Source organism: Pseudorca crassidens, chromosome 10, assembly GCF_039906515.1.
Source record: "Pseudorca crassidens isolate mPseCra1 chromosome 10, mPseCra1.hap1, whole genome shotgun sequence".
NCBI classification, from domain to species: domain Eukaryota; kingdom Metazoa; phylum Chordata; class Mammalia; order Artiodactyla; family Delphinidae; genus Pseudorca; species Pseudorca crassidens.
Window position 1 is genome coordinate 51,512,690 of NC_090305.1, and position 1,153,433 is coordinate 52,666,122.

General features: G+C 39.1%; 1 protein-coding gene, 1 long non-coding RNA gene and 4 pseudogenes across 11 annotated transcripts; 4 read left to right on the top strand and 2 right to left on the bottom strand.

Annotated features, from left to right (window-relative positions):
* The first annotated feature begins 141,772 nt into the window (after positions 1–141,772).
* Positions 141,773–283,570, top strand: LOC137232188 (large ribosomal subunit protein P1 pseudogene; annotated as a pseudogene).
* On the top strand, positions 141,775–865,606 carry RBMS3 (RNA binding motif single stranded interacting protein 3). 10 transcript variants are annotated; one of them, XM_067753570.1, is made up of 15 exons: positions 141,775–141,909; positions 299,954–300,126; positions 374,409–374,467; positions 462,315–462,406; positions 615,509–615,666; positions 630,763–630,842; positions 718,525–718,631; positions 736,286–736,332; positions 749,380–749,476; positions 751,688–751,738; positions 784,579–784,689; positions 791,648–791,695; positions 830,786–830,866; positions 833,736–833,863; positions 859,053–865,606. In XM_067753570.1, exons 1-15 carry the CDS (start codon positions 141,835–141,837, stop codon positions 859,057–859,059), a joined length of 1,314 nt encoding a protein of 437 aa, XP_067609671.1. In that variant the 5' UTR covers positions 141,775–141,834; the 3' UTR covers positions 859,060–865,606. The 10 variants fall into 10 exon arrangements, with proteins under 10 accessions (XP_067609671.1, XP_067609669.1, XP_067609674.1 ...); XM_067753568.1 differs by lacking the exon at positions 859,053–865,606 and adding an exon at positions 841,745–842,237; XM_067753569.1 differs by lacking the exon at positions 859,053–865,606 and adding an exon at positions 841,745–842,237 and having other exon boundaries at positions 141,776–141,909; positions 299,957–300,126.
* On the bottom strand, positions 269,606–282,159 carry LOC137232189 (uncharacterized). Its single transcript, XR_010946900.1, has 3 exons — positions 282,067–282,159; positions 270,286–270,332; positions 269,606–269,738 (listed from the first exon to the last, which is right to left on the bottom strand). It is a non-coding gene; the product is annotated as an uncharacterized lncRNA (long non-coding RNA).
* On the top strand, positions 374,488–384,278 carry LOC137232186 (DNA primase large subunit pseudogene; annotated as a pseudogene).
* Positions 865,607–904,540: 38,934 nt separating the features above from the next.
* Positions 904,541–904,903, top strand: LOC137232911 (acireductone dioxygenase pseudogene; annotated as a pseudogene).
* Positions 904,904–963,154: 58,251 nt separating this feature from the next.
* Positions 963,155–964,011, bottom strand: LOC137232190 (heat shock protein beta-1 pseudogene; annotated as a pseudogene).
* Between the last annotated feature and the right edge of the window lie 189,422 nt (positions 964,012–1,153,433).

Consider the following 1,153,433-nt stretch of genomic DNA (forward strand, 5'->3'; position numbering starts at 1 on the left):
AGAAATAATACATAGAAAACAAACACAAAAAATGAAGAAAACATTTTTAATCTTACAGTATAGTACCTTGAAAAGTACAGTAGTACAGTACAACAGCTGGCATACAGGGGCTGGCATCGAGTGAACAGGCAAGAAGAGTTACTGACTGAAGGAGGGAGAGGAGGTGGGAGATGGTAGAGCTGAAGGATCGTCAGCAATAGGAGGAGGGCAAGCTGCAATTTCACTCATGCCTGACGTTGATGGCACAGGTTCTGGTTCCTTGCTGGATTCAATTCTGTCTACTCTCTTGAAAAAATGATCCAGTGATGTCTGGGTAGTACTGTAGTACCAGCTACATCACCGCTGCTTTTATGCCTGCTTCTGGACGTCCTGGGCTTGAAATAAAGACACTGTACTACTATACTCTATACAGTTCTGTACAGTAAAGTACACAAAAGTGCAACCACTTGTAGAGGATGCACGCACGTGACAATGTACGCCAGACACGTGAACTAACTTACATGATTGAACATGTGAACGCACGTTTGAATCTTTGAAAGTTCGCAACTTGAAAATTTGTATGTAGGGGTCTTGCACACATATATATATATATAAAAATATATATATATAACTGAATATATATATATGTATATATATATAATTGAATTACTTTGCTATATACCCAAAACTAACACAACGTTGTAAATCAACTGTGTTTCAATAAAAATTTAAAACAAATATATCTGCAACCTCAAGGCAGACGTTCTGGAAGCAGACTTTCACTACTTGCCTTCCATCGGCGATTAATGTGCCTGCATAGGGTGAATGACCATCTTGTAGGATGCCTTCCTCGTTTTGTCAGTATAAACTATGGAGACTGGGGGAGGGGATGGATTGGTGAAAGGTCAGAGAGTTAGAAAACTACGGCTGCTCAACCAGTGAGCACAGAGCATCCCCAAGAAGCCACTACCACAGGATCGGTAGGATTGATAGGTGCTATCCAATCACAGGCAGCAGCTCATTCCCATACAGAAAATCCTCAGATGGAAACTTGGCTCATGAGGGCTCTCTCCCATCAATTTTTCTTTTCTCTCTCTCTCACTTTCTCTCATTTGTTCAACATTTTTTAAAATATAAATTTATTTATTTATTTTATTTTTGGCTGCGTTGGGTCTTCATTTGTGTGCATGGGCTTTCTCTAGTTGTGGCGAGCGGGGGCTTCTCTTTGCTGCAGTGTGCAGGCTTCTCATTGCGGTGGCTTCTCTTTGTTGTGGAGCATGGGCTCTAGGCATGCAGGCTTCAGTAGTTGTGGCTCGCTGGCTCTAGAGTGCAGGCTCAGTAGTTGTGGTGCGCGGGCTTAGTTGCTCCCAGGCATGTAGGATCTTCCCGGACCAGGGCTCGAACCCATGTTCCCTGCACTGGCAGGCAGATTCTTAACCACTGCACCACCAGGGAAGCCCTATTCAACATTTTTTGGACCCTTCTAGTTACTTCTGGTTTTGAGATTTATCCACTAAGTCAAGGGCAACATAGCAAAGAGGATGAAGAGGGTGTGTTCTGGGGTTGGAGATATACACACACTACTATATATAAAATAGATAACCAACAAGGGCCTACTGTATAGCACAGGAAACTCTACTTAATATTGTGTAATAACTATATGGGTAAAGAATCTGAAAATGAATGATTATATATATATATATGTTTAAATGAATCACTTTGCTGCACACCTGAAACTAACATAATATTATAAATCAACTATAATCTAATAAAAAATTTTTTTTTGATTTGGAAAAAAATAAAAACCTAGTCTCACTACTTGGTAGCGCCAGCCTCAGAGTCCTCAGCAATGACCTCAAACACGGTTGTTGTGGAGATGAATTAAATAATGTACACAAAGTGCTAGGCAATGACAAGCATGTTCACTCTCTCCATCTCTCTCTCTTCATTCTGTGTGTATGTTTATAAGTGTGTCTAGGTATGTAATACGCATATATGTATAAATACACCTATAAAGTGAATGGTGCTTCTTTGCAAGTTTATTTGATTCTTTTCCTTATATTCTTCTCTTCTAAGAGCCTACTCACTTCCTCTTATTCCCTGGAAACTACATGGATTCCTAAGTAAACTCTCACTATATTATACCTAAAGAAAGAGAAGAGATGAAGAAAAATGTTCTTATGCACAGGTCTGGGTGAATCAGACCTAATTTACAGTGACAAAAAATATAACTGCCTATTTACCCATATATAGTATAATACATATTTACACATGCATATGAATTTATGTGCACACACCTAAACCTTTAAACCCCATTTCTCATATTTGCAAACACTGTCTCAGAAAGTCCTTTTTGTTTAGGATTGTAGAATGAGATATGGTTGTGAAACACTTATAAAAATGATAATTATACTTAAATAATGAGATTCCCTTAAAGGTGAATTTACTAGTTAGTATTATCTAACCAACTTTCTCCTTCATTCCTGTATTAGTCTGCTCAGGCTACCATAACAAAATATCTTGTACTGGGTGGGTTAAACAACAGGAATTTATTTCTCAAACTCCTGGAGCCTGAGAAGTCCAAGATCAAGGTGCAAGCAAATTCCATTCCCCAGTGAGAGCCCTCTTCCTGGCTTGCATATAGCTGCCTTTTTGCTGTGTCTCACATGGTAGAGATAAAAAGAGAGAGGAAGTAAGCTCTCTGGCAACTCTTCTTATAAGGACACTAATCTCATCATGGGGACCCCACCCTCATGACCTCATCTAAACCTAATTATCTCCAAAAGACCCATCTCTAAATACTATTGCAGTGGGAGTGGGGCTTCAACATATGAATTTTGGGTGGAAACAATTCAATCCATAGCAGTCCCATACTTGAAAACTGACTTTTCCCTATAAATAACCCCAGATTCTCAGCCTTCTGATTCTTTTTATTTTTATTATATTTATTTATTTGTTGACTTGGTTCCTCAGGAATGTGATCTTGTAAAATGATTTCAAATGTTTTGCTTTTAGTGCATTGTCACAAATATGCTCCTCTAACCTACAGTTTTCTAACTTTATGCTTAGACCTATTCATCTTTGCTTCAGTAGGATATTTCCAATTGGTTGTTCTATAGATGTATGGAGCAAAATACTGATAGATATATTAATTTTTCCACCAAAACACTGTTTTCTTTGCCCTGTCAAGCTCATTAATATCACTCTTTTACAGACCTACCATCTTGGTGATCTTATCCTTCTTCTGAATTTCAAAATCAATTGCTTTGTGTAATTGCATGAAGAAATATATTAATTGATTCAAAGTCTTTTCTTTCAGTGACATCTATTTTAATACTGTTATGCTAGTTGTTAGGGAAAGTACAGAGATTAATTAAAAAGTTGACTGTCTAAAACAGAATTCAGCAAACTATAGCAAGCCAAATCCAGCCCACTGTCTGTTTTTGCAAATAAAGTTTTATTGGCACTTAGTCACACCCATTCTCTTCCAGATTGCCTATGGTTACTTTTACCGTACAATGGCAGAGTTGAATAATTGCTACCAAGACTGTGGCCCAGAGACTATATATTTACTATCTGGCCCTTAACAGAAAAAATTTTGCCCACTCCTGATCTAAAAGATGGAGAGTGTGTGTGTGTGTGTGTCTGTAATAGGGTAAGATATAAATGTGTGCATAAACACATCTTCTAATATTTTGAACTTAAAAAAAAAGATATAAGTTCCAAAATGATGTTATGATAAAGATGAAAGAGCAATTTATATTTGCTGCAGGGCTACAAATTGATTAAGACTTCACAGAACAGCTTGCATTTTGATAGAACCTTTTAAAATTAGTATAATTTTAATAACAAGAGGTTAGCAGAGGCAGGTTTTTTTCAATAAATATTTACTAAGTATCTACTGATATATTCAAATAGATGGGAAGTTTACCTAGTGTGAGAATCTGTTACTTCCTTGTGCCTTCTGCAGGACCTAGCACAGTGCCTTGCACGTAGTAAATTAACAATAAATACCTGTTATTTAATTAGCTGCTGAAATAGTGTGTAACAAATGCATGATAACATTCTACAGCATAAACTAGTAAAATATTGAGGAGGCATAACTTCTGACAGGATTTCTTGGAGGGGATGCATTGGAGGGTCATTGCCATTGAATCATCTTGGGTGATGATTACCATTTTTTACTAAGATTTATTTGTTACTGCAGCCTTAATTATCTGACACCCAAGTCCAGCTTTTCAATCTGTGATGACTTTCATGGCTGGTAGAGAGTACATTGTTTTCTTTAGAATGAAAACTAGCCATCATCTGTGTCCTTTGAAGTAGGAACTCAATGAGTAATATTAATATTAGAACGAGCTTGATGCCAAGGGCAAACAACTCTTGGTACTTTGCCATACTTTGCAGCATGGAAACAATAATTTTATAGAATGTTACACTAATAAGCTACTCCTCATGTCTTTGGCTGATGGGGATTCTTTCTTTTTTATTTTTGGATACTAGGCCTAATTGAATTAGCTCATCACCTTAAGCTTATCGTAATAACTTTAGTGATAGCTTTAAGCTTTATGCTTTTTCAAAGCAGTCCATTTGCATGGTGTTAGTTACTCATGACTTCTGAGTCTCCAGCCCAGAATTTTCTACTGAATGCCAAACCCACAGTTCTCCATATGGTAGACACATAGACATCTCAGCTTCAATTTGCTCAAAGTTATATTTTTTTCATTTTTTCATTGACATATAGTTGATTTAAAATGTTATATTAGTTGCAGGTGTACAGCATAGTGATTCAGTATTTTTACAGAGTATACTCTATTAAAAGTTATTATAAGAAAATGGCTATATTTCCCTGTGCTGTACAGTATATACGTGTTATATATTTTATACATGGTCATTTGTGTCTCTTAATCCCATACCCCAAATTTGCTCCTCCCCCCTTTTCTTTCCCCTTTGGTAACCACAAGTTTTTTTATATCTGTGAGTCTTTTTCTGTATTGCATGTACATTTATTTGTATTATTTTTAAGATTCCACAAATAAGTGATATCATATAGTATATGTATTTCTCTGACTTATTTCACTAAGCATAATATTCTCTAGTTCCATCTATTTTGCTGCAAATGCCAGAATTTTATTCTTTTTTATGGCTGAGTAACATTCCACTGTATATATGTACCACATCTTCTTTATCCATTCATCTGTTGATGGACACTTAGTTTGCTTCCATATATTGGCAATTATAAATAATGCTGCTATGAACATTGGGGTGCATGTATCTTTTTGGATTAGTGTTTTTGTTTTTTTCAGGTACACACCCAGGAGTAGAATTGCTGGGTCATATGGTATTTCTTTTTTTAGTTTTTTGAGGAAACTCCATACTGTTTCCCCACAGTGGCTACATCAGTTTACATTCCCACCAACAGTGTACAAGGGTTCCCTTTTCTCCACATCTTCACCAACATTTGTTGTTTGTGTTCTTTTTAATGATAGCCATTCTGACAGGTGTAAGGTGATATCTCATTGTGGTTTTAATTTGCATTTCTCTGATGATTAACAATGTTGAGCATCTTTTCATGTGCCCATTGGATATCTGCATTTCCTCTTTGGAAAAATGTCTATTCAGGTCATTTGTGCATTCTTTAATCTGTTTTTTTTTTAATATTGAGTTGTATGAGCTGTTTATATATTTTGGATATATTAACCTCTTATCTGTCATATCATTTGTAAATATTTTCTTCCATTCAGTTGGTTGTCTTTTCATTTTGTCAATGGTTTCCTTTGCTGTGCAAAAGCTTTTTAAGTTTAATTAGGTCCCATTTGTTTATTTTTGCTTTTATTTCCTTTGCTTTAGGAGACAGATCAAAATATATATATTGCTACAATTTATGTCAAAGAGTGTTCTGCCTATGTTCTACACTAGGAGGTTTATGGTTTCTGGTCTTACATTTAGGTCTTTAGTACATTTTACTTTATTTCTGTATATGGTGTCACACTGAACTTCACACATGAACTGCCCTCTTGCACATAATCAGGGCCATTCTTTCAGTGGCTCCATCCTCTCATCTCGGACACTCCTCTCTGTCTTCGAGATTCTATTATAACATCAATTCTTCCAGTTTAAACCCCGCACCTTCTTCTGCAGTAGGGCCCCTGTTGTCTATTCTCATTTTACTGTGTCTTTCCGCATTAAAACAATCAGTATTTATGTGTTTATTCAAATGCCTGTCTCCCTTGCTAATTATTAATCTCTATTAGTTTCTCTCTCATTGTTGTAGTCCCAGCCTCTACATAATGCCTGACTCATTATAGGCCCTCATTAAATAAGTGTTTAATGAATGGATGGATGGATGATTCATGTGGGGCATTTACTCTGAGCTAGATGTGGTTCCAGTTGCAGAGATACGAAGAGGATTAAGTCCTGCCCCAGCATCACTCAGGGTCTGGCATGGAAATTCTTCTTCAAACAGATAAACTAGCTTACCTCTTGACATTAAGCTATTAGAAGAGTTGTAAGTATTGTTTCCATTTATCTTGTTGTCACTTTTACAGGCTAATTTCATTTTGGGAAATCAGCCCATTCCAGGCTCAGTCATTCTGGGGCTGTGGACTGTCCTCCAGGGATGTTCTATGTGACTCCACCTTCCAACCCACTCATGCAGGAGTAGTAGCGGCCGTGGGTTCATTGGATATGTGCTGAGCCAAGAATGAGCTGGAAAGTGACTTTTAGTGTGGAAAAGAAAGATAACTATGAGACTCAATTACTCAGATATAAAGAAATTAGCCTCTGCTAGTTTGATTTTTTCTTTTCTCATTTAGGAGAAAAGAGAGGAAAGATGAAAGGAAGGAGGGAGGGAGGGAAGGAGGGGAAAAGGGACGGAAAAAGGGAAGGAAAGAGGGAAAGAAAGAAGGCTTTCAAAAATTTCAGTTCCCAAAGTTACATGTTTGTATTGTTTTAAAATTTTTTTAAAAGTAGGATTTTAATTCAATAACAATTGCTAATAACATCTAATGAGTATGACACTCTATTAGATGTTTTATTAACTTATTTAATCCCGATGACAGTCTTATGAGGTGGGTTCTATTATGAGTTCAACTTGACCTCAGAGGAAACTGAGGCACAGGGAGGGTGAATAGGAAAACACACTTCCCCTGTGGGTCTTCCCTTGACTACTGACACAGAACACTTTACCCTGGGCACTTCTGGTCACCAAATGTGTGGCGGTTTTTCCCACACCAAGCAATTCTGTGACACCAGCTGGGTGTCCTGTATTTAACTCCATTCTACTGTGTACCTGGAAATAGTGTCAGATCCCACAGCTTAAAGGCTCAGTCATACACACCAGTCCCCCACCCCCTGCCACATACTTCAGATGCCAATCACAAGTCCAGTTGTCACCTGTGCTTCTCACCAACTGCTCTAGATCAGAGGTTCTCGTGATCCCTTCCTCAAGTTCAATTAATTTGCTAGAGATGTTCACAGAACTCAGGAAAACATTTTACTTACTAGATCACCAGTTCATTATAAAAGGATAAGATAAAAAAAATACAGATGAACATCCAAATGGAAACTACATGCAGAGCAAGGTCTGTGGGAAGAGGCGTAAAGCTTCCATGCCCTCTCCTGGCACCTGCATGTATTCACCCACCTAGAAGCTTCCCTAACTGGCCTTTTGGGATTTTTATGGAGGCTTCATCACGCAGGGTGATTGATCACTAAGTCAATTTCTAGCCCCTTTCCCCTCCCCAGAGGACAAGAGGTGAGGCTGAAAGTTCCAAGCCTCTCATCATGCCTTGGTCTTTTTGGTGACCCAACCCCATCCAGGAGCCCACCCAGAGTCACCTCATTAGAACAAAAGACACTGCAGTCACCCAGGAAATTCCAAGGGATTTGGAGCTCTGTGTCAGGAACTGGGGGCAGAAACCAATATATATATATATTTTTTTCTATTATTTCACAACTCACCCCCTGGTCTCTGGCCATGGACCCCTCACAGCAAAATGTTATACAACTCACAAGGTCCTGGAATGTTGTAGATCCCATTCAGTCATTAATAATTAGTGCAATCCATCATCGTATTGCATGAAAACTGTCTCCCTGGGCGAGGCCACTTGAATTGGCAGGCTTCCGTTTAATCTTGTCAGGTTCCAAAAACACGAGTGGTCTCAGCAAACTTCATACTTTCAGACATCTGGTGTCATTGAACTAAGAGAGTGTCATCTCTTGCTCTGAGCCTCTCTTGCGGGATTAATGTAATATTGGATTTCCCTCATTACATACCCACTTATTCATTCTTTTACCCTCAGCTACTGTTCCTTCTACTCTTTATTTATACCAAAGCTTTTCCACTTTTGGAAGGGACATTGGGTTTAGCCACTGTGCTGGCAACCAATCCAGAACAGTCCACTCCTGTTCAGGCAAGGTGAGTTTACAGAGGTGCAGAGCTGGTGGGCGATTTTCACCACCAGGCCATACTGCTGCAGTCACTGTTAACCCCAAATGTGCCAGATGAAGGGAGGGCACATCCCACCCCATCAGACCCTTAAGGATTCTGACATAAAGGTTAAAAGACATAGTTACAGTTTCTTGCTTAGAAATCATCCCTGTTTCCAGCAGTTGTAGTTGCAGCCCTGGTCCTGTGACCACTCCATCAGGTAGGAGGAATCTAAAAGCTGAGGTGATGTGGGCAAGAAGGAAAAGAAAGTATAGTCTTTGTACCAGCAGTCTCTCCTCTTGGCAAGAACTGTACTGTCATAGGAGCATCCTAAGGGTATGGGACATTCCCAAGGTGAAAAAGCTGTGAGAGAACAGAACCCAGCTCTGACTTACCTGATCCTTTCCCAGAGAAGTATGTGAAAGCAACTGAGAGAATGTGAAATTTCCTCTCCATTCACACACATGGCCAAAAACCCTCTTTCCAATCTTCAAGGTACTGAGTCATTGTAATTAGTACTTTGTCATGGATAGGGCATCTTCTTACTCTACCCTAACAGAGGCCCTCTCATCATGAAGTGGCAGTTCCCAGTGTCTAGGAGAGAGCATCTGATCAGGGTGGGTCCAGGGATACGAGGGAGCTGGGAGTCACTGGTACACCCTTGGTGGTCTTGCCACCAAATGCAAGTTTGTGTGCCTGATGCACAGTGAGGCCAAACAAATCAAAATGTCAGAGTCTGGAGCAGAGAAGGAAAGGTTTATTGCAGGGCCAAGCAAGAACGGGTAGCTCATGCTCAAAAATCCTGAACTCCCCGAAGGGCTTCAGCGAAGGTTTTTTGGGGTTTTTTTGCGGTACGCGGGCCTCTCACTGCTGTGGCCTCTCCCGTCGCAGAGCACAGGCTCTGGATGCGCAGGCTCAGCGGCCATGGCTCACGGGCCCAGCCGCTCCACCGCACGTGGGATCCTCCCGAACCGGGGCACGAACCCGTGTTCCCTGCATCGGCAGGCAGAGTCTCAACCACTGCGCCACCAGGGAAGCCCCAGCGAAGCATTTTTAAAGGCCAGGTGAGGGGGACGTCGCAGGGTATGTGATCATCTAGTGCACAATTCTCTGATTGGTTGATATTGAGGTAACAAGCAGTGTCACAGGGGTTAACATTATCAACCCTTAGGCTCCAGTAGGCCTGGGGCTACATGCTCATGGTCATCAAGTAGTTAATTTCTTCCATTTGGTGGTGTTTTTTAGCGCTGAAAAACTCAGGAAGTATGCATGAGATGCTATTATCTAGGTACTTCAGAGAGGGGCTACAGCAGAGGATATGGGGGGAAGGGTCTGTCCCAGGAAGGCCCCCTAGGGTCCTGCTGGGTTATAATCTAGGAACAGCCCTCAGTTGGAGCTGGGAAAGCACCAGAGTGGCTGGCAAGGTCCCTAAAGGGTGCCTGCAGAGCACAGAGAATGTTCTGTCAGATGCCACCCTTTGAAGGTTTGAAGCTCGACATTAACAGTAGAATAAAGTGCCAGAAAGCACCATATTTTATGATTATTTTATTAAAAGGGCCTCTGATAAATAAAGCTCACTCAGATACTGGATACTGACAAGTCATGAAAAGAGAAGTTTTGGAAAAATAAAGACAGTCCCCACGTCAAGGGAGCAGCAGTAACAATAACACAACCAAAAAAGCCCGATTTTCCTCAGAGAAGCATATTGGTGGAGTCTGAACAAGAGACTCATCTTGGAGGACTGTTACAAAAGCCAAATAAATTCATTTGTATCATCTTTTTAGATTCCACATACAAAACACAAACAGACTCACAGACTTTGAAAACAAATTTATGGTAACCAAAGGGGAAAGGTGGGGGGAGGGATAAATTAGGAGTTTGGGATTGACATGTATACACTAATATATATAGAATAGATAAACAACAGGGACTTACTGGATAGCACAGGGAACTCTACTCAATATTCTGTAATTCTATATGGGAAAAGAATCTGAAAAAGAATGGATATATGTATATGTATAACGGAACCACTTTGCTGTACACCTGAAACTAACACAACATTGTAAATCAACTATACTATAATATAAAATAAAAATTAAATTAAAAAAATAAATACTTGTACATCTCCATGTCAAAAAACAAACAAACAAAAAACACCGGCACAACACCAACAACAATAAAGCCAAGACATCAGAGAAGAGAAGACGTTTTCTGTTCCTCTGGGGCATTGGAGTGTGGGAAGGACTTAAAAGTTTCTCCCCATTTCCTCATGCGGCCTTCTTCCTTTTGAGTGTCATAATTTAGATCGGCTTAAAAGGATTGATTTGAAAGAAGCTTCTTATACCACAAGACAGTTTGTCTCTCTCTCTCAGCCTTTGTAAGTGAACAAAGTCACCACTTGTCCCACACAGGGAGCAGAGAGGGGCTTGGGGTGGGTTTACTGTCCATTCAGGCCCTGTTTTCAGCAGCTTGTAAGTGGGATCTTTAGAACCACACAGCGGGAATCCTTTGCTTGGGGCACGGGTTGGGGAGAGGGCTTTAAAAAACCTATTGAAACTCTGAGAGCTGTTGGGTAGAAACTGTTCCTTTTAGACTTCCTCACAGGCTGTACGGGAAATAAACATGCACAGGAAGTCATTTAGCCTCTCTGTGAACTCAATGTTGACATATGCTCACCAAAAAGTTCATTGTGGTACTTAAGAAATGTATGTATGTGGGTGCATATACATGTGTGTGTATGTGTGTGTATGCACAGATATGTCTATGTGCATAAACATTTTCTAATCCTCCCAGACCACAATGTTTATGATGTGATGCTAAAAAAATTAACAATGGGAAAAAAAAAGAATAACACAAAAAATAGAGGTGTGGATACCTTTGACAGCACTGTGTTTTGGGAGTAGAAACTAAATATAGGTGACATATTTCTAAACGACTCTTTAACAGTCTTCTGGGTGGTCTTTCTCACATGTACTTTGTAGGGTTTTACACTAACTGCTTGACCCAGGATGTCATTATTATGTGTACTGTTCAGTTCATGCTTTTTATTTTTATTTATATGATTCTTGCTTTAGAGCTGGAACAACTTTAGAATCTTCAGTGAAGGGTCACTGAATCCCGAATGTCAACTGGAAATACTGGCTTAAAAAGCCAAAGTAGAAGAACAATAAATGCATTTTACAGGAGAAGATTAAGGTACATGGGTGAAGGGAAAGAATACCCACATCCCCTATGTGGTCGTTAGGAAGAGAAATCCGTCCAGATGAGTGAAGGCAAAGGGGGTGTCACTGGAACGGTTCACGGGATTCCTATGAAACATGTTACAGGCCTTCTGGAACCAGAGAGCCCTTGGTTTCTCTCTCCATCTGGGCCATGTGGTCACTCAACTCTGCTTCTTTCCGCACATCTGCTCCTTTCACTTTGTGCAGTCAGTGGCCATTTAATTGCAATTTCTTCTCAAGATCACCTAAGCAGGAAAGAAGGATTTAATATCTGGACCCAGGAATACAGGATCAGGAGTGCAGCCAGGTGTTCTGAGAGAAAGGAGCCAAAAACTATTAAAGTCACCCAAGAGGGAGGGGATATGAGGATGTACTTGTGCATATAGCTGATTCATTTTGTTATACAGCAGAATCTATCACAACACTGTGGAGCAATTATACTCCAAAAAAGATGTTAAAAAAAAAAAGGTCACCCAGAACTGAAATGTTCCTTCCACCTCTCTGTAGCTAGAGTGTTGCTTGTCTCGTCTCCGTCACTGTTTAAATTTTCTTTCCCCCCAACCCTCCCCTTACTTTCACTGTTGCATCCCCCACGCTTCCCAGATGGGCTTTGTTTTTATATGTATACAACCAAACTCCTGTTCTTCCTTTGCATCATTTATTAGTTCAAGTGCCCAGTAGAGATTTACGAGTCATTATTGGATGACAATTTCACATTTCAAGGAGAAGTCATCTGATTGGCCCAGATTGGGTCAGGTGACTACCTGGTTCCATCAGACTCGGGTTGGGAGGTCACCTGTAATAACCATGTCTACACAGGTATGCTCTGTGTTTGGCAGGACTTGTGGGAAGACCAGATGGGCTGCTTAGCTGGTGAAAGATATCTACTACAAGCATTATTATAGGCCTCTCTGAGCCGTTTAGTCCAAGCAGTGTATTTATTCCAAGTAATATTTTAATAGTATTCGTTATAAAGGACATACATTCTCCTTAAGACTAACTTGAGCTGTATTTTTAATTATTTTTTTTTAACATCTTTATTGGAGTATAATTGCTTTACAATGGCATGTTAGTTTCTGCTTTATAACAAAGTGAATCAGTTATACATATACATATGTTCCCATATCTCTTCCCTCTTGCATCTCCCTCCCTCCCACCCTCCCTACCCCACCCCTCTAGGTGGTCACAAACCACCTAGCTGAACTCCCTATGCTATGCGGCTGCTTCCAACTAGCTATCTATTTTACATTTGGTAGTGTATATATGTCCATGCCACTCTCTCACTTTGTCACAGCTTACCCTTCCCACTCCCTATATCCTCAAGTCCATGCTCTAGTAGGTCTGTGACTTTATTCCCATCTTACGCCTAGATTCTTCATGACCCTTTCTTTCTTTTTTTTCTTATATTCCAAATATATGTGTTAGCATAAGTCTCTTTCTGACTTACTTCACTCTGTATGACAGACTCTAGGTCCATCCACCTCACTACAAATAACTCAATTTCGTTTCTTTTTATGGCTGAGTAATATTCCATTGTATATATGTGCCACATCTTCTTTATCCATTCATCTGTTGTGGACACCTAGGTTGCTTCCATGTCCTGGCTACTGTAAATAGTGCTGCAATGAACATTTTGCTACATGACTCTTTTTGAATTATGGTTTTCTCAGGGTATATGCCCAGTAGTGCGATTGCTGGGTTGTATGGTAATTCTGTTTGTAGTTTTCAAGGAACCTCCATACTGTTCTCTGTAGTGGGTGTATCAATTTACATTCCCACCAACAGTGCAAGAGGGTTCCCTTTTCTCCACACCCTCTCCAGCATTTATTGTTTCTAGATTTTTTGATGATGGCCATTCTGACTGGTGTGAGATGATATCTCATTGTAGTTCTGATTTGCATTTCTCTAATGATTAGTGATGTTCATCATTCTTTCATGTGTTTGTTGGCAGTCTGTATATCTTCTTTGGAGAAATGTCTGTTTAGGTCTTCTGCCCATTTTTGGATTGGCTTTTTTGTTGTTGTTGTTATTGACCTGCATGAGCTGCTTGTAAATTTTGGAGATTAATCCTTTGTCAGTTGCTTCATTTGCAAATATTTTCTCCCATTCTGAGGGTTGTCTTTTGGTCTTGTTTATGGTTTCCTTTGCTGTGCAAAAGCTTTGAAGCTTCATTAGGTCCCATTTGTTTATTTTTGTTTTTATTTCCATTTCTCTAGGAGGTGAGGCAAAAAGGATCTTGCTGTCATTTATGTCATAGAGTGTTCTGCCTATGTTTTCCGCTAAGATTTTGATAGTGTCTGGCCTTACATTTAGGTCTTTAATCCATTTTGAGTTTATTTTTGTGTATGGTGTTAGGGAGTGTTCTAATTTCATACTTTTACATGTAGCTGTCCGGTTTTCCCAGCACCACTTATTGAAGAGGCTGTCTTTTCTCCACTGTATATTCTTGCCTCCTTTATTAAAGACAAGGTGACCATATGTGCGTGGGTTTATCTCTGGGCTTTCTATCCTGTTCCATTGATCTATATTTGTGTTTTTGTGGCAGTACCATACTGTCTTGATTACTGTACCTTTGTAGTATAGTCCGAAGTCAGGGAGCCTGATTCCTCCATCTCCATTTTTCGTTCTCAAGATTGCTTTGGCTATTCAGGGTCTTTTGTGTTTCCATACAAATTGTGAAATTTTTTGTGCTAGTTCTGTGAAAATTGCCAGTGGTAGTTTGATTGGGATTGCATTAAATCTGTAGATTGCTTTGGGTAGTAGAGTCATTTTCACAATGTTGATTCTTCCAATCCAAGAACATGGTATGTCTCTCCATCTATTTGTATCATCTTTAATTTCTTTCATCATTGTCTTATAATTTTCTGCATACAGGTCTTTTGTGTCCTTAGGTAGATTTATTCCTAGGTATTTTATTCTTTTTGTTGCAATGATAAACGGGAGTGTTTTCTTAATTTCACTTTCAGATTTTTCATCATTAGTGTATAAGAATGCCAGAGATTTCTGTGCATTAATTTTGTATCCTGCTACATTACCGAATTCATTGATTAGCTCTAGTAGTTTTCTGGTAGCATCTTTAGGATTCTCTATGTACAGTATCATGTCATCTACAAACAGTGAGAGCTTTACTTCTTTTCCGATTTGAATTCCTTTTATTTCTTTTCCTTCTCTGATTGCTGTGGCTAAAACTTCCAAAACTGTGTTGAATAAGAGTGGTGAGAGTGGGCAACCTTGTCTTGTTCCTGATCTTAGTGGAAATGCTTTCAGTTTTTCACCACTGGGGACGATGTTGGTTGTGGGTTTGTCATTTATGCCCTTTTTTATGTTGAGGAAAGTTCCCTCTATGCCTACTTTCTGCAGGGTTTTTATCATAAATGGGTGTTGAATTTTGTCAAAAACTTTCTCTGCATCAATTGAGATGATCATATGGTTTTTCTCCTTCAGTGTGATAATATGGTGTATCACGTTGATTGATTTGCGTATGTTGAAGAATCCTTGCATTCCTGGAATAAACCCCACTTGATCATGGTGTATGATCCTTTTAATGTGCTGTTGGATTCTGTTTGCTAGTATTTTGTTGAGGATTTTTGCATCTATGTTCATCAGTGATATTGGCCTGTAGTTTTCTTTCTTTGTGACATCTTTGTCTGGTTTTGGTATCAGGTTGATGGTGGCCTCGTAGAATGAGTTTGGGAGTGTTCCTCCCTCTGCTATATTTTGGAAAAGTTTCAGAAGGATAGGTGTTAACTCTTCTCTAAATGTTTGATAGAATTCGCCTATGAAGCCATATGGTCCTGGGCTTTTGTTTCTTGGAAGATTTTTAATCACAGTTTCAATTTCAGTGCTTGTGATTGGTCTGTTCATATTTTCTATTTCTTCCTGGTTCAGTCTTGGCAGGTTGTGCATTCTAAGAATTTGTCCATTTCTTTCAGGTTGTCCATTATATTGGCATAGAGTTGCTTGTAGTAATCTCTCATGATCCTTTGTATTTTTGCAGTGTCAGTTGTTACTTATCCTTTTTCATTTCTAATTCTGTTGATTTGAGTCTTCTCCCTGTTTTTCCTGATGAGTCTGGCTAATGGTTTCTCAAGCTTCTCAAAGAACCAGCTTTTAGTTTTATTGATCTTTGCTATCATTCCTTCATTTATTTGTGATCTGATCTTTATGATTTCTTTCCTTCTGCTAACGGGGGTTTTTTGTTCTTCTTTCTCTAATTGCTTTAGGTTCAAGGTTAGGTTGTTTATTTGAGATGTTTCCTGTTTCTTAAGGTAGGAATGTATTGCTATAAACTTCCCTCTTAGAACTGCTTTTGCTGCATCGCATAGGTTTTGGGTCGTCGTGTCTCCATTGTCATTTGTTTCTAGGTATTTTTTGATTTTCTCTTTGATTTATTCAGTGATCCCTGCGTTATTAAGTAGTGTATTGTTTAGCCTCCATGCTTTTAGTATTTTTTACAGATCTTTTCCTGTAATTGATACCTAGTCTCATAGTGTTGTGGTCAGAAAAGATACTTGATATGATTTCAATTTTCTTAAATTTACCAGGACTTGTTTTGTGACCCAAGATATGATCTATCCTGGAGAATGTTCCATGAGCACTTGAGAAAAATGTGTATTCTGTTGTTTTTGGATGGAATGTCCTATAAATATCAGTTAAGTCCATCTTGTTTAATGTATCATTTAAAGCTTGTGTTTCCTTATTTATTTTCATTTTGGATGATATGTCCATTGGTGAAAGTGAGGTGTTAAAGTTCCCTACTACAAATGTGTTACTGTCGATTTCCCCTTTTATGGCTATTAGTATTTGCCTTATGTATTGAGGTGCTCCTATGTTGGGTGCATAAATATTTACAATTGTTATATCTTCTTCTTGGATTGATCCCTTGATCATTATGTAGTGTCCTTCTTTGTCTCTTGTAATACTCTTTATGTTATAGTCGATTTTGTCCGATATGAGAATTGCTACTCCAGCTTTCTTTTGATTTCCATTTGCATGGAATATCTTTTTCCATCCCCTCACTTTCAGTCTGTATGTGTCCCTAGGGTGAAGTGGGTCTCTTGTAGACAGCATATACATGTGTCTTGTTTTTGTATCAATTCAGCCAGTCTGTGACTTTTGGTGGGAGCATTTAATCCATTTACTCTAAGGTAATTATCAATATGTATGTTCCTATTCCCAATTTTGTAATTGTTTCGGGTTTGTTATTGTAGGTCTTTTCCTTCTCTTGTGTTTCTCGCCTAAAGAAGTTCCTTTAGCATTTGTTGTAAAGCTGGTGTGGTGGTGCTGAACTCTCTCAGCTTTTGCTTGTCTGTAAAGGTTTTAATTTCTTCATCAAATCTGAATGAGATCCTTGCTGGGTAGAGTAATCTTGGTTGTAGGTTCTTCTCCTTCATCACTTTAAATAGGTCCTGCCACTCCCTTCTGGCTTGCAGAGTTTCTGCTGAAAGATCAACTGTTAATCTTATCGGCATTCCCTTGTGTGTTATTTGTTGTTTTTCCCTTGCTGCTTTTAATGTTTTCTTTGTATTTAATTTTTGATAGTTTGATTAGTATGTGTCTTGGCAGGTTTCTCCTTGGATTTATCCTGAATGGGACTCTCTGTGCTTCCTGGACTTGATTAACTATTTCCTTTCCCATATTAGGGAAGTTTTCAGCTATAATCTCTTCAAATATTTTCTCAGTCCCTTTCTTTTTCTCTTCGTCTTCTGGGACCCTTATAATTCGAATGTTGGTGCATTTAATGTTGTCCCAGAGGTCTCTGAGACTGTCCTCAGTTCTTTTCATTCTTTTTTCTTTATTCTGCTCTGCAGTAGTTATTTCCACTAGTTCATCTTCCAGTCACTTATCCTTTCTTCTGCCTCCATTATTCTGCTATTGATCCCTTCTAGAGTATTTTTAATTTCATTTATTGTGTTGTTCATCGTTGCTTGTTTCCTCTTTAGTTCTTCTAGGTCCTTGTTAACTGTTTCTTGTATTTTCTCTCTTCTATTTCTAAGATTTTGGATCATCATTATTATCATTATTATCATTTTTTATTCTGAATTGTTTTTCAGGTTGACTGCCTATTTCATCTTCATTTGTTAGGTCTGGTGGGTTTTAATCTTGCTCCTTCATCTGCTGTGTGTTTTTCTGTTTTCTCATTTTGCTTATCTTACTGTGTTTGGGGTCTCCTTTTTGCAGGCTGCAGGTTCGTAGTTTCCGTTGTTTTTGGTGTCTGTCCCCAGTGGCTAAGGTTGGTTCAGTGGGTTGTGTAGGCTTCCTGGTGGAGGGGACTAGTGCCTGTGTTCTGGTGGATGAAGCTGGATCTTGTCTTTCTGGGGGGCAGGTCCACATCTGGTGGTGTGTTTTGGGGTGTCTGTGGCCTTATTATGATTTTAGGCAGCCTCTCTGCTAATGGGTGGGCTTGTGTTCCTGTCTTGCTAGTTGTTTGGCATAGGGTGTCCAGCACTGTAGCTTGCTGGTCGTTGAGTGAAGCTGGGTCTTGGTGTTGAGATGGAGATCTCTGGGAGATTTTCGCCATTTGATATTATGTGGAGCTGGGAGGTCTCTTGTGGACCAGTGTCCTGAAGTTGGCTCCCCCACCTCAGAGGCACAGCACTGACTCCTGGCTGGAGCACCAAGAGCCTTTCATCTGCACGGCTCTCGTGTTTAATGAAGTCATATCCCTAATGGCATCCCATCATCACCAAAACTGGCACAAGGTGGCCGTCCCTGGTTTCACGTCAACATGATCTCAGGCACAGACCTCCTTATTTTTCCATTTTGTCTTTAAGTTACTTGTTGAAACAACCGGCCCACGGTCCCCAGGACTGTCTTGGCTTTGGCTGCTGCTGCCCCTCCAGAGCCGGCAGCCTCAGTGAGGCCGCCCTCCCCTCAGACTCTGGGGCAGTTCCGTGACGGCAGAGGGAAGAGTCCCTGAGCCGGGAGTTCCAGCTCTGCTGATGTATTTTTAGATTACATTGGAATATACTGAAAATAATTTCAGGGTTCATTTATTGATTATATTTCTAGAATTATCTTGCAATCTCTTCCTGCTGAGAAGCACATTCACTGATGGAGACTGAGCAACTTTCAAATGTGGACAGTTTGAGTTGGCTATTGTATCATCATGGTAATTGAACTTGAGTTAACGGTGGTATATTATCATGTGATAATGATGTCACCAACAGGGAAAGATGGTGTTATTCCATACAGTGAGTGGTGCTCATGCCTACATCTTACAACAATTTTGTGCTTTTTTGGATTGTTGATTGTCTATATATATTTATATTAATACATACCTATAATGGTTTCTCTCAATCTCTCTTTCAGATGGAGTATGTGGTTCATTCCTAAGCCTTATTCTTTGGAGATGACAAGTTGCTAATCACATAACCAACCCTAATTCTGCATTCTTTGAACTTTTCATCTGTAGCTCTGTATCCTTTCTAGCAATGTGTCCTTAGGGACATTGTCTAACCACCGTACATCCCAGTTTCTTCCTCAGTAAAATGGGGATAATGACACCTCTGTCGTTGGTTTGTTCTGAGGATTCAGAGAGACAGTGCGTGAAAGACACAGCAGCAGGTGTCAATAAACGTTGCTATTGTGATCATTCCCCTTCTACTTACTAGCCTCAGAGATGTGTTTATAGTAGCTTCCTCTGGTAATCAGTCAAATCCCCACAAGCCCATCCCTGGTTCATCTCTGATTTCAGCTGCAACTGTGAAGGACAGTTTTACTCACTGAGCACTGACAGCATCTTAACTGAGTCTACCTGTGTGTCTCTCCACCTTCGCCCCAGGCCCTTCTCTGATGCCAAGAGAGCTCAATCTCCCATGCCCAAATGCAGCTTGAAGGTGCTGGGGGTGATCATTACCTTGAGGGCAACTCTGAACCAGTGAGGGGACAGAGGCCAGTCCACAAACACTCCAGCATCTTTCCGTGGATAATTCTCGGGGACATTTTGAACCCTTTTCAGTGGTTTCAGGAGAATCCAGTGCTTTTTACTTTATAGCATACATCTCAATAATGCACATTCATGTAGATTTTTTATTCTCATTTTCTGAAGAAGACTCACATTTTCTTCCCTCTTGATTTTTGTAACCCTCCAAACAGACAAACAATCCTTACCTTAGAATCTGTTTTAGAGAAAATCCAAACTAAGACAGTGTAATGGTAGAGTAGTTGAGAGCGTGGGTTATGGAGTCATTTGTCTGGATTTGAATCTCAACTTAACAGCTTACTAGTTATATTACCTTGTGTTTTTAAGTTACCTTATTTCTTTTTTTTTTTTTTTTTTAAACATCTTTATTGGAGCATAATTGCTTTACAATGGTATGTTAGTTTCAGCTTCACAACAAAATGAATCAGTTATATATATACATATGTTCCCATATCTCTTCCCGCTTGCGTCACCCTCCCTCCCACCCTCCCTATCCCACCCCTCCAGGCGGTCACACAGCACCGAGCTGATCTCCCTGTGCTATGCGGCTGCTTCCCACTAGCTATCTACCTTACGTTTGGTAGTGTATACATGTCCATGCCTCTTTATTGCTTTGTCACCGTTTACCCTTCCCCCTCCCCATAGCCTCAAGTCCATTCTCTAGTAAGTCTGTGTCTTTATTCCTGTTTCACCCCTAGGTTTTTCATGACATTTTTTTTTTTTTTCTTAAATTCCATATATATGTGTTAGCATACGGGTCTCTTGTAGACAGCAAATATATGGGTCTTGTTTTTGTATCCATTCAGCCAATCTGTGTCTTTTGGTGGGAGCATTTAGTCCATTTACATTTAAGGTAATTATCGATATGTGTGTTCCCATTCCCATTTTCTTAATTGTTTTGGGTTTGTTATTGTAGGTCTTTTCCTTCTTTTGTGTTTCTTGCCTAGAGAAGTTCCTTTAGCAGTTGTTGTAGAGCTGGTTTGGTGGTGCTGAACTCTCTCAGCTTTTGCTTGTCTCTAAAGGTTTTAATTTCTCCATCAAATCTGAATGAGATCCTTGCTGGGTAGAGTAATCTTGGTTGCAGGTTTTTCTCCTTCAACACTTTCAATATGTCCTGCCACTCCCTTCTGGCTTGCAGAGTTTCTGCTGAAAGATCAGCTGTTAACCTTATGGGGATTCCCTTGTGTGTTATTTGTTGTTTTTCCCTTGCTGCTTTTAATATGTTTTCTTTGTATTTAATTTTTGACAGTTTGATTAATATGTGTCTTGGCGTATTTCTCCTTGGATTTATCCTGTATGGGACTCTCTGTGCTTCCTGGACTTGATTAACTATTTCCTTTCCCATATTAGGGAAGTTTTCAACTATAATCTCTTCAAATATTTTCTCAGTCCCTTTCTTTTTCTCTTCTTCTTCTGGAACCCCTATAATTCGAATGTTGGTACGTTTAATGTTGTCCCAGAGGTCTCTGAGACTGTCCTCAGTTCTTTTCATTCTTTTTTCTTTATTCTGCTCTGCAGTAGTTATTTCCACTATTTTATCTTCCAGGTCACTTATCCGTTCTTCTGCCTCAGTTATTCTGCTATTGATCCCATCTAGAGTACTTTTAATTTCATTTATTGTGTTGTTCATCGTTGCTTGTTTCCTCTTTAGTTCTTCTAGGTCCTTGTTAACTGATTCTTGCATTTTGTCCATTCTATTGTCCATTCTATCTCCAAGATTTCGGATCAACCTTACTATCATTATTTTGAATTCTTTTTCAGGTAGACTGCCTATTTCCTCTTCATTTGTTAGGTCTGATGGGTTTTTATCTTGCTCCTTCATCTGCGGTGTGTTTTTCTGTCTTTTCATTTTGCTTATCTTAGTGTGTTTGGGGTCTCCTTTTTTGCAGGCTGAAGGTTCGTAGTTCCTGTTGTTTGTTGTGTCTGTCCCCAGTGGCTAAGGTTGGTTCAGTGGGTTGTGTAGGCTTCCTGGTGGAGGGTACTAGTGCCTGTGTTCTGGTGGATGAGGCTAGATCTTGTCTTTCTGGTGGGCAGGTCCACGTCTGGTGGTGTGTTTTGGGGTGTCTGTAGACTTATTATGATTTTGGGCCGCCTCTCTGCTAATGCGTGGGGTTGTGTTCCTGTCTTGCTAGTTGTTTGGCATAGGATGTCCAGCACTGTAGCTTGCTGGTCGTTGAGTGAAGCTGGGTGCTGGCGTTGAGATGGAGATCTCTCGGAAATTTTTGCTGTTTGATATTATGTGCAGCTGGGAGGTCTCTTGTGGATCAGTGTCCTGAAGTTGGCTCTCCCACCTCAGAGGCACAGCACTGACTCCTGGCTGCAGCACCAAGAGCCTTTCATCCACAGGGCTCCTTAATTTGGGATGATTGGTTGTCTTTTCAGGTATTCCACAGATGCAGGGTACATCAAGTTGATTGTGGAGCTTTAATCCGCTGCTTCTGATGCTGCTGGGAGAGATTTCCCTTTCTCTTCTTTGTTCTCACAGCTCCCAGGGGCTCAGCTTTGGATTTAGCCCCGCCTGTGCGTGTAGGTCGCCGGAGGGCGTCTGTTCTTTGCTCAGACAGGACGGGGTTAAAGGAGCCGCTGATTCGGAGGCTCTGGCTCACTCAGGCCCGGGGGTAGGGAGGGGCACGGAGTGTGGGGCGGGCCTGCGGCGGCAGAGGCCGGCGAGAAGTTGCAGCCTGAGGCGCGCCTGTGCGTTCTCCCGGGGGAGTTGTCCCTGGATCCCGGGACCCTGGCAGTGGCGGGCTGCACAGGCTCCCCGGAAGGGCGTGTGGCTAGTGACCTGTGTTCGCACACAGGCCTCCCGGTGGCGGCAGCAGCGGCCCTAGCGTCTCATGTCTGTCTCTGGGCTCCGCACTTTTAGCCGCGGCTCGCGCCCGTCCCTGGAGCTCTCTCAAGCAGCGTTCTTAATCCCCTCTCCTCGTGCACCAGGAAACAAAGAGGGACGTAAAAGTCTCTTGCCTCTTCGGCAGTTCCAGACTTCTCCCCGGACTCTCTCCCGGCCAGCCGCGGTGCACTAACGCCCTGCAGGCTGTGTTCACGCCGCCAACCTCAGTCCTCTCCCGGCGCTCCGACAAAAGCCGGATCCTCAGCTCCCAGTCCCGCCCGCCCCGGCGGGCGAGCAGACAAGCCTCTCGGCTGGCGAGTTCCGGTCGGCCCGATCCTCTGCGCTGGAATCTGTCCGCTTTGTCCTCCGCACCCCTGTTGCTGTGCTCTCCTCCGCGGCTCCCAAGCTCCCCCACTCCGCCTCCCGAAGCCTCCACCCGCGAAGGGGCTTCCTAGTGTGTGGACACTTTTCCTCCTTCACAGCTCTCTCCCGCTGGTGCAGGACCCTTCCCTATCCTTTTGTCTCTGTTTAGTTTTTTCTTTTGCCCTACCCAGGTACATGGGGGGTTTCTTGCCTTTTGGGAGGTCTGAGGTCTTCTGCCAGCGTTCAGTAGATGCTCTGTAGGAGTTGTTCCATGCATAGATGTATTTCTGGTGTATCTGTGGGGAGGAACGTGATCTCCGCGTCTTACTCTTCCGCCATCTTCCCGGAAGTCTCACCTTATTTCTTTCTGCCTCAGTTTCCTCGCCTATAAAATACAGATCATTATAGGAACTACCTCCTAACATGAGTAATACATGAGTTATGGCAGTGTAAATATGAAACACTTAGAATGTGTCTGATGGATGGGATGTTGCATGTAAGCATTAAGTCTTACTGTCTCCTCGTAAAACTCATTCAGTTGTGTCTATAAATCTTAGTATTACTTATTCCGTTCTTTCTCATTAACTTAGTGCAGCCTCCTTCTGCCCCTTTCCTTCTCTTCCTTTTGTTTGCTAGTGCTGACTGAGTAGGTAGAACAGCAAAAGTACAGCTTTGTACTTTCTGGAAGCATGTCAGAGGGCCCTTCCTTTGTGCCATGCCCTGCCCCCAATCTGCTGGCAGACACCAGATGATGCTGCCAGCTCTCGGTTATTCAGAGTCTCTTTATCCAGACTCTTTGCTCTTCTCTCTGGCTGCCTGCCTTTTGGCTGTCACATGTTCCCTGGCATTGCTCTCAGAGGGAGTGCCAAGGAGGGAAAAGATAGCAGAACTCAGATTAGCCAAGTATGGGGTCTAGAAAATTAGGATTTGGGGGTCAGTGGGCTTCAGTTTTCTGGGCCATCTCTACCCTCCATTACGATGGAAAATTCAGAATCAGCCTTCTGCAATGGCAGTATATTTTTTGTTGATTGAGATCTAATTGAGACATAATAAAATGCACAGATCTCAAATGTTCCATTTGATGAGTTTTGGCAAATGTATGCATTAATGTAATGACCCTCCAGAATAAGATGGAAAGCCTTTCTATCACCCTAGAAAAGTACCTTATTCCCCTTTTTAGTCAATTCCCCTCCATTCCCCAAGGAGCCACTTTCTTATTTCTTTTTTTATTGAAGTATTGTTGTTTTACAATGTTGTGTTAATTTCTGCTGTACAGCAAAGTGACTCAGTTATACACGTATATACATTCTTTTTTTAATATTCTTTTCCATTATGGTTTATCACCAGATATTGAATATAGTTCCCTGTGCTATACAGTAGGACCTTGTTTATCCATTTTGTATATATACTAGTTTGTATCTGCTAGTCCCAAACTCCCAATCCATCCCTCCCCCACCCCCCTCCCCCTTGACCACCACAAGTCTGTTCTCTATGTCTGTGAGTCTGTTTCTGTTTCATAGATAAGTTCATTTACTCCATATTTTAGATTCCACATATAAGTGATATTATATGGTATTTGTTTTTCTCTTTCTGACTTACTTCACTTAGTTTGATAGTCTCTAGTTGCATCCACGTTGCTGCAAATGGCATTATTTTGTTCTTTTTTATGGCTGAGTAGTATTCCATTATACATATGTACCATTGATCCGTTGATGGACATTTAGGTTGTTTCCATGTCTTGGCTATTGTGCATAGTGCTGCTATAAATATAGGGGTGCAGGTACCTTTTTGAAGTATATTAATAGCTTTGTCTGGGTATATGCCCAGGCGTGGGATTGCTGGATCATATGGCAATTCTGTTAGTTTTCTGTGGAACCTCCGTGCTGTTTTGCATAGTGGCTGCACCAACTTACATTCCCACCAACAGTGTAGGAGGGTTCCCTTTTCTCCACACCTTCTTAAACATTTGTTATTTGTAGACTTTGTTGATGGCTACTCTGACTGGTGTGAGGTGGTATTGAGCCAATTTCTTATTTCTATTACTACATATATTTTCCTTATCTTGAACTTCACATACATAAAATCACAAATAACTTTTGTTCCATTCTTAGTCTTCTTTTATTTGGCACAATCTTGAGATCATCCATGTAGTTGTGTGTATTGGATGTTTATTTCTTTTTTATCACTGGGTAGTATTCTTCTACATGAATATAACATTTTTTTTTAAATCCATTTACCTGTTAATAGACATTTGAGTAAATTCTGTTTGGGGGCTATTTTGAATACAGCTGCCATGGTCACTCTTTTTTTTTTTTTGGCCATGCTACGCAGCATGCAGGATCTTAGTTCCCTGACCAGGGATTGAATCTGTGCCCCCTGCAGTGGAAGCATGGAGTCTTAACCGCTGGACCCCCAGGGCAGTCCCCATGGTTACTCTTATAAAAGCATTTTTGTGTAAAAATATTTTATTTGGAGTAAATAACTGGGTTTGGAATTGCTGGGCCCTAAAGTAGAAGTGTGTTTAATTTTATAAGAAACTACCAGTCAGTAGCTATACCATTTTACCCTTCCACTGACAACATGTGAAAGTTCTAGGTCATCAATAACTTCACCAACATTTAGAGTTGTCAGTCTTATTAGTTTCAGCCATTCTAGTGGGTATGAACTGGTATCTTATTGCAGCTTTATTTTTATATTTTCCTGATGATTAATGATTTTGAGCACCTTTCACCATGCTTACCCGCTATCCCAACATGTTTGCGCATTGTCCTTTCAAGTCCTTAATGGTAGTTTAGTCAAGCCAATTTGACCAATATTTTTGAGGTCCTGCTCTTAGCTGTTCGAAAGGAAAATGTGAGTATCTTGGGTTCTCTGGCAGATACAGAGAAGTTCAGGGAGTCCTCCACTCAGCAGCAGATGCTGTCGATGGTCTGCCCCTGCTTTCTTAGCACTTACTTTCCCTGAGCATGTATATAATGTCCTGGAACTCTATACATGAGAACTTTCTTTTGGCCTATGTGTAGGGCAGGCCTGAAATGCCAGGGGGTTAATGTTTCAGGACCAACCCTCAGTCAATGATGAATGGGAATTGGAGGTTAAATATACCATCTTCCTTGCACTTTGGGTAAAATAACTCTGAAGTGTGGTTTACACTGTCTCCCAGGGTCCCTCAATGGAATTGAACCTTAGTTCTCTACAGTAATCACTTATTCAATGATGTAAACTTATCAGCTCATCCTCTCTCTGTCACATTTCCCATTCTCTGACTGATTTTCTCTAGGATCGCTTCCAAAGTGAACTACTTGTACTCAAGTTCTTGCATTGCGATCCTCTTCTGGAGAAATACAGATGAGACACATTTCCAGAAAGATGCATGTTGGGACATAAGAATTGTATGTAAGACTAAGAGATTTGATGATATGCTCATGAAGTTATGACATTGATTTCCTGGGTACCCACGCAAATGAAAGGACCAGATGAATACGATCGAAAATTAGTAATATCGGTGCCTGGTAGAAGAAACGTCCCTATGGGCTAGTGACTGAGCGTTGAAATAGGTTTTCCAGAAAAGGTGGAGTCTGGTAGGATCATTGAAATGTGAGCTGAGAGGAGGGGAAGACATTACAGGAAGGAAGATGGGTTGTAACAATGGCATGGTTGTACAAATCACATTTGGATTTACAATCTACGTGGAGCTTGAGAGTATATGAAAAGGGACAAAAAAATAAGACTTGCAGTGCTGTTTAGGATCAAATTAGAATCTCAAATGAAAGACTAGCAAGTTTGGACTTTGTCTAATAGATAGTGGGGAGTCATTGAACATTTTTTCAGCAGGAAGTAATACAATAAAGTATGTTTCTAGAAAAAACTAATCTAGTGTCATTGTAGACAGTTAATCAAGGCTCAAGGTAGAAGGTTCTTGATGTAGTTTTAGTGACTCAGATATAAACTGTTAAAACCCTAAAAATGCATAGCGCTAATGAGAATGGAAAGGGCAACATCAATTCAATAACTACTGAAAAGATTCAATAGAATTTGGTGACACTGATGATGGAACTTGGAGGACAGATAAATGAGTCAAAGATTTTCTAAGGTTTCAAGGCTGTTGGTTTCAAACTATTGCCAGAATATTAACAGAATCTTAAAAATTATAAAAGATAAAATTTCAGAGTAAAACAATGAATTCATTTAATTTTATACACTGTAATTTCAACTTGGGAGTCCCTTTGTGGTGATTTTTAAGGGTTATACCTCTATATCCAACAAATATTTTAAGATCTGGAACTGGAATTTAGGAGAGAGTTGGTACTGTTAAATGATATCTGAGAATCATCTTTTTAAAGCTTTGATAATGTATGAGATCACAAAGGAAGGAAGTTAAAAGAGTGAAGAACACAGACTGAGGATTAAGCCCTGGCAAAAGACCACATTTAGGGCAAACAAAGAGAATGAGAAGCAAGGGGGTGAGAGAAGAAGGTATAGCCAGAAGGGTTGTGGAGTCCAAGAGAAAGATGATTGCAATGGTGAGGGGATAAACATGGTTAGAGGCTTCACAGGTCAAATGGTTAGAGGCTCCCAGAAGGATAAACACTCCTTGGAGCTGTAGAAAAGGCAACACATGAACTTGACCTCATTAGGCTCTCAGCCTGGTTGGTGAGCGGAAATTTACATAGTAAGGAAACAATACAAAACAACATAATCACATGCTACAGTGTTTGAGCAGCACTGTGAGAGCTTTGTGAGAGCAGGAAAGCAAGGGGCCACTAAAGCCACAGGCATCATGGGGGAATGGGAGCAAATACAGGTGTAACTTGAGCATGAGCTTTGCAAAACGAGAGAAAGGAATGTGCAGGAGGAAGACTCCATGAATAAAATCACTGAGTAGAGACTGATGTTATTTGGGAACATAATTAAACTAAGAGATGAGGATATTTCCAAACTTACTTATGCATATACTGCCTGCTTCTCCATGAATTTAAAAATCCCTGAGCCAATCTAAATGTGAAAAGAGATAAAGTACCTAAACATGTCTAGTCTGAAGAAGCTACCTATAGAATCAACTGACCTAGTGAGAGTGATTAGGTTTAGTGTCCATAGATGCAGAAACAAAGACATTTTCAGTGCCAAAGGCAGTTTTTTGGGTGGGCTCATTTAGTCTTTGAAGTGACTGTATATGTGTAAAAAAAAAAAATAATACGGGCTTTTTATGTGAATATGGAGCTTCTGTACCTAGAACCGAGCACAAATATCCTAATTTTATAGAAGTCCACTATTGCTGCTCCAGCACAGGTTTGTTCTAAGGAGGTGTGCAATAGTCTGTGCTTTTGTGCTGCTGTACCTGCCCATCTCATTGAGCTGTTTGTTACCAAATGCAAGTTTGTGTGTCCAATGCACAGTGAGGCCAAACAAACTGAAACACCAGAGTTTGGAGCAGAGAAAGTTTTATTGCAGGGCCATGCAAGGAGAACAGGTGGCTCATGCCCAAAAAACCCCTTACTCCTCAAAGGGTTTCAGCAAAGCACTTTTAAAAGCAAGGTGAAGGAGGGGCGTGGTTAGTCATTGCAGACTTCTTGGTGTAGGAATCCTTTGTTCTTGCAGCTGTCCACATAGGTCAGGTCATGATGTTCCTGTAAACCTCCAACAAGACAAATGTTATTCTCTGTTCTATAACTTTTTATCTCTGTATGAATTGTCTCAAAGATCAGAGCCCTGAGAATAGGCTATCCTATATATTTCAGGTAATAGGCAACATTCTTTTACAAAAGGTGCAGAGCCAGCATGACTAAGCACAGGCAACAGAACAGATCTAATATGGAGTCAGATTTGTTCTTCTCTATTACATATTGAACACTTGGATAGCACACATGGTTAGGGTGATGATGGGGATGAGACTGGATACAGACAGTCAAGTAAATCTGTCTACCTTACCAAGGCTAATTGGTTCTCCAATTTTTGCCTTAAATATTTTAAATTGTCTGTGAGTAAATCACTGATTTAAATTTACTTTTCCCTTGCCAACTATTTTGAAGCTATTGTGAGAGAAATAGATCTGACTACTACGTTTGAATTGCTGAGGTCCTTAATTTTTTTTTTTTTTTGGTTATTTTAAGATGCCCAAATATGTCTTCAGAAAAGTTGTTCCTCTATCTAATGGCATAAGAATCTAGCCCAGGGCTTCCCTGGTGGTGCAGTGGTTAAGAATCTGCCTGCCAATGCAGGGGACATGGGTTCAAGCCCTGGTCCAGGAAGATCCCACATGCCGCGGAGCAACTAAGCCTGTGCGTTACAATTACTGAGCCTGTGCTCTAGAGCCCACGAGCCACAACTACTGAGCCCGTGTGCCACAACTACTGAAGCCCATGCACCTGAAGCCCATGCTCCACAACAAGAGAAGCCACCACAATGAGAAGCCTGCACACCGCAACAAAGAGTAGCCCCCGCTCGCCACTAGAGAAAGCCCATGTGCAGCAACAAAGACCCAATGCAGCCAAAAATGAATAAATTAATTAATTTAAAAAAAAGATTCTAGGGCTTCCCTGGTGGCGCAGTGGTTGAGGGTCCGCCTGCCGATGCAGGGGACACGGGTTCGTGCCCCAGTCCGGGAAGATCCCACATGCCGCGGAGCGGCTGGGCCCGTGAGCCATGGCCACTGAGCCTGCGCGTCCGGAGCCTGTGCTCCGCAACGGGAGAGGCCACAACAGTGAGAGGCCCGCGTACCGCAAAAAAAAAAAAAAAAAAAAAAGATTCTAGCCCAATGGGAAACACAATCTCAGATAAAAGTTTCTTCCCCATTAGGTTTTCTGAATATAATGGCAATGAGATTAGCACATTTCCCAGTGATTGAGTTGGCATGTGCCCATAGATTTATAAATAGAATTTATTGTGAAAGTTACTGTGCTACTTGGGTAAGTAGCTATTGCAATTTGATGATAGAAAGTGTTCTCTGAAAAGAAACTATTATATGCTTTATATCCCATGGCCATCTGAGGACAAAGAAGGACAGAAGACACAAGTGAATTTTGTTTTCAGTCCATTCTACCCCATATACAATTATGAACAACTAGATGTATTTAACATTTGACAAATTGATTTTTTCCGGTTCCTCTATTTTTAATTACATTGGGCCAGCTGGGGGTAAATGATGATTTCAAATCCTTCATCATTTTTCTGTCATTAGGTAGTGGAATGGTGACATGTTGAAATGTGTACAGATTTCTGCTGATGTGCCCCACAGGAAAGTCATAGCCTCATGGAATTTGAAGACCATTTGGAGTCAGGAACCAACCTGTGCCTCGATCCAGCCCTTGTAAATGAAGATATTTGTTTACTGAATTCAGATAAAACTAATGGTGAATTTCTAAGGTGAACCTTGTAATGAAAGGATATTTATGTAATTGAAAATATCACCGTTGCTGTCACCAGTAAAGTGTATCTCATTCCTGGAGGATGGAGTTACATGTTGCAACTAAGAAAAACTATTTTCAATAAGATTAATTTCAATGAGCCTTTGTGCTTTGTGATCATCAAAATTCTAATGGTGAGAAAACACTTTTATACTAACCAGAACAGCATTTTATGCCTCCTCTTAGGAAATCACACATTTCCTTTAACCAGCCAAGTCCTGTGCCTTGATCATACATGGGAATGCACACTGCTATACACAGCTGACTTGGGTTCTATACAGAGCTGTCTTTACATTGCATTTCTTTTTTCTTGATAGTCTAGCTCCACAGTGAGAAGCTACCAAACCAGTAAGTCTCGAGTGACCATGAGTCCTGGCTTCAGCTCCCAGTGGAACAGCAACCAACCAGCCTGGAATACATACTCCTTTCCAAGAGCAAGCTTGCACTATCAATCGCATGCCAGCTATACCTACTGTACTGGACATCCTGCTGTAAGTACTCCATTTTTCTGTATTTAGTAAATTGGATGCTTTATGCAGGTACATTTTGAATCCAGAGTTGGTATCTCTCTATTAAGTGAGCAGTATTTCCAATGTTATAACTCTTCTAAAGCAAGAGTATGCTACTCTTGAGTAAAAAAGATGAGCAATGGAGAATATCTTAGGCATTTAAATGGCATGCTTGGATGATTTTTTGCTGAAAATTGATGTCTTATTTAAAGTCATTTCTAGGTGAAATAGGTTGGCAGAATTTTCAGAATGGTGTTAGTGTGAAGGCTGAATGTATGTAGATCTCTGGTTTTATTTTCTCCTGGCTGTTGCTTACGAATTTAGTTGGTTGTTTTTACACTGGGAGAGGGTGTCTTTCAAAGTGGCACAGAACAGTCAGTGGAGGCTGTAGGCTCCCACTTTCATCAGTGGCCTTGTTGATATAGTTAAACAGATATTAACATACAGATATAAATTACTTAGTAGGGTATTTTCCAGTTACTACTACACAGAACTCTGAGGTTCTTGGCACAGATGACTCAAAGGGCAAGAGAAAGAAACATTTAGTGGAGAGAAACTCATGGAATTTGAGAATCTTTTTGAACAGGATACCTGTTTTTGCCATTGTTTTCTGAGTCTCAATCCAATTCTCATACACTAAGATTTTTGTTGTTGTAAACTACACCTACACACTTGGAAAAATTATGATGAATGTTGATTAGGAAGACACCTGTTTTCTGCTAAAAATATAAACATAAGACTCCTGGGTAATGAGAGGCTTTTAAAAGCAAGCCATATCCACTTAAAACAAGCAGATATAGTTATAGGTTGATATATATGAACTTTATGGTAACCACAAATCAAAAACCTACAATAGATACACACACAAAATAAATAAAGAGAAAGGAACCCAAACATAACACTAAAGAAAATCATCACATCACAAGGTAAGAGACTAAAAGAAAAAAGAACAGAGAAGAACTACAAAAACAACCAGAAAACAAGTACAAAATGGCAACAAATACATACCTATCAATAAGCACTTTAAATGTCAATGGACTAAATGATCCAAAAAAGACATAGGGTGGCTGATTGGATAAAAAAAAACAAACAAAAAACAAACAAACAAAAAAATAAGCCCCATCAATATGCTGCCTACCAAAAAAAAAAAAAAAAACTCCAGAGCTAAAGACACATACAGACTGAAAGTGAAGGTATGGAAAAAGATATTCCATTAAAATGGAAAAGAAAATAGAGCTAGGATAGCAACATTCATATCAGATCAAGTATACTTTAAAGCAAAGTCTGTAATAAAAGACAAAAATAGGCATTATATAATGAAAAGAGGGTCAATCCAAGAAGAGGCTATAGTGATCACATGTATGCACCTAATACAGGAGTAACTAAATATATAAAGCAAATATTACCAGACATAAAGGGAGAAATTAACTGTAATACAATAATAGTAGGGAACTTTAATACCCCACTTACATCAATGGATAGGTCATCCAAACAGAAGATCAATAAGGAAACAGTGGCCTTAAGTAACACATCAGACCAGGTGGACTTAGTAAATATCTACTGTATATTCCACCCCAAAACAACAGAATACACATTCTTTTCAAGTGTATGTGGAATGTTCTCCAGGATAGATTACATACTAAGCCATAAAAAAAGTCATAATAAATTTAAGATTGAAATTATATCAAGCATTGTTTCCAACCATAAGGGTGGGAAACTAGAAATCAAATACAGGAAGAAAAGTGGGGAAAAATCACAAACATGGGGAGGCTAAACAACTTGCTAATAAAAAACCAATGGATCAATGAAGAAGTCAAAGAGGAAATCAAAACATACCTTGAGATGAATGAAAATAACCACATAACTTCCTAAAATCTATGGGATGCAAAAAAGCACTTTTAAGACAGAAGTTTATAAAACAGGTCTATTTCTATTCCCAAGAAACAAGAAAAATTGCAAGTAAACAACTTAACTTTCCATCTAAAGGAATTAGCAAAAGAAGAAAAATCAAAGCCCAAATTCAGAAGAAATAAGAAAATAATAAAGATTAGAGAGGAGATAAAATAACAACAAAAATAATTAAAAAAATCAATGAAACTAATAGCTGTTTTTTGAAAATATAAACAAAATTGATGAGCCAGGCTCATTAAGAAAAAGCTTAGGGCTCAGATAAACAAAATTAGAAATGAAAAAGGAGAAGTTAAACCAATATCACAGAAATACAAACAATCATAAGAGAATACTATAAACAATTATATGCCAACAAATTGGACAACCTAGAAGAAATGGATAAATTCCTAGAAAAATACAATTTTCTAAGACTGAGTCAGGAAGAAATAGAAAAACTGAACAGACTGATGACTAGTTTTGATGTTGAATCAGTAATCAAAAAACTTCCAACAAACAAAAGTCTAGGACTGAACAGCTTCACAGGGGAATTTTACCAGACAATTGAAAAGAGTTAATACCTATGCTTTTCAAACTATTCCAAAAAATTGAAGAAGATGGAACCTTTCCAAACTCATTGTACAAGGCCAGCACTACCCTGATACAAAAACTAGACAAAGACACTAAAAAAAAAAAAAAAGAAAATTAAAAGCCAATATCCCTGATGCACATAGATGTAAAAATACTCAGCAAAATATTAGCAAACCAAATTGAACAATCCATAAAAAGGATCATACATCATGATCAAGTGGGATGTATTCCAGAGATGTAAGGATAGTTCAATATCTGCAAATCAATCAGTGTGATATGCCATATTAACAAAGTGAAGGATAAAAATCGCATGACATTCTCTATAGATACAGAAAAAGAGTTTGATAAAATTCAACATCCATTCATGATAAAAATTCTCAATGAAGTTAGGTAGCGGGAACATACCTCACCAGAAGGCCATTTATGACAAACTCACAGTTAACATCATACTCAATGGTGAAAAGTTGAAAGCTTTTCCTCTAAGATCAGGAATAAGACAAAGATGCCCACTCTCACCATTTCTATTTAACATAGTATTGGAAATCCTAACCATGTCAGTCAGAAAAGAAAAAGAAATAAAAGTCATCCAAATTGGAAAGGAAGAAGGAAAACTTTCACTGTTTGCAGATGACAAATATGTAAAAAACCCTAAAGACTCCACCAAAATCTATTAGAACTATTAATGAATTCAGTAAAGTTGCAGGATACACAATTAATATACAGAAATCTCTTGCATTTGTATACACTAATAATGAACTATCAGAAAGAGAATTCAAGAAAACAATCCCATTTACAAATGCATCAGAATAATGAAATACCTAGGAATGAATTTAACCAAGGAGGTAAAAGACCTGTACTGTGAAAACTATAAAACATTGATGAAGAAAGTTGAAACAATGCGAATAAATGGAAAGGTATCCTGTGTTCATGGACTGGAAGAATTAATACTGTTATGTCCATACTACCCAAAGCAATCTACAGATTTAATGTAATCCCTAACAAAATACCCATGACATTTTTCACAGAACTAGAACTAATAATCTTAAAATTTCTATGGAATCATAAAAGACCCTGAATAGCCAAAGTAATCTTGAGAAAAAAGAACAAAGCTAGAGCTATCCCATTCTGTAACAGACTATACTACAAAGCTACAGTCATCAAAATAGTATGGTATTGGCACAAAAACAGACACATGGATCAATGGAACAGAATAGAGAACCCAGATATAAACCCACACACATATGGTCAGTTACTCCATGACAAAGGAAGCAAGAACATACAGTGGGGAAAAGACAGTCTCTTCAACAAGTGGTGCTGGGAAAACTGGACAGCTACAGGCAAAAGAATCAAATTGCACTTCTTTCTCATACCATATACAAAAATAAATTCAAAGTGGATGAAAGACATAAATGTAAGACCTGAAACCATAAAAATCCTAGAAGAAAAACCTAGGTAGTACACTCTTTGACATGGGTCTTAGCAATATTTTTTGTATATGTCTACTTAGTCAAAGGAAACAGAAGCAAAACTAAATAAATGAGACTACATGAAGCTAAAAAGGTTTTGCACAGTGAAGAAACTATCAACAAAATGAAAAGAAAAACCTACTGAATGGGAGAAGATGTTTGCAAACTATATGTCTGATATGGGTTAATAGCCAAAATATGTAAAGAACTCATACAACTCAATATTTCAAAAAAATAACCTGATTTAAAAATGGGCAGAAGATCTGAATAGGCATTTTTCTAAAGAACACATACAGATGGAATTCCCTGGTGGTCCAGTGCTTAGGGTTCTGTGCTTCCATTGCAGGGGGCACAGGTTGAATCCCTGGTTGGGGAACTAAGATCCCACAAGTCACATGCCATGGCCAAAAAAAAAAGAACACATACAGATGGACAATAGGCACATGAAAAGGTGCTCAACATCACTAATAATCAGAGAAATGCAACTCAAAACCACAATGAGATATCAGCTCACACCTATCAGAGTGGTTATCATCAAAGATAACAAATAACAAGTGTTGACAAAGATGTGGAGAAAAGTAAACCCTCATACACTGTTGGTGAGAATGTAAATTGGTGCAACCACTATGGAAAACAGTATGGAGGTTCCTCAAAAAAGTAAAAATAAAACTGCCATATGATTCAGCAATACCATACCTGGGTATTTATCTGAAGAAAAGGAAAATGCTAATTTGAAAGGATGTATGCACCCTAATGTTCATATCAGCCTTATTTAGCCAAGATATGGAAACAACCCAAGTGTCCACCAACAGATGTGAGATATATATATATATACACACACACACACACACGCACACACACACACATACACACAAACAATGGATTATTATTCATCCATAAAAAATGAAATTTTGTCTTTGTGACAACATAGCTGGACATGGAGGGTATCATGCTTAGTGAAATAAATCAGACAGAGAAAGACAAATACTATATGTTTTCACTTATATGTGAAATCTAAAAAATAAAACAAAACAGAAACAGACTCACAGATACAGAGAACAAACTAGTGGCTACCAGAGGGGAGAGGGATTAGTGCAGGGGCAAGATAGTTTAAGGGGATTAAGAGGTACAAACTGCTAAGTATACAAGAAATAAGTTACAAGGATGTAATATACAGCACAGAGGATATAGACAAAATTTTATAATAACTTTATTTGGAGTATAATCTATTGAATCAGTATGTTGTACACCTGAAACATATAATATTGTAAGTTAATTATACTTCAATTAAAAAAAATTTTTTAAGAGTAGGTGTGCATGCTTCTCACTTTAATTCCTCTAATCATCAGTAAATGTGTATTCTTCAGTGTTCAGAAGAGCCATTGTGACTTCTGCACTTTGGCTCTCCTTTTTGCATTGCAAGGTTATGAAATCATAGTGTCCCAAGCTTTATCCCAAATTGAGATAATTTGTCTCCAATATTGTGACATAAAGTCACTTAAGAGAAGACTCAAGGTATCCACTTATCATATAAATTGGTATAACTTTGTTCAAAGGCGATTTGGAAAAACTATGAAAATTTAAATTGCACATAGCTTTGACTCAATAATTAAACTTTTGGCAATTAACTGACATGTACAAGATGTATGCCTAAGTATGATGCTAGCAACATTTTTACAAGTACTTGGGAAAAGAACCTAAACAAACCTCATTCATTTTCCTTCATCCATTCTTTCAAAAATATCTGAAGCATGATTAGGCATTTATTGAATTCCAGAGTTCTTCCAGGTGAAAGAAGCACAGGAATGAAAAAGATCAAGTCTTGCTCTCAGGGAGCTTCTGTTCTAGGGAATAGGGAAGCTGGCAACTACACAAATAAACATATGAATAAATAAAAAGAAGCAAACAAACCAGAAAAATATACAGCAGTGTTCAATGTTATGCAGAGACTCAAAATAGCTTGAGATGTTGGAGAAGGACCAGGTGGCTATGTGGATTGTATTGTCAGCAAGTCCTCAGCTGGAGCCAGGTTTCCTCTGAGATCTGAATAAAACAAGAGATAGAACTATGCAGAGATCATGAGGAAGAGCATACCAAGCAGAGGAAACAGAGTGAAGGACTTGAGGCCAGACTGAGCCTGAATGTTCTGCATCCAGGGGGAGCCAGTGTGCCCCGAGCTTGGTCTGGGAAGGATGGAAGATGGTAAGGTCAAAAGGAGAGGCAGCGGCCAGAGCGCACAACTCTTTGTAATGCAGAGGGAGTTCGTATTTTGTTTGAGTCTGATGGGAAACCATTGGAGTGTTTGAAACAAGGAAATTAAATGACATAATATAGTATATTTTAGGGCTCACTCTGGCTGCTGGGTAAAGAATTTCTGGTAGCGGAAAAAGAAGGAAATCAGGGAGTCAAACTGGGATAATATTACATATACACACACAAATGCATATGTGCATGTCTGTGTACGTGTGTGGGGTTACTTCTGTAGAATGGAATTGAAGTTCTGCAGTAAGAGGAGGACTTTTTCTTATATATCCTTTGATCTTTTTGGTGTTCAAAATATATGCAACTTGTTTTCATAGTAATAAAAAACAAGTTGTATATATATTACATAAAATTTTTTTTAGTAACCAGTTGCATATCTAAAATGTCTCCTTAGCTTTTTCCCTTCAGTCATTATTTGTCAAACAAGATTATGACAAATTATAATTTAATGTGCTATTTCAATTCATATTCTTATTGGTCTCAAGGCCATCTATAAGTAGTTGACATTTATTGAGCATTTAATATTTTTCAAGCTCTGTACTGAGCACATTTATGTGTATTATATATGTATATATATTCAAAATAGCCCTAGGAGGTAGGTACTATTATTATCATCGTTTTAAAGATTAGTGAAATAAAGCTTAGAAAAATTAACATCTCACCCAGAGTTATACAGCTAGTAGTGGGGCTTGAGATTCAAACATGGCAGTCTAGTCTGTAACCTGCATTCTTAAACGTTGGATTATATGTATTATACTCCTTACCTTTAGTCTTTATTTACATATTGAGAACAATCCCATAGTTGTACCTCAGATAAAACTCTTTTTAATCATTTAATTTAAATGTGCATACACCTCTCTACTCCTCAGAGAGGTACTTGTATTTATAAGATATTCAATTTTAGGTCTGGGGCTTGGAATAAAGAATAGGTGTTATTCTGTCTTGGAAACTACTGGGATAATTACAGGATGTCTAGCCATTTTTTTATGCTTCAAAATCCAGAAACTGATACTTTCTTTTGTTACACCACTGAGAGTAAAGTGAGTCAAGTATGGAAAGTAGAAGCAAAAGATCAGAAAATATTTAAAAAAAATAGTCATGGGTGTTGTACTTCTGATTTCAGGGATACTCTAAGTATCAATTTTAAAGCCTACTGGACATTCTTCCATTATTTCAGCATTTAAACTTTCCTTTTGTGTCTTCCTCCCCTGCCTAATCAGATGGCATTAACCTCTTGACTCCAAGATCAGTGCCCATTTAGCTCTGCTACCGCCTTATAAAAGGAATGATATCATCTGATAATAAACCAGATGCCCAGTATAGGAAAACTTGGAGAGCTGACTTATGATAACATACAAAAATGTTGACCACCTCATAACTTTTACTTGGGTCCCTGTTGCAAGTCAAAATACTGGAGAAATAATTTAGCTTCCAAAATGTGACAGCAGATCCCACAGTTGCCATGTAGTGTAAGATCCACAGAGGTTTTGTGGTTGAAACCACAGAAATGGAATTCTGATCTGAAGAGATTGCCAGTGACTTTCTTGAGTCATATAACTTAGTAGCCTTTAATGAAGATGTAAATGTTCTGTCTCCCTTGTGAGATTCTGGCCCTTTTTCTTAAGTTACTGGCTTAATTGAAGACTTCCAGCTCTTTAGTTTCCTGGGGTTACTAGGGTTACAAGGGTGTCGGCCAGTGAGATGTTTTTGCAGTCAGTAGATGTTTTGTTCTCCTGCTACAGAGGAATTCTGATACCCCATGAGTGCCTGGTTAGTTAACTTCGTATCAGTAGCCTATAGAAATCTCAGAATATAGTTAGGCCTCTCCCTGACCAAGAAAGTTCTGTTGTACATCACTGCATTTGTTTCCTATGGCTGCTGTAACAAATTACCATAAACCTGGGAGCTTTAAACAATGCACATTTATTCTTTCACAGTTCTGGAGGTTAAGTGTCTGAAATGGGTTTCCCTGAGCTGAAATCAGCTGTTGGCAAGGCTGCACTCCCTCAGGATCTTCTAGGGGAGACTCTATTCCTTGCCTTTTTCAGCTTCTAGAACTACATTCCTTGTACACCTTGGCTCGTGGGCCATTCTTTCATCACGAAGGCCAGCATCACAGCATCTTCAAACCTATTTCTACTTCATCTTCACTCTGCCTTCTCTGTAGTCCGATCTCTCTCTGCTTCTCTCTTATAAGGATGCTTATGATTACACTTAAGAGCCCACCCACATAATCCAGTAATCTCCCCACCCAAAGATCCTTAACTTAATGACATCTGCAAAGTTCTTTTGCCATATAAAGTAACACTCACTAGAGGGCAGAGAGCAGAAGCAAGAACTACAATTCTGAAGCCTGTAGAACAAAAACCACATTCACAGCAAGATAGACAAGATGAAAAGGCAGAGGGCTATGTACCACATAAAGGAACAAGATAAAACCCCAGAAAACAACTAAATGAAGTGGAGATAGGCAACCATCCAGAAAAAGAATTCAGAATAATGATAGTGAAGATGACCCAGGACCTCAGAAAAAGAATGGAGGCAAAGATCGAGAAGATGCAAGAAATGTTTAACAAAGAACTAGAAGAATTAAAGAACAAACAAACAGAGATGAACAATACAATAACCGAAATGAAAACTACACTAGAAGAAATCAGTAGCAGAATAACTGAGGCAGAAGCATGGATAAGTGACCTGGAAGACAGAATGGTGGAATTCACTGCTGCAGAACAGAATAAAGAAAAAAGAATGAAAAGAAATGAAGACAGCCTAAGAGATCTCTGGGACAACATTGAACACAACAACATTCGCATTATAGGGGTCGCAGAAGGAGAAGAGAGAGAGAAAGGACCCTAGACAATATTTGAAGAGATTAGAGTCGAAAACTTCCCTAACATTGGAAAGGAAATAGCCACCCAGGTCCAGGAAGTACAGCGAGTCCCATACAGGATAGACCCAAGGAGAAACACATGGAGACACATAGTAATCAAATTGGCAAAAATTAAAGAAAAATTATTGAAAGCAGCAAGGGAAAAATGACAAATAATATACAAGGGAACTCCCATAAGGTTAACAGATGATTTCTCAGCAGAACTCTGCAAGCCAGAAGGGAGTGACATGATATACTTAAAGTGATGAAAAGGAAGAACCTACAACCAAGATTACTCTACCTGGCAAGGATCTCACTCAGATTAGATGGAGAAATCAAAAGCTTTACAGACAAGCAAAAGCTGAGAGAATTCAGCACCACCAAACCAGCCCTACAACAAATGCTAAAGGAACTTCTTTAAGTAGGAAACACAAGAGAAGAAAACGACCTACAAAAACAAACCCAAAACAATTAAGAAAATGGTCATAGGAACATACATATCAATAATTACCTTAAACATGAATGGATTAAATACTCCAACCAAAAAACACAGGCTTGCTGAATGGATACAAAAACAAGACCCATATGTATGCTGTCTACAAGAGACCCACTTCAGACCTAGAGACACATACAGACTGAAAGTGAGGGGATGGAAAAAGATATTCCATGGGCTTTCCTGGTGGCGCAGTGGTTGAGAGTCCGCCTGCTGATGCAGGGACATGGATTCATGCCCCGGTCCAGGAAGATCCCACATGCCACAGAGCGGCTGGGCCTGTGAGCCATGGCCACTGGGCCTGCATATCTGGAGCTTGTGCTCCACAATGGAAGAGGCCACAACAGTGAGAGGCCTGCGTACCGCCAAAAAACAAAAAAAAGATATTCCATGCAAATGGAAATCAAAAGAAAGCTGCAGTAGCAATACTCATATCAGATAAAATAGACTTTAAAATAAAGAATGTTACAAGAGACAAGGAAGGACACTACATAATGATCAAGGAATCAATTCAAGAAGAAGATATAACAATTATAAGTATATATGCTCCGAACATAGGAGCACCCCAATACATAAGGCAACTGCTATAAAAGAGGAAATTGACAGTAACACAGTAATAGTGGGGGACTTTCACACCTCACTTACATAATGGACAGATCATCCAAAATGAAAATAAATAAGGAAACAGAAGTTTTAAATGACACAATAGACCAGATAGATTTAACTGATATTTACAGGACATTCCATCCCAAACCAGCAGATTACACTTTCTTCTCAAGTACGCATGGAACATTCTCCAGGGTAGATCACATCTTGGGTCACAAATCAAGCCTCAGTAAATCTAAGAAAATTGAAATCATATCAAGCATCTTTTCTGACCACAACACTGTGAGATTAGAAATGAATTACAGGGAAAAAAACACAAACACATGGAGGTTAAACAATACATTACTAAATAACCAAGAGATTACTGAAGAAATCAAAGAGGTAATCAAATATTACCTAGAGACAAATGACAATGAAAACACAGCAATCCAAAACCTATGGGAAGCTTCAAAAGCACTTCTAAGAAGGAAGTTTATAGCTATACAAGCCTACCTGTAGAAACAAGAAAAATCTCAAATAAACAATCTAACGTTACACCTAAAGGAACTAGAGAAAGAAGAACAAACAAAACCCAAAGTTAGCAGAAGGAAAGAAATCATAAAGATCAGAGCAGAAATAAATGAAATAGAAACAAAGAAAACAATAGCAAAGATCAATAAAACTAAAAGCTGGTTCTTTGAGAAGATAAACAAAATTGATAAACTATTGGCCAACTAATCATGAAAAAGAGGGAGAGGACTCAAATCAATAAAATTACAAATGAAAAAGGAGAAGTTACAACAGACACCGCAGAAATACAAAGCATCCTAAGAGACTGCTACAAGCAACTTTATGCCAATAAAATGGACAACATGGAAGAAATGGACAAATTCTTAGAAAGGTATAACCTTCCAAGACTGAACCAGGAAGAAATAGAAAATATGAACAGACCAATCACAAGTAATGAAATTGAAACTGGGATTAAAAATCTTCCAACAAACAGAAGTCCAGGACCAGATAGCTTCACAGGTGAATTCTATAAAACATTTAGAGAAGAGGTAACACCCATCCTTCCCAAACTCTTACAAAAAATTGCAGAGGAAGGAAAACTCCCAAACTCATTCTATGAGGCCACCATCACCCTGATACCCAAACCAGACAAAGATACTATAAAAAAAGAAAATTACAGTCCAATATCACTGATGAATATAGATGCAAAAATCCTCAACAAAATACTAGCAAACAGAATCCAAAAACACATTAAAAGGATCATACACCATGATCAAGTGGGATTTACCCCAGAGATGCAAGGGTTCTTCAATATACGCAAATTAATCAATGTGATACACCATATTAAAAATTGAAGAATAAAAACCATATCACCATCTCAATACATGCAGAAAAAGCTTTTGACAAAATTCATCATCCATTTATGATAAAAACTCTCCAGAAAGTGGGCATAGAGGGAACCTACCTCAACATAATAAAGCCCATATACAACAAACCCACTGCAAACATCATTCTCAATGGTGAAAAACTGAAAACATTTCCTCTAAGATCAGGAACAAGACAAGGATGTCAATTCTCGCCGCTATTATTCAACTAGTTTTGGAAGTCCTAGCCACGGCAATCAGAGAAGAAAAAGAAAAAAAGGAATACAAAGTGGAAAAGAAGAAGTCAAACTGTCACTTTGCAGATGACATGATACTATACATATGGAATCCTGAAGATGCCACCAGAAAACTACTAGAGCTAATCAATAAATTTGGTAAGGTTGCAGGATACAAAATTAATGCACAGAAATCTCTTCTATTCCTATACACTAATGATGAAAAATCTGAAAGAGAAATGTAGGAAACACTCCAATTTACCATTGCAGCAAAAAGAATAAAATACCTAGGAATTAACCTACCTAGGGAGACAAAAGACCTGTATGCAGAAAATTATAAGACACTGATGAAAGAAATTAAAGATGATAGAAATAAATGGAGAGATATACCATGTTCTTGGATTGGAAGAATCAATATTGTGAAAATGACTATACTACCCAAAGCAATCTACAGATTCAATCAATACCTATCAAATTACCAATGGCATTTTTTACGGAACTAGTACCAAAATATTAAAATTTGTATGGAGACACAAAAGACCCCGAATAGCCAAAGCAGTCTTGAGGGAAAGAAGCAGAGCTAGAGAAATCTGTCTCCCTGACTTCAGACTATACTACAAAGCTACAGTAATCAAGACAATATGGTACTGGCACAAAAACAGAAACATAGATCAATGGAACAAGATAGAAAGCCCAAAGATAAACCCACACACCTATGGTCAACTAATCTATGACATAGGAGGCAAGGATACACAATGGAGAAAAGACAGTCTCTTCAATAAGTGGTGCTGGGAAAACTGGACAGCTACATGTAAAAGAATGAAATTAGAACACTCCCTAACACCACACACAAAAATAAACTCAAAATGGATTAGAGACCTAAATGTAAGACTGGACACTATAAAACTATTAGAGGAAAACATAGGAGGAACACTGACATAAATCACAGAAAGATCTTTTTTGATCCACCTCCTAGAGAATGGAAATAAAAACAAAAATAAACAAATGGGACCTAATGAAACTTAAAAGCTTTTGCACAACAAAGGAAACCATAAACAAGACGAAAAGACAGCTCTTAGAATGGGAGAAAATATTTGCAAACGAATCAACGGACAAAGGATTAATCTCCAAAATATATAAACAGCTCATGGAGCTCAATATTTAAAAAGCAAACAACCCAATCCAAAAATGGGAATGCAATTCAAAACTACAGTGAGGTATCACCTCACACCAGTTAGAATGGGCATCATCAGAAAATCTACAAACAACAAATGCTGGAGAGGGTGTGGAGAAAAGGGAACCCTCTTGCACTGTTGGTGTGGATGTAAATTGATACAGCCACTATGGAGAACAGTATGGAGGTTCCTTAAAAACCTAAAAATAGAATTACCATACGATCCAGCAACCCCACTACTGGGCATATACCCAGAGAAAACTATAATTCAAAAAGAAACATGCACCCCAATGTTCATTGCAGCACTATTTACAATAGCCAGGTCATGGAAGCAACCTAAATGCCCATCGACAGATGAATGGTACATATATACAATAGAATATTACTCAGCCATAAAAAGGAATGAAATTGAGTCATTTGTTGAGACGTGGATGGATCTAGAGACTGTCATACAGAGTGAAGTAAGTCAGAGAGAGAAAAACAAAGATCATATATTAACACATATATTTGGAACCTAGTAAAATGGTACAGAGGAACCGGTTTGCAGGGCAGAAATTGAGACACAGATGTAGAGAAGAACCGTATGGACACCAAAGGGGGAAAGTGGCAGGGGTGGTGGTGATGGTGTGATGAATTGGGCAATTGGGATTGACATGTATACACTGATGTGTATAAAATTGATGACTAATAAGAACCTGCTATATAAAAATATAAATAAATTTAAAAATTATAAAAAAAAAATAACACTCACAGTTTCCAGGGATTTGGTTGTGAACGTGGACTATTTTTCAGCTACCACAATACTACCCAGTGATTCAGTGGCTAATTCTGAGCCATTAGGTAATTATTCAGAGCTTCCTGAAATTGATGAGACTTTTCACTGAGGGACGTGATGTGAGAGGGGTTTTTTGAGGAATAGAGGACTGAAATGGATATTCTATGGAAATTCAAAATTATTGAAACTCACTGGCATACATTTGATGGTTCTGAACCCACTGTTTTTCCGCTTATAAAATAAGATGATAGCCACTCCATTATAGATCTTAAAAGAAAATGTGAAGGCAAGGTGATTAAAACTCTACTAACATTTAATCCATTGCACTAGTAAAAGAAAAAGAAAACCACGCAAATGAAGAAAACATATCCAGACATCTAGGGTAGCCTCTTCAACTTGGGATATAAAGTGGCAAAAACTAATATTCAAAATATTCGAGTAGTATAATAATATAATTGATAAGTCAACTATTAAATATAACATACTATCTTTATTGACTAAGGAAGTTAAAATGATATATCATGTATATTTCTTACCTAGTCTTATTATTTCTAATACATTTCATTTGTAAAATTATTCCAGTAATTTCCAAATAGTAGACTAGGGTGCTGGTTTTGACCTTTCATTTAATTCTTTGGTCAGCAGCTGAATGGTAACCCTGTTGGCTTTATGACTTGACATGGGGAATTACATCAAATTTCCAGCAACTTCCTATGAACCGATAGCCATTAAGTGACTGGGGATCATGCTAATCATAAAAGAAGGGGATTTGCTGGGCTGCCCTTCATGCGAGCTGAGCTCTCCATGACCCCTGCCTCTGCTCCTAACTTGCACCTTTCTCTTCCCATACCTGAAATGATGTCATCGTTTGGGTGATCCTGGGGAGATGGAGAGATGCAGACGGGAAGTGGGAAGAGATAAAAAGTAGGTGGGGAATATTTGATCCTCATTGCTGAGGCCAGCATCCTGTGTGTTATTTTCTCTTTGTGCCAATCATGAGGCAGTGACCAGGTGCAACTCAGCTAGTAATGGAGACAAAGCAGAAACAGCTAAAGAAAAAAAGAGGTAAAGTGAATTAAAAAGTAGTGGGCGTGTGCCTGGGGGCTGATGCTGCCAGGAAGCTGTGAAGGCCGCTGCTGAGGCCCTGTCTCTCTCAAGAGAAGAGCAGACGGGTAGGAGAGGAAGAGTGGGCGCTGGGTTTCGCTTTCTAGAAAAAATCCTGCCAGGAAAAGGGGAGGTACCACAGCACTGTCTTGCTAGGGGACTCTCTCTTTTAGTTCTTGAATAAGTTTCCAGGAGATTCCCTCTCTAGAAACTTATTTGCAAAGCCCAGGGACAACGGCCTTCCATCAGGAGTTAAGCTGTCAAATAAAACAAGGGTTTCTCAAACCTGTCAGAAAGAACATTACCCCACAATGAATGTATTTATTCACTATCTATGTCCATGGCACCCAGTTGCCTTATTAGCTGCTCCCTGAACCCAGACCTGCCATGGGCAAGGACAGCATTTCTTTGGGAGGATTATAGAAGGCATTAGAAAAGATGGCAAGTTTCCTTTCTCCTATATAAGGACTTCTATGTTTCAACACAACCCACCAACTTTGGAAATAAATGGAAAACATTTCAAAGAGTACTGAAAATGGACAGTTTTCAGTGAAATAATGACCAGCTCTTCAGTTTCCATGAATTTTCTTTTGTAAACTGGCTTGCCCTATAACTTACTAGTATTCCAATAACTAGGGTCACTATCCTGATTTTCCTGGTTTATGCTTTTTCCTTAGAGTCGTTATTAACAGTGTTCCCTTTTACTCTCAAAAATATTCAACTTGAGAAGATATATGGTCTCCCTACCACAGCCCTTTACAAAGGAAAGCATGTTCTTTGCACATAAACCTTACTTTGGTCTATTCGCTCAGGGTGTGAAAATATCCCAGAGGGGCGCCAACGAAGGAGACACCTCATGTGATGAGTAATCAGGCTCCCTAAACCAATGGGGCTTCTAGTCTTCCCCAGCTGTCTGTGTATCTCTGTGCAATTATTTAAGCTCATAGTGAAAGCTCATTTAAGCTTTTAGATAACTTAAAAATGGGAAAGAAGGTATGGAAGTTTTCAGAATTCTTCTAGGGACACGTTAACAGAGTTTGAAGACCACTACTCAACAGTAATTTTTTCTAAACTTTTTTTCATGTCATGGAGCCTGTTCACAGTGAGTGAAGCCTCTCACAGCTCAGGGCTCAGTCTCCAACCTGGCCCAGCTGTTCCAAAGGCCAAGAGATTGCATATCTCTACACATCTGTATCTCTCACATTTCATCACTTCTAAGGCTATGGGTCTCCCCACACTCATAAAATCTCCTACAAGACTGAATATACAAAACAAATAGTAACACGGTTACCTTCATTGAAGTTGGGGTAAGGAATTTTATCAGTTAGGGTACTTCTGCTGAAGATAACAGTATCCAGCTGGCAGTGACTTCAAAGAGAGAGATACATATTGACTGTCTTAATACAAAGTCTGGAAGTAGGGTGCACGTTTCTATATGCCAAGATGGCTGCAATAATACCATCCATCCCACGTGTTTTTATGCTATGTGACACTGCCATTCTCTCACCAAGAAGTGGCATCTAAGTGCCCTCTTCCTGAATCTGGCCTTTGTGACTCACTTCTACCAGACAGAATGTGACAGAAGTGATGCTGCATGACTTCCAGATCAAGGTGCATCCTTCTGGATATGCTATTCTTCTCCTTTAGCCCAGGGATATATACATACAGCTGAGAAAGAAAAGGCCATGTACTTTTATCTAGCTCTTAAAAAGCTGGGTTTCTGAATGCCCTCTCTCAGGACACCCCCTTTCTGAACCCAGTCACTGTGCTGTGAGGAAGCCCAAGCTGCATGGAGAGGCTGTATGGACGAGCTCTGGTCTCAGCTGAGCCTGGTTTCCAGTCTTCTCAGCCCACACTCCCCATGTGTGAGTGAAGAAGCCCTCAGGTGACTCCATTCTCTTGCTGTTTGAGCCACACCCAGGTATTTGTGGGAGGTTTCCCCATCTAAAGCCTCAGACGTGAGAGAGCAGAGACAAACCATTCTCAGTGTGTCCAAATTCCTGACCCTCAGAACTGTGAACATTACAAAATGGCCATGGTTTTAGGTCACAGCCTTGGATGGTTTGTTGCCCAGAAATAGCAGCTGGAACAATAGATGTTTCCAAGTTGGTGCAGTAGTGGGTCAGCCTCATCAAGGACTCAGGCTCTTTCTGTTTTTCTTCTCTGCTACCCTCAGTGTTGTGGTGTCACCTTCCCTAGGCATAAGACGACAACCACAACTCCAGACATTTCATTTAATACAGCAGCACCTCAGGAAGGAGGGAAGCAAGCAGGAGCTTTCATCTTGCACCAGTTTTGTCAAGGAAGAGAATCTTCCCCAGAATTCCTTTGGTAGACTTGCCCTTACATCTCATTGACCAGAACTGGTTTTTCTGCTCAACTTTAGACTAACATGAAGCAAAGGAGAACAGACTTCCCAACATGGATCTAAACCAGGCACATTTAAGTTGCCTGGAGGACTTCCCTGGTGGCTCAGTGGTTAAGAATCTGCCTGCCAATGCAGGGGACACGGGTTCAAGCCCTGGTCCGGGAAGATCCCACATGCCGCGGAGCAACTAAGCCCATGAGCCAAAACTACTGAGCCTGTGCTCTAGAGCCCATGAGCCACAACTACTGAGCCCACATGCCACAACTACTGAAGCCCACATGCCTAGAGCCTGTGCTCTGCAACAAGAGAAGCCACTGCAATGAGAAGCCCAAGCACTGTAATGAAGAGTAGCCCCCGCTTGCCCACACTCAGCAACAAAGACCCAACGCAGCCAAAAATTAATTAATTAATCAATAAATTTAAAAATAAAAAGGGCCCTGGGGGCTGGAATGTCTATAAAAAAAATAAATTGCCTGGAGATCTTTTTTTGTTTGTTTTTCTTTTTAAGAAAAACAAAACAAAACTAATCCCAAGCTTAACTCCTAACCAATGAAAGCAGAACCTACCCAGGTGACTGCAATCATAGTTGAGAATCATTGGTTTGGAACCTCGCTACTTAAAATGTCGTCTGGGGACCAATGGTAACAGCATCACCTGTGGACTTTAGTCTCCACCTACGAAATAAGAATCTGTATTTTATCTGGATCCCCAGTTTATTTGTTTGTACATGAAAGTTTGAAAAGCACTGGTTTAAACAAACTATAATTTCTCCCCGGGGGCTAGGTGTATTATCCCCTGGGGCTAAACAAGGTCAAGGTTCTATTGTACAGAAAAAGGAAAATGAAGATTGCAAAAGCAATTAACAGTATCTGCTCTAGGGGCCCAGACTTCTGTTATTTTGCCTCACCCAGCATGCCCTGAGGCAACTCCCTAGAAAGATTAAGTCTCCTTGGAACACAGCTCTAAAAATCATACACTGAAAGCCAATTCCTGCCTTTATCACAATATATAAAACCAAGCTTAAATTGATTGTGCTGCTTCTACTTCACTATGAAGCTGGTTTGTGGCTGCCCATTTGTACGTGTCTCAAGGAGTATATTCTTGGTCTTACTGCCCTAAACTTTCCTCCTTCTTGTGAATAATCCTTCAGGGGCTAAAGTTTGTTTCATTGAAGTGCTCTTGCTTCCTGACTATACAGTTTTGGTTGTCTAGTGTTTGTACATACTACCTGGAGCAGCTGAGTACCAGCCTTGACCCCTCAATGCTCTTAAACTTTGAATGAGGCCATGTATTCATTCAGCAAACATTAATTGAGCACATGCTGTAAGCTGGACATTGTGCTGGGTGGGGACAGTGGTAGGAGGAAGGGTAGAAGAGGAAGGGAATGGAGAAGAATACAGTGTCCATATTTTCAAGATGCTTAAAAGCTAGTGGGGAAGAGATTTGAGGAAACAGACTGAAATTAGATAATTGTAACAAAGTTCTGAACCAGTGGTTCTCAAATACTAAATGTGGATCCTTGTAACACGGTAGGTTGAGGAATTAGCTAAGCATTTGGACTCAGGAATCAGACTAGCTTGGGTTCATATCCCACCTCTATCACTTAGTAGCTGATGACCTTGGGCAAGGTTATTGAGCCTCTAAGTCAACTTCCGTCTCTATAGAATAGGAAACTTATAACCTACTTCTTGAGGTCATTGTGAGAATTTAATGAGATAATACATTCATAGCTATTTAACACAGGCTTATCCCTTATAAATCACTTAATAGATAGAAGTTATACTAAAATAGGAAAGAAATCAATGTTAATTTGGGGCATCAGAGAAGGCTTCCAGGCTCCCAGTTTGCACTATTTGGATGGCATCTTCTTTAAGACCTTGGGGCTCAGGATTTGAATTATCAAGAGACTCTCAGGTACATGTGTCTGCCTGGAAATCTCAACCTCTCTCTTTCTTGGCTGTTGAATATCCTGTTTAATAGATCAAGACCAGGAAAGCATTATAACTTTGCCCAGAGTCTGTCATTTCTAGTGACCCTAAGATCTAAATGCCATCTGTTTCATGCGGTATTCTCCCCAGAGGTTATGTTTTCCAGATAAAGTTAAGAATCCTGGCCTTCCTGCTTCTCCCTCCTGACCTTTATTTTTTCCCATGATGTTTCCCAGAGCTGAGGTTTCATCTGGTGTACTTTATGCCCTTTGTTCAATTCCCAGCCATGATGGTCTCCTTTCCCATGGCCAAGTCTCTCTAACAGTCCCTTACCCACCTCCATAATGCATGGCTTGACACCACTTAATTCTGAGTATCCAGCACAGACATTCTGGGGAATCGATACAGCCATCCATCTAGGCTTGGTCCATACCTCCTGTGGCAGAGCTTGGATTTCCTAAGGCATTGTGGGAACTCAGGGCAGGATCTTAGGCTGCCCAAACCTACCTCCAAGCAGCTCTCGGGTTTGTGAGTTTGATTATTTTTAAATATCTCCTGCTTTGATAATTTTTTAAAAATTAACATTAAAATTGATTAAATGCAATACAGCATCACGTGAAATAGTAAATTTTAAAATCATCAGTGAGGGACTTCCCTGGTGGTTCAGTGGGTAAGACTTCGCGCTCCCTATGCAGGGGGCCCAGGTTCAATCCCTGGTTAGGTAACTAAATCCCGCATGCCATAACTAAAGATCATGCGTGCTGCAACTAAAAGATCCCGCATGCCACAACTAAGAGTCTGCATGCTGCAACTAAAGATCCCGCATGCCACAATGAAGATCCCATGTGCTGCAACTAAGACCTGGCATAGCCAAAAATAAATAAATAAATAAATATTAAAAAGTAAAATAGGGACTTCCCTGGTGGTGCGGTGGTTAAGAATCCACCTGCCAATGCAGGGGACACAGGTTCAATCCCTGGTCTGGGAAGATACCACATGCCACAGGGCAATTAAGCCCATGTGCCACAACTAGTGAGCCTGCACTCTAGAGCCCATGTGCCACAACTACTGAGCCATGTGCCACAACTACTGAAGCCCGTGCACTCCAGGGCCTGTGTGCCACAACTACTGAGCCTGTGTGCTGCAACTACTGAAGCCCGCGTGCCTAGAGCCCACACTCCACAAAAAGAGACGCCATCTCAAAGAGAAGCCCGCACACCACAACAAAGAGTAGCCCCCACTCGATGCAGCTAGAGAAAGCCTACGCACAGCAACGAAGACCCAACACAGCCAAAATTAATAAATAAATATAAAAAAATAAAATCATCAATGATGAATCAATTTACTATAGAAATAAACCATTTTCAAAGACTTTAGTTGACAGCCTGGCCTCTTTCAAATTTGGTTACGGGCACTGGAGTGAGATTAAACTCTCTTTATAACAAGGAACCTGACACATGAGAAGAATTTCAAGATGATAAGGAAGAAAAGTGGCACCACTGTTACAAAAAGGCACATGAGATGGAAAGGTTTTGGTTTGTGATCAGCAGTGTTCTAAATGCTGGGGCTGCAAATTACCAGAGTTGTCTGTAATTTGTTACCCATGTGAGTGAAGGATGCCTCACAAACGTGTTCAACTGAGTCTTTGAAAGAAACAAAGGCAAAATATGCTTCCGTTGTAATGAATCCCTCTCCAAAAGAAAAGAAAATAATTTTAAGATTAAAAACAAAATGCTCTGATTAGCTCCTTTCACCCTTCTAGGAAATGCAGATTTTATCAATAACTTTTATGGAGGGACTTTCCATGCTGCCTCTTAAGGCCTAGCTTTGCCATGATCACAGGCAGTGAACTTGGATGGCATCGGCATTATCAGCTCATCAGCTCGGCTTATTGGAGCAGCTCCCTACTCCTTCATGTATGAAGGCCCATTAAGGTTGGGTCTTTTCTTTTCAATGACAAGATTAGCACAGGTTCTTTTGGGATAAATATTTAAACTTTTGGAATGAACGTTAAAGTGAAAATTCCAGCTTCCTTCTTTCCTAGCCATAGAGGATGGTTTATCCTTTCAGAGACTTTTTGGTTGTGAATGTTCTTTCTCCTTCAATTGCTCTTCAAACTTAGATGTGCATTTAAATATTAATGGAGAAATAATCACAAAAATTATAACAAAATATGCACCTCTAAATTCAACAGCTAGCTTCAGAAACAGAACATTACTGATATATATATATATATATATATATATATTTTGTGCGTGTGCGTGTGTGTGTGTGTGTGTGTGTGTGTGGTACGCGGGCCTCTCACTGTTGTGGCCTCTCCCGTTGCGGAGCACAGGCTCCGGATGCGCAGGCTCAGCGGCCATGGCTCACGGGCCCAGCCGCTCCGCGGCATGTGGGATCTTCCCGGACCGGGGCACGAACCCGTGTCCCCTTAATTGGCAGGCGGATTCTCAACCACTGAGCCACCAGGGGAGCCCCATTATTGATATTTTTAAAGTTCCTTTAATGCATCTTCTTCATAGCCCCCAGAGGTAACCATAATCCAGGATTTTGTTTTAAGTATTTCCTTGCCTTTTTTCATAGCTTTGCCCCATATAGGTACTTAAACATATCATTGCCTAGTCTTGAACTTTATAAAAATGTGAAATGTACAATACTACATGTATTTTGCATTTTTTTTTGTTTTTGTGCAGCATTATGTTTTTGAGATCCATCCATTTAATGTAATTAGCTAGAGTTCATTCAGTTTCACTGTTGTATTATGAAACTGAATATGCCACAATTCCATTATCCATTTTCCTGTTGATGAGTATGTGGGCTGTTTCTTGTTTTTACTACAATGAACAATGCTGCTGATTTCCTGTCTCCTGGCACACTTGTTGCCTATGCCAGGGCATGGAGTTGCTGGGTTGTAGGGTGTGCTGTATTTAAGCTGTGTAGGCAATGCCACATGGCAGCTGTGCCCCAACTTATGGTTGAACGTGAGTCTCTCTTATTTCCTCTTGTGTGAAAGACTTGCACTATCTTTTCTTCATTTTCTATTGAGATATTTATCTTTTTCCTTATTACATGTAGAGTTTCTTTATATAGCTGGATAATAATCTTTTACAGTGTGTATATAGCAAATGTCTTCTCTCAGTTGGACGCTACTATTTCATTTGTTATGGTATCTTTTGCTGAACAATGTTCTTAATTTGAATGTATCAGAATCAAACTTAAAAAAATGGGTAGCCCTTCTATTGTGTTGCTTGAGAAATTCTTTTTTTACTACAAGGCAGATGATGGCTGTCTCTTCTCTCCCCCATCCCTCTTCTAGGATAATCAGAACAAAGAAGCCAGATTTTATTTTATTTATTTTTTTTATTTTAGGATTTTTGCGTTGGGCATTTGAGGGAAGGTTGAGAGGGGTCACGCATTCAGTGCAGTGGGTGGCTGTGTACCCCACTCTAGTAACTTCTTTTCTCATTCTCTTTCTCTTCATGATCAGTGGAACCACCAAGAAGTTCTCTGGGAAAGAAAAATGCTGCATTTACTCAGGTCCCCTTGGGACCTCAGATTCTATCCCAGACAAGTCCATAAAGGAATTTCTTTGGGACACATACAGTGTCATCCCTGCAGGAATTCTCTTGAGGTCAAAACAGGACTTAACAGAGATGGAAGCCCGTTATGCTTGCTGTTCTTAACCTCCTTTCCTTCACTTAACAATGTATCATGAAGATCCTTTCCTTGCTAGAAATATAAAATCCATCTTCCTTTTAATTGTTGCATAAAATATAATAACATGACTTTATATGAAGTATCTAAATCTTGCCTATTTAGGGGCCATTTAGGTGGTCCCCATTTTTCTTTATTATCATAATGATAGAGTGAATATATTCATGTGTAGACACATGCAATGTGTACATAGGTGTGTGCGTGTATATCCCTATATATTTCTAAGATTGCTTCCTTAGTATTGTTTTGGAGAAACACAATTGCTGTGACTAATGATATTTTCATTTAAAATTTTTACTGTAGCTGCAAGGTCGCCTTCCCACCAATGTTGACAAGCGTAAGCTTCACCACACTGTAGTCAATATTGGGTACTATCTGGCAATTAGACTTTTTTTAATCTGGGTGAAAATAGTATGATATATATATATATATATTTTTTGCATTTCTTTCATCACTGGAGAGGCCAAACATCTTCTGAAGTGTTTATCAACCATTTATAATTTTATAATGAAGTTAGCTCCTTCCCTAAATAAAAGTAGAATGATAATATAAACCAGTGTAACTGAAGAGATATTTGCCATTTTACTGCACTGTATTTGCATCATAAAAGCAATAGAATTATATTTATATCACCTGCAAATTGGTATTTTTGTCGCTATTTGTACCTAACCTAAAACATCACAGACCTAACCATGCTAAAAACTAATGGATTTTTCTGGGTTTGTTGCCTGAAATATTTTAGTTTTGATGCTTTAAAATAAGAAGAGATTCTCAAGATTCTCACCAGTGTTATCTTATCTGATCTGTTACATGTTAAATACTTTTAAATCAGCAGACATAAATGAAACAAAACAAAACACAACAGAATATTTATTAATTTAGTACTGTAAAACTTTTTCAAGATGTTTTATATATTCAGGATTCTAATCCTTATTCCATAAATCAAGCTTTTAGTGAAAACATTTTTAAATGTGAATGACAGAATCATAGAAAAGCATAAATAACACCCAGGAAAATTACAAAATTCAGAATATGAGGGAACATTTGGGAAGGTACATGGGTACCTCAACTCTCCTGTTAATATTCTGTTTCTGAAGCTGGGTGATGTGGACACAGGTATTTGCATATGTGGTTTATACTTTCTCATATTATAAAATATTTTTTAATATTTAAAATTAAAACCTCAGTACTTGCCTTTTTCCTGTTCTACAGTGGCATATAAAAAAGGATTACCCCTCTAAAGCTTAATGATCACATCTGAGGGGTTTCACATGCCAGGATATCTGGCAGCCATTCTGTACAGGGATCATGGAGCCAAGTCACCAATTCTGAGTGGCCTGGATGCCAGTACTCAGTGTGGCAGAGGCGAGCACTCCAATGCAGCAATCACTAGAATTCTTTTAGTTCTCATGGCACAAGTCGTAAAAGTTCTTAAAGGCATCTTCAGAAAAGAATGAAAAATGGAAATCTACCCCAAACCACACTGGTAAAACATTTTTTAAAAATGTAACTAACTGCTTTTTCTCCTCCATTGATAGTTTGCATCTATTAGAATATAGATCTGAAACTCACACCTTTTACTTCTTAAATTGAGATGATGAGTTTCTTAAATCTCCCAAAATGTGTTTGTTATCAAGTCCTAAGGATAAGCGTGATGGGCTTCATGTGATCATAAATTCAAAACTCTGGCTCATTTTGGAAGATAATGGCTTGAAGGCTAATAATTGTCACTTTGGGATTTAATAATGAAAATGCACAGGAATATTTTGTCAAGCAGCCTTTTCAGGGTGGGGCTCTATCTTGTTTCAACAAATATAACTTGAATTAGCCAAGTGTTTCGCTGGCCACAGGAAGGAGAGTGTAGCCTCTGGTGGGGGTAGGGCCGTGTCTAATGTCCACATTTGGCCATGACTCTGGCTTTGAGGCTCTCAGCAGAGACGCCCCGGTGGCGGCCCCACACTGGAGCGGCCTCCACACTGCTGTCAGGGCAGTTAACATTTACAGCACAATTCATTTAGGTTTTTATGGGGCCTTCATATTCCCTTTATGACACCAAACAGGAAATGTCCATGCAGGGGATGAGCAACACTGCACACCAAAATCTCCTTTAGTTTCTTTTTTATGTTAATATTCACTAAACCTCTAAGCCCAGGAGGTGTAGTTTCCTCAGTCTCTAACATCGTGTACCCCTCAGAGAGCTTCAAGCATCATCATCTGAATGGAACTTTTTACGGCAGAGTGACGTTTTCTTCAGCCCACTTTGAGACGATATAGTCAGGCACAGAGACCTGATATGGTTGGGCACAAAATGCCACTAATTTAATTATTTTGCTTGTTTAATCAATACTTGTTACACACTTATTGTGTACCTACTGTCTTAGTCGGCTTGGGCTGCTATAACAAAATATCGTACCCTGGGTGGTTTGAACAACAGACATCTATTTCTCACAGCTCAGGAGGCTGGAAGTCTGAGATCAGGGAGCCAGATGATCAGATTCTGGTGAGAGCTCTCTTCCTGGCTTGCAGACGGCCAGCTTCTCGTCTTGTGTGGTCACATGGCTTTTCCTTAGTTACTGCTGAGAAACAGAGAAAGAAATAGAAAAAGAGAGAGAGACAGACAGAGAAAGAGAGAGGTCTTTTTCTCTTCTTATAAGAGTGTCAATCCCATCACGAGGGCACTACCCTCATAAACTAATTACCTAGTTACTTTTATAAGTCCCTCATCTCCATATACCATCACATTGGGGGGCTAGGGATTCAACACATGAATTTTGGAGAGGACACAGACATTCAGCCCATATCATCTACTATGGCAGGCAGTTTTCTGGGTCTTGTAGTATATTTGGTCAGGTTTTCCTATGTCTGTTTGCCATATGAAACCCTCAAATCTCAGAGGTTAAACAAAAGAGGAACTTATTTCTTATTTGTGTGAAGGTTTTGGCACAGTGATTAAGGTGCTCATTTCCTAACACCTCCCAGCTTTGCCATCCCCTAGAGCCTGGGGGTCATCCCCAGGACCCTCTGCATCCAACTCGCCAAGAAGGGAGGAGAGAACAGAGAATGGCTGTTGGGAGGTCTTTGTGGATCTAGCCTTGAAGAGCAAAGGTCACTGCCACCACATTCCATTTGCTGGAAACTCAGCCATGTGGTCATGCTGGTTTCAAGGAAAGCTGGGAAATGTGGCCATGTTTCCTGGAAAAAAGAAAATACGTTATTGAGTAGGAAGCCAGTCTGTGCCAAAAGTGCTACAATATTAGACAAGACAGACAAGGTTCTCACTTGTCTGGAGCATCCCTTCTGACTCAGCACAGCAGACGACAGACATGTACGTGGACGTGTAAGTAAGACCTACAGATAGTGATGAATGCAATGTAGAAAACACCAAATGAGTTTCAGGACCAACAGCCGAGGGAAGGGAGCTCTTCTAAGGAGCATGATGAGAGAAAGAATTTCTCTTGAGGTAAAATTCTGAATGAAGGGAAAGAGTCAGCTATGCAAAAATCCAAAGAAAAGCTGTCCAGACAGAAAGCAAAGGGCCAGAGTCAGAACAAGCCTAGTGTGTTTGAAGCTCAGAAAGAAAGGGGGTCTGGCTGAAGCTCATGGACGGAGGTCGGGAGTGGGATGTTTGGAGAGAGGGGAAGCAGGGGACCACCTTAAGCAGAGCCTGCAGGTCTTCCCTGATTCTGTGTACAGAGGTCTTTGCTAAGCATTCTGGATGCATTATCTCATTTAATCATTTCAGCAAATCTGGGAGGTGAATTTTATTGTCCCCCTGAAAATAATGGGGAAATATGGAATTCAAATAACTTTTTCAGGGTCCCACAGCCATTGAAGAAGAGTCAGATTTATACCGGAGTCAGACTCCAAAACCACACTGCCAGCCACAATGTAACCACGCTTTCAACCAAGTTCTTAGTCAATACTGCAGAATTTTTTCTAGTTCATGCATGAAATGATGCAAGACAATGTGTTCTGCCATCTTAAAAGTTCGGACAACAGAAACCACTGAGATGGTTCCCAAGCCAATGCATATTTAACAAAGGACATTTTTAATATTTTTTAATTTAAAATTTTCTATAATAAATATGCTTTGCTCTTACAGTAAGAAGTTTAGTCATATTTAATCATTGTCGACAGTGAAATTATTGTGACATAAGAAAACTTGTGGAACTTAATACAAAGTATTTTATACAGAAATATTGCTTGCAAATACTCCCCTCTTTTAAAATGTATGGCAACCCTATTCCAAATTTAACTCGTAGGATTATCCAATAAACCATGCTTTTTTTTTCTCTACCATCTAGCCTGCTATTTTTAGAGTTTATATGTGTTCAAAGGTTCAAAGTGCCGCTACTTTCATTCTATTTTCTTGATATCTAACTTTCCTTAAGTTTAGCTATGTGTTCTGAAGGCTAGATTATTAGGTTAAATCACTGTAAGTCTATGTTTCCCTCAAAACCTAGACCACTGGAAATCCTCAACCAATTAAGGATAAAAGATAGCACAGAGTCCTGTTCTAACCCTGTCATTCAATTTTTCTTTCAATGCCTTCCTGTTTCTTTCATTTTATTTTATACTCATGGCATCTTTTGTCCGTCTAAGGAGGGCAGATGCAAGCTCACTCTTGCATCCTGGGAAATGAAAGGAATTCAACATGAGATGTGTAGGTGGAGGAGTTGGCCACTGATTTATCTTCCTTAAATGATGTGAGATGACCAAGAGCAAGGGCCCTGCAGTGCGATGCTCTGTGTGGAAAACCTCTACTTGGGAAACCGAGTTGGTAGAACTTTGAAATTGTCACATGATATGTGCATCTCAGGGTAGAAAGTTTCCCTTTTGTTCTTCCTTATTCAACTAATGCATGAATAATTTAAAATATTAAAAATAGAAACAATTTTTTTCCTTTTAAGGATAGGGAGAATTCTGTAATTATTTTCAGGGGAGATTAAACAGATATAAACACTCTATACAGCTGAAAGAAGAGGTCGAGTGATATTTTTTAGAAGAAAACTTAAGGCATTTAGACCAGGTAATCTCTACTGACGTATTGCTATCTCCTCTTTATCATCCAGCTTTTCTATTATGTCTCGTAAGGTCAATGCTGTACCAAGAGCAGAGAATATAATGACCTAAGTTTGTGTCTAGACTGCCATTTACTTGTTTCCTTACTCTGGGCAAATTATTTGTAAATTTTGACTTGGTATTCTCTGCAAACTATGATAACATAGGTGGAAAAGTGTGGTAAATATTTAATGTTATATTAATGGGAAAATGTTAGCATCATTAGAATCAAATATTTCTGATTCAATCCAGCATCCTGACAATTAAGTTCCTCTCATTCTCTTTGTAAAATCCCTGTCTGTTCTGAACTTTCCATCATGCCTGGACCATCCTGACTTTTAAGCTCTCTTTTTTTTCTATTTTGCTTCATTCAGAGCTTTTCCTTCTTCTAGGACCAAGGAAGCAGTTTTGAGTGCAGGTGGAATCATAGATGCATTCATTCCTTCGCGCATCCCCGCGTCACTCGGCAGCTCTCATCTTTCCCTCCATCGCTATCCCCTCTACTCTGTTCTTCCTGGTCCCACTGGGGGACTGTTCCCTTCTTCCAGGCTCATTGTACTCCTATTATTTCCTTGGACTTGATGAACTTGAAGACTCTTTGAATCAAATGATGTTTCTCTTCTGGGGGCAAAGGGAGTGATTTAAGATTCCCTTCATTTTAAACTCAGTGGAGGTATTACTTCCTCCAGGAAGTCTTTCCTGACTTCATCCTCTTCTGTATTGAAACATTGCTACAGGCTGTGGTTAAACAATATACTACTGCATAATGTTATATAAATTTGTTTTGCAGGGAAATGCATTTTGAATTACAAAGTTCTTACAATATTCTTTCAAAACACATGCTATTTCAAATTGAAAAGGGCTTATATATTCATCCATTCATTTATTTATTCTTTTGACAAATATTTATTGAGATCTGCAATGTGCCACATGTTGCTATAGATGCTTGGAGTACAGAAATAAGTAAGATGTAATCACTTAAGGAGTTCATAGTTTAAGGCGATAGGAGACACATACAGATCATTAGAATCACAAGAGAAGGGTAAAGGTTTGGAAAGTGCCATGGCAGCTCCAAGTCTGATTTACTGCCTTTGCTTTCTACTAGGGATGACGATACAGAAGAAAGGGTCCTTTAGTGGAATCTTGAAAAGTTAGTTAGCTGTGTGCAGGGGAGGTCATGAAAAACAAACAGAACAGCAAGGCAAAGGCCTATTTTTTTTTTTTTTTTTAATGCATCATCGTTCTCTTGAGGCCCAACTTTATCTATAACATGAGGGCTTTGGATTAGAGGAGATTTTATGTCTCTTTCCAAGTTCCATGCTCCTAGGATTTCTAAGGATTTCTATTTCTATGATGTTTTGAGCATCTTCTCCGGGTAAAGCCAATGTGCTGGCCTCTGTGGCGAAAATGTCAGCTCTGTTCTCAGGGAACTTACCCTTCTGTGAGACATGGTAAGGAGGGTTCATTTCTTCAGCTAGCCAACTGACAGCAGTGCTTGAAGTGCTGTGTTGAGAAAGTTGTAAAATCACATCTAGATTCGTTACAAGAGCTGTTCTGAGGAGGAGAAAGCCATGCAGAAGGGAATGTGCATCATTTCCTTTATGTTCTAGAGGTTGCATTTAGTAAGTTACCCAAAACTTTATTAAAATAAAAAGTTGAAGAAATAAATTTTAAAAAGAAAGCACTCTGAAAACCAGAGTGTCATTTTATGGGTATTCATATCATTAAAGACAAAATCCTTAACTGTAATGGTGTGTCTTTTTAACAGCTAGACTGATGTCTGTAGACAATAAAAGTGATTTTGTGTTTTGGGGATGCAAAGGGGAAACTCATTTTAACTGTCTTGTACAAATTAGATTTCACACGCGCTCTCCTAACAGCCTATTATCCATCACAAACTCCCATTGTGGTATATATTCTTGGAGTCAGAATGTTGAGTGCTGTATCCCAGCAGCTATATCCTAGGAGCTAACACAGGAGGTATTCAATACATAACTGCTGCCTGAGCATTGAGTGAAAAGTGAAAAGTTCCCCTGAATAGTTTGTGTAACTTTTCAGCTGTCAAGGTAGATAGAGAAAGTTTGCATCTGAAGATCATAAATAAGATGAGAGAGAATGCCAGATATTTGACTAGAGGCAACAGTGCATGAGGAAGGGAAGTTTAGAAGTGATGTTATTTCAGAAATCAAACTTTATGAATCTTGCATATAACCAAATGACAAGCTGGCTTTTCATTTACACAATGGACATGAATATTAAAGTATTCATAAAGACCAGTAGAGAAATAGAAAGTTATTCAGATGGAGTGAAATTTTAAATACAAAAAAATGAATATATTTTATAGACTTATCTCAGCATGTAACAGATTTTGATGAATACAATGTAGACCGTGGGTATGGAATTCATTTATGCAGATTCTTATGGCACAACCCATGAGAATTCTTAAAATACATTTAGCCCATGTTTAATAAAAACTCTAAAATTTACCATTTTCTTTTGTGCCTATGTCTTTCCATTTTTCTCTTAGCCTATTTATACAAAACAGGCTATTTCTATTGTTAGGAGTAACTTTGAGAGAATTTTCATTATTCATTAAATTGTTTAGAGAAATGTTTCAATTCTAGGAACTGCTCCCTTCTAGCCAAACTCCATAATCTTTTCACGTTAGAGACCTATTTTTGCCCTCACAAGGCAATAAAACTTCTATTTAAGCTATCGCTATAGATATTGATTATAAAAATTTTGATAAGTCTGAAAACTTCAAGTGCTTATGAATTATAAAGTCAGCCTCTTCTTCATCAAGCTATAGCAAATTATTGCTACCCTTCTTTCAGGCTGAAAAATGGATTTCCTTTTGGTTCCCCTGGAGTTCTTTTTCTCTGCTGGTTAGAGAGTAGGTGTTAGCTTTTCCTGAAAATCACACTTAAAGAAAACTGGGGCTACACCTTTAAAACCTTTTTATTTGTGCATATTTCAAAAAAGAGATGCACAATAGTAGTATCTATTGTTAGTACACATTAGAATTTATGCTCTCATGGTAAGAACAATTCCCAAAGAGCCAAAGAAAGCCAGATGATTTTATGAAAAATCACATGAAAACCTATTACATTAGAACAGGTGCTTGGCATTTATTGAACCCTTTATTTCACACATTTTGTTAGTGTCAGTGTAAGATTCAAAAGCATATTGTTTTATCTGTTTATCACGTTTAGATAGAGATAATAAAATAAATCAAAATAGGTAGGCTGTAATCTGAAAATCTTTAGCAGTATGGGGAAGAAGATTTAAATAATTCTATTTTATCTAAGCTATTCATAATTGCTAAATATGTTTCTTGGTCAATATCATTTAGTCTGGCATAAATATTAGTACTTTTTAACCCATTTAAAGTCATTACTTCATAATTATCAAAACAATACTATGAAGTACACAGTGTTATCTTCTCTAATGTAATAGATACAAAGAAACAAGAAGATTAAGTGGCTAACCTTAGATGACCCAGGATTTGGGGAAAAGGAACTAAGTAAATAGTAGTTCATAGTTTTTTGTTTTGTTTTGTTTTTTAAATTTTATTTATTTATTTTTTTCTGAGAAAAATTCTGTCTTCTGGTGCATGGCATTTGAACAGATCTTCTCCTTCTTACACTGTATATTTCCAAATGGGAACGTTGTCTCCTTGGACACATTGTGTCTGAGATGAACCTAATGATAATAGTAGGAGCAACAGCTAACATTTATTGAGTGCTAATTACATTTGGCAATGAACAAAACTCTTTCAACATGACTTCATTTAATTCTATTAATCGACTGTGAGATACAGGCTATTGTTATCAGCATTTTATAGACGAGGGAAACGAAGGTTCGAAGACTAGGAACTGACTCAGTGTCAGGAAACTGGTATATATTAGAGGTAATATCAGATGGTATGCTTTTCACCAATAAACTGTGTCACGAGAAGGATTTGGCTGAAGTGGAAAAACAGAACAAACCCCTTGTTAATCAGCATATTATAAATGCCCTGTTCTAATTCCTTGAATTACTGTTGGACAAATATAATTAAGATTAAAAGTAACTCATCAGATTAAGATTTTACATTATAATTCAATCCTTTTGGGTTTTAGTATTGCTTTAAGCACAGAGCTGTTAAAAAAAAATTGCGGGGCTTCACAAATCAAATGAATTAGTAGTTATAATTTGGTATTGGTATATCTACCAAATAGCGTTAAGCGAGCAAATAATCTGATCTCGTATGTGGGTTTTAGCAAAGCTCGTTTCTTCCTGGTGCCACTGCATTTGCAGAAGCCCTCTTCCCATGGCAGGGGCTGCTTCCTCCATGCTTCCCTACTTTGCCCTTCTAACCCTTCTTCTCTAATCCCTTGTGCCCTACTTGCCTCCACTTCAGCTTCTGATCATGCTTTCTTCCATATCACTGTCCTTGAAATGTTTGCAAATCTTTAATGATTCCAAATGCCACTGATAGGTGATGCGGGTGGGGGTCTATGGAGTCAGTAAGAATTTTAAAGCCAACTTTAGAAGTGCTGTAATTCAGTGGCAATTGTGAGTGGGGTGTTAGACATGAAAAGCTATGCTGCAGATTAAAACTAGATCAATACATGCTAAATGAATGGGTGTCTGTATTCCTCATGAATCTCTGTCTACCTCCTTTGTCTAGATCTACCTCAATCTCCCATCCATTTGCTGTGCTTCTTTTATGTCTCTTTCTCTGCCACCTTAAAATTTTGGATTTGAGGTACTTCTGCTCATTTTATTAAGGAGCAAAACAGTTTTGCCAGGAAATGCCATCCATCAGTAGAAAGTAATGAGATTCTTTTGTGCATAATACACTGGGGCTTTCTGTTTCCACCATAAGTTGCTCAAGCCACACATACTGTCCTTTCTAAGTTGGGCTGAATTTTATTTGCATTCACTCTGCCACAGATGAACTCTATCAGATTTTAAAATCAAAAGCCCCAGATGGACTCCCTGTGTAAAGAATATTAAAATTCAAAAATAAAATGCAATACTTCAGAATGAGAATAATGAAAAAAATCATGTTTAATGCATCTGATAATTATTGAATTAACAGATTCTATTGATTACACTTGGAGTTGGCAGGGGCAGGGGCCCAGCAAGCCAAAGATATCCAGCTTCATTCATAGAAGAGCTCAAAGCCTTGGAATTTTGTTTTATATTTCCTATTGTTTTCTTTTTTTGCACATTCCCATCACCCACATGTAAACTAACGGATTAATACGCACACATGCATAATGGTGATAAAATTGGAAACACAAAACGTTAACCAAACTCTAACCTCTCCAAAATTCCTAATTCCTTGAACTAAGGGTAACAGTGTCAATATTGCTGAAAGATAGTTCTTCTTATTACCTGTACATACTTTAAATATTTCCCAAAGTGTCTCCCACCACCTTTCTCATTCCCAGATGACTAACATATGTTCCTGTATTTTTTTTCAAAGCAAGATTCCTTTGATTTTAAAAAACTGAATAAAAAAAGAGAACCTGGAAGGTTTTGGAAGTAGAAAAGTCATGATTTATGTAGGGGATGATATAGCATAAAACTAAAGATTTCCCCCATTTGGGACTCTAAGATACTTACCCTGCTTCTATTGATCAGTGCAATGAAAGATGCTACTATAATACATAAATAGTGGATATTTTGTGTAAATTCTGTGCCCTTCTCTCTGAAATAAGCCTGTCTTTTAAAAAGTGGTTGGCCACTGGCAATTTTATTTGACAGAATATAATATGTAGATAAGCTACTATGATTATCACAATAGCACATGATGAAATAGTTGTAGTTTTTCTTCTTTCAGTACCTTTACTCATCATAGGTGGCTGAACCCACTACCCTCTTCTCTTTCCCCATGAGTATGAATAGAAAAGTGGATATCAAGGTGTTATTTTATCTCATTCATTCAATAAGTACTTGCATTTTTTGCAAGCTAAAGGTATAGACATAAAAAAACACAACACCCACCACTAGGAATTCATATTCTAGAAGGAGAGAAAGGTGTATTAAGAAACAAATAGCAACACTCAGTACAGCATAATAGCTGATAGAAAAGAAGTGTGTACATGGTTCAGTGGAAACTCCAGGGAGAATGTGGTCGACTTCCCTGGGATAGAGATGGGCAGAGGGGATGCACCTCCTCAGTGGAGAGCCACCTGAACATGACTCAATCTTCCAGGTCCCAGCATTAAGAAGGCCTAAGGATTTATCCTAGAGTATCTTTTAACAAATTTCTAAGATTTTTACGTAGAAATTACTTACAAGTAACTTACATATTCAACTCTGCTCCTGCTTGCCCAGGTTCTGTTTCCTTCCTTCCTTCTTTCCTTCCTTCCTTCCTTCCTTCCTTCCAAGTTATTTAATTAATTATTTATTTATTTTGGCTGCACCGGGTCTTCTTTTTTTTATAACCTCAATTTATTGTGAAATTTAGCAAAAATACATTTGTGAAAGACTATAAAATATATACTTCAACAGTTTATTATAAAATTAATAGCTTATAATCACCATGTAGCTCTATAGACAGATTATTGCCAGCACACCAGAGCCATCTACGTGCCCCTACTTTTTTTTTTTTTTAATTGGGGTATCGTTGTTTTACGACGTTGTGTTAGTTTCCACTGTACAGCAAGGTGGAGTTCCCTGTGTTACACAGCGGGTTCTCATTAGTTATCTATTTTATACATATTAGTGTATATATGTCAATCCCAATCTCCCAGTTCGTCCCACCACCGCCTTCCCCCCCTTGGTGTCCATAAATTTTTTCTTGACGTCTATGTCTCTATTTCTGCCTTATAAACTGGTTCATCTGTATCATGTTTCTAGATTCCACATATATGCATTAATATATGATATTTGTCTTCCTCTTTCTTATTTCACTCTGTATGAAAGTCTAGGTCTATCCACATCTCTATAACTGACCCAATTTCATTCCTTTTTATGGCTGAGTAATATTCCATTGAATATATGTACCATATCTTTATCCATTCATCTGTCGATGGACATTTAGGTTGTTTCCATGACCTGGCTATTATAAACAGTGCTGCAATGAACATTGGGGTGCATGTGTTTTTTTGAATTATGGTTTTCTCTGGGTATATGCCCATTAGTGGGAATGCTGGGTCATATGGTAATTCTATTTGCAGTTTTTTAAGGAACCTCCATACTATTCTCCATAGTGGCTGTATCAATTTACATTCACACAAACAGTGCAGGAGGGTTCCCTTTTCTCCACACCCTCTCCAGCATTTATTGTTTGTAGATTTTCTGATGATACCCATTCTAACCGGTGTGAGGTGATACCTCATTGTAGTTTTGATTTGCGTTTCTCTAATAATTAGTGATGTTGAGCATCTTTTCATGTGCCTCTTGGCCATCTGTATGTCTTTTTTGGAGAAATGTCTATTTTAGGTCTTCTGCCCATTTTTTGGTTGGATTGTTTGGGGTTTTTTTGATATTGAGCTGCATGAGCTGTTTGTGTATTTAGGAGATTGATCCTTTGTCCGTTGATTCATTTGCAAATATTTTCTACCATTCTGAGAGTTGTCTTCTCATCTTGTTTATGGTTTCCTTTGCTATGCAAAAAATTTTAAGTTTCGTTAGGTCCCATTTGTTTATTTTCGTTTTTATTTCCATTACTCAAGGAGGTGGGTCAAAAAAGATCTTGCTGTGATTTATGTCAAAGAGTGTTCTTCCTGTGTTTTCCTCTAAGAGTTTTGTAGTGTCTTGTCTTACATTTAGGTCTTTAATCCATTTTGAGTTTATTTTTGTGTATGGTGTTAGGGAGTGTTCTAATTTCATTCTTTTACATGTAGCTGTCCAGTTTTCTCAGCATCACTTAATTGAAGAGACTGGCCTTTCTCCATTGTATATCCTCGCCTCCTTTGTCATAGATTAGTTGACCATAGGTGTGTGAGTTTATCTCTGGCCTTTCTATCTGGTTCCTTTGATCTATATTTCTGTTTTTGTGCCAATACCATACTGTCTTGATTACTGTAGCTTTGTAGTATAGTCTGAAGTCAGGGAAACTGACTCCTGCAGCCCCGTGTTTTTTCTCAACATTACTTTGGCTACTCAGCATCTTTTGTGTCTCCATACAAATTTAAGATTTTTTGTTCTACTTCTGTGAAAAATGCCATTCGTAATTTGATAGGGATTGCATTGAATCTGTAGATTGCTTTGGGTAATACAGTCATTTTCACAATATTGATTCTTCCAATCCAAGAACATGGTATATCTCTTCAACTGTTTGTGTCATCTTTGATTTCTTTCATCAGTATCTTACAGTTTTCTGAATACAGGTTTTTACCTCCTTACGTAGGTTTATTCCTAGGTATTTCATTCTTTCTGTTGCAGTGGTGAATGGAATTGTTTCCTTAATTTCACTTTCTGATCTTTTGTTGTTAATGTATAGGAATGCAAGAGATTTCTGTGCATTAATTTTGTATCCTGCAACTTTACCAAATTCATTGATTAGCTCTAGTAGTTTTCTGGTGATGTCTTTAGGATTTTCTGTGTATAGTATCCTGTCATCTGCAAACAGTGACAGCTTTCCTTCTTTTCCAATTTGTGTTCCTCTTATTTCTTTTTCTTCTCTGATTGCCGTGGCTAAGACTTCCAAATCTATGTTGAATAATAGTGGCAAGAGTGGGCATCCTTGTCTTGTTCCTGATCTTAGAGGAAATGCTTTCAGTTTTTCACCATTGAGAATCATGTTTGCTGTGGGTTTGTCATATATGGCCTTTATTATGTTGAAGTAGGTTCCCTCTGTGCCCACTTTCTGGAGAGTTTTTATCATAAATCGGTGTTGAATTTTATCAGAAGCTTTTTCTGCATCTATTGAGATGATCATATGGTCTTTATTCTTCAATTTGTTATTATGGTGTATCACATTCATTGATTTGCATGTATTGAAGAATCATTGCATCTCTGGGATAAATCCCACTTGATCATGGTGTATGATCCTTTCAATGTGTTGTTGGATTCTGTTTGCTAGTATTTTGTTGAGGATTTTTGCATCTATATCAATGAGTGATACTGGGCTTTAATTTTCTTTTTTGTAGTATCTTTGTCTGGTTTTGGTATCAGGGTGATGGTGTGCTCCGGGTCTTAGTTGTGGCATTTGGGATCTTAGTTGAGGCATGTGAGATCTAGTTCCCTGACTAGGGATCGAACCTGGGCCCCCTGCATTGGGAGCCCCACGAAAGTCCCTGTTTTATTTCATTTTAACTGGAATGGGAAACTCAGCTCCATCATCAGTTTCCTAAAAATGTTGAATCACACTGTTTCTCTGACCGTAAGTTCACTGAGTATTTCATGACCCTAGTGAGTGGGTAACAACTGTTGCACAGCCTTCTATCATCTTCTTAGTTTGCACCCTCTTTTTTTCTTCCTCCCTCCCTTCCTCCCTCCCTCCCTTCCTTCCTTAGTTCCTTCCTTCCTACCTTTCTTTCTTTCTTCACCCCTGGCATCATAAAACTGTCCCTCTTGCTCTCTTCAGAATAATCAAGTCTCTTTTTAAAAAAATTTCGGCAGCAGCCTCCACTCACTTCCCCCCCCATGGAACTCACCTAGCTCAACTGAGCTTATTGAGACATTTTCTCAGTTCTCCCTCAAGCAGGAATTGCCATACCAGCTCCGAAGAGAATGAAACTTACATACCAAAAAGAAAGCTTCACTGATTTGATAAAAACTTGGATGAATGTTTGAATGGCCTTGGGGCATTCCTAAATAAATAGATTAGTTAATGCTTATTGACTGCCAGGTTATGCTCTGAGCCTGATAGGCATAGTAGTTCATGGCATTTAGCAAATCTGAATGGTAGCACTAGAGCTGTCCCAATTTTACTGAAAGCAGGAAGAGATGAATCACAAAGAGGTAAAATCACTTGACCAAAGTCCCACAGCTAATAAATGGTGAACTAGGATTCAAACCCAGAGACTGACTTGAGCCTATGCTCCTAAAGATTATACTATATTATAGAAGAAGTGAGAACTCAGTGCTGTGTTGTCTGTTAACACTCTTGACATATTGGATATCAGTTTGAATGTTGTAAGAGACACCCCAAATAACAGCAGTTGAAGTAATTTATGAATATAACTCATGACATATAAAAGTCTAAGAGTAACTGAGAGGTTGACACATTACATCTTACATCCATTGCCTAGAACTTGGTCACATGGCAACACTTTCTTACAAAGAGAGGCTAAAAAATCAAGTTTTATCTTGATGATCATGTACCAACAAAGTACAAATACTAGGTAAAAAGAGAACAGCTATTGGGAGCAGCAACCTGCACTGAAATGGATTAACTCTTCATATTTTCTCCAAATTCTTTCAAGGTCAATTTCTTCTCTAAATAGTTTTATATTAAACTTGAGTTACAGAATAACTTCGATAGTCATCAGATATAACAGGTGCATCCTTGTTTTGTCTCTGCAGAACATAGACGTGGAATTATTAGGGTGAAATCTTTAAGGGTGTATGGGCATCTTTTGTGTTGAAAACAGCATCACAAGGGAACAGATGTATCCATAATGCCTGCAGGTACCATCTTGTTCCCTGGCAAGGACTAGCCTGTGATTTTGCTTAAGTCAGGAACAGAAGTGCAGGACAGCATATGTTTTCTAGGAGAGGTAAAAACATAGACCAGAGGCTTGACAACCTGATAATATTGAGGAAGTCTTTGGCCTTTCAGTACTGATGGAACACTAGTTGTTCATTCCTTTCCATTGGGTTCTGATCTAAGAGTTAGTCAGTAAATAAATCCTTTAAAAAGGGCAAACAAATTGTCAAGGGCTAAATTTGGCACTGTGGGAGAGGCATTGCCTTTATAAAGTTGTGTGTCACTAATTAAGTGATGAATCCAGAGCTGTAATTAATACTGTGTTCATTTACCAAGGTCACATATTTGGAGGAGCTGAACATATGACAGCAGTGAATCCTTTGATTGCTTCAAAAGTAAATATAGGATAGGTGGGTAGTTCCAGATAAAAAAGTATCCTGGGCTTCCCTGGTGGCGCAGTGGTTGAGAGTCCGCCTGCCGATGCAGGGAACACGGGTTCGTGCCCCGGTCTGGGAAGATCCCACATGCCGCGGAGCGGCTGGGCCCGTGAGCCATGGCCGCCGAGCCTGCGCGTCCGGAGCCTGTGCTTCACAACGGGAGAGGCCACAACAGTGAGAGGTCCGCGTACCGCAAAAAAAAAAAAAAAAAAAAAAAAAACTATCCTGATTGTGGTACTATATACCAGAAATTATATTAGGCAGTGGAGGGAGATATAGGCGTGAACAAAAATAATAACTTTGACATTGTAGATCTTACATTCTGGAGGGGGAGAAAAACAGTAAATAAATAAATAAATATCATTATTAAATATTATTACAGCAGTACATTTAATAAGTGAATAATATTAAATAATATTTTAAATAAAATGAAATATTTTAAAATAATATTAATGTTAGATAAGTAGGTAATAAAGATTTGATCTGTCATGTGATTGTGGTATATGATCAGAAGAAAAACAGAGTAAGGAAGGGATTACAGAGAAATGACGTGGGGTATTTAGAGTGAGTGGTCAGGAAAGGCCCTCTTCTCAGGCACATTTAAATCGAGACAACTTTGAAATGGAAGAGTAGGTCAAGCAGAGGTCACAGCACGTGCAGTGACCCTGAGTAGTGATGGTGCTGGGTGTCCTGGGAGCATCGAGAGCAGCTGACTGCAGCAGAGTGAGCCTGAGGCGAGTGGTAAGACACGGGGTCTGAGATGTTTCTGGGGCACAGAGCTTATAGAGACTGTGAAACCAAGGTGAAGACTTCACATTTCATTTGGAGCAAGGCTGTCGTTGATCATTATAACTCTCCTTCTGTTACTCATTGCATATTTCTTATTTCATCAGCCAGTCCTTCTTCTCAACAGTGTTTCAGCTGGTGGATTAAGTTAGGCCTTCATCTCTGAAAGGTTTGAATGATCAATGTCTGTGTCTTTGTGTTTTCTTGTAGTTTTCCAATTAAGTTATACTATTGGATATGAAATGACTAAGAAGCATCTCAGAAAACCTCCTAGGTCCCACATGTATTCCTTCCTGCCCCCACTGTATAACATCAACTCGATTTCCTCTGGGTAAATGACATTAGTCACCCAAACAATAATTTAATCACCTTTGCCTATTAATGCTTTAGTGGCACCAGTGGGCCCAAATGGCCAAGTGATGGTGTCAGTTTCCAATCCAGTGGACTTCTTGTTGCATCACCTTGACCATTTCTTCCCTTGGGATTTGAAATGACTAAATGAGCGGAGTCAAATTTAGAGGAACAGAAAGCCAATACTTTGAGTGGAATATTAGTTGTAATAGCGAGAAGACCCACACTTCCTTTCACCATAGTATTCTGACTATGACAGAAACAGCACAGCCCCTGGTTCCAAAGCTGTACTTCATCCTACAGGTAAGTGCTCTGAGCTTTCTGAGTGTCGCTTCCAACACAGGCCACATCTGAGCTTTCAATAGGCCATCCTACTGATCTATTGGGTCATCTTCTTCTAGATAATGGTATATGTGGTAAATCCCAGTGTAGTCCACAGGGTCCAAAGCCGTAGCTGGGCTTTTGCTGTAAAATGAGTTCTTTAGTCAGAAGTGATGTTTTGTGAGTTGGTCATGTTGTCAGAAGCACTGCAGAGAGCAAATGCAAATCAGTATGACAAGTGTTTACACCTATGAAGACACACGGCTGCTCTCATTGGGATGGAAGGATCTGGTATAATCAACCTGCTGCCACGTGGCTGTTTGGTCTCCCTGGGATTGGTGTCCTGTAGGAGGCTCTGTGTTGGTGTCTAATGTTTGCAAGTTAGTTGCTCAGTAATGGTAAGAGCCTAGACAGCCTAGAAGAGGAAAGTGTGTGCTTTTCATCATATGCGTACCTTCGATCTCTGCTGCCTTGGTTACTTTTTTAACAGACACATCAGCAAGCACTAGAACAGCTAGAGAAAGAGGCTGACTGGCATCCGTGAATGTATTTCCATTGCCATCTGATCACTGAGAGCTTCCTCTGTCGTGAATGATATTTGGTTATAATTTGTAGAGGACAAAAATATCTTTGCATGTGCCTTTCTCAGAGAGCTATCCACATACCTTCTCCCCAGATTTCCTTGTCACCAATCGATTCTTTCCAAGTTCCTGACCATTCAGCTAAACTCTTAGCCACTGCCCATGAATCAGTGTAGACCTTTTCCTCTAGCTATCTCTGAATCTAGAGAAAGGGACAACAGAATATTCTGCTTAAATTTTCTTTAGCAGGATGTTTTCCGTTCACTTCCATCTTTAAGAAATACTCTAGATTGGGGCAATGATGCTGAAGCAATCTATTTCCAGTTGCTTTCAGTACATCACGCTATAAACCAGGCCCCAATGGTCATAAGGATGCCCTGTGATGCCTGAAGCATAGATTGAGGTAGAGACAATGCAGCAGGAGCAGGTGATGTATGAATCACTTGATGACATCACTTGTGTCTGCCTTCACGATATGCTCCAGGTTCATCTCTTATAGCCCATTTCCACCTAGTGGGTTGCTGGTGCATATGCCCAATTTTCTGGTTTGATCGGTCAAATACCATGGTGGGCAGTTCAGAATGCATGGTCAAGTGATGTCTTTCAGTCAAGTGTACAGCACTGGGAGAACCCAGTGGCCATTTAAGAGCTATTTCTCATAAAGAGAATAGTTATCATAGAATGGGATAAGACTTTGCTCTGAAAGCTTTAAGGTCAGCACCGTGATTGTCCTATTGAAGGCTACTAGCAGGATTATGAGACATGCATATTTGCCACAGACACTTCAGTCCCCCCGGGTCTGCCGGGTTATAAGGCCTCAAGGGCAGAGTAGCTTTCATTGCATCCTGGATCTGTAGCAGAATCTTCTCTTTCTCTGGGCCCCACTCTAAATCAGAAGCCTTAAAGTTACCCTTTAAATAGTTTGGAGCAGCACACTGAAATATGATATATATTTGCCTCGAAAATCCAAAAGATACCAAACTAGCCTTATGCCTCTTTCTTAATTCCAGGTAGTCCAAGTTGACGCAATTTGTCTTTCACTTTGGAGGAAGTGCCTCAACTTGCTCCAGACCATTGGAGTCCCAGAAACTTCTCAGAGGTCGAGGGCCTCTGAATTTCTGTTCTTGCCTATCCTCTGGCATTCATGTGTCTTAGTAAGGCATTTAAACCTCATGCTACTTCCTGTTTTCCAGGTCCAATCAGTATGATGCCATCCATATGCTGGACCAGTGTGTTGATCTATAGATTGTCCAGACAATCTCGATTTCTACAGACTAGGTTATGACAGAGGGAAGGGGAGCTGGCACAGTCTTCATGCAAGACAGCAAAGGAATACTGTTGGTCCATTCCAGTTGAAAACTAATAGTTAGTGCAGGAGCTAATCAGGATAACAATAGTATTTAAAATCATGACCTCACACCGGTCAGAATGGCCATCATCAAAATATCTACAAACAATAAATGCCGGAGAGGGTGTGGAGAAAAGGGAACCCTCCTACACTGTTGGTGGGAATGTAAATTGGTACAACCACTATGGAGAACAGTTTGGAGATTCCTTAAAAAACTAAAAATAGAGCTACCATATGATCCAGAAATCCCACGCCTGGGCATTTATTCAGAGAAAACCATAATTCATAAAGATACATGCACCCCAATGTTCATTGCAGCACTATTTACAATAGCTGAATTTTGAAATCTTGCTGAAAGGTAGAATAGAATAAGCTTTGAGAACTGAATGTCAAATTTGGCAGTGACTCTTAGTGACTTGAAAAGAGCAGTTTCAGTGGAGTGGGTAGCAGGGGCCAAATAGCCTGATTGGAATGGATTCAAGGGAGAATGGAAGAGAGTCATTGGAGAGGGCAAATATAAAAAGGTCTTTCAGTGAGGGTTCTTGTAAAGATAATGAAAGAAATTAGTGTCAACTGGAGGCAGTCAAAACAGCATGCCTGTGTGCTGATGGAAATGATGGAAGAGAAATGGAAAAAATACGTTTCAGGAAAAAGGGGTGATAAGTACATGAATGAAGACAGTGCATATGTAAGAGTCAGGAGAGTGTTCTACAGTCAAGGTTCAAAGATGATATGCAGTCAGGGCTTATAAAAGGGAGGAAGGAGGTAAAAGTTTGAACTCAGCATACTTGGTCATTCTTCAAGAGGTAGGCTCAGAATGGTTCTCCCTTTCCTCAACATGCCCCCTGCCACACACACACACACCCTTCCATGCAGGCACAAAAACATTAGCAACAAAGCATGGGAAACTGGAAGGCCAGGTGGAGATGCTCATAAATATTCATTAAAACATCGTGTTGGTGTTTCCTGGCATTCTGTCCTCAAATATCACTGTTATGTTTCAGAACCAAGTATTTTTACTGTTAGATTATATATTATCTCCAGACCTAGGGAAGACTCTGAGCAGTTTGAAAATAACAATGTACATTTCATGATTTAGCAGAACAAACACAAAATCATTTAAAAACACAGATGCCATGGATGGCTTGTAGGGACAGCTATTGTAACATTATCAAGTCAGGAAAAAGAACGTCTTGTTTCTGTATATTATAGGGTTGGAACTTTTTTGACCTGGAGTCATAGATACAGTTTGCTCATGTTATCAACATAAGGGATGAGCAAACTTTTTTTTAAAGGAGCAGGCAGTAAATATTTTAGGCTTGTGGATGATATGACAACTGCCTCAACCACTCTGTCCTGCTATATACTAGCTGTGTGACGTTGGCAAAATTATATGCCAGTCTGTGTCTCAGTGTTCTCATCTGTACAGTAAGGTTACTATTACCACCTGCTTTGTAGGTACAAACTAAATATGTTAATATATTTAATGCTTAGAACTGGATCTGGCAGAAAAGACTCTCTCAGCCAGTGAGGGCTCTTATTATAGTATACTATGCTGAGTTACACTCCTATTCCTCTCTCCTATTGCCCAGTTCCCAACAGCCATCAACATAAGGTGATCATTTTTGTTATTTGTGTGTGCTTATGTCCTTTATGTAAAAATAAGCAAATAAGAATATTTTCATTTTTTCTCATGCAAACTACACACAAAATGTCACCTTACTTTAAAAAATTAGTGTGTCTTTAAAGTCTTTATACACCAACAATTAGAGAGCATCTTCAGTCTTTTGTACAGCTGCATAATGTTCCATTTTACCCACATAATCTATTTCTCCAATCCTCTGTTTATGGACAACATATTTATTTCTAAATATTTGCTATGAATAAGGAATAACCTAGTACATATGCCAGTTTGAGTTGTGTAAATATACCTATAAGGTAAATATCCAAGACTGAAATTTTAGGCCAGAATGTTAATGATTTTGTAATTTGGGTAGATATACGTTAATTTTTTTTAATGTTGTCTAATTTATTAAGGTCCTGGGTTCTAGAATCAAACTGAGTTCAAATCCCAGCTTCACTACTGCTACCTCTATAAAATGAGCAGTTCCATCTACATCACAGTACCCCCAGCTAGAGCTGTTTCCATTCAGCTGTGGTTAGAATCCAGTGTCAAGTGGATTGAGAGTATGGATATTGAATATGGAGTCAATTGTTTCAAAAAGTTTGTCTATGAAATGAAAGAGAGAGTGTAAAGAGTTTGGGATAATGGATGAAGGGACTCTTAAGGTGGGAGAGATGTGAGCATATTTAAATTTTGATGGGCGTGATTTGGTTGAGAAGAACTGATTATACAGTACAGGAATATGCAGGAAAGCATAACAGTTACTGAGAAGGAAGAAGATAATAGGAAAGGAAGAAGATAATAGGAAAGGAACAAGAAGGAAATGGGCTTATTGGGCTTAAATGATGGGAAGAGCTTCCCACTGCAGTAACATGAGGGATCAAAGACAAAGGAAGCTGTAGCACTTACAGTTTTAGTAGAAGGTAGTGAGGGCTTTTCCATCTGGTCGCTTCAACTTTTTTCACCAAAGTAAAAGGCAGAATCATCTTCTGAGATTAAGGAAGAAAGGGGCAGTTGAAGGGTTAGTAGTTGGCTCTTTGAGAGGAATAGAAAAGGTTGAAGTTTGTTGCAGACGATGACAAGTTAAGTTGATCAAAGAGATGGACGATGATTGCCAGTCAATGCCGTGCTCCCATTTGAGTTTGGTGATCTTACATCCGCAGTGGAACCCAGCTGTCTCTCTGTGGAACTTCAGCCGAGCTTAGCCATTCAGGTGTAGCACATGTATTAATTACTTGATTTTGCAGGTAAGTAGCAAGTGGGGGGTATACCTCACCAAGTGCATTTTTTTTTTTTTTTTTTTTTGGTACGCGGGCCTCTCACTGCCGTGGCCTCTCCCGCTGCGGAGCGCAGGCTCCGGACGCGCAGGCTCAGCGGCCATGGCTCACGGGCCCAGCCGCTCCGCGGCACGTGGGATCCTCCCGGACCGGGGCATGAACCCGTGTCCCCTGCATCGGCAGGCGGACTCTCAACCACTGCGCCACCAGGGAAGCCCCTTGCCAAGTGCATTTTTAAAATAAGTGAAGAGAGCAATAGATTGGGGAAAAGTGGAGGATTCAGGAGGGTGAGAACAATTTAATAAGCAAATAGGAAGGAGAAGTCGTAATAAGGTAATGTGCACAAATCATGTAGCATCACCCCTAGTACATAGTTAGTACATAGTGCTCAGTAAATGTTTACTGCTGTCATCATCATGAACAGAATTGTATCCTACATTTATCCAACCTAATGCTTCTCTTTGAGTCCCAAGAGTACAAGAATCTTTCAACAGAGAAAGTAGGAGAAGCTTCAAGCCAGCTGGTTGTTTCAAAAGTATAAAATCAGTCCACTTGTTTTTAATCTGGCATGCCAATGGGGCAGTTCATTTTTGTTTTCCTTATTTCTATGGCAAACACGTTGCACTAACTTTGAGAGTGATCAAAGTACAAGACAAATACAATTTGACCTGGTCAAGTCGAGCATTTCTGTGATAGCTTTAAGGAGCTGCCACAAATTTGATGTCTGATTTAAAGCAGTCATTGTTGCCTTCCCCTCACCTCCCATCTTTGAAGGTTGGCTTGTGGAATTGCACCTAGGAGGGGAGGAAGAGGGTGAACACATCAGGTCATTTGATGTTGTCAGAACCAGGATGTATATTGATCAGCTCGGTTATTTAATCCTCTTGTAATTCTGCTGTTCCAATACAGTGAGGCTCTGAAGCTCTGTGAGCAGGCTCTTTTGCTAGGGGTTCTCTTGTTTACCGAAGAAGAGTTAGAGCGGGTGGGAGGATGAATACACACAACAACGAAAAGAACACAATGGAAATCATCTAATTTATTATCTATATGAATATGAAAGCATGGAAGAGAGCAGAATTTTTAGCAGTTCCACATGAAAGATTAAAATAATTCAGAGTGATTTGTGTAAACTATGCGACAAGTCAGCACATTTGAATCTCATTTGAATTCCACAATGATCATAAAAACGTGTAAGCAGAATAGCTTTGGTTAGCTCTGCGTGTCTTTTACTGGCAGCGTGAAAAATAAAACTCTTTAGCTGTACATAGGTGTAGAACTTCAACTGGGCTGCGGTTAGATGCTCTGAGCTTTCAGTAGTCGTATTTGTCTTCCCTGTTGATCCTTTTTTATTTTGTTTGTTTTATGTTCTTTATTGTCTGTCTCCCCTATTAGAGGGCATGGCCTATGATTGTTTCTCTCCAGTTCCTAGAATAGTGCCTGGAATATATTATTAGGTCCTCAGTAAATATTAATTGAATAGATTAATGAGTGAATGATGAATGTCTAAATTGTGCTTTCACCATGTAAGTAAATTCTTTTTTTTCAAGAAGTTATTTGATTGAACCTATGTATGAAAATTTACTATTTTTGAATCACCTTCACATAGCATCAGTTGAAGGAGATTTAGTGGGTAGCTGCAAGGTGTGTGGGGCAGAGGATTTGAACTGCTTTTGGTGATGTAAAAAGCCCACCGTCTGCGCCTGTGCCAGCGAATACCATGGCATATCATGGAGGGGGTTATGCTTGCTTGATCAGAGTTGGGGCTGACACTTGGCTGGAAATGTCTTCAAGTAAAAGAATTAGGTAGAAAAATTTTCCAATAGCTATAAAGAAAATTTTTCCATTAATTAAATGTGAGCTAGGAGACCACCAGTTTTTTCTTTAAATATAGAACTGATGGCAAATTGTGGTTTCAGTCATCATGATTACGCAAATACAAACCTCTTTAAGAGCATTATAAATAGTGTGGCTTAGAAAGAAGAGCCTCTTGACTTTTTTCCTCACAGCTCTTTTTCTTTCTCCAATGAGTTCTTGACCGTGTAAAATATTACATCCTGATTTCCTAACATGAGAGGCAAGCATATTTCTGGATCTTGTTTCTTGCTTATTATGAGTAGTATTTATATTACACCCAGAGGATAGTTTTTTGTGTGTTATTCTTATAAATGACTTGAAAGATCCAATAAAAATGGGAAAGGATTTCAGGATAATGGTTCCTTTTCAAATGGAGATGAAGCTTTTTGATTACACAGGGTTGCCTTTCTCTGTTTACAAACACTTTGTCCTTTATCCTTGTCCCTGACCTTCTGTTTGCAGTGATCCTGTATGTAATGAGGCCTGGCATGCGTGGTGTCAGGGAAAGGTCCAGATAAGGGAGAGAGCACCATCAGATAGTCCTTGTCTAACATACAGTATTTCCCTCCATTATCCTTATCTTCATACTTACTTCTGTTACTACACCTTCTCCTGTTTTCAGAATGAGCATGAAACCATGGAGCTCTTATTCTGCAATGACATATTTTAATGGCAAGATCTGTTTATGTATATTCCGTGAATTAAAGAGTGGAACAGTTTTCATTGAATTATCTAAATACATTTCCAAGATTTAGAGTCAACTGATTTGTAGGGACACTTGCCTTCCTTATCTTCTTTGAGGTGACTTTCAAAGTCTAGCTCTAACTATTATATAGAGACCAGGTAACTATATTCAATATCTTGTGATAAACCATAATGGAAAAGAATATATATAAAACTGAATCACTTTGCTGCACAGCAGAAATTAAACACAGCTTTGTAAACCAACTATGCTTCAATAAAATTAAACAACAACAACAAAGACTAGCTCTTACTACACTTTGTATTTATATCCCTTTTTTACCTTTCCAAGCTCCCTAGCATACACTTCCTACATTTTACTCCTAGATTTGCTCAGTGTTATTTTTTTAATTTATTTTTTTTAACATCTTTATTGGAGTATAATTGCTTTTCAGAGTGTTATTTTAATAACACTGCTTCTGTTTTTAGGAGAATAATTTCCCTGGCAGATTTATTATATTCATATGTTTGAACAAGTTCATAGAAAGGCGAAGTCTTAAAACATGAATAGTCATTTATTTTTATTTTTATTAAGGCATAATCTACATTCAGTAAATATCACCCTTTTTAATGTCCAGTTCTGTGAGTTTTGACAGATATACACAGTGACATAACCATGGTCACCTCCCAATTTTCCACACCCCTCTGTAGATAATGCTGCAGTGAACGTGGGGGTACATGTATCTTTCTGTGCAGGTGTTTTTGTTTTCTTCATATAAATACCCAGATGTAGAATTGTTGGATCATATGGTAGTTCTATTTTTAATTTTCTGAGGAAGCTCCACTATTGTGCTTGTACCATTTTATATTCCCACCAACAGTTCACAAGGGATCCCTTGCCTCCACACCCTCATCAACATTTGTGATTTCTTGTCTTTTTGATGCTGGCCATTCTAACAGCTGTGAGGTGATATCTCATTGTGGTTTTGCTTTGCATTTCCCTGATGATTAGCGATGTGGAGAGTCTTTCCATGTACCTGTTGGCCATCTGTATGTTTTCTTTGTAAAAACGTCTATTAAAATCTTCTGCCCATTTTTTAATTGATTTTTTCTTCTTTTTGTTTGCTGTTGCTTTACATATTTTGGATATCAGTCTCTTATCAGACATATGATTTGAAAATATTTCCTCCCATTCCTTCCATAAAAAGTAGGTTGCTTTTTACTTTGTTGCTGGTTTCCTTTGTTGTGCAGAAGCTTTTTAATTTCATATAGTCCTACTTGTTTATTTTTGCCTTCATTGCCTTTGCTTGTGGTGTCAAATCTGAAAAAATGCCAAGATTGATGTCAAGGAGTTTATGGCCTATGTTTTCTACTAGGAGTCTTATGGTTTCAGGTCTTACGTTCAAGAGTTTCACCCATTGCTAGTTAAGTTTTGTTTTTGGTGGAAGACAGTGGCCCAGCCTCACTCTTTGTTGTCCAGTTTTCCCAGCACCACTTATTGAAGAGACTATCTTTTCCCCATTGTGTATTCTTGCTTCCTTTGTCAAAAATTTTATGGTATTAATAATTTCTCTTCTGTCTACCAACATTTTACTAAGCCCTTTTTATATAATATTTCACCTAATTCTCAGAGAATGCTATGACATTTTTCTGAATATCCCATTTTCCTGAGGAGGCAACTGAACACCTCTGAGGTTAATAGGATTTCATGGGGTAACATAGCTAGGTAGAGACAGGAGATTGGCCCACTTTCAGGGCTATCCTACCTCAAAGCCCTTGTCCATTTTTCTAGGCTTATAACCACTTCTCCAACCTGGCATTTTAAGTCAGGAACCCAGAGATAATTGCATTCAGTCAAGTTGACATATTTAATTACTGTTTTTTGAGGATTTTTAAGTTGCTTGCAGACATGTTATGAAGCATCTGTAGACAGCATTATTCCATCAGATGAACTTTCCCAGCTGGAAGGATTTTGCTGATATTTTCATGGATCTATTGTAAAACAATCTCTATTTTCATAAGAGTCCCTGAGACTTTTTCTTCCATGTTCATTTCTGTTAGGAAGTGGTACAAAGAGCTGCTAGGAGGATCTGAGGCTGCAGATTTAAGTTTGGGGGTCTTTCATCATTGAGGAAGGCTTTCTTTGTTGAGCAATGTTTGGCTTTGATTTGCATCCACAAACAAACACACACGCATGCATCCACACACACATCCGTACATACATGCCTGGATATACCCATATTACCACCACCCATGTCCAGATATTAAACATTTCGACCTCCCCCAGGAGGCTCCCTCATCCCTTCTCTAGTCTAAAGGGACCCCTCCCACCCTCAGCCCCCATGTATACATATATATACACACACGTAGAGGTAACCCAATCTTTTCACTTCTATCCTCATATATTAGTTTTCCATGTTGTACTGGGTGAAAGTGGCATTATGTGGAGTGCATTTTTGGGAGTTTGACTTCTTTCACTAAACATAGTTTTGAGATTTACCCATGATCTTTTTCAGTTATTATCTGTTTGCTTTTCATTTTCATAGCTTTGTAGTAGTCCATTGTCTGAATCTCTTCCAATCTGTTTATCCATCTTTCTGTGAATGGATACTTGGATTAAAGCTGCTAAGAACATTCTTGCCATGATCTTCGTGTGGACATAGGCACTCATTTTTCTTGAGTATATACCTAGGAATGGTGCTTTGGTGTCATAGGGTCAGGCTTGTATTTTCAAAAAGTGATTTGGAATGCTGTTCAGAGTGAAGGAGCACAGCAAATGATTAAAATGAAGTGAAATAGTACTTATGATTGGAGAAAGAGGAATTAGGGTTACTCAATCTAGAAGATATGGCTGAGAGATGATTTCCTAATTCTCTTGAAGTATATAAAGGCTAAATTTAGGGAAGAAAGGAACACAATATCAATTTATACAAAGTACAGGAAGAGAGAAAATGGGATTAAATTTTAGCAAAAGAGTGCTTAGGCAGAGTATTATCATAATTAACATAGAAATAGGTTGCCCTCCCCAGGGTGCCTTCAGATAGAATGCTCTCTCCTATGGTAAAAGGTAAATAGAAACAAACCCTTCCTGCTATCTCATGAGTCCTTATTCTTTTTTTTGTTTTACAATGGTGTGCCAGTTTCTGCTTCACAACAAAGTGGCTCAGTTATACATATACATATGTTCCCATATCTCTTCCCTCTTGCATCACCCTCCCCCCCACCCCCCCAATCCCACCCCTCTAGGTGGTCACAAAGCACCAAGCTGATCTCCCTGTGCTATGTGGCTGCTTTCCACTAGCTATCTATTCCACGCCTGGTAGTGTATATATGTCCATGCCACCCTCCCGCCCTATCACAGCTTACCCCTCCCCCTCCCCATATCCCCAAGTTCATTCCCCAGCAGGTCCACGTCTCCATTCCTGTCCTACCCCCAGGTTCTGCATGTCATTTTTTTCTTTTTTTTTTTTTTTTCTTAAATTCCATATATATGTGTTAGCATACGGTATGTGTCTTTCACTTTCTGACTTACTTCACTCTGTATGACAGACTCTAGGTCCATCCACCTCATTACAAATAGCTCAATTTTGTTTCTTTTTATGGCTGAGTAATATTCCATTGTATATATGTGCCACATCTTCTTTATCCATTCATCCAGTGATGGACACTTAGGTTGTTTCCATCTCTGGGCTATTGTAAATAGAGCTGCAATGAACATTTTGGTACATGACTCTTTTTGAATTATAGTTTTCTCACGATATATGCCCAGTAGTGGGATTGCTGGCTCATATGGTAGTTCTATTTATAGTTTTTTAAGGAACCTCCATACTGTTCTCCATAGTGGCTGTACCAATTCACATTCCCAACTGCAGTGCAAGAGTGTTCCCTTTTCTCCACACCCTCTCCAGCATTTATTGTTTCTAGATTGTTTGATGATGGCCATTCTGACTGGTGTGAGATGATATATCATTGTAGTTTTGATTTGCATTTCTCTAATGATTAATGGTGCTGAGCATTCTTTCATGTGTTTGTTGGCAGTCTGTATATCTTCTTTGGAGAAATGTCTATTTAGGTCTTCTGCCCATTTTTGGATTGGGTTGTTTGTTTTTTTGTTATTGAGCTGCATAAGCTGCTTATAAATTTTGGGGATTAATCCTTTGTCAGTTGCTTCACTTGCAAATATTTTCTCCCATACAAGGGTTGTCTTTTGGTCTTGTTTATGGTTTCCTTTGCTGTGCAAAAGCTTTGAAGTTTCATTAGGTCCCATTTGTTTATTTTTGTTTTTATTTCTCTAGGAGGTGAGTCAAAACGTATCTTGCTATGATTTATGTCATAGAGTTTTCTGCCTATGATTTCCTCTAAGAGTTTGGTAGTTTCTGGCCTTATATTTAGGTCTTTAATCCATTTTGAGCTTATTTTTGCGTATGGTGTTAGGGAGTGATCTAACTCATACTTTTACATGTACCTGTCCAGTTTTCCCAGCACCACTTATTGAAGAGGCTCTCCTTTCTCCACTATATATTCCTGCCTCCTTTATCAAAGATAAGGTGACCATATGTGCGTGGGTTTATCTCTGGGCTTTTTATCCTGTTCCATTGATCTATCTTTCTGTTTCTGTGCCAGTACCATACTGTCTTGATTACTGTAGCTTTGTAGTATAGTCTGAAGTCAGGGAGCCTGATTCCTCCAGCTCCGATTTTTCATTCTCAAGATTGCTTTGGCTATTCGGGGTCTTTTGTGTTTCCATGCAAATTGTGAAATTTTTTGTTCTAGTTCTGCCAGTGGTAGTTTGATAGGGATTGCATTGAATCTGTAGATTGCTTTGGGTAGTAGAGTCATTTTCACAATGTTGATTCTTCCAATCCAAGAACATGGTATATCTCTCCATCTATTTGTATCATCTTTAATTTCTTTCATCAGTGTCTTATCATTTTCTGCATACAGATCTTTTGTCTCCTTAGGTAGGTTTATTCCTAGATATTTTATTCCTTTAGTTGCAATTGTAAATGGGAGTGTTTTCTTGATTTCACTTTCAGATTTTTCATCATTAGTGTATAAGAATGCCAGAGATTTCTGTGTATTAATTTTGTATCCTGCTACTTTAACAGATTCATTGCTTAGCTCTAGTAGTTTTCTGGTAGCATCTTTAGGATTCTCTATGTGTAGTATCATGTCATCTGCAAACGTTGACAGCTTTACTTCTTCTTTTCCAATTTGGATTCCTTTTATTTCCTTTTCTTCTCTGATTGCTGTGGCTAAAACTTCCAAAACTATGTTGAAAAAGAGTGGTGAAAGTGGGCAACCTTGTCTTGTTCTTGATCTTAGTGGAAATGCTTTCAGTTTTTCACCATTGAGGATGATGTTGGCTGTGGGTTTGTCATATATGACCTTTAATATGTTGAGGAAAGTTCCCTCTATGCCTACTTTCTGCAGGGTTTTTATCATAAATGGGTATTGAATTTTGTCAAAAGCTTTCTCTGCATCAATTGAGATAATCATATGTTTTTTCTCCTTCAATTTGTTAATATGGTGTATCACATTGATTGATTTGCGTATATTGAAGAATCCTTGCATTCCTGGAATAAACCCCACTTGATCATGGTGTATGATCCTTTTAATGTGCTGTTGGATTCTTTTTGCTAGTATAGTTCAGGAGTTTTGTATCTTTGTTCATCAGTGATATTGGCCTGTACTTTTCTTTCTTTGTGACATCCTTTTCTGGTTTTGGTGTCAAGGTGATGGTGCCTTGTAGAATGAGTTTGGGATTGTTCTTCCCTCTGCTATATTTTGGAAGAGTTTGAGAATGATAGGTGTTAGCTCTTCTCTAAATGTTTGATAGAATTCACCTGTGAAGCCATCTGGTCCTAGACTTGTTTGTTGAAGAATTTTTAATCACAGTTTCAATTTCAGTGCTTGTGATTGGTCTGTTCATATTTTCTATTTCTTCCTGATTCAGTCTTGGCAGGTTGTGCATTTCTAAAAATTTGTCCATTTCTTCCAGGTTGTCCATTTTATTGGCATAGAGTTGCTTGTAGTAATCTCTCATGATCTTTTGTATTAATGCAGTGTCAGTTGTTACTTCTCCTTTTTCATTTCTAATTCTATTGATTTGGGTGTTCTCCCTTTTTTTCTTGATGAGTCTGGCTAATGGTTTATCAATTTTGTTTATCTTCTCGAAGAACCAGCTTTCAGTTTTATTGATCTTTGCTATAATTTCCTTCATTTCTTTTTCATTTATTTCTGATCTGATTTTTATGATTTCTTTCCTTCTGCTAACTTTGGGGGTTTTTTGTTCTTCTTTCTCTAATTGCTTTAGGTGCAAGGTTAGGTTGTTTATTTGAGATGTTTCCTGTTTCTTAAGGTAGGAAGGTATTGCTATAAACTTCCCTCTTAGAACTGCTTTTGCTGCATCCCATAGGTTTTGGGTCGTTGTGTCTCCATTGTCATTTGTTTCTAGGTATTTTTTGATTTCCTCTTTGATTTCTTCAGTGATCACTTCGTTATTAAGTACTGTATTGTTTAGCCTCCATGTGTTTGCATGTTTTACAGATCTTTTCCTGGAATTGATATCTAGTCTCATAGCATTGTGGTCGGAAAAGATAGTTGATACAATTTAAATTTTCTTAAATTTACCAAGGCTTGATTTGTGACCCAAGATATGATCTATCCTGGAGAATGTCCCATGAGCACTTGAGAAAAATATGTATTCTGTTGTTTTTGGATGGAATGTCCTATAAATATCAATTAAGTCCATCTTGTTTAATGTATCATTTAAAGCTTGTTTTTCCTTATTTATTTTCATTTTGGATGATCTGTCCATTGGTGAAAGTGGGGTGTTAAAGTCCCCTACTATGAATGTGTTACTGTCGATTTCCCCTTTTATGGCTGTTAGTATTTGCCTTATGTATTGAGGTGCTCCTATGTTGGGTGCATAAATATTTACAATTGTTATATCTTCTTCTTGGATCGATCCCTTGATCATTATGTAGTGTCCTTCTTTGTCTCTTGTAATACTCTTCATTTTAAAGTCTATTTTGTCTGATATGAGAATTGCTACTCCAGCTTTCTTTTGGTTCCCATTTGCATGGAATATCTTTTTTCATCCCCTTACTTCCAGTCTGTATGTGTCTCTAGGTCTGAAGTGGGTCTCTTGTAGACAACATATATATGTGTCTTGTTTTTGTATCCATTCAACCAATCTGTGTCTTTTGGTGGGAGCATTTAGTCCATTTACATTTAAGATAATTATTGATATGTATGTTCCTATTCCCATTTTCTTAATTGTTTTGGGTTCGTTATTGTAGGTCTTTTCCTTCTCTTGTGTTTCTTGCCTAGAGAAGTTCCTTTAGCATTTGTTGTAAAGCTAGTTTGGTGGTGCTGAACTCTCTCAGCTTTTGCTTGTCTGTAAAGGTTTTAACTTCTCCATCAAATCTGAGTGACATCCTTGCTGGGTAGAGTAATCTTGGTTTTAGGTTTTTCTCCTTCATCACTTTAAATATGTCCTGCTAGTCCCTTCAGGCTTGCAGAGTTTCTGCTGAAAGATCAGCTGTTAACCTTATCGGGATTCCCTTGTGTGTTATTTGTTGTTTTTCCCTTGCTGCTTTTAATATGTTTTCTTTGTATTTAATTTTTGACAGTTTGATTAATATGTGTCTTGGCATGTTTCTCCTTGGATTTATCCTGTATGGGACTCTCTGTGCTTCCTGGACTTGATTAACTATTTCCTTTCCCATATTAGGGAAGTTTTCAACTATAATCTCTTCAAATATTTTCTCAGTCCCTTTCTTTTTCTCTTCTTCTTTGGAACCCCTATAATTCGAATGTTGGTGCATTTAATATTGTTCCAGAAGTCTCTGAAACTGTCCTCAGTTCTTTTCATTCTTTTTGCTTTATTCTGCTCTGCAGTAGTTATTTCCACTATTTTATCTTCCAGGTCACTTATCCGTTCTTCTGCCTCAGTTATTCTGCTATTGATCCCTTCTAGACTATTTTTAATTTCACTTATTGTGTTGTTCATCATTGCTTTTTTTGTCTTTAGTTCTTTTAGGTCCTTGTTAAATGTTTCTTGCATTTTGTCTGTTCTATTTCCAAGATTTTGGATCATCTTTACTATCATTATTCTAAATTCTTTTTCACATAGACTGCCTATTTCCTCTTCATTTGTTAGGTCTGGTGGGTTTTTATCTTGCTCGTTCATCTGCTGTGTGTTTTTCTGTCTTCTTATTTTGCTTATCTTATTGTGTTTGGGGCCTCCTTTTTGCAGGCTGCAGGTTCGTAGTTCCCGTTGTTTTTGGTGTCTGTCCCCACTGGCTAATGTTGGTTCAGTGGGTTGTGTAGGCTTCCTGGTGGAGGGGACTAGTGCCTGTGTTCTGGTGGATGAGGCTGGATCTTGTCTTTCTGGTGGGCAGGTCCACGTCTGGTGGTGTGTTTTCGGGTGTCTGTGGACTTATGATGATTTTAGGCAGCCTCTCTACTAATGGGTGGGTTTGTGTTCATGTCATGCTAGTTGTTTGGCATAGGGTGTCCAGCACTGTAGCTTGCTGGTCGTTGAGTGAAGCTGGGTCTTGGTGTTGAGATCGAGATCTCTGGGAGATTTTCATCATTTCATATTACGTGGAGCTGGGAGTTCTCTTGTGGACCAGTGTCCTGAAGTTGGGGCTCCCGCCTCAGAGGCACAGCACTGAGTCCTGGCTCGAGCACCAAGAGCCTTTCATCCACACGGCTCAGAATAAAAGGGAGAAAAAGAAGGAAGGAAGGAGGGAAGGAAGCAAGGAAGGAAGGAAGGAAGGAAGAAAGAAAGAAAGGGAGATAGAGAGGGAGGGAGGGAGGGAGGAAGGAAGGAAGAAAGAAAGAAAGGGAGAGAGAGAGGGAGGGAGGGAGGGAGGAAGGAAGGAAGGGGGGAGGGAGGGAGGGTTGGAGGGAGGAAGGATGGAAGGAAGGATGGAAGGAAAGAAGAAAGAAAGAAGTAAAGAAAGAAAACACAAAATAAAATAAAGTAAGGTAAAATAAAATAAAGATATTAAAATAAAAAATAATAAGAAAAAAAATTTTTTTTAATTAAAAAAAAAAAAGGATGGATAGAACCCTAGGACAAATGGTGGAAGTAAAGCTATACAGACAAAATCTCACACAGAAGCATACACATACACACTCACAAAAAGAGGAAAAGGGGAAAAAAATCATAAATCTTGCTCTCAAAGTCCACCTCCTCAGTTCGGGATGATTCGTTGTCTATTCATGTATTCCACAGATGCAGGGTACATCACGTTGATTGTGGATCTTTAATCCGCTGCTTCTGAGGCTGCTGGGAGGGATTTCCCTTTCTCTTCTTTGTTCGCACAGCTCCTAGGGCTCAGCTTTGGATTTGGCCCTGCCTCTGTGTGTAGGTCGACGGAGGGCGTCTGTTCTTCGCTCAGACAGGACGGGGTTAAAGAAGCCGCTGATTCGGGGGCTCTGGCTCACTCAGGCCGGGGGCAGGGAGGGGTACGGATGCGGGGTGAGCCTGCGGCGGCCGAGTTCGGCATGACGTTGCACCAGCCTGAGGCGCGCCATGCGTTCTCCCGGGGAAGTTGTTGCTGGATCCCAGGACCCTGGCAGTGGCGGGCTGCACAGGCTCCCCGAAGTGGGGTGTGGATAGTGACCTGTGCTCGCACACAGACTTCTTGGTGGAGCAGCAACAGCCTTAGCGTCTCATGCCCGTCTCTGGGGTCTGCGCTTTTAGCTGTAGCTTGCACTTGTCTCTGGAGCTCCTTTAAGCACTGCTGTTAATCCCCTCTCCTCATGCACCAGGAAACAAAGAGGGAAGAAAATGTCTCTTGCCTCTTCGGCAGGTCCAGACTTTTCCCTGGACTCCCTCCCGGCTAGCCGTGGTGCACTAACCCGCTGCAGGCTGTGTTCACGCCGCCAACCCCAGTCTTCTCCCTGTGCTCAGACCGAAGGCCGAGCCTCAGCTGCCAGCCCCGCCCTCCCCGGCGGGTGAGCAGACAAGCCTCTTGGGCTGGTGAGTGCCGGTGGGCACCGATCCTCTGTGCGGGAATCTCTTCGCTTTGCCCTCCGCACCCCTGTTGCTGTGCTCTCCTCCGCGGCTCCGAAGCTTTCTCCCTCCGCCACCCGCAGTCTCAGCCCGTGAAGGGGCTTCCTAGTGTGTGGAAACCTTTCCTCCTTCACAGCTCCCTCCCACTGGTGCAGGTCCCGTCCCTATCCTTTTGCCTCTGTTTATTCTTTTTTCTTTTGCCCTACCCATTATAATTATTGAAATTATATTTGGGTTCTACCTGGGACAGAGACTTAAGACCTCCATAGGGTTTTTTGAGAGCGGGACACTGAGACCACTTTCTTTTCCCCACAAACCCAAGTTCAGTGTCCTTTTTTACTTTTCTATATCTGGCTACAATAACATAAAAAGCAAACACATATTTCCTCTATGAGGCTGAACCAGAGCCACTGTTAGCATATGTGATCATTGCAATAATTAGAAAACACTAACCTTCTGGGGGAAGGCAGCCTGCCTAGAGAATTCTAGGCAAGCACACAACAAAACTATGTCTAGGGCCACTGCATAGCGCATCTTCAGGTGATGCTGTTCTTACAGTAGACTTTGTGAAGTTGTACCTTACATAATCAGTTCAGCCTTAGGATGTTGCCATCAGGAGGCCCCTTCCTCTGGGAGGGTCACTGCCTCAGGCCAGAGCACATGGCTTGGTGAGCAGGTGTGACCTGCATTTTAGCTACAACTTGCCCATTGTGATCTACACAGATGTAAATGGCAGCCTGGTGCCAACTTGTTCTTTCATGGCTAAAGAAATTTCATATTTAATTCATAGTCTTGTGCTTCCTTACATCCTTTTTTTAAATTGAAATATAGTTGATTTACAATGTTGTGTTAGTTTCAAGTGTACAGCAGAGTGATTCAGTTTTATATATATATATATATAAATTCAAATTCTTTTCCATTATAGGTTATTACAAGGTATTGAATATAGTACCCTGTGCTATACAGTAGGTCCTTGTTGTTTATCTATTTTATATATATTAGTGTGTATCTGTTAATCCCAAACTCCTAATTTATCTCTACCACTTTGGTAACCATAAGTTTGTTTTCTATGTGAGTCTGTTTCTGTTTTGTAAATAAGTTTAATTGTATCTTTTTTTAGATTCCACATATAAGTGATATCATATGATATTAGTCTTTGTCTGACTTACAAAATGTCATTCTTGGGCCATTGTTTTGTGGTTCTTTTCTGCTAATCTCTGGACTGAGAGGAAAACTGTAACTCAGAATCTCCCTGGTGTCAAAGTTAGCCTTCAAGGACATAAAAATTTGAGAACACATTTCAAAGGTTACTTATGTATAGATTTTTTATAGTACAGCTTGATGTCCTAGGACACTAATGATTCAATAAGCCATCATCATTTTGGAAAATGGTTTACCTAAATTCCGTTTTGGAAGAACACTTTTGTTTTATCTGGAAATGTAGCTAATTTTCTATCTGTGTATGTCCTTTGCAAGAAATGTTGAGATAGTACTGTCAGAATTTCAAGGATGATAGTTTTCTTTTTGGTCACGGGAACCCAAGGCAAAGGTTCACTTTGGCCAGTCTTCCAAGGATATGGCGAGTTCTGTATTGGTTTTCTACTGCTGCCATAACAATTGCCACAAACTCAGTGGCTTAAAGCAACACAAATTTTGTAGGTCATAAGTCTGATAAGCATCTCAACAGGCTGAAATCAAGGAATTGGCAGGGCTACATTCCTTCCTGGAGGCTCCATTTCCTGCTCATTTGAGCTGCTGGCAGAATTCAGTTCCCTGCAGTTAGCTGTAGGACCCGTTTTCTTGTTGACTCAGCTGAGGGCTGTTCCCAGCTTCTAGAAACCTCCACATTCCTTGGCTCTTGTTCCCATTCCTCCATCTTCAAAGCCAGCAATGACAAATTGAGTCCTTCTCAAGTACTTTCTCTCTCCCTCTTTTTCCCTCCTCTTCCACTTTTATAGGCTCATGTAATTAGAATGGGCTCCCCTGGATAATCTGGTATAATTTCCCCCTCTCCTAATCTTTAGTCACATCTGCAAATGTTTCACCTTTATTATGTAATGTAACATATTCACTGGTTCCTGGAATTAGGATCTGGTCATATTTGATGGGGGTGGGGTGGAAGATTATTTTGCCTACCACAGCCTTCAGACATTCTGCCCTAATTGCATTCTTAGCTTAATTTATTTAGTAAACATTTAATGAACACTTAGTTTGCAACAAAGGATATACAGATCAATGAATTAAGACTCTGCTTCCTACAGAAACCAGAGTGATACGTACAGATACACACTAAATTCATTAGAAATGTCAATTTCACTGGCCAGCTCCTTAAAAATAGAGACAATGGCTTTCATCACAGATTCTCAATGCCAGGCTCTCTATGTCACACATAATAAGCACTCAGCAAGTTTGCTGAATTTATTAATTCTAAAAATATCGGTTAAGCATCTACCTAATGCCAAATATGTGTCGACTGAAAAAAAATGCACAACCTAAAAGTTGAGAGTTATGTTTTATTTGGTGGAAGACTTAAGCCTTGGACACAGCATCTCAGATAACTCCAAGGGACTGCTCCGAAGAGGCAAGGGGAGAGCCAGGATATACAGGAGTTTTTGCAACAAAAATCAGGTAGAATATCAAAGATTACTGTTAATTAAAGAAAACCAGACATCTCAAGTTAAGGAATTTAGCACTTTTCTATGTATAGCAAGATGCAAGAGGCTGGGCTCACTGAAATCATTGCTTTGAAATGCACCTCAGCTATCCGGAGCCAATATCCTGTGCTTTCTCATCCTGAGTTTCCTTAGGTGCACCGTGGGGTGGGGGGTGGCTGCAGTATCTGATGATTTGATGGTAGGCATTACATTTCTATCCTGAGTTCCCTCAGGGCTCACCGTAAGGGTGGCTGTAATGTGAAGGCTTGATGGTTGCAATATACTTTGTCTACGGATATGACAGGCAATATTTTTCATTCACATAGGGTTCTAGATGTTTAGTAGACATTAGTGAAAGAAATAATCCGAATCCACACCCTTGTGGAGCTTACATTCTTCTGGACAATAAATATTTTAGCAGGGGCACTTTCATCCTATTGCTGACTGATGAACACACAAATGGATGAGGCTGAGTAAATAAATTAACAACAGATAATCAGAGATTTCGAATGCCTTGTCAGGGTGTTTGAATCTTTTTTCATAGTTAGTGAAGAAAGAGGGAATTTTCTTAAGCAGAGGTGAATTGACAAGATCTATTTTTTAGAAACATATGATGGTAGAGTAGAGGATAGATCTGAAGATGGAAGGTGTAGAATGGTTTGCCAAAGGTTTAAACTGAACCAATGACATTTGGAATAGAGCAGAGGACATGGGCTCAAGAGATATTTACAAGACGTAAATCTGGAGAAGGGAAAAAGTTAGGGAAACTAACCTGGTATACGGTAGACTGGTAACAACAAAGGACATACTTTTACAGTCTATTTGAGTATAGGTGATAGTCACTCTCCTTAAATTAGTTTAATGAACAACAGTTTTTCCTGGTAACATATTATATTGTACATACACAGAGACACCTCCATGTAAAATATTTTAGTATTTTTTTATCATACTACTAACATGACCAATAATGTATTGAGCATCTGTGGAACATATAGCATCCTTCAACATTCAAACAGGGAACTTAAACAATTATTCCTTTGGAAAGCAATAGAATTTATGTGCAGAGCCATCAGAACTGAAAGCTTGGCATGGGAAATTTAGCAGTTGAAATGCAACCAAGAACACATCAGAGGTGACCTACATAAAGAAACTTAGTACGAATGATTCCTCCTTTGGGGAATCTACTTTTGTTCTTTCTTGTTCAACTGGTGAGAGAAAAAATTTTCTGTCTGTAAAAATGCTGAGGAAGAAACTAGGATGGAGAATTGTTTGAGAGAGCCCATTTGTATTGTGTCTGTGAGAATTTCCAATAGTTAGGTGTTAGAAATTATCGACACCATCTGAATATATTTCTTTCTTTAACGGCTTTGCAACAATGGCTCTCTTGGGACTGTCTGGCCAGCGTCCTGCAAGTGTGAAACCATTGATCAGGAAATATTCCTGCAGCAGAAAGGATCTGGAGGCATCCAGAAAGTCCAGTGGAATCTTTGAAATAAGAACCTGTCTCTTGACCCCTCTACTGACAATTCAGAAACTTTTCACGCTAAAAGAAAGAAAGCAACCACTTTTGACTTTATATTTGCTTAGGTAAATACATACATACACTCAGATATATTAGTAAAATCCCAACATAGTGTAAGTGTAAGTGGTGACCAAAAATTCAAATGCACAAAATGTTTGTTCATATTATTGAGAGCTTAATGAGCTGTTTGGGATGACCTGGCTTAGCCGGCTGACTGGTATTTTTAGGGTCCAAGAATCAATTACCAAAGTCTTATGTCCAAATTAAATTTATTGCAGGATAAGAGATGGTTAAGTTTTTAATATTTTTGATATAAAGCTACACACATACACATACTGCTTAAGAAATAAGCACATAGAAAAGGAATTTAGCTATTATTTTAAAAATTATAAAGCTGTGTCAGGTAATCTCAGATTCTTCCTAGGCCATAGAGATACTCTATACCCAGTAGCAATGGGCTACTGAAAAGTTCTCTAAACTTCCAGTCATGGAGTTGTGAAATCTTCGAGCTGAATGGAGTTAGTCCAATCCCCTCATTTACAGAGGAACAACAATTACCAGAGAATTTTCCAAATTCTCAGAAGCTGAATGATTTCTGAGCTGGAATAGAACTCAAAAATCTTCTCCTTTCTTGAAACATGTCCATTCAGTTTTCTTGTATTTATTCATTTTTCAAATGGTGTTAATGTTTATAAGGGGGTAGGAAGAGGGGCATTTCGGGAATTTAAAGTACAGAATGAAATTCAGTAATCCACTTGTCTTTCTCTGGTCTTTGTCTCTTGCCCTTATTCTCTCCCGCTGTCATGCTGACTATTCTGTCATTCTGGGAAATTTTATTCAAATAGTCTGCGTATCTAAGTTTTATCCCTCCCAAATATCAAAACCCGTGGTCTTTTGCGTATCAAATAAAGACATTACGATAACTGGAGAGTCAATTTTTTTAAGAATTGGAGATCCTTCAGGGAAAATTCCTGTATTTTTAAATTAAATATTTTATGAACACTTTATCTACTTGCTGATCTTAATGCTTTAAGGAAGACAGTCAAAATAAGCAAAATCAAAACACTGCAAAGCACCAATTTTCTAAAATTGAAAGGTGAGGAAACTTGAAGTATGAGGGTTATTTTTTTTTCGTTATCAAAAGTGCTTATTGTTGTTGCATTACTCATGAAGCTGTAATATTCCAGACATGTTAGAAAGTGATATAAAACAAACAAACTGATTTCACTAAGAAAATATTTATTCATCTTGTTTTTATATTTCAAGTCTTCCATGTTCCCCACTTGCTTAAAATTTGTCTTAAGGGGCACAGTTCCTGAGAAAGTTGAGGATGATTGAAAAAATGACATGATATGACAAACGGAGGGGATTTTGTCCCAACATAATGTGTTGAAAGAAACATAGTTGAAATAGTTCTTGCTATTATTCCTGGAACAAGAAGTTAAGGGCTAAATAGATTATGAGCCACTTAAGGATAGGAGCTGTATCTTACTCAATTCTACTTAGTCTTAGGATTTTCAGAGAGAATGTTCAACAGTTATTGTTATTCTCAACTGTAATTGGCCTGTAGTTCAGTTGTAGTAATTGGAAAGAATGAATATAGGACGAGGGGAAGATGGCGGAATAGTAAGACGCGGAGATCACCTTCCTCCTCACAGATACACCAGAAATACATCTACGCATGGAACAACTCCTACAGAACACCTACTGAACGCTGGCAGAAGTCCTCAGACCTCCCAAAAGGCAAGAAAGTCCCCATGTACCTGGGTAGGGCAAAAGAAAAAACAGAGACGAAAGAATAGGGACAGGACCTGCACCAGTGGAAGGGAGCTGTGAAGGAGGAAAGGTTCCCACACACTAAGAAGCCCCTTCGCGTGCGGAGATTGCGGGTGGCGGAGGGGGGAAGCTTCGGAGCCGTGGAGGAAAGCGCAACCACAAGGGTGCGGAGGGCAAAGCGGAGAGATTCCCGCACAGAGAATCGGTGCCGACCGGCACTCACCAGCCCAAGAGGCTTGTCTGCTCACCCGCCGGGGTGGGCGGGGCTGGCAGCTGAGGCTCAGGCTTCGGTCGGAGCACAGGGAGAGGACTGGGGTTGGCGGCATGAACACAGCCTGCAGGGGCTTAATGCACCACGGCTAGCCGGGAGGGAGTCCAGGGAAAAGTCTGGACCTGCCGAAGAGGCAAGAGACATTTTCTTCCCTCTTTGTTTCCTGGTGCGCGAAGAGAGGGGATTAAGAGCGCTGCTTAAAGGAGCTCCAGAGACAAGTGCAAGCTACAGCTAAAAGCGCAGACCCCAGAGACAGGCATGAGACGCTAAGGCTGCTGCTTGTGCCACCAAGAAGCCTGTGTGCGAGCACAGGTCACTATCCACAACCCCGTTCCGGGGAGCCTGTGCAGCCCGCCATTGCCAGGGTCCCGGGATCCAGGGACAACTTCCCCGGGAGAACGCATGGCGCGCCTCAGGCTGGTGCAACGTCATGCCGAACTCGGCCGCCGCAGGCTCACCCCGCATCCGTACCCCTCCCTGCCCCCGGCCTGAGTGAGCCAGAGCCCCCGAATCAGCGGCTTCTTTAACCCCGTCCTGTTTGAGCAAAGAACAGACGCCCTCCAGTGACCTACACGCAGAGGCGGGGCCAAATCCAAAGCTGAGCCCCAGGAGCTGTGCGAACAAAGAAGAGAAAGGGAAATCTCTCCCAGAAGCCTCAGAAGCAGCGGACTGAAGCTCCACAATCAACTTGATGTACCCTGCATCTGTGGAATACATGAATAGACAACGAGTCATCCCAGATTGAGGAGGTGGACTTTGAGAGCAACATTTATGATTTTTTCCCCTTTTCCTCTTTTTGTGAGTGTGTATGTGTATGCTTCTGTGTGAGATTTTGTCTGTATAGCTTTACTTCCACCATTTGTCCTAGGGTTCTATCCGTCTGTTTTTTTTTGTTTGTTTTGGGGGGGCTTTTTTGGTGTTTTTTTAAAAATTTTTTTCTTAATATTTTTTATTTTAATAACTTTATTTTATTTTATTTTATCTTCTTTCTTTCATTCCTTCCTTCCTCCCTCCCTCCCTCCTTCCTTCCTTTCTTTCTTCCTTCCTTCCTTTCTTTTTCTTTCTTTCCTTTTTTCTTTCTTTCTTTCTTTCTTTCTTTCTTTCTTTCTTTCTTTCTTATTTCCATTCTTCCTTTCTTCCTTCCTTTCTTCCTTTCTTCCTTCCTTTCTTTCTTCCTTCCTTCCTTCCTTCCTTTCTTCCTTCCTTCCTTTCTTTCTTTCTTTCTTTCTTTCATTCTTTCTTTCTCTCTTTCTACTATTTCTCCATTTTATTCTGATCCGTATGCATGAAAGGCTCTTGGTGCTGCAGCCAGGAGTCAGTTCTGTGCCTCTGAGGGGGGAGAGCCAACTTCAGGACACTGGTCCACAAGAGACCTCCCAGCTCCACATAATATCAAATGGCGAAAATCTCCCAGAGATCTCCATCTCAACACCAGCACCCAGCTTCACTCAACAACCAGCAAGCTACAGTGCTGGACACCCTATGCCAAACAACTAGCAAGAAAGGAACACAACCCCACCCATTAGCAGAGAGGCTGCCTAAAATCATAATAAGTCCACAGACAACCCAAAACACACCACCGGACGTGGACCTGCCCACCAGAAAGACAAGATCCAGCCTCATCCACCATAACACAGGCACTAGTCCTCTACACCAGGAAGCCTACACAACCCACTGAACCAACATTAGCCAGTGGGGACAGACACCAAAAACAACGGGAACTACGAACCTGCAGCCTGCAAAAAGGAGGCCCCAAACACAGTAAGGTAAGCAAAATGAGAAGACATAAAAACACACAGCAGATGAAGGAACAAGGTAAAAACCCACCAGACCTAACAAATGAAGAGGAAATAGGCAGTCTACCTGAAAAACAATTCAGAATAATGATAGTAAAGATGATCCAAAATCTTGGAAATAGAACAGACAAAATGCAAGAAGCATTTAACAAGGACCTAGAAGAACTAAAGAGGAAGCAAGCAACAATGAACAACACAATAAATGAAATTAAAAATACTCTAGATGGGATCAATAGCAGAATAACTGAGGCAGAAGAACGGATAAGTGACCTGGAAGATAAAATAGTGGAAACAGCTACTGCAGAGTAGAATAAAGAAAAAAGAATGAAAAGAACTGAGGATAGTCTCAGAGACCTCTGGGCCAACATTAAACGCACCAACATTCGAATTATAGGGGTTCCAGAAGAAGAAGAGAAAAAGAAAGGGACTGAGAAAATATTTGAAGAGATTACAGTTGAAAACTTCCCTAATATGGGAAAGGAAATGTTAATCAAGTCCAGGAAGCACAGAGAGTCCCATACAGAATAAATCCAAGGAGAAATACGCCAAGACACATACTAATTAAACTGTCAAAAATTAAATACACACAAAACATTAAAAGCAGCAAGGGAAAAACAACAAATAACACACAAGGGTATCCCGATAAGGTTAACAGCTGATCTTTCAGCAGAAACTCTGCAAACCAGAAGGGACTGGCAGGACATATTTAAAGTGATGAAGGAGAAAAACCTGCAACCAAGATTACTCTACCCAGCAAGGATCTCATTCAGATTTGATGGAGAAATTAAAAGCTTTACAGACAAGCAAAAGCTGAGAGAGTTCAGCACCACCACACCAGCTTTACAACAAATGATAAAAGAACTTCTCTAGGCAAGAAACACAAGAGAAGGAAAAGACCTACAACAACGAACCCAAAACAATTAAGAAAATGGGAATAGGAACATACATATTGATAATTACCTTAAATGGAAATGGACTAAATGCTCCCACCAAAAGACACAGATTGGCTGAATGGATACAGAAACAAGACCCATATATATGCTGTCTACAAGAGACCCACTTCAGACCTAGAGACACATGCAGACTGAAAGTAAGGGGATGGAAAAAGATATTCCATGCAAATGGGAACCAAAAGAAAGCTGGAGTAGCAATTCTCATATCAGACAAAATAGACTTTAAAATGAAGACTATTACAAGAGACAAAGAAGGACACTACATAATGATCAAGGAATCAATCCACGAAGAAGATATAACAATTGTAAATATTTATGTACCCAACATAGGAGCACCTCAATACATAAGGCAAATACTAACAGCCATAAAACGGGAAATCAACAGTAACACATTCATAGTAGGGGACTTTAACACCCCACTTTCACCAATGGACAGATCATCCAAAATGAAAATAAATAAGGAAAAACAAGCTTTAAATGATACATTAAACAAGATGGACTTAATTGATATTTATAGGACATTCCATCCAAAAACAACAGAATACATATTTTTCTCAAGTGCTCATGGGACATTCTCCAGGATAGATCACATCTTGGGTCACAAATCAAGCCTTGGTAAATTTAAGAAAATTTAAATTGTATCAACTATCTTTTCCGACCACAATGCTATGAGACTAGATATCAATAACAGAAAAAGATCTGTAAAAAATACGAACACAGGGAGGCTAAACAATACAGTACTTAATAACGAAGTGGTCACTGAAGAAATCAAAGAGGAAATCAAAAAGTACCTAGAAACAAATGACAATGGAGACACGATGACCCAAAACCTATGGGATGCAGCAAAAGCAGTTCTAAGAGGGAAGTTTGTAGCAATACAATCCTACCTGAAGAAACAGGAAACATCGCGAATAAACAACCTAACCTTGCACCTAAAGCAATTAGAGAAAGAAGAGCAAGAAAACCACAAAGTTAGCAGAAGGAAAGAAATCATAAAAATCAGATCAGAAATAAATGAAAAAGAAATGAAGGAAATGATAGTAAAGATTAATAAAACTAAAAGCTGATTCTTCGAGAAGATAAACAAAATTGATAAACCATTAGCCAGACTCATTAAGAAAAAAAGGGGGAAGACTCAAATCAATAAAATTAGAAATGAAAAAGGAGAAGTAACAACTGACACTGCATTAATACAAAAGATCATGAGAGATTACTACAAGCAACTCTATGCCAATAAAATGGACAACCTGGAAGAAATGGACAATTTCTTAGAAATGCACAACCTGCCAAGACTGAATCAGGAAGAAATAGAAAATATGAACAGACCAATCACAAGCACTGAAATTGAAACTGTGATTAAAAATCTTCCAACAGTGCTTCCCTGGTGGCGCAGTGGTTGAGAGTCTGCCTGCTCATGCAGGGGACACGGGTTCGTGCCCCAGTCTGGGAAGATCCCACATGCCGTGGAGTGGCTAGGCCCGTGAGCCATGGCCACTAAGCCTGCGTGTCCGGAGCCTGTGCTCCACAACGGGAGAGGCCACAAAAGTGAGAGGCCCGTGTACCGCGAAAAAAAAAAAAATCTTCCAAAAAACCAAAGCCCAGGACCAGATGACTTCACAGGCGAATTCTATCAAACATTTAGAGAAGAGCTAAAACCTATCCTTCTCAAACTCTTCCAAAATATAGCAGAGGGAGGAACACTCCCAAACTCATTCTACGAGGCCACCATCACCTTGATACCAAAACCAGAAAAGGATGTCACAAAGAAAGAAAACTACAGGCCAATATCACTGATGAACATAGATGCAAAAATCCTCAACAAAATACTAGCAAACAGAATCCAACAGCACATTAAAAGGATCATACACCATGATCAAGTGGGGTTTATTCCAGGAATGCAAGGATTCTTCAATATATGCAGATCAATCAACGTTATACACCATATTAACAAATTGAAGGAGAAAAAACATATGATCATCTCAATTGATGCAGAGAAACCTTTTGACAAAATTCAACACCCATTTATGATAAAAACCCTGCAGAAAGTAGGCATAGAGGGAACTTTCCTCAACATAATAAAGGCCATATATTACAAACCCACAGCCAACATCATCCTCAATGGTGAAAAACTGAAAGCATTTCCACTAAGATCAGGAACAAGACATGGTTGCCCACTCTCACCACTCTTATTCAACATAGTTTTGGAAGTTTTAGCCACAACAATCTGAGAAGAGAAGGAAATAAAAGGAATCCAAATTGGAAAAGAAGAAGTAAAGCTGTCACTGTTTGCAGATGACATGATACTATATGTAGAGAATCCTAAAGATGCTACCAGAAAACTACTAGAGCTAATCAATGAATTTGGTAAAGTAGCAGGATAAAAAATTAATGCACAGACATCTCTGGCATTCCTATACACTAATATCTAGGCATAAACCTACCTAAGGAGACAAAAGACCTCTGTGCAGAAAATTATAAGACACTAATGAAAGAAATTAAAGATGATACAAATAGATGGAGAGATATACCATTTTCTTGGATTGGAAGAATCAACATTGTGAAAATGACTCTACTACCCAAAGCAATCTACAGATTCAATGCAATCCCTATCAAACTACCACTGGCATTTTTCACAGAACTAGAACAAAAAATTTCACAATTTGTATGGAAACACAAAAGACCCCGAATAGCCAAAGCAATCTTGAGAACGAAAAACAGAGCTGGGGGAATCAGGCTCCCTGACTTCAGACTATACTACAAAGCTACAGTAATCAAGACAGTATGGTACTGGCACAGAAACAGAAATAGAGATCAATGGAACAGGATAGAAAGCCCAGAGATAAACCCACGCACATATGGTCACCTTATCTTTGATAAAGGAGGTCGGAGTGTACAGTGGAGAAAGGACAGCCTCTTCAAAAAGTGGTGCTGGGAAAACTGGACAGGTACATGTAAAAGTATGAGATTAGATCCCTCCCTAACACCATACACAAAAATAAGCTCAAAATGGATTAAAGACCTAAATGTAAGGCCAGAAACTATCAAACTCTTAGAGGAAAACATATGCAGAATACTCTATGATGTAAATGATAGCAAGATCCTTTTTGCCCCACCTCCTAGAGAAACGGAAATAAAAACAGAAATAAACAAATGGGACCTAATGAAACTTCAAAGCTTTTGCACAGCAAAGGAAACCATAAACAAGACCAAAAGACAACCCTCAGAATGGGAGAAAATATTTGCAAGTGAAGCAACTGACAAAGGATTAATCTCCAAAATTTATAAGCAGCTCATGCAGCTCAATAACAGAAAAACAAACAACCCAATCCAAAAATGGGCAGAAGACCTAAATAGACATTTCTCCAAAGAAGATATACAGACTGCCAACAAACACATGAAAGAATGCTCAGCACCATTAATCATTAGAGAAATGCAAATCAAAACTACAATGATATATCATCTCACACCAGTCAGAATGGCCATCATCAAACAATCTAGAAACAATAAATGCTGGAGAGGGTGTGGAGAAAAGGGAACACTCTTGCACTGCTGGTGGGAATGTGAATTGGTACAGCCACTTTGGAGAACAGTATGGAGGTTCCTAAAAAACTACAAATAGAACTACCATATGACTCAGCAATCCCACTACTGGGCATATACCCTGAGAAAACCATAATTCAAAAAGAGTCATGTACCAAAGTGTTCATTGCAGCTCTATTTACAGTAGCCCGGAGATGGAAACAACCTAAGTGTCCATCATCAGTTGAACGGATAAAGAAGATGTGGCACATATACACAACGGAATATTACTCAGGCATAAAAGGAAAAGAAATTGAGCTATTTGTAATGAGGTGGATGGACCTAGAGTCTGTCATACAGAGTCAAGTAAGTCAGAAAGAGACAAATACCGTATGCTAACACACACACACACACACACACACACATATATATATATATTTTAGGGAAAAAAAATGTCATGAAGAACGTAGGGGTAAGACAGGAATAAAGACACAGACCTCCTAGAGAATGGAATTGAGGATATGGGGAGGGGGAAGGGTAAGCTGTGACAAAGTGAGAGAGTGGCACGGACATATATACACTACCAAATGTAAAATAGATATCTCATGGGAAGCAGCCGCATAGCACAGGGAGATCAGCTTGGTGCTTTGTGACCACCTAGAGGGGTGGGATAGGGAGGGTGGGAGGGAGGGAGATGCAAGAGGGAAGAGATATGAGAATATATGTATATGTATAACTGATTCACTTTGTTATAAAGCAGAAACTAACACACCATTGTCAAGCAACTGTACTCCAATAAAGACGTAAAAAAAAAAAAGAATGAATATATACTATTCCTGTCAATTTTTACTTTACCTTCAATTGTGTGGACCAGTTTTCCATAGACCAGTCATTGACTTTGGATTTAAGTACTAAACCTTTAAATGGGCTTAACACTACCAACCGGCCATCAAGTATTGCTTCTATGAATTAAAAATTATAGGAAAGAATTTTACAGAGAAAACTATGAATAAAAATTTATGTAACACTTGCATTCATTATATAACTAATTTTAACTTACATTCTGATTTTAACCACAGTGTTATACTTCCAGTTCTCACTGACTATTTGTAATTTTCCAGAAGGTATTATATTTGAAAGGAAAAAAAGAAAACAGTATCTTCTTTTCTTCCCACATTTCTTTAAAGGATGAGATAAAACTGAGGTGTTTTTGTATTCTAATTAATTTCTTAATTTATTTCCATCCCCTTTCATGATTATAATCAAGGAAAAGTGTGATGACTCTTAACATTGTTGTTAAAGGATATGCTCTGTGAAACTGCAAGGCTTGGCTGGAAAGTGTCTGCATTTTAGACATAGATTCAAATGATAAATTGGCACATGTTAACCTTGAGTATTTGAGAATTGATACTGAGAATTACATTTGAGAATTTGAGCTCCTGAAACTTAAAGGATCTTCCTGAGTCTCCATCCCTCCTTACAAAATAATGAGGTTTTCCTGAGGGTTAATTGAGAAAAGAAATACAAGAATATCCAGCATTTTGTCTGGTATAAATATTTGCTCATTACATGTAAGTTTCCTTTCCCAGAATTAGCCGGGGACACTTATTTCCAGCAAATGATTGACACTATGCATGGAAGAATCCACTTTCTTTGATCACTGAAATAGAGGTCTGTGTATCATTTTCTACTCACACTATGTTCTAACTCTTCTCCAAAGAGTCATTGCTGATGGAAACTGGCCCCAGTTGCTTGTTTAAGATGAGTGACACACACAGTGTCTTCTTTCACTGTCACTGTTACTGATGTCCCTATGTTTCCAGAGAGCCATCCACCTTGAATGTTCCTAAAGGGAGTAGACATTTTTTATGCACATTCTGTAGAGTGGCTACTCCCACATTTTACACAGCAATAAGAGATTAATGTAGAGAAGAATTAAGGATGGAAGAAGCTGGCAAAGTCTGTTAAGAATTGTGTTGGTTAAAACCAAAAGCCATTTTCTTAACTAAGTGATCAAACTTAGCATCACCCATAATCAGATCCAAGTGCCTCTTGACTGATACCCTAAGAAGGGCATGGTATCACCTACGTAGTAATCCTGCCAAAGTTTGCCTTCAATCCAATCATGAGGAAACAATCAGACAAATCCCCATTGAGGAGCTTTTAACAACAGGTTTGCACTATTCAAAAAAAGTCAAGATTGGGACTTCCCTGGTGGTCCAGTGGGTAAGACTCCACACTCCCAATGCAGGGGGCCCGGGTTCAATACCTGGTCAGGGAACTAGATCCCACGTGCATGTTGCAACTAAGGGTTCGCATGCTGCAACTAAGAAGCCCACATGCCACAATGAAGATCCCGTGTGCCACAACTAAGACTTGGCGCAGCCTAAATAAATGTTTTATTTTTGATTAAAGGAGACTACAGGTACATGAGAAACAAATAATCCTTCACTACTGGGTACTGGGTTTCCTTTTTTTTTTTTCTTTTAGTGCCCTAAGGGCTATGAGAAACATTTTTTTTTTTTTTTGCAGGAATATCAGGGAAATTTGAATAGGAGCTGTTTATGTTAGCTAATAGTGTCACATGAAAGTCAAAATTCATGGGAATTTTGCACAGTTCTACAGGAGAAGGTCCTTGTTCTTAGATGATTTATGCTGAATAATCAAGAGGGGAAGTGTCATTGGCTGCTTCTTGTAAATGTTTCAGTAAAAATCTGTGTATGTACGTGTGTGGGGTTACAGAGAGAGAATGTAAGACAAAACAGGTGTAGCAAAAATGGGTGAATCTAGGCAAAGTAAAATGTGGATGTTTATAGCACTGTCCTTATAACATTCCCAGAGGTTTGAAAGTTTTCAGACTAACACATTGGGGAATGAAACAAATATTTATTTATATTTTATATTGGTTAATATCCATGTATGAATACTTCTCAAGAAAAGAAAGTTAACTCAAGTAAGGCAACAGAAATATGATGAGGAGTGGTTTTTGGTTTCAGTATTCATCTAGCTGCTCAAACATCACCGTCATTTTGAGCTTTTATATACAAACAAGTTCCTACTGTATAGCACAGAAAACTATATTCAATATCCTATGATAAACCATAATGGAAAAGAATATGAAAAAAAAGAATATCTATACATAACTGAACTACTTTGCTGTACAGCAGTAATTAACACAAAGTTGTAAATCAACTATACTTCAATTAAAAAATGTAGAATAAAAAAAAGAATCAGAAAAAAAATGGATTGAAACAAACAAACAAAATAACAAAAAACCACATCACAGTCACTTCGTTCTTCTCTTTTTCTTACCATCAGCATCCTGTCTGCTGCCCCTTCTGATGGTGGTTAGACAGCCACCCTCTCCAGCCTCATCCAACCATCACCACCACAGTCACCTGGCAACAGAGGTGATTCCTCTCTCCGCAGTCACACTGCCCTCTCTGAACGCACTCCCCAAAACGCAGTCACAGTGATTTTCTAAAACTGTCAAGTACTCATGACCCCTACTGCTGCTAAAACTCTCCAATGTTTTCCAAACCCACTTAGAAAAATAAAATTCACACTCTTACCTCCATGATCAGCCTTCTCCTTCCACCCTGACCTCTGCCTGATCTTCCAAGCTTTCCCTTCCCTGCTTCTCTCTCGCTCCACTATTCTAAGCTCCTTCTGCTTGAGTTTCTTTGTCTTTACTTGGAATATTTTTTCCACTACGCAGCTAGGCCCCTCTCATCCGTCACATCTCAGGTCAAATGGAGCGTCCTCAGAACCTCTTGCCCTGACTCTCCCAGCTAAAGTCGTGCTCAGTTCCACCCTCGCATCGCCTGGTGTTCCTTCTCCACCCTTCACAACGATTATCTATTATTCTACATGTTTTGTTTTTTGTCTCTTTTCCTGGAACTTATGAAGCTTCATGAGAACAGCCACTGCAGGATCTCTAGCAACGAAAATGGTACATGCCTCATACACGTACTCAAGAAATGATGAATGAATGAAGAAAAAATGAGTAGTCTGTCAGTGACTATGGAGCTGTATCAGTGAAAGTCCAGCCAGAAATACAGATCTATGCTAATTTAAAAAAAAAAAAAAAGAAGAAGGAATGTGATGTAGGGAATTGTCCACACAGATGACGAAGGAACTGAGGAACCAAACAGGGATGCCTGAGATTGTCAACAGCAGGAAGCCACCATCCCTTCTGCTGAGGCAGATGGGAAAACTTATGCTGCTGAGGCCCTGGACCAGTGCCAAGTGGTAAAAGCTGAAACTACTTGCTGATGGAGAAGCCTCCAAAAGCAGGGAAGAAGGAGGGAATAACGTTTTCCTTCTCCTTGCTATCCAGTCTCCAGCCAGATGGAAACCAGGTAGAAGCCAGCAGGCCCAGGAACCTGGGAATCACAAGGAACCTGGGAACCTCTGCACCAAGGCACCTCTCTCGTGGGGGATGGGGGAGGAGGGGCTGCAAGGGACAAACAGGAGGGCAACCTGACCAGGGACCTACCTGCACAGGAACCTTTCACTGAATGAGAAAATGCAAATCCACTTGGGAGCATTTGTTCTCCATCAGTGCAGCTCTGTTTATACTTGGAGGACCAGGAACACTTGAGAGTTTCCAAAATATCTGGTAATGGAGAAATGGTATATCCATTGAGCTTTTTCCAGATGAGCGATTGACTCCATTGTTTTAAATTTTGAGCCAGTTCCCTGAAAAGGTGTCTGGAGGTTAACAAAAATCATAGTTATCATACTATTAAAAAATGTAATTCATATTTTAAATCCTGTGTTTCCTGACTTGTTTGGTACGCTACAGTGTTCTGGCCCACATGTTTCTAAATCTAAGTAGCATCATCATTAGCACGTGGAAATCCCCGGGTGGGGATTATGCTTAATCATATATTGCATTTATTCCAATCTACTTAAACACTGGAATTTTTTTAAATTAAATTAATTATTTTTTATACAGCACGTTCTTATTAGTTATCTATTTTATACATATTAGTGTACATATGTCTGTTCCAATCTACCAGTTCATCCCCCGCCACTTTTCCCCCTTGGTGTCCATACGTTTGTTCTCTATGTCTGAGTCTCTATTTCTGCCTTGCAAACCAGTTAATTGGTACCATTTTTCTAGATTCCACATATATGCGTTAATATATGATATTTGTTTTTCTCTTCCTGACTTACTTCACTCTGTACGACAGTCTCTAGGTTTATCCACATCTCTACAAATGACCCAATTTCGTTCCGTTTTATGGCTGAGTAATATTCCATTGTATATATGTACCACATATTCTTTATCCATTCACCTGTTGATGGGCATCTAGATTGCTTCCATGACCTGGCTATTGTAAACAGTGCTGCAATGAACATTGGGGTGCATGTGTCTTTTTGAATTATGGTTTTCTCTGGGTATATGCCCATTAGTGGGATTGCTGGGTCATATGGTAATTGTATTTTTAGTTTTTTAAGGAACCTCCATACTGTTCTCCATAGTGGCTGTATCAATTTACATTCACACCAACAGTGCAGGAAGGTTCCCTTTTCTCCACACCTTCTCCATCACTTGTTGTTTGTAGATTTTCTGATGATGCCCATTCTGCCTGGTGTGAGGTGATACGTCATTGTAGTTCTGATTTGCATGTCTCTAATAATTAGTGATGTTGAGCATCTTTTCATGTGCCTCTTGGCCATCTGTATGTCTTCTTTGGAGAAATGTCTGTTTAGGTCTTCTGCCCATTTTTTGATTGGGTTGTTTGTTTTTTAATATTGAGCTGCACGAGCTGTTTGTATATTTTTGAGATTAATCCTTTATCCGTTGATTCATTTGCAAATATTTTCTCCCATTCTGAGGGTTGTCTTTTCATCCTGCTTATAGACGAAAGCTTTTGCTGTGCAAAAGCTTTGAAATTTCATTAGGTCCCATTTGTTTATTTTTGTCTTTATTTCCATTACTGTAGGAGGTGGGTCAAAAAAGATCTTGCTGTGATTTATGTCAGAATGTTCTTCCTATGTTTTCCTCTAAGAGTTTTATAGTGGAATTTTGTTTCTTATAATTTTCAAAGACAAAAGTCAGCAGTTGAAGGAGGCCATGTGGATCCTGCCCATTTCTCATCCTTGAATCCCCTGGCCCAGCTGTGAGATCGGAAAGGGACTCCTAGCTCCTTCTAACAGCTTCACACTGACTGCTGTCTTCCCTCCCTCTCTCTCCATGCCTGTCCCCCATTTCTCTCACTGCTCCCTTTCAGACTCCAAAAGAAATAGAAAGTGCAGGGTCTCATTTCCTCCTCATGCCATTTTTCCAGAAGCCACTCTCATCTCTCTCAAATATCATGAAAGAAAGCAAAACACAGAAAACATCCTGGAGAAGCAGCTATTCTGAGGGAAGCTACACTTCTACAAAAAGAAAATAAATGAGTTTATATTTTGGTACTGAAACCAAATCCGGCCTCTGTACCCCAACACTGAATTAAATCTCAGAGACAGAGTTTTGGGTGAAGTAGAAGAGAATAGCTATTGCTTTGCCAGGCAAAGGAGGCCACAGCATGCTAATGCCCTCTGTGTCCTGACCCGGAGAGGGTAGTGAGGAGTTTTATAGGAATGGTTCAAAGAGGGCGTCATTAGCTCATGGACATTCTTCTGATTGGTTGGTGGTGAGGTAGTTGGGAGTCAGCATCATCAACCTTTTGGTTCCAACTGGTCTGGGGTCTATGTGCTTGTGGGCAGCATACAGTTAACTTCTCCCACCTGGTGGGGGTTTCAGTATCTGCAAAACAGCTCAAAGATATTGTGTGTATCCCTTGAGGGGGAACCAGGACCCTGCCCCAAGGCTGCACTACTGTTTCTCTTGACTGCTCCTCCTTTGTCTCCCTGTCCCCTCCCTTCCCTGATTAACAACTGTTTGGACCTGCCCTTTGGAACTCAGGGAAGGTCATGGAGGCTGAATGAAGCCTATTTCCTGTAATCAAGAAATGGGGGACACAGAAAGGCTTTTGTGCCCAGGAGACCCACAGGGTCCTGTTCAGTTTCAATACCCTGTGATGTTATACAGAACAGACACAGATTCTGTTTAGGGTTCCAATTCCCCTGGCTCAATAAGGAAGAGAGGTGGGCAGATAGAGGAGACACTGTTGACAGGGGACATTAATGTACTTTTTAAAGTAATGGGTCAGACATATGTAAATCATGGGAGGAATGTCATACAAAATAGTGAATGAAATATTTATACTGAAGTTTAGTGTATGTTCCAGAGGGAGTTGCCCTAGAGAAATGGGTCTCCTCTTTGTTCTGAATCTATTTTTTCACTTGCTCTGACATAGCTGTCGACTTCACAGTCATTCTGAAGTTGATTAGATCAGAAGGCAGAGACTGGCCTGCCCAGCATGACCAATGACAAATGTTGTGGGGATTCCAGGCTTGTAGTCTGTATACTGAAGTTGTTTTTGGTGTTCTGTGGGCCTTTAAGTGGTTCGCTGAATTTTAGTGCTGCTGTATTTGTATGTCATCTGTGTTCCAAACAGGGCAGCATGATGTACGTACACTTCCATAAAATCCAGCTTGAAATTGGCTGTCAGATTCATGGAGCTTGGTTATAATTATGTGCCCACCAATGCTCAGCTAAATGCAGAACCTTAGTACCTTTGTTTTGCTTGTTTTAAGAAAACCAAACACTTTAACTTTAAGGAAGTGAATTGTTACCTATTGAGAACATCTTTGGACCTGCTGTTGGAATGATTTAGTGTTTCTAAAACATATGGTATAGGTGGACCTCCATGCAGATTCTTTTCTGTCTGAAAGTCAGAGAGATTTATAAAAACTGCTAAAAATAATGAGATATTATGCTAAGTGATTTTCAACCACTATTTAACTTTCACAAAAACCCAAGGAGGTGTATGGTTTTCGGTGCCCATCTTATAGATGTGGAGATTGAGGCTTACAGATGTCTTCCCCACATCTGGGTCAGCTCTCAGTACAGGTTCTGATCCTATGTCCATCTGAGCACAAAGCCATAGATAGGGCAGCATTTTAGTGAGTGTTACCCTCCTTCACAAGGACTTCTGAGTATTGGTCTCCGGGTCATGTGACTATGGGCACAGCCCTGGATGCCTGGGGGCCTCTTCGATGGAGAACCATCATGCTTCTTTACCAGCAACATCAACAATTCCCCTTGGCTTCCTCATCTCACTGCCAGCTTGGCTCCTTGAAAGCTTTATCTTGCCAGAGGTGCCAGTAAATATAGACTCCAAAGCCAGCCTCATTTTAACTATGTTATTAAGAGTAGACAGCTGAATTACCAAGTCATACAATTTTAGAGTTGGAAATGACCTTCAAGTTCATCTGATCGGAACCTCTCTTTCTCCAGGTGAGAAGGCTGACCTCCAGGGAATTGGAGGAATTTTCCAAACAGGTAGGGAATGTGACTATACGTGAATGAGAAAGCACATATATTCATTCCCAGTCCTGAACTCTTTCAACCATGGTATTGTCAGAACACAACATGTAAATTCCCTTGGCCATAGATAGTATCCTTTTGATACTAATATATATGCTGATACTATATTATAGAAATAAATATTGACTATCCATGATGTAGTCTATGATAAGATTTCATTTTTTAACATTAAAAGGAAGAGCTGGTTTTTCATCTATTGTTTTAAAATTCATACCTGAAAATTATCATCTCTTGTCAAAGAGAGAAACAGAAAACAAAATCATTGTCTTAGAATATCTAATAAAAAAGATAAGCTTGTAGGAGATCAAGATTAGTCCTAAGTTTTTCTTTCTCCAGTTTTTCAAGTGCTACCTCTTTGTAGGAATTTTGGCTAAGAATCCAGAGGCCAGTTCTAGGTGCACAATTCCTTTAAACTGATATAATTGCAACAAAAATGGGAAGGGGATTCTTAGGGGGATATCATATCCTAGATATTGACTATTCAAATAGGAGGGTTCTCTTCACAAGTGTAGATCCTACCCCTTAGTGCATTCTGAGAATCTGACATTAGATTCTTTTATAGCTCTGAAAAAACTCTATTTGGAACCAACAGAATGACTTTAGAAAGCACACCACTTTTTTTCCCTGAAATGCTCAGAGACTGTACCTCATGTTTTGTAGTTTCCGGAGGCATCCTGACTGAATGTGATCTGTGTGAGTCCTTTTCATTCAACAATTGAACAGTTATGTAAATGCCTCAATGTATGTGGCTATTGTATTATTTTCTGTTTTGAAAAACTGGCTATTCAAATTGTTTTCTACATAGGAGAATTTTGTTTCAGATATGTGATATGTCTAAAGCCCTCTTTAAAAATGGTACTGTTTCTGTGTTTGGAAATAGTTAAAGTGGGATTTGGGAAAAGCAATGAGCTCTTTTCAAGAGATTGAATTCTAAAGAAGGAGCAAGAGTACAAAATATCATGCAAAGTAAATTCAGTTTTCCAAGACCATTCTCCGGAGATTAGGTTTGGAGAAGTGAATGGAGAGAGAGTGTGAGGAACATTTCCTCCAATTTGTAATATTGGATCAGGCCCATTTTAAACTGCACTAATTTATTCTTCATTGAACCATAGAGATTAATTAATCCTTTGTTTTGCTGGATTAATGAGTAATCAATATGCCAAAGGGGAAAAAAGAGAATGATTTCTTCTCAAGAAACCAAGCATTTCAGGTAGCCAAGTCATTTTATCTTTTATGTTTACAAAGCACACTGCAACCCACATAAAATGTGTGGCTTCGAGGAGATTTAAGATCTTTTTTTAAAACTAAGATATCCTGTGTTTGTGTGTTTCAGATAGATACAGGCCAGTGGGACACATACACTAAAATAACCAATGCATTGTGGGTGTATTTTGGTGGCCTCTGCTCTTCCCTCCAATTTTAAGTCAGTTTCTACAGTTCTTTGACATCTTTATAGGATAAGAAAGTCACTTCCCCTGAGAGTCCCTCCCGAACTACCAAACTTAATTCTGACCATCCTCTTTGGTCACCAAACCAGTCCCTTTCAACCAACTCATCTTACTTATTTTCTTCAGAGTGCCTATGACTGTCTGAAATTGTCTACTTAGCCTATTTATTTACCTGCTTCTTGCACATTCCTTCCCCACCCCCACAACTGTAAAAGTCAGGATTTTGTCAGTTTTGTTCCCCATTGTATTCAGTGAGTCTAGCTGGGATCCTTGCACATAGCTGCCAAGCAATACATGTCTGAATGAACGAATATCAGTGAATGAATGAGTTTGCAATGGAATGGACTTGACCTGAAGTGGTTTCTCTAAGAGAAACAGAAGACGTAAGGGATTGGGTAGGAGAACGTGGAGCACTTAGTGGCTTAAAACCAAAGAGAGAGATACTGAGAATGTCACAGCACCTTAGAAACCTGTACTTGGTGTCCAGAATACCATGGGCTTTCTACATTTCCATGGACCAGGAACATTCCTGCTGAACATTCCTCCATGGAGGTCCTCGTGTCTTTGTTGCCTGTCTAGTCTAAGCATATTTGCATGCAGCCCAGTGGTGGGATTGCATGTTGGCAATAAGGGTGGGATGGATGGAGGACATGTTTGGACAGATGCTTCTCTTAACTGTGAGAATCCTCCAGGTACTAGTCGGGGTCTGCTGCTACCATAGTAATTCCTATTTGGCAGATGAACAATAGATACTAGGACATACCCTGTAAAATAGTGCATTGTTAGCTTCCTAGGAATTCATCTGTAATCATAAGGTCTGGGATAGTCTTCCATTCTGCCATAACTTAGTTATAATTTGAAAATACCATTAATATTTGTATTTCCAACCCCAAAGGTAGAGATACTAAAGTCTGTTAATATATTAATTTTTAGATTGAGCAGGGGCTTATGTTATAAAACACATCAATGGAATATAAAAGGGGCATAAAGTGGTACCTGAACATTTATATAATATATTTCTAGTGTCAAAAAGGTTTAATTAAGATATGTAATCCATTGGCGTCAGAACTGACAAGTGACTCTATACATCATATATATTTATGAATAATTATGATATTGATCCCTTCAAGTAAAATTGAGAATGGTCTCTTCATTTGCCTTTTCTTTAAACCATTCCCCTTTAGAATGTGAAGTCATAAGTCCCTCTTTAAAGACTTTTTGAAATTATTAGATTTTTAATTTGAGTCATTGTAGTAGGTCTTTTGGTTGCAGGCAACAGAGACTATCTCTGTCAAATAACAGTAGAAGCAATCTATTGAAATGATATGTAGATTGAAAAACCAAAGACCTGTCAAAGAAGAGCTGAAATTGAGAGATCAAGGAACAAAAAATAATGAGGACTCCACTATCTTCTGGGCATTGGTCAGGAAGAAATGCCACATATTGTCCATGATGAGGTCACCCAAGATAAGCTTTTTTTTTTTTTTTAGACAAACAGTTTTGAGAAATGAATCTGACTGATTCAGTTGAGTCAGTGCTCAACCCTCCTGTGAGTAGGAGACCATCTTTAATAAAAATTCATAAATGCAGAGGGACTGTTTCCCAGGGAAAAAATAGCATGCTATTACCAAACAAACAAACAAACAATAAATAAAAAGGATGCTGGGCAGGTAAAAACACAAATATCCACTACAGTAACTGAGCTAATCCCATCCTTCTCTAATGTTGTGTTTTTTTTTTCCTGGAAGCATGGGAAATAGTCACTCATACAGATCACAGCATCTTCAGCAATGACAAAAGAATAAACTTGGATTAAATCTTAGTGTTGATTAAGGTATAATAAGCCAGCACATTAAAAATAAATATTAATTGATGGTGACAAGGTAGGTGAGTGGAAGGAAATTAATATTTCGAGAGAGCCAGGTACTATGATAATTGCTTTTCAGGACCCTCTCATTAATATTCATCCTGATCACAGGAGGAAGGCATTCTTATACTGATAGGGAAGCTGAGGATCAGAGAGTTTATGCAACTTTTTTTCAAGGTCACATACTTAGTGACATACAAATATGATGATGTGGTGTATTACTGGAAATACAATTCCAAAGGAAAACAACATGCAATTGTTAGTTGGCTTTGCTGATGTAATGTTGCTGTTGTCACAGATAATTAGTACATAACACCTCTCTGTTGGACCATTATGTTATCTTGAGACCTAATAAAATAGAAGCATCTCTTTTTCTACCAGTATTGTTAGGATTATGAATATTATCACTAAATAGTGTTCTCTTTTCTTGCTAAAAATCTCGGTTGACAGTTTTTATTTGAAACCAGTCATCTTGTTTTTAACCCATTTGTCTTAGGTCAGATTTCCTAGCAGATCTTGAGGCAGGGGTTTGGGTTTAAGTGATTTATGTCAGGAGTGCTGTTCAGGAAACAGACAAACAGAAATACTTTAAAGGAAGTGAGGGAAACAATAGGAAAGAGGATGTGCTCAAGGGTGGAAATAATGAGCCCTGACCTCATCCTCAAGGGACTCCAGAGCTTAAGTCACACTATGAAGTCCTTCTCCCTGACAGCAAGGTGTCACCTGTGGGCAGTTATGCGAAGCTGGGCAACTGTGAGTCCTTAGCAGATGGCATGCAGAGGAGTTGGAGGATGGGGGTTACCAGCTCTGTATAAGGGATCTGGGCCAGCTGTGAACAGTCAACTCTCATTTGACATTCAAGAGTTGGTTCATTGCCAGGAGCAACCCTTTGGTCAAAGGGAGGATAGGTCTTTGCTGGCTCTTTCCTTGCAACAAAAGTTTCCACACCTCAGCAAACCTCCTTTCTAACAGAAAGAGCTCCTAGCTGAGCCTGCTCATTTTTGGCAGGAGGGTGTGTGTCATTGGATACTTAACGACAATACTTAGCCATTGGCTAGGTTCGGACCTGCTTCCCTAATGTCATGGGATATGGCTTTGCCCAGAGGAGACTGAAGTAGCATCAATACCGTGTAGCTGAAACCTCACTCCTTCTTGGGTGGGACTTGAACCCAGCCAAAACTCAGATTGGGACTCAAACCCACGAGCTGGGACTTGAGCCCACTTGCACCTCAGATTGGGACTTGAACCCACAATCCCTGACTAGCAGGGGACTCGAAACCACTGTCATTTGATTAAAACTGCTCACCTGGTGTCAGGACTCACTGAAGCTCAGGTCCTTTTGTCTCGCAGAAAGAATTCAGCATGAGGCAAAGATGCAGGCAAAGAGTGAGTTTATTAGTATAGGATGCTTGTGAGAGATGGAAACAGACAGGCAAGGGAGCACAGCGCCGAGAACAAAGACGGCTACGTTTTTATAATCAAAGAAAAAGTGGGGAGGGGAGAAGATCACCTTCTTCCTCATTTTTAGGTAGACATCGAGGTTTACATGATTAGTTCCTCCTTTGACCCTATATGGTCTAACCAGGTCTGTCATGGTGCTATTTAAATCATATGTGTATTAGCAGAAGTGTGGTCACATATACTAAAATATGGTAATTCATCTTGGGCTCTGGTATAATGTCCCCTTTCTCCTATATTTCTGTCTCGGCTGCATGCAGAAATGCTAGTCTTCAAGGACTATCAACTCTTTGACTTCATGTAACAAGATTCAGCCCCTGTATCTGTTGTCTTGTGTTTTATCAGGATTTGTGACTTGAGTGTGTCTGGCACTTGGATGCACCTGGTCTTCCTTCAAAGTAGTGTAGATTGTTGCTAGGTTACTGGATTCTTGAGTGGTCATTAGCTTACAACAGTCTCCCAAACTCCCTTAAAATTCCCTTTCTGTCCTTAATCCCCTAGTGGGATTTCTAATCCGACTATTTAATTATCCTACTCTATTCCTACCATAGCTATGATTCACAGCTGTAATTAGTGCACAGTAGTTTAATAGTGAAATTTTGTATGGGAAAAATAGTACCTTTGTGTTTGTTTTCCTAGTTTGCAGGTCTAGCTTAAACATTTGTATCTTGTTTTTATGGCATAGGTAGATAACTCTTGTTCTATTTCCCTTTTCCTTATCTGCCCCTCTTGAATTGAGTTTTGTGAACTGATACACTTTTGTGATTTAACAAATGTTAGACTATTTAATATCATTTTAGTGGATGAACACTGAGGCATTTTTAAGGTGGCATAAATAGGTATTTGCTGCTTCCTTCTATCTTTCCTTCAAAGGATAGTCAATTTGCATTTATTTTATTTTTACCAAATAGATCTTTCTGTGTCCTCTCTATACCCTCACCCCTTTCTCCTTCCCTAGATCACTGTCTTAGTTTAGACCTTTATCGCTTCTTCTCTGGGCTTTTGTTAAATAGCTTGCTATGTGCTCATCAAAAGTGTAATGGTGATTTACAGAGAAATCGAAAATATGGGACTCCGTCAATTTCATGGAAATGGCTTTACCAAGCTGAGATTCAGAAACGTCCACTTCAGTGGAGAGACGAGTATCTCTTATCTTCACAAAGGGACCTGACACCCATTACAGGGCCGAGGGATGTGTGAGCCCATCTCTTCCTCGAGAACCTATCCTGGGCTTTCTCCATGAAGTTTTATAGCCTGACCTTGTGTGTCATAGAGGGTCTGTCTATGTGCCTTCCTGCTTACCTACTAAGTGCAAGAGACAGAACAGGCCCAACACAATGAGTGCTTGTGACCAGAATGAAGAGCAGACCAATCCCCCAGGGGCCTGTGCTCCCCTCCCTCCTGAGGTTTGGGTACCTCCATTCTTGCATCTCTCAACTGGCTGCCCTCCCCAAAGCATCCACTCTCTTTCCCCAGATTCTCTGTGCTGCACTAGAGTCCTCTTTATCAAACTCAATTTCTATATCTTTTTATACCTTTTGAGTTCTTTTCTTATGCATACTTCACATAAAGTGAAACAATTACAGTTTTTAAAAATCGACTGATGTCCTTTTCCTACTTACATTTTACTGGTTCTCCATCATGTAATTGATCATGAATTGTATATAATTCTGTGTGTGTGTGTGTGTGTGTGTGTGTGTGTGTGTGTGTGTGTGTGTATTCACACACTGATCTCATACCAGTTTGTGTCTTTACATCCTACATGCCAAACCACTCGCAGATTTGGGAACACAACACGCTTTCTCAAACTTATGAGTGTTACCACTTGGCATTTTCTCTTTATTTTAGAAATTCAGCACGTGAATCTAAGGGAACCCATTTCAGTTCGTAACACACTTGTTAAAAAGATTTCTGCCCAAAGGAAAAGCAAACATTTTAACGCTTTTCTCAACTTCGTTAATTTCCACTCTACTCTTCCGTGACAGACTTCCTTGAGAGTTTTCAATTTCAATAGTTTATGAATATCCACTTGCTTTCAGAGTCCTAGCAAGTGATTCAAGGAGTGCGGGATATGTACTTTTCCTTCAGTTGGACGATAATTTTTCAAAGCGAGCTCACGTATTACGTAGGCTTTTATTTTTTATTGATTTCTTTGCCTTTTCCCTGTGTCTGCCTGAGCCAGTCTCATGTCTTCATGAATGAACTCACATTTCACCTCCTCGGTGCAGTTTTCAGTGGCTTTCTGGGCAGTGTGATCACTCATTCTCCTGTGTTTCTGTAGCATTTCTTACAAGTGTGCATTTTACTATTTGTGTTTGCCTATTTACATATCTATTTCTCCTCTGAGACTTTGAGGGCAGACATATAAACACATATGGTTCCCCAAGGTTCAACTGGTTGTTTTCACAGGATTATGTTGGCCAAACACCTCATGAAAACCAGTAGAAATCCCACACCCAGCTGAAACATGAGGAAACAGACTCTTAGGTGGGACTCTCTCCAAGCAGACTGGGCAGTTCCTCTGTGAGTGATTTATTGAAGGCAGGCTCTTAAGAGAAACCTTTAAGGGAGTGAGGGGAACGCAGTAGGAAACAGACGGAATTGGAGAGGTGTGGTTTCACGAGTCCAGCTTCAGCCTGGTCCCAGGGGAAGCTCTGGATCGTGAGAGAGCATTGCCTGCCTTTAGGCAAATGAGCTGGGCTTTTATGCCTTTGGTCATGAGTCACCCCAGGAAGTGGGTAGTTGTAACCTCCCAGCAACTCTGGACAAGGTGCCTTCTGTAGGCTAAAGGGGAGCCTCCAGGAAAGGTGGGGGCATGGGAACACTGGCTTGGTAAAGGAGATCTGGGCAGGGAGCAGAAATAGCATCTGCAACTCATACTTAGATATTTGATGGCTATCAAAGAGAGGGATAGTTCACATGTGTTGAGATCTCACTTTTTGCAAGTGCTGTGCTACGTGACTTAAGTGTGAGTGGGCCACTCGGTTGTCTATCCTAGATTCTATTTAACCAGCTTTCAGTCAGGGATAATATCATACTACAGATCTAGGTATTGAGCCAGGGAAACAATGTCTATTCCTGTATTTCATCGAATTCAAGAAGCACTGATTGCAAAACACATCTTTGTTTTATATTTCACTGTTCTACTATGAAGGAAAACACAATAATTCCTATTAAATTATAATGCAGTACTTTCTTATCTTCCATTTTGTGACACAGCCTGCTTTCAGAGATGTTCAAAAACAAAAGTGTGCATGAAACTTGGAAATATATAAATCTTGATAGCTAAATGGCAAGTAGGAAGAAGTTTGTATTCCAATTTTTACAATATTAGATTATTAACTTAATTTCTGAGATTAACTCACAATGGGTTATTTTAAATGACTTTAACTTTAAAGTAATACAGTACATACAAGAGTTTGTAAGAATTATTGTACTTATAAGTTGATCATAAGGATGGACTTTTGATAGAATCTGCATATACTTTTTTGAAACTTACCTTTGGTCGAGGACAAGTATATGATATTCTCATACATAATCATAATTATGTGTCATATCTGAGAAGAGGTTATTAACTACATTTATCAATAGTTTTTCAGTGACTACTATGATTTGCTAGAATGGTATATACAATATTGAAACTAGTGTTTTCTTGTGCATATATATTATATATATATTCTTTTGAAGTATAGTTGAGTTACAATACTATGTTAAAGGAATGAAATTGGGTCATTTGTAGAGACATGGTTGGACCTAGAGACTGTCATACAGAGTGAAGTAAGTTAGAAAGAGAAAAACAAATACCGTATATTAACGCATATATTTGGAATGTAGAAAAATGGTACAGATGAACCTGTTTGCAAGGCAGAAATAGAGACACAGACCTAGAGAACAAATGTATGGACACCAAGGGGGCAAAGTGGGGATGGGATGATTTGGAAGATTGGGATTGACATATATACACTAATATGTATAAAATAGATAACTAATGAGAACCTACTGTATAATACAGCGAACTGCACTTCAATGTACAGTAGAAAGTAACACAACATTGTAAAACAACTGTACCCCAATTAAATAAATAAATACCTGTTGAAAAAGAAAAAAAACAAACAAACAATACCATGTTAGTTTCAGGTGTACAGCACAGTGATTCAGATTCTTTTCCCATATAGGTTGTTACAAAATATTGAGTATAGCTCCCTGTACTATACAGTGGGTCCTTGTTGGTTCATCTATTTTATATATAGTAGTGTATATATGTTAATCCCATATATTTGTTAATCCCAAACTCATAATTTATCCCTCCTCCACCTTCCACTTTGGTAGCCATAAGTTTGTTTTCTATGTCTGTGAGTCTCTTTCTCTTTTGTAAATAAGTTCATTTGTATCATTTTTTTAGATTCTACATATAAATGATATCCTATGATATTTGTCTTTCTGTGTCTGGCTTACTTTATTTAGTGTGATAATCTCTAGGTCCATTCATGTTACTGCAAATGGCATTATTGCATTCTTTTTTATGGCTGAGTAATATTCCACTGAATGTACATACCACATCTTCTTTAGTCATTCATTTGTCGTTGGACATTTAGATTGTTTCCATGTCTTGGCTATTGTAAATAGTGCTGTAATAGACGTTGGGGTACATGTATCTTTTCGAATTATGGTTTTCTCCAGATATAGGCCCAGGAGTGGGATTGCTGGATCATATGGTAACTCTGCGTTTAGTTTTTTAAGTAACCTCCATACTGTTGTCCATAGTGGATGTACAAACTTACATTCCCAGCAACAGTGTAGGAGGGTTCCCTTTTCCCCATACCCTCTCCAGCATTTGTTATCTGTAGACTTTTTGATGATGGCCATTCTGACTGGTGTGAGGTGATACCTCATCGTAGTTTCAATTTTCTTTTCTCTAATAATAGCGACGTGGAGCATCTTTTCATGTGCCTTTTGGCTATCTGTGTGTCTTCTTTGGCGAAGTGCCTATTTAGATGTGCATGTATTTTTTAATCTTCAGCACAAAGTATAAAACTAGTGAGGCTATTGACAACCTCAAAAGGTGGGGCTCATCCACATGACCTGGTATGCTGCACCATCTTCAATCCCCACCCATTGTTTCCTCAGCACCTGTCTCACTTCAGGAGATAAAAAGCTGAGGACAAAACCATTAATTCAGTGAAAACAAGACTTTTTTGGCTGATGTAATGGGTCATTCTATTACAGACTGATGTTTTTCTAATTCTCCAACATTAGTGTGAACATCATAATATTAGTGTGAACATTATACATATTAACAATGAATCATTTTTAAATGAACCTTCTTTGAGCAACAGCCAAGTGAAATGAAACAGTCACGCTCATTATGATTTGGTTTAGTTCGTTAGTTGAAACATGAGAGATTTCTTTATTTAGTCTGTGATAGAAAGGGCTTATTGCCTTAGCCAGCTAGTTGCTATTACCAAAATTAAAAACTATATAAATTATACAAAGCTATTCACAGAGGCTAGCATCAAAATTACTGTCCCTGCTGAGGAAAAATGATGTCTTCAGCTGAACTTCCAGATACAAAATAGCAGCAGGAGATAAATCAATTTCTGGACCATTATTAAAGGATTAATGGTGGGTCCCAAGTCTCTGTTGACCAGACTTATTTTCTCCTTTACGGTTGGTATGTCTTTGCTTGGTTTTGAGTTGTTATTACAGAGAAAATTGCTGCCATGTTAAAGAAAGCTAAAAGCAGCCGAAAAAACAAATCTCATTTATTGTTTTTTTGTTTGTTGGTTTGGTTTTATTTACCATTGTCAGACAGTCATCTTTGAGATATTTTACAAAATAACAAAATTTTCAGTTGGTTAGTGTCTAAACTGATAAAAATAATATTTTAAAGTAGATTTAAAGATAGGTTCAAATTCACTTGCAGTCATTAACATTTTTAGGACTGAAAGTATAAGTCTTCAGAATTGTTTCTCCCTTGGGTGAAGGTAACAGAGAAAAAGTTTTCATCTCATAGTTTGGTCCTCAGATATAAGTTTCAATTTTTCTCCTATCTAAGAAACAATATCTCAAAGAAAGCCAAAAGGATAACCTTTTAAGAGAATGTGAGAACATCTCTCCGCTGGACCATTCAACTTGGCTCAAGATGGAATTGTATCATAGAAAAATTGAATAGCTTCAGATGTTATGAAACTGGGTCATCTCCCACCATCATGACTGATCAGAAACTACACGAGAATCAGTGGGAGTGGGAAAACCTGTGGAAATAACCACAGAGCTTAGATGTATTTTACTGGGAGTTCGACTCAACAATAGTTTAAACAGGTATTCTTCTTTAGTTGTTCTTTAGTTTGAGTTCAGGAAATTTATTTTCCAAGCTAAGAAAAAGGGCAATGAAAGGGTCAATGTTATACATTTTTTTACTTTTTATATTTTTTCTGGTTTTAAAAATAATAGAGAAAATATAGCTCATTGATGGAATAAAAGAAGAATGACTTTTATTTCTACTACCCTGTGATTCATTCATTCATTCCATGTACTGTGTGCCAGGCACTGGTCTAGGAACTGAGGCTCTAGCAGTAAAGTGACTCCTACCCTCACAGAGCTGACAGTCCCATAGGGGGAGATAGACAACAACAAAAATAAAAGATACAGTGTGTTAGAAGGTGATAAGAGCGATGAAGAAAAGCAAAGGAAGGTCTTCACACTGCACACAACTTCAGAGTGTACCATCCACATTCTATTTTATGAGAATCTCATTTTCTGGAACGATGCCACATGGCCCTAGGAAGGAAGGCTGGAGCCTCTTGGTGAGAACAGAAGGAGGAGGTGGGGTTTGGGGGCAATGGCAGGATTGCTCCAGAAGGTAACATGAAAATCTTGAAGGGGGTACTATTTAAAGGAAGAGGGTTCCAGGCCATGGGACCAGCCTATGCAAAGAGGAGAGGGTGTTCAGCAAGCGTGAGGCCCAGGAGGGAGGCTGGTGTGATTGAACGAGAGTCAGATGAGGACAGTAGCTGAAGATGATGACTGGAAAGTACTAGAGAGGCTTATGAAAGGAGTGTGAGATGCAGCCACTGGAGAATCTGAGCAGGGGAATCTGACATATTTTCCACAGTCACACTAGATGCTGTGTGGAGAATAGATGATCGGTCACGGGGTAGCCAGGAAGGAAGACAGGCACCCTATCAAGAGGTGAATGAGGGGATCTGACGAGGATGATGATGATCTAGGAGAAAATGATGGTGGTTCAGACCAGGGTGGGGACAGTGGTGGATGGTGTTTGGATTCTGGATATATTTTGGAATAAAGAGCCAATTAAATCTTTTTTCATACAACATATGATGTAGGAGAATAGAAATAACTTCAAGTTTTGGGGCACTGTTACCATAATAGAGTATATTTATCTAGTACTTTTGTACGAATTAGTGTATGTGCTATTTATATAAAATATTTTAAGGTTGTAATTCTATACTACCTACTAGTGCATAAGTTTTTCACTTAATATATGTTATGACATAAGGATATTCTACATTCTTAAATATTAGTTGAAAATATGATATTTAGAACAAAAGTTTTATAGCATTCCAAAAATAGAATATATTACCCAATGTACAGAATTAAGAATTGGGATGGGATCTGTCAGAGATTGGGGAGCAGTGGGCAGAAGTCTTTCAGGAAGGGACCTGTTTGGGTTTGCTGTTTTTTCATCTTGTCATTTCAGAGCTCCTTAGCTTGGGAGACTCACCAAAAAATTTCCTCTCTGAATTTGGTGTGGGAGCCAAGAGTTAGCTGGGCAGAACTCTGTTCGTTGTCAGGAAAGGGTGCCCTTGTTCTAAGCTGGAGGTTACCCGATCTTCCTCCAACCCTGCCTGGGCTTTGCTCACCTAATGCAGACCTAGAGAGGCCGTTCATCATGCTCTCCTGTATCCCGTGGTCTCCCCAGAGATGGTTGTGGGTTCTAAATATATACACACTGACCACCACTGTCCCCTTGCACAGCACAGTGGGTGTTACTAGGTTCTGCTGGAATCTCTTCCATGTTTATCTCAGACAGGCTGTCCCCTCACCTGTCTGTCAGTGCTGTCTGGTTGCCTTTAGGTCCATCTGGTATATTTATACCACAACTAACAGAAATCACTTCTGCTCTTTGGTAGGTGGCTGTAGTTCCTAGTACATCCTTTTCTGAACTCTAATATGGACTTTTTCATAGTTTCATGTCGGCGATCATGTCCATGTGCGCATGTTGTCTGAAAGTCTCTGAAACATTGTGTGTGCGTGTGTGTGTGTGTATCAGACACAACATCAAATGGAAACTCCAACTCATACGGTAACTTCTTAAATTACTGTTGCATACTTATATTTCTCATGGCTTTGAGATACGGTTTTATGACTATTTTTGGCATGCAAAATAAATTTTAATCAGAGTTAAAACACGTTTTATTAATTAGATAGTATTACAATTGTATGATGTATCTCATTTCTCTAAGTTGGAACTCACCTTTTATTTCATGTTAGAAAGATAGATACTGTGTAGATTTCAAAATATACAAATCAGCCTAGAAAATGAAGGCCTTGCCTAGAGGGAAGTAGGTTAAATAAGGGAAATCTTGACTAACTTGGACTTACGGACACCACTGGTTATGACAGAGAGTGATGCCTGTGCAGGATTAGGTCTTACTTGACTTCTGCTATGATCCAGGTTAAGCAAGAAGATGACCATTTAAGTTTCGTGTTGCCAAAGTATCCATCCAGCCACCAATTCTTTCTCCACAATTTTATGGAATGCTTATGAGGAACCAACAGTAAAACAAACAAACAAACAAAACACAACAACAAACGTAAATTCCATCCTCATAGAATTTACTCTCTACTTACATGCATAAAGCAGGGTAATAGGGTAAAGAATGAAGTGAAGGTGCTATGTTATGTAAGATGATTAAGAAAAACCTCTTTAATAAAGTGGCATATGTGCAGAGAGCTTTAGAAGTGAGGGATTAAGTCAAGTGACTGTCCAAAGAAAGCCTGTTTTAGGCAGAGGGAAGCAAAGTGCAGAGGCTCCAGGACGAGAGTCAGCTGGCCTATTGGTGGAAGGGCAGGAGGCTGGTGAGCGGGGCAGCAGGAGAGCCGGCAGAGATGAGGTGAGGACGGCCTCGAGTCTTTCTGTGCCTGCCAGGCCCCATTCTTTCTTTGTTCTTGTAGATCTTGGAGATGTTTCTATCTTCCAGAACTTCCTTTTAGAACAGAAATGCCCCCAAGGAGAGCAGGATCTCAAGCTCATTATCATTGTCATGTTCATTTTTCTGTTAACTTCTTGAAGATCCGTGGAGAACCAGCAAAGGTCTGATTTAAGGAAAACAAAGTGCCTAGGTGGTGAATTAAGGAAGGTTAATATTATCAGAGAAAAGAGCATTATAATGTAGGTGAGAGGGTAACAAACAAGTTTATTTGGTATTGGAGACGATTGTGTTTTGCCTACCCAAATTAATTCCCCTTAAATCCCTCTTTCTTTTCTGGAGGGCTCTAATTTTGATCTATAGTACATGCTCCATTCTTAAGCCATATGCAGCCATTTGCTCTGAGAAAATGACCTTTCTCCCATGCTCAGGAGGGTAGTATGTCTTGTGTAGTTTGAGCCAATCGTTGTAATTCCATTTTCCTCATTAGTGAATGACTTAGGAAACAGTATGTGACCAATTCTGTCCAATAAAACATGAGGAGAAGACTGCTTGAGACAGGAGCTTCTAGTAAAAGTTATTTAAAAGGTACAGGAGGAAAAGGTAGCTAATTCCAGATATTGGTGGGTGAAGATATCTGTAGCCATCTTGTGACCATGAGGACAGCTATCAACATGCTGAGGGTGGCTTGCAGTGCTATGTGATTGACCCTGGCACTATCCACTGATGGGCATTTTCTTTGCCTCTTGCTACAGCAAGGAGTTCCAGAATCCACACCAAAAGGGGATAAACCCCAAGAATATATATTATATATATTTGTGATAACAAACATATGAAACAACCTATATATCTATCAATAGAGAATCATAAATGTTATAATTAAAATGTATGTCCCCATTATATGTTGTTTTCAAAGAAATTGCTCACCATGTATTGTTGGAAGAAACAAGTACAAGAAGATATAAATACAGTATTTTCTCCAGATGTCACATATGTGGACAGAGAGTCAGAGAGACAGAGATGGACAGAGAGATAGACACAGAGGGAGACAGCTATATATTCATTATTCATAGAGAAAAGAAAATCCAGAAGCAAATAGACCAAATACTAATAGCAATTACCTCTGGGTTGTAGAATCAGATGAGATCAGATATGTGGATTTGTTTTTATACGATTTTGCATTTCAACATTTTACAGTGAAAAGGTAGAGCTTTTATAGTCAGATGAAAACTTACTAATTTTACAAAAATCGAAGGATGAACCATGTGCCTCATAGGCCTTCTCTAATATAACTTTTAACCTGTCAGAGTCTTTCCCATGAACTGAGAACCTCTGCGCCCCTCTGTCCAGCTTTGCCTCAATCTGGCTGCTACATCAGGCTCTTGCCTCAGTTTGAATACATTGCGGCAGGCAGGGGTCTAAGCACCAGTGTCTCCAAAACTGATGAGAATTCCTTGCAATCCACCTGTCTGCTACCTTCCTCTGTCTCATGTGGCCAGTGGGGCAGGCCTGCAGCAAGTATGACACTGGTAACTCCAGGGTAGTCCCCTTGGGCGACACCCTGCCCTTGGTTTCCGCAGCTGCCTGGGTGTACGATGGTGGCCTCTGGGCTTCATCCAGCCCTCCTCTTTGGTGAGGGCACTACACACTGATGACCTACACAAAGCAGGGATGACAGTGACTGGTCCTACTACATAAACCTTCTTCCACCCCATGGGCCAGGGCAGTGTGAGACTAACGCATGCATGCAGATGGCATCGGCAAGATTGCCGCATAGTCAAAATTAGGATGCAAGTCAGCTCGAGTCATTACGGAGGCTTGGGGCTTCTAAGCTAATTTATGGTGACCTGCAGAGGCTAAAATGAGGCAGAATCTGGATTGTTCCCCTATTATGAGACTCTGGGAATGACTCCTACCTCATTGGTAAGACAGGATATTTAGAGCTGAAATCTTTAATATTTCAGAAGACATATCAAGGAAAAGTCTTAGTGGTCCCTCCTATTTCCTGGCATCAGCATCACCTATAATCTGTCAGCCTGTATGTGTGGGTGCTCCTCATATTATTTTTCTGTCCTGTGACAGGGAAAGGAAACAGAGGGTGGAGGAATAGGTATATTACATGTGCACACGTGGGTGGTGTGACTGTCAGTGTGGGGATGCCCCAAGCTGTCACCGTTCAGGTTCCCCCCCAACTCAGAGACTGAGGCAAGGGCTTGTGTGCAGAAAGTGTGTCTGGAGGTGATTTCCTGAAGCAAGAGGAGAGTGGAAGGAGGAGAGTCCACAGTGTTATCAAGGTCACGCTAAAACGTTTACAGGGAAAAAAAAAGCTGCGGTTGGTCGGTGGGGATCAGCTTCACTGAGGCATCCTGAGAAGGGACAGAAAGGCTTGCAGATTGTCTGCCTGAAGGCTGAGAGGCAAGAACTGTATCTACTAGCACCTGTCCTCTGCTGGTAGCTCAGCTCAGCCTTTGTGCAACCACCCTGGCCCTCGGCTTCCCTGGTCCAGCCGTTGGTGCCATTTGCTGCAAGAGGGGCCCTCCATGCAGAGAACCTGTGCTGGCAGAAACTGTTCCCTCGAGCTGAGGTGGCCACGACTATGTGACATGGTGACATGGACCACCAAGTTCCCAGGGTTTCGTCCAGGTGTGTGAACGAAAAAAACACACCTTGATTCACAGCCCTTAGAAATAGTATTTTCTGGATCAGAGCTTAAGACTAATTAGATTTGGCCTATGCAGTCTGTATTTAATTCATTTATTAAGCACCTATAATGTTTTTGGTGCTGGGGTAACAAAAATGGATGAGGTAGTTTTTAGATTCCAGTTTGGTACAGGAGATAAGCTCATTACGATTAAATGTGTTACCTACTCGAAGGAGGTATGCATAGGGCACCTAATGTGGTTTCTGGGGAAGGTTGCTTTTATTCCAAACTGAGGAAGACTCCAGAGGGAGGTAAGAGCCGGGACATACGTGTGTGTGTGTGTGCATAAAATTCTTCCTTTCAGAAGAGTTGTCTGCTTTATGTGAATTAGTTCTTCTTATTGTCAAAATTCAAATCTAGAAGAATGGTAAGATTCATGGAGTGCAAAATGATCACACAATAGACTGGTTTTAGTGAAAGTGTATTTTCATCCCAATTCATATTTATGCTTTGGATACTTTCATATTTTTGGCTTCCCGGTAGTTACTTAAGATGCAGATGTAGAGAATGGACCTGAGGACACAGGGAGGGGGAAGGGTAAGCTGGGACGAAGTGAGAGAGTGGCATGGACATATAAACACTACCAAATGTAAAATAGATAGCTAGTGGGAAGCAGCCACATAGCACAGGGAGATCAGCTCGGTGCTTTGTGACCACCTAGAGGGGTGGGGTAGGGAGGGTGGGAGGGAGACACAAGAGGGAGGGGATAGGGGGATATATGTATACATACAGCTGATTCACTTTGTTATACAGCAGCAACTAACACAACGTTGTAAAGCAATTATATTCCAATAAAGATGTTAAAAATAAATAAATAAAGAGCATCCATGCAGCTCATTCCTAGGTTAGAATTTGTATTCAGCCAAAGAAAACCTTTGCACCTGCCACTAAAATGCGTCCACTTCTGGGTGGAATGCACCAGCTGCTCCCCAGCCTCCGACGGCACGCCAGGCAGCTCAGGGCTGAGAATGAGGCATCACATCCCAGGCAGATGAAACTGGTGGGGAGATTTCAAGTCAACAGAATGCAATTACCCAAACTGAAATGAGGCCAGGGGCATATCAGGAGGCCCTTCCCATCTGTTGAGGGGAAGGATCACCAGATATTTAACAAGGGCAAGTGGTCAGGATCTTAGTTCTAGGAGTCATTTAAAAGGCAGGCACTTACACAAAGACTAAAGGAAAACTGCACCTGGTATGCAAATCATATTTCTTCATTTGAAAAGAAATATCAGAAAAAAAAAAAGATGACATTACCCCCCCCCCCAAAAAAAATAATTAAAAAAAAATAACACTAAGACCTAGAAGATCAGCCCCTTCTTGCTCTGGGGGGAAAGAAGTGTTTATGGATGGGGAGGTGAAATATTTCTACATCAGCTCCTCTTAACAAGGACAATTGGTTATCCTGGAACTGACAAAGAGAGATTTCCCAAACCAAACTGATTGAATCCAATACATTTATCCCTGGTTGTAATGGACAGGTCCTTCCATTACCAGCTTATGGAACAACACTGTACGATTCTTCTAGGGGTCTTGACACAGCATTGTTTTTTACCAAGAAACAAACCTAATTTTTAGAGTTTGCAGCAAAAAGAAATAAGCTGGGCTTGGACAGCAGCCTCTAACAGCTGCTGTGTGATGGTTGCTCATCGGAAACGTGTAATCCACAGGTCCGTTTCAGCACGTGGATCCCCTGCCTGTCTCCCTGTCCTGAGTAACATGTGTATCTTTCTCCCGGAGAGAACATAAAAATCTGTCTCAGTCTCCAAGCCAATATGAACCCAAGTATTGCTACAAGCCCCCCCCCCACCCCTTGTCAGATAGAGATGAAGAGTGAGGCGTCTTGTACAGATCTGGTTTGATGGGAATCCATCACACTGAGAAATAGACTGGCTTTCCTATTTTCCTCTTAATAATCTGCCCTCCTTATGGACCAAGAACTCAGCATTTCCAACCTAAGGGAGAAATAACAGAAGGCATCACTGTGCCAGATGTCTCCTTTTCCAACCGCTGCTTTGTGGAGCTGTGCTGTCCCCGGGTTCCTTTCTGCTGCTCCCCAAAGTGAGGTGCGATGAGCCATCTCTGTATCCTCCCTCAAGGGACTGTTCGATGTCATGCTGCTGATCCTGCAACACTCTCACTTCTCTTCCCCCGCTGGAAGTAGAGAGGAAGGAAAAGAGATGAGCTGATAAGGGATCTTATTCAGCATTGGAAAAAAGAAACTTCCTTTGTTGGTGTGGTTCGCTTATAACTCTGTTTGCAAAGCCAGCGATCTGGGGAACCTGAGAGGTGGCCGGGGCTGGAGGGGCTGAGGCAGTGAGCTGTCATGTTTCACGTGGCTTCCACCGTGGGAGGGAAGGTGCCACGGGCGACCTGACAGGCTGAGTTATTTGCAGCATCCCTCTGTGTCGCCCCCCACCCCACCTCGCACCCACTGTGGGACAGCACACAATGTCATCATTTACCTGTCACAGAGGCAGTTAAGGTAGGAGATCGGGGTCCCAAAGTCCCAGGGTCTTCACACTGGTTTCTCCACCCTGCAATGCCAGACCTTCCCAGAAATTCTCCTAAGATGAGCCCAGTCTGACCCATGGCCCATCCCAGCCATAAATGAGCACTGTTCTTAAATTCCTAACTCTGAAGAGGTGTAGGTATTTGATGGCTTTTGATAAATTCTGACCTGAGCTTTAACCACTTTTCTTTACTAATTGGCCAGAACAGATTTCTTAACTTCATTCATTCTTTTTTTTTTAAATTTCTTGATAATTTGTAGCAACGTTTATCTCTCACAAAGGAAAACAGAGAATTTATTAGTAAATGTTGACCTAGGGCTCTGCAAAAGTTAAAAACTTGGCATTATTATTTAGAGGTTTAGCTTATACTAATTACCTCTGAGTTTTACTAGCCCTGTATAACAAGCTACCTTCTGCACATTTTATGTGAAAGCCGCTTTTCTGAAAGGATGAAAGTTGTTGGAGCCGGGAATGAATTAATTAGGTGCTAAGTTTTATTTCCGACTAAATAATTCTCCTCCAGGTGGGGAAGCTTTTAGTAGTTAAATTGCTAAAAATGAAGATTCTACACGACAAAAACAAATCTCCAAGCAACAATTACTTGTCTGTGTTCTTAGCATTTATGAGTCTCAATAAGCAGTCAGTACATTTATGTTCCCCCCATTACCTTTGGTCATAAACTTCCTTAAAGAAAAAATGAATAATTACGTTTCCTGACTGCAGAATGAGCATAAGCATTCAGAATAGTGAAAAACCCTGGGTGGGACAGTTGGTGCATCTCGACTTCCCGGGATTAAACTATTTTCGAGGCATTGGCTAAAAAGTCAGGTAACTGTTTGGCCTTATTTTAGTTCCGCTCAGGGATGTCATCTCTAGAAGGCAAATCATAATCCGTGCGGGGCTGTTACTGAATGCAAGTTCATGCTCGACACACAGTGAGGCCAAACAAACCGAAATGTTTGGAGCAGAGAAAAGTTTATTGCAGGGTCACGCAAGGAGAATGGGAGGAAACCCCAAACTCCCCGAAGGGTGTCAACAAAGCACTTTTAAAGGCCAGGTAAGGGAGGGGCATGGTTAGTTGTTGCAAACTTCTTGGTGTCAGAATCCTTTGTTCTTGCATTGGTCCAGGTAGGTCAGGTCGCGATGTTCCTGTAAACCTCCAACAAGAAAAATGTTATTTTCAGTTCTGCAACTTTTTATCTCTGTATGAATAGAAAAGAGTTAAACCCTTAAAGGTCAGAGCCTTGAGAATGGGCTATCCTGTATATTTCAGGTTATACACAAAGCAAAGTCAATCAAATACAAAGGTTAAAGTAAAAGAAACAGATCTAATATGGAGTCAGATTTGTTCTTCCCTATGACACGGCAGGCTGCTTTTGGATTTGGTGTCTCCCAGCACACAGCTGTTGGGGGAATGGCTGGGAGTCACACAAAGCCTGTGGCTCAGGTGTGTCAACCTCAGGTGTGATGCTGGTGTGAGTCTCCCATCCACTCTGGAGCCAGCCAGCGTACCCCTGCAGCCAAAAAGATGTAGTCTCAACTTGGTTTAACAAGTGTATCCTGGGACTGTGGGATACTGGAGTCAGAAAGGGACCTTAAATGACCTAATCACAACCTTCATTTTACACTTGGGAAAACTGAGGCTCCAGCTAGGGAGTTGATTTCTCCAGGGTCAGTCACTCACAGTCAGAAGCCCTGTGTACCCTGGGTTTGGTACTCTTAAATGTCATCCCTGGGTTCAGGAAGGTGGCATAGGGTAGAGGGTAAGGAATAGACAAAGAAAAGAGCGTGAGTAAGGAAATTTGCAGGAAGGAATATTTTCCTTTGTAGTTCATGTGGGTTTCATTATTCTTCATATTGCAATCAGAAAAGACATCAATGCAATGTTTTCACCACTAGAAATGTGCAAATAGAAATGAGAGGACATAAGACAATTGTGTATTTCCTAGATCAGCACTTTTCAAACTCTCCAGTGAGAGACTGGTTTTTGTTTATTTCTAACTGACTAGCTGATATTTCTGTAAATTACTAGAAAAATGAAATGCAAAAAGCAGACTTTCAAACTACAAGTCCACACTTTCATTACTTAGAGACAAGAGACATAAGATTCTTCCTATAAAGTTGATGGACACTCAGCCTCAATCCCTGTGCTCAGTGGACATGGTAGGGTCTGCCCATCAGCACTTGTCTGGGGACCACACTCAGGCGGCGCTGTTCCTGACCTCCTTTTCCCTTGTATTTTGCACATTTGTCTGGTTTCTCTGAATTGGACCTTTATGATATCAGTGAAGGGGATCTGGGCATGTGTTATTCTGGACAGGCACTTTTTGTGCTGAATAACAATTTAAGAAAATACATTAAATATTCCCTTATGCTAAAAAGAAACAAGTTCATAATTATTAAAAAGAAAACCAGAGCTCTTGGAACACTGTATGGATTCATATTGGGAACATAACTGTGGTTTAAGTCTCTTGAAGGGAGGCTTAATTTGGGGACGTGTTTGCTTTACTTGGTTTGAGTGTAAAGACGATTGAAAATATTAGGCGTTGCCAGTTGTCCATAAATTTAAACTCTATCAATTCTTGTGTCCTCTGAAAGGCCTGTGAACTGTGTCAGTGCATCGGTTAGGAGTAGGTTTGGCCAGATTTAGGAACTTAAAAATACAGAACACCCAGATAAATTTGAATCTCAGACAAGCAATGAATAATTTTTATAAGTATGACCCAACTATTCCATAGGACATATCATATGCAATATTTGGAATATAATTATATTAAAAACATACTTACCATTTTTCTGAAATTCGAATTGAATTGGGTATGCTGTATTTTATATGGTAACTCTAGTTAGTAGTATCCTTTCAGCTTAGACTTCTGCAACTCTGGATTTTTCTAGCAAGAGGAATCAGTCTAGCCAATCAAATCTGGACATATCAACCCAACTTGCTTAGCTATTGGCAGAATGAAGCTGGACAGTTGATACAAAGTGATGATCTTCCTTTTAGAAAAATGTTTCCCATGTAACAAAGCAGCTATTCATCTTTCTCTACTTTGAGGCTTTTAGTTTGGGGTTTTCCAAAGCTCTGGTCCCACTAATGGCACAAGTCATGGCAGACGGTGTACTTGTAACAACGGCCTCTAGAATCTGCCAGTTATATCAGGACCAAATTGACTCAATGGACTGGAAATAGTGACATTCTTTGCACGGAAATATACAGGGAGGCATAGTGATAAACCAAAAGAAAAAAACATTCTTGGTTTCTACAACATATTGTAAACAAGCTGGCAGAGCTGCATCAATATTTTTTACAAATAAATTCAATGAGAAATGTAGAAGTACAAAGGCAGAATTAGTTGAAGATAAAAATAAAATCTTAGATACAATGCAGTTTTATTTTAATCCTTCTGAAGCTATGTCCTCTGCCTTTGGTTGCCGTTATTTTTTCATTACCCTCACTGAATAAGAGAATAGGTCTTTAGGTCTTTTTTTTTTTTTAAGACAATGGCTTTTTAATATTTTAAAATTAATTTATTTTAAAAATATTTATTTATTTATTTGACTGTGCCAGGTCTTAGTTGCAGCATGTGGGATCTTCATTGTGGCACGTGGGATCTTTAGTTGCAGAGTGCAGGATCTAGTTCCCTGACCAGGGATCGAACCCCGGGCCCCTTGCATTGGGAGCACAGAGTCTTAACCACTGGGCCGCCAGGGAAATCCCAGTCTTTAGGTCTTAAATGAGAGTTTTGAACTTTTTTTGATGTCGAATTGATGCTTCCAGACTTTAAAGACTTAAACTTTTCTTAAATTGCTGTCTCAGGTAAGGAGTAAATGGCTACTTAAAATACACATGTAATTCATTTTGATATCGTCACTTCTGGGGTTTAAAAATTTCCTCTCAACTAATAATAAAAACCTTACTTAGAAATATATATATATTTTTAAACAATGTTTATTTCACTTAATGAAACATGCTGATTTTAAGACAAATTGGAAAATGCCAAAATTTGTCAAAAAGAAAAGTAAAATCACCAATAACCTCACCAGAAAGGGAAAGTTTCACTGTTGTTATTTTGATGCAGTTCTTCTATTGTCTATGTGTTTATATTTCATAGTTGAAAACCTACTGCATGTACAATGTTCTGTTTTTTCTGAATTTTTATTTTTTCCATTAGCTATTCAAGTTAAGCATTTCCCATATTGTTAAAATGTTTTCTAAGGATCATTTTAATGGTTGAATTATACTTTATACTGTAATTTATTTAATCACCTAGAGTTGGACATTCAGGTTTCTCTAGTTATTTACCATTAAAATGCTAATGATGATCTCTTTTAGATTCTTAGAACTGAAGTTACTGGGTGAAAAGGATGGAGATTTTTAAGGCTATACATTTTGTTCAGTAGACATTTAATAGAAATGTATGAGTGTCCATTTCATTGACCTTCACTGCTGCCATATTTTCTTTCATTTTATTAATACATTCTCCAGAGAAACACAAGTAGTCAGATATGTATTTGCATATATATATATATATATATATAGAGAGAGAGAGAGAGAGAGAGAGAGAGGGAGGGAGAGGGAGGGAGAGGGAGGGAGAGGGAGGGAGAGAAAGAGAGCAAATTATTTTAACGGATTGGCTCACATGAGTGTGGGAGCTGGCTAATCACAAAACTGTAGGGCAGGCTGGCAAGCTGGAGATGCAGAGAAGAGCTAGTTGAGTCTTTAGTCCAGCTGTAGTCTGGAGACAGACTTCCTTCCTTCTCGAGGGACCTTAGTCTTAACTCTTAAAGCCTTCAACTGATTGGATGAGACCTACCCACATTATGGAGGGTAATCTGCTTTACTTAAAGTCTACTGATTTAAGTGTAAATCATGTCTAAAAAATACCTGGCAACAACATCTAGACTGGTGCTGACCAAACAACTGGGCACCATAACCTTGCCAAGTTGACACATGTAACTGTGTATTAACCATCACATCTGTCATCCAAATAGAGTTTATGCTGTATGACAGACAGTCATGCTCTTTCTTTCCAGTTTGCTATGAAGACATAAGTGACTTATTTAGGATGTTTCTGTATACTGTGAGTTTTATGTTTTAAACACAAAGGTTTTCTCATCCGATTTTGGAGTAAAGCATTTAAGATTTCAATCAAGGACACTGAGGAAAGAGCCTGAGTTTGGACCTTATACAGAAATGAGGCAGAAGTGTTCCTCTACTACGTGATAACTGGGTGAGTGTGGATCAGGTAGTTAAACCTGATCCTTCTCAATTTTGTAAATTGTGAAAAATCATACCCAGTTCCCAGGTACTTGTGCGTTTTCGCTGAGGAAACATTTATAGGCATCTCCTCCAATGTCTAGTATGTAGCTGTCCATCTATATCTGTGTTCATTTACTTCTTTGCCTTCTTTATCTCTTAACTAGTTAACACCACACCCCAGTACTCACTCCAAATAGTCAGTGAAAGAACACTTTCCTTCTGAGTGTTCAGTATGATAGCAGTTCTCCTCCCATGAAAAAAATTTTTTTTAAATTTTATTGAAGTATAGTTGATTTACAATGTATTAATTTCTGCTGTACAACAAAGTGATTCAGTTTTATATATATATATATATATATATATATATATATATACACACACACACACATCCTTTTTCATATTCTTTTCCATTATGGTTTATTACAGGATATTGAATATAGTTTCCTGTGCTCTACAGTAGGACCTTGTTGTTTATCCATTCTCTATATAATGGTTTGCATCTGCTAATCCCAAACTCCCAATCCTTCCCTCCCATACACCCCCTCCCCCTTGGCAACCACAAGTCTGTTCTCTATGTCTGTGAGTCTGTTTCTGTTTTGTAGATATGTTCATTTGTGTCATATTTTAGATTCCACATATAAGTGATATCATATGACACTGGTCTTTCTCTGTCTGACTTACTTCACTTAGTATGATAATCTTTAGGTCCATCCATGTTGCTGCAAATGGCATTATTTCATTCTTTTTTATGGCTGAGTAATATTCCATCATATATATGTACCACATTTTGTTTTTCTGCTATGATGGTTAATATTTATTTATATTTTATATTCTACGAATTTCCAGAACATTTTTGAGTTAGGTTACAGTAAAAACATACACAGAGTTATTTAAAAGTCATGTTTTGGAAAAATATTTAAGGACATGGAAAGGTAATTGTTATATTAAAAAAGTTACACAGAGTTTCCACAATATTTTCACAGCTTTGTAAAAGAGAATATATATCTAACCCGGAAGAACATATACCAAAATTTTAAGAGGAATGATTATCTTTGAATTGTAGTATTTTAAAATTTTCTTTTCGCTTTTCTGCATTTCAAAAATACAATGTATATCATTATTTTTGCAATCAGAAAAACATAATGTTATAAACGTACATGCATACATATAATAGGATAGAGGTGGGAAATAGCATAGAGAAAAGAAAGTCAGTATATTTTGTTCTCCTTAATAAATGAATCTAAAATTTACAAGACTTGTTCATTTCCTGAGGCTTATAAAACAGCTACAAATTGTTCATGCTTAGTGCTTTAATTAATACATGCAAATTTTTTTTAACATCTTTATTGGAGTATAATTGCTTTGCAATGTTGTGTTAGTTGCTGCTGTATAACAAAGCGAATCAGCTATATGTATACATATATCCCCATATCCCCTCCCTCTTGTGTCTCCCTCCCACCTCCCTACCCCACCCCTCTAGGTGGTCACAAAGCACCAAGCTGATCTCCCTGTGCTGTGTGGCTACTTCCCAGTAGCTATCTATTTCACATTTGGTAGTGTATGTATGTCCATGCCACTCTCTCACTTTGTCCCAGCTTACCCTTCCCCCTCCCTGTGTCCTCAAGTCCATTCTCTACATCTGCATCTTTACTCCTGTCCTGCCCCTAGGTTCTTCAGAACCACTTTTTTTTTTTTTTAGATTCCATATATATGTGTTAGCATACTGTATTTGTTTTTCTTTTTCTGACTTACTTCACTCTGTATGACAGACTCTAGGTCCATCCTCCTCACTACAAATAACTCAATTTCGTTTCTTTTCATGGCTGAGTAATATTCCATTGTATATATGTGCCACATCTTTATCCATTCATCTATCCATGGACATTTAGGTTGTTTCCATATCTTGGCTATTGTGAATAGTGCTGCTATGAACATTGGGGTGCATGTATCTTTTTGAATTCGAGTTTTGTGCAGGTATATGCTCAGAAGTGGGATTGCTGGATCATATGGTAGCTCTATTTTTAGTTTTTTGAAGAACCTCCATGCTGTTTTCCATAGTGGCTGCACCAATTTACATTCCCGCCAGCAGTGTAGGAGGGTTCCCTATGAAACTTCAGTTTTTACTTTTTGTGAATATGTTTCGTTTCACCTTCCATGATTTCCTAAAGTAGCATGCATTAAGCACTGATGAGTAAATAAGATGATTTTAGATAATTATTTATTCATTTATTTAACACACATTTATTAAGTGTGTATTAAATTCCAAGGACTGCTCTAGGTGCTGGGGATATAACAGGGAACAAGACAAATATGCTCCTTTCCCTTGTGGAGCTCAGATATTAGCGGGGGTGCTACTCAAGCAAGGAAACCAATGAATACAGAATCAAACGACAAGTAATGTTGGATTAGTCAGGGTAGGCTAGGTGATGCTGTGGTAAGTCACCAAATCTCAATAGCATAATCCAACAAAGGTTTACTTCTCATGCATGGCAAGTCAGTGGCTGGTCCAGGTGACTATTCAAGGCAGCTGTTCTCACCCCTCTGAGATGCTTACTCCATATCAGCACATTCTTGCCTCAGAGAAGAGTGGACTGGAGAATTAAACAGCAGCAGTTAAAGTTTTTGTGGGTGTCGCTCGTAAAAGCTTCATATTTTATTGGGCATAGCAAGTCATGTGGCCATTCCTACTTTCAGTGAAATGGAGAAGTGTGAGTCTTGCTAATCCTAGTGGTAAAGGAGGTCCAGATGTGCCCGCCACAGTATTGAGTGCTACGAAAAATGTATATAGAGAGTTGGTGGACAGTGTGCATTTTTTAAAAAGATAATGGAAGCAAAATAAACATGAGCCTTGTGTATATTATTGCTTAGAATTCTAATAAAGTTCACATGGATTTCAGAAAAAATTGAGTCAACTTAAAGAAAATTATTTTTATTGTTTCAAATTGGTACTCAGATATGAGAAAAAACATTAAGGTCATTTGTGAATGGTTGAAGTTTGAGACATATTGATTTGTTAAATCTACTTGAGGACATGGATAATAATACCGTATTTATACTGGTACCCTCGATTTTTTAGGCCCAGAATAAAGGCTCAATAAACTGTTGTTGAAGTTAATATTGTTCATTGTTTTAAACTGCTCTTGCTTTTCTACTTAACTGTCTTGAACTATAGTCCATTGTAGTTTTGTCTTGAGGCTTGAAATTTTCTTCCAAGGCCAATTTTTATTGTCTTTATCTACATTAATATTTTTACATTCAATTATCATTTAAGTTTGGGCCACACATACTTGAATGGTAGTCTCTTTCTTCTTATTTGTCTCAGACATTTTCTTAAACCATTGGTAAGGATTCAGTAGGAGAAAAGAAAGTTGTAACATTAATGTTGGAATTTGCAATCTACCATCTTGTCTTTAAGAAAACAAACAAACAACTTTTATGTTTCATACTCATTTGGCAACTGCTGGGTTGGAAAGAGATTTCACAAATTTGAATAAAGTGGGCAGGAAATGCCACAGTTTTTGCCTTTTACGTTTTACTCAAGGTCATGGATGTCTTTCTTAAAGGTAAAATAGGATACTCCTTTTGAAGATAGTATGATTATGGTTTTTCCTTATATCTCTACTGTTCTTTTACTTTTGACTGAGTCTTTGTAATTTACAAAAATAAATCATCCAGGGCTTCCCTGGTGGTGCAGTGGTTGGGAATCCACCTGCCAATGCAGGGGACACGGGTTCGAGCGCTGGTCCAGGAAGATCCCACATGCCACAGAGCAACTAAGCCCTGGCGCCACAACTACTGAGCCTGCGCTCTAGAGCCCTCAAACCACAACTACTGAAGCCTGTGTGCCGCAACTACTGAAGCCCGCGTGCCTAGAACCTGTGCTCTGCAACAGGAGAGGCCACCGCAGTGAGAAGTCCACGCACCGCAACGAAGAGTAGCCCCCGCTCGCTGCCACTGGAGAAAGCCCGCACGCAGCAATGAAGACCCAACGCAGCCAAAAAAAAAAAAAAAATTAAAATCAGTCAGTCATCCAGAGAGGGGACCCAGTTCTTCTCTGGGTCAAGGGCAAACCAGAAGAGTCTCTGTCTCTGCCCAATTGCCCCTTATTTCAATACCATCACTTCCCCATCTCTGGATACGTGTCTGAAACATCCTCTCAATTCTGTTAGCCAAGAACTTGTCTTAAATGAGTGCCTCTCCAGTCTGTGCTGTGAATCACGTGAATCTATAAGAGTCCATGCCCTTTGATGCAGTTTGCTGCTTTGGGATTTGTACAAAATTTGTTTATTTGGCAAATGGCACACAGCTGGCTTCTGATTTAGAGAGTGCCTTAAACTAGTTCCCTCCTACCTTAACTTGATCGTTTAAATGGAAAATGCTGCAGCTCCAACAGAGCAGACATGATATAAAAACTATTTCTGACATGACTATCTTGCCCCCCGAATCTCCATGGCTACTGGGATCTCAGGGAAAAAAAAATAAAAAATGAATGAAACACAGGTTTTACCATCCTCACAAGGGCTAAACTGTCTTTACGTTATTTAAGAAAAGCTTTAAATGTTCAGTGAATGTTCTTAAGCTAATGACAATTAATGCCCAGAAAATACCGATAATCCAATGGAATAGAATAGATTTTGGGAAGCAGCAATTTGTGTAGAAATTGCTCACAGTATTGACACATACTGGGAACTTTGCATATAAGTGGGCTATAGCGTACATTGAGAGGAGTTATTTATTTGGCTTTTTATTTGTAAATAAGGCAGTAGTCCTTTCCCTTTAAGGAGCATCTTGGCAGTTATGAATAAAAGAATACTGATGTCCTTTGTCCAAAGTGGCCACGTTGGCAGAAGCATCTTGGCAGTGATGGAGGAGCATCTTGGCAGTTATGAATGAAAGAATACTGATGTCCTTTGTCCAAAGTGGCTGCGTTGGCAGAAGCCATCTAGGATCCTGATCCTAGGTGTCTTATAATTTGGAGGAACCCCAATCTTTCATTTAGGAAGACAGCATTCTGTAGTTGAAGATGCTTTGGATAGAGTCCTGGCTGTACTGTTAACCATCACTAATTTAGCTTTCCCCACCAAATTCCACCAAGGCTTGTAGACCTTGTCCCAGCCTCATTCTCTACTCTTTACTCCTCTACTCTTTACTTGCTCCCTTCCAGCCCCTGCACTATATCTGGCACATTCCAAAGACACATGCTTGCTGCCAGGCTTTCTGTTCTTACTGGTCCTTCAGCCTGGGATGCTCTTCTCCAGGTGCAGGCTTGTGTTTATTGAGCAGATCCAATAAGTACCAAGGTGTTATCAATGCTTCACATGTTTAACTCAGTGAATTCTCATAATAACTGTATGAAGTGGGCAGTGGCATCGGTTGGAGGAGGCGCCTTGTTCTGATCTGTGTAGGTCTATATCCCCTGCACCCAGAAATGTACTGAAAGATGGATATGAGTTGGGTTAGAGTTGTTGCTGATATTTAAGATGTCTTATTCTTCAGACATTTACGGAGCAACCATTTGGTGCCAGATGCCATGCCAGTTTTAAAAAAGATGAAGGTAAACAAGAATGATGGGACCTCCTCCTTTCCTGCTTTTCCTGATGCTTTCAGAGCATCGTAGAGAAAACAGGCAATTCATAGGTAGTGACATAGGATGAGCATTATATTAGGGTAAATACGAGGTGCTGTGGGAAAGCCAGAGTGCATAGGAAGCCACTGGGTGTGGGTGGTGCTGAGACCAAAGGGCGGGCTGGAGGATCTGCTGAAGGTGGGTCTGGGAGAGCCCCCCTGGCAGAGGGGATGACCGAAGGCCCTGAGAGCACAGCCCAGACCTGAAAGCAGGGCAGTGTCACTCAGGCATCAGACATGGGGGACAGGGTCTACTGCCTGCCTCTGGAGAAGAAAGTTATGTTTGTAAGTGACTTGAAAAGTATACCAAAAGTCAGGACTCTATTGTCTGAGTAGTGAGATGCTGCAAAGAATTTTAAAATCAATGTGATTTTTATTTAGTATCTGATTCAGTTGACTCTCTCCAGCTAGGTAAGTTGGAAGTAGTTCCATTTTCTAGATGAGACCTCTGAGTCCCAGAAGAACACATAAACATTGGCAGACTTGATTTAATTTTCTCAGTGACAGGGCTTCTACCTCCTACTCTCCACCCTCTCCCCTTCCTTCCTTCCGATCGTCATTCTTGTCAAAAGTCAAACATAAAACTGTGTGCCCACCATCCTGATCTGTCTCCAAGGAACCTACCTGCACTCACAGGGCTCCCAGGAACCAGACCCCTGCGGGAAGCCCATTGCCCCAGGGGTAGTAGGGCTTGTACATGGGACCGCATTCTCTGGTCTTCTTGCCTAGGAAGCTGGATTTGTACCGGGAACCTTTCATCTGAAAAGGCAACTCTGGGCTGGGGAGAATACAGCCGACTTGACAAAGTCGAGAGGAGTTCAGTGCTGGTCTGCCCACGCTCTGGGCATGCGTGAGCCCTCAGCAAAACACAGCTGGCACGTCTAATTTTAGCCTCGCCTGCCTTGAAAAGGGACCCTTTAAGGAAATATATTTCCTCTGAAACAATCTGTATTATAATGTAGCAGCTGATAGACACGTCAGAATACTACTTATTATTGGTGGAGAAACACCCTGCCAAGTGATTATGATTTTTGTTCTTTGTGTTTGTGTATGATGATGTCAGGAAAGTGATTAAAGCCTCCATGAATCATAAAGAGATAGACAGTGAGAGAAACAGTGATTTTATTTATCAAGACGATCATAAACCGAAGGGGACACCTCTTTAGATTTTTACAAAATGGATGTAATGATCAGATTGATTATTTCTGCTGTGATAAGTTGCTGATTGTGATCTGATGATGCCTGGCTTGTTACGAGCAGTCCTGGAGTAGACTACAACATTTCTTCAGTACTTACCATCCTCCACGTTCTCCGAGAAGTAAAAGGTTAGTTTCTAAAGCAGGTCTTGGATTCCTTCGGCTTTAGTGCGTTCACAGGTTTTGAAAGCATCCGGGACACACTTTTTCCATTTTCACCAGCAAGCTTAGCCCGTCTGCCTTGATTTTTTCCTTTCTCTCCCTTCCTCCCTTCGTCCTCCTGTCCCTCCCGGGGTCTGCTGTGTTTTGTTTCGCAGTGTGGCTTACCTTGAAACTTGGCAAGCAAAGCAAAGAAGGCAGCTCTTGTGCGGGGTTGATGGAGGGAAGGATAAGGAATCATCCGCCGCCCACATTTGAGTTCCCCGGGATCAGCGGCAGCGGCAGCAGCTTTGCTGCAAAAACCGCTTTGCTATTCGAGATAGCCAGTAGAGGGAATCGGAACTTTGCTTGCAGCAGGGGTTGAAGCAGCCTTTTTTTTTTTTTTCTTGGAGGAAAGACTGCAGCCTTCTGGACTGCGTACGCTGCTCCCTGGAGGGGCTCTCCGGGTCCCACCCACTGGCTGGAAGGAGGGGACGTGAATGAAAGGACAGGACAAGCACCGAACACCATGTCACTCTGGGAGGGACACAGCAGCAACTGAGCTGTGAGAGGTTTTTTTTTTTTTTTTTTTTTTAGTTTTTCTTTTCCCCTTTCTTTTTCTTTCTTCCCTCCCCCCTTTTCTTTTTTCTTTTTCTTTCTTTTTTTTTTTTTTCGTTTTCTTTAAGGTGGGGAAAGAGACACACAGGAGACAGGAAGCTGATCTGCAAGATTTCCGAGTTGTGCTAAAAGGACTTTGATTTTTTTTTTTTTTTCCTTTACAAACGTTGGCAATTGACATCACTACGGACAGCCGGGTAGAGAACAAACTGCCTCATCCCAAGTGGACCCCAGGCGAGAGCTGGGGAGGCTGTGTGGGGGTTTTCCTATAAATCCCCCACCTCCCTCTTTTTTTGGTGTGTTTCTTTTTAAAATTCTTGCTGTGTTGGAACTAGTGAGTGGTGGAAGACTCTCCGAAGCCTCATCAGTCATCGGGACTGTCAGGAATAGTGGTTCCAGAGGAAGCTCGGCCTGGGGCACATACCCTGTCATCCAGTTCCCTGCCTCGGAGATAGAGATTCCAGCTACATGGGCAAACGCCTGGATCAGCCACAAATGTACCCCCAGTACACTTACTACTATCCTCATTATCTCCAAACCAAGGTATGGCTCGCTCCACAGTCTGGCAGCAGTGGGGTGTCCTTCTGAACTTGGGATGGGAAACAGACAGGCATGGGAATTATTATTTACCACCTCCCTCCCCTTACCCCATCACCTCTTCCTGCTTCTTTGAAATTAGTAACATAGCAATGGAGTTAATGAAGCAGAGAAGGATATAAGAAGAAAGCAAGCCTGGAACTGGTGCTTTCTCTTTAAGAAGAGATAATAGTTTTACTTGAGTTCCTTTGTTGTTATTTGGCTGCCTAGGTGTTCCTGATATCCGTCAAGTCCTTGGCCGATGGGCAGGGTTGTTAAAAAGGAGATCCTAACAGTGATGATCAGGCACAAGAATACAATTTCAGGGGCTTTTCTGGTGAGCTGTTCTTTGTTTGTGGCTCTAAAAGGTTTTTTCCCACTGGATAGGACACGCCGGGGTGGGGGCGACTCAAACTTTTAACCGCTGAGTGTAGCATGAAAGACGGGTGTGGGAAGGTACACGGTAACTAATTCAAGTCTCTTAGAGTTTGCTTGGGTACATTTTTGTGTTTTCTATGGCCTTATTTTATACTGAGGATGATCAGGATGCTAGAGAGTGAATTTAGGAGCTTTACAATAGATGTTCTTTACTTTTAGAAGCTAGATGTTGGCTGCCATCAGGAGGCCTGGGTCTTGAAACACGATGAAATACACTGATGATAATTGGACATGAATTGGTTAAATACTTTAGGCTTTATGTGTGTGCTCAAATGATCATGAGGGGGCCAGTGGCAAGACCACGTCACTGAACAGTGGGTCATGCCAATCATGAACTTTATCCTGCAGTTCAGACATGGAAGACTCTCAGGTGTGAAATCTCTGCTCCAATTTGTCAATTACATCGGACTTAATTTCAGGGGAAAATGTTGGTTATTCCCCCTTGAATGCATGGATTGTATTCCTTTATGGATGATATTATTTTATATTGCATTAGCCAGACTCTACCGTGTTCTTGGTAAATACGCCAGGAGTGAACAAGGCATGCCTGAGTGATCTGTGCTGTCACCAGGACTGGGTGCTGTGATTTGGGTTTGGTAATTCATGCCGTAGTTAGCTCTCATTTATTCTCTCTCACCAAACAATGCTGATTTGTAAACCAGATCAGGCAGCAGACTTTCAGTATTATATTAAAGATTGTTCTTTTTTTCCTTTCCTTTCTCAGTCGCTTTACAATTTGCCCTGCCCCTCCAAGGTCGACTCACACCGCTTTTTGCCTTTGTGAGCATTTAGTTTGGGCTGCTGCTGAAATAAATAGACCAGCCCGCCTGCTCCAGTGGCTAGAGTTTTAACTCTTTGGGGGATTGGGAAGAGAACGGCTGCCTGCCTTCCTCAAAGAAATGGCAAAGCAAGGACAAGTTAAAAGGAGAAATTTATAGTCATTTCTCATCCCCCAAAGAAACAGAAACAACAAACAAAGGTTGCATGAAAAATATCGCACATTCCATCCCCTTTAGTCATTTGGCTAAATTTTTCCAAATGTTTCAAAATTCATGCTTTCTTTTTGGTTCTCGTTTTCTCCGATGAAGTCTATTCAGAAAAGAAACTTTAGACCAAAATGAATGGAATAATTGCTTTTTGGTTTGAGATTTCTTTTAACCTATTGCTAGCAGGAAATAATGTCAGGCACGTTATATTAAAGACACAGGACCAGCTACACTGGTGGGAAGTTTGTGTGTGTGTGTGTGTGTGTGTGTGTGTTGTTTGGGGTAAAGAGGAAACATGGGGTGTTGAGGGAAAAGAGAGCTAGAAAAATAGAGAGGGAATTTAAAAAAAAATCTGTTTTGGGGTCCTATGTAGTTTAGTGTTGTGTAGACAGGCAGCATCTGGATCTTGTTACTTTCAAGCTAGTCAAAGCCATCAACTTCTGGAACATTTTTAAAGAAGTTAGATCCATTAGGCGACCTCAGCTGATATTTGGGTAATCAGATCAGGGTGGTAGGGAGTATAAGATCAGCTACTTTGGCTATCATGGTAGTTCATATTGATTATTACGTTGTAAAATTTCGACAGTGCTGTGAAGTTGTCAAATATCATTACAGTGGCTCTGAAATGACAGACATTAATGACATTCCTGGAAGCTGAAGATATGAAAATGTGCCCTGTTTGGGAACTTAGGCACTCAGGGAATGGGAGGAAGGGTCAATGTGCAATATTTTAAAATATGGGAACTTTCTGACAGCATTCACACTGTATAATAAAGTCTCATCACACCCCAGCATAGCATGAAAACAACCGGGTTGTTTCAGTAGCACTTTCTGCTCCTTTTACACTTATATCTCAAAATATAACGTAGAGTAATTTTGAAGGAAATGCATGCTGCTTAGATTTATTTGCTAAGCCTAGGTGGAATTCCATAAAATCCACTGTCCTTCCAGCCCTGGCTTGTAGTTTTAATCCAATTTTAAAATCATTGCTTTTTAAAATGATGCTAATATGTAAAGAATATTTATGGTTGATAAAAATAGAATTCTGTGGTTGACAACAAAAATCATATTCTGGTGATACCGTGCCTTAAACTGTTCTCTAAATTCAGGTGTTTTTAACTCACCCACGAAAGCTATTTGCTGACATTAGTTTGGGTTGGAAAATCTTCATGGGATGTTTATTATTGTGTTCATTCAGAAAATGCCAAAATACTGAGCCTTCTCTTTCTACCTAAATATGTGTGTTAAATGCAGCTGCTATTTTCTTATGATAAAACAAAATGAAAACGGATTTTGAAATAAATGCAACTGTCTTCCATTTCCTTAAATGCAATTTAAGTTTTAGAAAAACTTGTGACACTTCCCTGCTTTCTCTGCTCCCCTTATTACCCATCACATTAGAACCAATCTCTTCACTTTGTTGCTTCAAAAGAAAAAAAAAATAGAAATAAGATATTTATGCTTTTGTTTCTTTGAAAAAATTTCCAGATGCTTAAAATGTTATATTAGAAAAATGTATGGGTAAGTCAAATAAAAGGAAAACCCATGGCTGACTTGTAGCTGTTGTACCTTGTAGTAATGTGGGTATAACATGCTTACTCTCCCAGACCTCACATTCAAAGTTGTCACTTGTCAATCTTCCTTTTGACCGATTTTGTTTTCCTAGCCAAAGAAGCAATTTCTAAAAAGAACATTACTTTTATTTAGAAGTAATGAAGAAATTTTGGTGACATGTCATAATATTTCAATAAAAGACGTAACTAGATTTTAAAAAAAGAGTTTCATCAAAACGAATTTGCTGTTGGAAAAGCCACCCATAATAATCAGCAAGTTTTAGAGAAAGGAGATCAAAAAATAGTTTCTTAGCTTAATGATAATATATGTAATGATGTTTGCTTAAGTTGTAACATAATATTTCTCAAGAATTTTGTTACAGCCCATTCCAAATAACCAACCTGTTGCTATTGCATTATGAGACCCAGGGTGAATTTCAATCTGAATTCGAGGTACTTTGGGGGTGTTTTTTTTGAAAAACAAATGAGTTGAACTGGGAAAGCTAAAGAGTAAAACATGGTCACAGCCTGGTGAGTTGATATTTTGCAGTTGAGAAATAGATATTTCTCTCATATGTGATATTTAGAAAACTTTAGTCATCTTCATGAAACTTAAAACTCACCCAAGCGCACACAGCAAGTTTGTCTTTTCTTCCTTTCCACGCCCTTGCCAGATCACTCTATTTCTCCCAGTTCAGTGCAGTTTCTAATCACTCTGCTTTTTCATCAGTCTGCTGCCTGCCCTTCTTTGGCCATCTGCTTCCTCAGAAGACCTTGAAGAAAGGGGTTCAGACCATGGAACCCTGTCCAGGTCTCCCTGGCTGGTGGTACTCAAATTCTGTTCAGAGCCTGGTGTGAAGTTGGGGTCAGGTGGAGGAGTAATTCATCACCAGCACACTGATTTCAGGCTGAATTTCCAGCCATCTGCAGCTGGACAGCCGCCCGGCTCTAAATGTCTAGCTGGACCCCAGTTGTGCCATGAAAAGAGCAGACACTTGAAAACACAAGGCCAGGGCGCCCTGCAAAGGAAGAGGGAGCCTCCCCGGGGGGCCAAGGATATTCTTAAAGATGTGAATGTACAGGTCCTACAAAAGCAAAACAAAACAACCCTTCACACATTCCTCGCACATGAAAATGTAGAAAATCTTGCAGAGGGAGGGAATGAGTTTAGAATTTCCTTAGTACTTCCTGCCTCAGATTTGCATTGATAGTCAGAGTTGGTAACTTGCCAGTTACCAACCAGTTTTGTATGTTTCAGCCTTGAAAACTCCCAGGTACTGTTTTCCTTTGAAGGACTGAAACATATAAAACCAGTTTTCTAAAAATCTTACAGCAAGAGAATTTTTAGGAATAACTCCACATATTTCTTTCACTGCAGGGGGGTTATATGATAGCATGAAATGATGATCGATCTTATCTCCTGTTAGAATGTGTACTATTTTAATTGGTTTTAAATGAGAGAAACAGAGAAACAAGAGGCTACCTTGCCTTTTCAATTTGGTTTTTTTTCTTTACTCCTCCAAATCTTTGTTTGCATTGGGATTTTCTTTCTCTAATGTAGTCATTGTTTTCACAACACTAAGTTTGGTGCCTACTAAAAGGAGTAGAAATGTAAAAAGTTCATGCTTTTTTTTTTTTTTCCCAGAATAATTCCAAACTTAAGGGAAACACTGTGTATATTTCTTTGAACAGTATCTTTCCAACACATTTTCCTTTCACTTTCTCTCAATTTGGAAAAAGAAAAACAGAATTATAACTCAAACCTATTTCCATGAAGTACTAAAATGTATTTGAGGGCTGGAGGTAGGGGCCACGTGAAGGAAGAGGCCAAAGAGAAGGAAGGATGCACATCATTCCAGGTCTTTCTGGCTCCAGGAATTATGGAAAGCTTCGTTTTTGCACTAATATGATTTACACAATCCTTTTTGACATTATCAGTCTTTTTGGCAGAGAGAAGTCTCAGTCACAATGATGCCCATGCCAAATTCTAAGAAAACCAGGGTTTTCCTTTAAAAGAAAATCTTTGGAGTGTTGGACTTCTTATTCAGAGTAAATGGTTGATGTTTATCCAAAATTGACTTCAAGTACTACATTAAAATTGTGTTTTGTAACAGCCTCATAAGCCACAGCTGTATGTGATTAAATAGTGTAATATCAAAAGCATGTGAGAAGAGACATTTTTATGCTATAGCTGTTCGCAGCAAGAGTACAGATGGGGCTGAGGGGAGCCCAAGAGCAGAAATGTGTGTGGTGATACGTGTGTTGTTGAGGATATGTTATGATACGTTGTGTTGAGGGTACGTGTTGCTATTTTTGGCAGTAGTGGGAAAAATGCTGAACTATCTTGGATGTGATTAAAAATATGCTATTTGAAAATGGAAACCAACATAAAATACCAATTTTTATTTTAAATATGGAATGCCATTTCATTGCAAAACACATAGTTACTGAATGGATCTGAAAGAAATACAGATGGAAAGATGAAAGTTATTCCCATGAAGCACACATTCAAAAAGTAAAAGTGAAGTTTTTCCTTTCTGTTTTGAAATTATAAATGGTTTTCTTCTCTGTTTCTTTGCTACTTTAATCTATGGAACTATTGTAAGAAAACCTTCAGGCCATTTATCCCTAAACAAAAGAGTGATACATGGTAAGGATCAGTGACTTAGAGCAAAATAGGTGGCAGTGTGATTCTTTTTTAAGATGTTTGAGAATATGATATTCAGTTTGGTATGAATATGAAAATTTTGTTGCTAGTGTTAAAAATTACATAGTCACACAAGGAGACAACTTTTGTTTCTTTTTCTTTAGCAGGGATGTTATAGTAAAGAGGCTTTAACTACAGTGTTTTTGAAAGACTGTTCGTGAAAACTATAATCTCTTATCTTCTAGAGATTATCATTCTATAGGGTTACTAATACTAATAAAAGATTTTTTACTAAGTGATCATTTTCAGGGCCTTGAAAAAGCCTATAGAATTGGCTCTTTATTTTCAGATTTCAAACATTCGAAAGCAATTTTCAAAAGGCAAGGAGAGGTGTGGACCGAGGTAAGTTGGATTCTGTTTGTTTTGGTTTTGAATTTTTCTTTTTCAAGTTGATATTGGCAGAGAATTTGTTCACATAACTTTATTTTTCCATGTAGCTTTATTGGTCAGGAACTATATACCATGTAGAATCAGATATCTGAATGAAGTTTTGCTGCTCAGAACATCAACCTCTAATATACATCCAATTTCTAGTGGATGGAGAGTAAATTATAAGACATTCATTCTGCTTTTCTTTGGGAGAATTCTCTGATTTGTGTGTCAGTGAGTTAGTTTCTAGGACAGGTTCCCTAAGATCCCTTCCAGGCTTAGCATTTGTGACTCTTGCTTTGAGATGGATGAGGCTGCTTTGATATATTAGGGATATTTGGGAGATGACCTTGGATTTGTGCCACTGATGAGTTTTTGTTCAGGTCCTCAGCGCTTTCTACAGAGCAGATCAAGCACTGCTTTGACGACTCTGGAGGCTTGACACATGAAACTGTCTGCATCCTTCACCACATCTAAATCCAGGGCACCCAGAGAAACACCCCCATTACCCAGGATTGGGTGGAGAGCAGCTCCCACGGGTGAGGCCAAGTGACAGGCACTCTTTAATCATCATTGCTGGCTTTGTCGTGGTTCAAGTTTTCTTCCTTGAGTGGGTAAAATTAGGCCTTATGCGAAGACTTGCTCTCTCCAGGTGGCATAAGAGCTGAATAGTGATGCATGTGTTTGGCTAAACCAGTTGATCTCATTGAGATCCTAACAGCCCGAGCTTCCCTGGTGGCGCAGTGGTTGAGAGTCCGCCTGCCGATGCAGGGGACACGGTTCGTGCCCCGGTCCGCGAAGATCCCACATGCCGCGGAGCGGCTGGGCCCGTGAGCCATGGACGCTGAGCCTGCAAGTCTGGAGCCTGTGCTCCACAACGGGAGAGGCCACAACAGTGAGAGGCCCGTGTACCGCAAAAAAAAAATGAATTAAATAAAATAAATTTTAAAAAAAAGATCCCGACAGCCCTAGTTTCATGAATGAATCTAAGAGCTCGTGTACATGTGGAAATAACAATTGATAGATGAAATGCTATTTTGACTGGAGTTTGCAAAGCCTTCAAATCCCTGAATTTCTGAATAGTAACCTTTAAAGAGCAGGGAAAAAATACTCTAGTAACCAGAGTGCATGGTATTGTAGGAGAAAAATAATATCTTCTCCAGGACACATAAACAAAAACATTCTCTTTTCCTCTCTTTCTCACTAGGTACTCTTCTTGGTCCTCCTCAAAGCCCCTGTTACCTGAATTAATGAAAGTAAATGGAACCCTGAATTTTGTTTTTATGAATGACTAACAAATACCAAAAATAAACTAGACTACATACACAGTCAAGGCAACCCTGATAATATCCTTTCCTGTTGTGTGGAAAGTAAGGCATAATAGAAGTAAAATAAATCTCATGATATTCTAAATATTGGTAGTAAGTGTTTTGGGGAACTGATTTTTAACTTTTTCTAGAATTAGTTTTCTTATCATTATACCTTAGGGTTAAGAAATTGTCATGTATTGCCCAGATGCAGGTGACCTTCTGTTTATCTCATTCTTAACTGGTGGTTTTCAAGCTGAATATGGATCATGTATAGAATTTAACGAGAATTTTGGAGAAGTCTTCCTATTTTTATCTAGGGACTGCTATTTATCATAGTCATAATTCTGATTGATGACAATTTAGTGAAAAGGAAAATGGGAAACAGAATGCTATCTGGTTTTCTGGAACGGTTTAAGATTTCTTAAAAGGTTTTCTTATGTATACAAGTCATATTTGAGGCTATTACTGTTGACTGTAAACTCTTAGGTTGCCACTTTTAAAACTTATTCACACAGATTGGATGGTGGCATCCTGGATATAACTTAGAACTAAGGTAACTTAAAATTCAAGCGAATATACATTTTTTCTCTCTTTATTTATTTTTGCATTTTTAAGCAAATATACTTTTAAAGTCCCAAATAGTTTTTTAAAATCTTTCTTTCTTTCTTTCTTTCTTTAGCTATGCTGGGTCTTAGTTGTGGCATGCAGCATATTTTAGTTGCAGCACGCAGGATCTTCAGTTGTGGCATGTGGGATCTAGTTCCCTGACTAGGGATTGAACCCGGGCCCCCTGCATTGGGAGCACAGAGTCTTAGCCACTGGACCACCAGGGAAGTCCCCCAAATAGTTTTGAGTAGATGAAGTATTTGAAGAAGTGTGTACAAAGCTTGGAAGAAAATTTCAGACTGTTTTCAGGGATATCATACAAGAAAACCATATGACATACCCATGATGTTGAATTTCTTCTTGAGAGATGAGAGAAGCAGATTATTTTTAGCTTGATGCTAGTCCCTTGAAGGGTTGTGATAGCTCCTGTGTTAGCCTTGGTCTTGGCTTTCGGCCCCTCGGTCTCTTGTCCATTGCCAGGCATACCAGTCGAGACTGTGCCTTCAGAAGTAAGGATGTTGTGTTGTAATCTAGGTAGGCAGGGAAATCGGAAAAGAATAAATTTCTGATGTTCTTTTCTCAATTTATTCCAAAAAGTTAACCATTGACTTTACACTTTATTATTCATCTGTTAGGACAACTGGACTTATGTTAGCAACAGGGAATTTTCCCTTTCTGGCTTGTTCTTGTGTTTAACTTTGTTGAAGTTAAACACAAAAAAGTTGAGGAAAAAGTACAAGGGAATAGGTCAGTGAACAGGGAAGAATTCTGATCTTTTAAACTTTTTTATTGAAGTATAGTTGATTTACAAGGTTGTATTAATTTCACCTGTACAGCAAAGTGATTCAGTTATACATATATATATTCTTTTTCACATTCTTTTCCATTATGGTTTGTTACAGGACACTGAATATAGTTCCCTGTGTTATACAATAGGACCTTGTTGTTTATCCATGAACAGGGAAGAATTTTCCTCCAAATTTAGCGATGTCCTTTAACAATGGGAGAAGTAAAGGGTCATTCTAAAACTTCCATATTTTCTGAACACTTTAGGGGCCTCCCACTTCTCAACAAATATATTAAACATATTAAAGTGTACTCATATTCCACATCAAATTATATTTTTTTGTAATAAAATATGGGAAGAGTTTTTATTATTTTGCCACTAAAACTCTCTGAGTACGAGTAAATTCATTTATGTGTGCTTGTGAATTTATGTGCACTTACCATCTTGTATATGTAGGTGTTCTTGCAAAATGAAAAAAATCTAATCTACAGATCTTCTTGAGGTACAAAGAAATATTATTTCGGTCTCTACTAAATAGAACAATGAATAAAGTTGGCAATGTATTATGCTTTGTAGAAACAAACGTTTGCTAAATTTGGTTTCACAGGTTTCTTTTTTGTTTGGAGGCAATACATTTTTCTCATCTTGTCAGTGCTTTTGTGGGTCCCTAAAGTGGTCGGAGAGCCTGGAAAGCTGGCCATATCTCTACCTACTGTGACATTTTGTCATTCAAGATATCTCTGTATTTTAGTAATCCCAAATTTCCAGGGTGGGACATGTGTTAGAACAGCACAGTGTATTGGAAAATGTCATTAACATTCGTTGGCTAAAATATGTCACAAGCAGATACATTGGATTGACCTTTGGTGGTGAGATCAATTGAAAGTTCCAGATCTGGGTGCCAGGTTCACAGAATTTTTTCATTGTGCAATTGGTAGAATTGTTTACCAATTGGCAAGAAAAAGAGCTTGACTGTAACAGGTGTTTCCCTGGGCTCTCAGCTTAGGGTCCAAGCAGGAGGCAAGTTCCTGGCACAGTAGTTATTTTATGGCATAATCTTTCTAAATTCTTCTGTTTCTAAATAGGGTCATGGGTTTTTTTACACGTATTAAAACGGCCACCTCCTCCTGTTCCCCAAGTCCATGATTATTCACCTTGGATGACTTCTCTTGGTTTCCAGAGGTCCCTGTCAACCCTGCAACATCTGTGTGCCTCTGAAAGCAGACATGTCTGCACATATGCACACCCCAGTCAGACCCACCATGACTTTCACAAGTGGGTGAGCACCCTGAAGATACTGCTTCTCTAGCCTTAAGCCAAGCACAATGCTTCCTTCATTTTTATTCTGATTTTTATTATTTTCAGTAATATAAGAAAACAAGGATGCCTGGTCCAGAGCATGGCCTTCTCCCCCCACCTCAGTCAAGAAGGACTTTTCTCTGTCTCTTTAGACCCCTGCATATGCTCACACCCGAAAACTCCCTCCCCTCTCACAATCTTGAAGGGAGAATTCTCATAATCACCCAATGTTTTGATTCTCCTCCTAATTACTCAGTTTTCCTTCCCAGCCCTCTAGCCAGATCTCACCAAATTTCATCAGCAGATTCAATGAATAAGCTTTGATTTCTCTTTCACAAACATAAAACACACACACACACACACATTTCTGGAAACTTTAAGAATTGTTTCGATGGTTCTGATTTTCTCTGAGGCTAAATGACCACTGAGAAATATGGAGAGGCAAAGTGGTCTTAAGGAGACATATACTCATTCTTTTCAGGTCTAATAAGTTTTTTGCTGCTAGCTGATGGCAAAAGGGGACGAGTCTCACCAAAATACAGATGACTAATAACTTTTACTTTCTTTCAAAAATGTAGTATCTTCCCATGATCTGAGATATATTGATAATGTATTATGCAAACTATATATATATTCTTTTTCCTCCGTTATTCTTGATAGAATTTTTTAGAAATCTTATTGATAGATTGACTCTAATTTTTCCCCAATTTCATTGTTTATTGTTTATATTGTGGAAATTCTAATGATCCTCAAAGCTTGTAATGATGAGGCTGTCAATAGCATGGTAGAAAAAAATGGCAGTTCCATGATTTTAATTTTACAAGTGATTTAGGAGAAGCACCAAGAAAGATAAAACAAAGAAAAGAAGAAAGAGAAAATAAGAGGCTAATGTTATCAAGTTCTAATTTATTTTTGAAAATGTCTGGAATTTGACTATTTTTCTTTCCAAAGGCAAAGGATAAGAGCTGTTTGCAAAGGAAGTGATAGTTTAGGAATCAAAGAACCATCTTCGGGAAAAACTTTGATGTGAATATAGAACTTGATTTGGAGGAGTCATATAGTTGAGACTTTTGGTGTCTTGTGAAAAAGTAAAAAATTCAATGCTTCTGAGGACAGCTTAGTGCTTTGTTCTAGGACAGCTTAGTGCTTTGTTCTGCTTCCACATATCAATGCACTTGATAACTTCCAGCACCTGCTTTTCTTGTTCTGGTTTACCCATCACTCGTTCCTACCGACGACCTGGATAAAAGCCATATTGTTTTTGACTGGAAACAAGGGTGTTTTTTAGAAGAATATTGAAATAAAATTTTTACACGTATTTGAAATTTCTATGTATAAAATATTCATATAAAATTTTTATCTGCTCAAAAATATAATCATGAGTGAAGCTCTGTTGTTCTATGTAGAAAGGATCTGGCTTTGAGTGGGGTAATCCAATAGAATAAGTTATAAAACCAGCAAAGCAGTATTGGCATAAGAATTGTACAATGCTAAACAGATGGCAGTGATGTTTAAGGGCCACTGATGTGCCCAGGGATCCACAGAACTGTTGAATTGAAGATATGAATGCAGTCGTGCTTAAGTACCCTGACTCTCAGCACATTCATATGTTAGAGGGTGGGTCCTGGTGAACGAGTGTCTAGATTTCAACATGGTCATTGCAGTTTAGGTCAATAGAGGTCCAAGAAAAGTTAGCTATTATTGTTATTATTATTCATGATCTGTCTTTTCTGCCAAGTTCATTTTACTCACTTCTCCATCCTTATTCCTTTAGGATGTCTGTCTGCAGTGACCTCACATTTACACTGCATCCTCTCCATCTCCCTGCCTTTCCCAGATTGTCCTTCCTGGGAAACTAACTCTTTTCTTTCTGTTTCACAGCTTCCACTCCCCTTGCCCTTTCTGTCTCACCCCTTTTCTCCTATCCTCAACTTGTCTGCTATGGATTTGCCTTCTTTGCCTCCCTGCCTTTAGCTCCTAAACTTCTTCCTACTTTTTGTTCTCTTTGCTCTCAGTTTCCTCCTATCTTTTTAGTTATTACTTTTTATTTTTTCCCATTTCTTTCCAAGGTAGAGTGGATTGGATTTTGACTTTCTTTTCTTGCTTGGTTGTAAATCTATTTTTGGCTTTCAGATATACCTTTACTTATCAGGATCAGATTTGTTTCAGAGTTAGTCTGTGAACCCCCTGAAGACTAGGACCACAGGGTCTTCATCTTTGAATGCCCCACAGGATCCAGTAGAGTGCCTGGTGCAGGCTGAGTGCATAACAGAAGGTTTTTAGTGTGTATTAATCCGTGTTGTTCAGTATGTCTCATGCAGTCCTCTGTTGCTGAAGGTAGTGATTTTTAAAACCAGAGTTGCTGAATGTTCCCTTCACCTCTGTGATGCTTTATGTCAAAAGGCATTTTGTATAGCATAAATAAGTCTTATTAAAGTAAATTCTTTTACATATACCAACTGATATATCATTCCCTACCCTACCTTTCTCCCCTGAAGCATGTGGGACACTAGGACCCCGGGACTGTTGGCTAGAGTTAGGTTATATACACAGCTAATGGGACACACTGTGATAGCATGTGAGCTAAGTCAGAAACTGCAATAGGAAGAGAAGAGAGAGAAGGGGAGAAAAAAGAGAAGAGAAGAGAAGGGAAGAGAAAAGAGAAGAGAAGAGAAGAGGAGAGAAGAGAAAAACTGACACAGTGTTGCTTCCCAAGATGCTGGCAAGAACATCAGAACGCATGCCAACTTGGAAGGACAGAAGTGTATTTCAAAGACAGCCAGTATTTGGAAATTGGGGATGAGAACAAGCAAGGAGGTCAGGACTAAATGGCAGTGGTGGTGGTTTGAGGGGACTGGAGAGGCCATTCCTGAGCAGTTGCCAAGACTGTCAGCTTGTATATGCAGCTTCCTTCCTTGGGTTGGTGGAGAGTTGGACATATCAGGAGGTGAACTCAGAAGACGCAGCTAGGAGATGGGTTGAGTGCTAGGCCCATCTTTTTGTCTATTTTTCTTATTTGAGACAGAGGATCTTGAGTATAATAGTCATATATTATCTCCCTATGCCATGTAAATATCCACAGCAATATGGATTTTTTAACTCAAAATTTTGAAAAGACAACTTCAAAGATCAAATAAGACTGACAAAATACCTGTTTTGGGAAAAGAAAGCTCTAGTTTCCCTATACAATTAACTAAGCAGGTATAAAGATATGTCCGAAGTAACGATAGATGATATAAGATGGGATTCTGATGTCAACTTCAAAGGCTTCCTCACTAAGGAATGTATGGAAACAATAGCCCAGTTGTGGCTGCAAACTGTGTTTTTGGTTTGGATGCCTCTTGATTTTTCCAAGTTGTGTTGAATCTCTTATGTTTGTTTTGAAGTTTTGTATTTTTTTTTTCTCTACCATGTTCTTTTTTTGCATCAAGGCTCTTATTACCATTTGTAGAAAATATAGTCTCTATATATGTAATTCCTCAACATTTAGTAAATTTTTCTATTGCAAAGTAATCCAGACTAATCGTATCTAGTGAAACAACTCAAGATATATATTGAAAATATTAATAATCTTCTTCTGCACACCACACTGGTCAATGAAGAACTCTCAGAAATAACATGTTAATAAAAAATCATATGTGCCCTTCTATAACATTCTTTATGCTCATACAAACATACAATCAGATCTATGGTATCTGAGATCAAACTGAGCAGGTTATTTTACTCCTTTTTTCAATGGAAAACATACTTTGTGCATTCTCCCCAGTTCACTAGACATGTCCTTTTTGTTAATTGTCAGGGTAATTGTTTCTAGTGTGTTTGCATCACATTTTATGCAAGTATTGCCCATCGATGGGCGCGGATTTTTTTTGCCACCGTTTTGCCATTATGAATAATTTTACAATAAATGTATAAGGTACTCATTTCAGTACTGAAAATTGAATCATTTATCTTCTAGGCAGGTTTGCTTCCTTTTAAACACTGAAAAATGCCTTGATGAGTTCCTTATTACACAAGGATTGACATCAGTGCTTGGATTCTTTTTTTTTTTTTTCATTAAGCAATACCTGCCGTCATTTCCTCATTTCTTGGCATTGCTCTACCCTTGAGCTTTTTTTTTTTTTAACATCTTTATTGGAGTATAATTGCTTTACAATGGTGTGTTAGTTTCTGCTTTATATCAAAGTGAATCAGCTATACATATACATATATCCCCATATCCCCTCCCTCCTGCGTCTCCCTCCCACCCTCCCTATCCCACCCCTTTAGGTGGTCACAAAGCACCGAGCTGATCTCCCTGTGCCATGCAGCTGCTTCCCACTAGCTATCTATTTTACATTTGGTAGTGTATATATGTCCATGCCACTCTCTCATTTCGTCCCAGCTTACCCTTCCCACTCCCCATGTCCTCAAGTCCATTCTCTACATCTGCATCTTTATTCCTGTCCTGCCCCTAGGTTCTTCAGAACCTTTTTTTTTTTTAGGTTCCATATATATGTGTTAAGTGCTTGGATTCTTAACCTGAAGATTCTGTGTCCTGTGGGACTGACCTGCCCCTTTGTGTTGGAGTGATAAGGGTTATTGAAGTCTGTTCCTTTTGGTGAGAAGATGAACTTCTGGATTGAGGTTTGAGCTGAAAGGGAGCCTCTCACATTTGGCAGAAGAAGAAATGTCTTTTTTTGTGTGTGTGACACCCTCATGGGGATCCCAGCAGTGCTTGGGGTCAGCAGGGCCAAACATTTCTTTGCTTCTTGTCCATCCCATGGGGCCACACTTGTGATCCAGGTTGATCTGCTTTGTCTGCCACTCGTATTTCAAGTTGAAAGAGCAATAGCAGGGGAGGACAGCTTCAAGCAGCCCAAATCTTCCTAAGTGGTTGGAATCTAGCTGAGGCATTTTTGTATTAGAGCAAATATTCGTGTCCCGAGAGTTTGGACATCAGGATTTTCCTTTTTATGTTATTATCTTGGGAATACTGCAAAATTATATTTCGTGATAACCCTCATCCGGTGGACTTGTTTGGTGCTCCTTGACCATAGGAGGAATATCCTGGTATAATAACTGAGCTGGAAAAAGTGACTCTGGAAAATCTAATGAACCTCAGTGAAATCTGATTTTGTTTCTTTTTTCCCCCTGTACTTGTCCTGTTTCTCACTTCCAACATAATTTTTTTTTCTTTTTTTTTTTGGTGGGGGGATACGCAGGCCTCTCACTGTTGTGGCCTCTCCCGTTGCGGAGCACAGGCTCCAGATGTGCAGGCTCAGCGGCCATGGCTCACGGGCCCAGCCGCTCCGCGGCATGTGGGATCTTCCCGGACCGGGGCACGAACCCGTGTCCCCTGCATTGGCAGGCAGACTCTCAACCACTGTGCCACCAGGGAAGCCCCAACATGAATTTTAATTAAAGTTAAAACATGGCAATGAAAAGAAGAAAACAAAAGATGCAGAAGATGCTATGCTGGGTTGATATAGAAATATCTACCAACTGAAATCCATCTAGAAGACAGCAGATCATAAAGCCTCAACTGTTTGCTCTTCCTATAAAAAAGGTAAATCAAGGACATGTATTTCTAATGACACTTAATTCTATTCAATGTATTTATATTTCATAGCCTTTTAAAGTTTGATGATCAAGTTCCACATGCTTCTTTGGAAACTCAGGGAGTATCCTAAACATAGACCTGCAAGGATGACTTTTTTCTCTTATTTTGTGTATGAGATGGGAAGGAGAGCTTAGTTCAACACAGGAAAGCCAATTTAGCATTTTCTCTTTTTACAACTAGACTACCAACCATTTTTTAACCCATGCTTAAAAAGCAACAGTATACCATACTTCATATATATTTAATGCAAGTTGAAACATTTTAACCAAGTCTGGAAAAGGAATTTAATAATCAGAAATGAAAACAGCGCTTTGGTTAGGTGAAAGGATTCTGAGAGAGAGATGTCTGGGAGGCCAAATTTTTTGATTCTAGAACTTGCTTTAATACCATATCCCCAAGGTTTCCTGACCTTTTTATATTTCAGTTTCCTGCCACTTCTTCCCATCATAAGAATATTTAGTTATTTGGTAAGAATGTCTTGACGATCAATATTAGACTAGTAGTAATGTGTTTCAGCGTTCTGTAAAGAATGCCAATATATTAACATATTATGAAAATGATAAAATATAAATAAGAACCATTAACTCCAAGAGATTGTTATAAGTGATAATGGTGAGAAGAGGGGGACTGAGAGGCCTAAAATTGACTTGATACATGAATATAATGGACCACAAATCCTTACGATAGCTCAGATCAATGCCCTTCGCTGAAACATTTCTTTGCACTTCCATTATGTTTCTCCAGCCTCCATTTCTGCCATCAGTTGGATTGAAATCATGTAGAGAGATTTGCTTTCAGTATTTCTCATACTTCTTCCATGATTTTTTTTATTGTGATTTTGTTTTGGAAAGCAATGCAGGTCTGTTTCAGTGCTTCATAGAAAACTCACCCTGCAGTCTGAGATGAAGCTATTGAGAAATTGTCTGGTTTTCACATTGCTATATTTCACAATACTTGCACTTTCCTCATTTAAGTTCCCAGGATGCTTTTTGTCCCCAAAAGTAACTAAATTAGAGGAGGGAGGGGTGTCATTTTCTTGTAGGCAGCTTATAGAGTGTCAGCCCTTGCTTCCCTAGAGCTATAGCTCGTGTTTAAAAATGCTTTGAGTGAGGCCAGCACTGGCTCTGGGTGTAGTATTGGGTTTTAACTAGATAATTTTCCAGACTTGTTCATTGGGGAATGAAGGAATTGAGGTTTTTTAGTTTCTCCAGCTTACACTGGGCTTTCAAATATTCTCAAACTTGCTCACATGTAACATCGCTGAACTTAATTGTAATTATTTGTTAATCTTCTTCCAACTGTAATGGCTTCCCTCACCTACATCTTCATGCTCAAAACCCAAGGGCCATCTCAAAGGTCTTCCAGCTGGGTGACCCTCAGTCCTTGCCCAGCATTTGGTAGGTGCTTGATAAATGTCAACTGATGACATAGAAGTTGTTACATATCCTGAACTCTAGTAACACTTATTGATAACACTTATGCTTTCTGGGCACATAACCATTTTTTCTTCCCTTTGTTTTTTTCCGAAAAATTCAGCCCCCAGAGGAAAGAATCCTCGTCCTGCTCTTCCTTGTCTCGCTCTCAGACCCTACAACAATGACCTGCATGTAGGCCGTGCTCTCACTCTCTAAACATCCTTTAATTGATTGTAGAATCTTCTGGAAAGTTGAATGAAACCACTCCATATTTATCTGTGCTTCTGCTATAGTTTTCTTTATTCCTTTTTAATTTCAAAATAATACGGCACTTTCAATTCCGAAGATACATAAAACTAGGAAGGAAATATAAAGGTGAAATCTCCTCAAGGTGTTTGGCTTTTTTTTTTCTGTAAAGTATTTGCTTTATTCTTGCTCATTCTCATGCTTACTCTCAGGTCAATATTGACTTAGCAAAAAAAAGGTGTCTGTGTACACCTGCTGTCTCCCACACCTTCGTGTATGTTTGGCTTGAAGATGCTTTGGAAAAGGAGGAAATAAGATTTTTCAGTGTTTGTGCACTGTTTAATTATAATATCTTATAGTCCAGTGCTGTGCCAATTTATTTCGTATCCTATAGTTATTAAGAAGTGATTTGGAACGTGGAATTTCTGAATGTGAAATCCAAGGTGTCAATCAATGCACGTTCATAGAGCTCTTCCTTAGGCTGGCCCTGTATAGGGGGTTTTGAGACAGGCTGGGACCTGGGACCCTTTACAGCAGTGCTTGCACATGGACAAAGGTCTTCTTAAGCAACAGGATACAAAGAAACTGTACGTGATGAAAAATAATTGCATGCATGTGCTGTTGGGGCAAATTATAAACAAGGTACAAAACAGCCACAAACCAACTGCCATTTGTGAGTTGCTGGGAGCCAAAGCAGGGTCCTGTACATGATCCCTGCACCACCGGGGCAGCGGGCAGACCATCTAAGCCACACCTGCTGCCCCACCCACCAATCTGCCCCGTTGTTACCCCACTTAAGGACCCAAGCAAGGGAGTGGGCGTGCGCACCTGACTCTTGCTTCTGCTGTCTTGAGCCTTGGCCCAAGTCCCCATAAAGCTTTGCCTGCAATTCTCTGGTGGCCTCTCATCAGTTTCTATTGATTAGAGAATCTAAGGACTGGGGCTGGTAACAGTTTGTTCAGACAGAAGGCGGTTATACTATGATTTTTGCTCTTCAGACGACCATTTATTTAAGGAAACAGAGGTGACACATGGAACAAAAGGGAGTGATTAGATGCTAAATTGTGTGACATTGACTTAAAGAGAAGGGAAAAGGGCTGTTTGGGCAAGAAGAGCCATGAAGGGAGAAGAGAGTTTGGGGTGAGTCTGGAAGAGAACAAAGGAATTGGACATTTGGCATATTGGTGAAGTCAGGGAAGGATGGGTGGGCACTCCTGCTAGAATTAGAGCAGGAACATAACATAGGCATGAGGTACAACTGGAGTGATACCAGACAGTGAGGAATCAGACTTTGCTGGAACAGAGAATGGGTGGCAGAGGGAATTGGTTGGGTTCCCAGAACACAGCAATGACTGTAAGTCCTTCGAGGTCAGAAAAGAAAAACGTGAACTATTGTTTAATGTTTGTGGAGGGAGTAGGTTTATACGATTCATTCCAAAGGCATAAACTATAAATGAAAAGAATGATAGACTTAAAATTCTTTATTTTTAATGCAATTCCCACATTATGATTACAGACATACTTATGCATCTTCATCTAGCACAACCCTACCATAATTTAAAGTAAAAAGCAAGTAAACAGTCTTATAAAGAAGGTTTGCAGTATAATATTACTAAGGTTGAATACTCTGGGTATAAAACAGACTCCTACTATTCAGTAGGACAAAAATGAAAACACTCCAATAATAAAAGGGAGAAAAATTCACAAATGAAAAAAATAGAAATAGCTAACAAGCACTCAAAAGTATGTCACTAATAATCGAAGAAATGGTGACTAAAATAACAGTGAGATATTATTTTCACCGGCTAGATTTTTTAGAAGTTAAACATTTCTTAGCAGCCAGAGTACATTGAATTATAGGGAGGCAGTGGCTTCCAACACACTGTTCATACTCAGGGGAATATTGACACATAGGTACCTTTTGGATCTCAGTTTGAAAGAATGTATCAAAAGCTTTCAGAATGTACATGCCTTGTTATACAGCAAGTTCAATTCTAGAAATACCTGCTAAGGGATAAAAGTATGGGTGTATAAAGGTGCTTATTGCGGCACTGTATTTAATAGAGAAGATTGTAAGCAATCTAAATGTCCATATATATGGTGTAGATTAAATAAATGCTGTTATATCTTTACAAAAAAACACTTATGCAGCCATGAAATCTATGCATATGGATATATTGACCAGGGAAAATGACATATTGTTAGGTTTTAAAAATAAGGTATAAGACAGTGATATAATATGATTCCAAACCTATTTTTAAAATCCTGTATGTCTGTGTGTGCATGTTTATGCTTGTCCTGTGTTCACCTGTTCCTAAAAAAACATAGGAATGATTTTGTCTGGGTTTTTGGATGACATATTTTTTTAAGGCTTTTGAGTATGAGTTGATGATCACTCAAACAATTAACACTGGAAATTAAGTTGTTTCCAAAAAAAAATGATGACAAGTTAAGAGGGAGCCACACAGTTAGTAGAGGGAAGCGCTTACAAATTGTTTCTCTGGGAGGGAAGAAACATTCATAAAAGGAGTATTTTGGATTGATTACTAGTATGTTGCAAGATGTAATGGCGTAGAAGGGTAACATTTAGGATATCAAGCTAAACCTGGGTGAGCATGGACAGGAAAGCACGAAATATCAGGGACTGGAAAAAGAGCAGTGTGGTAGGTGACACGGAAGCTGGAGAAAGGGGCTGAGAATGATCTGAAAATAGACTATGATCCAGTTTGAAATGTAACTTCAGGGTGACAGTGGGACTCCCAGATTAAGATGTGCTGTAGGCAAGGAGGAAGAGCTGAGCATGAAGTGAATCCAATGGCAAACACAGATTTAGGTGTCACCTACACGGAGGTGGCATTTGATGTGGTAAGTGTGAGTGAGCTAACCGGAAGTGAGGACAAAGCTGAGATTGTAGAGGGGATACTAAACAGAGTTCATGCTCCTTCCTCCCTACCTGTGCCCCACATGTACTTCTGGTTTAAGGTCATCTTCAGTATGGCAAAGCTCTTGCAAAGGTTAGGAAAAGAATTCGTTACTAGCAAGAGTATTTAAGTGATAAACCTCAGAGAGTTTAGAAAACGGGGCTAGCAGAAACTCAACCTATCTTAAAGTCTGAAATCGTCTTTTCCAGGTTTTAATTTTATCTTTACATGCAGTTGTCCTTGGCCATTCACTTCCTGTTTTGTTGCAGTGATTGTTTTGTGTGGACCTATTTTTGAAAAGTTTTATTTAGAGAGCATGAGATAGTTGGCGATGTTTCGTTTGTTTGCGGGCTTGCTTAAATGATTAGTTTTAATTTATTTGTTTATTTTATTTGTTTGACTGACCAACTGATTATTTTGTGGGATTTCTTTCTCAAGTTGTACTTTAGGGTACTGGTTCTCAAACTTTAGCATACATAAATAATCCTCTGGTGGATCTTCCTTCCTCCCTCTCTCCCTCCCTTCCTTCCTTCCTTCCTTCCATCCTTCCTTCTCAATAGGTTTGGGGTAGGGCCTAAGAAACATTTCTCATGATCTCCTAAGCGAAGCTGATGCTGCTAGCCTGCAGACCACACATTGAATAACACTGTTCTAGGAAACATGATTTTGAAGCCCACTTTCACTTTCACTTACCATCCTTTCACAAAGAACCAACCAACTACATCACCAAATAGTCTGTTGAAATGTATTGACGGTGGCACTTCCTGATTATTATAATGTACTCTATAGCCACTTATCCAGATTTAAACTTGCCTGTAATTTAAGTAATTAAAATTATTTTTGTGGTTTACCTCTCCTGACCCTGGTACCTTCATACATTCATGATACGATTGGAAAGAGACTTCAAGGGAAACACAGTGAGTTATCCCCAGGATCTTGGCAAAAAGAAAGACTAGTTTGCCTTCTGATAGTTAAAATTAACTGACTTTGCCAGTACATATGGAAAAGCAATATTTATGCAAGAATGTATGAAAATCTAGTTTAATCAATGATTTATTAAAGCTATCTAGAGAAAAAACTATGTTACAGAAAGGACTGACAGTTGAACACATGTGTGGTGCCCTGTCCAAGGGGAAGGAACTTTGAATCCTGAAATCCAAGCATTCTTGCCAATACAGAAGGGGTCTCTGCTATGTGACTCAACCTGGTCTGGGGAAAAACATCACTTTTGCCTGTTTATTTCTCTGTGTTTTTGTTTAAATGTATTTATTTTTATTATTTATTTTATTTTTGGCTGCATTGGGTCTTTGTTGCTGCACACGGGCTTCCTCTAGTTGCGGCAAGTGGAGGCTACTCTTTGTTGTGGTGCGCAGGCTTCTCATTGTTGTGGCTTCTCTTGTTGTGGAGCATGGGCTTAGTTGCTCCGTGGCATTATTTCTCTGTTTTTAAACTGCATTTTATTAGCAAGCTTCAGCATATGTGAATATGCTGATCATAATGTGTGTGTTATCTATGATAAATTGGCCTTCTGGTTTATACATTGGTCTCATGTGAGTTGAGTTAGGTTGCATCTGTCCCCAGGATTCTGATCATCTCAGTGAGTGCTGAAAAAGTCCAGTTCCTAAATCTGCAAGGCTGGGGAACAACCATGATCCACCATAAATTCACCAAGACAGCAAAATGCTGGGTCCTATGAACAGCCAACAGCCAGGCCTAAATGGACACTCCTCTGCTTTTCTGAGCACTTTACCTGCAGTGCATTTGTTCATTCACTAGGAAACAGAACTAGAGAATTTTATAAAACTGAAAGGAACTTTGAAGTCATTAGGGCTAGCCCTTTCATTGTAAAGTTGAGACTATAACCTTCCACTGGAGTCCGATTATCTCTTGAACCTGCCAGTTGACAGGATCCAAAAGCTAGGTTCACTGTCAAAATATTCCACTGCCTGTGGTGTGTTTCTCCTTTGTGGTGTCTTAGTCTGAAGTGTGGTGCTTGGCATCGGGTTCCGGTGCTAAAGTCAGAGTGAGAATCGATCAAACCTTAACCTCGAGGCCCCTTCCTTAATTTAATTTAAGAAGCACATATTTGCATTAGAAAACCTGTCTGTTTTGCTTACCTTTGAAAGTGAACTTCACTTTCACTGAATTTCTCTTTTTAACCTTTGTAGCACAGGATGACACTTCTTTATAAAAACCTCAAAGAATAAATCCTGGAGATGTGAATATATTCTTAAAAACGTGCCAGAGGGAAAATATACATCAGAGTTCCAAATAAGGCTGAATGGATCGTGGGCCTATTGTACTAGATCCATACATTTGAAACTATACTTTCAAATATGCAATAGTTGATAGAGGGGAATAGAGTAATTTTTTTTTCTTTTCATAGAGAACTCCATATATGTTTGCTTTTATGTTCTGTCATAATGGGGAAAAGTGATCATAAACACTTGATTCTAATCATTTACTATCATTTTTGGGTTTCAGTTTTTTTCCTCTCTGTAATTGGAATCAAGGATTAGGAATAATGTTTGCAACTTGCCCAGTATGTGGTTCTTTGTATGTATTTGAGTAATGGTAGTTATTCTTAAGGAATATTTTAATTCAAACTGGTATTTAGAATGGGTGGTAAGACTCCAAACAAAGGCACTGCGAGAATGTCTGGACTCACCACCCCTTAGTGCTTTCTCTGCCTTCCTCAGCTTCTTAGAGTTGGATCCACTGAGATCATAACCCTGCAGACAAAGCCTAACCCAATCTTGGCTCATGTAAGAGGGCTATCATAGCTCTCACCTCACCACTTGGAGGATCCTGGGAATAAATTGCCCACCCAAGTATGGGATGTGGTAACCTGACCACAGTACTGCCAATGCCTGGCACTTTTGCATAAGACCACCTCTGGGTAGCATGCAGAGCCATGCTTCTCCCTCACCCCCACCTCACTAACTGTTCAGTTATTCTGCAGGACCTTCCTGTCCTGATGGTGCACCATGCAGTTTCATGGGGAGGTTCTGGATCCCCAGCAAGATTCAGATCCATCCTCTTCTTCCTTACGGAAATCTAATCTTTTGCTGCATCCCCGGGACCTGAGCCCTCCCTTATGTCACTTCCCAAATTCCCAGATATGGCTCTTTACTGACTTGACTGCCTTCCTAGTTTCCCCACCATCCTAATAAACATCCACAGTGACTGCTTCTGGAAACACCCTCTGAGTTTTCCCTTTAGAAACCGCCCTTATGACCAACCGCCCACCTGGCCCCTGCCCACCTCTATGAACTCATCGCCTACCCCTCTCTCCCTCACCCTTTCCTATTCCAGCCACAATGGCCTTCTTTCTGTTACTCCAACACACCGAGACCTTGGCAAGAGCTGTCCCCTTTGCCTCAGTTCCTCCCTTACTCTGCCCAATCTGAACAGGAATGGTTTCTTCTTGCTGGTCAGATCCTAGCTTAAACCACCCAGTTTAAAAGCATCCCCCAGTCAAGCTCCATTGCTTCACCATATTTTCATTCCCTGCAACACACAGAGCTCTTACCGTTACTGGATATTTTTCTTATTTTTTTTTCTTCTTTGTTTACTATCTGCCTTTCCTATTAAAATGTAACCTCTGCAAGAACAGAGATCTAGTCTCTCTTGTTCTCTGCTGTATCCCCAGAGCCCAGAACAAGGGTTGGCACATAGTACGTGCTCAATAAACATTAGCTGAGTGAGTAACCGGCTGCCGGTCAGGTTTCTTTCTGTATCTGGCTCTGTTTTCCCAGTGCCTGTGCTAGATTATAGGCCAAGATCATGCTTCCTTTGTCCAATAACAATAATGAACCTACGTACCTCAGATACATTGGCCAGCTTCACCATCGCATCCCTCTCAGCTAGAAAGTTACAGATAATTGATAGCGGTGCCTGCCACCTCCTTGGGACCCTCCTAGTTTTCCAGGAGGCTCCACCAGCTGCCCAGAGCATAAAATCAAAGCAGCATGTCCTCTCTGATTCTTCAAGTTGTTTCTGAATTTCCATTCTACCAGAATTGGATTGATGGTACCTACAGTGGATTATCCACATTCCTTTTAACTAAACTGGCTTTTCAGAGGAAATTGTTTAGGGAAAGTTTGCTCTTCTTTTTAAAAACACCTGAAGGTACTTAGCAAAAGATAAAATGCAGAGATGCAGAGTTTGGGTCCCATTAGAACTCAGTGGTCAGAGTGGTCCAAAGGAAGCAAGAACCTCACCAGATCAGGGGGGTGTTCACCAGCTGGTCTAAAAACACATGAGGGAGCAATAGCACACACGTGTGTGCACACTGCATGCCAGTGTGTTGTTTGACACTTCTTTCCTCTTCTCTATGCTGAAATCTGCATGCTGGGAACATTGGATTTCGCTAGCCCAGCACCCATTCTTCCTTGTTTTTATAATTGTACCCCAGTTTCTTGTTGGGAAACTAATCTATTGGATATAGTTTTGGTTAAATCACTTATCATGGGGCAAGGCATCTGGACATAAGGAAGACTCTTGACCAAATCTAAGAAAGCAGATGTTCTTTCCTTAGAAGATGTGTCTTGATTTGTCCATGTTGACTTTAGCTAACTGTCCATCAGCTTCTTCAGCTTAGATTCCCACAGCTTCTCTGGTTCCTGTCTCAGATGCTTGCTTTTTTTTTTTTTTTTAATTTTTTTAATTAATTAATTTTATTTTATTTTTTGCTGCGTTGGGTCTTCATTGTTGTGTGCTGACTTTCTCTAGTTGCAGCAAGCAGGGGCTACTCTTTGTTGCGGTGCGCAGGCTTCTCATTGCAGTGGCTTCTCTTGTTGCAGAGTGCGGGGTCTAGGTGTGCGGGCTTCAGTAGTTGTGGCTCGTGGGCTCTAGAGTGCAGGCTCAGTAGTTGTGGCACATGGGCTTAGTTGTTCCATGGCATGTGGGATCTTCCTGGACCAGGGATTGAACCTGTGTCCCCTGCACTGGCAGGCAGATTCTTATCCACTGCGCCACCAGGGAAGCCCCAGATGCTTGCTTTTTTAGGTTTGCTTTTGCTCTAGTCAGTCAGATGTTTCTGCTTTGACAATAAGAATCATTCACTGTTACCTGCAACCATGGAACCCTAACTCATACAGAGTAACTATTTAATAAATGTCGACTAATAATACGACAAAGAATTGATATTTCATATTATGGGGAAATAGAGCAGAACCGCAGATTTATCCCTCCCTTCCTTGTGATGTGAATGTTTATATAAGGAAGAAGCAGTCATTACTTCCAAAGAATGCAGTGTCTCCCTTACCAGAAAGGTCCTTTCAGTTGGTCAATTTGGGGTTCTATCTGCTTGACTTTGCTGCACTGTCTCCTTTGTTTGGAGTCTTCCTTAGGCCTTCCTGCCCCAGCTTCATCTTCTAAGTCCCGCTCACATCCTGCCTCCTAGGATAAAAATGAATCTCCTTTTCCCTTCCCCTTCATTCTTCCCCCTGCCCTTCACTGAGTCTTGTTGGCTTTATAGCAGGTACAGTACATAACCACGGGCCTTGTGTCTTGCTGCTAGACAAAAAGCCATATATTAACTTAATCGTTAAATAAGGAAAACACACAATTAAGAGGAAACTCATCTTTTAAAAATATATTCACCGCTACATGTGGTGACCTTGTTTAAAATAGCTGCTATTTCTGCTGCCACTATTTCCATTTCATTCGTCAAACTCCGGAAGCCTGAGAGCATCCTCTCCTCTCTCTCTGACTCTACTCCCCTCCGCAAATGTCTCCACCTGCATTCGTGTCCTTTCCATGACTGGTCACAGAGCTAATTGATGCATTGTGCTTTATCTAAAGAAGTCGTAAGTGGAGGATTGCAGGAAGGTCGAGCTGTCTCCAGTGTCAACATTTTTGCATTGCTTATAAGCAGTTATGCAAGTGTGTTAGTCGTATTTTGAGTAATTCATTTACAGCTGCGGCTGCAATAAATAGGCATGTGATTCTCTCCTTATAAAGTAGCTCACAGCCCCTTCCCATGCTAGCTTGGCTAGAAGTGGTGGTCTATATTGGGAGAAGGGTTTTCTGGAGGTCAGGATTGTGCTGGAAATGAACAGGGAAACCCAGAAGGATTGGGGTGACTCATCACTGCACTGTTTGTGTTTCCTGGGATGGTGATGCTGTTCAGTGCAAAGGTGAAGCCTGAGCAGAACAAATGAGATGCCTCGGGTAGAGCACTGAACACATAGATGGTGTCTGTCTTTGGGGGTGAAATTTTAGGAGAACATTAAGGGGAGCAGGCCACCTACAGGGTAGAAGAATAAGTGAATTAATAAATCATTAAATGTATAAATAGGTAAATTATATGGATCAAGAAAATTACAACTCATATTTTGCTTTTGAGTTAGATTTACTGAAAATATACCAGATTCTTCACTGCTTTAAAAATGTAAGCCTATATATAGGAAACCCAAGTTTTTGTGTAATAACATTTTTGTAGACCAGTAAAGTAGTATAAAACTTTATATAAAACTCTTTTTTAACAGTTGTGGGATGGCATGCTCTGGCAATTGAAATAATAGATAAAACTGATAAATGCAGAGTTCCACTAGTTACTAGCTTGTCAGGAGATTTGGAGAAGTCTTTGAATTCACAGTACCTTGATTTCACCTGTGAGGTTAGGGACAATTCCATTCTACACATATTTACTCAGCACCTGCCATCTCCCAGGCACTCTGCTTGGTTGAAAGAGTTGGCTCATTGGAGGAGACAGAGAGAATTTCATCTTGCATTTCCAGAGTCTGTCATGGAAAGCACTCTGTCAACACTGAATGAATAAGGGGGATTAAATTACTAAATAAGATCTCAGTCTATAATTTGGGAAGGGATTTAAGACAGGAGCATATTGCCTAGTATGTGATATAGAATGGGTTCAGTCCTACAGTAGGTACAGAAACCTGCCAGGGCCAGAGTTTATGATTATGTCAATCCAGAACCATTGGTGAAAACATCATGGAGAATGTGTTATTTGAGATGCGTTTTGAAGAATGCCTAGACTCCTGTGGCAGTGTCTGTAGGGCTGGCATTGTTGGAGGTCTAGAGTTGGAAAGGATGCACTTGAGAGGAATAGAGGATAGTGGTGGAAAACAGGGAGAAAAAAACTGGAAAAGAAAGTTTGGTCGGAAATCAGGAAGACCTTGAACATTACGGTAAGGATTCTATATGTTCTCATGAAGATAATGACCTGTAGTCTTGTTTTCAGTGTGGGATGATATTATCAGACAACAATCGTTGTGAACAGTTACTCTATAATTGATTAGGATGGAGATGCTAAAGAGAGCTTGGAGGCAAGAGGTCAGGTTGGATGTTATCAAATTTACCCAGGTAACAGATTATGAACTTCTGGCTTCAGAAAGTTCTGTTGAAAATGAAGAATTGTCGAGGGAGTGTTGGCAGACATTGGGTTCGAGGAATGGGGGTAAGGGGTAGAGAGGTTTCAAAGGTGAATCTAATGCTTTATGCTGGGGTGACCCTGAAGATGGGACATTCTCACTAGAGGAGGAGGCTTAGGAGGAAGAGAAAGTCCTGGGAAGGTGACAGTGAACTGAGTCTTGGACATGCGAGCATGGAAGTGTTTGTCGGTTTGTTGGCTACCTGGAGCTGCCTCCAAGTCTGTTAGAAATTTGTACAGAGAGAAAAAAAAAAAGTACTGAAGCTTATAATAAAGATCTGGAATAAAGATTCAGATTTAATAAAATTAAGAATAATACTAGCAACAGCTAACACTTTTTCAAGAGTTTTGTGTTGTATTGTATTGACTCATTAAATCCCTACGACAACCTATGAGGTAGGCACCAGAGTTATCATTTCACTGATATTTGGGAGTCATCAGCAGAGCTTTTAGAGCAAACAAGATTACAATGGAAATAGAAAAACAATTCAAGGGCAGAATCCTAGGGAATATTAAGGAGCTAGTCAGTGAAGGAGCAAGAATTGGTCAGAGACATAGAGAAAAGACTTGTAGTTGCCAAGGAGGGTGGTGGTGGGGAGGAATGGATTGGGAGTTTGGGATGAGCAGATGCAAACTATTATATATAGGATGGATAAACAACATGGTCCTACTGTATAGCACAGGGAACTATATTAAATATCCTGTGATAAACCATAATAGAAAATAATTTTTAAAAGAATATATATATATGTGTAACTGAATCACTTTGCTATACAGCAGAAATTAACACAACATTGTAAATCAACTGTACTTCAATAAAATAAATTTAAAAAAAGAATTGGTCAGAGAGATTCAAGAAACATAATTGAGTATTATGATAGCAAAGGGAAGAGGAAATTTCTTAACAAGAAAAGTGTTTAGTTAGTTCATGTATTATAAAGAGTTTAAGGTATGATTATCCCTCTGTATCTGAGGGATATAGGTTCCAGTACACCTCACCCCTTCCCCACTGGGCGGTGGATACTCGGGATGCTCAAGGTTCTTACAGTTGGTCCTCTGTATCTGCAGCTTCCACATCTGAGGGTTCAACCAACCATGGATCCAATATTTTTTCTTAATGTCTTCCACCCAAGCCTTGATTGAATACGGAGAGCCGACTATATTTGAAGACAGAAAATAGTGCGTTGCATTTAGTAATTTGAGGTCATTGTTGACTTTTGGGAAAATAGTTTCAGCTGGAGGGCAGGTGAAGAAGGCTTTGAAAACTTAGTGGGAGGCATTAGTGTAGTCCATGCTTTCTAGAAGTTTGAGACTGAAAATTGGGAGATAGGCAAACCCTAAACTGGAATCATGTAATTAATGGAAGGTGTTTTTGAAATCAAGAAGCTTGAGAGTATTTGTGGTTTCAGTGAAGGGAGGAGGTGGCCGTGAGGGATTGGAGGTGAGAGGAGGTAGGTAAGAGATGCCATTAAACACACATCCTGAACCCAGGGGGCAGATAATGAACAGATCAGGGGCACCAGTGGGACAGCTGGCCTTAGAAACCTAATCTATAATCACTTCTTCCTGCAAGAAAGGAGGAAAGAAAGGGTAGATGAGGACAGAGATAAATTTTGCGTTGGGACAAAGTAGAAATAGATCATGTCTGAAAACTTTAATCTCAGAAAAGTAGGTCATCTTCTGTGAGAGAGCCAGGAGGGCCTGGGAGAGGTCATATCTGCAGAGGCAAAGGCAAATTTTTCTTCCTAGTAGAACTTCTTGCTTTACAGTTCCAATAATTGAGGAATTTTCAAACAGAGGAAACTATTACTAAGTGTACAAGAAACATGTGTAGTGGAATTGGATGCTTTCCATTGGAATTCTTAAAAATACTTGAATCCAAGAATTTAGGCTTCTGTATTTTTTTAAAAGCCTTTATTTTTAGGAAATTCTCAAGACCACGATTGAGAGGCTTAGAAACCATATTTGTGTGTGAACAAGTTTTTTTTTGTTTTGAATTTTATTTATTTTTTATACAGCAGGTTCTTATTAGTTATCCATTTTATACATATTAGTGTATATATGTCAATCCCAATCCTTCAATTCATCCCACCACCACCACCAACAACAACCCCGCCTCCACCGCTCTCCCCGCTTGGTGTCTGTACGTTTGTTTTCTACATCTATGTTTCAATTTCTGTCCTGCAAACTGGTTCATCTGTACTATTTTTCTAGGTTCCACATATATGCGTTAATATACGATATTTATTTTTCTTTTTCTGACTTACTTCACTCTGTATGACAGTCTATAAATTCATCCATGTCCCTACAAATGACCCGATTTCGTTCCCGTTTATGGCTGAGTAATTTTCCATTGTATATATGTACCACATCTTCTTTATCCATTCATCTGTTGATGGGCATTTAGGTAGCTTCCATGACCTGGCTATTGTAAATAGAGCTGCAGTGAACATTGGGGTGCGTGTGTCTTTTTGAATAATGGTTTTCTCTGGGTATATGCCCAGTAGTGGGACTACTGGGTCATATGGTAATTCTATTTTTAGTTTTTTAAGGAACCTCCATACTGTTCTCCATAGTGGCTGTATCAATTTACATTCCCAGCAACAGTGCAAGAAGGTTCCCTTTTCTCAACACCCTCTCCAGCATTTGCTGTTTGTAGATTTTCTGATGATGCCCATTCTGCCTGGTGTGAGGTGATACCTCATTGTAGTTTTGATTTGCATTTCTCTAATAATTAATGATGTAGAGCAGCTTTTCATACAGCTTTTCTGTATGTCTTCTTTGGAGAAATGTCTATTTAGGCCTTCTGCCCATTTTTGGATTGGGTTTTTTTTTTTTTTTAATATTGAGCTTCATGAACTGTTTATATATTTAGGAGATTAATCCTTTGTCTGTTGATTCATTTGCAAATATTTTCTTCCATTCTGAGGGTTGTCTGTAGTTTCCTTTGCTTTGCAAAAGCTTTTAAGTTTCATCAGGTCCCATTTTTTTAATTTTTGTTTTTATTTCCATTACTCTAGGAGGTGGATCGAAAAGGATCTTGCTATGATTTATGTCAAAGAGTGTTCTTCCTATGTTTTTCTCTGAGGGTTTTATACTGTCTGGTCCTTCATTTAGGTCTCTAATATATTTTGAGTTTATTTTTGTGTATGGTGTTAGGGAGTGTTCTAATTTCATCCTTTTACATGTAGCTGTCCAGTTTTCCCAGCACCACTTATTGAAGAGACTGTCTTTTCTCTATTGTATATCCTTGCCTCCTTTGTCACAGGTTAGTTGACCATAGGTGTGTGGGTTTAACTCTGGGCTTTCTATCCTGTTCCATTGATCTATATTTCTGGTTTTGTGCCAGTACCATACTGTCTTGATTACTGTAGCTTTGTAGTATAGTCTGAAGTCTGGGAGCCTGGTTCCTCCACCTCCGTTTTTCTTTCTCAAGATTGCTTTGGCTATTCGGGATCTTTTGTGTTTCCATACGAATTGTGAAATTTTTTGTTCTAGTTCTGTGAAAAATGCCATTCGTAGTTTCATAGGGATTGCATTGAATTGGGAGATTGCTTTGGGTAGTATAGTCATTTTCACAATGTTGATTCTTCCAATCCAAGAACATGGTATACCTCTCCATCTGTTTGTATCATCTTTAATTTCTTTCATCAGTGTCTTATAGTTTTCTGCCTACAGGTCTTTTGTCTCCCTAGGTAGGTGTATTCCTAGGTATTTTATTCTGTTTGTTGCAGTGGTAAATGGGAATGTTTCCTTAATTTCCCTTTCAGATTATTCATCATTAGTGTATAGGAATTCAAGAGATTTCTGTGCATTAATTTTGTATCCTGCAACTTTACCAAATTCATTGATTAGCTCTAGGAGTTTTCAGGTGGCATCTTTAGGATTCTCTATGTATAGTATCATGTCATCTGCAAACAGTGGCAATTTAACTTCTTCTTTTCCAATTTGTATTCTTTTATTTCTTTTCCTTCTCTGATTGCTGTGGCTAGGACTTCTAAAACTATGTTGAATAATAGTGGTGAGAGTGGACATCTTTATCTTGTTCCTGATCTTAGAGGAAATGCTTTCAGTTTTTCACCATTGAGAATGATGTTTGCTGTGGGTTTGTCGTATATGGCCTTTATTATTTGAGGTAGGTTCCCTCTATGCCCACTTTCTGGAGCATGTTTATCATAAATAGGTGTTGAATTTTGTCAAAAGTTTTTTCTGCATCTACTGAGATGATCATATGGTTTTTATTCTTCAATTTGTTAATATGATGTATCACATTCATTGATTTGCGTATATTGAGGAATCCTTGCATCCCTGGGATAAGTCCCACTTGATCATGGTGTATGATCCTTTTAATGTGTTGTTGGATTCTGTTTGCTTTTATTTTGTTGAGGATTTTTGCATCTATATTCATCAGTGATATTGGTCTGTAATTTTCTTTTTTTGGTAGTATCTTTGTCTGGTTTTGGTGTTAGGGTGATGGTGGCCTCATAGAATGAGGTGTCAGGGTGATGGTGGCCTCATAGTTTCTTCCTCTGCAGTTTTTTGGAAGAGTTTGAGAAGGATGGATGTTAACTCTTCTCTAAATGTTTGATAGAATTCACGTGTGAAGCCATCTGGTCCTGGACTTTTGTTGTTGGAAGCTTTTTAATCACAGTTTCAATTTCATTACTTGTGATTGGTCTGTTCATATTTTCTGTTTCTTCTTGGTTCAGTCTTGGAAGGTCATACCTTTCTCAGAATTTGTCCATTTCTTCCACGTTGTCCATTTTATTGGCATAGAGATGCTTATAGTAGTCTCTTAGGATACTTGGTATTTCTGCAGTGTCTGTTGTAACTTCTTTTTCATTTCTAATTTTATTGATTTGAGTCCTCTCCCTCTTTCTCTTGATGAGTCTGGCTAATGGTTTATCAATTTTGTTTATCTTCTCAAAGAAACAGCTTTTACTTTTTTTTTTTTTTTTTAAATGCGTTACGTGGGCCTCTCACTGCTGTGGCCTTTCCCGTTGCGGAGCACAGGCTCCAGACGCACAGGCTCAGCATCTATGGCTCACAGGCCCAGCCACTCCGTGGCATGTGGGATCTTCCCGGACTGGGGCACGAACCTGTGTCCCCTGCATCGGCAGGTGGACTCTCAACCACTGCGTCACCAGGGAAGCCCCAGCTTTTACTTTTATTGATCTTTGGTATTATTTTCTTTGTTTCTATTTCATTTATTTCTGCTCTGATCTTTATGGTTTCTTTCCTTCTACTCACTTTGGGTTTTGTTTGTTCTTCCTTCTCTAGTTCCTTCAGGTGTAAGGTTAGGTTGTTTGTTTGAGATGTTTGTTGTTTCTTGAGGTAAGATTTTATTGCTATAAACTTGCCTCCTAGAACTGCTTTTGTTGCATGCATCCCATACGTTTTGGATCATCGTGTTTTCATTGTCATTTGTCTCTAGGTATTTTCTTATTTCCTCTTTGATTTCTTAATTGATCTGTTGGTTATTTAGTAATGTATTGTTTATCCTCCATGTGTTTGTGTTTTTTATATTTTTTCCCCTGTAATTGATCTCTAATCTCATAGCGTTGTGGTCAGAAAAGATGCTTGATATGATTTCAATTGTCTTAAATTTACTGAGGCTTGATTTGTGACCCAAGATGTGATCTATACTGGAGAATGTTCCATGTGCACTTGAGAAGAAAGTGTAATCTGCTGTTTTTGGATGGAATGTCCTATTAATATTAATTAAACCTATCTGGTCTATTGTGTCATTTAAAGCTTGTGTTTCCTTATTCATTTTCTGTTTGGATGATCTGTCCATTGGTGTAAGTGAGCTGTTAAAATCTCCCACTATTATTTTGTTACTGTCGATTTCCTATTTTAGAGCTGTTAGCAGTTGCCTTATGTATTGAGGTGCTCCTATGTTGGGTGCATATATATTTATAATTGTTAAATCTTCTTCTTGGATTGATCCCTTGATCATTATGTAGTGTCCTTCCTTGTCTCTTGTAACATTCTTTATTTTAAAGTCTATTTTATCTGATATGAATATTGCTACTGCAGCTTTCTTTTGATTTCCATTTGCATGGAATATCTTTTTCCATCCCCTCACTTTCAGTCTGTATGTGTCCCTAGGTCTGAAGTTGGTCTCTTGTAGACAGCATATAATGGGTCTTGTTTTTGTATCCATTCAGTGAGCCTGTGTCTTTTGGCTGAAGTATTTAATCCATTCACGTTTAAGGTAATTATCGATATGTAAGTTCCTATTACCATTTTCTTAATTGTTTTTGGTTTGTTTTTGTAGGTCCTTTTCTTCTCTTGTGTTTCCCACTTACAGAAGTCCCTTTAGCATTTGTTGTAGAGCTGCACACTGCAATGAAGAGCTCGTTTGGTGGTGCTGCATCCTCTTAGCTTTTGCTTGTCTGTAAAGCTTTTGATTTCTCCATCTAATCTGAAAGAGATCCTTGCCGGGAAGAGTAATCTTGGTTTTAGGTTCTTCCTTTTCATATCACTTTAAACATATCGTGCTACTACCTTCTGGCTTGTGGAGCTTCTGCTGAGAAATCAGCTGTTAACCTTATGGGAGTTCCCTTATATGTTATTTGTCGTTTTTCCCTTGCTGCTTTCAATAATTTTTCTTTGTCTTTAATTTTTACCAGTTTGATTGCTATGTGTCTTGGTGTGTTTCTCCTTGGGTTTATCCTGTTTGGGACTCTCTGCACTTCTTGGACTGAGGTGGCTATTTCCTTTCCCATGTTAGGGAAGTTTTTGACTCTAATCTCTTCAAATATTTTCTCCAGTCCTTTCTGTCTCTCTTCTCCTTCTGTGACCCCTATAATGCGATTGTTGTTGCGTTTAATGTTGTCCCAGAGGTGTCTTAGGCTGTCTTCATTTCTTTTCACTCTTTTTTCTGTATTCTGTTCTGCAGCAGTGAATTCCAGCATTCTGTCTTCCAGGTCACTTATCCGTTCTTCTGCCTCAGTTATTCTGCTATTGATTCCTTCTAGTGTATTTTTCATTTCGGTTATTGTATTGTTCATCTCTGTTTGTTTTTCTTTAATTCTTCTAGGACTTTGTTAAACATTTCTTGCATCTTCTCGATCTTTGCCTCCATTCTATTTCTGAGGTCCTGGATCATCTTCACTATCAGTATTCTGAATTCTTTTCCTGGAAGGTTGCCTATCTCCACTTCATTTAGTTATTTTTCTGGGGTTTTATCTTGTTCCTTCATCTGGTACATAGCCATCTGCCTTTTCATCTTGTCTATCTTTCTGTGAATGTGGTTTTTGTGCCACAGGCTGCAGGATTCTAGTTCTTCTTGCTTCTGCTATCTGCCCTCTGGTGGATGAGGCTATCTAAGAGGCTTGAGCAAGTTTCCTGATGGGAGCAACTGGTGGTGGGTAGAGCTGGCTGTTGCTCTGGTAGGCAGAGGTCAGTAAAACTTTAATCCACTTGTCTGCTGATGGGTGGTTCTGGGTTCCCCCCGTGTTGGTTGTTTGGCCTGAGGCGACCCAACACTGGAGCCTACCTGGGCTGTTTGGTGGTGCTAATAGCGGACTTGGGAGGGCTCACGCCAAGGATTACTTCCCAGAACTTCTGCTGCCAGTGTCCTTGTCCTCATGGTGAGACACAGCCACCCCCCGCCTCTGCAGGAGACCCTCCAACACTAGCAGGTAGGTCTGGTTCTATCTCCTATGGGGTCACTGCTTCTTCCCCTGGGTCCTGATGCACACACTACTTTGTGTGTGCCCTCCAAGAGTGGAGTCTCTGTTTCCCCCAGGCCTGTCAAAGTCCTGCAATCAAATCCTGCTAGCCTTCAAAGTCTGATTCTCTAGGAATTCTTCCTCTGGTTGCCAGACCCCCAGGTTGGGAAGCCTGATGTGGCACTCAGAACCTTCACTCCAGTAGGTGGACTTCTGTGGTGTAAGTGTTCTCCAGTTTGTGAGTCACCCACCCAGCAGTTACGGGATTTGGTTTTATTGTGATTGCACCCCTGCTACCATCTCATTGTGGCTTCTCTTTTGTCTTTGGATGTGGAGTATCTTTTTTGGTGAGTTCCAGTGTCTTTCTGTTGATGATTGTTCAGCAGTTAGTTGTGATTCTGGTGCTCTCGCAAGAGGGAGTGAGAGCACGTCCTTCTACTCCACCATCTTGAGCCAATCTCCTGCACATGTTAATATTAAGATTCGTTTTGGGGACTTCCCTGGTTGTGCAGTGGTTAAGAATCCACCTGCCAATGCAGGGGGCACGGGTTCGAGCCGTGGTCCGGGAAGATCCCACATGCAGCAGAGCAGCTAAGCCCGTGTGCCTCAAGTACTGAGCCTGTGCTCTAGAGCCCATAAGCCACAACTACTGAGCCCTTGTGCCTGAAGCCCACACACCTAGAGCCCATGCTCTGCAACAAGAGAAGCCACTGCAAGGAGAATTCTGCACACTGCAATGAAGAGTAGCCCTCGCTCACCACAACTAGAGAAAGCCTGCATGCAGCAACAAAGACCCAACACAGCCAAAAATAAATAAATAAAATAAATTTATTTTTAAAAAAAAGATTCGTTTTTTTGTTTGTTTTGTAGGAAGGCTTTTCTCTTCCTGGGGAAATGAAACAAAGGAAAGTCACAGGACCCATCTCCTCCAGCCCCATCTTCTCTCATTGCTATTAGGCTAAAGCTGGAGGGAAAAATCCCTCAAAGTAGACTCCTTGTGGTGACTTTATGCGATGAAAATTTACTATCATGTGGCATTTTGAGAAGCAGCATCTGGCATATTTGCTCATGTTCATGGCTCTGATGGTCATGTGTTATTCTGTTTGTTTTATATAAACTAGTGTTTTATCTCCACTGAGTTTTTCTGTTATTAAATAAGAGTGAAGCAAAGCAAAACAATATATAAAACCTTTTACTTTGCATTATGCAACTCTCAGTGAGTCCAAATCCATGTCTGATGTTATATATCAACGGTGCCCCTGTGTTAGTACACCGGAGTGCTGCCTTTTCTGTGGTCCACGCCATAGGCACTTTTCAATCCTATCCCTGATTCTGTAGGTTAAGAAGGCTGCCAAGTGTGGTCCTGGTTGATAAACAGAGCTAATAAGCAAAACTAGACATTATCTGTTATGTGCAAACAGACTCGAGCTGCGTTTCTTTGTTGGGTTCTCTTATTATCTTTAGAGAGCCTGGCCTGTTCTCTAATATGGCTCTCCTCTTAATTGAAATTGAGATCGCCAATCAATCCGGGTTGGAAGAATGTAATAACAGTTTCTGTAGACTACTTTATGCTCCATAGCCAGGCCTCAAGAAGGAAGGACACAGGTAGGATGGAAAATTGGGCTGACAGGTCATGGAAGCAACCTAAATGCCCATCGACCGACTAATGGATAAAGAAGATGTGGTGCATATATACAGTGGAACATTACTCAGCCATAAAAAGGAACGAAATTGGATCATTTGTAGAGATGTGATTGAATCTAGAGACTGTTATACTGAGTGCAGTAAGTCAGAAAGAGAAAAACAAATATCGTATGTTAACACATATATGTGGAATCTAGAAAAATGATACAAATGATACTTGCCAGTTTGCAAGGCAGAAATAGAGACACAGATGTAGAGAACAAATATATGGACACCAAGGAGGGAAAGTGGTGGTGGGGGGATGAACTAGGAGATTGGGTTTGACATATATACACTAATATGTATAAAATAGATAACGAATAAGAAACTACTGTATAAAAAATAAATTTTAAAAAGTTTAAAATAAAAAGAAAATCAGGCTGAAGTCTGAGTGTGATGGGCACTGGCTGCCAGATTGATTGAGGAATAGGTACTTGTTACTCTGAATGTGTCTCTTGTATCACGATATACAAACCATCAAAGGAAGCTGGTATTGAGCCAGAAGATTTGTGAAGCCAGGGAATAAATATGGAATATGTTCCTGAGTTGTCCGTTATTCCAGGTGTTTGGGGAAAGTTTGAGATTTATAGTTTTAGGCAACTGGAAACCACAATAGGGTACGAAGCACGGGAACATGCAATGAAATGTCCATTTAGGAAGATTTGCTTGATGATGGCATATATACTTGGCTAGCAGAAGGCAAGAAAAGGGGACATGAGAGGGCTTGCATTGGATCAGAGATTCCTAAAGTGTGCTCCACAATGCACTTGTACTCTGAGGTGTAGTTTGTAAAGGAAAGGACTCTCCAAGTCTGCTTGGGCAAGGCTGCACCATCCATTGACATTATAGAGAACTCAGTGTCCATCAGTGTATACCAGGCTCTGAGAAGGACTGAAGGGAGGAAGCTTGTTTCAGTTGGGTGAACCCACCATTTCCTAAACATTTTGTCCACATCATCTTGTGCAGAATAACACCTCCAGAGTTATAGTCTAACACTGGAGTCAAATTCTAAATTATAAGGCAATGATCAGAAATTTAACATCCTAAACAACCAGCTACTTTTTTTCCTCTAGGATTCTATTACTTTGGTTGAGCATAAGATAAAGTGATTAATTTGCATTTAGGGAACCCGTTTTTTGAACAATATATACTCTATTTTAAAAAACCCGAACTGCTCAACTTACATAGAGACGTAAGGGAACCAAGGATGACCAGGGGAAGAGAAATTCCTCTTTCAGGACCAGAGCTCATCCTCTATTATAAGTTCCTGGTCGTAGCAAGTGGCCACAAACGTAGATCACTAATCCCTTCTCATTCTTCCTGCTTCCTCTCTAACTATCTGCATTTGTGTTTGTGTGTCTTTTCTGTCTCGTGTCCTGTATATTTGCATGTCCTGGTTTATTTCTGTCTCTTTATCTTCATCTCTTGACCCCTTTCTCTCTCTCTGCTTCTTTATCTTTCCCCCAAACCAGCACATTGACAAGCATAGAGTTGAGTTCCCATGAATTAAATGTGCATATGCTGTGTCTCCCTGCACTTACTTTTTGCTAAACTGCTATTCCCTGGAAACCATGGAATACTCTAGGTGCCTTTGATTTGCCCCTCTCCTCGGCTCTGCTTTTCTGGACCCTCACTCCCCACGTGTGATTCTCCCATTTCATGACAGAGGCATCAGAGGGACGAGAGTCCCCCCTTGTTCCAACCCCTTTGCAAATAATCTCCACATTTCTCAATGCTGACCTGGAAGGCATTTTCTCACCATCTGTGGATCATATAATTAATGACACTTTTGAAGGAATGTCCACATTTCTTATCTCGCTTGTTACACACATCATTTTTAAAACCTTGGAATGATGAGCTGGCATTTCACGTAAGGGTGGTCCCACAAATCAAATGCAGGGTGACTGGTTTCATTTCTTTGTTGAAACATCTGGTCCTGTTTAGCACATTACAAGAAAGAGGTAGGAAGCATGTAAAGGCTCTCACTGTCCTCAGCACTGATGTCTTTCTCTTTCTGCAATTGTATTATGAAACTTACTGCCTCCAGAAGAGAAAAGAAGTTAAGTCTATGACCATTACATTTGTCAAGACTCATTTTCGCATCTGTGGGCCTGAAAGCTGTGTGGCCAGCTTTTCCAGACTCCAGTCTGGGACCCCTGCCTGGAGAGAGGAAGGTTGGGGTACAGGTCATGGGTGTCTGTGGGGATGTGGTTTACTTGCAGCAGTGTCACATTAAATGTCATGATGTTAATAACGGAGATGTAAACCACCACTACCTCCCAAATTTCCTAGCTACAAAGCAATACTTTCCCCCTCAAGGATCCTACAGCTCTCTCATGGGAACATCTGTAGCTGCTGGTACATAGACGTCAGGTAGACGGTATTTTGTTAGAAAGGCACAATGCCCATTGGAAGGAGAGCATCTGTCTCCAGAGCAAGCAGTGGGTACCAAGCAGGTGATGAGGTTATAGATGGACAGTGTGCTTAATATCCACCCAGTCTCTTTTATAGAGACTCTCTCTTAAATGCCAGCCTCCAGTCTTGGCCCTATTCCCTCCCAGAGTTTGTTTATAGTTTTTGGCAAAACGGAAAATTCAGGATGAGTGGAGAATAGTTAGTAAAACCTAGAGGGGTTACCCTTGAACAGATACATGGAAATCTCCTTTCTGCTCCTTCTTGCCATCCTCTTGCTGCTTGGTCATCGGCAAATTCTTTCTTGGGTTTTCTCTACTTGGTGGTGCTGCAGCAGCTGCTGTGTAGGGTCATAGTCATGGAAGAAGCATACATAGCAATAATAGCAAGCATTGTCTATGTCACTGACTCCATGACAGGCCCCGCTCTAGGTATTTGACATATTAACTTTGTCCTCGCAGCAAGCTCATTACCGTGACACTGTACCCTACAAACTTGGACCTTGTGTAATGGGGAATTAGCTCCAGGATCCCTGGAGCTTTCAGCCAGCTAGCTAACTCTGGTCATCCCATGACTCTCACAAAAATGCATGCTCATATTTTATTGGATTGAATATTTAGATCCCATTTAAAAGGGTACGACAGGGGTTTACTATCCTGTTAGTATCCTTAGCTTACAAATGAGGAGACTGAAGTAGAGTGTTTAAGTAGTTTTCCAAGACCACAGAGCTAGAAGGCAGGAGGCCTATTGAGTCGTGTGGCTTCTGAGCCCAGTCCGGTACAGCCTGAAGTTTATAAAAGGTGTCTAGGGGATAAAGTTGTTGCCTAAGAGTCAGGAGGCCATGGCCATGACCTTGGTTCAGTTCCAGGTACCCTGTGTTTCAGCCTTGTGTTCTGCTTTTCCCCAGGTGCCTGGGGGTGGAGGGAGCCAGGTGTGCATACAACTGGGAGCTGGCTCGTTGAGGGACCTCCACTTTGAATTCAAGTTTCAAGTTTTATCTCAAAATGAGTTTTATGAACTGGAGGGGTTATATTAAACCTAACTTCATGTATCAACCATGAATGTTGTCTTATATTGCATTTTTCTGAATTAGAGTCTTTCTTTCCTAAAGTGCCACAAAAGGCATGTGCTTTTCTTGGTAAAGTGATTCCAGTAGCTGGAATATGAGATCAGTAAGAAATATACCAAAATAGCATTGTATCCTCTATCTGAATTTGACTTTGGGGAATCCAGGACTGGGAAAAATTCTAAATGCCTTCAGTCAGAAATATAGAGCTTGAATGTTTACAGTTGTAAGCTTTTAGGCCTAGGAGCAGGGCCATCTCTGGTCTAATCATAGCCCTTGCTAAAATCTAACTTGAAATTTAACTTGGAAAAGAAAACATACAAATTAGACTCTATTGGCACTATTACAAAGTAATGTGGCAATATTTATTAAAACCTTAAAATGTTCATAAGCTTTTATCTAATTATCCTGTAAGTAGAGAAGGAGGAGGCATTTATATTCTATCCATCTATCTATCTATCTTCTATCTCTTTTCTATGGTCTATCTATCTCGTTTCTATCTATCTATTTTCTATCTACCTATCAATTGTGTATCAATCTGTGTATCTATTTTCTATCTATCTATCTATTTTCTACCTATCTATGTATTTTCTCTCTATTTTCTATATATCTTCTATCTATCTATATTTTCTATCTTCTATTTATATCTATTTTCTATCTATCTATTTTCTATCTATCTGTTTTCTTTCTTTCTATCTATCTATCTATCTATCTATCTATCTATCTATCTATCTATCTATCTATCTATCTATCTTGCTAAGCAATAATATTCTGGTTGAAAAGTAGTCAAACAGAAATGTATAGAATAAAATGTCAAAATGCTCCTTACTCCAATTCTACTACCCAAAATTCAACCACTCTTTTTTTTCCCCAGATTTATTGAGGTATATATAAAGTTGTATATACAATGTGATATATATATATATAATGTGATATATATATATAATGAATTAATTACCACAATCAAGCTATTTATCATATCCATCACCTCACACAGTTATATTTGTGTGTGTGTGTTAAGAACATTTAGGATCTATCCTAGCAAATTTCAAGTATACAGTACAGTATTATCTTCTATTCTGAACTATACACTTCTTGGAAATGAGCCTTGTGTAAATGGCTATGTGGATTAAATTTTAATTCCTATGCACTCAAGAGACGTTTATTGAATGAGTGAAAAATACTAATACCATTATTACTCATCTGTAGAAATGTTAGTGATTCTAATGTGAACAATGAATATTGATATATTGACACACCAAAGTAAAGTTTGTCTAAGACTCTAATTTGGTGTACAGTTTTATACTTTCATTGCTCTTTTGGTCATGTACCAGAGTTAGTTTATTCTTTGAGATTCTCTCTTTTTTCAAAACGTTTTTAGAGATAAAAGGAGTTTAGAAAAGACTCAGTTCAACATTTGAGAAAAGCCCTAAATCAAAATACAATAGGTCTAAAAGACAGCCTATTCAGTTTGAGTATGGTGACATTTATTCTTGTTTAGAAAGGTTTATGTCGGTTGCTAATATGTTTTTGGCTTATCTAAACTAAGCTATGATAGATCTGAACAATGATATATTCAGAAAGCAAATGCAATATAATGAACAAAATTATTTTTTTTCCCTTATATTTCAAAGAGTAAAATGGGATGTCCACTAGGAGAACTATAGTAGCATGTTGAGTTTTGTTCATTCTGTCTCCCTGGTTTTAGGTTTTATCTGAACCTGAAAGCTTTAAATCATCTATAGTGGAAAAATCTCGCCTGTTGTATCCCTAGTGTGATAAGCTGAGGAATGTGTAATGAATTTGCAGCCATTCAGAAGCCACAGAGACAACACATAAAAGCTAAGGTTAATTGGATAGAAAAAACAAGAATCAATAAATACATATAATGAACACATACACACACACAGAAATACATGAAAATAAAGGAAACTAAACATAAATAATTAAGGTATTTAAGAAATTAGGAAATGTGAAAGGGATTTTGTGTTTATTTACTAAAGATTTGAGAAGGAATATTTCTCCCTAATGACTATAAAAGGTCAAGAACACAGTGATGTCATATCAGTTAAACTACAGAGTTCTTCCAGAGGTAGTGGGACTACGTTTTATATTCACCTTTAGTTTTCTTCTTACAAGACTACACTTGTTCCCTCCACTCACGGAAAGAACAACTTGTCTTATTACCCTCCAATGGAAATGAGTTATGAACCTTTTATCTGGAGTTTACAAGACAGCTTTAACCTCTTTATAGTTGAATTTCAGTGATGAATGCAGTATCTTATTTCATCTTAGTTAATTTTTTTTTCAAGAATTCCTTTTCCTGTTCTGATTTGTAGGTACATACAAGATAATAATGGGAAAGATCAAATTACCCTGTTTGGGATTCTGTTAAACACTTTTCTTTTGTCCTGAGCATCTTCAGCATTAATTTCCTGTTTTTTCTTCTGTATATGTCAATCCAACTAGAAAAAGCAGGCATTTGTGACATTCATAAAAATTTGGTGTCTTTACGAGATTGTAAGGAAAGCTTATATTTTATGCCGTACCCATCCCTCCTGATTAATTTTACTAACTTTTTCTTAGGTTAGTAAAATAGGTAGTCAGGAATCCTGTGAATTAGGACTATAGGAACTGAGGTCACTTAGGCATCAGTTGCAAGTTGAAATGAAGATGCCTAAAGATGCAAAAGGTCCTAACATGGGTACCAGAAACAGCACCATTAGGAGAGGGAGATGCACTGTGCAAGAAAGATGGATGCCCCTGTGTGTCAGCTGGCAGGCCAACATCACACTTTTTGAAAGCCCTCAAAAGACAGGTCCTCATTGTTTTAACTCCTCAAATACAAGAGCCCCTTACCATGAAATATGTCATCCTCTGGCACTGATTCGTGATTAATTCTGAATGATGACCTTTGGATGATTGGATAGAGTTTGTGACTTGCCCAAAGTCACAACCAATGTAGACAATCATAGACCAGCCCGTTCCTTTGGACATTCCGTTAATTCATTGACACATTCATCATTTATCGAGTGCCAACTGTGGACTAGGTATGGTGTTATGTGCCAGGGATATGAAGTTGAGTAAGACAAGATCCCAAACCTCCAGAGGCTTAGAGTGAGTAATAAATATGCAAATCAATGATTACCGTTTTGTCAGTGCTATAATAGAAACATGATCAGAATACTAGGAGAACGTAAAGGCATCAAAATCAGGAATCAAGGAAATTGCCCTGGAGAAACCTAAATTTAGACTGAATTTTGGAGAAAAACTGGAATGTCTAGTTAAAGAGGCAGTGAGACAGCCCTGAAACCTGTAAGAAGTCAAGGAGACAGTAAAGTGTTTCAGGTATTTGTGGAATGGCAAACACTTTCACTGGACTTGAGCCATGGGAGCTGAGGGGGTAGGTGTGGAAGCTGCGGGGGTAGGTGTGGAAGCTGCGGACAATGCCAGAGGCCAGATCGCAAAAGGTTGGGATGCTAAGCTAGGGGACGCTGCCCTAACTGGGAACAAAGTGCGTAGGTTAAGGGAAGAGTCCACTCTGTCCATTCCTGAACCTCATGCAGAACCCAGAGCCGCAAAACTCTTCCCTTGCCTCATTCAGGGCATTTCCTCGGGTCTGACCTTCAAAGTAAAGGCAGGCCTCTTCTCCCTAAATGGAATTCACATGCCAACTGCTGAGAGATATCTCTTCCTTTCATTTCGCTTGTATCTCCCCTCTGGAAGTGAGCTCTGGGGGCCTGCCTGGCTCGTGTGATCAATTTCCCTTTATTGATACTCGTTTGATTGTATATGAAAAGGGGCAGAGATGTCATCAGCGTAGGCATAGGAGGTAATGACTCAGTCCCCATCAAACCCTGCCCTCTGAAACCTCCTCCACAAATACTCAGGTAGGCACACTGTTGGAAAAAGCAGCTTTGAGATTCTGAAGACTCAGGTTTTAAATCTGACCCCTGCCCATGACAATCTCTGAGATTGGACTCGATTCAATCCCTACTGTGTAAAAGGATCTGACTTACCTCATTAAGTCCATGGATTTTGTTTTCTCAGATGAGACATCCAATTGTCTATCAGATGACCTTTGCACAAGATGCTGAGTTACTTTTAGATAGCAAGGAGATAATCTCGTGCTGGGATTAGACTTCAGTTGACTGTGGATTGGAAGGGACGGGGGTTCCACCAAATAAGAGGACTTTGTAAATTCAGGGTTCTCTGAAAGGTTCAAAATGCCTGGTTTTGTTTTAACTCTTAAATATCAAACTCCTTAAAACTGTCTTCAAGGTATGTCATGAAAAATGTTCTTTCCAGAGGTGAAAGGAGCCATTCATTGCTTAATAAACTGGATCATCTTCCTTCTTAGAAATATTCTGTGGCATATAAATGGAGACATTTATACTATCACAGAGAAAAATTTACAGTCATGACATACATCACTTCAAGATGCTTAATCCCTGGGAATAATAATCAGAGAGAGTTTTATTCACTTATGGAGGAATATTTTTAAAAGAAACTTTTGCTAACCGGTGGAATTTCTATTTTATTAACTATTTCTTATCAGTCATGATTTTGCTACTTGGGCAACTCGGAGTCACCCGAAATGAACTGGAGAAAGGATGCTAGTTTTAGTTATGAATTAAGACTTTGAATAAATAACTAGTTTTTTTTTAAGTGGGAGGCTTATAAGAGTTTCTGAAATGCCAGATAAAAATAGCCTTTCATAGAAAGGTGAGGTAAATATAATGTGACATAGTGAAAAGAATAGACTTTGAAGCAGAGAGGATAGAATATGAACCAAGGCTCTGGTGTTCTTTATTTCTAAGACTTTGGGAAAATCTTTGAGCTTTGCCCTCTGTCCTGCACTACCAGCATGTTTTGAGGAATAGATTGAGCTAAGATATAAAATATTTAGCCAATGCAGGTGCCAAATGACCCCTAGATGTCCTATTCATGTCATAGGTTAAGAATCTGAAGAGAGAATTCCCTTGAGCTTTCCCTCATTTACAACCTGAATAGACACCTAGCAGTCACTTGAATTAAGTGTTTTATTGTACCAGATAAAGGTTTCCCAAACTTTTTAATACAATAGCCCATTTCCTTGAATAAATGATCCTAGGAGCTTCCTTATGAATTAAAAATAATCATTTTGACATTATTATCTGGGGCAAAATAAAGTGAAATAACCAGACAATTTTTTACTGTTTCCCATTTAACCAATGATGTACCCTGTTCAGTTACCTCAAAGTTAAAAATTTTAAAAACTTACAGAAAATAGGAAAATATAGGAATAATTTGACCACAAGAGATTTCCGATGGTAGCGTGTTTTGTGTGGCTAAATTCTATAATTTTCACAAGTTGTTTCTAAATGATGAGCTAAGGGACACATTTTAGTTTGTGAGCTTTTTTCAACTTGTGAAATATTCCTGGCATGTGTAGCTTTTTATTCCTTACCAATGAAGATCCAAATTGGAAATAGCAGTATATCAACCTGTATTTTTTCTTCTTACAGTTGACTATGAACTACTAATATCATCTTGATGTATTATGTAACATGATAGCAAATTATATCTCAACACCAGTACTGATTCCATATACTTCCTGCCATCATGGATACAATAATCAGTTACATGGCTAAAAATGAAAGCAACTTAAAAATTTATAAAGGTCAAAGCCACCCAGCTGGCTAGAGGTGTTCAGCTTAGGGCTACAGCTACTGCAGTCTGGCAGTTTCTACTGTTTCCAGCAGGAAACTACTGGCAGTTTCCTCCCTCCTCTGTTAACTGCTCTGCTTCTCTCAGTAACTCTAAGTGGCTTTGCATGGTTTCCTTTCAAGAAGAAAACAAAACATGTTTAATGCCTTATTTTATTTATTGACTTTTTAAAATTAGATATTATGATGGATCCCAGTAGTGGTATTTTTTTTCCTTTTTTTTTTATTGGAGTATAGTTGATTTACAATGTTGTGTTCGTTTCTGCTGTACAGCAAAGTGAATCAGTTATACAGATACATATATCCACTCTTTTTTAGATTCTTTTCCCATATAGGTCATTACAGAGTATTGAGTAGAGTTCCCTGTGCTATACAGTAGGTCCTTATTAGTTATCTATTTTTTATAGCTTTTTGTTGGAGTATAATTGCTTCACAATACTGTGTTAGTTTCTGTTGTACAACAAAGCAAATCAGCCATATGCATACACATGTCCCCATATCCCCTCCCTCTTGAGCCTCCCTCCCACCCTCCCTATCCCACCCCTCTAGGTCATTGCAAAGCACCAAGCCGATCTTCCTGTGCTATGGTTCTGCTTCCCACCAGCCAACTCTTTTACATTTGGTAGTGTGTATATGTCGATGCTACTCTCACTTCACCCCAGCTTCGCCCTCCCACCCCATGTCATCAAATCCGTTATCTATGTCTACCTGTTTATTCCTGCCCTTCAACTAGGTTCATCGGTACCTTTTTTTTTTGATTCCATATATATATGCATTAGCATTAGGATACAGTATTTGTTTTTCTCTTTCTGACTTCACTCAGTATGACAGGCTCTAGGTCCATCCACCTCACTACAAATAACTCAATTTCATTTCTTTTTATGGTTGAGTAATATTCCATTGTATATATGCACCGCATCTTCTTTATCCATTCATCTGTCGATGGACACTTAGGTTGGTTCCATGTCCAGGCTATTGTAAATAGTGCTGCAGTGAACATTGTGGTGCTGTCTCTTTTTGACTTATGGTTTTCTCAGGGTATATGCCCAGTAGTGGGATTGCTGGGTCATAGGGTAGCTCTATTTTTATTTTTTTAAGGAACCGCCATACCATTTTCCATAGTGGTTGTATTAATTTACATTCCCACCAACAGTATAGGAGAGTTCCCTTTTCAACACACCCTTTCCAGCATTTATTGCTTCTAGGTTTTTTAATAATGGCCGTTCTGACTGGCGTGAGGTGATACCTCATTGTAGTTTTGATTTGCATTTCTCTAATAATTAGTGATGTTGAGCATTTTTCCATGTGCCTCTTGGCCATCTATATGTCTTCCTTGGTGAAATGTCTATTTAGGTCTTCCACCCATTTTTTAACTGGATTATTTGTTTTTTTGATATTGAGCTCCATGAGCTGTTTGTATATTTTGGAGGTTAATCCTTTGTTGTTTCAATTGCAATATTTTCTCGCATTCTGAGGGTTGTCTTTTTGTCTTGTTTATGGTTTCCTTTTCTGTGCAAAAGCCTTTAAGTTTAATTAAGTCCCATTTGTTTATTTTTGTTTTTATTTCTGTTACTCTAGGAGGTGGATTGAAAAAGATCTTGCTGTGGTTTTTGTCAGAGTGTTCTTCCTATGTTTTCCTCTAAAAGTTTTATAGTGTCTGGTCTTACATTTAAGTCTTTAATCCATTTTGAGTTTATTTTTGTGTATGGTGTTAGGTAGGTTCTAATTTCATTCTTTTACATGTAGCTGTCCAGTTTTCCCAGCACCAATTATTGAAGAGGCTGTCTTTTCTCCATTGTATGTTCTTGCCTCCTTTATCATGAATTAGGTGCCCATATGTGCATGGGTTTATCTCTGGGCATTCTATCCGGTACCATTGATCTATATTTCTATTTTCGTGCCAGTACCATACTGTCTTGATTACTGTAGCTTTGTGGTGTAGTTGGGGAGGCTGATTCCTCCAGCTCCGTTTTTCTTTCTCAAGATTGCTTTGGCTATTCGGGATCTTTTGTATTTCCATACGAATTGTAAGAGTTTTTGTTCTAATTCTGTGAAGAATGCCATTGGTAGTTTGACAGGGATTGCGTTGAATCTGTAGATTTTTTTGGGTCGTATACTCATTTTCACAATATTGTTCCTTCTAATCCAAGAACACGGTATATTTCTCCATCTGTTTATGTCATCTTTGATTTCTTTCATCTGTGTTTTATAGTTTTCTGAGTACAAGTCTTTCTCCTCCTTAGGCAGGTTTATTCCTAGGCATTTTTTTCTTTTTGTTGAAATGGTAGATGGGAGTGTTTCCTTAATTTCTTTTTCTGATTTTTCATTGTTGGTGTATAGGAATGCCAGAGATTTCTGTGCATTAATTTTGTATCCAGCAACCTTACCAAATTCATTGATTAGTTCTAGTAGTTTACTCGTGGCATCTTTAGGATTCTTTATGTATAGTATCATGTCATCACCAAACAGTGCCAGTCTTACTTCTTCTTTTCCAATTTGTATTCCTTTTATTTCTTTTTCTTCTCTGATTGTTGTGGCTAGGACTTCCAAAATTATGTTGAATAAGTGTGGTGAGAGTGGACATCCTTGTCTTATTCCTGATCTTAGAGGAAATGCTTTCAGTTTTTCACCATTGAATACGGTGCTTGTTCTGGGTTTGTCATATTTGGCCTTTATTGTGTTGAGGTAGGTTCCCTCTATGCCTACTTTCTGGAGAGTTTTTATCATAAATGGGTGTTGAATTTTGTCAAAAGCTTTTTCTGCATCTCTTGAGATGATCATATGGTTTTTATTCCTTAATTTGTTAATGTGGTGTATCACCTTGATTGATTTGCATATATTGAAGAATCCTTGAATCCCTGGGATAAATCCCACTTGATCATGGTATATGATCCTTTTAATGTGCTGTTGGATTCTATTTGCTAGTATTTTGTTCAGGACTTTTGTATCTATCTTCATCAGTGATATTGGTCTATAATTTTCTTTTTTTTGATATCTTTTTTCTTGTTTTTGTGTCAGGGTGATGGTGGCTTCGTAGAATGAATTTGGGAGTGTTTCTCCCTCTGCAATTTTTTTGGAAGGGATTGAGAAGGATCAGTGTTAGCTCTTTTCTAAATGTTTGATAGAATTAACTGAAACCATGTGACCCTGGACTTTTGTTTGTTGGAAGATTTTTAATTATGGTTTCAATTTCATTACTTGTGACAGGTCTGTTTATATTTTCTAATTCTTATTGGTTCAATCTTGGAAAATTGTACCTTTCCAAGAATTTGTCCATTTCTTCATGGTTGTCCATTTTATTGGCATATAGCTGTTTGTAGTAGTCTCTTATAATCCTTTGTATTTCTGCAGTGTCAGTTGTGATTTCTCCTTTTTCATTTCTAATTTTATTGATTTGCATCCTCTCCCTGTTTTTCTCGATGAGTCTGGCTAATGGTTTATCAATTTTGTTTATCTTCTCAAAGAACCAGCTTTTAGTTTTATTGATCTTTGCTATTGTTTATTTTGTTTCTATTTCATTTATTTCTGCTCTGATCTTTATGATTTCTTTCCTTCTACTGCCTTTGGCTTTTCTTTGTTCTTCTTTGTCTAGTTGTTTTAAGTGTAGGGTTAGATTGTTTATTGGGGATTTTTCTTGTTTCTTGAAGTGAGATTGAATTGCTATAAACTTCCCTCTTCAAACTGCTTTTGCTGCATCCCATAGGTTTGGTGTCGTTGTGTTTTTGTTGTCATTTGTTTCTATGTATTTTTTTATTTCTTCCTTGATTTATTTAGTGATCTCTTGGTTATTTAGTAGCACCTTGTTTAGCCTCCATGTATTTGTGATTTTTACAGTTTTTTTTCCTGTAACTGATTGCCAATCTCTTAGCGTTGTGGTCAGAAAAGATGCTTGATATGATTTCAATTTTCTTAAATTTTCCGAGGCTTGATTTGTGACCCAAGAGGTGATCTATCCTGGAGAATGTTCCATGTGCACTTGAGAAGAAAGTGTATTCTGCCACTTTTGGGTGGGATGTTCTATAAATATCAATTAGATCTATCTTGTCTATTGTGTCATTCAAAGCTTGAGTTTCCTTATTTATTTTGTTTGGATGATCTGTCCGTTGGGGTAATTGGGGTGTTAAAGTCCCCTAATGTTATTGTGTTACTGTCGATTTCTCCTTTCATGGTTGTTAGCATTTGCCTTATGTATTGAGGTGCTCCTATGTTGCATGCATAAACATTTATAATTGTTATATCTTCTGGATTGATCCTTTGCATTATGTAGTGTCTCTCCTTATCTCTTGTAACAGTCTTTATTTTAAAGTCTATTTTATCTGATACGCGTATTGCTACTCCAGCTTTCTTTTGATTTCCATTTGCATGGTATATGTTTTTCCATATCTTCACTTTCAGTCTGTATGTGTCCCTAGGTCTGAAGTGGGTCTGTTGTAGACAGCATATATATGGGTCTTGTTTTTGTATCCATTCAGCCTGTCTGTGTCTTTTGGTTGGGGGATTTAATCCAGTTACATTCAAGGTTATTATTGATATGTATGTTCCTATTATCATTTTCTTAATTGTTTAGCATTTGTTTTTGTGGGTCTTTTTCTTCTCTTGTGTTTCCTGCCTAGAGAAGTTTCTTTAGCATTTGTTGTAAAGCTGATTTGGTGGTGCTGAATTCTCTTAGCTTTTGCTTGTCTGAAAAGCTTTTGACTTCTCCATAGAATCTGAATGAGATCCTTGCTGTGTAGAGTAATCTTGGTTGTAGGTTTTTCTCTTTCAACACTTTAAGTATATCTTGCCACTCTCTTCTGGCCTGCAGAGTTTCCCCTGAAAAATCAGCTGATAATCTTATGGGGATTCCTTGTATGTTATTTTTTGCTTTTCCTTTTCTGCTTTTAATATTTTTTCTTTGAATTTAATTTTTGTTAATTTGATTAATATGTGTCTTGGTGTGTTTTTCCTAGGGTTTATCCTGTATGGGACTCTCTGTGCTTCCTGGACTTGGGTGACTATTTCCTTTCCCATGTTAGGGAAGTTTTCAACTATAATCTCTTCAAATATTTCCTCCGACACTTTCTTTTTTTCAGACCCTTTCTTTTTCTCAGACCCCTATAATTCGAATGTTGGTGCGTTTAGTGTTGTCCCAGAGGTCTCAGATTGTCCTCAATTCTTTTCATTCTTTTTTGTTTATTCTGCTCCTCGGCAGTTATTTCCACCATTTTGTCTTCCAGCTTACTTATTCACTCTTCTGCCTCAGTTATTTTATTGATTCCTTTTAGTGTATTTTTGATTTCAATTATTGTTTTGTTCATTTCTGTTTGTTCTTTAATTCTTCTAGATCTTTGTTACACATTTCTTATATTTTCTCAGTCCATGCCTCCATTCTATTTCCAAGATTCTGGATCATCTTTACTATCATTATTCTGAATTCTTTTTCAGGTAGATTGCTTATTTCCTCTTCATTTATTTGGTCTTGTAGATTTTTACCTTGCTCCTTCATCTGTGACATTTTTTTTGGCCATCTCATTTTTTTTTTTTTTTTGAGTGAGATTGTGTTCCTGTCTTACTGGTTGTTTGACCTGAGGCTTCCAACACTGGAGTCTGTAGATTATTGGGTAGAGCTGGGTCTTGGTGCTGAGATGAGTACCTCTGTGAGACCTCACTCCTATGAATATTCCCTGGGGTCTGAGGTTCTCTGTTAGTCCAGTGGTTTGGACTCAGAGCTCCCACTGCAGGAGCTTCCACCCAACCCTGGGCTTGTGAGCCAAGATCCCACAAGCCTTGTGGGTGGCAAAAAAAAAAAAAAAAAAGAACAATAACAAAGTAAAGAATAAAATTAGACTGGGAAACTAACAGATATGTTAGAAAGAATGTAAAAATAAAAATATAGATGAATCAATAACCGGAAGGTACATCAGTACCACAATATTAAAAAAAGAGGAGGAGGGAAGAGGAAAATAAAGGGGGGTGGGAGAAAGGCCTTGGCTGTGGAGGGCAGGACCTAGGCAAAGGTGAGGTTTGGATGGTGGGCTACCAATGCTCAGGAACCACTAGGCTGTTGGGGGTGGTGCTTAGGCTCAAGGAACAGAAGGGGCCCAGGCATGCCCCCCATCCCTGGTCTCAGAGGGCAGGGAACCTCATCTGGGAGCCCGGCAGGCTTCCTGGGCTCGAGTGGGCAGGGCAAACACCCTCCTCTCCTCTCCTGCTCCTCTGGTCTGTGGTCTGGGAGGGCCTGTTCCACCTGCCTCTCCTGGTCTACCCGGCCTCCCTCATATGCCCCCAAGGACCCACACAGCCTGGAGGGGTCTTGGAGGGCAGTGGGCTGGCCTGGGAGCTCAGCAGTCTCCCCGTGCCCGAGTGGATGGGGCAATCGCCCTCCACTCCTCTCCCACTCCTCCTGAATGGCTCCTCCCACCTGCCTCTCCTGATCTCCCCATCCTCAGGGGCGTGAATCATGTTTGTCCTCCACTTTCCTCCCCCCTCAGTCCCCCTACATCCTACTGGTTCACTTTAGGGTTCCTCCCATCTCCTTGGGCGTCAGAGTCCCCCACCAGCTGTCAGCAGGCGCCCTAGGTGTGGGGAGACGCTAACTCGTGTCTTCCCACACCGCCATCTTGACTCTGCCTCCCCAGTAGTGGTTTTTAATTACAAGATTGTCCATGATAAAACGTGGAAAAAGAGTTAACAGTGATTTTGCCAGGTACTGTGGATAGTGTTTTATAGAATTTTCTACGGGATACTCCCTTTGTGAAGAGTTCTTCTCCTTCCTTTTCTTCTTTTCTTTTCTTTCCTTCCTTCCTTCCCTTCTTTCCTACCTCCTTTCTTCTTTGAGTCAACCAATATTTACTGTATCCCTACCAAGAGCCAGACATCATACAAGGCACCAGGGAAATGAAAAGTTAGAATTTCTAATCTAGTGAAAGTATTTTCTGTTTCTTTGCTCCCAGAAGTTGTCTTTATTTACATATAAACATATAAATTCTAATTAACCTATAATCATATTGGATACATTACAATACAATATTCTGGAAACTTTATCAATTAACCTAAGCCTCCACATGCCATAGAGAAAATTAGAAAGTTCATTCTTAAAAAATAAAAGTAAAAGACAACAACAACAACAACTAAAAAAGTTCATCCTTTAACATTCAAATAGATCTGGTAAATATAAGAGGTACATTTTATAAGTAGAAAATCTGAGTCTTGCAATTTCTTGATCGCAGTTCTGTTAAACCACCAAGTCCAAACTAAGGCAGTTGCCTTGTTAATCATTTTTCATATGTTGAGGCGGGGGGGAAATGGCCACACTCCAGCTACTGGTCTTTGTATTTCAGGAAATATGTCATATAAGGAAACTACTCTATGCAGAGGATTTGTAGATAGTTCCTTGGAGTTAATTTTCATGAGCATTAGAAGGTACTTAAACCCCATGCCAGGGAGAGGGTTTATTTATAAACGATTGCCATAAGCTCTTTAGCGACTTTAGTTAAATAGAGTAGCACCTCTTTGCCACTGAATGAATAGTGTGCAGAATTGTTGGGACCGCTTGGAACTCTGGAGCAGCCCATTGTTTGAAGATTATGTTTTTAATGTTTCTTGCTAAAAGTCATTCATTCATCTAATAAGTATTATTTAAGAGCATACAGTGTGCCAAGATGTAGACTTGGCATTGCCATGGAGACCATCAAATTCTAGTTTCATTTTTCAGAACCAAGCAGGAGTTGGTGCTGGCAAGTCAAGAAGGACTGAGGCTCAAACTGAATGTCACTCATGAAATATCTGGGTTTGAATGTGCAAATGTCATATATAAATGTCAATGATGGTCAAAATAACAGATATACAGCTTATATATATATATATAAATTATTTTTCTAAAGAAAAATAGAAATATACTTCAGTTTATTTTTTCATGTAAAGTTGACTTTTGTAATAGGCCTGCGTGACACAATGGAATTTACAATAATTGCAGAATTATGTGCAATTACCATAGTGAACAAATCAAAGCCGTACGCTAGCTCATGTTACTGCCTTGATCTTTTGTGACAGAGCAGTGTTGATCATTTGGTGAACTGCGGACTGGCGTAACTGAAAGTTGGGAAATGCTGAGATTCGAATCTTCTATGTTTTTTCCATTATTTTCATCTTTACATGAACTAAAATGCATGCTTAACTCCAGTACTGAAGTCAAATTAACAACAGAAAGAAATGAAAGTCAGAGGCTACATGTAACATGTCTGTTATACACTTGGATCCATTCTTCTCTTCTTTTCTGAAATGTGTCTCTTCTTAGATGAATGAGTTTGAGAGGAAAGTTTTTAAATCAGCTATTTAGTATCTCTTAATATCATCCACATCCTTCCTTGGCATTTCCCCCATGGCTTTCATTTAAGCATATTTGCAGTCTCAGGCATGAAATAAACTTTTTAAGGCATTCGGCTGTTGGAGGCATTTTGGGAAAATGTGAATGAAGCCAACAAAATGGCACAGCTGGTCAGAGATTCCCCTTGTTCCAACAGGGTTCTGATATAGGGCTTGTTTTCTAGGATTTGCCCAGTCTGCTGGAAATACATTCACTCCAAGACAAATCATTATCTTTAACAATACCTATAGATTTCTTTAAAATTTTGTTTTTATTTTTAACTCTGGACTTTATTAAGAGGACAGAGAAACTCAGTGGAGTGGGATGATGTAGATGTTACTGTGTGCTGAACTTAAATGCACTCACTTCTATAAAGTAAGTCATGAGCACTGCCTCTACCCTCTCATTGCCTCTGGGGGGACCCAGTTGAGAGCGTTAGCCACTGATGCTGAGCAAAGAGACACAGCGTTTTGTTCTGGTCTGGGTTTTCTTTTCTTCTTCAGCTTTTTCTTTCTCCCTTTCTATGTGCACTATTCTTGCGAGCTTCTTTTACTTTTTATTTTTATTTTTTTGGAAAATTGAAGCAGTGAGTAACTTTTCAAAGGCTGCATGGCTTGTAAGTGAAAGTTACTAGTAGAATGTGAACCTATTATTGGGTTTGGAACCAATGGAAGTAGTAGAACTTGTGAGATTGGAACTTAAAATTGTTTCCATATTCCATACTTTAAAAAAAATTATTACTGTTATTTTTTAAGTTTTCTTTTATATTGGAGTATAGTTGCTTTACAATGTTGTTTTAGATTCAGGTATAGAGAAAGTGATTCAATTATACATGCACATGTATCTAAAGAATATATACTTGTGAGCTTCTTTTAAAACCTCTGAACTATTTATAGATTATGCACCATTTTGACTCATATGATTTACAATGGCCTCAAGAGCCAGGTCTTTACATGTAGTTGGTTCTTTTTCAAAGCATTTGGCTTCACTCTGGAAGGCTCACTCTTATTGCTGTATAACCTGGAGTGGCCACATCTCGGGTTCTGTGCGCTGTAATTTTTTAGCCTTGGGGTGTATTTCCCTTGTGTTGCCATAGTGGGTGGGTTGTTTGGACAGGAAGAGTGGCTTCCTTGTTCTGTTCTCCCAGCATTGAAGGGCTCCCTGACGTTTCCCATTAAGCCTTCCACCCCCTGCACTACAGTTGAATCATTCCCCTCCTAGAATCTTGCAGAAGTCAACAGCTTTCCCCTCTCTTCATTCTTTTCTTCTCTCCTTTTTCTCCTTTCTCATTCCTTCCTTCTTTTGATTTTCCTCATCTGCCTGTCTTCCTTCTTTCCTTCTTCTCATTATTTCTTTTGTTTTCTTCTTTTCTCTCTGTTATGATCTTTCTTTTACTTTTATATCTTTTTTGTTTTGAAAATGAGATCCCAACGTATGGAAATTTATCCGACAGATCTATTTGCACACAGGTGAAAGGTTGCATGCTGGTGATTATGAATGGCAGCGTGGTTTGTAATAAGAAAGATTGCAAACAACTCAAAGGTCCATCAGCAGAGGACATGTTGAGTAAACAATAAATATCCATATAATGAAACATTATGCAACTCTAGGAAAGAATCAGAAGGTGCTCTGTGTATTAATTTGGAAATATCTCCAAGACATTTTGTTAAGTGAAAAAAGCAAAGTGCAGAACAATTTGAATTTTATATTTCCTTTTGTGAAAAAAGTGGTGGGGAATCAGATTCTATTTTTGCTTTTATTGTAACTAGTAAACACACAAAGAAATCTGTATAGGAAACCCAGGAAGCTACACGTAAGTGACAGGGAATGGGTGAGCTGAAGAATAATGGGAGGAGGGATTTCATTGTTATACCTTTTTGTAATTATTAAATTTTAAAAACATGTTAATGTATTATCTATTCCAAAAATTAAATCTAAAAATGTAAACCTCAAAAGCCAAAGTAAGATTCAGTTGAAAGAAAACTACTGACCCATTAAGTGTTAAAAAAAATATAAAGCATTGCCATGACTGGGACATTTGTCCAAACTTATGGGTGCCCTTCTAGCCTCTTAGTTGCTTATGGCTTGAATCATGTAAAATTGTCATTTTCATAGACAAAAATGCTTTTGAACATTGGCAATTTCATATATTTCAATAGAATGTTTATCTTAGTTAAGGTATCAAAAAGCTGCCACCAGATTGCCTGCGCTATGATGCCCTTAAAGTATTATTTTATTTCTCTTTTGTGCTCTAGACACCCTTGAAGTCTTAGTTCATTCACGTTGCTGGGCCACCTGGGTAGTACTGTGTGGTGGGGCATTTCTCTCTGGAATTACCTTTCCATCCAAGCTTTATGAACTTTGTGCACAGCTGTAGGTTAAGCCCTCATGATCTACCACTGGGATTATAGCCTTCTTCTGAAAAGTCACTCTGAATTCCAGGCTTTCCTTGCGGGTCTAACGTTCTCACTGCCACCAAATTTATCTTCCTACAAGGCAGTTTGGATCATGTTTGTCCTGAGTAAATTTATCCTGTGTTAATCAGGGTTCTCTGGAGAAATAGAACCAATAGTATATATAGAGAGAGACATAAGAGGAAGTTTATTACAAGAATTAGCTCAAGCAGTTTTGGAGGCCTAGAAGTCCTGGAGATACAGGAAAGCCTGTGGTATGATTCAGTCTGAATCCAAAAGCCTGAGAATCAGGGAAGCCCATGATGTAATTCTCATTCAGAGTTCCAAAGGCCTGTGATGGAGTCAGGGGAGAGACATGTAGCTCAAGTAGAGAAAGAGAGAACTCACCCTTTTCCACCTTTTTGCTCTATTTGGGACCTCAAAGGATGGAATGATGTCCACCTGCATTGGTGAGGTTGGATCTTCTTTACGCAGTCCACTGAGTCAAATGCTAATCTCTTCTAGAAACATCTGCACGGACACACCAAGAAATAACCTTTTACCAGCTCTCTGGGCATCCCTTCCTCCACGTAACTTGACCTATAACATTAACCATCACAGATCCCATCTCTCTTCACTGCTTATAGAATAAATACAGACTGAACTCCGTCATTCACCTCCAGTCACTGAGTTTTTTTCACAAACACCCTATACCTGTTCTTTGCCCAAATGCCCTCCCCCGTAGGTCACGGCTTTGAGAATTACATTCTGTTTACCAAGAAGGACCTTCTTCAACCTCCGTACCTTTCAGACACCTTATTTCCAAGTAAAGTTTCCACACAAGTAAGTCTTTTCTCTGTAGATCTGACCCCAGCCATCCAAAATTAATTTTCTCCTATTTATGTTTCCATAGTCCCGTATACCTACCCCTATTTTAAAGGTACTTATTATAGTGTATTCCAGGTATTTGTTTATGTGACTGTTCTGCTACCAACTAGTGAGCACTTGACATCAGAAACCCAGGTCCTGGTCACCCTGTACTCACTCTCCTTAGCCCAATGTCTGGGCTACAGTAAGTCTACAGTAGTTTTATGCTTAGTAAATATTGTCATATTTAGCAATGCTTCAGTCTTACCCTTGGACTCCTTTTCTATATGGAAGAAGGTTTTTATAAATCTTTTTTAAAAAGATGGGAGACTAATGTTCAGGAAGATCTTGAGAGTGGGGAAAGAAGTGCTTATCCACTATGACCTGAAAGTTGAAAGTCTAAAGCAAACTCTCCAATTTCTTTACTATTTGCAATAAGGTCAAGATTTAGTCTTGAATATAGTCTACAGGTTCTCTTTGATCATCTCCTTTGCTTCATATTTGTGTTGATTTTGATGATGATGAAAGCAATAGACTCATATGAGTTGTGTTGAGTCTTTTTGTTAATTATGCCTTTATGTTAATTGATCTTTCCTGTAGTTTTGAAGGCCTGTGTTCATATTTAATTGTAAAAATTCAGGCTATCTCGAGACCATAGACAGAATTGAGTGTTCTCCAAAAAATAAATCTAAAACTTTGGAGTGGAGGATAAATGAGAGGTTTTGTTCCTCCTACTTCTCCCCCTCCTCCTTTTCCTTACCTTTCTGTTTACTTAATATTATTGCTATTTTTATTATTTCCTCTAATCTGGAAAAATAATAGCCTGTTAGCTTAGACTATCTAAGTGGGACTTTTACCTTTGTTGAAAAATATTAAATTAATCCCAGTGGAGTAAATACTCATCCTGGGATGTGAATTCTTTGTTGGTGTGTGGATACTGTTGATCACACAGATATTGGTTTGGCCAGAAAGTTTTTTTGGTTTTAAGTAAAAATAAAAGACATTTTTCATTTTCACCAAGAACTTTATTGAACGACGTAGTCACTAACCGAACAAACTTTTTGGCCAACCCAATATATTACTAACCGGTACTCAGGGTTGGAGGGTTTTATCACAGGAGGGTGTTCTAGTCATTGTATCTTTATCTCATCTGAGGATTGGGCTCCCTGTTTTGTAGCTGATAATAAAAGCTGGTATTTATGTGTAACTCACTGTTGCCTTTTCAGTTAATCAAAATTAGCACCAAAGAACTATCATTCATCACTTTGGATTGTTTTTAGAGTATGAGAGAAAGCAATATTAGTCCCTGAATCTTGGTTGTTGGGTGCTTTCCTTTTTCTCTTTTCAATAAATGATTATTCATGAACAAAGAAAGAAAAGAGAATGGCATTGTTCTGCAGTGTGCTCACTTAGTGGGACCTACTCTGATCTCGTCTATTATAGCATCAGTATGGCTTGCCCATGGCCCCTTATACTGCAATCGCCCTTCAGCTGTTTTCAGAGTGCCTCTCCAGTTAAACAATGAGCACATTCAAATGGTTTCATCGTACTATAAAATCTTTGGCTTAATTGGCCATAAGACTTTTTTTTAAATTAGCAAATTTTCTATTGAACCCAGGAGTATATGAGAGCAGGCATGACTTTGTTGAAATGAAAAGTCTCTAAGAACAGTGAGATCGTGATTGTTTGTTAGAAGTAGTTACTGTGATTTGTTAGACTTGTTTACTGTAAATGTGAATAAGTGGAAATGAAAACTGAAAGCTTGCAAGATTGACACAAAATGGATATTTGGTATTATTCACTTCTTTTTAAATTCCATCATCCCCTACCACCCAACTCTTCACCCCAGAATTAGGGTGATCTGTTGCTTTCCACAGATTCCATGCAATAGGTAGATGACTTAAGAACTCTGGGATCTGTCTTCCTTTCCCCCAACCTCTAGGTAAGTGTTTTGGCAGCTAATGCCACCAGTATGTTCACGGCCTAGAAAGTAATCTCTCCTTCCTTCACTTGTTAGCGTCTCTATCCTTCTAATCTCAGTTCGGGTCTCCTGTGCTCCTACAAGCCTTCCCTGCCCTCCTTGGCTTGGTCAGACTCTCCTGTGTGGCGTTCAGTGCACCACTTTCTTCCTAGCACTTGTCACAACTTCAGGTTCACAACTTCAAGTTCACATTCGTTTACATGATTATTTGATTCCTCACTAGTCTAAAGCCTGTGAAGCTGAGGACAGTGTTCGACTCTCTATTGTATCATTAGTCCCTAGTCTAGGGCTTTACACATAATAGGTGTTGAATCAATATTTTTGAAAAATGAAAGACTGTTCAGATCTAAAAATACTCATTTTTGGTATATCATTTGGGGTATCTTTATCAAATGTATACTGAGTTATGCTTTTATTAATTTTCTGAAATTTAAACCAAAAGCATTTCTTTACTCTGAAAAGTAAATTAATGTTTTCAATGCCAGTTTGTAGGTAATATAGGTATTTTTTAAAATGTTATTTTATTGAAGTATAGTTAATTTACAATGTTGTGTTAATTTCTGCTGTACAGCAAAGTGATTCTGTTATTCATATGTATATTATTTTTCATATTCTTTTCCACTACGGTTTATCACGGGATATTGAATATAGTTCCCTGTGCTATACAGTAAGACCTTGTTGTTTAGCCATTCTAGGTATTTCAGGGTTTTAATTCTACAATATATTATATCTTTTCTCCCTATAATAAAATTAATATTTCTCCATGTTTTTGAAGGTAACCCTTTTGGTTTCAGGGCATAACCACATCCACATCTTCATGAACCAATTACCAGTGTAAGCATATGGACTTTAAAATGTATATACAATTCTCCAGAGCTCATGGTGTAATTAAAATTCGGAAGGGCAGGTGGCTGAGAGGTTTCAGTAATTTATTGTGTTGCTCTAAGATCAGAATCGAAAATTTTAAAATCACAGCAGATTCTATACTTAGCTTGTGTCCAACGCATATACAATGAAAGCCGCAGAATTAGTTCCCCAGCAAGAGGATTTAGCAAAAGATTTAGAATGAAACTGAAAGAAATAATTTATTGAGTTGAATCATAGAAGAACATCATAGAAAAAGTGGATAAAGGGTAGAGAATCTCTTAGTCTCTGTACTTCGTTTGGCCAGAGGTCACTGCACAGAGTTAAATAGGTAGATTTATCATTGTCTCAATTCACTCATTCAAAGAAAATCGAGTGCTTCAGTGTGCCGAGCTCCAAGCCAGACAAGATGCCTAATTAACCAGACCCAGCGTCTCAGTGGAGAGCTGGTCTTCTACTCCCTGATGGAATTTTAAAATTTTGTTCCTGACCTAAAAAGACCATGATCAAATCTGGAAACTGGAACCCCTTCTCACATTCCCAGAATGCTGTAAAAGTGTATTCATTCCTCCAACTTCCAGAACCATCTGTCCCATGCAACCCTTCTGATCTTTGTGAAATTTAGCTAGCCCTCTATGACATTACTAGGCTCAGTCACCAGGATAGACTAGGTCTTCAGAGCTCTACATCTGCGTAATAGACATCAGACAGTGTTTGAGCAAAGCACAGATTCAACACTTGAAACTGTTACTTCAGGCTCCAAATACCTGAAGTTCAAATACGCCAGGATGTGGTATTTTGGTCTCTATTTCTCCACTGTAGAAATCTGCCTTCCTGGATTCTCCTGGTCCTGTTTTCAGAGTGGGTGTTTGTTTATAGGTGCCAGCCAGGGTTTATCATTCCAGCTATATGTGTCACTCAATAGCTTCTGCTTTCCACCACCCCTGTACTGGATACATTTTGGAATAAGTCATACTTAATAAGTGCTATTTTAAACTAAACAACTTTATCTAATTTATGAAATCATTTGGGCTGGAAGAGACTTGAGTGAAACACATAGCTCATCTCCTTTCTGAGAAGAGCGGGATAGATTTTTATTGTTCATGAAATCCATTCTGGGTGGGTATCTATTCTCAGCCTTCATTATCTCCAGTGTAATAATCCCACAGCCTCCTTGGCTATCTTCCCTATTGCTGAACTAGCCTTGCTTATTAATCCTGTAATGATACCTTCTGTCTTGTAAATATTGAAGCTGTGCTGAAGTTTCCCTTGCTAACTTTTTCCTCCCTGCCCACCCTGTGGAATGCTTCTAGAAGGGGGGTAATTACGGGAGCAAACAGCACCAAATGCTGTGTTATGCAGCCTTGTCCTGAGCCTGCTAGGATTGATGCTGTCAGTCCTTAGAAAATTAAGCTATTAAATCTGCCGCCCAGGGTGGTGATTGAATTGGTAGTGCCACTGGCATGAAATTACTTCGCAGACGTGTGAATTTCACAGCCAGTAATGTTCTTCCCTACCTAGGTGTTCTAATTGTAGCATTACATTAACACAATGATTTAGGGGCTATCCTGGCATGCTTGTGGTAGTGTTGGGACAAGGACATTGGCTGGACAGGCCTTAGGAGAGTGTGGCTCAGGAATTGTCCCAGAAAAGAACTGGCTATGGAGACTGGATAAGGAGCTTCCTCACCCATTTTTTCATCCACCTGTGCTACCCAGCATTGGCACCGTACCCACGTCTCCTTGATTTCGTTTTACCATTTCTGAGCTCCCATCACCTAAGCCCTGGCTGCTTTGCTTCTGCTGGCCAGCATTTGGGACTTTCTTTAGAGTGCTGCCTTTGGGCTGCTGAAAAGCTGAGGTGCCGAAGGGTTCATGTCCTCCCTGGTGTGTATGAAAACCCAGCTCCCTTGCTTTTAGTTGGGACAAGCCCTAACATGCAGCCTGCAGTCCTTAGGTCTTCAGTGAGATCAAACTGAAGTTACCCCTTGTAGCATTTCACTAGAAAAGTACCCTTGCTTGGTTTCTTTCCCTTCCCTGGCAGGTTTCCCCCACTCCCTCACCAGTTTATCCTGGGAACACTTCTTCAGTAAATCGTGCCCATCCTCGTCTTGGATTTTGCTCCCGTGAACCAGGCTCAAGTTGTTGCTCTGTGATCCACTGAGAATGGGAAGTCAGGCTTTTCCACCTCGTGTGGTAAATGAGCTGATTTCCATGCATGCTTTTTCGTGACAAACCCATCTGATCCTGCCCACGGAAATCACAAGTTTTGTTCCAAGATTGAAAGGGGCTTGTCCATAATATTGCTTTGCATTGTTTGCAATAGCAAAGCTTACTTGGTATTCAAACTCAAAGTGGGTCCCCTTTCCTGGAGTTCTCCTCAAGTGCTTCATCTCTCGTGCTCCTTCTGAAAGCAGCTCGTCCACCTATTAGAGCACAAGCTACGTGCTGCCTCCAACTACAAGATTTGTCCTCAAACTCAACTGTGAATTCCTAGGGGGTACCAGCTTGTCAGAACCCATGGAAAAGCAACTCATACATATGGTGTCTTCTACTCCAAAGCTGCCCAATAGTTGTTTGTTGCCTTCTACTGATGAAAGGACTTAAGTGTATCCATATTGATGGTAAAGTCCCCATGGCTGGGTCACTGATTTGCCACTTCTGTTTCAGTTTACTTAGCTCAGCTCCTGCAACACTGTCTGACTTATCTCTTCTAAGTCCAATAAAATTTTATATCCCCAATAAATAAATATCAGAATATCAAGGGTCAATGGCAAGGTAGGAAGAAGTGATGCATTTGGGGACAAAACAACAAGAACCAGTCACGATCATTCACTCACCTCCCTTGCTCTTTCCTGTGGGTCTTTATCCACAAATAGAACTTTTTTTTTCAGCCTATTCTCCTCTCTCTCTCTCTCTCTCAAATACTTTAGGAATATTAACTGAGAAACATGCTTTATCTTAGAAATGAGTATCTTTCTGAGAATGAGAGCTGACCTGACTGCAGTGTTGAATTAGCCTGGAGGCACCAAGGATAGCTTGTCTGTTCATGAATGTTCCAGAAAGTTTTTGCTGCAACTGAGAACAACACATTCATTGTGGTGTCAATGTCTCCTTCTGTTCTCAACTCTTTAAACGTCTCCTACTGTTCTCAACTCCCTAACCCTAACCCTAGCCCTATCTGAAACAGCCAGTTAACCACCCTCCTTCTATGTGTGTCTTGCACACAGTTGGAGCTCCATAAATATTTTTCAAATTAATATTGAATAAATAAAGCAAGGAGCAAACGAACTTGGGACCGTATTTCTTGTAAGCACAAAAAGCTATTTTCCAAACCCATAATTGATAACACTGAAAAATAAATAAGGAGGTTGTATTTACGTTGCATGCTCCTGCAGTCATTAGCAGGCTGACACTGAAATGAGAATTCAAAGTATAATTAAATCATGACATTGTTCTAGGATGACTTCATACCCTTGCTGTAGACTAGCATATGATTTTGCTTGTTATTATTTTCTCAGCTACTCTTTTAAATATGAAAAAAATTCAGTAACGGAAAATAAATACTGAAAAATTTTAGTAGCAGGAAAACCTAACCTTTTACTCAGTGACTATGTATTTTTTTCATTTGGTTGATATCCTATTAAATTTGTATATGTGTATGAATCTGAAGTCTATGTATATAGTAATATTTACATATGCTGCTTTTACATCAGAGAGAGATTAAGGAAAATGGTCTTGGTAAATATGGTCTAAAATTGCAACTTGGACTATCTTCAATCACTTGTCTGCCCCTTTCATGGCATGACACTACCTGGTAGATTCTGTCCCTTATTCTTATGACCAATGGTGAGATAGTCTGTGGCCCCTGGCATCCAGGATGCTCTCAAGGTTTTCTGCCCAGGTGGAAATCAACACATGCAACATTCAGTGCTGGGGAGGTGGCCTAAAGTCACGGGGCTACATAAAAAACGTTCATTTGAAAATTCCACTACATGAACCCATTCTTCTTGAACTCTAGACCATTTTGGATAGAGGGAAATCAAAACAAAACAAAATGACTTTCAATCTGTTGGATAATTGACTAGCTGTGTCTCCTCTGGGTCATTGTAGAATAAGAGCAGAGATGCAAAGTTGTCTTTGTTATTTTAGTATGACTGGGTTAAGATCTTTGATAGTCTGACAACCCCATCTAGTTTCATTTGTGTGAGGCAATACAGTAAAAGAGTAGTTACGAGGTCAGTGCTTTGGGAATCAGAGGGACTCGGGTTTGCTTGTAGCCTGATGGCCTTAGGCAAGTTGTATAGTTTATGGGTTGTTGGTTTTTTTTCCCCTCATCTGTGCAATGGCACTGAATTAGAGAGTTGATATGAGAATGAAAAAAAAAAATTGTGTCTAAATGTCTTAGCTTAGTACCTGACACCTAGCAAATGCTTATTAGTGGAACTAGTTAATGATATTAATAGTAGGGTCCTAGCTGTTATCTTTTTGTTTTTATTATACATGATTAAGCTTTTTACAATTCCTGTTTGCAATACAAATATAACTTAGTGTTTTTAGTTCATATCCAGATTGAGCGTAAATGTGTCTTCAAGAACATGAGGAAATTAGGAGGCTGGTCTGCTTAAATTACTTTCTACACTTGATCTTAGTCAAAAGGGCAAGAAGCGATGCTTGAATTACTTTCTATTCCCAATTTTGATTATGTACACTCTTAAAGTAATCTTTTGCATTATTTAATAGTTTGTTTCTTCCCATCATATGAGAATGTTTGTAAAGTCCCTTATGTCTCTATATTTTTAAGAAAAAGCGGTCTGTTTTTATATACAGTTTAATAGCTTTTTTTGTTTTGCGGCTGTGAGGCAGTAAATGATAAATCAAAAACTAATATTTCCAACTACCTCAAAAAATTAAAGTCTGTGACAGACTAAATATGGGCTCAATGAGGCTTATGGATGATTTGTTCTAATTAGATATAAGGTAAATGTTCTTGCAATTGTGACTTTTATTAAAGTCAGAACATGTGGTTGTTCTGGCTTTCCCACATTGCCCCTTTAAAAAATCATTTGAAAATATTTGGGGTCTGCTGTTGCTGAGACAATATGGCTTGGCAGTGTGTTGGTAACTTAATAAGCTTGCCACATTTGTCATGCAGAAACTGTTCTTTATATGCAAAGCTGTCAGATTGAGTATATAAGTCTTCTTCGCATGAAATAATATGATAAAACTCCAGTATCAAATTGAATGCTGTACTAGCGTTTGGAATCTTTCATGCATAGGATGAAATTGTTTTACAATGGAAGCATTGTTTGATGACAAATACTCTTTTCGTAACATTCATCAGTTATGTTTTAATAGCAGGCATCATCCTCCTGACTGTAGGTCCGCCTTTCTTGCTGTTAACATACTGGAGAGTGAGTCGGCTTCTAAGTTATGTTTGGCATTTTTTAAAGGGTTCATGGCTGCAGTGAGACTCCACTATGGGTGTCATAGGTGTTTTCCTTCTTCCTTTTTTACCAGGTTTGTGATAGAGCCGACAGTATTTTCCTCCTTCCTGGTTTTGATTTAATTCCCTATGAGAATGCTTACTAATATAATATTTCAAGGCTCAGCTCCCCACAGTGGAAAATGTGGGATGTACACCTATAAGGCATGTGGTCATGAAGAGCAGGAGAATTGGTTAGCAGAAATTGTGGACACAGCCCATGGGGCAAATTCTAGAAAGTCAGGCTTTTGCCTTTTGTTCAGTGGTGGACGTCCTCAGAGAACTGGCCCACCCATGTCAGTTTCAAGGGGCTGGAAGGGAAAGAAATGGCTCCAGATATACACACAGCAAATGTGTTTCAAGCAGCTCTTTGCCAAGCAAGTTCCTGTTACAGGATGGCCCTGAGCCAAAGCTCTTCCAAGCACTCCAGGGCTACTTCATGTATTTGGTATGTGGGAGAAACTCGTAACTCTGGGACTGCCCATTGTACAGTGCCTGTCACGTCTGAAGTGTGAGAATTCCAAAGCCCCAGTGGGGCAGTCACCAACCCAGAGATCGACAGAGAGATGAGTTTTCACCGGGAAGGGTTTAAATGAAGGTAGATTAGACCAGAAAGCCCTGAAGTTCTCTCTCTCTCTCCCCCTCTCCCTCTCTCCCTCTCTCCTTCTCTCTCTCTCCCTCCCTCTCTCTCTCCTTCTCTCCCTCCCTCTCTCTCCCTCCCTCCCTCTCTCTCCCTCTCCCTCCCTCTCTCTCTCTCCCTCCCTCTTCCTCCCTCTCTCTGTCTCTCCCTCCCTCCCTCTCTCTCCCTCTCCCTCCCTCTCTCTCTCTCCCTCCCTCTTCCTCCCTCTCTCTGTCTCTCCCTCCCTCCCTCTCTCTCCCTCCCTCTCTCTCCCCCTCTCTCTCTTTCTCCCTCTCTCTCCCCCTCTCTCTCTTTCTCCCTCTCTCTCTCCCTCTCTCTCTCTCTCCTTCTCTCTCTCTCCCTCCCTCTCTCTCTCCTTCTCTCCCTCCCTCTCTCTCCCTCTCTCTCTCTCTTTCTCCCTCTCTCTCTCCCTCCCTCCCTCTCTCTCCCTCCCTCCCTCTCTCTCCCTCTCCCTCCCTCTCTCTCTCTCCCTCCCTCTTCCTCCCTCTCTCTCCCTCTCCCTCCCTCCCTCTCTCTCCCTCCCTCCCTCTCTCTCCCTCTCCCTCCCTCTCTCTCTCTCCCTCCCTCTTCCTCCCTCTCTCTCCCTCTCCCTCCCTCTCTCTCTCTCCCTCCCTCTTCCTCCCTCTCTCTGTCTCTCCCTCCCTCCCTCTCTCTCCCTCCCTCTCTCTCCCCCTCTCTCTCTTTCTCCCTCTCTCTCTCCCTCCCTCCCTCTCTCTGTCTCCCTCCCTCTCTCTCTCTCTCTCTCCGTCTCTCTCCCTCCCTCCCTCTCTCTCCCCCTCTCTCCCTCCCTCTCCCTCTCCCTCCCTTTCTCCTGCCTTCTACTCCCCCTTCCTTTCTCCCTTCCTCTAACTCCTCCCTCCCTGTCTTTGATTTTGTGTTTTCTTTTTGAAGGGAGCTCTTTTCTAAACGTATGAAAAATGATTATAAAATATTCATGGACATTCTCAGTCCTGGGTTGGCCAACCGGAATTTTTCAGCTGATCAGCCTTTCTGGTTTTTCTTAACAAAGGAAAACCAGCTCTTTGCAGCCCATCACTTCACAGTGAAGCCTCCATCTGGAATGAATTCAGTCTCTTTAACAAATATGTGTTCTCTATTCAAAAACCATCTAAAAATAGTGCTCCAACAAGTAGGAAAAAATATTTTGACGTTTTCTTCATGTCTTGTGGGGTAAGCACAGTTGGAAACAGGCTTTCTGTTAATTTTCACAGGCTTAAGAGTTGATGTACTTTTGTGTACAACTAATTCTGCTCAAGGATGCTTTCTGATCTGAAATATTATATAGTAAATATGTTTGTTATCAAGGCCCCACTTACGTTACCATAAGTCAACCTTCACATAAAACTCTAATTCAAGGAGTGAAAGTGATCAATCAAGGTCTGCTGGCCTATGCCAATGCTGACTTTTCTTACATAGTTTTACATGAAGAACTACACAGCCAGCCTGTAAGGTTCTGTTCACAGCCTGATCTGCAAACAATCCTGGATGGCAGTGACTTTGGTGCCAAACCAAAGGATTGCCTTCTAGGAAAGCTGAGCCCTTGTAAGAGCAATAACCACGCCTCTAATTTAGTAATTGACTACCACAAGGTAGGCGTCACAAAAGGGACTTTATATCTTCTCATTTAATCTTATAAAGATTAAATTATAGGATTAGTATAGCCGAGTAATCAGTTACTCTAACTTGAGAAAACGGAAACTCAGAAAGTTTAGCAAATTACCAAAGGTAAACTGGCTGATAAATACTAACAGACATTCAAACCCAGGCCGGACACCTTCTACTTTGCCTTTGTGTTCACCCTTAGAAGAGGAAAAAATGGCAAAATCTTGATCTTTTTGGTCAAATTCATATTTAAATAATTTGAAAAAAATGAAGCTCAAATTCTGTGTACCTTCTTCTTCCAAGCCTTCTAGCACTATTTGGTGTTTTAATGTACAGAGTTTCAGAAAAATCTGAAACTGTTTTTAAAAAATGCTGTCACGATAATTTCATGGCAACATGCTTAAAATTCTAAAATTAACCCTGGAACAATAGTATAGATAATATCTTTGATTATTCTTAACCCCCCACACCTGTCCTTTTCGTTATTTTGTGGAGATGATTAAGGAAAATACTTCAGTCTAAAGTTGATAGACATTTACAGAGGTGTTTATAAATTAATGAAAACATTGCTATCTCAAGATTAACTTCTAGCAATCCAGCATATGATTTTAGGAATATCTGATAAAAAATGTTGAAAACTTCTCCCAGATGATCAACATTATTTCTTAGAGAAACGGTTGCTGCGAGGCCCAAGTTATCCATAGTCTTTAGGGACACGCTAGGGAAAATTCTGTTTCAGATTTCCACATGTGTTCTGATGTCATATGTAGCTGCACAGAACCAAGGACTGATGTGATGCTAAAACCACGTTATAAACCTAGGACACAATTATGAAATGACCTCTCAACACTGCTTGTCTCTACTGGTGTTTTGTGTTCCAAGGAGCATGGTTAAGGGACAGGTCTGGCAAGACTAATCTTTCCAAATTACATTTATGGTACAAAATAGTATCTGGTCATTGTGCTTTAGGAAAGAGCAAGCAATTTGAAAAAACAAACAGCTCCAGTGACAGCCGGTGTCCCAGGTTAGAATGGTGCACATGGAGGGAACTTAGTTCTTCTGCTCTGGCCTTCCCATTTTTTAGATGAGAAAACTGAGGCTAACAGCACGAAGTGACAGGCCCAAGACCTAAGGCCAGTTAACAATGGACAGAGTGGAACAAAATCCACGTGCATGGTCTGTGTTCTTTTCTTTGAGTCCTGATTGGCCCTCCTTAGGCTTTTTTGAACAATCTTCACATCTACGTTGTCTTTCATTTGCATTCACTTTTATGGTCCAGCTATAAAATATCAATTCCAGCATCTTAAATATCATAAATAAGGCTTAGCACGTTTTATACTTCATCTGTGAGTTATATAAAAGCAAATAAAATGTTTGGTACTCTGCAGATTGACATCGACTGAGGCCCAAAAATGAGTAATTGGCTTGTCTTCCACCCAACAATATGTCCTTTGTAAACTAGAATAGAATCTTTCCTATAAAGGTTTAGAGTGGTGGTTCTCAAAGTGTGGTCCCTGGACCAGGAGCTTCAGCATCACCCTGGGAACTGGTTAGAAAAGCAAATTCTCAGACCCCTCCTCAGACCTACTGAATCAGGAAGTGTGGGGGGGGCCCAGCAATCTGTTTTAAAAGGTCTCCAGGTAATGCTTATGCAGGTTAAAGTTTAAAAACTACTGGTCTACTTATTCAGATTATACAGGTCTAACTTCCTTCCTTCCTTCCTTCCTTCCTACCTTCTTGCCTTCTTCCCTTCCTTCCTTTTTTACTTCTTTCCTCCCTCCCTCCTTCCCTCCCTTCCTTTTCTCTTTCTTATTACATAAGTACTTTAGTTTTCATTTTTTCATAAATTACTACCTTTTAAATCTAGAGTTACTAAGCAACCACCATAGCAGCCATTATTCTGGACTTCCAATGCAGTTTAGAGCCAGTTTTGTCACCCCTTTGTGGATAAGTGGACCAGCATTATCAATTTCAATACGATTCTTGGCCAGTGTTTCCCTTGCAAATTTCAAATGATTGTGTCTCCTGTGTCTCTGCCATGCTTGTCACTAACTGGCATCTCTTTTGACAAGCCCCGCTGCGAGGCCAGCCATTGCAAGCCTGGAGACTCCGAGATCCTCTCTCTCTTGTTGCCCTCTCGTTCTGCCTGAGATCCCTCCTGGCAGGAGTGTGGAGTGGGGTTAGTTGGTTGGGAACACCTGCTTTTTCTAGAGCACAGGCCATAATTCTTCTGGATATGAGTAGGGAAGCCTCATTCCTCTAGCTCTAGACCTGGATTCCCTTTTTGCCAAACCTAGATTCACTTCATTATCTCTGTCTGGCAGAAGTCAAGACTAAGACAAATGGCATTTACAAATGAAACCATCTTGGGGACAAGGGCTCTGGAGCACGCCTGATAAGAGATCTGTTGTTCTGTCTGGTTTCAGGTGCTGATGGGGGCACCTGGAAGTGACTGCAGGTCCTCACAGATGCAGAATTTCTGACCTTTTTTTGTTCAAAAATGTCTGCAGAGCAGAGTCATGAATCATGATTATTAAGCAATGGGGGGAAAGCTGCGTGACTGTTATTTAACTCCTGGCAGTGCTGTGAAATAGATGGGCTTCAAGTAAACCTTATCACTTTTTAAAAAGAACAGCAAGATGGGCTTTCCTGGTGGTGCAGTGGTTGAGAATCTGCCTGCTAATGCAGGGGACACGGGTTCGAGCCCTGGTCTGGGAGGATCCCACATGCCGCGGAGCAAGTAGGCCCGTGAGCCACAACTACTGAGCCTGCGCGTCTAGAGCCTGTGCTCCGCAACAAGAGAGGCCACGATAGTGAGAGGTCCGCGCAACGAGTTGAAGAGGGGCCCCCGCTTGCTACAACTAGAGGAAGCCCTCGCACAGAAACGAAGACCCAACACAGCAAAAATAAATAAATAAATTACTAAACTCCTACCCCCAACATCAGAAAAAAAAAAGAACAGCAAGATGTTATCAGGAAAGTCACATGTCTCGAGTGAGGGGGCCAGTGGTATTAAGTAAGCAGTTGCCTTGCAACTACAATTCCAAGAGTTCTCGCAAGAATCCCTATCTAGAATAATACATTCCTGATACATCACAGGTGCCAGAAATTTCTTTTATAAAGAAAATAACTTTTTAAAAAAACTTTTATTGAAATATAGTTGATTTACAATATTGTGTTAATGTCTGCTGTACAACAAAGTGATTCAGTTATACACATATGTATATTCTTTTTCATATTCTTTTCCATTCTGGTTTATCATAGAGTATTGAATATAGTTCCCTGTGCTATACATAGGACCTTGTTGTTTATCCATTCTATATATAATAGTTTGCATCTGCTAACTCACTCCAAACTCCCAGTCCTTCCTTCCCCCACCCCCCTACCCCTTGGCAACCACGAGTCTGTTCTCTCTGTCTATGAGTCTGTTTCTGTTTCATAGATAAGTTCATTTGTGTTATATTTTAGATTCTACATGTAAGTGATATCATATGGTATTTGTCTTTCTTTTTTCTGATTTACTTCACTTAGTATGATACTCTCTAGGTTCATCCATGTAGCTGCAAATGGCATTATGTCATTCTTTTTTATGGCTGAGTAATATTCCATTGTATATATATACCATATCGTCTTCATCCATTCATCTGTTGATGGACATTTAGGTTATTTCGATGTCTTGGCTATTGTAAATAGTGCTGCTGTGAACATTGGGGTACATGTATCTTTTTGAATTAGAGTTTTGTCTGGTTATATGCCCAGGAGTGGGATTGCCGGATCATATGGCAACTCTATTTTTAGTTTTTTGAGGAACTCCATACTGTTTCCATAGTGGCTGCACCAATTTACATTCCTACCAATAGTGTAGGAGTGTTCCCTTTCAGAGGAAAGAACTTTTAATAAATTCGAGGAAGACCTAAAGTAGAAATGCCTTGAGAAGAGACAAACTATTGACTGCAAAGCACAAAATGGTGCAGAGTTCTGATTTCAGGTGATGCTCTGGGGTGGGGCGAGGGTCATATTGTGTTGGTTGCAGGAAGGAGGGAAATAAGAGCCCCTAAGAAGATGCACCAGGGGAATGGTGCAAAAAGATGAGATAGAGCTGGATGTAAACATAGTCTTGCGTTTTTGTTGAGGACTGGTCTTTATTAACAGATTTTTTCTATCAAGGCAGTGTTCTCCAACAATCCTAGATCAGAGAAACTTCAGCCCCATCTAAGGAGAGATTTTAGCAGTTTCTCTCTCTTCCCTCAGGACTGGTTAAATAATTTGAAAGGTGCAGTGCAAAAGATAATATGAGTCCCCTTGTTCAAAAATTATTAGGAATTTCTAGACGGCAGCAGCAGAAAATTAAACGAAAGGCAGTGTCCTTCTAAGTCATGGCCCTGTGCACAAGTCTTGTGCCCATGGAGACTGTCTTCCTTTATTAATCTTTTCAAAGTATTTGTCCTCTTTTTTGACCAGTGTGCATCACCACTGGACTGCCATCTTATGACAGAATGCAATTTTGTAAAGTCTTTTTTCAACATTGTGTATTGAAAGTTCCCTGTTGACTTAATGGAGGATTTTAAGAATGGAGTAATACCTTCTTTAATGGCCAAATAAATTGAAAGTTGAACGTGTCTCAAAATCTACCCTTTCTTCATAGTCTTTCTAACATTAATTCCAAGTTTGTACTAGTGAGATTTGGCAAAACACCAGTTATTTTCTTCTGCTCCAAAACTGTGTCCTTAGAAGAGAGAATGGCTTTTGTCTGAATCCATCATATCAAAAGCAAAACTGGTCTTATCACAAAATCTCTTGTAAGCAATTCTACTTTTTAGGAGATATCAAGTATCTCAGTTTCTTCTATGTGCTTTTGTTTTGTTGTTGTTTTGGTTTGGCAAGATAATTATATCACAGTATTTCAGTGGTATAACAAAAATGGTAGCAAATAAAGTATATTTTGTGTTTTTGATCATCCTGTTCCTTTATATATATATATATATATCTCCTTTAAAAACTAGATTAAGCTAAATCCTTTTTGAATAGATAAAAAGTGATCTTTATTTGATGCTTTTTAATCATATTCTTCTATGTTTTATTAGTTTGCAACCTGTGAGGTATTGTCATAAGCTCCACAGCACTCATGCAGTGAGTAGGAAGAGCTGACCACTGGCAATACTCCTATTGGCTTGTTAGAGAAAGATAAATAAATTACCTGTTCCTCCATGCATGCATCATGCATGCATCCATCCATGCATCTACAACACTTTTATACATATGCATATATAAAGTAAAAAAATAAACAGTAAAACCTTTTATTAATAATATATGTAATTAAATTGATAACTAATAATTACATAAATGTGATATTAAGAAATACTGGACAATCAAAATGTTTCAAATATTCTCTCCTTTAATTGTTAACAGCTCTGTAGATTTATCACCCTTCATTCAAGTAAAGGAAAATTCAGGAAAATTAAGTTATGTTGCCCATTTTCACACATTGGAGGGTTCAAAGCACAGATCTGTATTAATTTTAAATTCCATGTTCTTTCCATATTACCCTGCAGTCTCAAGCAAAACATTTTGAATTTTTCTCAGTATGTTTATTCTATGATCTCTCTTTATTACTAGTCTTTTATATGAAGTAAGCCATGTAATAACTATTTGATTTGATCAACAAGATTATTACAGCTCAAGAAGCTAGGGCGACTTGCTCAGTTCAGGAGCCCATCAGAGACCAGGAAACTGCACCAGTGACCCGGGTGTTGTTTCTTGTCCCTGGACCAGCCTGGCTTCTCCTGTGGTCACTACTCTCAAGTAACAGGATACATTTATCCTCAGTAGTTTATGATCCTTTATAAATCTCAACCTACTTAACAAGTGTAGAATTATGATTTTCCATCTCTGACCATCTAAAATAATAATTACCCTTAAACAAGGAAGTAAACTAGTCATTTTCATTCTGAGAATATAGAACTCAGCTCTTCATTTTAGGGACCATGCCAAACACTGCTAATTGGATTAAAACAAAAGAGGCATTTTTTTTCTTGTCTGTGGAACCTCACCTCTTTGGTTTAATTTTCATAAAACATCATGTGTTTGGTAAGATTGCATCTCTGGGGATACAGTTGGGGTAGCTGGGGTCTAGAGAAGGCTGAAAGCTGAAGGATTCCAGTGTGATAGGGGAATGCATTTCCACAATAATAATGTATAAAGATCGAGAAGAGATTTTGCTGAGTTCTGAGTTGTTTCCTAGAAAGGAGGCTTCAAATGTGAACAGAAAATAGATACTTGTGCTCTTTACAAAGGACTTAGTGGCTCATCCATGGGGATTTGAGACCTAGTTCTTTTTACCACTCACTGGTATACTGAAAAGCTGACCAATTGTAAAATCAACTTTGAAGGCAATTTCCAATGGATAGAAAATAGTGAATCTTTTCTTGGTTTTATTATATTTTTACCTGGTTGCTTTTCTGGATTTGGAATATGCAAAAATTAATTTTCCTGTGCATTACCCAATGTTGTCTGCTAATCTGCACTTTTGTCTCATGTCTATTTGCCTGAGATATTGAAAGTTAAGAATCAATGAAAAAAAAAAAGTCTCTTCAAGTTTATCTTTAAGGATCAGAGTACAATAAATAAATAATTTAAGATTTAGATTACAAAACCATAATGGATCAGTTAACCATGCCTTAGTATTACCAAGTGTGTGAGGAATTTATTGCCATAGTTGTCAAAAATATAGCATCGAACCTTATGTTCTACTCATAATTTAACCAATTGCTTAGTTAGGTAAGTGTACATTAAACATTTACAAATTGTGATTAAATCAGGAAGGTTTCCACACATTGTAGAAGCAGCTCATGCATTTGAGGAAGAGTTGGAGACGATCCCCCAAAGACCCTTCTCCCTATAAAATTTTACTGCAATGATTCTAAATTTGTAAGATGAAGAAAATGTTGAGAAGCCAGTAACAAAGTTCTGTTGGGCTAATTTACTGGTGGAAAAATTGATTTATTGGTGTGTGTAAAGTGGAGACTGAAATTCTAATGAGAGGAATGTCATATAGTATATGTTTAGGCTGTATGTTTATGTTTAAACATAAACATATATGTATATGTTTAAACATATACTGGTTTCTTATATAGTTGCTATTCAGTAGAAGAACAATTTCTGAACAGGTGAAAAGTTTGTATCTGTATAAGTAGCTAGATTCAATAATGTGCTTGCATTGATGTTTTTATCTAATAACATATTGAATAATATATATAAACAACTTAAAAAGAGCATATGTGAGTCCATTCAATAGAGGTTATGATTTCTGGTCTGAGTGAACTATCTTATAGAAATGGACATAAGTAATGCTGTATTGAGACTTCTGTTTCTCTTAAAAAAAATGCAACCAATTACCTGAGGAAACCATGTGTTTTCTACTTAAGTCTGCTAATACCAACGTTGATAAATGTAGCTAAGTCTAAATAAACCACTTTAATAGGCAAAGAAGGACACTGATGTTTAAAATCTTAAGTGTTTTAGTCTGAGTGAATAATTTGAGAAACTTTCAAAATAAAACTTAAGACTTGAAAATTATTTTACACATCTGTATAATTAATATTTTGTAGTTTCTGTTAAGTAGATGGCTCATATGTTCCCCTTACTTATGAGCAAGTTTTTCTTTTGTATATAACACCAAATTGCAGAAAAATTTTCATAACTTCAAAGGTAGCAGATGATGTTTCCTGCACTGGAATAGCACTTAGGTCTTGGTAGGAATGTTGGTGAATTGAAAGCACGAGGAAAGCTGATTCTAACTCTCTGCCTCTCAGAAAACACCTCTATTTTAATGGTTCCTTCACAAAACAAAGAATCCGTTATAGAGGTATACATTTAATTTCTCTGCTGCCTTTGATCCAAAGGTCATGGCTGGTAAGCGGCAGAGCCCAGATTTGAACTGGGACCACCTCTCCATCCCCAGTTATGTGTACTAGTAGTGGGTCCCTTTGTCTCCACTGTTCTTGTTCTTTACTAAACAAGGATGCAATGCTTCAGAACTGCACTGCAGGCATAGACAGCAGTGTTCCCATTTCACTGGGGGTGTGTATGGTGAAGGCACGTGTCTAAGGGACTTGCCCAAAGGATGGGTGGCAAAGCTGGGATTGATATCACCTATACTGATCCCAGACAGAAGATCACATTGTTCTCTCCTCCTTCCCTCCCCCCCACTTCCCTCCCTCCTTCTTTTCCTACCTTCCTTCTATTAAAGCAAAGAAACTAAACTCAGTCATATTTGTAAAGGTAAGTCTTTCTTATATTTATCCATCCATTATTTTTTTATTGAAGTGTAGTTTATTTACAGTGTGTTAATTTCAAGTGTATAGCAAAGCGATTCAGGTATATTTACATACATATATATATGTACACATATGTGTATTCTTTTTCAGATTCTTTTCCATTATACATCATTACAAGGTATTGAATAGAATTCCCTGTGCTATATAGGACCTTGGACCTTGTTGTTTACCTATCTTATATATATTAGTGTGTATGTGTTATTCCTAAACTCCTAATTTATCCCTCCCTCCCTCTCCCCTCCTCCGCCCCCTGCTATCCCCTTTGGTAACCACAAGTTTGTTTTCCATCTGTGAGCCTATTTCTGTTTTGTAAATAAGTTCGTTTGTATAATTTTTTAGATTCCACATAGAAGTGATATCAGATGATGCTTGTCTTTGTTTGAATTACTTCACTTAGTATGATCATCTCTAGGCCTATCCATGTTGCTGCAAATGGCATTATTTCATTCTTTTTTATGGTATCCATCCATTATTTTTGATGGCATGCTGTAGACCAGGTGCTGTGCTGGGCCCCAGAGAGGCTAAACAGTTTCAACCATACAATGTGGTCAGTAGAGTTTTATCACACGATAGCAGCTGCTTCATTCCTGGAAAGTATAACAGACACTGTCTCCTAAAAACTTTCCCTTCACTAAACAAGGGCAACTGGAAATTGTCCTTGGTTTTGCTTGGGTTCACCAGTTCTGAATCTTCTTTTGGGAATTGCTGGTAGAGAGCAAGTTCCCAGAGCTACTGTTTTTAGTTTCATAAGGACTATCATGTCTATAAACTGTATTCCCTTTGTTGAGGCCAATGTCTTAAATGCAGTCCAAAATCAATCAGCTGTTATGTGCAAGCAGGCTACTGATTAGAAAGGTAAAATTTCTGTTTTGTGTACGCTACCAGTATTTGGTACCTTTTCTGGAACTAGTTTAAGCCAACAATTTTTATGTATGTGGTTCCCTTTCTCTCTTCCCAAAAAGGATAATTTAAAACTTTCAACATGTAATCACAGAGGAAATGAACAAAATAGATTATTTTGCCATCTCCCCATAAGGGGCTTCTCCAGAAAAGAGAATACAGACACCACCAGTGACTGTTGTCTCTGACTCCCAGCCCAGCGCCTGAAGATTTCTCTTTGAGAACTTCAACCCCAACCAGAAGTCTTTTCACAAAGGGCTGTAGGATTGTTAGTTATCCAATGTCGAATTTCAACCCTCCTGCAAACACCATCTAGCCAAATGTGATGTCAGCGATATTTGTCTTGTTAAAAACCTGAAGTGAAATCATTGGTGCACTATTTTCCTTCCAGGACAGCCTCTTAGTTATGGTGGAAGTGAGCTATTGACTGGGGCCTTCCCATCCATCTAGGCTTCCTTTATGATTGTAAATGATCTCATGTACTGAGGGACAGCAATTTCCATTCTTCATTCAATGAATTCTACCTGAGAGTCCTGTCTATAATTTTCCTTGTGAGAGGAACAGAGGGACTGAGAATGGTAAATTGTCTCCTGAAAAGTCATGGCTTTATCTAATTCTATCACAGAAAGCTATAGATTTAAATTTTCTTGACTGAGGAATGTTTAGTAATAGGAAGTACTATATTCTAACATTTTTGGAGGAAGAAGGATATTTTATCTCCCATGCATCCTCTTTCACTCTTTCTTGCTTGATCTATGCTTGATCTAAAACCTTGGCTTCTCCTCTTGCTTTGATGGGGATTCCGCTAAAAGAATAAAATGCCTCTCCCCATAGGAAGCCCTTTCATCAGAGACAGCCCTTTCTGTCTGTACACTTTTTGGCTTGCATGATTTTCTCATCCAAATATAAAGCTCATCACGCTGTAATGCAACTTACTAGAATATCCCTGAAAATTCATGTTATCCAGCATATGTGCGGGTCTGACGTTTTAAGGGACGTACTGGCAGTCCGTGGCCAGAGGGGACCATTAAGGAAACAGGTTTGATGGAAGTCTTGACACAGGCGTTGACAGCAAAATCAAATGATTAATTTGGAGTAAGAGAAGTGTTTCAAACTAATGAGAAACATGGTTTGGGCATACCCGCAGACTGTACACGTGGCCAGGGGAAACCAACTTTTTGATACAGAGAAGGGAAAATGAAGATGTATATTTAACTTGGGTTATTCTTTTATGGAAAGGATGCTACAAAGTGAAAAAGTATAAGTGATTTTTATCCTGGTGATTTTTCTGTGAGTCTTTGGGTCTCTCATCCAAGCCCATTTTGCAAATTTGCTGCCTGGGATGACAGGTACAAAAACAGAGAGAATATTTGTAAACCTGGAGTTGGCCCATGTTAATATACATTAATTCTCAATCAAAAGGACCACATATTTACTTGCTGCTACTTTAGAGGAGTAAATGGAATACAGAAATACTGGCAGAAGACACAGAGTAGGAGCTCAATATTTGTGTGTGTGTTGAGGCAGCCAGAGCAGTGCTTCTGAATATGGCAAAGTGAAAAGACTATGAAGTTTTGCTTTCTGTTCACACTTTGGTTTTATCGGCCTTTTCTGTTCTGTGAATTCTGGTGAAGGCAGTTCAGTCTTATGGGTTTGGAACTCCTGAATTATCATAGACCCATTGGTGTGTGGATTACTAATAAGCATTAATGGAACCATATTTTCAGGCCTCTTTGCACACATAGCTTAGTTAGAATTCTTAGCTTCTAGAAAAGCTGATATTTGACACTGTGGGGATGGTGCTCTTAGTGCAGGAAGAAAATATTACCAGAAAGAATTTTGGGGCTTCAAACATAACATGTCAGTAGCTGTTGACTGGAACTTTCTAACCAGAAGTACATGAGAACTAAGTTCTTGCCAGAATTCAGACTTTCCTGCTCTCTGTGCTCTGTAAAGCCTAGTGGTGGATTTTCAGTTAATGCCTTAGGCTACATGAGAAAGGAGTTCCTGCAAGAATGTCGGGAATTCCTTTGGTGCCCAAGAGGAAATATGAGGACTCTGGACGCCAATGAGAGAATGGAAAATGAGGATGGGTGCCCTAATCATCATGCCGACGACTCCTGTAGTTTACTTTGTTTTCTTTTTAAAGTAAGATCTAAAAGTGTTTGAGAATTTTTATAAAACATAGGTCAACTTTCTAGCACTTTCAAGTTGAATGCAAGTTCGTGTTCTTCAAGTGACAAATAAGTGTAGGTAAGTCCACTCACTCCAGGTCTGTAATTTTTAAAGATACTTAATAAATGGGTTCTGTTTGTTACTCGCAGAATGCAGACAAAAATTCATAGGAGAAAGAGTGGTTTAGGGATCTGTTTGTTTTAATTTAATGTAACTAAACACACTTGTAATCCTTTTAAATTATAGTCTATTTGTGTATTCTTGATAATTAAAGTTATCTGTGGTATGTTTCTGTGTGAGTGTATGTGTGTGTTCATGATGGGGGAAAAAATGGCCTCTTGGGAAGAATGGCATTTTGATGAATCACAGGAAATAGTAAATTATGCGGATTCCACACAGTTCCCAAGGCTGTGACCATTTTACCTCTGAAATTCATGAACCAAGGTCTGAAGGGAGATTGGCTGGAATTACAATTCAGATGCTTTACTTTGGGAGGAGTGCAGGGTGGGGACAGAATTAAATTTTCAGTTTATTTCTCCAAACAAAACCCATTGTGACGGCCACCCGTAAGAGGGAGGGAATGCATACTTTTATGATAAAAATTTCTAGCAATTTGAAGCACAGAGGCATTTATTTTAGATGATACTGGCTTTAAAAAAGTTTAGATTGGTGGTCATAATAATAGCCTATTCAAAACATTTCAGGAAAGAACATAACTGCACAGGGTAAGGTTGACCAGGTACATGAAATGATAATGAACTCAGTAATAAGTGAACGTTCCAGATTTGCACGTTCTTGCTACACACTGAGTTTCAGGGGCTCTTTGTAAATAAAGTGGGAAACCTTATTTTTTCTTCTCAATATTCTTGTTTTTCTCTCATTTTAATTCTCTTGGTTGCCTTGTCAATTAAGTTAATTAAGGCTGAAAATAATTCCCCCAAGGGGGCATTGAACTAAAACATTTCAGGCAAAATCATCTCTAAGACTTTTAATCTAGTCAGGAAATATTAATAATATGCAAGTGGGGTTATGCATAAAAGGAATGGTATAAAACGTTGCATTGTTCTTGGTGCATATATTCAGACAAAACACTGCATTTACTGTCTCCAGAAAACGAAAGTTAATTTATGCACTTCATCAACAGGCTTTATTACAGTGCCACATATTTGTGGTGGCCCTCAGGCCATGGGAACTTTTCACTCTTGACTCCACTCATTTAAAAAAAGGTCAGGTTCTTAAAAGGAATGGATATATGTATATGTATATGTATAACTGAATCACTTAGCTGTACACATGAAACTAACACAAAGTTGTAAATCAACTATACTCCAATATAAAATAAAAATTAAATTTAAAAAAAGGTACAGATTGGTTTTAAAAAAAGCTAAAAAAAAGAATCAAATCACTCTATTTTTTAAAAGGGGTTCCATACAATAATGGAAATGCAGTTGAGAGTCTCAGCTTTTTGTTAGTCAGTTGAAGAGTAATTGGCAAAAAAGTCTTAAACTCTCTGAGCTCCAGTTCCCTCCTTATTCAGTGAGGTCACAGGGATATGGGATGGATTTTAGCAAATTGAGGCTTGATTCAGAAATTAGAATATATAGTTCCCACCCAATAATTAATCTTTAATAAAAATGTAGATTCACATTTGATTGCATCCCTTCCTCCAGCTCAAGTCTGTAGCGGAATGGACGCTTCAGAGTAAAGAAGGAGGCACCGTGTTTCTGTCTGTCTTTCCCTCCAGCAGATCCTTGCTGCCCTGACCCTAGTGGTGTCAGGGTGAGAGGGAAAGGTGGGTGAGAAAGACAGAGAAGTTCTCACTTGACCTCTGTTGTGAGATGGCTCTGCATTCTCTTCCCAAGTCTCTTTCTTTCTTGGGAACATTCTTAGTATCTTCAGAGGCCTCTACCATGAATGTCTGAAAGCCCGACTGTAACACTGATGATCATTATTCTCTAGCCCTGTGCTCCCAGCTCAGCCCCTGGAGGTCCAGCCTGTCCAGCATGGACAGGAGACAGAAATGTTTGCGCCTGGCTCTGTCCCCCTCTCCTCTGTAACCCATATCTTGTCCAGGGAAGACAGGCATCCTTGGCCCCAACGAAGTCTGAGTATGCAAGGCCACCCCCAGACCTCCCCTACCTTTAATCTGCACCCAAAGCAGCTTACCAGCTGTTCACTTTCTCCATTTTCTAAGTAGAGACCAAGCACGGTCCTTCTGGCCCTGTTAACTCAGAGCCAACGCACTCAGCCCTTGACAGGTGCTTCTGAGGCTCCTGTCTCTGCTTGAGTTGAGGCGTTAGCACAGAACTACTTTCTCCAAACACATCATCTCACGCGTCCTTCTTTGATCTCAGTTTCCTTGGCCCGCACCATTTTTTAACACTCGATGTACATTTATGCCCATCTAACCAGCTTCCTGTCATTCTGCTCTGACATTTCTTTTTTTATATAAATTTATTTATTTTTGGCTGCGTTGGGTCTTCATTGCTGTGCACGGGCTTTCTCTAGTTGTGGCAGCGGGGGCTATTCTTTTGTTGCGGTGCGCAGGTTTCTCATTGAGATGGCTTCTCTTGTTGCAGAGCAGGGCTTTAGGCACATGGGCTTCAGTAGTTGTGGCACATGAGCTCAGCAATCGTGGCTCATGAGCTCTAGAGCACAGGCTCAGTGGTTGTGGCACACGGGCTTAGTTGCTCCGCGGCATGTGAGATCTTCCCGGACCAGGGCTTGAACCCGTGTTCCCTGCACTGGCAGGCGGATTCTTAACCACTGTGCCACCAGGGATGCCCTGCTCTGACATTTTACAAATGTTATTACAACTTGCTCAGCGGTCTGCTATCTATTTTATCTTCATACCTCGGTTTTACAAGAATATAATTTTTCTCTTTAAATTTATTTTTTATTGAAGTATAGTTGATGTATAATATCATATGTAACAGGTGTACAATATAGTGATCCACAATTTTTAAAGGTTATGCTCCATTTGTAGTTATTATAAGATATTTGCTATGGCCCCCATGTTGTACAATATATCCTTGTACCTTATATTTTTGTGGTAGTTTTTTTTTTAATTTAATTTTTATTTTATATTGGAGTATAGTTGATTTACAGTGTTGTGTTAGTTTCTCCTGTACAGCAATGTGATGCAGTTATATGTATACATATATCCGCTCTTTTTCAGATTCTAAAAAAATATAATTTAACATACCATTACAAATAATTTAAATTCTAATAGCTTTCAAAACTTCTTATTCCATTCTCTCTTTGTGAAGCCACCCAATGAATCCCTATTGACTCATAATTCTAACAGTTCATTTTAAACATTTTTGAAAGTAAAGGAATTTAAAAAATTGTCATTATAAAATTGTGGCTAAGAATTAAGGGATGCGTGTTCCTATTCATTAACACTGTTGATTATTTGTTTTGTTTTTATAAATTGAACAATTGATTGTTTTAGGACTAATTCACTCTGGAGATTACTAATTTACTTACAGATGTTTCCAGGTCTGGATTCATGGAACAGAAAATTCTATAGGTAGATTTCAGTTAATTGACCATATATAGAATAAATGAAAACTTAATACATTCTTAAAGTGTTTTCATTTGACAAAATTGCATTGAGCACCTTATATCTGCAAGGCAGTGTAGTAGATGGTACAGAGGCCATGAAGACGCATAGAACAAATCTCACGGTCTGCTCTAGGACAAGGTGGTTGCCTAGGATGAGCCTTAATCAACATCACACGTGTGGAGCAGCTTAGTTTCATTCGGATGGTAATTGATTATTTGGAGAATTAACTTCAAACATAATATTAAGTAGTGTGTTTAATATTAAGGAATTTAAAGAGAAAACAAAAAATGGTCCATAATCTACTGCACAGATAATGCCTTTTGACAAAAAAAAACAACAACAAAATAAAACAAAACCAAAATATAAGTGCATGTTAAGAAAATTTTAATAGGATGGAAAGCTATGAAAGGAAAAGTGAACATCTTCTATCCTGTGTCCTGTTTCCTCTTTCCAAATCTAACTATGCACTTCTAAGAGTTCTTGCCTGTTCTTCTAGAGAATTTAATGTGGACATATTTATATTTGCATATATGTATATAAAGGTATCATTAGAGATATGTAGATACCAGCTGCTTCTTTTTTCCCTCATTTCTTCACCTTTTCTATCTCTCCTACAACTCGACCTCATCCTTGTTAATAGCAATAGTATATTTCTTGTAATCTGGGTACCAGAATGTCATCAATCAGTGCATTCTTGATGACTGCTTTCATTGCTAATACAAACAATGATGTGATGAACATTATTACGCATATATCTTTGAACCTTGTGATAAATTCCTAAGTCTAACACTAGATCAAAGGAACCCTGAGGTTTCTGCTATTTCAGAGATTGCCAACTTGCCTGTAAGAAATGATCCATACATTTATATTTTAACCAGTAGCATCTGCTTTTTCTCATAACCTCTCTAGCATTTGGACTGCTGAACTTCCAAATTTTTTGCCAATCTGAACTGTGAAATATGCAACCTCATTTTTTAATACATTTCTTTCATTATGAAGGAGCTTAGATCACCTTTATCCATCATTTGTATATTTTTCTAGAAGCTTACTCATTTTTTTACAGATTTTTATTTTGGATTGTATATCTTTTTACTGACTTTTTTGAATTCTGTATAAATTAAGAAAATAACATTCTATCTGACGTAGCACATATATTCTCCCCAATTTCTTTTCTGCATTTTGATTTCATGATATTGTTGCCGTACAAAAGTTTAAAATATGTGTGTATAAAATCTAACATATTTTTCTTGTGAGCGTTCTAGGTTTTTAGACCACCTTAAAATAGCTTTCCCACTAAAATATTATGAATAAATTCATCCATACTTTCTTCTAGACCTTTTGAATTTATTTTTATATTCTAATGTAAGGGGTAAAATACACAAACACATATGCATATACACATATACATTCATGTTTATGATACATATACACATATATACATTATAGTTCATATATGTAATTTTTAAAATCCAATCAACTGGATCTACAGTCCCAACATTAATTATTGAATAATTCTTTCCACAGAGATTTGAAATTTAGTTGTACCGTGGATTTTATTTCCATATGTTTTTGCTATATTTCTGAATCCTTCTAATTTTATTCCATATACTATAAGTCCATTTTTTCTCCCCAAAACAATTTTAGTAATTATTATTTTGTAGTTAATTGTATACCATTTAGGTCTATTCTCCTTTCTTTAATCTTCATTTTCAAAAATTTTCTTCAAGTTTTTATGTCTTTTCTTTGAGATAAACATTTTGTTCATTTTCACAAACATGTGTCACAGTGTTTTATGGGTCTTTTGGGGGACTCATTTGTATTCACAGATTAATTTTGAACAATTTGACCTTTTTATACTATCCTGTCTTCCTTTTATAGTTCATGGCATATCTATCCACTCACCAAATTATGCCATGGTATGTAGTAGAATTTTAAATTTCCTTCATGTAAGCAATATGGATTTCTTTTAGATTTATACCAAGTATTTAATATTTTTGTTTACTATTAAAAATTGATTTATCTCTTCATTATATTTTCTACATTTAGATTATAACTTTACATATCACTCTCTTACAGAATTCTCCTAGTGTTCCTAATATATTTTTAAATTAATATTTCCTTGAAGCATAATCACATTACCTAAGATTAATGATAAACATGTCTCTTGATATCCTATTTTTATAATTTTTTCTTTCTCTTATCTGATTGTATTATCTAATACCTACAAAGCAGTTTAAAATTATAGCACATTCTTGTTATATTCTCGATTAAATGCGACTGATTCTTTTTACCCTATCAACAGTGATGACAGCGTTCGACTCTGTGTGTGTGTGTGTGTGCGCACGCGCACACGCCTGGGTGCATTTGAGTTGGTATAAAGAAAGCAGATATTTCTATTGTTCAGGTTATTTTAGCGTCAGTATTGGACTTGAACTGTGGCTTTTGTGTGTCGATTAAGGAGTATAGATTCATAGGAGCATTTATTTCTTAAGTGGCCACCAGCTTCTTTTTTTGCTTGACTACAGCTGGGCATTTTTTTTCTTCCTTTACTTACTATAATTAGGCTTGCGGGAAGGAAGATTTTGAAATCATGCTTCATTCTGCCATCTGAAACCAGAAGTCCTGGAGGGGATGCTTTAATTATTCATCATGGAATCTCTGTATAGCAAATCAAATAGAGTTATGTATTTTTCACTTGATGATTTTGCTAATGGGATTCTAATCTTCACAACTTAAGACACCCAAAACAGCCAATAATGTTTTAAACAACATAATTAGTTATTGCCTGGAAGTTTCTACCAAAGGGCATGTGGACTTTGATGAGATAAAATTATAAACCAGAAAAAAGATATTAACACTTGTATTTTAATACATATGAGGTTTCCTATTAGCAAATCTCATTGATGTAATTATGCAGAGTTATTTTAGGTGTGAACCAAAGTCCTTTAGAAGTAGATGAGTTCTTCATCTGGACTCTACATTTGAAGTCCTGTTACCTGACACAGATTAGTATGAGATCCAGATGCTTTGCCAGCAATCCTAGTCTCCAGTAAAAATGAGAGGGGTTTTCATTTGTTTTTGTTTCTTTTTGTTTCTGGTTTTTACTTAATGGTAAGTTTTCTTAGGAAGTATGCCTTAAAATTGCTCTTACAATTTGTTGATTAGTCATTGACATTTTCCACTTTTCTTAGAGTTATTATCCCAACTCTAGAATTAGGAAATACACATTTGAACATCCCCTTGCTCTCTTTCTTTCATTCCACATAGATGTTTGTGAAAGGTGTATGTACCTGTTTACATGTGTGTGCATATTAATTTCCACAATATTTTTGCCAGATATTCATGCCATAGTACAACTTTGTTCATTTATGGTGTGAAATATAACTCTCAAGCAGACCATAGCCTTGGTTCTCACACTCAAACCATCTCTGTTTGTCTTTCTCTTGGTGTCTGTGTTTCTCTCTGTGTGTCTCTCTGTCTCTGTCTCTTCCTCTCATTCTGTCTGTCTGTCTCTCTCTCTGTATATATCAGCTACATAGTGATTCAGATTTTCATGGATTTCCATGGAGTTAACACAAGAGGAGATAGATTGTGCTTCTGTTGAGCAGTATCAGGCTCTGCAATCATGATGCATTCATTGCCAACATCAGGACACCTGGCAGAGTGGACACTGACCAAGAGGAAGTACCCTTGGCGGCCACGTGTTTCCCTGTTACTTACATAGCACTCACTCTCTGCCAGGTTCTGTTCTAAGAACTTTACATCTGTGAATTTACTTAATCCTTCAAAACCTTGTGAGATAGATACTATTTATCCATTCCATTTTCAGATGTAACATTGAGGCACAAGGTATTTAAACAACTTGTCTAAGATTATACACCTAGTAAGTGCAAACAAGAATTTGAACAGTTTGGTTCCAGAGCCCATACTTTTATCCACAGCAGCCCTGCCTCAGTTTTTATCTGTGTTGTAATTATTCATTTCAGGGCCTGGGCTCCTGCCAGACTGGATATTCTCTAAGGAAACACACAATCTCGTCTACCTTTCTGTTCCTGGTGTCATCACAATGCCCGCCATGTATAGGGAATACATAACTTATTTTGTTTTAAATTGAATTAAAATAAAAATTTGTCTCTATAATACCCTTTCTCTTATGCCTCTTCATAAACAGCCTTCATAATAAACTCTGAAAAGATGAAATTTGGTTAAGAAAAAGCAATATAGAAAAACTACTGTATGTTTTTCTAACATATGCTTCATTTGGCCTACTGCTTAATTCACATTTGTCATCAGTGCGCTTAGAATGTTCATTACAAATGGCCATTCTCATAACTTGGAGCTTCCTAACACCTCACTCTTTAGCCAAACAAGGTAACTCTTATGGGGAAATCTGCACATTAAAAAAAAAAAGTAGGTGTTCTGTTCATCTTCTGATGTCACATCCCAGAAAAAACATACTCCTCATTACAGCAACATTTAGTCTTCCAAAACATCAGTGACTACACAGTGTGCTCCTTGGTTTCCAAAATCAAAGGGAAAGCTTTGGATAAATGGCAATTGCTTTTTTTTCCAAAGAAGAAATCCTAATGGAAATTACACTGAAGAAAAATTTACATAAAACAAAAAGCACAGATCTTAAGTCTACAGTTCAATGACTTTTGTAAAAGTATATACCCTTAACTGTCACCCCAATCAAGATATAGAACAGTTCTGTGGATCCAGAACTTTCCCATATTCCTCCTTCCAGCCGGTGCTCTGCACTCTCACCTTTCACCAGGCCCTGATATGATTTCTATCAAGATATCGTAATTTTGTCTGTTCTTTCTAGAACTTTATGTGAACCTTGTAAAAACAAAAGTTACTAAAAAGAACTGTAATCATGATCACTTTTATTTTTGTAAGGTCCACTTATTGGTTGCATGGTAGGTACGTCATCCAGAGAAACACGCTGATGAAGTAGGACCAGTGCAAGTTGAATTCACAAGGCAGATGATGTTGAACACAGACATTTAAGGGTGTTTCAAGATCATTCTTGAGAAGCAGGCTTCACACTGACAGTTACTCTCACCTCTGTCATGTTGTCTTTTTACTTCACAACTCTCTCAAAGTAGCGATGGGAAAATCCATTTACTCTATGTTTTGTTGCCCTAGTGGCAAATTTTGTGGTGCTCAGATCTCAAGCAGTTAGATCATAATTATCCCTCAAGAGGCTATTTTCTTAAGGCAATTTATTGGGCCAAAAAGTCCTCTGGAGAAATAACAGTATTTCTTAGTTTCAGAGAGCTTGGTTAACCTCCATCTAAAATGTGATCTTAATGACCTTCATTCTACTAAATAAATATTCATGAGTGTTCTGGCCATTATTGCTAAATATGCATAAGAAAATATTTACAAATAGCTGTCATTGGTAAGCGTATCGATTTTTCTTTATGACTGTATTGCTTTAAACAGTAGGTAATTTGTATACACTCCTGTGATCAATCTGAAGTTTACATAGTGAATAATATTTACTGGGAAATATATGTGTGTGTTTCAGTGAGTGTGTATATGCGTTCACACACCTACTACCTCCTATGTGAAAAGAGACCATTTTCCCCCCAAAATAGAGTTAGTGATAGCACTTATGGCATCAAGCTCCTTGAAGGACCAAATGAGGTAATATACTCAAGAAAAGTTGGGTATTATTTGGTTGACAATGTATAAAGAGGGATGGTCTTACATTGGGTACAGGCTTTACAAGATCTTACACATGAGTGGTTGCATACAAATGTCCAGTTTCCAAAGGGGAAAATAGTGGGTATAGTGACAATTTTAACTTATATTGTTACTTCCCAAATGCGACAGCTATTTTCCATGTTGGACCATGTACAGTGTACTGTACAAATAACATCAGGTATTTTTAACATGTAGTTTTGACTATACTTGGGCCTTAATATTGACTTTAGAACCTACTTCCGGGTAAGGAGCAACTCCACCCCATTGCAGTTCTTTGGTCCTTTGGGTAGTGTCCTGTTTGGAATGTCATTCCAATATCAATACTTTCTGAGATCTTCCTGCATGCAAAGGAATAAATAAGTGGTTCCCATTCTTTTACATCCTGGGCCTTGTAGAAACTCTGCCTCTCTCTCATCTGCCCTGGAGACAAGTCTGTTCCAAACACCTGATAGTAGCTTCAGCTTCTAATTCTGATTTATGTTCTTACCTGCTAGGACTTTTGGTTGAATTTGGTATGTCCTCATGCTCTGGCCTAAATCTGCGACTGCCTCATTATAATCCCTGAGGCAGCTTACTACTTAATTCAGAAGCAGTGGGACAAGAGGGAGGAGATATGGGGATATATGAATATGTATAGCTGATTCACTTTGTTATAAAGCAGAAACTAACACACCATAAGAAAAAAAAAGAAGGAGGGGGACATGATACATTTAATTTGGAGTACATTTGGGCAGACACGAGCCTGGAAAGAATTAGGAGTAGACTGTTTCTTATTTGGGTTTGCCTACTTTGTGGACCAGGATCTTCACTGTGAATAATCACAAACACATTAGCGAGACCTGATGACTATACAAAGTAATTCCTACTGAGGCTTTCTAATCCAAGGTTTCATGAAACATCAAGATGTAAAAGGAATGACTGAGGTTAAGTTCTAATTTAAAACAACAATGAGAAAACTTTTTTGCTATCAAATGGATTAAAAATATAAGACCTGTATCACCTCACATGGATAATGATGATGTCCAGGAATGGTTACTTTCACAGACTAAATCAGAAAAGCCACTTGGATGGCCACTTGGAAATGTCCATCAAAATATCTTAGGTCCAGAATTTCTACTTCGAGGAATTATGTGCACGTGGACAAAATGATATATGCACAGGGATGGCCTGTGTAGACACGTTGGAACCTACTAAAGGCCCAAAGTGGAGGGGGTTTGGTTAAATATGATACAGCTACATATATGACACTGGAAAACCTCAGGTATATCATTTACTGAAAAACAAAGTACTAACCTGGCAAAACAATGCATGTAGAATAATCACATTATTATATAAAAATAGATTTAGGGGTATATGTCCATAAACATTTATAATTGCATAAAAGGGCTGATAAAGTGGAGAAGGATGAACTTGGAGGGACCTAGATATTGTAGACCCAGTTGTATATGCCATGGAAGTGAGACATTCCAGCTAGCCTGATCTAGGATTTCTCATGCTTCAAGAACAAAATATGAATAAGCATTTAAAACAACCTAATATTTTAATTGGAGCTTGCTGGCCAAAATTGGCTTCATTTCCAAGGAATACATGTGAGGGTAGCTAGCAGCGAAGCAGTGTAGATAGTAGCAGTCTTGCACCCTTTTCACATACTTTGTATTTTCCCACCTATAAAACACTGCTTTGGAAAGAGCCACGGGAGTCCTTCAGGAATCCCCGAACTCTATGGCCTTATTAGATGCACAGACATGTGTCTCCTGGTGAGAGTCTCATGCTGGGAAAGTCATTAGAATAATAAATTTCACTTCTCTGTGCACTGGCTTTCTGAGCTTCAGGTGCATATGCCTTTTGTGCTTTTTCCATTTTCCTGTAGCTTGAAGTATTGGGATTGCCGACCTATCCCTTCCTGCAAAGTTTTGCCAGCATCACGAGTTCATGGAGTGACTGATGCCTGAAATAATTTGTGGAGTTCAGATTGCCATAGCCCTACACAGTCCTCTTTATTCTCGATGTTGAAGAACTCAGTGAAAAATAAGAGCTAATTAATGAAAGTAGACTTCACAAGGGCTATTAAGGAAGATCCCATAAAATACTTTTTGATATTTTGTATTAGAGTCTGACCCCAGCTTCCATTAATACCACTATCAAGAGCATCCGATAGCATCTATTTATATGGATGGAAATTATTACATTAAATTGCAGTTTTCAAACAGAGAGATTCTGCAAAAGGCCTTGCCACACTAAATGGCAATTTCTATGGGTGGGACAATGGCAATTTCTGTAGGTGAGGAAGGCTGCAGAAAGCAATAACATGTAAATTCACCATTAAGCTTTGCTTTTTCAAAGTAAGGATATCAAAAAGATTTAGGAAAAGTATACTATATAGTAGATATTCCTTTTAAAATGTTAAGGAATTGCCATTCAGTTTAGAAATTTAGCATAACAGCATTTTCCCATAATTCAAATATTTTTAGAATTGGTTAATCCTCCTGTGTGTATCAAACAAGGAAAAAAAATAATACATATAAGTGGCAATAAACATTTGGATCTCCAAAAATAATGCTAGGCTGGGACTTCCCTGGTGGTCTAGTGGTAAAAAAATCCGCCTTACAATGTAGGGGACGTGGGTTCGATCCCTGTTCGGGGAACTAGGATTGCACATGCCGCAGCGCAGCTAAGACCACGCACCACAACTACTGAGCTCTCGCGCCACAACTACTGAGCTCTCGTGCCTCAGCTGGAGCCCATGTGCCGCAAACTACAGAGCCCACACACTCTGGCGCCTGCGTGCCACAACTAGAGAGAAGCCCGTGCACCACAACAAAAGATCCCACACTCCTCAATGAAGACCCCGCTTGCCGCAACTAAGACCCGACACAGCCAAAAAAAAATAAATAACATAAATAAATAAAAAATAAATCTTTTAAAAAAAGAGGAAAAAAATAATGCTAGGCTGAAATAAGAGTTGAACCAGCTTTAAGAATATTCCTCACTGTCATATGCATCTAAATTTGGGACAGGTAAAGAAATCACTCTTTGTAAAAATGTAACTGAAGTCAGGTTTATTTCTTTTAATATAAAAAGTAAAATAGGATTACTTAGGTGACAGTTCTGTTATTAGTGATATGCAGACATTACCTGACAACACATATCTATATTGATCTATTTGAGAAATATTAAAAAAAAAAACTTAGGGTTCTAAAGAAAGATTCCTCCAAATTTGTTTTTCTGGCCTAACTAGAGGGAATTTTTTATTTTGCAGGACAAGAATTTTCTAAACACCCCACCAAGCAAACCAACTACTTTGACACAAGTAAAATTAAGCTCATCTCTTTACAGTCTTTTATCCTTTATCTAGTTGAGCTGTGACACTTGTCGATGACTTCTTTGCCATTGTTTCTGTATCTACAGCTTTAAAAATGAAAATGAAAGTCATTCTTTACTAGAAAAGTGTGTTCATCCTTGATCAAGGAATCAAAAACAATTGTAAAGGTTAATTAGCAACCCAGATGTCCAACAGTGGTGGAACTATTTTGTAAAAAATAAAATGATATTTGGAAACACATGGAAAAGCTGAAAGAGAAAAATACTATATATTTGTATGTACTTTCTGGTGAAAATTGTGTAAAAACTTTCTGGTGAAATATGTGATATTTATGAGAAGTCTTCAACATGCTTAATAATTTGATGTGGTATTCCATTTTATGGATAAAGTTATAGTGTAATTTTTAAAAAATTGATGTTTATCCCATCAATAATTACAATAGAAAAATAATTTAATTCTAATATGTAAGCATTCCATTACTTTACATCTACATGGTGAAATATTGTCTCCACTAAAACTTACCTTTAAGAAAATCATTTAATAACCTGAAAAACAATTGTCATATGTTAAGAAAGCAACAAACAATGTGTGTGTGAATGTGTGTGTGTGTGAGAGAGAGAAGAAACAGAGACAGAGAGACAAAGGGAAAGCAAGACAGAAAAATATTTTAGTTGATGCGGAAAGGCAATGTGTCAAAACAAGAACACTGCTAGAATCAAATAATTTATCTTTAATAGAATTCTGTATATTCCAAATTTTCTGTTATTAACATTTATTACCCTTATAATCAGGAAAACACCATAAATGTTATTTAATCACCAACAAAGCATAGCAAAATTTAAAGGATATACAGCTTTTAAAACTTGTGGTTGTATTTGCTTGATAGGAATATAATTACTTTTTATTTCTTTCTGACTTTTTATATTTTCCATTTTTTCCTATAAAGAACATGTGCTGTTCTTGGAAGAAAAGATAAGTTTTTTGTTTTGTTTTTTACAAAAGAGACAAATAATATTTCCCCATTCTTAATCAAATATTTTGGTGAAACTGGAAAAATAAAGGACAGTAATGCACTTTCTCTACAACTAGAATATAACTAATCAGGAAGGACAAGAGTGCACTTGATTTTATTATGTTTCTTCCTCTGTTCTAAGCCAGTAAATGAAAAGAAATATTGAGGGTGATATGTTGAAACATCCATAAACCAATGATCAAGATGTCACCTTGGATGAAAATAAGAGAATCACTGTGGCATCTCTCTTTTAGACACTGAGACTACTTTGTGCATGGAATTCATTGAAACTGTAACTAATTCTTCAGACCCTGTGCTAGTCATAGAATTGCAAAATGTCTCTTTGTATGTGGATTCTGGATACTTACGTGGCCATCAATTGAGTTAACTTTTTATTAAAATAGAGAAGTTTCAGCCTGAACTAGCTTGCCATTAGAAGTTAGAAAGGAGTCTAACATTGTATCATTTAGTAGAAAAGACCACCAAGGTCCATGGAGGGATGTATGGAGTGAAGCTGGTTCAGCAAACCCTATTGTTGGTCCTTGGCCTGATCACCCAGAGAGATGGAAGTGTCTATACTGATATGTGGAAAGCCAAAAGAGCAGATTGATCTATGTTCATTGGCGTGACGGCTAGGGAGCAAATTTGTCATCACTTTTCGCACCATGCCTAGGACATTGCCTGGCACTTAGTAAGTGCTCAATAAATATTGTTGAATGAATTAATGAATTCTACAGTTTCAACCTGAGCTATCTTTCACATCACTAATGAAATACAGGAGTTCAGTAGAGGCTGTTAAAAAGTAAAGCTTCAATGAAATTTAAACAGAACAGAAAAAAATACAAGAATTGTTCTAAATTTTTTGAATCAGAGATATCCCCAATTTGTTTTTCTCTTTTCCAATCTCACAAGTGTTTGCAGCAGTTCAGATGAAATTTCTTAAGCCACTGTCCCCGACATACCCACACACAGTTTGAAGATGGGGAAGAGAGAGTGGGCAATGAAGAAAATGATGGTGTGTAAATTAAGAAAACTGTTGAAATTTCCTTTTAGCTTGCTTTGTTGATGGTTGGGACAGGGTCAAGGAAGGAGGGAATATTGGCATAACCAGCAGAAACGTGTCCCAGCATCCAGAGCTAAGGGGCAGGAAAGAGAGAAATATGGGAAACTAGTGTGGAATGGATTATTGGACCTAGAAATGAATGTAGCTGAAATTATTCTTTCTGTCCAGTAAGAAGGTCCCCAAATGGTGACAGTGAGGACTCCTCAGTTCCAACCCTGATTTACAGAAATAACTTTGCTTGGTAAAAAGGCAGCTCTTTCTGAAACTTCAATGCCAAACCTCCAAGGCTCTGGCTTAATTAATCTGAGGATACAATGCAGGCCCAGCTCTTCTTTCAGATGTCATTTTCTTGAAGCCTACAATTACGTCTCTCTAACAAATAGCCCAGAGAAATGGCTTTGTGGTTTTTCTTTCATACATTCGGAGATGATGGACAGACAGGCCTTATGACATGCGTTTCTGGGAAGTCTTTTTAATTGACTTGTTTGCAGATGTAAAGAACTTGAGCAGCTAAGTGGTCTGCTGTTTACTCTATTGCTTTCCTGATGGGCTTTTCTCAAGAGAAAGTGAGTAAATCATGACATCATTTGTTGATTTCACCTGGGCATCATTGAGTCAGGTTGGAGTATAGTCGTAGTTGACCTTGCATCTCATGTCTTAGATTAAAATTACAACTTACAGAAACATTTTATCAGAAGTTCCCTGCAAGTTGGACATTCATTTTTATGTTAGATAACCTATTTAATAATTCCTGACTCCTGCTAGATATATTGCTTTGGATAATCTGTTGGACTTTTTAAAATTTCCGTATTTTATTTCTCTTTGAACTCAACTATGAGTACTCCTTGGATTTTAGTATTTGTTTTTTAGCGCATTTGCAGACCAGAACGTTTCTGTTGATTAATGGTGATATAAACCTGGATCTTCCACTCATGCAGTTCCTAGATACAGACTGTCTAATAAATTACCAGAGGAGGAATAATTAAAAGCTTCTTTCAGTTCTATTATTAAGTTACCAAGGATGCCTGGATGCTGCTTCTAGATGTGCTATAATTTATACTATTAGTGTGGATTGTTTTGGTTTTCTAAAAATAATAAATGACCCAGTGAATAGCGTTTGGCTAGAGGCATACAAGAAAACAATCCATAGTATATAGATTTGTTCAGTGGCATTTAAAAGACCTTGATTAGAATTCAGTCTGGGCTGGAGTGATGAGAATGCTGTTTACTGATGGCTGTTTGAAGTCGTCCTCCGTGGCAAAGGCGGAAGGGGTTCACAAATCGAAACATTTCTTACGTCCAGTGGCTGGATCCAGCTGTCAGGAGGAGCTGACGTTTTAAAGAGAGGAATAAAAATGTCTGCGTGTCACGATTGCTGATACCATTTTTGTGTTTTGGTTTTTATGCTACCTTTGTTGGCTCAGAGCTCCAGCAGTGAGCTGAATGGACCTTCCCAAGATGCTGTGTCCTCATGGTTCCTTGAGCAAACGCTGGTATTTTGTACATGGAACAGGAAGTATCTTCTCTGACATAGTGGTTCACCTACACCTGTGTTCCTTTCAGCCACCCTAAGAATCATCTCAGCAAGCTTAGTGTTTGGGGATTGGGAGGGTTTACTTGTGTGGTGCAGGGGTGTGGACTGGAGAAAGGCAGGCACAAGGTGATAAGTTTAAATAGTTCATCTTTGAGATGGAAACAGACATTTGATTGGTTTTGCCAGTGGGGTGGGGCAATCTCTGGTGTTAGAAAGTCACAACATTTGCCAGGCAAATTTATTCACCAGGTCCTGGTTTAAATATCTCTCTGTAGAATTATGTTGGAAACACATACACACAGCATTATTGAGTGAGCAAACGTGGTCAGTGCTGTCAAGAAACTGAGAGGTAATATACACAAATTAATGCCATTACATTAAAATATGACAGCGATTTTATTAATTCTCTGTGTGTCTGTGTGTGTGTGTGAGAGAGAGAGAGAGAGCATCATATAAAACAGGGGCAGGAGACAGCACAGATCATTTTGCCATGGTATATTCAAGGAAGGCTCTACATTTGATCTAGGTTTTGCAGGAAAGGTCCAGCATGAAGATGGAGATGATGTTCTGAAGGAGACCAGAAAACTTGACTAATCTAGAGTTTGGAGAATCAGGCTGTGTTTCAGTCAGTTCTAAGTACAAAAGGTCTTTCTGAATTATTTTCCCGTAGCCTCGTCATCTTTAAAAGATTTCTTGCTTCTTTCATTCATTAATCCTTTAAACATTTTTTATATAACAGTCATATATCAATATTCTCTTAGGTGTGAGGGATTCAAAGAAAAGTATACAAAAGCATAGAATAAAAAACACTGCCCAAAAGCATACAGTGGGGGTGAGGTGGGGGACACCAAGGAAGCAGTTGTAATCTTCCAACGATCACCACTAGTACTCACAGTGTATTAAACAGTTAAAGTATGAAAGTTAGCCAAAACGATGCTTTCATTTTGAGAGAAAAGTTTAAATACGTTGTTTAAAAAAAACTTTATTAATTCTTGGTTGTATGTGTTTGTAATAAGATAAGCTAGCTAAAGTGCCCTTATTTTCCTTTTCTGACAAATAAGAAAATATTCTAGTGAATAATCAAACAGGAATATTTCAGAAATTTAAGTTGCAAACTATTGTGAGAAAAAAATTTAAAATGCCTTCGTTGGGAGCCAGAGTTTCCAATGTCTCCATAAACTGATAAGCAACAAAATAATTCTACTTGCTTCTTTTAATTGTAGTGTTTCTCAAGTATTGGATTTCTGTTTCTTACTCCCAGTTGTACTGTGGTTCCTCTAGTAATAAATGTCTCGGGGAGATCAAGCACATCTGTCTTCCCAATGAGAAAAGAGAAACTATTAACTGGCCTAGAATTACTATTGCAAAAACACAAAAACAAAAGAGATTTGTCTTCAAGTTTACCCATCTGTAAAATGGGAATGATAACAGGACCTACCTCACAGCCTTACTGTGATGTTTCAATGAGAAAAAAAAATTCACTTGAAGCCATTAGAACAGTGCTTGGAATATAGTAAGAGCTCAATTATGTTCCTTCTATTTTGTGCTTATACATTAGTAAATCTAATTCTAAATTTTAAAAAACTAGCAGGCAAAATTCTAAGATATAGGCACATATAACTTCCTCTGAATGTTTAATTCCATAAGGCCAGGATGCTTGGACTTATTTTCTGAATTAGTGTCTGGGGTTTCTCGTGTTAGAGTGTCTTCTGGAGGCCACATGCCTGTAGTGGTGATGTCATGGCCCCTTGTGGGTTAATATTGAATTTGTTCTGTCTGTTTAACCCAGTGAATCACAGCACTGCTATTCTGGGTATAAGCAGCTTCTGAAGCTAGGCAAAAAGTTAAAAAAAAAGAAAAAAAAAAGAGAAAGGGATAATGTTGGGTCACACCAAGGATAATCTTCCCCCTAAAAGAAATTCTGGCTTCCCGATAATACCAGCTGGGTGTTCTCCCTAACCTCCTGGCTGCACATATGTGATGAATAATTGTGATTTAGCAAAAGAAAGTGAATGGGAATGGAACAAATTGAAGCAATTAACTAAAAGATGTAAAAGGGAAACAAGAGTCAGACTTGGCCCCCGGATCTTGTGGGTAGGAAACCCTCGGTGTTGGTTAAAGGAATGGTAATGATGACTTTCCCTGTTTGCAGACTGTTATCAGTGGTTAAGGCCCTTATGATTTTCGCTGGAGACTGCGAAGGAATGCTAACATATGAAACCAAGCAAAGAAGTGGCAAGTAATTGAGCCTTGAGGGATCCTTTGGAAAGCAGCTATCATTTAGGGGAATGCACTTTTGATATTCATCTAGCTGGTTTCAGAGTGCCTGTTTGCAGGAAATGAGATTCTAGACTTTGCTGTTTGAAAAGGGGAGGAGAGGGGTGGGTAGTGTTCTCAGAAGTAATCAAAGCCTTTTTAGCATTAAAAATGACTGAGGAATGTTTGGAGCTGGAGGCACAATGATGCAAATCAAATGATGTGTTAGTATCCTGCCTGGTGACCCTGGAAACCTTAAAAATTCTGCTTGGAAGTGGGTGGTTAGCATCAGAGCATTAGACTTCAATGCACTGAGGCAAGGAAACCCAGGGTGCTGTTCAGTTTGCATAGAGAGAGGGTTTAGTGCTGGGGCGGTGGGACACCAAGTGCTTACAGGGAACAGAGGATGAGTGAGGGTGGACTAGGGCCGTTTTGACTCACCTCCATCTGAGTGTAGCAACCGGTCCAAAATGGCAGAGGTCAGCAAGAACAAGACCATAAACTTGTGAAGGTGGGTCTTCCCCGACCTGAATCAAGAGCCCTTCAGTCAATGTGAGTTGCTTTATTTGTTTTATTTTTTTCCCATCTGATATTTTATTTTTTTAGTTTTTATTTTTTTACATTTTATGAAAGTGTAGTTGATTTACAGTGTTGTGTTTAATTCCTGCTGTACAGCAAAGTTACTCAGTTATATGTATATATATGTGTGTGTGTGTGTGTGTGTGTGTATATATATATATATATATATATATATATATATATATATATATATATATACACACACATTCTTTTTCATATTCTTTTCCATTATGGTTTACCACAGGATACTGAATATAGTTCCCTGTGCTATACAGTAGGACCTTGCTGTTTATCCATCCCATATATACTAGTTTGCATGTGGTGAGTTGCTTTATAATGAGAATACATCCCTGAAGTTGTAAAAGGTATGGATGGTGTCCTACAGAGAGCTCCACCTGGCTTGTGTCAACTACAGTTGGCACTCGCCATGGGCACTTGCCATCTACCTCTACAAGGATTAAATCATGTGCTGCTGCAGCTGCTGATTTTCAACACCACCCTGAAAGGAGTTCAGGGTGGAGAGCTGAAATGAGACACGCTGTGCTCTGGGAAAACAGGTCTTCAGATAGTTAGATATTTTCAGGAGCCAATTTTATGAGCCCATTTCTTGTATCTCTTCATATCTAGAAAAACACTAAAATTCTTCATGGTGACGACTGCTCCTCGTGACTAGCAGAAACCTTCTGCCAAAAAAATATGTGCTTGATTGCATGTACTCCGCCTTCACCAAAGTCACATATATACTGATCTACCCCCCTACCTCTTTGGAGCAGTTTCTCAGAGCTATCTGAAATGCTGGCTCCCAGGCTGCAGTCCTCATTTTACCCCAAATAAAACTAAATTCTCACTCTCACGTTGTGCATTTTTTTAAGTTGACACTTGTGAAAACCAATTTTTAAATTTTCTAGGAATTTCGCAAGATGGTTTTTAAACACAGTCATTATTTGAAATCACACTATAGAAACTTGTAATTAAATAAATTATATTTTATAAAGGCAATACTCAAAATTCACCACTTCGTAATGATTTTACTGGGTTTTGCTATTATCTGTGCTCTTGAAGTTCTTAACATTTATTATATCCATATGGTAAAAATATCATAAAATGGGGTGCAACTGCTCATTTCTCCCAACTCTGCATTTTGTGATGTGATGTTGGTAGCTTGAAATTGGCTTCAACTGGCCTTACTCCCACCCACAGGAAAGCAGCAGCAGGACAGTGATTCTGAAGCCTTCACAGGAGCAGTTGAAAAGACACAGTGTGTTAAATGCCATGCTATTTAGGTCTTCTGCCCATTTTTTGATTGGGTTGTTCTTTGTTGCTGTTGTTGTTGAGTTGTGGCAACAGACTCGCAGACAAAGAGAATAGACTTGTGGTTGCCAAGGTGGGGGTGGGGGAGGGATGGACCCGGGTTAGTAGATGCAAACTATTACATATAGAATGGATGGACAATAAGGTCCTACTCTGTAGCACAGGGAACTATATCCAATCTCCTGGGATAAACCATACTGGAATAGAATATGCAAAAGAGTGTATATATGTATAGCTGGGTCACTTTGCTGCCCAGCAGAAATTAACACAACATTGTGCACAGCTATACTTCAATTAAAAAAAAAAATGCAGTGCTATCTGGTAAAGTTCGCCTCATGATCAGCTCTCTGCTGGCTTCTTTCTTAGTGGCTCCATTTCTTAGTGTTTAAGAGCCAACTTCTACTACCGCTGCAGAACCTCTGCCAAAGCCAGACCTCGGGCACCACTGGTAGGCAGATGTGCTGACCTTGGACAGGAATGTGGACATGGGCAGAACCAAAGTCCTGGTTTAGCTGAACTGGGGTGAGGTTTGGACAGTGGGAGTTTGTAAGACTCCCCAGTGGTGCTCATACGGAGGCAAGGTTGAGAACTACTAGTCCAGGGAAAACTAACATTTATTTTTATTTATTTATTTATTTTGCGGTACACGGGCCTCTCACCGTTGTGGCCTCTCCCGTTGCGGAGCACAGGCTCCGGACGCACAGGCTCAGCGGCCATGGCTCACGGGCCCAGCCACTCCGCGGCATGTGGGATCTTCCTGGACCGGGTCACGGACCCGTTTCCCGTGCATCGGCAGGCGGACTCTCAACCACTGCGCCACCAGGGAAGCCCACATATCAGTTTTTATGAGGTTTATTTGTTCATCATTTTTCCCTAATCCTTAAAAGCAGCAACCCAATGTATTATTCCATCCCCTTTGCACCTAAGCGTGCTGATATGTACCTGTAACCTAGTAAATACTGAATGAGTGATTGAATGAGAGTACATTTTTTGAAGGTGGAGAGAAGTTAGAGTAACAAGGAAAAAAGATCAAAGGGAAACTACTAAATTTTATTTCAGATTCATAGAGAAATATACTTCATTGATTCAACAAGTTTTTACTGAATATTTACTACATGTCAAATATCAGGGTGCAGATGAGGGTTAGCAGTGAAGACTACAGATACCGTGTGATGCACACCGAGGTAGACAAACACATGATAAATAATTTCAAAATGGAGGAGACTTGATTCAGAGTGGTCAAGGAAGGACATGGAAGAGACAGCCTTTCATCTGAGACCTGTGGAAACAGGAGGAGTAAGTTTTACAGGGACCCAGAGGGGAGCATTTCTGACAGAGAGAAGGAGCAAGAGAGTAAGGGGGCCAGAAAGAAGAGGGAACAGGAGACCCCCAACCAGTGGTTAGAGTCCTGCCTCAGGCCTCCCAGGCAGGTTACAAAGGACAGACAGTGGGGATGGACTGGGCTTTCCGTTGGGGAAAGACACCCACCCCGTGTGTGTGTGTGTGTGTGTGTGTGTGTGTGTGTGTGTGTGTGTGTGTGTGAGAGAGAGAGAGAGAGAGAAAGAGAGAGAGAGAGATAAATATGGCTTGTTCTTACAAGCGGCAAGGGCTACCAATATTCCACCATCTTATTTGTGGCTCTACCCCTTTTGAGGTGTACAGGTGGCAAAGCCAGTTGGGCTATGGATGAAAACACACAAGAGAAATAAAATCTCACACAGAGGGGCTCCTGTGTGCCTGTTATTGTTGTAGCTGTCCTGGTGGCTTTGTGTACGTTAACTCATTTCAGTCCTCACCACAAGCCCATGAGGTGGCTATTGTTTTCGTCTCCATTGCACAGATGAAGAGGCTGAGGCACAGAGGATTAAGTACATTGTCCGTGTCACACACATGGGTAAGTAAGCTGCAGAGCCAAGGTCAGGGCCCGGCAGTGAGACTCCAAATCCCATACTCCACATAGCGTGATGCCAGTCTGTGAAGCGCTTGTCCTAGGTCTGCAGTGAGTATGGAATTGGGAGCAAGTGTGTGATCAGTGGTCTTGTCCCCTTGAACAAAGTGTTGTGAAAGTTGTGTGGGCTTGCATCTGACCTGAGTACAGTCCACGTTATGTTTCCATGATGGATTGGGAGGAAAATGGTCCTTCAGGTAGTTCCGAAAGCACAGGTCTGAAGTGTACACTGTCCTGCCCTAGATGAAATATGGTGGTAAATCTCTTTTGTGTCTCTTGGTAGCCCACGCGATACATCACGTGCAAAAGTGTCATTTGTCATTTACCTTGTGGAAGCTTGTCTTATTTCCTTCCTGCCCCTTGGGCCTCTGAGGAAGTGTGAGAGAAAGGTCCAGAAGGGAAAGAGGTCATGTGACCTCCTGCTTTTCACTGTTACTGCTAAGGAACTTGGCGCTCTTTAGTATGACTGTCACCTTACTACAGCCGTCCTGCAGCACCTCCGGAAATTGTGAGCCTATGGGAGGAGCAAGGTGGTCTAAGTGCTGGGTGCTTATCAATGTTATCTCTGGTCACGTGGTCCGGGAGATTGGTGTTAAGTGGACCAATGGTCTGTGCTACCTTTTTACTCTACTAAGGCAATAAGCGGAAGCAGCCACAACCTAGCAGCCTGGTTAAATGGGATTGGTTATGAAATTTGGATGGATTCCTGTAACGTCACCTCCATGGGGTGAGAGGCAGGAGGATGCATTGTTTTGAAAATAGTAGAAAAGGAACTGAAGTAGTAATGTTCTTAACCTTATACAGCAAATCAGTGCCAGCAGCACATTGCCCAGAAATCTTTATCTTTTAACCCACATGATAACCCTTAAATCATCTCTCCCCCCCACTCCCACCCCACTCCGGCTTTAACTGCAGAGGTTCATTTTGTTCTGAGCTAATGACTCTCTGGGTCAGATATCAAACATGTGGTACCTGGGTGGAAGGGATATGTTCATTTTAGTCTTAACTGTTGTTGTTGTTATTAATGTTACCTTATGTGTTTGGTATTCTGTGTTGGCTGTGGAATCAGATTCCTTTCTCTTTCCTGAAAGAAACAAAACGGTGCACACAGCCTATGTGGGGAAACTCTTGTCCATCTTCCCTCCCTCCCTCCCTCCCTCCCTCCCTCCCTTCCTTCCTTCCTTCCTTTTTCTCTCTCTTTCTTCCTTCCTTCCTTCTCTTTCTTCCTCTCTTCCTCTCTCCCTTCCTTCCTTTCTTTCTTTCTCTTTCTACTGGAGAATTAGAAAAACTTATGATAAAAAAATTGTTAAGTGAATGTTGCCATTACACGGGCATTTCTCTGCAGTTTTGAATAAAATCAGAGCCGTGGTAAAGACGTCTGAAGGCTCACAATACTCCAAAGTACAGATGCCTCCACAAACAACTCACACACAAAGAGAGATGTGGAATTTTTAGAAGACATTTAGTTCTCATGTTGTCTTAGTCAAAAACAATGCCAATTTCCTTTCAAGTAAATCACCTACTTATGCCAATAGAGGACAGAACGTTTGCCTTGACTGGCTTGCTTCATGGATGGTAAATGGGAACAGGGAGGCAGTCGCTGTTTGGTGCACGGAGACATGAATGGCCTCACATATATGATAATGTACATGGAGAAGCATAGACCTGTACTTTATTGATCTCTTTCTTAATGTGTATTACTTCCTGCATCTTCAAGGTTGCAAGGTATCTGTTGCTTTATCTAAATTGTCTCGCTTAAGAAATTTGCCTACTGTGTATGGGGGTGGGCAAGGGGTATATGGGGGTTATGTGCTCTGAAGTATTAAAAGTTCTTCAGTTAACTGTTGGGAGCACTAAAAATCAAACAGCTTTCATCAGATGACTGCTCTGTTCATTGAGGTCCTGGAAACAACACATTCTTTTGACTTGAGGAGGCAACACCTAAAATATGATCCACTGAAATACCTTTCCAATTTTATTATAGACTCTAGATATGTGGTGATTCGGGTTTTTAAAAAAAAAATTATACCCCCTTTCTGTTCTATCATCATTCAAACAAACTAATACAATCATTTACAATTTAACATAGAGTTTAGATAGATAGCATTCTGAATTTTGTTATTTTTCTCCTATTTCTTTTACTAACCCTCTTTAAGCAAATAAAAAAAATCTGGGGTTGATTAAAGAAAAAAATAACACACACACATTCATTTACACACATTATTAGATGATCCTTATGATGAGAAAACAAAACAGAATGTTTAAGGTACAAGGTGTCAAAGAGAGAATGGCTTAGTGAAGCCGACCTTCACCTGTACTCAGGCCTCTAGGCTGCAGTGTCATAGATTCTGTCAAAGTAACAATGCCTTTAATTGGGGGAGGCTACTTATAAAAAGATGCTACTTAGGAAGGGAAGCTGATCTCTGCCATGGCAGCTGTTACATTCTGATTTCATAAATAAGTCAAGGTTGTGTTTTTCTTTTGGTTTAGTGTGTTTCAGTAAGAATTGAAACTTAAATGGAAATAGTCCTTTTTTGAGAATAGCACGTGGTCCTCTCGCAGCTCATGGTTCCCTGTAGAAGACAACCTGCTCTGTCCTGCTCTGGCTCTGGACGCCCATCTCTCGGCTCTCTGTGTTTGCTGATGCTGCTGACTCCTTTAAGATGGGGAAAAAGGCTGCAGAAGGTTATTTCTCTAACACTAATCTTTCTTCTATGACACTTATAAATTGATTTGCCAAGAAGGATTCCTCTCAGCCTACAAGCATGCTTTAAAAATCAGTGTTGGTGGCTAGTTACAATTATGGTGGTTCAAAATGTTGTGTATGGGTAAGCACCTAGGCGTCAGATGATAGCATGATATTGTGAGCATAAAATATCTAATTTCATACTGGACTGTGAGCTCCTTTAGGTCTGTTGTCTTAATCAGCTTCCCCACCCAGCGCCTAACTCAGTATCTGGCAGTGTATTGTAGTAGCTAAAAATATGTATAATCAGGAATCAACACCCAAGTTCAAATCCTGGCTCTGCTACTTACTCTAGGATCCTGGGGTCATAAGTTTTCAATATTTTAGTGTCTCAACTGTAAATTGTAGGCAATATTACCCCTTACCTCCTAGAATTATTATAAAGATCTAATGGGATAATGCATGTAAGTTACTTAGCCCATAGTGAACAACCAATACATGTTAATTTAACCTTATAATACGTATTATACCCACCAAACTTTGAGGTGAGCCGTTACCCTGAGGTGGTTGGTAACTATGAAATTACAATGGAAAAGAATCTAAATGTGAGATGGAATTCTAACTTTGCTTGAAAAGTGAACATACATAAGCCGGAAAGATTCCAGACATATTCTATAACCCCTGACGGGATTTGAAGGAGAGTCGTGAGTGAGACAGAGGCCAACAGCTACTGCTTTCTGGTCTAGAATGTTTTATTAAACCACCCAGGCCGTAAAACTAGGAGGGAAGTTTGGCTATCAAGGACAATCATCTGACGTTTTAACCGTATTAATATATAAGTGTGATTCTGTGCCGCTGTCTGGAGTCTACGTTGGAAAGTCTGGAAGGAGATGGGCACTTCAGAGGGTAGCGCTGGTAACCAGCAGGCGGTCTCCTTCCTCCCCACACTGCTCAGCATCACCATCCTGCTCCCGAGGGCCTCGGACATTCCTCAGTGTTGTGAGCCGGCAGGAGAGACATGCTTCCTAACTGGCTCAGATTACCTTGTTCTGGTTAAATGAAAAAGTATGAGCATACTTTCCTTGTCACCACAATTCCAGCTGTCCCAGGCAGTGCTCTTGGAGCAGAGATATACGATCTGGTAACTCCTGAGGTTAGAAAAAAGAAATGTTGTGGTTGCCAAGGGGGATGGGGGTGGGGGGGAAGGATTGGGAGTCTGGAGTTAGTAGATGCAAACTATTACATATAGAATGGATGGACAACAAGGTGCTACCGTATAGCACAGGGAACTGTAGTCAATATCCTGTGATAAACCATAATGGAAAAGAATATGAAAAGAATGTATATTTATGTATAACTGATTCACTTTGCTGTACAGCAAAAATTAACCCAGCATTGTAAATCAATGATACTTTAATAAGAAATAAATAAAATTTTTTAAAAATGTGTTGCAGGACAGACCTTCCCATCTCTGACACAGGGCTTCCTGCCTCCTGTGTGGGACAGGAAGGTAAAGAGGGAAAGTCCTAATAACAGATGGTCTTCAGTGTGTGCTCAGTCCAGCCCAGCTGAGGGCACAGAGCACTGCCATTCAGAAGGACAGGATCAGAAGACAGGCTCCTTAAGGAGAAAAATGAGCCAGAGTGTTTGACGTGCTGTCCCTGAGCACATGTTGCCATGACCTCAGTTGTTTGTAACAACACCCAGCAGACCTTCAGGGCTAATGTCATGCCACACGCTGCCCCAGGCTGTCTGGTTCATACTCATACCCTGATCCCTCATAGCTTTGTCCACTCCTCCTTCTGACCCAGATACAACTCCTTTTCCTGGGTTCTCCAGAACTCCAGAGTTGTAGACAACATCTCTTTTATCCTCAAACTCTTCTTGGTCTCTTTCACTTTCTCACTCAAACTCAAACCTGATATCCCAGAAGACACTGCTTCCCTTCAAACCACCTCAGATTGGGAGACTGCATCCCACTGGTGCCAGAGGGCCTTCCCAGGTGCCATCTTCAGATCATTCTCACTCTCTTTTCTGTAAACACCTCCATTTTTGAGTCTCATGAGTCTTCAGACCATATCACCTACCTCCCCTCCATCCTTCACCCACACCCCTTCCCTTCTAGGTCACTCAGGTATCCCACATCGATCCTGCCATATTCTTGGTGATTTTAGGACCCTGGCCTCTTCTCCAATGAGTTTCATCTCTCTTCTCCCTCAGCCACTCATCCAATGGCCATATCCCAGATCTTGTCATTAACAGTTACTAAAATTCATCTGTAATCCCAATTCCAGGGGTCCTACACTTGGGTAATTTCTTCCTATTTGTCTAGCTCACTACTTTGGGGATTCTGATTCTAACCCTTAAAAAAAAAATCTCATTAGGAACAGTGAGCCATTGCTTCAGTAGTTTTTTCTTTGTCACTCATTTCCTCATTCCCCCTCATCCCTCCATCCTCTGCTTAGGCTTCATGGAAGACCATTATGACTCTCTTACATATAATTATATAAATTTCCTTATCCCATACTCCCTCCTTTGAACGACTCTGGTAAAATTCTAATCCTGGCTGTCTCCAGCTCTCTCTCTTTCTCTCTTCTAACTCTCATGAACCTGACAGGAGAAAAACACTCTACCTGCTACCTGGTCTCAGCTGAAATTCACAACCCCTCCCCTCAAACCATCCTTTATTACTACCATGCAATATTGGATTTCCCTGTTGTATTCAATGCTCCCACTCCTCCTGGATGACTAGTTGGTACATGTTCTCTTCTCTTTCTTCCTTGCTTGCTACCTCATTGAAACCATAAAAACAAACAAGCAAACAAAAGAAAAATTTTTAAATGCTCCCACCACCATATCTTCCAATGGAGTTATTCCTCTCAGTGCACAAACATGCTGTAAGGTTTCTCATTTTAAGAGAAAAAAAAATGGAAAGTTCTCAACTTCACTCTCTTTTCAGTGACTGCCTAATCTCTCTGCCCAATTATTTATTTATTTATAATTTTTAATTTAATTTTAACTTTTAAATTTTTTTAAATTTTAATTTATTTTTAATTTTAATTTATTTATATATTGTCAAGTTTTAATTTTTATTTTGTATTTTTTTTCTCTGCCCTATTACAAAGTAGAACTCCATAAGAGACAAGTCTCTTCACTGTTTCCACTTGCCCTCCTCCTGCTCTCTTAAGGCCACTCTCATCACATCCTAATCACCCCTACTTTGTGAGGGTCACCAAGGATGTCTTGTTGCCTGGTCCAATGGGCCATTTCCATCTACTGGGCAACATTTGACATACTCGACCCACTCTTCCTTCTTAAAACGAGGATTGTTTGACACTGTTCTCCTTTGTGCCCCTACTAGCTCACTATCTGCTTCTTCTGTGTCTTCCTGGCTGGTTTCCCCTTATTTCCATAGTGGAGGACTCGAGAGCTCAGTCCTGGAATTTCTGAATGTCTTGATCATGTCCTTAGTGAGCTTATCAAAATTTTCATCTTTAAACATCATTTATATCTTGATGATACCCAAATGTATATTGCTAAGCTTGGCTTCTCCACTAAACACCAGACTTTGTAGAAAACTGAAAAACAGCATTTCCACTGTGGATATTAAATAGAAATTCCACAGTTAACATGTTCAAAACAAGTCATTCTTTTTGCCTCCCAAACTTGCTTTATCTTTAATCCTTACAACCTCTATAAAGGGCAACTCTGTACTTCTCTCTGACCCAGGTACAACCTTGACTTCTCTTTTTTTCTCATATATCACATGAGCAAATATTAATGGCTCTATTTGATCATTTCTCACCATTTTCACCTCTATAAGCCCAGTCCAAACCAATTCCTTGCCTATATTATTACAGTAACTTTTTAACTAACGACCTTGTTTCATTCCTGCTTCCCTAAGGTCTGTTCTTCACCCTACAGCTAGAGTAAACTTTTTAAAACATATATCTGTTGATGTCATTTTTCTGCCCCAAAGCTTTCAAAAGTTTCTCATCTCAATCAAGGTAAAAGCAGAAGTTTTTTTTCTTTTATAAACATCTATGAGGCTCTGTTACATTTGTGCCTTGCCTTCTTCTTCTCTCCTAGGTAATGCATCTTAGCTACACTGGCCTCTTACCTATTCCTCGTGCTAAGAGAACCCCAATCCCACCCTCTTGCCACCCCCACTTCCAGTTATGCTTGTTTATTTCTTCAGGTTTCTAACAAAATGTCACCCTTCAGAGACAGCTTCCCCAACCGAACCATATACAATACATAGGTATACATATATACATATATATTTTTGTATGTGTGTGTATGTATACATACATAACACATATGTCACCTTTCTCTCTACTCCTAGCTTCCCATATACCTTTCTCCTAAGTAGTAAGCAGATAGATTGTTTATTATCTGACTCTCGACAATAGAATGCAAACTTCAGGAATGTGTGCTTTGTTCCTTGATGGATTTCTAGCACCTAGAAGAGTGCATGGCACAGAGCAGGTGCACAATAAATATTTGTTGAATGAATAACAAACATTTTTGCATAGCTTTGATTTTTGTCTTTAAATCACTTCAGTATTTAACCCCTGTTTGCTTTCCAGGAAGGCCAATTAAAGAAACACCATTTCGAGTAAACACCATTTTGTGTTCCCTGTTCCCTCCCCAATCTGTAGATTGGTGAAACTTTTCTGCTGCAACAAGGTACCATTTTTTTTTTTCCTACAGAAAGAGCTTGCAGACTGGATGTCTCCCTTCCTTTTAATATGGACACATCGTCAGGCAAGTTCCTACAGTGGTGGTTGGTCTGAGCATTTGAGAGGAATTGGGTAGAGGGGGATAGCACTTACCTAAAACTTAAATCCTCTCAATTTTTAAAAAATTTAAAAGTGTTGTTTAATTGAATCCCTTTGGGGAATTATTCTGCCTCATGGAGAATAGTGATGAGATCACAACAGAATCAGTTTGACTCTCCCTCTGGATAAGAAAAAAAATTAAAATGTACAAAAAGATCAACTCTCTGCTTTCTTTCCCCCCAGTACCCAGGTATGCCCCTAGCATGGCTTGTTATTTCCCCTCCTTGCCTTCAGCTTAGCTTTTTATTTTCTGTTAAAACAGCCTACTTTTGAGATTGCTGGAACAGTGATTCGAATCTCTGATAAGACAAGTTTACAATTTAATAAGAAAAGAATGGGGGAAAAGGCCACTCGAGCTACAGAGCTGCTTGGCTCTGTGATGGCTGCCTGTACATTGGTGTTTAAATACCTGAACGAGTGTTTTGTGATAGAAACTGAACTGTGGAGGGGTGTGCGCAACCCTCTGAATGTCCTCAGGTATAATTTAATTGTGGGCTGACACCCTTAAGGACATTCCAATTTGAAGGTCAGATTAGCAGGCATTGCAGGTCTTATTTCAGCATCACTGGTCAAGTCAATGTTTAAATTTCACATCGAGTTGGATGGTGATAAACATATTTAGTGAAAGTGTCTTTCTTGCTTCTACAGTTCTCTGTAGTGACAGACACTGGGTAGGACCAGAGAAGTGCGTCCCAAATAAAATAAGAGCCATAATCCTCTGAGTTTTGCGTAGTTGCAACCTTCGTTCTTGTCCACAAATGGAGGCTATAGAGTAGGTTTGTTTCCTGCTTTTGGGGCTTCACCAGGGGTAAGTAGATCCTTACTCAATTACAGGCTCCAGAACTGCTCCCTGGGGATGGGAGTGGGAACTGGAGTGGAAGGAGGGGTGGGGGATTGCTGGTGAAAGTGGCCGGCTCACTCTCTTTGCTTACTTTCTCGTGGCTTTGGTGAGAGTGTGATGGAGATGGAGAGATTTTAAGGGACTCCCATAAAAAGTCCCCTCGATTATACCCCTGCTAAAAACTAAAGTTTTAATTTATGTTTGCACAGCTTTCTCTCAGATTCCATTCTGAATGAGTAATAAAGCTATGGAGATTTTTTAAATTCTTTCGAAAATTGAAGATTACAAAAATCCCCCTGCCACTGTTTCCCCTGCCTTGGTAGATAGGTTGGCGATTTCCAAATTCAGGATAAAATTTCACTGCTCCAAAATAAATAGATTTAGGAAACATGGCTTTTACACAATATTTCCCAAAATATGTTCTATTGCCACATATTCAAAGAGATATTGGGTTGGCCCAAAAGTTCATTCAGGTTTTTCTGTGTGATATTATTTTTTGGCCAACCCAATATGTTTTGATGTAATAAAATTTCCTGGTCAAATAAGCTTGGAAGACACTGCCTCTTACTATGTTTTATTAAATCTAAGATGCTGTTGACCATAATATCGACCACTTTTTAATGTACAGCCAAGAAAAAAATTGCTGCCAATTAAACTATGATTTGATTATAGAAACATCTCCATCTCAAAGGGTTTTTTTGGTAGGAAAAAAATGCATGTCTTTGAGTTTATGAAATACAATGTGTACAACCTTTTTGGAGAGTCATGGAGTATACTAGTGTACCGTAGATGAGAGATACCGCAGTAAAATTCTCTGCTGAAATTCTTTTAAACCATCTGAGTCACTATCACACCACTCAACTTTATATTTGTTAAAAATTATTTGGTGGAGTATTATCCAATACAAGCGTGGCAAAGACAGGTGATCTATTGAAAGATTTGAAGAAATAGTGAGAAAAATAAAAGAGGAAATGAAAGGTGACCTTGAAAGGAAATAGATGCAACAAGTCCAGTAGAGCAATTGTTAAGTATATAGAAAAAAATGAAAGAAAATATTTTGAACAGGCTATTGAATTTGAGCAAAAGCTGTCTTTGATTTTACTAAGAGGAGTTCAACTAGAAAAGGGACAGAAAGAAGGTCGTCTGAGCTTGTGATTGGTGAGAGTGTATGGGGAGAGACACAGGTACAAATGCTGTTATTGCCATTGATATAATCTTAGTTATGATCATAGAACTTTTCTTGAAATGCTGTTTAAATCTGATGCCAGTTGGTGGCCCAATTATACTTGTGAACGTTATATGGGCTGGTTTGGGGGAGGAAGAGGTACGGTTCAGATCCTTAGAAAAAGATGTTCAACTTTGCAGTCACTGCTTCCTCAACGGTCAAGAGGGAGGGATGAACAAAATCAAGTAACTGAGGACCTCAGTGTGTAACTGCTCAGTGACTTAGGCACTTCATATTGTCATAGTCTGTCGTTCTGGAGTTTGTAAAACTTATCTACAGAAGTCTAAAGTAATGGCATTATGCAGTTCGCTGACCACTAAATGATAAGTATAACTATGAGACTGATGTTTAGCAGAATAAATGAGTTACACCTATGACAAATACAATTAAATTAAGAGAATATAGAGAAAAATAAAGAAAAGATTAGGTGGACCATGAGACATAACCAAATGGAAATGTGTATTACTATATCCGGAATTACCTTATTTTGGCTTACTTGTTCCTTCTCTGTTTCATCCACTTGGAAGGTATCACTCATGAGAGTAGACTGTCTTTTTCATCATTGTGTCCTGGCTCTTATGTTAGTGGCTGGATTATAGGAGTCACTCAGTAAATATTTACAAAATATTTACAAAGTAGATGAATAAACAGAATGTAATTTAATCCATCATATTCACTCCTACTAATTAAATAGTGTATCACCTTTAGAGCTTTTAAACCTTTGCCTAGTGGATAATAGTCTTCTAGGTAATTTATTAAAATTTCAGATAATAAAATATTTTAGACGGCGAACCATGACTGCCACAGTAGGGGAAATATTACATGTGTATATCAATTGGCTTAATGTGATCAGTCATTACTACGTGTCTATGCTGGCAAGGGTAACAGAGAAGGATCCTTCTGTGACCTTTCCTCAGGTGGAAAGAGGTCCTGCCAGGCATCAGCATTGCAAAACGGCACAGTGTCTGCAGAGAAACCACAAAGGAACCTTCTCTTTTCCCTGTTAGAACTTTTCTTCCAAAGCTTAGCTTTAAATTCACCCTGATGACATTTTCCCTCTTTTTTTTGAAAGAGCCGCTATTTTCACAGATTCCTTTAACAAAGAGTAAACTTTTGCTGGCTTATGAGTGAAAACTACACTACAAAGGTGAAGCAACATCTTTGATGGACATGAAATGATGTCTTGGCATCCCAAGGATAGGAGTCACTTTTTTTATCATTAGACTTGGAGCACAGGCTCCGGACGCGCAGGCTCAGCGGCCATGGCTCACGGGCCTAGTTGCTCTGAGGCATGTGGGATCTTCCCGGACTGGGGCACAAACCCGTGTCTCCTGCATCGGCAGGCAGACTCTCAACCACTGCGCCACCAGGGAAGCCCTATCATTAGACTTTGAATTGTAAACTTCTAATACATACCTATGTGAGAACACATATAAGGGGATATATTGAGATCTCTGTCACTTTGCATTCTAATGCTGCCCCAGAAGAAGTGAGCCTTTTAAGAGTTTTCCTTCCTTTTTACAAAACCTGAAAGTTGATTTGAAATTTAGCATTTTTCAGGAACAATCCTCAAAATAATATATATATATATTTTAATATTGATGTTTTTATTTAACACTTAGCAGGACAGAATCTTTTCCATGGCTTGTAATATAATATACCATGTGATAATAGGTACAGATATATCCTATTTCTTTTTTATTGAAGTCTAGTTGATTTACAATGTTGTGCCAGTCTCTGCTGTACAGCAAAGTGGCTCAGTTACACACATACAGACATTCTTTTTTATATTCTTTTCCATTGTGGTTTATTACAGGATATTGCATATAGTTCCCTGTGCTATACAGTAGGACCTTGTTGTTTATCCATCCTAAATGTAATAGTTTGATAGTTTGCATCTACCAACCGCAAACTCCCAGTCCATCCCTCTCCCTTACCCCCTCCTCCTTGGCAACTACAAGTCTGATCTCTATGTCTGTAAGTCTGTTACCGTTTTGTAGATAAGTTAAATTGTGTCATATTTTAGATTCCACATATGAGTGATATCATATGGTATTTGTCTTTCTCTTTCTGACTTACTTCACTTAGTATGATCATCTCTAGTTGCATCCATGTTGCTGCAAATGGCATTATTTTGTTCTTTCTTATGGCTGAGTAGTATTCCATTGTATATATGTACCACCTCTTCTTTACCCATTCATCCATCAGTGGACATTTAGGTTGTTTCCATGTCTTGGCTATTGTGAGTAGTGCTGCTATGAACACAGGGGTGCATGTATCTTTTTGAATTATAGTTTTGGCTGGATATATGCCCAGGAGTGGGATTGCTGGATCATGTGATATATCTTATTTCTATGTGTAGTCATTCAATCAACATTATAGAGACCCATTCTGTGACCTAGAAACTAAGAGCTAAAAGATGAATGGGACTTCCTTCAAGGAAATTATGATCCCAGATATAAGACCAATATGTAAATATACACAGTATAATGTAGGAAGGAAAAGGAGTGGACCTTTTCAAATTATTGTTGGTGAACAAAGGAGAAAGTTGAAGAATGAAATAATTCAAGTGGAGATGATTTATGAGGCATATATCCCAAGTTTTACATACGTACACACACACACAATAAATTAAATTAAACTAAATTAATTATGGAATGCAAAACCATCAGGGTAAAGAGAGAATAACAATTAGCTACCCAGATACCCATTTAATAGTATCAGGTTTAGCAAAACCAGGTTTGCCATATAGAATGAAAATATCAACCCTACTAGTCCTACTGAAATGTAAGTCATCAGATCGTGTGACTTTGGTGCCCCAAACCCTTCAATGATTCCCTATCACCCTCACATTGGCCTCTGAGACACCCCCGCCCCCCAACCACAGGCCCATGAGCTCTCCATCCCTCACCTCTTTGCATCTCCTGGTACTTTTCTGGTCTATCCACCCTGCTGCTCCAGCAACAGTGGCCTCCTTGATGAGCCTCAAACATGGCCTGGCTGCAGTTCTCTCTCACTGTCTATTCCTTCTCTCTGAAATGCTCTTCCTTTAGGTAGTCACACCTCCTTCAAGACTTTGTTTAAATGTTAATTTATTAATTAAATCTATCCAGACCACCCTGTTTTAATTTATGAATTGCCCCTCCTCCGCCTTCCCTCAATCCCAACTCACACTGAGGCCACAATTTACCAATTTACCCTTAGCTGGCTCAGGAAGACATGTCTGAGAAACAGAGATGGTTGGGTGAATAGAGAGGTCTAGATAGAGAGAAAAGCAAATTTAAAGTAAAGTAAATTTAACGTAAAGAATGTGACAGGTGAGAATGAGGAAAAGGCAGGGGTATTTTGGATATTCTTTGTACTATTTTTGCAACTTTTCTATATTTGAAATTATTTCTAAAAAAAAATTTTAAAAATAACGAGGCACTCGCTTACCACCTAGGGCTGCAGTGGAGACTTCTTGACTCCTCTGAAGGAGATTATTTTCTTTTCTAAATACCTAACTTACAGTCAGGCAGGGACTTGGTCTTTTGGGAAGGGAAGATGTTTCGTGCATAAAAATAGCACCATGGAGGTGTTTGATATGTTAATATTTTACTGCGTCTACATTTTTATTATTTATTATTAATGAAATGCAGTTGTCTTTGAAGCCTGCTGAGTGTTTAATAATGAAATTGTACAAAGTTCATTTTCAAATGTCTGTGTCCCATATGTGTTAGGAACACAAATGCAATATGTGCTTCAAACCACTTTATAAGGGGAGGACTGCAGGCAGAGTAAACCAACTGATGCTTTGTAAATGCCTGTTTACATACACAATGGCCGGGTTGCCTTGGCACCTTATGAGTTTGCCTGCTATACACAAAGTGCCCATTCATTCACTGAGCTTTTGGTTATGTGGTCTAAGACATCCACTTATAGACTCATACTATAGCATGATTTGGTAACATGTTTCCCGTGGTCCGCACTTAAATTTATTCACTTTCAAATACTGATTATATTCTCCCTTAATATCCCAGGGTTCTTTGCATAAATTAGAGTCAATTAGTTCTCAATTTGTGGTGGTGCTATCACGAAAATTGACCTTGATCTTAAATGGTTCCTGTGTTGAATGTTTGCCCACAACTTTTTACCATTTCTGCTCAGCATGTGCAGTGCAATCATTGGCTTGGGCTAGTTTGGAAGGAGAGAGGCAGCCTAGCTTTAGTCTTCAAGAGAAGCATGAGCTCACCTAAGACAGCCGTGACCCTAGAGTCCTCTCCCTCACTGGCCGCCTTTCTCCCTCCTTCCTTCACACCCTTTAAGCTCCCCTCTTACAACTCTTCTCTTCCAGGCTTTTCTCCATTTTAGCCACCAGAGAGTTACAGGCAGGCAATCCCATAACCGCTCTGGGTCTTGCTCTGGGATCAGTGACAGAATAAATAGAAGAAATGCCTCCATGATGACCAAGTCCTGGAAGTGTGGTGAGAAAGGAAGGATGTGGGAGAGGCTTTGAAATCTCGTGGCCTTTGGGGAATTACACATGCAGCTACTCTCAGCGCCATCAATGAGAGTAGGAAGTCTGTAGACCCAAATGGACCCGAGTTTGTCTCTTCTTTACCCCCTGTTAGCTGGGTGAGTGTCATAAGCCAACCTCTGAACCCTAGACTCCTCATCTGTCAAATGGAGGTCATGACAGTACCATTCAGAGGATTCTTGTGGGGATGAAATGAGATGACACAGATACAGCAACTCCTGCCGTGGCTGGCATGCTATTATTTTATTCAGCAGTGTTATTTCTTTAATTTTTGGAGACTTCACTCTCCAGCTCTAAGACGGTCTGTCCAGAGATTTTTTGGGTTAGTGAAGGAGCTTATGGACCACTGAGGCACATCCCTCTCCCATCTCTTCAGTCCTCGAGATGTCAGTGGCCAACATCTCATCAACTGTACTTCCTAGGACCATGTGACAGCTATGGGAGTAAACAAAATCGTCTTGTAACTGACAATAACCAGATCTTAGGCTGGCAAAAGCCAGAATTACTTTTGTGACTTGAAAATTCTTCTGAATTAGAGATGAAAAGATCTTTCTCAGCTCTTCCCTGTTGGCAGAATTCCAGAGAGAACACATGGCCGTTGCCCATATGACAGTTTGTGACTAGGATTCTGGAAACGCTGTTAGATGGGTACACAGTAAAAGAGTGCTTTAAAGACCCTCGCCTTCCAAGACCATCATGTGCTGCAAGTGTCAAGTGACCCGAGAAATGTTTACATAGCATGAATAAAGCCAGGCACTGTGAATCTCCACCAGTCTATTTTTTTATGGCATGTCACCGTGCAGGAAGACACTTATAAAGGAGAGAATGTGATTTAGGCTCTTGGAACTCAGCTTTGAAGAGAAGGGCTTTGGTGTTTTTGTGACAATTTTCTGCTGTACATCTGGGAAATGTTTGTTGAGAGTGTGAATCACTGTGTAGATCTCAGAAAGGCGTTTCTGTTTTCTGTGCTCCCAGGCTGCCAGTGCTAAGGCAGTGTTTCTGGCTGACTGCCAGCCTTGGAAATTCACTTCTTTCTAGATCAAGCCTCCTTGCTCCTTCTAGACCTGCCTCATCTCCTTTTCTTGTCCCCAGAAATTTGAACTTCCTTTCATAAATTACAGGGCATAATCATTTGGAACAAATAAACAGACAAAGCCCAAATCTCAAACAGCTGTGGCCCCATTCATATACATATATGTAGATGTTATGTACATATACACATAAATATGCACACACATTGCTATATATGTTCTCATCTCACAAGCTCAGATGAGTAATAATTTAGTAGTAAAGCACTTGAATTTGGAGGTCGGCTTAGATGCAATTTAACTGAGCATGCTGCTTAAGAAGTAAATGCTCTTGCTTATAAGTAAAAGAATGTTTATCAGGAGCTTTAAAAATTGTGGTTTGTTTGTCTTTTATAAAAGAAAGCTGAGAGAAGCACTCCAGGAGTGAGGAGATGCTCAAAAGTTTCAGACACCCATAGCACCTTGGCTTTAGCCTCATGGTCTCAAAACAGCTAAAGAATCTCCAGCCATCATACCCTGATGACATCAGCATCTCGAAATGACCATGTTCCAAGGCCCCACTTAAGCCGAGAAGAGAGGAACAAAAGCCAAAGATTTGTGCCAGATGAGTCTATTATTTTGATTAGAGAAGTAAGAATTTTCCTGAATACTTGCTCAGCCGACTTCCACTTATATCTTTTTGGCCAGAAATATCCTGAAGCCACTCTCAGCTGGAAGACTGCTAGGCAGGGAAAGAGGTAGAAGGAAGGATGGAGGCTGCGTCAGGGAACCAACTGTGTTTGCCAGATATCCCAAGAGAATAGCGAATTTTATATACATATATATATATATATATTTTAAGAATGGTTGGGTGGAAAGATTATAAAAGGGAAAGGTATCTGTGGGGGTCCCTATATATGCATCAGGTTATTGTATTCAGGTTTTAAAGAAATAGAGCAAAAGGACAGCCCAATTTTTGTCAACTCAGAAGCAGAAAAGTTGTACAAGCAGAACACTCAGTTCTTAGCAATAATTAAAATGTTTAAAAGTCTAGTTGCCATCTCTTCTGCGGAGAAAAGCTTGATAAACCTACTAAGTCAATGAAATGCTGTTGTCTCTCATTAATTCTGAGACAAATAGTGAATTCAAGGAATATTTATCGGGTATCTACTAAGTTCAAAACACTGTGCTGATGCCATAGGAATTCTGACACGTGCTACAACATAGATGAACCTTGAAGATGTTATGCTAAGTGAAATAAGCCAGCCACAAAAAGGCAGATATTGTGATTCCATTTATATAAGGTACCTACAGTAATCAAATTTATAGAGACAACAAGTAGAATACTGGTTACCGGGGCTGGGAGGAAGGAGGATGAGGAGTTTTTGTACAATGGGTACAGGGTTCCAATTTGGGATGATAAAAATATTTTAGAGACAAATGCTTCTGTGTACTCACAACAATGTGAGTAGACACTTAAAATAGTTAGAATGGTAAATTTTATTCTATGCATATTTTACCATAAAAAATTAAGACAGAAAACCAGAAAAAAACAAAACAAAAGCAAATTACCTGCTGTCAAGGACCTTACAATTGCATGGCAAGTAGGAGAAGTACGCTACTTAACTTTAGACCAGATGGAGAGTAAATAAATAGCCCAAAATGGAACCAGTGTCTGTAGGGATCAATAGGTTGAAAGATCCTATTTGGTCAGCCAAATGAGGTCATTCTTCTCCATTCCTATGACCTTTCATCACTTAAGATGTTTCTCCATGGATGTGTTCAAGTTTTATGGGGAAAAATGGTAGGAATCATGGTGAAAAATACAAAGAAGACCATGACATTTCTAAGGGAGAATTAGTAGATACATTTGCCCGGAGCATGGGGTATGGACTATAAATAGAAGAGTTTGGACTGGAAAGTTCATTTTGGAGAATAGGTGAATACTAAAGTAAAATGATCTATGCAAGTCTTTGTGTCATTAGAAACCACTGAAGCTTTTGGGGTAGGATATTGATGTAATCAGTATTGCTCTGCACTCAATTAGAGAAGAAGCAGGGCACATAGAGTGAGGGACGAGAGCAAGATGCAGTTACAGCTCTTGATTTTATCTGCTGATGTCATATGGGGTCAGACAGTGAAGTTCAGTGGTGATTCAGATTTGAGTCCAGTTGACTGGTCTTGTCCTTCCCCCCACCCCCCAGCAGTCATACCTGAGGAAGATAATGTGTTAAATTCTATTTATTTCAGTAGCATGGCAAACAAGTAACAGGAAATACAGATCTGCTCTGGATTTGGTATTGGGAATCATTGTCCCAAGCATTACAAGCAGGAGAGAGAGAATTGAGAAAGGAGCCTTTGAGATATGCCTTCCTGGATCACATGGCGGTGAGGGAGGTGAGGAACAAGCCTCCCCAAAAGGACAGAGTTGGGCAGTCAAACACATTGTGGACAGAAGGTAGAAGAATGGAATGTTGGAAGCCACAGATGTAGTTTCCAGAATGTCGAGTGATATGGAGTGCAACCACTTCCAAAATCTGAGAAAGATGACAACTGAGAAAATCCCACTGGCTTGGGTGATCAGAGATCTCAGATCTCACCGTACAGGGCAGGGTGATCCTAGAGTGCTTACAGCACAACTCAGATGAGAGGAGTTTGAGAAGGGGAGCAGATTGAGGGAATAGAAGAAACACATGGGGATGACCCTTTAAGGAAGCTCAAAAGTTAAAGAGAGAAGATGAAAACAGAGCCTTGGGAGGAAAGCAGGATCCAGTGAAGGATATTAAACACTGGAGAGACCTTAGCATTTTGCCAGGAGCCAATGTAGGAAAAGGGAGAGATTAAAAATTACAAGAGAGAAAGGAGGGCAGTCAGAAGGGGCAGGAATATTTGTGGGAGCATGAGAGGAGGCCCTTATAGCCCTACACTGGCCAAGGTTGGAAGAGACCAGGGAAAATCAGAGGAAGAGTTAGGAGTTCCAGGTGGAAGAGTAAATGTCATAATGGCTGAAGAGATTGCTTTAAAACCTAGGTGAAAACAGCAGAGTAAAAACAAACAAGGAAAACCCATAGAAGATAATATGAGGAAGGATAATAACTTTCACCATTTATCTTCCAATGCTTGTGTCACTGGGTTTCTGCCATCTCTTTTATTTTTCCAGCTTTATTGAGATATAACTGACATGTAAAATTGTGTAAATTTAAGGTGTGGAACATGATGATTTGATACACGTATATATTGCTAAATGATTACCACAATAAAATTAGTTAACATATCCATCACCTCACGTAATTACAATTTTTGTGTGTATATCATGCGAGAACATTTAAATTCTACTCTCTTAGCAAGGTGCAGGTATATGATGTGGTGTTGTTGACTGTAGTCACCATGCTGAATATTACATCCCAGAACTCATTCATCCCTTTCACCAACTTTGTTATCTTTGTCTTTTTGATAAACAGCTATCCTAAAAAGTGTGAGGTGATATCTTATTGTGGTTTTGATTTCTGTTTCCCTTATGACTAGTGATGTTGAGCACCTTTTCATGTACTTGAGGACCATTTGCATGTCTTGTTTGGAAAAATTTGTATTTAGGTCATTTGCCCTTTCAAAAATCAGAATTCTGTTGCTATTGAGTTGTGTGAATTTCTTATATAGTTTGAATATTACCCCTTATCTGATATGTGGTTTGCAAATATTTTCTGCCATACCTTAGGTTGCATCTTCATTTTGTTTATCACTTGATCATTTCTTTGGCTGTGCAGAGCTTTTTAGTTTGATCTAGTCCCACTTGTTTATTTTTGCTTTTGTTGCTTGTGCTTTTGTGTCATATTCAAACTTGTTCTCAAGACCAGTGTCTAGGAGCTTTTCCCCTATATTTTCTTCCAGGAGTTTTATAGTTTCGGGTCTTACCTTTAAGTCTTTAATCCATTTTGTGTTAATTTTTGTGAGTGATGTAAGATTTCATTCTTTTGCATAGGAATATCCAGTTTTATCGACACCGTTTATTGAAAAGACTATCTTTTTCCCACTGAGTATTCTTGGATCCTTTGTCAATATTAGTTGACAGTATGTGCATGGGTTTATTTCTTCTGGGCTCTTGATTCTATTCATTTCCATTGATCTATGTGTCTGTTTTAATGCCAGTACCATACTGTTCTGATTACTATAACTTAATAGTATAATTTGAAATCAGGAAGTGTGATGCCTCTAAATTTGTTCTTCTTTCTCAAGCTTGCTTTGGCTAAATAGGGTCTTTTTTGGTTCCATATAAATTTTAGGATTGTTTTTTCTATTTCTGTGAAAAATGCCATCAGAATGTTGATAGGGATTGCAACAAATCTGTAGATTGCTTTGGGTAGTATGGACTTTTTAACAATATTAATTCTTCCAATCCACAGCACAGAAAATCTTTCCATTTATTTGTGTCTTTTTCAATCAATATCTTATAGTTTTCGGTGCACAGATCTTTCATCTCCTTGGTTACATGTATTCCTAAGTATTTTATTATTTTTAGTACTATTACAAACAAGATTATTTTCTCTGTTTCTCATTCAGATGTTTCATTGCTGATGTATAAAAATGCAACTGAGTTTTGTATATTGATTTTGTACCCTGCAGTTTTACTGAATTTGTTTGTTAGTTCTAACAGTTTTTCCATCTCTTTAAATTCAGTGGAAGGTAAATGTGCTCAGTGTTTTAATCATTTCATTAATTACAGTTAAAGAAACTCTGAAATCTCAATAAGAACTGCCAAGAAAAATGAAAGAATCCATGACTGAATCCTAGCTGAAAAAAAAATTAAACTAAACAAACAAATAAGTGAATAAAGAAAATGCATAAATGTCTATAGCAACTTTATCCATAATTGTCAGAACTTGGAAGCAATCAATGTGTTGTTTGATAGGTGAATGGATAAATAAACTGATATATCCAGAGAATGGAATATTATTTGGTGCTTAAAAAAAATGAACCATCAGGTCAGGAAAAGACATGGAGGAACGTTAAATGCATATTACTAAGTGAAAGAAGCCAATCTGAGAAACCAGTTATACTGTATGATTCCAACTATAGGCTATTTTGGAAAAGGCAAACTATGAAGATAGTAAAAAGATCAGGGGTTGAGGGGAAGGAGGGATGAATAGGTGGAACACAGAATTTCTAGGGCAGTGAAACTGTTCTGTGATATTACAATGGTGGATATACATCATTAAATATTGGTCAAAACTCATAGAACGTAGAACACCAAGGGTGAACCCAAATGTAAACTATGGACTTTGAGTGACAATTACTTGTCAATTCAGGTTTATTGATTGTAACAGATCTCTCACTGTGGTGCAGGATGCTGATAATGGGGGAGGGTGTGTGTGTGTAGGGCAGGGGGTATGTGGGACTCTCTGTACTTTCTGGTCAGTTTTGCTGTGAAACTAAAATGCTCTAAAAATAAAATCTATTATAAATAATACATAGTACTGGATATAAATAAGTCAAATAGAGTTTCCAGAAACATCTATCACTCATTGTTAAAAATAGCCCATATTAATTACAAATTATTAAAAATGTTATGTTCTGTATTTAACATTGGTTCAACAAATATTTGGGCAAGATTTCACCATATCACTGGTAAAGTTAAGTTATAAACTATTATGTGTACTTCTGTGAGAGACATGAAATCTAACTCAGGCCTCTGCCTTTACAGTATGTGCATCTTCAGTCTAACATTTGTCAGGCAGGGTGGAGGGTTGCAGAGCAAAGCACCTTTTCATCATGAGAGGGTATGTGATGCCCTCATGGATGCAGAGCTTCAGGAAGGAGGATTGCTTATGTTTACTACTGCTTATTTAAACCCTGGGCAGAATTTAAGAAGAAAATTTATAACCAAACTATGTTGGCTTTTAATTTAAACAGTTATAATCACTTTAGTGTCATAAAGGAGCATAGATGTGTAATAATGACATCGTTGGAAGTTGTAAATGAAACTGAGGGATAGAAAGATTTCCTTCTTTCAGAGACTGCTTATAAGTAAGACTGAACTTGAATTTATCCTTTAAACTTTCTTAAACAGAGAAACTCCCTTTACAGAAAAACTTCTGCGCTGTGGTTTTATTCTTCTCAGTGTTCAGACAGCTGCTACAGTTCTTTTCTCTCTTGTGGTCATGGTATGACGATTAATTTTTTTAACCTGGAAAAGGGGAAATTGCTTCAAATTAAAGAAAGACAGCTTTGAACAAGTTGCCCCAGAGTGAAGCATTTTAAACATCAAGCATGTTAGTGTAGCTGCCTATACTGTAATTTCAATAACAGCACAGACACCAGGCTGGTGTGTGTTACTTGTTGGTTGATAGCCACTTTCAGTGTGCTCCACTTTATGCCATAGTGATGACTTTACAGTGCCAATGATGAAAAGAGCTCTTAGTAATATACTGAAGACTAGGTTTTTGGATATATATCTGAAAAATAGTAGATGCTATGGCCCTCCAATCATTAAAGACAGGGGTGCAGGAAAAATTATTATAATGAAGGAGGAGGTTATCTGAAATGTCTACAACCAAGAATTCAAGTTAGGACTGAAGATTCCAGCAGAATTGTATATAGCCAAATACACAAACAGCTCAACTGCCTGTGTTCGAAATCAGTCAAAATATTTCAAGGCATTGCATCTTATTTATTTTTGTATTCCATGCAGAGAGTTTTGTTCAATAAATGTTCCACGAGTGAACAAATTAAGCAATGATGTAGGTTTTTATAACACCAAAAACCAAAAATGTGACTAACATAATAAAGTAGTTGTGAGATGTGCTTTGACTATCTTTTTTGTTTTCTAATCGTGCTAGCCGTGGGTTAACTATATTGATCTTTTCAGAGAGATCTTGGAACTGTTTTCCCATTTGATGGCAAAGTAGTCTTGAATAGAAGTATCATTGGTCAGAGATCAGAAGATTTTGGAGGGCCCCCTGTATAACCTGTACTGACTCCAAAAAGAAGCATATTTACGGATTTGGAAGTGAGATTAAATTTTATATTTTTCACGGGGTGGGGGCAGTGCTCTACATACACAGTTTGCAGTTTGTGGCACAGAACTTTACAGCAGAGGATATTCAAGCTGGGTCAATAAAGAATTCAGATGGAGGGCTATGAAAATGAATTTGAATTTATTGACAAAGTAACTCCACGGTTCCAAACAGGGAGACAAAAGCCACTATGATCTCCTACAATAGCTATTTATACTTTATTTACTGAGCATTTAATTTGTACAAGTCCCTTGAACAGTGAAGAAAAGTATAAGATGATCCTTTAATGTTTTATAATAGGAGAATAAAAGGGAGGGGGGATTGAGCTGTTGATCATAAATCAATCAGATATGTCCTATTCTCAAGCAAAGTAAAAGATTACAAAGTTACAAATCAAACAAACAAACAAAGAAGCATACCTAATCTCCTACTTTCCTATAATTCTTTCAGAATCATAGCTGTATTTGAATGTATTTCCTTATCCTGACAGGGAAGTGCCCAGCTATGCCAAAGCTGGAGTTTGGGAGGAAAGGTCAAAGGAAATAAATGACATGACTTGAATGGTTTCAGTTCTTTTCCCAAAAGCTATTGGTCTCATATATTTAAGGTACTTGTTTAGAGCAAAACATGTGTAGCATCTGCTGTCAGTTTAAGTTGAAGGGTGGGTGAAGGAAGCGAATATTGTGTGTATCCAACCAGATCTGGCTCTAGGTAGAAGCAGTGGAACGGCTCTAGGGGTCAGCTTTACCTGGTTACCTGAGCTGGAGAAAGCTGATCTAGGACTTGTAAAAACGGTACCTCCAACTCGAGGCCCAATCCATTGTGAGGCTCACAAGAAAGGCCAGACTTGAGGAAGCAATGGGATTTCTAGAAGGACATTCCAGGGCTGTTGAAAACTTTTTCCCGGGCAGCATGATGGTCGCTGGAAATTCTCTGGAAAGCCCGTGGTGAAGTGGCTGAAACAATGAAATGCAATTGAAGTTGGGGAAAATCAATCATTTTTACTTTTCTCCTTTTCTGTCATTAATAAAATATGATTGCAGATATACGATTAAAGATCTTAATTGGTAAAGAAATAAGTTCCTTATCTCTGCTTCTAACCTAGGAAAACAATAACTAATCAAACACATTTTAAAAGGTATACAAATCTGACCCCAAAGACAGCCGTGATGTAGTTCCCAAACTGCTCAGTGATTTCTCCTTTTTCCCACCTGAAACTTCTCGGTAATAGACATTTGGATTAGTTTTATGTTCTTTTCCTGTTGACATAAAGTTATATCTGATATCAGCATTCTTCTCAACTGGACTGTGCAGTATCATCATAGCCCAGATTGCAGTAAAGACCAAGAAGGTGTGGTGGAGACACTAACATCCCAGAAGTTAAGAGATGACGATTCCCAGGGGTGCTTCTTCAACGACCCACAATGAAGATGGAGTTTTTGTTTACTTCTAATCCATTGCAGCCTGATGCTTTTGTAAAGGATGAAACCAGACATTTGGATGTTGTGACTATCAAACTGGCATCCACATTTGTAAGCGTTCTCTCTCGATTTCTGTAATTGAACTTGTGGCAGACTGGACTCGGCTTGTAGACTGGCACCTGTCCACAGACCACACTTGGAGCCTCACTCATTTAGAGTGCTCTGTGGTTTGTTTTTGGGACGGTGATTTTCCCTCCCTGAAATTCTTTTCCCTATTTATAAAATGAAGTGGGAATACACTGAAATCCTACGATTCTATCCTTTTTGATAGAATTTTCTTTTTACTAGTTGTGCCATCCAGCCTATTACCTACATGGTCTCTGTTAGGCCCCATGTAAACAAATGAGCAAAGAGCATCTTTTAGTTGAGGGTTTACAGGCTCTATTTTTGCAGAGTTGTCACTTAATTGTCACACCATCTGCAAGGTAGTGGCTCTTTGGACCAGCTACTTTGAGGGAGGACATGACTACCTGAGTAGCTCTAGACTTTCTAGGGACACTCCCCTTATGCCCCCTGCTGTCCCCTGAGGGCTCCAGGTGGCATAAGGATGGTGCCTTGGCAGGTCAGCCCGGAGAGATGAAACTTCCATTTGCTTCACTAACCGAAGTGAGAGTACTGAGTTACAAGTAGGTCAGTTCTGTAGATGGCAAAGCGCCTACAGCCTGAGGTCACTGGCTCCCTCTTCTCTCCCAAAACCTGTAGTGAAAAATACACACCCAAAAGTGGCAACAAAACCATCACTATAAAAGCTGTTAACTGTTGTAGTCTTGGATAAATGTTCAGCTGTGGAATGATTTTAATGCTAGACTTTTCCCCCACCCTCTCTGAATTTTAATGAATGATAATAAAAGGAGGAATGGAAGAAGACATTTATCTAGACTTAAAAGTCACAATAACCATGGGTGAATGATTGTGCTTAGTCACTTTGTGCCTAGAGTTTATGTTTTTAGGATGTGTTTTAAATGCTAGGACCAAAATCTAAGTTTTCATGGATTTTAAACAGTCTTTTTCAAAAGAAAATTAGATCATAATGGGAACGTTGGTGATTCTTCATGAACAAGTTATTTGGAAGACTCCATGCTGTTTCTAAGAATTCAAGATGGTCACAACTTTCTGTGAGAAAATAGATACTGCAGATAGGCAAACCACTGTTGGTGCTTTTAGTTACTGACTTCCAGACTTTGTGTATGGTCCTGCGCCCACGTTAAAAAAAAAATCACAGAAAATATATGTCAGGTCATGCTCTTAAAAATTCATTATTCTTAAAAATCTAAGGAAAGAAAAAAAACACCAATACTTCTTAATCCATAAATCCTCTCATTTGTTTTTTTTAAATTGGTTTTGTGGCAAATCAGGGTACATGACTTTCATACTGAGCCTCATTGATTTTTGATATATTGCAAGTACCCTTGGCCACACATGTGGTCATCATGTATGTTGGGTAAGGTAGGAACAGGGGGAGTGTGTACTAATTAGATGAATGAGTCATGCAGGAACACACACACACACACAGATTTGCTTAAACACATCTTGCTTAACTCAATCTGCAAATTGTATGGCTATTGTTCAACTGTCTGATTCATTTGTCACTGACAGCAGTGGGGAAAATTCAGCCCTTTCAGCTATATTTGCAGTCACTCAAGGTGTACCTGGTCAGCTACTGATTGATTTGGACAATATACTTTGTTGTTTTGGTTTTCCGAGTTTCCACTCTTAGGAAAAGTGAAGAGATTGCACAACTTTGGAATTTATATGCTATCTTGAAAGAGATAGATTAGATAGATTAAAACAGTGCTTGAATGTCCTCACAAAAATTCCAACTGAATATAGACAAATGTTTTTCCTGCTGCATATCCTAGTTGTTGAATTTTAAAAAAGGATGTAATTTCTAGACTATTTTCCAGAGAGAGGCAAATAAACACCAGACTATATTTAACAAACCTTCAAGTTACACTGTCAGTCACTGTGATGTTTGCCTAGAGGCAAATTAAATATCTTCAGCACGTTTCTGAAGGAGACATTCAATCAGCATCATGATCTGCTCTCGATGTGTTAAACAGTTGAGGCTCATAGTTATGCTGTCTTCAAATTCATTCTGTTGAGCCTGACCTTAAGAGAATGTAGAAAAGCAATTAGTTTTAAACAGTGGGAGTGCCATCAGAGTGAAGGAAACAAATTACACAGTGGGGTGATATTTTTAGTGATTTTTAAGGAGATTATTAAAAATGAAATCTGCACCAAAAGCTACGATTGCAATCTTTAAAGGTGGCACAGAGCAATGCATTATTTTCATACAGCTACACTCCCTAAATGGCACTCCTAGCCCCTTTCTGTGTCCTAATGAAAGGTAGTCTGGCTCATTAAACCACGTCACGACTCCCCCTGGATAATCAAGCCAAACATTTCTTACACATGATTTGTTGAATTCAACCCCTTTGCCTTGTCATTCAATTTTAGCAAACATTTACAGTGCATGCATCGGAAACCAAAACTGGGCTTTGCATTCAAAAATGTTGTTGATAACCCTTAACTAGACGTCTGTGTTTAGAATTTATGGTTACCAAACGGGAAAGGTGGGGCAGAGGGATAAATTAGGAGTTTGGGATTAACATATACACACTACTATATATAAAATAGATAAACAACAAGGACCTACCATATAGCAGAGGGAATTCTACTCAATATTCTATAATGGAAAAGAATCTGAAAAAGAATAGATATATGTATATGTATAACTGAATCAGTTTGCTGTACACCTGATACTAACACAACATTGTAAATCAACTATACTCCAATCTAAAATAAAAATTAAAAAATAAAAAAGTCACATGTTTGTGTATTCACACACGCAGACATGCACACTTTTTTGGCTTAATCATTTTGTTTTAGTTTTACTTTTTGTTGACAGGATTAGCAAAATGTCATTCTATTGAAATTTCACTTCTTTTTATTTAACTTGTAGAGCTATAGCTAAAATCGACAGAATTTTGAAATGCTCAAATTTGCTGTCTGTGTGTTATAGTCACTTACCTATATGCAGGTTTCTAATGCCAAGGAAGAAATGATCTTAATGTTAAGGGTGATCATCATAAAAATCATATTTATGAAAATCAGACACATGCTGTTCTCATAGTGTCCTGAGTGGAAGCTCTCACATGGAGAACTGCCTGGTACACTCTGTAGAGCCAATGTAGATGCCAGTGCAGTTCAGTAATAAATTTATGAGCAGGAACGATACAAATGATCATGATAACTAACAATTACACCTGCTTACTCAGTCGCAGAGACTGTTCTAAGTCGTTCACATCTGCTCCATTCACTGAATCATCCTAGCAGCTCCAAGAGGGGTGTACTATTTTTAACCTTAGCTCTCAGATGTGGAAACTGAGGCTCAGAGATGTTCAATAACCTCTCCAAGGTAGCATGACCTTGAGGAAGCTTGTATGCAAACCTCAGCAGTTTTCAGGGTCCCATTCTCTGCTACTGTGCTCTATGGCTGAACATTAGGGGCAATTTTGCTCATCAATATACTCAGCATAATTTGATTAAAATATGAATAGTCAAAGGATGTTAGTACAGGCAGATACTATACACTAATTATAATTTGATTCAAATATGCAGATTTAAAGAATTATAATATAGGCCGCTGCAATATCTGAGTGTGATTAGTTTACATAGAGTCAAAGATCTCAGTCTAGGAAGATGCTTCCAGGGTCTCCATTTAACCAGGCACTTAAGCACTCCTACAGCCTCCTCCCTTTTCTCCCTAAGAGATAACTGAGTTAGACTCGGGCATCACACTTGCTTCTGTGGCTGAAATGACTCTAAGCACCGTCCTCTTTACAGTGGGTACAAATCAGTGTCCCCAAAGCTCATCTGGAGAAATCAACATCATGAAATTAGGTTGTTGAGATTTTCTGGCATGTGTGTAAATATTCTCACTTGGATAATAATAGGATAATTCACATTATGAATGGAAATAAAATTAGTGAATAAATATTAATGTCTTTAAGAGACAGTGCAGAACTTAGAGAAAGCATTTCTAAAAATAGGTGCCTTTTGGAAAACTGAGTAAATAAAATATTTTGGTTTAGTTTGCATCCAAATTACAGATTTGTTTTGAGTTAAGTTGGTCTTTGATTTTTCTGTAATACCTTCATATCGCTAAACAGTTCTGACATAATTCTTCAACGTTTTAAATATAACTATCATGTTAATTAGCTCACTCGGTCAGAATTTGGTTTAAATAACAACATGATCTTGGGTTTACTTCTCATATGGGTCAAAACAGTACATCTACGTGTAAGGATACAGAATCCGGAGGCAGACTTCCCGGGATATAAGACCAGCTCTAACATGTCAACTGTGTACCTAATGTTTATATGCTTCAGTTTCCTCATCTGTATAATGTTTGGAACAATGTATGACACACCACAAACACTATAAAAATGATGATTAAGGGAAAAAATAGTCCTCAAGTTTAAAAAGCAATCATAATCTCATTCTTGGTACTAAATTGGTACAGAATAAACCATTTGATAATGGTGTTTAAATTACCCTTAGGGAAATTATATGTGTAAATAGGTACAGATTTCTGACTCTCTAATGTCATCATATACATTATATTTTTATTCCTTTTCTTTCTAAATAGTGGGATGAACTTACAGCAGCAGATCCTAGCTCTTTTGAAAAGCACACATCTCATATTATAGAATCACTAACACAAAACAATTGTTTTCTTCAGAATATATATAATACAGAGTTGAAGAATCTACATCAAAAATGCTCAGCTATGATGAGGCTGAGATTGAAGCCCTTTTCACAAAAGATGTTTTGTTATCTGGTGGATTTATATTGGACAGGATTGCCAACTAAAGTCTCTTCCCTTGAAGGTTGCAATGTTGCATAATTAGTTTGCTGTTGCAGTCAGATGGCTAACAACCTTTATTCTAATCCCAGTGCAGAATGAAATAGACTGTCAGAGCTGGAAGGAACCTTGAGGTCACATAGTTCAACTTGCTTATATTATAGATGAGAAAACAGCCTCTAGCAGATTAAATGTCACCCAGCAAGTTAGTTAGCTGTCCATCAGGATCTCGGAAAAAAGTTGCATTTTTAAGTGGTTATTTCAGTTATCTGTTTCTGCATAAAAATTAGCAATAGATAACAAAGTGGCTAAAAACAAGTATGATATATTGCTTATTAAATTGTTGATTTTTTTGAATAAGGTTGTGATTCTCTGCATTGACCTGGTAGGCTTTCTGCTCCATGTGGTGCCACCTAGGGTCACTTACACAGATCTGTTTATCAGGAGCTCTGTGGAGAACCCTCAGTTGGGGCACCTCAGTTCTCCTTTCCATGGCCTCTTTCTCCATATGCTGTCTTGGCCTCCAGGGACTCTCCATGGAGCCTCTCTCTCCTGCAGAATATTCTGTGACTGAAATGGCACATGTTTTAGCCTTAACTCTTAACATGGTCTTCCTTTCAATGACTACACATTATTGTCTTTAAAGCTTATCTGTAAAAACCCATTTCAAGAAATTATGCTGTTGGGAAAATTTCCTTACAGGATGGTGGCCGTGTTACAAGACAATGCATCTCAAGAGAATAAATCCCAATGTATAAGTGGTTATCAAAATGACTTGTGTCAAACTTACGGTTAACCATTGGTGAAAGAAAAATATTATGGGCCAGACCAGCATAATATGAGGCGGCGTTATAATAGAGTGTAAATTTTGGAAGATGTGTTCGTTTGGAGCTACCCATGTGCCTTCTGACCATGGTGGCAGATAATTTATGTGGTCAAAGTCAAAAGAGCAAGTTGTGAGAACACAATATTTTAACACATAGAACTGATGCTTCTCTAATTAATTTCTTGCATTGCTTCACTGAAACAATCCTACAGTAGACTGTAGGACTAGGATGAAACTTTCCAGAATATGATAGACAACAGGAATATTCACATTGGCTTTGGCAGCTACTGTTTCTTTTTTTAATTGAAGTATAGTTGGTTTACAGTATTATATTAGTTCCAGGTGTCTAGCATAGTGGTTCAGTATTTTTATAGATTATACTCCATTAAAAGTTATTACCAGATAATGGCTGTATTTCCCTGTGCTATGCAATATATCCTTGCTGCCTATCTATTTTATATATAGTAATCTGTATCTCTTAATCCCATACCTGTATCTTGCCCCTCCTCCCTTCCTTCGCCCCTCTGGTAACCACTAGTTTGTTCTCTATATCCATGTGTCTGTTTCTGTTTTGCTATATACATCCAATTGTTTTATTTTTTTAGATTACACATATAAATGATATACAGTATTTGTCTTTCTCTGACTCCTTTCACTGAGTATAATATTCTCTACGTCCATCCACATTGCTGCAAATGGCATAATTTCATTAATTTTTATGGCTGGGTAATATTCCATTGTATATATGTACCACATCTCTTTTACCCATTCATCTGTTGATGGGCACGTGGGTTGCTTCCAAATCTTGGCTATTGTGAATAATGCTGCTGTGAACATCGGGGTGCATGTATCTTTTCAAATTAGTGTTTTCATTTTCTTCCAGATATATACCCAGGGGTGGAATTGCTGGATCAATCATATGGTAATTCTATTTTTAGTTTTTTGAGGAATCTCCATACTGTTTTCCATAGTGGCTGCACCAATTTACATTTCCACCAACAGCATATGAGGGTTCCCTTTTCTCCACATCCTCAACAGCATTTGTTATTTGTAGACTTTTTGATGATGGCCATTTTGACAGGTGTGAGGTGATATCTCATTGTGGTTTTGATTTGCATTTCTCTAATAATTAGCAATGTTGCACATCTTTTCACATACCTGTTAGCCACGTATATATCTTTGGAAAAATGTCTATTCAATACATCTTCTGCCCATTTTTGATTGGATTGTTCATTTTTTTGATATTGAGTTGTATGAACTGTTTATATATTGTGGATATTAACCCCTTGTTGGACATATCATTTGAAAATATTTTCCTCCAATTCAGTAGTTTGTCTTTTTGTTTTGTTGATTTTTTTTTTTTTTTAGCTGTGAAAAAGCTTTTAAGTTAAGTCCCATTTGCTTATTTTTGCTTTTATTTCTTTTGCCATAGGAGGATGATTCAAGAAAATATTGCTACAATTTATGGCAAAGAGTGTTCTGCCTATATTCTCTTCTAGGAGTTTTATGATTTCGGGTGTTAACACTTAGGTTTTTAATCCATTTTGAGTTTATTTTATATATAATGTGAGGATATGTTCTTATCTCATTGTTTTATATGTAGTTGTCCAGTTTTCCCAACACCACTTATTGAAGAGACTGTCTTTTCCCCATTGTATATTCTTGCTTCCTTTGTCAAAGATTAATTATTGTAGGGCTTCCCTGGTGGCGCAGTGGTTGAGAGTCCACCTGCTGATGCAGGGGACACGGGTTCGTGCCCCAGTCTGGGAAGATCCCACATGCCGCAGAGCAGCTGGGCCTGTGAGCCATGGCTGCTGAGCCTGCGTGTCTGGAGCCTGTGCTCCGCAACGGGAGAGGCCACAACAGTGAGAGGCCCACGTACCATGAAAAAAAAAAAAAAGACTAATTATTGTAGCTGTGTGGGTTTAATTATGGGCTCTCTGTTCAGTTCCATTGATTTGTCTATTTTTGTGCCAGTACTATACTGTTTTGATTACTGTAGCTTTGTGGTATAGTCTGAAGTTTGGGCGGGTGATAACACCAGCTTTTTGCTTTTTTCTCAAGATTGCTTGGCAATTCAGAGTCTTTTGTGGTTACACATGAATTTTAGGAGATATTTGTTCTAGTTCTGTGAAAAAAATTCATGGGTATTTTGATAGTGATTGCATTAAATCTATAGATTGCTTTGGGTAGCATGGACATTTTATCAATATTAATTCTTCCAGGCCAAGACCATGGGACATCTCTCCATTTCTTTGTATCATCTTCAATTTCCTTCATCAGTGTTTTATAGTTTTCAGAATATAGGTCTTTCACCTCCTTAGTTAAGTTCATTCCCAGGTATTTTATTCTTTTTGATGTGATTTTAAAAACATTCTCTTTCTGATAATTCATTATTAGTGTATAGAAAAGCAAAAGATTTCTGTATACTTCATCTTTTATCCTGAAACTTTGCTAAATTCATTTATTTGTTCTAATAGTTTTTTTTGGTGGAGACTTTAGGGTTTTCTATATAATGCGTCATGTCATCTATAGATAGTGACAGTTTTACTTTTTCCCTTTTAAGTTGGATGCCTTTTATTTATTTTTCCTGTCTGATTGCTGTGGCTAGGACTTCCAATACTATGTTAAGTAAAAGTGGCAAGAGTGGTCATCCTTGTCTTTTTCCTGAATTTAGAGGAAAGAATTTCAGCTTTTCACCATGGAGTATGATATTAGCTGTGGGTTTTTTCATAAATGGCTTTTGTTTTACTGAGATAAGTTCTCTCTATATTCAGTATGATGAGAGTTTTTTTAAATCATGAATGGATGTTGAATTTTGTCCAATGCTTTTTCTGGATCTATTGAGATGATCATGTGATTTTTATCCTTCCTTTTGTTAATGTGTTGTATCCCATGGATTGATCTGAGAATATTGAACCATCCTTGCATTCCTGGAATAATTCCAACTTGATCATGGTGTATGATCCTTTTTATATGTTGTTGAATTTGATTTGCTAATATTTTGTTGAGGATTTTTGCATCTATACAAAATTAAAGATATTGGCCTGTAATTTTGTTTTTTTGTAGTCTTTGTCTGGGTTTGGTATCATGGTAATGGTGGCCTTGTAGAATGAATTTGGGAGTGTTCTGTCATCTTCAATTTTTTAAAAGCAGTTTGAGAAGGGTGGGTATTAGTTCTTCTTTATATGTTTGGTAGAATTCCCTTGTGAATCCATCCAGTACTGGACCTTTGTTTGCTTGGATTCAATTTCAAATTCAATTTCACTACTAGTGATTGGTCTATTCAAATTGTCTGTTTCTTCTTGATTCAGTCTTAGCAGCTTGTATGTTTCTACAAATTTATTTACTTCTTGTAGTTTTTCCAATTTGTTAGCCACTGTTTCTTTATTTCAGATAGTGAGATTCGATAAACCAGGCAGCTGTCAATATTTCAACATTTAAATATTCAACCATAAGACTAGAAAAAATATTTCCAATGCATATGTAATAAAAAAAAGTGAAGGCATGAGAACACAACTTTGGGTGTGATTTACCAAAAGAAAGAACGAGACTTCAGTGTGTCTTTTATTTGGGATGAAGATTATTCTGGTCTTGACCCTATAGTGAACTGCTGCAGCCAGTAACTCAGAAATGAAAAAAAAAAAGTGCTTCCATTAAACTGGCAGCCTCCTAATAAATTTTGCCTATCAGCATGCACACACATCAGTCATGAAGCCATGTCTTCCATGAGGCTTCTCTTGGCCACTCTCAAGTCCTTGACACACACCTTGTCATTGACAGCTAGTATGCAAATTGCCTAAAAGCTCCATTAGACTGATCTAGGCAAGGGAAGCCCATCTGTCAGTTCTGTGACACTTTCCTTTTTGGATCCTCATGTGGGAATATGTTCTTGAGACACCCAGTTGGATGAATTTGTGCCAGTGTCTGGAATCACCAACCTTGGAGGAAATTGTCACTTCTACTTTTTTTTATAGACTTCAATATTTGATTTCCTCTTCCCCCTGCTACTAAAGAATAAAATTTAAATGGATGGGAAAGTTTTCTATTCTAAATAAAAAAGGACACATTATTATTTTATGCACAGAAGAAGGAACATGATGAGCCCTCTGTTTGGGAAATCATGATATTACTGGGTGTTTTCCAATACTGTGTGTGTGGTCTGCTCTTCACAGGAGAGAACACACAATTTCAAATTAACTGGAACTTGTCAGCTGTTGCTGATAGAGGTTGGAAGTTTTGGGGAAAAACAGTGGCATGACGTTATTTCAACAGGCCTGCCTATTAAAGGCATTGATTGGAAATGGCCTCATGATTCCTATCCCCTCTTTCTTCTTTTTTAAAAAAGACAACAATTACATGTAAGCAATTGGAAAAGGAAGTCTAACCCCCTTGTTCCAATGGTTTTATGAGCATACTCAAGTCTCTTGCCCATCTCAAGTTGAAATCCCAAGAGAAAAGTTAGAATTGGCAACAGCAGATTCAGAAAAACACCGCTAACTATGATCATTGGTATCTGTTCATTATAAACAAACTTCTTTTATCCATCTGGTCTACCAGAATGGTCCACTCACGTTTCTTTCTAAGTAAAGGTAGAGTGGCATAAAAGTAATGTTGGCCTCACCAAGCTGGGAAAGAAAACATTAAGGATCAGAAAATAGTTCATAGAAATGTACAGTAAATTATAATCTAGAACCAGAAAGATAAAATGTTTCCTCTTTTTGAAAAATTTACAATTCTATGTCAAACGATGTATGCAGGTATATGAAAGGTTTACGATTGGACAGGACTGATGCTTTTGATCATTTTGGCACCTACATGGTTAATTTCATCAGATTTAGAGTCTGCTTTCCATTTTTTCAGGAAATGGTCCAAAAAATGGACTGTTGTTATTGACAGGACTACCAAACTAGTTATTATTTGCTAATAATGTTGTGTTAAAAGTCTAAGCAGAAAAAAAAAAAAAAGTCTGAGCAGAGCATCTTGCCATAGAGAGAGTAAAACTTTTACGCCCAACAGTGTTTGGATGAGCAAGATAATTATACCCTTGTCCACAGCAGATGCTCTGTTCTTCGCTTTGGCAGTTTCCCTGTTCAGTGTGCAAATAATTTTCTCCACTGAAGTTGGTGGCTATTTGTGACAAATATATTTCTTTTCCAGCAAAGAATGGATCTTTTCCATCATCACTCACAAATAGCCACTGAATGGAGTTTTTATTGTTTTAAACACACACGCAAATCTGATATGAAGCAGAAAGAAAGTTATGTTCATGTCCCATAGCCATCAGAGGATGTGATATGAAGAAAGAAGTTATTTACCAAACTAGTTGGAAAAATACATTGTAACAATTATTTCAATATCTTTATTAAACTCAAAATTTAAAAATTACGTCTCAATGTTGATAGGCAAATGAATTTTTAATTCAAGTATACACAAGTTCAGTTTATAATGGAATAGACCTTTATTTACATATATTGATATTTACAAAGATCTTATGAGCTCTCTCTATCTCTGTATTTTTGTAACAGGCAAAATTTAGTTGATACATACATAGTGAGATCTAGAATATGGAGCTCACTTCCCTCACAGTTTTGACAGACATGTGTGACTGTCCTATGTTTGAAAAGATGAGCGTATTCTTGGCCAGTGATGAGTAAATATATTTCCATAACTTCTCTTGGCTTAGCCCAGCTGCTATAACTCTATCTATAAGCAGCAGGCTAGCAGGTGTTTGGCAGAGAGCTGCAGAAGGAGAAGAAAGGAGGAGATCTATTTTCCATATCTCCTTTTTTCTGTTCTTCACACAGGCCCCCATCAGTAGAAAGGCAGGCACAGCCTCTCCTCAAGATGCCATGTTTTCACAACCATATAGCACAGCCTACATTTATCTCATAAAACTAAGAATATAATTGGGGTTTAAGTTTCTGGATTATCCCTGGATCTACCAAGAACAATCACTATTGACAAGATTTTTATGGTAAAATTCAACATCTAGCAAATGATTAAGTACCAACTGAAAGACTGTTCCTCAGTACAGTAAGTCTCCTACATACGAACGAGTTCTGTTCAGAGAGCGCATTAAGTCCAATTGGTTCGTAAGTCCAAGAAAGTTAGCCTAGGTACCCAACTAATACAATCAGCTGTTTAATTTCACACAAATAATACATAAAAAACAAACAAAAAATAAAACATTTTTAATCTTACAGTATAGTACCTTGAAAAGCACAGTAGTATAGTACAACAGCTGGCATACAGGGCCTGGCACTGAGTGAACAGGCAAGAAGAGTTACTGACTGGAGGAGGGAGAGGAGGTGGGAGATGGCAGAGCTGAAGGATCGTCAGCAATAGGAGACGGAGGGCAAGCTGCACTTTCACTCACGCCTGACGTTGATGGCACAGGTTCTGGTTCCTTGCTGGAACCAGCTGCACATTCGCCTCTTTGAAAGGTCACAAATTGAAGGTTCGTATGTAGGGGACTTACTGTGTATACATAAGTGTTGAGGGTCAGGGCCCCACGCCCTGTCCTCAACTCTCCAGTGTGCCAAGTCAAGGATAGCTACTAAAGGATGAAATACTGCACAGAATATTTATCACCAGCAGAGGCAGGAGGAAAAGTGCCCCTAGATAGAGCCTTAAGCAGGGAGGAGATAAATCTGCCTGTGACACAGGTTTCTCAGAGGAGGTGGAATTTGAGTTAGGATAGGTAGGTTTTCTCCTACCAGTGGGAGCCAGGAGGAGGGCATCCCACATAGAACAAGAGCACTGATCTGGAGGCAGTAGATTCCACTTTGCCAAACTTTCAAACACCACGATTAGGTGAGATGGCGCAAAAAAGGATAAGTGGCCTGTTTGAACATTGACATCATTTCTCTCCTCTTCGAAGTTGCAGCTGAAAAATAATGAACAATCCAGTATAGTCTCGAGAAGATACTAGACTGTGATGTACAGTCCTATTCTAATAAAGATCTAATAACTCACATACTTGTAAATATAGTTCTAGTTGTATGTAAGAGTCACATTGAGATATTATTGAAGATGGTATCAGGACACTAGGATTCTAGATGCGTGCAGGGTTAAATGAGATTAGTGATAACTTCTACTCACATGGCACTGCCAGGTCATTGTTATCTTAGATCTTCAGTGTGAGATTTTCACCTCTGTTTCCAGATGAAGAGAATTGAGCGTGCGTGGACCATTCACAGAACTGAATGTCTGCTTCAAATGGCACATCCCAAGTTGTAAATAACTGAGCCAATCGTGTGTAAAGTTGGGAACTTCCTTCCCAGTTGAATGATCAATGAGGAACCAGGGACGTAGTCCTCCTGGTCTCCTCCTTCCTTTCACTTAACCTTCCCTGTACAGGCTGCACTCTATCCTCTCATTTCTTTCTTTTTTAAATTAATTTTTACTGGAGTATAGTTGATTCACACTGTTGTGTTAGTTTCAGGTGTACAGCAAAGTGATTCAGTTATACATATACATATATCCACTCTTTTTTAGATTCTTTTCTCATATAGGTCATTACAGAGTATTGACTAGAGTTCCCTTTGCTATACAGTAGGTCCTTGTTAGTTATCTATTTTATATATTGTACTGTGTATATGTCAGTCACAATCTACCAATTTATCCACCCTGCCTTTTCCCCGGTAACCATAAGTTTGTTTTCTACATCTGTGACTCTACTTCTGTTTTGTAATTAAGTTCACTTGTACCATTTTTTTAGATTGCACATGTAAGCAATGTCATACGGTGTTTGTCTTTCTCTGCCTGACTTACTTGTCCTCTTGTTTCTAATCACGTATCTGACATATCTATCCTTTCACACCCTTCCCCTGTGGGAAGGAGCTTATATACCTTCAGTATAAACAACCAACTTGGGGATATTATTTTCTCTTTGTTGAGAATTTTTTCAGGTTTTATGATGAGGTCCATTTCTATCAATGTTGAAGCATTTTTAGTGATTTCTGGGTTTATCCTCATGTCTGGTTTTTGTAATAAATACATACGAAAATGGGACTATAATCACGTAAAGAGGAACTACCTGGTTAAGCAAATTTTACAAAATATTACAGAAAAAAATATATCCTTCTCATGAGATAGCCCAGAAAAGGACCACACACTTTTTCCATTATGTGTGTATAGCTGAATCTGTTTCTCACCTCACTTTCATTCTTTAAGAATTACCACCAGGGTCTCTTGGTTAAAACAAAATGAGTTCGAACCCCAAACAAAGGAATATCATTCTCCCTCAAATAACTTAATTACTCAGAAATGCTTTTTGGCAAAACGCAGTTTCTAGCATTTCCATCTCCCTGCAATTTATCCATACTCTGGATTACCTCATTCATTCATTCTGACAGGGGACTGTATTTGTATCATTGCCTGACAGATGTGTTACATGTTTCAGTCTTAAAATATTCGACTCTGAGCTCAGGGCTGCATACTTGGGGGATGATGTTAAATCAGCCTCGGCGTCGCACTGCTGCCATTGCGCCAAATAACTCAGGGGAAAATGATAAGGGTATAAAGAGATCAGTAAGGCAAGAGAATCTATGCTTTCAAAAGTAAGGCAAAACAGGAAAAAGACTCTCAGTGAAGCACTGGGGAGCAAGTAGAGCAAGAGCAGGCCGTGTTTGGGACACCCTTACACTGCAGTGAGCCATTACCCTGTGAGTAGTAAATTCTCTTACGTTTGCCTAACTCCTGTAATATAGTTCATGCTAAAATACAGCCATAAGACTCACCAGCACATCGATCAGCCTGGCATTGCTCTCTCTTCTCTCCTAATAGAATAAAATGAGGACATGCCTGATGAATGCTGTGCAGGACAATCCCAGGTCATTTCTATGGGAGCCATCACCACGGAGCAGTCTCCCTGCTTAAAGAAGATCTGTATGACTCATATCTTTGTAAATGTGAAATATGCAAATACGCTTCTGCCCTTTGAGATGATATCACTCAATGGAGCTCTCATAAGTGCCTGGTTGTGTTGGATTTTTTGGTGGAAAACCAGCAAACCGTAGAAACTGGCAGTCTGGAAATGACGTCCTTTATTGAGTCATAGGTACTCAGATGTGCATCAAAAAGCAATCATTTCCTTTTTTTAGCAAAGGCATTGCATTATTCTAAATTTGAAAAAAAAATGAGAATCACTTGCAGACAGAAGAGAGGAAAATTTATGAACATTTGGAAATAAGATTTTTTTTATATGCTAATGATCACGGAGACTGTGTGAAGATGGTCCAGCTTTCCTCAGCTGCCACTAAGGTGCTTGGTCCTTGGGGTGAGGCCCTCGCTTCATCCCGCGACTAGCACTGAGTCCAGCAGCCCCCACCTAGCCCTCGCCTACACCATGGCCTCCGTCTTGGAGCTCGCCTGCATCTACTCAGCCCTCATCCTCCACCATGATGAGGTGATGGGCACTGAGGATAAAATCAATGCCCCCATTAAAGCAGCCAGTATAAATGTTGAACCTTTCTGGCCAAGCTTGTTTGCAAAGGCTTTGGCCAGTGTCAACATCAGGATCCTCATCTGCAATGTGGGAGCTGGTGGACCTGCCCAGCAGGAGGTCCTGCCCCCTCTGCCACTGGTGCCCCAGCTGAGAATAAGAAAGTAGAAGCAAAGAAACAAGAATCTGAAGAGTCTGATGGTGGCATGGGCTTTGGTCTTTTTGACTAAACCTCTTTAGTAACACGTTCAATAAAAAGCTGAGCTCTAAAAAATAAATAAATAAATAAAAAGGTCCAGAGCCCTTGAATATCAGTTGAAGGAAGATACTCTTTAGCATTTCATGATTTTCTTTCTTTTTTTTTTTAACATTTGGATAAAGTGTGAAAATTAAGTTTTGTTTTAGGAAGATAAAGCTTAAGGTTGTGTGCAGGACAGATTACAGTATCAATACTTGGAGCCTGGGAACAGGAAACACAATTTGGAGACAGGAACATTGATCCATATGTGAAGTGAAGTGCTCCCAGACAAGAGCAGAGGCAAGGGAGTGAATGGAAAAAGACAGATGTGAGAGGCACAGCGAAGGAAGCATAAACAGGACTTGGTTGCCCGGATGAGACAGAGCCATGAAGATCAAAAACAAATGTATCCAGATGTTAAGTCACCAAAGCACAGTTGATCTGTGAAAAATGGCTGCTAAGTTAAAGTTGAACATTCAAGACATAATGTGTTATGAAACGTCGCTGCTGTGATTTGGGGCAACACGTGGAGATGCCCGGAAGCACAGCAGGCATCCGGAAAAGGGCAGGCTGAAAGCAGGCTGTGGACGGAAAAAACAGGGGATGCAGGCTGAAAGCAGGCTGTGGACGGAAAAAACAGCATGTGGGAAAGCATGGGTGCAAATGACCACAAAGGATTCACATCTGAAAGTGGAAATCCCTGATTGGTATGGGGAGGGGTACAGGGGAGGCTGGGGAGGCTGGTGGAGAAGAGATGGCAGCAGGTTTGCTTAGAAGCTGATGAAATTTAAGCTCTAGGATCCCTCCTCTTCTCCACCCTTTTCAATAGTCCTATATCTAATCTTATATCTTCATTCTGTATTCTTCTTCTTAAAAAGTCCAATGACCATCCAAATTGGACACATAAGCTTTAGCCCCACAAAAGCCACATTCTTCTATTGCCTAGAAGTGTGTTCACATGGTCATATGGGCTTGGAAAATTTGCAAAAGATATTTTGATAACAGCTGGTTAAGACCCTGTCCTTTTCCATGTCAGCTGCCCCATCCTCACTTTTCCCAAGTGGTGGTGGTATTTTGGAATTCCACTGAGGGGACGCTGGTAGAGATGAACTTAGTCTGGATACATGCATGTTTGTGTTAACACTAGCTGTCCTGTGGTAAGAATGGTTTCCAAGAATCTCAAACTGCCCACTGTGTGATCTTCTGGGCATTGTGGCAGTCATACACGGCCACGAGATCCTAGTGTGTTAGGTGTGTTGTCTCTGTCCCCTAACACTGCAAGTATATGGGAAGGAGGAGAAAAAGATTTATTTGCAAGATCTGAAGCCAAAAGATAAGTCTATGCAAAAGTCTTCCCAATTTTTTGTCCCCAAATTTGTCATCCCAACCATTTATAAGCCATTACCATTAATGAGTTGTGAGGCTGAAGAAAAAAAATATTCTAAACTATCGATTAAAAATATGTATAACTCATTCACTTTGCTGTACACGTGAAACTAATACAACATTGTAAATCAACTATACTCCAATAAAAAATAAAACATAAAATAAAATAAAAATAAAATCTATTCCTAAAAATATAAAAATAATATCTATTCCTCTCTATCAGCCACTAGAGGACAGACAGAATTACTTTTTTATTCTCTCTACGGAAAATATTATGAAATTACTGTCATATGATGAGAGAAAGAGTATGCAGACCAAAAACAAAGGAGAATTATTTTTGAAATGTGTCAGGGAGTTAACATTGTTATTTCAACACTTCCAATGCTTATGTTTTTTAAAAAAATTATCAGCTTTTTAAAATTGCTGATTTGTTGCAACATTTCTTCATTCTAAATGAATATTCATTTTTGTAACCAATTTTATAAATTTTATTCTTTTTTTAATGAATCCTCCTGCCCCCAGTCTGTAGTTTTAGGTACTACAGAACCTGGATCTCTCCCTGCATTGGGGGGTTGATCTTAATTTCATAATGAAGTACATAATCTTAATGTCTGGCCTAACCAACCATGCAGACCATTTTGGAATTAAACACCTGCTGTGATCTGAATGTTTGTGTCCCCTACCCCCACCAAATTCATATGTTAAAATCCTAATGCCCAGTGTGACAGTGTTAAGATGCGGGGAGCCTTAGGGAGATGCTTAGATCATGAGGGTGGAGCCCTGGTGAATGGGATTAGTGCTCTTATAAAGACCCCACAGAACACCCTTTGCCCCTTTGCCCTGTGAGGAGACAGGATAATCTGGGACCTGGGAGAGGGTCCTCACCCAACCATGCTGGCCTCAGATCTTGAACCTCTAGCCTTCGAAACTGTGAGAAATATAAAATTCTGTTGTTTATAAGCCACCCAGCCTATGGTAATTTGTTATAGCAGCAGGAAGGGACTAGCAGCATCCATCACTTTCAGCTTTTGTGCGTTCACCCTTTTTACGTTCTGTCATCTAGCTCTACTCTATAATATCCTCATCCTCTAATTCTTATAATTACAGAATGTCTTGGTGGTTTATATATTAGTGGAACACATTACTATTCCCTAATACTCTATATCCCAATGCAGTTTAAAAATAGTTCCACTCTCTGCATAACATAGTATTTGAGAAATATATTTAACCAGAACTTTAATACTGGTTCAAATCATAGATAAGTGGTTCGAATCAAAACTGCAGAATATAAACCAAAGTTAAGAAGATCTCGACCTGTAACATTATTCCATGTAGAGGATTTCGGGAATTATAACTAGTTTATTTAGTAAAGTATTGTCAGAAGTACACAAATGATCTTGAATGGAGAAAGATTATCTACCACCTATCATTACTCCGTTAAAACAAATGTTATATAATTAAATATTAAATGCTAAATAATAATGGAGTCATTTTATAACAGAATATATAAGATGTATTCTAGCCCACAGGAAGACCACTCACTGAAATTGAAGTTTATATAATGAACAAATTTGAAATGTCAGTGATCATTTTTCTGAATTTTCCCAATCCCTCTGTGTCTTTTATGAAAAAGAATCTGTAAGATTAGGTAGGGATAAGACATGAGGATATTGCTTGGTCACTAGAAGTAATGTGTCAGCTACAGACCTAATTTTCATTTTCTTCCATGCATAAACAAGTCTTATCTTTATTTGACCAGCCAGGGTATGATAAGTAGCTCAAAGTAGATAGATCACATCGGGTCACCCCATTTTCAGTCTTCTCATCATGAGGAAGCAAATGCAAAACATGCATCTTTTTGTCGTTATCTCTGTGCTCACACAAGATGGTAGAGTGTGTCCTCAATGGGAACTGGTGGCCAAGATTAGAGGTGTGTCTGTCTGTCATTCTCAAACTGCTAACGTATGACACTAACTGGCCTTGCCAGACACCTTAGTACTGATTGAAATTAATGACTAGTGGAATCTAAGTAAATAAAAGGAAACCTGTCTTTGCACATAGCACAGCCAGCTCTGAGGTGAGTAGACAGTCAACAATGTAGAATAATGTAGTACAGTTGTCCCTTGTTACCTGCCAGGATTGGTTCCAGGGCCTCCCTCAGATACTAGAATCCACAGATGCTCAAATCCCTTGTATGAAATGGAAATGGGGTGGTACAGTCGGCCTCCGTGTCTGAGAGTTCGGCAGCCTTGGACATGGAAAGCAGACTGTACTCCAAACAGTGCTTCTCAGCTAGTGGTGGGTGTATTAGTGTGTCATTCTTCTGTTTGCCTAAACTGGAGGACTTTAGGCATTAAGAAGGAGTTCTGTCACTGTGGTGTAGTCTGCACTTTGGGCATCTTTACTTTCCTCTGTTGAAATCAGAAACCAACACCAGAGGATGCTGGATTCTACTGGTTAAAAAATATTCCTTTGCCAAGAAATGTCTTAAATATGGCCATAACTCATTTGAGTAAAAGTCACCACAGTGGTAGAGAAAATTCCATGTGGTTAAGTACCTTCTCTCATTTTATTTTATCTCTATTTTTATGAAAGTAATTTTCTCTGATTTCTGTAAACCACTAGAAAAAGCAATCAAATTAATTGCATTTATTGTCTTTGAGAACTCTGGTTATAAAAGTTGACCATTTCACAGTTCAATTCATTCCCATACTTAAAACAATAACCTGAATAGTAAAATATGTTTTTTTTTAAATTTATTATGAGAAATATAACTTACAATAAAAGAAATAGATGTTCTCATAAGAATTATCATTGGTACTGTTTCTCTTATCCTTTAATAGATGTAAATATTGACCACATTTTGGTGTATATCAATTTTCCTATCTTTTATTTACTTTCTATCCTGCAATTATATGTGCTCAGAACTCTATGCTAACTTTACCTGCCTGAACTGTTTCTCTATTTTTGTCTCTTTAACACTTAAAGAGTAATTGTCACTGGTTATATTTTAAAATATCTTCTCATAATAATATTTACTTTTATATATTATTGTTGCACTTACACAATGAATTCTCATATATTCTATTTTACATATGTAGCACAGATTAAATTTGTATTGGTTATCTGAGAATTAGAACTCTTTGGTCTTTCTTTGGTATAATATAAATTTTCTCTAAATAGACCCCTTCTTCAAGTCAAAATTCTGGACAGAAATTTTAAAGCTAGCAACTTCAGGAATTCTACGTGTAGGAAAGAAATAGTTTATTTGCAAAACTATAAGGAAGTGTAATTCTAGGCTGCTTTCCTGTCCATGTCTTATAAACTTGAACAAGTTGATTACCCATTATCTGCCATAGTGTTGGGTTCTGTATGATGTTGGTTATAAGCAGAAGGGGTGCTGTGATACATATATGTTTTATGTTACATACGTAACTTAATATGTAAAGCTGGCTTATTAAAATGTTTAACTCCACACACTGTTCATTAGACCCATTTACTGAATTACAGAATCCTTATAAAATTACAGATATTATGATTTCAAGGAGGCAGCTTTTATCACTACTGCAATAGTTATTACTATAGTTAGTACTATACTTTTTGCTTTGGCGATAGATGTTGTCATAGTTTAGCTTCTTACATTTGGTTGTCTCTGTTTTGATTCTGCTCAAGATGTGATCAGATTCATGGAGTTAATGGTCTGCCCTTAAAGAGTTTAAGTGGGTCTCGAGTGTTTGTACATCAAGGGGTGATGACATAAAAATATTTTCTTTTCAAGGAGTTCTCTGTTGGCTAATGAGAGGCAGGTTTTCTTTGAGTCCATCATTCTTCAAGGGATTCTATATTTCCTGTACTGTTACATCATTAGATCATGGAGATTCACTAAATCTGTCTGCACATTCTGCCCTCGCACCCTCTCAGGGTGCCCTCTAGTCCTAGAAGCTGAGACAAAACCACCAAGAAATTGTTATTCTGTCTTCCCAGGATATTCTAGCTCCTTCTTTGTATGCATATAAACCCTTTCCTTTGTTTATGTCTTCTAGGATGTTGGGCATTTCATCTGTGGTCACATCTGTTTGTGATGCAGTGGGACCCTGGCGTTGGCTGGTACCATTTATGAAAGCTGATGGCTAAGTTTTCAGAAATTCTGTCAGCCAATTGTTGAACTGTTAGTAGGTTAAAAATCAGCCAAATAAAATTGCGTATATGACAAAAATCAGCAAACCTATATATACATCAGGACTTTTTCGGTTTTGTTTTTGTTTTTTTCCTTAGAGACCTGGAATACCAGCATAGTACTAATTCTGAGTTAGTTTTCTGTTTTGATCCTCACTCTGGCCCATTTGCCTTCTATGGAATAGAGCAAGAACTGTGACTTCTTTTGGAGAAGCAAAGCAATGGTCACTCTTCAAAATGTCTTTTAGTGATTATCCTTTGGAAAAGGCTCGTATCTCTGTTTGCCAAGTAACACATAGGATTCTCCAAACCAAAGAAAACAAAACAAAATAAAATCATTCTCTGGAATATTGGAGATGTGTAGTAAGTACTTCGGAACGTAAATATGTATGACTATCCCATTTGTGTACAATCCTAGGGCACATATCATACTTGTTAGAAATGAAGGAGATAATTAAAGAGAAATAAGCAGTTTAAGCAATTGTTTACCCACAAAGTCTTCTTGTAGGGCAACAATTTTAAAAAACCTAATTATATTTAGAGTTGGAAGCTATGAAATTGGTACAGTTTATTTTGTGTATATAAAATTCCTTGTAAGAGGGTAGACATTTAGTAGTTAGTGTGTTATTTAACCCGTAAGCGTTTTTCCACAGGAGATAAGATAGATCTTATTTTAATGAGCACTTTCACAATTTGTAGATATTTTCTCAAAATTTGTATATTCTGAAAATGACTTCCCTTGTGAAAGTTTATGTTTATTTTAAAAATTCTTTTGAGGGTCTTGTCATCAGTTTATCTGAAGGCAATTAGTATCAGTAGCTGAAATAGTACTAACTGAACCTAATTTCTCATTGAAGAATGACATTTCTTGGTTTCTAATGGAGAGAATTTCAGTTTGGCAAGCATCAGTGGATTGTTTACTTTGCATTGGAAGATTTTAAACCAGGCAAACCCAAGTTCACTAAACCATTCAAGAGACCAACCAGTACACGTCTTACTCAACAGATCATGATTGTTTATCATAACAATGAATATTGTAAAAATGCTCTAAGATTGATGTAATAATGGTAGCTATCCCCTATAGAAGGCTTACTGTGTTCCAGGTTTTATTCTCAGTACTTTCCACATAATTACTCATTTGAAATGTTTACAATCTTTTAAGGTAGTTATTATCCCATTTTCAGATGAGGAAGCTGAGGCAAAAGCAGTTAGGTAATTTGCCCAAGGTCATACAGACAATGAGTGGTACAGCAGGATTGAAACCTGGGTGGTGTGGCTTCAGGATCTAGGGTCTTAGTGGCTGTACAGTGACAATAACACTTCCTTCTTCATCTTGAGTCTTTGGAGAGTCTCCCAATTAAGGGCAAATACCCTTTTGTTGCCAGTCTCTGAAGCCTTAATCACTTATTTTAAAAGGACAAGAGTAATTTGGAGAAGGAAAAGCAGGACTGTCTTATTATTGGGGATAGTTCATTCTGTTGATTATGGAGGATATCCCTGTGCAAAATAAGTCTCCAATAATCATACAAAAAAGAACATGCATCAAAAATTGGATTTGGTTTCGGAAACTCTCTAAAGCACAAGGTGGATTGACTGAAAATATACTGGGAAAAGGAACGCTTATAGAGGTTTATGATCATGAGAAATAGAAGTTTGAATGTGTAAATATCTCATATGTTTCTTATTTATAAATTATCATAAATTTGATAACAATATAAATGTGTAATATTCATTTTATTATCAGATCTTTTATTTTTCTTGAACCTGAGCACTAATCTATTCTTATAGTTACCATCTCGGCCCAAAATACCATAAATGTTGAAAATAGATTCATAGAAAATTATCCACAAGTGTTCCTTCCAGTTTTTATAATGAAGCAATTACTTCGTAGGTACTAATTGCTGTCACAATTAATTGATCTGTGCTCTTTGTCTTCTTGAGGAAATTATTGTGTTTTATAGTCTAAATTTCTTAGATTTAGGACTTTCAAAGTGTTGGTTCTGTTCCCATTTAACTTTGCTGCAACAATAAAATATGAATGAATTGGCTAATAAAATAACACAATTATTTTATATCGTGGAATATGGGTTATTGTTTATGAATTTGCTGAATTGCCCCGGTAGTTCACTATATGAAAGCATTCTCGTTTTTCACCTTGGTCTAGTTTAAAGAGAAATAAGGTTGGTAGAATAGCAGAAAACGTGGGGTCGGGGTGTTCTTTTTGGGGGATGTGCAGGTGAAGTAGATGATGTCGTATTGAAAATGCAAAGCTTCCTTCTCAGACATGAAGCTCATCTGCCAAAAACAGAGACATTTATTCTGTACCAGTAGTTTACCTCAGTTGCTTTCTTTTCTTGGTATTTAGCAATTTTTGCAATACAGATGAAACTTTGATTATTAGTTAAACACAGATAAAATACATCTTGTCCTTCCCACAGACTATATTTGACTTCCTGTAAATCTCTTTTAATGATGACTACTCTGGGTCAGGGGAAGTATCAGTTGAGAGAGAGATTTTAGACACCAAAATCTAGACCCACTCAGGAGGGAGAAAAAACTGAAATGTGGTCTCTACTGAAAGGAGATCAACTGCACTTAAAAATGTATGAGGAGCAGCAAAGACATTGCGACAATTATTCTGCTCAGTGCGTTGAGGTGCTATGTATGCGTAGGGTATTGTAGGAGGCAGGGCCTTGGAATTGCCAGAATGATCTCCATCAACACGTGCAGTAGAACTTCCTGCCAAGATCACCATGTTCTGTGCCCGCCTATTCGACACAGCATTTAGTAGCCAGTGGTCTTGAACATTGGAAATGTGGCTAGTATGACTGAGGGATTGAATTCTTTCTTTCACTTTATTTGAATTAATTATCTTGACATTTAAATAGCTACATGTGACTAGTGGCTACTGTCTTGGACTGCACATATCTAAGGTTAAATCTGGGATTAACTGGAATGAAGACCGCCCAGCTTCAGGTCCTGGACGTGCTGCAGGGTAGCTAAACAGCTTTGGAAAACCCTGTAACCTGCCCAAGCCTCAGTATTCCCAACTCCAAGATGGGCATAATAATAGGACCTACTTCTAAAAGTTCTCATATCATGAAATAAAGCAGTGAGTATAAAGCTCTTTGAACTGTGCCTGGCATAAAATATATGCTCAACAAACATTAGCCTGTGCTATTCTTTTTCATTATTTTGTGACCTTTTGTAGATTTTAAGAATGTAGAAACTGAAAAAGAGATAGAAGTGAAATAGGTCTAAAGTAATAAACAAAAAAGTCCATGACATGGGATAGAATTTTAGGTTATACTGGAGGAATATGTGAGATGGACATATAGAGAAAGTAATTATAGGGTGACTATATATTCCAATTTGCTTTGGACGGTTTCAATTTATACCTTGTGTCCTGGTTTAATTATTAATATCTACTCTTTTGTTCTCAAAAGTATCCCTAAGGTACATTTTTAGAGTCACCCTATGTGGAGGAAGACATAGGCATGCAGCCCAGTTATTCCAAGTGGAGGGAAAAAAGATGCATGCACATGTGACTATAAAGGTGTGGGCTGGAGGGACATTATAAAGGTGGGATGGGAGCTTGGACAAGGAAAGTAGATGTTATTTTATGTGGTATTTATGCTGTTATTACATTGCTCCCAAGTCATCATAGATCTACTTTCAGAAACACTAAATTCTGATTTAATTGGACAAAATGATTTGGTGTGTCAAAAAAGCCTTACATAATTTGATGTTCTGATTGGCCTTCTGTTATCGATAGCAATTTTTGTTACACAAAATCAAAGTTTGAAACAAACTGCTTTCTTTTTATCACTGATTAGCTGCCTCATTCTATCTGTTTTCATGACTGAAAACTTTGAAAGTCTTTACTGAGTTGCAATAAAGTACCAGGTTGACATAACTTACGGCGGGTGTTCTTTAAGCTACGTCTATTGGTCTCTATTCTATTTAGGCATATATTAGAAAGCTAGAGAGTTAATTGTTGGCAATATTTCTAATTGTGATTTTAGGGAAACAGTGTATTAAACTGTGAAACATAGAATATTGTAAAAAAAAATGAGGAAAACCTTCAAAATTAGAGATTATGGGGGGAGAACTAAACTAAAAATTTAAGTAAACATATAAGGTACAAGAATGTGACTCAACTGTAATTGTTTGACTCTCCCCAAGTCCCTCCCTTACTCTGATGGCATTCTGAATCCAGGTGCTGACCACTGGCTCTCCTGGAAGTCTCCATCAATAGCTGATGGGGACCTGTTTTGGATTTTCACTCTTCTCCCAGTGATCCTAGCCCATCATGAAAGCAGACATTTGAGTTTATCTCTGAAGTATTCCCCAGACAGAACAGAGGTACCATACAGGGATTAGTTGCTCTCAGGATTTCTGGGGAATTCTAACAATTATCGTTATACTGTAGTGGACTTTGTAATCTCCACCTGGGGAGCCAGTCATGGCTCAATTTTTGCAGGAGGAACCAATCATTATCAATATAGGAATCATGAGCTGTTTAGGTTATTTGCAAAGTGTAGACTTGACTTTTTAAACTAAGTAAGCACCTCAAATTTCAAAGTCTGTCTGAATTTTGTTTATTTTTCCTTAAAAAGATCAAGAGTTGGCCACATTAAAAGAAGGGTTAGGGCAGAGACCAGATGTCATTGACATTTGGAGAACTGAGCAATCTTTATAAAAAATTCATTCCATCATTTATAGTAGTCACTCTTCTCAAGCTTATAAATTTATTAATGAAACTGGGTTATAGCTGCTTGAAATGAACAATAACTATTTTACTTGTGTTTCCAAGTACCATGAATTTTAAAATGTCATTTAATATTGAAACCTCTGAATGGAGTTCAGTGACTTCAGATTGAGCCTATTTGTAAATAGCACAGAGCAATGTGTGATGATGCAACTGCTGGGGTTTTCAAATACTAATATTTAGTGCAAAAGTGAATCTCATCCTAACAGAATTGTAATCAAACCTCAGTAGTAGTAGTGATGTGTAAATACCTTGAAATTCATCATCTATTCCATCCACAGTGATTGTTTCATCAGTGCTTAGTGCTTTTTGGTTCTTGATAAAAACGGCAAACCCCAGTTCTAATGACATAGTTTCATCTCAAGAATAGTGGCTGCCATACCTAAAAAAAAAAAGATTGACTCTTGTAGCTCCCGCTTGAAGGTAAATTACTCCAACTGGGACTGAGAAATCCGTGTTCATTTTAAGGATGTGCCTCATGATGATAATGCAAATATTAAGAACAAAAAATAATTTGTTTAGTGTTGCCTCTGTGCCAGGCACCGTGTTAAATATTTTATGTGCAATTTATAAAGTAAGGCCTCACAACTGACCTCTGAGGTAAGATCATCATAATCCGTCTTTTACTCATGACTAGTTAGTGGTGGTGTGGATTCTGAGCGGGCAATCTGGAGCTCTTACGCATCCTGTTACCATTGTTGACAGCAGCTATTGCGTAGGCCAGTGGCCAGAATGTGCAAATGAATGCCTTTTGTGGGGGATTTTGTCCTTCAGTACTCATTTCCATATCTGAGCTCCAGATAGGCAAAGTGAAGTGGGGCAGGTTTTCGCCAAACTCTGTTATAAAAGCTATAACTGAAACGATTGTTTTCTACAGTCATAGTCTCCAGAATGGAGAGGCAATTGCCTAGTATAAAATTGCAAAGCCATCCTGTATGTGGTTCATGAAACTCTGGCTACAGTCACATGGCTTGCCTTAGATGTTAATTTAGCCGCATTTCTTATTGCTTGCATGGACAATATTCTTCTTCACCCTCATTTGAGGCTATTGCAGACACTACAGTGATTGCCATGATTCCTGTCACATCCACAGCAGCATCTACCGAGCAAAGGATTGCATGCAATATGTATGCATAATGTATGATGCAAGACAGGAATGTGGTCTGTATTCATTTTTGGAGAGTAAAAGAGTTGCCATGTCAGTCTCATGGGAGACTTTATCCAGGGCTTTACCCTTGAGTGGATAAAAGAGTACAAATTCTCTTGCACTGGAGATGAATAAAGACAAATTGGGGAGACCATCAGCAGAGCAGACTGCTGCATGATGGAGTCCAAGGCTACCCAAAACCACCAGACCAACTGCTTCAGGATCCTGCCAGCAACCAGACGCTGGGAAGAGAATTGACTGCAGTTTGGGATGAAGGCCTTGTGATTCCCAGACAAGAGGAATTGCATGCAGAAAATATTTAAAATTCTCTTTGTAAAAGAGTTATGTTTTCAATCACAGGGAGACGTATGTTTCAGACCTAGTCTGCTGCAAAGGAAATGTGGCAGAGGGTTATTTACAAAGGGTGAAGGTACTGGGGTAAGAAGTTGAACTTTGGTTAGGTGAGGGGTGTTTCAATGAATAGTTTTAGGCCGTTGAGTTATTGTCATTATTCCACAATGGGGACTGTATTGGCCTTTCAAGGAGAGGGGATGGATCTCTATAAAGCAGTGGCTCCCAACCAGGGATGATGTCATAACCCCAGGGCCCATTTGACAATATCTGGGACATTTTGGGTTGTCACAGCTTGAGGGGAGCGTAGCACAACTGGCATCTAGTGGTAGAGGACAGGGGTACTGTTAAATATCCTACACAAGACAGCCCTCCACAACAAAGAACTATCCTGTCCAAAATGTCAGCAGGGCCAAGGAGGGGGTCCCTGGTTTAAAAGGACCTGGTTAATGTCTGTGCATAACAACATGGCCTTCAGACAGGTGTTCATCCAAGGTAGCCTGACATTGTATAAAAGACGATTTTTAATGATTTATTTTATTGATGTGTGAACATTTATTTGATGTACCAAATGCTTTCTGTTTAAAAAATAAACAGGAAAACAAACAAACAAAAACACAACTCACATCCCTCTCCAGTTTATCTCCAAAGTACCTAAGGGTTAAAAACACAAATGGGCCGCCCTCCAAACCACACATTTTCCAAGAATGTAGGAGGACCTGGTTGATTCACTTTTCAAACGTGAAAAATGAGGTATATTAACAAAGCACACTAAATGAATCAGCTGCTTAGGATAATCTACAAGCCACTTCATTTTTCTGTTATTAAATAACAAACCATGAATCTTGACAAATGAACCCCCTTGTTTGACATTATTTGAAAAACTCATAAGACACTCGCTTCTGATGGTGACTTCCCCTTTGAAATTAAATTTAAGATGGACTTCATTTAAATTCTGATAGAGGGAAAGGGCTTGTTAACCTTCCTTGTGACTGTATGCTGTTTATCATCTTCATTCTTTTCCTCCCCCTTTATACTCAGATGGGCCAGAGCTCCCGGCAGGGTGTCATCCTGCAGAGTTCATTGCAAGGAAGCATTTTGTGTTTATTGGTGCCCATATCATGAAGAGGAGAGGTTATGTATTAAGTGTTGTGTGGGGCCGTGTGGCTTCTGGGGTCAGATTCCCTAGGTTCAAACTGGAGCTCCAGCTGCATGACCTTGAGAAAGTCATTTGCCCTTTCTGTGCCTCAGTTTTCTCATTTGTAAACCCAGAAGAAAATGATTTGCCTCATCGGGCTGTTGTGAAGATGATGGCAAATGTTACCTCTAATTATTTGAATAGTTATTTTAAATATAGCACCTTCCAAAATGGATGCTAAGTCATTTTATTTAATTTCCTAAAGAGGACGCTGGTACGGATTGGCTGATTTTAGCAGCCTTGACATGTGGCTAAGAGGGCTTTAGCCCCCATGTAAGAATCCCTAACAGACCCTCCCAGCATTGCCACCATGAATAAACACCTAAGAAAAATCTGCATACTTGCCAAGCATATGCAGCTTCAAGACAAGCCCTCTATCCCCCTCCTCAATCCAGTACCATCTGAAGACCCTCTTCTGAAAGTCTGCTGTTCCTACTGGTTTTAACAAGCTGACACTGCAAATTCAGGGCAATGCCCTGCCCTGGTACAGTTCAGCATTACAATGTTCTGTATCCCCAGACTCTTAAGTCCTCACCTTTCCTAAATAGGATTTATAAAGTGTGACTTTGATCAATATAGCAAAGCCAATGTTATCTGAGGGAAATAATAGTTTTAACTAACATTTTAAAAAGTCTTTCTTAGTACCTCAAAATGATTTAAACGTTAATCAATGATAAAATCGCAAATCCATCTACAAACAAAGAATTGAGAAAGGAATCAGAGCCACTTTTAATCAGGAAAGTGGCTGCTGTGACCCACTGACCCCTAAAGGTTATCGTCGCTCCGTTTTTTTTAGAGATGCCATAGTTCAGTCATTTGTCTTTGGCAGCCAGAGTATGCAAAACTCCTTTTGCTTTTCACGTATTAATTCAAGCCTATGCATTTGTCAGACATTCTAGGAACCTTCTGCCAACGTTTTGTTGATTAAAGAATGTGTATTTTGAAAATGAGTAGAAAGGAAGGAATTTATAATTCTTAAAACAAAAGAATGATTTACACTGTAGAATGCTACCTGAATTGTTCAGTGTATCATCAACAGATAAATGAAAATATTAAGGATTAGCAAGAGTGTTGGCACTGACTCTTAAAACCTGTGAAGTGATTGGTTCAATAAGACTGAGAAAGTCTACATCTTTCAGTAGAATTTCTAGAACTCACAAACAAGAATAGGGCATAGAAAACCACTTTTCACTGTATGTATTTTTCAAAGGGCTTTTGAAATACATCCTTCTCTACAAGAATCTGGTGCTTCCACTACTATTTTTAAATTATATACCTCATTTCCATGCATACAAGTTCCCCATACTCATCCTAGCTCCGATTCGCTTTGACCATTTTGTTTTAATTTTTCCCACTGGACCCTTTGGAGGGCACATTTATTGTTTTAGGCACCATGCAATTTACTAAATGGTGTCCTGTTATGGAAATGCTTGCAAAGACCCCTGGGGCAAGAAAAGAATTAAGTCAACACAGATTGATCATCCTGTAGTTGGTGTTTTCTTATTTGATCAGTCAAGGGCTCATTCGGTCTGAACTGGTCCATCTGATCTGTGACACATAAAGCTAGACGCATTTTTCTGGCTCCCTGGTGGTTTTAAAGGCTATGCAGTGGGAAAAACTGCTTTAAACAAAGCCTCATTTTAAAAGAAGCCTGAGTACAGAATGGAATTCAAAGAATTTGGAGAGAGGGGAGGTGAAAGTGGTAAGAAACAGCTTGAAAAAAGCCCTGGGAAATTTAAAAGAATAACGCACAGGAGGGAAGTCAAAGATAAATCCCATCTGTTCTGTTGTGAGATACACAGACCAGGACACCGCTTCGGCAAGGCCGTATTGAACACCCACTAAGTGCAGGACCTGTAAAGAGGTAGAGCTTAAGTGTTCTGGGGCATCGGAGGAGCGAAGTAGAATTCGTAGGTCAAGAAAGAATACTTTTTTAATCTCAGCCAAGAAACTTTATTCAGCTTTATGCAGATATGACATTCCAAAAGGCAATGAATACCCGTTATTTTATTCAAGTATTGAGAATGGAAGGTATTCTCCCGTGTAATTCATTTTCAAATTGTACGTTAAAAATGTTGGTCATAGATTAAGTAATACTGAATAAGTGGTTGAATGCAGCTAACACCAAGGTTTCGAGCATGGAGGCTGCAAGAATGACAGCAAGATGGAAAGCAATGGGTCTTTGTGATGGGTGGGTGGCTGTGTGGGGAGTGGGAGAGAAGAGACCAGAGGGAATGAGTTGCATTTTCACATGTTGCATCCAAGAGGCCTTGTATTATAGCCAATTGGGAATATGGACCGGGGCAAATCTGAAATCCTGGATGGTATAAAATGGATTATTATAGCAAGAAACAAAACTGGACACAGCCTCCTGTCTTTATGAGCTAACTGCTGTGATCACTCAGTTTTTATTGTGTGGGATGTAGCTTGAGTATTTACGAAGCATCCACTTGCTATTGGATAAGTACTCACCTCCTACCCCTGATAAAACAGCTAATGAATCTTCAGGTTAGAACTCGGCCAAAGTGTCCCCCCTGGAATCATGATTGATGCATTCACTGTGTATTTACGTAACATTCTAGATTATAGTTGAGAAAACCTGGGATAGATTTAAAGACTAATATCACTTGCCAGACAGATATGAATCACAAATATTATCATCATTATTATTATTTCTTGGCCGTGCCACATGGTATGCAGGATCCTAGTTCCCCAACCAGGGATCGAACCCACGCCCCCTGCAGTGGAAGTGTGGAGTCTTAACCACTGGACCACCAGGGAATTCCCATTATCATCATTATTTCTTGTGTTTTTGTTATTGCTAACTCTTATTGTGCAATTACTATGTCCAGGAACCATTTTGTTTGCGTTAACTCATTGAGTTTTTGTAAAGACCCTATGATGTAGGGGAGTACTAATTTTATCCTCCTCATATTAATGAGAATACTGCATCTCAGAGAGGTTCAGGCACCCCAGAGATCACACAGCCAATAATAAACACATCACGGACTCAAACCCAGACAGTCAGTGTAATTTTAGAACTTTTGAAGATATGCCTGTATGAAAAGGAAATAAAGGATAAAGTGTAATATACCTCCTAATTCTGGTGTGTATAATTATAAAGACCCTCACATTGCATACTCCAAGTCACTGGGGGTCATCTTATCATTTACATTTTGTAATAACACAGTGTGACAGGTTAGACCAATGGTTCTTTACTGGGAGAGAGTTCCCCACCCTAGGGGACACTTGGCAGTGTGTGGACACATTTTTGGTCCCACAACTGGGGGACGGGTGCTACTAGAATCTGGTGGGTATAGGCCAAGGATGCTGCCACCAGCCTACAATGAACAGAACAGTCCCGGCGACAAAGAATTATCCTGTCCGGTATATCAGTAGTGCCTCAGCTGAGACTTTCAATCAGAGTGATTCAAAGAGGAGAGAATAGTAGCTCAGTTTGCAAATAAAGGGCATTCACCATGAAGGAGCAGATTTGGGAATGGGAGAACGAGATAAGATGGAGTCATTCACTCATTGGTTCATTCATAGTATTGCTATTTATAGAGTGATCGTGCTGGAGAGTAATGGTGAGGAAAGCAATATGAGGAAGTTTCTTTGGAGAAAAAGAGGGAAGATGGAGTAGAGGCAAGGCAAAGATGCTTGGCTGTCACAGGTGAGCTGGGCCAGAGCTTCGGTGCACCCAGGAGAGAACTGTGCTAGGCTGATCCAAATGCAGGGCCAGATGGGGGGAGAGCAAGTGATGTTCTCAGAAGTACCCCAGAGTAGGGACATGAACACGAGTGTGCATGCGTGGATTGGAGAGGCTGAGAAGCTTGCATTGCTTTCGAGTTGCTCTGCTGGCCTGGGAATAGGTTGCTGGCTTTGTTTTTCCAGTAACAGCCTTTTCTGTTTCCAGCAGTCCTATGCACCAGCTCCCCACCCCATGGCTCCTCCCAGCCCCAGCACAAACAGCAGCAGCAACCACAGCAGCAGCAACAGCAGCGGGGAACAGTTGAGTAAAACCAACCTGTACATTCGAGGCCTCCCACCAGGCACCACTGACCAGGACCTAATCAAGCTGTGCCAACCGTAAGTGCCCCCCGCCCTCTGCGCCATTTCCAACCTCATCCTTGCCCACGTGGGCTCGTCCATGTGGGGTTGGGTTTTGCACCCAATGTACCCAGTGAGGAAGACTCTTGCTGTAGAAACGGGGCTTAAATTTAAGATCTGAGTCCAGCTTATTTTGGGAATGGAGTTTGTTTGCCTTTTGCTTTGAAAGAGAAGGTTCTTGAACAGAGAGACATAGGGTTGGTGGCTGATGTGCATGTATTGACCAAGAAGATGAGGAGCAATCATGGAGTTGGGTCCTCACACCTTGTGGCTGGTGGGTTCTCATACCTTGTGGCCAGTGGGTTCTCACACCTTGTGGTTGGTGGGTTCTCACACCTTGTGGTTGGTGGGTACTCACACCTTGTGGTTGGTGGGTTCCCACACCTTGTGGCTGGTAGGTTCTCACACCTGTGGTTGGTGGAATCAATGATGAATCTCATGAAAGAAACTGTGCTCTTTTTTTGGAGAGGTATTAGTGATGGGGATTGCAAAAACTCAGAAGTGGTAGATTTCAGAATGGTCACCTGCTGTGTTGCAAAGCTCTTCTTGTCAGTTCTTGCTTGGTAAATGTAAGTTCAGCTGGGACCAGGTAATTGGAAAATTAGAAGGCTAATCCTTTTGTTTCCTTGAAAACATCTATTTCCAAGTCCAGTGAAGCTATTCCCACCAAAGCCAAGAACCACACTCACCTAGTTTTATATTTCCCAGGAAATATGGTAGTGACTAAATGCCCTTGCAAAATGTTTTCTTTCATCTACTATCTACCAACACTTATGCTATTAACTCTCTTATTTCTGCGCAAATCAATTAAACATATTTAAGTTTACCCTCCAAATTAAATAAATAGTGGATAACAAATTAAGAACCATAGGCCTGGATTTTTAGATTGCTGTCTGATTATTTTCTTTTTTTTGATACGCGGGCCTCTCACTGTTGTGGCCTCTCCCGTTGCGGAGCACAGGCTCCGGACACGCAGGCTCAGCGGCCATGGATCACGGGCCCAGCCGCTCCGCGGCATGTGGGATTTTCCCGGACCGGGGCACGAACCCGTGTCCCCTGCATCGGCAGGCGGACTCTCAACCACTGCGCTACCACGGAAGCCCCTGTCTGATTATTTTCAAAGTAATATCAGTGCAGCTATTTGTCACTTGACTGTGCATTAGCTGCGTATTTTTAAGTTGGGGGAAACTATTACTCAGTTTTTCTTTTGCTGTTTTGCAATGCTTTTATAAGAAGGTTGAGAGGATATTTATTTTGTAAATTTTCCAACCTCTAAAATTTTGGAAGAGGAAAACAAGGCAGATAGTATTTATTTGCCTTTGTTCTGGTCTTGAAGATTGGGAACAAATATCAAAACAACAGGAAGTGGCAGATTAAACAAAACACAAATACATAACTATATAATCAGTTGACAAGGCAGTATGTAGACTAGGGTAGGGGCACCCTGCTCTATCAACTGCCTTGATTTGTGAAAGAGGTAAAGCAGAATATTGAAAAAGAAATATTTATTTGAAAGCAGTTAAAAAAAAAGAAAGAAAGGTGCTAGGGCTAAGATATACAAATATGTTAGGTTTTGGTCTATAAAATGTTGAGGTTGAGAATTGGAAGGTAAATCACTCAACATTTTTAAATTTTTTTGCTAGTGTTAGAAAATTCTAAACTATATTGATAAATAAGGGCTTTGAAAATGTGAAAGATGACGGACTTTATATTAGAAGCTTCAGATGAATAATCTCCTGTAATGGATACTGATGTGAAAAAGAAGGCCAGCCATTATCTTTGTGTGTGAATCTTATTCATAAAAAATATTGGTGGGTTTTAAGGGAAGATTCTTTCCCACTTGTTGAGTTTGTTGAAACGCAGATTTCTGGGCCCCTGAGATTGTGATTTCACGAGGTCTGGGCTGGAGCCGGAGAATGTAAATTTCAGCAGGTTTCCTGGTGTTGTCATGATGCTGCTGGTTTTTTGAGATATACTTCTTTAAAAAAAAAAAAAGGCACAACTTAAAAGTTGAGAATTATGTTTTATTGGGCAGACTTGCTGAGGGCTTAAGTCTGGGAGGCAGCTTCTCAGACAGCTCTGAGGGACAGCTCTGAAGAGGTGAAGGAGGAACCAGGAGATATAGGAGTTTTTGCAACAAAGACCAGGTAGTCGGAACATCAAAAGGTTACTGTTAATTAAGGAAAACCAGGCATCTCAAGTTAATGAATTCAGTGTTTTTCTGTGTATGGGCAGATTCAAGAGTCTGGGCTCATTGAAATCATCCCTGGAGATGTACCTTAACTATCTAGGGCCAGTATCCTGCTTTTCTTCATCCTGAATCTCCTCAGGATGCACAGGGTGGCTTCAGTGGCTGATGGCTTGGTGTCCGCAACCTCCTTTGTTTACTGATGTAGCAGTTGACCTTTTTCATCCACATATCTCTACATTAATATAAAGTCCACTGACTATTTCTAAGGCAGAAAGTCTCACTAAATATGTGAAGGTATTTGAGGTGGTGTATTATAACCTGCTTGGCCACCGTGTGATCTTGTGGCAAATCATTTACTGTCTTTGAGCCTCCGTCTCCTCGTATAAAAGAGTGGTCTGGGTTTGATTATTTCTAGGTTTCCTGTAGTACCAGTGGTGTACTGCAGCTGCCTCTGACTGAGGCACCAGAGCCAATGGTTAAATATTCAGGAATTCTTGAGTGATTTGTTACATACTCAGTATCTTGAAATCGGCCATGGTGGGAGTATTTATATCACAGGAATCAGCAAGACCTATAAATGAGGGCTTTTAAAATTCTATGTAGTTTTGTTTTTTGAGAGCTGGTTTATGAACATACCACTGATGTAGCATTATACTATGAATTTCTGTATCAGTGTCCATTTCTGCAAAGATATTGCCAGAAATTTATAAATGGAAAGGGTTACCTAAAGTCTGCATTGGCATTTTTAACTCAGGAAAGAGATCTAGTGGCACAAGAACATTATGTTTGAGGGAAAAAAATGTTTTGTTTGTGTTTCTTCTGTTTATTTGAGAAATTTAAAGAATGCTAAGGGCGCAGAGGGTAGTGGTTACTTGTTCATATTAATTTTTGCTGGCTAATAAGACCTGGCCCATGTTATTGTTATTGTAAAAATGTTTGTGGGTTCTTCAGTTATTGAAGTGGTCTGGACCTGAGGTTTATTGCCGAGATTTGCTTTCCGGGAGACTGAAAGAACTAATGTGACCGGGCACCATAATGTAGAGGAAATAGCCATGCGCTGAGAGTTTGGGGTTTCACTCCTGGCTGTGCCATCAACTGGGTATGTGGCCCTAGACAAGTGACTTGTCCCCTCTTAATTTTGGTTTTCCCCATGTATAAAATAATTTGTTTATACATGATAATCTTTTAAATATTTTTTACTTTAAAAGTCTGATAGTTCATTGAGACCCTCACTAGTTAGCAGAAAAACCTACTCTGATCACCTTTCACCAATCCCCTTTTACAGTGTTGGCAGGACCACTGCCTGAGCTGATTCCGCTGCATGAATATGACCTGAGAGCTGGGGACGCCTTTGTTAGGGACCATTGTAAGTCCTTTATAAAATCCTGGTTTCCTCTCTTGTAGTGGTGATGTCTTAGAGGGCTCCTTGCTCTTTTAAATTAGCATTCCTCTAAAGATTCAAATCATCTTGCATTCCTATGACTCATCCAACACTTTAAAATAATGTTACCTACAAAACAGATAATATCTGTAGGTTTCAGTTATCTTGCCATCAGGATCAATTTTCCATGGTTATTCCTATGAAATTATAAGAACTTTCAGAGTTACTATTCCCTTATATTATAAGAAATACAATATTTTCTAATATCCATAGTAATAAAATAATAGAAAACAGAGATATATTAAAAAGGCAGAGACATAGCAAATTATCTGGCATTAGAATACAATATCCATATGAATACTAATGAACAGTAAGAAAATGATATTAAAGGAAAGAAATCGCATTATTTCTCAATGTATTATCTGAAAGCAAATTCTGATTAAGAGATTCCATTCACATTTATCATCAAAGCTCCTATGGTTGGATCACAAGTAAAGTCAAGGAAAGAAGGCAAGACTAAAGAATAGACATGAAGAATCATTTTACTCTATGGAAAATCTCACTAGTTATACCTATGTTTTGGATGAATACATGGCATTGTGTGTCTTGTAAGAAATACTAGTGTTAAAGACCTTGTAATGTCTTTTTTAAAAACATTTAATTTTACTTATTTTTTTATACAGCAGGTTCTTATTAGTTATCCATTTTACACACATTAGTGTATATATGTCAATCCCAATCTCCCAATTCATCCCACCACCACCACCTCCCCCCACCACTTTCCCCCCTTGGTGTCCTTACATTTGTTCCCCACATCTGTGTCTCTATTTCTGCCCTGCAAACAAGACCTTGTAACGTTTTTACCTTGAAAAGTTTCAAGGAACTTCATTGTGTTCTCAATCAAGAAATTTTCACAGAGCACCTATTGCATGCCAGATAGTGTGCTAAAGATTCAGTGGCGAGTACATTTAGATAAAGGTCTTGCTTTAGCAGAGATTATATTTTGATAGGGAAAATGGAAATCAATGAAATGATCGTGTGATTTGATATAAAATTGCAACTACAAATGTGAAAAAAAGAGAGGAGCATGGAAATAAGAGGATTTGTAACATGGGATGAGACCTTGTTAAGGCAATGGGCAAAGGAATCTCTGAGCTAAGATCAGAAAGAGTAGGAATAGGTTTAACTAAATGAAGAAGGAAGGGAAGAGCATTCTAGGCAGAAGGAACTCCATGTGTGCAGAACCAGTGGCTGGAGGGAACATGGCAAAGACAAGAGGCTGAGCAAGGGTCAAGTTGTTATAGCAGAGAGAAGGGGTGGAGCCTGGAGCAACATGGCCTGGAAACATGGAAGGGCTATGGTGATTCCTTTGTATGTCACTTAGGAGCTTTGTTTCAATGAAGGAAATCATTGAATTGTAACAAACGGGAAGGTGACAGAGTCAGATTTTTGTTTCAAAAAGATAATTCCGACTGCCAAGTAGAAAAGACCTTACGAGATCAAGGAACAGAGCAGGACAGTTGAAGAGCGAGCTGGAAGCAGAATAACTAATGGTCAGAGAAGAGGGTGTGAGAATTAATATTTGTGGTGGGGGAACAATTATGTGTGGTGAAAGATGTCTTTTTTCATATGCATTTGTTTTTCTATTAGAAAACAAGGACGGTAGAGACAATTAACCAAACGAACTCCAAAAGAAACAACAAAGTAGCACAAAAGAGGACCCAAATTAGTTGATTTTTAATTTCTTTTTCTTACCCTGTCATGAATGGGTCATCAATATACTATTAAATATTTAGTGGCTGCAGTATTTAAAACATGCAAGCCTAATATAGTGAAAACTGAAAATCCAATTGATTATACAATTATATTCGTGAAATGGGTTATCAGTTGGAGACTCTGGGTGGAATACTTGAGTTATGCACCATTTATGCATATCTCAAAAGGGGGAAAGGGAAGTGAGGGAAGATAAATTTGGCTTAATAAAGAGAGAGAGAGAGAGCATTGCAACTTCTTTGGACCAAATAAAATTTTGGTGGTGTAATGATTTTTCACATATTAAGCTCTGTTTCCTACCTCAGAGAAATTGATAACCTCTATTATGTGATTCTAAACATCCCCTTGAAACACATTGAGATTAGTCTTGAAAAGTAAAGGCACGTATTTAACATAATGGACAGAATTTTTAATGGAAAGTAAAATCATTAATGTGTTTATGTTTTCTACAATCTACCTTTTATCTAACCATTCTCATAACTTATAAATTTTAATTAATATAATGCTTTCAGAAAGCCCCGGCCAGATTGCCCTCACTTCCAAGTGATTAATCTGGAATTAAGGCCAGCACCATGCAGGTACAGAATGAATTGTTCTGTTATAAAGTGAATGCGCTGCTGACAAGGCCACTTTAAGCAGAATAAAGGAAAAACAGGGAAACTCTAGGGTAGGTGCACACATACTTCCAATCATCACCTGAAGACCAGGAAGTCAGCTGCCCCAGCCTTCATTTTTCTGGGTAAATGTTTTCCTCGCTCAGGCTCTGACATCCTAGCATCGCTCCCTTTAAAAGGAAGCTGTAAATGTCACTTTAACATTTAACGAGAGAGGAGAAGCTCCCACAGTGAAAAGCCAGGGGAACAAAGTAGGAGTGTTTGTACCCACGCTCATCTCCCCGACTTTGACCCAACCCTGCTGGATGTCTGGTTAGGTGTGGGCTGAACGCAGAATAGTAAGAGGAGCCTCAAGTGCCATCCGGGCTCTGAGTGCAGAGTCCATTATACATGGTGTCAGACAGTTTTGACAAATGCACTGACACAATCAAACCTTTTATCAATTTAAAAAGTAACCTTGTCACAGTAATATGTCAAACTGTTCAGATACAACTAAAGGAAAACAAGTCGTCACACACTCTAGAGGAACTGAGTAAATAAGAAAAAAATGTGACTGGAATTTTTTTTTGAGTTCTTTCTTCCCATGTCAATGAAGATTTAAAAATTCTCTCTAATAAAACCGGAGGAAATTTATGAGTAGCTTTCACCTGCAAGTCAGGCTCAAATGATGCAGCTGCTTTGGAGGTGTCCTGTATCCGTGTGGTGGCAGGTATAAGGAGGAGGTGAAGTTGAGGCTCTTTGAACTCTGCCTTTGTGTCATTTAAATGAGAGAGTGCTTCTAAGGCCCAAATTGGTGGCCTGAATTCAGTGAGTCAGCATAGATGTGACACATTGTTACATATAATAATTCAGGTTTAAGTACAGTTGTATTTGCGAAGTATGTATTAGAAACCACACAGAGTATTTGGTTTGTAATTCATAAATAATTATCATTAATAACACAGTTATTTTATATAGATTATTAACATTTATTGTGCATTATATACCATGTGCTCTGCTGAGTTTTTATATTACCTTATTTAATGCTCAAAACAACCCTACAGAGCGGGAACAAAAATTACTGAGTTATAGTTGAGTAAACTGAGTCTCAAGCATATTAGGGGGTTTGTCCAAGTCTATACAGCCACCAGGATTCCAAATCCAGCTCTGACTTCAAAGCCCTTATTCATAACCACTAAAACATTCATTTAATGAGAAGGGTAGCGTAAGTCCTCAGTTCTCAAATCCAGGAGAATCCTTGAAGAGGTTTAAAAAATACTGATGCTGGGTCTCACCCCCCAGGGATTCTGATTTATCTAGTATGGGGTCAGCTTAGACACTAAGATTTTTAAAAGCCTGCTTAGGAAATTCTATATGTAGCAAAGCTTGAGAATCATTGGAGTAAATAATGCCACACTAACCACAAAACATAAGTGAATCCTCTGTTTTAACTTCCTTACTCTGACTTTTGGAGAATCTAGAAATTTCATAGGACCTACCAATTTACTTTCGGTTAACCAAGAGACTTAAAAATAAATTCTAGGGACTTCCCTGGTGGCGCAGTGGTTAAGAATCCGCCTGCCAATGCAGGGGACACGGGTTTGATCCCTGGTTGAGGAAGATCCCACATGCCGCGGAGCAACTAAGGCTGTGCACCACAACTACTGAGCCTGCACTCTAGAGCCCACGAGCCACAACTGCTGAGCCCGTGTGCCACAACTACAGAAGCCCGCATGCCTAGAGCCCGTGCTCTGCAATGAGAGAAGTCACTGTGATGAGAAGTACATGTGCCGCAACACAGAGTAGCCCCTGCTTGCAGCAACTAGAGAAAGCCCATGCATAGCAACGAAGACCCGATGCAGCCAAAAATAAATAAATTTATATAAAAATTCTATTAAGGTAATTGGAGGATGAGTTGGATTTTGATGACAAAATGGGAATTTTAAATTAGGCACATGAAAAATCAAGGTCTGGAATAGGTACTAAAAGTGCTTTAAAGAATATACTCTCCACATAATTTTCATAAGTCAAGCATTTCTTCAACATTTCAGTTTTTAATAATGTTTGCACTTAATTGATAATTAAGCAATAAATTCTTCCTATTTTTGACTCGTGTTATTAAACTTCTATATATATTTACTTTTTCTTGCTGCCCCATAGTCTGCTAAACGTAAGTCTACTGAATCTTAAAAAGAAATCAGCATTTTCCAGTATTTTGGGGGCATCCTGGAAATTATTGTCCCACTGATTCATTGACTATCCATTCATTATTGTTTTAATTACTTTGGATGAAGAAGATTCTGCTGAATTTTTGAGACTTATTTGAAAATATATTTATTTAAATTGCAGATAGCTGATAATACTTTCTTCTTATTTATTCTGCAGATAGAGAAGAGAAAAAACAATTATTAAACCATTGAAAGCACCAGTTAACTTAGGTTACTATGTTGGTGGCAGCACAAAAATGTTGGAGGTGCCAAATCAACTCTTAGAGGTCTGGGAGAGGTGGAATTCCAGACAGATATTTTGATAGTGCTTGAAAATTTGAGGGACTTGGAATTCAAGGGCAGGAATCTGGCAAGTTCAGATGGCATCTTGGTTTTCAATTTGCTCAATGATCTTCTAATTGCTAAATACAGCTGACTGTTTTTAGTACTTATTTTATTTGATCTCTCTGTTACTTGATCCTGTTGACTTCACCTTTATTCTAGAAACTTACTTTCTCCTTGGCTGGCATACTCCTCCTTCCTGGGTCTCCTCCTGGGATTTTGTCTTCCAGCTTCTCCACTATCTGCCTCTTGAATATTTTGGTGTTTTAAAAGTTTAGACCTCCTCTCTTCTCACTCCAAAAACTCTCTGTTCTCCTCTACTTAAATGTCAGCTATTCTGATGATTATTAAATTTATATGTCCAGCCCATGGAGGTATACTTTTTTTTAGTCCTAGATCCATATCTCATTATTCCTTGTACAATTCCAAATTTGTATCCCAAGAGCTATCAAAGTCATTGTCCAAAAAGGATTTTATTCCTAGACTTTTCCCTTCTTCAGCGTTCTCTTTCTCTCTGAATGACAGCATCACCCATCTGGTCATGCAAATAAATTATCTTAGGATCACTCCTTTCCCCAACCTAGAAATAGTTTCCAAGGTAAATAGATTTCAACTGCTGGTCTCTTTTGTTTCACTACTGTCATAGTTTATTTACTTATTAATTCCAAAGTATTTATGGAATGTCATCTATGTGCCAAGCATTGCAGATACCTGAAGACCTGGCAGGTCTCTGCATAGAACTTGCATTCTAATAGAAATAATACAAGAATGAATGAATAAAGAAGAAAACATCAGAATATGCCATGGAAAGGAGGTTGAAAAACCAAGAAAAGAAGGTTGTAAGTAATGACAGGGAGGTTACTATGAACTGAGGAGCCCCTTTGAGGTGAGATGTCAATTTCAAGAAGCAACCAGGCGTATGGTATTCAGGAAGAATGGCATTACAGATAAATGTGGGAGCTTGTACAAAATCCCAAAGGTGGAAATGAGCTCCATGTTTTCAAGTAACATAAAGAAGGTTGGAATTGCAAAAGAATAGTGAATAGGGGAGGTGGGGATGGTAAAAGATGAAGTAAAAGAAAGTATACCAGGGCCAAATCAATAGAGTTTTCTAAGTCAGAGCATGGAGATTGGATTTTATCCAAATTTACTTTTTTTTAGAAAAGTTATTTTGACTACTCTGTAAAGAATGGATTTTAGGGAGTGAGAGAGAAGCAAGTAAATGAGCAAAGATGCCATTGTGGATTCCAGGAAGGAGATAGTGATGGCTTGTATTAGGATCATAGAGGTAGAGGAGGTTAGATTGATGGCTTCACAATATATTTTGGTGAGAGTTTTGATAGAAGTTACTGATGAATTGGATCTGGCAGGAGAGTTAAGGGAAAGAGAAATTAGGGATAATTCTTAGGCTTTGGCTTTAGCATCCAGGTATAGAGTCACTTAATACAATGGGGAGGATTGTGGAAGGAACAGTTTTGAGTGGAGAGAAATCAAGTGTTCTTCTTAGTTTTGTTATTTTTGAGATGCTATTAGACATCTAAAATGAGATACAAGTTCATAGCTTAATATATGACTAGTTTTCAAAGCAGAGGTTAGAGTAAAAGATACAGAATGCAAGTCCTAAGCATTATAAATAGCATTTAAATACATTGTACTGATAATACTATCGTGCCTAATATGTGTTAGATATTATTCTAAGTATTTTACATGTTAAGTACTTCATATCACCTGTGTTAATTCATTTGTACTTCATGATAACCCCTATTTTAGAGGTAAAAAAAAATGACACAAAGAAGTTAAGTGACTTTCCCAAGGTTACATAGGTGGTAATTGGCAAGTCCAGGATTTAAAATAAGGAGTGTGGTTTGAATGCCCTCTCTTAACCATGATTCATACATAGGGTGTGCACAAAGCATGAAAAGAAAAGTGGCCATAAACTCAACATTCTGAGAGGAGGAGAAGCCAAGAAAGGAGTTTATAAAGGACCCAATGAGATAGAGGAAATCAGGAAAGCAAGAGAGTGATATTATAGAACCTGGGAAAAGACAGTATCTCAAGAAGTCAGAATGACTTAGGGTGTGGAATACTGCTGAAAAGTTAAGAAATGTAGAAGAAAGAGAAATAGAGAAGTTACATTTGGTTTTGGCATTGCCAAGGTCATTGGCAAGCTTGACCAGGGCTGTCTTTGTATGGGGTAAAAGCTGAAAGCCATTTGGTGGGCCTTTCTTTAGGGTCATCACTTGACAGTGCTTCCAAGTGAAAATGCCTCTCTCTCCTTTGTGCTTGAACTATGCCTAAATAGTCATTTTCTCCACTGATCTTCTGGTTATTCTCTCTTTATCTTTCTTTATCTCTACCTCTATTTCTGTCTCTTTAACTCTTTCTCATTTTCCCCTTACCTTCTTTCACTATAAGCTTTTGATGTCAATAGATTTATCTTGCTCATTTTTTCACTCCTGATGCATAGTATAGTTTCCAATATTTAAGTGGTAACTAATAAATATTTATTGATTGAATAAAGCCTGAATGCATCAGTGATATAAAAATGATTTTATTGGATTTAATCATAAAACTTATTTCAGGGTAGACTTTGAGTTTATAATGCGAGATACAGGAAGTAGGTTTTTTCTTTAACACTGCATTTAAAGTTGAACTACTGGAAGCAGGAAACAAGGAAGTACCTGGCTTCAGTTAATTGACTGGGGCTTCATATCTGACCGTATTTGCATAGATCAAGGAACAAGAAAAGCTATTTGGCTGACAGGGTCTTGGTGCTCTGGCCAGGTGACAGGCCTGAGCCTCTGAGGTGGGAGAGGCGAGTTCTGGACATTGGTCCACCAGAGACCTCCTGGCCCCACATAATATCAAATGGCAAAAACCCTACCAGAGATCTCCACCTAAACACTAAGACCCAGCTCCACTCAACAACCAGCAAGCTACAGTGCTGCACACCTTATGCCAAACAACTAGCAAGACAGGAACACAACCACACCCATTAGCAGAGAAGCTGCCTAAAATCATAAGTTCACAGACACCCCAAAACACACCACTGGACGTGGTCCTGAGACCAGAAAGACAGGATCCAGTCTCATCCAGCAGAACACAGGCACCAGTCCCCTCCACCAGGAAGCCTACACAACCCACTTGAACCAACCTTACCACAGGGGGCAGACACCAAAAACAAGGGGAACTACAAACCTGTAGACTGCAAAAAGGAGACCCCAAACACAGTAAGTTAAGCAAACTGAGAAGACAGAGGAATACACAGCAGATGAAGGAGCAAGGTAAAAACCCACCAGACCTAACAAATGAAGAGGAAATAGGCAATCTACCTGAAAAAGAATTCAGAGTAATGATAGTAAAGATGATCCAAAATCTTGGAAATAGAATGGAGAAAATACAAGAAAGGTTTAACAAGGACCTAGAAGAACGAAAGAGCAAACAGAAAATGATGAACAACACAATAAATGAAATTTAAAATTCTCTAGAAGGAATCAATAGCAGAATAACTGAGGAAGAAGAATGGATAAGTGACCCAGAAGATAAAATAGTGGAAATAACTACCACAGAGCAGAATTCTAAAAAAAAGAATGAAAAGAATTGGGGACATCTCAGAGACCTCTGAGACAACATTAAATGCATCAACATTCAAAATATAGGGGTCCCAGAAAAAGAAGAGAAAAAGAAAGGGACTGAGAAAATATTTGAAGAGATTATAGTTGAAAACTTCCCTAATATGGGAAAGGGAATAGTCAATCAAGTCCAGGAAGCACAGAAAGTCCCATACAGGATAAATCCAAGGAGAAACACGCCAAGACACATATTAATCAAACTATCAAAAATTAAATACAAAGAAAAAATATTAAAACCAGCAAGGGAAAAGCAACAAATAACAAAAAGGGAATCCCCATAAGGTTAACAGCTGATCTTTCAACAGAAACTCTGCAAGCCAAAAGGGAGTGGCAGGACATATTTAAAGTGATGAAAGGGAAGGTCCTTTAACCAAGATGACTCTACCCAGCAAGGACCTCATTCAGATTTGACAGAGAAATTGAAACCTGTACAGACAAGCAAAAGCTAAGAGAATTCAGCACCACCGAACCAGCTTTTCAACAAATGCTAAAGAAACTTTTCTAAGCAGCAAACACAAGAGAAAGAAAACACGTACAATAACAAATCCAAAACAATTAAGAAAATGGTAAAAGGAACATACATATCAATAATTACCTTAAATGTAAATGGATTAAATGCTCCAACCAAAAGACATAGACTGGCTGAATGGATACAAAAACAAGATCTGTATATACACTGTCTACAAGAGACCCACATCAGACCTAGGGACACACATAGACTGAAAGTGAGGAGATGGAAAAAGATATTCCATGCAAAAGGAAATCAAAATAAAGCTGGTGTAGCAATTCTCATATCAGAAAAAATAGACTTTAACATAAAGAGTATTACAAGAGACAAAGAAGGACACTACATAATGATCAAGGGATAAATCCAAGAAGAAGATATAACAATTGGAAATATTTATGTACCCATCATAGAAGCACCTCAATGCATAAGGCAAATGCTAAGAGCCATAAAAGGGGAAATCATCAGTAACACAATAATAGTAGGGGACTTTAACACCCCACTTTCACCAATGGACAGATCATCCAAAGTGAAAATAAATAAGGAAACACAAGCTTTAAATGATACATTAAACAAGATAGACTTAATTGAAATTTATAGGACATTCCATCCAAAAACAACAGAATACACTTTCTTCTCAAGTGCTTATGGAACATTCTCCAGGATAGATCATATGATGGGTCACAAATCAAGCCTTGATAAATTTAAGAAAATTGAAATCATATAGGTAGCTTTTCTGACCACAATGCCATGAGATTAGATACCAATTACAGGAAAAAAATCTGTAAAAAATACAAGCATATGGAGGTTAAACAATACACTACTTAATAACCAAGAGATCACTGAAGAAATCAAAGAGGAAATCAAAAAATACCTAGAAAGAAATGACAATGAAAACATGATGACCCAAAACCTATGGGATGCAGCAAAAGCAGTTCTAAGAGGGAAGTTTATAGCAATACAATCCTACCTTAAGAAACAAGAAATATCTCAAATAAACAACCTAACCTTACAGATAAAGCAATTAGAGAAAGAAGAACAAAAAAAACCCAAAGTTAGCAGAAGGAAAGAAATCATAAAGGTCAGATCAGAAATAAAAGAAAAAGAAATGAAGGAAACAATAGCAAAGATCAATAAAAGTAAAAGCTGGTTCTTTGAGAAGATAAGCAAAATTGATAAACCGTTAGCCAGACTCATCAAGAAAAAAAGGGAGAAGACTCAAATTAATAGAATTAGAAATGAAAAAGGAGCAGTAACAACTGACACTGAAGAAATGCAAAAGATCATGAGAGATTACTACAAGCAACTCTATGCCAATAAAATGGACAACCTGGAAGAAATGGACAAATTCTTAGAAATGCACAACCTTTGGAGACTGAACCAGGAAGAAATAGAAAATATAAACAGACCAATGACAAGCACTGAAATTGAAACTGTGATTAAAAATCTTCCAACAGACAAAATCCCAGGACCAGATGCCTTCACAGGTGAATTCTATCAAAGATTTTGAGAAGAGTTAACACCCTTCCTTGCCAAAATCTTCCAAAATATAGCAGAGAGAGGAACACTCCCAAACTCATTCTACAAGGCCACCATCACCCTTATACCAAAACCAGACAAAGATATCACAAAAAAAACTACAGGCTAATATCACTGATGAACATAGAAGCAAAAGTACTAGCAAACAGAATCCAACAGCACATTAAAATGATCATACACCATGATCAAGTGGGGTTTATCCCAGGAATGCAAGGATTCTTATATGCAAATCGATCAATGTGATGCACCATATTAACAAATTGAAGGATAAAAACCATATGATAATCTCAGTAGATGCAGAAAAAACTTTCGACAAAATTCAACAGCCATTTCTGATAAAAACTCTCCAGAAAGTAGGCAGAGAGGGAACCTACCTCAACATAATAAAGGCCATATATGACAAATCCACAGTCAACATCATTCTCAATGGTGAAAATCTGAACTTTTCCACTAAGATAAGTAAGAAGACAAGGTTGCCCACTCTCACCACTATTATTCAACATGGGTTTGGAAGTTTTAGCAACAGCAATCAGAGAAGAAAAAGAAATCCAAATCGGAAAAGAAGAAGTAAAGCTGTCACCGTTTGCAGATGACATGATACTGTACATAGAGTATCCTAAGGATGCCACCAGAAAACTACTAGAGCTAATCAATGAATCTGGTAAAGTTTCAGGATACACAATTAATGCACAGAAGTCTCTTGCATTCCTATACACTAACAATGATAGATCAGAAATAGAAGTTAAGGAAACAATCCCATTCACCGTTGCAACAAAAAGATTAAAATACCTAGGAATAAACCTACCTCAGGAGGTAAAAGACCTGTACTCAGAATACTATAAGACACTGATGAAAGAAATCAATGATGACACAAACAGATGGAGAGATATACCATATTCTTGGATAGGAAGGATCAGTATTGTGAAAATTACTATTCTACCCAAAGCAACCTACAGAGTCAGTGCAATCCCTATCAAATTACCAGTGGCATTTTTTACAGAACTAGAACCAAAAATCTTAAAATTTTTATGGAGATACAAAAGACCCCGAATAGCCAAAGCAGTCTTGAGGGAAAAAAACTGACCTGGAGGAATCAGGCTCCGTGACTTCAGACTATACTACAAAGCTACATAATCAAGACAGTATGGTACTGGCAAAAAAACAAATATAGATCAATGGAACAGGATAGAAAGCCCAGAGATAAACACACACACATATGGTCACCTTAACTTTGATAAAGAAGGCAAGAACATACAATGTTGAAGACAGCCTCTTCAATAAGTGGTGCTGAGAAAACTGGACAGCTACATGTAAAAGAATGAAATTAGAACGCTCCCTAACACCATACACAAAAATAAACTTAAAATGGAGTAAAGACCTAAATGTGAGGCCAGACACTATAAAACTCTGAGAGGAAAACGTAGGCAGAACACTGGATGACATACATCATACCAAGATTCTTTTTGACCCCCTCCTAGAGAAATGGAAATAAAAATAAACAAATGGGACCTAATGCAACTTAAAAGCTTTTGCACAGCAAAGGCAACCATAAACAAGACGAAAAGACAACCCTCAGAATGGGAGAATATATTTGCAAATGAAGCAACTGACAAAGGATTAGTCTCCAAAATTTACAAGCAGCTCTTGCAGCTCAATAACAAAAAAGAAAACAACCCAATCCAAAAATGAGCAGACGACCTAAATAGACATTTCTCCAAAGAAGATATACAGATTGCCAACAAAAACATGAAAGGATGCTCAACATCTCTAATCATTAGAGAAATGCAAATCAAAACTACAATGAGGTATCACCTCACACCAGTCAGAATGGCCATCATCAAAAAATCTACAAAAATAAATGCTGGAGAGGGTGTGGAGAAAAAGCAATCCTCTTGCACTGTTGGTGGGAATGTAAATTGATACAGCCACTATGGAGAACAGTATGGAGGCTCCTCAAAAAACTAAAAATAGGGCTTCCCTGGTGGCGCAGTGGTTGAGAGTCCACCTGCCGATGCAGGGGACACGGGTTCATGCCCCAGTCTGGGAAGATCCCACATGCCGCGGAGCGGCTAGGCCCGTGAGCCATGGCCGCCGAGCCTGCGTGTCTGGAGCCTGTGCTCCACAACGGGAGAGGCCACAACAGTGAGAGGCCCGCGTACCGCAAAAAAAAAAAAAACTAAAAATAGAATTACAATATGACCCAGCAATCCCCCTACTGAGCATATAACTTGAGAAAACTATAATTCAAAAAGGGTCATGTACCACAATGTTCATTGCAGTACTATTTACAATAGCCAGGACATGGAAGCAACCTAAGTGTCCATTGACAGATGAATGGATAAAGAAGATGTGGCACATATATACAATGGAATATTACTCAGCCATAAAAAGAAACGAAATTGAGTTATTTGTAGTGAGGTGGATGGACCTAGAGACTATCATACAGAGCAAAGTAAGTCAGAATGAGAAAAACATATACCATATGCTAACACATATATATAGAATCTAAAAAGAAAAAAAAATCCAATGGTTCTGAAGAACCTAGGGGCAGGACAGGAATAAAGATGCAGACATAGAGAATGGACTTGAGGACACGGGGAGGGGGAAGGGTAAGCTGGGCCAAAGTGAGAGAGTGGCATGGACATATATACACTATCAAATGTAAAATAGATAGCTAGTGGGAAGCAGCTGCATGGCACGGGGAGATCAGGTCTGTGCTCTGTGTCCACCTAGTGGGGTGGGATAGGGAGTGTGCGGGGGAAAGACAAGAGAGAGGAGTATGAGGATATATGTATACATATAGCTGATTTGCTTTGTTATACAGCAGCAACTAACAGAACATTTTAAAGCAATTATACTCCAATAAAGATGTTTAAAAAAAAACCTTTGTACTACTATAATGAAAGAAGAAACGTTTTGGATGTGAAGGGTTTATTTTTTGTTTTTTTTTAACATCTTTATTGCAGTATAATTGCTTTACAATCGTGTGTTAGTTTCTGCTTTATAACAAAGTGACTCAGTTATACATATACATGTATTCCCATATCTCTTCCCTCTTGCATCTCCCTCCCTCCCACCCTCCCTATCCCACCCCTCTAGGTGGTCACAAACCACCTAGCTGATCTCCCTGTGCTATGCAGCTGCTTCCCACTAGCTATCCATTTTACGTTTGGTAGTGTATATATGTCCATGCCACTCTCTCACTTTGTCACAGCTTACCCTTCCCCCTCCCCATATCCTCAAGTCCATGCTCTAGTAGGTCTGTGTCTTTATTCCCGTCTTACCCCTAGGTACTTCATGAACTTTTTTTTTTTTTTCCTTAGATTCCGTATATATGTGTTAGCATACGGTATTTGTTTTTCTCTTTTTGACTTACTTCACTCTGTATGACAGACTCTAGGTCCATCCACCTCACAGGATATGAAGTTTTTTTACACTGTAGATCCCAAGGAGATTCCTAGAGGGAAGCCTCAGGATAACCTGAGGCACATGTGTGGAAGTAATCAAATAAGGATCAATACTTTGATTACTCACTCAGTATTGCTACTGAGACAGGAAATAACCATTTATTCTGGCCTGAACTATCAGGTCTCAGCTGTCAAACAGGTCACAGTGTGCCAACTGACTGCTAATTCCATAGCTAATGCAAAGTAACTTGGGCTCGTAGAATGGTGTTTGCTGAAAATTTTTGGTTCTGGAATTTTTCTACAGATTGATCTTTGCAACCAGTGACTTCTGATTGATCTTTGCAACCAGTGACTTCTGTAATATATTACAGACTATTGATGAAAAAAATACACAAAGCAAATCTGTGTACTTGCCATATTAAATATCACAGCTTTTAATCTGAAAATTGGCAAGAGTATGATTTGTATACATTATTTAATCACGATTGTGAATGTTATAGTTAAAATTTATTCTTTTTTATTAAATTATAGTTGATTTACAATATTAATTTCAAGCATACAACATATTGATTCTTTTTTTTTTTTTTTTTTTTTTTTTTGCTGTACTTTGGCCTCTTACTGTTGTGGCCTCTCCTCTTGCGGAGCACAGGCTCTGGACGCACAGGCTCAGCGGCCACGGCTCACAGGCCCAGCCACTCCGCGGCATGTGGGATCTTCCCAGACTGGGGCACGAACCCGTATCCCCTGCATCGGCAGGTGCACTCTCAGCCACTGCGCCACCAGGGAAGCCCCTGATTCATTATTTTTGAAGAGTATACTAATTTTAAAGTTATTATAAAATATTGGCTATATTCCCTGTGCTGTACAATATATCCTTGTATATTACTTATTTTATACATAGTAGTTTGTACCTCTTAACCCTTTGCCCCTCCCTCCATCCCTCTCTCCACTGCTAACCACTAGATTGTTCTCTATACTTGTGAGTCTGTTTCTGTCTTGTTATATTCATTCGTTTTGTTTTTTAGGTTTCACATGTAAGTGAGAACACAGAGTATTTGTCTTTGTCTGTCTTATCTCACTCAGCCTAATATTCTCCCAGTCCTTTCCTGTTGTTAAAAATGGCAAAATTTCATTCTTTTTTATGGCTGAGTAATATTCCGTTGTGTATATATTACATCTTCCTTATCCATTCATCTGTCGATGGACACTTAGTTGCTTCCATATCTTGGCTATTGCAAATAATGCTCTTATGAACATTGGGGTGCATGTGTCTTTCCAAATTAGTGTTTTTGTTTTCTTTTGATATATACCCAGGAGTGAAATTGCTGGTCAATTGGTAGTTCTACTTTTAGTTTTCTGAGGAACCTCCATACTGTTTTCCACAGTGGCTGCACCAATTTACATTCCTGCCAGCAGTGTACTAGGGTTCCCTTTTCTCCACACCCTCTCCAGCATTTGTTATTTGTGGTGTTTTCGACAATAGCCATTCTGACAGGTGTAAGGTGATATCTCATTGTGGTTTTGATTTACATTTTCATGATGATTATCGATGTTGAGCATCTTCTCATGTGCCAGTGGGCCATCTGTATGTCTTCTTTGGAAAATGTCTATTCAGGTCTTCTGCCCATTTTTAATCAAGTTGTTTGTTTTTTGATATTGAGTCTTGTCTTGTTCCTTATTTTAGAGGAAAAGCTTTTAGCTTTTCATCATTGAGTATGATGTTAGCAGTTTGTCATAAACTGCCTGTATTATATAGAGATATAGTCCCTCTTTACCAACTTTGATGAGAATTTTCATCATGAATGGATGTTGAATTTTTTCAAAGGCTTTTTCTGTGCCTATTGATATATTTATGTGATTTTTGTCCTTCGTTTTGTTAATGTGTTAATACTTGTTGATTGTTATAGAGGGGATAGGTTACAATTTATTCTTAAAAAGAAAATTTTTAGAAAAATTTTGCTTTAGTGTTTATCTGTTATCATATTCGTTATATCTCTAACAATGTGGTGTCTCTTGACAAATAAGGACTTCATTCTACGGTTTAAATATGCCTCTGAAAATTGTGTACATATGTTTGTTGTTTTAGTTTTAAATCAACATTATTTAGGAGTAAAATTAAATACACTCATTTTAAGTGTAGTGTTTGATGAGTTTTGACAAATATATACACCTATGTAGGCACCACAATAATCAAGATATAAAAAATTTCCATCATCCCTAAGGCTTCTTAACAATATAGTCAGTGTGCTAAGAAGTTCGCAATATAAAGCCATCCTACTTAAGAAAGCAAGGGGGTGGCATCAGACCATGAGAGTATCAGAGAATTTTTAATCGGTTGTGTGTTCTCATTAATCACTTAGAAGTGGTGTAAGCTTGATAAAGTCACGTAGCCCATCTGAGTATATTAGTGTCTGATACGTATTAAACCCTAAATAAATTCTAATTATTGTTATTCACTTATGCAATGGAAAAATCTTTTTTGTCATTTATACAGTAGTAAACTAAGTGGAGCTCACCTGTAATTTTAAGGGTTCTGTGTTCAAACAGAGCACATATTTTGGTTTTTGCATTATTCCTGTCTTATTTATCTCTATATAATCATAAATTCTTGTACTAACTTGTAGTATTTTGTATGATTGTTGCTATCCGTTGTTCAGTGGTACAGTCATGCTATAAACAGTCACAGTATCAGGATAAATACATACAATTTAGGCTTGATCTAAAAGATTAAAACAGTGCAAAATAAATTTTAAAGCACCATAGTGCTTCAGTATGGCATAATGGTATGCTTTAACAAATAAAATGGAAGTTTTTGAATCAAACTGATGCCAAGCGTCTTAGCTCTTCAATATAATTAAGTGGTTTAAAACATATTTGATAGTCTTAGTCAATGTGTGTATATTGATGATATTATGATCTCACTTAGAGTTTATTGCTGAATCAATAGGTTGAGTTGGTTTTAGCTTGAATTAGTTCTTACCAACTAAATTTTCTTCCAAAGTATATATTTAAAAAGTGTTTCCTCTGCTTCTATTAAACAATGTTATAGAAAGCTCTTTTGTGCTTACTAGGAACTTCTATTTATTGAAACAATTACACTAAATTTAGAATTAGGGAGACAGATCTTAAATAATATCAATTATTGAAATATTCATTGTAACCATATAAATTCGGATGCAAATCCAGAACCTGTGACAGGTCGCCTTTTTCTCTGTACATCATTATGAGGACCACTCTGGGTATGAGTCTCAATCTAACTTTATCAGCTCTGTGTTCTTGGACAAGTTACACTACTTCTCTGTTCCTTGGTTTCCCTTTCTATAAAATGGACACAGTAATGATACCTCCCTTTTGGGGCTGTTAAGAGAATTAAATGAGTTAATACATGAGAAGCACTAAAATAGGGCCTAGTATGGGTATTACGCTTACAAGAACTTACCAATATAAACTGAAATAAGTTTGCTCCTATTCTAAACATTCCCTGTGAAGTGAGTGGTCATGATTTCTAGCTCTGTATTGAAACTGCATATGACAACATACTACCCCAAGTCCTTTCAGCTCTGGAGCCCTGTGATTCTTCACTTGCAGCCTTTATCTCTGTGAACACAATTGCCTTCATTATTCAGGACACAGGCCTTGGTTGTTGGTAATTATTGCCCTCTATACCAGAGTTTTCAAAGGCACTGAGCCTAACATTGATTTGTTACCTGCAGGATTGAGCCTTGCTGATTCTTGCACAGGAATCTTGGGAAAGCAACCAAGTTTAAGACAAAAAGCTGACCTGTTTCACTGATTCATGCTTCAACATCCCAGGGCAAGGCAGAGACGTAATCTCTGGGTGATCTGCGTGTCTCAACACAGAACCAGGGCACGATCACACAGAGAACTCCCTGAGCACTACAATTACCTGCATGCTTTATTGGATAAAGGGTCTTTAGGATACTTTCATGACCACAAACCAGAAAAAGGCCATGAGCAGTTCAAGTAAGAACTAGAAATGAGGTTATCAGAGAACTGTAAAAGTCTCCCCCTAGTTTCAAATTTTAAAGGAGTCATCTGGCACTAATAATGAATGACACCTCTGAGAGAGGGAAGGAGGCATATTTCCAGGGAATGCTTTCATGTCAGGATCATTTTGTCTGAGTGGAAAGTGATTTGCTGTGGGCCTTTACATAAATAGTTCCTGGGTCTCTGCCTCTGTATGTGACTTGGTTTGCTTTAATCTAAAGCAAAAAGGTAGTATTTATGAGGTTACAACTTCGCGCTAATCCTGTGGACCGTGAATTTGTTCACATTCATTTCATGTTAGAATTCCAGTGAAATGAAAAACAATGACAGTGAAACTGACATCTCAGTGAGTGCTGTGTACCAGGTACTACTGCAAGCACTTTGCAGGTAGAGTTGAGACAGGCTGGGACCTGGGACCCTTTGCTGTAGTGCTGCAGTGCTTGCACCTGGACAAACCTCTCCTCCAGCAACAAAATACAAAGAAACTATATGGGACTAAAAATAATTGCTTGCATGTGCAGTTGGGGCAAATTATGGACAAAAAGATACAAAAGACCAGAAAACTCAACTGCCACTTCTGAAGAGCCAGGAGCAAAAACAGGGTGTTGGGAGTAAAAGCAGGGTACTGCGCATGCCCCCTGCACTTAACACCACCAGAGGGGTGGGCAGATGACCTAAGCTACCCCTCTGGCCCAACCCCTGGACACACCCCTACCCTCACCCCATATAAGGAGCAAGCTTGCCAGACCCCAGGGAGCAAGCAAGTAAGGGAAACTGTTGTTTGTTCTCGCTCCCCGCTGCTGCAGCAGGGACACCAATAAAGGCTTGCCTGAATTTCTTGTCTGGCCTCTAGTCAATTTCTATTGATTGGGGAAGGCCAAGAACCCCGGTCATTATCAGAATGGTCAGCTCTTTCTGGCTTGTCAAGACTTTGCAGGTTTCAGCATGAAAGACACACATCCTGGGAACCACCCCCCCCCCCATTCCAGGCAAAGTGGACTCTACTTAACAGGTATTATTTCACTTAATTACCAACCTCTTCCATTACCAATGAGCAACTGTTACTCTCCTTTGCCACTAAGGGAACTGAGCTCCAGAGAGGTAAAGTCATTTTTTGAAGGTTCTAGAACCATTGACACATCCTACCAGTGGCTGAGTGGGAATTCAAACCCAGACAGTAGAGCTGACTCTCATTCTTCACCTAGGTTTAGGTATTGGAATAAGCACATAAGTTGCTGAAACAGACCCTTTTCACCAAAACTTGGCCTAGAACTTGGGTACTTCAATGCCTGTGGGTGTAAGGAGAGGAAGACAATTATTTCTATGCCATTCTTTGGTGACACCAAACCATATTGCAGACTCAATCTCAGAAATGCCTGTCAATGGGCATGAAGGAAGGACTTTTTGAGCCAGCATAGAAAATTGATTAATGACTTGCAAAATTCTGCCAAAACAACACACCTGTACTGTACAGTCCTGTAGTGCCTTGCATAGTAACTACTTAAGGAACAGTGTTGAGTGTCTAGTTTGGGGAAAAAAACACTTCAGCAAAATGTGTTTTGTTTACATTAAGGTCCTTTTCCCCTTCTTATAAAAGCATGAAGAACTCTTTAGACAAATTATGATAAAATATCTGAAAACATCAAACCGTGTTTCGAATGGAAGTTACTATTTCCTGGATATTATTGTGATATAAATGCCCTTTGATAGAGTTTTATTCCTTCTATCATTCACTACCTATATGAATTGCTAAATGTTCTGAGGAGAGTAGTATAATAGCTCCCAGATTTTCAAATTTAGAAAAGTGATCAAATAATAAAAAAGGGAGACAGGAAATGTGGTATTGCCAACTTTTAAATTTATTAAACAATGATACTAAATAAAACACCTACTACTGGTAAATGATGATTACAAGCATATAGATCTAGTGGCACAAATTGTCTATCACTAGCACATTTGTTTTTCAAAATTTCATTTTAATGCTAGACGGGCCGTCATCCTAGTTTAACACAAGAAAGTTTATCTCAACATATTACAAAAATAGGTGTTATGTTGGAAAAACAACTTGACTGCGCTGTAGCATCCCGGGCACTTGTTTTGGGTACCAGTGTGTCAGCGTTCAGTGCAACTGTGTTCAGTGCAACATGACACCAACTGCTCCAGAGTTCCCTTTTGTACCACAGTCATTGTAGAATTCCAGTTTCACATCCCTGTGTTGACAGAAATGGGAGCAGCGTATTTCATGCTGTTTCACTCAATTGAGATTTTTCTGGGCAAACAGAGATGCTGAGGAACCACAGCCCCCAAGCCAGCACCAAGAATGGAAGAAGCTGCGACAGGCTAGCATAGCACACCCCAGGCGCGGGTGGTCTCAGCTCAGGGTGCTTACCCCCCACCCAGAGCTCCCAACTCACCAGGAAGGAGCAGTTGGGGATGGATGTGAAAGGCATAGGTTGGGTCCAGAAAATGTTGTCGAGGATTGTCCACTAGTGTGGTGACTGGCGATTGGGAGACCCGAGTCACATCCTAGCTCTGCAGCCAAAGAGCTCCATGGCCCTGGCAACTCCCTTTACCCACTAAGCCTCAGGTGCCCCTATAATTGTATGACCTTCCAGAATCCTTCTGTTATAAAACGCACAGCTGTTTGATTTTCAGTTCTCCGAGATCCCCGCTTTCTGCTAATGAACAATGCGTCCTAAAGCATTAATCAGCCTTGTTCATAGAGGTCATTTTGCAACCTGATGGAACACAGATGCCCTAAGCCTAAACCATGGTGATAAATAGAAAACAAACAAGCAAATCAAATGTCGAACAAATAAGGAAAGCATGTACTAAATACTGTATGCCAAAAAACAGTGGGGCAGATTGGAAACTTGTGGCTGGTTTTCCAAAGCAAGTACTATGGCCAGGATATATCAGCACATAACACACACACACACACACACACACACACACACACACACGTATGTGTCTGTATGCTTATGAGCACTTCTATATTTGGAGATAATTTCCTTGAGAGCAGGAATGGTTTCTTTTTCCAATCCCCAACATTTAGCTCAGTGACTGCCACATTCCCAGGGCCTAGTCACAATTTGTGGCATGAAATGTTGTTATCTGTTGGGGACTAAATTCCAGGTCCTGTGAATGCTTTTACATCTTAAATTCTTCTTTTTACTCCTTAGGGCAGAGTGGGAAAAAATGGCTTTCTCCAGAACCAGACTTCACAGAATAATATTTGTTAATATCCCTATGGATATTAAAACTATAGGACCAACATTTTTATACCTGCAAAATACTGAGTAGGTAGTTGGAAGGGTGTAGGTGAGGGTAAAACAAGAAAGAAATTCTTTTTATTTTTTATTTTTAATTTTTATTGGAATATAGTTGATTTACAATGTTGTGTTAGTTTTAGGTGTACAGCAAAGTGAATCAGTTATTATATATGTATCCATTCTTTTTCAGATTCTTTTCCCATATAGATTATTACAGAATATTGAGTAGAGTTTCCTGTGCTATACAGTCCTTTTTACTATCTATTTTATATATAGTACTGTGTGTATGTTAATCCCAACCTCCTAAATTATCACTTCCCCCCACGTTTCCCCTTTGGTAACCATAAGTTTGATTTCAAGATCTGTGGGTCTGTTTCTGTTTTGTAAATAAGTTGATTTGTATCATTTTTTATTAGATTTCACATATAAGTGATATCATATGATACTTGTCTTTCTCTGTCTTACTTCACTTAGTATGATAATCTCTAGGTCCATACATGTTGCTGCAAATGGCATTATTTCATTCATTTTTACGGCTGAGCAATATTCTTATAGGATGTTGTCATAGATACTTTAGAAAATCAGTGCCAGCTCCCCTCTCTGGGCTCTTTAAAATAAAAAGACAGTAAAGGCAAGCATTTCATTACGTCAGAAGAGAATAAATAGACAAAGGACACCTCCACCAACTTTTTAGTGTCTCTCCATATTGAATATTGAAACAACATTCAATATTACCCACAATGGCCTCAGCCCCCAGCTTATGAGGGCTTTTGTTTTGTTTTCTCCAGATAGTCAAGGACATCAGGATTCCTCACGTTTTGAGAAGGCAGACACAGCAGGTTTTGCACAAAAATTCTCTAAGAGGAAGTTTGCTGGCATTTCCATGCTTTTTCCTCCTTGGATGGAAAGTGATTGGCAGCATGCCAATCTACAGCCTCATTTGAGATGGACTACTAGATAGGTACCTGGCTGTTCTTTTCTAGGCAGCTTAGACAGGAAATGCACAACTGTTTTTTGTTTTGGCTGTGTTGGATCTTCATTGCTGCACACAGGCTTTCTCTAGTTGCGGCGAGCAGGGGCTACTCTTCGTTGCGGTGTGCGGGCTTCTCATTGCAGTGGCTTCTCTTATTGCGGAGCACGGGCTCTAAGTGTGCAGGCTTCAGTAGTTGCAGCACACAGGCTCAGTAGTTGCGGGACATGGGCCTTAGGGCGTGTAGGCTTCAGTAGTTGTGGCGCATGGGCTTAGTTGGTCCACGGCACGTGGGATCTTCCCAAACCTGGGGTCGAACCTGTGTCTCCTGTACTGACAGGTAGATTCTTAACCACTGTGCCACCAAGGAAGTCCCATACACAACTGTTTTTCAGAAGGTTTCTCCTGAAGAGTCTGCAAGCATACCACAGTCAGGCTGTCACACAGGATATGACAACGGTGTGAACAAATCACGGTGTAACTCAAGTGCAAGAGCATCATGTGCTAATCCCCTTTGTTTACCCTGAAAAAGGAAAAAAATTGATTGCATAATGAGTGTTAAGGATATTTTGGGCAAAAAAGGACAAATTGGGCCATTAGTCTTTCAGAGGAGATGTTTTTGGGATCCAGATGTGTTCGTTATGTTTACAGGATGTCAAGTTATACATGTAGGCGAGACCTCAGACCAATGCAGGGATTTTCCTTTGTAAGGAGCTAATAGCCTTTAACTGTGACGTGTACAATATTTAGCTCCCTAAGAGGAAGCGTACCTCTTAGTTGAATCTTAACTTATTTCCCTCTCTGTTGCATCTCTCATTTACTGTAACCCTCAGGGGTGTGTGTGTTAGTCCTAAACAGACAAAGCATAGATCTTTCTTGCAATCTGTACCAATGGAAACAAACTCAGATGAGACAGGCCAGTGGCTTATCAGCTGCCTCCTGTTTTTAGAGTCCTGGACATGCCTTTATGATGGACAGCCTCCTAGAGTTTACTCTGTGATCTAGAATCAACCATTTCTGTAAAATTGACATCAAAGTTCAAATTTCTTGAAGCAACTGGAAAAAGGGAGCTCTGTGGTTCCAGGTATCAGCATGATGAACAATTAAGTTTTTCTGACACATAGAATGCCCTTAAGCCATTGTCAGTAACACAATGGATGAGTAAACTTCAAGTGTCGTGCAGAGAATTGAAAGCAGTCTAGCAGAGCCAGAGAGAAGGAACAGTGCCAGCTGTTGAGCCAAAATCATCGTTGATGTCCCACCAAATTATTTGACCTTAGCTTGATTTTCTGGAGGGGATCTAGGTTACAGTTTACAAAAACAGGTAGTAAATATGGGATGAAAAAGAGAGAAACCTACACTGGCACTCTCCTTTTCAAGAAGTTCAAACCAAGGACTTAATATTGAACAGAAGAAATAAAGCTGGGTTCTTAGTTAGGGTTCTAAGAAGCCACTAAAATGCATGCAAAATTTTGAAAATAGGCTTGAGTGTACATTATTCTGGGAGAAATTTACATAGCCTGAAAATGTTTAAAGATTGTAAGGCAGTTTAATAGGTTCTTGGATATATAGCAACCCCATACGTGTAATCTTGCTGTTAATATGTTTATAGATGGGAAGAAATCTACATATTCATGCGGGTTCCACTGAAAGCTCTTTGAGTTCCTCCTGCTTCTCTTGCTTGCTAAAACAGAAGCCTTGGGACTATGGCAACTCTTGCAGGTACACCAAATTTAGCTCATCTCACTGTTTTACTTTCAACCCATTTGGAAGAGAAGTTTTAGTAGGTAGCACTGGCTTTTCAGCCATTTTCTCTGAAATACTTTTACTCCACTTAGTTAGGGAACACGCAGACTTAAAGCTTCCCCAGGAAGTAGATAAGCACTGGGCTGGCTTGCAGACAGGGCAGGTCTCTATATCTCTGGGTTGGCACAGCCTGGTGAAAATTGTTGAACTGCAGCATTTCCATCACAGTGCCAGCTCGATGGATGGCTAGACGCCAAGACTGCTATTTGGCGACAAGCGACCGGACAAGCAGCTGGTTATTGCAGTGAATCTGAGCAGCGTGCGTGGGCCCCTGATTCTGGTGCCATACCCTCCAACCCAGTTAACAACTGAACCCTGGAGGTGTTTTCTGACTCCCTTCCCATCTCATCTTGGGATGGGCTTTGCCCTGGCAAGGGGGGTCTCCAGCAGTTTGCCCCTGCCTGGTCCTGAGCTGGGGCGTCTGGCTGGAGAAGTTGCTTACAGACTCCTGAAGGCTGAGGGAACACTGGGCAGCCGGGGCTGGCTCTGCGGGCGGGACTGGCCAGAGCATGATTTCACTAGAGGCTGGCAGGGAGAGGGCAGAGTCAATGTGAGCTGCTGGCATTCCACTCTAGCCAGGGGCAAAGAGGAGACAGCCTGCTGGCATCTGCCTTTGGCCCTGCTGGCATCTGTTTTGAGCTGATTTTTGCGAAAAGTGCTAAGACTAAGGGACCTAGTGAGCAAACTTGTCGAGAGGGAATTTCCAGGAGGAGGAAAGGGAAGAGAAATTGGCCCAGAAGACACAGCCATGATCAAGGCATAGAGTGACATTAGCCATGGGTGAGCAGGATCTTACTAAATTTTCTCTGAGTTACTAAAGTGGAAAAAAAATCCCTTACTTGGGCTTTTGGACTCCCTCTTTCTGCCAGAACTTCTGGACCTTGAGACTAGTTTGATCTTAAGCTTTTGGAAGGGAGAAAGGACAGCTTTTCAGGATGCTTCAGCTTCCGGTAGGTGTTCCTCTCCTGGGGTCTGGCACCATCTGTAAGTTTGCTGCAGCTGCTGATGAATTTAAACTGATTGAGCTGGGCTCAGCATATCTGGAAAGCACTCATCCCTCTTTTTTATTGTTGGGGTGAGAGTGCAGAGAAAGGACTTTGGTAAGATGCTTTTCCCATTGTTCTCTAACCAACACCATTATATAGTTTGGAGCACTGTGCCCTCCATGGTGATTCCCTGGAACTCAGAGAACTATTCAGAATGGTTCAGGATGAAGCCTGACAACTGGAACATAGATATTGGGTAATTCTCAGTATCTTTCAAAGGATGCCTGTGATTTCTCCTAGGGAAAGTTGAAGTACACTACAATGGTTGAAATTTCTAAAAATGTTGGCACAGAGGACCAAAGACTCCATTGTGTTTAATTTCTGGGATTCCCGCCCCACTACATAGGAAAGGTACCTATGGGATAATTTCTATGAAACTTGTCTTTTATTCGTAATATTTGGTCACTTTCTGGAGCCAGGCATATGACTAGTACGTCTATCACTTTATTGCATTTGTTTACTTTTATTTTTTGGAGTTTTGAATTTTATTTATTTTTTTGTACAGCAGGTTCTTATTAGTTATCCATTTTATACATATTAGTGTATATATTCAATCAAAATCTCATTTATTTACTTTTTTAATTGAAGTATAGATGATTTACAATGTTGTGTTAATTTCTGCTGTACAGCAAATTGATTCAGTTATATACGTGTGTATATATATATATATACACACATATATATACACACACACGTATACATATATACATTATTGTTCATATTCTTTTTTTTAACATCTTTATTGAAGTATAATTGCTTTACAATGGTGTGTTACTTTCTGCTTTATCACAAAGTGAATCAGTTATACATATGTCCCCCATATCTCTTCCCTCTTGCGTCTCCCTCCCTCCCACCTTTCCTATTCCACCCTTGTAAGTGATCAGAAAGCACCGAGCTGATCTCCCTGTGCTATGCGGCTGCTTCCCACTAGCTATCTATTTTACATTTGGTAGTGTATATATATCCATGCCACTCTCTCACTTTGTCCCAGCTTACCATTCCCCCGCCCCATATCCTGAAGTCCATTCTCTAGTAGGTCTGCATCTTTATTCCCATCTTACCCCTAGATTCTTCATGACCATTTTTTTTTTCAGATTCCATATATATATGTTAGCAAACAGTATTTGTTTTTCTCTTTTTGACTGACTTCACTCTGTATGACAGACTCTAGGTCCATCCACCTCACTACAAATAACTCAATTTCATTTCTTTTTATGGCTCAGTAATATTCCATTGTATATATGCACCACATCTTCTTTACCCATTCATCTATTGACGGACACTTAGGTTGCTTCCATGTCCTGGCTTTTGTAAATAGAGCTGCAATGAACATTGTGATACATGACTCTTATTGAACTATGGTTTTCTCAGGTTATATGCCCAGTAGTGGGATTGCTGGGCCATATGGTAGTTCAATTTTTAGTTTTTTAAGGAACCTCCATACTGTTCTCCATAGTGGCTGTATCAATTTACATTCCCACCAACAGTGCAAGAGGGTTCCCTTTTCTCCACACCCTCTCCAGCATTTATTGTTTCTAGATTTTTTGATGTTGGCCACTTTGACCAGTGTGAGATGATACCTCATTGCAGTTTTGATTTTCATTTCTCAAATGATTAATGATGTTGAGCATTCTTTCACGTGTTTGTTGGCAATCTGTATATCTTCTTTGAAGAAATGTCTATTTAGGTCGTCTGCCCATTATTGGATTGGGTTGTTTTCTTTTTTGTTATTGAGCTGCATGAGCTGCTTGTAAATTTTGGAGATTAATCCTTTGTCAGTTGCTTCATTAGCAAATATTTTCTCCCATTCTGAGGGTTTCTTTTGGTCTTGTTTATGGTTTCTTTTGCTGTGCAAAAGCTTTGAAGTTTCATTAAGTCCCATTTGTTTATTTTTGTTTTTATTTCCATTTCTCTAGGAGGTGGATCAAAAAGGATCTTGCTGTGATTTATGTCATAGAGCGTTCTGCCTGTTTTCCTCTAAGAGTTTGATAGTGTCTGGCCTTATATTTAGGTCTTTAATCCATTTTGAATTTCTTTTTATATATGGTGTTAGGGACTGTTCTAATTTCATTCTTTTACACGTAGCTGTCCAGTTTTCCCAGCACCACTTATTGAAGAGGCTGTCTTTTCTCCACTGTGTATTCTTGCCTCCTTTATCAAAGATAAGGTGACCATATGTGCCTGGGTTTATCTCTGGGCTTTCTATCCTGTTTCATTGATCTATATTTCTGTTTTTGTGCCAGTCCCATACTGTCTTGATTACTGTAGCTTTGTAGTATAGTCTGAAGTCTGGGAGCCTGATTTCTCAAGCTCTGTTTTTCTTTCTCAAGATTGCTTTGCCTATTCGGGGTCTTTTGTGTTTCCATACAAATGGTGAAATTTTTTTGTTCTAATTCTGTGAAAAAAGCCAGTGGTAGTTTGATCAGGATTGCATTGAATCTGTAGATTGCTTTGGGTAGTAGAGTCATTTTCACAATGTTGATTCTTCCAATCCAAGAACATGGTATATCTCTCCATCTACTTGTATCAACTTTAATATCTTTCATCAGTGTCTTATAATTTTCTGCATACAGGTCTTTTTTCTCCTTATATAGGTTTATTCCTAGATATTTTATTCTTTTTGTTGCAGTGGTTAATGGGAGTGTTTTCTTAATTTCACTTTCAGATTCTTCATCATTAGTGTATAGGAATGCCAGAGATTTCTGTGCATTAATTTTGTATCCTGCTACTTTACCAAATTCATTGATGAGCTCTAGTACTTTTCTGGTAGCATCTTTAGGAGTCTCTGTGTATAGTATCATGTCATCTGCAAACAGTGACAGCTCTACTTCTTTTTCAATTTGGATTCCTTTTATTTCTTTTTCTTCTCTGATTGCTGTGGCTAAAACTTCCAAAACTATGTTGAATAACAGTGGTGAGAGTTGGCAGCCTCTTCTTGTTCCTGATCTTAGTGGAAATGGTTTCAGTTTTTCATCATTGAGGACGATGTTGGCTGTGGGTTTGTCATATATGGCCTTTATTATGTTGAGGTAAGTTCCCTCTATGCCTACTTTCTGGAGGGTTTTTATCATAAATGGGTGTTGAATTTTGTCGAAAGCTTTCTCTGCATCTATTGAGATGATCATATGGTTTTTCTCCTTCATTTTATTAATATGGTATATCACGTTGATTGATTTGTGTATATTGAAGAATCCTTGCATTTCCTGGATAAACCCCACTTGATCATAATGTATGATTCTTTTAATGTGCTGTTGGATTCTGTTTGCTACTATTTTGTTGAGGATTTTTGCATCTGTGTTCATCAGTGATATTGGCCTACAGTTTTCTTTCTTTGTGACATCTCTGTCTGGTTTAGTATCAGAGTGATTGTGGCCTTGTATAATGAGTTTGGGAGTGTTCCTCCCTCTGCTATATTTTGGAAGAGTTTGAGAAGGATAGGTGTTAGCTCTTCTCTAAATGTTTGACAGAATTTGCCTGTGAAGCCATCTGGTCCTGGACTTTTGTTTGTTGGAAGAAGTTTCAATTTCAGTACTTGTGATTGGTTTGTTCATATTTTCTATTTCTTCCTGGTTCAGTCTCGGAAGGTTGTGCATTTTTAAGAATTTGTCCATTTCTTCCAGGTTGTCCATTTTATTGGCATAGAGTTGCTGGTTGTATTCTCTCATGATCCTCTGTATTTCTGCAGTGTCAGTTGTTACTTCTCCTTTTTCATTTCTAATTCTATTGATTTGACTCTTCTCCCTTTTTTTCTTGATGAGTCTGGCTAATGATTTATCAATTTTGTTTATCTTCTCAGAGAACCAGCTTTTAGTTTTATTGATCTTTGCCATAGTTTCCTTTATTTCTTTTTCATTAATTTCTGATCTGATCTTTATGATTTCTTTCCTTCTGCTAACTTTGGGGGTTTTTTGTTCTTCTTTCTCTAATTGCTTTATGTGTAAGGTTAGGTTGTTTATTTGAGATGTTTCTTGTTTCTTAAGGTAGGATTGTATTACTATAAACTTCCCTCTTAGTAGTCTGCTTTAGCTGCATCCCATAGGTTTTGGGTCATTGTGTTTCATTGTCATTTGTTTCTAGGTATTTTTTGATTTCCTCTTTGATTTCTTCAGTGATCTCTTGGTTATTAATTAGTGTATTGTTTAGCCTCCATATGTTTGTACTTTTTACAGATTTTTTCCTGTAATTGATATCCAGTCTCCTAGCATTGTGGTCAGAAAAGATAGTTGATATGATTTCAATTTTCTTAAATTTACCAGGGTTTGATTTATGACCCATTATATGCTCTATCCTGGAGAAAGTTCCATGAGCACTTGAGAAGAAAGTGTATTCTGTTGTTTATGTATGGAATATACTATAAATATCAATTAAGTCCATCTTGTTTAATGTATCATTTAAAGCTTGTGTTTCCTTATTTATTTTCATTTTGGATGATCTGGGTATGAGAAGCAAAGGAAAACTTTATATATATATATATATATTTTTTTTTTTTTTTTTTTTTTGCGGTACGCGGGCCTCTCACTGTTGTGGCCTCTCCTGTTGTGGAGCACAGGCTCCGGACATGCAGGCTCAGTGGCCATGGCTCATGGGCCCAGCTGCTCTGCGGCATGTGGGATCTTCCCGGACCAGGGCACGAACCCATGTCCCCTGCATCGTCAGGCGGACTGTCCACCACTGCGCCACCAGGGAAGCCCCGAAAAGTTTATATTTTGATCAGAGAATGGAGAGGTGAGAGCGTGCACTCCCCTGTGGACTGTGGGCGGGGCTGCTGTGTTGGGATCCCGTCAGCATCAGCGGGAGGGAGGGGGCGGAGCTCCCAAGGGTCAGGTTGGCTGGAGCTCAGGCTCTATGTCATGGAGTCTGCAGGGGGCCCCGTGAGCTGAGGTGTCGGCCCAGCCATTTTGCACTAGGAAATCGGGTCTGAAGTGCCAGGTGTGGGACCTCTGCATGTGGAAACCTAGGAGCAAGTAAAATTAGACAAAGCACAAAGGAAAAACAAGGTTAGACTTTATTTTATTGCCCAGATTCTATTTTTATCTCCCAGGAATTTTTCATGGGCTTTGCTGGTGACACACCCCTCCTCTGCCTTTTGTCCCGTTCCTCATTCTTGGGGCGCTGTGGGTGCAGACCCCAGCACGGTGTTAAAGTGGGGTGTTAAAGCCCCCTTATGATTGTGTTACTGTCGATTTCCCCTTTTATGGCTCTTAGTATTTGCCTTATGTATTGAGGTGCTCCTATGTTGGGTGCATAAATATTTACAATTGTTATATCTTCTTGATTTCATCCCTTGATCATTATGTAGTGTCCTTCTTTGTCTCTTGTAATAGTCTTTGTTTTAAAGTCTATTTTGTCTGATATGAGAATTGCTACTCCAGCTTTCTTTTGATTTCCATTTTCATGGAATATCTTTTTCCATCCCCTCACTTTCAGTCTGTATGTGTCCCTAGATCTGAATTTGGTCTCTTGTAGACAGCATATATACGGGTCTTGTTTTTATGTCCATTCAACCAGTTTGTGTCTTTTGGTTGGAGCATTTAATCCATTTACATTTAAGGTAATTATCGATATGTATGTTCCTATTACCATTTTCTTAATTGTTTTGGGTTTGTTATTGTAGGTCTTTTCCTTCTTTTGTGTTTGCTGCTTAGAGAAGTTTCTTTAGCATTTGTTGTAAAGCTGGTTTGGTGGTGCTGAATTCTCTTAGCTTTTACTTGTCTGTACAGGTTTTAATTTCTCTGTCAAATCTGAATGAGATCCTTGCTGGGTAGAGTAATCTTGGTTGTAGGTTTTTCCCCTTCACCACTTTAAATATGTCCTGCCACACCCTTCTGGCTTGCAGAGTTTCTGCTGAAAGATCAGCTTTTAACCTTATGGGGATTCCCTTGTATGTTATTTGTTGCTTTTCCCTTGTTGCTTTTAACATTTTTTCTTAATACTTAATTTTTCATAATTTGATTACTATGTGTCTTGGCGTGTTTCTGCTTGGATTTATCCTGTATGGGACTCTCTGTGCTTCCTGGACTTGATTAACTATTCACTTTCCCATATTAGGGAAGTTTTCAACTATAATCTCTTCAAATATTTTCTCAGTTCCTTTCTTTTTCTCTTCTTCTTCTTGGACCCCTATAATTTGAATGTTGGTGCATTTAATGTTGTCCCAGAGATCTCTGAGACTGTCCTCAGTTCTTTTCATTTTTTTTTCTTTATTCTGCTCTGCAGTATTTATTTCCACTATTTTATCTTCCAGGTCACTTATCCGTTCTTCTGCCTCTATTCTGCTCTTGATCCCTTGTAGAGAATTTTTTATTTCATTTTTATGTTGTTCATCACTGTTTGTTTGCTCTTTAGTTCTTCTAGGTCCTTGTTAAACATTTCTTGTATTTTCTCCATTCTATTTCCAAGATTTGGGATCATCTTTACTATCATTTTTCTGAATTATTTTTCTGGTAGACTGCCTATTTCCTCTTCATTTGTTAGGTCTGGTGGGTTTTTACCTTGCTCCTTCACCTACTGTGTGTTTCTCTGTCTTCTGATTTTGCTTATCTTACTGTGTTTGGGGTCTCCTTTTTGAGGGCTACAGGTTTGTAGTTACCATTGTTTTTGGTGTCTGCCCCAGTGGGTAAGGTTTGTTCAGGGGGTTGTGTAGGCTTCATGGTGCTGGTGACTATTGTCTGTGTTCTGGTGTATGAGGCTGGTCTTATCTTTCTGGTGGGCAGGTCCATGTCTGGTGGTGTGTTTTTGGGTGTCTGTGGCCTTATGATTTTAGGCAGCCTCTCTGCTAATGGGTGTGGTTGTGTTCCTGTCTTGCTAGTTGTTTGGTATAGGGTGTCCAGCACTGGAGCTTGCTTGTCATTGAGTAGAGCTGGGTCTTGGCGTAGAGATGGAGATCTCTGGGGGATTTTCACCATTTGATATTATGTGGAACTGGGAGGTCTCTTGTGGACCAATGTCCTGGACTTGGCTCTCCTACCTCAGAGGCACAGCCCTGATGCCTGGCTGGAGCACCAAGAGCTTGTCATCACATGGCTTGGAATAAAAGGGAGAAAAAAAGAAAGAAGATGATAAAATAAAATAAAATAAATTTATTAAAATAAAAAAATAATTATTAAAATTTTTTTTAAAGTAATAAAGAAAAAAGAGAGCAACCAAACCAAAAAACAAATCCACCAATGATAACAAGTGCTAAAAACTATACTAAAAACAAACAAACAAACAAAAAACAGGCAGACAGAATCCTAGGACAAATGGTAAAAGCAAAGCTATACAGACAAAATCACACACAGAAGCATACACATACACACTCACAAAAAGAGAAAAAGGGGAAAAAATTTATATATTGTTGCTCCCAAAGTCCACCTCCTCAATTTGGGATGATTCGTTGTCTGTTCAGGTATTCCATAGATGCAGGGTACATCAAGTTGATTGTGGAGATTTAATCCTTTGCTCCTGAGGCTGCTGGGAGAGATTTCCCTTTCTCTTTGTTCGCACAGCTCCCGGGGCTCAGCTTTGGATTTGGCCCCGCCTCTGCGTGTAGGTCGCCTGAGGGCATCTGTTCTTCGCTAAGACAGGACGGGGTTAAAGGAGCAGCTGACTCGGGGGCTCTGGCTCACTCAGGCCGGGGGAGGGAGGGGTATGGATGTGGGGCAAGCCTGCGGCTGCAGAGGCCAGCATGAAGTTGCACCAGCTTGCAGCGCGCCATGCGTTCTCCCGGGGAAGTTTTCCCTGGATCACGGGACCCTGGCAGTGGCGGGCTGCACAGGCTCCCGGGAGGGCAGGTGTGGATGGTGACCTGTGCTTGCACACAGGCTTCTTGGTGGCGGCAGCAGCAGCCTTAGCATCTCATGCCTGTCTCTGGGGTCCGTGCTCATAGCTGCGGCTCACGCCCGTCTCTGGAGCTCCTTTAAGCAGCGCTCTTAATCCCCTCTCCTTGCGCACCAGGAAACAAAGAGGCAAGAAAAAGTCTCTTGTCTCTTCAGCAGGTCCAGACTTTTTCCCGGACTCCCTCCCAGCTAGCCATGGTGTACCAACCCCTTCAGGCTGTGTTCACACCACCAACCCCAGTCCTCTCCCTGTGATCCGACCGAAGCCCGAGCCTCAGCTCCCAGCCTCCGCGCGCCCCACCCCGCCGGGTGAGCAGACAAGCCTCTCGGGCTAGTGAGTGCTGGTCGGCACCGATCCTCTGTGCGGGAATCTCTCCGCTTTGCTCTCCGCACCCCTGTGGCTGCGCTCTCCTCCACGGCTCTGAAGCTTCCCCCCCTCCGCCACCCACAGTCTCCGCCGGCGAAGGGGCTTCCTAGTGTGTGGAAACCTTTCCTCCTTCACAGCTCCCTCCCACTGGTGCAGGTCCAGTCCCTATTCTTTTGTCTCTGTTTATTCTTTTTTCTTTTGCCCTACCCAGGTACGTGGGGAGTTTCTTGCCTTTTGGGAAGTCTGAGGTCTTCTGCCAAAGTTCAGTAGGTGTTCTGTAGGAGCTCTTCCACATGTAGATGTATTTCTGATGTATTTGTGGGGAGGAAAGTGATCTCCTTGTCTTACTCCTCCGCCATCTTGAAGCTCATCCGCCTCATATTCTTTTCTCTTATGGTTTATCACAGGATATTGAATATAGTTCCCTGTGCTATACAGTAGGAACTTATTTTTTATCCATCTTATATATAATAGTTTGTATCTGCTAATCCCAGTCTCCCAATCCATCCCTCCATCACCCGCCCCCTTGGCAACCACAAGTCTGTTCTCTATGTCTGTGTGTCCATTTGTTTCATAGATAAGTTCATTTGTGTCATTTTTTAGATTCCGTATATAAGTGATATCATATGGTATTTATCTTTCTCTGTCTGACTTATTTCACTTGATATGATAATCTATAGTTGCATCCTTGTTTCTGCAAATGGTATTATTTCATTCTTTTTTATGATTGAGTAATATTCTATTGTCTATACGTACCACATCTTCTTTATTCATTCCTCTGTTGATGGACACTTAGGTTGTTTACATGTCTTGGCTACTGTGAATAGTGCTGTTGTGAACACAGGGGTGCATGTATCTTTTTGAATTAGAGCTTTGTCTGGATATATGCCCAAGAATGGGATTGCTGGATCATGTGGTAACTCTATTTCACCTTATTTATATGGTTGTCACATTTATTGCCCTGTGTTGTAATTCATTCCTTCCTATTGTCTCTCCCACTAGATGGTGAGCATGCTGAGGGGTGAACTGTCCCTTATCCATATTTGTATGCATTTTAATTTCAGCGACACTAAATTATATGGAGAAGTGAAATGACTGCCGTTTACAGCAAGACCTTCTTTATTCTCCAGATACAGAAGTATAGTTGATTCTTGTTATTTGCAGTAGTTATTCTATAAAGTTACTGTAAATACTGAATTAACAAATAGTGAACCATTGCTCCTAATAGAGAGATAGGTTTCTGCAAAACTCTGACTACAACATTTTTATCAACCAGTCAATACATAACCTTGTTTTGTGTGTTTCAAGACACCTGTTTAATATATATTGTTAATTCATTAGCATTAAACTGGTGGCTAAAGCACTATAACTCAGACCTGAACAAATACACCTAACACATATTTTCTCCCTGAGGCACTGTCAAAATCCAGAAATAGCAAAATTAAAACTACCCAATCAGTGAAACAGTATTTAGGAAGAGTTGACTCTGCAAGTAAGAACAGTTTATGAATTGAGAACTTTCAAATTCAAAACTGGTAGGAAGCTCTGAGGCCTGACATGACAAGATGGCTTATAAAGTCACAATGAGGTTGTTGTGTAACCTTTACAGTGATGGATTATTATGAAGGAGCGTTTCCAGAGGCAGGGGTTAGTTAACAGTGATGATCTTATACCACTTCTAGGAAGATGACTTAAGTGTCTTTTATGATTATCAGACGCATTTCCAAGAAATCACCTTAGTGATGTTTCACTCATGTTCATGAAATAAGCTAGATTTAGCTTGTGTCCATGGTTTAAATGGTTTTGTCGGCTTGGAAGATTTTCAATCCCTGTCTCCACGTTATTTTAACAGCACATGGTAGCCTTCTTGCACTCAGGAACAGTAGAGACCACTTCAGCACTAGGCTTGGGGGCCATTTTAAATAGAAGAAAAAAGAGACACAAACGTGTGAAAAACGTGCACTAAACAGACAGCCAAAAGGACACCTGTTTCCAGGATAAGCTGAAGCAAGAAGGCAGAGTGTGGCCCTGTTCAGCTTCAGCTGAGAATATGTGGGTCAGGAAACTCCATTTTCTCACCTCATTGAACATTTCCACAAACGACCAGGAAACCACTGTATAGGAGTTACCAATACATCTTAGTGAGTAAGTAAATTCACAAATACTGAATCTGTGAAGAGTGAGGATGGACTGTATTATATATCACTACTGTTTAATCTGATAGCCACCGTTTTGTTTAATCCAAATTGGGTGTGTGGTGGGATGTAGAATTAGAAAACTGTGGGTGTTTTATAAGTACTGATTAGGAAATTTTCATTCCAAGTAGGTTTTATTTTTTATTTATTTATCTTTTATTGAAGTCTAGTTGATTTACAATGTTGTGTTAATTTCTCCGGTACAGCAGAGTGATTCAGTTATACCTATATATATATATATTCTTTTTCATATTCTTTTCCATTATGGTTTATGCCAGGATATTGAATATAGTTCCCTGTGCTATACAGTAGGACCTTGTAGTTTATCTGTTCTCTATTCAGGGGTCCCCAAGCCCCAGGCTGCGGACCAGTACCAGTCCCCAGCCTGTTAGTCTGTGAAAGAACCCTTTCCTTCTTCTGAGTGTTCAGTATGATAGCAGTTCTCCTCCACGAAACTTTATTTTTTTTTTAAAAAAGTTTATTGAAGTACAGTTGATTTACAATGTTGTTAATTTCTGCTATACAACAAAGTGATTCAGTTATACATACATATATATATATATATATATATATATATATATATATATATATATATATATAATGGTTTGCATCTGCTAATCCCAAACTCCCAATCCTTCCCTCCCACACACCCTCTCCCCCTTGGCAACCACAAGTCTATTCTCTATGGCTGTAAGTCTGTTTCTGTGAAGTAGGTTTTAATTTTTTTTATTTTATAATTAATATTTATTAATTTATTTATTTTTGGCCATGCCACGTGGCTTGCGGGATCTTAGTTCCCTGAACGCATATCCTCTACAGTGGAAGTGTGGAGTCCTAACCACTGGTATGCCAGGGGATTCCCAGATTTTATTTTTAAATAAGGCACTCCTTTTTATCGGAGTGTTTAATTCCTAAAGAAAACTGAGAGCATATAAAAACATGTGTTTTCCAGAAGACACTCCATACCCCCTATAATTTGCTCTAATCTAGAAGTGAATGCAATATTAACTAAAAATAAAGTATTGAATGCATAAGGACCCATCCCGAGCACAAATATCTGCACAATGGATTTTCAGTAGCAGCAATGAGTTTAACTCAGAATAGAATATAGATATGCATGTATTATTGATGATAATTAACTCTGGGGAACTTCTGTCTGCAATGTATCTGATCCACTATGTACCACTGGCTATAGTACATGCATCTTTTTATTCATCTTGGGTGGGATTATGAACAACACTGAAAGGATGTGTTCATTAAGACTCATAGGAAAGTAATGACCATTTTCATAGTAATAGATCTTTTTCTAATAGAAAAAAATGGATATTATACTTCCAAGGCATTATTCAAATATGTGTGCATGTGTAAGTATTTGAAGAAACTCAAAAAATTTAAACTTTGACATCTATAAATAAATACGTTCACTTAAAGAATGAAGTGTTTGTGTATGGAAGGTGGTATAAGAAATACATGAAAAGACATCTGCCTGCTCTGTGAGCACAGGAATTAAACAAGTATATATGAGTACAATGTGTGAAGGGCATCAAAAGACTCCTTGTTATAAAATAAATAAGTCCTGAAGGGACCAGTCATAAGCATTGAAATTCAAACTGTGATTAAAAATCTTCCAACAAACAAAAGCCCAGGACCAGATGGCTTCACAGGCGAATTCTGTCAAACATGTAGAGAAGAGCTAACACCTATCCTTCTCAAACTCTTCCAAAATATAGCAGAGGAAGGAACACTCCCAAACTCATTCTACGAGGCCACCATCACTCTGACACCAAACCAGACAGAGATGTCACAAAGAAGGAAAACTACAGGCCAATATCACTGATGAACATAGATGTAAAAATCCTCAACAAAATACTAGCAAACAGAATCCAACAGCACACTAAAAGGATCATACATTATGATCAAGTGGGGTTTATCCAGGGAATGCAAGGATTCTTCAATATATGCAAATCAATCAACGTGATACACCATATCAACAAATTGAAGGAGAAAATCCATATGATCATCTCAATAGATGCAGAGAAAGCTTTTGACAAAATTCAACACCCATTTATGATAAAAACCCTGCAGAAAGTAGGCATACAGGGAACTTACCTCAACATAATAAAGGCCATCTATGACAAACCCACAGCCAACATCGTCCTCAATGATGAAAAACTGAAACCATTTCCACTAAGATCAGGAACAAGAAGAGGTTGCCCACTCTCACCACTGTTATTCAACATAGTTTTGGAAGTTTTAGCCACAGCAATCAGAGAAGAAAAAGAAATAAAAGGAATCCAAATTGAAAAAGAAGAAGTAGAGCTGTCACTGTTTGCAGATGACATGATACTATACACAGAGACTCCTAAAGATGCTACCAGAGAAGTACTAGAGCTCATCAATGAATTTGGTAAAGTAGCAGGATACAAAATTAATGCACAGAAATCGCTTGCATTCCTATATACTAATGATGAAAAATCTGAAAGTGAAATTAAGAAAACACTCCCATTAACCATTGCAACAAAAAGAATAAAATATCTAGGAATAAACCTATATAAGGAGACAAAATACCTGTATGCAGAAAATTATAAGACACTGATGAAAGAAATTAAAGTTGATACAAGTAGATGGAGAGATATACCATGTTCTTGGATTGGAAGAATCAACATTGTGAAAATGACTCTACTACCCAAAGCAATCTACAGATTCAATGCAATCCTGATCAAACTACCACTGGCTTTTTTCACAGAACTAGAACAAAAAAATTTCACAATTTGTATGGAAGCACAAAAGACCCCGAATAGGCAAAGCAATCTTGAGAAAGAAAAACAGAGCTGGAGGAATCAGGCTCCCAGACTTCAGACTATACTACAAAGCTACAGTAATCAAGACAGTATGGGACTGACACAAAAACAGAAATATAGATCAATGAAACAGGATAGAATGCCCAGAGATAAACCCACACACATCTGGTCACCTTATCTTTGATAAAGGAGGCAAGAATATGCAGTGGAGAAAAGACAGCCTCTTCAATAAGTGGTGCTGGGAAAACTGGACAGCTACGTGTAAAAGAATGAAATTAGAACAGTCCCTAACACCATATATAAAAAGAAACTCAAAATGGATTAAAGACCTAAATGTAAGGCCAGACACTATCAAACTCTTAGAGGAAAACATAGGCAGAATGCTCTATGACATAAATCACAGCAAGATCCTTTTTGACCCACCTCCTAGAGGAATGGAAATAAACACCAAAATAAACAAATGGGACCTAATGCAACTTAAAAGCTTTTGCACAGCAAAGGAAACTATAAACAAGACCAAAAGACAACCCTCAGAATGGGAGAAAATATTTGCAAATGAAGCAACTGACAAAGGATTAGTCTCCAAAATTTACAAGCAGCTCATGCAGCTCAATAACAAAAAAGAAAACAACCCAATCCAAAAATGGACAGAAGACCTAAATAGACATTCCTCCAAAGAAGATATACAGATTGCCAACAAACACATGGAAGAATGCTCAACATCGTTAGAGAAATGAAAATCAAAACTACAATGAGATATCATCTCACACCGGTCAGAATGGCCATCACCAAAAAATCTAGAAACAATAAATGCTGGAGAGTGTGTGGAGAAAAGGGAACCCTCTTGCACTGTTGGTGGGAATGTAAATTGATACACCCACTATGGAGAACAGTATGGAGGTTCCTTAAAAAACTACAAATAGGACTACCATACGACACAGCAATCCCACTACTGGGCATATACCCTGAGAAAACCATAATTCAAAGAGAGTCATGTACCAAAATGTTCATTGCAGCTCTATTTACAATAGCCAGGACATGGAAGCAACCGAAATATCCATCAACAGATGAATGGAAAAAGAAGATGTGGCACATATATACAATGGAATATTACTCAGCCCTAAAAAGAACGAAATTGAGTTATTTGTAGTGAAGTGGATAGACCTAGAGTCTGTCATACAGAGTGAAGTAAGTCAGAAGGAGAAAAACAAATACCATATGCTAACATATATATATGGAATCTAAGAAAAAAAAATGTCATGAAGAACCTAGGGGTAAGACGGGAATAAAGATGCAGACGTACTAGAGAATGGACTTGAGGATACGGAGCGGGGAAGGGTAAGCTGGGACAAAGTGAGAGAGTGGCATGGACATATATACACTACCAAAATGGATAGCTAGTGGGAAGCAACCGCGTAGCACAGGGAGATCATCTCGGTGCTTTGTGACCACCTAGAGGTGTGGGATAGGGAGGGTGGGAGGGAGGGAGACGCAAGAGGGAAGAGATATGGGGACATATGTATATGTATAACTGATTCACTTTGTCATAAAGCAGAAACTTACACACCATTGTAAAGCAATTATACTCTCATAAAGATGTTAAATAAATAGATAAATAAAAATAAAATGTATACACCCACCAAAAAAAAAGTCCTGAAGGTTCACAGCATTTAACTTTAGGTAATACCACTGTATTGAATGTTTGAAAGTTGCTCAGTTAGTAAATCTTCAAAGTTTTTATCACACACACACACACACACCAAAGACAAGTATAGAAATAACTTTCATATGAGGGTAATCAGCTTTTGGGTGTGATAAAGACGCCACCACATGGAAGGACCTAGAAAGTCTCTTTTGAGACGGACCTTGCATGGACAGTGTTGTGAATGGGACGGCACAGAGCACACATGGAGTCACACCTCTGTCCAGGCTGACCCATGCGTGGGGAGCACAGGGCATGAGTTCCCACAGAGGTAAATTTAAGTCACTCAACCCCAGAATCTGGGAGCCATGCTTGACTCTGTCTTTCTCTACCTCCACATGCAGTCAGTTGCCAGGTCCTGCCACGTCTGCCTCCTGGATTTCTTCTGAGTTTGTTCATCCTTTGCTCCTGCATCCTTCCTACCACCGCTCTCATCCAGGTCCTGCTGTCTCTTATGGAAAGGCCTTCCTGAAGGGCCCTAACAAAGGCCCTTTGGCCTGTCCTCTGCACTGCAACTAGAATCAGCTTCACATTAGGTGACCCACATAAGGTCCAGTCTCAGCCCAGAGCCCTCAAGCCTTCCCACCATGCTTGCCTGCCATCAAGTCTTCTCAAGGTCAAGGAGCCCCCATTTCCTGTCTCAGCCTCGCTTCTGACCACTTGGCACCTTCACTCTCTATGTCAACATTAATGAACTCGCCTCAAGTCACTAAGACTTCCCTCCAGGTTTCTATACCTGCTGTTACCACTGCCTGGAGCACTCTCCCTTCCTCCTGCCTGGGTAACTCCTAGGCACCTGTTCAGGTGTCAGTCTATGCCAGTTCTTCTAGGAAGCCCTTCCCAACTCCTCTCAGATTAGACCAGATGGCCTTCTGAATTTCTCACAGAGCACCCTGTGCTTACATAGAATGAATACACAGTGTATTATAATTACATTGAAAAATCTTTGGCCTACTCTCCAACTAGATTGTAAGCTCCTCATAGATAAGGACTACATCTTATTTACCGTTCTATATTTTCCAGTGTAAATTGAATGAGTACAGTAATAGGTACACAGGCTAGGGAAGATTTTTGGAGGAAGGACAGATACATAGCCAGAGATAAACACATTTATCTGTGTAATGTATATTTATACACTCATGGTTCATGGTTACTCATGGTTAATTAAAAATCTTGACAGGACAAAGGCAGAAGAGCTTTCATTTAAATGTTTTTTCCAAATATATACATTGAGTATTGACTGTCTTTTTTGAGTCCTTGGGTGGAAAGGGGTTAGGTGGGATGAATATTAGCACCATACTCTAAGCTAAGCATAGCGTATTTTATAACATCTCAAATAGTTAGGGCTATGTCTTATTTTATTCAACTTCCTTAAAATGTTTCTCTGTAATTAATTAATTTCCCTATTACATCATGATGTGAGGGATCCTGGTGAAGTGAACAGAGCGACACAATCAGGAGATTGTGTTCCTGAGCCTGTTGCCTTGGATAAGTTATTTTGACTCTCTGGGGGAAAAGAGCTGCTGGGATGAGTTGATCAGAACTTGCAAGTCATTTATTCCCACAAACAAGTGAGTTATTAACACTCTTTTATGTGCAGGGCACTTTCCAAGGTCCAGTGATAAACACACATCATCTTTTCTTGAGGAAGTAAAATTGACAGGGTTAGTTTGCTTGGCTGAAAACTTCACTACTGTCCCTCCCCACCTTGGTTTTCCAGCCCCAAAGCACACGGTATCATGAGATACTATTAGCAGGAGGAGTACTTCTCATCAGCAGTGCCATCAGGCAGAGCATGTCTGGAATTTGAAGACTTGATTTGTACTGTCTTTTGAAGACTTGATTTGTACTGTCTTTTTGTCCTACTGCCAGCTGAACAATCACATAAGCATATAACATTCGCCTACAATAATGATGGCATTATTTGTCACCTACCTGCTTAATATGTCATAAAGACAAATTATATTCTTCTTTTAAACCATCTTCTTGCTTCTTAGGAATCGGTGCTTATTATCATGAAAGATATTCATTCCTTCAGTCTTTATCTCACTTAGCAAACTCTGACTAATTGCCAGCTATGTTTAAGCTGCTGTGATAGGTGCTGAGAATAAAAAGCCTTTAGAGCAAAGACTCAGTCCATGAGGACCTTACAGGTGAGTGGGGAGACCAGGAAAGGAAATGATTACAGCAGTGTGCTAACTGCTAAGTGCATGACTTCTAAATTAAAACATTTCAGCTTTCGGTGCATTTCTGTTATGCAGGCCCTTTGAGAAAGTGCAGATAGAAAAATTAGACCATAAATGTGCTAGTGTGAAGCAAGGATCCAGAATGAAGAGAACCATAGAATCATAGACTTAGAGTGGGCACTAAAACACAAGTCCAAACTATTTTCTAAGGCTTGAGTTCCATCTAAAACCCAGGTGCCGAGAGGTTCACTAGCTTACCTTGAATATTTATAATGAGATGGACTCCCCACCTTTTGATGTATTTCATGTCACTGTTGATCAGCTCTCATTGTTTATGAGGTATTTTTTGGTAACAACTAAAAATACATCTTGCCATACAGAGCAAAGCTAATTCTCTTCAGGGTAACAGCCTTGAAAATATAACAAGGTAACTGTCAGTGCCCTTGGGTCTTTTCTCCAGGCTAAATAAAATCAATACACTATTGGTAGAAGTCTGTTAACCATCCCAAAGTCTTTTCTGAATATAAAAGGTAGAACAGTATTTTTCAGTGTGCCAGTTACAATTCGTGGCTGTTGAGATCAGTCTGACGGGTAAGAATTAGAGTAGAATAGAATAAAATACAAAATGCCAGAGTGTTTTACACATAGTAAGGCTAACTATTGTTTCATGGAAGGTTTATTTCAGGTGTGTGTGCATGTCTGTGTTTCTGTATGCCAGTGTTTATATATATACTGAATCCCATATTAAAATTATTTCTTTTTTTAATTGAAGTAGAGTTGATTTACAATGTTGTATTAATTTCTGCTGTACAGCAAAGGGATTCAGTTATACATATATATATGTACATCCTTTTTCATATTCTTTTCCATTATGGTTTATTACAGGATATTGAATATAGTTTCCTGTGCTATACAGTAGGACCTTGTTATTTATTCATCCTGTATATACTAGTTTGCATCTGCTAATCCCAAACTCCCAATCCTTGTCTCCCCCTCCCCCCTCCCCCTTGTCAACCACCAGTCAGTTTTCTATGTCTGTGTCTGTTTCTGTTTTGTAGATAAGTTCATTTGTGTCATATTTTAGATTCCACATATAAGTGATATCATATGGTAGTAAAATTATTTCTTAATGTGAATCACAATAAATAAATTGAATTAAATTAAAATAAAACCATTGATACTTCACACCTCAGGAGACTTCACATACTTTATTTATTTATTTATTTTTTAACATCTTTATCGGAGTATAATTGCTTTACAATGTTGTGTTAGTTTCTGCTGTATAACAAAGTGAATCAGCTATACATATACATATATCCCCATATCCCCTCCCTCTTGTGTCTCCCTCCCACCCTCCCTTTCACCCCTCTAGGTGGTCACAAAGCATTGAGCTGATCTCCCTGTGCTATGCAGCTGCTTCCCACTAGCTTCACATACTTTAAATAAGGATTTCTGGAAGTCAATGTGCATAAGACTCACCTGGAACGTTCGTTAAAAACAGATTATGTTCCATTCCCCTCCTCCCTCTTCTCCAGATTCTGATTTGAAGTGTCTTGGGTGGGATGAGTTGCATTGCAATTTTAATATGAATTCCATTTTTATAAGCTCCTGGGTTCTGCCACTGCTGATCTATGGAGACCATCCTCAGTCCCACTGCCCTTAGTGGCACTTAACTAACTTACAGGAGAACTAAGTGAGAGTCTGACTGTGTCAGTCTATAGAGTTAATGTGCAGTACCACTTAATTTCTTTTATATTTTAAAATCAAACTAAATAGAAATTATTAATAGTTTCTTCTCACAGCCCACTTTGGAGACAGTTGGAGAATTGAGAATAGTGCTTGCAAGGGAGACCAGGGTTAGAGACATAAACTCAAGAAGGCAGTTTCTTCTTGGAGAGAAGTGTGTCTGATTCTGAGCAGTCAACTCATTTATACTGGCTGAGCTCAGCAAGGGTCAGACCCATCTTAGTTCCCTTAACACATCTTCCCTGAACTGTCCTTACATCGTCTAGGGAGAAAGATGGGTTCAGTGGGCTCAGCCTTCTTTTATGATCTCAACATTGGTTCTACTTTTCCAGTCCAAAAGCAAGTTTCCTTAATAGAAATCCCCAGTGCAAAGTAGCCAGAAATTGTGCTTCTTATTTGTCATTTCCAACTGGACACTAAGTTTCAAGTGGATGTCCTGTCTTGACTTTCTCATTTTGTTGCTGTTTCACCTGAACATGCAGTTTTCTTTTCTTCCTTTCTTGCATTTCTTGTTGTATCTTAGAATTATCTGAAGACTCCCTTTGAGAACACTCATCATATAGGTTTTCAGTCTTGAGGGATTTCCCCACCCTCTAAAGCTGTCTCTGTCTTCAGAGACCCATGCTTCAGCACCATGCCCATGCCTTTCTTTTTACTGTCTTCTTGTCTCCCTTCCTGAAACCCAGAGCCTCACTTGGCTTTACCTGTTCCTGTGGCCCCTCTCTCCAAGACTCTCCTATCATGCAGACAATAACGGCAACAACAACAACAAAATGGCACCCCTAGTTTCACACAATTCCCCAAAAGTGTTGAAAAAGTCTAACAATTGCAAAAAGAAGCTTTGATACACACAGATTGGAAGAGTGTACATCTTAGTAATATTGCAGCATTGTGTGTGAGGACCTCTGGAAGTGTGGAGGTAGGAGTGGGAAGTGATCTTCTCTGTGCGAGATACTCATGAGTCTTTAATATTTTGCATTGACAAGAAGTCTAAATATAAAAAGGGAGTCTAACATTTTGAGTTTAAATCTGCCCCTTTTTAGCCTTGTTAATTTGGGGCAAGTTACTTCATTTTCTGAGTCTCTATTTCTTTCTCTTTAGTGTGGATGATAATACATCATGAAGTAGAGTGATTTAAATGCATGATCAAAAATAAAGAATTACCCTCATGGAAGATTCTGTCCTAATTACCACTGTTAATCTGATTCCTGAGTTACAGCTTCATTTGTTAAGTCCCATTTCTCTACAGACCCTTTCTCAAGGGTGCTGACATCAATGTCAGGTTGGGCCTCCTTTTAGGAGAGGCTGTCTTGAGGCTATGACATTTCTTCATTTCCTATTGTTTGTCAATTCAAATATTTTTTTAATTAAAATATAGTTGATTTACAATGCTGTGTTAGTTTCAGGTATATAGCAAAGTGATTCAGTTTTATATATATTCAGATTCTTTTTCACTACAGGTTGTTACAAAATATCGAGTATAGTTCTCTGTGCTATACAGTAGATCCTTTGTGTTCACCTATTTTATGTATAGTAGTTTGTATCTGTTAATCCCAAACTCCTAATTTATCCCACCTCCTTTCGCCTTTGGTAACCACAAGTTTGTTTTCTACGTCTGTGAGTCTGTTCGTGTTTTGTACATTTGTATTATTTTTTAGATTCCACATATAAGTGATATAATATGACATGTCTTTCTCTGACTTACTTCACTTAGTATGATAATCTCTAGGCCCATCCGTGTTTGTGCAAATGGCATTATTTCATTCATTTATGACTGAGTAATATTCCATTGTATATATGTACCACATCTTCTTTATCCATTCATCTGTCAATGGACATTTTGTTTACTTCCATGTTTTGGTTATTGTTAACAGTGCTGCAGTGAACATTGGGATGCATGTATCTTTTTGAATTATAGTTTTTGTCTTTTCCAGATATTTAATGATAAATCACTGGTTACTTGCTTGCATGTATACTATTATATATCACCTCCTAATTGGATGGCATTACATATTCTCATTTACTTCTATTGTCCATTTATTCAGCTTTCTGGGCAGTCGGGGCCACATTGTTGGCAGTTACCTGTCTTCAGCCTCAGAGCTGCACCTCACTTTCCTTGTTTCTTTTTTTGTTTGTTTGTTTTTTTAAACATTTAATTTTATTAATTTTTGGCTGTGTTGGGTCTTCGTTGCTGCATGCGGGCTTTCTCTAGCTGTGCCGAGTGGGGGCTACTGTTCGTTGTGGTGTTCGGGCTTCTCTTGTTGTGGACCATGGGCTCTAGGCATGCGTGCTTTGGTAGTTGTGGCACACGGGCTCAGTAGTTGTGGCTCACGGGCTCTAGAGCGCAGGCTCAGTAGTTGTGGCTCACCGGCTTAGTTGCTTCACGGCATGTGGGATCTTCCTGGACCAGGGCTCGAACCCATGTCCCCTACATTGGCAGGCGGATTCTTAACTACTGCGCCACCAGGGAAGTCCCTCCTTGATTCTGAAATGTCAGCTCTGGGACAAAGCCACTGGCTCTGCTTTCCCGAATATACTCAGCCCTTACAGTGAATGTAGCACTTTACCCCAGCTTCTCCTTTAGCAGTTTCAGTGAAGCTATTTTTTGATGCTGTGCCAAATGTGTGTTCATAGATTGCAGCCATGGCTAGGCTGTTGGGAATGATAAATCCGTAAGCTAAGAGGATGGCTTGTGCCCATCAGGGCTCTTACTTACGGCTTTTTCTTAGAAACACAAAATGGCTTAAGAAAACTAAGAGTGGAATTGCAAAATTCAACCTATTTTTCGTTTTTTCAGATAGCTACAGTGTTTTAGACACAGAGCTCAGTCACCGATTCAACAAAATCTTAGTAAGTGCTCATTATGTGACTGGTGCTATGCTAGGTATTGGGGTATCAAAGGGCAGCAGAATAGATATGATGATGTCCTTATGAATCTGTAAGTGTAATGAAGGGAGTGAACATGAAACCACCAAAAGCTGTAGAAGAAAAGTACAGGGTATTGTGAGAGTTGATGTTAAAGGGACTTGATTTAAGCTGCAGAGGAGAGGAACCTCGAGGAAAGGCTTTCAGAACAAGGAGACATTTAGGTGATTTGTGTTTCCAGAGCTCCTATGTGGTAAATCACAGCGTGTTAACATTTCACCTGCTTTTAGGTAAACGTTTGGGCATCTTTGGTATTTTGATCAAGAACCAAGGAACACATGTACTTACTTCGTATCACTTAACATTAGCAAAGTCAAATGGTGAATGTGCCACTTTTCCATAGCCCTGCCTGCCTGGGAAATGCCTTTCCAACATGGAGCTTAAATGTGTAGGAATGTAGCTTTGATGTGGTCGGGGTTAACATATTGGAATTCTAGAATCGTTCTTCATAGACCAGTTTCTTCCCAGGCCTGGAATCTCACCGTTGCTCCCTTGGAAATAGTGCTGAGTCCTATGAGCACAATTTTCTCAGGGACCTTTGGTTACAGAAAAGTTACAGGCCCACTTGTCAAAATACCAAAATTCCAGGATTCTGTGTTTGTAGTTAGTAAAAGAACAACCTGAAAGAGGAAGTGCTCTTGGTTCACAGAGGGGCCTCTAGGCACTAGTCTTGGTCATTGCAGCCAGAACACCGAGCCTTATTCCAGGGCAAAGTATGTGGAGTGGACACCTCATTACCTAGAAATCCTCTGTGGTGAGGACTCTGTACATCTGCTTCCTTTGCTCCCTAACCCAGCTCCCAAGTGTTCTTTTATTCACATGTTACATTAAACTATCTTGTGGAACTTAGATGAGTAAAATAAGAAGACAGCGTATATCCTGTTGGCTTTTGTATTCTTAGGAGACTAGATGCAGCCACACCTGCATTCCACCCATCAAAGTACAAAGTGCAGCCAGCCAGGTCCCCTCACTGACTGTGACGCATTTCCAACGTAATGCATAATTGTCTTCGAGACCTTCCGCATCTGTCGTGATCTTGTTTTTCCTTCGAAACCTGCAGTTCTGAAACAATTTAATGTGAAAACGGACCACAGCTCAGTGGAAAGTCAGCCTGGCCACTACCTGGGGCTCTAAGGGTTTCTCAGATATAAAGAACTCTAAGATGAAGGAAGCCAAGTACATCTGTGGCTGCAGCCAGTGAGGATGGCGGACAGGAGGGGAGGCCCCGTCTATCAGGGTGAGTGGCCACGTGCAGGGCGTTTGTCTGGTTCAAGATTGTCACAAGGGCCATTTGCTCAAGACAGCTGAGTTTAGACTGAGGGTCGCTCTCCTCCTCTGCTTTGCCGCACCCCCAACCCCTCCTTTAAATGATCAAATTTGGTCTTTATCAGCCTGCCTAGGCTCTCAAGTGAGTTGTTCAAGCCATGGTTAACTCTCAGATGAACTAGAAGCAAGTTAAAGCCAGGACCTTGAACCTTTAAAAAAATTTTTTCCCCGAATGTCTTCTATGGCACTTGTTGTACTTAACAGGCACCAAGTAAATGTCTGGCTGATGGATTGAGCTCTCTGTGACTGCCGGAGTCCACAAGGCTTTCAGTGAATATCACGGGTTGAATGTTGTTTGTCAGAAAAACAAATGAACAAACAAAAACAAACACAGCTCTGAGGTTCAGCTCAAGTTTACTTCCTCTGGGAAGGAAGCTTGTGAGACTCATCTTCCACTGCTCACCCCACCCATCCCTGGCTCACAGCAGAGGTGTGTCCTCTCTCATCCACATTCCTCGTGATGTCGTAGTGTGGATGCTTGAATCACAGCCACTTGGTACCCCTGACACTGTATTGGATGGATTTATTTTCATGTCTCTGATGCCGCATTAGTCAGTGAGCACTTTGGAGACAGAGCTTACACTTGATCCATTTCTCTAGTCCCAGGACAGTGATTGGAACACAGAAGCAGCCGGATATATAGTTATAAAATCCATACCTGAATAGTAAATAATAAACATGACAGTGATAAACACCTTCATTTACCTGTCTAGCTCAATCTCATTTCTCTAAAAGGGTGTGCCAGGTCCACAAAACAAGGCAGATAACAATGAAGGGTTTTCAAGGCAGGAAATGGAAAATGAAAGTCTGGCTTCTTCTTTTCCTGCTTTCTGAAAAGCCACAGCACAAGTCACGTGAATAAAAGACATAAATGTCAGCGAATGGATTTATTGGTGGTAAGCATTCCAGCTTCTCAGTGCAATGCGCCAGCATTAGTAGTTGGGCAATATATTTCAATGACTGCTTCTAGCATACAAGTGTATATTTAGAGATGGGAACACAATAGCACTTAAATAATTAATAATAAATAATTAATATATTACTCCAGAGAGATTGCTTCTATTATTTCTGCCATATTGGTGGATTCCACTTATCTTTTCAAAAGGCTTTATGGGACTTAAGAATCCACCTGCCAATGCAGGGGACACGGGTTTGAGCTCTGGTCTGGGAAGATCCCACATGCCGCAGAGCAACTAAGCCCGTGCACCACAACTGCTGAGCCTGCGATCAACTCCTGAGCCTGTGTGCCACAACTACTGAGCTCACGCGCCTAGAGCCCGTGCTCCACAACAGGAGAAGCCATTGCAATGAGAAGCACACGCAACACAATGAAGAGCAGCCCCTGCTCACTGCAATGAGAGAAAGCCTGCGCCCAGCAGTGAAGACCCAATGCAGCCAAAAAACAAACAAATAAATTTATATAAAAAAAAAAAGGCTTTATGATTTGGGACCAGCATAGAGGGAAATGTGCATTTCCTTTGAAACAGTTTTTTTCCTGCATATCTAGTGAGACCCCTTTTAGAAACACACACTTTGTATTTATAAGTTCAGGTATCTATATGGTGAACATTTTCTTTAATTGGAATACTTTATGTAAAGTCCTCAAAAAGGTGTGTTCAAAGACAGAAAGCCTTGCTATTCAGAGGATTGACTTTTCCAAAGCGACTCATTCATATTATTGACTTTTTAAAGTGAAGATTCCCTAAGTATTTGTTCAGCCCTGCAGATTCTGAAATCACAGGAAGAGTGCTGTACATATATGCTTTGTGATTTTACTTCTTGAATTCCGTCCTAATTCAGGTCTGGGCATATTTTGGTGGAGTTGACTAGGAGAGAAAGATTTGGTCGCTCTGGTTTGCCCTGGGCCATCTGAACAGCTGTGTCAGCAGCAGGTCCTGGAAACACTGGGCTCACTGAATTTTGGATGTCATTCAAGAAGCAGTGTGACTCCATGGCAGGATCTCACTCACTGCCTGTTAACTGTTCCTCTGTGGGCACTCTGGAAGTCAAAATTCAATAGGAAGGCCACTTGAGAAATGCTTTTAATGAACTACACAAGTCAGTCGTCTGAAGAGAAGGCCGGTTCTGGTACAGCAATGACACACGTTTCCTCACACCAGTGCCAATTACAGGCCATAGGTATATGACAAGAAGGGGACACAGCTGTTGCAACCACAGCTGAATTATAGCGACCGACAGAAAACACACCTGGAAGTGGGTGTTTTCTCTGTGAAAAGCAGAGTGCAGCCTTCCATGCTCCACAACACCCTTTTCAAGTGTCCTTTCCATGAACTCTCCAGATGCTTTTATTTTCAATCATTGTTTTGAATTCACCAACCTAGTGATTGTTTGATTATCCTTTTTTCTTTTTTTTTGGCTTCCTTTTGGAGGATGAAATATTTAAGACTATTTTTTTTTTTTTAGATCATGCATTTGCACAACTTTTGAATTCTTTGGAAATAAAATTACTCTTAATGAAACATCTGAAAACATGAACAGTGAACAAGCAGAGTTCTCTAGAATAATGGTGCTATTGTTAGGTGATTGAATACTTGGGAGATTAATATCATGGTGTACTGGCATATTGGTTAATTCTAGCCATAATTTAACAGTAAAACCTACTTAGGAAGGCAGGAGGCTGAACAGCTTGTCAGACACACACACACACACACACACACACACACACACAGAGCTCACACAATGACAAATTAATCACTGTTTATACACAGACAGTGTTGGCCTTATTTTTTTCATAATCTGTGATTTAGGTAATAACGGCACTGTAATTTTAACTCTCTGTGCAGTTTGAATGTTGCTTAATTGTTTTATTACCATTGTATTTAGTGATACTAATGCAGGGTGCCAGCGGAATTTGGCTCTGTGTCCCTAAGTCTTTATTTACATAAGGCTGGCATTGATTTAGACTTGATAACACAGATCCCATTGCTACTAGATTACTCTCAAATTGTTTGACCAAAGGCTATGGGGACATTTTAGGCCAAGTGAAATATAATTAAATTTCTGAAGAGTTTTCACATTCTCTAAGCTGGGATTTTCTTTTCTTTACAAGTTTTACAAATTTCCCCAGATGAGACCAAAGTGCCTTTTGCTGCAATTTTGACATGAGTTGTCTGCATGTATTAGCTATAGACTATGAGTACATGGCAGATGACAGTGTACAAAATCTTGCAAAAGGAGAAGAAAACCAGAGCCTCAAATAAAGTTCAAATCTACCTTTTTCAACTAGTCAGCTTTGGCAAAGGCAGAGTTTTGGTAACTGGAAAAGTTACCTTGAGTCTTAATAGAAAGTTAATTTCTTTTAACTCCTAGGTTCAACAAAAATGCATGGAATTTCATGACTTTTGTGTGTGGATGTCATTAAACTGTGTGTTTACGACAGTGATGTGTATATGAAATCCTTGGGGATCTAGTTAAAATGCAAATTCTGATTCAGTAGATCTGGAGCTGGGCCTCATGTTTTGCATTTTTAAGAAGCTGAAGGTGATGTCTGTGCCGTGTTCCATAGACTGTACTTTGAACAGCAAGGTCTCAAGTCAGGAGAATTAAGCATGTGACATCTTTGGTAGGTGAAGAATTAGGCTTCAAAAATATGTACAGATGTGAGACTATTAACTTAAGGAACTGAGAGTCTAGCAGGGCTTTTATCAAGGAAGAGGAATAAATATTGTTTTACCTCTTTGCCTTTTAGCTAAAGTTTAACCTTTCAAGGAATGCTATGCATACCTTCAGCTATTTTGTTTCTCTACGTTAATGTGGCCTTGTACCTGTATAATACAGAAATAGGTATGACAGTGGAAGCGACTTGAGGGTCATAAAAGATCCCATAAATTGGGTTGCTTTTGCTGAGTTTTTATTTTAAAATGAGCTTGAGTTGGCCAGCAGTCTGCATGCTACATTGTTGATGTTCTTGAAATTTTCCATCCTTCAGAAGGGAGGGGTGGACCAGAAATCTGCATGTTCTTTGGCTTCTGTGGTGCCAGATGCCCCAGAAGGCTTGTGACTTGATAAAACATAAGCTTGTTTAGATAACCACACACAAGACCCATGTGTTACGTCCCGAAACCTTGGCTTTTTATATGGCATTACACTTGGAAAACATCATGTGGCATTAACCTAATCTGGAATAACCTAAATGGCTGATCCTGAGAACTGGGTGAAATACAGTAACTTTGTAGGACTTGGGTTTTGGGCTTTTCAGTATAGAAAGTACTCTAATAGCTTATGTAATATTTGAGAGATGACTGGAAATAAGAGGAACATTTACTTCAGCTCTTAGTTTTGTCTCTGTGGTAACACCAGAAGACTTAGTTTTATTTTGACTGTCAACTACTTACTACTGGGATTATTTGAAAACCCTCTTAAGTAGTTTATTTTGTAGGGCATCAGTTTTCTAAGCTACAAGAGTCTTCTCCAGACCTAATGTAAACTGCCTCAAATTGACCAAAGTCTTGTGGAGACAGAACCTTCTATGCAGTATTTGGAAACATGGGTGCTCTCTAGATAACGTCATTTTGAGTTGCTGGCATTGCCTGTTTTATATTCAAGACACACACACACACAAACACATATACATACATACACACACACATACACACAGATTCAAGATCCTACTTCAAATCATGGTGAATTATAGAGACATAGTGAGACAGAACATTACAAACATTTACCTCTTTTAAAAATCAGACCATGAGTTGGATGTAGTTCATGACGCAATAAAGTTACAGTATATTGATTTCTCATAAATAGCAGGAAGGCATGCCTGGAAACCTGGCCTAATTTAGTCCATCACGTTTCATTAAGGCACTGTTTACTAATCTGTAAAACTTAGACATTTTACTCATAAAGAATGATAATATTTTAAAATCAATAGTTTGAGAAATATTAGAGAAGCCTGCAACATGAAACATTGGTAGGGTTGTGGAGAAACCAGTATTCTGCGGGCGATACACCACTTTGGGAAACAACATGTGTTCTACATGCCTCAGCTGTTCCCCTCCCGAACATCTGCACCAGTGAATATGAAAATATTAATGATAGCAGTGTTCATAGTGTCAAAAATGAAGGGATGTGTATGGATAAACCTAAGTGAAAATAGATAGGAACTGTGATAAACAATTGTGAATTACCTGTTCAAAGGAACACTCTACCCCAGTGAAAATAAAAGAATCCCAGTCCCTTGCACCAGCTTGATTGAATTGATGATTTAAAATGTGAAATAAATGAGGTGCAGTAAAACATGTAAACTATAATTCATTGAAGTAAAGTTCTAACATGAGTAAAACAACCAATATATATCATATAATATGATAAAACAGTAGAGAACAACAAGGGGTACTTTATTAGAGAATACAGGGGAGTGGTTATCTATAGAAGTAAGTGCAGGAAATGGGGTTAGAAAGAGGGAAACAAAGTATTTGACAATTATAAGCAATAATTTATTTCTTCAGCTCTGTGATATATGTTTATCTAAAAAGTTTTTACATCTTTTCCATGTTATAAATAATCTCACATATTCAATACTCATTTATATATAAATACTTATTAATGTATTTATATAAATTAACATATAATTAATATATTTATTTATATAAAATAATATATAATAACAGATATATATAATATTATGTAATTCAATGTATAATTAAAATAAACACATTTATTATTTTCAATCTGAATTATTAAAAATTCAGTATTCTGAATTCTAACACAAACAAAACAAGACAGGGTTATAAATAAACTAATATTAAAAAAAAATTCGTGACTATCCCCAAACTTTTACCTTTTGAGTAAAATATAGAAAATGTCAAAAAGCAATGCATTTTTTAAGTGTTAGAAATGTCTGTTTGTCTTTAAACTGCAGTTTGATAGTAAATACTTTAAAATACTCAGCTATCATAGAATAGGAAATTGAAACTTCATGGTTTCAAAGATTCTTTTGAGTGTTTGGAAGGCCTGTCCCTTATGTGCAGTGAATGAATTTTCTCAGCATAGCGACAACTTGAAGTAGAAATATTAGCTATCGCTCAAACAAGATTAAATCTTTTCTCTTAGGGACTCTGCTGTAGGGGCTGTAGGAAGAGACCTCTCTATAAGTGCATGTACACAAAGACACACATAGAAACACACAGATCTGTATGCTTTCTAATGTTGCTATTTTTTTGAGAAGCCTGTAATTTACAGGAGGAAGCAGTAAATGTTAACTCAAAAGATACGTGTAGGAAAATCAGTTCTAAAATAGGCAGGAGATCCAATGCAGCGGGCACGTGTTTGATCCTTGGTCAGGGAACTAAGATCGCACATGCCACGTGGCACAGCCAAAACATAAAAAAAAAGAAAAATAAATAAAATAAAATAGCCAGGAGACACATATATCGGCAGGTGTCAGCCATCCACACCTTTATTCTTTTGAAGTTCCTTGATATGATGACATACCCTGAAATGATGATATACTTGAAATTAAAAAAGGCAGTAGAAATGCAGTAAGTGAACTGTAACCCTTACATTCCTGAGGACATCCTTTGGTACTTGGTAACATTCACTAAAAATTAGATAATTAGTTAATTAACTTAATAGTAATAATAATAATAGTAATAATAATAATAAAGATGCCTTTATAAGTGTGTACATTGTAAACAACCTGATGAAGATCACTACTTTTACGTACTTGCTTGTTTGTGTGTGTGGCTTACACTGTTCCAACAATACTGAAATAATTTTTATGTTATATACTACATTGATTTTGGCATTGCTTATACTTAATAGTCATATAGAAAGTCTTTGAAAGTGTTAGTGCTGGATAAGGAATTATGTAAGTGGTGTGATATGTGAAACCCATAAACAAGAAAACCCATATGTAGGAGAGGAAATTAACCTACCTAGCAAGAGTTTGTGCGGTGAGATTATGAATAATTTCTGTCTTTCTATTTTTTTCTACATTTTCCAAATCTGATTTTATGAGATATAGCCCCTCTATAATGGAAAAAATAATCACTTATTAAAATGTCAGTGCTCAAGTGAGGAGTGGGCTGAAGACTGTTAGTAGAATTTCAATCTTATGGGCGTGAAATGTGGCTTTTCATTACATTTAATGTGAAGGAAAGTGGAACCAATTATGTTCCCATGGCACATGAAAGCTCATACCATCTAAACACATCAACTTTTACTTTGGTTTACCAGTGGTTAACTTTAAGACAAAGGGGACAAGAGGCCACCTCCTGAGCAGAATATATTACTTCCTCTTTGTGGGTGAATTTCTATTGAGTAACACACATCTGTAAGCAGGGTACGACGAAATCCACACTAATCCAATTGGGAAAAATCATGTAGCTTCAAAAGGAATCCACCTGGCAATAGAATCAGGCTTATTTGCAAGACATAAATATATGTATGTGGGGATACAGGGCATATGTTATAATATTTTCTTCTCAAAACTACTATTTTTATTGCTATAATGAATTTTATGTCAGGGGCCTTAGTTTGTGTTTTGTTTTGTTTTTTTCCAAATTACTATGCTATGATATAGGTAAAAGTCTCTTTACACAATAAAAATCAATATGTTGCCGATGATTTATTAGCACCTCTATTTGTATTCTGTTTGTATATTTCTTCTTTATTCAGCTTATGCCAAATGGTTCTAAACTAAGGCTCTTAGAGACTCGAAAGAAAACAGTAAAATTCCCTCAGAAAATGGATGGATGGGAAGTATTATTTGCTGCTCCATGTCTGTGTGGCTCCTTTTCATTAGAAATATCATTAACTTCTGCCACCATGCTATTATTTTCTGAATGTTTTATTGAAAAACGCTCTCTAGTAGAAAAGTGCAGTAATCGTCAGTGTACAGCTTCTTGGTGTGTTTTCACAAACTGAACACACCCATGTCACCAGCAGCCAACTCACAGAGCAGGATGTGACCAGCACTGCAAACCTACATGCCGCTTCTAGTTACTAACTCCTTCCAAGGATAACCCCCATCCTGATTTCTAATACATAAACTTATATAAGTAGAATCTTTTAATATGTGCTTTTGCCTGTCTGCTTCATGTTGCTCATCGTTGGAGATTCCTCCTTATTGTTGCTTATGGCCATTGTTTGTCATTCGCATCACGGTGTAGTATTTTATCGTTTGAATAAATCCAATATATTATCCATTATGTTGTTATAAACCATTTTTAATACAAGGAAGAAGAAACACAGCTTCCCTACTAATTTCATATGTTGTGGGTCTTACAAAAAAAAAGTTTCAACTTTGTTTTCTTGTAAGCTGATTTTTTACATAGGAATTAATATCCTCATCATTGTCTATTCAACCACTTTTCTTGAGCACCTATTCTCTGCTGTCTTCCATATGATGGCTGGGTGATACAAACAAGGAGGATGGTTTCTGTTCTCAAGTAACTCTCAGGAATAAGCCTGTGCTTATGTGCAGTGGGAACAGAGCTACAAGGAGAAAGCACCAGGCCCCCTGGGAGAGGGGATGCTCCTAATTCAGCTAAAAGAACAGATGATGACGGAAGTCTTTCTGGAGGAGACACACCGATAGCAGGCAAAGGAAGTTGTGAGTAGAGAGGCAGGGGGAAAGGAAGACAATTCTTGGCTGGCGGAATTGCATTTTAGCAGTGAAGATTCTGGAACCTTCCAGGAGTCAACTTTGGTTGGATTTGGGGGCTCACACTGGGAGATGATGAGATTGGAGACCAGAAAGAGAAACTGAGCTGGCTGTCTTCCCTGACGGATGTAGTAGAAATGAGATATGTAAAGCACTGTGGGGCAAAGAACTGTTGAGCACAAAATTATTCTTGGATTTTTTTACTGAGGTGATACTGCAACCCAGTTGAGTAACATTATACATATAATATAATGAAAGTGAAGAGTTTATTTTGGTGTGAGTAGTGTCTGTAATGGATTCTTAAGGCACAAGTAAACACAGGGAGTAAGAATAGTTAATCAAGCACAATGCATTTGCCAGTAAGTGATTAACTTTGATAAGTTTTTCCTTTTTTAATTTGCACCACAGTTTAGAACAGCTGCTTTTATCATTCCTGGAGGAACATTATCACATCATCAGTTGTTTACTGTGTTACTACTAGGTGTAGATGGTCTGCACCATGAGTGTGTATAAAACATGGAGTCTCCCCTTCAGTATTATGAGACATGATCTGTGCTTACACACAAAATTCATAGTCATAGGTTTTTCAAGAAAGTATGCAAACAAGGCTTTGGTTGTGATAGTATAGATATTATGTTACACTGAGAGCATCTTAAGGGACCTTATAGTGGACATTAGAGACCATATATTCAAGCTTTATTAAATAAGAGTTGATCAGGTAAAAAGAATCTATAAGAAGACATGATAGTCTTCCTGATATGGGGAGCATATTGAATTTTCCTTGCATTTTCCCTTTAGCCCTGAACCTCCCCAAGTGGAATGGACTAAAAAAGTCTCAGAGATGTGTACCTTGTCATGCAAAACATTTTCCCAGTGGAAAGAAAGGAAAGCACTCAGAGGTGTGTGTACACCTGCAGTGATAGTGGGAAGGGTTAAGACAAATGAACAAGCAGCCACTGATAACTGAATGGAGACAGCACTGCACACATTTTGCAGTCTACTCACTTTCTTAATTATGTTTTTCAGAATGTATTTATAATATAAGCTTAAATTGTCTGACTATTAAGTAATTGAAAGATTGAACATCACTCCAGCAACTACTGTTTTGGAGAATCAACTGCTATAAGCTTATTACTAAGCTGGAATGCTTAACATGCATTCTTTTATTGTCTTCTCACTTACCTGGTGTGATAGTTATATATTTTTACATACAATTTTTAAAATACTATGACTAATACAGACAATCTATAAAACAAATAATCTTCACAGAGGTAAATGGACTGCATCATTGATTTATGTTATGAATTATTCGAATATCCATTGGACAGTGAGCTTTCTGCTATGGTAACACAAGGACTGAATCTTTTGGAGTGATACAGAAGAGCTTTATCCAATATTTTGTATTTATATTGGAAAGTTTATAACTTCCTCAACATTTTATGTGAAGAGATTGATGTGTTGACAAAAATGGCTGTGTTCTCATCCACTTGGGTACCTTGTTTTATAAGTTTTGAAATTAAAGATATGAGATTTAAAAGTTGGGCTTGATTTTCATCTTTTCTGCTTCTGGTATGTGTGAGCTTCATGGGACCACTTCTCTCTACATGACATGGTTTTTTCTATTTTTCCCACTGCAAGTTCTGATTCTTTCAAATGAAGCAGTGGCATTCTTGTATTAAAAAAAGCTTAGAGTAGCTGCTCTACTATACGAAATTCCTCATTCAATATATTATGTCAGTTCTTTTTCTTGAGTGTCTTTGTCAATTTAAAATAACATAATGCCATAAAACATTTTACAACAAAGACTTTACAACTATTTCATATTTTGGCTCTTTAATGATGTTATAACTCACTCTCCTTTTGAATGAAATGAAGTGAATGTGCTCAATATAAGATCTAAAACGTGATGTATCACTGTCAGTAGGATATGTGCTTTGTCACATTGCAAAGTGGAAGATATATCTGTGCCTAGATATACTTACTCTCATTGACACTCTGATTGTCTTCTCTGATTTCACAACCTTTAGTACATTCTTGTACAACTGTGACTCTAATGTGAACTGTACGCATAATGCAAAACTAGCTTTGCATCAGAATTTACATTCTGATGTTGGGGATGTGATATATGGTATTCACTTATTTATTCATTCATCCAACAAACAATTATTGAGTGAGCCCTGCATGTAAGGCTAGGGATATAAAATAAATAACACCTATGCCCTACCCTTGAAGAACTCATCTTCAGTATTAGGATGGTCAAAGGTATAGTACAGCACAGTACAATGCAATATTGATAAAGTATTGCATTTTTGTCGTTGACACAATTGATGATACAATGCACTTTCTAATAGAGTTATGCTCAATGCCATGTTGGATCATAACCAGAACTGAAATGAGCTACTTGGGGAAGAGAGAAAAGGCATCAGAGAGAAGATGCCAGTTGAGCTGGAGGAGGAAGGGTAGTGACAAAGAAAATCTGGGTGGGAATTAGAAGGAAGCTAAGTAGCCTAAGCGAAGATTGGGAGCTACTACTTTATTAGTAACAACTCCATCACAGAACTTTCCTGAGAACCTGATTATGTGCTTTGGTACTGAGGGATATCATGGAAACTGAGCATGTGCTCTGAACAGCTGATTCCACTGCTACTAAAACACGGCTCTCAAAATGGTCACATATGCTACATATTTGATGCAGTTTTTTTTTTAATAGTGTTGGGTCAATAGATGATGTCAGAATTTTCAGAATCTGAGGTCTGATGTCTTCCCCAAATAGCAAATGTCAATTCTGCTGTGAAGCTATGTTTTACATTATGCATACAGTTCACATTAGAGTCACAGATGTACTAGAATGGGCTACATGTTGTGAAATCAGAAGCTTCTTTAAGAAAGAAGTTTCTCTAGAAGTGAGTTCTAACAATCTATGATGAATGTCCAACTATACTATGTCCAATGACTTTTGGTCATTTTTGTGCCTTTTGGAGCTGCAGTCATGTCCAACGTGTACAAAAGACTTGCAAATGTTTCTGTGACCCCAGGACTGGCCAGGGGACTGACTTTTACCCAAGTTTATTCATTATGCTTTAAGGACAGTGTGATTATCAAGGAAAGAGTAGGGATTTTGTAGCCAAATGCACCTGAGTTCAAATATAAGCAATGTAACTCAATAGCTGTGTCAACTTGGGCAAGTCACTTAAGGTATCTAAGTTTAATTCTTCATCCGTAAAAAATGAGAATAATAATATCAGCTTATTAGGTAGTTGTGAGAATTTGGAATAAAATACCTAATGCACTGTGTGTAGTGACCAGCATATAGCAAGTGCTCAATTAATGGTATATACGTATTTGTTTGTGTGTAAGTGTAGTTCAGTCATTAGTAGGTGTTTCTGATGTGGAAAAAGTTGTCAGGTTCATAAAATTTACTTAAAAATCAGCAGATTTGCATAGACATTTATTATTCATCCAACTCTGTCCTGGATATTTCAGGGATGTCCACAGAAGCATAAAGCATTATATAGACCCCTGAAAAATCAAGGTCTGGTTGAAGAGACAATCTCATGGGGAACAAACAAATAATACCATAAAACAGGAAAAAAAAATAATAATGCTAGATGATTTTATGCAGGCCATGAGCACAACAGCTATGCAGATTTGGGAGAAATAGCTGGCAGACAATGGGTCAGAACATACATTTTGCCCTGGAAGGATCTATGTTATTTAGAATGAGAAGGGGCAGCTGGAGGACATCAGGGCAACGTCACAAACTGGCACCCATCAAGCTCAGTCTGCCTAGAAGAGTGTTTTCACATTGTTTTATAAAAACTCTAAGACAATCTTGAAAAATTGAGAAATATTGCCTGAAAATCCAGATTTCTTTCAGAGACAATCAGAAGGCCTTGCAACATTTGGATCCCATTCCTTTGTGGTAACAATGGCCAGAGACAGGATGCAGAGCCCCTCCAGCTGGGGCTTGAGTTGTCCAGGTTGTCAGAGTCTCCTCCCTGTACACTCATTACTACCCAACTAGCTTCTGCCCCAGAGATGTTTTCAGAGAAGGGAGAAAGGGGAAAACAGCGAGTTCAACTTTGCTGCATTTTTGAGATGTTGCATTTTGCATTTTGAGATGACCATTCCATCCAAAGGGAAATATCCGATAATTCTAATTTTTCCAAAGGGAAATAATTAATAACTCTAAATATCCAATAATTCTAACTGTAGATTCTAGACTGAGGTTTGAGGGTGAAGGCAGATCTAGAGAAAGAAATATGAGATGGAAACACAAAGAAATGGAAATTCAAAATGTGATAATGAAGGAGATTTCTAATCAATGGTTCTCACAGTGTGGTTCTTGGTTCTAATTTGTGAGCTTGTTAGACATTCACTTTCTTGTACCTCATCCCAAACAATCAAAACTCTGAGGTTGGAGCCCAGAGTTGTAAGAAGCCATCCAGCTGATTCTGATACATGTCCTTTCTGGGAATTAGCAGTCTCATGGATATTGTAGCACTAAAACAAAAGTGAGCTAAGGATTACGCTTGAGGTGCACCCACTTTTAGGAATCTAGAGGAGAAGAAAAGCCAAGTGAAAGAGATAAAGGGATAACTTGTCTGCAAGAAAGGAAGATAAGGACCAGGTTAGTGTGCTGCATGGAACCCAAGGGAAGAATGTTTCAAAATGAAGGTTTTCCAGGGGGTTAAATGGTAGTGAGAAGTCAAGGATGATGATAACTGCTTTTTTTACTTATTAAGAAGTTACTAGTTAATTTTCAGTTATGTTCCAATAATAGAAGTCAGTATTTAGGATGTAATTAGAAATTAAGAAGAAAGAAGTAGAATGAGCAGAGCAATCAATCAAGACCACTCTGTCAAGGAATGAAAAGAGAGAAACTTGATGATAGCCAATGTATAGGAAGAAATGATCTACAAGTGTTCAAGGGAAGGCAGAGGGGAAAGAGCCCTGGTGCTGGGGAAAAAGATTAAGTTTCAGAAAACATAGGTGATATATAGGGAAACAAGGGCACAGACATGGCAGGGATGAATGGGAGTTGGAAGAGAGAAAAGGAGAAGCAATGGCTTCCTTTTTGAGACAGGAGGTTGGCAGGAGGCACTAGAGCTGAGAGGCAGGCCCCATGCTCTGAAGCCTGACAGCCCGGGATTTTGCTTTTGCTACTTCCTAGTTATATGACCTTGAGAAAGTTACTTCAGGTGTTTCTGTATCAGTGTTCTTGTCCGTAACACAGCTAGTGAACACATCCAGGGCTTGTTGTGATGACTAACAAGAGTGGATATACATAGGGAGCCTAGAAGAGGGGCTGGCCCATAAAAGTGTTGTAAAAGTGTCAACTAAATAAAACAAATAGGGATGGACATTAGAGAGGTTTTGAAGGGAGGACCCATGAATCCTGATAGGATCCTTTGCTTTTGGTAAGAGAGGTATTTAAAATCTCTGAAATCTAAAATCCACTTACAGAAGACCAGGATTGGGCCCTTGAAGACCAAACGGCCTTGGAGTGGGATGCTATTGACAGTCAACCATGCATGGATGTACTAGAAGTGGACAGCAGTGAGAACCAAGGAGGGCCAGGGTCAAGATGTGGTCCACCAAGTACCATGACTTGTTGGCTGCTGGCTGGGAGAGGGGGAACTTGAGAATGAGTGGGCCTGTGGTAGTAACTGGAGCAGTGGGTACTGGTGGGAGGTTAGAAGGCAGATGCATATGGAAAGGTAGTGGGGGCTGCATGGAAGGGGCTGAACTTTGAGATCAGACTGAGCAAGGAGTTAGATGTTGCCAGGAGGAAACTGTGTGAGTGGAGGAGAAACTGTGAATTGACTTGGAGTATAAATGAGAGGTCATATGAGTGTCAAAGCCTATGCTTCCTAAGGGGCCTCTGCCAGCACGGAGACTGGCTCTATCAAATAGTCAAGAGATATTGTTGTCCAAGTTATACATGGACATTTGTATGCTACATGGTAAATGTATAGGTAATAAAGCATAAGGTAGGCTTTAGTAAGACAATGGAAGAAATTTCAACGGGTCACCCATTGTACTAGGAAGTTTAGCACACGCTATTTTATTTCATCTTTACAGCCACTAAAAAAGCAGGCCTAGTGATTACACTATACAGATCAGCAAACTGAGGTACCAAGGTGTTGAGTAGTTTGTTTGTTTCACATCCTATGGGTGGTACAGGTCAGATTCAAGTCCATAGTTTTTTTTAACTTCTTATTTTATATTGGACTATAGTTGATTAACAAGGTTGTGTTAGTTTCAGGCGTACAGCAAAGTGATTCAGTCATACATATACATGTATCTATTCTTTTTCAAATTCTCAAGTCCATATTAATTGATTCCAAAGCCTATTCTCTTTCCTCATTAGCAGAACAAATATTAAAGGATGTTAAGCATGCTGAAATGTGCTATGATTGGTTGTATAAAGTACCCAAAAGGATGTGATTTGCCATCCCATTTGTTTGCATGGAAATCTCTTTCTCACAAGCTTTCTCTAAGATGACAGGCTATATACCCTAACTACGTAACATAAATACATAACCTAAAATGTAACCCAAGAGTTAGCAAGTTAGTGATTTTTGTTTTGTTTTGTTTCAGAATTTGAAAGTATTCATTTTCAGTCTAGTATATTCATTCCAGCTTTACATCCATTTCTCATTAAAGAACCAGCAAAGACACTAACAGTTACTAATTGTTATTTGCCTGCCAGTTATTTTTTTCATATTAGTACTCTAATTCAATCAAACTAGGAACTAGCAACTAGTTATTTCAGATGAAGGAAGAGAGTTACATAGATATTGTCCATGTGTTTTCTTTGGACTTTCTAAAAAGTCCCTGACAAAAGTTTCAAAGCAGCTGTCTTTGAGTTGTAAGTTGTCATTATATTAGGTAAATGAAAAAATATTATTAAGCAAAAACTCTGAAAAAATTTGTAGTCCATCTTTTTCAACATAGAATATCATTTGAACAAAAGCAAATGCTGTTTGCAGTTTTGAAAGTAGTTCTCCGTGGCCATAGAAAGTTCCCTCAGACTGTGAATTTTGTAGGTAACAAACCACACATGCTTTGGTGTTCGTATGTCATTCTCTTTCTTGAAGTGGTGGTTCTCATAACACTATCAACAACATCAGCATCACCTGGGATCTTATTAGAGTTGCAAATCCTTCAGACCCACCTCTTACCTGCAGAGTCTGTATTTCTGGGAGTTGGGCCCAGCACTCCGTGTGTTAATAAGGCCTCCAAGAGATTCTGGGGCACATCAAAGTCTGAGAACCATTGTCTTAGAGTTGGTCAGATTGTAAATGCAGCATGACAGCCCTAGGATCATGGTGAACCTATTTGTAGCGTGAAAACAGTAATGTACTAAAGAGTAATACATGTGTCTAAAAAAGAATTTTTTTTTTAGAATTGTTTTTCTTATCCCTAAGAAGTATAAAAAACATTTCTGATTGTCAACATGTTACCCCTTCTTTAAACACTTCCTCCTCCTTGAAATTTTCTTCAATTCTCCCAGCTAGAAACTCTTATTTTGTTTTCTTTGGAGTGTGCTAGTCCGAAGTTGTAAATTAAAAAGGACATTTCGGGCTTCCCTGGTGGTGCAGTGGTTGAGAGTCTGCCTGCCAATGCAGGGGACACGGGTTCGTGCCCCGGTCCAGGAAGATCCCACATGCCCCGGAGCGGCTGGGCCCGTGAGCCATGGCCGCTGAGCCTGCGCATCCGGAGCCTGTGCTCCGCAACAGGAGAGGCCACAGCAGTGAGAGGCCCGCGTACCACAAAAAAAAAAAAAAAAAAAAAAGGACATTTCTGTTTGTGCAATAAACTTGTGACATTTACTTGGTGTGGATTCAAGAGTATGATTATCTCTGGGGGGATAAAAAGAATGCCCAAACTACAAGGCCAAGAACCAGGTTCTAGAGTATTAGTTGTCTGTTCTGGGTGATACTTATTGGCCTCTGTTGTCACACACGTGGGTGACAGAGAACTTGGAGGTGTTAGGTGAGGGCTTGGTGGGACCCACTGCCAAATCACTGTGTCAAGAATTTAAGGAGGTCTCATCTTCATTCCCTTTATCAAAGCTCACCAGACCTTGAATAAGAGGTTATTGTGTTAGTTTGCTAGGGCTGCCATAACCAAGTACCACTTAAGCAACAGAAATTTATTTTCTCACAGTTCTGGAAGCTAGAAATATGAGATGAAGGTGTCAGAAGTGTGATTTCTTCTGAGGCCTCTCTCCTGGCTTGTAAATGGCCATCTCTTCCCTCTGTGCCTTGTGGTCTTTCCTCTGTGCCTTTGTCCTAATTTATAAGGATGTCAGTCATATTCGATTAGGGCCCATGCATAGGACTTGGTTTTACCTTACCTCTTTATTTTTTTTTTCATATATCCATTCTTTATCAAATTCTTTTCCCACTTAGATTGTTATATAATATTGAGCAGAGTTCCCTGTGCTACTATAGAGTATACCTTACCTCTTTAAAGGCTATCTGCCCAAATATGGTTACATTTTGAGGTGTTGGTGTTAAGCCTCAACATATGAAATTTGAGGGGACATAGTTCTGCCCACAATAGTTATTCCTGGCTTTGACCACTTGTTTGTAGAATGAATTTGTTAATGACTCAGAATGTTAATGGGCTGTAGACTTGTTCTCTTGTAGATGGAACCTGGATGATGTGGTCCCTCAAAGAGATAGTCCCACCACATTCCTACTGGATCTCAAAAGCCATAGATATACCCCATTAGCATCCCCAAGTGCCAAAGAATGAATGAGCATTCTAGAAGAAGGCAAACAACCACATTGGCTAAAAGGATAATAGTCCATCCATTAAATAAATGTAATACCTTTGTTCTTGTCTTGGTATCAGTATAGAAGGCATGTGAAAAATGAGTTAGCTGGGAGTTGATTGACTGCAGGAACTATTTTCAGTCTCTGCCTGTATTACCTGAATTAATATACACAGTGGGTGATTCAGTAAAAGGCTTTAAAAAGAAATTCTTTATAGAAAAATCCCACCAAATTGATGTCTTCATAATTGATGAAGAGTAGACCCATAATTGCTCTATTTTCTCCTCAGTTTTGGAAAATAAAAGATTCCATTAGTTTAAATGAGGCTTGTATGTGGAATAATCAAGGGTATCAACAAATGACTCAGATGCTATTTAAGAATAAGAATAAATGTCAGAAAGAATTGACTATTTCTTTAAAAAATTAAATGTAAATATTTTATTGACAAGCTCAGGTAAGCGTATTTTTTAGAGTTGATAGACAACACATGAATTATAAAACTCAGTTGTGAAAACTCAAAATGTAGTAAGTGGGTGGTTATTGTGCATTGGCTTCTGTTTGTGATCACAAAGTCCTCTTAGACTATAAAGACAATGTTATTGGGAACCGGGCTGTGTTTGGAGAATTTATGGGCACTCAGGATAGTTGGTGACTTTGTAGATATGACATGGAATTGTTTATTTTTATATAGAAAAGTGCCCTAGCAATGCTGTCTTACGTGCTTCTCATACTGGCTGGAGAAGGCACTGAACCCAGATGGAAAGAATTATGGTTAAAAAAAATGTGTTCATTTATTTGTTTCCCCCAAGAAGTTGAAACACCCCCAGGAAGTTGACTGTGGGTGATATTTTATCTCTTCTAGCTTCAGGAAGTGAAAACAGAGAAGAGAGAATTGGGGACCCCGCTGAGGTGTCTATTTCCAGGCATTGTTCAGTAATTGGGTCACATATTTTCCTCTAATATCAGACGTTGCTTTCCACTTGTGGGTGGCATAAAAAAAAGAAAAAAAGCTTTCTGAACACTTAAGGTCTTGATCTAAACTCCAAAAAGGGGAAGAGTAAAGAAGTAATATAATGTAAGTTTAGGAATAATTTTACCTGAGAAATATTTTTTTTCTTTAGAATATATTAAAAAAATAACTTTAGTCAGTAGTTTTACTCTACTTTGACAAGACATAAGAGAAATTTAATACAATTCTTCACAGGTACATTATATGGGTGGTTTTTGTCTTTATGGTGGTTTTAGGTCTTTTCAAAAAAAAAGTCTAAACTTGCTTTACCTACATCAGTGGCTGACTTAGCAGGGCAGGGAGGACACAGCACCAGTCATGCAGAAAGTCCCTGTTTGTCATCGTGAGAGTTCAGACATGAATTAGAACCAATGGCCCATTAAATACCTTCTCTTGTTGTTTAAAGCATATTCTAGCTTTGTGAAATAATTTTTAATGCAGAATCTTGTAACTGAGCCAAGGACTGAAATTCCTGTAGCTCCAGCCAGAGTAGAGGCTGAACTAACAAGTTGTGTTCTATGGTTTTGTGATTCTGGACCATTGGAAAGTCTCGCCTAGAGAGTAATTAGGAATAGGGAAGTCAAGAAACAGCATACTTTGCTTTTTGGCGTGTGTGTGTGTGTGTGTGTGTGTGTGTGTGTGTGTGTGATTTTTCCATGTATAGTAGTATTGTAATACTTTCTGAATAATAAAATAATTTTTTTAAGAAAAATGTTGCTTGCTAAAGTAGTCACAAATGTTTTCTACAAGAAAGCATTTCACTTTTTTGGCTGTTAAAAGACTGATAGTGATCTTTTGCATATACTGAATTTTATGAAGAAGAAATCCTCGTAACAGTGATACAGTAGGACAACATGGACACCATAGGTTAAGAGTCCCATTGTGAGACAGAATTCACTATGAGATACAGTAATTTTCAATTTCCTCTTTAAGAGACAGAGCTAAATTTTAATTTAGAAGGTACTTATGGAAAAATGTCAGGAGTGGCTTTAGAAACAAAAGAAGGATTTTTGTCTTAAGGGTTTATGTGCCTGATGTGAGATGGTTATAAATGTTCTAAATTCTTTTTCTTCCTCTGGTTGTTACTTCTTCCATATTTTATTGATGGGTGCTTTGTGTGGGGAAAAATGTTTCAGCAGATATTCCCTGTTTTCTCTCTTTTTGTTTTCTTCTCTAAGATCCATATAATTTTGCAAATGTTTACTTGCCTGAATAGTCCAAACCTAGCAAACATCACTGTAGTTAATGGGTACGGTTATAGGTACCTTTAAACATTGTCTACTGAACACACTGTTCAAATATATTATTGTACTGGTTATTTTCCTAAAAGAGAAACTCTTGGGATGAAATAGAGCTCTAAAGAGAGGCTTATGTATGTCCTGGGGGTAGGGGAATGTGGAAGGAGGAAGAATTTGGGGGAGAGTGGGCTTGTATATACAAGGTGTTAAAACTAGTTCAAAGAGCATTTGAAAAGCTAGATATCTGCAGGCAACTTATAAAGGAACATTAGGATATGAATGTCAGTTTAGATACAAAACTAATTAATGTTGAACATGGCAATAAGCTGTAACTTTAGGGTTATCTTTTCCACTGGACAGAAATTATTTGCATCTCTGCTCAATAAAAATCTACAAGTTAAAATAAAATGAGGCAACAGACAGTTTGTCATACTAAATAAACCATGAAAAGATTTGAACCTATGGGTAATTGTATGATTAAATACAGTGAGAATATAGTTAATAAAATTCCAAACATTAAAAATAACAATATAAATTATAAATGCAAATTATCCTTTTAGCAAATAACGTTACCTTCCAAGTTTCTTAGTGGAAGATTTTGACAGTCTAAGTAGTAGTGTTTTAAGCTGGGATTTGGGACAGAACCTTAACCCCCTTTCCACTTCTTATCTACCTCAGAGAATGCCAAGGACTGGAGACAATTTTATGTAGCAGATAACAGCAAAAAAGTGATTGTAAGAAAAGCTAATATTAAATGAGCACTTTCTCTATGCCAGCCAGTGTTATCAGCACTCTAGGTGAACCCCACAACCTTATGAGGTAGAGACTGTTATCATCATTTTATAGGTTTACAAGTAGATGTACACAATTTTAAATAAATATCATCTAAATCAATATAAAAATAGATTTATATCATTATAGATGGTGAAATGACGCAAAGAGCACATAAGACTTAGTTAATCAAATATACCCTGGTTGAACTGAGATTTGAGCCATGGAAGTTTATTGCCACAATATATTCTTTTAATGACTACATTGCATTGCCCTGGAGATCAAATACATGGATCCCCAAAGACGTGAAGGTTGATTGAACAAGACGACTTGATATATGTAGCTTTTCTATTTTAGAGGCTGCATGCTATATTAGTTAAGCACTGCACCAGACTCAAAAATCCCATATTCAAGTTCCTATTGGAAGTTTCACAAATTATACGATTTTGATCAAGTTAATGATCTTTTAGAACATACTTTCTTCATCTGCAAAATAGTAAGAGACACTTTCAACCCTAGCTCTCTTCGATTTTGTTTACTGTAGGGTTATCATTGTAATGGTGCAGGAAGGGCAGGTGTACTAAAGATGCAAGTAGCTGAAGCGTCAGGTTTATGCTGGTGAAATCTGCCCAGTTCAGCTTTGGACAGCTCCAGCCCAGTTCGGCAGACTTAAGAAGCGCGGAGCGTATAGGTGGGAATCATCTCAGACTCCTTCCACTGATCTCATACAATTATTCCTGTTTCTATTGTGACCTACCAATAGCTCAGCTCCTACTGGAATGATTTTCAAGGCTGTAGGTGATATTGATATAATGATAGCTATTCCATTGGGGAAAAAAAAGAAGCAAAGGCATCTAGCACTATGCTATTTTCAACACTAGAATTTTAATAAATGACCACTCCAAGAATTTAATGCTCCAAAGAATTAGTGGTATAGTACAAGGTGATTACAAATGGAAAAGAAACATTGGTGGTAGGGAACCTAGTTCATTAATACACAGAATGTTTAATATTTATCCTATGTTCTTATACTTCCTTAGGAACATAGAATTAAAGGAAAACTTGCCAAATATTTTGTGACCATAGCTGAAATCTTGAACATAAGATGAGTTGTTAATAAATTTGGTAGTTAAATTTGCATTATAACTTCTCCATGTACTTATGTTGATCTAGAAGCATGCTTCATGGAATCCTAAAGAAGGACAGGGTCTTAGGACTTATCTTCTTCAGTCCTATCATTTATACCTCATAAATAGGCTCAACAAAATTATTTCATTCTCCATATGACCCACCTTTGAAAAAAAAAACCTAGACTAGGTCTTCTGCAAGAGATGATAAAATAATTAAAACATTTATGATGTAAATATATAGATATAATATGGTAGAAATTTTATTGTAGAGGAAGCACCGTGGATAACCTATATCATTGATTATTTACAGCAAACTTTTATTTAGCTTCTATTACCGGTGGTGTTAGGCATGGAGAATACAAAACTCAGTCCTTATCCTCAATTAACTTACAGTATAACGAATACCTTTTTAGTAGCAAAAACAAAGTCCTATTTATCCTACAACCTGCTAGGAAATCGCAACATTTCAATTTAACCCTCTCCCAAATCATGAAAAGTGATTGTTCCAATTCTCATCTTTACAAATGAGAAAATGGGCTTGGATAAGTCGTGCTGAACTGCTCAGAGTTACAGCGCTAGGTAAGCGCCCGAGCTAGACGCAGGCCCTGATCAGCCTGGCTCCAAGGCCTGTGCATTTTTTCCATGAATCCACAGAGTGTGATTTACTTTGATCACAATCACACACAATCCCCTCTTAGCCACCTATGACAGCCTGACGGGTTTATTTTCAAAGGCTCAAGCCAGTGATTATGTAGGGAAGGAAGCCCATTCTCTAGTTATAAAGAGGAGCTGGTGAAAAGAGGTCATCCAGCTGTGAAATGGGGATTCAGAGCTTGTTTTCTTGGTTTATTCCTGCTCAGTTGTGTGTGCACCGATGTTTATTACGGTGTTTTAAGTGTCTTCATTGGGCTACAATAACATGGATTTTTTTCTTTTTTTCCTCTCTCTCTCTCTCTTTCAGGTATGGAAAAATCGTATCCACAAAGGCAATCCTTGACAAAAACACAAATCAATGCAAAGGTATGTGTCAGGGCCTTGATACCTGAGCTTGCGCCTGTGTGTTCCACTGATGGCTCCTCCTAGGCGAGGCCCAGGCACCAGCTGCACAGCGATCCCAATGTACAGTATACGGCAACCTTTTTAAGCACGCCGAGGCTTTGATGAGTTGTATTTCTAGTAACATTGCTCATTAATTTTTTTTCATTAACAAACAAAATGAAAATCACAAATCAGAACAAGTATCAAATTGCTTCAGCATAAAACTAAATTACCTCCTAACAACTTTGGGTTGTCTGATTTGAATGATATCATCAGTGATGCAAATTGATTTCCTACATAAAAATGAGGAACTCTGGGGAGAACTTTCCCATGCAAAACACGTTCTCATTTATCTGTTGTTTAAAGCTTTAGCTACATTGGTTGACTAGGAATGAATTTACTGATGGGCCCATTGTGTCTCAGTTTCAGCTGTAAGCATCTCACAGGATCTCAGAATTTGTATCTTATCGAGGCTTCCTTTTTTTTCCTGGAAATATTTCTGAAGTTATTTGGCTGTATCTGTGGCTCATGTTTTTTTCATGTCTGGGAATCCAGTACTCTTTTAAGGGCTGCATTCATTTATTTGTGAAATCTATATGGGCTCTCTTGCATGACTGAGTTCATACTGGAAAATTGAAATCCTTTTTGTAACATGTGTTATTTGTTGTTTCTCTAATCCAGTCGTTTTTATAATACCAACATCAAGAAATATGGTAGAGCCAAGATCATTCTAAACACTGCCCCTATTTCATGTACAAATATAATGCGTGCATGTTTTCGGAACACTTAGACACTGAGAATATATCCTGGCTTAATTGGGTAATGGTCAGATTCAATTCAGCAATTAAGGGAAAAAACAACATTCCCTGTGTCCTGTAAACTCACAATTCCCCCAGGTATTTAGCTACTACAAGACAAACATTAATAAGACATCATTTCTGTCATCTAATAGTTCAATTTCTAGTTTAAAAGGAAACCACCAAGAAAACCAAGAAACTAATCTTAATATATGTGTTAGGATCATTATATCAGCCTAATATATGTGAGAGTGTAACAGTGGTGTCTATAATACGGGGATCCACAAAATACTATGGGAGGAGAATATGGAGATTCCCTTTTGGGGAATGAAGTTTGTAAAGGCCAGGCAGAATGGATGGCCTTGGGAAAGGTTGGTGTTCAGGAGAAAGAATTTCAGAAGGTAATTGAGCAGACCCATATAACTAGAATAGAAAAAATGCCCAGGTAAGGATATCGGTAGAAAGAAGGAAGGGGCCAAGATTTTGGAGGCATTTATAAAGTTATCCTGGATATTTTGAACTTAATTCTGTACACAGCCCTTATATGTTTTGTTGAGCAGAAATGATATGATTCTACCTGTGTTTTAGAAAAGTTATTTTGCCAAAGTGGGTGAAACTGAGTTACAGGGGGGAAGAAACTAGAGGCAGAAAAAAAAGCAATGCACATTTGAAATCCATAGATCACAAGGAAAATGAGGAAAATCCCTCAGGCACTGTTAGAAAAATGGAAAGGGGGTCACGTGAGTTTTCAAAGGTAGAATTAGGTATTTTCTATAAAGGTGAAAGGACGCGGGCAATGAAACCCACATGTTGAGCTGTCATTGTTGGGGAAGAGGGCTGTGTCATTGACTGAAGTAGGAAGTCCAGAAGTAGTAGTGGTGGGTTTTGGGGAGAGGTGGTGAGTTATGTATCTGACATCCTGAGCTAGAGACCCTGGTGTAGCATCCCTTTGGGCAAGGTCAAAGTGGAGCTACAAGAAAGCTCAGAGCTACGATGATGGCCATAACCAAGGGAGCAGATAATAACATTAAGGATAACTTGTAGGGGAGCTGGTGGAGTAGGGTCCATTAGGGTAGGCAGCTGAAAACTGAACCTTGGAGGACATATACGAAAAACATTGGGCCATGACTGTGAGATATTCTTCACTCTCAGCCCGTGGGAAGCATGTGGTGTGTGAGAAGCTTTAGACTATTAATTCTGTCACTTCCAGACATGCCTGACCGATTCCCAAAGTTTGGGGTAAAAATATCTACAGGAGCAACCAGAGACAATTGAGGCACCCAACTCAGGCAGTCAGTAATATTGGTTGAGCCCCAGTCACAAAGGCAGATGCTTCACAGACAAGCAAGCCCTGTGAACCTCAGTGGGTCCCATGACCTGCCTGATCCTTGGAGTGGTCCATATGGAGGGACCCTCCACTAGGCAAAGGTTTGCTCGGGAATGCAAGTATCTCTTGTCACTGTACAACACTGGTGAAACCAAAAGGGTCCATTGCTAACCTGGAAAAGCTGTATCTTAGACTATAATCATAAGGCTTGAAGAGGAAGGGGATGTAGCTGAAACGGCTTGTGAGAGTTTCCATAAGCAATTATCTCTTAACGGTGGGGTGCTGATCTGGACAGATGTGGTGGGTATACTTACCTCAACCCCTAACACTCCTGTCCACATCTTCTTGTAACTGCTTATTTAATTTCCTCTCTCTCTCCAAAGAAACCTTTAGACTCAGTGAAGACAGGACCTGTGTAATCTAGAAAATGTATCTTCAGAGAAGGGAGTTGCAGGGGAATGCTTGACTGTCTATTGGAAATACTCGAAGAAAATATTAGAACATATCTCTGTTTTGATGTCAAGTTTCTGTGTGTTTTATATGTGTGTTTTATAATGTACCTGTTGGTATAGTTTTATAAATGCTCATGTTTTAAACACATAAATGTATAAATATTGAGTTTGCTGCTCTAAGATATTTTTATTCATAATAATATGGATATAAAAAGTAGTTTGGAGACTACTGGTCTCAAACGTAATAAGCACTGATAAATTTGGAAGGAGAAAGTGGAGGGAGGGAAGGAGGGAAGAAAGATAAGGAGAAATAAAGGGAGGGAGGGACCACAGAACCCCCTCGGGACATCATTGAAGGAAAGGCAGTTAAGGATGATCTTTTGGGAGGGCAGACTTTTTGCCTTGAGGCTCATGTCAAAGAGGCAGGTGATCACACGGTCATTTCACACTAATAAAAGCCTCCAATGGCATTTTCTGGCCTCAGCGTTTGGAGCCTGTGGATGGCAGTAGTGACTGAATCACATCTTTCACCAAGCATATGGAGCGGGTACCCTAAAAGTAAGCCCTCGTCGTCAGAGAGATACTACTGCCACTTCCATGTCTGGGGAAAAATACTACTTTAATGATACTTTAAGTCCTATTTAGAGTATTATTATCTTCTTCAGAAAAACGGCCCCTGAAGTAGTTATAGGTAGAAACTTCATACAGTTGGGAAGAGAGAGCAATTCCATTTATGGAAAGTTGTTTATAGTCATTGATGAGTGTGTGAGCAAGTTGCCGAAGTTGGAAAGAAGGTCACTGTGAATTCAAGGAGCTGATGGGACCAGGCACCAGAGCAGCATTGAAGTATTGTTTTAAATAGCCAAGAATTGGAGCAGGGGTAGTACTGGAAAAATGGACTGATGCAGAAGGTATTTGTGGGGAAATAGGAAGAATGATACCAGGAATCTGTAGACCATGGTGAAAATGAAGGTGCATTGGTTATAAAATGTTGTGAGGTGAGATTTACATTGGAGATTTTAGGTAGGAGGGAAGCCATATGGAGTTAGGAGCAAGGAGGACTCCCCACTTACACGTCCAGTGGGAGAAGGGATGGTAGGGGGAAAAACACACTTGGGAGGGCTACAAAAGCCCAGTGTCCCCAGAATAAATCAGTTAATGATTGGAAACATGCAAAGGGAAGCAACTTGCAGTGATAGTTTATATCCACTCAGGATGCAGACGTAACATGTGGGCCTTCCAAGGCTGGTTACTGTGAAACTAATTCACCCCTTCTTCATTAGGACCATGCTAATTTGGTAGAGCCTTTTAAAAGTCAATATGGGGTCCTGTACGAACTCTCCCGCCGCCCCCCCCCCCCACTCCCCGGGGAAAATGCTTGCTGGGGTTTGTCTGTTTTCACGTCTGGTGTGGCTGGACGTAACAAGATGCAGTTTCTTGGAGGAAATCGGAGGAAACTGAGGTTGGCAGATGACCAGAGGAATGCTTGCTACCCACATAGCCTTCTGTTTTACTTGCAGCCGCCTTCTGGAAACATATCTTTGATAGAATTTGAAAACTTGGCTACGATAGAGTTAAATTGCTGAAAGCAGTTAAGAGTCTTGGTGTGAGCTATGTGAAAGGAACCGAGCAGTACCAGAGAAAGCTGGAGGCTGAGCTTCGGAAGCTTAAGTTTTCCTACAGAGAAAACTTGGAAGATGAATATGAACCCCGAAGAAGAGATCACGTTTCTCACTTTATTTTACACCTTGCTTACTGCCAGTCTGAAGAGCTTAGGCGCTGGTTCATTCAACAAGAAATGAATCTCCTTCTATTTCAATTCAGTATATTACCCAAGGACAAAATTCAGAGTTTCTTAAAGGATAGCCATTTGCAGTTTGAGGCTATAAGTGATGAAGAGAAGACTCTGCGAGAACAGGATATTGTGGCTTCATCACACAATAGGTGGGGTTCAGTTGGAGTCAGTTTATGAGGGCCCTTTTGCTGATGCTCTGGATTTGTTCCGAGGAAGGAAAGTCTATTTGGAAAATGGCTTTGCTTATGTACAACTCAAGGACATTGCGGCGATCATCCTGAATGAATTTAAAACCAAACTGTCCAAGGTTTTGGCTTTAACAGCCAGGTCCTTGCCTGCTGTGCAGTCAGGTGAGAGACTCCAGCCACTGCTCAGCCACCTCAGTCATTCGTACACTGGTCAAGACTACAGTACACAGGCAAATGTTGGGAAGGTTTCTTTAGATCAGATCGATTCGCTTTCTACCAAATCCTTCCCACCTTGCATAGATCAGCTACATAAAGCCCCACCATCTTCGTCATGGGGGCCTCACGCAGTACGGCCTCTTCCTGAAGGACATTGGCCTAACCTTGGAACAGGCGTGGCAGTTCTGGAAGCAGACATTTATCAGAGGAAAGATGGATCCAGATAAATCTGATAAAGGCTACTCTTACAATATCCGTCATAGCTTTGGAAAGGAAGGCAAGAGGACAGACTACACACTTTACAGTTGCCTGAAGATTATCCTGACCAATCCACCAAGCCACGGGGATTATCAGGGGTGCCCATTCTGGCACAGTGATCCTCAACTGCTGAGGCAGAAGATGCAAGTGTACAAGATCCCTCCCTCAGGGATCAACCAGATTTTGGATTTAGTAAAAGGGACACATTACCAGGTAGCCTGTCAGAAGTTCTTCAAGATGACACATAATGTAGATGATTGTGGCTTTTCTTTGAGTCATCCAAACCAGTTCTTTTTTGAGAGCCAGTGGGTCCTCAGTGGAGGTAAAGACATCAAGAAGGAATCTGTCCAACCAGAAACGCCCCAACCCAAACCAAGTGTCCAGAGAAGCAAGGATGCGTCATCTGCTCTGGCCTCACTCAACTCCTCTCTGGAAATGGATCTGGAGGGACTAGAGGATTTACTTCAGTGAACAATCCCTGGGCAGTTGGTAGCCTGTCTTCCTCACTAGCTTTTATTTCCTACTTTATGATTTTATCTTTTTCTTTTTTGTCTGCCTTCTCCCTCCACCCGACCCCCCTTCATCCATCCACATATGCATGAGCTTCTCGGGAAGGCAGCCTTGCAGGTAAAAACAAAGACCTCCGGTATATTTTGCTTTGACAAAAGAGAAGAGGAAGAATTTCTTTTGAAATCTAACGCTTGAATAGTGTGATTTAAGTTCCGTTTTAGGAGATAAAACAGCTTTCTGGATTGGTTACTGTCCCCTAGAAACAGTACAACTAAGAATTTTTATTTTAATGCTTATCACTGTAATGTTGACCCAGGACTTTTCTGGACCATTTTTGTTAATAAATATCAAAATGTAAAAGAAAAAAAAAGTCATTATGAAAAGAGCAATTGGGAATGTACTATGATGCTACTAATTCTACTGAGAGATTTTATTCAGACATATTTTTAAAGTGTTTTATATGCTCACGCTTAGCACCACTTTATTCTCTATATGGGTAGCACTGTTATACAGCCATTACCATGATAGTCGAGAGGACTAAACTACGACAAACCATGGGATTGTTTATTAGAGGAAGTTCAGTGAGTATGGAAGAATATAAAATCATGTGTACCATAAACATGGAGCTATGGAAATATTTGACAGTCAGGAGTGCTCATCGTTATGTCTGTGGGTGGCCAGGATGCTTGGTGCAAACACTGCCTTTCCACTTCATAGATGTGTGACCTGTGGTCAATCCCTTAACTTTGCTGGGTGCCTCAGTTTCCCCATCTATAAAATGATAATAATAGGGCTTGACTTGATAATTAAATGAGTTAATACATAGGTAATGCTCAACAATACCTCATGCTGACTGTATAAAATGGCAATATTAAGCAGGGAAAATCTTTGTGTTAAGGTGATAGATTATTATTAACTTTACATTTCTCCCAACTTGTTATATTGTCTTTTCTAGGAAAAAAAAAAAAAAAAAAAGGCAAAACAGCTCTTGGAAAAACTAAAGTGGTTTCAACTATATTTATATTTTGGCTGTTCTTTCTGTTAAACCTTAGTAGCACCTGCCTATGTTTCTCTGTTTTTGTAAATTAAAGTTAGCTGAAAATAGCAATGAATTAAGAGAGAATATTACCCTTTGCTTCTTTAACGAAAAGGTAGAAGAGAGTTCTTCTTGACCATTGCTTTCTTAAGGAGGGAAATGGAAATGGTGTCTGAGGTGGCTTTTTTAAACAAAATCACTAAGGGCATTGAGCCTGTCATTAAAGAATGAAAATTGGATTCGGTCTTCTTGGAGACACTTGCTTTTGAATCATTTGCAATGTGGCCTCTGGACTAAGGCTATGCAATTGAAACCAAATATTATGAAGACAGGATTTATTGATTTTGTTTTTAGAGACATGATATGAGTTCAATTTTTCAGGAGCTGTTGCAAGTGAGGTATGAGAAAGTACATGCGCTAGTCTCCTTAGAGGTGAAAAGGCGTCAGAATTAACCCAACTCTGGACACTTCCTGGGTCTTAGCATCTGAAGGAAGGGCTTTTGTTCCCTCCTGCACCCCACCCCACCCCCAGGCCTCTAAGTCTGTATGGTAGGCAGGCCCGGATAAACACACTCACTCTCTATTCCGGAAGGGGTCGTGGGGAGCTCTTTCAACATAACCTCTCGTTTTCAGGATTGTTCTTTCTTGGGTGGTGGCTGCGGCAGCTTTCATTCTGTATAATATGGCAACATAAAACAAAACAGTCACCAGCAGGCCCAAATGACCAGAAATTGCTGAACAAAGCAGGCCGCAGCTCCAGATGGAGAGTAATGAAAAACAGACCGCAGTTCATTCAGCCACTCAAACACCAGGACCCAGTAAGAGCTATTGTACAAGTCACAGAGATTTGCACTGCTTTGTTTTTGTTGTTTTGTTTTTCCCCATGTGTTTTCCTCCTGGGTCCAGTGTATTTGCTAATTTTAAAAAGTCAGGGGAAATGAAATGAAAGAAGCCATTGAAAACAAGGTGTAAATCTTCGATGAATTGACTTGTCTCTGCCTTTTCCTGCTTTTTAAGTTTGGCTTCCTCTGTACCACCTCCCACCCCCGCCAGCCATTTTTTTCTGACAGGCTATGAGTTTAGAGCAGAGGGAATGAGTAATGGATATTCCATAGAAAGTTTCCATGCTTAACAGCCAAAGGATATAAGAGCCATTAGAGTGTGCCAAGCATACCGACTTCTAAGATCTTGAAATACTCCCTTCTTGCCTTTGTTGTCACAGGCTGCTTGAATTATATTTATGGAAGATTATGTTGCCCTTACCATTTCATTGGACCCCTAAAATCAAAGTTGAAGACAAGGATCCAAAAGTTCTGAGATCATCCATGAAGGGTATCATTAATTCTTTATTAAATGAAACCATAAATTGTTATTCTTCTCTAAGAGAAATAATTCTGCATACTAGATTCATTTTTATAGAGAGGGATAGAACCCACCTAGATTGCTTCATGGAGGGGTGTGAATGAATCCATTTAGCAGTTCTAGATTCATGGCCCTGTTATATGCTTTTTTAAAGTATTTCTGGGTAACTAAGTAGGAGGTGGTACACTTAGACAAACTTGGAATTAATCCATTTTATTTATTATTTAATTTTCTCCTTTAGTCACTAACCGGGAGCATTTAAATAGCAAGTGAGGAAAGTGTGGATTTCTGTATTAAATCCCATGAACCTGGAGGGAGGGATGGATACTCTAGTTTGTCATATTTTTCTGTAGTCTTTGCAGGGTATGCAGTAGCCCCTACCTACAGACCAATCCTAGTACGTGACACTGACATGTACCCGGGCAGAATGTGTGTGTAAGTAGAACCATTTGGTTTCCAGAAAATAGCATACCTATCCGGGCCTAGTCCACAAGGAAACTGAGCAAGTAAAGGAAGAAACTAAACACCATGAAAAGCCTCTTTTCAATACCTGTTATTTCCCCAAATCAGTGAAAACTAAAATAAATACTCTGTGAAATTTATGAGTCTGAGGAATTACATTTTGAGAAGAATAGGCTCCTCCCCCAGCTGGGCTCACAGCCTCTAGTGCAAGGAGCCCAAGATGCAATGAGACTTGAAAAACACATTTATTTAATTTTCAAATACTGGAATTAGGTTACCAAAAAGAAAAGATGAAAGCAGTTCTGTTTAGACAACTAAATTTCCCATTTCCCTTTGCGGTATGAAGTGTGTGATTTTTCCCTGAACTTCTTTTGTGAATTTTTCTCTAATCTGGTACAGTATTAATTTTGCAGCTAGGCACAGGTGATCAATATATAAACATATATTTGCTTCCTTTGGTATTGATACTGAGTTTTGTTTTCATTTCAGAAACAGTTAGTTTGTGTAGGAACTTCGATAACTTCAGTCACAATTGTCCTGTAGGTACCTTTTACATGAAATTTTCATCCTGGGCCTCTTTTGAGAAAACTCCAGTGTTTATAGTCTTATAGCCAGAGTTAGGAAAGAACACTGACTTTGAAGGTAAATGGTCGCCACGTGTTGTCTCCAACTCAGCCATACAACTGCAGCTAAAGACACTTCTCCTGTCAAAGATAATCCTTTCGAAACTGTTTTTCTCAGTTCAGTATATTCAGTATTTTAGACGGTTCTTTTATGAAGATGATGATGATGATGCAATGGTGCTGAGTTAACTTTGAGAAGACGTTGAGATAAATGTAAAACAAAATATCTACTCATGTTCTGGGAGTCATACAACTGCACATTTTTCTTCAAGAGTGTCTTATAGCTCTATATTTACTCAGTATTTGCTTGTAATCACTGTGAATATACACATTAGGCAAAAGTAAAACTCTCCACCAACATTAAATTTAATAGGTAACAGTGCTTTTTTTTTTTAAGGTTTTTTTTTTTTTTTTTTGATGTGGACCATTTTTAAAGTCTTTATTGAATTTGTTACAATATTGCTTTTGCTTTATGTTTTGGTTTTTTGGCTGCGATGCATGTGGGCTCTTAGCTCCCCAACCAGGGATTGAACCTGCACCCCCTGCATTGGAAGGTGAAGTCTTAACCACTGGACAGCCAGGGAAGTCCCAACATTGCTGTTTTAAAGCATAAATGTATATTTGACATCATTTAATACTATAACCTATCTCCCTAGCTCTTTTGTGTGTGAAGAGATTATTTTATTAGAAAAAAATATAAATAATTTGTGTGGAGTTTAAAATCATTTAAAAATAAAATGGTAGCCTAAATGTGAAAAGAATTTGAAAAAGAGGGGACTTCCCTGGCAGTCCAGTGGTTAAGACTTTGCCTTCCAATGCAGGGGGTGTGAGTTTGATCCCTGGTCAGGGAACTAAGATCCCACATGCCGCATGGCCAAAAAAACCAAAACATAGAACAGAAGAAATGTTGTAACAAATTCAATAAAGACTTTAAAAATGGTCCACATCCCAAAAAATCTAAAGAAAAAGAATTTGAAAAAGAATAGATACATGTATATGTATAACTGAACCACTTTGCTGTACACCTGAAACTAACACAGCATTGTTAATCAACTATACTTCAATATAAAATAAAATTTAAAAAATAAAATGGTAGAGTTATGTTGCTCTCAGCCATAATCTGAATGTGACTTTTGCTAACGCATGTCTTCTAACTTCACAGAAATCCTTTTGTCCAGATATCCTGTTTGTTCTCCTGCTCCTGTCCTTCAACTCCCTATGTTTAGAGTTTGTTAAAATATATATAAAATGCTCACTCTTCTAAACTCCGCTAGTCTGTTAATGATTTCTTCCAGAATTCACCCTCCCAAGAAGTCCTGAGTAGACTCTCCTCATCCTATTTATACATTTTACAACACCACCTCCTCTGAGCGTCATCTGGGAGCAAAGATCTTACACCCCCTTATCTCTTGGGCTTTTGTGATTAGTGTGTGTCTTCATCTAGATTATAAACTCCTCAGGCTTCTCATGGACCTTATTTTCTACTGTCAAAGTGTTGAGGAAACAGGATGGTTCAGAGGGGTCTTAGATTCCACGGGCTTTATCTTTCTCTCTGGGAGCCTTTGATGTCACATCAGTAGAAAGAACAAACATGGCTGGGTATATGTTCCAAAGGCCTGTAAAACCGCCAAGGGTACCAGAGACATAGTATACATACATTTCCCAGTTATTCTTTAAAGGTAAGCACTTATAACTGACAATATTTATTAGTGTGTAATTATCCCTTTGACTTGTTTGAAGTTATCTATCTTCATTCATCAATGATTTCATAAATATATGGGAAATCCAATATAGTAATATTTCTTTTAAATAATATATGAACTGTAATGACATAGAATGGATAAATATTATATTGGTGTGTGTCCAGTTTACTAAAATTCATGTAAACTTGCAACACCATGTAAATACATATCCTTTCAAATATAGGACTTGAAAAAAATATAGATTTTTTTCCCCCAAAATAACCCTCTTAGTCCTTCAAGGAGTTTTCAGATGAAGTCTACACTGAGACAATTTCTAAGTAATAATCTTAGTTTTCTTGGACAAGTTACATAATGTCTCTAAACATCTGTTTCCTTAACTGTCAAATGAGGTTATTTATACCTACAATGAAAAAAAGTATTTTCAAAATTACATGGAACCCTGTTTGTAATGTGTCTGGCACATCTGTCAGGTAAATTTTTCTGTGGTCTTGCACTTGGATTTCTCCTTGTAGGAACCATCTTGTCTAGAGCACCATTATATCTTACACAATTTAATGCAGTTATGAGTACTTTTGAAGTGTTCAAGGAATGTGTATTTCATGAATTGACATGTGTTTATTGAGACTGGCTTTGTTTTTTAATTTAATTTTATTTATTTACTTATTTAATTGAAGTATAGTTGATTTACAATGTTGTATTAATTTCTGCTGTACAGCAAAATGATTCAGTTATACACATATATACATTCTTTTTTATATTCTTTTCCATTATGGCTTATCCTAGGATATTGAATTTAGTTTCCTATGCTATACAGTAGGACCTTGTTGTTTATTCATGAGACTGGCTTTGTTAATAGCAAAAAGTATTTAAAGGACTTTTTTTCATACGTTTTTGTGTTGGCTATACGATAGCCCTCAGGATTTTTCAAGGCCTATAAACTTGATGTCTTTGAAGAAAAGTGCATTCCATCACAGTGGCAGGTGGTGGAATTCATTCTGAGTTGGGTAGGTTCGGAAAGAAAGAAAAAAGTGCCCCTTCGTTCACCCTTTGTCATGATGTTCACTCCATAACATTGTTTTACAGGTTCAAAGGTAAAAGGAAAAAAAGCCTAAAGATTCTTGCTTCCTTAGCTTTGAAACCATAGTAAAAGCATATTTTGTCTAAGGCTTGGTGAAAAGTCATATGATTTGATGCTTGTTCTTATTGACTTATTGGTTATTCATGCTGCTCTTAAAATAGCTATTTTTCCTTTCCTTTAGTTAAGAAATGAGAACTCTGGCATATGAAAGAGAAAAACTCATGCACATGACTGAAAAAAAAAAAACTCAAACTATAAAAGCCAAAATTGAATTTGAAGGATGAATGTATCATTTGTTATAATTGTAAGTGGCTGTAAGTGGGCTCACATGTCCCTTTATCCATAAAATATTAGTGATATAAGGTCTGTATTTCATATGATCATTTTAAAAACCAGCTTGGTTTCCCCATTGTGTTGTGAAATAAGAGAAAATAGCAAGGTTCACATTTAATTTGTACTACTTCTCTTAAAAGGTCAGTTTATTTTAGAATAGAATAGACCTATTGGTCATTAAGCTGACGTCAGCCCTGAGTTGGAAGAAACCTGTATTCATGGAGTATCTTTGGGACACCTTCTCTGTGCTGCTTTTAAAGATATAGTTTCTCTTAAGAAGAGATAATAAAACGCTTAAGCTGCAGCTATAACAACTTTTCACATCCTTGGGGCTTGTCCACGCTGGGAAAAGCGAGAGTTGCAACAAAAGATTTTAGGGAAGCAACTGCTCAAAAACACACTAGGCTTTGGGCTTAAAGGTGATGTGAAAAATAACCATGTCTGAGATTGTACTAAATGAAACCAAGTGGCAAAATCCCATGAGACATGGACTACAAGGCATTGGAGTTTATGTCTTTGGAGTACTTTTATTATAATAGATAATTAAAGTGAAAATTGTAGCTTTTTATTGAAGAGTGAAAGAAAAGAAATTTTTTTCTTAAAAAAGAGAATTATGTGAGGTAGAATTTAGAAGCTCACTAAAAAAATACTGTTAAAAACTGTGATTAAAGAGTTTCTCAAAGGTTCTCATGAGATATTTTTGAGTAACAAGAGGTTAAATATCAGAAAATCTCTAATTTCATATATACAATATAAAGAAATTATGGCTAATACTATATTTTTCATAGAGAAGCAGGTGATGAAATTGAGAATAACTTGAGTAGGGGAAAACTTAAAATTTTGTTTTTTAAATAAAAATTGCATGTGTTTAAGGTGGACAGCATGGTGATTTGATACACATGTACACAGCGAAATGATTACTGTAGTCAAGCTAATTAACATTACCTCACAGAGTTACCATTTGTGTGTGTGTGTGTGTGTGTGTGTGTGTGTTTGTGTGTGTGTGTGATGAGGGTGCCTGAAATCCACTCTCTTAGCACATTTCCTGGATTCAGTTCTGCAGTATTAACTATGCTCACCATGCTGCCCATTAGATCTCTAGACATGGTCAACCTACGTAGCAGCAATTTTGTAACCTTAGACCAGCATCTCCCCATTTCCCCCACCTTTCTACTCTCTGCTCCTGTATATTTGATTTTTTAAGTTCCACATATAAGTGATATCATGCAGTATTTGTCTTTCTGTGTCTGACATTTCATTTAGCATAATGTTCTCCATATTCATCTATGTTGTTGCAAATGGCAGGATCTCCTTTTTTAAGGCTGAATATTATTCCATTGTATATATATGTACATATATATACACCACATTTTCCTTATTCATTTGTTGACAGACACTTAGGTTGTTTACATGTCTTGGCTATTGTGAATAATACTGCAGTGAAAAAGGGGTTGCAGGTAACTCTTTGAGGTACTGATTTCTTTCCCTTCAGATGAATACCCAGAAGAGGTACTGCTGAATATCATATGGTAGTTATATTTCTAGGTTTCTGAGAAACCTTCATACTGTTTTCCCACAGTGGCTGCACCAATTTGCATTCCCACCAGCAGTGCACTAGGGATCCCTTTTTTCTACATCCTTGCCAACATTTCATATCTTTTTGATAATAGTTGTCTTAACAGGTGTGAGGTGATACCTCATTGTGGTTTTGGTTTGCGTCTCCCTGATGATTAGTGTTGTTGAACATCTTTTCATTATCTTTGGCCATTTGTGTATCTTCTTTGGGAAAATATTTATTCATATCCTTTGGTCCTTCACCGATTTGTTAATAGGGTTGTTTTTGTTTGTTGGTTTGCTATTGAGTTGTATGAGTCCCTTATATAACTGGGATATTAACCAACTTTATCAGATATATGGTTTGCAAATATTTTCTGCCAACTAAAGGAAAACTTAACAAACCAAAGATTCCCATATGAAAAGTGGAATTTCCTTCAGTGTTACTCAATTTTTTTTTTTTTTATTTCGGTATGCGGGCCTCTCACTGTTGCAGCCTCTCACTGTTGGGGCCTCTCCCATTGCGGAGCACAGGCTCCGGATGCGCAGGCTCAGCGGCCATGGCTCACAGGCCCAGCCGCTCCGCGGCATGTGGGATCTTCCCGGACCAGGGCACAAACCCATGTTCCCTGCATCGGCAGGTGGACTCTCAACCACTGCGCCACCAGGGAAGCCCAGTGTTACTCAATTTTAACCATTGTTTTAAACAAATGAGAATAACTCCAAGTGAAATATGTATGTACACATACAACTTTTATATGTATTAATATATTTATTTATATATTTATTATACATATTATGATATATGTATGTTAGAGTGTGTGTGTGTGTGTGCGTGTGTGCGTGTGTGTAAGACAGAAAAATATTTATGAGACACTTGTATCCTAAGAGAGTTTTAAAAATCATTCTACAAAGATTTACATCAAAGTTTGTTGTAGTTTAGTAGAACATAATTTTCTTAAAAGAAGCTTGAAGCGAAATCCTCACCATTCTTTGTAAGTAAGCATCTGCTGTGTTACATAAACCAAAGAAGTCCAGGGGAAGTTGTTATGCCTTAGATAGTGATCAGGTGCTTTGCGATTTTCTTCTATTGTGAGAAGATAATATGACAAGTTATAAGGTATCAACATTGCTTATACAATGATCAAAAATCTTGATCAAGCATTGATACAATGTGTATATGTTAGGGTTAGGGTGAAATCTGTGTAAAAATTTAACATTTCTACTTGCATCATTGCATTTCCACCTATTATGTCCTATTAACATGGACTGTTAATACAAATAACACATCCTATTATGTTGTCCAAGTCAGCCTATCTTTCCTCTCTCAATGTCTTTTTAAAGTTACTCATCTGGAGCCAGTCCTTTGGCTCTGCTTCTTGTTAGGGAAATTATTTTTTTAAATTATATGAAGTATAACTTTCCAGATAAGACAGTTCCAATTTATAAGTGACCTTCTGTGGAAAATCAAAAGCCCGTATTGTCCATGCATGGGTGAAAACATCAGCCATGATAGCAAACTGAAGGGTAGTTGGTCTGTGTGGTGAGGAAGACATATGGTTTCTCTATGAACCCATGGTCTCTTGTAGTGTCAAGGGCTATCAGACCTATCAGCATTCACCAATATTTTTTTCTTGTGTATCTCATCTGAATTCCCTTAAGGGTAGGAAGTAAAGTCTTCAACCTATTTCCCACCAACCAATCAATGAGTAAACCAAATAAAACAGACTAAAGGACTAAGACAGAAAAAAAAAGGAAGTGAAAAGTGAATCCCAGTGACAAGGGTCAGGAATGGCGTCTTTGATCTGTTTGTCCAGGAAGGAAACCCTGCTTTACAGAGTGAGCTGGCGAATGAGTTCATGATGCCCTGTGGGATCCTCAGAAGTATGGTAAACGGTGGCTGTGGGGCAGGAGATGTATTTGTACTAATACGCTGTGCAACTCAGCCTTGGTCAAATAGTTGTTCAGCATCCCAGAGTCTAGAAATCTCTTAGAACATTCCTGTAAGTCATCAACAGGGCAAATCTGTCTAGTGAAGGATTGTTGTTTGGCTACAATACTGCTTAAAAGTATTTAGATGTGAATACTTTTTAGTGGTGCCTAAACCACTCTGCTGTTTTCATAAAAGCAGCCCACTTCACTCACTTGTGTACCTGCTTGGCCCCAGAAGGCACGCATGGCTTCAATTTTTAATAGCCTGTTGAGTGGATATCAAGTAACTCAGAATTATTATTATCTCCATTTTACTGCAGAGGAAATGAACCTGGAGATGGTGGACAACTTGTCGACCACTATTGCCAGCATCCGGTCATAGTCTGTCAAAGCTTTGCTCCCCATTATTTGCAATTCCTCCCTCAAAATAATCCCTATAAGTAAGACTAGAGGACAGATCCTGGATGGTAGTAATGACAAGCAGACGCAAGCACAGTGTTTTAAGTTTGCGTGAGGCGAACAGTTCGAAAGAAACACACCGTGGTTCTCACCCACCCCCTTGCATCCCATTACAACAGTATTGATGGGGATTATAGCTCTGTTATGTCACCTAATATAGATGTAAAAGAACCTGCAGGTTGTGCCTTGAAAGCATAGTACCTTTTGAAAATATTTTGATCATTTTGTTTCATTTAGAGCTATTTTCTTTTTTTTAATATATTTTGGGAACCATTTTCTGTTCACTTCAATTTTGCACTTAAGTGATATTGACCAACGTCTAGCCTTTCATCTGTGTTGACTTCAATGCGAGTAGCAGTTTAATCAATTTTAAGTGGGGAAATATCACAGAATTATGGATGGTGGTAGGCAGGCACAGTGCTGTTGATAATTTCTTTTACTCTCAGGATTCAGAATGAGGCATGTGCTTCCTTAAAGGGCCCATGTGGTAGAGTTTCACAGCAAACATTCTCTTTCATCTTGTTTAAGTTCTGTTTGGCTGGCCTCCCATGTTTGCTCACGGGGATAAGGTTAAGACCTCTGAAGAGGCCACTCCGTCCCAATTACTTACCCAGCCTCCCTTCTTTTCTTTAAATAGCTTGCACTTAGTTGTAGAGAGCGTTTTGGTGTCATTAGCTCTTTGATGGATGAACCCAGGGATAAACAACTATTTTCTATTTGGATTCTAAAGGTACGATCAAGTTTAATCAAAAAGACTATTAATATTTTGAATTTATCCATGAACCAACTCTTGCAGCAAAACACCCAAATGCCTGCTCACGTCAGTCTTTCCTTTTTCAAGCTGGTTTTTCTCCAAAGATTCTTCCCCCATCCGCATAGCTTCCTATTGTCTTAAGTTGCCTTCAAGTCTCCACCTCCACCCAGAGGCTGCCTCGTCTTGAGCATCGCCCAGTTTTGTCAACTCTTCTGGTATGTGCTTTTAACCTCACTTTAGAATCCCCTGCCCAAATTTGAGTCTGAATTTTTATAATGTTTGGATTGTAACTCTGTTTCTTTCTGGTCTAGTCCTTGAGGGTTACATGTCTCAGGCCTGATGTTCTCCTTCCAGGTGCTGACTTTATAACTAGATCCTACTTACTGGAACTGTTGAGAGAATTATTCCACTTCTCTAACACCATCATCTGCACTTAGTCTGTTTTTGCTGCTGGGATTTTTTGCAGGAAGGGTAGCCCTTTCCTATTTGTAACCAAAATTAAATCATTCTGAGGCAGGGCATGAATGTGTTTTGTGGGGTTTCTTGTCAAGCTGAAGATTGTTATAATAGGCAAACAGGAAGTCCTCATGCACTGGAAACTATAACGTCCTACCTTGGCATGGCATCTGTGTTCTTCCATAATAACCAGTCACCTTGGACATCGCCAGAGTTCCTTGAATTTTTTGGACAATGGGAGAAAAAGGAAAAGCTTTCTCATTTGGATTTAACTCAAGAATTAAAGCATTGCCTGAAGCTCTGTGCTGCCAGTGGTTTTATTCAGGCTTTGTTCTCTGAACAATTTGTAGATAGATGGTTGTGTTCTGAATTCCCAGCCCTCATTAGCTAACTGCACACATGTGGAAACACAGAGGCTGTGACCTTCAGATCCACTCCGGAAATACAAACGTGGCCTCTAAGTTTAGAGAGGAAATGCTTCCCTCTCTCTAGCCAGGAACTGGGACTGATGCTCTGCCCAGGTCACATAGACATCTGAGCTGTCCCAGCCAGCAGGGAAAAAAATGACCTCCGGGGTAATACGTGCGTCATTACGACTTGACCATGTCCTTGATCCAGTGGACGGTAGCTCACTTTAAGCGCGTAGACCTGTAGGATTCTTTTAAGTCATAAAAAATGGACCCAAACAAAGTGGAAATGACTGATAATTGGTGAAATTATTGATAATTTATCTGTGAAAAGTTAACCAAGAAAATAATTAATTTAAAGGGGCCATAGAGATGTCTCATTTTTATCAGCCTTGTTTAAAAGCAAAAGTTGTTTGTTTTATTCTTTGATGGCTACATTTCAAGAGTCACTAAACTTTCCAGCCCTTTCAGCAAAATAAACTGTCTTGTCATTTTTTCCTAAAGATGTAATCTTTGCATTGTATTACTGAAAATTTGGAAATAATCTAAATATGCAAAAACGGAGAATGACTAAACTCTGGTTAAAGCAATGGAGTATTTTACAACCATTTAAAAAGAGAATTTTTAAGACTTTGAGGCCGCATAGGAAACTAGCTATAGTATGACGTAAAATGGGAAAAAGAAAAATAGAAAAGTCTCTCTATGCTCTGCTAATAACTAGGTCAAAAGATGATGCATGGTGATTATTGAAGATAGTTTTGCTTGGTAGGTGTAAGTATTGGTTGACATTTTTGTCTTCTCTGAATTGTGAATTCCTTGAGGGAGGGATCACATTTTCCTATATCTGCAAAACCAAGACCTAGCATATAATAAGGGCTAATCAGTATTTCTCAGTTAATCCATTAAAAGATAGCCAGGAAAAGCAAATTATAAAACTGTATCTAAAATCTGAATATAATTCTGTAAAAATAATACTTAAAAGGCTAAGAACTTGAAGATATCACGGAGCAGTGATTACAAGGATTCTCTGTATGGTGATATATTGATTTTCAAATCTCCATTTTATATGTATGCGTGTATATATATATATATATATATATATATATTTTAATGTGCTATCTAGAAAAAAAAGAGTCGACTAGTGTCAGCATAACTTACCAGTATTGAAATGCCACAAGAAGAAAACGTTCATTTATTTGATAGAGAGAGTTTAAAGATATGCATCTTCATTAAAATTCAGTTATATGTGTACATTTTTGAATATCTGTCATTTGAATGAGATGTCATTAAGTGATAAACTTCTAACTACCTATCGTAGAATACACAGCCTTTCATGGTGTGGACTGTACTCTCTAACACTTAGGGCTACTGCACTTTTTGTAAAATGTGAGTCCTGCCAAGCTCTGGGACTGGGGACCACTCACATTGTAATTCCCATGAACAGCCCCACTGGTGTAATAAGCAACTTAGGCAGCCATACTGATGACCCTGGTCAGTTCTTATCTCTTACCATGTATCTAATCATCCCCAACTACTAACACGCCATATGTAAAGGCACTTTGGTGCGTATTCCCTTTGCTTGGAACAATCATTATACCTCTTATTTGATAATAAAGTCTTGTATTTATTGAGCACTTACTATGTACAGAAATTATACTGAGAGCTTTATATACATGATGGCAGTGTTTTTCAAATTGTTATAATTATTATCTCTATCTTATAGGTGTGAGAGACAAGGAACTTGCCCACGTCTCCACAACCACGAAATAGCAGATGTGGGATGTAAATTCAGGGCTGCTTTGTTCTAAAGCCCAACCACTTAATCTCTCACATCCCTCTCCTGTGCTGCCTGTGCTCTTCCTTGACTTGGGTGACTCAGCTGATAAGAACCAAGTCTTCAAAGCTTTCTTTCTCCCTCCACCCATGCCTGAGCCAACCTAGACACCCTTCCTCTGTCTCCCTTAATAAAGCTCTTTGTTTTCCCAAAAGTCTCCCCAGCACTTAGAAAACTGGATATAATCAGTGATTTTTTTTTTTTTGTACCTCTTACATGGTGGGCTTATCATGGGCAAGTATTTTACACTTTTTCAGGAAAAAAAACAAAAACAAAAATAACTGTATCTTGTTCACTTGTACTTAGCATATGCTTGACACATGAAGTAGTTATCCCAAGAATGGCTGGAAGAATAAGATAATGAATGGCTGAACCACATCTTAGGTTCTTAATACATGGATGTTGCACCAAGAAATCATCATGCATGTGATTTTGGTTGTGATTAGAAACCGGGATAAAATTGTAGCCATTTATCATCCAGCTGCACTAAGCTCAGGGTCTTGTTAAGAACATTTGGACTCAGAGTACTTTTGCAGATTCACTGCGTTCTTTAAACAGTGCTTTAATCATGCCCCTTGCCTGGTTAAAACCTGTCCATGACTTGTTATTTCGTTTCCTATCAAGTCTGAATTCCTCAGGATGGCTTTAAAGGGCCTCCTAATATGAATCAACTCACAGTATTTTTCATTCTGTTTCAACATATACCTGTCAGGCTAAGCAGGCCAGTCACTTTACTCTCCCAACACATCATGTTTGTACAACCTTGGGGTCTTTACTCAACTCATCCCCTGTCTCCAGAGTACATCTGGACTCTTCTTCGATTCTAAACCAGACTTAGATTATTGGTAAATTAAAATTCTACTTACTAGATGGAAGCTTTCCTATCTACTTTAGCTCTTGGTAAAGTCTCTTTTCTACGAATTCTCTTTGCTTCTGTCGGATAATTTACCACTTAATAATATCAGTGACTATTTTCAGCAATGCTTTAGTTATGCCAGCATTGTTGTCCCAGCAAAATTATTAACAGATACCACATATCTCTTCTGTTGTTTCAAACTACAAGATATTCAGTTCCCACTATGGGCTAGAATCTATTTTGCACACTTTATGAACACTTTATTAGGAAAAGATTTGAGTTTCCCTTTGGTTAATGACAAAGGAGAAAGTCTTTCAATAGAGAGAATTGATTAAAGTCAAAAGTTGGGTTCTAAAAATAAGTTTGACTCTCAAATTTGTGATTTGAGAGGGATTCTAATGATACACTGTTGTATGTGAACAGATGAGACCATGAAACTAGTTTTGTGCTTGGGTGTCTTGTGTGACTTTAATATTTAGTATGTAACATACGTGGAGAACAGTTTTTACTCTCCTCTGATAGCTGTTGGTGCCTCTGTGAGTTGCTATGTTTGGTCTACTGACCTCCCCATGTCAAAAGACCTCAACCCTATATTTAGCCCAACATTTGGCCAATGTCTACTGTTGGTTATAAAGGGAAACCTGGGAAACAAGTTTGAATGGGTAGGCAAAAAATGAAAGAAACCATGGGCCCTCCTTATAAGACCATCATATATAAAGAATAAACACCCTTTTGACTTTATTTGGGGAATACGCCTCCATCATTTCACTGTTTATAAGAGTAATAACAAAATGGGATTTTCATATTATGACTTAAAAGTTGAGGGGTCCCACTGTGTCTTAGGAAAGAATGAAAACACATGTGTCACAAGACTAACTGAAAACAGAAATTTCATATCTGGTCATGTTCAGTCACTTCACTGACACTGTGCCTCCTGAGTTTGGAATTCCTTGGAGAACAGAAGTTGAAAAGGAAATGGCGAGCTTTTCCAGTAACATTTGGTTTAAATTTACCTGCAATTAAAATTCTTATGGTACTAATATTTTTTCTTTTTTTGGTTTCAGAAACATTAGCTGTTTTAGATACATGTAGCAAAAGCCTCCCTTTTGCTATAATTTCTAACAATTCATTAAGATAATTAAAAATAAAAGGCAAGAGAAAGAAAAAAATGGAAAAGTCTACACCTTCCCTATCTCTCAAGAGATAGTCATTAGAACTTTTCAGCAAGTGGAGGATTGCCCTGTCACTTTACATTATGCTGGATAGTAAATAAATACCTCACATATTTCTAAGTTTGGGATATGAGCATTTGAAAAAAAGTAAGAAAAATAATTTATTCTTTAGCTGCAGCATGGTGATGAGTGCGAAAAGGGGATTTTGATTCACCTGATATTACAGTTAGAATTAAATTATTATCTAGAGACTATAAATATTGCATGATTCCTTCTTAAAGGAGATAATTAAAATTTATAAGACTGTCCATGAGAATTCCTGGAATAAGGAACTTAAATAGTCTTAAAACTTTAAGATTTGATGTCAAGATATAAAGGTAATTTCATTTCTTTACATTTTCCATTTGATATTTGATCCAACTGCTTTATGGTTTCACCAAGAAACTGACCCAAAGACTTGAGAATTAACACCAAGGACCTTGCAGGGGAACACACTAAACAAAACAACAAGAGAGCTGTAATACTCCCTTGCAGATGGATCTGTAATACTCCCTTGCAGATCCATCTTGGACAAAGGCTGTCTAATATTTCAAATGGTGTGGCATGTGAACCATGCTGCATGCATGGGCTTTCAACTTTAGCATTTAGAATGCATGTATATGAACAGAAGGGTATTCTGAGAATCTATCTTTTCTTTATAATCTCTGTAGCAGTTCCAAAAGTCCTTAGCTGGAGGATAGATTTGGAAAGTGCTGCTTTTCTGCTCTCGACACATTCGGGTAACCATTCCAAAGCTGCCAAGGTACCACTTCAGAGGCAACCTGCTATGACTGAAACGGAGCAGGACCCTGTGGTCCGTCCCCACAATGTCCTCCACCTGCCTTTTGTCTGTAGAAAAACTTTAGCCAAAGAATAAGTTTAATCAGAGAAGGAAAAAAATGCAGAAACAAATGAAAACATTTCAACAAGACTAAATAATAATAGTTTAGTCATTAAGCATAGTCAAGGGCCTTTAGTTCCTCTTCATGGGCTATAGATAACACTATGACCCATATCCTGTGAGCTGTCTTATACAGACTAAAACTCCCACCAGGTGGAGGAAGTTTAACTACACGATGACCAGACTGTAGCCATGATGTAAACTGCCAATGTTCCAAGAGTTGGCCTGAATGAAATGGGAAAAAACCGACCCTGGAACTGAAGATTAACAGCACTTATAAAAATCAAGATGACGCTAGTCAGACCACCACATGACCAATTTCAAGATGAGCGTCAGAGCTGACTGTGCTGTTTCTGCATGTAGCTCCCTCCCTCTGCCTATAAAAGCGCTTGCCCACTGGTTGTCACTGGGGGGAGTTGGCCTTTGGACAGGAATCTGCCCCTCCCCACGCCCCCAGCTGCTGGCCTCCAAAATAAATTAAACTTTCCTTTCCACCAACCTTGCCTCTTGAGCAGTGAGCACCTGGACCCACTTTCGCAAACAGATTTTGGCTCCCAACGTGAGGCTGGGCTCTCGCGATATCTGTCTCCCGGGGGGTGGGTTTTCCGGAGCAGAGCCTCCGCCTTGATGACACGCTGGGATGGCTGCAAGGAGACTGCTGCTCGTGGCTCGCTGGCCCCGGGAGGGGATTTGGCGGGGACATTCCTAACAGATGCCCAAAACATTTGTTTCGGGGGTTCTCCCTGTTTCTCCCCTGCAAGGCACTGGCTGCCAACGTACGCTTTTCCTTGGTGGAACGGAAAGATGCCTCTGGAAGAGGTGATGAGCTCCAAGACCAAGTAAGTCCACCGGTGTGCACCTGGAAAACTTCTCTTTTGAGTACAAAGTCCTATTTGGGCATTTTGCCAATGGTTTCTGATGTGTTTTTGACGTTGAGCACCCTTTATGAACACTGAGTGTCATTTAGGCATTTTGCCAACTGGTTCTGACCTGTGTATGACATCGAGGCCCGTTTGTGTTGGGGAGTGTTTGTTTGGGACTCCGTATAGGTCATCCTCTCAGAGGGTTTGTGACAGTTCTGTCTTCTGGTGTGTGAGTGTGTATTCCATTTGTGTGATTGGCATTCTTGTTGCCTTTTGTAAAATGAGAAATTCAGGTTCAATTCTTCTTCAAACTCTGAAAAAATTGGTTAAGATGAAACTCTTTTAAAACACCAAAACTGGTTCTTTTTGCATATGCAGTTAGAGAAAGCTAGCTTGATAAAATGCTTTTTTCAGAATTCTGACCCTGAGAGAAGAAAAATATTTCTAGGAGAAAGCTTGAAGTTAACTCTTATCATCGTTTTGAAATAAAAACATAGCATCTCCCCCTCCCCCCAGTTGCTGGCCTCTGACATAAAGCAAATTTTCCTTTCCACCAGCCTTGCTTCTTTATTGGCTTCAGAGTGGCGAGCAGCCAGACCCCACTTTTGGTAACATTACCATGTGTGCTGTGATTCATAAATGGACCCTATTATTTTCCACAAGACCCCTTAGCAGCAGTTCCAAAGGAGCGGGCCCGAGATTTGATTATCCAGGTCCCTCTCCTGAACACATCTTTCACATCTGACATTTACACTGGTTGCACATTTTTATGGAATGCGTTAGGAAGCAGTCTGAACCTTAAAAAGGTGTGCGTCTTCCTAGAACATTCTGGACCAGGAAGGTCTTTTATTGGACTTAATGGTTTGAGTTGAAACCTGTCCCTTGTCTGATTGGAAAGTGTTTCGGGGAGCAGATTTTGTTATTTTTCTAAGCCAGGCTGTAGGAATTGAGCTGAAGATATCACTAACCAAAAGGAATTTTTTTTTTTTTTTTTTCTCAAAGAGCTGAGAACCAAAGGAAATGACTCCAGTGTTGAAAATCCTTTTATTTCCTCTGTGGACGATATCTGTGCAGCTGAGACAAACTTTTCCAGTTGGCCCCCACCCATACTTTATGGGTACTGAGATTAGGAAGTGGTATGGTCAAAATAGTCCTTGGACAAATTGCTTCCAGTCTACAAAACCTCAAAGTTCTTGACAAAGCCATGATTTCATGCCACATTTTATTTTTTCACAGGGGTAACTGACCTGTCATTCGTTAATTACCTTGCCAGGATTTCTGCAGTTCTTTTAGTAACCTCTATCATTTTTTTTTTCCACTTCTTTTGGGAGGAGGAAGCAGACTTTGTGAGAGGAGTGCAGGGTGTCTGTAAAATTTCTCTTTGTGAGACACCACACGTTTTGCTCATTTCCCTTGCCTTCCATTTGAAATAAAATATTGCCAGGCCACAGTCAAGCTTATAAAAATGTGCTTTCTTCCTTCCCTGATGTCATTCTACACTTTTCTTCTTGCTTTGCTTTTCCATATCTGAAAATAAGGCCATGCTGGATGAGGCTTCAAAATTCAACACCCATAACTTCCTTTGACATGATCCTGCCCCGGGGAAAGAGAAAGGTATTCATCACTCTATAAAATATGCTGTACCCTCAGCCTCCCTACCCGGTCCTGGGATCTGACTCATCTTTGCACTTCTGGTGACCAGCATAGTGCTGACATGTTCTAAGCATTCAGACATATTTACAAAGTAGGTTCGAGTGGGCAGTGTGTCATGGCATCAGGATGCATAGAGTAGGTAACAGAGGGATTTATGACATACTTACAAAGTCAGGAACTGTTCTCTGAATTAAAAACTGTGCTGAGAGAATAGCAGTGGATACAATTCTCTGTTCTTCTAAAAATGCTTAGTTCTTCCCTGTATCTTATCTACTCCATGGGAAGCTATATGGCAGACACTCCCTTGCCAGCATAGACAATTTTATACCAACTTAAAGCCACTCAGACCTTCACGGAGGTAGTTGTTCCTCATTGCAGTAGTTCTTTTCCTAAGAAGTCTTCGGATTTGTTGGGGACTAGTGGTAGTGCTTATTTAACATACATGATACATTATTAAAATGAACTTTAGTAGACTGACATTTAGTATTAAATGGGGTTTATAAACCCCTAGTTACTCAGTCTAGTTTGATTTGAACCAAAATTTGTCAAATATGGTTTTCTTTTGCATTTTTCCTTGAAGTATAGTTGATTTACAATGTTGTGTTAGTTTCAGGTGTACAGCACAGTGATTCAGTTTTATATATATATATTCTTTTTCACATTATTTTCCCTTATAAGTTATTACATAATACTGAGTATGGTTCCCTGTGCTATACAGTAGGTCCTTGTTGTTTATGTTTTATATATAGTAGTGTGTATATGTTAATCTCAAACTCCTAATTTATCCCTCCCTCCCTTTCCCCTTTAATAAACATAAATTTGTCCCCTAAGTCTGTGGGCCTATTTCTGTTTTGTAAATAAGTTCATTCATATCATGTTTTTAGATTCCACATATAAGCAATATCATATATTTGCCTTTCTCTGTCTGGCTTACTTCACTTAGTATGATCATCTCTAGGTCCATCCGTGTTGCTGCCAGTGGCATTATTTCATTCTTTTTGTGGCTGACTATACTTCAAATACGTATTTTTGATAGATACTATGCTTGGCACTGGAGTAAGAAATAGGGAAGGTGTATTGCCTATAGTCAAGTACTCAGAGGGTAGGAAACACAGATGCTATATACATGTATATATAAAACTAAAAGATAAGATGAAAACAATAGCTGATAATAATATGTAATGGCCAGTGAGCGCTTTATACATGTCAGATCTTCTAATAAATCCACTTATCTGAGTTCATTTAATCCTCCCAATGACTCCATAAGGTAGGTGTAAGGGTCATTAGCATTTCACAGGTGAGGATAGCCCGGCACTCTTCTCAAGATCACTCAACCTCCTACCCACAGAGCCTGAGTCCAGATAGTTCCAAAATATATGCTCTCACCTGCCACACCGTAGTGCTACAACTAGAGTGCTCTTAGGCAAAAATGAGGAAATGGTTACATTTCCCTTCAGTTTAGAAAAGGCACACAGGAAACAGGAAAGCTTCAGGGAGGACGTGATAGTTGAGCTTGACTCCAAAGAGTGATTGGGAGTTTATGCAGCAGAAATGGCAGAGAGAGATTTACCTGGAACAGGAAAGACCTGGCAAAGGCCAAAAGCTGTAGAAGAGCATGGTGTATTCTGATGGCTTAAAAGTTCAGTGCTTGCGTGTATGAAAACAGGAAGCGATATAACCTGAAATGCAAGCTCAAGTCTTATTTGGAAGGTTTTTTGTAAAAGCTTGAGACAAGAAACTATTACAAAGGCAGTGGGGACCAAAGAGATTTATAGGTAGAGGAAAATAATGTGGTCAGAGCTATCTTTTGGAAAGTCAGTTCTAGCAAAAGAATTGGGGATGAGAGAAGATGACAGCTAGATGCAGGAGCACAGGAGGATGGATCCTTTCCCTTGCATTCATCTCCTGGCAACAGAAAATATGGCTGAACAGGGATGTAAGCTGTGTTTCTCCACAGCGTAAGGCGAAGGCTGAAGGAAGATGGGAACCCAGAGACAATACGGAGACTCCATCATTAGGAACCTGTCCTTGGCTTGTGACTCTTATCTTCAAGCCTTTCGCCTGTGGTTGCAGACCTCCCCCCTTCCACTTTGCATTCCATATTTGCATTTCAAACAGGAAGAATGACAGGGCTGAAGGGCAAAGGATAAGTGACAGCTGAGTGTGTCTTTGTTCAAGAGTTTTCCCTTATGTGTCATTGGCCCCAGACTGTAACACAGTCATGGGTGCAGGATACTCAGGTGAGGCTGGAAATTGTAGTTCTATAGCTAGGCACATTGCCAGCCATTGATAAATAGAGTGCTGGTAGGAAGAGAATTCTTTCAGAGTGGATATTACAGTTGTCTGTGTGAGGGTTTTTTTTTTTTAAAATATGTTCTCTTTATACCCACTTTGTTGAGACCTTTTTTTTTTTTATCATAAGCGGATGTTGAATTTTGTCAAAAGCTTTTTCTGCATTTATTGAGATGGTCATATGATTTTTGTTTTTCAATTTGTTAATGTAGTGTATCACATAGATTGATTTGCAGATTTGACCATTGTGTATGATTATTTTAATGTATTGTTGAATTTGGTTTCTAATCTCAATATTTTATTGAAGAATTTTGCATCATATTCATCAGTGATATTGGCCTTTATTTTTCTTTTTCTGTGATGTCTTTGTCTAGTTTTTTTTTTTTAAGATTTTTTTTGGATGTGGACCATTTTTAAAGTCTTTATTGAATTTGTTACAATATTGCTTCTGCTTTATATTTCGATTTTTTGGCCCCGAGGCATGTGGGATCTTAGCTCCCCGATCAGGGATTGAACCTGCAGCCCCCTGCATTGGAAGGTGAAGTCTTAGCCACTGGACCTCCAAGGAAGTCCCCTTTGTCTAGTTTTGATATTAGGGTTGTTGCTGGCCTCATAGAATAAGTTCAGAAGCATTCATTCCTCTTCAATTTTTTGAAATAATTTGAGAAGGATGGGTGAGGAGCTTTGGGAATAGAAAAGGTTAAGTGGAGAAATTTTATGGGTGAGAATCCAGAAGACCCAGGTACTAATAAGATGAGGCAGGCTAGGGACCGGAAGGCATCAAGGAAGATGCTGTAGTTTCTGACTTTGGCAACTGGGTCAGTAATAATGGTTTTAACTGAGATGGGGAGAATAAAGAAAGATTAGTTTTATGGACAAAGTAATACATGTGATTCAGATATATTGAGTTGGATATAGCACTGGGACATCTTGTGAAAAATTTGGTAAGTTGCTGTAAATGGACCTAAAGTTCAGGAGATGATGAGATGGGTGTCAGGTCATCTAAACCACAGCAGCTGATTAAATCACCTAAGCAGACTGAATGGGATGGCAGATAGCACAAGACCAAGGAGAGGAACTCTTTAAGGGCAAGCAGAAAAAGTCAGGGCAACAGACAGGGTGTAATGCCATAAAAGCAAAGAACAGCATTTCTAAAAAGAGATGCTCAGCAGTGTTGAGTACCTTGAAGATGCCAGACTGCAAAGAAGATATTGGGTCGGCAATTAGGTCATTATTAGTGTTCAACAAATGTTGAAAAAATAAGTATATTAATACATACACTTCTTAACTTTGTACGTAGGTTGATTTCATATTCTTTCAGGGACTAGCTGTGTTTAGAGAAGAAATCACACAGAAGTCAAGGCAGATCCAAAATGGTGTTAGGGGATAGGAAACATCAAGGAAATATGGGCACCTTCCACAAGTTAAGTTCAAGTGAAAACATTTAATTTTATACTTTATTTCTTTCTTAAATCCTACGTGCCCCAGTTTTTTTTCTAAACACCCACATTTTTAGTTTTTTTTTATTGAAGTATAGTGATTTACAATGTGTTAATTGCTGCTGTACAGTCATATATATATATATATACATACATATATATACTTTCTTTTTCATATTCTTTTCCATTATGGTTTTTCACAGGGTATTGAATATAGTTCCCTGTGCTATACAGTAGGACCTTGTTGTTATCCATTCTATGTATACCAGTTTGCCTCTGCTAATCCCAAACTCCCAATCCATCCAACCACCAGTCTATTCTCTATGTCCCTGATTATGTTTCTGTTTTATCGATAGGTTCATTTGTATCATATTTTAGATTCCACATATAAATTATATTGTATGGTATTTGTCTTTATCTTTCTGACTTACTTCACTTAGTATGATAATCTCTAGGTCCATCCATGTTTCTGCAAATGGCATTATTTCATTCTTTTTATGGTTGAGTAATACTCCATTGTATATGTGTACCACATCTTCTTTATTCCTTCATCTGTCAATGGACATTTAGGTTGTTCCCATGTTTTGGCTGTTGTGAATAGCACTGCTGTGAGCATTGGGGTGCATGTATCTTTTTTAATTAGAGTTTTGTCCAGGAGTGGGATTGCTGGGTCATATGGTAATTGTATTTTTAGTTTTCTGAGGACACTCCATACTGTTTTCCACAGTGGCTGCACCAACTTACATTCCCACCAACAGTGCAGGAGGGTTCCCTTTTCTCCACACCCTCTTCAGCATTTGTTATTTGTAGACTTTTTAATGATGGGCATTCTGATTGGCATGAGGTGGAACCTCATTGTAGTTTTGATTTGCATTTCCCTAATAATTAGCAATGTTGAACATCTTTTCATGTGCCTATCGGCCATCTGTATTTCTTCTTTGGAGAAATGTCTTTTTAGGTCTTCTGCCCATTCATTTGACTGGGTTTTTTTGTTGTTGCTGTTGAGTTGAATGAGCTGCTAAACACCCATTTTTGCAGCTTTTGAAAGCTGTGACTTGTAGAACATTTGGGGTAACTAGAAGGGCAGAAAGCAAGCCTGTTGTGCATAAGTCAAAATAACTTGCAATGCTTACATTTTAAAATAGTGCTTGCCTCTTATCTCTTTCTGAATGCAGGGCTCTTAATCCATGCGTCCATGGTGTATGCTGAGTGACCATCCTGTGTCTGCCTGCACCAACATTATGGGTGACTCAGTCAGACTCATTGTAGATCATTTCTGAGAAATACTAGACACATGTCTACTTTTCTTACGTGGACCCACAGCCACTTAGAAATGAGTTCTTCTTTGAATTTTAAAGATAGAACAACCATTGTCTTATGAGTTATCATATCATGGTATTGGGCACCATCTCATGCATCTCCTGGCTATCAAACTGCTATATCCATTTCTTGTTTTAGGCTATAAAGTAGCCACCTCCATGCATGGACACATGCAAGTAATGAAAATACCTCAGGAAAAATACAGAAAGATTCTATTGTTAATAATGTGTATGACCTCTTCCATCGCAAGAGAAGGCCATGATTTTTTTTTTTTTTTTTTTTTGCGGTACGCGGGCCTCTCACTGTTGTGGCCTCTACCGTTGCGGAGCACAGGCTCCGGACGCGCAGGCTCAGCGGCCATGGCTCACGTGTCCAGCCGCTCTGCGGCATGTGGGATCTTTCCAGACCAGGGCACGAACCCGTGTCCCCTGCATCGGCAGGTGGACTCTCAACCACTGCGCCACCAGGGAAGCCTGAGAAGGCCATGATTAAAGATGTATCCTTTAACAGAGATGAGTATGAAAACATTTATAGTTTTCAGGGGCAACTCTCTTTTCACCTTAGCAGGATATGTCTAAAGTTTAAGTGACCATTTTCATCTCATGAACACACTTCATACCACTTGGTTTGTTCATCTTTCAAAATCAGTAAGAGTTTGTAAGCTCATTCACAGTTCGTAATTCGCTGAAGGCAGGGGTCCACTTATACACTGTGTGTTACAAGGTGGAAAAGATGACATTTTAATTTGGTGTCTCAACGAATAAAGTATTCAGTTCTTCCTTAAGGAATTTATTATGATATTTACAAACACACAAACCGAACAGAGAATGTTAGGGGTACCTAACCTATGTGAGCAAGGTTGATGGGGGACTGGGGTGGAGAGGTGGGAATGGAGAGGTTGCCTTACATACGCCTTACCTATACTTCTATGTTCCCTAAATAATAGCCTAAACTGGCAGTGTTGTAGGGAAATTGCCATAGCTTTTATCGATAGTTGCAAAGTACATCGGGACAGCTCTTCTAGAAAGCAATTTGTCCATAAGTTTCAGGCCCTTATGTATATTACCTCAGCATTTATACTACTGGGAACTAATCTTGGGACAGAAATTAATCCAAGAGAAGAAGAAAGTCACCTGAAAACTAAAAATGAGAAATTATGAAAGCTGAATAAGGCAAGGGCTTTGAGAATGGAGAAGATGTAAGAGATTCAGGAAGTGTTAGAAGGTCAGTTTGACCTAGTCGGGTGATGGAGGGGATGAGTGGAGGGTAGGAAGGTGAAGAAGAAGAGAGAGCCTAGAATGACCTTGGAGGTTTCAGACTCAGTCAGCTGTCTTAGCTCACTCATTTAGAAACAAAATACACAAGCAGAAAAACATACTAGAAGGGTTACCCAGGGTTTGCATTGAGTACTGTTGCATTTGAAAGATCTGTGTGACAAAGATGCTGAGTAGACATAAACAAACAAAACAAAACAAAACAAAAACCAGGTCTGGGATTAGAAGATATCCAGGCTAGAGACATAGATTTGGAAGTCATAAGTGGTCATTGAGAAGCAACCCAACAAAGAAGTAAAAATATATTTAGAGTGGGATACTAATACATAGTAATCATTGTGAGGACTGTGTTGCATCTTGGGAAAATTCTCATAATATTAAGTAAAAAATGAGAGTGAAATACATCACTGCTATGATTGTAGTTTATATTCATAAGGACAAGGACTAGATGGAGATAAAAAATGAAAATATTGTAATTTGAATGGGTGGTAGGATGATGAAAATGCTTTCTTTCATTTGCTGTTAATACTATTTTTACTATATTTGTGCAACAAGAGTAACTTGAGAGCATTCATACATTTAACCTGCACGTTGCTGTAGAGTTATGAAGTTGAGGAGTGTTCTTAGAAACTAGTGATTTTTAAAGCTTTGTATTTAATGAAGTAAAAGTTTAGATGAACAGACAGAGCATATCTGAAACAAATAGAAATGGAACACCATTACTTGAAGCTTTGCAGAGAATCTACACGCCTTTTTCTTCCCAGCTTCCTGTCCCCCCACCCCCACCCCGTCCCAAGTACTTCCCTTATCCGTTAGGTGAGGACCACAGTTGGAAAACCACTCAGTCTATGCTTTTCTCCTCAGATGACGGTGTGAAACTCAGAGGTCAACCAACAGAACTCAAATCAAATCAGTTGAACTGTGAGGCTGGCTGTTTTTCGGCCCTTTGGTTTCTATCTGAAAATTTCCTCCTTTGCCTTCACACTTTCTGTCAGCTAGATGAGTTAGGATGGGTTTATGGGGTAGATTTTACTGCTGCAATCCCAAACTTGGACCTAATTTATCCCCCCAAATGCTATCAAACTGCTGTATTGTTATTACAATGGAAGTTTTACAATGCATTCTAAGGTATGGTTTTTTTGTTGTTGTTGCTCTTGTTGTTTGTTGTTTTTTTGTGTATTTGATGATAACTTTTTCTGTGATTTATTGAGTGAATGGCCAAAAGTTTGACCCTTCTGTTCTTTTTTTTTAATTGAAGTGTAGTTGATTTACAATGTTGTGTTAATTTCTGCTGTATAGCAGAGTGATTCAGTTATACATATATACATTATTTTTTATATTCTTTTCTCTTATGGTTTATCACAGGATATTGAATATAGTCCCCTATAGTCCTGTATAGTCCCCTATAGTCCCCTATAGTGCTGTACAGTAGTGGGACCTTGTTAGTTATCCATTCTATACATAATAGTTTGTATCTGCTCATCCCAAACTCCCAATTCATCCCTCCTTCCCCACCCCTCCTCCTTGGCAACAAGTCTGTCCTCTGGTTGTGGGTCCGTTTCTGTTTCATAGATGGGTTCATTTGTTTGACCCTTCTGTTCTAATCAGAGTTGCCAGATAAAATATAGACGTTCCAGCTAAATTTGAATTTCAAATAACCAACAAATACATTTTAATATAAATATGTTTAGTATATGCATTTTTTTAGTATATGCATTTTTAGTATATGTCCCATATAATTTTTCACTCTTCATCTGAAATTCAAATTGAATTGGACATCGTGGTGTTTTCTTTGCTAAATCTGGCAGCTTAGTCTCAATATTAAGAAGGTACTTTCATTCTAATGTGGAGACCTAGTGGCAACAGCCACTGGCCAGATGTGACACCTGAGCACTTGAAATGTGGCTCGTCCACATTGAGATATGCTGTGAGTGTAAAATACACACTAGGTTGTGAAGACCTAGCATTAAAAAAGAATGAAAGTACTTCATTAATAATTTCAATATTGATTAAATGTGGAGATGATACCACTTCGGATAGGTTGGGTTCAATAAAGTATATTAAAATTAATTTCACCAGTTTCTCTTACTTTTATTAATGTGGCTACTAGAAAGTTTACAATTACACTTGTGACATACATTAGATTTCAGTTGGGCAGTACTGATTTTCTAGGCCTGGAGGAAATTCTGGTTTTTAGCTGTTTTGCAGAAGATATTTCCAAGAAGCCAAATAAATACTATCAGCAGAGTAGGCTGAATGAAAGTAGTACAAGATTTATGCAAAACACACCTAGCCAAAGTCAAGTGAGAGAAATGAGAATATATCTTCATGTTGGTGAAAGTAGTTGGATTTGATAAACAGTTCATATCAGTGGATGCATATGTGCTCTGCACAAATTAATAGAAAGGGTGTTATACTTTATTGCTGTTTCTCAGCAAAACACTGAAAGTGCTGATTTCTCTGTAACTTCAATGATACAATGCAGTCTTTCCCCAGGGAGTGAGTTCACTATAACTCATTGGTGTTTAATTCTATCCAGTGAAGTTAGAGACTCATAACACAGACATAAAAATTTGGAAGGAATCACAAGGTATTACCTACTGAGGTCAAGGTTCATGTCAAAACTAATATTAACTGTTCCATCTGCCTGTAACGTACTTTGCAGAGAGCCCCTGGGTCAGTCCTTACTGTGTTAGGTCTCTGCTAAAATGTCATCTGTTCAAGAAGGCCTCCCGTGACAGTATTATCTGAGATGGAGATGTACCCTTTCACTTTCTCGTGCTTACACACTTTATTTTGTTTGTAACACTGGGATTCTATTTTATTTCATCCCATCCCTCATAGTACTGAAGATTTTAAATTGTTTTAAGTAGTGTATATTACTTTCTGTCCTCCCAACTAGCATAAAGCTTCATGATGGCAAAATTGTTTACTGCAGTATCCGCAGAACCTAGAATAGTGCCTGGGTCATAAGTAGGGGGGCTGTGATCCTGTGGCTTTCTGATATTTCCTAGTACGTCTGTTTCTTCTTGTTCCTTGTTATTTAATAACTTGTTGATATGTCAAAAACCAAGTTTGAATTGGTCGTCCGCACTTTGGAAGTCAGCAACACCGCTCCTGGATCTCTGCTCCCTCACTTCCTCCTGTGGGGCTCCTACACTGAGTCAGGCACATAATAGCTGCCAAGAATACAGTCGAATTCGTGGAGCCAGAGCTCCACCCCTCAGCAAGCTTGCTTCCTGGGAGCAATCTCAATCTCAATGGTTTTAAGCTTCCTTTTTGAACTGAAGTGCCAGAAAGTTGAGTTCATGATGTATCGATCTATGCTGACAAATTTGTTTGCTAATTTTTAATGGAATCAACAAAATATGGGTCACTTACTTTGCACGGGGGTGGGCAGTTCTCAGCTCTTCATGTGGATGAACTCAGTTATCCTCACTGTAACACCAGTGCTATTCTTACCCTCATTTTTTCAGATGAGGACACTGAGGCAAGGAAAGGCTCCAGGATGTTTTAACAACCCGATACCTAAGGTCGATGCAGCTAACCAAAATAAAACTACTGTTTACCTCTCCCGTGAAGTTTAAGATCCCAAGTTGTTTCTTCTGGTTTGGGCGCGATGTTAGTTTGGAATGCTCTTCATCTCCATCTTAGCGTAACCCAGTCTTACCCATTTTACAAGACTAAGCATACTGTAAAATCTGGGCCAGTCAGGAAAACGGCCATGCCTCTAGGCTGTTCAGAAAGAGGGATTGTTTGCATAGAGATGGAAGAGCCAAGAAGCTGAACACAGCCTACGGGGGAACCCAGAGGTGAGGACAGCAGGGAACTGCCAGCACATCCAGGTCTGGAGGGAGAGAGGGGGAAGCTGGTGTTACCATAACCAGAAATCGGGCCATCCAGTGAAAACTAGGACCACAGAAGGGCTACCTGGTGGGAGCTGAGCCAGGAGGAGACACAGTAGCAGAAATACATTGTATTCTCCTCTGCTGCCTATTCTTCTGCCAGGGCCTCCCATTGGCCAAGCCTACCGGAACATAGTTGGCAAAGGAGCCTGGGAAGTGTAGTTTCTAAGGTTACAGAGCAGAAGGATAATCTGCCGGCCGACAGGCAATTGACCCGGACACATTAGGTGTCCTCTGACGTCAGAGCTCCCACGGCCCAATAAGGTAATAAGGTAATAAACCTTTCCTCTTTTGTGGTAGAGGCATAATAGATGTTAGCTTAGTACAGCACTGTTGTACTATCTATTATGTATTATTACGTACAGCACTGTTGTTAAGTGCTGTTCACACAGCAACTCCGCTCTACCCTCAAAAGAGCCCTATAGAGTAAGCAAACCATCATCCCCATTTTCCAGATGGGGAAACTGAGGCACAGTAACTCCCCAGCATTGCATTGTAAGTGACAGAACCTGGATTCCACTCCAGGCTGTCCAGCTTCAATGTGCATTCTCTTAACACCACACTCCTCTGCCTCTCAAGGTTCCTGCTGTTCTAGTTCCTGAGCATCTAGTGCAGGGCTCTGCATGAAGCAGGGACTCATTAAATACGCATTTGAAAAATAATTTCCTGATTTTACTACTACATAGTAATCACTTAGATTCTTAACTTTTATAATCATATGGGTTGGTTTGTTTTTCAAATTGTTATTTCCTTTGTTTTTTACATTTCGGTAGTCTCATCTCCCATAGTCTAATTGTCCTGTGCTTTCTCATCACCACAACTGCATGTTACTTTCTGAAAAGCAAATTTCTGGGGTCAGATATCCAGAGATATCTTCTTTAGAGTTCTCCAGTGTTATAAACCACATTCTTGGGAACATAATCAGTTTGATTCCTGGAAAGTGAACTCTGATGAGGCAAAACTCTTACAACAGCTGCTTTCTATTTATCAGTCTGCCATTGCTGACTTACTGTACTTAAGAAGCTTCACATACATGATCGTCTTTAATGCACATGGCAACCCTGTGAGCATTCTGATAAAATTTTCCAGTGCCTTTATTTTGCATCCTTATTTGTTACCTATTCTTTTTCCACTATAATCATGTCCAGTTTCAATATGAGGACATTTCAAGATGAGGAAACTCAGACTCATGGGTCACACCCAGTTAGCAGCAGAAAGGGGATTTGAACCGTATCCGTCCAGTACACAACTAAAGGTTTCAGGGATGACACACAATCCCATACAAAATGAAAGCACACAGAGATGAAGGGGTTGAAGGATATGCAGATGCTCCTTCTGATGCCTGAGGAATGTGGATGCACCTTTAGAAGGCACATGCTGTACACTGATTTCATAAAACATTTAGGCCTGGAAAAGATGGCCTTTACTTTTTTTTTTTAAGGGAATTTCTTTTTCACTTTTAAAAAACAATTTTAACTTAAAAAAAAAATTTTGGGGGGGCTTCCCTGGTGGCACAGTGGTTGAGAGTCTGCCCGCCGATGCAGGGGATACGGGTTCGTGCCCCGGTCTGGGAAGATCCCACATGCCGCGGAGTGGCTGGGCCTGTGAGCCATGGCCGCTGAGCCTGCGCGTCGGAGCCTGTGCTCCGCAACGGGAGAGGCCACAACGGTGAGAGGCCCGCGTACCACAAAAAAAAAAAAAAAAAATTTTTTTTGACCGTGTAGCGTGGCATGCGGGATCTTAGTTCCCCAGCCAGGGATTGAACCTGTGACCCCTGTGGTGGAAGCGCAGAGTCTTAACCACTGGACCACCAGGGAAGGCCCGGCCTCTACTTCTTAACAATGACCTCTTGTGACCACCAGCCACAGAAGAAAGTACGTGAAGAATGGATTTCTTTTAGTGAGCAAAACCTAAATAAGCATCTGTTTTAATAATTGGCAAGTCCTTTAACTGAGGCATTCACATCCTTGTCTTTCTTCTGGCCTTTCTTCCAGTTGGATTTCTGTGTATGACTATTATGGGGAACTGTGACTTTAAAAATATATTTTAAAAAGCCCACAGTTAGCCTGTGAGCACATTTTTATTCTGACTCTGGCTGCAGGAACTGAGTTTGACTAGGTTCTGAATCCAAAGAAAATCCAGAGAGGCATTCCTAAACTTGGACCTTTTGTCCAGGCTCACTTCCTGTTGACCCCGTGACAGCCCTTCCGCTGGCCCGTAGTCAAGCTGTCTGCACAGAATAGGGAGCAGTGTTCTCCAGGACAGCAAGATCATCCAGCTGATAAAAAGGAGCATGAGATGCAACCAAAATGCCAATTCTCTTTCCTTTCTGGGTTTGCTTGAGTCCAAAGGTCAAAAGGAAGACAGAGCAGTGCAGTGTGTTGGTTGGTAATTCCACGCTCATGAGGACTCAGTAATGCAATCCGTTCCCATGCCCATCTCCTCAAGGAATCCTTCAATCTCCCATCTTCATCCCCTAAACACCGGTTTGTATGAACATGCTATTTGCTGGCAGGGTCCAGTTTCAATATTAGCAATTCCATTCAGTTTCAAGGTCCTCACAGTTGTCTATGCTGTGTATGAATCTGACACTGCTGCCAATTTTCTTTGAGGGCATTTTAGTATCATCTCAGTGCTTATGTTATTATCTCTGGAAGTGTTGTTTTTCAGCTATTTTCTGCCTCTAGAAAGACAGGGTCGTTTAGCTATTTTATCAGTGAAATTTGAGCATGTAGTGTCGCTAACACTTGACTTGTGATTTTCTTGATTTCTTTTATGTCACTACCTGACCAAGGAAACACAGTAGTTTCAGTGAGAAGGCACCTTAAGTATCATCTGTTCTCTGGTGACTCAATGTGTGTCCGCACAGAAGCAGCGTGAGCATCTCCCGGGGCTTGGTAGAAATATTCAATCTTAGCATCACCCCAGATCTGCTGCCCAGAATCTGCATTTTCTCAAGACCCCCCAGTGCTTCCTATGCAAATTAAAGTTTGAACATCTTTAAAGTTTGGCCCAGATCCACACTTCAAACGCATCTTGTAAGCAGTCCTGTGAGGGGTTTTCCAATCTCTTTTGATCACTTCCAATAATAGGGATGTCACTTTTGCAAGAATTATTGGAGAGCTGAACTCTGCCTCCTTGTGATTTCCACATAGACCTTATTTCTTCTCTTTAGAGCAAACAGAATAGGTCTAATCTAACCTTTCAAATAGTTGAAGATAACTAACCTGTTTCTCATCCCTTTTCTTTGTCTCTCTTTCTCTGTCTCTCATCCTCTCTCTTTTATTGGTTTCTACCCACTTGCTCTATATCCCTCCCCTCTTATCTGTTTTCATGCTAAGTAGATTTTCTACTGTTCCTTACCTTGCCTACTTTCCACATTTGTCAACCATAATTATTACTGTCTCACTAATGGACTCGATGTCCAGTTTCTCTGAAGATATGTTGTGTAAAATGGGATATAATATATATAACATTCCATGAGATGTATCAGTAAGTATATTTATTGTGTGTGTTTGTAGAGAAGTACAGGGTTTTTTTTTTTTTTTTGGACTGTGGAACAAAGACAAAGATGCAACTGCTGACTCTGAACTGTTCCCAGCACCCTCCTGGAGGCTACCTGGCCACCACGTCCAGGAGGATCCAGAGAGTGGCATTATTGTTCCACACAGTCATCAGTAGGTGGAGTAAAAAAAGGGGGCTCAGTGGGTGTGAGGAGTATCAGCATTCCCTGTGTCTGTGAGCCTGCTTTCATTTTGTTTTGTTTGTTTCTTTGTTTTGTTAGATTCCACATGCAAGTGAGATCTTACAGTATTTGTCTTTCTCTTTCTGACTTACTTCACTTAGCATCATATCCTCAAGGACCGTTCATGTTGTCACAAATGGCAATATCTCATTTTTATGGCTGAGTAATATTCCTTTGTGTGTATATAGCACATCTTCTTTATCCATTCATCTATCAGTGGACACTTAGGTTGCTTCCAGATCTTGGCTGTTGTGAATAACGTTACAATGAACATCAGTCTGCATATATCTTTTCTAATTCGTGTTTTTATTTTATTCAGGTGCATATCAGAAGTGATTTTGTTGGATCCTTTGTAGTTCAATTTTTAATTTTTTAAGGAAGCTCCATACTGTTTTCCATAGTAGATGCACCAATTTGCAATCGCACAAGCAATGCAGGAGGGTTCCCTTTTCTCTGAATCCTCACCCACATGTTATTCGTTATTGTTTTGATAATAGCCATTCTGACAGGTGTGAGGTTGTAACTCTTTGTGGATTTAATTTATATTACCCTGATGATTAGCGATGTTGAGCATCTTTTTAGGTGCCTGGTAGCCATCTGTATGTCTGTTTTGGAAAAATGTCTATTCAGGCCCTCTCCCCATTTTTTTAATCAAGTTGTTTGTTTTTTCAGTGTTGAGTTTTATGAATTCTTTGTATATTTTGGATATTATCCCCTTATCAGATATATCATTTGAAAATATCTTCTCCCATTCAGTAGGAGGCCTTTATGTATTGCTGCTAGTTTTGTTCACAGTGCAAAAGCTTTTTAGTCTGATGTAGTCCCATTTGATTATTTTTGCTTCTGTTTCCTTTACCTGAGAAGACAGATCTAAAAAAATATTGCTGAGACCAATGTCAAAGCACATACTGTCTATGTTTGATGTATGGTTTTAGGATTACATTTAAGTCTTTAATCCATTTTGAGTTTATTTTTGTATATGGTATGGGAAAGTTCTCCAGTTTGATTCTTTTGCATATAGCTGTCCAGTTTTCCCAAAAGCATTTATTGAAGAAGTTGTCTTTTCCCCACTGTATACTCTTGCTTCCTTTGTCATAAACTAATTGACCATAGGTGCATGGGTTTATTTCTGGGCTCTCTATTCTGTTCTATTGATCTATATGTCTATTTTTGTGCCAGTACCTTACTGTTGTTATTACTGTAGCTTTGTTATATAGTTTGAAATCAGGGCATATCATACCTCCAGATTTGTTCTTCTTTCTCAAGATTGCTTTGTCTGTACAGGGTCTTTGTGTTTCTCTACAAACTTTAGAATTATTTGTTGTAGTTCTGTGAAAAATGTCTTTGATATTTTAATGAGGATTGCATTGAATCTGTGGATTGTCTTGGGTAGTATGGTCATTTTAACAATATTAATTCTTCCATGATCTTGATATATAATTCCATGATAATACATGAGCACAATAGATATTTCCATTGTTTGTGTCACTTCCAGTTTCTGTCATCAATTTCTTATAGTTTTCAGAGTACAAGTCTTTTACCTCTTTGGTTAGATTTATTCCTAGATGTTCAATGCTTCTTGATGCAGTTGTAAATGGGACTGTTTTCTTCATTTCTCTTTCTGATAGTTCATTGTTAGCATACAGAAACACAACAGATTTATATATGGGTTAATTTTTCATCCTGCAATTTACTGAAATTATTTACTATTTCTAATAGTTTTTGGTGTTTCCTTTAGGATTTTCTGTATACAGTATCGTGTCATCTGCAAACAGTAACTTCTTCCTTTTCAATTTGGATTCCTTTTATTTCTTTTTCTTGTCTGATTGCTGTGGCTACGACTTCCAGTATTATGTTCAATAAAAGTAGCAAGAGTAGTCATCCTTGTCTTGTTCCTGATCTCAGAAGAAATTATTTCAGCTTTTCACTGTTGAGTGTGGTGTTACCTGTGGGCTCTTCGTATATGGGCTTTATTATGTTGAGGTATATTCCTATGTACCCATTTTGTAAAGGGTTTTTAATCATAGATGGATGTTGACTTTTGTCAAAAGCTTTTCCTGTATCTATTGAGATGATAATGTGATTTCTATTCCTCAATTTGTTAATGTAATATATTACATTGATTGATTTACAGGTGTTGAAACATCCATGCATCCCTGGGATAAATCCCAGTTGATCATGGTGTATGATCCTTTTAATGTATTGTTGAATTTGGTTTGCTAATATTTCATTGAGAATTTTTGCATCTATGTTCCTCAGTGATATTGGCCTGTAATTTGTATGTGTGTGGAGGGTGGGGGGTGGGTGGGTGTGGGTGTGGTGTCTTTGCCTGGTTTTGGTATCAAAATAATGCTGACTTTGTAGAATGAGTTTGGAAGCATTCCTTCCTATTCAATTTTTTGGAATAGTTTGAGTAGTATAGGTGTTAACTGTTTAAATATTTGGTAGAATCCACCTGTGAAGCTAGCCAGTCCTGGACTTTTGTGTGTTGGGAGTTTTTGATTACTGATTCAATTTCATTTGTAGTAATTGGTCTGTTCATATTTTCTGTTTCTACCTGATTCAGTCTTGAGAGATTGTACATTCCTAAGAATTTATCCATTTCTTCTAGGTTTTCCGTTTTATTGGCCTACTATTTTTGTGGAACTCAAAGTTTAAATTTTAAGAATTTAACAAAACGAAAATTTAACCTTAATCACCATCCCACTAAGAGATGAACGCTGAGTATTTTGTGTCTATTATCTGGGGAATGTGTTCCATTCTCTTGCTACTCAAAGTGTGGTCTAAAACCCAGCAGCCATGGCATCATCCTGGGGCTTGCCAGAAATGCAAAATCTTAGTACCAAACTAAAGCTCCAGAATCAGAATCCGCATTTTAACCAGGTCCCTATATGATGCACATGCACGTTAAAATTTGAGAAGCGCTAGTCTGTTCTAATGCTTCATCAGACAGGCTTCAACTATGGGCTCTACCTGGATTGTTTTCATTAGTTTGTTTAAAACTACAGACTGCATGGTGACACCACTCACCTTTATGCTTGTACAAAGGAATACGTCTTTTGTTCCTCATTTGTTCTCTTTTCCACTTCATTTAGGGCATAATATAATTTGAAAAGAAAACCTGTGATGTCTCTTGGAGCTGAATTTTCTTTACCAGGATATTTATAGAATAAGGGATGCCAGTGTTCCACGCATCCTCTGTTTCAGCTTCTGATGTTTTTGTTGTTAATAAGTGTCCTTCCCTTGGTGTTTGAGCATCTCAAGTGTTCTTGCTGAGGCAGCAAGAAAATGCAGTTCTGTGCTTGTGCAGGATGTCATCCTGGTAATGAATATGATGCTAAGTCTCTGTGCCCCTCAGCATTTATCAAATTTGGACACAAACTTTAGGAACTAAAATAGAACTTGGACCACTAGAGTCTGAACTCAGCCCGGTGAGCTCATTGGGGGACCATTGTAAACTGTCTCTGGTCACGTAGCAATTCCCTACTATTTTTCCTCTTTTTCTATTGCTTGTCCATTCTTGTAGAAGCTTGGTCCACAGACTATTTTGGTCTCCAATCTGTTTACTATATTCCTTGGAATAGCAGAAAGAGTACCATTCTGAGTCTCAGTAGGCCTGCTGGTACTGTGCCTGCTAATATTGCAGGCTTTCAATAAATGTTAGATCATTTCCCTCTTTCTCTTATTATTAATAGTTAGATATAGGACTTTGAGGTACTGCTTAGCTCTTTCAGCTTGCATTTTCCTCATCTACAAAATAAGATTTATACTGAAAGACCATCTCTATACAGAAAATTCATGCTTTTCAGGCTGATCCATCCTGAGAGAAGCATCGCTTGGGCTCTGGCTTTGATGGAGGTGCCTTAGTGCCATTCTTCATCCAGGGAAGCTGAGGGTAGGGGGTCCAGGCTCCCTGTTTTTGGCACTGGGTCCCCTGTACCTACTGTATGTACTATATTTCTTCATAAAATTTTTATTGAGAAAAATTTCGAAGCTCTTAAAAAATGAGTGTGATCCTGTAAGAAATAAAAATAATTGATAGTGCGCAGCACATCAGTGTCACTCTAATGGGAAGTAATAAAGTGCATTTTGTCTATGACCTTCTAGATTTCACATTGTGCCATGACAAAAACTAGAGAAGCATGGCTCCTAAAAATATTTTGTGTGAATTAAGTCACTGGTTACCTATACAAGTTTACTCTCCGGATTTGGGGACTTCTATTTAGATTTTATTTTAAAAGTTACTACCTTGAAGGCTTCTGATGATCACTTTTCTCTCAGGTGCCTTTGTCTGATTTTGAGTTTTTAAATGGTTGTATTTTATGCCAGTCAATCATGAAGTCACCCCATGCTGGAAACATTTAGGCCCATGTGGTTGGATGAGATATCCTCATACCAGTATCATTTTATGCAGTTTTTTTTTAAAACTACTATCATCTATTAAATACCCCTTTTGGAGCTTCTACTTTTGCTCAGTTCTCACTATGGAGATTTAAAAAATCTGTTTCTAATCTATTCGTTCTGTCGAGCATTCTATGTCCTGTGATTAAAACCCCAGCAAGTATTTACCAAGGGTTTCTTGATAAACATTATGGGTCATTCTTTAGGTCTCTCATATGTGCTATACTTTCATGTTTTTTATTTTTTTTGGTGGGGATGTCAATGGAAGAGCAGTTAACTCCAGGTCTTAAATTAAGAAGAGACCGGGCCACTGTCCTTGGACCTTGGAGTTTTGTTTCCTATCTTACCATGATATGATCCATCTTCACATAATATCACCTATCAACTGTAGACGCAGCACATGTTGCCCTGTCTGGGGACAAAGGTCATTGTCCATCCACACCCTTAGCAAGCTTTTACCCACCAGCACATTCTACTTTTTAATTTTTATTTTACATTGAAGTATAGTTGATTTACAATGTTGTGTTAGTTTCAGGTGTACAGCAAAGTGATTCAGTTATACATATATGTATATCTATTCTTTTTTCAAATTCTTTTCCCATTTAGGTTTATTACAGAATATTGAGTAGAGTTCCCTGTACTACACAGTAGGTCCTTGTTGATTATTTTATATATAGTAGTGTGTATCTGTTAATCCCAAACTCCTAATTTATCCTTCTCACCCACCTTTCCCCTTTGGTAACCATAAGTGTGTTTTCTAAGTCTGTGAGTATGTTTCTGTTTTGTAAATAAGTTCATTTGTATCAATTTTTAGATTCCACATATAAGTGATACGTGATATTTGTCTTTTTCTGTCTGACTTACTTGATTTAGTATGATAATCTCTAGATTTGTCCATGTTGCTGCCAATGGCATTATTTCATTCTCTTTTATGGCTGAGTAATATTCCATTGTATATGTGTACCACATCTTCTTTATCCATTCATCTGTTGATGGGCATTTAGGTTGCTTCCATGTCTTGGCTATTGTAAATAGCAGCACATTCTACTTTTGAACCCAACTGATTATCTTTAAACAAGAAATCTAAAGTTTCTGCAGACAGAAAGGAAAGTCTGGCTGGATCCCTGTGTCTCACAAAGTGGGCAACTAAGAAGTGGCTCAGTGAAACAAGGCCACGAGTTCACCTCCTTTTACGAAATATATCATTTTGTAATTACATATAAGTTCATACTCCGTAATAGGGAAAAAACAATGTAAATGTTGTCTTTCTTATAGACATGTCATAGGTGGGAGATGACCCACATCTGTTCAATGTGAGAACATGTTTTCTAAAGATTCTGTGCATCTTGAATTAGCATTAAGAGATTTTAGATGACTAATTTCAGTTTTATAGATTTTGCTGGAATGAGTTTAACCTCTTGGATCATGAAGATATTTAGCACTGGGAATTTAGAAGAATTTATTTCAAATCTTCTAGGTGGTGACAAATTAATTATACTTTAAACAAGACTTGATTATCCATCACCCTTTGAGTATGGTTCCAGGGCTTTTAGCAGTACAGTTGACATATTATTCATTCATATTATATGTCATCAGGCAAACTTGGTGAAGAATTATAACTGTAATACTTTAATTAGTTAAAAGTTTTTTGATGAGAGGGATTATTGATTCAGTGGAAGTATTTGAAGAAAAGAAAGCCCAGCACAAATTGAGAAAATAAAAATCCAATCAACATGATGATGTATGTTGGCAGCTGATGTTATGGAAACTGCCAAACTAAATATCAAAGGTGTATTTTATTCCTATGAATGAAACCGACTGCAAATAATGAAGCAATTTAGCACACAACATACAAGATCATTTACGTAGTGATTCCCTATTAAGGACATTTCATTGTCAGACAAAGGGGTTCATACATTTTGCTAACTTTCCTTAGAGGTTTTCAGAGCAATTTTGAATTTAAGCAATAAAACACATCCTCTTTATATAGCAAAGATATTTGTTTTCTAGATGACGATGAGAATATCCTGATTTTACAAGTGTCATTGAATGATCGTTTTCATGTTGACAATTTGTTCTCATGACTGTAAATGTATCACTCTGTAATCTCATTTGCTGAATCTTAAGATCACTTCCATTAAAAGCATTTCATTGCATGACACTGTTAAAATTCTTTGGCAATGGTTAAAGAGGAACTAAATGCCATCTCCAGTAAGTTCATTTTGCCCTTTGAATATGCAGTTCTTCTGGTTAGCTTTTTCTATCCTCTGGAGATCTCTGAAGATTCAGGATAATGACATTTCTTCAGATCTGGAGTCCTCAGAGCTGAACTTTGACAAACCTAGTCTATATCCTTGTTCCTTCCACAAGCTTTCCCTTGATGCTCTAGGCAAAAGCATTCGTGGCCCCATAAAACAGATGCATATCTAATAAGGTATTTAGGTATAAGATTAATGGTTGATGTCGTTGCTCTTTTTTTTAAAATTTATTTCTAGTAAATAGCAGTTGAATTGCAACTGATCAAGAGGTATCCAGTGTGGTGGGTTTGGATTGCATGACTCGTCTGATGAGCTGATTTAAAATCCAAAGAAGGATTCTACTGAGTTATTTCTCTTGGATTAGCAAAGTGATCTACTTCTGGTTTATACGTAGTCTACTGGTTTGACGTATCAGCAACGTTTGATTATAAACCTTTGATAATAAGCAACAAATAGTTGCTCTAATAGTTTCCAAAGTGTACTAATCTTATTCCTCTTTAATTCTCATCTGAAGTTTAGAATTACTACAGAATTAGCTAGACATAAATAGTCCTGCCAAGGAATGACCTCCGAACCTCTTAACAAGTGGGAACAAAAGACCTGAACAGTTAACATCATTGGTAGTCTCAAATTTCTTTCTGATTTGTATTACTTTCCCAAATAGAGAATATCTGCAACTGGCAATGCCACAAATCTCTTGGTAGGCATGCACACACACAGAGTAGGATCTAGGCAGTCATTATGGTAATCTCATTAATAGGAAGTATGGCATTTAAGGGAAAGAAGTTGTGTGTGTGTGTATGTGTGTGTGTGTGTGTGTGTGTGTTTCAACAACCGAGTGACACTAACATTTACAATATGCTAGATTGGCATATTTAATTTTTTCAGACTAGCCACCAAAAAAAGAATCTCTTCCAGGATTACTGACTGATCATTAATATTGCTTCTCTTTACTTTTCTCAGCATTTGCACCACATGTTGTGTCAGTTTTGTTGTAGTTACATGTTCTGTTCTGATAGTCACTGATTTGGAACATATGCTGGTTTAACTGTGCCACGATCTCTGTCATATTTCACCACTGTGACCTTGCAAGGGCTTAGGAAGCCTTGGAGCTGTGTCAGAAGAGCTTCCCAGCCTCATACATTAGGGGCTGCCCAGCTGTGCTGCAGAAGTGAGCTGCATACTCCAAGCAGCCCAGAGTGTGTGAGTGATGTGCTCTCTGGTCAGGTCAATTTGTTAACCTCACTGTGATGCCACCCTGAATTGCCATAGAAAGAGAGAGAAAATGAACCGTCGTGTTCTGCACCTGCCTCTCTTACCACTTAGAATGAAAAAAGCAGTTTCTCCCCTGAGTCCAGGTGCTCATCAGAAATATGAGGATTGGGCTGGACTCAAAGGTATTGGTCAGTGTATCTCAGAGATTCAGTGTGAAATGACTTTAAAAGTATTGTACCAACACTTTCACAACCTGTAGGTTCCGGAAAGAGTATTCGTCCTTGTCAGATTGGGCTGCTATAACAAAAATACCATAGACTGGGTGGCTGAAACAACAGACATTTATTTCTCACATTTCTAGAGGCTATAAAGCCCAAGTTCAGGGTACTGGCGGATTTGGTGTCTGGTGAGAGAACTCTTCCTGGATTGCAGGTGGCTGTCTTCTGGTGTGTCCTCATGTGGCAGAGACAGCTGGCTCTAGCCTCTTTCTCTTCTTAAAAGGATGCTAATTCCCATCATGGGGGCTCCACCCTCATGACCTCATCGTGACCTAATTATATCCCAAAGACACTATCTCCTAATACCATCCCATTGGGGCTTAGGGCTATCACATAGGAATTTTGGGGGGATACAAACATGCAGTCCATAATGCTAAAAGGCAGGGAAAAGGAAAATAATTCTTATTTCATACTTGTTATAATATGTACTTCCTTTCTTGGAAACACAAGGAATGACAGCTTACCTAAATTTTTCAAATTTATTTTTCCAAATAGATTTGGATTAGGTATTGTATTAATTTAAAAAGGTGTTTCTAGATCTTTTGCTGAGGGGAGAACAGGATAAGAGGTAAGAAAGACAAAACTGACACAGGTGGAAAGTGACAGCTTTTCTAGTAAAAAGATGGAAGTGTCTAGATTATTCATCACTGAATCACTATCCCTGTAACATTTGCAAATAATTTCTCTTCTTCCCAATTTGAAAATATATTTAAGTTGGCAGAATGGACCACTGGCATGTTTTCATTTCAAGTGGAATTTGAAATGGTTTATCAGGACCTTAACTTTGGCCCCAAAGGCTGTTTACTAGGTGAAATACTATTTTATTGTACTTGGAAAGAATAAGTCTTTTAATAGAAGAACATTCTGGCTTCCAAATCTGACCTCTTGGCAACAGCAATTTCAAGTCAGTGTATGCTAGTGAATACAATGAAATCCTAAGAAGTTACCAAAATACCTTAAACTAAATTTCTTGGATGAAAGTTGTTTCCAGAAAGTCTTGTACCATCTTCTCAGGAATACTCAGGAGCCCTCATAAAAACAAAGTGTGCCTCTCACACTATGAGTTTGAATCTTTTTCTGTTTTCATCTTCACATCACAAGTCATGACTGGCTGTGAACACATCGCGTTGGCAAGTGTTTCAAGTCTTCTGTTTGGTTTGTGTATTTGTGTGTATGCATCAAAGTTTTACAACATTTGAAAATCAGGGGGCAGATAATTATGATATCTGTGATACTTAGGATACTTAGGCTCTGTGATACTTAAGATCTATGATACTTAGGAAAATAGGCTGTACCTATGATGTTAACCCCTTATAAATGCTTGGGTGTTACTTGAGGAAGGTGAATACAGATAAACGTGAATTCATAGATAGTCAACCAGGTACTGGAGCATTTATGTTCAGTCAAGTACACGGACACATAAACTGTCTCAACCTCTGTACAATGATGTACCCAGGATTTTCCCATAAAAGATTTGAGGTGACTTGCAAAAAAAAAAAAATGCTTTACAATGAATAGAATAAACTTGAACTAGAAATAGAAAAACCAAGAGCGTTGACAGGAAGTGGAAAGAAGTGTAGACTACTATTGAATGCTAAGCTGCCTGGTAACCCAAACAGAAAGGGACGCAAATAAGGGACATCCTTATCCTTATTCCAACTGAGGAAGCTCCTTGGGAGAGGCCAGAGTTTTTTCTGGCAGAAAATTCTAGAAGAAATGTTCTTAATTTACTTAGTGGAGCTTAGAAGCCAGCAAGTTTGAATTTGGTGGTTAAAAACAGTACTCTGGGTAGATTTATATTTCCAAATTACAAGCTTTGGGTTTTTTCAGTATTACTTTGATAAATGTCATATTAGAAAGAGGAAAATAAGTAACAGGTGGTTCACTCTGGTCGACTTTGTCCCTGTGGTCAGTAGAGGCGCAGGTTGACCGGGAGGCAGAGCAGTTCCCGCCAACCTGGATTCGTACCCAGCTTTGTATCCTTGGTCAAGTTCTGTGACCTCTGTTACCTTCCGGGTTTTCTTCCATCTATAAAATAAAAATGTTAAATTGCATGGTTATTGAGATTCATGAGAAAATAGATCTAAAAAATCTAAGATTGCCATAGTACTGTCTCAAACATTGATGCTAAAAATAAAAGTATATATTTTCCTCATTTTTTGTGCTTTCCAACTGGTCAATAATTTTCACTTTCATAATTGAGGAGTATGTTACACAAAAAATGAGTATCGTCACAGAAATTATAACTGACTCGGGTAGTTCTATTCGGCAGTCAATGCTATAGTTACTTGGGACTTGCAGGAAATGAATTATTATGGATACGTGGGCTTCCTAAGCTATGGGTCTACCCTTTTGGGAACAAAACATACTATTGTTTCAAACAATAAAGTTAACTATTCATAATGAAAATCTTTCTCAAATTGGATTGCTTTTTAAAAGTGAATATGCCAAATAAAAATAAACTCTCAGAGCGATTTAGGATTATTAGACTTTATTCTGCTTTAATACAAGGCTAACTCTGGGGGGCTTTGTGGTCATTGGAATGTTTGTCCTACACAAGGAGCTCCAGCCTCCTGGGCATTTGAAATCTGTTCCTTTTACCAGCCTTGTGGCCCCTTGATCTCCTTCTAATTCATGACATCTAATCTGCTCAGGATTTGAAAATCAGATAATCAAAGCTCATTTTAACTTTGAGTAGAATAAGAATAAATAGAATCTGGTCATCTAGGTATCAAGTACCTGGGTTTTTATACATGAACTCTGTGCCTTGTCTTTTAGTTCCTTGGAGCTCCTTTTGATTTAATTGCTGGTTTACACTGTGTTCTGGAAAGTGAAATGTTACTCTGTTTTCTCCAAGTGTTATCAAAAATGACAAGACCTTGGGAATGCCACACATGCCCAAAGTTCAAAGTCATTAAAATTCTTGAATAATTGACTGTTCAGTTATATTTGCTAATGGAGAATCACAGACCTTTTCTCAGGTTTCCTTTGGAATTATTCACAAGAGGTAATTGTTTATTCCTTAAAGAGTTTGAGGGAGGGAAACTTCATCTTCTTCTCTGTAGGTGTGGTCCAAGGTTTAGCCACACTCATCCTTCAAGCAGCCTCCCTTTGTCTCACCTGCATGCCTCTGTCTTTTTTCTTTGGGTTTCATTCACAGTGAAAAGAAAAAACATTCTAAAACAACTACTCAAGTATTTTAAATTAACTTTTAAATACCTTAAAGTTTGAGTCTTCATTTCAGCTAAATTACATTTAAATATTTCCGTGTCCATAGGCCATAGTTCCTAGTACATTGCAAAGGGGATATTTTTATTTCCATTATTCCTTAAAGATAAAGTGACTAGAAACAGGAATAAGTGCTTCCCACATGACAAACTGGAAGGAGAGCTTTGCTTTATACTTTCTCTGATATATATGACCACAGAATTTTCTCTTTCTTTAATTTGGTTATGTACCACCTTTATTGAAGTTCCCATTAGGCAGTTAATTTACTTCTTTTCCTTTGACTCCACTATTTGTATTCTGCACCACATTTGTTTGTTAACAATCAGTAGTTCCACCTAATCTTTCTGTTTTGTCTGTAACACGTTGAGTAGTATCTAGAATGCTACTATCAGATCTACTAGCTGACATTTATTGTGCTCCTAATCTTCCCTGACTTCTAGGAGCAAGACTTCACACACATGATCTCGTATAGCTCCATCATGACTCTTTGACACATAAAGTTATAATCCTCACTTTACAGATGAGAAAACCGAGGCTGGGGAAGTTAAGTTACTTGCCTCAGTCAGCTAGTACAGGGGTCCCCAACCCCCTGTTAGGAACCGGGCTGCACAGCAGGAGGTGAGCTAGCAAGCAAAGTTTCATCTGTATTTACAGTCGCTCCCCGTCACTCACATTACCACCTGAGCTCCGCCTCCTGTCAGATCAGCAGCGGCGTTACTCTCATAGGAGCAGGAACCCTAATGTGAACTGCGCATGTGAGGGATCTAGGTTGCGTGCTCCTTATGAGAATCTAATGCCTGATGACCTGAGATGGAGCTGAGGTGGTGATGCTAGCGCTGGGGAGTGGCTGCAGATACAGATTATCATTAGCAGAGAGGTTTGACTGCACAGAGACCACAATAAATCAGTTGTTTGCAGACTCATATCAAACCCCTATCAGTGAGTGGCAAGTGAAAACAAGCTCAGGGCTCCCACTGATTCTGCATTATGGTGAGTTGTATAATTATTTCATTATATATTACAATGTAATAATAATAGAAATAAAGTGCACAGTAAATGTAATGCGCTTGAATCATCCCAAAACCATCCCCTCACCCCAGTCCGGGGAAAAATTGTCTTCCATGAAACCGGTCCTTGGTGCCAAAAAGGTTGGAGACTGCTGAGCTGGTAGACCTGTGAACCAGAATTGTATGAAGGCAGGGTGGACTTTTTTTTATTTGAAGTGTAGTTGACTTACAATGTTGTGTTAGTTGCAGGTGTACAGCAAAGTGATTCAGATATAGATACCTATATATCTGTTTTTTTCAGATTCTTTTCCCTTATAGGTTATTACAAAATATTGAATAGAGTTCCCTGTGCTATACAGTAGGTCCTTGTTGGTTATCTCTTTTATATATAGTAGTGTGTATATGTTAATCCCAAACTCCTAATTTATCCCTTCTCCTCCCCCATTTCCCTTTTGGTAAACGTAAGTTTATCCTTTATGTCTGTGGGTCTATTTCTGTTTTGTATATAAGTCCGTTTGTATCATTTTTTATTTTTAGATTCTACATATGAGCAATATCATATGATATCTGTCTTTGGCCTACTTCACTTAGTATGATAATCTCTAGGTCCATCTATGTTGCCACAAATGTCATTATTTCATTCTTTTTGATGGCCGAGTAATATTCCATTGTATATATATACACATCTTCTTTATCCATTCCTCTGTTGATGGATATTTAGGTTCCTTCCATGTCTTGGCTATTGTAAATAGTGCTGCTGTGAACACTGGGGGACATGTATCTTTTTGAGTTACGGTTTTCTTCAGGTATGCCCAGGAGTGGCATTGCTGGATCATATGGTAGCTCAATTTTTATTTTTTTGAGGAACCTCCATGTACTGTTCTCCATAGTGGCTGCACCAGTTTACATTTCCACCAACAGCACTCTTCATGGCAGTACACTTACACAGGGCCATGGTCTGGGGTTGATGCCTGGGAGCAGAAAGCTTCTATCCACACCCATAATATTTCTTTCAGAAGCAGTAGAGGTGCAGACTTGGGCTCATCTCCATTTGCCATAGAGATCAGTTTCTTCACAATCTGTGAAGTTTCTCGGAAGTGTTTCCCTACTATGCCAAATTGCATTATTACTCTAATGCAAATTCCAACAACTGATCTCCCCTCATTTGCCTGCTCTTGCCCATGATCTCAGGGAAACGAGCTGGGAAACAGATAGAAAACTACATAGTTTTGTGCTTGCAGGGACATGAACATTGCCTGACCAAGTTTACCCCCATGTTTACCCCCAAGTTTACCTGTACTTGCTTTAAGTGGGTGGGCTTAAATTTCATACTGCTAAGCACCAAATGAATATAAAATGTGGCTTTAAGTACCACCCAAATGTGAAAAACCTACAAAAATGTATTCTCAGCTCAGATCCCTAAAAGTGCAGCCTCACCTAGCCAACTGCCTGTCACTTACTCTAATAAGTAGGTGGTATTCTTTGCCCCAAATCAGGAATTAACATACCCGATTTTTACATGGCAAGAGAGGTGACAGTTTTCTCCCTGGTAACCACTCTGTTCCCTCTAATAAGTGTTGAGCCATTTCTAGGTTGGCTGACAGTTAGTTGTAATGTTTGAATAATTCTCTCTTCCTCTTATTTTACCATTCCTGAGGGGCATTTATGTCAAAGACTAGCTTCTTTTCTTGCCTTTTATGAAAAGATCAGAGAATCTTTTAAGTCATGTATAAAATACCATTCACCATCTTTGGTAAAGGTAAAATTTAATAATAAGAATTTTCAGAAGCAACCAAAATATTTTTAAATGATTCGAGTTTAAGAAAAATGATAAAGCTTCAGTATGGTCATGGTGAGAAAGAATCCTCTGGGCAATATCCCCCCTCTGGGTGTTGGAGAGTTTGAGATAATCCACCACGTGGCAGGAGGGGAACAAACAGGTTTAAAACCACGTTTTTCCTGGATCTCTGAGAGGCGTGTCTGTCAAGCTCTGGATTAGAGCTGAGTGTTACTATCAAAAGATAAACCAAAGTCCTGCTGCACGTACTAGGCAAAAGTTGACATTTTCTGAACTCAGTTTGAAGTAAAAACAGAAAAGAAAACTATGAAGCAATATAAAAGGGCTAACAAAATCCACAATCCTTAAACAGTTTAGAAGGTCTTTTGGAAAAAAAATCACATATGATATGACAATTTATATTTATCAAAGAAGTAAAAGGACCCTAAAACACTTAGTTAAATCTCTGCCTTGTCACAGAAAATGCTGCTATGCATTACTTCAGACGTGTTCTTTCTTTCATTCTCCCTTCCCTTCCCTCCCTCCCTCCCTCCCTCCCTCCCTCCCTCCCTTCCTCCCTTCCTTCCTTCCTTCCTTCCTTCCTTCCTTCCTTCCTTCCTTCCTTCCTTCCTTCCTTCCTTCCTTCCTTCCTTTCGTATAAGTATGTCCCATGCAATACTTGGCACATAGTTACACTAAAAAGTATTTTCTTTTTATCTGAAGTGCAATATTTTAGAAAAAAATTAGTACAATAATAGTATATGTTTTCAGTATCCAAACAGAAATAGCGTAATAGTATAATAACTTAGCATATAGTGTATAACATCTTTTGTATAGTATTATAGTACTATGCATGTATAGAGTAGATAATTTACAGTATAATATTCAATAGAATAATAATTTTGTATAATAATTTTAGTTTAAGTATGTCCCATGCAATATTTGGGACATACTTACGTGAAAAATTGTTAGCAATTTTTCTGAAATTTAAGTTTAAATGAGAGTCCTGTACATTATCTGGCAACCCTGCACATTTCAGCAAATGCCATCCAAGGTGATAGCAGCCAGGAGAAGAAATAAATGGAGGGCATCCCTGGAGCTTTATCTTCTTGGCCTGGAAGTAACACACATCATTTCTGCTCACAGTCTCTTGACCAGAACCCATCACATGGTGTCAATTTGACTGCAATGGAGACTGGGAGTCGAGGATGGCTCATGGATAATTGATGACCACTAAGGGCTCTGTTGTATTCACCCAATGATACTTGCGCATCAGTGAAGCCAAAAGGATGATTACATAGCAGTAGAGGGCTCTGGAAATACTGTGGGCAGTTAACGGAATGAACAATCTCTTTTACCTGGGAGTGCCACGTTGGAGATGGAATCTAACCTGAGTCTTGATGGGCACATAGAGAGAAGTAAAAGGGCATTTTATGAGCAAAACAGCATAAACATTACCATGGAGGTAAGAAAGCCAGAGCATAAAGGAGATGAAGTTGACATTGTTCTACTGGTCACACTTTGATTAGCATATAGATCTCTCATGTTTGTCCATCATCCCTATTCTTACCTTATTAAAAAGAGGATTTAATTTTAAATTGATATATGATATCCTATGAAGATGATCAGAAAAACTGGACAGAAAGAGGGATGTGGATTATGGGCACATTTGCTTAGAGAGTGGCCCTATATAACAAATAAAATTAGATGGTAAATCCTCAAATTACATGATTAGCTTATAGTTCTGTCTATAAGAACAAGAGAAGATCTTGTCATATTAAGAAATCTAAAGCTTCTGGAAGTTTTGGATAGATGCTTTAAAAATCATAAAGATTTTTATCTTTATGATAAAAAATAAGCTCTCTGCTTCTGGAAAAGACAGAAAGATTTTGATTCCCATTCACTATTGCACACTCAGTACTTAAAACTGTTAGTTTGCTTTAATGGGATATATTTGCAATATCCTCAAATAAAAAATTGTTCAAGTCCAAAAAGAAAAAAAAATGAAACACTGTATGACAGATTTGCTTCTAGCTTTTGGAGCCAAATTGTAATGGTGAGTACATTTCAGGGGTAAATTTTTGAGATTCTGAATATCAGAACTGAAAATCAAAATCTTGACACAGCACACCATGGCTTTGGGGAAGGAAAGGAATGTTTACTCTTGCTAAGGTTAGTGGACAAGTCTGGTCAGAACATCATGAGAAAGCATACTTCTCTACTCAGGACCATGTTATCTCAATGTTTCACATTCCTGTCCTTTTTGGAAGCTAGAGTTATTATTCCAAAGTCTCAAGAGGTTTGCTGTAAACTCTAAATTGCTCTACTCACCCTTCCTAACTAGGCATCCATAGTCAGGGCATGCATTAAAAAAAAAAAAAAAAAAAAAAAGACATATGTTAATGAAAAGATTTGTACTCTAGAATCTTCCTTGCAGCATGACTCTGAAAATGGCCCGGTCTTCTTTTTACCTGATTTTTGCAATCCCTGAAGCCGGCAGAGGAACTGTTTTATTTCTTTTTAAAGCATACCAAGAATAAAGTCAGCTGGTAATAAAATGCAACAATAGTCATCTCTAAGCAAAAAGTGAATAGCAGTAGTGTTGTTCTAATGGTTTTGCTTTGAATCTTTCCTCCCTTACAATTTTTATTCTATATTGTCTGAAGAAAAGAATAAAAAAATCCCACTGCTCAACATCTCAGAGCTGAAGGATCTTGTTTATTTCTAGGTGGTCGTGACACCAAATGGGAAAGGGAAATCTATGATTTCTTTTGCGTGTTCAGTTTCTTAGGGCACCACGCTCAATGCATAGCACAGGGTAGAAGCTCAAGCTTACATGCCCGAGTTCTTCCACTAAGTAGCTCTTAGGCAGGTAAACTCACGATTCTAGGACTCACTTTCTCATCTGCAAATAGGTCTGATAGGGAACAGGATCAGCCTCCTAGGGTTATTGTGGGCATTTAATATGTTAATATCTGTGAAATGTGTGGCACTCACTGCGCCTTGCTTGTAAGTTCTTAGAAAATATGAAAGAATATTGCTTTTATTTACAAAAGACTAAAGAACATCTCACAGAATATATTTTGTTTATATCTGACTATTTCCAGTGTTCTAGGTTTTAGGCTGATTTAATGACAAAGGCAGGCCAAGTTTCCTGGGAAAGAGGTTATGAGGTGGAGATTTGCAGGCATAAGGTTGTTACGGGGTGGCCTGGGGATCAATGATAGTGGGGAGTGAAGGAAGCAGGAACAGGCAGAAGAGCAGGTCCCAGGACCTGGCCAGCACCTGGGTCTCAGGGAAGTAAGTTCTAGAGCTGGAATGGTCCTCCAGGTTGTCCCAGTTTGCAGAGAGGCGACCAGGCCCTTGTACATCCCTTCACACTGAGGAGTCCTTGAATGCAGACCTGCTCTGAGGGGGAGGGGACATGACCTCATCTCGAGCCAGGTGGCTCTTTTGGGCTGAGAGTGACTCACCTGGTAGCTGGCAGTCACCAAAAGAGGGGCGCCTCCACAGTCTTGAAGCACCATCAAGTGACCACTACAGCCACCATGTGTGCATTGTAATATTCATATTTTCATGTCACCAGTGTCTTAATTTGCTTGAATATAGACCTTGCATGCTCAGATTGAGAATAATGGAAAGTAATTTTCGAATACCAAATAACTAACTAATTTAATGAAAAATAACATTTCCCCCCAGGCACTTGTTTCTTTATAACCTGAAAATTCACCCTGTGAATTTCGATGTTTCAACTTGTCATCTTGTTATAGTATAGATACAGTTGAGTTTGTAAGTAATGTTTGAACATTTTAGAATTATTATAATCTTCTTGCAAGCCTAGTTCACTATGCGCTTTTTGTTTTCATTTCCATGGCATTAATCGCATTATAAGAAAAATGAAGGAGATTTTAAATGTACCCATCATTATTCCATACTAAGAATATCAGCTGTATTTATTTTTTTCGAATTGCCATATTACCCTTCCTAATATGCAAATGTATTTTACATCAGCCTATTTATGGTAGGTCTATATTTTTCATTATCTTTTTTTTCTTTAACTTAACATTGCATTATAAATATCTTCATGTAGCTACTCATTTTCACAATTATAATGTAATAGAAACAGGTTTCTAATGCGAAACCATACTGTAGGTTTAGTAATGAGAAGTACGTAGTAATGAGAAACGCTATACTGTAAGTCACTGTATTGTAAATTGTTTGGCTTTCAGCTTTATTCCAGGTTTTCCCTTTCAAATCATTCTATAAATTATAAAATTCTGAACTTAGCAAATCATTTCAATTAAGTAAACAGTCACGGTCGATGCTGACTTGTGTTAAAGGGCAGTTATAACAATGACGATACTCAATCTGCACCTGGAAACAGTTTAGGGATGAAAGTGTGGTCCAGTCATATAAAGGAGTAGGCACAGAATAAAACGTACGTAGCCAGTGACGCAGTGGAGAAGAGACAGGAGTGATGATTTCTAACTGTGTAGGAGGGAAAGATTCATAGAAGAGGAGGATTTTAAGCTAGGCTTTGCAGGAAAAGTAAAATTTAGACAAGGGGAAAAAATGATTAGGATGTTTTAAGTTAAAAGAAAAGTAACAGCGAAGGAAAGATGTGAAAGTAATGTATAAATATAAGGAACTGTGAGTCATCTGGGATGGTGACTTTTAAAAGATGAAAATGTGGGGCTTCCCTGGTGGCGCAGTGGTTGAGAGTCCGCCTGCCGATGCAGGGGACACGGGTTTGTGCCCCGGTCCGGGAAGATCCCGCATGCCGCGGAGCGGCTGGGCCCGTGAGCCATGGCCGCTGAGCCTGCGCGTCCGGGGCCTGTGCTCCACAACAGGAGAGGCCACAGCAGTGAGAGGCCCGCATACCGCAAAAAAAAAAAAAAAAAAAAAAAAAAAGATGAAAATGTGATGGAAAAGATCATTTAGAGTCATGTATTCCAGGTACATGGCGCTAACAGGAAGTAAGAACTAGTGGGAGATGTTGACAGGAGACTCACATCCCAGGTGGGACGATATTGCACTAATTCAAGGAAAGTTTACTAACTTCTTCTTGTATTTTTTTCTTTCCTTCATTCATTCATAATTCATGAATATATAATCACCTTCCAGGCTGTTAGGGCTGGGACTGTTAGAATAAAGATCAAGATCTATTTAAAATTGTACATTCACCCAACAAATACGACTTGAGAGCCTACTTTGTGGAAAAGGGGTAGTCAGAGCTGAATTCATCTCAAACCTTAAACTTGAGTTCTCAGCCGGGTTGTGAATAGGGCATCACATTAGGTGATTATAGGCTGTCATATTAGCAATATGAAGAGAACACTGAAGTTCTCACCAAGTACCATTCCACAGAGGAGATGAGATGGACTTTCTAAATGGTGCTTCATCCTGACTCTTGAAGAGACAATGGATCACTCTGTTCTCCCATATTTTCTCCTCAGTCTACACACAGAAGCAAAATCCAAACTCAAATAAAACAATACACAGGCCAAGTCATCTGGCTCTTTGGGGGTTAGGAGGAATTAGAATACCTTGAAATATTTTATGTTAGTTTCCTGAGTTTTGGGGACATCCTCACTTCTGTGAAAAATCCAGGGCTTTGAGATGCCACCCTGCATTTTTTGGGTTTTTTTGGGTTTTTTTGTGGTATGCGGTCCTCTCACTGTTGTGGCCTCTCCCGTTGCGGAGCACAGGCCCCGGACGTGCAGGCTCAGTGGCCATGGCTCACAGGCCTAGCCGCTCCACAGCATGTGGGATCTTCCCGGACCGGGGCACGAACCCATGTCCCCTGCATCGGCAGGCAGACTCTTAACCACTGCGCCACCAGGGAAGCCCGCCACCCTGCATTTTAACACTGCTGTTGCACACAGCAGGAGGGCTTTGGTCCTTCCCCGCCCCTCCCCACTGCGGGTTGCCCTCAACCTTGCTCTCAATCAGGCACACACCGTGATACCAGGCTGTGGTTACTGCATCACTTAGATTTCATACTCACAGATGAGCCACTGCTCTAAAGAAAAATGCTTTGTTTACGAGGACAAGACATATTTTCCAAAACCTTTTTCAGAGCTAATGTAATCATAGTAATTAAGTCTTATTTATACATTACCTATTATGGCTCCATCGAGTGCTTGATAAAATATAAGAAAGATAAAACCAGATTACACTTGAAATGTATCATTTGTGAAAACATGTTGAAAGTCATTACTTACATTAGAGATTTCCAAATAGGCATTTTATGATTCTTCCACAATCAGAAGTTGTCTGTCAGCTAATATAAACTTAAATCAAGAAAAAGCTTATCACCAGGTAAAAGATCTTCTGCTTTCAGAGGACAAAATTATATCTCGGGTACCATCCTTTAATCAATGAACTGTTGCTTGATGGTTTGAGGCAGGAGTTAGCAACCTTTGGGTTGGTATGGTTAGCTTCCTATATCCCTGGTGGGGTGGAGTGGGTGTAGGTAAGGAGCAAATTGAAATTGGCAAAGTGTTTAGACAGGACACTGTCAGTGCTTGGCCTATCCCCCTGGCTCCCTTTTCTGTGTTCTCACACCTCTCCCCAGACTTGGGTGTGCTTATTTCCAACTGCTAGTGTCTCTGACTCTCCTTGCTGCTGTGGCCCTGAGGCTACTTGAGCTGCTTTGCCTGCAGGTGCACAAGCCAAGCGCCTGGACATCTGAGAGGCCCCCTTCCCCCCCAGGGGCTCATACCCAATGCCTATCTGCTGTCTGAATATGAAAGCCCAGCTCCCTTGGCTTGGGTTAGGACAACTCCGAGGTGTAACTTACGCTCCAGAAATCCCCTGCAGGGTTAGGCTGATGTTACCTTTCGTAAAACTTTGTCTGAAATCGTATACTTGCTCGGTTTCTTCTCCATTGTCTGCTTCTATCACTCCAAAACAGGATTGCCTGGGAGTGCTTCCTTAATAAACAGCTTTCCTATAAAGATTTGTCCTAGAGTATACTTCTAGGGAAGTTGAAGATAGTGCTTCTGTATAAAGCATCTCTTTCCTATAGTCCGCCTTTTAGAGATGTATTCTGGGTTAATACATCCTCTCAGTTGTACATATAACCCTGACAAAGTTAAGTATAATGAAACAGAGCATTCCCTATCATCTGAAATGGTGTATAGATTCAGTAACCAGGATTTACAGAAATAAAAAAAAAAAACAGTTGCCTATGTGGAATTTGCTTTTTGTGGTACCCAAGGCACTTGTGGCTATTTCTACCAACCTTGTTCTTTCTACATCCAAACAATGGTTGTAATTGCAAAATGCAGAAAGAGCTGCTGAGACCAAGCTCTGGCTGGAAACCAGTTCCCATAAGTAGGATGCTGTAGGTAGGAAGAAGAAAGGGAGCAGTCGTACAAGGCATCCTGGGAACTAAAGATTTTAGTGTGTTTGATGAGTTCAGAGACCCTGATGAACAGCAGAGGGTGGATGAGCCCACCTCTGCCCAGGACACCTACACAGACTGACTGTTAGACACCAGGGTTGTCCAGCTGGAGTCCAACTACAGATCTGATTGGGATTTTAACCCAGATATTTAAAAAATAACCATGAAGCAAGGGAAATCCACTAACTCTATTTATAAACACAAAATGTGGGTAATTGTCTCCTTCTTTTGGGTCAGCAGCAAAAATGTCACCTACAAGAATGATCCTGTGGCAGAAATGACCCTGAAAACCAGAGGAAGAGCAGACCTCTGAGCACCGTTTATAACAGGAACCAGAAAAACTTCAGAAGACTATTTGTCTTACTTAATCTGATTTCAGAAGACATCGCCTTTGGTAAACAGGAAAAGAAAGCCACAAAATAGAATAAGCTGAGATGAAGGGACAACAGGATGAAATGAAGAGAGGACAGGATGTGAGGGCAAAGAAACAAGCCGGGATGGGATGGGAGCCTGGTGAGATGAAGGAGGAGCACGTGGAGGCCAGAACAAGAACTTCAAAATTAAAACCACGCTGGAGTCGGCGCTCCACACACACGGAGCCCATCACAGCATAGAGAAGAATGGAAGAAAATGATATTAGATGAAGTGAAAGTTATACAGGATAAAGGAGAAGATACAAACTCAGAATAAGTGTTCTGGAAGCAAACTAGATTATTTGGAAAAGTCACAATTAAAGGACCCTCCTCAAAGCTGGGGGGTTGGGAGGAAAGGGGGTGGCTAGAGATGCAGATGACAGAAGTTTGCCATAATCCAGGCAAAATTTAAATAATTAGACACATATCCTGATATATTTATTTTTATTTTCCATTATGGTTTATTACAGGATATTGAATATAGTTCCTTGTGCTCTACAGTAGGACCTTGTTGTTTATCCATCCTATGTACAATAGTTTGCCTCTGCTAATCCCAAATTCCTACTCTTTCCCTCACCCACCCTCCTCCCCCTTCTAATCTATTTTTAAATTACAAAGAGAAAAACTGACAAACAGCCAGAAGAAAAATGCAGGTTATCTCTAAAGGAATTAATATTAGTTTGGCCCCATAGAGTTATTTGCATCACAAAATTTCAAAGGATGATGAAGCAAATTTAGGGAAGCTGTCCTTTAATTCACTTATTTAGAAAATAGTATGCTCCTACTATGTGTCTAGCATTGTGTTAGATACTGAAAATAAAATTTATGTTTATAACCTGAAATGATGATCCTTGTATGGAATTAAAAATAATTGATCATCACAATTACATTCAAAGGCTTATGTAAAGCTATAATCTTCAAAGTGATTTATACACTGAGCTCTACCCCTGGAGTTTCTGATTCAGTAGGTCACAGGTAAGTCCCAATAATTTGCATTTCTAAGAAGTTCCTACTAGATGCTGATGTAGCTGGTCCAGGAACCACACGTCAAGAACCACTGATTTATATTAACTGGAATTTGGGAAGGAAAATAACAAAAATGTTCAGCTGCCTTGGAATGATTACATAGCTGTAGTTGCTGAAATAGTTTTTGAAGATTATTCAATGCTGTAGAAAAATCCCAACATTACAGTTCTGCATAAAGTCAGCATAAAAAATGCATATACCATGTTCTTTATACAAAGGATACAGTTAAAATGGAAGAGGTAGGTGTCAAACAGATTGTCAGGAATTTCAAAACTAGTTAATAGAGATTCTCTCTAGGCCATGTCCTTAATAGTTAATTTTTATTTTCATCTTTATAGCTTTCTGTATTTTCTAAATGAATATACATTAATTTTATGTTGAGAAAAAGGAAAATAACTCCCCCCAAAGTCCTAGTTCAAATGTTGACTTCTTGGTAAAGCTCCCACCAGCCCTCATCTGAATGCCATCTGTGAATTCTTCTGTCAGCACCTCCTGAAAGCATTCATCACCTTTATGTCATTCATTAAAAACTGGCTATGCACATTAGCATTTTTAAAGGCTCTGAAATGTCTCAATGTTTAAAAAAACCCTTAATATCATTTACTTCAGGATTTTCCAAACATATTTGTCCATAGAGCAGTGCAGAACATCTATTACTGTTCTCAAGAATAAATGGTCCACACAGTGGCATTAGCAACTCTTTGCCATTTATTGAATAAATGGATGAAATCAATGAATCAATGAATTATTGGCTAATGTTACTTATTAATATTTTTCCAAGGGGTGAACCTAAACTCAGAGTATTCTTTCAAAGGCCATTAGCATTTTAATTTATATGTACTTAAACTTCAGATTCTCTAGGTACTTAACTCAACAAACTTTATAAATTGCCTAATGGGTGCAAGGCACCCTGTGACATGCAAAGGTATATTTTACATGGTCAGCTCTCAGCCCAGTATTAATTCACTATTTCTTCACATATCCCAGCCTTCAAAAATATTTAAGTCACTTTTCGTAGTTGATTGTATATCTACATGATTATTATTTAAATTTAACCAACAGTGAGAATTTCATTCAATATGAGTTAAAACGACAATGGGAGAATTCAAGCATCCTCTCAAAGAAAAGTACAAATACCAGATGGAGTTTCCTGCTTTTTGAAAGTGGATGACACTGTCTTTCCAAACAAATATCGTATGCCAAAAATAAGAACCCATCTGTATTTTATAATTAATTATTTTCTGTGCCTAAGAATTTTTTTTCTTCTGCAATGGCTACATTCCATCCTATTAGTACCTTAGATTATGGGATTATTTATAGCTCTTTATGTTTTGCAATTATATGAGTTATATAAAAATATGCAAAAATGTTTGGAAATACTTGGTAACTTAGCAATGAAAATAGTATGAAATGTACTCACGTATAAACAGTAAGCTTCCCAGCACACATACACATATCACCAAAAACAAAAAGTGGAAACAAAAATATCTGAAAGAAGGGAAAAATCAGTCATAAAATTTAAATTTGTTATTTTCATGTGAGGATTGCAGAATGCTTTCCCTCAATGCTGCATATATGGCAAGTGCCCCAGAATAGTTTGTTCATGCTCAGAATTAAAAGATGTTGTGATTTTGAAAGGGAAAGAGAGAGAATCTAATCTAAAGAGAGAGAAAATATATATATATATTTATATATATATATAAAAATATATATATTTATTTATTTATTTATTTAATGTATCTATTCCATAACGTCTTATGGGAAAACCCAAATGAACTTTTTTGGCCAACCCTATTTAAAATGTCTTAGTGAGTACAAACACTTCTCCTATAATGAGATGAGGAAAACCAAATATTTTAATATGGAATGCCATGCTTAAAACAATCAGACACTTTTAAAACATGACTATCTTCCTTTAATAAATGTAAAAAATAAAACATAGCCCCAGTAGGTTTAGAGTGAAGATCAAGATCACTCAGTGAATTAGAAGAGAAGAGAGTACAGTTGAGCTGACTGTCTGCTCATGTGCATAAATACTGGTCTTGATATGTTGATATGTCAACACAAGCATCACTGTCTTGGGCCACACCTCTCTGTAGTTGAGAAAGTCATTAAAAATATGGCTTTTAATCAACAACATTTGAGGTCTTTACTGACAAAAATAATAATTGATTGCTTATTTTAACAACATGTCAGGCACTATTTTAGGTGACTTACATATATTAATTCATTTAATCTTTACAACAGTGTAGTGAATTGTAGATAGGTACTGTGATTATCTTCATTTTCTGATGAGGAAATGGAGATTCAGAGATTGATAATGAGGATTTGACACCACATCTTCTGGACTGAGTGCCAGTGCTTAACTGGGCTGCTCTGCTGGTTGTTTCTCAAACAGTGATATATATGTATTTGGGCAAGAAATTGAAATCCACGAATACTACTCCTATAAAATAGATTGACCCAGTGCATGGGGAGGATGGTGTATTATCAACTGATAAAAAAGAGAAGTCTGTGTAAAGTTCCTTTTCTTCTTGAACATGATTCAGTTATTCTTAATTTTATGAGCTGGAGGCATTTGAATATCAGAAATCCAACTTTTGGACTAATTTTTGTTTGTTGGCATCAGCCAGGAGTGTTCCAGGCAAGACATGGAAGTACAGTAAGTGGAAGGAAGTGTGGCTAGATGGGCACTGTGGAAAATGGATGCAATCATGACCAAACTAAAGAAGCTGGCAGTTAACTGTTTTCACACAAATCCAGTGCTGCCCAGTCTTCTGATTATTAAAGAGAAGCTGAAAAATCTGATTCTTATCTGAAATAACTCAAGTTGGAAAACATACTGCAATGAACTAAATGAATTTTAAAAAAACATTAGAAACAGAGCAACTCAAAGAAATCACTTCCCTGGACTGGCACTAGTCAGTACGGAGGAAGTTGTGATGTCGATTGTGGAGCCAAGTGTGTGAAGTGGTGACTTGTTCCCTGTGGGGATGTTGCAGAAGCTTGCCTGAACCACTTCTCTATCCCTCTCCACACAACCAAGGAACTATTTTCCCCATTCAATCTACCTTATACTACTTGGTGTAAGGTTGCTTTGGGTACAGAATTTCACATATAATGTTAGAACTTTCAATGCAAGGAGGGTCTTTCTGCATCCCTCTTTCTCCATAGATTTTACTTTGTAAAAATATTCCAGCTCAGCTCTATCCTCTGCTAACCCATGCTCCCCCATCATGAGCATGGGCCACCTTTGAATAAAACACCAAATCATTTTCTAGGGAAAATCATCCCATGTTACAAATAGCGTTCCTTCAGGGAAGCCACTCTTGAGATTTCTACAACTTACCTAGATAGTTTCATATGTGATTTGGGCTTAAAGATGTGCCTTAAAGAACTGGAGGATGGAGACATTTCTTGAAGAAAAACGTAGAAGAGAGGGGGAAAAAAGAACCAGAAGAAACAAATCAAGGGGTTCATAATGTTGTTGATTTTACAGTTTGATCCAAGAGAGATAGTACTGCACCAGGTCTCCTATAGGAGGTGATCAGATAAACCTCTAGAAGAGCAGATCCTTGTAGAGGACCCCTTTTTCCATTAATAATCTCTCCTCTTTCCCATTCCTGGAAGGCTTCTTGGAAATGAACCTACAGGTCTACAGGAAGGAATGCTGTCGATTTGTACATCTGAGCCAGGACTATGCCTGCTACTTTGAAAGATGTAGAGGAGGAAAGAGACATATCAAACGATAAAATGCCCTCTTAAAACTCTCCGGGATTCCATGCTTTAACCAACTGCCAATTATCCAGAATGCCTGGTGACCATCCTGTGTCTGTCTCTTTTACCCTTTCGAGGGTCATTCATTAGTTCATTTATGCAATCGATGTTTCTCGAGTGACTGTCACATCCCTGCAGGGGTGAGGATATTGTAGGAAACCCACACCTAGCTGAACCCTCAGCCAGGATATATCAGTAGGAAATTCTCACATCTTTAATCTTCATTACTACAGGGGGAGCCTCTGGCACAATTACACAAGAAAAAAATATTTTAATGTCATATTTTCACTCATTTTTTCAATTTATATATATATTATCGAAGTATAGTTGGTTTACAATGTTGTGTTAGTTTCAGGTGTATAGCAAAGTGATTCAGTTATACATATGTGCATATCTATTCTTTTTCAGATTATTTTCCCTTATAGGTTATTACAAAATATTGAGTGTAGTTCCCTGTGCTGTACAGTAGGTCCTTGTTGGTTATTTATTTTACATATAGTAGTATGTATATGTTAATCCCAAACTAGACATTGTTGACCAATGGATGAATTTTTTAAAAAATCCTTGAATATGTCATGTATAAGTATTATAATTGAAGCACATTTCCTATAAAATGTTTCTGACTTTATGGTTGTTACTTAAAAAAAAATATATCTATTACACAGAAACTCTGCTGCACAACTTCAGGATTCTTATGCAACTCATTTATGTGATAATGAGAACATTTCTGCTCACCGAGACTAGGTCACCTCGTGTGCAAAATAGGAGCCGTGATACTGAACTTAGAAAGTGTTGGGAGATTTTCCTGAGGTAAACTGTGAAAAAAACCTTAATGCTGGGCTTCCCTGGTGGCGCAGTGGTTGAGAGTCCACCTGCCGATGCAGGGGACGCAGGTTCGTGCCCCGGTCCGGGAGGGTCCCACATGCCACGGGGCGGCTGCGCCCGTGGGCCATGGCCACTGAGCTTGCGCGTCCGGAGCCTGTGCTCCGTGGCAGGAAAGGCCACAGCAGTGAGAGGCCCACGTACCACAAAACAAACAAACAAACAAAAAAAAAAACTTAATGCTGTGCACAGCACAGAGTATGCAGTTTTTCTTTTTATTATTATGTAAATTTTGATATGTATATTTTGGACATTGTAGTGTTTCTTTAATTCAGGAGGTTTAAACCACCCTCCAGAACTTGCCAGAGGAAAGAGGTGGACCACTGATCTTGGAGGTCTGTGGGATGTGGCAGCTTGAAACAGGACCTTAGTCCTTGTCTTCTTTCAAGAAAGAATTCAGCAAAGAGACAGAGAGTATGAAGCAAATAAAGCATTTATTAGAGGCAAGGTCCTCATGGAAGAACACACGGGCAGACTCAGAGTGAGTCGCTCCAATAGGGGTGGATAAAATTGCTTATATGGTGGCAGTTTTCTGGGTGCCCTCTGGCCAGTCATCCTGCTTGTGCCCACATTTGGTCTGACGCAGGGCCCTCTCCCGTGTGCAGGTACATCTTTCAGCCAAGATGGATTCCAGCACAAGGGTTTCTGGGAGGTTGGGAGGACATATTAGGGGCTGGTGCTGAACCCCCAGGATCACTTTTGTACATGTGTGGTCTGGGAGGTCTCCTTGACCACAAGAATGAGAAAAATGTGGTCTCCCTTATCTTTTATTCAAGCAGAGCTCTGCTCCTGTCGTTATCTTTATCTTGAGTGTCAACAGGAGACTGCAGCTGCTCAGCCTGGGGCCCAGCTATCACCTGCCTCACTACTACTCTCCAGCCCCACTTTTTATATTCTAGGATGGAAGTCACCCTCTGTAATGTATTGTCAGCTGGGCAAGTCAGCTTCTAGAAAGACAATGCTATCAGCTTGGATCTAGATACAAGTCAACTCTATCATTTCCAAGAAAAGAATATCTTTCAAAAATCAATCTTAAAATATCTGATGTTACTGAAACTGTCGCTGCTTCACTTCCTGGAAAAGGGTGCTTTGGGCAACAGGAATTTCCTGTAGTTTTTTTTTTCATCCTTTCCTTCTTCATACAGATAGAAAGCAAGCTCTCTTAGGTCAATCTTTGTGTGTTTTTTCCATGTGTATTTGAAGCCCAGAGGAATTCAAAGCTTCCTGTTCATTTGCAGAAGAAATTGATACAAAATGAAGAAGAGGGAAATGTATTCTCCCCTCACCAGCGGTTTGGGAAAGGAAACTTAAATTATGTCCCCAAACATTTATTTACCTCGTATGTGGTATTTGTTGAATGGCTAGAGGACCTTAGGGTACAGGGAAAGGAAAGCTTTTAGAAGCTTATAGAAAATGAGTTCTTATTGTAGTATTACTGTGTCGGAAAGAAAAAATAAAAATGTTTCTGGCTTGTGCCACAGTTTGTGAATTTTTGAGAACATTTTCAAGGTCAAGTTTCTTAGAGCAGGACTTGAAAACAGTTATTTCACTACCTTCACCATGGTCCTGCTTCAGTGCGGGTTCTGATAGCCTCTCAGCTGCACTTCTTTGTGGACATCACTGGTCTTGGTGTTTCTTGGTTCCTTCAGATGAGCCATCAGTTCACTTTTTTTCCTTCTGCTGAGCAGTATTTTTCCTGGGCCCTTTTGTTAAGTCACAGTAAACGAGGTGAGCAACCAGCAGGCCCGTGACACTAAGTCGTTTATTGATTTGAAAACAGCACTTGTCTCACCTCACCTTAAAATCCTAGAGCACAAAACTTCAGTTCCTCAAAAACAGCCAAAGCATTAACACCAAAACACTTCAGTCCTGTTTTCAGGTCACTTTGGACATAATTAGAAAAGAGAACCCTACCTTATTACGATAATAATAATAGCTCTTTTTAGTCATGGTGACTTTGACATCCAGCATCTTCCAGGTCTTTCTGGAAGTTAAATATTTTGTCTTGTTGCCCCCAAATGCATAAACACAGATCAGGCCAGTGCTGCCATTTGGGGGTTGGTGTGGCAAATTTACAAGACTCTGTTGCTTTTAAATTATATAATGATGAAATGGCATTTTATTTATTTATTTTTAATAAATTTATTTATTTATTATTTATTTTTGGCTGTGTTGGGTCTTCGTTGCTGCACGGGCCTTCTCTAGTTGCGGCGAGCAGGGGCTACCCTGCGTTGCAGTGTGTGGGCTTCTCATTGCGGTGATTGGTGAAAGCAGAGGTATTTAATTTGTATGAATTTACCATTCATTCTTTCACTCACTCATTTCCTCATTTTTTCAGTGGCTAATCTGAACCAGAAAGTGTCCCAAGTCTTGGTGATTTGTCCAGTTATGAGCAGAACCATCCTGTTCTCTATTATCTTGTCCCTAACAGTCTATTAGGATAAAATACACAAATAAAGAAATCCACAGATTGTGTCCAGCACAGCGAAGGACTTTAACAGCATGTGGTGATAGAGGCTTATGGAGGAGAGGGAGAATCCAGGTATGTACAGTCTAGGAGAGGAGCATTCCAGCCAGTGGGAACAGCAGGTTCAAAGACCCTGAGGCAGCATGGCCCGACTATCATGAGAGGGCATGAAGTTGGTGTAAAATTGTTCAGAGGTTCCAGGCTGTGCAAGGTCAGATCATTCATTCACGCAGCTCCTTCCCGAGCCCCTCCTCTTTGGTCTATGTTAGCAGCCCCAGAAAAGTTGTTGAACTCACCCTTTACTTACCTGGCTCCAAATCTTTGCTCAAACTAGAATGCCCTTTCCTTCTCATCTCTAAATGTTTTCATTATGCTGAGCAAAAAACAAAAACAGAAAAAAGGGTACACACTTGTGACTCTGTTTGTATGAGATGCTGGGAGAGGCACCATTCATCTCTACTGACAGGAAGCAGATCAGTGTTTGGGAGGCTGGCAGCTGGGGAGGGGTGACTATAAGGGGGAAAGGGGAACTTTGGGGGATGAGGAAAGTGCTGAATCTTGATTGTTATGGTGGTTATACAGGTGAAAGTATTTGTCAAAACTCATCAAACTGTACACTGAAATGGGCATTTATCATATGTAAATTATACTTCAATAAAGTTGAGTAAGAAGTTATAAAGTAAGAAAAAGGAAGGTATTAAAAAGCTCCAATTCCATCTCCCTTGTCTCTCCCCTCAGAAATAAGCTTTCCTTTCCCTCCAGCACCGTGCTGTGTGCCATAGGTTTTTGTGCTTTGATACACACACCACGTACAGCCCTTAAGGAGTATTGGGGTGTCACACAAGCTGGTTCTCCTTTGGGCTTGCTTGTCCCCTTAGGAGAGAATCTGCATCTTGTTTGTCTTTTTCTCCTCATATCACCTTCCTCGGAACTCAGAAGAGGACCTCACTGAACACTTGGTCAATCAATAGCAAAATTTTCATATTTAAGTCCTGCCTAGTTCCTAAAAAGGATGAACAGAAAACAAAACTGATTTCCAGGGGTTGATGAATGGATGGGCTGGAGCCCACATCCTGGCTCCATGTGTAAAAATTAGGGGCATAATGGGTATTCGACTCACCTTCTTCACACCCGTACTTGCTTATTGATTTAGTGAGATGCTTGTAACGGCTTCTCTGTCCTCCAGTAGGTAAGTGCTGTGTTGACTGTCTGCATTATGCTTCTTAATGGTCCATTATTCCTCTTCGGAGAGTCCAGTTGTAGAATCAGTGTTGGCAAGCGGCACAGAGTGGACACGACAGTATAATAGGAAGAGAGCTATTATGTCCCATTATTACATCGAGTGAAGGGTAATTGAAGGAGCATGTGGTCTGTCACAGAGCTGCCACTTGGGTTGTTATGGGGAAAGCTCTTAAGTCAGCCCTCCTGTGCTCATTCTTCAGAAATCTTTTCCCCTTCCCACTTCCCCTCTCCTTGTGCAATTTTTGGTGTTCCAAACTGGCTGATAACCTGGAATATTAGCTTTTCAAAATGTGACACAGAAGTTCACCCATTCCTTCCAACTCATAACACTTTAAAATTGTGACTCCAAATTATTCCTGTAAAAATAGCTGATCTTTATGACTCCTGGGGGATTTCTTATTTTAATCTGAAACCTTCCAAAATGGTTCAGTTTTGTGGAAATGATGGAGGGATGTCTGCTCTTAGCAGTTTTTGTGTTCAAGGGCAAATCAACCTCTGTGCTTGCTAACTCTAATTTTCCAAGGGTTATGAGACTTTAATTTGATTCTTTATCCAGTGTGCATAAAATGTTCACTGGAATTTGCATAATACATTTATTGTATAATCACTCTTCACATTGGTTACCTGCTTCTTCAAATGAACAGTACTTTTTAAGGGAATATATTAATGTAGGGCCAATTTGAACTTTGTAACTGAACAGAATTAAGTATATCTCTGAAGGACAAATATATGGGAGAGAGAGGGAGGGCATGCAGTTGTGCTGAACATGGTTATTATATAAAAATAGCCCCAATCCTATATTTTCGAATATTCATTTTACAAATATAAGCAGGGGCAGCATTGCTGTCTTTAAAAATATAAAAAAATGTTATGTGGAAAATGTAATACACCTGCCGGGCTTGTGTCTTAGAATGTATTTAAGGCGAGTGGATTAAATCAGCATGCAGATTTCAGCACAGTCTGAGAAGGTGAGGGCGTTGGAGAGAGAGGATGCTTAGGCAGTAGGCCAGATGCTTTAAAGGCATTTAAATTTATTCAGTTCCCAGAGCCAACATTTAATTAAGGTAATATTATTATTAACCTTAATTTTGGTTGTGTGTTCTGTGCCTTTGGACTCAGTGCTATCACATAGCATATTTGAAGATTAAGTAGAGGTGGATGAGATGATCCCCGTTTTCTTCCATTTTATGAGAATGGTGTGCGCAGTCCTGACTTGACCAGTGGCTGGTTGCAGACCAGGGTGTCTCAGTCGTTTTTTCTTTGTCTTTTTTTTTGCTGTGCCACCACACAGCACATGGAATCTTGGTTCCCCAACCAGGGATCGAAACCGTGCCCCTTGCATTGGAAGCACAGAGTCTTAACTACTGGACTGCCAGGGAAGTCCTGGGTATCTCGGTCTTTGATGTGCATTCAGGTACCTGGAGATCTTGTCAACATGTAAAGCCTGATTTAGTAGCTCCAGGATGGGCCTGACGTTCTGATTTCTGACAAACTCCTAAGTGATGTCGTTGCTGCTGGTCCTCAGATCCCAAGTAGAGTAGCAAAGTAGAAAACCTCTCACGGGGCAGGTTGAAGTTGGCGGAGTAGAAGGATGTGTGCTCACTCCCTCTTGCAAGAGCAGCATAATCACAACCAACTGCTGGACAGTCATTGACAGGAAGACATTGGAACTCACCAAAAAGGATATCCCACATCCAAAGACAACGGGAAGCCACAGTGAGATGGTAGGAAGGGTGCAATCACAATAAAATCAAATCCCATAACTGCTGGGTGGGTGACTCACAAACTGGAGAACACTTATACAACAGCAGTCCACCCACTGGAGTGAAAGTTCTGAGCCCTATGTCAGGCTTCCCAACCTGAGGGTCCAGCAACAGGAGGAAGAATTCCCGGAGAATCGGATTTTAAAGGCTAGTAGGATTTGATTGCAAGACTTTGACAGGCCTGGGGGAAACACAGACTCCACTCTTGGAGGGCACACACAAAGTAATGTGCACATCAGGGCCGAGGGGGAAGGAGCAGTGACCCTATAGAAGACAGAACCAGACCTACCTGCCAGTGTTAGAGGGTCTCCTGCAGAGGTGGGGGGTGGATGTGGCTCACTGCAGGGACAAGGACACTGGCAACAGAAGTTCTAGGAAGTACTCCTTGGTGTGAGCCCTCCTGGGGTCTGCCACTAGCCCCACCAGAGGGCCTGTAGGCTTCAGTGCTGGGTCGCCTCAGGCCAAACAGCCAACAAGGAGGGAACTCAGCCCCACCCATCAACAAACAAGTGAATTAAAGTTTTACTGAGCTCTGCCCACCAGAGCAACACCCAGCTCTACCCACCACCAGTCCCTCCCATCAGAGAGCTTGATAGATAGCCTCTATCAAGCTCTTAGATAACCTCATCTACCAGAGGGTAGACAGCAGAAGCAAAAGGAACTACGATTCTGCAGCCTATGGAACAAAAACCACATTCACAGAAAGACAGACAAAATGAAAAGGCAGAGGACTATATACCAGATGAAGGAACAAGATAAAACCCCAGAAAAACAACTAAATGAAGTGGAAATAGGCAACCTTCCAGAAAAAGAATTCAAAATAATGATAGTGAAGATGATCCAGGACTTCAGAAAAAGAACGGAGGCAAATATCGAGAAGATGCAAGAAATGTTTAACAAAGACCTAGAAGAATTAAAGACAAACACATAGAAGAATTAAAGAACAAACAAACAGACATGAACAATACAATAAATGAAATGAAAAATACACTAGAAGGAATCAATAGCAGAATCACCAAGGCAGAAGAACAGATAAGTGACCTGGAAGACAGAAGAGTGGAATTCACTGCCGTGGAAGAGAATAAAGAAAAAAGAATGAAAAGAAAGGAAGACAGCCTAAGACACCTCTGGGACAACATTAAACCCACCAACATTTGCATTACAGGGGTCCCAGAAGGAGAAGAGAGAGAGAAAGGAGCAGAGAAAATATCTGAAGAGATTATAGTCAAAAACTTCCCTAACATGGGAAAAGAAATAGCCACCCATGTCCAGGAAGCGCAGTGAGTCCCATACAGGATAAACCCAAGGAGAAACATGCCGAGACACATAGTAATCAAATTGGCAAAAATTAAAGACAAGGAATATTATTGAAAGGGAAAAATGAAAAATAACATACAAGGGAACTCCCATAAGGTTAACAGCTCATTTCTCAGCAGAAACACTACAAGCCAGAAGGGAGTGGCATGATATACTTAAAGTGATGTAAGGGAAGAACCTACAACCAAGGTTACTCTACCTGGCAAGGATCTCATTCAGATTTGATGGAGAAATCAAAAGCTTTACAGACAAGCAAAAGCTAAGAGAATTCAGCACCACCAAACCAGCTAAAGGAACAAATGCTAAAGGAACTTCTCTAAGTGGGAAACACAAAAGAAGAAAAGGATCTACAAAAGCAAACCCAAAACAATTAAGAAAATGGTCATAGGAACATGCATATTGATAATTACCTTAAACGTGAATGGATTAAATGCTCCAACCAAAAGACACAGGCTTGCTGAATGGATACAAAAACAAGACCCATCTATATGCTGTCTACAAGAGACCCACTTCAGACCTAGGGACACATACAGACTGAAAGTGAGGGGATGGAAAAAGATATTCCATGCAAATGGAAATCACAAGAAAGCTGGAGTAGCAATACTCATGCCAGATAAAATAGACGTTAAAATAAAAATGTTACAAGAGACAAGGAAGGACACTACATAATGATCAAGGGATCAATCCAAGGAAAGATATAGCAATTATAAATATATATGGACCCAACATAGGAGCACCTGAACACATAAAGCAAACGTTAACTGCTATAAAAGAGGAAATCTATAATAACACAATAATAGTGAGGGACTTCAACACCTCACTTACACCAATGGACAGGTCATCCAGATAGAAAATTAATCAGGAAACACAAGCTTTAAATGACACAATAGACCACATAGATTCAATTGATATTTGTAGGACATTCCATCCAAAAACAGCATATTACACTTTGTTCTCAAGTGCACATGGAACATTCTCCAGGAGAGATCACATCCTGGATCACAAATCAAGACTCGGTAAATTCAAGAAAATTGAAATCATATCAAGCATCTTTTCCAACTACAATGCTATGAGATTAGAAATAAATTACGGGAAAAAATATGTAAAAAACACACACACATGAGGCTAAACAATGCATTATTAAATAACCAAGAGATCACTGAAGAAATCAAAGAGGAATTAAAAAAATACCTAGAGAGAAATGGCAATGAAAACATGACAATCCAAAACCTATGTGATGCAGCAAAAGCAGTTCTAAGAGGGAAGTTTATAGCAATACAGTCCTACCTCAAGAAACAAGAAAAATCTCAAGTAAACAATCTAACCTTACACCTAGAAGAACTAGAGAAAGAAGAACAAACAAAACCCAAAGTTAGTAGAGGGAAAGAAATCATAAAGATCAGAGCAGAAATAAATGAAATAGAAACAAAGAAAACAATAGCAAAGATCAATAAAACTAAAAACTGGTTCTTTGAGTAGATAAGCAAAATTGATAAACTATTAGCCAGACTCATCAAGAAAAATAGGGAAAGGACTCAAATCAATAAAATTAGAAACGAAAAAGGAGAAGTTGCAACACACAGCGCAGAAATACGAAGCATCCTAAGAGACTACTGCAAGCAACTATATGCCAATAAAATGGACAACCTGGAAAAAATGGACAAATTCTTAGAAAGGTATAACCTTGCAAGACTGAACCAGGAAGAAATAGAAAATATGAACAGACCAATCACAGGTAATGAAATTGAAACTGTGATTAAAAATCTTCCGACAAACAAAAGTCCAGGGCCAGATGGCTTCACAGGTGAATTCTATAAAACATTTAGAGAAGAGCTAACACCAATCCTTCTCAAACTCTTCCAAAAAATTGCAGAGAAAGGAACACTCCCAAACTCATTCTATGAGGCCACCATCACGCTGATACCAAAACCAGACAAAGATACTACAAAAAAAGAAAATTACAGACCAATATCACTGATGAATATAGATGGAAAAATCCTCAACAAAATACTAGCAAGAGAATGCAACAGCACATTAAAAGGATCATACACTGTGATCAAGTGGGATTTATCCCAGGGATGCAAGGATTCTTCAGTATACCCAAATCCATCAATGTGATACACCATATTAACAAATTGAAGAAAAAAACCCATATGATCATCTCAATAGATGCAGAAAAAGCTTTTGACAAAATTCAACACCCATTTATGATAAAGACTCTCCAGAAAGTGGACATAGAGGGAACCTACCTCAACATAATAAACACCATATATGACAAACCCACAGCACCATCATTCTCCATGGTGAAAAACTGAAAGCATTTCCTCTAAGATCAGGAATGAAATCCCTAACACCATACACAAAAATAAACTCAAAATGGGTTAAAGACCTAAATGTAAGACTGGACACTATAAAACTCTTAGGGGAAATCATAGGAAGAACACTCTTTGACATACATCATAGCAAGATCTTTTAACCCACCTCCTAGAGTAATGGAAGTAAAAACAAAATAAACAAATGGGACCTAATGAAACTTAATAGCTTTTGCACAGCAAAGGAAACTCTAAACAAGATGAAAAGACAACACTCAGAATGGGAGAAAATATTTGCAAGCAAATCAACGGACAAAGGATTAATCTCCAAAATATATAAGCAGCTCATGCAGCTCAATATTAAAAAAAAAACCTAATCATAAAAGGGCAGAAGACCTAAATAGACATTTCGCCAAAGAAGACATACAGATGGCCAAGAGGCACATGAAAAGCTGCTCAACATCACTAATTATTAGAGAAATGCAAGTGAAAACTACAATGAGGTATCACCTCACAGCAGTTAGAATGGGTATCATCAGAAAATCTATAAACAACAAAGCTGGAGAGGGTGTGGAGAAAAGGGAACCCTCTTGCACTGTTGGTGGCAATGTAAATTGATACAGCCACTATGGAGAACAATATGGAGGTTCCTTAAAAAACTAAAAATAGAATTACCATATGACCCAGCAATCCGACTACTGGGCATATATCCAAAGAAAAGCATAATTCAAAAAGACACATGTACCCGAACATTCATTGCAGCACTATTTACAATAGCCAGGTCATGGAAGCAACCTAAATGTCCATTGACGAATGGATAAGGAAGATGTGGTACATATATATAATGGAATATTACTCAGCCATAAAAAGGAACGAAATTGGGTCATTTGTAGAGACATGGATGGACCTAGAGACTGTCATACAAAGTGAAGTATGTCAGAAAGAGACAAAAAAATATCATATATTAGCACATATATGTGGAATCTAGAAAAATGGTACAGATGAACTGCTTTGCAAGGCAGAAATAGAGACACAGATGAAGAGAACAAATGTATGGACCCCAAGGGGGGAAAGGGGGTGGTGGTGGTGGGATGAATTAGGAGATTGGGATTGACATATATACAGTAATATGTATAATATAGGTAACTAATAAGAACTTGCTGTATAAAAAAAATAAATTAAAAAAAAATAAAGGAAACCTCTCATGGGAGGCCACTCTGGGTCTGCTTGTAGAGCCACTTCCCTAGTGATCCACATTCTGATCCTACTTAGGACCATTTTATATCGTAGTCACTGTTCCCTAAATTGCATCTCAACCAGCATCTTCTAGGATCATGAAATCCTAGTTTCTTTAGACAACCAGGATTCTTCCAGCAGGCTCTGCCTGTAAGAGGAAAGACCTCAGCTGTAAGTCATGGATCACCAGCTATCAGAGGGATTCAAAAGAGTTGGTGCAATCAGCTACTGTACCAATTTACAAATTACGGTCAAATTACCTTGGGAAAAACATGTCTTTGATTGTTGAAAAAGATTTCACTTTCAACTTATAAATGAATGTGCAGTCATGAGTATAATGGCATGACTATTCAAACTCTTGGCATCCTTTCTGAATCACAGAGCTGTAATTTTGCCTCGCAAGATCCTGATATATTTCCAAAATTCCTTTGAGATAGATCCAACTTAATTGCAATGAGAAAGAAAACGGGCTTCCAGTCCCTATATTTCAGGAGGCTATCGTTTGAATTTGATTTGACTGTTTTCTGATATCTTTGGTTTGTAATGCCTAAGGGTCTTTCTTTGAAACATCTTTGAAAGAATCAAAACACTTAAGAAAAACCACTCTGTAAAGTCTAGGAGGCTTTGAAAATATTGCCTATTACTATTTTATTAATTAAAATCTTTCAAAATATTGGAATAAAATCAGTTTTGCAAAGTAGGAAACATTTGGCTGAGGCATAATGTAGCGCTCAGAAATCTTTAAGAAAGAGTTTGTCAATTGGGATGCTGAAAATAAGAGATTAATGGTATTTTAGAGATCCACATTTATCGACCAGGAAATGTAGCCACATGTGTTATTAAGAGAAAAAAAACCATAAAAATGTGTGTATAAAGTGGCACCATTTTGGTTAAAAATAAAGGAAAAAATAAGGTTACAATTTACTTAGCTTTAGGAGGTGGCATCATGGCTAATTTTTCTCCATATCAACTGAAATTTCCAATAAAATTGTATGACTTTTAAAATTAAAAGAAAACAAGACTCCTATTTATTTTTAAGGGAAAATGGACAATTGTGGAGCCATTTACAAAATCTTACAAATGTTTTTCATTTCATGATTTTTAATAGCAGAAATTATTTTATTTCTATATTAATCCCTAAGTGCTTCTAATACATACAAAAGTAAGAGCTCAAGAATTAGTTCTAGTTGTTTTTTCAAGTTAGAACACAGACGGACTCATTGGACAATTTCTTGGGAAGTTGGACCAGAGCATTAAGGTCTAGGTAGAAAAGAAATTTCATTTCATTGAATAATGTTTTGTTTGGCATGATTTTTATACTTTATTTTTAATCTTTTTAATCACGTGCATGTGTTATAATCAGTTGCCTACATGTACATTTAAGTTTCTTTGTTTTCTAGATTCTAATACAAAACTAGAATTGTATTTGGTATGTCAGGTGGGTTAGAGAGAAGTAATTTAGGGTCCAAGAGGATGTCAAAGCCACCACTTATAGTGACAGAGACAGTACTTGTGGACATTTATTTTAAATATTTGGAATTTGGCATATAAATATGTGACTGAAGACTGTTTCCAGTAAAACATGGGTATATGTTAGGAAATGCGTGACTTATTAGACAGAAGCTTCCCGAGGGTTTCAAAGTGAGTTTTGTCAAAGATTTGGAAGTAGGAAATCATGGATGGAACCCTTTCCCAGGAAAATAATGGTGTTCAAAGGGACCCAGGGCTTGGTACAGAAATAGAGATGGATTGACAAGTCTGTGGAGGGACTAGCTAGATTGTAGACTGTAACAAAAACAAAGGTACACAGGTGCATGCCTCTTCAAAGGGTTACCTGTATGTAGGATTCACTTTCTCTTCCTTCCCTCTTGCAGTGAGCTGCTTAATGCATCCTTCTGGGTGCTTACCTAGTTGCACTACGGTGTCCACCCTCTAAAGGTGAATGTGCCATAGGGCAGGAGATGTCTCTGCTGTAGAAGGATGTGTAAGACTACAGACATGCTTTCCAGGCCATTGGCTGGAGGCATTGAGTGAGTGTGGATTAAAGTACTTGTGGTGGGGGGGGAAGGGGAGATTGTTCTTCCATTGATCCTCACACACTGAGGCCATCAACTCTGCTCTTCTGATGGAGGAATAGTTTACAGTTTTACCTGCCTGTAAGGCCAGAGCAAAGAGAGGGGAGGAAAGATGGGCACCCAGGAATAAAACCATAGTTTTGCCTACTGTGGGCTAGGATTGCAGAGCTGTAATTAGAGTATTCAGATACAGCTTGCTTCCATCATACTTACAGACTCAGTGGAATTGTTATATCAATACCCTGGCCTGCTCCTGCGGCCACAATGCATTATACACTTAACACATCCCACTGCTGTTGATGGCAGAGACACTTAGGACCAAAGGTTCACATGAGACATATATTTTATATGTGTCCTTGAACAAAGGAAAGGAAAACTTTGCAAGATGATTCACAGAGGTTAATCTATCCATTTACAGCCAAGCAGACTGCTCCCTTAATTTCTACAATATTATAATAAAATCATGGCTGGTTTAGTCGAAAACCTTGACAAATCAGTGAGTTTCTTTAATCTCAGTAAAGCATAATGATCTCTCTAAGCCCATTAAATAATGATCCTGATCCTAATTTTGACTTTATTCAGTAGAAAGAAGCAATTTCTCTCATTTAAAAATCATTTGAACAGGGTGACAAGGGAAGTGAGTTTTGGGTTTTGAATTTGTGTTTGGTTTAATAAGACTCTCTGTGCACCATAACTGGAATAAGAAGCGTCCCATTTTCAAGCGGCATACCACTAAGTATGTTGCTCCCTAAATTCGTCGTGTCTTTTGTAATTGTCTTATTCTGCAGGGAAATGCCACTTGGGACCTAATTTCTTTTCCCTAGTCCTCACTTTTGTCGTTTGCTCTCAAAGTGTACTGAGTTTGCCCCCACCTGGAAGAAATATTTGCTATCTTAGAACACTAGCACTTTCTTTTCACTTTTTATGTGATACTAATTCCTCCCTATATTTTGTATTTAACTTAATGCGTTTCTATTATGCACAAAAACAGGAAAACAGAAAGATAGACTAATGCACACATAAATGTAGAATGTGGATAGTTTTACCATCATGCTGCTCAATGAGAAGGGACCTGACTCAGGTATTCAGCTCTGATGAGCAGAGCTGTGCACACAAAACCATGCATATTATACTCAATGAAAACATGCCATTTTGCATATGCTCACTGACGTAACCCCATGCATAAGAGGACCCACCACTGTATTTAAATGTCTTTATCTATCCTGCTAGACCATAAACTCCCTGACAGGAAGGGCCATGTCAGAGTATCTTGGTTTTCCCTGCAGCATCGAACACACTATCTTCTTTGCACAGAGTAGATGTTTAGTAAATTAAGTAATAGTAATATATACCACATCGTCTTTATACAATGGACTATTACTCAGCCATAAAAAAGAATGAAATAATGCCATGTGCAGCAACATGGATGGACCTAGAGATGATCATACTAAGTGAAGTAAGTCAGAAAGAGAAAGACAAATACCATATGATATCACTTATATGTGGAATCTAAAACAGTGATACAAATGAACTTATTTACAAAAGAGAAACAGACTCACAGACATAGAAAACAAACTTATAGTTACCAAAGGAGAAGGGGATGGAGGAGGGATAAATTAGGAGTTTGGGATTAGCAGATACAAACTACTATATATAAAATAGGTAAACAACAAGGACCTATTGTATAGCACAGGGAACTATATTCAGTATTCTGTAATAAACTATAAAGGTATATATATATATTCAGAATATATATATTCTGAATTACTTTGCTGTACACCTGAAACTAACATAACATTGTAAATCAACTATATTTCAATTTAAAAATAATAAAAATTTAAAAATATAAAATAAAATTAAGATTAAATAATAATAATAGTAAAGCCACATCATGGTTCAAAAGTGTCCCATATAAACAGGTCAATTCTATTCCGAAAACTGATGTCTTATTTTAGTGTTCCTGGCACTAGAATATCAGAATGTTTAGGTAATTAAGCTCAGAAGTCAGGGGAAGAGAATGGAGCAATCTGTTTCCTGTATGGTGGACCCTGTTACCCACCTTATTTGCCTCTGTTTGCTAAGTGTCTGAAGGCTGCAGCCCTTTGCATAAGTACAGACACTGTTCTTTTCTGTATAAAATGGTTCCATCCTTTTTCCAAAGATGCTTCAAAGTGGAGGTCATTTCAGATTTTAATGGTTTGGATTCTTTTCCTCAAAATGAGCACTCTTGTCTTTGGCCTCTGCTTTCTAGCAGGATTTGTCTTTTGCCTTTTTTTTTTTTTTTTTTTCCACACATGTAAGTTAGGCTGCAGGGCTATTGCATTGTAGCATCCTTGCTTCATTGTAATGGTCAGTCACAGGACATCAGTGCAAAAGGAAATACTGAAGAAATGATTGGGTCTCCTTGTTAGTTTGGTTTTACAAGCATACATGTAGCAAAGAATTTATCAGTGCTGTCCTTCAACTACCTCCTTTGATCAACATAATGCAGAGAACTAGGAAATCCAATAATAAGAGCAGACATTTGGCAGTCATTCAACAGTTTAGGGATGTACAAAAAAATCGAAATACAGATGCCTGGAGGCAGCCTTGAGTCCAGCAGACTTCCAGGAAGCCTGCAAATCACTCTTTCCTTCCTGCAGGCCACCTTCTCTCCGTGCTCTGAGCTCAGATGACAGCCGCAGAATATTCTCAAGCCTAAGTAGAAAGAGGGGGGATTTATGGAAGGGCGATTCTTAAACATCTTCAGCTGTTAAATATGAGTGGAACTTCAGTGGAACCTGTGATTCCTAGACAAAGTGTTCACTTCTGTTTAAAAATCGTATTTGACTCACATCTGGATCGTCTTTGAAAGAAGTTGGGTGTTAACATCAAGCCATCTGTGTTTCAAGTGGGCTTTTATGACAGTCATTCTGCAGAAATATGAAATGTCGTGTGAGATTACACTCTGAGAGCGAGTCTCACTCGGCTCATGCCACCACACATCTGAACCAGGAATTCTGGTTTGTATCATTTCCCCCACATAAAGAACCATCCAAAGTTGGTAAATATGTAAGCAGTTTACACAGAGAATTTAAGGATCTAGTTGCAACACAGAAGTATAAAATTAACTGCTAAAGATGATAAAGATGATACCAAAGGGGAAATGTGGGGGAGGGATAAATTAGGCATTTGGGATTAACCTACACACACTAATATATATAAAGTAGATAACCAACAAGGACCTACTGTATAGCACAGGGAACTCTACTCAATATTCTGTAATAACCTATATGGGAAAAGAATCTGAAAGAGAATGGGTATACGTATATGTATAACTGAATCACTTTGCTATACACCTGAAACTAGCACAACATTGTAAATCAACTATACTCCAATGTAAAATAAAAATTAAATTTTAAAAAAGATGATAAAGAGACTTTTAACAAAATTCAAATGAATTGTCACACAGGGGTCCAGCTGAATGGCAAAGGTCACAGAGAAGCTGCTTACAGATAACACTGAAGAAACAAAAACAAAACGCTCTGTCAGTACCATTGTTTGTAGAACTCTGTCATAATTTCTAAATATATATATTTTTTCTTCTTTTTATAAAATCACCAGGCTTATAGTGCAATAAAAATAACAAAACTTTAAATTAACACACCAAGTTTAAAGCATTTCGGGAAAGTATTGATTAGCTCTGCCAATGGAGTGAGTGCATTTGGTGAATGACCTAATTAGCATGGAGATGGTTCTTTCTTGCTGCTCTCTGCTTCCCGCTAATTGCAGAACTGCTGGCCTTGTCCCCCGACAAGGAAGGAAAACAAGTACAGGGGTGTGTGGAGAAAACAGTGACATTCAGTTTTCATTCATTTGAACCTGCTGCCAAGCTTAATTATGTAATTGAGGGAGACCAATGGCCTTTCAGTCACTGGGGCTGGTGTTTCCAATGGGTCCCATTTTATGGAGGATTTTAGCAGTTACCATAAAGCATTATTAGCTGGAGCTGAACTAATCTCCCTACCCTGCCTCTCACCAGATGTAGGTACAGAGGTTTCTGTTCCCGGGCTTGATGATTTGTAGTTAAGGAAAGCAAATTGAAACCAAATTGGAGTTGCTTTATTCCTTCGTAAAGGCATCATTATTCTCTAGGGGCAGCTTCGTATTTAATTCTGTTCCTTTCTGATTGCGATGTAGTATATGCTGTCACATAAGAGTCAAGAATGCAATGTTTATTTCCAGAATTGTGGTGTGGTTTTTGGGGGGGTGGTGCTTGAGACATTTTACCTCTGCTTGTTCATTTTAATTGGTGAAAGTAAGTTTGTATGAAAAACACAGAACTCAGTGAAACGTTGATTCTTTATTTATAACTTTGCTTCCCAGGAGCCTTCAGGAGAGGAGATATTTTGTACTTAGGGGCCTCTCTTCTTGCTGGCATGATGGCTCTTTGGAAAGACACTCTTCTCGAAGTTCACCCATAACTTCCCCAATTCAGACAAGGCTCAGGGTGTCTCCTGCCCTCACAAGGATTTCTTCTGTTTGGATTGGAGTTCAGCCCTGGAGAACAGCATCTTGATTTTGTAATATCCTGTGTGATGTGTGTAGTGGAAAAAATGGAGGAAGCCACACTGTGATAGAGGCCGAGAGTCATGAAATCCTTGGTGGCGTCACTGGGTGGCAACGTGGCTAAGCCAGAGCCCTGGCTGCTTGGCATTTATATTGTTCTTTAGAGTCAAAATGTATTAACAGACATTTTTATTAGTTAATCCCCACTGTAGTCCCATGAAGTAACTTAGCATCTTTTAAACATGGTTTCAATTAATTTCGACAGATGTTTATTAAGCTCAGGCTATGTCCCAGAAACAAAGATATACAAAGAAATAACACCTGGTAATTGAGACTGCTCTTTTTTTCTTCCTTCCAGTTACAATGGGCCAAGGGCAAAGTCCCTCTTTTAGCAAAGGACAGCACTTCATTCATGTTCTAGAACACCTCACACTTCCACCTTCTCAGGAACATTGCCCTATAAATTATCCCCTTCTCTGCCTGAAGCTTTAATCTCTTGACTTCTGCTTGATCTTTCTTATCAACATTCAAAAGTGCCAAGAACAGTATCTATCTCATAGTAGGGGCAACAAATAAATATTTGTTGAATAACTTGAATGAATATTCAGCAGTACTGTACCCTGGCTTCACACTGAAACCAGCCGGGGAATAGACACACACGTGTGTGTGCAAACACCTTGGCCACATTCCCAAAGACACTGATTTCATTTTCCTGGGGGTGAGAAGTGAGCATTGGTCATTCTTTTAGCTCCCAAAGTGCATCTAGCATGCGGCGAAGGTTGAAAACCATAGCATCTCCTATCTTAAAACCAACGAACACAAATAGCTCCTTTGACCTCATATCCCCCTCGAGCTAAAGCTGGCTATTAATTCTCCTTCCCAGCAGCATAATGGCAAAGCAGACTGTAAACACTCTCTTCACCTCCCTTAGTCTTGCTCTTCAACTACTCAAGCAGACTTCAGTCGCCTCCACTGGCCTGTAGCCAAGCATGAAAAGAAGTCCATGATATACACTACTGTATATAAAATAAACAACAAAGACCTATCTATAGCACAGGGAACTATACATCACAGTGTCTTGTAATGGCCTATAATGGAAAAGAATCTGAAGCTGTACACCTGAAACTAACACAATATTATAAATCAACTCTAGTTAAATAAAGAAGTCCACGCTCCTGAAACATTGGGTCTCTCAAGCTCCCATCTTGCTCTCACTCTCAGTGGCATTTGACACCGTCAGTCTCTCTGTCCTGCTTGGGAAGCTTTCTTACCTTGGCTATGAGACATCTTATTCCCTTTGTATTTCCTTCTTTCCCTCTGATTCTCCTTCAGCCTCCTTTGCAATCTCATTTTCCTATCTGACAGTTCAGTGGTGAAGTTCAGCTCCAAACCTGGGCTCTTTGTTTCTACTTACACCAGGCACTTTTGTCTTTTTCTGTTTCTGTAAATCATATCTTCATGCTGTTGATCTCCTAGTTTATATTCCCAATCTTATTCCCTTTTCTGAGAACCAGCCTAATATATCCAGCTGCTATTTGACATTTTTACTTAGATGTCTCACAGGCATTTGTGGCTCACCATGCCTCAAACCAATATTTTAATTTTCCCTCTCCCCTGTTTGTTCCTCCTCCCAGCTCCCCATTTCTATAGATCACATCTCCACCCACCCATTGGCTTATGCTGAAAAAGCTGTAGTAATCCTTGTCGCCTGTATCTCCCCTACTCCCACCCAGTCCATCCATCACTGGGTCCTGTTAATTCTGCCTCCAGAATGTAACTCAGACCATCCATTGCATCCTGTCCATTTCATGGCCAGCTGTCATTTGTTCAGATTGCTGTAATAGCCCCTAAGTTATCTCCCTGATTCCACTCTTGCTACCTGCCTCCCCCCAAACCAATACCATCTTTAAGACAAGCCAGCTAGAGTGATAGTTTAAGAAATGCAGGTCATCCCATGGCACTGCTTCCTTAAAACTTTCAATAATGAACAATCAATCATCAGATTCTGTGGTATATGATCTCATTTACTTTCAGGGAAGGCATACCGATTTGTAATTATAGATTCATTTGTATGGTTATTTGTTTTATGTCCATCTCCCAACTCAACTATAAGCTGCGTAAGGGTGGGAACTGGGTTTTTTTTTTTTTTCACTACTCTATACCCTGTACCTGGCAAAATGCCTGACATAGAATTTCCTTATTGAATGAAAGAATGAGCCTGCAAACAGATGAGGAAGACTGACCAAAGCATGAGGTGGGAGGGGTGCCTTGTCAAACCTCATGTAGCCCGTTCTGCTGAGAACTCAACCACTCCATGAATAAGTGTACTGACTGAATGAGCTGGGTTGAATTCTTTTACGGGATTGTTTTATTTCATGTGCTAACCTCAGAGTCTAAGGGATTTTCAAGGATTGTGTCCTCTCTCTGGTGGGTTTCAGGGGCTGCTAGAAATAGTTTGCAAAATAAGATTATAAAGCAGTTCATAGTACAGTATATTTGGAAAAGGCCTGTGTGGACTTTGCTCCACATCCTGGCTCTACTGATTAAGCAGCTCGTGATTTGGGACCAGTCTTGTCGCCTGGCTTAAGCTTCAGTTTCTCTATTTATATACGTGAACAGGCAGGACGGTAGTACATGTATTATTATCATTTCATCAGGTGTCAACACATCACCCACTCAGGGCAGTTGCTGGAACATAGGAGAGAAAGTCTGCATTTTAGTTTTATCTTCCTCTCCCTCTAACTCTACTTCTTGACTTATTTTGTTCTTTTTCCTCTTTTTCTTTCTGCTTTTTCCCTCATCTTACTCATCTTAGTGGGTGGTAATACTCATATTAGTCACATAGTTTGAATTTTGTGGGAAGAAAGGAATTAGCAATACTGACAGAGCAGGCTTCCTTTTGGATTCGAAATACAAATTTCCCAGTTTCTCTGCCCAGCTTTTCAAGAGCATTTGATGGTACACTGATGTGTAACAAGTTCATTTTAGGTTAACATGCTGGGAGGGAGAAAAAGAAGAAGAGATTCAAGGGGAGAAAATTAAAAAGTTAATTACAAGAAACAACTTGGTAATTGAATTCCCTTTCACTCTTTGGTTTATTTTAGTAGGGGGGGGGGGGCATGGTCACAGTGCATGGTTAGTAGGTTTGCCTTAGCAGTTCCCCTCAAAACTTCTAAATGAGAAAAATATTGGAATACAGAGCAAATCCCTGCCTGACAGCTGAGGAGAGGAGCGGGATACGTATGGTGGGCACTGAGTGCCAAACACTCATTCTTGAGCATTTTTATTTTGAAATATCCTTGGCAGCTGAAATTACTGTTAGGCTAAGTCCTGAACTAATATCAGCTATTTTATGGGTATGCAAAATCCCCTTTTCATTTATTCTGTTTTACTGGCTGTTTCTTTGGCCTCACTCTGTACACACACACACACACACACAGGCACACAATCAGAGAACAGTATAGGCAACTCTTGTACCCTTTTCAGATTATACTTAAGTAACAAATATGTGACATGGGTCTTTGTTTCTTATTTTTAAAAGACGCTTGAATATTTCTCTATTTACTCACTCTTTATCACAGGTTCCTTAACAGTCAAATCGTTTATTTAGGATGTTATGTTTGAGAGAAACGAGGTCTGTAATGACTTAACACAAGCTTGGAAATCAACTGGAACTCGTTCAAACCTCCCTGGACTCATTCACAACCTTTATTCGTTCATGTAGTCAACATGCATTTATTGAATGCCTACTGAATACCAGAAACTGTTGAGGTTGCTTGTACTAACTTCATGCTGGTTCTATCATGGCTTTTATTACCGTCAGTTTTTTTGAGGTTTAGAAAATTAACTTTCGAGATAAACTTTTCTTTATTTTTCAGCATTTTGTGTTCCTCATTCTTGTAGCAAATCCACTGAAGAAAGAAGAACATGGTTAAATAATATATTACCTTACTCACCAAATTAGTCTAAATCAGCTTGCTGATTACATAACCAATATCAAAAGCAACCTCTAGAAAATAAGCGAGTTACTATTTTATGTTGAACGATATTGTGGTATCTTTCCTGACATGTTAAGGGCCATAGATTGAGGTCTATGGTTCAAGCAGGGTCATGAGTGCAAGTTTGACCACAAACACACATTCTATTGGTGTGACAGAGATGCAGCTATTTGTGAGTACTAACCAGGGTCTTTGTGTTTTCACAGGGTATGGTTTTGTAGATTTTGACAGTCCAGCAGCTGCACAGAAAGCAGTAGCGTCTCTCAAGGCAAATGGCGTGCAGGCACAAATGGCCAAGGTAAGAATGGTGTTTCGATTCTGATTTTTTTTTCTTTTGTGATCATATATTTTTCCACTGCCATGAGCTGAATTGAGTTGGAGTTTGCAACAATTTGGATTATGTTTACTTGTTAGGGAAAATAAGAACCCCCATGGTAGCCTTGGCTGGGAAGAATCTGGCTAGTTTATTTCATTAATTCTTTGTGTATATTTATTAATGTTCTCCTTTATTATGGTAACTTCATTAGTGATTTAAAGGCACTTGTGAAGTGCTCTGTTTTACCCCAGACCAGAGCGGTGTGTGTATGCGCATGTGTGTATCTGGGGCTTTCACCAGTAAACAGTTTTGGAGGAGTACAGTTCTCAGTAAGATGTCTTTGATAAACTACGTGTTGAAAACTCCCTCACTCTCATGCTGCGGAGAGCCAATCGCTGAATGATGGGGTGGTCTAATCTGTGCAGGGAGATAAGTTTAACACAAATGTATGTTGTCTGTATTGCTAGAATTTCACTTTGGCCTTTATAAATAGAGTTTTCTTAGATAATAATTTCCTAAATATTAATAATTTTCAATATGCTGTGATTGTTTTGTAAAACAAGTAGTTTGGAACTTTCTACCTGAAATTATAATGCATTTTTATATTCAAGAAAACAAATAAAATCATTTATAATAGTTCTGTATCCTGATTGCAGTGGTAAATACAAGAATCTACACATATGATAAAAGTGACATGCACACATATTGTGCACACAATATTCCTGGTTTTGATATTGTACTAAAATTATGTAAGATATAACCTTTGAGGAAACTGGGTGGAGGGTACAGGGGATCTCTCTATACTATCGTCCTGTAAATCTATGATTATTTGCAAATAAAAAGTTTAAAAAATTAGTTATAGCATAGGGATGCTTGGTACATATTTGTTTTAAAATAATGGTCATTTTGGACCATTAATTATTCACATGCAACTTAAGTTTTCTGATTACTACCAGTGAATGTGTTGATCTTTGGATTCTCAAAAGTTAGGTAGAAAAGCCAATAGATCTTGAAATTCTGATCTAATGCTTTTATGCCATATTTATGTATACACTTACTCTTAACTATTCCCACAGAGAGCTGAGTTATATTGACTAAGTTGTCAAATTTTTGGTCATTTGGATTTTATTATCATTGCTAAAATTCTCTGATGACATTTTCCAATTTCAGCATCCAATAACTAGAGGTGGTATATTTGGTTTTCTTCATCTTCAGTTGTCTTCTAGCAAGCTGATACCTCCCCTATCTGTTAACCTTTTGTTGTGGGTCACTTCCCGTAGAGATTACTTTGGTGGACTCATTGCCCTTTATGACACCTTAATTGTTTTTCAAGGTGGGATAAATTAGAATTTAAAATCTTTCAGCTGTGTACTTCTTATCATGATTGTGCCTGGAAGTTTTGAATTTGGTCATGAACTAAGATTGATGAAGTTAATCTTTGTAATTAATAAGGGAATTACATACGTGTCTTGGTTTAAAGGTTACTTGACAAGAGTCAAGTTACTTGGCCACTTAAGTAGTGGCTTCTTATGCCCAGCAAACAAGTGATAAAATTACAGTGGTTAGGTGTATGCAAAATATAAATTGAATTTCAACTGAAAGGCAGAACCTATTGACAAGAAAATGATGAAAAACATGCTCAAGAAAAACCCTTGTTATTGACATATCTTTGATCTAGTCTATGGATACACTGCCAAATTTTGGAAATTGCTAGATTGTGGCAGTTTAGAAATAATGATTACAGTCGGTATAATCTCCACTGTTTCAAATGTCCTCAGAACACACACACACACACACACACACACACACACACACACACAGTGTTATTTGTTGGATAAAAACCACTTTTATCTTGCGCAAGAGGAAAAGAAAGTTGTCTTTGATTTTATAACTACTGAGGATCCATTGTGAATATTTTCCCTCTGTTTCTGAGCATTTTGGTACACAAGGAATCTCTCTCTCTCTCTCTCTTTATTTTTCACATACACACACACACACACCAACCACTGATATCTCATCTAGACAGAAAACTATCAAAGGGAAAATATTTTAAAGAGCTTCTAAAACATCATTAATTATAGTCAGCATCTTGACCCTTCCCCATGCCCACTATACACAGTAAGGAGAGTCCAACTGGGATGCTTAAAGGCACTTATTTTATTTCTGGGGTTGCTTACAGATCTCTACCTTATCAATTATGCTGTCTGTGGAGGAGATTCTTATTCCCTTTTTCCTCACTGATTTTGAATGTAAAGCCCAGAGCTGTAGATCTACATCTGCCTACTGGAAAACTTTCAGCAGTAAATGACTCTGTAATTGAACTACTGGAAGCAAGTAAATAGCCTCCCTTTGACGATGAAATGGAACAAGCTTGACCACCTGTATTAGTAGATTTCTCACTGCGCTATTGGATTTCATGGCCTTTTCCCCTTTGTCCTGGTGATAATTGTTTATTATGGTATAAACCTGCAGTCTGCAAGGTGTGGGAAACTTGCACTACATTTTTTGCTGTTTAAGTATCTACTGAATTGCCAGCTGCATCCTTGTTCTTATCAATATCCTACTCTGCAGTCTGTGGGGCCAGATTTTAATAACTCCAGGATTTTTGAGCAAAAATGCCACAAATAACCGAGGTTCCCAATAGCAACCTGGAGCAAACATGAAATGCTCCAAGTGAATCACTTTATTTAGCTAACTTACTCCAATGTGTGCATATGAAATATTCAACTGATTTGTCAACAAGGAGGAATTAATAACTCATCCAGTAAGTGGTAATTGATTAATAATGTATAGCCATTAACATAGACTGACATTTTCTGTGTACTTGCTGTTCTGCCAGAAAGGGTTTTTAGGGATCAAAAGTGTTTCTTTTAGGAGAGCAGATTTAAAATATTTTATTAATACATAGTGATTAAGAGCATAGGTTTGGAGGGAGATATACTTGGCCTTGAATCCTGGCTCTCATACCACCTGGCTGTGTGACCTTGTCTAACTTATTTAAATACCTCTGAAATTCTCCAATAATAATACTTAGTTTATAGGACTGCTGTGAAAATTAACTAAAAATAAACACAAAGAATTTAGTATAGTGTTTAGATTACAATTCAATACATGTTAATTATTCAATAAATATTGTTATGCATTAAATTCAAATGTGTTACTGAACTTTCTGTAAATTCTGATATATGCTTTAAGTGTTACTTTATTTTAAAAGTTTTCTGAAAAATACAATCAATAGGATCAATGAACAAACATTTTTATTGCTTGCTAAGTGCCAGGCACTGTGCTAGGTGTTGGAGAATCAACACTGAATAAAACTTCTTTCTTATTCTGGATTTTCAGCATATGATTTATCTCCTGGGATTGCTACAGCTCTGGATTAAAAATATTGGTTGTTGCTACTCTTGCCAATTTTAGGGGATTTAAAAGATAGTCATTTGCCAAGGAATATGTCTCAAGCATAACAGGAAAAGAGCTGAGAAAAACCAACTAACGATAGCTTACCTTGTAGGTGTTTATTTTACTCATTAATAAGAAAGCTGTAGATAAGCAATGAAGGGCAAAATGTTTTGGGTGCCATCAAGGGTCAAGGCTGCTCTGTGATTCTTTATATGTGGCTTTCATCCATACATTTACATGTTCTTTTCTAAAGTGCCACTTATTATATCCACATTTAAGCCAGGAAAAAGAAAAGGGCAAAAGGCTAAAGAATCATAAGGCTGATTCTGAAGTTTTAAAAGCTTTTCCAGAATCCTAGCTCAGGAACTTATGTTTACATCTCAATGGCCAAAACTGAGTCATATGGTTTCCCCCTTAGCTGCAAGAGATTCTAGGATGATGAGCATTTTAGCTTCTTGGCCTATAGTAGAGAAAATTAAGGGTCATTTATCTCCCTGGCTCTCCAACATACACAAACCCGTTCTTCCCATTTATACATTTTGGGTGACATGCATTCATTCTTTCCTGAAGGGAGCCCAGCTCAAAGCCTCACCCTGTGATCACAACTGGGGATGACATCACCTCCATCAGACCCAGACTCAGCTGCTCCTCTTGGCTTAGCAACTCATAGCTTTAAAAAACAAGTTATCTGTCTGTACTCCCACGATATAGAACGACAGAGAAGCAACAGGAAGCATGAATCCAAGGGAAAACTACCACTTGGGAATAGAGAGAATGGAAAACAAACAGAAATCACTGATACTAATACATATCAAATTCTGCTGGGCAGGAGTAGAATTCTTGGTTTGTCAGTGTAGGATGTTCCTTGGTTAACCAGTTGCATCACCCATGTCTGCCATTCAGATGGGTCTTCCTTGCCCACTATCCCCCAGGGTCTCATGGTGGCCTCCCTGGAGGGCTGCATAGTTTTAGAAACTGAGTTTTTCTGGATGTAAATTTGGAGGCTCCACAGTCACCAATCATCACCAGCCAAGCCTTGAGTAACCTCAGGCTTAGCAGGCCTCTTTCTTATTTGCTTTCTGTCAATTCCAAGCATGAGAAAACAGAACACATCTCTTTCCCCTGCAGGGAAGGAGTCACCCCCTCCTCAGGGCCTTTAGATAAGGCTTTATCAGGTCTACAACAAAGACCGACATTCCAGTCACTAACGGTGGTTCACTCCACTGTGGTATTTGTAGAAGAAATCAAAGTTAAGTGATCACCAAAGAGACCAAGTATCCAAGAGGATTTCAGACCATCGGGAATAATATAAAGGCATTGTGTCAACCATTAGGATAATAAAATAATACCATGTCAACCATTGTAGCGAACCAGATTGGTACCAGAGTAAAGGAATTCTTTTTTATAAATCAGTGACCTTAATAATAGTTCTTTTGGGGAAAAAAATCATTTATTTTGAGATCAGAAGAGATCATTAAAAAATCAATGAATATAGGAAAATAAATTCTGTAAATTCAAATATGTGTATGCATACAATTAATTTTTTAAAATGCATCACCTCTGTGGAGTCCTAACAGTTATATTCCAGTAGGAGAATTTTAGCTAATGAAAGAAGGACCTATTCCATAGAATATTCTAGACTTTTTTTCTGAAGTTCAACCACTAGCCTCATGATGTTGTCTATCAAAGCTACTCTTCTGAATGTAGAGGCACATACCAGGCTTCCTCATCCAGACTCTTTCGGCCTATGACAATAATAATATTGCTTTTACTCTGGTTTTATTGCTTGGCTTTTATCATTTCCAGGTATATGAGAGTAAGAAGGCTATTTGATGTCCAGGGATCACTGCATTGGTGGGGCCTGCTGGTAAACCAGCCAAACAAGGAAATTTCTCAAAGGCTTTCACGTACGAAGGAGAGAGGCATTGTTCAAGGGAAATTTTAGTAACCATGGAAGATGTTGCTTCCTGTGACTGGGTGGAAAAGTCAATCAATACATTTTATATATTCCTAAGTATTGCATTCTTTTTGATGTGAATGGGGTTGTTTTCCTTATTCCTTTTTCAGCTATTTTATTGTTAGTGTATAGAAAAACAACTGATTTCTATATGTTGATTTTGTATCCTGCAACTTTACTGAAGTCATTTATTAGTTCAAACAGTTTTTTAGTGGAGTCTTAGGGATTTCTGTATATAACATCATATCATCTGTAAACAAAGACAGTTTTACTTGTTCCTTTCCAATTTGGATGCCTTTTCTTTTTCTTGCCTAATTGCTCTGTCTAGGACTTCCAGCACTGTGTTCAAGAAGAGTGGTGAGTGTGCCCACCTGTGTCTTTTTCCTGATCTTAAAGGAAAAACTTTATCATTGAGTATGATGTTAGCAGTGGGCTTGTCATATATGACCTTTATTATGTTGAAGTATGTTCCTCCTATACCTAATTTGTTTAGAGTTTGCCATGAAAGGATGTGTATTTTGTTATTATTGCTATAAACTTCTCTTAGAACTGCTTTTTTGCATCCATTGAGTTTTGGCATGCTGTGTTTCTCTTCCGGTTTTTTTCAAGATATATTTTTTTATTCTACTTTTGATTTCTTCTTTGACCCATTGATTTTTCAGGAGTATGTTGTTTAATTTCCACATATTTGTGAATTTTTCAGTTTTCCTTCAATTACTGACTTCTAGTTTCATAACACTGTATTTGAAAAATATACTTGGTATGATTTCAGTTTTCTTAAATTTGCTTAGATTTATTTTTTTATCTGACGTATCCTAGAGAATGTTTCTTGTGTGCTTGAGAAGAATGTATATTCTGCTGCTGTCAGATGGAATATATTTGTTCTATATTTGTCTTTTAGGTCCATTTGGACTAAGGTATACTTTAATTCAGTGTTTCCTTATTGATTTTCTGTTTGGATGATCTATATGTTGTTGAAAGTGGGATAATATAGTCCCCTACTATTATGGTATTGTACCTATTTCTCCCTTCAGAAATTAGGATTTGCTTAATATAATGTTGGTGCTTTGATGTCAATGCATATATATTCATGATTGTTACATATCTTTGATGAATTGACCCCTATTTATCATTATACAATGACCTTCTTTGTCTCCTGTTACTATTTTTGACTTAAAGTTTACTTTGTCTGGCATAAGTATAGGTATTCCTGTTCTCTTGATTTCACTTGCATCAAATATATTTTTCCATCCCTGCACTTTGAGAGTATGTGTGTCCTTAAAATTGAAATGAATCTCTTGTAGGCAGCAGTTAGCTAGGTCTTTTAATCCAGCCAGCCACTCTATGCCCTTTGATTAGAGAATTTAAACCATGTACATTTATAGTAATTATTGATAGGTAAGGACTTACTGTCATCTTATTAATTGTTCTAGCTGTTTTGTAGTGCCCTTGTTCCTTTCTTCTTCTCTTGTTGCCTTCCTTTGTGAATTGATGATTACCTGTAGTGGTATGTTTTGATTCCCTTTTCTTTATCTTTTGTATATCTACTGTAGGTTTTGCTTTGCTTTGAAGCTTCCATAAAATATCTTATAATAGTCTACTTTATCCTGATAACAACTTAACCTCACTTGCACACAAAAACTTCTTCTCACTTCCTTTTATATTTTTGATGTCACAATTTACCTCTTTTTATATGGTATATTCGTTAAGAAATTACTATAGATATAGATGTTTTTAATACCTTTGTTCTTTGACTTTTATACTAGAGTGAAGTGGTTAACACACCACCATATTATAGTATTATTCTAAATTTGACTATATGCTTACTTTTACCAGTGCAGTGTATATATTCATATGTTTTCATGCTACTTTCATTTCAGCTTGAAGAACCCCTTTGTGCATTTATTGAAAGACAAGTCTAGTAATGATGAACTCCCTCAGCTTTATTTTGTGAGGAAAATCTTTATCTCTCTTTCATTTCCAAAAGAGAACTTTGCCAGTATAGAGTATTCTTGACTGGCAGGTTTTTATTTCTTTTACTGCTTTGAATATATTTTCCTTCTCTCTCCTGGCCTATAAGATTCCTACTGAGAAATTTGCCGATAGCCTTATCAGGGTTACCCTATAAATTACAAGATTCTTTTTTCTTTCTGCTTTTAAGGTCCTCTTTGTCTTTGATTTTTGACAGTTTCATTAAATGGTCTTAGAGAAGATCTTTTAAGTTAAGTTTGTTCGGTGACCTATGAGCTTCATGAACTTGAATATCCAAATCTGTCCTCAGATTTGGGGAGGTCTCCATCATTCTTTCTTTTTTTTTTTGAATTTTATTTAATTTATTTTTTTGTACAGCAGGTTCTTATTAGTTATCCATTTTATACATATTAGTGTATATATGTCAATCCCAAACTCCCAATTCGTCACACCACCACCACCCCTGCCACTTTCCCCCTTTGGTATCCATACGTTTGTTTGTTCTCTACATCTGTGTCTCAATTCCTGCCCTGCAAACCATTTCATCTGTACCATTTTTCTAGGTTCCACATATATGTGTTAATATATGATATATGTTTTTCTTTTTCTGACTTACTTCACTCTGTATGTCAGTCTGTAGATCCATCCACATCTCTACAAATGACTCAATTTCATTCATTTTTATGGCTGAGTAATATTCCATTATATATATGTACCACATCTTTAACCATTCGTCTGTCAGTGGGTATTTAGGTTGCTTCCATGTCCTGGCTATTGTAAATAGTGCTGCAATGAACATTGGGGTGCATGTGTCTTTTTGAATTATGGTTTTCTCTGGATATATGCCTAGTAGTGGGATTGCTGGGTCATGTGGTAATTCTATTTTTAGTTTTTTAAGGAACCTCTATACTGTTCTCCATAGCAGTTGTATCAATTTACATTCCCACCAACAGTGCACGAAGGTTCCCTTTCCTCCACACTCTCTCCAGCATTTGTTGTTTGTAGATTTTTTTGATGATGCCCATTCTAACTGGTGTCAGGTGATACCTCATTGTAGTTTTGATTTGCATTTCTCTAATAATTAGTGATGTTGAGCAGCTTTTCATGTGCTTCTTGGCCATCTGTATTTCTTCCTTGGAGAAATGTCTGTTTAGGTCTTCTGCCCATTTTTGGGTTGTTTGTTTTTTTAATACTGAGTTGCGTGAGCTATTTATATATTTTGGGGATTAACCCTTTGACCGTTGATTTGCTTGCAAATATTTTCACCCATTCTGAGGGTTGTCTTTTCGTCTAGTTTGTAGTTTCCTTTGCTGTGCAAGAGCATTGAAGTTTCATTAGGTCCCATTTGTTTATTTTTGTTTTTATTTCCTTTACTCTAGGAGGTGGATCAAAAGATCTTGCTGTGATTTATGTGAAAGATTGTTCTTCTTATGTTTTCCTCTAAGGGTTTTATAGTGTCCAGTCTTACGTTTAGGTCTCTAATCCATGTTGAGTTTATTTTTGTATATGGTGTTAGGGAGTGCTCTAATTTCATTCTTTTACATGTAGCTGTCCAGTTTTCCCAGCACCACTTATTGAAGAGACTGCCTTTTCTCCATTGTGTATCCTTGCCTCCTTTGTTATAGATTAGTTGACCATAGGTGTGTGGGTTTACCTCTGGGCTTTCTATCCTGTTCCATTTATCTAAATTTCTGTTTTTGTGCCAGTACCATATTGTCTTGATTACTGTAGCTTTGTAGTATAGTCTGAAGTCAGATAGTCTGATTCCTCCAGCTCCTTTTTTTTCCCTCAAGATTGCTTTGGCTATTCAGGGTCTTTTGTGTCTCCATACCAATTTTAAGAGTTTTTGTCCTAGTTCTGTAAAAAGTCCCATTGACAGTTTGATAGGGATTGCATTGAATATGTAGATTGCTTTGGGTAGTAGAGTCATTTTCACAATATTGATTCTTCCAATCCAGGAGTATGGTATAGCTCTCCATCTGTTTGTATCATCTTTAATTTCTTTCTTCAGTGTCTTATAGTTACCTGCCTACAGGTCTTTTGTCTCCCTAGGTACTTTTATTCCTAGGTATTTTATTCTTTTTGTTGCATTGGTAAATGGGAGTGTTTCCTTAATTTCTTTTTCAGATTTTTCATCATTACTGTATAGGAATGCAAGAGATTTCTATGCATTAATTTTGTATCCTGCAACTTTACCAAATTCATTGATTAGTTCTAGTAGTTTTCTGGTGGCATCTTTAGGATTCTCTATGTATAGTATCATGTCATGTGCAAACAGTGACAGTTTTACTTCTTTTCCAATTTGAATTCCTTTTATTTCTTTTTCTTCTCTGATTGCCATGGCTAGGACTTCCAAAACTATGTTGAATAATAGTGGTGAGAGTGGACATCCTTGTCTTGTTCCTAATCTTAGAAGAAATGATTTCAGTTTTTCACCATTGAGAATGATGTTTACTGTGGGTTTGTCGTATATGGCATTTATTTTGTTGAGGTAGTTTCCCTCTATGCCCACTTTTTGGCGAGTTTTTATCATAAATGGGTGTTGAATTTTGTCAAAAGCTTTTTCTGCATCTATTGAGATGATCATATGGTTTTTATTCTTCAATTAGTTAATATGGTGTATCACATTGATGGATTTGGGTATATTGAAGAATCTTTGCATCCCTGGGATAAATCCCACTTGACCATGGTGTATGATCCTTTTAATGTGTTGTTGAATTCTGTTTGCTAGTATTTTGTTGAGGATTTTTACATTTATATTCATGAGTGATATTGGTCTGTTAATTTCTGTTTTTGTTGTATCTTTGTCTGGTTTTGGTATCAGGGTGATGGTAGCCTCATAGAATGAGTTAGGGAGTGGTCCTTCCTCTGCAATTTTTTGGAAGAGTTTGAGAAAGATGGCATTAACTCTTCTCTAAATGTTTGATAGAATTCACCTATGAAGCCATCTGGTCCTGGACTTTTGTTTGTTGAAAGACTTTTAATCACAGTTTCGATTTCATTACTTGTGATTGGTCTGTTCATATTTTCTATTTCTTCCTGGTTCAGTCTTGGAAGGTTATACCTTTCTAAGAATTTGTCCATTTCTTCGAGGTCGTCCATTTTATTGGCATATAGTTGCTTGTAGTAGTGTCTTAAGATGCTTTGTATTTCTGTGGTATCTGTTGCAACTTCTCCTTTTTCATTTCTAATTTTATGGATTTGAATCCTCTCCCTCTTTTTCTTGATGAGTCTGGCTAATGGTTTATCAATTTTGTTTATCTTCTCGAAGAATCAGCTTTTAGTTTTATTGATCTTTGCTATTGTTTTCTTTGTTTCTATTTCATTTATTTCTGCTCTGATCTTTATGATTTCCTTCCTTCTACTAACTTTGTGTTTTGTTTGTTCTTCTTTCTCTAGTTCCTTTAGGTGTAAGGTTAGATGGTTTATTCGAGATGTCTATTGTTTCTTGAGGTAGGATTGTATTGCTCTAAACTTCCCTCTTAGAACTGCTTTTGCTGCATCCCATAGGTTTTGGATCATCGTGTTTTCATTGTCACTTGTCTCTAGGTATTTTTTGATTTCCTCTTTGATTTCTTCAGTGATCTCTTTGTTATTTTGTAATGTATTGTTTAGCCTCCATGTGTTTTTTTTTTTTTTACTTTTTTTCCTCTGTAATGGATATCTAATCTCATAGCATTGTGGTCAGAAAAGATGCTTGATATGATTTCAGTTTTCTTAAATTTACTAAGGCTTGATTTGTGACCCAAGATGTGATCTATCCTGGAGAATGTTCCATGCGCTCTTGAGAAGAAAGTATAATATGCTGTTTTTGGATGGAATGTCCTATAACTATCAATTAAATCTATGTGGTCTATTGTGTCATTTAAAGCTTGTGTTTCTTTATTAATTTTCTGTCTGGGTGATCTGTCCACTGGTGTAAGTGAGGTGTTAAAGTCCCTCACTATTATTTTGTTACTGTCGATTTCCTCTTTTATAGCTGTTAGCAGTTGCCTTATGAATTGAGGTGCTCCTATGTTGGGTGCATAAATATTTATACTTGTTATATCTTCTTCTCGGATTGATCCCTTGATCATTATTTCGTGTCCTTCCTTGTCTCTTGTAACATTTTTTTTGTGTGTGTTACGCGGGCCTCTCACTGTTGTGGCCTCTTCCGTTGCGGGGCACAAACTCCGGACACGCAGGCTCAGCGGCCATGGCTCACAGGCCCAGCTGCTCTGCAGCATGTGGGATCTTCCCAGACCAGGGCACGAACCTGTGTCCCCTGCATCGGCAGGCGGACTCTCAACCACTGCGCCACCAGGGATGCCCTCTTGTAGCATTCTTTATTTTAAATTCTATTTTATCTGATATGAGTATTGCTACTCCAGCTTTCTTGTGATTTCCATTTGCATGCTGATATGAGTATTGCTACTCCAGCTTTCTTGTGATTTCCATTTGCATGGAATATCTTTTTCCATCCCCTCACTTTCAGTCTGTATGTATCCGTAGGTCTGAAGTGGGTCTCTTGTAGACAGCATATGTATGGGTCTTGGTTTTGTATCCATTCAGAGAGCCTGTGTCTTTTGGTTGGAGCATTTAATCCATTCACGTTTAAGTTGATTATCGATATGTAGTTTCCTGTGACCATTTTTGTAATTGTTTTGGGTTTGTTTTTGTAGGTCCTTTTCTTCTCTTGTGTTTCCCACTTAGAGAAGTTCCTTTAGCATTTGTTGTAGAACTGGTTTGGTGGTGCTGAATTCTCTTAGCTTTTGCTTGTCTGTAAAGCTTTTGATGTCTGCATCGAATGAATGAGATCCTTGCCGGGTAGAATAATCTTGGTTGTAGGTTTTTGCCTTTCATCACTTTAAATATATCATGCCACTCCCTTCTGGCTTGTAGAGTTTCTTCTGAGAAATCAGCTGTTAACCTTATGGGAGTTCCCTTGTATGTTATTTGTCGTTTCTCCCTTGCTGCTTTCAGTAATTTTTCTTTTTCTTTAATTTTTACCAATTTGATTACTTTGTGTCTCAGCATGTTTCTCCTTTGGTTGATCCTGTATGGGACTCTCTGCACTTCCTGGACTTGGGTGGCTATTTCCTTTATCATGTTAGGGAAGTTTTCGACTATAATCTCTTCAAATATTTTCTCAGGTCCTTTCTCTCCCTCTTCTCCTTCTGGGACTCCTGTAATGCAAATGTTGGAGTGTTTAATGTTGTCCCAGAGGTATCTTAGCCCGTCTTCCTTTCTTTTCATTCTTTTTTCTTTATTCTGTTCCACAGCAATGAATTCCATCATTCTGTCTTCCAGGTCACTTATCCGTTCTTCTGCCTCTGTGATTCTGCTACTGATTCCTTCTAGTGTATTTTTCATTTCAGTTATTGTATTGTTCATCTCTGTTATTTGTTCTTTCATTCTTCTAGTTCTTTGTTAAACATTCCTTGCATCTTATTGATTTTTGCCTCCATTGTATTTCTGAGGTCCTGGATCATCTTCACTATCATTGTTCTGAATTCTTTTTCTGGAAGGTTACCTATCTCCACTTCATTTAGTTGTTTTTCTGGGGTTTTATTGTGTTCCTTCATCTGTTACATAGACCTCTGCCTTTTCATCTTGTCTATCTTTCTGTGAATGTGGTTTTTGTGCCACAGGCTGCAGGATTGTAGTTGTTTTTGCTTTTGCTGTCTGCTCTCTGGTGGATGAGGCTTTCTAAGAGGCTTGAGAAAGTTTCCTGATGGGAGGGACTGGTGGTGGGTAGAGCTGGCTGTTGCTCTGGTGGGGAGAGCTCAGTAAAACTATAATCCACTTGTCTGCTGATGGGTGGGGCTGGGTTTCCTTCCTGTTGGTTGTTTGGCCTGAGGCTACCCAACATTGGAGCCTACCTGGGTTCTTTGGTGGGGCTAATTGTGGACTCTGGGAGGGCTCATGCCAAGGAGTACTTCCCAGAGCTTCTGCTGCCAGTGTCCTTGTCCTCATGGTGAGGCATAGCCACCCCCCACCTCTGCAGGAGACCCTCCAACACTAGCAGGTAGGTCCAGTTCAGTCTCCTATGGGGTCACTGCTCCTTTCCCTGGGTCCTGATGCACACAGTACTTTGAGTGTGCCCTCCAAGAGTGGAGTCTCTGTTTCCCCCAGTCCTGTCTAAGTCCTGCAATCAAATCCCGCCAGCCTTCAAAGTCTGATTCTCTAGGAATTCCTCCTCCTGTTGTTGGACCCCCAGGTTGGGAAGCCTGATGTGGGGCTCAGAACCTTCACTCCAGTGGGTGGGCTTCTGTGGTATAAGTGTTCTCCATTTTGTGAGTCACCCACCCAGCAGTTATAGGGCTTGATTTTATTGTCATTGCACCCCTCCTACCATCTCATTGTGGCTTCTCCTTCGTCTTTGTATGTGGGGCATCTTTTTTGGTGAGTTCCAGTGTCTTCCTATTGATGATTGTTCAGCAGTTAGTTGTGATTCTGGTGCTCTCGCAGGGAGTGAGAGCACGTCCTTCTACTCCGCCATCTTGAGCCAATCTCTCCATCATTATTTCTTTGAATAAGCTTTCTGCCTCCTTCTCCCTCTCTTCTCCTTCTGGAACTTCAATAACTTGCAGATTGTTTTTCTTGATGGTAATCCATTGTTCACTTATTCCATCTTTACTTTTTAGTCTTTTTTCTTTTTTTTCTTGGATAATTTCACAAGTCTTATGTAATTCACAGTTCAATTTCACAGATTCTTTCTTCTGCTTGACTCATTCTGCTGCTGGTAGTCTCTGCTGCATTTCATTTAATTTATTGTATTCTTCAACTCCAGAATTTCTGTTTGGTTCTTTTTAAGTGGTTTCTATATCTTTGTTTTCTCATTTTGTTCATGTATTATTTTCCAGATTTCACTTAATTGTCTTTCTGTGTTTTCTTTTGGATTATTGATCTTCTTTAAAAGAGCTATTTTGAATTTTTTATTGGGTAAATTGCAGATGTACATATGGTTGGGATTGGAGATTATTGTGACCCTTTAGTGACGTCATGTCTCCTGGATTTCTCATGTTCCTTGATGTTGTCTACTGCTGTCTTTGCATTTGAAGTGGCAGTCACCTCCTCTAGTCTTTACTATCTGATTATGGGAGAGAAGTACATTCCCTCGGCCCTGCTAGGGATTCTGAGGCTTTTTGGGACTTTCTGTGGATATACCTGCCCACGCTTCTTGCTCCCTCTTTTGGCAGAGCTCTCAAGCTTGTTGCCTTCTTTCGATCCTACAGCACACTACCTGGGTGCTGGCATCCTCTCTTTTGCTTTCTCCAGTGTGAGGCTAAAGCTCAAGTCTGTGGTGTCTTCCTGGCCTGCAGGTTCAGGTTTACTTTCCATGTGTGCTCACTAGCCATTTTCCAAAACTCACTCTTATCACCACCAGGAGTGCACAGTGTGGGGGTGGGGGTGGCTGAGATACTCAGAATTATGGGCCAGGCAGGGTGTCCCTAGTGCCTTGCAAGTGGACCTTTGATGGAGTTCACAGTGCCGTTAGTAGGATCCTCATCCCTTTTAACACCCTTTGAAATTCCTATCTGCCACTCTCCCAGCCTCTTTCACACCCCAGTCATGCAGCTCAATAATCTGGATGTGACAAGGAGAAATGTAGTGTCCCCCACAGCTGGGGAAGCTGGGCATTCACACGCATGCTCATCCTCCTTCTTGGGTGAAATCGCAGGGCAAGATGGTCTCTCTTGGCACTAAACTGTGCCACCTTGGGGAAAGGCTGGCATGAGTAAAGTCAAATTTTTTTTTCGCCCTCTCCAGTACATCCAAACTTGTATTATTTGGCTCCAACTGTGTGCTGTAACTTTTCGACTAGAAACCTGGACTTCAATAAAGGCTCTCTCATTCGTGAGTGATTGTCTAAGACATTGTTCTCAGGGGCTCCAGGACTATAGCTGAGAGGGACTGGTGCCAGTTCATGAGCCCCTGCAGCATCTGCAGCTGGGATTGGGCTCTGTATTCCTATTACCTGATGCAGAGTTGTGTGAGACTCCTTTCAGGTCCTTTGCTGGATCCCACAGCTCCTGCAAAGGCACTTTTGTCTGTGGATGGATGCCAAATTGTTGTTGAGAGGGTGATATGGGTGAGGGATATCTTACTTGGTCATGTTGTGACGTCACTCTCTGGCTATTTAATTTCTAAAGTGAAAAAGCAGACTGGACAAAAATCATTAATGCAGTGGACTTCTGAGTCTTTTAGAGTTTCTGATTTACATAGTAGTAACTTAATGAATTTTTTTGAATGAAGGAATGAATGAATGAACAAATGAATAACCAGTGTTGTTTATTATAATAATTTTCAACTCTGATAAATCCTTGTGACCTTGAACTAACTTTTGCTCTGGAATATTCCTTTAATTCATTTCCCAACCAGTTATCTGGGAGGACGTAATTCCTGAGTTCACCAAAAACGGTTTGAGGTAATCATTCCAACTATGGATTGGGGGTGATGGTGTTTATTGGATACGATGGACATGTTTGTTTCTTAAGAAGATATATGCCAGGGATTTGAAAATGATGATGAATAGCTCTTACATTTTAAAAACCTTAAGGAAATTGGATATGCAGTTGCATATGCATACATGCGTGCACATACATACATCTACAAAATATTTATTTTTATTTTTTTAACATCTTTATTGGATTTACAATGGTGTGTTAGTTTCTGCTTTATAACAAAGTGAATCAGCTATACATATATCCCCATATCTCCTCCCTCTTGCATCTCCCCCCTACCCTCCCTATCCCACCCCTCTAGGTGGTCACAAAGCACCGAGCTGATCCTAAAGGTGTTTAATTAACATCATTTTCCCATGCAATTACTCAATAAATACAAAAATATTTGACAGCTTCACAGCCTGTCTACCCTTTGCTTGAAAATGGAGCTTAAAGTTAAGTAATAACAAAATTAAATAATAGGCCTCTGCAATCTCTGATTTTCTGTGCATCACATGATTTGAATCACTTCAATATTTATGGGAACTATTCATGAATGCATTACACAGGGGAGAGATAGAAATTTGAGTGTTGTGAGTGAGCTAGCATCATATCCAGCTGGACTCCTTCCCCCACAACTCCAGGACACACATTTTACCCACTACTTGAATTAATCAACCACACCATGAAACTCAGGGTCTCCTGGCCAAATCAGTTGGGGTTGACATTCCAACTACGTGAGCACATCTGCTCATGCTCCATATATATCTAAGAAATATTCCAAACAAAAAGGAAATGTTCAACTTCAGGAAAATGGTGAAATTCAAAACAAATACAGACTTTCTTTCCCTACTGAAATTCTTTTTTTTTTCTCTTAATATCTCTGGAAAAGTGACTTATGCAACTTCTCGTGCCTTTCAATAAAAGACACTTTTAGGTGAAGCGATACTAAGGGCTATTTTCTTATACTGATAAATAACTTTTATCCTGGGGCTTCCCTGGTGACGCAGTGGTTGAGAGTCTGCCTGCCGATGCAGGGGACACGGGTTTGTGCCCCGGTCCAGGAAGATCCCACATGCCGCGGAGAGGCTGGGCCTGTGAGCCATGGCCACTGAGCCTGCGCATCCGGAGCCTGTGCCCCGCAATGGGAGAGGCCACAACAGTGAGAGGCCCGCGTACCACAAAAATAAATAAATTTTTAAAAAATAACTTTTATCCTTTTTTTTTCTCATACTGCTGAAAGACTTTAGCTTTTAGGATCCATTTGGTAATAATATTTTTATGTCAGACATAGACTATCTTCCCTGTTATTTACATTTAAGATAATTGAAGAGAACTGCTTGATAAGCCCAGTGCAAAAGGAATTTTACATAAAGATATTTACTAATTTGAAGGTAAATTGCTTGAGAGGTGATAGACTTTGCTGAAATTATTGTTATTCAAAAATATAATTCATATTCTATAAGAATAATGGCATATTGTAGGGGTACTGACATTCACATATATATTCTTAGGGATCTGGCTTTAGAAGGAACGCTGGTCAGTTATTTGTGTAAGAAATTACACCAATTTTTAAAGATACAATATCAAACAAAATAAGAGTATTCTTGTTGGAGAATACTTTGGTGTTGAATACAACACACAAAAGTCTGTATTCTAAACTTCCAGAAAATAAAAATTCTGATTTACTAATGTGGAAGTCATTCAAAGTATCTACCCAGTTCTGGTTTCATAATCCCTGAAGTAGCTACTCTAAATTCTCCCATGAAATATACAAGATAGAGGAAAAAATAACCAATACATAACTTTGAAAAACCAAGATTAACAGAAAACAAATTTCTAGAAACACTCAAGAATACCATATTCAATACTGACACCTTGGAGCAGAATTGAGATTCTTAACACCCCACTACCTTATTATTAATTAGTTTATACAACTAAGTCTAGTTTTCCTTGGTTCTCTCCTTGCTTAGCTGCTAGAAGAAGATATTACATGCAAACACACAAACAAGCCCACGTCACACACAGCATGTTGTCAAATACCGGCATCTTCTATTTTGATTGTCCTTGCTGAGCATCATATTCATCTGAGGAGATTTTTTTCATTCTTTTTATGTTTTCAATAAAGAGTATCTAAAAGCAGAATCTGGGAATGTGTATTTTTAAAATGTTTCTTCAGTAATTCTGAAGGTTAACCATATTTGTGATCAACCTCTCTAGAAGATGCAAAATGTGCAAAGGACCAAAAATCTACAAGGATTGGAAAAGTTTGAGTCCAAATTCAATAGGACAAAATCCAGAAACATTAAGCTATGGAGAAAAAGGAACTTAGTGAACTGAAGAAATATTACAAAGAAAAGAGTGCATTAACAGAATTAGATTCCATACTGGTGGTACTTAGGGACAGAGTTGACACCATAGAAAATTAAGTCTGTCTTGAAGATTTGATTAAAGAAACTCTCCCAGTATGCAGAAAAACAAAATTGTCAAATTTTTGGAAAAATGAGAGAGAATATGATATGCATGGAGGGTAGAGGGTGGAGATCCAATGTAACAGCCAGCATATCATCCAGAAGGAGAAATAAGCTGAAACAGAAGCAATAGCCCAATATGTCAATTGAAGCCATCTTTCCAGAGCTGATGCATCCTTTCATGGAGATTGAAAGAATTGAAAAAATTCCAAGCAAAATGAAAAGACACAATAGCTATAGATATTTTGGGATCATTTAAACAGTTAAATAAAGTATTTTAAATGTACATACATCCATGCAGGGGGAAAACCGTGGTTACCTAAAAAGGGCACAAAAATTAGCTCCTTTTGGGCTTTCTTGGTGGCGCAGTGGTTAAGAATCCACCTACCAATGCAGGGGACACGGGTTCGAGCCCTGGTCTGGGAAGATCCCACATGCCGCGGAGCAACCAAGCCCGTGCACCACAACTACTGAGCCTGTACTCTAGAGCCCGTGTGCCACAATTACTGAAGCCCGCACGCCTAGAGCCCATGCTCCACATCAAGAGAAGCCACCGCAATGAGAAGCCCGCGCACCACAACCAAGAGTAGCCCCTACTCGCTGCAACTAGAGAAAGCCCACGCACAGCAACGAAGACCCAATGCAGCCAAATATAATTTTAAAAAAAGTAAATTTAAAAAAAAAATTAGCCCTTTTTACATATTTACTATGAGGCTAAAAATCAGGAGACAATGGAGTAATGATTACTTACTGTTGGAGGTAAGACCACAAAATTATATATTCAGTCTTCTAAATGAAGCCACAGAAACACTATCTAGTTGAAGTGTAAAGCTGATCTTCTTAATATACATAGTGATTACCTCACTTCATAAATATTCTTAAATTCAAATTTAGTAAATAAGAAAAGACATGAGCTGACAAGTCACAGGTGAAATATACATGGACAATAACGTTAAAAATAATCATAAATATTACTAGTAATAAAAGAAATATAAATAAAAATAAGATATTTTTATTATCAAATTTGCAGTGATTAAAACAAATAAAAGTATCATATTTTGGCAAAGTTACTAATTGTTGACATGCAAATTGGTCTGACTTTTCCAGAAATTACTTTGTTGAGTTTGACCTATTCATTTCCTTCTAGAAATCTAGCTTTAAAATAATACAATATGCAGACCAAGACCTATTGTAGAAATAATTTTAAGTGTGAAAAATTTGGATGATATCAAATAGCCGAGAATAATTGTGGTAGACATAGTCTTTGTAGAATAGTGGTTTAATAGGTTATAGCAAACCTGTAATTCATCTACTAAAATGGTATTTTTGAAGCATATTTAATCTTAAGAGAAACACACTCTGAGTTCTAAAGAAATCCCAAAATGCTGTGTAAAAGCTCTTTGGTGATTTGTTCTGTTCCATACTGCTCTAAGTTCCCAAAATTTTAATAGTTTCACCAGCATAATTACACTAGTACCCTGTTAGCTTTCCTTTTTTACACATTTCCCTTCACTTGAACTTTCTGACCCTTTCTCATATGTATTTGACAAAAGAACTACAGATAGAGAGTTATTATATCTTAGGTGGAGGAAATGGTCCATGGATTAATGTCTGCAATGTGCAATTTTGGCAATCAAGGCTCACCTCAGCCTTTGCTGGGACACAGGAAACCAGCTAATGGCTGATAATGTCCAGGAAATTAGTAACTCGTGCATATGGTAAACGCTCTGTTCCCAGCCAAATGATTTGTTTAACTGATGGCTAGAGTTCTCATAGGAACTGTTAGCAAAGTGGAATAGTAGGGCTTTATTAACCGGACTATGTGCTAATCCTTGTTTTTCCCTGATTGAAGAATTTTACCATCATATCCAACACAATGGGAAACTGTATACCTAGTCAAGGTGTTAAAGGCGCCAACATTCTATACTCAAAAAGGACCTTTTTATTTTAACCCTACTATTATCATAGTTTTCTTGTAACATGGTTTTCTTAATTAGTTTAAAATTCTGTAAAATGAATCATGAATATTGTTTAGTTGTGAGAAAGGTATTAAATCAGATGTCACTTTGCTTAATGTCCTATTCCTGTCTGTTCGTTTTGTCAGTGATGGTGCTGATTATTTATAATCCATTGTTTGCATTCATTGATTTTCTACAGAGCATCAGGCCAGCCTCATGACCTATGTTTTCATGTTCATATCATCTCATTTAATCTTCCTACCCTTCTCTTTCTGCCCCCCTTTCATAGTCAGCATTCACATTTCCCTCAAGCCATAGTTCAAGGGCTAGCTCCTCGGGAAATCCTAATGACACCCTAATCTTTTTATATGTTTTCATAGAACTGTGTTCAGCTTCATAGACTCTATGTTCACAATTTGTAATTTAAGTCTTATATGGGAGATAGTTGGATACAGTCCCTTTGCCACCCAGAGTATAAAATTCATGGGGGCAAGGACCATAAAAGTGCCACCATTGCACAGCATCTGTCCAGCAGATAGCACAGAATAGTAAACATTTGTTGAATGAAAGAACTATGTGGGGTTATCATTATTTGGGTTTTACAAGTGAAGAAATTAAAGCTCAAAAATTTAACTTAACCAAAGTCATACAACCATTAGTGCATCAGAGTTTTTTTGATTGAGTAGGACACTGAAAGCACTGCAAAATCGATTTGCTTTTTGTATCAAAACTGAACTTTATTAAATATTTACCACTTCTTTGTATAGTCTTTTAGAGCACTGATTCTCAGCTAGAGACAACTTTTCACCCACAGGGACCATCTGGTGATGTCTGAAGATGTTGCCAGTTGTCACAACTCAGGGCAAGGGTGCTGCCAGGATCTACTGGTGTTCTATGGTGCAGGAAAGGGCCCCTCCCCTCTGCATTGGCCTCTTCAGCTACCTACCTTCTTCCTTTCTTCCTTCTTCATTGATTTACTCAACATATTTGCCTAGGCTTATTGGTATGTGGAGAACCAATGGTGAATAAAACACAGTTCCAGATGAAAGTAAACTTAACGGTCTATAGAGAATTGCAGATAAGTGAATAGGTAATTATCATATGTGGTAAACAGTTATCTAGAGGTACATACAGTGGCACATAGTGGAGACAACATTGCTCTCCCAGAAAAAGTAACATCTAAGCTAATGTCTAAAGGATGATTTAGAGAAATGGTTCTCAACGGCAATTTCTAGAAAATTTTGGGGGGTCACAGTTGTGGTGAGGGGTTGCTATAGTATCTAAAGGGTAGGTATAGGCTAGGGTTGCTGCTAAACATGCTACAGTGCGTGGAACATTACCTCACCCCCCCCAGTACATACACACAACAAGGAATTATTTGGTCCAAGATATCAATAGGGTTGAGGTTGAGAAATCCTCTTTTAGAATGATAATGCCAGGTCATTGTGATGTCATCACTACATTTTTAAAATCCAACTTAATTTTGTTGTCCTCAATATTTTTCTAAGTTGCAGTTGGCAGTAAAATAGTATCTATCTATCTAGTCATCATCTATGACTTTTCATCTTATAAGTGATGGGAAACTATGTGATTACTTAATGGAAAATTAAAATTTTAATATCTTTAATGATATATCATACTTAATAATAATTGATCATACCCCTTCCTTTTTAATTTCTATCACAGTCCAATCTTAATCCTCTATGGCACTTCCATTTTTAGTCTAGTTCTATGACCACACTCTTTCTTGAGGCCAGAGTCCGTGTTTGATTCACTCTTCATATTTCCCTCATGGTGGGCTTTCAAATTTTTTATTGGAAAACGGCACGCCAGTTAATTTTCTTGGAGAGGCTGAACAATTAAGTCTACTAAAAAGTAGAGATCAATGGATTAAAATACTTACTATACTGTAGTACCTGCAAATGGGCCCACATAAGAAATTTTTGATCACTAAAAATTCTTTCAGTTAGGATTCTGAAGTCACATATGATTAAGCTCCTTCTGGATAACATGCTCTGAATGTTAGAATTTTTTTCAGGAAATGCCTCTGTTTCTTTATTTTTTAAGATCCATCTTATTTGTTGGAGATCATTCATTTTCCTTCAGGGGTAGACCACTAGAAGAGTTGAAATTTGATTGACATTTGCCTGTCAGCATGTCCTTTTAAAAAGGATAGAAAATGATGATTAATTAAAATTCAGGTGCTTTCAGATATATTTTGGCATATCGGTTATGCTGACATACTCTCCCAAAATAAAGCAAAAATAAACCATATAATGATTTTATTTCCTTTTTACTTTCACGTTGATAACTTGATTTTGAGATTTTTTTCCCCTCTGTGCAGGCACCACAACTTTCCCATAGCTGGTTTTTATAACTTGCATTGAAGATGATGATTCTGTTTCTTCTCTAAATATTTTTAGTGTAATACTTACATTCTGCTTATATTTTTGTAAATTGTTTATCCTCATTTACTTTTTCTTCTTTAAAATACAACCTGAAAAACACATTGTGGATTAAGTGGGGCAGCTATACAGGATATAAATATTTAAGCTAAAGGAAAAAAAAAAAGCACTACAAATGTTTATTGTTAATGACATTGATGTGGTGGTAAAAAGGTCAATGCACCAGCATAAGGTTGAAGAGTTTTTAATATAGACAAGTCCCCACCTCTAGACTGTTGTACATTTCAATCGACAGGATAATAATGTGTAATTTTATAGGGATTCCTTTGCATTTTCCAGAATTCTAAATGAATTCATAAAAGCTCTGAGTTCCTCTTAACACTGATGATTCCTAATTATAGCATGGATTGGGGAATCATCATTGTACCTCGTGTACTTCATGGCAGACCCTCGTAGAAGAGGAAGTGGGGTTGAGATGGGATGCAGATAACAAGGGTTATCCAAGAAGAATATAGAGAAAATAGAAGTGAGATAAGATATAACATTTCTTCACAAGCTGATGAACTAACAAAAATAAATCATGGATGTCTCTTAGCCTTGGTCTCGGCAGTTCAAATTCTGCAAGGGGAAAAAACGGTACAGCTTTCTGATTCCTTTTCCATATTCTCCCTAATTTGATTTTAATGGGTGGACATAATGTGTGTGTCTCCTGCAGACTCCAGTGACTTATGTCCTTTTACACTAATACAGCTAACATGGTCATTGCACTTCCAAAGATTTTGTAATAACTAGTTAGGAGCTGGTCTGCTATAGCAAGTTAGGTGTGTTATATGGTCTTCTTGCTGTTTGCCCCTCTTCTTGGTTTTGTTAAGGTGTGAAACAAGGCAGGTTTCCTTTTTGCTGCTTGTAGGTATCTTAGGAGTTAAGATACTAGCTTTGGTGAAACTCACAATTTTCAGTTTCCGACTTACTAAAGCTATTGCTAAGTAGGAATTTTGTTGATTTGTGCATGTGCGTCAATACTATGAAGTTGTGAATTACCTGTCTCTACTATCTTTGAGTTGTACAATGATAAATTAGATCACAGATGACTGTCTTTTCTCACTACTAGTTTTTGTTCAACACAAACTCAGTGGTCTTAAAACACACCTTTTGGGTGGCTGTGTAATTGACGGTTAAAGACTGTATTGTTGGGATCTGACTCACAACAAGGCGTGTGCAAATATAAATGGATCAGGGACTCCCCTGGTGGTGCAGTGGTTAAGAATCTGCCTGCCAATGCAGGGGTCATGGGTTCGAGCCCTGGTCTGGGAAGATCCCACATGCCGTGGAGCAACTAAGCCCGTGTGCCACAGCTACTGAGCCTGCACTCTAGACCCTGCGAGACACAACTACTGAAGCCTGTATGTCACAACTACTGAAGCCCGCGTGCCTAGAGCCCATGCTCCACAACAAGAGAAGCCACCACAGTGAGAAGCCTACGCACCTCAACGAAGACTAGCTCCTGCTCGCCGCAACTAGAGAAAGCCCATGCACAGCAACGAAGATGCAACGCAGCCAAAAATAAATAAAAAAAAAAAATCATGCCAAAGTCCAAAGTCAGGGAAGAACCCACAGTGAAAACGAAACCCGTGTGACCACCACCCAGATTTAAAAAAATATTCAAGATACAAAACATTTCCAGGGACTTCCGTGGCAGTCTAGTGGTTAAAACTTCGCCTTCCAATGCAGGGGGTGCGGGTTCGATCCCTGGTCGGAGAGCTAAGATCCCATGTGCCTCGTGGCCAAAAAACCAAAACATAGAAAAGAAGCAATATTGTAACATGTTCAATAAAGACTTTAAAATATATTGTCCACATCAAAAAAAAAAAAACCCAAAAAACAAAATGTATCAGGGCTTGGCTTACAAATTGGTAGACATTCTAGCCAGGTCATTTTTCACACCAAAGAGTTTTCTTCTCAGGGGTGTTTAAGTGTGTTTAACTTCCTTAGATCATCAACGTAAATCTTCCTGGAGCCCAGAGTACCCAGAGTATTCAGTAACCCACAGACTCTTGCATCAGAGCTAGAGCAGGGGATGGTTTGCTCATATCATAAGAATCTTTCCTCAGACTCTCAGAGTACAAAGCATCTATGAGAAGCTGCCATGTGTAATTTCTTATAACTCAGGTTGATTTTATAAGCAGAACATACGACTATGTTGTATGTATGCAATCTAAAATCACAACTCGGCATCAGTGGACGTGAGAAAAACCAGCAGCCAGATTAAACGTTCACATCTGTTTCTGACTTTTTCTTTACTATTCCTTTTCTACTTGTTTATTTATTCTTTCATCTTCTAGAGCTCACTTGCAGACAAATGTTGCTAATGCCAATGTTTAAGAAAAATACATGGGGAGAAACGTTCTATCCATTTTTTCTTTAAATTGTACTATTTTTCTTTAAATTGGGAAAATAATCTTCACTATATCAATGGAGAGCAGAATTCTTTCACGTGAAATACAACTTTTCCATAATATTCAATCCAAGCAATGACAAATAATACAAGATACAATAATTTTTAAAAATCTGAAAGAAAAAAAGAACATTCTTTTTCACAGCTTGACTCAACATTAAGTATTCTGTTAAAGTCTGTGTGGTAAGATGTTTCGGAAAACAGCAACCATCCTATTTGGGATTCCAGAATTGCTGTATTTGATACATTTTCAAGATACTGTAAATTTAACTTGTCAATTTATTACAAGTTTTAGATATTCATGAGATGTTTATGAGTAGAAGATGTAAATGGTAAACCATTAAAATTTTCATTAAATTTAAATTTAATTTCAAGGTCCCATTTTATTTGCTATACAACTGGCAAAAAAAGATTGCCTATTTTTAGTTTTCTGGATTTTGAAGTTTTTCCCAAACACCTTTTCGTAAAGAAATAAAGAAAATTTAAGCACTTTACATTTTTACTCCACTTTCAGAAAATTCATATCTTACTCTTGTATTTTTCACATCTTTCTGTGCCTGAGGTTACCAATCACATTATATTAAAACTGAAATTTATAAAAATTCATTAATGGTTTTAAATATTGTACTCATAAATTTTAGTTTATCATTTATTTATGATATTAATTCCTTGCTGCTGGTTTCATAGGAAAAATAAACTTTGTTGAAAAAATATGCCTACAAATATTTTATGTATTTTCACCTTTATTTTAGAATTCCTCAGAAGATACACAAATGCAGAGAAAATAGTATAATAATTTGGTATAAGGAGCCTTAACGTGTTCATCCCCTAACTACAGCGTTTCTCCTACTGTCAGTCCTATTCCATCCAAGCTTTCTCAGTTTCCTCACACCACTAGATCACGTCCCAGACATCATATCAGGTTATCTCTAAATATTTCACCATTTACCTCTACCAGCTGAGGATTTGTATATACTCATGAAACTACTCCTGAATGAGCTATTTTTTAAAAGCTGTTTTAATTTTTGTGGAAATATTTTAATACATTTGATAGGGTGCTCTCAGTTAAAATCAAATTTAAATCTTTCCAACAAAATAATTGAGAATTATCTGGAAAGAAATGACTTAAAACTAAATGTAATAATGCTAATGGAATATTAAAGGATAAGGCAGGATATATTTCGTCTCAAATTCTTAGCTTCATTGTTTCTGAGTCATATGCTGCTTAACTGTCAAGCCTATACGATTTTGCAGAAAACTTCCCAGGCTAATCCCCTTGGGATGGGTGTTTTAGTTCTTCTGTGCTATTGTTTAGATGAGAGGATGTTCTCTGTCACTTACATGTATCACTCACCTAAGTTGTATACATGTTTTTTTATATATATAAACTGCTAAGACTAGAAGAATGTGGTCAAGGCAAGAATGGTTGAATATATTCACCAAAACTGTTTAGGGAGAGCACTGCTTAATTACACTTTAACCAGAACAGCTGAGAGACAGAAGGTCCAAATGTTTCCTGAACCAGTGTAGAGATTCAGTGTGTACATGTCTCTCTTTGGTCTTCCTTGCTTGGCTAGGGGAGAACATTAGAGAGCAGCCAGGATTCTTCTCGTGTGCTAATAGAATGCTTGGATTGTGTGTTATGTGTTTCATTCATATTCTTTACATGTAACATTCACTGCAGTGTTGGTATTAGCAGAGTACTTGCTTCTCAAAAGTACTCTGTATATTTCAGGACCCATGGTGTTTATTTCAAACCTGCTGTGGATTGATGCTTTTGTAAAATATAATAAAAATGAATTCAGAAAAATGAAATAAAAGAAAGCAGAGACAAAATACAAACCCCATTTTATTATTATTAATTAGTTTCAACATATATAAAACTAGTTTGTCAAATTGCTGTAAGTTTTTTCTTTTTTTAAAAATTTTATTGACGTATAGTTGATTTACAGTGTTGTGACAATCTCTGCTGTACAGCAAAGTGACTCAGTTACACACATATATACATTCTTTTTAAAATATTCTTTTCCATTATGGTTTATCCCAGGAGCCTGGATATAGTTCCCTGTGTTATACAGTAGGACCATGGTGTTTATCCTTTCTAAATGTAGTAGTTTGCATCTACCAACCCCAAATTCCCAGTCGGTCCCTCTCACTTTTCCCCCTCACCTTTGACAACCACAATTCTGTTCTCTGTGTCTGTGAGTCTGTTTCTGTTTTGTAGATAGGTTCATTTGTGTCAGATTTTAGATTCCATATATAAGTGTTACCATATGATATTTGTCTTTCTCTTTCTGACTTACTTCACTTAGTCTGATAATCTCTAGGTCCATCCATGTTTCCGCAAATGGCATTATTTTGTGCTTTTTAATGGCCGAATAGTATTCCATTGTATATATATGTACCACCTCTGCTTTATCCATTCATCTGTCAGTGGACATTTAGGTTGTTTCCGTGTTTTGGCTATTGTGAATAGTGCTGCTATGAACGCTGGGGTGCATGTATCTTTTTGAATTATAGTTTTGTCCAGGTACATGCCCAGGAGTGGGATAAATTGTTGTAAGGTTTTAAAAGCTTAGTCTACATTTTTGTTCCTTACCTCTTCTCAGACAAGTAGCAAACATTTTGTGTTGTGGCCCTAGTCTGCAAACTGGACTGTATTGTGACAGTCATAGTATTGAACTGCCAGTATGGCACTGTCACTGACCAGCAAGCCCAGACCCCAGCCAAAGGCCTGGAGAGGCGTCCTGGATGCCCCCTTATCTGTACCAGGTTTTAACTGGATTGCGAGATTATTCTAAGGATCCTGGAAGAAGAGTCAGGGTAACCAGGGAGTCTGGGTAAAACTTGTCAAGGCTGGGGTGGGGAGGTTCAGTAAGAAACTGTTTTCTGGGAGTCATGGCAGTATTCCAATACTTTAACAACCAGTGTAACCAAACGCAAACCTTGTCAGTACCTATTGGTCCCGTCATCACGTAGTAGATGATGGTACACATGTGTTTAGTGAATGGGTGACTGATTGAATGAGGTTTGTGGAAGAAACACTTCTCCTTTAAAGTTTGTATTAATGGTAATTCAGACACCAAGATAAGATGTGTGTATGTCAATTTCAGGGCATGCAGGGACATCTAATTTCTTTCTAATTAGATGTATCAGGGCCTAAGCACACACACGAAAAAGGGGCATGGATCATTTGGGAACCCATGTCCAAATCAAAGAATCCTTAGTGCACTTTTGGTTTGAGCTCACATGGAGCTTGTCTCTTTACATGACCTCATCCTAATTGCATGTTTGCAGCTGTAACAATTTGGCTTTCTTCTCATAAGTAGAAATTTTCATTGTAAAAAATCACGTTGACTTTGACTCAAGAGCTATTCTAAATGAAGTTATTTTTAAAACTTGAAGTATTTTCTAGATGATGTATTTTCTTTATTTGAGAACAACCACCGAGGTGGGTATGGAATGTTAACTGATGAAGGTGGGTACAAAATACGTGAGGACTCAATCATTAACACATGTACATTCTAGAATGGAAATGACAGATTAATATATACACATCAGCTAGAGAACAGGGACAAAGTAATATAAGGCTAAATGCCCACAAGAATTAGATTTTATACAGCAGTCACCACAATTTGTCGTGTTCTTTCTCAAGTCCTGAGTTATGCATGAGATTTTCTCTCACCATCCACTCTTACCACCCACCCCTCCTTGGTGAAGTAATATAAAACCGTTTTTCAGATCTCAAGGTAGATGACACTTCTTTCAGAACCACTTTGATGAACAGTGCCTCCACCCATCTTTAGTTATATGTCCCTTCCTCGAGTCTTTCCAGCCTCCTATAATTATCCTGTCAAGTGACTAAAACATTGGACACTGGCTCTTTACTTCTGATCTCTCCCATAGTATTAGCCTCATGTCTGGCATGTAGGGGCTCAAGAAATAGATGCTGACTCATAAAATAAACAATAGATTGTCGATGTCTTAATGAACATTCAGAAACCAAGCAGTCTTATTTTAATTTCCTAGAAAACACTCCCTGCAATAGAGCATGGCATCGTATTTTGGAAGGAGAAATGATTCTGTAAAGAATTCCTGCATTCTGGTGGAATTCTACACATATATTTTTAAACCTTTTTAAGAACTAATGTTCTTATGCAGATATTTTCTACCCTACCTCCCTGACCTTTCTGTGTATCTTTCAGGAAAAAAAAATCCCGTATTCTTTTTGTATATTTAATGGGATTTGTCAAGTCTTGGGTGCAGACATGTTTTATTTCCTGAGTAATGAGATGCTTCTGTTTGTGGTAGGACATCTTGTCCTGCCCCACGTGAGATATGCCAACCCAAACACGAATTGGAACACCAAATATGATGTCTTATGTGTTTGTCATTTGTGTGATCTATTTCCGAAAACCAAGTGCAGTGCAATGACGTATTTTACTATTTGTGAACTTTACCTTCTGTTAATATGATTGAAGCAACTGGAAATGGAAATTGTCAGGGAAGTTTAACAAAGAAGCCCTGTAAAACTTATAGTTCAGGTAGTAAAAATCAGTTTAGAAGGCATGTTCTTCAAACCTGAGTTTTATTTGGTAAAACACATTGGTGCCTGACCTTTCCAGAAACATACCAAAGAAGAGTCATTTAGAGGTCCCTGTCTTAAACTATAAACAGGCTGATCAAATTCAGCTGTATTTTGTTCACAGTATATGACAGAATGCATAAGTACACCACATAGACAGCTAAATAACTGGCTATTTGGATGAGTTTGATGTGTATTTTATGAAATTGCATACTCTACAAAGCAGTAAAAAGTCAATCTTATGCACTAGAAGAATCTAAGGATTGAGTAAATCAAAGAATCTTCACGTTAATCTTTCCAGGCTGGCACTAGAAAGCCCTACACTCTTGGGCAACTTTTAAATTTCTGCAATTGAGGTTTCAGGGTCGAAAACCAGAAGTGTTAACACATATTGTACATTAAAGTATATTTTTAGGGAGTGCATTTTCAACATAAAAAAATTGAAGTTCCGTAAAGTGTGAAATATAAAGTAAGCTCTGATTCCTCATCCATCCTGAGAGGTGATCACTCTTAAGAGGTCCCATATATACATCCAGACATTTCCTGTGTGTATTCAAGCGCAGGTGTACCCTCTACCCTCTGCAGTGTATACACCTGAGAGGCAGTGTGGCTTTCTTCCCCTCAATTTCCTCATTTCCTCCCTTGTAATTTTAGGATGATTATAGTACCTGTGTCATACACTTGAGGATTAACTGGTATTTTAAGCTTAGAAGAGCATCTGTCTTATTGAAGAAGCTTTCAAATTTAACTGTTGATTATGTTTGTTATTATTATGAATAAAAATTTAATATCTATTTAAATCAAAAGAATGAGCATGACATATATGTATGTAAATAGATACTTGCGTATATTTTTTCATATCTGTACAATGTCTTCCTGTACACACTGTTTGGCATATATCTTGGACACATTGTCATGTTAATATATATATAAAGGTTTGTTTCTAATCACTGTATAGAATTCTATTTCATGGATATACTGTAATTAATTTATGAGTCCTCTATTGATAGAGATTCCGATTTATTCCAGTCCTGTGCTATGAACAATGTTGTCATAGCAGATTTGTTTGTATATGATTGTGTTCTTATAAAACATTATCTATAGGATAAATGGATGAAGGTTGGCTTGAGAACATTCACATTTAACATATTGGTAGTCAATGACAAATATACTGCAAAATTTTGCCAAGCTTTTCTTCTACTAGCAAGATAAGGAAGTTGTCATTGTAAGGGAGATGTTTTGAAGACTCTCTATTTAGGGCCGAATCTTTAAAAAAAAAAAAAAAAAGCCCATGAAAGAGACACCAAGATAAAAGGCACTCCACTGGAGTTGACAAAAATGGTTTAATTGGTAGCAGGTAGCTTTTGCTTTTTTGACCAGTAGTCACATAGCATAAACCAAACATGAAGTAAAGAATTACAGTCCAAAAATACAACTTTATTGAATTCTAAAAGAAATATTGCCAACAATTTTTATAATCTTATTTTGAAATTATATAGTAAATGATCAGATTAGTTTCACAATGTAATTATTGTAATTAATATGAAATTTGAGCCAAATCAATTTCATGTCCTCCTCTTATTAACCTTATTAGCACCAAAGCCCCCTCCATGGCTGTGTAGACCTGTAGAAACACACAGGACCCCATGCTCAGTAGGTCCCCATGCAAGGTTGACACTCTATTGTCTCCATCTTGAAATTCTTCACAGTTTTTGAACAAGGGACCACATATGTTCATTTTGCACTGGGTCCCACAAATTATATAGCTGGTCTTGGTGAGCAATAATTAAATTCTCTGTTAATTAGGCTGGCTGAGTTGACACACAGTATATTTGTTTGTCTGTTGGGAAATGCCACACAGTTGTGCTCATGCCTTATTTCTGAGAAGATGCAGTGTCTAACAGGACATCAGCCAAATGTCTGATATAGAGCTCTGAGAAAATAATTATGAATGAGACTTTGATACAGGTCCAATTCAAAGGGATCTTATTTTCTGAATAGTAAAAATGCCTTGCATTTATATAAATGCATATCCTGTAAGGCTGTGGTAGAATTTCACTAAACACAGACAGAAGTATTTTCCCATGCGAAGTGTTAGGTCAAATGGGAAGTTGCTTATTTTGTGCTGATGATGTATACTTTAGAGATCTAATTGCCTGATAATCCCAATTTAGCAACAAAACTGAAGCTCAGGCAAGTTTAATACTTGTGTTCAATGACACTGACCTCACTAACTGATCCTGAACTTGAACTGTTGAGTTGGTGTTCCCACCTTCTCCTCCTTTCCCAGTCCAGATTTTTCTTCCACATTTTGATAAATGGTTCTAATTGCAGGCAATTGCCACAATAATATTCCATGATTGGGTTCTCCAACTGATAGAGAAATCAAAATCAATTAAACATGGATTTTCTAAATAGCTATGGAAGAGGAGACCTGCTCAAATCCTGGAATTAGACTACTTGGCTTCAAAGCCTGAACCCTGTGACCTTTAGCCCTTGAGAGCATCTCTGAGTTTGACTTTCTTGATGGTAAAATGATAATAAAACCTATGTTATAGAACATTTTTAAGACTAAATGAGATTATCTATGAAGAACCTGAGCCATGGTCAGAGCAAAAAAATAATAATAAAGAAGCCAAAAAAATGTTTCATATAAATGGATTTTCATACATTTTATTGGTATAATACAGTAGGACAGATGTATTTTAAATAAAATTTTATGGTTTTAGTAATATATCTGATAAGTCTGGGGTAAACAAATGAAAAGATGCACTGAATTATAAATTTCTGGTTTTATCACAGTGTATAATAGTGGGTGCATTTGGATTAATAATGTTAAGATACTATAAAAAATACACAACTGAATTAGTTTTAAATTACCATGTTTGACTGACATTTTAGAATATGTATAATATATTAACTTCCCTACACCAGTATTATGTTGGATGAACAGAATATCAGTCGACTCACATGACATTGAGCTGCTGGACAAAGAACCTATGCTTAGGGGGTCACAGCATTTTCTTTAGGATGCTTTTTTATTACAGTAAAAGACAGTATAGATTATTTATTCCAGAATCTTCATTTATGAGTGAGAAAACTGAGTCCCAGAGTGATTGTTCAAGTGTTGAATATTGGATCACCCATGAAGGTTATGAGAATTTTTATTCAAAAACCGTGGCATTGTTGTAAAGTAGGTATTTGGACTACATTGAGTTCATTGTCATCTTTAGCAATGAACACAGAGTTCTGTCTTTCTGAATTCCATCCTACTTGACCCAGCGATGGGCAACAGGAAAACTCATGAGAACCAAAATCAATTCTTATTTTCTTTTACCACTTCCTCATATAAATGAGAAGTCTGTCTTGTGTCTTTACTTGTGGCTTGTTAGAATTTTAAGAGCAATAGAATGATGGGAGAAAACAATAATGTTCAAAATGAGCAATAGAAGTACTAGCTTTGGGGATTTTCAAAGTGAGGGTTTAGGGAACTAAAGCAGCTTTGGCTGAGGAAAGAGAGATGGAGCAGCTGTAGGAACCCTGGTTCTTTTCAGTGTTCGGGATGAGTTGACCAGGCAAGGAGAAAATGAGAGGCCTTTAAAGGAGGGAAGTGTAGGAAAATTGACCTTGTTCTCTGCTCTTCCAATTTTCTTTCTTAAAGTCAACTTTTGTGAAGTATAATTTATGTACAACAAACTGCATCCATTGGAAATGTACAAAGCCATGTGTTTTGATAGGTGTGTACAACTGTGAGGCAGCCCCACAGTCATGCAGGGCTCAGGGCCTTCTCTCACTCACAGATGGGCTTCTGCAGCCCATCCCCGTCGCTGAGGGGCCACAGCTGCCCACCAGGACCGGAGCCTTGCAGCCTGATCATACCTCTTCCTATATCCCCAAATAAGCTTATCTGCTATGTTTCCTTAGAGACTTTTTTTTTGACATTTATTATGGTTTATTTTACTTTTTAATATGTTTGTTTTTTTTTAACATCTTTATTGGAGTATAATTGTTTTACAATGGTGTGTTAGCTTAAATAACTGTATTTTCTCTCTATATTCCTGGAAAAATAGAATATATTTTATAGTTAATTAGCCAACTTTATTTAATAATTAAAAACAATTATGTACAAGAAACAATATTCAAAATTTTGAATGTGCAATAGTAAAGCCAAAAAACTAGGTTTACTCTGCAAAATCCAAGCTGATATATGGGGAAAATATACAGATGGAGAAGTCCCAGGAAGACCAATTTTTAAACGATAGCTCTCGGATTCCTGCAGGTCTGTCAGGAGTAAAAGTCATTTTCATTTCCCTGTAGTGCATGTCCAAGGGTGGAGGGAGGGGTGGGGGGAGCGTGGGTCACTAAATGGAAGGAAATATGGGTAGATGGCAGAAAGAAGGAAGGTAGAAGGCCAGGGGAGACCACATCAGGTAGTAATTTCGAAACTGAGGAGCTGGAGAATGTTCTTGTATGACTATGCTGCCTGGTAATGACATAGGTTTAGAGCTGGGGAAACCCAGATTTTAGTGCCAACTCCAACACTGGTGTATCATGACATGGTCCCTTTTTTCAACCTTGTTGAACTTCATTTCTGTGATTTTTAAAATGGGAATGATATTATCAATGTTGTGGGGTTGGTTTAAGAATTAAACGAGATCATACACTTTAAGAAGTTAGAATAAGTCAGACACAAAAAAGAATATACATTATGATTTCTGTATATATTAAGCTGAAAAACAACCAACACTGAGCTATGATGATGGCAGTCAATAGGTGCCACCTTTGGGTGGAGCGTGATAACTAGGAAGGAGCACAGAGGCTTCTGGGTCACTGATAATGTCCTGTTTTTCATCTGGGGGGTAGTCGTGTGTGAGTGTGTGTGTGTGTGTGTGTGTGTGTGTGTGTATCCATTACTTAAATGATACAAGCCACTTTTTTATGTTAGTAAGGGCAGGAAGGAGATATTCACATTTTCTTGTAGGATGCTGTAAAACTCCCTCAGAAATGATTTTTAAAAAGTGTACTGGTTACTGTTTGGGGTGGGGAGATGGAAGATGAGGGTGGAGGGTTTTACGCAGAATATCTCCTATTACTTATTTTTTAAAAATTTTTATTAGAGTATAGCTGATTTACAATGTTGCATTAATTTCTGCAGTACAGCATCTCCTATTATTAATTTTTAAAGTATATAAATGTGTTAGCTAATTAGGAAATTAAATACATTTTTTAAAATATCACAGATTTAAGCCCAAGTTTCCCCACCTTTTCATTTCTCTATAGGTCCTTGGTGATAAGGGATTGGGTGATAGCATGATGATAAGACATCTAAGGTTCTCTAGTCCAAAAAATCAACTTTTAGTCATAAAATAAAGGCTTCTTTTCCTGTGATCCATACTATTACCAGAAATATGTTGATTTCTAGGAATTTCTATTTGCATCAGTTAACTTACCAAGCATTTTTAAATACCACAATAATTTTAACGATTACCTACCATTGCAGTCTATAGCCAGCAGCTGGATGCTGCTTGAAGTTACTTTCTTTCCCTCCTTTCCCAGCAAGAACATGACAACAATTAACTCAAAGTAGTGTCTGCTAGAGGAGTGGTGATTCCTTCCAAGCCCAAACAAAATTAGATAGGGAAAGAATGATGAGGAGAAAACATTTTTCAAGATCTTATTGTAAAGTGTGTAGGAAAGTATGTGAGAAGGAAAATGCACATGTAAATAATTTTTTACATTATACTTTGAAAAGGATAGGGAAGCAAGAGTCTGAAACCACAAACATAGTTTTCAGGGAAAAAAATTCCTTCAAAAAATTGTGACATACTTATTAAGATGGGGGATAGTTGTCAATTGCTTACAATCACAATGACAGACATTCTCACTTTGTGATGGTGAGGACCATGTTTTTTATTTCTTTTGTGTCCCTGCTAGTACAGACAGAGGCATATAGTAGGGAGATCCCTATGAAGACCAGATGGGCTGCGTGGCAAAGAAGAAAGCAGGGGGTGAAGAAGGAACCTCTCTGTGCTGACCTGGGCCAGTTTCTCATCTCATCAGGCCTCAGTTTACCCATCCATATGATGGGCACATTGCTCTAATTAATCTCCGTCAGTTATAAAATACAACTCACTTGATTCAGTTGAATACTCCAAAATTTCCATGCTGGAAGATTTGGTAAAAGGGAATTTTGCTTCTGGATGATATTATTAATAAAGCAAAGTTTAACGTTTGATACCACCTTTCACAGACCCCTTTGGATTATGTATCCAATTTAAGGTTAAATTGTTAAATGTAGTATATTCTGGTACAGTGAAGTGTTTTTGCACTTGAGACTGTTCATTCTTGCCTTCCTGATTGCCTTCCTGAGTATCATCTGTTGAATGTTTTAAACTCCCAAGAAACTGTGGTATACTGAGTTGTATTTATTAAAAGCCTGTGAACACTGGATCTTAGAAAATGAAAACTGAACATAGGAAAATAAACTTACAAATGCTTGGAGCCCTGAGAAAATTTTGCTGTAAGTTAAAATAAGGCTGAATAATGGTGAAGAGAGATTTAATGATTCCAAAAAAAATATGAAAATGCTGAGTATGCCAATGGCAAGAGTGAATTTTATAACTTTTTTCAACACCGTGAAATTTTATCTCCTAAATTGGGCCCTTTAGTAGTAAGATTTGTAGGTCATCATTCTTATTTTTATTGATATTCATATACGTGCCCCTTATTAAGAATTGTAGGGTGTAAAGCAAAGGTTTTCATACATTCGGAATTTCCTGTTTCATGTGATCAGCTATCTTCCAATGACTTCTTTGTATTATTTTTGAAAAAGTTTTTACTCTTGCTACGAATGACTTCTCGTTCATATATTCAAGTTTACAGCTTACATCTTACTTTCCACTGAAGCCAGGCGGGTGTCACCAGTTACCCTGAGTCATAGTAAAAAACAATTTTATAGGCTATCATTAGGATAAAGTTCATGTGACATAGGCCTTTGTTCTTTAACTGCGGTGGGCTGCCTACAGTATAAATGCTGTAAAAAATCAATTAACAGAAAAAAATTGTAAGTGTATTATCTTTGTGTACTTGATTTCCATATCTGCATTTAAAACACAGTGTGACTTAAAAAATTTTTTGACAAATGTATAAGTAAACTTTAGCATTCTATTTTTTTTAACATCTTCATTGGAGTATAATTGCTTTACAATGGTGTGTTAGTTTCTGCTTTATAACAAAGTGAATTAGCTATACATATACATATATCCCCATATATCCTCCCTCTTGCATCTCCCTCCCATCCTCTATACTCCGTACCCCTAGGTGGTCACAGAGCACCGAGCTGATCTCACTGTGCTATACAGCTGCTTCCCACTAGCTATCTATTTTACATTTGGTAGTGTATACATGTCCATGCCACTCTCTCACTGCGTCCTAGCTTACCCTTCCCCCTCCCCATATCCTCAAGTCTGTTCTCCATGTCTGCATCTTTATTCCTGTGTTGCCCCTGTGTTGTTCAAAACCATTCTTTTTTTTTTAGATTCCATATATATGTGTTAGCATATGGTATTTGTTTTTCTCTTTCTGAATTATTTCACTGTGTATGACAGTCTCTAGGTCCATCCACCTCACTACAAATAACTCAATTTGGTTTCTTTAATGGCTGAGTAATATTCCATTGTATATATATGCCACATCTTCTTTATCCATTCATCTGTCAGTGGACACTTAGGTTGCTTCCATGTCCTGGCTATTGTAAATAGAGCTGCAATGAACACTGTGGTACATGACTCTTTCTGAATTATGGTTTTCTCAGGGTATATGCCCAGTAGTGGGATTTCTGGGTCATATGGTAGTTTTATTTTTAGTTTTTTAAGGAACCTCCATACTGTTCCCCATAGTGGTTGTATCAATTTACATTCCACCACCAGTGCAAGAGGGTTCCCTTTTCTCCACACCCTCTCCAGCATTTATTGTTTGTAGATTTTTTGATGATGGCCATTCTGACCGGTGTGAGGTGATACCTCATTGTACTTTTGATTTGCATTTCTCTAATGATTAGTGATGTTGAGCATCCTTTCATGTGTTTGTTGGCAGTCTGTATATCTTCTTTGGAGAAATGTCTATTTAGATCTTCTTCCCATTTTTGGATTGGGTTGTTTGTATTTTGGATATTGAGCTGCATGAGCTGCCTGTATATTTAAGAGATTAATCCTTTGTCAGTTCCTTCATTTGCAAATATTTTCTCCCATTCTGAGGGTTGTGTTTTCATCTTGTTTATGGTTTCCTTTCCTGTGTAAAAGCTTTTAAGTTTCATTAGGTCCCATCTGTTTATTTTTGTTTTTATTTCCATTTCTCTAGGAGGTGGGTCAAAAAGGGTCTTGCTGTGATGTATGTCATAGAGTGTTCTGCCTATGTTTTCCTCTAAGAGTTTTATAGTGTCTGATCCTACATTTAGGTCTTTAATCCATTTTGAGTTTATTTTTGTGTATGGTATTAGGGACTGTTCTAATTTTATTCTTTTAAATGTAGCTGTCCACTTTTCCCAGGAGCACTTATTGAAGAGGCTGTCTTTTCTCCATTACATAATCTTGCCTCCTTTATCAAAAATAAGGTGACCATATGTGTGTGGGTTTATCTCTGGGCTTTCTATCCTGTTTCAGGGATGTATATTTCTGTTTTTGTGCCAGTCCCATACTGTCTTGATTACTGTAGCTTTGTAGTATAGTCTGAAGGCCGGGGGCCTAATTCCTTCAGCTCCGTTTTTCTTTGTCCAGATTGCTTTGGCTATTCAGGGTCTTTCGTGTTTCCATACAAATTGTGAAATTTTTTGTTCTAGTTCTGGGAAAAATGCCATTGGTAGTTTGATAGGGATTGCATTGAATCTGTAGATTCTTTGGTTAGTATAGTTATTTTCACAATGTTGATTCTTCCAATCCAAGAACATGGTATATTTCTCCATCTATTTGTGTTATCTTTAATTTCTTTCATTAGCATCTTATGGTTTTCTGCATACAGGTCTTCTGTCTCCTTAGGTAGGTTTATTCCTAGGTATTTTATTCTTTTTGTTGCAATAGTAAATGGGAGTGTTTCCTTAATTTCTCTTTCAGATTTTTCATCATTAGTATATAGGAATGCAAGAGATTTCTGTGCGTTAATTTTGTATCCTGCTACTTTACCAAATTCATTGATTAGCTCTAGTAGTTTTCTGGTAGCATCTTTAGGATTCTCTATGTATAGTATCATGTCATCTACAAACAGTGACAGTTTTACTTCTTCTTTTCCAATTTGAATTCCTTTTATTTCGTTTTCTTCTCTGTTTGCTGTTGCTAAGACTTCCAAAACTATGTTGAATAAGAGTAGACAACTTTGTCTTGTTCCTGATATTAGAGGAAATGATTTCAGTTTTTCACCATTGAGAATAATGTTGGCTGTGAGCTTGTCATATATGCCCTTTATTATGTTGTGGTAAGTTCCCTCTGTGCCTACCTTCTGGAGGGTTTATGTCATAAATGGATGTTGAATTTTGTTGAAAGATTTTTCTGCATCTATTGAGATGATCATATGGTTTTTGTCCTTCAATTTGTTAATACATTTTATCACGTTGATTGATTTGCGTATATTGAAGAATCCTTGCATTTCTGGGGTAAACCCCACTTGATCATGGTGTATGATCCTTTTAATGAGCTGTTGGATTCTGATTGCTAGTATTTTGTTGAGGATATTTGCATCTATGTTCATCAGTGATATTGGCCTGTAGCTTTCTTTCTTTGTGACATCTTTGTCTGGTTTTGGTATCATGGTGATGGTGGCCTCATAGAATGAGTTTGGGAGTGTTCCTCCCTCTGCTATATTTTGAAAGAGTTTGAGAAGGATAGGTGTTAGCTGTTCTCTAAATGTTTTTGTTTTTGTTTTTTTGCGGTATGCGGGCCTCTCACTGTTGTGGCCTCTCCCATTGCGGAGAACAGGCTCCGGACGCGCAGGCTCAGCGGCCATGGCTCATGGGCCCAGCCGCTCCGCGGCATGTGGGATCTTCCCTGACCAGGGCACGAACCCGTTTCCCCTGCATCGGCAGGCGGACTCTCAACCACTGTGCGACCAGGGAAGCCCTGTTCTCTAAATGTTTGATAGAATTCTCCTGTGAAGCTATCTGGTCCTGGGCTTTTGTTTGTTGGAAGATTTTTAATCACAGTTTCAATTTCAGTGCTTCTGATTGGTCTGTTCCTATTTTCTGTTTCTTCTTGGTTCAGTCTCAGAAGGTTGTGCTTTTCTAAGAATTTGTCCATTTCTTCCAGGTTGTCCATTTTATTGGCATAGAGTTGCTTAGAGTAATCTCATGATCCCTTTTATTTCTGCAGTGTCAGTTGTTACTTCTCCTTTTTCATTTCTAATTCTGTTGACTTGAGTCTTCTCCCTATTTTTCTTGATCAGTCTGGCTAATGGTTTATCAATTTTGTTTATCTTCTCAAAGAACCAGCTTTTAGTTTTATTGATCTTTGCTATTGTTTCCTTTATTTATTTTTCATTTATTTCTGATTTGGTCTTTATGATTTCTTCTGCTAACTTTGGGCATTTTTTGTTCTGCTTTCTCTAATTTCTTTATGTGTAAGGTTAGGTTGTTTATTTGAGATTTTTATTGTTTCTTGAGGTAGGATTGTATTGCTATAAACTTCCCTCTTAGAACTGCTTTTGCTGTATCCCGTAGGTTTTGGGTCATCGTGTTTTCATTGTCATTTGTTTGTAGGTAATTTTTGATTTCCTCTTTGAGTTCTTCAGTGATCTCTTGGTTATTTGTGGTGTATTGTTTCGCTTCCATGTATTTGTATTTGTTACAGATTTTTTCTTGTAATTGATATCTAGTCCCATAGCGTTGTGGTCAGAAAAGGTAATTTGATATGATTTCAATTTTCTTAAATTTACCAAGGCTTGATTTGTGACCCAGCATATGATCTATCCTGGAGTATGTTCCATGAGCACTTGAGAAGAAAGCGTATTCTGTTGTTTTTGGATGGAATGTCCTATAAATATCAATTAAGTCCATCTTGTTTAATGTGTCATTTAAAGCTTATGCTTCCTTATTTATTTTCATCTTTGATGATCTGTCCATTGGTGAAAGTGGGGTGTTAAAGTCCCCTACTATGATTGTGTTACTGTCAGTTTCCCCTTTTATGGCAGTTAGCATTTGCCTTATGTATTGAGGTGCTCCTATGTTGGGTGCATAAATATTTACAATTGTTATATCTTTTTCTTGGATTGGTCCCTGATCATTATGTAGTGTCCTTCTTTGTCTTTTGTAATACTCTTTATGTGGTAGTCTATTTTGTCTGATACGAGAATTGCTACTCCAGCTTTCTTTTGATTTCCCTTTACGTGGAATATCTTTTTCCATCCCCCCACTTTCAGTCTGTATGTGTCCCTGAGTCTGAAGTGGGTCTCTTGTAGACAGCATATATATGCGTCTTGTTTTTGTATCCATTCAGCCTGTCTATGTCTTTTGGTTGGAGCATTTAATCCATTTACATATAAGGTAGTTATCGATATGTGTGTTCATATTACCATTTTCTTAATTGTTTTGGGTTTGTTATTGTAGGTCTTTTCCTTCTCTTGTGTTTCCTGCCTAAAGAAGTTCCTTTAGCATTTGTTGTAAAGCTGGTTTGGTGGTACTGAATTCTCTTAGATTTTGCTTGTCTTTAAAGGTTTTAATTTCTCTGTCGAATCTGCATGAGAGTGTTGCTGGGCAGGGTAATCTTGATTGTAGGTTTTTCCCTTTCATCACTTTAAATATGTTCTGCCAGTCCCTTCTGGCTTGCAGAGTTTCTGCTGAAAGATCAGCTGTTAACCTTATGGGGATTCCCTTGTATGTTGTTTGTTGTTATTCCCTTGCTGCTTTTAAAATTTTTTGTTTGTATCTAATTTTTGATAGTTTGATCAATATTGGCTTGGCATGTTTCTCCTTGGATTTATCCTTTCTGGGCTCTCTGTGCTTCCTGGACTTGAATGACTATTTCCTTTCCCATATTAGGGAAATTTTCAGCTATAATCTCTTCAAATATTTTCTCAATCTGTTTCTTTTTGTCTTCTTCTTCTGGCACCCCTGTAATTCAAATGTTGGTGCGTTTAATGTTGTCCCAGAGGTTTCTGAGACTGTCCTCAATTCTTTTCATTCTTTTTTCTTTATTCTGCTCTGCAGTAGTTATTTCCACTGTTTTATCTTCCAGGTCACTTATCCGTTCTTCTACCTCAGTTATTCTGCTATTGATTCCTTCTAGAGAATATTTAGCTTCATTTATTGTGTTGTTCATCATTGTTTGTTTGCTCTTTATTAGTTCTTCTAGGTCCCTGTTAACCATTTCTTGTATTTTCTCCATTCTATTTCCAAGATTTTGGATCATCTTTACTATTGTTACTCTGAATTCTTTTTCAGGTAGACTGCCTATTTCCTCTTCATTTGTTAGGTCTGGTGGGTTTTACCTTGCTCCTTCATCTACTGTGTGTTTCTCTGTCTTCTCATTTTGCTTAACTTACTGTGTTTGGGGTCTCATTTTCTCCCGCCGCAGATTTGTAGTTCCTGTTGTTTTTGGTGTCTGCACCCAGTAGGTAAGGTTAGTTCAGTGGGTTGTGTAGGCTTCCTGGTGGAGGGGACTAGTGCCTGTGTTCTGTTGGATGAGGCTAGATCTTGTCTTTCTGGTGGGCAGGACCACGTCCGGTGGTGTGTTTTAGGGTGTCTGTGAACTTATGACTTTCGGCAGCCTCTCTGCTAATGGTTGTGGTTGTGTTCCTGTCTTGGTAGTTGTTTGTCATAGGGTGTCCAGCATTGTAGCTTGCTGGTCATTGAGTGGAGCTGCGTCTTAACGTTGAGAGGGAGATCTCTGGGAGAGCTTTCGCTGTTTGATATTATGTGGGACCGGGAGGTCTCTCGTGGACCAATGTTCCGAGCTCGGCTCTCTCACCTCAGAGAGGCCTGACACCTGGCTGGAGCATGAAGACCCTGTCAGCCACACAGCCCAGAAGAAAAAAGAAAGGAAGGAAGGAAGGGACGAAGGGAGGAAGGGAGGAAGGAAGGGAGGGAGAAAAGAAAAGAAAGTTATTTAAAAAATGTTTGTATTTACAAATTATGCTACAAAATAGTGTGGTATACTTTTATAAACAAAATATTTATGTATATAAAACAACTGGAAGGCAACTGGAGTTAAATGTATATTTGGTGATGGAATTATACAAATTTTTCTTTCTTAAAAATATTTTCCAGGTTGTCTGTACTAAGTATGTAATTAGAAGCAAATCTAATATAAAAGTTAAAGCATAAAAAAAATTTAAAAATTGGAAAGTAATTTAAGAAAAGAAAGAAGGAAGAGAGCAACCAAACCAAAAAACAAATCCACCATTGATAACAAGCACTAAAAGCTATACTGAACAGAACCAAAAACAAACAAAAAAAATGGACAGACAGAACCCTAGGACAAATGGTGAAAGCAAAGCTATACAGACAAAATCACACAAAGAAGCATACACATACACACTCACAAAAAGAGGAAAAGGAAAAATATATATATTATATATATATATTTTAAAAAAAAGGAAGAGAGCAACCAATCAATAAACAAATCTACCAATTATGATAAACTCTAAATACTAAACCAAGATAAACATAAGACCAGAAACAAATTAGACGCAGAGATCAAACCCCAAGTCTACAGTTGCTCCCAAAGTTCACCGCCTCAATTTTGGAATGATTCATTGTCTATTCGGGTATTCCACAGATGCAGGGTACATCAAGTTAATTGTGGAGATTTAATCTGCTGCTCCTGAGGCTGCTGGGAGAGATTTCCTTTTCTCTTCTTTGTTCGCGCAGCTCCTGGGGTACTGCTTTGGATTTTGCCCCCGCCTCTGCATGTAGGCCGCCCTCTGGTGTCTTTTCTTCGCTCAGACAGGACAGGGTTAAAGTAGCAGCTGATTTGGGGGCTCTGGCTCACTCAGGCCTGTGGGAGGGAGGGGTACGGATGCGGGGCGAGCCTGCGGCGGCAGAGGCTGGCGTGACGTTGCAACAGCCTGAGGCGCGCTGTGTGTTCTCCTGGGGAAACTGTCCCTGTATCGCGGGACCCTGGCAGTGGCGGGCTGCACAGGCTCCCGGGAGGAGAGGTGTGGATGGTGAGCTGTGCTCGCACACAGGCTTCTTGGTGGCGGCAGCAGCAGCCTTAGCATCTCATGCCCGTCTATGGTGTCCGCGCTGATAGCTGCGGCTCATGCCCATCTCTGGAGCTCGTTTAGGAGGTGCTCTGAATACCCTCTCCTCGTTCTCCCTGAAACAATGGTCTCTTGCCTCTTAGGCAGGTCCAGCCTTTTGCCCAGACTCCCTCCCTGCTAGCTGTGGTGCACTAGCCCCCTCCAGGCTGTGTTCACGCATCCAACCCCAGTCCTCTCCCTGGGATCTGACCTCCGAAGCCTGAGCCTCGGCTTCCAGCCCTCACCCGCCCCAGCGGGTGAGCAGACAAGGCTCTTAGGCTGGTGAGTGCTGGTCGGCACCAATCATCTGTGTGGGAATCTCTCCGCTTTGCCCTCTGCACCCCTGTTGCTGTGCTCTCCTCCGTGGCTCCAAAGCTTTCCCCCCCGCCACCCCCCGTTTCCACCAGTGAAGGGACTTCCTAATGTGTGGAAACTTTTCCTCCTTCACAGCTCCCTCCCAGAGGTGCTGGCCCCATCCCTATTCTTTTGTCTCTGTTTTTTCTTTTTTCTTTTACCCTACCCAGGTGCGTGGGGAGTTTCTTGCCTTTGGGGAAGTCTAAGGTCTTCTGCCAGCATTCGTTAGGTGTTCTGTAGGAGTTACTCCACATGTAGATGTATTTCTGATGTATTTGTGGGGAGGCAGGTGATCTCCACATCTTGCTCCTCCACCATGTTGAAGGTCTCTCTAACTTTAACATTCTTAAAAGGACTTTCATTTAGGAGGAATAAAGGTCCTTAATTAACCTTTTTCCTAGAGATGGTTGTTAACAGGTCATCCTAGGAGCCAGTCCCTGGCTATTTTGAATTGCTTTTTCTCAGTAATCTAAAGCCACCGGTTTACCCTTTTTAAAAAGGTAATTGTTTTAGGGCAGGGGTCCCCAGCCTCCAGGATCTAATGCCTGATGATCTGAGGTGGAGGTGATGTAATAATAATAGAAATAAAGTGCACAATAAAATATAACGCACTTGAATCATCCCGAAACCATCACCCCACCCCTGGTCTGTGGAAAAATTGTCTTCCATGAAACCAGTCCCTTTTTGGTGCCAAAAATTGGTTGGGGACTGCTATTTTAGGGAATTAAATTGGGTGGCTTTACTGATAATTAAAATACTGCAATGAACCAATTATTTCAGTATTATTATTATTTTTAATTGTGGTAAAACACATATCAATTTTCTAAAATATTCGAATGTGTCTATTAAGTCTAAGAAGTCTAACAGTACTTATTTTTAAACGAAGTGCTCCCTCCGATACCCCACAAATATACCCAGGGACCCACAGCTGTCATGGGCTGCTGGAAAATGCTGGCCCACATGAGAGTCCAGTATCGTGTCCCTGAAACTCTGGTCCTTGTCCTGGTAAGCTGCCTGTGGTTATTTATTCATGTCACCTTACTCCAAATGCCTGCTTCCTTATGCTTCTATGGGGTGAAAGAGAGCATGTTAATTCTGTCTCTTTAAAATGTAACTGATGTAACACATAGTGGAGTGGAATTTCAAACCCTTGCATACTCCAAACTCATTGCAGAGGCTGGAATGGAAACATAAATCTGTAGGTACTCATGTAGTTATAAATGCTGAACTTTAGACAATTTAAATAGTCTCCATTTCAGAAGGATGCTCCGGCATCAGTGGGAAAGATGGAGGCTACTGACTGTCGTGAAGGCTGTAGATTCATTTTGATGGTCTTTATGTCATTAATAAAATAATAAACAGAAAGGTAGGGGTTGTATCTATAGAAAGCCTATAGTATTTTGTGTTAAACTCTTTAGTAAACTTGACTAGAGTTTTACGTCCATTCACTAGGAAGGACAAATTTTAACCTATCAGAAAAGTCTTCTGACAACTTACCGTCTAGTTCTGGAGTGAGAATAATATTTGTTTTGGCCAAGATTAAGGTTGCCTGATTCAAGCATTTTACTTTGTTGCGGCAGTAAAAAGTATGCCCTGTGCCATTTTTAAAAGAAAGAAAGAAAATCTGTCAGATAACAGAGGAAATCCTGACTGAAAAAACATCATGTACCTGTGAAAAATAGAAAATGTACTTTATGGAATTAGTTCCAGTCTTGAAGTTGGGACCCTTGATTTAGCTTTGGCTTTGCCATAGTTAAATGTGAATACATTTATAGAACACCTATCTTGTGCCAGGCACTGTACAGGATCCTAGAGATAAAGTAAAAACTAAGATACACCTTTCATGTTCTTTATTTACCAGAACATAGTTCCTTCATTCATAAAATGAAAGAATCTGATGATCTCTACATGCTTCCAGCTCTGATGTTCTATGTAAAAATCAATGAATATGTTCATTTATTCTTTCTACAAATGTTTATTATGATTTAGCAATTGTGCTGTAGGTACTGGTGATGGGGTGAACAAGACAGAGAATGGCTTACATCTGAGGAAGGAGACAGAACCTGAAAAAAGTAAACAAAGTATAATTCCAGGGAGTAATAACTCAGTGAAGTAACAGAAGCACATAGAATGACATGGTAGTGCCTGGGAGAGCTATGTGTATTATCAGAACAGAGCTCAGAAGGCAAGGTGATGTTGAGAGTGTGCATATGCAGTTAGTTTCATAATATAGAATCTAAATACCGTTCATACAATAAACGCATCAAGACGTATTGGGAGACAGCTTTAAATATTGGGCTCACACATATTATCCAGTAGAACAATCTTATATCAGCTGCAGTGTGCAGTGAAATTGACCTGTTAACCTCTCTGCCTCACATCATAGAAACATCCAAAGTGTAAAAAATTAGCAAGTGCCTAGGATGGAACCTAAAGCTTAAATAAATAATATGTACCATCAGAGCATCACTGACCACAGAGAATCCATGGATCGTGACGTAGAGCACCGATTACGGAGCCAGAACACTCAAGTTCACATTCCAGCTCTACCATTTACTATGGAAAGTTAGGCAAATTACTTCATTTTCCTGTGTTTCAGTATCCTCATGTGTAAAACGGAGTTAAAGAGTAGCCCCTAGTCTATAAAGTTGCTATGGGGATTAATAGGGTAATCTACTATTTTAGGGAATCTTTTATTATTATTATCCTATTTTAATATATTTAATTTTAAGCTGGTCCTAACGTAATAAAATCACTACCCTTAATTATGCACTGAATACTAGACAATGAATAAACATTATAGAAGTCAGTTCTCTTTTTCCCTCCTTCCACAATGACCTTCTACGTTAACACAAGTCATTTTTTGAAAGGCTGTGTTCAAAGCAAATGAGTTATGCTGGAGAAAACAATGAAAACTCCACCTAGAGGAAAAATAACCCAAATGCCCTTCATCACCTTATTGGAAAATGGAATGCTTGCTTGGTGGTGGGTGCCAGTGGTGTGTCGGACGGGTGGATGGAGGAGAGTGGGCTGTACAGTGAGAATGAAGGATGTTACTGCTGTAACAAATCGATGCTTTTATGTGATATGCCTGGTAAATTAATTTTGCGGAGGGTAGTTACTGAAAATTTGTTTTTGAATATTCTGAAAATAGAGCCTGTAAACATCCATTAACCTTGACTGGCCAGATTCCCTTTCTCTTCCTCTTACTAGGTTTTAGTATTATGTTTTAAATTCTTACTCTGACTACTGGGAAGAGGAGGGAGGTGAGAGAAAGGGACAATATAAGAAGCCGAGAGACCCAGTGGGCTACCATCCATTTTTGTTTCTGATGGTTTCATATCTCTTATCTCCATTTAAAAATTTAAAGATAAATAGAAAAACTTAGAAAAATAAAAGGAGCACATATATGAGCATAAATAAATAGGAACATATTCTCTTGATTCCCCAAAAATGTTCAGTGTATGATGATGTCTTTTGACGGAAAAGAATATATTTCCTGGTCCCATCAGGAATTCCCCTGGCTTAGAATGTTGACTACAGATTATGTAAATTTCTCAGCACTTAAGGCAAACTGTGGCACTACTGAACACAGTGGTTTTTGGTTTTCTTTTTTTTCAAAATTTTTATGGTATTTGTGTAATGGACCCCGTGGAACCAACTTAAAACAAGTGTAAGCAAAACCTTTGATCCTTGGGGAAGACAATTTGATACAAGACGTTTTCTTGGTGACACCTCCGTAGACCCACCATTCATCAGCTTTGACAGCTTTCGGTGATCTATGGCCAATAATCTCTTCTTAATCTATAGAGTGTAAACTCTTCCAGAACTGCAAATATGCTACCCAGGTGTTAAGAAGGTCACCAAACCAGTTCATTTGCTGAGATACAAGAAGACAGCCATCCTGGGATATGTTCCCCCACCCCAAGTCATTGGGAAGAGAATCGTTTAATTACAGATTTTAGTGATAAGCAGCAACAGAAAGCCCTTAAAAATATAATAGTGTACGTGTATTGGGTGACTTCCTACGTCTGTGCTTAAATCACATGATGATTTATTCTCTACGATAGCAATGAGACAGCCAACTCTTTCCTGTGCGTTAGGAACTGTTCCAGGCACTTTGCATGTATATCTTGGTGTGGTGCAATGTAAACCAGGCTGAGCAGCCCTTCCATCACCTAGCTATTTGCTCTTGGATAAGTCAAACTCTGAGTTTCAGGGTATTGGTGAAATGAAAAGACTAATGTTTGGCCTACTCCCCTCTCAAAAATTTATGTGTAGTTCCAAGAAGAAAGAACGTGAGGGTAAAAATCACAGAAGACATAAAAGTCAGTAATTTCTGCTTGAAAGTAAAAACCTTTGGATCTTGACAAAAAGTGATCAAGCTCTCTTAAGCCTAGACATCAATACAGGTCTCCCCCACTTTTCGAAAATTCTCTTTATGTCGCTTCGCTTTTACGAAAGACCTACATTAATACCTACTTTTTGCTAACCAAAAGAAATCCAAAGAGGATTTTTGCTTTTATGGAAAAGGGCAAAAAGTGAAAATATCCTTCAGCATTTGTTTTGCAGGGAGCTTTTACAGAGGCAGCCACCCACCCACTCCCCTAGCAGTGAGAATGGCCCCACTAACCTCCTTCCTGGGAACTACACTCAGCGTCTCAGCATCAAACTACTACCATAGCTTTGAACTGTGTCTCTAAGCATCTGTGCCTGATCTCAATCGATATTGTGCACCCTTAGCAAGATGTGTCCTAAGGTAATTGCTTCTTTGCTTTATGTCATTTTGGCTTATGAATGGTTTCATAGGAATGCTCTACCTTGAGATAGAGGGGGAAACCTGTATTAGCCCATGGGAGATACAATTTGAAGTGTGAGTCTTGCAGGTGACCTACATCTAAGACATTAGAAAATAATCCTTTACCCAAAGTAGTGGTCAAGCAGATTTACTGTTAGTTATGAATGGTATTTTGACCATTCTTGTTTGGTAATTACTGAGCAGTAAGATGTGAATATACAAACATCCTAATAGTAACATCAGTATGAGGAGTATAAAACACAAAGCATCTGCAGTATCAGTAGGTCTGGATGTCAGTGCCAATGTTTAATAAATGTCACCAAGAGGAAAACAGTGACCAGAGCAAGGGTGTGGTGTTGAGATGAAGGGCATAAACCCTGGAGCCAGAGCATCTGATACACCAGCTTCACCACTAACTGAACCAGGATCATGCTACTTAGCTTTCTGTGTCTCAGTGTCTTTATATGTATAAATGGGAACACTAATGGAACTTTGTAAGTTAATACATGCAAAGTGCCCGGAACAGTTCCTAACACACAGGAAAGAGTTGGCTGTCTCATTGCTATTGTAGAGAATAAAAAAGCCCGGGCTGCTACCCTAGTTCTGCCACTTCTTTCTCTGAGTCTCAACCTCTTTATCTGAAAAAAATAGTAATAAGAAGATTTACCTCTCTCATTCTGAAAAATTGAATGGGATAATGTACCCTCAACTGCATTATAGTTTTCAGGAACTAATCACGTGTCAGGAGTTGTTGTTGTTTTTTAATTTTAATTTTTTTTTTAACATTTACCGCAGTAACTTTTAGTAAAGTGCTCCTTGCAGTGTTAGCCACCCCTCCCCACGTATGCACATCTCACCTGTAAAAATGTGTCCGGACTTTCCTGAGTATCCCCTGTGAGGCAAAATCACCCCCAACTGAGAATCACTGCTCTCAAGCATTGTTCAGATGCCACTGCCTCCAGAAAGCATTCCTGGGCATCCATTATGGTCTCTCCTGTTGTGTTCATGAATGTACATCTCCAGATAATTGTTGACTTTGTATCATAATTACCCATTTACTTATCCATAGCCCCCTATGGACTGGAAGTTTATTTTGGCCAGGAATTGTGTCTTTCTCACCATTGGTTCTGCATAGTAGGTACTATCGCATATTTGTTGAAGGAAGTCAGAAAGGGAGGGAGGGAGGGAGGGAGGGAGAGGAGGAGGGAGGGGAAAGGAGAAGAGGGGAGGAAGGATGGATGACAGGTATATGATCTGGCCATGGCACTAATTAGGATTCCTGAAGGAGTCACTTAGTCTATCTCATCTCTGTTTTTTCATCTGGAAAATGGGATGTTGGTTCTGACATTGTCTAACATCCATTGCATACCTTTCCGGGCCCACTGATGTGCCAGAGGTGCAGGGGTAACTAGGTTCCTGAGGAGTTAATGTGCAGAGCCAAGCCCTCCATTTACTCCCAGGAGAGGCCCAACTTCTGCAAGAAACCTGGCCCATTGTTGTTACATGAGCATCAGTCCTCTGAGACACGTCCTATCCCTGGATAGGACAGAGCAGAACCTGGAAGCAGCCCTTGTTTTGGAGGGATGTTCAGGGAGTAGCACATATTTTATGAGGGAACTCCCAGCATAGCTCAACCGTCGTTGCTGGATTAATGCTCACCAGCAAGATGAAATGCAGGGGCTGCCTCAGCTATTCCATGAGTCCATGTTTCTATCAAAACAACAATTTAAAAAAATGTGCTGAAGTCCATAGTCCATGTCGATACAATTGGAACATTTATTCCCAGAGAAAGGGAAGGACTGAGGTTCTCCTCACACAGAGCTGGGTATGTTAGTGATTCTCTCCTCAGACTAGTGTCTCCACCCGCCTTTCAGAATGGACCTCAGTGGGGATGAACTTGAGAGGGGCCTGTGGTCTCTCTAGGGAGATGATGCTTTCATATCCCAGCCATCAAAGGGTACCGAGAACTTAAATGCACTAGCATCTCTCCCTAAACCCTCTGTATTTAAGGACTTAAAGAGTCTGATTAATGTATTTCATCTAGTTTAATAGAGATCATTATTTCATATACCACAAGGAAAGAAAAAGCATACCTTTTAAGGTGACAACACTATCTTATAATATAGATTATTTTCATATAACTCTTCAGACTTATTTAAATGTAGATTTTTAAAAAAAATCATCCTTGTGCATTCATAAAAAGGAAAATATAAGTAAATTAAACTATGTAAGTTGTTTTAAACAGTTGTTCACAATCCTCATCTAACTCTGAATGACTTTATGGCTGAGAATTGTCATATCCCATGTTTTGCCCCACACAGCATGCTCCTGTCTGCCATCAAGAGCACTGGTGACATAGCATTGCTTAGAAGGGTGCTTCTCTGATGTCCTCTCTTCTAAGTCACCAATCCTGCACCTTTCGAAGTTCACACATGGGCAAAAATGGTTGCATCCTGATTGTACATGGCTGACAACTACTTTAAGAAGGATCCTAATTTCAGAGCCATTAAGATATGAAAAAATGTGCATTTTAGAATTGATGAAATAAGTAATTCACACCTTAATGATGAGAACTGTCTTCTTTCTACTTTAAAAATGTGACAAAATTCAGAGTGGAAAGTACATAAGTGTTAGAGCCAGAGCTGGGTTCATATTCCTCTGTCTACTGGCTGTTGTAATGAAGGCAAATTATGTAACTTCTCCAAGTCTGTCTCCTCATCTGTAAACCTTGTCTTAAAGATTATATTTATTGGAGATAATAAATATAAATAGACCTCCTTGCCCTAAGTAGTTATACAAAAATATATTCTCTTCTTTCCGTGAAACAAGAGCTTAAACTGGTGTTTTCACTGCATTTGAACCTTTTGTATGTGACGTTTCCAGATTGAAATTGCTAAAATGGGTAAAGTAGTTATGTCTTAATAGTGAATTGGGGGACTTCCCTGGTGGCGCAGTGGTTAAGAATCCGCCTGCCAGTGCAGGGGACACAGGTTCGATACCTGGTGTGGGAAGATCCCACATGCCGTGGAGTGACTAAGCCCATGTGCCACAGCTACTGAGCCTGTGCTCTACAGCCCGTGAGTCACAACTACTGAAGCCCGCACGCCTAGAGCCCATGCTCTGCAACAAGAGAAGCCACCGCAATGAGAAGCCTGCACACCGCAATGAAGAGTAGCCCCTGCTCACCACAACTAGAGAAAGCCCATGTGCAGCAACGAAGACCCAACGCAGCCAAAACTCAATAAATAAATTAATTAATTTAAAAAGTTAAAAGTTTAAAAAAAAGTAATAATGATTGGTTACTTTTTGAAGATGAAGGGCATATTCAGATACCTCGGTTTGTAACATATTTCACTTAACAGAGAACCCATCCATGGTTGTGTTGTCAATTTTTTAAATTCCTCCTATCAAGAATTTGAATTTTGGCTGAGGTCAAATGTTGAATCAGCAATAGATCAAAGACTTGATTTTATTCTTTCTCCTCTACCCATTTTCAGTCCAGCTGTTAAATGTTAACTCAGAGACATGGTTTAATATCCAGTTGACCTGCTAAGGCTGTTAATCTATTTGACACTAACATGTATCTCCTAGTGCAATGCTAGGAGATACATGTTACCTCCAGTACACAGCTTGAAAATTCAAATCGAAGAATTAGTATTCTCATTCCTGGTGATAATTCTGTATTAAATTCATAGTAGGTTGCAGGAAATCATCTTTCTCATTTTATGAAACAGAAAAGGATAGGAAGGAAGAAACTAAAAGCAGTATATGGCTTCTCCCAGGAGGTGACTAAAACTTGGGAGCCACTGGCTAACCTTGGCGTTTTTATTTTTCTTCCTGATTTCTGTTGCTTCTTCATCTTGCCAACACCTGAAGAATCTGGAAAAAGCATCTCATTTTCCATAGAGCAAGGCACAGTTTCTAGTTTCCTTCATAAAATATAAAGTCGGACTTAGGTTGAGCACCATCTTCGTTTTGTTTGTCTTCCGTCTCCTGGGATAGACAAGCTGGTGAATGTCCTTATAGTCACTGACAGCTACTGTTCAAGTTGAGAGAATTTTGGAGAAATGGACTTTAGCATCATTGATTCACATGCATTTTATTGTGCTATCAGTTTTTATCATTCCTAGAATAGGCAATGAGCAATCTAGAAGCAAGGGTTTGATACAAATTCACTGTCAGCTTCCCCCAGCGCCTAGTTCAGGCCTGCCATGCATCAGGCATTTAGTGATTCTTATCCCCTGTCAAGAAAATTAGTAAGAATAGGATGGGAAATAGAAGAGAGAGGCAGTTAGCTATTCAGAGAATATTCTTGAATTCTTTCTGAATCTCACCAGTAGGGCAAAGCAACTGCTTAATCATGTGTACCATCACCTGAATTTGTGGTTAGAAATGATTCTTGAGCCCCACCCCAGGCCCACTGAATCCAAATCCTCAAGATCAAGCCTTGGAAATCTGTAACTCATAATCATCACTCTTAATGCTGAGGCAATTTTTTTAAATACTGAAGGATGATCATATTTTTTTTAATTTGCTTAAGTTGATAAAATAAATTATGATTCATTTCAGACCAGTGTAGAATTAGGGGCATGGAAATGTGGTACTGGGCAGCAAAATGATTGGGGAGGGAGTTTCCTTGTTTTAAGTTTGGTTCCCAAACCATCATTTTACTCTTCTTCCTGAGTTGTCTATTCTTTCTCATTGGGCAGCAGAAAAACATTCAATTTTATCCTTATCTGAGGACCTAATATTCTCCAGTGCTCAGGAACCTGAGTATTTTTAAAAGGAGTTAAATGGTTATTGATTCAGAGAAGTGATTCAGAAAGTCAAAAACTTTTTCTATATGCTAATCATATTATACCTATTACTGTACAGATAATAAATAATAAGAAATTATTTTAAAATAACATAAATAGATATGATCACATAAAAATGAGAACATTCCTTAAGGCTCTACTTGGTAACAGCTCTTCATTGCAGTGTGATAGATGGCATAGTCACCTTGCCAAGCTCTATTTGTGTATGTTTCTGTCCCCAGACACATACAACTTTGGTACCACCATTTCGTCTCTAACTGCTTCTCTCTGTTATTATTAGGGTTTGCATCAGATAAAGCATTATAAATACTATTATAAATAGCATTATAAATACTACTATAAATACTACTATAAATAGTATTATAAACATTATTGAGTGACCTGATTGCTCAATCACAGAGGAAATAAGAGGTTCAAATTCCCACATAAGATTTTGATTAACATTTGTATAAATATAAGTAGAGATCTTTTCCAGTAGTTTTGGAATATTATTACTTTCTCTCAGTAAGGCATGCTGATCCACCATAGGTCAAACACCAGAATCCCACTAGAACAAAAATTGATCATAACCAAAATAATCACACGTGTCCTGTATCATGAGTGGCTCATTGATTTATTTATAATGAGATTTTCTGCAATGAATAGCCCAGTTTGAACGTCGTTTATCTAGTCCTTGTAAATCACTGTTTGCCTATCTAAAAACCTATTTTGTTCTGTTTGCCGAGCACCTTTTACTTGCTAATGATCTGTGCAAATTAAACAGTAAAGGAGAGGAGAGGCAAGGAGAGGCAAAACTTCTTTACACTGGGTGAATGGTAAGCAAGAGGCAATCATCCTATGACACTCCTCCGTCCCTACCAACAACATTCCCACTCCCCCACCCCCAAGAAAACTTCTAAGCCACAGAGAAGAACAACAGATACAGACACACACATGCACATGCCACCCAGAAGAGCAAGTGGGTGGGAAGGAAAGTCTGTTCACAATACCTCCTTGCAAAAGACTAGCAATTAGATAAGATGCTCTCTTGATCCTGTACAGCCTGGTGTCTGTTCTATTTCTCTCTGGAGCTGCTTCAGTTCAGACCCTGAGCATGTGCTTTGATGAGATTTTTCCCAAAATAATTCCAGTAGATTAAAATTCCACATTAGCCAAATTTTGCATAGATGGAGGCACTGAGGATCCAAGGAGTTAGCAGCTTTCCCAAGACTATTGATCATTTAATAGTATGAGAATTCACCCAGTATGAGAAATACAAATTTTGATCTTTCATGGAATTACCTTTGTTCTGCATTGCTTCTTGTTTTCGTGTTAGTAAATTTCCTTAATAGTCTTAGTGGGAGAAGAGACTAAGAAAAATAGAGAAGGTCTTAATGTTTGCAACGGAATATGCTTATAGTTTTTTAAGATTTATTGGTTGATGATGACGTTATCTTTTTTAACTGACATAATATAGAGTCTTCGAATTCTATCTTTCATTTCAAAACTGAGAACTGCTAGACACTTGGGCACTTGAGTATCTTGGAATTTGAGAATTCTGTTCTTCCCTTATAGAGTGTGGCTAGGATTTTTTTTTTTTTTTTTTTTGTGGTACGTGGGCCTCTCACTGACGTGACCTCTCCCGTTGCGGAGCACAGGCTCGGGACGCGCAGGCTCAGCGGCCATGGCTCACGGGCCCAGCCGCTCCGCGGCATGTGGGATCTTCCCGGACCGGGGCACGAACCCGTGTCCCCTGCATCGGCAGGCAGACTCTCAACCACTGCGCCACCAGGGAAGCCCGTGGCTAGGATTTTTGATGATAATTGTTAAGAGGATTTTGTCATGGCTTTGAAAATACTCAGTGCTGTAAATAGCATTTTGCTATCCAAAAGCCAGGGGAAATCATTAAGTGGGTCTTTGCTCATTTTCAAGACATTGCAAGGTAACTTCTCTAAAATGAGATTTATGAATGTATAAAGCTTAATAAGCAAAGAATGGATCTTTATGTGCATTCTTCCCAACATTGAATTTAAGAGGTTTTCTCTGGACAATATAAGAACAAAGCTGTGGATTTTTCTCTTCTGCTGATTCCCCAATACCTTATGTAGTTTCTAATGACACTTTTTATTTTCTTATGAATAACTGAGGTAACTGTTTTTATTTTTATTCCAATGAGATTTACGGTGTGCTAAAAGCAATTTTATAAAGATCTCCAAGCAAATCTTATACTGTGTTTCTATAAATCATACTGGAAGACATTCCAGGGAAATGTTACAGGTTTTCACTGTACTCATCTTGCTAAAGCATGATCTCTGCCTCTGTTTCTTATCCATATTCATGATATCCACTTATCCATAGCTATTGTTTCAGTCCATTTGAGCTGCTATAACAAAACACCACAGACTGGGTAGCTGATAAAAAATAGAAATTGATGTCTCACAGTTCTGGTGGCTTGGAGTTCTGAGATCAAGGCACCAGCATGGTCTCATTCCACTGCAGGCTCTCTTCCTTGTTCATAGCCTGTGCAGAGGAGGCTAGAGAGCCCCATGGGGTCTCTTTTATAAGGGCACTAATCCTATTCAAGAGGGCTTCACCCTCATGACCAAAGCACTTTCCAAAGGCCACTCCTCCTAATACCATCACATGGGGCATTAGTATTTCAACATATGAATTTGAGGGCAGGGAGGTCACAGACATTCAGACAATAGCAGCTACTTTCACCCCCTTGTGTCAAATCACCAAAAACTGAAATTTCTGTGTGGCTGTCTAAAAATTTGAAGGTTCAAGATGGAAGAAATAAAAGTCAGTTTTCTCCTTGAGACTCGTGGTCAGATTTAGAAATACACCTTTATTCCAGTTTTCTACTTAACCTACAGATAACCTTCTCAAGGGAGTTATCTGTTCTACAGGAAAAATGCAGTTGGACAATAGCAGGAAAATAAATAGAGTAGGCAGAAGACATTATACTTCATATCTCCTCTAGATAATAGTGGTAGAGTTTGGATGGTAGGATTATAGCATACTAAATTATTTTTACATAATATAATATTACTGTTTCCTTTCCAGTGTCTTGTCTTTTGAAATCCAGAAACAAAATTAGTGCTAAATACAAGTTTACTACTATCTCGGGCATCTGGATACCATTTTGCTATTTTTGCTCAGTGTTGTAAACCACCAAAGGATATTTTTTGGGTTTCCAAATTGTTTTTTCTTGAGCAGTTGCTGGATTGGCCAATGCAGAAACTTGATTCTGACCCGAAAAGTGCCTTGAGCCATAGATCTCCTACTCAGAGTGCAAGTAGAGGGAGAATGCTTTCTCTTCTCGAGTTCCCTGGAGCAGAGGGAGAAAGATGAATCCACAGATGAGTACCCCAAGTCCCTGCCACATTCCTATAATCAGACGAAAAATCCAGCTTGTACTTTTGGCTGATTTCCTGGCTGAATGGAGATTGGACACAATGGTTTCTGACTCCCAATCCACATTTTATCTGCTGAATATTAATAGCTCTCAGGATCCAAAGATATCAGTTTTCCCACTCAATAATCTCATTTGTTTTTCCTACAAGAGCATTGGCAAAATGGAGACAACTAACCTGCTAATATCTCATAAGTAAATTTCATAGCAGTGTTTTAATACCTACAGTATTAATTGTCTCTGACAAAGGAAGATGTCTATATCACCAGAATAACTAATATCAAATGGTCTAATAGGTAATCACCAACAGTGTTTTAGCATTGTCTTAGTCATTGTCGGGGTACAAAAGAGGGAGAGAGATACATTCTTTCTTTGATGCTGCTCTTTTTGAGGTGGCTTTTTACTAGCTGACGTTTGGGTATATAGCAATTTGTCCCACTAATGGAATTGCTTTAATATGCAGAAGCATATTATGTGTAATTGCCCTTGTTAACGCAGACACTTTTCTCACCTAGAAGAGAGATCATGGGGTACCTTCATCAACCAAATTTCCCTTCTTTTTCTGCAGTTTAGCAACCTAGCAGGCACTGCTGGTGCTTTATCTATACCTTGTCTTTTTTCTCTGTACACCATAGGCAGCTTTCTGCACATACCTCTCCACCTGCAGACTTTTCCCCTGGAATCAGTAACCCTCAGTCACTAACAAATGGGGAACAGGTAAGTAAAGACTCAGACCTACTTGGGGACTATTCTCAGACATGTGTTCTATACCAAGTCCCAGAGCTCCCCAGTTTCTCAGAGTGGTGACTCGCTTGATAATGTACTTTTTATTGACTTCCTTTCCTTGCCTGATTTTCATCCCCTACCTCTGATAGGTGTTTCCTGGTTTCACCTCCCAATTCATCTACTTGTACTTACATCCTTGTCTCAGACTCTGTTTCTGGGGGAACCCTAAACAAGATAATATTCTTTTCTAATACAACCTGTTCATTTAGGTGAAAGAATGAGAGTTCTTCCAAGACCTCACCATTTCCTTCCTTCCCCGTGCTCCCTATTCAAGTCATCACTAATATTTGCATGGTGAGTTCACCTTGCCACAGTACACCAGTTATGGTCTCCTTCCATGTATGCGTGGATTACTGCAGCAGTATTCTAACCGGAGTTTCTACTTCCAGCTTTTATACCTTCAGATAGTCTTGAAAACCACTGCCAGACAGGTTTTACTAATCATCTGTTAGTTGCATGGTCCCAGCATTTGAGAATCTTCAGAGGTTCCTACACTCACTACTATAGTGATATGATCCAGGTTTATGGCTTTCAATATCTGTATGCCACTGACACCCAATAATTATATCTCCATATGGAACCTGTCTCAAATGCCAGTCTTTTGGGGCACCACTGCTTACTTGACATCTGCACTTGGATGTCTGTCAGACATTTCAAGTTCAAAATGTCAGAGCTGAACCCCTGGTCTCCCCCTACAAACCTGCTCATTCTGCAGCCTTTCCCATTTCAATGATGGCAGCTCCATTCCTTTTATTTCTTAGACCCAAAACTTTGGAAATATCCTTGATTTATCAACTTTCCCCCTCACAATTCACCTCTAGCCCACTAGGAAATCCTCATGTCCCTAACTTCAAAATATATTCCAAATTTGACCACTTCTCACCCTCTCTACAGGTAAAATTCTAGCATGAGCCAACCTTATGTTGACCCAGATTGCTACGCCTCCTGGTTGTTCCCCTTGCTTCTTGCTCTTCCTTCTTCTCTGTTTTCTCAATACAGGAGACAGAGTTCCTTTAAAACTGTTAGGTCAGATCATGGCCCCCAGCTGCAAAAAGCCAATCAAGGGATCCCCCTCTCACTCAGGATAAAAGCCAGCATCCTTACAGGGGCCATAAGGGCTGACTTGAGGAGTTGCTCATATCTCCCTGACCCTCATCTTTACTACTTTTCCCATCTTTCACGTCACTACTGTCACATGAATTAATTAATCAATCATCGTATTCACTCAACAGATATTTCTAAGCGTTTGGTCTGTGTCTGCAATGTTCTAGGCCTTGGGGATGAATACTGAACAAGAAACATATGGTTCCTATCCTCTTGAAACTTAGCTTCTAGTAGCTTTTAAAGTGTAGTGTTTTAACGGTATTATCCTAATTAATTATATATCTCAGCTTTTTTCTCCACTATCCTGTGTATCAAACCTCCTATCTGTGGTTCAGGCTGGGAAAAAAAAAGGAAAAGCAAAGAAAATTCATTCCCAAAGCTAGAGAGGACAACTCTTGGAAAAATACCATAACCTTTTGGCTTGCTCCTCATTGGCTAAACACTGTCATTTGGCCACCCTACCTGTAAAGGATGCTGGGAAATGCAAGGGTTTAGAAAGGTATGTTGCTGCCATGAAGAAAATCAGGTGTTTTGGGGTTTTTTTTTTCTTTTTTTGTCAGTTAAGAAGAAAGGGAGAGGGGAAAAAAAAAAAAAAAAGAAAGGGAGAATGTATACTGTGTAGATAACTAAGTACTTTCTACCATAGCTGGTATAAAATTACCTGTGGTTTACACTGGGTCTAGGTCCTGCCCACTTCTGAACATTTTAATCAGAAAAGCATTACTACACTCACTTGTTTTTATATTAGAATAAGGGCTATTTATTACCATTGGCTCAGGAAATGACCCAATGTGGCCTTGTAAGACAGAATTAATTTTCAGTGACTCCAGCGGAAAGTTGGCTGCCTTTTAACTTAATAACTTGAGAACTGTCAGTATCCTTTGAAGTTAATGATAGTTGTAAAGTGAAAATAAAAATTTTCCTAAAGGAAATCAAACTCACTAAGACTCGTAAATGAATACTCTGTCACTAGAACTACTAATGTGTATGTGAACGGATGGGTGCGAGGGATTGGGGCGTGTTTAGAATTTCGTTGTTTTTTGGTCTGGTTTTGTTTTGGCTTTTGAGTTATAGAATGTCTAACAAGTTTTCACCTTGGAAATAAAATGTAAAGCATTTAATGGGTTTCTTCTGGTTGTCAGGTGGAACATTAGAAGCAAAGATATTTTGTGTGAACATTTGTGTTGGAAATACTTAAAATGTGAGTGTCACCTCCCATGTATCAGTACAGCAGGGCCTCACCAGGTAAACAAACACAGTTTCTTACTTCAGTCTTTCTGCCCTGACAGGCGATTTTCTGAATTGGTATACGGATCCTCATTTTAATTAGCTTTTATTTTCTTTAATGAATAAAGTTACTGGCCAAACCAAGCATGAATGATTCATCTGTGCAGAAATAGCAGGCACCTCTTGTCCAACTTATGTAAAGCAGCAAACAGGTCATTTCAAGGAAGTATCAAGCAACATAGTGTGTATGTGTAAAATGTAACTCATTTCAGTCCCAACTTAAAGCAGTGAGGAGGTTACAGCGAGTATGGGGAAGCTTTCTCTCATTGGTGCATTCCTGCCTTTCATTTACAAATCAAAGTTTGTTTCAGCAGGAAGTAGCACTTTTTCTTCTTGTTGCTCATTTGTGGGTTTATTCCTACTTAATTTGCTGATCCAAAGAGATGCCAGATTGACATCCCTGGGCACTACAGTTTCCTATTGGTGCCTGGCAGAAGAAGGCAGCAAGCAGGAGCTCTGTGTTTGCTGGAATTCTTGGTAACTTTACGTTTCTGGAGGCAGAAATTTAAAAACCCTCCTGAAACCTTGGTTGGTACCTTCTGCTCACCACCACCCCGCAAAAGACAAAGCAGTCAAGTTAATTTCATTAAGGTTGGTTAGAAGATATTAACGGATTCTTTTTCACTGTGCCTTTCTCAAATACAATGTTTTCAGGACCTCAATTTTTTCTATATCTCAGTGCTTCTAAAGTTGCCTGATTATAAGAGATACATGCTTGGTAAAAAAATGTACATTTAAGATTCTTCCCTTGGAATCTAAAAAAAAATAGAAAAAACTTGTTCTGAAGAACATAGGAGCAGGACAGGAATAAAGAGGCAGATGTAGAGAATGGACTTGAGGACACGGGGAGCGGGAAGGGTAAGCTGGGACGAAGTGAGAGAGTGGCATGGACATATATACACTACCAAATATAAAATAGATAGCTAGTGGGAAGCAGCCGCATGGCACAGGGAGATCAGCTCAATGCTTTGTGTCCACTTAGAGGGGTGGGATAGGGAGGGTGGGAGGGAGACGCAAGAAGGAGGAGAAATGGGGATAAATGTATATGTATAGCTGATTCACTTTGTTATACAGCAGAAACTAACACACCATTGTAAAGCAATTATACTCCAATAAAGATGTTAAAAAATAAAATTAAATAAATAAATAAAAACCATTAGGGAGGTATATAAAATGTGCTGTAGATTAGAGATGAAGAAGAAAATGATACTATTAGGACTTGGGGAGAAAGGGAGAAGCTTCTGGGGCAGGTGGTATTTCAGCTAGATCTTGAGGAAATGGGACAAAAACAAAATTAAAGAAATGGGATTCCAAATGGAAGATATAACATGATGAGCCATGATACCTCTTTTATGAGCCTCCGTTTCCTCACTGTAAAAAGTGCATAATAATACTTTCTTACAGAATTGTTATGATAAATAAATGTGAAATGGATGTGTAAATACTTAAAAAAAATTCTTCCCTTGGAAATTCTGTTCTTTAAGGCCTGGGTGGTATACTTCTAACAAGTATTTCTGGTTGTTCTTACCATCAAGGCAAGTTGAAGAAGGCTCCTCTTTTATGAATGAGTATGATGCAACTTAGACTTAAAAACACTAAGTTTAGGATTATCTTTAAAAGTCCCTTGTTTCCTCATTATGCAGTATTTATTACTGGAATACATTTATAAAGCATTTAGCACTCTTAACAACATGGGCACCGGAGTGGACCATTTCTCTCTTCAAAAAATGGAATAGCTTTAAGAGCAATACAGAAACTTTCCTAACAATGCCAAACTCCGCAAGTATTTAAAGGCCCCTAAGAAACCACTGGTGATAGTTAGATGCCATCTTCTTTGTTCTTTGCCACTAGGAAAAAACCAACTGTTTGAAACATTCATACCATTCAGAGGAATTTTGAGTTTTGGAAGGATACCTTTTCTTAGAGAGCTGGGTTTTTTTTTATTAGGACCCATAGGGAAAGGTGCATATGGGTATGTAAGCATCTTGGGATTGTGTTCCTGGAAAGCACAGGGAGATAGAGTAGCCACCTTCCACTCCTACCAAACAAAAAGATACCAGAGCCTAAACACAGTTTTAATATGACTACAAACAGTATGCTGCTAAGTTTCACAGTAGTCAATATCCTGCATGTTATAACTTCTTGGAAAACTTGCCAGGACAGTATCGTGAAGCATGTGATACTCCTGGAGTAAAACCATGTATTAAAATTAAATCCAAGTTAACAATACACTATGAGCCTATCTTATAGTACGTGATGGATACCTATTTAAAATCACTAATCCACCAAGGCTGTAACTCATAATTTTTGTACTCTGATATTATCCTGAGAATTTCATGTAATCTCTCTGGATCATGTGGCTTATAAGATTTTCCCACACAGCTGCAAAATTACTTGTTAGTTTATCTGTCATCGTACTCTGTTACCTCACACATCTCAGAAGCTGTTGATGGGTGTCTCATAGTCACTACTGGACTATAATTCCCAATTTATTCCTCATTCTGGAACTACCAAAAGATAGCATCAGTCCTTAAATATTCAATCGCCTTTCAAGTGAATGATTTGTGAAGCATTTGAAATCTGCAAAAATCTGCAAGGAAGAGACAGGCCAACACATTCCAGAGTTTCTCCTACTCTAAAATTTCTTGACATTTCTTGACTTGAAATATGGTAAGAAAAGTTGAAAGCTGTGTTATTTTTTAGACATTTCTAAATTAGGTCAATTTTGAGCTGAATAAGGCTAGACTATTTGGTTGTTCATGTCTCTTGTTACAAATTAACCCCAAGTTTGTTGCTTCAAACTTGGAAATTTTCTTAATGTATATCAGTGTAAAATAAGACCACATTTTTTTAATTTCAGAAATTGGAAAACACTGTCATATTTCTGTATGATCAGAACAACCTCTGGCCCAAGAGTTAAAATTTTATTTTATTGTCTTTTATTCTGAAGTCTTATAGATTTCCTTTCAAGTCATTTACTCCAGTTGATTTATAAAGATGCAAAAGTGCCATTGTAAGGACTAGTCCAATTTGGGAAAAGGGACCTGGATGAGACTTGGGACATGTTTAGATGTTCTACCACAGCTGAATTCCAAAGTGATTTAACTTAATCTCTGCATGAAAGGCTATAGAATTCATTATTATTTATCTGCTTTTGCAAAAATTTGGAAATGATCTTCGTGTCTAAAAGAAAGGAAATGGTCATACACAGGAAAGATAATTTGGAGGCACTTATTGAAAAGTACAAACTCCTAGATTCTATTTCAGACTAGCAAATAAAAGTATCCCAAGGGAAGTTTCTGGAAATTGTCATTTTTATAAATACCCCTGGTTATTCTTACATTTATGCAAACTTTGGAAACATCACACTATTACGTTTGTAAGGTAGAATATTATTTGACCACTAGATTCTGCTTCTGAAGAATTTGTAAGAACATGAGGAAATATTCACAATAAAATACATAATGACAAAAAATAAACTAGTCTATATATAAAACTATATAGCGATTATGATCAGAATGCAGCCCAGAGTAAATAAAAAGTGTCATTGTAAAAGCTGGCCTCAGGTGTCCACTTTTCATTCAGGAAGATACCCAGATGTGGATGTGCTTGAGAGAAGGACCAGCATGAGACAAAGCACAACCAAAAAGGTTGCAGAAAAGGGGCAGGGATTTTTAGAACAGATATGTCTAAAAGGAAAAGAAAGGGAGGCTGAACAAGAGATTAAAGACTGAAGAGACAGATGAGTTAATGAGTCAATGAGTTATTCCAGATTCTGAGGATAACCAAGACACAGCACCAGGGATGCCCATTACTGCAATTTAAACTCTTTGCTGTACAGCACTGTCCTGAACCTTCATGGAATCCCCTCTTATACCCTGACCTTCGGGAAGCACGCACTGGGGAGATTTAAGAGAAAAGGCACTGCTATAACCCACAGATATGTGGATGCAGGGCAGGAGGAAGAGAACACTGACAAATCAGGATGACACAGGGATAGATGCAGACATGTTAGGCATCTTAATGATTTCCCCAAATATAAGAGTGACACCAGAAATCTGGAAGGCCTGGGTAGTCCCATGAAGTTGACATATTGGTTATACACACACACACACACACACATACACACACACACACACAAGAAAGAACTAAACAACAGACAGCAAAAGGTAGAAGTGTTATCTGCATGTTGAGATTAAAATTGCTTCATATCTTGTTTTGTTGCTGTCCTCCACTGGACATATATGATCTATGATCTATATAACAAAGGAAAAAGTGGTTAAACTTCGGTAAATACCGATAATTTTTAGAAGTCTTTCAACAAAAAAGTTCTAAATGTGATAGAAAATCAGCCAAATCTAATTCCTAATTTAAAATCCTGCAGTGCCAAGAGCTATGCTACACTAGCTAACATTTTAGAACGACCTACATTGGTCTGTCATAAATAAAATCTAACTCCTGAGTTCTCAAAATCTGACGTGCTACGCAAAGTAATTTACACTGAACTATTGCATCATGCATGGATTCCACTGGTTCAAAGTGGGGAAAACATTTTAATGATTTTATATTCATCTGTACAGTTCTTTTTGCTGTCAATCATACAGTGATGCGTGGCTCCTTTTCCTTCTTTTAAAGATAACTTTTTCTCTATTTAGAAAATAATACTTATGAAACAATATTGTATATAGCCCATAAGCATGTAGTTTGTGCTGTCAGTTAAACTGAGTTTGAAAGCTACCTCTACCCCTACTCCTGTGTGACCTTGGATGAGTTGTTTCCTCTCTCTGCAGCTGTGTTTACCTGTGAATAGAAATAATGATGCCTCTTACTTCGTAGGACATTTGTGAGGATCACATGAGTTAATGCATGTAAAGGGCTGACCATACTCTGCAGCCAATTGTGCAAAATAAATTAATTAGAATTGGTGTTTGCTCATAATAGAAACTTTAGGAGGAAAAACATTAAGAAGGAAATAAATATGATCTAAATTCTTAAATCCAAGGCAAGAGGTACCATCATTTTAGTGACTTTTTATCTTCCTCCTTTGTTTAAACAAAAAATACAAAAATGGACCCTCTCATATATATTCTAATATAATCTGACTGCTAACTTTATATAAACTAACTCATTTTCTGTCTTATTAAATATGCTTCCAAAATATTACTTTCACTTTGTAAGGAAGCATTATACTTTATTTAAATATCATATTGTTGGACATAATGGCTGTTTCATTGATATTTTAAGAAAGCTGCACTGACTCTCCTCAAAACTAAATACTTGTGCATATCCATGATTATTACCTTAGAATCAATTTCTAGAATTAGAATTACTGAACAAAATGGTATATTTTTAATATGTGTTTAATACATGTTTATTATATGTTGCTAACATGCCTTCCAGAAAGTCTGTGCCAGACTTTCACGAATATACACAAATATTTGAGACTTTTAAAATGTTTTACTTCCTAAATTGTCACACTCACCAAGGAGACACTAGTCGAGCACCCACTGAAAGTGGGCGCTCTGCGGGGTGGGCAGCAGACACACCAGGATGCTAGTGCTGAGTCATGGTATCTAAGGGGAGCGAGGGCCCACTGCACCATGCCTGGGACCTCTGTGGCCTTGGAGATGCGTATCAGCCTTTAGAAGCGAAGGGATCCCTCTTGGAGAATCTAGAACAGGGAAGTTTGACAAGTCCCACCCAAAGGGAATTGACTTTTTTTTTTTTTTTGAAGTAGAGTTGATTTACAATGTAATGTTAGTTTCAGGTGTACAGCAAAGTGATTCAGTTATACGTATACATACATTCATTCTTTTTCAGATTCTTTTCTCATATAGGTTATCCCAGAATATTGAGTAGAGTTCCCTGTGCTCTACAGTAGGTCTTTGTTGGTTATCTGTCTTGTATATAGTAGAGTGTGTATGTTCATCCCAAGCTCCTGATTTATCCCTCCCCCTTCCCCTTTGGTAACCATAAGATTGTTTTCTATGTCTGTGAGTCTGTTTCTGTTTTGTAAATAAATTCATTTGTATCAGTTTTTTAGTTTCCAGATATAAGTGATATCATATGATATTTGTCTTTATCTGTCTGACTTCCTTCACTTAGTATGATAATCTCTAGGTCAATCCATGTTTCTGCAAATGGCATGATTTCATTCTCTTTTATGGCTGAGTAATATTCCATTGTATATATGTACCACATCTTCTTTATCCATTCATCTGTCGATGGACATTTAGGTTGCTTCTGTGTTTTGGCTATTGTCAATAGTGCTTCTATGAACATTGGGGTGCATGTATCTTTTCTAATTAGAGTTTTCTCTGGATATATGCCCAGGAGTGGGATTGTAGGATCATATGGTAGCTCTATTTTTAGTTCTTTGAGGAACCTCCGTACTGTTTTCCATAGTGGCTGAAACAGTTTAAATTCCCAGCAGCAGTGTAGGGGGTCAAAGGGAACTGACATTTCTAGAGCATTTTTCATAGAGAGAAAACATCCAATTTCCCTTACTAAAAACCATAACTGCTTTCATCTGTTGAACCTGTGTACTGTGACAGGTATACTGCTGATATTTTACTACCCCCTGTAATCAGAATGGGGATAATGCGTGGGGGATAATGCCTGCGAGCTGCCAGTGAAGTGAGTTAACTTGCCCAAGAGCTTGCAATGTCAAGTGGATGTGCTGGGTTCACCATCAGCTGTGACCCCCAGCGCTCCACTCTCATTTACACCCGGGTTCTCAACCTTCAGTCTTTGGTACATTTGTGAGTTTTGCTGTAGCTGTATGCTCCTCTTCCTTAAGTTGATCTCATATTTATTTTTGAAAATGTTTTTAAAGGAAACTTTCTATTTCTATCATAAAGGGAATATTAATAATTTTTACTGCATATAAATAACATAAATAAAAATATATGCTTTCACGTGTACTACCTAAAATCATCTTACCCCTCCATCCCCTCCTCGTACCTCCTGCCGGGGACCTTGCCTTTCTCCTACTGGTTTCTTTGTTCTTGTTCTGTTCCGTGTGGTCTGGGAGGAACTGGGGAGACATCTTTACAGTGTGAAGGGTGAGTGTGCTTGTCTCAGAGGAGAAGAAAGAAGGGCCCCAGAGGTTCTGCTCCTGCTGGGAGAAGGTGCTCAACACACCCTGTTTAACTTCCTTTGAACAAAGGCCTAGAGACTCAGAGCATCAAAACAGAACCAGTGGCTTCGTTCTCTGGGTAATTCAGGCTTCTTTCCATCCGAAGATCCCAGATGTGGCTGGTCCAGCATGGTGACTTGCAGTTACCAGCACAGGTTAAGCCTGTGTGGCCAGGCTTTGTCTGGTAGCATTTTCTTCATCAAATATAATGACAATTTGAATAAACCCTTATGTCCAGGGAACATTTCTCATATTTTATTATGGAGAAAATAGAGACTTGGATTCTTTGAACATTTTAAAAAAGATCCTCACTGTGTCAGCCTCTGTTTGTTTTTGCAGGACATGACAGTTATCTGAAGAGAACCAGCCAGATTTAATCTGACAGCTCCAGTCAGGGAAGAGTGCTCCCAATCTAATTACTCAGTAATCTAGTCAGGACGGGAGTAATTCTGGGCCTTTCTCAGGCAGCTAATCACATTGCCCAGGCGTTGGCAGCCACTCATGGGGAGCTTTCAGGAACAAAGTTTGGGGCCTGCATGGGCTTCACTGTGGTGAGATTTCTTTGTCACCCTCCCCCAAACTGGGTTCTTCAGGTTGGTTGCTATTGTTGTTGTTGTTGCTGTTTTTCTCCTCCTTACTCCTCCCCTTCATGGCTAAGATTGTCTTAGTTTAGCCTCAAGTTCTAAGTTGGACAAGACCTTCCTTTCTGAATGTCATAGGGAAGGGGTCTGACTCTCAGGTCCACTTGCTTCTTTCCTTGTGCAGGGATAAATGAAGGATGCTATGCAATTTTCAGAGGAGAAAAAGAAAGATGAAAAAGTTCTTTTTCTACAAGGAAAGCACTGTGGCTTGTGAACTCTTCTGCATGTCATTTCTCTATTGATGTGGGCAATTTTGGAGATAGGTTTTATGGAGAAAAGAGACAGTGAGCAGATATTTAGTATGTCAGTGACTCTGAATGTCAAGCTCTAGGCAATATCGATCATGAATCATTTCCATCATCACAATTTTAATACAGAATGTGAAGACTGAAAAAAAGGGAGAGAAGAAAACTCATCCACTGAGCAGGGGAACTTGTGTCGCCACAGTAATTAATACCCTGCCAATTTTCTTTCTCTGAAAACCCTCAGTTAGGATAATTTCATAGTATTCCCGTAAATCAGAATGTTTTTCCAGTGCATGGCCTTCTGACACTCTAAAAACTGAGGTGTCTCTGAAAAATCATTATACTAGCACCAGACCTCTTTTCTTCTACTCCTGTGTTTTGAACATTTCTCCAACTTTGCATAATCACTGCTTGGTCATTCTGAATCCAAACATTTGAGTCTAATAGAGGGGAATTCCAGGCACTAATAGGTTTATAATGTAGTAATTTCCCCCAAGTTATCCATGATAAACGGGCTTCCCAAAAAGCCTCTAGCAGTCATAACACAACATATTATGTGGACACGAAAAAGAGGAAATGTAAAATGCTGTGTTCAGTTGTTGGTTGTAATTTTGAACAGGTTTCAACCACAGTTTGTACTTTCTCGCTTTCAATTTTTTATGGAGTTAAAAGTGTTTTTATTTCTGTAATTGTAGGTGGTATAGGCCCCTAGGGGTCGGTTGTTTGGATGTGCCTCTATGTACACACAGAAACTGTTGCTGAATCACAGGTATATTTGGGCCTAGAGTCTGAAGCGTGTGGGCCTGGAGGCTGGTGTGTCTGGGATGGAGCATGCAGACTGATCTCAGTACCCATCATTCTGCTCCTAAGGATGTCATCTCTTCTTTAGTTTTGGGTGTAGATTCCACAAAAACTGTCACTGTGAGTTTATCTAAAGAGTTCACTCAAACTATAAATAAACCCTAGTTAGGGACTCTTATCTAATATAATATGCACATTTTAGTCTCTGATTGCAAGTACTATCATTGTTTGACTCCAAAGTACAGATGAAGGTAGGGTTACTACATCTGAAGAGTAGTTCATGCCAGGCATTTATATCAATACTTCCATGAGTCAGAATGTGTGTTTCCATCCAGATGAAATGTATTCTCCAGGTCACTAATTGAAATGTTTACACAATAATTTAAACATGTCAATTCTGTATTACTTTGTATAACAACTTTCATCTGAAAATGTGAAAGCATTCATGAGAAATTAATGCCATGGTGGTTAATCCTTACAGAAATGTTGCTTACTTCTTACAGAATGAAAATGAGAAAAAAAATATTTTATAGCGATGACTTGTAATGATCCCACATCTCAGTGTATAATTGGCACAAATAAAAGAACAGTGGTTCTTTTTCTGAAGGCTACTTCTCAGTACAAGTTAAAATGACTCGGGAATGCAGGAGACTCACAAAGCAGACTGCAATATTAAGAGCTTATCTGAGCAATGGAACCTCTAGGTATTTGCTAATGTGGCACTCTTTTCTCTGCTTTAAACACTAGATCTTGAATTACACAAGTGATTGTTATCTGGAAATCAGTATACATTGTTGATTCCTCTGTTCAAATTAATATCTGCTGAATGAGTTTGGCTTTGTAAAAGTTCAGCTTTGTGTTTTATTCATTCCTTGCTAGGGTGTCTGATGCTGTCTAAGGAATGTCCCAGGACAGAAGGGTCTTTATATAAAGAACAATAATAAATTCCTTTATTACCGTATATGAATTATCAGCCTGCCCTCAATCAAGTTAGATTTTGAACTTTAGTTAAATCAAGATGAGGCAATTATTTCACGTTTTGATCCCATGTACAGGGATCTTACATTTCACTGTATCATTTTTACTACTGTTTATTCCCCATCACATTTGTTTTGGTTTCTTTTTTTAGAAGTCAATTCATTTAACATGTTTTAGCTTTGAGTCAAAATCTACTTCAAGCTGGTGATTGTTGTACTTCCCTACACAGTTAGAAATTTGCAAGGTGATCTTTGGTGTTTTGCAACATGAAAGGCATACTACCCGTATAGGAATCGTTCAATGACTTTGATGAGATTTAAAAAGTCTGCAGTTTGGGTGAATTATTGCTGGCTGTTATCCAAGCCCTTCTCCTCCTCCACAAAATATAGTCTTTTAAGTTTATATTGTCTACTTATGTGCACCTTGGCATGGCTTACATTTGGGGATTCTTGCAAAGCCCCACATTACTTTTCATCTGTTGAGTATGCTGGGTACAATTTGCTGGGTGTGCCTCATACTTTATGTTGGTAGCACACAATTCTGCTCTCTTCACGACATTCCCTTATATCTGTGCTGTCCAATAGAGTAAGAGTTTGCCACATGTGCCATGAAATTAAATTAATTTCAATTTTAGAAAATTAAAAATTCAATTTCTCAGTTGCACTAGTCACATTTCAAGTGCTCAAGAACGCTGTGTAAGTAGTGGCTTCCCGACTGGACAGGCAGATACAGAATATTTCCATCATTGTGGTTGACAGACTGCCAGAAGAGAGGCCTACATTGACTCATAGGCAGAGAGCAAGTGTGGCCAGACAATTCCAGGTTCAATACCAGAAGCAGCAAAGTCAATACAAGTAGCTGAGACTCTCAAAGGAACACATGTGTAATTACACCTCATCATGAGTTCTCGTTGCAATTATAAGAAATCATTCAAATGTTGGTTTTATTCATTCTTTAAAAGGAACAGGACCAACAGCCGCTTGACAGCTTTGTCTTTTTATTTCACTACTGTTAGCCTGTCACCTAAGGACTCTTACAAATATGTCCACTTTCAAATAGTGGTTAAGGCTTCTTAGAGATGCTTTTGTTTTCTGTTCATTCAAAGTCACCTCTATCCCACACCAGCCAAGGGCTCATTTTTCCTCTTCTTCCCTTTCCCTGGTCTTGCCCTGTTCCCGCAATTCTGCCTTGATGATGTTTAGTTATCAGAGGGAAGAAAGGGAGGAGACTTAAATGTGTCTTTTAAAGTAGATATTCTGTTTTTGGAATCTCCCACTTGGTTTAAGTGGAAAAGGCTTTGAGGCAAGTCAACTATCTTTTGCACTCCCATCCTCCTTCTGAATGTGTGTGTACATAGGTAGAATTATCTGGGAGCAAACATCAGGCTTCTGAAATATCCTTCTTCTCTTCTATCAAGTGCTAGACCCTGAATGCCTGTGGGGTTGTGGTGGCCCCTGCCCCGAAGTGTCCTCACTCTCTGTAGACACTTGTTCTCCTTGAAAGCTGGGACTCATCAAACTCCAAAAAACTGGTCAAAGTTTTCCCATGAAACGATCACAAGAAAGAAGACTAAATGTTCCATTGTCAGGTTTCTAAGTAGAAGGGGAAATTCATAACAGTAATTCAGTGTGGAACAAATGCACAAAATAAAAGAAGTTATGTTACTCCCTAGTGTCTTCAAAAGCTTAGGATTTTGAAGATCTTGACATGATTAGGAGTATATTGTATTTGGACCAGACTGTGTATTCATTGCTGGAGGTAACCCCTTCCAGAAACATGCTTTGACAATCCTAAAACGGTAGGATTTGGGGAATTCATAGCTCTCTGATATAGATATATGAGTTTTTTGGGGTTTTTTTGTTTTTTGCGGTACGGGGGCCTCGCACTGTTGTGGCCTCTCCCGTTGCGGAGCACAGGCTCCGGAAGCGCAGGCTCAGCGGCCATGGCTCACGGGCCCAGCCGCTCCGCGGCATGTGGGATCCTCCCGGACCAGGGCACGAACCCGTGTCCCCTGCATCGGCAGGCGGACTCTCAACCACTGCGCCACCACGGAAGCCCCGATATATGAGTTTTTAAACTGAATTCTTGCCATAATTTTTTAACTGATCACACCCATTTCTCTGAAAATATAAAGGTTATTACATATGTTTTTTAAATCCTCAAGTCTTTTGTGAATGTCCTACTGCTTACCTTTACTGTCTTACCTGCTACCTCTCTCCATAAGCACCTCATCTTTTAGTGATATTTAGTCTACTGCAGCTCCCGGAGCAAGCTGTGTACCTGCTTTCACTCTAAATACCAGTAGAATGCACCCATCAGCTGCCTGGAGAGCTTGGACTCATCACTTACCTTTGCTCAGATGCTCCATCTTTAGTGAAGTGCCACCACCCCTGGATTAGCTGTCCATTGCTCCATGACAAATGACCCCAGCACTTAGGGGCTTAGGACAACATTTTTGATCTCACAGTCTCACTGGGTCAGGAATCCTTGGGTGGCTGGGCTAGGCCCTCTGGCTTAGGGTGTCTCACAAGGCAGTACTCAGAGTGTTGTCCAGGACTGCACTCAGGGGAGGAGCTGCATCCTGAGTTGTTGGAACGACTCAGTTCCTCGTGGGCTGTTTTACCGAGGCCTCAGATTCTTGGCACATGGGCTTGTCCATAGGGCAGCTTACAGCATTGCAAGTGTGCAGAGCCAGAGAAAATGTAAAGAAGACAGGATCACAGCCTTTTATAACCTGATCTTGACAAGGACATCCTATCTCTTCTGCATTCTATTCATTAGAAACAAGTCACTAGTTCTAGCCCACACTCACGGGGAGGGCATTACACAAAGACCGAGAGGGAGGGGCCTTTGGCAGTCACGTCAGAAGCTCCTTACCAGACACACCCCTGGCCCAGCCAATCCCAGACGCGCTAAGCATTGAGTCCTGATACTACCTATGACTGCACTTCCCCATTCAGTTCCAATGACCGGTTTCCATGTCTTACTGGTTTTCATATCTTTGGTGCAGTAGCTACATGGGGAGAGGGATGTGAATATTAGTTGAAGACTGAATGAATGAGTCAGTCTCCACTGTGAGGATTTATATAAGGATGGCTGAAATCCACTGGATCTACTGAATGGAAAGTCATACAGAGGGTTTTCTACTCTAACAGCACATATGAGTTCCTTAAGGATTTCATGCTCTGCAAAATCATGCACTAAAAATAATGAAACTTGTGGAAAAAATAAAGATAGTGCAGACTCCACAAAACCTATGAAAATTCATAACCCCAACACTTACAAAAAATACTAGCAATGCAAGTTTACACCCTGAAGTAAGTACTTGCTCCTTCTGGATGTAGGTGTGGGAGGGCATTCAGTTCTCCTAGAGACTCTTTATGATACAATTTTAAAAACTAAATTCAGCTGCATTTTATTAATCAATTGTTTTAACATGAGAGAAATGTCTTTGCAGCTTCTTGACCTGCATTCACAGCTTTGTCAGATATATTAGCAGAGTAGAAAGCAGAGAGGTTCTTGAAGCTTCTGAACCATCCTGCATGAAAGGAAGGCAATTTTGCAGAATTCTGAAGCTTTTCCCTAAACATCTGGAAATGTCTACTATATATTTTTGGTTGCTTGTTTTGCTTTGTTTTGTTTTGTTTTCTTTTATTTTTTTACTTGTAAGAAAGCTTACCTCTGCTCACTTCAAAACATGAGCATGCTTGGAAGAATCTCAGAGGAGCCAACACACTTCCATGTTGTCCTTACATCAGTCTCTTATTTTTCAATTGCATATGAGTTAATTCATGTCACTGAAACACCCAGTACAGAAGAACAAACAGTCTCATTCTTCTCAGCTTTAGGAAAATCCCCTAGGAACCATGGAACTTCACCACTTGTTTTGAGAGTATTAAAAGGTGCCCTGAGGCCTTTTGGCACAACTAACAGGGTGACTTATACTCATTTCCAACTTCAGAACTAATTGTGATTTTAAATAAACATAACTTCTTTCGTCCAACGTTCTCAAAGTCTGTTCCTCCCTCATTCTCTCCTTTCCTTCCTCCCTTCTGTTGCCACATTATTTTTTCTTTACTTTTAATTAATTTTGAATTGATATTTTATTTACTTTTTGAATAGGTAATATGTTCACATGGCAGTAAATGTAAAGAAGTATCTCCTTCTCATCCCGACCATCATTAAGATAATTTCCCTCCTGAAGTCCAGGGAATCTTGTTATATGGCTTATCTCCATTTGGAGTTACGCAAAGGCCATGTTAACAAATCAAACTATGTCACCAAATTCTAACACATGGAATTTTTAACTCATATAAGCACATTCTTGTTTTACTTTAGCTAACTAGGACATCCTTGATTCCAAACAATCGAGAAATATGGACATTTCAATGTATTGGCAAATTCCCGTCTTCCTAAACATGTGACACACATAGGGATGGACGTGGCCATAATTTCCTTGCTGTGATTCTATCCTGTTTAGTTTTTATAAATATAAATTCTCATTGTAATTTTTTTTTACCCAAACCTGTAGATTTTCCCACAATTTTGTATCCTTGTAGGGAGTTGGGAGATGATGTGAAGAGAAAGCCAAAAACACATATAAATGGCAATTACCTAAAATATCACCTAGGGTGCTTGTCAAAGTGTATGGAGCCCAGATAAACACTGAAGATTAAGTAAGAAATCAAAAAGTAGTTTAAATGTCTATGACTTCCTTCAGCCATTTAATATTTAATCACAAATCAATGGGTTTTGGCTCTCCTGTTAATGATCTTATAATTACATGCCTGACGTGCATTTGAGGAGGAATTCACTAAGAAGGTGCGGCAGAATTTTATTGCTCACATACATGAAACAAGAGACAAAACTAAAATTTCTCAAAGGAAGGTCTTTTGGGAAGTGTCTAGATTAATACAGGTGAACAAAAAGGGGCTTAATGGTGTTTAACAACCAAAATATTTGGAATTTGTTTCTCAAATATTTCCAGTGTTTGTCCTGTGATGGTGCCCTCGTATCTCAGAGGTGTCAAGGGAACCTCTTTACCAAGTCAAATGCTCTCTTGTGAATTTCTGAACTCAATGGAAATGCAAACTTCATCGTATTTTCTGCTCCTAGAGGCTGACCTCTAAATCCCAAAGGCTATTTTATTCCCTTTGGTCTGAACATATGTGAAGGTTAGAAGAGTGAATTTGTAGGAAGCAAGGAAATGGACAGCAGCAGGATTCATGTAGGTGGGCAGGTGGACTAGAAACAGCCTGTATAGTCAAATTCCGTAGGAAGGAGTGGATTAAGAAGAGGACAGATATTTGGAGATATTGGTTAGAAAAGAGTCATTAATTGGAAAAAGAAAAATAAAAGCCCTCATAAAAATTACTTGTTCAGATTTGCTTAGAAATCTTTGTGATAGCAACATCGTGACAAATCTTTAGATCCTTACAGACCTGACGTTTAATTCCAGATCTGTTGCTTATTAGCTATGAGATCTCAGATAAGCTACTTAAACTCTCTGAAGTGACATGTCCCCATCTGTAAAATTGGGATAAGTATACTTACATTTCATGGTTGTTCTGAAGACTACTGATATCGAATAGCAAATTTTAATGTAAAACCTGGAAAAGACTAAGTTATAACTTATCCTCCTCTTCATCATCACTGGAGAGGCATAATTCTGTTTCAAATCTAAAAGATGTTACAGAGCTGAAGGCAGACATCTCTGAAGCATGTTTTACTACTCAAGGCCAGAGATGCAGTAATTTCAGGACTAGTCTTGTTTCCCTGTAGCTAAAGGATTCCAAGCCATGGACCAGGATGAGAATGTGTTTATGGGCTTCTAGGTGATAACAGTCTTTGTGCCTAAATCTTAACTAACATAATCATCCTTTCATAGTGATAACACTTTCATTGTGGTATTTGCACATATCATTTGGGGGTATATTTTTTCACCTAAGAAGCCTGGTAGCTACTTCTCCAAACCACCAATATCAAACGCCATTATGTATCTCTGGTAATCATCCTGTTATAATTCTACCTGTTGTGACCTGGCCATGAGTCAGATTTCTTGACCACGATACCATGCTTGGGAAGGTCTAATGTTTTCCATAAAACAGAAGTTGTTCAGTCTTCAACTGCAAGGTATGCTTGGTCAGGCCCCATTTTCAGTGTCTTCATAAACCTTGTTATGTGTTCACTTATTTGGTGCATGTTTACTGTTCTGTGCTCAAGAATTCCTGTAGTGTTTTGCATCCCTTGTGAGTGGCCTTCCTCCCCGCTCCTTCTCTGCAAGGAACAAAGATTGGCATTGAGTCCATTTGTAGGTGCCACTTAGCTGCTACCTCTGCTAGGTGTAGACACTAAGTCAGAGAAAGACAAATATCACATGATATCGCTTATATGTGGAATCTTAAAAAAGGGTACACATGAACTTATCTACAAAACAGAAATAGAGTTACAGATGTAGAAAACAAACTTATGGTTACCAGCAGGTAGGGGGGAAAGGATAAAGTGTAAGATTGGCATTGACACATACACACTACTGTAATATATATAAAATAGACAAATGATAAGAACCTACTGTATAGCACGGGAAACTCTACTCAATACTCTGTAAGGACCTACATGGGAAAGGAATCTAAAAAAGAGTGGATATTTGTATATGTATAACTGAATCATTTTGCTATATATCTGAAACTAACACAACATTTTAAGTCAACTATACTCCAATAAAAATTTTTTAAAAAAGGAAAAAGGGGGGAAAGATTGACAGAAGAGACACTGCACATAACCCCACTTCTGATCATTTTAAACCCATTTTTCAAATGATAAAACTTGCATGTAGTAAGGGAGGGAAATAGTGATGGAAGAATCGAGATTTCTTACCTTTTTAATGACGTGTAGTAAATATAGGGGCACAGACTCATATGTCTTCAGGGTCACCAGTAATTATGGGCCACAGGTTGTCATGTGGACACTGCAGCAAATCAAAGAGAGTAAACCTGGAGGACAGGGGAGCACTGTAAGGGACCCTGAGATGTAGGAATATGGGTTGGGTGTGACCCCATCTTCTGATTTTCTAAGAGAAGTCAAAATACATAAATTGGGGTGTGGTCCCATCTTCTAAGAGAAGTCAAAATACATAAACTGGGGTGTGTGTGTGTGTGTGTGTGTGTGTGTGTTTGTGTGTGTGTGATTTCTAAGCATTAACAACCATTTTGTTAAGGCAGTACTAGTCCCCCCAAACCTGACCTCATTGACTGTGGACTCAGAAGATTGGAATTTTGCCTCTAGCTCCACCTGCTTTACTTCCTGTAGCCACTAAACTGCAGCCCTTTTGTTTTATTCTGAGCCTTTGCCTCACACTCCTTCTTCCTCAGTGTCTTGATCTGTGAATTAGGGGTAAGAGCATTTGTTTTTCTGCCTCCAAAAAATCAAGGACCACAGCACCTGGGAAGATGAATGAGGTCATTTGGTTAAGCGCTCCTTGCTGGGTGGAAGAAGGATGGCTTATGAATACTAACAGCATTTGAATTATGTGAGCTTTCATGGAAAGAGAGTTGGACCATTTAGCTCCCCCTCTGCAGGGAGTTATAAGAGAGGAAACCAGGGAGGAAGAGGCTGGAAACACTTCTTCATGACTACCTCCTGGGGGGAACTACGAAATGGCATTGGGGATGCTGAGACTTTGTCCGCATGGTACTGTAGACAATGCAGTGTAAGCTGAAGAGAGCAAAACTCTCACTATGTGAGTTTGTGACTTTGTTATCTGTTGGAAGTGTGAGCAAATGCGGGTGAACTGTCTACCTAAGGCTCTGGCTCACAATCCTTTTTTATGTTCTAATCAAATTGTCTTTTTATTGCTCCCTCCCTCCCTCCCTCCTACGTAGCTAGGGTAGACTAACTACTGAAACAAGCCCCAGCATATCACTGTATTAACCCAATGATAGCGGATGTTTCTCTGAGATACTCCCAGTTGGTGGGTGGCATTTCACATAATGATTCAGAAAACCAACGCCCTTCTATCCTATGGCTCTCCATCCTCTGGGCTTCCCCACTAGCTGGCAAATGGAGTCAGAGTGCAGTGTGTTACATGTGGATGATGATTATGAGCCACACCTGAAAAGAGCACGTGCCGTTTCGGCTCACATCCCCTTGGCTAGAACTCAGTCACATTGCCGCACAAGGAAGGTTGGGAAGTGTCGTCACATTCCCCCAAAGAAGAGGAAATTTCTGTGACTGTCCACAGTCACTGCCAAGCTTGAAATGTTTTCAGACATTTGTCCTCCCATTTTATCACCTGCTGAATATACTGTTGCTTCCTTTAACACAAGACACTGGAGATAGAGTCTGGTTTTCCCTTTATTCTGTTGCAGTTCTGCAGCTAGCATACTGGCTTTTCGGTTTTCTGTTAAACCAAACACCTTTTGTACACTGTCATGTAGGCTTTTGTTTTGTTCTGTTTTAACCCTTCTGTTCTTTCCATCTACTAACTTCATTCTTCATCTTATTGCTTAAGAGGGAGGTTTCTTCTCCATTGAGAGTTGAGTGCTGAATTTGAATACCTGTGTTGTCAGGAAGCGTTGGCAGCCACTCACATAGCCTGCTACTGTCTGCTGTCCTTAGCTATGGCTCCTGGTGGAAGTTGTTGATTCTTGGGTAGAAATAAAAATACATGTTTGTTATTTTTAGTGTTTGATTCTGAGACTGTCATGGGAGGCAGGGTTCTGTTTTGAGTGATGTGTAATGTAAAAATAAAATGATTGAATATTGTGAAATTATACAGTGACTTTGATTAGTGTAAGCAGTCAATACTAATCAATGCACACAAAACAATACAAATGGTCTTGCTCTTTTAGCACAATGTAGCTGTTAATGGTTGATAAATGATAAAGGAAAAGAAGATAGACACATATTCATCCAAGCTGGTGAATGTTATGAGGATTGAGAATCTAAGTATCTATGAAAAACATAGGTTTAATTAACCCTTGACAGAGCTTCTCTTCAAAATTCATGAAAATGGAAAGCTTCAAGATACTGAAAGGTAAATAACCAACAAAAAATATCCTCTAGGGCTTCCCTGGTGGCACAGTGGTTGAGAGTCCCCCTGCCGATGCAGGGGACACGGGTTCGTGCCCCGGTCCAGGAAGATCCCACATGCCACGGAGCGGCTGCGCCCGTGAGCCATGGCCGCTGAGCCTGCGCGTCCGGAGCCTGTGCTCCGCAGCGGGAGAAGCCACAACAGTGAGAGGCCCGCGTACCGCAAAAAAAACAAAACAAAACAAAAACAAAAACTCTAGTAATTATATATCTGGAGGCAATTGAGTATAGGGGTTAAGAGCTCTAGGAACAGACTCCCCAGGTTTCAATCCTAGGCATACCAGATCCTATCTGAATTTCTCTGCAAAAAACTCTTTCTTCTTTTGTAAAATGAAGGTAACAAAAATGGAACTCATGATGTTTTAGCAAGGATCAATAAGAGGATGTTTGTGAAGAGATTATGGCAAGTAGGAAGCACTTGTTAAGGTTAGTTGTTACAAGCACACAGAGAAAAAAAAAAGCATCTTCTTACAGAGAAAAATGGTTTAAAACAATACTTCTCAAAATGTCATGGGCATACCAGTACCTAAATATCAAGTTACTATGGAGATTCTGGTTCATTAGGTCTGTCAAGGAGCCTGAGATGATGTATATTTTACAAGTTTCTAAATTACATTGACTTTGCTCGTCCACGGACTATGCTTTAAATATAAAGAATTAAACTTTATAGTTATATCCTTACCTAAATTTTGAGTTGTCTGTTGTTTATCTAGGAATGTGATAAATTGATTCCTGGTATATGATGAGAAAGAGAAATTTCCCTTCATGGTGTAAAATATCTGAAAAGCACCCATAAATGCACAAGAGATGCTGTTGAATGAGATGCCTGAGGAGCAAAAGAAGTAATCCAAAATTTCATATATGTCACATTTTGTGTCAGGAATTTTTATGGCCCCGAAATGTTGTCTTAAGAGTCAGTGATACAGGGTTGATGGACTTCAACGTTGATGAGACTTTTTGCTGTTCTGATTTGTTGGGGTTTTTAAACATGATTCCCTTGGGCTATTGTCTACCATTGGCTGATCTGGCATTATTATTTCTTCAATATGCTAAAGAAAAGACTAAAAATTTAAATGGAAGACAATAATTGACTTCTAAGTTTGTCTAGTGTTTTTTGGCTCTTGTTTCTGGTAAAGTTTGTTACATTCTTTTTCAGAGCAGTGTCTTGGGATTCCTGCTAGATTACTTAATTTAGATCACTACTCTTTCCATTAACATCATCTTTTTCCCTTAATTGTCCACTTAGTAATGCATTATCCTGCTTCATGTATGTCATTGTTAAGGGTTCTCCTTTATTCAGACTCTGAACTTTTTCATATCTGTTGGTCATCATTCTAGATATTCCATTTTTCCTCTCTCCCTTTATCGTTATTTTAATTGAATTGTACAGCTGAGTCAAGATTTTTGGTGATATTGGCAATGACCTGCTGCTGGACTTTGAAGACCCTATACAGAGGGTTGAATTTCCACTTTTCCCTTTGCTCTCCTTGCATCTGTCCTTCTGCCATATTACCGTGTCAAATGGTACAAGCCTATAACTCAGAGATGAACAAGGAAGCTCCCAGGAGCTAGGAATCCAGAGCACTCATCTGATAAAAATCTCAGTCCCTACTGCCTGTTACAAGGCCCTGTGGCTACTGTGTACCCTCAGTGTACATATTTTCTGTCTTTACAGCCAACTATTGTATTTATTACTTTACATAATTATCAACTGAGTGGTCTACACATCTTGCAACAGCATTTGCATCCTTCTATACTTAAGGGTTTATTATGTGGGATTGTTCTGTTAAAAATACAACATATGGGAAAAAAGAAAAGGCATGTGATAAATGTGATTAGAATTAGCCATGTATGTGTAGATTTATGAGTCATGACTTTTTTTTAATTGAAAGCATTGAAAGAGAGCCTAATTATATACTTGGACATGTTCTTGTATTTTCAACAATAGTACCAATTTATATTACCTATGTCTAAGTATTAGAAAGAAACAGAGAACATTAAGATTAACTGACAATAAATAAACGTTTTATTTTTTCTGGAGTAACAGGCAATGCCTTATATATATTAACTTAGCCCATTTCAAATGTATATAGTAAAGGAAACCCAGATCCTTGGGGTACAAAACTTGACAATGAAAAACAAGCAGTCGTTCCCCAAGTGACCAGAAGTTGATGATGGGTCCAAGCTGTCAACATAAACTGTGAACAGGCTGAAGTCCAACACCAGGAGAGAACTGGGGTTGTAAGTAAATTTTTCATCCCTCACAGTTCTCTGACCACACTAGTTTGTTTGATGGCCCTGCCCATCTCTAAATGATTGTTATCTCTGACTTCTACCCATATGATTCTTCTCACTTCTCAAATTGTGCGTCTTGAGGTTTCCTCTCCTTGGGAAGCCAGGAATGAAAGACATGGCAATGATAAGATATTTCAAGTAAAGGGGTAATCCACCAATGGGTTGGCCATACAAAGCTTGTGCTGCTAAGACACCAGCTTTATACTTTATTTATTAGTATAAATGTTATAAAACATCTGATCCTTCCAAGAATATCTTTAGCCGTGACTATAAATCTGACCTAGCTCTAATAAATGTCTGGGGTTTTTGTTGGTATAAGTTTGCTATCTACCAAGATGGAAGACAGTGGGGTCTTTCTGAGCAGAGGTTCCTGCCTGATGGATAGTTCTTTGGAGACGAAAGCTGTGCCTTATTTTAACAGCCTTGGTCATACAATGCCTCTCGTAGAGTAGGAACTCAAAAAAATGTGGATTGAATTAATGTTGTCTCACCACACTTTTCCCTGTGATTTATAATGTAATAAATAAAAAATAGTCTCTAGTTTTGAATCGTGTCCGTGAACATTTCATGAGAGAGAGAGAGAGGGAGGGAGGGAGAGAGAGAGAGAGAGAGAGAGAGAGAGAGAAAGAGAAAGAGGGAGATAGATTTAATGCCTATCATCCCTATGAAGTACACAAATGGCTGATGGCTTCTAAAATTCCTTAGTAGCCAAAGATAACATATTCCAAAAACTGTAATTATTTTTTTGCACATTGAAGATTTCTACTCTGGATTATCAGTAGTGCCATTTTTGGGGGTATATGAAGAAAAGCAATTTTTCTATAGTTTTGGTTAGTAGAGTGGCTATGAAGATATTTTTGCTGCCTTTAATGAAACATTTTTTCTGATTCTCCTAATAATATTATGGCATTTTTCCAGAAGGGAACAACAACAACAAAAATTCCCTCTCTCTTGGGGCCTGGAATAATGCAACAGCCCTGAGCAGTTAATTGATGGACTAAATGTTGGGTAGTCACCAGAGGCAGTCTTGGGAGATGTAAGGGGTCCAGTGGCCTCAAGAGGTCAATACTACCTAAGAACTCTTGTGATTAGTCTGACAACACCATGGGGAGCTCCTCACAATAGTTTATGGTCAGTGATAGTCATAGGTTATTTCTTTTTAAAAACTGGTATTTAAGATAAAGAGAATATTAAGGTTTTGGTTAGTTCCTTGGGAGGAAACTCTTAATTGGTTTAAGGCTGTGTTCCCAGTGCCTAGAGTGTACTCGGAAAAATAGGAGCTCAATACATATTTTGGATGAATTAATGAATTAATTACTCAATTGGATAATTTCTATGGCTTCATCTTCCTAATTTTGATAAACTTTTAAAATCTGTTAAAATTGTTTTCTACTAAATACGGCAATTGAATTGATCTATAAGTAAACATAAATCCCCTTGAAAATGATGAAATTATCTAGAACTCTCTTTGACCATGAATTTCACCACTTTTAAGACAGAAAGAGGATAATGTCTCTAATTCGGATTCAGAAATTTGATATTTAAGGGGATTGGATGCCACCTGCATTTGTTCATCAAGGTTATTCTTAGCCTATATGTTTATTATAACTTGTCATTTTTTTCTGAAGTTGAGGCAATGATTCTTTATAAATATGTTAGCAGTCCAATCGAATTGGGATGATACAGCATTATCCAGAGAAACAGAATCCAGCCAGGAAAGACTCTCTTACCAAATATCAACAAATAATAGGCTCAGATGAGAAGAAAATATTTTATGTTTCTTCGGAGCCAGACTTTAAGCTAAAAGCATCTTTAGAAGATACTTAAACATTTTGAACAATAATCTTGCTAATTGAAGCTGAGCTGTATATGTGGATTGAAGCATCCTTTAGAACACTTCCAGGTTAATGGAGTTCATCTCTGAGCACCAAATAAGAAAGAGTTCATAGAGGCCGCATTGACAATCATTCCAGATTTCTGTACAATGTAAGAACTAACTGGGTAGGAAGAATAAGAAAGAAAAAAGAAAGGAAATTGCTATTTGAGATGGCTAGAAGAAAAAGAAGGGAATAATATTCAAAGCCCCAGTCTAAGTAGGAAGAGTGAAAATAATTTTGAGGAATAATGCTTAGTGAAAATAACATTCCAGTTCTCCAGGTTGTACCAGCTAAGGAAATGCATAGAATAAATGATAAAGATGCTAGTGGCTGAAATTAGGCATATCCAGACTTTTGGAAACCAGTTGTTACCAGATTTCTGAAAGATAAATATTTAGTGATATTATTTCACGTGTGAGAATCTAGGTAGATTGGACCTCTTCTTTACTATTTTTAATGGTGTTTTTTAAACTTGAGGCCACTGAAGAATAAATAAATTCTATATTGCCCCCAAGAAAAACACAACACATTATATATCAGTGACTCATGTAATAACTGAATTCTCTCATTTGTTCTTTGTAAAACGTTAATATATTTTGAAAGTGAAATAGTTTGCATATTTTAGCCTTAGCTAGATTTGATTATTCTATTATTTTATGCCAAAGAAATATTTCAGTATCTTAGGATTCCTTTTCCTCCTCCCCTTTCCATCCTCTGTCCCTTTCTTCCCCTACCAGCCTAAATTAGTCAGTTTTTCAGGAATGATATTGTGAACATAATCTTTCTGATAATAGCCCTCTTCTTCACAAACAGAACTGATGGCAATGTAAACAGTTGCTCTAAATAAGTAAGCCTTGAAGTTCATCAATGTTTCTCTTTTAGGTTTTATATCTTAGAACATATTTCATTTTGAGTACAACTTGTTGGTAACCAGTTATAAACAGTCTGATCTTTTTCATTTTGTATGTTTTGTATGCTCAAAGAAGAAAAAAAATTATTAATTATCATTCACATCTGGTACTGTGGTAGGGATTCTATACGAAACTTTCCAACTGTACGGCACAGATAAAGTTTCTAACCTTAATTAAATACCAATGCCATTATCTGAAACTACCAGTTATATCTCATGGTTAATAAAATTCCCTTCAATGGCTCTCCATCTCACTCAGAGTAAAAGCCAGTCTTTAGAATAATCTACAAGACCTTGGAATATCGCTGGTCCATAGTTAACCCTCTCCTCATCTCTCCCACTGTCTTCCCTCACTTGGTTGCTCCATAAGTATATGCTGGCATCAGGGCCTGAATACACAGCACTTCCTCTTCCTGGACCCATATTCTCCCAAATATTCATTTGCCTTCCTTTTCTCTATCAAGTGTTTGTTCACATGTCACCTTCTTAATAAGGTGTTCCCTGAATGCCCTTTTGGAAATTATAATTCCCTACTCCCCATCCTTACCTCCACTTTATTTTTCTTCAAAGCATTTGTACTGTATTAACTAATTTACTTTTTACTTGTTTATTTCCACCTACTAGAATGAAACCTTGCTGAGGGCATTTGTGATTATCACTACTGTATGCCCAGGGGACAGAACAGTGCCTGGAATCTAGTGGGTATCCAGTATTTGTTTAGATATTTCTTCAATGAATGAATAAATTTATATTTACTGCATTTTATATTTCTACAGGGCTCTTGAACTTATTCAGCATGTCAGTAGAAATGTGTATTTTTTAGTTCTAGAATCTTACATGGCAAATAGGTGGACTAGAGAAAAAGGTCAACTCCTTTTTATAACCTGAATGGAGAGGAATGTCACATAAGCAAGTATATGATTCTGTAAAGCCAATACTATCTTTTAATCATTCTCTATTTTTGAATATTACTATAATTGAATATGGTGTTATTTACCTCACTGGCATTAATTTCATAACTTTTTATTAATAGCTATATAAATCTGCCAAGAGAATATTTTTTCAAGTTAGTTACTTTGTATAAAAATCCTTTTAATATTTAGCATTCTTGTATAAGTAGAAATTAATCCATCATAATTATTAATTATTAGCTCTCAAAACATTCTTTAGCTTTGAAGTTCAATATTTCACCTAAACTCTACTGACCTGTCCAATTTAATAATCTACTAAGATCAAGGATTATCCTGCTTGCACTGAACAGAACAAATAAGAACAAATAAGATTTTAATGCCCCATCTTGCACTCAGTAAGTCAGTTTTTGAAATTATCTGAACATGTAAATTAATGTTTAATATTTAACCAAACATTTCCCTTGCCTCAAAAACTCAGGGAGACAATGTGCTTGTCCCTCTCCACTCTCAAAGGAATTGAGAAGGTAAAACAAGTAGAAAACATCAGTGATAAATGGCTGAGGTCTGGCAACCTGTATATGATGAAATATAGTTTTGAAATAATAGAGCTTCTGCCTATTATCAGGTTGGCACTGACATAGGCTGGAAATATCCATTTGTCTTGGGTAAGAACTCATCACTTGGATATGTTTAACTCTCAGAGGCTTCTATAATCTGTCCCAGTGGTTCCCAAAGTGAAGCATGGACCAACAACATCAGTATTCCTGTGAACTTGTTTGAAGTGTCAATTCTCAGGCCCCATCCCAGACCTCTGAGTGTGGGCCCCAATCACTCAAAATCAGTTTTTTCTTTGAGGTGATTCCGATGCAGCTAGTTTGAGAAATGCTGATTGATCCTATTTGGTTAATATGTATAGAGCCGTTATTATATAGAAAACACTGATTCAATATCCTGTAAAAACCGTTATGGAAAAGAAAAAAATAATACCCTGTGTGTGGTGGGGCAATAAAGATGCAAAACGCACATTCTCCCACAGAGGAAATTATGCTGAAGACACTAACTGGCAAGCCTCTGATGAAAGTCTTCTGAAGTGTCTGGACTGGCACACATGGAAAGTCTTGGTGGAGATCCACAGCTTGACGTGGTCTTTCTCTGATATTTGGTTTTGTTTTTATCTGCAGAAATTCAGTCCACATTTGTAATTTTTAATTTGTAAAGTGGAAGAGTGTTAAATTAAACAGAAAAGTTTAAGTAATCTTATATGGATAGCAGATTATATTCATAGAAAATTATAACTCAAAACAAAAGCAGTATTCGTTTTTAATGACATCTATATAAGTTTTGACTCAGGAAGTGGGGCAAGGAGTAACCTATTAGAATAAGGATAGCAGATACCACCCCTCCCAAGACACTCCCTTTATTGTTTCTGAGCTCTGCAACTAACCACCTCAGTGTCTTTGATGTCATTCTTATTGCAAATCATATTAGCTTCTTTGTGGATAGGGAATCCTATCCTGTTTATCCAGACAAGAAAAATAGAAACCACTCTAGGTATTTCCAACTGAGGGCCTTTAATACAGGAATTGTTTACAAAATGTTAGAAGGACTGAAGAAGAAACTAGAGGAGGAGGACACAGTAACACAGAGATTAATGATAACAAGAAACTGCTGATACCCCTCAGGCTGGCCAAACAAAACCGAGGAGTGGTGTCACCAGATGACAGGGCACACTGGTCCCTAACACTGCTAGAAGACTCTACTTCTGTTGAAAGGGCCACCAATCCCACTGCGAGAGCTGCCAGACACTACTGCTAGCCTGGCCAGCCATGCCATTTCCAACAATAGTGCTGGAGCCAGCAGCTGAACCAGAACTTCTGAAGTTGCTGGAACATGTAGCTGCCTGCCAACACTGGTGACACCTCCTAAAGCCAAGAGAAAGTGCACTTTCCCTTTCTCCTCTCCTCCAGTCTCCCACCAGTCCCTCCTATGGGCCGACCTAACCAGAAGTCAGCTGGAAAATCCAGGAAATGTAGTTTTCAAGGTCCTAGCATCTGGGATACTGAATAATACACAAAAGGGGGGCATGAAGCTTAAAGAAAGGGGGCAAATGACCTGCCCAGACATGAGGATACATCTTAAAACAATCACGTGGAACTCATGGAATCACAGAGTTTCAGAGCTTCAGGGACTCTTGGCATTCTTTTGCATGTGTTTTTTTTTCAAATAATTTTTAGCTACAGAACTGAGGGTTTGAAAGGAAATCTGCGGACTTGTTCATTACAAAGTAAAGGCAAAACTGTGGCAAAAGATGGTGTTAGAAGATGAGCTCCCTACCTGAAATGGGTTGTTCTCCATCTCTCTGCCAGGCTAGGACACCCTCCTCTCGTGGCTGGCAGTGCTGCTTGCTACTGGCTCAGGACTGCCCTGTTCTCTGGAGCATTGCCCTGGGCCAGAGTGTGGCCTCCCGCCTGCTACTATGGGAGCCTACTACTGTAACCAGTTGATAAGGTGTACAAAAAGCCATCCAATCGTATCAAGGCAGGACAAGCCCAGTGGTGTGGAAGATGCTCCAGAGCCCTCCATGGAAGAAACCGGGGCCAGACTTCGCCTGAGCCCACAGCTGTGCCCGGCTCCTCCTTATCTCCTCTCCTGTTTCACTCTCCTTGCATCAGCCCCTCAGTAAATCACGTGCACCTGGATTCCTGCCTCAGGACTGCATCTAGGGACACAACCTAATCTTAACCCTAACCCTACCCTAAGACATTGCCCATACTCTTCTCTTCACCCTCATCTTTGAGCTGCACTTGAGTTGGCAGAGTGAGTCCCAGGAAGCCATCTATCTGAGTGGGAATAAACCTGATGTTCTGATCCTGGGGTCACTGTAGTGACTGACCCAGTAGTCCCTGTTACTGTTTTCAGAAAAATTAAACAATTCACAACCACTTTGACTATTTTTGTAATTTCCCTTAGGCCCCACCAAAGTGGGAGTCCAGAACAGCTGGTAGATAAAAACTAACAATTTAATAACAGAGATCTCACTAGGGTATTAGTGACTCCCAGACCATTTCCAGGGTTCTGTGGGTGATTTGTTAAGCCTTGACATGATTCTAGATTCTCCCCTCATTCCACTTTCTTCCTCCTTTTTATTTTCTTTCCACACTCAGTGTTAGTTTTTTCTTTTTAGTTTTTAAACCACCTGTGCCAAAGAACGGAGAGCAGGCCTCTTCCTGAAGCTGACTGGACACATCAATCTCCTTTCGTCCAGCACTTTCACATGGAGTCAGATGGCAAGGGCTCCTTCATAGTATCATGTCTCACTGTCTTTCTGAAGACATTCTGCAAGGGTTTTCCTTGCCAAGCTTCAAATTACAGGGTCTTATAAAAGGCCCTTTAACCTGCCATTTGTCAGGGGTTTTTTGTTTTGTTTTGTCAGCTTCTGACCTGTTCTAACATAGAAGGACCATACAGTCATTGCTGGCAACTGCTCCTTGGTCTCTGGTGATGGCCAAAAGCTTTCATTCACAGTAAATAGTATTTAATATATTTCCAACTGCATAAAAGACTGAAAGGGACCTTATTATGGGTGAATTGTGTCACTTTAAAATTCATATGTTGAAATTCTGACTTCCCAGTATCTCAGAATGTGACCTTACTTGTGAATAGGGTTGTTAGAGACATAATTAGTTAAGTTAGTGTGAGGTCGTGCTGGAATTGGGCAGGCCCTTAATCCAATATGACTGATGTTTTTATAAAAGGGGGGCATTTGGAAACAGCCATGCAGGGAAACAGCCAAACAGGGAAAACACCATGTGAAAATGAAGGCAGAGATTGGGGTGATACTTCTACAAACCCAAGGAATGGCAAAGATTGCCAGCAGCACCCAAGAGCAGAGGCAGGGAACAGATTTGCCCTCAGAACCCTCAGGAATAGCCAACCCTGCTGACACCTTGATCTTTAACTTCTAGCCTCCATAACAATACATTCCTGTTGTTTAAGCCATACGATTTGTGATACCTCATTATGATAGCCCTAGAAAACAGGGCTGGGGCTAGAGCTTCAAGATGGTGGAGGAGTAAGACATGGAGATCACCGACCTCCCCACAAATACATCAAAAATACGTCTACATGTGGAACAACTCCTACAGAACACCTACTGAATGCTGGCAGAAGACCTCAGACTTCCCAAAAGCTTTGATTTTACCATTTGTCCTAGGGTGCTGTCTGTATTTTTTGTTTGTTTGTTTTAGTGTAGTTTTTGGTTCTTGTTTTCATTGGTGGATTTGTTTTTTGGTTTGGTTGCTCTCTTCTTTCTTTCTTTTTTTTATTACATGTTTATTTTTTATTTTTAATAATATATTTTTTATTTTAATAACTTTATTTTTTCTTTCTTTCTTTCTTTCTTTCTCTTTCTTTCTTTCTTTCTTTCTCCCTCCCTCTCTCTCTCTCCCTCCCTCCCTCCCTTTCTCTCTCTCTCTCTTTCTTTCTTTCTTTCTCTCTCTCCCTCCCTCCCTCCCTCCCTTCCTTCCTTCCTTCCTTCCTTCCTTGCTTTCTTCCTTTCTTTCTTTTCCCTTTTCTTGTGAGCCATGTGGCTGACAGGGTCTTGGTGCTCCGGCTGGGTGGAAGGCCTGAGTCTCTGAGGTGGGAGAGCCAAGTTCAGGACATTGGTCCACCAGAGACCTCCCTGCCCCATGTAATATCAAACATCCAAAGCTCTCAGATCACCATCTCAACACGAAGACCCAGCTCCACTCAACGACCAGCAAGCTACAGTGCAGGAAACCCTATGCCAAACAACTAGCAAGACAGGAATACAACCCCACCCATTAGCAGAGAGACTGCCTGAAATCATAATAAGCTCACAGACACCCCAAAACACACCACCGGACGTGGTCCTGCCCACCAGAAAGACAAGATCCAGCCTCATTCACCAGAACACAGGCACCAGTCCCCTCCACCAGGAAGCCTACACAACCCACTGAACCAACCTTACCCACTGGGGGCAGTCACCAAAAACAACGGGAACTACGAACCTGCAGCCTGTGAAAAGGAGACCCCAAACACAGGAAGTTAAGCAAAATGAGAAGACAGAGAAACACACAGCAGATGAAGGAGCAAGATAAAAACCCACCAGACCTAACAAATGAAGAGGAAATAGGCAGTCTACCTGAAAAAGAATTCAGAGTAATGATAGTAAAGATGATCCAAAATCTTGAAAATAGAATGGAGAAAATACAAGAAATGTTTAACAAGGACCTAGAAGAACTAAAGAGCAAACAAACAATGATGAACAAGACAAAAATGAAATTAAAAATTCTCTAGAAGAATAGCAGAATAACAGAGGCAGAAAACGGATAAGTGACCTGGAAGATAAAATAGTGGAAATAACCACTGCAGAGCAGAATAAAGAAAAAGCATGAAGAGAATTGAGGACAGTCTCAGAGACCTCTGGGACAACATTAAACGCACCAACATTCAAATTATAGGGGTCCCGGAAGAAGAGAAAAAGAAATGGACTGAGAAAACATTTGAAGAGATTATAGTTGAACACTTCCCTAATACGAGAATGGAAATAGTCAAGTCCAGGAAGCACAGAGAGTCCCATACAGGATAAATCCAAGCAGAAATACGCCAAGACACTTACTAATCAAACTATCAAAAATTAACTACAAAGGAAAAGCACTAAAAGCAGCAAGGGAAAAGCAACAAATAACATATAAGGGAATCCCCATAAGGTTAACAGCTGACCTTTCAGCAGAAACTCTGCAAGCCAAAAGGGAGTGGCAGGACATATTTAAAGTGAAAAAAGAGAAAAACCTACAACCAAGATTACTCTACTCAACAAGGATCTCATTCAAATTCAACAGAGAAATTAAAACCATTGCAGACAAGCAAAAGCTAAGACAATTCATCACCACCAAACCACCTTTACAACAAATGCTAAAGGAACTTCTCTAGGCAGGGAACACAAGAGAAGAAAAACACTTACAATACCATTTTCTTAATTGTTTTGGGTTTGTTAATAGGAACACACATATGGATAACTACCTCAAATGTAAATGGATTAAATGCTCCAACCAAACGACAGAGACTGGCTGAATGGATACAAAACCAAGACCCATATATATGCTTTCTAAAGGAGCCCACTTCAGACTTAGGGACACATACAGACTGAAAGTGAGGGGATGGAAAAAGATATCCCATGCAAATGGAAATCAAAAGAAAGCTGGAGTAGCAATTCTCATATCAGACAAAATAGACTTTAAAATAAAGACTATTACAAGAGACAAAGAAGGACACTACATAATGATCAAGGGATCGATCCAAGAAGAAGATATAATAATTGTAAATATTTATGCATCCAACATAGGAGCACCTCAATACATAAGGCAAATACTAACTGCCATAAAAGGGGAAATCGACAGTAACACAATGATAGTAGGTGACTTTAACACCCCACTTTCACCAATGGACAGACCATCCAAAATGAAAATAAATAAGGAAACACAAGCTTTAAATGATACATTAAACAAGATGGACTTAATTGATATTTATAGGATGTTCCATCCAAAAATAACAGAATACACTTTCTTCTCAGTGCTCATAGAACATTCTCCAGGATAGATCATATCTTGGATCACAAATCAAGCCTTGGTAAATTTATGAAAATTGAAATCGTATCAAGTACCTTTTCCAACCACAAGGCTATGAGACTAGATATCTATTACAGGAAAAAGTCTGTAAAAAATACAAGCACATGGAAGCTAAACAATACACTACTAAATAAACAGGAGATCACTGAAGAAATCAAAGAGGAAACCAAAAAATACCTAGAAACAAATGACAATGAAAACACGACGACCTACAACCTATGGGATGCAGCAAAACAGTTCTAAGAGGGAAGTTTTTAGCAATACAGTCGTATCCCAAGAAATAAGAAACATCTCAAATAAACAAGCTAACCTTACACCTAAAGCAATTAGAGAAAGAAGAACAAAAAACCCCAAAGTTAGCAGAAGGAAAGAAATCACAAAGATCAGATCAGAAATAAATGAAAAACAAATGAAGGAAACAATAGCAAAGATCACTAGAAGTAAAAGCTGGTTCTTTGAGGAGATAAACAAAATTGATAAACCATTAGCCAGACTGATCAGGAAAAAAAGGGAGAAGACTCAAATCAGTAGAATTAGAAATGAAAAAGGAGAAGTAACAACTGACACTGCAGAAATACAAAGGATCATGAGAGATTACTACAAGCAACTATATGCCTATAAATTGGACAACCTGGAAGAAATGGACAAATTCTTAGAAAAGCACAACCTTCTGATACTGAACCAGGAAGAAATACAGAATATAAAAAGACCAATCAGAAGCACTGAAATTGAAACTGATTAGAAATTATCCAGCAAACAGAAGCCCAGGACCCGATGGCTTCACAGGTGAATTCTATCAAACATTTAGAGAACAGCTAACACCTATCCTTCTCAAACTCTTCCAAAATATCACAGAGGGAGGAATACTCTGAAACTCATTCTAGGAGGCCACAATCATGCTGATACCAAAACCAGACAAAGATGTCACAAAGAAGGAAAACTATAGGCCAATATCACTAATGAATACAGATGCAAAAATCCTCAACAAAATACTAGCAAACAGAATCCAACAGCACATTAAAAGGATCATGCACCATGATCAAGTGGGGTTTATCCCAGGAATGCAAGGATTCTTCAACATATGCAAATCAATCAACGTGATACACCATATTATCACATTGAAGGAGAAAAACCATATGATCATCTCAATTGATGCAGAGAAACCTTTGACAAAATTCAACACCCTTTTATTATAAAAACTCTCCAGAAGGTAGGCATAGAGGGAACTTACCTGAACATAATAAAGGCTAAATATGATAAACCTACACCCAACATTGTTCTCAATGGTTAAAAACTGAAACTGTTTCCTCTACGATCAGGAACAAGACAAGGTTGTCCACTTGAACCAGAATTATTCAACATAGTTTTGGAAGTTTTAGCCACAGCAATCAGAGGAGAAAAAGAAATAAAAGGAATCCAAATTGTAAAAGAAGAATTAAAGCTGTCAATGTTTGTAGATGACATGATACTATACATAGAGAATCCTAAAGATGCTACCAGAAAACTACTAGAGCTAATCAATGAATTTGGTAAACTAGCAGGATAGGAAATTAATGCACAGAAATCTCTTGCATTCCTATATACTAATGATGAAAAACCTGAAAGAGAAAATAAGGAAACACTCCCATTTACCATTGCAACAAAAAGAATAAAATACCTGGGAATAAACCTACCTACAGAGACAAAAGACCTGTATGCAGAAAACCATATGACAATGATGAAAGAAATTAAAGACGGTATAAACAGATGGAGAGACATACCATGTTCTTGGACTGGAAGTATCAACATTGTGAAGAAGACTGTACTGCCCAAGCAATCTACAGATTCATTGCAATCCCTATCAAACTACCAGCGGCATTTTTCACAGAACTAGAACAAACAATTTCACAATTTGTATGGAAACACAGAAGACCCCAAATAGCCAAAGCAATCTTGAGAAAGAAAAACGGAGCTGGAGGAATCAGGCTCCCGGTCTTCAGACTGTACTACAAAGCTACAGTAATCAAGACAGTATGCTACTGGCACAAAAACAGAAATATAGATCCCTGGAACAGGATAGAAAGCCCAGAGATAAACCCATGCACATATGGTCACCTTATCTTTGATAAAGGAGGCAAGAATATACAATGGAGAAAAGACAGCATCTTCAGTAAGTGGTGCTGGGAAAACTGGACGGCTACATTTAAAAGAATGAAATTAGAACACTCCTGAACACCATACACAAAAATAAACTCAAAATGGATTAAAGACTTAAATGTAAGCCCAGACACTATAAAACTCTTAGAGGAAAACATAGGCAGAACACTCTATGGCATACATCAAAGCAGGATCCTTTTTGACCCACCTCCTAGAGAAATGAAAATAAAAACAAAAATAAACAAATGGGACCTAATGAAACTTCAAAGCTTTTGCACAGCAAAGGAAACCATAAACAAGGTGAAAAGAGAACCCTCAGAATGGGAGAAAATATTTGCAAACAGAGCAACTGACACATGATTAATCTCCAAAATATACAAGCAGCTCATGCAGCTCAATATCAAAAAAACAAACAACCCAATCCAATAATGGGCAGAAGATCTAAATAGACATTTCTCAATGAAGATATACAGATTGCCAGCAAACACATGAAAGGATGCTCAACATCACTAATCATTAGAGAAATGCAAATCAGAACTACAATGAGGGCTTCCCTGGTGGCACAGTGGTTGAGAGTCTGCCTGCCAATGCAGGGGATGCAAGTTCGTGCCCCGGTCCGGGAAGATCCCACATGCCGCAGAGTGGCTGGGCCCGTGAGCCATGGCCGCTGAGCCTGTGTGTCCGGAGCCTGTGCTCCGCAACGGGAGAGGCCGCGACGGTGAGGGGCCCGCATACCGCAAAAAAAAAAAAACTACAATGAGGTATCACCTCACACCGGTCAGAATGGCCATCATCAAAAAAATCTACGAACAATAAATGCTGGAGAGGGTGTGGAGAAAAGGGAACCCTCTTGCACTGTTGGTGGGAATGTAAATTGATACAGCCACTATGGAGAACAGTATGGAGGTTCCTTAAAAAACTGAAAGTAGAACTACCTTATGACCGAGCAATCCCACTACGGGCATATACCCTGGGAAAACCATAATTCAACAAGAGTCATGTACCAAAATGTTCATTGCAGCTCTATTTACAAAAGCCAGGACATGGAAGCAACCTAAGTGTTCATCAACAGATGAATGGTTAAAGAAGATGTGGCACATATATACAATGGAATATTACTCAGCCATAAAAAGAAACAAAAGTGAGTTATTTATACTGAGATGGATGGACCTCATACACCTCACTACAAATAGGCTGTATGGACTGTCATACAGAGTGAAGTCAGAAAGAGAAAAACAAAAACTGTATGCTAACACACATATATGGAATCTAAAAAAAAGAAAAAAAGGTTCTGAAGAACCTAGGGGCAGGACAGGAATAAAGTCACAGACTTAGAGAATGGACTTGAGGACACGGGGAGGGAGGAAGGGTCAAATGGGACAAAGTGAGAGAGTGGCATGAACATATACACACACTACCAAATGTAAAATAGATAGCTAGTGGGAAGCAACCATATAGCACCTGGAGATCAGCTCAGTGCTTTGTGTCCACCTAGAGGGGTGGGAGGGATTCGCAAGATGGGGGAGATATGGGTATATCTGTTTATGTATAGCTGATTCACTCTTTTATACAGCAGAAACTAACACACCATTGTAAAGCAATTATACTCCAATAAAGATGTTAAAAAAAAAAAAAGAGGCCTGAATTCATCTCTCCTCCTACCTACATCATATACGAAACTCATTTTATTTAGTAAAGTTCTACTCCAGGATGTTGTTTTTCAATAGAACATCTCAATTTTTATGTATGTCTTCATGCTTATGTATCCTGTTTTTAAAAGCCTTTAATTTATTTTGTATTATGTATTATTTTTATTTTTGTTGTTATTCTTGCTTATTCTGATCATTTGTAAGTTTTTTTTAACTCTTGTATACATTGCTTTTTAAAATTAAATAATATAGATACATTTGTTATTTAGAGAGTTGAAAAATTAGCAAACTTACTTTTCTAGCTGTTTCCTCTCTTCTCCAGTTTCCAAATTTGTTTATTCATATTACTGTTTTTATATCCAGCTTCATAATATTTACATTTTGTTATATAACATAATTAAAATTATTCAACTTTAGGTCTGCATTTAAACAAAATCAGTATTCATTTTCAATCATTTTATAATATGGCTATGCAATTCTTGAATTTTCATTTTTATTTATATCACATTTTTCTGAATTTCATAAACCGGTAGTTTTTAGAGAAGCCATTGTGAGTGTTATAGTACAATGTCTGTGCATATGTCAGAATGTCTATATTTTACATTCATATGTAAATGACACCGATACATAGGGTATAAAATTCATGTCACTTTCCCCTTTTAAAACTCGTTGCACTGCAATTCTTTGTTTTGTTTTCGTTTGCTTTGTTGTTTGTTTTTTTCCCCCAATATTGGTGTTGCTAAAGTAATCCTGATTTTCTACCTGATAGCTAAATTTATTTTTCAGTATGGATGCCTCAAGTATTCTTTCTATCCCTGAAATTCATTTGTTATTGCTTGTTTTGTAACAAATTTTTCCTAAAATGTGATATTCCATTTTGATGTAGGTTTATGAAAGTCTTTATTTGTTTTTTTAGAAACATTTAGTTAAACCTTGAATATTTTTGTTAGGTGGATTTCCCCAAAGCCTTTCCAGCAGATCTGTGACTTGGTTTTCGGAAATATCTACTCCACTTCTCATTCCAAATTTCTCTGTATTTGGCAGATATACCTCAACATCTGTTGTCTGGAGTTTTAGTATTTTCCCAGTCTTGTTGTATAGCCTCAGCTTCTCAGATTTTTCTTATCATTTTCATTTCATTGGGTTTTCTGGAAAAGATGCTTATTTTTCTACAGGCAGTCTGGGATGGTTTACCTGAAAATTAGATCTAATGAAGGGTAATCCTGTAAGAGTTGTCATACTTTTGGGTTAGTGTGGGGAACAGCCCAGCCCCAGAGTGGGAGTCAGGCCCAGGTTGAACCAGGGCTCTGTCTGTCACACACCAGCTCTGTGGCCCCCATTAGACAACCAAAACTCTCTGAATCTCTGCTTCCTTACAAGGTTGTCTTGAGGATTAAATAAGCAACCTACTTGAAGTTATGAGGAAGTTACCTGTATACCCACTATAAGTAGAAGTGCAAGCTACTATTATCGTATTTATTGAAAAGCAACCATCAGGCTATAGGAAGTAAGATCCATCCATGCAGGACCAGACAGCAATCCTTCCAGTGTGCTCAGCTCCTTTTAGGTCTGTTTGGAAGTTCTCTTTTCCTGTTCTTCATCCCCTGCCAAAACATGATTCATTGCAGCTCTGGTTGGTAGAAAGTATTCTGTTGGATTGGGGATGGTGGGAGAGAGGTAGAGAGAAAGGTTTTAAAAAATATATCACATTGGAACTTGACTTTCAAGTACTTGGATGCAGTCAATTTTGAGAGGATTCAAAGGCGATTTATAAATATCACTAGGGGTTAGGAAGCCATTCTTTTACCAAACACTAAAGAAGCTAATAGGATTTTCCTTGGAGGAGAAAGTCAGCGGGGAGATTTCATACTCTACCACTTGTGATACAGGTGAGATTAATAGCCAGCTGAGATTCTTTGTCTCCATTGATGATGGGGCAGATGAAAATTGATTTTAGTTGCATGATGATAATCTCCAGACAGCGAAAGCAAGGTTAGGCTTCCTTGTAGGGAGGGACCACCCCCTTGGGATATGGGGAGACTGGGAATGGCTACTGGAGAGGTAATAAAATACTGGGTTCTTCAAGTGGGAAGAAATTTACATTACCTCCTAGGGGAGTCTGGGGGCCCACCTGCCTCTCCATTTTATTGCGACCCGACCCTCCACAGGAGCTATTAGCCATTGACTTTTGGGTGGGATTATGAGTCACCTTTCTGGATATCTTTAAAAGCTGGACAAATGATTATGGTTACCTTACGGTATTTCCTGAACTTTCTGACAGCCACTTCACTGTGCTTGCACACATTAAGCTCTGCTCCAAGTGGTCCTGTGGTCACAGCATCAGCATTGCCTGGGAGCTGGTGAGAAGTGCAGATTCATGGGCACAGCCCAGACCTGCTCAATCAGTGTCCCTAGGGTTGGAGTCCCAGGATTCGGTGTTTTAACAAGCCCTTTAGGTGATTTTTATACATGATAAAATTTGAGAATGACTGAATTTGATTGCTCTTTACTGGTTAAGAACCCATGTGAGCTTCTTGTGTTTATTTTCCACCTCTTGGCAACACATGCAAACAAGTTAAAAGCAGGGTAAAGTATTTCTTTGCAGGATCCTTACATTGTTTTATTTGTCAGCTAACCTTTTAATAGTATTTCTTAGAGTCCATTTTTTGCCATACGATAGATTGCCAAGATCATGATTAAGAAGCTTATTCAAATGTATTTAAAATGTTTAAATGGAAACAACCTGGAGATATAATTGCCTAAATTTAATCAAGGATTTAATTTGTAGCTCAGACCAGCCAAATGCATTTTCCTATTTTTCAGTTCCCTGCTTGTACAAAGAAATTAAAAAGTATGGAATCATAGACTGAGCAGTGACCCTTTGAAGCATACTGCAGTGTGCCCACTTATTCTCATTAGCTGTATTATCTCAATATCATCCTGTTCCTTGGGACTTGTAGTTCCCAAAACTAGACTAGAACAAGTGGGGTAAAAAAGATAGCAATATCTTTTTTCGGTCAAGGGTTACAAATTATTGCCAGGCATATTAGTGTACACATTGCTATGAGAATTAATAGAATAGGTTAAACATTCTGTTCTTGATTCTGTTTGTTAAAAAGTGCCCTGTTTTAGCATGCCATGTCCAGCTGCCCTCAAACCACTAGACTGGGGAGAAGTGTGATTGAGAATTGGGAGACATTTCATGTAAATCTGATGATGGCCACTGCTGGTGAAGGACCATTTTTGTTGCCCCCTCCATTCTACCAGTGGTGATAGGTTTTCACTGAGCTCTTTGCACTTGTTTTATACAAGCCCGAACTCTGAATACTTTGTGCCCCACGATGTCCATCTTTTAGACCCTGAAATCTCCAGGCTAGGTTTAACAGAGCAGCAGTTTATCAACCATGGTTTGCCAAGTCAGCATCAATGCTCACTCTGAGAAAAAGATGAACAGAAAAGGTCGGCGATGTTCTAATCAGGGTGGGAAATTTGCATTTCAGTGATGCTTTGCCTATCAAAAATGCTGGATTAGGATGCAGTGTAGTGGACCACTTCCATTGCTCTAGGTGTGACGAGGATAGCAGAGTCTAAGTGAAATTGTGTGTCTTCTTCTTCTCCCCTGGCTAGAGTTACGTGGGTACATCCAAATTCTTCTTTATGAAGACAGTCAAGACATTTCAGTAACACATCATTCCATGTAATTGCATCTTGTGCAGACTTGGCTGTTTCTTGCTTCTAATCAGAAAGAAACAGGAGAAAGGACAGCTAGATTGCACACTATTGAGAATAAGATAAGGTATGTGTTGTAGTTTTTCGCCAATATTTTATTATGAAAATGTTCAAACATATGGAAAAATGGAAATCAGCTTATAGTGAACTCACTATTCTAGATTCTACAATTTATCTTTTACTGAACTTGCTTTACTGTACACTCATCCCTCTATTCAGTCATCAGTCTATCTTATGTTTTTCAATAAGACATCAGTTGCAGACAGCAGTACACTTCAATTCTAAATGCTCAGCATGCATGTCATTAACTAGAGTTCAATACTTGTTTTTTTGGTTTTGGGTGAAACTTTCATAAAATGAAATACACTGACCTTAAGTATGTCATTCAAAGTGCTTTGCCAAACATATCCATCTGCGTAATCCAAACCCTATCCACATATAGAATATTGCTCACTCCCCTAAAAATTAATTAGTGTATGTGTTCTGAATTGATGTATACATACTGCTAGACCTCTGACACTTTTCTTAATTTAATGAGGCTCCCCTAGGGCTTCACATGGAAACTCTGGGGGCTGACGTGTTTATCTTCTCTGCTATCTTTCTCTACTCTCTTACTTAATGAAAATGACATGCTACTCAGTCTAATTGCCATCCTACATATCCTACACTTAGCTCATGGTTTAATTTTCTAATGTTCATCAGAATTAATAGAAGAATGCCAAGCTACATGAGTTAACTTTATTCAGCTTCCTCCCCTCACCAGCCACCTCCAGTAAAAGTAAATAGACTCATGCTAATTGATCCACAGCTTTCTCCATGCTCATTGCTCCTCAGGAAGGAGGGCCAGATGCAGGAAGGCAATCTGTTGTTATTTTTTAAACCAATTCTGGTTAATTGTCAATGACTGCTGGTTGCTGGGAGTGCTGTGTTAGGAAGGATCCTGAGGCTCTGTCTATACTTAGTGAGAATGTACCACAATTGCTTAGTGCTGTCTGCCACAGGTAGAAGCTGGGGCTGGGAAGCAACAGCAGATGTGTCATCTCTTTTACATACTAGACTTGTGTGAGCTCCTGGACTATTCCATGTAACCATCCGAAAACATGTCTAGATTGAACCAGGCAACTGAAAAGGGCAGAAGGACACTGAATGCCAGTCTAAAACATCTGTCCTAGTTCATATTTGTATCTTATTAAAATAATCAGTGTTGCTTTGAAACAGTTCTACCCACAAACAGGATGTCTAAATCGGGTTTAAAAATACAAGGCGGGGGGAATTCCCTGGCGGTCTAGTGGTTAAGACGCCAAGTTCTCACTGCTGGGTTTGATCCCTGGTTGGGGAATTAAGATCCCATAAGCCCTGTGGTGCAGCCAAAAAAACAAATAAGGCAGGGGAAAAAGAGAGAGGGAAAGGCAGGGACCGATGTGTTCTATCATTCTAAGCATGAAAATGTGTCACTATTTGCCTTAAGGCTGATATACTCCAGGAATCACCCTTCTTATGCAAAGTATAAAATTCTAAGTAGTGAACTATTTGAATCACTGCTACTGTGGGATCATAATGCCCAGTTCAACTTTTCTGCTTTTCTCTAAGAAGCAAATAGATATGGGGCCAGTCAAGATTATTCTTTTTGTGTGTGTGGGTCAGGAAAGTAAGGTGAGGAATCCAGCTTTGCTTTCGTCGTCAGCTTTATTTGTAACACCTCAGCAGATGTCAAGACAATGTGTTTTGTTGCTCTTAGCCTCCGTGCTATCCCTCTTCACAGCAGTGAGTTGCTTGGCTCAGAAGCATTTTTTGAAGACTCAATTTTCAAAGCAAATACACCCACATAAGTCAGTAGTACTTTCGAAAACAAAGGTTATCACATTTTTCCAAGGGGGATAGATGAGAGAAGGGAGGATGCTGAGACAGAGTGTGAGTTTATGTTGACTGGCAGGTCCTATAAAGATTACATCCATAGTGCACTACCAAACTGAACAACAGCAGAGGGGAAGGGATGCGGGGCTGGGGAGGGAGGGCTCAGATGAGAGCAAAGTTAAAAGAACCATTTTAGCAAGGTGTGAAGTTTAAGGGACATACTTGGAGGGTAGGTTTTCTTACCAAGTCTCCTGTGAACGCCTGACCAGAAATACACAGGAGGGGAAACACACAGACACCCCACCTCCTTGAAGGGAGAACATTCTTATTTCATCAGGATTGCTGAGGAATGCTGCTGATGATAAGGCTACAGAAAATATTTCTGGGAGTGCATTTTCAGAACTTGGGAACAGAGACAGTCTGTCTGAACCCAGCTCAACTTTTCTTTCTTATCACTTCTTAAAAGCATGTTATCTTTAAGAGCCAAATTAACATTTCATGATATGGCTTCTCAGCAGCTGATACGTGGGCATCCCAGGGCTAGACAGGGATGACTAAGCAGTTCTGGAAAATGACTATCCCCGGAGCTGCTGGCTTGACAGTTTCCTTGTCTATCACAGATGGAGGCTATTTGTTCCTCTCTAGATATAAGTGGCTCTGTAAGCAGAGGACTCTTTGCTCCAGGAAAGGTGTGAATAGTGTAATAAACAAAAGGAGCCACACAGTATGTTCTTATGAGAAGCCAATTAATTAGCCATATCAACATGGTCAAAGTATGGTTCATTTTCTGTTTTGAATAGTGCACGACACAGAATTTTCTCAATGCATTCAAAGATACACTTAGTAACATGGCAGACAAACATTCTAATAGTAGGGTGCTCTGCTGGGTAGTCTGCAAAGTAAAACTCAAAAATAAAATAAAATCAATGCAATCCTCATTCCTAGAAGATGAGTCCCAGTGTTTAAATTTTGACTTTTGATAGTCTGTTTTCTTGACACCTTGAAGAATTTCAAGTGCCATATTAGAATGCACTTTAATGTCTTAAAATAGGAGAGGTTTTCAAAAACATACAGCTCTGTAAAGTGAGGTATATCAATGTATTTTTGTGAGTAGCTTATGATAAGTTTTATCACATGGTTAAAACATTATAGAATCAAATAAAACTAACTGTGCCTGGTAAAAGATCACTTCTAGTAGATTTCTTTAACTATGTATAAAATTACATTAGAGAGTTGTAGGATGGCCATTTTTCCTGGAATGCATTGTTAGCTTTCTGTTTTCTATTATTAGATAAAGGCACTTTGAACAAAGGTTTTTTTCATAAATTCTGGGATATTAGATTCTTTTCACATATGATTTCTCCCTTCTATTTTTATTATCATAGGGTAACATTTTTTAAAATATTGCCTGTTATACAGAATTTGAATGTCATTATCCTACATGGCTTCTGATACCAGAGGATATCAGAAAAATTTAGAGAGGTACAGCTGTGGACCAAAATTCGAACAGCTAAAATTCAGGGTTCATTACACACACACACACACACACACACACACACACACACACGCATGCACGCACGCACACCCCCAATGAGGTAAGTAGGCTGGCTTTTATGTACTTTGAGGAATAACAGTTCTTTTTCTTACTGTTTCCTGATAAAACCAAATACAATTCTCTTTCATTTATTTTGCAAGTTTTATTTTCTTAGACTTCGGTTTTTCTTTTATTGCGTGTGTGTATATGTGTTCATCTAACTGTTTATATCTTTCAGTGGTAAAAACAACTGGCATTTTTTTGGAAAGGAAGGTTTAATATGTTTGATATGAGTTTTTCTGTTGTTTTTCTTCTATACGTTTGATAAAATACTCAACTACTTAAACTCTATTCCAAGTTTACTTTCCCCACCCCCATGGGAGTTCACACAAACAAAACCCAGGTTTTTTTATTCTGTTCTCTAAAAAAGGAAAAAGCATTAGTTGCAACCATTCTTTAGCCATTATTTTAGCCATCTCAGTCATGGAAATAGACAGATAAGGAGACAGAGCAAGAGGTATATACATATATTTAGAAAGAAATAGTTCACAAAAACAGGCATGAACCATAGGACTGGATCTTGAACAAGCAGGCATAATGGCCAGGAAAAATTTAGGTTCCTTAAGTGAGCTTTCTTTAAGAGGTTTTATGCATTATTTTAAGACTTATCTAAGTCTTGCCTGCGTCTTCATTTTGATAAGAACTCCAGTGACCTTTCCTGGCAGTCTTCAGTGGGCACGGTTACCCCCACTTCACCCCCACCTGCACCACTAGCACCATCACCATCACCCCACTCCTGCAGCTGGGTGACTAAGGAAGACTTCTAATGTGGGTTTTCCGTCCGATGTACTTTACTGACAGTCCTTCCAAAGGGGGTTAGTGGTCCCAACTTTGAACTGGATGGCATTGCTGTCCCTGCCTGGAGCTTCATTTGGAAGTGGAGGCAGGTACTATGCCATGGCAAGCACTCTTGCCCTCAGATAGGCAGATCTGAAAGGTGATCGCCAACTGGGACTTAGTACATATTCAGGAGGGCTCTCATCGCAAGCCTTTCTCTGGGTACTTAGGCAGACAAAAGAGATTTTTCCTTTGAGCTCTCGTTTGCCCATCTTGACTATATTTCTGTTACCTTAAAGAGCACATTTTAATCCAATTGTTTGCATGTCTCCCAATGAAAATATTTCCTTGAGTCCCTCCATATCAAGAAATATTTCATTCCATCTTTTCAAGTTCCTTGTGTCTGTGAGTGGGCTGGTATACATATCTATTCTTGGATAGAATGTTATGGACAATTCTAATATTTTAAGTAAAAATATGAAAAAGAATAGATAACAAATTAAATATAAAAACATGATTGCTTACATTAGTACATATACCTTCCTTTTATTTTACACAGCCTTCTTGGTACATACAAACTCCAAAATAATAGGGTGTAACTTTAAGCAGCTTAATTTGTAATGTTTATTATTTACTTTTTTCTTCCATTTCTTTATTTTTTCTTCAATTTCTGTGTGCAACAAAATTCTAGGGTTTAGGAGAAATGGACTCATTCTTTTGTTTAAGGAGTAGGGGCCTGCTGTCCTTAGTAAACCTGGCTATTATCTTTCCTTCTCTGAGATAAAATGGCAGGCTCTGCCTAGGTGTTCCCCTCTACTAATACATGTCATCGGTTTTGTTTTGCATTCCACATAGTACTAGGAAAGAATGAGGTCATACGTTTTGAAAGTGCAGCATATTTCGTGGATTTTCTTTATGCATGGCTTCTTTTTGAGTCTGATTTTTTTCTTTTCCTTTTTAGGTCTCACTTATACCTTTATGCAGAATCTTATACATTGCATCCATTGAGGACATGGTTACAGATAATATAAGTGATTTTAAAAGCCACCAAGCATAAAGGGATTTTTCTAAGTCCGCAGAACAGCTAGCTTTCTGTTTAATTCAGTCCCTTCAGAATGTATCTCCTGTCCCTGATATGTAAAGCCATACAATCATCTGCAAGTAATCAAAAGGGTAGAATCTTTAAAGAATCCAGTCCATAGGCAATATGTATTATGTTATTTAGTGAGCTTTGACAAAGTCATCTAGGCATTTGAACATTATTATCTACAGGAATTCTTTTTCTTTCAACATAGAGACATTTAGTTCAGATTTGTAGAGCAAAGAATGTCTGTTTCCTATGTGACATGAAGTGTCTCAATTTAATCCCCATTTTACTTCATTATAAAGGCACTGAGCTAATTATTTTTTGAGAAATAAACGATAAATAACAACTGACAATTAGACACAAATGCTTTGGAAGAATACCGTGTTGGCATTTGTGGGAAAATGTTTCTTCTTTTTAAATGTAAAACATTATAAGGGATTTGAGGGAAAAAAAATGAGGCTATCAAACTTTGCATTCCCATTTTTTGGGCTGCCGGAAAAAAATACCAATTTTTCACAATTGTGATTTGCTAGAAGTAAGTTGTGAAAGATGATAAAATGATATGCTACCTTTTTAATTGTGGTGACAACTAGCCTTGAAGGGCTTATTAGCTCCATGAACTGAAGTCAAGTCTGTAGAATGTTGATTAGTAATTACGCATATCAGAACATTTCCAGATTAAAGGTGTTTTAATATTTTCTTGCCAGAAAAGACAACAGTCACATTACTATTTAATGGTGCTTGAGAAAACTGCATGGAGTAGAAGAAATAAGTACAGTCAGTTTCATGGAATATCCAAATGGATTTGGTTTTCACTCAGCTCCACCGTTGCTATGCAATGTTTTTCCCAGAACAAGGACCATCTTTCCATTTAATAAGATGGTTTCTTCAGGCTTCACTTGTTTTTTGTTTTTTTTTGCTTTATGAATAGTCTTCCAATGATTTCAAATGAATTCATTTCATTTCCCCATTTTCTTGAGGGTAGAGAAATCATTTGCTTCTTTGGTAGTTTCCTAAAATTCTTACTGCAATGTGAAGGGCATAATGCATTCTTGTTGATAAGAGTTCTTTTGTTAGTTTGGAAGAGGACAGAGGAGACATTTTCCTGTCTTCAAATTGTAATGCTTTAGAAGGCTGCTTACACTCTGGAAGAGTACATGTTTCCACATTTTAAATTTAATCTTTAGTTTGATACATTTACATTTTTCCATATGGATTAATGGAGACAGTCAAATCAGGCACAGGAAGTCACAGGATGTTTCTAGATGAAGATTTATAGGAAGATCTGCTCTTTAAAGGGAAATCAGAGAACTGAGAATTTGTGAAGGGGTGATCATGATTCAGTCTTTACATGGGACAGACTCACAGCTCTGTGGTCTATGAACCCTATACCAAAATTCCTAGAGCTGATCTTTTTGTTTTTATTTATATTGGTTTCCTGTCTCTCTTAGAGTTTGTGAGTTTGGTAAAGGAATGTTTTTTTAAAGGATGAATTGCTTTAGTTATTTAAACTTATATATTAGAATCCCCCTTGGATATTCTTCTTGTCTTACAGCAAAATGCATAATTTTGAAGGAGAACCGACATCTTGTTTCTGTCATTGCTTCTGTGCTCTCCATGACTACAGAGAAGGATTTAGGTGGAAATTATTTAGGATTCTTTTTTTAATGGTTTTAAAATACACAAATTAACTTATGTGAAAACATAGCCTTAGGCTTAATTTTATGACCCATACATTTTGAATATTCAAAATCGGGCTAATAAAAAAAAGCAGTAGATATTCTCAGGGGTTTAATTTTACTCATATGGTGAGAATTGACGGTTTATGAGTTTTACTACATTTCATTAGGGAAGTTTTACCAGGGAAGCAGGGTGGAATATATACAAGGTTTATCCTGCACTGGCAAAATGGAGCCCTCAATAGAGTTTGTTTACACATCCTGATTAACTTGATTGCCTACCTTGTCAGGAAACACTATGCAAATGATTTTATTTTCTGGGTTATTAGACCGAAAAAGAGACAGAAAATCACTTTTATTACAGAGCAATCTTTGCATGCACATTTTACATGTTTATAAGAATCTCTTTAAAGGGAAGTGGTACAGGATGACTGCGTCTTTGACGATCTAGCTGCTAGCTACCCAAAAGAAATGACACATTGCTTAAGATGTTGATTTTATGGCGCCTCTTGGGAGTATAAATTTTATTTTTCATGTCTCTCACTATATATAGAACAACATAAGTGATATATTTATAAGATATTAGTAGAGATGTTTAAGGGAAAGTAAAATGACATGGTTTTTTTTATTTTGTTAATTTTGTTTTTATAAATTTTGATTCAGATTGCCTTTCACCTCCTAGGAATCTTTAATGAATTGATTTTTTTGTTTGTTTGTTTGCTCTATCTTTGCAATTGATTATGTATATTTATGGCTCATTTTTTACAATATTCAAGTACCAAATTATCTCTGTTCACATCGCCAAAAAGTTTTGAAAGTCATTGCCACTAGTTAGTGCTATCCTGATCAGAAATGTTAGAAACCCAGAATCCTCTTTCAATTTCTGTACTTTCCATACCAGTATTTGAATTTTTTGTTTTTGTTTCATCTAAGCACTTTGATTTTTGTGCCCTGTCATTAAACTTCTGTGTATATTTTTCTGCCTCTTTGCTACAGTTTGATTATCTGGGCTAATTTTTTAACACATGCATGTTGACTAGAAAATGATGTTCTTTTAGGAATTTTTATGTCACTATAACTCATTAAACTAAACACCTCTCTCATTTCTCAATCCAAAAGAATGGGAATATATAGTTTTTTAAATTTCAGAATTTGCATCTACTTTAAAGGGTTTCTGTGTTCTTCATGTGCAATGTTTAGCAAAGTTTATATATGTGTAGAGGATTGGGTAGCAGAAAATACAGTCTACCAGAGGGCGTTCTGTTATCTTGTGATTTGAAAGGCAAGTTTAACTCTACAGAATTGCAGGCAGGAAGAGACATTACACAAATAAGCCAATCATATTTTGACATCAGAGTCTTGTGTTGACACTTCAATCAAAACATGAGACAATAAAACCTTAATCTTGACACATAAGTTCCTGTAAGTGTTGTGCAGAGGAAAAGTTTTCTCTTGTATTTAGACTGAGTCTTCTAGGTCACAAAAGCACCAAGAATAAAATGGACCAGATGGTTAGGTGTTCTGTACCTCCTCCCAAAACACCTGCCCTTGACCTGAGGAATGACTTTCTCGCCTTGTAAGATTGGCCCAAAATACAGCTCGAAGGTGACCTCTCTATCTGCTCTCCTATTAAGAAGTAATCACACCTGCCCTTGTTACTTCTCATGACTTGTTTGTGGGTTTCTGGCCACACCAATCAAGCAGTTCTTTATAATAGCCAGCCATTTATTTAGTGGGTTCTTTATTTCTACTCATCTAGGGAAGAAAACTCTAGAAGTCCTGCAGAAATACCCAAAAGGAAAAAAACAAAACCAAACAAAATGGCTGAATTCTTGACACTTGTGATTTAAGTGTCAAGAATTTGTGTCACTTGTGATGAAAGGAGAGTCTCCTTTCATCTGTCATGTAAGAAGGATAAGTGCCAGGTTAAATTTTTATTTCTGGTCTGGTTTCTCTGACAGAGATTCATACTTCTGCCCTAGAGTTAAATCTAATGGAAAAGACACCTATTGAAAGTAAATGGCTTGGGACTTCCCTGGTGGTTCAGTGGTTAAGAATCTGCCTGCCAATGCAGGGAACACGGGTTTGAGCCCTGGTCCGGGAAGATCCCACATGCTGTGGAGCAACTAAGCCCGTGCGCCACAACTACTGAGCCTGCACTGTAGAGCCTGCGAGCCACAACTACTGAAGCCTGCATGCCTAGAGCCCATGCCCCACAAGAGAAGCCACGGCAATGAGAAGCACACGCACTGCAATGAAGAGTAGCCCCTGCTCGCCACAACTAGAGAAAGACTGCGTGCAGCAACGAAGACCCAACGCAGCCAAATATAAATAAATAAATAAATTTTTAAAAAGAGAAAGTAAACGGCTTGTTTTTATCTGTAGAAACTGTCTTCTCCCCAACACAAATCAGTGTGGATTTTCACCTAGGAGTTTCTGTGGATAGCCACCAAATGCTGGTAGTGATCAAACAAGTTTAAAAAAAGTCTTATTTATGTGTGACCCTTAGTTATACTCTTTAAAATGCCATGTTTCTATTTTAACTTTACTAAAACTTAACAAGGTATAATTTTTACTCTCTGGTACCTCTTGCCAGTATTTATTGTCTGGGTCTAATTTGCAATGAGGTATAGCAATAAGCATTAAAAGCTTTAATGAATCAAGTATGAATATGTTTGAATGTCCTGACTTGCTGAAACTAAAAATGGGACAACAGAACAGAGGAATTATACCAGAACCATCTCAAGTATTCATGCAGCCTCTACACTAAGAGAACTTGTTTGGTAGCCTAATTAAAGAACTGGCTGTTTGTGATCCCCTCCTGTCATTTCTTAGACATTAATCAATGTGATCCTTAGCGTCCTTTTCAATCCTTCCCTCAGTGGGGAGACAGGAGGAGAGAAAACAGTATATAATAGTATAATTTCTCTGATCCTCTACACAGACCACCTAGTAATACTGTTGCGAAGCACATGCAAATGCAAATAGCTATATTGCTTCTGCATAATAGAAACTAATATACTAGTAACTCCAAACGGGACAAATGTTAAGATGGATCTTTTGCAAAGCAGACAACATAATATAACACTGAGAGTAATTATGCTCTCTTTTCTTTAGGGTAAGTGATGAATGTTCAGATTCAATACTTAATATTTGCTTTATAAAAAGTGCATTGTGCTCATTTATTTTTTTGGCATGGAAAGATGCTTTAGAAGATCACTTCATTCAATATTTTTAAAATCACCGACTAGGGATCATGATTTACCTGTATATTTTCATAAGCATATACCATAACTCATTCTGTTTAATGGCTAAAACACTTCCCTATGATCATCTTGAGACTAAATCAGACTAATACATGGATCTCAGATTCATGAATATAATTTTCTCTGGATAGTTAGATATTTTAAGGTGGTTTAATGCCTGAGGAATAATGGCATTTATTGATTGCATCTTCACATATACACACGTGAGTGCCTCTGTGGGGATGCTTATCTATGTGTAGCTCTATATAAATGAGTACAAATGTTAGCTCTTTGACATGAGATGTTGAAACTATTAGAGATGGTCTACACAGAAGAGTCTAATTACTTTTGTTTCAAAAGTATATCGAGGAGTATTTAGGTCAAAGAATAATTTTTAGTCAATTCGTTCACGTGCTTCAAATGGTTGAATCCTTGGTCCTTCATCTGTGATCAGGTTGTATATAACCACCATTTGCAGTCCTAAATCTAATGGATAGCCCAAGTCATGAGCAAATAAGTGTCCAATAATAAGGGTGGGGGACAAGAAAAAGACACAGATTTTTTTCTGTTAAGTCATTTATTGACTGTGATCTTATACAAATGACTTTGTTTTCTTGGATCTGTGTTTCCTTATGTATAGAATAGACTACACGTGTTACTTCGCAAGATTAGTGCAAGGATTAACTGATATTAACATATATGGAAGCCTAACATACTTCACTTGTATATTCACTTCGCTTTATAAATCTTCCCTTCTTGGTGGAGAAAAAGGTGAAGTCAATGACTTAGTAAGCCAAGACAGCCTTTGGAGAGCAGAGAAAAGGTCCTTGGGTTGTCATAGCTGTCCGGGTAACCTCTGCTTCTGATATCGAGTTTTCCATAAATTTTGATTAATTATTTCACCTGTTTGTCACATACATTTTAACTCAAATGTAAAACTATATTTGTTTTTCATTTCTAACTCCCATCCCCCAAAATCATTCACAGAAGCCTTCGTCTTTATAACAAACTTCTACAGATTGGGAGAGACAGCTTCATACCATAAGTAGGCAAATCTCTTACCACTGTTAATCCATGAGAAAAAAATAAAAACTACCTTAGAAATATTTTGTAGGGCTGACTTAGTTAATCTTATTAAGAAGTTATGACTGTAGAACTAGTTAGAGAGAGGTACTCTGTTCTGGGTTAATTGGGACGCATTGTTAGCAAAGCCTGGAAATCTGTGTATAAATGCAAGTGGCCAAAGTATCTTCCTGCTTGAGTTTTAAAAATTCTAATGAATATGGGTGGTTTCTGAATTTCTAGGCAATGCAGGATTTTCATGATGTTACAGTTCAGTTGTCTTTCAAACTAATTCTCTATGCAAGTTACTGCCCTAGATGCTGTGGCTACAGAAGAGGAAGTATTAAAAAAAAAAAGTTTCTGCCCACCCCAAACCCCTGAATTAAAAATATCTAGTAAAGTGAAAAAGATGCATACAAAAAACAAAAAAAGAAAACATAGCAGTTGACTTTATATTCGTGTAACAATCGTTGGACGCATAGAGTATATGGGTAGCACTTCCTGGTGTGGTTGTCATGACCTACGCACGCCTGCTGTTTGTCCCTGCCCTTTCAGTGGTTGGGAGCCTCTCTGTGCCCACGGTGATTTTTGCCACCTGCTCACTTAACCCCTTCACTTCGAGAGCAAGTTTGGCAGTTTGTTTGAAACAGTACCTTTGCTCAAAGGAAACAGAAAATTCCTTTTTTGAGTTTTACTATGACTAGTACCAAAGTAGACTTTGTTCATATTGGGATTCTGGATGGTATAGGAGGAATGAATTCTTACTCCAGCCGTGCAAAAGTTTAGTGTAAAAAAGAGTAAATAAAACAAACTTGTAGAAGTCAAAAATAACACAGCTCTAGCACTTAGATATGTGGCCTTTTCTTTATTATAAAAGATGGTTAGTCCTACCGACTTTAGTGGATTCCCACAATGGTTCAGTAAAATAATGTGGGCAATTGGCTGGACACATAGAAGGCATTCTATAAATGCATGTTCTCATCTAACTTCTTAGAACCCTGTGTCAACTATGCTATTCCTAATGTCCATTAAGTAGGGAGCATTTTACTCCATGTGTAGAGCTTACTCTTTATTATTATTTTGACTCTTGAATGTTAGTCCTTCTCTTCCAGAGTTTTTATTCTGCTGGATTCCCTTTCTTCCCTTCTCTTTTTTTTCCCCAGTGCAAAATTTTAAGCAAACCCTCAGCCTTCAGGTAACAATTTCATGTGAAAAATTAACAATAATGTCATATCAGAGTAATGCCAGGAAGTTATGAAACTTCGCTGTTACTGACAGATGATTAATTTTCTTTTTATTATTAGGAAATTGTTTGTAGGCAACAGTAGAGAACAAACTCTGCTTGTATACATTGCCAGCTCTTGCTTAATTTAATTTCCCAAACAAACCCAAACTTAATTTTACCCCAAAATATAAGCCAGTTCCCATAGCAAAAATTTTACCGATTTCCAGTTTGATTTTTATTTATTGTCCATTTCTCTGTTGATTGAGCTCATCAGATTGAGCAGCAAGATGGTCGTGGGATGAACAGTAGGGTCCAGGGGTCACTCGCTGCGGTGTTTCCCCTAAACCAAGACCAGTCTCTAGGATTTCAGTGTTTCTTTCCTCCTATTTGCCTTAGATAAAGATCCCCTAGGCACTGGTGTTTTTAGAATTCTCCTTGTTCTCCATTAAACAAGTCCCTTAGAATCTTGACCCAATAGTGACTGATGGTGATCCTTGATTATGGAAGCTTGTAGGCATCCAACTCAAGCAGTCCTGCCTTTAGGCACAGCTCTGCCCCTTACTGGCTGTGTGGCTTCCCGTGAGTTAGGCTCTCACTTTTTTTCATCTTTAAAATAGGACTATAATAATTCCTGTCTTATAAGTAAAATAAACTATCTTAGTATACAGAATGGAGCATAGTAAGTACTAGATAGATGATACCTGCTATTGTGAGCTAATTTATGGCAATCATTGAAACTATTCAGCAATTAAGCTTTCATTGTGGAAAGACCCTTACGAAGCATGTTACACATGGTATCAGAGCGTGGAAGGAGGGATCTTTTGTTATATCAGCCACACTGCATCACAGGTGACTGCCAGCTCCTCCTTTCTGAACAGAAGCCGGGAGAAGATGGAAAGTTAGGTGTTCACAAAACAACTTCATTAATAATACTTGAGAGTTGATGGTTTTGTTTTGTTAGCTTGGGCTCCCCAAGAAGCAGACCCTGAAATAAAGGTTCAAAAACAAGTATTCATCTGGGAAGTAAAGGAAGCATCAGAGATGGAGTGGGGGAATGTGACAAGGAAGAATACCTCATCAAGCTAGCCACCACTGTGCGTGATGGGAGCTTAATCCCACTAGGGCAACTCCATGACACGTCTCACTGTCATCACATTTAGGGGCGAGGGAACTGGGGTATTTATACACCAACCCGTGAGAGTCACCAATTAAGGGTCACACCTAGTGGTTTGTTAGTTCTCCAGCTCTTCTAGATTGCTACAAAGGGGGACAATGTAGCTCTGGCCAGCCAGGGAAGTCCTTATATAAAGATATGCATGGTCTGTGTGCCCAGTGGTGGGAAAAACAAGGGCATATAAATGGGCACCAAAAGCATCTGTTTCAATTACTTATTTGTATAAGGTTTTAATGAGAACCTTCCTAAATATATATTTTTGAGGATACAGTAGGTTTATATTGAAGTTTGATTTAGAAACACATGTAGTTTGCATAAAGAAAAGCTATAACATGCCTAAGGAATTTTAGACAATTTCTTCCGAGCCATCAATCCTTGAGCACTTGCTGGACCCACTGCACCATCATCTTTATCAGTTTTACTTCACATGCTTGATCCCTCTGAAACTTTGGGGGAACATGACCAGAGCTTCATACAAGTTCCCTTTCTTTTCATTCTCTTTTCTACCCTTCTTAACTACTTTGCATATCAATATGTTATCCATGAACTGGCAGGGTACAGTTTATTTCATCTATTATTCTGCTTCACAAAGGAGGAAACTTATTAACACAGAAACTTAGATAACTGCTCTACTACCTCATCCACCTGGTAGTGCCTTCACTTGCAGATTCTGCCAGTTTCTGTCCTTTTGTTATATTGCTGATAATTGTTATTCCTCTGACGTGTACCATGTGCACCTCAGTCCTAAAAACTACGGAAGAAAAGCAACACAGAAATCATCATACCTGGTGCTTCATTTTTTGTGGGCTACCTGAAGTGACAGGCTTGTGGCTGTGTCCACATTCCTGTGAAATTAATGTTCCTTCTTCAACACCTCTTATTCTATTTATAGCCACAGGGCTTCAGTGTTATAAGTGTCCAGAAAGTTCTGAGTAATGCACAGAATTCTACATACACAGCAAATGCAGCCTTGGCAAAATGTAATCCCCGGTGAGAGAGAAAAACAGAATCAACAGTCCGTTGCTTTTATTGGAATAATAAAACTGGAGCAGTTTGTGTCTGAAAGTGCTGTAAACTAGATTTTGTTTTCATGTAAATTCCATAGTCAGGATATAATGGGCATTGTCATGAAATTGGCAAACGGAGAATTACAGTTTTTCAGAGAAAACTTGACTTCTCAACACTCTTTCCTTCTTTGTTTATTCATTGAAATATGCCTGTTTTTATGGATGGTTGGTCAAGATGTGGGCTTAAATGGAACAGTATTTCATGTGAGTGGGAAGAGAATTTGTGTATGTCTACCGAAACATTAAGGAAAAATGAGTACAAACATTTACTGTTACTGTCTTCCCATTCATTTTTTTCACCATATTAAGAACTTTAGAAGTACTCCATATGGACTATGCTGTTCTTAAGGCTTATTAAGGAGGGGACATTTTGCTTAATATATAGAACCTACTCTTAATTATTGTTTTGACCGTTTAAATGTAATTACATATCTTTGTTGTAAGAAAAATTTATAGAATTACATAACCATATTAAAGAATATTATGAAACTTCTGTCTTCAGTTGCTACTGTATTTGGCTTAGGGATTATAAGAGTTGAACTTTCAAGATACGCTATACAATGGGATGTAGCCTGATAGAATATAATGAAATGACCTTGACATACCTATAAATGCAACCAACCAATGAAAAAACTCCATCGTTCACAAGAATGATTGTGATTGATTCTTTGAATCCCATTGGCCCGTGGATCTGTGGCTGGGCTGTCTGTGCTCTGGTAGCTCTTTGAGAAAAATTAAGGGTTCAACATTATTTAAATTTCTCTTTGTCTCTCACTCTCTGTCTCCAATATCATACTATGGCTAGTTCATATTTCTGTTCATTACATCATCTTAGAAGCCTTCAGAATCAAGTCATTCCTCATGAAGCAACAAAAAGAAAAATATCCCATTTTCAGCAAGTTTGAGTTAAAGCTGGCCAATTATGTAAAGTAACACTTAAAAAGGGGACCCTGTAGAGGGACTTGGTGGCTATTTCAGGACTCATATTTGTGGTGGAGTGGACAGTCACTCAGAACCATATTCATGATACTGGTTATTTCCATCCCAATGAGGCCTTTAGGTCTTCATTCAGAAGCAGCTTGCTACAGCACGTGTATCATAGAAAAAACTGAGATGTTGTTTTGTTTTTGTATCTTAGGCTAGTAGATTAAGTAACACAGCACCTAGCTTTGAAAACTTTCTCCTTTTTTATTTATATTAATCTTATAGGTGAAAAATAAGTTCTGGTTTTAATTTATACTTTTCTGTATACTGGTATTAATCTTCTAAAATATGTGAATTAGCCATTTTGATTCTACAAGTTGTCTGCTCATTTCACTTTTTTATTGGTTTTTTATGTGTCTTCCATTTTTATTATAAAAATGTCAAACATTCAAAGGCAGTGAGTGTAGTATAATGAAGACTTTGGTCTCCATCACCCAACAAGTTTCATTTATAATTCCAATCATTCCTGTTCCTTCCAAGTAATTTTGAAGCAAATTAGAAATTTATTATAACATCTGTAAATACTTCTGCATGTATTTCTAAAATATAAAGCCCCAATGCCAAAATTAAAGCCTAAATTAATAGTCCATTAATAACAATTAAATGTTCAATATTCAGATCATCTCTTAAAAGTTTCAGTTTGTTTGAATCAGCTTCCAAAGAATGTCTCTACATGTGATTAGATGAAATATTTCTTAAATCTTGTTTTACTTGTAGGTCATCTCATCTCTCTTTTTTCCCCCCTGAATTTTTTTTAGAAGAAACCAAGTTATTTGTCCTGTAGAGTTTGCTATAAGCTGGATTTTGCTATAGCATCCATGTGGTGACATTTAATATGCTCCTCCGACCCTGTGTTTCCTGTGGATTGTTAAGTGGACTTTGCGGTTTGGAAAGATTCCTTCATATGTGGTGTCAGGAGGGATGTAATGTCTGGTTATCCAAATTTCTTGTGAAGTGACAGTCTGATGTTTATTGTCAAGTTCCATTGATCCATTAGGAATGGCAAAATGGTGATATTCCAGTTCTGTTATTCCTGTCTTGTTTATTAGCTGGGATGCTTGTGTAAAGGCCGTGTTTCCACTATTCAGTGACTCTGTAAGATCAAGATCATTTGTATAGGAAAGGCAAGATAAAGGCTTAATTCTTTTTCTTTGTAATCAAATATAACAGTTTCTTTCCCTAACATTTTGTAATGGTGACCAGTAAAGTTTCTTTTGGTTATGTTTTGTTTTATTTTGTTTTAAAGATCATTATGAACTCACAGAAATAACTAAATTTACTATGTTTCTATCCATTCTAGTTATATTTTCTTAATGATGCTTAAATTGTCCCACTTGAGAGATCAGCGAGAACCTCTGCAAATTGGCTTCTGAGTCTTCATCTTAGTCGGCTCAGGCTGACATAACAAAATAGTATAGCCTAGGTGACTTACACAACATTTGCTTCTCACAGTTCTGGAGGCTTGGAGTCTGAGATCTGGGTGCCAGCATGCTTGGGTTCTGGTGAGAGCCCTCTTCCTGGCTTGTTGATGACCACTTTTCACACTATGTCCTCATGTGGCAGGGGGAGAGAAAAACACAAGAGCTCCACCCTCGTGACCTCATCTGAACCTAGTTACCTCCCAAAGGCCTCTTTTCCAAATTCCATCACATTAGGGCACAGTTTAGTGCATAGCAGTCATTTTGACACAATCTTAGGAGTCTCAGTTTCTTTGCTTTCAGGTAAGATAATCCAAGCTCATTTTACACTTTTCCTATCCCAGCACTGGAGTCAGCTAATTTTTCAAGGAGCTCTGGCTCCTTTTAGTGGGAAATGGTCATTAAAAGCCAAAATCTAGGCACTAAGAGTGCTCATTGCTTTTGTTTTGGTCCTTATTTCTAGGCATTTTCAATGGACAGAAACAGAATTTTTTTCCAAGATAAAATATATTATGATTTTATAAATACACTTCCGACTCAAATTCAGGATTATTGGCTTTTTTTAGCCTCGTTGATTTTATATCTGTATTCCTTTTCTTTATATCAAAAATCTTTGTTTTTAAGGTGACCATTAGCTTATTACTCATTTGTAAAATGAGCCTTAAAATAACAATAAAGTTTTGCTATGATATTGAAAGTATAAAATACGTTTGCAGTTCTTTTTTATTTTCCCTAAGGTGTATACCCCAATGGAGATTTATAGCCAAATTTCTGTGTATTAAAAACACCCAGAGATAATTACTATTAACCTCGTCCTTCCAGCTTTTGTTCTGTTTTCAAAGACCCACAACCCTAAGAGCACAGGAGACTAAGATATATATAGATTCCTGTAGCCTTTTTTTCAGTCAACATTGTGGTTTAAGTATTACCTATGTCAAAAACAATTCTCCATAAACATTATCTTAATGTCTGCATAGTATCATATTGTAATTACCTTAACAACTTTTCCATAATATGTAGACACATGACACCTTCTGATACATATTGCTCTGTTACAATTAAGGAAAGACATTCTGATTTGTACTCTAAACATCAGTGCATGGTACCTATGCTACCTGTCCAGGAGACTGTAACTCTGATTGTAATTCAGTAGATCTGGGACAGAACCTGAGATTCTACATTCCTAACAAATGCCCAGGTGAACCAATGCTGCTGGCCCTTGAATAGTATTTCAAACAGCACTTGTATAAAGGATGATGATGGCCCAGTAATTTATTTATTTTACTTCCTCTAAGACTGAACAAGGGGGCTGGACTTAGCAGGTGTAATTAGAGTTGAGTTTATTTACTGAGTTTCTAAGATACCTTCACGGTAAAAACTCATTTTAGGGTATTTTAGCCAAATTCTAAATAAAGTCATACTACTGGACAGTGTGACCTCTGGATGTTCTTTCTTCCTTCTGAGACCTTTAACCCCAGGGACACTTTTGTCTGCCTTTTCTGCCCTTAGGCCTATTTTAGATGTGTTATAGTTCAACATAAAAATATGGAGGTTCTTTACTGTGATAAGCTAGGGGGTAACCTCTTCCTGTGAAGGCAGGGATAGTAAGGACTGCTTTCTCATTCTGTTCATGTGTTGTTGAGTTAACCCCAAACTGTGTTGTGTTTGAGGCCCTTCCAGTGAGGCAGGTGGTGGGACAAGATCTGATGAGACTTCAGAATTTCCCCGGAATACATGTTTTCTACATCTCTTGCAAGGCCCATGTTCCCAGATTTTTATTATCCTAATATTTGGCTGCCTGGTTCTAGGAATACAACTGTGAATAGCAAATATACCTGTTCTAAAGGATCTTAGAGTTTAGGAGGTCAGACAGGCGAGATACTTGGTAATTATAGAGCTTTATGGATGGTAAATGTCATAGTAAGTTATAAGTAGGCACAGAAGAGGGAATCATAATTCACTATTGTAGATTTTTTTTCCAGGAAAAGTGAAGACAAGGTATAATTAGCCAAGGGGGAAAAAAGAGAGGGGGTCCTGGAAGGAGGGAATATCTTGTAGGAAGGTTTAAAGGTTCAAAAGAGAAAGAAGGGGGAAAAGGCAAATTGGGAACTTCAAGTAATCTGGTCTTGCGGATACCAGGGGAGATCATGAATGTGTGTGTCTGTGTGTGTCTGTGTGCACTCACGTGCTGGGAATGGAGGCATCATGTTGTTAAGGAGGATGAAGAAGTTGTAGAGGTAAGTCAGGGCCAGCTGAAACCTTTGAACTTAATTCTTAAGACTATGGGGAACTGTTAAAAAAATTTTAGGTAGGGAATGTCAACCTGTCCCCTCCTCCCCACCAAAAGACACAAAAACCTTAAACAAAAGCCACTCACTGCAACTTGAAGAATGAATTCCTGATTAGCACATGTGAAGGATGAAAAGACTGATTCAGAGCCCTGGAGAGTTTAATAATGACTAACATTTATGACTAACATTTATGAGTGTTTATGTCAGTGCTAGCGCTATTTTGAGACATTTTAAATGTATTATTTAACACTCCAAACAACCTGTTGAGGTGTATATGTTTACTATCATCATCCCCACTTACAGTAAGTACGCTGCATCAAAATGTGGTTGAATTACACTTCTGCAGCTGTAGAACTACACAGTTCTAGAAGCATGACCTGAACTCAGGTGGTTTGGTCCCAAGGTTCACTCACTTCACTACTGGGTGTATGCACCTCCATGGAGACTATGATGAAGTAAGCAGGCATAGCTCTATTGCTTGAAGTTGGTTAATATGTGTACATATTATTCTAATTCAGTGGGGGAGAAGGGACTTGACACAAAGGCTGGTGAAATTATAAAAAACATTGACTATAGCAAACATTCTGATGAGATCAGATATTTAATGAATGCTATTTAAGAGCGGCATCTGGTTGTCACCTGGGAAGTATTATGAGTAGGAACTTTCTATCTTGGTTCATGTAGGTAGGTACATGTATGCTAACATTTCTACCATGCCCAGAATATGTGTACACATGGTTGGCTTAAAGTTCTACCCAGGTAGTGCCATGTTATAGCAAGGTATTATTTTTCATCATTCCATGTCTAGCAAGTTAATCAATATTAAAGTAGGTAGAAACTCACCTCATTAGGATACATTTAGAAGATTGAGAGTCAAGATTCCAGATTCCCAGTCAGAGCCCGAAAGACCTGTATAACCTTTAAACATTAAAATAAAATAAAATACGTGTGTATGCTCCCGGAAAGAATTGGCATATATAGAGCTAGTTATTGACTAAGTGTTTCCAGTATAGAAATACAGATGCATTTTGGCACTTACCACATTTTCTTTTAAATGCCTCACCATTTTTCAAAAGGTAAAAACAGGTCGCCAAGAGCAACAGAAGCAACCCATTTCTGCCAGCTTGGGCAAGTGACTTATCCTCTTGAAGTCCCCATTTCCTCATCTGTAAAATGACAATAATTATGCCTATTTTGCAGGAATATTGTGAGAAAATACATGTAAAGTGGTTGGCACCTAGTGGGTATCCAACCAATTTAAGATTGGTACTTTTTTTTTCTTCCTTGGCAGTTAGAGTTGCATTGTCATTATTTTAAAATGCTGAGATTACTTTTCAAATTGCTGTGCTGATTACAAGCTTTCTGAATGAAATCATTACTAAAAAACAGATCTCAGTGAAGAATTTAGATTTTTGAGAGGAATATACAAATATGCCACTGTACTTTATCTCTACTCAAGAGTTAGCAGAGTTTACCTGTTAAGATGAAATATATCTTTTTCATAAAAGAGGCCAGCTTGGCATTTATTAGCTTTGACCATTGCTTGGCAAGGCTAGGTCCTAATTCTAAATTTAGAAAGTTAGCAAGACTCTTCATGTACCACAGTGTTCATTGCAGTTCTATTTACAATAGCCAGGACATGGAAGCAACCTAAGTGCCCATCGACAGATGATTGTATAAAGAACATGTGGCACATATATACAATGGAATATTACTCAGTCATAAAAAGAAACAAAATTGAGTTATTTGTAGTGAGGTGGATGGACCTAGAGACTGTCATACAGAGTGAAGTAAGTCAGAAAGAGAAAAACAAATACCGTATGCTAACACATATATATGGAATATAAGAAAAAAAAAAGGTTCTGAAGAACATAGGGGCAGGACAGGAATAAAGATGCAGACATAGAGAATGGACTTGAGGACACGGGGAGGGGGATGGGTAAGCTGGGACAAAGTGAGAGAGTGGCATGGACATATGTACACTACCATATGTAAAATAGCTAGCTAGTGGGAAGCAGCCGCATAGCACAGGGAGATCAGCTCGGTGCTTTGTGACCACCTAGAGGAGTGGGATAGGGAGGGTGGGAGGGAGGGAGATGCAAGTGGGAAGAGATGTGGGGATATATGTATATGTATAACTGATTCACTTTGTTATAAAGCAGAAACTAACACACCACTGTGAAGCAATTATACTCCAATAAAGATGTAAAAAAAAAGAAAGTGAGCAAGACTCTTGTCACATGACTGTTGGTTTAATTAAAATGTGACCCCACAGTTTTCCAAGGAGACACGTTTCCTGGTGTCAAGTCTCATGTGTTTGCTACTAGACAGTAGGTTGCGACTAGGGGCTGTTCAACTCAGCAAATAAAGATACAGCTTCCTCAGTCATATCCGGAGTGAATGGCAGTCCTCTTGCCTTTGAGTCAGCTGAAGGGTAAGGAGGTGAGAGATTTCCTAGCAGCTGTGATCATTTAAATCACAGTGGGTTATTTAAATCTAGTATCTTGTATAAAGCTTAAAAAATAATTTTCATGAGGACAAAAAACTATATGGGGTAAATCCCCCCATTTTTCCTTCGGATCAGGGCATTTTTTAGAATTTTATTTATTTATTTATTTTAATGAAGTGTAGTTGATTTACAGTGTTGTTTTAGTTTCAGGTGTACAGCAAAGTTACACACGTATGTATTCTTTTTTCAGATTCTTTTCCCTTATTGGTTATTCCAAAATATTAAGTATAGTTCCCTGTGCTATATAGTAGGTCCTTGTAGGTTATCTGTTTCATATATAGTAGTTGTGTATATGTTAATTCCACCAGGGTACGGTTTTTAAGAGTAGCCCATTATACAAATAAAGTTCACTTTCTCCTGTTTCTTGACTCTTGTAACAAGCAGTCACATGTTTTAGGAGCACTACATTTGCCAGAATCAGAGAAGTTCCTCCAGAGGATAAGAGAGTGTAGCACTTAAGCACAAAGAGTGAAAGCATAAGAAATTGCACATAAGCTTTAAAAAATGGAATTTCATTAACGTAAAAATTTAGCAGAGTTTATTTTTCTTGTGAATAATTATAGTTTGTTTTACCCTTTGCGTTTTCTTTAGCCATCTCCTACGTTGAATCACTCCACATCCTCCCATTCATTTCCTTTTATTTATAATCCCTATGCAAACCTTAATTCACAGAGAAGCATTATCATAGCACAATTATGTCACAAGGTTGTGGGAAGGATGGACTGAGATTCAGGAATTAGTGTTGTTATTTAGATTTGAGAACAAGGGTGATGGTAACACCACACAGTTGGTGTTGCTATTAGCATAAGGAATGGTGGTAATTTCAGGTTTACCACCAGAAAACAGGAGAGGGAGGGCTCCTGGTTGAGTTTTCACTGATCCTTCAACGAAGCAGCAGGTGTGCCAGCAAGGGCCCTGCCTTAGCTTTGTGGCCTTCATTCCCATCAGGCTGGTTCTAGCAATTGTGAGCCACTGAAGCTCCAAGGACATGATGTCACCTGCTGAAGGCTTCCAGTCTGTTGTGACAGAATAATCGGTCCCTGGTACAAAAGAAGCATATGCTGTTGATCGTGAGAACTCTGCCACTTGATGTCAGGAAGAGAAGTCATCAACAGTGGTGAATCCACTGTATGCCTACAATTGCCATGAAGATCCTTCTCCATGAACCATTCTAGTCCTAACCTTTATAATTACTTGCCTTCTGTAGCATAATCCCAGCATTGTATTTTCCTGCATTGATACTTGTGGTTCCCCCGCCTCTAGTAAAATCTCTAAAAATATTGAAGCATCTATAACCCTGATTTGCACTGTTCTGCCAAGGGTGCTGTGATATTGTCATGACATCTAGCAAGAGTGACATGTAATGAAGACGTTCAGGTCGGAGTAGGCTCCATTGTTCTGCACAGGCAGCAGTGGGATGGGGGTGATGGGGGAGCTGTCTACAAAAGCATCTCCAAGGATGCCTTTGAGTGAAGTTGAGACTCAGGATTTGGCAGAACTCATCCAGTGTGAAGACATGTACCCCACTCCACCACTCTCCCACAAGAAATTCTCCAAGCAGAACAACCAGTGACATCTTGAAGCATTTACAGATCTTCAGGGATGGAGCCATGAACAGAAAGGATGATCACACCCTCAATCACCATCATTTAGATGCTCTGGAGCTGAGAGAGGGATGTCTTAGGAAAACCACAGTGGCTCACGTATGGCTCCCAGAAACTTCTGCATGCAAGACATTTCCAGGACTGCTTTTCCAAATCACCCTTAGAACAGAAGATCGCATTAGGAGAGCTGAAGTCCCCAGAGTTATATCCAGTTTCTTGGATAGGAAGGGACGAATATGCAGACTTTTTCAGAGATGGTTTGCTATTTATCTGTTCTTGACATAAACGTGAGGCCTCAGAGAGTTCACTGATGCATCTCTTTACCATGGCAAATGAATAGTGAAGGGAACATTGTGTACTTGTAAAACCCAAGGTGGGGATGTTACATGAGCTGTCTCTGCCTTGAAGTTAATGTCTTTCAAAAGGTTAATTTTTTTACATCTGGAAAATATTTCTCTATATTAATGTTTCTGTCTCCAAATCACCATAAAGTTTTATCATGCATATTTTAAACAAATTATGGAAATGCCTATTTAGAGTCTCTTTTAAAGGTTATTATTGCAAGATTATTATTATTATTGCAATTAAGTAAGTTGTATGAAATAAGAGTCTACTTTTGTGCCTGGGTAGATTGTGCCGATTGGGTTAATAAACACCTTCATCCTTAGAGCTAGAGCATTTGGATGGAATATCAGGGATGAATGACATTTCTATAACTTTTTAATCAAAGAGCCATCTTTTCTGGACCTGTTTATTTTGGAAAACAGCGTTAAATGTTTTTTTCAGTTCAGTGTGAAAATGCTTTTTCATAAATATAGCAATGAGTTAATAATCACCGTCTTCACTAAAACTAAAAGAAACATCCAACAAGAAAAGCTGCTAAATCAGTCTTCCCCTACCCCACCCCCCCCCCAAGAAAAAGCGGACTGTTTTTTTCTATTTTTCCCACACACAAAGAGTACGCCTTGGTTTTTTGTTGTCTATTCCTTCAAACTCAAATAAGGCTAAACTAGACACAATTCATGTTTACAGAAATCAGACACTTTTTTTTTTTGGTCCCCTGCCATTTCTCTCCTCCATGGGACAATTTCTTACTGGATTTCTTGCCAAATGAGGATAGGAATGGAAAGGCTGTCAGGAGCCAGTAAGCGCATTTGAGAAAAGACAGGTCAAGGTTTTTCATTTTAGAAAGCCTGCAAAATACAGAACAGCTTACAGATATGTGCTGGGATGCTTCCAGCTGACACTTTTATTGTGATCTATTTTATTAAGTTCTACTGATGGGCCCAGCCTGTGGGATGGCCCTCAAGTATGACAGTGTCAAATGCTCCTGGTGGCAGGCTTGACGGGGGCTGATGGCTCCTTCCATTGAGAGAGCATCAGCCTTTTGCAGTAAAGAGCAGAGCAAAGCCCCTACTGACTGACAGCCCTGTGAGCTGCTTTTGTTTTGCATTCTTTAACACTCGACACCCTTAGAGGGTAGTTTATCCAAGGAAGTTAGATTCCAAAGCAACCTTCCTTTAGAAGTCAAGAAGCAAGAGGATGGACTGAAGATGAACTTACTGATTATCACTACTCTCCATTTTAATAGCAGATAGAAAGGTTTTTTTGTTTGGCTTTGTTTTTATTTTAAGTATAGCTGATTTACAACATTGTGTTAATTTCTGCCGTACAGCAAAGTGACTCAGTTATAAATATATCTATTCTTTTTCATATTCTTTTCCATTATGGTTTAGTCACAGGGTATTGGATATAGTTCCCTGTGCTATACAGTAGGACCTTGTTGTTCACCCATTCTCTATATACTAGTTTGCATCTGCTAACCCCAGCCTCCCAGTCCTTCCCTCCCTCAGCCCCCTCTCCCTTGGCAACCACAAGTCTGTTCTCTATGTCTATGAGTCTGTTTCTGTTTCCTAGATAAGTTCATTTGTATCATATTTTAGATTCCACATATAACTAATATCACATGGTATTTGTCTTTCTCTGTCCGACTTACTTCGCTTAGTATGATCATCTCTAGGTCATCCATGTTGCTGCCAATGGAATTATTTCATTGCAGATGGAACGTTTTGAAGCCTGCTGATTACGTTACTAAATAGTCACTGACCTAAGTCTCAAGAGATAAAGTAGCCACCACTTTAGAGGCATGGCTATTTCTGGCTCTAAATGTATACAAAAATATTAAGAATTTAATCCCAGTTTTGACTGCAGTAAATGTTCTTTCAGAGAAAAAATGGAATCATAAACAGTGTAATCCCTATAGAGTTGAAATTAGATCTTGTGGGAAAGGAATAATTTTCCTTGTTTACATATTAAAAGCTGTGCAAATTTAATTTCTTCTTCATTGTCATTATCTGGATTTGATACTCCCACTGGGCTGTCAAGAGAAGTCTCAGGAGATGGGGATGATTCTAGCAGTGGCCAGTGTTCTGTCAGTGGTGGGATGGATGGATCCAAGCCAGTCATCTCTGATGGGAAGCAGAGACTATGGGCGGCATCCCCACCCCATTTTTTCTAGATCTATCAGGAATCATAATTAGGAAACTAACTAACCTTGGAAGCACTGAAGGGTGTGGTGACATTGTGACATGCCACCCGAATGCCCCTTCAATGAACTTGTTGCCCCAACTACTGGGAGGGCTGTGGACAGACAACAGGGTTGACAGGAATGGTTGCAGCTGCACAGGACCACTGGGTCCAAGGTTTTGCCTTTCTTGGGAAGGCCACATCCAAGGACTGACCCATGTGCTGGTATGAGTGCCTGGTCATCTAGGCCCAAATCATAACAACTAAGGGCCATTCTAGCTCTGGGACCAGCCAAGGTCAAGCCTGCATCATGGCTCAACTTCCCCCTCTGTCCACTCCTTTGCAGAGGAGACCATTCCAAAGTCTGTCCTTAATACACAGGATGCTCTAAAACTCCATCTGAGGGTCAACTTCCCAGGGAGCCCAAGCTGCAGTCAACAGACAACCAGACACACTGCAGATGCTTTACTGCATGATGTGCAATTACAATTATAAGTGACTTTGTAGGATTGTAACCCTGTTTTATGTGTGATGGGTCCTGTTAGCAATACAAGCAACTTCACAGCTAATACTAAGAGGATAGAAATGTGATGTGAATTTATGGAAAGAAGGTCTCAAGCCTTTATCTTTACATCTAGGATCAAGCATCAGCTCCTGACGGAGTTGGAGAAAATCAAAAGATTCTATTCCGTTTCGTGAGAAGTATATTGGTTTTAGTTTATGGAGAAGTTTTTACAGTTTTTGAGTTATGTGCATGGCCTATGAATTTTTCCCTTTTAAAAAACTTCTACCCTTTTGATTTAAGATTTTGAAAAATTATTGCCTTCATTATCAGGACTCAGTGATGCTGCCAATTCAATTATCTATAGTAGAGGGCAGCGGTGGCCAAGATAAACGAAAACAATGCATTATCCAGAATCATTTATGTTTTTCCCTAACTACTTTTTCTTACATTTGAATACAAATACCTTATAGAATGAAGTTTTAAATAATCTGCCTGTGGACAATTGAAAACACTATATTTATATTTGATTCTTTCTCTAAGAAAGTTATAATCAAATATAGTAATGAAGATGAAGCATTACCTTGCATAAAAGTCATTCTTGGTATTTTATCAGTCACAAAGGATACTAAAAGGCAGTAGAGGGGTAATGGGGTCAGTTGAGTGAATGGATAGTGGAAAGATACTTGCAGGGGAAAGCAGGTTGCCATTTTTCAGATTGCATTCAGAATTTCCTTAGCAATTGCAAACAGAATGGAAGGAGATGATTTGTTTGAGAAACTGACCTTACTTGTTTGTTACATGTATGAAAAATTTTAACAAAGCAACCCTTTAAGCTATTTTGATTTTAAAAGTTCACCTATCTTCTATTGGAATTTTTATTTATTTGCCTTTTAAGACTCGTGAATAAAAAGGACTCAGGCCATATAAATTTATATGGACTTTTTTTTTAATTGAAGGGAAGCTAAATATTCTCTTTCTTTGCTCTGTCAGCAGTAAATAATGATATCTCTGTGATAATAAGAGCTAAGTTTCATTGCATATGTTGCTGTTCAGGCACATGGGTATAGTGTATATGTTTGTTTCTCCAGAAACCTTGGGAAGCTCACATTAACCCCCTGAGATGCTAAGGCTCAGAAAGTTTGAATAAGTCACCAAAGGTCACAGAGCTAGAAAGGAATAGACTTAGTGTTCAGGGTCAGACAGCCTGACTCTATCATCCATACTTTTTCCAAAATACTGAACAGTGGTGGATGTCAGCTCTGTGTTCTCAAAAGAAATAGGATCCGCTTCAAGTAAAAACACAGTGTGTTAGCTCAAGGATGGAAAACCGTCACCTGTCTCATTTCAGTGAATTCTCTTCATCCAGTTTAACCGTCAGACCGTGCAAGTCACCACTTTTGTTTCTAGAACCTCTGAGTCTGAGTTTAAGGAGTTACTGTTCTCTTTGGAGGCTTCTAAGAAGTATCAGCCTGCCTGTTGCTTGGTTTTTATTTCTTGGCATGAGTTAATGCTATGCTTTATGGGAATGCCTTAATTTCTCCTTTTCAGTATAAACAGTTACTTATGTAACCATTCTAATATATGCCAAGGAACACTAGTTCATCACCCAAAAATATTGGAACACCTACTGTGTGTTAGACTCTGTGCCAGGCACTGAATATAGAACAGTAGAGAAAATAGATATTGTGCCCACTTTCATGATGTCATTTCCTTATTGGAAAAGAGGCAAGCAATATGAGTTCTAGAAGCCAGTTGATTATAATTTGCTCTGATGAATTCATCCATGAGCTGTTCACATTCTTAACCTGAGCACATTTTGAAATAGAAGGGATTTACTTCTAAGGAAAATATTTTCCCCATCTTTGCTTTAAAAACAATGAAATGTGTTATTTTTTTTAAATGCATGAGTCACTATAAAGTACTATGCAAATAATAGGATTTGAGCCATGTATTTGCCTATTAACATGGCCTAAAACTTTTAATTGTTGTAAATAGCAGTGATTATTGCATATATTTTATATAAAGTTCTAAGATACACAAATGATGTTGTGTACACAAATGATTGTATTCTGAGATACACAAGTGATTATATTCCCCTTTATAGTCCACCCTTTTTTCCCCAAAACTTTGGACCTCCATGTGTTTAACCCAATTGATATAAGATCCACAAAGACCTAGAAACCTTAAGCCCTAAGCTTTTGCATAACTGTTCCCAAATATTGGGTCATCCTCCTCAGCTATTAGCTCGGATTCCTGCCAGGTCTGCAAAGAACAAATTCTCATTAGAACCTTGTCCATATCTCAGTGTCATCCTTCCTATTTATTGGAGTTGGATTGGATTCATGACCTGCTACCCCTACCATCTTGACATGTAATTTTGGCCCCTTGTTGAATACACCCCTGAGACTGTTCCTGGAAATGATTTTCTCTACGTTTGCTGGATCTCTGGGCTGTCCTGAGTATGTTTGGGAAGAGAGTTTCTGTTTTGGGTCTGTGGATCTAGCCTGAGTGTGCATAACTGGGTCATGTTCCTGGCTTCAAAGGAACTTGGAACCTGGCCTATGAGGTTGCCTGATGAATACAGTCATGGTATTTGCAACTGAAAGAGGCCTTAGAGACCACCTACTCCAACTATTTCAAACAGACCAGAAACTCTAGAGCCAAGAGGGGTCAAGTGACTAACCCAGGATCTCAGAATGAACTCGTAGCAAAAGCCAGACCAGAGTCCAGTTCTCTCCTCCAAAGATCACCCTCTTCCCATGGCTCCATACACAGGCTCTAATTTTTGGCTTGCCTTGGTCTTAATCTACTGAATAGGATGGACCATTTGTAAAGTTTGGATGGGTTTAAAATAAGGATTAGCTATTGTCTTTTGTGATTGAACAAATATCTGGCTCAAGTCAGGAGCTGAAGAAAAGGAAAATAATAAAGCAAAGCAACTACGTTATTTACAATGTAAAAGTGAACAGTAGCAAAACTATTAAAGGAGTTAAAAATTTATATATCTTTGGGTGGTTTGTAAGTAAGAGTCACTGTTTTCTTTTTCTATTATTACTGATGTATAGTTGATTTACAATGTTGTCTTAGTTTCTGGTGTACAGCAAAGTGATTCAGTTTTATATTTTTTTTTTCATATTCTTTTCCATTATGGTTTATCACAGGATATTGAATATAGTTCCCTGTGCTATACAGTAGGACCTTGTTGTTTATCCATTCTATATATAATAATTTGTATCTGCTAATCCCAACCTCCCAATCCATCCCTCCCCCACCCCCACTCCCCCACCTTGGCAACCACAAGTCTGTTCTCTGTGTCTGTGAGTCTGTTTCACAGATAAGTTCATTTGTGTCATATTTTAGATGACATATAAGTTATATGATATTTGTCTTTCTCTTTCTGACTTCACTCAGTATGATCATCTCTAGGTCCATCCATGTTGCTACAAATGGCATTATTTCATTCTTTTTTATGGCTGAGTAATACTCCATTGTATATATGTGCCACATCTTCTTTATCCACTCATCTGTCAGTGGGCATTTAGGCTGTTTCCATATCTTGGCTATTGCACCTCACATTCTCTTTAACCCTGCTAGCCACAGCATGAGTAAGAAAATGCTCCCCACCTTAATGCATGTTCATATACAGGATCCTTGCTTCATCCAAGTATGTACGCTGTCTTGAGAGCAGTGCAACCAGCCAATGCTCCAAAACTTTGCTAAAAATCTACTCTTTCTTTCAACAAACATTTATTGAGCACCTACTGTGTGCTAGGATGTCTTCTAGGAGCTGGAACCACATGAATGAACAAGATAAACAATATCCTGCTCTACAAAACCTGCAGTTTCATGGGGGAGAGGGAACCATGTTGTTCTGGAGAAAGACAAGGCATGGAAAGGGAGGGAAGTAAAGGCAGGTGTGTGCAATTCTAAACAGTGCTGTAAGGGGTGGCCTCTCTGAGAAGGTGATATTGTACAGAAATGTGAAGGAGTAGAGGAAGAAATCTATGTGATTTTCTGGGAAAAGATGATTCTAAGCAAAAGGAACAGCAAGTGCAGAAGCCCTGAGTCAGAATCATGCCTGTGGTGTTTGAGGAACAGCAAGGAAGCTAAGTGAGCAGAGCAGAGAGAGAGCAAAGAAGAGGAAACAGAGTGGGGAGGAGTTGTAGGTCATTCTATGGGGATTTGCTTTTATTCTCCGTGAGATAGGAAACCATTTCAATTTTGAGCAGGACCATGACCTGACCATATTTACAGCTTTGCAAGGATATCTCAATCTGCCGATGGGCTGAGTTGAGAAGGTTCTATATTTGGGCAAGTGTGGAAGTAGGGAGACCAATGAGGAGGCTGTTATAATAACTCAGGAGAGAGATGCCCCTGGGCTGGACACTGGGCTTCACACACAGAGGTGAGAAGAAGTCTATGAATTCTGAATGATTTTTGAAGGCAGGATTAACAGGATTTAATGACTGAATGCAGAAGGGAAAAGAAAGAGAGGGGTCCAGGATGACTTCAAGTTTTATGACCTGAGCCACCGAAGAGTTACTATTTACAAGATGCAGAAGACTGGGAAGGGGTGATTTGTGGTGGGGGGCAGTGGCTGTGGGATGTGCAGGTGGAAATGCTGAGTACAGGCAGTTGGGCACACAACTCTGGAGATGAAAGGAAAGGACAGAATTGGAGAGATGGCTCAGAGGTGGAATTTAAACTCATGAGACTTGATAAGATAGCCTGGTGGGGATTGCATATAGGGGAGGGAACACAAGATTTAAGTGAGAGTGAATATTCAGCTCTCTTCTCCCTAGAAGCACAAAGATCAGGTATATATAGTAAGTAACTTTAATTATTTTACTTTCATTTCACATGGAAGGTAGAATTAATTATTTTCTTAACATGCAAGGTAGAATTAGGTTGTTGAAAGTTAGGATTAGGGTTAGTAAGTAAGTAAGTTTAGACATTTAGGCATGCACATGCACGCAGGCGTGCATACGTGCACTCAGATGATAGCTCAGAAGAAATGGGGGTAACGTTGAATGGGCTCTTTTTGAAACTTGGCCCATGATGAAGATAAAGATAACAGCAGTTAGAGGCCTTGAGGCAAATCTTCCTTCCTGGGCCTAAGTCTGATTATTTGGGGAGCGTGCTGTCTGTTTTCCATGTTACAGAGCACAAAGGGAACTAGTGTCATTTTATCAGCTAGATAATTGAGAACTGTTTTAATTTTTCGGGAAAAAATAGGAGTAGTACTTCTTGAAGATAATTTCATTCCTCTGTGTTGTTCCCCCCCCCCAACCCAACTTCTGCCCAATTATTGTTTTGTTTTGAAACTTTGGTTTGAAGAATATTTTCTAGAAAGTGATTTCACTGTCCTTTGTGAATTGTGAAATGATGTCCTGCAGTCAAGTGAAATTTTCCTTTAATGAACCTGTGTGAAATCCAGGGGCTGGTTGAGAGTGCCTATCTATGCCTAACCATGTGCTGGATGTTTCATAAATGTTCTCACCTTATTTGCCTAGCAGCCCTGTGATAATGGTATAGTGAGCTCCGTCTATGTCCAAGAAAAGTGAGATTCAGAGAAACTAAGCAACTGGTCAAGTAGTAAAGTGAGTGTTGTAACTCAAATCCTGTGCTCTTTACTCTGTATATCATACTGCATCTTCTTACAACTCTACCAAAATTTCCACCTAAGCCTAAACCAAGCAGAACTTTCTAAAGTTGAAAGTGTACCTGCTATTACTTCCCTGGAGTCAGTGCTTATTCTCTTCCAATCATGTGACTAAGCACATTCACAAGTGATCTGTGTTGACAGCATCTTCCCTTAGAGAATTCCCCTGGATGTTCCATGTGCAACTGCCCTAATCCTCACTGCCCATCAAATGGCTGTTTCTATTATTAGCTTTATTCATAGTCTTGGTAACTGAGAGATGAATAACCAATCTTAAGGTCAGAGGTGAAACCACGGGTCCAGTTTTCTAGTAGCAAATCATTTCGTTTGGGGGAAGACTACCTGCTGGGGGGTTGTACGTGTTTGATGAAGGGGCCGTTCAACTTGGTGCACCAAATTGCCTTATCACATTTGTGCACACTGCTTCCATGCATGCTCATTTGTCCTGCACAAATCCCAAAGCAGTCTGTTACCCTTTGATGCTTTTTCATCTTTTGTTCTGCCTTATTATTCCTAGGAAGTAAAAAAAAAAAAAAGATCCCAAAATATAAAGTTTGAATTTCAATGACTGTAAGGACAGAAGGCATAAGTGGCCCCTAAATTTAGCAAATAAATTGGCTAAGATTAAACAGATGGGTCACACTACTATAGTAGATGTATAAGGAAAATGGAACTTATATACACTCTCGGCAGTTGTAAAAATTGGTACAAATTTTATGGAGTACCTAGAACATAATTAATATTTATTTTGGTATAGAAATCCTACTTCTGGAAATGTATCCTCTAGATATAGTCACACCGCTGCTGGAGTTAAGATACCTGGGCAGAGATAACTGGACCAAAATATTTGCTTATTGCACTATTCTTGAAAAGCAAAGACTTGTCGATGACTTTCTAAAAACCAAAACAAATTTAGCTGTGAATCTATATTAAGTTTATTATTTTGATAATGTAACAAATCTTATCCTTTCTATATAAAAATTTTGAAATCATGGATAAGTAAGAAAAAAGAAGAAGGAAATTATATTCAGGGTGCCACCGGGTAACCATCATTAGAAAATGAATGTATTTCCTTCTAGTCCTTTTTTGTGCAAATATGTTATGTGCCAACATGGCTTTTTTTCTACTTTCCCCATATAGCTTGATAACATTGATACTTTCTTTTATCAGAACTTTCTACAAAAATCCATTTTAATAACCACAAGATTCCCCATTTTATGGAAACATTGTAAGTTAAACTTTTCCATTGTGCAGGAAATTTAGTTGTTTCCAGTTTTGCTTTTAAGTACTCTGATAGTAGCAGGTCAAAAAGTATACCTACACGTTCCTTTTTTATTATTTTATTTATTTGCCCCATGTTATCCTCATTGATTCTGGTTTTGCTGAAGCTTTGTTGACAGAGTCTGGGTCAGTATGTATATTCTAATTTGTTTCTCTCTTGGTAAATCACTTTTATGGCTGGTATAATAGCTCAAGAAGTTACTATATGTATATAATATATGTATGTATGTGTGTGTATATATATCTATATCTCACATCTATAACACATTATTCTTTTAATTTCAGACACAGCATTTGATTTTAACACACACATATTTTTGGATTTGGGGTGGTACAGTTGTGTCATTGGTGGTAGTCTGGTGTTTTTAAAGAGCCTGGGCTCTGGAGTCACCAGCCTGGGTTTAAACCTTGACTCTGGTGTCTGTGTGGTTTTAGACCAGTCCTTTATCCACTGTTTACTCATCTGCAAAATAGTGGTGACAATAAGATCCACCTTGAAGGCTAAATATAAGTGTTGGAGACAATGCAGGGCAGGGCTTAACACACAGCACATGCTTGATGAAAGGCAGCCATCATCACCCCTGGTACCTGCTGCTCGTCCTTCGCTCTGTTCTTTGATATTATTGTAGTTTTTGTTCAGCTTTTGCCACACACTTTCTCTTCACTTGCAGTCGGGGATCTTTTCCTCAGCTCTGCGTTGCATTAGGCTTATGTGTTCATCTCTGTAATAATCACATTTCCTCTTTTCCTGTATCCTCTGCCCCTCTCCTCACACCAAGTATCGCTAAAATATGAATTGTCAGTTACTAGCATGAAAATGAAACTGATGATAAAATCATGAGCTCCAGTTTTTTGGGTATCTCTATGGGTTGGTAGCTTTTAAATCGGAACTACCAAATTGCTGATTTTTAAAAATCTTTTAACATTTTTGTACAACGAACACAATTTGTGTACAGGAATGGGGCTGTTGACCTATTAGGACTGCAGAGAAATGTGGGGCTTGAACTCTTATAATCCTCTCACTCACCTCATGAACACAGGACATGACACTCGGGGAATTTAGTGCAGGCTTCAGAATGAAGGAGGAGAAGCAGAAAAATGATTTAGTGGCAGGGCCAGTTGATGATATCCTGTTCACATCTCTTCATTATGCCCTGTGACTTTTCTGGATCCTTGACTTGGGATATTGCCATAAGCATTTTGTATGTCTCAGGGGAAAAAAAAATCATGAAGAGTCACCCTTTTGGAAGGGACCCATTGTCATACTCAGTTAGATTCTTGTGGAAAATGGAAGCCAGGGAGAACAATCATGACTGACAGTTCTTATTATGTAATTTTGTGTACACCGATGTTTTCTGCCCTGTCTTTAGTATAGAGAGGAAAAGATATCCTCTTCTCAGAGAAAGACAAATATCACATGATATCACTTATATGTGGAATCTGAAAAAATGATACAAAAGAGCTTATTTACAAAACAGAAATAGACTCACAGACATAGAAAACAAACATATATATAACAAATATATATATATATGTTCACTTTGCTGTACACCAGAAACATACATTGTTAATAACTATACTTCAATTTTTTTAAAAAAGATCTCCTTTTCTGATTTAAAAAATTTTTTCCTTTAGTTAAAAAAATAACATTCAATGTAAAATAATGATAATACAGAGATATCTGGGATAAAATTCTCATGAACATCTGCCCCAGAGACACACATTATCATTTTTGTTCTTATCTTTTTTTTTTTTTTTTTTTTTTGCGGTACGCGGGCCTCTCACTGTTGTGGCCTCTCCCGTTGCGGAGCACAGGCTCCGGACACGCAGGCTCAGCGGCCATGGCTCACGGGCCCAGCTGCTCCACGGCATGTGGGGTCTTCCCGGTCCCGGGCACGAACCCGCGTCCCCTGCATCGGCAGGCGGACTCTCAACCACTGCGCCACCAGGGAAGGCCAAACCTTCTTATCTTTGTCCATGCACATACACGCATTCAAGTCTACATCCTTGTGTATTTCACTTATCTGTATTACATACACTTTAAAAAATAGCATTAGTTTTCTTCCCCCCCAAAGCAGACCCTGAGGCAAGAATTTGAGTGTATTTAGTTCATTTGGGAAGTGATCCTGGAAAACAGCAGTTAAGGAGTGGGGAAAATGAGATAGAGACAGGAGGAAAGTCCAACAAGGATGTTCTAACAGGCAGATTTGGGCTGTGGGCGGTCGGAGCTCCTGTTTGTTGCTAGGATACCTCCCAGGACCCAAGCACAATGCACATCAGATGAGGGGGCTATAGCATTTATTGTCAATGTCCATACCCCATTGTCTGACGTTTGCCCCCAGACTGTAAACTCCCCTGCAGCTTGACTTGTGCCTGTGCCCGGACTAGCATCCTTCTGCAGATCTGGAAAAGGCAGAGCAGAGAAACCCTGCACATACCTTACCTGGGAGTGGCCATGGTGCCTGTGAGTGTCTACCGCGGTCGTGTGCTAATTAGATGGGCCAAGGATGCTGTGTGCACTGCCAGCACCGAGCATCATCTCCAACCCTGTCCTGCATGTTGTTCTTCAACTAGCTTTTAAAAAATTCAGCAATGGATCTTGGATACATCCCCAACTCAGCACATGCACACATATTCACATACCCTTTGTGTTTTATTGTTATTTATTTATATTGAAGTATAGTTCATTTACAATGTTGTGTTAGTTTCAAGTGTGCAGCAAAGTGATTCAGTTATTCATATATATGTGTATATATATATATATATATTCTTTTTTCAGATTCTTTTCCGTTATAAGTTATTACAAGATACGGAGTGTAGTTCATACCTTTTGTTTTTAATGGCAGCATTTCTCACTGAATGCGGGCCAGCTAATCACTTGAGTGAGAACAATGCCAGTTTTTGTCCTCATTTTACCTTGTGAACCTAGAGGTGTGCCAAATAATCCTCCCTAAAACCAAGAGTGATTTAACTTCTAAAACAGTGCATCTCAAATTCTTCTGTACACATGAATTACCTGGGGATCTTGTTCAAATACACATCTGATTTAGCAGGTTTGGGGTGGGGCTTGAGATGCTCCATTTATAATAAGTTCCTGAGTGATGCTGACCCGCAAACCATGCTTTGAGTTCAAGGTTTTACAACCAGATAACTTGAAGGGGACTTGTACATTGTAAAAGTACTTCTTATAAGAGTCTGCAGAATTTGCATGAAGATAACCTATTGAACTAGGAGAAGAGAGACTCTAATTTCCCACTGTGAACTTGCTTTGGACACGGTTATCATTGCAGGTGCCTTGGTTCTGGTGTAGAATTTATGGTCCAATGTGTGCATTCCTTTCCTTGCAAAGAGCACAGGCTTCTCATCTGCTCAGCTCTATAAATGTGTTTGGCCAAGATGGCCTATAAGACTGGATTTGGAATATTCCAGGGTTCCTGAGTGTTTACATTACACGTCATCGCTACTCTTAGCAGATCACAAACCTGAATGTCTTATGGACAAATCAACTTAAAGGATCCAAAAGAGAGTTTTAGACTTTTCCCTTCAAATTTGGTCCTCCATGTCTTCTGTTACAATAATGAGTAACTGTGTGGGTGAAGATACAAATCAAAACCCTGACATAATCCTTGAATCCCTTCTCAAATTCCTCATCTCCCAGTCATGAGGAAGTATGTAGAATGTTCCTGAAAAATGGGGTTTTTAAAGTCCACTTTTCTCCACCACCTCCACTGTCATCTCCATCACTCTCATGATCTACTGCACAAGCTTCCCAGCCTATGGGAACTCCCCCCTGTCTTAGCTCCCCATTCTCTTAGAAACAAATTGATTTTCTCAACAAATCAGATCATGTTTTTCCCCACTTGAACACTTCAGTTCCTTCCCACTGCATATTAAGAACAAAATTCTAATTCTACTCAATATTCTGTAATAACCTACATGGGAATAAAATCTACAAAAGCGTGGATATATGTATACGTTTAACTGAATCACTTTGCTGCACAGCAGAAACTAACACAACATTGTAAATCAACTATACTCTAATATAAAGTAACTTTTTAAAAAAGAACAAAATCCCGGTTCCCAATGTATAGACCCAGCAGGGCTACAGTGCCCTCAGAGGTCTGGGCCCTGCCTACCTTTCCAGCGTGATTTCCTGCCCCTGTCTCCTGGCTCACTGTGTCCCAGCCACACTGGCCCTTTTCCTTGTGCACAGGAAGTGCTTTCCTGCTGAGGAACTTGGCCTTTCTGCCTGCCTGGGAAATGTTTTGAATTCTATGAATTTTGTAATTTTTTTTTCAGTTAATCTGATATGCACCAATCCTTTCTCTATGTAAATCTTAATCTATTTAACTGTTGTAAGTCTTAATCTGCCACTGTTTTAAAGGTTCATAAGGAAACAGTGAGGGAAAGAAAAAAAATCAAAGAAAGCCTTGATTTCTGTGCTCGTTGCCCTTCCTACCTGTCTTCTTTGATTTCTGATTTCCTCTATGCTAAAGCAGACAGTTTTCACTGAATAGCTAATAAGTGAAATGCCATTACCTGTAAATAGATACATTTTGATTTAGTGTATTCTTTAATGTAAGCTTCTGAAATTGATCCAGTTACCTGTTCCCTCAAGTGCTTAATTTTATTTTGTTTCTCATTTACTTAAGAAGAAAACAGAGGCAGGCACCAAGTGAATGTGTATAGCAGCTTAGATGGGGAAAAGATACAGATATTAACCTCTATGAAGTGTCATTTAACCCTTACTGTGATAGCCTGTGATAGCAGTATCCTTCTTTTAAATGGCGAGGAGACAGTCAAGGAAGTGCACTCACTAGTCCAGAATTATAGAGTGTGTGTGTATGCATGTGCATGTGTGTGTGTGTGTATACACATAAACTTATATGTAATATAATATGTAACTGCTTCTGGATTTGAAACTAGATCAGCCTTGGAAATCCCTGGTGGTTTCATTATATTGGCATCTTTCTCACTGGAGTTTGTGGAAATATTTTTAGGTCTTCATGACTTTCCTATGAGAATTTATAAATTTGGGACTTTCCATTCTATGATAATCTTTGAAATGATTATGAAAGCATATTTGAGGTCATCTAGTTGACCAGCTGATGTCACTGCCTGTGTCTGTGTTTGTGTCTATAATCGCATGGTGCCAAGGAGACCTACTGTCACTGTCTGGGGCTAATGAGGAGAAAACAAGGCAGACGTAACAAGTAAATGATGCTTTTAGGCCAAATGAAAGCAGTTAGCCTGGCAAGCTGTGCTCAGATGAAGGTTTCATAGCAATTCAAATAGAGAAATTGATGGGAGAATCAGAATGTCACATGGCAAAAATAACATAGCCCATGAAATTCAAAAATACCTGCTGCAGTCAGTAGCATGTTCATATGGCAAGTGGCAAGTTAGATTTGGCAAAATGACATCCTCCATGATATCACATTAATATTTTAATTGTAGTGGTTATGCAACTTTGCTTTTATGCAATTTTAAAGTGCACTTGGTTTACTAGTTGTATTGGAGCTATAAACGGAGGTCTATCAATATACCTCATTGATTAAATGTTTGCACATATTTAAGTTCTCCTTAATAAATATAACCAAATCAACACCGGGAGTCTATTAGGTATATTTATATAAACTATAGAATGATATAGTGATAGATATGTAATGACAGTATTTTTACACCACACACACACACACACACACACACACACACACATATATAATTGTTTTTTCCACTTTAAAGGGGTTGATACCAGGGTATCTCAAGTTTGGCATGACAGATACTGTCTTTCACAGACCATTCTTTGTTGCGGAGGGCTTTCGTCTGTGTGATGGGATACCAATATCAGCTTCCTCACTGCAGTTGTGGCAAATAAAAATGTTTCCAGATATTGCCAGATGTCTCCTGACGGGCAACATTGCCTCATTTCAGAATCAGTGATCCATGCATTACTCATCTACAGTGACCACTGCCTTGTCCCATGCTGTGTCTGAGGTTACAAACTCTCAACAGCATCGACTTCGTGTCTGCGAATGAGGGAAGGGTCCTGATGGTGCATATGTGGGCTACACTATGGGGAGGAAACCTACCAGGGTCATGGAGAGATGGCGGTGTTGGCAAAGAATTACGTCTGCCTTGAAAGAGATTTTATCTAGCTCTTCTTTTATGCTCTATTGTTTCTAGATTCTTGAGATCCAGTTTGAATCTCCATCTTCGTTCTCTCTGTTCAATCACCTAGGCAAACATTTTACAAAATCCTTTTCTTGGAGACCAGGAGCTAGGAGTATACATGTGAGCCAAACAGATGCGCACTGTACAGGGTGTTGTTAATTATAAGAATCACATTGTATTAGGGGAAACAAATGCTGAATTCCACATTTTTTGTTCTTTCTATCTTCAGGGAGTGTAGTTTGAATGCAAGACAAAGAATGTCTACTGTCTTATATTTCTTTTGTAAGGTGAAGTACTTATGACAGATATTTATTTTTTTGGATTTTAGCTATCAAGATTAATAGCTTGTTTATTTTATTTTTACAGCTGCTTAACTTTCATTTTCAAATAATTTAAAAGTTACCAAAAAAAAAATTTGCAAAAGTCGCATAACACCTTCCACCCAGATTTTCCACATATTAAACATTTTCCACATTTGCTCTATCATTTTCTCTATAAATATATACATAATAATATTATTATTCTAAAATATTTGAGACAAAGTTACAGATGTGATGCCCTGATATGCTTAAATACTTCAGTTGTACTTCCTAATGACAAGAACATTCATACACAGTAAAATGATCAAAATCAGAAAATTAACCTCAGTACACTAAAAATGTCTAATCTAACGTCCCACTAATGTCCTTTATAATAAGCAAGCATTTTATCAGGGCAGGAGCTAGGATTCAATCCAGCATCAGTCCCTACATGGACTTGTCACGTTTCTTTAGTGTCCTTCAACCTATCGTACTTCTTCAGTATTTCTTCATCATTTCTTTTTGTCTCTCACTGTTGCGGCCTCTCCCGTTGCGGAGCACAGGCTCCGGACGCGCAGGCTCAGAGGCCATGGCTCACGGGCCCAGCCGCTCTGCGGCATGTGGGATCTTCCCGGACCGGAGCACGAACCCGCATCCCCTGAATGACAGGCGGACTCCCAACCACTGCACCACCAGGGAAGCCCCCATTTCTTCATTTTTGAAGATTAAAGGCCAATTATTGTACATTGAATGTCCCTCAACTTGGGGCTGTCTGATGTTTTCCAATGAGTGGGTTCAACTTTTCACTATTAGAAGGAAGGCTACAGAGCAGTCCTGTTCTTCTGGTGCATCGCACAGGGGGCGGGGTGGGCGGGACCTGATGTCCACCTGCTTCATGCTGGTGATGTGACTGATCAAAAGATGTGGTCAGCAAGGTATCTCCATGGAAAAGTTACTATTTTCCTCTTGTAATTAGTAACCTTTTGGGGAAAATTCTTTGAGACTGTGTACAGTTCCTAGTTCTCATCAAATTTTCACTCACGTGTTTTGACACATACACTGATCGTTCTTGCGTAAGTCAGTTATTACTATTATTGTTACCAAGTAGTGATTTTGGGGGTTTTTTGCGGTACGCGGGCCTCTCACTGTTGTGGCCTCTCCCGTTGCGGAGCACAGGCTCCGGACGCGCAGGTTCAGTGGCCATGGCTCACGGGTCCAGCCGCTCCGCGGCACGTGGGATCTTCCCAGACCGGAGCACGAACCCACGTCCCCTGAATCGGCAGGCGGACTCCCAACCACTGTGCCACCAGGGAAGCCCCCTAAGTAGTGATTTTGTAATTCCAACATTCCTTCCACAGTTTTAGTTTGCATCCTACTTTAAAGATGCCTCATTTATTTAGTTAATCACTTACATAAGAAGAGTTTCATGGAAGCAACCAAAATGTCCATCAACGGATGAATGGGTAAGGAAGATGTGGTACATATATGCAATAGAGCAATGGAGTATTACTCAGCCATAGAAAAGAATGAAATCATGCCATTTGCAGCAACATAGATGGGCCTAGCGATGATCATACTAAGTGAAGTAAGCCAGTCAAAGAAAGACAAGTATCATATGATACTGCTTATATGTGGAATCTAAAAAAAAATGATGCAAATGAACTTATATCCAAAACAGAAATAGACCCACAGACACAGAAAACAAACTTAGGGTTAACAAAGGGGAAAGAGGGAGGGATAAATTGGGAGTCTGGGATTAACAGATACACACTACTAGATATAAAATAGATAAACAATAATGACCTACTGTATAGCACAGGGGACTCTACTCAATACTCTGTAATAACCTACATAGGAAAAGAATCTGAAAAAGAATATTTATATGTGTGTGTGTGTGTGTGTGTGTGTGTGTGTGTGTGTGTGTATCCCTAACCCTAACCCTGTTATATATATCTGAATCACTTTGCTCTACACCTGAAACTAACACAACATTGTAAATCAACTATACTTCAATTAAAAAAAGAGTCTCATAGATTCTTATTTTATGGGTTAAATCCTAACATTTTGAATATTTATTCCAGAATGTTTTAAAGAGAGCTCTGACAAGGTAAAGATAAATGGTGGCCATAAACTTGCTACTCTTTTCTGTCCTCTTGCACGCACCGTATGAGCTAACTTTGCAGTCCTATTCAGGTGTTAGGGTCATCCAGCAGAAGCAGCCACTGCCTCAAAGGGTGGCTGACAGTTCTGCCTCAGTGATTCATTGAAGTGGGGCTGGAGGAGCACAAGTCACTTTCTCCTTGGAAGCCTGGAGCACATTATTGTTCTTAACTGTGCTGAGAATGCCAGTGACTCTAAAGCTGGGGGAAAAAGACGCTTAATGAGTTTCAGCATGTTAATGTACTGCAGGTTCCCAATTGTATGAATTTAAGGAGCTTAGCAATTTGGTATCTTCTGAATAATAGCATTTATTTTATACTCTAAATACTCCTGGGGAAGTCTGAATAACACTGCAACTTCTTTGGTGTAATAGCTTTGGTGGGCTAATTGACTTCAACCATGGGATTGCTCCTTACAAAAAAAAACAACAGCCACAGTTTTGATTAATGAGCCTAGTAATAAATCATTAATCTTTTTAGCTCATAAATGATAGGAACAGTGCTCTGCAATATATTTCTAGATTCTCCCTGCTGATCCAATGGCCACATTTTAAGGATCTTATCATCAGTTTAATATGTCCACCTCCATGTAATTTAATATAATATCTAGTAAGTTTGCACCTATGAGGAATGCAATGGGACAGATTCTAAATAGCAATAATCAGGACTTCCCTGGCAGTCCAGTGGTTAAGACTTGGCCATACAATGTAGGAGGTGCAGGTTCGATCCCTGGTCAGGGAGCTAAGATCCCATATGCCTCGGGGCCAAAAAAACACAAAAACATAAAACAGAAGCAATATTGTAACAAATTCAATAAAGACTTTAAAAATGGTCCACATTAAAAAATCTAAAATAAATAAATAAATAGCAATAATTGCTCTTTTATGAACATGACTTACATTTAGTTAGCAACTGTCCTTCTACAATGTCCTAAATTTCTTTATTTCTATAATTACTCATAATTACAGAAAGGATAATGAGTTCCTGAGCTTCTCCTATGTGTCTGGAACTCCACTAAATTTTTAGTATATTGTGTCATTCAATTCTCATAATAACTCTCTGAAGTAATTAGTATTATTTCCCCTTTACAGTTCAGGAAATTTGCTGAGAAATGATAGCTAGTTAATGTCATAGAACTGGTAAATGCCAGAGTCACCATGTCACTATCTTTTACAGATTATTCCTACCCAACATTTTCTGGAGGTTTATAAATAAATTTGTTTTTCTTTTTGTTAAAATTGAAATATATAAATAGTTGAACCCCCATTGAAAATTTTGGTTGTCTTAAGGCTTAATATATCCTAGGGGGTTATATATTTCAAGAATTAATTTTTGTGTTCATAACATAGCTGAGACACCATTTAGAAATAATTTAGACTGTCTAATCACCACATTGAAGAAAATAGAATTTCAAGTTATGGACAGTAAGAGCAGAGGAGGCAGATGTCTACATCCTTGCCTGCACTAATGTGTTTGCTAATGAGAAATAGCTTTTATTGGTGAAATTTAGCTGTAAACTAGCCACGAGGCCGAACTCTCTGTGGCAGGTGAGAATCATGGCCCATCATGTCTCTGTTGGCAGGATTTAGCTCAGTGGCTGGAATAGACTAGAGGATTAAATGTTTGATGAGTGAGTGAATGAATGGTCAGTAGTATAAAAAATAAGAGGATGATCCATTTAGTAAAGTAGCTTGAGGCAAGATATGTAAATCCACAAGTGGCTTTGACTGGGATCAGTATTGTGACCCTGTGGGCCCCCAGTTGCTCAGGTGTGCTGGCAAAGAGCCCAGGACTCCTGTAAACAGAACTGGGGGAAAATGGAGATGCATGCATGCTTTTCTCATCTATCTTCCAGGAAGTCCTGGTGACATAACTTAACTCGATGTTGAGTCACATTAAGAATAAAACTTATCTCTTTCCTACTGGTGAGTTTTAAGAAAATCGCAATTAATATATATGCCAAATAAAAGCTGGCATTGATGATGGAAGTTATGCTTTTCAAAGGTAAAGTGGTTTATCTCATTTGAACATCTACAACCTACTGTGCACCTCTTGTTTGCTATTTCTCTACCAAGGTCATGATGTTAATACCAGAAGTGCAAGAAGTGAAGCAAACTGGTAGCACCCAGTTGGCTTCCTTCTCCCACCTGCTTCATTCCTGCATTGATAGATCAGTTTTCATGGTGGTAATCAAACACACACGCACAAACACACACACACATACATTTTCTCCAAGCTAATGTTAAGGATCGTAGGCCACCACATGTTCTGCAGCCTTTTCCAGCTCTTTTCAGAAAGGCTAGGATTAAATAAACCTAGGATATGCCATCCTTCACTTAGACTGACAGGATTTAAATGTATAGCTGAATTTGTTTTCTAAAAAATGGTGCTGGTGTAGATCTGACTGTGTCCTCTTTCTCTGTTCCACGTGAAATATGCATGGGTTTACAAAGCCAGTTTCCTGTGAAATTGACATTGGACAATTTAGGAATAAAAGTGGGTTTAAGCAAAACAGCAATGCAACTTCATGTATAAAGCTGTAATTTTTCACTTTCTATATATGCAGCATATACGTTTTAAATGTATCCATATGTAATAGAGGTTAGAGGAAAACTAGCCAGGTGTGTTTTTCTTAGCAACTTGAGAAATTTTTATTGTGCCAGCCTTGAAAACAAAACTTAACTTTGGGTCTTTCGTGAACTCATTCCCTCAGTAGGATGAAGGGATTTCCATTCTTCGAAAGGTGAATTGTGCTTCCAAGTAGGTTTACATGCTGAACACCTGTAGGAATCCAGCCACTGTTGGCTCCTTCCCCTTGATCTATCAGAAAAAGTTGTGAGCCAGCCATTAAACACACTGTGTTATGTTGAAATCTCAGGTCTCCGAATCAAATAGATCAGGATTTGAATTCTCATTGGATTTAACAGCTGTGTTACCTTGGGCGATTGCATATCTTCTTATAACCTCAGCTTTGTCACATGTAAAATAAGGACATTAACCATATCTATCTCAAGGGCTGTTTTAAGGAATAGAACCATAATGAATTTAAATAATTTTAAAGCCTTGTGTGTGACACACAGTAAGCTTAAAATAAATATTAGATAATATTGTACCATACAGTGCTAATAATGAGTCCTATATAACAACAAGTAAGTTATATGACTTGATAATAATATTACTCCTATGTAGCAATGAATATTTTAGTATGACTATGTCCCATGCAATATTTGGGACATACTTATGTTACCAAGTCCAAGCTCGTACTGCTCACCTCAGGACAGGCCAATAAATCGAGATGAGTTGTTGGAGCAAAGAATAGTGACTTTATTTGGAAAGTCAGAGGAATGAGAAAACGGTGCACTTGTGTCCCAAAGAACCATCCCTGAGTTAGAGTTCAGGCTTCTTTTATACTAAAAGGGGACGGGGTGTGGTTGGTTGTTGCAAACTTCTTGGTGCCGGAATCTTTTGCTCTTGCTGCTATTCAAGTTGATCTGGTCATGATATTCCTGTAAACCTCCAGTAAAACAAAGGTAATTCTCTGTTCTGCAACTTTTTATCTCTGTATGAATGGAAAGTGTTAGAACTTTAAAGGTCAGAACCTTAAGAATGGACTACCCTGTATATATCAGGCTACAGGTAACATTTTTAACTTGTAGCAAAAGCAATAGCATACAAAGGTCAAAGTAAAAGAAACAGATCCAATATGGAGTCTTGATTTGTTCTTCGCTATTACACTTATACTAAAAAATTTCTTGTGGTTTCACACAGAAATTCAAATTTAACAGGATGCCCTGTATTTTATCAGGCTGCCTTACTCTCAAGGGACATAGTGTTTGCCACCCAAGTTCTATTGCACAACTCCAGGAGTTACCATTGGTGCTGAGCTCTGGGGTATCATTGACATAGAACACAATGGGAATGGTTGCCCTTGAGTGGAATTCTTTGTCCCTAATACCTTTATACCTCGCTCAGTGACACATTTGTGTGTGTTCCCAATATGCCTGTGAGCCTCAGCAAGTCTATGCTGTCATATTCCGGGCAGAAGACACGGAAATGGTTTGCATCTGTTCTGTCTTTGTATGTGTTGTGATGATTATTCCAGAAGAAGTTAATAGGGTACCATAGCAAATGTATGGCCATGCTCATGCCGTTTCCAGAATTCCAGTTGTTTGAGGGAGAATTGTGGTCATTGTCAACGAATCAAGTGACAACTTTGTATTCCAGAGCTCATGGCAGGGAGACCCCCGTCGGAGAGGTGAATGAGACTGAGGAAAGGGGATGAGATTTCTTTACAATATTGAGTTTGTTTCTCTATAGTTTTGTTTCCTGTTCGCACTTTTGACCATCAGGACCCTGAGTACAAAACCATATGTCTTTGTGATATAGCAGTACATTACGATAAAACTATAGAGAGATCTCAATATTGTAAAATGTTAATTTAGCATTTTCTCACAGGAGAAACCATCCCATCAGGTGATACTGGGCTGAGCTCATGAGGTCATATGGAGGGAGAAGTCAAGGAGAGCCAGGATCCCACCTGGCCACCTGGCCCAGGACCACAGGTAACTCTAATTCAGTCATGGAGACTCAAGGGGCTCATAACACTTCACTGTTCATCTCAACCCAAGGGCTGCTTTAAGCCAGCCCTGCCTTAAAGAATAACATACACAACCCAGTGTTCAGGTTGTCCTGAGCACTAGAAACAGTTTTCTCTTTCTTTGCTGAGTGTGTTATACAGAATTAACCCCCCCTCCCCAATTAAACTTGGGGATGAGAATGCCAGTTGCCAATGCTGTGCTTACATGGAATCTGAAACAATGAAATCCTTCTTTTAAAACATGTGTTCCTTAGGGAAGTTGTTCTTATTGGTTATTATTTTAGGGAAATTGTTCTTATTGGTGCCGTGGGAGGAAAAACTGGTAGAGGCTCTCCTCTGACTCCATCAATATGTGAAATCAGGGGAAGAGAAATCACCTTCTTGCTTTTAGCGGAGGGAGAAGACAGTTGAAAACAGAGGGCACCCCCTTCATTGCTTAGCCAATAAGACAGAGGACACACTTGTTGGGCACCATTTAGGGGTGAAAGCCTACCTCTTGGCAGTCTTTCTTTATTTTCCCTCTAATGGTCTTTAATGTATTACCTCAAATGAATGCTTCTAGAGCCCCCATTGTAAGGGAAGGCTGTGGCTCTCCCTTTTTACCCGGTCCAAGGCCGTGACTTTGTAGCTAGGGAACACAGAGTCCAACTGTGAAGGTCAGAGCTGAGCATATGCCCATATATTTATGGCAAAACAGATTTGAAAAAAATTAACACACTGTATTAGTTAGAGTTCTCCAGAGAAACAACCAGTAAGGTGTGTGTGTGTGTGTGTGTGTGTGTATGAAGAGCTTTATTTCCTGGAATCTGCCTGATTATGCAGGCTGACAAGTCCCAAGATCTGAGGTCAGCAAACTAGAGACCAAAGAAGAACCAGTGTTTCAGTTTGAGCCCAAAGGCAGGAAAGAAACAATGCCCCAGCTTGAAGGCCGTCAAGTTTAACTCAGGGGAGGATCAGCCTTTTTCAGATCCTCAACTGACTGGATGAGGCCCACTCACATTAGAGAGGGCAATCTATTTTACTCAGTCAATGGATGAGTTTAACTGTTAAAGTCATCCAGGAAACACCCTCACAGGTAGATCCAGTATAATGCTTGACCAGCATCCTGAGCATCCTGTGGCTCAGTCCAGGTGGCAAATAAAATTAATCACCACACACGTGTGTGGTACTAAAGCAAGTATGTCCAGAATGGCCGGCTTCCTCCAGATCTCACCTAGAGGAGCTGTAACTCCTAGAGCCATGCAACAAGCGTGCTGATGATGTTACTAGAAGAGCAAGAGCATCTGTGTACAAAGTTAGTGTTCAACTAATTCTAAAACCTCCGATGCCTTTAGGGCAGCTTATTAATGCAGGAGGCTCCAACTCCCTGCTTCTGTTTTGGGGGAGAAGTAAAACATTTCATTTTTATTATTATTTATTTATTATTATTAATTTTTAAATTGCTACAGCATTTAAAATAGGCTATCCCATTAAAAAACAATTGTGCCTTTGTCTCCCCATTGATTTTTCTTTCTACTGGTGATATCCATGGACTAGCAGTATTTATAGGCAATCCCCAGAGTTGGCGTACTGTACTAGAAAGGGTCAAGAGTCAAAAAATATCACTTCTGATGTCATTTATTCACTTACTCGCCATGGGATTTTTGTATCCCTCTTAAGATCTTAGAACCAATCTTCTCATTGGTAGAGGGGGTTTATAACTCTTGCCCTATCTACTGCCTAGAGTTATTATAAAGGGCCATACAAAATAAAATAAATGTCCCTGAAACACCTTAAGTACTGTAAAACTCTGCTGCATGTAAGGAAATATTATTATCTTCAGTGTATATGAACATCCCCTTCAATTTGTTTTTAAAGTATTACAGTCAAGAGGTTGCTTTAGAGTTGTTACAAACATCTTCAGGATATTTCAGGATATTTTGTCACCACTGCTCAGGACAATTCATCTTGAGACAGCTTTGTCCACCTAACAGTTAAAAGTGACTATAAATTGATTACCATAATTTTGTGATTTAATAAAAACTTGATAGTATGTAAAGTAGGCAAAAACTAATAACTTAGAAAGACCCATAGTGTAATATATTATCGTGGAAAAAAATAGGAACTAGTCCCCTAAAACAGTGTTAAAATTTGGTCCACCAAATGGTACTTGTTCACAAGGAAATACATACAGAAATACAGAGTAAGCATTTAAAACCTTTTATAACAAGTTCACATTAGCATGACATTTAATCCAAATGTAATTTTGGTTTGTTTAATGTAGTCATAAAAAATTGCAACTTGCATTTTGTATGTCTCTTAATTTTTTCTATTAACTTTGAAAAATGTAAATATTTTGCAAATGTTGGTTTGTGACAGATTGGAAATAAAAATGGTCCCCACCACAGGTGGCTTGAGAAACATTGCTCTAAAATTCCTAATGCCAATAACTACTTCCTGAATATTTAAATATAATTTCATCAAGCATGAGTGTTGTCAGATTGAGTGTTGAAATCTTCTTCAAAGGTAGTTACCTTTTCCAGAATCATGTATATATAATAGTCATAATGTGTATCCAAAAAACACAGCCCCAGACATAACCTTTGATCTATATGTGAGCAATAATTTTGCCCTCCATTTGTATTCATTTGCTAAGCCTCCTTGAAATGTTCTGACATTGTCTTCAACTGTAATAAAGCAAATGAGTACCAATAAACCTAACACTAAAAATCTGAGAAAAATGAAGTCATTTCAGGAAAAAGAATTTTTATATTCTTACGTAAAATGACAAGGTCTCTGCTCCCATTAACGTTGGAGAGGGTACCATTCTAATTTTTTCACAATCTTTTGACAAAACTAAATAGTAAATCAAGAAATCCCCATACAGATGAAAAGATACAGAAACAGAGCAAAATGGAGGAGTTACTTATGGTGAGATGGTCAATTAAATGTAATAGATGTATGAATTGTAGTCATATACTTTTACAGACTAGCATACACTGCAGAGTATTCACTCAATTGATGATGTGTGAAATGCTGACTAAGGCTAGGAATCCTTTTTTTTTTTGTGGCCTTTCCTCTGTAACTAAAGCTACTTCATGAATAAGCAAAAGTGAATAAAATAAGGGATTCAGAGATATTTATTCTTGTATGTGCAAATATTCCTTTGAACCACAATTTGCCATCTGTTATTCATTGATGTTTAGGAGGAAAGGCAGTGTTAAGAACTGGGAAGAACATTGGATCAGGTATGAAAGGATATGGGTTCTATCTCTAGCCTGTTACTATTTAGCTGAGTGGCCTTGAGTAAGTCATAAGCACTATTTTAGCTTGTTTTCGTTTTTGTTTTTCCCATCTGTTAAATATCAGATTGGACAAGATGCTCCTTTAGGTCCATTCTGGAGCTAAATGATCATGAAAATTTAAGTTAAAAAACAAAAAGATTTCAAAAAGATTCTAGATTGCAGGTATCACATGAGTTATTTTTCTGCAGATTTAAAAGGCACATTCTTTTAGGTTCATAGTGCCAAAGAACCTTTTGAAAGAGCCCATCTATTTACATAAATGTGGTACATAAATATAAAACTGAAAATAAAAATATAAATGCATATATTATTTTAAAGTTCATTCTATGCAGAAATTAAATTCTGTTGTCATCAACGAATATGTTCAAGACTCATATTGTATTTCAAAGGAGAGAATTACTTAATGAATAACACTGCCCAAACGCTGTATTCTTCCTGTAAATACAAATTAAGGAATGACGCTCTCCAATTCTGTACTGTCTCTGTGAATACAGATTAAGGAGTTGGCCTTGCTGTTTGAATTTGCATTCAGAAAATAGCTACTGGGCAATCTCTTGTGTATTAAGCTCCGTATGTTAATTACACACCATTTTGAGAAGTTGCAGTGCATTCTATACTTGCAGAATTTGGAAATGGATTTGAATCAGGATACACTGGTGTACTGCTACTTAGATCTGTACGCCATGCTTCACTAGTGGGATTAGTTGCTTATGGTTGTTTAGCCTCATTAAGGATGAAGGTATACAGAATGTTGGGCAAATGCCAGCCCATTCATGGGACTGCCATGTTCTGCAGCCCACTCTCTGGGTTAAGCAGGAACTCCCACTGGAACTTGAGTTGATCTAGGGTATAAACTCCAGAAATCACATCATAGGAAAGTTTTTCTTCTCTCAACTCTTTCTCAATTCTGATTCTTCACAGGAAAAAGACTCTGTCTGGTCCTAGTGTGCTTAATACCTCTCTTAATTACGAATCTCATTGGTTACTAAGAGAGAGTCAACCACCAGGGTCACAATCTTCTGTGAACAAACAGTATCTAGTATAATTTAATCATGTGAATTTGTTGCCGATTTTGATAGTAACCTACTTATGCCAAGTGATACTGGCTTTTTAGCTATGGTAGCAACATACTGTTATCTTTTTCAATGGATTTGCTTAAGCCCAAAGATATTTTGATTTAAAGAAAACTTTTAAGGATTTCCCTGGTGGCACAGTGGTTAAAAATCCACCTGCCAGTGCAGGGGACACAGTTAGATCACTGGTCCGGGAAGATCCCACATGCCATGGAGCAACTAAGCCCATGTACTCAGAAGAACTACTGATCCTGTGCTCTAGAGCCCACACACCACAACTACTGAAGCCCGCCCACCTACAGCCCATGCTCCGCAACAAGAGAAGCCACCACATTGAGAAGCCCATACACCACAACAAAGAGTAGCCCCCACTCGCTGCAACTAGAGAAAACCTGCACGCAGCAACAAAGACCCAACATAGCCAAAATAAATAAAAATTAATTAATACAAAAGAAAACTTTTAAGTAAATATCCTTATAGTACATGGCTGGCAAATTTTCTAAGATGATATGTGAATGATTGAAGCTTTGGAAACATTGGCCTACTGGAAAAATACACTGAGATGGAAGATAGAAAATCTGACTAAATTTAATTTGAACCCTGTCACTAATTATTGGATTGTCCTCGGGTGAGATGATGAATTTTTCATGCCTCCATTTCCTCATTATCCAATAAGTATGATGATATTTGCCTAGCTACCTTTGGAATGATGATGTGAAGATTAAAATTAAAGGATGAGTAGTAAAATAATATAAAGTCAAAAGTCATATATACGTAGGTTTGTTATTATGTATCTGAAACACCACTTTTTTTTTCTTTTAGGTTTTTTTTTTCTTTTTTCATCACCCTAGCAGTTGGGCGGGGGATCATGTCCACTTAGGAAAAAAATAATATCATCTCTGTTTTCTCTCTAGGATCATGCCATTAATTAGCAGGGTGTGTGTGTGTGTGTGTGTGTGTGTGTGTGTGTGTGTGTGTGTGTGTGTGTGTGTGTGTGTATGTCTGTGTGTGTGTGTATGTCTGTGTGTGTGTGTGTGAGAGAGAGACTACAGTTGTACAGTTTCTACATATACACTATTCCCAAATACTAAAGCTGTTATCTTTTCCTGATTGATTACCTGTTTATTTGCACTGTTTTTCATGGTGATCAAAAAGTTTGAAAACTAAACTATGTTTCAAAAAGAACCTAATAATAGATCTTATTCATCTCAAAGCTTAATAAAAATATTATGGCCTGTCTGAATATTTAGAGCTATTAAAAGTAATGGAGCTTAGTTTCATGCCAAAACTATTTCTTGATCTGTAATAATATTTGGAATTTTGTTTATTGTATTTTTCGTTTTGCTTAAAACCTCAAATTTGCTACAGAATATATCATCTCTGCACAAAAGATATTTTACTATTACATAATGTCATTTCCTATAGACTTCAGAGTTGCTTTTTCCAATTTAATCATGTTTCCTCTTGAAGTTAAAGTTGTTGTGTTGGTTAAAATATAATAGTTCATTTAAATATGGGATCTATTTTGATATTAATGATCAATCATGTCAGGCTTTTGTCTGTGCTTTATTTTGAGACATGCGTACAACTAAGTTCCAACTTATTAATTCATTGTGTGAAATAGAAGATATTCACACACTTAGAAATAATGCTAGCAGTTGTTGTTTGATTTCCCATTCTATTAAGCAAAGCTTATTTAAGCACTACTGCTTCATAATCTCATTCATAGATAAATATTTAACTGTGGTCTATGGAAGTGATTGCCAAACTTGAGCGGTCATCAGACTCACTTGGAGGGCTTGTCAAAACACAGATCACTTGGCCCACCCTCAAGTTTCTGATTCCAAGGTGGGGCCTAAGAATTTGCATTTCTAGAAAGTTCCCCATTGATGCTGAGGCTGATGATAAATGCTGTCCTTGGACCACACTTCTTTTCTCCCCATTGGTGCAGTGGAAGGCACTATAGCAAGACAGGGAAGCCCATGGACTTTGGTGATACCCCCAGGTTTTAGCCCTGGCTTTGACACTTAAGAGCTGTATAACTTAGACCAAGTTAGGGATCAATTTTGTCCACTGTAAAGTAGTAACAATTATATGTACTGGAAATATTGAATGAAATAATGTATAACAAGTGTTTAAAGCAATGCCTAGCATGTTATGAACACTCACTAAATGCAACATTAGTAACTGGTGGTGACAGTAGTTAGAGTGGTAATAGAACCACTAGTTATGGTCATAGAATATACATACTTACCTTAGTTCAACTGCAATAAAAGTTTATTAGACTTTTCTAAGGAAGGCTAGACAGAAAGTTTGATTTTCACTGATGACATTGCTTCTATGAGAAGCATTCTGGCAAGAAGGAATTCAGTGAAAAGAAATACCACCCTTACTGAAAGAACTTCCAAGAGCATGCTAGAGATTGGAATCTAGATGGCAGTGTAAGCAAAATGTATAAATTTCTGCAGTGTTTCTCAATATTCAGAACTTACTGCATGTGTTTTTTTTTTCCCTTAGCAACAAGAGCAAGACCCAACAAACCTATATATCTCAAATCTCCCCATTTCTATGGATGAACAGGAGCTTGAGACTATGCTGAAACCATTTGGACATGTCATTTCCACAAGGATACTAAGAGATGCTAATGGAGTCAGCAGAGGCGTTGGCTTTGCCAGGTAAAACACCTGCTCTTTCCTTGTATTCCCTTTAATTCCATCCCTTTCTAGCACTACAAGAGTGCTGGAATATAGAATATTCAAAGAAAAGTAGCTTATCAAACTGACTGTATCTTTGCTTTGAGTCAGAGAATTCCAGTGTAACTAGAAATATGTTGTTCTTGCTAAAATCCGTACGTAGAATGTTTATATCTGTCTCAAGTCGTAATGGTATGCATAACCCCTTCCCAGTCCTCTCTATGCCTGTAGATCAACAAAATCAGATGCCGTCAGTTTCTACTAGGGATAATAAATGCCCAGCACCCCAGAGCTAAAGACCCCATGGGGTGAACAAAGCATCCACATGTTTCAGCATTGATTTCTAAAGAGCAAGATGGTAGAATTTCTCAGTCAGTGGAAGAGAGAAGAGAGTAAAGATTTCGAGAAACAGGAACTGTTGGGTAGTCTCAAGGAACTCAGAAATCTAAGGGGAGGTGAAGAGGGCATTTGCATTTAAGAGGCCCTGGCTGTGTGTTTTTGATGTTTTAAACAAAACAGAAAAGAACAAATTGCACTTTTCTCATTGTTGGAAAAAGATGAGTAGTTTTCTTTTTAACTTTAAGAGAATGTTTACAAAAGAGGATCTCAGCCAGGAATGGAGTTAAAATGGTGGTACCTGCTGTGCTTTCATGAAGAAACAAAGTTAAGGAAACTACAGGGAAACCGAAACTGCTCAATAACAAAGAAGAAAAGGAAAAGCTGTGTCTCCATGGTTGGGTGTGTTTATGCGTCTTGAGGTCTTGAGCGGACTCAACATGAATGGATGGATGGATGTTAATGTCATCTGGAAGGCAGCCCCTTGCAGGCAGGTGTTTCCCCCTATGGGGAACCCTGCCATCATTGGAAAAACCATCCCAAACCAACCTCTGTGAACCCACTTGGAAAGATATGAAAATGCATTGATTAACTGATCTCTAACTTGACTTCCTTGAGGTCATGGACCATGTCTTAAAATTCTTCTTATTCCCCACAATGTTCTACACATACTAGACCGGGAGACGTATGCAGGACACAGGTCTGAAGATTTGAAGAGAAGTCAGCAGAATGAAAAACATCTCCCAGACTTGAACGCATGCATGAGGCATTCAAGTTTTCAGAACATTGTTAACTGTTGATTGTCATGGTCAAGGCAGAGCTAATTGCAATGCCTGGGTCTCTGAAATTGTCCAACTTACGCATTCTTGGAGACTGTGCAGCCTGCTGTTGGAGGCCTAGCCAGTGCAGGAGGCACTAAATGCCTGCCATGCTCCACTTCACACTGCGTGCACACGCCTTTGGCTCAGCACCCACCTCCTGCCCCGCAAAACCTCTCTAACAAATTAGTTTCTCCTTCATTTATGCTCCTGCTGAGAAAGGAACATGTTTCAGATTCATCAAGAGAACACATTTTCTGAGAAGATCTATGTTTTGTATTTTTGTTTTTTAAACAAAAGATTTTTGGTACAAAGTATGGATATATTAGTTTGCTTAGGCTACCATAACAGAATTCAACAGACTGGGTGGCTTTAAACAACAGACATTTATTTTCTCCCAATTCTAGAGGCTAGAAGTCCAAGATCAAGGTGGCAGTAGGTTTGGTTTCCTCTCTGTGTCTTGTAGATGGCCTTCTTTTCCCATATCTTCACATGGTCTGCCCTTTGTGTTTACTCCTAATCTCTTCTTAAAAGGGCGTCAGTCAGATTCGATTAGGATCCACCCATTATATATACACACAATTTATAATCCAATCTCTTGGGATAAACCATAATGGAAAAGAATATTAAAAAAAGAATGTATCAATATATATATGTAAAACTGAGTCACTTTGCTGTACAGCAGAGATTGGTACAACATTGTAAATCAACTATACTTCAGTAAAAAAATTAATGAATGTGGGCTTCCCTGGTGGCGCAGTGGTTGAGAGTCCGCCTGCTGATGCAGGGGACACGGGTTCGTGCCCCGGTCCGGGAAGATCCCACATGCCGTGGAGCGGCTGGGCCCATGAGCCATGGCCGCTGAGCCTGCACGTCCGGAGCCTGTGCTCCGCAACAGGAGAGGCCACAACAGTGAGAGGCCTGCGTACTGCAAAAAAACAAAAACAAAACAAAAAAAAGTTAATGAATGTAATATTAAAAAAACAACATATATACACAACTTCTTCATTCATTCATCTGTTGATAGACACATAGGTTGTTTCCATGTCTTGGCTATTGTAAACAATGCTGCTATGAACATTGGGGTGCATGTATCTTTTTGAATTAATGTTTTCATTTTCTTCTGATATATACACTAGTGGAATTGCTAAATCACATGGTATTTCTCTTTTTGGTTTTTTGAGGACTCTCCATTCTCTTTTCCACAGTGGCTGCACTAATTTATATGCCCACAATAGTGTACAAGAGTTCCCTTTTCTCCACATTCTTGCCTGTCCCAGTACTGGTGCCAACAGACTGGTGGGTGGGGATGGAGCTGGGTCCTGAGGCTAATAAACTAGAGGGAGGATTCCACGATGGCACCTTCCAGCACCAGTGTTATTATGGCAGAACGAGCTCCCAGAAATGACTGCTGCCAGCATCTCTGTCCCCAGGGGGAGTCCCAGTTGCCTCCTGTCTCCCCAGGAGACTCTCCAAGATTAGCAGGTGGGTCTGACTCAGGCTCCTTTCAAATTACTGCTTCTGCCCTCGTTCACGGAGTGTGTGAAATTTTGTGTGCCTCCTTTAAGAGTAGAGTCTCTATTTCGGACAGCCCTCTGGGTCTCCTGAAAGTAAGCCCCACTGGCCTTCAAAGCCAAACGTTCTAGGGGCTTGTCTTCCCAGTGCAGGACCTCCAGCCTGGGGAGTCTGATGTGGGTTTCAGACTCCTTGCTCCTTGGGGAGAACCTCTACAGTTGTAATTATCCTCCCCTTAGTGATTCACTCACTGGGGTTGGCGGTGGGGGGTGGGGCACGGGTCTTGACTATACCATGACTCTGCCCCTCCTACCTGTCTCATTGTGGTTCCTCCTTTTTTTTTCTTTTTGGCTTTTTGAGTTAATTATTATTGTTTTATTATATTATTATATTCACATTTTACAGTTATAGAAAAAATGAAGGCAAGAGAAGTTTAAAATCCTGTACAATATCTCACAGAAGATAAGCAGGAGAACCCACTTACAGGTTCAGGTATAGGTGAACATAAGCCCATGTTCTCAAGATCACAAGGGCTATAGCCAAACAAATAATGATATATCTTTAGTTGTGGAAGATCTTTTCTGTTAAGTTAGTCTTTTTCATTGATAGTTGTTCTGTAAATAGTTGTAATTTTGGTGTGCTCGTGAGAGGAGGTGAGCTCAGGGTCTTTCTGCACTGCCATCTTGGGACAAAATCCCAGGTGTGGTTCTTGGTTCATGTGCAAGAGATCCTGAAATTCCTTTGACTCAAAAGAAAACCTCCATTATTATTTTACTTGTAAGCTATATTCATCTTCTTTGAAAATCACCTCTTCAAAGCAAAGGTGGTATCTTCGTTTTATATTTAAACCACTGAACTTCAAAGCATTGATTTGAATACCAGTAGGGTGCAGAACAGCACAATTACAGGCTTTTTAACGTTCCAGAAGCACTAGATGGTGTCTGAAATTACAGACTTCCATTTTATTTTATTATTATTTTTTTCCTCTCTTGTAACATAAAACAGTTTTGTAAGATCCACCCCCCTGCAGGCAGCATTTTATAGCCAAGTCATAAACCCTGAAAAACAAAAGTTTATGGTGGGAATGCTGACAGTCAGACCCACTACTGCAGAGCTCGCAGATGCCAACAGACTACCTTGCCTTCCAGCATGAGGATCAGAACATAAATCAGCCTGAGTCTGGAGGGACAGGACTGCATGTTCACGTTATCCATTTCCCATTCCCAGAAACATAAGACCGTTTGTCTAACAAAAATCACATTGAACGAGTGTTATGAGAGGCCGGTAAAGAATGACCCAAAGTGGAGAAGGGATGAGGGTAAGCGTTCACAATTACTCCAGCTTCAACATCTGGGAACATAGAACCTCTTTAAGCAATGCATTTACTGTCCCCGGGTGAGCTAAAGGGCGTGAGAGACCGCTGAGCACAGAGACCTTTGTATTCTGTAATTTTTTTCACCTCTCTTCAGTGCTCTTAATTTGATTCTCATGGAGTTTTGTTTGAATGACTTTTAACATCTGGGCAGTGTTCTACCACTCCCTACCAAATGGGCAAGTTTTCCAAATAAATCATTTCAGTACTTCTTTCTTTTCACTAAGTAAAAAAACTAATCACAATTACAGGAAGACAAATATCAGGCTGATTATTAAAAATTAATTTAAATATTATTTTTGTATTTTCTTTTAATTACTTTAAATATCGTTACAATTTTATTCTTTACTTTCCACTGCCTGACATTTCTTGCTGCCTATCTTCTCCCACCTCCCGAAATAGAAAGAGAACTCAGATTCAGAATAAACATAAAGAAAATATAGAAATTTTTAAAATTATAAGGCAAATGCCAATACTTTCTTTGTAGGCAACTATATGGTGCTTTAAAATGACCATCAAGCCTATCTAAATGTGATTTTATTGTTTGGAATGTGTTTCGATTCATATCTACCTTAAATCCGTCTTTAAGAAATGTTGTGTTAATATTTCTCCCTTGATGTTTTGGCAATTCATTTGCCATTACTGTCTCAAATGCATGGAACTAGGAAATCAAATGTGAGCAAAGAAAATCTCTAAAATGTAAACTTAGTGATTAGTAACCACCAAACTACAGCTGTGTTTGCACAGAAACAGGTTACAACTGTGTTTGCTGAGACTGAAAAGAAGGTGGACTGTTATTCCTTTTAGTAATTTTAATTCCTCTCTCAATTGCCAGCAGATGTGATCGACTAAAGAGAAAACCCCTGGTCCACCCTGTAGCTTCTTTATCTTTATTCTTGTTTTATGTGTTTATCTTCATCGTTTCTTTATGTTGTCTGTTTGTCTTTCTGTCTTTTAACATCAGAAAGTCATGGTCATGGCTAGAGAAGGCAGATCACTCTACTTTCTTTTCCGTGTATTAGGAGCCCTGGTTTTCAAAACCCAAACAAACCAACCAACCTGTCAACCAAACAAACAAATGAATTAAATTGCATAGAATAATCTATTATTCTGAAATCCCCTGGTCTTCAATCTTTCTGTATACATGCTTTTATAAAAACTTAGAAAAGGAGAAAAAACATACAGTTTATTGTTCTATTATTTTGAAATTGGAATGGCGTTGTTCCAAAGTCAGCCCTCCGTGGGATGGGAGGAGAGTTCTGAATATTATTTATCCTTGTGAAACTGAAATTGGAGAACTTTATTACCTTGCAATTGGAAATAGAGGCCATTCCCTGTGCTCAGGGTCTGTAAGATCTCTTTACCCTGTGCTTGCCCTAAGTACAAACCATGACAGGGACTCTTGGGCCCTGAAGGCTGTGGGGATTTCAGGTAGGTTGTTGACTTCCAGCCAATAAAGAGAAAGACTTCGAAATATCATTTGGAGGGCACATGTGAGCCTCTTTTATTTAATATCTTTCATACATGCTCTGCTTTCTATGAATTGGACCAACCTAACATCCATCTGTATCCGTGTGGTTATAAATATGGCTTTATGGTCAGAAATAACTTAGTTTTCATCTTAGTTCTGTTCTTCCTATCTGTGTTCTTGGACTAGTTACTTAAACTCTTTTAGCCTCCCTTCCTGATATGTAAAATGTATATATATTTTTAATTTTTATTGGAGTATAGTTGATTTACAATGTTGTGTTAGTTTCAGATGTACAGCAATGTGAATCAGTTATACATATAAATATATCTACTCCTTTTTAGATTCTTTTCCCATATAGGTCATTACAGAGTACTGACATCTTGATTTTATTTATTTACTTATTTGTTTGTTTATTTATTTATTTATTTTTGGCCGCATTGGGTCTTTGTTGCTGCACGCAGGCTTTCTCTAGTTACGGCAAGTAGGGGCTACTCTTCCTTGCAGTGCGCGGGCTTCTCGTTGTGGTGGCTTCTCTTGTTGTGGAGCACGGCCTCTAGGCACACGGGCTTCAGTAGTTGTGGCTCGCGGGCTTAGTTGCTCCGCGGCACGTGGGATCCTCCCCGACCAGGGCTCAAACCCGTGTCCTCTGCATTGATAGGCAGATTCTTAACCACTGCGCCCAGGGAAGTCCCGTAAAATGTATTCATCCATGCATTCATTCAGTTCACCCAGTAAATATGTGGGCACTAGTAATGTGCCAGTAATTATTCTACATGTGATAATTAGAGATGTGCGCACACACACACACACACACACACACACACACAAGTATCTGCTTTCATTGACTGGCATTCTACTGGATTGGGGACACAGTTAAGTATGTCATCAAACATAAAATAGTAAATAATGAGTATCAACAATTAATATCAAATAACTAAAGTGCTATGAAAACAAAATAAAGCATAGGGGTGCTATAGAGAATGTGACAAAATGAGAGGTTTGAGGTAAAGGATAGGAAAGCCCTCTGAGGAGACTGCATTTAACCTAAGATGCACATGATAAGAAGAAACCAGCATGAGACTCCCTGGTGGGCCTGAAGAGGGAAAAGAGCTGTCCCAGCAGAGGAAAAGAGAGAAGGAGAGCTAAGCTGGGGCCAGTTCCTCATACTTGGGAAACAGAAAAAAGGCAAGGTTGATATATTGTAGAAAAAAGAAGAGAAATGTAATAGATAGTAATATCTAGTAATGAATGAAATATGGCTGCAGCTCAAAGAGACTGATTAAAAGTGATCAAATGAGTTCCAGTTGCATTGAATGGTGAGATTTTTCTATACCTGAACATATTTTACTTATTGATTCCTTCTTTATCTCAGTTTTAATTTTTGAATTGAATGTTTTTCCATTTCTTTACCAAATTCCCTTTGAACACAATTAATCTATGGTTAAAAGATAGATTTAGATTATGATGCATCCAGACAAGGATGTCTGCTGGGGGTAGGTAGGTAGTCTGAAAGAAGCAGTTCCCAGACTAAGTGTAAGTAAACTTATTTTTTCTTACATTTTTCTTGAAATACACAGCCTCAGAGATCATTTTGTTCCTTGGGTATTGATAGTTTTATGATGTAGCCGTCAAAGTGCTGGCTAGAAACATAGCTTCACCACAAATGATCCAACTGAAGAGGCTAGCATGGAGGAGTATTTACAGAAGTGTGGGCAGAGTTAAGGGAACTGATGAAGGGACGCTGAGATACCCAGAGATGAGCCGCAGAAGGAAGCCTTTACCCCTGAGAGCAGACAGCAGGTGAAGAAGCCATGTGCCCAGAGCCCAGGGAGACCCAGAGCCTTGGAGGAGGGGCCGCCTAGAGGTGCTGTAGACAGGGAGGGATGTAACCCTTGCCAGACAGACGTGGTGCCAAAGCAGAGAGAATGAGGAGGACCAGCCAGATCTCTCTCTCTCTGTTTCCACCAGGCCTCCAGTGGTGACACCAATAAAAACCATCAAGTAATAGAGCAAAGGTGATACAGTCCATGGAAGGGTCACTTTTTTGGGGCATAGAGCAGAGCAGAGAAGGCGTATGGGGGAGGGCTAAGCAGAAAACATCAGCACACATGGATGAGTGAACTAATTTTCTTTCCTCTTGACTCCACTATTAAAAAGTAGAAATAGAAAGCAGTGCAAAGTCAGCAATAAATACCACCTGCTACTTCTCCTTCAGACTGGCAATGGATACAGGTAGGTTGGAATGATGGCAAGCTGGCTCTGTTTACAGAAAACAACTGCTCAAATCTAGAGTAACTTTGCCGTGATGTCTTTTTTCTGACATCATTTCTGACACCAAATATGTGGACTTTTGTGACATTGAATGTGTGTCATTTTTCCATACTAATTATCCAATTCTCTGACTCCAGCTGGGTGTCCAACAATTCATTTCAGTTTTAACACTAACTACTCAGAGTTGTCATCAGGCTGCACAGGTTCAAGGGCTAGGTCCCACAAGAGTGTCCCCACTTCAGACACCACCACAAATGGGGTACCAGGCTACCCACAATTCTGCCCCACCCACTACAAATTCAGGGGTTCCCTTGACACCCCTCAGGCTTGAAAATTCACTAGAACTATCCACAGAACCCAGGAAAACACTTAAATATTTACCTGTATGTCATAAAGGATACAGCTCAGGAACAGCCAAATGAAAGAGGTGCATAGGGCAAGGAAGCGGGTGGGAGAACGGCTCAGAGCTTCTCTGCCCTCTCTAGGTGTCCCGCCCTCCCAGCACATCAATGTGCCCACCTATCCATCAGCTCTCCAAACCCTGTTGTTCAGTGGTTTGAATGGAGGTCTCATCACACAGGCACCATTGATTAAATCATCGGCTCTTGGTGGTTGCACTCAAATCTCCAGCCCCTCACCCATCCCCAGACACTGAAGAGTGGGCCTGACAGCTCCAGCCCTCTAATTCTTTGGTCTTTCTGGTGACCAGCACTATCCTGAAGCTATCTAGGGGTCTCACCTTGAATCACCTCATTAACAGAAACTCAGGTATAGTCAAAAGTGATCCATTACAAATAACAGAAGACGTTCCTTTCACTCGGGAAATCCCCAGAGTTTTAGGAGTTCTGTGCTAGGAACCAAGGACAGAGACCAAATTTATTTTTGTTATACCATAGTTGCCATGCAGAAAACACCTTATCTCGTCTTTCATCGCATCTTTCAAGAGGAATCAGAAATTCAACTTTTCATGGGAAGTCTCCCAATCTCTAAATGTTGACAACCATTTCAAATTTTTCAAAAACTCTTTGCAGCCCAAGCAAAACATTCGTGAAGGCTGGATTTGGCCCATGGTCTCCAGTTTGGGGCACCTGACAGAGAACTCCAGAACAGTGGTTTTCAACCCTGACTGCACACTGGCATCACCTCGGCAGCTTTCAAAAATATGTGCCTAGACTTCATGCTAAAGCAATTAAGTCAGAATCTCCTGAGCTGGGGCCCAGACACTGGTATTTTTAAAAAAATAGCTCCCTGATAATTTTAATGTACCATCATTTTAAAAATAAGCTTTTTTATTTTGGAATAAGTTTAGTTTTACAGAAAAGTTACAAAGGTAATACACAGGTTTTGTACACCCTACATCCAGTTTTCCCCATTGTTAACCCTTTGCATTACCATGACATGTTTGTCAGAATTAAGAAACTGACATCAGTACATTATTATTAACCAAACTCCAGACTTTATTGGAATTTCACCAATTTTTCCATTGATATCCTCTTTTTGTTCCAGAATCCAATCCCTGGTACCATTTTGCATTTGGTGGTTTTTCTCATCAGTTTGCTCTGGTCTCTGACAGTATCTCAGACTTTCCTTGTTTTCCATGAGTAGTCCCAGCCAGGTATCCTGGAAAATGTCTCCAGGTCTGCCTTTTTCGATGTTTATTTCACGATGGGATCCATGTTATGTCTAAGTTCTGGAAAGAATACCACACAGGTGAAGTGCCCTTCTTGTTATATCATATCAGGGTATAATCTCCATTTCTGAGAACACCTACTCTAGTTAATCATGGCTGAATGAAATGGAGATGGCTGGCCCCATCCAGCTTCAGCAGAGATGAAAGCAGATCAGGGCAGGAAATCAGGAGTGATGACAGGAGGCCAGCAGTGGAGCCCCATCCCTTCCAAACAAGCCAACGAACAAAGGTTCCATTGCAGGCTTCTCCACCAACTCAACTTTAGAGAAGCCACTGCTTTCTGGTGTTATTTTCTTCCTCTGTACCACGTAGAAGTTGGTATTTCCAGTCCTGAATATATGTGATTCTAAAGTTTTGGAGTGGGTTTTCATGAACCAAATATTGTCCATAGCTCCATTTCATAAGAGGAATGTGCTTCAGTGCTAAGCAAGGGGCCACCAAAATGTCAGAGTTTCTGCAAAGGGAGGTGGTAGGAAGACCAGTCTACGGCCCTATTTTGCATTTATGACACTTGTCTCCTAAAGACGTCAAGCACCTCGAAGGAAGAAAACAAATTGCAAAAACGGAGAATATTCAACTCCTTCACTCCTCTTTCTTGCTGAAATTCACTGTTATTCCTTCTGTTACCATGGATTACGAAGCCAATGACATAATTTGTTTTGTACAAAATCTTTTCATGTTGACACTTTCAGCAAATCTTACCGGAAGCGAGGATGAATGGCTTGCAAAGCTGTATGTTCTAAGTTGCCAATAATTTGTACGGAGCCTGTGATTGCAAAACCACAAAAATTTCACAATAGTGGAAACCTTTCATTAAGCATCATAAATGACAGGGTGCATTTGTTTTAACTATGTGCGTAATCATGCTTATTGATTTAAGATCATAAACTGAGAGATTCTCCATGGAGGTGAGACAGGTAGGCTGCAAATCGTTGTACACAATACTCTGCCACCCCTGTGTGTTAAGTCTGACCCAGAACATTCTCCCGGTATTGGATCAGGCTCTCATCTGGTGTAATTTGCCCATGGGGATTGTATTGGCTATGAAACTAGCACCTATTAGTAGCTGTTGTAAAAAAGAAATGTTCTCTAAATCACAATTCAGTGGTGCGTTTCGAATGACTGAAGCCAGGTTCCTAGGCACGGAGACAAGAAAGAATGTCAAACAGGACCTTTAATGCACGTTTGTATTTAAACATCAGACCTAACAGAAAACCCTGAGACTTTATACAATGATTGGAGCGTTGTAGGAACCTAATTAATGCATCGCATTGTCGGGTGAATGGTTGGCCAGGCACACGAGCTCTTCTGAGGGATGTGAGAGGGTTCAGGTACTGCCTAGAAAGAATGAGTGCAGTTGTAGGGATTCAGTGGCCCATCTGAAGGGGCCATGGAAAGGCAGCTTTGTCTGGCACGCTGCCTTTTCAGACCCACTTGATAATATTAGTGTCAGTTTCAAGTGGAGCGCATGCCAGATTGCAGATAGCTTGGGCTGGCATTTCAAATAGGCTAATTGTGAAACTGGAGAAGAAAATGGTCACATTCTTGCTAAGGTGGCCATTCAAATGCAGTCTCCCCCAGAGTTCCATGGGTCTCACTCTGAGCCTTTCCCCTCGGCAGCTCCTCGATCTCCCTCTTTGCTGGGATGGCTTGGCCTTGTTAAAATGTGCCCTGTGTATTAAAATGAAATTGTCACTGCTGGGTGGTGCCACATAACATGGTTTGACACTAAGCACTGGCAGCTACAGAAAACAGACTTTTATTGCATTTATTCTTTCAGAGATGAGAGTCTCTAAAGGCTCCTGCAGACATATACTTAGTTAAATCTGAATGAAGCCAGAGTGAACACTCTACGCTGCTGTCTGGTGTTCACAGAAATGGCCCCCACTGGGCTTGGTGGGGCTGTAAACCAGTCTTAACAAAAGATGATCGTACTAGAATCCAAAAGGGAAGATATGAGGCTTTCAAACCAGGACAAAAATGTTTTAGGTGGATGGATGAGATGAAGCCACCAAGCACACACACGCTATCCCCCATCCAGTTTCAGTGTGCGTTTAGAATTCCGTGTCGTTTTAAAGACAAAAGGGGAAGGATTTGATTTGTAGGACTCTGGCAAGCAAGCTTTAGATTCTTAACTGCCTTTTATCTAGATGAGTACCCAGAGAGCGACTGAACAGGGAGGGGGCCCTGGGGCATAAGCTTTTCATTCCATAGCTCTCCTGGAATCAAAATTCCATAAAGCAACATCTGTAGTAATTAAGGATGCACATTTCCTCTCCCATTCATGTCTCTGCTAGGAGGGAAGGTTATCTTCCCTAAGAGACAATGGATAGTGGGTCCTGTGGGAAAAGAGAAAGAGCAGAATTTGAGTTCTTTTGTTCCTAGAAATGGAAGTTCCCTAGTTAAAAAAAAATTAAGGGATTTCTCTGGTGCCGCAGTGGTTAAGAATCCACCTGCCAATGCAGGGGACACGGGTTCACGCGCTGGTCCAGGAAGATTTCCACAAGCCGTGGAGCAACGAAGCCCATGCGCCACAACTATGAGCCTGTGCTCTAGAACCCGTGAGCCACAACTACTGAGCCTGCGTGCCACAACTACTGGAGCCCACGTGCCACAACTACTGAAGCCCACGTGCCTAGAGTCCATGCTCCACAACAAGAGGAGCCACCGCAATGAGAAGCCAGCACACCACAACGAAGACCCAATGCAGCCAGAAGTAAATAAATAAATTTTTTTAATTAAAAAATAACAAGTTGGAAGATGTAAAATATTCCTCTGGAAAGAAAATGTGAAGGAGTTAGCAAAATTATACTTAGCTGCTCCTCAATATTTGGAATGGGAAATGATTCATCTTATCTTTCTAATCCAAATATCCTCTGATTTGGGGGAATTTGTGATTAAGCAGTGAATAAAATGCCATTTTTGTTTTTATTTTTATTTATTAAAAGTGGGTATTATTAAGCTTAAAGAGTTTTAGTTTTGCATTTCGACTCAAAAGTGAGTCACTCTTCAGATGTTCTTCAAAATAACACTATGTGGATCCAATGGGCATCTAATAAATGAACATTAACCTATTAACGTCAGATTAGTTTCCTGTGCTTTCTTGTCATATTAGGACCAGCTATGTAATTTGTGGGATCTAGTGAAAATTAAAAATACAAGACCCCTTGTTTAAAACGTATTAAGATGTCAGGATGGTGACAGCAGAACTTTAAATCAAGTGCAAGATTTTTCTAAGCACAGGGCTCTGGTACTGCATGTGTACCCCTGACATTGGTCCTGCTCTGCTTCACCATCTTATCAATGCAGAAAAAATGTGCATCTTTCCCATGCTTCCTAGGAATGTACATTGGAAAATGTTTTGTTTTGAGTCATAAGGTAATTAGAGCTCCCCAGATGGAACGTGCTTTTGAAACCATCTTCAAATAGAGCTACCATATGATTCTGCAATCCCACTCCTGGGCATATATCTGGAGCAAACCGTAATTTGAAAAGATACATATATCCCAGTGTTCATAGCACTATTTACAGTAGCCAAGACATCGAAGCAACCTAAATGTCGATCGACAGATGAATGGATAAAGAAGATGTGGTATATACATACACAATGGAATATTACTCAGCCATAAAAAGGAATGAAATAGTGCCATTTGCAGCAACACAGATGGACCTAGAGATTATCATACCAACTGAAGTAAATCAGACAGAGAAAGACAAATATATGATATCACTTATATGTGGAATCTAAAAAAAAAAAATGATACAAATGAACTTATTTACAAAACAGAAAGACTCACAGACTTAGGAAACAGACTTATGGTTACCAAAGGAGAAACATGGGGGGAGGGATAAATCAGGAGCTTGGGATTGGCATACACACACTATTATATATAAAATAGGTAACCAACAAGAACCTAATGTGTAGCACAGGGAACTCTACTCAATATTTTGTAATAACCTATAAGGGAAAAGAATCTGAAAAAAATAGATATATATGAATGTATAACTGAATCACTTTGCTGTACACCTGAAACTAACACAACACCGTAAATCAACTATACTTCAATAAAAAAAAAATTTCTTAACCTGGTAACTCAGATGCTCTTGCCTGCACCCCTCAGCTTATCTCCAAGAGTTTCCCTGAGTGAACCTTCCACTGGGCCACTCACTCTACCCCATCTACAAGGACACAGCCTGCCCCCTCCCAGCCTGGCCCCTACCCTAGTTACTTCTGCAAAGGCCTTTCTGTCCTCCTGTGCCCACTTCTCAGAGTTTTCCTGGCTTCTGCAATTCCTCTCACATTTGAATTCCTCTCGGTGTAATAAATATATAACTTATTTGGCATTTGCTTATATATATATATTTTTTTCCTTTTCTTTTTTTCTCTGCATGTAATATGAATATGAAAACACACATAAAATTTGGATGTAAGAAAGTTTTACAAATTGTGTCAAAGGGCTCCATTCCAAGAAAGTTCATATTAATAACAGAGCAGAAAATCCAAAATTATACACTTTGCCTTTTAGACAAAAAATTTCACACATTTCATACACATTCTTTTATATGTATGTGTGCCATTTCTTAAGTCCATTTTTCCTCTAGTGTACCGTTTGTGGGAATTAATTTCTTTTGATCACAGTTGACCCTTTAATTTTTATCTTCCACACCCTGCTTTACAAAATAATAAAGTCCAGATATAGTTACTATTTAGAAAATGTTGCTGATACTGTTCTACTTAGGAGACAGCAACACTGCTAATGTTGGCAGTATGATGCTATGGCCCCGAATGTTATTCATTAGCTTATATCTGAGATGCCAAAACTTGGCACAAGAAACCCAGTCTCGGAATATTGATACCTAGTTTGAAAAAATAGAAGATTGTCTGAAATTGAAAATTAAGAAAGTTCAGGACCTGAGGTTTGTGTATATATGTTCTCCTCCCACATTTGGGACCCCAAATAACTCCCTTCTGTCTCTCACCCAGTGGGTTTTCAATAAAGCCGTCATGATGCTGATGACAACACCGCTGCGTGAATCTCTCCTGTAGGCCGCCAGTTGTTTAAACACAATGCATCCCCTCCCCTTGTTTTGTGGAGACCCTTGAGGTACAGCTTAGTCGTTCCTGTGCAGGTTGGTATCACCCAGGCCTCAGCTAAAAGCCCGCCTCTGCCACTTAACTGCCAAGGTGGTTCATCTCACTAAGCCTTGCTGCCCTCACTAGTGTGAAAGGCAATAACGAAACCTGCCTCTCTGGTTTGCTAACTCAGACATTCAACACACATTCATTGAGCACTTTCAAGTGCCAAGCATTGCTGTATGGATTAAGTAAGATAATGCCTCAGGATTATGTCTGGGTGATGACTCTGCACAGCGCCGTCCACGGTGGCAACATTTAGTAGAGTAAGTGATGCTCTTAGTAGTGATGAGTTTGTGATGTTCTATCCACCTGGTGATGGTGGTCATGGCAACAGTTGGCGGTTCTGGTAAAATTCTGAAATCAAGCTTTTCTATGGTTTTCTTAATTTCCTTTTCTTTTTAATTTATTTTTCCTGGATATGTACAACTTCATGAAAGCATATGATCCCCTGTTTACTTCTTTTCCCAGAATGGAGTCTACTGAAAAATGTGAAGTGGTAATTCAACATTTTAATGGAAAATATCTGAAAACACCACCAGGCATCCCAGGTAAGAAATACCATAAAGTAATCATTAAATAATATCTAGGCTCATTGCTGTTATCAGAATGAGTATATAGTAAAGCCCATGGTTGGCCACTGGGAGGGAAATTTTTGCCTTTAAAAATATGTATTTTTTAATACTATGTAACAACGCATCTTTCTCAAAACTGCCAAAAATTTCTTAGTGATTGTTCTTTGGCCTGTCTTTTGAATCTCTGCTGCTAATTCCCTAAAGTGAATTAGAAGAAAAACATAGCAAAGAATAGGTTAAAATGCACTCGAAGTGAAGAAAGTTTGTGACTCCTATCATTAATATTGGTATCCTGATTTCTAATTTGTAACATATCTAAACAGTGATATATTATAAATAAAATGACAGTGGCATCCATAGATTGAGGCCAGTTGACAGACATTTCTTACCAGTCCATGACAAGAAGAGTACAGAAAAGGAGAGTAAGCATTTAGAAACTTTTATAGCAATATGACACTATCATGAAATCTTAGTGCATCACTTCATATTTTACAAAAATACCAAATGCACATTGAATTTATTTTAAGCTGTCCATGCATCAGAGATAGTCTAGGAAGCACCAATCTAGGCTACCTCAGGGCATTTCACATTTCCAAAGGCAAAATTCTTAAGATTTGACACGTGTTAAAAGATGGTATAACTTTATGCTATTAAGAATTATAGTCAATGTAAAAGAATTGACTATATCACATGTATCAGGATATGAGCTAGAAATACCTCAACATGATATTAATTTGGAAGTAGTATATATGAAAAGTATTGAATATTAAGTGAGTAAATTAAAAAATATATCTTACTCATATGTCAATAAAACTGGAAGAAAAAATATATCTTACTCATGCATAAAAATATTAAAGGTTGAGTGAAGTTCTAAAAAAAATTATAACAAATAGATAAGGAAATATCTGACTATACACGTTGGTTTATTTGTCGCTTTTCGATTTTCCGTGATTCTCAGGAGAAAAAATGTGAAATTCTTCAGTCTTACAATATTTTTCCTTTTGATGATTTTAAGCTGCCTCTCTGTAGTGTTTGCTACATGAAGTATCTACTATTTAAAACCCATGGCTAAAGAGTTCAGGGGTTGAGCATTTTGGTTCCTTAAAATATATTGAGGTTATATAGAAAAGGAAGTCTGAACAAAAAGAGAAATATTTTTGTGGCGGGATCAGGTTCCTTTCATGACTCACTCAGTTTTGGGAGGATGTTGGGAAAGGAGAAAGGCCCTTTAGACTGACACTTGGATGATATGGAAAATCCCAAAGTAGGGCCCCTGGTTAATCACGAGCCGGCAGTGAAGTTGTACCTCAATTTGGTTAGTTTCCATGTGTGACATTCCCTTGAGAACCGGCTGCATTATGATCCAATTGGAGACATATGGTGTTGTTGAGAAAAGAGTTAGCAGTTTTCATCTCAGCATGTCAGCTGCCCTTGCATTTTAAGAGAAATACTTTTTTTTTCTTTTAGCATAAAGGACATTTTAAGACACTCTGCTCAGACCCATCACTGAGTAAAGGAATTGCATTGTTAAAGGATTTTCCCCTTATTCATCTTATTTTAATCCAACAGATGGCTACCTATATAGAAGGCATTCAAACTAGATGTGAATTACATGGTTATGAACAAAATAGGTGGAAATTATTGTTGATTGAAGTTTTAATACAAGTCTCAGTTTTTTATGATTCTTCCTTTTTGGAAAAAGACAGTGAAATCCTTCTTGACCTGATTGATTTGAAATTGTTTTAGGTTAACCCATAGAACATACAGCTGACTAATAGAATTTAATGCTAAGGACAAATAAAGTTACTACAAGTCCCCCAAAGATCTGAGCATCCTTCCTTGAATAAGCAGGCTGTGATATTAACCTATCTAATATCATAGCTACAACCCAATGAAAACATTGTGAATAGCAAGAACTTAGTTATGGGTTTCTCTCTCACTTTTATCTTGTGGGACCATGAGAGGCAGAATAATTACACTCAGTTAAAAACTTTTAAGAGATACAACTTTATGCTTCTGAGATTAGCCTTCAACATAATAGAATTGAATATACAATATCGATCATCATCAATACTTGAATTTGCTTATTTATGCCTACTTTGGAAGTCAAATAGAGTTTAATAAAGGCTTCAAATGCTAACCGAAGACATATAATTTTTTTAGTGAAGTATAGTGGATTTACAATGTTATATTAGTTCAGGTATACAGCAAAGTGATTCAGTTATATATATTCTTTTACATATATATATATTCATACATATTTATATTCTTTACAGATTCTTTTTCCTTATAGGTTATTACAAAATATTGAGTATAGTTCCCTGTGTTATACAGTAGGTCCTTGTTTGTTATCTATTTTATATATAGATAAAAACATATAGATATAGCATGTAGTGTGTATATGTTAATCTAACTCCTAATTTATCCCTCCCCCTTCCCCTTTGGTAACCATAAGTTTGTTTTCTATGTCTGTGAGTCTGTTTCTGTTTTGTAAATAAGTTCATTTATATCATTTTTTTTAGATTCCACATATAAATGATATCATATTATATTTGTCTTTCTCTCTCTGGCTTACTTCACTTAGTATGATCATCTCTAGGTCCATCCATGTTGCTGCAAATGGCATTATTTCATCCTTTTTTATGGCTGAGTAGTATTCCATTGTATATACGTACCACATCTGCTTTATCCATTCATCTTTCAATGGATATTTAGGTTGTATCCAGAGAAAACAATAATTCAAAAAGGCACATGCACCCCAACATTCATTGCAGCACTGTTTACAATAGCCAGGACATGGAAGCAACCTAAAGATACAAAATTTTTGATATTTAAATTTGGTGTGGAGTAAAATGACATAATGCAAGAGGCTGGTATTTTGGAAATCACTGAAGTAAAATGACTGCTGGGTTCATTTACTCCGTCACGACAGGGATAATTAAATTTGCGTACGTGCTGTTTGCCTTTCTTGGTCCTCATTGCTTATTTCTTGTAGATGGTTGAAGTCTTCTTTTCAGAAACTCATACCTTAGTTCTATTTTCTGTTCCATCTTGAGGCATGTGAGTAGGATGTCACAATGAGCCCTGATATCTAGTGAATCCTTTGATATTTTCAAAAGAAGTGATGAATTCCTAACTTTTTAAATACTAATGTAGCTTTAGAGAGATGGTCCTTGCTTGTGGGTGCTAATTAAAATCATCTATAATTGATCTGACCACTTGCAATTAAAATAGAACTTTAAAAAATTGTAAAAACCTCAGTGTTTCACTTTATCAAGATTTGGCATTTTGAATTCAGAAATTTGTGGGTTTTTAGAACAGCACATGGATGGTTTCAATGCAGTACTTTAAGGTTGTGTGAACGAGAGACCCACAAGGATCCAAAAATGACCTAAGATCTTTCAGACCCTAAGACAGCTGTGGAAAAGAGTGAGCCTTGCTTCTAACCTCCCTCTAAGCAAGCAGAGAGAAATCGGTACCATATTCACATCCCTTCCTTCTTCATTAGAGATAACTTGGGGAAATGTGCCATTTTTGTTCTGTCACTCTTGACAGTGATTCCTCTTAAAGTAAATGCAAAGTTCATTATTTTCCTGAGATGATGATCTAGTTTCCAAATCCCATCCTGTGTCATTTCTATAGAAGAACAAGATAAAAATCTACATCAACCCAAAACTCTGACATTGATCAGGCTTTCTCTCTCTGAGTTCCTCCTATTTGTTCATAACAGATTTAATTTTAATGAATACATCATGGATTGTTAATGCCTATTACAGCCTCCCAGAACTAGCTCTGTTCACTTTGAATTATAACATTGTCCCCAGATTTTGGCTACCTGGATCATTGAAGCTAGATATACATCAAAGAAAATCTAATTATTTGAATTCTGGTATGTGAGGTACAGGAAATTAACTAAGACCATGTGGCCGTGTTGCTACCAGCAGGTGGGAAGCAGCGGCCAAAGACATGTTAAATAGCGTCAGTCATGTCATTGCTCTGCAGAAAGGGATCATCCGGTATTTTCTCCCTCCCCTAGAGGGAAAAGAAAACACTGTTCCATAGATGTCGCATGTCGTACATATTGATCTTGATGTTTTCTGGACAAAATGAAGCATCATTAGTTGCTTGCTTGCCTGACCCCAGACATTTCTTTGTTCCAAAACAAATTGCACAGCAACTTGTGCAGCCCCAAAGCGTTCCATTTTAAAACCTCTAGCAGAAAGGGTAAGTTCCTGGGCACTTCAGGGATCTGTAGGGCATGAACTAGAAAAGCTCACGTTCAAAGAGCCCGGGAGCACCACGTGGAAAGGCTTCGGCATCTAAGAACATGTATTGACGAGCAGAACATTCAGACTGCTTTGAGGAAAAAGAAATCACGTTTTGCTCTTAAACTAAGCTTTTGCCTGTAAGCACACGTTCTTATCAGTGGAGCAGTCTTTTCAGAAGACAATGGAATAACCCACTTTTAGTATGATTTTATTACTCTTTGGATAATTATATCTAATCCCAGTTGAACTCCAAGAAGTAGGGAAGGGTTGAGAGAGACCTCACCCTATTTGGGGATCTTTTCAATTTTAGCAAATCTTCTGATCAACAGAAATTTGGACAGATGAATCATGTTTTCCTAATCAGTAAAATAAAACTGTGTGCCTTCTTGATCCTTTTTTTTTTTTTAAAATTCATTTTTGGCTGCGTTGGGTCTTTGTTGCTGCGCGTGGTCTTTCTCTAGTTGTGGTGAGCAGGGGCTACTCTTCATTGTGGTACGCAGGCTTCTCATTGCGGTAGCTTCTCTTGTTGAGGAGCACAGGCTCTAGGTGCGTGGGCTTCAGTAGTTGTGGCTCGTGGGCTCTAGAACGCAGGCTCAGTAGTTGTGCCACAGGGGCTTAGTTGCTCCGCAGCATGTGGGATCTTCCTGGACTCGGGCTCAAACCCGTGTCCCCTGCACTGGCTGGCGGATTCTTAACCACTGCGCCACCAGGGAAGTCCCTGATCCTTTGATATATAATTTTACGATTGTATGTTTATGTAAATAAAAACTGTGTAGGATTTTGGATGTGCATGTGTATTTAGGGGAGCATTCAAGGAAAAATATTTACAGTCTGATAATTTTTTAAAGAAAAGGGAAAAAATTAATGTTGTTTGCATAAATTTCAAACTTCCCTCAGAGTAATGTATCAACAATGTACTAAAATGAAATTTAGATTACAATTCTGAATATTTGAGCAACAGACACATTTTTATCAGGGAAAATGTTGCCAACTCTCACAAGCAGTGTTTCCTCAGTGGTACCAGTCTGATAAGTCACAAATGCAACTATAGTTGAGTAAAAGACAGCAAATAGAAAAGTATTATCGTGTACAGTTTAGTAAAAATATATCTCTGATTCTACTCATGAGGAGCACTGCCTAACTCTGAGTTTTTCTTCTTTGTGAAACTAAAGCATCATTTGCATAATAAACTTTGCAAACACCTTGATCCCCAACTGGGCGTTGCCTTAGATTTCTCATTAATAAGAGGATTTTTGCAATACTTAGGAGGTACTTTCTGTTGAGCTCTTCATCTTTAATGTTAGTGATGCTTTCTAGATTATTTCTGTCTACCAAACACATAGTTGGTTGCTTCATGATGAAACACTGCTGGAGTATTATTAGTGAATTTCACAGAGCAAACTGACCACTTCATAGCCAATAGAGTCTAAGAGGCTGTGAAGTCTATGTTCTTGACCAATCATTTCTCAGCCTTTCTATGGAGCCATACCTGATACGGTGAAGGTAGTGACAGAGATTATTACATTTTGAAATCTGGATAGTGAGAGGCCAGATAGAGAAGGTACAGGGGATCATCTTCAGGAGATTAAACATGATTGGAATGGGTTTTGAGTCCTGTGCTATAGCCCTCCTCTGCCTGTGATAACAGCTGAGGAAGAGGGGTGCATCCAGGAAGCGTCCCACATCAAGCATCCAGCAAATCTCTCCACTTTTGTAATTCAGGGAAAATCTATAAAATCTATAAAACCTCACTCAACCTGATATGGGTTTTCTGCAAAGTTTGGGGGAGTATCACTCCCTAGTACAACTCTCAATCAATGGGAAATGAGAGTCAGCAGATTCTAGGAGTTTCCCACAGTGGTAACAAGCTTAGTGAGGCACCTTTTATTGGCTTTTCTTTCTTCCCTGACTTTCTTTTCCTTCCCTATTATGTTTCTGCTTCCTGGCCTCAGCTCCCAATTAAACTATCTTGTTCCAGGCTCTGATTTGGGGGAACTCAAATTAAGGAGGGTGATCCAGCAATTGTGGTAGAGAATTATGTTTTGATTGAAAACTTCTGGCCATAGAGGAAGAAAGGAGATACAGCTTAAGTAGTGAAGTGAATTTCCTTGACCGAATATATTGTTTTCATTACTTTATTTTAAACATTTATAGTAGCATTTATGAACCATGTATTAGGGATGATAAAGGTGAATAGTAGTGATCCTATACAGATGGTAGTCAGAGTTTAAAGTTAGCAAGAGAGATGTGTAAGACAATGAGGATGAAGTGCCACCATGACGTGGCTGACCTTTGAAAAACTGCAGACATGAAGAGGTGGGTCATTGATGAAAATGGGGAGAGAATGAGGGCCCAGGAAATAGTCATAATGCCAGCAAAGTGAAGGTGAGGGGTGGGCATAGAAAATCATGACACAGAGAAAAGAATTTGTGAGATTTTGGTCTTGGATAAAGGTAGAGTGGTGGCCGTTGATAATGGGTCCAGTGTGGGAACATCTGGAGTTGATGGAAGTGAAATGATCTTTAGTTGAACAACTGGGCCTTCTGATTAGTATGTTGGGAGTGTTTTCAACAATGTTGTAGATTTCCTGACTAACCTTCACTCTTCCCTTGATCTTCCCTAAAGTTCTAATCTTCATAGGAGAAGGTTAGGGAGGGTGAAGAGTGATTTTTTGTTTATGTATTTGATTCTGAGTTTTCTGAACCAGGGTTTTGTTTAGTTGTTTTATTTGTTTTTATTATTGTTGTTGCTTCAAGTGCTATTGTTTAGCTCAGTGTAGATTCTCAGTAAATGTTCTTTAAAGTTGATGCACAATTCCATGAATTGAATAACCCTCATACTTATATTTGTTTTTAATGGAATTCCTGAGGATATATGGGGGATGCCCACCTTCTGTGTCATCAACAAACTTGGAGGAAAACATTGAGAGAAATCTTTAAATCTTTTCTTAATTTCTGACAAAAATTCTCTACAACACATTTGTATATCTAAAAGAGAGAGAGAGCTACATATTCACAAGAAAAAGAAACTTAATTTGATTGAGAAAGATTCTAGTTGCTTTTTAAAAAGCCTCATTTTCCAGGACTGCTTTCCAAGGTGTTATGCTGGTAATCAAATTGTTATTTCTTTAAAGAACTCATTCTTGAATGGGACAATGATGAATTCTGCTTTCCGACACAGAAAATAATATTGCCTGATTTATGTTGAAATAATGTCTAGATCTTAACTTCTTGCCACTGGATCTAGTTAGGCACTATTACTATGCTGTACTTTTTTTTTTCTTTTTTCACATAAAAATGTGACTATCTTGAGAATAAACAGAAAAGAGAGTTTCTTGGTCTATGCTTTTATTCCTTTTGGCATAAAGTCACTTCTCTCTGCCTATAGGAAGTACTGCATTGGCTTATTATTCCTATTATAATATGATATATAATACAATATGTAGTGTTTAATCAATATGATATGGACAATATGTTTTGCTGGCCATATATTTTCTATAATTATGTATAAGCACCAATGAATAGTAGCAGAATTTGTCTAGAGTCTGCACTTGGCTCCAGAATCTCATTTTTTTTAATCAAAATTTCATGGAACTGAGAAGAGGGATGAAGAGGTTTTCTATACATCTCCAGAATCACGAACCATCTTCGTCTATTTTTATGTAAAATAATAACTCCATTCAGGTCTTCAAAAATTTCTGCATTGAAGATTTCACAGTAAAGACTTACAAGGGAATTCCCTGGCGGTCCAGTGGTTAGGACTTTGCGCTTCGACTGCAGGGCACCCAGGTTCCATCCCTAGTTGGGGAACTAGAATATCACATGCCACACAGCGCAGCCAAAAAAATAACTTACAAAATAAATTACAAAGCCTTAATTTTATTCCTAAAATGATGTTGGGCTTTGCCTTCTGTCAGCATTGCTAATGAGTAGTTAAACCATGAGTGTCTGTCCGAATGAGTCCTATTAGCAAGCAAAGAGGTTTGAGTAGCTTAAGACCAATTAAGACACAAGCCATAGAAACCAAGCTCTGAATAATTAAGTGCTTAGTGCATTTCCACATCTAGAGTTTCATTTAATAGGATCGATTTAAAAATACCAATTTTTCTAACCAATTTTTGGATAAATGGATAGTAGCCTGAATTAAATTCTCGCCACTCTCTCCTCGTAACTATCAAGAAGCCTGCCATGTACACAGCTCACTATTTATGATCTAATTTTTTAGAATGAAAAGTCTGCAAAGTTTAAGAAAATATTTTAAGAGGAATATAAATGAAAACGCTCATTGAGAGCTCTGAACCAGCCATCATTTATCTTATAACTGTTTCCTCTGATTTCTTACCTCTTTAAGCCTATGAATGATGAATCAATTAGTTTATTTATTATTTTAGTCATTTTTCATTACAGAAGAAGAAATCTTTCAAAGGATATTGGCATGTTTTTGATCTTTTTTTAGAATTCATATATTTCAAAGACATATTTATCCAATTAGATTGTATATTTTTCTAAGAAAAAACTTTAATGTTTATCTTTCCCTTTTCCTCAAACAACTCATAAACTATTTGAATGTAAAGACTGCACCTTGGTGTTCATGTTTCAAGCATCTAACCCAAAGCCTGTCACAGAAGAGTACCAATAATTATTTGTTAAATGAGTCAATATCTACTTGTGATAGGCAGAATCATGCCCCTCCTCCCCCAAAGAACTCTAAGACCTAATCCCCATTCCCTGTGAATATGGCAAAAAAATTAAGGTTGCAGATGGAATTAAGGTTGCTAATAAACTGACCTGAAAGTAGGGAAATTATTCTGAGTAGGCCCAGTGTAATCACAGGGGTCCTTAAAAGTGGAGGAGGGGACAGGACAGGAGCTCAGAGGGATGCAATAGAAGGACTTGAGCCACCACTGCTGGCCTTAAAGATGAAGCAATGTGGGCAGCTAGCCTCTGGAATATGAAAAAAACAAGAAATTGGATTCTCCCCTAGAACCTCCAGGAAGGAACTCAGCCCTGTTGACACCATGATTTTATCCCAGTGGAATGTGTGTCAAACTTCTGACCTACAGTAGTATAAATTAGTGAATTTGTATTATTATATACCCCCATGTTTTTTGTTAATTTGTTATAGCAGTAACATAAAACTAATAGACTAGTATAGAACTTATTTCAACTGAATATCGTCCAAACTGTTTCTAAATTACGTTATAAACAGCCTCTAGAGAAATTTCTTAGTTTCTCGTATTTTTAACTTTCTTTGTATTATTTGGTGGCTTGTATGTTAAACAGGAAAAACTATCCTGTTAATTATTTTGACTTTAGAGTTTCTTTATACCTTCTCATAAAGATATATTAGAATGGAAGACTGTTAAACATCCAAAAAGAGAGTCTTTGGAGATGGGTGATAAGGTATCAGAGAACATTTTCACTTTTTATTGAAGTATAGTTGATTTACAATGTTGTGCTAATTTCTGCTGTACAGGTAAACAACTGAGTTATACACATATATACATTCTCTTTTATATTCTTTTCCATTATGGCTCATCCCAGGAGATTGGATATAGTTCCCTGTGCTATATAGTAGGACCTTGTTGTTTATCCATCCTAGTATAATAATTTGCATCTGCTAACCCCAAACTCCCACTCCATCCCTCTCCTCACCCCCTCCCCCTTGGCAGCCACAAGTCTGTCCTCTATATCCACGAGTCTGTTTCCATTTTGTAGATAGGTTCATTTGTGTCATATTTTAGATTCCACATATAAGTGGTATCATATGGTATTTGTCTTTCTCTTTCTGACTTACTTCACTTAGTATGATAATCTCTAGTTACATCCGTGTTGCTGCAAATGGCATTATTTCGTTCTTTTTCATGGCTGAGTAGTATTCCATTGTATATATGTACCACATCTTCTTTGTCCATTCATCTGTCAATGGACATTAAGGTTGTTTCCATGTCTTGGCCATTGTGAATGGTGCTGCTGTGAACATAGGGGTGCAGGTATAGAGAACGTTATTTTTGACCTAAAGAAATCAAATATCATTCAAACCATTTGTTTCTGTAAAATGTGCCAGGAAAAGTATACCACTGTAATCTAAATTCATGCAAATGTGTACCTCTTAACTCTCAACCCTAATATTTGCTTTCAGTAATTGCTGTTATTTAAAAAAAATCATTAGGGTTTAGAAGAGCTCAAAGAGGTTATAAAGCTGATATCAGCCTTGAGTTTTAGGTGATTATATCTAAGGCATATATGATGCCCCATTCTGGCTCACTGTCCCATGAAATGAAGAGTGCCCTAAAGCTCTGAATAGGTGAGTCCCATAGGAAAGCTTAGTTTTGAGACATAAGTAGAAGTTCAGGGAGATAATTATCAATATTTATTAAGTGTTAACACGATATACAGTTGGCCCTTGAGCAACCCCCGGGGTTGGGGCACTAACCCTTCTCGCAGTTGAAAATCCTTGTATAACTTATAGTTTGTTCTCTGCATATGTAGTTCCTCCATATCTGCAGTCCTACATCCATGGATTGAATCAACCTCGGATTGTGTAGTACTACAGTATTTCAATTTACTCTTGAAAAAATTCCAAGTATAAGTGGACCCGCCCAGTTCAAACCTGTGTTATTCAAGGATCAACTGTATATTCTTATTATTCAAGTGCTTAAATTTGTATTGATTTAAGTGCTTCTTATTATTCACAGGATTAAAATACTTTCAGGGAATTTACAAAAATATATTTCTCAGCCAAAGATGTATTACAGTTCTGTAGCAAGATTAGGGGGCTGTAAATAGGGTCATTTTCTCTTGAACTGAGAGTGGGACTTATTTTGGACCGGAAGTTGATCAAATAGTGTACTGTCACTGAAATGTCCTAAAGTAAAAGACTCAGCAGTTTAAGTTGATTTCTAGCTGTTTGGTGTTAGAGCAGATGTTAGCCCTCCCAGGGTGCTTGCCTGACTTCCATCAGCCAGCACCTACATCTCTCTTTCTAGGTGGGCTGCCCTCAGGCTGGGGGAGCCTGGTTTGCTGATGCACAATGAGAGTTAGAAGTATCTAGGAAGTCCCATCCCCCTGATGGGGGCAGCCCTTAAACAATGATTGACAGGAGTTGAGCTCTCTGCATCCCAGTTCTTTTGTTCCTGATGAGAACACCCTGATATACCCTATACTATCTCCACAGTTTCCCTGACTTACCTGGACATACACATACTAGACACACGCTAAGTAAAGTAGCAATTGTTGATAGTTATCAGGCTTCTCTGCAAAAAGCAAGAACAGTTTCACTATTGATAAGACCTTTGTAGTGGTGGATAGAATTGCAATCCTGTGTAATGTGAGTGAGTAGGTTACTGGTGGGTAGCACGATTTAGCTGATCCCACTGTGTCTTGATAAAGGTACATCCCAAAGAATCAAAATCGTAGCAATATAAAAGATAATGGGGTTTTAATACAAGCATTCCTAACAAAGCACAAAAGCATAGAAATCAAATATTGAAACTATTTTTTATGAGCAATAACTTTAAGATGGTGTGGTGTATTTGAACCAAATGGTGGTCCAGAGACCTGTGGGGTCCCTGAGATTCTTTCCCTTTCTGGTGGTCTGCAAGGTCAACATATTTTCATAATACTGGCATATTGTTTGCCTTTTTTACTCTGATTCTCTCATGAGCATAGAGTTGAGTTTCCCAGAGGCTACGTGATGTATGATATGGCAACAGATTGAATGCAGAAGCAGATATTAGAATCCAGCTGTCTTCTATTAAGCCCAAAATTACAGAGATTTGCACAAATATAAAACAAGGCCACTCTTGTGTTTATTTATTTTGTTTTTGAATATTTTTTATAAAAATATATCACTTGTGGTATCATGTGATTTTTTAAAATTTTTTATTGGAGTATAGTTGATTTACAATGTTGTATCAGTTTCAGGTGTACAGCAAAGTGAATCAGTTATACATATACCTATATCCACTCTTTTTTTAGATTCTTTTCCTGTATAGGCCATTACAGAGTATTGAGTAGAGTTCCCTGTGCTATACTTATATACTTATTAGTTATCTTAGGTCCTTATTAGTTATCTATTTTATATAGTAGTGTGTATATGTCCGTCCCAATCTCCCAATTTATCCCTGCCCCCCCTTACCCCCTGTTAACCATGTTTGTTTTCTACGTCTGTATTTTAAAATAAATTAATAAGGAAACATCTAAAGTTCTGGGTTTTTTAATGGTAAATATAAATAGATTTAACCTATGTAAGCAAAAGCTCTTGGGAGGGCTTCCCCGGTGGCGCAGTGGTTGAGAGTCCGCCTGCCGATAAAGGGGACACGGGTTTTTGCCCCGGTCCGGGAAGATCCCACATGCCGCGGAGTGGCTAGGCCCATGAGCCATGGCCGCTGAGCCTGCGGGTCCGGAGCCTGTGCTCCACAACGGGAGAGGCCGCAACAGTGAGAGGCCCGCGTACTGCAAAAAATAATAATAATAAATTTAAAAAAAGCTCTTTGGAGTCTTTAATAATTGTTAAGAGTGTAAAGAGGTCCTGAAGCAAACATATAAACAATCAACAAACAAAACTTAACAACTTTGAATGTCCCTGATATAGAGTGAAACTCAAGATTCAAGTCCTTTCATCTTCTCAGAATTAGAAAAGACTAATGAAGATAGCAATATCAAGATGAAGTTTAAAATATCCTCTCATCTTTCTAATCTTATGTGGAAAAACTGGATGTGTTCTGGAACACTATTTTAAGTGGAATGATTAGGAAATACACTGCTATTAAATGAGTTACACTATTACTTTTTGGCAGCAAGCATACAGATTCCTTAATTTATAGTGAGTCTTTTGTTTTTCAAATGCAGAGGCAATGGTTATGCTTCTAAACATATGCTTCATCATTTTATTAGCAAATAGTATATTGTTTGACCGAGTACATGAATGTTTTGTTGGAACAATGTGCATACACAGCACGTGTGGTGTGCACGGTTGTGGGAATGGAACTGTGTGATATGTGAGTGGCACGTGAGTCTGTCAGAACTTAGGGAGAGTTTAAGGGTAATATTTAAGAGCCAGAAGGCTAACCACAGATATGACATAGGAGTTCTGTTATCATCATAAGAACTGCTAATTTCACATAGTGCTTGTCTTCCAGCTGGACTGTACTTTGGAGTTCTACCCACCATGTGGGATGCATCTTACAGACTTCCAGGTTTGCTAGTTGAAGTAAATAATAACAGTAGTATAATAACAATAACACATAACTAATTGAACACTGTATACTTTTAGTTTTCACATATATATTTTTTTAATTTTCAGAAATGGTAGTCTCCTGTTCCAGAGTCCCAATATCATGATTCTTTTAAGCTTATTGCCTTTTAACCTAATATAAAAGATCTCTAAGGAAAGTAGTTACCTAGTCATCTTTAGTAATTGGTTATCATTTTAACCCAATGAATTCATGTAAGAGATAAAAGAATGTAAGATACAATTTCTCCTGTAATTTATTTTGAAAAGACACAACTTAACATTTGTTGACATCCTTTGACAGCCCCATCACTTTTCTCATCCCAAGGACAAGTGTTTTTCCTTTTTGCTGCATGTATGATGGTAAAGAAAAGTGCAACATCCACTTGCTTGAGAGCCTCCTGGCTGGGATGCTCTTTTCCTCTGTGAATTTACTTGGCGGGAGAACATATTCTATAGAGAAAACCATCTTCTCCCTTGGAGACTAATGGATCTCGGTTTGACTTTTGGTTCTGTCTCTTGTTACTTTTGAATATGGGCAAGTTATTTAGTCTCTTGCCAGGCTGGTCAAGGACCCTAATGTTTCCATTAAGTGTTTATAATGCCTTCTTTACCGAAGTGTTGCTAGAATTAACTGAGAGATTTTGTGCAGCTCCACAAAAGTTCTGGCAGGAAATGGTAGATATTCTCATTATAGGTAGCATCTGTTTGCATCATAAGAATCATTTCATCAACATCCACTCTCTAGGCTGGAAATATAATTTCACTTTTGAACTCTATGAACTATAATCATTGATGGACATTATCTAGTACATGGACTGTATAAGGTATACCTCTCTTAGAGCTAGGTTAAGACTACCCTTCAATTTCCAAACTTCTTCACACATATCTCATTCTAGAATACTGTCCAATTAATTAAGTGTCTCAGCGGGAGCTCAACAGTTCTCTAGGAGGGTTAGAAAAAGTAGCGCACCAGATATATATTTACCTGAAATTTGCTGTGGTGACCCCCAATTCATAAATACTGGTCACACTTCTGATAGAACCAAGACAGTCGTGTTAATGCAGAGGGTCATTATTTTAGGTAAAACAGCTGTAAAAACGAATGACCTCAAACCTCTTGTAATCATTTCTTGGCGTATCTTTGCACCTCCAGTTCACAGGTCCTAGGATCCCCCTCTACCCTAATTTCCCAAAGAAATCCTGCTCAAAAGTAAATATAACATTTTTGATGTAGATTTTCCTGATTTCCAACTTCTCTGTTCTTAAATTTCACTGCATCCCATTGAATTGTTTTCTCCTATATTGGGTATCCATTTGTGATATAAAGCCTCGTGTGACAATTGCTGTCTACTTGCCTTATCCCACTGGATGGCAGAATTATGCCTTTTTTAATCCTTATATCTCCTCCAATGTCTAGCATTTAAACATAGGAGATGCTTAATATAGATACACTGAATTTAATTTTAAAACATTGAGCCCATTATTCCAGTGTGATTTCTTAATACTGTCTTAATAATGCATTCGATCAGTAAATACTTATAAAGTGAATATAGAAGCTATCAACTATGACAATTCCATATAGAAATATTTTGCATAATATGTTCCTTTTTGTAAATTTTAAAACATTTAAATCTCAAAAGCTTTCATTGGTTGGAAGTCAGTGTTCAAAAATACAACTATCCTTTTCTTTCTCATAAAGGTTAAATTATCTCTCCATTCTACACCCTACTACATCCGATTAAAAAAACAAAAAAGTAATGGGCTATGAAATATAAAAGAAGCAAAAAGAATATAAAATAAATGTGTTAGAACACCAAACATCCTGTTGGATTTTACAATTAATTCTACAACTAACAACAGACCTACTGTCTTTTACTTACAATCCTTTGAGAACACAGCTCTAGCCCTTTCAAAGGTTTCTCTCTTCCTAAAGTTCCTGCAGCTTCTGTCCTTGTCGTGCAGAGGGGCCACAGTGCCCCATGCCATCAGCAGAATGGACTCATTAACCTTTCTGATGATTTGAACTGTCGTTTGAATAAATATTTATACCCTTTTCCCCTGATGGCTTAATGAAGTCCTTTATCAATAGCACGAAGAGCTTCTCCCCTTGACCTTTGTCACCTGTTCGTTCAGAAAATTTTTATCAAGCTGTTTTGTTTACATTGTTAATCCCTCGCTGCCTTAGGTTTGGCACAGAAGCATATTCATTCTGGATTTAGTGGAATTATTTTACACTCTTTTGGCTTCTGCAAAGAAAATAATTTCTGTCTTTGGGTTTCCTGTTTTAACTTTAGGATATAAACATTTCCAATTTCTGAATATTTGTCTTTCGGTTTCTTGTCTGCCTGTGGAGTATTTCTCTTGATATTCTTTGTATGTGATTACTTCAATTTCACTTTTTGATAACCGTATCTCCTACAAGATACAGTTAGAGGAGGTGTTAGCGAACACTGTGGAGGTAATCAAACCAATATATGCGTGTATCAAACAGACACTTTGAACACCTAAGCTAAATTTACATGTTACATGTCAATTAAATCTCAATAAAGCTGGGGGAAGAAAAGATAGAGCCAAGAAATGCCTCTGTTTCCCTGTTCCCACGTTCTATCAATGAACACTTCTTTTATGAGGAGAATAAAGGGGGGTTACTATATGCCAAACATTGTGCTTAGTGCATTATGGATTATTCTGTTTTATTCTCAAAGTGCCCTTCGGAAAAAGGCACTGTTCCATTTTGCAGATGCGAAGGCTGAGACTTACAGAATTTATGTAAATTGCTCAGACTCACACATAGTAAGTGGGCTGATTGATCCCAGGATTAATTTCTGCCACTTACTGGATATGTGACTTGGACAAGTTACTTAACCTCTCTGTGCCTCAATTTTCTCATCAGCAAAATGGAGATAATCATAGTTCCTTTCTGTACTATCATCGTGAGGTGGCTGTGGATTAAATAAGTTAACACCTATATATTGAACTCTTGGAATGTTCCCGGTAAATACTAAGTGCTTTTTAGGTGTAAGTAGCACTTAGTTATACTGTCATAATGTTTTTTCTTGGATGGAAAGGGGAAGTACTATAGGAGAGGAAACCCCATAACTCTTCCTCTATGTATGTTTTCCCTCCATTCCCAAACTTGGAGGACCATGTTTCTTCTTTATTTGCTAAATAAGATGAGTATTAATATTCTGTATTGGGTTAAGTGTTTCATTCCTTTAGTACATTTGAAGCCTTCCTCTTTGAGATTCAGTTGCTCACTTCAATACTTATTCTAGCTTTTAGAGGAGTAGAAATATTTGGCCATCACTTTCAGCAAACCATGTACTTCATTTTTATACTAGTGTTTAATAAGTGGTTCTCTTGTTATAAAGGAGAGGTAACCTATTTATAGAAACTTCCTTTGGAGAAACCATCTTTCTTCAAAAACTAAGCTGTAGAATGATTATTTTCTTTTATTTTTGCTGTTTTGAGTTGTATATAAAGTTTGAGAGCTGGGTCCAGAAGAAAAGGCAGATTGCTAAAAAGCCTCAATTAGAGGAATTACAGACTTGTTTTTTTCTCCTCTATGGTATCCTCTCATTGGATGGACCAAAGAAGCAATGGAAACTGAATGAGACCTGATAATGCTTTTTATTCCCTGTATTCCAAAGATACTGGAGAAAGTATCTTGCTTTCAGTACTGTTTCCAGGCTGAAAAGTACCACTTAGAAAAGCAATTACTACAGGTACCTAATTCAAAGAACTGAATAGAATTCCTTTTGTGGTTACAAAGGGGCTATGAATCTCAAAGTCATAAAGAATATCTACTGGATTGAAAAAATTTCTAGCAATCCTAGATTAAGGCCAAAAAATCAAAATCTCAATGACATGTTAGAAAATCTGTATAGTTTAATGACTGGAGGCACAAAAAGATGGTACTTTAAAGCCTGGTTTATCTGATGGTAATTCAATGTCCTTTACACTAGTAGACATTTAATATTTTTTCTTTATTTATTAAGCAAATATTTTTAATTTGAGTGTAAAGTAGACCTAGGAATACGTTTCCAGGGTGAGGAATAAACATACAGTGGAAGAAGAGTAATGAAGCGGCCAGAGAATGGGGGTAAAAGGAGGGAATGAGCAATTCCACTTGGAGGAGAGATGCCCAGATCAGATCTTGATGAATACTTTGAATTGAATAGAACTAGCTGGGGCTGGTTTGGTCTGATTGGGCTTAAACTAGGTACTTGGGTTAAGTTCCATATAGTTAGATTTTTTAGAAACCTGAAGTTGATCAATTTTATTTTTAACTAAGTGCTTCTATATTAAAGATATTAAGCATTTGTCTATCACATTTCTTACAAGTGTTTTTGCCTAGTTTACTGTTTAACTTCCATTTTTTAAAAAAATAGTTTAATTTTTATGTGAAATAAAGTAATCTTCTCCACTATATCTTTTTAAAAAAACTTTGAATGTAAGAGATTTCATTAGCATTCACTTCTGTATCTTTTACTTTTCCTCTACATTTAACTTGTTAGTGTATTTGGTATCAACTAAGTATCTAAATTGATTATTTAACAAGGTATCTCATCAGTACTTAGAAATTAATGCATCCCGTGCACATATTTGATATTACCTTTCCCTGTGCCAGGTTAATTACCTGTGGTATGTGTGCTTACATTGCACAAGAGTCACAATAGTACACGTATCTGACATTATACTGTATCTCATAGAGCTAGACCCTCCTCTAGATCTTACTTTCAGATTTTTATTTTTTATTTATTTTTATTTATTCATTTTTTTAAGCATCTTTTTTGGAGTATAATTGCTTTACAATGGTGTGTTAGTTTCTGTTTTATAACAAAGTGAATCAGCTATACATATATACATATATCCCCATATCTCCTCTCTCTTGCATCTCCCTCCCACCCTCCCTATCCCACCCCTCTAGGTGGTCACATACTTGAGGACACGAGGAAGGGGAAGGGTAAGCTGGGACGAAGTGAGAGAGTGTCATGGACATATATACACTACCAAATGTAAAATAGACAGCTAGTGGGAAGCAGCCACATAGCACAGGGAGATCAGATTTTTATTTTTTAGTTTTAGCTATTTTGCTGCCAGACCTACTTTAAAATCAGTTTTGTCACACTGTCTCCAAAATGAAAATCACATACATAGTTCCTGAAAACTCCCTTATGCTTCCCCTTTGTAGTCAAACCCTCCCTTTCCCCTTTAGTCATTGGAAACCACGACTTTGTTTTCCATCCCCGTAGTTTTGCCTTTTGGAGAATGCTCTATAAATGCAATCATACAGTGTGGAGTCTTCTAAATCTGCCTTCCTTCTCTTAGCCTAAGGATTTAAAGTCCATGCATGCTGTTGAGTGATCATTAGTTCACTTCTTGTTATTGCTGTGTAGTATTTCTTTGAATTGTTGTGCCTCATTTTGTTTATTCTTCAGTTGAAAGGCAGATAAGTTTTTTGAAACTAGATATGACAAAGTACCCATTTTTGATGTCAAATCAGTGTCTTTTTTGGGGGGGAGGGGGGTACTATTAATTGGGAGTGGATCCTGGATTTTATCTAATACATGGAGTAATCACTATCTAATCCTTGACTTGTCTCTTTTGTAGCTAAATTTTAAAATACTAAGCCGTTTATTTTCCTGGAAAATTTAAAACTTGACTATGATGGATTATTTTTTCAATGTACATTTGGTTTATGTTATATTTTGAGTTGGTAATATGTACAAATAGTTACAACATTCAAAAGAACTTCACAGTGAAAAATAGTTTCTCTCCCTTTCCTGCAGTGGTCACCCTAGTTTTCTCCCTAGAAGAACTGGTGTCAACATTTCTTGTGTTTCCAGAGGCTGTTCATGAATACCAAACATTTAGATTTTCACTCCAATGGTAGCAAGTAGACACTCTCTTCTAAACCTTGATATTTTTCACTGAACAAGGTACCTTCAGATTTATTCTTCACAGTGCAAGGAAAGCTGTTTCACTATTTTTGATGGTTGTATAGTATACCATTTTATTGATACACAGTGATTTTTATAAAAATGTTCAAAGTTCCTTACTTATGAATATCTAGGTTGTTTTTTTAATCCTTTTCTATTACAAATAGCACAGAAATGAACATTGATATTCGTACCCTTTTCACATAAATGCAACATATCTACAGGAAAAATATGGAAAGTGGACTTGGTAGGTAAAGTAATACTTTCTTGCTTATTAGATTTTGATAAATTTTGCCAAATTGCTCCTCTCATAGGTTATCCTGAGCCCCACTCACACCAGTCAGTATAAGAAGTTCTTTCTCCTGACACCTCGGCCAGTATAATGGTTATGAATCTTTTTCTTAGCTAATATAACAGGTGATGTTTTACCATATTGTAGTCTTAAGAGTAATAAAAGAAATGTAAATGAAGGTTGAGCATCTTTGCGTGTGTTTAGAGCTTTGATATTTCCTCTTTTTGAACTCTGTTCATATTGTTTGTCCAGTTTTCAACTGGCCTTCTTCTTATTCATTTGTAGGTACTTTATTACAGTGAAGAAAACTGGTGTTTGTCAGTCACTTATCTTTTGCCTTCATTAATGGTGGGGTTTTTTTTTTCCATTTCAGATTCTTTTAAGATTATACACACACACATATAATGCCCACTCTAAAGATATTAAAATATCATTGTTTTCTCTACTAATGGTATCATTTCATCTTTTAAAATCTAATTGTGAAATCATCTAGAATTGATTTTAGCATAAGTTGCAAAAAGGGAGAAACCAGCTTTATTTTTCTTTATTTCCTGATAGTCAATTGTTCCAACACCACTTATTGAATGATACATTCCTTCCCACTGAATTCAAATGCTACATTTTTCATCTATTCAATTACCATGTACATTTTTTAATTTCCTTGAGATTTCTATTTTTATTGTTCTGTCAAATCAGGTGTTAATTTACAACTTTAATAACGAGTAATTTCTATGATGTTTTAATACCTGGAAGGGCTATGCCCATCACCACCTTGACAATTTTCTTCTTTTTAATAATATTTCTGATTTTTTTTGACACTAACTTTAGAATTCATTTTATACCTGCTCCCCCCCAAAATATATGGTCATTTTATGACTTGTTCATTTGTGAGACAAACCTATTGTTTTCAAGAGGAGACTTTCAACTTCGAGGGCCAGTTACCAAAGGAAAACTATGACATCACCTGACAGCCATTCCAAATTATAGCCATGTGTTCCAGAATGGTTTCTTGCTGTGCTAGACAGTGCGACATAAATCACTTCCACTCCATAGGCAATGCTAACCATTTTCTGCCTCTTACAACTCACAGTTTTAAAGGCAGAAGGTATTACAATACCTTATAATTCTGCATATTTACAAGTGATTCAGCTAAGAAACACCAACCATGATGAGATCCTTTTCCATTTTCTCTGACTGTGAACACATTTTTACTGAAATGAATAGCTCTCTTCTACACTGATATTGAGAAAAATATTTCTTGCCCAATATTTCAAATACAGTTAAAAAATCCACTCTGGAAACAGTGGTGGAAGAAAAGCAATATATGAAAGTTAAAACATTGTATCAAAACAAAATATAATTGTTAATTATATAACAATATAAAGGTTAGATCTCATATTTAAAGAATGAAAATGCTTGCATTATACCACTTGTTTCTGAAGCACCTTTTGTAAAGTACAACAGGCCACTAGGAGGACTCCATTACATAGTTTACCTTAGTGTAGATGGGACTTACGAATGTATTCTGTGGATTTTGGCTCTGTGACTTTCCGAAGAGCATGATTCATTCCTGAGTAATCTGTAACCCATACTTCTTGTATAATCATTAGAAAAGCCTGCCTTGATGATTTTTCATTGAATATCAAAGCTCTCAGAAGTATGCCTCTGGGAATGACCCTACACAGATGTAGGAGCTTCTCCAGAATGACCCAGGTGTTACCCCGCCTTTCGTCTCTCTGGTATTGTGATTTACCAAGTGTTTTACAGGAAGAGATTAAGCCTGCTGGAGAATTGCTTAATTTTCAAAAGAACTGCTTTTTTTGTGTGCCTGCCCCATTTTCTTGCTTTTTGCGTCAGTTTTAGGGATTTTGAAGTTGAAATTACTGAGCTCTTTTATAGCCTCCACAGTAAAATATTTATGCTTTGATATGGAGTGAAATTTCCCCAATTGCATGATCTTTGAAATACAAATTTGATTTACATTTACTTTTCAAAGCTTTTAATTCTTTTTTGGTGAACATCCCCTGACACTGAGCTCCGCAGACCTTCTGTTTGTTTAACTTTGTCTCCTCCTTTCCAAGTGGGTGTTGGACTTGGTGGGAGACAGTCAAGGAAATCAGAGGGAACCCTCACACCAGCCCCTGGTAGAATATGCACCTTATTCCTCTGTAAGGAAATTTACAGAGGAAATTGTGTGTTTGTGAAATTATGTAAGAAATCCTGCTTTCAGAAGTCCTTTTATTTATTTTATAAAGCCTCTCATACCTAAGTGGGGTGAGTAGGTGAATAACATTGATTTCTTTCGAGAGGGGTGTTATGTAAATGCCGCCTGGTAGAATTGCATTTTCATTCCTACATTGATCTCATCTTAAAGCCTTGAAGTCAACCCTATTTTTTGTGTGTATTGCTGTTTTCATAGAAATTCCATGTTGCAAAATGAAAGTGACTGACCAGAGATGTTGAAATCATGCTTAAAAGCCTCTTACCTGTCATCTTTGGAGTTTCAGAATGTCATTTAAAAAAAAAAAATCCAAACAAATAAATGATAAAAGGAACAAATGGTTGTGTACTTTAGCTGACATCATTATTCAAATAGCTTCTCGGTGGTTTCTTTTCTTTTTTCTCTTTTTTCTTTCCTTCTAGAAAATCCATTTTTGGAAGATGGCTTTGAACTAGGCCCAATCTAATAAGGAATAGATCTTACTGTTTATCATTAAAGGTGGAGGATTTTCTTACCTTAGAGATACCACAGTTGAGTTCATCATTAAATGGCTAGAACTGCCCTCTAGTCCGAAACTCCATCTACTCAGCTAGGAGAACCAAGACAGAACCTCCTCCTCTTCTAAGATACCGTGGTGGGATCCACTAACAACTTGTTAGTGGATGTCCCAGAAAAGACTCCCATTAACAAAGCACTGACAGATATGTCAATGCATTTTGCATTTATATGACAATATCTTGGACACATAAATAGGAAACTTGAATTGGCACTAGCATGTAATGGTTATTCCTGTACTTAATCATCGCCAATTTATTTTTTCCCTGAAATGACCAGTTTCTACTTTTTAATTTAAAGATAATAACACACCTTAGTTTCCAATTTGTTTTAAATCCTATCGTAGTTTATTGAATATATTCAGTTAACTGGAAACGTCACTGAGCTCTTTCTTGAGTGCTCTAAAGTCCGATGACTTATTGAAGTAAATTTTAGTGTACTAACCAGAATTCAATGTTGTATCATCATAGCTGTCTGTTAACCATATAATGCTATGATTTCTCTTTTGGGCCTCTGCTATTCTCAGTCTAAAAGTAACAGATGGTTAAAAAGAGGAGAGAAAATGGATTTAGAGCAATATCCAAACCTTGGTTCCCTGCTTCATCCATAATTATCATTCATTTTTCACAGTCTCAATTCCAGTTATCAAAAAATAGGTACTCAATCCAAATTCCACTTCAGTTTCTAGGACAGGAATTCCCATATGTCTTATTGTTTTTCATATTCCAGCTGAATACCTTCCTTTCAAATGTAGGGCCCCTTATGCTTTGGCTCCACACTCTGACACTTACCAAGTTTCCTAGCCTTGTCCTCTACCACCATGGCCGCTCAGAAAAAAAGGGCTGCATGAACTGAACTTGAACCAGAGATCAGAATCCCAGCTCCACCACCTACTGGTTGTGTGACCAGGGGCAAGTGACCTAACCCCTCTGTGACTCAGTTTCTTCACCTGTATAATGAGAACAATAATAGCATCTCATAGGATTTTTAAGTTAAATGAGGTTATAGATGTAAAGCCCTTAATGTAGAGTCACCTCCCAATAAGTACTCAGTAATAATATTTATCATCATCACCAACACAAATAGAGGTCAATATTATTTATTCACTTTCACCTTGCTTTAGCACATCCTAAACTCTGCCATCAAGAGTTTTGGAGTGGGAGACAGCTATTCTTGTTAGCAGCCCTAATTACTTTCTAGACTAGCAGCACAATTCAACAAGAACAACAACAACAAAGAACAAGAAGAGAGTATCTAGGGAAATTGCTTGAGTGAAACTGTCTGTCCTGGCATTTATTCTTTACTCAGCAAGTACTTATTGAATCTCTACCATTAATCAGGCAGAGTTCAAGGCCCTGGAAATATGGTGGCAACCAAAATAGTTATGGGCCCTGAACTCATGAAACTTAATGTCTGGGTGGGAGACAGTTGATAATCAGATAACCCCCAAATGTGTAATGCCTATAAATTGAACAGGATGCAATGAAAAGAATAAGATATGACCTATTTTAGTTATCAAAAAAAGCTTTCTGGAGTTGACTGTTTAATTTGAGACCTGAAATGGACATAGGAAGGTAAAGAGTGGGAGAGAGAAAGGGGGCATTACAGGCAGAAGGAACCCATGTGCAAAAACCCTGAGGCAGAAGGAGTGAGGGGTCTGAGCAGTTGCAGGACAATTGATGCCTGTGGAGCCCAGGAGGGAGAGAGCAGGGCTCAGTCATAGGCCAGGATGGGGGGCTGGTCTGATCCCTCAGGGCCTCAGAGACCTCCTTAAAGGTCAGGACTGGATTCTAAGTACCCTGGGAAGTTTTTAGGCAGGGCGGGGTGACATAGTCCAATTTATATCTTTAAAAGATTGCACTGGTTCATGTGTAGAAATTGGACTATAGAAAAAATTGAGTGGAAACCAGGTGACCATTAGAAGCTATTGCTATGCACAGGAAAGAGCTAAAGATGGCCTGGGGGTTGGGGGTGGATACAGTCTTATCCCAAATTGCATTTACTTATTTTTAATTACATTTACAGTTACATTTTGGAGGTAGAAGAGGCAGGACCTGGGTGAGAGATTGCATGTTAGTTTGGGGGGAAAGGATGGTTTCCAGGATGAATCCCAGATGACTCTTAGATTAATGATGTGAGTAACATTACTTCACATTACAGATGTAAATAGGTGGCGTCATCATCTATGAAGGTAGAAAAGATGAAGAATGCTTTCAAAGTGGCTGAAGAATCTTGTGTTAATTTCTGATCAGGAGTCAGTATAGATGCCTGCTGAAGATTAAATAAAATAATTCATGTAAAGAACCAGTAAAATACCTGCATATAGCAAGTGCTCAGTAAAAACTTAACTATTTACCTATAAGATTTAGGCTGGGAGCTTACATATTTGACATGGTACATAGAAGGGCCTGTTAGCATCAGAGACTCTCCGGTCCACTGTTTTTGTTTGTTTGTTTGTTTGCTGTACTCGGGCCTCTCACTGTTGTGGCCTCTCCCGTTGCGGAGCACAGGCTCCAGACGCGCAGGCTCAGCAGCCATGGCTCACGGGCCCAGCTGCTCCGCGGCACGTGGGATCTTCCCGGACCGGGGCACGAACCCGTGTCCCCTGCATTGGCAGGCGGACTCTCAACCACTGCGCCACCAGGGAAGCCCCTGTTTTTGTTTGTTTTGAGGTTTAATGGGGCCCTTTACTGCGAGGGCAGAGGTAAATTTGCCTCATTTGTTGGGAGCACAGTTAATACAAGCCACTGTTTTTCACAGCTAGTCACATGGCTCTGTTGATTGACAATACATGTAGATCGGGAAGAGTGAGGGAAACAGTAGCCTGCAAGTTAATGTTTGAGGACTGACTCTTGTCGTCCCCTTCTCTAGACACATGCAGGCAAGTACTTCTCTCATAGGTCCAGCAGCTGCTCCTCCAAGCCCCTGTCTGTACCAGGCGCTAAGCCCCGGATGCTGTTGCCCAGTACTCATTTGAACCATCTCTCTGACAGTATCCAAAGGAATTTCAGGATATATGCAAAGTTTTCTCTGAGAAAAGCTTCTCTTTCCACATGGAAGGGAAATTAGCCTTTACATCCCTTAAGGATGCTCTTTTTAAAAAATGAAAAAATAAATACTTGGAGAAAATATTTTCTCCTATAAATGATGAGGGAATATATGAGAGGTTTAAAACATCAGTTATTTTGGTTGAGTGAAGGGTGATGCAAGGGGAAAACACAGGCATCTCAGTCATTTATTGTCACCTCCAGGGATGATGGTCAAGTGCCATGTGAGGAGCAACTCTCTAGAAACCAGTAACACTACCCCAAGCACACACTGGATTGTATGATCCTTAAAGTTATTATCTGTTTTTATATTTTTCTTTAACTTTTTAAACTATTTAACAAATGTTTCAGACAGGTTTTTCTTAAGAAATGCCATTGATTTACCAATAGAGCAGCCAATTCTCATTAAGGAAATAATGATGAGTTCCTGTCAACTATTCATAAATGGAGTTGACTTAATGCTAAACTATGTTCCAAGATTAGAAGACAACTGAAGAAACTTTGAACACAGGTGATTAAATGATTCAAATTTTATATAATCCTCTGTCTTCCTCCACCAAATAACCAGTTTCCAAATTGTTAAGCCTTTTACTTTTTTTTCTGACTTAATTCAGTGACATGATACACTTGAGTTTCTCACATTTCAAACTTTGCCTTAAATGCATGATGGATGCTCACACACCTACACTTAATAAATATTCTCTTCAACTTTCTTAACACATCATGACAAACTATGTTAATACTATCCTACTACATGCCAATGGCACAGCAAAAAACAATCCTGGAAGGAAAGACATTTTTCTCCCACTCAATCTGAAACCTCCTTATTCATGTAAAATATTTTATTGCATTACTTTTTCAAAGCAACAAAACAAGCATTCATCAAGTGAAACTAAGCATGACCCCCCTCAGCTGGGTACATCTGTTGCTTTCCTGCTGTGTCCTTAAATAATTCATGTTAATACATTTAAAGTATATACTTCATTCAAATGAGCAAACAAAAGTAAAACCTGGGGACTTCCCTGGTGGCACAGTGGTTGGGAGTCTGCCTGCCGATGCAGGGGATACGGGTTCGTGCCCCGGTCCGGGAAGATCCCACATGCCGCGGAGCGGCTGGGCCCGTGAGCCATGGCCGCTGAGCCTGCGCGTCCGGACCCTGTGCTCCACAACAGGAGAGGCCACAACAGTGAGAGGCCCGAGTACCGCAAAAAAAAAAAAAAAAAAAGTAAAAGCTGGTAGAAAGCTAACCCTGGAATTCTGTGATTCCATATGCCTCTACAAGGAAGGTGTAGCAGCATCTCCACACCCCTGGACCCCTTGAGAGCTTCATTTATATCAGCAAATATATGGAAGTTGCTAGCCAGGATATTTCGATACCTTTTCCTCTGTAGCCTGCTTTCCTTGTGAATACCTTTAACAAGATTTGTAGTCACTGTTTGTCCCTTTTAGCTCTCTCTGCTCACATCACATGATAGATGGTCCAGGTACACTGAATGACATCTAGGAATCGAAGCCAACACAGAGAATACTAATCAGCTTTAGCTTCTCGAAAATTAATCAATGGGAACTCATCTCATGCAGTGCAGGAAAAAATCTTCAGTTGTATTCACTCCCCTTCCTTTTGAACTCTGTTAACTGATGCTCTGAATGGTTTTGGAGAAGGGGATAACATTTTTCACCATTATAGCATTTTCTCCCCCATTCATCTGGTTATGTGTTAAGCCTAGAAAAATTAGATTAAAAAAGGAAGGGAAGGAAAAAAGACAGTCTGGCAGTTAAAGACCCAATGCTGGGTCTTCTCTTTCAAGGGACTTGCTTTCTATAATTTTTATTTAAAAAAAAAAACAAAACTATCTCCTATAAGTGTAGTAGGTAAAATTTCAATGATATAGAATACAAAGAATAAAATAATCTATGAGATGTTTTCTACATAAGACTTTATCACAATATTTGGCAATCATCACTATTCCTGCTTATTTGAAAAGAGTCTCTATAGCATCATATCATCAGATCCCAAGGGTTATATATCAGAACTACACTACAAAACATATTTTTATATTAGTAATTAATCATAATAATACAATTTAAATATTCTCTAATATAATTTCTGAGGAGCCAGAAAAATTTGTATACATTCAATACTGCCCATTTTTTTAATAATGGTAAAGTTAAAGTATATTAAAAAATTGTATTAATAGTGATGAGTTGACACTTACTTTGTGAAAAGTACATGAAGAACATACAGATTCTTCCACATCACAAAATTTTGATCTTTTACAGGGTTTGTCAAACATTCCCAGTCCCTGGGACCCTTTTGTTAAGAGAAAAGTGTCCTAGAACTACCTACCTAACATCTCCCTGTTCACTTGCTTACCTGTCCAATCTCTTCCTCCCCTTACCTAACCAGAATAAAGAAATTAATAGGCTGTTATAGTCTAGCTGTTGAAAAATAGTGTAAACTGATAGGTGGGTAATGAAGGATAATAGAAGCCAGTTTTACATTATTTATTTAAAGGCAAATTAAAAACTGAAGCTTTAATGTATCTTACATTAAATGGTAATGGAGGTCAGTGCACAGATCATTTGGAGACCCCGCTGTGGTTCATCTGTGTTACAGGTACCACAGGACCTTTGCTCTTAATCTCAGTTTCTTGTATTCATTTTTTTAGACTGAAATTTGATGATGACTGTAAAGATGCTTCACAAAAACCTAAAAACTACTGAATAAATGTAAAACATTATCTTCAATGGCAGCATAGAGTACCTCCACCCATCCCTCACCGTAGGGTTATATGAATGATATCTATGGAGTGGAAGTTAAGGACAAAGGAGTGCTGAAGAGGAAAGCTGCAGTTGATAGGAGCATCCATCCACCTTAATGTGGTCTTTATAGTTTGCAAAGTGATTGGCTGTAGTGTCTTAGCATACAGCCAGAAGGTGAATTTTATCAACATGTTGAGACAATTTCATATATAATATACATACACATATAACAATCTCAAGCTACAGAGAAATTGCAAATAAAGAACAAAGAATATATTTTTAAACTGAGCATAAGTTGTTGTCATGGTACATTCTCTATAAATGGTAATTATTGTAATTATTATCAAATGAGTAATTATTATTGAGTAGAATAACATTTAATGTGGCAATATTTGTATACATAGAGTGGACGTTAAGTTCTTTACTTTTTTTTAATTTTAGCTCTTTTTATTAGGAAATAGTCTCAAAGATAAATGTTGTGACCTAGAGCAGAGCCATTTTCTCCCTTAAAAAATGCAACTTCACAATCATGTGTGTTTTTCTTCTAAACTACTTCTGATTTCTTATAAAAGCATGTAAGAATCCTTAAGGAACATCTAACTCAAATCCATCATCACAGATAAGGAAATCCCTATCCAGTTAATTCATTTGCCCTGGACCACCAGGTTACACGTATATTTCTTTATGATGGATTTGAGAAAACCTGGTCTTTTTACCACTGCTCTCAAGAAAAAAAAAAGCAAGACTGAAATTCTTTATGTGACCTTTCTATTCAGAGAAGCTTGGTTGTATTCATGTTTGATATAAAACTAATTGAGAAGAAAATTCTGACAGAAAAGATACATACATAGATATCAGTCTGGAAGCCATTTGTTTCAGATCTGCTTGATTTGAGAAATTAACACAGGAAAAAACAGGATCACAAAACAGACCTGAATAATTTATAATTAGCTTCACAATACATAGACATATATTCTATTTGGGTTAATGTTTTTTGAATCCATGCCAAGTAATTCAGAGACAACCCAGAGCTTAGTAAAGAAACCTATGTTTTAAGATCCACCACAGAAACTCTCCAAATTAGATAAACCATATGCCAATAATTAAGAAGCAAGTCTACTATTTTATTACTTTTAAGAAATAGTAAAACTTGTGATACAAAGGCTGCTCTTCTAACACTCTGAGCTTTATATGTTTTTTAAAATGCTTCTTTTTTCTTACTGTTTATTTCTAGAAACTAGAGATAATCCATGTTTTTCATAAAAGTCTCTATTTCTGATTTCTTCCCTATCAAAAGCCAGTTTGTTCACTTACAGAGCCTGTAATGAAACCTCAATTTACATTATACCTTAAAGAAAGGACAAGATGAATCTGTGATATTTTTCTCGTCATATATGAATGAAGATGCCAATTGCTTTAACTAGTCTAATTAATAACTACCTTACTACAGTGTATCAGGCTTTCTTGGCAAAGACAAGTGTATGTGTGTGTGTGTGTGTGTGATGTTTGTGGCAAAATCCTGTTGAAATTTTGAAATGTCCAGGAATACCTCTTGAATCCATTTAATTCTCTATTCTAAAACCACTAGTAGTGTTAAATCCTTTTGTTTATTATCTGGTCTGTGACTGGATTGTTGGATTTCTAAGTACATTAAAAATGGACAAATAGAGATTTTTGTTCCCTTGTGTATTCAAACTTGGCTAATAGTCCTCCCCCTCTCACTTTAACTGCCATCTACTATCTGGTTTTAGCACAAATTTGTCTTCAAAATGTATGAGGAGTAAGAATGACTCTGAGACATAGCCTGTTCTTTTTCATTCTGCAGCATAATAGATTTTTTAAAACTAAAGCTTTGATCCAGGAGCCATATTTCTCTTCTCAAACAGAGAATTGAAACCTACAGACACACAAAAAAGAACCTAGGGAAAGGGTTTCCCTGGTGGTGCAGTGTTTGAGATTCTGCCTGCCAATGCGGGGGATACGGGTTCGTGCCCCGGTCCAGGAGGATCCCACGTGCCGCGGAGCAGCTGGGCCCGTGAGCCATGGCCGCTGGGCCTGCGTGTCTGGAGCCTGTGCTCCGCAGTGGGAGAGGCCACAACAGTGAGAGGCCTGCGTACAGCAAAAAAAAGAACCTAGGGAAAGAAATCGCACCATATTTTCAAAAAGCAGAATTTATTTTTTCCACCGCTGGTTTATTTCCTGTCACTTTGATATCACCTTGTCACCGTGCAAGTGTCTCAAACCAGGCGAATGACAGTGTTTCATCCACATGCTCTCCTCATAATCTAAGTCAGTGAGGAAGAAGATAGGCACAGAGAGTCTGTTGGGACAGACAGTCCAAAAGTCACCCAGGAAGTGTGCTGTATGATGTATGATGTTTTGTGGAAGGGTTATCCTGCAAATCTAGAATTATTTTATACTTTCTATTGACCATACCAGCTGGCAGAGTTTTGGTGGGTAATGAAGGAAGCCAGCCCAATTTTCAAACCTACGTGGGTAATTCTCACATCAGGTCGAAGACTTAACACAGAGTTTACAAGTAAATGTGAAATGTCACGGAGAAAGAGAGAGTAGTGAAATCATGGTTGCTTTAGTCCTTCACCACATGAGTTTGTAGAATCCAGCCTAGAATGGCACGGATCTTTAATAATTATTACAAGGTAATGTCAGATTTCTGGACGTCCATGTATTATCTCTCACTTGATTCAGGTACATCATGAATTCTATTGCTTTCAGCACCTACTGATTATTCTACGTTGAGTCCTGAAGGATCTACATGCTTTTTAAGCTTATTGCTTTTCACAAATTAAGTATTTGCAGTTGCTTTTTCCAACAGGATTTGGATTCTTCTGCAGTGCAATTGAAGTGGATTTGTTTTTTGAATTTTATAAATATCTGAGTCATGAGCATCTGTATTCACTTTCAAATGTCACAATGAATCAATTTTGACTATCGGCATTATTAAGCTATAAGTTGGGTGTGTGTGAAAATATATGCTTTAATTTGTTAATGGACAATTAAGCAGGAAAACCTTTAGAAGCAGAGAAATAAATGAGTTCTTACTTCCTTAAGGGAAAGTGTTAAAGAGTGTCTGAAGGAGGGGGTACCTACAATCACCTGTAATGAAAGAGAAAGAACATAAAACTGTCAGCATCAAGATTGCTTTTTCATATCAAACCATGACAAAAATGCCACTGCCTCACTAAGCCACTGCCTTTTTCTGCTCTGCATACATCTAGCCTCTCAGCTTCCCCAAATCCTTTTCAGAGTGAACCAGTGAGCCTAATACATTAATAAACAAAATTAAATGAAATAAAATATTTTCTATGATCTCTGCTAGACATAAAACCTTACTGGAGGGTGATCTTCTACTGTGCATTAAAATAAAAAGCATGCATAATCCTATATGGAGCATATATGCATACAGATATTTGTACAAAGAAATTCATTGCCGCATTGCTAGTAATATTTTTTTTTAAAAAACTGGTATTACAATTCAGATGTCTCTCAACATGAAAATGATTTTTTAAAATTATTTAGAAAACCTTACAATGTACAATGGAATACTATGCAGACATTTAAAAAAAGATGATGATGTGATGACTTGTAAAGATGTTCCACAGTACATTTTTACATGAAATAAGCAGGTTTCAAGATCACTAGGTGTAGCTCAATCCCACTGTAAAAATAAAATACCATGTGAAGGTGTGTGTGTGTGTGTGTGCACGTGTGCATGTGTGTGTGTAATATCTAAATATATTGCTTTGGGCAATGGGAAAAATAATATTTTCCCATTTTCAAATTCTAATCCTTTTCTTCCTCTCCCCTACAGCTTAATTCCAAACTTCAGTTTTTGTTTAAGCCAAAGCAAATGCAGTTTTTTTCCAAATTAGTGTCACCAAATTTTGACTCAAAGCATAATACATATCACATTGATTTTATTTTAAAATGTAAGTGGATAAGTTGCTCTCACATTAGTTTATAGTATAGAAGTCAGTGGTTTGTGTCACTTCCCTTTAAAGCACAATTAACAGGTCACCACTCTGTTTCCAGCACAGTTCAGGATCTCGTGCTAGTTGGAAGCATTGTTGTTGTTCATCCCTTTTGTTGGCTATGTCAGCAGATAATATTCATATTTTAATACCTCTGTGGTGAAGCAGCAAAGCCCCACAACTTCTCCAGGGTTTCTCCTTCCTGCCATTGCTCACTGACCTTTTACAAATTTAATTATTTATACTCAATTTGGCTTCTTCTCTTTCCTTCTGCCTGCTAATGTATCGAATGTAGAATTGATATTGTTAACCATGCAATGGAATATGCTCCAGGAAATCTCTCGCCTTCTAAAGCCCAGTGACAAGTGAAAAGGAAAATGCCAAAGGAGCTTGCAATTTGAAACACAGAGGGTAAAATAAGAATGCATTGCTGAAGTTACAGTGTAACACATCACTTCCCCACAGGAAAGAATTTTATACAATACCTAGAGCAGATCTTCTGATCAGCTGTTTCAGTAAAGCAGCCAAGTGTACGAATGATCCTCTAATCCCACATCACTATAAGGATGGGTTAAATAAGTTAATGTCTGCTTGACCCCATACCTTATAATAAGACATCACAGGGACTTCCCTGGTGGTCCAGTGGTTAAGACCTTGTGCTTCCACTGCAGCAGGCATGGGTTTGATCCCTGGTCGGGGAACTAAGATCTCACATGCTGCATGGCACGGCCGAAAAAAAAAAGACATCACAGTGGGGCTCATTCTACCTGTTCGACTATCACTTAGACCTGTTCGACTCATTTTGAAAAGAATTAAATTATAAAGGAAGAAAAGAATAAGAAAAGTGTGAGAAACGGGAAGGATCAGTACATTGGATAACGTGCTTTAAAAGCATTATGATGACAATAGCAATTCTGATATTTTCATGAAGTGAAGGATATTTTAAAAGGTATTTTAAATACCGTATGATATGACTTATATGTGGAATCTAAAATATGACACAAATGAACTTATCTATGAAACAGAAACAGACTCACAGGCATAAAGAACAGACTTGTGGTTGCCCAGGGGGAGCAGGGATGGGGAAGGGATGGAGTGGAAGTTGGGATTAGTAGATGCAAACTATTGTATAGAGAATGAATAAACAACAAGGTCCTACTATATAGCACAGGGAACTATATTCAATATCCTGTGATAAACCATAATAGAAAAGAAAATGAAAAAGAATATATGTGTGTATATATATATATGTATATACACACACACGTAATACTGAATCACTTTGCTGTACAGTAGAAATTAATACAACACTGTAAATAAGCTATACTTTAATTAAATAATTTTTTTAATTTCCTGCTGAATTCTGCTGAATAAAGAACATTAATTAAATGGTCAGTGAGGAAATATTGATTTTTAATGTGATTTGTTACAGTGACAGAAAAGAACCTAAATGTAGATTCTTCTTATTTGTCCTCTGATTTACTTTTATTTCCTAACAGTCAATGAAGAAGATAAAATAAAACTTAAAGGTCAGAAAATAGTTATTTGCCACTATCTCAGACTTCAAAAGTTGAATAAAATAATACTGAAAGAAAGAAAGAATCAACCAAGTCTTTGTTGTGGACCAATGAAAGAAATGAGGAATTTATCTAAAAGTGCTCTTTAAAATTTCAGTTAATGTTCAAAAATTGACTAGCTTTATTTTTTCATAATAGTTTTGGGTCATAGGAGGTATAAAATAAACATCTTTTTTCACATAATTGATTTTCTTGTTTTCTCTACAAAAAAAATAAAAAATACGTATATGATGATGGTCCTGATATAACAGAAGTATTTAAATTTCCATTTCTACACCCTAACTTTGATGATTTTTCCTCTTATTTCTCCTGAGTTGGAAATAGAGGAATTACTGTTTAAAAGATATGTAAAATAATATTAAATGTATTTTTTTTAGTATTAAAGACAATACATACCTCAGTTCTTTTGTTTTTTTTTAAATATGGGTTTGGGGCTTCCCTGGTGGCGCAGTGGTTGAGAGTCCGCCTGTCGATGCAGGGGACGCGGGTTCGTGCCCCGGTCCGGGAAGATCCCACGTGCCGCGGAGTGGCTAGGCCCGTGGGCCATGGCCGCTGAGCCTATGCGTCCGGAGCCTGTGCTCCGCAACGGGAGAGGCCACAACAGTGAGAGACCCGCGTACCGAAAAAAAAAAAAAAAAAAAGGGTTTGGTTCTTTAGCTTTAGAGAATGTCATAAGAACATCTTTTAAAAATACGTAGGTGTTAAATTTGTTTCATTTATCCACATGGACACAGTGTGTGTGTGTGTGTGTGTGTGTGTTATACCAGCTTACATTTGTATATGCACATGTGTGCATAGCTTTTTATTCTGGGATAAGACAATAAATTATCAATTTATTCCTAGGAATGTAGGTCTTTGACTATGTCAATAGTTCTGGCCAGTTTTCACTACTAAAGTTAAAAGTTTATTTCATTTGATTAAAGTTTTGCAGTTTTTTTTTTTTTTTTTAATAAAAGGTAGCAGGGAAGCAGCTCATTTCAGAGCTCACATTTTCTGTTTTCCCCTGAGTGTTCCCATCTCTCACAGATTTTTGAGGGATTGGGAGAGTGCCCTCTTTCTGGAGATTCCTCTTTAAGGTTTGTTTACTGTGATGATTAATATAGTGGACTGCTATTTCCTGTGAAGACAGCAATGTTAGGCTGAAATGCTTTCTAGTAAATGAAGAAAAGAGCTTTAACCTCAGGAGTTTTGGAGGAAGAAAAAAGTACATCAGTAACATCTGTTTAAAATCAAGATTCCATCACTGCTCTCACCCCCATCTTGGTTCTTTTCTTCCATTTGTTAGACATGTTCAAATTTTGTTTTATTTCATTTTATCATAGTATTGACATAGTGTTTAAGGAATCTGCTTTTTTTAAATCCAGGAAACATCATTTTCACTTTCTTTATCAATATCAAATAAGCCATTATGTTAGAAATGTAAAGAAACAGCGTAGTTCCTAGATTGTAGTGTACACTTAGTTAATAGAAATAATTCTTTTCATCCTGGTGATAATTAGCACAATATTTCCTTATAAAGATAGTCATCTTGACAAGGTCATTTGGGTGGATAAGAACAAGAGATTTGATGAGCAATGTCTAATTAAAGACAGGTGATCTCTTTAGTGCTAATATTCTCTGGATCTCCAGTTATAATTCTTTTATTTCTAACTTAAAATTAAAACTTTCTGGACTTCCTTTGTGCTATCCAGGAAGCATTAGATATTTATGTGTCATAGGTTATTTCTGTTTAAGTGAATGGTTGAAATATACAAACAATCTTGGAGCTCTTTTGCATTTTACAAGTCTCCTTCAGGTGACATTTCAAATATACATACACAGGTAGGTGTCTATATATACACACACACATACACACACACACACACATATATACACACATATGTATGTGTGTGTGTGTATATATATATATATCACTTTTTATTCTCAGAGAAGACAGTAATAAGGATTAAAGTAAGCAAATTCATATTTCTCGTCTCACTCTTGGAAGTTTTTCCCCCCCAAATAACAGAGTCATGGTGTACTGAGCCTTATTTTTGGTTCCTTTTGATTTTTATAACATCTTAATTATTTATTTTAGATACCAATAAAAAATATACCTAAGTAGTAAAACAAATTCTCCCCATAGAAACGTATTACTTATTTCCTAGTGCATGTATATTTTCCCGAACTTATTTATTTGATCATGAATATTTTTTCATATATACACACATATGCATAGGTATAAATAGTTTCATATACTATATATTGTTGTACTATCTGCTGTCTTCTTGAGTTAGTTTATCATGAACTCCTTTACATATAAATATGTCTCTTAATAGCTTCATGTGCCATAACATTTAACTAATTCCCCTGTTATCGGACCTGAATGCCGTTTCCAGCTTTCATTATTATGAATAGTGCTGCAATAAGCATACTTACGGTTCTCCCTTTCTACAGATCCTCAATTATTTGCTTGGGGAAATTTTATCAAAGTCACTCTTTGAGTTTAATATGTTTTATGCGTCATCATAGATACCTAGTTCAAAATGTGGTAAATCTTTTACAACCAACTCTGGAAAGCTTTATTTATGTTGTTAAAACATAATATTTCCATAAGATTCTTGGCATAACAGCCCAAAAATGGCATGAGTTAAGAAATCTTCCTAGAAAATTCCCTCAGGAGACCATGTTGTGCTATACAGAAATTCAAAATTGATATCTCATTTTCTGTCTTTTGTGGAACAGTTTCCCATAAACCAAAAGAGCTTAGAAATCTCTCATGTTAGTTTAGAAAGCCCTCTTTTATGTGCTCCTCCCTGTAGAAGAGAGAGTTTCAGAGTGAGTGTTTCCTTGAAAACTCCAAGTGGCTATTTGGAAAATAGGTCTGCCTGGTTGCCAGTTTAAAATTAAAGCAAGGGGACTTACCTGGTGGCGCAGTGGTTAAGAATCTGCCTGCCAGTGCAGGGGACGCGGGTTCGAGCCCTGGTCCGGGAAGATCCCACATGCCGTGCGCCACAGCTACTGAGCCTGCGCTCTAGAGCCCACAAGCCACAACTACTGAGCCCGTGCGCCACAACTACTGAAGCCCGCACACCTAGAGCCCGTGCTCCGCAACAAGAGAAGCCACCACAATGAGAAGCCTACACGCCGCAACGAAGAGTAGCCCCCGCTCGCCACAACTAGAGAAAGCCCACCCGCAACAACAAAGACCCAACACAACCAAAAATAAATAAATAAATACATTTATTAAAAAAATAAATAAAATTAAAGTAAGATGAGCTTGGAAATAAGGCCCTAATATTATAATTTTAAAGAATTCTCTTTTATTTACATAATTCTCACTGTAAGAAATTAAAACATTCGGTCATATATAAAATATATACCCAAATATTTTCTATGCCAAATGAAGCACATGGATTTGAGTTATAAATGGACAGAAATTATAAATATTTTTGGCAGCTTGATTTTTGATTGGTATTGTGTAATACAGATTCGATTCGTTTTTTAAAATAGTTTCATAGTATTCAGTTGTATGCATATACCATAATTTACTTGACCATCTCCCTATTTTTACTATAATGAAAATAACTTGTATTTTAAAAACATTATTGAGGGCTTATGTTCTTTATATGTACAGTTGACCCTTGAAGAACACTGGTTTGAACTGTGCAGTTCCATTTATATGCGGATTTTTTCCACTAAATACATGCTGGTGTCCTACACAATCTGAGGTTAGTGGAATCCGTAGATGCGTACCCACATATACTGAGGGCTGACTGTAAAGTTATATGGGCAGATATTCCATGCTTCCAACCCCTGCATTGTTCAAGGGTCCACTGTATGATCTCATTTAAACCCTAGGAGGAGGAAGCAATACTTCAAAGGACTTCTTTACATACATATGATGATACATATTTTCTATTTGGGGCACTGGGATCCCAAGGTAAGTGCATCCAACATGTAGATAGATATGCTGATTTATCCCTCCAATTTATAGAAAATTCAAAACTAGAATATTTAGTTTCAGAGAAATTTTTTCCTTTTACAGATGAACGTAGAGATGATTTTTTCAGGGTCTTTTCCATCATTAGAAATTCCTTCCAAAAGAACCCTTTAGCTTTGATGCTTCCCCAATAAAGCAGAATAAAACGACTTCCTGGGAGTATTTGCCATTGAGGGTTTGGTCAGATATTAGTCATAACCCTAAAGGCTCTTTATCTCTTCTTCATTGCACTTACTATCCACGTGTTGCCAGAGAATATCTGGTTTAAAAGATTTTAAAGGCATTGGTTGAATCTTTTTGTGAGAATTGATGTTGAGAAAAAGACATGGTGAGAAGTAGTGTAACAATAGCTCTCATAATGGCCAATGAGATGGTCCAGGCAGGATTGAGTAGACATCCACTCATCCCCATTTCCCATCTTCCAGGCACTTCTCTGGGGCCCTGGGGTCTCATCTCCAACTGCAGCATAAGCTAATAGATTTAATTGTCACTTTACTTTAGATGCAGGGAAGCATCACCCCTGTTCACATAAGGTAATTCCCAGGTTCCTAAGCCTCCTCCCTGCACTGTTTCCCTAATATGTCCCAACCCTGAGACCACCTGCCTCAACTGCCCTGCTCAGCTGTTAATTATAGTCTCCTCTTTCACAGATTTAAACACTGAAACCACGGTTGTATCTCCTTTCTCTTCTTCCTCACATCCACATTTCTTCTTAGGGAACAATACATGGCAATGTTGAACAATACAGGCTTTACACTGACATGTGGTTAGAAGTTGAAGGCAATTATTTAACCGCTCTAAGTCTCAGTTTGTTCTTTGCTACAAGAGGGTTAACATTAAAATGAAAAACAGGGTGTTGTGAGGATTAAATAAGTGTGTTAGCTATTATTGTAGCTACTGTTGGTTCCCTGTCATAACTCAGTAGAAGTTAATTTTTCATTATGTCATGGTGCAGTGTGGTCAGAGTGTAGGGTATGTGGATTCTAACCCACGCCCACATTCAGGCATTCAGGCCTCTATCATCTTATGGCTTGACCATTTTTAGGGCCTCGGAGTCCTCCACTGCATGCTCTTCTATTCAGAAGCAGGCAAAGGAAGGGAGAAAGCACAGGAGACTGCCTGAGTAGCAAACCCCAAAGTCACGTACATTCCTCTGCACCTTTCACTGGACAGAGCCCTGTCCTGTGACTCGGCCCCCTAAATGCAGAAGAGCAGGGAGATGTAGTCTGTTTGTATGCCCAGGAGAAAGAGAACACAGATGCTGGTGAACATTTCAGCTAGCCTCTGCTGCGATTATCATTTGGGGATAAAATCAACATATTTCTGTGAATTGGCACAGCCTCTAAACATTCCTCCGATGGTGACTTGCTTCGTTGAATTTAACCCAGCCCAGCCCAGAAATCAAAGTTTTTTTGCAGTGATTGGAAACAATTTCATACAAAGATATTATTATAAATCTTCGTGATTTACAGGTCTTTTCATTTTTAACAAAAAATGAACCTTTGAAAATAGTCATTTCTACACCCCCAAAACTGTTGTGAGTCTTTAAAATTGGCACAGAGTACCTAAGTCATGTTTGGTCTCAATTGATGTCTAAATAGATATATTTTTTTTTATATAAGTGGAAAATGAAGCATATATCACATATCTCCTATTAGCCATCTTTTTTATTACTCTTAATTTTTTGAATTAAAATGTGTTGCATTTAAAATCTTTAAGAGACATTTTGAATGACACAAATTGAGTTTAGTAATTGTGTGTTCTGTCACGTTTTCCTTATTTCTGATTGAATCTAAAAATAGAAGTCAGCATGCATTTGGGAAAGAAAACATCAGAAACAAGAAATGTTTTTGGATAGCATACTTAGTATAGGAAAGTAGATTTATGAATGCAATGTCATCTTCCATTTTGGAAGATGGTATCCTAGTGAGAACTAAGTCTGTGTGGGCCAGTGGGGAACAAGAATAAACCATTTGAAAGATTTTTTTTTAAGTAAACCGAATACTAAAAGAAATAGAGTCATTGTAGACGCAACAGTCTACTTCAGTACTGTTCCCAGAGTCAATATAGTACTGAACCACCCAGGGATGTTTGAGGTTACCATTAAGTTCTTGCCTTTATTTATTTTTTTTTTTTGCTTCTGGCCACATCAGATTTTGATGAAAGTGGATCCTTTGTAATCGTCATCAGGAAATAGAAACTTGAAAACAAGTGATCAGGAATAGACTGACTGATTTTCTCCAAACTCAACTGTCACTTGACTCCTAGGGAACATTATTGCCCCATTAGATGTTCCTTCGTGAGTCAGTAATTCAAACTCACATATATGACTGGCCTTTTACCAACTGCACTGGGTGATACTCCTTAAGCTTTCCTGTGTGCATTGTGTTAGGCTGGTAGGTGCTTTTCTCTTTTTCACATTTGCTTAGACATACTTCATTTGTCAGGGCATTCGGTGCCCTTTGCCACTTCCTCAGTCTGAGTGTGTGACAGCAAGTATTTGAGAGTTTTCTTCCTCCCTTCCTTCAGACTAGTGAATGCCTAATTTTAGACAAACTATTTCTGCCAGTTTCCCGGTTTAATCCCTGTTGCCATGATTAAGTTGTCCAAAACATTCTTCAATGACATCTGAGGCTTTGGAATTTAAAAGTAAATTGCTTCTGGGGAAAACAAATCAAACTTGCATTGCAGACCTACAGAAAGTGCATTAAAACATATTACGTTGCACTTTTTTGGTGGAATAAATTGAGAGTCGCAACAATGTTTCTTCTAGTAATGTCAGATTCTGAGACACTTCAATTAATTTTGGCTTTAGATTGAGTTTCTCTCCAACACTCCACTCTCTATGTGATGTGTCTACATTTTTCAGTGTATCCAGTGACAATGTATGCTATAAATTATTGGCTTTGGGGCCCAAAACTCAGAGTAGAAAGGTAAAGCAATATACTGGAGAGAGTACATGAAGGAGATATGGATTTGATTTGATTTTCCATGACTGATTTGCTCTGTGACATTGGGCAAACTGTGTAACCTCCGTGGGCCTTCATTTGTGTCACCATTCCTGCCTATCTGCGAAGGTGTCATGGCTGCCGTATTACATCAGAGATATTTTCTGGTGCACAGTGGTGGGTTTGGTGGTAAGAAATACTCTAAAATCCTCCACTGTCTCAGAGGCACCTTGCATGCTCCATTTGAAAACATTAAGAAGGACAGATTAGTCAAGTGTGGTACCTGGAGGAACCCATTGTTTTGTTGATAAATTCAAGAAATTAAACACCTCACTTTTTCTGGCAATGAAGAGAGGGTGAATATTTACATTTTTTAATTGAATTTTTTATTTTATATTGGAGTATAGTTGATTTATAATGTGTTAGTTTCAGGTGTACAGTAAAGTGATTCAGTTATACATATATCCATTCTTTTCCAGATTCTTTTCCCGTATAGATTATTACAGAGTGTCGAGTAGAGTTCCCTGTGCTATACAGTAGGTCCCCGTTGATTATCTGTATTTTTTAATTCACACTAAAATTTGTGTTACAGCTTAACTTGAAAAAATTCTTTTTATTAAAGTATAATATATATGTATTATAAATAGCTTGATAAATTTTCACAAACTAAACAGCCACATCACTGAGCAAAATGTTACTAGTTCTACAAAGGACTCCTCATATTCTCTCCCACTCACTACCCCTCCACCTACTAAGGATAACCACTGTCCTAACCTTTAACACAATGCATGAGTTTTACCTGTTTTTGTACATTATAGTGGATCTTACAGTCCATATTCTTTTGTGTCTGACATTTTACTCAAATATGTTTGTGAGATTCACCCATCCTGTTCCCTATAGGAGTAGATTATTTATTATATTTGTTGCATAGTATCCTTTTGTGTGAATGTGTCATAATTTATTTATTCATTCTAATGTGGACAGACTTTTAGGTAGCTTCAAACTTTTGTCCGTTACTAACAGTGTCACTATGAACCTTCCAGGATTCCACAGTCCAATAGAAATTCCTACAATGATAGAAGCATCTTATGTCTACACTGTCCAATATGGCAGCCACTAGCCACATGTGGCTGTTGAACTCTTGAAATGTGGCTAGTGTGACTGAGGAAATAAACTTTTAATTTTAGCTAATTGTAATTAATTTAAATTTAAGTAGTCACACTTGGCTAGTGGCTACCGTATTGGATAGCTCAGTTCTAGAACATGCCTTTAGGTAAATGCATGTACTCATTTCTATTGGGAATTATTTCTATTATATCTAGGAGTAGAATTGCTTAGTCATAGGGTTTGCAAATGTTCAGCTTTAGTATTTCTCCACCAGTAGTGTTCAAATGAGCCAATTTGCCTTCCCAGAAATGTATGATACTTCTACTTTCTCCACATCCCTGATAATACTTGATATTTTTTATTACATAAAATTAGCCATTAATAGATTGACTTTTGTAGCTGCCCGCATAGTCTTCCCACTTCCATTCCTGGCTCCTTCCAATCTAGTCTTCACAAAAGAGTCAGATCCTTTTAAAAACACAAATCAGTTTACAGTAACTCCTTGCTTTTGAAAAATACAAATCAGTTTACAGTAACTCCTTGCTTTAGTTTCGTTACCCATTTCCCATTGTATTTCCCATTGTATTGTCAAAGTGATGTGGTCCTGGTTATTTTCCTAGGATTAAAGCCTCCGACCCTCCCCCAAGCCTATTATACTCTAGCTCCATGGACTCTCTGTGGTTCATTAAATGGACAAATATCTCTCTTTTGCCTTTTAAACTTTGTACTGTGGTCCCTCCTGCCTGGAAAGCTATCCTTCTTTCCCCTCCCAGCCTTTCCTGACTCTACTTTGTCTGCCATTCACATGAGCGCCAATCTCCTCCTTCAGATCTCAGCTTCAGTGTCACCTTTTTAGTGATGCGTGCCCTGACTATCTATCTATACAGGTCCTCCTCTCACAGGTTCTAACAGTTCATCTGGTTTATTTCTTTCCTAAATATTATCGCTACTTATTGTCATTCATTGGGTTATTTATTTACTTTTCTTACTTGTATCTCCCCCTCACCCCACTAGATTATAATTCTATAATGGTAAGGACACACCTCCTCTGCTAATGACTGTGACAGGCAGAATAATGCTCCCCCACGCCCCGCAAAGATGTCCACATCCTAATCCCCAGAACCTGTGAAGATGTTATGCTATGTGGCAAAGGGGAATAAAGGTTGCAGACAGAATTAAGGGTGCTAATCAGCTGACCTTAGTGAAATTATCCTGGGTTACCTGTTTTGGCCCAGTATAACCATAAGGGTTCCAAAAAGTAGAAGAGGAAGGAAAAAGAGAAGGTCAAAGTGATGTTACGAGAAGGACTTGACCCAATGACGCTGGCTTTGAACATGGAGGACTGGGGACCAGAGCCGAGGAATGTGCGTGACTCTAGAAAGCAAACAAGGCAAGGGAGTGGATTCTCTCCTAGAGCCTCCAGAAGAGAATGCAGCCCTGGTGACACCTTAATTTTAGCCCAGTGAGACCCCTGTCAGAATTCTAACCTACAGCAGTATAAGGTAGTAAATTTATATTGGTTTAAGCCACCACGTTTATGGACTTGTTACACCAACAGAAAATGAATACAAACGCCTAACTAGAATATGTAAAGTTAAAAGGTAATGAGGGAGAGAGCCTAACAGCTGGGCTGAACAGAGAAGTTTTCAGGAAAGAGGCCTATTTTATGGGTCATGAGAGATGATCTGTATTTGCTCTTATAGAGAGCGTAACAAGAACCTTTTAAGCCAGAAATACAGTGTGTGCGGTAATTAGACAGAAGGACCCATGAAGCATTAAGGTGAACAACGGCTGTAGTAGACTCATAGCTTGTGTCGGTTAAAGTTTGCAACCAGCATCTTAAACTAATGTTATTACTGCAAATTAAAGTGTCTAGCTAAAACTAAAAGTCATCATTCTAGCCATCTAATCACTGAGGTTGACACCATCAATATATACCATGGACAAGCCAGTTGGGGTCTTAATGACCCAATTGACTGATACCAAGATGGAAGAAAAGCCCTTAACTTTCACAATTTTCCCAAAGCATTATACAAACAAGTATAAGAGTAAGACCATGCAAAAGAAAATAAGAAGAATTGTTTGATGTTTGCTGTGTGTAAGAGACGGTGTTTTCTAAGCACTCTGTTATTTCATCTTCAGAACTCCTCGCAACAGATACTCTTCTTAATCCCATCTATAAACTAATAATAGTACTGAATATTAGAACAGTTAAGTAAACGGCCTAAAGTCTTGCAGGTGGTAGGTGGCAGAACTGGGATTTGAACTGATGTTTTATGATTTTGGAAAGCAAATTCTTAACCAGTTAATATCTCTCATGTGCAACAAATTAGAAAGGAATGATGATACAATTTATCTCAATTTCAACAACAGTTTGAAGACTCCAGAGCAATGGAGAGTGCCTTAGTTCACTATCTTCCAATTGACTAAAGATTGATAAAGTGTGTTTAGTTCATATTTCTTAGGATTGTTTTTAAAGAAAGCCTAGTAACAGAAAGGGCCAACTCAGAATAAAAGATGAAACAGAGAAACTGTTTTGTGCTCTCAGTACTTTCACACCATCTTGCCAAAGGAGCCTCTCCCAAATCCAAATTTTACATTAGATCTAGAATCCTGTAAGTTCATTTCATGTTTTCAAACTTGATCCATATTTAAATCCTCAGAGGCCAATTTAAGATCTCAAGACAAGTTGCTTTAATGGATAAATTAGAAGCAGCTTATTAGTAAGAGTTTTACATTTTGCAGAAGAAGAAATGGTATCTGGAGGAGTGAACAGATTTCCCAGGATGCCCACTTACCATCACGTTGTGCTAAATGCCAGGGGTCGCTGTGCACAGGCCTGTCTTCAAGATCCTTATACTGTGGTTGATCCTGAGAGGACATCCTTTTCAGAACAAGCTAGAGAAATATAGCACAGATATCAAGTAGAAACAATTTTCCCCTATAAGATTCATTTATTACCCCTGTGACAAACTGTAAGAGAACCTAAAAACAGCCTGACTGAAGCCCATTGGTACCCCAACCCAGATCCCTGTTATCAGGCTGTATCATCCCCCCCAACCCCGCCCCCCAGCCTCTGTGGGGGCTGACAGCTTGTACCTGTGCCCTTCTCTTAAAAATTACCTTTGGCAGCAGGCACCTACGTTGACCAGAAATTCCTTGGAGATTATTTTCTTCTCCTAGGAAAAGTCAACAGCCAATGACTGACCTACATAGGATATAAAAGACCAGCCGTCTTGCTGCAAGGAAGGACACCTTGATGGTGCCATTCCTGCTCTCCAGCTCCCCCAGGGACCAGGTTGAGGCTAGACTCAAGCCTGAGATAACATCCTTGCTTAGCTTCTCCCCTGCTCTGCCCTGCGACCCTCATTTCTGTACAGGTTTCACTTGGAGGCATTCACTTGCTCTGCTCCTAGGAAATGTCATGTATCTATAGTTTTCCCATATGACTTCCAGATAAAACTTTTTTTTGAGAAGGACCTCGTTTCTTTCACTTGTTCTAGAGAAAGTGTATTGCTATGTTCTAATGTCAATCTTCACTAGACGTAGCACACTTCAGAAGAAGACAGTACTTTGGGAAAGAGATAAAACTAGAGGAGTTCTAGCAAAAACCATTATGGAAGGCACTGTGGCATCTGGATACCTGAGGACTTTGGAAATTCATGGAGAGGAGCTGGATCAACGGTCTCCTGACCCTTGGTCCAGACCTTTTCCCTCAGCTTACTGGCTGCCTCTTTATACCTTGTTATTAGGATTTAGTGTGATCCACTGAGTAGTTCTGAGTAAAATTGTTTACATGGTAAGAAAGATTATTGCCAAACTGTTCCCAGGCTTATGGAGCAAAGTTACAGGAAACAGAAAAATCTGCCCATGAAACACTGGCCCTAATCAGAGACTGGAATCTTCACAATTAAAATTATGCTGCAGCAACGTGATTTTTTCTTCAAGGAGGTGCATTGGCCAGAGTAAAAGAGAAAAGATACAGCCTCCTCTCTTGAAAGAATGGACACATGAATAAATGAGTGACTGCATGGCTGGAAGGCTGGCTGGCTGGATGGATGGATAAACAGATGAATCAGTGGAAGGATGAGTGATTGAATATTCTTGCCGCAATGTCCTTGAGGAGTAAGTTCTTTGCTTTTGTCTGTTCTTCAGTGATAAAAAGGTGTTACTAAAAACCTAACTCAAAACACAGAGGAGAAAGGCAAACTAGTATCTTTTTTCTTTCTCTTCACTCTCTGTTTTCTTTCTTACCCTCTTACGATAACAGAGTGTGTGAATTATTTGGGGATATTCATTAAGGAAAATGTTATGCTGGGACTTATTCTCTTCTCAAGATGACGACCGAGATCTAAAGAAGTGATTCACACCAGTTTCTTCAGAGACAAGGTTTCTGTTCCTTGAGAAACACATTGTTTTGAAAAGTTAGCAAGTTTGAGAAGGAAACTTTTGCAGCTTCCAAGCAATTGGAGAGGTATATTTTATTTAAAAAGCGGTATAACTTATATATGTGTGCTTATAGCCAGAACGATGAAAATATATTTATATATGAGGTTTTAACATTATATTTGAAATCACTGATTAGCATACCTAAGAAACCAATGGTTAAAACAATTTATTACTTTTGAGTGAAGTATTATGAAATGAATGAATTAACTAAGTAAAACTAAGTAAAAATATATGCATAGAGGAAATTCATGTTGAAGCCAAGGTAGCCTTGGGTTCTACAGAACTGTTGCTACCACTATACTTGGAAGATAGAGCTACTTCACAGTTGTTTAATTCTTAAAACTTCCTTGTGCTTTATCATATTGCCTCTGAGATGCCATAGGTCTTACTCTATAATTTTTAAATTACTGACTTCAAGAGCTCAGGGAAAAAGTGATTGTTAGGACCAAATGACTCTGATATATCACTAAGGTAAAATGACTTAAAAAGAAAGTAAAATATTTAGATAAAATTTTAGAACATAAAAGAAATGACTTCAATTAAAAGATATGTGTATTATGGCACTGCTAAATAAAACACTCCCTCTCTATATATATATTTATATTTATATGTGCGTGTATATACATATATATATATATATATATATATATACATACACACACACACACACACACACACACACACACACATCAGAACAAAAATGACAGGGTAAGTTCATAGCATTGTTACACACAATGAGAGAGTTCTCATGAGTTTTAAAAGGCAAGCAAGGTCTGAGGAAATGCAGCCAGACCTTCTAGTATGAGTCCTCATGGGGTCCTTCAATTCATTTATGCTTTCATTTTATTCATTGTCATTAGAATGAGACACCCAGATTTTAATGGCCTACTTTGTTGGCAAATGATACTATAAATGAATAAACTATCTTACTCTGACCTTTCCATTTACCTCTAATTTGAATCACTACTTTAAGATGTTCTACCAATTACATCACTGACAAACAATAAAAAAAAAGGATCAGAATGGACAGCCATTCAAAACAAGAATGTTTAAAGATACTGGACTCATAACCTTATTCTAAGAATCCATGTTATAAGAACAGCAGGTGCTGTGGAAATGTATTGATTTGAGAATGAACAGAGTAAAGAAATGGAGAATAATGCAAGTGTGTTTGCTGCATTACCATAATTGAATTTCAGAAAAGACTAAGTGAAAATTTAGAATGTTCTTTGTCTATTTAATCACACATTTTTTGATGTGAATTTTTGGTTTCTTTGTTCATCGGGAATCAGTAGATATATCTGTACAAACAAATATAGCATCCTCTTCTATAAACTAGGATGTTTTTATCCTGTTTGGCTTCTGAGCTGAATTTCTTCAGAATTTGTTATATAGGGTTATAATTGCAAACGTTTATAATTTGCAAACTTTTCCAAGTTTGCCCACATACAGCCTACACTAACCGTAGATATACTGGTAGCAACTTCAACCAGGGATAGATTATCTGATGCTGAAATTGGTGTGAAGTTACCATGATAAAGAAAGGAACGGATGGGCATATTTCTCCTTGGAAGACTTCTGTGTTTCCCATTTGCGCAACTTACTTACTTTGATACTTATCTGAGTGTGCAGTGACCTCTTTTCTTTGAGATTTTTTTTTTTCTGCAGTGCGATAGAGACAGTCACAAGGATGAGAAGTTTCTTGCGGAAAAGTGGTAAATGATGAAGTCTGGTGAAACCACATGTTGTTCTTCTGGAGTACCAAACTGGCTTACCCATCTTTACCAAGTTGAGGATTAGAACCTAGTTCTCCTTATATGATTGCTAGAGAATCTTCCTTAAAGTCTTGAGTCTCGGAGGTCTCTTGTATTTCCCTCTGAAGATTCTTATAGATGCACTCTCACTTGAAGTACCATCAGTCAGGTTCAGCAGGAACAATTTGTAGTGAAAATCATAGAGTTAATGGGATCTGTGGATTCAGTGGTTCTTTCAAGGCCATGTGACTGTCAGGTTGTTTTCTGAGTCTGTGGTCAGTAGTTTTCTTGTGATAATTATTGTCTTGCTTTCTCTTGCAAATATATTATTTGAATAAATATCCTGGAATGATAGACTTTTTGGGGGGAGCTGCAGGGTTGTGATGTTTTATCCTATCTTTCCCCTTCATTGTGTAAATATGCATGCTGATACCCAAGAAGGCTAACAGATTCTCCAGTTCACATGTCTCCTTTGTTTGTGGCTGAGTCAGGGCTGGAACTCTCAATTCTGACTTACATTAAGAGACTTTCTCTCAATGCCATACTGTGTTACTGAATACTGTGTTAACTTACTGGAGTAGGTTTCTTAGAACCAGAACCATTGGTGATACATTATTTGAATATCGCATTGCATCTGGGGCATAGTTGGAACAAAGTGTATTACCTAAGAAAAACAATGAATGAATCCCAACTCAGCCTGTTCACTGGGTAACCCACAGCTTAGTCAGCAAGTTGGGAGGCTGAAAGATACAGACCAGAAAGATAACAGGGAAAGGCCTATGGAAATGGCATAATTAGATTGTGTCTCTGTTAAATCTTTTGGTGAATACTTTCCCTGCTGGTAACCTCAGAGCATCGAGAAACTATGAGTCATTTATATCCTTTCCCCTTGCTTTTCAGGAGTAGCTCAGGCCTGAACAGTTCTCAACAATTCAGCTGCCAACCTAAATCTATTAGCCATACTCTCCAGCCACATGAAATTCTGCTGTCCTCATACCCCGAGGAGCTCCAACTTGCCACTATTCTGTAGACCCCTCTTTCCCTGTCCCTGTCCAGTTGCGTGCCTTCAACTCAAACGGCTTACTATTATTATTACTGTTGTTTATTTTGTTTTAATATAAACAGATTATTTGACTATATTCAGTGAGACCTTTTATATATGCTGCTAGACTGATATGCACACGTGCTCTTTTTTTTTCTATTTTAAGTAATTTTTATTTATCAACTTTTCAAAGAATCAACTAGCTTTTTAGATCTCCACTGCTGTACTTTTTTTTTTTTTAACATCTTTATTGGAGTATAATTGCTTTACAATGGTGTGTTAGTCTCTACTTTATAACAAAGTGAATCAGTTATACATATACATATGTTCCCATATCTCTTCCCTCTTGCATCTCCCTCCCTCCCACCCTCCCTATCCCACCCCTTTAGTTGGTCACAAAGCACCGAGCTGATCTCCCTGTGCTATGCGGCTGCTTCCCACTAGCTATCTGTTTTACATTTGTAGTGTATATATGTCCATGCCACTCTCTCACTTTCTCACAGCTTACCCTTCCCCCTCCGCATATCCTCAAGTCCATTCTCTAGTAGGTCTATGTTTATTCTCATCTTGCCCCTAGGTTCTTCATGACCCTTGTTTTTTTCTTTTTCTTAGATTCCATATACACGTTAGCATACGGTATTTCGTTTTCTCTTTCTGACTTACTTCACTCTGTATGACAGACTCTAGGTCCATCCACCTCACTACAAATAACTCAATTTCATTTCTTTTTATGGCTGAGTAATATTCCATTGTATATATGTGCCACATCTTCTTTATCCATTCATCTGTCGATAGACACTTAGGCTGCTTCCATGTCCTGGCTATTGTAAATAGAACTGCAATGAACATTTTGGTACATGACTCTTTTTGAATTATAGTTTTCTCAGGGTATATGCCCAGTACTGGGATTACTGGGTTGTATGGTAGTTCTATTTTTAGTTTATTAAGGAACCTCCATACTGTTCTCCATAGTGGCTGTATCAATTTACATTCCCACCAACAATGCAAGAGTGTTCCCATTTCTCCACACCCTCTCCACCATTTATTGTTTCTAGATTTTTTGATGATGGCCATTATGACCAGTGTGAGATGATATCTCATTGTAGTTTAGATTTGCATTTCTCTAATGATTAATGACGTTGAGCATTCTTTCCTGTGTTTGTGGGCAATCTGTATATCTTCTTTGGAGAAATGTCTATTTAGGTCTTCAGCCCGTTTTTGGATTGGGTTCTTTGTTTTTTGGATATTGACCTGCATGAGTTGCTTGTAAATTTTGGAGATTAATCCTTTGTCAGTTCTTCATTTGCAAATATTTTCTCCCATTCTGAGGGTTGTCTTTTGGTCTTGTTTATGGTTTCCTTTGCTGTGCAAAAGCTTTGAAGTTTCATTAAGTCCCATTTGTTTATTTTTCTTTTGATTTCCATTTCTCTAGGAGGTGGGCCATAAAGAATCTTGCTGTGATTTATGTCGTAGAGTGTTCTGCCTATGTTTTCCTTTAAGAGATTGAGAGTGTCTGGCCTTACATTTAGGTCTTTAATCCATTTTGAGTTTACTTTTGTGTATGGTGTTAGGGACTGTTCTAATTTTATTCTTTTACATGTACCTATCCAGTTTTCTCAGCACCACTTATTGAAGAGGCTGTCTTTTCTCCACTGTATATTCTTGCCTCCTTTATCAAAGGTAAGGTGACCATATGTGTGTGGGTTTATCTCTGGGCTTTCTATCCTGTTCCATTGATCTATATTTCTGTTTTTGTGCTAGCACCATACTGTCTTGATTACTGTAGCTTTGTAGTATATTCTGAAGTCAGGGAGCCTGATTCCTCCAGCTCCGTTTTTCGTTCTCAAGATTGCTTTGCCTATTCGGGGTCTTTTGTGTTTCCATACAAATTGTGAAATTTTTTGTTCTAGTTCTGGGAAAATGGTAGTTTGATAGGGATTCCATTAAATCTGTAGATTGGTTTGGGTAGTAGAGTCATTTTCACAATGTTGATTCTTCCAATCCAAGAACATGGTATATCTCTCCATCTATTTGTATCATCTTTAATTTCTTTCATCAGTGTCGTATAATTTTCTGCATACAGGTCTTTTCTCTCTTAGGTAGGTTTATTCCTAGATATTTTATTCCTTTTGGTGCAGTGGTAAATGGGAGTGTTTTCTTAATTTCACTTTCAGATTTTTCATCATTCGTGTATAGGAATGCCAGAGATTTCTGTGCATTAATTTTGTATCCTGCTACTTTACCAAATTCATTGATGAGCTTTAGTAGTTTTCTGGTAGCATCTTTAGGATTCTCTATGTATAGTATCATGTCATCTGCAAACAGTGACAGCTTTACTTCTTCTTTATTTCTTTTTCTTCTCTGATTGTTGTGGCTACAACTTCCAAAACTATGTTGAATAAGAGTGGTGAGAGTGGGCAACCTTGTCTTGTTCCTGATCTTAGTGCAAATGCTTTCAGTTTTTCACCATTGGGGACGATGTTGGTTGTGGGTTTGTCATATATGGCCTTTTTTATGTTGAGGAAAGTTCCCTCTATTCCTACTTTCTGCAGGGTTTTTATTATAAATGGGTGTTGAATTTTGTCAAAAGCTTTATCTGCATCAATTGAGATGATCATATGGTTTTTCTCCTTCAATTTGTTAATATGGTGTATCACGTTGATTGATTTGCATATATTGAAGAATCCTTGCATTCCTGGAATAAACCCCACTTGATCATGGTGTATGATGTTTTTAACGTGCTATTGGTTTCTGTTTGCTAGTATTTTGTTGAGGATTTTGACATCTATATTCATCAGTGATATTGGCCTGTGGTTTGCTTTCTTTGTGACATCTTTGTCTGGTTTTGGTATCAGGGTGATGGTGGCCTCGTAGAATGAGTTTGGGAGTGTTCCTCCCTCTGCTGTATTTTGGAAGAGTTTGAGAAGGATAGGTGTTAGCTCTTCTCTGAATGTTTGATAGAATTTGCCTGTGAAGCCATCTGGTCCTGGGCTTTTGTTTGTTGGAAGATTTTTAATCACAGCTTCAATTTCAGTTCTTGTGATTGGTCTGTTTATATTTTCTATTTCTTCCTGGTTCAGTCTTGGCAGGTTGTGCATTTTTAAGCATTTGTCCATTTCTTCCAGGTTGCCCATTTTATTGGCACAGAGTTGCTTGTAGTAATCTCTCATGATCCTTTGTATTTCTGCAGTGTCAGTTGTTACTTCTCCTTTTTCATTTCTAATTCTATTGATTTGAGTTTTCTCCCTTTTTTTCTTGATCAGTCTGGCTAATGGTTTATCAATTTTGTATATCTTCTCAAAGAACCAGCTTTTAGTTTTATTGATCTTTGCTATTTTTTCCTTCATTTCTTTTTCATTTATTTCTGATCTGATCTTTATGATTTCTTTCCTTCTGCTAACTTTCGGGGTTCTTTTGTTCTTCTTTCTCTAATTGCTTTAGGTGCAAGGTTAGGTTGTTTATTTGAGATGTTTCCTGTTTCTTAAGGTAGGATTGTATTGCTATAAACTTCCCTCTCAGAACTGCTTTTGCTGCATCCCGTAGGTTTTGGGTCGTCGTGTCTCCATTGTCATTTGCTTCTAGGTATTTTTTTATTTCCTCTTTGATTTCTTCAGTGATCACTTGTTTATTAAGTAGTGTATTGTTAGCCTCCATGTGTTTGTATTTTTTACACCTTTTCCTGTAATTGATACCTAGTCTCATAGCGTTGTGTTCAAAAAGATACTTGATACGATTTCAATTTTCTTAAATTTACCAGGGCTTGATTTGTGACCCAGCATATGATCTATCCTGGAGAATGTTCCATGAGCACTTGAGAAGAATGTGTATTCTGTTGTTTTTGGATGGAATGTCCTATAAATATCAATTAAGTCCATCTTGTTTAATGTATCTTTAAAGCTTGTGTTTCCTTATTTATTTTCAGTTTGGATGATCTGTCCATTGGTGAAAATGGGGTGTTAAAGTCCCCTATTATGATTGTGTTACTGTCAATTTCCCCTTTTATGGCTGTTAGTATTTGCATTATGTATTGAGGTGCTCCTATGTTGGGTGCATAAATACTTACAATTGTTATATCTTCTTCTTGGATTGATCCCTTGATCATTATGTAGTGTCCTTCTTTGTCTCTTGTAATATTCTTTATTTTGAAGTCTATTTTGTCTGATATGAGAATTGCTACTGCAGCTTTCTTTTGATTTCCATTTGCATTCAATATATTTTTCCATCCCTTCACTTTCAGTCTGTATGTGTCCCTAGTGGGTGTGTCCCTGAAGTGGGTCTCTTGTAGACAGCGTATATACAGGTCTTGTTTTTGTATCCATTCAGTGAGTCTGTGTCTTTTGGTGGGAGCATTTAATCCATTTACATTTAAGGTAATTATTGATATGTATGTTCCTATTCCCATTTTCTTAATTGTTTTGGGTTTGTTATTGTAGGTCTTTTCCTTCTCTTGTGTTTCCTGCCTAGAAAAGTTCCTTTAGCATTTGTTGTAAAGCTGGTTTGGTGGTGCTGAACTCTCTCAGCTTTTGCTTGTCTGTAAAGCTTTTAATTTCTCCATCAAATCTGAATGAGATCCTTGCTGGGCAGAGTAATGTTGGTTGTAGGTTTTTCTCCTTCATCACTTTAAATAGGTCCTGCCACTCCCTTCTTGCTTGCAGTTTCTGCTGAAAGATCATCTGTTAACCTTATGGGGATTCCATTGTGTGTTATTTGTTGTTTTTCCCTTGCTGCTTCTAATATGTTTTTTTATACTTAATTTTTGACAGTTTGATTAATATGTGTCTTGGCATGTTTCTCCTTGGATTTATCCTGTATGGGACTCTCTGTGCTTCCTGGACTTGATTAACTATTTCCTTTCCCATATTAGGGAAGTTTTCAACTATAATCTCTTCAAATATTTTCTCAGTCCCTTTCTTTTTCTCTTCTTCTTCTGGAACCTCTATAATTCGAATGTTGGTGCATTTAATGTTTTCCCAGAGGTCTCTGAGACTGTCCTCAGTTCTTTTCATTTTTTCTTTATTCTGCTCTGCAGTAGTTATTTCCACTATTTTATCTTCCAGGTCACTTATCCGTTCTTCTGCCTCAGTTATTCTGCTATTGATCCCTTCTAGAGAATTTTCAATTTCATTTATTGTGTTGTTCATCACTGTTTCTTTGCTCTTTAGTTCTAAAAGATCCTTGTTAAACATTTCTTGTATTTTCTCTATTCTATTTCCAAGATTTTGGATCATCTTTACTGTCATTCTGAATTCTTTTTCAGGTAGACTGCCTATTTCCTCTTCATTTATTAGGTCTGGTGGGTTTTTATCTTGCTCCTTCATCTGCTGTGTGTTTTTCTGTCTTCTCATTTTGCTTAACTTGCTGTGTTTGGGGTCTCCTTTTCACAGGTTTCAGGTTGTAGTTCCCGTTGTTTTTGGTGTCTGTCCCCAGTGGCTAAGCTTGGTTCAGTGGGTTGTGTAGCCTTTCTGGTGAAGGGGACTAGTGCCTGTGTTCTGGTGGATGAAGCTGGATCTTGTCTTTCTGGTGGGCAGGTCCACATCTGGTGGTGTGTTTTGGGGTGTCTGTGGCCTTATTATGATTTTAGGCAGCCTCCCTGCTATTGGATGGGGCTCTGTTCCTGTCTTGCTAGTTGTTTGGCACTAACCCCTTCAGGCTGTATTCAGGCCGCCAACCCCAGTCCTCTCCCTGTGATCTGACCGAAGCCCGAGCCTCAGCTCCCAGCCCCCGCCCGCGCCAGTGGTGAGCAGACAAGCCTCTCGGGCTGGTGAGTGCTGGTCGGCACCGATCCTCTGTGTGGGAATCTTCCCACTTTGCCCTCTGCACCCCTGTGGCTGCACTCTCCTCCAAGGCTCTGAAGCTCACCCCTCTGCCACCCGCAGTCTCCACCCGCGAATGGGCTTCCTAGTGTGTGGAAACCTTTCCTCCTTCACAGCTCCCTCCCACTGGTGCGTGTTCCGTCCCTATTCTTTGTCTCTGTTTTTTCTTTTTTCTTTTGCCCTACCCAGGTACGTGGGGAGTTTCTTGCCTTTTGGGAGGTCTGAGGTCTTCTGCCAGCGTTCAGGTGTTCTATAGGAGCAGTTCTACATGTAGGTGTATTTCTGATGTATCTGTGGGGAGGAAGGTGATCTCCACATCTTATTCATCATCTTGAAGCTGCCCCCCAACACATACTCTTCTGAAAGTTGCTTAGCACTAAATGACTTGGAACATAGAAAATAGTGCATCCAGTACACAGTATATTATCATTTTTTCCCAAGCCCTAAGTAATATGAGAGCAGAGAATATGTATCTTTCCCTCAACATTGTCTTCCACATAACCTCGTTCACTAAATAAGATACATGTTTAAAAATTATATAACATTCAAAGAATTAAAGTTATGAATTTTACGTAGTGCTAGACAGTCCTTAAAAAGAACAATCTCTGGCAGATCACAGACTAACAAAGGTAACAGATGTTGGATTGAAACCTGCATAGTCTAGAAGAGGAAAATTAATTTGTGAAAAAGTAGCTTTTTTTTTCCTCTGTGTATTTTTAATGGCCTTAGCAAAGCAAAATGGAAATATTTGCATTCTCTGCAATCAGTTTACGTGCTTAAGCATTTGTTTTTCTCCCCATCCTAAACATAATTGTCTATTCAGTAATAATCCACGTAGTAGGGAGCAGAATCAAGAGATGCTGTGCCTTTGGCATCAGCCGCTGTCAGCGAACACGTTTCTTAGGCTACAGTGCTAATTGGAGTTTCTTTTCTCATTTCATGATACAAACTTGCTGACTATCCTGCTAAGATAAAATAGATATGTTTCCCATCTCGCTGGTGGAATTTCCTCTCCCTCCGCCACTGACTCCAATCTGCCATCTCAGTTCTCCAGAGCTGCTGACACGACAGTCTTCTTTCCATCTTCATTGTAGTTTGGAGTATTGTGAAGATAGCCAAGGCAGAGTGAGAGTGGAGATGGTGGAGAATAAAAATAAATTGTTTAAACCAAGCATTGAGCATGGTACTTTTTTTTGTTAATTTTTATCATATGCTTAGAGTTGATGCTGACAAAACCTTGTAGTTTGACAAAGCCGTTGGGTTTAAAGCCATTTACAACAGATTTCATACAAATTCCTATAGCACCCCCTATTCCAGTATCAGACATTAAGATGGAATATGCATCCAAGATCGGTTTCTAAAGGAAACTGGAAAGGAAGAGTAAGAGGAGACTGCCTCTGCTCAGAGGGATTTTCTGTTTACATGAATTCTGGTCCCATTTCTCATGCTTAGATCTCTAGCATGTCTGATTAGAACTTGCAGAATTAATAGAGGGCTTCCTGCCTCTCGGTCTCTCTTCAATACTTTAGTCAAGGGAATTAATTTTTTAAAGTTGCTTTATTTTTGAGCAGCTTGTGAAAGTCTCCTTATTTCAGTTAAATAGAAGTCGATTTTGTTAGCAAGCTGTGCTATTTCTTTGGGCTACATTTATATACGTGTATCCACTAATGACATAGTGCAGATATTTTTAGCAGTTGACAATCTTTTGCTCCACTTGTCACTTCTGTCTTGGGGCATTTTTGAGAAAGTTTTGCTGGGAGCAACTTGAAAAGGATCGTTTTTCTATATTAAAACTTTTTTAAACAATTTGACTCAATGAAGTTGTGCGCATGAAACTAAAATCAAAGATTTCTTTCAAGAAGAGAGCGTTTTAGTTTTTACATAGAAAAACTTTGTTCTGGAGCAGATATCAAGCAAACAACCCACTTAATCCATCTTCAGCCCTTCTTTGACCACATGCTGTGCTTTTTAACACTTATCTCACAGATAAAGTCAACAGAGTGCAAGAGATGATAGTGAAGATTCAGGGCAGGCTGTAGCACTGAAAAACAAAAGAAAGAAATTTCAGAACACGAGTACTTTTGATTGTGGTCAATAGATCGCTTTGTTCATAAAGCTTTGACAAAATATATACGTAGAGTGGTTGTGTATGTAATATATGCACAGGTCACAAGAGCCCCCTGGAAAGTTCCCCTTGTTGAGAATTTTAGTATTTAACTTAAAATTATGGCTTTTGGACTCTTTCATTTTTTATTTCTAGTGAACACATCAAATAGAAAGCAACTTGTTTAGCTAACACACTGCAGTTCAGACTCTGTCACTTGTGTATTCATTTCCAATAATGTTTGCAATAGCCTTAGTGCTTAAACACCCAACAGAAAATAGAGGTACAGGGAGGTAGAAATTAGCTCAATAAGCTTGGGCCAGAAAGAATTAAATTGACCTTCAACTTCAGATTTCTCTGTCCTTCCTTAAAGTAGGGATATACAGAGGTACTAAGTTGATTTATGTTAAGTTAAAGCCATTTCAGTAAAGCAATGACCTTGTACCAATAAATGTTTAAGTATCTAGTTCTTCAGGGATCAGTGAAAAAATACCATTCTTAAAATAACAGATCTTCTGTGAAAGCTTTTGACTGCCAAAAGGTTGACTCAAGAGTGTGTTTTAAACAGCCTTCCTACATGAAGAAACTAAAACATGGCTGCTATGTGCTTTTACTTTATTTACAGGCTGAAATGGTGCAAAGATGAATGAAAAAAAGAAACACTTGAGAGCAAGATATGTTTCTTTGCTCATAATTTTCACCTCTTATGAGGGCTGGATAGGCGTTAAGGGCATGGGTTCCCATCCCACTTTTCTTCTAAAGTTACCTTGGACCCTGCCCCTCCTGGTGGGACTTCTCTGTACCTCGGTTTTCTTGGCTACAAAATAAAAGCAGAGGACAAAATGATGTTCAAGGTCTTTTTAAGCTTTGAAAATTCTGGATTATATCTCAAAAAGGATTTTTAAATGATCCATAATTCAAGATACATGTACCATAAGATCTTTAATACAGGCAATTTAAAACTATAGAAAAGGAATATAAATTAAAGAGGTGAATAATCTGAGTTTCACATAGTTACTGTAATTAATTATTATAATTCACTCAAAACTTGCTGATATAGAAGGTAAAATAAATATTTCAAAATCCTTCAAATACTTTGACTAAGAAAAAATAGAAATGTGTAGTAAATCTGTTAGAGTATTATTCTCTTCAAAATTCTATATAAGATCCTCAGGCTTCCCTGGTGATGCAGTGGTTAAGAATGCGCCTGCCAATGCAGGGGACACGGGTTCGAGCCCTGGGCCGGGAAGATCCCACATGCCATGGAGCAACTAAGCCCATGCGCTACAACTACTGAGCCTGCGCTCTAGAGCCTGTGAGCCACAACTACTGAGCCCACATGCCACAACTACTGAAGCCCACGCACCTAGAGCCCGTGCTCCGCAACAAGAGAAGCCACCGCAATGAAAAGCCCGTGCACCACAACAAACAATAAACCCCACTTGCTGCAACTAGAGAAAGCCCACGTGCAACAATGAAGACCCAACACAGCCAAAAATAATAAATAAATAAAATTAATTTATTTAAAAAAATTCTATATAAGATCCTGATTTTCCAAAGGCCACTTGACTGATTTTGTTTTATCCTCTTGTTCTCTAGGGAGTAAATTGATATTGAGTTTTATTTTTAATTTTTTAATTGAAGTATAGTTGATTTACAGTGTTTCAGGTGTACAGAAAAATGATTCAGTTATATTTACATATATATACATACATTTATATATGCTCATTTTCTTTTCCATTATATTTTATTGCAAGTTGTTGAATATAGTTCCCTGTGCTATATCCTTGTTGTTTATCTACTTTATATATAGTAGTCAGTATCTGTTAATTCCAAATTCCAATTTATCCCTACCCCCCTTTCCCCTTTGGTTATAACTTATGGTTATAAGTTTGTTTTCTATGTCTGTAAGTTTTGTAAATAAGTTCATTTATATCATTTTTTTAGATTTTTAGAAGAGTATTAATGCTTTTTTGACTCACCTTGAGAGTAAACCTTCACCTTAGTTAACAAATTAAGGTGGGAGAATTGACACCATAGGATGTAGTCTTTCATAGATGATAAAGGTTATCCTGAATCAGCTGTAGTGGGGATGGTAAACCACTAGTTCAGCAGTTAAGATTCTGTTGTTCTAGAATTTGAGGACTGAATATACTGGTGCTGCTTAAAGCCCAATAGGTCAGAAATTCCATATTTTAGACCTAGTGTTGCCTTTATCCTAGAGAACTTCCCTGAGGTCTCATCTTGAAGTCATCGGTACTTGAGGTATAATATTCATTCTCCATGTTGTTTGTCCTCTGTTATCTACCATTCCATAAAATTGTGTTCTTCCTTTTTGATCTATCCCTGGATCCACTGTTTCACCATCAGCAAAGACAGTATACCCTCAGCATTCACTCAGAGTTTCTGCTACCACCCTGCCAGCATCAAATCCAGGCTCTTCCCCAAAGAAACTACTTCATTCCAACCTTTCTGAGCTCTGCTTATTCTCACTGGGGTAGTGGCTTTTACGCTCTTTTGTGGCTTCTGGATGATGGTTCCTCTTCCTTTTGGTAAACACTCTGCTTTGTTTGAGGCTCACACAAGACCACCCTCTTCACCCATCATCCATTGGCCTTCGGATAATGTGCTCTGTCACTGAAGTTTTGGCATCTGGATAAGTTTCCATTTCTAACAAAGTTCCTGCCAATACTCTAAGTTGTCAACAGTCATTTGTTATATTGAACCATCCTGCCTAAATACCTGGCCTCTCGATGTTTTTACCTCATCATCTGCCATAACTTCCTCTTCAATTTCTTCTCAGCCACTCACTCTCAAACTCAAGATCACACAACCTCAGGAAACTGCTCTCTCCAAAATCATGACGTCAAATTCCTACTCTCATCTTGTAACCTTCTATTTTCCAGGGTGGTTGTTCAGGTAATGATCTTTCTCCAGCCTCTTGGGAATGTCTGGTCCACTGACCCCTCTTTCTTTATCCTGTCCCCTAACTTGGACTTGTCATCCTTTGTGGTTCTTATCTGATTAAATCCCAAACTTAGATGCACTCAACTGGCTGTGTCTCCAGTGTCTCCAGACACTGGCTGTGTCTTTTTTTGTGTCTCCAGATAAGCCATAAATAAAATAGATCAGAAGAGGAAAACAGATTGCTGCACTATGATCGCCAACCTCAACTGCATCTCTGGAATTCCTCTAAAATCCGCCTATTTTCACTGGTTAACTTAGTCTCCAATTCGCAATGGCTATTGCAAACAGTCTTCACCCTTCTGAAATTGCTGCTGCCATGCCTCTCCAGACACTCAGCAAATGACATCCCTTTTCACTTAATTTAGAAGGTAGCAGTTATGTGATGGGAACTCCCTTAACCTGCCACCATCAAATTTACAAATCTATCATCAGAACACAGCTGTGTCCTTCCTTCCTATTGCAATAAAAGAGGTGTCTCTCTTCCTCTCAGAGGCTGTTTTCTTTTTCTTCACACCTTGGAATCCACACTTCCCTGTTCTCTATAATTCTCATTAATGAATATCCCTTTGATCACCTGTTACTTAGCTCTTCTCTCTCTATTGGATCTTTCTCAATAGCATCCATATCTATACAGGAACAATTTTCTCCAGTTAAAAATCAGGCAAAGCAAAACATACATCTCCCTCCATCTCTTTTTCCTCTATTACAGCTCTTTTATAGCATAACTTCTTGAAAGTTAAGAAACTCCTATGCACATCTCAGCCACCTGCCTTCCACCCCCACCAGTTTGCTGTGATATCTCTTGTCAATATCATCAATGGTCTCATGCACTGAATTCATTGCTCAGTTTTTGTTTTTTATTTTACTTAACCTCTCACTAGCATCCAATCACATTATCCATTTCCTCCTTCTTTTCTAGGTTTCTGTAACCCCATACTCTTTTACTGGCTTCTCTACTTCTTCCTATAAATCATGGCATCCCTCCAGGTTAACCCTCAAAACTCTTTTTTTTCTTACCATATACTCTGTTTCTAAACACCTGAATCCATGGTCAGGCTTCAGTGTTGATTTATATGACTCTCCCATTTTTCAGCTCCAGTCCAGCTTTGAGCTCCAAATGTGTATGAGCAACTACTTATTTAGTATCTCCTTTTAGACATTTCAGAAGTAGCTCGAAACTTGAATTAAAATAGAAATAATTATCCTCCTCCCTCCCCAGCTTTCGCTCAAGTTGTCTTTACTTTATTTTCCCCGCTGGAACCGGCCTAATCTTTAAAAACAAACAAACAAAAACAAATATGATTCTTACTCAAATACTTAAAAATTCTTAAAGACTTTCCAAATATTTAGTTGTAGGACCAACTTTATTTACCAGAGTCTAAAAGTCCCTATAAAATCTAGTTGCCCCTACTTTGCTGTCTTAACTTACTCCCTTACTTTTCATCATTTAATCAGGTGGATCATTTTCCCTCCCTTTGAACAGTCTATGTTTCTTCCTTCATCATAGCTTTTCATGTGCTGAACCATTTGCTTAGAATCCTCTTTCCCTTCTTTCATCCTTTTAATTTCTGCTCAAACTTCAGCAGAAATTTGAGCTCAGCTGAAACTCCCATCCTCCTGAAAGCCTTTCTTGGCCTTTCCATGACCAGATCAGACCGTTTCATTGGCATTTTTGACATATCACAATTTCAACAAAATGATAATTTATGTAATGAATTATTCCATGTCTTTCTTACCTATTAGAATGTCATCTCTACTAGACAAAGGACCATGCCTGCCTTGGTCACCTTTGTATTCCTAACACCTAGCAGACTTTTATTTGTTCCTGATGGATACTCAACAAATATATTTTTAATGGCATGAGTACTTTGGTACCTAACCAAAATCTCTAGACTTTATTAACATGTAGCTTTTTAGTACCCTTTCACTGAAGTGCAAAATTTCTTGATGGGAAAAAAAAATCCATTTTTAATTTAAAACTTTAGTGTGTGATCACAAACATAATAAGACTTAAATGGCTTATTTAATTGTTATATGACCCACTTTTTGTTTTCTATAATATTCCTTTGTGTTTTTCTATCACTTTCTACACCAGGCCCAATGCCATGGAAATTAATACCCTGATCTCTTAGAAATATATACCAAGGAAGATAGGTAGATTTGAAGGAATTATGTTGTCTCTCTATTCAATGCCATGTTAAATACTTAAAATGAATATGTCTTTTTTTTCTTATAGACTCATAGGCTGACTATATGTTCTTTGTTTTTTGGAGTAGAACAAGCATTCCTAGATTTTAACCCAGTTTAGAATCCTGACTTCTGTATTTACCCATAAATTTAAGTGGGTTACTTAATCCCTCCCATCCTCAGCTTTTACATCTGTGGAATGGCATGAACACCAGTGAGATTAATTAACTGATTGTACTCAAATGTCTTCCATCCCCACCACTCATCCACTACTTTCTTTTCCTTTATTAATATTCATACTCATAATCCTTGAGAGCTCACTTGAAAGTAATTTAATGAATATATTCCTTCAAAATGGTGGAACAGGGACTAATTGAAAAATAGAGGAATATAATGAGAAATTTTTATCTTTACACATCTTGAAATAATATTAAAATTGAAACTGGTGACTACAGTTAAAGTACTATCTCTTTGGCTTAGATATGAAATCTATTGATATACTTCACAGCAAAGGAATCTAACAGATTGATGACAAGTTCAGGCTCTGGAGACAGACAGACAGACCTGGGTTATAAACCATGACATTGGTCCTACTAAACACAAGACCCCGTGTAACCTCAGTTTCTAAAAGTCTCTGTTTCCTCAGCTGAACAATAGAGGTAATGGTAAAATATTCCTCATAAGATGCTGGTAAAGACTAAATGTGATAATGCTAATAATGCATTAAACACTGCGCTTGGCATATAGAAGCCTCCAAGAAATGCCATCAGTAAGTTGAGACAGAGAGAAATATGACTTGTGATATATTTTTGCCTAATGTGAGTTCTTTATTTTACACCAAGTAGATGGTCAGGTGATAAATTTATTAAACTCTAATGATGAACTTACATATAAGATGAAGATCTGGCCTATACTTTCTGATCTCAACAAGTGGCCTCATCTTTGTCCTCCTAATATCTCCGGATAATTGTGACCTTGCCTTGAGTGGGTGTAGAACCAAGAGAAATGACCTTTCAGATCTTGCCTTTGCCTTGATATCTAATCCTTGAATAGTGCTGTCCTCAAATGATGGTTTTCATTACATTGGAAGATTGGGCCAATCATCATTAGTGCAGACACTTTAGCAATTTTTCATCCCAACACTGCTGTAATGATAGTTTCAGCACAGATGATTCTTCTCCTTAATCATAGTGATTATGAGTCTATTGAATAGAAGCTGTATCCTAGTGAGCATAGAGTAATATTTTTTTTTACTGTTTTTTCTGTTGTTGCTATTGATATTCCTTAAATCCCTATGGTAGGTTGTGTACTTTTTTTTTTTTTTTTTTTTTTTTTTGCGGTACGTGGGCCTCTCACTGTTGTGGCCTCTCCCATTGCGGAGCACAGGCTCCGGACGCGCAGGCTCAGTGGCCATGGCTCACGGGCCTAGCTGCTCCGCGGCATGTGGTATCTTCCTGGACCGGGGCACGAACCCGCATCCCCTGCATCAGCAGGACTCTCAACCACTGCGCCACCAGGGAAGCCCGGTTGTGTACTTTTTATGTCCTTGGTGCTCAAGTTTAATTTCCTTGCTTTTCTTCTCTATACTTTAATTAAAAGTTAATTATAAATTATAAATGTATACCTGATATACATTTGGAACATTAAACTCTGATTGCTATTTTGTTCACTTAAACCCGTCGAACTTTCCAAGGATTTTAGACCTGTGTCCTTCTTACATATAGGTCTGAATCAAAGTTGGATGCAATGCTGTACCACTTGCCCTGGCCTGGTATGAGCTACTCATGCATTTAATTAATGCCACTAATGAATGGTATTTTTGTTCCAAGAAAGTAAGTAAAATTGTTGCAATGGAGATTTCTGCTATATTTTATGAAATCAAAATAGAATAGTTATTTCATTCCCTGGTCATCAAAATTGTCCGTGGACCTTTTGTCAACAAAGCAATGGACATTTAATTTCAAGGAAGTGTGAAATCTAAATCCATGATGATAGTGACTGAGACACCAAAGATTAAATTAGCATTTTTGTGATTCCTTCGTTTTGTGGCTCTGTGGTCACATATGCTTCTGGGTCTATCTGGTGAGGCATATTCCACTGAATGACATCCTCTGTCATTCCTTCATCCTGCTAGAGGTCTTCCAAGTCATAGACACAGGACTATACGATCGTGCTCTGATGAAGGCATCCTCCACAGGCTTCCCTGTGAGGTGTGACAGATGCCAAACTGTCTTTTTCTAAGTTTATGTCACAGAGTAGGTGTTTGATAGTCTCTTCCTTCCTTCTGAATACTTGAATATTGAAACAGGCCACTTTGTAGAAATAAAACTAACACTTTCTACTATAAATTTATCTAATATTTATGATGAACACTTTGATTATGGTGAGACCACTTGACCCTTAAGTAATAGTATGTTCTTCAATGTTTTATTGATTTTGGCCCCACCTAAATAGGGTATTTCAAACACAAATATTAAAGTGGAAAACCATAAAAGAAGGCTAACTAATAATAGTAAGAAGCATATTACATTGTGAATTTCCCACTTACTTTTTCAAAGTGTTTTTTTTTGGTTTTTTTTTTTTTGTGGTACACGGGCCTCTCACTGTTGTGGCCTCTTCCATTGCGGAGCACAGGCTCCGGACGCGCAGGCTCAGCGGCCATGACTCACGGGCCCAGCCGCTCTGCAGCATGTGGGATCTTCCCGGACCGGGGCACGAACCCATGTCCCCTGCATCGGCAGGCAGACTCTCAACCACTGCGCCACCAGGGAAGCCCTCAAAGTGTGTTTTGATTTATTTTGTGCCATGTACTTATATTTTTATCTCAGTCACTTTGATGCAGTTTATCATTGGAGGGTTTTAAATGCTGGGTATTTGCAGAATCCAGTATAGCCAATTATTTTTTAGTTCAGATTGGCAATTTATTAGTCCTGGTTTATGCAGTAATTAAATCAACTAACCAGAAAGATTTAATACAAATAAAGGTACCCATTAGTGTCAAGTTTATATTTCTTTTTTAAACATTTAAAAATGTGATAAAATTGTTATCAATATTAGCACAGGAAATTTTTCAATAGAAAATGGTAACTAATATACAGTAACACATGAGATTGCTTCAGATATTTCACCATTTTAATATGTTCTCAAGTGAAATATTTGGGGTTACTTGGAGCTTTTTTTCCCCAATTTTACTGAGATATAATTGACATACATCACTGTATAAATTTAAGGTATACAACACAGTGGTTTGACATATATTGTGAAATGATTACTGCAGTAAGTTTAGTGAGCATCCATCATCTCAAATACAATAAAAAAAGAAAGCAAAAAAAGAAAAAAATTATTTGTGTTAAGAACTCTTAGGTTTGATTCAAGTTTATATTTCTATTGTCAACTAGAATGTTTTTGTTACATAAAAAACTCTAAAAAACAGGTTCATAAATTCTGTGAGATTGGGTTTCATGAGGTGGCTCTCCAAATATAGGGTAATCAAAGAGGAGGAGAGTATTTGAAACTGACTAGTTTATGTTCATGAGTATCCTTATAAGGCTGCCAGCTACTATTGGAAATACACTTTGTGAGTCCTCCTGATTAATGGCTAAGGTTTTACTAAAGTGAACGATTGTCCCTTATTCCAGAACTACAGTGTCAACAGTAGTGAGTAGATTTGTAAATACTTTCTTCCAGGTAGCCCAAGTCCTTCATCTGTAGCCATTAATTTGGTGACAGCCAATAATTATTTTAAGTGGCCCCTGATACTGAAACACACAGATGGCTTTCTTCCTGTGTGGTGCAGGGAACACTTCTAAATTTCTGAGAGGTTTCTGTCACTACCCAAAGAATTTCCTGTCAGCAGTGACATTTGGCCTAATCATTTATTCTCTGTTGTAAGGCCTCCCTGCAGTGGCTCTCAGAGTCTGGAAAGCTTGTCTTCAGAGCCACTGCTGTCAACATCTGCTAAGGGTATTTTGCGTGAAGTGTCCCAACTTCTCTTAAAAAATAGGATCCCCTTCATTCTTAGGGCTCCCTGCTGGGTCATTTTCCTGGAAATAATGTCAGACTCTTATGAAATTTCATAAGGGCACAATTCTCAAAATTATTAATGAGGAAACATTTTAAGATATAATTGGAATGACACTGAAAAAGTTTATAAAATGTTACCCAAAAAGTTAAAAAATGAACTCATTTTTATTTCATAAATAATTCAATCATAGTAGGAAAACAGTCAGATGGAATACACCAACATGAAGGCAATGATTGGTCTTAGCAGTGGAGTTACAGATTTCTTCTTTGTGCTCTGCATTTTGCAAATATTATAAAACAATTTTTTTGGGAAAAAAAATCTTTAAAATACTAAAATAATGACTATATCCATGAATAATAAACATAATGAAAATTATTACAAAAAAGAATATCTTTCAAATATTTTTACCATATAATTTTAGTGTAATACTAATTTTCTCTATGACATTTACACCACCTACCTATTACTATTCAATATACTTTGAAAATTATATAGGAATACTTTTTACTTCTTCATGACTTCAATTCTTCTCTGTGTGTGTGTGTTTCTTATTTATATCCTTCTCCCTTCCTCTTCCTCCTATATATCTATATTTTAATATGAAGCTGTAAGAGAATGAATAGAGTGGAGAATTCTACTGGGAAATAGCATATTGACAGAGTTTAATGGTTTTCAAGCCTTTTGGTTTCAGGACTCCTTTACACTCTTCAAAACTATCAAGAATTCCAAAAATTGTATGTTGGTTATACTTATCATAATTTACCAAATTGGAAATTATTTAATTTGTTTAGAATAATAATAAAAGTATTGAAATATTAATCTAAATGATATTTATAAAAATAATCATATTTTCCAAACAAGCAAACAACTAGTAAGAAGGGTGGAATTGCTCTATATCTTTGAAACTGTCTTTAATGTTTTATCTAATAGAACATAGCTGAATTTTCATATCTGCTTCTGCAGTTGCTATAATACACATTGTGTAGCCTGTAAAAAAAACTACATTGTACCTGTTGAGAATGAGGCCTAAAAAAACGTGAAAAAATACCAATAGCATCTTAGTATTATGAAATAGTTTTGACCTTGTAAACTCCTTGACAGCTCTCTGAAACACAGACAACAATCTGAAAATTGCTAGCCTAGGATAGACATATTTTATTTTTGTAGCTGTATAGTATTCCATTTTAATGAATGTACCCTATTTATAAAATTGCTCTGCAGACGTGTATTTTTATCTCTTTGAGGTTTTATTTTCCTTACAAACAATGCAGCAATGAATATCTTTATAAAGATATGGGCTTCCCTGATGGCGCAGTGGTTGAGAGTCTGCCTGCCAATGCAGGGGACACGGGTTCGTGCCCCGGTCTGGGAAGATCCCACATGCCGCGGAGCAGCTGGGCCCGTGAGCCATGGCCGCTGAGCCTGCGCATCCGGAGCCTGTGCTCCGCAACGGGAGAGGCCACAACAGTGAGAGGCCCGCATACCGCAATAAAAAAAAAAAAGGGATGGAAAGATATTTGTCCACATGCATGGGTATATGTAAAGGGTGGATATTTAAAAATAAATTACTGTCTTAAAAGTTATGCATACTTACTTCACTTAGTATGATCATCTCTAGGCCCATCCATGTTGCTGCAAATGGCATTATTTCATTCTTTTTTATGACTGAGTAGTATTCCATTGTATATATGTACCACATCTTCTTTATCCATTCATCTGTCGATGGGCATTTAGGTTGTTTCCATGTCTTTGCTATTGTGAATAGTGCTGCTATGAACATTGGGGTGCACATAAGCCAGACAGAGAAAGACAGATATCATATGATGTTGCTTACATGTGGAAACTGAAAAAATGATACAAATGAACTTATTTACAAAACAGAAATAGACCCACAGACAGAGAAAACAAACTTTTGGTTTCCAAATGGGAAAGGGGTGAGGAGAGGGATAAATTTGGAGTTTGGGATTAATATATGCACATTGCTAAATATAAAATAGATAACCAACAAGGTCCTACTGTATAGCACAGGGAACTATGCTCAATATCTTATAATAATCTATAAGGGAAAAGAATCTGAAAAAGCATATATATATATATATATATCTGAATCTGAAAAAGCATCTATCTATATCTATATCTATATCTACATATATATAGATACTTCTGAATCACTTTTCTGTACACTGAAACTAACACAACATTGTAAACCAACTACACTTCAATTTTTTAAAAGTTATGCATATTTTAAAGTATGTTGTGTTGACCCTCTAAGGAAAAGGTTTTATAAATATTTAATTCAAGCAAAGCAATATACACTCTTGTTCCCTAGCTCTTTGAAATACTAAGAAAGAATAAATGTTGTAGTTGTATGTCCCATAAATATTTTTCCCAATCAATACATTCACAATTTTTGATAGACTTTCCTCAAATCTGATGATTTGGAATTTCAGTACTGTCTAAATTTTATAGACTATGTCCCTCGTCCATGGTTTTTAATATTTTGGGAGCTTCTACAACGATGTTAATCAAACACTCTTTTTCTCCATTTCCATCTACTGGAAATTCCCAATATAATGCATTTAGATATAGAAATCTTTTAAGACTGTGCTGTGGTTTTGATAAACTCATAAGAAAATGATAGTTTCCATAATTGGAATAATGTATCAAAATAGATGAATCCCAAAATTTTAATAATTCCTGAAATTGTCCTGAGGCAAAATCTGTTCTACTTTCATAAGTGTTTCCATTTTCTTGTTAAGAAGAAGAGACACAATCTGAAATCCAGCTCTAATTTTCTCCAAGGCATAAAAGAGAAGGCCTTAGTAATTACTTGTCTTTTTCATCTGACCACATAGTGTCTTCTTTTCTTGTTTTTGCCAATGAATGCAAAAAAGGAAGATTCCCCATAAAAAAAAGTTCTTCTCAAATGGCTGTTCTTAGACCTTCAGTTATACTTTACCTTCAACTCATTCTTTGCAATATTACACATCTTTTCACAGTAAAAGAACGTTCCTCAGTTAAAACTTTTTAAAACATATTATTTTGAATTTGCTGTTTCTTCTGAGCACTACCCATGTTATGTCATTATTGAAAGTATCCTGGGACCAAATCTAGTTAAAAATATATTTTTATCACATTTTGAAGAAACTGAATAAGCAGGTTCTTATTCAGTTATGAAACTTCTTTCAGAAGTTATGAAACTTCTTTTAAGACTTGTCTTGAAGCTTTGTTCGCAATATGACTTATTTCTCAATACTCACTCTGGACATTCAGAGGCCATAAGCATTTGAATAGATGACCAGTGTTGCTAATGTGGGCTAACTATTTTAGAGTGTGTCTACCATTTACCAGATCTTATTTGATGTGATTTAATGGCTCAAATAGATATTTGCTGAATGAATGAATAATGATTACTACTACTACCACTACTACTAGTGATATTATTATTACACCAATACTTGAAAATTCTCTACCTCTTTTGCTTTTTCTTTCATTTACTTTCCTCTGAAGTAGGCTGAGTAATAGCACTTCAGAGATATCCATGTCCCAATCTCGAGAATTTATAAACATATTACCTTACCTGGTAAAAGGGACTTTGCAGATGTGATTAAGTTAGTATCTTGGGATAGGGAGATTATCCTAGATTGTTCTGATGGGTCCCATGTAACTGCAAGGGTCCTCATAAGAGAGAGGCAGGAGGATCTGAGGATTAGGAAATGTGAGGGAGGGACCACAAACCAGGGAATACAGACGGCTTCTAGAAGCTGAAAAGGCAAGAAAACAGATGTTCCCCAGAAGCCTCCAGAAGGGACCTAGTTCTGCTAATTTTAGAGTTTTGACTTTCAGAACTGTGAGAGAATAAATTTGTATTGTTTAAGCCACTGAGTTTGGGGAAATTTGTTGTAGCAGCAATGGCCATCTAATACACCCCTTTTGCTTCCATTTCTTTCTGTATTTCGTGCCATTAGATGTTGCCTCCAGAACCAAACATCTGCAACAGTGCTTAGCACTTAGATTGGTGATATGTGGAGTTCACATTTTAGTTCAACCCTTTTGCCGTAGCAGATATTCTGTTTGTATGAGTGAACTATGCCTTCTATCAGCTTAAAGGCCTTTCGTGTCTTTGTCACATGAATGTAAACACATTCAAATCAAAGTATACTGCCCACTTTTAGAAGAACAAATTGTCCTTTAACTTTGCACCTGCAGAACTTAACCTCATATCTTTATTGGAAAATAACATTAAATTATTTAAAGATACAGGGTCATGAAGATAAGCAATGCAGGACTCCAGTGATTTTTATGTTATCAGCATAGGTGTGATCTTAAAACGTTGAAATTATTGAAACGATATTCATAGGTATATATTTAGTTTATGTGTGTTTATTCCAATAGCCACTGAAGTATATTTCATTGTTCACAATCTATAACCAAAATCCTTTTGCTGTAGCGTAAACATAATTTATCAAACCCATGGACATTAACTAGGGTTTTGTTTTATTTCTTCGTTAATGGAAAATGAATTGTATCTGCTTTTATTTATCTTATGCATCTCAGACTATAAAGAGCAAAATGTTAACAATTGGTCTCAGTTAGTCTGCTCACAGAAAGTATAATTGATACCTCTGAGGCGTGGGAAAACTAGCGACCAAAACAATTGGCGGCATTCTTCCTTTGGTTCATATTTAAAATATGTCATTTTACATTTTCTGCTCTTAGTAGTCATTCTGTCTACATCAGGAAGAATGCAAATAGATGTGGTACAAATTCCCTGGTTATATAAATATTGTTCTAACTGTAAAATAACTGACCATTTATACTGATGGGCTAAGAAGGCTCTTTGAATTGCTTTGCTTATAATTGGTTCCCATGGGGACCTGCAAAATCCACAATTTCTGATAAAGTGGAAAGCTGTGGGGGAGTTATAAATTATAATGCAGTTATGACTGGGCTAGCCAGTACAATCTCACAATCTGTTATTAGAGCACAATCTGTTGTGTCTAAGGTTTGTTAGGAAACACTAGAGTCCAGAAATGTCACCATTAACTAATGTGTGATTTGGTCGCATTTCTTGGTAAGAAAATAAGATTTTAGTTGTCCTTTAATCCAAACTTTCCCTAGGAGGTTATGCAATGTAAGCCAATATGATTAATATCACCATTGAATAATTTAAAGTTACTTCCTCTAAAGAGCAGAATCCCACTGTAGGACTGAACACAGTCCTCAGTGGAAGGTTCAGACTTTGGGTCCAGATAGCCTGGCATTTCCATCCACTTACTGATTATATGGTTTTGATGGATTGATTTGTCATTAAGACTTACTTATATAATCCATAAAATGGAGGGAGTCATGTAGTTCATTGAATTGTTTTAGGAATTAAGTGAGATAGTGTATCTAAATTGTTCCAAGTCAGATATAACATAAAGTGGTAATGAATAAGTTCTCAAATATCAGTGGCTTAACTCCTAAAAAGTGTTATTCCTTATTCACGTTATAAAGTCAGTTGTTGGGGACTCTGCTGCACAGTGACTCAGAAAGCATCGTGAGAGGACGCTGCACCACCAATAGAACCCCTGGCCTCCAAGGTCATGATGACAGGGGATCAGAGACAGGAGGGGCACACAAGCCCTGGAGGCTGTCTCAGAAGGCACACAGGTGTCATTTGTTGGTACATAGGCCAGAGAGACTTGGAAACATAAGGAAGACTGGGAATATGGATATTTACAGGCATGGTCTTTCCCACAGCATCTGAAATGCTTAGCGAGATGCCTGGCACATAATTAGAACAGCTCAATAAATGTTAGTGATTGTCTTTGCTGCCATCATCATCATCATGATTACTTTAGAGGCAGTACGTTTATAGTTAAGAATCCACCACCAACTCTATGACTTCGGGCAAACTTTTAAAACTCTCTGAACCTCCATTTCTTCCATTGTAAAGTTGGTTCACCTCATCAGATTGTTGTAGGGACGAAATGAAGTAAAGTGCTGCCATGTAGCACTCCCTCCAAGAAGATGGGGGTTTTGTTGCCACTGCACATTTTTACCCTTCATTGGATCTACCAGTTGATTCAAACCATTTAAATGCCTATTTGTGTGTGTTTTTAATGCAATGGTGTTAAGATACCTTGATTCATTTTAGCATTTATATGCTAATAAAATATTGATTTTTCCATTTGTGACAGATATATACAATTATTCATTATACAGTCAGCAGGTGTTTATTAAGCATACACCGAATTCTAGAGTCTAGGGATGAGCAATAAACAAGATAGGCAAGGTCTTTACCTTCGTGGAATTTGGATTCTGGAACAGTGATGAGGGAAACAGGGAATAAACAAGCAATGGTAAATGAACTGTGTAATTTCAGATCATGATAATTCCTATGAATGTACAAAAACAGAAATATTTGGTAAAGACTGGTGAATATTTCATTTTGTAAGATCAGAGATGGCTCTGAAGAAGCAATATTTCAGCTGAGATTCGAATGACACAAAGGTATTTGGTAGAAGAGCCTGCCTGGCAGAATTCCAGGTGCAAAGCACCTTGGCTCATTAAATGTCATTAGAGCAGAGTAAGTGATGGGCAGAGTGGTTAGAAATGAGGTCATAGAGATAAGGAGGGATCTTCGCTATGAAAAGAGTTTGATTTTTATTTTTCTAAATTTGATGAAAAACTATCAGAGGTTTTCAAGCAAGAGAAGGACTCACCTGATTTTTGCTTTATTTCACTGACTGCTTCACAAAAAAACCAGTAATAGAGGCTATTGCAGAATCCCAGAAAGAGATAGTGGTACTTTTTCTTTAATTGAAGTATAGTTGATTTACAATGTTGTGTTAATTTCTGCTGTACAGCAAAGTGATTCAGTTATACACATTCTTTTTTTATATTCTTTTCCATTATGGTTTATCATAGGATATTGAATATAGCTCTCTCTGCTAGGACCTTGTTGTTTATCCATCCTATATATAATAGCATACATCTGCTAATCCCTGGTACTTTTGAACAAATTAGATGGGTGGGGAGATGGACAAAAGTGGAAAGATTTGGGATGCATTTTGAAAGTAGAGCTAAAGGTTGGTAAAGATGTGGAGGTAAAGAAAGGAAACCTCTTAGATTTATGAACTTAGAAGTTCATAAATGCCCTCCAAGGAAACATCTGATAGAATTTACAAAGATGACTTACTGATGGAGGCAAATACATTTTACTTCAGGGTCAGAAACGGGGAAAATTCATTTTCTTTTGAGGATTCATCCGTGGCCCAAAAGCCAGGAAGAGTGGTTTTTACTCATAACAGGCTTATATAGCTCCCTTATTTTAAAAATAACTAGGTCAGGTTTTTTTCTAATGAAATAAAATATTAGGCTGAAATTTTGAGTTAATTAAGTATGGGTTGCTATAATCTACTGCCATGCCCATTTGATGTTGGGCAGAAGAAATGAGAGATACAAGAGGTTTATGGTATGACATACATGATAACAAGGAGCATAGGGTAAATATATTTGTCATTTCAGGGAAGCTCTTACCTGACATAGTCTTGGGAAAACCTGTTTTGGAGAGATAAATGGAGGAGCCATTCAGAATGATAAATTAAACCTGCCTTTTATCTTTTCAATCGTGTCCAATAAAATAGTTTATATTGAGCAGAAGGTTCTACCCCCCTGATCTAAGATATACTGTTGTACAAGGTACACATTGTGTGGATAAATAAACTGACCCACGTTTGTTTCCATGTTAAGTCCTTCAAGTACTGAAATCTCTCTTTGAGCTTACTGGTTATGACTTTGTATCTCAGGGTCAGAGTTCCAATTTCAGTGCACAAAGCCCTTGCCTTTGGCAGCTGAAAGCCTGTTATTATGGGCAGAGATGAAAATTTCCCTGGGCCAAGATCTGTAATTTTCTATATTAAGTCTTGAACCAGTAAAGTGAAGTATCAGTGACTCATTTAAAATTCTTTTTCTCATGAAGCAGATTAGTAATTCTATTAAGTCCAGTAAAGGGGATAAATCTGGACCACTGTAGTTTTTTGGTTTTTTTTTTTTTTTTTTTTTTTTTGTGGTACACGGGCCTCTCACTGTTGTGGCCTCTCCCGTTGCGGAGCACAGGCTCTGGACGCACAGGCTCAGCGGCCATGGCTCACGGGCCCAGCCGCTCCGCGGCATGTGGGATCTTCCCGGACCGGGGCACGAACCCGTGTCCCCTGCATTAGCAGACGGACTCTCAACCACTGCGCCACCAGGGAAGCCCTGGACCACTCTAGTTTTGCATCTTAAATAAAACACTGTGAATCCACAGACTGGGATGTGGCTTTCCCCTCATATTGTATAGATTGTCAGGACACCTGTTCTCAATACAGAACAGAGCTGACTCTGTTCGCCTCTTTCCTTGATGCCTCGCTATGTCTGCAGTGAAGGAACCAAATGTAGAGTTTCTCAGTGCTGATGGCCATTTCAGGAGAGAGAGAAGGGCTACTCCCAGAAGTCCTACCCTCCAAAGGCAGATGAGTGAGGTCCTACAGAGCAAGATAGCCAGAGCACATAGACAGACTCCAGGAATGCCTTCACAGGCTCTTCCTCCAATATGCCATTGTCACTTTTCTTCATATGTCTATATTTCATAAACTAAGCCACGTAGCAGTGTTCTAGTGTTACCTTACTCTGTTTTAACTCATGTTTAATAGCAGCTCAGTGGTTTCTCTTGTGTCTTTTCTTTTACTTGAAGCTTATGCATATTTTTATGGGGTACTTTAGATTTTCTTCAGGGATAACTATAGGTTCTGGAACAACTATTGTCCAACAAGGAAATCCAAGGAAAGTCCAAGGACCTAAAAAATAATCTAGGATTTTTATGTAAGAGTCTTCTTATAGTCTGTGAATTGCCTAAAAGTACATCAGCCAAAAAAAGGACAGGAATGTTAGATAAAGCTGTATTGGTATACAATGAATGAATGTTGAAACTGGGGGAGTGGGATACGGGGACACTATTTTCTCTCTTCTGTGTATGTTTGAAAATTTTCGTAAAGAGAGTTATTTATAAATAAATAAATAACAGGCATATAGGGATGATTGAGCGTTTTTTAGACAAACTTTTGAGGCGTTTTATGTCATTGATACGTAAGGTTCAAAAATGTAAGGGGACAATCTAAAACCTAAGTGGAAATTAAGGGGAAAAAAATGCTACAATTTTAGAACATTTTTCAGTTTCCTGTTGTGAGTGATGGAATTTACTCCTTGGAGTGTAATTGGCATCATTTTATTTGATCAGAAAATCACACAAAATATTTTCGTGATTGTTAGCATATTTGCAGGCTCTTAGAGACTGATATTCTTTTCTGTCATAATACATCATGAATAGATGAAAAATATATTCCGATATATTCCTTTTTAAAAATATTCTCTTTCACATATATGGACACATGCACACACACACAACTCCTAGAATTCCTTCCACCCCTGCCACTAATGAAATGTGCATGAGTGTGTGTGTGTGTTTCACATTTAAAAGCAGGTCAGTTAAAGTGTTGTTTTATCATTATAGCTTTTTTGTTAATCAGGTAATGCTGAAAATTCTCTTCAAATTTAGATGTTTATATATGTATCTGCTCCATTATCAAAGAAGTTGGGAAGGTCCAATAATATTAAAGAAACAAAACCAGCAGACACGAAGATCCTGCATACACACACACACACACACACACACACACACACACATATACACACACATATACATATAATTAAGCAGAAAGCAATTTATAATGCATTTCCACTTTGTGACTTTTTTTTTTTTTTTACCACTTAAAGTTTTAGAGTCTAAAACAGAACCTTTGAACTCATCACTTGAAATTCATCACTGTGATGCCTGCAGTTTGGGGTCTATTTTCAAGTGACGATATTATCTATGGTGGGAATAAAAGAGAAATGGCTCCAGGGAAATGGCTCTAAAAGTCATATTCTTTACGTGTGCCCCAAAGATATTAATAACACCTAACATTTGTATGCTTCATGGTTCATAAAAAGCTATTTCTCTGCCTGTCTTATGTAATTGTCACACATTTACTCCCAATCTTTCATTCGTTCAACTAATATTTACTCTGGGGTACTATATACCAGATTTAGGGTTAAGTGCTGAATGTAAAGTTACGTGACCCCGTGAGTCAGGGAGCAGCCACAAGTTAAAACTGAGTTCCAGAAATCGTAAGCAGCTCGTCCAAGGTTTTATAATGAATAAATGGTAAAACTGAGATGTGAAAATAAAATTCACGATCAGCAAAATGACCGTACACATCATACCTTCAACTGTCCTCAGTTTGTGAGAACTGTGTCAATGGCTTTTTCCTTTCAGGAAAGCTTTTATATATCCCTGGTTGGTGACTGCTGCTACAGGTTTTATATCTAATCACCATGTCCAGGAAATACATGCTGTGTTCAATACAAAGTGTTTACTTCTTTGATTATGATTATTTTTAAGTTAAAAAGGAACATATTATCAAACCACAGTTGCTTACAGTAGCCAAATTTGAAATAATCTTTAGGAAACCAGGAAAAGGTTTCCATGCCTACTTTAGATAAAAAAAAAGCCTTCCTTGCAGACTTATTAAACACCAAATGTATTATTAAGAAACTTAGAGACTCTCTTCAGGAAAAAATATTTTAAAAACTTGGCAGATATTATCCACTGCCCAACCGGACTGAAGAACAGTTTTGGCTTTTTCAGCTGAGTAGATGCAGAAGGAATGATCCTCCGTGCTTTCTGTTGTCAAGTCATGAGACAGTTTTCTGGGTGTCTTCTGCCTTAAAAATGAAAAATAGGCATGCTTACTAAAATTGTGTGTGTGTGTGTGTGTGTGTGTGTGTGTGTAATCAACTATGTTCCAGAAGCTACGTTATGCTTGGGGAAAACAAAGATGAATAATGCAGGGAGCCTACCCTCAAGAGGTTTTTGATTTGGTAGAGAAAGACATATAAACCTGAACGAGCAGCAGTGTTTTACACATGCCAAATTAGACGTCTATATGGTAGATGCACACAGGAAGAGATTGGAATCGACTTGCGATTTTTTTATCACTTGTTTAATGTCTATTTTGCTATCAGAAAGAAAATTCTTTAAGGGCTAGAACTGTGTGGGAATAAATGTGTCCATTTTATTCCCTGTTTAAATCTTTCATGGATAGCACAATACCTGGTAGATAGCACTTATGTTTCAAATTAATTTTGAAAGTATTTCAGGAAAGGTTGGATGAATTAACTGAATGAATGTATTAAAACATTAATTAATGGTAAGGTCCCTCTATGGGAACTTGGGGCAGGGGACGTGGATAAAGAGGTCAGGAAAGATTCTATGAAAATGATTAAGTGGGGAAAATGGGAAGCCAGTCAGGACAGAAGGATCAGTATAAGCAAATCTAGGAAGGTGTGAAAGGTCTCAACACTTTCTGAGTAGTCCTGTAAGTGGAAATAGAGATGTGTATATTTAGGTCATGATTTTGGATAGCATTTTGTGCTAAGGAGTTTGGACTTTATCCTATAGGTGGACATATGGAAGATTAACATGAAAAAGTTTGCATTATAGGAAGATCTATAGGCAATAGAAATCCATATAAAATACCTTTAATGTCCAGTCCCAATGGAAGAATTGATACCTATCTAAGAAAAATGAATTTAGGATAGTTACTCAATCTTCCTCTGGGGTAGTCTAGCCCTAAACTGTTTTATCCCTTTGCTTCTGTAGCAAGTACAAGCGGATATTCTATTTTAGAGCCATTCATATGCATTGTTTTTGCACTCAACTCCTCGATAGCGAGGACTGATTCCTTGTATGACTCCTTAGATAGATTTATCTGTAGACATTTATGGCACATATGGTCTTTAACACATCTTTGAAGGACGCAGTTTCTAGTGTCTCGGTTATATTTACTTAGTATCGATTAGTAAGTGATTCAGGCTCCATGAAAGCACTCTTCAAATTGTCACAATTTTAGTTCCTTGAATCTTGAGTTAGAAAAAGCTCAGTCCCAAGCCATTTCCCCCGTAAATCCTTCATCCACAGAAGGGACGTTCTCTTCTCAGCTGGTGCCTGGAGCCCTGTAAACAGATACCTACCCAGTTATATACAGCTTTCCCTTTGATACTGGGACACATTTATTTCTACTAACTCAGTTACTGCATTTTGGGAATTCTTTCAGTCTCTAGCCCAGGTAATATATGCTTAGAAACAGCATACAGGAAATTGACCTATGTTTTCTTGACCTGAGTTTGGGTTCAGTTTGGGGGTGCATATGTGTTTGCTTCCTTGGTGGAGGATTGTAACTGGATACTGGGAAAAATCCTGATGTTTTTCATTATAAGATTCCTCACTCTGGTTCCCCCTCCATTTGTTTTTAGGGCAGGTAACATGAGCTCCATGTGAAATTAGAGTTATACCTGGGACTGGGACTTGAAATTCTCTCTTGTTTTTTGATTTTTCAAGCAGGCTGGCTAGTTATATTTAAATACGGAAATTATGGGACTCTATTCTCTCTTAAAAGAGGAAAAGGTTGTGCTCTCACTCTTAAATCCTTTAGAATTTCATTAATGTAAGGAATCTTAAGAAGTTTTCTTGTCTGTCTGTCTGCATGTATTTAATAATTTGATCAGCAGATAATGAATTGTGTGCTTCCCTCAGACAATTTGCTGGGCCACTGGGGTGGATGCTGGGCAAAGGTGAATATGACCCAGCTCCTGACTCCAATCAAATCAAATTCTCCTAATAGTGGAGAAGAACATGGACACGCATTATGGAAATTTAATGAGATTTAGCTGGTCCCCTATTGATGGACGTTGATAAATTATGGTACATGATAATTATGCTACAATACTGAGCAGCATTTCAAAAGGATGATATGTGCTGACTCTTCATATATAATTAAACAAACAATAAAACCCACATTCTGAGTGTCCCCTTTGGAATTAAAAAAACAAAGAACCAGATAACTGGAAGATGGATTAGTAGGTATATATTTATGCATTTTCCTGGAAGGAATTATAAGAAAATGGGGGGAGTTGAGAAGGGGTCTTATAGTTTTTGTTTTTAACCTTTGTATAATTTGAATTTACTACCAAGAATGTCCTTCTTTTGTTTATGTGTTTATTGATGTTTAATATCAAAGGGATATCTGTACTATAAGATTATTGCTGTATATTTTTTCTTCTTTTTGCCTCTTTCTAATAAAAAGTGCCATGTTACATAGAGTGTGTAGTAATCTATAAAGATTACATATAGTATGCAAAGAGGTCTGTCAGGGGCAAGTACAGCGCCATGGAAATACGAGGGAGGGGAGGAGAAAGACAAGACCAGATATGGTCCATCTTGGTCAGTAAATAAGATTCTCCTTGTTTTAAAGACTCTTTATCTTAGAAACATTTTCCTTTGATGTTTTGCCTTCCAACTACACAAGCTTCCCCAATCTGTTGTTGGACAGGTAAGTCAGCCAGTTGTAGATTAGTCAGTTGGTGCTTCTTGGAAGTACCTGTGCTTTGCACTTTCTTGGTGTCTTCACTCAGCACAGATGAGGTTTCAGTCAGAAGGAACCAATTGTACCTCCAACATGTACATTGTGTCTCATCTATGTGAATCATCAACTTTCTCTCTTATGTTATTCCCCTAAACAAGGTTTGGTTTTTCTTCTAAGAATAAATTTTTCTATATGAAAAGAATTATCAGAGAATTGTTACAAATAAGAAAAAGATGGTGCCTTGCTTGTTTGTTTCCTTTTTTTTTAATTTTAAAAAAAATTTTAATTGAAGTACAGTTGATTTACAATGCTGTTAATTTCTGCTGTACAGCAAAGTGATTCGGTTGTGCGTATATATTTTTTTTTCCATATTCTTTTCCATGATGGTTTATCATAGGATATTGAATATAGTTCACTGTACTATACAGGAGGACCTTGTTGGTTACCCACTCTATATATAAAAGCTTACATCTGCTAACCCCAACCTGCCACTCCATCCCTCCTCCAACGCCCTCCCCCTTGGCAACCACCAGCCTGTTTGTTTTAATACTTGAAACAGAGAGGTGAGCTTGAGATAATTACTTAGCCATAGTATGATTTATCAAAAAAAAAACCATACTATGTTTTTTCTCTCTTTTTTTCTAGGCAAACAGCTGTTCTGCTTTTGTTGTCACTCTGGAGCATTTTCTTTTTCTGTCAGCCTGCTTCCCATAGTAAAGAATTTTATTTGCAACTAAATATAAGCACTAATCCATTTCAGAAAGATAAAATTGGGAGTGTACATGCAAGTTACACTTTCTTTAAGTGTTATTAACTTTTTATTTGTTTCCACCATTTTACATTTCTTTGCCTAAATGATAGGAGTACACATGTGTCTGACATTTGTAAATATTACCTATGGTAAGTCAGAAAGAGAAAAACAAATACTGTATGCTAACACATATATATGGAATCTAAGAAAAAAAAAAAGGTCATGAAGAACCTAGGGGCAAGACGGGAATAAAGACACAGACCTACTAGAGAATGGACTTGAGGATATGGGGAGGGGGAAGGGTAAGCTGTGACAAAGTGAGAGAGTGGCATGGACATATATACACTACCAAACGTAAAATAGATAGCTAGTGAGAAGTAGCCTCATAGCACAGGGAGATCAGCTCGGTGCTTTGTGCCCACCTAGAGGGGTGGGGTAGGGAGGGTGGGAGGGAGGGAGATGCAAGAGGGAAGAGATATGGGAACATATGTATATGTATAACTGATTCACTTTGTTATAAAGCAGAAACTAACACACCATTGTAAAGCAATTATACTCCAATAAAGATGTTTAAAAATAATAAAAAAATAAAATGTGAAAAAATATATATATATAACCCATGTAATTTGTTTATTCTGTTAAAATAAACTGTTATTAGAATGGCAGTACAAATCATCTTAGCAGATCTCATTGAATGCTTGGTTTTCACTTCTAATTCTAACCTGTGCTCAGAGAACCACAGTAATCATATCTTAGTGAATATTCAGTCTTTTTGCTCCATCCCAAAGTTATGGCTCAAGCACAAGAACTGCCCAAAACTCATTTCTTTTTACCTCTGATGGGGAAGGTGGAAGGTAAGCAGTTGGAGAGAGTGTTTGATTAGAAATCCAGAATACACGGTTCTGGGTGTGATGTTTCTATCAGCTACCACAATTTAGCCGGCAATTCATTGAACTTTTAGTTTCCTTATTGGCAAAATAAAGAGTTTAAATTAAATACATTTTAAGATCAAACAATAGACAGGGACTATAGGCCTTCCAGGATGGAAGTTTAGTACAACTAAGAACTGTCCAAATAACTATACCTCATTTAGTATACAAAACATAGTTAAATGGTAAACAGGCTATAGAAGTTGAAAGGAAATGGAACCAAATAGCCCACTTTGCTATATGCAAAAGGCTTTCTAACTCCAAAGTATAATAATTCAGTGTTGTAACCTTCAAGTAATGTTTGTCATGTCAGTTGTGGTCTAGATTTGGGACTTGCTGTTTCTACATCTAGGAAGATATGTAGCTATAGATATACACGTACATGTATGCATATGAACTTTATCATTATAAAGCATATGAGGGAGAGAAAATAGCAAATCATTTGCATACAAATCAGAGAAATTCATCTGCAAACTTTCCTGGATATAACAGCAAGTATTTTATTTTATTTTTCTACTGCAAAGCACTTTATTTTTTTTAATTAATTTTTATTGGAGTATAGTTGATTTACAATGTTGTATTAGTTTCTGCTATACAGCAAAGTGAATCAGTTATACATATATCCACTCTTTTTTAGATTCTTTTCCCATACAGGTCATTACAGAGTATTGAATAGAGTTCCCTGCGCTGTACAGTAGGTCCTTATTAGTTGTCTGTTTTATATATAGTAGTGTGTTTATGTCAATCCCAATCTCTCAATTTATCCCTGTCCCCCCTTCCCCCCTTGCTAACCATAAGTTTGTTTTCTGCATCTAACTGCAAGTATTTTAAAGGTAGTATTAAAAAAATAAGGACATGGGTTCTAACATAGAGTTAGAACCAGACTTATATCCATAACTTGTACATCATTATTATTTATCCCATATCAGGACAGGCTACTTCTGTCTGCATATGAAGGAATTAGGGATCCTGATCAGGTAGAAGACAGCAGGAAGCTTAAGGACTATGGAGAATTATAGTAAGGGCTGAAAGTCCAAATACACTGTTGTGTCAACTTAAAGAAAAACACACAACATAGGAGTCGTTAAAGTTTTATTCAGGGACCTTACTGAGGACTGTGGCCTGAAAGACAGCCTCTCAGAAGCTCTGAGGGAATTATTCCAAAAAGGTAGTGGAGAAACTAGCTTACATATGATTTTTGGCCTGGGAATATGTGCAGTCAAGCATACACCTTGATAAAAAAATTACTGCTAGTCACAAAGAACAAATATCTTAAGTTAATGATTTTAGTGCTTTTCTATCAATGGGAGGAAGCAAGAATCGGGGCTCATTAAAATTCTCCCTGACCTCTACATCTAACTGTCTAAGGGGCCTGTTTGTCCAAAGCACAAAGTGCCGCATCCTGTTTTTCATCCCAGATTCCCCTGACGGTGCCCTGTTGGTGACAGCAGTGGCTAAGGACCTAGGGCTGAGGGCTGAGCCAGGCTCTTTGTTCTTTGTTCTCAGTTCTAGTGCTGGCAGTTTTCATCTGGAATTCTAAAAGTGTTTCAACTACATCCTATCATTGTATCCATCTCATTTATTAATATTTTCATTTAGCAAACATTTGATAGAAGCCTGCTTTTAGCCAGACTTGATATTAGTCCTTCCTGTGCTCAGGTCATAATCTGGCACTTGGCATGGAGAGAACCATGCATGTGAACTGTGGTGTTTCCAAACTCTGTGGTATTGGACGTGATTTCTAAGCTAGAGGATGTTCTATGGCTATCATGCTAGAGGCAGACATCCATTCTCTGTTCCCCAAATACCGATCCATATTTCTATTATGACAGCCATTGCCATCCATTAGAGTATTCCTTTTACTTGTCTTTTTCCCTCTAGACTGACCACTTTTTTCAGGTACAGAGTCCAGGGTAGTGAAACATATATGTATACTGAATAGCTTTCAGTTTTCTTTTATTAATGAATGAATGTGTTAAAAATGTTTCTAAGTTTAACATCCTTTGATTAGTATCGTTTTTGAATTCATTAGTATGAACAGCTTTTTTTTTTTGCGATACGCGGACCTCTCACTGTTGTGGCCTCTCCCGTTGCGGAGCACAGGCTCCGGACGCGCAGGCTCAGCGGCCATGGCTCACGGGCCCAGCCGCTCCGCAGCATGTGGGATCTTCCCGGACCGGGGCACGAACCCGTGTCCCCTGCATCGGCAGGCGGACTCTCAACCACTGCGCCACCAGGGAAGCCCTGAACAGCTTTTTAATGTACAAGTCACCCTGAATATCACAGGGGTAGTTTAATTAAAAACTAATTCATATCCATACCTGAAAAAAAAGATAGTTTCTAGATTAAAATTTTATCATATTTTATCTTAGTTCTTGAAAATTTTTTAAATTTGTTTTCATCTCATCCCTCTACTCTCACACAAAGATTTTTTTAAGCTCGCCCCCAATAAACTGCTTCTGTTGTCATTAGCTTACTCTCTCTACCAGCTCCTCCCACTGTACTTTTTTTTTTCTGAAGTAAGATTTATAATCTATCTGAGGTGAGAAATTTTAAAATTTAATATTTAAAACATCAGACTTGTAAGTTATGATAATAAAGAGATATTTTTTAAAAAGCATCACTACAAATCCAATATAAATACTAGAAGAATTTAAATAAACTGAATGCTAATTAAAAATGTTCAACTTCTCTAAGGGACAGCAGGAATTCTGCTATTAATACATATTAGCTGAAATGTATATCAATATCTACTTATAAGATACGATGTTAGAAACATTTTTAGTGAATCATAAAACTGAAGTTGTGTTAAGTTTTAAATAAAAATCAGTATATAGTGTTTTACATTAATTTTGCTAAGCAAAATACTTGTCGTCTGTTCATTTGCTTGAGATAGCAAATCCTATAAACCATTAGATTATTTTATCAGTTTATGCATCCGATGTTTTATGTTTAGTGCAGAGTTTGGGAGACTAGAAATACTCCACTAAGCAAGCAAATTGTAATTACTTCTTCATAATTACCATGCAACTTTATTGCCATGCATTGTTATAATTATATTTTAAATATTCCCCATTTACATGAGAGACCAAAATGTCTTCTAGCACATTACAAACTGTGGCTTATAACTGCATCTCACTTCCACAAAGGCCTTTTCTTCATTTAGCCTCTATTTCAACTACTGTTAAAAGAGACTAAACAAAATCAATTGGCATCATAATACTGCAATAAGGAAATTGTAGACAATATAACATTTCTGTGCTACTGAAATCGTCTCATTATTCAGAGGATTCATGTTTAACATCTAAGGTATATTCCTCCTTCCTTAAGGATTCAGTCATAATTACATCAGTGCTTCTCAAACTTCAATGCATACAGGAATCACCTTGGGATCTGCTGCAAATACAGATTTTAATTCAGTATATCTGGGAAAGGGCCCTCGACTCTGCATTTCTAACAGGCTCCCATGTGCTGATACCACTGCTGCTGGTCCTTGGGCCACACTGAATAGCAACACTGGCAAGTATTATGTATATCTATGTGCAAAATGCTGTTAACAATTTTCACACACACACACACAAACTTCACCCAGAACTCTGCTATAATCACTTTCCACCTTCAAGCCTGGAAATTACTTATTATTGTTAGAAGACTTAACAGAAACTGTTACCAAAATCAACTTCCGCTGTTCACCACTCAGAAGCCAATACTCAAGAGACAAGTGTTGGTTGAAAAGAAAAGATTGGTTTATTCAGGAGACCAGTAACCTGGGGAGAAGGTGGACTTGTGTCCAAGAACCAACTCCCAAGTTTCTGCTCAACCATGAAAGTTTTTAAAGGTAGAATCATTTGGGGAGGGGGTCAGAGTCTTTGTTATCTTCCGCTGTGTATAGACCTTCTTCTGATTGGTTGGTGGTGAGGTAGCAGGGTGGTATCCAGGAATTTTGTGCTTGGCCTGAAGTTATCATCCTGGGGCCTTAGTCCTGCAGAAGAACTCAGAGCTATATTGTTCCATACATTCCTTAAGCAGGAACCAAGACCCTGCCCCAGGGCGGCTGCACTAGTGGTTCTTGCCTGCTCCTCCTTTGTTTCTGCATTCTCTCCTCTCCCTGATTAGCAACTCTTTGAATCTACCCTTTGGAACTCAGGGAAGGTCAGGGAGGCTGAATGAAGCCTATTTCCTACAAAGAAGAAATGGGGGACACGGAAAGGATTTGTACCCAGGAGGGCCCCACAGGGTCCTTCTTGGTTTCAAAACATCATTGAACCTGTGAAAAAAATCTGCCAAGTAAGCATTAGGGAATTTCACTCTGAAGTGACATGGGGTAGTAAGAGACAGCTTCCAGAAGAATGTGACATTTGAGCTACATTCTGAAGGTTGATTAGTAGTTTGCCAGATGGAGGGTATGGGTCCAGGGGGCGGGGTAGGAGGGAGATGCAAAAGGAGATTTCAGGCAGGAGGAAAGGCATTTAGAGGTGAGGGGACTGTAAACCACTGGGGGAGAGGAGGAGACTGATGAAAGGTAAGATTAAGGGCACAAATTCTTATCTTCTAATTGAGGAGTTGAGACTTTACCCTGCAGGTGTTTAGAAATTACATGAGGACTAGAAGATTATATAAATCTAACTAATTTACTAATGTTTTCTCTTCCACTCTGAATAAAATAGTCCCTTGGGAAACTGACAATCAGAATGACACGCCTGCAGTTCAAGGGCAATATTACGGATATTCCATCTTATTCTAATGACACTTTTGAACATTTGTTTCTGGGGTTTTATTTTTTTAATTCATTTAGCGAAACATTGTGGCCCTATCTTCTTTACCATCATAATCATCTTCAAATTAAGAAAGTAACAGGAGATGTTTCAACTTAGCGATGCCAATAAATACAAATAGGTCATTGTCAACATCCATAGCCTGACAGTTTATGAAGATCCTTGAATATCAGGGTGGCTAATATTTGAAGCCTCTAAGACACTGTAAAACACAATTTGCAAAGATATCTCAGTTGAAAGCTAAGAAAGTCTCACCCCATGACTTTTTAAATGTCCCCTAGTGTTAAAAATAATTTTTTGAAAGTTCTCTTTTCAGTAATGGCAAACTTCAAGATAGGCTTAAAATCCAGAATCTCCTAGTCTATCTATATTTGATCCTTGGCAAGCTAGACTATTGTTATCTGGTAATATTTGTTTCAGGGATGCTTCTGCACAATTTTTTATGCTAGTGGGTAAAAGAAATCTTAAGGTTAATCGTTCATTCAGTCTTTTCTTTTCCTGCCAGTACTGTTCCCCAATTCTACAGCTTCCAAGGTTTCACCAAAAAAAGACTTTTAAATGTATATATACACACATAAACATATGTATAGTAGGAGAGGAAAAATAATTTTCTCTCTACTCTTCTAGGTCTTGACTGAGACACCCCCTGTAATAAATGACAGATTAACAAGAGAAGAACAAACAGGCGTTTAATAACATGTATACTTCCTATACACATGGCAGGCACTCAGAAAAACTGAGCCCCTCAGTCAGCAGTCATTCATGGCAAAAGACAAGGATACAGGGAAGGGTGAAGAATTAGGACCACATGTGGGAGATCATGAATTGGGCAGCATCCCAGCCAGCAGAGAGAATGGAGCTACCAGGAGCTGTATAAAATAAAAGACTTTTATAGGCAGAAAAGAGTGGGACAAGAAAGGCATACTAGCAAAAAGTGGATTGGTTGTGACAAGGTCCCTTTCCTTTAGGGGATGCAGGGGTCTGTCAGGCAGGTTACCGCTCTAGTGCTGACCAAGGGATTCCTGATGGACTGGTTTCAGATTCCATTTCTCAGAGAGGCTGAAACTATAAGTCTCTGTTTGGTGACATGGGGCTTAGCATAAGTGACTTCATTTAGGGCTTGTTGTCTTGTTTTTAACACCAACATAATCGGAAGGGGTTGATTCTTGTCTCTTTACTTCTAAGGCAAGTTCACATTCTGCTTCAACTGATTATTTTTTCAACAATATTTGTTATATTCTTTTATGGTCTGCCAGTACTTTTTTGAAGCCCAGTTAGTTAGAACAGCCGCCAACAGAGTTGAAACTAAAAGAGGGCCAAATGTCTCTCCAGAAGCAAGAGGACTTCAAAAGATATGCATTACAAAGCACTACTGTGACTCACATAATCACTTATTTTTAAAGGGGATTTGCTAATGTAAAATTGGTTTCTTATCTTCCCAGCCCCTAGTGAGCCTTTACTGTGCAAATTCGCTGATGGAGGACAAAAGAAGCGACAGAATCAAAGTAAATACACCCAGAATGGAAGGCCTTGGCCCAGGGAAGGAGAGGTGAGTCCTGACTGACCTGTGCTCAGACATGTGGCCACAGACATCCCTCAGGAGGGTGGCAAGACAGACACACGGGGCTGTGAGAGAACCAGGTCCTGTAGAAAACCAGATGGCAAATGAGCAGGCCTTATATTGATTTAATCAGAATAAAATTAGTTCAGGAGGAGTATAGGACTTCCAAATTGACCTCAGTTCTGCACTACAGTAAGTCTTCTCTCTTTAACCAAACTTGAACCCTATAATACTCACTGAGAGACTTAGCCACAAAGAATTGATCCATAACTGTGTCATAGTTATAAAATGAGGGTATGATTACTTAAGAAAATATTTTCAGTGAAAACAATAGTGAGAGTTAAATGTTTGTGTTTGAAAAAAACAAACAAAAATTTAGATTTATTTCATTCTACTGTTGAGATGTTCCACTTGCACATATATGTGTAGTTACGAAATGCCCATGTGCTCATAAACATGTTGATATGTGTCTTATATATGTATATATCAATATAAAATATGACATTTTCTGTTGGTCAAGGAGAAAGAAAAGCAGATACACACAAGGTTTTGCTTTTCCCAACAAGGAGAAAAGCATTTAACAGTTAATTATCCCTTTACTCTCCTAACACAAAACAGTAGAAAAGCAAGCTTATGGCTCCAGTGCCACTTGGGAATGGATTCCTGTTGGTTATTTTTGTTGTGAGAAGACAAGGAAAAGGTGTCTGGGCTTCCAAGAGGTCTTTTTATTCTTTGTGAAATAGAATGGAGTTGTTTGAATGCCTTGAATAAATGCCATTTTGTACCAAGACCATCATTTCAACAGAAGAACTTTATTTAGTATTTCTATTCAAAGCATCTACTTCATCCATTTATCATTTAAGAGGCATCCTACTTGATGCAGCATTTTATACTTTCAACACTGAGATTACAGTTGTAAGGAAAGAAAAGAGGGTGGGATTTTTTACTCAGCAAAACCTTTAGCCGTTTTTCAGTTTCTAAGACTGTAGTCTGTTTTGAGTATTTCCATGCAGATCTCAAAACCCCTTGTAAAGTGGATAGCTATGTTTAAGTACTGTATAATCTATAACTCATTACCTTAAGGAAAAAGAGAATCACCACTGAACACTTGAAGCTAATTTAAAAAAAAAACCAAGAGTTTCAATTTTAGAAAAGTAGTCAGAACAGAAGAGGGCAGGGTGTGACCGTGTGTTTTTAGTGGGCAGTTTGTGATCAGCAGGTAGCCCACTGCCCCCAGAAGAAAGGTGATTTGTGATAGCACTCATTTGCACAGTGGTCCCATGCCAGTCATCCATGGTCTAGAAAGACTCATTTGATCTTTCAAAATTTACTTGAGTCAAATGCCTGCTGATTAGAGATTCCTGGATCACAGACCATAACCCCAAGCCTCAATATTTAACTAGGTAACTTAGCAATGATGACTGAAATTTCAGTTCCTATATTATTACATTCCCTGAATAGATACCAATTGCAGCAAGACACCTCACTTGAGTCTACGTTTCTTAGAAACCAAACCAATAAACATAAAAGAAATGTAAACTTAGAGCGGCCACCCTGCTACTGTATACAGAATCCAGGGCTCTGGATTTAGAGCATGATAAAGACCACGTGTACTATTGCCATGGAAGCACTGTGGAGTCAAATTTAGGACCCAGGCACCTTGTAATTTAAATGTAGGTTTTAAAGTATATTCTTAATCTTTGTTTTCAAAAGTTGCTTTTTAAGAGCTATAGGTTTTCTTGTTGAATATGAAAATCAAGGGACCATCATAAATTTATCTGTGACCAATAAAAACATATTCCAAGTATGCAGATACATTTCAGAGGAAAGAAATCAGGAAAATAAATGGCATGAACTGAAAATACACTTATCAGATATCTTGGTTTTGAGATGAGCATGTTAATTTTTACTCTGTGATTATGTGATTATGGTCTTAGAAGTAGACGCACCAAGAATATTGGAAAACTTTGCCCATTATTACATATATTTTTTCTTCTATTTCCCCTTGCATAGTACTTGCTAGACTAAATAAAAGTATGTATATTAGTATGGTGTATAAGGTATGACATCATACAAATTAATCCTGTGTAAGCAATATTTAATCATCTCTTATAAACCAGTCAGTTCCAGTTACTGTATTTCATTGTTTCTAAGACACACATTTTTGTTGCTGTTGTTTTTCCACATTTTGACACTGCTGAAATTGACTCTCCTCTTATAATCAATGGCAAGACAGTTTGTATTTTCTCCTGTTAAGTCACCTGGGGGTACTGTCTACATTCTCTGCTTTAGGTCTTTGACCGCATAGATCTTATCAATTGAAACTCTAACCAAAGCAAGGACTGTGGGTCAGATTCTTAAAGAGAACTTTTTGCTTCCTTCCCTCACCCAGATTGAGACATGCATCTTCCCTTGAAGTCCCTTTCTGGTGGGTGGTTTGGTGTTTTATTTACCTTGTAGCCCTTTGGCATTCCAGCTTTATAAGGAGATCATTTGGGCTATTTGTTTTTGCTTATTTGTTTTGTTATATAAAATAATGGTAAACCTTTCAATCATCGTTGCCTTAGATAAAATAAAAAATGATAATTTAGATTCTGCTGCTTCACAACCTGAGATCATAGCCCAGAATGAGGCTAATGTTTACTTTTCCTCTCTCTTGAGTCAGGTGAAAATTGATAGTGTGAAAAAGATTTCTGAGACAATGCTTCAGATACAAAACCAGTGGCTTGCAAGCAACTTTGAAGTACCTTAAACATGAAAATTGATAGGCTAATTAAAATTTTAATTTATTATGTAAAGCTGTTTTATTCTGGGTGGCATTTTGATAACAGTTCTTCTAGCATAGTTTGGTGAAATGCTATTACTGAACACGTTATACACATAAATTAGTGTAAATTAGCCAGGTTTTGAAATATAAGTATATGTTGGCAAACGTATTTTTGCATAAGTGAAGAATACTGGAATATTTTTAAGTTATTAACTAATCTCTCAAGTGACACCAAAAGCTATGAGCAGAAGGGCCAGGGATTGGGGCTGTGAGCCCTCTCTTTCCAAGGACTCTATAACAGTCTTACCATTTTGTTTCTTAATGCAGCCTTCCTCAAATTCTTTGGTCTTTGTTTTCCTTTATACTCTTAAAAATTATTAGTTATTAGTTCATTAAAAAAAAAAACCCATCACCTGTTAACAAAAATAGAACTCTTTTATGGAAAGTACTATATTTTTCAAAGCAAAGACTTTTTTTTTGAAGAAAGGCACTGTTTTACATTTTTGCCCATCACTTTAATGTCTGGCTGAGTAGAAGATGACTAGACTTGCATTCAGGCAGACCTCGTTTTACTGCACTTCCCTTTTCTGCACTTGACAGATGTTGTGTCTTTTACAAATTGACGTTTGTGGCAACCCTGCATTGAGCAAGTCTATTGGTGCCATTTTTCTAGCAGCATTTCCGTACTTCCTGTCTTTGTGCCACATTTTCATAATTCTCGCACTATTTCAAAATTTTTCATTATTATTGTATTTGTTATAGTGATCTGTGATCAGTGATCTTTGATGTGATTATTGTGATTGTTTTGGGGCATCATGAACTGTGTCCATATAGGATGATGTGTGTGTTCTGACTGCTCCACTCTCTGGCCATTCCCCCATCTCTCTCCCTCTTCTTGGGCCTCCCTGTTTTCTGAGGCAATGCTGAAATTAGGCTAATTAATGGTCTCTAAGTGTTCAAGTGAAAGGAAGAGTCCCACATCCCTCACTTTAAATCAAAAGCTAGAAATAATTAAGCTTAGTGAGGAAGGTATATCGAAAGCCCAGAAAGGCTGAAAGTTGGCCAAGTAGTCACTACAAAGGAAAAGTTCTGGAAGGAAATTAAAAGCACTACTCCAGTGAACACATGAATGATAAAAAAGCAGAATAGCCTTATTGCTGATACAGAGACAGTTTTAGTTGTCTGGATAGAAGACCAAACCAGCCACAACATTCCCTCAGGCCAAAGCCTGATCCATAGCCAGGCCCTAACTCTCTTCAATTCTAGCAACGATGAAAGAGGTGAGAAAGCTGCAGAAGGAGAGTCTGAAGCTAGCAGAGGTTTAAGGAGGTTTAAGGAAAGACTCCATCTCAGTAACATCAAAGTGCAAAGTGAAGCAGCAAGTGCTGATGTAGAAGTTGCAGCAAGTTCTCCAGAAGGTCTAGATAAGATAATAAAAGTGGCTACACTAAATAACAGATTTTCAGTGTAGATGAAACAACCTTCTTCGGGAAGAATATGCTATCTAGGACTTTCCCAGCTGGAGGAGAGAAGTCAGTGCCCAGCTTCAAAGTTTCAGAGGACACGCTGACTTTTGTTAGGGGCTAATGCAGCTGGTGACATGAAGTTGAAGCCAAAGTATCCAAGACTGGATACTACAGACATGATGGAAACATATAGACAGACTCCCTACCCCCTTGGAACCTAAAGTGGCAAAGTAGGAGATTAAAAGTAGAACTGAATACAATTTAGGTTGTAGAAATAAAATCACTGACTGTAACTGGCTTCGTACCTACACAACAGTTAAAGAAAGCCAAAGCCAAAATAACAGCAAAAATAACAAAAACAGCAGCCGCACGAATATCAGCTCACATTTGTCATGTTACTAACCATTAACTGTTCATTTGATTGATTGGTTGTTTGTTTTTCAGGGTAGGTAGCTGATTTGTCTACATTTAAACCCCACCCCACCCCCAATTCTCCTGGAAGTTGGAAAGCTCTGCTTTGTCACCCATCCCGTAGAGGCATCCATGCTCACGGGTGCCGAGTGGCTCTGAGAGAATAAAGTTAAGAGAAGTAACTTGAGCTTTGAGTTGTTATTTAATAAATCTTGAGTCCTCTAATGTGCCCAACTGAGAATAATAATTCTTTCTTAACTTTAAGGAATCATGTGTGTCAACGTCTGTGATATGCTCAAAATTGTTTGCTTTTGATTGTAAGTTACCAGGCACTCTACTCGAGTGGCTAACGGGGTCAAACACTGGAGTTTAAGTCACAAATCCACAGCTTTCAAGCTGAATGACAAACTTTGACCCACGTTTTGTTAATGTTTTTATAAGATCATACCCACAATCGTTATTTGCATTCCAAGCATTATTTGGCACTGAACATTACGTGATTTTCAAATTTCTAGCCAATTTTCCCTTGAAGTTCATGTAATCAAAAAAGCCAAGAGCTGGCAAGGAGAGGGGGACTTGGATGGAGAAGATGAAAGAAAAAGAAAAAAAAGTAAAAGAAAAACATGAACTCTTGTAGATATCAAGGAAAAGATTGAGCTACTGATGAATTACATGGTTGGTGTTTTTAAAGGGAAAGAAGATGAATTATTAACCTACCTATTCTGGCAAATAATGACGTTTACAAAAGTGCTTATACAACCTCCGTGGCTATGAAAAGTACTCCTCATGGTCACGTACTTTCCAGTATCTTTCAAAACTATTATCTTTGACAGAAGAAGCATTCTGATGCCACAACTGGTGACTTTCTGGATTTAACAAAGAATTAGCAAACGAATTTTCTTACATATTCTACGGACTTCATAGTACTGAATGTAAATAATCTTTAAGCTTCTGCATCCTAATCTATTTCAAGGGTGAGGTTACCAAATTCTTCTGTGTAAGGAATTTTTAGAATCCTTATAAATAGTGCTATTAATTTATAAAATTTCCTTTTGTTTAATGAAAGACTCAGACTCACAAAATAATCAGTTTGAAAAAAGGTACAGTTGATCTTTGTTATTCGTGGGAACCAGATTTGTAAATTTATCCCACTTGCTAAAATTTATTTGGTACCCAGGATCAATACTCGCGGTGTTTTTATGGTCATTTGAAGTTGTGCATAGCAGCAAAAAGTTTGAGTCACCAAACACATACCCCCCAGATGAGGTTGAGCACGTGATGCTTTGCCTTCTTGTTTCAGTTCTTATACTATCAACTAATGTCCTTTCTTTGGTTTATTTAGGGTTACAGGTATTGTTTGTTCGTGCTTTTCACTGTTTAAAATGGCCCTCAAGTGTAGTGCTGAAGTGTTGTCTAGTGTTTCTATGTGAAAGAAATCTATAATGTGCCTTATGGAAAAAATATGGAAAAGGAAAGATAAGCTTTGTTCAGGCATGACTTAGAGCACTGTTGGTTTTGAGTTCAATGTTAATGAATCAACAGTATATATTAAATATGGTGTCTTTAGAGAAAAATAGGTATAAAACAAGGTTATCTATTGATTAGTTGGTGAAAATGTTGTGACCAGGCAGGAACCTAACTATATATTTCCTCTAGAAGCAGTGACTCAGTATTCCCTAATTCAGTGTTCATGGTGACTTAATAGAATAGAATTACTTCAAATAACAAGATTCAATTCTATCTTATTTTATGATCACTGCCATTGAATGGGATCCAGTCTCTTGGTTAATTTTATGTCTCTCCCACTGATGTAAAAAATAATGTGCATGGGTATCAAAAGTAACTGTTACCAGTGTATGAGCCAACTATCTTAATTTGAAGAGTTGTGTTACAGTCTATTGTCAGCCTTTATGGATTTAAAGACATTAGTTCTTACTCTACTCAACCAATATGTGTAAAACTCTCTAAGGAATTTGGAAAAAGCCCTGATCCTGTTTTCATTAATTTAATGAGTCCATGAGTGACCAGTAGACTCGGAATTATTTCATAAAATCCTTAAACATTTGACACAATGTAAAGATTCATGTATCTTCCTTAGCAAGAAAAAGTCATTAGCCTAATACATTGAATTATTTCCACTACATTTATATCATTCTTATTTAAACACCTCTTTGCATCTGAGAAGAAGCCATTTTGGCTCTGTAGGAACCAAACTGGGTCACATTGATATGGACATTATTGATGCTGAAGGGCATGTAGATGTCTGTGGAAGTAACGGCAAACATGCTCCATAAAATCTGGAGAGAAGAGGCTATCACTCCAGTCACAGTTCATAGGGAAACCTAGCAACAGAATATTTTGAGTTTCTTGAAAGCATTTGGCTGTCAGTAGTTGTTACCAATGTTATTGTAAACCACATGCTTTGAGACATTCTTAGCAGTGAGGAAAACAAGGCACAACTCAAACACGTGGCCCTCTGGCCTGCAGTTGGATCTTTTCTGACTAGTGCATCCTGCTTCCAAACTATTTGATCAGTCACCAGTCAGTGTCCTTCGTATTAAGTATGAGAAGAACCTGACAGCAGGCCCAGGAATTCATCATTTCTGTTAGCTTGGGAACCATATTGACTACAATTTTATTTTACAATACTGAACATTAGAAAATTTGTTTCAGAGATACAGAATTGACGTCCTGCCCCAATGAGCCATTAGAAGTAATACTTTGGGGCTTCCCTGGTGGCGCAGTCGTTGGGAGTCCGCCTGCCGATGCAGGGGACGCGGGTTCGTGCCCCGGTCCGGGAAGATCCCACATGCCGCGGAGCCTGTGCGTCCGGAGCCTGTGCTCCGCAGTGGGAGAGGCCACAACAGTGAGAGGCCCAAGTACCGCAAAAAAAAAAAAAAAAAAAAAAGAAGAAGTAATACTTTGAGGAGAAACTGAAGCACAGTTTCCTATGAAATAGTATAGCTATCTGAAAATTAATTATTAATTATAATTATCTGAAAATCTTAGTAATAGTTGCATGTAGATTGAGGTTATCTTCAACCATATTCCATGGAAGTAGAAACATCATCTATATAGTTTGCTACTGTTTCCATTGGATATATCATAGTGCTTGGCAGTTAGTTGTCCAATTATTTTCTTTAATGAGACCTTGGGAAAAAAGTTAAGATGTATCTAGCAACATGGCCAGGTTCTGAAAATAGTCCTCTTAACTTTGAACTGAAGGAGAATCTTTACATATGTGATCTTGAAAAGAGCAATTGGCTGTTATGATACACGACAGCACTTGCAGTTAAGTGTGTTACCTAGCCCACCAGATGAAGTGTTTTCATTTCATGTGCTTTGCCTGCAATTTCGAAAGCAGACTCAAGGTGAATGACCCTTCTAATCTCAAAAGAAATCTTCCCATTGGCAAAAGAACTTGAATTCTTAGTAACTCAGCATGAATGCTTCCTTAGTTAAGTGTTCTTTTTTTTTTTTGCGGTATGCGGGCCTCTCTCACTGTTGCGGCCTCTCCCGCTGCGGAGCACAGGTTCCGGATGCGCAGGCTCAGCGGCCATGGCTCACGGGCCCAGCCGCTCCGCGGCATGTGGGATCTTCCCAGACCGGGACACGAACCCGTGTCCCCAGCATCGGCAGGTGGACTCTCAACCACTGCGCCACCAGGGAAGCCCAAGTGTTCTTATTTTAAAGCTGCTCGGTCTAATATTTACTAACCTATGATCACTAAAGGTAAATCTTGTAAATTCCTGTAATAGTGTAAGTTTGGATAAAATGTGATTGATGACAAGCTCTAGTCCTCTGTCTCCTCTCCATTCCCAAGGAGGAGAATGGGAAAACTTACTTATATTCTTGGGGAGGGGATAGTGTTGGGAGAATTAGGAGGGGCTGAAGGCTGGGAAGATTACATCAAGCAATTACAAGGAGAAAGGCTGATGGTTGATCTCCACGTCTCCTGTATGCCCTTGACCCAGTCTCCATGGATCAGGGCAGCTAAGTGGGGCATCAAGAACCTGGGGGATTTCTGGAGTTGTTGGCACTGTCTTGGCAACCCACCTGTCACAAAATGCAGAGTCATCCCCATCAATATTTAAGCTGCAGCTTGTGACCTCAAGGTAACATCAAACTATAGCTGGGACCTGGCAGAATACAGATCAATTAGCTAGATACCTGGGACTTTCAGCTGTCTAGCTGCACAGGCTCGCCCTGGATGCAACCTCAGCATCTGATATTTTTTACCCTATTTACCCATGTTATGGTGGAGATTAATAGTATATACACTACATCATTGGCTCTAAGACACCATCAATTAAAGATAAAGTATTATATTGAATACCACTAAAAAAGCAGAGAAACTTGCCAAACTCTCAAATGCCATCAAGTATACTGTGAGCCCCAATTTCATGGATATTAAAAAGTGAAACAAAACTATGTCTTGGATTGCTGTATGCCTGAAACTAACACAACATGGTTAATCAGCTATACTCCAATATAAAATAAAAATTAAAAAGCAAAAAACAAAACTGTCTTGGAATCTACAAAGATCAGTCATTTAGACAGAGATAAAAACAGAAGTACCTACATTAAATATGGCAATGCTCTCTTATCTCTTTTATGATTATCAATCAAGGCTTCATTTAACTTTGGTTTTAATGACGAACTCAGACTAGCACTTTTTTTCCCCCAAGACTTTGAGACCTTTAGCTACATGGTATAATGCTACGATACCTTTTCTTCTGCTTCCTTCTTTTTTTTTTTAATTTTTATTTATTTATTTATTTTTATTTTTGGCTGCATTGGGTCTTTGTTGCTGTGCATGGGCTCTCTCTACTTGCAGAGAGCAGGGGCTACTCTTGGCTGTGGTGCCCGGACTTCTCATTGCGGTGGCTTCTGTTGTGGAGCACAGGCTCTAGGCACACAGGCTTCAGTGGTTGTGGCTTGCAGGCTCTAGAGCACAGGCTCAGTAGTTGTGGCTCACGGGCTTAGCTGCTCCGCAGCATGTGGGATCTTCCCGGACCAGGGTTTGAACCTGTGTCCCTTGCATTGGCAGGCGGATCTTTAACCACTGCGCCACCAGGGAAGCCCTGTTTCCTTTTTAACAATGCTTTTTTGTGTGTGCCGCCATAGACTTTCTCAGCCTTCCAATCTTAATTCTGTCTGCATCTTTTTATCTTGACCTTCTCTATTGTAAGATAGGGGAGAGCATCTCTGTCTGACAAGAATGCTGTAGCGAAAGCCAAAAAAGCAGAAATATCGAGATGACAAGAGTTCATAAACAGTAGCATAACTCTCCTTGATGTTCTTTTCCCAAACACAAGGAGGCAAATTATCTCTATTCTCTGCCTGTTGTTACTATTTCTTTTTAAAGTGATAAGTCCCCTGCATTTCATTTGCTTAATTCCTGACAAACTCCTCGAGATTTCAAGACGACTTTTAACGATCTCCTCTTCTCTGCACTTGGGGTCAGATGCCTGGGTAAGGAGGGGCCTCGAGTTCCTCCTGGCCTCCCCCTCATGATATGGTTCATGTGCATGGGCTGCCCTGTTACATCGGGAAGGTCTCCCAATGACCCCAACAATCATTTTGCTTCCCCCCATCTCTACTAATCAATCAAGGGCTGAGACATTGTCTTTAGACGTTTGAGTGAGTTCACTTGAAATTGTTTTAAGGAAATTTTGCTAATAAGGAAAATCTAAAACACTCCAATTCCATTTTCAAATACAAATTTGGGAATTCCCTGACAGTCCAGCGGTTGGGGCTCCACATTTCCACTGCATAAAATTTCCATTCCCCGCAGTGGAAATATATTCATTTACTAATTCATTGAACAAACATTTACTGAGTCTGTTACATTCCAAGCACTGCTTCTGGAAGAAGATATACCAAGATGGAAACATTCAGGAGCCTGGTTAAGAGAGGCATACGCATGGCAAAGTGTGGTCGTGTTAGCTCCCATCCTGCATCATGGGGACAGAGCTAAGAAAGAGGTTAATGCTTTACGGAGAGAGAAATGGCTTTTAGAGGCTATGACATTTAGCCTGAGGCTGGGAGAAGAGCATTGCAGTATTCCCTCAGACAATGATACAGAACATTTCCAGCCAAAACCTATAGCTGCAAAGGCCCAGAGGTTAACACTATAGGGCAGGGTGAGTGTATGTCTGAGTTTGGTGAAGGGAAGGGTCTGGAATTGCACAGGAAAGTTGTGGAGGTCAGGAGGTACATACACATTTGATCACGAAGGGCTCTGTAAGCCATGTTTTATCTCAAAGGTGATAAGGTGCCACCAATGTGTTCAGATCTGCCTATCATAAGAACACATTTCACAGCATGATGGTATGGTTGGTGGATGGAAAGGAAGGTGCAAGCAAATGCTGGAGAGGATATTTTTACCAAAGGATAGTAGTAAACACCCAAACAAGAAATGATAACCTAAAAAAAGATACTGATGATACATGAACTTACTAATTTAACTTGGCAATAAGTGTCTGGAACTCAGTATGGATACTTGAGTTTGAGACCAAGATTTGGGCATCACTTGGACGTAAACAATAGTTGGGATCATAAAGTGAATGTCATCGTTGTGTAGAAGGAGAGAGAAGGAGGGAAACTCTGTCCTGAGCACTGGCACCTCAAAGGCAGATCGAGCAAGAAAAAGCCCTCTGAGAGGAAGAAGGGGAAAAAAAATCCCTGGTCAAATGATGCAAACTAATCAAATAAGATTTGGAATAACAGTGATTTGGGGGTTCAGAAATTATGAAAGTCAGGGAGTGCACTGTAAGCCAGTTCACAGGTTGGTTGGCATCTTTTGGGACAGTTAGCTAGGATTTCTGTCTTATCTTAGGACCATGCAATATTGGCTCCCTTTTGTAGGCTTTGGACATTTCCTTGTCTCCTGTCTCATTTGTCCCTCATCCTCTCTTTAGAGGAGGGACTGGCTGCACAAAGCCCAAGGAGCATCCCTCCAGCAGGTGAGAGCAGAGACCTGCCTTACATGGCTGACTGCCTCTCGCAGGAGACAAAGACCACTCAGTGGTCACTTATCCATGCCAGAGCCATTCCCGGTAAAACCCTACCACTTGCCTCTTCTGAAGGCCAGGAGTTCAGGCTCTCATATCCTCTTCAGCAAGCATACTCTCTTAACAGGAAAGAGGTTAAAAGCCCTTTCTTTGGCCAAAAGCTTGACAGGGTATTGATCATTTTGTGGTTTTTCTGGTGATCTTTATTGATTCCTCTGAATGTCTTGGATATCCACACTTCGGGGATCAAATATGAAACTTTCAATTTCTCAGCCAGTTTGGCCTTTGGATTTATACATTGTTACTAGCTTCCACCACTAGAAACCCTGAATCATTAACCCTGGATTTTCGGTCTTCATTCTTGACCCCCTGCTCAGTCTCTCCCTGACCCTTCTGGCTGTAACAGTCCCTATCCTTCCCAGCTTTCTGTATTCTACTGACCCAGCAAATCCAAATGTCTCCTGACATTTTCAAGCTTACTTCTGAATCAGACCTCTGATCTATATGACTTTTACAAATGGTATGCCTTTTTCTACCCTCCTGAATTTATAATTTTAAAACAAATAATAGAAGATATAGTATGTTTCTTCGGTTTTTCCTCCATTATAAAATATTTCTCATCATATACAACTTAAAAGAGCCAGAAAAAAATATGAAAGTAAAGAAAGCCATTTATAGTTAATACTTATCCCAATATTGAACATTGTTGACAGTAATTTTTCCTTAGTAGTCGAAGATTTTTTTAATTTTTAAAATTTTTATTTGTTCACACATATTGTACACGTAATTTTGTATCATGATTTCTTCACTAAAAGGCATGTTTTCTAAAGAGAAAGGCTGGTAAATAAATATAAACAAAGTTAAATGAGGTTTCATGACAATAGCAGTACCTAAACATTTATAACGCATTATACTTTTAAGCCATTTTCACATATCATTTTTTAAGTCATCTTATTTCAGTTATTAAATTTTTAACCATAACCAGCTAACAGTTATAAAGATTGTTTAATTAGTTGCAAGAATTAAACTCTTTAAAAACAATATCCAGAAAACCAAGTTATCCTTTTCTTCGTTGGCTTCCTGAACTCATCTTGTGCTAATTCAGTACGCAATATTTACTAAAATATACAATATTTACTACCTATTTATTAAAGTGTTGCCTGAAATCTGATCTTAGAAGATTGGAAAGTTTTATAATTATTCATTTGTAACTCATCCAATCATGATGTATTGTGTGTCAGGGCAGAATTTAGAAAAAGGAGAAACATTAGGCTACAACATCAGTGTTTCAGTTTTCCAGGAATTACAGTGTGTATTTGTCCATGTAATCAAATGTTTTGATTCCCATTCACATTACACTGTAAAAACAGTTTCAAAAATGATAGAAACCATTCTATCAGCTATCTTTTCAGTGACTTTGTTAGAGTCAATGATACTCTGCTCCTCAGATAAGACCAAGCATTCCAGTCTAGAAGGTCTTCTTGAAGTGGTAATGCCTTCTCTAGCGAGTACATTTTAAGCAGTATTTCCATAATTATTACTTCTTCATTTAAAGTTATGGATATCAAATATCTAGCCCCTAAGTCAAAATGATGTGTCTCAATGAATCCCCTATGTTTATTGGAAATAATTTTGGGTCCCTATGTTGACTGAAAAAAAAATGCGCAACCTAAAAGTTGAGAATTATGTTTTATTTGTTGGACAAAATTGAGAACTTAAGCCTGGGACACAGCATCCAGATCACTCTGAGAGACTGCTTCCAAAGAGGTAAGGGAGGAACCAGGAGATACAGGAGTTTTTGCAACAAAAGATCTCAAGTTAAGGATGCATCTTTCTATATATGGGAAGATGCAAAAGTCAGGGCTCATTGAAATCATTGCTTTGATATGCACCTCAGCTATCTGGGGCCAGTATCCCGTGCTTTCTCATCCTGAGTCTCTTCAGGATGCACTGTGGGGTGGGCAGTGGCTGCAGTGTCTGATGATTTGACGGTGGGCATCCTGTTTCTATCCTGAGTTCCCTCAGGGCTCACCAGAGTGGCTGTAGTGTGATGGCTTGATGGCTGCAAATCTTTGTTTACTGATATGGCAGGCAACATTTTTTCATTGACACCTAATTACTCCAATAAACCATATTTTAAAGTTTTTATTTAGCTCTTATAGATTCTATCTGAAAGGACTAGAAATACCCCATTATGGCTGAAATATTAAGCCAAAACTCAGCTGCTGCTGGAAAATGACAAAAATGTCCCCTCTTTGTTTTAAATAAATCATAAATGCCTTTAATCCACAAATAATGTGAACTTAAAAAGTGGAAAATATTTGTGAATTTAATAAACCCCTTTCAAAAGAGAGTGACGGGATTAAACATCACTTCTCTATTTATATGGTGTGACATTTTCGTTTTGTTCCAAGTTACTTTACTTTTTGTGTGACTCTGGAGTTTGTAAACATGCCATAAAATTTGTTAATTACATAATGACAATTTCATGGTTCTAGCTAAGTATAAAGGTGGCTAGACAGAGCAGCAAAATCGATTTTCTTTTTTACCTTGTGGAAAGAAACAAAAGGAAATGGAATGCAAAAATCTGCATTAAGACCATATTAGAATTATAACTCAACAATCTGTTACACATGAAATGAAAACCAGGTGCATCCCAGTGTTAGTTATTGTGCTGTGATATTCAGCCAGCGGTTTAAGTTCAAACACCCCTTTGTTTAACCCATGCCTTGCTTTGTAAACCACAGTGTTCCAAATGCAGATCTGTGGTTGTCTTCTCTTGCCAAAGGTCCTCAGAGGCACGACTGGCCCCAGGCCAAATCATGAAGTAGATGAAACTTGGCTTCATCCTCTCCTTAGTTTCTCTCCACCCACCTGTCCCCAAGTGCCTACCCTACTCACCCATCACTCTGGTTCTTCCCGCTGTTTTCCAGGGGGCTCATGCTATTTCTTGTTGCCAAAGCCCTCTTTGACTATATCATTTTCCTGCTTGAAAAATGATCAGTGGCTCCCCAAGAGGAACCAAGCAATCAAGACCTTCCTCCTTTCCTTCCAAATCTTATTGTCAACTGCTCCCTCCAATGTTCTACTGCAAGTGGATCGTCCGCTTGTCCTTTTTATTCACACGCCTTTTCCATGCTATTATTCCTTCTGCCTAAGCTGGCCTCCGCCTCTCATCTCCATCTATGGAAATCTCTCACCTGTACCTCCTCCAAGTACCTTCCCTGACCACCCTGGCCTCTCCCCTACACCTCATGCATACCCTCACGGGGCACTTGCCACGTGTTGCTTTGGGTTATAATGTTTATGTATGTGTCTTGTCTCCAGGCACTGTGGTGGGCGTTTCACAAAAGTAATATCTTTTAAATTTCACAACAATCATCTGAGGTAGGTATTACTATACCACTTGACAATTAAGGAAAATGAGGCTCAAATAGATTAAATAACTTGCCTGAGGTCACAGTGCTAGAGAACAACAGAGCTAAGACTTGGACCCAGGTCCAAAACATATATTCTTTCCACTAAACCATATTATCATCTATTTAGTTCTTGTCCATCTTCTGAAAGATGAGTGGAGGTTTAAGATGGAGGAAGAGGCCAACTTAGGCTTTCTGAATATCAAATACTATTCAAGAAAGAGAGAGAATTTTTGTGATAATTACCGTATTCCTAGCTAGACCTGATTGGTTAACTATAATCCATGAGGAATTCAAGTCAAACGTGAAAGAAAAAAAACTTTACCTGATTTGCCAGAACAAATACACATGGCATAAAGAGAGAATATTGAAGACCTATAATTCAAGAAAGACATTGGTCTCTGAGCACTGTTGGAAAATACGTTCAAGGAAAACAGTTAAATGTGGCTTCCTAAAGTCCCCTGGGATTTAAACAATTTGGGGGTGAACAGGGGTCTGAAGATACAGTGATCATTTAAATCTCTTATTAAATAACGATATCTTTATTGAGTACAAAACCTGTTTTTTTCATCCTGCCTTTGGTGTGACATCTTGGATAAGTTAGAGGAAAGAAGCTTAGGGTTTCTAAGAGGGAAATCTCATCCCAGATGGACAGTTTTTCCAGCTGCCCTCTCCAGGACCCAGAACCATGGAGTCCCGCCTGGACAGGTCCCTCCTGGGGAGTCTTTGGCCTCAGACCAGCCTCCCGTTTGTCACATGGCAGAGACCCCATCTAGGGAAGAATTTAGACTTAGAATCTATGTGCTTTGACATCACTGCCTTTGCTTCTCCCATGGGGGGGAAAGTAATCTGTCTTCATTTCCACTCTTCTATTCTCATTTTCCAGACCCCAGCTTGTCACATTATCATATCGTATTTCTTCAACATGAGTGATGGGCAGTTATCATTAAGCCTGTGTTCTCAATGCATCTCCATCTCAGCTTTGTTTGCAAACTTCGTTTCAATTACGTGTGCTCCCTGTATGCCAGTTTCATTTATAGATGGCTCTACAGTTTTGTTCCTCATACCAATCTTAATAATAATTTTTAAATTACTGTTTAGGGAAAACAATGCATGTAAGCTTGAATGTAGCAGGCCGTCCTGGACTTCAGGCCCTATCTTAGAAAGCCTGAGAATTTTCATTTCAGTTATGTGTTAAAACTGAGGAATTAAATGAGCTTATCAGGAAAACCACCTTCAATCACACTGGAAAAAAACTCAAACATGAAAGATCTTTTTTATTTTCTCTAAAGTTTTTATGGTTTTTCTTATCCTCTACAAAAGTCAATTTATTTTTTCTTACTAAAGCTAATTTATTTTTTATTATTTTGAAATAATTATATATTCACAGGAAATTGCAAAAGACATGTACAGGGAGGTCCTATTTACCCTGCACCCCGTCTCTCCCAGTGGTTACATCTTATATAATAATAGTGCATTATCGAGCCAGGAGATTGACATTGGACTAATTTATTTTTAAGTTTCCAAAAAGAAAAAAATCCGACCGAAAGACAACCTAGTCATCTTTGTTTCATTCTATTTCTGTTTCTGCTCACAAGCAATAACCAGGCTGACAGTTCTGGAAAACAAAGGGTGGTAGACCCATGCGGCCACAGAGAAATGATCTTCGGGGCTCATTCAAAATCCTAGTCAATGTCATGGCTGGTCTGGGTTGGAATCTGGTTCTGCCTCCACACATGTGACCTTAACCAAGTCAGTTGATCCCTCCAAGTTTCCGTGTCTGCATCTATCAAATGGAGGAAATATTTCTCCTGCCTACTTCATAGGGTCCTTGTGAGGATGAAATATGATGATGTGTATGCAAGGAGGTAGGGTGTCAGTCAGCGATCATCAAGTTGATATTCTCTTCTGCAACAACTGTCAGTTACAGAAATGTAGTTTTTCAGTGGTGGTTTTATTCTTAGAAAAATAACTAAACCACCTCCTTATTAGCCACAAGGCCTAGAATTTCCATCACATGTAAATGACCTTCCCTTTCTACACTCTTAGTGAGACAGGTACCAGCAAGTATTGGACAGCACTCTGTGATTCATTGCCTAGACACCCCTGAGGCATGCAATATTTTAAAATAAATGTTTCTTAACATTTTCTTCTAAAAGGTCGAATGTGTTTTAAGTAGCTTTTATTTTTACTCTGACCCCAGCATCTATCCTTTCCTTTTTTTCATGCCATGGGATATACAATAGGTATTCTTGAAAATACTGAGAAATTATAAGGATACCAGATTAGACAGTGCATGGCTTATGAATTAGAAATGAAAATCATCCAAACTGCATTGTTCTTTGGTTTGTCTGGATATATAATATAAACTCCCGAACTCACTGGTGGATTCTTGTGTTCAGATAGTAAAAATGCTAGTCTTGGTAGTAAGGGAGGAGAAATATATAGGATAAAGTAAACTTAAATCGTAGAAAGTAAAGGTAAAAGCATTGTGCGTATTGAATGCTTTGGACACCACCATAAAAATGTTAAGATCCATTTTCTCCCCTCTTCCCCCCATATACAGGCCGGCATGGCTCTGACCTATGACCCCACAGCTGCCATACAGAATGGGTAAGTAGACTACATTTTCTCTATTTTAATTGCTAAGGTATCTTTGAACTCTGAAATCAGTACTGAAGAAAAATATTCAAATCTTTCTTTTTGTTTTAAACCTTTCTCATCATTGTATTTTTTTCTTCCTGTGAGTGACTCTTATTTCATGGCACCCCCCATGTCACCCATTCTTACAATGCTTCTGCCCACATTCTGTCTCTCCCTTTCTCATCTGAGAAAGAGTAAGGAGTAGGATTTGAACGGGGGTGTATGTAGATAGACTGGTCTGGGAGAAGTGTCCGTGTATCGCTATGGTAAGAGTGTCGCTCCTACTAATAACTCTAGAGTTTAGACTTCAGTAGTTTTAGCATGTGCCCAGGTTCATTTTGACATTAACAGTGCTTCCACTCTTGCCTTCTGGCTATCAGGGGAAGGGTAACGGACAGAGTCAAGTTAGTAGCTTGGTGATTGCATTTTCATTCTTCATCGTAATAAGCACCTGGAAACTTGCAGCCTCTTACTTAGAACAAGTCACATAGCCTAAAATTCTCCTCTGAAAAATCAGACTTAAGCTACACGATCTGGCCGCTCTAAAATTCTGTCATTCTGAATATTCTTTGGTTGAAACTTTCTTCTTACTTTGCAATTTCTTTTCTTTAGTTTGGCCATCCTGCAATGGACCAACAAACCAAAGAATAAGTATTATTTTTATTTTCACACCCTTTTATCTTAGATTTCTCCATGGCTTTCAGTTTTCTGTCTTTCAGTCTCATTAAAGAATCAATCAGAATGAAGGTCTCATTTAAGATCAACTTAGAGGATAGAAGGAATTAAACTCCATTTTTCTATTTAGTCAGCTGCATCTAATGAACACCTGTGGGATGTAGAAAATGTTTAGCTCCCTCTTATTTTTATAGTTATTGATTCAGGGGGTCATTTATTTACTCATTCAGTAAACATCCAATGAGTCTGCCAAGCACAGTACTATGCTCTATAGGTTAAAAAAAACAATGTATGAGACAAGGGCTTTGCCCTCAAGAAACTCATGGTCTATCCTTCCATGAAAGAGTCAGCATGGTTGGTAGTCAGCATGGTTGGTAGACTCTTACTAGGGTAAGAGTCTAGTCCTTTGTCCTTTGTTCATTAAAACTTCTCTAGGAGTGAAACTTAAGAATATCTTTTCATTTATCCAATAAGCCTTCTCTTATTTCCAACAAGGCACTTTAAACTTGGTGGTCAGAAGAACAAAAGACAAGATGTAAAGACATGAAATAAAGTCCTCTAGAATCGTACTGTATAGTTGGGAAAATAAAATAGTTAACTCAAAAGGCATAGAATAAGGCATTATATGCTCAGCGACAGTGACAGAAAACAGGTATTATAATGTAAGGGAATGACATTTGTTGAACACATACTAAGTACCAAGTATTTTACATTTGTAATTTAATGGCACATGGTGTCAAGGATTGGAGATGCCCCAGTGGCCTAGGCCCGGACTGGAGAGAGTGAATGCTCTGCTTTAGTCAGTCATCTTTCCAGTGCACAATTTAAAATCTGAATTTGTTTTCCCAAAGACCTAACTTTCCAGGTTTTCATCCTGATCCATTACAAACATACAGAGAAAAAAATTGAGATTTCAGCCTGCAATCTAAGCAGCCCAAAGTGAACTTTGGGTGGTGCCGTATTAGAGGCAGTGAGGACTGCCTAGTACACAGGGCGCATGTCTCCCTTCCCAGGTCACCATCTATACCGTATAGAGGTCGACTGCAAGTACATACATCTGCCTTCTGTGACATCTTTGTCTGAACCTTATAGTAACAGTATAACATTCTATTCTTTGAACTATTTCAACAGTTGCAAAAGTGGTTCATCCTCTCCACTGTCCACTTAGACATTTACAACAGTGAATATTTCCCTCAGGAAAGAAATTGTAGTTAAGATGCTGAGAATACCATCTTCTTTATTTTATCTCCTGTCATCTGATAAAGAACTTTGTGTCATCCAGCAGTCCCTGTCTTCAATACTGTCTTGTCTACTGAATATTCCTTTCAGCCTGTAAAATACTCGAGTCTCTCCCACCTATAAAGAAGGTAGAAGCAAAACAATCCTTTTCTGCCCATGAGCTCACTTCTACTGACCACACTCTTTTAGCTTTCTTTTCACTGGTAAACAACCCCAGTTTTCTATACACACTGTCTTCCCATATTGTCTCTAATTAAGCCCATTAAAGTGTGAATTCTGGTCTCAGACTTGACTGGAATTTTCCCTATTGGTGTCTCCAAATTTGAGAAGAAAATTTGTCCAAATTTTTTTGTCCAAATTCATCTCCAAATTTGTCAGTTGTAACTGACACATTCTTAGTCCTTATACTGTTTGAGATCTTGCATCATTTGACTTTCTGTTGTTGTTGTTGTTATTGTTACCATTTACAGCTTCATGAAAATTTCTTATTTCTTAGATTTCACCACTCCATCCTTTGCTGATCCTCCTTGCTTTCCCCTTGCACTGCTCACTTGGTGTCTGCGGATTCCTCCTCTTCTGCCCACTTTTACTAATCTTTCTCAGGGTTTAGTCTTTTCTCACTCTGTGTTCTCTCCAGTTGATCTCATCCACTCCTCCTGCTTTTAGGAACTGAAGATTCCCAAGTCCATACTTCAAGTTCATAACTAGATGCAAAAAAAAATCACCTGTGTGTCTAACTGCATTAGGTGCTGCTCCTGGATATCTTTGTCCCAAAGTGAGGTCATTATCTTCAATCAATCTTTCAGCATACAAACCAAATCAAATGAAAAACAAGATCAAATTACTTGTTCCTTTATAAAAAATACACTCTAAAGCCATTTAAGCCATAAATTCCAGTTCTCTGGGTATTCTCTCCTAAAACATTCTTTATAATAAAATTGGTCCTTAAAACTTACTCTATCTGTCTTTGAACTGTATCTTCAACCCAGCTCTGCCTCCCTGCCACTGGTTGAGTTTATTCAATCACCAGTCCCTACCTGTACTAAGCTTTTACTTGCTTCTAATATAACTGACCTCCAAACCATTTTCACATTGCTTTTTGAATAATTTTTTAAAGCAAAAAACAATCAGTAATCATCCACCTGCCTGGTTTAATATATTATGTGGACTTTACTAACTGCAGAACAGAAATCAAACTTCCAAGAATGGCGCAAAAAGAACTCTGTGATTTGGTTCCTGCAACTGAACTGGACCTTCTTTGATTCTCAGAGAATCCCAAGCTACTTTAACCCGTGTGTCTTGTTGCTCATGGAATTCTCTCTGCCCGGAGAGAATGGTGATATTCTTCCTTCCTTCCTAATCCCTTCCTTCCTCCCTTCTTTCCTCCCTCCCTCCCTCCGTCCCTTTCTTCCTTCCTTCCTTCTTTCTTTCTTTCACTGCTCTCATTTAAAGAACACCATTAGGGATTTCCCTGGTGGCACAGTGGTTAAGAATCAAGCCCTGGTCTGGGAAGATCCCACATGCTGTGGAGCAACTAAGCCCACGTGCCACAACTACTGAGCCTGTGCTCTAGAGTCCATGAGGCACAACTACTGAGCCCGCATGCCACAACTACTGAAGCCCATGCACCTAGAGCCCATGCTCTGCAACAAGGGAAGCCACTGCAATGAGAAGCCTGCGCACCGCAACGAAGAGTAGCCCCCACTCAACGCAACTAGAGAAAGCCCACGCGCAGCAATGAACACCCAATGTAGCCAAATAAAATAATAAATACATAAAATAAAGAACACCATTAAATCATACCAGGCAGAGCTAATTACACAATTAATCGTAAGAGACACAGTTTAAGCAGTGGTTAGGAGTTCAGACTCCAAAACCAGCCTGCCCAGGAGCACATCCAAATTCTGTCATTTACCAGACATGGGCAAGTTGTTTGTGCTTTAGTTTCCTCCTCTGTGGAGATGATAGTAACAGTACCTTTTCATAAGACTTTGTAAGGATCAAAGGACCCCTGCATGGCACAATGTGATCTTCATTGTCAATATTGACACTATTGTTACACTACGTTTCATGTGACCATGATACACTGACAGTCTTTTTATCATGTAGTTGTTGACATCATATTTATTTCCTTGATGGACTATTAACTCTGAAGTCAGGTTCCATGTCTTATTCATCTTTATAGACTGTTTAACTTAGTACTATGAATGCCAAATCAGATACAGAAAATGTGACTGATGACGTCTGCTTGGCTCCAGCAAGGTGGCATTAGGGAAACTATTCCCCTTCCTGGCATCAAGCCACTCTGTCCCCATGTAACACCCAAATCTAATCCACTTTATTATTTTTTTTATTGGAGTATAGCTGCTTTACAATATTGTGTTAGTTTATACAGTACAGCAAATTGAATCAGCTATACATATATCCCCTCTTTTTTGGATTTCCTTCTCATTTGGGTCACTGCAGAGCATTGAGTAGAGTTCCCTGTGCTATACAGTAGGTTCTCATTAGTTATCTATTTTATACATAGTATCAATAGTGTGCATATGTCAATCCCCATCTCCCAACTCATCCCCCCGCCACCTTGGTATCCATACGTTTGTTCTCAATGTCTGTGTCTCTATTTCTGCTTTGATCCTACTTAAATGCAACCTGCAGTTTCACCCAAAGGAGCCAAACTGCACATGAGTTTCTCATGTCCTGGGTTAAGAATGGAATTTCGGAAGGCTTAGACTATCCATTGTGTTGTTGGTGCCAAGAAAGTAGAAACTTTATTTCATGAAATGGAAGAGATCAGAAGATTGTAGCTCACTAACCTTATTCACTTGATATTTCTTCATGTAGATGACTTTTTAAATGTTTTGTTCATCTTTGGTTTTATTGCCTTATATGGTAACATTTAAATAATGGGGAGTAGAAGAATAGTCATTTCTATGGATGTTAAGATGCCAAAATAACCACAAATGTTTCCTCAACACACTGTTCCTTGAGTTATTGTCAGCATGTACCTCTTTGAAGTGGGGAAGCTGATTTAGAAAATTCACTTAGCATATGAAGGAATGGAACATGAATATCCAGAGTCAAGCATTTACTCCTAGTTACATTGCTGTATTCGATCCAGTAGGCAAACCTAACTCAGAGAGCGGTAACCTAACAGAGAGATAAATATTTATTGCTGTAGAGAAGAAACTGATCCCATTTTATGTAGAACAAATGTATCCAAAGATACAGTTGCAGCTGACTCCAATCCAATTGATATTGTTAAAGGTCGCTTAATGCTGACTCAGATTAACAAATTTTATCATTTGAATACTTATCTATTGTACCATTTTAAATCATTCTGGTGATGCAAATTTGAAAAAAAATATTTCCCATCCTGTTAGGAACAATGGGCACGCATGCAAATTCTAGATACAATGCAAGTAGTATTGTGACAGAAGCACAAAGTGCTATGAGATTTATGTATGTATTAACTTTTATATGTATAAAATATTTCTGAAAGAATACACAAGACATGGTGACAGTGGTTCTCTGGGGAGAGCCAACAGAGTACCGAGAAGTAGGGGTGAGAGGGAGACTTATTTTTCACTGTTTATATTTTTCTATTCTTTTCACAAAGAAAAATAAAGAAAATTAATGTCATAGGACTACAGAGAAAAGGCAGTTACATTCTAATGAGGGATTCTGAAGGCTTCTTGATGGAACAGTGACATGAGCTTGTCCTCCTGGAGATGTGCCATGTCACCACTAAAGATCATATTTTATCTTTTTGAACCATAGTTTTGTCTGGATATATACCCAGAAGTGGGATTGCTGGATCATATGGCAACCCTATGTAGTTTGGGGTGAGCAGATGCAAACTATTATATATAGAAGGGATAAACAATAAGGTCCTACTGTATAGCACAGGGAACTATAGTCAATATCCTGCAACAAACCATAATGGAAAAGAATATAAAAAAGAATGTGTGTGTGTGTGTGTGTGTGTGTGTGTGTGTGTGTGTGTGTGTGTATCTGAATCACTTTGCTGTACAGAAGATATTAACGCAACGTTGTAAATCAACTATACTTCAATTAAAAAAAAAAAAGAACATATGTTATGATCCTGTGGCATCCCTTAACTGCACTCAGCCATGGAGGTTTCTGAGTATCAAATCCAAATATGTGTCTCAGGAATAGCTGGTAGCTTAATTGTGTCAACAGTTATATGTTCTGAATTCTATAACCTCAACCTGAATACAGCAACATAAAACTGAAATAAGTACTCCCAAATTAAGCTTGATATTTCTCTAATGAAGAACAAACACTTGTAAACATGGACCATGGTGTATCTGAGCTGCTTGCATGTAGGCAGTAAAAAATGTCAGTTGTGTCATCTGCTTGAATCTACGCAAATTATCACTTTAAAAAAATTAATTCAATGTCACTTTTATCTAAGGCTTTGAAGGTTACAGTGAAGAAATTTCTGGGTCACAATGGAAAAGTAAAACGCTTGGTACTTTTTACTATAGGCTAACTTAGGAAAATAAAAATGTCCATTCTTCTTTCAGAGCTATCTGGCATAACTCTATAATGTGTTATTACTATTGCCTTATTGCTTTTTTAACAGTCCAATATGAAATTCCACCACTTTCAACTATGAGCATGGGAGGTGGGAAATAATTCCTCCCCCATAGTCAAAATCGCAACTTTCCTGTGATCTTTTCACTAAGGGCTTCTGTGTAAAAGCCTTTTGGATTGTTTTATTTGAAGAAAATGGATTCTTAGGAGAGATGTGAAAAAAAAGGTTTTCTGTAGCCTTGGTTTGCCAGCTGTTTTATATGGGCATTTGATATTAAGTGATACAGAAACCTTATCTTATTACACTAGGAAAGGAATCTAGTGTGAAGGATACGTTGGCATTACAATAAAAATGACCAATAACTTATTAATCTCGTGCTATAGTGTTGCCCTGAGGATAGTATTTGTGGTTCTGACTCCAACAAAATTGCCTATGGACATGAAAGACAAGGCAGGGCTGTTTATTTCAGTGGGCAAATAGGATTGTGTGTGGTTTTCTGCATTAAAAAACATCCTACCCTGGGGTTATTGATATATACATGTTATTTTTATTGTCAGTGAAATAAGGTTTCACCATATTACTACTGACTGCCAAATCCCCTGAAGATGACTTTTCTGCAGGCCAAATAATGTCCTATTAGTGACCTAGACTTCCATTTTCTGGACTTCTGGAGCCCACTTGCTTTACATGCCAGAAAACCAAATAACCCTTTCTGTTCCTTAAAAATATTGCTTTTTTCAGGGCTTCCCTGGTGGCGCAGTGGTTGGGAGTCCACCTGCCGTTGCAGGGGATACAGGTTCGTGCCCCGGTCCGGGAAGATCCCACGTGCCACGGAGCGGCTGGGCCCGTAAGCCATGGCCACTGGGCCTGCGCGTCCGGAGCCTGTGCTCCGCAACGGGAGAGGCCACAACAGTGAGAGGCCCACGTACCACAAAAAAAAAATATATATATATATATATATATAACTTTTTTCAGAGGTTGGCTTAGAGTTCTACAGATAGATCATTTTTAGTTAACCCATTTAGCCCCTTTAGCATTTGGAATCTTGTTCATGGGAAACCTCTCCAGAGATAACTAGTTCGCATTCCTGCAACAGTTTCTCAACCTTGACACTAGTGACATTTTGGACCAGATCATTTTTTGGGTGGGAGGTGTACTGTATTTAGCAGCATCCCAGACCTCTACCAAACAGATGCCAGTAGCAGCCCCCTGACCCAGTTGTGACAACCAAAAATATCTCCAGATCCTGCCAAATGTCCCCTGGGGATCAAAATCCCTTTTAGTTTAGAACAAGGTAGAAAAGGAATACTTGTCATACACTTGTGGATTCGCTATGTACATTTTGGCAAAGAAATATCTTAGGGGAGTAAACTCTTCCCAGAAAAATGGTTAACTAAAAATTCATTCCCAGTTTTCTATAATAGCATTTGCAAGGCATAATGCATAAATAACCAGATACAAAAACATTAAGTCACATGTTTAGAATGACCTTAGCTTTGTTATTATGGCCAAAAAGTGCTGTCAATTTCATCTTTCCTGTTCCCCCAAAACAGGACACCTATTCTTGAAGTATTTATTTGGATGTTCTTTCTTTCTTTCTTCTTCTTTTTAAATGTGATGGCCATGTGAGAGTGTTTTTAAACCATGAAGGATACACGGCAGGGATTGAGAAAAAGTGAAGAGATTGGGAAATTCATTCTGCAGTTCTGTCTTTGGAGTCTGGCTAGGTGCATTTTCTTTAGATATGGTGCCTTTAAGCCTGAGATTCAATAATATCCTCTCCTGTCATGGTTTAAGCAAAGGTTTCCTGTGAATTCATCCGGTTTATGTTTGGATTTGGGGAGAGCCTATTTCAGAATACCAGAATTAGGGGATCAAGACAGTGTGCTGAGTCTGATCTTCTCAGTACATTTTCTGTTCTAAATGACTCTCTGATTTGAGGGGCAGTACTGGAACTTGCTGGGAAGTATGAAATATTCTTGTTTGATGGATAGGATTAGAGCAGACAGAACAAAAATGCCTGAAAATTTCCCCCAAGGGTGCCCTTTGTTAGTATCCGTTTACTTGGCTGTTTTCTTTATGTTTCTGCTGTTTTTCCCATAAAATTTCCTGTTAACTTTGCCAGTCCATCCTATCCTTACTGCTTTCATTTTTAATATGACAATTGGTACATTTCGCAAAATAAACCAGCCACTCTAAAATGTGACACATGATTCGCTCTGTTGGTACAAGAGCCTGAAACTGGGTTTCTAAGAAACTTGCATGGTGAATGAAAAGGGCCGTTTGTGGAGTGGTCATGAGTACCTGCTATGTTATTATGAGCCCCAAATAAGTCTTTCTGTTCACTGACTCATAAATAAAGTCTGTCAAAGATAAGACCTAAAGTGTTTTTTTTTTTAATGCAAACCATGATTTTTATAGAAAAGGTCTGTTTTCCCTGGTTATCAGTACCTTTGCATGCTTAGAAAACAGGCATTAGTTTAAGCTTCCACTGAGCATTTACAGATATGTGATGCCAGCCAATTTTCTCTGGGTTCTTACCTCTCAGCTGCCTATTTGAACAGAAGCCATCTTCTGTGCCCCCACCAGTTTGACACTGGCGGCCTCTACTGTAATCACTACTTATCTCTCTAAACTGCTCTGCATTCATTTATTCATTCATTCAACCTACAGGTATTAAGCAAGACATACCTTGGAGATACTGTGGGTTCAGTTCCAGACCACTGCAATAAAGCAGATATCTCAATAAAATGAGTCACACAGTTTTTTAAAATTTCCCAGTGCATATGGAAGTTATGTTTGGACTAGACTGTAGTCTATTAAATGTGCAAAGCATTATGTCTAAAAAAACAATGTGCATACATCAATTAAAAATATTTCATTGCTAAAAAATGCTAAGCACCATCTGACAATGCAGGGTTGCCACAAACCTTCAATTTGTAAAAGTTGCAATATCTGTGAAGTGTAATACAGCAAAGCACAATAAAATGAGGTGTGCCTGTATTTACTATGTCCCAGGCTCTGTTCTAGGCAACAAAGTCAAGGTGTCCTCAACTCTCTTGAAGCTGACATTCTAGAGGGAGAAATAATCAATAAATACATTCCATTAGTCAACTTGACTGCTGTAACAAAATGCCATTGATTGTGTGGCTTTAAACAACAGAAATATATTTTCTCACAGTTCTAGAGGCTGGAAGTCCAAGATCAGGCTGATTTAGTTTGGGATTTAGTTTCTGGCTTTTACAAGGCTGCTTTCTCATTATGTACTCACATAGCCTTTCCTCCATGTGAGCATGTGGATAGAGAGAGAGCAAGCCCTCTATTGCCTCTTCTTATAAGGGTACTAGCCATTTGAGGTTAGGGCCCCACCCTCATGAGCTCATTTAACCTTAGTTTCTTCCTTAAAGGCTCCATCTCCACATACAGCCACTTTGGAAATTAGGACTTCAATATATGAATTTTAAAGGGACACAAACATTCGGTCCATAGCATATATAAAGACATTTTTAAAAATTACTAGTTCAGATAGTGATAAGAACAATGAAAAAAAATAGAGGAAAGGAATAGAGAACAATTGGGGCAGAGATGGTGGTTGCTACTTTAACTAGAGACCTCTGAAAAGATGGGAAAGTTGAGTGAGATCAATAATGAGAAAGAGATAGTTCTAGGGTGATTTGGGGAAATAACCATTCCAGGTAGAGAGAATTGTAAGCATAGTGGCCCAAGATGAGAGTGAGAATGACAGGCTCATGTGACAGATGAAGGTCAGTGTGGTTGGATCCTAGTTGGCTCTGGGGAGAGAGGTGGGCAATAGCCTGATTGTGCTCGTCAATATGAGGAATTCAAATTTTGTTCTCATTGCAACGGAAAGCCATTGACCAGCTTTAGGCTGGTTAATGTATAGATAAGGTTCAATTTAAATGCTTAAATAGAAAAACTCAAAGGATGTCCTACCCATCTTTGGTATACATAGTAAATGTTCAACACATTTTTTAAAGTGGAAGGATGGATGTTTTCTTACATAGTAATTGACTTTAAAGTCAGATTTATTAACTATAATTTATATTGTGTATGTATTCACTCTTAAGAGTGTACAATTCCATGAGGTCTGACAAGCACACAGTTGTGGAACCACCAAGCAATGAAGGTATAGAACAGTTACATCACTTTCCAAAATTCCCTCAGGTGTCTGTGCACTCAGACTCTTCCCCCAATCCCAGCCTTTGGCATCCATTATTTATTTTCGGTCTTTAAAGTTTTGCATTTTCCATAGTATTATATAAATGGATATAAAATATAGACTTTTGAGTTCGACTTCTTTCATTTAGCATAATTTACTTAAGATTCACCATGTTAAATATATCAGTAGTTCTTTCTTTTTAATTGTTTAGTAGCATTCCAGTGTATGGATGGACCACAGTTTATTAATTCAATTGAAGGATATTTGGCTTGTTTCCAGTTTTTGGCAAGTATTAAATAAAGCTGCTATAAATATTTGCATTAAGGTTTTTATGTGAACTCAAGTTTTCATTTATCTTCAGTTACTATGTACCAGTGGGATGGTTGGGTTATATGCTATGTATATGTTTAACTTTATAAGAAACTGCCAAACTGTTTTCTAACAGGGCTGTATCATCCTGTATCTCCACCAGCAATGAAAGAGTTCCACTTTCTCTGAATCCTTGACAGCTCTGATTGTCTTTTTTTTTAATTTGGCCATTTTAATGAGTATATAGTCAATATTCTTTTTTTCTAAAATTTTAGAGGTATTGTAGGTATAGGTATGGATAGTAAGGAGGATGCAATGTGTAATGGCGTAATTTTTTCAGCTACATCTTTTTTAACCAAAAGACTGTGACCTTATAATCCTTGTTGAGAGCTAGATCAATTTAAGACTCTAGTTCCCCAATCCTTGCTTGAAGACTTGTATAGGATCTAAGCTTAAAGAATTTACTCTTTGAAACCTGGCAACCTTGAAATCCAGCCCCCCTACACTCAGTGGGGTTCTCATGGAATGCTTCTTTAGAAAGGTGACCCATGAGATCCTCTATACAAAATATCAGTGACCCCTGAGAGATGATGAAGTTTTTGTCTCCAAAACTCCAACCTCAGTCATACTATTTAAAAGAAAGAAAGGAAGGGAGGGAGGGAGGGAGGGAGGGAGGAAGGAAGGAAAGAAAGAAAGGAAGAAAGAAACTAAACTAAAAGTAGTAATTGACTTTTGCTAAGAGTATGGCAAAGTGAAGTAATGATTCCATGATCCCTGAGAGGCATTTTCGCATTCTATCCTGATATCAGTGAAATACTCCATCACAGCCCACCTGGTTTTGTCTGCACATTGTGTGGCTGGTCACTCTAGCCTTTCCCTTACCAGTGAGACATAAAGAAAAAAACATGATTTAAAATTCTGCTGAGGAATTTGAGCATTAGGTAACTTGTGGACTCCAGGGTATAAGTCTGAGCAGAGATGGCCTGTAAGTGTTTTTGATACCCTTTAATAGCTCTCTATTAAAGCTGTCCTTCAATAGATCTCCAGAAGGATCATCCCACCTCTGATTTGTGAAGCTCTGATCTTGCCCAGTATTATTCTATAATTGTTCAATGAAGGACCCTGGAGGACTAGAAAACTCAGTGCTTTTTACAGCGTGTACAGAGGTATATCACATAGGTCCATAATCTCCATCAGTGCCCTGACTGAATCCAGAAAAGATTCCTTTCCTCACCTAGACCTAAATTGTCCACAAATTGTCCTTCTCTTTTCATGGAGAAAGAAAGTACTTAGCTTAGTTTCTACCTGAGGGCATGGATGCATGCCTAGCACAAATTATCCAGAATTCTCTATAAGCTGATCCTATTTCTTTTTTTTTTCTTTAGCTATACTATTTCATAGGAAACTGTGCTTCAGTTTCTCCTAAAGTATTACTTCTTTTTTTTTTTTTTTTTTTTTTTTGCGGTACGTGGGCCTCTCACTGTTGTGGCCTCTCCCGTTGCAGAGCACAGGCTCCAGATGCGCAGGCTCAGTGGCCGTGGCTCACGGGCCCAGCCACTCTGCGGCATGTGGGATCTTCCCGGACCGGGGCACGAACCCGTGTCCCCTGTATCGGCAGGCGGACTCTCAACCACTGCGCCACCAGGGAAGCCCTGATCCTCTTTCTTGAATGAAGGGATAGATGCAATTTCTGTCTGTGTAACACCAGCCACCTTTATAAAGCTTGGTGCTATGGTTTTGCCTTTCTTTCAAGGAGCTTTAGAAACAATGCCCATGGCTTTTCTCTGCTATTGATTAAACATACTATTACACTCACCTGTAATTGTGCAGTCAATTTTATAAGAGGACTCAAAATTGTCATTTTATTCAGAACAACTTATTTCTTGTGGAATCAAAGACCATCAGTCTCCTGCATGAGCCTGTTAACAGTTGATGGGCAACATGAGGGTGGAACTCTGTCTTCTCCAGACGTGTGTGGTAGCGTTTGGTTAGTAGCCAGGCGTGCATCAGCTTCATGAATCTATGAATCTTCTTTTTGTTTTTCTGTTTGCAGATTTTATTCTTCACCGTACAGTATTGCAACCAACCGCATGATTCCACAGACACCCATCACGCCATTCATTGCTGCTTCCCCTGTCTCCACATACCAGGTATGTCCGGTTTACCTGCACCTCCCGGGAAACCTTTCTTGCCAGGAACAGACTAGATCAAGACAAAAGGGAAACAGTAGGATTTTTGTTTTAAGTTGTCTTCCCTTTAGTCATATCTTAATGTCATAATACTCAAACTACCCACTGAGCCTACACTTTCAAGGGCTTGTTTGCATCTGTTTCACTGAATGATAAAACTCCACCGAGCTGTCCATTCTTCCTGCTGAGTTTTCATGATTTTGCTACTTTCCAGCCAACATTAGTGCAGCTTTCTTACCACTGAGAGGTTATTTTGTGTGTTGTCTGTTATTTCGGTTGTTGTTCCCTAGGGTATCTTTTATGAGAACACATTTCTGGCAACTCCCTGCACGCCCTCCAGGATATTGTATCATTGTCATCTCATTTTGTCACAATCGTTCTGTGTATCCATGGAAAGCTACATGGATAGATGCAAAATCATTTGCTCCAAGAAATAGGGAAGATTATCAAAGGGGTAAAAGTAATTCCTACTTCCTCCTCTTACTTCATTCTCAGTTCCAAAGAGGCCAAAAGAGACCTCGGGGGTTCCACATGTTGAAACACAAGAAAATCTGAGACTCAGTGTGTGTCCTAAACCAGATGTTGTAGCCAGTTAGTAATGCTAAGTCCACAGGTGGATTGAAATAGCCATCCTTCTCCCTCAAACAGTGCTCCTTATCTTATTCCTTTGAGTCATCAAAGATATGATATTTCTCCCTGCTTCTCTTTACCTCATGTAGTTCTTCAGACAATTCTTCTAATTCAAAATAGAAAAAAATGCCTATGAATGCTACCAAGAGTGTTGAGTGTCACTGTTTAAAGCTTTGGAGAGAGAAAGAAAGAGCAAGAGTGTGACTGTGTGCCTGCGTGTGTTTCCCTATATTGTGCAGATGGTAGGTGGGTGGGGGGTTTACAACAGGGAAAACTGTAATGTTGCTGACTGCTACGAATTCAGTGAAGTTTCACATTATTCATCCACTACATACGTCATATCAGGAGGTCCCAGCTGTCAGAGCATCATGCTTGAGACTATGCACTTTTGTCCTTAACTGATTCCCCCCAAAGCAGATCATTCTCATTCTGTGTCTGCACTTAGATTCTTGATACCTGTCAGGTGAGCGGAATAGACTTTTGTGTGAATTGCATTAGAGGGTCTCAGAATGGCTGATTTCTTAATTGCCTTTCCTTGGGACCCATGAGGCTAAGTGCAGATGCTGTTCAGTTTTTGTTCTTCCTACAGGCCTGCCTGGTTGTAATGTGTGTTTTTTGGTTTTTTACCCATTTTTTTTCTAATCTTGGCCTCTGTTTCAGCCAAGACCACCCATTGAGCTCCACTGTAGAGCACTTTGGTGACATGAATAAAATCTCCACAGAACAGTCATTTCTTTTGGGAGGGTTCATAAGTGGAATTTAACTCTGGCTCTCTTTTCTCAAAAAAGGAATTAGAGCAATTTCCTATGTTGTTGATTCTTGCTTTTCACCACTTCTTTTTTTTTAATCTAAAGTTCGTTGTCAATTTCATTGACGTGAGTATATTGAAAACAAAATCTTCGGGGCTCTCTATGTCACAATCAGCTCTTAGAAGCTGACTTTCTCATTTGGCTGATGGCGAACATTCAGAACACTTGGCTGGCTCATATACTCATTTTTATTTGCCATACCAATTACCATGAGTGAGAAAAATCACAGACTTGCTTAACTAGGGTTTAACCCAAAACATACCCCCAAATTTCTGGTTGATCTCTCTGATTCTTCCCCAACTTTTACCACTTGGATTTATTTCCAAGATGGGATCACTTGAGAATATGAAGTTAGAACCAATGACAGAAAAAGAGAAAGTCTTAGCAGTCATGCTAAGTAATGCCTCCTTCCTTATTTGCCCGGGTCTTCCCGGAAGTTGACCTATAAACAGGAGATCGCTGAAGCCTCCAAATGTGCTCCGTGGCCCAGCCTGGCCCACGTGGGCACTACAGCCAGCTCCAGGGAAGTAGGAATTTGCTTTACATTGTACCATGTTTCAGGGACCAAATGAATCAGGTCCAAGAATTTCCTTTGTACCCTTAGTTTTGAGCACTGATTCGCTGTAAGTCAGGTGGACTCCACTTTCTTATGACCTAGTGTGACTCCACTGAACGCAAGAACCGAGTTCTCTCTGTGATTGCTTTCTTCTAATAAATGCTGTTTGATGCATAGGTCCAGAGTACTTCATGGATGCCTCATCCGCCATACGTTATGCAACCAACAGTAAGTGTTCTCAGTCACCTGAGGCTCGATGTTTCTATTATCCGAGTGCAAGCTTTTGTAATGCATAGAAGCTTTGGGGTAAAGCTTTTGTTCTATTCCATGCCTCTTTCTGGCAGCCCTATTTTCCAGATACAAAGCTGTTCCTGAAATTCTATAAAAGTGTAAACAGTAGATAGAGTGATAGTGATGGAGTGAAACAGAGTTGAGAGAGGAAGAGAGAGAGAGAGGGAGGAAGAGAACAAACTTGATTGGAGGAAATAGCAATCAAACTCTCATGTTGCTGTCTACCATTTGTTATGAAAGGGGAATGTCTACTTCATGCAGAATTGTGAACTCTGGACAGTTAAATCCATTATAGGAGGAAAGCCTTTCTGTTGTCCTTCTCCTCCTGTTATGCTTTGTTTTCTTCGGATGCAGTTGGGTGTGCTTTGGGAACGATTTTGTGTAGCACGGCTAAGTGTTGACTCAAAGCAATGTATTTGAAATAGGAAGGTATTTGCCTACTAATAGATGCAGATAGATAATAGATAGCAAGGTTGGTAGATGACTTTTATGTTAACTAACTAGAGCCATTCTCTTCTTCTTTTAGTGGAAAATTTCTTCCCAAAATATTCAAACTCTATTTTCTACTAGCTAGCTTTCCCATTTTGTGGTACAATATTACGTTAGTCCCAAGGGAAATAATATTACTTATTCCATTAGAATCCAGGCTGAAGGCTATTGATTCCATGTATCTTTGTCGAGGTCTTCCATGTTTTTGAGCTCTATAGAAGTACTAGCCAGGGAGCTTTCAAGAGCAATATACTCATGGGAGTGTGAGATAGGGGAAAGATCCCCAGCGGAAAGTTGTGTGACAAGGTCTCTGCTGTACTCTCCTGGGTATGTTCAAATCTGTAACTTTGTTTCCTTTTCTGTCACTATACTTAACATGGCTTTGGAGAGGATCAAAACAGAGAGAATATGTGAAAACAGTGTTTGAAGTATGACATACTATACCTTATTATTATCATTAATCCTTATTATTGAATGTATTAGTTGTTCAAAGAAGAAGCAATGCTACATTTTAACCCTTTTCAAAGCTAAATGTAAATAAGGTAGCACATATTAAAAACCAGGGAGTTAAATACACAGACATCTATTTCCTGGACTCAAAGGATCACAGCACCTGGCTTTCATATTTGAGCTTTGTCCATTTTCTTAAAAAATAAGGAACACTCCATGTTGCTCCTAGTGTTTTGATAGTTTGCTTTTTATTTGAAGAATAAAATATATGTAGCTTACTAGAGCAGAACTTTAGACCCTATTCTGCAGATCCCCATATTTATTCTTATTCACATACCTTGGGGGCTTCCTGAGTTCATCTGATCTGTGTTGTATAAATCAGACCAACATGCAACGAATCCAGGCTGTTCTTTTCCGTCCCAGGTGTGAGGTAGAATTCAATAGATGGAAACAACTGCCTTCTAAAAAAATATTGTGTGTGTTTAAAGAGCATTGAGGCTAGCTTAGTCCTCACGCTGAGGTCAAGCATCATCTCATCGTGGCCTAAAGGAATGCACATCTGGCAAAATCTGAATATTTTTCCAGATACCAAAGTATGTAAGATTCCATAGTACTTCTGGAGCTGTGAGGAGATGGGAAGATATTTGTATGTGTTTTTTTCCAACTGTCACTCAGGGCCTTAGCTAAATGTTTTATTAGCTTCTCCTTCTCCCCAGACCAGCTTCACCCATTTTTTGGATGTATTATTTCTTGTATATCTTCCCCTAGCAATAGTTGTGTGTGTGTGTGTGTGTGTGTGTGTGTGTGTGTGTGTGTGTGTGTTCATTTGTCCCCCACCAGGATCTTTCTTGCGATGGCTTCTGCTCCCTAATATCTTTTCACTTCCCCTGACTAGACTCTGCATGATATTTGAGCTTAGGTCACCCCCCTTAAGATGTAATGCTTGTGGCTGGGACAGATTCCTGGGGAAAGGAGTGGCGGGGGCGCCCACCACCTTGTTATCTTTAACATGGAAAAATTGGCTAAACTGCCTGATGGAAACACAATTTGTAGCATCAGTCGTTTCCCTGTAACAGTTTTGTTGGTTGTCTTTATTGTATAAAGAACCTTTACCCAACTGGTCTTAGTTTCATCATCAAAGTGGGGTTGGTTAAATTAATCACTCTGTGATACTAAAACATAAAAATAATTAGGCAGTCCAGGGTGAAGAAATAAAATACCTGGATCTGAAGGGAAGGAATGAATGACGTGGTGATTAATAGCATGGACTCTTTTTTTTTGGCTGCGTTGGGTCTTCGTTGCTGCACGTGGGCTTTCTCTAGTTGCAGCGAGTGGGGGCTACTCTTCGTTGCAGTGCACGGGCTTTTCATTGCAGTGGCTTCTTTTGTTGCTGAGCACGGGCTTCAGTAGTTGTAGCACGTGGGGTCAGTTGTGGTGCATGGGCCTAGTTGCTCTGCAGCATGTGGGATCTTCCCAGACTAGGGATCAAACCTGTGTCCCCTGCATTGGCAGGTGGATTCTTAACCACTGCACCACCAGGGAAGTCCCAATAGCATGGATTCTTGGTTAGTCTCTTTGAGAGAGGAAAACCTTTCTGTTATAGGACTTTGGGCAATTAAACTTTCTGAGCCACTGTTTTCTCATCTGTAATATGGATATAATCATGACTAAATTATTATGGTTTGGGTTCATGAAATGAAGCAAGGCTTTAAAGCTCTTAAAATAATGCCAGACAAATAGCAAACACTCAGTAAATTACTGTTATCATTATTCAGTTATATGAGTAGATGACTGCACATTGTGCTTTAGATTAGCCCAATTACATAAAATGACTGTTGGTATAGGAAGAAGTTGAGAAAAAGCAATAATCACCCATTTCTACCACATTCATACTGCTTATTTAGCATACTTTCCTAATGAGTTTGGTGGAGATAGCCTCTATGGCTATAAATAAGATAAATTGCTTAGATTGGTGTTTATCTCATTTACTTCCTAAATCTTTCAACACCTATAATAAAAATAATGAAAATAAAAAATAAAGGCCCATTGGGTACCTCTTGTATGTCAGTAACTGGAACCTACTTTACAAATAAATTCAAGGTGTCCATAGCTACGCATCTCCAATATATTGCCCATAATAATGATTTGCTTACAACTTTTCTCCTTTCTCACGTTTTCTCTTCCACTATTTTGAGAAAATCGCACAGATAAGCTCTCTGTGTATAGGGTGCAAAGGCATGCTTCCCCCATCACTGTGAATCACAGGGCCTCCTACACTGCAGCAAGAGCCCTTCAGGTTCTTTTTAGGCTCTACTCGAGGGCCCCAAGTTCTCAACTAGGCTTGTATCTGAAGAGGAAACAGTGCTTCATTCAAATCTTAAAGTAGAGCGCAGTGCCTCTAATCTTTCCCTACTAGGGAGGGGTAATGATCTATAAGAGAGACATGAATTGATGGAAAGAAGGGAGGGGAGTAGTAAAAGGACAAGAGAAAAACAGAAAGCATAAGCGTAAAGCTGAAGTTGGTTGTTTAGGTTTGCTTCTTTGCAGATTGAAATTTCTGAGTTGTGTGCAATGCACTTTTTTGTAAACTTAGAAGAAAACTCTGAGAGGCTTTTCACTTTTAAGGAAGAGGGGATAAAATTCTCCCTGCCTTGGCCATATCTCTCGTACTGGTGTTTCTGCAAGGAAACCATTCTCTGTCAGTTGTCTGACTCTGGAACTTTATCAGGTCAAACCACACTGAGGACAGCAAGAGCGTTTCTATTTGCACTTTATTTTTTTTCCACTGAAAGAGAGCACTGTGAGACTATATCAGGAGTTCACTCTTTGCTGATGTTGCCAATGCAATTGGTACGTGTTGCTGTTTCCCAGTGCAGAGTTCTGTCCTAAACTCTGAAATCTCACCACGACACTGACAGGATTTTTTTATTTTAAACATCTTTATTGGAGTATAATTGCTTTACAATGGTGTGTTAGTTTCTGCTTTATAACAAAGTGAATCAGCTATATGCATACATATATCCCCATATCCCCTCCCTCTTGCTTCTCCCTCCCACCCTCCCTAGCCCACCCTTCTAGGTGGTTACAAAGCACCAATCTGATCTCCCTGTGCTATGCGGCTGCTTCCCACTAGCTATCTGAGAATGGACTTGAGGACACGGGGAGGGAGAAGAGTAAGGTGGGACTGACAGGATTTTAATAGAGGACGGATTGCACTAAATATCTACTCTGTGTGGCAGCTTGTCACACTGGAATCTCAGATGAATGCACAATTGAAATCCCTGTGTTATGATACGTCAGGTATTTTGTTACATCTCTACTGACAGGGAGAAAAGATGATAGTTCCCAAGAAGAAGTAGAGTTCAATTCTCTTAAATTTTATTTGGGCTCATGTGAATCATAAATCTTCTGTTCTTCCTGTGGTTAGCATTAATTATTCTCAAGGAGAAAGGTCAACTTTCATTTTTACCTAATTACAAATAACTTACCTAACTACAGGATTCTAAGAAATGCAAGATGCTCTTATGGAGTCATTGGATGATTTGTTGCTATGCATGGCTAAATTACGACTTATGATGAATAAACCTTACATTTATAGCTAAACAGTCAATATAAACTTTCCCTCTACAACAAAAGAAGAAGTTCAAAAAAGCCCCAGAATACTTGATTTGGTCATTCTTTACCTGCAGGTAGGTAAGACCTAAGTCTTAATTTTAGGGACCATGTCCTTCAAATTTGCAGGCATGTTTTTCCTAAAACACATCACCAAATTTGGAAAGAACATTTAAGTCATTAGAATTCTGTTCAGAAAGCAAAGTTTTCAGATACTATCATTTTATTCCAACCGCTGAACTGAGCAAAAATTCTTTGTAAGTATCATTGTCAAAGTACCAAACAAAGACAGTGTGTTTGCTATGTAAGGAGTTTACCTGGTGGATATAGATCTACAGACCAAATCTTTTTTAAGTGACTAGCAAACACAAAACAGTAACTCTAGCCCATTTATACTATTTCTACCAGAAGAGAATTAAAAAAAATATGTGAGAGTAAATTTAGAAGGAACAACTTCATTTGGGTGTCACCTCCCTATAAATATACTCCTGGGGTAAAGTAAATACAAAGAAGACCACTTGCACAGAAAGTCTCTTCGATACCTTAACATTTAAGTTCTACTCTCTTAGCAAATTTCAGTTATCCAACATGGTGTTATCAACTAGAGTCACCATGATTTACATTAGCTTCTCAAATCTTATTTATCTTATAGCTGAAAATTTGTACTCCCCACCACACCCCCAGCCCTTAGCAACCACTTTCTTCTCTGTTTCTATGAGTCTGATTATTTTTGTCTTTCCCTAGATTCCACATGTAAGTGGTACCATGTAGTATTTGTCTTTCTCTATCTGGCTTATTTCATTTTGCATAATGCTCTCAAGGTCATCCATGTTATCACAGATGGTAGGATTCCTTCTTTCTGCAGCTGAATAATGTTCCAGTATACACACACATACACACATAACACACACATATATATGTCACACTTTCTTGTTCCATTCATCCATTGAAGGAGACTTAAATTGTTCCATATCTTGGCTATTGTGAATAATTCTGCAATGAACATGAGAGTGTTTTTCTCCTTGAAATGGTCATTTTTGTCCTTGAAATGGTCACTTGATTAAGTCTTTTACTGGGCCCTTAGTTATACCAGACATCGACTCTTCATTTCAAGAAACTGAGAACATTGAGTTCAATGAAAAAAAAATCAACAAATAATAAACAAATATTCTTGAGCATTAAATATGCACAGAATATTCTTCTAGGCATTGTTGGAAATGAGAGAGAGTAAGAAAGAAACAATCTGTCCTCAAGGCACACGATCTCTCTGTGGAGATAATTATTATATGTGTAGAATGATTCAATTAAAAATCTACAGCAGAAAAGGTGTGAAATGCTTAGCATTTATATAACACTGAAAATGACAAAGTATCTATGAACAGCTAAGGACATGGAAGAACCGAGATGAAAGCATGAACTTAAAGGATGGATGGGGTTGATAGGGATAAAGAAAAAGAAGGAGGGCGTTTTCAGTGAAAATAACACACCAAAAGTACCGAGGGGGTCAACAGATTATTTCAGGGGGCAGCAAGGCAGGTAGCCTGCATTAAGTGAATTTTTTGTGTTAGGGAAAGATTTGGTTGGAAAGGTAAATTGTGTTCTATTGAAATACAACTTTTATTCATCAAATCTGGCACACTTTCCTATACATTTTTTATTAGCTTGGTGGTCCCAATGCTGTTGTCTAGAATTTAGGCTTACTTTGGAAAATATAAAATAGAAAGGCTAAATTATGTCACTGATGTGTGTGAAAAAGTCACAATTTCCAGGGGCATCATGGATGAATCATTCATGAATGGACAAAACTTTTCAATTTGGCTGCATTATGAAAATGTCATCATGCACAGCCTCTTTTTATATCCATGGAATTATTTTTGGAGGTAACAGTCATCTTTCAAGTAGAGCTTCTGAAAGTTTCTTGGAGAGAACGCTTCCCGATGTCTAAGATCCCTGCCTTCTAAGCACAGGAGTGGTGAGAATAAGCGGTGAATGTGGAGTCTTTATAAATCCAGATGTGTGCATATCACCTGCCTTTTGCCATGCAGTTTTATGTTATTTTAATATGGACCTTTAAAGAGAAAGAATAGGTCAAGGAATAGTGTATTACCTTTTAGAACTGAAGGTGCGTCATTCTGAACATAAGATTGACAAGGTACTAAGAGATAAAGTTCCAATGGCACATTACCCCCAGTGTGTCCTTAGATAGCACTTAGAATTTCTTTGTCACAGCATCATCAGTAAACCAGAATTTGCGAGTTCCTTTGTAAAGATGTTAACAACATTACATCCTTAAGAGCTACTTAGCATATGAAATATAATTAGATATGTTGTAAACACAGAATACAACTTTATCGAATCTATTAAAGCCCTATTTTCTATGGATTATCTCTAGACAAAGCAAGTATGTAGCTAAAATAAAATCTATGTCAGACTTTCTAGAAAACAGCCAGTTACCAGGGCAACACAATCATATTGAGATAGGGTAAATAATTTATTTTATAAATGCTGCCAGGGCAACAGAAACTACTTATGAAATCAGTAGAGGATTGAGGATTAGTGTACAGATAATCTATGGAACTATTTGTTCTTTTGTAGCACACTGGAATAAAATGTTTATTTTATTTATCTTTATATATGATCTTAACAGTTTTGTGAAGTACGTGGATATTCATTAAACAAATGGTAATGAACGAGTTCAAATATTGAGAGTATTTCTAAATATTCAAGGATATTATTCACTATTTCTTGCCCCTCAGAATGTCATGGGGACACCTTATTTTGCTTTAAAGATTAACCTTTGCTGGGTTAGCCCTGGAGAGCCCAGGTATTTCTACCTAGGTGGTATGTTTACAATTTAGGGTCATGGTTTATTGTGTTGACTGACTTAGGTTTTGTTAAGCCAATAATTAAGATGCACCAGGTCGGGGGAGGGGATGTAATAGAGACAGAGTCACATATGATCTAATCAAGTATGCTTTGAAAAAAGTGACATCATTTTAGCTTCAGTAACAAATGTAAGAAGTTACACAATTTACAGTTATATTTGTCAAAATACTAATGCAAATACTAGTAAAATGCCTTCAAACTTTTCTCTTCTACTGCCTAAGAGGAATATTTACCAAAGGTAGGACTTGCACTCACATTTTCTCCCTGTTTTAATATTGTTTGCTTCTCTCTTGTTCAAACTCCCTGTTAGAAAATAAATGCTTATAGTATATTCAGCTATGGGTAGCAGGGAAAATGTGTGCAAAGTGTAGAACTGGTAAAGAGGGTGGGGTTATTCATTGTGCCAGGGAGTAAAGGAGTAAGAGCAGGCTTCACAGAGGAGGTAACTCCTGAACTTGGCTTTGAAAAATAAAGGAGTTTTTCAGGCAGAGTTGTGGATGTCAGGCAGGAAGAGTATTCTAAGCAAACACCAGCTCACAGCCAAGGCTTTGGTTTATATACCACATGTTACAGCTGGTGAGCATCTGAGATGGCAAGGAATTTCCAAAGGCTACCAGGTGCCTCTAATGCTGCATCTGCCATGAACATGGCATCTGTGTGACCTTCAACAGTGATGCCACAGAAGGTGTCACTTAATCATGAATTAGGGCTGTCATATCATCCCCTTCAACACGGCATCTTCTCCTAGAGATGTGCCCACACCTCCAGACAAAGCCTTACACCAGACCTTTCGCAAGCTCTCCATTCAGAGTTGAGTGAAATATGCAGGGCATGTGTTTAATATCACTTGGGTGTCATAAAACAATCACTGCACCTTCTGCATTAGGCTGCCTTAGGTCCAGTCTCTGAGCACCGCAATTGGAAGTGGGATACCCACGCTCCTCAGAGCCTGGAGAGTGCATAGTGTCTCATCACTTGACTGTCCCAAATGCTTCATTGTTTAGTTATTCAAACGATAAAGTGAGAGGGTTGATACGCTAAGAAAAAATAGCAGGACTTATATGTCTACATGAGGGGTTTTTGTTTGCCTTTTGTTTTGTTTTTCATTTCATTTTTTCTGCAGTGGAATCAATTTGGGAGGCATTTTCTAATGATGTCATCTTAGAACAGAAAATTTTTTAAAATTCCTCTTGGGAATAATTTTCAGAGTAATTTATTAATCACACAAGAAAAACAAGTTAATCAGGTAATATTCACAAAATAGATCGATAGATAGTGATGATAGATTAGATAGACAGATAGATATAGATAGATAGGAAGATACATAGATAGGTAATCGTTACTTTATCCAGAGGCATTTGACTAGTTCTTTCTCAACTGGAGTATAATTTTACTATTTGAGAGCTTATCACATATAATTCACAGTATCTCTCCCTTTTTATTTATTTTCTGGCACAGATTAGGTACTAACTAAATATTTGTTGATAGACTACACTGCATAGGCTATTTCTGCATTGACAAATATTGATACACTACAAGCAACCAGCTTCTGTTAGACAAGGACGCTGACAAAGTTTCTGAGGAAAGCAAAAGGGTGCATCCTCTTTGAATCCAAGCCTAACATTTAAGGGAAATTGATGCTGCTATCAAATTTGTCTCTGTATATTTGATTATTAAATCTTGTCATTGACAGTCAACAGGTTTGTTCAAAACAACTTAGGAAAAACACTTCTGTGTTCATAATGTAAAAGTCTAATTGCTTTTCAGTTATAGTTTTGCTTATATGAGCTTAAGCAAACTGTGTTATTCACCAAGTGTATTTGTTCCCTAATCTCTGCTCTCATCACTTTCTGGGAAATTTGGCAAGGGTTTGCAAAATTTCGTTTGTCCATTATGAAGCTCCAGAATGCAGTGTTTGCAATATATTTATGCAGTTGTTGGCCATGGGTGATCATTATAGGCAAAGGCTGTATATAGTGAAGGTGATTCTTGCCAATCTCTTCTCCATCTTCTTTTCCGTCTTAAAAACCTGAAAAATCAGTAGATCTACTTGTTAGGAAAAGCAGCAACCCTCATTTTCACTATGATATAGGAAAACACTCTTCTCAGATCAAATAAAAGAACGAATTTGGAAAAATTTGTACAATTTGATATCTGAGCAAGTTTAGTTCTTCTACTTCCTGTGTGACCTAATTTTCTACCAGCAGATCTCTTTCTTTTGATATTGAGATTCATTTGAATAAAAATGAGATATCCACCCCCTTCCATAACCAAGAAGAATGAGTAATAAGGATTTCTACCTTGCCCACTCTTAGAAAAGAGCTGAGGTTACTTAAAATTAAAGACACACTCAAAAAGACAGTTAAGCAAAAAGGAACACATGTCATATAACAGAGGAAATAAATTTATTAAAACTTTAGGCTGTCTGTGGGTAATTTACTATAATGGAGTATTCAAATTTCATCTCGAGTTTTTAGAAGCCAAGGCCAAATGGCTAAAAAGGAAAAAAAAAAAAAACTGGTTATATTGTTTCTTTCTCTGTTAAAAGGAAACATATCATAAGGCCAGGGAGAGAATTTTTTTTCTTTTTCTGCTGCTATATTCTAGAAAAAAAATTATAATGGTATAATGTCATTTCCCAACTCAGTGTCTTAGCAGTTTTACATGCTGAGATAATAAATGTGGCCATTTAGTTTATTAACTCTCAATGAAAAACAAGCAAATGTTAACTTTCAATTTTGTGATGAAATGTCTAGAGCAGCAAAATTAAGATTTTTCAGATATATATGTTTCTCATGACCTAACTTGATACAACCGTGCCACTTAGGAAATCTAATTGGTTAGAATTGGGCTTGTTCAGTCTTTCAAATTTCCTTCACCTCAGCCAGGATTTTATGAAAATTATGCCATCTGACAGAGTATCGTCCAGATAAAGTTGTTTTTCTTCCTCATTAAAGGGGACTGCAAGATTATCTGCAGTTTGTGCCATAATTCTCAAGAACATCTTTCAGAATAGCCTGGACATACACTCAATTAAGAGCCTGTGGTTCTGTTTCTTTGAGTGTTTGAGAGGCAAATTTCACCTAAAATACTGATGGTAGGTGTGAGAACCACTGGCCATCATCACTCAGTGGCTTACGAAGTATTCATGATGTTTACTAGTACTAGGTCCTGATGTGTTGCCAAGATGAGTGAGGTGGAAAATGTAGTAAACTGAACCAACAGAATTGAATTATTTGGTATGGATTATTAGAGTATATGCATAGATTAATGATTTACCTTCAGCCAACTCAAGCCATTGTATCTTACAGTCATTCCTCAAGTTTAGCTGACTCTGAAAACTATGCTTGAGAAATGACAGCAAAACTAGATTATCAGCAGAGAAGACAAAACGTATCTTCCTTCTAACTTTGACAGGAAGACACACAAATAGTTCTGTTGGCAATACACTATTTACATAAGACATTTTTAAAAAATTACTATGGCGCTTGTTCCTTTTTACACCACATAATGTAAGTATAGCTTCATTGTACATAATGAAAGCTAGGAACAAGGTGAGAAATCTGAAAGCAGATTTCAAGGAAGAGGATTCATCCTTATCCACGTTAAAAAGCATAGTGTGTTCTTGGCTTCTTAATTCTCATTTAACACAAAGGAAATCAGATTAATTATGAAGTTGAGCTCTGAACCGTAATCTTAAAACTTCTATTCAGAAGAGAGATTTTTTATCAAAGAGTTATCCTGAAAGCGTTTGATCAATACACATTAGAACAACTTCTGCATAACAGTAGTGTATATTAAAAATCAATCCTTACTTTTCTATAAAGCCGTCTATCTCTCAGTCTTGTATCTGGAATATTTTCAGTCAATACGAAAAAATCATTATAATGCTAAGTTTCTGTTACATGCTACATGCAGAAATCCTTAGATTCTTGTCATGCTCTAAAATTATTTCTCTAACTTCCTGAGATGCATACACAAAGTTTACTTCAAAGAATAGTTTATATTAAACATGGCATGGACTGGTGTATAGATGGATGAATACCATGAACATATTTCTGTCCACATATGCTGATCTCCACTGTAAATATTATTTCCAAAACACTGACCTATACATATAATACAAACAGGTAGATGTTTATATGACCATGTTCAAAGTCACACTTGCATGATACAAAAGAAAGACTAAACACTGTTGAAATTCATGGTATAAACTAGAATGAGAGGAGAAAGAAAGAAAGGTATGAAGGAGATGAAATAGAAAAATTGAAGAAGAGAAAGAGAATAGATATGGAGGATGCACAGGTGAAATCTGACTCTAGCTGATTTCAGCCTAGATGGCTAGGTAGAAGGTGATGTCCTTAAACTGAATTAGTGTATGTAAGAAAAGGATTAAGTTCAAGATCCGGGACACAGAGTTCCTTTGGGGCATGTTGAATTTGTGGAACCAGATAAAGGTTTTCAATATGTAGCTTTGGGCATACAAAAGTGGCAGTGATAGACTTGGGAGTCGTTCATTCCCATTGGAGAGAACAGGTGGGATTTCTAGCAATCCATTTACTTTTCACTAATAATTACCTTGCTTGATCTATGCAATAGCTCTTAGATGTAGGAATATGAAATAATATACATATGATGACATAATATCTAGTGTACTAGTCTAATGTACACTAAATCAAATGCTTGCTTATACCCCTTGCAAGCAAGATTATTTAGCAACTTACTTATACTTTTGCTTACAGCTATAATTTTAAGGCTAATCATGTATTATATCATATATGACTTTTTGTCAACCAAAGTATATGCACCTAATGTTTCCACTTCGGGAACTGACTACAGTGATAAATTGGAAAATAGAGATAGATACTTTCAATTAGAAGAAATCTTAGAGGCTATTTAATCCAACCCCCACTGAAGTTTAGGAGTTGATAAAATGGTTTGAAAAATCGTCATACAAGACTGTTTTATTCCAATTCCATGTAACAGTTTGGGAAGGTATTTTTCATTAAATCACCTTTCCTCTGTAGCCAGCAATCCAGCATGAGGAAAATCGACAAAATTTGAAAAGCACAGAAGCAATCCCCTGCCTGGTACAAACCAAGGAAGCAATCAACCCTTTGCCAAACATCCAAAGGGGCCTCTGTATATTTAGATTTATTTATCTCATTGTTAGTCATTGTGAATGTAGGAAATCTATAAACTCTAAACTACTACCATTGGAGGGTCTTACCGCTTTTAGCATAGGATGGTCTTTCTTTATGTTCCTGAAAATGTTTCATTTCTTTTGCTTTATTGACAAGATTAGATTAATTCAGGCTTTTCTGGATTATCCTATCCTTAGCCCTGGGGGTTTTCAACTGTAGTTTTCTCTGACATTATGCTTGATGCTGGTAATAAGAACCGCTTTTACTGATCATAAAAGCATGAGCTCAGAGTGACTCAATAATTCCAGCGTTCCAAATGGCCAACTTGAAAGGACACAGAAGGGGGTTGTGAGAGCTAAGTTATTGAAGAACATCATATTTTCCTGTGGGATTTTTCCATGCCCTGATGATTTCATACATGCTGTTCCTTGGGCTTTTCTCTCCTCCCTATTTGACATTTTAAAGAGTAGAAAGTTTAAAGTACATTTCTTAAGAATCCCTAGCATATGTCCATATCAGTTGACAGTGTTTACAAATCAGATTGTGGCTCAAAGATTTAACTTTCCTTCATGTCTTTTTCTCAAAATAAGGTTCAGTCTGAAATTGGCAAGAGTGATGATTCATTGGCAGCCAATCAGCAGGAGGGTCCTTTAGTGGAATATTATGTGAAATACAACAGGATTAAATGTTTCACATATAAACCTTTCGTCTCTGTACCATCTAATTACTGACATCGGAACCGGTGTCTAAGATTTTGTCAATTTTTTTTCCTTTCATAATTCTAATAAGAACAACAGTAAAACAAGAGACTCTCAATTTTGCATCTGGAATAAACATCTAATGCAAGAACATGCAGCTTCAGCCTTTTCTCTTGAGATAGATTAGAATATATCTCCAGTACTTCATGATTCTGGTTTGCCTGGTTCAACAAGGCTGCCCTGTTAGTTGCAATCACCCTTGCTTATGAAGTTATATAGACAGTACCACGTAAATCAGAATGGTCCAATCGTTTGATCCTGTCCATTTCTATTACACATGGCCAGGCATATGATGAGAAGTGTTTTGGCTGACACAGTTTCTTCTTACAACTGTCCTAGAAAATGAAATAAATTGTTACAGCATTGATTTCCTAGCAGAGTCAAAGTTATGTAAGAAGGAAAGTCCTGCTTTTACTTATATTCCTTTACTCTCTGATCTTTTTCTCTCCTTCCTTCTCTCTTCATTTACTTTTGATCTGATACAGATTAAATTCATTAGACAATTACTAAATCTCATCACACTTTTGTTTAAGGTATATTTTCTCTTCTTGATTTTACTAAGTTTAATAAACTCCAGTGAGTATCTATTAGAGATCATATACTTTTTTTCACTTTGAATGATTAAACTTCCTCAAAAATCATGATTTTTGAACCTATCTGAAAGTGGTTGGATATCCCTTGTATTGCTTTCATTTGAAAACTTGTTTATTGATTGTTCAGGAGAAACACATGTTTGTCTTAAAGTAGGCTTTTCATTATCACATGTCTAACTAAAATTGTGATAGAACATCGTAAGTGCGAACGAATCAAAAACATGTAGATTATAATTCCATTAAAATATTGTGCATTTGAAAATTAAGGAGATTCCTTAGGGAAAGAACATGTGTTTTAAATTTTATTAATCTCCTGATATGTAAGAATCCTCCAAAGAAACATTCAAGGGCTTCAGATTATAATTATTGTGTAATTAATAAACTTCTGGAACAGTCCCAGTAGAATCAAGAAAACTTCTGTTGCCTGTATCTTGGAATAATAACAGCAATGAAAAAGTAGATACTCTTTACCCAGTCTTTCCTTTTGTAACACTAAAGATGCTAGATTTCTTTTAAGGCAGTAAACTTACTGGAAAATCAAACCAGAATCATTTATCCATCCATGTATTCATTCATTCAACAAACATTTATCAGGTGTCTGCTTTGCACTTGGAATGCAGAAGTGAACCTAAAAGAGATTTTTTCCCAAATGGAACGTACATTCTAGCAGGAAAAAATTAGTTAAATAACAAAGAATATGCTAAGCAACGATGTTAAATATTCGAGGCCAGATTTTGATGAAATTATCAAGAAGGTATGATTTGTCTTTGGGAATCTCAGCCATTTATTTTCAACACCCGCTCCACCCCCAACCCCACCATGATGCCCTTTCTTCAAGACACTTAGATATTCCAAAAGCTCATTCTTTCTCTCTTTTGCTTTTTTATTTAAATAATATTTATAGAGAACTGACTATGTGCCAGACACTGTTTGCTGTTCCATGTTCATGCCTACAATGCAGGGTGAACAGGTGTGGGCCCTGCCGCCGTGAAACTTAAAGTGTGTCTGGGAAGAAAGAGAGAAATCAAATGAGTGTCTTAAGGAACATGAAAATAAGCTGGTTATAAATCCTATTAAAGAAAGATTTATGAGATTCTGGTTGTATCTATCAGTGGGCACTGACTCTGTGTGTGTGTGTGTGTGTGTGTGTGTGTGTGTGTGTGTGTGTGTGTGTGTGTATGTGTGTCTGTCTGGTGGAAGCCAAGAGAGGGACGATGGGAAACATAAAACAGCCTTTCAGGCCAACTAAATAGAGTGTATGCTTCTTTCAAAGCCTTTTCCAAAGAATTCAATTTGGTTATTAGCATCTTAGTGTGGATGAGGTTATCAGTAGGCTTGGGTATGCGCATTTTTTTCTATCACTACATAAATGAAAAGTTTAACTCCCTAGAAAATTCCAGGCATCAGCATACAAGTGCATTGGTCCTTGGATTTAGAATTTCCAATCTCTGAAATAATGCCCTCCCTGTTCAGTTTCCATAGAAGTCCTTTGCTCTGTCTTCTTATGAGGTTTTTTATGATATTACATGTTATCACAAAAGATAAACCTGAATATTATAGAATAATGTTTTTATGGATGAAGAAAGTGAGGCTCAGAGAGGTTAATTGACTTTTCTAATATCACACAAGTAGCTGGCAGAGCTGGGACAGGTATATTTCAATCCAGTTAACACCAATTCTATTTTATTACATCTGGCTTGATTCTTCATTAAATTTTTATATTTCAGGTTATATAATTTAACCCAGAGTAAATCAAGTTGACAGATTAATAAAAAAAATTGTGATTGGGTCCTTCTCTACATAGAACATGAAATACTAGTAATTATGTCCATTAATGCCAAATAGATTAGCATAAGAAGTAAGAAATTTTTAATCTTTTAGCTGTCCCATCATTACATTTTAAGTGGAAAAGAGTTCATATAATTTAGTTAAAAGTTTTTATTTTGACAGGTACCTTCATCCAAATACATATCATCATCATGTAATGCTTTTTGTCTTAAAACTATATAATGCTAGATGATATGCCTGAGGTCAATTTTTCTTAATTTTAGTCTGCATAATCATTGGAAATGGCTCATATTAACATAAATATTGTAGATATTTCAGCTTATCAATTTAAAGACCCTTTTTGCATCTTAAAAGAGGTAGATTAGATAAAGCACATAATAAATAGAGAAAATATCATGAAAGCACAATACCAAAAAATGTGTTACTGAATTTTCTTTAAGCCTATGTTAACTAGAGCACTGTCTGAAACTATGTGCTAAAATTCTTTATAATTTCTCCACACAGAAGATAGCTTATTACTGAAGCACCATAAGTAATCTGAGAATTGTATAATAATTTTGCTTTAATTTTGTTTTGAAGACCAGACTCTTACTTTTTTCAAAATCCCACATATTAATTCAAAAAGATCAAGGAGTTCTGAATTAAACTCAAATCGAATAATTTCTTCTAAGGTAATGATATTTTGTTAAATTACTTATATTAGGTTCTATTTTATAAAGTAAAAACAATAAATCATTAAAAATAAAACCAAAAAAGAAGTTCCTTTTTTTTTGTCTTTTCATATAAGCTCACATTTTTTTTTAATGAGAAAAGTAATTATTAGTAAACATGGACTATCTCCTACAGTTTTTAGGTTTTTTCCTAATTCATTTTTAAAATGACTTAGGAAGTTTTGCTGAAAATCCTACATTCATGTAATGTCATTGAGAATAATTTGCCAAACACAGAAGTTTTAAAACTACAGAAACGAACTCAGCAAGTTTCATTGACCTTTTTCTGACTCACCAAAGATGAAAGACAAAGAAGGGGACCAGCTCACTCCTTTGGGGAAAGTCAATATTGGATTTGCATGAGGATTGCAAACTCTCTTCCAGGAAGTCAGGGACAGCTAAAGTAAAGGACCAGAGAAAGGCAGAATTTCTCAAAGAAGAAAAAAAGGAAAGAAGCTTTCATGGAGAGGGGGAGGGGTGGGGAATGCAGTTCTCAAAACTGTAGAACCTCTAATTCAATTCATGCAGACTATCACAGCACCCTCCTACACAAGTGAGTGTGATGCCTGCAAGCAAGTTTGTGGCATCAATAATTTCTGCAGTTGCTAATTCTACTTAATAACTTTTTCAACTGTCCATCTACCTTTTCATTGTAATTCCCTGTCTCTTCGTAATTATAATCACAATGTTCAGGTTTTGGATGCAATTTTATTTTAATACTGTGGATGCCTCCATGGAGCAGGCTTAGGGGATCCCTCCCAGAACCAGATTCAGGGGCCAGCAATTCTAGAGAGCTGCAGGCATTCTAGAAAGCTCCATGCAGGCCCCGCTGCACAGTGCCAAAGCCATTGCCTGAAACAGCTGTACCAGCTTCTTTTAAACTCTGTGGACTGTCAACTTTTCTGCCACTACATCTTGGAATTTTGTTCTCACATTTTCCACCCAGTGACCTCCCTGCTTCTCCCCACTTCAGATTCTAAGAAAAAGATTGTGGACTAATATGGTTGATTTGACATGATTTTAGAGTGTTAGCCCTAGCACTCCTCAGAAAGCTTGTTTCTTCCATTACTGACTGACTTTTTTAGCATACCTGTATGGAAAATGTCCCACTACCTCTGGGGGTCTGATTCATGAAATTTGATCATGCATAGCAGTAACAAGAAGCAAGATTTCCATTGACCTGCTGAAAATGAGCCACATAGGTTAAAAATCAAATCAGATCCAAAAAGGTAAATGAGACCAAAAAAGAAAGGAAGGAAGGAAGGGAGGGAGGAAGGAAGGAAGAAGGAAAGAAGGAAAGTTGGACTGTCCTTTGCTTTTTGCTGATAAGTTTTGGCATTTGAAATGGACCTTCTTTTCTGTGTCTGAGCAGACTCATTTATACTTTGGCTTCTGAAATTTTATGACAGGAGTAAATTGACAAATATGATTACTGGTCTTCACAGTTTAGGTGTTAAAAGAATGCCAAATTAAACATTGCATTTTGCTGTTGTTTTCAAAAAGAATGGTGAATCAAAAACAGTTCTCTCTCCTTTTCTGAAATTTTTGCAGGCTACCTTCTTGCAGACTAGCTTCATCCCAAAAATACCTTGAAAAGGTCATTTTACCCATTTGAGTCCACAATAGAGCTATAGGACGTAGTATGGGGTGAAATAATCTCTTCTTATCTGTATACAGTCTTGGAATATAATTTTTATTTTTAGCTTTGATCATTGATTTCCTGAGTCATAAAGTCCCCAGATGAATGTTTTATCAGAGAAATAGTTGTTTTAAAAGCCACAGAAACTATTATGAACCAATGATGTTTAATGATTTTTGTTTGAATTTTATACATTGTGTAGAAATAATTTTTTAAAAGTTAGGCCTACACCAAGACCACTGGATATTAATATTTGTTAGGCCTATCCTATGAGAAAACCACTGAATTATAATTAGATTTGGGTTTTTGAAAAAATTTTATAAAATGCCCACCATAGTCAGAATAGATAGGTGTGGGGTAGTCATGCTTGCTATTCCATTACCATGCAAATACTAAAAGCTATCAATTGAATAGTTGTTTCTGGGGTGCAGGCAAAATTCTTAGGAGGAATAACACAATACAATATTACCAGTCAATTAACGATGGGCATTAATGAAAGAGCTAAGTGAGCTATGATTGACAATAGAAATGAACACATCTAAAATTACCACCAACTCTTCTTCAGGGATGAGCCATCCATCCTGAGAAACCTCAGCCTTTAAGGGCATTTTTGACCCTGATAACTAAGATAAACATGGAGTTATTTTTAGACACACTCTACTGTGTGTCTAATCTATAATTCTCTCCCATTTTTTAGAGCTCTTTCCTTCTCACATTCAGCCTGGTGCTCGGTGATCTCAGACTGTTTCCTAAGGACCCGTGGCCTCCTGCTGTAGAAAAACCTCCAGGCTTTCTCAGCCTGGGTAATGCCTTAACTTATAGGGGAGACACACATCCTGGGCCTCACCTTGAGTGTTAGCAAACAGTCAGCCAACACTGTAGACAAACTGAAGACAGAAATTGATATTGGTATTGCCAATGATGCTTACCTCTCTGAGAAATTGTAATGTCCTTGATCGCTTTGTCCGCATTACGTTTTTGAAACTTGGTTTTTCTTACATTTCATTAAAGTTATTTACTAAACACTAAGTTTTTTCAGGGCAAGACATAAGAGTACCTCAGTAAGTATTAGTGAATGAATCGATTAATTAATGTTCTTGTTCCTAAACTCTAAATATCACCAAAATATCTTTTAAAAAGTTATTAAGGTCCTAACACTGCAGACATTTTGGCATATATACTGTAATTTAAGCAGTCCCCTCAATATCAGGAAGTGATATGATTCTCATACTAAAAGTTTTGCTTTGTCAGTTTCAAGCAAGCCAACACAGACTTCTTAAAAAGCATAATAATTTTTGTTCCTAAAATATATTCTAATATTGGAGTGTAACTCTGCCACAGAGCAATTCAAGTTAATTGTCTGTCCATTTAAGAAATGATACCGTCTTTTCACAGTATTTCAAAGACTTGGATGAGTTGGGGTGTAAACATTTCCTCATGGGAACTTTATACAATCAAAGAAAAGAAATGAATGACTGATATGTACCTAGGCTAATTGAAGTGGTTCTGAGTCAACCAGATGTTTTCAGCTGAACTATGCCCACAGATGCTATTGCTTCATTATTCCTTAATCTGGGGATTACCCCAATTGGCTAGCCTGGTGACATTTGAGTGTTTCCAATAAGCTTTCCTCTCTTTTGTAACAAACTTTGTAAAGGGCTCTTATCTGGAGCCGGCCTATCTCCTGCCCTGGAAATGTTTTGAAGGAAGTTATCAGGGATGTTTGTTTTTCCTGCTCTTGGATGTGGTCTTTGGTGAGGTCAGAAGAACGGAATGAGTGTTGCCACAGATGACACTGGGGCTGTTTCCACAGCTGGCTGCAGGGAGGGGTTGGGCAGACCCTCACAGATGAGTTAGCATGTGGAGGTAGATGATAGAAAACATCTGTCACAACGGGAATGAGCAAAAACAAGGTCCCTTTGAAGATTGCCTTTGAATGATGAGGTGGGGCTCTGCCTCCGTAGTGGAAATGAAGGATGTAGTTGTTGGCAGGCAGATGGCTTCGGGCCTGCTCTTGCATGAAATAAAGCAAACGTACGTGTTGAAAACCCCTGAGTAGTCAAATTGCCTGATTTTGCCAAACATTTATTTCCCCACCTATCGCACACACAATCTATGAGAAAGAGAAGGCGTGCCAAAAGAAAGGTGGGAGTAAATCTAGGAGGAAAAACTGGTTATGAATACTTTCTCCTGAATAACTTTAAAACAATAGTATAATTTTAGCTGGTGGTCAAAAAGTCAGAAAGATCCTTTTTGCTATAAGTTTATTTTAATGTATTTGCAGCCCCATGTTATCTTTTACAGAAGTTTTGAAAAGTAATATAAAGATGGTATATCATCAAGGCCCTAAGATGATAAACACTTCAAAATTTGAATACCAGTTAGTATATATAAAGACATATCTGTTTTCCTTCAGGGAGCAGTAGGAAATAATAAAACAAAAAAATTGGTGAACTATTTTTAAAAGAATAATGCTAGTTTATTTTCTCACCCCTGCTACCTTCAAAAATAAATTAAATACAGGCTTCCCTGGTGGCACAGTGGTTGAGAGTTCGCCTACCGATGCAGGGGACACAGGTTCGTGCCCCGGTCTGGGAAGATCCCACATGCTGCGGAGAGGCTGGGCCCATGAGCCATGGCCGCTGAGCCTGCGCTTCCGGAGCCTGTGCTCCGCAACGGGAGAGGCCACAACAGTGAGAGGCCCGCGTACGGCAAAAAAAATAATTAATTAATTAATTAATTAATTAAATACAATGAAATTAGCATGTTTTTATTTCCTAAATAAAGTTGCTATAGAAAGACAAATTCTGACAATAGATTAGTCTGATAGCAAATAAATGCTGATGATTAGCAGATAAGAAATTTCTAGATCGCTTGTAACGTGACCCAAAGAGGTGCGACTGCCACTATCCCCCAAAACCACATTGCTGCAAACCATGAATTCATGCTGCTTCTGCCCCTGCCTGGATTGCAAAATGGATGCCACAGGCCCTGGCCACTTCTCATTCATCATCATCTTCAAAATCTAAGTCCTTCACAGGTACTTCTGTCTAACACTAGTCATATATCTACATCTTACAGCGAGGGAGTCTAGGAAATGTAGTGTTTTGGGTTTTTTTTTTTCAATTCTATATTGAAAAGGCAGGATTCACTTTGGGGGAAACTAATAATATGCCAAGTGTATTAAAAAACAAATCTCTCCAGCCGTGACTGACGGAGGCACCACAGGAAGTAGCTGGATTAAGCCAATGAGGGATAACCTAGCTAGTAGCCCTGAACAGAAGAGAGAGGATCTGGAGACATTTATGATGTGGGATTGGCAAGACTTGACTGTGGTATTGCTATGTGTGATGAGGGAAAAGAAGGCAAGGATGGCTTCGAATTTTACGTATTATTCCAAGAATGGAACAGAGGAGAAAGAATATGCTCTGAGGATAGACAGAGAAAGAGAATGTTCAAAATGGGACATGGTAGTTTTGAGGTGCCTGAGATTCTAGGTTCAGTGAGCAGCTGGAAACTTGGGTTAAGAGTTCAGAAAAAAGGCCAAGACAACAAAGAACTTTTCAAAAACTTTCATTTTTAAACTACCTTTAGACTAATTCCATAAGGACCTAGCAAGTAGTAATATTTTGGAATTTTACTTCTGACACCTGACCCCCTGTATGTACTTGTGATATGTACATAGATGCTGACTCACTACTTTACAAGGCCTTTAGCATCTCTTCCAACACTTGCCTGCAATAGCCATTTCAAACTCATCAGTGGACAAGACATTATTTGGAGAGAAATGGAGGTTTCAGTTTGAGGGTTTTGCCATGCAAATATGTCCTGAGAAAAGAAAGGAAATTGTTTTGGAGAGGAGATTGTATGGATAAAGGCAGAAACCCTGTGGAGACTATTGAGGAGATGAACTAAATATTACTGGCTGTTCGTGGTTATAACATATTTGCAGGAGGCGTATTAATGTTACAAAGACTATTTGAAGCTGCGTGGCCCTCAGATAGGAACCGAAAAGGGAATTAACAAAATGAGTAAGAAATACATGAAGAATTTCTTTAGAAGCAATGCAGTAGAATACGTACTCAGCTAGAGGCATGGCAGACATATAAAAAATAGAGCAAAGTTTCTCATACTTGACTTTGAATATGACTCACCTGGAAATCTTATCGAACTGCAGATTCTGATTCAGTGGGGCTGGAGTGGACCAGAGATTCTACACTAGGCTCCCAGATGACACTATCTGTGCCTGGACCACACTATGAAGAGCAAGGTACTAGAGAGTTTAAGACCATTCTATTAAACAAAGAAAAAGTCACACCCACTGATATAGTAATACTGTTTAGGAGAAATGGCAATAAAATCGAAGTGTAACTAAATTTCTAGCACAAATAATACAAAAAATAGAATACTGAAGAGTAGAAACATAAAGTTGGCTTTCATCTCATCTACTGGACAACTTTAGGTACATTAACTAACATCTCACATCCCTCAGAATATATCTTGGTTGGATGCTGCTAATATGTAACTTTTTTACCTTAGGATATGGCCATGCCACCAGGACGTATTTTATATCAGCGTTAGGTTACTAAACATTTCATCAACAGTGTATATACTAAGTTTGAGGCATGTTAGTGACAATAGTACTGATAGCAAGTGCACTTTAAAGGGAGTAAATCCCTTTTTGAATAGGGTCGTGGCTTCATACCTGCATCTTAGGTCTATTCAAGTTGGCAGCTTTAACCAGGCAAATTCCTAGAAATGTCTTAAAGGAGAAAACAAATAGCTCAGAAGTGTCCTCCGAGGGACCACAAAATAAAGTGCATTTTGTAACAAATTGCAGGACAAGGAATAGCAGCTTTCCTAGTAATATCCAGAATCAAGGTGCCTGTGACATATTTTGGTAATTTGCACTATATACCATGGCCGTAAGTAGGGTAACAGACAGCCTTTCTTCTTGATCACTCCTGTGATTTAAGAAATGATCTCCCAGGCCCCTTCACCAATAGGATGCTGCAAGACCTTGACAATAATTTGCGGCAGGGTGTTTTGGCTTATTTGTCAGCAAGGAGAAATTTTTAATGAGAAGTTTTATGACAGCTCAAAATCCTGAGCGCTAGTTAAAGTGAGACAAACATCTTACCAGACAAAAGACGCTGCCCATAAATATTCAGACCTCTGCTGGGAATCCTGTTTGCCTTATCGCTTGGAAGAAGACTGGCCTGGAATCCTGCTTCTGATGTGCATTTTAAACTTCCTGTACGTTGAAAATCTGCTTGGAGATATACAAAGTGATGGCTGTACAAGTGAATAAAGCATTTCTTCTCCATCGCATGGCAAGGTTTGACAAGAATCTTAGGCATATATATGGCTCTTAAAGCAGTGTGTGGCATGTGAAAGCCCTCGTAACAACAAGCTTATACTGTGATATATAAAGGAAATTTTGCAGCATTTGATTGGGTCCATGTAATTCTTGCATAAAATGGAAATCGTGCAGTGGATCCAGCCTTAGAGTTCCTTGGGTGGTGTGCAGCCCTTAGAATCAGAAGCCCAGAAATTCTCTTGGTAAATGGCAAGACTGTCCAGCTGGCAGTGGTCAGATATGGGCACTTTTAAAGGAAAGCAGAGCAACTGAATGAATGGATTTTTAAGACCATGCTGTTGTCCAATCACCTTGTCCAGTTAGAACATAGAGTTGCTGTTACGTTTTTCATCTTTTTAAAGTCATGGCAGCCCTGTCAGATGAGCAAGTGCCCTTCACTCATTTAGAAGTTCAGCACCACTACGACCCATTTCATGACAGACACTGTGAAGGGCTCTGAAACCCTTAGAAAATAAAGTATCGTGAATGGCACAATGAACTTAGAATTCAGGGGAGAAATAAATAAGTATAAATAAGTATACTCATGATCAGATGTATGCCAAAAGCTAGGAGACAAGAGAGGAGCAAATGACCTGGGTCAGACACAGGAGCTGTTCCCTAGAATGGGGCATTTGATAAGAATCTTAAGACACGCATGCAGATCTGCTGGAGATGCCCAGGCAAAGACGCCAAGGATGGGAGAGCAAGATGGGTCAGAGACAGTTGCGTAGTTCAGTGTGCTGGAGGAGAGGCTTCATGTGGATGGGATTTAGATTAGAAGGGTAAATTGTAAGCCATGGGATCTTAATGGAACATGTGTACCATGCTCAAGGGGCCATCTTGGATCTACCTGCAGGGACCTTCTTTTGGAGATAAAATGTAGAAATGAGTAGGAAGGCACAACCTCATGGGTGACCCTACTGCTCATTCAATCTAGATGGGATAAGCAGGAATGGAAACTATTTTGATCTTATAATTGATCATCCTATCTACCCTTATACTCAAATATAACTTACAGTAGCCATTGGCTTATCAGTGCCAGTGTCCTAAACGTGTGACATTTCCTCTATAAGACAATATTTTTCAAGATGCTAACTCAGTTGTAAGCATGTAATCTAGGCTGTACTTTGGTAGAGAAGATAGTTTAACACAGTTTCCTTTATATCCTGTCTTGGAACTAAAATTAAAGAAAATCAGTTTTGCTCATCTTTAAAGTGACAAGTGTATTGTTTTTTTTTTAAGGTAGGAAAATGGTTGGGAGCTGTTATCTGTATTGATAGTATAATTTTCTATTATGTAATATATGTGATGAGTAGATATCAGAGGCTTTTTTTGTTCTTAAAAAATAGGGGGCTTCCCTGGTGGCGCAGTGGTTGAGAGTCCGCCTGCCAATGCAGGGGACACGGGTTCGTGCCCCGGTCTGGGAAGATCCCACATGCCGCGGAGCGGCTAGGCCTGTGAGCCATGGCCGCTGAGCCTGCGCGTCCGGAGCCTGTGCTCCGCAATGGGAGAGGCCACAGCAGTGAGAGGCCCGCGTACCAAAAAAAAAAAAAAAAAAAAAAATAGGGAAGATGGTGAAATATGTGAATAACCCATTCATTTGATAAGTGCCACAGCTTAATGGTCCTTAATATTTATTTATTTTTATTTTTCTCAAATCTCTTTTTAAAATTTTTTTCTTATTAGAAAAATTATGGAGCCTTTTACATCATTTCCCTGCTCATGCAACTTCTTTTTTTTTAATCAAAATATAGTTGATTTACAATGTTGTGTTAATTTCTGCTGTCCAGCAAAGTGATTCATTTATATGTATATATACATTCATTTTTCATATTCTTTTCCATTATGGTTTATCATAGGATACTGAATATAGTTCTCTGTGTCATACAATAGGACCTTGTTGTTTATCCAAGAACTAACTGGTCTACTACACATTCAGTCAACAAAACCATTTGAGCCTTGGGCCCCAAGGTCTTCAAAACGTCAACTCTTCCTCAATTCTGTAATATATTTAAAAGCCATTGGACTCAATTAGAATTCTAAAGAAGCTTGTTAAAACATCAGAAGTCACTGCTAAACAAATTTCTTAATTTTAAGCACAGAACTCTAAAGGATTCAATAAAGCATTGTTGAGAATACTATTATCTATATACCTGCTTTGGTAAAAAATACTTCCATGTGACATATTTACTTAAATTCTCATTCAAAATGACACTCTTGTATAAATAAGCACTTAACCAGTAGTTGAAACCATTTTTCACAGTTGAATAAGCATGGTATATAATTAGGATTCTTTTAAAGGGGACTCCATGGTTAAAATGCATTTGGCTTTAGTGACTTTTAATATTACATATTTTTAATAAAACACTTCCAATTAATGGCAACTGAACCCAAAAGCAACATGAAATGAAGACTGTTTATAAGACTGTAAGAAAAAACCCTCTGTTTTTACAGTTAATAGGTATTCTCTCATTAGATAAACTACGTACAAAACTCTTCTAAATTTACCACATAACAATGGAAGATGCCCTGCTTCTAAACATGATACCCCAAACCCACAGGGACACACCTCTAGGTAGTAGTCCAAATATACCAATCAAATCTAATTTGTCTAAACTTAGAAAAGAGAAACCCAGCTCTAGTTAGCTGTGTTTCCAAAATAAATAGCAATATACATTTGAACTCAAAACTAACCATATAGGCTCTATAAAGTTACATAATGTAAAGTCAATAATAGTCTTGCTTCCTTTCACTGATAAATTATAGGATTTGGGCAATTGATTTAGATGTCAGGTGTTTAAGAAACTGGTTTATAGCATAAATATAATCTCAGTGTAGAATCTAAGGTCTGCTGTTAGATGTAGGGAGCAGAGAGTGGATGCCTACTTTGTGCCATTTTCTAATTACTGCAATTTCAAATCTTTCTCATTTTGTGTAACTGGAGCTTATGAATATATATTTGTGTATACCAGGATTTCTGAACCCTAGCACTAGTGTTTTTGGCTGGATAATTCTTTGTTGTGGAGAATTGTTCTGTGTGTTGTAGGATATTCAGCAGCCATAGCCTCTACACACGAGGTGTCAGTGGCACCCCTTCCCCAGTTTGACAACTAAAAATGTCTCCAGACATTGCCAAATGGCCCTTTTAGCCACTGCAGAATCACCCCTTGGTGAGGACCACTGGTGTATGCACATACACAGATACTTTTTATTTTGATAATTTCCATAAATATGTGACGGTGGCATTAGTAGAACTTTTTACATCAGGTGAACTTCAGATCTCATCTCTGAGGTTGTGGTGATTGAATATATTAATAAATGCACACATACGTGAGCACAACCTTGGTTTTGAAACTGTGCTGCCCTTTGTGAGAACAAGATTTTTCAGAATCTTTGGATTGCTTCCTTTCGACTATTAATCTCAAAATAACATTTGTAAGAACCTTTTGATTTGAGTTTTTCTCTTTCATCATTTTCCAACCAATATTTATGAAACATATATTACATGCCTCCTACTGTAGACAACACCACGACACTGTAAATAGACAGTTTGAACAAGGAAACGTGATTTCAGCCCTTTTAGAATGAACAATCGAAATTTTAAAAGTTGGTAAATGTTAGCCATTTTTAATTTTACTGAACAATTCGTGGTGCCGATATATAAAATTAATTCACAAACACTGTTTCAAGTATCTACTGCATGTAATTCATAATTATAGGGATTACAAATATGTGTAAACATTACCCTCGCCCTCTTGGAAGGTATATTGAAAGAAGCAAGTGGAGAATAATAAAGGGAAGGAAGGATAGGGGCTAACATGGGGTCCTCAAGGCAGCCTGGCTTCCACACCTGGTTATTCATGATTCTCCCAAGCCTCCAGTGTTTGTTGGAGATCATTCCAAAATGCTTCCAGAGTGGAAGTCTACCAGCTTTGCCACAGCTTTCTGGGTTTCAAATATATATATATATATATATATTTTTTTTTTTTTTTAAGACAGACCATCCTCTGCAAGTTGGACATTGATCAAGGTAGTTGAGGATTAATGAGCGTTTCTGAGGATGGGGAAATCTTTCCCAATCCTTTTTTATCTCTCCCTAGGCAGCCCTGTGTAAACCTCACCAAGCACCCCTGCAAACAAAACAAAAAAAAACAAAACCCACGCCAACATCAACAAATGAAAAGGTGAAACATCTCTACATACACAGCATGGAGTGTCACACACTCATATAGCAAGGCGCCGCATTTGGTTAGCTATTTCCCAAGTTAAGTGAAATAACTTTATGCCATTTATATTATGAAAACATCATTGCTACTGGAAAATCCGTTACAGTAACTAGTTTACTTGTAAGGGCATATCATTCTCTGTACATCACATGTGCTAAAAATAGCCTGGTGTACACAAACTCCACTAGGTATTTATTCTAGAAATATTAAAAACTGAGAACCAGAAAACACACAGATGAGAAAGAAGACAAATGACCTTAAACCACATTTTTTTAAGTCGTGTTGAATGATTACTACTAACAAGTCCTATGGTTTTGCATAAGTGACCATAGGAAAAGAGCACAATATGGGCTGCAAACATTTTTTTCTTTTTGGAAGAAACATAAAGTTTCTTTTTGTTTTTTTCTTATTTTTAATTTATTTTTTATTGAAGCATAGTTGAATTACAATGTTGTGTTAATTACTGCTGTACAGCAAAGTGACTCAGTTATACACATATATACATTCTTTTTCATATTCTTTTCCATTATGGTTTGTCACAAGATATTGAATACAGTGCCCTGTGCTATACAGTAGGACCTTGTTGTTTATGCATCCTATATATAGCAGTTTGGGCTGCAAACATTTTGACCTGAGACATCTAGATAGGACAAGAGGGAAAAAGAGGGTGATATTTCTTTTCCTTTTTTTCACTTATGTTATAATTTTCCTACCTTTTATTAATACTTTTACATTTCTGTGATTTCAGGTTCAAGGCTCCCTAAGATTCCAAACAGGAAGGAATTTTAAATGTGCTCCAACACAAGCACACTGATCAAAAAGAAACATGTCAGATCATCAGACTGAGGCCTGAATTACTCAGATAATCACCCCATTTCATCTCGTCAGAAATGCAGGCTTGACCTCTTTGCATTTTTAAACAAAATGTAATATAATTACTACACAAAGGCTCATACCCTATCACAAGATTGGTTTAAAACAAATAATTGAGAAACAGTATAAATAAAGTAAGACCAAGTATTTGTAGCACTGACTTATACAATAGCCGTTTATAGACAGAGCACACATCTCAAATTTAGGGGGCATCAGAATTATTTGGAGAGTTTATTTTATTATAATTTTTTTGGAAATTCAATGACAATTTTACATTTTTAATAAAGGCTCAGAAATATTATTGCAGAGCAGGTGGTACAGAAAACTGTGGTCAAATTTGACATTGGTTAATAATTGAAGTGTGGAACGTGACAGGTGAAAATTGATATTGATTTCTTTCCTCTAATATTTGGAAGAGTTCTAAAAGGTAAATAAAATGAGATAACAAGACATATCAAGTCTCACTGATTTCTTTGATCACCTCCTCCCCACATATCACTCCACCTACCATGTTTTGAATAATTCAATGCCCATAGTCTTTCCAGTTCAGTGCATTATAAAACACACTCAAGCTGGTGGAGAGTTTATTAAAACACAGATTCCAATGCCCGAAGCCCAGAGAGTCGAATTTAAATTCTTGATCTTATTTGGAGTGGCACTGGCCTAGAATATTGACATTCACAGGAACATTCATACAGGTAATTCTCATTGTGGTCCATATCATGGCATTAATGTAGGTTTTAAACCAGCTGTGTGTGTTCTTGATGGGAGAGAGCCTTGCTGGTGTTTTCCCCAATTTGCCAATGATCCTATATTTCTGTTAGAAAATTAAAATATCAGTGAACTCTCCTAGACTTAAAATTTCTTTCAAATATTGGCAGGAGGTTAACAACACAGATGCTTTTGTGGCCTTAGGTCAGATATATTTATTCCACATCAATGATCTTTGGAAACTTTATCCAAAATCCTGTTGAAATTGTTTATTTCAGAATTAGGGCAAACGGCTCCACCCTATGACACTTGAGTGTGAACAGCTTTGTTTTGCAGAGGCCGTGGCTAAAACAGACCAGGCAGTCCCATCCGCTGTCTGGTCATTGTGCTTTTTAATGGAATTACAGCATGTTACAGTATTTTTCTTTGCAGCTTAAACATTGAGCAAACCCAGACATCCGGAGATGCTAAAATGAAAAATCTGTTTCCTCTTGCTTTGCCATTTGCCAAGCAAACTCCGTCAGACAGCACATTCTATACCTTTTGAGTAAATGAAATTACCCTTAATGTGTTGGCAACATCTGTCACAAAACACTCTTCAGTCTATGGCTTAAATGCATCGGATAGGAAGGGATTTAATGAGGCACGATTATAATTTTGCATTAACAACCATAGATTTTTCTCTTCCTCTGTTGTTATTTTTTCTTTCTTTTTTCTCTCCCCCACACTTTTTCATGTCTTACACAATACAAGAGAGATTCTGTAGCTGAATTGCAATTGATGAACACAGTGACTGGCAAAGCCCAGTCTTTGTTGTAGATAACCAGCACTTCAAACTCCCTAAGTTGTCTGTCCCTGGTAAAGCGCCATCAAGACAGTGTGTTTCCCCAAGGGGTTCCTGTCTGCTATTTCCAACTTACTGCTTGTAAGTTTCTTCCATCCCTTGAGATTCTTAAGAAATGTATGATCTTAATCATTTGTTGGAATCCTGTGTTTCTTGAACATTTTTACTAAATTCGAATAAGAATGTATGACCTGATGTGTCCTCCCCCAAGAAGCCTTATTTCGTTGTTCATTTTATTTGCAGTAGCTGGCCTGGTTAGGAATGTTTCTCTTACGTTGTCTTCTGTGCCTAGCTTTGCTATTTCCAATTCTAAATGATGACACATCCCTCCCCCCACCACACACACACACACACACACACACACACACACACACACACACTCTTCCCTTTGATTGTCAGGTTTCTGGTTTATACACAGAAGCAGTGTTCACTCTGTGGCATCTGTAATCAAATGAGTCCCCAAGCACTTTCCATGAAAAGATTCTCTAAAGAGCCCGGACGATCCTTCCGAAATTAATTCCAAATGCAGACATTCAATCCTTCTATACTTATCATGCATGGATTTTGATTTATCTGTCTGTCACAGGCTCACCTTATCTCATTTACGTGTTGCCACCCCCAAAAAAGACTTAAGACTACCTCTCACACTGCTGGAGAGTGAGGTCACCCCTAGGGCATTGCGAAGAAAGTTTCCTGGCCAAACACAGTTTGGTCTTTATCTCTGATATATGATGAACAATTCTTTATGTGACGAGGGCAATCTGATTAGAATTGTGGGGTTTCCGGGACTGTCACAAGTTAGCTGTGTGTCAGAACCTCTAGGGGTAAATATTCTAAGAAGATAGCCTAAATCTCAAGTTCAAGAAGAGTATTGAAGTCTTGCACCTGCTAAGGATTAGAATGTTGTGAAAGTGCCACATTTTGGCTAAAAAAAGGATGCTTCAGAACTTCTGTCTTAACTCTGAGATTATTCTATCGTTTATCCCTAAGTGATTTAAAGAAGCGTCTCAGTTCTTCTCAAAGTATTTACTGCTAGTTTGATATGACAAATACCTGAAATAAAGGCTAGTAATTTTTTTCTTTTTTTTTAAGGAAAAAGTAAAGATGCTTTTGTTAAATTCAGGCAGCCGGAAGAAAAAGTGTTGTGTCTCTGAATTATAATTAAGTAAAAGCTTATCATGTCTCTCATTTGAGAAGCATTCTGATGAATGACAGTTTATGGAAGCATCAAGAAATTCAAGCAATGCAAATGCACAACTATGTCTACTGACAAGCTACAGATTATAAAATAACATATGTGTTCTGATTGATTCTAGCTCAAACGTCCAAACGTCTTTGAGAACAAAGCTAGCTCTGTATATCAATCATTTACAAATATATGGTTCAGTTTCTATTTTCCTTCCATATTGATGAGGTAGAGCCCACAAGGAAGGCTGAGTGACAGCCTGATCTTTTAACAGGTACAGTCAGGGAGCTGGATTTGGATAATAGCACGAGAAACTGACTATCCTGAGCTAAGGCATTTTAGGACATATTTGCTTGTGGGTAATTAGTTTGGGTGCCGAGATCCTTCCATCCACATGAATCTGACTTATTTTTTTTTCTTCAAAATGTTTATTTATATGAAAAAAGTCACATAGAAAAATAATGTTTACAGAAAAAAATAGCATTCAGATTCATAATCATTTTTCTACCACTCGGTATTTAAATGAGCTTCTGCCTTTATTACTATCTTTAAAATAAAGCACTGGAATTATACAGTCTCAAAGATTCCATCCAACTCTAGCTTTTCAATTAAAAAAAAAAATCTTTCCATTCTCTAAGTTAGTCAATTAAGGTGGAATAGTAGGATAGTGGAAAGGACAAGGAAGGGAAGGGTAGTATGGCCTGGCTCCAGGCTTCGTGGGCCATGTGACACTTTGTATATGGAAAGAATTTTTTTTATGTCTATTTTTTCTTGCATTTCCAACAGTTATGATAAATCAAAAAGCATATTCTGGAAGTGGGCCTTTCCATGATGAAACACTTGATATTTTTGCATTTAAAAAAATTTCAGTGCTGTTTCATTTGACCAGCGTTTAGCAGAGTTTAGTGTCCGCTAGGCTTGTGTCAAAAGCACAGATAGAAAGAAAGTAGGTCAAAAGATTAGGAGGAAAAAATATGGGAAATAGTAGCTTTGCTTTTTATAACATTTGTGTTAGATTTTAATATGTCCTTTAAAGGTATCCCGTCAAGAAACCCATCTGGACCAGAATTATCCCCCTGAGGGAAGGTTGTATTAAGGTGATAAAGAATTATCTGTGTAAATCCTGGGTAAATGACAAAAATGAAAGTTTTACTCAATATCAAGAACAATTAGAGAATTTCCATAGTATTTATATTTTTCAGTCAGAGAAGTTTGTATGTAGAACAGTGAGAGAGGAGATATCTGATGTCTTAGAATACATTCTACATTGAATATTGGAAGTATAAATGACAATGACAGATAAATCACATCAGAGATAAAGTCGCTAATGTTACATATTTAGACAGGCACAAAATGAAATGAATGGATGTAAACATCACACATGGCTCAAGTTAGCCTTTTTAGTGAGAAGTAAGCACGTATGATGTTAACACAGCTACTGTGTTTATTTTTTTAAAGTTTCCTTCATTGTGGAACATGTTTTCAGTTGGACGTTGTGTGTGCTTATAGGGTGCTGTGATTACGCCAACAATGGACCATCCTATGTCAATGCAGCCAGCAAACATGATGGGCCCCTTGACACAACAGATGAATCACCTTTCGTTGGGCACAACAGGAACGGTGAGTTGAAGAGTTTGTTTCCTTTTGTTTTCTTGGACTTCATCAATATAAGGTGCAATACTCGCTGTTCTTACTGACATCATCAGCAGAACTGGTTCTGCACCACTGACTAACATGCCTTTTAGGTCCCACTGTGAATAAACTGCCCTCTGCATGCACGGTTCCAGGGCACATTTACTCGCATTGACAAGGCTGAAGGTTCTACCGCGTTGCATTTAAATTTGTGTTACTTCTGGTTCCTATGATGCAATGCACCAGGTGTGTCTATTTTAGACCTTGTAACTTAATACACTTGAGCCTAGTTTTTCTTTCCCAGATATTTACCACTTCAGCTCACAGCATCCCCAGGTTATTCACAAGAGAGGGGCCAACCTTGATTATGACTAATGTGCAGGGCTTTTTATTTACTTTCAATGTTTAAAGCAATGAAAAGTAGTTGAGAACCTCACATAATCAACTTATTCTAATCTTTCTTTTGAATATGTCAACATAGATGATGTTCAAAAAAGGAAAGGAATCTAATGTACCCGATTTTTTTAATAGGTAGGGATGTTTTTGATTAGCCATTATTTTTCCTTAGGGCACAAAAGTATATTCAAAAATGCCCATTGCAGCCTTGCTTTTATATCAACAAGGCAGTTGAAATCATTGGCAAACCTTTGTTTTCTAAAAAATCTTTTCAAAGACAGTTCCCCAAAGGGTCAGGAGGGCAAATGTCAAATACAACATGGAATACTGCAACTTTATTATAGAGAACAATGAAAAATGTCAAAACCAATATCCTATGCAACAGTTTTTACTTTTCATAAATGTTAATGAAGATAATTTTGTCATTTTTAAAGATGGAGAGAGGAAAACATGTATCTTCTTCTGAATGAGAAAGCTTTAATACTATAGAAAGCCTGATGGAGCCCTATTGCTTCTGTCTGTCCTTAGGAAGATAACATCTCCTGATCTCAATGCCCCTCTCCATCCAGTTGAAGTAATGAACATGGAGATCTGTGGGACCCCTTCAACCATATGCCTCTATGACTTTATGCCTATATGTCTCATAGTCACCACTACTGTGATTCTTCTCAGTTATGCTGCAACATCTCCAAACATCTAAGTACACTAGGTACATTAGCTGTATATTGGAGATTTTACCTTAAAGCAATGGCTTGCTTGCTACATAGATGTGTTGACTCACAGGCTTTTGAGGATTTAAGACGTTTCTGACATGTCCACTGAGGTCTCAGTAATCTGCTCTAAATAGGAGGAAAGTCTGTATGCCTAGTGGAAAGAGTCCCATTGTTTCAATAAAGAAATTTAGTTTTATGAACATAAACAAAGTACCCATCTAGAAGGCCTCAGTTGCTGAACCTATAAAAAGCATTTGATGATACCTGTGTGTCTGAAAGCTTAGACTAGATCAAATGATTCTTTAGGTCTCTGAACTAGACTTTTAAAAGTCATGTCTAAGACTCTGTTTAATTTTACAGTGTGGTACAGCTAATTTTCATTAGAATTTGAAGATACTATTTCTATAGCTTTTAGTAATGTGTGAAGATTATCTGTAGTCACTTTTCTCATTTATTAATAAAGCAGATCCCAGGACAATATTGGAAGGCTTGAAGTTTCTCATGTCCCACTACTGATTTCCCTTTATATCTGCTTTCCCCTACTTAAATGATCACAAATTATGAATAAATGAAGTAATGCACTTTTACTGTATTGAATGACAAATTGTAATCCGATAAAGGAGGGAGTTGTAAGGCAAAGCATAAAAAGAAACACTTTATAAATTCTACTCCTTTGAATCAAAAGCAAAGCCAGCTGACTCACTGAAATTCAAATTTGGAGGAAACTAGGAGAAATATAACCTAAGTTAATTGAGAATATGACTGAATCCTTTAAGAAATCGAAAAATAAGCTCAATTATGTAGAACAGTGTCAGAAGTACAATACTTATTGATTCAATAATGTCTATTGTGACTAGTGTTTGAGTATTTTCAAAAAGGATACGTTTATACAAGACCACAATTTTTGCCCAGCTGGTAATAGCCAAATTATTCAATAATGATATATCCCCTTTTCTTTCTCAGAAAGCAAAAGTTTTAAGCATGTGGCTTATATTTAACATCAAATTGCTTTTAGCTTTTTTAAAAATTATTTTCCTCCTTCACATTTGTACTAATGCTTAAAAACATTATAAGCTTTATGTAAATTGATGTTTTGCAAAGGTTTAAAGTTTCATAAGGTTCTGAAAAGGCAGAGAGAAAACAGTATTAATTTTTAGACTTATTCAACAAAATATCACTGACAATGTTGAGTGTCCAGCAGGAAGTTATACTTTTTTCTTAAACTGTCACTCTTACACTTTGATATAATATCATAGATTCATTTTATCTGAATTTTTGATTGGCATTTGGAGTGGCTCTTATTGATTCTTTTGATTCTTTTAATCAGATTTCACCACCTTATTACATCTTTTCAACACACTTTATCCATTGCTGGGAAGGTGGCCTGGTATCATGGAAAGAACAGTGGGTGTTGAATTTGAGTTTAAAGCCTGGTTCTGCCCCCTTATTAGCTGTGCATGTTTAGGCAGGTTACTTGACCTCTCTGAACTTTTATTTCCTCTTTTGCAAAGTGGGAAAAGTAATGTTTATATCCCAGGGGTGTTGTGAGCGTTAATGGCATGAGATACGGAAAACTTCCAGTTTTTCAAGATAAACTACTTGGATTTTAATGGGAAATCTCCCTATGTTTGAATATTGGACCCAATTTTCCTAAGAGCTGTCAGTTTGTGACTCCTCCCCAAGGTTTTCCTGGTCCTCCTCTGATCTCTCTGGCCATTGCTTCTTTTCTTTCTTAGGCTGCTAAATAAGTTTGTAAACTTACTTCTCATTCATATATGATTTCCTTAACAAGCTCCTCCACTTCGATGGTTTTGAACTCTGCCTTCTATGACGAAGACTCTTATATCTGAGTCCTCAGGGCTAACCTTGTCTTAGAATTTTAGACCATTTTAGAATTTTAGTCATTTGTCCAACCACTTGCTAAATATTTCCACGTGACTCTCCCTCTGACATCTCGAAGTCAACATGACCCAAACTAATCTCATGAGCTTCCCAAGCTTTCTCCCCACTGACCCTTCCTCTTACAGGGTCCTGCTCCTGTCCCCTCTCAAGCTGAACCCACGACCACTCACCGGGGGAGTCCAACACTACACTTAGGACCCAGTGTAGACCCTTTCCTTCTCAAGTCCCACCACATACAGTTACTATTCAAGTCCCATAGACATCTGTCAAATACATCCCTTCCTTCATATTCTAGAGTCTCTGCCCTGGCCTTGTTTGATTAACTGTAATAGTCCCCTAACTGTTCTTCCTGTTTCCCACCTCAATTTACTCCAGTCTGTTCCCAGCCATATTGCCACAGCCAGTCAATCTAAAACTCTCCAACCACGTCTCTCTCCTACTATAATTTTCCAGAGGCTTTCAGACATCTGAGCTCACTGAAATTCTGCACAACAAGGTGTGAACAGTGACAAGTCAAGATTAAGACAGGAAACTCAAGCCCAGAAATAGTTTCCAGGGGCAGAGCAGAGAGATCCAGGGAGTAACCAAAGTAAGCAGGATTCAGGGCCAATGGGACCTGGAGCTAGATTAGAATTTTCCATCTTCAGAAGGGGTGCCTTAGGCCACACGCTATGTCCTGCTTTCTTTTCTAAGATCCCTGAGTAAAGGAAGTGTACTGAGCCAAAGCCTCTTTTTCATCTTCATAAAATTAGATGTATTTGGTCCCCCATGACCCCACATTTTGAAAGGGATGCCTTGTAGGTTAATTAACCATTCTTTGCCACCTCAAATGTTTATCGTTCAATTCTTTGCCTATTTTTAAGCTGGACAGAATCTGCAGCGCTTAAAAGAAATGAATTTTATGCAAGCAGTATAACGGTTTTATTCCAGGGCTCTGCTGACCTTGAAGAAGTATCTAGCTTTTCTGCTTTTGTTTATTTTTTGTCACAGGATTCCCTCAAGGACCAAAGCCCTATTATCCGTAATTTCTTATCAGTCTATTGTAAGCTTTAGCAGAAACCATTGGGGATTTTACTGTGTTATGAGAACCTCCAAATTGCATGACAATCTGGTTTTACAAGTTTCTTATCTCCTTTTCATTTGTTCAGTTGGTGGTCACCAGTGGCTTACAATGTCACCAGAATCTGTGGAAAGAAATAAAAAGTTTTTGTTCTGCAGCCTCCTTATCTGCAGTTCTGTTTGTGTCTCCAGACCACTGGTGATTTGTGACATCATTGGATTCTGGTGGTGTAACCTAGCCGCTCACAGAGATAATCTTGTAATTGTTCTTGACTTGTTCAACATAGTTCTCTCAGAGTTTTCAGTGGCACCATCCCTCCTGTATTGCTTTGAAATTCTGATGGTATCAGGTGAAAATCCTGAATTATTCATTTTGCTTAGAGATTGTCTATTTTCAACTATTATCCAGGAATATAAGTATTAAGACAGAGTGATAAAAACCAATACACGATGTTAAATGGACTCATGATTAGGAAACAGTATCATAAATTCATAAGTGGTCATGAGTACATCTCCTGAAATGTTTTTTCAGGAAAAAGTATCAATCAATTAAAAATGGTTAAATACAAGAAAGAAAATGTAGATGGAAGAGTTTTTTAAAATATATTTAGTCTTGTTGTAAGATAAGTGAATTTTTGAAGTTAGTACAATATAAGCAATAAACAAGTAGGCATTAAGTGAAAGTCTAGTTTTATGAAAGTTTATTTGCAAATAGTAAGCTTTTGCTGTTTAAAAACTAGATTCTGAATTCCAATAAATTAGCAAAAAATACAAAAGTACCAATGTATAAAATGCCAAAGAAATGAACAGATAGTTGATAAAGGAGGAAATAGAAAGCCAAAAAACATATGAAAAATGATCAACTTAACAGTAAATCTAATACAGACACACACATATAACCCATTAAATAAAGTTATTAAAATAATACACATTGCTGACGAAGGTGTGGGGAGATATACATTCTCAGGCATGGATAATGTGATGGTAGGAATCCAAATTTGTGAAAGTGTCAGCTGGATAGCAGGGTGGGCCTGAAAGACATTTCAAAAATAGCTCTAGTCCCTGACCAAATAGTTGTAGTTTTGAAGACCTATTCTCTGGAAATATTCTAGAATAACAGAAAATATATCTTAAAAATATTCAGCCCAGTGTTCTTTATAATGTCTAATAAGGAAGATTAAATAAATCATAATCCATCCATAAACTAGAATGTAATGCAGCATGAAGTTATAAGTGTATAAAATAATTAGGAAGGGATTAACTATCATGTTAAATCAAAAGAGCAGGATGTAAATTTGCGTGTGTGAAGTTCGTATCAACTATGAAAAAATATTTATGAAATAAGGCTATAACAAGTACAAACAAGTGTGATGGTTTCTAGATAATGGGATTAGGGATAATTTCTATATTAATCATGATACTTTTCTACATTCTCTAAGAATTCAACAATGAGCATGATTTTTTATAAATTCTAAAATGTTATAAATATATTCTTGGAAAATGACTAGTGTCACAGTCTTGTTTGTTTGTAGTAATAATGTGTGCTTAGTTTTTTAAAAGATAATCAGAGTTACTACCAGTATTAATAAAATATTTGGAGACCCCTTGAAAATGATTTTATATATTCTAGATTTGGGGATTATAATCAAGTCACTAGTTTACATACCTGTTCTGAGAAACAGAATAACTCATGCCTAAGGTTTACTTGCATTTGAATCTTTGATCAATGCTCGCTTGGCTGGCCTTGCATTGTTCAAGTTCTAACCTGTCTTTTCACACACCATTCACTCATGGGAGAGTGATCAACATTGTCCTTTTGTGGCAAGGAGATGAAACGGATAAATTTGTGATAGTCCAAATTAAGTTACCAAGTAGGTGGACAAGTGAAGTTTGAGGTTTTAGTTTTTAAAATGGAATAATGATCATATGAATGGAATGAGGGTCATGCAAAAGCATCCTTTTAACCATGTTTGGGCAGTTTATTTGAATATGAGCAATACCTGGTCCCTTTTACACAGTTTACCCTCCAAGGGGAGCTGGAGAAGTTAGAACTTTCCATTTTTAGAAGTGGGGCCATGTCCCACTTTCCTTTGTAAGATCCCTGGCTAAAGAAATGATATTAAGCCAAAGCCTCTTTTTCATCTTTAAAAAAGCAGGTATATTTGGTCCCACATCACCCCAACTTTTGAAATGGTTGTCATGTTGTTTAATTAACCTCGATCTACAATTTGCCACCTCCAGTTTTGTGACACTTTGGAAAAAGACAGCAGCCATCTGTTGAATATATTCTGTTCTATTGATCTGTGTCCTCACGATACCAGCACACGAAGCTCCTTGGCCTCGACCACTGGGGACAGAGCCCAAGATGAGTGGTCAATAACAAAATTCTAGCTTCAAAACATGTCAGCCTCCATAGAATTTGGGAATGTGCAAATTTTTCATTTATCTCTTTTGAAATTGTAGTTATTTCTTTTGTTCTCCAGGACTGGGGTTTCATATTGCACTTTGGTCCCCTTCCTGACGGGCCACTTTGTAGAACTTTTGTGTCAGCCAAAGAGGGTACATATCGCAAGTTGATGACCCAAGGGAGGGACCAAAGTTATGAAAGATGAGGAAGATGACAATACTCTGGGACAGATGATGCTGTCCTCGCAGGTCACACGACGCCTAACGACACGTCCAGAGTGGTGGTTGTGGGGACCGTTGTGTCAACTGTCAACTGTCAAGGGGTCAGAGTGCCTCCTTGAGTGCTTGAAGGCAGGAGCCTTAGGTACCATGTGACATACAGTGGGCACTTCCACGTTTTAGAGCTAAAATTCTATTTTATTTTCTTTTGTACTTCATTGCATTCTTTCTCATGCTCTTTTCATTCAAAGATTCAGTCCCAAGACAGGATTATGATACTCCACCAGCTGTTGTGTCAGGTAGGAAAATTCTAATTCCTTTAAGACTTGATTGGATGGGAGAGAGGGAGCTTGCCTGGTTTTTCTCCAAAACTCTTTAAAGCAGTGATTCTCAAACAGTGATTCTAAGCAGGCATTTCAATTTCAGTTCCGGGGTGGGGGGTTAGCATATGTGGTTCAAAAAAGGATATTTAATATTCCAATCCAGTTTTGTGTATGGAAAATAAATGTGTTGCTTTTGAAATAAAAAGTAAAAGCTCAAAGACTTTTGGTCTATGAAGGATACACAGAAAATTGAGTCTATGTTCTGTGTATCAGTAATTCTTAGTGTTGGAGCGTTCATTAGACTTTCTGGGAAATTGGAGAAGGATACTTGTGTTTATCAAAAGAGGGCACAGATGAATAAAAGTAGTTTGAGAAGCACTGCTTTAGAGACCGGAATTCCTCTGAAATCAGAAAATCATCCCATTTTGCTTGCTCAGCACCCACTATAGTGTCTGACACATAGTAGGTACTCGATATAATTGTTGAATGAATCAAAACTTCAAATTTGTTCCAAAAATGGTGTTTTGGATATTGAAAGAAAATCTGCCAATGTTCCATTTGTACAACAAAGTGGCAGAGGTTGATTTGAGAATTCGTTAGTGTCTCGAGCATTTTAATTAGCAATATTGAAGTAGTTTCATAAAATCCAGTGGTGCAGTTTGTCACAGAGTATACATATGTGAAGACATGAGTTTTAATTTTGAACAGCACAGATCTTCTTGTGCTTTCATCTTGATTTTGCATTTTGGTTTCTTGCAAAGAGGAAAATGGGCACAAGTTTTCATTTTTGTTGATTTTAACTAAATAAAATACTGGCAGCATGAAGGGCTTTGAACTCTTTAATCCTTTGATGTGTCAGATGATGAGGACATAAAATCTAAACCAAGAAAGGGCACTGGAGAGAGAGAGCGAGAGACAAAGGCCAGAAACAGAATGGGAGAGCCCAGAGAGCAGCAGAGTCTGGCAACTGAATGGTGGTTTTCAAGCAGAGAACATCATGTTCTTGGCCACCTGGTTTGCTTGACCCAGCATATTCAGGGTAATCCTTTTCTCATGTCTTGTGGACTTGTTTAATTATGCTCATGGCTGAATATTCCTCTTAGAAGTTCAGTTGAGAAGCAATGAGTTAGCGTTCAGCTGTGAAGTTACTTTGGTCCTCCTGGAAATCTCTATAAGTTGTCATTAATGAAAATACCACTTATCTTTCCCTAAAGTGTATTACCTGTCATATCTTCATGTGCCTGTTTTATTTAGGATATGGGACCCCTGGGAAGATGCTTTCTCTAACGTATGTAGCCTTTACTTTGTTTACCGTGTGGCATCTTTGTTTAACAAGAGGCATCTACTCTTAATAATTTGCCAGTATTGATAATAATGAAAGACACAAAATGGAACTTTCCTTCAACTAGGTTTTCTGATTTCACTTTCAAAAACACAATGGAAAAATCAATGAAAACATCAAAAGCACTTACTAGATGTGTGTCATGGGTCAGGCTCTACACAAATCAATTGTGGCAGAACATCTGGAGGCAAATCTGTACTCAGAGTTCCCACCTAATTCCATAGTCAGGCGCCACTGAGAGTCCTTGAGCAGAGAAATGACTTGATCAAAGCAGTGCTTTGAGAAACTTAATCTGGCAGTTTGGTGTGTGCTTGAGGAATAAGACACAGTAATTACGTAGAACATTTAGAAAGCTCAGATATGATATCACTAAACTAAAATAAGTGGTAAGACCCCAGTGAAATACAAAGGGACTAAAATAGAAGTGACAGGAAAAATAACACTTTGGGAGATTTTACAGTTGTTTTCCCCTTACAAGATTGGGTTGGTGGTTTGACATCTTATAAATTTGCACAGACTTCTTTGGCCTCTTTAGTCCATCTCTAAATGAAAATAGACTTGCCTTCCTAAAATGTTTGTGACTTATCTGGTGGGCACAACTTGAATGACACTTGAAAAGGTAACATATCCTTTGCCAAACCCTTGATCAGATCAGGAAAGTGAAACAGGCATAAGGTATTGTGATATCCTCTTCTCATGTCTCCCAATATGCCAGTGTTGGACAACTCCAATAGTAATCGATTCTTGGCCATTGTAGGAGCCAACTAAACTGCCATGATGTATCAGAGTTTGAGATATCTCCGTGGTAATCTACAGAAACAAAACCCAACCTAATTCTGTTCGATCAATATATCAAACATTTTTTGACCACCCTCTGAGTGCTGGGCACAACACTGAAGTACTAGGGATACAAAGATGAATAGAAAATGGACCACTGGTTAAAAAGAATATATGATGGTCTAAATTAATGTTGTTGTTGTTGATGATGATGATGTTGAAATGTATAAAGTATGGAGGAACTAAAATTTAGAATCTACAATGAAGATTGGGAACCCTCAGGAATAAACTAAATTCTGAGCTTGATGTGGAAGGATGAATATGAGTTTACCAGTTGGACAAGAGTGGGAAATGTACATGAGGTGAATGGGACAGGAAATGAAATTCTATGGGGTGATTAGATGACAGCAAGTTATTTGGTATTCTTGGAGCAAAACATCACGATGGCAGACACTGAAGGTGATCTCAGGGTAATCAGGGTAAATCTGATTTTAGGCAAGAACTCTTTCCTCTTTGAGCCACATGCCACCTTGTTCTTTCAGTTATTCAAATAGTATTTATTGGGAGCACACTTTGTGACAATCACTGTGACGGGTGCTAGGGATACAACTTCCTTCTAAGAACTTAGGGTCCAATTAGGAAGTTAGGCACAAGCAAGAGATTACAAGTTTGTAAAGTCTTCAATAAGATGCTTGAGTTCAGAATCTACTGTGTCACTTACTAGTTGTGGAACCTTGGGAAAATTATGTAACTTCTCTGTAGCTTGGATTATTTATCTGAGGAAATATTAATTACCTCGTAAGGTGTTGTGAGCATTAGATGAGTTAAGATATGTAGCCTGCTTAGCACAGGTTCTGGCATCAAATAAGTGCTCAAATGTTATTAGCAACAGCTATGCTAATCATCCTTGTTACAAGGCGCTATAGGGACACAAAGAGAAAACTGACCCACGGTAGGAGTCAGAGAAAGTGGAAGAAACCTCTGAATGGAGACATAAGGACACATGGGAATTAGCCAAGTGAAAAATGAGATGGAGGGGGGAGTTTCAGACTAAAAGGGCAGCATGTACAAAGCTCATGGGTAGCATGATATGGCAAATTCGGGGAACTACAGATGGTTCAGTAGGACAGGGATGCATAAAGAGAGATGAGAGTAGAGAAAATGATCCTGGACGAATAAGGTGGAGCAATGTCACCAGCTATGGTAGCTGGGACTCCATCCTGCTGGCAATAGATGTAAACTAAAAAGTTTAAGTTGGAGAGTGACATGGTCACTCTGGATATAGGTGGAGAATGCACTGGAGAGAGACAGAACTGGAAAACAGGGACCAGGACTCAGGAGTCCAAGCACAAAATCAAGTTGACATGTGCCCAAGGTGTGCAAATAAGAATGGAGAGTTAACAAATTTGACAAATTTGAAAGAGGTAGAATACACAGGACTTAGTAACTCACTGGATGTCAGAGTAGAAGGAGAGGAAAGAGTTAAAGGTAGCTCTTAAGTTCCTAGCACTCAATGGCCTGAGGTATCATTTGCTGAGCTCTGAACCAGAGGAAAGAGAATCAAATTTGGCAGGAAAGAGTTTGAGTGCAGTGTTGTACACGTTGAGTTTGAGATGTCTGTGAGGCATCCAAATAGAGATAATCAATAAATATTTGGATGTCTGTTTCTGGAGCTCATAAGACAGCTCTTAGGTAGAAATGGATTTTGGAGTCATCGTCATGGAATTAACTCATGTCACCCAGAAAATGTGCTTCAAGTGAAGAGAAGTAGGCTGATCCTTGAAAATAAAGAATGGGCAGAAAAAGGAACCTAAAGTAAAGATTGGAAAAGACAACTATAGACATAAAAGGAAAATCAAGAGTGTGAGGTTTCCAAAGACACCAAAGCAAGAGAGGGTTTCAAGAGAGGCCAGTCTGTTAAGATGAGTTTTGAAAAGAAGCCATTGGATTTCGTGACACAGAGATCACTAGCCACTCTGATAGGGTCGTTTTAGGGGGAAGAGCAAGACAGTGAATATCCTATGACAAAGTGGATGTAAAAAGTGTCGTACCTAACAAAATTGGCTTTGAAGAGGAGAGACGATAATAACAGAAAACGAATGGAGAAGGGAACTGATCGATTGACTAATTTTTTTTTAAAGATGGGAAATGTTTGGTCATGATAGGAAGAAGCCAGGAAGGAGTTCTAATGGTTGAAGATGTAATTCATACAGGGGATGACTGATAGAACAAGGTCATTGAGGAAGCCAGACATCTCCTCTAGGAATGCAGGAGGACAGGAGGAAAGGACAGTGCACCTGCATGTAAGTTTGTAAGCATACGAGTAGGAAGTCAAATGTAGGGTTTCCTACATGATAAATACTTTTTTTGTTTGTTTGTTTTAATTTTTTTAATTGAAGTATAGTTAATTTACAATGTTGTGTTAATTTCTGCTGTACAGTATAATGATTCAGTTACACACACACACACATATATATATACACGTATATATTCATGTATATATACATGTATATCCTGTGATAAAACATCACAGGATATTGAATATAGTTCCCTGTGCTGTACAGTAGGACCTTGCTGTTTATCCATCCTATATATACTAGTTTGCATCTGCTGATCCCAACCTCCCAGTCCATCCCTCCCCCCAACCCCCTCCCCCTTGGCAACCACCAGTCTGTTCTCTATGTCTGTGAGTCTGTTTCTGTTTCATAGATAAGTTCATTTGTGTCGTATTTTAGATTCCATATGTAAGTGATATCATATGATATTTGTCTTTCTCTGTCTGACTTACTTCACTTAGTATGATCATCTCTATGATACTACTTGTTTGTGTGTGTGTGTGTGTGTGTGTGTGTGTGTGTGTGAAGTATTAAATGCCATCCTCTGAGAGTGAGTGGGAATGGCATGGTAAGGGACTGAAGGAGAACAGAGATTTGGAAAAAGAAAGCCAACTAGCAATACACAGGAAGCTTGCGGGGCAGCCCTGGGGGGCCATTTGAAGCTACAGACTATAGATTTTTGTTATACCAGTCTGTGAGGATGTTTGATTTTTCACTGTAGTGATCAGTAGCCAAGAAGGCAGTGGATTAATCCAGGGCTAAGGTTTCACTGAGTGGAGTGAGAAAAGGGGCAATGTGTGCTGACATTGGCAAGAGAGTTACCGAGTGGCAAACTAGTTTCCAGGATGGATAGAAAAAGAAAAGAAGGCAGCAGAGTGTGGGAGAAAAGGAGAAAGCAAGGAAGATAGAGACTAGAGGTCTCAACGAGGCATACGAAGTGGTCAGAAGTACAATACTTAGATTTAGGAATGTGGATAATGAACTAATATTTCTCAGCAAAGTCAAGGTCATGGGAGCAGATGGCCAAAGTGGACTTGAGGTGAAGGTGACGGAGGTTAAGGAAGTTCATCAATATGAGCATAAGAAGGTGCTATTTCAGTGGGGTATTTTTGTACGTCTAGATTTTGTTTTGTTTTGTTGATTTGTTTTTTGTTTGTTTGTTTATTTTTGCGGTACACGGGCCTCTCACTGTTGCGGTCTCTCCCGTTACAGAGCACAGGCTCTGGACGCACAGGCTCAGCAGCCATGGCTCATGGGCCCAGCTGCTCCATGCATGTGGGATCTTCCCGGACCGGGGCACGAACCCATGTCCCCTGCATCAGCAGGCGGACTCTCAACAACTGCGCCACCAGGGAAGCCCTGTTGATTTGGTTTTTGACACTAATAGATGTGGGCTAATCATCAGGAAGAATGTCCCCAATAGAGGGGATCACTGATAGAACATATTTCTGGAACATGTTACAAAGACACTGAAGACTTGACCTCACAGAATGTTTAAGAATCAAGCTTTTTTCTGGAACGTTTGGAATATACATCTAATTAAAGGCAGGAAAGTATATCAGAGTAGTATTTTTCAGAGTGTGATTTGGGTATCACCATGCTACTTGAAGTGTTTTTAGGAGTATAGGAACCAAAACCTTTTATTTTGACTTCAGCAGCTGTAGAGTTACTTTAATGTGAATTTGAATTAAGGTCGTCAAATGCATGGCTGAAGATCTCTTTGCTTAGGAAAAGTCTAAGGTGAATAGTTAAACAGTGAATACATTAAAAAAAATAATAATAATTCAGGAAGGATAGAGCTAAGGCCAGAGTGGTGATGTCCAGAGAAAGTGGTTGAGGTTTGGGAGATGGGGGTCTCTGATTTATTTCCTCTCTCCTCTCCAAGTCTCGGCTACACCTTATCCAGCTCATTTCAAGGACAGAAAACAGGAAGTCCGGAACTACCCTCCACATTTTCATGCAAAATCACGAGTCTATTCTCTTTTTAGTGTTTCTTTTCCATACAATGATAACTCTTTAAAAGATCCTCGGAGGAATCAGGCTTCCTGACTTCAGACTATACTACAAAGCTACAGTAATCAAGACAGTATGGTACTGGCACAAAAACAGAAATATAGATCAATGGAACAGGATAGAAAGCCCAGAGATAAACCCACGCACATATGGTCACCTTATCTTTGACAAAGGAGGTAGAAATGTACAGTGGAGAAAGGACAGCCTATTCAATAAGTGGTGCTGGGAAAACTGGACAGCTACATGTAAAAGTATGAGATTAGATCACTCCCTAACACCATACACAAAAATAAGCTCAAAATGGATTAAAGACCTAAATGTAAGGCCAGAAACTATCAAACTCTTAGAGGAAAACATAGGCAGAACACTCTATGACATAAATCACAGCAAGATCCTTTTTGACCCACCTCCTAGAGAAATGGAAATAAAAACAAAAGTAAACAAATGGGACCTAATGAAACTTAAAAGCTTTTGCGCAGCAAAGGAAACCATAAAGAAGACCAAAAGACAACCCTCAGAATGGGAGAAAATATTTGCAAATGAAGCAACTGACAAAGGATTAATCTCCAAAATTTACAAGCAGCTCATGCAGCTTAATAACAAAAGAACAAACAACCCAATCCAAAAATGGGCAGAAGACCTAAATAGACATTTCTCCAAAGAAGATATACAGAGTGCCAACAAACACATGAAAGAATGCTCAACATCACTAATCATTAGAGAAATGCAAATCAAAACTACAATGCGATATCACCTCACACCAGTCAGAATGGCCATCATCAAAAAATCTAGAAACAATAAATGCTGGAGAGGGTGTGGAGAAAAGGGAACCCTCTTACACTGTTGGTGGGAATGTAAATTGATACAGCCACTGTGGAGAACAGTATGGAGGTTCCTTAAAAAGCTACAAATAGAACTACCATATGACCCAGCAATCCCACTACTGGGCATATACCCTGAGAAAACCATAATTCAAAAAGGGTCATGTACCAAAATGTTCATTGCAGCTCTATTTACAATAGCCCAGAGATGGAAACAACCTAAGTGTCCATCATCGGATGAATGGATAAAGAAGATGTGGCACATATATACAATGGAATATTACTCAGCCATAAAAAGAGACGAAATTGAGCTATTTGTAATGAGGTGGATAGACCTAGAGTCTGTCATACAGAGTGAAGTAAGTCAGAAAGAGAGAGACAAATACCGTATGCTAACACATATATATGGAATTTAAGAAAAAAAAAAATGTCATGAAAAACCTAGGGGTGAAACAGGAATAAAGACACAGACTTACTAGAGAATGGACTTGAGGCTATGGGGAGGGGGAAGGGTAAACGGTGACAAAGCAATAAAGAGGCATGGACGTGTATACACTACCAAACGTAAGGTAGATAGCTAGTGGGAAGCAGCCGCATAGCACAGGGAGATCAGCTCGGTGCTGTGTGACCGCCTGGAGGGGTGGGATAGGGAGGGTGGGAGGGAGGGTGACGCAAGCGGGAAGAGATATGGGAACATATGTATATATATAACTGATTCATTTTGTTGTGAAGCTGAAACTAACATACCATTGTAAAGCAATTATGCTCCAATAAAGATGTTTAAAAAAATAAATAAATAAATAAATACACAGAAAAAAAAATAAAATAAAAAAAAAATAAAAGATCCTCCTATTTGAAAATGAAAAGTAAAACATCATTTTTTTTTCTGTTCATAGTTGGATTTTATGAGAAACATATGAAAACTATAGATAAATGTTGTCAAATGTTTATCTCAGTTGCTTTGAACTTAATTTCCTAGATGGGCATCATGATGAAATCAAGAAAAAGACCACAATGGACAGAGAACAAACTGAAGTAGAACCAAAATTCATTCTCCTTTTCTGAAAACCTTAGAATTCAGAATTTGAATCTTGTGTTTGGAAAAACTGAAACAAAGGACCAAAAATACATTGACAGCAACCCATAGAACTTCTGAACATACTTACATCCTCTGCCATATTCCTTCTACATACTGGCTAAAATGGGTTGAAAAGAGTCAATCTTACCATCAGTACAACTTCAGGACAAGAATGAAGTCTTCACCGTGGTACTTGCCCTGATTCAGACAAAATTCACTGTTAAACTTATGCAGTTTTTCCACATTGTTTTGCTAGTCAATAATATCAGTTTGCATTGGAAAGCCTCCCTAATTTGTTTTTGTTTTTGCGGTACGCGGGCCTCTCACTGTTGTGGCCTCTCCCGTTGCAGAGCACAGGCTCTGGACGCACAGGCTCAGCGGCCATGGCTCACAGGCCCAGCTGCTCCGCGGCATGTGGGATCCTCCAGGACCAGGGCATGAACCCGTGTCCCCCGCATCGGCAGGTGGACCCTCAACCACTGCGCCACCAGGGAAGCCCAGTCTCCCTAATTTGGAATCGGTGATGCTCTACCAAAGATTTGGTTGAAACCCATCTTTGTACTAACTCTTCTTGAGTGGGTATTACTTTATAAAACTCTTCCATAATTTGGCAGGGATGAGGGGTGATGTTTAAGCTACTTCAAAGAGCAAAACCATTTTTCAAATGGGGGGGTGTTTAAGCTACTTCAAACCATTTTTTAAGCTCTAAACATTGGTTTTCATGGATACCATGAGCTAATTACAAATGATCTCCATCTCTTAATTAAAAATTAGGTCCATTAGTACCTCCAGTTACCTACAATTAGCCATTAAGTTGTATTTACTATAAAAGACCTGACACAGAGTTATATGTGCTCCCACAAGCCATGCATGAAAATCAGTTTCATTTCTTTGCTCAGACTCTGTGCATCTACTTTGATTACCAAACTGCATTTGTTTAAATGTACTAATTAATTGATTTTTTTTCTTTTTAATAAGTTCAATAAGGAGACTTTGTTCTACTTATTATTCATTCATTCAACTAATATTCACTGAGCTCCTAGAGTGCTACAAGGAACCAAGGCTAGATGGTATAAAATAGAGATACATCCCTTGCCTTCAAAGAACATAGATTCTAACAGCAAAGGACAGAGTTACAAAGAACTGTCACAAAACACAGCACGTGACAGATATCCTAAGAGCAGTACACAGAGCGGGACTTTGTACAAGCATTTGACACACAGGTCTGTTCATGCTGTTACTGTGATCCTGCTGGCGCATTTGTATTGTTCACTACATTACAGAAATGAAGTTTTAAAAGACTAACTGTGGGACCACAATTTTTAGTGCTCTATTCAAGAAACTGTTAACTAAAGAGAACTTATGCACATAGTCTTTTCTGATATCTAAACATCACTGTTATTTAGCCCAGTTTCTTTTTTCCGGGGTGGAGGTGGAGCAGAACATGGGATAGGAGGATACAAAATCCTATGCCTTACCTTCTAATCCAGCGATTTTTTTTTTTTTCTGTAAAGGTCCAGAAGTAAATATTTTAGGCTTTGCCAGCCATTGGCTCATGTCACAACTACTCTTGCCTTTCAGGATGAAAGCAGCCACAGACCATGTGTAAATGGATGAACATGGCCACATCCCAATAAAACTTTATTTATAAAACAAGGCAGCAACCAAGATTGGCCTGTGGGGTACAGTTTGCCCACCTGTGTTCTAATCAATGTATTTTCCTAAGTATTCCAAATTAAATACTATTACTGACATTCCTTATAATAAGAGCATGAAGTTCTTTTCCTTTAAAGCTAGCAGTTGTGTGTGTGTTTTTAATTTCATGAAAGGCAGATGAAATGTCAGAAAGGCAGAGGTGGAGAGATGGAAATGAGGACTGAGAGAGACATTGCTTATAGTTTTACTTTGCACAACATGATTGATTGTAGTTCCGAAGTATGAAAACACTTTAAGCATATTTATATTTTTCATGTGCTCAGCCTATATGCGTTTTCTGGGATGTATCTGTATGTGCCAGCAACACAGGATTATCAACCAGGAAAATCAATATATATTCTGTTAATATCCCCTTGGCAGCCTTTAGAATTCTGTACTTTTAGCAATTTAGGGAAAAGGTAAAAGATACATCATCTCAATAGATGTGTAGTAAAAATGTATTTTACATCTTTGTCCTTCCACCTGGGCTGGTACTGTTGTTGCTGCTGTGGTTGGTTTGAGTCCACTGAAGTTGTCCTTGATCGGTCAGCGCTGGTGATTCTGTGTTCCCGGGTGACTGCTTTCTCTGAGCATTGTGTTCTGCTTGGCGTACACATCCAATGGAAAGGCAGTATCCACAGTGTCTTCCCTGTGGTAGAGTCCTTCAGTGGGTGGCAGCAATGGGCTTAGGGCAGCCATGGCCACCACACACGTGTCCTGAGTACTTCAGTCATCTGTAAAAGGCAGTACCTACGTAAGGGTGACAGAGAAAGAGAGCATTTTCAAGACAACAGCAGATTTTAAAGGAAGCTAACTGCATGTGCAGGCATCAGCCCATCTGGCACTAACACCACATTGTTCCCTTTTTAATCAACTGCACAAAGTGGGCACTTGAGGTTCCTGTCGGAGAATCCAACCATGAATTGACTACAATGCAGCCCTTGCCAAAGGCATGCTTGAGACACCTGACACTGGAGAGAGACTGCCTCGCAGACACGCTAACATTTCTCTAGACTCTATGTTAAATTGGTTTATCAGATAGCAAAATACCTGAACCATATAATTGCACATCCCTGTAGAAATGCTTTCTCAGGGTGAATTTTAACATTTTAACCTCTTCTTTCTTAGACAGGTGATATATGACACACACATTTAAGCAACATCTAGCTTTTTTAAGATGCCACAGTGGATGTAATTATCCATTATTTTACCCAGCATCCTTTCTAAAGAAACAAATGATGAATCGCTCCTTGAGTTCAGTGCCTCGGCAAGTATCTTTCTCCACGTGAGCAGATATACTTCTTTTGAACTGGCAATGTAAAATACATAACTTAGTCTATTTCCCTTTGGCCTTGGTTGTCAGGACAGTGGGAATCAGATGTACTACACTGCAAACTTTCCTGGTATATCATGTTCTCTCTCTTGCTCTCAGCTGTTTGTTGATTTGCTGGTGTTTTTCATTGTGCTTTTTAATACAGTGCTTAATTTTATAAATCCCTCACAGATTCCACTTGGAAGCACAAAAGCTCTAATTCCTATGGTAAAAAATAAATGAAACAAATGCTAATGGGCTCAGGGAAGTTTGCGTGCTCTGAAGTCTGGGTGGAAAGATAAAATGAAAGATGATCATGATTATGCGTTGATCTGATAGAAAAAATTGCCAGCAGGCACTGTTTTTATTCATTACACATGCAACTCTGAATAGGAATAAGTATGGTATAATAATTGGAAATGGCTTTTAGAGTCAAGAGTATGTATGTGATTCCTGGTCCAGCTAGTTAATAATTATTTAACAATGACAGCCACTTAAATTTTCTGAAGCAAACTTTTCCTCTCTTTAAGTATAGATAATAATGCATTAGCATCTCTCTATGTGTATTAATAGAAGAATTTATTGAGGTGACACAGCTAAAGTACCTAGTAAGTACCTGACTCATAATAGATATTAAATTATTATTGCGCCTTCTTTTCCTCTTCCTTTCCTCACATTTAGGGAAGTGTATTAGGAATTTTGAAGTGTCACTAACCTTACATTTACATGATAGATGGACTGAGCCAAAATAGTATTTTAAAATAGAGTTTCCAAACTCAGTATCTAAAAATAGAAGAAATATTAAGGGGTTTAAATATGTATCTTCTCTATTGGCTGAACTATTATAATATTATTAGCTGAATTCATATAATAAATAAATTATAAAGCTTTTTTAACAAGATGAAAAATAATCTTCTAAATGGAAGGTGAAAGAAGGTAACAAAAGTAAATAATCATTAGGATTTTGGGTCCTAAAACGTACATATGAACAGAAGCTAGAAGAGAATGAATTAAGTGATTATCGTAAGTGCTTTTAATTTTTTTCTAAACTTTTAGACATGTTGCTTTGCAGCTTATATAATTTACTAGAATTTTAACAGCACAGTCTTTGAATATACATAATTTTAGTCTTTTAATATACATAATTTTATGTATGTATGTATACATACCTAATTTTAACAGCACAGTCTTTAAATATACATAATTTTCTTTCGTTTATTATTTACCATAGGAATTAGAGCTTTTGTGTTTCCAAGTAGAATTTGTGAAGGGTTTATAAAATTAAGCACTGTAGGGGCTTCCCTGGTGGTGCAGTGGTTGGGAGTCCGCCTGCTGATGCAGGGGACGCGGGTTCGCGCCCCGGTCCGGGAGGATCCCACATGCCGCAGAGCGCCTGGGCCCGTGAGCCATGGCCGCTGGGCCTGCGCGTCCGGAGACTGGGCTCCGCAACGGCAGAGGCCGTGGCAGTGAGAGGCCCACGTACCGCATAAATAAATAAATAAATAAATAAATAAATAAATAAATAAATAAATAAATAAATAAATAAATAAAATAAAAAATTAAGCACTGTATTAAAATGCACAATTTATATACTGGGGAAACATGAATATATTACTATGAAGATGAGGATTATGGTGATTGTGATGATTATATTGATGGTAGTGGTAGCAGTGGTGACCTCTAAAAATGTCCCCACTTCCATTCATTATATCTCAACCCTACGGCATTTAAGGCAGAATTACAAGAAACATATCTTTCTATAGAGGTGGCATAGAATTTTTGAGCAATTCTATTGTCTAAAGTCACTGTTTAAATCAACTATACGTCAATAAAAAAATAAAAATTAAAAAAAAAAAGACTTTTGAGGGCTTCCCTGGTGGCGCAGTGGTTGAGAGTCCGCCTGCCGATGCAGGGGACACGGGTTCGTGCCCCGGTCCGGGAAGATCTCACATGCCGCGGAGCAGCTGGGCTCATGAGCCATGGCCGGTGAGCCTGCGCGTCCGGAGCCTGTGCTCCGCAATGGGAGAGGCCACAACAGTGAGAGGCCCGCGTACAGCAAAAAAAAAAAAAAAAAAAAAAAAAAAAGACTTTTTTTGGGGGGGATTTGTTTTTAAACATCTTTATTGGAGTATAATTGCTTTACAATGGTGTGTTAGTTCCTGCTTTATAACAAAGTGAGTCAGTTATACATATACATATGTCCCCATATCTCTTCCCTCTTGCGTCTCCCTCCCTCCCACCCTCCCTATCCCACCCCTCTAGGTGGTCACAAAGCACCGAGCTGATCTCCCTGTACTATGCGGCTGCTTCCCACTAGCTATCTATTTTACATTTGGTAGTGTTCATATGTCCATGCCACTCTCTCACTTTGTCACAGCTTACCCTTCCCCCTCCCCATATCCTCAAGTGCATTCTCTAGTAGGTCTGTGTCTTTATTCCTGTCTTGCCCCTAGGTTCTTCATGACCCCTTTTTTTATTTTTTAGATTCCATATATATGGGTTAGCATACAGTATTTGTTTTTCTCTTTCTGACTTACTTCACTCTGTATGACAGACTCTAGGTCCATCCACCTCACTACAAATAACTCAATTTCATTTCTTTTTATGGCTGAGTAATATTTCATTGTATATATGTGCCACATCTTCTTTATCCATTCATCTGTTGATGGACACTTAGGTTGCTTCCATGTCCTGGCTATTGTAAATAGAGCTGCAATGAACATTTTGGTACATGACTCTTTTTGAATTATGGTTTTCTCAGGGTATATGCCCAGTAGTGGGATTGCTGGGTCATATGGTAGTTCTATTTGTAGTTTTTTAAGGAACCTCCATACTGTTCTCCATAGTGGCTGTATCAATTTACATTCCCACCAACAGTGCAAGAGGGTTCCCTTTTCTCCACACCCTCTCCAGCATTTACTATTTGTAGATTTTTTGATGATGGCCATTCTGACCAGTGTGAGATGATATCTCATTGTAGTTTTGAATTGCATTTCTCTAATGATTAATGATGTTGAGCATTCTTTCATGTGTCTGTAGGCAATCTGTATATCTTCTTTGGAGAAATGTCTATTTAGGTCTTCTGCCCATTTTGGATTGGTTTGTTTGTTTTTTTGATATTGAGCTGCATGAGCTGCTTGTAAATTTTGGAGATTAATCCTTTGTCAGTTGCTTCATTTGCAAATATTTTCTCCCATTCTGAGGGTTGTCTTTTTGTCTTGTGTATGGTTTCCTTTGCTGTGCAAAAGCTTTGAAGTTTCATTAGGTCCCATTTGTTTATTTTTGTTTTTATTTTCATTTCTCTAGGAGGTGGGTCAAAAAGGATCTTGGTGTGATTTATGTCATAGAGTGTTCTGCCTATGTTTTCCTCTAAGAGTTTGATGGTGTCTGGCCTTACATTTAGGTCTTTAATCCATTTTGAGTTTATTTTTAAGACACTATTATTTTTATGTGAATTAATTATCCACCTATCAGAAGGTGCATCTCCACAACCAAGTGACTGCCGCCTTTAACATTTTTCTTATTGAAATCAAATTTCAAGTGATATATATTCTGTTCCTTGCATATAGTGCTTGGAATAACCTAAAATCTTACCAGTGTTTTGGTTTTTTTAAATAAATTTATTTATTTATTTTTTGGCTGCATCAGGTCTTTATTGCTGCACACGGGACTTTTTCTAGTTGTGGCGAGCGGGAGCTACACTTCGTTGCGGTGTACAGGCTTCTCATTTCTCATTGTGGCAGCTTCTCTTGTTGCGGAGCATGAGCTCTAGACACATGGGCTTCAGTAGTTGTGGCACACGGCCTCAGTAGTTGTGGCTCGTGGGCTTTAGAGCACAGACTCAGTAGTTGTGGCGCACAGGCTTAGCTGCTCCGCGGCACGTGGGATCTTCCCGGACCAGGGCTCGAACCCGTGTCCCCTGCACTGGCAGGCAGATTCTTAACCACCGCGCCACCAGGGAAGTCCCCCTCCCAGCTTTTTTAAAGTGAGACTCCCAGTCTCTTATGTTTAATGGGATTGATGTCATACATTTGAAATTGGGATCATATACAATATACTTTAATTACATATGACATTAAGTCTAACTTCCACAAGTTTTATATCTATATATGTATATATAATTATATGTGTGTATTCATGTTTGTGTGTGTGTATACATGAAATCTCCTAATATTGGAGATAATTCATTTTCCCAAGCTGTAGATCACAAAATATTTATTCCTACCAAAATTATAATATCATTTCAAAGTCCATTTGCCACCCAAGATATTGCTTATTCTTCTCTCTTTTCTACTAACTAACTTTTATTCATTTTGATAATGCAGACTATATTACAAATAGTATATTATTTCTTATCAGGCCAGTCTTTTTTTTCCCCACTTGTCTGAACCATGCACTCTGGTGTAATCACTGTGATTTAGCTTTGATAAAATATTGATTGAAAGGCCATCAGCTACCTGGCCCAAATACGACATATAAAAACTAGAATCATTTCCAATCAAATTTCCTTAAAAATGGAAAACAAAAAGTTGAAAAGACTTTAAACCAATGATGCTCTTTAATTTACATGCAATGGGCATATTTCTGTTGGCAGCAAAACCATGTTGGATTCAGAGTAATGGACTGTGGGTCCCTATAAGACATAAATTTAATTACTTTATGTGCCTGCTCTGAGTCCAGCCGTCTGCCCAAGAGAATCAAATCTGGGAAAGCATAGGACTCCAGATTCAGAGAATGGGCATTGCATTCATAACTGAGCAGATTACTTTAGCAAATTAAATATGCAGAGTTAATAAAAAAATAGTTATTGAGATTTTTGAGATGCTTGTTTTGGAAGGGTAAAACCTAGTAGCCAACAAAGACCAAGAACCAACTATAGTCAAGCAAAGTTAGGTTTAGTAGCCTGCAGAAACGAGGGAGAAGTTACATCAGGTGAACAATGGAACATCTGAGAAGAGGAAGTTTGGAGGGTCTTATTGTAGGATTTGAGCATGCAGTGTGACTTTGGTAAAAGCTTAAGTGACGGTCTCTTCTGCATTGGGTGCTATCAGGAAGTGGTGGGAGGCTTGAAAGATTGGGCGTCTTCTTAAGCATCGTCTAGTAGGTGAGAGGAACGAAGCAGAGCTTCATTGATAAAGATGCAGCAGTCACGTTAGTCATGTTAGTTAGTCACGTTAGTTAGTTAGTTAGTCATGCCTTTAAACCCTACTCATGGTGTGTTCTTGTCTGATAATTGTTGATAATCTTAAAATAGTTTAATTGCGAATACTATGACCTGGCTAATAGCTACCCGCTAATTAAAGATAATTTGGAAGATTTCCATAAAATATTTCCTTATCTAAAGGGCAATTATCATGTTGCCTGAAAAAAATATAACTGAACATTTAGTGGCCTTGATCAAATGTAAACACAAATGTGGGGTAGGTCAAATGTGGTTTATTAATCACATACATTGAGTGTATATGGAAGGTATTGTGAATGCGAAGGTGAATATACGTACTCACAGAACATGCTATGTCCAGGGCACTGAGCTGAGGGCTTCAAGTGGGTCCATTTGATACATACAGTAGTCACAACCACCCAGTAAGGAAGTTTCTATGTCCTCTACAAATTGATTCTTTCTAAGCCTAGCTAGACCCTCACTTACATTTATGCTCCTTTGGCTGTTTAAAACTTTTTGCTCTTCTCAAATGCCAAACACAAGCCCTGCTTTTTATTCTCAGAAAATGGCGACCTCCTCCTTGATGAGAAGATGGAAACCATAACTGATCTGATCTCCCACAAAGGTGTTCTCTTTACTTCAAATGTCTGTTTCTTCATTCCTCCTCTCTTCCTATCCTCCTATAGTTTGTCAGGTCATGGCCCTCTCTTTGTCAATGTTAACCCTTCCTCCTATATTCTTGATTTCATCTATTTTTACCTTTTTTTTTCTTTTGGTTTACAGCATTGATTATTCTCTAACCCACATGTGTCTCCTTCATTATATACTTAACCATTGGTGACTTTACTCTGTTTTAAAAAAATGTGTAGATCCTTTCTATCTTGTTTTCATGTTTCTCAGGTGCTGGTCTCAGAGAACTTTACTTTTCTCTGTTTTCTCCCTCAGTGAAGCCATCTACTTCCTCAGCTCTAGCTGTCATAGAGATGACCTCCTTATCTATATTGCTCATCCTGCCTCTGTTTTGAGTTCCACACCTGTGTTTCCAGCCACCTTGTAGGTGCCCCCACCCTTGGATAGCCCCATGGAAGTTCAAACTTCATGTTCACAATTTGTCTCATAATCTTTCCTCCCAATCCAGTTTCTTTTCCAGACCTCCCTAGGGTTTGAGCAAACCTCCATAAATATTATTTCTCTAAGCCAAGATCTTGCAAGGAAAGTGTAGCTATGAGTTTAGGATTGTTATGGCCTTTGACAGTGGTTTGGAGTATAGCTCTTCTTTCTGGGTGAGAGCTATATGATTTAATATTCAACTGAGCTTGGAGTAGAAAGGATAGAAAAGCTCTTATTCATTGACAGGTGATTTTTATTCCAGGCAATTGTGCTCAAAACCTCCGAGACGTTTTGGCTCAGTCTACCCACATGCAAGCTTCCTTTTTCTTGTAAATTCTACTTCTACAATATACTTCTACTCTGTCCTTCCCATTCCATTCCCTTACCTCCATCCAGGTTGCACCTTTGTTACCTTTTAATCTTATTATTGCAGTGTTTTCCTAGTGTCAACACCTGGCCCTTTCTTATTTAGCCTTCCCCCAAATACATGAATAAAATTTGACATTAACATTTTTTAAACTTTATTTGCAAGGATATGGTCTTAATATAACAATTGGGAGTACCTTAGTAGGTAACTATCCCTACCATATGATTATTGCCAGAAAGAGGGTACAGATTAGATCTCTGAATCTGAAGTCATTTTTTTAATAGCAAGACTCAAACTTGCCTGCCCAGGATATACTAGAACTACTTCACTACTCAAAGCTGTGGATGGCTTACATAGATTGTTCTACGAAGATGTCGTACTGTAGACCTACAGTGTGATGATGTCTCTGTGTGTATACAGACCTAAAATTTTTCTGAGAAGAATTTAACCTCCAAATAGAGGGGGTTTATTTCATATGGAGTGAGTAGGTTCTCTTAAATTCTTTTTAGCTTCCTTAATTTGACACGATCCATCCAATGCCAAATGTGGCTGATGGTTAAAACATAGGGGTCCATGTGTAACCAGCAGCAAAGAAAGCTACATTCCAAGTCCTTTTCAAGAAGTATAACCATTCCAAAGTCACTGCTATTCCTACCTTTCAGAACCTTGGCTAAGAGAAAATAAAATTTTGGGAGGAGCATTTGGAAAATGTGCAGTATATCCATTCTCCTTGGTTCATCTAAATTATATCCCTGGATTAACCTGCGAAAGCCGTCTTACTTGGATGACTGTGTCCCACTGACCCCCTGAAAAATAGCTTTTCCTAAAGTATGCATTGGCATAATGCCATTCACTTACATTTGAAGGAATGTATGATAAATAGCCCTTGGAAACTTACTTGCTTACTTTAAAGCTGTTGTTCATTAAGATTACATAGTATCTGCTCCTTTCAGACTTATGGGAGAAATATCTCTCTTGCCTCCATATTGGGAATTATTTTTCCATGTATCTGGTTTATTTTCTTACCTAATGAACACAGGGAATCATGTAATTTATTGCTAAATAACTCTGATAAATTTTTAACATCTTTATTGGAGTATAATTGCTTTATAATGGTGTGTTAGTTTCTGCTTTATAACAAAGTGAATCAGCTATACGTATACATATATCCCCATATCTCCCCCATCTTGCGAATCCCTCCCACCCTCCCTATCCCACCCATCTAGGTGGACACAAAGCACCAAGCTGATCTCCAGGTGCTATGTGGCTGCTTCCCACTAGCTATCTATTTTACATTTGGTAGTGTGTATATGTCCATGCCACTCTCTCACTTCTTCCCAGCTTATCCTTCCCCCTCCCTGTGTCCTCAAGTCCATTTTCTACATCTGCGTCTTTATCCCTGTCCTGCCCCTAGGTTCTTCAGAACCATTTTTTTTTATCTCTGATAAATTTTAATGGCATTTATTTTATCAGCCTCGCTGTACTTTCTTTCCCTTTGTCTCATTTTTCTCACTTATTGGTACTACAACACTTTATACAAGTTTGGAAGCTGCCTAAAATCCTTTTGGAGAGCAAGGTGAGCTATACTTAAATTCTGCGAAGGGAGACTCCTAATATATTATTTTCCCAGTCAAAAGCCACAACACAAAGACCGCAAAAATTAAAGACTCAGTAGCCTGTGTTTGAGTTTGCTGCCATATAATCCTCAAGCTACTTTAACCAACTGTTATTCCTACTGTCTGCCTCCATAACTGTGTTCTTTCACTGGTCATAATTATTTGTAGTATGTGTTTGGCTGTGAGAACTTTCTTTCTTGCCTTGCTCTTGCTGACTTTCAACCTGGAATTTCTTCCCCGTCACACCTGCAGTTTCTGTTGGTCAGATCTTACCTATCAGTAACGGTGTATCTCTTCCACCAATCTCTTTCTGATTTGCACAGCCAGATGTGATCTCACTTTATTTGGAAAACTCTCAAAGCCCTCTGTGGGCTCCTGTTGTATAGATACTTGTACATTCCTCACCACTCTCTACCCCATTTTTAGTTTGTAGGTCCATGGAGGTTTGGAGGTCAAGGACTGTACTATTCCTATTATTTCTGGTGGCACTAAAGCTCAAATTTTTGATGAAAATAAAACAGTATTTTTTATTGAAGTCTAGTTGATTTACAGTGTTGTATTAATCTCTGCTGTACAGCAAAGTGATTCAGTTATACATAGATATACATTCTTTATATTCTTTTCCATTATGGTTTATCACAGGGTATTGAATATAGTTCCCTGTGCTATACAGTAGGACCTTGTTGTTTATCCATTCTATATGCATTAGTTTGCATCTGCTAGTCCCAAGCTCCCAATCCTTCCTTCCCCCACTCCCCTTTCCCCTTGGCAACCACAAGTCTGTTCTCTATGTCTGTGAGTCTAAAACAGTCCTTAAATAAAGACTCACCCTCAATTAAAGAATTCAGCACTGGCTTTCACTCCAAATCAATGTGGAAGACAAAATGAGGAGACAATACTAAGTTCATCAGATGCCTGCATTTTCTCTAAAAGGTCTAAAAGTTTGGACATTCTCCCCCAGAAAGTTTCTGTCATCCATTGCAGGCTTAGCGCAGCATCCATCTGATGGGTTTTGCAGATCCATGTCTTCACCCACCCTCATCCATTCTCTCTATAGCCACCAGAGCCATCTTTCTACCACACATATGACCGGCCTCCCATCCTTCCACAACCTTCCAAACATCAGCCTCAGTCCTTAGCCCATGTACACAGCCCTTCCTGAGCCTGGCGCCTGCTGCTGCAGACTCACCTCTTACTCCTCCTGTGCTCCAGGCAGAGGGCACTCCTCTCAGCTCCCAGGATGGGCCAAGCCACCAGGGTCTTCATATAAGTGAGAGTATGGTAGCTATGAACAGTCCCTCTGGCTAGAATGCTGTTTCCTCCAAGCTTCAACTTGATGCTTTCTCAGCAGGGATCTGTAGCTGGTTTTGCAGGGCTTGTCTCGATGTTTCCTTCTCCTTAGAAGTCTCCCTCATCCTTCCATCTTGTCCTAGAGTTGCCCATTTTTCTTATTCCCTCAGATCCCTGGGAATATCTCCATCATAAAATTTAATGCACTAAATCATCATTTTCTGCTAAATTACCTTTCTTTCTCTCTAGAGTCAAGAATGTAAACTCCTTTAGAGCAGGGACTACTTCTATTTACCTTATTTCTCTGTGACCCAGTAGTATCAGGGTAGGTGTTTAACAAGTATTTGTTTATTGAATAAACAATACCTACTTGTAAGAATGCTGAATGGCAAGAAACACATTGTGTATAACCCTAACCTTAACTTCAAAAGATGAAAATAGCAAGAGGAAAACAGATTTTGAATTCCCAAGAAGTTAGAGAAAAAGTGAAAGGATTTGGAGAAAGCAGAATTACTGAGAGGATCTTTATATGAAATACTTTTAAATATTGGTGGAAATCTACAATGTGCCTGTTAGAACTATAACTATGCTTTATCACTGCCACTTATCTGGAAGGTTTCATTTTGTTAATTGTTTTCCCTAGATAGTCATCACATTTATTTATCTTACCAACATCATTATAATGGATTCCCCAGTCACCTTCTGAAAGTACTTTTATACCCTTTTCATTGTCCAGGTCTCTCATATGGACACCACTGCAAACATACTGGTCTCAGTGACGTAGCATTTTTGCCTCATTTGTGTGTGTGTGTCATTTCTTAAATCAATTCTTCAGTGGCGTGTGTCATGCCTTTTGCAGATTTTCTGGAAGACATGCATCCAAGTGCCCCACCATCATTGTGAATGGTAATCAGGACAAGTAACGGCCTTTAGCTTTTTTTCATTAATGAAATGGAAAAGCGCCATACCCAATCCATTAGTGACGCACTATTATATTGAGAGCTTACTGAAAAAAGGCAGCCAGCCGGTGGACATAAGGCTGTTTTCCCTTAAGTAGGATTTTCAACCAGGATCAAACAAGGCACCCTTTCATCTAGCAGGAAAGTTTGTGCTCTCCTCCCCTTCCTCTTTCTCATTTTGTTTTGTCCCAATTTGTCCTGACAGCCCATAAGGAATTTAACTGTTTTCTAAATGACATTGAAAATTCTTGCAGATTAACAGTTTCATAAAGAAAAAAAAAATCAATGCGTCTTTTGAAAACCTTTCTGTTTGATTGTTTCTGTCTGTGGATTTTAGCTTCCTGAATTTCTTACTCTCAAAGAGATGTTTTCCCCTTGATTTTTTTTTTCATTATAAAACTGGATATAAATATAAAATATGTAGCCATTTTGTTTTTTTAAAAATTATTATCATTCTTTTAGCAGTCATGTAGTAAACCCCCCCTGTTATTTTCATTCCTTTAGAAAATTGTTTGATTGATGGCCTTGAACTCAGCTAGTTCAGGCCACAGTTGAGGGTTTTTTAATCCCCTAAACTCAATTGAATTATTTTGCCCTTTGCTGATACTTTATAAGGTGTCTGCTTGCTTTAAAGTTTACACCCCTGACATTCGTACTTATCACCCAAGCCACTTAGACTTCAAGTTTATTGGAAGGGCTAATTCCACACGATGCTAAAGTGCACACGTGTGTATACAGTCCAGTTCCTAAAATACCTTTCCTTAGGAATCTCATGAAGAGTGGAATGCAACCACTCAGCCAGAGCAAAGGACGTCAGCCTCACAGGCCTTTTACTACAATTGCTAAGTTATGTGTTACAAAGATGAGTATTGAAGCATGTGATACAACCGATGCATTGAAGCCTGGGGAAGGGCAGTGGATGACCTTCATCATCTCTTCCGCACCACAATCCACTCCCAGGGACAGAATGAGAAGACGAGAGAACCTTAGAAATACAATTCCCAGGCCCCACACCAGACATACTGAATCCAAAACTGGCCATGGACCCAGCACTATCGTCTTTAACAGCCCTCCAGGTGGTTCTGAGGCACAATCAAGTTTGAGAACCACAGTTGCCAGCCAAGGAGCCAATCACAGGCATGCGTGTGAATGGGGGAAGGAAAAAACACTTAAGACAACGGAGGATTAAATTTATGATAGAATAAAAGTAGAAATGCTTATTATTCTCTATTATTCCAACTTTTTCCTTCCTTCCAGAATTCTATCATATATTGTTGTTGTCTTGTATGATTTCCTTCCTTCTGCTTGATGTGTTTTTAAAGACCAACAGAACTGGACTTAGGTTGGAATCTGAGTAGAGCGGGTCCTTGGGGAGAAAGAGATGAATCCCTAGTTGAATTTACGCTCTACACTCAAAACTATCAGGGTTCATGGCCTGTAATGATATATTTAAGAACTCGCGGGACAAAGAAACCTTGTGAACTGGCACATGGGTGTAGTGTATGTATTCACTAGGGCACGGTTATTTCCCAGGAGATACTTTTAGGATTATTAAGACCCCAAACCAGAATGGGAGCTCAATCCTGTCTCTTAATGTGGAGGGGAGGGAACCAACATTGTTTACAAACATAACAGCAGTAATTCCTGGGTGTGAAGTGCTTATGGTCTTCTTTTCCCCTTTCTATTATATTCATACTCATACTTCATACTTCAGGAAGGTCTTCCTAATGTCAAGAGTTTTCACTCCATTTTTAAAAGGACCAAGGACATATATATTATAATAAGAGTCTTGGTCCTTTTAAAGAACTCATGGCAGCCCATGAGTCCAGGGAAGGACTCATATATTGTCAACAAGCATCTTCTTCCCCAGCACGTTCCTTTGAGCCTCTAGTAATTAGGACAGTAACTAAACTGGTCTTTTTTATTTTCCACTGGTATGAAATACAGCTAAGAGGATTACTCCATACTTGGATATTAAAGCTCTTTTTGTAACTGGCAGCATCTAATCCTGATTATTCACTGTTTGTATTTCTAAGATACATAAAACTAGAAACAAAGCTTTCAACTGAGCCCCTAATTTCACACCCAAGTTGACCTTGGTTGTCTACAGACTCACTGTGACTTATGGCTAATGAGGACAGTTGTACTTTTCTCGCCTCCTCTTCACCCTGCCCCCAACCCTTTGCCAGTGCCTGCAGAATCCTGGGTAGAATTGGGAAGAAATTTTATTGGGCATATATTTACTTACCTCCCAGCACCTTTCACAACTGTTTTCAGTTCCTTTGGGGATATATATATTTTTCTGTTTTATTTTCCTTTTCTTAATGCAAGATCCTCCAAGGAAGAATGATAGAAGTTCAGAGTATGTAACATAAATCTATCACTTATACTTAATTAATCTTTTGATCATTTATGTGAATTATAGATTTCCTTGGGGAACATAGTTAAGCATAATTTTCCAAACAGCCCTTAGGGTAGCAGATTTAAATTTTGTAGCATATTGGAATTACCAGGTGAGCATTAAATATTAATGCCCAGGCCACACTCCAGGCCAATTAAATCAGGTTCTCTGTAGGTGGGCCCCAGGCATCAGCATTTTCTTCAAATGGCTCAGGTGATTCCAATGTAAGGCCAAAGTTGAGAACCAGGGTCCTAGAGACTGCACCTCCATCCCATGAGATGTTACTGTATTTAAAAAATTAAAAGTGCTGAGGTCCAGCACTTTTGGGAAGTATAACAAGCTGCATTTGTCTTCTTAGAGATGCTTGTAGGTTCACAATAAATATTTGCAAACTAAAGATGGAGAAGTACTTCAGGGGAAAAAAACAGTGGATATAAAGAAGGAAGGAGGAAAAAGAGAGAAAGGAAACCTCATCTGCAAGAAAAATGAAAATACCTGCTTAGCTTGGTTTATTCCTTCATTTTTCAAATTTTTTGACTCAGAGTAAACAAGACTGTGGAACAGCTGTAAAAAATTCCTTGAAAGAGCCTTCCATGGAACATTATTTGGAAGATACTGAATAAAAGAAATCCAGTGCAAAGTCTTTTCTTGCAATGCTCACTAAAAACCTGCAGATATCCAGATTTGTTTCACCCTCGTGAGGTATTTGTATTTAAAGTAACTTACTGAGGTTAGCATACAAGTTCAGAATTTACACAAGGTGTCTGATAGAAACAGGATACTTGGGTCACAGGCAGTAAACAAGATTTAGTTGAGGAAAGTCAATCTCCCCCATATCCACAGAACAAACAAGTTCGATGAATGGTACCTGGAGAGATCCCACATGTAGTAAACACTGGAAAAGTTTGGGAAATCCAATCAGGTAAGAAAATGGAGTGATAGGATAGCAGAAATATGCCAGGATACCTGAGATCTAGTACTTGGTGGCCCATTCAGGGTCAATACAAATAAAGCGATAGTTTGGGACTATTCCAGATCCCTACACTCCATTTGATATTCTCTTCTCTTAGGCTTTTCTAAAAACCTCAGAACTTTATACCCCTGGGGCCTGTCCCATCAACTCTAATCCTATAGTTTCTTCTTCCCTTCATCAAAACTAGCTTCAGTCTTTTTCTCAGGATTCTCCCAGCTCCTTCTTGAGGGCCAGTTACATGGTAAAATACCAGTTTCTGACTGAGTTAACATTTACTCCCAGGGTGGAATTTTAGGCACTGTGGTAGATTATTTCCATTTTAGTTGCAGGGCTGTTGCAGAATGATGGTGGGCATTCTCCATATGAGTTTCCTCAGAAATCTCAAAAAATTCTGCTAATTAGTGTCTCCTAATTAGGAAAAGTTCTTGAGATGCTGTAAATAGTAATGAAAAATATTTAAAGTAATTAGGCAAATTGGATTCGGATAAACATTTGAAAGGCAGAGCCAACTCTCAAATGTCAGAGAAGGCTCTGTAAGCAGTTGAGTTTTATTAACAGAATAAGAGGACCAAATGCCTAGTAGGCAAGGTAACAGAGGCCTGTGCTACCCCTGACCTGCTGTTCTGGGCAGTTCTATCAGAGCTGATGATGTTGTGTATTTTTTAAACTCATTTTCTCATTTGCCTAATTTCCCCTTTCAAATTCATATGACCTCCTCAACCACAAGGAATAATTAAACACTCAGCTTAAAAAGATTTAATTTAAAAATAAATGTATTGATTCATGTACCTGAAAAGCCATAGAGAGAACTGGCTCAAATGATATCTCTAAAGACCTGTTTTCTTTCTACTAAGCTGTGTATCATCTTCACAGCCTCACGTCTGATGAACCCAGCCTACCCGTTCCTCCCCGTCATTGTCAAGGTAGCAATGATGCCCTTACACGCTCACACTTACATGCCAAAGGAAGAGAAAAGGTAATTTCTAGAAGTTTCTACACATACAAAAAAATATTTTCCTCTCCCAGAATTTCTAATAAACATCTTCTCTAGTTTCATTGGTTCTGCGGGCGTTATTTTCATCCATTTCTGGACAGGGGATCAGGGTATACTAACTGTGGAGTCAGTCACATTCTAATTATGTGATTAGGGATGGGGGGGGCGGCATAAGAATTCCCAAAGGAAATACAGGTTACATTGGGAAGGGAAAATGGATTTTGAGTGGTTGAAAATAACTGGTCACTGTACCTGCCCTCTTATCATTCTTCCTGCCCTGCTGTCTAGAATCTATACTTACTATAGACTTGGATTTTTCACTTTTGATCTAGGGTCACGGTTTAGTCATTGATCCCTTTTTTTTAGTTTCTTTTCTTGTTTTATAAATATCCTTTAGATAAGAATTAAGGATATTTGTTAGTAAATTAAAACCCATGTATTTTTATTTTCTATAAGAGTGCCTGAAATTCATCAAGGAGGAGATTGGTTTATATCTGCCACTGTAAGACTCATAACACCTTTTTTTTTTTTTTTTTGCGGTACGCGGGCCTCTCACTGTTGTGGCCTCTCCCGTTGCGGACCACAGGCTCCGAATGCGCAGGCTCAGCAGCCATGGCTCACGGGCCCAGCCGCTCCGTGGCACGTGGGATCCTCCCGGACCGGGGCACGAACCCGCGTCCCCTGCATCGGCAGGCGCTCTCAACCACTGTGCCACCAGGGAAGCCCTCATAACACCTTTTTATTACGTTCCCTTTTTTTTTTAAATAAATGTATTTATTTATTTATTTATTTTTGGCTGTGTTGGGTCTTTGCTGCTGCACACAGGTCCCCTCTAGTTGCGGTGAGCGGCGGCCACTCTCGGTTGTGGTGCGCGGGCTTCTCATCCCAGTGGCCTGTCCTGCTCTGGAGTATGGGCTCCAGGTGCATGGGCTCAGCAGTTGTGCCTCACAGGCCCAGCCACTCCGCGGCATGCGGGATGCCCCCAGACCAGGGCCCAAACCCGCATACCCCTGCATGCGCAGGCGGACTCCCAACCATTGCACCACCAGGGAAGCCCCATTCCTTTTTTTTTAATGTTCTTTCCCATTACAGTTTATCATAGGATATTGAACATATTGATAGTTCTCTGTGCCATACAGTAGGGCTCTGCTAACCCCAACCTCCCACTCCATTCCTCTCCCAACGCCCCCCACCCCCGCCCTTGGCAACCACAAGTCTGTTCTCTATGTCTGTGTGTGTGTTTCTGTTTCATAGATAGGTTCACTTGTGTCATATTTTAGATTCCACATATAAGTGATATCATATGGTATTTGTCTTTCTCTTTCTGACTTTACTTTGTATGCTCATCTCTAGTTGCATCCATGTTACTGCAAATGGCATTATTTCCTTCTTTCCATTGTATATACATACCACATCTTCTTTATCCATTCATCTGTTGATGGACATTAGGTTGTTTCCATGTCTTGGCTATTGTAAATAGTGCTGCTACGAACATATGTGTGCATGTATCTTTTTGAATTATAGTTTTGTGCAGATATATACCCAGGAGTGGGATTGTTGGATCATATGGTAATTCTATTTTTAGTTTTCTGAGGAACCTCCTCACTGTTTTCCACAGTGGCTGCACCAACTTACATTCCCACCAACAGTGTAGGAGGGTTCCCTTTTCTCCACACCCTCTCCAGCATTTCTTATTTGTACACTTTTTAATGATGGCCATTCTGACTGGTGTGAGGTGGTACCTCACTGTAGTTTTGATTTTCATTTCCCTAACAATTAGCAATGTTGAGCATCTTTTCATGTGCCTAATCTGTATGTCTTCTTTGGAGAAATAAGACTCATAACATCTTAAACATAGTTGGCTTTCATAAATATTTTTTAATGAAATGTGGGAAACACAGTGCCTTGGTCATGAGAAAGAAAAACAGGACCTAAACTCCAGAAAAATCTATAGTTAACATTCTAGGAAAACAGTGTCCATAGTAGCCTGTGAGTTTGTGAAGGAGTGTTCCCAGGCCCTAAACAGAAGCTAACGTCTCCTGGGATATAGAAATCAAGGTCAGATGGTAGGACCAGGCCAAGGAAAATACGGAAATGAAATTAAGAATAGTCTGTATCTATACTGATTTTTCTTTCTGTTTGACCTTTACTGCCTAACTTCTTCTATACCACCACCCTAAAAAGTGCACTTCTAGTCTTCCTGTTTATATTTTTTAATAACCATTGCTTTTATTTCTTTTTGGAACTGCTTCTTAGATGCTTCTCTCAATGATTTCTCCAGTAGATAGAAAATACTAAGATTTGGGGCAACTTTTCAGTCTTTTTGAGTCAACTGTATCCAAGTCTATTTTCTCTGTTTAAGAATGTAACGCAGATGTCACTGGATCCTGAAATACTATGAAACCAGATAAGATTGTCTGGAACCCCCAATTCCATGCCCTTTAGAAGTCCAAGGCTTTCTGAATTATGTATTTACATTTTTGAGACCATATAGTCACCTGTGTCTGCTCTGTCTACTCCACACTGATTCAGATGTAAAATTCACCCTCTTTCCAGTTTTCCCCCCAAAATCCTACTCAGAATAACATTAGGGAAGGCTTGAGTCATGTTCAGTAATGGACATGTAATGGACATGTAAGCAATTTCAGACTGAATATAAAGATTCATCCCTGTGCTTAAAATGCCCTTCAGCGCCCCCCTGCCCCACCATGGGATTCCGCCAGCCCTTCCCCTCCACGTGCTCCTGGCCACCTCTCTCCTCCCACTTTCCTCTAGCTTCTCCAGGCTTCCTCCCTCTCCCTCTTTCTCAGAAACACAAGTTCCCTCCATTTATAACTGTCTCTTCATGTACGTTAAGTGTCTGTCACCCATGCCTTAGGAGCCTCTGTTGATACCAAGTATCTTATCAATGTAATTTCCAAGAGAAAGAAATGAACATTTCCTGCCTAAGCTGATTTCTGATCCTGCCAAACTATGAAGATAATGACATTTCCATCTTGTCATAATAATAAAATCAATAAAAATAAAACCAGGGGCTTCCCTGGTGGCGCAGTGGTTGAGAGTCCGCCTGCCGGTTCAGGGGACGTGGGTTCGTGCCCCAGTCCAGGAAGATCCCACATGCCGCAGAGCAGCTGGGCCCGTGAGCCATGGCCGCTGAGCCTGCGCGTCCGGAGCCTGTGGTCCGCAACGGGAGAGGCCACAACAGTGAGAGGCCCGTGTACCGCAATCAATCAATCAATCAATCAATCAATCAATAAAACCAATAGTAATGACTGTTCCTATCTATTAGGTTGTTAGTATATACCCAGCTCTATGCTAAGAACCTTGTATGCATTATTTGACTAATATGTCTCAAAAATAAAGCTTTCGAGTATGAATATTTGACTCCATTTTACAACGCACTAAGAGATTTATAGCTACAAATTGAGATTTTTCTTAACCATCATGCTAAACAACTCAAGTAAACTGCGAGCAGGTGGACTGGGGTAAAGCTGAACATATGTGAGATGGTGCAGTTCACGGTGATTCTTAAGACCTCAATGGGAGTGGGTTGAAATTTACCCCAAGATGATGTCCTTTGTCTATCCATTGTTTGACAGCTGTTATCAAACAAGTTTTTCTTCAATTTTTGTGGCAAAAAGTGGAATCTGGACTCTGGTACCAGAAGGTCTCTTTCCTGCTGGTCCTCCTATCCCTTGCCCTTAACTCTTTACTTTGAACACATCCTTGGAGGCAAGAATGGTAATATCTGTAGCTCAGCAGAAACTCCTCTATTATGCTTTTGTGTTGTCAAAGTTATATATGCTCACATGGATAGGGTAATATTGTTCCAATCTGGTTTTTTTCCCCCTAAATATGTACAGTTCCCAGAATTACTTTTCTCAAATAGCTTTATGCTCTACTTTTGCAGTTTTCAACTTGTTGTTGCTTTATATTTTTTTCCTCCTTATTTAGAACATTACCCCATCTTCCCTGCTTCTCCCCACTTCCTTCTTACCTTCACTTGTTCCCCACCCATCTTAGATCAGTCTCTAATGTGAATATTCTATCTAGTCGAGGTCAGTTTCCACACCTGAAAGTCTCTTGACTCAAAACCAAACGCACACAAAAACTATATGTTTGTTGACTCTTGTAGAGACTGAACTTTGTTTTAAAGGACAATTTAAAGGGCACCCTCAACATTTCCTCTTGTTGACTTTTATTGTCTACTCTAGTTCACTGGAATGGCTAGAATTTATGAAGAGTGGGTCTGAGATGCTTGAGAGGAAATCTTTTGTGTGGAAATGGAATTTACTGTGTGTATGTCAGCCTGAATGAGTGCTTTTTCAGTTTGTCTGAAGTGTCCTCACCTAGCCCAATTTAATGCTTTAGTCACAGACTTAAGTAGAAAACAACAAAGCTTTGAGGCACATTGAGGACTTGTCTATCTTCTTGACAAAATCCCTCCATTCTTTCATTTCCAAAACGAAGAAGAAAACTCTGTTTCCTAGAGGAAAGATCAAGCGAGCCTTGAGAGGCTGAGGGTGTTAGTTGTTGGCCTGTGTGTTCATGTAAGTTTCTGAAAGTGCTATCCAGGTAATAGGTCAGTCAGGTCATTTGTTAAAGTGATTTTTTCTTCTTGAAGCTTGCAGATTTAGAGGCAGATTTAAGTAAATGTTGATTTGACCTCAACAGCCTCTCTCATTTGAAGAGGTCATTACTTTACAGAGACTCTTAATTCTTTGCAATAATAATAAGCAAAAATAATAGAGAATGTTAAGAAACAAAAAGGATGGTATAAACAGACAGGAAATTTAAATACAACAAGGGAAGACTAACAAGAAAGTAATAATACAGTAGACCAACTTAATCTGTTCCTGGATACTGTGGTAAATGTAAAATTGGCAATAATGAATAATATATAAAATTAAATAGCTTTATATATGTCAGATAATAAAGGAGAAAGGAACTATCCAGGACATCCAGTGGGTTGGTAATGAAATCTGTTTTTTCTGGGCTCTATCAGGTCCTATTGCCTAACCCATGCTTTAAGACTGTAGTTTATGTTTACTTAGTATTTGGCACATACTAGGGGCTCAATACAGTTTTACTGAATGTTGCTAATTATTGGAATTTTACAGTAGAGCACTGTCACCTCTCAGTTTCCTTAATTTCTCACTTCTGGTGATCTTTTCTCTTTATGCCTTCCATTTCTTTTTCTTGTCTTAGTGCACTGCCTAGAATCTCTAAACAATGTTAGAAGAGATGATACTGAACATCTTTATCTTATTCCAAAATTCAAATAGAAAGCATTCAGTGTGTCACCATTAACTGTGAGGTTAGCTGTAAATTTTTTGTTTACAGACTTCTATTCCTAGTTTCCATCTACTCTTAGTGTGCCAAGACATTTCCTCATATGCAGACGTTAGATTTTATAAAAGATATTTTAAGTCATTACAATGATCATATAATTTTCTTTATGGTGAATTATGTTGATTGACTTTCAAATATTAAACCTACCTTGCAATCCTGAAATAAATTCTACTTGAACATTATATATATTATATATATTATTATATATTTATATATAATATTATAATATATATATATATCTCACTGAGTTGATAAATTTTATTTCCTACACTATTTAGGAAGCTTTTATAAATATTCATGAAAGACATTGGGCTGTAGTTTTTGTAGTTTTCTCTTCTCGTAATGTCCCTTTCAAATTTTGATATAAAGAATATGCTACTTCATAAGATGAGTTGAGAAGTGTTCCTTCTTTAGTACTCTCTGGAAGAATGTATACAAGATTGCTATTATTTACTCCTTAAATGTTTGGAAAATTCACCAGAGAAGCCAGTTGAAGCTGAAGATTTTATTTTGGGGAAGGTTTTGGATTCTGAATTTATTTTTTTTAGTAAATATAGACTATGCAGATTTTTTTTTTTTTTTGCGGTACGCGGGCCTCTCACTGTCGTGGCCTCTCCTGTTGCGGAGCACAGGCTCCGGACGCGCAGGCTCAGCAGCCATGGCTCACGGGCGTAGCCACTCCGCAGCATGTGGGATCTTCCCGGACCGGGGCACGAACCCATGTCCCTTGCATCGGCAGGCGGGCTCTCAACCACTGCGCCACCAGGGAAGCCCTATACAGATTTTTTATCTCTTTTTGCATCCATTTTACTAAATTTTGCTATTCAGCAAATTTGTGTATTTTATCTAAGTTGTCAAATGTATTGACATAATTTTACTCATAATATTCTTTTACTATCTTTTCTACTTACCTCCCCTCTCTACTAAGCCCAAGGAGTCTTTAATTCCTGCTACTCCACTGTGAATATGCTTTCATAGTTGCCTCCATTCTAATTCCTAGTTTTATCTGACTTACTTTTATCTCCTGAGTGGTCTTTGTGGTTCATGGAATCTCTCTTATCTTTCTCTGTATTTCATGTTACCCATCACAGAAAAATTGAGGAGAGGGTAGGAAGGAATTCATGATATCTATATGGAGTTGTTTCAAGTTCAAATTTTAAGACATAGTTCCTTTTTATTATTATTTACTTATTGGCTGTGTTGGATCTTCATTGCTGTGTGCGGGCTTTCTCTAGTTGTGGTGAGTGGGGGCTACTCTTCATTGCGGTGCACGGGCTTTTCATTGTCGTGGCTTCTCTTGCTGCAGAGCACGGGCTGTAGGTGTGTAGGCTTCAGTAGTTGTGGCACGTGTGCTCAGTAGTTGTGGCTTGCAGGCTCTAGAGCTCAGGCTCAGTAGTTGTGGCACACGGGCTTAGTTGCTCCGTGGCATGTGGGATCTTCCCGGGCCAGGGCACCAACCTGTGTCCCTTGCATTGGTAGGCAGATTCTTAACCACTGCACTACCAGGGAAGCCCTGAAATAGATTCTTAATCAGCTAAATTTCCATAGTATTATGTTTTATTTTTATTGCTACCACGTGATCTGTGCACATGCTCAAACTTAATGGGCTTTGGTTTTTTCCCATACATTCGTGAAAATTGCTTTTTCTGCACAGTTGAAGGATTCCATAGACTGTGATCCTGTGGGAATGACAACTTCTCCCTATATTGCAGTGGGTGAGGTTTTGTAAATTTCCAGTCTAAGATCAACCTCCAAGGTTCTTCTTTGTTCCTCTCTTTGCTGTATGGCAGCAACAAATAGGCCTCAACCCCGAATATAATGACGACAATCTGTATTTTTTTTTAACAGTTTAATGCACACCTCTCTGAGCTATGTTTAGCACTATTCTGGTGAGCTGTATAGGATAACATAGGCTACATACTCCTAAAAATTCTGGCCTCCCCTTTCTATCAAGCCTACTAACTGGTCTTCTTCCCTTTTCAGGTGCTTTTACTCTAGTAGGTGAAGTCTATGCTGCTATCTATATTCACATCTACCTACACTTTAGGGATAATTATTTCATCACTCATAGATGTCTACTTTGTTATTTCTGCATTAGTACCTTAAAAAGTAAATAGGCCATAAATTAGCACTAACATAAACCATTATGAAAGCCTACACTATTACTATTATGGGGGTATCCACTTACTCTCCAACATTTCATTGGCAGGAGTGGAAGAATATAGGAAGAACTGAGCAGTAGAGGTCCAAGTAGAAGTTCAGCCCTAGTGCCCTAGTGGGGGCACTCTTTCCTTTCAATGAGACCCTCTTCAGCTCTATTCTTCTCTATGAATGGTCTCTCATCCACTGAGTGACATGGAGACTTAGAAGGCATTCTTAGAATTATACTCCAGGCAGCTGTTACTACTTAGCCAATGTAAACATGTGAAATGATACTAATTTGCCACCCCAAGTACACCAACCTCTCCCTAGCTCTGAGATGACAGAATTTTGCAAATCCAAGAAATAGAATCCTCAAAACCCCAGAATACCCCTACCTAAGGTAACTCTGTGGCCTCCTCCTGAGCCGCTTACCAGATACTGATGAATCATAATTCAGGTTGTTCCCTATACCCACAAGCTTCCTTTATGAAAGGAAACTTTGTATTAGATGGAACTCATAGTAATCCACACTGCATGCTATTAGCATCATCCAGCACAATTTCTGCTTCCTCTGCTCAACTTCCTTTCCTATATCCTTCTCAGTGACTTTCTGGGTTTGACAGGACCTGGACAACTACTCTTGCTGAAATTTGTTAAACCGATTTTTGAATGTTATAGCAAGGACTAGACGCACCAATTTAAAACCTACGTAGTATAACAATAACTCCAAATGAACAAGTTTGATCAATTATTTTATTTTACGAAATTCCAAGAATTGAAATGTGGGGATTTCCTTGCCACTCCTTTGCTCTACAGATAAATAAAAGGAAAAGTTTGCTCAAGGGAAATATATAAAACGTTTTTTATTTGTTTTGCTTTGGTGGGGGAAGAGAAAGTAAATCAGGAACTAAAAATTTGGAGTTTTCACTTTCTGTTTCTTCAGAAATAATCAATGAGTCCACAGTAACAGAAACAGTTTGTTCTAAATTAAATAGACAAAAACACAATTCCTCTCCAACTTCACCATTTTTTTTCTCTCTTCATGTAACTGTCTTGGTGATGCAGTGTCTAGACTTCTTGGAAGAAGTGATGGAGTCTGGAATTTATTCTGTGGGTTTGAAAATGGCTATCTGCGTCTCCTACATACTTCTATGTGAAAATCCAGTGCTTTCAGAATATGTAAAAATCATTGAATTATTTACCAAAAAAGAAAACTTATCCATGAATATCAAAACTTTAAGCTGCCACCAACGGGGAAATATTATACGGATTTATCCATTTTATCTACATCATCTTATTGTAATATGGGTCCCATCAGCCATTATATCCCCCCACAATGCAAAATAATGTGTACTCATGAAAGAATTATGGAAGACATTTTCTAGCTTTTGAGAAAAACCAGTAAGATAAATTAGCTTAAAGGATAGAAATCCATTCTTGTTTTGCTTTTAATAAGTAATTCACAGAAATTTATCAACTCAAAGGGCAGATTTTTTTTATATCACAGGTCCTTCTTTAGGTTTTTGTCATTTATTAGCTGGATGAAAAGAAAGCAATCTTAGGCACTGAGATCTAAACCATGTTTGTACAGCCTGCATTATTAAGTCTGACTGTAGTTTATCTTTGCTCTTAAGGAAATCATACTGTATGCTTAGAGAAAGTTCAGAGTTATTTGTCACCAATTACCTAAAGCTGAGAGTTGATCTTACACATAGCTGTAGCCATTTCTTGTAAGTTCTTGTGCGTTATTTTACAAGGCTGTCACTTCTTGAGGCTTTACCCTAGAAAATATATGTCTACCACAGAAAAGTTTCATTGCAAACGTTTATCGAGAGATAATAACCTTACGGGGTATAAAACACCATAGCATTGACTTGTTTAAAATAAGCCTATCCCTAATTTTGAAACAACATTCTCCAGCTCTATTAGATTTTCTGTGACACCAAAAAAAAAAAAAAAAAGAAGAGCAGCCAGAAGGGCGTTTTTTTTTTTTTTTAATTAAAAAATACACATACACAACACATTGAACTGAGCTGATCTCATTTATACTATAAAATCTCCATTAGTTCTGAAGAGTAGCATAAAGTTAAATTATAAAATAAGTTAAACACAAGGGGTAGCCTTTCCAGAAGAAAATGAGGTATTCTGAGTATATAGTGAAAATTTTAAAATCTTTGGAAATTAAATGACAATAAAATGTTTAAATCAAGGCATTATTATCCTATATTTAATTGAAACTCCAATTATTAAAGTCTATTATTTTTTTAAAAGTTGATATTATTTTGCATGGTAATGATCATAAAAGCTCTTAGGACCTTAGTTATTTTATTTCAAGGGTACTGAAGTAGACTGAATCTTGTGTCAACAGAACTGGAGTTATTCCAGTATATCTCAGTTTCTCAGTCTGTAAAATGGGTGAGCCATATTGCCTAACTCACAGCATTGTTCTGAAGAGATAACTCTGAATTTATGCTATAAGCAGTTCAGTTTGGGCCACTTTCACAACTTCATTGAATGCCACAGAAGGTATGAAGATTTACTGATTTTACTGAACAGAACACAGATGGGGTTTTGAATAACTCAGAGTCATTTCAAGAAGCTTAGCTAAGAATGACACAAAATGCTTTTCATTAACTACACTGCTTGAGAACTCTAGTTTGACAAGGGAGGTCTAAAACTGAGGTGGATTCTCATGAGAAGTCGTGAACGGTGCTACGTGTGGCCCCAGCCCACGTCCCTAAATCTAGTTCACAGAAAGGTCTCCTTAGCGATGCAGACCATGGAGCAGGGGTGGGTCGAGCCATGTCCAGTGACATTGTCTTATGTCGAGGAAGGACACGCACACTCACTGATGACAATTGCAAAGTTTGAAATTACTAACTCAGGAATAGAAAATACTCAGATCAGTGAGGGAGCATCCTTTTACTGGTGTATTATACATCTTGAAAAACCATGACCAAAGGGGAGAAGGTGAGCCACAAGAGCATTAACTCTGTTGGTGAAGACACATTCCCACTTGCTACAGATCTACTAGGATTTTTGATATTCAATTAAAGAAACCTTTTTCAAAGTATATTCTTGAGAGTACTAGTTTTAAGCAAAATCAGTAGGTGCTACCAAAAACAGTTTTAGAAACACTGATTTAAAATCTCCTTTAAATAGGCTTCTGTAAAACCTGATTTCTCAGAGTTTTAAAATTCTATCTCTATAGCAAAGAGGATACATTGTGCAGCATTGCTCTGGAACACAGAAAGCTTTTTTCTCAGTTGAGCTAACATTTTAAAAAAATACATTGTAGGGAATACTAAATTAAGGGATGTTTAAAACCTATATGACATGTCTGAAATGGCCAAGAAACTGTTATCTCCAATATACTTTCTAGAGCAATTTTGTTGGCAAAGCAGACACCTGCCATGGGTACTAGATATGAAATAATATTTGCTGAAATGTGACTCCAGAGTTCTGTACTTATTTGAAAAATTGATAGCAGTTGGATACCTGAATAATCATTGTCTGCTTAAGGACACAGGGTAATGATGAGCAGAGGGGGCTAAAGTATTTGTTTAAAGGTTATACAAACACTTTATAGGGGTGGGGAAATTGATATCTATAGAGAACTCAGAATTATTGACAGCTAAGAGGCATACAAGATTTGTAATTGGAAATGGAAGGCTTTCTTCTTGTGTCCTTTTATTCAGCCATTGAACAATTATTTACCAGGTACCAGGCATTGTGTGGAGTGTTGGAAGATGCAGAGACATGTAACACTTGGTCCATGCCTTTAGAGAGATGAGAGTCTGGACAATTTTAATAGAAGAGTGATGAACACTCTGGGAACACAGAGGATGGGGCACAGAAACCTCTGCTAATTTTCAACTATGAAGCTAAGTTAGTAATACCCCCAATCCTTGCAAACAACTGCCCTTGGTACACATTACAAGGCTGTTTTTGTACACATAGGAATTGCACACAGTTGTTATCAGCAGTAACACATGGATTACAGGCAGCGGTTTGGTTTGTTTGATTTAGTGTTGTTTCACTAAGGCTGTCTCTGTTTTTAGCAAATAGATGTAGTAAGACAGTGCTTAGTTTAGGATGGAGAAGCACTTATCCCAGAGTTGCTTTATTGCTATATTTCTCTATGAATAGTAAACAGCAACAACATCTGATGAACCAATCTCCATTCAGATATTTCCCTTGATTCAGAATTATCATGCCTCTTGGATACTGAAAGTACCGATCAATGCACAACATTGTAATTTAGGTTTTGCCTATTTATGCATGGCCTTAATACATGAACTCAGCAAATTTAGAAGAATACAGCATCATGGGCTTGTAGTTTTCCATAAAAAGTGTTCCTCTAAAGCTTTGTGTTTTGAGAAACCTTGTTTTCATTAGATGGTTCTGGTTCTGAAATATTGTGATGTTCAAGTTTAGAAACTCAGAAATACAGTTGATTTCATAGAAGATTCCATTCTCAAAGAGTAGAACTTTGACTTTTCAGGGGGTATGTGTATTACAAATAGGAATATGGGTCATGCTTTTTGCTTATGGTAGTGGGCATATAATTTTTCTGGGGCTTCCGTTTTTCGTTGCCAAAATACATGTTATCCCCAACACATATTTTACTGACTACTACAATGTAGTGAAGAATGATTGGACTGTTGTATTGTTCATCTGGATGAAGAAAATTTGGAGAATTAAAGGAGTGGAAAAGGAAATACAGTGAAATGAACATGGAATAGGGGGAAGGAAGAAAAGCAACTTCAACACTATCTGGAACACTCTATTTCCTTCATATATAAAAAAGTGATCAAATGACAAAAATGATAACATTTACCTATTCTGATTGTTGCTAGATAAGTATTTCTTACATTATTCCTCTCTTTTACGTTAGTTAGAAAAGAAATTATTATTCACAATATAATGATTCATTCATTCAACAAATAATCTGTTGAGAGCCTACTATGTGCTAGCAATAAAATGGAGAAAAAAACAGATGTCATCCCTGCCCCCCTGGCATTTGTGTTTTAGATGTGAAAGTGAAATGTTTGGGAGCTGATGTAGAATATTCAAAAGGACAAAGTGAGGGGATGGGGTGAATTAACTTTTACTGACATCGGGGAGGTGGGCTGCTGTTGGTACTGAATCAGTAAGCGATGACTATTCTATGCTGATAGGAACTGCAATATTTTTGGTCAAAATAAAGTTTAAGTTTCATCATGCATTGGTGGGGGGCCACACATCGGAAGCAGTCTTATGTGATATCACTTTTCTCACTGGTTGCACGCCCAAGTTCACCTGCATTTTTCTTTGATTCCCTCTAGTATATGACTGCCGCCGCTCCTATGCAAGGGACCTACATTCCCCAGTACACGCCTGTGCCTCCGACAGCTGTTTCCATTGAAGTAAGTCTATCTCTTCTTACAGAACAAGGTTAGGGCAGATAAATCTCAGCCACATGCACTGGGGTCCACCATAACCCCCAAAATCCTTATTTGTGATTTTTGTGCTACTTGAAAATTTGAAGTTGCAAACTCACTCTGTGAAAGTATGTACTTTACTTGAACATACCTATGTTTTGCTTTGCATATGACATAAGCAAAATTTGGTATCCAGGTCTGAGAGGAGTGCCATTTTTATGTTTAGAGAAAAGATCAGAGATCAAATAACTACCTCATCAAATGTTAGCCACAAACACTCAGAAAGAGGAAGGCAAACATGTGCAGCTATTTGAATGAGCTAGTTCTCTGATGCCTTGTTTCTCCAGTAGTGGTCCCTAGACCAGCATTATCAGTATCACCTGAGAGCCTGTTAGCAATGCATATTTTCAGACCTCACCCAGATTTACTGAATCAGAGTTTGCGTTTTAACAAGATCCCTTAAGGATCAAGGTGCACATTAAAAGTTGAGAGGGACTGGATTAGAGAACTGGTTGTCAAACTTTTCTGCATATCAAAATTATTTTAAGACTTAATACTTTAAAAAATTGTGATGCCTAGGTCCTATTGCCAGAGAGTCTGATGGGGTCTAGGGTGTGGACTGGATACCAGGACTTTTAAAAGATGCTAGGTGATTCTAATGTGTACCAAAGATGAAGAACCAGTGCTCTTGCCAATGAACCTTGACAGGACTGTGGCATCCTACAGACAAGAGAGAAAAACTTCTACCACTCATATTGCTATGGATACTGTGAAAGATAAAGTCATATTTTCTACCACTCATATTGCTATGGATACTGTGAAAGATAAAGTCATATTTTCTACCACTCATATTGCTATGGACACTGTGAAAGATAAAGTCATATTTTCCTTACTGGAAGCTTTGTCCCTTCCTCCTCTCTTTTCATTGGGCTGAATCCATTTCCTCTACACATTATTTTACTGGACAGAGCCAGCAAGATACATAGGAAAGGAGTGGGGCATAGGACTATGTGGATGGTGGTAAGACACTTAGAGGTGTATACTTCTCTCTGGTTCTAACCATTATTGTTTCTTGCCCCCCCTTCCCCTTCTCCTGATGCGCATTTGCCATTATGGTCACAGTGCATTTCATCCATCAGTTGGGACTCCTCTGGAGTTCATGCCATTGCTACTCCATGAGTTGGCCAACCAACTCATGTTGGTACCACTCATTGTGGGAGACCACCATGACTCTTCCAACCTCTGGAGCCACAGAGATTGGGTGAGATCTTTACAGACCAAATTAGATCTTTTGAAATGTTTGTTTGCTTGTTTTTAGTGTGTGACAAATATTTGCTCGTACCAGGGTTTGGGAAGCACAGACATTTAAGAGGACAGTGTCCTGTCACTTAGGAAACCAAGGAGGTCCAATTCTTGGAGGACCAGACCTATGGTCCCCAAGGAATGTTTCAGTATTAAAGAAGTTTTAATTGGCTTTTCAGAATTTCAAGAATATGTGATTAAAATGTATGTTCTTTGCTATATTTAGCTATCAAAACTCATCTAGGTCATAAGAAAATTATGAATCTAGACATTGTAGGTGACTTTAAGCATAAATCTCTGCCACATATCCACATTTCTCTATCTCTGGACCAAATGTGTGTGCTTATCTACAGAATCTGAGCTATTTGAGGACTATAAAATAAGGAGACACATTTGACAGTGTTGCTTAGTGGGAACAGTCTAATTATAGTTAAATCTGGGATTTAAAAAGAAATATTTCACTAAGAATTATATAAGTATACCCTGATATATTGCCTTGAATTTGTGCTTATAAAGGAAAGCACTGATTCATTTTCTATGTAAAAACACGCATTGAAAATTCACCAGTATCCACACAAATCAGTGTGGTGGGAGGTTCATCAAAATGCATAACATCAAATAGTATATTAGGAAAAAAAAAAAAAAGATTGAATTCATAAAGGGAGAATTTTCAGATTCTGAGGAACAATTTCAGGGAGCTTTTGTTAGGGATAGGGAGTTGACCAAAAACCTATATCCCTGCAGAAGCCCAAGGCTATAATATAAGTAAAACCAGGAGAATGTATTCAGATAGATTCCCTCCTTAGGACTACTAACTACCAAACCTCTCTCGGAACCAAACATATTCTGAATGATGACCAACTCAAGAAATCCATTCTTGTTGGCATCTGATGACCAACTCAAGAAATCCATTCTTGTTGGCAAAAGCCATTCAAATGGTAAGGGGAGGAGCGAAACAAAATTAAGGATGCTTGTTTCTTTCTTTCTTTTTCTGAAACTTCTAAATGAATTCCAGTTCACATCAAGGAAAATGAAAATAAATAAAACAAATCAAATTGCTTAAGGGAGACACTGCTTAACAGTGTCCTTTAAAAGAATTCCAAACTTGGATGTAGATTTTTATGAAGGTCAAAGTCCATTGGTTTGACAGATCATAGAGATAGGGTAGACTACTTTATTCCCAGGAAAATGCTCAAACATACACGTTTTTATAGGAATTCTGCATGAATTTTTTGATTAAGGAATCATTATTTAGTGTGGCTGTATGCAACCATGATTTAAAAGTTCTAACTATGGGCAAAATGCTTTCCTCATCATTTGACTGCTACAGGGTCTTCTGATGGCAAGGCTTCTTGGTGACACATTGAGGTAAATTCCTCAGCCCTTATCCAAATGTGCTCTGTGGTTTTTCTTTGGGTTCTTGCTGTGGCTTTATATAGCTGAGTGCAGCTCTACTCAAGCCATATGGAAGATGGGTATGCCCTACAGTCCATCTGCAAGAAGCCCTTTTGCTAAAGCCAATAAGACTTTTGTGTTCTTATTGCCTCCATAGGGTGTTGTTGCTGATACCTCTCCCCAGACAGTGGCACCTTCATCCCAGGACACAAGTGGTCAGCAGCAGCAGATAGCAGTGGACACATCCAACGAGCATGCATCCGCATATTCTTACCAACAGTCTAAGTAAGTTCAAGCCATACTAAACTCTTTCCCTCCAGGTCAGCCATCTGGACATTATTCTCTTACGTGGCATCTGCTATCTTTTGCTGCAGTACAGACCATCCCTAACTTAGTGACAAACATATATTTAGTTCATTATTCTGTGGGTTAGAATTTGGGCTGACCTCAGGTGAATGGTTCTTCTGATATTGACTGGACTTGCTTAAGCATCTGGGCATAGCTCCTGGGCATCTTCACAGTTCTGCTTCTGGGTGTCAGTTGTCTGATGGTTGAGTGATGGACACCAATGAGCCATGTATTGCTGACCCTCTAGCAGGCTTATTCCCATGGAAGTCTCAGAATTCAGAGAACAGCAAGAGAGGATGCCCAAATGACCAGCATTTTTTGAATTCTGTTTATGACTCATTTGCTATTGTCCCATAGGTCAAACGCAAGTCATGTGACCAAGCCCAGCGTTAATGTAGGAATTCACTACCAAAAGGCTTGGATACAGAGAGGGGCATCATAGACATTGTTACCAAAAAAAATTCTACCACACATATTTTTTGAAAACCTCCAGTATTCACACTTGAAACTGGATAGTGTGTCTGCATTTTGGTCTCAGTGACTTCATTCTTAAATGAAGACAGTAACACTCCCCTGGCAAGGGTGCTTCAAACTCACCCAGTAAAACAGTTTATGAAAAAGAGTATTGTTAAATATAAAACAACATGGAGTACAGTCTTATTGAGGAATTAAGTGGCAAAGCAAAAATCAGGGAGTCAGAATTACTACTGAAAAATCCTTAAATCACTGAGAGAGCAAAGTTCAGTTAGCTTTGTGTTGAGTAATTATGGAGATTAAAATTTGAAAGGTTTTGATTGAAACCAAAGGAATTAAGAAAAGTTCAGTCTATATACAGATGTCTTGTCATGCTAACTATTTTACTTTATAGGTAACAGTCAAAGCCCTGCTGAATAGAAAATTTCCAAAAGACTCTTCCTGTTTGCAGAGTGCTGTTCCATTTCTTGATCATCAGTTTTCTTTCATCTCAATACACATTTAGAGATTTGTTTGTTGTTGAAAGATTGATAATGGTAATGGAGTCTTCAGTATGTGCTTTAACTTCTAAAGTCAGTCCTCCAAATTAAATATGCTAGAACATGACTTAACCTTACAAATACAAGGTATTATTATTACTATTATTATTATCATTACTGCTACTACTACTACTACTATCATTATTACTATTACACAATAACTTTCAGGAAATATCTGTAGTGAATAAGGCATTTTTGTTTTTTATTTGTAAGTTTTTTAATTTTTATTTTATATTGGAGTTTAGTTGATTAAAAATGTTGTGTTAGTTTCAGGTGTACAGCAAAATGATTCACTTATACATATACATGTATCCATTCTTTTTTCAAATTCTTTTCCATTTAGGTTATTACAGAATATTGAGCAGAGTTCCCTGTGCTATACAGTAGGTCCTTGTTTGTTATCTATTTTAAATATAATAGTGTGTATATGTCAATCCCAAACCCCCAATTTAGCCCTGCCCCCCCCCACTTTTCCCCTTTGGTAACCATAGGTTTGTTTTCTAAGTCTGTGAGTCTGTTTATGTTTTGTAAATAAGTTCATTTGTATCATTTTTTTAGATTCCACATATAAGCCGTATCATACGATATTTGTCTTTCTCTGTCTTACTTCACTTAGTATGATAATCTCCAGGTCCATCCATGTTGCTGCAACTGGTATTATTTCATTCTCTTTAATGGCTGAGTAATATTCTGTTGTATATATGTACATCATCTTCTTTAATCATTCATCTGTTTATGGACATTTAGGTTGCTTCCATGCCTTGGCTATTGGAAATAGTGCTGCAATGAACACTGGGGTGTATGTATCATTTTGAACCATCATTTTCTCCAGATATATGCTCAGGACTGGGATGGCTGGATCATATGGTAGCACTATTGGTTTTTTAAGGAACCTCCATATTGCTTTCCATAGTGGCTTTAGCAATTTACATTCCCACCAACAGTGTAGGAGGGTTCCCTTTTTCTCCACACCCTCTCCAGCATTTATTGTTAGTAGACTTTTGATGATGGCCATTCTGACTGTTGTGAGGTCATATCTCATTGTAGTTTTGATTTGCTAATAATTAGTGATGTTGAGCATCTTTTCTTCTTTGAAGAAATATGTATTTAGGTCTTCTGCACATTTTTCGATTGGGTTTTTTATATTGAGTTGCATGAGCTGTTTATATATTTTGTAGATAAATCCCTTGTCAGTTGCATCATTTGCAAATATTTTCTCCCATTGTGTGGATTGTCTTTTCATTTTGTTTATGGTTTCCTTTGCTGTGCAAAAGCTTTTGAGTTTAATTGGGTCCCAGTTGCTTATATTTGTTTTTATTTCCATTACTCTAGGAGACAGATCAGAAAAGATATTGCTGCAATTTATGTCAGAGAGTGTTCTTCCTATGTTTTCCTCTAAGGGTTTTATAGTATACAGTCTTATATTTGGGTCTTTAATCAATTTTGAATTTATTTTTGTATATGGTGTTAAAGAATGTTCTATTTTATTCTTTTACATATAGCTGTCCAGTTTCCCCAGCACCGGTTACTGAAGAGACTGTCTTTTCTCCATTGTATAGTCTTGCTTCCTTTGTTGTAGATTGACCATAGCTGCCTGGGTTTCTATATTTCTCTTTTTGTGCCAGTACCATACTGTTTTGATGATTTGTAGCTTTGTATTGATAGCATAGTCTGAAGCCAGGGAGGCTGATTCCTCCAGCTCCATTTTTCTTTCTCAAGATTGTTTTGGCTATTCAAAGTCTTTTGTGTCTCATACAAATTTTAAGATTCTTTTGTTCTACTTCTGTAAAAAATGCCATTGATAGTTTGATAAGGATTTCATTGAATCTGTAGATTGCCTTGGGTAGTATAGTCATTTTGACAATATTGATTCTTCCAGTCCAAGAACATGGTATATCTTTCCATCTGTTTGTGTCATCTTTGATTTCTTTCATCAGCATCTTATAGTTTATTGAGTACAGGTCTTTTGCCTCCTTAGTTAAGTTTATTCCTAGGTATTTTATTCTTTAGGGTGTGATGGTAAATGGAATTGTTTCCTTAATTTCTCTTTCTGATCTTTTATTGTTAATGTATAGGAATGCAACAGATTTCTGTGTATTCTTTTAGCTTTTGCTTGTCTGTAATGCTTTGGATTTCTCCATTGATTCTGAACAAGAGCCTTGCTGGGTAGAATATTCTTGGTTGTAGGTATTTCCCTTTCATAATTGTAAATATATAATGCCACTCCCTTTTGGCCTGCAGAGTTTCTGATGAAAAATCAGCTGATAGCCTTATGAGGATTCCTTTTTATGTTATTTGTTGTTTTCCCTTGTTGCTTTTAACAATTTTTCTTTGTATTTAATTTTTGTTAGTTTGATTACTATGTGTCTCGGTGTGTTCCTCCTTGGGTTTATCCTGTATCAGGATCCTGTACCCTGCATTTCCTGGACTTGGGTGACTCTTTCCTTTCCTGTGTTGGGGAAATTTTTGGCTATAATATCTTCAAATATTTTCTCGGGCCCTTTCCCTTTTTCTTCTTCTGTGAATGTTGGTGCATTTAACATTGTCCCAGAGGTCTCTGAGACTTTCATCATTGCTTTTCATTCTTTTTTCTTCTTTTAAATAAATAAATAAATATAAATTTATTTATTTATTTATTTTTGGCTGCATTGGGTCTTCGTTGCTCTGTGCGGGCTTTCTCTAGTTGCAGAGAGTGGGGGCTACTATTCGTTGCAGTGCACGGGCTTCTCGTTGTGGTGGCTTCTCTTGTTGCAGAGCATGGGCTCTAGGCATGCAGGCTCAGTAGTTGTGGCTCACAGGCTCTAGAGCACAGGCTCAGTAGTTGTGGTGCACGGGCTTAGTTGCTCTGTGGCATGTGGGATCTTCCCAGACCAGGGCTCGAACCCGTGTTCCCTGCATTGGCAGGTGGATTCTTAACCACTACACCATGAGGGTAGTCCCCTTTTTTTTTTTCTTTATTCTGTTCTGTGGCATTGATTTCCACCACTCTGTCTTCCAGTTCACTTATCTGTTCTTCTGCCTCAGTTATTCTGCTATTAATTCCTTCTAGTATATTTTTCATTTCAGTTATTATGTTGTTCATCTGTTTGTTTTTTTCTTTGTTCTTTAAATCTTCTATCTCTGTTGAAAATTTTTTGCATCTTCTTGGTCTATACCTCCATTCTTCTTCTGAGGTTTTGGATCATTTACTACCATTACTCTGAATACTTTTTTCAGGGAGATTGCCTATCTCCTCTTCATTTAGTTGTTCTTGTGGGTTCTTCTCTTGTTCCTTTGTTTGCAACATATTTCTCTGTCATCTCATTTGTCTGACTGTTTGTGTATGTGGTCTCCTTCCCACAGGCTGCAGGATCATAGTTCCTCTTGCTTCTGGTGTCTGCCCCCTGGTGGGTGAGGCTGGTCCAGGGGCTTGTGTAGCCATCCTGGTGGGAGGGGACTGGTGCCTGCCCTCAGGTGGGTAGAGCTGGCACTTGTCCCTCTGGTGGGCAGAGCCGTGTCAAGGGCTGTGTTTGTGTTTTGAGGTGGCTGTGAGCTCAGTATGTCTTTAGTCAGCTTGTCTTCTGATGGGTGGGGCTGTATTCCTATCTTGTTGGTTGTTTGGCCTGAGGAGTTACAGCACTGGAGCCTGCAGGCTATTGGGTGAAGCCAGGTCTTTGTGGCACAATGGGGACTTCCCAGAGAGCTCACGCTGATCAGTATTACTTGGGACCTCTGCTACTGGTGCTCCCACAGTGAGCTACAGCTGACCTGGCCTCCCCAGAAGACCCTCCAAGACCCCTAGGTAGGTCTATCCCAGGTTCCTATGGAGGTACTGCTTTGTACTGGGCCCCAGTGCACATGGGATCTTGTACGCCTTCCAGGAGTGGAGTTTCTGTTTCCCCCAGCCTTGCAGAACTCCTGCACTCAAGCCTCACTGGATGTCAAGGCTAAATGCTCTGGGGGCTTCTTCCTCCAGATACCAGATGCTCAGACTGTCTTGGAGGGCTATTTTTATGTGGGAATGTCCCTGCGTAGCCTGCATTGGTTTAATATGTTTTGGTGTGAGAGCTGTTTTTATTATAGATGTCTGACACCTCTTTTCTCAGTGTATGCTGGTAGTTATCCCCTTGATACAGGAGGTGTGACTGGTGTTGTGGTGACCAGAGCCTGCCCTGCATATTTAGTGGGGACTCCCCTTTGCTCTGTGGTTGTCACCGCTCTGTTTGGATCAGGGTCTGCTCCCTAGTTGTTGGAATAGAGGCCCCCAGATCTGTTTCTTAGCTGTGTTCCTGATCTGTGGTGTGATGTAGACAGGATTGGAGCATTCCCACTGAGAGTGAAGCCACCGAGTATTCCTCCTCTGGAACTGTTCACCTGTAGGTGTGCTCTGTTTTGTCACCTTTCACCTGTTGTGGGAGCACTCAGATTACACTGTTATTGGCACTGCTGTCAGCCCCACCTTATCCATAGGTATGCCAGCAGTTGGCCCTGGTGTCTCTCAGGCATTGTTTTCACCAAGCCACCAGCACAGATCCACTGAAGTCAGGTCCCAAGATTGCAGTAATCATGGATCTGGACAGGCTATGGGCACTATGGAAGCATCTCAGACTCTGGCCTTGCCCACCCCCACATGTACCTGCCCACAAAGTCCACAGCTGCTAAAGCTTGACCCATCTTGGCTGTGGGAGCACTCATTGTCAGATCAGATGTTCTGCAGGTTCTGAGTTTACAAAGCCAGTCACAGAGTGTAAATCCACAGATTGTGCAGCTGTGAGGAGAGATTTCAGCTCTTCTCCCATCTCTCACGGCCCCTGGGGCTCAGCTATGGTTTCAGCCCCACCTCTGTGTGTCGGCCACCCACAGGCATCTGCTCCTGAAGCTGCCCCAGAGCACACAAGCCTACCCTGGCAGGAGGGGGTGGAGTGGGCGGCAGCCAGGGGCGTGAGAGCCTGCCCCAGCGGGAGCCCTTTCTAGTGCCTGGGGAGGCAGGGGCTGGTGCATGGGGAGAGAGGCTGCATAGGTGGCCTGCCCTTTGCACATCACTCAACAACGGCACTTCGCTTCCTTGGCAATCTGGGCTTGCTTCACGAGCGTTCTCCATTGTGGAGCTCCTCATTCCCATCCCCTCAGACTGTCTTCTCACAGCCAACAGCAGTCCTTTCCACAGCTCTGCTCTCCAAATCCAACATTCTAGCACCCTGCCCCTGTATACACCAGTGGACACACCTCTCAGGCTTGGGCGTGCAGGGCTGTGGCATGGATCATCTGTGTAGGTCTCACTCTGTCCAGCCTGCCTCAGGCCAGTTGCTGCACTCTCTTTCAAGCCCCCAAAGCTCCCCTCTGTCCCAGCTGATCTCCCCACCAGTAAGGGGGCTTCCCTGGACATGGGAAATTCTCCTGTCCTTCAGCTCCCCCCAAGGGGTGCAGGTCCTGTCCCACTTCTCCTCTTCCTTTTCCCTTCTTCTTTCTTTTATCTTACTCTGTTATGTGGGGATCTTTCTGGTCCTCTTAGTTGCCTGAGGTCCTCTGCTAGTGTTCAGCAGGTGCTCTGTGAGAACTGTTCCATTTGTAGATGTATTCTTTTTTTTTTTTTTTTTTTTTTTTTGCGGTATGCGGGCCTCTCACTGTTGTGGCCTCTCCCGTTGCAGAGCACAGGCTCCGGACGCGCAGGCTCAGTGGCCATGGCTCACGGGCCCAGCTGCTCCACGGCATGCGGGATCATCCCAGACCGGGGCACGAACCCGCATCCCCTGCATCGGCAGGTGGTCTCTCAACCACTGCGCCACCAGGGAAGCCCTGTAGATGTATTCTTAATGCATTTGTGGGGAGAGTTGAACTTTACGTCCTCTTACTTCTCCACCATCTTGACTCCCCCTGTAATTTAATTTAAAATACCTTTAGTATAGATATAAATAGACATTATGATATTAAATGTATGTGTGATGGGTTAAACTACTTTTCAGGGGCACTCAGTGACCCTAATCAGAATTTCACACCCCACAGGAGGTCAGTTCTCATTTAATGAGAAAGGCCAGAGGTTTGTACAAGTATTTTAAACTATCCATATTTCAATTAGCATAATGATTGTTAGAAGCGAGTTGCCTGATGAAAGCAGTGCCAAGTTAATTAGCATAATGAAACTGGAAATGAGCTCCCATTTGTGAAATTGGGAGTATTCAAGATAGCATGAATTGGCTAAAGTATTTTAGAGATACTCTCCACGCTACACAGGAAAGATAGAATAAGACTGTAGGGAAACGTGTAGCTTATAACTTTAGGGATGTTGCTTGTGGCTTATTCTCAAAACAAGACTGTTGTAAAGTCGATTTCTCTATAAGGGAAATGTAGTCCCACCTCCAGAAAATGGTCAAGATACAAACCCCCTTCCTTGCAACCGTCCAGAACCTCCTCTTCTCCCTGCCTGATTAAATCAGCTTTAGCTGCCTCCACTTGTAAGCCCATAGTGAGATGCTCTCTTCTTTCTCAGGGTTGTCCCCACCTTTCATGGTCACTGTATGATGTGACAGGGATGGGAGTCTCTGCCTGACCCAGAGGGAGCATCTCTGCCTCTGATAGATTCTAGCAAGAGTGTCCCCATCCACCTTTACACCTAGACCCAGTTTCACTTGCAGTACCCAGAATCATGCCAGAATCTATGCTAGGACACATACCCCTGCCCTCAAGGATTTTCAGTCTAATATGGGAACCTGAGGCTGGAGTGTGGTTAACTAGGCGGGAAAGTTGTAGAACAGACCAGCTTTTATAGAGCCTTTGGTCCTTGGATTCTTAGCTTTGTGTAGACTAAGTATTCTCACTTTTATTCTAGGGGAGCTGCAAAACCTTTGGAGGGCTTGAAGAGAAGGAATGATGGGATTTGATTTACCTTAGATGACTCCAGCCTCAGGTTCCCACCTCCAGATTTTTGAACTTCCTGTTTCCTCTACCTAGACTGCTTTTCCTCTAAGTCTTTCCAAGATTAGCTTATAATTATCTTTCACATCCAGACCTACATGAGAGACCTTCCCTGATACCAAATCTTAGGTATTTATCCAGCCACTTTCTATTACAGAATATACTTAAGTATTCTGAGATTCTTTTTCTTTTTGATTGTTTGCTGATTGATCCATTGATTGTACGTCTACTCCTTGTGGAAAGCAAAATCTAAGAGAGTAGGGGAGGCATCTGCCTCTTTCATTGGTCTTTCCTTAGCATCTGGAATACTGCCTTTCTCATAGTAGGCACTCGTCAATAATTGCTGATTGGATGAATAAAGGTGTCATTTTCATTTATCCAGACATCATTAAACTGTTAACAAGGAAGGTCTTGAATCACTTATTTCCTCATTATGCTTTGAAACAACCAAAGCCAGTTTCACCTACTCACAAAGCCTTGACAGATGCTTCTGGCCACATAGTATCTCTCATCTCCTACCAGTGTCTCTCACTGTGTTCCCACATAGCTAATCTCTGTTCCCATCTCATATATTAACTAACTCACTGAGCATACTTAAAAACTTCCAATCTGCTTGGAACAGAGTGCCAGAGACTACCATTATCTGATGGGATTCACACAGGCTTTTAGCTAAATTTAAAAAACAGAGGAGGTGGAGACAAGATGGCGAAATAGAAGGATGTGAGCTCACTTCTTACGAAAACACCAAAATCATAACTAACTGCTGAACAACCATCGACAAAAAAATGCTGGAACCTACCAGAAAAGTTATCCTACATCCAAAGACAAAGAAGAAACCACAATGAGATGGTAGGAGGGGTGCAGTCATGACAAAATCAAATCCCATACAGCCAGGTGGGCAAGCCACAAACTGGAAAATAATTATACCACAGAAGTTCTCCCACAGGAGTGAAAGTTCAGAGCCCCACGCCAGGCTTGCCACCCTGGGAGTCTGACAATGGGAAGAGGAGCCCCCAGAGAATCTGGCTTTGAAGGCCAATGGGGTTTGCAGGAATTCCACAGGACTGGGGGGAAAGAAACTCTCCTCTAGGAAGCCACACACAACACCTCATGTTCATTAGGACCCAGGGAAAAAAAATGCAATGGCTTCATAAGAACCTGGGACAGACCTACCTGCAGGTATTGGAGGGTCTCCTGCAGAGGTGGGGGATGGATGTGGCTCACTGTGGGCACAAAGACTCTGGTGGTGGCAGTTCTGGTGAGTACTCATTGGCGTGAGCCCTCCAGGAGGCTGCCGTTTTCTCACCAAGACCCGGACCCTCCCAACAGCCCATAGGTTCCAGTTCTGGGACACCTCAGGCAGAACAACCAAAAGGCCAGGAATACAGCCCCACCCATCAGCAGACAGGCTATTTAAAGTCTTCCTGAGCACACAGCAGCCAGCTAAACACACTCCCAGGCAAGGCACTGCCCACCAGGGGGACAAGATGCAGCTCTGCCCACCAGTGGAAATCATAAGAGACTACTACAAGCAACTATATGCCAATAAGATGGACAACCTAGAAAAAATGGACAAATTCTTAGAAAGGTACAACCTTCCAAGACTGAAACAGGAAGAAATAGAAAATATCAACAGACCAATCACAAGCACTGAAATTGAAACTATGATTAAAAAACACCCAACAAACAAAAGTCCAGGACCAGACAGCTTCACAGGCATATTCTATCAGACATCTAGAGAAGAGGTAACAACTATCCTTCTGAAACTCTTCCAAAAATTTCTGAGCAAGGAACACTCCCACACTCATTTTACAAGGCCACAATCACCCTGATACCAAAATCAGACAAGAATACCACAAAAAAGAAAATTACAGGCCGATAACACTGATGAACATACACGCAAAAATCCACAACAGAAAACCAGCAGATGAAATCCAACAATACAGTAAAAGGATCAACCCTGATCAAGTGGGATTTATCCTAGGGGTGCAAGGATTCTTCAACATATGCAAATCAATCAATGTGATACACCACATTAACAAATTGAAGAATAAAAACCATATGATCATCTCAATAGATGGAGAAAAAGCTTTTAACAAAGTTCAACACACATTTATGATAAAAACTCTCCAGAAAGTGGGCCTAGAGGGACCCTACCTCAACAAAATAAAGGCCATATATGACAAACCCATAGCTAACATCATGCTCAATAGTAAAAATCTGAAAGCATTTCCTGTAAGATCAGGAACAGGACAAGAATGTCCACTCTCGCCACTTTTATTCAACATAGTTTTGGAAGTTCTAGCCACAGCTATCAGAGAAGAAAAAGAATTAAAAGGAATCCAAATTGGGAAAGAAGTAGTAAAACTGTCACTGTTTGCAGATAACATGATACTATACATAGAAAATCCTAAACATGTTAACAGAAAACTACTAGAGCTCATCAATGAATTTGGTAAAGTTGCTTGATACAAAATAAATGTACAGAAATCTGTTGCATTCCTATACACTAACAATGAAAGATCAGAAAGAGAAATTAAGGAAACAATTCCATTTACCATGACATGAAAAAAATAAAATACCTAGGAATAAACCCATCAAAGAAGGCAAAAGACCTCTTCTCAGAAAACTATAAGATGTTGGGACTTCCCCAGTGTCACAGTGGTTGAGAATCCGCCTGCCAGTTCAGGGGACACGGATTCAATCCCTGGTCCAGGAAGATCCCACATGCCATGGAGCAACTATGCCCATGCGCCACAACTATTGAGCCTGTGCTCTAGAGCCTGTGAGCCACAACTACTGAGCCCACGTGCCACAACTACTGAAGCCCACACCCCTAGAGCCCATGCTCTGCAACAAGAGAAGCCACCACAATGAGAAGCCTGCGCACTGCAACAAAGAGTAGCCCCTGCTCGCTGCAACTAGAGAAAGCCTGCACACAGCAACAAAGACCCAATGCAGCCAAAAATAAATAAATAAATAAATTTATAAAAAAGAAAACTCTTATAGTTGATGAAAGAAATCTAAGATAACACAAACAGATGGAAAGATAAGTCATGTTTCTGGATTGAAAGAATCAATATTGTCAAAATGACTATACTACCCAAAGCAATCTACAGATTCTATGCAATACCTATCAAATTACCAATGGCATTTTTCACAGAATTAGAACCAAAAAATCTTAAAATTTGGGGCTTCCCTGGTGGCGCGGTGGTTGAGAGTCTGCCTGCCGATGCAGGGGACACAGGTTTGTGCCCCAGTCCGGGAAGATCCCACATGCCGCGGAGCGGCTGGGCACGTGAGCCATGGCCACTGAGCCTGCACATCCGGAGCCTGTGCTCCGCAATGGGAGAGGCCACAACAGTGAGAGGCCCATGTACTGCAAAAAAAAAAAAAAAAATCTTAAAGTTTGTATGAGACACAAAAGACCCTGAATAGCCAAATCAATCTTGAGAAAGAAAAATGGAGCCAAAGGAACAGGCTCCCTGACTTTGGACTATACTACAAAGCTACAGTCATCAAAACAGTATGGTACTAACACAAAAACAGAAATATAGATCAATGGAACAGCAAAAGAGTGCAGAGATAAACCCACATACCTATGGTCAACTAATCTATGACAAAGGATGCAAGAATATACCGTGGAGAAAAGACAGTCTCTTCAGTAACTGGTGCTGGGAAAACTGGACAGCAACGTGTAAGAGAATGAAATTAGAACACTCTCTGACACCATACACAAAAATAAAATGTATTAAAGACCTAAATATAAAGCTGGATGGTATAAAACTCTTAGAGGAAAACAGGAAGAACACTCTCTGACATAAATTGCAGCAATATCTTTTTTGATCCACCTCCTAGGGTAATGAAAATAAAAGCAAAAATAAACAAATGGAACCTAATTAAACTTAACAGCTTTTGCACAGCAAAGGAAACCATAAACAAAATGAAAAGACAGCCTACAGAATGGGAGAAGATAGTTGCAAATGAAGCAACTGACAAGGGATTAATCTCCAAAATATACAAATAACTCATACAGCTTGTCAAAAAAACAAACAACTGAATCAAAAAATGGGCAGAAGATCTAAATAGACATTTCTCCAGAAAAGACATACACATGAACAATACACACATGAAAAGATGCTCAACATCACTAATGATCAGACAAATGCAAATCTAAACTGCAGTGAGGTATCACCTCCCACCAGTCAGAATGGCCAACATCAAAAAATCTACAAACAATAAATGCTAGAGATGGTGTGAAGAAAAGGAAACCCTCCTACACTGTTGGTGGGAATGTAAATTGGTACAGCCACTATGGAAAATAGTATGGAGGTTCCTCAAAAAACTAAAAGTAGAGTTGCTATATTATCCAGCAGTCCCACTCTTGGGCACGTATCTTGTGAAAAGCGTAATTCCAAAAGATACATGCACCCCAATGTTCGTCGCTGCACTATTTACAATAGCCAAGACATCAAAGCAACCTAAATGTCCATCAACAGAGGAGTGGATAAAGAAGTGGTACATATATATACAATGGAATATTACTCAGCCATAGAAAAGAACAAAATAATTCCATTTGCAGCAACATGGATGGACCTAGAGATCGTCATACTGAGTGAAGTAAGTCAGACTGAGAAAGACAGCTATCATGATATCGCTTATGTGTGGAATCTAAAAAAATGGTACAATGAACTTATTTACAAAACAGAAATGAAGTCACAGATGTAGAAAACAAACTTATAGTTACCGGGGGGAAAGAGGGAGGAGATAAATTGGGAGAACACGATTGACACATACACACTACTATATATAAAATAGATAACTAATAAGGACCTACTGTGTAGCACAGGAAACTCTACTCTGTGCTCTGTAATGGCCTATATGGGAAAAGAATCTAAAAAAAAGTGTATATTTATATGTATAACTGATTTCACTTTACTATACACCTGAAACTAACACAACAATATAAATCAACTATACTCCAATAAAAAGTAAATAAATAAATTACAGACAACACAACAGAAGGTTATAGGAAAAAATTTAGAGAAATATTTAAAATGTGCATATGAACAAAAAGGTTGCATTTGGAATCATGGATCAGCATAATTTTAATATTCCAAATTACACTTTCCAAGCTAAAAAAACATTACTTCCCATTTTGTATTCATGGTTTTTTTTCCTCCTATTGTTAAAAGAGGCTATTAATGCAAGAGACTCTGATTACTCTTAGCCCAAACGGGGGAGATGATACCTGTGTTTTATTTTGGAAGTTCTTTGGAAATTCCTGTTCCTGCTTAGGGTATTCTCAGTTTTCCTTTGTGCTATTTAGGAAATCTTAAAAATAACTAGGACTTTCAAAGTATGAGTCTTCAAGCAAAGTTACATTCTAATAAGCAAAATCAGAAGTCCTTGGTTCAAATTCCATCTTTGCCACTTACTTGTTGTCTCCTCAAGGAGCCTCCCTCACATCTTTAAAGTGAGAGATTAGATCAGTGTTCTCTGTATAAATTAGGTCTCCAGTGCTGAGCTAGGATTTACTACCCTGCCCTGGAGGTGGGGTGGGGAGGATGGTCAAAAGTGGTTTTAAGAAACACTGCTTTAAGCTAAGTGAAATGCTTGCTTAATTGCAGCTCTCTTCAAAGCCGTTAATATGCTAGTGGCCGTGACCCCCTAGAGGGCCAGATAGATAGATACTTCCTGAAAGATTTGAGTGTGCGCTGCCCTCCTCCTTTGGAATGCTAAACAAACAAACAAAAAATTAACAAATTATTAAAGAACTAAACAAAATTTTTATTGTCAGCATGATGATTATTTTGATACTAATTTAAAAGATAACATTTTTTCAGAAACAATTTTTTTTCTATTGATCCCTTTCTTTGTTGGTGCCCTAACCGCATGTTTAGTTTACTATGGGTAATCCAGTAGTGGGAGTATAGTGTGCAGATTTTCCACACTCTGGATCACAGAATCCCTCTTTTCGCATGAAAATTTGTGAAGCTAATCTGTTAGAAATGACTCTGGGGAATATTGCATCCTTAGATCATTTTTAAGACTTCTTCTAGCCTAAAAATCTAGAATTCTAAGATGATGATTTGCTACTTTTTAATATATTCACTCTGCTTTTTGGGGGAGTAGGCACGGGGAGGATGGAGGATGAGAGTATTCAGAACGACTCTGTGATCTTAAATTTGGTCAAACTCTCAGTCTTCCAACCTTCACACTGACCTTAGAAGGCCTTTATCTCAACCCCAGTATTGTTGGTCTTTTTAATTCTTCAGGTCTTCTCTAACTGAACTGTCATGACACCAATTGCCTATAAATCGTCAGTACGGTAATGAGCAAATTATATGCCCTTGATTACCATCCTTACATGTCCTTTAAGCTTGTGAATAATAATATATTTCTATTTGCACAGTACTTTACAGTTTGCAAATGATTTTCATAATCATGCTCTCATTCACACAAATTTCTCTTTTTACATTGCAATTCATTTTATTTTTAAAATAGTCTCACTGCACAACTTAAAATGTTCTTGTTGCTCCTGATCACAGCCTTGACACTTTGAAAGCCTACTGTTTTTATGAATGCCAGTGCATGACATAAGCATTATGTAAATGTGCACTTTCACACTTCATTAGAACAGAGAAGGTGCACAGGAGTGAATTCAGTTCTATTAAACAGCAACACCTTTTCCCTTCAAACTTCAGCTAGCCATCATGAAAATGTAAAGTACAACCAGTTATTGCTCCTCATTTGTTTTCATGTAGCAATGAGATCACTTGAAGGATGAAGCAAGTGATGGTAGGAGGATATTGGAAACATTTGTGTAAGGTTATAAAACTTGAAAGTAGCTCCAGCCTCACTCATAGATACGGATGCTTAGATATCAGCCCATGTGACACACCTGAGCAGTGAGGGGGTTCTGTGTCATGTAGTCCATTGACTAAGACAGCATTCACTGAGCAGCTCTGATGGAGATTCATGCTATATGAGGCATTTTCTGCTCAATGCACAATAATACCAGGGTAGAAGATGGGAGTGGGAGCAAAGAATAGACCAAAAAACAAACATAAAAACACACACAAAATGTTGTTCCCATAACAAGGTAGATTTTTAGAAGTAAATGGCATAAACCTAAACTTTGCAAAGATGTACAGAGAGATCAAATATATACCATGGTTCCCGTGACTACTACTACTAAAATTTCCCTTACTGTTGCTGCTATTATGAAAATTTTGATTGCTTTTATTCTTAAAAGGAACCCCACTTTCTTGCATAACACAGAAATAATATGTATTTCTAGAGACTTAAACTCTTGGTTAAAAATGAAACTATTCACTCTATCAATGAGTTGCTTTCGTTACATGATTCTAGGAACAGATTACCCAGGTTTCTAACAGCTATAGCTGAGACATATGAGGGCTTTTTGCAAATTAGGAAAAGGAAACCCTCTGGGTTTCCTCAGAAACCTTCAGGCTGTCAAAACATCCCAGGCTAGTTCAAAACATTGTTGAGGGCTTTTTGTGAATTTGAATAAGGGCCACTTGCTCAGAGCAAATGCAGCCCTGCACCAGAGTACACAGCTTGGGGAACAGACCATGGGCTAAAATCAGTCCCCAGGCACTCCTTCGGCCAAGCATCCTGTGCAGTGAAACACCTGGACAACTCTACCCAGCAACACTGAGGTTTCTTTACTAAATTAAGCAACTGGGCACCAGAAGAACCCACAGAACACTGAGGGAAGAAGGCTTCATCTAAATAGGACCTACAGATAGTTTGAAGCATCTTCATTTTAAAAGATACCCCTGAAATTCTTGAGCTAGATTCTGATCTGTGGGTGGAAGAGATAAGAGTAAAGATCAACCCACTATTAGCTCAGCCCTGCCATATAGATGGGGCAGAATCAGAAGAGATTATGTGGGCTGGGCTGGCAAAGTGACATATAATAAAAATAGCATTTGTCTTGTTAAACACCTACAGTGTGCCTACCAGTCTGCCAGACTCCTGGAGAGTAAAAAGAAGTAAAATATAGTCCCTGCTCTCAAAAATTTAAAACCTTGTTGAGATAGAGATGCAAGGAAGAAGAAAAGAAATTGGAAAGTGAACAAAACTACATTGCCCTCTTACCTGTCTTATTTACATAAGCCTTCTGCTTATGTGGATACACTTAATGAGCTCCGTGAGGTAACAAAGAATCAATTGCTGCAGATGTAAGCTCTTATATACAGGATGGATAAACAACAGGGTCCTACTGTATAGTGTTAGACCTGCGCGGCCTCCTAGGAGTTTCGACTCGCCCAGGAAACAACAAGAGTCGGAAGTCGATGCAAAACGCAAGAGGTTTATTGAAGGCCGGTGCACCGGGGTTCCTTGGTCCTCACGCAGGAGGTCGAAGAAGGAACCCTTTTGGGCGCGAATATGTCAGTTTTATAGGTTCCCACTTCCCCGTATGTAAATTATAGATTTGGTTGTGTTCTCCTGCTGATTGGTCCCGGCTTAGGCTCGGACCAGAGAGGGAACTTGTCCCCAGCTGCCTGATTGGTCTTTGACAGACACCTTTTTTACATTTTGTTATCTCCCTTCTTCTCCCCAGCTGTCTGATTGGTCTTTGACAGACACCTTTTTTACATTTTGTTATCTCCCCTCCTTCTCGGAAGGGGGCCGGACATCCTGGAAATTCACCCATTGTCTAAGAAGCCCCTATTGTCTGGAGAGTTCTTAATCATTAGCTGGAACAATGTCCCTCGAGTCCCACATTCCCCCCTTTTTCTTGTGACTATTGATTCCAATCATGGAATCTCAACCTTCTGTTCGTAAACTTTGGTACTGTTGTCTTAACATTAGAACTTCTACAGTACTGATACGTTCTCTAATAAATGCTATCAAGCGATTTAGAACACATGGTCCAAAAGTTAAAATCAACAATAAAACAATAAGAGGTCCCAACAGAGTAGAGATTAAGGTGGTAAACCAGGGGGACTTATCAAACCATGATTGAAACCATCCTTTTTCGTTCTCTCTCTCCCTTTGCCTTTTATCTAAGCGTTCCCTTAGTTTATCCATGGTTTTGGTAATGGTTCCTGAATGATCAATATAAAAGCAACATTCTTCTTTTAGAGCGGCGCATAATCCCCCTTCCTTAAGAAACAGCAAATCTAGGCTGCAACACCATTTCTGAAAGTGAGGTGAGTGATTCCTTTAGTTGAGTTATGGAACTTTCTAATGCTCGAAGGTCGATGTCTACAGCCTGTCTTAAACTTGCATAATACTGGGGTTGTTGTATGAGGGCTGTGGTTCCTGTTCCTATCCCGGCAGATATTCCTAGTCCTAGAAGGACAGCCAATGTGAGGGTTACAGGTTCTCTTTTGTTTTTTGTTTTTCCTACATATTCATCTAAAAAGGATGAGTCTGAATGGTAGATAAGTCTAGGGACTAATTGCACTAACACACAAAAGTCAGCTGAAGTATTAAGAACCTCTAAAGAGACATAAGGGGTGAGCCCCGTGTTACATGTCCACCATCCATCTTGAGGAGGTACAAGATATCCTGAGCCTGAAGGGAGGCTAAAATCATGACAAAGGTGTCTATGGGACTGGGGAGGTGTTCCTATACAAGTACCATTTCCAAAAACCGAGGACAGGGTTAATTTACTGTTCCCTTCTCGCTTCCATCGACATTGGTCTGAGGAGGTAGAATTAGTATAGTTGGAGCTATATCCTATAGCATCATAATAAGGGGGAGGGGCAGCATAGCAAAGCCAACATGATTTTGTAGCCTCTGGGTTTGTAGCATTGAGAACCGTAAAGGCTGCCTGCACCAAAGAAAGCATCCTATCCTGAGGAGTCCCAGGCTTAACTGTGGGTTCTTTGGATCCAGAGGTTTCATTAGCCTCATTCTTTGTTGATGTAGTTGAAGGGGCCGGGGGAAGCAAAGGGGGGCCAAGTATGGGATTTGGGCCTATTGATATAGGAGCAGGAGTCTCAATCTTTAGCTTAAGGGTCATTAATATTCCTAAATCATATCCCCTCATGTAAAATCTAACGCCCCAAGAATGACCATTTATCCATTTTTTATCTCTTTTTCCGGGATTACTAAAGGAAATTTTAAGGGGATGACACCATCCTGAACATTTACTCCGGTGTCCGGTATCCTCATTATGAGAATAATTAGCCGTTACAGTAATAAAATCCCAAGTTGAGGTGGGTTTCCAATTAGTATCCCCGGTAGTTTCACATCCCCAGCTTTTGCAATAAAAGTTTTCAGTTCCACCACATTTATAATTCAGAGATCAAGGGCGGTGGAACCCGGGGCATACGTAGAAAGTGAGGATACCAAGCATCATTCTTTTGCCTGCATTTTTGCAACCCGGCCCAAACCAATCAGTTTCCGAAACTTTGGAAGGGGCAGTGTTCATATCATGAGAATCTTCTGTATCCCAATAAGGTGCTCCTATAGCCAATTTACAAACATCAGGAAAAAGATCTGGCCACCAGGTCCAGGGGGGTGCAGTATGACTAATGGACCAGGTTACATCTCCAGTCTGAGAAATTACCTGCCAATTTAAACGTTGGGGGAGGTGAGGGCTAAAATCACTTACAGTCAGTAAAGGCAGTAAAACCAAAATTATAAGTCTTAGCTTCGTAGAAGCTTGAGTTTGAGCGGGTTGTCGGTTCTTTGGGCCCGCCATCCTGATGATGCCGTCGCTGGTGCAGCCTTCACATGTGAAGCATGGATCCAGGCAGCGATGCCGTCCACTTTTATGGCCGTTGGGGTGGTGAGGAGGACGGTGTATGGTCCTTTCCATCGAGGTTCCAACGTCTGGGTTCGATGCCGACGGACGTATACGGAGTCTCCGACTTGGAAAGGATGAGTTTCTCCCGGTGTTCCCGGTTGGTAGGCCTTGGCGAGTTGGGACCATATTTCTTTCTGGACCAATTGGAGTCCCAGTAGCCTAGCATATAAGTCAGTGTTATTTTGACAATCAGGTTTTATTTCTTTTCCTAAAGTGAGGAGGGGAGGCGGGGCACCATATAATATTTCAAAAGGAGTAAGATGGTATCGGGAAGGTGTATTTCTAACCCGGAATAGGGCCAAAGGAAGGAGCACCGTCCAATCGGTACCGCCAGTCTCCAAGGACAATTTAGTTAGGGTCTCTTTTAGAGTCCTATTCATTCTTTCTACCTGACCTAAACTTTGGGGTCTATAGGCACAATGTAATTTCCAATCAGTCCCCAAATATCTGGCCACATCCTGACTTACCTGGGCGACGAAGGCTGGACCATTATCAGACCCTATTACCTTTGATGCTCCAAATCGAGGAAAAATTTCTTCTAAAATCTTCTTGGCTACTACAGCAGCTGTTTCTTTCTTTGTTGGGAAAGCCTCTATCCATCCTGAAAAAGTGTCTACAAAAACTAAAAGGTATTTATTACCGTACCTTCCAGGACGCACTTCGGTAAAGTCCACTTCCCAGTAAGTTCCTGGGCGGTCCCCCCTGAGTCTCTTTCCAGTTTCAAGTTTCCCTTTGTGAGCATTTACCTGTTGACATGGGACGCATTCCTGCACAATTTGTTCAGCTAATTTTGTCATTCCAGGGGTTTCGTACCCGGCTTTTTGTAACAAGGCTACCATCTTTTTAGTCCCCAAATGTGTCCATCTGTGCATCTGTTGTAACATGGATTCTGCTTGCTGAGGGGACAAAGTTCCTTTTGTTGTGGCCGGGATGATTTCTTCATCGCGGCCTGGTTTTTCAGGAACTTTATCTGACAGTCCTAAAATGACTTCTCCCGATGCTATTTCTCGGGCCACTTGGTCAGCCATATTATTTCCCCTAATTATTGGGGTATTTCCTTTTTGATGTCCAGGGCAGTGGATGATACTGACTTTAGTAGGAAGCATGAGTGCAGTCAACAAAGCCACGATTTCGTCTTTGTTTTTAATTTCTTTGCCACCTGAAGTTAGTAGCCCTCTCTGTTGGTAAATGGCACCGTGGATATGAGCGGTAGCAAACGCATATCTACTGTCTGTGTAGATGTTTACTTTTTTATTCTCTGCCATCTCTAATGCCCTCGTCAGGGCAATTAATTCAGCTCGTTGGGCTGAGGTCCCTTGTGGTAGCGCCGCTGCCCATATGACTTGTTTTCCGTCTACTATGGCTGCCCCAGTTCGACGCTTACCTTCCTCCAGGAAACTGCTCCCATCCGTGAACCAGGTGAAATCAGCATCAGGGAGGGGCAGGTCCATCAGATCTGGCCTACTGCCGTGTGCTGCGGCTAGTACTTCCTGACAATCATGTATGATGGTGGAGCCTTCCAAGTCAGGATCAGGTAGCAAGGTGGCTGGATTGAGTCCTGTGGCTGGAGCAAACTTGATGCGATCTGAGTTTAGCAACAGGGTTTGGTAATGAGTCATCCTGGCATTAGTTAGCCACCTATCCGGTGGTTGACGGACTACATTTTCCAGGGCATGAGGAGCTGTTATCGTTAGATTTTGTCCTAAAGTTAGTTTGTCAGCATCTTTGACTAGAACGGCCACTGCAGCGATTATCTTTAAACAGGTGGGCCATCCTGATGCCACAGGGTCCAATTTTTTTGACAAATAAGCAACTGGGCGATTCCAGGGACCCAATTTCTGAGTCAATACTCCTTTTGCAATGCCCTTATTTTCGGCCACATATAAATGAAAAGGTTTGGTTACATCTGGCAGTCCTAGGGCTGGAGCTGAAAGTAAAGCTCGTTTGATTTGGTCAAAAGCCCGTTGTTCCTTATCGCCCCAAACGAAAGGAGTGCTGTTTTTGGTTAGGGGGTACAATGGGGCTGCCAGCTCAGCAAACCCTGGAATCCATAGTCTACAGAATCCGGCCGTCCCCAAAAATTCTCTAACCTGCCTGGCGTTTTTGGGAGCCGGAATTTGGGCCACCGTATCCTTTCTGCTCTCCGTGAGCCATCTTTGCCCCCCTTTTAATAGATACCCCAGGTAACTGACCTGTTGTTGGCATATTTGTGCTTTCTTGGCTGAGGCTCTATATCCCAGGGTTCCAAGTTCCGTTAACAGTTTTTCAGTACCCTTGATACAATCTTCTTGGGTCTCAGCAGCTAATAAAATATCATCAACGTATTGGAGTAATGTTACCTGGGGATTTGATTCTCTATATAATGCCAAATCCTGATGGAGGGCTTCATCAAAGATGGTCGGGGAGTTCTTAAATCCCTGAGGTAGCCGTGTCCATGTCAGCTGACCAGACATTCCCGATGTTGGATCTTTCCATTCGAAGGCGAAGTAGGGTTGGCTCAGGGGAGAGAGTCTTAAACAGAAAAAAGCATCTTTAAGGTCCAAAACAGTATACCACATATGTTGAGGTGGAAGAGTGCTCAGGAGGTTGTAAGGGTTTGGAACTGTGGGGTGGAAGTCTGCCACCCGTTTGTTTACCTCTCGTAGATCCTGCACCGGCCGATAATCATTTGTTCCTTGTTTCTTTACCGGCAGGAGAGGGGTGTTCCATGCTGATTGACATCTTATTAAGATGCCCAAGTCTAGTAGCCTCTGTATATGGGGACGGATACCGTCTTTGGCTTCTCTACTCATGGGGTATTGACGGACCGTTATTGGGGTGGCAGTTGCCTTGAGTTCCACTAGCACCGGGGGCCGATTTTTGGCCATCCCCATTCCGGCAGTTTCTGCCCAGGCTTGAGGGAACCGAGTTACCCAATCAGTAACATTAACTCATGAGGATGAAGGCTGCTCGTATAATTTATATTCATCTTCTAATTTCATAGTCAATATTTGAAGTAACCTTCCCTTATTATCAGTTATGGTGGGACCTTCTGGCTGAAAGTGGATTTGAGCCCCTACTTTGGAGAGTAAATCTCTTCCCAGCAAAGGATAGGGGCATTCCGGAATAATCAAAAATGAATGGGTTACTCGTCCAATCCCAAGATCTACTGTCCTTCGTGTGGTCCATGAATATTGTTTATTCCCAGTGGCTCCTTGTACCCATGACCTTTTAGCTGAGATAGGACCTTTTGAGTGGAGAAGGACGGAGTGCTGGGCTCCGGTATCTACCAAAAATTGAACAGGTTCCCCCTCCACTTTAAGAGTTACCCGGGGCTCGGGGAGAGGGTTCGAGCCCTGACTTTCCTAGTCTTCTTTCAATGTTAAGATTTTGTTTTTGGTCGGCCTTCCTCCATTCTTTTTCTTAGGGCATTCTCTCGCCCAATGTCCTTTTTCTTTACAGTAGGCACATTGGTCCTTGTCTAATGGCCGCCTTCTGTCTGCCGTTCGCCCTTCCTGCCTATTTCTATCCCCTATATTTCTTCCTCCAACCACAGTGGCCAGTATCTTACTTAAATTCCTCTCCTGTCTCTTATCCCGTCTTATTTCATGGGCTTCCTGCTCTTTCTGCTTTCTTTCTTCCTTCTCTTCCTCTGTTTCTCTTTTGTTATATACTTTATCTGCCTCTTTTACTAACTCCTGAAGCGAAAATCCCTGCAAGCCATCTAGCCTCTGTAATTTCTTCTTAATATCAGGGGCCGCTTGATCTATGAAAGCCATTGCTATAGTAGCCCTGTCCCTCCGAAGTTGGATCATAAGGGGTAAAGCGTCTAAAGGCTTCCATTAAACGTTCCAGGAACACAGTTGGCGATTCCTGGGGCCCCTGAGTTACTTCCCTTACCTTAGCCAAATTAGTGGGCCGTCTGGCCGCTCCATGGAGACCCGCCACCAGAGCCTGGCGATACATTTTCAGGCGCTCCCTACCTTCCGGGGCATTGAAATCCCAGTTTGGCCTGACGAGTGGGAAACCAGTATCAATCTCGTTAGGCAGCTGGGTAGGTTGCCCATTGGCGCCTAATACATTTTTTCTGACTTCTAAAAGAACCCGTTGCCTCTCCTCAGTTGTTAGGAGAGTCTGGAGCAGCTGCTGACAATCATTCCATGTGGGCTGGTGGGAGAAAACAAGAGATTCTATTAAAGCGGTAAGGGCCTGTGGATTTTCGGAAAAAGTTGGGTTATGCATTTTCCAATTATAAAGATCTGCAGAGGAAAAGGGCCAATATTGGAGAGGTCTATTCCCTTGGCCATCGGGGGGGCCATATTCTCTAAGAGGTAGGGCAGTGGAGTCCGGGGAGATAGCCCTCCGGCTCCTAGTGCCCACTGAGGGACCCCTTTCTTCTTCCATCATGGATGGTTCCCTTGGTGCCGAGGGCAGTGGAGCTGGGGGTCCTCTAGGTGGTAGGGGATTCGGGGCCGGAGGATAAGGGGGTGGGGAATCCAAAAGCAGCAAATCGGACTGCGGGTCAGGATAAATCGCCTTCGGTAGATCCGGGGCGTCGGGTAGCTTCTCCGTGGTGGGGTTTTTCTTTAAGGCTAATATCTCCGACGCTGCTGATGTATGCGCGGACGTACCTGTTGAGGAAACAAAGGGCCGGACCCACGGAGGTGGGGAGAGAATTAAATCTTCCCAGACCAAGACATATGGTACTTGGTCTGGATGTCCGTGGGGATCTATATTAAATATCTTAGACTTCAGCAGCTTAATCTTGTCTAATAAAAAGGATCCTTCGGGGGGCCATCCTATCTGAAATGTTGGCCATTCAGAGGCACACAAAGTCTGCCACTTTCCTTTCTTTATCTCTACCGAAAAATTATGGGCTCTGGCCCGAACTTCGGTCCAATAGCTTAGGGTAAGGGAAAGAGTCGTCGTCATAGTTTGTCCCATTGTCGTCCGTCAGAGAAGAAGAATAGACCACAATACAGAAACAGTTAAAACTCCACGAAACACATATACGTATGGGCCACCGCGAGCTCGCTTCAAAACCGAAACTTCTTCAGATGGCAGTTATCACCAAGGGAACTGCCGAAACCGGGTGAAGGGGAGACAGAGTTTGCCTCTCCTTCCAGATGAGCCACTAGGGCGTCCCCTAGGGCTCATGGACGCCGGCTATTAGCACGTCTGCCTAGCCAGAGGTCCGATACAGATTCCATAATAAGCCGATTCTTACGGCTTTCCTCCGATAATGGCCCACAAAGAACAAGGGACAAACAGACAATCAAGCTCGAGCTTACCTGGTACCTCCAACTCCCGATGTTCTTGTGGTCCGGGGCGAGTGGAATCCCGGACGAGCCCCCAAATGTTAGACCTGCGCGGTCTCCTAGGAGTTTCGACTCGCCCAGGAAACAACAAGAGTCGGAAGTCGATGCAAAACGCAAGAGGTTTATTGAAGGCCGGTGCACCGGGGTTCCTTGGTCCTCACGCAGGAGGTCGAAGAAGGAACCCTTTTGGGCGCGAATATGTCAGTTTTATAGGTTCCCACTTCCCCGTATGTAAATTATAGATTTGGTTGTGTTCTCCTGCTGATTGGTCCCGGCTTAGGCTCGGACCAGAGAGGGAACTTGTCCCCAGCTGCCTGATTGGTCTTTGACAGACACCTTTTTTACATTTTGTTATCTCCCTCCTTCTCCCCAGCTGTCTGATTGGTCTTTGACAGACACCTTTTTTACATTTTGTTATCTCCCCTCCTTCTCGGAAGGGGGCCGGACATCCTGGAAATTCACCCATTGTCTAAGAAGCCCCTATTGTCTGGAGAGTTCTTAATCATTAGCTGGAACAATGTCCCTCGAGTCCCACAATAGCACAGGGAAGTACATTCAATATCCTGTGATAAAGCACAATGGAAAAGAATATTAAAAAGAAGTATGTGTATATGTATATCTGAATCACTTTGATTTCTGCTGTGCAGAAATCAACACAACATTCTAAATCAACTATACTTCAATTAAAAAAAAAAACATAAAACCCATTGCTGTATCCTGGGTACATAGTAGGGAATCACATATTGTTTGACTGAGTTTGTGATGAATCTCATGGGAGTTCTGAAAGGACAGAATTACTCAAGGAATTTCTGGGGGAACTAAAACATAAGCCAAGCATTGAAGAATACATTCCATGAACATAGGAAATATTGCTTGTCTAGATATATTTGTATATTTACAACTTTACAACTGGAAGATATTCTTGATCTATTGATCTAAACAAACTCCAGCTCAAATATATATTTGTGTGAAAGTGGCAGAATTTGACACTCTCCTAAGCCCAATGTGCTTTTATAACTGTTATATTGAAAGAGCTTGGTAGCTTTTAAAGAGCGCTCACTGGAAAAGAGCACAGAAGGTGATTTCAGAGTTGTTTTGGTGTAATGACCCCTCTTATTCCATTGTTTTCACAGACCATAAACAAGACCGAATGAAGAATGTCCGTCTGAAACTCTGCCTTGAATGAAGAAACTTCATTGAACAAGAAGTTGGCTTCCAGTTTTGCACAGGCGTCGATGGAATGCTTTTTTTTTTTTTAATTTTCTACTTTACCCAATGAAAACAATGTGTTTTTATGTGCTGTGCAAGTGGTTCCTTCATGTGGTCTGACAGTTTATTTTTTCCATCATTCTTTTTAAAGAAAAAAAATATCCCAGAAGAGGACAACAAGCAAACAAGCAAACAAAGCAAAACATGGAAGGTTGACATTTATCTGGAAGAACATTTGAATTCAGAATTTATCTGAAGGTGTAGATAGATTTTTTTTTTTTAATGGAAAATCTGATGTCAAGAGGTGGGCAAGCAGAAATGGAAACAAATTGTCTTCCTCAGTAATTAAGCTACTCTTTCTTTTTCCCTTCTTGTTTAAATCTAGTGGGTTGGTTTTTTTAATTTTTTTTTTCTTAGAAATATTTAGGTAAGGTTTATCTTGAATCTTAATTGCCTTAATTTTAAGGACGTCAAAGGCTCTCGAGGCAAGCTCTCAACGTCTTGTTTAAAAAAGAAAGAATTGAAATATTGTGCCAGCTTTCACTGGTACAGAAGTTTAAGACTATGAGTTTTTAGGGTGAAAAAAAACTGTACAGTTTAAAAGAAAATGTTTTTCTTCATTTGAAGAAAATTTGTTGATAAAAGAAACCATGGCAACTGCAAGAATTGGGAAAATGCTGGGACTTCTGATGAACTTTGTCTTAAGTGTTGAATCATTCTAGAAGGTTAAAACATTTTACGGTAAAGTTATTAACGTTGGTTTCAAAACAACTGCATTAGAAATAATGCGTGTTTGGGGGGCAGAATGCAGATTTTTTTTATTTCTGAAGCGTGATGGCTAGCAAAAGCTTTAGTGCTTTTTATCTGCAGTCTTTTTTATGAGCTTTACAAACTTTTTAGTCAGCTTTGCTTGTCACATTGCAAAACCTAGCTTAAGAGCATTAAAAAAAAAAACAAGTAGATAGGAGCTTATGGTCAAAAAGTGAAAAAAAAAATCAAAACACAAAAAAACAAAAAAAGCAATAGATAGAGAAATTGTTGACAATTTCTGTAGTCTTTCCTAGTTGTGATCAAATTCAGCCTATGGATGGCCTATTTTATACCAAAGATGAAGTGGCACCCTATTGCAGTCCAGAAGATAGAGGTTGTTTTTCTTTTCTTCTCTTTTCTTTTTTAAAATTTTATTTGACCTACATGGCCGGACCAGTTCTTACTTTGTTGTTTGTTTAAACTACCTTCCACTGGTGTTTTACATACTGCAAAAAAAAAAAAAAGTTTTTATTTTAAATGTATTTTTGTTGATAGTAGAAGCTTGTTCCTGTGTGGTCAGCAATTTCAGCACCAAGAGTTCTGGATTCCAACCAATAGAGCCAAATGGCTTTAAATTCCATGTGCTTTTCTGGTTCCTTCCTAGCTCTCTTGAATTATGAAGCCTGTGTTGATGGCCACCAATGAGCTAAAACACTTGTTTAACAGGTTGAAACTTCTTTATATGAATTTTGAACTCAAGATACTCCCTGAACTGGTCTGAAAGATCACCTGTCAAAAAAGCTCAGTGATGCTCTGTTGATTGGCTAGTGGTCTCCTGAAAAGGTCTCACTGTATTTGTAACAATAGTCTTCCTTCTAAATTCCCGCACTTCTACTTTGTCTTCTCGCCTCAGTCTTTGTCATCATCTACCGTGAATAGCCATCTTGACTCCACAATTGGGGAGGGGATATCTTTTTTTTTTTTTTTTTTTCTTTTTTGCCTCTTTTCATTGTATTTTCATATCCTGGTGTCATCAGAAGAAAGAGAAAATAGACTTTTTAATTTCAGTTTAGCTCCCTGAGGCAAATAGGACCAATAAGATTGAGGATTCTATTAGTGGAATTTAGGTAAGCTTTTAATGCTAGTTGACAATCAAGAAATTGTACGATTTATATGAATAAGAACCCAAATAATTAGATTTGATCAATTATTAAAGCCAAAGGCGATATATTTGCATTGAGAATGATGCAAAACATTGTCTAAAATGAATTAAATTGACTTACCAAACATCTCTGCATATTTGAGTCATGAAATCCATGTTCAACCTATACAGTTTTACCTGAAATGAAGGACAGTGGAACTTTGTTAATTGACCCATGTGCTAGAATGGCTTTCTAATGTATCATTAGAATCAATAGGTGAAATTCTTCTCACAAAGTCACAGGAACCTGTCTCAGTCCAGAAGGAAGAGGGTAATGCATACAGTGCACTGTAAAAGAAAACAGGGTAGGTGTTTAAAAACTAAAATATTAAAAAGTAAAGCATATTCCCATTAGGTCAACATGAGTAATGAGTTTGACTCATAAAAAAATAATCAATATTCTACTATTTATGACCTGTAAACAAAGGCCTAGTGTTGAAATAAATCCAATTCTCTTATTTGAAAAACCCCATGAATTGAAAGCTCATTATCTAGAGAGTGATTCCATATCTTTGTGGTCCAATTAGAGGCAAAAATATAGCTAAGGCAATGTAGCATGTGCTACGAAAAAGTTTCAACTGGTCACAGCCATCCTTATGATTTTCCATACTTTAGAGAGAATCCTAAATTTATACTTTCTTCTGTTCCATTTTTCAGCTTTTTTCTGTTCCATTTTTCAGCTTCTCATGTATTTTAAGGGTGGCACTTAAGTTTTCTCTTTGAGAAATGGGCCCCCAAGTTAGTGGGGGATGAACAAACCTGTATAGGAGCTGTGCTTTTTGTTTCTCTTTTTCAGTCTCTGAACTCTTTGTATAAATAAGGATTATCCTGGGCATAATTCATTTGAATATGAAATCAACATGCTTTCTTTTTCTTCTGTAAAAAAAGAAAACAAAACAAAACAATGTGATACAAAGAAAGTCTCATTTACACAATCAACAATGAGACTAAGAGGTAGCTACCATGTGGCTGATGAATGTGCCTAGGTAACTTCCTGTTTCTATTCAAAACTACTGCTTTATTTATACATTCAGCAACATTTTTTTCAACTATAAAATTTCAATAATCTCAATTTTTTTAAACCACTTCAGGCAAATTTTATCATTTTGCCTATGTCATTTTATGTGTCCATGTGTGCTTTGTGTTTGGATTTTTTATATTAGGCCATTCTATAAAATATTTTAAATCTAAAAGGAAAAAAAAGAAGGAAAAAGTGGCACATGTTCAAATTTACACATCATCTCACCTAAAAATTGTTTTTAAGAATCAAGTCTGGGGAAAAAATAAAACCATCAACAGGTAAGCATTGTATGAAAAGTTAAACAAACTTTACTTTTCATACTTTACATTGTATGAAAAGTAAAACAAACCAAAACGTGTGTTCAGTACATATAGACATCAGAGTCCTAATTTAATCAGCAATATAGATTATGGTGACTTTAACCCAAATTAGGACTACAATCATTTTTTAAAGTATTCTGTTTCACAATACTTCAAGCATTTATTCAGATGTTTCCATTTTTCCTTTCAATTGTAATTGCCAAGACTTAGCCTAAATGTCAGGAAACAAACTAAAACCACAATCCAAATGGGATAAAAATCATCTCCTCCAAACTCTAGTTCCATGGTCAGTGGAGGAGTAGGTATTCTTTTAATAATGAGGAGGTATTGTCAGGAAGGAAGTCTGTATAGTGACTGGGAGCTCCTTAGAGCCTGGCCATGTCTTCTGAAGACATCACGAAACCTAGGTGAACTAAAGATAATACTTGGAGGGTGGGCGCCTGTTTGTCTTTCAACACGGGCATGTCTTGAATATTGCAAGTCACATGCTATTCTAAAAATAATCTACCTGACTGCAGTTTGGTCAGGGTTAGTTTGTTTCCTTGGTAGATTTCAATCATTCAGATGTTGTTGCCATGCTTCACTTGAATCAATTCTCCTGTGACCTTAACATCTGCCACATTTGACAGCATATAAGACTCACTTCCATCCCTCTTAATGAAAAACTACATGGTGTTAAAAGCGTCTGTATCAGAGATGGAAAGCCCAGGGTAGGAGAAGGCTAGGTGGAGCAGGAAGTTTGCTATACCTACAGAGTCCATCAACCCCTTGCAAAACTGTTTTATAATCATTTTCAGTCCATGTATGAGAAAATAAAAGTACTAAAAGTACTTAGTTTTTTTAACTTTATTTGAATAATTGGGGTGTCTATTATATATATATACACACACACACACACACACACACACACACGCCCACCTATGAGTCTTTCACAGTGGCCTAAAATTCCAATTAATGAAAGTTGAGTTGTGATTATGACCTTTGCAGTCTTCTTTAAGCTTGAGAAAAAGTTTCAATGCACTGTCTAGACAGATGATAATCTTAGTAGGAGACTGAAAATACATTTGACAATTCAGTTTCATTCTTAAGAGTGCAGGAACCACTGCAAGATGAGCTGATCAGCCGAGAGAAATTTTTAAGTGGGTTTCAGTGATAAATGTTTTTATATGATATAAAACCAAATGAAAGTATAATATTTATGTAGGTATATAACAACATTCAGCACATTGGAAGAATCACACTTCATAATCAAGTTTAAACATGTCATAGAGCCTTGATCTATATTCTCTTGTCCACAGTAGGGAGTAAGGATGAGATTTTGTTTTTCATGTTATGACTGGCATGCTTCAAACTTCTGAGCTTGCTGGGACTGACATCCCCTCATTCCAATTTGAGGGACTGACGGGCTTGAAAAAGGCTCGTTGATCCTGTGTATGATACCCCTTCTGTGACAGAGTAATAATGGGATTTCATTAGTGAATCAATTCGTTTTGCAGATGACACCTACTGTGGCATTGGAAGACAGCTGAGTCTGACTCAAATTGAACATTTCTTACAAAATATTCTGAAACTTGAAATTGGTCCCTTAATCCAAGTGCTCTTGTTCATGGCTCTCCTCTGTGGAGTACATAGAGTTCAGGAAAGTACAAAAGCTAAGAACAAAATCCCTGAGTGGCCCAAATGATCTATGTTGATGTAAGGCAGGGGAGCTCAGCCCAGATTGGTGATTTCTTTTATCTCTGGTTTTATACCTCATTACCTATGCTGTCACATAAAAAAGGATGGATGGCTTCTCCATATTTATTTCTATTTCTGGGAGGGAAAATAAACTTTTTAGAAAAGCGTCTTCTACGCAGAAGCTCTAAAGTTGAAGCAGGGGTGAGATCAATCTTGGAGTCTGCAGGAAGACCCAACCACTAGGCCACTGGGTCATGCTTTTCTTCCACTGTATTCCCTCCAGTTAGTGACTGCCCTGAAGCCCCAGTCCTGCAGAAATACAATACTCCCAAATTTTGAAGGGCTAATCATCTACTTTGTGCACCTGTTTTGTCTTCTCTTTTCAACTATTAGGACTTGGGCTCTATTTCCTCCTATTAGCATTTCACCCTGAGGATGGAAAAAGAAACATTTGGAAATAGTATTCAAATCTGTCTATTTGTTCCTTAGGTATTCATTTATTGAAGCAGTTTGAAATCATTGGTAAAATTAATGTCAGTGCATTATATTCTGTGGGATTTTAATATCCATAATGTCCCTTTCCCATCCACCACAAACAATTGAGAGTTGGCTGTATTCTTGCAGAATATAAAGGAAAAAACTGTAGCAAAGAATTTGGCTTCCCTCAAAAGAAAGCTATTTTGGATTTGTTCACTATTGAAGTTTGAACCAGTAGAACAGGTCAACTCAAAATTGAGTTATGGGAATATAGTAACAGCCCTTCGTTAAATATGCACTCTTATCCCTATCTTAAATCTTGGACCAAAAAATTGTAGTGTTTATTTTTTGACTTTGCATTACAGTATTAAGGCTTTAATGACCTTGACACTCCGGTGGATTTTTTTTAAAATAATTATTTCAAGTTTAAATAGTATCCAAAGTGTAATTTTAGGATTATACCGTGTATTTTAAACTCTCTGGTCTTACATTATTAAGAAAGATGCTCTGTCCTCCTCCCCAAAATATGTTATTTCTTCATATATAAAAAAGGAGTTATTCCATAGTTTTCAAGAACTATAAAAACTATTTCAAAAGAGACACTTGAAGAAGTTTTTACCATTCTGGGAATTATTGCTTCCATATAGTTAAAAAGAAGAATGTAATTGGAATCTTAATTTTAAAAATATATATGTAAAAGTGTACTTGCTATGAAATAGTTTCTAAAAAAGGAAAAGGGACACAGCTTCTTTTAAAATCCTTGTTTCAGGCCATATATGACTTCATAGAATTTCCAAAACATCATTCAATTTTGAATTTTATTTAAGAGCATTTTGTACTGTTGTCTCTGTCATGGAAAATTCTGTAATTCTACAATGTTTCTGGCTTTATTTTTAATTTTTTCATCTGTACCACAGTCAAATTAGCTACCATTTTCCCCATTCCTTGGGCTTTCTGTAGATCAGTGGATGTTAGGTTTAAACTTCTGTTTTCTTTGATGAAGCTTTCAATAAAAAATGAAAATAAAATCAACCAAGTAGGGCCGTTGTGTTTTTCTTCACTCTACCAGAGATGGATTGAGGGAGGGCATAGTGGAAGGTACAGGGTCTGTATTTAATTGACTTCCTATAGAATTTCTCAAAAAAAGAACCATCCCTGGTAACAAAACGTGAGAGAAGAGGGACCACTGTATTCATGCAAGGGAGCCTGGAAAAGCCATTGTGTAGGAGCTTTGGGGGTATGGACCACTTAGGTGTCCCTAGGACCTCACACACTCTTCCCAATTTTTATGCTTAAGGATTCAGAGATCATCCACCTCCTGTCTAACAAACATGCCCAACATCTACCAATAATGCTGTATTTAAAGGGGTGCTGACAAAGATAACTCTTTTAGCTGCAGTCCAACATTAGTAAAGTGAAAAGTAATATAGCTCAAACTTAATCTCAGAGGGTTTTTATTCTGGATTTTTTATAAAGGAGTGTCATTTACAATAAAGATGAAAAAGTCTCTCAGCTATCAAAAAGGCTGTCTTTTCATTTAAATCCTTAGAAACGGAGCAGTCTTCTCTCCCAGGTTCTTTCTCCTGCCCTTAGGAAGTTGCAGGTTACTTCTGTTACAAAGTGGTCACCAGGTGGCACTGCTGTATTAGTCTCCAGATGATTCCAAACCCAAATTCCAGGTCTTAAACAGAAGCAGTAGTGTGAGGGATGGCTGTAATAGCAAGAGTCACAACTAATGAAGCTGAGCCTTTGCCAGAAAGTGTGTCAGGTGCCCCCACACTTGAGTTCACACAACCCCCACACACATGCTCTCAGGTGGGTCCTGCCATTGCCCGCATTTTCCAGATGAGGCTTGGAAAGTACGGCAACCCACCCATGGACCTACATCCTAGAAGGGCTAGAGTATGCTTCTCAAAACAGACTCAAAATCTCAACCCCTAGACTCTAAGGTTTTTTCTTCTGCGAGGGCTTTGAGAAATGCCAATGTGGAAGGCACCTTTTTTTTTTTTTTTTTTTCCCAAAAGTTCATGTGACCTGAGATTTTGTGGTTTCTGTAGAAGAGGGCATTGGACAGTCATTCTGATCACTTGGTCACAATTCACATTTTCCATCCCAGAAATAACTTGCTGTTTCCATCATCTCTGTGATTTGTTCTGGAAGGAAAGGACCTATTTAGCAAATAAGCATAACTTTTCATTGACTATTTCATTTAACAGTGCCCAGAACACGGACACTCTGTAAACATTCTAATGATAAAAAGACACTTCTCATTTACAAGTATGTCATATTCTAGTAAGCACTGGTTTATGATAACATTTTAGCATGAAATAAGATCAGGAGATTTTGTGAGCAATACACTTAACCCTTCCATGGCTAGATGCAAAGTGGATGGAGAGACTACCTGGTCTGAATGCAATCATATCTTCTCTCAACCACACACAGGGAGGACCTTCAGACCCTTCAACGCTGCCTTTCCCTAATTCAGAACCTTAGCAGAGCAGCCGGATATTTCACTGTCACCCTTTCCCCAAATCATCTGGGACATTTAACTCTATTGACAGCAAGGAGGGTGAGATCGGCCATTCAGAAATTGTTCTAATTCTAGTAGCAGCTGTTAGTATTCTAAATCCTGTGTTGCCATTTCAGCAATCTTCACAGCATCTTCACAAGGAATAGATTCCATCTCAAGAAACCACTTTCTTCATGCATCATAAGAAGCAACTCCTGAGATGGCAGAGTAGAAGGACGTGACCTCACCTCTTCTTACAAAAACACCAAAGTCACAACTAACTGCTGAACAACCATTGACAAAACAAAAACAAAAAACACACCACTGGAACCTACCAAAAAAGATATTCCACATCCAAAAACAAAGAAGCCACAATGAGATGGTAGGAGGGGAGTAATCACGATAAAATCAAATCCCATACCTGCCAGGTGGGCAACCCACAAACTGGAAAATAATTATATCACAGAGGTTCTCCCACCAGAGGGACAGTTCTGAGCCCCACATCAGGCTCCCCAGCCTGGGGGCCTGGCAACAAAAGGAGGAGCCCCCAGAGAATCTAGCTTTGAAGGCCCATGGGGTTTGATTCCAGGAGCCCCATATGACTGGGGGAAACAGTAACTCTACTCTTCTCATGTGCACCAGGACCCAGGGAAAAAAAGCAATGACCTCATGAGAGCCTGGGCCAGACCTACCTGCTGGTATTGGAGCATCTCCTGTGGAGGCAGGGGATGGCTGGGGCATTGCTGAGACAAAGACACTGGCAGGAGTAGTTCTGGGGAGTACTCAGGGGCATGAGCCCTCTTGGAGGCCACCATTTTCTCACCAAGACCTGGCCCCTCCCAACAGCCTGTAGGCTCCAGTGCTGGGACGCTTCAGGCCAAACAACAAACAGGGTGGGAACACAGCCCCACCCATCAGCAAACAGGCAGCTTAAAGTCTTCCTGAGCACACAGCTCCCCACTAAACACACCCCTTGACATGGCCCTGCCCACCAGAGGGACAAGACCCAGCTCCACCCACCAGTGGGCAGGTAACAGTCCCTCCCACCAGGAAGCCTGCACAAGCCTCTTAGACAGTCTCATCAACCAGGGGGAAGACAGCAGAAGCAAGAAGAACTACAATCCTGCAGCCCGTGGAACAGAAACCACAATCACAGAAAGGTAGACAAAATGATACAGCAGAGGAATATGTCCCTGAAGAAGAAACAAGATAAAGCCCTAGAAGAACAACTAAATGAAGTGGAGATAGGCAATCTACCTGAAAAAGAATTCAGAGTAATGATAGTAAAGATGATCCATGATCTTAGAAAAAGGATAGAGGCACAGATTAAGAAGACAGAAGAGGGCTTCCTTGGTGGCGCAGTGGTTGAGAGTCTGCCTGCCGATGAAGGGGACATGGGTTCGTGCCCCGGTCCGGGAAGATCCCACATGCTGTGGAGTGGCTGGGCCCGTGAGCCATGGCCGCTGGGCCTGCACGTCCGGAGCCTGTGCTCCACAACAGGAGAGGTCACAACAGTGAGAGGCCCGCATACTGCAAAAAAAAAAAGAAGACAGAAGAAATGTTTAACAAAGACCTAGAAGAAAAAAGGAACAGAGATGAACAATATAATAACTGAAATGAAAACTACGTTAGAAGGAATCAATAGCAGAATAAGTGAAGCAGAAGAACAGATAAGTGAGCTGGAAGACAGAATGGTGGAAATCCCTGCTGTGGAACAGAATAAAGAAAAAAGAATGAAAAGAAATGAGGACAGTCTCAAAGACCTCTGGGGCAACATGAAATGCACCAACATTCACATTATAGGGGTCCCAGAAGGAGAAGAGAGAGAGAAACGACCTGAGAAAATATTTGAAGAGATAATAGCTGAAAACTTCCTTAACATGGGAAAGGAAACTGTCACCCAAGTCCAGGAAGCACAGAGTCCCAGGCAGGATAAACCCAAGGAGGAACACACAGAGACACATGGTAATTAAACTGACAGAAATTAAAGACAAAGAAAAAATATTAAAAACAACAGGGAAAAGCAACAAATGAGGTACAAGGGAACTCCCATAAGGTTATCAGCTGATTTCTCAGCAGAAACTCTGCAGGCCAGAAGGGAGTGGCACAATATATTTAAAGTGATGAAAGGGAAGAACCTACAACCAAGAACTTTCTACCCAGCAAGGCTCTTATTCAGATTCAACAGAGAAATCAAAAGCTTTACATACAAGTAAAAGCTAAGAGAATTCAGAACCACCAGACCAGCTTTGCAACAAATGCTAAAGGAATTTCTCTAGGTGGAAAGGAAAAGGCCATAATTAGAAACAAGAAAATTATGAATAGAAAAGCTCACCAGTAAAGGCAAACATACAGTAAAGGTAGCAGCAATCATGAGAAGAGAGTACAAACACAGGATATTGGAAATGCATTTGAAAATAAAAGATCAACAACTTAAATCTTTATATATTGACTGCCATATTAAAACCTCATAAGAAGCAACTCCTTATCTGTTCGTTTATCATGAGATTGCAGCAATTCATTCCCATTTTCAGGCTCCACTTCTAATTCTCGTTCTATTTCCACCACATCTACAGTGACTTCCTCCACTGAAGTATTGAACCCCTCCAAGTCATCCATGAGGGTTGGAATCTGTTTCTTCCCAACTCCTGTTAATGATGATATTTTGACCTCTTCCCATGAATCACAAATTTTCTTCATGACATCTAGAATGTTGAATCCTTTCCAAAAGGTTTTCAATTGACTTTGCCCAGATCCATCAGAGGAATCACTATCTATGGCAGCTATAGCCTTACAAAAATATATTCCTTAAATAATAAAATTTGAAAGTCAAAATGGCTCCTTGATCCATGGGCTGCAGAATGGATTTTGTATTACCAGGCATGAAAACATCATTCACCTTTTTTGTACATCTCTATCACAGCTCTTGGGTAAGAGGTGCCTTGTCAATGAGCAGTAGTATTTTGAAAGGAATCTTTTTTTTTTTTTTTCCTGAGCAGTAGGTCTCAACAGTGGGCTTAAAATACTCAGTAAATCATGTTGTCAACAGATGTGCTGTCATTTAGACTTTGTTGTTCCATTTATAGAGCACAGGCAGAGTACATTTAGCATAGTTCTTAAGGGCCCTAGAATTTTCAGATGTTAAATGAGCATTGGATTCAACTTGAAGTCACCAGCTGCATTAGTCCCTAACAAGAGAGCCTTTCATTTGAAGCTTTGAAGCCAGGCATTGACTTCTCCTCACTAAGCTATGAAAGTCCCAGATGGCATCTTCTTCCAATAGAAGGCTGTTCCGTCTACACTGAAAAATCTGTTGTTTAGTGTAGGCATCCTCATGAATTATCTTAGCTAGACCTTCTGGAGAACTTGCTGCAGCTTCTACATCAGCACTTGCTGCTTCACCTTGTACTTTGATGTTATGGAGATGGCTTCTTTCCTTAAATCTCATGAACCAATCTCTGCTAGCTTCAAACTTTTCTTCTACATCTTCCTCAGCTCTCTCAGCTTTCACAGAATTGAAGAGAGTTAGGGACTGGCTCTGGATTACATTTTGGCTAAGGGACTATTGTGGCTGGTTTGATCTTCTATCCAAACCATTAAAACTTTCTCCATATCGTATCAGCAATAAGGCTGTTTGGCTTTCTTATCATTCTTGTGTTCACTGGCTTAGCACTTTTAATTTTCTTCAAGTACTTTTCCTTTGCATTTACAACTTGGCAAACTGTTTGGCCCAAGAGGGCTAGCTTTCAGCCTGTTATGGCTTTTGACCTAGCTTCCTCACTAAGCTTAATCATTTCTAGCTTTTGATTTAAAATGAGAGGCGTGCAACTCTTCATTTCACTTGTACACTTAGAGGCCTTGTGGGATTATTAATCAGCCTAATTCTTTTATTGTTGTGTCTCAGGGAACAGGGAGGCCCAAGGAGAGTTTGAGAGATGGGGGAATAGCTGGCTGGTGGAGTAGTCAGAGCACACACAACATTTAAGTTTTGCCATCTTATATGGGCATGGTTTGTGATGCCCAAAACAATTACAATAGGACTTCAAAGATCATGGATCACAGACCACCATAATAAATATAATAATAATGAAAAAAATAGAAATCTTGCAAAAATTACTACAAAAATGTGACACAGAGACACTGTTGGAAAAGTGGAGCTGATAGACTTGCTCTAATCAAGGTTGCCACAAAGCTTCAGTTTGTAAAAATGCAATAAATGTGAAGCACAATAAAACAAGGTCAACTTGTACACAGCTCAAAGCTTGAGAAGATATCAAAGCTGAAGGTAGAACAGGGTAACTCATGAGGTGGCAATTGGCAGCTAAGAGCATGGGAGTAGATGAGATGGCTCAGGAGAGGATGAGTAATGAACATAAACCTGGGAAAAGAAAGAACAGTGGTCACTCACACAAAGTCCAGACAGAATGAAAGGAGCAACTAAGGAAGCAGAGAAGAAATTACGTGTGGCTAGATGGAGAAACATGTATTGAGACAATAAGAGAGAAATGAGTTTCAAGAACAGACAGAACAATGCTAGTGAATACTGCTGTGGGAGGGAGTGGGGGAGGGCAGGTGGTGTCCAAGCTGGGTTGCAAGCCAGTTAAGTGGTGAATTTGAGAGGAAACTCTTATTTTTGTCGGAAATTTATCCTTAAGCTAATAATTACGTTAATGTATCTCAACCACGAGCAGACCTTAACGGAATATGCAGGGCTTAATGCATACTTAATGAAGATTAGTTTCCTAATTAATGGAGTAGCATATATAATGGAGATTAGCTTCCTCTATTAGAGTCATTTATAATTTTCTTTAAACAAAATCTTATGGATTACTTTAACACCCTATATATGAAATAAAGTCTGTCTTTAGATCCCCTTACATACCTAATATCTCATTCTTAAAACAGTCATGAACATAGAAGCAGCAGATGAATTGGCATTCAAGCTCCAACTTCAAATTTGGCATCAAATCCTATCATTCCTTTAGCTACGTTACATCATATTGGTAACAGCTACAAAGCATAATATCAATTATGTGTGAATGTGTTTCCATGCCTCAGTATCAAATGAGCCCATTTGATCTATGAGAATCACTTCAGATGTTATTGAAGGAAAATAAGAGACTCTTGGCGGTAACTCTCTTTTATGGCGTCTGTTAAGCTGAAGTTTAGGTAATTCAGTATTGACGCATGGCAAAACGTGTTTCCAACTCTGTGTGAAGCTTTTTTATGCTTTGCCTAAATGTTTAAAAATGTGATGTTCTGGCAACATTGGATTTAATTGAAAATTCTCTAATAAAATGAATCCAGTCAAAAACAATTTGTAAAAGTTGTTGAGAGACCGTGGTGTTTGCATTTATAAGTGCCGAAATTCTGACAGAGAGTTTCGAGAGAAAAGAGTAGGAAAGTCCAGAGTAGGAAAAGGAATATTTTCACTTCTTTTTCTAATAACTTTCTGGCTATGGTATTATTTTCTGGTCATGACCCACCACTCTATGACAACTAATGCTAAAATACTGGTACATGTTGGTGTATGTCCTTTCCATTTTTTTCTTAGAATATTCATATATAATAAAAAATTTTAATACAGAAAATTTATTTTCTGAGTTACATTTAAAAGGACATTTTCTACTCTATTTTTTTACACAAGTGCTTCTCAAATTAACTGCAGCAAAGAACCAAATTTTTGGTTTTTTAAAAATTTTTAGTCTACTGAAAATCAATACTTAAAAAACACAAGAAAGACTTATTACAAGAAGAAATAAAATTAAAAGGACACACAAAACGCCAATCCCAATTTTAAATTGTTAATTCAACTGATATTAAATTACCCTCAAATTACTACAAAAGTTTTAAAATCTGATTCTCACATTTTGTACTTATGATAAGCTAGTAATAAACAGTTCATCAGCATATCCCTAGACCACACTCTGAGTAGCCTGACTTTACAACATCATGTACGACATTTTATATAACTTATTCCACGGTTCATAGTTACCAAAATTTGTTCCACTTGTCACTTTTGCCTTATTTCCTTCTTAGGCAGGGACAAGTTTTGTAAAGACTGGAGTCAAGGGAGTAGTTATCACTAGAGATGGACTCTATTACATTGGAGGTGGGCAAGGTGTGAGATTTAGTTAGTAGAAATAAAATAAGCAAAATACAGAAATTTGGACAAAGTGTCAAAATCAATGGGTGCTTTTGGAGAGACAGCCAAAACAAGAAGAAGCTGGCAAAACAGTAGAATGGTTTCCATTCTTCGAGCTCAGAAATGAGAAGGGCCAAGAACACAGTCTATGACCAGAGAGAGTTGTCTACTTCATAAAACATTTTCACCCAATCATTGTTTTCCAAACTGGGATACATGTAACACTGATGTTATTTGGTGATACTTAGATAAGTATGTTTTTATTTTTATATGTATGAATATTCATGATATTAGAAAAATCAAACTAAGCGTCAAAATTCTGAAATCATGACTACTGTATAGATGCTTTGCAAAAATAGCTCTAGGGACACCACTCAATCTGGGAGAACTCTGGATTCAATATAATTTAATTTAATTTCAATATAATTTATTCTCAGTCAAAATTCTGTATATTTTCAGCAATTGTTTTGGAGTATAATATATATCATAGAAGAATGCTGGGCCATGGGAAAATGAGTAGAAACACAAAAGAGAGAGGGCTTGGGTTACTATTGTTGTAAAACAAACCACCTTAAAATTAGTGGCCTAGAGCAACCACTTTATTTTGCTTGTGGTCACAGTCACGTGGGTTGGGAATCCAGCAAGCCCAGCAGGAATGGTTTGTCTTGCTCTCTCATTTTCTGGCAACTCAAAGATGTCAAGCACTTGGGCCAAGAGGATTTGAAGACCAGGAACCACCCCAGGAGCTCTTGATAAAATGTACTATCTGTACATTATTCAGTGGATCCAGATTAGGGTGTGGGTTGAGGGTGGCCTGAGACTCTGACATCAACGCTGCTGGTCCCAGGAGTACACTTTGTGGTGCCAGGACAGGAAGACACAATATATTCATGGGAAGAATCTCAAAAAAAAATTACTAATTATAATTGGCTTTACATAATGTTTTTCCACACACAAATTTGTTCAGATAACTACTATCAGTCAATTCAAATAAAGTCAATTTATGATCAAGTTAAAACCTTCCAGTCTTTTACTAGAAACACAAAGATTGACAATATTGAGAGAGATTACAAGGAGATGTGGGGTAAGTGAAATTAATGAGAAGTGGCAAACTGAGTATAGTGTTTACCAATATTTGATTCTTTCATTTGAATGCATAGTTTCGAGTTTGCAAGGCTGTTTCCTGATCTATGTCTTCTCCTTACCCACTGGCTGGCATGTTCTTAACCTCAGAATCAGAGACAAACTGAACATTCAGAGCAGCCAACCACACATACACACACACACATACACACTGAAGTAAATTTACTCTGAGCCAACAGCATCCCCAAACGTGTGTGAAGAAACCATTGTAGACATTTCTATCAGAGTCCCAGCCCTTTGCTAATTTTCAGCCTCTTAGGGGAAAGGAAAAGGCAACAGTATGTAATTAGAGAAATCTACGATTTACACATTAACAAACAAGGCAATGCAACCCACAATGGAGAGAATAAAATTGTGGACAGCTAATAAGTGTCAGTACTTATTAAGGCTAAAGAAACCACCTATGAAACAAATCTAAGCCTTTCCCAAATGGTGCAGGGCAATTATATTTGGCATAAGTTCCACGGGGAAGATGCAGCTTTAGAAACATAAAAGAACTGAGAAATTAGAGGAAGAGAGTCAGCTGAAGATACAAGGAAAACATTTTTCAGATATATCACAGGCAAGGGAAAAGACAATGGTGAGAAAAAGGAGACACTGGAGGCCATGGGGAAAAGGAGAAAAAAGTGAAATATGCCTTTTTAACCTCAGCCTTCATTCTGGAAGATAACGAAAAAATTTAAATTTCAAAGTCACCCACAAGAACTTGTAGAATAACCTTGATGGAAAATTTCTAGCAGCACTACAGAGACCTTTAATGCCCCAAATCAAAAGAAACAGATGAAGAGTCCCTTGAAGAATGTATTCCTCTCCTGATAGTAACTTTGTTAAACACTGACTCTTTCACTAGAAATGATGAAACAAAGATTATTTCTGCCTTTGAGAAGTTTCCATAGAATGGAAAGTCTACACACACATGAGCACACACTCCAGCAGTTGTGTATACAAGTTCAGAAAACCTCTGGGCCTTTTTCTCATCAAGACCTCTGAGTTTTGACTCCAGATGCTCTACTTAGGAGAAAAAAGCGTGACCTTTGGCCAGATACTTCACTTCTTTGAACCACTTGTTACTGGCCTTTAAGTGGAAATGATAATATGTATAAGTGAAGGATGTTGGGAGAATTAAATATGAGAATGCCCACTTCATAAATATATAATACTTGTTTTTCTTTCTTTCTACCTGAAATAAGCATGCTGCAGAAGGCCACAGTTAAGGATGATGTCTGAGACATTCAAGGTGTTCCATCTGCTTTGCTAGGTCCCTCCCTCCCTCTTTCCCTCTTGCTTGCAACATTATTGAGCAAATCACAATAATGAACATAATTCCTGGGCTTGAACAGCTCATAGTGGAGAAGAAGAAAAAGAATTGTAAACCATTTCAGTGCAATGTGATAAGTTCTGTGTCAAGGGTAAGTCCAAGTTATTGGAGGAGAATCAAGGGTGACTCTTAATTCTGGGCAAGAGAATGCAATGTTAAAGCTAATGGCGATAGAAGTAGTCAAGAAGGGCAGTCTAGAGGCAGGGGCATTCAAGATAAGTTTTGGACCTCATCCTGTTCATTGTCACATCCCCAGTACCTAGCACATTGCCTGGTATGTAGTTCATAGTTAATAAATTTGAGAATAAATGGATAAATGAAGGTGGAGGGCAAGGACAGGAGAGGAAATTGAACTCGTGAGAACAATGTTTTCAATCATGGTTGAACATTAGAATGACCATAGGAGGGACCTCCCTGGTGGTCCAGTGGTCAAGACTCCATGCTTCCAATGCAGGAGGTGTGGGTTTGATCCCTGGTCTGGGAGCTCAGATCCCACATGCCGCACGGTGTGGAAAAAAAAAAATAGAATGACCACGGGAGTTTCTGACACCATACTTTGGGGATGGGGTAAGGGATAATACATTTTTATAAATCTTCACAAACAATTCTGTTATCCATGTTTGAAAGGGGGGCTTGTATGTGTTGAGGCCCAGTAACATAAGATGGCTTGTTATCAGTAGATAATTAAGACATAAGTAAGGAGAAGCCAAGATGGCGGAGTAGAAGGATGTGAGCTCATCCCTTCTTACAGAAACACCAAAATCACAACTAACTGCTGAACAACCACTGACAAAAAAAAAAAAAAAAAAAAGCAGGAATGTATCAAAAATGAAACCCTACATAGAAAGACAAAGAAGAAGCCACAATGAGATGATAGAAGGGGTGCAACTGCAATAAAATCAAATCCCATACCTACCAGGTGGGCAAGATGCAAACTGGAGAGCAATTGTAACACAGAAGTTCTCCCACAGGAGTGAGAGTTCTGAGCCTTACATCAAGATCCAGAGCCTGCGCGTCTGGCAACCTGAGGAGGAGCCCCCAGAGAGTATGGCTTTGAAGGTCAGCAGGGTTTGACTGCAGGAATTCCACAGGCCTGGGGTAAACAGAAACTCCACTCTTGGAGGGCACACACAGGGTCTTGTGTGTACCAGTACCCAGAGAAAAAAGCGGTGGCCTTGTAAGAGATTGGGCCAGACTTACCTGCTGGTGTTGGAGGGTCTCCTGTGGAGGTGGGGGGCAGCTGTGGCTCACTGTGGGGACAAGGACACTGGTGGTGGTAGTTCTGGGGAGTGCTCATTGGCATGAGCCCTCTTGGAGGCTGCCATTTTCTCACCAAGAATTGGCCCCACCCAACAGCCTGTAGGGTCCAGTGTTGGGATGCCTCAGGACAAACAAACAACAGGATGGGAACACACCTGTTGTTTGTTTGCTCTCTCATTTGCCGATGCCCCACCCATCAGCAAACAGGCTGCTTAAAGTCTGCCTGAGCACACAGCCACTTCTAAATACACTCCTTGAAATGGCCCTGCTCACCAGATGGAAAATATACAACTCCACCCACAGTGGTCAGGCACCAGTCCCTCCCACCAGGAAGCCTGCACAAGCCTCTTAGACAGTCTCATTGACCGGGAGGCAGACAGCAGAAGCAAGAAGAACTACAACTCTGTAGCCTGCAGAATGGAAACTGCAATCACAGAAAGGTAGACAAAATGAGATGGCAGAGGAATATGTCCCAGATGAAGGAACAAGATAAAACCCCAGAAGAGCAACTAAGAGAAGTGGAGATAAGCAATCTACCTGAAAAATAATTCAGAGTCATGATAGTAAAAATGATCCATGATATTGGAAAAAGAATGGACACATAGGTCAAGAAGATACAAGAAATGTTTAACAAAAACCTAGAAGATATAAAGAACAAACAGAGTGAACAATACAATAACAGAAATGAAAAATACACTAGAAGGAAACATGAGCAGAATAAGTGAGGCAGAAGAAAGGATAAATGAGCTGTAAGACATAATGGTGGAAATCACTGCCATGGAACAGAATAAAGAAAAAAAAATGAAAAGAAATGAGGACAGTCTAAGAGACCTCTGGGGCAACTTGGCACCAATGTTTGCATTGCAGGGCTGCAGAAGAAGAAGAGAAAGAGGAAGGACCTGAGAAAATATTTGAAGAGATTATAGCTGAAATTTCCCTAACATGAGAAAGGAAACAGTCACCCAAGTCCAGGAAGCACAGGGAGTCCCAAGCATGATAAACCCAAGGTGGAGCATGCCAAAACACATAATAATCAAATTGACAAATACTAAAGACAAAATTATTAAAAGCAACAAGGGAAAAGCAAAAAATGAGGTACAAGGGAACTCCCATAAAGTTATCAGCTGATTTCTCAGCAGAACCTCTGCAGGCCAGAAGGGAGTAGCACTATATATTTAAAGTGATGAAAGGGAAGAACCTACAACCAATGATATTTTACCCAGCAAGGCTCTTATTCAGATTTGACAGAGAAATCAAAAGCTCTACAGACAAGCAAAAGCTAAGAGAATTCAGCACCACCAGACCAGCTTTGCAACAAATGCTAAAGGAATTTCTCTAGGCGGAAAAGAAAAGGCCACAACTAGAAACAAGAAAATTACAAATGGAAAGGCTCACCAGGAAAGGCAAACATACAATAAAAGTAGGAAATCATCTGCACACAAATATGATATCAAAACCAGCAATTGTGAGGAGAGCACAAATGCAGGATATTGGAAATGCATCTGAAATTATGAGACCAGCAACTTAAAACAATCTAGTTTATATATAGACTGCTATATCAAAACCTCATGGTAAGTGCAAACCAAAAATCTACAATAGATACACACACAAAAAAGAAAAAGGAATCCAAACACAACACTAAGTTAATCAACAAATTGCAAGAGAAGAGAACAAAAAAAGGAAGGGAAGAAAAAAGACCTACAAAAACAAATCCAAAACAATCAACAAAATGGCAGTAAGAAAATACATATAGATAATTACCTTAAACATAAATGGATTAAATGCTCCAACTAAAAGACATAGACTGGATGAATGGATACCAAAAAGAAGAATGGTATATATGCTGTCTACAAGAGACCCACTTCAGACCTAGGGACACATACAGACTGAAAGTGAAGGGATGGAAAAATGTATACCATGCAAATGGAAATCAAAAAAAGTGGGAGTAGCAATTCTCATCTCAGACAAAATAGACTTCAAAATAAAGTCTGTTACAAGAGACAAGGAAGGACACTACATAATGATAAAGGGATCAATCCAAGAAGAAGATATAACAACTGTAAATATATATGCACCCAACATAGGAGCACCTAAATATATAAGGCAAATACTAACAGCCATAAAAGGGGAAATCAACAGTAACACAACAATAGTGGTAGACTTCTACACCCTACTTGCACTAATGGACAGATCATTGAGACAGAAAATCAATAAGGAAACACAAGCCTTAAATGACACATTAGACCAGATGGACATAATTGATATTAATAGGGCTTTCCATCCAAAAGCAGCAGAAAACACATTCTTCTGAAGTGCACATGAAACATTCTCCAGGATCAATCACACACTGGGCCACAAAGCAAGCCTCAGTAAATTTAAGAAAATTGAACTCAGGTGAAGCATCTTTTCTGACCACTATGCTATGAGATTAGAAATTGACTACAAGAAGAAACGTGTAAAAAACAGAAATACATGGAGACTTAACAATATGCTACTAAACAACCAATGGATCACTAAAAAAATCAAAGAGGAAATCAAAAAATACCTAGAGACAAATGACAATGAAAACACGACAATCCAAGACTTATGGGATGTAGCAAAAGCAGTTATAAGAGGGAAGTCTATAGCAATACAATCTTACCTCAGGAAACAAGAAAAGTCTCAAATAAACAATCTAACCTTAAACCTAACGCAACTAGAGAAAGAAGAACAAACAACCCAGTCAGTAGAAGGAAAGAAATTATAAAGATCAGAGCAGAAATAAATGAATTAGACACAAAGAAAACATTAGAAAAGATCAATGAAAATAAAATCTGGTTCTTTGAAAAGATAAACAAAATTGATAAACTTTTAGCCAGACTCATCAAGGAAAAAAAGGGAGAGGGCTCAAATCAATAAGATTAGAAATGAAAAAAGAGAAGTTACAACACAAGACACCACAGAAATACAAAGGATCATAAGAGACCACAGCAAGCAAACTATATGCTAATAAGATGGACAACCTAGAAAAAAATAGACAAATTCTTAGAAAGGTACAATCTCCCAAGACTGAACCAGGAAGAAATAGAAAATATGGACAGACCAATCACAAGTACTGAAATTGAAACTGTGATTTAAAAACTTCCATCAAACAAAAGTCCAGGACCAGCTGGCTTCAGAGCCAAATGCTATCAAACATTTAAGAAGAGTCAACACCCATCCTTCTGAAACTATGCCAAAAAATCACAGAGGAAGGAATACTACCAAACTCATTCTATGAGGCCCCCATCACCCTGATACCAAAACCAGACAAAGATACCACATAAAAGAAAATTACAGGCCAATACACACTGATGAATATAGATGCAAAAATCCTCAACAAAATACCAGCAAACCAAATCCAATACTTCCAATCTTGAGTAAGAAAAATGGAGCTAGAGGAATCAGGCTCTCTGACTTCAGACTATACTATAAAGCTACAGTCATCAAAACAGTATGGTACTGGCCCCAAAACAGAAATATAGATCAATGGAACAGGATAGAAAGCCCAGAAATAAACCCACGCACCTATGGTCAATTAATCTACAACAAAGGAAGCAAGAGTATACAATGGGAAAAAGACAGTCTCTTAAATAATTGATGGTGGGAAAATTGGACAGGTACATGTAAAAAAAAAAAAAGGAATTTGAATATTCTTTAACACCATACACAAAAATAAACTAAAAGTGCTTAAAGACCTAAATGTAAGACCATATACTACAAAACTCTTAGAGGAAAATATAGGCAGAACACTCTCTGACATAAATCACAGCAATACCTTTTTCAATTTGTCTCCTAGAGTAATGGCAATAAAAATAAAATTAAACAAATGGGCCTAATTAAACTCAAAAGCTTTTGCACAGTAAAGGAAACCATAATCAAAATGAAAAGACAACCCACAGAATGGGAGAAAATATTTGCAAACAATGCAACCAAGAAGGGATTAATCTCCAAAATTTACAAAGCGCTCATGTGGCTCAATATCAAAAAACCAACAACCCAATCAAAAAATGGGCAGAAGACCTAAATAGACATCTCTTCAAAAAAGACATACAGATGGCCAAAAAGCACATGAAAAGATGCTCAACGCCTCTAATCATTAGAGAAATGCAAATCAAAACTACAATGGGATATCACCTCACACCAGTCAGAATGGCCATCATCAAAAAGACTACAAATAATAAATGCTGAAGAGGGTGTGGAGAAAAGGGAACCTTCCTACACTGTTGGTGGGAATGTAAATTGGTGCAGCCACTACGGAGGTTCCTTAAGAAACTAAAAATAGAGCTACCATATGATCCAACAATCCCACTCCTGGGCATATATCCAGAGAAAATCATGGTTCAAAAGGATACATGCACCCCAATATTCATTGCAATGCTGTTTACAATAGCCAAGATATGGAAGCAACCTAAATGTCCATTGACAGATGAATGGATAAAAAGATGTGGTACATGTTATACAATGGAATATTATTCAGCCATTAAATAGAATGAAATAATGCCATTTGCAGCAATATGGATGGACCTGGAGATTATCTTACTAAGTGAAGTAAGTCAGACAGAGAAAGACAATATCATATGATATCGCTTACATGCAAAATCTTAAAAAAAAAGATAGAAATGAACTTAATTACAAAATAGAAACAGACTCACAGACTTAGAGAACAAAATGGTTACCAGGGGAAAAGATTTGGGGGGAGGGACAGACTATACACACTGCTATATTTAAAATAGATAACCAACAAGGACCTACTGTATAGCACAGGGAACTCTCCTCAATACTCTGTAATATCCTAAATGGGAAAAGAATTTGAAAGAGAATAGATACATGTATATATATAACTGAATCACTCTACTGTACACCTGAAACTAATACAACATTGTTAATCAACTATACTTAATATAAAATAAAAATTTTAAGTAAACAATGAATTTTCCATTGCTTTTACCTTATTCAATAAAGAAACTAATAATAATCTTAAAAAAAAAAAAGAATTAAGAAAAAAAAAAACCTAGGGGTTTTCATCAGAGATACTACCAGAGCAAAGCAAAGGAAACTCTTCTCCACCATTTAAAAGGAGGGATGGGACTTTCTGATAGATGACTCTTCTAGTCTAGGTTGCCTGCCCCCCACCCCTAAAACAGAATCTGTAGAAAAGCCTTTCGTGCAGGTAGTTTATTTGGAGTTGATTCCAGGAAGCAGGAGCTACGGACCGGGAAAAGTACAAAAGGAAGGAAAGAAAAAGTGTGCAGTTGAGTTGATAACCAGCATGCCAACTCCATCCAACCAGATATTCTGAGGAGCCCCTAAGACAACTTTCAAAAATGCCCTCCAGATGACCTCCAAGGAGAAGCATTTCTCAGCTCCTGTAGGCCAGAGTTTGAAGTTGGCCCTAGGGCATGTTACCTCCTTTCAGACATGCCAAACAGAGAAATCCTGGGGCAGAAAGTGAAATATGTGTTTACATACTTGGGCTGAGCTAGCGGCAGAGCCAAGGTTAGTTGAATTTCATATGGACTGGGGTAAAGGCCACAGCTGGAATCAGAGAGAGACTGAGAGTGGGCGTGGAAGGGATGCAAGAAGAAGCTGATACATTCGGCAGCAAGATTCCTTTTAATGAACTATTTAAACTTATTCAACTTATTTGCAGCACACATCATCACCCTCCTCTCAAAGCAAATCACATATTTCTCTGGTTGGTGCATGTTCCATTTAACCTGTTTTTTGCACTGATGTATATAGACTTTAGCATGTTTTCCTTTTTTAAGTAACGGGTTAGGTCGTCTATAATTGTTTGCTTAAAAAATGATTTATCGGGCTTCCCTGGTGGCGCAGTGGTTGAGAGTCCGCCTGCCGACGCAGGGGACACGGGTTCGTGCCCCGGTCTGGGAAGATCCCACATGCCGCAGAGCGGCTGGGCCTGTGAGCCATGGCCACTGAGGCTGTGCATCCGGAGTGTGTGCTCTGCAACAGGAGAGACCACAGCAGTGAGAGGCCCGCGTACCGAAAAAAAAAAAAAAGACTTATCATGATTTTGTTACTCTCTTTTGCCATCAGAAAGAAACAACAACAAAAATAGACAAATTGGATTTCATTAAATATTTAAAAATATGTGCATCAAAAGAACTAGAAATAAAAGAATAAAAAGGCAACCCACAGGGCTTCCCTGGTGGCACAGTGGTTGGGAGCCTGCCTGCCGATGCAGGGGACAAGGGTTCGTGCCCCGGTCCAGGAAGATCCCACGTGCCGCAGAGCGGCTGGGCCCATGAGCCATGGCCGATGAGCCTGCGTGTCTGGAGCCTGTGCTCCGCAACGGGAGAGGCCACAACAGTGAGAAGCCCGCGTACCATAAAAAAATAAATAAATAAATAAATTTTTTTTAAAAAAAGGCAACCCACAGAATGAAAAGAATGGATAACCAAAATACAATTGAATGTTTTTTAGTCTTAAAGAGTTAGGAAATTCTGCTATAACATAAAAGAACCTCATGTGGAGTGAAATAAGCCAGACACAGAAAGACAAATACTGTATGATTCGACTTATATGAGGCACTTGAATGAGTAGCCAAAATCATAGAGACAGAAAGTGGAATGGTGGTTTCCAGGGCTGGGAGAGGCTGGGGTGGGGGGTTAGCTTTATATGATGAAAAGAATTATGGCAATATGATGGCTGCACAATGCTATGAATGTATTTAATAACACTGAACTATATTCTTAAAATAGTTAAGAGGGTAAATCTTATCTGTATTTTACCACAATATTTTTATTGAGATATGGTTGATTTATGATATTATATGTTTCAGATGTACAACACAGTGTTTCACAATCTGGAAAGATTATACTCTGTTTATAGTTATTATAAAATATTGGCTATATTCTCTGTGCTGTACAGTATATCCTTGTAGCTAATTTATTTTATACATAGTAGTTTGTACCTCTTAATCCCCCAGCTCTATCTTGCCCCTCCCCCATTCCCTCTTAAAAAAATATTTCTAAAGAATAAAGAAAGGGTTGGGGACAAGGATGAAAGAATAGAGCATAAACGTTATTTGTCATAATGACATAGAAAAAACAAACTAAAAGAAGAAAGAAGGGAAAATTTGAATAAATGTCCTGATTGCTAATGGGTAACATGTGGGAGCCAAAGCACATTATTTAAGTTCTGTAAACCAAAGAGTAAATTCTGTACTTCTCCTTTGTTTCTGTAAGAAAATTTATAAACATGTTTCCTTGTTTCCCTTCACCATCAAGCTTTCCCTGTCACAGCTCTGCCTTCCAGAAGCAGTACTTCTCAAGACTGATACTTTTGATTACATGCACTCTTAAATCCTTTCCAATTGATCTGCCATATATTTATTGCTTATTTCTATATAACAAATTGCTCAAAACTTAATGACTTAAAACAACAAACATGTATTATATTACTGTTCCAGTGTGTCAGGGATTCCAGAGTGGCTTACTTGGGTTATTCTTGTGCAGGGCCTTTCACAAGGTGGCAGTGGTGTCAGATAGGGCTGCAGTGGCCTGAAGCCCTGATTGCAGCTCATTATTGTGGCCATTGGCAGGAGGCTTCTGTTCCTCTCCTGGTATTGACTGGAGGCCTCACCTCTTTACAGAGCTGCTTGAGTATCCTCACAGCATGGCAGCTGGCTTTCTCAGCGTGATCTGAGAGAGAGAGAGAGAGAGAGAGAGAGAGAGAGAGAGAGAGAGAGACAAGGAGAGGAGGATGTTACCTTGTTCTAAAACCATTGCTTTCCCACTGCATCCTCCTCTTTTCTTTGTCATAACTGCTCCTGAAGTACTTACATGTAAATTGAAAGTTGTAATTTCTTTTAATCTCCTTATGAAGTTATATGATACTGTAGGGATGCATTATAATTTTGCTTTTTTTTTTTTCCTTCCTAGATGATCTATATGGATTTTGGAGGTAAAGTAGAACAATCTGTATTCAGGCAGCATTATCCTAAAGGAAACAGGAAGTTTCCCAATAAATAATTTTTGAATGTGGAATGAATGAATAAATTGATATGAAACTAGAGGGCTGATTTATTGAATGAAATGACATTGATCATCCATCATGGAGACTGGATTTTCATGACCATATTGTCAGACTATTTTGTTTCTGGAGAAAATAGGGGCTGGTATTATAACTGAAGTGTTCTTGGGTAAGAACAGAATGCGTAAAAGTGGAGTCAGTTGTAAAACTGGAAAGTTTAGTGGCATAAGACCTCCTTCTGTGACCTGTGGTTGGCATGATGGCAGCCTGGCATGGTGGGCTTGTAAGCAAGGTAAAACTAGCTTGTTGAGTGAGTAAGCCAGTGTCCTCAGCCTTCTCTGCATTGTGTTATACGATCTCAAACACTCATATTAGTTAGAAGTATGATTGTCTTTTCATGCACACACACCAGGAAATAAACAATGGAGATGGAGCGCATGTCTGCCGAGATATATATTCACCCTTGCAGAGAGAGGCTTATGCACCTGCCTACTCAAATATGCTCAGCCTGAGGAATACTGGCAAAGTGAGGAGTACTCAAACATCAGTATCACCCCTGGGTGCCGTATCCCACAGTGGGCTCTCCGTGGAGAGGCCTTCCCCAAGATCTTTACTTCTCTGAATCTCAAGTTATTTGTCCAGACCCTTAAGACAACTTTGAATTTTTCTGTCAACATTTTCTTATTAACACATGTTTTAGGAGGTGACCGTTTTTTGTATTATTGACTTCAAATATTTCCAAGTGTTTTTGGTCAAACTTCCTTATTCTCATAAACTCTCAAAGACATACTTTGCATTTCTGAGGTCATTCAGGATGTCATATTCTGTTGAATCCTTTCTGATCAGATTGAAAGATTTTAGAAAGTAGACAATTTTCTCTTAAGCTAGGCAGTATAATGGAGTATGTTTTCTTTAATAGTGTTTCAGAGGTGTCATTCTGTAAATAAAAATGGCTGGTTTGGGGTGAATAAATGAGTATTCTATTTTTCTAAAACATGTCTTTGCTCCTGAAAATAAAAGTTAGAAAGAGAGTAAAGAAAGACAAAGAAAGAAAAAAGAAAGAAAGAAAGAAAGGAAGGAAGGAAGGAAGGGAGAGAGAGAGAGAGAAAGAGAGAAAAAGAAAGAAAGAAAGAAAGAAAGGAAGGAAGGAAGGAAGGAAGGAAGGAAGGAAGGAAGGAAGGAAGGAAGGAAGGAAGGAAGGGAGAGAGAAAGAGAGAGAGAAAGAAAGAAAGGAAAAAAGAAAGAAGAAAGAAAGAAAGAAAGAAGGAAAGAAAGAAAGAGAGAAAGGAAGGAAGGAAGGAAAGAAAGGAAAGAAAGAAAGAAAGAAAGAAAGAAAGAAAGAAAGAAAGAAAGAAAGAAAGAAAGAAAGAAAGAAGGAAGGAAGGAAGGAAGGAAGAAGGAAAGGGAGAAAGAAGGAAAGGGAGAAAGGAAAAGAAAGTATTGTTTATTGATGGACCCCAAACCTACAATTATTGTGAACATGGGAAAACACATTGCAAATCAAGGCTGCAAACACTCACGGTCATGCTTTTGTTGTCACTGTTCTATTTGTTTCCTTGTACACCATCATTTCCTAAGGTTCCATTTAATTAAACATTTCTTTTATTGGTAGTGATTTTAGATAGTTGGTTAATATACCAAAACAAATCATAAGGCTAAATTACCAAAAATCACTTTTCAAACTATGATATTTGAGATTATGGGAATTCTTTTCAATGGAATAAAAAAGGGGGGAGCATCTCAACAATCTTTCTATGAGAGAACACTCAATCTGTCTTGAATTCTACACAAATCAACATAGAAAAAGAAAAGTGTATTCAAAAGTAAGGGACTTTCTACATATATACACTAATATGTATAAAATAGATAACTAATGAGAATGCACTGTAGAGCACAGGGAACTCCACTGTACAGTAGAAACTAACACAACATTCTAAAACAACTATACCCCAATTAAAAAAAAAAAGTAAGAGACTTTCTGGCCATTGGAGAAAAAAAGAAAGGAACCAAAAACTGTTTGCTTTCTACCTCCTGACAGTGTTTCAAATCATGGGGCAGGGGTGTGACCTGAATCTAAACTTTCATGAGAACACACTTGATTTTAAGAATTAGGGATCATGATATTGATTTGTTTCCACCAGAGGGAGCCATAGACTATGACTTAGCAACCGTGCCTGTGCTTCTGGGCACACAAACACAGTAATCTAAAGTAGCTCCTTTTAAATCAAGATGGTGGAGGAGTAGGCGGATGTGGAGTTCACTTCTCTCCACAAATCCATCAAGAATACATCTACAAGTGGAACCATTCTCACAGAGCACCTGCTGAACTCTAGCAGAGGATCTTGGACAAAGGACAAGAAAAATCCCCTCGCAACTGGGTAGATGAAAGAAAGCAAAAAAAAAGAAAAAGAAAAAAGGAAGTGGGATGGGATGTGCACCCCTCGGGGGGAGCTGAAGGAGATGAGAGGTTCTCGCACTCAGGGAATCCCCCTCACCGGTGGGACGGAAGGGGAGTTTCAGGGTCTCAGAGGAGAGCACAGCAACTGGACTGCAGCAGGCCGGACAGAGTGAGACCTACACAGGTGGTCCGAGCCACAGCCCTGCAAGCCCCAGCCTGAGACGTGTGTCTGCTGGTGCAGACGGGGGCTGGGTGCTGGAATGTGGGGTTTGAAGAGCAGATCCGGGGAAGGGGCTGCTGTTGGCTATGAGCAATCAGCCTGAGGGGATGGGAGTGAGGAGCTCCACAACTGGGAATGTTTGTAGAACAAGCCTGGGCCACCATAGAAGCAAAGTGCCATTGTTGAGTGACTCATGAGGGGCGGGCCCGCCATTGCAGCCTCTCTCCCCACACTCTGGCCCCTGCATCCGCAGGCACTAGGAGGGGCTCCCACCTGAGCAAGCTCCTGCACCACGCCCACCACTGCCTCCACTCCTCCCACTTGGGCTGGTGTGTGTGCTCCAGGGCAGCTTCAGGAGCAAACGCCTGTGAGTGGCCCACACATGGAGATGGGGCTGAAACCACAGTTGAGCCCCAGGGACCGTGGACTAAGGAAGAAGAGCTGAAATCTCTCCTCACGGCTGCGGGAACCACAGATTTACACGCCCGCTGCTGGCTTTGTAAACTCAGCGTCTGTGGAATATCTGAACGGATGAGTGCCCCCGCAGCTGGAGTGGGTCTGGCTCCAGCAGCTGTGGGCTTTGTGGGCATGTACACACAGGGACTGGGCTGGGCCAGAATCTGAGCTGCCTCCATAACTCCCACAGCGGGTCCAGGTGTGTGACTACTGCAGTCCTGGAACCTGACTTCAGTGGATCTGTGCTGACCTGGTGAAAACAATGCCTGAGAGACACCAGGGCCGACTGCCAGTATACCCACAGTTGAGGCGGGACTGAGAGCAGTTCCAACGACAGTGCACTTTGTGAGCCTGCACAGTGGGTGAAAGGGGACACAACTGAGCACATTACCAGGCGAACAGCTCCAGAGGAGGAATACTCAGTGGCTTCTCTCCCAGTGGGAATGCTCCAATCCTGCTTACCTTGCACCGCAGATCAGAAACACAGCTAAGAAACAGATCTGGGGGCCTCTACTCTGACAACTAGGGAGCAGACCCTATACCTGACAGGGCAGTGGCACCCACAGGGCAAAGGGGGGCCCCCCATTCAATACCCGGGGCAGGCTCTGGTCATCACAACACCAGTTAAACCCCCTATCAAGGCGATAATGGCCACCATACACTGAGGAAAGAGGTGGCAGTCTAAAAACAGCCCATGCACCAAGAAGAAAAGAAAATTAAACCCATGCAGGCTACACAGGGAAATTCCCACATAGAACAGCCCTCCAAGATAGTCTGAGCGTCTGGCATCAGAAGGAAGAACCCCCAGAGCATTTAGCTTTGAAGGCCAGTGGGGCTTGAGGGCAGGAGCTCCACAGGATGAGGGAAACAGAGACTTTACTCTTGGAGGGTGCACATAAGTTCTCATATGCACTGGGACCCAAAACATAGCAGTACCTCTATAGAAACCTGGGCTAGACCAACCTAGGGGTCTTGGAGGTTCTTGTGGGGAGGCGAGGGGTCAGTCGTAGCTCACTGTGGGGCCAAAGACACTGGTAGCAGAGGCCCTAGGGAATATTGATCAGCATCACCCCTTCTGGAGGTCCCCATTTGGGCGCCAAGACCTGGCCCCAACCAACAGCCTACAGGCTCCAGAGCTAGAACACCTCAGGCCAAACAACCAGCTGGACAGGAACAGAGCCTCACCCATCAGCAGACAGGCTGCCTAGAGTCATACTGAGCTCATAGCCACATCAAAACACATCCTTTGACATGGCCTGGTCCACCAGACATAATGCCACCTACCAGAGGGAAGGAACGAGTCCATTCCACCAGGAAGCCTTACACAAGCCCCTGGACCAACCTTACACACCAGGGGGCAGACACCAGAAGCAAGAGGGAGTACAGTCCTGCAGCCTGAGGAAAGGAGACCACAAACACAGAAATTTAGACAAATGAGATGATAGAGTAATATGCTGCAAATGAAGGAACAAGATGAGAACAACTAAATGAAGAGGAGATAGGCAATCTACCCAAAAAAGAATTCAGAGTAATAAAAGTAAAGATGATTCAAAATCTCAGAAAAAGAATGGAGGCACAGACTGAGAAAATATAAGAAATGTTTAACAAGGAGCTAGAATATTTAGAGAACAAACAACCAGAGAGGGACAATACAAGAAATGAAATGAAAAAGACACTCAAAAAAATCAATAGCAGAATAACTGAGGCAGAAGAATGAATAAGTGAGCTGGAAGACAGAGTGAAGGAAATCACTGCCACAGAACAGAATAGAGAAAAAAGAATGAAAAGAAATGAAGACAGTCTCAGAGATCTCTGGGACAGCATTAAATGCACCAATATTTGCATTATAGGGGCCCCAGAAGGAGAAAAGAAAGAGAAAGGGCCTGAGAAAATATGTGAAGAGATTATAGCCGAAAACTTTCCTAAGTTTTGTGAAAGGAAACACTCAAGCCCAGGAAGCACAGAGAGTCCCACACAGGATAAACCCAAGGAGGAACACTCAGAGACACATAGTAATCAAACTGATAAAAATTAAAGACAAAGAAAAAATATTAAAAGCAACACAGGAAAAGCAACAAATAACATACAAGAGAATCCCCATAAGGTTATCAGCTAATTTCTCAGCAGAAACTCTGCAGGCCAGAAGGGAGTGGCATGATATATTTAAAGTAATGAAAGGAAAAAACCTACAACCAAGAATATTTTAACCAGCAAGGCTCCCATTCAGATTTGACAGAGAAATCAAAAGCTTTACAGACAAGCAAAAGCTAAGAGAATTTAGCACCGCCAAATGAGCTTTACAACAAAACTAAAGGGACTTCTCCAGGTGGGAAAGAGACAAGCAACTTAAAACAAACTTGTGTGTGTGTGTGTGTGTGTGTGTGTGTGTGTGTGTGTATAGACTGCTATATCAAAACCTCATAGGAACTGCAAGCCAAAAAGTACAATAGAAACACACACACAAAAGAAAAAGAAGCCCAAACACAATGCTAAATATAGTCATCAAATCACAAGAGAAGAGAACAAAAGAGGAAGGGAAGAAAAAGACCTACAAAAACAAATTCAAAACAATTAAGAAAATGGCAATAAGAATATACATATCAATAATTACCTTAAAAATAAATGGATTAAATGCTCCAACCAAAAGACATAGACTGGCTGAATGGATACAAAAACAAGACCCATATATATGCTGTCTACAAGAGACCTACTTCAGACGTAGGGACACATACAGACTGAAAGTGAGGGGATGAAAAAAGTTATTCCATGCAAATGGAAATCAAAAGAAAGCTGGAGTAGCAATTCTTATATCAGACAAAATAGATTTTTTTAATATTTATTTTATTTATTTATTTTTCTATATTTTGGCTGTGTTGGGTCATAGTTGCGGTACACGGGATCTTCATTGTGGCATGTGGGATCTTTCGTTGTGGCATGCAGGCTTCTCTCTAGTTGTGGAGCGCAGGCTTCTTTCTAGTTGTGGCATGTGGGTTTTCTCTTTCTAGTTGTGGCACGTGGGCTCCAGAGTGTGTGGGCTCTGTAGTTTGCTGCACGTGGCTCTCTAGTTGAGGCGCATGGGCTCAGTAGTTGTGGCACACGGGCTTAGTGGCCCCGCGGCATGTGAGATCTTAGTTCCCTAACCAGGTATCGAACCCACATCCCCTACATTGGAAGGCAGATTCTTTACCACTGGACCACCGGGGAAGTCCCCAAAATAGACTCTAAAATAAAGACTGTTGCAAGAGACAAGGGATGACACTACATGATGATCAAGGGATCAATCCAAGAAGGAGATATAACAATTGTAAAAAATATATGCACCAAACATAGGAGCACCTCAATATATAAGGCAAATGCTAACAGCTATAAAAGGGGAAATCAACAGTAGCACAATAATAGTGGGGGACTTTAACACCCCACTTACACCAATGCACAGATCATCCAGACAGAAAATCAGTAAGGAAACACAGGCCTTAAATTATACATTAGACCAGATGGACTTAATTGATATTTTTAGAGCATTCCATTCAAAAGCAGCAGAATACACATTCTTCTCAAGTGCACATGGAACATTCTCCAGGATAGGTCACATATTGTGCCAAAAATTAAGCCTCAGTAAATTTTTTTTAAATGTATTTATTTTAATTAATTTATTTATTATTTTTGGCTGCATGGGGTCCTCGTTGCTGCATGCAGGCTTTCTCTAGTTGCAGCAAGCAGGGGCTACTCTTTGTTGTGGTACGTGGGCTTCTTGTTGCGGTGGCTTCTCTTGTTGTGGAGCGTGGACTCTAGGTGCACAGCTTCAGTAGTTGTGGCACACAGGCTCAGAAGCTGTGGCCCGTGGGCTCTAGAGCGCAGGCTCAGCAGTTGTGGTGCATGGGCTTAGGTGCTCCGTGGCATGTGGGTTCTTCCCAGACCAGGGCTCGAACCCGTGTCCCCTGCATTGGCAGGCAGATTCTTAACCACTAGCACCACCATGGAAGCCCACCTCAGTAAATTTAAGAAAATTAAAATTATATTTTAATTATATATCAAACATCTTTTCTGACCACAATGCTATGAGATTATAAATTACTGGGGAAAAAAAATGCAAAAACCCAATCACTTGGAGACTAAACAGTATGTTACTAAACAATCAATGGGTGACTAAAAAATCTCAAATAAACAAATTAACCTTACACTTAAATCAACTAGAGAAAGGAGAACAAAAAAACCAAAAAGGTAGTAGAAGGAAAGGAATTATAAAGATTAGAACAGTAATAAATGAAATAGAGATGAAGAAAACAATAGCAAAGATCAATGAAACTAAAAGCTGGTTCTTTGAAAAGATAAACAAAATTGATAAACCTTTAGCCAGACTTATCAAGAAAAAAAGAGAGAGGACCAAAATCAGTAACGTTAGAAATGAAAAAGGAGAAGTTACAATGGACACCACAGAAATACAAAGGATCATAAGAGACTACTACAACCAACTATACACCAATAAAATGGACAACCTAGAAGAAATGGACAAATCCTTAGAAAGGTACAATCTCCCAAGACTGAACCAAAAACAAATAGAAAATATGAGCAGACCAATCACAAGTACTGAAATTAAAACTGTGATTTTAAAACTTCCATCAAACAGAAGTCCAGGACCAAATGGCTTCACAGGCAAATGCTATGAAACATTTAAGAAGAGTCAACACCAATCCTTCTGAAATTATGCCAAAAAATTGCAGAGGAAGAAAAACCCCCAAGCTCATTCTACAAGGCCACCATCACCCTGATACCCAAACTAGACAAAGATACCACAAAAAACAGGAAAATTACAGACCAGTATCACTGATGAATATAGATGCAAAAATCCTCAAAAAAATGCTAGCAAACTGAATCCAAAAACACATTAAAGGATCATACATGATGATCAACTGGGATTTACCCAGGGACGCAAGGATTCTTCAATATATGCAAATCAATCAATATGATACACCATGTTAACAAGTTGAAGAATAAAAACTCTATGATCATCTCAATGGATTCAGAAATAGCTTTTGACAAAATTCAACACCCGTTTATGACAAAAACTCTCCAAAAAGTGGGCATAGAGGGAACCTACCTCAACATAATAAAGTCATATATGACGAACCCACAGTAAACATCATTCTCAATGGTAAAAAACTGAAAGCATTTCCTCTATGATCAGGAATAAGACAAGGATGTCCACTCTCGCCACTATTATTCAACATAGTTTTGGAAATCCTAGCCACAGCAATCAGAGAAGAAAGGGAAACAAATGGAATCCAAATTGGAAAAGAAGTAAAATTGTTACTGTTTGCAGATGACATGATACTAGACATAGAAAATCCTAAAGATGATACCAGAAAACTACTAGAGCTCATCAATGAATTTGGTAAAGTTTCAGGACACAAAATTAATACACAGAAATGTCTTGCATACTTATACATTAACAATAAAAGATCAGAAAGAGTAATTAAGGAAATGATCCCATTTACCATCTCATCAAAAAGAATAAAACACCTAGGAATAAACCTACCTAAGGAGGCAAAAGATCTGTACTCAGAAAACAGTAAGATGCTCATAAGAAATCAAAGATGACACAAACAGATGGAAAGATTGGAAAAATCAATATTGTCAAAATGACTATACTACCCAAAGCAATCTACAGATTCAGTGCAATCCCTATCAAATTACCAAAGGCATCTAGAAGTAGAACACAAAATTTTTCAATAAAACAATTTGTATTGAAACACAAAAGACTCAGAATAGCCCAAGTAATCTTGAGGAAAAAAAAAAATGAAGCTGGAGGAATCAGACTCCCTGACCAGACTATACTACAAAGCTACAGTAATCAAAACAGTATGGTACTGGCACAAAAACAGAAATATAGCTCAGTCAAACAGGATAGAAAGTCCAGAGGTAAACCCATGCACCTATGGTCAACTAATCTATGGCAAAGGAGGCAAGGATATACAATGGAGAAAAGACTGTCCCTTCAATTAGTGGTGCTGTGAATACTGAACAGCTACATGTAAAAGAATGAAATTAGAACACTCTGTAACATCATACACAAAAATTAACTCAAAAGGATTAAAAACCTATATGTAAGGACGGATACTATAAAACTCTTAGATGAAGCACTGTCTGACATAAATTGCAGCAATATATTTTTTGATCCACCTCCTAAAGTAATGAAAACAAAAACAAAATTAAGCAAATGGGACCTAATTAAACTTAAAAGCTTTTGCAAAGCAAAGGAAACCATAAACAAAACAAATGGGAGAAAATATTTGCAGATAAAGCAACCGACAGGGATTTATCTCCAAAATATACTAACAGCTCATTGAACTCAATATCAAAAACACAAACAAACCAATCAAATAAAGGACAGAAGATCTAAATAGACATTTCTCCAAAGAAGACATACAGATGGCCAAAAAGCACATGAAAAGATGCTCCACATCACTAATTATCAGAGAAATGCAAATCAAAACTGCAATGAGGTATCACCTCACACCAGTCAGAATGGCCATCATCTAAAAATTTACAAACAATAAATGCTGGAGAGGGTGTGGAGAAAAGGGAACCCTCTCACACTTTTGGTGGGAATGTAAATTGATAAACCATTATGGAGAACAGTATGGAGGCTCCTTAAAAAATAGAGCTACCGTATGATCCAGCAATTCCACTCCTGGGCATATATTCAGAGAAAACCATAATTTCTAACAATACATGCACCCCAATGTTGATTGCAGCACTATTTACAATTGCCAAGACATGGGAGCAACCTAAATGTCCATCAACAGATGAATGGATATAGAAGATGTGGTACATATATACAATAGAATACTATTCAGCCATAAAAAGTACCAAATAATGCCATTTGTAGCAACATGGATGGACCTAGAGATTATCATACTAAGTGAAGTAAGTCAGATGGAGAAAGACAAATATCATATGATATCACTTATATGTGGAATATAATAAAGATCAATTTGTTTACAAAACAGTAAACATCTCACAGATCTCGAAATCAAACTTATGGTTACCAAAGGGGAAATACAGGAGGAAGTGATCAATTAGGAGATTGGGATTAACATATACACACTACTATATACAAGACAGATAATTAATAAGGGCCTACTGTGTAGCACAGGATGCTCTACTCAGTATTCTGTGATAACCTATATGGGAAAAGAATCTGAAAAAGAATGGATATATATATATATATATATATATATATGTGTGTGTGTGTGTGTGTGTATGTGTGTGTGTGTGTGTGTGTGTATAACTATACACCTGAAATTAACACATCGTAAATCAACTATACTACAAGAAAAAAATTTTTTTTAATTGGAGAAAAAATAAAGTAGTTCCTTTTAGGTTTCATATTTTATTATCAAAGAAAGGTTTTTTTAAGATCAAATAATCACTATTAATTTTCAATAAGATAGGATTTATGATTTGACTCTATACCCTTCTGACATTTTTACCCTCCAGAATGAAAAAAAAAAAAAAAAAGCAGAGGCTTCATCTTTTATGTACTTCCACAGGTTTATTTACTTAGAAATTGGCTGATGGAAAACTTTTTGCTTCAGGAACCTAAGGACGAAGTCCACCTACATTTTGCCTGTTCGGATTCATCTGGGACAAGTATTTGGAATTTGTGCACCCTGTGGAATTGTCCTAGGTTCTGATTTCCAAGAAAGCTACAAGGAAGCAAGGCCCTGGCCTCCAGGTGTTTCTCTAGTTCTTGTAGTTGTGTGCGTCCATTCACTTCCAGCCCAGTACTGCAATCCCCACCTTGCTCCACATAGAAGATGCTCCAGCTCTGATTTACTATCTATTGAAAACCCAAGCTTTGCCCTGAGTCTCTGACACTCTCCTGCTTGCAAGCTGCCTTCTAGTTGCTTCAAATGCTGGGCCTGTAAAGACAGATTTACTCGTACTCCTTTTGTACTTTGAGGGGCAAATTTTATGAGCTGAAAGCTGACTGGCAGTCTCCTGTGACTGTTCAATAAGGCACAGCGCTTGTGAAGTATCACCCCCATGGCTGCGTTCTATCGGCTGATTAGGACTGAAATAGTGCATGTGGAAATGGAGAACCATTGGAAATTCATGGGCCGGCCGAGATCACAGCCCATCATGATTTCTCATGTGAAAATGTGATTTCCCTACCCCTGTTTCCTCTGGTTACTCTGCTGAGAAGCTTTAAATGAGTTTCCCAGCCTGTGACAAGGGACTTCTGCCATGGCATTGCTTGGGGAGCACAATTCAGAGTAACAAAGGCACCAGATTTCCAGAAACTTAGACTGACCAAGGGATGGCTTTCAGGCTTCTGGAATGACGACTCCTAAATGGGGAAAAAGCAGATGTTTCTGAACAGCTTAAGCCACTTCCCGATTTTAATACAGTTTCCGCAATCACTTTGTATCTGACAATTGTACCAGATGGAGATAGCACAGCATGACAGCTGAGTGGGCATTTGAGGCCTAAAGGACATGCCTACCTTCCCAGGACTCTGGATAGTGATTGTAATTGCTTCTATTTTCATATGGGAATCAAGGCATTACTAAACCATTTAAAAAATAAAATTTTTTAAATAAATAATTTCACATAGCATGAATTATTTTGTTAGCAAACGTAACTTTTCTTGTAGCTTCCTTCCCCTACCCCATAATATCATGGTTTCCTTTTTCTAATCCTAGACTATTTTATGTCCCCTGCAAAGCGTAAATCGTCCCCCTACAGAATTTAATTAGGAGAATTCATTACAGCCACAGGTTTGAGCAATTACTGGAAAATGTGGACTTTCAAACTGGGGGCCCCACTTTAACACAGTTTAATATAAATAATAAGGAGAATGGACAAATTGTAATCAATCATTTAAAACTCTTGCTAGGGACATTCAGTCTGAGTAAAGCAGTATATTCTTTTTCACTGGAATTACACCAACCCAGTGTGGTTACATGAACCAGAGCTTATTTGGCAGTTAGGTATTTCTGACTAATAAAAATAGGAAATAAAATGGTTTCTGAATAAAGACATGGAGTTCTCCATAACCCAGGACCCCTGCTCCAATCACTGCCTCTTTCTCTCCTTCCCTTCAAAGCACTTAAGGAATCCAAAGAGATACTGTTATTCATTCTTCTCATTTCCCATTTCCTCCACAACCCCCAATTATTGTTTCCTGCCTTCAAACCTTTACTGAAACTGCTTGTGTTAAATTTATTGATGTCTTTCTCTTTGCCAAGGTCAACAGAAGCTTTAACGCCCTTAAGTGATTCCCCTTTCTGACTTCCTTCTTTACTCACATGGTCTCCTGTCTGATTTAACTCCATCTCTAGCCATTTCCTCTCTGCTTCTATTCTGTTCCTCTGTCTACCCTTACACTCTCTCTCAGCTTTCATTCATCTTCCTTCTTTCTTGGTCTCTACTTCCCCTAAGTCTCCTCATCCTGAATTCAACTACCATTTATACAATGATAATTTTTTAGTCTTTTCTCTGGTTTAGACTTCTAAGATCCAGCCTCTCATTTCTGTCTCCTGAGCTTCCCCACCTGGGTGACTGGCATGGAGATAGTACTACGTGGCCACCCAAACTGTTGCTTTCTTTTTTTGTATGTTACCAGCCACATAGTTGCCAGCTTTCTCTGCATTTATGTGGGGCCATGTGATAGGCTTATGGCCAATGGAATATGGGTGACTTGATACACATCGCTTCCATTTCTGGTCCCTGTGATGCCCTGCATGGTCCTCTAAGCTCTTTCTCTTCCCTGACAATGTTGGAGGATGGTAGGGCATGAGGTCCACCAGCCAGGAACATTCAATCCATGTTTTGCTGAAATGAAGAACACTGTTGTCTTAGACCCCTGAGAATTGGGGTTGTCAGTTACAGCAGTTAGATTGCCCTGGTTATTACGGTGTAATGAAGGTACACCGGTAACTCCTTGGTACCTCCAAAAGGAAACTCAGCTTGTTCCACAAAACAAATTCCCCATCTCAGTAAATGGGACCCCATCTCACCCAAACCAGGAATTTTAAGTCTCCCAGAACTTATCCTCCGACCTTATCCCATATCCAGTCTCTCCCCAGGCTATGTTCACTTGACCTCTTTCACATATCCATGGACTAGACACTCTGGCTCAGCCCCTCGTGGCTCCCAGTGCACACAATTACGACTGTCTCCTAATTGTTCTCTGTTTGTCTCCTCCCATCCTTTCCAGCTGGTTGCCCACACCCTTTGAAGGATGATCTTGTTCTCCATCATCATCTCTTTTTCATCTTAAAAATGAATGACACCAATTTTCTGCTCATAAATGAATATATATATATATTTTTAGAAATTTTGGAAAACTCAGTAAAGTATTAAATAGAAAATAAATGTCAATTACAATTTCATTACCTCAATACAAACACTGTTAAACATTTGGTTCACAGGCTTCCTATGTCATTTTTTATGTGTGTGTTTATAATTATTATCCATAGTATCTTAAACTTAATTTTTATCTTTATCAAAGCAGTACATATATGCATTTTAAAGGCTGCTTACTAATACTACAGGAAGCGGAGCAGAATATATCGACCCAAAATATACCTCTTTGGCATAGAATTATTTTAGGCTAATTATTTTTATGCAACAGAAGACACAGGAGAAGCTCTGAGAACCAAGGAGAAGTTGCCCTTTTGTAAGAGACATTTACATTTATAAGAGGAATTATTATAGGGCGGTCTCAGTCAAGAGCCTAGAAGGGTAAAGAGAAAATTATTTTTCTTCCTGCACATACATATACAGTGAAAAACATCAGCTCCCTGTTTCAGTCCTCTCAACTTCCAACTCCACCCCTCAGAAGAAAATGCTTTCAAATAGTTTAGTGATTTATTCAGGGGGTTTTCTCCATAATTTTAAATGACATTGTTGTACTGCTATTCCTTGATTTCTAAATTATATATGTTATCAACTGACTTTGGTACTATGGAAAATGAAGATTAAGTTTTACATCCACACAAACCTTCTACTTGATAATAAAATTATGCCACTCTTTTGGTTAAACAATAATGGTATTTACATAATTATTACTCTGCAAATATTACTTAAAATTAAACCTCATATTTCTTTTCCTGTTCAAGTTTATTTTTTCTGGAGTTTAGTAATTGCCTTTATTTATTGTCTTCTTAGTTTTCTCTATCTATCACAAATATATATTCATATTGTCAAAAGAATCCAATATGCTTTTCCCTACATAAAAACACATTAGACATTCAGTTAAATACATTTTGGGGCATTTTCCCCATGAAAGCTCTCCACATTCATGTTCCAATCTGGACTATATTTTAGTATCCAAAATATATAAATAATGCTTAAAAGTCAAAAATTTTTAAAAATGAGAAAAAATGGGGAAAAAAGATGCAAAAACGCTATTCACAAGTGAGGAAAACAATGGCCATTAAACATGTGCAAAGTGGTTCCATTTCATGGGTACTGGCAAAATTAAAATGCTTGATGATTCTAAGTTTATTAAAAAGTTAAAGTGGTACCTTTTGGGAAAGTGTGTCATAATCTAATGAAGTTGCAGACATGCGTGACATACAACACAGCAGTTCACTACAAGTCACATACCCTAAAGTAACTTTTACTCACATACAGGAGTGGATGTGTACACTTATGCATTTTGCAGCATTGTTCTTAAAAGCTCCTGAGGGCAATAGTTCTGATGTACATCAAGAGGACAATGGGGCTTCCCTGGTGGCGCAGTGGTTTAGAGTCTGCCTGCCAATGCAGGGGACACGGGTTCGTGCCCCGGTCTGGGAAGATCCCACATGCTGCAGAGCGGCTGGGCCCGTGACCATGGCCACTGAGCCTGCGCGTCTGGAGCCTGTGCTCCGCAACGGGAGAGGCCACAGCAGTGAGAGGCCCGCGTACCGCAAAAAAAAAAGAGGACAATGGATACATGAATTATCATGTATTCATGCAGTGGGCTGCAGTACTGCAGTAAGATTATCAAAGTGCTTATCTATATGGATGAATCTCATATAACAGATGCCAGGAAATGATAAAACGTCAATTTCAATATACTAATTATTCCTGGGAGAAAGTGTTGGGGAAGTGATGGGGTAGGAATACACAGAGGACTATAACCATATTAGCATTTTCTTCTGAAATTAGCATGGTGACTACTTTATACTATTTATTCCTCTTTATCTGAAATGTTTCATAATACATGAAAAAACTGGAGTCAAATACATTGTAGGAGAGCATATTTGTTTTGACTTCTGAGTATGTAGAAACTGGATGATTCATAAGTTGTAGGGTCCCCACTGAATGATTTTCCAGAAACAGGATCATAAAAATAATGTTAACCCATCTAGACATAAAGGACAGAACAGAAAGGAAAGGGCTTGATTTTTTTCCTTCTCTCTAAACTTCTCTTAGAGATTAGAGGTGCTGCGTTTGAATGGTATTTTGGGACTGAGTCTCCTGGCTAATGGACAATTTCATTTTGACTCAAGGGAACTTTATGCCTAAAAGTACATGAAACAGCAATTAAATACTTGACTAGAAAAATGAGCTTTGAATATGTTATTCTGTCATTATAACTGGGAAATACCTTCAGAACATTTCAGCCTTCTGTGACACCAAATCTTGCAGACTTGTATGGAAATGCTGAAAGCTTTTCCAGATTTGCACCCACTTTAATGTTGTAGGAGTTTGACTTGCTAATTAAGCTAAGGTACTCTGCCAGTGATGTTTATTAACATAATTTCTAATTCAGTCCTGATTTTTCTGCATGTGTTTCATTTTGGATTGAACACATCTCTGCCTTGGACTGTCAATATTTCCACTGTGATGATAGAAGAAGGGCAACAGGCACACAAGATTAAAAGGAGTATGTCAAGCTCCAGACCTCATCACAATGCTAGGGTGTCCTGTGTGTTACTCTGTCCACCATTAAAAGGGATTCTATGCAGTTCTGCAGTGAAAGCAATGCGCTGAAATTAGAGGTCTTGAATTCACTCCAGGTTTTACTAACTCACTGTCTTGTGGTAAGCAACCCCAAATCTCTTGGCTTTACATACTAAACTGCTAAAAGATTTACAGCACTCACAAAAGTAAAGTAAGTCTTACTAGATGTTTAGAAATTTCTACTAATAAGTTGCCTTTCTTCCAAAGCACTCCAGATTCTAAAACTAATTAGGTGCTGTCTACTTATTAAGTGCTAGATGATGAGTGTTTTTACTGAGTTTTGAAATTCTGGGGAAAGAATTGTGAGGCATAATCATTGTTGGCAGTGAACCGTACACACGATGAATAGCATGATAAAACCTTCAAGTCATTACTGTAGCAGATTTTTAGCTATTTCACTGGTGGGACTGGAAACAGGTACTGTCTACAACCAACATAAAGAAACATTGATACATCTGAACTTTCAGGATGGATCTCCAGGATGTCATGTGAGTTGTGACTAAGGAGACGATAAGTTTCTTTATTAGCTAATTTGTATCTAGAAAAGCCAATTTCCAGAACCATAGTTAGTCTGCCCTAGAAATATTCTAGTGACTCAGGAAGACGTATAAAATCTGCCCTTTGGTAAAGAAAAGAATGGTTAAGGACTTGGAAAAGAATGTAACTGCACCCAGATTTCAAAGCATCACTCCCCAACATTTTTAGAGCTATTACCTAAATTCTGTAGACAGTGCCAGGGCACTGAGGCAACAGTTCTGGGGGCCTCCTCTACAGGCAGCTTCCATAGCAAGATGCATGAGCTCTCACCCTGATCATGCTGGTACCCACCGCCCCCCCCCCCCCGCCTCCGAAAACTATGAACTTTGTTTAAGAGACATTTTTCTCTTTCTTATGTCTAGATGGGTTAACTACAGCCTACCTTACCAATTATAGGAAGCAACTTAAGAGCACTAGAAAAAATAATGCATTTCAGTGATTGACTATAGCTGCTAGGTAAACCAGAAAATGCTTACCCTTTACACTTAGAAACGTTTTCATACTCTGCTGATTCCAAAGTCAGAGACCAAAGACCCATTTTTTACAGCAGTTTTTCCAGATAAAGGTATATTTGTGGGGTTTTTTTTCAAAGTGGCTTCTGTATGCTAAGAACCATCTAGGGCTCTCCAAGTCTTAGGTTCATCTTTTAAAACATTAAGGAGTGGAAAATCCAGAAAATCTGAAGAAGTCTTGTTTGAGACCTGTGTTATTTTGATTCCAATGAATGAAAGTCAATTTTATATGGCTTAAGTGCAAAGGGAGGGATATAGTTGGGTTAAAATCAAGCTGTAGGCAGGGAAAGGATGTAACTGAGCTCAGAAATATCTAAAACTGGGAACTTGAAAGCCAACAGGCCTTTCACTCTGCCTCTCATTTTAGCTTTTCTTTGAGTTCCAATTTCATTTTCTCTCCTTTTAGGCCACACTGCTACACTGCTGACTTATGTCTAATTCCTAATTTAAAAAAAAAAAAACACCTAATAGATCCAAGGGAGGGGCTTTGATATGGTTAGGGTGAGAAGGAAGATGAGAAGAGCAAGAAAACCCAGCACTCCCATGAGAATCAGATAGTTACCGTACAGAGAATGAGTGCTGTTCTCAGAAGAAATAGGGTTTGGAGCAGACAAAACAAGAGGTGTCCACAGTGAAATCTCATTGAATCCTTTAACATTTGCAATGTGTAGGTGATAAAACAGATTTAGAGCAGGGCAGTGATTTGTTCAAGGTCATGCAACTCCTAAGTGGAGGAACTATGACTTGAATCTGGACTGTATCTCCCAACCCCTTCTCTTCTCTAATATATATGATTTAATCTACTGGTTGGCAGCATATGTATGTTGGTGTATGTCAGATGACACTGTGATATCTGTAAGATTTGGGAGCAGGACACAGGGAAGTTCTCTGTGCTCTCAGTTTTGGGATTTGCCTCAAGGAGCCTAGGAGCAATGCTGGTGAGTCATTCCTAAGATGTGGGCTGTGTTAGGCTTTTGAATTACAGAAAGGAGAAAAAGAAATGGTATGACTAATTAACCAATAATTATAAAACATTAAATGTGCAAAAAGGAAACCTACCTGATGAGGCCATGAGAGAATTGTATAATAGAGGGTTGTGTTTGTTTTAATGAATGGGGATATGCATTTATGGACGTTTTCCTTGTGGAAGATTCTAAGGTTATTTAAGTCAGAAATTGGTTAATTCTGAGAGTCAGTTCCTAAATGTGTGTACATGCTCTTGGTTTTCTTGCTGGGAGTCATCTAATTTGGGGACTCATACTCTGAAGTGTGAGAAAGTTGAATTAATTTCAGAGGAAATACGTTCATTAAAGGCCAATGAATGTCAGTTCACTGTACCAGCTAGCTACTGCTGTGTGACAAATCAATTCAATGATTTAAAGCAGCATGTGCGGGCTTCCCTGGTGGTGCAGTGGTTGAGAGTCCACCTGCCGATGCAGGGGACACGGGTTCGTGCCCCGGTCTGGGAAGATCCCACGTGCCGTGGAGCGGCTGGGCCCGTGAGCCATGGCCACTGTGCCTGCATGTCCAGAGCCTGTGCTCCACAATAGGAGAGGCCACAACAGTGAGAGGCCCGCGTACCACAAAAAAAAAAAAAAAAAAAAAAGCACGTGCGTCCTGATTGGTGGGGTTTTGCTGATTTGCACTGCCCTTGATTGTATAGGGATGTTTCAAGCAAAGGATGCAGCTGGGCTTGGCTTCTTACTGCCACTTGGCTCAGACTGCTTTATGTGTATTCATCTTGGGGCCCAAGCTGAGGGGACAGCAGCCACAGAAGGGAACCTCTGCTCATGACACAGGTGGAGATGTGAGAGAACATGCCCAATCATGTAAGCAAGTTTTAATCTTTTGGTTGTGTCATGTTTGCTGGCATCCATTGGCAGAAAAATGGCCAAGCTCAAAATCAAAGTGTGAAGAAGAATGTCCCTCTCATGGAGATGGTGTGGGGTGGAGTGAGTGAATAGTTCTAGACAATAATCCAATCCACCATAGAGTCCAGAGCTAAAAGTTTATTTTTAGAAAGTATATTTTAAAAGTGCATTCCCAGGGCTTCCCTGGTGGCACAGTGGTTAAGAATCCACCTGCCAATGCAGGGGACACGGGTTTGATCCCTGGCCCAGGAAGATCCCACGTGCAATGGAGCAACTAAGCCCTGCACCACAACTACTGAGCCTGCACTCGAGAGCCCGCCAGCCACAACTACTGAGGCCCGTGCGCCTAGAGCCGGTGCTCCGCAACAAGAGAAGCCACCGCAATTAGAAGCCCACACACAGCAACGAAGAGTAGCCCCCGCTCGCCGCAACTAGAGAGAGACTGCACACAGCAACGAAGACCCAAGGCAGGAAAAAAAAAAAAAAAAAAAAGTGCGTTTCCAGGTGATTCTAAAGGAGAAGGACCACATATTGTGAGAAGGTGTTGACTTTTAAAAGTGGTGAGCAGACCGGCCGGAGCAGGTCCGGGGTCAGGCAGCGGTGCCCCTGGGCCCGGCCATGGTGCAGGCCTGGTACGCGGACAAGTCGGGCGACGACCCGCAGCGGCCCCACCGCGGGGAGCCCGGGAGCCCGGTCGCCCTGGAGCAGCTGCGCGGGCTCGGGGTCCTTTACTGGAAGCTGGATGCTGACAAATACGAGAATGATCCAGAATTAGAAAAGATCCGAAAAGAGAGAAACTACTCCTGGATGGACATAATAACCATATGCAAAGACAAACTACCAAATTACGAAGAAAAGATTAAGATGTTTTATGAGGAGTATTTACACCTGGATGACGAGATTCGCTACATCCTGGACGGCACTGGGTACTTCGATGTCAGGGATAAAGCGGACAGTTACAATCAAGACTTTAAATTTTAACAGAAAAACTTGTACATTGTTTTTTTTTTCGTTAACAATTCTGAGATTCAATTATACCTAATTCGTTATAATCATAGAAAAACCCTAAATTAACCTCATATTTGAAGGGCAGTTTGCTTTAAGTACTTTTTTGTTTAAACTGGATTAAAAACCTTTATGTCAAAAAAAAAAAGAGTGGAGAGTATATATTTTTGCCACCAGAGGAAATCAGTGGTTTTCTTTCCTTCTTAAAGTTAACTTTTCTATATATTGAACTTCTACTCAATCTACTATTATTAATTTCATGTCAGCCAAGCATACAAGTCAGGGTTTTCCAGAGATAGAACCAATAGACCATATATAGATATATAGAAGGAGATTCATTACAAGGGATTGGCTCACACAATTATGGAGGATGCGAAGTCCCACAGTTGGCTGTCTACAAGCTGGAAGTCCAGGAAACCAAGTGGCGTACGTCCAGTCCAAACCAAAAGGCCTGAGGACCTGGGAGAGCCAATGGTAGAACTCCTAGTCCGAGTCCAAAGGCCCAAGAACCAGGAGCCCCAATGTCCAAGGACAGGAAAAGATGGTGTCCCAGCTCAAGCAGAGAGCAAATTTGCCCTTCCTTTGCCTTTTTGTTCTATCCAGGCCCTCAGTGGATTGGATGACGCCCACCTGCATCGGTGAGGGTGATCTTCCTTAGTCTATGAAATCAAACGCTAATTTCTTCCAAAAACACAGACACACCCACAATGTTTTACCAGCTATATGGGCATCGCTTAGCCCACTCAAGTTAACTCCTAAAATTAAGCATCACACCAAGTGATCATCTGATTTTACTGTGTCTTCATTGTATCCACTGTAATTTTGTGTGTGTGTGGGCGGGGGGGTGGGTGGGGTTAAGATGGCTGGAATGTGATTTGGCCCATTTTTTTCCTTTTTCAAAACTTGGGTTCAGAGTTGAGTTAATGACTATCCTCTGTTTGGGCCACATATTTATCATGAGTCCATGTAAGTCCCCTTTTTTCATATTTTTTGAAAAATTTTTTCTCTTTAATCCTCATAACCTAGTCTCCTTCTGTTCCCCTTCTCTACCTTTGGCAATGATTCTGAATCTTTAAATGTGTAGTTGTCCCTTGGTATCTGCAGGTTCCAGGAGCCCCCTTCAGATACTAAATTCTGAGGATGCTCAAGTCCCTTATATAAAATGGCACAGTATTTATATATAACCTAGGCACATCCTCTCGCATACTTTAAATCACCTCTAAATTTCCTATAATAGCTGATATGGTGTAAATGCTATGTAAGTAGTTGCCAGTGAATGGCAAATTCAAGTTTTACTTTTTGGAGATTTCTGAATTTTTTTTCCTGAATATTTTTGATTGTTGGTTGAATACTTGGATGTGGAACCCCTGGATACAGAGGGGCAACCGCGTATCTTTCTGTTTGTATGTGTTCTTTCAAAGTGTGTATTGATAGTTTTGTGCTATTGTATTTTTAAATTATGTAAGTAGTACTGTGTTATCGATCTCATTTTATTCCTTATTTTTGCACTCATTAATTCTCTAATTACACTCATTCATGTTACCGTGCATACCTATTATCCATTGCTTCTCATTGCTATATAGTACTTGGAGGTTTGTATCCACCATTGTGTTTGTTTCCTTTCTCCCAAGGATGGAGGCTCAGATTGCTTCCAGTTCTCCATGACTACCAATAATCCTAAAAAGAAAATCTTTATACATACCCCCTTATGTGCCAAATCTTATGCTACCATCCTAGACAGTCTGTTACCTCAATTTGTCATTAATATGCTATTTAAGGGCTTAAAGCAGGGAAAAGACTTGACCACATTTTGTTTTAGAAAAGTGACTAGATGTCATGTGTAAATGATGTTGAGTTTGGATAAAAACACTGAAAGCAAGGTGGTCAGTTAGGGTTCTGTTGATCATCCAGGCAAAGGCTGAGACAGAACCAGACAAAGTGAGAGAGAAGGAAGAGGGCAGGATGGGAGGAACTGAGGGCAGTTCAGGGACTAAAATGATGGATGTGACATCTTCTCTTGGATAGAGAAGGAAGTGAGAGCTTGGAATCTAGAACAATTCCTACATTCCTGGGTTGTATGATCGGGTAAAATGGTTTGCATTCTAGGATGGTTTCCCTCCAAGATGAGGAATGCTGGAAAAGGAGCAGGTTAGGGGAGATGGTAAAGAAAACAAGCACACCCATCAAGGACTTAATGTCAAATGAAAGCTCCCAAATGAGCTGTGTGTGTGTGCGTGTGTGCATGTGTGTTTTAATTCCTTTTCTCCAAAAGCAGTGTACATTTTCCCTAATGTATTAGATCTGAGCACCTATTTTATTTCGTACTTGACACCTAATATATGTATGTATATTTGTATTAAATTCTAAATATAACCAGAGGGCTTGCTTATTAATTGAATTTCCTGAGGCATAACTCATTCCCATGAGGTGCTAATAATCTGATAATTTCAGGTCTTTAATGCTATTGATGAGAGCAGTTAAATAACTTCTTAAAGACTCTATTAGTCATATTTGTCTTCTAACTTGGCTAGAATCTGTATTTCTTTCATTATCCCTGTCACTCACACACACACACACACACACACACACACACACATCTTCCTGTTTTAGGAAACCTTCAACCATGACCATTTGATGGGTTATCCTTCAAAAGACAAACTTATCAGATCTAAAAGTATCACCTCAATCACCTTGCTTCTAGTAGGAAGACACTTGCCCCTGGCTTTTGAGAGAAGGTTAAATGAAGCCAGAAGGCTCCTGTGTTCTACCTCATTGACCTCCCCCCAAGGCTGTTCTCTGTGTCTTCCCACTGGGTTGAATCAGTGCCCCCCATTATGCAAGCACTCAGATGTGACAGAAACAGCAGCCTCTTTCAAGCAGAGGAGCAGGCAGTGTGAAGCCACCATCCAGCATCACGGGGAGCAGACTGCCTGGGAAGCAGTGGTGAGGCTAAGCCTGCTGGGCCCCTGGTACCCAAGGCAGAGCATCACTCCCCAGAAGAAGAGAGGATGTTGAGGAAAAAGGTAATAGGGTCAGCATGACAGAAGAGTTACAGCAATTTAAAGAGGGGTGATGGAATGAAGCCACAGAGGAAACTCTTCTCAGTGCAGCTCTGACAAAAATTCAAGCGGTGCAGCTCTTAGATTTCTGTAACATCTGGGAAAATTTGAACATGGTTTGGTTTGTTTGATTTGAAAATTGGTTAAATGCTGTAAGGATGGAAAACCTCCAGCATCTGTATTAATCATGTAATTGTCACAGATCCATTCCAATGGAGTTTTGTGTTATTGTTGCTATTCATAGCATTCATTCTTTCTGGCTGACTTTGGGTGCATCTGATGTTCTAAAACCAACTTGGAAATCTACCACTACATGAAAATTCTGATGAGAATGATCGTTTCCACTTACAGGGAGTTATTACATGTCAGATTCTAATTAATTCACATAAGAATACTATAAGTGGGGCTTCCCTGGTGGCACAGTGGTTGAGAGTCCACCTGCTGATGCAGGGGACACGGGTTCGTGCCCCGGTCCGGGAAGATCCCACATGCCGCGGAGCGGCTGGGCCTGTGAGCCATGGCCGCTGAGCCTGCGCGTCTGGAGCCTGCACTCCGCAACGGGAGAGGCCACAACAGTAAGAGGCCCGCGTACTGCAAAAGAAAGAAAGAAAGAAAGAAAGAATACTATAAGTTATGTATGGTTACAACAGTTTTGAAAATTAGAAAATGGTGCTGCTAGAGGATGAGGAAGTTGTCCAAGTGTTCTGTTTCTAACATACAATAAAATACTGGAGCTGGGACTTATTGTCTGGCTACAATTGTTCTTTGATTTGTCTTCCTGATTCTTAACATTTCTAAAAAAAACAAGTTTGGGTGATTTTAACCTTTGTAGTGAGCATAAAACACCTGGGAACATCAAAGTCAAGCCACGCTTATTACTTCTTCCTGGGATGCTGAGAATCTGCATGAAAGTTTTCAGATATAGCATCACACCTTTAACAACATAGCTTAATCAACTTGGGAAATAAGTTCATCTTGGGGTCGGAAAGGTATGTCACGGTTTATATATGAAAGCCAGGGTTTTTTTTTTTTTGGAAAGCCAAGATTTTTCAAGCTTGTAAATAGATAGATCCAAATAGTGTGGCAACTTGAAAAATCATATGATTAATTCTTTAGATAGCCACTGAAAAGTCCAAGTGAATATAAACATGGAAAAGGAGAGGTATTTAATCAGCCCTGGAATCTAGAAAAGTGATCTCAGCCACAGAATAGAAACTTCAAGGAATTTCTACAACATAGAACACAGATCAAGGGCAGATCTGGGCACATGATAACCATGGACAGGCTGGTAATTTAGTGCCCCTTCAAATGCATGTTCTCTAGTATCTGGTAAGCATTTATTCATACATGACATGAAGGATTGCCTGAGCTGGGGGCACGGGGAGCTAATCAGTGCCCATGCAGAGTCTTAATGTCCCCTAACTTGTGCTTCCCACTCAGCAATTAATAGGAGCCTGCCCCCAAAGCCTTCCCCTCCCCTAAGCTCTCCAATGATAATCTCTTGTTACACAAGCAGGTTTCTCATGGGTTTAACCCCACTTGAAGCCAAGTATTCCTTCTCACCACATAGAGTTGGTCTTTCCTGCTGTATCCTTCTATCTCTGAGTAGTTAGATTAGTACTGTTTACTACATTTCTGGTGAGCAGTACTGTCTCCCCAAAGGAGCGTGGGTAAATACAGTTTTCTTCTTTTTCATGTTTCCAGTAATATTTTTGTTCCACAGTGATGCACCCCCAGCTCTTTTCTGAGCTTGGTGATTCCCTCAATCCACCTCTGATCCAAATGACACTAATTTGAAAGAAAATACAATCTGTGCCCCATCTCGCTGCTTGCCAACAGCAAGCAATTGGAAAATTACTCGTCTAAAAGCTATTGTCTTTCCTAATTTGAAGCAAACAAGCATGGAAGTGAGGTGGAGCATGAAGGGGAGGACAGTGAGGCACATTTCAATCGCACCAGGTCCTGGGGACATATTACAGGTGCCTTAGGGCTGGAGGAAGTTGGGACCTGGTGTGTCACACACTGTGCATTTGCATATGGCACCACAGGAGCTATCTAGACAGCCTCCAGGAAAGGACAGCATGCAGGCGAAAGGGGTTGCCCTGCCTACCTACCTCAAGGCTGCCAACACACAATGGAAAAGTCTTTTACAGACACAAAAAATTTCCTACGACCAAACCAAAACAATTAAAACAAACAAAACCAAAATACCTCTCTTATCCTTTCCTCTACCTTCTGGCTGCTGAACCAAATCAAAAAGTCCAGTAAAAATAAACTTTCCCTTCTACCTCCACATTTAGCCAATGATTGAACAAATAAATGGCCCCCATCATTTATCACCTTTCCTAGAATCCATCTCTAACCCCAGTGCTGAAAAACATCTCTATCAGTAGAACAAATAGAAGGAAAGGTCAGACATGTAAACACTATGTTTAAATTAATAAATACTTTAATTAATGATAATTAATTAAGATAATGAATCAAAGCAAATTTATTACTATCATTAAGAAGTACTGTAAGAAGATATAGAGAACAGACTTGTGGTTGCCAAGGGGAAGGGGCTGGGGGAGGGATGGGTTGGGAGTTTGGGACTAGCAGATGCAAACTATTATACATAGGATGGATAAACAACAAGGTCCTACTGTATAGCACAGCGAAGTTTATTCAATATCCTATAATAAACCATAATGGAAAAGAATATGTAAAAGGATATATATGTATAACTGAGTTACTTTTCTATACAGCAGAAATAAACACAACATTGTAAATCAACTATAGTTCAATAAAATTTTTAAAAAGTACTGTAAGAAAAATGAGACAAATTTGAAAAAAATAATAAGTATTCATAGATATTATATCTATGAAATTTGAACACAAAAAGAAAAAAACGGTTAAAAATGTTCATGGTGATAACTGCTACACGAATATGACTGACAAATCAAAAACTGTGATGGAGGCAATGGAAAACATATTGGAATATTTAGAAATTTGAATCAGTGAAGAAGAAAAAAAGCACAACACCTCTTCTCTAAGTCATAAGGAGAAAGGGAGCCTATAGCAGTCATTAGTGCTCTTTACTAAATATTTTTAATTCTTTGCTCCTATGGTGCTCAGGTTCCAAGATAAAATCAAGAACAGCCAGTTTAAACTTGAATTACAGTTAAATGATGAACTTCTAAAAATATAAATATGTCTTAAATATTGCATGGGGGCATATTTATATTAAAATTTATCTATTTATATGAAATTCATATTTAACTGGGCATTCTATTGTTTTATTTGTTAAATTCTGGCAACCCTACTCTGTCTTTGGGGTATGATAGGATTGTGTTTCCCTACCTACTGAAGAAGCTGGGTGTGACCATGCTGCCTGCTTTGGCTAAGAAAATGACAGTGGCAGGGATCTGAGTCACATCCAGTGGGAAAGTGCTAAGAGCCAGTGAACAATCTGACACAGTAGAAACCCCAATGAACCCACCTAAAACAATTAGTATGAGGAGGAAATAAACTTTTGTGGATTTAAACCACTAAAATCTGGGGATTATTTGTTACTGCAGCATAATCTAGTCTAGCATACCAGATAGATTATGACTGAATACATAAGTAATGATACAGTTGGGAAAATAGACAGACATATAATTCACATTGCAAACACACTTCCACCCACAATTTATTAAGCAGACCTAGTCACAGGCCCCACTCAGGAGTAACAGGAGGTACAAGCCTACTATGCCCCTGAAAGTGGGGAGAAAAAGTAAGGAGGTGAAAAATACTAATATACCTACACAGAGATAGAAGGATGCAGGGGAAAAGAAAATAAATCTCTAAATGAAAAGGTTTATAAATTTGATAGCAATAGTAAAAGTTAAAAAAGTAGAAGTCTAATTATTAATATATTTTAATAAAACTATAAATAACATTTATAAACAAAAGATAAAAGCTAATTATCTTCAGTATGCAAAAACATTTTGAAATTATGGCCATTACTGATGGCCAACCTATATCAGTTGTTCTTCCTTATAAGAAACTTGGTTTGCTTTATTTGTTTATTTTGGGAGTCCTGGGAAATGTGTACATCTGGTTTTATTTCCCAGCCTCTTTTTCAGGCAAAAGTTGCCATGTGACATAGCCCTGACCAATAGCAAGTGACTGGAAGTCACTGGGGGTGGGGTCTCAGGAGAATGGCACAAACTCCAGCAGACACAAGCTTTTTGCTTTTTGTCCTTTCCCTTCTTCTTACCTGGAGCATATCTATGATGCTGGAGATGGCACAGCCATTTGTGACAATAAGGAAATAAGCAAGAGGCTAAAAGCTGTGAGTTAAGGATGAATGAGTGGAAAGACAGAAGGAGCCTAGATGTGGACTTCTTTTTAGGTGATTAAAATAAAATCTCTCATTACTAAAGGTGCTGTATGATAAATAGTCTTTCAAAAGAAGCCAAGTTATAACTGTCAAAGGTGTTTCTCTGGTCCTTAAAGGAGCTTAAACTAGAAGTTTATACTAGGACCCCACTATTTATCCTTTATAAGTTATCTCCTATAGTTATGTTTATATAAATTTTGGAGTAAATTATTCCTAGTGCTTATTACAGAATATTGTTATTCATTTTCAACCAATCTTTCTTAATATCTCTATAATGTCTACTTTTGAAAGAATTCTTGTAGATGTTGTAAGTATAGTTTCACCCCAAATTAAATAAAATATCAAGTGTGTGTTTGTAATGCTAAAAAAATAAAAATAAAAGAAGCCAAATACAATTCTTAACAGATACATCAGAAAGAAAGAAATTTAAAACACTAAGCTAAAGTGGGTGAAGTATATCAGTAGACACATTTGTCTTCATAAAGACAAATTCAAATTTATAATAAAATGAGAAAATAGCCTGTATTGATGTATTGATAGTTGGGGTGTGTCTTGGAGAATTATAGCCATGCCTGTGTTGGGAGTATAATTTGGTTTAATGTTGGTGAAAATTGTTTTGGGGAGTACATGGAAGCTTTTTATAATCTGCATAAGTTTCTGACAAGCAATTTCACTTCTAGAAATTTATTCTATGAAAATACTTGGGATAGGTGTGAAGAGAATGTTCTGAAGGTCTTTATTATAATAATGAAAATCTTAAGATAAATTTGCCAAAAATCGAGGTCTGTTAAATCAATCAGAATCATTTTATCAATTTAAATTTATTCTAGAATCTTACATATAAATAATTAAATTAGAAAAAGTTACAACTATTGTGTTTGCATTAATATACAAAAGTCCAGACTGTAAGTGGCATATATCACTGATAACACACACACTTAGGCATGTATGTAATTTGTAGAGTACAATCATACTATTTGTAAATTGTTTTTTAAAATTAAATAGGATACTCTGTCATTTAGTACATTTACATTTACTACATTCTTTCTTAATAGCTTCCTAGAATTTCTTACAGTTTTTCATGAAGAGAAGTTTTACAGTTGTTTATCTTATTTAATCTGTTTTTTAAATTAATTTTTTATTGGAGTATAGTTGATTTACAATGTTGTGTTAATTTCTGCTGTACAGCAAAGTGAATCAGCCATACATATACATTAATCTGTTTTTTTGTGCTTATTTCTATTGCTCTTAATTTTACTTCCCCCTCCCCATCCTGAGGTTAGATACACAACTGTATTTTATTCCTTTTAAAACAGTTTCATTTTTGACCCCTAATCCTTTCATACTTCTAGAATGTAGAGTATGGTGTAAGGTAAAAATTAAGATTTTAAAAATTAATTTATCAGCCAACTGTCCTTACTCAATTTTCTGAATGAACTATTTTTTGTACATGTCTTTGTATGGACATATGTTAAATTGGCCATACATTTGGAAATCAGAAATCCAAGTAGAGTAATACAACCTTCCAGTGTTTCTCCTAAGGGACTTTAGGCAGGTATATCACTGGTCAGGGTCCTCCATTCCACATTTGTAAGATTAAAAACATCCCTTGCTTTTTTATCTGTCAAGGTTACATGAAATAGAACACTAGCTGCATTTGACTAGAACTGTCAAAACAAGATAATGGATGGCTTATTTGGACAGATCAAACTGTGGTAAGATTTCCTGTCTCCCCATTAGCTATCTTTCTTTCCTCCATTCTAAAGACCAAAGGACGCATTAGATTGGTGGATGGGAAATAATCAAGGAAGAAAGATTGAGGGAAGGTAGGCTGAGGGGAAAAATCAAGACATATTCCCAAGGATGCCTTTGATGTTTGAGAAGCTTAAGTGCCCTCTGGATCAGAGAGCTGGAGGGCAAGCCTTCAGAAACAAAGCCCAGACAAACCAGCTGCCACTGGTGTGGGACCAGGTGGACCACTCCAGGTATATTCAGAGCTGCCTCTCCTTGTTATTCAGAAAATGTTCTCTAAAAAGTGGTGGAATTCTCATTTTCATTTTTCTGTTCATGTCCAGCCTTATGACTCTTAACTTTTGATTCTTGTGTGGCCACAATTCTCCCTCTGGTCACAGAGGTCACCCACATAAGCCTGAGGTGACCTGATAAGACACCATTTGGAAGTCATCTTTCTAGCTGAGAGCCCTGCCATAGTCCCAGTAAGCCCTGACATCACAGGGTATGAGGGAGGAGGTGCTCTTGAAGTAGCTGAAAGGTTATTCCTTCCTACACAAGGCTTTCTGAAATTATAGCCTGGGAGGAAAATGGCTTCTTGCCAATCCTAATACACGCTGAGACTCAAGGTGCAGCCTCAGAGGGCCAGAAGATAGAAAGAAAAAAAGTACTTTTGATGACTGTTCTTCTTTTTCTTTTTGCCTTATTATTTTATTCTATTTAGGAAATGATTTATCACTAACCACAGAGTAAATGGTGAATATATAGTGTTACCATTTTTTATTTGGGTTTATGGATTTTGCTACTTCAAGTTTCAATGACTAAATTTTAGACAACTGAAGAAATAACTAGAATTACATTTGTAGTATATAGGCAGTGCTTTTAAAGGTACTAAATTTTCATTAGACTGGTCTTTTTTTTTTTTTTTTTGAGTACTAACATATGCCCAAATACTGTACCTGGAGGAAAGAAGAATAAATGAGACATGGTTCCTGTCCTCTCAAATATTTCAGTCTGGTAGTTAAGGGAAGAATGTTAAATTGAGTATCTTATATGTTAGTTATATATGAATGTTCCATATATACACTACCAAACGTAAAATAGATAGCTAATGGGAAGCAGCCGCATAGCAGAGGGAGATCAGCTTGATGCTTTGTGACCACCTAGAGGGGTGGGATAGGGAGGGTGGGAGGGAGACGCAAGAGGGAGGGGATATGGGGATATATGTATATGTATAGCTGATTCACTTTGTTATAAAGCAGAAACTAACACACCATTGTAAAGCAATTATACTCCAATAAAGATGTTAAAAAATAAATAAATAAAATAAAAATTTTTTAAATATATGAATGTTCCTGTTGTTTCAGAGTATCAGCTAAGGGCCCCAAACTAAGAGTCATAGGAGCTAAGCAACCCATTATAAAGTAATTTACAAGACCATCTCTGCCAGTGTTTGGAAAATTAGCCATTTCTTTGAAAGTTAAACATACACTTACCCTATGATCCAGAAATTTCTCTCCTAGTTATTTATCCAAAAGAAATAAAAACCTATGCCCATACAAAGACTTCTGCCCGAATGTTCATAGAAGGTTTATTCATAATAGCCTGAAAAAATGAAAACAACTCAAATATCCACCACATGTGGATGGATAAACAAATGATAATATATCCATACATGAAGCACTACTCAGTAATAAAGATGAACAAACCACTGAAAAATGCAACGAAGTATATATGATTTTGTTAAGGTAATGAAGACAGACTCGAAAGAATATATATCCTTGATTCCACATATATAAAATTTTCTAGAATGGGTACCTTCAAATGGGCACATTCTATTGTATGTAAAATATACCTTAATAAAGTTGTATTTTTAAAGATCCAGTTATGCCAAATTAGTTCTCCCAATTATGTAACAAAAATACTAAGAATTCAAGAAACAAACATATTTCTCAGAAGCCCCCATCATGACCACTGCTCAGCTCTCATCCTGATATCACCCTATAATTGCAAGTAGAAGTGGGAAAGTGAATATCTGGCTTTTTTTTTAAACACAGGTCATAGGCATTGGGTACAGTAGAAAAGGTTGGAAATGGCTGTTGGATTAGCCATACAACAAGGTCTTACCCAGAAGATATTCCCATAGCCTCAGAGGGAGATGATTAAGGCTTGAAATGGAGTTGTGGAAACTGAGCAAGAGAGTAGGAAATTTGATAAAGATATATTTGGAAGGTAAAATCTGCCAGATTTCATGATTGGAAGACATAAGTTGGCTAGAAGAAAAAGCCGATGATGTTTTTCAGGTTGGGCGATTGCTAGATGATGATGACATAAAATGAATTTAGAAATAGAAGAGTTAAAACATTTTGGAAGCATGGAAAATTGGAGGCAAGTTCAAAGTTGAACATGGCAATTTTGTCACGATAGAGGCAGAAACAAGCAGACAGCATGGAATTGTGAAACATCTATTATATTATTATTATTTTTATCATTCATAGTAAAATATATTTGCATGGATTTTTAAGTTTCTGGAAAAAAAACTAGTAGTTACAATACAGTTTAAGATAACAAAAGGAAATTTTGTGGATTAAATTTCCAGAAAATATAAGAGGGGGTGAGATCAAAAGTTCTGATGGTAAAAGTAGCATTGAACAAGAGGAAAGACAGTGCCCCTTAAACCACAGCTAAAACCAGTAAAAGCCCCAGACTGTACGGTTATATGAGTCAATAGTTTTCCTTGTTTACTTAAACCATGTTTTTTTAATATTTATTTTATTTATTTATTTTTTTATGGCGGCATCAGGTCTTAGCTGTGGTACTTGGGATCTTTGTTGAGGCATGTGGGATCTTTCGTTGCAGTGTGTGGGCTCCTCGTGCAGTGCATGGGCTTCTCTCTAGTTGTGGTTTTTCTCTTCTCTAGTTGTGGCACATGGGCTCCAGAGAGCATGGGCTCTGTAGTTGTGACACACGGACTCTCTAGCTGAGGTCCACGAGCTCAGTAGTTGTGGCCCATGGATTAGTTGCCCCGCGGCATGTGGGCTCTTAGTTCCCTGACCAGGGATTGAACCTGAGTCCCCTGCATTGGAAGGCAGATTCTTTACCACTGGATCACCAGGGAAGTCCCAAGCCATATGTTTTCATGGTGATAAAAGATTGCCCCCAAAACATGTGCCCTGGTTTCAGAGAGAAGACAAAAATGTTGGCACTGCCAGTTAAGAGGTAAGTGATCCAGAAGTCATTTAAGTTCTCAGAACTACTGTTTCCTCATCTGTGTCACGGTGGCACTAGTACTTAACTCAGAGAGTTTATGTCCAATTACATGAGTCATAACATCCACCCAGAAGTATGCTCAGTGAAGCTAAATTGTCTTTGTTGCTACTCTCTGTCTTCACTCATAATTAGACCTGAAATATTAAATAGAACTCAGTACCTCTCAGTTGCCCTATGCAGAGAAGCTTCATAGTTCTGATCACATAGCTTGACAATGACTGAAGAAAATAATGTGTGAAAAGCTCTCAGAAAAATGCCTGAAATGTTGTTAAGTACGAGGTAGTCACTATTATTGTTTTCCTAAACTCCTCTCTCCTCTTCTGAAGTCCTGTCCTTCACTCCAGACTTTTAAAGACATATGGAATGAAGCCATTGTCACTACTTAAAATCTTCAATAACTTCTCACTGTATTAGGAGGAATACCTAAAGCCTTAATGTGGCCTAAAGGGGCCTGTAAGGATTCAGAGAAGCTAGTGCAGGAGGAAGCAGGCTGCAATCTTATCTCTAGGACTTGCTGACTCTCTGGGCTCCTACCTGTTCAATCCCATGACAGACCTGTTCTCTCCTGCCCTAGTTCCTTTCTTTGTATGTGCTGTTCCAGCGGGGGTTGTGGTGTAGACTAGAGAAGGCCTAGTTATCCTAAGGTATCCAAAACTTAGAGGTTTGTGAAAGGGGTTGGCATTTCTGTGCAGATGAGTGGTTTGTTCCTAACAGAAGTCATCGCTTTCAGAGCATGTATTCAAACTGGAATGAAAGACTACAGGAACCAAAGCTGAATATTGAGGGGTTTTCCTGAAATCAGATCTAATAATAGAATGAGCAGGGGAGAATTTTGTTATCAGTTTATTTTTATCTTTCTCTCATGTATTTCTTCCCCCTAAACATTTCTTGGTACTTCAGTTCTAAGTGTGAAATTTTTCTGGTGGGACCAGAGCCATCTGTTTCTTGATGTGTACGCTTTAGAAGACCACTCTTTTGACCTGTTATCCCTTAATTTAAGCAGGGATTATTTCACTTGTGCCAGGTCATGGCTTCTGTTACTGGGTTGACCCACTTTTGTGCCAGCTGCCAGAGACGTTTCTCTTTATCCTTTTTCTTTTTCTTTGTTTTTCCTGTAGCAGTGTAGCAATAATCTTAATGTGCTACTGTATTTTAATAGTCACTTTAGACTATTAAAATAAAATAGTGTACTATAAAATTGCAGCATAGATGAGCAACCTCCAAAGGATAGATCCCAAGGAAATGGTGTTACTTTCAAGGGACAGCAGAGGGCACAGAGTGTGATAGAGAAGGGAGGGTAGTCTGTCCATCCTGGGTTGTGGCCCTAAACTTCACTCTGTTATTTACCTTTCATGCTGGTTTCTGTTTGTTTGCTGGGATACCTGATTCAAGTGTCAAAGAAAAATCACAGACTCTTGTTAAAGCAGTAAGGAAGACTTTGTCCAAAACTATTGTGATAAGAGTATTGCATTAGAGGAGAGAAACCGAGTTCAACTCTGAATACAACAAAGACAGATGGGTGTTTATAACCAAGAAGAAGGGTGAGGGGATCAGTGGATGGAAAATTACTAAGAAGAGATGTCAAGTGTTGGTGGTGTGTGTGGGGGGGTCCCTGTTAAACTGACCTCACAGGATTCTGACCCTGTCCTGACAGGTCAAGGACATAGACATCTAATGAGGGAGATCCCATAGCACAGAGGTCCCCAACACCCCGGGCCGCGGACCTGTGCCGGTCCTGGCCTGTTAGGAACCAGGCTGCACAGCAGGATGTGAGCGGTGGGCGAGGGAGCGAAGCTTCATCTGCCGCTCCCCATTGCTTGTGTTACCGCCTGAACAGTCCCATCCCCCCCACCCCCACCCCCATGTCCGTGGAAAAATTGTCTTCCATGAAGCTGGTCCCTGGTGCCAAAAAAAGTTGGGGACCACTGCCATAGAAGAAGAATTTGATCCAATGACAAGGGTGGGGAAGACTTAGGGGACTCTTTGCAAAGACTGTGCTGGACAGGCCAAAGGCAGGACAGAGGCAAGGTCGGGCCAAGTTGAAAAGAGGGCTCAGACCCTGACTGAAGTTTGATCAAGGAGGGCCTTTGTCACCAGGCGGCCTCTAAACAAGACACCACTAAATGAGGCAACATAAGCCTGTTATCTGGTATGGAGTCGTCTGTATCCCAGCTCAGTCCTGCCCAGAAAGAACTGGAGAAACAATTCCATAGGGAACCTCCAAGATTGGTATGCCCTTAGGCAGAACACTAGAACTGCCTTAATGTTAATTTAGACCTAGGAGACCCAGTGGAATCCTTCCCTTGCTGGTTCTAATTAACAAACCAAGTAAGAAGGGACCTTAAGCAAAATTTGGAGTAGAGTATGTTTTCAACACCTCTAACCAACTTTTGCATTCCACTTTCACCTAAACCCTGACCAAGTCCCCTTTTGACCTCACACTGCTTCCTGACTGCTTCCCAAATTTTAGATTTCTCTCTACTTCTCCTTCCAAAAATTTTTAAAGAATTTTTCCACAATCCCTCATGCCTCCCAAGTGACAATTTGCATCTAAGAACTCCCTGGGTGTAATGCTTGGACCACAAGATATGTCCAATGGAGTAGTTTGGTAATATTGCCAGGGAAACAGCTTTGGTCCTGGGAAGAGGGAGGGCTTTGGTCTCCTATAAATCATATCATATAGGTTGTGAATTTACAAAATTGATCTTGACTCTCGACTCCTGAAGTCTTTATATCAGAGAAGATTGGACAGTTGGGAACCTTCAGAAAAGATCATTTTATACCTTCATCTATGCTCTTTTTCTCTAAAATCCTGGCTCAGGCAATACCATATCAAGAGTTAATAAAAACAGACAGGAATCGGGGAAGTTCTAGACAAGTTCACACTTGTCACATCTGAAATTAACTGGCAAGAGGCTTTTTTATTAGAACATTTTTCTGAGTTGTAATCCAGTCTCTCAATTCTAAATTTCATCAAGATGCAAGACTTTGCATTGAGTAAATCTGTAAGTCAGACTTCACAAGAAATCTGATAGAGCTTGTATGTGACCCTATGTTGATTTCTATACAGCCGTGTTTATTTATGCTCAATGAGGAAATGCTAACTACAAATCTTAAAATAGGTCCTCAGAGAGGAGCAGCTTTGGACATGTTCACAGTCTTCATCTTAAGAAAATGCCCTTCTTTTAGAGATGGGACATGCTCTGATTTCATATGCCTGCCCCTCTCTGTACAAGTCTGTTTTCTCAACCCACTTTCTATGAATAGTTCTCAGTCTGCTATAGTCCCTTTGAGAGAAAAGAACTTGAAAGTTCAACATAAAGTGAGGAGAAGCTGAAAATGTCATCGCTAGAGTGAGAGGGAAGAAGAAAACTTAAAAGCAACTCAAGAGGTTTCCACTAGCTAATGGTGATACCTCCAGTGCCCCAATGGGCTGTGGATAATCCCTATTGTCTACACAAGGCATGTTGGTGCTTCTCCAACAGACCACAAATGAGTTAGAGTCGACTCCATATGGAGAGACTTTAAATGCTGACATCCTAATGAGATCTGTAAACTGCAGAGACAGGATATGGCTTCTCCTATGCAAAGTACTAGCCATGCTCTCATGAGAGATTTAGCAGTTAGCAGTTGCCAGATAGGATGCTTTTGCACTGTGCTTTGTTTCCTTTAATCTTAATAAGATGGAAATTGTGGGACAACAAAGAGCAGAGAGCAGTCTTTCCCATGGCTTTTATTTCCTATTAAATGCAGTGAAAAGCAATATCCATATATTAGTTGTTCTGCCTGCAGCACTTGGCTTTAAGGGGGTCACTTCAATTCTCTATGTGACCTAAAGCCCAGGGCTGGTACTTCCCATTCTGTGATCAGGAACAGAAATCATGAGACTGTGCCCAAAGCAGACTATGGAACCCCATAGAGTCATCCATTCCAGCAAAGGGACAGCCTGTTTCTAGCAGAAATTATAGGAACTACAGTAAAGTAGAATTACAACTTCCTTTTCTTTATTGAAATATTCTCCTCTAATTTATCAGGAAGTTCAAGCAAATAGGAGTACTATGCAAACAGGTGCTTCCTGGATCTGGGTGTCTGTTGCTTTTCCCAGGTAAGAAATGTTTTCAGCTATTGTATTCAAATACGTTCTCGACCTTTTTCTCTCTTCTCCTTCTGGGACCCCTATAATATGAATAGTAATGTTCTTAATATTGTCCTAGAGCCTCTTAAACTAGCCTCATTTTTTAAATTCATTTAAAAAATTTTTTGTTCTGCTTGGGTAACTTCTACTAATTTTTACTCCAATTTGCTGATCTGTTCCTCAGAATTATCTAATCTACTGTTGCTTCCTTCTAGTGTATTTTTTGTTTCAGCTGTTTAGTTCTTCTTTATATTTTCCAACTCCTTGTGAAACTTCTGACTGTGTCATCCATTATTCTCCTGAGTTCATTGAGCTATTATGATTTGATTTTGATTTATGATTATGATTTTGAACTCTTTATTGGATAGATGGCTTATCGCCACTTCACTTAGCTCTTCTGGGGTTTTGTGCGTTCCTTCATTTGGAAAATATTCCTCTGTTACTTTGTGCCTAATTCTCTTGTTTATTTCTATGTATTGGGTAGGTCAGTTACATTTCTCAACCTCAGAGAAGGGGCCTTATGGAGGAGATGTTCTGTGGAATTCAGCAGCATGCTCTCCTCTTGTCACCACAGCTACATGCCTTAGGGGAGCCCTCCATGTAGTCTATGTGGGCCTTTGTGCTGTGATGAGGCCAACTCCTGTGGGTGTTCTGGTGGGAGGGGCCAGCCCCTGGCCTGGTCAGCTGCCAGCCTACTGGTGGGTAGGGCCAGGTCCTGGTGCAACTGGCTGTAAGTCCAGGGGAGCTTGAGTTTGTGTTGACTGGTAAGCCCCTCTTGCTAATAGGCTGGAGAAAGGAATGCAAAGTAATGCTTGCCTGCACCAGTATTCTTGTGGCAGAAAGCTTCCCCAAATGGCTACTGCCAGTGTCTGTGTCCCAGTTGCCTCCTGCCTCTCTGGGAGTCTCTCCAAGATCAGTAAGTGGGTCTGACCCAGGGTTCTTTCAAAGTACCGCCTGCTATGCTGGGACTTGAAATGTGTAAGATTTTGTGTGAGCCCTTTAAGAACAGAGACTCCATGTCCTACTGTTCTCCAGCTCTTCTGTACACAAGCCGTGCTGGTGTTCAAAACCAGATATTCTGGGGGCTTATCTTCCCAGTGCTGGACTCCCAGGCTGGGGATCCTGATGTGGGGCTTGGACCACTTGCTTCTTGGGGAGAACCTCTGCCATTGTGATTATCCTCTCATTTGTGGGTCACCTTCCCAGGGGTGTGGGTCTTGAATCTACTGTGTTGCTGCCTCTCCACCCAACTCGTATGGTTCCTTCTTTATATATTTAGTTTTGGAAACTCTTCTCTGCTGGTCTTCAGATAGTTCTCATTGATAATTCCTCTGTAGATGATTGTAATTTTGGTGTGCCCATGGGTGGAGATGAGCTCAGAGTCTTCCTACTCTGCCATCTTGGTTACTGCATTTGCTTTATTTTCCTTCCTGTCCTTCACTGTCAATGCCACACCAGCTCAAAGCTCTCTTCATTGATTCCAACCTAATTTGGCATCATTCTAGCTCACTAGATTCTTTTGCTGTTCAATCAAGGTAATAGTGGCAAAGCATTTAGTAAATTTTAAAGTGCTATAGAAACATAAGAAATTGTTATTTTCTCTGGGCTAGACTCCTAAGGTTTTTATTTCAATCTTGGTGCTACTGTGAGACAATCATGTACCATGATCACACAATTCTAAACTGGAAGGCACTTCCTTTTCCTGAGAATTAGGAGATAAATAGAATTGAGCACACATATATGATTTAAAATAATCATAACTGAAGTGACTTTTCCTCAGAGCTAATAAAATAATTAAAATTTCTCAAAGACACGTGTATATTTTTTCTTAGTAATTCCATAGAGAATCAAGTGCATTATTGACTGTTTCCAACTTGTAGTGAATCTTAAACTCTGTCTCAAATTATTTCCAAGAGATTTGGCCCATAATTCTGGTCTGGAGTTTTAAAAGTCTGCTCATGTCCCTACTGTCAAGTTTTAATTACTTCCTGCAGGGGGTCCTTCTCCTCTTAGTCCCTGAGATTATTCAGAAGAGAGACATCTGCTCACTGTTAAACCAAAACGAACTTCCAGCCACAAAGATTTTTTTCTCTCTCATTTTTTCCCTCCAACCAGTGAAGAATAAGGTCTGTTTTCTTTCTAGGGGGGAAAAAATACACTTGCTTTTCCTCTGAAACAATAAAAGCCCCTTACCTATCTTCAAAAGCCCCCAAGAGAACTTCTCTTGATATAATCTTAGAAAAGTGGGAGGTTTAATCTGCATATGATGGCTGAGTTTAATTAAATAAAACTTCATGGCCAGATTTCCCTGGAAAGCTGAGACAATGACATCTTTTGCAACCGGGATCATCAGTTAAAGAAGTAAAGTGATGGACTCTATTGCAACAGAAAAGCTAATTAAACTGGAAATACACTACTTGCACCCCAACGTTGTTTGCAGACATGACACAAAGTACTAAATAGTTCTGCACAGGCAATTAAGAGACAGGACACTCCATAATGTATTAATTCTTTCAAAAATATAATCTTTACAAGAAAATTCGTGAAGGAGGGGTGGGCATGGGATAGAGTCATAAAGCTAGAATTCATTGAGCATTGGGCGAGGGAACTTTAAGTGTCAGAAATGACTTTGCCCCTTTCCTGGCTAGGTGACTATGGGCAAGTCATTTAAAACTCTGTGGCTCAGTCTCCTTATTTCTAGATAGGGATGGTATAGTGTCCACTTTCAGGTTTATCGCAAAAATAAGATATACACAGCTTTTGATAGTACTTTGAAAACTGTCTAGCATGTAGGAGATTTGATGGTTTGTTTATAGTTCTCCATCTCTGTTTGCTTTGGATTCTTTATTCTCTATCAAAGACTTTATTCAAATGGTTGTCATTTCTACTTCAGACCCAGACACCCAAAAGCCGTCTGGAAGCACTGTGTGCAAAGCTGGCTTCAAAACAAGGTGATAGCTCTGGACCATCTTTTGGCCGAGAGAGCTCAAAGGTCCTGCCTGAATCAGAGTGGGAGGTGGCAGATGCCTAGCAGCTAGTAATGTGGGCTCAGGAGACTTAATCCTCATGTTTTTCATCTTATGTTCCATGTCCATCCTCCATTTTCCCATATTTCTCAACTTCAGGGCATCTGCTCCAGAGAACAAATTTGGGGTCTCTTTTGGGGGAAAAGAAGAGTGATAACCTGGCTAACTGGGGTCAGAAATGTACCCAAGTTCATAAATAATTTATTTAAAGTCTTAGCTAATGATTTGGTCCAATTTTGATTTAGGCATTCAACTAGTTTGCTTTCACACATAGGAAATGCTATAATTATTATTTTCCTTATATTTACTATTTTAAGAATATTCTGGTCTAGATTCTCATAATTGCATATAATTTTTATAATTTTTGTATGGGGGAGGTGAGAGGAAGCATGATTTCCAATATCTATGGAAAAATAAAGAGAATTAGAGATTAGCTCAAAAACACGTGTAGAAATTTGGAGAGTGTTTTTACTTTAGGCCAGGACCTAAGTAGATGCACTCTCAAAATCCATTATTATTATGTTTTTTCATGAAAAGAGACCTCTTTTTTTAATATAAATTTATTTATTTATTTAATTTTGGCTGTGTTGGGTCTTCGTTGCTGCACGCAGGCTTTCTCTAGTTACGGTGAGCGGGGGCTACTCTTCATTGTGGTGCACGGGCTTCTCATTGTGGTGGCTTCCCTTGTTGCAGAGCACGGGCTCTAGGCATGCGGGCTTCGGTAGTTGTGGTGCAAGGGCTCAGTAGTTGCGGCACGAGGGCTCTAGAGTGCAGGCTCAGTAGTTGTGGCGCATGGGCTTAGTTGCTCTGTGGCATGTGGGATCTTCCCGGACCAGGGCTCGAACCCATGTCCCCTGCATTGGCAGGCGGATTCTTTTTTTTTTTTTTTTTTGGTACATCTTTATTGGAGTATAATTGCTTTATTGGAGTATAATGGTGTGTTAGTTTCTGCTTTATAACCAAGTGAATCAGTTATACATATACATATATTCCCATACCTCTTCCCTCTTGCATCTCCCTCCCTCCCACCCTCCCTATCCCACCCCTCTAGGTGGTCACAAAGCACCGAGCTGATCTCCCTGTGCTATGCGGCTGCTTCCCACTAGCTATCTATTTTACATTTGGTAGTGTATATATGTCCATGCCACTCTCTCGCTTTGTCACAGCTTACCCTTCCCCTTCCCCATATCCTAAAGTCCATTCTCTAGTGTGTCTCTGTCTTTATTCCTGTCTTACCCCTAGATTCTTCATGACATTTTTTTTCTTAAATTCCATATATATGTGTTATCATACGGTATTTGTCTTTCTCTTTCTGACTTACTTCACTCTGTATGACAGACTCTAGGTCCACCACCTCATTACAAATAGCTCAATTTCGTTTCTTTTTATGGCTGAGTAATATTCCATTGTATATATGTGCCACATCTTCTTTATCCATTCATCCAATTATGGACACTTAGGTTGTTTCCATCTCCTCGCTATTGTAAATAGAGCTGCAATGAACATTTTGGTACATGACTCTTTGAATTATGGTTTTCTTTATCCATTCATCCAATTATGGACACTTAGGTTGTTTCCATCTCCTCGCTATTGTAAATAGAGCTGCAATGAACATTTTGGTACATGACTCTGTTTGAATTATGGTTTTCTCAGGGTATATGCCCAGTAGTGGGATTACTGGGTCATATGGTAGTTCTATTTGTAGTTTTTTAAGGAACCTCCATACTGTTCTCCATAGTGGCTGTACCAATTCACATTCCCACCAGCAGTGCAAGAATGTTCCCTTTTCTCCATACCCTCTCCAGCATTATTTCTAGATTTTTTGATGATGGCCATTCTGACTGGTGTGAGGTGATATCTCATTGTAGTTTTGATTTGCATTTCTCTAATGATTAGTGATGTTGAGCATTCTTTCATGTGTTTGTTAGCAGTCTGTATATCTTCTTTGGAGAAATGTCTATTTAGGTCTTCTGCCCATTTTTGGATTGGGTTGTTTGTTTTTTTGTTATTGAGCTGCATGAGCTGCTTATAAATTTTGGAAATTAATCCTTTGTCAGTTGCTTCATTTGCAAATATTTTCTCCCATTCTGAGGGTTGTCTTTTGGTCTTGTTTATGGTTTCCTTTGATGTGCAAAAGCTTTGAAGTTTCATTAGGTCCCATTTGTTTATTTTTGTTTTTATTTCCATTTCTCTAGTAGGTGGGTCAGAAAGGATCCTGCTGTGATTTATGTCATAGAGTGTTCTGCCTATGTTTTCCTCTAAGAGTTTTATAGTTTCTGGCCTTACATTTAGTTCTTTAATCCATTTTGAGCTTATTTTTGTGTATGGTGTTAGGGAGTGATCTAATCTCATACTTTTACATGTACCTGTCCAGTTTTCCCAGCACCACTTACTAAAGAGGCTGTCCTTTCTCCACTGTACATTCCTGCCTACTTTATCAAAGATAAGGTGACCATATGTGCGTGGGTTTATCTCTGGGCTTTCTATCCTGTTCCATTGATCTATCTTTCTGTTTTTGTGGGCAGGCGGATTCTTAACAACTGCGCCACCAGGGAAGTCAGAGACCTCTTTATAGTGGTCCTTTACTTTGGTGAATTTTGTGTTATGGTGGTTTTATTTGTTTGTGAAGTCTTTGACACTCAGCCCATTGAGAGATGGTGTCTAATTCTCCTCCCCTTGAATATAGACTGACATTTCTGATATGCTTCTAACAAATGTAAGATGGAAGAAATGACATGCGGTGACTTCAGAGGCTGGGTTATAAAAGGTGATTCCAGGTCTGCCTGGCTCACTTTCTCTCTGGGACACGCACATTTGGAGTGTGGAACTATCCTGTAAGAAGTCTGGCTACCCTGAAGAAGCCATGTGTGATAGATCACAAGGGAAGACCAAATAGAGATAAAGAGAGATGCTGAAAGAGCCCCAGCTACTGGGGCTCCATCTCTTCATGACTTCTCAGCTCAGGCACTATGTATGTGTGTACCTCTCTGGTGATATCCAAGTGAGGAAGCCTGCAAGATTACTCCAGCACCAGCAGCTGTGTGACCAACACAACACTCTAAGTAGATCCTTCTATCTGAGCCCAATCAACCTCCAGAAACCTGAGAAATAATACTAATAATTGAGGCTGTTTTGCATCACTAGGTTGGGGGTGGTTTGTTACGTAATAGTAGGTAACTAGAACACTTACAGTGTTGGTCCAAGTACTCAACCTGTGAAGACATAGCCATGGAAATCAGTTCTCTGTAAGGAGGTCTTGGCTCTGCCCCCATTAGCTTCTCAATCTTAGGGAAGATACTTTAACAAATTCTTCAAATCACAGATTTCCCATTTGTAAAACGTGAATGACGATACCCTGTAAGCAGGGCTTTCCTGTTAAGTGAGAAAAAATCTGGGGGAACTCTGGGTACTGCAAAACACAACATGAAGTTGCGAGTTGTTGGTGAAATTTTCATGATGAGCAGCATTTCCCATGAGTGAGTTTGCTGAGGCGTTTTCAAAAACTTGGCCGAGGTTATCTCTGTTGGGTAGTTGAGGTTTGGGGGAAGGGCGGATACTTCTGTCCATGTAATCAAATTAATATCTTAATATTTTATTGGATTTAAGTGTTTTTTCCTAAATAAATGCATTGGCGTGTAAAATCACAATCTCCATACTAAGGAAAATGTCAGTAACATGTAGGAGTGGAAAGATAGGGGCATGTAACTTCCTTTGTATTGGGAGTCCAGCAAAGATTCGTGATTGAAGATTGGATGTGTTTTTCATGGAATATCAGCATGTCACGATGATATTCATTCCTAATGATCAGATCACTTGCCATCACATTCATACACTGCTTTTATTTTTTGTTTTTTTTTTTTTAAGTAGAAGAAGGGATAAGCAACAATTTAAGAACAATTTACAGGGCTCAGCAGCCTTAGTGACCAATAAATAGGAGTAACAATATAGTGTGGCAGGTTTAATCTCAATCTACAAAATTAGATGTGCAAGAAGCAGTCTTTTCTTTTTCTCGCCCTCAATTTAATTTTTATTTTGAGCCCTCATTCTACCCTGCATGTGATGGTGGAAAGTTAATCACAGTCAGTCTGTGCTTTCCCCCCATTCAGGATTGCATCTAATTTCTGTATTACTTCTGTCATCTTAAAATACTGGGAGAGTAATGGGTTCCTTTATGTCATCTGTGGTTGACAGACCTTGTATCTCACTTTTGGAAAGTGACTTTACTGCCTAATATGCAGTGATTCTTAAACTTTAGTGGGCATCAGAGTCACCTGGAAGCTTGTTAAGACACAGATCCCTGGAGCCCACCCCCAGAATTTCTGATTCAATAGATCTGCATGGCTTGAGGATTTGCCTTTCTAATAAGTTTCCAGAGGATGCTGATGCTGGTGATTCTGGACTACACTTTGATGTCCACTGACCTTAAGATGAAAAAGTCAGATCTGCCTACTTTACTGAGAGCCTAACTTAACTTAGGAAAGCCTTCTCTACAAGAAACCCCATTGCTCTGTATCACACACCAACCAAATGCGAAAGGTGATTCCAGAAGGATTTCAGAGAGAGGGGTAAGTGCATTTCAGGATTTTAGCTTTAATAAACCTTGTCATTTATTCTTTCATTCTTTCAATCATTTGCTATATATTAGTTTCAGAAGCTATCAAACAAAAAATTAAAATGTGACCTGGATAGAGAAAGAGAGAAACAAAGCTTTTCTCTCTATCTCCCTACTCACAGGATGGATCACATGTCCCATCCCATTAAGAAAAAATATAGGTTTTTCCAATGATTTGAATAAATGAAATCCATCTCATTACCCTTTCCCGAATCTGAAACAACCACCACCAAATGTGTCATGTCATTTTGCTTTGTATATGCAACTGCTGGAGAAATCTTGAACAGTCTAGGAACAAAATCATTTTTAATTACATATACTTTTGGAACTTTGCTTCTTTCAAGGTGGGGAATACTGGCCACCCCATTTGGCTATGAGGGCTCTCTCGCTCTCCCTCTCTGTCTGTCTCTCTCATTCTCTGCAGTCTACAGGCTGCATATTTTATAATTCCTTTCTGCACATCCAACCCTTTTATTTGGTGAGATTTCTGTGGAATCTGTTAGGTGTGTGTCATGTAGTTTACTGGCTTGAAATAAACTCACTTTTAAGGTGTTCTGTTTGGGAGACAAATAAAAGAAAGAGGAACCAATACCATACCTGACTGATAATGAAAATCGACAAAGTGTCTTTCTGAAATAAAGAGGTAGACACCCCTTAGACCATCATGCACACACGCGCATGGACGCGTGCGCGCGCGCGCGCGCGCACACACACACACACACACAAACACACACACCCCAGAGTTCCTCAGTGCTGACTCCCAGGTCCTCTTTTCACTTTAGTTGGTCTTATTGTTAAGCTTGGTGACTGACAATGTATCATATGACTTGATTTCAAAAACGATCCCAGAATGTCCAGCATCCATGTGTTCAAGAAGCAAATGTATTAAGGGAGGAGAGTGCTGGCTATGGAGTCACACACTTGGGTTAAAATTCTGGCTATGCCACATTCACTATGTGAGCTTGGTCAAGTCACATAGTTTAGATACCTGACTTAACTTCCCTTTGCTTCAGTAAGATGGGGATGATGGGGATGATAATTCCTGTCTCCCAGGCGTGGGGATTGGCAATGTGTGTGAAGCACTTAGCACAGTATCTGCACACTCAACAATTCATAGTTGTTACTCCATGTGTTCTGTTGCCCTTTCTTTCCTGCCATTTTCTCTCTGTAGAGATGAAAATCTTTTTTTCTTGGCCACTAGGTGGAGAAAGCAAGCTTTCTACAGTATTTGAATTAAACACAAGGCCAAATCATCCTGACCAAAATACTGCAGACATTTAAGGGAAAGTTTTTATTTTTCCTTCCTCTTCTTTAGAACTTCAGACAGCATGAACAGGGTATCTGGAGAGACGTCTGGAGAATTCTTGGGCAGCTCACAATGAAATGTTTGAGTTTTGAGTGTGGTCCTGCCTCGAGGCACTAGATTTTACCCAGGGATGGTCCAAGGCAAATGATGAAGTTCACAATTCAGCTTTCCAGAACCTTCTTATCCTCCATGCCTTAATCTCTTCTCACTTGCATTTCAAGCAGGCACCTGCTCAGTATTTTTTTTTCCTTCTGAGGTATTGTATAGCTACTGATTCCCATGGACATTTGCATTTTGACATGAACTCCCTTGATACGTTACCTTTCTTCAGTCTAATATAGTAGTAATGGGAACCCATTGGACTTATTTCACAAAACTGTTGGGAGGATCATTTAGTTAATACATGTGCAATCATGTGTGAACTCTAAGTTCTCTACAAGTAAGTTCTTTTTATATTGAGGATATAAATTTCTGCCTTTAAATAAATAAGTTGAGAAGTCCAAAAGATTCTTGAGAAAGAATCAGGTTTGCAAGGGGATGAGGTTACCGTTCTAGGTGAAGGCACTGTGGTGCTCTGCACATAGGCCATGTATTACTCCAAGCTCCATATTTCCTGCCTTACACTCCACATCTCTCCTTCTCACCTTGTTTCCAAAGTCTCTTTTCATTTGCTTTCATACCTATCTTTACCTTCCCAGCACTGACCCTTCAGATGAACAACTATTTGCAATGTTAATCCATGCTATTGATTGGTATCTTCCTAAGAATTATCTCATCGGCTCCAAAAATTGCAGCTACACCTACATCCCTAACCCAACAGTCAATAACCCATACTATTCCAACAAGTACCTCATGATCTCTGTGTATATAAGGATATTCTGGCAAGAATCATCCAAAGAGTTTTCACTTTTACACATACTTTCACTTACAGTGCAAATTTTATTCTTTCCGTGATGGAAAATAACCAAGTTCCATACCAAATTTTTAGCCTGTAATTCACGTAATTGTATTGTAAAAAAAAAAAATTATCTCATACTTTTAAAAAGTAGTCCCATTTGGCCTTTCCACTAGTGTTCCTTGCAGGCATTTTTGTTGTTGTTTTTGTTTTCCTATGTTATTTAAGGAGGGGAAAAACTAGGAAAAATTTTAGTTTATGTTCAGTAAATTTCCGCTCTAGGACTTGAGGTTTCTATAGGCATCCAAGAGCATAGCTGGATCCCCGAAATGCTATTCCATTTAAATGTGGTTTGAAATAGCACACTTATTTCCACTAAATTTACTTTAAATGCCTCTCACAGAGTGATCATTTTTGCATAATACACACACACACACACACACACACAGGCATCTAGGGCCTAAATGTAAGTGTAAATTCCATACTTTTCCCTTATAAAATTTTCTGATTCTCAATTTATAGTGTCAATTTGCAATCACTACATTCCATAAGCATAAGACATTCATATATGTTAAATGTCTTATAAGGGGCTTTCCCCCAAACAGACTCTGAGACAAAGATTTGAGTGCAAGCAGCTTCTCGGGAAGTACAGGTAACATGGGTAGATGAGAGGCAAAGAAATACAGTGAAGATAAGCAGATAATGAAGTGTATATTATAAAGTGGGCTCCCATATAGACTGGAGCTTAGTCCTATGCGGAAACTCTGGAAATGATGCAAAATACAGTCCTTAGTATTATCAGGTGAAGAGTGAGGAACAGGGGATATTGATATCCCTATACCTGTCAGTCATTTGTTACTGACTTCTAGAAGAGGGAAGATCTTAATCCTCAGCCCTTCCCATAAGCCTTGCATGTGAAGCCCTCCAACAAAGATGCAAGTTCTGGCCCTTTCTTCTGCCAAGCACAGAAATGGTAAGAAGACCCAAAATGAAAGGGGTGGAGGATTGATCTGCCTGTTATGCCCATCTATTAACAAAAAATTGCTACTCATATATCACTATCCATTTTCATGCCTACATTTATATCAAGTCCCCAAACTAAAATTCAATAGTCAGTTATAGCTCAATAAAGCTGGAAAAAATTAATTCATAACCCCCTGAAAAATAAATCTCCAGGCCAGATGTTTTCATTGGAGAATTCTAGAAAACATTTAAAGAAGTACTAAAAACAATTTTACACGATGTCCTCCAGAAAACAGAAGAGGAGGAAACATTTCCCAGTGTATTATTTTATGAGGCATAATTGCTAATATCACAAAAAATAATCATTCTATATACTAACGATGAAATGCAGGAGTTGAAATTAAAACACAATTATCATTACAATTATTTCAATACTTAGATATACACTTTAAAAAGTGTATACCTTAAAAAAAGTCCAGGTTTTGTATGTTGAACATTACAAAATGCTGTTAAGTCAAAGAAGAGAACATAACTGTTCATGGATTGAAAGACCCAACATATTAAAGATGTCAATTCTCCAAGGTGATTTGCAGATTAAATACAATTCCTCTCAACATCCTAGCGAGATTTTTTTCTAGAGATGGTCAATGTTACTGTACAATTTATACAGAAAGGCGCAGGTCTTAGAATAGCTGAAACAATCTTGACAAAGAAGAGTACAGTGGAAGGAATCCCTTTCCCTGATGTTAAGGCTTACTGTACAGCTATAGTAACCAAGAGTGTGTGGTATTGGTGGAGGAACAGGCATATAGACCTATAGAACCAAATAGAGAACCCAGAAATAGACCCAAACAAAAATGCCCAGTTGATTTTACACCAAAGTGAAAGAGAAATTAAGTGAAGAAAGAATACCATTTTCAACAAATGATGCAGGAACAATCAAACATCCATAGGCAAAAAAAAAAGATCATGAACTTAAAGGCAAAATGTAAACATATCAGTGCTTGGGAAAAGCAAAATTATTCTTCTATTTTATGCTGTGTAACATACGTCACTTCCCTGTCTCTTGAAAACAGTTTATTTGATTTCATTTCTTTTGAGAAGCAGGATAGAGTCTGAATGGGAATAATAATAACAGCCCCCAACTCAAACGGAAGTTAGAAGGATTAAGTCAATCAACATGGGAGCCTGAGGAACAGTTCCCAATACCTGGCAAAAAGTCTAAACGTATTAGGGGTTTTCTAATATTTAGTTCTGAATATTCTCTTACAATTATCATTAGGAAGGTGTTTCCCAAATCCACATGTTAAAGGCCTATCGATTAAGAGAAATCAGAACCCGGAATTTCGATCACTTTTATACACAGGGAAGTGATGCAACATAGTTGGATGCTTTTTGTATTTTTTTCCAAGGGAAGCTTGTTTCCAATCCTATTTTGCCCATGAAATACCATTTTTGGTTTATTAGAATGATGTAATAGACACCTATCTGAGATCTCAGCTTGGTACAAGGAGTAGAATTGGTTTGCAATAGAACCAGAGTGGAGATATAAAGTGAGTAAAAGATTAAATACAGATACTATTATGAGCTAGGGTGAGAACAATACCAACAACAATGGTGCCTCAAAATATGAATTTTCCCACTCATATTGGAATTCCTAAAGTTTATAATGCAAGACATGTAGCCCCCAAATTAAATATTTCCCTCCTGGTTCTGAGAAGTTTTGTTTTTAAATTAGGGATTTGTTTCCCCGAAATAAGCTGTTCTTTTCAGTATCCATCAAAAACTATGAAAAAATGTAGTTTATTCTCATCACATGGTTGAGTCAATGAATTTAAAGATTTGATTTTATATTTTCTTTGGCATCTATCCATTCAAATGTATGCCCTGATTTCATGCATATTTTGAAAATTAAAGGTAAATTTCTACTTGTATTTTACATAATGAACCTCATGCCTAATCCTTGGTGGTCTTTTTGGTTTTAACATGGCATTTCTTTTTCTAAAATGCTGATCAATTTCAAAATTATCTGTGAATTTTCCCAACTTATAAACTTTATATCCTACTCATCTATACTGCTATCATTGCTAGGTAAGAACACATTTTAGAATTGGCATGATGTTAACAACAGTTAACCATTTTGTAGATTCTCGCTCCAATTAGAATTCCAAGACTAAACTAGATTATCTATTGTCAATTTGGTACTGTCACCACTACACTCTAAGGGTAGGAAATATATTTCCTGGAATCCTCTTCAACATATGGTTCCAGGCTGGCATTTGCCAATGAAAGGAACTCATGTCTGATTTGAAAGATAGAAGCAAAGCAGAAGGCATTGCCTTCTCTGCCTCCGGAGGCTGGTACAGCCAGATGTGCAGAGAGATGAGAGTTTACAGCAGCTTTCTGGTGACTCCAGAATATGACCCACCTTTCAGATAAAGCAAATGGTGGGAGCTTCTCAGTGATTCTCAAAAGTTATAACAGCCTCCAGGAAAATGTTGAAAAATCACCAAATTTGGTGTTTCGTGCTGAAATCTTCAGCATCAGTTCCTCTGACTTCTTTTAGTAGCTCCCCTGTCCTTCTATAGTAGCTTTGCTGTCACTCTTCTAACTGCCACATAAATCCCTAATTCTGTATTAAATCTGCTATGCCTGGAATACATAGAGTCATTCTGTTTTCTTGACTGAACCCTAACTGATACAAAGACTTTCAACATCTTGAAAATAGTATCCCAAATATATCCACAAGTCCTCATCAAGTATCCCAACTGAATTCACTGAAAAATATTCTCTGCCGCATGGCACCTGCCATGTTGCTCTTCTCTTAAGATTACTCCATCATGTCCAAGATTGCCAGTGCCCATGAGTATGTCCCTGGACCCCAATGATGCCCATGCAAAGTTGACCATTTCCAGATAGCTCTAAACTGCTGAGAATGACATCCTGAAAATCTGAGGAGTGCCCAAGTTAAATCACAATTTGGGTAGAAGTGGGAGAATGCCACGGTTCCCCCATTTAGGGTCAAACTTAAACACAAACATCCAATTCAACATCAAATGTCAACTCTTAAACCCTGCCTATGTCCAGTGTTTCTTAAGAGTCACTCATGATAATATCAACTTTGACTTCTGTCTGCTGTTCATCACTTTTGTGGGCTCAACATGTATGGAAACCCAACGCTGTATTCTCAACCTTCTCTCTTGAGCAGATCTCCCCCGACGCGATTCCTCTACTCTTGGAAGCTACCATGCGTGGTGACTGTACTCATAGGATCTGCATCAGTTGCACTGTGTGGTTAGACAAGTCCGTCCCACCCTTGGGCAGAACTTAAGCTAAAGTGGTGATTCCACTAAGTGAATATAGATTATTATTTTGACTTAGTGTTCAGAAAAGTCAGGGGAAATAGTGAAAAGAAACCTTGCTGGAACCTGCCTCTCAGGAAGAGCATAATGGTTAAGTCTGGAAACTTTAGAGCAGACTGCCAAGGCTTAAATGTCACCTAAAGCACTTACTCGTCGTATATCTTTGTTAAGTTACTTAACCTCTCTGTCTGTAGAAAGCACAGAATAATAGTATGCACATAGTAGGGTTGTTATGAGGACATTTTAATTATGATGATAGGTTTTTGTGTGTTCGCACTAAGTAACTTTGGCAAAATCCCTTTGCATTGACTGTGTTTCCAAATCCCCCAAATGGAAGTTCTATTAACCATTTTAACTCTACTATTCTATGGATCTACATGTATTTTCTTCATCACCATGACTTTAATCCAGTTGGAAAAACAGCAACAATAAGAAACCACACTGATTTTCTCCATGGCCAGGGCAAGTTGCATTGAAACCACTAACCCTTTCACTGAACTGCATGCTGGGCAGTAAATTCTGAGAGTAAATCTTAGATAGTGAAAGAAAAAATAAACAAGAATTCTCTCAGTTGAGAAGGTCCTCTGACATTAAGTGGTATGTAAAACTGTTATTTTTCTAACTTCTGATGCCCTCTATCCCCACTTCCAACTATGAAAATTGCTAAGTGTTGACCTTATATTCCACTTAGACCAGTGCAGCCCTCTTGATAACTGTGGTCAGAATTTGATTTGTTCTAACTGCGGACATACATCATTCCTTGCATTTTAGCTACTTAGAAGACAGCTAGATTATTAGCTCTGTGGGTCAAAAAAAAAAAAATAGGGACTTATATGTATTTTTTCCTCTTCAGTATAGTTTACTTATGAATCAGAAACCCAACAAGAAGTTATAAACTGCTGAGTTTAAGTGGTATCCTACAGCTTTGGTTATGTCAGGCTTCAATTACACAAAGCACAAGCCTCTGAAGATATGTTAAGCAGAAAGAAATTTAATACAGAGAATTATGTTGAATCAGAAATTAGTAGAAGGACTTGGATCTTGGGCTGTGCCATGAATATCTCTCAGAAAAACATTGTGGAATTAGTTCATTAGGGAAGCTGTAACCTTTACCAGGAAGGCACTCATGGGAGTGTGAGCTCCAAAAGCAAATCCCCCTGCCATGTCCCTAGAGCCATGTCATGCCTACTAGATATCTACTGGGAAAATAATGGATGCCTCATACCTGGCCTCTTGGCATGCATAACAATGGTGAATTTCAATGCTGTTACAGGAAAAAATACCTCATTCCAGCTACATCTCAGCCTCACTTTTTGTGTTCCAAATCTCATGGAAGTGAGTCTGATTCGTTGAAACTAAAGATTTGGAACTCTAGCTATAAAGGAGCAGAGAAATGTAATTATTGGCTAGTCAGGCTCTGTAGTACACTGGGGCATTCTAGAAGGAGGATAAGATTCTTGTTGAAAGCTAATCCACCATAGCCATCACAAGCATTTATGGAGGACATTTTTTTCCTGATTGCAAAAGTAATACGGTCTTATTTAAAAATGATAAAATGAGAAAAGTATAAAGAAGAAAAAATAAATTTCTACTTATACTGAGAACATGTTAATATATATTTTTCCATGTAGAATTTTTCTAAAACTGTCATTAAAGCCTCTTACATTTATTTGTTGTTTTTAAGGCCTTTGCCTTTTGGGGATTTCTGTTACGGAGGGAAAAATGATTTTAGTGCCTATCTCCAATCAATCCACATTGTATTTCAAAATGTCACTTAGAAGAAAAACTTCAATTTTCAATTCACCTGGAGTCTCTGATGTAAGTCAGAGCAACTATACCCAAGTGGTCATCAACTACTTTTATTTCCACAATAGATTTAGATTCATAACCCAACACTTTAAATTTGCTTTGCAAAGTGCTACAAAATACAGAAAAATATTAAATGATCTATATAGTACTGTATATTTTGATTAACCTATATAATGAACAGTGTGTGATGTATTGAAAAAAATAATAAAAGTCTGTTGCCTAAAGGAGAGATGATTAAAATAAATAGTAAAAAGTAGAATTCAAGAATTTCATCATAACCAAACCCAACCTCCTAAACTTTAGATTGATATTCCAAACTTGCTGCAAATATTTGTGAAAACAAATAAATGTTCCTATTTCACCAGTATGAACTGCAAGAGAAAGAATATTTGTAAAGAACCTAGCATGAGGTAATACCTCTGGATAATCAAGTCTCACAGTGATTCTGCCATAATCAATGAGAAAAATCGGATCCATAATTAAAATGCATTGACACAATGAAACATTCATTAGCTGGCTGTACCACAGGGGCAGAGGGGTAGGGTGGAGGCAGTGGGGTGGGCTGAGAAAGCCGAGCCTGTGATACCAGCTCTCTCAAACTCTCTCAGGATAGGTGCTTTTTGTTTTTTGTTTTTTCCAGGAATGGAACTGCTTGTCACCAGAATCCCCAAACAATACTTGATTTTTCAGGGTAGGGGAGTGTTAGGGACTGAAACTTGTGCCCCTACACCCTCCAAATTTGTATGTTGAAATTCTAAACCCCAGGACCTTAGAATGTGACTATATTTGGAGATGGGGCCTTTAAAGAGGTAATTAAGTTGAAATGAGGTGGTTAGGCTGGGCCCTAATCCAATATGACTGGTGCCCTTATAACAAGAGATTAGGGAGCAGAGTCAGCCTCCAGGGAGGCTTATGTACAGAGAAGGCCAAGTGAGAACACAGTGGGAATGACATCATCTGCAAACCAAGGAGAGAGCTTTCAGGAGAATCCAAGTCTGCCAACACTGTGACCTTAGATTTGGCCTCCAGAAGTATAAGAAATAAATAGGTAGTTGTTTAAACCACCCCTTCTGTGGTATTTTGTTATGGCAGCCCAAGCAAACTAATACAGGGAGAAAAAAGTGAAATGTATAATTTAAACAAATAAGTTTGATGCTCCTCTTGGTATAGAAAAGTTGTTCTCAAACAGGAAATTCTTCTCCCCCTGGGGAGAAGGGGACACTGGGCAATGTCTGGGGACATTTTGATTGTCACATGGGGGGTGGGGGCAGGGTTTACTGACATATAGTGAATAGAGGCTATGGATACTGTGAGACACCCTACAGTACACAGAACGGTCCCCCTCCTCCAGAACAGAGAATGATCCAGCCCAGGAACTGAGGTTGAGAAATTCTACTGACTGTAATGGCATGAATTTGCCTCACAGATTTGTGATTTGGGAATGAGGAGATGTAACTTTTTTTTGTTTTCCTGGTTGGGCCTACAAAGTCATTTCTGCAACAGCTAATTATCTTGTACCAGCCACTCTGAACAGTTAGCTAGAGGATGTTTCACTAATGATCCCCATCAGGCCAGTTGGCCCTACCTGTGATGAACATACTAGACCAGGGAACTTTCCACTTTACTATTAGCAGAATGGAAACATTTCTGCTATTCTGTTCTCACAAAATGCAGAAGGCAGAAACTAATTCCATATGTCAAATGTTTCTTCCTTTAAAGATGAAGGGCAAATAAGCCCATTCTTTTTGCCCACAAGTGTACTGGACATGAATTTATTAAACCAATTAATTATTGAAGTGAATTTTTAAATGCCTTATTTAGTGATAAGGAATATTAAAACTGAGGTAGGACAGGTTTTTTTTTTTTTAAGATGATGAGTCACTTGAAGCTTAACTTCTATCATTTATATCCTCTGACATTTTCTTTTTCTCTTTCCCCTTTACCCTCATCTGTATCTAGTCACCAAGAAAGAGCAAGAAAGGCAATGATGTTCAAACCTGAGAAGATGGATTAACGCAAGGATGCTCTACTCCTCCCGAGATTAAGTTCGATCTCTTGCTCTTATGGGCTACTGTGATGTTCTTTGGATAGAATAAACATGTAATGTTCTTATGCTTGGGGACAAATAGGGAAGATGAAGGACATCTAGCTCTACTGACCCCTCAGAATTCTGCAGTGTAGGATTTTTTTAAAAAAAGTCTTTTGGGATCACAGGATCATATAACAATGGAAGGCTCGGTGAATTCAGTAGACACAATAACTCCAGCTGGTATCATATGTCTGGCTTTGACATGGTAATGGTTATTTAGGTGATTTCAGTGATGAGAGAATCTGCAGATCACCACCTCTGCTTGTTCCCTGCTTCTTCCCCTCATCCAAGTGCTGGCCTAAATCAAAACTTTAAGATTCACAATTCATCAAGATGACTCTGTGAGTGCATGATAAATTGGGCAGATTAGATTTTATATATCTTTAGCTCCACAAATCATCATTTATGAGTCTCACTGTTGGATGCAGAGTGAGAAGAGAAATATGGGGAAATATGAGAACCAGGGTGTGATAATCTCATTTGAATTAGACAAATGAGGCCCTGCTGGAAAGGAACACCCAGGGTCTCTGAACAAATTTATGAAGTCAAAACAAAAAATAATTACAGTGCAGAAATGGCTGGTGCTGGATGAACCCACTTCATTCCTAATGTGGGTTGGCAGCTCTTCATCCTGATTATTCCATCTGGAGATAATTGTGTGATATCATGCATAAAATTAAATCATAAATCAACCCAACTAGTGAACAGGCCAGCAAGCTGCTGAGAAAGCCAAGCATAGGGGAGGTGAGACTTCTCATCTTAGTGAGAGATATAGGAATGAAATTAAGAGAAGACCTGTAGGAGGTGACCCCCAGCAAGTCTGCAAGCTCGCTTGCTGACAACTGCCGCCAAAGTCCATGCCTCAACAGAATAAGGACAGCCTACACGATGATGCGTTATCCATTTGCTGACGAGGGAAGAATGTTCTGTTCATGGAAGGAACCGCGTACTGCTTTTCAAGGATCTCTGTTTTGAGTTGGGGATGTCCAACATGCAATACTTTATTTTCTTTCCTGATGAAATGTTACTAGTGATAGAAAGTTTACAAACACAATGGAAGTCTTAAACAATAGCATAAAATCAAACAGCCTTCGAGGCTTAGAGTTGGGAGAATTAAAGAGTACATCATGGTCTCTGACTTAGTAAGTAAGCTGTGGTTAATTTACAGGTTATATTTGGAAAGGGTTTTTCAGAGGACAAGGTATGGTTTTAAAGCAGTGGCTATGATGCATATAAAAGAGTAAAGTAATTAGGATAAAGACAAATGTATTGTTTAAGTGGTGACCATTGATTTCTATAAGTGCTTTTGCTGTGGCCTGTAAGTTGCAGGGGGTCAAAACTCAAAGATGATCCAGACTCCCTAAGAGCTCAGGCTGGAGCAAATGGCTGAAGGGCATTTAATACTTCTTTCAGCCGAATCATCTGAGATGATAAATCTCATTGGCTTTGGAGATTCCATTTGTGACCATAATAAATGGAAAGTCCAGCTGTACGTTGAGTCTCTGAGCTTTCAAGTGGCAACAGTAGCAGATGTTGGGAGGCTGGTGGCTTGTGAGCATCTGCAGGACGGTCACGGGGCCGCTCAGCAGAGACGCCTAGTAGAAGACGATAATGAAGATAAATTCTTTCTTGTCCTTCTTTTCCCCCTCTGAATAATATCGGGAACAGTAGAGCAAGAAAAGCCACCAGTTCTGAAAAATGCTTATTCTTTTGTTTCATTCCCAATTGTATTGTGCCCATATAATGCGTATATACTGAACCCAAATATTGGTAAGTATAGGAATCTGGCTAGTTTTAGACAGTTATAAAGTGTGGGCAAACCAAAAATATGAAAAACCTTCATAGGGATAAATACTATTTACCTGTCTTTAATGACTTCCTTTCCCCCATCTCCTACCCCCCAAGAATGTTTGTTTCCTGTTCTTCATTTTGGCCAAACTCAACCAGAAACCAGGAAACCACATACATATAACAATGTTATGATAATGAGCAGCATTAGAATTCTATTTTATCAGGTTTGTTTAATTGGCCAGAAGTCTTTTAGTTGCAAACCTCAGAAACCCAACTCAAACTAGTCTATGTAAAGAGAAGAAATTTATTGTCTTATGTAAATCTATCTATCTATCTGTCCATCCATCCATCTTATCTATGTATGTATGTATCTATCTATCTATCTATCTATCCTATCTATTCATCTACCTATTATCTATCCATCCAGCTATCTATCATCTATTCATCTCTATTCATCTATCCATCCAGCTATCTATTTATCTATCTATCCAGCCATCTATCTATCTGTCTATCTATCTATCTATCCAGCCATCTATCTATCTGTCTATCTATCTATCTATCTATCTATGCACTGGTTCAGGCAAGACTGCATCCAAGTCTCAAATAGTCCTCTCCTATATTCTCTCTCTCTTTCTCCCTACCTCTGTCTCTTGATTCTACTTTTTTCCTTGGTTTTATTCTCAGTTATGTCCTCTTTCTATAAAAACAAAGCCCCAGTGGCTCCAGATATATATATTCCTTGGGATCCATGATTTCCCAGTGAAGGAGAGTGCATCTTTCACAGTGATTTTAGCAAACTTAGTACAAAATGGTATATGTGGAGGAAGTTGTGCCTAGGCACTCTGATTGGAGCCAGACTGAATGCCTTGCATTTAGCCTACAACCAGAAGTTTGCTGAAGTTTTAAAGCTGGAAAATAAAAGACCAAATCTTTGTTTTAGAAGGATTACTCTGTCACCAATGTGAGAAATGGCTCAGAATTGGAGAAAACTAGATTCTAGAAAAGGAGTGCAGGCAGCAGAAGGTGAGGGGGTACTGGCAGAAGCATTAGAAAGGATAAAAAACAGATCGCAAAGGCCTCTGAGGAATATAATTGGAATAACTTAGCAACCAATTGAATGTGGACAAATGAAGAAAAAGGAAAAGTGAAAGACAGCACAGATGTTTCCAGTTTGGAAGACTGAGTGGATTTTAAGGTCATTCACTGATATGTTGAGACAGCTCAAAGTAGTAAGTTTGAATGCATTCTTTCCTTGCAGATATTTTAAAGTAGTTTTTCTATCCCCTAGGAAGAAATACCAACAAATCTAATACCTCTTGCATTCCGCTCATAGCAGAGAAATTGTGAACAGATTTTAGGCAACGTTCAAGATTGGAACTAGGTAATGTTTTTATCAGCAGGGCCATTTAGTCAATTCTTCAGGCTAATTCTACTAAAAGTAATCAAAGTTTAAATATTACTTTTCAGCTTTTAGTAATTCACAGTATTGATGTTATAAATATTTGATTTTTCTCAAAATAATATATACTATGATTTAAAGATTTTTTAACGTTAGTTTATTGAAGGCTGCTTTTAACAATTACCTGGAAGAGGGCACGTAGGAAGTGACAGATAGAGCCCACAGGTGCTGCAGTGCCCACAGGGTAGACAAGGAAGAATACTGGAGCCAATAAAACTTTATTGAAACAGATGAAACAGATGGGCTGATGTAGTAATTTTTTAATATTGAATTATAACATTATCTATCTAGATTCCTGAGGTTTTCTTCACCTTCTTAGGTTTTTTTTTTTTTTTTTCTTGGCCCAAGGATAATGCCTCAATTTAGTCCCATTTAGATGGTACTAAGCCAACAGGAGTTTGTTACCAAATACAAGCTCAGAGCATTGGATTCAGGAGGGAAACTATGGGCAGGAAGATTGAGGGAAAAAAAAGAGTTTCTCCATCTGCTGATCAGCCTATAAGCCCAGATTTGGGGGAGCCAGACTCACTTGCAGAGTGTCAGAAGAAGCACAGACCTATTTTGGAACATCATCTTTCAAACAAAGCCCCACCTAAAGACAGCGGCACGTCTATGAAGCTTTCAGTAGGTTTCCCTGGGCCAAAAATGTGCTCTTAAATTTTCTGAAATGTATTAATAGTTTATAAAATGTGATATTGGATTTTGAGTCTTGCTACTAAAAATGTGGTCTGTGGATCAACATCTTCAACATCTCCTGTTTGCTTGTTAAAAATGCAAGTTCTCAGGCCACATCCCTGGCCCACTGGATCAAAATATGCATTTTAATAATATCCCCAGATAATCTGTATACACATTAAAGTGTAAGAAATGGCCTCCAAAGTGGAGTACAAAATTAAAATAATAGAACTTTTATTTATTGTTGTTTATCTCATACTCTTACCAATTCAATAATATGTAGATATTTTATAATTTATTATATCACTATAGTAGTATATATCTATTATTACTAGAGTTATATTTATAGACCTTTTTTCTTTAATAGACAGAAATACGTGAACAGAAATTTTTGGAGATCACTTCTTGGAAGGTTGCAACTCTAAGTCCTTGAATAGAGAAATAAAAGAAGAAAGAACAAAACTTGGAGTATTCTAATTTTCTGGAGTGACCTTCAAGCTTAGTCTGTTATCCCAAGGTCATGATGACTAATTACTGCATCTATGAATTCATTAAAATGCTCATACAGCCCTCCAGGAAACTTCTGAACCTAAGCCATCCTCAAGTGGTTTATTCTTTTCCTGTAATACTTACTACCTGATCCCGGAACACAAAAGCAAGTTGAATTCACAAATCAATGCTTAGAAAATCATCTAGTGATAAAGAACAAAGCAAATTCAGAATTTGCACAATCCTTTCTTAGTCTGATTGAGGGAGTCTTAACTATCCATTTAAAATTATTTTTATTTCAGTATTTTTTTTTTCTGGATAAACAATGAAATGCAAATACCATGGTCATTAATGACCTGATAAAAGTTTCATCCCCTTGGAACAGGGAAGTTCATGCTTGGTCTGGCCCATCTCTGAGATGTACCCTCCTATGTAATTAGTGATGCCTTGACTCAACCACCTAGGCCCAAGTCAGTTTCTTTCTTACTTCCTGTATCTCTATCCTCTCTCTTTTTTCTGTCCTCTTTGCCACACATTTCAGGTTATATGTGACTCACATTAATAGAGAAAATAAAGAGAAGTCAGTCAAAGGCTTTGAAAAGATGTTAATAGTAACATTTAACTTGAGAACTACCTGAAGATTGGATAAGTAGACTTTTTTTTCAAGTAATGTTTAAATTTATTACTTTCATATATCTGAATGAGGCATTTGGGGGAAATTCAAATTGGCCAGGTCCTAGGGCAAACGATTTTCTATTCAGCCTTTGCATTCAAGCTGCTCAAGAATATATGTTTATAGTGCAGAGAAACCACATTTAGAAGATTGTCTCTGTTCTCCCTTCCAATGTTCCATATCGTGCTGGACTCTTACAGGCACCTGTGCCCACACATGACTTTTGTTTATGGAAGTTTCCCTTTTTCAATGTTTTCCCTGCATCACTATCCCAATCCATGAACTGAGAATAGCCATTCATCCAATCCTCTTTTATTAAGCACTAACTATGTAATCGTAGTCAGTGTTAGGCTCCAGCTATACAGAGTAAAAACACTCAATGCCTTTTACTTGAATTTTCCCAGAAACAGTCCGTAAGGAAGGGATTTGGATGCAGGCAATATTTTGAAGGTGATCCCAGGAAGCACGAGCAGAGGGGTGGGGGAAGTGAGGGGAGGGATTTGTATGTGCATATTTATGAATGGGTCCTTGCTGGGGGCAGCCAGGACTCAGTCCTAATGGGGACACTTAAAAGAATCATGTAGAACACACCTCAGATTGTCCCAGTGAGGGACAAGGAAGTGGGCTGTGGCATATTTCCCTTCCAAATACGCCCACAACAATATCCCCCAGGCCATAACCTCTTCTTGCAATGTGACCTTGAGGTTCCTTTATTCAAGGGCTTGGGTGGATTTGCGACTTTGGTGGAGGTGGTTCTGTGTGACATCGGAAGCTTGGACTTAAAGGGCGATACAGTTTCTTCCTGTTTCTCTTGGGATGCTCCTGCTTGTAGGAAGCCCTAATGAGCCTTCACAGAGAAATTATATGGTGTTCCAGCCATCAGACCCAGCTGAGGACCCAGCTACAGCCAGCACCTACTGCCAGCAATGGGAGTGGGCAGTTCTTCTATGGTTCCCAACTTCAGTTAAGTCACTCTGAGCCTTTGCATCTTCCCAACTGTGGCCCAAACATCATAGAGAAGATGCTCTATGCTCTTTCCAACCCCTCATGCCCAGACTGGTGAGCTCCCAGGTAAGATCCATGTGGTCCTTTGGCTCTGAGTTTGGGGTGGTGTGCTATGCGGCGGTTGATAACCAGACACTGGGGCACTCATCCATCAACATCCAGCCCTTGTCAGTTGTGATGTGCTAGGTCCCCAACACACTCAGGCTGCCCTGCATGGCCGAGCAAGTTCCTGCAGCCTTGTGGAAAGTCCACAGGCAGAGAATGACACTCAAAGTGGGAGCTGCTAGCTGTACTGTCCCTGCCCCTGCAGTTACAGGTGAGTGCTGAGTGGACCCAGGGCTCAGGGGCTGAGCACCACCTCTGGTCAAATGGCTCACACAGCAGGTGAAAGATGAACAGTTAAACTGAAAGGGTGGAATATGCTAAATCCAATGACAGAGTTAGCACAGGGCACTCAGCAGCTCCAAGGAGAACCTCTACTCCAGGCCACTGAGGACCAGGAAGGTTTCCCAGAAGAACAGTTAAGTGAGCAGTTTAGCCTCCAAGGCTAAAAATTGGAAACCTCTCCAATACGACAAAACTCTCTGGAGAAAAACATTTACAAAGACATCTGTTTTGGGGATAGCATTATGTTGGCCAAAAAATGAAACCCTCGCAGGTTACAATTAAATATATGATCACTGTTGGCTTCCCTTTCTAAGAGAATAAGGTCTCAACGTGGACAAAACTGATTTAATGACCTGCCTATCCGTAAGACAGGGAGGGATACCTTTGCTGTTCTGGTAAGTGAAGAAAATATGCTCTTTCATATTGATAGTCTATAAATTCCTACTTAATTCAAGAAGATATCATTTTCCAAAATGAAGATAAGAGAAGGGAAAATTTTAAAATATCATTATCCTTTGGCTTTCCATCTGACTATGATGGCTTTGTTAAACACTGCTTTTTTAAACTAAAATTCTGACCCCCTACTCACCCAATTTTTCTGACAATTTCCATGATGCTGAACAAACCCTTCTCTGTGTCATCTCTGTGTGAATACATTTCCTAGTGTTTTTGATTTCTTGACTCTTAGTGAACTCTCCATTTGAGTATAACATACAGAGAAGTACACAAATCATTTTAGCTCAATGACTTTTACAAATGTACACACTCATGTAACCAACACCCACGTGAGTGAGAATAAACAGAACATAACCCAGCACCTCCAGAAACAATGCCCCCAGAGGTAATCATTCCCCTAATTTCTGACACAGACTAGCTTTCCCTGCTTTAAGCACCTTATGGAAGGAATCACACTGTGTGTACTGGCCTGGGTCTCCCTTCTTTATGACTCAGCACTACTTTAGTGAAATTCATCTATCTTTTGTATAGTTGTTTATTTTGATTGTTTGATTTTAACTGCTATTTGTTAAATTTATCTGTTACTGGAAAAAAAAAAACAGGAGGTTCATGGTTATCATCTGACATCCTGACATTCTGCTTCCAACTGAGGAAAGCCTTTATTAGCAAGAAAAAAAAAGAAAAAAACTTTCTAAAACACACTGCATGAGTTAGTGTTTCCTCCGAAAGTTTGGCAAGGGCGTGGGAAGCGGACTATATTAGTCATTCAGAGGATTTTGTCCTCAGATGTCCTGATTCGGAGGTTGAACAATTCCCATTGTAAGGTAGGATTAATGCTGTTACACGCTCTCTGTGCATGACTCCATATTAAAAATGTAAAAGTTACATTTTAAGTTCAAAGTGCCACCAGTGATGTTTATTTGCTTGCATTATCATAGTTTGGGTTCACTGTCTCTTTTAGGGCTCGGAATTTGGGGCCAAGGGTATGGGAAAGTTCCTTTCTAGTATGAAACATGTCAGTGCCTAAAAAAGTATATACGTATAAATTATATATATATATATATATATATATATATAAAATATAAAGATAATCTTAACCTAGTGATTTTATTGCTAAGTTCTACGACTCTGCAGTAAAACTGTAGAACCTTCATCTTCCTTGCTCAGAAAGCAGCAGCATGCTGGGTTGCACATGCCTCCAAGAGGAAATAAACTATTTAAAATGCGCAGACAATTGAAATTGCAAAAGCAATTCCTCCAGGAAGTGGGTAACCTCACCCATGAGGTGTGAGCAAGACCTTAGTTTAATAACAAATGGGTAAGAGCACAGGCCAACAGCTCGGGCCATGTTTCTTGTCTCCCTGCATTCCTAAATTGCTTTTGCAAGGACACCCCAGACAACTGTAGCCTCTGTGTGTATCTAGAGTCTGCTAGGAGGTTCTGAAAAGCTAGAGCGTGCTGGGGCTAGTTTAACAGCGGGAGCTATAAGGCAAGGAGGGGACTGAACTGCTCCTTTTCGTGTTGGTCAAACTGCCCCTGGTACACTGGGTTTCATTGTTGGTGCCCTTTGTAAGACAGTTAAACTGAGTAGCTTTATGAGTAACCGACCACAACAGTGAGAGGCTTTAAGGCACTCAATAATGGCCATTAGCATTTATTATGCACTCAGCATGCCAGACCTTCTCCAAGGATGCGATGGCATCTGCACCTCCCGAGAGCCCCCAGGGTGGTCACTATTACTATGCCTGCATTTTCACACCCAGGAAAGTGAGACTCAGAGAGATCTGCCAGAGTCACAGAGTCGTAGAGCTGGTTTTGAACCTTAAGTGGTTTGACTCCAGGCCAGTGCTCAGAGCAGCACATCACGTGACTTGTCACTAAAGGACCCTATGACACGCAGAGGGGATAGGTTCACCCCTGCCTCATAGGGTCCTTGAGCCATTTAAGCAATATGACCATGTACAGGGCTCACCTGAGGTCCTGACCATAATAAAGCCCTCCATAAATGTTGGCTACTATTACTCTGAACAGAATGGTAGTGAAAGAGTGATTAACCTGGAGAATTTAGTGAGGACACGGCAGTGGTCTTAGAAGTAACTTCCTGTGGGTGGTGATGTGTAAGATGGCAGACAGCATGGCATCTTGGGAAGGGCATTCATTGCTTTAGAACCAGGGCACTGCTGTTTCTTTTTATAACTGACTTTTGGCAGATCACTTAACCACGCTGAATCTCTTTCTGCATGTCAGTGATGGAGACAATAATTACTACCTTTCAGAATTCTTATGAAAGACATGTAAAAAGTGCCCTAAAGATGTCTGGCACATAACGGAAACCTTGCAGAGGTTAATTTTCTTCTCAACAACCTCTGTGACTCAAGACTAGAGGATGGAATTGTGATCTACCAGAGGAAGTTTAGATGTGGTCCAAAAATCATTATCTAAATGGGCTTCCTCAAGAGAAAGTGCTGGCTCGCAGTGGAAGTTGCTAAGTATTTCAGAAGAGGGGTGGGCTAGTGAACTATTTGACCTTTAGTCCTTCAACTATTATGGAACCAAGAAAATATTCACACAGCCTTTCAGAAAACTCCCTTGAGGACACTCAGGCTACAAACAGTTCTTAGTAAATCTTAGGATCCATTAAGCTTGTTTGCGGCCAACAACAGTGATGGGAAGATGCATTAGCGCCTCACAGGTCCTGCTCACTGGTGTGCTTCTGGCAAAGCCTTGTTTCCTCTGCTGTTTGAGGTGGTGGTGGTATGTGTTGGTTTTCTTCATGACAGTGTTGAGGATGATGCTTTATTAAAATAAATTTTAAGACCTTCTGTTCATTCTAAAACTTTGCTTTCTCCTTTTCAAACCAGGAGCCAGGGCCTTTACCTTTTCTTTCCTTAGACTTTTGCTGAGCAAAGGTAATGTGAAGGAGGGAGGCACCTGGTGGAATGGTTCTGGAGGTAATAAAGGAAAGAAGAACAATGTGTCTCAGTCCAGGAAGGGGTTCGAAGGCCTCCATCCTGTGAGCAGGGAAGACGTACCAGCCCCTCTGCTGGGAGCAGCCCTGGGGAGACAGTGAGACCTCAGAGGGTACTGCCTGGTGGACGCAGAGAACGTGGGGAGCTGAGGTTTCCTAAATCGGCCGACATCACCATGAGCAGATGCAGCAGTCAGCAGGCCTGGAGGAACCAAGCAGTGGGCATCTCACTGTGAATTGGAGAGAGCCAGTGACCCAGGACCATGATGGATGTCCCTCCAGCCTTGCCTCCCTGGAAATTCCTGAACACTAAGTTGGGGGGGGAGGGGCGGGGAGGGCAGCAGCTGTAAGGGCAGAGAGCAAATCTTCCATCAGCCTCGGGAGTCTGGAGTCTGATTTAGGTTGATCCGTAAAAAGGAAGGAATTGTGATTATTTCTGCCACATCTGATTTTGTACGGCAAGTTTAACCTTCCACAAAAATAAACCCATTTGAGAGTTTCAATCTAAGGTCATAGCATCTGGGTCTCTCATTATGATTAGAAAGTGTTGCCTCATTAACCCAGTCAAAGGTGAGGACCAAGGGAACCTCAGAGTATTAAGTGATTGATCCAGATGGGTCCAGGTGACTGAAATCCATAATTCTCGATTTCCTAGCTCCTAATTGCTCCCTCTTCAGGTTTGAGGAATGCTGTCTCAATATGATATCCATTATTTCAAGCAAGATTTTATTTCTGCTTGTGATATTTATGGAAACCAGGTGGAAGAAAGAAATGCAAGGGTGCCCCCCGGGTGCCTTTTAGAGCCCAGCCCCCACCCTTCTGTGCACAGCTCTCACGTTGCTTCTGCACGGTGCTGAGAGCAGGGGGCTTAGAGAAAGCGCTTCATGATTGGAAAGGACTTGAGCATCCTGAGATGAAAGCTGTCCATGAGCCTGAAGTGCCGCTCCTTGAAGGATTACCTCTGTTTATGTTTTGGCTGCCACTTGGTCGTGTTGAAGAGAAAGAATGATTTCAGAAATTGATCCCTTTACCCTTGGAGCAAGCCGAAGTGGGCAGAATTGAAAAGGGATTTCAGGCTGCTGTTGGTGGCTTTGCTGTGGAGGCTGTTATCACCCCCTTGTGGGGACAGTCTCCGGGGCTTGGCTGGCCTCCAGCAGTTAATGAAGGCCCCTGGAGAGTCACCTCAGTCTCTTTGCTGCTACAGCTGGCACACTTGAAGGTGGGTGAGAGAAGAGCTCCTGAGCAGGAGGAAAGGGGGCACCTGCCCAGCTGCACACTGTCAGCTCCTCTGCCCCACCTTTGGTCAGACTGCTTTCCAGACTGAGATAATCAGGCAGTGAGTGCCCGCACCATGGGGCTCAGATGGGATGGAGACTGGCTTAGCTTGGGTGGGGGCGGGGAGAGGCAACAGGAGGGAGAATGGACTCCAGGAAGATGCTCCTGATTCCCGGTCACTGCAGAGGACACTCCTGTCTGCAGTCTCATGAGCTGAGGTGCCTAGGAGGCTGCATCTCCCCGTCTTTCTTCTGCTTTATCAACACCCCTCATCCACACTGGTTTCCTGGTCTTGGACAAACTTTCTCTTCGTATAATTTTTACTTTTTCTTCCTAACATCTCAATAGAAGTAGAGATTGTTAGAGTTTGAAAGGATTTCAGTGACCATCTCTTCCAATTTCTCACTTTATAGACGGGGAAACTGAGGCACGTGAGTGACTAGCTGAGCTGATGACAGAGCCAGCAGCAGGAGTCTGGGCATCCTGTCTCCTTCCAGGGCTCTTCGTAGGGGTCCTGCTGCCTTCTCCCCTCTGCCCCCTTCTCTCCCCACAGCAATGGTGTCAGAAAGTGGGAAATCAGAGTTCTTGTCCTGTCACTAAGCCACCATGTGACTTGCTGAAAATCACCCAGTCCCAGGCCTTCTGTTCGCCCATCTGTGAAATGAAGGATCAGATTAAAGGGCCTCAGTGACAATCCCATGTGTTCATGAAATCCAGCTTGTTTTCCTTCTGGGCATAGGGGAAGACTACATTTTCCGGCCGCTGCTCCATCATTTTGAACAGAGGACTGAGTTCAGAAAGGGTTGGAAGTGGGGTGTCTCACTCTAAGCCTTGGTCAAGATTGCCCTCATCACTCTTCTTCCACTTTGTGGTGACCTTGAGGCCCTCAAGTACATTGATGGGCTTATAAGAAGGAGAATGACCCTGCAGAGCATTACGCTTCCGCCCTCCTCACATCCCCTACCTGAATAAGGACATGAACACACTGAACCTTCATCACGTGACTGAGAATTGGGGATTGGTAGTTACTGCAGTTTCCTACCCTGGCTAATAAAATCTCACAGACCCCTTCAGCCACAATGTGCTAAGATTTTCCTGATCATTGTTAGTTTATTTTATTATTCAGCATTTATTAAGCACCTGTGATGTACCAGAAATCGTGTTATGATCTAGTTCCTTGTCTCTGTCAGGAGCCTCAGCCCCATCTCTAATTCAAACATGATTGTGGGGGACTCAGCGTGCAAAGCATAACCTGCCTTTGATTTCTCCATCTTTCTTCTCACCAGTGGTAAAGAGGACCCTGGGAGGAATGGCTTTCAATTGCCATCACCCAGTGCCATTGCAATGATTAAGTACCAATGGGCCAAGTTCCAAAGGAATGAGAGGCAGAGGTGTTTCACATGATGGGGCTGGTGGGGCTGGGTTGAAGTGATTCCACAACATTCACTCCAGGGGACTGGACTGTGTGACCACCATTTAGAAATACCTGTATTGGGCCTTATGGGTTCTTTTGAAAACATCTTTAAATCAGGCCCGCAGACAAGCACCACCTATCCTCATTAGAACTGTCTGTTTCCTGCTGGCCGTGGTGTCCACTGCTGCTCTCAGATTCTTTAGGTACGTTTTTCTTCTCAGCATTGAAGCTGAGAACACCCATCTGGCCGGTGAAAGAATATAACAGGGCATATTTTCAGCATGACCAATTAGATGTGCAACTCCCATGAACAATAACAGGACTTGCGCTCCAGATTCTTCCTCAATAAATCCGGCCTTTCCCCTTATGAGCAACAGATGGGTTTTTCACAATGGCTCATTACCTCTTGGCTCGGCTCTGCTGCCAGAAGTGAAGTATAAAGTTATTTATGGATGGAGAAAGATACATAAGTCACCGTGGATTATTTTCTGCCATCCTGTTTCGTTTATTTAGTTAGAGTTTTCTACCACTCGAGATGAGCAAGTTAGAGAAGATGGTGGTGTCCCCACTGGGAATGGAGATGGATATCCCTTCAACCTCGTTACTTTTCCTGATGGCTGCGATCTCTGAAGGTGATGCTGTGTTTCCCACAAGAAATGGTAATTGGGATATTTCAATAGAGAAGATACCCATTCCTCAAAAGATTCTCTAGCCTTTGACAGGCCATCTCTGTGAGATTTGGTCAGTGGGGGCACAAGTCAGTGCCACTTAACTGCATGTGATACGTTTGAGAAGAGAAAACAAATTGCTTCTTTAAGAAATGCCAATATTTTTCAGCGCTTGACATCTCAGCCAGATAGAGAGTATTCCTCTGTCAGTTGGGGGGAGGACAGGGAAACAGGCCAACAGACTGCCAGGCTAGACATTATATGGGAAATACACAGTAAAAGTATAAACATACATGAAGGGAAAGAGGGGGGAGGTGGGGAAAGGATTGAGAAAATAGCACTGAGTCCAGCGATCTCAGATTTGTGAGTGTGGAGGAGACTATGTCCTGTGAACATACTTCTATTCTGTCTAGTTCCTCCCTGGGCAATTCCTTAAATGATCTATGCCTCAGTTTCCTCATCTCTAAAATAAAAATAATAAGAGGATGGCCTAGGATTGATATGAGCATTAAATGAATTAATATTTGTGACAGTGCCTACCATATAATAAGTGCTGTAAGTTTTTATATAAAGAAACTCAAGCCAGCAGTGGACATGAATTGATTTGTATTCCCGGGTTGTTGATTGCGGTTGTCAGTTATGGGAACTTTCTTCCCCCTCAGGCCACAGGAATGGATGCATATCCAGTCCATGTTCTTCCTGAGGATTTTTTCAATGGGTACAAAGGAAAGATGGTCAGTTTCTCTATTAAGGGTAAGGCTCTGAGTTATAAATCTAGATGCTTCCAGAGGTCTTGTGACCTACTCTGTTGACAAAGCTGATTAGCAATAGGAGAGATGAATCCAGCACAGAGGGAAGCAGAGACAAGAGATGGAGAGTCCTAAGCTGCGTTCCAGTCCCAGGTTCATTGGTTTCTAAGCCAGCCATACACATGCCTTCCTGCAGTTTGCTTACATGAATAAAGATGTTCCCTTTTCTGGGACAGGAGGAAGGGAATAATCACTTCAAATTGGGTTTCTGTCACAACAACAACAAACGAAAATTTAGTGGATAAAGACCAACATTTACTGGAAAATACAATTCTCTGTGCTTCTACACTTCCCCTCTCCAAGGAGCTCCCCTCTCCATATATATATATGGAGAGAGAGAGAAAGAGACAGAGAGAGAGATACCGTGAGGTATGGGGACGATAAAGAGTCATTTTAAAAAGACACCTGAAGAGTCATTTTAAAAAGACACCTAGGGTTATTTCTACAGCCCAAGCATGCAGATCACAGAATCACAGAGTCCCAGAGCTGAGAATTGCCTCCCAGATTTTGTTCAGATGATATGGTTTCAGACTTTGCCTGTTGAACACTGGGAAGCCATTTCTTCTGAGTTGGGCAATAGCTCTACTGATGAAGACAGTTATTTGAGCAAATCTGACTTAGCAAAGTGTTCCCTCATCATTTCTAGTCCTTCCAGCCGGAAAACTACTAGTCTCCTTCCTATTCACATGAGAGGATTAAAATATTTGAACAGTTTTTATTTCTTTGTAAGTCTTTTCTTTCTTGGGACAGACACGTCTACCAGAAACATTCCGTTAAATAGTACCGAGAGAGAAACTTTAGGACACTTGAGAGTCAACAGGGTTGGTAGAAAGAATGTTTGCTTAAAGTCAGACTAGTGCTGTGTTAAAAAGTGACAAGGCTTGTTGGAGTCTATCACGTGAATGAAAAAGAAAAGATCACGTGTCTGGGACAGACTTTCAGCAGGAAGGATGTGTAGCTTCACGGCACAGTTGTGATTCCTGGGACTGGTAACCTGACTTCTGCAATTACTAAACCAGAAAAGCATTGGTAGCACATACTTCCCGTTTCATTTTTTCCTAGGTTGATTTCCTTTAGAATTGATGATAATTAAAACAGTCACTATGTTAAATGGTATCCTGTGGTTGGTATTTAGAGTTTTCATTTAAAACAATACATGCAGCACAGAGGCTACTGAAACACCACCTACCTTACCTGTACGACAGTTTTAGCTGAAAGAACACATTTCTGAAACCTTATTTCCCTGGAATGGTGAAGGAGAAATTAATACTGGAACAGAGAAGATGCCTCTCCTCCCCACTTCAGGTTTCATGCCATGGGTCCTGGAGGTCTGAGGACAAATTACTGATATAGGCAACACAATGGATGGATCTCAAATGCTCTGTGCTAAGCAGGGACAGACACAAACTACTACGTACTCTGCGACTCTGTTTATATGACAATCTGGAAATGGCAAAACTACAGAGACAGAACAGACCAGTGATTAACAGAGGCAGGGAGGGTTGGAGGGGGATGATTGCCAAGAGGAATGAAGGAACTTTGCGGGAGATGAAAATGTCTTATGTCTCGACTGTGGTCACAGTTTCATGCCTGTGTGCGTTTTTCAAAATTCATAGAATGGCAGACCTAGAAAGGTTGACTGGCATTGTGTGGAAATTATATCTCAATAAATGTCCATCTTAAAGTGCTATACAGGAAACCACTCTAAAACTCAGTGGCTTAAAAATACCATTCATGGTCAAGGCCCCGTGGGCTGTCTGTGGGGGTGGACAGTTGACCTGGATGGACACAGCCCTGGCAGAGCTCTGTTTTCTGGACGCCTATAGGTCCGGGTCTGACCTACAAGCTTCTCATCTCCCTGGAGCCTGCAGGACGACTGGGCCACATTCTTCTCGTGCTGATAACAGAGGCGCAACAGAGCAAGTCCAAACACAGAAGGACGTTCCAAGTATTTGCCTGTGTTCCATCTGCTAAAATGCCTTTGGGAAAAGGAAGTCACGTGACAGCCCAGATTCAAGGGGTCGGGAAGAAAACACCTCTAGTGGGAAGAACTATCTGGAAAACGCATAAATGAAGTGTTGGGACAATAACCCAACCTCACAGAAGGCTCTTTACTGAGCTGCAATGGAATGGCATGCCTCTTGCTTCTTTAAGGGTGGTAAGAAGCAGAGGTCATATGAAGATCATTTTTACTTTTTCTGCATTATTTATGTTGAAGATTTGTTTTTTAATTTAGTGTTTCAATTATGAGGATCCTCACTATAGATTCTTAGAATTTAGACCAGACACTCATACTCTGTTTTCTGGGGAAAAAAAAAAAGTATAGTTGATTTCATCAGACCATCAGAAATCTGTAATTCACCTTGATGTCTTTTCACATGGGTAACCACGAAGCTCAACGCCAATGGTATTGCTCGGTGGAGACAACCATGCTACTCCAGGTTCCTTCCATGTTTATCCTCTCTCTGCAGGACAAGCTTTTTTTACATCTTTATATGTATCCACCTTATTCTCTTCATGCTTTTTGTTGCAAGATTCGCAAATATCTTCTGAAAACAGGTGGAAGGAGAAGGATCACAAATAATGCAAAGAACAGTGGATGAGGAGGTAGAAAAATATACCCTAATCATTTCCCTGGCACTTACTGCGTGAGCTTTGCAAATCTCTCGATCTCTCTAGGCCTTGACTTTTTAATCATTTTATAAGGCTAATTATGTCTCTCTCTACTTACTGTTCAACATAATGGAGAAAACATGTGAAATCACGATGCATTTTTAGGCACCACTGACTCTTTGGTTATAAGCCATTTTCATCAAGCGAGTACACAGGTGTGACTTTGGCTCTAGAGGAAGCCCATATTGTTCTATAAATGGAACAAAAGCCTCCCCTTGATTTCTTGCAGTGGCTTTGCCTGCCAAGTGGTTTAGGAGATTTGTAATAAGCAGGAGAAGGCACAAATTCAGTTCACTGGCAGTTTCAGACATGTACAGAGGCATGAGAGTTCTTCAAATGCTGAAATGAGCCAGTGGTCTCAGGGTGATTTTAAGTAGAAAACCTGCCACAGTCCCAGTAAGATCCTATGGGATTTACGGTGTCAGAACCAAGGTTGAATAAAGTGCAGGGATAAAGGAGCTTGACTGGCCACAGAGGGGCGGCTTCTAGGTCAGTGAGTCATTGAAATTGTATAGATGACAGTGCTTTGGTGAGAGGGCAGTGAGGGGATTCCCGGAAAGAGTATAATTGGTTCTCTGACCTATTTGTACTCTCACCCTGATGCACAGAGTTACACTGGGCAAATGTCACAACTTCTTGGAGTCATTTTTTCAGCATAAAAAGTGAGAAGAAAGTGACTTAAATGGACAATTATTTAGAATTTTTAGAGAAATTTGAGCCATAACATTTGTAATCTACCTGAGCTCAGAGTACATGTTTGATTTCATCAAAGTTTTAAGACCCCTGTGTTTCCGAGAAGACTTGAGTCTGCAAAATTACTTAAAGCTCAGGGCAAAATTACACCTTGGGGTCTATTTCTCAAAGAGTCCAACAGGTACGAAAAAAATCATTCAATCTATGCCTGATAATTTGAGTGTTAATTGACTGGTAGTCTCCCTTTGCAGAAAGACACATGTAAAAACATAAACCTATACCAGAATCACGTAAATTGTGTATTGTAAGTACTAATTAAGGGATCCCCTTCAGACATCCTGAATTAGAATGTCAAAGGTGGGGCCCTGCCTGAAACTTTAATTTTAAACAGATGCCTCAGCTGACTTTAAAAGATGATACCATGAGAACCAGGGTATATAAGCAGGGACTACCCTAAGTCATGTTTCATGAACCCAGGTTCTTGCTTCTCAGGTGCACAAAACCACAGAATAAACATGCAGCGCTGCCCCATTTCTCTTCACTTTTAAAGTAGTTTACTTGGCATCATTAAGCACTGCTATATTTAAAATAGATAACCAACAAGGACCTACTGTATAGCACAGGGAACGCTGCTTAGTATTCTGTAATAACCTAAATGGGAAAAGAATTTGAAAAAGAATAGATACATGTATACATATAACTGAATCACTTTGCTATACACCTGAAACAACCACAACATTGTTAGTCAACTATGCTCCAACATAAAATAAAAATTTTTTTAAAAGAATTTTTATTTTTTGTCCATCAACAGATGAATGGATAAAGAAGATGTGGTAAGATTCAAATGAGGCAGCTCTGCCAACGTGTCTCACACAAGGGGGTGTTATCCTTTCCAAGGATGTCTGGCAACTTGAATCCTCCAATTTCACAGAACCATTTAGAGGTTAACTCATGGCATCATCCCTCCTGTAAAGGCTACACACCTCCGTGTATTCCTATATCCTGTTCACATAAGGATGGGGAGGGACCAGCTCTCAACAGCCAATCCACTGATCCCAAATACCTTTTATTTCACCGATGCAAACCTATTCCCAGCATTTGTCATGGCATCAAGATACCAGTTTCACAAATAAAAACTACTTGCCATAGTTACATGCAAATTTTAAAACCTTTGGTGTTGGCTGAGGTAAAGATTGCAGAAACATGTGAACTAATGGCTTCTGCTGATAGGCTCTCAGATTAGCCCGCTAGCTGAACAACCCTGGGGTAAGCATTCTTGAGTACTATGCAGTCTGTACCTGGGTTGTAGATTTAACCAACCAACACTCAGAGAATATCATTCTTTCTATGCTAAACTATTTTCATGAAAACAATACATATCTTGAAACTGGCCCCAGGGACCTTGGTAAATTGGACGTTGTAGCCCTGAACTTTGCACTGTGTCACACAGGGGACGCCCATCCCTTATTTGTTGAATTAACTAATAAGTAACTGTATGACTGAATGTATGAATCAATCAGTGACAGCATTTCATCCTTACCACCACCCTGTGTGATATCATCACCAGTTTATAGGTTAGGAAACTGACACTAGAGCGCTTAAGCAAATTTCCCGAACTCCGTCCACTTCTAAGTAGTGGAACCATCGTTCTGAGTCTTGCCTCCTTACAGCACAGGCTCACCTCCCTGTGCACAGAGGTATGGAAACCCACAGTATGTTTGAGAAATGCAGGAAGTTTGGCTTGGTACAGTGTGAGACCGTGAGAGTGATGAGGGAGATTATGTGGCAAGATAGGTATGATGTATCTGAGAGCCACATGCTTTATTTTATAGATAGTGGGTGATTCATCAAAGATTTTTTTTTTGAAAGAATAGTGACCTAATTCCAGCTATACTTTAGAGAGATGGATCTTTCTAAATGCAGAGGCGAGTAGTTGCTTTAGAGATCATATGGTCCGTAAGTCTAAAATATTTACTATCTAATCCTTGACAGAAAAACTTTGCCAGCCTACTCTAGAAGAAGATATTCTTAGTTATTTTAGGTTGGCTAGCACTATTAGTGAGAAAAATCTAGATCGCAGACTTGTGAAAGTACAGAGGAAGAAAGGAGGTTTTGCTGGTCTACTCAGTATGAGCAAGCATGACCCAATCATCCTGGTTTGCCCAGATTTTTTTTGGTTTTAGCACTGAATATCCCATGATCCAGGAAATCCTTTAGTCCTGTGCAAACTGGGACAGTTGATCAACGTAATCTGCATAACGATCAGAGCAAAGTCATGAGAAAGCAAGTCAGAAACTTGAGAACAGAGACATAAAGCCCCATTTGGAGACAAAATGAAGTATGAACATTTGAAGAACCATCATGGTCAACGTTCACAGGGTGAGTTTGGTTTATGAAATATGTAACATGCCCAGTCTATCAGTTAGGATCAAGTTCAGCTGTGAGTGACAGAAAACACAGAAAGGCAAAAGAAAATGAGAGGTAAGTAGTTCGGGACTTGTACGACAGCCTCTTGATCATCAGGGACGTAGACTCCTTCTACTCGATTGTATTACCATCCTCAAAATGTTGCTAGAACTTTCTGGACCAAGGTGGCTGCTTGAGCTCCAGCCATCACAGCTACATTAAAGTCAACAGAAAGGAAGAAGAGGTGAAAAGGGGAGCATCCTTATCCCATAATGACTCTTCCTCAAAGTTGCATACCTCACTTCTGCTGGTATGTCACCATACCTACACAGAGGAGAGGTTGGAAAACATAGTCATTATTCCTGGAAGTCAGATGCCCAGCTAAATATAGGGAAATTTATTACTAATGAAGAAATAAGGAATGGATATTGGGGGACAACTAGAAGTCTCTGAAACATTTAGATAAGTATAGTTGTTATAAATTCACAGCTAATATTGTTGGGCTGCCTTTATTTATCAGGCACTGTGCCAAATCCTTCTTATAAATTTTCTCATGTAATTCTTCCATAAATATGTAAGTTAGATATTATCATTATTCTGTATTTGATATATGGGGAAATGTAGGCAAAAATAGGTAAAATTAATGTTGCTAGATTACACAGCTATGAGGTAGAGCTAGGATTTGAACCCAGATTAGAACCATGAGCTTACTGGCCTTGTAATACTGCCCCCCAGAGCACTCTATAAGGCATGATTTTTACCAAGATTGTGCCAGCCCATAGACCAAAATCTTGAGCATAAAATTCACATGAGGTCAACCATTGGATTGCTACAGATTTCTAGAACAGGTAGATCTCATGTCACTAATATGGCTCCTCAAAAAAAAAGAGAATATATACATAACTATATCTAATCTACATATACATATATTTACAATAAAATTTACTAATGAAAAGGAAGAGTGGCACACAATTGTCAAATAATAAATATATAGTTCTCTTTATTGTAAATTCTACACAGCCAATTGATTCCCACTGATTACTTCCTTTGATTTTTACCAAACTCCCGTATTCATAACCAGACTACAGTTGTAACTGACAAACGAATAGCTCTGACATGAATGCAAGTTGATATTTTCATTTCTCTTAACCACTGAGATGGCAGGAAAACAACAAAGGTGATGGAACCTTATTTACTCATCAATAATGTGACTCCTTTGCCAAACTGGATAATAATTTTCAAATAACAGAAAAATATTTGCTCAGTTTTTGTGTTATTGATAATGTAACAGCTATAGACACAGCACACTCTTTTTTTTTTTTTTTTTTTTTTGCAGTATGTGGGCCTCTCACTGCTGTGGCCTCTCCCGTTGTGGAGCACAGGCTCCGGACGTGCAGGCTCAGTGGCCATGGCTCACGGGCCCAGCTGCTCTGCGGCATGTGGGATCTTCCTGGACCGGGGCACGAACCCGTGTCCCCTGCATTGGCAGGCGGACTCTCAACCACTGCGCCACCAGGGAAGCCCGGCACAGCACACTTTTAAATATAGTCTGCATTACCAACATTTTCTTCATTACTTTCTTGAGTTTAGAACAGGGATTGAAAACTATGACCCTTGGGCCAGATCTCCCTCTACCCATTTTTGTAAACAAAGTTCTTTTGGAATACAGCCAGGCCTATTCACTTACGTATTCTCAATGTCTGTATTATTTATACATATCTATGTCTATAATATTTACAGATTATCTGATTTTATGCTACATTGGAGTTAAACAGCTGTGACTGAGGCCCTATGGCCCACAGACTTGAAAATATTTACTATCTGCCTATTTAGAGAAAGAGTTTGCCAACCCTTGGCCTAAATAAATGAAAGAAATCTGTATTTTCAGGGAAAGAAGTCAGGCCTTTCACAAAGATAAGAAGCTGTTTTGAGAAAAGAGATCTTAGGACACCTTCAGAACAACAACAAAGGTGGGTAAAACACGTTGGGTTGATCCAAGTAAGAATCTTGGAATTTAAAGGAATGAGGCAGAACCTTTTGTCCCAGCAGAAGATATTCATTGTATTTTCCCTAGATTCTGATTAAAAAGAAATTACCAATGGAAAGAGATGTTGAAGAGGAACCAAGCCAACCCTGGATGGGCACCAGTGGTGTCCCTGCCTATAATTTCATTACATCAGCATCTGAGTTTCATAGCATGAATGAATTGAGCAATGGCCAGAAGCAGAAGCATGAAGCAATCACCAAAGAGTGTCCTCCCCAAAAATTCATCTTTTCTCTTCTGAAGCACAAAGGACTTAGGTTTCAAAGATGGCTGCAAGTCATATTTCTGCAGTTCTTTTTCAAAGTTTATAATGCCCAGACAAGAAAAAAATAAATAAACAAAGATTGCAAGAGCAAATGAGGGCATGTGTGAGCAGCAAAAATAGCAGATGTCTTAAAAAGATAAATGATATTATAGGGGAAAACTGACAAGGTAATTCTCAAAATGCAAGGCCTTAATTACTTATTTCTATTCTGGGTATCCAATCCAATTATTGCTGGAATCAGGAACGGAAAATTCTTCATTGTGTATTTAATATCATTACTAGGCAGCATATTTAATATGAACCAAACCGTATTTATACAGCTAATAAACTGTTCAAGGGTGGTACACTAAAATGAGAAGCCAACCAAATCTCCTCTCGGGGCGAGTACTGGACACTTTGCTGCAAAGCCAGTTCTTCTGAGGTTAGCATCATCTACTTCTGAGGTTAGCACATCTACCCTGTGTCTCATCATGCCTCAATTCTCTGATCATTTTTCTGTTTTGGAAATGCTGCTGAAATATAATTTGTTTTGATTCCAGAGGATCATGTAATTTTAGCAGAGGCCTGAATTAATAAACACAAATGGAAACTTTGACACTGAAATATTGTGACAAAGTTTCATTATAAGGAGGTCATATACATGATCGAGGAAATGTGAATTTTTTGATGATTATTAAACTAAAAATACAGAAACAGAAAGTTTAAAAAGTCTTATAGAGAACTCCCAGAGCACTGAGATTATGTCCAAGGATTCTGAGAAATCCACTTGAAAAGAGTCATTAGGCAATATTTTTCAAATGCATTTGACTTTACTTATTTTATTTTTGGCTGTGCCGCATGTCTTGCGGGATGTTAGTTCCCCGACCAGGGATTGAACCGGCGCCCCTGGCAGTGAAAGTCCTAACCACTGGACCACCAGGGAATTCCCGAAATGCATTTGACTTTAAAACCATGTATTTGCAGAGCAAATGCAGTAGAAACACATTTTGTAAAGGATGGGATTCATGGAAGAGTCAAATTCTGTTCATTGCTGTCACCCCCCCCCCCCCCGCCCCCGATAGAACAGCTAACTGGAGAAGCAGCCTGGCCTGGGGGTTGTTTTCTCAAGGTCTGGGGGAAAGCCAGTTCCATACAAAGCTGGACCACCAACAAAGGTGGACCACCACATTCACACAGCCCAAAACATTTTTAAGTTTGAAAAGTAAGAAAGAGATCACTGCACACTCTGGGTCCTGAGAGGACAAAAGCCAGGTGCCGCCCTCCTGTAGAAGGAGAAGCTCTTGTGGTGATTCTCTGATGTGGCTGGAACTCGGGAGAGAGCCTGTTCTTACGAAACTTCGAGATGAGTTGTGCAGTCTTCCTAAGTGTGGATAAAGTCAAGTCCCTTTCAGACCCTTTAGGGCTTTCTCATGATTATGTCTGTACATTTATAGAGCATTTTTTTTTTTTAAGGGGCAGGCAGTTGTTTCGAACTTTATTTGAGAAAAACATAAGGTAAAGATATCAAAAGAGTACAGAGGTTTGGTGGGTGGGGACGGTCAGTGATGGCTACTGTGGGGTGGGCAACTAGGCTAGGGCCTTTACTTGTTTCCAGGCTGTTCAGACTTCCCAGCTTCTGGGCCCCCAAGCTGGGCACGCGCCTCGAAGGTGACAGGGATGGTGATCTCTGCCGACTGGGTGGCTGGCTTGGGCAACGGGGCCTCCACTGTGAGTGTGCCCTCGGGGGACAGGGAAGAGGAGACCTGGGTGGGGTCCACACCGAGGGGCAGCGTGTATTTTCGAGTGAAGCACCGGGAAATGTAGCCGTGCTCGTCCTGTCGCTCTTCGTGCTTGCCAGTGATCTCCACCACGCCGTCCTTGGTCTTGACCGTCAGCTCCTCGGGGGCGAAGTGGTTGACGTCCAAGGACACGCGCCAGCGGTCGGCAGTCTGCTGGATCTCCGAGAAGCCGCTGCTGAGCTGCCGGCTGAGCGCGCGGCTGTAGGCGGGACCCTCGATCGCGGCGGCGGACAGAGGGCGCACGTAGCCCGGCCATCCGCTGTGGCTCAGCCACTGCGACCACTCCTTGGGCAGCCGGGGCATCCCGAAGGCCTGGTCGAAGAGGCGGCTGTGGGCCGGGTACCAATCGCGGAAAGGGTCCCAGCTGGGGCCCCGCAGGAGCGAGAAGGGCACTCGGCGCTCGGTCATGCTGGCTGGTCTGGGCGCGTCTGGCTGAGGTTCGGAGTAGTGCGAGAAGTGTCGGGCGCCAGCCCCAGCAGCGCCTTTATGGGCCTCCAGCTGGGTATTTTTAGCAGGCGTGTTTCAGGTCGCTATTAATGGCAGTCTATAGAGCATTTTTAAAGGGCTTCAGGCATTTTTATCAATTATGAGAGAAAGACAGAGAAAATGAGCTTTTGTAAACATAATACATGTATTAGTCCATTAGGGCTGCCATAACAAAACACCACAGCCTGGGTGGCTTAAACAACAGGAATTTATTTTAGCACAATTCTGGAGTCTGGAAGTCCATTATCAAGGTGCCGGCAGGGTTGGTTTCTCCTGAGGCCTCTCCTTGGAGACGGCTGCCTTCTTTCTGTGCTTCATGTGGTCTTTGCCCTGTGCACACACATCACTGGTGTCTCTTCCTGTTCTCATAGGATTAAGGCCCATTCTTATGACCTCATTTATCCCTAATTACTTCTTTAAAGTCTCTATCTTCAAATACAGCCACATTAGGGGTTAGGGCTTCAACATATAAATTTTGGGAGAACACAGTTCAGTCCATAACAATGCTTGATCATGATAGAGCACTCCAACAAATGACAAAGTATGAAAAAGAAAGTGAATTTTTAAACATCACTCAAAAATAACAACTTTAGCTTTAGGTAAACATTATTCCACACATCTCTCCAACCATTTGGATGAATCATTAGCTTGATAGACTGAAAATGAGGTGAATAGATTCCAATCTATGTAAATGGATTCATAGTATATAGATTTTTTTTAATTAAACAATTTGAATTTTTAGTGGTACAATATTTTACCTTGCAGTTGATTCTAAAACTAGTGCATAAGGTTACTATTTTTCCTATAGATTTTTAAATCACCTATACAGTATACTTTTCGTGTATACATGCTGTTCGCTACTTCCTAGGAACACTATACTTGAGATCCTTTAAGCTGGACTAAAGGAAAGAAAAAAAAAAAGGAAAACCTATTGTGTATATCTAGTCATTTAAGCCATTCAATAGATGTAAAAGAAAGGGTGAAAAATTATGAAGCGCTCCTACTTGCTTGCAAGGGTCATTTCTGCCTATTTTAATATGGTCTCTACAAGTTTATAAGTTGGTTTATTGTTTTGATTATTAAACCAAGTAATATATATGACAGCACCTAGCAGAGAACCATAACAGCTACTCAGAGTGGATACTCACTAAATATTTGTTGAAGTAAATCTAAATTTTACTTAATCAGAGCCACAAGTATATTGTTTTTCAAAAAATCACTGAGAAGAATGGCCACCTGTCTTCCCAATTTGGCATTTTGCTTTGGAGTCTTATTGAATAACTGTCTCTCTTATGCCCCAAGGCATTGGTCTAATGGAATGGGATTTTACAAAGATGTGAAGTTTTATAGCCATCCATAAATGAAATGATGCAATTATATTATACTTAATGTAGCAGAAAAAAACCGTAAACGCAATAAACTCATTTAAAACTTAGAATCGATATTGCTTAAACTCAACATATGTTATTTCCTAATATTTCTTAAACTTTATAAAAAATTTAGATTATAAAAACAACTAAAATTTTGGTGTCATTATTGTATTTTTACAATGCATGCTTCTCTTTTAGATTCCTTGCTATAAATGATGATGAAATTAGGCTCTTATAATTCCTCCTAATTCCTGTTCTCAACACTTAATTTTTGTTAAGGGCATATGCGTACACAGATTTGTGAGTTCTCGCAGTGAAAATTATATATGTATTCCATTCTGGGACCATAATTCCCACTGTTTCTTAGTTCCATTTCTCTGTGAATTTAATATTCACCAACAGTCTTTTTCCTTCATCTTCTGTATTTCCAAGTTCATTAAAATTTTTTCTTAGTGATTGGAAACTCATAAAGTACTTTTATTCCATGAAGAATTCATGAGTACCATGTGGCTATAGTTCTTGCGTGTTTAAGAACGTATTCATATGACCTTCACTGTACAATGACAATGTGATTGGGCATAGTATTCATGGCTTGCATTTTTTTCCTCTCAGACTTCGCTCCTGTATTCTAGCTTTGAATGTTGATGTTGAAAAGTTTACAGCCAGAATAACATCTCCCTCCTTGTTGTCTGAATGCCTGAAGAATTTCTTTTTTTCAATGAATTTTCAAAGCTTAGGTGAGTCTGAGTGTCAATCACTCTGAATCTGGTTTTTCTTCTAAAACAAATTGCTTTTTCCCAATTTACAAATCAAGTTCTCCTCACTTTTCAAGGCAGTTCTTTGAATGCCTCACTTTTTCATTTATTATGTTCCTAATCTTATCGAGAACATTCAGGGGTAGCAATTTTCCTTGTGTTGAGTTAGTTTCTCCACTTTTACACAATATTTTCTTTCTAGAACTGGTTTAGTCATTCTGTCATTTTTTAGGCAATTATCTCAATACTAGGCAAGTGAAAACTAACTATAAAAAACAATTATTTGTTAATATTTGTTGTTGTAACACCTAGCACAGGACTTTGGGACTCTAAGATGATCCTATTTATTGTGAGAGCAACAAAAATACTGGTGATTTAAGTGTAAGAGTTTCAGAGGGCTCCAGAGGCACTGGCAGTGAGCGTTGCCATTTTCTGCAGATAGGAAAGCAGATGCACAATTGCAGTATCTTGCTCAAGGTCAACAGCTGTAGACGAAGCATTTGAGCTCCTGTTAGCGCTAGGACTGTGTTTTTTAAATGTTCCTTAGGCAAGAAATATTAAACAATGATCACCGCATTGACCTCCTGACGGTACAGAACCTGAGGCATGCAGAGGCCCACCAGCTGATCCAGGCTCTGAATTTCCAACATGCAGTAGTCAGTTTCCTATGGCTGCACAGAGGTGTGAGCATTTTTTCCCATTCCTGTTGGTTAATACATTTCCTTCTTTCACTGTGGAATTTTACTGGCTTAGACACTGCCAAGTTTGTGTCTCTTAAGAAATTCAGCACACACTCTCAGTCATAAAAGCAGAAACCCAACTGATTCCTCCCCTAGTGAATTTTAAGAGCTGACTGAAACTATCCAAAGAAATCACTTAAAAAATTCAGCTTTATTGCATGGGGATGAAGAAACGTAAGGGGACTATCAGGGGCCCCTCCAAGATGGGAGGGAGGCAGGAAGAAACAGGAGTCTCTTCCCTCCTTCATTCTGATCTAGGAAACCCCAGCAAAACAGAACCAATACCTCTAGACATCCCCCCAACTCCACTCTCACCTCAGAGTTGTGATCCCAAACCAGCAGCTTATGAGAATGCAGGACCCTCCCAGTATCACAACAAACTTTCTTTAATCACATGGATTTTTTTATTATTATTATTAATGAAATTTTAGGTCCCTTCACTGGGATAAGTAGAATAGGCACTTTAAAAAAATTGAATGGCATGGTAGAAAGACCAATGTCCTCCCCAAAGATGTTCATATCCTAATCTTCCGAACAGGTGAATATTTTACCTACATGGCAAGAGGAACTTAGCAGATGTCATTAAATTAAGGATCTTGAGATGGGGAGATTATCCTAGATTATCCACGTGGGTCCAACGTATACAAGGGTCATTATAAGGGAAAGGGGAGCAAGGGGACCAGAGTCAGAGAAGGAAATGTGAGAAGCAGAGGTCAGAGGAGAGACTTAAGATGCTGAGGCCATGAGCCAAGGGATACAGGCAGCCTCTAGACACTAGAAAAGACAAGGAAATGTTCCCTAGAAACTCCAGAAAAAATGCATCCCGGCTGACACAGTTCAGAATCCTGACCTCCTGAACTGTAAGATAACAGTGTTGTTTCAAGTAATTCTTTTTGTGTTAGTTTGTTACAACAGCAAAAGGATGGAAGAACTATCAGATATTATTAGTTCAGGTGGGTAGTGTGAAAAGAACACAAGTCAGTATATTCAAGTCTTGTCTCATCCTCTGTTTTCCTGGTGGTGTTTAAATTATTACACCTTTCTGACCTCCAGTTTCCTCTATATTTTAGAGGAAATATAGATAAAAATAATAATGAATTAGTCACGATACTTTGGGTTGCAATGCACAGAAATGTGATTTACTTGGATTAAGCAGAAAGGGACTTTTTAATCTCATCTAATTTAAAGAGTAACAAAATAAGTACACCTTCAGGTACAGCTGGATTTGGGTAAACAAATGATATCAATCTCTTTATTTATTGGCTCTAATTTTCCCCTGTGATGCCTTATTCTCAGGTAGAGGTCCCCAGCTGGCAAATACCACAGGTGTGATTTACCATAAAGTCTGTTCTTGCCCTCTTATATGTGACTGCAAGAATCAGATAGCTCTAAAAGTGCTTTGTGTACAGAAATGACCATCTGAATATTAGCTATTATTAAAATGCCCAATCAGAAATGATAACTAGTTGCCATCCAAAGCATCATTTAACACTACAATCTTATTAGAGTAGTGAAATCACACCTACTGTGGCAAAAATTCCTTGGAACAGATTTACTACCATCAGGATTTTCAACTCTCATTATAACCTGGATGTATAGCCTTTTGAATTTAAAAATACTCCTTCCAGCCCTAGAAACTCAATACCCTTAGAGACAGCACATCGCTGAGGGTCTTGCCAATCCCAGTTTAGTAACTGAAGGGTGTTGAGATGAAGCTAATTAGATGATGGCACACAGACAACCAGAGCCAGGCAGGATGACGAGGAAGGGTTTTCTACTTTCCAGACCACAGTGTTGAAGGATCACACTTTTCTCCATCTCAGGGCAGTGGGAAGGGCAGTTCATAGAACACATCAAGTTGATACAGGGCAGAGAAGTTCCTCTTCAGGTCTGTGAGATTTCTTTCACCAAGAGGTAGAGCGTTCCTTGAGTTTGGTACAAAAATTGTGACCCTGCCATTTTTGGAGGACAAACTTGAACTCAATACAACTTCTGTCTCCATTTTCTCATGCCATTTAATTTTGATGTCTACCTAATAGTATCTAAAGTATACCATTTACAATAACTAGTGGGATTTTTAGAATCCTCACTTCAGGGAGAGACTTTGTCTGGCTTATTGGTCTTCCCCATGACACAGACATGAAGGTACTTACTTGTTCTGGTCAGGGATGATGATGGGGTCTGAGTCGGGTGTTGCTTTAGGGAAGTGTGGAGAGGTGAGATGTTTCCACTTGCTTCATTACCACACAGATTTCTGTTTCTTTGAGGAATGGAAGAATTTCAGGGTTTTCTGAAAAAATGTATCTGGTGTTGCTGTCACTGTGTGGGAACGGATACAGTAAGAGGCTGGGGAGAGTGTCGAGGAGAATATGGGATTGCTGCTTAGGACAGACCCATCCCCTTGAACTTCAGACAGCCTAAGGCCAACATGAAGCAACTTATTTTAAAGAAAGCCCTGGCTCCTTTCTCCCTCCGAAACGTTGTTGTTCTTGCCACTGTGATCCATTTCCCTCCATAACCTTTGGTAAACAATCCACTTCTCAACCCAAGGATTTCTGGAATTCTAAATGTCAAAAATGTCCCCTTCTCCGTGGCTCCTGGGAGCTGGAATCCAGCCAGTTCTTATAGATTTCCACCTGGTGGAAGAACTGGCATAGTCAGCATATATCATGGTGAAAAACATGTCTTTTTGCGGATTTGCACTTGAAAAATTCTTACCAGTATCTACGACCAATACAGTGCTTGTTTTGAAAGTTAAATACTAGGAAAGCTGTGACGTTTTCCCAGGCCATTTCTTATCAAATCCATCTTAGTCTTACCTGCTTATAATGGGCATACAGACGCCCAGGGTATTAATAGCATCACTGAAAGTAATCCCTGCTACTAAGCACACATTGCATCTGCCTGCTTCACTTTGCCCATAACAATAGATAATAGCATCACTGTCAGTAACAGCAGCTTCTCACACAAAGGACAACCATCGTAAGCATTTATCTTCATCATTTACTTGTCATGCATTTCAATCCATTCATTAGTTCTTTCTGTCAGATTAATTATAAAGATCTCTTTCTATTTTTTTGCCCCAGATCTAGGGTTTGATCTCTGAATCCACAGATTCTGTCTTTCTAGTTGTACCCTTCCCTGTTGGGAACATTGGCCAGATGACTCCTAAAACTGGCTGGGAGTGACTATTGCTGGTCTGAAAAGACTGGAAGTCTGTTATATCCTGCCCTTGCTCAGGACCTTGGTGGCTGTCCTATGCCCACCAACCTAGGTGGGCTCAGAGTGAGAGGCTCACTTTTTCCTAAAGAAAGGTTTCTTATCTCTGGTGGAGTATTAGAATCACCTCGGCAGCTAAAAACAAGACAGCAAACAACAATAACAATAAGAACAATAAAATCCTGCCTAGGTGACATCGTAGGTCAGTTAAGTCAGAATCTTCGAGACTGAGCCCAGAGCTACTGAAAACCACTGTTCTACAGCTGTAAATGGTCACTATGCACAGGTCTCTCTGCCTTTTCAAATGCTGGACTATCTATTGAGACGAAAAAGCAGAGTAAATCTGCGAAACTCCAGCATGACATAGTAAAGCAGTGGTTTTCCACCCGGGGTCTTTTGGCTGCAGACATTTGGTAACGTCTAAAGACATCTTTGGTTGTCACAGAAGGGGAAGGGGGTGCTGCTGGCATCGAGTGGGTAGAGGACAAAGATGCTACACAGCCTCCAACGCACAGAACGGCCTCCTGCAACAAAGAGCTTTCTAGCGTGAACTGCCAATAGTCCTAAGGTTGAGAAAGCCTGCCTTAAAGGGAGGTGACTTTCTCCTTTTGTCAGGACCCTGTCTATAAGATCTACTGAACTAAAATTCAAAGCTCCCAAAAGGTCAAAGGAGGCTTCGTCCATTTCTCTTTGGGGTGATTAGTAAGGTAGGCTGCTGATTTCTTTAAATCATCTTCATATTCTCCTTTACTCTAAGAGAAGGAAGGTAATTTTAGTGAAGGTGGGGACAATCCAGATTTCTTTAAATCTATTCTTCAGTTGACTAATGGGAAATCTGTTTCTTTTCCAAACACCAGTACAAAGACAGGGGTAAGCAGAAGGCTGCTGCCATCATTCTGAAAAGTTTTTACTCTACTAATAAAAAGGACAAACATAAGTCCCTCCTCTTCTTCCCGCCCTGAATGCAGACATTCGTCTAGTACGCGGGCAGCCACCTAATGCGCAAATCTGAAGACGAGGCTGAGAGAGTGACAACAGTCAGCACTGGCACCTTCAAGCCATGGGTGCCATGAACCCATACCAGCAACTGCCTGCATCTAACCTACATGCCACATGAGAAAAACAAACCCCTCTCAGCTTAAGTTAATAGGAGTTTTCAATCACATGGGGCCATGAACATCCTTGACTGTTACAGAATGTATCTGGTAAGAAAGCAGAGAAAAATCTTGAAACGAAATCACCTAAATGGAAATTCACACCTGAGTTGAAAAATAATCACCATTTTTCTTTTTGCAGTATAAACATTTACAATCCACATCTGCGTGATACTTTCCCCAGGTGCACAAGGCAGGGAAGATGGAAAGTCAGGTTGCTCTGGTTTTTACTTGTGTTTGGGAACAAATATAGAAAAATGATTCTCCATAGAGAAGAAGCAGCCAGGATTCAAATTTCCAGTGCCGACTTTCCTCTGTACCCAGTGCCCCAAGCCTGAAGCTGGACTCCCCACTCAGGTTTCATAAGCCCACATGCCTGATTTTGAAAAGCCGCTTTGTGTTGGAACAATGGAGCTATGCATGCTACTTCTTTAATGTGTTTGAATTGTTATATATGCCTTCAGTAAGAACACAAGAAATTTACCAAAAAAGAAATACATTAATGAAAGAATACATCTTAAGGAGTTGTGGCTTAGCCTAAGACAGCTGGGCTTAGCATTAAAATTTTTCATATTCTTCTAGATAATTATGCTTCCAGGCTGTGGTTATATATTTGAGTCAGCTTACAAGCAAAGAACACCAGCACTGGAGTCAAATGAACTTGAAATTGAATCCTACTTCCACCATCTATAGTGGTAGAGGTATCTGCAGTTAGCAACTGTTTACTTATTAAGATTATCACTTTGGACAAGTCATTTAGTCTACCTGACTCTCAGTGTTCTCACCTGGAAAAGAAATTATTACTACCTGTCACCCAGGTTGTGGGAAGAAGTGAAGAAATACACCTGACCTACAGTATCAGCTATTATGATTATTAACCAGCACATGACGGGTAAAGATCCTCCCTCCTGGCACAACCCTCTGCAGGAACTTCCCACAGAGTCGCTTTGATAACCTGACCCGCTACTTAGATGTTCAGTTCATTCTCTGCAACATTCCTGAGCAGCTGCTTAAGCCATGTGGACCAAGTTCACCTTAATAAACAGACAGATTCATCTGAGTGAAGATGGTCTGTGTTACCCTCTCTCCAAGGCCCTCACTGTTGGCAAGGCTGAAAGTCAGAGGTAGATGGGAGGTCAGAATCAGTCCTGTTTGGAAGTCTGGGCTACAGATCCACTGGAGTAAGTAAAAGCCCAGGAGTTCCCTAAAGAGGCCCTATTCACAATGACACAGAGAGGAAAAGCAGATGTTTATTCATCCTCTCCCTGCACTGCTAGCTCCTCTGCTCCTCTGTAGATTAAAGGCTTACACAGCCGCACTCTTCGTTAGTTTATTGATCTTGAATAAAGGAATTCTAGACAAGTTCTTTACTCAGTACAACTTGTCCAAGAGGTATACGGTATGTCATAAAAGGGTGTCTGCCAGATTGTTTCACTGAATTGTAAACCAAGCTGATTTTTTATTCTGACAACTATAGAATAAGAGTTTCCAATGCTTGAAACCTATCCCTGTGAATATGAAATGCAAGAGTCAGGTAAATTACAAACAGACAGACACAGATAGATAGAAAGACAGAGAGATAGATTTATTTATTTATTTCAATGAGTGGGAAAACTGAGGTTTGGGGATTTGCCTGAGTCCAGAACTTACCCTTAAATGAGCTAATGTTCTCCAGAGAGCACATGGACTTGGGCCAGACCTCAATTATAATTTTGGATCTGCTATTAAATAGTCATGGTTCCCTGGAGGTCCCGCTGCGTTTCTAAGTCTTTGCTACCCCATCTGTCATACTAGTTTATTTGGATTCACATATCACCAAGGACAGTACCAGATCTAAATATCATGATTCTTTGATTAAAAATGGTAGCTTTGCCAGATGCAAAAATGGCTGCCATTTGCCAGATGCAAATGGTAGCTTCGATTACGACTGGTAGCTTTACCGACTATATGGCACAAGGAACTATATTCAATATTCTATGATAAACCATAATGGAAAAGAATATTTTAAAAAGAGTATATACTAAATCCTCTTATTAATTCTAAGAATCTGACATGGATTTACGCTTTTTCTGTGTATTACTCAATGTAATGTGTGTGTTTCATGAGCCAGTGCTAGTTCCTGAACTGTGTGTTACTGTTCTGCAATGAGATAAGAAACTGAGAGTAAGAGGTAAGAAACTTTCATAGTAATTTGATAGGGTAATTATATATCTGCAGAATCTAACGATAAAAATTTTGGTTTGTAAAAAAACAAACAAAACAGTGTGTGTGTGTGTATATATATATATATATATAACTGAATCACTTTTCTGTACAGCAGAAATGAACACAACATTGTACATCAACTATATTGCAACAAAAAAATTTTTTTTAATGGTAGCTTTGCAAAGTTGGGTGAATGGTGATGATTAAATAGTCGTAACACCTTTCCTGATCCCCATCATGTCATGTATGGAATCATGCTCTGTGTTCTGGGGCTTGGATGCTGCCTTTTCAGGTACACAGATTTTGCCTTTCAATACACACATAATGCATAAAAGTCAAACTTGCTGTAGAACTTCTTGTGGGTGTGGGGTAGTGGGAAATGTCTTCTCCACCACAGTCAGATTCATTTGCAAGCAGCTAACACATATTATTGATCCTTAGGGTTTATAAAAATTAGAGCCCATCAGGCTATTTCACTGGGCACTTTGTATTTCGAAATGAAAATATGCAGAGGTGCAGATATTCTATTACCGTAAAAAGAGCAGGGAAGTCAGCGACTGGAGTTAAATTACACAGGCCTGCAGCCCCACCTGTTGGCTGCTGTGTTAAAATCACCACAGAGTCCTAAACTTTCAGAAGAGAAACAGAGCTGATCTCCAAAATACAAAACAAGGGGGCAGGTTATGTGAAGGTCAAATACTAGTTAAACTCACTTACAGTTGAAAAGAAAAAGCACGTCCCTAGGAAATGGGTGGCGCATCTTAATTCTAGATGGCTATGTGGTAACTGCTGATTTTCATTCACTTTATTTTTGATGAATCACTAGAGAAAAATGAAGAGATAGAATGATAGGATTTCAGAACTGGATAAGTCTTTAAATAATAGAGTAACCTATTCATTGTGGAGATGAGAAAACCAAGCTTCTAGGACATGATATATTTCAGAGCCACAGAGCTCAGGAGTGTGGGTACCAGGACCAGAACTCCTCTTCAGATGTTTAGTTCTTTATGGTTGACTTTCTTTAAGAAAATTCATTTTCATAATCCAAGTCCACTTTCAAATAACACTATGTTACTTCATGGGTAGTACTTTATAATAACAAAATAATCCTAATTTCTCCCTCCAGTCTCTTTTATCATTGCTGTCATTTATTTCACTTACACATAAGCATACATAAATACATTGTGGACAAATTATTATTTTTATATCAACTAAAGAAAAATGTTTTAATCTTACCTTTAAAAAAAGAAAATTCATTTTTTGAGATCTTTATATTCTCTAATTAATAGCATGCTATTGAGAACCAGAGGCAGTTCTCACAATATTACTTACTTAAATTTACACCATTCAGGAAGCAATCTCAATAATAACCCCTATTTCAAGCTCCTGGGCAAAAACATCCACTATGTGTTGTGGTGCTTACAGAATCAAAACTTAGCACAGAACAACTTCTTTCCTTCTCCTTCTTCATCCTTCTCAGCAATACATTCATTTTCTTCCCACTGAGTTTATGGTGCCTGATGAGGGGCTGTGTTTCCCATGAGACATATGACTCCCAGGTTGTGGTTCTCTGGGATGCTAATGACTCACTTGAGACAACCAAGTCCAATGACGAGACAATTCTCTCCTGACTCTCCTATCGCAACCACATCTTCATGTCCATCCAAAGGGGATGGAAATTCAATTGGGAAATAGGTCATCAAAGCACAGACAGGATGCCTCAGGGAGAAAGGTTAGTGAATGCCATCCTCAGTGATCAAAGACCAGTAAGGTCTCATAAGCACCATCTTGGACAGAAGTCAGGAAATATCTACCAGGATCTCTAATTTTTAGGACTCTGTAGTCTTCCAAATGTAAAGAAACTTACCTCTATTCCTTATTCAAAAAAAATAATTAGTAATTAACAGCACATTCCTTAAAGAGAAATAATGCTTACACTCCCTTCCTGAGAGCAGCAGGAAGGAAGAGACTTTGGGAGACAAGGTCTTGCTTCCTGGTCGGTTTTGAGAGTACATGGTGATGAGGAGGGAGGCTTTAGGGAGGAGAGGAAAGCAGATCGCATCAAACTGGATCAGCTGAATGCTGCCTTAAGGCCTGCAAAGTGGCCCTAAGGACTTGATATTGGAAACATGTATGGATCCCCAAGATAATTCCCCATTCAGTCCATTGCCCAAACCAGAAGGCTGAGGGTTGTCAATAATCTTCCCTCCCCTTGAAGCTTTATCATTCGCATCACTTCCAAAATATCTGAATCTTCCCCTCCCCCTCCATTCGCACCATCACTCCTTGGCACCTGGGACATATTGCCCTGCAGCTCCCTCCAAACTAATCCCCTTCCCCTCAACTCCATTTTCCACACTGTCACCAGCTAATCCATCTGAAATGCAAATTGAATCTTGTCTCTCCTTACTTGAAGCCATTGAGCAGGGACAAAATTCAAGCTGCTGCTGCTTCTTCTTTTTTTTTTTTTTAATATTTATTTATTTATTTGGCTGTGCCAGGTCTTAGTTGCGGCATGCAGGATCTTCGATCTTTAGTTGCGGCATGCAGAATCTTTAGTTGCAGCATGCGAACTCTTAGTGGCAGCATGTGGGATCAAGTTCCCTGACCAGGGATCGAACCCGGACCCCCTGCATTGGGAGGGCAGAGTCTTAGCCGCTGGACTACCAGGGTTGTCCCAAAATTCAAGCTTCTTATCACGGCATATAAGACTTCCCAGTTTGGCTCAAACTTTCTGTTCAACCTTATTTTCTGGCTCAACACCTCCAATTTTCCCTAAAAATTCAGCTCCCTTTTGCCACACACTTGTCTGACTCCAGCATCTCTGTCTGTATTGACAGTCCACTCCTCCAGCCTGTCATGTCTTTCACTCTCATCACTGGGCAAATTCCTACTCATCCTTCAAGGTCCATTTCTATTATCACTGCCACTGAAGAGCCTTCTCTAAAGTTTTCAGGCAGGGTGATTCTCTGCCCTGTGTCCCCGTACTCTGTTTCCTTATTACTTATATGTATCATAGCCTGAAGTTCACTGTGTTATAACCCCACTAGCACATTAGTCTTTCTTACATAGACAATGAGTTTCTAATAGAAAGATCCTGATAGATCTTTTAGCAGTTCAAATTCTTATCAGGTACAGTTCCACAAATGTTCACTGAAGCTTAACCATGAATCTACCACTGCGCTAAATACTAGAGACGCAAAGATTAGCCATAAATGGTGTCCACTCTAATTTCACTCAAGGCCTGTCTCCTTTGCATCCTAAGTATACAAACAGTTGGAAAGCAGAGAAAAATTTTGCGTGCTCTACACTGGCTAAACTCCTCTGCAATGTGGTGATTCTCTGGTACACCAAAATCAGTGGTGAGACATATCACACGTAATATGTGCAAGTTTAGTTCTTACCAGTGCTCTGGTCCCTGGATAGAACAGATGACATCATTGTTACCCCTGTGCCGTATACCAGGGCTTGACAACCACCGAATTCTCATGACATGTTTGTGGTATGAGTAAAGATTGGTTGGGTGGATGCATGGACAGATGAGTTAATGGATGAGCTACTGGGATGATGGGCATATTTATACAATTTTATACAATTTGAGTTCCTGATCTTCCTCCCATGAGTATCCATTGCACTTGGCAATTAATACTGTGGACTTTCTTGTGGTTGCCAAGGGGAAGGGGGTTGGGGGAACGATGGAGTGGGAGTATCTGTATGTATAACTGAATCACTTTGCTGTCCAGCAGAAATTAACACAACATTGTAAATCAACTATACTTCAATTAAAACAAAAACTGTTGACTTTAAGGTTATACTATTTGCTGATTCTAAAAACCATCACTGTTTTTCTGGGCTGCCCCCTGTTGTGTGTAGGTATAAAGAATGGAAACTACATTTTTCGGATGTCCCCTGCCAGCGTGAGTCTGGTTAGATGCCACCAGTGAGAGGCACTTACATGAGATGAAAAAACAGAAGGGGATTTGCCTGTGGCTTTCAGACGTCTTACAAGAAATTACCCACTGGTGCCATAGGCAAATGAGTAATTGAGGGTGGCTTTGTTGAAATTCCTGAACTTCTGAATTCCCCGCCTATCACCCCCAACCGGAGTATAGAATTCATAGTTCACAAAGCATTGGGTAGAATACCAAGAAAAGTTTTGCCTCTAATTTTGCCTACCAAGGCTTGAAAGCAAGACCTAAATAGATCGAACTGTTTTTAAGTAACTTAACTGCATCCAAGAACAAGTCCTGAAATATTTATACAAATACAAAAATATCCAACACCTATAAAGGTAAAATTCTCAATGTCTGCATACAATAAAAACTTACCATGTATGTAAAGAAACAATAATGCAACAGTAATGAGGAGAAAAATAAATCAATTAAAACTAAAGAGATGACACAGATGATAATCAACAAGAACATTAAAACAGTCATTATAACTATAATCCATATGTTCAAGAACTAGAGGAAAAATTTAATATGTTAAGTAGAGACATTAGAATATGTATTTTTTAAAAGACCCAAAATCAAACTTCTAAAGATGAAAGTTGCATTAAAGGCAGATTAGAAATTACAAAAGAAAATATTAGTGAACATGAGAACCTAGACTCAGAAACTATCCACAATGAAACTCTAAGAAAAAAGTACTGAAAAAAGAATGAATAGAGCATCAGTGAGCTGTGGGAAAACCTCAGTGGCCTAACATACATGTAATTTGTATTCACAATGGGAGGAGGGACAGAGAAAATAGTTGATGACATACAGACTGAAAACTTTCTAAATTTGAAAAAAATTATAAATCCAGAGTTCCAAGAAGCTCAATGAACTACCAGGACAAGAAATCTGAAGAAAACTTCATCAAGGCATATCATGATTTATTTGCTTACGACCAGTGATAAAGAGAAAACTCTTAAAAGTTGATGTAGAATAAAGAAACACTATATACAGAGGGAAAAAAGAGATAAGAATGACAGCAACTTTCTTGTTGAAGACAATGCAAGATAGAAGACTTTGTTTTAGTAACATTTTTAAAGTACTGAAAGAAAAAAACGCCAATTTTGAAATCTTTTCCCACCAAAATGAAAGTGAAATAAGGACTTTTTCAAACATAGCAAAGCTGAAAAAATTTATTTCTAGCAGACCTAAACTATAAAAAATGCTAAAGGAAGCCCTTCAAGCAGAAGAATAGTGATACCAGACAGAAATCTGGATCTGTATAAAAGAACACAGAGCACCATAAATGTCAACTATGTGGGTAAATACAAATATTTTTTGTTGTTATTTAATTCTCTGTAAAAGAAAGTCAACTATTGAAGCAAAATAATAATGTATTGTAGGGTTTATAATATTTGTAAAAGTAAAATGTCTGACAACAATAGCACAAAATCCAGGAAAGGAAAAATAGGTATAAAAGGTTCTAGTACAAAAGATGATGTGTTGTAATATTACATAAAGACAGACCCTGATAAGTTAAGGATGGATATTGTAAACCCTAAAGCAAACACTATAATAACATAAACTGAAATCAATAAGCCAGAGATGAAATAGAAACATAATTAATCCAAAAGAAGTCAGGACATTTTTTAAAAATTGACAAAGGATAGGATGGACCAAAATAAAATGAATAACAAGTTGATATACTTTAATGCATTCACATCAATTATAACTTTAAATACAAATCGCCTAAGTATCTCAATTAAAGGTGGAAAGTGTCAGATTGGATAAAAAGCAAGATTCAACTCTATGCTGCCACATGAACCTCACATTAAATAAAAAGACACAGCAATTCTCCAATAAAATGATGGAAAAAAGACAGACCACACTTTCAGAAGAAACCAGGAGTAGCTTCTATATTAATATCGATGAAGATTTCAGAACAAAGGATATTATAAGGATAAAGAGATTCATTTCATAATGTTAAAGGTATCAATTCATGAATAGAACATAAAAACCTTAGACGTTTATGCAATATCAGAGCTATTTCTACATACATGAAACAGAAACTGACAAAACTGCAGATATATAGATAAATCCATAATTGTAGTTGGCAATTTCAAAAACACTCTCGACTACTGATAGAAAAAGTAGTCAGAAAATCAGCAAGAGTAGAGATGTTAATAAAGTTATCAACTATCATGACCTATTTTATATTATAGATCACTCCACCCTGAAACCACAAAATACACATTTTTTGCAACTGTACAACAAATATTTACCATGACAGACCATATTCTAGGTCATAAAAAGAGTCTCAACAAATGTAAAAGAATTCTAATCATACAAAGTATACTCTTTACTGCAGTAGATTTAAATTAGAAATAAATAATAGCCCACGCACCTATGGTCACCTACTCTATGACAAAGGAGGCAAAAATATACATGGAGAAAAGACAGCCTCTTCAATAAGCAGTGCTGGGAAAACTGGACAGCTACATGTAAAAGAATGAAATTAGAACACTCCCTAACACCATACACAAAAATAAACTCCACATGGATTAAAGACCTAAATGTAAGGTCAGACCCTATAAAACTCTTAGAGGAAAACGTAGGCAGAACAATCTTTGACATAAATCACAGCAACAACTTTTCTGACCCTCCTCCTAGAGTAATGTAAATGAAAACAAAAATAAACAAATGGGACCCAATTAAACTTAAAACCTTCTGCAGAGCAAAGGAAACCATAAACAAGATGAAGAGATAACCCTCAGAATGGGAGAAAATATTTTCAAATGAAGCAACTGACAAACGATTAATCTCCAAAATATATAACCAGCTCATACAGCTCAATATCAAAAAAAACAAACAACCCAATCAAAAAATGGGTGGAAGACCTAAACAGACATTTCTCCAAAGAAGATATACAGATGGCCAAGAGGCACATGAAAAGATGCTCAACATCACTAATTATTAGAGAAATGCAAATCAAAACCACAGTGAGGTATCACCTCACACCAGTCAAAATGGCCATCATAAAAAATCTACAAACAATAAATGCTGGAGAGCCTGTGGAGAAAAGGGAACCCTCATACACTGTTGGTGGGAGTGTAATTTGATACAGCCACTGTGGAGAACAGTATGGAGGTTCCTTAGAAAACTAAAAATAGAACTACCATATGACCCAACAATCCCACTACTGGGCATATACCCAGAGAAGACCATAATTCAAAAAAACACATGCACCCCAATATTCACTGCAGCACTATTTACAATAGCCAGGACATGGAAGCAACCTAGATGTCCATCAACAGAGGAATGGATAAAGAAGATGTGGTACACATATACAATGGAATATTACTCAGCGATAAAAAGGAATGAAATTGGGTCATTTGTAGATACGTGAATGGACCTAGAGAGTGTCATACAGAGTGAAGTTAGTCAGAAAGAGAAAAGCAAATATCACATAATAATGCATATATGTGGAATCTAGAAAAACGGTATAGATGATCTTATTTGCAAAGCAGAAATAGAGACACAGATGTAGAGAACAAATATATGGATACCAAGGGGAAAATGGGTTGGGTGGGAGGAACTGGGGGACTGGGATTGACACATATACATTATTGATACTATGTATAAAATAGACAACTGATGGGAACATTCTGTATAGCACAGGGAACTCTACCCAAAGCACTGTGGTAACCTAAATGGGAGGAAAGTCCAAAAGGGAGGGGATATCTGTATGTGTATGGCTGATTAATTTTGTTGTGCAGTGGAGGCTAACACAACATTGTAAAGCAACCATACTCCAATAAAAATTAATTTAAAAAATTTATAGGTTAAGAAAAAGTAAATTGCAAACGTCATAACATTTTACTCTTAAAGACTTTGACATGCCTCTGAAGACATGAAGAATGAAGACATTTTCTTGCATAACCATAAAAAGAAAGAAAGAAATAATGGAGGATCTTGGAAAAATCTTCAAATATTTTGAAATAAAATAACAAAATACTAATTAACCCACAGGTCAAATAAGAAGTCAATAAAAGAAATTAGAAGATAAACGAACTGAATGCAAATAAAAACAAGACATTTCCAAATATGTGGGCTGTAGTAAAGGCAGTAATAGAAAGAAATTGATAGCACTAAATTCCTATATTTGAAAATAAGAAAGCCTCAAATCAATGACCTATTTTCTACCTTAAGAACAAGGAATAAGAAAAACAAATTAAACCCAAAATAAGGAAAAGAAAGGAAATAAGAAAGAGCAGAGAAGATATCACTGAAATAGAAAACAGAAAAATAGTAGAGTAAATCAATGAAATGAACAGCAGTTTCTCTGAGAGCATCAGTAAAATTGATTTTTAAAAATTCTAGACAGGTCTTCCCTGCTGGCGCAGTGGTTAAGAGTCTGCCTGCCAAGCAGGGGACACAGGTTCGAGCCCTGGTCCAGGAGGATCCCACATGCCATGAAGCAACTAGGCCTGTGCACCACAACTACTGAAGCCCACATGCCTAGAGCCCATGCTATGTAACAAGAAAAGCCACCTCAATGAGAAGGCCACACACCACAACAAAGAGTAGCCTCCACTAGCCACAACTAGAGAAAGCCCACACGCAGCAACGAAGACCCAACACAGCCAAAGATAAATAAATTTATTTTAAAAAAAAATTCTAGGCAAATTGATTAGGAAAAAAAGACAGCAAACAAAACTTATAAACATCAGGAATGAGAGAGGTAAAATTACTAAATAGATTCTACAACTATTAAAAAGGATAACAAAAAAATATTGTGAGCACCTTTATGCCAATAAACTCAACATCTTAGGTGAAATGGGTGAATTCCATAAAAGGCAAAAACTACCAAGCACACTTAATAAAAAACAAATACCTGGAATGTACTATATAAAGAATTGAATTTGTACATTAAAAACTTCTCACAAAGAAAACTTTAGGCCCAGATGGCTTCCCTGGGAATTCTTTCAAATATTTAATGACGAAACGATATCAATCATGCACAAATTCCTCCCAAAAAATTGGGGAGTTGAGCATTCTTCCCAACTCATTTTCCTGAGAATAAAAATATTACTCTGATATCCAAACTAGGCAAAGATATTACGGGAAAAGAAAAAAATATAGACAAATAGCACTTGCTACCATAAATACAAAAATTGTTAACAACGATTTAGCAAATCAAATTGAAAACTATGAAAAGTGTAATATATCATGACTGTGTAGGAAAGAATTTCCCCTAGCCAAAGAGAGGTCTAGCCTTTACCCTTGACCCTCGTTTTCATTGTCATTTGTCTCTACGTATTTTTTGATTTCCTCTTTGATTTATTCAGTCATCCATTGGTTGTTTAGTAACATATTGTTTAGCCTCCATGTGTTTGTGGTCTTTTATAGTTTATTTTTTCCTGTAAGTTATTTCTAATCTCATAGCATTGTGGTCAGAAAAGATGCTTGATATAATTTCAATTTTCTTAAATTTATTGAGGCTTGATTTGTGACCCAAGATGGATCTATCCTGGAGAATGTTCCATGTGCACCTTAGAAGAAAGTGCATTCTGCTGCTTTTGGATGGAATGCCCTATAAATGTCAATTAAGTCCACCTGGTCTAATGTGTCATTTAAGGCCTGCATTTCCTTATTGATTTTCTATCTGTATGATCTGTCCATTGCTGTAAATGGGGTGTTAAAATACCCCACTATTATTGTGTTACTGTTGATTTCCCCTTTTATGGCTGTTAGCATTTGCCTTATATATTAAGGTGCTCCTATGTTGGGTGCATATATATTTACAATTGTTATATCTTCTTGGATTAATGCCTTGATCACTATGTAGTGTCCTGCCTTGTCTCTTGTAACAGTCTGTTTTAAAGTCTATTTTGTCTACTCCAGCTTTCTTTTGATTTCCACTTGCATGGAATATCTTTTTCCATCCCCTTACTTTCAGTCTGTATGTGTCCCTAGGTCTGAGTGAATCTCTTGTAGACAGCATATATATGGGTCTTATTTTTGTATCCATTCAGCCAGTCTACATCTTTTGGTTGGAGCACTTAACCTATTTACATTTAACATAATTATCTATATGCATGTTTCTATTGCCATTTTCTTAATTGTTTTAGATTTGTTTCTGTAGGTCTTTTTTCTTCCCTTCCTCTTTTGTTCTTTTCTCTCATGGTTTGATGAGTATCTTTAGTGTTGTGTTTGGGTTGCTTTTTCTTTTGTGTGTGTGTTTCTATTGTAGTTTTTTGGTTTGTAGTTCCCATGAGGTTTTGATATAGCAGTCTCTATATATACAAGGTTGTTTTAAGTTGTTGGTCTCTTAGATCAGCTCAGTGCTTTGTGACCACCTAGAGGGGTGGCATAGGGAGGGTGAGAGGGAAATGCAAGAGGGAGGAGATAATGGGGATATATGTATATGTATAGCTGATTCACTTTGTTATAAAGCAGAAACTAACACACCATTGTAAAGCAATTATACTCTAATAAAGCTGTTAAAAAAAAAGTTGCTGGTCTCTTAATTTCAAAAGCAATTTCCATTTCCTGCTTTTGTACTCTCCTCATGATTTCTGGTTTTGATATCATATTTGTGTGTGGATTATTTCCTACTTTCACTGTGTGTTTGCCTTTCCCAGTGAGATTTCCCATTTGAGATTTTCTTGTTTCTAGCTGTGGTCTCTTCTTCCCCACCCCCAACACCTAGAGAAGTTCCTTTAGGATTTGTTGTAGAGCTGGTTTGGTGGTGCTGAATTCTCTTAACTTTTGCTTCTCTGTAAAGCTTTTGATTTCTCTGTCAAATCTGAATGAGAGCCTTGCTGGATAGAGTATTCTTGGTTGTAGGTTTTTCCCTTTTATCACTTTGAATGTATTGTGCCACTCCCTTCTGGCCTGCAGAGTTTCTGCTGAAAAATCAGCTGATAACCTTATGGGGATTCCCTTGTATGTTATTTGTTGCTTTCCCCTTGTTGTTTTTAATATTTTTCTTTGTATTTAATTTTTGTCAGTTTGATTACTGTGTGTCTCTGCACGTTCCTCTATGAGTTTATCCTAGATGGGACTCTCTGTGCTTCCTGGACTTGGGTGACTGTTTCCTTTCACATGTTAGGGAAGTTTTCGGCTCTAATCAATTTAGGAGAGCCTGGGTAAGGGTACCTGTTTTCAACAATTAAAATGATTCATCCATACCTTCTCCTCTCATCCAGTGGCCAGATCCTTAGTAACTCAAATCTCTTTTACCACAGCCTCAGTCCAAGCAAAATGTCCTGCCACCCTGCAGGTGGGCCCAAGGTCCTCTACACTATATTCTCCAATTGGGGCAGAACCCTGCTGAAATCTTTCATGGTTCTCCATGGCCTGCAGTTAAAGACTCTCCCTTAATGGAGCATCTAAAACCCCTGGTAATCTGGCCTTTCTCATCATGTCTTCCTCTCTCAGCTCAAACTGCTCACATTTTCCCAGGTGCCCTGTGTTCTTATGATCATTTATATCTTCACCCATACTCTTCCCTTTGCCTGGAATGCCACCCACCCCCCTCATCTGCTTAAAATTCAAATCTCTGTGTTATGAGATTCTTGGTAAAAAAGCTTGGTTCTTTTTGCAAAGGAAAATTGTTTTTTTTCCCCTCATGTTCAGGTCTTGTTCATAACATCCCTGTAACTCTTATCACGGTGCTACGTGGGCTTTCCCTGTCTATGGGACCCCTCCTCTAAACCCTGAGCCGCTGAAGCACCTGGATTGGGTTCTATTCAGCTCATTCACAGATTCTAGCACAGTGCCTGGAACATATGAGGCACCTCTCAACATCCCTTAAGTGGCTGATTGATATTTTAATTTATTTTCTCTTTCTCTTTTTTAACTAACTGAAAAAGATGGCTTAGAATAGAATGCGACGATGTTGGCATGCCCACAGCTACATGAAATAAAGATCTGTATCATTATTAACATAATGAAAATGTGTGAAAGTATTTGCCTGTACAAGGACATCTGAGCAGTGATTTTTCATTCTCTGCCTGACATTGCTAGATAAAAAAATTTCGCTGGACCCTCAAACATGATTTATTTTCCCCAAAGATGGCTGGGCTCCATGTGTAGATAGGCATGGAGAGTTCTAGAGACCAAAACATGATCAGATTATTATTACCTGGATGGTTTTGCTTATTATTTTTCTCTGTAGTCATAGATAAGAGTCCCATAGATGAGGGACAAACTTACTTGAGACAAAGAAACTAAAGCACCCATTTTGGATTTACAGTGTCCTGTGTTTGTCTCAAATTTCTCTCCTAGTGGGGACAGTTCATGGAATTTCCATACTTGAAGCCCCTGGTTTAACTCTTGTTAACCCAGAGTTCACAGAAAGAAGAAAAGAAAATTGAGTAAGGGGTGTCCCTTCCTATTTCATCTTCATCTCAGTAAGAAAGCTCGGAAATTTTATAATCACATGTTGTGATATGAGTACTCCATCCTGTTGACTAATCTGCAGACATGACATGGTTACTTGACCCACACCAAACCTACCTCCATGCATACAACATTCTGTGATCTTCCTATGTTGCTATTTCTTTCCTTCTCCGCTCCTATTCATTTATTTCCACAGACCAACTCTGGAAAGTACGTCACTTAACTGTCACAATCAAATTATTGTGTGGCAGGAAAAAAATCCACCCATACAACAAGAGAAACATGCTATAAGTCAGTTATCTTCAGGAGTTTTCTCTGTAGGTGATTTTGCAAATGCCCTAAAGAGTTTGAACCTCTATGAACACTGTGCTAGTTTTGTTACTCAATATATTTTTTAAACGATGGTGATTACATACATATTTCTCCCCCAGTTTCTCCTCAGAGTTGAAATATTTTCTGGTTGGAGGACAAGAGTGGTAATTAAATTATTACTTAATCATCTCCTCAGGAAGGTAACATTTAAATTTATTGGCATTGAATGATCCTCCATGAGAGAGATCAACATCAGATTTTAGCAATTGGTTATATATTCAGAACAGAAATACTAGAGTGGGTGCAGGAGGGAGGCAATAGTGACCATGAAAGTGCTAGAAAGCAGAAAGGAAGATCAAAGCAACTGCAGCTCCTTTATCTGATTGGGAGGCATGGGAGAGCAGGAAGACCTTTCAAAGTAGCTAAACAGACTTCTTAGGATTTTAGAACCACGGTAGGGGGGAAATTAGGTAACTTATCTAGAATTAATACACTGAAGAAAAACAGAGACGTGACAGATAATATTTCATTTATTTAAATGGGGTGTTATGTTAGAGAGGCATGGGGACTAGAGGGGATGCCAGGTCAGAGAGGTGTGGGGACCAGAGGGGGTGCCAGGTCAGAGAGGCATGGGGACCAGAGTGGGTGCCGGGTCAGAGAGGCATGGGGACCAGAGGAGCTGCTCAGTTAGAAAGGTATGGAGACTAGAGGGAATGCCAGGTCAGAGAGGTGTGGGGACCAGGGGGGTGCCAGATTAGAGAGGCGTGGTGGGCCAGCTAGTCTCTGTTTTCACGAAAGATTAGATGAGAAGAATTTAGGTCACCTCCCTGGCCATTTAAGGGCACTGAGGCTTTTCAGCATTGGATGAAGAGTGGTGAACAAGCGTGTCTTTAGAGTTTACTATCATTTGCAGAGAACTATGCAGAAGAAAGATGAAAACACTATCTGAAATTTGGGGGAAAAGTAATGTTCTCCTTAGTCTGAATTGATAAAATCTGTCCTATTCGTTGATAACAGGTAGGAAGAAAAGGTATGACAGGTGCCTTCTGGAGTTTCTACCATGACTTCCTGCCCATCTAGCTCAGCACTGCTCAGGCTTGTAGAGAAGGCGGAGAGTGAGTTTGCTGCCTGCTCTAATTTGTCTTCCCAGCTTCCTATGTGACATGGGAATATCTCATTTCCTTTGAATCAATGGAAAAGTCCATCACTGCCATTCTAAAAACACATTCTACGTAAGTGCCTATCAAAATCAAGGAAGCCTCTTTAAGTCTCTCAAAGGCTACAAGAAGGACATTTTGCTAAAGAACTACAGAGCTTCAAAAACTATCAGAAGAATGTTCTTTGTGGTTGCCATTTTAGATTCCTTAAATCTTCATCATTGTACTTGAATCTCCTCTTTCCTCTTGAGCACTGATAATTTGTCAAGACATGTCTAAGAGCTGAAAGAGAAAGAGATGGAAAATATGGCACCGGTGATAGGGTGTGTATCAAGGAGCAATGAAGCATATTCCAAAATCCGGTTGGCATTGAATTAAGGACACTGTACCTGCACCTCCACCTTTCCAAGATTATTAGCAACCCAGGGCTGAGCTTCCTGGCACAGTCCACCACCCAGGAGAATGAGGCTTCCATTTAGTGTGTGGTGCCATAAACACTCTGGCCATGAAATAAAAAGTACACTGAAAAGAAAAAACATGGACGAGGGGAAGACGGCAGAAGAGTAAGACGCGGAGATCACCTTCCTCCCCACAGATACACCAGAAATACATCTACACGTGGAACAACGCCTACAGAACACCTACTGAACGCTGGAGAAAACCTCAGACCTCCCAAAAGGCAAGAAAGTCCCCACGTACCTGGGTAGGGCAAAAGAAAAAAGAATAAACAGAGACAAAAGAATAGGGACGGGACCTGCACCAGTGGGAGGGAGCCGTGAAAGAGGAAAGGTTCCCACACACTAGGAAGCCCCTTCGCGGGCGGAGACTGTGGGTGGCGGAGGGGGAAAGCTTCGGAGCCGCGGAGGAGAGCACAGCAACAGGGGTGCGTAGGGCAAAGCTGAGAGATTCCCGCACAGAGGATCAGGGCCGACCGGCACTCACCAGCCCGAGAGGCTTCTCTGCTCACCCGCCGGGGCGGACCGGGGCTGGGAGCTGAGGCTCGGGCTTCGGTTGGAGCGCAGGGAGAGGACTGGGGTTGGCGGCGTGAACACAGCCTGCAGGGGGTTAATGCACCACGGCTAGCCGGGAGGGAGTCCGGGAAAAGTCTGGACCTGCCGAAGAGGCAAGAGACTTTTTCTTCCCTCTTTGTTTCCTGGTGCGCGAGGAGAGGGGATTAAGAGCGCTGCTTGAAGGAGCTCCAGAGATGAGCGTGAGCCGCGGCTAAAAGCGCGGACCCCAGAGACGGGCATGAGACGCTAAGGCTGCTGCTGCCGCCACCAAGAAGCCTGTGTGCGAGCACAGGTCAGTATCCACAACCCCGTTCCGGGGAGCCTGTGCAGCCCGCCACTGCCAGGGTCCCGGGATCCAGGGACAACTTCCCCTGGTGCAGCGTTACGCCGGCCTCTGCTGCCGCAGGCTCGCCCCGCACTCCGTTCCCCTCCCTACCCCCCCTACCCCCGGCCTGAGTGAGCCAGAGCCCCCGAATCAGCGGCTCCTTTAACCCCGTCCTGTCTGAACACAGAACAGATGCCCTCCGGCGACCTACACGCAGAGGCGGGGCCAAATCCAAAGCTGAGCCCCTGGGAGCTGTGAGAACAAAGAAGAGAAAGGGAAATCTCTCCCAGCAGCCTCAGAAGCAGCGGATTAAATCTCCACAATCAACTTGATGTACCCTGCATCTGTGGAATACATGAATAGACAACCAATCATCCCAAATTGAGGAGGTGGACTTTCAGAGCAAGATTTATGATTTTTTCCCCTTTTCCTCTTTTTGTGAGTGTGTATTTGTATGCTTCTGTGTGAGATTTTGTCTGTATAGCTTTGCTTCCACCATTTGTCCTAGGGTTCTACCCGTCCGTTGTTTTTTTAAATTTTTTTCTTAATAATTATTTTTTATTTTAATAACTTTATTATATTTTATCTTATTTTATTTTACTTTATCTTCTTTCTTTCTTTTATTCCTTCCTTCCCTCCTTCCTTCCTTCCTCCCTCCCTCCCTCCTTTCTTTCTTTCTTTCTTCTTCTACTAATCCTTTCTTTCTACTTTTTCTCCCTTTTAGTCTGAGCCGTGTGGATGAAAGGCTCTTGGTGCTGCAGCCAGGAGTCAGTGCTGTGCCTCTGAGGTGGGAGAGCCAACTTCAGGACACTTGTCCACAAGAGACCTCCCAGCTCCACATAATATCAAACGGCGAAAATCTCCCAGAGATCTCCATCTCAACACCAGCACCCAGCTTCACTCAACGACCAGCAAGCTACAGTGCTGGACACCCTATGCCAAACAACTAGCAGACAGGAACACAACCCCACCCATTAGCAGAGAGGCTGCCTAAAATAATAATAATTTCACAGGCACCCCAAAACACATCACTGGACGTGGGCCTGCCCCCCAGAAAGACAAGATCCAGCCTCATCCACCAGAACACAGGGACCAGTCCCCTCCACCAGGAAGCCTACACAACCCTAACAAATTAAGAGGAAATAGGCAGTCTATGTGAAAAAGAATTCAGAATAATGATAGTAAAAATGATCCAAAATCTTGGAAATAGAATAGACAAAATGCAAGAAACATTTAACAAGGACCTAGAAGAACTAAAGATGAAACAAACAATGATGAACAACACAATAAATGAAATTAAAAATACTCTAGATGGGATCAATAGCAGAATAAGTGAGGCAGAAGAACGGATAAGTGACCTGGAAGATAAAATAGTGGAAATAACTACTGCAGAGCAGAATAAAGAAAAAAGAATGAAAAGAAATGAGGACAGTCTCAGAGACCTCTGGGACAACATTAAACACATCAACATTTGAATTATAGGGATTCCAGAAGAAGAGAAAAAGAAAGGGACTGAGAAAATATTTGAAGAGATTATAGTTGAAAACTTCCCTATTATGGGAAAGGAAATAGTTAATCAAGTCCAGGAAGCACAGAGAGTCCCACACAGCATAAATCCAAGGAGAAATACGCCAAGACACATATTAATCAAACTGGCAAAAATTAAATACAAAGAAAACATAATAAAAGCAGCAAGGGAAAAACAACAAATAACACACAAGGGAATCCCCATAAGGTTAACAGCTGATCTCTCAGCAGAAACTCTGCAAGCCAGAAGGGACTGACAGGATATATTTAAAGTGATGAAGGAGGAAAACCTGCAACCAAGATTACTCTACCCAGCAAGGATCTCATCCAGATTTGATGGAGAAATTAAAACCTTTACAGACAAGCAAAAGCTGAGAGAGTTCAGCACCACCAAACCAGCTTTACAACAAATGCTAAAGGAACTTCTCTAGGCAAGAAACACAAGAGAAGGAAAAGACCTACAATAACGAAACCAGAACAATTAAGAAAATGGAAATAGGAACATACATATCGATAATTACCTTAAATGTAAATGGACTAAATGCTCCCACCAAAAGACAAGATTGGCTGAATGGATACAAAAACAAGATGCATATATATGCTGTCTACAAGAGACCCACTTCAGACCTAGAGACACATACAGACTGAAAGTAAGGGGTTGGAAAAAGATATTGGAGTAGCAATTCTCATATCAGACAAAATAGACTTTAAAATAAAGACTATTAGAAGAGAAAAAGAAGGACACTACATAATGATCAAGGGATCGATCCAAGAAGAAGATATAACAATTGTAAATATTTATGCACCCAACATAGGAGCACCTCAATACATAAGGCAAATACTAACAGCCATAAAAGGGGAAATTGACAGTAACACATTCATAGTAGGGGACTTTAACACCCCACTTTCACCAATGGACAGATCATCCAAAATGAAAATAAATAAGGAAACACAAGCTTTAAATGATACATTAAACAAGATGGACTTAATTGATATTTATAGGACATTCCATCCAAAACCAACAGAATACACATTTTTCTCAAGTGCTCATGGAACATTCTCCAGGATAGATCATATCTTGGGTCACAAATCAAGCCTTGGTAAATTTAAGAAAATTGAAATTGTATCAAGTATCTTCTCTGACCACAACGCTATGAGACTAGATATCAATTACAGGAAAAGATGTGTAAAAAATACAAACACATGGAGGCTAAACAATACACTACTTAATAACGAAGTGATCACTGAAGAAATCAAAGAGGAAATCAAAAAATACCTAGAAACAAATGACAATGGAGACACGATGACCCAAAACCTATGGGATGCAGCAAAAGCAGTTCTAAGAGGGAAGTTTATAGCAATACAATCCTACCTTAAGAAACAGGAAACATCTCGAATAAACAACCTAATCTTGCACCTAAAGCAATTAAAGAAAGAAGAACAAAAAAACCCCAAAGTTAGCAGAAGGAAAGAAATAATAAAAATCAGATCAGAAATAAATGAAAAACAAATGAAGGAAATGATAGAAAAGATCAATAAAACTAAAAGCTGGTTCTCTGAGAAGATATACTAAATTGATGAACCATTAGCCAGATTCATCAAGAAAAAAAGGGAGAAGACTCAAATCAATAGAATTAGAAATGAAAAAGGAGAAGTAACAACTGACACTGCAGAAATACAAACGATCATGAGAGAGTACTACAAACAACTCTATGCCAATAAAATGGACAACCTGGAAGAAATGGACAAATTCTTAGAAATGCACAACCTGCCAAGACTGAATCAGGAAGAAATAGAAAATATGAACAGACCAATCAAAGCACTGAAATTGAAACTGTGATTAAAAATCTTCCAACAAACAAAAGCCCAAGACCAGATGGCTTCACAGGCGAATTCTATCAAACATTTAGAAAAGAGCTAACACCTATCCTTCTCAAACTCTTCCAAAATATAGCAGAGGGAGGAACACTCCTAACTCATTCTATGAGCCCACCATCACCTTGATACCAAAACCAGACAAGGATGTCACAAAGGCCAATATCACTGATGAACATAGATGCAAAAATCCTCAACAAAATACTAGCAAACAGAATCCAACAGCACATTAAAAGGATCATACACCATGATCAAGTGGGGTTTATTCCAGGGTTGCAAGGATTCTTCAATATACGCAAATCAATCAAAGTGATAAACCATATTAACAAATTGAAGGAGAAAAACCATATGATCATCTCAATAGACGCAGAAAAAGCTTTCAACAAAATTCAACCCCCATTTATGATAAAAACCCTACAGAAAGTAGGCATAGAGGGAACTTTCCTCAACATAATAAAGGCCATATATGACAAACCCACAGCCCACATCGTCCTCAATGGTGAAAAACTGAAAGCATTTCCACTAAGATCAAGAACAAGACAAGGTTGCCCACTCTCACCACTCTTATTCAACATAGTTTTGGAAGTTTTAGCCACAGCAATCAGAGAAGAAAAGGAAATAAAAGGAATCCAAACTGGAAAAGAAGAAGTAAAGCTGTCACTGTTTGCAGATGACACGATACTATACATAGAGAATCCTAAAGATGCTACCAGAAAACTACTAGAGCTAATCAATGAATCTGGTAAAGTAGCAGGATACAAAATTAATACACAGAAATCTCTGGCATTCCTATACACTAATGATGAAAAATCTGAGAGTGAAATTAAGAAAACAGCCCCATTTACCATTGCAAGAAAAAGAATAAAATATCTAGGAATAAACATACCTAAGGAGACAAAAGAACTGTATACAGAAAATTATAAGACACTGATGAAAGAAATTAAAGATGATACAAATAGATGGAGAGATATACCATGTTCTTGGATTGGAAGAATCAACATTGTGAAAATGACTTTACTACCCAAAGCAATCTACAGATTCAATGCAATCCCTATCAAACTACCACTGGCATTTTTCACAGAACTAGAACAAAAAATTTCACAATTTGTATGGAAACACAAAAGACCCCGAAGAGCCAAAGCAATCTTGAGAACGAAAAACAAAGCTGGAGGAATCAGGCTCCCTGACTTCAGACTATACTACAAAGCTACAGTAATCAAGACAGTATGGTACTGGCACAAAAACAGAAATAAAGATAAATGGAACCGGATATAAAGCCCAGAGATAAACACCCGCACATATGGTCACCTTATCATTGATAAAGGAGGCAAGACTGCAATGGAGAAAAGAAAGCCTCTTCAGTAAGTGGTGCTGGGAAAACTGGACAGGTACATGTAAAAGTATGAGATTAGATCACTCCCTAACACCATACACAAAAATAAGCTCAAAATGGATTAAAGACCTAAATGTAAGGCCAGAAACTATAAAACTCTTAGAGGAAAACATAGGCAGAACACTCTATGACATAAATCACAGCAGGATCCTTTTTGACCCACCTCCTAGAGAAATGGAAATAAAAACAAAAATAAACAAATGGGACCTAATGAAACTTAAAAGCTTTTGCACAGCAAAGGAAACCATAAACAAGACCAAAAGACAACCCTCAGAATGGGAGAAAGTATTTGCAAATGAAGCAACTGACAAAGGATTAATCTCCAAAATTTACAAGCAGCTCATGCAGCTCAATAACAAAAAAAGACACAACCCAATCCAAAACTGGGCAGAAGACCTAAATAGACATTTCTCCAAAGAAGATATACAGACTGCCAACAAACACATGAAAGAATGCTCAACATCATTAATCATTAGAGAAATGCAAATCAAAACTACAATGAGATATCATCTCACACCAGTCAGAATGGCCATCATCAAAAAATCTAGAAACAATAAATGCTGGAGAGGGTGTGGAGAAAAGGGAACACTCTTGCACTGCTGGTGGGAATGTGAATTGGTTCAGCCACTATGGAGAACAGTATGGAGGTTCCTTAAAAAACTACAAATAGAACTACCATATGACCCAGCAATCCCACTACTGGGCATATACCCTGAGAAAACCATAATTCAAACAGAGTCATGTACCAAAATGTTCATTGCAGCTCTATTTACAATAGCCCGGGGATGGAAACAACCTAAGTGTCCATCACCGATGAATGGATAAAGAAGATGTGGCACATATATAGAATGGAATATTACTCAGCCATAAAAAGAAACGAAATTGAGCTATTTGTAATGAGGTAGATAGACCTAGAGTCTGTCATACAGAGTGAAGTAAGTCAGAAAGAGAAAGACAAATACCGTATGCTAACACATATATATGGAATTTAAGAAAAACAATGTCATGAAGAACCTAGGGGTAAGACAGGAATAAAGACACAGACCTACTAGAGAATGCACTTGAGGATATGGGGAGGGGGAAGGGTAAGCTGTGACAAAGCGAGAGAGAGAGGCATGGACATATATACACTACCAAACCTAAGGTAGATAGCTAGTGGGAAGCAGCTGCATAGCACAGGGAGATCAGCTCGGTGCTTTGTGACCACCTGGAGGGGTGGGATAGGGAGGGAGACGCAAGAGGGAAGAGATATGGGAATATATGTATATGTATAACTGATTCACTTTGTTATAAAGCAGAAACTAACACACCATTGCAAAACAATTATACTCCAATAAAGATGAAAAAAAAAAGAGAAAGTACACTGATATCGTCAAATGAGCATGGGAGGACTTCGGACTCCAAAAGAAATCTGTTTTCACTCACTGATTAATGATATGACTTTGGCCATATCATTTAGCATCTCTGAGGATCAGTTTCCTCAGTCGATAAGTGGAAATGCTTATGTACACTCACATAAGAATTTTAAGAATTAAGTAATATAAATAAATAAAAATATATCCATTTTTACATAATATTGATAAGAACGCAGTACAACTTATTTTACTTTCCCCTAAATACTTTCCCAAAAACACTTTTCCTGCCCTAAAAGTTTGACAATTTATTCATTCATTCATTCATTCATTCATTCATTATTCATTCACTCAGGATAAGTAAAGCAGGGGTTACAAGCTGGCAACTGAATTAACAGACTTATTTGTCTTTGCTTATTTTTTTTTTTTTTGGCATACACACTTTTGTAATATTTTAGATTTGAGTGCTTTTGGAAGGACATTTGATCTTCAATTAGCCAAAAGTCTACTGTTTTCTACAATTTTTACCCTGTCTTATGTCTCATTTCTTTTACTTTTCTGAACCCTAAAAAGTTTTTTGTGTGTGACCTGCATGTAAACAATAATAACTATAGAGTAGAAAGAAAGAGTATTAATGCACACAGGTTCAATGTGTTAAAAGAAAAACAGGATAACGATGTTAACTTTAAAGTGAATAAAATAGAGGAAATGGTCCCTAATGTGTCTCACTGATGGGATCTACTTTGGCTTCCTGTCATCTAGATCCAAATCCCATGAGAGAAGAAAGCAATCACGTTCCACTATATCTCTGAGAAACATCTGCCTCTCGTACACAGATACAAGAAAACTTGGCTTGAACTCAAATTTCAAGATGAATAATTCAAGTGTAGTACATTTTGAATTATTTTAACTCAAAAATTCATTAACTGGAAAACAATCTTAAAACCATGTTAATAAAGGACATTCAATCATCTAACAGCATTTGTTTGCATTTCAATTCCATTTTCTTTCATCTGTCATATATCTTATTTGGACTACGGAATGATTTTGCTTTAAGTAGTAAAAAAAAGACAGAATTTGCCTAGGTGTGGGCGGAGTTGGAATAGGAGTCCTAGTGTGAGGCTGGGATCCACCCTGGGCCTGGGTGCCTGTGAGTGTGGCTGTAGGTTCTGGCCTAAATCTCAATGGGGAAAATTCTGGTTCATACAGCTGACTGGCACATCCAGGACAGTTAATAGCAGTACTACAAATTTCCAATTAATAGCTCCCAGTTATCACCTGGAAGAATACCTGGGATGCAGGGGTTACCAGCACTTCCATACCCGCCTGACCATTTCCTTGCCCAGACTTACCTGACTCTCTATGTCCACTTTTGCCCATCCCCAGGTGTGAGAATAGGTGCTACTTGGAGAAAAGAGGCCAATCATCAGTTATACTGTATACAAATTTTGTTATTATGGGGCATTCTCACAGGACTTTGCTGTATATATATCATGTTCCCTTAGAAGTTAAGTTGCCCTTGTGCTGTCTTTCTGAGACTATGAAGTGTCTGAGGTCAGGGATTCTACCTGGCCTTTTCTTCCCAATGCATTAAATATAGCATTAATTGTAGTAGATACTCAATAAGTGTCAGTTTATAAATAAATACAGTTGATGAATGATCAATATAGAATTAACATCAGCAATCCTCCATCCATGACCATCTTTATGACCTGGGGAAGTCATTCAATGCCCAGATTCTTCCTTTAAAAAGTAGGGATCAAAAGGAAAAAAAGTAGGAATCCTAATACCCTAACCATCACACAGGGCTGTTGTGAGGACCAAATCAGACAGCTGGTGTGAAAGCACAATTGCAGTGATAACACTATAGAAGTGACAGGTGGACTAACAATTTTAATACTTATTGACAAAAATTCTTGTGAGACTTGGCAGGAGATGTCCTCGTTCACTGGGGCCACCTCACAGGCATGATGTTTATGCAATGTCTTCCACCGTAATTTGTACTCTTTAGGGATAAATAATACAGATGGTCTTTACGGTGGAGTTAGTCCTTCAATGTATGTTTTATTCTAGTTTAAAAGTTGAAAGCTAAAATTATTCCTGGAGGGATTACCCATAATAATACACAAATACGGTCTGTGGTGCAGAGCAGAGACAGGTCATAGACATACAGAGGTGATATGCCTCAAGCCAGGACTGCTTTGAGGATGAGAGTGTCTTTCTCTCATTTCCACTCTTACCTTCTCCTGATCTTTAGAGAAGGTATACTTACAGTATCTTTCCTCTTCCTCTTTGCTTTCAGATCATTAACAAGCTACCAGGTGAAATCTGTACACTAGGTATATCAGTTTCTAGGACTGCCATAGCAAATTACCACAGATGGGCGGCTTCAGACAACAGAGATTTATAAAGTCCAAAGTTAAGGTGTCAATAAGGCTGCACTCTCTCTAGGACCCTAGGGGAGAATCTGTCCTCTGCCTCTTCCAGCTTCTGGTGGCTCTAGGCATTCCTTGGCTTGTGGCCACATCACTCCAGGCTCTGCCTCTGTCTTCACATGTCTTTTCTCTCTGTATTTCTTTTTTTAATTTGGGCTTTTATTAGGACACTTGTCATCAGATTTAGGGCCCACTCAGTAATCCAGTGTGATCTCATCTCAAAAACCCTTAACTATATCTGCAAAGATCCTTTTTCCAAATAAGATCACATTCACAGGTTCCATGGATTAGGATGTGGACATATCTTTTGGGACCCATCATTCTACCCACAAGGCAAAGAACTTAAAAGTGGATTGGAATTCCTCAAAGCCAAGATAATTCTGCTAGCTTGTCTTTTGTTTAGAATAGATAAAATGCTCTGAACATAAACATGGCAGAAAACTCCTAACTTTCTTTTAGTGAGGATAATCCTTTACCCAGCCTCTTTGATGATTTTATTTAGGGATTATTATCAAAATCCAGAGTATCTTCCAAGCACTTTCTGGGGCAATCAGTAGGGTAGAGCCATGAATCTCCATGAGCCCCAGTGATATTAATAAACTATAATAAACACAGAAGATTCATTCATGAAATGAATGCAATTATACTGTAAAAAATGAGACTGGTTTTCTCTTTTCCAAACTCCATTGAGTGGGCAGCATATATTAGGCAGTAGAAAGGCTGGAAATCTTTACACTCAGACTGATCAGAGCTCAGATTCTCATTCTGCCACTTACTCAGTGTGGGCCCTGCAGGCAAGTTGTTTAATCTCCCTGAATCTCAATTTCCTTGACTATGAAACTAATAATATCAATAGATAATATTTATAGAGTACACACTATGTGCCAGATAGTCTTTTAAATGTTTTCACATATGTTCATTCTAAATCTTTATAATAGTATTATGTAGTAGAGCAAACTTCTAGTGGCCCACCCATTATCTCTCCATTTTTCTTCCTCAATAATGAAGTTTTAAATGGGCTTAATAGCCACCCAGACAGGGGCTACATTGGCAGAAATAGGTGGTCATGTGAGTGAGTTTCCTCTCAGGTGATTTGAGTATAACCTGTATCACTCCCCTAAAAGATAATTCCTTGCTTTGGGTTTTCACCAACATAGCAGTGACTTGATATCCACCCCCTGGACAAGGACAGTGCTCAGCAATTTATAGTAACCACTTCTACTTCTACAGATTAGTTGGCATTTCCTAATGTACTCTGTTCATCTGGCTATTTTCACTCAATATAGTTAGAGATTCATCCTCATTGCTGAGTACCAATACCTCACTCCTTCCTATTGATTAGTACTAGTCAACTGTATGGATATACCAAAATTTGTTTATCTGTTCACCTGTTGATGGATTGTTGGGTAGTTTCCAATTTGGGGCTTTTACAAATAAAGCTACTATGAACATTTGTGTGCAAGTGTAGGCTTTCATTCCTCATGAATAAATACCTAGAAGTGGTTGGGTTATATGGTGGGTGTATGTTTTACTTTTCAAGAAACTTACAAACTGTTTTCCAAAATCATTGTACCATTTTCCTTTCCTCCCTGCAGTGTATGAAAATTCCAGTCATTCCACATCCTCACTGACACTTGCTATGATCCATCTTTAAATTTTAGACATTTTAATAGATGTCTGGTATCTCATGTGGTATTATTTGCATTTCCCTAATGAGTAATGATATTGAGCATATTTTTATATATTTGTATATGTTTATGTAGATGAAGTACCTATTCAAACATTTTATAGGCTGTACATTTTTCAATTATACCCAATCGTCACACAAACATTGTACATGTGCTTTGAGCAGTAAACTTAAAGTCAGAAGTGATACACATCATGAGTAGTTATACTCTGTAACAACTTCATTAAACAATTTTTTCCATCCTGAACATTAGAGTCAAAACTATACTTAGAAGCAAAACTTTTTCTAATGGAAAGCACAGCTTTCCATTAGAATTTTTAAATTTTCTTATCAATATTTCTCTCTGAGACACCTCAGGGGCCCTCTGGAAAACTCAAAGTTAGCTAGAGAAAGAAACTTACAATCTGTTATCAAGAACAGTTCAATATTCCAGGAGAACTTTGTTCTCCTAACAGAGAGGAAAAACCAAATTCAGTCTTGTCTCAGTTTATTGTTTATAACAAAATTCATTTATCTAATTAATTTCAATCTAATCTTAATCCTGACAAAGTACAAAATTCTTTTCTCAAAGTTCCTTTTTCACAAATCTTTTTTCACTTTCTGGATCCATATTAATTTGTCCCTTACTTTCCCCATACATAAGCAACCAGCTCTAGGACAAAATTATTCTTGTTTTTTTCCTCAACAAAAATATCTCCAGTCTTCATATAACTTCTCTTACTGGCAACACATATCCTACTTGTTTTACATACTGAAATGCTTCCTTTATCATTTTTACATATCACAATTTTTAACCCTTGAAAACCTTAACAAAACCAAGAAGCAAGTAATTGAACTACTTGTTATATCATCATTTTCTGATTGGCAAACTTAAGAACATATTCCATGACCTCTAAAAACGTACATTTTTCTCATAGCACAATTCCTCTTTAATGTGGAAAAAGATACATGTTTAATAAACCCAACCCTCTTCCCCCTTCCCCCCACCCCCACGCTTGAAGTTTTACTAATTAACCCAAGGCTGAAGTCTCAGGCAAAATGGGTTGTGTTTGTATTTCAAGGACATGATAAGTTAACTTCAAGCTTTCTCCTAGGTGTTTTTTTGTTCTCTCAGGGTCAGAATTCTGAAAACAGTATTTTATCAATCTAGCTTTCTCTAACTGCATATGTAAAAAGAACTAGTTTTGGAGTTTCAAAAGTTTCACCTTAACCAATTTTCTCTGGAGTGTGAAGAATATTATTGGTGGCCACACAGTGTTTTGTTTTTGTTTTTTTTAAATCCTTTTTCTTTAGTCATAGTTTTAAAGCTAAAAGTTTTCTTAATGAATTGAACCTGAATTTCCCATTTTACAAAAGGTAACAAGAATACCAATCACACAAATGGAATACACACACACACCAGAAGACAGAACCGTTACAAACCCTCCAGAGGATGACTGATATGGAGTCCCAAACGAACGAAAGATCCTCAATGTCAGACACATGTCAGAACCAATTGGCAAAATGTCCAAATAGAACTTCATGCTCAAAAGAGAAGTTTGCCGGGTGCAAACCGGTGGACTTACTTGGTCTTGTTGCTCATCGGCTCTTCCAGAGGCATCTTTCCGTTCTACCAAGGAAAGCATACGTTGGCAGCCAGTGTCGAGCCGGGGAGAAACAGGGAGAAGGCCCGAAACAAATGGTTTCGGCAGCTCCTAGGAACATCGCCCTAAATCCCCCTCTCGGGGTCAGCAAGCCAGAGAAGCAGGCTCCTCGCAGCCATCCCGGCGGCGTGTCGTCAAAGCAGCGGCTGTGCTTGGAAAAACCCCCGCCCCCGGGAGCCAGATATCGCGAGAGCCCAGCCTCACGTTGCGAGCCAAAATCTGTTAGCGAAAGTGGGTCCAGGTGCTCGCCGCTCAAAAGCCAATAAAGAGGCAAGTTTGGTGAAAAGGAAGGCTTGCTTAATCTCAAAGGCCGGCAACCTGGAGGGGAGGGCAGCCTCCTGTCCAAAGGCCGACTCCCACACACACACTGACAATCAGTGGGCAAGAGCTTTTATAGACGGAGGGAGGGGGCTACATGCAGAAACAGCACAGTCAGCTCTGACAGTCATCTTGAAACTGGTCAGGCGGTGGTCTGACCACCATCATCTTGATTGTTTTAAGTACAGTTAATCTCCAGTTCCAGGGTGGGTTTGTTCCCATTTCTCTGAGGCCAGTTCTTGGAATTGTGGCAGCTTATGTCATGGCTACAGTCTGGTCATCATGTAGTTAACTTCTTTCACCTGGTGTGGGTTTCAATATCTACAAGACAGCTCACAGGATATGGCTCAGAATATTATCCATAGCCCATGAAGAGGAACTAAAAGTCCTTGACTTTGCTTACTGACTAAACTGTTATTGTTGTGTCCTGTTTGACCACTTTGTTTCTGCATTTTCTCACTTCTCTGTAAACTTATTCTTTGGCTAAAGTTTTTCTACAGGCAAAAAGGCAGGCTGAGGACATGGGGGGCAAGGACAATAGGGTCCTGCTCCATTTCAAAAGTGTACCTGAGAAACTACTAGAAACCTCCCTTATAGAAAGAAGGAATTGTTTGCATAAATCTAAGTGTTGTAACCTCCCCCCAATTCTATTGTTTTATAGAAAAAATTGTGCCTCCCCCAGAAAGCCCCCAAATTCTCCAGCAGTATACAGCTGTTGGGTGTGCGTCAGTCTACGCAGATATGAACTACCTGGGCTTTAACCTGTGTGCTAATTAGCATGTTAGATCATGGGGCACAAGGATGAGCAATTCACAGGTTCAAATCCCAATTCTACAACCTACCATTATGTGGTTGCCTCATTTATATAGAGATAATATATTTTAGGGTGGCCCTGAGATGTTACATGTCACACGTGTTAAACACTTGTTTCTGTCTTGTCCAATTAGTGGTAGCTGCTAAGATTATGAATATCAATATCTACTGAACCCAGGAATCTACGAGATCCTAGAAACCACTTCTATAAACTCCTGGACCAGAAAATGTGTCCTACTGGATGGTAGGTAATACTGTGATGTCAGTAGGTGAGCATGGAGACAATAATAGTAAAAATTATTAGGGTTTTTTGAGCATTTACTAAGCACCAAGTCCTGTGCTAAACATTACACATGTGCAATATCTTTTTTCATTGAAGTACAGTTGATTGACGATATTGTGTTAGTTTCAGGTGTACAGAAAAGGGATTCAGTTACATACACACATTTTTTCACATTATTTTCCATTGTAGGTTATTACAGGATATTGAATATAGTTCCCTGTTCTGTACAGTAAATACTTGTTGCTTATCTATTTTATGTATAGTAGTATGTTAATCTCAAACTCCTAATTTATCCCTCCCCAACACTTCCCCTTTGGTAACAATGTTTGTTATCTATGTCAGTGAGTTTGTTTCTTTTCTGTATATAGATTCATTTGTACTGTTCTTTAGATTCCACATATAAGTGATATCATCTAATATTTCTCTTTATCTGACTTCACTTAGTATGATAATGTCTAAGTCCATCCATGTTGCTGCAAATGGCAATATTTCATTCTTTTTTATGGCTGAGTATTATTCCATTTTATATATTATACACACAACACACACACACACACATATCACATCTTCTTAAGCCAATCATCTGTCAATGGACATTTAGGTTGTTTCCATGTCTTGGCTGTTGTATATAGTGCTGCTCTGAACATCGGGGTGCATGTATCTTTTCAAATTAAAGTTTCTGAAGATACGCCTAGGAGCGGGATTGCTGGATCATTTGGTAACTCTATTTTTAGTTTTTTTAAGGAAGCTCCATACTGTTCTCCATAGTGGCTGCACATGTGCCTCCCAATGACTCCAGGAGTGCTAGTGTTATCCCACTTCACAGGTAATGAGACTGAGGTATAATAAATTAAGTAAATTGCCCAAGATCACAGGACTAGAAAGAGGTGGAGCTCAGATCTGAACAAAGGTCTAACTCTGTGGCTGACCTCTTCACCAGTGAAGTATAAGAACAAACACTTGTAAAGCATTTGTTAGATGTAATCTCTCGTTACTAATTCAAGAGAGATTATTATTCTTGCTTTTAGTCTTAATGTAGTTCTATAAAATAAACACTGAGTATTGTCTCATATCACTGAGATATTATCATGTGAGTGAAAAACTATTACCTGGACACTCAGAATGAAGTATGGCCCTACTTCCATTAGTTATATGGCTTGTTGGAAGCTGTTATTATGAAATCATCCCCACTCCATTTAAATAGGACAGACTGTAAATTTGAGTGATCTCACTGTCTCTACTTAGACAGTATTCCAGTGTTTAGTGGGGGTTGGGTGATAGGGTGGGGAAGGAAGAGGGAGAGAAAGGGGGCCATAGTCTAACAGATAAATCTATCCCTTATTTTCGCACCACTGGCGGCTGGAAGCACTGCAGGAAAGCCATCTAGGTTGGACTAGGTTTGGAGTGGACAGAAGACTTTTTACAATTCTGCTGTTTACCTAAGAGAAGCATCTTGTGGTCATCCTGGAGGAATTCACTTTCCTGCTCGGTTTGCCATGGAAGAGAAGGAGGGCCTTACAAACAGAGCCCTTGGGTTTGCTCAGCTGTGAGATTTCCATTAACCACGCAAAAGTTCGTCTGGGCACACCGTGTATTTGTTCAGCCCCTGGTGGCATCTTCTCAAGACCCACTGTTGTCTGGAGAGCCTTCCAAAGTCCTGAGTCTGTAATAAAGCAAACAGCTTGCACAGTCATTACTGTCAGGCTCTGGTTTTATTACACAGCCTCTGAATATCACCGGTTGAACTAAATCTCAAGACCAAACACCATGCATGATAGGTAAATATGTTCTCATACCTGTGGGCACCTTAGCTACTTCCTGCAAAATATTTCCTCTCCACCAAGCTACTGGAAATTTGATTATAAACTGCAGATAGGGAGAAATTCAGTATCTGAGCTTTATTGAGGAACTTTTCCCTAACTAGTAACCGTAAAATATTTTCCCATAAGAGTTCAGATTAGGGTACATAGTAATCCTATGTATGTGTGTGTGTGTACATATATACAATATAGCCTATGTATATATCCTATGTATGTGTATATATCTCCTACGTATGTGTGTATATATATATATGTATATATCTTATATCCATAGCTAGCAATTATTTACATGGCCTGGCTTTTCAAAATCACTTGCCCATGTATTTTTTCATTTGCTTGGAACAAGTCTCATTATTATCTCATTTTATTTATTAGAAAACTACTGCTCAACATGGTTCGAGGATTTTGCTAAGATTTGTCATCTAGTGAGTGGGGGAATCAGGGTGTCTGTTGTTCTGCCTCCATCTTCCCACTCCTCATTTCCATATACAAACCCACTAGACCTTTGCTACTCAAAGTGTGGTCTGTGGAGCAGCAGCATCCCCATCACCTGGGCACTTGTTAGAAAGGCAGAGTCCCAGGCCCCATCCAGACCTACTGAATCTGAACCTGAATTTCTAACAAGGTCTCCAGTTGACATTAAGGTTCAGCTGGAGACCTTGTTAGGTCTAATCATCCTACAAGTGCCGTGACTCACAAGTACAGCATGTCCTGTCTCCAACTGAACAATATATTACCATGTGATGGCATTTGAAATCATGTGTATTGAATACCAACAGGGAAGCTGACATTATGCCATTTCTTAAGATATTATACAGTCTTAAGGTCTATAATTTTATCTACACTTCTTGAAAATCCCAGTTTGGGTACAAATACAACTGTATCAACAATTGCCTGTGTACCCACGTAAGCAAGGGAACGATGCTGTGTGTCTCTCCCTGCTTGGGTAACAACGCCCCTTGGCATTAGCCTGGTATAATATGGGGGTAAGCCACATGAAGATTGAGCCAGATATTCCATTATGGACTTTCTACTTGATGCATACTTTTAAATTAAAAGATCAATGCCAAGTAAAGGCTTGTGAAATTGTAGTCCTCCTGCCATAAATTGTGCTGCTTCATAATGGATTATATTTGATGTTCCTAAGACAAATTATCTACTGGAAATCAATGCCATGTCCAATAGCTTTGCTGATAACCAGTTAAAGGAGCTCAGATAAGTTATTTAAATTCCTTGGTGCTTATTTTTCTTGCCTGCAATGTTAGATCAAGTAATCTCTATGCATCTCATCCAAGCACAGACTTGGAATTTTAAAGGGTACCGAAGATTTATAGAGTCTGGAAGAACAAAGTGAATTCACAGCCAAATAATAACTTTCCCCTCCTGCATTCTTTCGTGAATGGAATCTCCTAGGCCCTTCATTAATTACACTTAAGGCAACCATTTCCTTTCTTTTCCCTAGCAGGAGAGAGCTTCTAAAATCTCAGCAATGTAGAGCTTGGACCTCAAATGAAGTCTGCATGATTGAATGCCGAGGAGTTGCTGAAGCACTCCAAGGAATTCGTAGTATAATCACAGGGCCAGATGCTGGAAAGCTATGGTAAGTGGCCCAGGGGAGGAGCTTTTTGCTGAAAACTTACACAACAGCAGAACCTGGATCCTGAGAAGTAGATAATACTCCTTTTTGTAATAGGAATATTCTTTTAAAATAACCTCCAGAAGAATGGTTCATTTTCAGTGTTCAAAGTGATCTAGGCCCTTTTGTTCTTAATCAAGGATTTCCCTCTCAGTTTCCTGTGCAAACATGGCTAGTCCATGAGCAGACATTTTAGATGAGACCCAGGTTCCTGGGATGAGGGGATGCTGCCCAGCTGGTGCTGGTGTCTGAGGTCACCAGCCTCCTAACCTCAGACCCCCGTCACCTGGGATTGTAATTAAGGGTGTGTGTGTGTGTGTGTGTGTGTGTGTGTGTGTGTGTGTGTGTGGTTAGTAGGGATATAGAGAATTTTAGAAAGAGAAAACTAATCCCCGAAGTCCAGGGAACATTGCATTGAGTCAAGTCCAAAAATAATTAACAAAGGGCCTAATACATTTCAATGACGTGTTTCTAAGCTGAACAGCTGGTATGATTTTGCTTCAACTGAGGTGGTAGATTCTGACCCCACACTCATTTTAGTGAGCAGGGAGGGATGAGGGCATGAGTGTTCCAATGTAGAGCAAGAATGGGAGAGAACAGTAAAGCCGGCAACGCCTGTAACAGGCGGCAGGCAGGGTCCAGGGGGCCGCTGCCTGGTCATGGGTGCTCACACCTTCCTGGACCCTCCATTTCTCAGGTTTGGGGGAGCCCTAAGATGTCCTACTGGGAGCCCTTTCCATGAATGAAGAGCCCTTAAGACTGAGTAATTGTATAGACGTTTGCCCAGATCAATCTTCTTGGAATTAAAAAGCACACACGTCTCATGGTTTTACATGAATCCCTAATGGAAGCCCCCCTTTTCCTGCTCTTTTCTTTTATTCCAGACCCACATTTTAAAAAAGCATTTTATACCAGTACACACACACACACACACACACACACACACACACACAAAAGTTTCACATATAATAAGGCAATGTCCAGAGATATTTTTCACCATCACAGTGGAGGACAAGTGACATTGGCCTCTAGAGCAGAGGCCAGGGATGATGCTAGACATCCCACAATGCACCCACAGGCCCAAACAACAGCCCAAATGTCATTAATGTTGAGGTCTAGATACATCATAGAATCGACTCCACAAATGACACCAGGGTTTTATGTTATTTCACAGAAGGAGCTGGGCCTTACAGCATAGCCACACCACTGCTCTCTAAAGAAATGTTCCCCCGGCACTTCCCTGGTGGCTCAGTGGTTAAGAATCCACCTGCCAATGCAGGGACACGGGTTCGAGCCCTTGTCTGGGAAGATCCCACATGCCACGGAGCAACTTAGCCCGTATGCCACAATTACTGAGCCTGTGCTCTAGAGCCCACGAACCACAACTACTGGGCCCGTGTGCCTAGAGCCCGTGCTCTGCAACAAGAGAAGCTACTGCAATGAGAAGCCCGCACACCACAGTCAAGAGTAGCCCCTGCCCGCTGCAACTAGAGAAAACCCACATGCAGCAACGAAGACCCAATGCAGCCAAAAACAAACAAATAAATAAGTAAATTTATTTAAAAAAACAGAAACGTTTCCCATCATGCTAACCTCATTCTTGCCATGACTGATCCCGTTTATAGGGTGAGAGTCATGAGATTCTGTCTCAAGACTGGATCAGAGGTAACATGGTTGCAGTTCTGCTTTGGTGTCTAACTCCACGCTTGGAACATGGGCGTATCTGACAGGTTCATACTCTGATGCTTTACAGTCTTCAAAATGATGTGTGGTCCATCTCTGGAAATGTTCAAGAGACCCCAGGAGCATCTGTCAGGGAAGAAAGTGAGGGGAGCTCTTTGCAGCCTAGAGGGTTCCCTCCAAACCCCAGGGGTATCTGACTGCACTCAGAAGAGGTCTCTGGAACAAAATGTGAGTCAGTCCATGAGCTGGAAAACCAGTGGTCGCCGGCAGTATTTTCTTACTGAGACCAGAGTGTTGGTGGCTCTTGCTGGGGCCATAGAGCCTCTCACTCCCTCAGACCTGCCCTCACCATGTGGGCTGTTCCCCTAGGGCCCCCTAGTCCTGGGAGGGTTTCTGGGCTCCTGGCTCTAAAGCTGCAGCACTGTGCCCCCATGAGCACGTGTAAGGCTTGGCAGGACTAAAGGAAGGGTTGTCTGCTAACCCTGCCCACCCCAACATTCCTGTACATCCCACCCTCACTCCTGGCCGATATCGCTTGGGTATTAAATCAAGAATGTTTGAGAAATAGCTTTGAAACCAGCCCCGAAGAAATCCAAAGTAAAGTCGATGTGTCTCTGAGTGTGACAGTCACACGAAGAAACTCTCTCCTGAAGGTCTCTGCCTGCCTCCAGCACTGGGGCTATTGGAATGAAAGCCTTTGCCAGTTAGAAATCAGGAGAGTCTCGGGGTTGGGAGGAGCCTGTGGCTTAATTTCAGCCCTCGGCCACTTTCCTCTAGCTCATTTCTCTGGAAAATAGTTGAGGTTGGGGTGTGTTTGGTATAGATCATGTGGAATTCAGCAAAGAAGGGGAAAAGGCAGTGTTTTAATATGTTCCTTACACAAAGGAATAAATTCTGCTTTCTCTGTTTACAAGGTGGGCAACCTGTTAACACAGTGCAGGCTGCATGACCTTTGGCTTAAAACATCTGAAGGCCATAAAACATCCAGGCTTCATCAGGTGACTCGTAGGAAGAGCACAACCCCCTTCCCTTCACCCCCACTAGTTCCTGAGTGATCATCTTAATCACCTGGAGGGTGGATTATACGGACACTGTTTCTCACTTCATAGGTCTGGGTGGAGCCCCGGAATCTGCATTTCACACGTGTTCCCAGGTGACGCTGATGCTGCTGGTCTGGGCTGATCCCTCTTTAAGAACCATTATACTACATATAAAATAGATAATCAACAAGGGCCCACTGTATAGCACAGGGAACTATATTCAATATTCAATATCTTGCAATAACCTATAATGGAAAAGAATCTGAAAAAGAATATATATATGTATGTATATATCTGAATCACTTTGCTGTACACCTGAAACTAACGCAATATTATAAACCAAATCTACTTCAATTAAAAATAAATAAATAAGGGGAAAAGAAAAAGAACCTTTACCCTAAACAGTATGATCAGAGTTAATGGTTTAATTGGTTTAAAAAGATTATTATTCATGTGACCCCCACCTTAGGAACCTTCCCTGGACCCAATTTACCTGTTGAATAAAGTTCATAATCTCAGTCTAACTTTCAAGACTCTTCAAAATAGACCCATTTCCCACCACTTCTTTCCAAGCTCCACTCACACTCAGTTACAAGGCTGCTCTCCATCCCCCAGAACATTGGGACCTTTCATGCAGCATCTTCTTCCACCACCTTTGTCTGAGCTGAGTCCTACAAATGCATTTACAAAGAGATTCAGCAACCCACCTCTTTCCCTACCCAGCAGAAACCCTGGTTTTGTCACCCTCGTGACCCTACTCTCTTAGCAGTTGGCTCCTACCTATAGCAAAGCTCTTCTCATTTCATTAACAAAACCGCACCACCTGCATGGATGCCTACTTTATGTGGGACAATGTGCCAGGCCATGTGGAGGTGAAAAAGCCATGGAGGGAAAAGAGCAAGGAGTCTGCTCTGCCGTTGGCATGGTCTCTGTTGAATAATTCAGGTGTGCAGGAAATACCACATTTCTGCTTTTTACATGTTAATTTAAGTCTAACACCAGGCCTTTAGTGAATTAGGTTGGTAGGAAATGTAAATGTGTGTGAGGACTTGAGAGCTGTCCCCTCCTCTCAGGCTCACACCAGAATCCAGGAGGTTCAGGTAGCGACTGGAAAGCAAGGCAGGGCTTGTAATGGGCAGTTCCCAAGTGCGCTGACAATCTCATCCTCCAAGCCCACAGTGGTGGATCTCTGCTTCCACCACAGGCTGGAACCAAGGGAATCATTGCTGAGTCTGGAAACTTCACACCCAGGGTCTCGCCCCCTGCAGCCAGCCTTCATGAGCCACTGTTGCTCTTAGAGCCCCTCGATTTCTTTCTGTTGAAAAACTACCATAAATAACTACAGACAGAAAGGATCTGAATCTATGGGGCTCTGCTTTCCTGTGTGTTTACCTTATTGTTTGTTTTATTCTCCACTAACTCTCCACAAGTGATGGCAAAGAGAGCCATTCAGCAAATCCAGACTGACTTTCTACCAGTTTGCAGCCTGAGTGGAAAGAGACTTTTTCCCAAGCAGGGTTCTCATTGGCTGCCTTGAGTCACATGTCAACCCTGAGCCAATCAATGTGATCAAAGGGATTTGGCGTTCTGATTGGCCAGGCCTGGTTGACACACCCAGCCCTGGGACCAGAAGTGAGGCAGCCCCACACACGCTGCCTGGTGGACAGTGAGAAACGTGTAGTTTCCTCAAAAGGAAGAGATGGGCTGTATGGGCAGAGAGAAACCACGCATGCCCACTGCAGGGTGCCGGAACTCATAGATGGGTCACCTATAAGATTTTTTTTTCTTCTTCTTAATAAATGTATTTGTTTTATTTATTTATTTTTGGCTGTGTTGGGTCTTCATTGCTACATGCGGGCTTTCTCGAGTTGTGGTGAGCCAGGGCTACTCTTCCTAGCGATGCGTGGGCTTCCCATTGCAGTGGCTTCTCTTGTTGCAGAGCATGGGCTCTAGGCACGCAGGCTCACTAGTTGTGACTTGCGGGCTCTAGAGCGCAGGCTCAGTAGTTGTGGTGCACGGGCTTAGTTGCTCTGCAGCATGTGGGATCTTCCTGGACCAGGGCTCAAACACGTGTCCCCTGCATTGGCAGGCAGATTCTTAACCACTGTGCCACCAGGGAAGCCCACCTATAAGATCTCGACAAGCAAAATGATCCTGAAGAAGACACAGCCTCTTCTAGGTGCAGTGAATGAAACTAATGCACAGAGAACTTAAGAAACTTGCCCAGGTTTGCACAGTAAGTTAGAGGAAGAATGCGCCCACGTTTGTATTTTTCATGCTCTGTAACTGTCCTAGGTCCTCCGCTCTGGGGGACCTGCCTGAGCCTGTCTTGCTAAGACAAACCTCAAAGTTCAGAACTAGTTTGTTTCATCTCTCTGCAATCCTCCTCTGTTCTTCAGAGTAGATGCATTAGAGAATTAATTTAATACACCTTTCGGGGTACTATTTGCATAAACATCCATGGATATTCTCCTTCTCCAAAAAGGTAGCAACTAAAAATAATTAATACCGTAGTGGACATTTCAGATGCTGTTGGCAGAAGATGCTACTTTAAAGCAGGAAGTACTTTTGATCAGTATAATACACTGAACATCTACCCAACCTCTGCACAGCATCTGCTCTAGTCAAGGAAGATGCTGGTGTTTTGAATAAGAGAAGGTAATACAGAAAATATATTCATGAAGCATTACCATGTAAAAATAGTAGTTTATAAAACAAAATGTATTATATGATCTTATTTATGCCAATATATCTATGAGTATACAGAGAAAGAGATGTTTGGAAATGTGTTAAAATATTGATAGTACTTGTATTTGAATGTTAGGATTATGGTTGATTTTTTCATTATACTTTTTGGATTTTTTTAAAAGGAAACTTTATAATAAGCACATCTTGCTAGTATAATGATGCATGCATTTCCTTAATTTTAAGACAATTGATTATAAGAGTACCATAGAATTAACAGATTTTCAGTTAAAAAAATCACTATTACCTTATTACTACACATTATTTTTTATCTCAGTGAAATGTCTGACTTGTTCATGGAGGGAAATAATAAAAACTTAGTTTTTTTTTCAATAAAAGGGAAAAGTAATAATATGAGATCATACCTTGGTTACCCTTTATATTATACATGACATGGATGTGTCAACATTTAAAAATGTTAACACTGAGATGGACATCTGCCATTAAAAGTAAACACAAATCCCTTGCCGAAGTTGTAAATTCACAGACACTGAAATAAATAACAAAAAAATGAGTACGGTTTAAGCACTGAAGTTTCTCAGCAATGTTACAAACCAAACCAAATGTCGAGTACAAATAGTGAAACAACCAGAAAATGACCTGCTAAGCAACTTTCCACTGTACTTCTTCAAAACGTGGCTGTTGGGTATTGCACCTGGGTATTGCAAAAACTAATGACAAATCACTTTTAGCAGCCAAGACCATCGACAAAGTATCTCAATAATGATAATGTTCATGTGTGTCTTTTTTTTTAAAAAAAGAGTATTTTATGCACACAGATGAAAATTTGCAAAGTCTGGTGGTGGGTGCCCTAGTCTGGCTCCCCAGAAGCAGACTTGAGACAATGATTCGGGGCAAGCAATTACCTGGGAGTTTCAGGGAATGATAGTGGGAGGGGGGCAGTGAGGGAGGAAGGGGTGCGTATTGAGACACCTCTCCTATGGGTGGGTGGAGCTCAAGTCCATGGGGAAATATTGAGGAGCAGAGAACACATACCTTGGAATGAGCCCATCCGATGGGTGAGGGTGAGGGAGCTTGTGTATTTGTCCATTTACTCAGTTACTGGTTGAGCCCTGCTCCCAGGCCTTGTTAATTTCCTGGCATTTCAGGCTTCCTCCTCAGGCTTCTGGAGACAGCAGCAGTCTTCTGTGGTTTTGAGGCACAATGTGCAGAGACCAGCTGATGGCTGATGGCAGGAGCAGACTGAACGGTCTGAGGGATGTGGCCGCAGCCCTGAGAGCCTTTTCCATGGCAGGTCCATAAGGTCAATTCCTTCACCCTCCGCTCATAGAATATAGTCAAGTTTCTCACCACAGTGTATACGTTTCTTACAGCCTTCATCTCTAGGCCTTCCATCTCCTTACTCCAAACAGTCACATCACCACTAGTCAGTATCCCTAGTCAGTATCCTGGAAGCCACTTCTGGAAATAAAGATTCAAATTTTCCTTGTAGCAGCTCTAACAGATTTGGATTTGTTTGTTTACAAACTGGCCCCATACACAGAGGGCAAGGAGAAAGCGGAGGAAGTGGCAGACCACTCCAGACAGGTAGGTGGCAGGCGTCACAAGCAAGGGAACTCACATACCAGGCTGGTCTGGAGTGCCGCAAGCCGAGCGGATCCCCACGCCTGCTTCCCAGAATCTCAGTTATGTGGATGCCTTAATGGGGTTCAGTCAGATAAGCCGTCCACGAGGTCTCAACACCACATTACTCTCTCAAGGCTGCGCCCTTGAGACTGGCTCCCTTGGTGGGAACAATGGATGAAATGTACATTCCAGGGGCTTCCCTGGTGGCGCAGTGGTTGAGAGTCCGCCTGCCGATGCAGGGGACGAGGGTTCGTGCCCCGGTCCGGGAAGATCCCACATACCGTGGAGCAGCTGGGCCCGTGAGCCATGGACCCTGAGCCTGCACGTCCGGAGCCTGTGCTCCGTAACGAGAGAGGCCACGGCAGTGAGAGGCCCGCATACCGCAAAAAAAAAAAAAGAGTGTGAAATGTACATTCCAAGGTCAGGGCAGGTTGTGAGGAGCATCCAGGTGCCCTGGGTCAGCTCTCAAGTCAGCCAGCGGTCATGTTCTCTCCACGACCTGCCCCAACGGAATTGCACGTTCCACTTTGGCATTTTCAATATGAGTTTCTGCAACACTGATTTCTGGTTGTTTCACAGAAGCTTCACGGCCCTAAAGTTCATCCACATATGGATTGACTTTTCTTCTCTGAAACTGCCACATTGAGGTGAGTGTCAAAACCTGTGTTATCAGGCAGCTGGCACGCTTCACCAGTGGTGCCGTAGTATTTTTATCAAGCTGTAGTGTCTGGGCACGTACGTGCAGATGCAATGCCACGTAAGACTCAGAACTACAAACCCAGCAGCTAACAAGATGGCCATTAAGAACCCTCCCAAACCAGAGGTAACTACCCTTCTGTATAGGAGGAAACTAGCCTAGCTACCTTCCAGCCCCAGCCCCATAATTGTTTGATTGTCAAAGTAGTTCACTATTACTGTATATACACACTCAGTTGGGTTTCAGGAATGCTAAAATATGAGGAGAGATGTACATCTTAGAATAAAAAGGGGGGGAAGCTACGCAGAGAGATAAATAATTTTTTAATAGTGCACAACAGAAGTCTTTTGGGAGAGAATTATCTTCATCTGGGAAATGCTTTGATAACCCTGAGTGAAGTAGGAGACTGGGTGTGGGTGTGGATTATGTCCAGATACCAAGACCACAGCGGTGGGCTGGGGATGGGGATGCTGTGTTTAACGGCAGGTGAAATGTGATCTCCTTAGCAACGCAGAAAGGAGTGGCTGAGGAGCAAAGCCAAGAGAAGCAGAAAGAAAGAGAGGAAGCAAAGGGATGAACAGACGCCAGGACTGGGTGCGGCCAGTAAAATTCCACTATGGTGGAGCAATGCCTACTTGTTCCTTGAAAAGTTGTTTTTGTCGCTGAAAAGCTAAGTCCTACTCTTCTGTTCTACACTTTCTTCTTCTTTCCCGGTTTAGGAAAGTCCATTACTCTCACGAATAATTTGATGTGTATAATTTTTTCAAGACAGAAAAAAAATGAACTGAACTGGGATTTGAGTCAAGATGCACGTGGCGGGGGCAGAGACTCCATAAGAGGTCCAAGGACCTGAAGGCTTTAGCTGCTCTGAGAACATAAGCCCACCCTAGGAGCCTGCAGCAACAATGCCGTGAGGACCCTACCTTCTCAACCAAGGCAACTGGATGGGGTTAAGCTAGTCACACCTACTAATTAAAGGTCCAAGTGACCCTCAACTGAAATCTGACATGTGTGTTTGTACATGTGTGTGCTGCTTACCAGACATCTTAGAACATCATGGCCAGTCTTCCTTTATCTTTAAGAAACCTCTGCAAAAATTCATACCATATACTGATTGCATTTAAATACATATGTATTTTATATACTCCTGTATAGTCAAGGTTGTATTTTTGTCTCTTTTCTTGAATTATCATGCATCTACCTTTGGCTTTTAGTATTTGATGTGAGGCAAACTCATTTGTCAATCAACAGCACTGGGGTAACACTGGATAAGAGGAGGAAGAGAGGAGGTGGCCCCTGGTCTGCTTTAACTTTTTAAACTGTTGTGGGTTCCTTATTCCCATAAAGAATGAAGACGCCATGACCCTGTCAACATTAAGAGTCTAGAGAGAAACCTAGATGCCAGTATGATGCCAATTTTCATGAAGATGTTGTATTGATTACAGGTAATACTTATCTGTTTCATCTTATAAAAATATGAGTGCTGAGATTGCATATTCACTAGCTTATATATGAAGTCCCATTGTGTCTGAGTACTAAGTATCATTGCTCATTAAACTATTAATAATTTATTAAGTTTTAAAAATTAAGTAGATTGTGATAAAAACAGCGTATTAATGGGAACAGGGTGAACGAGTGTACATTTTATTCATCGTTTATATTGATTGTTTTTTACAAAAGACCACTGTCCATGTAGAAGTACAGAATATCTCTGAAATGCTACCTTGTTACCAGTAGTTATCTTAGGAGGTGAACATCTGCATGAGAATTCTTCTTTTTTGTATTTTCTTAATTTCATTCCAGTTTACAGTAGGAGAAAATTAACATTGGAGTTTTATTTTGGTTGTGTTTGTGTTAAGTGTGGTGTATGGGAAAATGCCCTGGCATAAGATTGGGAAGAGGAATCCAGTCACTGCTCAGCAACTCAGGGGCAAGTCATATAAACCCTCTGTGCTGGAGTTTAATCATCTTCCAAATGGAGAAATGACATTTTGTTTGATTATAGCTTCCCATGGAAGAAAGGAAAGGACCATGTCTCTCTATTCCTCCTCCTCCTTCCCCTCCCCCTCCTTGCTCTTCCTCCTCCCCTTCCTCCTCCTTCTCTTTCTTCTCCTTCTCCTCCTCCTCCTTCTTCTCCTTCTCCTTCTCCTTCTTCTCCTTCTTCTCCTTCTTCTCCTTCTCCTTCTCCTCCTCCTCCTCCTCCTCCTCCTCCTCCTTCTTCTTCTTCTTCTTCTTCTTCTTCTTCTTCTTCTCTTCTCCTTCTCCCTCTCCTTCTCCTTCTCCTTCTCCTCCTTCTCCTTCTCCTTCTTCTTCTTCTTCTTTTCCTTCTCCTTCTCCTTCTTCTTCTTCTCCTTCTTCCCCCCTGTAACCCTGTTGCATACCACAGAGCCACACTTTTATTTAATAAATGCTAGATGTTTCATATATAATAATAGAATAATAATTAGAACATACTATTAATGTATAATATATAATTATTAATAGTAAGTAAAATATATGCTCGGTGTTTAATAATATTTGTTGGCTGGTTCAGGGAATGAGGCATGAATTAGTATTTTTAATTATTCAGCAAGACATCAAGCTAAGAGATAATTAGTATATAAGCCAGTATGGAATGGCTCCAATAACTAGACTGCCAGGAGATTCCCTAAGTCAAACCTGTTGGCAAAAAGGGAGAATCACCTATTCTCTGTTAGGGGTGCAAGTTGTGACCTAGAAAACTCTAAAGATCTCTTAAGTTTCAAAGCTTAAGTGCAGAGGAATTGACTCCTTTAATTATTTAATTGTTTATTATTTAAATATTAGTGCATAAATGATAATGTTTATTAAATAAAAGTCTTAAAATAAGCATAGGCATAAGGAAGATTATTAAAATCACCCATAATTCTACCACCCAAAGATAACTGCTATAAAGATTTTGGTGTATCTGTATAGATGTGTGTGTGTGTGTGTGTGTGTGTGTGTGTGTGTATGTGTGTGTGTGTGTTTGTCCATGTGTACACACAAAGGGGAGGGGTGGAGAGAGAGAGAGAAGAGAGAAAGGAAATACATCTGCTTGTATTCATATATCATCTATTTTACTATGAAGACTGGATCATGTCAGCTATACTCGTTAACATTAATTTTTCATCTGATATGAAAAATTAATGTTTTTCATTAATTTGCATATGCATCTTTCCACATAAACACATTTATTTCTACCACATCATTATAATAGTCAGCTAATATGAATGGATCTTATTATCACGTTGTATTTAACTAATTCTTTTCAATAGGTTATTTAGTTTATTTCCTGTTTCAAATCCTTTCTGGAGTGAAAACCCTTGCACACCCACCTGGGCCTTTGATTAAATATCAGTCTTTCGGGGCTGTTCTTTGAACATATTTCTGCCCTCAGACAGAGGCTATTGCCTAGCACTGCTGGCAATCAGGGAATCCAGCAGACAGAGCATATGTCTTTTACGTGTCCACACGTGCGGTCACATGGTATTTGACTAAACCGAATGGCCAATTAAATTCAGAATTAGATTGCCTTTTTCCTCTCATCTATTTGATTTACTGTCAATCAATGTGGATTAAACAATCAATTCTCATTTTTAGGCAGACTTTGCTTTCTTTATGTATTCTCTCTTAACCTTTCTCCACATAAAAATCCAACAAAAGGAAATATCTCTGTAAAATAAATATATTGAGTATAAATTATAAATATATTGAGTTATAAAGTCTTAAATATATGACATATGCAATATAAATTATAAATATCTTTATTCTGGAATTATTCCCGAGACAACAACTCACTATGTAAACCCAGAGTTAACCTTGCTGCCAGGAGGGATTAAAGGAATTACAGGTCATAAAAAAGGTATCCTAAAATAGGTGACAAAGAAATAATGTGATTTTTTAATTGAAGCCAGTGGTTGAATGGACTCCCCTGGAGGGAAGTGGGAGGCGCTGGTGGCTCGCATTCTGTCACTCCCCTTTCAGGAAACTCCATGGGCCTAGGATGCCATGACCTCATTAATTTCTTTCTTTAATTGAAAATCTAGTTGACCTTCTCATTTCCTTTTTTAATCTTTACTATTTAAGTACCAATTGATAGAATTCTACAGTGTCTGGAACATAAGAGATGTTCAATAAATATTTCTGTGATTGATTGAAGAATGAATGAATAAGTGAATTATTGAGTATCAAGTGTTTGCAGACATTGTCTTAGGCACTGGGAACACAGAAGCGAAAAGAACAAACAACAATCCCTACTCTTAGTAAGCTGACATCCTAGTAAAGAAAAAAGGGCTATACATGAATAAAAAGTAAAATGTATAGCAAAATGTATATGGATAAGGGCTTTAAAGAAAAGCCTGGGAAGGGGAAGACGTGTATGGAAGGTGGTGATGAAGCTGAAATTTTATTTGTTTATTTTTAAAATTTTAATCTTTTCTTTTAATTGAGGTATAGTTGATTTACAATATTATATACGTTTCAGGTGTACAACATAGTGATTCACAATTTTTAAAGGTTATACTCCATTTATAGTTATCATAAAATATTCGTTATATTCCCTGTGCTATACAATATGTCCTTGTGGATTATTCATTTTATACATAGTAGTTTATACATCCCCTACCCCTATATTACCCCTCTACTCTCCTCACTAGTAACCACTAGTTTGTTCTCTATATCTGTGAATCTTCTTCTTTTTTATTATATTCACTAGTTTTGTTGTATTTTTTAGATTCCAGATATAAGTGATATCATACAGTATTTGTCTTTCTCTGTCTGACTTATTTCACTAGGCATAATACCCCCCCAGTCCATCCATGTTGCTGCAAATGGCAACATTTCATTCTTTTTATGGCTGAGTAGTATTCCATTGTACATATATACTGCATCTTCTTTATCCATTCATCTACTGATGGAACTTAGGTTGCTTCCATGCCTTGGCTACTGGAAATAATGCTGCTGTGAACATTGGGGTACATATATCTTTTCAAATTAATATTTTTGTTTTCTTTGGATATATACCCAAGAGTGGAAATGCTGGATCATTTGGTAGTTCTATTTTTAGTTTTTTGAGGAACCTCCATACTGTTTTCCACAGTGGCTGCACCAATTTACATTCCCACCAAGAGCGTAGGAGGTTCCCTTTTCTCCACATCCTCGCCAACATTTATTATTTGTGGTCTTTTTGATGATAACCATTCTGACAGGTGTGAGGTGATATCTCATTGTAGTTTTAACTTGCATTTCTCTGATGATTAACGATGTTGAGCATCTTTTTATGTGCCTGTTGGCCATCTGTATGTCTTCTTTGGAAAAATGTCTATTCAGATTTTCTGCCCTTTTTAAATTGGGTTGTTTGGTTTTTGTGATGTTGAGTTGTATGAACTGTTTTAGATATTAACCCCTTATCAGTTATATCATTTGCAAATATTTTCCCCCATTCAGTAGGTTGTCTTTTCATGAACAAATAATTTTAAAATTTGTGTGGAAACACAAAAGACCCCAAATAGCTAAAATAATTTTGAGAAAGAAGAATAAAACTGGACGTATCAAGCTCCCTGACTTCAGACTATACTAAAAAGCTACAGTAATCAAAACAGTATAGTACTGGCACAAAAACAGACATATAGATCAATGGAACAGAATAGAGAGCCCAGAAATAAACCTACACACTATGGTTAATTAATATATGACAAAAGAGACAAGAATATACAGTGAAGAAAAGATAGTCTCTTCAATAAGTGGTTTTGGGAAGACTGGACATGTTAAAGAATGAAATTAGAACATGTTCTGTCACCATACACAAAAATAAACTCAAAATGGAATAAATACCTAAATGTAAAATGGCCTATGGAAACAATAAGACTCTTAGAAGAAAACAGGCAGAACATTCTTTTACGTACTGGTAGCAATATTTTTTTGGATCTGTCTCCTAAGGCAAAGGAAATAAAAGCAAAAATAAACAAATGGGACAGTTTAAAGCTTCTGCACAGCAAAGGAAACCATTGACAAAACAATGATGTTGAAACTTTAAATAGGGTTATCAGAAAAGGCACAATTGCCCCTAATATTTGCAGGACCTGGATCAAGAATACCAGTGGGGTCCACATACTAAATATTCTAAAATTATAAATAAAAAATACTGTTAATTAGAATACATTCTATTCTCTTAGCTTGACATATATCTTCATAATGACAAACTTGAAAATTATGTATAAAGTTATGGCTTTTATATGACAGAAAATACCAAACATTACTGATTTAATTATTATAGTGTGTTTCTGGGTGTTGTGTTGATGGGCTAACCATATTTAAGTGAATGATCAAATAGAGACATATATAATTCATACTATTGTATATATTTATATAGCTTAGAAAAGCTTCTTCCTGCTTTACAAAATTTTATTTGGAACCTCATAAAATTTTAGGATGTCAAATTTGAGAAAATGTCCATGGAGGTTCTTTCTTGTATGAGCTGTAAAATTTGGAAGACTTTTCTTTATAAGGACCAATTTCTGTCTCTGGATATTTTGAGCCTGTTTCTCCTCCACTACTTATGTACTCCTTGTGTCAGGTGCTGTGAGATACCTTTATTTTGTAATACAACCTCTGGATCCCAGGCACCTGTGTGCCCCAGCTCTGGGGGAGTTGGCACAGTTGAAGTAGGAGTACTTCTAGAAGCTATTCCTACAAGGAGACAACTATCAATAAACACACAGCAGTGTCAGCAAATTATATAAATATGCTTTACTAAACTACCTTTCTGCTGAAACCCCAAAATATATGTGGCCACTTGCTATAAGGGACAGTATGATGGAGGGGACCTCAGAGTGGAAAGAGACCATGGTCTAGCTCTAGGGAAAATACAGCACTTTCAGAGCCATGTGACAAAACCCCAACGATGATGAATATATGGTTTCTCCAAAGCCTTTCCCATTGTTTTGAAGAAAGTCTTTTTAAAAAGTCATCAGTTTCTTCATAAATCCACCTCATTTATCAACAAAAACAAGCCAAAGGGGGGAAAAGCCCACATGAAGTATATGTAGTTCTATACAGAGCAGATCTTTCCATTTTCAGATTTCAATAGATATTGAAGTTGTTCTTGATTAAAAATGTCGTCTCTGGGTGGCCTCATCTTTTCTGAGGGAAAGAACTAGGATCTGGATCAGCCTGTTCTGCAGTCTCCTCCCGTTCCCGGGATTCTGAGACTGTCTTTGAAAGTATCTTTGGCGCATTCAGTGTCTCAGGAAGGCTAGTGGAGCCAGATTGCCCACTCGAACCAGAACTGGAGGAAGATTCCCACTGTTAAAAGATCATTGATAGAGAAAGGGAAGTTGGCTCCAGTGCTGATAACAAAGCAAGGATAGTAGTGGGGGCTGGGGAGGGGAAAGCTGGGGTGCCCACCAAGAGGGGGCCTCCCACACAGGGAAACTTCTGCATCACAAACTAGATCGGACTTAGTTTCTGCTCTGAATCATAGCTGGACTCAGTTCTTCCTGCTTAATTTGACTTGGATTATTTATCTCTGTTTAACATGGTGTGCACGGATCATTTTCACTCAGATGGTACCATGCTCCCCAAACGAAGTCTTAACTGTAAAGGACAAAGAATTCAGCAATGACATCTTTCATGCTTTAATTAATGAGAATGCCCCTAACTAAGACCCAGAAGACCACATATCACATCTGAGCACAATTACATTATATCTGCACAATGCGTGCACTTAGCAGTTCTGGGCTTCCTGTTTCTCCATACAGTATAGAGATAGAGTCACAACTCCAATCCATGTTAGATTATAGGAACCAAACTTGATTATAGGAACCAATTCTGCAAATATTCAGTGGAGAGATTTTTTTCTGTTCACGGAGTTTAAAAAATAGCTCAGTGGAAACCAACAAAATTAGGTGTAGGTCAGGGAATTACTTCAGTATCTCGTGGCACGATTGGTTTTACTAAGTCCCACATTAGCCTAAAATGTGGTGACTTTATGTCCAGAAGTTTTTTCAACAGTCCTGGTTTCAAATTTGCTGTGTTATTTCCCCACTAGGGAGGCTCATGATTGTCACTTCATGGTGACCATATCTTTGGTTTAGAAAATATTAGGCAAAAGAGAATTTTGCTTTACTTCATTTTCTTAATTGCTAGAGCTGCAAAGGTGAAAGACAGAAAAGTTGACATCAATACCGTAAATCTATAGGCATCCCAGTATCTCTCTTATGGCACTTAAACTGTGTGCATATGAGAGCTTCAGTACAGAAAGAAAAGTAGCCATTATGTTGGATAGCTTGCTTCTATCATTTATTTTCAAGGAAATCTATACTTGGTCTATCACAATATTTATTAACCTTTATTAGTTTTGTTGCTTAATTGTCTGATTTTCCTACTAAACCATAAGTTTCAAGGAGGTAAGAATCACATATATCATTGTAATGTATGCCTTATTCCATTCATAATTCTAATTGGGGAACACATACTTTTATTAGTGACAACTAAAAAATAGAATTCCAAGTATGTACCAAAGGCATTCTTGTTAATAGTGAAATTCAGGAAGAATCTTCAAATTGGCTTTTAATAAATTCACCATAAGATGAGTCAAATGTGAGTAACAATCAGTACAGGTTGGTTTCTGCTGCTGTTTTTACTGGCAAACAATGGCCAACTGCCAAAAAGCAGGGTCAGTCCACACAGCTGTTTTCAGTGATTCATTTCCCCTGATTTCCCAGCTGACCCATTCGGGAGAATAGCAGGCTTTAAACCCTACTTACCAGCCTCATGGTCGCAAGGACCTCCCTCCCCTTCAATTGTGGGAGCATTTTAAAGGCTACAGTTGAGGGTCAGTCGTCCTGGGAAACAAAGTCGTTTCCATGCCTAGAGTGTAACCTGGCAAGAATGGGCCAGAAGAAAGTGAATGTTGATTTTAGGGTGAGATGCTACCCCATGGCTCTGAATCATAACCTGCCCCCCTCCCAGCTTTCTCTCCCACCACACCCAGATGTGAGCCTCACTTTCCAAACACTCTGCCAGTTTCCAAAATACAGAAATTTCTTTCACCCACTGGTCCCACTGCTATTGCCACTGGCTGGAATGCTCTTCCCTCTTCTTTGTTTGAGAACCTCCTCTTTTCTCCAAGGTGCAACCCAAGTATTACAGTCTCTAGAAGGTTCTCATAAATCCTCCAAGGTGGATTAGATACTCATTCTTAATGGGGGGATATTGCCCGCAAGGGGATGAAAATTGGCTCTTGGAAGGCAAAAATAATTCTTACTCTTTTTATGTATAAAACACAGACATTGGGGCTTCCCTGGTGGCTCAGTGGTTGAGAGTCCGCCTGCCGATGCAGGGGACACGGGTTCGTGCCCCAGTCCGGGAAGATCCCACATGCCGCAGAGCGGCTGGGCCCGTGAGCCACGGCCGCTGAGCCTGCGCGTCTGGAGCCTGTGCTCCACAACGGGAGAGGCCCCAACAGTGAGAGGCCCATGTACCGCAAAAAAAAAAAAAAAAACACACAGACATTAATATAGTACATATATAGACATACAATGTATCTGTAATATGAAATTTTCACTTCAGGGGCAGTGATTAGAAGAAAATATTTAAAGAGTCTCCTTAAGTGGGTACTAGTGAAAATAATTTTGAGAAACCCCAGGCTACATGCTTCTTTGACTACCCCTGTGCCTACTATTTAGCTTGTTTCAAATCACTGATTTAGAATAGTTTGCTGCCCAGCATTATTGCAGCAAGAGCTGACTCATCCCCCTTTGTAAACCCTTTTCCCACTCCAGTCCTGGCTATAAGCATCTTAAGAGCTGGGACAACTGTCTTGCTCTCCATCACCCCCTTAGCACCAGGCGCAGTACTGCAACGCAGTGGACGCTAAGAAGTTTGTTCAACAGCTTTGAGGAGATCATGGCTTCTCAGCCCTACTCACAACTTTTACACCCGTTGTGCCGTACAAAGAAGCTTTGATTCCTTCCCGCTCTTTCAGCACCTATATTTGATGTGATGGTGTTTCATGAATTTTTATTCCATCTGCAACAACCAAAGAAGGGATGACTCCAATCTAGTATCTACAAGGGTGTATTATAGTTTCTATTAAAACAATTTTTCTCTCTAAAATCACCCTTATTTCTACCAAAATAGCCAAATAAAGACTAATTTGTTTGGGGAAGAAAAGGAAATAAAAATTTCTTGTAATCTTAAAAAAAAAAAAAGAAGGGATGACTCCAAGTTGAACTTACAATGTGGACACATCCTGTTCAAATGTCCAAAGAATGTTTTGGCTCAGCTGTTGTTTAACATGCTCTATTTCCAAAGGTTTCCATCAAGGAGGGTATTTTCACTGTGACGTCAGTTGAATCAGAAGTACCGGGTGACAATTTGCAGACATGTTTGCAGCTTTCTGTAGTGGCACAGATCCCTGGGACGACTTCAAGTTCCTTGAAAAGTCAATATCAGAAAACTGTCCTTAAAATGAATTGTACCTGTCATTCTCCTATTTTATCTAGCTCTTGTATTAATATCCCACTTTATAATGAAGAAGGAGAAAATGACAGGGGATAGCTAACTTTATTGAGTGTGTACTATGTTCTATCTGTTTTCCTAAGTATTTTCCATACATTGAACTCTCCCAATAGTCCTATAAGTATTATTGTTTTTCTGATTTACAGATGAGGAAACTGATGATTAAATCAGTTAAGAAATTAGCTCGAGGACTCACAGCTAGAAGTGGACAGCTAGGATTTAAACCCAGGAAAATCTAACTCTAGAGCTGAAGCTTTTAAAGCACTATGCCAGTTTTAAAAAAAATCTGTTTCAAAAGTACATAAATAAAATAAGAAAAAAAAGATCATTGATTTAACTATTCTTTTTATTGGTAGGCACTTTACCAAATATATCATATATATTCTAAAAGCATCTAAATGGTGATGATCACGATTGCTGTTAACAAGATTAAATAAATGGACTGGGCATTTAAGTTTGCAAATCAAGATGAAATTTCCACTTGGGATACATGCATAGCAATCCCAGCTATGGGTCTATATATGGAAAATGGACTGTCCCCAGATGGTACAAAGTTGAAAAATAGATTCCAAGTAAAATATTGAGACATGTTGGAGAATTTGCATACCACACTTGTTGTTAGAAGTTATCATTGATAGAAAAGTGTGAGTATGTGTTGGGGGGTAATGGGGGTGGTGAAAGGAGACAAAAAAGGGAGAAACTGGAAAGACTAAAAGAGAAAATTCAAGTTCTGTGTTGTAAGCATCTCCACTTCCCTCCTCCATTCCAGCTGACAGCATGAAGGAATTCTTTTCATAGAAAGTTGGCATTACAATAGGACATCAGCGACTAAAACAGAAAAAGAGAAGAAAAGAAACTCCTGAATGTGGAAAGCAAGTCCATGGTTCAGAAAGCATGAACTTAGCACAGACCTTTTCCATTTCTAGGAAACGTGACATTCCCTGTGTGGCAACATTTCACTCAGCACCCTTGAAAGATCCAGCCACATTTTAAGGTCTTTACAAGAGTACTGAGAGAGTAGTATTCTTTAAACTTAAGTGGATTTTTTTTTTTAAACTATAGCCTTAAAACAGAGGGGAAATTGTAATAAGGGCAAAATAGAACTCAATTCTTTAGCTAAGAAATTTATCCCAAATGAAATTTCAGATTTTATTCTTGTCCTGAAAACTTCCCAAGAAGCCCTTTTTTGTGAGCAAAAATTTTTTTCCTAAGACTTACCACTGATGCTGACTTACTCCTACTCATCAGCTATTTTGTTACTGGAAAAGCACATAGTCTAGTTGAAGGTATGGTCTCTGCAGCAAGATATACTACTGTGTTCTCGGGCAGGTCACTCACCTTCTCTGACCCTCAGTTTCCACACCTACCAAATCAGGTCGTACTATTTACTGCTCCTGGAAGTAATGCTGCTCCTGGCAGCAATGAGTTGAATGAGGAAGCATATATAAATGTTCAGCTTAATTTCCCCCCCCTTCATTCTTGTCCTTTCTTCTTTGGTTGTCAATGTTTTCTCTAAGTTTTCTTCCAACCTTTAGTTCTGTGGTAGTTAATTCCCCTTGTAAGAAATATTTTTGTAATACTCAGTTGGTTTTCCTGTAAAATTTTCACAGGTATCAGAGAGTAGAGGCAAACAGGAAAAATGGCGTGGAGGAAATATCATAGTGTGGTTTCATGTGTACAGCTCACCACTGCTGCTTGCGGTCTGAATTAAGGAAAGCAGCCCGGTCACCATTGGAACAGAAAATTTTAAAGTCACTCAAGGCAAGGTCTAGCTGAACAGACATTTCTCAAGAGTGCCAGCTGGCAATGATTATAGAAGGCTCTAAGGGATACAGAGAAAAAGACACAGTTACAAAGAAAAAAAAAGAGATCATTGATTTAACTATTCTTTTTATTGCTAGGCATTTTACCAAATATATCATGTGTATTACATTGTGTGATCTTTTCAATAACATAGGACAGAAACATTTAACCCCGTTTGCAGATGAGAAAACTGAGGTTCTCAGAAACTAAGTTAACTTCCCCAAGTTTAATCATCTAGTAAGCATCTAGGTCAGAATTCTAACCCAGTCTGGGGGCCTCAAAGGCTGTCCATGTTACCTGCTGATTCCCAATGACATATGAGCCAGGATGTATAATTCAAATTAGTTTAAGCAAAAATAGGGAATGTATTAATTCTCATAAGCAAGTCATGGGGAACAGTAGAAAGAACTAGTCCCAGAAACAACTAGTTCCACTTCATATATATATATATATATATATATATATATATATATATATATGTGTGTGTGTGTGTATATATATATATATGTGTGTGTGTATATATATATATATATATATATATATATATATGCTGTTGGGTTGCCTGTATTTCCTTCTTACCTCCATCCTCCTAATATTAATATAACTTTGATCTTTAACATTTTCCTTACCAGGGCTTGTGAATTTAGAACTCCACACCCCCCAACACACACACACACACACACACACACACACACACACACACACACACACACACACTGTGGCCACTTTCCCCAGGCACTGTGGACTGTAAGCTCCTGGAAAGGAAGAACAGTATTTTCTGCACCTTTTGTGTTAGGGCACATAACAAAGGGCTGGGCATAGTCCTGTGTCAACAGCACTTGTTTTAAAAGTACCTGTAGGGCTTCCCTGGTGGCGCAGTGGTTGAGAGTCCGCCTGCCGATGCAGGGGACACGGGTTCGTGCCCTGGTCCGGGAAGATCCCACATGCCGCGGAGCGGCTAGGCCCGTGAGCCATGGCCGCTGAGCCTGCGTGTCCGGAGCCTGTGCTCCACAACGGGGGAGGCCACAACAGTGAGAGGCCCGCATACAGCAAAAAAAAAAAAAAAAAAAGTACCTGTAAAAAAAATAAAATAAAAAGTACTTGTTAATGTGTATCATTGAAAAGATTTACAGACTAATCACATTTGGAGTCCATACTCAGATTTAGCATTGCTTGTGTTAGTGTTCGAAGTACTGTGCAAATGAGTATTTCTGAGAATAGGTATTCACTTTTATTTAAAATGTGCAAATGATGACATTTTCTCAGTTTTTTCCATCTCAAGTTGCAAGGTTATATTAAATCGTTTTCATATTTAATGATATTGTTGCCTTGAAAATGAGGAATATTATGAATGTTAAGCTCTTGCAACCTGCCTTGCATGAGTTTCCCTTATTTAATTCTATTCTTCTCATGATCATTTCTCATACATTTCCATGTATTAATTATGTTCACACTGATGTCAGAAATAACCTCAGTCAAGGTCATTATATATTTTGATGGAAAATCACTTCAATCTCAATGCCAATTTACATTTCCCTATCTAAAGGAGATTCGTAATGACTGTTGAAGACTTTTCTGTAAATAGAGTCTGATTTTGAAATTCTAACTGAATTTTATATTTTGTCCCACAAAAAATAAGCACATCATTATTTTGGCTGAAATTATGGGGTGTCTCACCCAATTATTCATGGCTTGGAACATGAGTTTCTGTATCTTGTCCTTTTGCCGGTGGGTTGAAAACTGTCTTCCAGGAATGCCATGAATTGTGGATAAGTAATGAGGACACATAGGTGATTTAAGGATACCCAGGGTTTATCTGTACGTGACTGTAGGAAGTTCAAGGGCTAAATGTGCTGAAACATTCATTGGGATGTCAGAATTTCTTTTGCATGAAATGGGAGGCATGACTCTCCTATCATGCATTGCAAATCATGCTCTAATTAGTTTGTCGCTTTTCTTCTGATTACTTTTTTAGTAAAGCCTTTGTAGAGCTTCCAGTTACTCTAGAATATAATCCAATCTGCTTAAGGTTGCCCTCAAGGATATGCAGATTCCAGCCTCTGCCTAACACCAGGGACACATCTGCATCCCTCTCCCCCATCCCTGCCACGCTGCAGCCACACCTTCCAGTTTCTCTAATGAACACAAGCTGCTTCCCACTATTTAGCACACAGTATGTTCACGCGTCTATTCCTCCTGCCTGGAATGCTCTCCCCTCCCTTCCTTCACCTGGCTGATGCCCACCAGCTCATAGTAGCATTTCATCCCGACCTCCCTGACCACATGTGTATTTTCAAAGGGCCATGTATTTTAGGTTTGAATTCTGAATGTCTAATTAAGGTTTCTAATTTTTCCCTTAGCCATGGACAGTTCTGTCCCCAGGCTGGTGGGAACCAAGAATAAAGAGCTGAAGAGCAGGAACATTTGGATTCCTTAGATGTTTTTTGTGTCCTTTTCGCAATTCTGGGTCCCCAGAGAATGAAGTCAAAGAAACAAGTACTGAAAGCGCTAAAGCCTCCAAGGATGGGGTCGGCCACAGACAAGTCAGCAAATCCAACAATTTTCCTGGGCTTGTCTTTGGATGACTGAGGTGCTCTGTATTAACCACAGCAGGGAAGTGGTCCACGAGACTCCTCCATTCAGGCATCATTCAGCCCCTGCTGCCCTCAAGGTCTCCCCGCAGGGCTCTGTGTGCTGGGCTCCTTCCGTGAGCAGTGACACCCGGGGCGCGTATGCCCAGCATTCTGAGTCAATGCCCTCCTGTCATTACTCTAAATAGTTTACAGAAATGATGAGTGTGTGTGCATATGTGTGTCTTCTGATGACTGCAAACATACTTCAGCTTTCTAATTTTCATGCACAATATTCCATACTCACAAATGACATTTTCACTTCGTTTCTGAACTTTCTGAACTATAACTGGGTATACTCCAAACACCTGTGAGGAAGCCACTGCTGTGTGGAAGACTGACCTCAAACTAAACACAATTTCCTACTTCCCACACAACTCGTACTTTCCTTAGTAGCAGCATCACGATCATTAATTATTTTAATTATTAATTTTCTAATTATTTGTTCGATGTTGTTTCCTCCTAGTAGTCTGTACATTTCATGAGGTTTGGTACTGTCTTGCATATATATATGTATGTATATATAATATGTATATATGTATTGTGTGTGTATATTTATATATGAATATTCCTTTTCAGACTCTTTTCCCTTATAAGTTATTACAAGCTATTGAGTATAGTTCCCTGTGTTATACAGTAGGTCTTTGTTGGTTATCTATTTGTGTATATGTTAATCCCAAACTCCTTATTTATCCTTCCTCCCCCCCTTTCTGCTTTGGTAACCATAAATGTGTTTTCTGAGTCTGTAAGTCTGTTTCTGTTTTGTAAAGAAGTTCATTTGTATCATTTTTTTAGATTCCACATATAAGTGATATCATATGGTATTTGTCTTTCTCTGTCTGACTTACTTCACTTAGTATGATCATCTCCAGGTCCATCCATGTTGCTGCCAATGGCATTATTTCATTCTTTTTATGGCTGAGCACTATGCCATTGTGTGTGTGTGTGTGTGTGTGTGTGTGTGTGTGTCACTTCTTCTTTATCCATTCGTCTCTCAATGGACACTTAGGTTGCTTCCATGTCTTGGCTATTGTAAACAGCACTGCAATGAACATTGGGGTGCATATATAATATCTTTCTGAATTATGGTTTTGTCTGGATATATGCCCAGGAGTGGGATTGTTACATAATATGGTAGGTCTGTTTTTAGTTTTTTAGGAAATCTCTATACTATTCTCCATAGTGGCTGCACCTCTTTGCATTCCCACCAACAGTGTAGGAGGGTCAACAAGGAGGCTTTTTAAAAGGAAGGATGCTTATCTCAGTCTGAGTAAAACCACACAGATCAAGCCATGCCCCACACAACTCTAATAATTGGTGGCAGTACATCAACTTTTCAAATAATTAAGTTAAAACACTTTCTTGAATACTTAATTATGAACAAATAATCTTGACACAATGAATGGCAGCTCTTTACTGAACTTTGACAACACCAAAAGATATAACAAATTGTCCCTATTCATAAAGTGACCTGGATTTGTCATAAAAAATGCAAAATATACTCAATCCAGAGGGGATATAGACCACGCACATAGAAATGTCCACCCGTCTTTTTACACTTCAGCAAATACTACAACTGCTTTTATTTAAAAATATATTTCCTCACGTCTCCATTCTTTCCATGAAATGAAGAAGTTTGTTTCACACACACACACACACACACACAAACACACGCTTGTCTAAACGTATCAGAAAACACAAAGGTGGCAGGGTGTGGGGCTGGGACTTTATATTTCAGCCCTAGCTTCACAAAAGGTTATTTTGCAAAAGGATTTCAAAAAATAATTACATTTATCAAAACAATATTTATTCTCCTACACCGTTATTGATTTCACCTACACTTATCAAATTTATCTTCTGCCTCTATACTTGCCTGCCTCTCACTTCTTTGGTCTAAGAGCGCATGTGTATCTGTATGCTCAGGGCTCCCCTTTGAAATAAGATGTCTGTGAAACCCAAACACAAAACAGCAGAAATTAGGCTCATTTTTCTTGTCCCTGTTTCTCATTAGACCTGCTCCTGAAATTCTTGGGTCTACCCTAGTTCTTAATTTACCTTTGCGGTATAAGCAAATGATGATTGCATTATATTTAGTTCTCTGAACACAGATAAATTACATCATTCTTGTCATGACACTTTAGACCATGAAAATTAAATGGCAACTAATATTTTTAGAAGCAGTTTTAAAAGCTAATATTAATGTGTCATGAGATATCAACAATGTGTCTATAATTCAAAAGGGCTCCCTTTTCTCCATGCCCTGTCCTGCACTTTTTAAAAAACAGGTAAGATTTTAAATGACGATGATCTCAGGCCATTTAAGATGGTGACTACGTGGTGTGATTTTTGAGGAACAGGGGGTGATTAATGAGACCCCCAGATAAAGTGCCCAATACAAACCCATTAGACAACATCCCAGACCAAAGCTCAGCCAACTTTAAAACACACTCATCTCTGAGGAGTAAGTCCTGGTTAAGATCCAAATAACTCCAAAATCCAACACCCATCTTCCAAGTCATCACCAGCAAAATAAAAGAAAATGCACAAGAAAATAAAATAGGTAGGCTTTCAAATGAATTTGGCTTTGAACACAATTCCAGCCAGTATCAAATATTCTTGCTTATCATTATCAAAAGAGCAAATCAAAGAAAAGCAACCCAATTTGCAAGCCACGAATTGGCAGTCTCACCCATGTCATACTTGTGATCACTGCTTTTTTCCTAGTTACTGGGCATTTTCATGAGGTCAGCTGTACAGGGGAAACCCATCAGGCATCCACCACCCACCAGCAGCACAGCCGTCCACTCACAACTCTCCCTGGTCACCAGGGTCATTTGCAACTGTGAACATGGCATCACACAGGGACGTGCAGGGGATGTGAGTGTGACCTCTGCTAAGTCTCTTGGTCCTTCACTCATTTCAACATCGTGGTGCTTTATGACTTCCCTCGAGAGACAATTCCAATTATTCTCACAGTTTATCTAGGTTTGTTTCTGGAAAAATCTGTTTGCAAGTTGCCTTCCTCCCCCATGTCCCCTGGCAATAGGCTTACTGAGGAATATATTTTACCTTTACATTTTTATTTCTGAGGAGAAACTACTAACTAGACTTTTGTTTTCCACACACGAACAGGAAGACTGTGAAATAGCATAGGATAAATTGGTACGCTGAGATAAACATGTACTTCAACTCTGATATCCTGACCTATTTTCAAAAGCTAAGGAAAGAACAAATTCTGTTTCTCCTCCTAAGTAGCTCCGTGGGAATTCTCTCAGTGCAGTGGTAATGTAGAGCAACTCTATTCCTGGAAGGGAAGTTCAGCTTTTTAAATTTCCAAAAGAAAAGATTAAAATTGTTCTTTACCTCTCAAAAAATATTCCCTTTCATCACCTCAGCGTTGACAGCAGCTGTCATACCTTGGACTGGAATACTATTGGTAGAATCACTATATTTATGAGATTCCTTAATTTTCTTAAAGTTTTGAAAATAAAAAAGACAGGATATATGACCTTTCAAGCTCTCTTCATTGCCTGATTGTATGGAAGGGACACCTTTTGAGGAGGGAAACTGGGAATCATTTGGAATACAATTTTAGTGTCATGAAGAGAATGCAATTTATTCCAAAGAATAAATTCACCCAAAAACCTATCAATTGCAGTCAATTCCAAATTATCCATGAACATCAGGGACAGAGAGGACAGAGCCAGTGAAATTCCAAGGTTAATCTGAATCCTCCTTTTACTCCTTTCTTCTTGCTCCTTTCTGCCACAGGGCCTTTGCATATGCTGTTCTCTGTTGCACACTAATGCTTTATTCATTTTTTCCTAATTTCTTTTATTGTACCTGTATTTAAGTCTTACTGATGATCCAAAAAATTGAATCAACAAAAAGGGCATTTATTAATTCAACAGCTCCTTATGTGGCCAATAAGGGGCAGTATTTTGTTGGCATTTGGAATATAGGAATTAGCAGGATAAAGTCTTTGCAGATAGCAAAGGAGATAGCCACAGACCTGAACTATAATCTAGCAGATTCAGCACTCTGGTAGTGGCATGTGTTGGAATGGGAAGCAGCATAACATGGTGGGTAAGAACAGGTGTTCTGGGGCCACAGTTCCTGGGTTTGGTCCTATTCTATCACTTACTAGTTGTGTGATCTTGGACAAGTGACTTACCCTCTCTGGGCCTCAGTTTCCTCATCTGAAAAATAAGGATGATGATAATACTGTATCTACCTCAAAGGACTGCTTTGATGATTAAATGAGGTAATACATGTAAGATGTTTAGAAGAACATCTGCATCAAGCAGGGTTTGTTCTTACTATCAGGGCTCCAGGAGTCCATAGGAGTACATGACAAATTCTACTGGAGACTTTTCAGGAGACCTGGCACTAGAATTGCATTTCTGAGGGCACAGGAAAAGCATGGACTTCTCTTTCAAACGTCTTGGCAACAGCAGACGGTGTTTCCAGATCAAATTCCTACCCCATGGTAACTGTACAGGGTCTAAGTTTCAACCCGATACTCTGCCTCGAGGTTTGTTCTTTTTTTCCTTACTCTTTAAAGAAATCATTACTTCCTATTTTAACAAAGGCCATGAAATCATCTCAGAACTTCCTCATGAACGATCCTAGTTTTGGAGAACACGTTCTCAAGCGACGTGTTTGTTATTTCAGTGTAAAAACAACCGAATTGTATGTCCTGAATATCCCTGGACCACACCTGGGCTTCAGAATGCAGGAAGGCGGGGATCTAACTGTGCCTGGGACATTCTGAGACAGGCCACATCCTCAAACTGGCTTGAGGCACTTGCTGAGAGTAAAATATGTCTTGGCTGGATTTATTCACTACGAATTATCACTCTCACTGTCTACTCAAAGATTTTAGACCATGAACAAATTACTGTAAGTGATGTCTGGTCAACTCCAACCAATAAAAACTGTGTCTTATGTATCAAGAGAAAGGCAAATCTCAAGTTTGGTGAGTTATATTTTCTTGGACATTCCATGTTCTATGATACCTGAAAGATCAACATGAGATTGTACTGAAGATTGAAGCTATCCTATATTTCTGTAAATTGTAAACATGACAAAAAAAAACCCTGAAAATCCCCCATATTTAAAATCTTAAGTTTACATTGGAATTTAAAGAACTAAAAATTATCTGCTATGATGGACATAAAAGGCTGCCTTGTTAAGAGAAGGAACAGTATAAAGTGATCAGATGAGGACGATAGGATGGGTATGAATGCAATGTATTTCCCCATAGAAATGTTCAAAATCAAAGCAGTACCATAAACCTTTTATTTTTCCATAAACTGATAGCCTTTGAAATTATTTCTGGACATTTATGAACTCTCTCAAATATCACTTAAAATATTTTTTAAAAATTAAAATGTGTCTTGGGGAGAGGGCACCAAAGACATGGATTCATCACTTTGTGATGAAGAAAAGGGAGTTTGAGTTCGAAGAGCTTTGACAAGGTAGGAAGTGGTCATCCCAGGGATCTAGTCATCATTTTTTCACTCACTGAGCACACTAATTCAAGGGCCCACTATGCAGTAGGATTTTATATACAAGGTTGATTTATTTCCGTCCTTAGGGAGTGTGCCCAGAAACAGATGGCTAAATATTTGGAGAGGACACAGCTTAGGAAAGAGTGAGATAGAAATGTGTCTCAGGTGCTGGGGAACCTTAGAGGGTCTAACTCAGCTCATATGGGGAAGAAAAGTGGTCAGGAAATAGGCACTAGAGAAAGCAATGCTGCACTCCTGCTCCTCTAGAAGGGAAAATAGGATCAGCAGATGGAGGGTACTGGGAAGGGTCTCCAACCATGAAGAGGAGCAGCACAGCCCCAGAGTGGTGAATCCAGGATGCACTCAGGGAAGGAACGTATTCCTGCTGGAAGAGCAGTGTGGTGATGCGTTATATATGTTGCTTGTTTGCAGGGTTCATTTTGTGTTCATTGGTATAAGAAGGTTCAAATGCTCAAGTATCCTGTCTATAATCTTAATTTTGAATTACCGTCCTAAGCAATTAAGTATGCAAAACACACCTGAAGAATTCAGAAGAAAGGATGAAATAACTTTCTCTGGTACTTTGCTGAGTTGACAACAGGACCATCTCAGCAACTGATTTTATCACGTAATTAAAGAGGGATCCTCTAATTAAACTGAGAGGCAAACTCTTTTAAACTGCTGATAGATTGCAATATTTTGCTTGAGCCAAAATAAAGTTGACTTTTTTGTTGACAAATTTTCAGTACTTACAGATTTATTCAGACCTATTAAAGGCCTGAAAGCAACCAGGAATTGGAATAAATATTTGAACAGAGAGCTGGATGTTTCAAATGTTGAGTAAATCATTAGAATCAGAGCTAGGGCACCAGCTGTGTTCATCCTTTGTCCTTTGCTCACTCTGTTGACACTTGCCCTTATGACCTGGCCATGGTAAACCCTTCACTGGGTGAGGAAAGCTCTATTTTAATTTTGAAGCATTTCTTCTCATCCAGAAAAGTAACAAGTATGAGAAATGTTTATGAGACCAGTAAATTTAAAAATTTTCCCTAATAATCAGTTATATCACCCATCATTACTACTTCTGTGTAATCAGTCAGCTTGGCATTGCAGGTAGAATGGTTTAGTCATCTAAAACTACAGGGAATAAACTGTTGGTTCCAATAGCCCTTCTTCTAAGGGTTTCAAGATGTCAGGACACACTTGTAAGCCACTGAATCCTGTCCCTTTCCACAGCCAGGCCCCTTTTTCATTTCTCACATGCTGAAGGACTCAGATACGCTGCCCCTGAATGGACAGGATGTAGAAGATTTCCTTTCTCTGACTGTCCACCACCACCCAGAATGCTTTGGGTTTGTATTCCCAAGACTTTGACCTGCCCCTAAAAAGGGACCCTCCTCTGCCTTGTTAAATACAATATAATTATGGGCAAGAAAATAAAGGTCCGTAAAATAAGTCTTCAAGGGGTATGATGGAGAGAGGAAGGGTCTGTTTGGCCTTAAAAGATAAACCTGGGCATGTCCGTTACGTGTGTGTGACCAGAGGTTAAAGATAAGCCTGCTTTGGGCTTGGCTGGTGGAAGACTGCAATATTTCTCTTCATTTATAATGACTGACATGTTTGTAATGAATTTTCCTAGCCCAAATTTTGGTCCCTGTTTCCCTTTTCCTGAAATAACTCTTCCCCTTTTTCAATTCCACTCCACTGCCCTCTGGCCTTTTCAGTAGCTCCCATTGGTAGCTTATGAGGTGTTTTAAAACCAAATCATACTCCTTACATTCAGTAATGCTTCTCTCTTTTCCTCTGCAATTTTTCTAACTTACTATCAATCTTCGTGTAAGGTTTGCAGCAAAGTGTGAATAAAAAATATCCCCTTTCTAAGTGGCTTTTTCTATTAACCTGGCTCATCCCACCTTGTCAAAACACTTAGTAGCTCCTGCAAAGTCCTGGCTCAGATTTCAATTTACCTGTGACCTTGGGTGAATGAATTACTTTGCCACTGAGACAAAGAAGGCTCCTCAAGGAATATGGGAATATTCATTCTCTGCTCAGCTGCAAAGTGAGAAGTTGATGATTTCTTGATATACGAACAATGCCCTGTAGTTGAAAAGAATGATAAAAACAACCTCTTTGGTGACCTTAATTGGTTAGAGACACAGGGGAAGCCAGTGTTCAGTACCCCCTCAGAGCTCAAAGCATCCCCTAAAAGATCAGGACTCCATCATGTTTCCTCAACTGCCCCCTCATTCCAAAGTCAGCATCACATCCCATGGCCCACTCCCCTCTCCCCCATCCCTCCAGCCTACTCAGTGATAAAAATATGGGTCATCTCTTATTGAATGCTTACCATGTGCATTGTTGGTCCATCGTAGTCCATTGTTGGTCCACTGTTGATCCATTGTTGGTCCATGGTGGTAGGTTGCATAAACAGTCACAGCTGTTCACACCTCCAGGTTTCCATGATCCTTGCCATGTGACTTTGCAGTTCCTCTCATGGAGGCAGAACTTCCTACTTCCTACTTCCTGCTCCATTGATATTGAGCTTGGCCATGTTATTTGCTTCAGCTAAAAGAATATGGTATGAGTAATGATGGGCCATTTTCAAGCCTAGGCTTCAAGAAGCCTTGAATATATTCACTTTGCCTTTTGGACCTCTGTCTCTGCTCTGAGTGCAAGCCTGAACTAGACACCTGGAAACTGAGAGAATGTGGCCCTGTTACCTGAGTTACCTTAACACCAGCCAACATCTGGTAAATCCCCAGGCCTGTGGGGGAGACCGTCCTAGACCAGCCAGCCCACATCTGACTGCAGAGATGTGAGTGAACCAAGTGACAGGCACAGCAATGTCGAGCCACCCACAGACACTGGAGAAATAATAGTTGGTTTTCATTTTAAGCCATGAGTATTGGGGTGTGGGTCATGCAATAATAACTAACTGGACAAACATTTTGTAAAGAATAGTTTATTTAATCCTCATAATAATCTTAGCAGATTCTATTACTATTCCCATTTTATAGAAGAGAAAACTGAGGTTTAGAGAATTTTAAGGTCGCACAGGCCTGAAGTAGCAGAGCTAGGATTCCAAACCCAAATGTCTAAGAGTTCAAAATCTGACATGTTTCACCATATACCCCTGTGGACACCCCATTCCTTGCTTTTCTATTCTTGCTCATTCTGAAAGGGAAGGGTCCAACTGTAACCAGTTGAAATTTGCTAAAATTCAGGATGTTTAAGAAGAAGAAATTCCTTTCATTTGACTAAAAATGAGAACTTCAGGTAACTGACTTTCCTTGGGGTCTCTGTTGTCTTGTGAAGCTTCTCGGAAGCAGTGTCCATGAAGAAATAGATGCAGGGCATTTCTGGACACTTGTGGAAACATCGTTTATGGTAAGAACCTATTTATGCAAATAACACTGTTGCCTGCTCTAAAATTTCCCAGTGTCCCTTCCTAATGAGCTAAAATAATTACTGTTGCTCAATCAGAAATAAGTTTATTCCCATGCAGAATAACTAATTGGACAGGTCAATACACAGATGATGATAAGGGGTAGCTTTGTGAGGATGGAGGGATGAAAGCTGGCCGGAAGCTGCTGTGATTTCAGGGAGGTGATGGAGTCAAGCCCACCATATTGCTTGGTAAAAACTACACTTGTTCTCCATGAAGTCGTTCTTTCAACAGAAAAATGGAGTGACTTTTCTTTTGGGTTTTTTTTTGCGGTACGCGGGCCTCTCACTGTTGTGGCCTCTCCCGATGTGGAGCACAGGCTCCGGACACGCAGGTTCAGCGGCCATGGCTCACGGGCCCAGCCACTCCGCGGCATGTGGGATCTTCGCGGACCGGGGCACGAACCCGTGTCCCCTGCAGCGGCACGCAGACTCTCAACCACTGCGCCACCAGGGAAGCCCAAGAGTGACTTTTCTTTATTCTTATGCGATACACGTAAGAAATGCTTCCACTCTGAGGAAACATGAGTTGGCTTTATTCTTTAGTAGATTCCGATCAATAAACTACGCTCTTGTCAAGCAGTCATCTGTTGCTAATTTGTTTTTTTATTTCCCAAGTTCAGTATTAAGGTTTTCTTTATTTCAAGCAGTTTTTGTTTCAAACATGCAGTAGTTGCTATTCCATCTTGGTTGAGCAGTTTATAAAAGTGCAGACAAGAAGTTTCAACATTTCTGGTATGTCATGGAGCTTTCCTATGGCTTAAAGAGAATAAGGAAAATGGTGACTATTTTTCTGCTCACAGCCAGTAAATCTGCTATATTTCCCATTGCTGTAATTACTTTCCAAACAACACAGCTGAGAGTGTGAAAAAATTGAATGCTCTGATGCCTGAATCATTCAGAGCCGTCCTGTTTGTTCCATTGACAAGGACAATTGCCTGACATTTTTTCTGATTTTCCATTCTATACAAAGTTGGGAAAGTTGACATTCTTCTTTTGACTCATTCTCACAAAATGGGAAGAATTCCTTAATGGGACCTTTTCTTGACAGATTCATGGCTTCAGTGTAATTAAATAAGTGAAAATTAAACATAGTTCTTAAAAGCTATCTTGTTTTATGTTGAGAATACTAGTTGAGAATACTAGTATGCCAAATAATCCTATAAGGATTAGAAGTATGACATAATTTAAACTGTATTTTTCTGCCTTGTATTATTGTTTAACTTTTGTAAATATATGTTGATACAAGAATATAATATTCTTTCTATGTTATCTTGCTAAAACATTCTCTCGTATTTTCTGTCAATCGCTTCCCCTTCACTTAATTATTTAAAGGTTCTTAATATTTGTTATACAACATTAACAATTTCAAAAAACATTGTTAATTACTGTAGTATTTTATGCTTGAAATAATAAATGTACATTCATATTCAAATGACCTATATCTTAGTTTCCTTATTTGTAGAATGAGGAAATAATGTCTATGTCTCAGGATTCTTAAAAGAGCTCCATGAAATCGTGCTGGTGAAAGCACATTGTTATACTGTAATTCACTGCCTTCATTTAAAATAATCATCACCACCGCATGCATGTATGTATGCATGTATGCATGTATGTAGAGTCTAGTGCACTGGAAAGCACGTTGCTCTAGGGACCAATATACTGTGTCTTACTGCCAGCTCTACTCCTTGTAAGCAGCTTGCCATGGACACAAATAAGCCCTTTTTCATCTGTGGATCTCGGCTTCCTCATTCATAATACAACATGGTTGAATAAGCTTAATATTTGCTTCCTTCATGACCTAAAAACCTTTTTAAAATGTTTTTTATAAATGCAAATGTTGATTTCTTCCCAGTGCTATCCTTCATCTCAAAATAAACAACTCAATGACATGTATACCTGAGTAAAATCTCTGCATGCTTGTTCTATGGTCAAACACCATTAAAAATATATACATATATAGATAGACAGACAGATATAGATATAGATACATATATATTGATATTCCTCCTAAATGACCAGAAACAATCCAGAGTGAGTGATTCCGAAGTCTTAAGATCTTGGCAGTGTTTTAAAGGTAGCAGACACTACATAAAAACTTTAAAGCAACTCAACAGAGACAGATTTAACTGAGAAGCGTCATTGTCACTGGTGACATCTCATTACCAATTCAAGGAAGCAGTCTCACCTAGACATAAACATATTTAGCATTAGCTACAGCATTATACTATTATGAATTTTAGGTCAGAAAATGTGCACTTGTTATGTGTATGCCTAAGGCAAGAAATAATTCACAGCATGCCAGATAAATGTTTATTATACATTTTTAGTTCCTTTATTGTCTACACTCTTTTAAGTTCCTTGAGGGCCAGTGCCATGTCTCTGATATCTATAATAAAAAACCACAACATTTATTTAGTGCCTACTAAGGCTTCATATATATAGTAACTTATTTTATCTGTACAACTCAAAGAAGAAATACAAAGAAAGCAGTTAGGCTTGTAGGGAGGCTTTACTGCAGCCAGGAATCTGGGAATATTCTGTCTTTCTGCTTTGCCATCCTAGCGTGTGACTTCCATTCTTAAGATCACCTCATGGTTCAGGGTGCCTGCTAGGGTTCCAGCTATCATGTTCGTATTTCAGGCTAAAACAGAACAGAAGAAAAGAAAGGGATATAATGCCCAACTGTATCTGAAACTTTAATAATCCTTTCCAGAAGTTAGAAAGAACACTTAGTCTAACCTCTCATTGGTGAGAACTTAATCACAAGAAGACTGAGCATCACATATATTTCTGGAGACAATGTCCTCACCTAAACGTTCGGAGTCTGTAACCAAGGAAGGGGAGAACATGTAATAGGCAATTTATACAGCTGTCAACTCCATGCTACAGATGCAGACACTAAGGCTGATTTTGGTCAAGTATGTGCACAATCATAAGATATTACAGTTAGTCACCTACCTCATCCCAAAGTGTGAACTCTTCACGATGTAGTACTGCCATCAGTGTTACCTCACAGACGGCTGCCACATAACGGGCATCAATACCAGTTTCCTGCAGTGAGACAGCAAATGGGCACCCTGGACCGGCAGCAGTAAAATGGTGAAGAACATGGGCTCCTGAGCAGTGCTTCTCAAATTTTAATGTGCACGTGATTCCCCTATGCATCTAGTTACAATGAAGATTATGATTCAGTAGAAATGGGGTGGGACTGAGAGCCTGAATTTCTAGCAAACTTGCAGGGAATAGTTATGCTGGATTAAATAAGGTATACTATTAAAATTAAATTAATTTCACCTATTTCTTTTGATTTTAAACTATGGTCAGTAGAAAATTTTAAACTGCTCAGATTATTTTTTTTAACAACTTTATTGGAGTATAATTGTTTTACAATGGTGTGTTAGTTTCTGCTGTATAACAAAGTGACTCAGCTATACATATACATACATTCCCATATCTCCACCCTCTTGCGTTTCCTACCCACACTCCCTATCCAACCCCACTAGGTGGACACAAAGCACCGAGCTGATCTCCCTGTGCTATGCGGCTGCTTCCCAGTAGCTATCTATTTTACATTTGGTACTGTATATATCTCCATGCCAATCTCACTTCATCCCGCTTATCCTTCCGCTGTGTCCTCAAGTCCATTCTCTACATCTACGTCTTTATTCTTGTCCTGCCCCTAGGTTCTTCAGAACCATTTCTTTTTTTTTTCTAATTCCATATATGTTAGCATACAGTATTTGTTTTTCCCTTTCTGACTTATTTCACTCTGTATGACAGTCTCTAGGTCCATCCACCTCACGACAAATAACTCAATTTCGTTTCCTTTTATGGCTGAGTAATACTCCATTGCATATATGTGCCACATCTTCGTTATCCATTCATCTGTCGATGGACACTTAGGTTGCTTCCATGTCCTGGCTATTGTAAATACACCTGCGGTGAACACTGTGGTACATGACTCTTTTTGAATGATGGTTTTCTCAGGGTATATGCCCAAGAGTGGGATTGCTGGGTCATACAGTAGTTCTATTTTTCATTTTTTAAGGAAACTCCATATTGTTCTCCACAGTGGCTGTATCAGTTTACATTCCCACCAACAGTGCAAGAGGGTTCCCTTTTCTCCACACCCTCTCCAGAATTTATTCTTTATAGATTTTTTGACAGTGGCCATTCTAACCAGTGTGAGGTGATACCTCATTGTAGTTTCGATTTGCATTTCTCTAATGATTAGTGATGTTGAGTATCCTTTCATGTGTTTGTTGGCAATCTGTGTATCTTCTTTGGAGAAATCTCTATTTAGGTCTTCTGCCCATTTTTGGATTAGGTTGTTTGTTTTATTGATATTGAGCTGCATGAGCTGCTTGTATATTTTGCAGATTAATCCTTTGTCAGTTGTTTCATTTGGAAATATTTTCTCCCATTCTGAGGGTTCTCTTTTGGTCTTGTTTATGGTTTCCTTTGCTATGCAAACGCTTTCAACTTTCATTAGGTCCCATTTGTTTATCTTGGTTTTTATTTCCATTTCTCTAAGAGGTGGGTCAAAAAGGATCTTGCTGTGATTTATGTCATGGAGTGTTCTGCCTATGTTTTCTTCTAAGAGTTTTATAGTGTCTGGCCTTACATTTAGGTCTTTAATCCATTTCGAGTTTATTTTTGTGTATGGTGTTAGGGAGTGTTCTAATTTCATTCTTTTACATGTAGCTGTCCAGTTTTCCCAGCACCACTTATTGAAGAGGCTTTCTTTTCTCCATTGTATAGTCTTGCCTCCTTTATCAATGATAAGGTGACCATACGTGCGTGTGTTTATCTCTGGGCTTTATATCCGGTTCCATTTATCTTTATTTCTGTTTTTGTGCCAGTACCATACTGTCTTGATTACTTAGCTTTGTAGTATAGTCTGAAGTTAGGGAGCCTGATTTCTCCAGCTCCGTTTTTCTGTCTCAAGATTTCTTTGGCTATTCAGGGTCTTTTGTGTTTCCATACAAATTTTTTGTTCTAGTTCTTTGAAAAATGCCATTGGTAGTTTTATAGGGATTTCATTGATTCTGTAGATTGCTTTGGGTAGTATAGTCATTTTCACAATGTTGATTCTTCCAGTCGAAGAACCTGGTATATCTCTCCATCTGTTTGTATCATCTTTAATTTCCTTCATCAGTGTCTTATAGTTTTCTGCGTACAGGTCTTTTGCCTCTTTAGGTAGGTTTATTCCAAGGTATTGTATTCTTTTTGTTGTGGTGGTAAATGGGAGTGTTTCCTTATTTTCTCTTTCAGATTTTTCATATTAGTGTATTGGAATGCAAGGGATTTCTGTGTATTAATTTTGTATCCTACTACCATACTAAATTCATTGACTAGCTCTAGTAGTTTTCTGGTAGCGTCTTCAGGATTCTTTATGTATAGCATCATGTCATCTGCAAACAGTGAGAGCTTTACTTCTTCTTTTCAATTTGGATTCTTTTTATTTCTTTTTCTTCTCTGAATGCTGTGGCTAAAACTTCCAAAACTATGTTGAATAACAGTGGTGAAAATGGGCAATCTTGTCTTGTTCCTGATGTTAGTGGAAACGGTTTCAGTATTTCACCATTGCGAACGATGTTTGCTGTGGGTATGTCATATATGGCCTTTATTATGTTGAGGTAAGTTCCTTCTATGCCTACTTTCTGGAGGGTTTCTATCATAAATGGGTGTTGAATTTGTCGAAGGCTTTTTCTGCATCTATTGAGATGATCACATGGATTTTCTCCTTCAGTTTGTAAATATGGTTTATCACATTGATTGATTTGCGTATATTGAAGAATCCTTGCATTCCTGGGATAAACCTCACTTGATCATGGTGTATGATCCTTTAAATGTGCTGTTGGATTCTGTTTGCTGGTATATTGTTGAGGATTTTTGCATCTATGCTCATCAGTGATATTGGCCTATAGTTTTCTTTTTTTGTGGCATCTTTCTCTGGCTTTGGTATCAGGGTGATGGTGGCCTCGTAGAATGAGTTTGGGAGTGTGTTCCTCCCTCTGCTATACTTTGCAAGAATTTGAGAAGGGTAGATGCTAGCTCTTCTCTAAATGTTTGATAGAATTCAACTGTGAAGCCATCTGGTCCTGAGCCTTTGTTTGTTGGAAGATTTTTAATCACAGTTTCAATTTCAGTGCTTGTGACTGGTCTGTTTATATTTTCTATTTCTTCCTGGTTAGGCCTCAGAAGGTTGTGCTTTTCTAAGAATTTGTCCATTTCTTCCAGGTTGTCCATTTTATTGGCATATAGTTGCTTGTAGTAATCTCTCATGATCCTTTGTATTTCTACAGTGTCAGTTGTTACTTCTCCTTTTTCATTTCTAATTCTATTGATTTGAGTCTTCTCACTTTTTTGCTTGATGAGTCTGGCTAATGGTTTATCAACTTTGTTTATCTTCTTAAAGAACCAGCTTTTAGTTTTATTGATCTTTGCTATTGTTTCTTTCATTTTTTTTTCATTTATTTCTGATCTGATCTTTATGATTTCTTTCCTTCTGCTGACTTTGGGTTTTATTGTTGTTCTTATTCTTCTTTCTCTAATTGCTTTAGGTGTAAGGTTAAGTTGTTTATTTGAGATGTTTCTTGTGTCTTGAGGTAGGACTGTATTGCTATAAACTTCCCTCTTAGAATTGCTTTTGCTGCATCCCATAGGTTTTGGGTTGTTGTGTTTTCATTGTCATTTGTTTGTAGATATTTTTTTATTTCCACTTTGATTTTTTCAGTGATATCTCAGTTATTTAGTAGTATATTGTTTAACCTCAATGTCTTTGTATTTTTTACAGATTTTTTTTCCTATAATTGATATCTAGTCTCATAGCGTTGTGGTCGGAAAGAATACTTGATATGATTTCAATTTTCTTAAATTTACCAAGGCTTGATTTGTGACCCAAAGTATGATCTATCCTGGAGAATGTTCCATGAACACTTGAGAAGAAAGTGTAATCTGCTGTTTTTGGATGGAATGTCCTATAAATATCGATTAAGTCCATCTTGTTTAATGTATCATTTAAAGCTTGTGTTTCCTTATTTATTTTCATTTGGAAGATCTGTCCATTGCTGAAAGTGGGGTGTTAAAGTCCCCTACTATTATTGTGTTCCTGTCGATTTCCCCTTTTATGGCTGTTAGCATTTGCCTTATGTATTGAGGTGCTCCTATATTGGGTGCCAAAATACTTACAATTGTTATGTCCTCTTCTTGGATTGATCCCTTGATCATTATGTAGTGTCCTTCTTTGTCTCTTGTAATAGCTAAGTTCCTTTAGCATTTGTTGTAAAGCTGATTTGGTGGTGCTGAATATTCTTAGCTTTTGCTTATCTGTAAAGTTTTTAATTTCTCCATTGAATCTGAATGAGATCATTGCTGGATAGAGTAATCTTGGTTGTCGGTTTTTCTCTTTCATCACTTTAAATAGGTCCTGCCACTCCCTTCTGGCTTGCAGAGTTTCTGCTGAAAGATCAGCTGTTAACTTTATGGGGATTCCCTTGTTTGTTAATTGTTGCTTTTCTCCTGCTGCTTTTAATATTTTTTCTTTGTCTTTAATTTTTGATAGTTTGATTAATATGTGTCTTGGCGTGTCTCTCCTTGGATTTATCCTGTATGGGACTCTCTGTGCTTCCTGGAGTTGATTGACTATTTCCTTACCCTGGGACTCTTATAATTCTAATATTGGTGCATTTAATGTTGTCCCAGAGGTCTCTGAGACTGTCCTCAATTCTTTTCATTCTTTTATCTTTATTCTGCTCTGCAGTAGTTATTTCCACTATTTCATCTTCCAGGTCACTTATCTGTTCTTCTTCCTCAGTTATTCTGCTATTGCTTCCTTCTAGAGAATTTTTAATTTCATTTATTGTGTTGTTCATCATTGTTTGTTTGCTCTTTCATTCTTCTAGTTCCTTGTGAAACGTTTCTTGTATTTTCTCCATTTTATTTCCAACATTTTGGATCATATTTACTATAATTACTCTGAATTCTTTTTCAGGTAGACTGCGTATTTCCTCCTTATTTGTTTGGTCTGGTGGGTTTTTACCTTGCTCCTTCATCTGCTGTGTATTTCTCTGTATTCTCATTTTGCTTAACTTACTGTGTTTGGGGTCTCTGTTTCGCAGGCTGCAGGTTTGTAATTCCCGTTGTTTTCGGTGTCTGCTCCCAGTGGGTAAGGTTGGTTCAGTGGGTTGTGTAGGCTTCCTGGTGGAGGGGACTGGTCCCTGTGTTCTGGTGGATGAGGCTGGATCTTGTCTTTCAGGGGGATAGGCCCACGTCCAGTGATGTGTTTTGGGGTGTCTGTGAACTTATTATTTTAGGCAGCCTCTCTGCTAATGGGTGGGGTTGTGTTCCTGTCTTGCTAGCTGTCTGGCATAGTGTGTCCAGAACTGTAGCTTCCTGATCGTTGAGTGGAGCTTGGTCTTAGTGTTGGGAAGGAGATTTCTGGGAGAGCTTTCACCATTTGATATTATGTGGGGCCAGGATGTCTCTGGTGGACCAATGCCCTGAACTTGGCTCTCCCACCTCAGAAGCTCAAACCTGACATCCGGCCAGAGCACCAAGACCCTGTCAGTCACACGGCTCAGAAGACAAGGGTGGAAAGAAAGAAAGAAAGAAAGAAAGAAAGAAAGAAAGAAAGAAAGAAAGAAAGAAAGAAAGAAAGGAAAGAAGGAAAGAAAGAAAGAAAGAAAGAAAGAAAGAAAGAAAGAAAGAAAGAAAGAAAGAAAGAAAGAAAGAAAGAAAGAGAAAGAAAGAAAGAAAAAAGAAAGAAAGAAAAAGAAAGAGTGAGAGAAAGAAGGAAAGAAGGAAGGAAAATTAAAAAGTTATTAAAATATAAAAAATTATTAAAAATTAAAAAGTACAAAAAAAGGAAGCAAAGTAAAGAAGAGAGCAACCAAACCAAAAAACAAATCCACCCATGATAATACGTGCTTAAAAATTATACTAAAAAAAAAAAGAAAAAAATTTGACAGTCAGCACCCTATGACAAATTGCAAAAGCAAAGTTATACAGAAAAAAATCACACAAAGAGGCATACACATGAATACTCACAAAAGGAGAAAAGGGGGAAAAAATATATATATATATATATATATATATTTTAATTTAACAGAAGAGAGCAACCAAATCAATAAACAAATCTACCAATGATCTTAAGCTCTAAATACTAAACTAAGATATACATTAAATCAGAAACAAATTAGATGCAGAAAGCAAACCCCAATTCTACATTTGCTCCCAAAGTCCACCACCTCAATTTTGGGATGATTCCTTGTCTATTCAGGTATTCCACAGATGCAGGGTACATCAAGTTGATTGTGGAGATTTAATCCGCTGCTCCTGAGGCTTCTGGGAGAGATTTCCCTTTCTCTTCTTTGTTCTCACAGCTCCTGGGGTTCAGATTTGGATCTGGCCCTGCCTCTGCATGTAGGTCACCTGAGGGCGTCTGTTCTTCACTCAGACAGCACGGGGTTAAAGGAGCAGCTGATTAAGTAGCTCTGGCTCACTTAGACTGTGGGGGAGGGAAAGGTACGGATGCAGGGCGAGCCTGTGGCGGCAGAGGCCAGCATGACGTTGCACCAGCCTGAGGTGCGCCATGTGTTCTCCCGGGGAAGTTGTCACTGGATCACGGGACCCTGGCAGTGGCGGGCTGCAGAGGCTCCCGGGAAGGGAGGCGTGGATAGTGACCTGTGCTTGCACACAGGTGGCGGCAGCAGAAGCCTTAGCATCTCATGCCCGTCTCTGGTGTCTACACTGATAGCCACGGCTCGCGCCCGTCTCTGGATCTTGTTTAGGTGGTGCTCTGAATCCCCTCTCCTCATGGAACCCGAAACAATGGTCTCTTGCCTCTTAGGCAGGTCCAGACTTTTTCCCGGACTCCCTCCCGGCTAGCTGTGGCGCACTAGCCCCCTACAGGCTGTGTTCACACAGCCAACCCCAGTCCTCTCCCTGGGATCTGACCTCGGAAGCCTGAGCCTCAGCTCCCAGCCCCGCCACCCCGGTGGGTGAGCAGACAAGACTCTCGGGCTAGTGAGTGCTGGTCAGCACCGATCCTCTGTGCGGGAATCTCTCTGCTTTGCCCTCTGCACCCCTGTTGCTGTGCTCTCCTCCCTGGCTCCGAAGCTTCCCCCCCTCTGCCACCCCCCATCTCCGCCAGTGAAGGGGCTTCCTAGTGTGTGGAAACCTTTCCTCCTTCACAGCTCCCTCCCAGAGGTGCAGGTCCTGTCCCTATTCTTTTGTCTCTGTTTTTTCTTTTTTTTTTTTTTTTTTGCCCTACCCAGGTATGTGGGGAGTTTCTTGCATTTTGGGAAGTCCGAGGTCTTCTGGCAGTGTTCAGTAGGTGTTCTGTAGGAGTTGTTCCACATATAGATGTATTTCTGATGCATTTATGGGAAGGAAGGTGATCTCCACATCTTACTCCTCTGCCCTCTTGAAAGTCCTCCCTCACATTGTATTTTTATTGGACAATACTGGTCTAGATTAAGTGATGCTACTTAGTTTAAATCCTGAATCCCCACTTACTAGCAGAAAGACAATGGGTAAATTAACTTCACTAAGTTCAGTCTTCCCTTGTAAACTGGGGGTAATAAAAGTGTTCCCTTCCTAGGGTTGTTGTGATGATTAAGTAAGAGAAAGAAAATAAAGCACTTAACACATGGTAACTCTTTGAAGCTGAACTATAGCACTGGGATTTCAACCAGGACCACTAAACAAAAATCATTTGATGCCTCATATTTTAAAACTATGCCAGGCATAGTAATCAGGCACTTTAATAATCTTTGTTGCCAACTATCAATACTTTAAAAGGGATATTGGTCTTACACATCACATAAACCAACTCATTCTCCTAATTTTCTAAATTCAGTAAAATTGATGAGATTCCCAGTGAGCCTAAAGACATGAAGTCACATTCAGTCATCAGTGTTGGATGGAATTACGGAACCTACACTTGCAGGTCAGCTGATTCATGTCAGTGTTGCTCGCACAGACCTACATTTTACTGCAGGTCCCCAAAACAATTTATATACAAAAAATGTATCTCTTCTGAGCTCCATGTTTTCACTGGTCCACCTCTTCCCAGAACACGCTGGGTCAGGTGAATTCTCCAGAAGTCAATTCACAGATTGGGCAATTTCCCTAAAGCCAATTAGTGGAAAGGCCAATTCACCAAACCACTGATTCATCACATTGACTTATTTCGACTATTTCATTGTGGTTCATGGGTTGTGATCGTGTCCTCATTACAGCATTTTAAGGAATGTTTAATTTGTTTCTGTCAGAGTCCCCTACTTTTCCAGCTGAAGCAAAAGGGCCAAGAGAGGAAGAGGTTGAAGAAAGAGCAGAGAAAGGAGACTTGAAAAGGGGAAGCTGTGGGGTGGAGAGGAGAGAGACACCACAGAGGGTGAGAAGAGTGTGGTGACAAACTATGATCTCTAATAGGGAGCAGTCTTAGCAATGCATTTTTCAAGATGATTATCGGTCATGCAAGCAGACAATTGTAATAGTTCCTGATATTCGAGAAAGTACTCCAGAATGTATATCTATTGACTATGTGAAGAATTCTTATTAATATAATCTCCTCATGCATAATAATACATTCTAATAATCAATTTTCATATTCAGTAATTATCCATGGGAAACATCTTCCTTGTGTCCCCATCTCTAGGGTCTCTGCCCCTCATTCTCTCATTCTCCAGCTGGCAGTAACAGGAAGTGGGGGCAGAAACGTACTGAAGATTCTTAGCATGCTGTTACCCATGCAAAAATGAAAAGAGTTTTTTAAAACGTAAGTTAGGTAAATTGGTCGTTGAACACACTTGTCTTTGGCAAAATGTTCATTTAATAAATCAGCTTCTATAGATGGAGAGATATACCATGTTCTTGGATTGGAAGAATCAACATTGTGAAAATGACTCTACTACCCAAAGCAATCTACAGATTCAATGCAATCCCTATCAAACTACCACTGGCATTTTTCACAGAACTAGAACAAAAAATTTCACAATTTGTATGGAAACACAAAAGACCCCGAATAGCCAAAGCAATCTTGAGAACGAAAAAAGGAGCTGGAGGAATCAGGCTCCCTGACTTCAGACTATACTACAAAGCTACAGTAATCAAGACAGCATGGTACTGGCACAAAAACAGAAAGATAGATCAATGAAACAGGATACAAAGCCCAGAGATAAACCCATGCACATATGGACACCTTATCTTTGATAAAGGTGGCAGGAATGTACAGTGGAGAAAGGACAGCCTCTTCAATAAGTGGTGCTGGGAAAACTGGACAGGTACATGTAAAAGTATGAGATTAGATCACTCCCTAACACCATACACAAAAATAAGCTCAAAATGGATTAAAGACCTAAATGTAAGGCCAGAAACTATAAAACTCTTAGAGGAAAACATAGGCAGAACACTCTATGACATAAATCACAGCAAGATCCTTTCTGACCCACTTCCTAGAGTAATGGAAATAAAAACAAAAATAAACAAATGGGACCTAATGAAACTTCAAAGCTTTTGCACATCAAAGGAAACCATAAACAAGACCAAAAGACAACCCTCAGAATGGGAGAGAATATTTGCAAATGAAGCAACTGACAAAGGATTAATCTCCAAAATTTATAAGCAGCTCATGCAGCTCAATAACAAAAAAACAAGCAACCCAATCCAAAACTGGGCAGAAGACCTAAATAGACATTTCTCCAAAGAAGATATACAGACTGCCAACAAACACATGAAAGAATGCTCAACATCATTAATCATTAGAGAAATGCAAATCAAAACTACAATGAGATATCACCTCACACCAGTCAGAATGGCCATCATCAAAAAATCTAGAAACAATAAATGCTGGAGAGGGTGTGGAGAAAAGGGAACACTCTTGCACTGCTGGTGGGAATGTGAATTGGTTCAGCCACTATGGAGAACAGTATGGAGGTTCCTTAAAAAACTACAAATAGAACTACCATATGACCCAGCAATCCCACTACTGGGCATATACCCTGAGAAAACCATAATTCAAAAAGAGTCATGTACCAAAATGTTCATTGCAGCTCTATTTACAATAGCCTGGAGATGGAAACAACCTAACTGCCCGTCATTGGATGAATGGATAAAGAAGATGTGGCACATATATACAATGGAATATTACTCAGCCATAAAAGGAAACGAAATTGAGCTATTTGTAATGAGGTGGATAGACCTAGAGTCTGTCATACAGAGTGAAGTAAGTCAGAAAGAAAAAGACAAATACCGTATGCTAACACATATATATGGAATTTAAGAAAAAAAAATGTCATGAAGAACCTAGGTGTAAGACAGGAATAAAGACACAGACCTACTGGAGAACGGACTTGAGGATATGGGGAGGGGGAAGGGTGAGCTGTGACAGGGCGAGAGAGAGTCATGGACATATATACACACTAACAAACGTAAGGTAGATAGCTAGTGGGAAGCAGCCGCATGGCACAGGGATATCGGCTCGGTGCTTTGTGACCGCCTGGAAGGGTGGGATAGGGAGGGTGGGAGGGAGGGAGACACAAGAGGGAAGAGATATGGGAACATATGTATATGTATAACTGATTCACTTTGTTATAAAGCAGAAATTAACACACCACTGTAAAGCAATTATACCCCAATAAAGATGTTTAAAAAAAAAATCAGCTTCCAGAATATATATATATATACCTGAATTGCTGTGCTGTATATCTGAGACTTACACGATATTGTAAATCAACTACATGTCAATAAAAAAAATTTTTTTAAGAACTAATTTTAAAAATCAATCAATCAATCAACCATTCAATCAGTCAGTCAGCTTCTAGGAGCTGGCCTGCTTCTGGACGTGCAAAGAAAGCTGATGATGGATGAATTAGGAGGCAGGAGCTAAAAACTGGAGAGGTTTTGTATTCTGCTTTCTACTTCCATAAGAAAAAGCTTTAGACAAACATTGATCAGGTATATACAATCCTTTACTTTAAGAGCCCTGGCTATTGTGTAGGGTCTAAAGCAATGTCAACAAATATTTGTCCCTGAGCCCTGCCCCCTCCTCACCCATCCTTCACTTATCAACCATGCTGCTGCTCCCTGCTTCAGTGGATGTGACGAGAACCTTCTTAGTCACCCCAAGGTCAGTGCACTTTTGGGTATTTGAGTAACGGGAAATGTAATTGCCAACCCGAGTCTCCCAACTATCTTAGCACATACAAGCGAACAGAGCTGTTCTTCCCCAAAAATAGAGTGAAAAAGAAATATACCACTATCTTAATGAGAGAGCATAATTCAAAGACCAGGAAGGCATGCCTAAGCGCAGACTGAAGGTCTTAGAGTAATTAAAGACTGTGTCAGGGAGAAGGGGTGCTGAGAGATCTGGAAGGAATTACTGATGATGGTCACCTCAGATCACGGATGCCTTTCTCCCTAAATCCACCTGTGTGGGCCTAGAGGCAGCTGTGTTCATCTCCTGAGATGGGAACATTAGGTTGTCATAACCTGGCTCATTTAAAATTTCCATACTGGATTTGACCGTCTCTCCTCGTCTTCTGGGTTTGCACAAGAAAGTTTCTAAATCTAATTTGACTTCTGTGAGCTACAAGTATCTGAGCCTCTTAGCAAATATATCTCTTTCTATAAATTCTGCTTTATAATCATTCTTAGGATAATCATAATTATCATTTTTACTCCATCTTACCTGCTATATGCGTGTGTATATACATGAGGCTCTTAGATCTTTACAACAATGTTATGAGGTAGATATTTGGATCCTCATTTATAGAGGAAATAACCAGATCTCAAATATGTAAGGAATACGTTCAGCTCCAGAGACCTCAGCTGGACAAAAACCAAAGAAAGAATATGTTTGACTCCAAAGTCTGTGGTGCTCAACCCTTGCGTGCTAGAGTCTTCCGAGTCTAAAAGCCACTAATGGGTCACTCTTGAGAGGTGAAAAGACCAGGTATCTGAACCAGTTTCTGAATTATGGAAAATCCACACTTTTACAGGCAGTCTCTCCTGGGCGTAATGGAATAATATTGTCCATAACTGCATCAACTGTTTGCAACTTCCTGGTTTTCTTATAATTTTGAAAGTCAAATTACTATGTAATAATAACCATACACATGTGCTTAATATTTTTCTCATATACGTACGTGTGTGTGTGTGTGTGTGTGTGTGTGTGTGTGTGTATTTAGATTACTGTAGTAGAATAAAAGCCATTGTTTTTTGTTCACAGAATATCTATTAACGTCTCACAAAGTAAGAGCACTCTTAGTTAAACATATGCAAATAAAGTGACCTAGACTCAGGCTCCAGAGATCAATTCTTTGGGTCAGGATCAGCTTTTGGCTGAAACAAGGCAGTACACCTTGCTCCCCAACAAAAATATAATAATGACAACGAGGCCAACCAAAACCTGACTAGCACAGGAGTCCAGCCAGTAATGAAAACCAGAAATTCTAGAGCTGCCAAAAGTTGACGTCAAGATGAAAGTCAAAAGCAAAAACAAAACAAAACTAGGCTCAACGCAGAAACAGCCCTATGACGAATACACTGGAACAACTTGGAAAATTCTCATTCATAAAAGCTTCCTTCTTTTCCCTTATAATTTAAACCTCCATCTCTCACAATTTGTGAAACATCGAGCCAATCCTTGGATCCCTTGGATGAGGACAGTTTAGAAAGCAGTGAGGACAGATGAAGGGTTTACCTCTTTCTCAGTGGAGGGTAGAAGGCTTCACAGTGGGAACCTTGATAGGTACATATGATAATTCTCAGAATATTGAGTTTATCAGAACATCCTGTTCTTTGGTAAAATACGGCTTTCCTGACACAAATATTCCCGACCTTGGGAAAGTATTTATGAGTGTTACGTACAAAAGGATGTGTTTTTGTGTTTGCCGTCTGTGAAATGAGAGCAGTGAACGATGCTCGGAAATGGCCAGAACACAATTCATTGGTTGGGAGGGCTTCCAGTATTTTAAAAGGCTCAAGCTGGCATTCGAAGAGAACATGAGAATTTACCTTCACACCACTTAAGTCTTAACAAAAGAAGAATGACAATTAATATAGGGAAAAGGAGTTTCTTTCAGAACACAGGAAACTGAGTCAGAGAAAAATCCAGGCCTCAGATTCCAACTCCAATTTTGGAGTTGGAATGAGCTCACTGGGCAGTAAGGGCATATGAATGGCAAACTTTCATTTGAAGGAAAGGTAGGGAAGGGGTGGGCCAGGGAAGCCCCATATAATTCAACCTACAATCCCCCTGGTTCTTGAATGTTCAAAGAAATGACACAGTAAAAATAAGCAAGCAAAATACCCACCAAAAAAACAAAACAAAACCTTGTAAGGGCATGGTTCTAAACACAGCAGGATCAAAAAACCCTCAAGATTTTCTTCAGGCAGGAAATGAGGAAACAAGTACCTGGAAGCAGGAAAGAGGTCTGAGACCTACAAGAACAGATCTATGAGAGCATCAGCAAGATGCGAACCTCGCTAGATACATACTGACCGTGACTCTATCGGGTTCCTTTGAATCGGAAAGGGGAAGTTGAATTTCAGTGTACATCCAATAGTATAAACCACAAACCCTTGCTAAAAAATAAAAACTCTCACCTCACACCATTGGAAGATGCTCAGGTCAATGGAAAAGTGGCATTTGCTTTATCATTCTGCTTTACAGTTAAATTTCCTGAAATAGATTGTTTTTGTGTTAAGTCAATTGTGTCATTCACAACCATCCTACCTTTTTAGTAAATAAAGTAACTTCCATTTGTTGGTGGTACGTGAGGGCTATTGGCCTCTCTTCCCTACTATCATGACCAGATTGCAATGAAAACAAGTCTAAAACCAAGTTTCTTTGCACATACAAACATTTATTACCAAACAGGTATGACACCAGTCTATAAACTAGCAAGTAAACTCAAGAAACACCAGCTCTCTGTTCTTCTAAGTGCTCTGACAGCTCACTCCAGGAAAGGTCTGCTCAGGACAAATGCAATAAGGTTTTACTGGCAGGAATAAGGCAAAAAGAACCCCAGAAATCTGTGTCTGTACATAGACCATTTTGTTTTCTACCTGTTTGTCTGTCTATCTATCTATCTATCTACGTATCTTTTAGAATCTAAAGTTCCATTCTGAAGCATACAATCTAGATTTATTGGATTCTTGCTCCCTGTTCACATAAGGTTACAAAAGCCTTTAGAATGCCACATATTCTAAGGTGTAGAATAAACCCTACTAATGTAAGTATATCTACCATGCCACCTCGATTGAAGTGCTTTAAAGTACAAACAACAATAGAAATAACTCAAGTGTCCATCAATATGGGGGCATATTCTGCCCAGTGCCACAGTCTAGCCAGCTGCAGTGTCAGCCACAGACCCAGGGGTTTTTGTTTAATTCCAGAAAGTTCCAGCCTACATGGCAGGTGAAGGAGGTTTCCTTGGACTGTCATCAGAGTTCTGCAGGACGTCTATCTGGCCAAAAGCAAGAAGACGGAACTGTTAGGTAGCGGAAGGTTATTAAAATATAGACCAAGAAAGGAAGAAAAGGGCAAAGGTAGAAAAGAATGGTATTGATTTCCTGTAATGAGCCCTTATAAAATGCTTTCTCCTCCCTGGAGACCCAGTAGAATTCAATTGCTATCAAACCAAACTAAAATTATGAAACAGACTCTCTTTCTTCTTGCATTGTAATAAATAACTTCTCGTGCCAATTTCAGGTTGCTAGAGAATTTTTTAAATTATTATTTACAAGTAAGTCAATTCTGATAGGAGATGAGTTTCTATTCTTAGGGTTATAGATCACTTCTAACGTGTTCAGCTAATTGGGTCACCATTGTTTCACCCTGCTCATTTATAATTCCAGTATTTTCTTTCCCAAGATGTTTTACCCGCCCCCCAAAACATCAAACCAAAAACAAAACAAACAAACAAAAAAACTCCTAAAATCTCTAGTTAGTATTACAATTCAGTTCATAAAAATAAAATCAAGGGAGGTTCACTTTTTTCTTTTTTACAAAGTGGGGCAATTTTTTTAAAAAGGTAGAGCACAGGAAGATATCCAAATAAAGGAATAATCTTACCAGTTTCTTTATTTAGTCTCGTTTCATATTTACTAAACTAGCTTCATTTTGAATGACTTCCCAAGAAACTAAACAGGCAAGCACACTGCTTAGACCAGCCCTGCCATGTCCAGGCCTGTGTGAGCCTGCGGCAATCTTTAGCTGTCTAACTTGGTCCAAACTTCTCCAAGGAAGAGATTATAACTAGGATATATAGTGGAAGTGTACATTGGTAATGGCTTTAAAGATATATATTCAAAGGTTTTGAATGTTCTGGCAAGGCTGCAGTAAGAATGATTGCCCTTCTCTGCCTTTCTTTGCCTTCTATTCTTCCCCAATCCCCGTCTTGTATGTAAAAATCAAGTGCTCACACGCACCCCTACACATATTCAACATTCTGAACCGAATTGCATGTCCACAGGGACAGATGAGCAGTATTAGAAGCTCTGCTGACTCCCTCCGTGTGCAGTGCTGAATTGACAATTTATGCCTGCAGGTGGCTGCCTGCAAATGCGATTAGGCCCTGTTCTCACTGGGAGGGATCACGTGCACCTCATTAGCTCGTCCAAGATGGTATTAATACTAGTAACTTTTTACCTATAAGAAAAATGGACAACTTATGCCAAAGGAAGTGAAATGTATGACCAGCCTAGGTTATGCAGCCAATGCTATTTTGTACAGAGAAGTCCATTATGTTTAGATGGAGTTGGATCATCCTGGACTCATTAACAAAGCTTTTTCTCAACAGAAAGAGAAACCCCTTTTCCTCCTTGGAACTTCTGAACAATACAGTGCATGGTCCTTCCAAAGAAACGTGTTTGCCGTTTAGCGGAAGGAACACAGGCTTTGGAGTAAGACTGACCTACATTCTAATCATATCTTGAAGGTGTTAGCCCACCAATGAGTAGCTGAGTCAGGGTTTGGACATGGATTGCTTGATGCTAGTCCCTTTCTTTTCTTTTTTAATGTAACTCAGGATCCAGGGCACACAATGAAATGAGTAAATGTCATGTCCCAGGAAATTCATAATTGAGACTTTGGCCGGTTTCAATGAGCCTTTTAGAAAACACAGGTTTATAAAGGCAGGTTATGTTATTTTGAAATAGCATCTTAGGAGATCTTTCTGGGATTAGGATGTACCCTGAGACATCATTCTCAGGTGCCACATGAAGCATGTCCATTATGACTTGTGGCTTGAGAAAGTTCATGCTTCTGTTAGTTGGAAAATCAAATTTGAACTAAAAATCACTGGAATATTAATCTCAGATGACTCCTAATGTGAATCAGGTAAATAAAAAAGCAGGAGGCTTGAGGTGAAGAGCTGGGGCAAGAATTACAGGAAATATGAGTGTTCTAGAGGATAAATGAGAAGCCATATCTTGGCCAGAGCAAATTTCAGATCTACCTGCAATGGAATGGCAGGCATTGCATGCTCTGTTAAGGCAGGAGAGGAGCATATTTAAGAGTTCAGTCTATACATAGCAGCTCTATTTACAATATCCAAGACATAGAAGCAACGTTAGTGTCCATTGACAGATGAATGGATAAAGAAGATGTGGGATATATAGACAGTGGAATATTACTCAGCCATGAAAAAGGATGAAATTTTGCCATTTGCAGCAACATGGGTGGACCTAGAGGGCATTATGCTAAGTGAAATAAGTCAGAGAGAGATAAATACTGTATGATATCACTTACATGCAGAATCTAAAAACTACAACAAGCTAGTGTATATAACATATTGTACAAGACGTGACTCACAGATATAGAGAACTAGTGGTTACCAGTGGGGGGGCAGGAGGGGCAGTATAGGGGTGGGGGAGTGGGATACACAAACTATTGGATGTAAGACAGGCTCAAGGATATATTGTACAACACGGGGAATAGAGCCAATATTTTGTACTAACTGTAAATGAAAAGTAACCTCTAAGAATTGTATAAATTTTTTTTTTAATTTTAAAAAGAGTTCAGTCTCCAGACTTAAGACTGCCAGCATTTTAATCCTTGTTGCACCACCTACTGACCATCATGTCTTTTGCAAATTATCTGATCCCTTGAAGCTTCAAGTAGATATATTAACAGTATCTCCTTGGCAGGTTGGTTGTAAACGATGGCTCTGTATAATAGATCATGGACATCATTATCACCCTACGCTCTCATCTATATAACTTGGCTTATAAATACACCCCGAAGCAGTGTTCTAACATGTTCCAATACAAGAAAAAGATGATGAAATGTCTATAAAAAATGAAATGAGAGTTCTCAGTCCAGTCAATGGTAGTATGTTTCTCTAAACCAGTTTTTTCATCTCTTATCTCCTTTCTATTTATCCTTCAAGGCTCAGTTCAACTCAACTTGACCTCAATAAATCTCCAATCCCCAAAATCAGAGCATTAATTCCTCCTTTCTTTAAATTCCCAAAAATCATTGTATTGACTCTTACTTGCTGCAGTTAGTTCTTTCTGTTTGGTACCCTGGTAACTGCATGTCCCTCTCACCAGCTAATTTAGCAAATTCTTGAGGACTCATTTCTGATTCCAAATAGAGCCTCATGCTTTCAGCATGGGAAATAATTCTATTAATACCAGAAAATATTTTCATGGACAATAAGACACTGAAAACACACACACACAACTGACTGTGGTTCACCAACTTTGTCTTAAAAGTGAAAATGTAGACATAGCCTCACTGTACAATGCAATTTTTGGAAAGAAACAATACATGATTCTAATCAGTGAAAGACACAGAGCAGCTCCACCCTCTCCACAATTTTGTAGCCTTCATTAGCCTCACAGAAAAGATCAAGGAAGGAAAAGAGACCCATAGTCCTGTATATAGAATTGTATTATTGAGAGGAAATGCCCACAGCTCTTTGTTGCCCTCTGTTATGAATGAAAGGGAAGATGGGAAGCCATCTAAATGCCTGAAAAAGACAGTTGAAACACAGAGTTAATGACAAACTTCCTTGCAATTGCATATATATATATATATATATATATATATGTAAACTTCTTTCTCACAAAGGTCATTGCCTGAGCCTAGGACCCCCTCACACAAATAATTCCCGTGCAGAGATAATTTTTAATTAAATTGCATTTAACTGCCTATTAAAGTTTATCATCAAAACCCGGCACACCTCAACCATTACCTACAAATTCCCAGGCTATTTAAAACAATCAACATAGGGCAGGTGCTTGGAAAATAGTTCAAATTCTCTCTCTCACTTTCACACACATAAACACAGAGAAAATATTTTGAATGCAGAGTGATTCAAAATGTACCACCCATCACCACTAAAATAGCCCTTTCTCCTGCTATGTAAGAGGAATTTAGATGATTTTTTAAGTCAGTGTTTGGGTCCAGAAAGGCTTTCCTTTTTAGTCTCAAGAAACACAATAATCCATTCCTATAAGAGAGAAAAATATGTTTTTCCCAAATATGTTGCACAGAAAAGATAAGAGGACTCCTCCCCAGGGAGATGGGAAGAACAAACAGTGTTGTCAGCACAGGAAGGCTGCTGCAGAGGTGGCCACATCCCCCTGCCACCCTGATCACAGAAAGCCAGGAAGTAGGCTGTTTATTTGGGAACCACCATGAGAACCATGCTGCAGCCCCGACCCCGAGGAGGGCGGGGGAGAAACAACGGAACCTGGGAAAGGCCGTGATTCCCACACAGCGTCCTTCTCCATCCCCCAGAGCGTGATCTGCTTCTGAGCTTGAGACCACAAGGCCAGGGGATCGGCCGCCACACCTGCCCTGCCCAGGACACAACGGGGAAGTGGGCCGGAGGTACCTGACAAGGACAGGAAGGAAAACCACAAAACTATTCATTCAGGTTGTCTCCAGGGAAAAACGAGTTTGAGAGGACACTCCGTATGGCGGATCGCTGCCGTGTCAATTTAGCTGAGCAGGAGCATTGTTTATCAGGATTCCCTCCACTGCATAATTCCAGCTTATCCTGGGCCATAAGAAACATATATAGTGGGATTTGGAAGCTAGGCTTAAACCATACTCTTCTCAAGCTCTGAAGGTCAGTGCAGGCACCCGGGCGCCATCACGGCTCACCTGTGTAATGGCTGCTCCGGACTCACCTGGTGGGTGTGGGCGGAGCCAGGCACTCAGCTCCTTCTCTCACCCAGGTGCCCTCCTTCAGGTTCCAGCTCCCATGCCAGGTGCAGGCTCAGCAACCCTGTGAGGCAGCACTTTCTCCTGCAGGCCACTCGCATCATTGAAGTTGGAAGCTTCCAGACAGAGGCTGATGGGGCTTCCAGCCCCTCCTCCTGGATTTGCTTGTCTGTTTTCTCTCCCACTTCACATCTATCTTTCCTTCTTGCCTGCCTGCCCTGCTGACTTCAGACTCCTGTGCCAGGGTTAGAATCAACACCCATACATAACTTCTTACCTCCCTTAACTGTGAATGGTCAAATCTCAGTGAAAAAATAGTTTATACTATACCATTCCTAGTGATTCTGTTTCACTGGTCAAACCTTGCCTGGTACTATCTAAAGTCCAGAAGAGAGTCTGCCCATGTCCTTGGTGCTGGGGTTAACCTTGTTATTAACCAGATGATTTGATATAGGCAAGCCGGAGCTCTTGATATTTCTGATAAAATTAAGTCATGAAAATATAATTGTAGAACTGAAAAATGGGACAGGAGCAGATGGCAATAAATGCCCATTCTAAAACAATGAAAATGATGGTTGGAAATCTTAAGAATTCTAAATTAGAGAATATTTCAATAAATGTATGTTCATTTAATATGTATAGACCTATATATAAATATATACCCATATATGTGTGTATATATACATACACACACACACACACAGAGTTATGACAAACAACATGTTACCCAGCACACATCTCCATGGGACTCATTTCTGTAAACAAATATGAATTGACAGGCTGCCAAAGGAATACTGAAATGTTAATCCTTAATTCAGGCTGGTTTGGAGAAAATAACATTGCTTTCTGTAAGTCTGAGAAATAAAAATGACTGGTTATAGTGTCTTCTATATTACTTTTTTTTTTTTTTTTTTGGTACGCGGGCCTCTCACTGTTCTGGCCTCTCCCGTTGCGGCACATAGGCTCCGGACGCGCAGGCTCAGCGGCCATGGCTCACAGGTCCAGCCGCTCCACGGCAATGTGGGATCCTCCCGGACCGGGGCACAAACCCGTGTCCCCTGCATCGGCAGGCGGACTCTCAACCTCTGCGCCACCAGGGAAGCCCTATATTACTTCTTTATACTCCATCTCATTTCCAAAAGTATTTGAGGCAGCTTGCAAAATACGTACACTAAAGAAAAATAAGTCAATGATGAAAGTGGAGCAAAGGAAAACTATGGCTATAAATATACAACAGAGCAGGTTTGAAATGAATTCAGAAACATGTACAAATTCAAAAGAATGCATACAATTAATTCCTGTGCAGTTGAGTATAACACGTATCTGCAGTGGGGCCCAGAGACCTGAAAAACGAAGGCAATATTAGACTAAATCAATCAAGATTTAGTATCCTGTGTGTGGAAACTGATCATTTAATTTTACTCTATACTGATCAGGTCTTTCCTATAAGGTTTATTCAATTTATGGTTCCAGGTCCTAAAAGATTTAGGCAATCAGAAACATGTTCAGTCAAGACTAAGAAAATAGTGAAAAGACTTGAAATAATGCCCTGGGAAGAGTGGCTGAAGGAGCTGACAGGTTTAACCTAAAAGAAGGAAGTTTTTATGAGATAGAATAACTGCTTTCAGTGTAAAGGACTCCTCAGTAGAATAGGACAAACATGAATGTATTACCTGGGGATAAATATAAAGTCAGGCTAAGGGTAAAGGAAATCAATGTAAGCTGAATGCAGTATTCACATTTATACAAATGTAAACATGAAATCAAAGGCTTTGAGGGTTTTGAGCAGAGGTCTTCAAGCAAGTAAGACTCCTCCTTGCCAGGGATGTCACAAAGAAGAGGCAAACCCGGGTGTGAGACTGAAAAAAGCTGTCAGCTGTCATTTCCTGTCTTGATCCCTACCGTAAACACTACCCCAGGACTTGTAGTACATGAGTTTCCCAAAAATCATAGGCCAAATCCTTGCAGTTTAAGAAACAGAACAGGGCTTCCCTGGTGGCACAGTGGTTGAGAGTCCGCCTGCTGATGCAGGGGACACAGGTTCGTGCCCTGGTCTGGGAAGATCCCACGTGCCGCGGAGCGGCTGGGCCCGTGAGCCATGGCCGCTGAGCCTGCGCGTCTGGAGCCTGTGCTCCATGGCGGGAGAGGCCACAACAGTGAGAGGCCCGCATACCACAAAAAAAAAAAAAAAGAAAAGAAACAGAACAGAGCCCTAAATGTGACAGGTGAGAGCTTTGTCCTTCTTCCTGGGGAACTGAGCAGTTCCCCAGAAAAGTGGCCACACCTGAGACACACCTGTTACTCAGTGATGCCCTTCCGGTTCTCCTTGGTTGCTCCTCCCACACTTTATAACCCTTCCAATGCAGGCTCTCCCTGACTGGACTATAAGCCAGAGGTTGCGTGTGGACCGCTTCCAGCCCACAGGCTTAAGCCTACGTGGAGTTTAAAGTTTTAAAATTAGTTTCCGCATTTAAAACTAAGGAAAATACACACAGAATTTGAGATTGGCAACTAGTCTTGAAGAATAGAAAGACCTGGGACTCCTGAGCCCACTTTCCTGCTCGGCACTGTCATCGCCAAAGCTGGATTGAACCCCTCTTTAGATGAAGCCTGGTCCCCAGTAGGCACCCCTCCTCATTGGCTCATATGTTTACACAAGCTGACTGGCCCTGGCTGAATGTGGAATCCCTGTATGATAGACTGTTTACTTTTATTTTGTTGGACTGGGAAATTTTTAGTATTTATCTTCTTAAGAATGTCTTAGCCGGTTCCCCAGAGAATAGAGCATTATGAGGGAAGTCCAAACCTAGGGCAACAAGAGTACAGAAAAAGCAAAGTGAGATGGGAAATCATAGGAAGCAATTGCTGGGAGCTGTATAACATTCCTGGGCATTGCATCCCACTTAATAGGTGCAAACACTCAGCCAGGTGGGATGTCTCAGAACAGTTTGTACAAGAAACTTTGTTACCATGGACAGGACGAAGAGAGGGATGTGCTCTCTTCAATCTACTTTTTCCCATTGGTCCAAGTTTGCCTCATTGGAAATTAATCTCTCTATGCTTCTGGATTGTATGACCTGGTCCCCTTGACGGGCTTTATGATGCCAGACTCATGCCCCAAGGTGTGGTCGTTCTACCCTATTTCTAAAAATGGGAGGAGGAGACAGAAATCCCAGGTGTGCGACTGGTGGGGCTGGCTGTGTGCTGGCAGCCAAGGGCAGCAGAAGAGGTGCTTGACCCCCAGTGGTGGGACTCGCCATGGTCTGAACGGAATGTCAGCCACTGACAAAAAGCAAGTGAATGAGAGTCATTGGAAGTGAGGTTGAGGGGGCCTAATGCAGGGGTTCAGCCAGCCAAGCTGCCACCTGTTTTTTGTAGAGCTGTGAGCTAAAAATGACCTCATGATTGTAAATGTAACTGCAGTCCGTGAGCGACTGGAAGAGGCTTCCAAGCCTAATGCCCTGTCATCTATTTGTGGAATTACCTACAAAAACACAAAATAGCTTTTATGGCTTTAACCCCAATAGCAATATAGTAACTCTATTCCCAGATGAAAATAATCCCAGAGCATCATCCTTAAATGCAACAGGGCAAGAAAGAGAGCTAATATTATTTACTATGTTTCTAATTCAAGTCACATGTTTTTTGAATTTTAAAATTCTACATGGGAGAAAACCCCATGTGCACACACACAGCAACCACAGCCCTGAGCAGCCTTCTGTGTGTCCCAAGGGGTACGTGTCCTGTGGCTCTCATCTGACGTGAGTTAAAGGCTCGCAGTGAGCCAGCTCTGGGCCAGGAGAAACCATAGAAAGCCACGCTAATAATAGGCTGATTTTGCTGACAGCTAGAGCAGAGAAGTCATCTCTGTGGCTGACTATATTAAGAACACTGTATGAAGAAAGATTTTGAGCATTTTGAGGATAACTTTTATTTGGACGTCAACTAAGTTCTATTTATTCATTCACTCAAAAAGCATCCACTGAGAGCCTAACTGTACTAGGTGCTCGGTGAGACGCTGAGAATACTTAGATAAATAGGACACAGATCCTGCCCTGGCACTTGGGATCTTGTCAACCAACACTCTGGCCCCCATTGCCTGGATGCTGTCAACTATGCATTCCCTCCCAGAATAGCCTTCTCTGGGGACCTGGGCTCCCAGGGGAACAGCATCTAACTATTCTTGGCTCCACTTTTCAGGCCTTTCGTGGCAGCTGAAGAGCATGCCAGCCTGCCCCAGCACATGTGCCTCTGAGCCAAGCATGTGCAGGGCCTGCTTTCCCAAGAGAGGACCCAGTCCAGGCTCCAGGGCATCAGGACACCTCCTCTGCACAGCTCTGGAAGCAGCCTCTCTGCCACTCAGCTGCTGACCTACTTTGTGAGAACCAAGCATTCCTCCAATCTGTCTAAAAGTGGATTTTCCTTGGGTGTCTTAGGGGATCTTGGGACACGAAGCTGGAGTTTGATTCCTTTCTGATAGGACTCACTAGGCATGAGGAGGGGTCTCTGAAACAGCCACTGACGACACTCTGTGTATATCACAAATGCTCTCAATGGTGCCTCCTAAGGAATAGTGTTTTAAAAAACAAAGAAAGAAAAAAGTAGTTCCATATGAGGCAGCATGGTGAACCAGAACTCACGCAAATGTTCTTTGATTACTTTCCACCACTTTTGGCCATTAAACCTGAAACCTTATTCGCACAGCTCTGCTCTAAAGGTGCAGGAAAGCTGTATTTCTGGTGAACTGGAGTAAGAATTCTGTCACTTGAATATCCTTCAAAATACTGGAAGCATTTTATCTTACTTAAGAATTTTAAAAAAGATGTGGTCGTGACATTTTAGAAAACTATGGAGACAATAAAAAGATCAGTGGTTGCCAGGGTCAGGGAGGAGAGAAGGATGAATAGGCGGAGTACAGAATATTTTTAGGGCAGTGAAAAAATCCGCATGATACTATAATGGTGGAGAGATGTCATTTTACATTTGTTCAGGACCATAGATTGTAAATACAACACCGAGAGTGAATCGTCATGTCGACTGTGGACTCGGGTAATAGTGATGAGTCAATGTAGGTTCATCAGTGACAACACATGGACCACTCTGGTGGGAGATGTTCCTAGTGGGGGGGAGCTGTGTATGTGTGGGGGCAGGAGGCATATGGGAAATCTCTGTACCTTCCTCTCCAGTATGCTGTGAACCTAAAGCTTCTGTAAAAAAAAAAAAAAAGAAAGAAAGAAAAAGGTAAAAAATGGTGGTAAGGGAGAACACCTGATAATACTGAACTGAAGAAATATAAAAAGATGCTTCCAGATAGAAGTATAAAAAAATCTTTCTAGGAAACAAAGTCTTTGTCTTCAATTGTACACTGGTGTCCTGAGTGTAATTGGGTAAGTTCTGGCCACTTTGGGCTTTAGTGTCCTTATTTTTAAAACAACAAGGTAGGACAAGTTTCTGGAAGCTAGAAGAGTACCTGGTATACAGCAGGCACTCAACTATTACATTTCTTAGACTGTCAATTTAGTTTGTTGAATTTAATCCAGCTCTAATTTTCTATGATTGGTCATTTATTTGCTCCCAGAATAACTTAGGCTAAACTAGACTTCCTTTTAGCTAACCACCATGCATGGCCTGCTGCAGTCAACTCTCTGCTTCTCTGGCTTACTTGACCCTCTGTGGTTGGCTTCTGACTCATTCCAGAGGCCACAATCTTGAGCCTATAGAAAGTGCACTGAGGAAATCATCCCCCAGCATCTTACAAAGAACCTACACACACTCCATGCCCTGCTGAGCAGAGCTGCATCACACAAACAACTGGCAACTCAGAGGGTCCTGGGAGGAAGATGGGAGTGTGAGTCTCCACTCACTTCAGGCCTACAACCGTTAGGGGCGTGGCCTGCATAAGAACCTTCAGGAAGGATGGGTCAGTAAAAACGTAGAAATATTTACAACAGGTTCATGCTTTATACCAAGGAGCAGGCTCTAAACTGTAAGACAAAAAAATCATATGCAGTCAAAACAACATTAGAAAACACTCCAAACTTCTAGTATGGTATATATTCAACAGATGCCCCTCCCCTGCCAATTTTTTTCCTCAGCTTTGGAAAAAATCATTCTTTCTTTAGTTAAATGCCAGAGGAGATAACTGGCTTACATTTAGTGGACCCACATTATATATAAATATTATTTTTAAAACGAGAATCATAATTAGCACCACAAGATATTCCACTACAGGAAGTGTGCCCACCCTGAGTCTTACACGTAGTCCGTGGAACAGCAAGTGAAAAATAAGGTGTTTTCCTCATTTCTTCTTTTTCTTTGCTGACCACTGAGAGTTAGATTTTTGTGGTAAATGTTCACATTATGGCACTCCCCAGCACCTATGGAAAACCAACATCCAGCTTAACCAGGGTCGATACATGGAAGGGGATGTATGCAGGGGGTGGAACCTTCACAGTGAATAGGTTCCGATACATGGAAGGGGATGTGTGCAGGGGGTGGAACCTTCACAGTGAATAGGTTCCAAAGGAGGTTTCGGGCAGGAGCTAATCAGTGACGGGTGCTCGGCTCAAGCTTCCAGGGAGCACACATTATCCTTCAGAGGATCTGGAACTGGCTATTAGAAGCTGTGACACCGGGACCAGGGTAGAGTGGGAGGGTCCTTAACCCCAGAGGACAATGGCAGGAGAGATGAGCAGGTCCCTGTGGGTCCAGAGAGCATGTTTAAGTGAATTAGCATAAGGCACTCCTTTGACAGACAGCCCTGCACCAAGTGGTACAGCTTGGCACCAGCTGGTGGATTGGATTTCTGCCCCCGCCCACTCTCCCAGCCTGGAACCTTTGTCCAGCACTCAAGCTGTATAGCCTACACAGTGGCCCCGAGGATGAGAGCTGCACCAGAGGGAGTGTGATGGTCAAGGTCTGCCTTAATCCTCTCACTTTGTGAAACTGAGTTGGCCCCAGGGCTTGGGTCGTCTTAGCAGGTGGGGTCTGCAGAACTTTAAGGCAGGCAGCCAGGGCTCTCATTATGTGTGCTGGGCTCCAGAACAATCCTTTAATCCCACCAACAAGCCCTGCAAGGATAAACACTGATTCTCCTTTTATTTAATTAGAGGACTGTTGTCTCATGAGCACCCTGCCTGATCCATGAATACCTATTGTTCAAAAGGTAACTGCATGTTCAGCACTGCTCGATGGAAGCGAGACCATGTGAGCTTGTCCTGTTTGCTTTACATTTTGAAAATCCTTTGCCTAAGCGTACAGAATTCATTTCCTTATGTTGCATACAATCAAGGCATTCCAGGAGGCACTCTATGATTATGTGTTGTTTTTGATCATTGCTGCGACTCACGGAGAAGGCTGTGCCAAGCCAGCCAGCACTTGGCCAGGCTGCCTCTAAAGCCTTGGCATATGGAGTAATGACCAGGCTAAGGCTGAAGCTCCAGGGTGCCCACAACCCGGGAAAAGGAGATCCACTTGGAATGAAAATGACTGGACCATGCTTTCAAGCGTGTGTGGCCTCATGCTTGGCCACACAATAGCATTGGATCCTGTTTTCCCCAGATATATTGATGTTCTCTAGATACTCAGATACATTTTAGAGAAAACTTTGCAGGTTTGGGGAAAACTGTAGAGACACTGCCATGGGCCAGATCATTTCAATGGCCTTCACTGTGGCCTCATGAAGTGGTACTATGAAACGCAGGCCGGGGGAGCTGATGGAAGGCTGTAGTCATAGTTTATATTCCATATCACCCGTCTGTCTTACCCCAACTCCGTGATTTCTACCCTGGTCCATCATTAACTCCGCCCCCACCCCCTTCAGCCAAGGGAGCGCCTTACTCACTCTTCCCCACACATTCCCAGGATGTCCCACTCCCTTGTCTTTGGCCGTATTATTTTTCCTGCCTCATCTCAGTTCCCAAGGCAACTAGAGTGACAAAAATACCAAATAGCCTAAGACTTATTTACAATTGTAACGTTGCATTTAATAGACATGAAGTAAGAATGTTGGCCACACCCTAATAAGATCATCACCTTCTCAGAGAGCCAAACATTTCTCCCAGACAGTCACCAACAGATATCTACATAGTATCTGTTATATTCTAGGCATTGTTCTAAGCACTAGAGACAGGGCAGTAAACAAAAACTAAAACCCCTAAGGATCCTAAATAAATTTCTTACTGTTTTACTCTGAGAAAGGCATCAGATTTCCCATTATAACACTAAAAATGTATAAAATTACACAATTAACCTGAAATTACTCAATAGCCAGAAACCATTTGTAGTTGGCATTCTGTTCAGAATGTCTTTTTTAAGGGAAGAAGGTGTAGAACATTCCTCACGGTTCTAGTGGAGTGGTTAATATTGCTTCCCATTGTCTCTAGGATAATTGTACACATTATTTTTAATTAAAAAAACATGTTTTGATTAAAAAAACTAAGTTTTAGAATATTTTTGACCACTCAATTTTTTAAAGTTTTCTTGTTAGTCTGTTAATAAAATGCACACACAGAAAAGTACAGAAAACATAATTATGCCGTTCAATGAATCACACAGTGAATTTCTCAAAGCAAACACCTGTGAAACCACCACCCAGATACAGAAAAAGAATATACCCATAACCCCTAAAATACTGCTTATGCATTTATCAGTCAAAACACCTATCCTTCTTCCCACAGAGAGCCATGATCCTAACTTCTAGTACCCTTGTTTAGTTTTACTTATTTTTTGAACTTCATATAAAGGGAATTTTAAAATCTGTGTTCTTTCATGTCTGGCTTTCTTTCACTGAACATGGTGTTTGAGATATTTGTCCATATAGTGGTATGTGGCTGTACAGTGTGCCATTGTATGAATATACCACAATTAATTTATCGATTCTATTCTTACTGAAATTTTCTGCTTCACCCCAACACTAATCATATAGAATTAATTCCTCCTTCAAACTCACTATCTACATGAAGACAAGGTTTCATTATTTTACTCATATTCTGGTCTCCTGATTACCTCAGTCCAAGAGTGAGCCTCTGAACTCTAGTGCGTCAATTATGCCTCTGTGCTTAGGCTGAATTCATGAAAGTATGGTGTGTTTGTGTGTCTGCATTTTAACTACCCTAGATAATCAATCATTTTCCCTAAACACAGTAAACCCCCTTCACCACCTCATCCCACACTTCTCAATAGCCTCTTCCTATGCCATAGGGAATAGTTCAGGTTGATCTGAAATATGCTTCCGCCTGAAAAGGGGTCACATCTGTGGTTTCCAAATGTCATCCACTCTTGCCCTCTGTTTTAGAGCCCTGCCACCCTTGCTGAGTGGCTGATCTCTGTAGCTGGCAGCATTTTAAAACAACAGCACAAGTGAGGAAGGGAGAACACATTCTATTTGTCAAACTTATCATGGTCTTCTGAGTTTAAAAGATGCTATCATTACTTCCTAAATTTATCACAATCTTTCAAGTTTTAAAATTCCATTTTTCCCCTTTTAGGGATGACTTGAATAACTTAGGAGAAAAATGACTGAAAATCATTTTTCCTAGAAACATTTTAATGCTTCTGCCTATCATCCCATATTATTGCCTGATACAGAAAGGTCTCTAAGATATTCTATTTAAAAAGGAAAAATAGGACCCTATATTTTTGTTGCCTTGAATAAACATAAAGTACCTCTAGAAAGTAACAGTGGTTACTTGGTTGGGGGTTGGTGGATGGGGATGAATGGCCAGCACATAAGGTAAAGACTTCACTGAATTCCTTTTAAAATGTATTAGGTTTGGCACAGGTTAACATGTCACAAATTCCAAAACTTAAATAAACAAACAAACAAACAAATCACACATTAAAAAGTCCTCAAAATGAAAGAAGCTTTACCCCAATAAAACAAAAACAATTACCGTTAACTGTATTTTTATACAGTAGTATTTTTTTGGTTTTTTTAGATGTTGGGGGTAGGAGTTTATTAATTAATTTATTTTTGCTGTGTTGGGTCTTCGTTTCTGTGCGAGGGCTTTCTCTAGTTGTGGCAAGCGGGGGCCACTCTTCGTCGCAGTGTGGGGCCTCTCACTATCACGGCCTCTCTTGTTGCGGAGCACAGGCTCCAGACGCGCAGGCTCAGTAGTTGTGGCTCACGGGCCTAGCTGCTCCGTGGCATGTGGGATCCTCCCAGACCAGGGCTCGAACCCGTGTCCCCTGCATTAGCAGGCAGATTCTCAACCACTGCGCCACCAGGGAAGCCCCTATAGTAGTATTTTTATATAGTCACACTATGAGAGTTGAGAAATAAACCAGGTACAATTATGTCAGCATGCCAAAAATCTAAAAATAGAGTAAGTAAAATAAATAGATTATTTTACCATAATCTTCAAAAGGGAACAAACTTTTGCTGTTGACCGAAATGGAGGAAGTGGGGCTGGACTTGTCTGTTCACCATAAAAACTAGAAAACTGGAAAATATACATGAAACTTCTTTCAAACATTGGGCAACGGGAAAAAACAGGTCATGATTTTTGAGATAAGGGAACTAACGACGGAAGCCCTAGAATCACCCCACTTTCTGCCTAAAAGCACATTCCAGGCCACAGTGCAGAGGAGGGAAATACAAGTGTATCATGGCATTTGGGCTGAGCTAAGGAAACAGAGCTCACAGTTCAGGGAGCCTGAGGCAGCTGGAATTTGGGAGCAGGATTCTAGAAAGGAGGAAGCTATGCAGAGAAATCACTCCAGATCTACGTTAGGGTCAGGAGTCTGTGGCTGAATTCCAAGCCATATATGTATAGGCTGAAATCCATGAGACGGGGCAAAAAAGATGGGAGAGATCTAACCGAGCTGGGAGAGGTGTGAGCCAGGGGGGAGAGTCCTAAATGAGTGCAGGGCATTCCATAGATGCCCAAGAAGGGTGAGGGTGATGGTGTAGGAACAGGACCAAACTAGTCCTAGAGTAAAGGCTAATTTAGGTCAGCTCTGTCCAACAGAACTCGCTGCAATTATGGAAATGCCTTGCATTTGTGTCATGCAATACAGTAGCCACAAGCAACATGTGCCTTTCGAGTACTCAGAGCATGGCTAGTGTGACAGAGGAAGTTAATTTTTCATTGTATTGAATGTTAAATAACTTAAATTGAAATGGCCACATGTTAGCTTCAGACTCACCATAGCAACTTTAAAAAACTTGAAAACAAACTCCAAGCTGATTCTAAAGTAACTCAGTTACCTTTGAGAATAAAGTGTAACTTAAACAAACATAACAAAATATGAAATCAAGGTTTCCCTGTGACCAACAGCAGACTGTGCCAGTGACAGTGTTTGACCTCCAAGGCTGAACCAAAAAGGCATTGGAGCTGCCTCCTTAGTCCCTTGAACTTCTCTAAGAGAAGCCAAATGCAAGGCTGGGTAACTCTCGAGCCACCCTGTGAAGAGGCTGAGCTGGAAAGTAACTGAGGCCTCCCACCAAAAGCCAGCCCCAGCTGGTCAGCCCTGAGGGTGAGCTTGTGGGCAATAGATCCTCCAAGCCCAGCTGTGCCATCATGCGACTGCAGCACCAGCCACAACCAACCACAGCCTGGTGAAACCCTGAACCAGTACCAGCCATGCCACTCCTGAATCCCTGGACCACAGACGCCACGAGAGGTGTAAATAATATATTATTGCTATTATTTAAAGCCAATGTGTTTTGAGGTAATTTTTTTAAACACAGTATTCAATAACTAACACAATTAAGAATTATTTTATGACAACAAATTTGACAACCAAAATCTAAAAACACAAATTCCTTAAAAAATACAAATAGGGACTTCCCTGGTGGTCCAATGGCTAAGACTCTGCCCTCCCAATGCAGGGGGCCCGGGGTTCGATCCCTGGTCAGGGAACTAGATCCTCCATGCCGCAACAAAAAGATCCCACATGCTACAACTAAAGATCCTGCACGCTGCAACGAAGATCCCACATGCCACAACTAAGACCTGACGCAGCCAAATAAATAAATAAATATTTTAAAAAATAGGGCTCCCCTGGTGGTGCAGTGGTTGAGAGTCCGCCTGCCGATGCAGGGGACATGGGTTCGTGCCCCGGTCCGGGAAGATCCCACATGCCGCGGAGCGGCTGCGCCCGTGAGCCATGGCCACTGAGCCTGCGCGTCCGGAGCCTGTGATCCGCAATGGGAGAGGTCACAACAGTGAGAGGCCCGCGTACAGAAAATAAATAAATAAATAAAAATAAAAAATACAAATAATCACAACTGACGTAAAAAGACTGGATACCTGAAGAGCCTGTGATTTATTAAAGAAATTGAATGTGTAATTAAAATGTTCCCACAAAGAAATTCCAGGCTCTGATGACTTACTTAACTGTTGAATTCTCTCAAAGTTTTAAAAATTATATCATTTCCACACACACTCTTTCAGAAAAAGAGGAGGAAAAAACACTTCCAAACTCACTTGACAAGGTCAGCATAACTCAGATACCACATCCAGGAAAGACAGTAAAAGAAAAGAAAGCCACAAACTTTCCCTCATGAACAGAAATTCAGATACTCTTAAGAAAATATTAATATATTGAATCAATTTATAAATAGAATAATGTATCATGACAGAGGGAATTTTTCTCAGGAATGCAAAGTTGGATTAACATTCCAAAACCAATTAATGGAAAATGTTTTAGAATTAGATTTTGGTAATGGTTGTACCACTGAATTGTATACTTGAAAATGATGAACTTTAATGATATGTGAATTATATCTCAATAGAGCTATTATAAAAAGTTCACCTGGTGTAAATCACCAAATTAACTGAAAAAGAAAGAAAACTCAAGTGATTATCATAAAAGATGAATAAGAATTATTTAACAAAGTTCATCTCATGAAAAATCTCAGAAAACTAATATTAGAAGCTCAACCTGATAAAGAAAATCTAAGAAAAGAAACTACAGATAACATTGTACTTAACGGTAAAACGCTGAATGCCTTCTTTCTAAGATAAAGAACAAGGCGAGGATATCTTCTCTCGCCATGTCTATTCCTTATTGTACTAGAGATCATAGATAAGGCAAGAAAAATAAACATAGATAAGGCAAAAAAAAAAAAGGAATAAGGAAGATTGTCTTTATTCAGAGACAATATATGGTCTGTATAGAAAGCCCCCAAAATCTACAAAAAAAAAATCTACAAAAAAAAGAGCTGCTACAACTGAGTTGAGCAAGTTTTCAAAATAAAAAGTTAATTCACAGATTAATATATTTTATATATTTATGTATTTATATATATTAGAAATAAACAACTGGAAATTGACACTGAAAAACAAAGCGAATCCATTTCTAATAGCAGAGGCATTCAGTTTCAGCCAAGATGGAATAACAGGAACCAGATTTGACCTTCTGCCCGAAAAATGTTTTTAAAAATGGACAAAATATGAAACAAAAGTTTTCAAGATATTAGACATCAGATAAAGAAGGACGAGGATTCCTGAGAGATGGAACAAAGGAGGTGAGCCATACAATGGCTTCATCTTACTGCCAAGAGAGAGTTTGCAGGCTGTGGGAAGGGAGAGGAAACCCAGGCGAAGCTTGGTGACTCCCTGAGTTGAGAAGATGCATATAGGCATCTCGGAAAACCGAGGCAGACAGACTCTTCAGGACCGTGTACTGGAGAGGAGGTGACCACACAAAGACAGAGCACAGGATTCCTGCAGAGGGCTCCCCTGGTCACACAGTAGAATACTGGTCAGTGCGTGCTTGTGAGGAAACTACCAGAACCCAGGAAAGAACCACAGGAAGAATTAGAGATAAGAGTTCCCAGCTCCCACGCAGGTTTAGGGAGGTGCCAGTCCCCACCCACCAGAGTGGAAAACCTCATGATTCCCAGGGCATTGGGTGGATGCCCAGGGGGTCTGGTCCCAGCTGTGCCTTTAGTCTCCCTGCCCAGCAAAACCTGAAGTCAAGATTCCAAAGGACCAAACTGTTTCCAAGACATTTAACTGCCCCCGGTACAAAGCTTAAGGATATTTATAGACATGCAAAAATATCCAGCTCTAAAAAGGTAAATTTCACAGCAGCTGAAAGTTAAAGAAAAATATTTACCAGATGTGCCATGATGGAGTGCTATGCAGCTATGGAAAAGATGTAAGGTAAGGAAGATATCATCGAACTAATATGGGGTTGATTTCCAGGACATACTCTTAAGTGAAAAAATGCAAAGCCCACAAAAACTGTACATAGTGTGTTAATGTTTTATATATGAAAAGATTATAATATACCAGTATCTGATCATTTGCCTAATAATGACTCTCTATTTTTCTTTGTTCCTGAAGAAGGAATTCAGCAGAGAGAAACTCGAAACTAAAGAGGTTGATTACCTCCAGGGGTCTGTGGGAAAGGGTTAGGAGTAACGGGATGAGGGAATAGGGCAGCAGGCATGGAAAGGGGGGCACTTCCTTGAATGTAACTTTCCATATAACTGACTCTCACGACCATAGTACTGTTCACACATCCTTCCCATAACCCCAAATTAAACAAAGAATTAAACACACCCCGAACATGAGGGTAACTCAAAATGGAATACAAACACTAGCAAAGGAATCTAACTGTATTACAAATAATGACCACACTGAAGGGTATGGTAGAAAAAGAACTATCCATGGAACTTTGGAAAACTGTACCTTGACTGGATACTATAGGCTAACAATAAAAACTGTAAAAATTATAATCCAGTTAGTAAAAGCTTTTGGGTTTGTTTTTACACAGTGGTTAGGTCTAGCAATTGTGAAACGACTTTCTGTTTATACTAGACTTGAACAAAAAAGTGAATAGATCATTGACAATGAGAGTCAGTGTTTTTTAGTGTTAGAAAAAGAATTTATAAATAAGGAAAAAGGGAAGCCTAAAACAAACCACGTGGTATCACATTAGAACCAGAGAGAGCAGTATGAATTCAAGAGTTTTCCTCTAATCCGTGTAGATATGTGCATAAGTGTGGATTAGTATACATGCATAAAGTAACTAGTTCTGCCTGCTTGGAGGTCAGAGCGATGATGCCCCAGTAACCATGAGAACAGCTAACACCCAGATTCTGTATTCAAATGAAAGGAACCAGGGCTCCTGGGAGAAGTGACTAATTCCAGGGCTGGGTCAACATAAATATAAAATGAGCCACAAACATCATATGGTGCCAGAAAGTAAGGGGATGCTCAGAAAGTCAGGGGAGTCTTGGTTAAAGAACACGGGAGCCCACCCGATGGAGCACTTCATGGCCAAACTGGAAAAGTGTGAGCAACAGAACTGTAACAACAAGATTGGACTTTAACTCGGGAATAAACATCCATGAGTCCAAACTGATGTAGATAAATAATGGAATAAATAAATATATACATACAGGAAAAGAGAGAGTTCTTCTGCAGAGCAGTATTCATATTAATAAGTGTAGAAGGGAAGAAGAAAAGAATCATCATTAGGGAAATACCATAGAAATAAAGGATGTGGCAAGATCTTGTAAATATTAGCTGCTATGAGCCCTAGTGTAATTTGCATACAATAAAATGCCCTATTCTATGTACACAGTTCGATGGCTTTTGACAAATATATACCCCTATGTGGCCATCACAAAACCCATGATTTGGAATATTTCTATCACATGAAAAAGTTCCTGCCTGCCCCTGTGCAGTTAACCTCTCTCATTCATGGCCAAAGATATCCACTGTTGGCTTTCTTTCACTATGTAAATTAGTGTTGCTTTTTCTAGAATTTTGTATCATATTATTCTAAAAGCTTTCTGACCTGGACCGTAAAATCAATCAACACACTCTAAAGAAAAAACACAAACGTATGAAATCATCACATGTAATATCTAGGTCTCTAGCTGGGCTTCATTTGGAACGAGATCTTCCCTGTATGAAGTCAGGGTCTGGGGAGAAAAATGCAGTCTGTGTCATGTTGTTTATTAGATGAAATTTAACATTGGAAATATTAGCTGTTACTAGCCCTAGGGCGGGAAGGACAGCAGGGGGAGAGGCCATAGCAGAGCTAGATTGAAACTGGATCCAGGGCTAGAGTTGCAGGGGAGGGTCAGGACCAGGCAGGAGATGCTGCTCAAGCACAGATCTGGGAAAGATTCTCCCAGCTGCCACCTCTCCTGTGCCAGGCAGCCGGGCAGGCTCAGCCCCTTCGGGGAAGGCCAGGGAAGGCCAGGAGGTGGACCTCAGGGCAATCAGGTAAATGACCAGTCCCAGTATGAGATGCTTCTTTGCCTTCAGCTGTGGAAAACTGAAGGGCAAATGGGCTGGTGTGGAAGGTCTGAGGTTCTAAATTTTATATCCTGACCTTCCTGAGCAAGGTGAATGGGGACGAATCATTTGGTTTCAAAACACCTCCCAGGGGTGTTTCATAAAATAATGAAAATCTGCCGAGAACTTATCACAGAATCCATGCCAGATAAACATGGAGTAATTTCTGGGCTTCAAATCTTACCTTGGTGGGTCACTCCATTTTGGGTAGAAAATGAAGTCAATCGTTCATAAGTGAAAAGAGAACAAATATGTTAACATCTGAGCATTCCTCTCTGTAAAATTAAATAGAGCAGAGAGAAGGATAGAAGCCCAGCCAAGGCATTTATCTTTTAGAAATGCTGAAGTATCACTAAGCAAATAATAAGCCAGAAAAAGCAAACATTCATTTTCCTGCCATTTCGGGGTGTGATCCTAATTCTTTCAATTCAGCATATTTGTGAGATGCCTTGACCTCTTTCCTGCATTTTCTCAATTCTTGCGTCCTTGCAGGACTCCATCCTTTCACACGTGTTGTTCGTTCTTAATAAAGTCAGAGCAGACATTGCCCGCCCTCTCCAGGGAGTAATCTTGTTAGCTGTTGTTATTGATTCCGTTGCTAAGGTCTGAGAATCGCTGATGCTTCCCTGTGGGAGTGGAAGGGGGAGGGAGAAGCATGTTCTTATAATTTTCCCATAAACCAGATGTTTTCTTTAACTCTTGTATCTTTAAAATATTTTCTCTTGAGAAAAAAAAAAAAGGATTAGAACAAACTTGGGATGCCAATTCTTATTTTCTCAGCATACCATGAGCGCACGCCCAGATGAATGAGAGGAGAATTCAGGCTGTGGGTGGTCACGTACCTGCGACTCCTCTGATAAGCGACACGCTGAACTGAAGGAAAGCCTGTTTCTGTAGTAAACTATATTCCTCCTATTTTCCAGTGATTCTGTTTCAATTACCACTGCTGATTAACATGGCACACCAAACTTAGGTAATACGACAACAGTCTTCTTATTTCACAGATTTTGGGGCCAAGATTTTGGGTAGGGCTCAGCCAGGGCGGTCACCTGCGCTCAGCTGGGATTGTCCCCTACAATGTATCCACGTAGGCTCTCCAGAATGGCGGCTTCAGTGAAGTTGGATTTCCATCGTGGTTGGTTTCTCCCAGAATGAGTGTCCCAAGAGAACCAGAATTCTTCGTGGCCTTTTATGGCCTGGCTTCAGAAGTCCCATAACCTTATTTCTGCCATTGCGGTGATTCTCAAACCAGGGCCGCATTTGCCCCCAGAGAACGTTCGGCAATGTCTGAATATACTTCTGGTTTGCACAACTGGGACTGGGCAGCTCCAGCCCAGGGATGCTGCTAAATATTCAGCAATGCACAGGGCAGCACCCGTACAGCAAAGACTCTGTGGCCCAAAACATCAACAGTGCCGAGGTTAAGAGACCCAGCCATGGCGGTCAGATTTAAGGAGAGGGAACGTGCATCCTAATTCTTGATGAGAGAAGAGTGAAAAACATTGCAGACAGTTTAAGAAAAACTACCACAAATTGTTAGTTTATGTTTTTTCTAAATCAAATACCAAGTCTTCTAGAAATTCAATTCATGGGAGGTAAGTTAGAGAAAATAAAAGCTGTAATGGTTCAAAACCATGAAATATAAATGTAAATTCCTAGATCCAGTCACACAGTCAAGCTGGCAACCCGAGGGCCAGATATCAGATGCATAATGTGATGTCCCCAAGCCATTCTGTGCTCTTAAGTCTCATGTTTCTGCTTCCTTTCAGTCATTCCAATATTGCCCAGCTTTAGATGTATTATTTTTAGATGTTAGTGTGGTTATATTTAAACAATTTTCAAACTGACCTGCCTGAAATCTAGAGCATATTTGTAAGCTCCAGGGGAGGAAAACAGTATCCCTGGAAGACGGGGAGGATGCTCTGGGCTCAGAGGAGCCCTGCTGGACCTCAGCATGCCCAGGAGCTGAGGACAGTTTCCTCTGTCCCTCCACGCTGAGGAATGGCTGGGGCAAGGACAGAGTCTCTCTCAAGATGGTCCCCTGACCCAGGGTGACATGTGTGGCAGCAGCCATTGGCGGCAGCGGTGTCACTGAGCGAGCTGACGAGTTTTGCACAATGGGAAAAGCACTAATGGCACCAACAGGTTATCCTGCTAGTTGGTTTCCTTTTACTCTTTTCTTAAAAACGTGTACTTATGTTCCTTTATCAGCTCCGGTTTTTCCTACTGTCTTCGGTTAAAGCACTTGACTTCTTACTGCATCTTCTTCAGTTGATAAGGGGGGAATGACCTGGTTTCATTCCCACGTTCATCAGATGTTTCTGGAGCAGCTCCTATATTCCAGGTTCTGCACTGAGTGTTAAAGAGTGAGGTAGTGACAGACAGACCCAAACTCACTGCAGGAGCCCCTGGGGCCGCCTGCCTCACATGGTCTAGTGGGAGGGAGATAAGCCCAACTTATGTTTATATTACATATATATATATATATACATTATATATATCCATAAGTATATAATTACATGGGTTATAAATGACGGAAGAACCCATCAATGCTTAGAGTCCAGAAGCCTTCCTGGAGGAAGAGACATCTAAATGGAGAGCGAGCGCCCGGTGGACACAGTTGCGGTAAAGCAAGGAGGGGGTTTTTCCAAGCCAAGAAAGCAGAGTGGATGAAGTCCCCTTTTCAGGTCCAACATTGTTGTTGTTTCTATTTGTTACTGGATTCTCTATCTGCTTGTGCACGGGTTTAAGATGTAAAGACAAATTCTTAAATCTTTGCATAAAAGCGGCAAGTAATTTGGAATAAGCTACTGGGTATAAGCTCTACAAATCTCTATTTTTCTGCATCTGGATATGTGCCATTTCCATATTGTGTCCTTTTTACTTGTTCTGCACTACTTATATAACCCAGGAAAAATTCATTTTATCCTTCTTTATTTCCAGTGATGCTTTTTATTGGCAATCAACCTGACGCTCACTGATGATCTAAGATGTGCCTTTGGCCACGCCTCCCGAGGCAGATGCCAGGCCCTGAGCACTCTGAGTTATCCATCACTTCCAACCGCTTCATATGCATTTGCAGCAGAACAGACACAGAGCTGTTTAATTTTCAGCTGATAATCTACTGAATAACATATTTGTTGGTAATGTGAACAATGGCAAGTTTGCTAATTGTCTTCACTTTTCAAATGCAGCCTTCATGAACTGGGCTTTGTCTCCCTGCATAGTACAATCACTTACGTGCAGATGGATTCGCTATTTGCCATACTTAATAAATTTTTCCAAACTGGCTTGTTTCTAATCTCAGTTATATGGAGAGAGCCCTCCAAACTGCAGGACATTCATGCTCAAAGGATCATTATAAAAGAAGCAAGGTTTAAAATGAGAAGGAAAGATACAATTTGACAATAATCAGGGTTTTCAAAAAAGATCTCTCTTCACCTTTTCTCACCCCAGCAAGTACAGTGAGAACCAGTAAATGCCCAGATAGAACCATCCTCTTTCTGTAATAGCTCTGAAGCTCAAGATTTTTCATCAGTTACGTGGGCCCAATGGTCCAGCCCAGGGCTATTCCTTTCCACTCCCTTCCGCACTTTCCCTCTATCACAGCCTCTGATCTGAGCCCTTAGCACTCACTCACCCATCCCTCACATCTGACTGCCACCCTATTGTTATTTTTATCCTCCTGACTTCTGATCTCGTCTTTGCTCCTATTTCTGTCCTTACCTCAAGCTTTCAACTTGACATATTATAAAGACATCGTAACTATAGGTTTGGCTTAATCACTATCAAATATACCATTCTCCGTTTCAAAGCATGTGGCCTCAGGCTACTTTGGGTCCTCATTATTTGACCACCAGCACTACTGTTCCTAAAACTGCCCCGGCCAAGGGTAGAGACTTAATATTTGCTGAGCAGACCCCAAAGTGGAAATTTTTCTGGAAACAGTATAAGGCACTGCTTTACTCTGTAGACTCTAGAGGCAGATATACTGGATTTCAGTATCAGTTCCATGAATTACCAGTTATGTGACATTTACAAGTTTAGTTGCAATCCTTTAGATTTAATTTCCTCATAAAATGTTGATATCGATAGTATATAACTCCTGGGCTGGATAGAACTAAATAAGATAAAGATAGAAGATGATCAGTCTACAGGCAAATAGATACCATTATTAACGTTACTGTTATCATTAATGGTAGTACTGTATAAATAATAATGAATTATAATAAACTGCTATTTAAATTATCTTATGTTTCTTTATAATTCCCCTAGTGGTTATCACATACCACCTACAGGGTACACATTCAGTAGAAACAAGTAGCTTGATTTGATATGTTCGCAGAGAGTTAGTGAGGGCATTTCAAACTGGGAAAATAATCTGCAATGCTGACACAGACTGTTGCCATCAGAGATCTTACCTGAAGTGGAAACTGCACCATTATTTAACAGCTGTCTTTTGTGTAGGCATTTCACAAATATTTCATTGAAACTACAAGTGAGGAAATCATCATTTAATAAAAAGTTCAAACTCAGTTGTCCCCCTTCACAACTATACACCTTCCCCTAAACCAACGAGTCTCAAGCTTCAGTTTGCATCAGGATAACCTAAGATTGCCAGAACCTGCCCCCTAGAGGTGTGTCATGAGCCAAGAGTCTGCATTTTTAACAAGTCCCCCCATATCGTTCTTATTATGGAGCTGCCCAGACCTCAAACTTCACAACAATGGAAAGGGCAGAAAAACAAATCTAAAAAAATCACAGTTTTTAAACATTGAGATATAATTGACATATTAGTTTCAGTTATACAACATGATGACTCCATAGTTATATATATATTTATATATACTGAAATGATCACCACAATAAGTCTAGTTAATATCTATCACCATCCATAGTTACAAATTTTTTTCTTGTGGTGAGAATTTTTTTTTTTTTTTTTTTTTTTTTTTTTGCGGTACGCGGGCCTCTCACTGTTGTGGCCTCTCCCGTTGCGGAGCACAGGCTCCGGACGCGCAGGCTCAGCGGCCACGGCTCACGGGCCCAGCCGCTCCGCGGCACGTGGGATCTTCCCGGACCGGGGCACGAACCCGCGTCCCCTGCATCGGCAGGCGGACTCTCAACCACTGTGCCACCAGGGAAGCCCCGGTGGTGAGAATTTTTAAGGTCGCCTCTCTTAGCAACTTTCAGATACACACTAGAGTTTTAACTAAAGTCACTGTGCTGTGCATTACATCCAGTGACATCTAACTTATAACTGGAGGTTTGTACATTTTTTCCCCCTTCATCTGTTTTGTCCACTCCCCACCCCACCTCTGGCAACCACCAATCTGTTCTCTGTATCTATGCATATTTTTAAAAGTTTTGATCATCAAGTTTTGCAACTGAATCATATGCTGAAGTCTTTCTGTTTTGTTCTTGTTCATGTAGATAAGCTGGTTGGCCTATGGCAGAAAGAGGTATTTTGTTGCTTCCCAGACTTCCTTAGTTAAACAAGCCATTTGTAATTCAAATAATGTATTGCTATGACCTCCTTGGACTTGTTTCATATCTAAGTCATGGGTCAGAAGCACAGTCCCTGTCATGAATTCTCAATAACTGCCATTTCTTCTTGTTCTCTTACATCCCAATTGCATGTCTCAAACTCCAAACCCAGAACCAGGTTACTATCCATAACCTAGCATCATTTTCCATGAGCATGGCTTCTCTGTGTAAGAACCTGAAAAAAAAGTGTCTCCACAAATTCAGAGAAAATTTGTATGCTTGGGCAGCAGATAAGTCCAAGGAGAAAAATGGAGCAAGAGGCTACTGTGTGTCCACAGCCCATATTTCAATAAGTAATGAATTTGTTGGACACTTTATCTATGATAATACAGTCCCTGGAGGCCAGCAGATATCCATCCAGTACCTGGGTCAGGTCAAGGACCTCAGGGATTGTATGGAGCTTTACTGAATAGTAGGAACCAAGCAGAAGCCTACCTAGTCTTAGATGAGGCAGAGATGAATTTAGGAAGGAATTAAATGTATTTTTCTTTTTTGGTGCTGCAGTCAAAAATATGGTTTAAAATCTGGAAGGGGGCAGACAGCACAAATGGGAAAACGTGGGGAGAAGACCTCACCCTGGTCTCCAAGGGCAGTCAGGTGTCCTGAGTCATGTTCCTAAGAGTTATGATCGTCTATAGTAAACAGGTTGGAACAAAAAGACACAGGCCCATCTCATGCAGCCCTGGGGACTTGTTCAGGGCTGACTGAAGGAAGATTCTAAGAGCAATTATGATGAAATCCTTATAAAGGTGCATTCCTACATGCTGGATCTATTACAAATGTAATTAGGTGCTTGTTGGTGGATGGCTTATCATCTGGGCATCCTTGGTATTATTCGAGTGGTTGGCACAGCCAGGCCTGAAGCTAACCCACATTCTCCTGATATTTACCTGTCAGAGTGCAGTAGTTAAAATTTTAGTACCTTGCAAGCACTTTACTCATTGGAATACTATCACGGTTTCTGGTTTTTGGTCCTTTGGAAAGCAAATCATTTGCTGTAAATCTAAGACTGTCCTAAGGGACAGGATATAACACAGAGACCACGTTAGGGAAGTAAAGCAAATGGTTTGGCCAGCGTAATAGACTGAAGAATGGTCCCCCAAAGATGTCATGTTCCAGTCTCCAAAACCTGTGAATAGGACTTTGCCTACATGATTAAGTTAAAAACATAACATGTGAGATTACCCTGCATGATTCAGGTGGGGCTAATGTAATCACATGGGTCCTTATAAGAGGGAGTCAAGAGTATCAAGGCCATAGAGAGGAGACTTAATGTCCAAAGTAGAGGTTAGAATGATGAACATTTGAAGATGAAGCGAAAGATCACAAGCCAAAGAATACAGGATGCCTCTAAAAGCTGGAAAAGGCAAGGAAATAGATTCCTCCCAAGAGATTCCAGAAGGAATACACCCCTGCTGACACCTTGATTTTAGGGCCAGAGGACCTATTTTGAACATCTTACCTCCCAAACTATCAGATCATAAATTACATAGTTTTAAGCCATCACGTTTGTGGGAATTTGCTACAGCAGTATCAGGAAACTAATATAGCCAACGTGCCTTAAATTGAGAAGTGCATGGTGTGGCATGTTATTGTTCACAAGACAGATGCTGTTTTGGTTTACAAGTCTTAGAAAGAATCATTGTTCTGCAGGTGATGATAACTGAGGTAGGCTTGTAGAAAGAAATGAGGTGAACACAGCACTAGGGAAGCAAACAGAGGAAGAGTTATTAACATACAACAACCAGAAAGACAAGAAAGGGCCAACAAGGATAAAAGTAGGTTAAAGAAAAGTTTATTACAAGCATTATTGTATAGAAGTTCTCAAACTGTGCCACGGGGTGGAGTCCTAGGCGAACTAGGAGGACAACGAGTTTGCATCTCCTCACGACTAGGGCAACCACCAGGCACTGGTGGGGGACCACGGACACCTAAGGGGATGGGAGGAACCCTCAAGCGATCAGGTAGGACGTGGGGGGCAGTGAGGGGGGAGGAGAAATGGAGGTGGGACGGGACTGGTGCCCCTGGGGGTGGCTGGGGGAGGGGAGGGGTTCCCACATCCGGAGGCGCCCACGCACAGTTAGGAGATCAACAGGGACGGGGGGAGGTGGAGACCCTTGGGAGAACGAAGGATTGGAACGGAACGTGGCCAGTGTTCCCCCTGCCCACTTTGGCCCAGGGAGCCTGCTGAGGGCCTGAGCCTGATCCCCTGCCTACCGAGGCTCCCTCCTGCCCCGTGGGGCCTGAGGGAGTGGGAGGCAGGAGCGGGGAGGAAAAGTAGAGACCAGACAGATGGGACCAGTGCCCCTGAGGGGCAGCTGGGGTAGGCAGGGGGTTCCCATGCCCGGAGTGGCCCACCCATGGTTGGGGATCAGCGGGGACCTCGGGAGAGCAGATGGTTGGAAGGGAACACAGCCAGCATTTCCCCTGTCCACCTGGGAACCCTGGAGAGCCTGCTGAGGTCCTAGACCTAATCCTCCACCCTCCGAGGCTCCCTACAGCTGCCTACACTGAGCCTGAGCCCTGCCCCCACCCCCGCACCCAGGGCCTTACCTCCGTCCTCCGCACTCCAAGGCCCCCCTCTGGCTGTGCTGCCTTTGCCAGCCACGCCTAAACCCCGCCCCCACCTAGGCCCCATCCCCCAAGGCCTTTTCCAGCCATGCGGGTCCTGAGGCTAGGCCCCGCTTCCCACGCTAAACCCCGCCCCCTGCCTAAGCCCCGCCCCCCACAGCCAAGGCCTTTTTTTTAGATGGTGGTTCTGTTTCACCTTGTTGTAGTTGTTTCACTTATATTTTTATTTTTCCTAATATATTTTTTACTTTTCTAATTTTATTTTATTTTTTATTCTTTGTTATTGTACTACTCCTTTTTTTTTTTTCTTTTCTTTGTTGCACTCTGTGGCTTGAGGGATCTTCGTTCCCAGGCTGGGGGTTGGGCCTGAGCTCCTGTGGTGGGAGCGCTGAGTCCAAACCGCTGGACTAACAGAGAACCTCAGACCCTAGAGAATATTAATCAGAGTGAGGCCCTCATCTCGGCATCAACACCCAGCTCTACCCAACTGCCTGCAAACTCCAGTGCTGGACACCTCAGGCCAAATAACCAGTAAGACAGGAATACAGCCCCACCCATGAAAAAAATGAGACCGCAAAAAATTATGTTACAGACAAAGGAGCAAGGTAAAAACCTACAAGACCAAATAAATGAAGAGGAAATAGGCAAACTACTCTGAAAAAGAATTCAGAGTAATGATAGTAAAGATCATCCAAAGTCTCATAAATAGAATGGAGGCACAGATCGAGAAAATACAAGAAGTGTTTAACAAAGACCTAGAAGAACTAAAGAACAAACAGTGATGAACAACACAATAACTGAAATGAAAAATACACTAGAAGGAATCAACAGTAGAATAACTGAGGCAGAAGAGTGAATAAGTGAGCTGGAAGATAGAATGGTGGAAATAAATGCTGAGGAGCAGAATAAAGAAAAAAGAATGTAAAGAATGGAGGAGAGTCTCAGAGACCCCTGGGACAACATTAAATGCACCAACATTCGAATTACTGGGATTCCAGGAGAAGAATAGAAAGAGAAAGGGTCTGAGAAAATATTTGAAGAGATTATAGTTGAAAACTTCCCTAACATGGGAAAAGAAATAGCCATCCAAGTCCCGGAAGCGCAGAGCGTCCCACACAGGATAAACCCAGGGAGAAACACACCAAGACACATACTAATCAAACTATCAAAAATTAAATTCAAAGAAAAAATATTTAAAGCAGCAAGGGAAAAGCAACAAATAATATACAAGAGAATCCCCAGAAGGTTATCAGCTGATTTTTCAGCAGAAACTTTGCAGGCCAGAAGGGAGTGGCAGGATATAATTAAAGTGATGAAAGGGAAAAACCTACAACCAAGATTACTCTACCCAGCAAGGATCTCATTCAGATTCGACAGAGAAATCAAAAGCTTTACAGACAAGCAAAAGCTAAGAGAATTCAGCACCACCAAACCAGCTTTACAGCACATGCTAAAGGAACTTCTCTAGGCGGGAAACACAAGAGAAGAAAAAGACCTAAAAAGACAAACCCAAATCAATTAAGAAAATGGTAATAGGAACAGACATATTGATAATCACCTTGAATGTAAATGGATTAAATGCTCCAACCAAAAGACACAGACTGGCTGAATGGATACAAAAACAAGACCTGTATATATGTGGTCTACAAGAAACTCAGTTCAGGGACACATACAGACTGAAAGTGAGGGGATGGAAAAAGATATTCCATGCAAATGGAAATCAAAAGAAAGCTGAAGTAGCAGTACTCATATCAGATAAAACAGACTTCAAAACAAAGACTGTTACAAGATATAAGGAAGGACACTACATAATGATCAAGGGATCAATCCAAGAAGAAAACATAGCAATTATAAATATTTATGCACCCAACATAGGAGCACCTCAATACATAAGGCAAATGCTAACAGCCATAAAAGGCTACTGTCACTATTATTGTGACAGTAACACAATAATAGTGGGGGACTTTAACACACCACTTACCCTAAGGGACAGATCATCCAGACAGAAAATAAATAAGGAAACAAAAGCTTTAAATGACACAGTAGACAAGACAGATTTAATTGATATTTATAGGACATTCCACCCAAAAGCAGAATACACTTTCTTCTTCAAGTGCACACGGAACATTCTCCAGGATGGATCACATCTTGGGTCACAAATCAAGCCTTGGTAAATTTAAGAAAATTGAAATCATATCAAGCATCTTTCCCAACCACAACGTTATGAGATTAGAAATCAATTATGGGGAAAAAAACTGTAAAAATCACACACACATGGAGACTAAACAGTGCACTGCTAAATAACCAAGAGATCACTGAAGAAATCAAAGAGGAAATTAAAAAATACCTAGAAACAAATGACAACTAAAACAGGATGACCCAAAACCTATGGGATGCAGCAAAAGCAGTTCTAAGAGGGAGGTTTACAGCAATTCAATCTCACCTCAAGAAACAAGAAAAATCTAAAATAAACAATGTAACTTTACACCTAAAGCAACTCGAGAAAGAAGAACAAAGAAAACCCAAAGTTAGTAGAAGGTAAGATATCATAAAGATCAGAGCAAAAATAAATGAAATACAAATGAAGAAAACAAAAGCAAAGATCAATGAAATTAAAACTTGGTTCTTTGAGAAGATAAACAAAACTGATAAACCTTTAGCCAGACTTATCAAGGAAAAGAAGGGAGAAGACTCAAATCAATAAAATTAGAAATGAAAAAGGCAGGACTTCCCTGGTAGTGCAGTGGTTAAGAATCCGCCTGCCAACGCAGGGGACACAGGTTCAAACCCTAATCTGGGAAGATCCCACATGCCAAAAATCAACTAAGCCCATATGCCACAACTACTTAGCCTGCGCTCTAGAGCCCATGAGCCACAACTACTGAGCCTGTGTGCCACGACTTCTGAAGCCCGTGTGCCCTAGAGCCAATGCGCTGCCATTACTGAGCCCACACACCACAACTACTGAAGCCCATGTGCTCTAGGGCCAGCAGGCTGCAACTACTGAAGCCAGCGCGCCAAGAGGCTGTGCTCCACAACGAGAAGCCACTGCAATGAGAAGCCCATGCACCGCAACAAAGAGTAGCCCCTGCTCAGCACAACTAGAGAAAGCCTATGCACAGCAACGAAGACCCAACAGAGCCAAAAATAAATTAAGAAAAAAAAAAAGAAATGAAAAAGGCGAAATTACAATGACACTGCAGAAATACAAAGGATCATAAGAGACTACTACAAGCAACGATATGGCAATTAAATGGACAACCTGGAAGAAACTGACAAATATTTGGAAAGGTACAATTTTCCAAGACTGAACCATGAAGAATTAGAAAATATAAACATCCCAGTTACAAGTAATGAAGTTGAAACTGTAATTAAAAATCGTCCAACAAACAAAAGACCAGGACCAGATGGCTTCACAGGTGAATTCTATCAAACATTTAGAGAAGAGTTAACACTTACCCTGCTCAAACTCTTCCAAAAAGTTGCAGAGGGAGGAATATTTCCAAACTCATTCTGTGTGGCCACCATCACCCTGATACCAAAATGAGACAAAGATATAACAAAAAAGAAAATCACAGACTAATATCACTGATGAAGATAGATGCAAAAATCCTCAACAAAATACTAGCAAACAGAATCCAACAGCACATTAAAAAGATCATTCACCATGATCAAGTGAGATTTATCCCAGGGATGCAAGGATTCTTCAATACATGCAAATCAATGTGATACACCATATTAACAAATTGAAGAATAAAAACCATATGATCATCTGAATAGATGCAGAAAAAGCTTCTGACAAAATTCAACATGCATTTATGATAAAAACTCTCCAGAAAGTGGGCATAAAGAGCATAATGGTAAAAAAAAACTGAAAGGATTTCCTCTATGATCAGGAACAAGACAAGGATGTCCACTCTTGCCACAATTATTCAACATAGTACTGGAAGTCCTAGCCATGGCAATCAGAGAAGGAAAAGAAATAAAAGGAATACAAATTGGAAAAGAAGAAGTAAAACTGTCACTGTTTGCAGATGACATGATACTATACGTAGAAAATCCTAAAGATGCCACCAGAAAACTAGGATAACTAATCAATGTATTTGGTAAGGTTGCAGGAAACAAAATTAATGCACAGAAATCTCTTGCATTCCTATACACTAACAATGAAAGATCAGAAAGAGACATTAAGGAAACAATCCCATTTACCATTGCAATGAAAAGAATAAAATATCTAGGAATAAACCTACCTAAGGAGGCAAAATACCTGTACTCAGAAAACCATAACACACCAATGAAAGAAATCAAAGATGACACAAACAGATAGAGAGACATACCATGCTCCTGCACTGGAAGAATCAATATTGTGAAAATGACTATACTACCCAAAGCAATCTACACATTCAATGCAATCCCTATCAAATTACCAATGGCATTTTTCACAGAACTAGAACAAAAAATCTTAAAATTTGTATGGAGACAAAAAAGACCCCAAATAGCCAAAGCAATCTTGAGAAAGAAAAACGGAGCTGGAGGAATCAAGCTCCCTGACTTCAGACTATACTACAAAGCTACAATAGTCAAGACAGTATGGTACTGGCACCAAAACAGAAATATAGATCAATGGTACAGGATAGAAAGCCCAGAGATAAACCCACGTACCTATGGTCACCTAATCTATGACAAAAGAGGCAAGAATATACAGTGGAGAAAAGACAGCATCTTCAATGAGTGGTGCTGAGAAAACTGGACAACTACGTATAAAAGAATGAAGTTAGAGCACTCCCTAACACCATACACAAAAATAAACTCAAAATAGGTTAGAGATCTAAATGTAAGACCGACACTATAAAACTCTTAGAGGAAAATATAGGAGAAACACTCGTTGACATAAGTCAAGCAAGATCTTTTATGACCCACTTCCTAGAGTAATGAAAATAAAAACAAAAATAAGCAAATGGGACCTAATTAAACTTAAAAACTTTTGCACAGCAAAGGAAACCATAAACAAGACGAAAAGACAACCATCAGAATGGGAGGAAGTATTTGCAAATGAAGAAACGGACAAAGGATTAATCTCCAAAATATACAAACAGTTCATGCAGCTCAATATCAAAAAAACAAACAATGCAATCAAAAAATGAGCGTAAGACCTAAAGAGACATTTCTCCAGAGAAGACATACAGATGGCCAAGAGGCACATGAAAAGATGCTCAACATCACTAATTATTAGAGAAATGCAAATCAAAACTACAATGAGGTATCACCTCACACCAGTTAGAATGGGCATCATCAGAAAATCTACAAACAACAAATGCTGGAGAGGGTGTGGAGAAAAGGGAACCTTCTTGCACTGTTGGTGGGAATGTAAATTGATTACAGCCACTGTGGAGAACAGTATGGAGATTCCTTAAAAAACTAAAAATAGAACTACCATATGACCCAGCAATCCCACTACTGGGCATATACCCTGAGAAAACCATAATTCAAAAAGACACATGGGGGCTTCCCTGGTGGCGCAGTGGTTGAGAGTCCGCCTGCCGATGCAGGGGACATGGGTTCGTGCCCTGGTCCGGGAGGATCCCACATGCCGCGGAGCGGCTGGGCCCGTGAGCCATGGCTGCTGAGCCTGTGCGTCCAGAGCCCATGCTCCGCAATGGGAGAGGCCACAGCAGGGAGAGGCCCGCGTACCACAAAAAAAAAAAAAAAAAAAAAAAAAAGACACATGTACACCAGTATTCACTGCAGCACTATTTACAATAGCCGGGACATGGAAACAACCTAAATGTCCATCAACAGATAAATGGATAAAGAAGATGTGGTACATATATATAATGGAATATTACTCAGCCATAAAAAGAAATGAAATTGGGTCAATTATAGAGATGTGGATGGACCTACAATCTGTCACACAGAGTGAAGTAAGTCAGAAAGAGAAAAACAAATATTGTATATTAACGCATATATGTGGAATCTAGGAAAATGGTACAGATGAACCTATTTGCAGGGCAGGAATAGAAATGCAGATGTAGAGAACAGACGTGTGGACACAGCAGGGGAAGGGGAGCGTGGGATGAAATGGGAGATTAGGTTTGACATAAAAACGCTACCATGTGTGAAACATATAGCTAGTGGGAACCTGCTGTATAGCACAGGGAGCTCAGCTCGGTGCTCTGTGACGACCTAGATGGGTGGGATGGGGGGGAGGGAGGTCCACAAGGGAGGGGATAAATGTATACATATAGCTGATTCACTTCATTGTACAGCAGAAACTAACACAACATTGTAAAGCAATTATACTCCAATTAAAAAAAAAAAGTTCTCAGACTGTCCCAGTATGAAAACTTGAGGTGCAGAGAAAACATGCCATTACACAGCTGGTAAATGGCAACCAGAATATGCACCCAGGAAGTCCAGCTTCCCAGCCTGTGTTCTTAGCCTCTTTGCTCTCCAGTCTTCCGTATGGCTGTGACATGACCCACAATTGTTTGGATGGGCAAGTTCTTCCAGCACGTCAGAGACTAAACAACTGTGTAGGGGACAACTGACTGCACAGGAGTGCTTTAGCCAAAGATGGTAAACACGGGCAGGAGAGACAAGAAAGGCAAGACAAGAGCAGGAGTAATCTGGACCCAAGGAATGTCATCAGTCCATCAGAGCCAAGAGGCAGTCTGATGAGAGAGGTCATACGAGTCAGATGACAGAGATGAAGACAGTGAAGAGGGCCTGAGACGCGGGAGGTGGGGGTGGGGGCTCAGAAGAACAGGAGCACAACTGGAGGGAAGGATGCGTGAAGCCCAGGCCAAGCTCTGCCTCAAACAGGATTATCAGGGCAGCCCCTGTGATTGGATCCGTAACTCTAGCATCTGGGGAATCTCTCAGAGTGGACCTTCGGAATACAGGAAACTCAATAGATATGCAGCATTCAACTGTGCACCAAAAGCAATTCCAAGAATATTTATAGAAACTTAATAAGAGCTCTACACTGGAAACTACCCAAATTAACATCAGGATATATAAATAAATGACGGCACTTTTACGCAGTGAAGTACTATTCACCAATGTAAACAGAAGACTTCCAACTACACTTGAAAATACGGTTGCATCTTATAATGATACGTGAGGGAAACAAGACATAAAAAAGCACATATTTTATGATTCTATATATGAAGTTCAAAAACAAGCATAAGCAATCAAAAGTGTTAAAAGTCATGATAGCTGTTACCCTGGCAGGGGGTGGGTGGATGCTGTCTGAAGGGGAACACAGAGGTAGCAGGGCTTCTAAGACAGTACAAGTAACCTGTCTTTTAATCCAGGTACTGGTTACATGAGTGTATTCGAGAATTCTATACTTATTTGTGCACTTTTCTGAATAATAATAACTTTAATAAACATATGAAAAAAAGTAGAAATATAAATGGATCTCTGGGGTGATAGGAGGTGTTAAAAAATAACATTTGAGGGCTTACCTGGTGGTGCAGTGGTTGAGAGTCTGCCTGCTGATGCAGGGGACACGGGTTCGTGCCCCGTCCGGGAAGATCCTACATGCCGCGGAGCGGCTGGGCCCGTGAGCCATGGCCACTGAGCCTGCGCATCCGGAGCCTGTGCTCCGCAACGGGAGAGGCCACAACAGTGAGAGGCCCGCGTACCGCAAAAAAAAATAATAATAACATTTGAATCTAAACTGAGAATTAATCAAACTGGGCTCAGCATCTTTAATTGGCTGCTGGAGAAGAATTTGATAGCTGGTTGAGAAGAATCAGGGCCCCACGCTGTTGTCAGCTGAGCTTTATTTAATGCCACTTGGCCCTCTCATGCTCACTCACTGTGTCGGGGATAAATCCTTGTTGCTTGCTATTACTATTTACTGGCCACAGATAAATTGACTTATCATTACTTCTCACACAGATTAAGTATTTCTTCTGATTAATGGTTCATTCATATCTGTGGATGGATCCAAACACCCATGTCCTAAATATTCATCCACGTCCATTGTAAAAGAGACGGTAGTTTCACAGCTCTGTGAAATAAACCAGGATCTGTGTTTAACTGTCCAGTTACTGGTATAAACTTTCTATCATCTAGATACACTAGATATTATCTAGATCCACTTCCTCTCCTTTTTTTGAATAGTCTCTAGTTCCCTGTTGATGAGCACTGAATTTTGATTTGTGCTCAGAATCACTTTGTCTAAGAAAATTTCCTTTAACAAGATGTCACCAAGGTAATCAAGTCAACAAACTTTTTTTTATAATGGGGATTACAAGTACTGGGCAGGATGGGTGAAGACAATGGTGATAGTTCAGGATGTGTCTAAGCCGATACTGTTACAGCCAGTTTTGCAGTAAAAACAGAAAGTCAGAAATCTCAATTGTCCAATTTTTAAATGTTGTCAACAAATTTTGAAAATTTCATTTGGTATAAGCCAAGCAGACCATATCTACGATGGGACTCAGCTCAGCCATAGCCAGTGTGAGCCTTCCACAAGCGTGATTTTACTCACTCCTCACAAATTCCCCATGATGTGGGCATCATACAGAGAAGGCTCACAGAGGTAACTGTGTGGGTCAAGTTCACACAGCTACCAAGGGGTCAAGCCAGGGTAACATTCAGGTCTAATTATCCAAATTGCTCTTCTTTTCCCCATGAGAAAAGCTCGATTTTGTAGCACTGATATTTGGGCTACAAATCAAAATGATGCTTTTTTACTTACAGTTACAACGAGTGAAAAGGTAGAAGAACTATTTGCATTATTTGATAAGGAATTTGTTTTTTGGAAATTCTGTACTACAAATAGAAAAGCATTACCCAGTATCGGATTTCTCATTATGATTCTGGCAAAAATATTCATCATAAAGATGCAGCAAGTAAGCCAATCACGTTATCTTGGACAATTCAATGACCACAAAGGGACATGATTTAAAATTATTTCTGGATAACAAGTGACAAATGTCATTTAGTGGAATAAATTTGTGCAGAGTCAGAATCCCTCTGTTTTGGTTTGGATGGTACCAAGCTTTCTACATGTTTATCCTCAGTGTGATTTTACAGAGAGAAGTCTTTTTTTTTTAATTAAAATAACTTTATTTTATAAAGTTTTTTAAAATAAGTTTATTTAGGGCTTCCCTGGTGGCGCAGTGGTTGAGAATCTGCCTGCTAATGCAGGGGACACGGGTTCGAGCCCTGGTCTGGGAGGATCCCACGTGCCGCGGAGCGGCTAGGCCCGTGAGCCACAACTACTGAGCCTGCGCGTCTGGAGCCTGTGCTCGGCAATAGGAGAGGCCGCGATAGTGAGAGGCCCGCGCACCGCGATGAAGAGTGGCCCCCGCTTGCCGCAACTAGAGATAGCCCTCACACAGAAACGAAGACCCAACACAGCAAAAATAAATAAATTTATAAAAAAAAAAAAAGTTTATTTATTTTTGGCTGCATTAGGTCTTCGTTGCTGCATGTGGGCTTTCTCTAGTTGTGGCGAGCGGGGGCTACTCTTCATTGCGGTGTGCGCACTTCTCATTGCGGTGGCTTCTCTTGTTGCAGAGCACGGGCTCTAGGCGCGCGGGCTTCAGTGGTTGCAGCACGCAGTCTCAGTAGTTGAGGCACACAGGCTCTAGAGCTCAGGCTCAGCTGTGGCTCACGGGCCTAGCTGCTCCGCGGCATGCAGGATCCTCCCGGACCAGGGATTGAACCCGTATGGTCCCCTGCATTGGCAGGCGAATTCCCAACCACTGTACCACCAGGGAAATCCCCCAAGAAATCTTTTTTAAAAATTATTTACAGAATTGTTAGGAAATACTTCTCACTTGGTTCGTGATATCCCAAGTTGACGTTAAATGCAATTTGTCTTTGAAGAAAAGTGAAACCACTTGCAAATAATATGAAATGAGGTTGATGAATTACATGTGAGGAGAAAAGATGGGCTATTTGTCTTAAATTATATTTTGAGGTTTTGTTTTCTCTAATATGGAAGGGTATAAGCCACATCTAATGGGTTCCAGCCCTTTCAGATTGCAGGGCTGGAACTAGGCCTTGATTGTCTCTAAAAATCACAAGATTCTTTTAAAATGAGATGCTTGTTTGCTTCACACCTTGGTATGGCTTTAGCTATTTCAGTTATAAATTTGCATTTGTTAGGCTATTTGGTTAATGTATATGGGAAAATGTTAATATCATTCTTCAGATGTTCACTATTCTGCAAGCCACATGGGGCTGTGCTGTACACAAATTCATTTTCAAACCCTGCTAACCACTGAAATATTGCTTTTTCCTCCTTTTGATATTACTTCTTAGTCTTTTCAACTTTTCAAAAGTACTTGCATAAACATCTTGCCACATATACCATCTTCCTTCCCAGAACAATGACTCAGACCTTAACCAAGAATGTTAATTATGTTCTCCTCACACTGTTCATCACATGAACTGGCTTAGACTTGAACATAAAAATATTTGCTGTGAGCATGGCTTCACCTTTTACTCTAGACATTCTATAGTTTCATGGGCAGAGAATATCAGGCACTTAACCTTAAAAACTAAAAATAAAAGACTTAGGCCCTAAAAGGAGTTTCTACCTGATTACTGCTTCCCACCAGAGGAAATCAGTCAATATATTCACCCATTCCAAGATCATTATTACATTGGGAGCTGAAGGAATAAAAGAGAAAAATACATATGTATTTATATACAGTTTACTACTTAGTAATATATATTATTATATATAACAATTCTTATAATTTAATAATTTATGTTATATATAATATGTTAACATATATACACATACATATTAATGTGACATTCTATCTTCAGGCGGTTTACAATCTATAAAAAAGTTGATGAAATAAAAAATATATAGGGCTTCCCTGGTGGCGCAGTGGTTGAGAGTCTGCCTGCCGATGCAGGGGACACGGGTTCGTGCCCCAGTCCGGGAAGATCCCACATGCCGCGGGGCAGCTGGGCCCGTAAGCCATGGCCGCTGGGCCTGCGCGTCCGGAGCCTGTGCTCCGCGGCGGGAGAGGCCACAACAGTGAGAGGCCCGCGTACCGCAAAAAACAAACAAACAAAAATATATAAAACTATTTTAAATGCAGATAAATTTTGCTTACATTTCAATTTAAAATAGCCCCTGATAATATTAACACACTCTTACACAGCTTTGGACACTAAATAAATATGAGGCAGGTGGTACTGTTAGATTATTTAGAGAATGTGTTACATGCCTATTTCAGATAGTTTTTAACCTTGTATATATCAATTCAAAAAAACAGTGGACTAGGGAATGTTTGGACTTAAGGGCAAATTGCAAAATTATTTCTTTTGTTGATAAGTGGTATAGAATAATCACAGAATCAAAGGGCACTCTAAAGAGCTCCTTTCTTCATCTTTAGCCAATACTGAATTTTGTTGTTTTTCAAATGATTATTACAAACACAAACACAAAGTGCCAAATGCTAAGCCAGGTTCTTGTGAGAATTATAATGGCAATTGGTAGTCCCCACCCTAATGAAATCCTTCATCCAAATGGGCAGCACAAATGTAAGCAAAATCTAAGTGGACCTCAGGTTGGTGAAGAGTGCTGGGTGCTGAGTGCCCGGTCTACACATTCCAAGATAGACCCTCCTGTCGTGGTGGGGTTGCTTTCAAATCCTGTCTCAGTAGCACATGCCATGAGGAAACAGCTGCAAACATTCATCATTAAAACATCGACATGCCAGCGACATGTCAGAGTTTCAAGACAAATTACATTTGTCCCTCTAGATCCTACTATCCTTGGCTTTTGCCCCAAATGCAAAGCTCTCTTACAATACTGTATCCTTATTGACTCCCTGGGCACTTGAAGATTCTAATTTTTTGCTCAGATCTCTACCAGTGTTTCTTTTCTTCCTCCTGTTTATTAGAGACATCCTTGATACATTCTGGCTACTAGCTGCCATTTTTTGCAAATATCACCCAGTATGTCATCTGTCTGTCAACTTTGTTTATGGTGTCCCCCATTGAACATAAACTTGGAAGTTTGATGTAGTCAAGTTCACTGACATTTCCCTTCTGGTTTGTGATAGAGGGAACAGAGCTTATTTATAAAATCCTTCCCATCACGTTGTCACAAAGACAAATCCGTATCCTTTGTTCTTAATTTTCAAATTAGCTAGGCCTCAATTCTTTGGTATGAATGCAAAATAAGCTTGTCATTTTCTTCAAAAAAATCTTGCTGGAATTTTACTGAACTTATAGACTAATTTGGGGAGCACTGACATCTTTAAAGTGTTAGATCATTGCAAATATAAACAATATTTAGCTCTCCATTCATTCAATTCCTCATCAGTATCCTACAATAGAGCTTACAAATGTCCTATCAATGGTTCTTTTTTTTTCTTTATTGGAATATAATTGCTTTACAATGGTGTGTTAGTTTCTGCTGTATAACAAAGTGAATCAGCTATACATATACATATATCCCCATATTTCTTCCCTCTCGCGTCTCCCTCCCTCCCACCCTCCCCATCCCACCCCTCTAGGTCGTCACAAAGCTCCGAACTGATCTCCCTGTGCTATGCGGCTGCTTCCCACTAGCTATCTATTTTACATTTGGTAGTGTATACATGCACATGCCACTCTCTCACTTTGTCCCAGCTTACCCTTCCCCGTCCCTGTGTCCTCAAGTCCATTCTATATTAGGTCTGCATCTTTATTCCCATTTTGAGTTTATTTTTGTGTATGGTGCTAGGGAGTGTTCTAATTTCATTCTTTTACACGTATCTGTCCAGTTTTCCCAGCACCACTTATTGAAGAGGCTGTCTTTTTTCCATTGTATATTCTTGCCTCCTTTATCAAAAATAAGGTGACCATATGTGCGTGGGTTTATCTCTGGGCTTTCTATACTGTTCCATCAATGGTTCTTTTATTGTCTCTGTTATTTCCTGAATATTGTAGCACTTTTGTTAGTACTGAGAATATCTTACTTTTGTTTATAATTTCTTGATTATCATTGTGAAACGAACACTATTAGTTTCTATCTTCAACCATGCTAACTCTCTTATTAATTCTAATAATTTCTTGATTTTGTACAATTCTATGTAGATGGTTAAGTCATCTGAAAATAATAATATTTTTGTCTTTCCTTCTCCTATGCTTATAACATTAGTACTTTAATTGGACAGAATCTCCAAACTTTTGTTGAACAGTAGCAGCGATGAAAGGGTTTCTTGTCTTTTTCTGGTTTAAAAAAAAATACATCTAAATTTTTTCTCTTATGTTTTATGTTTGTCTAAGTTTGGAAATGTTTTTATGAATGAAAGATACTTCCCTTTTGATCATCATTTTCTGAGAGTTTCTCCTATAAATAGGTGTTGAAGTTGAAGTCTGTTTATAGAGCAGATGAGATATTCATGTGAATTTTTTCTTCAATTCCTAATGGGGTCCTCAGAGCCAGGATTAAGGAAGGCAAGTGAGGCACTTATGGCACAAAATGTAAGGAGGCACTCAGCCCTAACATGCATGCCTCTGAAATATTATACCCTAGATGCCACCCCTAGAAGTGATTAACGTAGATAGATCTTCTAATGTTAGACTTTCTTTCCATTCCTTGAAGAAGCCCTAATTGATCATGATGCATTTTTAATACTCTTTTAGATTCAGTTAGTTAATATTGTATTTAAAATTTTTGCATCTATTATCATCAGTTAAGTGAGCTGATGATTTTCTTTCTTTTACAGACCTCATCCAGTTCTGGAATTCTAGCTTCTGAAAAGGAAAGGGATAATTTCCCTTTGATTCTAACTTTTTGGAAGAATTTGTATAGGATGGGTATCTACCCCTGTAAATCTTTCTAGCTCTGGAACACATTATGTGGGGTGAGTTTGAACAAGTCTTTTTAACTCTCTAGACTTCAATTCTCCTCCTTTGTGAAACGGGGATAATGAAACCTGTCTGACAGGTTTGTGGAGAGGATAAATGGTAACGTAATGCTGTTAAAGTACAAAGCATTGAGCTTCACCCAACTTCCTTGGGCTTCCTCGCCTTTGTGGACCTGCCCCCCCCCTTCCACCACTACACTCAAGGTTTACATTATGCTGTTGATCCTTCTCCAGCATTTACTTCCATTTCATTTGTGTCACCACACCTGTCGCTCCCTTCCTTGTCAGCCACAGCCCATTCTCGACTCCTTGTGGCTAACTCCTTTATGTTGGAACGTGGCAGAATGATGTTTTTGAAAAATTAACAATGTCCTTCCCATCTCATTTATCTCCTGTTACCTCATGATCCTTCTCCACTTTGAGCAGATGTTCAGAGAGCTCCATGATCCTTACATCCAGGAAGGAACAGAAATGCTGAAAGATATGAGTATATTCCTTTTTTTATAAATAAAGTATATTTAAATAAATGAGTATATTACTTTTTTCTTTCAAAAATCTACATTTTCAAGAGGAAAAAATAGTTATCATAAATAAATGAGTATATTACTTTTTTCTTTCAAAAATCTACAATTTTCAAGAGGAAAAAATAGTTATAAGCATAAAATATACACCAGAATTGGGAAAAAAGATAGATTTTGTTAGAATAAGACTCAAGACACACTACCCTCCCCAAACGCAAACCACCTCGATAAGGTGGAAGACAGGGTTGAAACACTGAACAGGGATATGGTTCGTAGGTTGATATGGTTCATATCAACCATGATATGGTGGAGAGGCAGTGTAGACATTTCGAGGAGGAATAGGCTGAAATGTGCCCCTCCTCTGGGATCCTTTGGGGATACAGATATAACAGGAAACTTAGATAATTCTGGAGATTCCAGTGCAGGGGAAACCTATGCTCTCTTTCATAGACAGACCCCAGGGAAATGGCAAGATGTCCAATCAGAAGTGCGTGTGTGGTCTGTTCAGGCAGATGGCATTGAGAGAGCCTCTCGTTGCCCACTGCCCCAGGGTGGCATCGTCATGGTACAGTGTGCATACAAGATGAGCCTAGAAAGGACCAACAGAGGGCCACAAGGGGTCAAGTGAACTTTTCCAATCACAGTGTGGCCCAGATTTGATGAATGACTCCAAATCCTAGGAGTTGCCTGAGAGTTAAGTGAGAACTAGCTGTGGGGTTGGAGCCTGGTTACTGGGACCAACTCAGGAAGGAACAACCTGGATCAGCACCTAAAGACAGACAGGAATGAGGACACCTCGGTGGGTCCAGCATGGAGAGCTGATGGCCCAGGCTTGTCTCCTTCCCCCAGGGCCCTGACATGACCATAAAGCCCACCAGAACTCAGACGCCACGCCAAGAAATGGGCAAGAAGGAGGAATCTAGAACTGACTGTCCAAAAGTTTTCACCAACTGGCCAGATGGAGGGTTTAGAGTGGAAATTGTGTTCTCTATGGAATCCTGAAGTCACGTTTCTTGCACACCCGGGTTTGTGAAATGAACTTTCTACCTACTACACACCTGCATCTCCCAATTGAAAAAAATGCTTGTTGAAGATGTGGCAATGTGTTCCGTTGGAACATACCGATTGTTATGACCTCTGGCAAATGAGTCAAACTCTCTTTGCCTCAGTCTCCATATCTGTAGATGGGAGTGGGGACTTCATTGCAGCTTGTTTGATAATGAAATGAAATACTGTGTGTTTCCCAGCGCCAAGCACCTAATTAGTATTCAGTGTTGATCACTTCATTTCCTAACTCTAAGTCCAGGGAGAAAACATGGGGGAGGTGGCTACAGATATTAAAAAGAAAACAAAGAACTGGGGGAAGGTCTGTCAGAAGATTATTAATGCTGTTACTACTAATTATGAGACTGGGTGTGCAGCTCCCAGACAGAGACCACAATCAGCAAAATTTGCAGTTTGGGTCTCACTCCAGTTAGCAAGGCCAGTCCTGTTGATTAGCCAGGAGTCCAAGTTCTTACCAGCCTTTTTCATCCCCATTTGCAGCACCCTGGGCATCAGCTGTGCAAGACCGTACCCTGGTGACCTCCTCCAAAGGACAGCCACGATATGTGTTGTTCATCTGAAGGGAAGAAGAAAACCTCCCATGTCTACCCTGTGATAACGGGTATTTCCCATGATGCTCCACCATGAATTAACCCATGTGAAAACAAGAACTGGTTTTGTGTGCTCATTCTTTTAGTCCTTATGAGATGCTGAACAGAAAAATGTATGGGCAGTCAGCCTGACTATGTTTTCTTCTGCCTACCAAATGGCCTTCCTGATTCAGTAATGTGCCTGTAATTAAACATCATGTAATTTTCCCTCACTCTGTGTTCAAAATTTCACCATTGGAGATTTATTCTTCTAAGTCCTATATGGTCTTCCAATGTCAAGAGTTCCCTCTTGAAATGTGGTGGAATAACTATCTGCCCTTCCTTGCCTCACATCTTATGGTGATTTGTGAGTGGAAGCCTGGGAAGACTGTTCCAGAACTGCTCAGCACTGGGGCCTTGGGCCGCGTCTGAGGATTTTGCCTTTCTCATTGATAAAAAGAAGTGTGAAGTTAAGTCACCTGTGGTTACATGGAGCATATATCATACATTTTTGAAACATATTCAATTTCAAGATTCTTTCCCTTTGTTCTCATCAGTACGTTCATTCCTTTTAGACCCAGAGTTCAAAAAAGCATCTCAACTTACTTTCAAGATTATAGCTGATCAAAGTTTCTATGATTCTGTTAGAGAACAGAAAATAAAATGCCTTGGGAGAAGGAAATAGAGTGAGCAAGGGAAAAAGCTGGAAGGCGAAACATTTCAGGAAGGAAGAAGTGAGCTCAGAATGGGAAGCTGGGAATGTACCAAGGCGACTTCAATTTCCTCAGAATTTTGCTCAGACTTTCCTGGCTACCCTGCAGCAGACATGAGCTTGTTGACTTCAAGACTTGGGCAATACGTCCTTTCTGTGTAATCATTTCCTTGTTAGTTAGAAACTAAATGTTTTGGTACACACTTTAAATACAAATGGGGGTATATGGAGTGCTCTCAGAATCGCTGGTATATTCAAGCTGCGTGTGACAAAGAATGGACACGATTCATTCAGTGGGACGATGTCTACAAACAACTACGGTGTCTCAGGTGCTGTGTCCATCAGTGGGACAACAGAGATTATTGAAGACCCGTCTCTGTTCTCAGAGACCTCAGAGTCTCGAAGAAGGAACAGATGTATAAGTAAGTACAACAGAAGGAGAAACATGCATCAGCTCAGAGCAAGTGAGTAACTCTTAGAGGGAAATATTAAAGAAGTGATTCCTGCATAAGGGGAGATTTGAGCTGAATTCAAAGGATGAAGAGCGCTTCCTCTGGTGATGTTACACAGCATTTTGGGAGACATAACAGTATGCATGAATATATTTAGAAGATAGTGTAGACTCTTAGGTACTCTGGAGTCTTGATATTTTTAGAGCACAAGGTGTACGATGGGGCAGTGCAGTGGGAGGCCAGAAGAAATGTAAGCTCGGGTAGATTGTGAATGGGTAGGAATTGAAGGGCAGGAATCTGTTATGGCATTTGAACTGACCTACATGCCCATGAGGAGTCGGTGAAGGCTTTGAAGCAGAGGAAAACAGGACCGGGTTTGCCGGCAGGGTTGGAAGTAGACTGGAAGGCAGTGAACGGTAGCCTCAGGGGGATGTTTTTGAGTATACAGAAATAGTGCAAGTGAGATGTAAAGAGGGGTTTATCTAAGACAGTAGTAGTGGGAAGGAAAACAACAGCTTAACTTGGGAGATGGTCATGAAACACCCAGTAGAATCTGATGCCTGATGTGAGGGCTGAGAGTGACCTCAATCCTCTAGCACACGTAATTGAGTGGGTTTGGGGTCATCGATTGAGAAGGAAAATGAGAAGGGGGCATGTGGAATTAATTTGAGGGGGCAAATGTCCATCCAGATATCAGGAGATGATCGGAAAAAGCTGTAAGGAACTCAAGAGAGAAGGCTGGTGTCAAGCTCTGGAAGCACCACCTGTTATCACTTATGACCTGATGATGCCTGTTACATAGGAGCCACTAAGCTGGACTCAGTGGGAAAATGGAAAACGCCTCTGGCCCCAAGTGCAGTCCCCCTGTCTAGGGGATTTACAAAGAAGGCGGGTGTAGCAGAGGGTACCCAGCATTGTTAGAGGAAAGACAAGGGTTGATGAGAACATACAAAGGGTTCACAGCAGAGACTTGGCCTTGGGTGCTGTGGGGGGAGCGGAGTGGGACAGGCTGACTAGGAAAAAAAGAAAATGCAGAAGGAACCCCAAGAGTTACTAGAAATCGAAGAGTCGGTGGAAAGGAGGAAGAAAAGCCCTTGCCAAGTGGGGGAGGCTGCAGGCACAATGACCAGGAAGCAAGCACGAAGGTGGCCCTCTTGAGGACAGGGAACAGTCCCCTTGGCTGGAGCATCCAGTCTCAGAGGGGAACGGCCGGAGGGGAGGCTGGGAAAGTTAGCTCAGGCAAGAGGTGGCAAAGCTCCTTTGTAGAGCTGAAACCGCATCCACTGTGCAAGAGAAAGCCGCTCGAGGAATTTTAGCAGGGCACTGAGACAATCAGATTTGTATTTTAAAAACTCACTCTAGCCACTGTGTGGAGAATGAGGGATTAATTACAGTACAGAGCCTGGATGTGATTACCCAGGGTACGGACCACAGTTCCGTTCAACCTGATGATGTGCTTTGGCCTGCAGACTGCTTTTTAAAATTTCATTCTGAATTAATTGCGGGCGTCTAAAAATTGGGAGTTCTCCCATAAAATCAGGGTTACAGGCTTCTTCTGAAAATTAGGAGATGTGGCGATGCTGGGTACATATTCCTGACCCATCGACAATTGGCTAGAGCATGAGCTGTCTAAAAAGTGACTTTCTGGACAAGGTGGGTGCTCCCCTGCGTCCCACAGTCTAATGGAAACACTTAGTTTGGTTTTATTGCTCCTGCCTCACCGGGAGAACACGCAGACCGAGAATGAGGGAACATGGTGCGTGCCCGGCTTAAACCAAACTTGTGTGCCAGATCCCATTCCATGCCCTAGTCGCAGACCTCATTCCAACAATTCTCCCTTTTCTTGTTGGATTTTTCCTCTCTACTGGATCATTCCCATTGGCATAAAAACCTGTTGCCATTTCTTCCATCTTAAAAATAACTTCTCCTGGTCCACGTTCTTAGAGTAAGAGGGATTGCACCAAACCAAGCTCCCCTTTACGTTGTCAGGCATTGGCAGCTGGCCTCCTAGGGAGTTTTTGTAAACACCTCTGTCCTAGGCTCAGACTGCCTGTTGCCTAAGAGATCTGTTTATCCTCTCTGGCAAGATTGTTCTCACTCTTGCCTATAAAAGGGAGAGAAAGGGGGGACCAAGTCCTTCCCTTAGAGCTAATCCAGCTGCTTCCTGGTCCAAGCACATTCCTTCACAGACAACAGGGAACTGCACACCCAATGGCCATCTGTCACTGATGCCACTTGAGCCATATGCACATCACCCTTGGCCCTTTCTTATATCTCATATCCTCCTGACCCTTTTTTCAAAGTCGTAGCTGACCACTTCCCATCACCTCCACCGCTACCCCCTGATTTAAGCCATGATCATCTCTTAGAACATAGCAATAACCTCTGTATTAGTTATCTATTGCTGTACATCACGTTTCTCCCAAACTTTAGTGGCTTGAAACAGCAACATTCGTTACCTCACAGCTTCTGTAGATCAGGAGTCCAGGTGTGGCTTAGCAGGCTCCTCTACTTTAGAATCTGTCATGGGTTTCGGGTGTCCTCTGGGTTCCCCAATCTGCTCCAGACACACTGGCCTCCTCTCTGTTCTTTAAACATGCTGGTCATGCTGCTGCCCCAGGGCCTTTGAACTGGCTCTTCCTTCCGTCGGGAAAGTTCTTCCTCCAGATTTCTGTACTGTTGATGCACTAACTTCCTTTAAGACTTCACTCAAATATCATGTCTTTAATGCATTCTACCCTGGCAAAACCACCCCTGTCCCCAGAACTCCTGATTTCTTTTATCTTATTTTGTTTTTCTATAACAGTTCTAATATACTAGTTACATTACTTATTTATTACATAACACATAATGTTGAACCCATAAGGGCAAAAATCTTTATCTGTTGTTTCTTGTTGAATCCTGAGTGCTTGGAAAATAACAGGTGCTCAATAAATACTTCCTAAATGAATAAATGAATATGTGGAAGATGGCTGAGGACCAGCCTTAGGGAACTCCATATTTAAGTGACTGCTAGAGGAAAAGGATCCAGAAAAAAAAAATGGAGTACTTAATATCTCCTGTGCCCTACTTCACATCCTACTGGCCCACTTTCTTAATCTTGTCGTTTTTGGAAGAGCAACCAACTGAGCTCAGCTGTAATCTGAAAGTATCTTGTCTCAGCTATACCAAGTGACTGGGAATTTTTGCTACAGGGATTTGCTGCCATCGGCAGGAAGGGCACCTGTAGGAGCCCACTGGACTCTTCTCCCACTCATGCAAAGGTTGGAGTGAAATGCTTTTAACAGCCTGGAGAGCAACCCTTGACCAGTGGGGGATGGGAACTGGTGGGTGAATACTCCCCTCCCCTGAACCTCAGGCGGAACATTCTCAGGTGCATCTTCATACCTCCCTACACAGTTCCTAGCAAGACGGAGTCCCATGGACGCAGTGGTGATGTTCTTAGTTAGCCAAGGGACATGCCCTCAGACCAGCTTGTTCTCCTTCCCTGCTTTACGGTTCCGACTACCTCTGAACTCATGTTTAGACAGAAATCACTTTCAAAAATGAACTCCTGGCACACATCCTTTGTTTCATCATCTGCTTTCAGGAGAAAGCTATGTTGAGACATGTCAAAGTGAGACCATTAATTAAAAATGAACCCACAGATAATCAAAAAGTATTGATGAAAACACTTTCAAATGCTACACAGAGTCAAGTGAGATTAGGAAATTTGGAGACCGTTGCTTCTCGGCCTTTTGGCTACGATCAAGTGGAATTTGGAGAACACTCTTAGTGCACCAGAGAGCTGGGTGGGGAAGCAGTAGTAAAAGACTGCAATGAGGTACCACCTCACACGGGTCAGAATGGCCACCACCAAAAAGTCTACAAACAATAAATGCTGGAGAGGATGTGGAGAAAAGAGAACCCTCTTACACTATTGGTGGGAATGTAAGTTGGTGCAGCCACTATGGAGGTTCCTCCAAAAACTAAAAATAGAACTACTATATGATCCAGCAATCCCATTCCTGGTCATATATCCAGAGGAAACTCTAATTCAAAAAGATACACACACCCCAATGTTCACAGCAGCACTATTTACAATAACCAAGACAGAAAAGCAACCTAAATGTCCATCGACAGATGAATGGATAAAGAAGATGTGGTACCTATATACAATGGACTATTACTCAGCCAAGAAAAGGAATGAAATAATGCCATTTGCAGCAACATGGATGGACCTAGAGATGATCATACTAAGTCAGTCAGACAGAGAAAGACAAAACCATATGATATCACTTATGTGTGGAATCTAACATATGACACGAATGAATTTATTTATGAAACAGAAACAGACTCACAGACATAGGAAACAAACTTATGGTTACCAAAGGGGAGGGATAAATTAGGAGTCTGGGATTAACAGATACACACTATTGTATATAAAGTAGATAAACAACAAGGACCTACTGTATAGCACAGGGAACTAGATTCAATACCCTGTAATAAACCATAATGGAAAAGGTTATGAAAAAGAATATGTATACATATGTATAACTGAATCACTCTGCTGTACACCTAAAACTAACACAACATTGTAAATCAACTATACTTCATTATTTTGAAAAAATAAAATAGATTACAGAGTAAAGGAAGGTAAGAAAATGGAGTCAGTAAATGGAGACTACTCTATTTTGAAGGAAACAGGCAGACTGGGGTGACAGCTGGAGGGATATACAGGGCACAGTGGGAAAAGACAGATGTTCTAAGAAATAAATACAGTCTAATGAAGTAAGTGTTACAAAAACATGATAACACAGGACTTGTGTGGCACATTTGCTGAGGAAGGAATACAGGAAGGCAGTTTTGAGCTGAGTCTTCCAGGATAGCTTTGCTAGAGGAAGGGTTGAAGGGTTGCTGGCAAACCCCTGGGAAGAGCTTCTGAAAGGCACTGAATTCTGAGAGGAGTATGTGTTTGAGGAATTTCAAGTACAGCTGCCTGGCTGGAACATATACTATCATGATGGTTACAGGTGGCACTGGAGTCATGACAGGGCCGGACCGTTGTCTACAGTAGCTGAATATTCTCACTCAACTAGCTTTCTTTCATTAGAAGCACTGAAGTTATGGGAGAAATAATTAGTGCCAGAATCGCCCTAACAAAATCAACAATTCCCTGGTGTCATCTAATACTTAGTCCATAATTTATTTGACCCAACTGTTTCAAAAATATTTCACAGTTGGTTTGTTTGAATCATAATCTAAATAAGAGCAACATTTTATATATTAAGTCACTTAAGTCTTTTTAATCTAAAGAAGTAGATCCCTCACTTTTTTTTCCATGACATTTATTTGGTGCAAAAATTGAATTCAAACATTTTAAAGTCTGACTGCTGAACAGTCAGACAAGATTGATTTTATAATATCTGCTTTTGGGAATTATTGAGGTTTTCTTTACTAACCAAACATGGTCATTTTTGGCAAATGATTAATAGGCCCTGGAAAAGGAGGTTTATGTTACATCTGGACAATCATGTTAAGGTTTTTACAGTCCTGGCAGCCCAACAGCTGCAGGATGTGTTCAGGAAAGGAAAGGTGAAGTCCAGCATCCACAAAGAATCCGTACCTGCCCTGGATCAGCCCATCTGTTTGCTGAACAAGCATTCCTTTGGTTGTCAAGAACATGAAGCTAATGGTCCCCAAGTTCTTCAGGCCCTGGGGTTCTGGGCTTTCCATCAGAATTCTGTAGAATACACTCAAGGTGACTCCATCCATTTGGGGGAGACCAGGAGGAAGGAGTAGATAAGGACAAAAGGGAGCTTTCGGCTCACATTTTGCTGCAGATAATTACGGGGAGGAGCATGACCCTTTAGTCCTGAAGGACCTGGCAGACACTTTAGGCTTCCTCTGCCAGAGCCCTACTACGTGACACTCTCGGGCAACGCACGGCGGACGTGTCAGGCCACCAGCAGCTAAGCTGGCAGCTTCCTGTCCCTGCTCCTCCACGCACAACCGTGGTGCCCAAGCTTCTCCATCCACAACCCTTGTGCGCATGCTCTTCCCCTCTCGCCCCGGTGCGGTCCCCAAAGCTAGGCCCTTCCAGGTGACTACACCTTGACCAAACCAGACCACGCTCCCCAGAGGCATCAAAGTTTCCTGGAGCAAACACTCCTCTGAGCCTTAGGACTATATCACATCAGCTTAAAATTACATTCAGATATTTGTAATCGAGGCCAGAACTTCCAGTGGCTTTAAAAAGAGAAAAGTTTGCTTTTCTTTTCGGTGTAAAATAACTCTGAATGAGATAGTATATTAGGAAGTAACAGTGGCTTCAGCATACCATTGGAGGACCAGGGCCCTCCTGACTTTCTGTCATTATAAACCAAAGTTTTTCAGCGCTGCAAGTCCCCAAGTTTCTGGACTTTCTCTTTTCCCTTCTATTCCTATTTGCAAACCGCCCAGTGATTTTTCTGAGTTCACCTCTTTAATGTGAAATTCAGCCAATAGCACCAAGTCAGGCTACTGATATTCTGTCTGCAACTCCTAAGACCACAAGCTCATTTAGCTCATTATCTGGCTTCCAAATTAGTGCTGAGAGTTTTATCAAACGTTTCCCTACAGCAGAAATGGGATGCCATCTTTCTGGCCTCATAAGTTTCCTTGCCGTTCTCTGGCCAGACCCAGAGTCAATACCACATATATTGTTTGCTTTCCCTCAACAACTTACTTTTAGACGCAGGTATTTGTTGAGATGGGCTGGCTGTGCTTCTGTCCTAAACAATCTCAAAGATTCTGAGGCTTATAATCACAGATTTTATTTCTTTTTCATTCTCACCTTGCTGAGATTCAGCTACATAGTTTCTGCATCTCAAGACTCAGACTAAGTGAGCACTTCTTCCGGATGTTGCTGGGTACAAGGTAAAAGAAAAAAGAGAAGGTGACAGTTCTTAAAGCTTTTGTTGGAAAAAGTTGAACTCATTATGTCTGCTCACATTTCGTTGGCCAAATTCCCATGGCAGTGAGTAGAGAAACATAATACTCTGATAGAGAAGATGACGCATTACATATTCAAGCTTCAAGTCCATGGGGCAGATGTGCACTCCCTTCCCATGGAGGAGGGTAAGGCAGATGCAGTGAGCCCCCCGTGAATATTCCCCTTGGCCTGGCTATTTCGGTACAAATCAGCCTCATGTCCAGCTGCTAGCATGGAGCCTTCCTCGTCCATGTTTAGAACAGGCCCATAATGCCAGGAAATTAGTGCCTCTTCCCACTGCCCCCTTGGGCAGCCCTCCACCAATGAACATTCCAGTTCCCTCATCCCTCAGATACATGGGAGTGGGATGGAGTCCAGTTGCCCTCCGTAGTAACCTGCTTTATAACATGCCCTTTGTTGGCGTCTGTCCTGTTTCTGTCTTGCTTTTCATTCCCAAGTTTGTTTTTCCTGTGATCGCTTCCCAAATAAACTAATTGCACTAGAATCCTTGCTCCGAGGTTGCCTTCTGGGAATCCAAACTAGGATAGAAGGACAGAAAATATTTAGAGCAATGATACAATCTGCTCAGAAGAGAAGAATGGCTTTGGGCGGTAGTTAGCTGTCTCTGCCAGAAATTCCAGCCTGAGAATGGACCCGCCCGTCGTCTCCACGTGTCTGTCTGCAGATCTGTTCATCTCTTGCTCAACCAGGAACAGTTTCCCAGAAGTGATAAGGACTCCTGTAATAGACTATTTTCTTCCACTTCTGGACCACAGGAAGCAAGAGCGGTTGTTTACTCTAAACAGATTTTACTACCTGCCTGTCACAGGGCCTCAGGGTGTTTACACAGGAATTCCTTTATAGGCACGTATGCTCCCTGCCTGCAGCTCTGAGGCCATCTGTACCACACGGGGATGCTGAGAGCAGGTGCATCCCCATCCTTCTCTGTGTCTCTCCCTCCCCGCTTACCCCCCCATATCACAAAGCATCCCCCGTCCCCCAAAATCACCTCACCAGTGCTGTCCTGCATCCAACAGGCCTCATGCATACACAAAAAACTCTCTCCATGCATACAAACTAAAGCAGAGTCAAGATAATTTAGTTTCCTTTTTTTGGACCAAAAATTTTTAAAAAACAGAAAAGGACTAAAAAAGGATCTTTCTAAATTGCCCCCCCAGGAGCCAGTTTGATACTCATCATTCTACCACTGGAAATATATTTTTAATATAAATTTATTTATTTATTTAACATTTATTTTTGGCTGCGTTGGGTCTTCATTGCTGTGCGCAGGCTTTCTCTAGTTTTGGGGAGCAGGGGGCTACTCTTCGTTGTGGTACGCGGGCTTCTCATCGCGGTGGCTTCTCTTGTTGCGGAGCATGGGCTCTAGGCACACGGGCTTCTGTAGTTGCGGCACGCGGACTCAGTAGTTGTGGCTCGCGGGCTCTAGAGCGCAGGCTCAGTAGCTGTGGCGCATGGACTTAGTTGCTCTGCAGCATGTGGGATCTTCCCGGACCAGGGCTCGTACCTGTGTCCCCTGCATTGGCAGGCAGATTCTTTAACCACTGAGCCACCAGGGAAGTCCCAACCACTGGAAATATTTTGACACTAGGAAGTGTGAGAGCCCACAATTCGGTAGCATATATTTTATAGGACAATGTAAAATACAACTAAATTCACTCCTTATGGACAAAATGTTTTCTTCCCTTTAGGAAGAAAGTAAATATAAAGAGATTTTAAAAGGAAAACCAGAACAAGAGTAAAAGAATTCCTATTCAATCCCGTCCAGAAACCAGAACTCGGTTATAAAATATTTTAAAGCCCTTTAATTTAAGAGGATTGATGTGGCTTATTATTGTAAAAGTCAGAAATCAAACCAAACCTTAGATAAGAATGATGCCATGGGGACTGTGACAAGGAGAGCAGGGGACCTGTGCTGTCATCACTGCACAGCAGCCCACAGGCTGTAGTCATAACACACGTGGAAGAGTGAGAGTGATCTTATTTTCTAGTGAAAAGACACGCACATTTACATCCAAAGGAAAAAGTGTTCTCAGTTTTTTGTGTCATATTTTAGTTGTCTTATATTTTCACTTCTTTGTATCCTAAGTGTCCTCACTTCTCTCTGGCCTCTTGTCATTGATGCATTGCTGATCCACTGTCAGTTTTCCAGGTGTGGTCCTGAAGGGAAGGGGAGAAGTACGAGGACTCAGACCCCTCCTGGCAGGACAAGCCCAGGGGCGCAGGGGGGGACCTGTACTTCCATCTGTGTGTGACCTTTGACGAAGCCAATTATCATTTCTGTGGAGATGTCCTCAGAGGGGAAAAATCAATAGAGTGACACGCAAGAGACATCTGTGGGTTGGTGACACAGAGCCAGAATCTAGACACTGAAACTGACACATCCCTTACATGGAGGCTCCCAGACTAGGAATCTAAGAGAGGGAAAGTTAACAATTAAAAACTGGGTGAGGGCTTCCCTGGTGGCACAGTGGTTGAGAATCTGCCTGCTAATGCAGGGGACACGGGTTCGAGCCCTGGTCTGGGAGGATCCCACATGCTGTGGAGCGGCTAGGCCCGTGAGCCACAACTACTGAGCCTGCGCGTCTGGAGCCTGTGCTCCGCAACAAGAGAGGCCGCGATAGTTAGAAGCCCACGCACCGCAATGAAGAGTGGCCCCCGCTTGCCACAACTAGAGATAGCCCTCGCACAGAAACGAAGACCCAACACAGCCAAAAATAAATTAATTAATAAACTCCTACCCCCAACATCTTCTTTAAAAAAAACAAAACTGGGTGATGTGGCATTAAGACTTGCAACCTTTTAATTTCACCTAGTGAACAGATTACGAAAAACCAACCTACAAACAAATAGCACTTATGAGTGACTTGTTAGTGTCACTATTTTCAAAAGGAAGGACATTTGAATCTCTCCTTCCAACTGACTATATGTTGGTTTATAAGAACTGATCAATATGGTTCTAGTTCTCCTTCAGGTTGACATCTCCAGGCTGGGGAAAGCTCTATGCTGGTCCCACTCTATTCTGATTATGGATATTAGGGAAAAAACATTTCAGGGATCCCCCTGGAAGAGCTTTTGTCTCCTGGGCAGGAATCTTGACAGGCTTCAGATGTCGTAATTTTGAGCACTAAAGCTTCTGGTTTGTACCTGAATTGCACAAATCTTTAAAACAGCTAAATAGTTTGGCACTGGTCTCCCCTGATAGATTTATAAGAATTCATGTTCTAATGACACTTTGTGTAATTATTGAATTATCAGGTTGACAGGTTTGTACACATGGGTGCACAAGAATGAGCTAAAACACATTTACTGGGCCAAGTGTCTTACTATAAACAATTACAGCAATTCAGATAAATTATTGGCCAACATTTTTTACAGTGTTTCTTTATCTCTCTGCTAAGCAGAACATGTATGTATTTATTTATTTATTTTTATTGGGGTGTAGTTGTTTTACAATGTTGTGTTAGTTTCTACTGTACGGCAAAGTAGAGTTCCCTGTGCTATACAACAGGTTCTCATTAGTTCTCTATTTTATACATATTAGTGTATATATATTAATCCCAATCTCCCCCATTCATCCCACCCCCCCTTTCCCTCCTTGGTGGCCATGCCTTTGTTCTCTACATGTATCTCTATTTCTGCCTTGCAAACTGGTTCATCTGTACAATTTTTCTAGATTCCACAAATATGTGTTAATATACGATATTTGTTTTTTTCTTTCTGACTTACTTCACTCTGTAGCACAGTCTCTAGGTCCATCCACTTCTTGACAAATGACCCAATTTCGTTCTTTTTATGGCTGAGTAATATTCCATTGTATATATGTACTACATCTTCTTTATCCATTCCTCTGTCTATGGACATTTAGGTTGTTTCCATGACCTGGCTATTGTAAACAGTGCTGCAATGAAAAATGAGGTACATGTGTTTTTTGTTTTTTTTTTTAACATCTTTATTGGGGTACAATTGCTTTACAATGGTGTGTTAGTTTCTGCTTTATAACAAACTGAATCAGTTATACATATACATATGTTCCCATATCTCTTCCCTCTTGCGTCTCCCTCCCTCCCACCCTCCCTATCCCACCCCTCCAGGCTGTCACAAAGCACCGAGCCAATATCCCTGTGCCATGCGGCTGCTTCCCACTAGCTATCTACCTTACTGCGTTTGTTAGTGTGTATATGTCCATGACTCTCTCTCGCCCTGTCACAGCTCACCCTTCCCCCTCCCCATAACCTCAAGTCCGTTCTCTAGGAGGTCTGCGTCTTTATTCCTGCCTTACCCCTAGGTTCTTCATGACATGTTTTTTTTCTTAAATTCCATATATATGTGTTAGCATACGGTATTTGTCTTTTTCTTTCTGACTTACTTCACTCTGTATGACAGACTCTAGGTCTATCCACCTCACTACAAATAGCTCAATTTTGTTTCTTTTTATGGCTGAGTAATATTCCATTGTATATATGTGCCACATCTTCTTTATCCATTCATCCGATGATGGGCACTTAGGTTGTTTCCATCTCCGGGCTATTGTAAATAGAGCTGCAATGAACATTTTGGTACATGACTCTTTTTGAATTTCGGTTTTCTCAGGGTATATGCCCAGTACATGTGTCTTTTTGAATTATGGTTTTCTCTGGGTATATGCCCAGTAGTGGGATTGCTGGGTCATATGGGAGTTCTAGTTTTAGTTTTTTAAGGAACCTCCAAACTGTTCTTCACAGTGGCTGTATCAATTTACATTCCCACCAACAGTGCAAGAGGGTTCCCTTTACTCCACACCTTCTCCCGCATTTATTGTTTCTAGATTTTTTGATAATGGCCATTCTAACTGGTGTGAGGTGATACCTCATTGCAGTTTTGATTTGCATTTCTCTAATAATTAGTGATGTTGAGCATCTTTTCATGTGCCTCTTGGCCATCTGTATGTCTTCTTTGGTGAAATGTCTATTTGGGTCTTCCGTCCATATTTTAATTGGGTTGCTTGTTTTTTTGACATTGAGCTCCATGAGCTGTTTGTATATTTTGGAGATTAATCCTTTGTCTGTTGTTTCATTTGCAAATATTTTCACCCATTCTGAGGGTTGTCTTATCGTCTTGTTTATGGTTTCCTTTGCTGTGCAAAAGCTTTTAAGTTTAATTAGGTCCCATTTGTTTATTTTTGTTTTTATTTTCATTACTCTAGGAGGCGGGTCAAAAAAGATCTTGCTGTGGTTTATGATGAAGAGTGTTTTTCCTATTTTTCCTCTAAGAGTTTTACAGTGTCTGGTCTTACATTTATGTCTTTAATCCATCTGAGTTATTTTTGTGTACGGTGTTAGTGTTCTAATTTCATTCTTTTACATGTAGCTGTCCAGTTTTCCCAGCACCACTTACGGAAGAGACTGTCTTTTCTCCATTGTATATCCTTACCTCCTTTGTCATAGATTAGTTGACCATAGGTGCATGGATTTATCTCTGGGCTTTCTATCCTGTTCCACTGATCTATATTTTTGTTTTTGTGCCAGTACCATACTGTCTTGATTACTGTAGCTTTGTAGTATAGTCTGAAGTCAGGGCGCTTGATTCCTGCAGCTCCATTTTTCTTTCTCAAGATTGCTTCAGCTATTTGGGTTCTTTTGTGTCTCCATACAAACTTTAAGATTTTTTGTTCTAGTTCTGTGAAAAATGTCATTGGTAATTTGACAGGGAGTCCATTGAACCTGTAGATTGCTTTGGGTAGTATAGTCATTTTCACAATATTGATTCTTTCAATCCAAGAACACGGTATATCTCTCCATCTGTTTGTGTCATCTTTGATTTCTTTCATCAGTGTCTTATAGTTTTCTGAGTACAGGTTTTTATCTCCTTAGGTAGGTTTATTCCTAGGTATTTTATTCTTTTTGTTGCAGAGGTAAATGGGATTGTTTCCTTAATTTCTCTGTCTGATCTTTCATTGTTAGTGTATAGGAATGCAAGAGATTTCTGTGCATTAATTTTGTCTTCCCTGCAACCTTACCAAATACATTGATTAGCTCTAGTAGTTTTCTGGTGGCATCTAGGATTTTCTATGTATAGTATCATGTCATCTGCAAACAGTGACAGTTTTACTTCTTCTTTTCCAATTTGTATTCCTTTTATTTCTTTTCCTTCTCTGATTGCCGTGGCTAGGACTTCCAAAACTATGTTTAATAGTGGCAAGAGTGGACATCCGTGTCTGTTCCTGATCACAGAGGAAACCCTTTCAGTTTTGCACCATTGAGATTGATGTTTGCTGTGGGTTTGTCACATATGGCCTTTATTATGTTGAGGTAGGTTCCCTCTATGCCCACTTTCTGGAGAGTTTTTATCATAAATGGATGTTGAATTTTGTCAAAACCTTTTTCTGCATCTATTGAGATGGTCATATGGTTTTTCCCCTTCAATTTGCTAATATGTTGTATCACATTGATTTATTTGCATATATTTAAGAATCCTTGCTCCCCTGGGATAAATCCCACTTGAACATGGTGTATGATCCTTTTAATGTGTTGTTGGATTCTGTTTGCTAGTATTTTGTTGAGGATTTTTGTGTCTATTTTCATCACTGATATTGGTCTGCAATTTTCTTTTTTTGTGATGTCTTTGGCTGGTTTTGGTATCAGGGTGATGGTAGCCTCATAGAATGAGTTTGGGAGTGTTCCTTTGAGACTTTTTGGAAGAGTTTGAGAACGGGTGTTAGCTGTCCTCTAAATGTTTGATAGAATTCACCCATGAAGCCATCTGGTCCTGGACTTCTGTTTGTTGGAAGATTTTTAACTACAGTTTCAATTTCATTACTTGGAATGGTCTGTTCATTTTTTCTATTTCTTCCTGGTTCAGTCTTGGGAAATTGTACCTTTCCAAGAATTTGTCCGTTTTTTTGAGGTTGTCCATTTTATTGGCATATAGTTGCTTGTAGTATTCTCTTTTGATGCTTTGTATTTCTGTGGTGTCCATTGTAACTTCTCCTTTTTCATTTCTAATTTTATTGATTTGAGTCCTCTCCCTCTTTTCCTTGATGAGTCTGGCTAAAGGTTTATAAATTTTGTTTATTTTCTCAAAGAACCAGCTTTTAGTTTTATTGATCTTTGCTACTGTTTGCTTTGTTTCTGTTTCATTTATTTCTGCTCTGATCTTTATGATTTCTCTCCTACTAACTTTGGGTTTTCTTTGTTCTTCTTTCTCTGGTTCCTTTAGGTGTAAGGTTAGATTGTTTATTTTAGATTTTTCTTGTTTCTTGAGTTATGATTGTATAGCTATAAACTTCCCTCTTAGGACTGCTTTTGCTGCATCCCACAGGTTTTGGGTCATCCTGTTTTCATTGTCATTTGCCTCTAGGTATTTTTTGATTTCCTCTTTGATTTCTTCAGTGATCTCTTGGTTATTCAGTAGCGTATTGCTTAGCCTCCATTTGTGTTTGTGTTTTTACAGTTTCTTTCCTGTAACTGATTTCTAATCTCACAGCACTGTGGTCCGAAAAGATGCTTGATACGAATTCAATTTTCTTAAATTTACTGAGGCTTGATTTTTGACCCAAGATGTGATCTATCCTGGAGAAAGTTCCGTGTGCACTTGAGAAGAAAGTGTATTCTCTTGTTTTTGGATGGAATGTCCTATAAATATTGATTAAATCTATCTGGTCCATTGTGTCATTTAAAGCTTGTGTTTCCTTATTAATTTTCTGTCTGGATGATGTGTCCATTGGTGTAAGTGGGGTGTTAAACTTCCCTACTATTATTGTGTTACTGTCGATTTCCCTTTTTATGGCTGTTAGCATTTGCCTTATGTACTGAGGTGCTCCTATTTTGGGTGCATAAATATTTACAATTGCTATATCTTCTTCTTGGATTGATCCTTTGATCATTATGTAGTGTCCTTCTTTGTCTCTTGTAATAGTCTTTATTTTATAGTCAATTTTATCTGATACAAATATTGTTACTCCAGCTTTCTTTTGATTTCCATTTGCATGGAATAACTTTTTCCATCCCCTCACTTTCAGTCTGTATGTGTCCCTAGGTCTGAAGTGGGTCTCTTTTAGACAGCATATATACATGTCTTGCTTTTGTATCCATTCAGCCAGTCTGTGTCTTTTGTTTGGAGCATTTAATCCATTCACATTTAAGGTAATTATCAATATGTATGTCCCTATTACCATTTTCTTAATTGTTTTGGGTTTGTTATTGTACATCCTTTTCTTCTCTTGCGCTTCCCGCTTAGAGAAGTTCCTTTAGCATTTGTTGTAGAGCTGGTTTGGTGGTGCTGAATTCTCTTGGCTTTTGCTTGTCTGTAAATCTTTTGATTTCTCTGTGGAATCTGAATAAGATCCTTGCTGGGTAGAGTAATCCTGGTTGTAGGTTTTTCCCTTTCACCACTTTAATTATATCCTGCCACTCCCTTCTGGCCTACAGAGTTTCTGCTGAAAAATAAGCTGATAACCTTATGGGGATTCCCCTGTATGTTATTTGTTGCTTTTCCCTTGCTGCTTTTAATATTTTTCTTTGTATTTAATTTTTGATAGTTTGATTAATATGTGTCTTGGCGTGTTTCTCCTTGGGTTTATCCTGTGTGGGACTCTCTGCACTTCCTGGACTTGATTGACTATTTCCTTTCCCATGCAGAACCTGTGTTTAAAATACAGCTGGTCTTTTCTCCATCAAAAGAACCTGAGCCAAATGTAAGGGGAATGGCTATCTGGTCAAACACCTTCCTTGGGAGGATGCAATGTGTGTCATCTATGCCCAGTTTAATGAGTCTGGTAAAGGAACTCTTAAAAGACTTTTCATCAGGAAAACAAGGGACTTTGCTGGTTCTTTTCATCAAGGTAATTTTTTGCTTTTCTCCTTTAAGAAAATGTCCATATTTTAAAGTAATATGTACTAAAGTGTGTAGGAGGGAAAGTGACAGAAGGGCTAGAATTTGCATTAAAATACTTCAGCCAGATAAAATAAATGAGGCAAATGTGCCAAAATTTCAGTAACTGTTGAAGTGACAAGTAAATGGAGCTCACTGTATTATCCCCTCTAAATTTGAGACTGAAATATGATCCTACTAAAATGTTAAATTAGTACTTAAAAGGACAGACTACAACGGAAGAGGAATGTATGTCATGTTGGGTTGGGGCAAAGCAATGGAAAGGGTCAGGTTATAAGATACTTTTGGAAGCAGAGGGAAGGAGACATTGAGGCCTAGGCACTGGCCCATGTGTTCTCTTTAATGTGCAGGTTAAAAGTCAGCTTGTGATGACTGTAGTAAAGATTGGTTCCCAGGCAAGAATCATCAATGGATACTAAATATAGAAGGAAATTTATGATGCAGAAGAAGATATTTGCACGGTCTCACAGTGTCTCCACATAGAGGATTTCTTAGTTGCCAGAAGAAAAAAGTCCTAAATATACAGTAGAGAAATTGGACAAGCCCTCGAGCAGGGGATCACAATTAACGTCAGACAGCAATGTGCCTGCAGATGTGATGCCCCGAGAAAGGCTCATCATCACCTTTACGTAGACAAAGTTCAAGTCCAAGGGATGTTGGTGCAAAACCTGAGATGAATCTTGGGACCTTGGACAACCATGGGAGGAACCACCTTACTGGCTATGGATCATCTTAGAACTCTTATTATGTGGAATGGAATTACACTTCTACCTTTTCTTTTTTTTTATGTTTAAAGACAACTAAAATCCAACTTAGACACTTTAAAGCTTTCTGCAGTCTTGATTCAGAAAGAATATCAAACGCAATTGTAGAAAACTCATATGTGAACTTGTGGCCTGTTCTAAAAAGTATTTCATTGTTATAAATGCTATAATTATTAAACAAGAAAAATAGCACACATGAGTGAGAATTCAATTCAAGAAGTTATATGAAGAGGAATAAAGCAAATCTAATGAAATGTAGGGAATTAATAAAGTTAAAAGCAGAAAATAAATCATTAAGAGAAACAGACTGCATAAATCAAAGACACGTTCTTGAGGAAGACAATGAATTTTTCTGGCAAATGTAATCTCAAAAACAAATTACAGAATGTAAATTCACAAAATTAAATTGAAAAATATCATATAGGGCTTCCCTGGTGGCGCAGTGGTTGAGAGTCCGCCTGCCGATGCAGGGGACACGGGTTCGTGCCCCGGTACGGGAAGATCCCACATGCCGCGGAGCGGCTGGGCCCGTGAGCCATGGCCGCTGAGCCTGCGCGTCCGGAGCCTGTGCCCCGCAATGGGAGAGGCCACAACAGTGAGAGGCCCACGTACAGAAAAAAAAAAAAAAAAAAAAACATATAACCAGAGATAGATATTGTTTTCGAAGTTTAAAAAAAAATTATGTCACCAACTCTTACACAAAATAGTACAAAATTGTACACAGATTAAATAGGAAACGAATAGCTATGGGAGAAATGGAAAATGTTAACCAAAGAATAAGGTTCATGAGAAAGACCAATGCTCAGATATGGTTTTATAGATTAGTTATTTCAAAGTATGAAGGGACAGAAAATTCTCATATCATATAAACTTTTCCATCACTGAAAATGATGGAAAGCTTCACAGCTCAATTATGTAATGAGCCTACTGCTAATGCTGAAATCTAACAGAGAAGACCAAAACATAAAAGTTAAAGTTGAAGTAAAACACAAAATAAAAACAAATTTCATGTGATTGTTTCACAATAATTTATGATGTGAACTTTTCTAAATAAATGCTATACTTCAATAAAATATAAAAATATAAATCTCCCTTAATGATATAAACCCTAAGCTCTTAAGTAACAGTTGAATTCAGTAGTTTATTAAAAAGGGATACATCAGGAGCAAGTGGGACATTGCCTAAAAATCTTATCCTCACATTACGATTTCTTAGTAAAAAATATATAATAGGGCTTCCCTGGTGGCGCAGTGGTTGAGAGTCCGCCTGCTGATGCAGCGGACATGGGTTCGTGCCCCGGTCCGGGAAGATCCCACATGCATGGAGCGGCTGGGCCCATGAGCCATGGCCACTGAGCCTGTGCGTCCGGAGCCTGTGCTCCGCAACGGGAGAGGCCGCAACAGTGAGAGGCCCACGTACCGGAAAAAAAAAAAAAAAAAAAAAAAAAAAAATATATATATATATATATATATATATATAAAAATATAAAATTTATCACATCAAATAAAAAACCATGTAGTAAGTTAAAAAGTCATTTGGTGAATATAAATATACACAAAATCTTGAACTAGAAATAGAAAGAACAGTTAACATGGTAAAAAAATAATATCTAAGGCTAGTTTAGCATGTAAAAGTAAAATACCAGAAACTAATAAGAGACAAAAATTTGAACCATTGCCACTTCCTTTTCTTAAACCTTGTTTTGAAAGATTCAGTCAATAACATAAAAAAGGTGTAAGTAAGATATTTAACAATTGCAGAGGAGGAGGTACAATTACTATTTGTAGTTGCTATCATTTGACTTGAAAAATGAAGAGAATTGGATGGAAAATTTTATACAACTAATAAAATGTCCAAAGACAAATATGTAAAAACCAATAGCTGCAGTGGAAAAATGATTACTTTCACAATAGAAAATACAATTATTTAATATCTAGGAATATGCTCAACAGAAAAGAATGTGCGAAACAATTCTATAAGAGAAATAAAATATGTTGATTTGTACAATATTCTGGAATGAAAATAAATTCTCACCGAGTAAATTTAAAAATCAATACAACATGTCCTTAAAAAAAATCTCAAGGTGTTTTTTTTAAATCTGGCAAATTGATGATGAAAGTTCATTTTGAAAAATATAGGGGTGATACTTGCCAAGAATATTTTGAATAAACATGGAGTATTAAAAAGAAACTTCCCAACCAAATATGAAAATACACATAGACAGTAATTAAGTGAAAGTAATTTAAATCCCAGAAAAAAATGTTTTTTATATATACTAAAAGAAGAATTTCAAAGGTGACATTTTTGTACCAATAAATATTAATTGGACCATTGGTGAACTATTTGGGGGGGAAATTTTTGATGCCTACCTTATACAAAACATCTAAATGGATTCCAGATATATTAAGTAGGTAAACATCTTCAAACAAAGCCTACAGATAAGCAAGTTGATCAAAGAGTAGATATTTAAGCCCTTCTCTCACAAATTCTAACTGAAATGGTCAAAAATATATAAAAAGAAAATAAATAGTTAAAAAATAACAGAAATAGATCAGCGCTGGAAACAAGGAAAATGTATAACCATACACCCAAAACTTTAAGTGTATGTGAGAATAGATTACAGGAAGGGCAACAAATTCTCATTTCCCAGCAAGCAAAGCTAAAGTCACCTAAAGAGTAACTGGGGGACTCACCTAAGGAAATGCATTCTACAGAATTCTTACTTCCCTAAGCTCGGAGTAAGAGCTGGGTAGAAGGACTGGCTGGTGGGCAGCCCTGAAAGACTTGTGAAAAGGTCCATGGCGGGCACCACTGCCCCATACCCTGGAAGCTGCCCTCAGTGCTGAATGTGGGTCCACGGTGAAGTCGAGGGTTCTGGCCATCACTCTGCCACCTTCCCACACTCTCCACAGACAAAAGTGCTCCAGCAGGGACAGAAAGATGAAACAAGGGCAACAGACAATCCCCTAATGTCTAGTCACCTCTGTCCTGGGGCCCGTGTTCGGTGGAAATCTTCCTTTACATTTGGGATCCGAGGACAGAGCAAACTTGTACCCCTGCTTGTCAGAACTCTAGGTCACTACACGCCTGGAAAAGAGACTGAGAGGATTAGTTGTCTTCTGAGGGCCTGAGAGCAGCTTTACAGCCCCTCCCCCGGCTTCACAAAGGCACAGGAGAATCCCCAACCCTGTCCTATCCCAGAAGGATGCCATGGAAGGTTCGAGGGAGGCCAGCTCAGTGGCCTTTGCCTACTGCTGAGAGGGGAAGCCTGCCTGGGCCTGGCAGCTGGAGGTCTGGTGGGGGCAGAGCCACGTCAGTGGGGCCAGAACTGAGGACCCACATCCAGCACAAGACGACTGGACAAGTCCCAGGGGTCCACGGGGATGGGGAGCGTGACTGAGCACTGGTGGCAAAGGCCATAGAAGGAGCAATGGTCCAACCATCCCACCACCATCACAGACGACATCACCCCTGCACACACACCAGGCACATCTCAGCAGGACGCACCCAAGGCCCTACATCCTGGAAAAGGAAGGGGTGAAGGGCAGAATGAGATTGAATTATACTTCTGGATTTACTGAAAAATCACTGGATTGAAGCAAGAGAAACATGCAGTTGGAGAGATTTGATTGTCTGCTGCTGGGCAGCCTGAAGCTAAAACTCAGAAATTAAAGTGGGTTATGAAACAGATTCTATTTTTACATGCCTGTGACTGAGACATTCATGCCTGTCATACCTTCATCAAGTCGGGTCTCTCCTGGCTTGGCAATCCTCAACAGCTTCCCAGGTGTGCCGGGAATGAAACCCAAGCTGGTGGCCACCAGACCCCAGTGAGCCGCTCCCTGCTTGCTTCCCCCTCCTGGCTCCTCTCACCATCGCCCTCCCTTCCTTCCAGACATCCCAGCAGCACAGACCCTCCCTCCCCTTGAACGGAGCAAGACCTCTCCCGTCTGAAGTCTTTTTACCTCCTGGGCCCTTTGTCTGGACTGCTATTCCATCGCTTGGAATGCAATTTTCTTTTAACTTCCTTTTTATTCTTGAATTCTCAATTCCAGTGTCACATACTCAGAATGTTCTGACTTTCCTAAGATAGAGTTGTTTTCTATTATATCCCTAATGTACTTTCTTCATACTTTGTAAATCAAATTCTGTATTTATCATCTTTACTTGTTCACTGTTCATTATGTGCCTCCTCTCACTGAATGAGAACTTCCTGGGCCTGGACATCATTAGCTTTTTTTTTTTTTTTTTTTTTAATTTTGTGAATCCCTATTTCCTAGCATGGTGTCTGGGACATAAGATGTGTTTGATAAAACTTTTCTGATTGAATGAATTACTCAATTATTTAAAAATCATATTAAAGGAGAGTATGTATAGAAAAGGGGAAATGTTCATGATAAGTGACAAAAAGCAGATTACAGATAGATGATGTCAATTTTGTTTTGTATATATAAACACATAGCTGAATACAAAAAGAAATTTTTAAGTCTTGGAAGGAAATGTACTGAAAACTATCAGTGATTATTTTGGGGTACTGAGATTACAGATCATTTCTAGTTCCTCTTTTATACCTTACTGGATTTTCCAATTTTTTGACCCTATACATACAGACACATGTTTTCAAGTATTAAATATCTCAAATATAGTAATTATCCGGTGGAATTTTATTTTTTTAGTCTTTGTTCTCCTTTATCTTTTAATCCTTTTTAATCCTAACCAAGAAACAGGACATTGCCATGGAAACAGCAGATTCAGGTTGAAATCCATCTGCCTCCTACGGAGCACGTGATTTGGGGCAAGTTACTCAAGTTTTCTGAACTTCCGCTTCATTGTATAATAGTGTTACAGGGAATAATGGACAGTATCTCACAGGAGATGGTGCAGAGGACCCCCAGTGTGCTCACCTGCTGTCAGAGAACCAGAGAGGAGAGGGGAGCAGCTGCCCCCAGCTTCCACTCTCCCTTCTCATGGCACTTTTACTTATAGTTCTTCCCTTTCCTATTTGATCCACGTTCCATCAGTTCTGGAATCATATCAGAAGCATCTTCTGGATATAGATGTCTGCTTCATTTATTTGAAAAGCCTTATGTGCTCAATGAAAAATGGACCAGGATGGGCAGGGCCAGAAAAACCCAGAGCAAGAGTCTGAAGATGCTCTGGGTTCTGCTTCTAAATCCTCATCACCTTTTTCCTTTCTCTCACTGCTTCCTTTCAAGCTTTGAAACTCTTGACACCAGGGGGGTGGGGGTGGGGAATGGCAATCTTTGGACTAGAGCTGGAAAACCTCAGAGAAAGAAAAATTATCATACAAATCACATTCTACACAAAGAAGAGGTCAAGAACTGCACAATTCAACCTGCAAAATATATTTGGCACAGACCAGGGTGGAGTGGGGTGGGGAGTGGCAGGAATGAATCTCATTCCAAACAAGAGAAAAATAAGTTTGAATTTATTTTCTAACTGACTCAGGAGAGATTTCAAAGTTGAAATGTTACAATTTGGCTGGCTCCTCTCCTCCAGGACCAGGCATTTCCATTCCACACGGGAAGAACAAATGAGGTAAACAATCTAAGATTAAATGAAAACAGGTGGGATAGGGAGCTGCAGTTACATTTTACCACCTGGAGTAAGCATGTTTTCCTCTCCTGGTTTTTATAGACTTGGGGGCTGTTGAAGAAATCACACTGTCTATAAATTGAATCAACACTCATTAAACTCACTGGGAGAAATTTCTTTAGGAAAACAACCTAGATGGAAAACAAGCCCTTTGTTTTTATTGGATTTTACAATAGGGAGCACTCCAAGCTTTTAGACAATGAAGGCGAACAGGAGCTAAGTATAGAAAGTACCCTGGTGTGACTGGACTTTGGAGAGACTCTGCATCTATAGAGAGATGAGCATATTTATCTGAGAAGACTGAGGTTAGACAGATATTTTCTTCAAACCCCCAAATAATAACCTTAATGTGATCTCACCATCACCCCATCCTATCTCCCCACGACCAACAGACTCCATCCCCCGCCTGATTCCCCCTCAGTTTCATAGCTCTTCTCTAAAGAGCTGGCTTTCAAAATATGTCACTCTGCAGCCTGATGATGTTAAGGCTACAGCCGAATGTCCAGAAGCAGCAAATATTATATAATCATAAGTGTACACAAGCACTGCAGAATCTTATCTCTAAAACACAGCACTGAAATGGCCACTTAAAACTCAAGTTAACTCCTTTTGCATACCAGACTTGTCTTTCTGTAAAGCCCTTCCAGGATAAAGAAGTCACTCTTCTGAAGTTCACTGTGAACTGGTTTCAGTGTAAACATGTCCTAGGCGCCAGGAGATATGCTGAGCGCTGCACGTAATATAAACAAGGGAAAGGGGAAGGGGAAACTACCAGCCTCTTTGTGGGAGCTTTATATCTTACTTTGTTGGTGTACCATTTACTCTCCGTTAAACTGAGTTACAGGGGACAACTAATTTTTGCCAGCTAGTACTTTGGAATTGGAATGCAGATATGTTTAATTCTAAAGCTCATGATTTTTCCGCTATCCTAAAGTTTGAGATGACTCAGAGGAAATAAATATTTGGGCTAGGATCAGCCAAAATTCTACTCATCAGAAGTATTCTTAGAAAGAGAGAACACTGCGTTCACATGGGAGAAATTCTTTGATAAGCCCCACCCACCCACCCACCCTGTTTCTAACAGGACCCTTGGTTCATGATGGGATGCCAACGACATGATGAACAAGAAAAGGGATCTTTCTTGATTCTGGGAGGGAGAATGCAGGAGGGTGAGAAGGAAACGTCTAAAGTCTTCTGCAGACTCCACAGTGTTTATGAGTGGGGTATATCTTGAAAAGAGTTGGAAAATTGAGCTTTGAGTCATGGCTGACCTAGAGATAAGAGAGACTGCTCAAGTGATCTGGGAATTGAAGGATCGAGAGGATTCTACTGATATGTGAATTCAAGGGACATTGGATGAATTCTTTCTGCTGCCTGGTCTTCCTGACTCTCCTGTTAATGAAGAAATCCCCACCTTCCCATAGAAAACTAGCTATTCAGACCAAAGTTCTGTGGCAGGAGAAGCTGAAAACCAGCTCCAAAGGAGCAAAACTATATTCTGCCTTCTTTAAAAATTTCCTTTTCAGGTCTGGATGTGTTCGAAGTGACACTAGAGTCAGATGGCAGCAGGAAAGCCCATTAGCCCCAGATGAACTTGAGCTCACAGGGAAAGCTCAGGACCCCAGATCGGAAGGATATTGGTGTGTCACCAGGAACTGAGGCAAGGATGACTTTATGACTTTCTAGAGGCAGAGTGTCCTTTCAACAGTCTAAGTCTGATGAGAAAACTTCTGCAAAACTCAATTCGATGCTTTAAAAAAATTTGTTTTTTCACAGTGAGTCTCAAACTTGGTCCAACATCCTCTCTGAACAGCACATAGAGAGGCCCCAGACCAACACAACTTAAAATCCCCACCCCAGAGCCAGCATGGACACGCCGAGTTTGTGGCATTCGAGACACTGTTGGCTCTCCCATAAGGCTGGTGCGTTTTGTTGTAACCAGTAGTTTCAGGCAATGCCAGGAACTTCTGTTTCATGATCAATCCTTGCATGGTGGTAAAAGGAAAATGCATCATTTCTGTTTTTATCCAAGAATCCCTGGCAAAATTGCAGTGTCTTGTTTTTTCAATGTCATGCCTTTGTTTGATGCGGTTTTTTCAGTTAAATAATGAAGCTACAAGCAGGCCAAGAGTGTTCTCCAAGTTAAAATGTTAAGGTTATTCTAATTGTACCTAATCTTTATTGTTTCAGAGACCAAACTTAAAAGTCTGTCACGTGAAACCATTAATCAAAATGCAGTCACTGCTCACTACAGCACAGAATTAAACGCACCAATAGGATTTCATTTTCTAACCAGGGAACGTACCAATCATTACTTATAACATGGCCCCTTTAAATAACTAAACTATATTTCCAGGTCTTATGTGCTATTTGAAGAGGTACAACGTGGTCTTTAGTCACAGAATTTCATGCTTGAATTTTCACATCTTTGGAGAAAAAGCCCATGTTCTGGAGTGGATGGTGGGAATATCAAAGTGTTTCCTAATGTAATTGTTTTTAAAGAAAAGAACATACTACCCATTTCCGTCCTCTAGATTCAGCATAGAATCTTTGCAGAGCCATTTACATCTAACCAAACACTCTACCCGCCTCCTTTTTAGTGCCCTGGTGCTGCCAATCCACGTAGAATATAAATGATGCTCTATCTCACTGTGGAACTGAGCCAGAGCTCACACAACAAGAGGATGGACGTGCCAGAGATAAACGCAGGTGTTAGGGACTGAATTGCGCCTTCCCCCGACCCCATTCACAGGTTGCGTTCCTAACCCCCACTCGAGGTACAGGCAGGTTTAGTTTCTCCCGGGGCCTCACTCCTGGTAGATGGTAGCCTTCTCACTGTGTCCTCACCTGGTCTTTCCCCTGAGCATGTGCATCCACTGTGTGTGTGTCTCTCTCTCTCTTCTTGCAAGGACAACAGCCCCATTGGGATAGGGACCCACCCTTATGACCTTGTTTAACCTTAATTACCTTCATAGAGGCCCTCTCTCCAAACACAGTCACCGTGAAAGTACAGATTATGGGGCAATTCATTCTCGTGAGAGTAAGGCAGCAAAGAAAGTAGCAGAGGGGTGACACTTGGGTAAGCCTTTGACAGATAACAGTGACAACCAGAGAGGGAAGCAGGACATTTCTAAAGTGGAAACTGCTTGAAAAGTTAGCTGATGTGAACGTGTGTGGAATTTTCTAAGAACAATGAGTCATATCAGGGATGAGAATGAGAAATTATTTGATGTAACCTGATACTGGAGATGATATTTGCTTTCCAATTCCACAATTTTATGCTGACACTATAAATCAGAGTTTGCAAACTGACTAGATCTAGTTTAAAGATGTCTTATTTAGTCTGCAGTGGTTTAAAGAATTCTAACTTGATGCCAACATTAAATGTCAGGAGATTTCACATATGAAGGTGAATTTCTGACTTTCCTTGAAAAAACCCGAAGGTGTGTATCAAGGCTAGCCTTGTTCCCAGATGGCCACCATGGGCTGAGCTGGAATGACTGGCCCTGGACAGAGCTCCCTGCCCACTTGTTTCTTCATTTTACCAGCTTGGCACAGTGCATTCTGAGCTTACTGTCTCTGGGCTTAATATATGTACTTGACAAGAAAAATTATGAGATTTAATAAGAATGTTCTTAGTCAACATTTTCCAGAAGTATAGCACAGATTAAGAGAAGTGCATGAATCAATAGAGCTCAGTGATTTTTTCAAAAAATGAACTCACTTGTGCCACCACTGCCCAGAACAGGAAATAGAGTATTGCAGCACCCCAAAGCCACCTTCATGGTGCCCTCCCATCATCACCAACCAAAGAACACAGCTCTTCTGACTTCTAACACTGTAGCTTTTTTTTTTAGTTTTGGCTGGTTTTTTTTTTTTTTTTTTTTTTTTTGCGTTACGCGGGCCTCTCACTGTTTTGGCCTCTCCCGTTGCGGAGCACAGGCTCCCGATGCGCAGGCTCAGCGGTCATGGCTCACGGGCCCAGCCGCTCCGCGGCATGTGGGATCCTCCCGGACCGGGGCACGAACCCCTGTCCCCTGCATCGGCAGGCGGACTCTCAACCACTGCGCCACCAGGGAAGCCCTGGCTGGTTTTATATATGTGTCAATTAGGTCAATTAATAAATCAACTTTTTAAATTTTATTTTTTATCTGTTTATTAGTCTGTCATTATGATTTGTCTATTTGTTTTTAATTTTCTTAATTTTTGTATTCTGTATGTTGATGTTTTCTTTTTGTGTTATGCAAATTCAGTATAGTTATATTTTTCTGGTGTCAGTTTTTTTTAGGGTTTTTTTGCAAGCTTTATTTAGGATATGTACAGATAGTACAATTCACTCATTTAAAATGTAAAATACGGGCGTCCCTGGCGGCGCAGTGGTTGAGAGTCCGCCTGCCGAAGCAGGGGACGCGGGTTCGTGCCCCAGTCCGGGAGGATCCCACATGCCGCAGAGCGGCTGGGCCCGTGAGCCATGGCCGCTGAGCCTGCGTGTCCGGAGCCTGTGCTCCGCAACGGGAGAGGCCACAGCAGTGAGAGGCCCACATACCACAAAAAAAAAAAAAAAGTAAAATACAATGGATTTAAGTATATTCATATTGCACAATGTCACTACAATCAATTTTTGAACATTTTTATCACTCCAAGAATAAACTGCATTTATTTTAAATTTCATAACTAATCATTTTGATACATGGATCACCTATGGGCCTGTTTCTCTTGACTGTTTTTATTTTTTCTTTCTTAGTTACATTTATTTTGCCCTGTCTCCTGACATATATGGTAGCTTTGAATAAATGCTGGGCATTGTGAATGAAATACCACAGAGGCTCTGTGGGAAGTTATTTTTTTTCAGAGGAAATTTCACTTTCTTCTGATAGGCAGGTAGATTACAGGCAGATCACCTGATCCAATCAGAATTGAGATGTTTCCAGCTTGAGATTTTGTCTTTGTGAGTGCTGGTCTAGCTCTAATTTTTTTTTTTTTGGTACGCGGGCCTCTCACTGTTGTGGCCTCTCCCGTTGCGGAGCACAGGCTCCGGACGCGCAGGCTCAGCGGCCATGGCTCACGGGCCCAGCCACTCCACGGCATGTGGGATCTTCCCAGACTGGGACACGAACGCGTGTCCCCTGCATCGGCAGGCGGACTCTCAACCACTGCGCCACCAGGGAAACCCTAGTTCTAATTTTTGATTTACTCCTAGGATATTGCTTCCCAGGCCTCTCAAATGAGATCCAGCATATACACCAGGAACTCTTTTTGAAGTGCCCTGACATTCAAATTCTGTCTCACCAGCACCATGGGTTTGCTACAAAGCTGTGCTTAATTTTTAACTTTTAGCTGCTGTTCTCTGCTTTCCTTGGATGCTTTTACTACGTGCAGTTTACGCTTCTGCAAGTGCTTTCAGGGTAAAACCTGAATAAAATTTTAGAACTGCTTCTCTCGATTTCCCTTTCTTCTGAGACAACAGACCCCCAAATTCCAGCTATTTAATAACCTTGAGCACCAATGTTGTCTCCTCAAGCTAGTGAGGCTACAGTAGGCTTGAGCTGTCATTTTTCTGCTTGGTTCTTAGCCCTACACCTCTTACAAATTAGTAAATACGTCAAGGAGAAAAGTAACCAGGAGTACTGGGCTCACCATGATGCATTTTTCTTCAAAATAACAGTTGCTTTCCAAGGCCTTCAAGCAGCTGGGTGCAGGGGGTGCGGGGTGTTGTTTTGTTGTTTGTCATTTACCCAGCTTTTAGGGATTTCTAAGCAGAGTGATTGACCTGTATACGCTACTTGATCATTATAAAAATCAGAAATAATATCTACTAAACATTTGCTGATGGAAAATTTTAGATGAGTTTCAGGTCATCATTATTGCCCATCCTGAAATTTTAACTTGACCCCCATAAAACCGAATCTGATTTGATGCTATCTATCTACATGGAAATTTATAGCTGGAAAGGGCCTAAGAACATATCTCTTTATAATTTCCCTGTTTTGCAAGCAACCTATCTACTTAGTGATGAAGTTGGGGCTAGAACACTGGTCCCCAGCCTCTCAGTCCAGTATGGGTTCCAATACCACAGTGCCTCATGAATAATGCCAGTACATTCTCAATAACTACATCCTTTCAAAGTTCCTTCGGCAGGGTTAAGTTGCAGTGACTTGAGAATAAATGTATTCTTGAAGTTATACAAGGAGTTTCTACAAATATACTGACAAATTTTGGTCAGACCAGTCTCCCAGTAGGAAATGATCATGCTGTCATCCTTCAGCTTTTATCCCTAAATAAAAACAACCCCGGTGCCCCAGATAAATAAATGATGACATCTGTAAGCAGAATCATGCTAGCAACCCAGGGCAGGTAGAATGGTTCCAGGACTGGAGAAACGTCCACATCTATTGGTGGGGACTTTGGGAATGAAACCAGAGAAGCCCATTAATCTAAAATAAACTGTAGCACCTCAGCCCAGTTTCAGCTAAACAACTCCCCTGCTGCTACTTCTGCTGCTAGCACTAACTGCAGTTAAAGGAAGTTCATGTGTCTCAGGAGGCCCTAGTATAGGAAAGGCATCTTTAATTTTAAAAAGCAGGCTAAATCTCTATCTCTCCCTTTCCCTAACAAGTGCTTCCACAGACATGGTGGTGGGAGTGGAATTCTGTAGGCAGTGTCTGCATATGGCTTTGGTCCCCAAAGTCTAAGCATATTCAGTAACTGTTTGCTGATAAGTCCACACAGGCTCTCCCAGGCATTTGGGAGCCTCTCAACAGAACGTTGGTTGAGCGACTTTCAGCCTGGCCATCACATGACCAGGCTACTCCAGGGTGTGAATGATATATTCAGCTCAAAGACTTTTCAAGGGCCAGCTATAAAAGCTCGCAGAATTCTGCCTGGTTAGCCATGTGAAACTTTATTTCCCCAGTGCTTTTTCTTCCTGAAATTAAGTTCACTCCTTCGAGAGATGCGGGAATTTGCTTCACCAGCAGGAGAGTCATAAAAAGGCACATCCCAATACTTCCTGCCCTACAGCCCAGGAACTCCCCTGGCATTATAATCCATTCTGTTTAACGTATAGCAACACATCGCTCCTACAGCAAGCCAAACAAAGGTTTTATGTTGAGAACCTAGGTATTCTGACCACGTCATCTTATTTTCAGAGCTTATATAATATGATCCGTGATAATTACCACCTAGAAATTCACTGAACACTCAGTCAGCCAAGGTTACAGAAAGTGCTATGGTTTCCGTACTCTTGACTCTGGTATCTGTCAAAGGAGGCCACAAAACTGTTGTCATGTAATGAAGGAAAGCAAATAAATTATTTTTACAACCACAATTTATCCCTTAGGAGGCAGGGGTACAAGAGAATCTTCTGGAAATGGTCTATATTATAATTGGGGTGTGGGTCAAACGGATGCATACCTTTGTCCAATCTCATCAAATTCTATACTTATGATCTGTACATTTCACTGTATATAAATTGTACTTTGAATTTAAAAGGAGGTGAGGGGAGGGAAGGAAAAAAGACTCCAGTTCTGGCATGAACAACAGTTGCCATTTACTGAGATAGAGAAACAGGAACTTTCTTCAGAGTCATCAGAGGGACCAGGTGGGAGAGGCAGCCTCAGGCACTGTCAGCCAGGGAGCCTGTCCACAGAGAACCCTCCACATGAGGTTTAACTTTGTTTCTTGTATGATTCTCTTAATGAATCTTTCTTTTATTACATGTCACCTCACATTCCTTTTGAAAATAGGAAGAACATAAGTCAACAGATTCAATTATTACACCCTAATATCACCAACTCAACTCAGCATGGGTACATCTTGACCTCACAGCCGTCTGACCAGCTCTTCCCTATGTGGTAATGACCCCATGGGTCCTTGCAGAGTGCTGGTCACTTTCTGGAACACAGAGAGTTCAACAAAACTATAAGAAAAAGTTTCACACCACCAATGATGTTCTCTCTTGCAATAAAAAGGAAGCTTCATTTTAGAAACAACTTCCTGTTTCTTTTCCCCCCAGGAATCTCCCTCTGCTTTCCTTTCTTCAATAATTCTAGTTGTTGTCACTAAAGAACAATTAAGAAAAAAATGCAGAGAGATCTAGATGTGATTTTAAAATAAAATACTATTGTTATCTTTCTGAATTGGTAGATATTTTAAAACAACACTTTCTGAGTATATCTTGAAGGGAAGTATTTTTTTCTCTGATTTCCTACAGTGACTATAGGATAATAATAAGTCAGGTACTAAAAATAGTTTTGGCAATTAATAAACATGTCCAAACCTGCTTTTGTTACTTCTTTGTGTAAATGGTTATAACTTATGATGAATAGTTAATATGGTTCTCATTTCCAATGGGACTGTTGCCCAATTGTTTGCTTTCAGAAAAAAAAAAAAATACTGAAAAATAAGTTCCATCAGTGGAATGCCTTGGGAATCTTACTGTAGTTCACCTTGCATCTTACTATTTCCATGAAATATTTCCATTCTACGGCCAGAAATTAGGATGTCATTTTGTAGAATAGCGTCTAGAGGCAAGAAGGTATAATAGCACAATTTTACTTCATACATTTCTTTATTTATTGTTTAAAAAAAAGTCCAACACAAAGTATGATGGTGGAAGGCGGAAAGACCAGTGGATTAAGAGCCCAAAAATCTGTGTTCTGCAATATGCTGGTTGAAGGACTCTATGTTCGGGATTGAACATCAATGGTGGTGGTGGTGGAAGTGGAGGAGAGGACTTGAGAAGAATACTAAGAACCAAGGGAAAAAAAAAAAAAAAAAAGAACCAAGGGAAGTGGGTTCAAGTCACAGTAGTGCTACTGGTTAGGAATGTTACCTAAAGCTCTTCTTTTTATCTTTCAAGAGGCCCATTTCCTTGTCCTTTCAGTTAGAACACAGTTCTGGGTAATCTAGCATTCTGTCTGTCCCTAGGATTCTGTGCAGAGTATTGAGGGGGAGAGGTCCCCTCAATATTGATTTGTGGCATTTTAAGCATTTTAAATCACCTAAGCAACTCTCAACATAAAAAGTGAATCCATTCACTTCTTCCTATCATTTGTACCTGTCCACAATGGAGTGTCTCCATTTTCATTTCCCAAGTAATGGCCATTTATAGATCAAGAAGTGAAATGAGCAAAAAAGCAGATAGTTTGGCACACTTTCTCTTTTCCTAATACTCAACTTCCGCTAACGGCAGTGAAAGTCATATTTGCTTAGGGAGTAGGAGATCAGCCTTAAGGATCCCAACTGGCTATCCAGTCAAGGTCACTGAAAGGGCAGAGGCCAGCCAAGGTAAACAATTCAGAACTCCCTAAGCTTATTTTTAGTTTGAAGTATCAGCCTACTTTCTTGTTTTCTTTCCAACCTGCTTCCACATAATTTGATTCTGATTACTAAATTAATGAGGGAGTTTTGAGGTTTGGCCTTTGTTCATCAATCTTGCTCAGGACTGTCCGATCCTCTGGTCCAACGCATGCCATTTAATGTTCTTGAAATGTTATTCCCTTCTATCTGCAAAATGAGTAGCAATTCTCTATCTGCCAAGAAGGATGAACACATCCTGGTATGTGGACTCTTGCATTATTATTTACCGTCTATATAAATAAAAGTGTCCAAAGAGAAATTACATATTGCACAAATCATAAACTTGCAATGTTAATAAACAAAAAGCACACAGCTGAGAGCAGCTGTTTACAATTTCCTTTGGGGCCCTGACATTGAACCCAGAAAATAAATAAGAACTCAATGATTTCCCCATAACTTCAACAGTAGGCAGCACTGAAACATCTATGTTTTCTAAACCTTGTGTATTCTATAGGATTTGTTGCAACCCCACTTGGTCCTGAATCACAGAGCCATCGCCTCCTTATGTGAAATTAACACCATTGACTAAATACAACAAGGGACAGGGGTCTTGGTCCCTCGCCTGTGCAGTTAATGAGGCCAAGCCCTAGGCTTCAGACAGAGCTAATGATACTTCTTAGAATTTTAAAACTCCTGCCTACTTGCAGTTTGTTCTAAACATAGCACTCACCCTAACCTGCCTAGGAATCACACAGAGTCCTTGGCGAACTGGTTTGTGGGAGTCAGAGCAGCAGGTTGAGAGAGGGAAAAGTGGAGAGTGTGCCCAGGACATGCCCTGCTTCTCACTCCTTCCACAGGCACGTCTTTGTTATGACCCTGTGGGTCAAATGTAACTTCTATAGCCAGAGAAGAAAGAAAGTGAGGAAGGGAGGGAGCAAGGAGAGAGAGCTATTTAAAGAAATCTTTCATCAGCCAGGCTCCATGTTAGATCCTAGAGACACAAAGATGGATAAAAGCCATGTGTTGTAACCTTGAGATCCACCCGCCAGTCTAATGGTGGAGGCAATATGTGTTCATGACAATTACAAGAGCATGATCAATTCAGTTAGAGCTACATAGTGACTTCACTCTGTCCTCCCAGTCATATTGGAAACACCACAGTCTACCCATTAAGACCCTGAGTTTCAAGTTCATAAGGCCTCCATCCTGGCCCTGACACTGGATACATGCGTGCCCTTCCTTAATTACCAAATCCCTCTTGATCTTCAGTATCTGTGTCTGTGATATGGGGTGGAGAAGGGTGTAGCAATAACACCTATGTCATGGAAGTGACTGTAAGAACAAAGCAAAATAATACCTGCCAATGTTTACATAGGGCTTGCAACAGTAAGGACTCAACAAAATCGTTAGCTCTTCCTATTACCATTCCCAGTTCACAGATAAGAAAACAGGCCCAGCCTGCACAGGGGCCTATGGGTAGCAAGAACTGGACTTGAGTCCATATGTGATTCTGAGCCCAAAGCCCTTCCCTGTGCACGATGAAGAGGAAGATTAAAGTGACTCAATCAATTGCTCTATCCGGAGAGACGCATTGCTGTGCTCCAGAGTTTTCTCTCTGCATTTATCATTGGTGTGGAAGCTTCTTGGGGGCTATAGGAGTTCCCAAATATCACAGACTATGTCTTCATCTGCTCGCAAAAGAGCAAGATTTGAGATTGTGTCTAGGGCAGATCTGGTGAGTCAGAACAGCATGTGTTTCTTTCCTCCGTCCACATTCCTTATTCCATAATGAGATTGGGCACATGAAATCTCACTGAAAAAGAGTTCTTTCATTCATTCATTAGTCCACACAGCTTTCTTTGAGGACTTGCTTTTGTGACAGGCACTGTTAAAGATCGTGGACTCTGAGTAAGATAAAGCCCTTGCCCTTGGGGAGCTTAGTTCCTATTGAGGTAGTAAAACATGAACATGTAAACAAATCTATTCTGTATTTTTTTATATAAATTTATTTATTTATTTATGGCTGTGTTGGGTCTTCGTTGCTGTACATGGGCTTTCTCTAGCTGCAGGGAGCTGGGGCTACTCTTCGTTGTGGTGCGCGGGCTTCTCATTGTGGTGGTTTCTCTTGTTGTGAAGCATGGGCTCTAGGCGCACGGGCTTCAGTAGTTGTGGCTCACAGGCTCAGCAGTTGTGGCTCATAGGCTATAGAACACAGGCTCAATAGTTGTGGTGCACGGGCTTAGTTGCTGCGCAGCATGTGGGATCTTCCCAGGCCAGGGCTCGAACCTGTGTCCCCTGCATTGGCAAGCAGACTCTTAACCATTGTGCCACCAGGGAAGTCCCTATTCTGTATTTTAAAGTGTGGAATGGTGCTATAAATAACATAAAGCAGGATGACAAGATGCAGAGTGAGGGTGGGGGCGCTACTGAAAAGGTCTCTCAGAGGTGATGACTTTGAACAGAGACTTAAATGAGACAATGGAACCAGACACATTCGTAGAGAACAAGCCGTCCTCAAAAAAGGAAATAGAAGATGCACAGAAATATGAACTTGGCTTGTTCAAGGCACAGTGAGCAGCTTGTGGGGTGGGGACATCGTGAGCTGGTGAGACAGTGGTACTCAATGAGATTCGCAGGAAGTATGAGCTCCACTGAGAAGGGTCATTCGGGCCCCAGGAGAAAGACTGGAGTTTATTCCAAGTGCAATGCAACGTCCTGGAAACGTTTAAGCTTGATGAGAATCAATTTTTTTAAGTTGTCTTGACTGCTTTGTGGAGAATGGGCTACAGAAGGGCAAGAGTAGAAAAAGGAAGACCCAGCTGGGAGGTGGCTGAGATAGTCCTGGTTAGACACGCCAGGGACTTGGACCGGAATAGCTGAGTTTTCAAGTTTTCATTGAATGAAAGCAATTACTTTGCATTAACATTTAACATTTGAGACTTTACTTGAATAATGTATAGAGCAGTATTTCTACATCAGAGATAAAGTGATACTGGAATCTTCAAGGTTTGAAATGAGGTGATATGTAATCAAGAGTTAAATACCACACACCATTGTAAAGCAATTATACTCCAATAAAGATGTTAAAAAAAAAACTGATTAAAAAAAAGAGTTAAATACCCTTCGAGATTCTTAAAATTTTACTCCTCAAAAACCTACACCTTGGAGAAGCACCTTTTGCAATCTAAGCTTCTTAGGCACTAAGATTTAGCATTGTTTTTGTCTTATACTGAACGTCTAAATGATGCTAATCTCGTCCTGCCTGCCTTTCCTCACTTTGAGAAACACAGAATCTCCTACAAGCCACAAATCAACAATCCTAGTTTGACACATGTACATGATATTCTCCGTCTCTGTCTCTCTCTGGTTTGGAAAACATCCACAAAAGACCCCTTCTCCAGGAGAAAAAAGATCCATCATGAGGAAAGGTCCACTAAAGAACCTCCGTCGGTTACAGTGACAGAACACTTTGCAAGTGTCCAAAGCGCAGGAGTGACTGTCACACGCTATCGCACAGCCTGTAAGTGCATGTGTGAAAAAGGAAACACCTGGTCACTAAAGAAGCTAAATCCTCTAAATTGCTACTGTCTTTGGCTCCATTTTGAAGAATAAACCACAGGAACTAGCAACATTCAACAACTGATTTATAGCTCCTCCTCACTTTCCAAAGCCATTCAAGCGGCAGGCATACAGCATTTACTACTGCAGGGATAAATCTGGTCAACAACTTGGTTGGCCTCAGGAAAACCATCATGGGAGCTTCAGAATGAAGCAAGAAGATGATGCCAAGATTACTCTTTACAGGTATAAAATCTTCCTCTTTCTAGAAGGTATTAACATTTTCCTCCACTGAAAGACGCCAAGATGTTACCCACCCCTGTTTCTCTAAAATAATCTTAAACCAAGAGTCTTCACAGAGGGGGTCCTTGAAAGCTTTGACATAATACATCAGACTTTTAAATTCTATTCTCAATGTTATCTGTGAGTGCACTTCTTGGTCTAAGGCCCAGAGATTCAAGGTACATAAGGGTGTGTATCTTCAAAAGCAGCACACTCAATAATGTAGGCTTTTTTTCTTTCTCCCTACTCCTTCAATCTCTATCCAGTGGAGGCAGCTAAAGCTTACTCTGTGGTGAAACATGACGCGAATAATATTCAGAGGTATAAATGCAAAGTCTTCATCTTGTGTCCAAGGCAAACAACTGGGCATGGAGGAAAAAAATTGAAACTGTTGAAGCTTGTAATACCATTTGATGGATTGCCGAAAGTTTTTTGCTTTTGAGGTAGATGAGAAATTTGTCTTTGGGGTATGTGCACCCTCTTTGGAGACCACTCTCCAAGTCTTAATATAGAGTGCTTCTAATTAAATGACCTTTAAATCCAGCAAGAGCTATGAATAAGTGTTTGGGGATACTGCCAGTTTCTGTGATAGATTGTGTCAACTTGGTGTCAAAGAATGTAGTAGTTGGATGAATTTGCTTTTTCTATAATCTTGTAGTTTCTCCTTCACACACACACACACACACACACTCATAAACACATGCCAGTCCTACTGGATAGGGTAGGATGGGCTTACCAAGCCCATGGAGCAATGCAGATGTCATTTAAATATATACTTATTGTCCTTGGGAAGGCCTAATGCAGCCCAAGCTATTAAATGTTGTTTAGACTTTAGACTTCTCTTTGCAAGAAAACTGACTGTTCTTAATATGTATGTGTGTTTTGAAAAGTATCTTCTTAATAATTGGGAGACCAAGGCTCATCAGGAGGAATGAAGTGCTGGAGGCTTAGTACCTTCATAGTTTGGTATCTCCCATGGTGTTATTTTAACTTGAATCAGCCAAACAGGAAATGAAATGCTGAGGACTGCAACTGCCTAATTTAGACACAGAGGCCAATTTACACCCTTGGGGTAGAGACGGATATTTCCTCTAAAGGAAGTGAACATTCCCATTTCCACAAATCCTGGGGAAGAAAAGCACCCACAAATGTTGATATCTTGAACTGAGGGAGGTAAGAACCTCTTTCCCTCTTGCTGAGCCCAAGGGACAGCTGGGAGCCTGTCTTCAAGGCAGAGTGGAACTGACCAAAATACCTTTGTAGAGAGAAGTGAGGTGGCCCCGATACACCAAGGCAAACTGAAACCAAGGAAAGCTCCTCGTGGCAGAAACCAAAGAGTTGTTCAGGATCCAATGATATTTTCTGCACTGTACTTTCCTGCTCTTGTTCCCAAACCTTGACCTTAACTGTCCTTTTGGGAAATTAATAGAGATGCTGCTCCCCATTGTTAAAGGGAAACAGCACTGAGGAAGGAGATATGAAACAGATGGCTGGTGAAATTGACAAGTGAAAACCATGTGGGAATTGTCCAACCTGTAAACAATCCCCTTGCATTCTCAGATATGCTTGGAGAGCGGATAAAATAACAGACCAGACTTTCCGCAGTCTGTCGGGATGACAACTCACATAGCTGATATTTGAGTATTAAAAGGGAAAAGAGCCCACAGAGACACTGGGTTACGTAAGCACAGGCTGCAGAGATGAGGGCAACGAAGACTCTGAGGCTCAGCTACTAAGGATAACATGTAATCTCCCAAGATCTTCCCTGTGGTACAGCACTCGGCCCCTAAACCATCTCACTCCGTCCTCACAAGAGCACAAGGGGTGGCTTCCAATTGACAGGAAGCAGCCTCAAACCGCTTCATCAACTCTTGCATATAACTGTCTAAAACTCAACGCTGATGAAATCAGCCACAAAAGGGAGCCAGACGTTCTTCAGAGTAGAAACACCAGAGTCCAAGTTATTGCTGTTATTCATGGAATCCTGACTTGGGTGATAGAATTAAGCTACTTGGGTGTCAGCTTTCCTCTCTGTAGGGACTACCTGTTGAATATTTATTGATACCTTTGAGGAAAGCAGAGTTAAGTGGAATACTTTTCATTCATTTGCCCTGGGCAAGGTTAAACAAAGGCTTACCATACTGTTATTTTCATTTATTTTTCCTTTAATTTTGGTACATGTTTTCTCAGTTGATAGAACAGCACCCATCTAGAAAAATCTGATCACTAATTGGACTGAAAAAAAATTACTCTTCACAAATGAAACTGATTATCATTCAACATGGGGACCCTGTTAGGAAATGCCACTAAGGAAGCAAATACAGTCAATGTGCTCAGCAGAAAGATATTTTGAAGCGTGTCCTGTGATTGTGTAAGCTCTGGAAATATAAAGTACACTTTCTTGGGAGTTCCTTGGTGGCCTAGTGGTTAGGATTCTGGGCTTTCACTGCCGTGGCCTGGGTTCAATCCCTGGTCAGGGAACTGACAACCCACAAGCCACTCAGTTCAGAAGGAAGGAAGGAGGGAAGGAAGAAAGAAAGAAAGAACATTTTTTTGATTCGTGAGAATTTTCACCTTTTAACACAGAGGGGTGAAGCCTTGCTATTTCTCCAAGGTTTATGGGTCCCTGAGCCCCCTCTCAATGCTGAGCAGTAAATCTATCACACAAAAGGAAAAACAAGCAATTTGCAAAAGCCATTATCATTATGCTGCAAAAACTGATCAAAATAATGTATGCAGAGTTACCCAGTAGGTTGTACTGCAAATTGCTGGATGATACATATTAATCCAACCCTAGGAGGCCTGTCTACTGTTATGAAATTTTGTGATTTATATTAACTATTAAGAAGTATTAGAAAATCTCCAGCTAGGGAAAAACTGTACCATAGCTTGAGGGGTCCCCTGGACATCTTGAAAACGGAAGGGCTTCAACTGGAAGAGAAGTCCTTCATGTTCGACAGCTGCTGGGCACATTCTGTGATAACCTTCCAAATATTTCGCGGTTCATGTTCATTTGATGGCTTAATTACTAAGTGCTGGCTTTTCTAAGCATCCATGGTTTGAAGGTCTGAGGAATTTGTTCATAAGTCCTCTGGTGAATGTTAAGTCTTTGTTGGTGAGTGAAAACTAAGGAATCACTCAGATGTCTGAGAAGCCAAGAAAATCTGAGGGAAACAAAGATAGAGTTTTTGGCCTCCATGGAGCTACAAATGTTAAAGGGGAAAAGTCCTGATGTGAATGTCCTGCCAACCCAGCTGCCATTTTCTTGACCCCAAGGAAATGCCCTTCAGAAAGCTCGCTTGTTCTGATACTAAAACGTCTTCTTGTCAATCTCATAAAGCTGTGTTTTCCAACTCTTATGAATGCATTCTTATGACTTATATATAGCTCTAGCTCTTGGAATGAGATGGTTGGGTGACAGTAATATCATTGTTGTTCTAATGTATCAAAGCATCCCTTCATGAGAAAAGCCATTTCAATAGACTTACACGTCAAGCAGAATAGGCCCATAAACTGTACTGAAGCCCTCTTTCATCAGGGCTTAATTCTAGCCAAAATCATCAGAAACCTTTCCATGGGAAAAAATGGTCAAAGACACCTTGAATCTGGAGAACTTGTTCTAAATTTCTGAAGCAGAAAGAATATTAAAAGTCAGGTGTGAGGTTAAAAGCCCTATACAACATATGGTGGGTTTTAGGGGCCAAGAAGGCCACATTTTTCAATCTATAAAATGATGATTGACAGAAATATGTGCCTCTGTTTTCATTTTCTCCTCTAGTTTTCTAAAGTTTTCAGATTTTTTTGGAAATAATTTTAAAATTGTAAAAATAGTGCAAATAATTCTCATGTATCCTTCACTCATATTCCCTCCCCAAAATTAACATTAGCTTTATCTTTCTCTAGAGATAGATATAGATAGATGACAGATAATTAGATACACAGATAAGAGAGATGATAGAGATAAATAGGTGATAGATAGATAGATAGATAAACAGATATTTTTCTGAACTACTTGGGAACACACTTCAGACATTAGGTCCTTTTACCTTTAAAAACTTCCCTGTGAATTTCTTTACAGCAGAAGACATTATCTTACATAACTGCAGCACAGGTGTCAAAATCATGGAATTAATATTGATATAATAACATTAGCAAATCTACAGACCTCACCCGAATTTCACTGATTGTCCTAATAATGTCTTTAATAGCAAAAGGAAAAAATAGTTATTTCTATATCAGGGTCCAATCCAAGGTTACACATTGCATTTCATTATTGTGCCTCTTCAGTCTTTTTAAATCTGGAATAGTTTCTCATTCTTTCTTATCACACAGGGTCCTTGATATAGTTGAACACTCTGGGCCATTTATTAGTTTTTAAACAGTCCCTCAATTTGACTTTGTCTGATGTGTCTGGTCAGTTATGCATCTCTGGTAAAAAGAGCACAGAAACGATGTTGTAGCCTTCCCTCCCTTTGGAAATATGTTATTCCCCAGGCTGTTGTGACACGATGCTCACCTGAATTTCCTCCTGTCTCACTTGCTGTTCCATCCCTGTCTTCTCTATTAGATCCCAAAATGGCAGAGTGTGCCCTCTGCTCCCCTCTCTCCTCCATCCACACCCTCTCTGGGTTGTCTTCTCTAATCTCATGGAGCTAGGTACCACCCAGACTATGCTCTCTCTTCCCTATGCTCCAGACTCATGTACCCAACCTCCAACTCACATCTTTCTTTGGGTGTCAAAGCATCTAAAACTGAAAGAGGGCTGAAACCAAACTATTGACCCTTTCACTCCAAAATTTACTACCAGAGACTCTGAGTTGAGACCTGAATAATAAGGAGGAATCCAGGCGAAAATGGATCAATTAACCTTTCTAGGATTATTAGAACCAGACAATGGAGAACTGACAATTGCCTTAGAAGTTCTAGTCTAATATTGCCCATTGTAATCATCCCTTCCATAGGGGCTGTGACCCTATAGTTGTTAGGGCTGTGATCATAAGAAATCTCACTTTACTAAAATAAAAGCGTGTCACAGAAGTGATTAACTGAACAAACCAGTTTCACATATACCTCCATGTCACCTATATTGCATACGATTTTTTAAATGGACATAAATCAGATTGCAAAAATGCACAAAATTGCAACACAGTTCATGACTGCTGATACTGAAGAAAGGAATGGATGCAAAGTAAGCAAGCAGCCACCTGAAACACCTGTGTATTACTACGCTTCCTGCAACATTGTTTTCCCTATGCTATCATGTTATAACTAACAGTGGTCTGCATAATACAGATTGTGTTCCTGAATTAATCAATTAAATTACACCTAATTTAGTTTAAGGGAACACAAACTTTAGAAACAATATCTGTAATTAGCCTCTGCTCCAGTGTTCTTGCGGACAAGGAGACTGCTGTCTCACAAAGCGGCCCTTTTCATTTTTAAAACATTACCCAATATTATTAATGACTTCTTCATATTAAATCAAGGCTACCCCTCAATAATTTTTACCCATTGACTCTAAGATCAGTCCTCTGGAACTACAGAAAAGTCTTGTTTCTTCTGCACATAGCATGGTATGAAAACCGTCATGGTACCACCTTATTTGCTTTCTCTATCCTGGGCCAATACAACCCTAGTTGGTAAACGCCTTCTCGATAAAAATGAAGACAAAGAGGTAGGTGTTGCTGTTTGTGGACTGAATCAGAACAAGCTTAGGTATTGGTCCAGGCCGATGAGACTGATCTTCCTGCTTCCAGGCTCTTCCCAGCATCCCGGTCTCATGGTGATAAATGCCAAGTCCACATTCACCCTTTGAAGTATTCACTGTGTAGCAATTCAAGTCTTATTTATTATAACCAAGGATTTGGATGTCCATAGCAAAGCTAATTCATTTCACTCCGACCTCTCATTTGGTCTCACTATGAAGATTCCAAATCCAGTAGTTCTGACACCTTGGAAACTATTGTACCTTTCCCATGGCTATTGCATGGTTGATGTATCACAACGATGGTCTCACCACCTCCATGAAACACATCCTATTCCTCAAGTTGGAAGGCAGTTTTCTTTTCCAGAAGGTCTCAAGGTCAAACTTAATTGTTCTGGCCACTGATTGGGCAGAGTTGTTTTTTTCTATGTTTGTTTAACAGTGTCACCAAGGCATAATTGGCACATGATACTTAAAGTGTACAACTTGGCATGTCTGACATATGTATACCTATAAAGCAATCACCACAATCAGGAGAGCAAAAACATGCACCATCCCCCAAAATTTCCTTGTGTCCGTTTGTAATTGCTCCTTCCCATCCTTCCTTGCCCTCCCCAAATACTCAAGCCACTCAATCTGCTTTCTGTCACTATAGTTTTATTTGCATTTGTAGAGCTTTATATAAGCGGAATCATGTAGTATGTACTCTCTTTTTGTCTGCCTTCTTCCACTCAGAATAATTATTCAGAAGTTCATCCATATTGTTATATCTGTCTCTATCTCATTCGTTTTGTTGCTGGATAGTATTCCGTTAGATGGATATACCATAATTTTTTAACCAAACATCTAGTCTAGACAATTGGGCTGCTCCTACATTTTGAATGTTACCAAAAAAAAAAAAACAAGTGAGCAGAGTTTTTTTACCTATCTTAGATGGATAGGCTTATCAATGATTATGGTTCTCTGAGGTCTTCCAAGGGCCCACTGATTCCTTTAAAGATCCTCCTTTCACAAGAACTTAGAGCAAGTGCCCCAAAGGCCTGTGCTTATATGAAACATCAGCTAGCACAGCACTGAAGTGTTGTTCACTGCATATCTTTAAACCACTCTCTCCTCAGGAAGATTTTCTGCCCACTGAGAAAATGTGAACTTTCTCTTTCCAAAGATTGGAGAAACCATGTTTCCCCTGCTAGAGAGTTTGGGGCTCAAATCTTAGAATACTCATTGCTTGTCCTCGAAGGTCTATGGTCCCTTCATGAAGGGATTCCCAATAACCTACCTGGATGTTTCAGAATCTCCAGGTAAATATTTAGCTTAGATCCATACCCTGATTCTCCCTCTAAAAGTAGAAGGATATTAGGGAAGAAGAGATTCTCCAATTATCTTTATTGTGTCAAATTCCCCACTTAGAATGAAGATGATCTAATAGCTCTTCCTCACTTCTGCCACACCTCTTCTTTTTTTCTCTTTTTCATGCTCTTTTTTTACATTTAAACCCTGCTTTGGGTCGAAGTTTCCTTTAGAATAAGATGAAGAAGGTTAAAAATTGTCAAGATCAATGAGATGGGTATATTGATTCTATTTCTTTTTCCAATCAAGCTCTGTTCTGCTGCAAACGTTCTAACTTGGACGAAGTTTGTGGGAATACAGGAAATGCAGAAATCTTTTTTTACCTATATATATATATATATATATAAAAAAGAGGCTGTCATCTCTGGGAACAGCGCCAGTTTATTTGACAGCAGTTTCTGGGCTATCACGTGTTTGGAAATGTTCTCCCCTGTCAGGTTGCTTGAGTGACTGCTCTGGGTACAACTTGGTCTCAGTCGAGGGCCCTAAGATCATGGCGCAGCTAATGGTTCACCTGGAAACCATTCTGCTGTGCCTTCAACAAAATGCTCTCCCTTTGTCTTTGACTTTCAGGCAAATTACCTTTCAACAGCAGGAGGAAAAAGTACCCATCAAAACCAATTCAATTTCTTAAGTTGCTACCATCTAAGTTTACAGGACCATACTACAGCTATTCATTCGTCTTTCACGTAGAAATTGTTCAGTTCAAAAAGGGCAGGTAATACCTTGGGTTTTGTTTAGTATCTTGGCACACTGTAAAGACTTCATCCAGTCAGGAATTACCCTAAATCTGGGAAGCAAATGCTAAGGCTCCCAAACCTGGATTCTCTCATTAAGAACTCTGCCCATCACTGTCACTCAACCCCTCCCAATCTCTTTAGTTTCACTGTAACTAATATGTTACTGAGAATGATTAAACCATAACAGCCTTCGATACACCCACAAAGGGAATTACACAGGAAGCCTAAGGATGTTTCATAAGAAGTTTTATGGGACTGTGCAAAGGTGGCCTCCATTTCAAGTTCAAGAAGATTTCCCGCACTAATGGAGCTTTCAGGTCCCAGATCACCAGGGATGATGTATCCAGGAACCAGGGTCAAAGACTGGGAAACAGTACATGCAGATTAGATAAAGAACACTGACCTGAGCTTAACACCTAAAGGTTTATTAAGATTTGATCAGCACTCTTTAGACTGTTAAGACACTTAAATACAGCTCAAACTGGTTTAGTCACGGAGGAGGAGGGACTTACTGGCTTTTATACTAAGAAGTCCAAGCGTGTCTGGGTTGAAGAAATGGCTGTATCCAAGAACCCTAACAATGTTGTCAGCACCTTGCCTCTCTCCATCTGTGAGCCCTGTTTTCTTCTGTGCTGGCTTGATTCTATGGTAGCCTTTCCCCTCCTGTTGGTAAGATAGCCACCATCTTGCTCTGAGAGTTCATCAGTAGATTCCCGAGAGCATCTCTTTCCTAGTATTATAATAAGAATCTCAAATGTGCCGGTTAGCAATGTATTACCTCTCAGCTACGAATCCAGCCTCCACTGCTGTTCTTGTGATGTCGGAACACTTTCCTCTTGCCAACTGGAATGATGTCAAGCTTTGTCAGTAGAAGGTGCTGGGGGACTCCGGAGAGGTAAAGGGCTTCTCTTCCTGGTTCCAGCATGCTTAGCTTTTCCTGGCTCCTGTTGTGTTGGGCTGACACACAGGACACTCGGTGGAGATCACCCCCTCAAGTGGCTTCCCAGCAGTGAGGTCCATAGAACAAACCCCTGGGTCAGCTTCCTGGCAAGCTCTGGGGGTAATACAGCAGGCTTCCTAGGAGTGGGTTCCACAAGGGCCATCGCTCACTTATCATCTGCTTCCTGGTGATAGCTTCCCAGGGTCCCCACCACAGGCTCCAAAACCCCACCCCCACTCAACTCCAACTTGATTCCCAGCAGTTTCCATGGCGACCCCTATAGGCAGCTTTCTGGGGAATGTGATAAGCACCCCAGCAGGTGGTTTTCTGCTTACTGGCCATGTCCCACTGATATTGGACCGGCTCTGGTCTGAGCATCCCCAGAAACCTCCTCACCATCTATTGGCTACAATCATACCCTCTCCCAAGGGGTCTGAATCATGGCCTGAGGGAGAATGTCCCACCTAAGTTTGGTCCTTCCCTGGGTATTCTCCCTCAGCCCTAGAATATTCTTTAGATTTCTCTTTTATCCATTTTAAGTTAATTCCCTGTAAATCATCAATAATCTTTTACAGTAAATCTTCCTGTTCAAATTACCATGTGTATCTGTTTCTTGATTGGACCCTGATCAATATCCCAGAGATGGTGCTTAGTCACTGACATTGACCAGGCTTGGCCACAGATCAATGGCTAACCTCATACTCATTACCAGAGAAATACAGGGAGCTCACTAGCCAAGCATGGGTCTGCATCCTCTCCTAGAGCCATGAGCCACAGTCAGAGATGCCTACACCACATGGACTGGTAGTAGGAGTGGGATGGTTTCCTTAAGATAAACTGTGAGGGGGCTTCCCTGGTGGCGTCAGTGGTTGAGGGTCTGCCTGCCGATGCAGGGGACACGGGTTCGTGCCCCGGTCCGGGAAGATCCCACATGCCGCGGAGCGGCTGTGCCCGTGAGCCATGGCCGCTGAGCCTGCGCGTCCGGAGCCTGTGCTCCGCAACGGGAGAGGCCACAACAGTGAGAGGCCCTCGTACCGCAAAAAAAAATGATAAACTGTGAGGAATGGATTTGGGGGAGGCACCAACGGCACAGTCCATCTGAAAGAGTATGTGCTTAAGCAAAAAAAAAAAAAAAAGAGAGAGAGAGAGAGAGAGCAAGACTTAATAATGACAGTCCTGAAGCAAAAAGCAGACATTTCAACTCAGAAGAACACAGTTGACAAAAGTAATGTAGGTCCCACAAGGAAGACTCTAGACCCGAGAAGAGGCCTTTCTTTAGCCCCCAGAAGTAAGGTTCCCAGCAGCTTCTAAGAGAAGAGGAATGAAGATTGGGACCAAAATCACATACAATCTTGCTGAAAAAATATACTTTGGTTCACCTAAATAAAAAGGTCAGAATTAGGGCAAAATGTAAGCAAGACTTGATCCCTCAGCTCTATACAGCAAAGATACATTTCCTGTCATCTTTTTGCCTTGTTTTTCATAGTGCTGGCTTCATCCTGACCTTGCCTTCCCTGTTACTTTTCAAAGGGCTGCCACCAGCTCCTGGGTTTCCTTGTCCAGAAAGAAACTGGGAGCATCCCTGACCCAGATTTCCTTGCAGAAGTCCTGTAACTTCTTTTTGTTTGACTGCCTCATTCACAAGTCCATCCCTCAACCACTGATTGAGACCAGGGGTGAGGAAAACATTAATTAGCTTAGCCTGTGTCATACCTTTTGTGCCCAAAACCAAGAATGGCACAATCTGGGATTATGGGAAAGTACAGCACACATGCTAAGAAGTCAACCAACAGATATACCCACAGGAATTAATTAACCACTCCTTCACTGAACACATACCATCTCAAATGAACTTCTAACTAACACCTATTATACTTATTGTATTTGTCTTCACACATACAACTCCTCCACTAGATTCTAGGTAGTTTCCTTCAATGATAGGAAATGGTCCTTGTTTATTATTTGACTGCCAGGGAATAAACAGTAGAAGCCTAATGAAAACTTTGAATGAATAAAGGCCTTAAATATTATGCATGACAAAAGAGTTCAAACTTTACTCTGTAGACCGTAATAAAGCACTCATGAAGGGTGTGGATAGAACAGAATCATATTCTAAGATGTTTTAAAACCAATAATGTTAAAAGAAAAAAAAAGAAAGCCGGAAAGTAAGTATGGAGGCAATCATAACTGACCAAGCGTTTGATTACAAGAATAATCTTAGCAAAGGCAGCAGAAATGAAGAACAAGAGATTCTGAGAAATTTCAGAGGTACAAATAGATAGGCCTTGATGATTAATACAAAGACTAAAATAGAGGGAAAAGTTAAAACAATTCAAATTTCTAACTTGTGTCACTAGATGAATTTGCCAAGGAAAAACCAAAACAAGGAACAGATTTGTGGGAGAAGTTTATTACATAAACTATAGAACACAATACTTGTTCATAAATACTTGAATAGGAGAAGACATTTATTTATCAATAGCCCTAAGATTTTTTTCAGCTTACCTCAAATTAGAGAAATAAAGTATTTGTTAATAATTATTACTGCACTGTATATTATACTAAGAACAGATGGCTCTAATGTGACTAGCCTACAACATGACTTCTTCCACTTACCATGGTTTAGTGGGTGTCTTATTTTGATATCTACGTGGGCTACTGAATTTCCTTAGACAGCTGGCTCCATCAGTAAGAGAACGCAGTGGTGGACAACAGCCAAATCCGCTGCAGCTGCCTGTGAGCTAAGGACTGGGAGTAGGGGCATGAAGGGTTTTGTTTTCCTGCTGTTATACTTTTCATACCTGAGCAGGGCTGAGTTCACACCCTTGACCACACTCCTGCAGAAAGGACCTTTGCCATGGGCTTCCTGCCAACGGGCAATGATGGAACCAGGGTATCAAACATGCTGCCTGGTGTCTAGCTTTTCACTCCCTTGCCTCCACTGATCTCGAAAGAACTGAAGTGTAGGACTCAGAGCAGGGCTGGGCTTTAGAGCACGAGCTTTAATTTAGGACAGATGGACCTTGAATTGTGTATCTACCACTGATTATCTGTGTGATCTTGAGTTATTTTTTTACTCCTTTTTATTTTTTTAACTTTTTAAAATATTTTTTAACATCTTCATTGGAGTATAATTATTTTACAATGGTGTGTTAGTTTCTGCTTTATAACAAAGTGAATCAGCTATACATATACATGTATCCCCACATCTCCTCCCTCTTGCATCTCCCTCGCACCCTCCCTATCCCACCCCTCTAGGTGGTCATAAAGCATGGAGCTGATCTCCCTGTGCTATGCGGCTGCTTCCCACTAGCTATCTATTTTACATTTGGTAGCGTATATATTTTACTCCTTTTTAAACCTCAGTCACCTTACCTTTAAAATGAGAATACTAGCTGTTACCTAACCATACCACTATAGTTAGACTCAATATATGAAAAGTACTTAGCACAGTGCCGAGTCAAGAATAAACCTAGGGAATTCCCTGGCGGTCCAGTGGTTAGGACTCTGTGCTTCTACTGCAGGGGGCACGGGTTCGATCCCTGGTCAGGGAACTAAGAACCTGCATGCTACCTGGCTAAAACAAACAAAAAAGAATAAACCTAATGGCTGTGTGATGATATTGCTATGAATATTACAACTGTGAGATGTTATTTGTCACTCAGACCACATTCCCTTAATACACACACAATGACCTTACCCTGAAGGCCACCTCTCCATCTCCTCATTCCATTTCTCCTGGGAACTAGCATGGAATATGGCACAGTGGGAATAGATGAGGATATGGAATCCCACAGACTTGGGTTCAAACATGTTTTCCATAATTTGGGGGTTCATCTAAAATTAATGTTAATGATACATCTTCCCTCCAGGGTTAATGAGTCCAATGAGATTAGCGATTTTGTCTGTGCTGTTCACTGGTATGACCCAAGCACTTCACCCAGTGTCTGGCATGAAGCAGGTAGTCAACCAATATTTGTTAAATAGTATTGAAGTTATTTGCACTCTGTCTGAACCATTTAATCTTATTTCCTTCATTTTGTGTTCCTCCTTCATTAGCTAACTGATGACTTGGAATCCATGGCAAAGTAACAGAATTGTCAGAGATGCTGGGCTTCAATAGTTCCATAAGAAAACTGTAGCTGTTTTGAGCCAATTCTACTTTCCAGATGATCTTTGTTCCACATAGTGCTATTTGAATTTGTGCTAAAGAGATCTGAATAAGTTGCTAGCATGTGGGGTAACTGAAGATGCCATATCAATATCCAAATTCCAGCTTCTCCAGAAATTTGGAAGATCTGGCAGTGCACGGCTATATTCTCACCAGGCAACAATGAACAGAGCATCTGTTCCCTTCGACAGGGCATGCATTCCAATGGGCCACAGTCTCTACATCTCCCTATTGTATCTCTGACACTGCAGCTGACTTACTATGGACCATCAACTTTGCTCTACTGGTTTTCTTATATCCAAACACCTCTCTCATTTACCTCCCTGATTTCTGTAGGTAGTTGAGTTTATCAGTCCTGTCCCATAGTTTTCAAAGGTTATTGAGAAAGCGGTGGTTTAATGCATACTTTTAAGCCTGTGGTGGGAATGGGGATGTAAACGCAGGCTGAGGATAAGGTGGAAGAAGGGGTAAGAATCATTTCTCTTGCTAAGTCATATAGATATTCAATAGAGTGCTTTACATTTTATGACACACATTTCCTCAATCTGTGAATATTGGTAACATTATAGCTATCACCACTGATACCATAAAAATGCCGACATGTTTGGAAATTTCATGAACATTAAAATGAATAACCTTGAATGTTTTATATTAGGAACATGTCTGGAAACATCTGCTGGGCTTGTGCTTTGGAACTGAATCTTAAATGATTTCATGGACCAATGGCATCTGAAGCAGCAGTCAGCTACCAAGAAGACGACAGAAAACATTTGCTGCTGGGATAACCACGGCCATTAAAACGCCTCCATCATGGTGTGCTTTCCTTAGTCTTTGTTTATGTAAGTTAGTGGTTTGTGGGCTTGAGAATTTCAGGATTTATCGTCCTAGGAAAGGATGATGGGAAACAAGAAAACATAATCCTTTGCAACTAACTTTGAAACATCTGGCTCATGAGGTGTGGAATAAATGAAAGAAAGCTACCCAAAATTCAAAGAGAGAAAGAGGTGGGGGAGGAGGATAAGGGGAGAGGGAAAGAAATTTTTAAAAAATGAACCTCCCCCCCCCAAAAAAAAGAAAGAAAGGGAAGAGGAGAGAAGAGGGAAGAGGAGGGAGAGGAAGGGGGAGGGGGAGGGGAGGGAGAGAAACTCCAGAAGTTTCAGCCTCCCTTTTCTTCTCTGCTAGTCATGAAAGAAGACGACTGCAATCAGAAAAGGGAATGAAAAGGTGGAGGAGGAGAAGGAGAGAATAATTAACTAGTGGAACTGCCAGGATTTCTGTCTTTTCTTTCCTCCTCTCCCCTTTGGAGGCTAAATAAAAGTAGAAAAGTAAAGAAATCAAGACCACAGAGAGTTTTTACAAGATTCTCTTATTGGATGGAGTATGCTGGCTCATGCCATCGAGGAAATGATGGAAACTTGAATTCTGAAAGAAATCAAGACCACAGAGAGTTTTTACAAGATTCTCTTATTGGATGGAATATGCTGGCTCATGCCATCCAAGGAAATGATGGAAACTTGAATTCTGAAGGACTCATTCTTTTTTTTTTTTTTTTTTTTTGCGGTACGCCGGCCCCTCACTGTTGTGGCCCCTCCCGTTGCGGAGCACAGGCTCCGGAGCGCAGGCTCAGCGGCCATGGCTCACAGGCCCAGCCGCTCCGCGGCATGTGGGATCTTCCCGGACCGGGGCACGAACCCGCGTCCCCTGCATCAGCAGGCAGACTCTCAACCACTGTGCCACCAGGGAAGCCCCAGGACTCATTCTTTAGCTACAAGGGCCCCCATAGTGAAAGCTGGTAATAGATAAAATGTATCTTTATTTTCATCCACTCTCCCTCCCTCACCACACACCCGAACATGAAACCTGTTTTCTCAGGACTCAGTCCTTTAGAGTCTTAAACTGCCCCACAGAGATGTGGTGGTTTTATTCATGAACAAACAGAAAGGAAAGAAGGATATATATATATATATATATATATATACACACACACACACACACACACACATATATATATATATACATATGTATATACATATATATCTATCTCAGGGAATGTGATTGTGGCCATAGATCTAAGCCGCTTTCTCCTCCACCATAAATAAAGTTGATATTTTGATGTTCATCTAATTAATTCATTTCTCTATTCCTTATTCCTGAACTCAGAAAGACAAGAGAGAAATGCCATTTATTATTTTATAAAACTCCCAATTAGTGAATCAACTGGGAACTCTGATAGTTTTAAGTACTGATATTCAGAGCTGAAATAATCCATGAAATCCATGGAGACACAAAGGTTACTGGTTCAACCAGGGCAGGAAGATGAGGCTTCAAGCTTCAGTGTTTCATAAACGGAAGCCTTTCTTGGTTTTGATTGTGGTAATTTGTGGCAGTTTTTATGGTGATTATACAGCTACTTTTTAACAGGCATGGGCTGTGGGGGCCTCTGCAAATTACCTTGAATTGTTCTCATGGGCACACATTGTCTTTAGCAAGGATTATAACAACATTTGTTCATTCGGGACTTCCCTGGTGGCACAGTGGTTAACAATCCTCCTGCCAATGCAGGGGACATGGGTTTGAGCCCTGGTCCAGGAAGATCCCACATGTCACAGAGCAACTAATCCCGTGAGCCACAACTACTGAGCCTGCGCTCTAGAGCCCGCGAGCCACAATTACTGAAGCCTGTGCACCTACAGCCCATGCTCCACAACAAGAGAAGCCACCGCAACGAGAAGCGTGCACACCACAATGAAGAGTAGCCCCCACTTGCTGCAACTAGAGAAAGTCCACACGCGGCAATGAAGACCCAATGCAAACAAAAATAAAATAAATTAATTAATTAAAAGGAAATAAAGAAAAGAAGTGGTAGTGACCTGCCCAAAAGCCATTCTATGTTTAAAAAGGAAAAAAGAAAAAAAAAAACCAAACACTAAATTGCTGGAATCCACCAGCGAACAAAGAATAAAGGAAGATGGGGGGGATTAGGAATTCCAAGGGTTGGAGGAGGGTTTCCAATGTTAAACGACTTGGTCAGGCTAGGCCACATTAAAAGATTATATTAGAGACTTGAGGGAGGTGATGGATTGAGCCAGGTAGCTATGAGGGAAGGGGAATAGAAGAGCATTTCAGACATAGGAAATGGCTTAAAAAAAAAATAATGTATTGCAAGGAGGCCAGTGATGCCAGGACAGAGTGAGCAAAGAGGAGAGAGTGTTGGAGAGGTAGGGGAGGTGTGAGGGAGAAAAAATAATATAGAGACCTGTTAAAATTGTGCAGATATGCCTGAGTGAGAGGGAGGTCATCCAAGGGCTTCATAATCTGAATTACATTTGTAGAAATCTTTGTGTCTGCTGTGTAAGAAGAGAATATAGGGCAAGGGAGGAAGTAGGGGGACCAGTTAGAAGTAGGGGCACAGATGAGAAATGATGGTAATTTGGACCAAGGTCACCCAAAGGGTGGTAGCAAAGGGTATTCAACTTGGGGGTATTTTTTATTGGGTATAGTTGATTTAAAATGTTGTGTTTAATTTCTGCTGTATAGATTCAGTTATACATATATATATATATTCTTTTTCATATTCTTTTCTGGTATGGTTTATTACAGGATATTGAATACAGTTCCCTGTGCTATTCAGTAGGACCTTGTTGTTTATCTCTTTTACATATACTAGTTTGTGTCTGCTAAACCCAAACTCCTAATTTATCCCTCCCCCATGCCCTTTCCGCTTTGGTAAACATAAGTTTGTTTTCTAAGTCTGTGAGTCTGTTTCTGTTTCCTAGATAGGTTCATTTGTGTCGTACTTTAGATTCCACATATAAGTGATATCATATAGTATTTGTCTTTCTCTTTCTGACTTACTTCGCTTGCATGTATGGGGCCAGTAATGCAGCCCCGCTGAGATAAAACTATGAATCAGGGTGACTGGGTCGCAAGGAAGCGAATGTGATGAGGCAGGAATGTCTCTCCAGGCACATACTTCAGAGAGGCCACAAATGAACCACTTCATTTTTATTTTCTTTTTTCCAAATAATGAGATCTTATAAGGGCAGATTCTTTTACCCTTTTTCATAAATGATGCACTCATCCACCATCCAACTCATCCCCCTCCCCCAGTACAGGTCAGGATGTCCTTTGTCTTCCCACCCAAACCCCTACCCCAGGACAAGCTTTGACTCAAATGCTGATCCTACAGGAAGGCACCAGTCCTTCTTCCCTGGGGAGGTGATGGGAAGGGCTGGCTGAGATCCACAGAGAGACAATTTTGAGGAATTGGCTGCTGCTAAATAATGCATGGGCTCTGTTTGTGAAGCTAATTAACTGAATTCACTTAATCGAAAGATGGTGCTAGGACTTCTTTTGCTTTCAGAAAGGGTTGAGGAACTGAATAGGAAAATCATCCCTCAGCAGAGCGGCCCTGCTCTCTGTCACCAGAAAGTCATGT

Bases quoted from the DNA above. Each gene is read 5' to 3' on its own strand.
- RBMS3 (XM_067753568.1), top strand. From the start codon at position 141,835: ATGGGCAAACGCCTGGATCAGCCACAAATGTACCCCCAGTACACTTAC. The intron at 462,407-615,508 runs GTAAGAATGGTG...TTTTTCCCTTAG, and splicing joins TGCAGGCACAAATGGCCAAG to CAACAAGAGCAAGACCCAAC. The intron at 791,696-830,785 runs GTAGGAAAATTC...GATTCCCTCTAG, and splicing joins TCCACCAGCTGTTGTGTCAG to TATATGACTGCCGCCGCTCC.